Below are 967,778 nucleotides of genomic sequence, written 5' to 3'. Positions count from 1 at the left end.
GGCAGAATCCCTGTCCCCGTCGTCCACATCCATGGACCGATAGGGGGACGTCGGAGAGCGAACACGCTTCTTCAACTTTTTCTTATGTTGTTGCTTACTGGAATCCGAGGCCGAAGACTTGGAGCCCGAGGAGCGATGACTACGGCCCCGCGTACGGTCCCGGGAATGGACCCGGAGCGGCGGTGGGACGAATGCTGGGCTTCCAGCAGTTTTCGGCATGGCTCCCTCAAGGCCTTCGGGCCATGGCTCGAGAAACCCGGAAGGCCTGGGAGTCGTGATTAGTCTCCAGGCAGTAGATGCAAACAAGAAAATAGATGATGCCCTAAGGTCCTGGACAGGCGTTGGTTTCTTCACTAACGTTGAGATGAGTAGTCACTGATAGGCTACCCCCCTTTGTAGTCTTTAACCACCCAGGACAGTGGCTCAAACAGTCTCTTTCTGCGATGAAATGTCTTTCTTCCTGGATCGAAGCAGATATCTAGATGTACCAGGGATCATGTGGTCCGGCAATACTTCTTCAGGTCCTTCAGGTGACGCAGCTCGTCCTCCCTGGGTGACCAAAATGTCGCGATGATCTGTCAGCACAGCAGGGCTCACGAAGGAAGAGCTTCCCGCATCTGCTGATAAATAGAAGACAAGCTGTCAGTTAACTGGGACAAATAGTCACTCCTCAACACGTCTGGGGTACCTAATACTGGTGCAGAACAAATGGCTTGGCATAACTGTTGGAAGGAGCTCTGGCACTCATTAGTCCATGGGAGGGGCAAAAAAAGGCCAACAAAGGTTTAATAATGTGTGAAAAACTGCCTACAAAAAGAAGTGAGGCCAATCAGTGCACGAACATGCTTCTGAGTGCGGGGTACAGGAGTGTCTAGAATGGTCTGATTGTGGTTTGGTGTGAGTGCACGTCCCCCCTTAGACAGGAGGGGACCTAAATAGGTAACTGCTATCTACAATATTGCAATTTCTTTCGCGAGACTTTGTGATGTTGGGAGGCAAGAAATGATAACAATAACAGTGTTCTTTCTACACACTAGTTAAGGACGCCAAAGCGGCATCCTGATTGACAAGATAGGATCTCTCAACCGTTGGACAATTGTTATTTAAAATAACATGCACACCTTCCGGAGAACAAAGTGTTGTGGCACAAAAATATTTAAGCATATCAATACCCACAATGTTGTCCGGCATGTTAGGGGAAAACAAAAAAGGACATGCTGCAGTGAATTTGTCAAGTCCGAATTCAAGTGACTGTGAAAGTAGGCTAGGTGTAGGTGTCCCATCAAATCCTATCAATAGTATCATTGTGCCAGACAAGAGAGCCTTAGGAACCAATTTTTTAGACAGAGCACTACACGTAGCCCCAGTATCAACCAGACACCGATCAGTAGATCCCAAGACATTTGCGTCAACCTAAGGACCCATTTGATCTACTGCAACCTCAACTGGTTCCTTACCCCATCCTAGGCATCCCTAGGCCTTATCGGAGTCTGCAAGGGCATCAGCAGAATGATCAGTCATTTGATATTGATTTCGTTTATCAAAAGTATTAGGGTAATTTGGTCCTTGTTCAACTGTATCAAATCTGGGGCGAGCTCCTGTACCTCCCTTGTTTCCTAAATTCCCTTGTCATCTTCTCACACTACCCCTTCCCTGTTGGTACTGCTGACTTCGCAAAAGAGGGCACTCAGAACGCAAATGTCCAGTATGTTTACAATAAGCACACTGATCAGGGGACAAATTTTCTCAAGGGAGAGGGGGCACCCCAGGTTTATACATTGCACGTCCGCCTCTTCCACCTCCCCTAAATGGTGGACCATATACTTGAGCCAACATAACTTTTGTCTCTAATTCTTATCCTCTCTGCCTTTCGCTTCCTGTTCCTGTCGCTCATAATATTGGGCCATAGTCAAAAGGGAAACTGGGGAAGACGTGGTCCAAGAGCTCTCGCTGGCATTTAAGCAACTTGCTATTTCTGGTAACACATTAGCGACAAATTTGTCAACAAAAAGAGGTTTACCCATATCATCGGTCAATGACTGACCACTAAAATCATGGAATGTTTCCTCAAACCTTGAAAAGAAGTAAAAAACAAACTCATCCTTTATCTGTTTACAGGATGCTAACGTAGTCCAATCCATTTTCTTTACACAATAGCTTTAGGAAGATCTTATATCTCCTTCTGAGGTTTCTGTGCATGCTCCCTTTCCGCATTTATTTGTTCTAAATGTCCCCAAGTATCACCATATGCTACATTGTCATCTATTTTACGTATTGTTCTCCACATATCAGGAGGCAAAATAAGCCCAAAGAACATATCAATATCTGGAAAGGTCATATTACAGGAGCTAATGACCCCTCCACCTCCTCATAGAAGGCGGCAGGATTTTTCCGGGGGTCGGGCAAAGCAACTTTAAGAGCCATCACATCAGCTCTACTCCAAAGAGTGTAAACCCAATTATATATAAAATATCCCTTTGCATCATTCGAAGTTTTATCATCATTTGTTCCTGCACCCTTAGGAGGAACATAAAGAGGTGCAGCTTCACGCATAGGTTTTATAGCAACTGCACTATTAACGGGTGCAACCTCATCCACCGGAGCATCTACTTTCTGTGCTGGGGATTGAACTGTTTCTACACCTTTCTGTTTTCTAGCTAATTCTTGCTCCTTTCGTGAACATAATGTTGTGTCTCATATTTTAACCATTCGTCTAATCATATCAGATAAGGCCAAAAAAGGGAAAGTCCCATCTGTTTATCTGTATTTATATCCTTTGGCTCCAATTTCTGAGAAATTTTCTATAATCAAATTTTACCTCCCAAACAAATGTTTCTACAAAATAAATGTGCTCTGTATTTTTCCACTGTTGAATCATTGTTACAATGAGCGATGCAGCATGATGCCAGCGAGCCTCCGCGCTAGCAGCAGTATTTAATTGATCTTTTTCTGCTCTAGTCAAAGTAGAATGAGTCTGTCGCCCATCTTGCTTATCTTGTTCTTTGTCGTATGAAGACAAATACTCGTCGTCAGAAACCTCATCATGGGCACTTGGAGTGGGAAATGTATACGTGGTAGGGGGCGTTGTAATAGAATGCAATCAAACTGAGGTTTATGAAGTATGGGATAAATAGGGCTCCCAATAGGGTGCTGGCCATTCACCTCTATTCAACTATCCCTATCTTTTTTTCTATTTTTTCCTTCTTTTCTTTATTTTTTAATTCTAGCGCTTGTTTATATATCGTTTTACATTGTACTTTTTCTTCTATAGCTTCTGCTCTCTTCAGTCTCTCTCGTACTTCTTTCTCTAATATACGCACACAATCAAACATATCCTGTCTATTTTTCTTCTAAATAAACACAGCTCTACATATTGTAAGGCGCCTACTGTGGAATTTTATCTTTTTTAGGGGTACAGTGGTGCAGGGTCACCCTTTTGCCCACGGGTTCAAAGACCAACAAAATAGAGATCAGCACTGGAGTTGGAAATATATAACAATTTATTAATCACTCATGAGTGGGACTACGTCCACCCAACACTCTCTCAAGTGCTGCAAGGAGGCAGTACACTGAAGTCACAGAACAGAGGCTTTTTATACAGGTTTTCTGCAGTGTAAACATGTGAACAGAAATAGGGAGAACAAGTTTTAGAAATAGTTTTCAGCAAACAAGGGCAGTTGAATAACTATGTGGTCAGCAAAGTGGTAAGGGGAGCAGGAGTGCTTATGGCAGCAGGAAATGGTTGACAGTTAACATCTGAGACCAGGTGCTCTGGCAGCTACACACCCTCAGCACGTGCATTGCTTTTAGCTGAGTCAAGAAGTCAACAAAAATAGATAACTCAAGCAGGGTGAAAAGACGAGCAGCAGAGGACGGGAGAATTATGAAGGAAACTAAATGGACACCACAGCCAAAATGGCCGTCGCTTATGCCAAGTAAAATATTACACGTTTTCCACACAGCAAGCAGAAGTGTCATAAGAAACAACGAAACAATAAGAACCCCTCTATGCCCCTCCCTCCCTCAACACGGTTTGAAATCTATTATTTTATTCGTCACAATTCTTTACAAACTGATGATTGTGCCCCAGATCCACTGGTGTCAGATAGGTCAGAAAATCTCAGAACTTGCAGGTATTAAGGGCATGTCAATTCCCGAAACTCTTGAGACAAAAGAGAAAGATAGGGTTTCCAAAGATCCTGATAAGATGCTCCACTGTTGTTATAGGTGAGTGTGTCTTTCTCTATCCCAAGGACATACCACAGGCAATGGAACTACAACAGCTGAGTCGGAGTGTATGCTGTCCCCCAGTGCAAGAGTATATTTTGTAAGGCTGCCCCCAAGGCGATCCCAATTTGCCTACTTTGCGTGGATTTCAGGGTGTAGGTGAGAGGGTTAGGTAAACCCAATAAGATATAGGAAGGGCATCTGGGGAGTTGAGTGTCCAGGTGGTGGTCTATGTTGTCTAATGTTTGTGTCCAGCAAGTTTGAATCTGTAAACAATCCCAGACCAAATGTACCAGAGTCCCCAACTCCCAACAACCTCTCCAGCAACCGGAGCTTTTGGTTGGATCGATCTTGTGTAGCCACTCTGGGGTGAGATACCAGTATGTTGTAATTTTATTAAATGTTTCGGTGAGAGCTGTATGACGGGTAGTGTGACTAGTGGTGTGACGGGCCCTGTAGTATATATTCTCCCATTCTTTGCGTGTTAGCTGTCTCCCAATTTCTTTCTCCCATCTTATTTGGTTGCTCTTGTGAGTATGTCTCGTGGACTGAAGCAGCAAGGAATACAGTATTCAGATCAGATCTTGGTCAGAGGTTTTCGTGATCAACCACTTCATGTAGTCGGTAAGATGTCTCTGCGTATTGGCTTTATTGTCTGGGTTAAGAAGCCTATGTTGGAGTTGTAAATACTGTAAGTATTCTCTCGCAGGGAGCTCAAAGTCTACTCGCAATTGTGTAAATGGGATTATCCCTTCATCATCTATCATGTGTACCATAGAGTGACATTTAGTCTGACGTCACTTGGGGAATGCTCCAGGATGATTCCCAGGTGTAAAGTCGGGGTTGTCAAACAGGGGTGGCAGCGGCGAGGGGAAGGATGTGAGACCGATGCGAACGCTGCATCAGTCCCAGTCTTCCATGGTTGTCTTGATGATAGGTGAGAGGTATAGGCTCTGTGTTTTTTTTAGAAAAGGGATCTTCCATAGCGAACTTCCCGCTACTGCACGTTCTTGGAAAAGCCAGTATTGTTCTGATTCCTCCTTGTTACACTCAGCCAAGTATCGTAGCTGGGAAGCCTAGAAATAGAGTTGGAGGTTCAGGATGCCCAATCCCCCAGCAGTTGGGGGAGATAGATCTGCTCTCTCCAGCATTTGTGATTGCTTCCCTGCCCACACAAAGCGGGGTAATTTGATTTGTAGTTTATTGATTGTGCCTGCCGGGGGTGTTAAGAGAAGGGTTTAGAATAGGTAAAGGAATTTGGGTAGGATAGTCAATTTGATGGCTGTGATTCTCCAGAGCCACAAGTTTGGGGAACATCCCCATCGCCCCACTTCTGATTTAACATGTCTGTATAAAGATCGGTAGTTGATTATGGATGTCCTATGTAATGAGGGTACCAGGCATATCCCCAGGTATGGCACTGCTTTATTCACCCATTGTATGGGGAATTGTGTTGCGCGTTGGGTGACTATCTCTGGGGGTAGAAGAGGCTCAGTGCTTGTGATTTGGCTATATTTATTCGAAAGCCCAATACTAGTCCGAATGCATGGCAGAGATGTAACCGGTTTGTCTTGTGTCACCAGCTTGTCATCGGCATATAAGTTAATCTTATGTTGCTCTCCACCACAGAAGGTGCCAACAATCTCCGGGGTATCTCGCACTCTCTGGGTGAACAGCTCCATAATTAGGGTGACCAGTAGTGGGGACAGTGAGCAGACCTGACGTTATGCCTCTGGGAATGGGGAACGGGGTGGATATGTGTCCATTCACCCTCACCGATGCTGTGGGGAGGTGATAGGAGTTTAATATCCAGGTGCGGAATCTCTCAGGTACCCCAAAATGAATTAGCACTTGTTCTAGGAAGGGTCAAAAGGCCTTTTTGGCGTCAATATCTAAGAGCATGTACTCGTTCAATATACGAGTAGCCTTCTCTATGATGTGTAGTACCTGTTGTGTGGTGTCACTCATTTGACTCTGGAGAATGAAGCCGTTTGGTCCAGATCAATGATATATGGCATGTGAGGACCAAGTCTGGCGGCCAGTATACTAGTGAAGAGCTTGAAGTCCACATTTAATAGAGATAATTTAATAGAAATATTGGACGGTACGAGCTGCACAGCTGTTTGTCTTTCCCCGGTGTGGGAGTGACCGATATCGTGGCGGTAAGCATCGGGGGAGGGTGGATCATTCCGGGGGTCGGAAGGTATCTTATAGTCGTGTCAGGATGGGTGCCAGTTTCTTGCAAAACGTCTTATAGAAAAGGGGTGTAAAGCGGTCAGGCCTGGGGACTTGGCTTGTTTTTGCCGGGAGACTGCTGCGATGACTTCCTCTATTCTAATGTCGTGCTCCGATCCTTCTGACTGATCTTTCATTTGGGATGATGTGTGGGACCTTTTTAGATATGTGGAGCTAGCTTCCTGATCGAATTGTTGACTAGAGTATAGGTCTGCATAGAAGGCTCTAATTAATTCAGGGATTGCGTGTCCTATGTGATATTCGTGCCAGTGGGATCCTGGATCGAGTGTACCCCTGTATTTTGTTGTCTCGTCCTAAGCCTATTGGCTAATACGCGGCCTCCTTTATCCCCGCCTACATAAAAGGTTTGCCACAACTGAAGCACTACTTATTCGGCTCTGTCCAGGTCCATGCTTGCTAACAGAGCTTGTGCAGCTGTCAGCTGTCTCCAAATCCTTTTGTGTTGATGAATGCCCTCAAATCTTTTCACTCGTCTTGGCAAGAGGTCCCTCTTCTCCTTATGTGCCTTATTATCTGCCGCCGAAATGGCAATGAATCCCCCCCAGATGACTGCATTGAATGCCTCCCATAGTACAGTAGTTGAGACCTCAGGGGTGTCATTCAGTTCTAAATAATCAGTGATGGACTGCCCTATCTGTGTCACCACCTCTGGACACTGCAATAGTGTGTCGCATAGCCGGCAGGATTGTGTCGCCATTGTGTGCGAGGTGATTTGAGTGTCAATAAGACTGCAGAGTGTTCCGACAGAGCTTCCGGGAGTATTTCTGCGTCTGATGTGAGGTTCAGGATTTCTTTCACAGCTAAGAAAAGATCCAATCGGGTTGAATTGTCCTCCAAATGTCGTGGAGACCCGTATCTCGGAGCTACTGATGTGCTTCCAGTGATAGAGCACCCGCTTGCCCATATCTGGATGTGGACCTATCTAGGTCGTTGTTGAGTGCCAAGTTAAAGTCCCCACCTATAAGGACCCGTCTATCTTGGGCCGATAATGCTTATTCTAGTGACGTTTGTAAGAATGCCTCCTGTCTCTCGATCCGGGCGTAGATGAAGGCCACCACGAAGCACCAAGGACCAATAGACACGTGATATGCATACTTTGGTACCTATGGAGCCTTTAAAGGTATGTGAAACAAGGAGAGCCACCCCTGCTGACTTGGTGAAAGTGGACGAGAAATATTGGTGTGGAAATGTGCGTGCCCATTGCCTATGATAATCTTGTGGTAAGAGGTGTGTCTCCTGGAGAAGGCAGATGTCTGCTCCTGTGTTTTCCAAATATGACAATACAGCTCTACGTTTGATAGGCTTGTTAAGGCCCTTCACATTTAGGGTTATGACTTTTACCGGACTACCCATTTAGATCATTGTGAAGAGGCTGTGTCCCATCTGGTTTGCTAATAGCCATCCTTCTGTGAGGTGACCAGTCCCCCTCTGCGTTTGTGGTCCCCAAATATATGTGTAGTTGTGATTGCTGAAGATTAGAGTCAGTCACCATGAAACAAAACCCCACAACATTGAACAAACATGCGCGAAAATAAGAACTTGATTGCACAAGATAAAGAACTTACAGTCTGTAGTCTTGGAAGTCCGATATGGGTTGAATGCGCAGCCATGGCCCAGCTCCCCCGCCGCCCAGGTAGCATTGTGAGCTAGAGACCCATCTGTTTTAAAAGCAGTCCGGCTTCGATCATGCCCCGGGTAGCGCCTCCAAGGCCACCTGTTGGCCCTTAGCGATGGTGTCCGATTCCGGTATGGTGATCTTTTTACCCGGGCCTCGGCTCTACCAACGGGGTCGACCTGCCTGTGAGTGGTGTGGCGACATCCGATCCCTAGGGTTGTCCTTTGCCGGGTCTATGCCCAGCCCCATGCATGTCTCCTCAAAAGAGCACAGCTGGAGGAGCCGTTCCTCCCAGCAAAAGATTAGCTGAAAAGGGTGCCCCCAGGTGTGGGCCACCCCTTTGCTCCGAAGATGTAAAGTCGCAGGCCGGAAGGTGCGTCTCTTCCTCAAGGTGGGTGCAGCCAGGTCTTGGTATAGCTTCCATGATTGATCTTAGAAGGTGATTGGGTGTTTCTCCCTTTGCGAAGGATGTCCTCTTTTAACTGGAATTCGTGTAGGCATACTAAGATGTCCACCGGTGGAACATTTCACCCTAGTTGGGGACCAACTCTATGTAAGCGGTCCATTTTAATCTCGAGGGCTGGTGGAGCGTCTAAAACTAAACGAAAGAGGTCTGTAAGGAAGCCCCTGAGATCTGTGCCTTCTGATTTGGCTTGCGCTCCCCTGATACGGATGTTGTTATGCCGGGATCTATTTTCGAGGTCTTTGGCTTGGGCTTGTAAATCTAATTGCTGGTCACTAGGCTGTAGGATTTCTTGCTGCAGCACCACCACGTCTTCTGTGTAGCTGGTGCCCTGGTCTTCCAGGGTGGAGACTCGGTCCCCCAGCATGTCCATGTTTCTCTGGAGTTCTCTGATGTTGCTGGAAAGGTCTTTCTGTGCGTCCAGCAAATCCTCTCAGAGGGCCGTGAATAAAGACTCAAGAAATCCATGGGTCACCGGCTTTTCCGCTCCTTCCTCCTCCAGCCCCTGGTGTGTGGTTTGTGCCATGGGCTGATCCCCGCCCGGGCACACCAATGGTCTAGAGAGCATGTCCTTCAGCGTGCAGTCTTTTTTGATTCTGGCAGCAGCCATCTCATAGGGCTCTGTGGAGGACTCTCAAGTATCCAGAAATGGGAGATCCAATGCCACTTCCCCGGGCAGCCCTTTGATCTTGGAACTTCTGCAGCCCCCAGGGAGTGGGAGGCCGGTGCAGGTGTGCCCGCCGGGTCCGCAGTAAGAGCAATTTCCCCCTCTGTCTGCGGGCCCCCTTTGGTCTCTGTGGCCTGGTGTGGAGTTAGATCCGGTTTAGTTAGCGCTGATCAGCCCCGGGCGAGGGCCTGCAGGAGCCCAGAGGGGACACGTTGTCCAGTCTCTTCCTCCACGTGTTGCGAAACCCTCTCTGTGACTGAAGTGAGGGGGTGGTTCTGATCTTGCCGGTCCACCCGCTGGGAAGGGCTTTGCCCGAGCCACCAACTGATGTCACCTCCGGTGTCCTGGTCTGCCGTCCCCGCAGGACCACCCCCAGCATGCAATTGGGCGAGATAGCCCGCCTCTCCTCTTTCTTCCCCAAAACTCCTCTAATCCACCTCGACCCCCATTTTATGATGCGCTAAACTGACTCGCACCTCTACGGACTCACTGGGTGGGTCAGGCTCAAATTAGGCCTCAAGCGCAGCAGCGTCCCGGCCTCTCGTCTTCACAGCCACTATGTGGGCACCAAACGCTCGCCGGACCTCTTCCGGGAAAACATCGCCCCACCGGGCAATCCCTCTACTCCGTCCGGGTCCCTCTAGGTGGCGGTGGCCTCTTGTTTGGAGCCTTTTGTGCAGTTGAAGGCTACCCGTGAGAGCCTGCGTGGTCCGGCCCTCTCTTACTCTGCCTCCTGTCAGCTCACTTTTTGCTGACATAGGGATCCCTCCTGGCTGTCTGGTTATCCCGCTAGGGCCTCCGCTCACCTCGGTGGGGGCGCTTCAGCTCTGAAGAGCTCGGGCTGGTGCCCACCGTCTAAGCCAATCACGACCGCTTGGGCTTATGAGGCTCCTGCTTCGCTTCCAGCCACGCTAGGCTGCTCCAGGACAGGCCGGCTCCAGTTCCACCGTTAGACCCTCAGTTCCCAGCTGACAGATCCACACAAGGTGTTGGGAGAGACTTCCTGCGATCTCTGCCACCTGCGATGATGTGATGGGGGTGCTGCAAGCCCTGGACAGCAGCGATATCCGCCGGCAGGGCCAGCGAGACGACTCACTCGGTCGCCATCTTTCCCACACCCCCTTAAAAAGTTGTTTAAACAGTTGGCAAGAGAGAAAGGTTTTAAATGAAGGCCATATAGCCCTTCAGCTCAGGTTCTAGTTCTAGGAGAGACAAATTGTCTAGAATATATAAAATCTTTTTGCACGCTGGTTTGGACATGTATTGGAAATGACAGGTGGCCTAGATTTGTATATTTTGCGATAGATGACATAAAATATTTGACAGAGACTCTAGAATTACGGGGTGACCCATCATGAGATTCACACTATATAAGTGATTGCTTGCAGCAGTGACTTCCAAATGCTAAAAAAGAGAGCTCTCCTTTCAAAAAATAAAACGAGGAAAATACTTCCAAAAAGTCCAGAGACTGTTCTGCTGTAGCAGTGAATAGTGAGTGCGCGCAGAACCTAATAAAAAGGAGTTAAACTAGGGGAGGATTGGCCTACAACCTATAGCCAATGTTTATTGGAATTAAGTATCTATGTGCAAACAGTATAGCATTATTTGCCACTGTGTAAACACTGTGGCTCTACAACAGCTGAAGTAGACACGGTTGGAGCCATACCAAATGCCACTACTTCTGGAAGGGTGTGTATTTGGGCGCAACACCAAGTGTACATTGACATAAATAAATTGAAGAAACTCTTTATCACCTCTAAGCCTCACGACCTTTATGTAAAACTAGGGGAAGGAACAGACGGTGAGCAAGTATCTGGGAGCGCACTGATGGAGGATGATCTTTTGCTGTTAGCTGAGGAAGAAGGGAAAAGAGAGAAATTTGATGCGAGTAGTGAATTTTTAAAGGCATAGCTCTGGGGGGTTTGTAAACTTACGACTGTCACAACCTCCAGCACCCGGGTGTCACGAAACCCTACATTGTTTGATAGGGACTACTCGAGAACCCTGCGTCACCTAAAGGCAGCCTTGAAGCAGTTCCAGAGGGAAGGGCATTTAATCAGAAACTGCAGGTGGGCCTATAAGTTGGCTCAAAAGGTTGGTAAATATAAGTTACAGGAATCAGACTGGTAGAGCTTTGTCAAGCTTGTGAAACTGGGGGCAGTCCCTCTTCTTGAGTGTTGTAAATAGGCCTTGCTTTGCTGAGGGCTCTGGCCATCTCTTATACCACTACATATCAGAGCAACACTGGGTGGATGATTTTGAGGGCATTTATAATCAGGGGGTTGGCGGGGGCGATAAAACCCCCCTACACCTGTTAAAGTTGGTAACAGAGTGGTCTTCATATTAGATGAAGTTACACAAGGTATTCTTGCCCTGTCTAGCAAAATTGCCCCATGCCAGGACAGTATACTGTAGGAAGGTGGAATCTGACTGCATGGTTGCCCCCACTTCTTTCCTGGTGTTTGATGGATTTTGACTTAGTTTGGCTGGGATCCTGCTATTCAGGGCCCCAGCCTATCTGCTTTCCCTCTCTAAAACTTTAGGTACACTCCAGTTTGGTTACTGGGGTACCCTTATAAGTCCCTAGTATATGGTATCCTATATACCCAGGGCATAGGTATCCCAGAGGCCTACCAGGGGGTGAAGCATGTATTTAGCAACCACTGGGCAGCCTTCGAAAATGACACCACAGGTCTGCTACAGCAGCCTGGGTAAGATGTTGTATGCACCACTTACTTAGATATAGGTTCCCTATATCTACCTTCTATCACTAAGCATATAAATGTATATGGCAGGCCTTATCCATCCTGAAGGCAGGGTGCTGGTTTTTTTTGTGAGAGGGTGCCCATGCATGAGCAGGGCTCCTCAGCAGCCTTTGGAATCTATTCTCCAGGGTTGTTCTGTGATGCAGCCAGACCATATACTCTTAAGTGCATTATAACCTCGTGATAAATGCTAACTTTGGAATGGCTGCAAGGAAAACTGTTGTGTTTGGTGTAAAAAAAACTTTGGAATCATGCCCTCCGCCAGTCCTGGTGGCGGGGGTATGAGTCCACCCTTGTAGAGGAAGAGACATGTCCACAAAACTGGACAAAGGAAATGGGTGTAGCCACACCTCTTTCCAAACCCTCCCACAGGTGGGTCCCCAGAGTTTGTCCCACCCCTTCCTTGGGTAAAGGATAGGAACCCTTGGCGGGGAGGAGCCAAGCCGGCAACCAAGATGGCTGCCTAGAAACTCGGCTCCGCCGATCACCGCTCCCTGGGTCCCTATCCTGAAGTAATCCTGTGCCCATGCCACGCTCCCGGTTACCGGAATGTGAGCGGTGCTCCTGGGCGGTATCCCGGACCCTTTCAGTGCTTCAGATGCGGAGTTAGAACGCCCGGCAGATTGAGGCCTGGTCGGCTCTGAAGGCAGGGTGCTGGGTTTTTTTGTGAGAGGGTGCCCATGCATGAGCAGGGCTCCTCAGCAGCCTTTGGAATCTATTCTCCAGGGTTGTTCTGTGATGCAGCCAGACCATATACTCTTAAGTGCATTATAACCTCGTGATAAATGCTAACTTTGGAATGGCTGCAAGGAAAACTGTTGTGTTTGGTGTAAAAAAAACTTTGGAATCATGCCCTCCGCCAGTCCTGGTGGCGGGGGTATGAGTCCACCCTTGTAGAGGAAGAGACATGTCCACATTGGTACACCCGGTACCAGCTTAAAAGAACCCTGGCATCACAAAATGGATGTCACAGGTACAGACACGAGTCTGGCCTCCTGCTGCTGGACAAAACTCCCAGCAGGGGAGGCCTGTACAATAGCTTTCCTGTCACAGGGAGGTGTCACCGCCTCCCAGACAGGCTTTAGTGTATTGGGGCTAGGTGGGTGCACTCCAAGAGTGCTTTGAAGTCAGCACTGGGGGCACATTTGGTGTCTCTGTGCATAGCCCAGTTCAAACCGGTTGCAGGGGCTACCAGCCCCTGCTCTGGCACAAAACTGGACAAAGGAAATGGGTGTAGCCACACCTCTTTCCAAACCCTCCCACAGGTGGGTCCCCAGAGTTTGTCCCACCCCTTCCTTGGGTAAAGGATAGGAACCCTTGGCGGGGAGGAGCCAAGCCGGCAACCAAGATGGCTGCCTAGAAACTCGGCTCCGCCGATCACCGCTCCCTGGGTCCCTATCCTGAAGTAATCCTGTGCCCATGCCACGCTCCCGGTTACCGGAATGTGAGCGGTGCTCCTGGGCGGTATCCCGGACCCTTTCAGTGCTTCAGATGCGGAGTTAGAACGCCCGGCAGATTGAGGCCTGGTCGGCTCTGAAGCCGGGCCCTCGATTGTCTCTGGGAGCCGCCCGTGGGTTCCACAACACCGGCCATCGTCCGTCGGGACCCGCCGGTCTGACCCAAACAGTGTAATTGATGCCCCGGAGCCGTTGCCTTGACGTATAGTACTCGTTAGGAAGAGTGCGGGCCTCGTGTGGACGCGAGACGGTGGGAGAGCTGCTGGCCCCCTCATCCTTTGAAAACCGGGACATTTCACAAGAATAGAAAAAGGACTACAACTTTCCTTCGTGTGAGAAGAGCACTCCTCAGCAGAGAATTACATAACAGGCAGCAGGAACGTACATAAAATTTAATTTGTGGGACCAGTAGCTTGCCTGTTAATTACATTGCTTTCCTGAATCAATTGGCAATTATCCCTGCCTTGTAAAACATTTAAAAAAAATTAAAAAAACACCTCCCACCGTTTTCAGTCGACCTTCTCCAAAAACGGGGAAATGAAAAAAGTTTTTTTTTAATTTGCTGAGACAGCTGGTTAAAAACGGGGACCGTCCTGGCAAAACGGGAACACCTGGTCACCCTGGTCTGAACCCTTATTTTCCAGTCTGAAAAGCATTATCTGTTGATGTACCCCTTCCACTCCAGACTTGTTACCTGGATGTGGCGAAGTGGTCTGAGAGCGCTTCGTGCGGCAGGGTGGCCTGTGGCCGAGGGGAGGCTCGCTGAATGGTCATTGGAGTCTGTAGTGTGCCCGAGCGCAATTGCAAGCTCATCCTCGCTGACCTGCAATGAGAGGACAGGACGACATGGCAACCAAACTAGATTCGGATAAGCCTCCAAAGGTTCTAGACTCGTCCAATCAAATAAACTGGACCTGTACACCTTGCCGAAGGGATCCCCGGTGGAGCTGAAGAAGTCAGCGCGGGTCGGTGAAGAGATCGGAACCGCCCCTACTGAGCCCACGCTGGCAGATCTTATGGTCGCCATTAACGGAGTACAGGCGACGTTGGGCCAGAAGATGGAGGCTTTGGATTCCAAACTGGACTTGGTCACGATCGAGATGGGTCTGCTTCTAGCGGACCTAGCAAAGACCAACGAGAAGGTGAAATCAGTCAAGCTTAAGACTAATAGCTTAGTCGATGATGTAAGTCAATTGCAGCAAGAGGTGCGTGACCTCCAGACCTCAACGACTACGAAGGGAGGGTCAGACGCAATAATGTCCGAATCCTTGGAATACCCGAGAAGTCAGAGGGCCAAACTCCGGACCGGTTTGTCGAAACTCTTGTTCTTAATCACCTTAAGCCTAAAGGGCTCAGCTACTTCTTCACAGTTGAGCGTGCACATAGGGTTCCGGGAGGTAGACCACAGCCGGGGGCCCACCCCGTCCCATGATTGCAAGGGTCCTACATTTTCGAGACAGAGACGTGATCCTGCAAACTGCACGAAATGGTCCGCCCTTGAAGCACGAAAATGCAACCGTTTCCTTTTTTCCAGATTTTACCCAGATGGTTCAAAAACAGCGTCAGAATTTCCTAGCGCTTAAAAGGAGACTGAGGGACAAAGGGCTAAAGTATGTAATGATGTTCCCAGCCCGACTCCGCGTAGAGCTTAAGGGGAAGACATGGTTCTTTGACAATCCTGAGGTGGTGTCGGATTGGTTGGACAGTGTTGCCGCGGCTGACGAGGAGGATCAACACCGGGACGAAACGGAAGATCAATAACCAAGAGTAAAAGTGTTACTGGGTTAAATGGCGGGTTCTTGTTGTCGGGGATGGTATGGATACGTGACATCTCTCTTGATTAGCTACGTCTGAGCAAGTGTAGTCTTACATTGACTTAGAATGGGTAGCTGTGATGGAGCGGGGCCGGGGTGGGTGATGAGCTGAGTGGGTCCTCCCTCTATTTTCTACCTCTAGTTAGTTGTAGATTAGTGTTGGGGCAAAAAGGGGCAACAGGCACACTGCTAGTTGGGGATGAGCTTAGGCGTTAGGCAGGGGTGCAGGGTGGGGGGTGGGGGAAAGGGAATTGGGGGATGTTTTGCATTTTTGTGTGTCACATCCTTACTTAATCATTTTATGGTTTTTATGTTTTAAGTAACATTTATGTGTTGCCACGATCAGAGCATTGTCACTTCCGTTTGATGTATGATTATGGGGGGTAGGGAACTGAAGGTATTGAGCTGGAATGTGAATGGGTTGGGGGATAAAATTAAACGAAGTGTGGTTTTGCAGTATCTTAAACGTAGGGCGCCTGATGTGGTCTTGCTTCAGGAAACACACTTGGTGGGTAGCTCCTGTAGGGCAAAGCATAGAATGGGGTACAGGTTGGTGGCCCACGCTGGCTTCACTTCAGGCTCCAGGGTGGTTGGTATCCTGTTTAGAAGGGCACTTCCGTTGGTTGTTGACTCTATTATTGAGGATGACAGAGGCAGATATGTTGGGGTGACGGGTCGTTGGAAGGGGCAGGTCCTTGCCCTAGTGTTGGTATATGTTCCACCCGGGTATGCAGGCCGTTACTTTTGTTGATTTGGGAAAGGTTCTTGTTGATCTGCCGAGTGGATTATTGGTATTGGGGGGAGATTTTAATGCGGTGGTTTCTGGACTTCCTAGATGCTATGGGGTTGGTGGATTGCTGGCGACTACTGCACCTGGATCAGAGGCAATATAAATTTCATTCTGGGGCCCATGGTAGTCTTTCCCGCTTAGATTACTGTTTAGTGCCCGCGGCCCATGCATCTTATGTTGCTGAGACGGTTCATCTTGCTAGAGGCATCTCTGATCATTCCCCACTCTGGTTTCGGTTCTGTGTTGCGTCAGGTTCGGCGGGTAGGGTTTCCCCTATTAATCCATGGCATATGCGTAACCCCAGATTACGTAAGGATCTTGTTAAGGCTCTAGAACATTATTTCCTTGATAATGTGGGATCGGTGTCTTCTTCTGTTTCGCTCTGGGAAGCTTTCAAGACTGTTGTCAGGGGTCAAGCTCTGTCGTTGATAGCCGGGAAAAAAACAAGAGAGGGACAAAGATGTTGTTGAAGCAGAGGCTGAGATAGGTTGCCTGGAATTGGACCTGGAGCAAGAGGTAACACGCGCCAGCCTGCATGTTCTGACTCTTAAACAATTTGACTATAGATCTCTTGTCACTGATAATGCCAGGGCCCTTAGTAGGGAGCAGCAGGGCCATTTGTATGACCTCGGAGATAAGGCAGGGAAACTCATTGCCTGGCTGGACAAAAAGGATAGGGCGGATCGGGTAGTCCCAGAGCTAGTGACAGCTGAGGGTGTTCGGCTTACAGACCCCCAGGATATTGTAGATAGCTTCGCGGAATATTTCCAAACCGTGTATACCTTGGTCTCGGATCGACCAGAGGAGGACTCCCACTCGTTGCTTCGAGATATCCAGCTCCCTTGTTTGTCAGCGGAGATCGTGAATTTATGGATAGTGACCTCGCAGCCGATGAAATAGCTTTAGCAATACGATCCCTGAATTCTGGTAAGGCATTGGGTCCCAATGGGCTTCCAATTGAGTTGTATAAGCTAAGACCGGATAAGATAGCTCCTCATCTTAAAGCTATGTTTGTGGAGGCCGGTGAGAAAGGGATACTGCCTTATGATCAGAGAGTGGCCTCGGTGGTGGTCATCCATAAAGAGGGGAAACCAAAAACTAGCTGTGCCTCTTATAGGCCCATCTCGTTAATGAATGTGGAACCTAAAATACTTGCCAAACTTCTCTCTAATAGGCTGATTAAAGTGATTAGTGGACTGGTACACCCGGATCAGTTGGGCTTTATTCCTCACAGGAACACAGCTCTAAATTTGCGTAGGTTGCATGGAGTGATAGCTAGGACGCATACCCTACAGGAGCCGGCCATAATAGCCTCACTCGATGCAACAATGGCCTTTGACACTGTAGAATGGCCGTATCTGTGGGCAGTGCTGGCTAAATTTGGATTTGGTCCGGGTTTCATTCGGTGGGTGCGTTTGTTATATACGGAACCGCTTGCCCAGGTCGTGGTAAACAATCGGGTTTCGTCGTCTTTTCGTCTTGGCCGGGGCACTAGACAGGGTTGTCCCCTCTCTCCCCTTCTCTTTTCGCTGGCACTGGAACCCTTGGCAGCCTGGATTCGCTGGGAACCTTCCATCCGTGGTATTCGGTGGTCTGCGGAATGGGAGGACCGAATCTCGTTATACGCGGATGACATTTTGCTCTATTTGACCTCCCCATGGAAATCCCTTATAGTGGTGTGTGATGTTTTGGCCTCCTTTGGTAGAAATTCAGGACTGTCCATAAATTGGGAGAAATCTCTCTTGTTCGTTCTTAGTGGAGAAGTCCCGGTTCCTCCACGGAATTGTCCGATACAGATTAATACGGGAGGTTTTAAGTATTTGGAAATTTTCATTTCATTGGATCCAGCAGCTCGGTATGTGAGGAATCTTCTTCCTCCTCTGCAGAGACTAAGGAGTGATACTGCTGGTTGAAGGAGACTTCCCCTCTCGCTGTTGGGGGGCGCTGCTCTTTTTAAGATGATGTCCATGCCTCGGTTTCTTTATGCTTTCCAAAATACCCTGGATGTGGTGCCGGACAGTTATTTCCGTGAGGTGGAGGGGCTGTAGCGTAGCCTATTATGGGATGGTAGACCCCGTATTGCTTTATCTAAATTAACGCTCCCATGGTATGATGGGGGTGTGGCCCTCCCCGATATCAAACGGTATTACTGGGCTTCCCAGCTGGCTGCCATAAACCAGGGTATGTACGGGTCAGTGTCCGATCCTGGATACATGATGGATAGATGGCTCCTCCCGGGAGGCAGTTGTAATAGGGCATTGTACTCTAATCCGGCGAGGCTGAATTTGACAGGGCCGACTCAACACGCGGTGCAGGTCTGGCACGATGCCACGAGCTCAATGGGATGGAGAAACCGGTTGACGTTAGCTACCCCACTGTTTGATTCGAAAAGTCTGGGCAGATTGTGGAAGACGAGATTTCGATAAATGGGATTTGATAGGAATCTCTACCATCGGTCACGTTTGGAATAAAGGGAAGTTTAAGACGTTTGAGGAACTGCAGGGCGAATTTGAGCTGAGTAGACCCGAATATTTCCGCTATGCACAGATCCGGCATGCATTGAAGGCGGCTCTGCCTCCGGGGGAGGAATTACCGGAGGCATCACCCCTCGAGGAAAGGGTTTTAGATGGCCTTCTGCCTGAGAAAACTATTTCCCTGATATATAGAAAATTGATTAATCACAGAACGGATCTTCTCACAGATCTGAGGGATAAATGGACGCGAGATGGTTTGGAGCTGGACGATGAGGATTGGCAGTCGGCTGTCTCCTCACCACGGGAGGTCGCTATCCCGGCACGATTGAGGCTTGTGCAATTGAAGATATTGCACAGGGTCTATGTCACTGGACCCCGCCTTGTCAGGATGGGACTGTCTGAAGCAGGTTTGTGTAGACGGGGTTGCGGTCTCGTGGGCACATTCCTCCATATCCTTTGGGAATGTCAAAGTATCGCAGAGTATTGGAGTAGGATCCACGACACAATGCATGAGGTTTTGGGGTAGCATTGGTGCCGGAGGCAAGGAGGTGCCTCCTTAACGTCTGGGAGCCCACTGATCTTACCGTGGTGCAAACAAAGTGGACCACACTGGGCTATATGATAGCGAAGAGAAATGTAGCTCAGCTTTGGGGATCCGAGCGTACTCCTGCCCTCGAGGGATGGAAGGAAGACATGGATTGGTGTATGTTTCGTGAAAAGTTTATGTAGCGAGAGGCCGACCTCGAAAGTGGGCATCAGTGTGGGGATCTTGGAACCAGTACAGGAGGGAGATCTGTGAGCCACCCAGAGATTCTCTGTTTGATACTTCCCCATCCCCGTGAATCTTTTTAGTTATATGTATCTTGTTCCCTATTCCCCCCCCCCTCTTCCCTGACCAGATGTAAATGTGGTGGGAAAGTGTTTCCTCTGTATTGTGATTTATTTGTGATGCCTTGCGTTAATAAAAAGAAATATATAAAAAAAGATAGGAACCCCTGGCACCAGGGCTTTAGATTACACCTGGATGAAACTTTGATACTGAATCCTGGAACTTTGATGATCTACAAGGAGCTAGATGACTGAAGGATCTCCCTTGGAGTAAAGGAGTTACTCCCCTGCGTGGCAGGCACCAAAGATGCATCTGAACAGTTTGCATCTCCGAAGCTCCCCGCCGGACTCCGAAGTATTTGCAACACAGGAGGTGGTTTTCCAGACTTCCCAGAGGCCGACCTGAGTCCACAGCAAAGCTGAGAACCATAGTACTTCTGGGTACCGTGGAACTGGAACCCCTGGACACCATGCACATTTGCAAGTGCATTGGTTTCTCGGGAATCCTTGAGGCTGTGCATTGGGTTACTTGTAGTCCAGACCCCGAGCAGCATTTCCACTAAAGATTGCCGGCCTACACTCCACAAGTGTTTTGTGAGCCGGCCCTTTGTGTTTTCTCTCGAGTTACCTTCACAATCCCACGTCCGTTGACTGGTGGGTCCCTGAGAAGGCAACTTTAACTTTTCTTGGGCTTCTCTGGTTACTCCAGATGTGCCCTGACTCTCCATCGCATAGGGAGTCCCCTGGACCTTGCTGGACCACAGCGAAGCTTCTTTTCTCTTTCTGCGTGGGTTGTTGTTGCCAAGGCTTGTTGTGTTCAATCCGAGCACCGACGCAGCAGCATTCAACATCCTTCGTGGGACAGCTTGAATCCAGCTCCTGGTTATCTTTAATGCCTCCTGGTCCTCGTGGCTGCAGAGTCAAGCTTCACCTCTTCGCACCTGAATCACCCGACGTCGGTGGGCATTTGTCTATCGTACCCCTGGTCACTGGCAAGTGACTCAGACTCTGTCCCCTTTGCTTTCAGGTTCACCACATCTTCAATCCAGGCTTGGATCACACCGGACACTTTTCTTCTTCACGGCAGCAGCACTTTGCAGCAGATCACCATTGAAATCAACACCAATTGCGACACCATTTCACACCTATGCACCAGCTTCCCTGGGTGAGGTAACTCGAGTACTCCGGTGATCCTGTGGGTGTTGGCCCTAGAAGCCCATAAATCTAAAGGGATTTGCTTAAAGTCCTCTCCTAAGTGTCCTTTAACTTTAAAAATTCCAAACGTGAATTTCCCCATAGAAGCTAACGGCGCTCGCGGCCTGTGTTCACACACTGCACGGGTCCCCCGTGGGTCCACTGTGTCACTACCTTGGGTGGTTCCTTGGGGTCCCAGCGATTCTACCTGCTCTAGGCCTTGTGTCTAGTCAAGTCGTGGTTCTTATACCACTTTCTTAATATGGTTATGTCCCCACCTGGGGCCCAGTGTATATTGTGCTATTTACTGAAGTTCTATTGCATTTAAAGTGTGTACTTTGCTCTGTAATCTCATAAAGAGATCACTAGAGAGTGTTTAGTAATAAATACATATATTTTTTATATATACCTTGTGTAGTTCTCCTTTAATTTAGACATTCAAGGGTTATAATCTGGTAAACCAAGCTGCTTTACACTCTTTCAAGACTTAGCCTGAAGGCTGCTCTCCATAGCTACCACTAGGATAGCTTTCAATAAAGTTTGGCTTAAACCTATCAATAAGGGTTGTTTGGACTGGTGCAAGTTGCCCACTAGAACTAGTGGACAGCATATGCCAGGCCAACTTCTCACATTGGTGTGCAGCGGTTGGATTCAAGCTTGCTATTGCTCTACAAGATAATCTCTTTGAGTGACTAACTGAAAACCACTATAGGTACATATAAATCAAGATAGAATAAAGTAAGTTCTACTGAACTTAGAGTTGTGTGCCAAGGGTTTAGCACACCCTTTCTACAACTCAAGAGAGAGTTTGGTAGTCCCTCTAGAATAGGTAGGAGAAGACACAACGCCACACTAGTATGTCTTCAAGGGCTGAAGCCTGTGGCTCCAGATTAACTAAGTATGACCATGTCCCATTTCCAGAATTGAGGAACACATGCACATATAGGAAATTGAAGATAGGGAGACAACCAGATACTCAACGCCTCATATAGGTATTGCTTCTAGATGATCTCAGAAAGACCCCAGGGTCTGATGAGGCAGGCAGGTTGGGTCGGGCAGCAGAAGAGGACGGGCAAGGGGGTGAAAACATCCAAGACCTGGACCTTGATGCTGACCAGGAGGATCAGAATGATTCTAACCTGGATAACCAAGTTCTTCCTGTGGATAAAGAAGGGAACCACAGTGGTCCTCTATTAACCTTTCCAGGGGGAATTATCAGTGTACATAGGAGGTCTAGAACTCCTTCAGTGGATTCTGATCACTCTGGTTCATCTGTAGGGACCTCTGTCTCTCATAGGACCTGAGCCTCGTACAGGAGAAAGTCCTCCCGTGATAGAAACTGCAGACTGCTTGTATCTGAGGAAGAAAGACTCAGAATCAGGAAAGAGAAGTTGGCTTTAGACAGGGAAGCCCTGGAGCTCCAGAGAGCTTCTAAAAAGTTGGGACTAGAGTCCCATGTGGCAGTATCAGTGTCCCAAGAGGTAGAGAACATACTCATGGGAATAGAAACCTGAACAAGATTGTCCCTCCCTACCAGAGTGGGGATGACATCCACAAATGGATAACTGCACTTGGGAGTGATTGTAAATTACAGAGGGTCCCTCAGGAGCAGTGGGCAGCAATCTCGTGGCTCTCTTTTGCAGACAAAGGTAGAGACAAGCTCCTCACTGTAAGAGAAGAGGGTGCTGATAATTACAATGTCTTGAAGAGTGCTCTGATTGATGGGTTTGGCTTAACCACTGAGCAATACAGGATTAAGTTTAGAGACACCCAAAAGGCACAGACTCAAGACTGGGTTGTCTTTGTAGATTGTGCTACTAAGGCTCTGGAAGGGTGGATACATCGCAGTAAGGTGCATGACTTTTTAGGATTGTACAATTTGATTATGAGGGAGCAGATCCGTAATAATTGTCAATACCAGCTTTTGCACCAGTACCTTGTGGACTCTGATCTGACCTCTCCCCAAGAATTGGGAAAAAAGGCAGACAAATGGGTCAGAACCAGAGTAAAGCCAAAGAATCAGGGGGTTACCAGAAGAAAGATTCTTTCAAGACCCAAGAGAAAGGTGGGGATAAATCAAAAGATACATCCACTACAGGGCCCAAGAAATCCACATCAGGGGGTGGGACCCAAACTCCTTCCTCCCCTGAAAAGAAACTTTTTGCCGTGTTTGTAAAAAGCCTGGCAACTTGAAAAATGACCACTGTTGCCCTAGGGTTGGCAATAAAGAAAATGATCCTCCAAGCAATACTACCATTTCTCCTGGTGCTACTAGTAGTAATCCCCCAGGTGATAGTACTGCACACAAAAAGTTAGGTGCATTCTCTTGGGGAACAGAGGAGGATCCTGGTTTAGAGAGGTCCCCCTCACAGGCCTTCTCAGTCTGTGATGGTGGCATGGGATTTGCCACTTTTACTATAAGTCCCAATACTTTGGGAAAGTACAGACAGGAGCCCTTAATCAATGGTCAAAAAGCTGTGGCCTTCAGGGACACAGGGACTAGTGTCACCATGGTGACAGGGAAACTAGTCCCCCCTCACCAGCTTTTACCTGAGTTTAAATACCAGGTGACCAACACTGATGGTATCAGAACAGATCACCCCATGGCCATAGTCAATCTCAGCTGGGGAGGGGTCACTGGCCCAAAGAGAGTGGCAGTTGCCCCAAACTTGCCTGTAGATTGCCTGATGGGCAATGATCTGGAGATTTCAGCCTGGGCTGAAGTTGAATACCAGGCCCACCTGAGAGAGTTAGTGGGGCTGTGAGGGCCACAGCCCAACCCCAGGGAAATTGTAGAGGAATGGAGCCTGAAAGAATGGCCCACCCTACTCCCCCAGAGAGCCAAGGGGTTGAAGAAAAGTCTTCCTCTCCCCAGATTACAGGTAAGGGTCAGCTTCCTCAGGGAACTGATCCTACCCCTTGTGAAGGAACTGTCCCAGAGGTAGTCGGGCCTGGCCTGGCAGCACCCCTGATAGCAAGGGACCCTTCCAATGTGGTACCCAGTCTGGAACAGGTAACCTTCCCCTCTCTACCCTCCCTCATTCAGCCCAGAGCTGCAGAGGTCAGGGAAGTCGGTGGACCCCACAGCGTCCACTGCCCAGAGGAACCTCCCCATCAGCAGATTAGGGGTACCCAGTCTAGTAGCCCTAGCCAGGTAAAAACTCCTCAACACACTGAGGGATCCTCTTTACCCTTGTATAGGGACCTTCCCCAGATGGACTATGTTGGACAAAGGCAAACCTGGGACCAAAAGGACCCAAACCTACCATGTCCCTTCGATGTTCCAGCCAAAGGGACCCAACCCCCAGCTGTAGGTAGCCAGCAGTTGACCCTTAAAGCAAGATGCAACTCAGTCATGGAAAGTAAGGCCTCCATGGTGACCAGTGATCTGAGGAAGCTGAGACCAACTTTATTAGGGCCTCACTTACCTGCTCAGACACCTCACCAGCCTTGTACTTTACCAAAACACACCACAGGTAGTAATTCCCCATGGTGGAGACCCTCTCATACTCTTAGGGTGAGGGATTGCTTAGTGGACCATAAGACAGGGGTAACCATGCTAGTGCAGGTTCTTCCTTATATGGCCACTTAGTCAGTAAAGGCTCACCTTGACAAGGTTAGCCTCATCTCGTTTCGTTTGGAAGGGGGGGGGGGAGTATTTAGGAAGGTGGAATCTGACTGCATGGTTGCCCCGAACACCTTTCTTCTCCATGGCAGCAGCACTTTGCAGCAGATCGCCATTGAAATCAACGATGATTCCCAACACCATTTGACACCTATGCACCTGGCTTCCCTGGGTGAGGTAACTCGAGCACTCCGGTGCTCCTGTGGGTGTTGGCCCTAGAACCCCTTAAGTCTAAAGGGGTTTTCTCAAAGTCCTCTCCTAAGTTTCCTTTAACTTTAAAAATTCCAATTGCGACTTTCCCCATAGAAGCTAACGACGCTCGTAGCCTGTATTCACACACTGCACGCAACCCCCCTGGGGCCCCTGTGTCACTAAAATGGGGGTTCCTTGGGACCCAGCGATTCTACAGGCTCTAGGACTTGTGTCTAGTCAAGTTGGGGTTCTTATACCACTGTCTTAATATATGGTTTGGTCTCCCCTGGGGCCAGTGCATATTGTGCTATTTTCTTAAATTCTATTGCATTTAAAGTGTGTACTTTGCTCTGTAATCTCATAAAGAGATTACTATAGAGTGTTTAGTAATAAAAACATATATTTTTCATATATACCTTGTGGGGTTCCCCTTTCATTTAGACATTCAAGAGGTTATAATCTGGTAAACCAAGCTGTTTTACACTCCTTCAAGACTTAGCCTGAAGGCTGCTCTCCGTAGCTACCACTACGATAGCTTTCAATAAAGGTTGTCTTAAACCTATCATCAATAAGGGTTTTTTAGACTGGTGCAAGGTACCCACTAGAACTAGTGGACAGCATATACCGCCAGACCTATTTAAAGCAAATACAGAGGTTTGGGGCCCTATACTAACACAAGTCCTGAATGCGACTGCACAGGAGGCGCTGTTACCATCTTGGATTACCGCCGTGATTGTCCCCATATTTAGGAAGGAGGGCAAAGAGAATGTTATCGCCAATTCCCTTACAGGACTCTACAGTCAAGGTCTTGAGGAGGGCGATTTTAAATAGGTTGTGCGATTGGGCAGAAGAAAACAATATTATGAGTGATGCCCAGTATGGCTTTAAGGTGGGGAGGTTTGACCTCAGATCAATGACTGAACCTCCATGTAATCATTAATAAATACACGGTGGCGCGACCTGAATCTTTACATGTCGCTTTATGGACTTGATGTCCACTTTTCATAGGGTGAACCGAGGGAAACTCTGGGCCCTGCTAAGTGAGATGGGGATTGATCCCAGTATGGTGGCCTTATTAGCTGATCTCCACTCAATGACCTCAGCCTTGGTGCATTTTTCTCAAGGTGCAGGTGCACCCAATCATTTTCGATGAGCTGTGGGGTTCGTCAGGGGTGCATACTTGCCCTTTTTTTGTTCACTTTGTTTTAAGTACAGGAAATCCAAAGTAAGTGCAACAGAGGTTTTATTGAAGCAGTTAGGAGCAACCCCCAACATCTGGCTCTCGCAACATCAGCTGCCTTCTACTGGACTCCACAAGCTGGATTCCAGGAGTGGAAGCTTGCAGTTGCCAAGCAGCAGTTGCAAGGATAGGTTACATCATAGGAATACAACACATCCTTTTCCTTTAGAATGAAAAAAACACCAAAAAAACAAAGAACAATTGGATTTATACATATCATTTTTTTTCTTTAACAACCAGCAAAATGAAATAATAGTTGTCATGAAATAAATCTCAAATATAGTCTTTACATTTTTTTAGGTATATTCTTAACCCGAGTACTTGGTAGTCTGACTGTAGGCTTAGCACAAGAAGAGACTCTGGTACCCTCAATGGAAACACCATTAGCACCATTAGTCACAACAGAATTTTGTACAACCTTAGGTAACCACTCACATAATTCTGTTTCATTACATTTAGTCACACGATTGGCATTCCACAACTTTCCATCCGAAAGTTCCAAAAGACTACCCTTGATGGATATAATCTTCTTGGGGTCAGATAACTTAGAATCTCCCTTGCGTTGTAAGGCTCCCAACTTTATTCTCACAAAATTACCCACTCCAAATTGTTGGGGATCTTTGAATAACTGGTCATTATGTCTGTGTTCATAAGGCTTTTGATAATCTTCAACTTTAGATCTTATTACCTTATCAATAATTATCCTGCCACTTCTTCCCATCCATGCGGGAGCAGCAATAGAACAAGGAACCCTGCCCTTGAGCAAACAAAAAGGAGTTTTGCCAGTAACAGAGTGTGGCGTGGTTCTGTAGTTCCATAACATTTTCTTTACTAAACATTTCCAATCTACATGATTGTAAATAGCCATCTGGATACATTCACCCAAAACACGGTTAAATCGTTCAATAAGACAATTTACGCGAGGCTTTCCTTTTCATAGCTGACATACCACCATGGCCTTCATGTAACAATTGTAACAACCTCGATCTCATTGTAGAAGGAACAATCAATTTATCACTCCTTCTCAAAATACCTTCCACAAAAGATAATTCACTCCATACTTCTTTATAGGTAATTAAATCTTCATGAGACTTCCAACCCTCTTTTAATGGAAGACACTCAACCACTTTTTTAGTAACCATGTCATCCAAAATTGCCTTTTTCCAATCTGACTCTTCTATGGCTTGACAAACTTCACTCAATTTGGCCACTACCCACTCTTCCCCATCAGAATCAAAATTTGCATCATCAACCTTTTCAACTAGAAGACGTGATTAACAGTCGGCATTCACGTTCCTAACCCCTGGTACATATTTATTGTTAAAATTATACCCTTGTAAACATCCATTTGGCTATTCGTGGTGTAGCCTTGGCAGCGCCAGCAGTAGAAAACATGTCAATTAATGGTTTGTGGCCTGTGTGTAATTCAAACTTCATACCCCATATAAAAGTGCGAAAATGTTGCACACCCCACCAACATGCTAATGCCTCTTTTTCGATAGTGGAATATGTACTCTCCGCTCCTTTGAGTGTTCTGGAGGCAAATGCAATTACCCATAACCACTAGTGTCTGTGACAATAATGCATTTATCATTGGTATTAAAACGTTTTAAAGCAGCAGCATTTGCAACTGCCTTTTTTACTTCATCAACGGCATTTTGACACTTGTCAGACCACATAAATGTAAAAAAAAAATTCATTAATTCTCGTAATGGAAATTCACAATTGGAAACATTATAAATTAAATCTTGAAAAGTACTCGGCTAAACCCAAGAATGACCTTAAGTGGTCTTTATTCTGCAGAATAAGAGCTCTATTAGATCTTCTACTAGCTTAAACTTAGATTTAATCCCTTCAAGACTTAAAGTATGACCAAGATAATCAATCTCAGTTTGACCAAATTTGCATTTTTTGAGACTGATGGTCAAACCTGCTTGCTCTAATTTGCTAAACACCAACGTCAGTATATCATTGTGTTCTTCCTTGTCCTGTCCCCACACTAAAATATCATCTTGGAATACTAGAATATTGGGAATATCTTTAAGAATACCTTACATAATGCGTTGAAAAACTGCCGAAGCAGATGCCAACCCAAATGGTATAAGTATAAATTGAAATGCTCCTTCTGGAGTGATGAAAGATGTTAAATGTTTAGATTCTGGTTGCAATAATACTTGATGATATGCACTCGATAAGTCTAAAGTGGAGAAAATGTTTGCATTATCCACGGTGGTCAGCATATCATTTATGTGGGGAAGAGGATGGCGGTCAACCCAAATACTCTCATTAAGATCTCTTAAGTACACACACATGCGCATACTGCCATTAGGTTTGTGTGCGATAACAATTGGACTGAGCCATTCAGAAGCTTCTATTGGTTCTATTATGCCATATTTGCACAACCTGTCTAATTATTTTCTTAAAGGATCCCTCAATGCCAATGGCACATTCCGTACTTTGTGTATCTTTGGTGATACATCAGCTTTTAAAATGATGCGATGTCTAAATTTCCTTAAACATCCTAACTCTTCTTTAAAGAGATTAGGAAATTTTGACACCCAATCGCCATTATCATTATCTTCCGTCAAAAGTACTTGCATGGGGTGATTAGGGTTGAGAATGATATCTAATGCTCTTTGTTCTCTCCATCCTAAAAGGGATTTACCTATCTCTACTACATATAGTTTAGCCTTGGTCTCTCTATCCTGAAATCTGATCATGGACACAAAATAACTCATCACTGGTAATTTTTGACCACAATATCCAACAGGGATGACATAAGGATATTGAAGTGTTTTGGAATCTAATTCCTTCCAGACTTGTTTGTTGATTATGGTGAAGGGAGAACACAAATCGGGCCAAATTGCTAATTTCTACCCATCAACAAAAATATCACATTTGGGAGGATTACAATTGTCATTGTTAGTAATGTCATCAATTTCATCAATCATGTATACTTCAACATCACTATCTTGCCCTTCCTCATAAACATCTTCATTAATTACATTGATAACAGGTTTCTGTTGAAATGTATTCAAATATTTACAAACTCTAGAATAATGTCCTAATCTTTTACATTTATAACATCTGCTTTTGGCTGCAGGGCACTGGATGGCATCTGAAGAATGCCTGTTACATCCACATCTGTAACACAACTTCTTAAAACCTGTCGAAATATTATACCTTTTTACCACACCTTTAACCTCACCAGTAACATTAACCTTTTTGTTTTTGTCAATTATTTTACACACTTTCGTTGTACCATTTTCATTTTTAGGATCAGAGTCAGTTAATTCCTTTACATACCACGTTGTATTTTCTGTATGCTTATGGATTTTTCTAACGTAGGATCACCTAAATCTAGTAACTTTTCCTGAATGTTCTTGTTATTCGTGGCATTAATCATTTGGTAGAAAAAAGAGAAGTAGGGGGGTCTATAGGGGTTAGTTTACCTACCCGACATCTCAAAACCCCAACATATATACACTATAGGCGGGTCACGCTCTGTCCTTAGGGCTGTATACTTCAGATTTATTTGTATCTGACATTACACTGACATTGTTGGATTTGAACATAATTTTTATGTACCATTCTGTCTAAACAGGTCACTTTCCAATCGATTTGCTGTGCTCTGTGACACTCCGGCAGTAATATTAACAGCAATAACAGTTTTAACATCGGTAATACGATCCATTCCCCAGTACTGAGATCAAGGGAATGGCTGTGCCTCCGTTTGTTCACGAGACGGAGACGCCGCATTATATTTCATCTCATGGCACTACGCGGTCGCACTCTGCCGCTCCCATTCGTATGCGTTGGCTCACTACCCTGCCGCGCATGCGCAGATAGACAAGTAATCTGCGCATGCGCTACCTGATCAGCGGTCTTACTATCACTTGACTGCAGTGAGCGTCAGCGGCCGATACTTTGCCAAATCATTAGCGCGCTTGCTTAGGTGATTATTCAATTAAACATAGTATAAAAAGGCGCGCGAAATTGCATTCCGGTACCTCCACCCCTACTCGGACGCTGGTGAGAGGTACCGACGGACAGGTAGGCTCCTGCAGACTCCTGGTAAAGATATACTCGAGATGCAGTACTTGATATCGAGCAAGCTAGTACTCCTACGAACTTTGTATATCTTAGTTTAATAGGATCTGGTATAGAGCCTTGTTCAGTAAACTCCACATCCAGAATTGAGTATGGTTCATTACATTTTAGCAAATCTTCCTATTGGTTTCTGGTTCAATCGCTGTCCATAACACGCTGAGCTTTGGTCATACAGTTTGGGGAGGGAGTGTCTTTTTGTAAAAAAAACAACTGGGATACGTTAATATAGTATGGAAATGAGGGAGCAAATTAGCTATACACCGCAAATATCATTTTGACGGTGGTCTTTCATTCACTTTTCCATTTCCATTTAACAGAGCGGGCCTCATTTTTTTCCCGAGCGGGTGCCGGGTGAGGTGAAGTTACTTCCCACATTATGCTGGGTGAGTACGATACTCTAAAAAACACCATTGTGAATTATATCATAGAAGCCAGGAGGACTGTAGCCTTCTGTGAAGCATTGGGATTCTTCTTCGCTATTTATGTGTTGTCTGTACTATTTTCTTTGTCACTTAGGGATCACTATAGACAAATGTATTATATATTCTGTGCATTGTTTCTCTCTCTTTTAGGAAAGGACAAATAATTCAATTTCCACCAGCTTACATTGGGGACCCAAGTTCCTGGTAGGAGTAATTGAATAAGTATTGCACAGTATTAGTATTATTATTCACATATTTATTTCACTAGTATCTTTTTGCAGTCGCTATTAGTACTCTGTCCTGAAGAAAGCTGGACAGTTTGTTCCATACAGCTGAAACATGTTGACCCCACTGCACGGCGCCATTATATAGTCATATTTTCAGACTATCAGGCGTTATTTGAATTTTGACACTAGGACAATCCCTATTAAACATATTTTTTGTCCTAGTAGCCAATTTGATATTTTCTCACTCACTTTTACACAGCACTGCACACCATCAGCACCATTTGAAATACACTGTGGCTAGAGGTCTATCTCGGAAATCCATCTCTGCACCATCATTAGATGGGTTGGGCGAGATTTGGATCCACCATCCGTATCCCACGTGATGATATTCCGCCATAAGGGTGGGCTGATGGGAGTTTCTCAGCCCAGTGTTATTTCTTGTTGTTGTTACATGATCCCTTTGTGTCTTTATTTTCAGAACAGCACGCATTTGTTACTGTGACCAGACATCTCTTTTTGTTCTCATTAATCATTTGGTCTCTGATAATTTCATCCCTGAGATCTTTAAATCTGCAAGTGGTTGCTAGTCTCCTTACGGCAGCAACGTATTGTTCAATTCTCTCACCTTGAATCTGCTTGCGTGAAAAAAATGTGTGTCTTTCAACTACGATACTCAGTTTTTTACCATAGTTTTCTTCTAGCATCGTTAAGGCAATTTCGTAAGAATCCTCCTCCACATCACCAGATCCTTCACTATCATTTCTTGAGACCGAAGGTGGTTTAGGAAGTGTTTTTAATACATTTCTTCCTTCCACTCCTAGATGATGTTTTAAAATTGACAATTTCCTATTGGGAACGTAATCTTCACCACCAATTGCTTCTAGATAAGTTATAAAAGATTCTTTCTAGTCCTCCCAGGTCATAGGAGGAGTACCCGGATCTTGAAGAAAAGTGGGAGGTGGTGCAATGACTTGAGAAGCCATAATATTAACACAATTCCCAGTAACTTCTAGTTGAGGAGTGTTCTGATTTAAAGTAATAAATGTAAGGAGATTTTCAAGAAATATACAATTCTATGGTGAAAATTGTCTTGACTTGTTGATGTTGTTATCAAATGTGTATTTTAAGGTAAAAGTTAATAGGCGGTGTGCCTATCACCATAGATAATTTCCTGTAATATATCGAATGCAGATCGTTAACCTCTGTTGATTAAAAAAAACATTCAATAAGGTGGTTGGCAATAGGACATCCGCAGCTTTAATAACGTGGTTGGCGAACGGGAAACACGTTTCACTTCGTGTGTTCTAGAAAAAAAAAATTGGTGGCACGTTTACGTGACCTGGCGTCAAGGTCACGTAAGTAATGCGTGCTGATGTGGAAACAAAGAGGTCAAAGGAATGGCTGCAGGGCGAACGTGCTCACTCCACGGTTTGAACGCACGCAGCCTTCACGCGTGTGACTTTAAAAAATGCTGTCTTCGCGCATCTTACGGGAACTAAAGGTAACGTCCTCCAACAAAAGAACAACTGCAGTACGGACGCACCTTTACCCCAGCGCACAGCCAAAACTAGTGTAGCTTGCCAAATTCAGCACATGGACGCTCCACAGCATTCGCCAACGACGTGCGTACTAGCAGTTCGTATGCAGACCCAGACACGGAGTAAATGTAAGTAGAATTATTTTACTCACAAATCTTTTACTTATGATTGTCGTCGCGAGAAAGTTCTTACTGCTGAGGGTCTTCAATCTCGAAGCCAGGCTATAAATACTTTAAAAAAAAAATCTTCAGTCAGCTCCACATCAGTATGCCAACAAGTAACCTGTTAGATGGACTTCTATCCCATCCTCGTCGCCATTTTTAAGTACAGGAACTCCAAAGTAAGTGCAAAAGAGGTTTTGTTGAAGCAGGTAGGAGCAACCCTCACCAGCTGGCTCTCACAAGATCAGCTGTTTTCTACTGGACTCCACAAGCCGGATTCCAGAAGTGGAAGCTTGCAGTTGCCAAGCAGCAGTTGCTAGGATAGGTTACATCATAGAAATACAACACTTTGCATGTGAAAGGGCTAGAGTCCGTTTCAGCCGATTGCCTTAAGATTGAGGACAGATTTCTCCCTGTTTTACTATATGCGGATGACACGGTTCTGATGGTTCGGACCGCAAAGAGGTTGGACCTGTTGCCCGCTAAGTATGTCTTTTATGGAGCTCCTGGACCTGCCGGTTAACTTCATGAAGTCCTACATAATGGTACTGGGCCCCAAATCCACAAGTAGTAATACCTTCAAGGCATCTAATGTTACCCTGAGCAAAGTCAAGCCCTTCCCTTATTTGGTAGTTTCATTTGATGTTAACAACTGTTGGAAACCCCTGGTTGAGGCTAAAAGATCAGAGTCCGTAAAAACTATAGGGGCGGTTTTCAGTTTGCACATAAGTTCGGTCCAGGGCACCATGGGATCTTTTAAAAATCTATCAGGCCAAGTGCATTGCACAATTGCATTATAGTAGCGAGGTTTGGGGGTCAAGTTGGAGAGGATTCAAACAAAAGAGAACAATTTTTTGTGCAAGCTGCTCGAGGTCCCACAATCTACCCTCGTGTTTTCTGTCAATGCAAAACTTGGGCTTGATTATGTTGCAGGCCAGATATCTTTAAGCCCGGTTCTGTGCTGGATTAAGATCTGGAGCAGGGATAAGCTTACGCTAAGCCAGCTGATTCATGAATACTGTCTGGCTCTGGATCAGGTAACTAGTATACCTTGGATTGCTCATGTTAAGGCAGCTTTTTTTTCTCTAGGTAAGCCTGATATTTTCACAAACCCCATCTCTATCTTCACCCACGAGTTGGGGAGTGTTAAAAGTTTGTTTTTTATCAAGCTCCCATTTGGAGAGAGAAGGTTAAGAACGCCAGAAGCTTTCAGTGAGGGGCCACATGCTTTTAAAAACGGTACCTGGGCTTGGTTCACTCACAGCATGACAGGTGTTTACTGGTTAGGTTCAGTTTTAATCAATTGCATCATTTCTTGGCGACCCCACTTGGAAGGGCTCGGTCTGAGGCAAGGGCACCCTACGGCTGCAACAACATATGCTCCATTATAATGTTTTGCTCTTACTTCAGCTGGCCAAGGAAGCATTTTTTAATCCCCTTGCTGAAATTACTGAATTTTAAACAGGCCTGCCCTATTGTACCTTCAGATGCTTCCCACTGAGCATGTGATTTTTATTGTATTATCCTTTTGCAAGTTGCCTGTGTGTCAAGGAAAACCTGACCTGATTTATTGTGTTAATGCTTTCTGTTTTTAGGAGTAATCTTATTGTTTGTTTTTATTATTCATGAAATTGATATCATTGTGTTTTACCTGTAGTCTTTTATTGTGATTTTACGTTCTGAATAATGATTCATATTGATTTGTGAATTCCATTCCTGGATTACAGGTAGAGGCAGCAATGAGAGCGGTCACCAGACATTGAGACAAAGCATCCATTTTGCAAGGCCTATTATACCTGCACCACATTTCTCAGCCTCTCCTCAAACAACTTCAATTTACCAATTACTTTCAGGCCTCTACATACACTGTGAAAGAAATAACACACACAACCAGGCACAGGCCCTGAAACAAGGCTTATTATGTGTCCCTTATTTTCATATATCCCTGGAAGGGGATTTAACTAGGGTATCTGACATGACAGTTAGGCCCAGAGAAAGTGGTTTCAGAACACCGGTCCTAAATGGATACCTATCGTTAGGGGACATGTTGCATGCTCTTGAAACCCCGGCTCTAACTTCAACTTTTGACCTGAGGGAGTAGCTTGGGCTGAGTGCAGAATAGAAAAGCAAACAAGGAGGAACAGAAGCAGTTAGTTCACCTGATGAAGTGAACACTGAAATGGAGGAAATACAACGTTCCATTATTAAACTTCAGGGGAAGATAAATAACAGAGAACGGTTGATATTAACACAGTCACGCACATAGGCACTAAAATGAAAGGGTGAGAACTTATATACTGATAATATTCTATTGAACACTAAAATGACTGCACCAAAAATTGTTTTTTCATTGGGTGGGAAGCAGCCATGTTAAAAACATGGACCGCCTTGGAGGCAGCTCAGATGACAAACGATGTGCCCAACCCATTCACAGCCAGTGTGAAATATTATGAATGACTTCATAGAATATGCATTGCCTATGTAGGAATGTAGGATCCTTCTGCATGGTTACTCCTACTTTTTGCCTGGTGCTAAGCTGTCTTTGACTAGTCTGACCGGGATCCTGCTAATCAGGACCCCAGTCTCTCTGCTTTCTCCCTTAAATTGTTTTGTTTGGTACTTGGGTACATCCCAGGTTGGATACTGGGGTACCCTTATAAGTCCCTAGTATAGGGTACTAAGGTACCCAGGGCATAGGTACCACAGTGGTCCCCCATGGGAGATCATTCAAACTGGAACAACAGGCCTGCCATTGCAGCCTGTGTAAGCTGGTGCTAGCACCACTTACTAAAGCTACAGGTTTCCTATATCTAGGGTCACTGCACCTAAAAGCTATAAGTCACCCGTATTGCAGGCCTTTGCAATCCTGAAGACAGGGTGCATGGTTTTAAGTGTGAGGGTGCCCATGCATGAGCAGGACACCCCTACTGCCTACGGAGTCCATTCTCCCGGGTTGTAAGTGAAGCAGCCATATACTATATAGAGGGGCACCGCGTAATTACGCAATGGCCATCTCAACACTGGATGCAACGAATCCTATCATGTTTGGTATCACACATGTTGTAATCATACCCCACACCATAAACGGTGTTGGAGGTATGATTCCAAGCAATGGAAGAGCCCTCCGTTAGGCTCTCCATGTCCCTGGTACCAGTCTTCCAGACCAGGACAGCACAAAATGGTTGCTGCTGACCAGAGACACATTTCTGCCCTCCTGGAGCTGCGCCAAGCTCAAGCATCGGAAGGCAGAACAATAGGCATCCTGTCACATGGAGGTGTGACCACATCCCAGACAGGATTTACTGTTTTGGGGGAGGGTGGATGCGCCACTCAGTCTGCATGAGGGGCCCATTTAGTGTCGACATGCATAGTCCAGTTCAAACCAGTCCTGGGACCCGTAGGCTCCCGCTCTGGCAAGAAACTGGACAAAGGACATGGGAATAACCTCCCCACTGTCCAGACCCTCTCTTGGGAGGGTCCCCGGAGTCGTCCCAACCCTTTCCCTAAGGTACTTAAGGGCTTACCTGTGGGTGGGTGACTAGACGTGGGATAAGATTCAGATCAGGCACCTCTTCTTGTTCTATCGTCTGGGCACTCTGGACTTCGCTGGAGTTTGTTTGGGCCCGACTTCGTTTCCCTTCCAGTCTGCTGCATCGTCTGTGCCTGTGCACCATACAGGAACTTTCCAGGACCTGTGGTCATCCACAGGTGGTGGTGTTCCACAGCTCCAGAGGCCTGCCCTCTCACCAAGTTTGAGGCCAGTATCCATCGTGGGGGCTGCAATAACTAACCCCTGTGCACCGCGTCAACTTGAAGTTACAAAGGTTTGTTGACTTCCTTCCAAGAAAATCTTTGGGCTCCAAGTACTCCCAACCTCGAGCATCTCCTGTGACCAGAATCTTCAGCCACACTGTGAAAAGCAGCGAGTCTTCTAAGACCCTCAATGCTGCCCGGTGCAGGGTTTCACCTCTAATTCACTTTGGGTTCGCTATCAAAATAATGAGGCAAGCGCTGGGAACTGGAAGACAAGAAAAAGGTTTATTTCTCATGAGGAGACCACGTCAACTGCAGGCACCGGGATATCTGAGGGAGGTGTTCTGCTGATAACTCCTTTGGCTCTTCCTTTTATACAGGTTTGACACAAGCTTGGGGTCCCCGCCCCGGGCAGGTTGTCACACAAGCCCAACATTAATTCTCTTCCCACCCAGGTCAAACAGACAATTTTATCTCACAGCTGGACCTTGCTTCAGGGTCTAAAACACGTGAGACTGGCCAGATCTAAGAGTCCGTTCTGTTGATAAAAACAGGTCCCATTGTTGGTAAAAACAAGTCTTGCTGTTGGCAGTGCAATAAATCATGTTGCAAGGGTCTTTTTAGTGTCTGGAACCTGTTTGTATAACTAGGTGCGGTGAGGGGTAGAGTGTCCAAAGGTTTGCCTGCAAACAGAGATGAGAGGAAAAACGAGTTTGTGGCAGCAAGTGGCGCTGAGGTTTGTCGTGGCAATAGGGTTTATAGCCCCTAGCACACATACCAGGTCGGTCAGAGGGTCAGAGGGATGTTAGTAAGGGCAGGGTGAAACACAGATGACCAACAGAGTACAAAATGGCTGTAATAGATTAAAATTACTGCAGCTTATAAGCATATAGAAATTTCCACCAGACAAGATGGCGCAAGCAATGTTCATGATTGTCATTTTTCTTTTAACAGTGGCCCCTTTGAACATAACTAGCCAGCTTGTCAGTCTATTTCGATCTCCATAATGTCCTGTATCTCTTGATCATACATTACTCTCATTTTTGTTAGCTGAGTGTCCATAGTCTTAGGGTGCAAGGTAGTTATGCAAAGAGAACACAAAGGTGATATACAGTGAAAACCCAGACAACAACCACATATTGGCAATACTGGGATCAGGAGAATCATTGATATTTTCCAACCCCACTCCTTCAAGATGCCCCAAAGCCAACTTCCAATTGTCCAAGTCTCTGATCCATGATGAATTTCCGAAGACAGTCTATGGAGATGTTCGATTGCTTCATAGACAGAAGGTGATTTCTCAGGAATGTATACACAGCAGCTGGCACCGATGATGCGGCATGCTCCTCCATGGTCCACAAGTACCACGTCCAGGACCATGCGATTTTGCAAGATAACCAGACGGACCGCTTGGAGCTTAGCAGTGTTGTTGGTGAGGATTCCAGCAGTGCTACAAGTGCTGTGACCCACATTCTTAGTCCCACGGCCTTCAATGCATACAAGGCCAGAGACGTTCACCACAGATAGGGCCACAGTCAGTGTTGCAGCAGTTCTTTTCTTCAGGTAGGAAAATGTGGATCTGATAGGATTATTGAACACTTGTATTTCCACTCGTTATTTGGAGGGGACATTCATCGGGAATGTTGCATTGGAGGTGTGAGGGCAGAAGGGGGCGGCTGTTCTTCCTGTTTTGTGTAGCCAGAACTCGTTGTAGAACTGAGCGATTGTTCTTTCGGAAGTGGCATTGTCTTCGTAACTTTCTTGTAGGAGCATCATCCAGGCAAGGCAAGATCCGTGAATAGAAAAGGGTGAAGGGATGAAAGGGATGGAATGTTCAGTGGCATGGGGTAACAGCCCACAAACGCAACAGTTGGTAGCATTGGTGGCAAGATTGTGCTGGTGCAGCATCTGCACGAAAGATTTAGTCCAGAACTCTTTGTGTCGTTCTCGGAGATGTGGCGGTAGTGATACCAGGTAGTGTTCTTTCTTGGTGGTTGGTTGCATGGTGGGTGATAATGTTCTGTATGCAGGTGCATTCTATTCAATGATCCAGAATGCGACCATTAGCAGGAGACAGGTGAGAAATGCGGCTACAAGTGCAATTGTCTTTGTGCTGTGCAGGTTGGCAGTCTTGGTGTCTTTGCGGTGCCTTTGCAGGTGCTCAGTTTCTTCCATCATCTTTTTTTTTTTTTTCAGAACAAGATTCTTCCATCATCTTTGAGGGGCTCAACAACTGTTAGGACCACAGAATTTTGTCTGATGCTTTCCTGGTAGCGTTGGTTGACTGTGCTACCGATCTGAGACCTTGACTCAGTTAGTGGCCTGGTCATTGGAGCACCCTCCTTTCATTGATCTTAGGTTGTACCCTTTCTTGGATGGCACCGTGGGGTCGGGAAATTCTGATAGTTCAAGGGTGTCTTCTTGTGGGTAGCAACTCAGAGCTGGTCGGTCCTTCGTGAGCACTTCCTCTTACACCTCCACCGCTTCACAGGTTGCCAGTGTTGGAGGGACTCGCTTGCAATGATGAGCGTGCAGCCAGTTTTGCTTTCCTTCCACTCGGAGGGCAGTTCGGGTGGTGATCAGGACTTGCCAGGGGCCCGTCCACCTAGGCTCCAGATTGTTCGTTCTTTGGAAGTTGTGAATCAATACATGGTCGCCTGGCTTTATTTCATGTCCCGGGCCCCTGGATATGTCAGGCAAGGCTTGCGGCACCTGTTGGTGGATAATTGTTAGCTCGTTTGTCAATTTATGCAAATAATCCGACATTAATATGTTTGGGACATGGTTAATGGAGGTGGGTCTTGGTGCCGCCCAAATGCTCATAGGCCTGCCGAAGACCACCTCATACGGGGTGAGTCAGTGTTTTGTTGGGGTGGAGCACACCGATAGCAATGCCAATGGGAGGGCATCAGGCCATTTCAACCCGATCGTGGCAACTATTTAGGCTAGTTTTAGTTTCAACGTTGCATTGTGTCTCTTTACCAGGCCCGCTGATTGGGGGTGGAAGACGGCATGGAACTTTAGTTTTACCCCCAACCCTCTCAGTATGTTCTGTATCACCTCGGCTACGAAGTGAGGGCCGTTGTCGCAATATAAAATTCTGCAAAGGCAGTATCAGGGGAAGAATTCTTTCAGCAATACTTTTGCAGTGGCTAAGGCGGTATTGTCGTGGGTGGGATATGCCTCTACCCATTTTCTAAAAGCACACACAACCACCAGGACATATTTTAGACCATGGCATCTCTCTAGTTGGATGCAATCCATTTGAAGGATTTCAAAAGGGTGGTCAGGGACTCCAAACCCTCTTTGTGGTACTGCTGTCCCTTCCCTGGGTTGTGTTGTAGGCAGACTATACATTGTTGTACTAGGCGTTTTGCAGATTCTGTTATCTTGACATTATGCCATACTCTGGTGATTAGTTCAATCATGGGGATGGAGCCTACGTGTGCAGGTAAATGTGCCATGGTCAATATGGGGATGAGGATGGCATTGGGTAACAGCCATTTATTTCCGTCTGTAGTTCTCCAGGAATCTTCCTCGTCTTTTAGTCCCACCTTTTCCCACTCAGTCAATTCGTCTTGTGTGCCTGTAGTCTGTATGCCCCTTACAGTAGTCCTAGCGTCAGTCCATTGTTCAGCTTGTGACCTGGTCACATACATTCGTGTCGTAGTTCTATCTCCTGCCGTGGCTCGGGCAGTAACGTCTGCTAGTGCATTTCCCTGTCCAATGAGATCAGTCACTTTCCTATGTGCTTGACATTTTATCACTGCTAACTTCTTGGGGAGGAGGATGCTTGCGTCAAGGCGGAGTTTGATGCACGAACCATCCACCCATAGTTCTCCATCTTGTTCTAGGAAGGCGATGTCTCTGAGATCTATTCTACTCTTTGTTTGTTCATCAGTTAGTGTCACACAGTCGTGTAGTGGAGTCACGCTAGGATAATTTTTGGGTAGGGGTAACAGTGTGGCTGGATTGATCATTGGTGCATCGCTTTAGGGTAATGTGCGGTGCTAGCAAGGTTAATTCATATCCTGTCAGTAGGGAGCTAGTCAAGTGTTGGGTTTGGTCTGGTTTAGCAGTGTGTCGACTGCATGGGGTACTAAAACAGTGACTGGATTGGAGAGCACTATTCCTTTGCTCTGGCATATCGATACTGCTGCAGCTGCCACAGCACGCAGGCACGCTGGCAGTGCTCTGGCTACTGGATCGAGGGTGGCAGAGAAATATGCACAAGGGCGTTGTTTGTGACCAATTGATTGTGTTAAGACAGACAATGCACATCCTTCCCTCTCGTGCGTGTAGAGGAAGAATTGTTTGGAGTAATCTGGGGTTCCTAGGACAGTCGCTGAACAAAGGACATTGCGTAGTTCTTTAAAGGCTGACTGGCATTCGGGGGTCCAGGGGAGAGGTGAGGGGATGTCTTTAGCTAGGAAGGAGAGAAGGGGTTTGACAATGAGGCTAAAGTTCGGTAACCACTGTCGGCAAAACAAAGAGCAGACTTGCTTCTGATATTTGGGGACAGGGGTGTCTAGAATTGTCTGGATCCTGTCAGGCATGAGTTTCATCCCTTCTTTTGATGAAAGGTGACCCAAATAGGTCACTTGTGATTTTACAGAACTGCAATTTCTTTCGGGAGACCTTCAATCAATCAATCAATCAATCAAAGCATTTATAAAGCGCGCTACTCACCCAGAGGGTCTCAAGGTGCTGGTGACCTTGTGACCATTCTCAGCAAGAAAATGGAGTAGTTTGATGGTGGCTGTGACGGCTATTGGTATGGTGTCTGCTGCTAGAAGGATGTTGTCTACATATTAGTGCCACTTCATCTGGCTATTGTATGGCGTCCAACTGTCTTTTAAGCTCCTGGTTATAGATGCTTGGGCTCTCAGTGTACCCCTGAGGTGCTCTGCAAAATCTGTACAAACAAGAGTTTAGGGTGAATCCAAATAGATAGCGGCTGTCCTTGTGTATAGGTATGGAAAATATTGCGTTTTGAGGTCAATCACAGTGAAGGTGGTGGCAGTGGAGGGGATTAGAGTCAAAATTGTCGTGATATCGGAAACTACTGGGTATTGTGGCACTACGATTTTTTTTATCTCCCGCAGGTCAATGATGAAGGGGTATGCTTTTCCGTCTCCCTCTCCCTGTCTCTGTCTCTTTACAATCGGTAGTATGGGACTGTTACAAATGTTGCTAGCTACTTCCTCTACCACCCCTGCCTCTACCAAAGAGTGTATGATCTCTGTCAGTGCCTTATCCCCCTCTGGCGATATTTTGTACTGCGGTAGTTTCGGTAGGGTTGCGTCCTGTCGTATTGTTACATGTACTGGGTCAATCATCATTCGTCCTACGTCTGCGTGTCTAACAAAAATGGCGACTTTGTGCCCAGGACCTCAGCGGCAACATAAGGGCCTTGCTGATCAACATAGAGCTCGACTGGATCCCTCCCTTGCCCCAGGCTGTCCTATGCAAATCAGTACGTATTGTCATAATCTGTTTGTTGGTGCGTTCACTCTTCCTCGCCTTTCCTCGCTTGCTTCACTCACGTACCCGCTCCCACGTCTTCTTCCTCTCTGTCCACTTGCTATTTCCCTCGCCCCTCTGCCCCTACCAGCTCCTAACAAAGCCGGTCATTGGGATTCCCACTGTCCATATTCTTTGCAAAATGCACATTGATCCTGTCCTAGGTCTTGGCGTCCTACATATGATTTCGATGAATTGTTTCTAGGTGGCTATACTCTAGGGGTATTCTGCTAGTATCCTCCCTTATATTGCTCCCTTCCTGTATTCGCCTCCTGGAGTTGTGCTATCATTACCCTTTCCTTCAAGTCCTTCTTTTTCCTTTCTGTCATTTTCATTTTTCTGATGCTCATAGTACTGGGCCATTTGGAGGATGGCCGCCGGTTTAGATGCTGTCCAACTACTTTCACTGGCTTGTAATTTCTGGGATACCTCTGGCAGTAGTCCTTTGACGTAGTTCTGCACAAATAAGTGGTGTCCGGTTGCGGTGGACATGTCTTGTCCACTGTAATCGGAGGACACTGTTTCAAATCTGGAGAAATACTCTGAGACATCCTCTTGTGGTTTCTGGCGGCACACGGTTACTATGGACCAGTCTATCTTTTTCTCTGGGATCAGCGTTTTCACTTTCTGCACTATTTTGTCAGGGAGGTCCAATATTGCTTTAACCGGCTTTTGACCAGCGTTCCGCTGTTTATCTAGTGTTGAGTTGTTCCCAGGTATGACCAAGCAGTTCGGTATGATCTACTTTCCTAATCTGTTTCCACACATCTGCTGGCAAACATAACATGAAGACCAAGTCTATGTCGGCAAGTGTCATTATTTTTGATCTCTAAGCGGTACCTAGCTCGGTGTAAAAGGCGGTGGAGTTCTTTCGTAAATCCGGTAAAGGTTTACGGAATGTCAAGATGCCCTGTCTGTCCCATGGCTGACACACCCAATTGTAGACCACCCTTCCTCTAGCGTCTTGATGGTTGATATCGTCATGAGTCCCTTGTCCTCTCTCTAGGAGGTACCCAATAAGGGGCAGCTTCTTTTATCGGCATCATGCTATCTGGTTTTTCCACCGGGGGTCCTGCTATTTTAGATGTCCTGTCCTTATCTATCCGTCCTTGTTCTACCAGGTGACGGAATACTTCCAGTGTGGATGAAAAGAGTTCTCTCACATCGTTGTTGCCTTCATCTCCGGTGTCTACCTTCCTATAGAGAGCCACTAGTCGCTTGGGCCCTACATCCTGGTACTTCTCTTCATATGCAGTAATAGTGTGGTAACAGAGACGGCGGCACCGGCTGACTGACCTGTAACAAACAGTCTGGTCTAAAACAATTACAATCAAACAATCGAGAGAAAACAGGCAAGACATGTTTATCGGTCAAAATGAATATCTCAATCAATCAATTTAGACAAAAAGTCTGCACTACCTGTCCTTCGCTGTTTGCAAAGAGAGAGAATATTCCTATTCTTCGTTGTTTTCAAGCAGGGAATGTCTCAAATAACTCAATATCCAAAAGGAATACTAGTATTTCGATCAAACTATTCAATCAATCAATCAATCAATTTAAGTCGTTTTTTCACGACCTTACCCGGACCGTATGGACAGTTCTTCACCTTCCCCTTCCAGCACCTGGTTGTCCTCTCACTACAACAATCAATGCGGCGTTCCTCTAAGGTCCCAGTCAGGACCGCAGGTCACTCAAGAGAGGTCCGTTCGGAACCGGTGAAGTTCAGTCGATCGGCAGCTAGACAAGGGTCTTCTCAGGCAGGTATACCCCAATCGTTTAGTCGTTCACTCCGTCGTTAGTACTTCTCTACCGCCCTCACGTTTGGGCGCCAATTTGTGAAAAGCAGCGAGTCTTCTAAGACCTTAAATGCTGCCCGGTGCAGGGTTTCACCTCTAATTCACTTTGGGTTCGCTATCAAAATAATGAGGCAAGCGCTGGGAACTGGAAGACAAGAAAAAAGTTTATTTCTCATGACGAGACCAAGTCAACTGCAGACACCGGGATATCTGAGGGAGGTGTTCTGCTGATAACTCCTTTGGCTCTTCCTTTTATACAGGTTTGACACAATGCATTTGTTTCATCAACATGGTTACACAAGCTTGGGGTCCCCACCCCGGGCAGGTTGTCACACAAGCCCAACAGTAATTCTCTTCCCACCCAGGTCAAACAGACAATCTTATCTCGCAGCTGGACCTTGCTTCAGGGTCTAAAAGACGTGAGACTAAGAGTCAGTTCTGTTAATAAAAACAGGTCCTATTGTTGGTCAAAACAAGTCTGCAGTTTGCAGTGCAATAAATCCTGTTGCAAGGGTCTTAGGTGCGGTGAGGGGTAGAGTGTCCAAAGGTTTGCCTGCGGAGATGAGAGGAAAAACGAGTTTGTGGCAGCAAGTGGCGCTGAGGTTTGTCGTGGCAATAGGGTTTATAGCCCCAGCACACATACCTGGTCGGTCAGAGGGTCAGAGAGATGCTAGTAAGGGCAGGGTGAAACAAAGGTGACCAACAGAGTACAAAATGGCTGTGATAGATTAAAATTACTGCAGCTTATAAGCACATAGAAATTTCCACCAGACAAGATGGCGCAAGCAACGTTCATGATTGTCATTTTTCTTTTAACAGTGGCCCCTTTGAACATAACTAGCCAGCTTGTCAGTCTATTTCGATCTCCATAATGTCCTGTATCTCTTGATCATACATTACTCTCATTTTTGTTAGCTGAGTGTCCATAGTCTTAGGGTGCAAGGTAGTTATGCAAAGAGAACACAAAGGTGATATACAGTGAATACCCAGACAACAACCACAGAGTACAGAGTACAAAATGGCTGGGATTGATTAAAATGACTGCAGCTTATATGCACATAGAAATTTCCACCAGACAAGATGGCGCAGGCAATGTTCACGATTGTCATTTTGCTTTTAACAACACCCCATCGTGGCCTGCATCTTTTGGTGAGGAGCTTGAGGTCCTCTCGCGACTCCAGTGCCTCCGGCCTGTGGGTCCACTTGAGGGTCACGGGTCACCTTCTCTTGGACTCCCCTGATTGCTCGGGGCATGCCCTGACTCTCCTGCTTGTGGTGAGTCCCCTGGACCTTGCTGGTCTTGACACTGTAGCTTCTTCGACTTCCGCATGGGTTACATTTGTCAAGACTTGTTGGTGCTCCCGCCGGACATCTACCCCATAGCAATCGACATCCGACGTGGGACAGCTTGTGCACAGCTCCTGCTCTTCCTCAGCGTTGTCTGGTCCTCACAGCTGCAGAATCAATGTCCTTGTCAACGCTCCTGCAACTCCTCACATCGGTGGGCATTCGTCTTCCAGATCTCCTGAGTGACATAGACTCTGTCCCCTCTGCTTGCAGGCACCTCCCATCTAGGATCCACCTTCGGATTTCACCGGACACTTTCTCCTTTGTCAGCAGCGGCACTTTCCTGAAGTCCTCTATTGGATTCGGCTGCAGTTTCCGACACCATTTCACACCTATGCACCCGGCTTCCCTGGTGTAGGTAACGTGGGTACAAGGGTATCCACGGGTGGGGTGGCTCACCAACCTTCCACAGGGTTTCTTCAGGGTCCACTGGGAAGAGTCCTTAATCTTTACAAATCCAACTGCGACTTAAAAGTAGACTTGTATGAAGCACGTGGTTGTGTTCTCACACTGCACACACTCTCCGTGGGGTTCCTAGTCACTCACCCCGGGCCGTTCCTTGGGTCCCCAGCACTTCTACATCCTCTCGACATGGTCTTGACTCGAATCATGGTTCTTATACCACTTTCTTAGTATATGGCTTGGTCCCCCCATGGGGTCCACTGTGTATTCCATGGCATTATTATTATTGCAACTTGTTGAGCGCACGGCTACCTCCAACGGAGGTGTCCCGGCACTAACAGCGGGTGCAGAGTAGTAGTACCTGTTGGGGGTAGCTCTAAGGTAGGCCAAAAAGCCAGGTCTTCAGAGTCTTCCGAAATAAAGGTTCTGAGTTGGCCTTTCATAGGTGCTCTGGCATGGAGTTCCAAGGAAAGGCGGTTTTAAGAGCTAACGATCGGCCACTCGTCCTGGCTTTTGTAAAGCGGGGGATGGCTAAGAGTTCCTGGTGATTTGACCTCAGAGTCCTAATCTGATTGTATTTGGGAAGTCTGAACTTCAAGTATTGGTGGCCAGTTTCTCTGGTTGTGGTATTTACTGTCATTTCTATGCAAAGTATTGTGTGTATTGTGCATATCTCCGGGTAGGGGCTCTCCAAACGCATCAGTGAGTATTATATAATAAATACATATTTTTATAAAAAGTTTGTGTGGTTCTTTTTTACTTAATCAGTACATATACGGTTGTGTTCTGGTAAACTAAGCTGCTTTTCACTCCTTCTGGACTAAGCCCGAAGGCTGCTCTCCACAGCTACTACTTAGAGAGCTTTCTATGGTTGTCTAAGACCTCCTAAATCACCATAATGGTTGTCTGGACTGGTGCAGGGTGTCGACTTACATAAGTTTACATCATATACAAGGCCAGCTTCTCACAGCCTATGCCTCCCTTCCCAGAGATGTAGAAATGTTATTGAAAATGGATACGGAAGCTGATGGCCTTTGTTAAAAAGTGTGTTCCAAATTTCACAGGAAAGCGATTCGACAATTCTGATTAATAATATGGATGTCACAAAAAATTGATTGATCAATTGGTTAGAGTTTGTCAGAGACACAATTAATGGCTTAGCAGTGTAACATGGTGATATTTCTCACGTCACGGTCACGTCGCAGAAGTCAGGCGAGTCAGTGGCTGACTACATTTTAAGGTACAATGAAGCATGATAATAGTACAGGCTTACAGCGCACAACAGAGGCATATAAGTATTACCTACTCAGACGTTTATGAATGGATTGTTAGCTTCTGTGGTCAATAGCTGTAAACTGCATCACCCTAACTGGTCTACTAAACAATATCAAGAGTTATATGTGCTTCTGATAACTATGGAAACAGGTGATATTTTCCAGGTAAAGAAGGACACAGCTAAAAATGACAAAGGGATGATGTTGTTGCAAGTACAAAGAGAGGGAAGCCAGAGGGAATGTACTATCAGGGGGAGCAGCAAAGACAGGAGGAATGACAAGGTTATTAGAGGAGGGACCAAAGTAGGGATCAGTGTTATATTTGCCAGAGGTAGGGGCACTGGGGCTGAAACTGTAGAAGTTATAGAGGTAGAAGAGAAAGATGGAGAAATGATAGGAATAAAGAAATTACAGAAATAATAGGTTTAATAGGGATGAGGTCCAGTCATCAGCACCACCCATGCCCAGAGACATCAAGCAGACAATGGACTCGCCGAGGAACCCTTTCCAGGAACAACATGGATCAGCATTGGACCACGCGTAGAGAGGGCTGGTGACCCAAATTGCAGAAACCCGAGCACAGTGTTTTATGATGAAGGTATCAGACACACTTAAGAAGAATCCCATGTTTCCGATTAAGGTAGGAGGAAACAAAATCAATTTCCAAACCGACAGCGGCGCAACCCTATCAGCAGTAAGAAACAAGTTAGGTCCCAGTACTGGCAATAAAGTAACTACTGTAGCTGTAGTTTGCAGCAGACCGACTGACCGAGTGTGCCGAGCAGCTGCGTGAGACAAGCAGCAGAGGCGGACTAGCGGAGTGGCGGCGGAGCTTCGGAAGGGCAACCGCCGAGAAAACCACGAGCAACTGCCTGGCTCTGAGTCCTGCCGGCTGCCAGCCGCCCCCGCTGCCGTACACGGCTGTGTGAGGAGCGGTGCGAGGAGCCGGGGAGCTGAGAAGTGCTGAGAAGTGCTGAGAAGTGCGGGCTGCAAGAGGAGCGGAGCGGAGCTGGGGGCTCGGCGGCGGCTTGCGGGAGGTGGGGTCCACGGTTTGCAGCGGAATAGCAGCGTCAGCACCGCCGTGTCCAAGCCTGCTCCCCCAGGTTTTTCACGCCCGTGACCGCGACCGACTGGGTAGGTGTCACGCGCAAAGCTCTAATCTGCTCATAGCGACCCCCGAACCACAGAGTGAACTGCATTGGGACTTTGGTGGGGAGGGCTGCTGGCGCTAGCAGTGCAAGGCCGCTGGCGGGAAGAAGCTTGAGGTGGTGAGGGTAGAGGCAAAAGGCGAAGTGAGAGTTGAAGACCTAGCCAAGCCCTCATTCCACATATTGGCAAGTCAGCCCACATTGTTGCTATACATTGTCAAAAACCATCTGCCAGGAAAAAGGCATAACACCACACAGCGAAGCCGGAGGGGGAACTTGGAGGGGGAAAATAACCGCTGCACAGTGAGTGTCGCATTAACAGGGAAAAAATTCAAAGCGACAGCTGCAACAATTATCCTCTATTAACGACTAACCCTCAGCAAACCTCCATCCAGAGCTAGAACTCATCTAAACTACGGCCTCCAGCAGGTCACGGAGCCACGGAGTTTTTTTGTCTATAAGTTCGAAGACACAAGATCAGGTCCCAGAACAAGTTCAGGGCCGCGCAAATGAGATCGGGGACAGTTCGCCAAGTGGCGATAGGCAAACAAACAGGCAAAAAAAAAAAAAAAAAAAAAAAAAAAAAAAACTTAAAACATCCAAAGAGAGGGACTCTCTTCTCAACCAAACACCAAAGGTAATAGGCTCAAGGGAGAGGTTGGTCTCAGTTCCGACCCCGACAACGCCAAGCCCGAAATACAAATCAGGGATCCGTAAATTCTTCTTTTTAAAGGACCCAATGGCGGCAATATACGCTCCATCAGTTGAAGCCTCCCAGTTGCCAAGCCCAATTCTTCCTGATAAACCATGAGTTATCCCCCTACAGACACCCGCAAACCTTAACAATGCATTACAAAGGGAATCGCCTCCGCAAATAAATACGGCCTGCTCAGGTGCGGGAAAACTTGTGACCACAACAGCTCAGGTGTATCAGACAATGCTGACAACACCCGCCACAACACTCATAAAAAAACCTGAAGCGACTGCTAAAATTCTTAACTTAAATGCAACTGTGCCAGTCAATAATGTTGCATTGGTGGGGTGACCGAGACTCCCACGGAGGAAAAGAGAGAACGGGAAAACCCTAACAGCAGCTTTGTAGCTTTCAACGTAGCCTCAGAGGGACAAACAATCGCCACTGGTCCAAAGGATGGAAAACCTTTAGTAGGCCTCAAGGAAGAAGGTTGATCAAACACAAAATGGACAAAGGTCGAAAAATTAAACTTAATAAAATCTGCAGCAAATGCAGCCCCAAAGGAAGAAGTTCGCACCAAATCATTTTCTAATTTAAATGACTCAAACTTGGTGGAAATCCTCGAAATATTGGAATCCAACTGTCAGGAAAATGAATGCCAAGGAACGGCTCCACAATCAGTATCAAGTAAAAGAACATCACAGAGGAGATCCAAAATGGTTGCATCTACACCTTTAAGCCTAAAGAACAAGTTACTTACCTTCGGTAACGATATATCTGTAAGAAACAGTAGTTAGTATTAGATTCCTTACCTTAGAATATCCCCAGGCGTCAGTCTGGATCCGGAAACTTTTGCGTAGCACTACCCCTGCGCGTCGGTAGGCGTCGTCTGCAGGCGTCCCCTGCGGCTCCGCGTCGTCGGCGTCGTGCGCCGTGATGACGTCGCTGGAGTATATAGACGCCGCCTCCGCGCGCTGACGTCAGTTCTTTGCACACAGCTTTTCCGCGCCAGAACACGCAGAGCCATGTGAGAACTAACACTGGTGCCATTTGAAACTAGGGCCCTGAAAGGGATGTCCTTAACCCTAGGTATCAGTTCGCAGAACGGGGAGGATGGGTGGGGCGGTAAGGAATCTAATACTAACTACTGTTTCTTACAGATATATCGTTACCGAAGGTAAGTAACTTGTTCATCTGAAAGAAACAGGTTAGTATTAGATTCCTTACCTTAGAATAGATACCCCAGCAATACCAACCCCGGTGGTGGGTCTGCGAACCAATACAAACCTACACCAGAAAGTCCTGGAGGACCGAACGGCCAAAGAAGCCATCCCTCCGGACTTGACTGTCCAGGCAGTAGTGCCTCGCAAAGGTGTGCAGCGAGGCCCACATAGCCGCCTGGCAAATGTCCTGCAAAGGGACTCCCCGGCCCAGGGCAGTAGTATCCGCCGTGGCCCGAGTGGAATGGGCCCTCAGCCCAACAGGAGGCTCCTTCCGAGCCAAAGAGTAGCATGCTTTGATGCACAGGACGACCCACCGAGAGATGGTTCGTTTCTGTACCGCCCTTCCCTTCTTCTCACCCACGTAGCCAACAAACAGTTGGTCATCCACCCGGAACTGGCGTGTGCGATCCATATAAAATGAAAGCGCACGTTTTGGGTCCAGACGATGGAGCCGCTCCTCATCTTTTGAAGGATGCGGAGGCGGGAAGAAGGAGGGTAAGGTGATGGACTGCCCGATGTGAAAAGCAGAAACTACTTTGGGCAGGAAAGAAGGCCTAGTCCTAAGAACCACCTTGTCAGGATGGACGGACATGAAAGGAGGTTTGACAGAAAGAGCCTGGAGCTCACTCACTCTCCTGGCAGAGGTGATGGCAACCAGGAAGGCCGTCTTTAAAGTGAGAAGACGGAGAGGACAGGAATGAAGCGGCTCAAAGGGAGCACACATCAAGAGTGTCAGAACCAGGTTCAAGTCCCACTGAGGCATCACGAACGGAACAGGTGGATACATGTGCGTGATGCCTTTCAAGAATCTCAGTACAATAGGGGACTTGAATAAAGATGGCTGATCAGGTAGCCTTAAGAAGGCGGAAAGGGCAGAAAGGTAGCCCTTGATAGTGCCCAGAGCAGAGCCCTGCTGGGCAAGAGAAAGAAGGAAGAGGAGAACCTCGGAAAGAGGGGCAGAAAGGGGATCCACAGCCTTTGCTGTGCACCATGCCACAAATCTGTTCCACCGGCAGGCGTATACCGACTTTGTGGAGGGACGCCTGGCTGCCAGAATCACATCACAGACTTCAGGAGGCAAGTCGAATGGCCTCAACTGTCGCCGCTCAATCTCCACGCATGGAGGTGGAGGCTGGACAGGTTCGGGTGGAGGACCGTCCCCTGCTGCTGCGACAGAAGGTCCTCCTAAAGAGGCAGGCGGATCGAGGGACCGACTGACATGCTGAGTAGCTCGGGATACCAGTATCTTCGAGCCCAGTCCGGAGCCACAAGGATAACTTGGGCCCGGTCGCGCCTGATCTTCTTCAGCACTCTGGGCAGAAGTGGTATAGGCGGAAAGGCGTACAACAGACCGCAACTCCACTCGCACCGAAAGGCGTCGCCGAGCGAGTGCCGTCTTGGAAACTCCAACGCGCAAAACTGATGACATTGCGCGTTCTCTTCTGTCGCGAATAGATGTAACCAAGGCTCTCCCCATTGCTGAAAGAGGCCGTTCGCCACGTCCGAGTTCAGACGCCATTCGTGATCCACCGAGCACCGACGGCTGAGTTCGTCCGCCCTGGCGTTCAGAGAACCTGCCAGGTGTTGAACCGTCAGAGTCACGCCCTGACGTTCCAGCCATTGCCAGAGGCGCAGAGCCTCCTGGCAAAGGGTCCACGACCCCACACCGCCCTGTTTGTTGCAGTACCACATGGCGGTGGTGTTGTCCGTGAACACCTGCACTACACTCCCGTTGACAAAGGGGAGGAATGCCTTCAGTGCTAGGCGAATCGCCCGCAGCTCCAACATGTTGATATGGAGCCGGGACTCCGCCGGAGACCAGATGCCTCTGATCTCCGCCTCTCCCAAGTGGCCACCCCAGCCCTGGAGGGACGCGTCCGTCACAACTACGTGCTCCGGTTGGGGAAGGGAGAGGGATCTGCCTCTGACCCAATCGCGGTCCGTAAGCCACCACTGCAACTGTCTCGCAGCGCCCTCCGAGATCAGGACATGGTCGGATAGGTTGCCCTGATGCTGGGCCCACTGAAACTTCAGGTCCCACTGCAGAGCCCGCATCCGCCACCTGGCGTGATGCACCAGTAGGATGCAGGAGGCCATCAGCCCCAGAAGCCGCAGCGTCAACCTGACCGAAACCCGGGATAACGGCTGAAAGATGGGAATCAGAGCCTGAATATCCCGGACCCGCCGTTCCGGAGGATAAACCCGAAACTGCGCCGAGTCGAGAACCGCTCCGAAGAAAAGGAGCTTTTGAGAGGGACACAGGTGTGATTTCGGCACATTGATGGAAAACCCCAGCTCGTGCAGGAGGTCTGCCGTCATCTGAAGGTGGTGGACGACAGTCTGGGGCGAGCCCGCCTTCAACAACCAGTCGTCGAGGTAGGGGAAGACTGAAACCCCTAACCGACGCAGATGAGCCGCGACCACCGCCATCACTTTCGTGAACACCCGTGGGGCGCTGGTAAGGCCGAATGGGAGCACGATAAACTGAAAGTGCTCGTGGCCTACCGTGAACCGCAGGTAACGCCGGTGGGCCGGCAGGACGGGGATGTGAAAATACGCATCCTGCAAGTCCAACGCTACCATCCAGTCTTGTGGGTCTAGAGCAGCCAAGACCTGAGCCAAAGTCAACATCTTGAACTTCTCCTTCCGGAGGAAGCCGTTGACGTTCCGTAGGTCCAAGATAGGACGCAGGCCTCCTTTGTCCTTCTTGGGCACCAGAAAGTAGTGGGAGTAGCAACCACACCCTACTTCTGGCCCAGGAACGCGCTCGATGGCCCCCTTGGCCAAGAGGGCCGTAACTTCCTCCTGCAGAAGTGTCAAGTGGTCCCCCGACACACGGTGGTTCTGCGGTGGCATGGCTGGAGGAGTGGACTCGAAGGGGAGGGAGTAGCCCCTTCGGACGAGCTGCAGCACCCACCTGTCCGATGTAATCGCGCGCCAGCGGGAGTGGTGATGGCGAACCCTGCCACCCACTGGCGTCACATGGGCCCGAAAGCTCGGACTAGGAAGATTTGGAGGCTGCTGCGGGGGGAGGTGTGGACTGACCTCGCCGCTGCCCTCTACCGCCACCACGGCGGAATCCACGGCCGCCACCGCGCTGGGGAGCGTTCTGCGGCGCGTGGCTGGCAGCACGTGTGGGACCGCCCCTTCCTTGGCCACGAAAGGGGCGAAACGAACCCGTTTGCTGGCGCTGGGTCGAAAGACCCAAGGACTTGGCCGTGACCCTGGAGTCCTTGAAGCGCTCAAGCGCGTTGTCCGCCTTGTCACCGAACAGGCGACTGCCATCGAAAGGCATGTCCATGAGGGCATTCTGGACATCCGGCGAGAAGTTGGCGGATCTCAGCCAGGCATGGCGACGAATCGCCACCGTCGTGGACATAGCCCGTCCCAGCGAGTCGGTCGTGTCAAGACCACACCTTATCGAATACCTCGCCACGTCCCGGCCTTCAACCAAGGCCTGGTTGAGCTTGTCCCGCACCTCCTGCGGGCATTGCGGCAGACACTCCGCGACCGTATCCCACAGAGAGTGGGTGTAGCGGCCCAAGAGGCATGCGGTATTGCAAGACCGCAGTCCAGCACTCAAAGACGAAAAGACCTTCTTGCCAAATTGGTCATATCGTTTCGATTCCCGATCGGGCGGGGCCGACGGGAATGCGGACTGGGAAGTGGAGGCCTGGATCACCAGACTCTCCGGGGAGGGATGGGTGGAGAGGAAGGCAGGGTCGTCCGAACATGGACGGTGACGCCTGGCAACGTTTCGGTCAACCGGTGCACCAGAAGCGGGCCTGGACCAGGTGCCCAAAAGGACATCCGTCAGGGCCTCATTAAACGGCAGCAGAGGCTCCTGTGGGCATGACTGCGGTTTAAATACTTCGGTGAGGATGTTAGGTTTCACCTTAGCGACGGGGAGCTCAAGGCTCAAGGCCTTGGCAGCCCTCATCAGGACCACCGAATAGGCAGCCCCCGCCTCCGACGCCACAGGGGAAGGCGAGACAAACCCAGGGTTGGGCGACTCGTCCAGACCACTGGCATCACCTAAGTCACCTACCCAGTCCACGTCATACTGGCAGGCTCGTGACAAAGGGTCCTCAGACCCCTCCCAACCCTCTCCATAATCGTCCTCATCGCCATAGTTCGAGTCGACGATATAGACCGGCTCCTCGGAGCCAATGGGCCCCAACGGCGCCGGACTCGGCGTCGGACGATGCCGGTCCGACTCCGCGTCAGGAGTCAGAGAGGGAACGGGGGTGGCGCCGCACGGCGCCGGGGACCCGACGCCGGCCGGAACCGACGGCGGAGTCACGGCGCCGCGCGGAGGCGGCACCACGGGTTGCCCCAATGGAATCGGCGCCGGAGAGGCCGGTGGACCAGCCGGGCGACGACCCTGAAGGGCCCAGCGGCGCCGGGGCCGGAGCCGCCGGCGGCGCCGGGGCCGGAGCACCCGGCGGCGTCGGAGCAGGTGCACCCGAACCGCTCGGGCCCCCAGACGGGACCGACGGCCCCGCAGGCGCCGTAGGCCCCGCCGGAGGAGACATCGCCCTCATAGCCATGAGGAACTCCTCAATCTCCTCGCGCGACGCGCCTTCCCCAGGGACCGACAGGTATGGGGCAGACGGCGTCGGCGACCCACACGGGGCCGCGGGGGTGGGGCCACCCGAACCCCCGGCCGCATCACGCGGGCGTCGGGGGGAGTCGGGGGTATGATGACGACGCCCCGACTTCTTGTGTCGCTTACCTGATGAACCGGAGGAATGGTGGCGACTCCCGGAGCGCTCATGGCGGCTCCGCGATCGTTCCCTCGACCGCTCCCTCGACCTCCGACCGGACCGGGACCGCTCTCGACGCGGGGCCGACACTCGGAGCTCGAGCAGCTTGCGGGACCGCTCCCGTCTAGCTTTACTAGTCAAGGCCCGGCAGTCGACGCAGGACTCCACGTCGTGGTCCGCGCCCAGACACCGGAGGCAGAGTCGATGGTGGTCGGTGACCGACATCATGCGGTCACACCCGTCGCAACTCTTAAACCCGGGCATCCTACCGGCACCTGAAGAAAGAGTTAGAGTTAACAAAAACTTGGTCAAAAGACCGGAGTACTGCTCTTCGGATCTGCGCTAACTGGCGCGGAAAAAAGAAGAACTGACGTCAGCGCGCAGAGGCGGCGTCTATATACTCCAGCGACGTCATCACGGCGCAAGACGCCGACGACGCGGAGCCGCAGGGGACGCCTGCAGACGACGCCTACCGACGCGCAGGGGTACTGCTACCTAAAAGTTTCCGGATCCAGACTGACGCCTGGGGATATTCTAAGGTAAGGAATCTAATACTAACCTGTTTCTTTCAGATAGGCAAACAAGATCTCAAGATTCAGTACTAGAGGAGGACAGTCACAGCCCTATAAGAGTCAAGTAATTAAACCTTTCACCGCCAATAACCATTTCATCCATTAGCGGGACAGATCTTGGGTCAGTAGCCTCGCCGCAGAATAATGAAGATTATTCCAAAACTCAATGGGCTCAAACCCTGATTCACACTTTAAAACAAGCAATAAGGGCTTTGAACTTCCAGTCAGACAAAATGAATGTTCAAATAGACCTTGTAAATCTCATTGCCAGCCATATCTCAGGTATGAACACCAAAATAGATTTAATAACATCCCTATTAACACATTGGGGAAACGCGGATCAGCTAAGAGACAACAATAAACAATCATCCATCTGCTGCTGATGCCCTATTATAGAGAAACTGGTAACCCTTCCCGAAATCTTAAAGGATATCCTAGGGGCATTAAAACAATCTTGCAACAGCAAGCAGTTTAAAAACTTCCAAAAAACTGCCGAATTAGAGGAAAAAACTAAATGCGCCAAAACAATAATAGAACAAATCAGCGACGTCAACGACGAATCAGAGAAAGTGGAGCCCCAGATTCAACCTGAGACAACAGACCCCCAATTAGATGCCCCACAGAGCCCCTTGAAGCCAGCGGTGGTTGCCAAACCTACAAAACGGGAAAGAAAGCGTGCAAGGAAGGCGCGGCTCAAATATAATAAACAGCCAAGCCCAGCCTTGGAGCAAATCGTCCTGCTATTCACAATAAAACCATCTATAGGGAAAAAGAATAACACCCCCCCTGTGTGGGGCGGCACAACTTGCTGTAGATCAATCTCAAGTTACTCAGTCCCCTAAATCAAAGCAACAGAGTATGACCCTGACCCACATACTCCAAAAATCAGTCCAAGCTCTACACACGGACGTAGGATCCTCTCCAGAGGTCAAAGCAGCCCATAAATCCATCCAGGAAGCGCAGCAACAAGAAAGAAATGAAGCAACTAACAAAGGAGAGGGGCGAGAAAAAACATCTTACGCTAGGCAAAAAAGAACCTGGGTGCAATAGAGTTCCGAGTTTACAATCACGGCATTTCCAACACGAGGAGAGGAAAAAAGGGCCAGAATCGGAAAAGGGGAAAGCTTCTCCAGTTAAGAAGTTTCAGGAACCAACAACCCCCAAGGCTCAAAACCTTATCAATCCAATTGTGGTCACAAAAACTGGAAAAGCCCGACATTGCAAGTTCCATCATTCGGACCTAGTGCCAGTGCAAACGGGGAAAAGTGCAATTAAAAATCCGGGAACGCCGAAACGGATATCAGAGAAGGTAACCGCTGTCCCCACGAGTGTGAACCACGATGCAAAAAGGATACCCCAATAAGAATAACTTCTGAAGCTGGAAGAAAGGAAACCCCATCCTTCCGCCACAACGATCAAAACCAGTCAGAGGAGTTTGAATTGAAATTGTCATTTGTCCCTGAATAAGCGACCAAAGGAAGACAAGACACCTTAAACAGAGGAAACTTGTTGAGGCTTTTTAAAGAAATCCCAGAATTAAAAGGAATTTGTTCTCGAGACCTAATAGCCGTAGAATTCAATCAAACAACAAGGACGGGAGCCGAAGAGAGACTGACAACCTGGTCCTCAAAGGACCTGGTGGATAAAATATCCTCAATGAGTGCAAGGTTCGGAGCCTGGGGAATTGTGCTGAAGGTTCATAAACGCCCAAGGTACCCGCATCCCCTCCTTAAAAACCTAAAAGAGGGGGACACTCTGGGGAAAAGCCCATGCGTACGCGGTGCACGTTTCAACTATCCCGCAATACCCTCCAATGAGAACAGGCATAACATAAGGGAATGCCCCAGAAACATGGAGGGCAGATTACAGGAAATAAGGGACTGGTCTTGGGTGTCTAAAACACTAAATAATAAGTATACCTAATGAAGATAAGAAAAGTATAACAGAAGAAAGGAGGACGGCCCCCAACGTGGAAGAACTACGTCCAGCTAACATCACGTTCTGCTCATGGAATGTCCACGGATTTAAAGACATGGGGCAAGACCATGAAACTTTATTGTTCTTCATCCAACAAGACACAATCCTGCTCCAGGAAATCTGGAATTTGGTTCCAACTTCAATCCCAGGATTTATAGAACTTCACTCCCTGGCTGAAAGATTTTCTAGTTTCGGGCACCCGAGAGGGGGGCCTATCCACATATCTTACACAAAAGCTGGACTGGTCAACAGAAGAACTAGACACGGGGGCTAACTGGGTCCAAGTGACCAAATTAAGTGGTCAATTTTCGTCCGACGAATCAAAGTGGCAACTTTTAATAATCAACGTTTATATTCATCCTGAAAGAAAAAAGCAGAAAGGAAAATATATAATCCTAATGAAACTAATAAAATCAATGCAGAGAAGTCATCAGCACTGTCAAATAGTCATCTCAGGCGACTTCAATTGCAATCTCATAGCCAGTACTTTGTTCGAAAGTAAAAGACAAGATAATCAGGGAGCGAGAACATTAGTGAACGAACTAGAATCTTTCGATCTGACAATCCTGAACAGCAATACTCCGGGAGATATTCCAGCGGCTGCTACATATTTGAGCGGAAAAGTCTTCTCAACGATAGACTTTACCATCATTAGCATTAATTTGCTCCCACAAATCAACACATTTAAAATCATCCCAGGAGTTGAAAGCAACCATCTTCCTCTCATCCTAAGAATGAACATCAAAGTAAAGCCTGCACAAAAAACTAAGTCCATTATGCAACCCCCTGAAAAATTCAGCCTCAAGCAGAAAACGATTGTGTTAAAACCAGGGAACAGCTGGCCCAGTTATTAGTCCAAAAATTCCAAGCCACATTGGGACGCACTTCAAGAATGGGGACCAAAAGTGAACCCTGGTTCAACCAAGAGCTAAGAGAACAAAAAAGAGGGATTGCAAGAGAGGTGCTATTTCAATCTCAAGCAGCAAAAATGGGTCGTAAAATAGAAAAACGGAAGCTGCGCAAACTGAGGAGCAACTACAGGAGGAACCTGAGGAGCGCGAAAATAGCACACAAGGGGAGCATCTGGATACAATTATTGACCGTAAGCAAAAAGCCCAACAGCAGTGACTTTTGGGGCATAATAAACAAATTGTCAACTGGCCCAATATTACAGCAAGAAGCGGGAATTGGAGAAGATACGTGGATTTACCACGTGCAATCCCTGTACAGCAACACAGTAACGGGTCTCGCAGGAATGCCCTGTGGGCGGCATCTCGACCAGGAAGAAATACAATCATCACCCGCCCCGGAATACGCGGAAGGCAGATTAATAAGATCAGAGTCATTTAGCAACGAGCTGTACAACCTGACTAACGAAAGGAACTAAGAGTTTTTATATCAAAACTTAAGACTGAGGCAGCGGCAGGTCCAAATGGCCTTCCTAATGCTATCTTTAAGAACGACCCAGACTTATGGTCCTACCATCTGACTCCCCTTTTCAACGAGATCTACACTCAGACCAACGTCCCGGCTTCCTGGAAGGGGAATATTATCCACCCCATATTTAAAAAGGGAGACCACCGTAAGCCGGGAAACTACAGACTGATCTCATTGATTGACGTAGAGGCTAAGTTTTATGCTTCTTGCCCAGCTTCAAGACTGGATGGAGAAGAACATAATCCCCAAGTTCCAGACGGGTTTTAGGCAAGGGATGGGCACCACAACCAACCTCGCCATTCTAGCACTCTTAATCGAAAAAGCGCAAAAAAAGAATTCTCGGCTATTTGCATGTTTTGTGGAAACCAAATCCGCCTTTGACAGAGTAAGCAGGAGTCATCTCTGGAAGAAACTTGACGTTTGGGGTTTGCCAAGTGCAATGCTCAACGCTATAATTTCCCGGTACATGGATACCCGGGCAAGAGTAAAGCTGGGCGACGGGTTCAGCACAACCTCAAGCATCCATACGCAACAAGGCTTGAAACAAGGCTGCGTTTTAGCTCCCAGCCTATTTAACCTGTTCCTATCAGACATTGCATCATATATCGAAAAACCCGATTCCCACCCGCCAAACATGACCAATGAGTCAGTTGCCATCTTACAATATGCAGATGATATTGTTTTGTTGAGCCAAACTCCTATTGGCTTATAGAGATCAATAAACAATCTAGCAGCTTACTTGGATCAAGAACAATTGGAGCTAAACAAATAAAAGACAAAAATTGTTCGATTAGTGGATCCCAAAAAAACATGTTTAAATGGTCGGCTAAAGGGGCAATCGTGGAAGAGCAGCACTCATATAAATATCTTGGCGTAACAATTGGGCAGGGCGCATCTCAAAAGGAACACAAATTGGCAGTAAAAGCAGAAGCTCAATCATTAATTTACACATACACATTACTACGTAAAAAAGTGGACAGCCCGAATTACATTCATTTGTTAAAAGTTATGGCCGCACAAATCCAGCCCAGCCTGTCCTACGGTTTGGTCCCCTGGTCCGGCAAAGAAGCAGACTTACTGAACAAGCTCCAGGCAAGGATTTACAAGGCTGTTTTTGACCTGCCACAATCTGCTTCCCCTTCTCAGGTCCGACTGGAACTCGGCCTTCAGCACCAGAAATTCTGGGGAATGAGCGGCTTTGTTAGACTTTGTCACAAATTCCGCTTCTCTAACCCAGATTCCATGAACAGATTATGCTGGGACGAAATCAAGCACCAGATGAATTGCGAAACACCGAACTCCTGGGGAAACTTCCTGAGAATATGTCTGGCCAAGCTGGAACTACAAACAGTATGGGAAAACGGGGAAGACAAAGTAAGCTTTGGCAAAGCTACAAACACCGCAGCTAAAAAGAAATCCTTGCTGGCTGACAAAAAAGCAATCACCAAGCGCCGGCACGGGTGGACAGTCTTTAACTCCAACAGATCTCTAAAGCCACAAGCATATCTATTTGCCCACTCTAGCTCGCAGCTAAAAAAAGAGCTTTATATACTTTCGATTGGGTGTGCACGACCCAAAAGACCTGTATCCATCGTGGAAAAAGTCCTTTCAATCTCTGAATTGTCAATTATGTGGTTTTAAACAAGAACCCTTAAGCTACTTATTATTTGCCTGTCGAGCAGTCCTGGACCAGAGGAGACAGCATTTAAAATTGATCTTCAACGATCTGAACATTCGTTCAAGCAGGCAAGCGGTGATATGCTGGCTTGAGGTTACGTCCATCATCCTAGCTTGCCGGGGGGTCAAATATATGACAAAGGTTAGCAGACTTTTACGGCAAGCCGATGGAGAGCAAACAAAATAAGCTGGATTTACGCAATCATGCAACAGTTGATTTTTCATATTAATAAGCGGACAGAATGCTAACCCATAAAATGACCCTGCCCAGCTGTAGGTCTAAAAAAAAGACAGTCCAGAATATCACAGTAGAACATTGGGGCTTCATTAAAATTATTGTCTTCCTTATGGGGTCCATACCCTTTTAATTATGTTGTTCTAAGTTTTAAATTGTAGCCCCTACCGGTGTTGAATCACGCTGTCTAATTGGTAGCCCGTCTCGTGCGCTTCTATTCAGGAGACGGGGAGGGACTACACCAAATAAGTCAAAGAGCAACAAGGGTTTTAAGTTAGGAGAATCCTGCTGAAAGTAGGAACACCTATACATGAGTTTTAACGAAAAGTATTTTGTATTCTAGTACCTTAATTATGGTATTGTGTAAAAATCAGGTGCATTTTTAATTGAGACTGTAATGATATCTCTTCTAAATTCTTTTTTTATCTACTTCGGGGGGAATTGTAATGATTTTAATTATTCAAACAATAAAGAATGAACTGACTACTGTAGCTGTATATGGAATGCTGATGCATGAAGAGTTAACAGAACGCCTACAAATAGCTGTTGATGACCTTACAATGACCCACAGTTTCTCCTGTCACCAGATGCACCTATCAATTTGCTGAGGAAAGAGCTCCTCTGTAAATTTCATGCAACATTATATTTTTTGCAAAATGGGATTTACCAGATGACAGGTTAGAATTAGCTAATAGAGCACTTACTGCTTGCAAATTAAGTGAGGATTCAGTGTTATGTGCACCCCAGTCTGGTCTCTCTCTCCAACACATTACCGATGGACTCAATTACAGGGAGATTTCTATAATGAAATGTTTAAATACAGCCCTGACATTGAGAGGGATCTGGTCACTCATTTAGTGCAGTTGGCATTAGTACCTGGCCCATACACTATACTGCAGCATTTTTCACATAGCTAGGGCCTGAAGGGTATGCTTACATGGCAGACAAACATTGGTACTGGACAACGGACTTGCTCGAGGACACATTGTGTATAGGCAAAGAAGGGTGTGCAATGAGCATTGAGCCATGACCACAGGAAGGCAGGTTATTTCAAACGCCAGCTTCAAAAACGCACAGGTCTATAGCTGTAGCACTAGATTGCTACTCTGAAGATTTGGGCCCCATGGTCAAACACCTTCAGGTCTTACCAAGAACTAAAGATTTTATATTTCCTTTGAGAACTGTGTATGTGTTGGGAGATGGAGAAGGATGGTGTTGGGCATTGTGTATGATCTGAAATTACAGGTCTGCAGTTCTTGAAAAACCTGAAGGGAATATTGCTTTACAGCTGACTAAAAACAAAGTTCTAGAACAAGTGAACTCAAAGGTTTGGGCAAAACATAAAAGTGCGGCAGAATTGTTGAAAACATGTCCTCCCCATAAAGTGACTCTTAAGGAAAATGCAGAACTACCTAATGTGCGTCGAGTTCAGACTGGCATCTCAGGTAGAGGGAATAAAACCTGCGATTGAGTCTCTCTTACAACATGGTATCATTAAAAAGACCACTAGCCCCTGTAGCAGTCCTATCATTCCATTGCCCAAGGGAAATACAGGACAGTATAGGTCCATACACGATTTACGCAGGATGAACATTGTGGCTCCCTTAGCACCTGCAGTGCCTGACACCAACACTATATTACTTTATATACCTGTAGAGGCAGAGTACTTTTCGGTCATAGATCTCTCCTCTGCGTTTTTCAGTATTAGAGTCCATCTAGAGCGGCGGTATTCATAGTACGGCCCGCGGGCCACTTGCCAGACCTTTCCTTGCGGCCCCCATGGAAAACAGCAGTAGTCAGGGACTCTGCGCCATTACTGCTGTTGTAATTCCTCGGGGGCCGCATTTGCTGAGAAAAGATCAAAGGGGCATGCACATACAAGTAGTATCTCGCATGCTCACCTGCGGCCCTTATCTGCCGCTGTGACATCATAGGCTTGCGTTGCGGCAGGTGAGGCTTTTAAAAGAAGGCACGCAAGTTGCTGCCTTTCTTTATCTGCCCTTATCCTCAACTACCTACCTCGGACTGATCCCAGCGCCTGCAGAAACAGTGTGTGCCCAACTGAAACGGCGCGAGATTCACTGCCCTGTGGTACCAATTGCTGCGACTCCTCGCCTCTGAAAGCAGTAGGTGTATGCCAAAGCCATCATTGTTATTGCTGGTCCCCTATATTTTGTGCTTTTCTGTTGCTAGACCTCCTTGTTCATGCATCGACACAAAAGGTAAAGATACCCTTTGGTGTTTTCGAGGGGGCTTAAAATCTTGGGCAGAAGGGTCAAGTATGTATTTCTCTTTGATTTATTGCTAGTGATTAGGTTTTTGCATATTAATTTAAGTGAATGCGACAGAAGATGGCGCTGTTGCCACATTCTGTACCCAATTGTGAGTTAATCATCAGCTGAAATTTACTTTTTCTGCGAGTTTGTTCTCCCCGAGATAACAGGTAGGCCTTTTAGTGGGCCAGGTGCTTCAAAGCAGGTGCTGAGATGGGTAGCTATCAGGGGCTTCATTTTTGCTTTCACAGTGAAATATATATATACATCAACTCGGCAGCAGCACTACTGCTCAGAAAGCCTTTGTCAGTTCAAATCGACTGTTTTCATTCTTTCAGTCTCATCATTTCAGACCTGAAGCATTTTCAATATTATATACAACAAAGTGATAGTTTTTGCTTATTTATCTTATGCAACTAACAACCACTTGGATCTCCATTTTCACCCTTAGATAAATCTCAACTCAACAGCAGCACAAAGCCTTTAATGTAATTCCAAATAGGCTGGTTTTAGTTCTTTCACAGTTTCATCACTTCGGATCTGAAGCATTGTCAATGTTATATATTACATACAACAAAGCCATAGTTGTTGCTTCTTTATCTAATGCAACCAACTATCGGGGTCTCCATTTTCGCCCTCAGGGTGAACAAAAAAAATCTCATCTTAGTAGCAGCATCATTGCTCAAAGATTTTGATGTAATTTTAAATAGACTGGTTTTAGTTCTTTCACAGTCTCATCTTTTCAGAACTGAAGCATTTTCAACATTATAATTTATATACAACAAAGCCATAGTTGTTGCTTACTTATCTTATGCATAGCCAATAGTCCTGACTTGTTGCAGGTATAATGTTACTAGTTGTTTCTGATATATCTGGATCCAATGACAAACAGCAAAATAGGGAGGCACCCTATGGTAAGCACACATTTTTGTTTACATGTTTTTAAGCCATGCCCTTAATGTTATCGGTCATGGCCCTTTAAGAGAAACCCCAGGTTTTTCATCCCACTTAAAGCCCTGTAACCAGGCGATCCATGTCAATTATGTGTATATATTGCCGTAGTTCGTTCTAAAAATCTATTTTTAGGTTCTGTTGCGTGTCTGTATATAGTAGAGAAATACTGCTATTTAAAGAGAGAGACTGACTGACTGACTGAGAGAGTAACTGACAGAGAGTGACTGACATAGAGAGACAGGTGAAGCCTACATTAATTTAAATGTATTGTCAAATACGCCAACTGCCATATCGTTAGCCCAGATCATCACTGACATGATAGTTACATGCTGAAGTTGAAAGATATAATCACACATTAGTCGTGGAACCAAGCTGCTAAACCTCTCACCAGTGATGTTGAATACCAAAAGCACAAAAACATTAACAATGAACTGTCTATACCTTAGGAAGGAGTTATACTAGGAGGGTTGAGAATCCTAATTCCAGAGACTTTTAAACAGAAGATAATTGAGGTGGTTCACGAAGGACATTGTGGTATTGTTGCCATCAAGAGAGCTCTCTGAGATAAAGTCTGATTTCCGTGTTTAGATGTGAGGGTTGAAAAGGAATTCAATGCCTGTCACCTATGTAACTGCCTCTCTACAAATACTATTGAACATACTCTTACGATGTCAGAGCTCCCTAAGAATGCATGGGAGAGAATGGCCATTGATTTCTTTGGTCCACTCGACAATGGACATCATTTGATGATAATTGTGGAGGAGTACTCTTGATTTCCATTTATTGCAGATCTCTCATCCACAACTCATGAGTGAGTCATTGAGAGACTTGATGTCCTTTTTTGCAACATGAGGCCTTTTGAAGTCTGATAATGGCCGGCATTCAACAATAGAGAATTCAAGGATTTTCTGGAGCATCTGAACGGAAAGCATCAGAAGAGTATATCTTTATGGTCGCAGGCCAACGGTCCCGTTGAGCGTTTTATGAGTACACTAAAGAAAGAAGTACAGCGTGCCACTCTTGAGAGGTTCAGTTGAATTCAACACCTAACTTGACCATGGGCAAAAATCCTGCGACTTTGATGTTTGGGAGAGCAATGACATCCAAGTTACCTCATTGGACCAGAAAAGAAAAGGAGTTGATAATACTACTTGAATGAAGGACTTGGCTAATAAAGAAAAAAATGAAAGTCTATACTGACAAGAGGTGACTTGCAAAGAACATTGAATTTAAGACAAAAGATCTAGTGATCGCCTGCCAACTGCCACAGAGAGAATCTGATGCGCCAAATGATGCTGCACCTTTCTACATTGTGTCCACCAAGGGAACTATGGCGAATGCCCAGCGTCCTGAGAAGTCTGTTACCAGAGACTCTTCTCACTTTCTGCATTTGATTAATCGGTCTTCTGATCCAGATGGTGAACGAAAGACTGAACCTGGGAACCCAGCGACGGCTGTTGTTCTTCATAGTCTTCGAAGAGCTCGAACAGTGAAGATGACAGCTCCCAGCACCCAGATCAGGACGAGTAAGTAAAGTGCCAAGAAGGCTGATTGAAGAAAAGTGTAATATATATAAATAGCCCTGTTATTCCGACTTTTTACTACCTCCCGAAAGTACATAAAGATGTTTTTAATCCTCCTGGTCGGCCAATTGTGGCCTCCAATGGGAGCTTAACAGAAAACCTATCCATTTATGTGGATTCATTTCTTTCCCCTATGGTTATGTCCTTAGATTCTTATGTTAGAGATACCAAGCATTTTTTGAATTGCATCAATAAAATCACCTGGAAAGAAACGTACTGTATGTTGGTACTTGACATCACCAGTCTATACACATGTATAGCACATGGTGATGGTCTCACTGCCATGGCTAGTTTCCTGGAAAAACGTCCACTCAGATTCTATGAGCATAATAAGATGTTGCTTGAATTTATGACATTCAGTCTCAATAACAACATATTCCTATTTGGCAAGCAGCTATACAGACAGCTGTCTGGCGTTGCAATGGGTGCTTGCTCCGCCCCCAGCTTTGCGAATCTCTTCGTGGGATGGTGGGAGGAGCAAGTAGCCTGGGGTAGTGAGAATCAAGAATGGAATAACAAAATTGTAGGATGGCATCGTTATATAGACGATTTATTCATCATCCTAGAGAATCCCATAGAAACAGCGGGCAATTTTGTTGATGCTCTAAATAACAATCATGTGAATCTCAGATTTTCAGGACAAATTAGCCAGACATCCGTGAACTACCTTGATCTCACAATATATATTGATGATGATGGTAGATTGCAAACCAAACTCTACAGGAAGGAGACAGCTGGAAATTCCACCCTTTTCGCGACCAGTAGTCATCCACGTCCTCTTATCGCGAGCATTCCCTACGGAGAATTGCTCAGGTTGAGAAGGAATAACTCTAATGAGTGTGACTACGAGAAAGCAGCCAAATCCAGCTTACAGAGATTTAGGGTAAGGGGCTACAGTGAAGGTATCTTGACTAATGCATATGAGCGAGTCAAGAAGTTGAGGCGACAAGATCTTTTAATGCCAAAAAAATCTCCCAAAACCAGTAATGGCACGTTCCGCCTCATCACAACTTATTCTGATAATGCTGGACAAATCAAGAAGATATTTAGAAAGAACTGGAATATCCTATTGACAGATAACATCATCAAGGCAGATCTGCCCCCTAATCCCCTAGTCACCTATAAAAAGGCTAGATCTCTTAGAGACCATCTAGTCTCCAGTCATTTCCAGCCCCAAGTCTTAACTCCTAAGATGCCTGTTCTTAACGGTTTTTATCCTTGTGGGAAGTGCAAGGCATGCAAATATAGTAAGCGGACGCTTACATATAAAATACCTGGCCTGGCAATCCCGAAACGCATTACTAAGTTTCTCACTTGTTCAACACCTTATGCCATATATTGCCTTGTATGTCCATGTGGCCTAAAATACATAGGTAGTACGACCAATGCTGTGAAACTTAGAATTTTAGAGCACATGCGCGCGATTGCTAATAAGGATGCCTCCTACCCTGTAGCCAGGCACTTCGAGAAAAAGCATAACAGCAACAGGGATCTGTTGGTTTACATGTGTCTCGATAGTGTACCTGCAAATATCAGAGGGGGGGATCGCCTTCTTAAATTACGTCGTCTGGAATCCAGGTATATAATTGACCTGCAATGCAAAATTCCGCATGGATTGAACATGCACGAGGAGTTATCAGTACACCTGGGATGATCTATGATTTAATTTGATTGCATGGTATCGATATACAGATTGTTGAAATCATCCTTATTCCTGAAACTTTGAACTTTTCAAAATAATTTCTCAATTATTTTTATAACCATTCCTTTTATAATATGAATTTCTATTTATATTTATTATCGCCATTCTACTAAGCAGGACAATACTTGTGCTTAAAGTGAAGTCTCTGGTCCCGCCTATATAAGGCTTTATCGTTTGCAGTGTGCATTTTTATGTATTGACTCGCATCATGGTCGTTTAACAAGATTGGCATAAATTTGTAAATAATTGTAATGCTTATATAGCTATACGTATGATTATGTCTTTCACCTTTCTCACTATTGTAGTTGGATATTGGTGATACTTTACGGCTGTGGAATGTTCACATGCATGAGCCCATTCAGGGCTTAATTCGGGACTTATAGTTGCCTAAATGCGATGTTTATATTTAATCGCTATGCTGGATTTATGTATTTACATGTGTATAACTATGCATTACATGATTGTCTCTTCACTTTGAAACACATTATGACCGTTCAAGTATGGCGGCCACTGTAGTATGTTACAAGCTAGTCCTTCTTTGCTTATGATTTGAGAATGACGTTTTTTTAAGCTGACCGGCGCCTCGGCTCGCTGCACAATTTGACAAAGCCCGATGGCGAAACGCGTCTTGTTGCTGTGAGTGTTCCAACATTAAAGATTCTTGTTTGGAACCACCCCTGCGTGTGCAGCATTCTTTTGGATTAAATATCCTGTGAACCTGGAGCTGTTATATATATATATATATATATATATATATATATATATATATATATAGTATGAGAGTTAATGTTTACATATATACATTCATGTATGCTGATTAAGAGATCTTGCAATGAAAAGAGAAAAAAGATCTATTTGCACTGTTTAAACAAGAGGCGTAATTCATTAGTATGTCTTCTATGTTCATGCGAAAGTGTACCACGTGATTATGTGCACTAGGGGAGGGAAGCCTAAGTACATTTAAAAATTACACAATGCTGACAGAAACTTTGTGTGAGCAAGAGCACGGCTGTGATCGAAACACGTCGCAGGAGAGCGGGGAAGTAATAAATACCTTTCTGCCTCGTTCCTTCTTCATTTTCCAGGAGTGGATGTTTGGAGAAATTGTTGTTTTTGGAGTAAAATTACGGATGCAGGTTGTCTCCGGTGGTGGTACCCCCATCTCCCTAAAGTGGCTTCTAAATACAACCAACACGGAAGCGCCGTTCCGAAGAGGAACTTTCTACATGGAAGTCCCCTACTACAGCAGAAGATTTATAATCACGGAAGCCGGGAGGGACACGACGACGACAGAGTCGGAGGACTCGTCGCCATTGCCATACCAAGCGGTGAGTGATTGCCAGAAGCTGCGCATAGGCGGCGGAGGACAGGTTCGTGAGGCGGAAGGACGACGGGATATACGGCGGACACCGTCCCGAGACAAAGTGCAGTGTTAGTCCCCGCACTGTTTAAAGATAATGGCGGCAAGCTTGGAAAGAGAGTGGGAGGCGGCGGCCGAGGAATTGTTCGGCAATCTGCCAGGGATTAACGTTAATAAATAACTGGCAGTTTTGAATACAGGAGAAACAATCAAGACATCAGACAATTGTTAAAAACACTGGAGAAAAAACCAAAAAGCGAGATCACGAAGTGGTGGGAGCATAAATCCCTGACGAAGTATGTTGAGGCAGGACGGGTACCTCGAGGTCTCAGAATGTTATTAGCGCCGAGCTTTGAAGCACCAAACCCAGCAATGCTCCGTGAATGGGGCGAAAGTAATCTGGAGGCCTCAATGAATCTGGTCAAAATTTTTATTAAATACGCAGCAATTGATCGGCAGGTGTTACTTGATGAAATAAAGAAAATCAATGAAGAATTAGAAGTGGCAAGCCAGAATGGTCAATGTAAGGAGCTAATTGAGAAGACCAGAAAGGATATCAGTGCACGCTTAAAGAAACATGAGGACAGGATTAAAACCTGCAAGGTGCATAAATATGCAAGGGATCTAAAGGACTATGAATTGGGGCAAATTTATACAATCTCTAAAAAATTCGACCATGCTAAAAAGTTCAAAATTAGTGATAAAAAAGCAACTACAGGAGCGCTGCAAAGTGGAGCACCAACAGAGCAAACCACCAATAAAGAGGGGGATACTATATCCATATCCAGTGCCTCTGGTTCTGAAAGTAGCAGCGGCATAAATCCTGAAAGCAGTTTGGTCTTAAACTTAAGCGAAGAGATCGATTTTTTAGTCGAGGACAGGTTAAAAACACTGCGTCCGAGAACGAGGAATGGTCAAGAAAAAGGAAAAACGCAAAACGCAGAGAAAGAAGAAAAAGACAACAAAAAATCACAGCCAAAGAAAAAGTCGTGGTTCAAAAAGAAAAAAGAGATTTAACGATTACTAATCTATCGTCAACCATGCTATCGACTGCGGAAGAGCAACTTCTTACACTTGGCCTTAATTACTGCCCAGAAAGTTCATTCAACTATTCAAGCACTAGGGCAGACGTCTTCTGTTTCATAAGAAAATTAAAGTTAAAAAAGTTCTTCACCATAAAAACAGGAGGGAGTACTGATAATCCACTCAACAATGAACAACCAGTTGACCCAGGGCCTCAAGAAGTACAAGCATCTGACGTCAACACTTTTCTGACTTTGCACGATTTGATAGCACCAGGGTCAGATCAAGTTAATTCCCCAGATGAGGAAACAACAAACACACAAGAGCGTCTTAGATGTATAGAAGTAAAACAAAGGGGAGCAGGGGAAAGTTCATTTAAATCTAAAAGTGTCTTCACTCCCAATATGCTCAAAGACGCGATAGACATTTTCCACGAGTGCGTTGTTGAAGACCTAAAGAAGCTGAATCGTGCTGTGCAAAAACAACTTCATCAAAAAAAGAAAAATTACAATTTAGAACAATACACCAAGTGGATGAAAAAATTATCAGAGAATCAAGAAGTAATAATAAATAAATCTGATAAAGGAGGCAATATTGTCTTATGGCCAAGGACAGACTATATAAAAGAAGCCATGAGACAATTGGGCGATGCACAGTGTTATGTGAAATCAAGTGGAATGGAATACAAAAAGGCAAAAGACTCTTTAAAGAAACTGTTATATGAGTATAAAAGAAATGGTCTAATATCTCTGACGGAATTTAAGTTTTTGCATGTGGAACATCCAGTAATTCCTATTCTCTACTTAATACCAAAAGTGCATACCAAAAAAATGACCGTTCCTACACCTGGTAGGCCTATAATATCCGCAATTAATAGCATGGCGGAACATGTGTCCCAATACATAGATTTTTTCATCCAGGATCATGTAAAGAGTCTTCCGAGTTATGTGAGAGATACAGGGGACTTTTTAAACAAACTTGGCAGTATTAAATGGGACAGTGAATGGTGTATAATCACATTAGACATCGAGTCGCTGTACACAAGTATCGAACATGAAGCTGGCCTACGTGCGGTTAATTATTTTTTAGGCACAACATTTTGTGAATATTGTCACAACAAGATGATATGTGAGTTAACCGCATGGTGTCTGAACAACAATTTTTTCTTGTTTAACAAGGAATATTGGAAACAGGAAACAGGAGTAGCAATGGGATCCTGTTTCTCCATCTTCTATGTTCATGCTAAAGTGTACCACGTGATTATGTGCACTAGGGTCGGGCAGCCTAAGTACATTTAAATATTACACAATGCTGCCAGAAACTTTGTGTGAGGAAGAGCACGGCTGTGCTCAAAACGCGTCGCAGCAGAGCGGGGAAGTAATAAATACCTTTCTGCCTCGTTCCTCGTGGTCCGCCTTCTTCATTTTCCAGGAGTGGATGTTTGGAGAAATTGTTGTTTTTGGATATATATATATATATATGTATATATATATATATATATACAAGCGGCTGGAAGTGAGGGCTTTGGATGGCGTTTGTGGTCCAGCACAGTACAGGAGTCCTACTCCAATCGCATTGCCAATCAGCCGCTTACTAGAAGCAATTGAAAACAAGAGCTGACGGAGACACTCATCGCAAAAACGAACAAACTGCATGCTGGATGTTGCAGTCTTCTCAAAGGTGAACACTGAGCAGAGCGAGTGTCCTTGAGTGTGATGCGGCTGGGGAATGGCCTACACTACTTCAGGGGGTTGGGCCAACCTTCAAAAGAGAAACCTACGGACTTCCTGTATCTGAGGCATCTGAAGAGGCAAATCGCCGAAACGCGTCATGCCAAACTAAATAAATGCTGTTTACAAGTCCCGCCGTGTTCCCTCATCTCTTTTACGGAAGCAGATATTTTTGGATATATATATACATATATGCACAAGTTACTACTTGTGTAACGATATATCTGTAAGAGACATTAGTTAGTATTAGATTCCTTACCTTAGAATATCCCCAGGCGTCAGACTGGATCCGGAAACTTTTGCGTAGCAATACCCTTGCGCGTCGGTAGGCGTCGTCTGCGGCTCCGCGTCCGTCGTCGGCGTCGTGGGCGCCGTGATGACGTTGTCGGAGTACTTAGACGCCGCCTCCGCGTGCTGACGTCAGTTCTTAGACACAGCTTTTCCGCGCCAGAAACGCAGAGCCATGTCAAAAAAACAACACTGGTGCCATTGAAACTAGGGCCCTGAAAGGGGTAAACCCTAACCCTAGATATCGGTTCGCAGAACGGGGAGGATGGGTGGGTCGGTAAGGAATCTAATACTAACTAATGTCTCTTACAGATATATTGTTACACAAGTAGTAACTTGTGCATCTGAAAGAGACACGTTAGTATTAGATTCCTTACCTTAGAATAGATACCCCAGCAATACCAACCCCGGTGGTGGGTCTGCGAACCAATAATCACACCAGAAAGTCCTGGAGGACAGAACGGCCAAAGAAGCCATCCCTCCGGACTTGGCTGTCCAGGCAGTAGAGTCTTGCAAACGTGTGCAGCAATGCCCACGTAGCTGCCTGACAGATGTCTTGTAAGGGCACTCCCTGGCCCAGGGCAGTCGTAGTCGCCGTGGCTCGGGTAGAGTGAGCCCGCAATCCAACAGGAGGCTCCTTTTTAGCCAAGGAGTAGCATGCCTGGATACACAAGATGATCCACCGGGAGATGGTCCTCTTGTGCACCGCTTTCCCCTTCTTCGCGCCCACGTAACCAACAAAGAGTTGGTCATCCACCCGGAACTGGCGTGTGCGATCCAAGTAAAATGAGAGAGCATGTTTTGGGTCCAGACGGTGGAACCGCTCTTCCTCTTTAGAGGGATGTGGTGGCGGGAAGAAGGTTGGCAAGGTGATAGACTGCCCGATGTGGAAGGCCGTGACAACCTTGGGCAGGAAAGATGGCTTAGTGCGCAACACCACTTTGTCCTGATGGACAGAAAGGAAAGGTTGAGTACAAGAAAGAGCCTGGAGCTCACTCACTCTCCTGGCAGAGGTGATGGCAACCAGGAAAGCAGTCTTCAGAGTTAGAAGGCGTAGAGGACAGTTGTGAAGTGGCTCAAAGGGAGCGCACATCAGAAATGTAAGAACCAGGTTCAAGTCCCACTGAGGCATCACAAACGGAACAGGAGGAAACGTGTGTGTGATGCCCTTAAGAAATCGGTTTACAATAGGGGACTTGAACAAAGAAGGTTGATCAGGCAGCCTCAGAAAGGCTGAAAGGGCAGAAAGGTAGCCCTTGACAGTGCCCAGAGCAGAGCCCTGCTGGGCAAGAGAAAGAAGGAAGAGAAGAACCTCAGAAAGAGGGGCAGCAAGAGGATCCACAGCCTTTGCTGTGCACCATGCCACAAATCTGTTCCACCTGCAGGCGTATACCGACTTTGTGGAGGGACGCCTGGCTGCCAGAATGACGTTACAGACTTCAGGAGGCAAGTCAAATGGCCTCAACTGTCGCCGCTCAATCTCCAAGCATGGAGGTGGAGACTGGAAGGTTTGGGTGGAGGACTGTCCCCTGCTGCTGCGACAGAAGGTCCTCCTGAAGAGGCAGACGAACCGGGGGATCGACTGACATACTGAGTAGCTCTGGATACCAGTACCTTCGAGCCCAGTCCGGAGCCACAAGGATGACTTGGGCCCGGTCGCGCTTGATCTTCTTCAGCACTCTGGGCAGAAGGGGTATAGGCGGAAAGGCGTACAGTAGACCGCAGCTCCACTCGCGACGAAAAGCGAGTGCCGCCTTGGAAATTCCAACGCGCAGAACTGATGACATTGCGCGTTCTCTTCGGTGGCGAATAGATCTAACCAAGGCTCTCCCCATTGCTGAAAGAGGCCTTGCGCCACGTCCGAGTTCAGACGCCATTCGTGATCCATCATGCACCGACGGCTGAGCTTGTCCGCCCTGGCGTTCAGAGAACCTGGCAGGTGTTGAGCCACCAGGGTCACGCCCTGGCGTTCCAGCCATTGCCAGAGGCGCAGAGCCTCCTGGCAAAGGGTCCACGACCCCACCCCGCCCTGTTTGTTGCAGTACCACATGGCGGTGGTGTTGTCCGTGAACACCTGCACTACACTCCTCGGACAGAGGGGAGGAATGCTTTCAGTGCTAGACGAATTGCCCGTAACTCCAACAGGTTGATGTGGAGCCGGGCCTCCGCCGGAGACCAGAGGCCCCTGATCTCCGCCTCTCCCATGTGGCTTCCCCAGCCCTGGAGGGACGCATCCGTCACAACTACGTGCTCCGGTTTGGGAAGGGAGAGGGATCTGCCGCTGACCCAATCGCGGTCCGCCAGCCACCACTGCAGCTGTCTCGCAGTGCCCTCTGAGATCAGGACGTGGTCGGATAGGTTGCCCTGATGCTGGGCCCACTGAAACTTCAGGTCCCACTGCAGAGCCCGCATCCGCCACCTGGCGTGATGCACCAGCAGGATGCAGGAGGCCATCAGCCCCAGAAGCCGCAGCGTCAACCTGACCGAGACCCGGGATAACGGCTGAAAGATGGGAATCAGAGCCTGAATATCCCGGACCCGCTGCTCGGGTGGATAAACCCGAAACTGCGCCGAGTCGAGAACCGCTCCGATGAAAAGGAGCTTCTGAGAGGGGCACAGGTGTGACTTTGGCACATTGATTGAGAACCCCAGCCGATGCAGGAGATCTGCCGTAGTCTGGAGGTGGCTGACGACTGTCTGTGGCGAGCCCGCCTTCAACAACCAGTCGTCGAGGTAGGGGAAGACTGAAACCCCTAACCTGCGCAGATGAGCTGCGACCACCGCCATCACCTTTGTGAACACCCGTGGGGCGCTGGTAAGGCCGAAGGGGAGCACGGTAAACTGAAAGTGCTCGTGGCCAACCGTGAACCGCAGGTAGCGCCGGTGGGCTGGCAGGACGGGGATGTGGAAATAAGCGTCCTGCAAGTCCAACGCTACCATCCAGTCTCCTGGGTCCAGGGCAGCTAGGACCTGAGCCAGTGTCAGCATCTTGAACTTCTCCTTCCGGAGGAAGCCGTTGATGTTCCGTAGGTCCAAGATAGGGCGTAGGCCCCCTTTGCCCTTCTTGGGTACCAGAAAGTAGTGGGAGTAGCAACCACACCCTACTTCTGGCCCAGGAACTGGCTCGATGGCCCCCTTGGCCAAGAGGGCCGCAACTTCCTCCTGCAGAAGTCGCAAATGATCCCCCGATACACGGTGGTTCTGCGGTGGCATGGCTGGAGGAGTCGCCTCGAAGGGGAGGGAGTAGCCCCTTCGGACGATCTGCAGCACCCACCTGTCCGAAGTGACGGTGCGCCAGTGGAGGAGGTGATGGCGAACCCTGCCCCCCACTGGCGTCACATGGGCCTGAAAGCACGGACTAGGAGGGTTTTGAGGCGGATGCTGCGGGGGAAGGTGTGGACTGACCTCGCCGTTGTCCCCGACCGCCGGGACGGCGGTTCCCACGGCCGCCACCGCGTTGGGTATTACCCTGCGGAGCGTGGCTGGCAGCACGTGTGGGTACACCCCTTCCGTGGCCACGAAAGGAATGAAAGGCAGCCGATTGCTGGCGCGGGGCCGAGAGGCCCAAGGACTTGGCCGTAGCCCTGGAGTCCTTAAAGCGCTCGAGCGCATGGTCTGCCTTGTCGCCAAAGAGGCGACGGCCATCGAACGGCATGTCCATCAATGTGTTCTGGACATCGGCCGAAAAGTTGGTGGACCTCAACCAGGCGTGGCGTCTGACCGCCACAGTCGTTGCCATCGCTCTACCCAGTGAGTCGGTGGTATCCAGCCCACACCGTATGGAATATTTGGCTGCATCCCGGCCCTCCACAAGGGCTTGGCCGAGTTTGGCCCGTACCTCCAACGGACACTCTGGCAGCACTTCCGCGACCGTATCCCACAGAGAGTGGGTGTAGCGGCCCAAGAGGCATGCGGTGTTGGAAGACCGCAGTCCCAGACTCAGGGACGAGAAGATCTTTTTGCCGTACTGCTCGTACCTCTTGGATTCCCTGTCCGGCGGAGCCGACGGGAATGCGGTCTGGGAATTAGAGGCCTGGATAACCAGGCTCTCGGGGGTAGGGTGGGTGGACAGGAAACATGGGTCGCCCGGGGCGGGGCGGTGGCGTCTGGCCACGTTCCTATCTACGGGCGAACCCGTAGCGGGCTTGGACCAAGTGCCCAGAAGAACGTCGGTCAAGGCCTCATTAAAGGGCAGCAGAGGCTCGGCCGAGCTTGACTGCGGTTTAAGGACCTCAGTGAGGAGATTAGTCCTCACGGCCGCGACGGGGGGCTCAAGGCCTTGGCAGCCCTCATCAACACCACACTGTAGGTTGCCCCCTCCTCCGAAGCCAAGGTAGGAGGGGAGACAAAACCAGTGTCTGGAGAGGTGTCCAGGCCACTGGCCTCCCCAAGGTCTCCTGCCCAGTCCTCATGAGACTGACACTCTCTGGTCAGAGGGTCCTCAGACCCCTCCCAATCCTCTTCATCACCCATCTCCTGAAACTCAGGGTTCTCAACTAATGGGGCCTGTTCATAGAAGTGAAACTCCCCAAACGACGTCTGGAGCGGCACCCATCGGGGCCGTCCCGATGTCGGAACAGGAATGAAGGGGGCATCGGGGACGGCGCCGCCCGAGGACGGCGCCGGAGGCGACACCTGATGGTCCGACGCCGGGGAGGTCGTAAGGTCCACCGGCGACGAACCAGATCCCGAAGAAGGTCTAGCGGCGTCCCGCGGCGCCGGGACAGCTGGACCCTGCGGCGCCGGGCCCGAAGGCGGCGTCGGGGCCGAAGCACCCGATGGCGTCGGGGCCGAAACACCCGACCCGCTAGGGGTCCCAGACGGGTCCGCTGGGCCCGAAGGCGCCGCGGAGCCCGTCGGAGGAGTTTCCTCATGGCCATGAGGAAGCGCTCGATCTCCTCTGGCGTCGCGTTGAGCCCAGGGACCATAGGGTGTGGAGCTGAACGCGGCGCCCGCGACTTCGACAGAGCCGCGTGGGCGGTGTCACCCGAACCCCCGGCCGCATCGCGCGAGCGTCGGGGGGAGTCCGCAGAGCGATGACGCCTCTTGGACTTCTTGCTTCTTACCTGACGACGACTTCGACCCGGAGGAGTGCGGCCTACTCTCGGAGCTGTGGTGGCTTCGAGCCCGCGACCTGTCCCTCGACCTCCCGTGGGACCGAGACCTCTCGCGGCGCGGGACCGACTGCCGGAGTTCGAGTCGCCTGCGGGACCGCTCCCGCCTGGCTTTCGAGGAGAGGGCCCGGCAGTCGGAGCAGGCCTTGTCGTCGTGATCGACGCCTAAACAAGTTAAACACAGGTGGTGAGGATCCGTGACCGACATCAGGCGGTCGCAATCCTCGCAGTGCTTAAAGCCGGGCATCCCTACGGCACCAATCGGAGTCGAGAAGACTTCGAGAAATTATCAAAAATCGATCAAAAAGTTAGTCAAAAATTGACTAGGGTTACTGCTTTTTCCAGATCTGCGCTTGCTGGCGCGGAAAAAAGAAGAACTGACGTCAGCACGCGTAGGCGGAGTCTAAGTACTCTGACGACGTCATCACGGCGCCCATGACGCCGACGACGGACGCGGAGCCGCAGACGACACCTACCAACGCACAAGGGTACTGCTACGCAAAAGTTTCCGGATCCAGTCTGACGCCTGGGGATATTCTAAGGTAAGGAATCTAATACTAACGTGTCTCTTTCAGATATATATATATACACACACACATACATATATGTAAATATACATATATATGGAAAATGCTACTTACCAGTATGCATCTGTTCTTGGGATGTAGAGCTGCAGAGTTACACACTGTTGCATAGATCGCCATCTAGTGTTGGGCCCGGATGTTTGCACTTGTTTTTGTCCTGAAAAGTCTTTGGAAGTCACGAGATAGGTGACTCATTGCACATGGGCATCATCTCCATCCTTAGATTGTTTTTCGTCAGCAGGGAAATGATGGAGGTTTGTAAGAAACAGGAAGGATGCCCATGTAAGCTGTATCTAATTGAGATAATACTGGAACGGATAAAGGTAGCCGGGGAGGCGGGTGGGCGTGTGTAACTCTGCAGCTCTACATGCCAAGAACAGATGCATACTGGTAAGTAGCATTTTCCGTTCGAGGCATATGAGCTGCAGATTACACACTGTTGCATAGATTATATAGCATTACCCCCTCTTAGCGGCGACCACCAGTATCTGTTGCAGTAGTTTGAAATAGTGTTTTGAGTATTACCTAGCCCACAGTAGCTTGTTGTTTAGTTTGCACATCTACACAATAGTGTTTTGGGAATGTGTGCGATGTAGACAATGTAGCTGCTTTGCAGTTATCATCTAAGGGAATGTTCCCTAAAAATGCCATTGAAGCCCCTATCTTTCTTGTAGAGTGGGCTTTAGGAGGAACAGATAACGTACGTTTAGCTTTGTGGTAGCAAATTTGTATGCATTTGACAATTCACCTAGCTTTGTGTGGTGGTGAGAAAGTCACGAAAAGTTGTTTGGTCTTACAAAAGGGTTGTGTTCTCTCGATGTAGTAAAGCAATGCTCTTTTGACACCTAAGGTATAAAGAGCTCTTTCTGCGACTGGGGCTGCGAGAAAAATACGGGCAGTTTCACAGATTGATTCAGGTGGAAGGAAGAAATGACTTTAGGAAGGAATTTAGGATTAGTTCGGAGAACAACCTTATTATGATGCATCTGCAGAAAAGGTTCCTAAATGGTTAGTGCTTGTAGTTTACTAACTCTTCGTAGAGAAGTAATAGCTGCTAGGAAAGCAACTTTCCATGTTAAGAATTGTAGCTCACATTTATGTGAAGGTTCAAAGGGAGGTCCCATTAGCCGTGTGAGAACAATGTTTAAATTCCACACAGGTGAAGGTGGTGCTCAGGGAGGAATTATTCTTTTGAGGCCTTCCATAAAGGCGTTTCTGGCAGGTACTCTGAAAAGTGATAGATGCTGTCTATTTTGTAGATATGCTGCCATGGCAGCAAGATGCAGTCTAATAGACGTGTAGGCTAAGTTACATCTTTGGAGGTGTAGTAAGTAGCTTATGATGTGTTAGATAGACACATCTAGGGGATTGATGTTGTTATTATGACAATATATTACTAAATGTTTCAACTTGGCTGCATAACATGCCCTAGTGGTGGGACGTCTAGCTTCTTTAATGACATTCATATAGTCAGGGGGAAGGTTAAGGTAACCGAATTCTAGGACCTCAAGAGCCAAATCGCAAGGTTGAGCTGAGCTGGGTCCAGGTGTCTGATCTCTCCATGGTTCTGGGTTAAGAGGCGTGGAGATAGGCATAGCTTTGGTGTGGTACTACTGAAAGTTCTAGCAACGTGATGTACTACGGTTGTCTGGCCCAAGTTGGAGCAACTAGAATGAGAGTTAAGGAATGTTGCTGTTGTTTGCGCACCACTAGTGGAATGAGTGGGAGAGGCGGAAAAGCGTATGCAAATCTGCCCGACCTGTTCATCCATATCGCATTGCCTTTGGACAGTGGGTGTGGATATCTGGCGGCGAAGCTTGGGCATTTGGCGTTTTCGTGGGTGGCAAAGAGGACTATATGAGGTTGTCCCCACATCTGAAAGAACAGTTAAAGAACTTGTGGATGAAGTTCCCACTTGTGGATCTGTTGTATTTGACGGCTCAACCGATCGGCTATGGTGTTTTGTACCCCTGGAACATGTTGGGCTAAGAGGAAAATGTTCTGAGGTATAGCCCACCTCCATATGTTCTGTGCTAGCTGAGAGAGTTGCAGAGAGTGTGTCCCGCCTTGTTTTTGTATGTAGTACATGGCTGTCATGTTGTCCGTGCGGACTAAGACAGTCTTGCCTGATATTTGCTTTTGGAATGCTTTTAAGGCTAGGAATATGGCTAGTAACTCCAGGTGGTTGATGTGGAGTAGCTTTTGTTGTGGTGTCCACCTGCCCTGCATGGTATATTGCAGTAGGTGAGCTCACCAGCCAGAGAGCGAAGCGTCCTCTGTCATGACTATTTGAGGAACCGGCTCTAGGAACGGTCGCCCTTTGGAAAGGTTTTTGGTGTTCCACCACTGCAGAGAGCAGTGACTACAACCGTCCACCAACACTGGATCTGTTAACTGACCTTGAGCCAGGTTCCATTGGTGTGCTAAGCACTCTTGAAGAGGACGCATCTGGAGTCTTGCATAAGGCACTATGAATATTTAAGAGGACATCATGCCTATGAGTTGCATGAACACTCGAGCTGGAAGAGTGTGTTCTGGTTGAAATTTTGTTAGAAGAGCTTGCATGTTTGCTATTCTGACAGGAGAGCGATAAGCTAGTGCTTTTGAGGTGTTTATTGTGGCACCGAGGTATTGTTGTATGTGGGATGGTTGCAGATGGGACTTGGTGTGGTGTACTGTGAACCCCAAGCCGTGGAGTAATTGGATAGTGGTGTGAGTGTGTTGTACACATTGGCTGTATGAGCTGACTTGGTAAACACTTGTGGTACTGTTGTGACTCCGAATGGGAGTACTTTGAATTGATTGTGCTGACCATCCACTACAAATCTGAGATACTTCCTGTGAGCAGTGTGAATGGGAATGGGGAAATAGGCGTCCTTGAGATCTAGGTTAACAAGGAAGTCGTTTTGTGAAAGAAGAGGAAGGACCTGCTGGAGTGTGACCATGTGGAAGTGGACAGGTTGTATGTATAGGTTTAGGGGTCTGAGGTCTAGAACAGGCCTTAGAGAGCCGTCCTTCTTTGGGATACAAAAGTACAGGGACGAAACTCCCTTCCTTGTTTTGTTGGTGCAGGGGAACTGGTTCTATTGCACTTTTTTGTAAGAGGGATATTACCTCCTGCTTTAGCAGTAACATATGTTCTTGTGACATTTTACGCTGTTTTGGTGGTATGTTTGGGGAGTAGATGTTAGTTCGAGACAGTAACCCGATTGAATTATTTGTAGCACCCACCTGTCTGATGTGATGTTGGTCCAGACAGGAAGGAATTGTTGCAGTCTTCCACCGACTGGAGTGGAATAGTGTGGGGGAAGTGGAGGGAAGTCATTGGGTAGGGGTGTTGTTGTTATCCCTGTAACCACCTTTTGGTACCCTCTAGTGAAGGTGGTTTGGGTAGGGGTTTTGTAAGAAGTCGAGGGGCTATCTGAGGAGTAGCCTCTGGTGGTGCTTCTGTATGATGAGCGACGAAAGGAGCATTTGGGAGCTTGTGACTGCAAGGCTCCCATAGATTTAGCTGTGTCGGTATCCTTTTTCAATTTCTCAAGGGATACGTCAACATTAGGGAAAAATAGGTGTTGCTCATCGTATGGTTGATTGAGGATGGAACTCTGGACTTCAGGTTTGAAACCTGAAATACGTAGCCAGGCATGCCTACGCAAAAGGACACTGGTGTCAATTGCCCTTGAAGCAATATCTGCCGCATCTAGGGCACAAAGTATGGCGGTATTGGTGATATTTTTACCTTCTTGCATGATTTCATTGGCCCTTTTTTTATATTTGTCTGGGAGATGCTGCATTATGGATTCCAGCTCATCATAATGTGCCCTGTCATACCTCGCTAACAGTGTTTGAGTATTGGCGATGCGCCATATGTTTGCTGCCTGTGACGCCGTTCGTTTGCCAGAGGTGTCCAGAAGTTTAGACTCCATATCTGGTGGGTGGCTTCACCTGATGTTTGGGAATTAGCCCTTTTTCGCGCATTGGAGTCTAGTGGTGTGGGGCCTTTAATGTAGACTGGCTCTGTAGGGGCAGCCTTATACTTTTTCTCGATCCGGGGGTTGATGACTCGAGCCCTGACTGGATCTTTAAATACCTCTGGTGCATGCTTACTGATCCCCTTAAGCATTGGTAGAATTGAGGTGGACTTTTGTGTGGTGTCAAAAGTGTCCATGAGAGACAATACCGTCGAAAAGGGTGAAGGATTGCGTGCCGAAAGTAGAATAGATTCCAAACCGGAGTGCATGAAACACATCCGAGCCCGATGGCGGAAAAAAACAACCTAAGGATGGAGTCGATGCCCATGCGCAATGTGATCCAAAGGAGGAGTAACCTATCTCATGACTTCCAAAGACTTTTCAGGACAAAAACTAGTGCAAATATCCTGGCCCAACACTAGATGGCGATCTATGCAACAGTGTGTAATCTGCAGCTCATATGCCTCGAACATATATATCTAAAAAAATAATTTGGGGAGTGATTTGTATAACAAATAACATTTTTCCTTTAGCAGAGGGTGAGATGTAGTGTCTTGCGATATTTTAGAACGGAACCATTTTGGCTCCTACGAACTCCGTAGAGCTGTGATGTAGGTGTGAGAGCGTAATGCCATGAAAGCTTGTCTCAAAATGTTGTGTTCACAGTTACACGCAGCAGAATAAAGACATGTAATACTAAGCTCTGTGTATGGTGTGGTTATTGGCAGGTAACCAGGCTGGGAAGATGCTACAACCATGTACTGAATAGGACTTTGTAGGTCCATTTATTACATGCATTTATCTGTACCTCAAAAATGTAATGCGAGTAAATAGTTTAGTTTGATACCGTGGATCATTCCTTGATACACAAGCTTAAGAACATATTTTTACTATAACTCACTTTTCCTTCATTGCTCCAATTATTGCTGGCTTTTTTCCTAAAGGTGCCTTATCTGTAAGCATACGGTATTTACAGAGAAGGATCTATAGATAAATAGATAGAGAGGAAAGCTCATGGACACGATGGAAAAGAGAAGGCAGTAGAAAAGCTAGACTAGTCTATGAGAAAATAATATATTACGTTAACCTGGCTCTGAAAGTCACAAAAGAAAATTACTTTCTTTTGGTAGTGATTTTTCTGGTGGATACTCTAACTGCAGATTTCCAACCTTGTGAATATCCCCAGGCTCGAGACTGCATCCGAAGATTTTTCTTTGCAATTCGTTTGCGCATTGATAGTTGGCGTTGTACAGCTCTGCGTTGGGTCCATCCTACCCTGGAAGTAACACAGGGAATCCTACATAACCGTCAGTTTCTTTCTGAGATCAGTCTGTTCGGTTAGTTGCAGATCCTTAGTAATTACTTTGTGCCTGTGTGCAGATCTCTAAGTTGGAATCTTATTAACATGGCCAAAGGAGTTCATTGTACAGAATGGGGAGGAGGGTGGGTCAGTGAGGACTTTGCAGTTAGAGAACATATCCACAAGAAAGAATGTAACCAAAGGTAAGTAGCCTGTTCTTCTGATTGATACTACTAACTTAGATTCTTCACCTGGCCAACACATACCAAAGCAGAACCCACCGAGCTGGTGGGTCTATGGACCAGTACAGACTCGAAAATTCTGCAGGCCAAAACGGGCATGTGCCCCTCCCCACCAGACTTGGCTATCCAGGCAGTAGTGTTCCATGAACGTATGAACTGACGCCTACATCTCCGCCTGGCAAGTGTTCAATACTGGTACATTGTGCACCAGCACAGTGGTAGTAGCTTTTGCTCTTGTGTCATGAGCCCATGGGCTTTTCGGGTGTTGCTTCTTGGCCAATCCACAAAAGTCACCATTGGGATCTTCTAGGCAACAACAGCTGAGGTTGTTCACCCTGCATTTAATGATCCTGCCAGGTATTGTATGACCAGGGAGATGCTCTGCTGACTCAACCAGTTCCAGATGTGCCGGGCCTCCTGGCACAGGACCAGACTCCACCTTGTTTGTTACAGTATTTTTGTCCAGAAGAACCTGCACCCATTCCCCCTTGATGGTCGGTAGGAAGGCTTTTAGTGCCAAGCAAATCACCCGCAACTCCAACCGGTTGATGTAGAGACTAGTCTCTGTTGGAGACCAGAGTTCTGTAAACTTCACCTCTCCCAAATGACCTTCCCAACCCAGCAATGATGCATCCGTTTCAACCGTTAGAACTGGGGGATCTTTTGCAGTCTCTCCGACACCTGGATGGAATCCAAAAAGTTTCATTGGTGTTGAGCCCACTGGGACTATAGATCCCACTGCAGCGATCACATGTGCCACCTAGCATGGTCCACAAGCAGGATGTTGGAGACCAAGAGTTTCTGAGTCTCACTGAAACCGAGGTCAAGGACTGAAACAGCGAGATCATAGCGCAAATGTCCTGGAATCATTGAGGTGGAGACAAGGCTCAAAACAGTACAGTGTCCAGGATGGTTCCAATGAAAGGGAAACTCTGTGAATGAGTAAAGTGTGATTTCGATACATTGATGGAAAATCCAAGCTTTGTCTGGAGGTGGTTGACGACTAGTTGAGATCAGCCAACTTTCAGCAACCAGTCATCGAGGTATGGGAAGACTGGTATTCCCAAACCCTAAGATGGGCAGCAACCACCACCATCACTTTGGTACACACCGAGGTGCACTGGTAAGATCAAAGGGGAGCACAGAGTACTGAAAGTGCTTGTGGCCTACCTAAAACCACTCTCCTTGGTCTAGGGCAGACAGAACTTGGGTGAAGGCGAGCACATTGAATTTGTCCTTCCTGAGGAAAATGTTCAGAAGGCAGAGATCTAAAGCAGGGAGAAGTCCTCAATCTTTGAGCAGCACCAGAAAGTAACTGGAGTAATAATTGAACCAGACTCTGGCAGCCTCTCTTAGGCTCCTTGTCCAAGAGAGCTTAAACCTCCGTAACGCAGAATGTATAAGTGATCTTTCGGAAGTCATTAAGATGAAGGAGGCATATTAGGACAGGTTGCTGGAAGGGTAGGTTGTAACAATTTTGGACAATTTGAGGCACCCATCTGTCCTATATGATGGCCTGCCACCAGAAGAAGCAAGGGTTGATTCGACCTCCTACCAGTTGATCACACTTTACTTAAGGCAACAAAAATAAGGTGTGAGTTGGAATGCTTGAAGTAATCTCAGCCACTGGCAATTGCTCTTAGCCCCATAGCAATCCCTCTTTTTTAACCCACTATGGACTCAGCCATATGGAAATCAGTCGTGACCCTGTTGCACTGGAAAAAGTCCAGCCTGAATTGCCAGGCCAGGTCCTCCCTGAACTGGAACACATGCAACCCACTTAAGGAATCTTAAAGGGCTTTACAGCTGCGACGAAGGATGCAGTGAATTGGGTAGTTCATTGCCCCTTTGGGTCTGGATGATGCGGCCGAATCGCTGACCTCTGCCTCGAAGGACTGGGAGGTCTGTTGTTGCTGAGGCAAAGTTTGTTGTGACCTTTGCTGGAACCCTCTTCCTAAGCCTGAAAAGGGATTGTTGAAGGGAACCGATATGCTGGTGATGCTAGCCAAAGGGATTGCACTGTCCCCTAGCTCTCTTTGAAGCACTCTAGGACTGTGTCCTTCTGGTCTCCGAAGAAATGGGTGCTATTAAAGGGCATATCTATCAAGGACTGTTGGACGTCACTGGAAAATTCAGTTGAGTGAATCATGGTGCTGAAGCCCTATGCTGGCATGAAATGCACTACCTAACCAGACAGTTGTGTCTAGGCCCAATCCTACCATGTATTTTGCTGTGTACTGGCCATCCTTGATGATTTGTTGTATGGTGGCCAGATGGTCATCAGGGACTGCTGGTATGATATCAGCCACCACGTCCCATGACGCATGTGACTAATGCCCCAGGAGGCAACTAGAATAGACAGATCAGAGGACAAGACTGACAGACAAGAACATGTATTTTCCAAACGATTCCATGCGTTTCTCCATGTCTGGCGGGGTGGTAAGAAAAGCCTTGGGATTCTGGATGCTGGTGATAGCCTGGACTACCAAACTTTCAGGTGTTGGGTGCTGCAGGAGAAAAGACAGATCTCCTGGGCTGGGCCTATGCTTTCTGGCTATTTACCATAGAGCAAGATCCTGGCTTTGCCAAGGTGCCCAGTTGTGTATCCGTAACGGTTTCATTAAAGGGAAAAAGAGGTTCTTGGGAGGTCTGCCCTAGTTATAGGATCTCTGTTAGTATATTTGATAGATGGAAGTTGAAGGTCTAGTACCTCAGCTGCTCAAGTCTTTAACACCACAGTGAAGGAGTCAGATTCCTCATTGGAAGTACCAGGAGTAGGAGAACGTAGGCCGTGTCTGGAGACCACTGGCCTCATGTAGGTCCAGGAAAAGGTTATTAACATCATAAAAGTGAGAGCTGCCATCCACATCTTCCCCCTATGGCTATGGGTCAGACAATCTGCAGTGTGGGGGAAGTGTATGAAGTCTGAATGAGGTTGATGTGGGAGTCGAAAGGAATGCCACTTTGAACAAGGTTGCACTGGTTCGTCCTCTGGCATTGGTGGCTTTGCTGCCTGCCTCAATGCTCCATGGCCCTTACCGGACTTGATGCCGTAAGGGGCGTTGGAGTAGATGTCGGCCCAGGAGTCGGCTGACTTCTAAGTGGGGTCATGAGGCACAGTCAACATTGGGGATGGATTCACCGGTGGAAAAGCGACTGGAAGCCTCATCAAATCCATAGTGCCTGAAAGTGCTCCAGAGAGATCTGATCTGGATGACTATTCACAGCATTGCCTCCTTTAAGGACTGATATACTGTGGCCTCTCCATTCATCCCCAAAACTTTGGTTGGATTGCAACAAAAACCGAGACCAGACCCTAAACTGGAGAGAGAGACTGTGAATTCTAAGTACCCTGACATCTGTGTGACTCCTTATAGTGAGACTGTCAGGACGAAGAGAAACCATGCTTTGAATTTTTATGCTTCTTATTAGACTTGCCTGCTGACGTTGAATGTGACAAAAACCTCTCGGGACCGGCATTAAGAACGAGAACTCGTTTGCATCCTCAACTTTGACCTGAACAGGGCATTTCTAGCCTTTTGGCAATGCTCTGCAAAGCAGAACTTGACCTTGCAGTCACATATGACCTTCGGGTTCATGCGAACACAATGGCCGTAAGACTTTGTGTAGTGTGGGAAACCAAGAGTCTCACCTCCGGAGGGTCTGTCACCGAGATCTGTTTGTCACAATCCTTAAAGGCTTGAAACCTCTCATCATTGGAGGAGACACGCCTGTTGTATATTGGAAAATATAGAAAGGTTTTGTCTGTCAGGCATGACTGAAACCGAGATAGGGAGCTTTGAATCCACACAAAGAAAGGAACTGATGTCACCACATGGAGGTGTTGGCTATGTAGGGACCCCAACGTCACTTCCGGGGGGATGTATGATGATACATCGCAAACCGTAACAACGCAAGCAATTATCACGCTGTTGTGACATCGTATAAGCAATTACAACGCACGCATTTACTGCGCATGCTGTTGCCACGTGATTGGAGTGTCTCAGCTGTTTTGTGCCATTAAAACGCAGTTGATGAAATCGTCTCCCATTATGTTTTTTTTTTCTATCGTTGTAACGGGTGTTTGGCACCGCGTCCAATTACCATTGTTGTAATGGGTGTTTTCCGCAGGAATAGACAAGAAATTCAGCTCCACATCATCATCCATAAACCATGTGTCACTCCTACTATATAGTTTGATTTTTTTTTATTCACATAACCTGCTTTACCAGGTGTTGAAGTCCTCCAAAACAACATTGCCAACAGAGACTATCCCCGAAGAACTGTTCTTTCCAAAAGCCATCCTTTAAATATATTCTCTACCACTGTGTTCAAATAACGTGAACATAATTTTGAAATACGAAGGTAAAAATTTTTTTAAAACAACAACAAAAGGGCCCTGACGACCTGAACGGACTGTATATACCTGTGTTCTCACTGATGCCAAGTTTGTAGGGGGGAGGGGAGGGAAAGTTTTTCCTTTTTGTTCCAGTAAAAAGAAAAGAGTAAAGTGATGATGTATTTTCACCTGGCTGTAACTACGGCATGTTTATTGCTTTATCATGACTACGGAGTCCATGTTTCTGGTACCAAACTGCCGCCCAGCCCCCGGGATGTGGGCTGAATGGCTGTGTCTGTTGAGTAACCTCCAGCTCCTTGAATCATGAATGAGACATGTGCTGGTTTGCTCCAATGTATGTTCTTGCATCACACTCAAAATAAAATAAAGTATTTAAAAAAACAACAACAAAAACAAGAGACTCACATTAATGTTTCCTGTATAACGGTTGTTTTGTTTTTTGTGTGTTATTTTATATAGTGTCAAATCATTGTTACAGCAGCCATAGTGTGGGCCGAAATCCAGAGGGTTACTGCAAAAGAAGTACCTCATTGGCATATTAAATCAATCAGCAGGCTGAGCTGGAAAAGTCACATCAACTATCATTCTCGTAGGTGCTTAACCGATCTATCAGGCTATTGGTTACCGCATTCTGAGAAAAAGTGCACTGATGCTTAAGTTCAAAGACCGATCGAAAATGTATATTTCATCTTCAAAACATAAAAACAGACATCAAAAATATATAATAGAAGCCAGACCCAATTAATCAATATAAATAGATAAAACCCAGCAATGTCAGCATATATATAAATTGATAAAACCCAACAGTTCCAGAATATACATAGCTAAAACACTAAAGCATGTGGTCACAATACACATAAAAACATTTGAGATCAAGCTAACAAATTGTGCCTAATAAGCCAATGCGGGTGAAGGAACTTGGACACAGCCACTACAATCACAATCGAAGAATCGCTTTTGCGAATCTAAGGGAGTCTGTCTAATTTGTGAAGATCAAGAGCCGACATAGGGGATCAATTCACCTGGCTCTGGGTTTAGCTTATTTTGGACTGAAGAACAAAAAAATCACAAATGTTCCTCAGTTTCATCCTAGAGCATACGTGATTGGCACCAAGTAAACCCAGACTTTACAGAGACCCAAAATAACGTGTGGACAGCAATTGGGAGGGTACCATACTTGACCTGCAAAAACAATTAACAAGCATGCACAATTTGAATGGAAGTCAGAAATTCCTAAGCCCTAGACACAAGTCTGTTCAACAAAAGCGTCTTGTAAGGCTACCTGTGTGGCTGGGCAATTCATGCTAGGCAGCAACTCTCTCCCAAAATCTTGATTTAACCACTGCTAACACAGCGGCTGTGATAGGGGATGGGTCATCCCAAAAGTTGGCTAGGCCTACCTCATTCCATTTTTTTTTAACGTAGGCCAGCCACTAAATCCTCGTAGAACATTGTAATTTAATAATGTCCGTAAGGCTCTCTCTGAAGGGTTGTAATTTTTCAGTGACCCAAATACAGTATGTATGGACATTCTGATTAGTTATTCAAGTTATTCACATACTGCCCACTGCCCCATTTAAAACCACACCCTTTAACACTTGTGCTATCAGGGCCTACGATATAGTGGTCTCAGGTGACAGTGTCGGTCAATGTAGTCTCAGCTCATTAGCTGGAGCTTGTTTTTTTTTTGCAATGATGTGTTTTCCTGCTCAATATTGCTGTTTGAAAGAGACCGGGGCCCGGCATACCAATTCCTCAAAATTGTAGTTACACGGGAGTGACTGGTTTCTTAAATCAAGCGGCGTTCTTTGAGCCACGTGTTGCATGGCATATTGCATTTTGTGGAGCTCAGAGTGCGTTTGTGGAATTAGAAGGTTGTTCTGTTATTCACCTGATATCTTCTGAATTACACACCGCATACCATTTTGAATGACCATGTGTGTGCATTTTTGGTATGAGTTCTATTATTTTCAGCAATAAATATATGATTCTTGCCCTTCCGATCAATCATTGCCCATGCCATCTTCTGTGGCTCCGTAACGGAGCTGTCCATGCCATCTATCCATCTTCCGTGACTCGCGACAACCTAATGAATGACGCAAAGCACGCAGCTTTCAATCATTATTTATGTCAGATAATTATGTCAATATTGCAAATTAAATTTTTGTTTGTCGCGACGACCTAATGAATGACGTCTTCAATGTAATTGTTGCGTTGCGTTGTAATCGCATGCGATGGAAATGTCATTGCGCAGTTATAGCATGCGTTGTAAATGCATGCGATGCAAAGGATCCTGCGATGTAAAAGTTGATTTGCAATTGCACTGCGTCCAATTACCATAGTTGTAATGGGTGATTCCCCTTCCGGGGTGAGAAGGACCTAATGCAGAGCCCCCTGATGCTACCTATCGACACATGGGAATTGTTGCGAAAAATCTCCAGATCCTGTCTGGTGGCTGGGGGAATTTACCAGGTGAGCAATCTGAAGTTAGAAGTATCCATCAGAATCACATGTTTAACTCTGTGAATACATGTATGTAATATAGAAAATTTGGTGAATATATATATATGTAATATAGAAAAAGAAATCATAGTTATGACATACCTGTGGAATACCGACTTGATCTGTGAGAAATATGAAAATAATGAAGAATGACAACTACATATTATATTAGAAAATACAAATACTGATATCATATATTGTGATATTATATGGAGATTTAGTTCTTATGGTGATATTTAAAAACCATACCAATCTTCAGTCTTGCGGATAATCAATCAACTATAACTTTAGGCTGGAATAATAGGACCAAGCAAGATGAGTAATTCAGGGTAACTTGATGGCATTGTCAGAGCATTCTACTTGATTACTTTCTATTTTTATATTACATGTTCTTAAGCATTTTTAATCTGTAAATGTATGGATGTGTTGTTGTTTCCCTGAACTACACGTTTTCAAGTTATTGCTCAAAAGGAAACAAAACAGCTTCATCATTTCATAATATCCACACAGTCGTACGTACAACCTATATGTTTATAGATTTTTAAATTTTTTTTTTTGATCTAACCTATACTATTTTCAAAATAGCCACTAAACAGGTTTAAATGTTGTTTAAATAATTTGATGGAAACCTGTTACTGAGTAAGCGGTAAAACAGAATACTTTAACTGGAAAAGAAAAGTGCTTTGCTTCTCTCACTAGAAAGAGTTTCTTCTTGAATTCACATTTTCACACCTTTCACAAAAGGTGAGTTTGCGGCTTCCAGTTCCATGGAGTTATACAAAAATGAACATATCGCTTTAAAAGAAAGCAGAGATGGACCATGTTTCAAGTATAAAGCACAACGGGGCAACCTGCTCTGCTCAAGATTGTGTAGAGTATTTACATCGATACAGAGAGAATAAGGATGGCATTTATCCTGAGAAATAAAAGTGTCATTTAAACCCCTTCACTGTGTGAATAAAGCATGGACACAGCTGTAGTACCATTCATAATGGAATGTAGAAAGTGGGAAATAATTCATTTGAATACAAAAGATCAGATCATCAATTGTTGATTTGGGTTCAATTAGGAGACAGAAGAGTATTATTACCTAGTTTTTTCAGGGTTCAAAAATGGTGTAAAATAACCTGTAATTTTACAAATTAAAGGTGCACATGAACAACTACAAATAAGCTTACATAAAAAAATACATGTTTATATATACTGTAAGAAAATAGTTTATCTCTATTTTTCCACTGGTTATGAAATATGTGCCCATAGCTGTATCGTGCTCACTTTAAAGTGACATACTGTTTGAATTTTAACTCACTATGACGTCTGTTATTGTATCTTAGACTTGTTACAACTGAATCTGGACTTTCACTTTGCTTCCAAAGATTAAACCCAGTGTTCATCTCAAATCAAACTTTGTTTCACGTTGAACTTTCAGAGGATAAAAAAGGAAACTGGACGAATTGTAGATGCTGCAAAACAAGTCTACCATTAAATATTTTGCTGATGTACATGACGTGGTAACACTTACTAAAATAAATATATATATTTCTAAAGCAATCATTATATTTGCAGGCTGCAATTAAATATTAGGACATATGCGCCATTCAAAGGTTCTGAGCCTTAAGGCCTGATTAATTTGGGTTGAGTGATTTTTGAGACTGGATAGTGTGAGCAAGAAACAGATCAATACATTCTGTTGTTAAACCTGTAAGTATTAGTTTATATAGTAGGTGTTAAAATGTTTTACTTTTTGAAGACTTTACATTGAAATGAAAGAACATTCTACAGTAGATCAGAATACATTTTTGCCTCAGACAAAAAAAAAGATATGATCTATTTAACAAACATAACTATGACAAATTTAGGAACTGTACAATTTTTAAAACAGCAACCACTAGGAAATACACCAGAATTGTAAACCTTAAATGATCAAACCTGATTTAGTCAAGAAATTTAGCTGGCGGGGTCTGACACATTGAAACACGTTAGTAGAAAATTAAATTGCATACCAAACCGCAAAAAAGTCACATAGTGAAGAGTTTTATCAATAGCAAGATTCAAGCAAACCCATTCATGAGGAAACAACCCTATTGAATCATCTGGTTTAATACGTGGACACGCTTCACTAAACATATGTTTGACATAGTCTTATTGTGCTATGTCATTGGACATTTAGCTAGAATAAAATGACCACTATCATTTGACTTCCCTATATGAAATCCAGTGAAAGAATTGGGATACAGCACTGTGACAGGATAGATCTAACCACAGCATGTTTCAAGGAAAGCTTAGAGTTAACTACTTATTTTCTGTTTTTGTATTTGTTCAGTTACTTTTTCTGCTCGTTTTTTTTTCTGTGTTGCCTTGTATCATAAGGCTCCAATCCATTTCCTCATAGATTGGTGTCACGCGAACATTTGCAAAAAACAAAGGCATGCATTGCATTGTACTTGCTTCCATAACTTTCTTCTCATCAATGAACACAACTGCTAAAGGAAACCTACAGTATTACTCAATGTCTGTTATATTCCACTGAAAGATGTCATTAAGAATTAACCTAGTTGAGGGTTGACAACACATTTGTTTGGTTAACTTCGAGATAGGCCTAGCCACAATGGTCCTTTGAGCACATTTCTGTAAAATTCTACAAAACTAAATTTTAAAAAAATAGTATATTTATTTTTTTACTGAAATGTTGAATGTTTTTACCCAAATGAGGCAACAAGACTGGAACCCAGAATTTCATGGAATACTGCAGAAATGTCCGACCTGGTGGAACTGCCTAAAGGATGTAACGGTCACATTCTGTAAAAGATGTTATCCTTTGGCCCAGGTCCTATTTCCTGCGATTTTGAATAAAAATAAAATACAAATCCAAAATGCTGTTTATTTGGCATTAAGAGTGGAGGGTGACAACATCATCCAAGAACAGAAATTGGTAAAAAACGAAAACCCTTTTACTTTCTGAAATCAAACATTTGTATGCAACACTCCAAAGTCTGGCAATGAAAAAAGGAAACATACAATCAGTTATTTTCTTTGTACAACGGCTCAATCTTTGATACTCTTGACACATCAGTAAATAAATATGTGCTTTTATTCACAAAATTTCTCCTTCAGCCGCTTAGTTTATTTTCGGTATCACTTAAGGGGGCAAAAATGTCATTAATAACCGAGAGATTTGAAATCCCATTGGGAAGCAGTGTAGATATGAGATTGACAAAAGCACAGATTACGAACCAATCAAGTTAGAAATTACCACAGCAGATGACTTCCAATAATAGGTTTACAAATAGAATCTTCACTGGACCAAAACTGAAGCACTTCCTAGTGCAAACACCTGTATTCCCTGCCTTACAATTACATAGCACCAAAATAAGATTTCTCATTCATTTTTTTATGGAAAGGAAGAGATGGGGGATACATAAAGAAAGACAGAGAGATATACATAGATATACATAGAGATATAAAGAGGTAGAGGTAAAGGACTGAATGCAGAAGCTTTGGCACACAGATTTTTTTTTCTTGTAGGGAGGAGATAACCAGTATGCATTTAACCATCTTCCTGAAAAGAAAGCCTCAATCTGAGGGCACAGTACTTTTTATATCATCTTTCAGTTTGACTCAGGACGATTGCACTGTATGATCTTGAGGTATTCAGGAACGAAGGAGTGAACATGTGAAATCATTTACCACAACGAAATTATGTACATTTCCCCTCATTCTGGCTGGTTTCCTCCGCACACGTTCCTCCAACTGTACCTGGTAGAATTTGTGTGGGGGTAAAACACACAGGGAGTGAAATTACAGTTATAATCTAGCTTCTGGATCAAACACAGTCTGTGCAAGAATAAAGATTTACCACACACAGCAGAATGAAGCCTAAGTGCTAAATGGGAACAAATGTGGGTAAAAAGATCAGAAAGCATGCATGCCCAAGATGGAAGACATCATCTGTAAACATTGTCACCAGAGCAAGTGGCTTTCAGCGGTGCAAAGAGAAAAAAGAGACTGCTAAATTTAATCTATCCGTGTACAGAATGCATTTAGCTCTGACTCCATGCTTTCAGCAGGTAAAATTAAGACATCAGGTACCCACCCCCATAATGCAGAGGAAAGATAGTTACACCAGGCATATGTATTTGTATTTATTGCAAAGGGCCAGAGACACAAAAAGGTAGATATATATTCACGAACTAGTAATTTGTGGGACACAGGCAATCTTTAACTACTGTGAAGAATTTTTATTTGTGGGACATCCACAAACCAATTTGCTTTCCAGGCAAGTGCTTCATCATTTAGCCCTATCAGCCAGTACACTGCACTACAAAGAAGGGCATGAAGAGTGTATGGAAAAAGAAAGAAAAAAATGAGAGTGCATGAAAAACAGATTCATGGCACGCTCTAGTGGCTTACTAAATGTCACAGGAATTCGTGATTGCTAAATTCACATATAGCTCTCAATGTTCTGACTTGTGTTCTGAAAATGAAATTATGCTGGAAGACAAAAGGAACTGGTACATGCCCTGCTGTACACAGTTTCATCTTCAACCATAAACAATTCACATATTTCGAAATGGCACCAGTATGCCAGATACGCTGATTTACATGTTTATACCTAATGTTAGGGCTCAAGAATTTAGAGTTCACTTTTGTGAAAACTTCAATGTCTGCACACATGCAGACACTGCTCTGCAAGCACACATTCTCCTTGCCAGACTGAAAAAACAAAGGAATCCAAAATATGGCAACAATTGCATATATATAGTAGAGTTGCTCCAATTCGTGCTTCCAAGGTTGACCCCCAGAAGCCCAGGTTCTGTTGCTTTGGCAGGCCTCTGATAAGTTTGAACCCTGTGCTTTTCATCCATTATAACTGCGAAAGGGTTGTTACAAGACAAAAAAGACGTGTATATTACCTGGACATTCACAAGGGTCTTGTGCTGTTTACACAACCAACAAGAATATCTTGAATAGGTGTAAGTTCATGATACAGCTATGTTAAAACATACACAAAAGGACATTTGTTGTTGTGGTAGATGCAAAACATGAACCTTTGCGAACCCCATGTTTTCAGAGGGAAGACCTCATGATCTCCCTTCTCTCACTGACATTCTTTCTCAAACGTCAGCTTGGAAAAGTGTGTGTGCGTATCTATGTGTGTGTATATATGTACATATAAATATGTATATACAAGCACACATACATTAATATAAATATATATGTATACATTTATACACACAGTAGGTTTGTGACTTTACAAATGTTAAAGAATGAATCCAAGCACAGTAGGTGGGTACTCGTGTTGTTTGACACTTGAGCACTATCTCTTGCAGAGCAAGGATCATTGTATTCTTGCACTTCAGTTTAACAGTCTGTCCCCGCAGAACATGAAAGAAAAAAACACTCAAATCTTCTTTTCCTTCTTATTTTCTTGTAAGTGTCCAGTAAGATTTCTGTTACAGGGTGATCAGGTCCACAAGATTACCCTTAGGTGGGGTCATACTGTCTGGGAAGAAATTCACCAGTGTATCAAAGAGCAGTGTTCTCTGTGAGTACGTGTCGTCAACATCGGAGAAACCTATGCAGTGGAGAAAAAGTGCCAAAAATATTATAATCTATTAAATCATGTGCATGCATAAAATGAAACCGTTGCAATGTAATCATACCGATTTTGAGGCAAAATATGCAAATAAGTATATTAATTAAATGTAAGATGTTCGTCAGAAGTGAGTAATAGTTTCTAAGCCAGTCAGATCCTTTTGAGGCAAAATAAGGAAAACGTCACGGACCCTGTAAGCATATGCTCTTAGTTTGAAGTGCTGTAGATTCACATGCTCCTGTCATCTGGAGTTGGGTTCGGATGTTGCAAGTTGTTTTTGTTGGAAGAAGTCTTTGAATCATGAGGCAGTATGCACCCCTCCCTTAGTTGCCAGTGAACATAAGTAGCAACTCTATAGTTAGATTGTTTTTTTGCACAGCAAGTGAACGTAAGTATGGAGTGGGTATGAGTGAGAACATGGTGACACTGATTCTGAAGAGGAGGGAAGGTGCATGTGAATCTACAGAGATACACATTACGAACAGATGCTTACAGGTTAAGTAATATTTTCCAATCGTAGCATGTGTGGTGTAGATGCAGCATAGACTATAAGCAGTACTCCCTAAAGCGGTGGCTAGTCGGTGGATGAGGCAGATGTCTGAAACAAAGCTTGCAGTACAGTTGCGACCGTTGACCCTGCCTCCAGGCTAGGTCGCCCCCACGTGCTGCTGCCTACCTGCCAGCCTCCTGTGCCATGAGATCACCCGCTGCCTGCCTGCTGATTGCCACCGCCGCTGCCTGCTTTGGACGGGCCAGCCGCCGCTGAGCCGCCCACCTCCTGATTTTCGTCCTTCCCGCTGCTGCCTCCCTGCGGCCCCACCCCCTCCAGCCCATTCGCTGCCCCGCTCCCGCCACCCAGCTGCTCCTCCCTCCCGGTTCCACACTTATGGAGGCCGCGAAGGCGCGCCTAAGGCAAGCCCGTCTGCGCCCGTCCTCGCCTGGACCGCGCCCAGCGCCAGGACCCCTGGCCCCCGACGATGCCAGCCCACGCGACGGACTTACGACGCCGCCACCCTCAACGCACTCAATGCCGGCCGGAACCCCGCCTGCTACCGAGCCAACCCGAAACGCACCCACGGACCCTTCACCTGCCAAGACTGCAAATTCACCTGCCTCCTGACCTGCACTGCACCCGCAAGGCCAGGCACCAGCAACAATCACCTCAAGTGCATCCTGCTCAACACCCGCTCCGTCCACAGACACGCCGTCGAACTCTGGAACCTCCTCGACACAACATCACCAGACGTCACCTTCCTCACAGAAACCTGGATGAACTCCTCCCCATCCCCGACATCACCATAGCCATCCCGGAGGGCTACAAGGTCACCCGAAGGGACCGCGTCAACCAAACCGGAGGAGGCATCGCCATCGTCCACAAAAACACCCTCCGAATCACGACCAACACCGACGACACCCTCACCGCCGCCGAGCACCTCCACTTTCAGATACACACCGACCCCAAGACCACCCTCAGAGGCACTCTCGTCTACAGACCCCCGGGACCACAATTCAGCGAAGACATCGCAGACTTCATCAGCCAGCACGCCCTTACCTCCTTAGACTACATCCTCCTAGGAGACCTCAACTTCCACCTGGAGAACAACAATGACAGCAACACCGTCGCCCTCCTGGGCAACCTCGCCAACCTCGGACTCAAGCAACTAGTGAACACCCCCACCCACTACGCCGGTCACACGCTAGACCACATCTTCTCCTCCAGCAAGCACATCTCCTTCAGCCACTCCACCGGACTACACTGGACAGATCACAGCTGCGTCCACTTCAACTTCAGGAGAACCACGACCCACCACCACCCACAACAGGTTCCCCGCAGAAGCTGGAGCAAGATCTCCTTCGACCAACTCACCACCTCCCTCAGCCAGAACCCTCCCACCAACACGAGGGACCCCAACGAAGCAGCCCGCAAGCTCACACAGTGGCTCACCAACTGCGCTGATGACCTTGCGCCTCTGAAGAACCCTCCCAGCAGACCCGGCAGCAAGAAAGCCTCATGGTTCACCAACGACCTCAAATACTCCAAGAAAACCTGGCGCCACGACCAGACAACGGAGAACATGACAGCCCTCAAGAACGCCATCCGCAAACACCACCAGCTGATCCGCACCACCAAAAGGACTATATTCAATGAATGTCTGGACAACAACACCCACAACAGCAAGGAACTCTTCAACATCGTTAAAGAGCTCTCCAACCCCAGCGCCCGCAACAACGACATCACACCCTCGCAAGACCTCTGTGACTCACTCGCCTTGTTCTTTCACCGCAAGATCGCCGACATACACAACAGCTTCGGAGCACAGACCACGCATCCAACCACCGAACCAGCGCCCCCCACCACCACCCTCTGCAACTGGACCCCGGTCAGCACCGAAGACTCCACCCGCACGATGAACACCATCCACTCCGGCTCCCCCACCGACCCCTGTCCACACCACATCTTCAACAAAGCAGACTCCATCATCGCACCCCAACTCCGGGAAATCATTAACAGCTCCTTCGCATCCGCCGCCTTCCCGGAGAGCTGGAAACATGCCGAGCTCAGCGCCCTCTTGAAGAAACCCACAGCGGACCCCACGAACCTCAAGAACTTCCGCCCCATCTCGCTCCTCCCTTTTCCTGCCAAAGTCATCGAGAAGACCTTCAACAAACAACTCTCCGCCTTCCTCGAGACAAACGGATCCCTCGACCCGTCGCTGTCCGGGTTCCGAGCAAACCAAAGCACCGAGACCGCCCTCATCGCAGCTACTGACGACATCAGGTCCCTGCTCGACAGCGGGGAAACAGCGGCACTCATCCTTCTGGACCTCTCAGCAGCCTTCGACACCGTATGTCACCGCACCCTGATACAACGCCTCAGCAACACCGGAATCAAAGGAACGGCCTTGGAGTGGATCATCTCGTTCCTCGCCGGAAGAACCCAGAGAGTCCGCCTCCCCCGTTCCGATCCGCGGCCACCGAAGTCATCTGCGGCGTTCCGCAAGGATCCTCGCTCAGCCCCACCATCTTCAACGCCTACATGAGCCCCCTCGCAGCCATCGCACACCAACACAACCTAAACATCATCTCCTATGCCGACGACACCCAGCCGATCCTCTCCCTCACCAACGACCCCGCCACCGCCAGAGCCAACCTCCAGGAAGGAATGAAGGACGTCGCGGAATGGATGAAGCTCAGCCGTCTGAAACTGAACTCAGACAAGACGGACGTCCTCATCCTGAGACCTTCTCCCTCTGCCTGGGACGACTCCTGGTGGCCCCCTGCCCTGGGCACCGCCCCCAAGCCAACAGACCATGCTCGCAACCTGGGCTTCATCCTGGACTCCTCCCTCACGATGTCCAAGCAAGTTAACGCCGTCTCGTCGTCCTGCTTTAACACCCTGCGCATGCTCCGAAAGATCTTCCGGTGGATCCCCACCGAAACCAGGAAGACGGTCACCCAGGCCCTCGTAACCAGCCGACTGGACTACGGGAACGCCCTCTACGCCGGAACCACAGCCAAACTCCAGAAAAGACTCCAGCGCATACAGAACGCTTCTGCAGGACTCATCCTGGACATCCCTCGTCACAGCCACATCTCTGCCCATCTGAGAGACCTGCACTGGCTCCCCGTCAACAAGAGGATCACGTTCTAGACTCCTCACCCACGCACACAAGGCTCTCCACAACATGGGCCCCAAGTACAGCCGCCTCGCATTCTACACACCCACTCGACAGCTCCGTTCCGCCAGCCTCGCCCTCGTCCCACGTATTCGCAGATCCACCGCCGGAGGAAGATCTTTCTCCTACCTGGCAGCCAAGACATGGAACTCCCTCCCCACCCACCTACGGCTGACCCAGGATCATCTCTCCTTCAGGAAACAACTCAAGACCTGGCTGTTCGAGCAGTAGCGACTCCCCCTCCCCCCAGCGCCTTGAGACCCTAGCGGGTGAGTAGCGCACTCTACAAATTTCATTGATTGATTGATGACAGTTTGGCCAACCTTAACCTGTTGATGGGAGATAATATCCACACAGTAATGTTTTGTAAATGTGTGTGAGGTTGACCATGTAGTTGCTTTACATATGTGGACTATGGAAATATTCCCTGAAAGGGACATAGTTGCCCCTTTTTTCCTAGTAGAGCAGCATGAGGAAGTAAGAAAGCTTTTGACTTTAAGGTACACATTCAAATACATTTAATGAATCATCTAGCAATGCCAGCTTTTGATATTGCGTGTCATTTATGAGGTTCAGAAAAATCAACAAAAAAGCTGCTGAGTTTTACCAAAGGGTTTGGTTCTAGTACATTAATGCTCTTTGAACATTTAAAGGGTGAAGGGCCCTTTCCGCAACTAAGTCTCGGTAAGGAAAAAGACTGCTAGTTCAATTGTCTGGCTATAGTAGGAAGGAGGAACCACCTTAGGAAGGAATCTAGGGTCAGTTTTTTTTTCTTTAAACATTTTTTGGGCCTAATACACCTCCAAGAAGCAACGACTGAGATGCTGATACCCAACTGCTCAATATAAGTCTCAACTTCAGGCAAGACCGCTGGGTAGCGTCAACTGGTCTCAACCTTCCCAGCCACTACTGACTTGAGAAGGTGTAATCATTGGACATGATGTTATTCTTCCTATTTTCAGCTGGTCCCAAAACCCTTCACCCTCACCCAGATTTTACTCGTCTTATCCACCGCCTTAAAATACCACACCGATCTCTACAAGGCTTGCCATGTGAATGCCAGAGATTTACTCCAGAGTTTACAGATTTCCCTTCTTGAAAGTAGAATCAAATAAAAAATCAGATTTCAATACTTTATTGGGAAGGGGTACCACCAGCCTCATTCTGAACTAGGCCAAATATAATCAGAACAGGGCTTACCTCTATGTGGGGTTCCTCGGGTATCAAAAATGGTCTTACCCACGCCTGACCAGAGTTCCTCCAAATTAGGGCGGCGGTGAACATATGTACATCATCAGCATCACAACTGCCGCTTCCTCTTACTTTCGCAAATTTCCACAGGGGTCCAATAGGCTCTATTTAGAGTGAAGTGGTTTTTCCTTAGGGCAGCAGGTTTAATCAATTAATAAAGTGTAGGCAAAGATTCTTGCCATATTCTTCTAGCTCCGTGCCTGACAAATATCCTTCCCATGCGAGGTCAGGAGGTTTCATGTTTTCCTTAGCTACCTTCAGGAGTAGCTGATACTAAGGAGCCACTTTCTTCTTCATAGCCCGATGGTCCTGAAGATCCTTCTCCATTTGGCCGGGCTCAGGGTCTATCTGACTCTGGCTCTTGAGCCATGAGTTCACTTGGTAGATTATAAACCTGGAGAGTGCCCCTTTTGACCTGCTATTCCAGTTGTCCCAAGATAGCCTCTGTCTGTCATCCACCATCTGGCCTCATCTGTTTATATCACTCTGCTTTAGAGGTTTTGCAAGGCTGTCAAGCAGACTCTCTGGAGTCCCCATGTAATCCCATATTGGGGATAACTTTCTATGAGATACCCATGTCTGACCTAACCTCGTACCAAATTTTGGCAGCTGCCTGCAAACATTTTTATGGACCATTTTTCTGAATTTTGGTGCCCCGAAAATATATGATGAGCCTTCCTCTGATCAGCCAGATAATATGGCACTGAACTTTACCCCTAGCGATGTCTCATTCAGGCGAAGGAGGAGCATTTTATTATTTTTCAGCTACAAAGCCCAATAGTCGAGCTGGAAGTCTGGAAGTCCAAGACTTCCTGTCCCTACCTTTGTCCTCAGCATCTTACAGGAGAGACATATGCCACTACTAGCCCAGATGAAAGAAGTGATCTTCCTTATTCTTTTCAAAAAAACTTTTTTATCAAAATGTAATGGAATATTGTTAAACAGAAAAGTAAAGTTGAGTAGAACGGACATTTTAACAAAATGTATCCGTTCGTACAAAGTGAGGTAGAGCTTTTGTTATCTCTTTAGCAGCCTGTTTCACTAGCAATCCTCTCGAGGTTCACCGCTGGGATTCTTACTAGATCTTGAGTAATTGTTACCCCTCCCCCCCTAAATATCTCATATCTGCAACACTCGTTATCCCCCTGCAGCTCTGATTCCAAGACATTATCTCAATTTTTTCCTTATTGGCTTCATAACCGGGGAATCTGCCCAAATTTCTCACTGATGTCATAAGGTGCAATATAGCAGATGCAGCATCAAAGAAGTAGACCCTTAAATCGTCTGCATATACGGATATTCCCTGAAATATAATTCCGCTACAAACAGTTTTATCTTCCTGTTCAATCTTAAACTTTGGGCGAGAGGTTCGATATAGAGGTCAAAGAGGATAGGCGTCAAAGGGCAACTTTGCCTAGTCAGTCTTTTTATTTTCACTCGTACAGCTAGATTGTCATTTACCAGGACCCGGACGATTGGTTGGTTGTAAATCTTGGTTAGCGTATCTATCAGAGCTTTGCCCACCCCAAAGTGTTCCAGTACCTCCAATTGACACAGTCAAATGCCTTGGCGGGCATCCAAGGGCACAATTGTCAGTGGGGTCCTTAAGGTTGTGGCTAAGTCCATTGAGCCTATCAGGGTGGTGGTCATCTCTCTCATTTTCTGGGTAAGGAAAAAAGTTTGCTGTTCAATTTTCTGGTTATGGTAGAAAGAAAGGAGAGACCACCTTGGGAAGGAATTTAGGGTCAATTCCAAGGACACAGTATCTCAATGGACTCGTTTGAAATGTTCCTGTAAATTGAGGGTATACATCTCATTTATACAACCTTAGTGAGGTAATGGCTATAAGGAAAGCAATTTCCACGAGAGGAACTGGAGGCATCAAAAGTATAATGGCTCAGATTAGGGTCCCATTAGTTTCGCAAGCACCACATTGAGGCTCTAAATGAGATGTGGGAGGAACTCTATGTGTATAACCCGTTTAGGGCCTTCACTCAAGGATATAATGACTGGAATTCAAAACAGAGAAGAATGATTTCTGTTTCACAACTATGTTGCAATAGACACGAGGTGTGGCGTTTGGAAGTATATGCTAACCCTGTTGTCTGAATGAGATGCAAATAACAGGCAATGTCTTGGACCCCTGACTTTTGGGGTCCAGTGTCTTAGAATTAGAGTAGCAGACAAACCTTTTCCACTTAGCTGCATAGCAGGCTCGGGTACAGGTCTGTGGGTTTCTCTAAAAATGCCCATGCACTCCTGTGTGAAATTAGATAGCTGAACTTCTAGACCTCAGCTGCGAAATTGCCAGATTGTGTTGACTGGGGTCAGGGTGTCTGATCTTGCCCTGTTCATGTGTGGAAAGATTCGGCCTGTTGGGGAGCTTCTCGTGAGGAGAAACATACATCTTGAGAGAGTGGAGAAGCATGGTTGTCATGCCCATGTTGGACCCACCTGGATGATGGTGAGACACTTATCCCTGAGTTTCCTTACCGTAAGGAAGGAGCAGGAGAGGAGGACAAACGTAGGCAAATATCCCCGACCATTCAACCATAACGCATTGCTCTTGGGCTGTGGAAACCTCGAGGCGAGGTTCGCATTTTGAGATTTCATGGGTGGTAAATAGGCTTATCCAAGGAAACACCCAGTGTTTAGAGTAAGAGAGTAGGACTTGTGGGTGGAATTCCGATTAGGGGACTTGTTGATGTGTCCTGCTTAGCAGGTCGGCAAAGTTGTTGTCCACTATTGTCAGGTACTCAGCAAGGAGGTGAATGCAGTGGTGAATCGTCCAATGCCAAATCTTTTGTACCAGAGCTGAAAGCTGCAGCAAGTGAGTGTCACCCTGTATCTTGAAGTAATATATGGTGGTCATGTTGTATGTCTTTACCAGTACTACCTTGCCCTGAAAGTTCTTGAAGAAGGCTTTTAGGGCTAGGTGGATAGGAAGAAGTTACAAGTAGTTGATATGGAATCCCAGCTGCTGGCGTGACAAGAGGTACCGAACTGTCAAGCTGCGGAGATGCGCTTCCTAGCCAACTAAGGATGTGTCTGAGGTGATGTTCACTTTTGGAATGGGGTCATTGAAAGACCGGCACTGCAACAGGTTGTTGCTGTTGCACATCTGCAGAGACAGATGAGCACTGGCCCTTACCAACACTAGATAATGTAGATGACCTTTCACTTGTCAGCATTGTGTCAAGAGGCATTCCTGTAATGGACACATATGTTGTCTGGCATGGGGAACAACAGCAAAGCAAGAGGCCATCATCCCTAATAAGTGCATCACTGTTATACCTGAAAGAAAATGATTTGGCTGAAAAAGAGGCCAAAGCAGCTGGAAAGGAAGAACACTTTGTACCAAGTGTGTCTGCGTCGGCAAAGATGTTGGGTGTGACATCCATGGATTTCTGCTTAGTGATGTGCTCCCAGTGTTGATCCCTTAGCTGCCAAATTTGTAGTGAAAAGCTAAACAGAAAGTATACTCGGTATACTTGTGGTCTGGAGAAAGACACATTACACACTGTGTGCGGGTTGATCTTGGGATATTTTCAATCACACTGAGGGCACTTTTTAAAGGGTCTATGTTCTATTACCCTGAATGCAGGGCAGATCGTCCACCAGAGTCGTAGGAAAGAGGGAAAGCAGAACCGCAGAAGGGACGTGACTGCCCTGACGATAGGGGAAGCCGGTCTCGTCTAGTTGACTATGAGCCATCAATGAACAAGCATTTACAATGCAACGGTCTCGCCTTTGCAAAAGTTAGAGCTATTGGCATTGTAAATGACAAACTTTTTATTTATGTGTTGGTTTTGAAAACAGATAAATAAATAGCATTGTCATTTACAATGCCAATAGCTTAATCTCTCGTAAATGCGAGACCTATTGCATTTGCACACACACACACACACACACACACAGAGCCGCACACACACACACAGAGTGCCACACACACACACACACACACACACACACAGCCACATACACACACAGAGCCACATACACACACAGAGCGCCACACACACAGAGTGCCACACACACAGAGCCACACGCACAGTGCCACACGCACAGTGCCACACGCACAGTGCCACACACTGCCACACACAGAGCCACACACAGAGCCACACACAGAGCGACACAGCTCTTTGCAGGCACAGCAATGTCACACTACGAAAATTAAAAAATTGGCAGCTATTTGGGGTTGTTTTACACTTCTATACGTTCAAGACGATGTACAGCAGAGGTCGCCTGAATCAAAACCAAGAGAAATCGCAATGAATGAAGATCCTGAGGTGATCTCTTCAACTTCGCAGTGCAAGGGCGCACCCACCAGTTGAGTTTGCTTTGCGCGTTCCCATGAGAAAGCTGAGGATGAAGTCTGGCGCTGTACATTTGTTTGCTGTACAACGGCCTATGAAAAACCCATTCCTGTGTTGTTACTGTGGTGAATACTCCACGAGAGTGCATGTGTTTTCTTACTCTCCCTATGCTGCTTACCCCCCTCAAATGCCTAACCTGCATTACTTCCTCTCCACCTGACCTCCCACCCCCAATTCCTCTGTTGCTCACCTTAGCCCTCCCGGTTCTGGAAACATATTTTCATTTAATTACTGGGATGGCACCCAGGGAGCTGTGAGTACGTGCCTGGTGCCGAAGGAGGTGCACCATGATGCCGCCGACCCCCTCTCTACCCTCGTGTTGTTCTGGGTAGAGGTCATGTATAATAACACAACGCAGTGTGCATCACTTGTACACATGTAGAACAAATTAAAGAACCAACAAAGCAATGGCATTTTACCTCAATCTGGATCAGGAAATATTACATGAACGACGCCTAGATTTCATGAACACATTATACAATAAATAACATTTCAAGGTCCTACGGATCATTCACAAAAAAAACGGTTCACCGGAGCATGCATTTATTGGTCAAATGCTGTGCATGAAACACCCAGGCAGGAATATTTATTGACTGAGGCACACAATACTCCGTCTTGCCAGAGAAGGGCAGTGAACCACAGACCTGTAAATGGCACAGTGATGAAGCACTGCATTATCATCTTGTCGCTCTAGCTGCTTAACAATCACTGCCCTGCCGACGAGCTTGCCTTTCATCCAATGACGAACAAGAACGCTAGGGGCCACTAAAACGAGGGCTTTGGCGCCTTTGGAGAAGTGTAACTCAAGCCACTTCTCTGTAGTTCCGGCAGAATCAACCAAGCACAGACACAAAAGCAGTGCACGCATCTTAAAATTCCCAACATTTACAGAAGCGCACTAGCCCGGGGGAACCCTGAGATTTCAGGGAGGCAGTGCTCCTTAAGACTAGGCACATCTGGACAGAAAGGGACTTGTATGCAGACACGTGACTCGCTGTCCTGCCAGCCTTTCAGCGGCACAGGGCAAGTCCTGAACTGTCCTAAGGTCGCCACAGGCCAGTTCTCCTCGGAACATTAATGTATTACAATTACACAGTCTGGAGCAGTAACAACCAGCCCGACCCTGAAAAGTCCGGAGATCCCCAGAGGCCAATCAGCATGTGTGCTGGTTATATATGATGTGACCTCCGTGGATGTATATATCCTGGAGAGAAGTTGATGGATACGGACAGCCCTGGATAACCACGGGAGAGCTGGGCGGGGAGGAAGCGTTTGCTTTACTGAGCTTTGCTGACTGTCTTTACCGGGCAGCGGTAATGCAGCAATTAATGCTCGGAGTGTAAAGGGTGCTGGATGCTGGCTGCTGCACAGAGAGCTCAGAGCTGCAGCAAGCAGCGCGTGCCTTTGTGCTCCCTCTCGGCGCCCGGACTCTCAAATCCGTGTCATCGACCCCCTGTTAGGTGGGCGCACCTGAGGGAATGTTGGCGTTTGATATAGAGAAAAGTTGTTCACTTGCCATCATGAGAGTTGTTGATCAGAATTATGATGATAACTGTGTTAAGGGTTCCACGAGGTTTATCTTAGTTAACCGTAGCTCGATGGTCACTCTGCCTGTCTGGTGTGCAAACTACAACATAACAGTAATGTGCCAGGTATATTTCTGGAGTGTGCGTGCACTCTAAGGGGTTTCTTGGCGCTAACAGGCGTTTGCGGTGTTCAATCATAGTGATACAGTGATCCCTGGGAAGGATGACAAGTTGAGCGAACAGCCCAGAATCCAAACCGACATAGGGTCGATCAGATTCCTACAGCGGTTGCACATATTCCCTCAGGCACCACACACCGGAATAGCAGGTGTAATGTATAAAAACGAGCAACCATCTTTGACACTACGTTAGTCGGAGATGGCATTTGACATCAATCGCTACATTAGTTTGTGCCTGATACACACTCGAGTTCGCTGCTCCAGTGTTGGCACATTCACTTCTTGGTGATGCTCGGCTTCAGTGGAGGCACCAAGACTATCTCTGCGGCGAAGTCCACACCACATAACACTCTCCCCTCCCCCATCGTAGAAAGAATTCAGAATTGTGACTTCTTTCTGAAGGCTAGCACATAAATACTAGTTTAGCAACTGCGTGTTGGCCATAACACTTGAGGTAAACAACAGAGCTCAACAGAAAAAATCTACACCGATAAATAATGTGGTGTGTTTTAATTTAAAATACTACCCAAATATGTGGCTTATTTCGAGAAGAAATTGTCTGAACCGATCAAATGGCTCTTAAACCGTGATCACACCTCATTGCACTACTGAGTTGAGTTCACCACGAGATTTCACCACTGGAACAACCTTGAAAAGGCCAACTGGTTAGTGATGTCAGAATATACCTCAAAACCCCACTGACGTCATCAAACTAAGCAAGGTTCTATAGCGCCTATTATGGGAGATTGTTACAACATGGCTGGTTGGGTGGGTCCTTTAACCGGTGAGCGGAGGGGTGTGTCATTAACCTCGGTGTACTCCAAATTCACCTTCAGCGCAGATTCAACCAAACTTTGTAGCATCTCCCCGCTGCTCTTCATCCTAACTTGCTCCTCTTGGTCTGGTCCATTTAAGTTCGGCGACGCCAAAGCTGCCATCTTGAGTCGGGCTATGTGTTCACAGTCAATGGCCTCAGTTTAATATCGCAACGCCAAACCCACACATGATTCGACTTCGACTGTCTCCACTTTTGGAAGAGAAGGATTTTATCACAGATTCCCCGATTACGATTATGACTGCAACTAAGTTCTCCGTAATACGATACAAACATTCCTCAATATTGTACTATAAAAAACTCCGTTCAAATGCTTTGATTAATCGATTGGCCGAACGTCCTACCACTTAAAACAGATCCTACACCCCAAGCCACGCAAGAAGAGCTATCAGCACGTGCCGCTAGTAATGGCTGCATTCACCAACAACAATAAAACATAGGACCCTGTGCTTCACGTTCAGAGAACAACCCGCCATTCACGCCCAGACAACAGCATTATTGTGGCGTCACCCCCTCATTCCTTCCAGGCTCCTAAACCACATACAAGGGGGGGGGGGGGGGGGGGGGGGGGAGCACCCTCTGCTGAAATTCACCCTTCTTACGTGTCCTCCAACAATCGATACTGCGCCCAATGGCAGTCACAGGGGTTATCACGCAGCACACACTGTGGAAGAAGGTATCACACACACTCCGAAGGTGTTGTGGTACTTCAGGAAGCTCAACTCGGTGTGCAATAAATAGTGCACGGAGAACAAGGGCGTAGAAATTAACACAATAAAAAAGTTGCACACAACAGAGTGTGCTGGGAAGGGGAAAGAAGCAAACGCCTAGGCAGAGGGAGAGGGCACCCCTCCAAATGCCACGGAGCACATTCAACACATATGTTACCAGTTGAAATAATAACACAGTGTAATCAGGAGGCGCTATATTTAGTAAGCACTACTGTCTATATACTGGCAAAAGATGAAATGGCTATGGAGACCATCGAAGCACGCGCCTGGTTCGTTAATGAAGCAGGAATCACTTTGAAAATCATATTTGTCATTCATAAAATTGGCAAAGCTCCTGCTATGTGAGGGAAAAGCATTGACTATGGCACCACAAGCCACCACCATAGTGGTGTAAATAAATCAGCCTCGAGGTGGCTCGCGCCCAGCCTCTTGAGCCACGCCCACCCGTGCTTCTGTCAACAGGTCACACACTTTAGGGGGAAACATAAAACACTTGGCTGCTCGAACGGCGACACTGCGAATACACAGAGGTCCGCCTGAGCAATTAATGGCACTCGTCTGCTCGCCTCCATCATTAATGCTTGTTTGATCCTGATGTGAGGACGATCACAATTAAGCACACGCTACACATCACGCTCGGATACCTTCGGGTGGAGTTCGCGCTATATAACAAGCGCTGCCATTTGTCTCTAAGCCCCGTCCTTTTCAGATTGGGGGGCGTGTTTTTAGACTTTCTTTCTAGTATGTAAACAAGTCAAAAACACGCCCCCCAGTCTGAAAAGGACGGGGCTTACAGACAAATGGTTCTTCTTTCTATCTAAGCCCCCGTCCTTTTCAGACTGGGGGGCGTGTTTTTGAATGAGCATGTCACTAGAAAGAAAGAAACGAAAAAACACGCCCCCCAAACCGAAAAGGACGGGGCTTAGATGGAAAGAATGTTATCACTGAGACCTCTTCTCCAATGGCTGGCCGCCGTTTAGGAGGCCAGCCAATGGAGAAGAGGGGCGGGGCTTGACCTCCCTACTTTAAGACATTAAGTCTCCCCAGCGAGACTGCGCATGTGTGCAGTTCGCAGGCGGAGACCTAATAAGTCTCCCCAGCGAGACTTCGCATGTGCGCAGTTCGCAGGCGGAGACCTAACAAGCTAGAAGTCGTCCCCAGATGTCAAATGGAAATAATGAATGACAGGTGCCTACCTGTCAACTCCAACCCCAAGTAAGCTTCCTCATCATATCCTTACCCCCAGAAAATCTTCCCATGGCACCCAGAGGGCAGGTTCAAATTTGGAACAGAGAACTCTCATGTGTAGATAGATGTAGCTACTGAAACTCCCATGGATCCGCTCCATTGCGAGGAAGAAAAGTCAGCCCGAGCCCCTTACGCATGCACATTGTGAGGTGACATCTCTCTATGCAGCAGGGGAGGTCCTGGTCCATGAAAGATGGCAAAGGTCAACCACCTGTGCTGTGTCAGAGGTCAACCCTGTCTACTGGGTAGACGCCACTCTACGCCACAGTATTTTTTCTTACCGGAACAGGATGCGGTGCAGACATGTTGTGGGTTTATCCCCAAGCAGTAGTGAATCATCAGTGCAGTATCATCCATGGCTCAGTGCAGAAAGGGAGTAAAAGCTTACTCACACCGCTGCATCAGTGTTCAGCAGTTACTATCGCCAAATTGTTATGTCCACACTGGCACTGTGCATGTCCTAAAGCACGAAGAGCAAACCTGTTGGTGAACAGTGAAAGCTGACCCCGAGCGTACGACACAAGCCTAGAGTCACTAGGCCCAATTGTCACCTGAAAATCCGCTCCTCGGCCACCGCAGTGCAAAGTATGGGAAGCCCAAACAGAGCACAGACTGGGTGTGGACACTGCAACCCACGCCGAAACAACACAACTGCTAAGGTGCAGTTCAGCTGCCACAACCATGCTTCAACCCTCGCTCCAAGCGTTGCCCCTACACTTAATATACAAATAAATCTACAGCAGCCACGTCTACAATAGAAGAACAGGAGGAGAAGAGGGGTGTTAATGCCAAGGAAGGTAAATGACTGGTTTGCAGGCATAACACAGGCTTCTGAGTGGTAGTTTGCAATTCCCTGGTGAGGGGCGCATAGGCATAGCGGAACAGGCTATTTAGACAGTTACGAAAGCAGCATCTTGTATGACTATTGAACTACTTGTAGAGATTCAAACTCTGCACCCCTCCTCCTCCCCCCCAACACAGCCGGGTCACAAAAGTTAAAGCAATAAAGAAACTGCAGGATGTGCACTGCTGTCTCTGGGGGCGGACACACTGAGGGAGCACTGCACAAAGCTCTGCAAATGTGCGCACTTCATATCACCCGGTTAACTGCATTGCTAATAACGTTCTTGTTTGTGTCTCCGTATACAGCTGTGCAACCCTACTCACAACCCTGATAGTCACAGCCATGTTCCCTCTCCCTCAGTCGTAACTGCCAACTCCCTCCACTTCGCGCCCTATCTTTATTCGCCCCCAACATCCCCAACAGCCCAGCTGCTGCCGCTCGCCTTTAGCCGGACCCATGACCGGAGGCACTCAAAATCTCCAGGATAAAATGTGAAAGCGTGTGGAAGTTTTGTCAATTTTCGGCTAGGGTAAAATGAAAGAAATATGTGGAGAAAACCTAATAAGCCGGTAGAAACTACGATCGAAGTATACACTGCTGTCAAATGAGAAAATTATCACACTACATCTGTATGTATTTAATGTTAATACCCCTATATGGTTCGAGATTAAGCCGAATATGAAGGGTTTCTGTTTCATTTATGCAAATATTTTCACCCCCCCAATGCGTGTCCTGACGGCAGCATCTGTGTTTCTATCACCCACATTCTTCTCAGCCTCAAGTGTGTCGTATGACCAGACGGACTGCTTCTTCCCACATCTCGCATAACACTCCAATGCCTGCCCTCGTAACTAAGAGCGTCCAGCGGCTTCCCACGTTTAGTCACAAAGGACACAAAACTGTCAGCACTATGCAACTGCGTAATTCACCACTACTGCCCCGGAGCAGCCACCACTGACTGTGCATAGTTACAGAGCAGTTGCCAGCATCCCGCATTGTGTGTCTAGCAGAGCACAGTATCAGCCAGTGCTGTGTCTAGATAAAGAACATCACCCACCTGTGTCTAGCTACAGAGCAGTATCCAACATGCAGTACTGTGTCTACATACAGAACAACACTCAGTCCTATCAAGAAAAACAACATGTAGCACTGTGTCTGGAGACAGAGCAGCTCCTAGTAATGTCTCGATGTGAAAAACGCTCTGCAGCTGTCTTTGTTTGGATGGAAAGCAGTATTCAGTGCTGCACTGCAGCCAGCAGCCAGCACTTGATCTAAGGCGCAACAGGTTTCCGTGCTCAGTGCTGTATCTATTCAGTGTAGTATTGTACTCCTTAAAACAGCTGTGGCAGTGCTGCGCCTAGACACAGATCAGGCCCTGGCGCTGGCGCTGCATCTAGATACGCATCAGCAGGCACCATGTTCAAATAAACAGCAACATCTAACTCTGTGTAGAGAATATGGAGTAGTTTCTGTCCTGTAACTCCAGTTCTGTAGTAGGGGTATCTCTGTTATAGTCATAATCTAGTGAATAGTCCCGCCCATGTGCGTGGACCCCGGAGCAATCAAAAATAATCTCTTAAGGTGTCGAAAAATGCAGAACTGCACAGACACTTAAGAGAGAATTTAAAGACAGATAATGCAGCCTATATCCACAGGCTACACTTTCCAGTACTTCAACTAGAAATTCCACCAAAAATCCACAAACAGCAAAACCTGTCCAGATTTCCCTTGCTTTAACAGCAAAAACCCTCTGGAATGATAGAGAGGAAGAACTACTACAGAAGGAGCAGCATCAAGCAATGGACTGGGTACCGGGTACCACCCAGTACTGTGTCTGCAAATAGAGCACCAGCCTTCCTTCGGCACTGTGACTGCATAGACACCGAGCACTGGCCATCCCTCGGTGCTGTGACTGAATCAGAGAAAGTTCAAAAGGATTTTTGGATGAAGTGTGTGTTACTTTTTTTTTTATCTCTGTAGCTATGCAGGGCTCGCAAAGCGCCCTGTTTTTCTCCGGACATTACTACCTCACGCTGCAAGAACAGTGAAAGCAAGAGGGGTGAATTAGATAAGAGCAGTCACACATCCTTTCTTTGTGTCCATTGCCCAACATTCGGTGAAGATTTTCAATGGCTGCAGTGCCAAGCTATGCAGCGCTGAACCTGGTAAAAAGCATCGCAGACGAGTAAAGAGGGAGCGCTCTCGCGAGCAGGCATTACCCATGCCACACGTGAAACACTCAGGCTTAATTAACCAACAATGGCACCGGAGGGAATGGGGCACGTGAGCGCGGGTGGGCCTGGGGGGCGGAGAGAGAATATCCCACAGCTAAAACCTGACAGCGAGCAAGCTTTGATCAGCGCAGATGTGTTTCTGGAACCCGCTGATCCGATATCAATTGGGGGTGGTTTGATGTGGTTGGAAGGTGTTGTACCAGGCTGAGCCTCCCTCGCGCTCGTGTTTACACTCGATGCGCAACACTTTTATTCCGGAAGTTGGTCTCCCTCCGCGATATTGAATCTCACATTAAATTTACTTTCATTTATTGTCATTTGTACAGAAGCCCCCGTGACTGGGGTTAGAGTAACTGGGAGGAAAAGAAGGGCTCATCACGCGAGCAGTTAACAGATGCTACATTGGAGTTAGTTATATAGTTCCAACAGGCATCACGCGCCACTACAGGGCCTGTGATTACAGACGGCGTCCCCCACAGGTCAGAGAACAAGCGTTCGCCGTGCTCTGTAAGCCCCTTCCTTTTCAGACTGGGGCATGTTCTTCTTTCTCCCCTCATCTCCATTGGCTGGAGGAGAGGAGAGAAAGTAACGAAAAAACATGCCCCTCAATCCGAAAAGGACGTGGCTTACAGCGAAAAGAGAACGTCACAGAGGCTTCTTCTCCAATGGCTAGCCGCCGCTTAGGAGGCCAGCCAATAGAAAAGAGGGGCGGGGTTTACCCTCGCTACTCTGAGACATTAATTCTCGCAGGCGAGACTGCGCAAGCGCAGCCTGCGCCAGTCTCGACCTAAAAACGAATAGCGATGTTGATAAAGTGTTTCTCTCGACTGTGGGAATTGAGGTTTTACAGCACAGGTCCGAAACAGCAAATGCAAAATGTGTCAAATCCTGGTGAGCCGTCAGTACACATTTGAACCCGATGGCAGAGAATCAATCCAACAATGGAGTCGGAGGCCATGCGTCTTGCCAACTAAAGGAGGAGTCACATACTACCTCATGACTTGGAAAGACTTCTTCAAACAAAAATAACTTAAAACATTGTATGCAGAGCATGTGTATCTACAGCCACACATGCTATGAACAAGATATTCCTCTTGTGCAGGGCTTAAAAGGAGAACCAAGAAATATTCCAAAAACTCTAAATGTAAAACGAAATCCACCAGTATCCACTGTACTTAGAAAGATAACCATTAATTTGGAGATTCTGCTTATCATATTGTATGAATCATTTATCATACGTCAGTGGCTGACTGGGTTGCTTTTCTATTTTTCTTCTGGTAGCCAACAACTGAAGGCAAATTTTAGTCATTACCCTAAACCACCGCCTGGATGCTAAATGAGAGCTTTGGTTTATTTAAGATAACCAGAAATAAAACAAATCAGTTTTTCCCCGTACCTTTCCTTTACACCCAGACAGCACCATTGGTCAGTTAAAAAAGATGGGATCACTGCTTCTGAAGGGATGTTGTGTTAAACATGTAGTTGCCCTCGTTTTTCTGTGGAGTTGCTTACCTGTAAAGATTTCTCTTTTTATTCCCTGAGTCTGTCTGCCTGCTTCCCCTCTCACTGTTTGGCTACTCTTTTTGCAGAGGGAGCAAGTCTCCCTTCCTTCTCTTCCCCATCTTGGGTAGCATTTCCTTAGGTGCAGTGAAATGGTTAGGTAGATGCCAGCTACCGCCTGCCCAACTGGCTATCAAAAAAACAGCCTTGAACATGCAAAAAGGAGAACCAAGAAATATTCCAAAAACTCTAAATGTAAAACGAAATCCACCAGTATCCACTGTACTTGGAAAGATAACCATTAATTTGGAGATTCTGCTTATCATATTGTATGAATCATTTATCATACGTCAGTGGCTGACTGGGTTGCTTTTCTATTTTTCTTCTGGTAGCCAACAACTGAAGGCAAATTTTAGTCATTACCCTAAACCACCGCCTGGATGCTAAATGAGAGCTTTGGTTTATTTAAGATAACCAGAAATAAAACAAATCAGTTTTTCCCCCGTACCTTTCCTTTACACCCAGACAGCACCATTGGTCAGTTAAAAAAGATGGGATCACTGCTTCTGAAGGGATGTTGTGTTAAACATGTAGTTGCCCTCGTTTTTCTGTGGAGTTGCTTACCTGTAAGGATTTCTCTTTTTATTCCCTTAGTCTGTCTGCCTGCTTCCCCTCTCACTGTTTGGCTACTCTTTTTGCAGAGGGAGCAAGTCTCCCTTCCTTCTCTTCCCCATCTTGGGTAGCATTTCCTTGGGTGCAGTGAAATGGTTAGGTAGATGCCAGCTACCGCCTGCCCAACTGGCTATCAAAAAAACAGCCTTGAACATGCACCACTGGAGCACCAAAGGCATGCCAAAGGCAAGCACGCCTGATCCCGAATGGGTCCAGAGGACAGAAAAGCTGTCCATTTTAACACGCAACATTAGTCATATTGCAGAGAACAGTTTAGGTCTTGCCTCCCGAGTACAGAGGTATGTGGTTCTTGGGTTTGTACTGGATGTGGATTTCAGTTTGCCTTCCATCTTAAAGAGGCGAGGGGGTTAGTCAAACCCCTTACTGATTTGAGGTTTGGCTAATCGACTAATTTTTGCCCTACTAGTCAGAATTGTCGTTCATTTCCTAAACATAACTTGCAAATCTTGGAACTGATCACCGATCTTAATCTGGATGCACTCTTCTTAACTGAAATGGTTAACTCAGTAGCGGCCTGTCCGCTGCCAAAGTGGCAAGGCAGGCAGGGCTGGAGGAGAGAGAGGTGGGGAGGAGGAATGTGGCGAGGGGAGATTGGTCGGGGGTTAAAAATAAAAAAAATTACAAAAATAAAAACTTAACTTCACGCCGCCGTCTCCCGCCGTATCGCGCTCTTCCTGGTTCTGGGCACAGGCTCCCAGAAGGCACTGTGGCCAATCCCGATGCAGCAGGAAATCAGTATCAGGATTGGTCAGAGTGCCGGCAACTAGTGATCCCAGGCAGACCGGTAGCCAGTACCTGCTCTATCCAGCCCCAGCAGCACAGCTGGGGCTGTAGAGAGCTTCACTGCGCATGCGGAGTTTGGCCGGCCTGAGACGGCTGGCCAAACACCTCATGTGCAGTGAAGGGAGTGCCCACCACTCCCCCAACAGCAGTGTCATTCCCTGGACCCACCCCAAGACTCGGCAGAGTCCTGGGGCGGCTACAGGGGATTAAACTAAAACGCTAATAAAACGGGTTTAACACCAGTTTTATCATCGTTTTATTTGCTGGTGGTGGGTGGGGGGGAAGCACTCCTCCGCTCAAATAGAACGCCCGCCACTGTCCATACTCGATGCCCGACATAATGCTGGGATATCCCTGCTAACTTCCCTAGCAGATAAGCCAGTAGGCTTATGACTCTCGAAGTTCCGGGTTGTGAATGCATAGTATTTTTCTGTTTGTCTGTCAGGCTTTTTTCTGTGTCAAGGGTGCTGATCTATCACCCCCCATTCTGACTCTAGTTTGGGGGCGTTGCTGGCAGACTATATATATCCTCATATGCATGAAATATGCACATTTTATAATTGTGAGTGATTTTAAGATTAATTTTGACACCTTTAAGATCTTTCTGCAATGACACTGGTCCAGAATTTGGAGGATCTTCAATTTACCAAACTGATAAGGGCTCCTACACACAAGGCAGGACACATTTTGGACCTTGTCTTTACTAATTTACTTATTCTTGCTGTAGGAGTGCAGCTTCTTTTGGTATGGAAACAACATTGCTAAGTCCCTTTTGTATCTCTCTTAGGCAGAGGGTCCATCATTCTAGCTCTTTAAGACAGCAAAGGGGACTTTGGTCTCAGTTTGATCCTACTCTTTTCTGTGACACCCTCAAGCCTTTACTAATTGGCTTGGATAACTCAACAGAACGGCAGAATACAAAGATAACCTCTGCAATACCATGTGCTTTGGACATGACTTTGCCTCTCATAAATGTACAGAGACAAACTTCAATCACCCACCCACCCTCTGGGTTCACTCCACCCCTACTGCAGATGAAAATAAAAATCCCTGGAATCTATTTGGCATAGATCTTATGATAAGAGTGCTAATCGGAACTATAAAATGAATATGAAAGAGTACCATAAGTCTACTAGAACAGCTAGACTTATGTATTACGGCAATAACATTGATAACTTCCAAAAGTCTAATTATGACATTTTCTTTATTGCAAAATATTTGATGGATTCGACATGCCTTGCTGCTAGCCCCTCTCTTTCGGAGGAGAAATGTAACGGGGTTTAAGGGCTTCTTTTTTGACATCTATGTTGTTGTCACATATACTTGTGTTAATTGGAGCAGCTACAAGTGAGCAGACGTGGGAAGGGTCCCTCTGCTAAATTTTCCATTGCTCGATACTAGCATTTAGACGCTGTAGCATCCTCTGTGAAATCAGGTTCTCCACCCGACCCTGCTCTAGCACAGATTTTAAAGCAGGCTAGTCCTGCTTTGATGCCGGCTTTCCTTGAACTATTGATCTTATCGCTAGCAACGGCGTTGGTCCAGCAGGCGTCGAAGCATGCAATAGTTTTCCTTTACTGAAGAAAGTTACACTAGATTCTTCAAAACTCTAGATTTTGGATCTATTTCTCTCCTTCCTTACACAGCAAAAGAATATTATCCTCTAATTTTTGAATCATCTTGGGCAAAACCATTACGTTCATGCCTGTCAACTGGGTTTCTCCCCAGGTCAAGGTACAGAGTCGACACTTTGGAGGTGACAGAAAAACTTAAAGCTATGCTAGACTTGGCGGCCCTCACACTGCTGTATCTGAGCACAGTATTTGATATGGTGTCCCACCAGGTACTGCAAAAGAGGCTGGAGAAGTGTGAGGGTTCAGGCTTCGCTATTAACTAGGAGTGGGCAGAATTTGCGTAATCGCGTTACGCAAATCTCCGCGAAACTGTAAAAAATCTCCGCGAGCACGCAGAAATTCCGCAAACACGCGAATTGCTTGTTCGCGATGCTTTTTTCCTGTGCTCGGGGAAAATATCTCACAAACACGCATTTTCAGAATGCGAACAAGCAACTTCGCGAAGTCGCGGAACGCAGAACTTTGGGCAATTTTGCTTTCTCTGCGGAACGCAAAATTACCCAAATTCCATGAGCGGAACGGAATTTATCACCGAGGACTACTATTAACTGGTTCATTTCTTACTGGAATCGTTCTTTTCAGATATCATCCATACCTGTAAGGAAGATTTGGTATAGAGTGCCTCAGGTTTCCTCTCTGAGTCCTACCCTTTTCTATTTTTATATATGCCCCATATCAGACATGGTGGAAGCATTTGGCTTCATCATAAAGTGTTATGTGGATGATATCCACATTAGCATCAGACTGATGCCCAATGAGAACATGGGCTTAGCTAAATTTCAGATCTCCCTTCAATCAGTGGATAAATGGATAGACGTACAGTCTCTAAAATTGAATGGCAGGAAAACAGATTTTGTGGTGTGAGGAAATCAGCCGACCAACTGGGGGGGGGGAATTCTTGCCTACAAAACTAGGTAAAGTCCGGGCACTGTCATCTACAATGAAAAATCTGGGCATTCTGCTAGATAACCACATTAAAGTTTGACCTCTTGTTTTGGACTTCTCAGATGCTTAAGAAAGTTTCTCTGGTTGCCTGCCAAGACCCAGAAAACTGTCACCCAGGTTGTTATATCGCGCCTGGATTAAGAAAATGTGCTATACTTTGGAGTAACTAAAGCTCTCGTCCAGCAGCTACAGATTATGCAGAATGCAGCGGCTAGCCAATTACACTATCACCTCAGCTCATCTTGGGGATCTTCATTGGTTTCCAGTGGTTAAACTGATCCAGTTCAAGGCACTCTGCTTTGTTTATAGAGCATTGAAGGGCGGAGGCCCGGTTTATTTCTGCTGCATGAGCTCTCTTTCTTGTCCCATTAAAAGTCCTCGGTCCTCCCAGCATCGCCTTCTCCCAGGTACAAGAGTTAAGCGGGCTAGGGCTGGAGGATGCTCGATTAAGTACTTAGCCGCAAAACTGAGAATTTGCCATCCTAATCAGCTGTAGGCTTCCCCTACGGAGACTGTTTTTCATAAGTCTCTGAAAATATGGCTTTTCATCTGCTGCAAGGTTCCACAGTTTAATTCTTCTGCTGGTTCTCTCAGTGTTACAAACCTTGCTTTGGGTAGCCATGCCATTTACAAATTCTAAATTCATTCAGTCAATCAACTGCCTAGACCCTCATTAATGGACTTGGATGAATGACTTGCGATCAGACATGCTTATTTACGCAATTGACTTATATAAGACATTAAATGGTGTTGTTAGCTTTTTGACTGTGCATCCATTTGCAAATTATACAGTGCTCTAGAAAGTGAACATGTCTCCCTGAAATGTTAACTTTTTCTTCTAAGTCATTAGGACTCCACAGGTGCACTGCCTTAAAAATTAGACGTCACAACCTGCCTGGAGGGAAGGTCGGTGGATTAGTATTATCTGATCAAATGTACTATTACAATATTTAAGTTATAAAGCAGCATAGAGTAAAACAGTCATGGACACAAGAAAATAGTTGACAGTTATAGAGTTTCATGAAATCATTGACTTAAGAACCAATAACAACACCCCAGCTTAAAGGTTCCTGAAGAAAATGAAGTTGGTAAGTGGCCAACTTCACAAACATACTAACATATTTGGACAAGGTCAGACCAAGGTTCGGAGTGAAACTCAGGGAGTGTGTAGAAGTAGAAAGGGAAGCCACAATTTCTTTGATGGAGATCTCCTGCATACACACAGGGATTAACATTAGAAAACATGCTGAGAAGAGTATGTTTATTCAAATCCACTGTGTGCTTCAGCTGCCTGTTGTTCTACCTTCTATGATGCCCTATCACGAGATTGACCTCACATGATAAAACTCGCTTAGGAGTACTTTTTTTAATTTAATGTAGATGTTATACAACTGCAGTCATTAGTGGTTCCTAAGCCTCATTGCTTTCTTACATTCTACGCACTATGTGCTATTCACAGAGCACCGCACCAATATCTATGTTTTTTTAATTGTACTTTTTCATTCTTAGCTGTGTTGTTTCATTTTCATAAATAACTATTGCTTAGAATTCAATATTCTTATGAAGCCAATTGAATCAAAAACTTCACTCATACATTTGCAGCTCCCAAAAGGATACCTCCCTTTTCACCGGACTACAAATACACAGGTGCCTAGGGTTGCAGAGTATGCCCCAAATATTCATGTTCCCTAAATTGGAACTGTTGCCTCTTGATGGCAGTTTCGTCTAATGTCAAACCAAAGGTGAAAAAGCTCGATCCACATTGTGCCGAAGTGCAACAGATTTTTTTCATCCACAATAGCTGTCTTTCAGAAGCCATGTGAGGGATTTGAATGCGAGTACTTTCCTAACCAATGGCTTTCTGAGAAGAGGGTAAAAAGGCAGCATTTTGAAATGTTTTAAGAAACAATGACGATAAGATAGGACTGATGTTATCCATGTATCAATGTGACCTAATAGGTGTTAAATACATACTAGACTCTCACAGGCTTCTATTCTTTATATGACCAAACATTACCAAGATAAAATGAAAAAATTAAGTAAGGAACCTCTGATGGAAACATATTAAGCTGCAGGAGATGAGTAACACTTACCAAGAGGGGTGAATTCTGAGCTGGATCTAAAGAGAGCTGAGGCGAGGAGTTGGAACTGCAAAAAAAGATAGAATGCTCAGTCAAAACCACAATAAAGGATAACATTATTTTACTATAGCAGTAGCTTTGCATAAACATTTGGGTATTCCGTACAGTCACATGCACTTGTAACATCCCTTGTATACAGTCAATCAAGAACTCACCTTAAACATACCATTAAACATACAGAGAAGATAGAAATCAAAGATTAACATTGTCACTCCTGTTAGCTACTCCTTGACTAGTCATGTCTTTGGCTTGTGTAGCTGGATCTCATGCACGATCTATACTGTTTTAAATCTGTGCTATAACGTATCTTTATATTGTGTTGTTTCAGATGTTCAGAGGTTGTACAAATAGTCAAGATGAAGTGCCTGAGAGTTCTTCAATGCACTGAGTTTTCAAACTGACACAAGTGGGCAATCAACTGAGTTGCTTTCCATTTGACAATAAATATAATTTCGACAACTGAATTAAATGTCTCCTTAAGCTTCTGCATCAATAAGATCAAACAACGAACCAAAAAGAAAATGCATTACAGCATTTTTAAAGATCGAATCATCAGGACTGGGCCAGTCAGCCCAAGAGTGCACATTAGAACCTGTTAATATCAATACTAAGATTAGTGTATCATATAAGTTCATGCCTTTTGGTTGTTCCTGTCTCTCAAACCAAAACCTCCTCCTACACTTCTGCAATTCAAAGATGTTAAAATATTATTTTCCTGTAGTGGCCTGGCGTCAAGTACTTGAAGCAACTGATGGACACTGGAAATGAAGAGCACCTACAAGTTAACAGCACCCAATGCGTTTTAGAAAACAACTCTAAGTAAATGCATTTCAGATCATAATATTGTCTGGTTCAGCATGCAATCTGGAGGACAATACAGACACTTCTATTCAAAGTCTTCAGAAATTACGTGGTCAGGAACATCAACAATGGAATACAGTTTAGAGTCATGCTTGCATTTGAGCTAATGTCTTACACCGTGGCTATTTGATGCAAAATACTTGAAAGGGGCTGGGACTTCCAGAGGTACTTCGGGTATTGAGGTAGGAAGATTATGTACTATTTGATCATTCTGAATCACTCTGATAAGTAAACAAACAGAAGGGAGACTTGCAAAACAGATTCCACTAGTTCAATGACAGAACATTCTCTGGGTTCAAGGAGAGCAACATAAATGTGTTACTTTTATAGGTTCAAGTAGCTGATGCTGATCAAATAATAAAAAAGAAAAAAAGAAAAAGGGCGATCCTGGGCTTCTCTGGTTATGAAAAATATATTCTAGGATATGCTAATTCTGAATAATACTAGTTCTGGACATGTCTGCCAAAAGTGTCTGTCTGAAAATTGGCCTGCTACAAAAAGTCGGTGCCTGAAAGGAAACACATTCAGCAGGAATTTCCTACTGCAGAAATATTACTGTGTGGATACAGTAACCAGAAAAGAGACTGTGATCATATCGTAACTTGTTTCTAGTGTGTGAGATCACTAAGTTTCCAAGGACTCCCAAAAAGTAAACAAATGAGGGGAGTACTGAGTTGTCAGAGTTGTAAAAGAGCTTCAGTCCCTTTGAGCAGAACCTTGAAGCTCCAGACAAAAGTGTGCTCCAGTGCACTCAACTCTCTGCAATTAAATAAAATAACAATTGCTATTGATGCTGATTTTCTGGTCCTGAAGGTGTCCCATAGTCTGGTTATTGCTTATAGGCTTGGCATAGAACCATAGACTGCTTACCAATTATACATGCATGGACAGATATGAATGCAGTCCCTTTGAAAATCAGTTAGTACAATTGTGAGACCCTTAATCATGACCAAAAAGGCTGACCACGAATAAAACATAGGTTCTTAGTATTAGGCATCCCATTTGTGGTTTGTTATAAGTTAGACATGTTCAGTGGGTATTAATGCTAGTGGGGGTTCTTGCTTGGCCAAGGCATAGCATATCTTAAAACACAAAAACACAAAAAGGCCACCCTGGGTCAGGACAAAAGAAGAAAAAGTGAAAGGAGTGTAGGGGGGGGGGGGGGGGTGGGGAGGGGGTAAGGGCAGGGAGATTCCCTTTTATAGGACAAATTCCCTCCCACCCATGGGTGGCATGCTTCATCATAGGGAAACTCCTCGCACTGGTCGTAGTGCAGGCTATAACCCCCTCTCTGAGAGGAAGGAGCTCAGGAATGTTTTAGTTGTATGTGACAAGAGGTATACTAAAACCTTATGATGAGCCGGGTGTGGAGGGCAAGTGTGAGAAAGAAAGTGCTAGTGAAGTTAAAACTGACTACCTGGTATGTTGAAAAACAATTTTACTGGTACACCCAGGGGTCAGGGTTAAAAAACAGCTGTAATCCCAAGCCCGGAGAATTCAACCTAGCATGGATGTTAGTGATCATAGGGTCGACATGTTTCAGCCGTAGTGCTGTGGCTTTCTTCAGGACCTAATGAGAGATGTGTGTGAAAGTAACACCATACCAACGCAGGTTGGTCTTTGAAGAATGCGATGACTGGTGGATTGGACGTCAGTCATGATTAACTGGTGTTCCCGTCACTTGATGGGAGCTTGTGGCAACTCATCCTCGGCGCACTCGAGGAGGGTTCCACAGAACCTCTGCTCAGAGGACTGCTGTGTGCATCCGCGGAGAGCTGGAGGCTCTGAGGATGAGTTGCCACTAGCTCCCATCAAGCGACAGGAACACCGCTGAACACCAGTTAATCATGACTGATGTCCAATCCGCCAGTCGCATTCTTCAAATACCAACCTGAGTTGGTCTGGTGTTACTTTCACACACATCTCTCATTAGGTCCCTGGGGTTCCCTGGATCAGGGCAGTGGAGGCGGGCAATCGTCCTGTGCACAGGAGCCCCTGTGCAGGGCTTGGACCAGCCCCCGAGGAGGACGTTGGGAAAGGCTTTATTAAAGGGGAGCGAGGGTTTGGAGGGCGCAATCCCCGGCTGAAGCACCTCCTTCAACATGTTAGTCTTAACAGCCACTGAGGGCAGCTGACGGTCCAAGACCTCAGCCGCCCTATGCACCACCATAATAAAATAGGCCACCTGCTCTGTAGCCACAATAGAAGTGGTGACCAAGTCAGTGTCAGGTGAGGTGTCTAACCCACTGATATCAGTCAGATTCTCATACCAGGTGCCCTCGGTATCATTCAATGGGTGACGATATTCATCTGGGTTGCCATACCCCTTCCATTCATATGCTGTACCAGGCCTGTCAAAGACAACCGGCCCTGGCCCTGACATGGAAGACATCCGGTTGGCACCAGAACTGGCACTGTGCGACTCCGATCCTTCTCCATGTCGAGGGTGATGGGGATGGTATCGTCGATGGGCGTTGACGGCAGCAGGGGCGTCAGTAGGTGAGTTGGTTCCAGAGAAAGTCTCGGTCTGGCTGACGGTGCCGCTCTGGACCCAACACCGGATGCATGTGGCCCGACTGGTGCCGAGGGCGTACCCGTCTGCAGGAATCCAGTAGGGTCCCTCCCGAACCCATGGACATGACGTGTTCAAGAGGGGTTGGTCTGCCAAAAAATGAGGTGTCTGGCCTAATAGAACTCATGCAGTTGGGCGGGGGTCGCTCCGGGATAATTGGGGAAGCACTGAGCCAACCCTGGTTGGGGCTCTCCAGAGGCACAAGGCCTCTAGCGCTGATAATCCTTCCTCTCGTCCAAGGATTTGGATGGACGCTGAGAAGTCAAAGGCCTCTTCGACTTCTTTTCCCTAACCAAGTTTTGCAACCAGGACGATAACTGCCGGGTGCAGTTCCATGAGCGTTCCCCGGACCTACCACGCGATCGGGATCTTGATCATCGAGGAGTTGCCCAAAGTCGGACAGGGAGGAGATTCAGGGAGTGCTCCTCTCAGCGCCTTCAGGTGTATGCAGCAATCCTCACAGGCCTTTGAGTCATGGTCTTTCTAGAGGCACCATAAACCGTCCAAATATGGTCTGTCAGGGACATCTGTCTGTGACAGGCACCACCTGGTTTGAAACCAGACGGTTTCTTGGGAGACACCAGTGTCACACCAGGAGAAAGTATTTTTCTCAAAAAGTGTTCGACAAAACATTAAAAAAAAGCCAGTCAAAAAGTGACTGACATGGATCTCCGCTATCTGGCGTGGAAAGATGAGAACTGACGTCAGCACACCAAGGAGGCACTTATATAGGTACCTTGTATGTCACTACGGGCGCAGAGATGAACGATGCCACTTACCGGCGCGCAGGGGTACTGCTCGTAAATTTCCAGATCCAATCTGACGCCTGGGAATAATTCTAAGATAAGGATAAGGAATCTGGGGTTAGAAGTCTCTATCAGATAGCCTCAAATGACTGCCACATAGTTCGCTGCAGCAACACATTGATTGCAGTAAATTTCGAGAAAAGGAGCAATAGGTTGCCACCTACCTTGGGAATTAAGTTAAAAAGTGCCCCCCAGACTGCGTAAGTGTTAAGTGCCTTAAGGCTATATTAGTGCAAAGCGCCACTGCTGTTGAAGCAGACCCACAGATAAGGGAAGCTAGTGACAGCTGACATCTCGGAGTACATATGAATGAATTTCAAAATTTCAAAATACCATCCATGGCATCACATGCCATGATATGGGACTTGAAATACCTATTGCCCTAATCAAAGGACAGCATAAATGAACAGAAGGAACATATTAGATGCAATAGACTTCGGGGAGTGCTGGGCAGCAAGACCGCACTGTCAGCATGAAGTAATGCTGGCACCTGCTGCTTACCAATCAGTGGCTCGTCCTGCCTACACGCTAATAAGTGTACTTACTGATAAAATGCAGGTACAGGCACTGCTCAAATGCACCCAGAGCTTCGCTAAATCTGTACTGGCAAAAATTCAGGATATTGTTATTTTTGGCCCAGGCACTAATTGTAGATCATTCTACAAGAATTTCCGCAGAGGTGTTAAGGAGAGATTTTGGCTGTTAACAGTGTGAATCTGTATGATCGCCCTTCTTGAAATTTGGTACAATTAAATAGGAGGCCGATTGTTGGTGAGTGGGTTATTAGTAGTGGTAAATATATATTTACCACTGGCAATATGGCCACTAACATAATATAGGGCTCGGTATGGGTCTTAGAAAATTATTCCCATACCCAACCCATGGTAGATTGGATGCGAGCAGATAGGCTTAACTTCAAAGCAGGTATGTAAAGCATTTAAAAACACCAATTCAGTAAATAATTAAGACACCATACACAATAAAAGTCACACACAAATTTATAAAAATAGGAAATTATCCTTAAAATGACATCAAAATGAACAAGCATTGTTAAAGCTATTTGCAATGTAAATGACAATGGCAATTATTTATCTGTTTTCAAAACCAACACATAAATACAAATGTTGTCATTTACAATGCCAATAACTCAAACTTTTCCAAAGGCGAAACCGTTGCATTGTAAATGCTTGTTTGTTTAGGCTGAAACAAAATCTAGGAGGCCTGCTGTCACACGGGGACCAGACGTAGAACAAGGTTGGGAGGAACCACAAAGGAGCGGTGGGCTGTATGCTATGGGCTTTTCTAATGTGGGTCTGTGGAATCCTCTTGATGTCATAGGCACTGCCTGGGGGCCTTGGGCGGTGACATCACGGGGTTCCATGTCAGTTTGCGGAGCGGATTAGTAAAGTGCCTGGCAATACAGACACAGGTTGTTTGCTGCCATTACATTTTAGTGAAGACTTCTTTAAGCGTACTTTGAATTATTATTGCAACAACACAAGAAAACATGCTGCAAAAAGGAACAAAACTCATTGACTCAACATGGAATGTCAATAACAAAAGAAAAAGTAAGCCCTTGAATGTTAGCAGTGGGAGAATACAAGCCATCCAATCAAGAAGACGGTCCATCAAGGGGAGAGACAAACAGAAGAGGAGGAGTGTTGTATCTGTACCTTTTATTTCCAATTCTATGACGTGTACTGTATTCTATAATGACACATACCGCATTCCATGTTCTATGTTTGAGCTCTGCTGTCGGGTCATTCGATTCCGTGACTTGGACACGACAGCATTGCTCTTCCTTAGCCTGTTCTTGTGGGTTTATATAATTACAGATTTATTCTTAATAAATCTTCTACTCAACTCCTGCCTTGATATGTTGTTATTCCTGTAGAAATACAACATAAATATGGCGACGAGGATGAGATATTTCTATTGAAAATTAATTTTTTGGCAGTTCGAGTTTAATTTGAATTACCCACCGAGAAAAGACTCAATTTTTCAAGAAAAGAAGACTTTAATTACAGCGACTATTTTCATATGGTAAGATCAATTTACCAATTTGTTTACGTCGCTAGGCTAAATTCGTTTAAAAGTTACCTTAATTCCATTTGAAAATCGTTGGGAAACGAGCGCGTGTGAAGAGGGGCGAGCTGAGAGCAGAGCGTCATCAGGAACTGAGCGCGAGAGGGGAAGAGCGAGAAAACTCTGTGCGCGAGATTAAAACGGCTCAGTTACACTCTGTCATCACGCAAGGTCAAGCAACGTGACACCACGCAGCGGCCATTTTGATTCACTCGTAAACAAAGGAAAACATCACCGGTTAAAAAACGAGCAAGTTCTTTTCACATATTAAAAGAAGATCGTCAATGGTAATATTAATTATTTATAAATCGGATCATTTTTGTTTTCGATATCTGAACTTAACTCTTTAAAAAAAAAAAAAAAAAAAAAAAAATTTTTTTTTTGAAAAAAGATAATAGAACAGCTATAAGGTAAAATATTGACTATGGCTTACCAAATTCAACCTTATCAAATAAATCCTTTCCTACAGAATGCTGGTAAACCACCAGTTAAATGGGAACAGTGGCATAAATCTTTTGAAAGCTATCTTATTGCAATAGATGGTAAAGATTATACAAAGGAGAGGAAACAAGCTGTTTTATATGGACTCTTAGGTGATGCTGGAAGAGAAATCTTTGATAATATGCCTGAAAGTGAACCACCACCTGGACAGTTCATTCCTTGGGATGAGTACACTGAGGCTGTAAAAAGATTGGAAAAAAGATTTAAAGAACAACCAAATATAATGGTAGAAAGGCATGGATTTAATAAGAGAAAACAATTACAAGATGAAAGCATTGAAGACTATCTTTCTAGTTTGCGTATTTTAGCTTCTAAGTGTGAATTTGGTGACATGCTTGATACTTATTTAAGAGATCAATTAGTCTTTCACTGTTATTCAAACAAAGTTCAAGAACGTCTTCTAGCATGCAGGAATCCCACTTTAAATGAGGTCATCGACATCGCTATTGGTATTGAAAGGTCTTCAGTTTCTGCTAAAGTTATATCTGGAACAAGCAATGCGGAACCTGTATGCTCTATAACAAATAAGAGTAAGTTACAAGACTTTAAAAAAGAAAAAGGATCCATTTCTACAAAAAAGAATATAGTTTGTTATCGTTGTGGTTCCAAAACTCACATCGCTAATAATCCTATTTGTCCGGCACATGGAAAGAAATGTGCGAAATGTAGGAAAATTGGACATCTTGAAAGTGCATGCAAAACTATTTTTAAAAATAGAAATGTTTCACATACTAGTGTAAATGCCTTAGATGACATGGAAGAAGATATTGGTAACCTTGTTATTAATGTTAATTTAGAAGACTCTGAGATTACCTTCAAAGCACCTTTAGGCGAAGCCTTTATTCATGGTGTTAAATTAGAAGTAATGGCAGACTCAGGGTCACCAATAACCATTTTAGATGAAATGACTTATGCCAATTATCCTTTTCCTAGTAAACTTTCTGTTGCTGATGTTAATCCTAAAGCAATTGGTGGACAATTCCTCAGAATACTGGGATACTTCACTGGTTTAGTTGAACTGTTAGGTAGAGAAATTACAACAAAAGTTTATGTGGTTGAAAAAGGCAAAGATATTATTGGTTGGCGTGATTTAGGTAAGATGGGCATTATGTTGAAACCTGGCAGTGACACTCCTATTATTCTTGGTGACATTCCTATAGCTTCTATAGATATCTGCAGAGAGAAAGTATTTTATAATAACCTAGATTCTATTCTTAGTAAATACAAAGAAGTATTTGAAGATAGAATCGGTTGTGTGAAGGGTGTTGAGCATGACATTAAGTTAAAGGACAATGCTGTACCTATTATACACAAGGTCAGAAATGTACCATTGAGTGTGCGAGCAGAGTTAAAAGAGCATTTGGATGGTCTATGTAAAGATGGAGTAATTATACCTACAGATTCCTCTGAGTGGGTTTCTGCAGTTGTATTGGCCAAACGAAAAAATGGTAAGTTGCGCATGTGTGCAGATTTGCGCTCTCTGAACAAAAACATTTTGGTGGATTGTCACCCATTGCCATTGATTCAAGAGATGCTTATGGCAATAGGAGATTCTACTCATTTTTCATTAATAGACTTAAAATCAGCCTACCATCAGGTTGTTTTGTCAAAGAGATCACAAGATCTTACTACTTTTGTTACTCCCTTTGGTGCCTTCAAATATACGAGACTCCCTTTTGGATTAGCTTCTGCAGCAAGTGTATTCCAGAAGCTAATGGATTCGTTATTTGGAGACATCAAAGGGGTGCAAGCATTTCAGGATGACATACTCATTTTTGGAAATGGAGTCGAAGACCATAATAAAACTCTTGACAAGGTCTTAAACAAATTGAGTAAAAGGGGAATGACTGTGTCAAAAGAGAAATGTAGTTTCTTAGTTCAGGAATTAGAATATTTAGGGCACTCTATAACTAAAGAGGGCATTAAACCAAAAAAGAACCTGATTGATTCCATCATGCTTGCACCTGCTCCAATTGATAAAGACTCTCTTAGATCTTTTTTAGGATTAAGCGAATACTATGCACGTTTTGTGCATGGTTATGCATTTGTGGTGGAACCTCTCAGGTGTTTAACGAGGAAGAATGAAAAGTTTGAATGGTCTTTTGTCCATGATGAAGCATTTAACAAAGTCAAGGATATGATTAAGAATGCACCAGCTTTGAAACCATTTTCTTGTGGTGTTAAGTGTGTTGTTACCGTAGATGCTAGTTGCGTAGGTCTTGGTGGAGTTCTTACACAGTTTGTGGATGGAAAAGAAAATACCATTGCCTTTATTTCGAGAACCTTAACTACAGCTGAGACCAATTATAGTACCATAGAGCGTGAGGCTTTGGCTTGCTCATGGGCGGTCGAAAAGTTCAGGTGTTATTTATGGGGAACTCGTTTTGATCTTGTTACAGATCATAAACCCCTCATTTATTTGATGAATGGGAATGGTACAGGCCTTGTTGTATTTCTACAGGAATAACAACATATCAAGGAGGAAAGCAATCGAATTAAAATCAAACAAATGCGAGTGACCAAAAAAACAATAGTAAGCAATAACTGTAACCCCCCTTAAGGTTTGATAGGGTCCACGAGTCTTTTGACAAATCACAGCTAAAAGCTGTCTGTAGGAGAGACCCAAACACTAAAAAGACAAACTTGTCTTTAACTCAAATGATAATTAATTTTCCCATTGCTTATTTAATCGGCGGTTTCTACTGGCACATAGCCTCCCTTGATAAATGTGGCTGTTCTTTGTTATCAACAAAAACGTCCCGTTATGATGAAATGCGGAGCAGGTCTGAAGTACCCGAAAGAATTCTTGGAAGACAGTGAGTGGTCCTGTCAGCTGAATGCTGTCGATCTTGCAGCTTTGACTCCGTACAGCGGGTGAGGCACCCTCCTTACCGCCAGGGGAAGCGACTGCTGAAATTTACTTCTGTACGGGACACCCAAAGCAGTGTGTTTTCTACTCATAAGGTGTCTCCTCACTGCATTAACTCCGGGGTCACAGACCAGCGCCGCCAGGCCCTCGCCACCTCGGTGGCCTCCCTCTGGGGCAGCCGGGCGCTCTCTGAGGACAACCTTCTGCCGCCTGCTTCTAGAATCTTCTATCTCTGACGTATGAAGGGCTGCCTTATGACGTCACGTGACGTACTTCAAACACTTTTTTTCTGAGCGGTGTTATTACATATCCTCGGTGGTTAACAGCGGAGTGTTCTAGCGAACACTTTTTACCCCAGTATCACGAAAGTGGCTGTGGTAGTCTGTGACGCGCATGTCTACATACATGAGGCAGAATCAGTCCTGCTATGTTTCCTATGTCGCCGCATGGCTAGCTGCTCCAGTCCAGGTGTGCTTTTGTTTTAGATGTAGGTTTGTGTATTTCACTACGAGTTCTAGAATTCAAAGGAAAACAAGCACCTACGAGGACACAGGGGTCGGGAGACGACACGGAGGGCGGGAGATGACACGGAGGGCGGGAGGGGGGCGGGAGACAACACGGAGGGCGGGAGATGACACGGAGGGCGGGAGGGGGGCGGGAGACGACACGGAGGGCGGGAGATGACACGGAGGGCGGGAGGGGGGCGGGAGACGACACGGAGGGCGGGAGGGGGGCGGGAGACGACACGGAGGGCGGGAGGGGGGCGGGAGACGACACGGAGGGCGGGAGGGGGGCGGGAGACGACACGGAGGGCGGGAGGGGGGCGGGAGAGGACACGGACGGCGGGAGGGGACACGGACTGCAGGAAACGTGCACAGGACAGCGAGGGTGGGGCGGGGAGGCACACGGAGGGGGCGGGAATGGACAGCGCATCTCCGCCCAGGGAAAAAATCTCGGGAACGCCCCCGAATCTGGTCCGGCCTTGACGGACAGATCCGGCACTCAATGGCTAGCCTCCATTTATGGAGCTAGCCAATGAGAGCCGGGGGACGTTCCCGAAGTGCTTAGTGTAGACATAGGATTTCACCTGCGCTGAAAGTCTGCGCAGAGCGCAGCCTTTCGGCAGGCGAAACCCAAAAACCCCAATGTAGGAAACTGGAGATATGAATTCTTAAAGAATTAGCACCACATACAAACCTATAGCGGGGCAAAGTCAAAGTTTCAGGCTTACCGCAATGGAGCCCTGCACGTCTACCTCTTGCGGTAGGTTTCGGCCAATGTTTTTACCATCGGACTTAGAAAAGTTTCAGGAGCTTTTCTTCCCGGGGTCCCTCGAAGCTCTTATCCAGTCCTGATTTATTGCGGGTTCGCTGGCTTGCCTTGCGACAAGCTCCCGGTCAAACTTAAGGATGTCAGACCTTCGGAGCTTTCCAGCAGGGCGAACCAGGGATCCAGGCCTGCTCGCGGTTGAATGCGGGCGGCTTGACTCTCACGGTTGGTCCTGGTCACCTCTCCTACATTCAGAATTAGAACCTTTTCACCAGGCAGCCTCGATGGGGGTTCGCCGGCTTAGGTTTCAGCCAACTCCTGGTCAAACTCTGAAAGTCGGATATCTGGAACTTTTCGGCGGGACGAACCTGGATGGTAGGCCGGCTCGGGGTTGAGTGTTGCCGGCTTGGCTGGCCGGGTCAAGTTGGTCCACTATTGGAGCTTTTTTCCAAAGTTACTCTCCAAACTTCTCCAAACATCTGGAACCTTTCCTGAAGTTCCTTTCAGGGTCCCAAAGTGTCCAAAATCCCAAGATGGTCTTTAAAAGTTTGGGACTTCAATTCCCACAATCCACTTTGACAAAACCCTTACAAATCCACTGGTAGTACTCAAGACTAGAGATTTCTGGTGGTGATGGTCCAGGTGAGCTCTGTTAACCTGTAGCTGGCAGGGAGTCCACTCTTAAGTCGTTTTGAAGCAAGGTAGGTCCACAGGGCTGTAATTCCAGATTGTGCAGCAGGCTCAGTCAGTCAGAGTGCAGGGCCTGGTTGGTGCAAAACAAACTTCTCAGCATGAACCCTTCTTCCTTAAGTTTCAAGTAGCAGATCTGAGAGGCTTTGCCCCGCTCAGATACGTATTTCAAATTATCTGGGTCAAGCAGGAGGGCACTCCTGTCCAACGAGTTGCAGGGCAACACCCGAGGATTTGACCACATCCTCCAAAGTGTGGCACTATATTCTCCCAGAGAGCACCATTTCTCCAAAATTCATCATGGCTGATATTCCAGCAGAGAGAGAAGAGCTAACTAAACCAGCCAACAGGATGGCTCATCTACATATGCATTTTGAAATTCCAACCATAAGCCTGCCATCTGGCTGGGTTCAGAGGGTAGGGCTGTAACTCGACCTGAATTACACTGCCTGTCTCCTCCTCTCTTTGAAGAAGATGTTTTACGACCCCTTGTCCGCCTTTGCTTTTCTATTTAGCAGATTGCACTATGGCTCCCTGACCCCCTTGGCTACTTATCACCTTATCAAAGCAGACTGGCTAATCCACTTAACTCTTGCCAATAAGATCAGAGCACTACATGGCTGAATATTGGCTTACAGACAAGAAAGTCTTATAACTTCTTGTCTGTACATTTTAGGATAAATTCAACAACAGCATATTGTGGGATTTATCAATACCATTCTAGGCAGTCCTTGAATTATATTTTTATAACCTTCTGAACGTTAAGTTATTATTCAATACCTTCTTCCGTTTTAACCTATGTGGCTGGGAATTTGCAATGGGAAATATTACTTGGGCTATATTTCTAACGCCAGGGCTGCTACAACCTATTCTATAAGGAGCTTGCCTATATGTACAGGACCCCATACTCCTGCACAACGTAAGGGAGACGTTATGGGTTCTGACTATGTATAAATATTGCAGATCCTCACTACACAGTGCTCCCAGCACAAACATCGATTTTTTTAAGTCCTTTACCACAATGTGGGGACTGAGATGTTCAATTTCACTAAACCCAGGGCATAAAAACCTCATTTTATAAGGGTCCTTCTTATAAATACCTGACCCCCATCCCATGGCCACCTATGGGAGACCCTAGGCATACCTAATATGCCCAAACATTGTAGTTTAATAATTTTAAGTGCCACATACACCAAAGTAGAGCGTGGGCACAATTTGCTTTCTAAAAGCATTCCTGCAATTCAGGGGTGATTTTTAAACTGACCTCAGGCTCCAGCAGTACGCATATGCAAGTGCAGAAGAAGCTGCTTAGATTGCCATGCTCTATTATATGCTAGGGTCTTAAAGGTAGTTTCAATCCCCCCTGCCATATTATGTACTTGGGTCGTATTGGGGAGGCCATGCTAATCATAGGGGTACCCTAAGTGTACCCTAGTGTATGTAGGTGTTTTCACTGTATTCGAAGGGTCTTCTCAGCATAGCACTGACCATGGGCCTGGTTAGACAGAGCCCAGGAACAGTCAGAGTGAGTTACAACCAGTACCTGTCAGCAGAAAATGGGGGGCCAAGGGAACAAGGATGACTTTGCAACACCCATGAAAGAGGAAATATTGTAACATTCAACAAATTGTAAAAATTAGAGAGGACAGGAACGCAAAGGTAATAATTACACATGATTAGATCAATTGGGACTACGTCAGGGCCAGGGACTTTATCGACTGAGCTTTCCGTGACAGTGCAGGTAACTTCTACCAGGTTGAACGCAAGATTTGCACCTCCAATCTGGTCTGTGGTAAGCTCGTCTCTCCTGTCATGACAATGAACATTGGAAAAATGACAATCAAAGATCTGTGGGGATATGCAAACTAAGGGAGGACTTGCTAACGCTGCCATTCCCGATACAGTTAACTGTAGAACAAAATCTTTTGGCCCCTTTAGTCTTGTTGGCTTCCGCTAAAGCAGTGAGGTTGGTGGCCAGGATCTCCCACTTTCTTTGCTGCAAGTTTCGTTTGTAATGAGCCCTGAACCTCCGTACTTCACTAGGATTCCTTGGATTACGCCCCAAAACTTGTCTCAGGGTACCATTCATTAGTGAACAAGCTGCATTGAACCACTATTGGGCTTGCGGAAAGTTTTAGTATAATTAAAAGTTCTTGGCTGATGCCAGACCTAACCAGACAATCCAGGAAATACAGTATAGGTAATGTAAACAGTTGTATGATATATGAAATATGTTTATGAGATTGCCAATGGTGTATTGGCTATCTCATCATTCTTTAACATGCTTAGCAACAACATCTCAGTTGGATGCAGTTTAGTGCCCTTTTCACTATGATTAATCAAGGCTCGAAAAATCCACTCGCTCCCTCGCTATGGCAAGCCAGATTTAATCCGGACAAGCTGTTTTTTAGGGCCTACTCGCCCTTTCTGGTGAGTAGGAATCAAACTGACTTTTGACCTCTGTCTCCGACAGGAGAGCAAATGTCACAAGATTTAAAGGCATTTTTATAGCTCAGAAAGTGAATGAGCAAAAAAGCATTCCTCTCCCTACTCACCATCACGACCTCCAGGAAAACTGCCCATGGCATAACACTTTCCACCACACCATCCCAATTCTACCCAGCTAGAGCATCCATCACTATCTACAATAACGGTACCATCTTAATCCAATCCACAGACAGAAACCTTGACCTATTTGACAACCTGTTCCCCGCTTTCAAAGAATACATTTCCAACGCGCAGATCCCACACCTTCCGACCTCCAATACCAACATCCTCGAGCCCACAGCACCTCCTACCACTAACACGCACCTCCTCCATCCCCCCAGTACTGTACACTATCACCTCCCGGCTACATACATTTCACACTCCTCAATCCCAGACGCGGATCTACCCTCTGCCACCAACACCCCCACCCCCGCCCCCTCTACCCCACTCCCACAGAACGAGAACCCCACACTTCCGACTAGCTTCTCAAAACAACCCACCTCACCTGACCGCACCCCACACAACATGACTCTATCCCAACCCATCTCCCCCTCCACTCTTTGCACTCCCGCCACTCCTAGCCCTCAATACTCCCTCAACCTCCCCCTCCACTCTTTGCACTCCCGGCCCTCACTCCTCCCTCAACTTCTCCCCCCCACTCTCACTCCCCTCTACTACACTGTCACCCCTGCAACGCCCAGCCTCCACACGTCCCGCAATTGCCTCACCCCCCCTTCCATTGACTCCCTGTCCATTAACACCAACACCATCACTAATCCTTTCACTCCCCCCCAACCTCCCTTCCTACACGAACACAAACACACTCGCTATCACCCCCAACTCCAACGACTTCCCTAACACCCTCACCCCTCTCCCCCCCTACTCCAATAACCTAGACACTTGCTCCCCTTCAGTGCCCTCCCCAACTCCTTACCCATCCCCATGCTGGACACAATCATGACCACCTTCCTCCAAGTGAGAGAAGAACTCCACACCCTCAAAGAGTTACTCCTCACACACCCCAGACACCCCTCTCCCACAACCACTTCTCAACCTCACAACATATCCTCCTCACATCCTACTCACCCCCTACACTGGACCTCTATCCCCTCTCGCAATACCTCCAACCGCCCCCAACGCACTAACAAGACTCTCTCGGACCCCGACATACACACCCTACTCCGCACATATGTCCCGGCCCGCCAAAACCTCTTAGCCACCACACACCTGTCCATTCCTACGATTCTCTCCAACCCTCTCAGACACCCCACGCATAACAGCAGAGGCTCCGTCCCCAACAACCTCACAAAAGTCCCTCTCACTCTTGATCCCTTCTCCTCCCTCTGCACCCCCAGACTCAAATGCACACTTCTCAACTGTAGATCGGCCCAAAGACACTCATCGGAGGTCGCTGATCTCATCATTTCCTTGAACCTTGACCTAGCCATCCTAATTGAAACATGGCTATCTGAATCTTCTACTCCTATCATGGATATCCTAGTCCCCCCCCCAACTACTACATCACTAGACTTGACAGGTCCAACAAGACAGGCGGTGGAATCGGATGCATCTACAAGAGCAACCTCTCATTTAATAAAGTCACCACCCCTTCTCTTACCTCCTGTGAATACCTCTGCCTTGATGTCATCAGTGAAAACAAACCTGTATGTTCACTACACATCATCTACCACCCACCTGGGGACAACCTCACCTTCTCCCAACAACTCATGGACACAATCGCAATCAACTCAGGATGGCAAAACACACAAATTTACCTTGGCGATTACAATCTTCACTGGAACGATTGCAGTGACGCAGTGGTTAATAGCCTCAAAAATTTCCTTAACGCTTCTGACCTCTCCCAAATTTGCAACAGCCCGACCCATGACAAAGGCTCTATCCTCGACCTTATCGTCTCCAAAGAAGGCAATATTCAACTCAATTCAATCCAACCCTGTGACTGGTCTGATCACCATATTGTCACATTCTTCATCAAGGAAAAAGTTAAACGTACCCCGGTCCAATCCTCCAAGCCCAAAGTTTGGAAAAGAGACCTAAAGAAACTCAATCCAAACTCTTTACCCCCTAACAGCTGCAATCTCCTACTCCCCCCTACCGACGTTACCGACGTCCAGTATTTAACTGACCACTATCTCAACACTATGACCTCAATAATCAATGAGGCTGCACCAATGCAACTGAAAAGAGTCTCCACCAAGATATCCAACCCTTGGTACGACGGGAGTCTCAATGAAGACAGACGGGCTATGCGAATGGCAGAGCGCACCTGGAGATCTGTTCCCTCGGCACTACACCTAAAAATTCTGAAGAAAAAGAGAAACGCATACTTCAGGAAAATAAAACGCTCAAAATCAGAGTTCTTCAGACTCCAGCTCGACCAAGCAAAAAACCGTCCAAGAAAACTGTTCGAGCTAATCCGATCACAATCCAAGGAACAACCCCAAGCAGTCGACACTATGGGCAATACACCTTCCTGTGAAGACTTCGCTACTTTCTTTAACCAAAAAACTGACAACATAAGGAGCGATCTCCTCATTGACGCAAGCCTTTACTCCAAACCCCACCGCATAACACCCAATGAACCAAAAAACAATGCGACATGGTCATCCTTTGACACTTACTCCGAAGAAGAAATTGACAGACTACTCAGCACCCTGAAACCATCCAATCACCTCACTGACCCTCTTCCTGCTAACGCTATAAAAGACTTCACCCCTTTGCTCCTCCCACTCTGGACTAAAATTATCAATAGTTCACTTTAACAAGGAACCATCCCTGACTCCCTCAAAGTTGGACAAGTTACACCTTTACTAAAGAAACCAACAGCTGACCCCACTGATCTAAACAACTACCGTCCGATTACCAACATTCCCACTCTCGCCAAACTGTTGGAAAAATGCGTTCAACTACAATTGACAAAGCACATAGATCAGTTTGATCTCCTCAACCCTCATCAATCTGGCTTCCGAGCAGGGCACAGTACCGAAACTGCTATGACTCGCATAACTGACGACGCCCTCCAAATTTTAGATCAAAATGATACCTGCCTCCTCATCCTTCTTGATCTCTCTTCAGCATTCGACACTGTGAAACATGAGAACTTACTCGAACTCCTAAACACAAGAATGGGTCTCTCTGGAACTGTTCTTCAGTGGTTCACCTCCTTTCTACACAACCGATCTCAAAAATTCAAGAGCAACAACTTGATGTCCGCTCCAATACCTGTATCGTTAGGTGTCCCCCAAGGATCCTGCCTATCCCCTACCTTGTTCAACCTAGTTATGGAACCTCTCACCACCTTGCTACAAGCATCCAATGTACATTTTCACATGTACGCCGATGACACTCAACTATATCTCAAACTACAATCCCCCAAAGACATTATGCGTCTGAACTCAACGATCAGAAGCCCCCAATCCTGCCTGGCTGATTACCACCTCAAACTCAATGCTATGAAAACTGAGTTCCTTCTGATCTCACCTCCCGCGAAAATCTCTATCTTAAACCTGGCTTAAGCACCTAACTGCACGCAATGTCCAACCGACCATCGTGGATTCAGCAAAATCTTTAGGCATAACACTTGACGCCAATCTCAACATGCAGCAGCATATCAGCAAGGCAACTAAGGGAGCTAACTTCCAAATAAATACCTTGAGGAAACTTAAACCCTTCCTCCCAGCCGAGGACTTCCGAACTGCAGTACAAGCACTAGTCATCCCTCGCATAGACTATGGCAGCATCGCCCTCTGCGGTCTCCCCCTAACTACAACTGCACCCCTAAGAGCTTCGCTAAACGCAGCAGCGAGACTCATCACTGGATCTAAAAAACACTCACATATCTCCCCGGACTTTAAATCCCTGAACTGGCTGCCTTTTGAAGCCAAAATACATATGAAAATTGCCTGCATGACGCACAAGGCTATACATTTGAAATCACCCGGCTACCTCACTGAGAAGTTGACAATTTCCGGCGGGTCCAGAACCACCAGAAGTACAAACAATCTTCTGCTGAAGCCTCGAAGAGTCCGGAAGGAAAAAACTTACAAACGCTCCTTCTCAGGAATGGCACCTAGGATCTGGAACTCACTCCCTCCTGAAACCAGGCTCATCTCATCCACTCTTCTTTTTAAGAAAGAAGTTAAAGCTATCCTCATGGCTAAATACACTCGAACTACTACTCTTGATCTTTTAAGACTTTGCGTCGAGCTATATTATTTGTTTGATTCCTTTGCACATGTGTTTTACTTGTATTATTGACCTAACTGATTGTTCATGCTCCCTCTTATGTGTACTACTGCATTGACCTACCTTACCTTACCTTACCTTCCTAACTATGCTCCCTCGTGTACCCACCCTACCACTCATTTATGCCTGTGTAAAGCGCTCCGTTATCTGCAAAGATCTTGTTCGCGCTATATAAAACTTTTAAAATAAATAAATTAAATAAAAAATAAAGATGCCTTTAAATCGTGTTACCTTGTCACATTTGCTCGGCTTTCAAGTACATCTCAGTGAGGTCGAGTAGATTTTTCAAGTTACTCGACCTAAACCCTGGCTTGATTCAAAGATGATTAAAGGAATTTTTGGATGGCAAGGCTGCCCTTTGGCCCAACAATAGTGTGTGCTTCATACATAAGCTTATACTAAGTTTTGATTGATTGCAGAACAAGTGACAAATAATGTGGTGTGCTAAAATAATATATTTTGCTGCAGAAAAAGATATCAGCACCAGGACCTTCCTACTCAAGATCTGTTTCTGCAATGCCATTCTCTAACTCAATTAGACGGTACAAAAGGGGGTGGTGATGGATGGAGCATCTGAGCCAATCAAACAATCCAGCCCGAACTGCCAAGCCATGCCTTCTCTGGCCCGGAAACAAGCTTCCGAGGACCGGTTTCTGGCATTACAGCCGTCTTCAGCCCGGCTTGCTTGAATCCAGTGGCAAAGTGAGCAAGGGACTCACGTCTGAGCATACCCTGCCACACTTATGGCGGCCAAAGCGGTACAAAAGGGGGTGGTGATGGATGGAGCATCTGAGCCAATCAAACACTCACACCCAGTCAAAAGATCTGGGTTTGATCCATCATCGTTCTTTAGCCCACTCTGCCACCCCAGTTCAGACATGGCTATATGCAAATCAGTCTGACCCTGTGCCTCATGGGAACAGTCCAGCCTGAACTGCCAAGCCATGCCTTCCCTGGACCGGAAACAAGCTTCCGAGGACCGGTTTCTGGCATTACAGCCGTCTTCAGCCCGGCTTGCTTGAATCCAGTGGCAAAGTGAGCAAGGGACTCACGTCTGAGCATACCCTGCCACAGTTATTGCGGCCAAAGCGGTACAAAAGGGGGTGGTGATGGATGGAGCATCTGAGCCAATCAAACACTCACACCCAGTCAATAGATCTGGGTTTGATCCATCACCGTTCTTTAGCCCACTCTGCCACCCCAGTTCAGACATGGCTATATGCAAATCAGTCTGACCCTGTGCCTCATGGGAACAGTCCAGCCCGAACTGCCAAGCCATGCCTTCCCTGGACCGGAAACAAGCTTCCGAGGACCGGTTTCTGCCATTACATCCATCTTCAGTTCGGCTTGCTTGAATCCAGTGGCAAAGTGAGCAAGGGACTCACGTCTGAGCATACCCTGCCACACGTATGGCGGCCAAAGCGGTACAAAAGGGGGTGGTGATGGATGGAGCATCTGAGCCAATCAAACACTCACACCCAGTCAAAAGATCTGGGTTTCATCCATCACCGTTCTTTAGCCCACTCTGCCACCTCAGTTCAGACATGGCTATATGCAAATCAGTCTGACCCTGTGCCTCATGGGAACAGTCCAGCCCGAACTGCCAAGCCATGCCTTCCCTGGACCGGAAACAAGCTTCCGAGGACCGGTTTCTGGCATTACAGCCGTCTTCAGCCCGGCTTGCTTGAATCCAGTGGCAAAGTGAGCAAGGGACTCACGTCTGAGCATACCCTGCCACACGTATGGCGGCCAAAGCGGTACAAAAGGGGGTGGTGATGGATGGAGCATCTGAGCCAATCAAACACTCACACCCAGTCAAAAGATCTGGGTTTGATCCATCACCGTTCTTTAGCCCACTCTGCCACCCCAGTTCAGACATGGCTATATGCAAATCAGTCTGACCCTGTGCCTCATGGGAACAGTCCAGCCCGAACTGCCAAGCCATGCCTTCCCTGGACCGGAAACAAGCTTCCGAGGACCGGTTTCTGGCATTACAGCCGTCTTCAGCCCGGCTTGCTTGAATCCAGTGGCAAAGTGAGCAAGGGACTCACGTCTGAGCATACCCTGCCACACTTATGGCGGCCAAAGCGGTACAAAAGGGGGTGGTGATGGATGGAGCATCTGAGCCAATCAAACACTCACACCCAGTCAAAAGATCTGGGTTTGATCCATCACCGTTCTTTAGCCCACTCTGCCACCCCAGTTCAGACATGGCTATATGCAAATCAGTCTGACCCTGTGCCTCATGGGAACAGTCCAGCCCGAACTGCCAAGCCATGACTTCCCTGGACCGGAAACAAGCTTCCGAGGACCGGTTTCTGGCATTAGAGCCGTCTTCAGCCCGGCTTGCTTGAATCCAGTGGCAAAGTGAGCAAGGGACTCACGTCTGAGCATACCCTGCCACACTTATGGCGGCCAAAGCGGTACAAAAGGGGGTGGTGATGGATGGAGCATCTGAGCCAATCAAACACTCACACCCAGTCAAAAGATCTGGGTTTGATCCATCACCGTTCTTTAGCCCACTCTGCCACCCCAGTTCAGACATGGCTATATGCAAATCAGTCTGACCCTGTGCCTCATGGGAACAGTCGAGCCCGAACTGCCAAGCCATGCCTTCCCTGGACCGGAAACAAGCTTCCGAGGACCGGTTTCTGGCATTACAGCCGTCTTCAGCCCGGCTTGCTTGAATCCAGTGGCAAAGTGAGCAAGGGACTCACGTCTGAGCATACCCTGCCACACTTATGTGCCACTTTGCCACTGGATTCAAGCAAGCCAGGCTGAAGACGGCTGGAATGCCAGAAACCGGTCCTCGGAAGCTTGTTTCTGGTCCAGGGAAGGCATGGCTTGGCAGTTCGGGCTGGACTGTTCCCATGAGGCACAGGGTCAGACTGATTTGCATATAGCCATGTCTGAACTGGGGTGGCAGAGTGGGCTAAAGAACGCTGATGGATCAAACCCAGATCTTTTGACTGGGTGTGAGTGTTTGATTGGTTCAGATGCTCCGTCCATCACCACCCCCTTTTGTACCGCTTTGGCCGCCATAAGTGTGGCAGGGTATGCTCAGACGTGAGTCCCTTGCTCACTTTGCCACTGGATTCAAGCAAGCCAGGCTGAAGACGGCTGGAATGCCAGAAACCGGTCCTCGGAAGCTTGTTTCTGGTCCAGGGAAGGCATGGCTTGGCAGTTCGGGCTGGACTGTTCCCATGAGGTACAGGGTCAGACTGATTTGCATATAGCCATGTCTGAACTGGAGTGGCAGAGTGGGCTAAAGAACGGTGATGGATCAAACCCAGATCTTTTGACTGGGTGTGAGTGTTTGATTGGTTCAGATGCTCCGTCCATCACTACCCCCTTTTGTACCGCTTTGGCCGCCATAAGTGTGGCAGGGTATGCTCAGACGTGAGTCCCTTGCTCACTTTGCCACTGGATTCAAGCAAGCCAGGCTGAAGACGGCTGGAATGCCAGAAACCGGTCCTCGGAAGCTTGTTTCTGGTCCAGGGAAGGCATGGCTTGGCAGTTCGGGCTGGACTGTTCCCATGAGGCACAGGGTCAGACTCATTTGCATATAGCCATGTCTGAAATGGGGTGGCACAGTGGGCTAAAGAACGGTGATGGATCAAACCCAGATCTTTTGACTGGGTGTGAGTGTTTGATTGTTTCAGATGCTCCGTCCATCACCACCCCCTTTTGTACCGCTTTGGCCGCCATAAGTGTGGCAGGGTATGCTCAGACGTGAGTCCCTTGCTCACTTTGCCACTGGATTCAAGCAAGCCAGGCTGAAAACGGCTGGAATGCCAGAAACCGGTCCTCGGCAGCTTGTTTCTGGTCCAGGGAAGGCATGGCTTGGCAGTTCGGGCTGGACTGTTCCCATGAGGCACAGGGTCAGACTGATTTGCATATAGCCATGTCTGAACTGGGGTGGCAGAGTGGGCTAAAGAACGGTGATGGATCAAACCCAGATCTTTTGACTGGGTGTGAGTGTTTGATTGGTTCAGATGCTCCGTCCATCACCACCCCCTTTTGTACCGCTTTGGCTGCCATAAGTGTGGCAGGGTATGCTCAGACGTGAGTCCCTTGCTCACTTTGCCACTGGATTCAAGCAAGCCAGGCTGAAGACGGCTGGAATGCCAGAAACCGGTCCTCGGAAGCTTGTTTCTGGTCCAGGGAAGGCATGGCTTGGCAGTTCGGGCTGGACTGTTCCCATGAGGCACAGGGTCAGACTGATTTGCATATAGCCATGTCTGAACTGGGGTGGCAGAGTGGGCTAAAGAACGGTGATGGATCAAACCCAGATCTTTTGACTGGGTGTGAGTGTTTGATTGGTTCAGATGCTCCGTCCATCACCACCCCCTTTTGTACTAACTCAATTAGACATCCTTCCTTCACTCAAGCACAGAAGATACCTCTAACTGTTTAACAGGCATCACAGACTTCCCCAGAAGGATAGAAGTATAATTACTGCTCTTCCTACCTCATCATAAACAGGATGAATAGTTATAAAGACTGTGTTCAGCCCTACCACAGGTACATAGTTTACAGCTCCTGTTACTTTTAGCAGCTTGTACCATAGATCAACCTTTAGACTGAATGTAGATGTTGTTCAACATTGACTGATGTAATTAACCACAGCCTCAATTATCCTGACCCTAAAAAAACTAAGATACAACGAAAGGCCACATTAAGGAAGACCTTTCATGGCTCACTGGAAATTTACAATTAATTGTGATCATCTTGAGAAGAGACATGCATACCAGATCACCTGAACAGTCGGGTAATGACACATTTCAGGACAACGGGAAATTATAGCCCTATTTACGAGATCCGTGGTAGTTTTCATCTGGAGGCTCCCACTGCTAAAAGCACACTGAGGTTCAATTTAAATTTAGATTTGTAATAATTTCTTTTTACAATTCTTAACTAAAACATAATAAAACCTGGGGGTGGGGGCTGGCCTGCGGCTCATGAATTTGCACAGCCTTTCCAAAGTGCTCCATCGTACCGCCCCGGGTACCATGTATGATGAACCTCCATTGTGGTTTGCATGCCAGGACTGAAGGACAGTAGCAGTGGAAAGCTTGGGTGACCCGGTGGACATAGAGGCAGACAGAAATTTAGCAGAGAGTACTACATGGCACTTAGACAAAATGTCTGCTCAGGCAGCTTGATGATTCCAAGACTACTGCTCCGGTCATCCTGTATTGGTTGCGTCCACGTGGTGATGAGGTGCTAGTTCACGGCCTGCTTGGCTGACCTTGGTGAACTGATGCTAAAGGACAGGTTGAGAAGAGCCGCGTGACAGGGGGCCAGAGTACCCCTTGAAGTTAGAAGGGGATTACTGTGGTAGGTGACAACCTGCACAGTATGGACAGTCAGAGATAGTGTGAGAAGGGCTGTGCTGCAGATTCAGTTGACTCATGTCCTGTGCATGAAGTTGGGGCTGGGGGAGTGGAGAGGACTGGCATATAAGCCCCCCCCCCTTCCTGTCACAACAGGTCAGATTACAGTCCTGTAAACAGTGAATGGCCCTGCCTGCTGCGGATGCCTGAGGGTAACACAGGCATAGATACTACCTCTAATGGATCTCCTAAGAGGGATGCAAAACCCTTGAATTGAAGCAACACATGTCTCCCATTGGGGAGAGGGGTTGGCCTAACGGCTAAGGCGCTCGACCTCTGACCTGGGGATCTGGGTTCGAGTCTCGGTAACGACGCCAAAAACCTCCTGTGATTCTGGGCAAATCACTTAATCTCCCCGTGCCTAAAAAAATGAAAGTGTGTCCTCATGTAACGTAACTGGTGCTATGTAAAGCGCTCTGATACCTGATTCGGTTCGGGTCTAGTTCGCGCTATATAAAACTCTGAAAAAAAAAAAAACATGTACATTAGAACAACTCCCATTTCAAGCTCTTTAATCGGGAAAAACAAGAAAAAGAGGTCTTACCCATGGACTGAAGCAGCCCCCTGAGGCTCTTGATCCGAGATACCCATAGTAGAATCGCGAGCAAAGTTCCAGTTACAAGAGACACCGGACAGCTTGGATAAAATACTTGATACTATGGCTGCAACAAGCTTTTTTTGGGTCACAAGATTGACCGAGTGGTAAAAAATCTGTGCCTGTTTAGGGAGGACCAGAAAAAAACAGTGGAAAGAGTTATACAAACTGAATTCTCATGAAAGAACAGCAACCAGTAAATGATACTGGATCTTACTTTGCAATAAGCAATAGTAAAATCATGTTGTTCCCCCAACTGAACGATAGGTGTGCAGCACCGGCGTTCATCCTTCCTCGAGGTGAAACAAAAAGAGAGAGAATTAGGAGTCCAATCTACTATCAGATTCCAGGTGAAACAAAGTGATCGTTGAAATAAATAATCTTTCTAGTTCGCATGGTTCATGCTATTGGAGTTGGAGATCTGATGTGCTGAAAAGTGCAGAGTTTGAGAACATGATATTAAAGATGGAACAGAAGGAGGGAATGAAAAGCTTCTCACAGCCTGGACATGGGATGCAATACTAAATGGTATGCCAGCTGAAATAGAGCAGAAAATCCAGCCTTAATAACATGTATGTAGGCGGAGACTGCAGTTTTGGAATTTAAGGCCGTAGTCGACCCTTCAGGCTACGCACGAGGGGCACCACCAGCATCCATCGTCGCATTGGTCGATAGACAAGGAGAAGTCGAAGAGGGATGATGCTTCTTCGACTTCTTCTTGTGCTTCGACTTACCTGACCCGGAGTGTGAAGACTTGGAAGACGCAAGATGATGGTGGCTCTGCGACCGGTCCCTCGACCTCACACGTGACCGGGACCTTGAACAGCGCGGAACCGACTGCTGGGCCTCGAGAAGTTTTTGGGACTGCTCCCACAAAGACTTCAGATTCATGGTCCGACAGTCGGAGCACGGCTTGTGGTCGTGGTCTTGCTCCAGGCAGAAAAGACACACGCGGTGCGGATCCGTCACCGACATCATTCAGCTACAGGAACCGCAAACTAGCGGTACGCCGAGCTGAGCGTGCCTGGAGGAGGAATTATTGTCCCTCTCTCAGAGCTGAGTTTATTAATACTCTGACCCTATACAAAAAGGCCATCTTGGCTGCCAAAACGGCCTACTTTTCTTCTAAAATCCTCGTAGCAGAGAATCAATCAAGGGAAATTTTCTCTATTGTCCACAAGCTGGCATTCTCCGACAAGACATCTCTCAAGCCCACTCCCTCCCTGGACCTCTGTCACTCCCTAAATAATTTCTTCATAGAGAAGATTGACATTATTAAAGCCAATATTCCCCCACCGTCCCCATCTTTTGTTGATCCTCAGTGCCCTCCTCCTAAGGGACAACTTAACGCCCTCCCTTCTCTGACTAACGAATCACTGTCCACGATTATTCCTCTTGTTAAATCTGGCTCCCCATTAGACATTTGTCCTGCACACATCCTCCGTCATATTTTCACCTCGTGCCCGGATCCAGCTCTTCACTTCCTCAATGGCTCTCTTGCTCAGGGGGTTGTTCCCAGCTCCCTGAAGACTGCAGTCATTGTCCCTATTTTGAAGAAACCCGGAGCAGACCCCTCGGTTCCCTCCAACTATCATCCCATCTCCCTCCTACCATGCTCGAACGTCATGTCACCAGTTCCCTGAGCACTTTTGTGGAGAAGCATGGAGTCTTAGCCCCCCGCCAGGCCGGTCTTCGCCCCGCACACTCTACTGAGTCCGTTATTCTCTCGGTCCTCGACAACCTCAGGGAGGGTATGGATACCGGCCAGACCCAGGCTCTAGTCCTTCTCGATCTCTCAGCCGCCTTTGACACGGTTGACCACACCATCCTGCTTTCTCGTGTCAGGGCGGCTGGGATCGGAGGGACAGCCCTGGTATGGCTGTCCTCCTTCCTGAGTGACCGCACCCAGGCCGTCCGCCTGGGTGATTTCTCTGCGGACTTTCAGAGAGTGCAGTGCGGGGTCCCCCAAGGTTCCTCTCTTTCACCCCTTCTGTTTAATCTTTACATTTCCCCTTTAATTTTTGCACTGCAGCAAATGGAGGTCGACGTATACAACTACGCAGACGACCTCCAACTCGAGTTGGTGTTGACGGGTGGTTCATCCAGTCCCTGGTCCTCACTTTTTTGGCCCCCTTCCCTTGGCCCCCCCCCCCATCCCTTCCACCTCAGTTAAAACTTTAGGCATCAAACTCAACTCTGACCTCACCCTTCACTCCCAGGTTAGCGCGGTGGTGTCCTCCTCCTTCCTGTCACTCCGCACCATTCGCAAGGTCTCCCGCTTCTTTTCCTTTGACGCCCTGAAAACGATCATCCTGGCAATGGTTATCTCCCGCCTGGATTATGGCAACGCCCTATATGCAGGCTTACCTGCATATAGCTTAAGGCGTTTGCAACTGATACAGAACCAGGCGGCACGGCTAGTTTTTAATCTCCCAAAATTCCATCATGTAACACCCCTTCTTAAATCCCTTCACTGGCTTCCTGTTCGTGAACGTGCCCAGTTTAAGCTTGCTTCCATCATCTGTCAAGCACGACTGGGCATGGCCCCGGCCTTCATCATATCAGAGCTAGCCCCCTACGTTCCCACTAGGGCACTACGTTCAGCTTCGCAAGCCCTTCTGACAGTTTCCCGTCTCCGAAGGAAGAAATTGGGAGGATCTAAGTTCTCTATCCTCGCACCTACTCTATGGAATTCCTTGCCTTTAGAGCTGAGGTCCACCCCCCTTTACCTTCAATTTCGAAAAAAGCTTAAGACCCATCTATTCACCAAAGCTTTTAATTAGACCTATCGTCACTTCTTCCCCTGTTGTTACCCTCTCTCACTTCCCCCTTCCCTGAGGTTTGTTGCAGCGCCATGAAACCGCTGGTGAAAGCGCGCTTTACAAATAATTTTAAATTCAAATTCAAATTCAAATTCAAATTCAAAATTCAAATGCAAGCCTTTTAGACGGGTATCCCTGAGGTGCACCAGGAGTCGAAGACTCGAAAACGGTGTTGACAAAAGTCAGCGCGTGAGGGTGGCATCTAAGTAGCTACCGCAACGTCATCACGGCGATCACGATGCTAATGACGAACGCAGTGGTACTGCTGATGAAAAGCTTTCCGGATCCAGTCTGACGCCTGAGGGTACTTCTAAGGTAAGGAATCCATAACTAACTGTTTCTTTCAGATAATAAGATCTTAATCAGTGGAAGAAAAATTACATGTGATTTCTCAAGCTTTATATATATTTGCCATTTTTTAATCTGAAAATCAATAAAATATGTTTAAAAATGAAATTTAAAAACCTTAATACATACTACATATTCCAATAGAAAAAAACTCCCAACACACAATCCTTGCTGATGAGAAGCTATCCTCAATCCTTTCTACATGAATGCTTGGTGAAAAAATTGCAACTCATTGCTTTAGGGGATATACTTTTAAACAAATGCCATCACCTAACTTCCCAAATACTTTTTCAATTGTCCTTACTGGTCCAGGGGAGAAGAAATCACAATGACAAAACCCCTTACAATGCTGCTACGTTTCCTGCAGGAGGGTGCCTTTCAGTGGCTTGTCCAGTGCTCCCATTCCTCTCACAGATTTTGACAATGAAGATAATTATAATAGAGAAGCTTCCCATAATCACCGGCTGGACATGGCAGAGACAGGTTCTTAGATAGAGGAATCATTTTCGACGTTCCCACCATGTGATGCCGTCATAAATGGAAATTGTATCTCAGTGATTATTTTATTTCAGATATTGGAGTCCACTCAAAGTTAATGGAAGACAGAAAGATCCATCCAAAAATATGCTCACAACACACTGAAGAGGAAAAGGGAAAAAATGGAGCAGTGTGGTAATCGCTTACACTGCTCATAGGGAAACAAACAACTAAATTAACTGTACAAACTCTGGTGATCAAGACAGATGCCACCGCCTTTTGAGTAACACTCAATAGCCATTAAGGAAGCACATTCCCCCGAAACGTTATTTCTTGATTTTCAGTCCTGCTTGGGAGCAGTTATATCCCAAATATAATTTAAGGTAGCAGGAATGCAAATTGGGACTGGCAAAGACAAATGTACCAGCAGCGCCATTTGGGACTGAAAAAGAAGGGCTGAAGGTTTGTGCACACCTTTCTAGCCATCGGTATCCCAATAGAGGTGACATCTTCGATGAAAGATAATGTTATACACCAGACTGAAGATAGCAAATGTGAACATTCTTAGTAATAGAGACATGAGCCATATGTAGCAGGACATCCCAAAAGCAGCGGTGACATAAAATGGAATTATTCTTGAGGGCAAGAGAAGCACACTCTTTCCTGGATGCAATTCAATGTGATATTGGAATTTTACATAAACCAAGACCGGAATTAAAATACTAAAGAATCCATGCACTTGGACTGATAGCTTTCATAAAAACACAAACATAGCTCTCACAAAGACAAAAATGTGCCCTCCGGCTTTGTAGACAGCTGCTCTCTACACTACAAAATAGGCCTACTAATCAAATTTATGTTAAATTTAAAAGGATTACTGAAGACACTCTCTGTAGTACACTAGGATAGATATCGTTTTGCTAGCTGTTGGATGACACACATTTTAAATTCAGAATTATCCAGACAAAGCAAAAAGATGAAAATCCTTGCTCATTCATTATGTAGTTCAAATCTGCTCTTTACAAAATTACGATAGATATTGCTAAATTGGACAGGGATCCCTATACATATATACATTGAGGCTGCATTGAGGCTGCACTACAGACATTACATGGTGTGTCATTCTACAGCTCTGAGATGGAAGGATTATGTAACTGAGAAATTTCCTAAACAAAATAATTTTCAGCCATTGGGTGATTTAAAATATCTACAATTTGGTAGCTCTCTGATAGTCAAATATTTCGTAGGAATGCCAATTTACAGCTGTAAACAACTGTTAAAATAGGGATGCATTAATCAGCCTTCTGTGTGTTCAAGAGCAACACTATTCTTTCAAAGTGACTTAACCCAATGCAGCAGAGAAAAAAAGCAGAATCATGCATTAGTTCTCTCTGTAAAAATACAGACTGTAACATATTCAAAAACACATATTTACCTGTACAATCCCAGACATGTAAAATGGTATTTAATGATTTAGATGGTTATGAAGATTACCTCTTTCGTCTCTTCCGGGTCGGAATGATCCACTGTGGCATACAAGTCATTTTGTAAGTATTTTAGTGCACAGAGGGGTTCTGTCTGCGCCCGCTCCTCAAACCTGTAAAACCAAAAGATATAAGTATGGTCAAACTAAAAGATACATCTCTTAAACCTTAACCTTTAGAAAAAATATTATACAGTGAAACTGTTACACGTGCAACTCTGTTATGGGTAGAGAAGCTGAAAAAATGGTTTGGAAGTAAAGTATTTTCATGGAGAGTGAAGTTGACGAAATTCATTCGATATACCCTGGAAATCTATGTAAGATGCCAGCTAAAGAAAACAAACAAAATGGACTCAAAAGATAGTCTACTTTGGATACAACATTTATCTTCAGTATATTCTACATCAAATATAGTACATAGATCTTTACTCTTCTGGGATTCATAAATGCCATTTTTCTGAGTAGCTTTCTAAGGTTATGCCTGAGACTTTGCTGCACTGGGTGAAAACTGCACATACTTTCATGCTAGCGTAACTGGGAATAAAATGATGAATACAAACTGTTCATTAATCACCAATTTATCTCCTGCACTGCCTCCTGACTCACCTCTATTTTCTGTGAATACTTTGCCCCCTAACGTAAATGATAACCTTTTAACCTTTGAAGAGCACGATAATGCAGGGGGCTCGGAAAAATCACCTGAATGGACGCAGACAAGAGACCCATCAACCTTGCTATGTGGCGCAACGATATTTGACTGGCTGCTTCACTCTTCTCAGCTCCTTGCGTATCTCTTTCACTTTTTCCATATGAAACTTCAACACACCCTCCAAGGTTGGAACACACCATCTAAGGTAGAAACCTAAAAATGTCATCTCATGCCCCGGTATCAATCAAGACTTCTCCTTTTTCACCACAAGTCCTAAATCCTCCAACATCGTCACAGCTAACTCCGTCTGATCTACTGGTAACGCCCTTCTCTCTGCCATGATCAACACATCGTCTGAATATACTATCAACCATACCCCTCACAATCTAAACCAAGCCATCAAATGTTTCATGACTTTTGTAAAACACCACATAGTTTACGTGAGTCTAAATGGCAAACTCTTGAATCTGCCTCACTTCCCTTCCCACTTGACCTGTAGGTAATTTCTGTGCTACACACACACTGGGGAAAACCTCCTTGCTCAGATTTATAGCCATATCCATAGGGTCTGAACCGCCGCGTGAAACAGTCATGTGTGATCCCTTCTCCTTGGCCGGGGAATCAACCCCACATTCTCACGGCCCCACCAAAAACCTTACATATGTCCTTTTGCACTTTTTGTAATGAAATAAATGTGCGGACATTTCTTGACATGTTCCTGACAATATCCCATTACTCTCTTTGGCAAACATTTTATTACTAACTTACTTGCTAATTTTGGATCTATCTTCACTAGAATGCTTTTGCACCTCTCCATACAAAAGGCTGCATTGGTATTGCCCAGTAACCATATTGCTCTCTGTACTCACTGGCGAAGCTCAAAAATATTTACACCTGTGTTATTGGTCTGTGCCTCCTAGCTCAGATTAAACACTTTCGTAAGTAGTCCCAAAAAATTCAAGAGCCTATCTAGGCACCCCTTTGGGTCCTTATCTAACCCTTTCCTAGGGTCTCTGCCAGTTTTGTTTAAACTCAAAACGTTTGGGTCAAACTCTGGAGTATAGTCTACCCTAGACTGCAGGGTAGGACTCGTGCACTCGGACCATAGCTTTGTCCGCACTTTCTTTGGGATCTCCCTGCGTATCCAATATGATACATACTAAGTCACATGCTCTGCTGGCGACCACTGAAGAGACAAAGGGAGCTGTATTAGTAGAGGATCAAACATCTCCTCTCCCTGTGGGTCAACAAAATCACCCATTTCCAATTTTATTATTTTTTGTCCCATCTTCTTTCTTTTACTTTTAATCCGCTTTTCCTCGTCTAGACCCGACGAGCACGACAACTCTACATCACCACTTGAAGATATCTCATCGCATGTCACAACATTATGGCTCTTCACTGATGCCTTTATATCATATCATTGGGCCTTTATAGCCCCACCTGACTCTGGAGCCTTACTCCCAGACCCTCTATAATCTTTATACACCTCCGTTGGCTTTCTCTTTGAAATCCTTTTTGCACCATCCACCTTCGAACCACTAGCACCTGCAACAACTTCCCCAGCTGACCAAAAGAATTCCTTATCTACACTCCTTATTTTACCCTTTTCTTTCAAATGCCTCTCTACACTACTGTCTATTTTCCTGTCCATTCGTAAATCTCCAAACATGTTACCATATACTCTCTCATTTTTTCTGCCGAAATGTTCCCTTTATCCTGCTCTATAGTTATACTGCAGTTTTCCTGTAAAAGCTCATTCTTGCAACTACCTTTGCCTACGACTCTCTTTAGCTGGTATAATAATACAGCTGATTGAAATAAGCTCCGTCGAATGTTTTGCCAACTGTCAACATGCAGATGACTGGAAAAAAACCTCTTCCATGCGGCTTGGAAAATACCCAAAATATGGCTGCCAAGCCTTTCCTGCTAAGAAATCCTTCTAATCCCAACTATACAAAATGGCCACCACACGTCCTGCAAAAAACAATTTCTGACGTGCACCTTCATGAGACAGACTTGTGCTGGAAACACCTTTATTGCGGTCGCTTTCCGATTGGCCCACTCAAGATAAGTTCCTCCGCACGCCTCTCCTGCCTGCTACTGGTAAGTGTTTTTGAATTCCCCAACGGTCCGCTGCTGTTCATTTCCTGTTCATCCAAATATCGGTCTGCCTTCTAACGTACCTACGCGCTCTTACATAATAAACCAACTCTTTCCTATCCCTCTGCCTTTTCACAAACAATTTCCTACAACTTACGTAATATATATATTTTTTTAAATGAGCTTGCAGGAATTTCTCCAATTAGCTGTTTTCAAAACAATATCCATTCCTGCCAAGCTAACATGCCGAGCCCAGCCTAATAACTTTGTCACACATAATTAAACTCTCCTAGAAGCCACTCCGTTTTGTAGTAGATTGAATAGTACTTATCTGTGTATGAGCAGAAACAAAAGAAGGAAGATGGCTGCATGTTTTATGTTATTATGAATGTTCTAAAGAGCTCTAGAATTTAAAGGCTGTTTATTCTAATTCTAAATTCTTTGTTGCTGCTGTGTATGAGGGCAATAAAGGAGTATTACTGCATAACATTGACCTTTATGCCTTGCGATAAAATTGGATTTCTATTAAGAAAAAGTGAGAATTGACTCTCTATCTGTGCACAAGATCTTGTTGGTTGAAATGTGCCAGACATTTTCCTAATTATTTTTTGCAATACAATAAAATCTTAAAGACTGCTTCCAGAGTGCGAATCCGTTTTTTAAGAAATTCATTACAATAACCATTTACACTTATGGTAAAAATAAGTGAAGTTCTGGATGTAGTGAATATTCTTTTGGGTCCAAGTCTTTGAGGGAAATAAGATGTATTCCTGTAATGATTTATGCAGTCACTCGCAAAGTACAACCCATTCTGCAAAGGAAGTGCCAAGCAAATCCAGGAGACTGACAGGGAAATGTTGCAGACTACTTTTAAGGTCATAAATAATGATTTTCAAACTCAATCTAAACTATCTCTTATACCACTTCTTCTGCTTTAGAACCCAACAATCTGAAGTGATTTCTTTCCAACAAGGAAGAAACAATAGTAATCTCCCCCCGACAGGAGATGTGTTGGTGTGGGAGGAGGGAAGGAGGGGATTATGTGAGCGTGAAAAGTCAGTGTTTTGAGTTGGAGGCTCCCATAATGCGAGTACCTCTACCCTTGCCCTCGAGGAGGCTGCTAACCGATAATAGACACATCTCTGTAAAAAAAAAAGATCAGTAACAAGTCTCTGTATTCAGGGGAAACTCACACGGGGTAGCCCAAATCAAAGTGGAACATTTTCTGCAAAAGATTCAGCAATATATTTGCTAATTTACACATCTTAAAGAGATCTGAATAAAGAATAATTTGTATAACAGGCATCTGCCACTAAAGGAGAAAAACAAAGACTGTGAAGTGGCCAGCTTTTTTTTTGTGTACGCGCAAGTGAGGGAAGAGTTAAAGCAATAGCAGGGCAGGATGAAACACATGGACGAGGAAGGAGGAGCAGGGGCACTGAACGATATGAGCGAGAGATTGACATTTAGTGCGAGGGGAGTGGACATTTTCATGGGAGATAGCTGGAAATGACATGCACTCTCATGGGGTATGAACAAAAAATACAAAAATAGTTTCTGGAAAGCCAGCACTCATGGAAGTATAGAAGCTGCCAAAGAGAGACGTTGTAAACAGGCTCAGATGCAAGCCCAGTGCAGCAGATGGTCCTTACCCTGTCCCATAAAAGTCTTTGTGTGCCAAAGTTGGTGCTTTCATGCTATACGTAGAATGCATGCGATAAAACAAAAATATGCCTGTCTCTGTCTTTTTACAGGCAAGATGTGAAAGATGGGGAACAACACAGAGCAATCGTGGTGAGTATCTGATGGGGGAAGCAGCATATGAGGGAGAGAGCTAGAATACACATGTAACCTCATGGAGTGCTGAATGAAACAGAACAAGCATTGGCAATGCCAAATAGGTTTCCCCACTGCGAAATCTATTGGCTCTGTCAATGATTTTCCACAAGTTATACAGGTGGGTTTACGTTTTTCATGTTCTCAGTGAAAAGATCCATAACGTGGTTTTTGACTACTGTAAGGTTCATCTTTCTCATTGAAGAACATTAAGCTACATTATTACATTTAATAAGTGATATCGTTGGCTTGGATGCATATTGAGATTTCATGTTTAGATAATAAAATTGTAATTTAAAACACTTTATGATGGTAAAGTCGGATTTTGAGTAAACTCTGAAAATGGCACTTTAAGAAAGTCATTTTCTTGTCCTAACACTTTGCGCCTTCTGCAAGTGTCCTGGGTCACATCACTTGTGAAATGTCTCTGCTGCTGGGGTTTGTGCATTGCTCCTAGACACTGACGCAAAAGGGACTAGTTGTGGGTAGGATGGGCCATCGTGCCAGGATGGCTGTGGGGGAGCTAGGATTTTGCCCCGGATACACTTTAAAAGCCTTGCCTCCAGCACACACAAAGGAACCTGGCACTAGTCTTTTGTCACTACACACTTTTCGGAGCCTTGACATGGGAACACACCTCCAAACACACAACAAAGTCTGTCACAAGGTATAAATATTGGACCTCCAGAGGCACTCTTCAGTACACTCTTGGACTTGTGGACATTAAAGAGGGAGGACTGCATTGCCACCAGGGGACTGTCCTGCGGCCATCAGAGTACTGCCATGCTCTCTGGGAAGAAAGACTGGCCCTGCTTCCTTCATCCGAGGTGAACCTGAGTGACTCCAAGAGTCAGTTGGCTGATCTCCTGTCTGGGCTACAGGGGCATGAGATAAGCTACAGAGGCCTCCCTTCAACTGCCCAAATGACCTCTGCTTGTGTGAGTTCCGGATCCCCAGGAGGTGCCGCCACAGGTCCTGGACCCTTGGCTGGTATGAGCTGAGCTCCTCCTAAGACGAAAGGTTACATTTCTAAATTGTGGGGTCTTCCCGACCACAAAAAAGGCCTTTTGCACCAAGACTATGCCACCTGTGATGACAGGCAATGCAAAGTTCCAGTGAGCCAGACTCTTCATGCTATAGCGACTGCCAGCGACAACAGTCAATGTGAAATCTGCACTTTGCACTACAGCCAGTGATGAACGCCAACGACAGTCTGCGATGCCCGACTGGCTCTTGCATTACAGTGATGAAAGCCCGCGCTGCCCAGCCTTATCTTTGTGCTACAATGGCAACCATTCACAATGCTCTCCATTCTCCTTACAATCTACTCCACCGCGGACAGAACTCTTCACACCAGACTTTGAAGGCAACTTTTTCATGGGCGCTAATCTGGCTCCTGTATCCGGACCATGCTCCATCACGTTCGACTTCCCCCGACCTAGCGTAATCAGATGAACGCGAGCAGCACTTTGTGCTTTTAGGCACTACATCTACTTAAAACTTAAAAATTGAATACCTCCTGTTCCAATGATTCGATTATTAACTTTTTGATTTAATTTTGGTTATTAGAATGTACCCTATTTTTCAAAATTGGTTTGGGATTATTCTGGTGCTGGGTTTTCACTTTATTACAGCATATGCGCTGCTTAAATACTTTACACATTGCATCTAAGTTAGGTCTGACTACTTTGTGCCAAGCTACCAGAGGGTTAGGTACAGGTTAAGTTAGTGACTTTTGTGGTTCACACTGACAAAGATTGTGGTTGTTGCCTTACTGGGGCTTCCACCCCCTCAACCAACAAGCCAATGTCTTACATGCACCATTTAGAATCCTCCTAATATTGGTTAGATTTGTGACCTAATGTGGACATTAGTAGTGAATAAGGAAGGGAAAGAAGTGAGGATTTGATTCCATCTTAAATTGCATCAAGATTTTTTATTTATATCACTCCAGTTGCCAATTTTCATAATATTAACATGTATTGCCTTAATTGTATGCATCATAATGTTATATCCACAACTTTCGTCCAAGTGTTCCAGACTGAACACAGTAAAATTCAACCTCACTTTGGATTTGATATTTGAAACCCTAGTTTACTCAACAATTATTTTAACCATTTGAATGTGCAAGAATGACTAGCAAGCTTTAACAAAGCGTGTGTAGTTACCTGAACAGTTAAGAATGTAATTTTACAATGACTGACAAGCTGTACATAACAAACACAACCTGTAAGGCAACAGTGTCTATATAACAATTTATTACAGAGGGAGTGCCACAAAACGAATAGTTTCTTACCTGTTGGTGTAGTTTTGTAGCTTGAAGATCTTTCTGGATTCACTATGCTGTGCATTATTCCGCGGTCTTGTGGTTGGGTCCGGAATCGTAGTCTTTTTTTTGTATCCCAGGTGGGCGTCGGCATCTCACCTCTTGGTGTATTTCCGGAGACGTCGGCACGCTTCCTGCGGAAGCTCCCACTCTTTGGCGCCATCTTCGGATTCTTTTTTTCGTGTTTGTTCTGTTACCGAAGTTATGGCAATGTTCCACTAAGTTATTCACTGCTTTAACCTTTAAGGCGTCTTGTTTCAGTATTGTCTCTGTTTTTGACCACCTTTTTTCTCCAGCCTCATCTTTCTGGCGGAGGTGGGTGGGTTCGCTAGTGAATCCAGAAAGATCTTCAAGCTGCAAAACTACACCGACAGGTAAGAAACTATTCGTTTTGCAGTGTGAATCTTTCTGGATTCACTATGCTGTGCATAGACTTTGTAGCGGTTTCTCATGTTTGTGGCGGCTGGGTGGAAGATGAGCGTTGGTTATTGAATATGTGTGGAAGCACCTTTTGTCCGACTTGTGCTTCCTTGTTCATCTGTATATCCACACAGTAGTGCTTCGTGAACGTGTGCACTGAAGCCCATGTTGCCACCAGGCATATGTCCTGAATGGGTGTGTTAGCTAGGAAGGCTATTGTAGCTCCCTTCTTCCTGGTAGAGTGGGCGCGTGTCCCCTCTGCTAGTTCCTGTCCTGCTCGCTTGTGGCAGAACTGTATTGTTTGAGCGATCTATCGTGCAATGGTTCCTTTAGTTACAGGTTTCCCCATGAAACTGTTAGCGAAGGACACAAAGAACTGTTTTGTTTTCCTGTGCCCTTTTGTTCTCTCAATGTAGTGCATGACTGCCCTTCTGGCGTCCAGGGTGTGCAGAGCCCGTTCAGTGCTAGTGGCTGGTTTTTGGAAGAAACTTGGTATTTGTATAGTCTGGTTCATGTGGAACCATGACACCACCTTTGGCATTAAGTCAGGGTCCGTTCTCATCACTACCCTATCGTTGTGTATCTGGATGTAGGGTTCTTGTAGCGTTAGGGCCGGTAGCTCGCTTACTCTGCGTAGTGAGGTGATTGCTACCAGGAAAGCTGTTTTCATGGTCAGCATTTCTAGGGAGGCCTTGTGAAGTGGCTCGAAAGGCTCTTTCATGAGTTCCGTTAGGACTAGGCTAAGGTTCCATGCAGGTGGCAGCACCCTCTTTGGTGGTGCGATCCTTTTTGCTCCCTCCAGGAATCTCTTAATGACTTGTGATGTGAAGAAACTCTTGCACGTTTCTCCCCTTGTGTAAGCGACTATCGCTGCTAAGTGAACTCTTAATGAGGATGAGCTTAGGTTCTTGTCGACCAGGTGCGTGAGGAACTATAGCACTGTCGAGTCCTTCTGCATCTTATTGTGTAGCTTTTCTCTCCTGCACCACAATGTAAATCGCTTCCATTTTGATACATAGCACTTCCGTGTGCTGGGCCTTCGTGCCTCCCGAAGTACCCTCAGGGTGCTTTCTGGCAGTTTCAAATGCGCAAACTCTATGTCTTCAGGAGCCATGCTACTAGGCTCAGGCACACTGGCTCTGGGTGCAGCACCTCTCCGTTTTGCATGGAGAGTAGGTCCTTTCTTCTCCCGAATCTGTGGGGTGCACACTGTGTCATCTCCATGATCTGTGAGTACCATGTCTGCCTGGCCCACTGCGGTGCGACCAGTATCAGGGTCATGGTGCTCGTTCTGCACTTGCTGAGTACCTTGTGCATCAGCGGTATCGGGGGGAAAAGCGTAAGCAAATGTCCTGGACCAGTCTATCCATAGGGCATTCCCCAGGGACCCCTCCCCGGGCTGCCTGGATGCGAAGTTTAGGCATTTTGCATTTTGGCGTGTTGCAAATAGGTCCACCAACGGTGTCCCCCACCTGTCAAACAGCCTCCTTGTTTCTTGTGCATTGAGCTCCCACTCGTGGGATGCCGATGTCTATCTGCTGAGCCAATCTGCCTCCACATTGTCCTTCCCTGGTAGATGTATGGCTAACAGGTCTATGGTGAGTGGGATAGCCCATCTCCATATCTCCTGCGCTAGCCTTGAAAGCGGGGCGGATTGTGTCCCACCCTGCTTGTTGATGTAGAACATCCCTGTTGTGTTGTCCGTCGGGATCAACACCCTCTGCTTGTACAGTTTTGTCTGGAAGGCTTTCAACGCTAGGAAAACTGTCTTCAACTCCAGGTAATTGATGTGTTTGACCGCATCTGCTGGTGTCCACAGTCCTCTCACTCTGAGTTTCTCTATGTGAGCGCCCCATCCCTTCTGGGATGCGTCTGTGGTGATGGTCACAGTTGGCGTTGGTGGCGCCTGAGGCTTTCCCCTTGTTATGTTCCTCATGTTCCACCATGCCATTTCTTTCTGCACTGAGTGCATTACAACCACTAGATCCTCCCAACGACCTGTAGCTTGTGACCATTGCTCCTGTAGCCATTCCTGTAAAGGTCTCATGTGAAGCCGTACATTTGGCACTAGGTGTATGCATGATGCCATCATGCCCATGATCTTGCTCGCTGTTCTCACTGTCCGAGCTTGCCCCTTCAGGTAGAGCTGCGTCTCCTTCACCAGCGCTCACGAGCTCTTCTCGCTGGGGACCACCTTGCTCTGTAAGGTGTTGATCTGTGCTCCCAGTGAGGATTTCCTCCAGTGGATGGAGAAACCCAGGTTCATCAGCATGCTCGTCACTCTCTGTGCGTGCTGCTTGCAAGTTTCGTATGAGCTTGCTTTTATTAGCCAGTCGTCCAGGTAAGGGTATACGTGTATTCCTTCCCTTCGTAGGTGTGCTGCGACTGTTGCGAGGCACTTTGTGAAGACCCTTGGTGCCGATTTGAGGCCGAACGCCAGGGTTATGAACTGGTAGTGGTCTTCTCTGATGGTGAATCTGAGCAGATGCTTGTGCCCTCTGTTCATTGGGATGGGCAGGTAGGCATACTTGAGGTCTATGGTGACCATGAAGTCCCCGCCTTGCCATTTAGGAAGTACCTCTTGCAGGGAGGTCATTTTGAACTTTTGCGTTCTTATGAATTCGTTCAAGAATCTTAGGTCCAGGATGGGTCTCATCATTTCGTCTACCTTTGGTACCAGGAAGTACGTTGAGTACACCCCCCTGTTCCTTTCTCTGTAAGGCACTGGTTCTATGGCCTGCTTCTGCAGGAGCTCTCTTGCTTCTTCTTGAAGGCGCTCTAGCTCTTTCTTTGCTAGTGGTCTTCTTTTCGGTTTTCTGTTTGTTGGTTTCCCTTCCAACTTTATGCAGTACCCGAACTGTATGATGTTGAGAACCCATTTGTCTGAAGTAATTCTTTTCCACTCCTGGAAGAAATGCTTTAGTCTTCCTCCCACTGGTCTTACATGCTCGCAGGTGTTTAGTTCGTGTAACTCCTGTCTGTTTTGTTTGTGCTCCACCCTGGGAGTTTTTGCTTGGGTGGGCACATGGAGCTTGCTTAAGTTACTTAGAGGTGGGTTGTTGTCCCCCTCTCTTATTCTGTCCACGTCCATTTCCTCTCCCACGAAAGTACTGGCCTTTTGGCTGGTACTGCCAGGACTGCTTTTGTTGACCTGCTATGTCTGGGTGTCTGCCTGGTGGGTTTGTTGGAATCCCTGGTGTGATGTTCCTGGCTGGTTTCCTCCCCTCCCGTTAGGTCTTCGTGAGGGGTGCCTCTTTTAGTACCTCTGAACTGCAATGCCCCCATGGATCTTGCAGTCTCGTTATCCTTCTTCAGTTGGCTGAGCTTTCATCAACTGGGGCCCCGAACAACGTTTCTCCGTTGAACGGGGTGTTCAGGATGCTGTGTTGCACTTCCGGCTTGAAGCCTGAAATCTTGAGCCAGGCTTGTCACCTTTCCGTGATGCCCATCATCATGAGTCTGCTGGAGGGGTCTGCTCCATCCAGGGCAGTTTTGAGGCAAGATTTAGCCACATTCTTCCCCTCCTCGACCAGGTGTTCAGCTCTTTGCTTAAATTCCTGAGACATGTTCTTCACTAACTGGCCCAGCTCATCCATGATCTGGTACATGTGTCTATGGAGCAGCGCGTTGGAATTTGCCATGCGCCAGTGTGTTGCGGCATTCCGTTCAATTCTTCTCCCCACGAGGTCCATCCTCTTGCTTTCCTTGTCTGGAGGTGGCCCAGAAGTAGTAGGCACATTGGCCCTCTTCCTTGCCGTGGCTGCGATGATGGAGTCTGCCGAGACCGTGCCCTGAATGAAGGGTGGGTCTTTGGAGGAATGCTTATACTTTTTCTCCGTCCTGGGAGTGACTGCTTTGCAGGTTGCAGGCTCCTTGAGAGCCTCCTTCTCCTGAGCCATGACGCTCTCCAGCATGGGCAGGTACTGGCTCCTTGTTTGAATGGGAAGCAGTGTCTCTAGAAGGAAGTCTGCCTTCTGTTTCTCTTCGTCGAGTTTTACTTTGAAAACTGCAGCGGCATTCCTGATGACTGTGATGTAGACCCCAATGTCATCCGGCGCGAGGGCCTCGAGGGATATATGTCGACGTTCTCCTCCGGGCTCTCGGTGTCGACGTCTTGCCAATCTATCTCCTGAGTCTCCGAGGATGCAGACCCGAGGAGCGGCCTGCGGTCGTCGTCCCCTGCATAACCGTAGTAGGAGGCCTCCTCATCTTCTTGTACGTCGAATGCCTCAACGCTCCCCGACTGTCCTTCGACGTCGTAGTCCTCCTCCGTTATCTCGACTACCTGTGGCTTAGGTTTCGTCGGGATCATGAAGTCTTTCATCCTGGCATTGAATACTTTCTTTCGCTGCAGGATGTTTTCCATCTCGGCCTCGAGCCATCTCTTCTTTTTCTCCATTTCGGCCGCGTGTTCTGCGTCGAATGGTTCGACCGGTCTTTTCGGCGGATAGCTCTGCGCCGAGCCGATCTTCGGCGTTGAAGGTTTCGGTGCCGAGCTGGCTTTCGGGGTCCTTTGCCGGGGCCAAAGAGGTCTTCGGGTCTTTCTCCCTCGGCGTCGAACACTCCTTTTCGGGGACGTTTTTTGACATCTTTTGCTGTTCACCAGCTCTCGGCGCCGGGGAATCCTTCTCAGAGGGTCCGCTGGGCCTGTGAGTAGCTGTGGGCGCCGAAGTTTTCGGCGTCGGCGCTTTCGAGGCCTTGCCCTCGTTTTTTCTAGGCTCAGAGTCTCTCGGGTGTTTAGGGGCCGTAGAGTCTCCTACCTTGTAAGGAGTCTTCGTATTATCGGTCTCTACGACCGTGTAGCCGTCGTCTTCGGGGGCGGCGTTGTCCTCTTCTTCAGATAATATCCCCAGGTCCGAAGGGACGGTGGCTGGCCTTTGCACTGCATGCTGGCGTTGGCTACCCTCTGTCTCGCTCTAACTCGAAGAGTCTTCGGCGTGAAGACGGAGCAGGCGATGCAGTCCCTGCTCTCGTGGTCGACCGGTAGGCAAAGGTTACAAACCGGGTGCTGGTCCTTCTGCGCGTACTTGTGGTGGCAGTTACGGCAGAATTTGAAAGGAGTGTTGTCCATCTCATGCGTTCAGGGGGCCCCCTGAGCGTGCATTCTGCGATGGACGTCGAAGTTCTAGAAGATCTTCTCCTTCGTCGTCCTCTTCGATGATGTAGTCTCCTGTAGTCCTTTAATATCCTTTTCGGCCAAAAATGCGTATTTTTCTTATTCTTTCTCCAAAAATGTCTGGAGCCCTTTCGAGAACGATCCAGATCCAACCGCGGAAAAAAGAATCTGAAGATGGCGACCAAGAGTGGGAGCTTCCGCAGGAAGCGTGCCGACGTCACCGGAAATACACCAAGAGGTGAGACGCCGACGCCCACCTGGGCTACAAAAAACAAAACAAAAAACAAAGAAAAGACTACGATTTCGGACCCAACCACAAGACCGCGGAATAATGTACAGCATAGCGAATCCAGAAAGATTCACGCTGCAAAAATAGATGTTATATAAGAAAACAAATCTAAACTTTCCAGACTGCCCTCGAGTGTGTCATCACGTTGTACCATGCAATGAGGTAGCCCTTTTGAAGGTATAGAAAACAATATTTTTCTATACATTGATCACCGTTGGCGGCCACTTGTGACTTTGGTAATGCTGACACATGATAAAAGCATCTGGCATTAGCAAAACCAACTGCAGAAGCCACTATGGAGCAAGACAGAGGCAGAGCTTGAAGGAATTATAGTCATAGGGTGCCAAAAGGGAAGGCTCAGAGGAGCGATTGAAGAGTTGGAAGAAGGGAATAATAAATCAAAAACAGAGTGCAACGGGGAAGGACAGAAGAGTAACCAACATCAGACGATGGGCAGCAGCATTGAGAAAAGAGGGACAGGGGAGAAAAATGTTTAACAAAAAAAAAAGCTGAGCGGGATACTGGGCGAGAGAAGCAACACATGAGAGAGCAGGCTGGATGGGCCTGTGAACAGGGAAGCAGTACCCAGAAGAGGGAGGAGAGAGCAGGAAAACACATACACTTTCATTCAATTCTGAAGCAAATGAAAAAATTATTTCCTGAATGAAAGTAGTGGATGATAAAGAAGCTACACTTCAGGATGGGGACAAACACAAAAGGAGAAAGGAGAGCAATCGAATTAGAGGCAAACAAACGAAATTGATGGGAAATCCAACCATTGATATGCAATGGGATGACGGATTACCCACTGTAATTACTGGTATTACCCACAATAGATCTTTTGACAAAAGACAACTACAATCTGTCTGTAGACGAGACTTAAACATCAAAACATGCAGTCGATCAGACGGTGCTACTGAATATTTTTTCACAACTGCCATTTTGGTGAATATTTACAACAAATATTAGTGCTTTGTGTTTTGACATGGCTATAAAAAAAAAGCAACAACTAAAAAAAAAAAAGTACTGTAATACTGCACCTGTGTTTCCGAATAAGATATTTGCAGTGCCTCAGCAAGTATTCCTTGGAGGGTCGACAGAGCTTCAGAGACCAGAAGTCATCCAATCTCATTTTTGGAGAACAGGATTTTCCGGGATTGCCGCCAAACAGATAATGAACCTGCAGTGAGCAAATGCCTTCATTAATATTGAAAATGCACTGAAATATAATTGTCATGAGCAGAATTAAATGGGCTGCGCCAACAAAACCTCTAAATATGTAGAGCTTTCTTCCATTTCTACCAGAGCAAACTCATTAAAATACATCCTCATTTTGGATGCGTTACTTGAAAACCTAGTATACTTATCCGCCATTTTAACCATCTGAATATGCAAGAATGGTCAGCAAGCTTTAACAAAGCATGTGTAGTTTGCCAAACAGTTGATGATGTCATTTAACAATGACTGACTTTCTGTAGAAAACTAATGTAATCCATAAAGCAACAATGCCTATATAACAGTTTATTACATAGAGGGGCTTCCACAAAAATAGTTTCTCTAACAGTGAAGTTCTTAATTTGCCATAAAACAAGAAAAACAGCTATTCTTAAATGGAAACAAAGATTCAAAATAGATCTAAATGTATTCCCTTTCCTATGCCATGTAGTAGCCATCACTATTGATGTTTTTGTTTTGGGCTTTTCACGAGTTGTGAATATTTTTACAGTGTAACTTACCAAATTGTGATGCAAGGAGATGGATATTGTGGGAATAGGGACAGCAACTAAAAGATGCATAGCAAAAAAAACGCTGCCACATTGAAACATTTGAAAAATCGGAAGTTTCCAACTAATTTTACTGAAAAAATCTCTTCACAAAGGAAGATGTCTGCCTGCTGAACAGCACAACAAACAAGCCTGAAAACTCTGAGTGGACCCCCATTTCGTTCAATTCTCCAACACCTGAAGCAGCCCAAAGTTACTGAAATGAAAGCAGAAAAAAACATAGGTTCCCCAATTGCCATCATCTGAAGCCATAATGTAGCCACAGGCTTCTCGCAGAAATGCACTAACTACCTAGATTGACTCACATCCCGCATGGAAAACCCAGTTGCGTTTCCTGCTAAAGGGAGTGAGGAATTGATGCACTGTTTCACCAACCTAGAGAATTATCAGTGTTGAAACTTAACCTCCTGAAAGCACAGCATTCATCTCTACCTATATCAGTTAGATTAACATTTTAATTAGACTAATTTACCTGGTGTCCAAGTTTTCTTCTCTGTGGTTTCCCTATTTAGTTAGGCAATTAGGTCTCTATTTACCATAGTTAGAGAATGGGACAGCTGTACAAGATTTGGATCCCCTCTACGCTGATGAATTGCATACATTCGTGGGCTGGCCAGAGTGTTCTGGTCTACAGACTAAATCCATGGTACACTTATTTAGGACTTCTCAGGAATGTGGCCTGATTTGGCCAAGTCCAGTGTCTATCCAACATAGGGGAGCAGAGAGATGGTGGCATCTCCCAGTTAGAACTTAAAATTACACAGGTGGGATTTCTTTACAGGGGCGAGTTTATTGCAGTGTCTGAGTCTTAATGTCAGTCCAAAAACATGGCTAGGCCTTCACACAGGGGAGCTCTCTGTCTGAGTCTGGGGGAAAGCCATTTCAAAATTATCTCTCTCCCCAACTTTCTAACAGGCACTATTAATGGATTAAAGAGATTTTGCCTGCATAAAAAGGGTCCCGCAGGTGTCCAGGACCATGTGTTTCAAATCGAAATGTAATGATAGTCTTGGGTGTTTTCTTCTCCTACAAGCATCACGACTGGTGGTTAATGACTGTCTATTTTGGGTGGGGTCCAGCCCAGCATCATTCTAACTGTGGGACTGGACATCAGCCCAACCCCGCCTATGGGCACACTAATCGTGACCTACTAGCAGTACATAATTCTTTGGGTCGCAGCGATGGCTCTAGGACTCTACATCTCCCACCAGCCGCTGCGCCTCTGGTGGTGGTCCTAAAGAATGTACCGCTTCAACAAGAGGGGCAAACGGAATCCACTGAGCAGTCAGTGGCTAAAACTATGCACTGGCTTAGTGCTCAATTGAAGGTAGATGGGGTTCCGGGGTGGGATATCTGCAACCAAATGATTATGGCTAGACGTGTATCCTGGGTTGGACACTCCAACAAGGAAGGGTGGGGTGACTGTGTAGTTGCCAACTTCAATAATGCCCATGTCGTTAGATTCCTATTGGGTCACTTGTGGAGTAGAAATCAATGGCATCCATCCGGGAAAATTTTTCTTTTGCCTTTGGGTTTTTTCTATAGACCGAATCACCTTTTTCCGCAAGTGGGCAGAAGCAGCCTAGCACCACAAAGACCTATAGGTGGCCCCCTTGATCTTAACCTTGCTAATAGATTTGCTGCCTTGTCTGGTTTAGACGCTTGCGACTGACTGTCCCCTGTAGTCTTACCTGTGACAGAGGCTCAAACTAGCCGACCTGCACCTTTTGCTGTGATCGCCTTAAGCCCTCAGCTGGTTACATGCGAGGGGTCTGAGAATTCCGAGGCCCTGATACTGTTTGATCGGGGAGAAGGTATTGATACGAGTACAGTAAGCATGCTATCATGGAACATTGGTGGCTTATTACCGAAAACTACTACTTCTGATTTACAACTGATCCACCAAGCACTCCAATTATTAATTACAGTCCACAGTTTATATTCTCTTTGTTCTTCAAGTTTTCTTTTCTTTATTCTTTGATCTTCTTCTTCCAAAATAATATTTTCAAAAGAGCCAACACGTGTTTAGTCTTAGCCAGTCCTTGACATACAGACTTCTTCAGGGCTGTAAATAATTACAATAGTCTTAATTTTAACCTTAATTCGGTTAATAATATGTACAACAGACTCTTGCAATGGTCAAGTCTTTGCCTTTAAGAAAACCACAGAGCTACTGTGGAATATAGTATAGACATAATAGACAGACCCTAGTGCCAAGGAAGAAACTAAAGTCACCGTAGTGAAATGAAATATAGTTGCCAAGCGGGCAGGACCCAATTATAAATCCCAAGAATTGAGTAATAACCAGTAAATCCTGGCTTGTACGACCTACCCCTATGAGGTCCAATTTAAATTCTATACGATAGGTCCTCTGCACAAGATTCCAATTCAACGTATAGCTACAACGAAAAAACATCGGAAAAAACGACCCCAATCATAGACTATATCTCTTGAATCCAGTTATTACCATATCTCACAGATTATACTAAATATCTCCATTGGCTCACCTTATTCTCAATTAAGTATAGTCTTGTAGCACGATTTCTGTTTTCAGCAATAATAGTCAGATATCTGTCCATCAGGTACGTTATTCTAGAACAACGAAATATAATAGATATACCACTATTGACACTAAGCATCGAACTTAATCTTATTTTCGGTCATAAAACTAATCTCATTCATTACCTGTAAATGTTTTCATATCGGGAACCCGCAGTAAGTGTTAATCTTGGTCCATTGTTCTGTAAAATGTAAGTATAGCCAAACTCAGTATTCCATTAATGATTAATTCGGAATATTGCCCTATTCGAGTATCACTCACCGTGTATCCGGAGTGCACCTCGATAATATTTTAGCGTGCTACATTGACGCCATCTTGTAATGGCTTTTTGTAGTCTTCAACTTTAGGCGCCATCTTTGCCTAGTGTTTCGATAAGTGCGGGGGATTTTATTTGAACTTTTGAACCCCTTGGCCTAGAAGACGCTAGTCTTACTAGCGATGATGCGAGTTGGGGTTTTCCGTCTTTAACGCTCCCCCAAACTAATAAATGGACGGAGGCAGTATTACAATTAAAAAGATTGACAATGTAGGGTGGGCTCAAGCTGTCAATGGGAGAACAAAATCGGATGGTAAAGGTAATCCAACTTTTAATAATGGGAGAAGAAGCAGCAGGATTGACTACTTTCTTATTAACCTAGAATTGTGGTCAAGATTAAAGGATATGGAGGTTTTAAATAGACCAGAGAGTGATCATGACTCATTGTCATTGACCCTAGAGGTTAAGGGCCGCCCACTGGGGAGGGGCAGCACGGAGATTGCTACGGCAGATGTTGTATGTCTCTCGACTGCCGAAGACTAAAATGGGCACAGGAATCTGAGGATGAGGGCACTATGGCACAGATAAGGTCCACTCTTGAAGAGTCTCTTGCAGCCCTATCCCATCTTGACTCCAACGAGGCTAGCCTTACAATCCTTACAGAAGCCCATGAGTTCCTGTTTATGAAGCTGAAAAGCTATTTTACAAAAAATATAAAAAGATCTAATGTGCTCCCCATCCATAACGCCGCAAAATGGCATGATGGGGCATGCAGTTTTTAGCAACAACATATATCCAGGCATTAACAAAGTAGACAACTGGCAAGAGTAGATCAAAAAAACACAAGTAAAAAATATACTAACACATAATCATGATGTCATGAAATTTAATAATACTGATAAAAACGATGGGCATATTCAAGTACATACTCATAATAATAAAAGATATACACAATAATAAAAAGAGAATTTCACATTCAATTATTATGTTCTTTAAAAGTTAGTGAGGGGAGATAGACTGAAATAAGTTCCCCAGCTGATTGGAGAAATTGATGTCCGTCTGCCAACGCGTTTCGACACCAGAGTGTCTTCGTCAGGACAATATCAGCATATATCACTCGAGGATAGTTCTGTGTTCCTTCGTGTGTTCATTCACTACAACTCGTTCTGGGTGAAACCGGAACTGCATTTCATGTTCTGTTTCTTATATTACTTCACTATCGTGTAGTATGTTGTTGTATTGGTTTCCGTGATAGTGAAGCGACTTCTTGCTTTAAAACAATTTTTTGTTCAGGTATTCCTTAGTTAAAAACAGGGCCGCCTATAGTGATATTCAGTGGCGCTTGTACGGGTATTCCCACGTATTCTTTGTTTGAAGGCCAGAATTACTTTCTTAGTTAAAAACAGGGCCGCCTATAATTATATTCAGTGGCGTTTGTACGGTCATTCCCACGTATTCTTTGTTTGGAGGCCAAGATTACTTTCTCATAAGCGCCCACATTCTTTGAAAGGCGTCACAGATGTCGGAAAACTCCAGTTGTAGCGGCGCTCGAGAAGATTATTAACTTCACGGCAGTAGGTTCCCGTCGTCGAACCTGCTATAGGTGAAATATCACAGCGTCTATGATGGCGGCGAAGGGATGAAAAGGAACAGGACCTGTTCCTTTTCATCCCTTCGCCGCCATCATAGACGCTGTGATATTTCACCTATAGCAGGTTCGACGACGGGAACCTACTGCCGTGAAGTTAATAATCTTCTCGAGCGCCGCTACAACTGGAGTTTTCCGACATCTGTGACGCCTTTCAAAGAATGTGGGCGCTTATGAGAAAGTAATCTTGGCCTCCAAACAAAGAATACGTGGGAATGACCGTACAAACGCCACTGAATATAATTATAGGCGGCCCTGTTTTTAACTAAGAAAGTAATTCTGGCCTTCAAACAAAGAATACGTGGGAATACCCGTACAAGCGCCACTGAATATCACTATAGGCGGCCCTGTTTTTAACTAAGGAATACCTGAACAAAAAATTGTTTTAAAGCAAGAAGTCGCTTCACTATCACGGAAACCAATACAACAACATACTACACGATAGTGAAGTAATATAAGAAACAGAACATGAAATGCAGTTCCGGTTTCACCCAGAACGAGTTGTAGTGAATGAACACACGAAGGAACACAGAACTATCCTCGAGTGATATATGCTGATATTGTCCTGACGAAGACACTCTGGTGTCGAAACGCGTTGGCAGACGGACATCAATTTCTCCAATCAGCTGGGGAACTTATTTCAGTCTATCTCCCCTCACTAACTTTTAAAGAACATAATAATTGAATGTGAAATTCTCTTTTTATTATTGTGTATATCTTTTATTATTATGAGTATGTACTTGAATATGCCCATCGTTTTTATCAGTATTATTAAATTTCATGACATCATGATTATGTGTTAGTATATTTTTTACTTGTGTTTTTTTGATCTACTCTTGCCAGTTGTCTACTTTGTTAATGCCTGGATATATGTTGTTGCTAAAAATTGCTTTGCCCTGATCCAGGATTTTGATCTCACTCAGGGGGTCCTTGTTTTATGCCATAATGATGGGGCATGCAGGATAGCTTTCAGACAATTGTCCCAAGTAATAAGGGTGGTATCTACGCAGGAGATAAGGGAACTCAGGGCAGATTACAAGGCCACTCAATTTAAGGCAAAAAAGGCCTATGATGAAAATAGATGGAGGGACCTCCTAGACGCAATCAATGGGAAAAATTGGTGTTGGTTCCGGCACTTAATAAAATGGGGCAATGGTAGTGCTGGCCCGGCTCCTGCTAATAACGTTCCCCCAGAAGTATGGGTCGCACACTATCAGGCCCAATATTCATCACCCAAAGAAAGCACTGGGCACCAGCCCTGAGCAGAGACGGACTCAGTCCTATCCTTTCCACTAGGGGAAATTGAGAGAGTTCTTGATGGAGTTGCTGCAGGCAGAGCACCTGGACCGGATTGTATTCCGGTGGATATATATGAATCAGATCGGGAGAACTGGCTAAAATATATCCATGTGCTTGTAAATGGCTTGGCTAGAGACGCCCCCATTCAAGAATCCTGGTGTGGGGCTGAAATAATCCCCATTTATAACAAGCATTTACAATGCAATGGTTTCGCCTTTGGAAAAGTTTGAGCTATTGGCATTGTAAATGAAAAAATTTGTATATATGTATTCGTTTTGAAAACAGATAAATAAATGGCATTCTCATTTACATTGCCATTAGCAGTATGTGTTTGCAAATGCATTTTAGGTAAACATGTTGAAAGGAAAACATAGGGTGAACCCCTTTTTGAAAGCACAAGATACAAGCCCAACCTTTGATCCAAACTTCAGTGTCTTGCTTTCAGGTAGTGAATAACTGGCAGCCACATCCATTTGGAGCGGGGGTGTTGCGTAAGTGAGGAGCTGCAGTATGGCCCGCGTGACGGACTCCACTGGAAATCTTGATGAGCGCAGATGTAAATGTAAATGTACAGGAATTTATATAGCGCAAATCACCAAGCGGTTTCTAAGCGCTTGCTTAGGGAACCCGTCCTGGTATTCCCCTGTGAGATAACCCCGGCAGGGTATCCGCAAGGTGAAAGCCAGGCATCCCGCCGCGAGGGGCCGTTGTGGAGATTAAGCAAGCTATTGCCCAGAGTCGCAGAGTGTGAACCCGTGAATCGAGTAGGCACCGGAGCGAGAATTGTCGAGTCCATGGACATTTTAGGACTCAAGACCCCGCCGAGCCGGGAATTGAACCCTGGTCCTGGGCTGACCTCTGCTTCCAGGTCTGCCTCCTCTAACCTGTGAACCACACTTCTCCAATGATTCAGATGCCTATTTAAATCTTATGATCTGTTCCCATGGTAGCCCAGTCAGTTTCTCCTCTCCTGCTATTTAGAGGCACACTCCCCAAACCCACTTGCTGGCAACCGTGGAAAGGTTTTGCAATATGCCGCTTTTCAAGCACCAAATAACATTGTTTAATGCGCATAGACCCCTCCCTCCACACATGAGTACTGAAATATCTATGGTCAGAAGGGTGGGATGGGTAGGGCGCACTCCCAAAACTTCAACCGGTGAATGTGTACTGGTCAATTTTAGGAATCCACACATCACAGACTACATATGCAACTGGAACCTAGCTAACGTTGGCACAAAGATAGTAGTCAGACCCCTCTCCCATTTTTACCCCAGCAATCAACTGAGAAACCCAGACGAGGGCTGGTCCCTCGTCCCCCACCACCGAGTGGCGAGAGGTGGGAGGATCTGGGATGGCCAGCAACTATTTGCTCACAATCAGATCCCATGGTATAATAGGTTCAGCGGCTTGGACCAGGTCGACTGACTCATTAGGGTCGACAAGGTCACACAGGATGATGCCCAGTCGCTCTCAGTGGATGTTGAAGTTGGGCGAATTATGGTGGAGAGAGACAAGGCATACGAGCTGTCTGGAGCACATAATCCCCCCAATAGAGAACTCGAGGAATGGTATTATGTATGCTTTGGTGAAGAGTGCAGTGGGGTATAGAGGCATAGAGAGGAGTGAGTACAGTGGTGCAGAATAGAGCGCAGTTGCGTAGAGTGCATTGGCACAGAGCAAAGTGATGTAGAGTGGAGCGGTATTGAGTATAGTCAAGTACAGTACAGTGGCGGAGAATTCAGTAGGGTAGAGTAGGTTGTTTCAGAGTGGAGTGAAGTGGTGCGGAGTGGTGCAGAGTAGAGTGCAGAGCTGTACAGTGGCTTGGAGTGTAATATCGTAAAGTTGTGTAGAGTGCAGTGATGCAAAGTAGAATGCAATGGCATAGAGTACAGTGTCGCAGAGTAGAGTAGCGTAAAGCGGAGTTGAGTGGGGTAAAGTAGTGGCATAGAGTGCATTGGCAAAGAGCACCGAAGGGCAGAGTAAAGAGGCACAGAGGATTGCAGAGTGTGGTAAAGTGCAGTGGTGCAGAGTGCAGTGGTGTGGAGTGGCACAGAGTAAAGTAGAGTTGGGTGGAGCAGAGTAGAGTGCCGCAGAGTAGAGTAGGGTGGCACAGAGTAGAGTGGAGTGGGGTAAAGTGGAGTATGCATGGTGTGGTAGCACACTGCCACTACATAGAACACATTTTCAACTGAAATGACCATTACATTTGAACAGACATACAGTTTAACTAAAAAAACTATACAGCCTACAAACGATAATGTGTAGAAATGGCATCTCCTGGTGTATTGGTTTGTTTTGATCACATTAAAGTATTTGTTTCCAACATACTTCAGAATTAGTAAATAAAATTGCTTCATTTGTGCCCAATTCTGATGCACAAGTTACTACTTGTGTAACGATATATCTGTAAGAGACATTAGTTAGTATTAGATTCCTTACCTTAGAATATCCCCAGGCGTCAGACTGGATCCGGAATTTTTTGCGTAGCAGTACCCTTGCGCGTCGGTAGGCGTCGTCTGCGGCTCCGCGTCCGTCTTCGGCGTCGTGGGCACCGTGATGACGTCGTCGGAGTACTTAGACGCCGCCTCGGCGTGCTGACGTCAGTTCTTAGACACAGCTTTTCCGCGCCAGAAACGCAGAGCCATGTTAAAAACCAACACTGGTGCCATTGAAACTAGGGCCCTGAAAGGGGACAATCCTAACCCTAGATATTGGTTCGCAGAACGGGGAGGATGGGTGGGTCGGTAAGGAATCTAATACTAACTAATGTATCTTACAGATATATCGTTACACAAGTAGTAACTTGTGCATCTGAAAGAGACACGTTAGTATTAGATTCCTTACCTTAGAATAGATACCCCAGCAATACCAACCCCGGTGGTGGGTCTGCGAACCAATAATCACACCAGACAGTCCTGGAGGACGGAACGGCCAAAGAAGCCATCCCTCCGGACTTGGCTGTCCAGGCAGTAGTGTCTTGCAAACGTGTGCAGCGATGCCCACGTAGCTGCCTGACAGATGTCTTGTAAGGGCACACCTCTGCCCAGGGCAGTGGTAGTCGCCGTCGCTCGGGTAGAATGAGCCCGCAGTCCAACCGGGGGCTCCTTCCTAGCCAAGGAGTAGCATGCCTGGATACACAGGATGATCCACCGGGAGATGGTCCTCTTGTGCACCACTTTCCCCTTCTTAGCGCCCACGTAACCAACAAAGAGTTGGTCATCCACCCGGAACTGGCGTGTGCGATCCAAGTAGAATGAGAGCGCACGTTTTGGGTCCAGACGGTGGAGCCGCTCTTCCTCTTTAGAGGGATGCGGTGGCGGGAAGAAGGTTGGCAAGGTGATAGACTGCCCGATGTGAAAGGCCGTGACAACCTTGGGCAGGAAAGAAGGTTTGGTACGAAGCACCACTTTGTCCGGATGGACAGAAAGGAAAGGTGGAGTACAAGAAAGAGCCTGGAGCTCACTCACTCTCCTGGCAGAAGTGATGGCAACCAGGAAAGCACTTGCGACGAAAAGCGTCTCCGAGCGAGTGACGCCTTGGAAATTCCAACGCGCAGAACTGATGACATTGCGCGTTCTCTTCGGTGGCGAATAGATCTAACCAAGGCTCTCCCCATTGCTGAAAGAGGCCTTGCGCCACGTCCGAGTTCAGACGCCATTCGTGATCCATCATGCACCAACGGCTGAGCTCGTCCGCCCTGGCGTTCAGAGAACCCGCCAGTTGTTGAGCCACCAGGGTCACGCCCTGGCGTTCCAGCCATTGCCAAAGGCGAAGAGCCTCTTGACAAAGGATCCACGACCCCACCCCGCCTTGTTTGTTGCAGTACCACATGGCGGTGGTGTTGTCCGTGAACACCTGCACTACACTCCCCGAACAGAGGGGAGGAATGCCTTCAGTGCCAGACGAATCGCCCTGAGCTCCAACAGGTTGATGTGGAGCCGGGTCTCCGCCGGAGACCAGAGGCCTCTGATCTCCGCCTCTCCCAAGTGGCCTCCCCAGCCCTGGAGGGACGCGTCCGTCACAACTACGTGCTCCGGTTGGGGAAGGGAGAGGGATCTGCCGCTGACCCAATCGCGGTCCGTAAGCCACCACTGCAGCTGTCTCGCAGTGCCCTCCGAGATCAGGACGTGGTCGGTTAGGTTGCCCTGATGCTGGGCTCACTGAAACTTCAGGTCCCACTGCAGAGCCCGCATCCGCCACCTGGCGTGATGCACCAGTAGGATGCAGGAGGCCATCAGCCCCAGAAGCCGCAGCGTCAACCTGACCGAAACCCGGGATAATGGCTGAAAGATGGGAATCAGAGCCTGAATATCCCGGACCCGCTGTTCGGGCGGATAAACCCGAAACCGCGCCGAGTCCAGAACCGCTCCGATGAAGAGGAGCTTCTGAGAGGGACACAGGTGTGACTTCGGCACATTGATGGAGAACCCCAGCAGGTGCAGGAGGTCTGTCGTCGTCTGGAGGTAGCTGACGACTGTCTGGGGCGAGCCCATCTTCAACAACCAGTCGTCGAGGTAGGGGAAGACTGAAACCCCTAACCTGCGCAGATGAGCTGCGACCACCGCCATCACCTTCGTGAACACCCGTGGGGCGCTGGTAAGCCGAAGGGGAGCACAGTAAATTGAAAGTGCTCGTGGCCCACCATGAACCGCAGGTAGCGCCGGTGGGCAGGCAGGACGGGGATATGAAAGTAAGCGTCCTGCAAGTCCAATGCTACCATCCAGTCTCCTGGGTCCAGGGCAGCCAGGACCTGAGCCAGTGTCAGCATCTTGAACTTCTCCTTCCGGAGGAAGCCGTTGACGTTCCGTAGGTCCAAGATAGGGCGTAGGCCCCCTTTGCCCTTCTTGGGTACCAGAAAGTAGTGGGAGTAGCAACCACACCCTACTTCCGGCCCAGGAACACGCTCGATGGCCCCCTTGGCCAAGAGGGCCGTAACTTCCTCCTGCAGAAGTCGCAAGTGATCCCCCGATACACGGTGGTTCTGCGGTGGCATGGCTGGAGGAGTCGCCTCGAAGGGGAGGGAGTAGCCCCTTCGGACGATCTGCAGCACCCACCTGTCCGACTTGACAGTGCGCCAGTGGAGGTGGTGATGGCGAATCCTGCCTCCCACTGGCGTCACATGGGCCTGAAAGCACGGACTAGGAGGGTTTTGAGGCGGATGCTGCGGGGGAAGGTGTGGACTGACCTCGCCGCTGCCCCCGACCGCCTGGACGGCGGTTCCCACGGCCGCCACCGCGTTGGGTATTGCCCTGCGGTGCGTGGCTGGCACGTGTGTGGGCGCACCCCTTCCGTGGCCACGAAAGGAGTGATAGGCAGCCGATTGCTGGCGTTGGCCCGAGAGGCCTAAGGACTTGGCCGTAGCCCTGGAGTCCTTAAAACGCTCAAGCGCATGGTCTGCCTTGTCGCCAAAGAGGCGACGGCCATCGAACGGCATGTCCATGAGCGTGCTCTGAACATCTGCCGAGAAGTTGGCGGACCTCAGCCAGGCGTGGCGTCTGACCGCCACCGTCGTTGCCATCGCTCTACCCAGCGAGTCAGTGGTATCCAGCCCACACCGGATGGAATACTTGGCTGCATCCCGGCCCTCCACAAGGGCTTGGCCGAGTTTGGCCCGTACCTCCAACGGACACTCTGGCAGCACTTCCGCGACCTTATCCCACACAGAGTGGGTGTAACGTCCCAAGAGGCAGGAGGTGTTGGAAGACCGCAGGCCTAAACTAATGGATGAGAAGATCTTCTTCCCATACTGGTCATACCTCTTGGATTCCCGATCCGGCGGGGCCGACGGGAATGCAGTTTGGGAATTGGAGGCCTGGATGACCAGGCTCTCGGGGGTAGGGTGGGAGGACCGAAAACATGGGTCGCCCAGGGCTGGGCGGTGGCGTCTGGCCACGTTCCTATCTACGGGCGAACCCGTAGCGGGCTTGGACCAAGTGCCCAGAAGAACGTCAGTCAAGGCCTCAAAGGGCAGCAGAGGCTTGGCCGAGCTTGACTGCGGTTTAAGGACCTCAGTGAGGAGGTTAGTCCTCACGGCCGCGACGGGGAGCTCAAGGCCCAAGGCCTTGGCAGCCCTCATCAGCACCACACTATATGTTGCCCCCTCCTCCGAAGCCACGGTAGGAGGGGAGACAAACCCAGTGTCTGGAGAGGTGTCCAGGCCACTGGCCTCCCCAAGGTCTCCTGTCCAGTCCTCATGAGACTGACACTCCCTGGTCAGAGGGTCCTCAGACCCCTCCCAGTCCTCTCCTTCACCCATCTCCTGAAATTCAGGGTCATCAACCAATGGGGCCTGTTTATAAAAGTGAAATTCACCCAACGGCGTCTGTAGCGGCGCCCAACGGGGCCGTCCCGACGGCCGAACAGGAACGGAAGGAGGACCGGGGTCGGCGCCGCCCGAGGACGGCGCCGGAGGCGACACCTGAGGGTCCGACGCCGGGGAGGCCGTCAGATCCACCGGCGACGAACCAGATCCCGAAGGAGGGCCAGCGGTGTCCTGCGGCGCCGGGCCCGAAGGCGCCGGCGGCATCGGAACAACTGGACCCCTCGGCGCCGGGCCCGAAGGCGCCGGCGGCGTCGGGATAACGGGGACCTGAGGCGCCGGGCCCGAAGGCATCGGCGGCGGCGGGGCCGAAGCACTCGACGGCGTCGGGGCCGGAGCCGCCGACCCGCTAGGGCTCCCAGACGGCTCCGCTGGGCCCGGAGGCGCCGCGGAGCCCGTCGGAGGAGAGAGTTTCCTCATGGCCATGAGGAAGTGCTCGATCTCCTCCGGCGACGCGTTCAGCCCAGGGACCGGAGGGTGTGGAGCTGTACGCGGCGCCCGCGACTCCGACGGAGCCGCGTGGGTGGTGTCACCCGAACCCCCGGCCGCATCGCGCGAGCGTCGGGGAGAGTCCGAGGAGCGATGACGCCGCTTGGACTTCTTGTGCCGCTTACCTGACGACGACTTCGACCCGGAGGAGTGCGGCCTACTCTCGGAGCTGTGGTGGCTCCGGGCCCGCGACCTGTCCCTCGACCTCCCATGGGATCGGGACCTCTCACGGCGCGGGGCCGACTGCCGGAGTTCGAGGCGCCTACGGGACCGCTCCCGCCTGGCTTTCGAAGAGAGGGCCCGGCAGTCGGAGCAGGCCTTGTCGTCGTGGTCGACGCCCAAACACGACAAACACACACGGTGAGGATCCGTGACCAACATCAGCCGGTCGCAATCGTCACAATGCTTGAAGCCGGGCATCCCTATCGGCACCGTTTCGGAGTCGAGAGACTTCGAAATAGCAATCAAAAAGGATCAAAAAGTTAGTCAAAATTGACTAGGGTTACTGCTTTTTCCAGATCTGCGCTAGCTGGCGCGGAAAAAAGAAGAACTGACGTCAGCACGCGGAGGCGGCGTCTAAGTACTCCGACGACGTCATCACGGCGCCCACGACGCCGACGACGGACGCGGAGCCGCAGACGACGCCTACCGACGCGCAAGGGTATTGCTACGCAAAAATTTCCGGATCCAGTCTGACGCCTGGGGATATTCTAAGGTAAGGAATCTAATACTAACGTGTCTCTTTCAGATATATTCTGCAATACTTGCACAGTTCATTTAAACGTTGTATGCTAGGGGTTAAAATGTTTCTACCCTCAGTATCCAGCAAGATTGTCACATAAATCCTCTCAACTGTGAAGTTGGGGAAAGAAAAGCAAACTCCGAACTTTCTCAGACGACAGAGCCTGGCATTTGACCTCTGTCTTTGAATGCACAGCAAATTTGAAGATACGATTTACTGGCCAGTTTACAGAAAGGAGCACTCGTGGATGACTACAAAGAGAGGTAGTGTGAAAAGGCTTTGCTCCTTATCACTACCAATAATACACCACCACCAACGCTATCATCCTCAATACCACAACCATCAACAATAAAGGAACCAACTTCACCACCAATAACACCATCCTCAATACCACCAACATCAACATTAAAGGAACCAATACCACAACCAATAAAATCATATTACCAATGACACCCCACCACCAATACCACCATACTCAATGCAAATATCATCAATACTAAAGGAACCAATACCACAACCAATAATATCACCACACCATCAATACCATCACCATAAAGAAAACATCAATACCATTATCCTCAATGCCACCAATATCTTTACAACAACCTAACAATATCACCACTACCAATAACACACCACAAGCGCCAATACCATCATCCTCAATGTCACCAATATCAATACTAAAGGAACCAACACCACCTCCAATAATATTACACTGTCAATAACACACAACACCAATACCACCAACATCAACACAAAAGGAACCAATACCACTACCACCACCAATAATATCACACTGCCAATAACTCACCACCACCAATATCATCTTTGTCAATACCACCAACATTAATACTAAAGGAGCCAATACCAATGCCACAACCAATATTAACACTACCAATAACACACCACCATCAACACTAAAGGTACCAATACCACTAGCACAACCAATAATATCACACTGCCAATCACACGCCACTATCAATGCTCAGGGCCGGCTTTAGGGCAGTGCGACCGCAGTGTTGACCTCAGGTGTGGGCACTGTTTTGGCAATTATGTACAGTTTAAAAGAAGCTGATGCAGAGTTCCTTGTGTGTCCAAATCTGGCAGATTTGGCTCACCATATGGTAGCACAGAGGGTTAATATGCCTGCTGCTGTGTTTAAAGTAATTGGCAGAGTGGGTCAGTAAAGCCAGCCTTTACCAGCGCTTTAAATCAAATGAAATGTATGCAAGAGAGGGGCTATGGAGAGACGAGGGGCCCTTTTCGCCGGGTGTTAGTGATGGAATCTGAGGAGGAGGGCGCTAAAAAACAGAGTGTCGCATCGGGCGCCAGCTGCGCTAAAGCCGGCCCTGTCAATGCTGAAGCAAACAATGCCACAACTACCAAGCACTGGCAAAGCCAATATGCTGGGCTCTTACTTTTAACAGTAATATAACGCGAGCAGCACTGCTCTTTTATATTTCTCCTGCGTGTCTAGTGCCGTACGCCCCTCATTCCCCGTGCTTTGGTCTCGCTGTGGGAAGAGTGGGTCGGCCCATGGCTCACTCAGAGGGCTCTATGTCGTGAGGTGGGGCGGTCCGCGGAGGGCGGTGCGGGGTCTGATTGCTAATGTGAGTGTATGGGGTGGGGCCGAGGGTTGAAGTAAAAGAACAGGTGTGGAGCGGTGCAAAGGAATGCTGCCAGGTGGGCTATCGGTGGATATAGGGGCACTTTGATGGGTAGCTGCACTCTAGCTGGGTAAGGGCCCTGTCGATAGGCGGGGGCCCTCGGGGTGGGTAGCTGTGCCAGGTCGCTGGTGGTGGTTAGGGGCAGAGCAAGTGAGCACTCGGGTGTGGTCTTGCTTGGGTAGGCTAGGCGCGCGCTGAGATGTGGTGAGGCGCGCCCCCAGCGAGGGCTAGTGACCCTCTTGGCGACAATGCCCTCATGGTGGACCTCTCCAGGGCTCCGTACTCAACACCTCCAGGAGTTTCAAGGTGAAGTGTAGAGGCTTCAGGTGTTGCCACCCGACAAAGGTGAGTCCGTCATCTTTCGTCATGACGGTCTCCCCGTAGACAGGGGCATCTCCTTCCGCCATGGCCTCCCGGTAACACGAACAGATCAACCAGAAACAACCCCTAAACTGATCACAAGGCAGCGCCTCGACGCCACCTCCAGCCCCCAGCAGCGCTGTGCTTGAGGTCAACGAGCACGGAAGTGGGCGAGAGCGAAACTCCGAGGCGAAAGTGAAAGCAGCAGCTCCCTGAGGTGCCCTGCCCAGGAAGGAGGAGCTGTGGCCGCCTAAGCTGTAGGGCGAGGGTGGTGTAAACACCCCGCGACACAAGATGCAGCTCCCAGCCCAGTGCGACGCCTCCCTTTGACAAAACAAATAACAAAACTTGTCACTTCCACCCACAATGCGCATTCGTCTTGATTCCTGCAGAGGCTCGGCACTCTGTTGTTGCCCGGAAATAATTCAATTGTTTTATTATTATTTCATTTTCAGCGTGTTTTTTAAAATGGCACTTCCACCCCCTTTTAGCGTTGTATGACGCAAATCTCAAACATGCAAATGTAGTAGTTTTGGAAGGAGAAACCGTACCTGTAATACCAGCCTGAGAAGAAGCATTTACAAGTGGTACGGGCACACGGAGAGCGGGAGGGGGGGGGGGCAGGGGCGGGAACGGCCACACAGAGAGCGGGAGGGGGGTCGGGAACGGGATAAATATTAAAAAATGCTGCTTACCTGATCAGCGGCCTCAGTGCACAGCCCACCCCTGCAAACGACACGGTGGAAATGGAGAAAACATGACGAGCCAAAAAAAACAAGTCAGGTCCCGGGCCGGCCAGCCAATCACAGCGCGGCCCGGGGAATGACGTCAAGGGGGTGTCCCGGGCCGGCAGCCAATCACAGCGCGGCCCAGGACAAAGGGGCGGGACTTAAAAAAAGACCGAGAAACGCCCCATAATCGCGTTTTCACGGGGAAAGCGTGATTGACGCTGATGTTTTCCAATGGCTAGCCTCCATTTATGGAGCTAGCCAATGGGAGACAGAGGCGGAACCAAAGCCCCATATGTAGGATCATGAGATTTCGCCCTGGGCGGAGCAACTGCTACGCAGTTGCAACGGCCAGGGCGAAACCTAAAAAGGGGGAAAACGCCTGTCCATCTAATTACAGGCCCATAAGCCTTATAGACACTCTTCAAAAAATTGTGGCGAAATTAGTGCTAAGTAGGGTAAACAGGTGGATGGATGAGAACTAAATACTATTTACTTATCAAGCAGGATTTAGTTCCCATGTTAGCACTATCGACCAAGTTTTTAGATTCATGTTGATATACTGGAACACAGTGGTCTTAGCAGGGGGATACTCTATGCAGCATTCGTAGATCTTAAATCTGCTTTTGATTTAGTCCCCCGCCCTAAGATAAGGGATACCCTGAGGGAAACAGCGATGCCTGCTGAGATCTTATCTTTTATTGTAAAACTACATGAATCAACATACGCCCATGTACGATGGGGTCAGCAGGGTGAGTTAACAGATCGCTTTCCTGTGAGCAAGGGAGTAAGGCAGGGGTGTGTTCTGGCCCCTACCCTTTTCCCATTGTTCATAAATAATGTTATCTCATACTACACTGAATATCCCATGGACGCACCTACTCTTGCTGGATCTAGGCTTTTGCTTTTATTGTTTGAAGACAACACTTTAATTTTGTCCAAGACGCAATCTGGTCTGCAACGTGCCCTTGATCGATTCATCTTGTTCTGCAATTACCATGATTTAGTAGTTAACATCGATAAGACGAAGTTCATGGTCTTGCACAAACATAAAGTAGTGAAAGCTAGAGTGGGAATTAATAATGTGCCCCTGGAACAAACTGACTCCTTTGCCTATTTGGGCGTTACTTTAGGCAAACGTTTGAACTGGAAGCCACAGTTAGATTTATTAGTCTTAAGGCATCATCAATAACAGGGGCCCTCTGAAAAGAATTCCGGTTGTCTCAAAGCAAAACAGTGGGATCGGCTGTATCCATTTACCAAGGGAAGGTTAGAGCTGCAATAATTTATCGGGCGGAACTCTGGGGGTTCGAAAATTTTGTTCCATTAGTATTAGCCCAGAATACGTTTTTGAGGGCTCTGACCGGCCTTCCTCAATCTTCGCCTCTTAGGCCCCTACTTTTAGATTTATGATGTATTCTCTTTGAGGAGGCTGCGGGTTTTAGACCAGTTGCCTATTGGCGAAGACTTTGGACTACCCCGGAGCTTGCACCTTATGCAAGAGCCGTTAAGTTTATTAGGGAAGCAGATAAGTTAAATAAAATCTCTTGGTTATTAAAGATTACGGCATTGTTATTAGATATGGGCCTCATTCACCTGTGGGAGGACCCGGAAGGGGATGTATTCCCTTCCAAAGAAGATTTGAAAGCCTTATACAGGGACAAGGTTTATGTAAAGTCTCTGTCCTCGGTTGTTAGTGGTTCCCGAACATGCCTCTTTGTAGATTTTAAGTGTGAGTATAAGTTTGAGGCCTACTGGGACATCATCACCTGTCCTGGTAATAGAAAACTCTTCCACCAATTTAGAGTGGGAACACTTCCCCTAAAAGCTTTCACTAATAAGTGGGGGGATGACCGGAATACGAAATGAGATACTTGTTTAACAGAGGATGAGACTTTATTGCATGTCCTATTTGTGTGCCCTGCTTACAAGGGCCCTCAACAGAAATGGCTCAAGCTGGTTTGTAGAGTGCTTGGTACAAGATCTTGTCAAACGGCCCTGCGTATTCTAAAATCCGGAACTACTGAAGTCGTAGTCATTGCCATGGCTTAGTTTCTGAGCTGGACTTGGGTCCTTAGAAGAAAGAATTTGCGAGGCATAATATAACCTGTTTGCTTATATGTTGGTGTTTCCAATCTCCCCCAAAATATTTACTTCAAATATTGGAGACTATAATTAAGTCCTGTGTAATTCTGCCTTAACACCCTTTGATCTTGAAGTATCCCTTCTTAATATAATCATTGTTTTAAATAGATTTGGGATTTTAAAATTATATGCTCTTTTAAAAATATTTTTGTATGTGATTTTATGTCTTTTATATTAGATTGTACTGTTAATATGTATCTTTTATGATTGATTATGATCGAATAAAGACGAAATTGAAAAATTGAAACAGAGTATTACATTCAAGGTCCTTAATCTCAAAGTTAGCTCACAGCTGCTTCATTTAAGAGGCTGAATGTAGATGACATTATTACTATGACACATTCGGAAAGAGAATTCCTACCCTGAACCGTTTTTTGGGGGAGAGCAATGGTGCAGGAGGCTAATTTAGTAAAATTACACAACAAAACCACATTGTGCAGCAATAGCAAAAGACATGCATACAAAGATGCAGAGACCCAAATGATAGGAAACTTTTCTTTAATTGCTGCCTAGTGACCATGTATATAGGAGTATTTGTTCTATTTGAACTGACGAACAAGTTACTTACCTTGGTAACAAAATATATGTAAGAAACATAGGTTAGTTATAGATTCCTAACCTTATAATTACCCCCAGGCATCAGACTGGATCCGCAAAGTTTTTCGTCAGCAGTACCCCTGCCCGTCGGAATAGCGTTAGTCGACTCCGTTCGTCGTCGTGATCGCCGGGATGATGTTGTGGTAGCTACATAGATGCCGCCCTGGCGTGCTGACGTCAGTTCTGAACACGACTTTCTACGTTAGAAGCGCAGAGCCATGCAAGACACTGACCACTGGTGCACAAAACTAGGGCCCTTAAAGGAAATCCTTAACACTAGAAGTCAGTTCGTAGAATGGGGAGGATGGGTGGGGCGGTAAGGAATCGATAACTAACCTATGCTGCTAACAGATATATCGTTACCAAAGGTAAGTAACTTGTTCATCTGAAAGAATCCTTACCTTAGAATAGATACCCCAGCAATACCAACCCTAGAGGTGGGTCTGCGAACCAAGTTCACACCAGAAAGTTCTGGAGAACAGAAAAACCAAAGAAGCGGTCTCTCCGGACTTATGATGTTCAGGTAGTAATGTTTGGGGAATATGTGCAGCGATCCCCACGTAGCTGCCTGGCAGGTGTCATTTAGGGGGACTCCTCTTACCAAAGCAGTAGTAGCTGCCATCGCCCTGGTGGAATGGGTGCGCAGCCCCACTGGCGGCTCCTTCTTTGCCAAAGAATAGCATGCTTTGATGGTCTGTTTGTGCACGGCCCGACCTTTATTTAAAGCCCATGTAACCAACAAAGAGTTGGTCATCCACCCGGAATTATTTGGTGTGATCCAAGTAGAAGTAAAGCGCACACGTTGGAACCAGACGGTGGAGCCTCTCTTCATCTTTCAAAGGATGCAGAGGCGGAAAGAAGGTGGGCAAAGTGATGGTTTGGCCAATGTGGAAAGAAGTAACCACCTTGGGAAGAAAAGAAGGTCTAGTTCGGAGGACGACCTTGTCCGGATGAATAGAAAGAAAGGGAGGCTTGGAAGAAAGAGCTTGTCACTTACTAACCCTGCATGCAGATGTGATGGCCACCAGAAAGGCAGTTTTCAGAGTGAGAAGTCTGAGAGGACAGTTATGTAACGGCTCAAAGGGAGCGCACATAAGATAGGTAAGAACCAAGTTCAAGTCCCACTGAGGCATTACGAAAGGAACAGGAAGAAAAAGATGAGTAATGACCTTAAGGAATCTATTTACAACAGGGGACTTGAACAGAGAAGGCTGATCAGGAAGCCTAAGGAAGGCTGAAATGGCCGAGAGGTGGCACTTAAGAGTGCCCAGAGCAGCTGCTGGGCCAAAGAAAGGAGGAACAAGAGAACCTCAGCAAAAGGGGCGGAAAGGGGATCCATAGCCTTTGCTGTGTACCATGCCACAAATTTGTTCCATTGCAGGCGTATACCATCTTAGCGGAGGCACGCCTGGGTGCCAAGATAACATTGCAGACTTTGGGAGGCAGGCCAAATGACGTCAACTGCAGCCGCTCAATCTCCATGCAAGGAGGTGGAGGCTGGACAGGTCCGGGTAGAGCACCGTCCCAAGTTGCTGTGACAGAAGATCCTCCTGAAGAGGCAGTCTGATCGGAGGATTGATGGCCATGTGTAGCAGCTTGGGATACCAAACTCTTTGTGCCCAATCCAGAGCCACAAGAATGACTTGGGCTCGGTTGCGCTTGATCTTCTTCAGCACTCCGGGCAGAAGTGGTATAGGCAGAAAGGCATATACAAGACTGGAGTGCAGCAGAGAGCTAAGACGCCACAACGCCACAACTCTCGACCAGTGAGGAGCACCAAGCTTTAGCCTCCAACTACAGGCTAATTACAGGCGGCCGCGAAAGCACCAGCGTCAGCGGCTACGGCCTCGGAGGTAACGCCATTCTGAGAGCCGCGGAGTCGCAGCGTTGCAGAGCCTCACATCACACCACAGTGCCTGGAGCCGCGAGGTGAGGCCGTGGAGCCGGAAACGGTCAAGCGGGGTCACGGCGAAGGAGTTGGAGGAGCGAAGGAGCAGGGAGCCGGGAGCCGTCCTAAACGTGGTGAGAGAGCTGCGGTTGTGGTTGCGGCCGGACCGCCGAGTTTGGCGAGTACTGCAGGGGGGGGGGGTGGGGGGGGGAGTGATTCCGACTGTACTGTACTGTTTCACTTAAAAAAGTGTCGGAAAGCGCTCCACAGCGGTACCCCCATGAGCGCGGCGAGAGCCTCTGAACCCCAGAGTTTTGGCAGGCGACTGACGCTGCATGGTGTCTGAAGCAGCAGCAGCAGCCAAAACAAGGGAAAGTCTACTTTTCCAGAGCCGCGAGGTCACTGAGCTCCTGACCTGCAGTACAGCATTCTAGTACATGAAGGCACTTTGAACTTTGATCTCTTCTCAGCACCAACAAGACACCAGCTTAATCAGCTAAAGTGCCAGATGCTCAACTCAATGTGACACAACACAAGTAAAAATAAGTTAAGGAGACTGTTGAAAATTAGTACGTTTCGGTGAACATTATCTGCGCCATCTTGCCTCTCCCCCTGATGCCACACTTTTGTCGTGCGCGCCCGCCATTTTGTTAGATGCCCCGATCAGAACGAACCCTTTTGCATGCCGCTGGCCCCTGACATAGCCTTTCGCCTTCACTAAGCCTGCACGCTGACCACCCCCTGCTTGCACCTGCCTTGAGTCATAAACCCCTCTTCGGCGCTGCTCTGCCCCAGGCCCTCATCCTGTTCCCAGCGCGACACCTCACTGCTTCCCTTTCATGATCTCCGGCCCTTAGATGCAAACCCCCTTTTTTCCCCGTGTGCCCGTTTTGTCTTCCCCGTTCCCAGGCCGACACCCAGCTCTGCCGATACCATCCCTTGCCCCTCCCCGTACAATAGAAAGCTTCCCCCATCAAAGGATCCCCGGGTTGATCAAAGCCCCCACTCCATGAGATCCGATCAAACCCCCACATTCCGTGAATCGGCGGAATATCCAGCTGCGTGATACTCATCACCTGTTGTGACTAGGGTGGGGACTTCGACTGTAAATGTGTGTGGGAACGGGCTCAAAGGGAGTTCCGGGAATGTCTTTTTCATACATCAAAGCTTTAACATGAATGTGTAATGTACAATAAAGTCATAAACTTGTGTATAAGAGGCCAGGCCTCAGGGATGCAGTTAGAGCACCTCAGAACGATACCTTCTGTCCGTTTCGTTGTGTTCTCCTCCGGAGAGAATAAAAACCTTGTTTCCTGCTTTCCAGTCTCCAGCGCCTGCCTCTTCATTGATTAAATAACTAGAGGGTCACAGAGGCAATACCGCCGGGCAAATATCGATTGCCCCCGACCCGCCTCAGGTTTTTACAATTGGCGTCCCAAGCGTGGGGCCCATCAGCGACTCGTGGATCCAGTGGGAGAGGTCCCGACGACAGAGTGAACGACTGCAACGATCGGGAGAGCTCTTGCCCAATAGACCCTCGTCTGGCAGCCGATCATCCGAACTTCACTAGTTCCGAACAGACCTCTCTCGAGTGATCTACGGTCCTGACTGGGGACCATCAGGAGTGCCGTGAGAAATACGAGAAAAAGAGGACGATCGGGCGCTGGATTCGGAAGACAAGAAACTGTCCACATGGTCCGGGTAAGGTCGTGTAATCACGACAAGTTGCGAAATAATTGCTTGATTGCTTGATTGTTTAAAAATACTAGTATTGCTCTTTTTATTTATTTGGAGATTCACTGTCTACAAACGGAGAAACAACGGGCTCTCTCTTTGCAAGCAGTGGAGGATAGGTAGGGCAGCAGCCGTGCTTATTTTTTCTCCCCCACTCAATAATTACTTGAAACTGAACTGTTGTTCGCAAAACTATTGTTTCCTGGAGATTCCCTGTCTGCAAACAGGGAAGAGACCACCCTTTTTGCAGATAGTGAAAAGGGTAGGTAACGCAGATCTTTGCGGACCTACTCATTCTCCCCATTGTTATTTATTGGTCTTTTTATTATTTTTGATCCATGAGGTATTCACTGCCTGCAAACAACGTTGAATAGAAATATTCTGTCCGGTCTTTGCACCTAGTGATAAGATAGGCAGTGCTGACTTTTTAGTCCCTCGTTACGAGCCGTCATGTCTGTCTTCTCCCCACTGATTAATAGCCTGTTTAGCCCGGACCGAGTATTAGAGGTGGACCATATAGCTCCACTAGAAGGCACCCCTAATAAGGACATGTTCATAAACTATGGATTAGTCACCATAGCCTATAATAAATTGTGGCACAGGTATACCGAAGATAGTCAAGACAAACAGTGGCCACTGGCAGGATCCTTTGACCTTGATAAAATAGAAACGTTAGAAATAGCCCTTCGAAATAATAAAACAACGCCGATTATGCTCGACAGTCTCGGTATGTGGCGCAGAGAGGCTATGCAACGACAGAGAAAAGACGAGGACAAACCAAGTAGAGAAATATACCGACAGGACAACCCCAGGACACCGCTACCCACAACTTATCCCCCGACACTATGCAAAAGACGACCAGACTTAGGGCAAAACCAATGCGCTTTTTGTAGGTATGTCGGACACTGGAAAGCCCAATGCCCGACTCTACTGAGCGTGAGTAAAGGCAAAGGGCCGACAAGAACGACAGACCGGCAGTACGAGAAAAAGCGCGAGACAAAGAAGAACCCGACTTACATAGACAGACCAGACAGAACCACCACGTTTGATTATGCCCGATGGCACAGATTTCGCCAGGACAATTTCAGCGGCATGCTCAAGTTCTCCTAGGTCGGGCAACGTCAAGACGGGAACCCAGCCTCGTTTCAAATTCACAGACGGAAAGAGATAATTATGACCAATAACTGTTTTATATTCGTCTTGGGTCTTTGTATGTCGTACTTGTACTGTCCCCCGTCTGAGTTTATGTGTATGTAATGTACAAATCTGCGTCATCCCTCTACACGTGTTTCCGTGTTACTCAACCTCTGTTAGCAGAAACTTAGCATAAAAGCAACCTGAAAAGAAAGAAATGGTAAAACAAAATCCGTAGACCATTAATGAACTTGAACTTTTAATTTAGCACAACAAACAAGGAATAATAACGGTAAACTGTAGAAAATGAAAGTCAAACAGAACATTCGCCCCCCCCATTCTGGAACCTTCCAAAGTAGGGCAGGGTTACGGCTACGCCCAACCAACGGCAACCCATATAAGGCGGGCCCGGCCGCCAACTCTTGGTCAGGAAATCTTAACGTATGGGGGAGCCGGAGGAGAGGCAGGAGCCAGCAGCCTGGGCAGTTGTAGGTAGTTCCGCCACATGTCTCCTCGGCCAGCCGCAACGGGCCTGGATAGACTTAAGCAGTCCCGCCACATGTCCAGAGAAGAACGAGGCACCTCTTCCTTTTCTCTTCCGTCACAGCCGCAGCAGCCCTGGACGGCGGGATGTCCTGCACGTACCTCCACAACAATTTGTCCAAGTTGGGCTGGGAGGGAGAGGCGACGCGGACGAGCCTCTCCCACCTCCACCGATAGGAGGTTTCCCAGCCCCCGGCCCGACGCCGAACACCCCCAGTCAGGCGATGGTGCCAATACTTCCACAGCACCGAACACACCATGGTGGCACCCCAGTACTTGCGCAGCACCGAACGTGCAATGGTGGCCATACTCCCACAGCACCGAGCACAGGTCTTGGGGAACACCGGATGTGGAGAAACCTTCATGCGGGGCGATGAAAAGGAGCGGCCTGGAGTGCACCGGGAGAAGGAGACGATGCGAACCAGTCTCCCTCGCCCCCCAGGTGGGGGCATCACAGCTGCACCCCAGCCGAACGTCCCGCTTTCACAAAACAGAGACCTCTTCCTTCCACTCCGAAGGATCTCTCCCACTCTTGCAAACTCGACGAGAGTGGCCCCTGTAGGGCCTCAAAATGGCGTCTGGGTCCGCTGGAAGGCGGGCCCCGGCCACTAGAGTAACTTTGACCAGCAATATAACTCGAACATTTGCCCCTTGGAGCACGAGCCCCCATCTCCGACAGCATCTCCGCAGCCTTAAAGATCCTACAAAGGTCCCCGGCGGAACCTTCGGCCTTTGCAGGCTTCCGGTAAGGGACGGCTGCCTTGATCGCCAACGAAACAAACATGACATTGCCACTCCTTCTGTTAGCATGAATTCTAGAACTGCCGAAAAGGACTCTGGTCCAAACTGCCAGTAATGGGAAACATTTCCCCCCTGATGCTGCTTCCGGACTGAGCCGGCCCCGCCCAAAATGGCGCTGGTATCAATCGGAACTTACGAACACCTCGTGGTGTTCCTTCGCACTAATATAAACTTGATGTTCTAAGATTTTATATGATCCTTTGTACACTTGGCTAGAAAAGACAAGGAGAACTCACTCGACGAACAGTACGAAAGGATCCCCGTTACAAATGTTGATTACAAATGTACAATGTATTATATTTTTATAACTGATGTAAACCTCATTTACGACGCTCACGTACGGTATGCATATAGGAAATCTGATTACCACTATTATGATTATGCTTCTAAATTATGAAAATAAATGCCCCCGAACCCCCAGCCAATTAATAGACGTTTTAGTCTCTTACAAATGAATGAGTAAAACTTTCCGATGTTTTTATTGCTGCAAACGACACCCCCCCACTGTACGCACTTTAGCCATTGCCACGACCGGCCAAATACGACCGCACCCTCATAATCCTCATGCTGAAATGATTTTGCAAAATAAAGTTTTTGAAACTATGGACGGGTATTGCATGCTTTATTTTAAAAATATGGGGTCGGTGGGAAAGTTCTTTTCTGTGCACCCTACTCTGCTCTCTCTTTAAGGTTAAAAGAAGATGGTTGCCCAGCCCTGGAGGACGGATCGGATCGACAACACGACACTCCGCCTTCAAAGTACGCGACTGACCCATGAACTCTCGCGTAGGGGAAGACCTTGACTTCCAAGGATGGGTAAAACGAACGGTGTAAATGAAGGAATGTAAAGGGAGGGTGAAATGAAATAATGTAAATGTTATAAAGTACAACGTTCCAAAGTACCAGGGAACGGAGCTGACCCAAGAACCGAAGAACCTTAGAACGCCACAGCGTTGAAAGAGGTTTAAGGATCCCGATAGTGAGATACATCCTTTGACTAGATACCTCGCACCAGGCACCTCTGGTTTCCTTTTTTACGTTTCCCCGCCCACGACCTATATGGACACACTACCCCCCCCGACTCCAGAAACCATATCCCCGGGGACCCTGCCCCGAAGAGGAAAGACGAGTAAGAGGTAAGTAAAGGACTTATGAATCCATGTATTTGAATGTGCGCGAACGCTGTCTCCCCCACCCCCTTTTTTCCTCCCTCTGCAGGTTACATCAGAAATTACAGCCGAGGTGTGGCGAAGATCCGAAGCCTCGCCATGTCTAATACACGAAGCGGACTAGCGCCGCAAGGTGGTGTCTAAGCACGCCTGCAGACCACTCACGTATCGAACAAACCCGAAAAATTAGCACAACCTGATAAAAAGTGATCACCCTTAAACCAGACTGGACGAATGAACCCATGTCACGTATGATGCGAAACTATGAGGGAATGTGTGTGTGTGACTGAGGCGTCGACCCAACTGGTCGAAGGACCGAGAATGCGAGAAGTGCGACAACATGGTACCTCCTTTCTTCTTTCCTTTTTCTCAAAGCACGTCCCCTCTACCCTGTCTAATGCTCAAACTGCATGATTACAAGATCCTAACGCAGACCCGTGAATGCCCTTTACTGCGTAATGCACTAAATAGCCTTTCTTGAATACACTGCCACCCTCTCTGTTGCACGTGTACTATTTAGCCTGCCGTTACGCTCTCTCTCTCTCTCTCTCTCTCTCTCTCTCTCTCTCTCTCTCTCTCTCTCTCTCCCTCTATTTTTTTACTCCCACTCTTCCGAGTGATTAGCCCCGAAATTGGCAGACTGCCACCCCTAGCACACCACCTAATTGGCTTCAAATACCGTCAGTATTTGCACAAAAACTTGTCTTTAATACAATCACCCTGAGACCGCGTCATTACCTCTCCTTTTCCGCTAGAAGCCAATGAACCGAGGTTGGGCCGTAAGGGAAAGGACAGGTAAGACGACAGAGGTTCCCTAATCTGGCCCGAAATAAGGGAACTACATGTCGACGGCTCCTATGGTATAAAACAAGGACCTCAGAATACGCGACCCTCCCCTCCCCGAATTGTCGCAATACCCAAACCAGGAAAAAGATCACCCCTGTTACCCCCCTGTATCAGCCGCCCAAAAACTGGAATTATGAAACTACCCCTCATTTCCGGTTGTGAGAGATGGGTCGATTTATGCCCTTACCACAAGTTTCCTATGTCCCTGGTTGTTTCCCATAAAACCCCTGTCCTTCCTAATTAAGTAATCGGGCTGTAAAAGGTTACGTAGGATCCAGAATGATGTTTTACAAGGTTAACAGACTAGTCCAAGGTAAAGAAATCATCAAAATGAACCCCGTAGTAGTTGAAAAGCAGGATGCATCAATAGAAAGGAAATGTTTAGCCATGTTCGTCTCCCGGCAAAATACCTGCGTAGTAAATAATTGTAAAGGAAAGTCATAGTAAATCCAACAAGCCCGTCTCCGGTCATTCATATGCCAGTTGTGAACACCAATATAACGGGCATTTTCATTCTTTGCCTGGAGCTGGGAGAGAAATAGACTTTTTGATTATCTTCATCTGCAAATTCTCTAAAGACTGTCTTTTCGAACTTGTTTAAGGGTACTGCTGTTGGAGGAGAGAAGGACCGGATGTGGGAGCACGAGGCCTGACTGCAGACTGAGGAACACCTGCGACATTAGCCAAGGCGAGACCACGACAGAAAAGAGCTGCAGGACGAGGCACTGTTTTCGACAACATGAGAAGAAAGGGTCGACCTGATGCCCCTGCTCGATGTCCAGTGTCTGTCGACAAGTCCCCGCTCTCTGAATTCGGTCACACGCTCGCCTATTGGAAGTCTCTCGTTCCCCTAGTTTGTTCCTAATTTGGCCTTGCTCCATCCCCCTTTTCCTCTGACCTACCCTATGGACTGTTTTGAACGCTCTTCTTCCATCTGAACTTTCTGACAATCACCTCAAAGGACACAGGGCGAAAGGGACCTTTCCGACCAGGAACGCGAGGAAAGGGTCGTGCCCTGCAACGCAGAACTTAGAACCGAGCTGGACTCGTAGCTCCACCGCCGGTGCTCAACAGCGCCAACGAAAGGCAGCAAAGAACATTTGACGTCCCCAATCGCCGTTTCTGCTAGACCTCATTTCTCTCCCAGCCGCCCTTGTATTGATCATGCTCCAATCCGAACCTGATATATATGTAATCACCTGCCAGTATGAAAGATACTTGCTGCTCACGCTACAGAATCGTTTTTGTATTGCATTTCTATGACTTTCCTGCTAGACAAATTGATCAAAGTTTATCAAATAGGCTCACCTCCTAAAAACTAGAAATGTTAAAATGTATTGTTTACGACTCTTTTCATCTAGGGTTCCTACCGTTTTCTTTCTCATGCCCACCACAATAGAACCGAATAGAAAATGAACCAGCAAGATGTCTTGAATATGTTAAAGGGAGGACTGTTGAAAATTAGTACGTTTCGGTGAACATTATCTGCGCCATCTTGCCTCTCCCCCTGATGCCACACTTTTGTCGTGCGCGCCCGCCATTTTGTTAGATGCCCCGATCAGAACGAACCCTTTTGCATGCCGCTGGCCCCTGACATAGCCTTTCGCCTTCACTAAGCCTGCACGCTGACCACCCCCTGCTTGCACCTGCCTTGAGTCATAAACCCCTCTTCGGCGCTGCTCTGCCCCAGGCCCTCATCCTGTTCCCAGCGCGACACCTCACTGCTTCCCTTTCATGATCTCCGGCCCTTAGATGCAAACCCCCTTTTTTCCCCGTGTGCCCGTTTTGTCTTCCCCGTTCCCAGGCCGACACCCAGCTCTGCCGATACCATCCCTTGCCCCTCCCCGTACAATAGAAAGCTTCCCCCATCAAAGGATCCCCGGGTTGATCAAAGCCCCCACTCCATGAGATCCGATCAAACCCCCACATTCCGTGAATCGGCGGAATATCCAGCTGCGTGATACTCATCACCTGTTGTGACTAGGGTGGGGACTTCGACTGTAAATGTGTGTGGGAACGGGCTCAAAGGGAGTTCCGGGAATGTCTTTTTCATACATCAAAGCTTTAACATGAATGTGTAATGTACAATAAAGTCATAAACTTGTGTATAAGAGGCCAGGCCTCAGGGATGCAGTTAGAGCACCTCAGAACGATACCTTCTGTCCGTTTCGTTGTGTTCTCCTCCGGAGAGAATAAAAACCTTGTTTCCTGCTTTCCAGTCTCCAGCGCCTGCCTCTTCATTGATTAAATAACTAGAGGGTCACAGAGGCAATACCGCCGGGCAAATATCGATTGCCCCCGACCCGCCTCAGGTTTTTACAAGCCATTAACTTGCACGGACTCCCCTCACAAGGAGGCATCTCAGCATTTTAGCATTACAGCACTATTAAGGAGCCTGCGATTTGCCAAACTCTCCAAGGATTTTGTGAGCATTCCGTAACGCCCTCCATTAACTACTAGTGAGAAGCACACAGCGAAAGGCAGAAGGGGGACAGGGGGTGCTGCGGGGTGATAGCTGAGTGTCCTGAAAGGGCTGAAAGGACTGTGCGCGGGTCACTCATCTAGTCTAGTCCAATATAGCCTAATCTAACCCCCATACAGCAAGCCTAACCCAAACCCCTCACAGCAGGCCCAGCAGGCACCACGAGATCGGGCAAAGAAAGAAGGAGCGTTTCATCAGTAGTGACCAACCGGAAGAAGAAAAGCAAGATACTCAAGGTACCTTCTGATAGTCTGGAGAAATCAACAAGTCATTTGAAACCTGGCAAAACTCTCGAGGATGATATCCTAGTCACTTTGGCCAGGGACACGGGAGTAGAGGGTCCGGTGCCAGATCAGACCAACCCACAAACTCATATCATGCAAAAACCAAAAAATCCCTGCTTCCAACCGAAAATCTACACCAAATTTGCCTTTGTAAAAGACGCTGGGGCAGTGCTAAACCACATGAGCAGCTTGTATCGACATTGGCAACTCTCCTGGACAACGAAAGTCAAGCACAGTCCTACTGGGACTCTACCTTTAAACCAACTGCAGCAGCAAACATCGTTGAGTGTACTGAGAACGATGGAGTAAAACCCACGCGGCAAATCAACTCATCAGAGGCCGACATGGATGCGAGTGTAAAAAGAGGCCTTGGAGCTGGCGAGCACGACGCCCAAGGCAAAGAGATATCTCTCTATGAGCGCTATGATCTCTTAAAACAACCTTCACCACAACATCAATCTCACCACTCCATACCAGCAAAAAAATCGGAGTTGGTGCCCTTTGAGCAAGCCCTGGAGCAAATTACTTCACCTCGATCCAGCCACTGTGGCACAAGCCGGATTGAGCGGGCCCCACTAATTAGTGCAACCAGCGATGTGCTGAAACTAAATACCCTAACTCAAGCTAGGCTCTCAGATTCAATTACAATCCTGCACTTGGGCCCAGCAGCTACAAACAAGCCAACCTCAATACGCCATCACCTATCAAATAGACAAGAGAGCGCCAACACAACCAGTGAGCAAGAAAACGGCGGGGGCTCGATCCACAACCAATGCACAGAACAAACCCTAATTGCAAACACAAATGTAAACTGGCAACAAACCAAAACTGTTTCTCCAGAAAAGATTGCCTTCAACAAACAGCAGGTTCGGTCGCCGGGGGAACTTGGAATCAACTCATTTTCCCTGACAACTGAAGAATGGGAGATAATGGTGGATACATACTCTCAGGGAAAAGGGGCTATACCGCCTGAAAACATAGAAAGCAATCCAGATTTCCTACCAAAGGCTCAAAAGACAGAAGAGAGCGGTCTCTGGGCGTCACTTCTAAACACCATGAATCTCGTGACAAAAGCAATGGAATACCATTCGGATAAAATGGACATCCAACTAAATTTGCTCTCCCGCTTGACCACTCATGTCATTAATATCGACACTAAGTTACTTGATTTGAATGAGCTGATCAAAAGAGCTCAATCACAAACCACAATCAGCCCACCGAGCTGTACATGTTATTCTATTATCGTCAAACTATCTATCTTACCAGACGTAATGAGTGAACTTTTAACAGACTTCAAGTCCGTAAACAACTTACAAAGAGAAGCGTGGGTAACAGCAAGCGAGGAGAGGAAAATTCCAGACTCTGAAGCAAGGAAAAAAACGGAGGTCGTGTCCACTCTCAACTCTAGTATGGTCCTAAACAAATCAAATGGCCAACTCAAGGACTCGAATGAATTGAGACTTCAACAAGCAGGATGCCCACCCGCCCACCGGCAAGAAGAACTCCAGCAGGTCAAGATTAGAGAGCAACCCACAATCGCCGAAAGCAAGGATCAACCGGGTACCAGTCTAATGTCGGCTAAACAAAGAAGGAAAATGAAGAGAAAAGGGAGAAACAAGACAGGCTCCATTAAAAATTATTTTCTAGAAGTAAACAAATCATTGACAGAACTAGAGAAGGATCAAGGAAGTATGAAGGTCAATACAAGCCCCAGGGCTGGGGAGAATACCCAGCCCGCTCCCGCTCTCATAGGTCCAGAGGCAACCTCCCCAAAGAGCAAGAATATAGAAGCACAGACCATAAAGGGGTCAGACGAAGAAGATCGAAAATGAGATGACTCGGGGGCGACGAATAAAAGTACAAAACCCCCCATACTTCCCCAGATGGTGGGTCCACCTTCATCTCACAATTTGGTCGCCCAACCTATTGAAGGATCTAACCCCTGGAATCCGGCTACCAGCATTTTTTCGACAGTCAGTAAAAAAGAACCCAATGTAAAGTTTGACACGGAATCACTGATCCGGAGAGCACAAGTCTCCGGACCAGTCAAAAACATAGCTCTCATGACAAAACCTGGACCATCACTGGAGAATCACAAATATGATCCCTGCGACTCAACAGCTAATTTGGGCCCATCAAATGAGAGAGAGCAGGGTTTACAAGCTTATGATAGACATCAAAGTTGGGAAGGTGTAATAAACCATGAACAACGACAGGAGGCTACCACTGATGACGAGTATAAAACAATACTCTTCATTCCCGACTACAGATCTAAAGGCCGTGAGGATATTCTAAACCGGAGCAATATCCTTCGAGTGTTGAACTCGATTGCATCCTTAAGCACACGCACTACCCAAAACTTGGAAACTGTTGAATTTACCACAATCAAACATCTATCTGAGCAGGAAATAACAAAAACAATTTGGAACACAGGAGAACTGGGGAAGAAAATCCTAAAGGAAGAAAATCAACTAAAAGTATGGGGGATTCGAATTAAACCATACCTCACCCCGGGATATCCGGTTCCACTACTCCGCAATCTCCAAGAAAAAGTTAATTCAACCACGAGCAATCGCCAGCCAGACATACTCAGAAAATCTATATTGAGAGGAGCACGCGAAAGCTCAGTTGAACGAAAGACCGGAGCACCCCCTCCGGAAAAAAAAAGGATCCCATATCAAGAATGGGACTGGATTGCAAAAACAATCAACATCAGACTGTCTGTTCATTGACAATTTGACGAGAGAAACAGCTGCACCCCAAACACAAAGCCGTTACTAAAACTGTGTTCCTGGAACATAAACGGATTAGGATCAAAAACGTCAAATAAAGATCTACTGTCATACTTCCAGCAGTATGATCTAATTTTGTTACAGGAAACCTGGTTAGCAGAACCATTTCATCTACAAGGCTACAAAACATTTCACCTCCCAGCAAGGAGAATTTCAAAGTTTGGCCACGAGAAAGGTGGCTTAATGATATTCACCTCGATACAAACAATAAATAATGCAAAAGAACTTCTCAATAAAAACACTTCGGGGATAGAAAACGGGATCATTGCAGTCCAGCTGGAAATAAAAACATCAGGAACCATTAGGCAGGAACTAACCCTGGTTAACATCTACCTGCACCCAAAAGGCAAAAAAAGTGGGGCGAAACACCTGGTGACAGAATTGACTAAATTAATAACAGAAGTGGAAAACTCGAACCTTATTGTCTCAGGAGACTTTAATATGTTCCTTTCGAAGTCAACTGGTAAGAATCCGCCAATGGAAGAACATCTGCTGACCAGGGGGATTCCCACACTGGAAGTGTGTCCATGGGGCAGTTTGACAAATCTATCAAAAAGATTAATGGAATATTTATCAAACCTGGGCCTGATTTCGATAAATGGCCGATCGCCGGGGGACAGACCACAAGCGGCAACTTTTCACAACACGTCCGCCAGCTCGGGGATCGACTACACCTTCCTATCTTTTTCAATGTTTACATTAGTTCAAGCCTTCAAAATAGGCACACTCGACTGCAGTGACCATCTCCAGCAAGAATTGACACTAAGGGCTCAAGGGACAGCTCTAACATTTCCCACCAATGGCCCAAAGTTACTGACCACAACAAAATGTAAAAGAATTAAGTGCAATATCAATGACCCGGAGCGACTAGCAAAAGAAGCGAAGCTGTGCTGGGAAAGTGTTGCAGACTCGAATGTTGGTCATATTACTGCCTGGGAGACCTTCTTGAAAACCTTCGGCTGTTTGAATGTTAAGTCCAATCTCTCTCGAGAAAACGACATACGGACAGGCCAACAAACAATTACCCGTACCAGTAGTGACTCAAAAACACAATCTCATACTCTTCTATTCCTTAATTTAAGGGCAATAAAAACGGCCATAAATAGAACACTCCGTGAGCTGCGGAACGCTAGGAGTGATACCAGCCTATTGACCAACCTGAGATCATTAAAGTGTCAAAAGAACAAAATCCTGTGGCGAATCAAGCAGCAGTCCACTGAACAAACTTGGGCCAAACTGCTGTATGATTCAAAAAACAACAGCGCAAGATTCTGGAAAACTATCAATATAATAGAGAATCCGAACGCCCGTGGCGTGAACTCCTACATCACTGAGGACACATGGGCAGATTTTCTCTTTAAACACTTCAATGACGAAGGCCAATGCAAAAACCAACAAAGCCCAAAATTCTGTCAAGCAAACCTGATGGCTCCAAAGCCTCTAGTCGAAGAGTCTAACTTCCCAGGCTCAATCGCCCAGTTAAAGGGTCGAATCGCGAAAGGTCGGAAGGAGGGAGCTCCAGGTCCAAATGGAATTCCTCCCATCCTCTATAAGCAAGATCCAACTTACTGGGCTGAACAACTGCTCCCCCTTTTTGTGGAAACCTGGAGGACCGAACAACTCCCATCCTCCTGGAGGGGTTCAATAATTGCCCCAATCTACAAAAAGGGCAACAAGAACGAGGCAAAGAATTATAGGCTCATAGCCCTTATAGATATAGACGCTAAATACTTCTCGGGGCTTCTCTTGGAAGAACTAACAGCATGGGCGTCACGCAAAAAACTGATCCCCATCAATCAGACTGGCTTTCAAAAAAATCTGGGCACCACGACAAATATCTTAGCCCTTTCCTTGTTGACAGATGCTACTATCAAACAGAAAAAGCCACTATAAGTGTGTTACATCGACTTTTCAGCTGCATTTGACAGCGTTGACAGAGGAAAACTATGGGCAAAACTCTCAAGGTGGGGAGTGGACCACAAATTGCTGAAAATACAGATGTTGCTACACACAGATACATGGATCCAAGTAAAACTGGGGGCCGGCAACTGTCTGTCCAAAGAAATTCCAACTACTAAAGGGCTGAAACAGGGGTGCGTTCTCGCACCGACCCTGTTCAACCTTTTTATGTCCGACCTCTCCAAAGATCTGGATAACTGCAACCACCATGCCCCAAAGCTAGGGAGTTTTACGCTGTCCAACCTGCTATATGCAGACGACCTGATACTAATCAGTCAAACACCAGTAGGCTTGCAATCACAGTACAGGTGATGGTACTAAACCAAAAATCAAAAAAGCAAGTATTCCAATGGTCTCTTCAGGACAACAAAATGGAAATAGTTCAAGAATACAATTATTTGGGCATAATTTTTGATTCAAATGGCTCCTTCAAGCGACAAGAAACAGCAATAAGGAACAGAGGGATTTCACTGGCCATTGCATTAAAAAGCATCAAAAACAAAATAACGGGCCCAAACTTAACCCCCTTGCTAGACTTATTTCGTGCGAAATTGCTGCCGTCAATAACATATGGTAGTGAATGTATGAGAGGGAAGGACGAGATTATCTTAGACAACGTGGTCAGCAAAACATTGCGAATACCATTCACGCTCCCACCATACACCTCCCCAGCACAGCTAAGGCTCGAGTTTGGCCTACAGAAGCAGCAAATTGCACGTAAAGGCGCTTACGTAAAATGCTGGTACAAAGTAAAGAACGCTGAAATAGACTCCCTGAATGCTCATCTCTGGAAAGAGATGGAAACAAACAAGAACTCCCCCGCAATGGTGTACCTTCAAGCAGCCATTAACTCCCTTGTGCTAAAAGATCTCTGGGTCTCGAGTTGCACACACAATTGCTTCAAGCGCCTTGTCAACAAATCTGTTAAAATAATCTTGTTGGGAGAGGACAAAGCAGCACTAACCAAGAGGTCCCATGGGTGGTTTGTAATTCAAGGCTACATCAGCGCCTCACCACAGCCATATCTCAGCACCAGCTTTTCAAGGAAAGCGAAGGAAGACTTTTTACGGTTGAGGATGGGGGTAATACCATCCAAAGTACATCTCCCCCCTTGGAAGCGATTGGACTGTAACCCCAAGTGTAGGCTCTGTGATAACGCAAAGGAGGACGTCCTGCACCTGCTGTGTAGCTGTAAAGCTCTAGATAGTGCCCGAAAAAACCTACTTACACAGCTTTGGAATCAAAGACGTGTGCGCACTTGCAGACAAGCTCTGCTGATGAGCTTCAAGGGAGAAGATATTCAATTAGCCAGCAGGCTAGTGCGCTTTATGAAAATAGCCAACATGGCCCTAAATCCAGAGGCCACTAACTAAACTTGAACTATTGTGACTTGTTTTCGCATTCTAAGACCATTTTCTTCAGATAACTAAAGTCACTACTGATTGCAAAGGACCTTTTCTATTAATGGACAGCATTGTATTAGCTGCATGTTTTCTTTTATTTTTCTTTTCTCTTTTCTTATTTTTTTTTTAATTTTTCCAAAAGTGTTTTTAATTGCTTGCAAAATCATTATATTTATACTACTGCTTCCTTCTTGTTTTACTGAGAAATTGCAAAGATTTTAATTAATCATGCAATAAAGATTATTATTATTATTATTATATACAAGACTGCAACTCCACTTGCGACGAAAATCGTTGCTCAGCGAATGAGCCTTGGAAATTTCAATGTGCAGAATTGCTGACATTGCGGGTTACTCTTCGGTGGCGAATAGATCTAACCAAGGCTCTCCCCACTGTTAAAAGAGACCTTGCACCACCTCCGAGTGAAGACACCATTCGTGATCCATCATGCACCTGTGGCTAAGTTTGGCCACCCTGGAGTTCAGAGAACCTGCCAGGTGTTGAACCACCAGGGAATGCCCTGATGTTCCAGCCATGTGCAGAGACGGAGAGCCTCTTGACATAGGGTCCACAACCCCACCCTGCCCTGTTTGTTAAATACCACATGTCAGTGGTGTTGTCCATGAACACCTGCACTAATCTACCCCAGACAGAGGGAAGGAATGCCTTAAGTGCAGGACGAATCGCCCAAAGCTTCAGAAGGTTAATATGGAGCCTGAACTCCACCAGAGACGGAGGCCTCTGATCTCCGCCTCCCCCATGTGGCTGCTTCGTCCCAGAAGTGATGCATCGGTCACCACCGTGAACTCTTGTTGAGGAAGGGAGAGGGATTGCCGTCGACCCAATCCTGGTTCGTGATCCACCACTGCAGTTGGCGTGCAGTGCCCTCCGAGATCTGGACAAAATCGGACAAGTTCCCCTGATGCTGTGCCCACTGGGAATTCAGGTCCCACTGCGGTGCCTGCATATTCCACCTGGCATGATCCACCAGCAGGATGCAGGAGGCCTTAGGCTCAAACCTGGGATAGAGGCTGAAAGATCGGAATCATAGCCCGAATATCCCGGAGTCACTGTTCAGGAGGATAGACCCGAAACTGCGTTGTGTGCAGAACCACTCCGATGAAGAGAAGCTTCTGAGAGGGACTCCAGTGTGACTTCGGCACACTGATGGAGAACCCCAGCGAATGCAGGAGGTCGGCTGTAGTCTGGAGGTGGGAAACGATTGCCTGGGGTGAGCCCGCCTTTAACAACCAGTCATCTAGACAGGGGAAGACTGGAATCCCTGATCTACGCAGATGAGCTGCAACCACCGCCATCACTTTTGTGAACACTCAAGGGGCGCTGGTAAGGCCAAAGGGGAGCACGGTAAACTGAAAGTGCTCATGGCCTACCGGGAACCGCAGGTAACGCGGTGGGCCGGCAGGATGGGGATGTGAAAATAAACGTCCTGCAAGTTGAACGCTACCATCCAGTATCCTGGGTCGAGGGCAGACAGGATCTGAGCCAGGGACAACATTTTGAACTTCTCCTTCCGGAGGAAGTGGTTGACGTCAATCAATCAATCAATCAATCAATCAAGACATTTATAGAGCGCACTACTCTCCCGTAGGGTCTCAAGGCGCTAGGAGGGGGGGGGTGCCGTCACTGCTCGAACAGCCAGGTCTTGAGCTTCCTCCTGAAGGAGAGGTGGTCTTGGGTCAGGCGCAGGTCGGTTGGGAGGGAGTTCCAGGTCTTGGCGGCCAGGTAGGAGAAGGACCTTCCTCCTGTTGTCGCTCTTCGGATGCGGGGGACGCCCAGGGTGGGGGGCCACCAGGAGTCGTCCCAGGCGGAGGGCGAGGAGCCCAGGATGAGGACCTCCGTCTTGTCTGAGTTCAGTTTCAGGCGGTTGGTCGTCATCCACTCGGCTACATCTCTCATCCCTTCGTGCAGGTTGGCTCTGGCGGTGGCGGGGTCGTTGGTCAGGGAGAGGATCAGCTGGGTGTCGTCGGCGTAGGAGATTATGTTGAGGTTGTGTTGGCGTGCGATGGCCGCGAGGGGGCTCATGTAGACGTTGAAGAGGGTGGGACTCAACGAGGATCCTTGAGGGACGCCGCAGATGACTTCGGTGGCCTCTGATTTGTACGGTGGTAGGCGGACTCTCTGTGTTCTTCCGTCTAGGAAGGAGGTGATCCATTCCAGTGCCTTCTCCTGGATTCCGATGTTGCCGAGGCGCTGCACTAGGGTGCGGTGGCAGACAGTGTCGAATGCCGCGGAGAGGTCCAGGAGGATGAGGGCCGCTGTTTCTCCGTTGTCCATCAGGGTTCGGATGTCATCGGTGGCAGCGATGAGGGCGGTCTCGGTGCTGTGGTTGGCTCGGAAGCCAGACTGTGAGGGGTCGAGGGATCCATTCGTCTCGAGGAAGGCGGCCAGCTGTTTGTTGACGGTCTTTTCGATGACTTTGGCCGGGAACGGGAGGAGCGAGATGGGACGGTAATTCTTGAGTTCGGTGGGGTCCGCTGTAGGTTTCTTGAGTAGAGCGCTGAGTTCTGCGTGCTTCCAGCTCTCCGGGAAGGTGGCGGTGTCGAAGGAGGCGTTGATAATGTCCCGCAGGTGGGGTGCGATGACAGTGTCGGCCTTGTTGAAGATGTGGTGAGGGCAGGGGTCGGTCGGAGAACCGGAGTTCATTGTGCGGATGGTGTCTTCGGTGCTGATCGGAGTCCAGGCGCGGAGGGTGGTGGTGGGTGGCGTAGCTGCGGTTGTGGCGTGCGTTGGTTGGATGCTGAAGCTGTTGTGTATGTCCGCGATCTTGTTGTGGAAGTAGGACGCGAGGGAGTTGCAGAGGTCTTGCGACGGGGTGATGTTGTTGTTTCCGGCGTTGGGGTTGGAGAGCTCTTTCACGATGTTGAAGAGTTCCTTGCAGTTGTGTGCGTTGTTGTCCAGCCGGTCCTTGTAAGTATTTTTCTTGGTGGCGCGGATCAGTTGGTGGTGTTTCCGGGTGGCGAGCTTGAGGGTGGTCATGTTGTCCATAGTTGGTTCCCTTCTCCATACTTTCTCGAGGGCTCGGCAGTTCTTCTTGGAGCTCTTGAGTTAGTCGGTGAACCATGGGGTTTTTCTGCTGCCGGGTCTGCTGGGCGGGGTCCTCAGAGGGGCGAGTTCGTCCGCGCAGTTGCTGATCCACTTCGTGAGGTTGTCGGCGGCCTGGCTGGGGTTCGCTGAGCCGGCAGGAGGGTGCTGGCTCAGGGAGGCGGTGAGCTGGTCGGCTGTGATCTTGTTCCAGCTTCCAACGTCCCTAAGATCCAAGATAGGACACAGGCCTTGTGCTTCTTGGGCACCGGAAAGTAGTGGGAATAGCAACCACTACCTATTTCTGGGGCAGGAACTCGTTCGATGGCGCCCTTGGCCAAGTGAGCCGTAACTTCCTGTTGGAGAAGGGCCAGATGATCCCCCCAACATTCGATGGTACTAAGGTGGCATGGCTGGGAGGGGGAGGGGGTAGACTCGAAGGGGAGGGATTATCTGCAAAACTCACCTGTCCGACGTGATGGTACACCAGTGGGGGAGCTGATGGCGAATTCTGTCACCCACTGGCGTGTGGTGGGCCTGAAAGGTCAGACTAGGTGGGCTTGGAGGCTGAGGCAGGGGGGGCAGTGGTGGACTGGCCCGCCCGCTGGCCCCAGAACCACAGCAGGGGTTTCTATGTCCCGGTCACGTTGGGGCTGAACCAATTGCGCCGGCCTGTTGCCCTGCAAGGCACATGGTGGGGCGCCCCTGCCGTAGCCACGAAAAGGGCGTAAAGCAGACAATACCCAGCGAGTCAGCGGTGTCGAGTCCACAGCGGATGATAAACTTCGCTACGTCTCTCCCCTCGGCAACTGCATGGGGAGCACAGCCCGGGCCTCCTCCGGGTACTGGGGCAGCACTTGCGCCACCGTATTCCACACAGAGTGGGAATAATGGCCCAACAGACATGTGCTGTTTATCAACCGCAGTCCCAAGCTGGTGGAAGAAAACATCTTCTTCCCAAGTTGGTCCAGATTTTTGGATTCCCTATCAGATGGATCGTTAGCGAAGGCGCCTTTGGATGTAGAGGCTTGGAACACCAAGCTCTCAGGGGTGGGGTGTTGGAAGAGGAAAGTGGGCTCGTCTAATGCTGGGCGGTGGCGTCGGGCAATCATCCTATCCACAGAAGCCCCAGTGTTGGGCCTGGACAGGTGCCCAAAAGGATGTCTGTTAGGGCTTCATTGAACGGCAGCAGCAGCTCCGAAGAGCTCGCTGCCGGCTGAAGGACCTCTGTCTGGACATGAGTCCTGACCGCCAAAGTAGGTAGCTCGAGGTGGAGAGACTCGGCCGCCCTACATAACACTGTTAAAATCTGGATTGTGGCGTAAACATTATCGGCGCCATCTTGTCCTTTCCAGATCCATACGTGCGCGTAAGCAGCGACCATTTTGATTGCCATGGCCTCTCTGCCCACACTCCCGATAGCCAGCGTCTCTCTCTCTCTCCCTCACTCCCCAGCCTCGCAAACATCCCCGACAACCCCCGGTCTCTCCTGCTTGGGTCATAAACGCACCTCCAGCGCGACCCTGCCTCCGAGCCACATCCCGTGCTGAACCCCCTCACTCTTTCATCTCATTCATAGAACAGGCCCTTTTGATAACCTCTTCCTCCCTGCCCGATTGTCCGGCCTGACCCCAGGCCATCACTTAGCTCAGCAGATGCAGTTTATTGCCCCCTACAGTAGGACCTCACCCCACATCAAAGGAGCGGGGATTAATCAATGCCTTCACCCCCCCCCCCTAAATCCGACCGATCGCCCACATTCCTGTTCCCAACGGAATGTCCAGCTGCGCGATAGTCATCATGCTGTGATCTGGGTGGGGACCTCTACTGTAGATATGTGTGAGAACGGGCCTGAACCGGGGATTCCAAAGATGCCTTTGTGAACTTCAAAGCAATACCACGGATGTCATAAATGTAATAAAGCCATAAACCTGTGTATAAGAGGCCAGGCCTCAGAGATGCGGTTAGAGCACCTCGAGAAGATACCCTGTTGTCTGATTTGACGTGTTCTGCTCCGTCAGAATAAAACTTCTGTTTCCTGCCTTCCAGTCTCCAGCGCCTGCCTCTTTATTTGGTAACCGAGAGTTGGGTGAGAGGCGGCTAACGCCGGGCAAACCTTGAGAAGGGGTAATCGACCTGATCTGCCTGACCCTTTTTCATCAACACCACTTTGTATGATGTTCCCTCCTCCGTAGCCACGGTAGGAGGAGACAACATGCCTAGATCTGGGGAGGTATCCAGACCACTGGCATCCCCCAATTCCTCTCTCAAGTCTGAATCATAATCCAACTGGTCTGTTAAAGGTTCTCCAGACCCCTCCCAGTCTTTCTCATCCTCCTCTGACTGACCAATCTGGCTGAAAGGGGCCAGGGTGGAAAACGGGCACAAAAGTACCCATCGACGCCGGTCCAGTTCCGTGTCCACATCGGGGCAGAAGCCAGGGTCGAAGCCGGCAGGGGGTCCAGCGGGTGTCAGATGCGGACGTGGTGCTGGTGGATGCGGCGCTGGTGGAGGTGTTACAAGGTCGACCGGCGCTGATCTGGATCCAGGCCCGGCCTCTGCGGTGCCGGGGCCGAAGCAGAGTCGGGCTGCCCAAAGATGGCATGCATCACTTCGTATAATTGACGAAGCTGAGCAGGGGTCGCTCCAGGTCCCGGGAAGGCCAGAGTCGACCCTGTAGGCTCCGCATGTGGAGCCGCGGGAGAGGCAGTACCTGCGCCCTTTGTCGCATTGGCTGGCAGATAAGGGGAAGTCGAAGAGCGATGAGACTTCTTCTTATGCTTCAACTTACCTGACCCCGAGTGCAAAGACTTGGTAGAGGAGTGATGATGACTCTGCGATCCGTCGATCGTCCTCCCATGCGGCCGGGAAATTGAGCGACACGGAGCTGACTGCCAGAGCTCGAGGAGCTTTCGGGACCGTTCCCGCAAAGACTTCGGGGCCATGGTTCGGCAGTCGGAGCAAAACTTGGGGTCATTGTGCGCTCCAAGGCAGTAGAGGCACACGCGGTGCGGATTTGTCACCCACATCAGTCGGTTACAGGAACCGCATGCCATGAAGTCGGGCATTATATAATTATGTTAATGCTGAAATTGTGTGAGACACATAAGTGAGCGGCAGAACTTACCCATGCGATGTTCAAATCATTTTGAGGCTAGTGAAAGGCGGATGAAAAAGGATGTAATCTTCATGATATCTTACCAGATTGCCTAGGCTTTTACAGTTTCGTTTTTAACAACTTTCCCTGCACAAATGCATACATTTCCCATACGGAGAAGATGAAGTAGGTAGTCGGTCCATATGAGCAATGTATTCGCTTAAGACAATGTAGTTAATCAAGAACTTAAGCTCTGTTACCTTGTGTATCTCATCATAAACTAGCTGGTGTGCAAATCTGGGACAGGGCTCCTCCTCCTGAAGACTTTTGTTTGGGCTGTCTTTCATGGCTTGATCATTTTTGTAGACACAGGACCTGTAAAACAAAACGATGTGGACACCTTTTAAACAACAGCTTGTAACAAACAGGCGCTCAAGGTTGAGTATCTTAAAGAGGCTTTATTAGTCCACTGCTGCCAATTCATGGTTGCTGAGGAAAGAAAGCATAACTGGACATATACCGTGACCCACACCTGGCAATCTGCCAATAACCTTAATGTGCATGGATTTAAGTTTGTAGTTATTAAGTGCAAACTAAGCCCCGAATATCACTAGAGCACAGTACAGACAAGACAAGGAAGGGCTACTAAGAAGCAAGTTTGCCTCATGGACGCCTTTGAACAGAACCAGTACAGCTTTCCTAGGACTTTGGGAGGCTGAGGGAGGCAGCAAATGCCTCCCAATGCTGATGGTGACTGCGGAGGTAGTGTTTTATGAAGCAGGGTGAGGTTCATCTGTTTAAACGAACAGATTGTGCAAGGGCAATCATATAAATGATTGGATTGCTCAGGTTAAGACAGGTGTGATCCCAAAGCTTAAGAAAGCAGTAGTTTGTAGAAAATAGGAAATCAACAAACACTATTAGAAATAAAAGAAGGGCATTTATAGGGGTCTTCGAGCTCCCTCTACCAAGGGCTCAACGAATTATGTTTTTCATGAAAAGGAACATGGTATTTTAAAGTCAGCAGAGCACAGCATAGCTAATCTCTATGAGGAGGATGCCAATTGTCTAAGCAGGAGAGTTCAAAGTGAATGTGCAAAGAAATTGACACTTCTTCAACAGCTGAAGGTCTAAAGTAAAGTGAAAGCCTCCTGACCAGCTTGGGATCACACAATGTAATGCAAATGAAGGCCCGGGCCATCAACAATAATCTTACAGGGGTATTGCCATTGCTACAAGCACTTTCTGTACTTCAGAGAGACCTTGTTGTTAGTGCTGAGGTCTTTATTGTAGGCTGGAGTAAAACGGAAGGGGAGAAAACAAGAACAAGTTAAAACCGGAGAGGGCTAAGCATCACTGAAGCTTTTACCATAAGGGATATGATGATAGTAGTGCCCACATGGTAGAAGACTCTGAGCGAGCAGAGTATTTCAGTAGCCCAAATAACTTTAGTTCCACAAGGACTAGGAAGTGGGCAGACAGTAAAGGGCTATTACAATATAAAACAAATACATCATGTGAGATTGCGTTTTGGTCTCCCATTAGAATTTTCTCCAGAAGCTGGTACTTTCTCATGGATTTCAACTGGGGGTGTTCGGTTGTATGAAGGAAATCACTTGAATTTCAGCAAAACATTAACATTTTCTCTTATATCAAAAGTTTTATGAATACATAAGCAGAAGATGAACCCTCTAAGATGGAATCTGTCAAATGCTGATTCGGATAAAAAAATACTTTAAGAAAGATCGCAACTGTGGTACGATTGCACAGAAATCAACCAAAAACACTATTTGTCATCGAGAGAAAGGACAATTCTTGTTTTTTAATTATGTATAATGCGTCCCAAAATAATCTCAATCACACCTAGGTATAATTTGAACAGTGGCAAATACAGAGAAAACAAAACAAATACTAGAATACAAAGATTTCCATTTTGCTCTAAACTAAACCAGTGTGTCCAGGCATGTGATCTCAGTGTGAAGTACAATTCATAGTTTACATACTACTACGGACATTCTTCTAATCCCCTTCATTTACAATTGGAAGGGTATTTTTTCATGTCTCACCTACAGACACCTTTGGATAATCCTACTGCTAATCACTGATTGACTTTATCAGTCCCAATTGCTTTCTTCTTATTCAATGGCTGTTTTTCCTCTTATTAGTTTGTCCCTTCCCCAGAGAATAGCTTCTTTTCAAACCTTTTGATTGGATGACATGCCAAATTCAACAGTTTGTATCAGGGAACTCGTTTATAGGGTCAAACCTGAACAGCATGTGCTAGCGCATATGTCTCACTTGCGAGACACTATTGTATATTGTACTATTGTATTGTACTGGAGCCCCCCCATTGCTTACCATGTGTTGGCTTCACAACACTTTTTATATCCTCCTTAAATGGCAAGTGAAGGCAAAATGTCATTTCCGATCATTTCTGTGGAGCAGGGAACAAGCACAAATTGAATCAAGTTAATCCGTGCCCATCTTCTGCTCCCGTTGTGATTGAGGTACTATTTCTTCCCCCCTCCCACTCCACCTGCCTGCTATTCCCTCCATAGCGCTTGCACTTTTTTTTCTTGTTTTTGTTCTTTTTGCTGTGCACCAGGTGTTCAAAAATCTATGTCAGATTTTATATGCGTTACAAACCATTTGCAACTGATCAACATGATTCCCCCTCAAAATCCACACCATCGTTCAGGTTACACTCATCCATTGCTCAAGCGTGTGGAACTTCAAATGATAGTGAAGCAATACAGGTGCTATCACTCATGCGGTTTATAAATCTCTCCCTCAACTTAGGGCCTACCACACACTAAATTGTTTCTAGGACCACGAGTAATACATCTTCCACACAGAGAATGAGGCAACATTAGATTTGTTGCTGACAGCATCAGAAATTACGCCTACATACCTTTGGAGAGGCCTTAACTGGGAGGGCATTCGAAATGTATATTTGTTTTGTAGTTTTAGATAGCGCAAACTAGACCCAAAGTTACTGGAGCACTATCCATGAGCACCATTTACATTAAGCAAGGACATGTTCTTTTTTAGGCACAAGGATATCAAGTGATTTACCTAGAATCCCCAGATGTTAAGTAGACGCAGAGACTCGAACCTGGTTCCCCAATTCCAGAGTTGACAGTTCTGGCTGATATGCCACATCTTCTCCCCTGTCGTTTTTAATGTGCTTGATGCTTGAAAACGCATGATGTGAGATCAGAAAATCCAGTGTGCCATCTGTCTCTGATTACGAGCACAGTGAAGCCTGTTGGCCAAGCCGGCTTGACAACAATCTTTCCCTCTAGGAATATGATGTGTCTAGTCTGAAGGCAGCCTGGCTGTAGTGCTGCAGTGATGGCTCCTCCTAGGAGGAAGGGGTCTTTGGCACTGCCATCAAGGTGATGAGCCCTGAAGAAGTGTAGCCATGTACTCCTTGGTGGACCATATGGTGCACGGTGCTCAGAGCAGGATACTATGTCAATGTACACATGTGTAGTGGCTGCACCACTCAGTGAATTTCGCTGCTTTCCAAGGATTTTTTTTTAAACTCTTTATTTGCGACTTCAAAGCATATTAGTGTACATCAGTATGTATTTTCAGAAATGTACAGTCTTTTCTGTTTTCTCCCCAGGCAACTACGACAAGTTGAAAGGTTAACAATTACACGCCGCTCCTATAATATGTCATCAAAAGGACCGTAAACTAAATTAGTGCACATAAGTATCTGTGATATTGTGGCCCGACCATACATTAGCAGGTGTTGCCTTCAAATTCTGCAGTATTAGTCACGTACTAATTAACCATTAAACTTTCTCTGTCTCACCCAACTCCCCGCCCACCCCATACGTCTCCTGGTCTCTCCACCTACAGTGTCAGCTGTCTGCGTTACAAATAGAAGGTAAACCATTCTCACCTAGTGAAGCTTATCTACGTTCGTCTGGTCAACCTGCATATGCACTGGTCAATTCCTCTCGGACATCTCTACTATCTCCCTCCCGCTGCTCCTTAGGATGCTGTGTCTGCTTGTGATGGCACCAAATCTAGTTCCTCCACCTCTAGCAGCATTCGTTCCCAATCCTGTGCAATTGGATATTTCCGTAGTCCTCTCCCTTCCTCCCTACGCAAGACTGCACCCTCTGCTCCGCCCCACTTTAACAGGTCCGAGCGCCACATCTCCACCCCTGGAGGTCTGGCGGACTTCCACCTCATAGTTAGTACTCTGGTTGCCAACAACAGTGACAGGTCCAAAAACTTCAATTGGGCTCTGTGGGTCTTGGGACGTTTCCTATGACCTATCAGACAGTGTGTCGCTTCCTCTGGGACCCGCAGGGATGTGACCGTGTGCAATATATGACAGATTGTCCCCCAGTAGTTGCGCAGACTGGGACACGACCACAACATGTGGAGAAGGTCGGCCTAGTCTGTCTGACAACGGGGACAACACTGTGAAGAATCAGGGAACATCCTATGTAGCCTCTTAGGAGTGAGGTATGCCCTATGTAGTATCATTGCCTGTATAAATTTGAACTTGACGTTACTGGACACTCTTCTGGGATGTTCCAGGATAATTTTCCAGGCCCCATCCGTCAGGTCCTCTCCCGTGTCCTGGGTCCAAGTGTCCCTGAGCGCAGTGAGTGGTATAGCCGCGTGTCCCCTGATCCCAGCGTAGAGCCACCGTACTAAGTGTCCTCCCGTCCCCATGTAGTAGAGGAGATGTACAAGCTCATGTTGTGTAGGTTTAATGCGCTGTGAGGCCCACGTGTTCCGTACATAGTGTGACACTGCAGCGTGTAGGAGGTATAATCGTGGACGGGCCCCTGTGGACTGTGTAAAGGAACCATGATCTAACAATGTATCGTTGCCAAATAAATCGCCCACGATTTCAACCCCCGCCTCCGTCCAGGGTATCAATCTACGTTGTGTCAGTCGCCCCTGCGGTGTTGGTAGCCCTAGCAAAGGAATATTATCTGCGTAGGGTTTGACCCCCGGCGTGTACGCTGACGCCTTTCGCCAGCACATCAGGGCGGTGTATAGCAGGGGATGGCAGTCACGGGGGATCCTAGCCCCAGGCAGCAGGAGGGAATGTAATTCTCCACGCTTCAATTGGTCTGTCGAGAAGTCAATTTCGTGTAGGTCTCTGCCCGCCACCCAGCGGGACAACCACTGTAGTTGACTTGCATAATAATAACCCCGTAGGTCCGGCACTCCAAGGCCTCCGATCCTGGTGCTGAGCTGCAGCTTTCTAAGGCTTATTCTCCGTCGCCCAGAACCCCAGACTAGGATCAGGATCGTTTTCAGGGTAGCAAAGATATGCTGTGGGAGAAGCACCTGTAGGTTCACAAAATAGTATAACATACGGGGAAGCATGACCATTTTTGAGACCGCTATCCTACCCATAATGGACAGGGGTAAGGATGTCCAGAAGGTCACACTACTACGGAGATTGTTAATGGCCTTTCGGATATTACCTTCAATCTGATCTTCAGGCAATCTATAAACGTTGATGCCTAAATACTTGAATGTGGTCTGTGCTATCGGTATCTGATATCCGCCGAATTGCATGTGGGGGGGTCGGCGCAACTCTTGGAAATAAAAACCTACCGATTTCGCTGGGTTAATTGCTAGGCCCGACACGGCCTCAAAGCGGTCAAAGACAGTCACAATGGGTGTGTGGTCTGCGCCCAGGTCCTGGAAGTACAATAAGATATCGTCGGCATAGATCTTTATCAGGTTATGAGTCCCCCTTATGGTGATGCCCACTCTATCCGCTCTGGCCCGGAGGGCTATCGCTAGGGGCTCCAGTGTCAGGACAAACAACAGGGGGGACAGTGGGCATCCCTGCCGGGTGCCTCCGTGAATAAAATAGTCAGCCAAGATGTATCTGCCTGTGCGCGCCCTGGCCGACGGGTTTGTGTATAATAATCGTATCCATTTTAGAAAGGATTCGGGGAAACCGAAACGTCGCAAGACTTCAAACATGAAAGTCCATGAGAGGGAATCAAACGCCTGCCTAAGATCCAGCACTACACAGCCGGCCTGCGGAAGGTCTCGTGGCGTAGCGGACATGAGGGCATGCAGTCTCCGCGTATTTTGGGAAGTACTCTGCCCTGGGAGGAATCCGCACTGATCCGGATGTATTAGGCCAGGAAGATGGGCCTGCATCCGCAACGCAATAGCTTTGCTAAGGATCTTGTACTCTGTGGAGAGCATCGAAAGGGGTCTATAGTTAGTCAAATCAAGGGTATCTCTTCCAGGTTTGGGTATGGACGTCACTACGGCCTGCATCGTCAAGGCAGGTAAGTGATCGGACTCATATGATGTCGTATAGATTTTCTCCAAAATAGGTACCAGAGTGGTAGAATAGGCCTGGTAGAATTCCACAGGTAACCCGTCCATGCCGGGCGTTTTACCTCGGTTAAGTGCGGATGCTTTCCAAGGATGATATGCATTGAGACCGCCTATTACTGTCAATGTTTATTCTATTAGCATTGATAACGAAACCCTTACTATGATTTGCATTTCGGATCAGAGTTGCGGTACAAGCAGAGAGTGGATTCGCATTGCCTGTCGGTCTTGTATGCAAAGTGTGCACAGCAAATAATCACAGATTTTGCTTTTTGCTCCAGCTTCTGGTATAAATATTAAGCTTGTTGGTTCTCGTTGGTCTTTTAGAATAATATACAGGGCTAGATTTCTGAGCTTTCAGTATGAATCCAGGATCAGTTTGTTCATCCCAATGTGCCTCAGTACTTAGTTACTGTCATTGACGCCTTCTGTGCTTGAAAGTCAACACAATTTGGGATAGATTTGATTGGTTTCTATACATCTCTTTCTCTTGTGTTCTGCTTCCCTCCCCCAAACACCCACCACACCTGTGCACTCCCTAGTGCTCCCACATCTCTCCCCTTACTAGTCAATTGCTTCCCTACCACTTTTGTATTATTTTGTTTTTGAGTGGGTGGTATTGCTTCGCCTGGCCTTGAGCATCCCCTTTCCTCCCTTGCCTACACTTCCCTGTTGCTAAAAAATTTTAAATACATTTTTTTAAAGGGCCTTGGGCCTGACATTTGCTGCTTTGTCACTTCCCACACAAAAAAATACTTTTGAGCTACTAAAATTCGATTTTTTGAATTATCATGTTTTTGTTTACCGATCAAAACAGTGTCTGCCGTCTTGGATCAGAAAACAATGCGCTCAAGGCACAGCCACACTTTTTGCTTTTTACCGATGCGGACTAGCATCAGCTGAAAGTATAGGAAAGCCAATATGTCACAAAGGCAAGACCTATTGGCTTTGCCAATGCTCGCTTCTTTCTGTGATCCATGGGAGCCCATGTGTGTTCTTTCTCTCTGGCCCATCTCGAGGTTCCCCTCACCTCCATGTCCCATCCACAATCTCCATATTGCTCCCTTCTAAAGCCTATCCTTCACCTTCTCCCTGTTCTGCTCCCTTCCTTAATATATTTCACGACACCTCATCCAACTGTGAACCATGGTATAATCAGTGTGCCCCTTCATGATGCCTTGCTACGTTAAACACAGAAAAAAAAAGAAAATACTTTTTCAGCTATTGATACTAACTTGAGGAGTGATCCTTCTGGGAAAAGCAGGGGCTTCACCCACATCGAGATGTAGCATGCTTTATCATCGGGCTTCACACAACCTAGACCCAACTGAGTCCAAAGTAGGCTTCTATTACACTAAGTGTAAGAGCGATTTTTTTTTGTTTAAACTCATAACAGTGGAGTGTATACACCATACTAACCAGAGATCCAGAATGAAGATTAAAACTATCTAAGGTTATCCAAACCTATTGATTTATTAGAGGATAGCCTGATAGGATTAGAAGGAAACAATGGGACGAATAACAGGGAATTAATAGCCCTATCTCCCATCATGGTCGACATGTTTCGGCTGTCCTACTATGCCCCACAGGGGGAGCGGCCTTCTTCAGAACCTACAGTCTCTGGTTAGTTAGCTAAACAAAATTGTTCAATAGGAGCTAATGCCACTGTTATCCTACTATCCACTAACCGACCTAATGGGGCTGACTCAGTACCCAAAATTCCTATTATATAAAAAACAACCTTAAAAGTGTCAGAAAATTACTCCAGCACAAAACTCCAGAGAATAATCCTCTGTAGAGACAAAAGAAAAAAAAGGAAAATAACAGTAAAAAAAATGAGTATCAAAAACAAAACCTGACATACAATGAATACATAATGCATTGGTATACATGCCACTAATGTCAAGGTGCGGACGCAAATACATATGTATCACAAAGCAGGCTATTTTTTGCATGCTGACCATTATTAAAATGAATCAATCATAGGAGACTGTTATCTTGTAATGTGTAAGTAAAAATAAAAGCCAGGGTGGCCACTGGAGATTGCTGACGTATGCATGCGCATGATATCATGTTGTGGCAGCAATATACATTTTTTTTTGTTACCTTGTTAAATGTTTCTTTCTTTACTGACTTTTACCGCAGTAACATTAATAGCACATGTGGAACAAACTGGTGCACACGGACAACGAACAAGGCTGCACGTTCTGGGGCTGCACCAGAGGCCCCAGAGCACTGAAGCAACTTGCTTTCTCCGATTGTGAGAGGGATTTCTGGTTCTCTTACACATGGGGAGGGAATTTCAATGTGTCTAGCACCCAAGGTGTTCACAGAGATGAAAATATGAAAGTGAATCTGAACGCTGAAGAAGGGTATGCTTCCTGTATCAGTTCACACACACTATTAAATTCACCTAGTCTAACACCAATGCGTTAATATTTATTTTCCAAACTTTAGTCAAAGAAAAAAGCATACTGCTTAACATGGAGGTCTAGAGTTGCAAATGCTTTCAGTTCATAGTTGGTCATAGTGTCGTGAAAAGGGGTTTAAAATGAGAAAAGTCATGCTGATGAAGGCAGAGAGGAGCTGTTTAAATGCGTACTCAAATAAAATAGCATATGCCTTTTATTTTAATATAATACTTCCATTGCAGTGGTGGGTTCGCGGTTTAGTACTATCTTCATCCCACAGAAAATGTGCATGGAGCTATTTCAATCTAATTGCTTCCTTCTTGATGTCAGTGAAAAGGGAGACTGAATGTCTTTCACGTCTTTGGAATAGATCTGGAAGTGCGTCAGTGCAACTAACTAAACAAGCATTTACCATGCAATGGCCTCGGCATTATTAAAGGTAGAGCTATTGGCATTGCTAATGAAATTTATTTATTTATTTATTTATTTTTTTTATTCATAAATAAATGGCATTGTCATTTACATTGCCAATAGCGTAATCGTTAAATAAATGGCATTGTCATTTACAATGCCAATAGCTTAATCGCTCGCAAATGCATGACCTATTGCATTTACACCCACACCGAGCTTAGGTTAAAGAGAATTACCCATGCCTGAATTAGTTAGTGTTAAAAATTTTACCTTCGGAAGGTGCGATCATGGATACAATAACATTTGTTGGCCACAAGATCTGGTAAGGATGTTTACTCTATCACAGAAATTAAAAACCTGGAAGTCTCATTTGACTCAGATTTTTCCATCATCCCCCCCAAATCAGCACCATTCTACAAGTACAGCGTAATGATGATGAAAATGCAGAAGATCTAAATGCATTTTCTAGGAATGTATTCAGGCTCTAGAGTTTTAGACTTGCATCAAGTGTAATGTCACAAAATTACCCCAGACCAAATTTGGGATATACGTACAGGAGAAGCATGTTGAAGCAATACCAGTTCACCTCTCTCATCTAATATGTGGGGAAGAGGCAGCTGATTTGCACCAAGTGTAATGGTCTGTGTATGTTTTCAAACAGATACTTCCTCTGATCCTCGACGGATCTCCGGAGTGTTCCAGGACTTCCTACCCATGACGTTCAATCCAGACGAAAATATATATCGCTTAAAAGCATATTCCTAATTCACACATTGTTATTGGTTTGTTCTTTTGGGGTTTCTAGCAGTATATTGAGCCTTACACTATACCCTAAATTAACTCCCTGCCCTTGTAGGAGAGAGCCTGTTATATTGGCAATAAGGGAAATGTTCCTAGAAGGGCAGCTGCGTTCATGCCCTCGCCAGAGCCCGGGCCCACGGTCTGGGGGGTGCAGAGCTGATAAATGATGCCTACTTCTCGTAGTGCGCCAACAAACGTGCGAAGACCCCGTGTGTCGCCACAGAAGAGGTGAAGGGAATGTATAGCTCGTTTAGTGACGAGGAGCGGGAAGGGTCCCACAACAGAACAAGCAGTCGTAGGGGCAGACCGGGAGGATTGTAGGGGCAAAGCTCGAAGGCACCCTAAAGAACTCCAAAGAGGGAGAGATACTTTGAAATAAACTTGCATATGAGGCGACGGAAACTCAGGCTAATGAACACGCACCTGTGATATATATTGCATCGGCCGAGGGGGAACAACTTTCTTGGTTTTTTTCCGTTTTCGGCAAAATGTCGGACTGTAAAGATTTTAACAGCGACGGGAAATCGGGTGACGGGAGCAGTGGGGAGAAGTGAGAGGGGAGAAGTGAGAGGGGAGCAGTGAGAGGTGAGCAGTGAGAGGTGAGCAGTGAGAGGTGAGCAGTGAGAGGTGAGCAGTGAGAGGTGAGCAGTGAGGGGGGAGCAGTGAGAGGGGAGCGTGAGAGGGGAGCAGTGAGAAGGCAGTCCTGCCAAGCGTCACGCAACAGCCGTGACACTCACGCATTTCAGTGCGGTGATCCGCATCCCCGCACTGAATGAATTTGTCACGCATTTTGGCCACCGATGTCACCTGTGCCAGCGCACCGCCAGCAGCTGTGGGCCCGGGCTCTACAGTTCTGAGAGTTTATTATGCTGCTGCTTTGCCCGACTCTGTGCGCAGCCTAAACAGAAACCAGTGCAGCAGCTGAGCTCTCTGAGCTAGTGAGCGGCGCCGCCGCGCTACAATGTATCTCTCTTCCGTTGCCCTGGAATCTAGACAGCGATCTCATTTCAGTCAGGGGCCGGCCCGGCAAACAAAATGTAGGAGGTAACAACAAAGTATAATGTTACAAGAGAAAAGTGACACTGAGCAAGAGCTCTGAGCAGCTGGTAACTTCTTTGTAGCCGCTTGCCTCCCCCGTGACATGCGTTTATAAAAAAGGCAGAAAGAGGCTGCGAATGAGGCAACAGTAGTTTTCAAAGAAATTGGGTACCGGTAGGCCGGCCAGCCAGCCTGAAGGTGAGGCACTGTCACACAGCAGCACCATGAGAAGCAGGTGGAGATTACGGCTTTTTACTCGATATTTTTTATTTATGAAAAAAAAACCTATACTTTCGAAACCCGTTCCCAAATTCTCCTGTGGATTTTGATATTCGCATTACGTAGGTGTTCAGAAAGTCTCCGCTGCTCTGGCTCTTCATCCTGTCTGAGTGTGAGGTTTATCTGCAAAATGATATAATCTGCATGTATTTCGTCAGTTTAATCTGCAGGCCGAGCAGCAGGGCTGCTCTGTGAGTCTTCCTTCAGAGGTATTGGGCACCAGTATGAAAACGAAACTGAGAATGTTTATGTCTTCAGCAGCTAGAACCATTACCACGACGGGTGGTGGGTGTTTTGCCAGGCAGGGCGCACAGTTTGTCTCTGTCTGCTCTCATCATGTGTGTGTGTGGGGGGCGGGGGGCGTTAACGACTCACACAGGTATTTTTGGCCGGCAACAGGGTCTCTGAAAGAAATCGTGAAGGTGTTATGCAATTAATAGCCCGGGTCGGGCCGCATGATCCTCCGACACAGAGGCCCGCAGCGCAACAAGATGGCCAGGCAGGTTACATGAAGGGCATCGAAGCCTCTCTTTAGAGCACATAAAAAGTAAACCATTTTACGTGGGAAAGAGGATATACAATATAGGTATGCAGATGGGGCATGGAGATCCTGTGAGCAAGAATAAGCACACACCATGGTCGTCAGCATTCCTCTATCAGTGGCGCCTCGTGCCCCAGGCGGGATTACCCTTGAACTGTCAAGTTTTTTTTATGCATGCATTGCAGCATGTTTTTCGAAAGAATCGGCTTTCTGTGGTCCGGTAATCTTGGAATCATCTCTCAGAAACTGGGAAAGAGCTCAGTGTTTGAGCAATTTCCACCGACTCGGAGAAGAGTCTGAAACTCAAGCTGCCTACTGTCACTTTAAATGTAGAGCACAAAGCAAACATATAAAGGATTACTTGTCGCCCCTGAACCATTACTGCTCACCACTCCCTGGCAACCTCAATGTCCAGAAGTATTTTGTTTATCCTAGCATGCGTGTACTAGGTTAGAATGCACAGTGGAACCTATGGGGCACATAAAGACGAGGACCCTCAGGCAAGAGATGGAACTCGCGTTGAATGACTCACATTTGGGGGCCCACTGACACTACTTATCACTGTACTGTGCATGGCGCTCTCCAGCTTCCAAGGAACAGTATAGTAATTCGCAGCAGAGCACATCAGTTTTCCATTCCAAAATGGAGATCTTCTCTCTAATTCAACTGAGCTGGCCAGTGCACGAATGGCTATGTTTACTTGCTGCTATAGCCATGTCAAGTGCCTCACATTTGCATTTCCACTTCCATTTCTACTTTGGCCATCCCTCTCTCTCCGCCAATCTCACCTATACCCATTCTTATTTTTACTCTCTCCCTCTCTCCTCCTTTTGTCTACCTCCTCCCCTCTTACCCCTCTCCCTACTTCCATTGTCTCCCTCCTTGTCTCGCTCTCCTCTCCCTCCTTCAATTTGTCCTCTTCTTCCTTCTCATCCCTTTACCTCCACCTTTTAGAAATGTATACATACATAGTCTGCAGTGAATGTCATGTGATGTCTTTATGAACAGCCTATATTCTACAGCATGTTGAAAACCGGACATGTTCAAAACAGCATGTAACAGCATGGTATGCACTACCACTGTCCCCGTGACTTTAGTGCTAAAAGAATGATAATAGCTGTGACCAGGTGTGTGTTTCTGTGCCATCCATTTGTAGTTTATTTCTCGAAACTGCCGAAGGTAATTTAAAACAGATTTCTGACAGCCATAAACTATCATCTATGTTGAATGGGAGATTATTGCACCGGCATCAGCCTGTGAAGATAATGCAGAATGGTGCTAGGCAGTCTGTCTGTGCATGTCAGCTGAGACAGTGTGACACTTAGGCAACTGAGATGGCTCAGTGGGTAACTTGTTCATGTTGGTGCCTCACACATCCATCCTTCCGGTTGTGCCAGGTCCCATGTGGACAGAGACCATTTCTGGTGCTTTGCAGCACTTTTAAGCTGTTCTTGGAGTATCTTGTTGCTCAAATGGGTGTAATTTCTGATATTTACATGTTTCCCACATCTTCATTGCTTGATTTTGCTTGCGAGAAAGTGTCACTCCTAGTCGTTGAAATGTCACTCATAATTACACCGATATTTTGAAAATGTCACACATAGCAATCTGAAACCTTGGCAGCTATGAGAAGGGAGCAGTGAGAGGTGAGCAGTGAGGGGTGAGCAGTGAGGGGTGAGCAGTGAGGGGTGAGCAGTGAGGGGTGAGCAGTGAGGGGAGCAGTGAGGGGAGCAGTGAGAGGTGTTACACGTGGGGGATCAAAGTCCAGGAACAGGGCGGGGGTTTCGCCACAGAGACCCAGGGAGGGACACAAGTGGTGAGAGGACGTGGCCCAATGGCTTGGGCGTCGACCTCAAATCTGGGGAGCCGCGTTCGAGTCTCGGTAACGACGCCCAACATCCTGTGATTCTGGGCAAATCACTCAATCTCCCCACGCCTAACAAAAATGAATGTGTCCTCATGTAACGTAACTGGTGCTCGTGTAAAGCGCTCCGATACCTTTGAGTCACGCTATATACAACTGCGAGAAGTGCACTCCACCACCTGCCCCCCCTACCCCCACCCCCACCCCCACAATAGAGACAACAACGGTTGTCCTGGAGTCCCCTGCCCGGGGAACAGCAGGGTCAGAAGCAGAATGAATGAATGATTCAATGCAGCCACCGCTGTCAGAGCCGGTTACATGCTCCGCAGGGGTCCGCATTCACCGCATAATTTACACTTCTCCGGCGGCTTCTCGACCCACCTGCGGCGGGTCAAGGGGGTCTTGCATCCGCTGCGGGGATGCACCCTGCACATCTCAGGTCGGATCCTTAGATTCAAACAGCCGTTCATCCTTCCTGGGTCGATCACACGAGCGCCAGCCAGCATCTGGTATGAGGTACAAGGGGGCGCGGCTCCTCGGTCTGAGTTATCAGTTGAATGAATAGAAGGGCTCGCCCTGTGTGTGAGGCCTGAAGGCGCTGCAGTGCAACAGAGCGCTGGAGCAGAGCATCCCTTGCTCTGGGACCGTCTGGACTTCAATGCACTGAAGACTGGGCCAGGACATGCTGGGTTAAGATCTCAGAAATCCAGCGGGACGGTTCTGGAGGCAGTGCCGACGTGCTGGGCCAATGCACTGCACGGTCCTGGCAGTGCAGACGTGCTGGGCCAATGCACTGGACGGTCCTGGCAGTGCAGACGTGCTGGGCCAATGTACTGCACGGTCCTGGCATTGAAGACGTGCTGGGCCAATGCACTGCACGGTCCTGGCAGTGCTGCCGTGCTGGGCCTCGCCTTCAGCACAGACCCCATTCTGCAGCAAGCAGCAGTAGGCCTGTCTACAGCAGCACAGCGATTTACATCTAAAACAGGCCTCTTAAATATAAATACATTTAAATATAGGGCGATGCGCTGCGAGGGGCATATTCCTTCATGTGGCTCCTCAGACCAGGGACCCGTGGACGGTGAGGCCTGCGCTGCCGGCACAAGAATCACTAAATGTGCAAACCCCTCACGGGGGTCACGCCCTCTATGGACACAGCACATGCCTCTGAATGAAGGATGGGCGGCTCCTCGGGACGCCTTTCGGCCTCAGCATCCTGATGTAGCCTGAGGGCGTTATTTCTCTTGAGGGGTTTGCACTTCTAGTGATATAATAATGATATATCCCCTTGGCGTGAACATATTACTCCACATTTTAAAGGCTGCCGGCGCTTTGCATCAATCCGACGGGGGCGCTGCACACTTGAAGGATGGTTCCGCATCACGGGGACGATGCACTGCGAGGGGCATATTCCTTCATGTGGCTCCTCAGACCAGGGACCCGTGGACGGTGAGGCCTGCGCTGCCGGCACAAGTATCACTAGAAGTGCAAAGTAAAACCCCTCACGGGGGTCACGCCTTCTATGGACACAGCACACGCCTCTGAATGAAGGATGGGCGGCTCCTCGGGACGCCTTTCGGCCTCAGCATCCTGGTGTAGCCTTAGGGCGTTATTCCCCTTGAGGGGTTTGCACTTCTAGTGATATAATAATGATATATCCCCTTGGCGTGGCATATATTACTCCACATTTTAAAGGCTGCCCGGCGCTTTGCATCAATCCGACGGGGGCGCTGCACACTTGAAGGATGGTTCCGCATCACGGGGACAGACATCGGACACTTGGGGTATTAGAAATGTACCTTTAAAATTGTAAGCTTCAGAAAGCGGCAGCAACTTTATTCGATGCAGGGTCGTAATTAGCAACAACCGTGGGCAGCACTTAACAAGCCCATTTACTTCGCCACCCCCGCAGCCCCTTCCTTCCATGGGCCAGCCTGGAAGCCGTAGATTTATCTGTGGCAGCGACGCACAGCACACAAAAAAAAATGGCGCCCGCAAGCTTCCGAAATTTTCGGATTCGGGGGCGTGCATTTGTTGTTTTGAGTGAAAGAGACGGAGCTTGTTTCGAGTGACGCATCTCTCCTCCAATGGCTGGCCTCAGTTTAGGAAGCCAGCCAATGGAGGAGAGGCAGAGGAGAGAGGCGGGTTAAATTGCCCTACTGAAGATCATTAAATCTCCGACTTCCGGCTGGCAAGCCAGCCGTTGGTCCGAGACCTAAAAAACAGATGAACGCAGAAAAGTGAATGAGTACAAGTTAATTAATGGAAGGCTGCATCATTTAATAATAAGGAACCTATCTCCTTAAACCAGTTCCCTGGGTGAAGTATATTTAAAAGCGGTGTTTGTTATTTGGTTTTAAAGTGTGTGTAATGCAGTGGATTGGAACAATTTTCAGAGTATATAAAACTGAGTGAAAGATAAAGAAGACAAAAGGATAGAAAATTAGATGTTGTGAATATACTGATTTTATGGAATATCTAATGTAGGGCTAACAGCGTTGTTTATGATAGACTCATCATTTGTTTGCAAAAAGGGGCCCAAACTTGTTTAAACAATACTGTCCGATTGTGTAAATTATAACTGACTCTCTCATAAGAGGCAGTCTGGATCATAGCCGTCACTCAAGATTCTTGAGATGGAGGTACTGGAGACTTCCACTGCCTTAATATACACATTTTAGCTGTGGCCAAAGCATTATGCATAAGCGAACACTGTGGCTTTGAAAGATTTGGAAAGTTTCTTAGATCATGCAAAAGAATGGTAGTTGGTGTTAAAGATAAGTGTAAAGATATAGTATTCTGTAACACGTGACCGATATAAGACAAATAAGCTTGAACCATGGGGCATTTGCAGATAATAGGAACTATATCCCAGCCGGGAGCATCATATCTCCAGCAGTTATTATGTGGAAGTAATACTGCTTTATGCAATTTGACCAGTGACCAATGCCAGTCATGTAGAATTTTAAATAAGCTAAATTTTAGTCTAGCTTCTCTGGCTCCTTTATCTAAATTTTTCTAACAAGTCCACCCATTCCTTGTCTTCATAAGAGACTGATAGACGTGTTTGCCACTTGCCACGTAACTCATGTGTTAAGGGTTGAGAGAACAGATGCGATATAAATGTCTTGTATAATCCAGAGGTGACTCCCTTATAAGTCCCCCAAATATGTAAATATGACACATATAGTTTTTTAACAACCATGGATGTGGTCCCATGATTTTATTGAGACAGGTATTGAGTTGTGTGTAATTTGATGTTTGATGTGATGGAAGACTAAATTCATCTTCCAATTGTTTAAAGGATTTAAGACCGCCGTTATGTAGAAGCTGATCAAAAGTCGTAATGCCTGCTGCTTTCCAATGTGGCCAAAATAAAGATTTATCCTTAATACGTGTAGCTGTGCTATTCCATATAGGGGCTTTCTCATGTATACGTGAATTGAAACCCAATATACGATGTGCTCTCTGCCATGTTTTGCGCATTGCAGATAACAGTGGATTATGAGAGTCGATATGACTTGTGCCTGTTCCATAAATGGCTGAAAGATCTGCTTCTACAGACAACAGGTGTCTTTCAACATGTATCCATTGTGGTGTATTTGAATTTTCCATTAACATATATGCTATTTGAGATAACTGTAGTGCCAAAGTATAATGTTCTATTGATGGAAGACTCCGGCCCCAATGAGAATGATGTGCTTTCAATTTATTCACAGCTAAACAAGGTTTTGCAGATCCACAAATAAAAAATGTAATCTTGGAATCAATAAGGCGCAACGTGGATAAAGGAATCTGAAAAGGTAACATTCCAAGTGTGTATGTGAAACGTGGTAGTGTGACCATTTTTTACAGCTTGAACTCTACCCCACATAGATAATCCCAATACCTTCCATTTGTCAAAATTATGCTGCATCTGGGTAATTAAAGGAGATAGGTTATCTGTAACCATCCCCTCTGTTCCTTTATTTACTAGAATACCCAAATATTTTAAACGTGAATGTTGCCAGTGAAAGGGATAGCCTTGCATAGCTGTTTTGTGGCGCCATCTGATATGGGAAGTGCTTCACTCTTATCCCAATTGATTTTGTATCCAGAAAAAGAGGAGAATTCTTCTATGATTGTGAGCAGTGACAGTAGAGATCGAGACAAATCGGTAATAGTGAATAATATATTCTCAGCGTAAATTTACACTTTGGAATGTCCCACTGAAAGAGGAATGCCTACAACATTATTTGATACCCGCATTGCTGCTGATCGAGGTTCTAAAGCTAAAAGGAATAATAAAGAAGAAAGTGGGCAACCCTGGCGAGTTCCTCTGCAAATTGCAAATGGATCTGAGAGGAAACCTCCACAATTAACCTGAGCAGTAGGATGTGTATGCAGAGAATCATTCCATGAATGCACTACTGGAGCTCTATCGTCTTTCTTTTTGGAAACTGTGTAACAGAATTGAAGGGGTGCTGCAGAACCCCTACTTCCAGTTCCAGTGCTATCTTGCGACACGTGTGAAATTATGTTTGCTTTAAGACTACATGCATGTTTAACATATGGGTATATGAATACAATGCAATTTGCTTTATTGGCATAGCACCAGCATTTATTTACCGGTCACTACTCCTAAATAGCAACATACACTGGAGTAGGCTTCTCCAATGAGTAACTTGCGATCTACCTAAAAGTAGCTAACCCATCCGAAACCCAGCATACCAAATTAGAAGCTTTTGTATGTTTAAATTAATATATGTACAGAAAAATTGAAAATGTGTATTCGAGATTAAAATGTGTTTATTTTCAGAGATCATAATCTGATGTTTGGAGAAAAATGGTTAAATTTCCAAAACATATTTAAAAATGACATTTAGGTGATCAAACATAGGGCACTGGGGATACTCACGAATAATATTATTAACTTGTTGCCTGGGAAATTGCAAGAATGGCTGTTATGTGTTTCCCACGTAGAGGTATTCCACACCGAATTTTTTTTTTTACATTACTGCTGGCAACCATGTCTTATGTACTGGAGTGATCACTGGTAATAATCTTGCATATGTTGGTCACTATTGCAATTGTGTCTGATGTGATAGGTATTACAACCCTGATAATATAGGTAGCTCAGTGTGATATTCATTAAACATAAGTACCTCCTATTACAGAAAAGGTTGGAGGCTTGGATATCTTTTTTTTTTTTTTTTTTTTTAAATAATTGTTATAATAGAGTAAGTAATTCCATTACAGAATGCCCACCGTATACATGCACATTCTGGGAAAACACTTTGGAATGATTTGCCTTCACAAATGCGTGTGATCCAGTTCAATAGTAGTTAGTTAGTAGTGACAAAACCACGAGTGGCATCAGCAGCAAAAAAAAAACAATTACAACGCCAATAGGTCAGCGCCTAGTAGCAGGCTAAGAAAATGCTGGTTAATAAATGCTTTCTAGCTGAGCTTAGCGTAGCATTTACTTACAAGACTAGAGGCTCCAATTAAGTTTTCTTTCCTTGCTTTAAATAAATAGCAGTCAAGACAGAACCAACTACTTTATCCTTGTTTCATTGAGAAACAATAAAAAAATATAAACTCTTGAGTGGTCCATCATGCAGGTAGCCTATCAATAGTACTGACCAGTAGCAACACGCCCTCCTTTCTAATTTTTCGCTAACCTTGTCTTCCATTGCACAAGATCATACTACTTTAGTCAATGTGTACTTGGATGCTTGTCTATTACCTCTCAGCTGTGGCATCGGTGCTGAGTACTGGTGGTGTCCTTAATGCTCGTCTGCCTAGGCCCCTTCTTGACGATGCTGTTGAGGACTAAGCCATTCACATTCATTCATCGACCAATGGCTTCTGTGGCTGATGAGGAGTGGTCTTTGGCTCTTAAGCTTCTAGAAAGGCAGGCCACTCTGATGCTGCTTATCGTCTGCTAATATTACGTTCCCACTCTCTCACACACAGCTTTGCATAGGAGAGGTGGAGCTACTCAAGAAGCTTTGTTGATCTTGGCACAAAGCCTGTTTTAGATCAGTCTCCCTACTATGGCTTTACGAAGAAGGGTTTGATGCCCATCTGTGGCAGTTGCAAAATTAAGCTTAATTAGACTAGTAATCAACAGTAGGTGATTAATATTTCTCTGTGTGTAATATTATATTTGTATTACCTTGGCAACGTGTTCTAGCTGCCCAACCTTCTTTATATTGATATATTTTGTAAAAATGTCTTGAGAGCTATTCCTTTTTCTGCAATCAGGATGCCCAGGTTTTAGGGATAGCCTGATTGACTCTATTCATAAATTTGTTCAACAAGCCATGGAACCTCAACCTTATAACCTACAAAACACACACATTTATTATATGTGACCATCTGCCTAGCGGGTCCTTAGACATCTGGCAAAAGAGACAAAAGAAATTATCATCCTCTTGGGAGTGCAAAGCAGATCTCCGAAGCTCAGATGGGTGCAAAGCAACCCCCTTTATCAAAGGATGGTGATTCTTCAGGTCTTATCAGCTGAAAGGTTAACAATTCAGCAAACAAGAACCACACTTAGATTGATGGGTTTAACTCAACTTTACAGAGCAGGTGCCTGCTGCCCACTTATCTCATTATTTGTCTTGTCGGTTTAAGCAAGCTGTCAATAAACCTGCAGCAGGCTACATTTTGAATGTTCCTGTCTCTCACTGCCTGATAATATTAGTGGAACAACATCCATCAACCAGACTATATTACTATTCTTTTCTAAGGTTGGCAAAGATCCCAAAAAAGGAGTAGATTGTGTCTGTTCAATCACCAGAAAAAGTTGGTAGACATCACTGGGCCTCTAACTAAAATCTTGATATTGCTAAAGAGGCATGGATGGAAGGCTCAGAAAATTAGTCCACTATACTTTCAAATTGCTTTCAATGGGGCAATTTGCCTTCTCAAAAATGCGAGTGCCCTGGCTGCTCACAGGAGGAGGAAGAGGATTCCAGACTATGAAATATGGTGACTAAAAAATCTGGACCACAAACTAATAGGATGCTGTTCCATGACAACTTCATAAAGGAACTGAGCTAATATGTTTTAATATTTGCTTTTCTTTATATAGTCAATTTCTTTATCAAAACAATCATCAGATCTTGTGCTTTTGTCATGGCTGGAGAGAATGGAACAGATTTGCTTGCCACTACCTTGCAAGAAGAAACTATTTTTATTTTTTAGAGTTTTATATAGCGCAAACTAGACCCGAGACATCGGGTAACAGAGCACTTTACATAGCACCAGTTTCGTTACAGAAGGACACATTCATTTTTTTTTTGTTAGGCACTGGGAGATTAAGTGATTTGCCCAGAATCACAGGAAGTTTAGCGTCGTTGCTGAGACTCGAACCCGGTTCCCCAGCTTCGAGGTCAACCACTCTAGCCATCAGGCTACATTCTCTCCCCAATGGTTCATCTGGATGTTCAAGACTCTTATTTGAAAGGTCCCATTCACATGTCAAGCAGAAAGTTCCTAGAATTCCAACGGAAAAGCTTATTGTTCCACTCGCCTATTATCTGACCTGTGTTCTGCAATGTGGTGCTTTATAACGGTAAAACTGAATTATTAACCTTTCAGCTGACAATACTGTCTGATTGCGTAAATTATAACTGACTCTCTCATATGAGGCAGTCTGGATCATGGCCGTCACTCAAGATTCTTGGGATGGAGGTACTGGAGACTTCCACTGCCTTAATATACACATTTTAGCTGTGGCCAACACATTACGCATAAGACAACATTGTGGCTTTGAAAGATTTGGAAAGTTTCTTAGATCATACAAAAGAATGGTAGTTGGTGTTAAAGATAAGTGTAAAGATATAGTATTCTGTAACACGTGACCGATATAAGACCAATAAGCTTGAACCATGGGGCATTTGCAGATAATATGAACTATATCCCAGCCAGGAGCATCATATCTCCAGCAGTTATTATGTGGAAGTAATCCTGCTTTATGCAAATTGACCAGTGACCAATGCCAGTCATGTAGAATTTTAAATAAGCTAAATTTTAGTCTAGCTTCTCTGGCTCCTTTATCTAAATGTTTCTAACAAGTGAAGCTGATCAAAAGTCGTGATGCCTGCTGCTTTCCAATGTGGCCAGAATAAAGATTTAACCTTAATACGTGTAGCTGCGACCAGCCCCATCACTTTCGTGAACACCCGAAGGGGAATGGTAAGGCTGAAGTGGAGCACGGTAAACTGAAAGAGCTCATAGCCTACCGTGAACCGCAGGTAGCGCCGGTGGGCCGGCCGGGGATGTGAAAATATGCATCCTGCAAGTCCAACGCTACCATGCAGTCTACGGGGTCTAAGGCAGCAAGGACCTGAGCCAAAGTCAGCATCTTGAACTTCTCCTTCCGGAGGAAGCTATTGACGCTCCGGAGGTCCAAGATAGGGCGTAGGTCCCCTTTGCCTTTCTTGGCTACCAGCAAGTAGTGGGAGTAGCAACCACATCCTACTTCTGGCCCAGGAACGTGCTTGATGGCCCCCTTGGCTAAGAGGGCCATAACTTCCTCCTGCAGAAGTTGCAAGTGATCCCCCGACATGCGGTGGTACTGTGGTGGCATGGCTGGTTGGGTAGCCTAGAAGGGGAGGGAGTAGCCCCTTCGGATGATTTGCAGTACCTACCTGTCCGATGTGATGGAGCGCCAGTGGAGGAGGTGCTGGCGGACCCTGCCCCCCACTGGCGTCGAATGGGTCTGAAAGCTCGGACTAGGAAGGCTTTGAGGCAGATGCTGCGGGAATGGATGTGGACTGACCTTGCCGTTGTCCCCCAGCACTGCCACGGCAGTTACCACGTCCGCGTTGAGGCTGGTTCTGCGGCCTGTGGCTGTACGAACGCGTGGGGGCGCCCCTTCCTTGGCCACGAAAGGGGCGAAAAGCAGAAGTCTGCTAGCGCTGGCTGACAGGCCCAAGGACTTGGCCGTAGCCCTGGAGTCCTTGTAACGCTCAAGCGCACTGGCTGCTTTGTCGCCAAAAAGGCGACGGCCATCAAAGTGCATGTCCATGAGCGTGGCCTGGACATCCCCGGAAAAATTGGCAGACCTCAGCCAGGCGTGGCAACGGATCGCCACCGTCGTGGAAATCGCTCTGCCCAGCGAGTCCGTGGTATCAAGTCCACATCTGATGGAGTAGCGTACTGCATCCCGCCCCTCGGCAAGTGCCTGGGTGAGCCGTGCCTGGGCCTCCTCCGGACACTGGGGCAGCACGTCCGCAACCGTGTCCCACTAAGAGTGGGTGTAACGGCCCAAAAGGCAAGCGGTGTTGATAGACCGCAACCCCAAACTCAATGAGGAGAACAGTTTCTTCCCAAACTGATCAAACCTTTTGGATTGCCGATCTGGAGGAGCAGTTGGGAATGCGGTCTGGGATATAGAGGCCTGGATCACCAGGCTCTCAGGGGTGGGGTGAACAGACAAAAAGTGGGGGTCGCCCGGAGCCGGGCGGTGGCATCGGGCCACGTTCCTATCCACAGGGGGCACTGTGGAGGGCTTGGACCAAGTGCCCATCAGAACGTCCGTGAGGGCTTCATTAAACGGCAGGATAGGCTTCGAAGAGCTTACTGGCGGGCTGAAGCACCTCGGTGAGGAGATTAGTCCTCACGGCCGCAGCAGGGAGCTCAAGAGCCAAGGCCTTGGCTGCCCTGCGCAACACCACACCATAAGTGGCACCCTCCTCCGTAGCCTCAGAGGGAGGAGAGATGAATCCAGTGTCAGGTGATGTGTCCAGACCACTGGCCTCCCCCAACTCATCTGCCCAGTCCTGACTTAACTGGCACTGTTATGCCAGAGGGTCCTCGGACCCCTCCCAGTCCTCCCCTTCATCGGTGTCCTGATAAACAGGCAGAAACGACGGAGCCGGGTCATAGGTGAATTGCTCACCCACCGACGCCGGAGATGGCTGAGCGGCGCCGCTCCGACACCGGACCGGGGCTGAAACCGGGGGTGGCGTTGTCTGAAGACGGCGCAGAGAGTGACACCAATGGGGTCGGCGCCGGCGGAGGAGTCGTAAGGTCGACCGGCGCCGACCGGGATCCAGGCCTGGATCCCACTGGGCCTTGCGGCATCGGGGCCGAAGTCGGGTCTGCGGGGCCCGAAGGCGTGCCGGCAGGCTTCAACGGAGGGAAGTGAGTCCTCATGGCCACGAGGAAGTCCCGTATCTCATCCGGAGTCGCATGCAGTCCAGGGACCGGAGGGTATGGGACACCCGAAACCTCAGCCGCGTCCTGTGACCGGCGAGGGGAGTCAGAAGAGCAATGACGCCTCTTCGACTTCTTTTTCCTCGACTTACCTGAGGACTTCGAGCCTGACGAGTGGGGTGGCTCGACGAGCGTCGATGGCTGCGGCACTTAAGGAGCTTTTGGGACCGCTCCCGCCTAGCTTTCGAGGTCAAGGCCCGGCAGTCGGGGCACGACTTGTCGTCGTGGTCGGCCCCAAGGCAGTAGAGACACCGGCGGTGGGGGTCGGTCACCGACATCAGGTGGTGACAGGCGTCACACAGCTTGAACCCGGGCATCCCAACCGGCACCAGGAGTCGATATCGACTCGAAAAGAATAGCCAAAAATAGGCCAAAAAGGTAGTCAAAAAATGACTTGGGTAACTGCTCTTCCCGGATCTGTGCTTACTGGCGAGGAAAAAAGAACTGATGTCAGCGCACACGGGCGGCGTCTAAGTTCTCCGACGACGTCATCCCGGCGAACACGATGCCGATGACGGACGCAAAGCCGCAGATAACGCCTACGGACACGCAAGAGTACTGCTGATGAAAACTTTCCGGATCCAGTCTGATGCCTGGGGATATTCTAAGGTAAGGAATCTAACATTAACCTGTTTCTTTCAGATATCTCCAACATTACTCTGATTGGTGACTGCACCCTCCTTTATTTAAAAGGCTTTTCTCCAAGTAGGGTTCTATCTCAATCAATCTATCTGATTCTCATTTAAACCCTCATCATCCTTCTTTTGCAGCTGGAAACCAGATTCCAAATTGCTTGCTACAGATTTCATTTTACAAGATTAGTCGTAAGACCTCATTTAGGTCTTTTCTCCATTTATTATCATTTCCAGAGTTGTATGCCACATTTGTCATCAAAAAACAACTCTAGTCTTAGTGACTCTTTTCTTGGAAGCCCAGGTTTTGTTCCCAGTCCCAATGCTGTCCGAATGATTATTTGATTGTCCAATTCTCATTACACTTTTTCCCGGTCTGCTGCTTGTTTCCCAGGGTCAATTCCATGGTCTGGTCCTCAAACAGTCCCAGGTTCTAAGAGCCTTGAAATTTTCAAGGCCCAGTTGGAGAACCCAAGGGATTTCTTCAGAAACTGCGTTACTCATCCGCCACTTTTGGGATCCAGGCCCTACCCTACCTTACAACTGAGCATGGACAGTTTTGAAAAGCTGGTGTGTTGGCAGAGGTTCCGATCCCTTTTCAGTGGATGTACTGCTAGTCGTTAACATTTTGGCTTCCTTGACAAAACTCTACAGAACACCCAACAACTACAGATAAGCTATCTCAGCAGAACACATCTAAGTTGAAGGAAGGCCTATTGGAGAACATCCCCAAGTCTGTCGTCATTTAAAGGTGCTATTTACTAACCCTCCAGTTCCTAAGTACAAACATATGTAGGGTGTTAATTTGGTTCCAAATCTGTTTTCTTTCTGACAGCTCCTCTTAATCCCTGAAGTTCCTCTATGCTATACTTGTAATATTGTTATGTTTAATATCACTAATATCTTTCAAATGTTACATCCTTGAACTCTTTTCTGACTCATTAAACACCTTCAGATGTCGGTTCAACATTTACTGAAGAATTACGACTAATTTAATGACTTTTTATTATCTGTATTTTCCCCTTAAACCCATACTTTGTGTGGATATTTGCATAAATATCTATATTGAAATAACTGAAAATTACCTTTGTTGCTCTGCTCTTAATTTCCTTTAGAAGACCTCATGGTGCTGCCTTTCTCCCCACCTTGGCTCAATAGGTCATATGGGTTATGAATCTTGTCGATATTTATACCAAATCCGTTGGGGCACACATTACAAGAAGGGTATGGCTTCCCAGGCCTTTGTGGCCAATGCTAGTCTACAGGATCTTTTCAGATCAGTAGATTGATCCAACGTGCCCACTTTCCAAACCTTCTATTAAAAACCAGTTCCTCATGAGGCTATTTCAGTCGTTGATATGGATTAAACAAGTACAATAAGATGTAGATATTCCTTACTATTAATGAAGGAAAGTCTTGATTTTATTGAAGACACAGAGAAGAGCATTATCTCACCACTGTGTACTTGATAAATTTCCATTACTCCTTTTCTTTCAGTACCTTCTGGAGGTTTGCCTACCACTTCTTAAAACTGAGGTTCGCTCTAGGCATATTGGTGGCCTCTCTTCATCCCCCTCTGGACCTTCAATTCCTATTCTTTGCTCCACTGCACAGGACCAGGACTGTTCTGTTAAAACAACTTATCCAGTACCTCCTTTTAGTGTCCTTAAGCAGGAGTATTTAACTCTATTCCTGACTTTGAAGCATTATTTTAGTAATTGTTATTCCTAGTTATTCCGGCCACACAAGAAAGAGGTATCTTACACTCCCTTGTCAGGACTACTGATGGGTTATCTGCATGTCGACTGGCCTGCTACCCAATTGCTTTAGTTTTTTGTTTCTTCCACTGAGACACAGGAACTACACTTGTATTTTTCTCAGCATAATGCTTGCTCCTGTGTCTTTAATAAAATCAATACTTCAATTCACTAATAGGATAAACTATATTGAACACAGAATAGCTAAATAAATAATTCCAAGTAGTCTAAGCTAAGATCAATCTGGCATTTAAAACAAGCAGCGGCAAAGCTAATACATATGGGTTTAATGTCACAGCACACTAAATAAGCATTGGCATAGCCAATAGGTCTTGCTTTTGGGATCTTATGAGTATTTAGTTATGCAGCACAATATCCTTGGTGCAACAACATCAACTGTTGCATGGCTAACCACTTATAAGGTCCCAAAAGCGAGACCTATTGGCAATTCCAATGCTTGTTTTGAAGATGGTGGGCGCTTTCAGGGACATAGACTTGCGTAGCCTGGTTGTTTGATGGGAGGAGATGCCTTTACTGCCACGACATATCAAAAGCTATTGGCATTGTAAATCACAATGCCTTTTATTTATGTTTTTGTTTATAAAACATAAATAAAAGAAATTGTCATTTACAATGCCAATAGCTTAAATTTTCGCAAATGTGTGACCTATTGCATTGCAAATGCTTGTTGATTTATGATGTAGGCATCCAGAATGCATTGGTAACAGCGGGCCTCCTGCTTTTGGGAATATTATTGCCCCATTGAGGATTCACACAGACCTCTACATGAATCTTTTGGCTGGACAATAATGTTGAAACGTATAGCTTTTGGAAGAAACTATCAGCAATTTTTAGAATGGTGTTTGACAAATCACTTCACTCATTCATGCATGCATTTAGTATCAAACTGAATAAACCTTTGCCGACACTCTTTCTGGAGGCTCGAATTAATGGTAAGGTACGTGAGGGCGTGGGCAGTGACTGCGAAACCATTTCTTCTAAAGCAGGCCTGCGGCACGCTGTCGTGCGGTGATGTGGGCTGTGCGTATTCTAAAGCGCGGGCTGAGGCGCGTAATGATCCCTGCTGCCTATTGGGCGTCACTCGTGATATTGCATGTACAGCGCAGTTGCAATCAGAAGAATGATGCCCTCATAAGTGAAGAGCAGAATGCTGCGGGCTATGATGAAATAGGGACCTTGAATCATTCTGTGGGCGGATCGGCAGAATCCCTATCGCACACAGTGGTTCTATTGCATTTTGATGCATGTGACAGGGTGAGTCATGGAGAAAAGGTCAAGCTTCAGCAGAGAGCGAGTTACACACGAGTATGAGACGTCTACACATGAGATGTGTTTTAAGACCCAGAGACATTACATCTATCACATTAAACATATGTGAACTGAGGGTGACGGCCCAGTGACATCAGAGCACGTAAATAGGCTTACGCAGTCCATCATTTTCAAACGCAGAAACTTTCAGCAAGGTCCCAAGCCGGCCTGACGTTGGAACTATATACATAAAATGCTGACTGCATTAGTTCTTTCCACTTAAGTAACAAGCAATGGCAGCGCGGCCGTGAAAGTGATATGGCCGCGCTGCGCGAAAGTGAAAGCAATGAAGCTGACGAGGAGGGAGTAGGAGAAGGGGGGGGAGGGGATACACGCGCGGGGCGAAAGTGAAAGCAATGAAGCTGACGAGGAGGGGAGTGAATTCACACCCACGCTGTAAGGCTTAATGAGCCATTACAGAAAACCAGATGGCAGCTGTGCACGTCTCGCACGCTTGTGCGCATAACAGCAAGCTGGTGGCTGGAAAAAGCATCTGGGTAGCACTTTTGAAACCCAGTTACTAAATATCTCGCCAGAGCAACGCATGCGCTGGCTCAGGCGAGACCAAAAAAAGGCCTATTGGCTTTGCCAGTGCTGGTGGTGGTAGTAGTAGTAACAGTAAAATTGATGTGGTATCGCTAGTGGTTGCAATGTTCTTGTGGTGGTAGTATTCATGGTGGCCTTGGTGGTATAGAAAGGGAGGACGTGGCAGGTGGTCCTAATAGTGATACTAATTGTGGCAATGCTGAAGGTGGTAGTATTAGTGGAGGAGAGTAGGTACTGATATTGGTAATGTGAAATTGATGGTATTGGTGTTGTGGTATAGATGTAATAGGCAAAAAGGGTCAGGCTTGCACTCTAGTCATGATAAAAGCATTCAACAAGCATCTTCAATGCAATAGGTGTCGCATTTGCAAGAGTTTAAGCTGTTGGAGTTGTAGGTGACAGTGCCTTTTGTTTCTGTGTTTTTAAAAGCTGCACGTGTATGGAGGGCATTATCATTTTTAATGCCGGTGGCTCTGCCCCTCACACACGCGAGACGACTTTTCTTTGGACGCTGCTCGCCGTATTCAGGTTATGGTGAAGGGAGTGCTGCCAAAATTAAAGCGAAATCACAGTATGGGCGCTTTCACCTAAAAAGAAACAATAAATACATCAAGAAAGGTGGTAATAAGATCAGTCACCACTGTCAGCTGTGGGGAAGGAAGAGGTGTCTGCCGCTGATCCAGTAGCGATTTGTCAATCACAACTGCAGATCTAGTGCAGTCTCCACTGAGATGTGGACCATGTCGGAGAGATTACCCTGGTGCTGCATCCACTGAGCCATCAGGTCCCAGTGCAGAGCCCGCATGTGCCTCTGGCATGCTTCACCAGCAGGATTCAGGAGACCATCAGAAAGAGCAACTTCTGAGTCAGTCTCACGGAGATCCAAGACTGAGGCAGAAAGATCAGAATCGTAGTTCAAGTGCCCCAGACTCGCAACTCACGAGGATATATGTGGAATTGCACTGTGTGCAGAATGGTTCAGATGAAAGGGAGCGTCTGAGAAGGAGTCAGATGCGACTTTGGCATGTTGATAGTGAACCCGAGCAAATGCAGACGGTACACCATAGTCTGGCCGTGGGGGACAACTGGCCGGAGAGGGCCCAACTTCAACAGCCAGTCATCAAGTTAGGGGAAGGCTGGAATCCCTGACCTCCGAAGATTTTCTTCAACCTCCGTAATCACTTTTGTGAACACCCGAGGGGCACTGATGGCGCCTAAGGGGAGCACTGAGAACTAGAAAAGCTCCTGGACCACTTTGAACCACAGGATACATCTGTGGGCCTACAGAATAGGAATGTGGAAATATGCGTCTTGAAGGTCCAGTGCTACCATCCAGTCTCTGGGATCAAAAGCGCAGACAAGGCCGGAGCCAAAGTGAGCAACCTAAATTTCTCTTCCCGTAGTAAGGCGTTGAGAGGCCGAGGATCCAGGATTGGAAGGAGGACTCATTCCTGCTACTTTCGGTTGCCATAAATGGACTAACCACATCCACCCTCCTTCTGATTCTGGCACTCTCTCAATGGCTCCTTTTGACAACAGGACCTGCACTTCTTGACGAAGCAAAGAGAGATGCTTCTCCGTCAGCTGTTCTGAAGATTGTGGCAAGGGCGGCGGGGATCCAGACATGGAAGAGCATAACCCACCGGCACAATTTGGAGCACCCACTTGTCAGAGTTTACTGCATGCCGTTTGGGCAGGTGGTGCCTGCTCTGCTCCCCAGGGATGGGTGTGCTGCTGCAGCCAGAGGCTGCTGCAGCAAGAGGGGCAGGGGACTTGATAGTATGCTGGGTGTGGGCTCCATGTCCTCGGTGACGTTTGCATCACCAAATATGAAAAGACTGGGACATCTTTTGGCCTAGGAGTAAGGCTGGAATTGCTTGTGTGCTTGGAAGCCACGGCCATGGGAGGGGAAAAAGGAGGAGTGTTGTTGTAAGGAACGCAAGGAGAGGCCTTGGGATATGGCGGTGACCCAAGTCTCCTTAAAGCGCTTGAGTGCCGTGTCACCCTTATCACCAAATAGGTAAGAGCCTTCAAAAGGAAAGGGAAGATTGGACATTCACAAAAAAAAGTCGACCTCAGCAACGTAAGACAGCTGAGTGTCACTGTGGAGGCCATGGCTCTGCCTAGTGAGTCAGTGATGTTCAGTCCACACTGAATGGTGAACTTCGCAGTGTTGCAACCATCAATCAATGCCTGGTTCAAGATGGCCTGGCCCTCTTCCCTAAGCATGAACAACAGCTGTGCAACTGAGTCCCACAAGGCAGGAGTGCATCGCCCAAGCGGCAAGCAGTAGGAAATCACCAAGAGCAATGCCAAGCTGGTGGAAGAAAATATCCTCTTCTCAAATGTGTCCAGCCTCTTTGATCACCTATCCTGTGGGGTGGTTGGGAATGTGCTCCGATTCAGTTTGGCAGGGGAGGCATGTACCACCAGGCTCCCAGAAGAAGGATGTTGGCAGAGTAAGGTTGTGTCTTCAGAGGTGGAAAAGTGGCAGCAGACAATCATGCTATGCGCAGGAGTTCCCGTGCAGGGTTTAGTCCAGGGCCCCAGGAGAGAGTTGGTGAGGGCCTCATTAAAGGGGATTATTGGCTTTACAGAACTAACCACCAGTTGAAGCACCTGAGTCAAGTTGTTGGTCTTGACCTCGACAGAAGGCACCTGCAGGTCAAGGACCTTCTGCCTCCCTAAGCATCACCATAGCGAATGACCCTTCTTCCTCCATAGGAGGGTGGGCTTGTCAAAGATTGGCAAGTCTAAGTCAATTTCATATGGCATCAAGTGACGTCGGTGGTGACAAAATGGGGACAAAGGGGTTGGTGTCGATGCCAGCGTCGATCTGGGAGCGAATCCAGAGGGACCGACTAGCACTGAGAGACGACCCACGGGCAGTAACCCAGCAAGGGTACTGCTCGACCCCGTCTACCCAAAGATGGAGTGCATTGAGTCATAAAAATCCTTGAGTTAGGCCAGGGTCACTCCAACTGAGGGGAAGCGTGGAGCAGACCCGGCCACTGGCTCATGGGTGGAGTGCAAGAGCAGGGCCTAGAAGCATGGCGCTTACTAGGGGAAGCTGAAAAACAAAAAAATCATCTTCATGTGTTTCTTCGACTAGGACTACGATGACGTGATGTGGGATGAAGATCGTTCACTGAATCGGCTTCGGGTATGGGCCAGAGATTTGCCTTGGGATTGTGACAGAGAACGCCGTAGAAAATTTGCCTGCTGAGCCGCCAGGAGCTTCATCACCCATTTGCAAACTGCCTTGGGATGCATACACTTGCAGTCAGCACACACCCCGGCGTCATGATCCAAATCCTTGCACCAAAGGCAAATTAAGTGGGGATCAGATACAGACTACCATCTGGCATACCTCACAGGGTTTTAATCCTGTGGGCTTGTTGGGAAATATATCCATCGTACATTGGAAGCAAAGCTTAAAAAGAATCTAAAAAAGTGATAAAAATGGGAAGGTAGCTCTCCAGATATGCGCTGTTGGCGCTGAAAGAAAGGAACTGATGTCAATGCACTGGGGTTGCATCTATATGAATATCACAGATTACTTCCGATGCAGAGCCGTTCAATGCTGACTCTCAAAGTGCAGAGGTTCTTCTCAGGATTTTCCGGATGCAGTCTGACGCCAGAGGATTATTCTAAGGTGAGGAATCTGCAGTTAGAACTCTCTAGGAGAAGCTACATTTGGTATGGCATACAAAATGGGCTTTTGTAACTCAACTGGAAATTAATCAATTATCCCATCTTCATTGCATGTTACCTGGAAACATATATGAATGCTATGCTGAGTTGGCAGATCGTGAAGACGTTACTCTAGACTGTAACGTTATGCAAAGATTAGCAATCCAGATGACACCCAGTATTTCCATAGGAGAAAGATGTCACATTTTGTAAGAGTGGGGAATATTGGGTAACACGGGCTTAGGCTGGGCCAGTCCAACACTCCCTTCATTAATACCACCGATAAATAGCAGCCAGAGCAATGACTACAGCCAAGCATTTAGTTTTTTTTACTGTTGTTAGTGACCTAACAAGGATGCAAAACGTAACATGTGATGCACATGAAGTAATGAGACCTTTAAAAAAGTAAAGAAAACACTCTGAGGCTTAGGGAATTAGCAGACAGAGCAACATTCCTAAGCCAGTCTGCAGGGAATAAAATAAAATAATGGCAAAGAGTTACTTTGCAGGAGTACTCATATTTGAAGCTACAATTGTGGGGGGAAAAAACTGCCTTTTCTGTGAACAATTTTATTGGTTTTTATTTTAAAAAAATGGAAAAACCTAGACACCTATATTACTGTGTCCCATGGAACTGAAGTTAGTGCAAAACGTCTTTACAGTTACAAGAGATCCGTATTGCTATATCATAAATGGTTGACCTTAAACTGAGACACACATCACTAAGTTCTGCTTACATAGATGAGTGACCTTCACTGTTTACTTGTTGATACCATGATGCCTTATCCAATTTCCCTATAAATGAACAGAAGAGGGGAGGTAGCGTAACACAGAAGGATTCTTACTCCACAAACTTACTCGCATAAACAAAAGGAATCCTACTAAATGTTTCTGGGAAGTGTTCACCACAGTGGTATGGGAGCACTTAGTGTTTTGTAAAATACCCCTCACACACCAAAAGGCCCCTTGGTGTCATGCTTCATCATAGGGGTCTTCGCACCCCTCTAGCGGGATGCGGCGTGCTACGACCTACGACTACGCGGGAGCACTTATAGTTTTGACTATACGTGGTGCATGTGACTGGGGATATTTTATGTGAGTGGTGGGACTTGGTGAAAAAAATTAAAAAGCACCTGGCTCGTGGGTATGGAAACAATTTTTATTCATGACCCTGGGCTGGGACTATTAAAAGAAGTGAAGTGCAAGGTAAACCTGTCGTGATTATGAACAGTACCTCATGTGTGCGTCGACATGTTTCGGAGACAGAGCTCCTTCTTCAGGACGGGGGCACAACTTCCCCACCTTACTCACGTTTCACTAAATTGTCAAAAAAATGTATTATTGTTATTAACAAACGTGAAAAAAATAAAATATATATATGTGTGTGCAACTACAGGCTACTATGTGCCTTCAGCGGTTTGGCTCAAGTTAATGCAATTTGCATGATCTGAGAAAAAGAAAAAGAGAAACAATGGTCACCCTGGTAGTGGGTAGTTCTGACAGGTGCAGTCACCTGGAACAAACCATGCGCTTATTAGCCCTGTGGAAAAAAAAACACTTACATGACAGACAACATAGAAACATAAAACACACTCTAGTTAAGTAATAGAAGCTAGGTTCATACTTGTCAAGTGTTGCTTTCTTGCTTCATGAGCATTCCGAAATGTCTGGGGGGTGATTGCTGTTGTGCAATCTAAATAAGAGACAATGTAGGTTTTTAGTGTGGTCCTTGACTTACTTTGTTAGCCTGAATATGCATTTAGCAAGACTCACAAACTCGGGATTAGTTGTCCTCCGTCTTACCCCACACGCTGCTCCGCTGGACTGAAGTGAAAGCACAGGGTGTGTGGTATTTATACCCGAGTTGCGTGATAATTGCTTTGCATCGGTAACGCCCAGGCGGATGTAAATTCGTGCCCATACATGGGTAATCCGGCGTTGATCAGGTGTTTGGCGTGCAAATCGAGTAATTGCAAGCCCTTTTAAGGCGGATCCGGTAAGCTTTGGTGAATTTCAGGGCCTCGTATCCAAGCGTGCAGTATTAGCGCATGCGTAGGAAGCGCCGTCTGAACGACGCATGCGCAGGACGCGTTGTCTGTACCGTGCATGCGCGAAGGAGAAGGGTCAAACTCGCGCAGGCGCATTCGGAGGCTATTGTATTTCGAGGATTGCACCATCTCCGTGTATGGGAAAGTGGTAATAAAAGATCGTAAAGGATCAGAAACTTGTCCTTTTTTCTTTCAATGATGTATACAGCTGCAATATAACTGGCTGTGCAAAGCTCTATTGATATACATTTAAACACATTTTTCAAGGGTACACACTGAGGCTGGGGATCATCGCTAAACCATGGGGGGCCATCGGTCAGCGTGGCGGGTTAGGCGGACAGCTGTCCCCAAGGAACCTCATCATTAAGTCCAATGTTTTGGGTGCCCAATTTCCCTACACTTTCAAAAATGTATTTGGGCATCCCGTACTCTCACAGGCATCATTTTCTTTGACCAGCACTAATATATATTGGAGTTCCACACATTAGATATTTGCGCTTTTTTTCTCCCTCATAACCTATCAATACTTTGTTCTGCCACCACAGTGCCCAAGTCGGGTGCATGTTCCCTCCATTTGCCAATAAATTTTGCCTTCACCCTTCTTTCCAAGGAATACTGATTTTTCAGCTACATAGGACCTATCAACCCCTCCTCCCCAAAATCTCGGCATTCTAGGCAAGGACCAAATTATATGAAAGAATCACCTACTCAGTGGTGACATCTGTCAGTACCTATCCTTGTAAGCCTAAACCGCAGGATTTGTATATAAAAGACCATAAGTACCAGCATGTACTCAGATCTAACTGCATGTCTCAGTGGAAGGGGGAGTGGGGATTGGGGGGGCTAGGTAGTGGTAAAACTCCGTTCCCATTTGGGGATATCTAATTTCCCCCACACTTGATGCCAATTGCGAACTTAACTGGACTATAAGTTCCTATGTGTTACTTACAGACATTCTAGAGGTCAGAGAAGCTGCCCTTTAAGTGAAAGCTTCTTAGGGGTACTAGGGTCCACTGAGAAGCCCTCTTGAATTGAAATATCATGAGGAATATGAGTTGTCAAGCTGTGCCTAAACTATAAATATATACTGGCCTCCATAGAATCTAATTCATATTCAGATTTCAGTTGGACAAAGGATTTAAACCAATTGTTGTTGTCATTATTGAGTCCAGCTGATTTATACCTTCAACTGCTACAGGTCTTTCATTGAGTAGCAAGCTCATGAAGGAGTGAAGTGTGTTGGAATACCATTCAAGGTCAGCTTCTATCTGGCAGTGTGCCCCACTCTAACCATAGTGGTGTGTCCGGCAACTGCTTAGCCTCTTTCACGGTGGGCAGTGCTGAGGGTAATCATAGATGTCTTAAGCTTGTCTATGTACTTTAACAGAGGGTTCATCTTGAAAAGAGTGCAATACCCCACCCCCATTCCCCTCAAGACCCCTCTACAAAGCAAGTCTGACATAATTATTCTAGGGGAACTACCTCTCAATAAATAGAATATTGCGTCCAATTTTTGGGATCTAGTCATCTGGAAGGCGATTGAGTGTATTTGTTAGTAAGAATAGGAGCTTGGGAAGCACAGTCATTTTGTATAGAGTTGCCCAGAAACAAGAATCAACATTAAATTTGTTCAATGCTGCACATAAATTTCCTCTGAGGAATAGCTACTTATTTCTCTTAAAACATATACCCAAATACATAAATCTCTTATCATTAGAGGCCCTAAACAGGCAATGGAAGTTAGGATGTAGGTACCAGGTCATCAGTGACAACAACACTGATTTGTCCCAGTTAATATTACAATCAGTATATTTGAAAAACACTGAACATATGCACCACATATACACCACCTTCATGAACACCACTGTGATGGCAACATGAGTAAAACTGTCATCTTATAAGTAAATTCTCATATCAAAAGAGGTGACCTAACAAGGAACTCTGATTACAGCATTAGTCCAAAGGAACAACCAGTCGCTCAATGACTAAGGCAAAGAGTAGTGGGGGATGGATACACCCCTGGCTCATATCGCTGTTAGACAAAAGTAGCTAAAAAATAACCCTTTGCCTTTATCCTTGTTGAGGAGCTGTGCCTACAGTAATCTGGCAAAGACAAAGGATAGGAAATGAGGTCAAATAATATTTTATGTACAATGGTAAGTATGAGGGAGTGCGTCAAAGGACAGGACTGCTCCAGGAGACAATCACTGCAGACTCTGTGACCCTTCACATGCCCTCCGCCCATCCATTACAACACCGTGCAGGTGGTTTGCTAGCATCTTATCCAGGACTGTGATTACAAGTTCAATAATGATATAGACTTATATAAGATACACATTCAATTTTAGGTCTCCCATATATATGAATCAATATGAATGGAGCCAATTGCAAATCATACAGGAAGTATAGCTACTTCTTGGTCCATTCGAGTATTAGCAGAAAGGAAAGTCATTTACCAGACAAACGTTTAAAGAACTTGGAAAGCAAATCTTTGCGACTAAGGACCTCTACTCATACTACATCCGAGTAATGGCTTCAGTAACCTCCTCCACTACCACTGTCTTCTTTCAGAAAATCAAATCAAGGAATTTCTCTCTAAACCAAAAAAGATCCTTTGTAGCGATATCTGGCTGCTGCATTCAATTCGAGTAAGTCTAGTACAAAAACCAGAGCAATCTCCACATTCCCCACCTCCCCCTTTTCAGTCCACCTATCACTTTTTGTAGCTTCACAATTATCTCACAAAGATGTTTTTCTTGTTTTATCAAGTTAACAAGAAACGTTTTTTCCCCATTAAAATCAAGTCAGAAAAATGTAACTGCCTTTTAAGCTATTCACATTTGAATACGCCAGATTAGATGTCTAAAAGCTCAAAAAAATAAAAATAAAGCCCTCAGACACATATGACCAATGTTACATGTCTTCATGACTGGTACCAGGAGCGTAGGAAAACCACTGGATTATAGATGTATGCATTAAGAATAGGCCAAAGAAGAAAATGCAGATTATTTCTTCCATTTCAAAATATCTGATATCAGTAAAACATTTGCAAATCTGCTTCCACTTCCAGGTACCTACTTCCCAAAGGCTAGACTTCGTAAAGGCCTTACTGTCTTCATCATTTAAATGCTTGGCTTGTCAGTGGTAGGACTATGGGATTTATGGAACGCATGCGATCTGTGATTTGAGATCAATAGGAGTGGAATAATATCTTAAAAGTCTGGGCAATGTTTCTTATCCTGATTCAACTCCTGAACTAATTTCAAGCCACTTTGCCACAGTTTTTAAGACAAACAAGGTTCATAGTGTAATTGAACACTATATCACACGTGGTCAAAAAAGTGACCTCAATGAACATTTCCAGACAAAGTTTCCAGGGACAACAGAGCGCCCAGCCCCTAATTATAATTCTGGTACCTACCAGTTGTTGCGCACAATATCATAGATCCAGAAGGAATTCCGAACATTCTCCTCCCGCTTTTCTTTGTCCTTACTGAGACCAGACAAGACATGGATTTCATTCAGTTCCGGATCGATGGTGGCCCTCTGGGTGAAGCCTGTCATAGGAACTAGCGAGAAACAAAAGGAAAGAAAAAAGGAAATGAACATTTGTCATGCTTTGACAGAATAATAGTTGAACATTTTAGTTCAAAGATACTCAGTTATATTTCGGTGTACACTCTTTAATCATGTCGCACTGTTCTTTCTCGTAGTCACTAGCATGCTGGCTTAGAGAAGTGCCATTGCGGTCATCAAGAACAGCATATATTAAAGAAAATAGAGTTAGACACAATGGCTGAAGGTTGTCCATGCTGTGGTCATCAAACAAACAACATTATTTGAATACTGTATCCTGAGTTCTTTCCATGAGTTACTAAGAGTGGGCTAACTAAACACCTCCCTGCTTTTCTTGGTTTTGTATTTTTGTAAGCACAAAACATATGTGTAGCATAGCTTATCAGCAAGGGGAACAATGGTTAAATACATTCTGCCTACAAATGTGGATATGAGGAACATGAAATTGGTTTTTATGCAGTCTTACTGAAACAAGGTTCTTGGAGTTTTTCCACCGCATTAACAATTATTTACTTAATCTCCACTCAAACTGATGAAAAGGATTAACAATGGCCTGAGAACATGCAGTAATTAAACAAAAATGCACAATATTTCGAAAACTAAGAGAAAAAATTCTTAACACGCTCAGTGTAAAAGGAATAATGCTACTTTCCTCTAAGTCCAAAACCTAACTTACTGCTTATAACATAGCAATATAGGATGGTGGGTTGTTCTTTTCGTTTATGATGGCTGTTTTTCCCTAATTCATAATCCAACTAAGATTTTTAAAAACAGAACTTGAATAAGCAATATAAATGTGATGATGTATAGCACTCTATAAAGGCAGTAGGTCTGAAGGGATGTAAAGACACTGGCTGAGGTGTCCCGAGTCATTCGGGTTGAAACTGCGCAATCTAGGGAATCTTCCATCTCCAGGTAATTTCCCATTTCCAGGGCTCTCATTGTAAAACAGAATGTACTAAGCACTGCCTGCATGCTTTTTTGCGAGGATGTACCCCTGCCTTAAGTTACCCAATTGTGAGTTTCCATGGTAATCCTGACTTCTTATGCACCCAGTGCACACACTAATCACACAAGTGCACTGAGGCCAGGAATGAGTAAACGTATTGAGAGCCAGAGTAGAGCACTGTGGGGTCTGGAGGGGCTCACCAAGCATCACTAGTGCCTGACAGTTCCTTTTTTGCCTACTTCCGGTAATGAGCAAGCAACCTACGGGCATTGTACTGTAAAGTCCTGCGGAAACTCTACAACTTGGTTAATACTCTTACATCCTGTGCGAGTGTTATGTGAGGGTCAAGAGTAGAAAGTGACTTCAAACACAGAGCTATACGACAGAGAAGTGGATTGCATGAGGCCAGTAAGATCTATATTTTGGATTGCTCCTGGTATATTATAGAAAAGTTGGGCGCTGGGTCACAGCCTGCCAGACTAAAAGTGTATTGCCAGCATTCCTCAGGCATTTGAAATGCACTAAACATTAAGGTGTGGGAGGATTGGGACAGGCGTGCCTTTAGAAATGCAGCAGTCGTCTTTCAGGAGTGGTATTCCTGATTATTCCTTCCTTAGAACTCACACTTGAATACATGGAGGTTGTGGCAAGGTGAAGACATCTCTCTCCTTTCTAGTGCAAAGGGTACTATTCAGCCACAGACAGTTTTTTTGTCTCTCACACACGTGCTACTATCAAAGGGAGACTGTCTGCCAGGTACAAGGTCTTCAAGCTTGATGTGCTCTTGTTTGGCTACTCCATTTTGAGACACTCCTCAACACTCCCTGCAGTAGAACCATTACTTGGAACAAAGACAGACCATAAGACAAAAACAGATACCTTCCAAAAGCGTTACAGAAATTCTCACTGATTATTGAGGCGGCACTCCGTAGATTATTAGGGTATTCCTGCAATCCAAGATTGGTATTACTGGCAGCCAGACTCTCAAAGATGAGAGGACATCTCCTGCAAGTCTGTTTCTTCCACTGGAGAACTGTGGTTCTGTCTTGGAATGGAGCTTGTATGGCCTGTTAGAAGAGGTAGGCAAAAGGCACCCCTTCAGGAAAAACTATGCCTATAGGAAAGGTCCAGGTGTGTTGTCTGGTAGGAGGGAACAACCCAGGAGTGCTGCCTGATAAGGGGGACATCCCAGGAGCCAATCAAAGTGCAGGAGACAGTCTTACTCTATGCTCGTCATCACATCTAGAATGGTGCGCAGAAGAGAAGAAAGATCATTGCCTGGGGGCTCCCCAACAGCTGGGATATTACAGGAGCTGGCACAAGTGATATATCCCGTAATCGCATCTACTGGCCTGGTTGCAGTCTGGAACAACGAGTAAGGAATATTGTGATACTTTAATATTGTAGCCAAAATACTACTTGAAATTTCACCTTAAGCATGCACCTGTGAGTTTCTCTTAATTTCTTTCACCTGTATAATTTAATTAGAAGCCTGTGTTCCTGTTCATATCCTTTTTGTATAGTGGATAATAAAGTACTTTTTTTTCATAAAGAAGCACTGGATTGGACAGACGCTATTTTGTGCCATTGGGTGATTGTTTAGTTCCAAGTCTATGCCCCTCCTCCCAAAACTACCTTCCTAAGAAAACTTGGGACTACCTACCCTGCTACAATGAGAGTAAAGTGCTGAAAGGGTGTAACTGGTGCTAAAGTGTGAGTGCTCATGTAGGTTTAGCCACGGACAGCAGTAGTAATTGGCCTCAACGATCTTGGTTGTGAACCATTAACCTTGCTTGCCCAGGTCCTCCAAACAGGTTCCCACAGTTTCCTTAACATTGGCTATCCAGCGAAGTACTTAGTAAGTAACATAGACTGAAATCATATATATATATATATATATATATATATATATATATATATATATATATATATATATATATATATATATATAAAGAGTATTGACTGCATAACAACCTTTTCTTCAATAACAAAACAATATTTAACCCAGACTGAGTTTTCAAATAAACAATTTGCTTCGACTTCTTGTGGTGCCTCTTATCTGACTTCAACGAAGAGGACTTCTATTCACTGGAGCGGTGCTCGGACTTTCCTCTCGACCAAGAACTGGACTGGGATCAGTGAGGCGACCTCCGTGGTGCCGGACACCGGCCCGTAGTAAGCTTTAGGGACTACTCCCTCAAGCCTCGTGCCATGGTGCGACGATCGTGACACCAGAGACACACTAAGTGAGGGTACGTGACCGGCATGGCCTGGTGACAGGAGCCGCACGGCTTGAATCCCGAAGTATTTTAACTAGACATCCCTAACACACCAAAGGGAGTCGGCAAAAAAAGTCTGCCAAAAAATGACAGGGAGTAAGCTCTCTTCGATGGATCTGCGCTGGCTGGCGAGGAAAGAAAAGAATTGACATCAGGCGCCGGAGTGGCGTTTATATTGATGACGCGGATGTCACCGCAATAACGAACATGACGCAACGACACGCGGAGTCGACCGACATCCACCGACCGGCATGCAGGGGTATTGCTAAGAAAAATCTTCTGGATCCAGCCTGATGCCTGGAAGTTAAATGGTAAGGAATCTATGGCTAGATGTCTCTATCAGATCCTGTGACTACACTGTTGTGTTCTCCTTTAGTTGAGCTGTGCTCCCATGAGGGTTTCTCAACATACTTGCATTATTACACGCCCATGCTTTCATCTATATTTTTTATCCATAGGTTTTATAAACTGCACTAAGTATTACTGGTTCTGCCTGAGGCTTGTTTAACTCCTACATATTTGTTCACATATTATCAGTATTCTGGAAGGGTTCTATGTCTCCAACTTCTCCTGTTCACGTTGGAGTTCTGTCTTGGGTCCTTTACATATTTGCCTTAACTCTATTCCACTATATTCTATTATTTCCCCAGGTGGATTTGAATCACATTATGCAGATGACACTGAACATTTTGTTCTAGCTTCTTCTTTCTCTACCAAGTTTCAAGCTCATTATTCCTCATCTCTCTGTATTTGAGGCATTGATGTCTGATCATTTCCTTTAATGAAATCGCAAAAGAAACTCAAATGCTAATTTTTCCTTATTTAGCCCTTCTCTTGCTATTTATGTTTCCTCCATCTCAACTGCCCTTTTCCACATTAGCTGGTAATCTTGGATTTGAGTTTGGTTCTTTGCTCAACATTCTTCACTAAATTGGCTGGTTTTACAGCCTATAACTTTCATCGATATATATCATTTGTTAAATCCGATCACTTCTTCCTTTCTCGTCTATGAAACATTTAGTTAAAACAATGGTTCTATCTTATATTAAATAATTTTCCGTCCTCTACAATGGTCTCCCTAAATGGGTAACTGCTCCATTCCAGGTTATCCAAAACTCCTATATTTGCCTAGTATTCGTACCTCTGCTTTATACACAAATCCTTTTTCTGGAGGAGGCAGGTGTTAAATTTGGAGCCTTCTGGGATTCTCCCATCTACATTGTGCATCACCAAATTGATAGAGCCAGTGCAGGAATGCATGGAAACGGTAGAGATTTGTCTGATACTCAACTTGGATGAAATTCTGTTTATGCGAGGATGATAAAAACTGAGGGACCAGATTTCACTAACAACAGACCTCAGCGGGTTCGTCCAGCTGCTACAAGTCAGGCCTGATCACCAAGCGCTACGTGATTTGTCCGCTATGCTGAAACCTTCCCAGGCCCACATAACAAAGGTCAGGACAGAAATAAAAATGGTCCTTTTGAAGGACAGGATATCCTTGTGACAATTAGCTTGCTGATGGGCCTCCTAGCTTCATCAATCCATATTACTTTCTTGGGCTCCTACACAACAGAGCCCTGGAGAGATTGAAGATGGAGAACTAAAGGAAGATTTTGTAGAAGGCTGAAATAGCACAGAGATCTTTGGAGCAACACCAGATCCTCTGGGAATGTCCCCTTCCCTTAGTTCTGGAGGGTCCAGAGTATGAAAGCGGCAAAGATTAAAGGACATGGTGGAACATCTAGGCCTATTAGACCAAGCGTAATTTCTAAGCTCGCAAGCATGGCACGAACGGATCTTAAAGTGATAAAGATAAGCCAGTGGGTTGGGGGGTGCTCGCCGAGTTGGTGTCGGAGATACAGGTTTCTCTTCTATGTAGTCAGATCAAGTCCACCTCTTAAATTTCGTGCTGGAGTTCTCCAAGGAGTTAGTCTTGTGGGCGTTACATTCCTTCCGGTCTGCCATTTCAGCACAGCACATGCTGGTGGATGGTCTACTGGAAGAATACTTCAGTAAACTGATAAAAAGGTTCAGACTGAATAACTCTCAGGAATTCAGGTAAATCTATAAACCAAATGTGTGGAATGTGACTATGGTGTTACATATTTTTCTGCGTTGGCTCTTTATGAGGATCTCTCCAGAAAGGAGCGGACTGCTGAATTAGCCATTCTCTTACATCTGGACTTGCGAGTTGTTGACCCATTGTATTTGAAAGACAGTATCTTACAAATGAAGGAGTAAAAATCATAATTTTAATGAGCACAAAGAATACTTTTTTGATATCTTATCCTTGCTTCCCAGATAATGTCAATGTATGTGTGGTCAGCTGCTTAAAGGCATAAGAATACTTTAAAAGGGCTCCAAAATTCTTACGAAGTCTTAACTATTTGCTCCAATAAGGAAGCCCTTTGGGCAGATTCCATCCCCGAAAATGGCAGTTGGGTCTGCTGGGTGATGCACAAGTCTGGAATTTTACCCTCAATTTTTGAGGTTTACTCGATGAGAGTATTGCTAAGTAGTACAAAGCTTTCTTTCTCAGAAGTAGATTTGAAAATATGTTCAGGCTGGCACATTAGTCGATGCATTCCTTCTTCAAGACATTCTATTTTAAGACTGTAGTAGATGTGTATAGTAGTGAATGGACATAATCTTTGCACTCAGTTTAGTATCTTTTAAAGAAACAGAGGTGAGGATTATCCCTCCCAATACCAAAATTAGGGACAACGCCTACTGCTATGTTCCAGCCAGTGTTGTGAGGAATGTTGATTGGAGAACTATGGTTGAACCTTAGTTGCTGGCATTAAAATGCATTAAGTAATATTGCTGTATATAACTTGAAGACTGTTGAGGATGTTTAACAGAGTTGACGTAATCATTTTTGAGGATCTGAACAAAAACGAGCAAATGGCTGGAAGTGAGACCAGAGTTTATTTTGCAATCAGCTACTGAAACAGAAAAAAACCGGATGAAGGGAAACTACTGGTTCTTTAAGGATATTCATGCAATGTGACTGGTTGTTGAGCTATTCTCAACTTGCAGTATTCTAATTTCTCATACAAAAAACGGGAAATGTAGTTGCTAAAGGTTGTTGGTTTTAGATGTTCAAAATAAAGTGAAGAAAGGACAATAATCATTGTCTATGTCCTTAATAGAATTTAAACACTCAGTTTACAAAGCTAATAAATTATAAAATTTCACTTGCTGGTGTTTTTTTTGAGTCTACCGATTCAAAACAGACAATATTACAAGATCTCAATTCCTGATGCGTAGTTAATCATGTTTGCGCTAAACGTTATGCAGGTCATTTTAACCATATTCCGCACAGCCTCCTCCCAAGATGTGCAAAGGATGTACCCAAGACATTTTACAAAAATAACTAGTTTGTAATAAAAAGAATCAAATTGATAAAAAAAGTAAGCATTTGCGAAAAAAAATAATCTCAAATTTACACAGCGGGATACAGCAAAAAAACGTACATAACTACAGATCAGCAGATTTGCATTTGTTGGTGTTCCAGTCATTCAATTAGAGAATCGGAAAAATCATTGTATGCAATATCAAACAGAAACCAACCAGTACTTGAATGACACCCTTTACACAATGCACCCTTCAAAACAAAGGCAAATTGTGTAATAAAGCAATAATTTACCTTACGAGACAACCTGTAGCAACGGTTGCATAACTATATGTTGTGTAATGTGGCTGGTATGGGCACTTAATTCACTGGTGGCCAAGCCCAATCAGATGACCTTTTTATACCTACCATCATCAAAACTCTTTACAATGTTGAAGCCTATATCTAATAGGAGGGACTCATTGTAAGAGTAAAAGTCATCCATTTACTGAAGGAAGCATGAAACATATATATTTGCCTTTGCACTCGTTTTAACACTGTTACTAGCCATGTGGTGAAGAGTCCTGTGGGTTATTTTAATAGCAATGTATATTTATGTTTTCTGCTCTAACACATCGATAGTAGTGCTAGAGTGTTTTGATTAATTAGAAAAAGAATTACTAATTCAGTTAAGGTTATGTTAGCCAAAGCTAGCTTGCACTGACATCTGTTCTTGATGTTGAAAGAAAAAGCACTTTTATTTTATGTGAACAAGCCTTTTCCATGTTCCACCTTTTCTGAAAATCAGAGAAATAGAAGCCTAGTCCATGGTCTCTGTATCCTATTGAAACCTCAGACCTTTCGCAAAAACAGAACAAGGTCCAGAGCCTTCTCTGGTTCGGCACCGAAGATCTGGAACTCTCTCACAGCGGACGTCCGCAGAATCCCATCCACGGCTGCCTTAAAACATGAAGTAAAATTAATCCTAATGAAAAAGTTCTTACTTTAATTGTTAATGGCTCGTCTGCTTTCTTAATGACTCTCTGACCACATTCTTTTGGATCTATCAACGGTAAAACTCAGGGTTGTCTGTTATACCCTATTAAGTACTGTTTGCTTTTATCTTGGTACTCTATGGTATTATCTAAATAAGTTATTCCCTGTTACCCCCTTTGGCATTTCCCTTTATTATGTTCTTCCCGTTCTGAAACGTGAAGCTCTCTGATACCCTTCGGGGTCATATTCGCGCTATACAAAACTTTTTTAATTAAAATAAATTACATTGTATTAATTTGCGTTCTTCTCAAGGCAGCTATGTTCAGGATGTTCCTATCTTTGTAACTTTCAAGGTCCTTAGCACAAACCTTTTCTAGAGTTCATTCTTTAGTTAAACTGTCCATTGTATTTCTTTTTTATATAAATGTCATATAATTTCCCTCACATCGTATGCACACCTCAATCCTTAATATACAGTAGCAGTAGATGCTTCAAGATGTAACATATCCAATGTATCTTTCTTAGAATGTTTATTGGCTCACTAGAACTATAATTTGCTAGTTCAACTCTGTTATGCCAAATCTCACAACTGAATGGGAGTGGCTTTTCTGTCTAAAACCCTATAAAAGGTGATATGTGTGTATATGTGTCAAACTTTTTTCTTAATACTTTAGGATCCTGTGTCATCTGTTTATTTGGTTTATTTTTGGTTCTGGCTAATGGTGTTCTTCAGACAATGACTTTATGTTAGTTCTCTTGCAGATTATGATTTTGACTATTTTAATTGAGCTAATTCCTGAATAACTAATAACATTTTACCTTCTTTATTGATCTTAATTTTGAACAAACCTATAAGCTTGAACTTGGAATTCTGTCTCATGTAAGTTTATTTTATTGGCTCAGACTCAGTCTTATGAAGACTCGGATAGTGCTGATCCAACGCATCAACCATCTTAATTATTTGAATTAAAGCATCAACAGTAATGAATGTAGAACAGATCAAAATCTTTTCAGCGTGTGCTAGCATTCTCAGACATTTATTATTAGACCTGGCATCCTTGGTGTGGTTTTCCTAGACTTTTTTGCCTTCTGACCGGCTGTTTTGCAGACTTAATAACGGCTGGCTTTAGGATTATGGGTACTTTACCATTGCTAACCAGTGTTAAATTGCATTTTCTCTGTACTTAAAACATAGTAAAATTGGCTTATCCACAATTGGCATATTTCGTTTACTTATAAGTTCTTAGTAAAGTGCACTATATGTGCACCGAGTCTGTAAATTAAAAGTTACTAACAGGTCTGCAGAACTGATTGCGTCGCCCACTTCAGTAGCCATTTAAACATGTCTCAGGCCTGCCACTTCAGAGCCTGTGTGTGCAGTTTAAACAGCTATTTTGACCTGACAAGTTAACCTACCTGCCAAGCCTCAACCACCCTTTTTACTACCTACAAGTCATCCCTAAGTTCAGTCCTAGGCAGCCCTTTTGGCAGCAGTGTATTTAAAAGGTAGAACAAGTTATTTTGATTTTTTGATGTCCTTTTAGTCAAATACTGCTAAATTTGTTTTTCACTACTGCAAAGCCTATCTCTCCCATAGGCTAATATTGGGGTTGCCTTAACATATCTTTTAAGTGTAACTTCCAAAATGGGACACAATAGAGATTTGGAGCTTGGTGTCTCTGGACTCACAATTTAACCCCTTGCATGCATCGGACGGCCAGGGGCCGTCCGACGCCACGGTGGACGTGTGCGTTGGATGGCCGGGAGCCGTCTGATCTGCGCACGCCTGGAATTTTGCCGCCCACGGCAAAATTCCTTCCGCACCCAAGGGGTTAAAACCACACCAATGGTAAAGTGGATTTTGAAACTGTAAGTCTGAAAATGCCGCTTTTACAAAGTTGGCATTTTCTTTCATTAACCATTATGTGCCCCTACTGTCTCCGAATACATGTCTGGGATGGGTGATAGCTGGACTTTGTGTATTTACTCTAGACAGTCACGCAAAAGGAGCTGGTGTGTAGCATTTGCATCCTGATGATCCATCATCAGGCTGATGGGCCTTCCTGAGATAGATTAGAGGGAGAAGCTAATACTTGCAACTGAACAGGGCTATGCCTGTCCCCACACAAAGCGCTGCACATCCCCTGTAGCGATTCTGGAGCCAGGGCAGGAAGGGAAAGGGGCCTTGTGATCCTTGAAGGCCTCTTTGAAGTCTCCCCCAATTCAAAGGCACATTTGGGTATAAGCGCTGGAACCCCTGACACCACCAAATCAGAACTTTGCTGGAGTCAAGGACATTCTGCCTGGTGTTCTGTAGGAGGGACAGCCTCTTTGCTACCTGTATTGTTGTGTTGGCCTGCTGCCTGCTGTGCTGTAGGTGGGAGTGACACTTTACTACCTGCTCTGGAGCGTTGGCCTGCTGCTTTTTGTTTGGGAGTAAGAAGCACTGGACCTGGTCTCTACATCCTTGAATCCAAGTTTCTCCAAGAGCTTGATGGCTTGGCTCCTGTTCTCTGAAGTCTCAGGGTCACAGAAGACTTCTTGCAACTCTATTGACCTCTGCCATCTGTGAGTCCTACCCTTGCCCTAGGTGCCTCTTCCAACCCTGCACCTCAAAAGTCAGTTCTGCTGTAATTTTCTACCAAAATTGATGCAGTGACCCCTATGCGCTGATCTGAACCAACACAGTGCCCTCCAACAATAAGCCGATTCAACGACGACAAGGTTCCTGACTGCGAGGCTCGATGATGACGCTGCATCGATCAGAAGATGCCGCCGAGAGGCTCGACTTCGATGCATCACCAATCCTTCCACACAGATTGTAAGGCTCGATTCCGTCACACGGAACCGACTGCCTGAATCGTAACAGACGAATCGAGTCTTCGACATGGACGCTTGATCCATGCAAAGCGGTTGGCCTTTGTATTTGCCCTGGGGTCTAGCACGACCTCAAGTAACCTTTTAGTGTTTTTGGTTTCCAAGCACTGTTTTTGGATTTAATCTTTAAAACATCATACCTCAAGTTCTATTTATTGGACTTTTGTCATTTTGTTCTTGCTTTCCTAAATATTTTCTGGTTTTCTAAACTGGTGTGGTGGTTTTACTGTGTTGCTGTAAATTAAATGTTGCACAAATACTTTATACACTGCCTCTTAAGGTTAGCCTGACTGCTCTGTGCCAAGCTACCAGAGGGTGAGCACAGGTTGATTTAGGTTGTGCTTCTGACTTACCCTAACTAGGATTGTGGTCCCTCCTTGGACAAATCTCTGCTAACTAGAGATCCAATTTCTAACATTCAACAACATTTCTTTTATAATGCTTGGAAACCCAGAACCATCCACACACTTAGTACAGAAACCCCTATTTAACATCAGTGTTTGGGGCTGCAAGCAATACTAGATGATTATTGCCTACCTGTGCCAAACGGGTATATAAGCAATGAACAAAGCTGTATCACTCACCTCTCTACATTACTCTTAAACTGTCAAAATGCCCTTCCAAAATGGGCCCCACCTGCACCCTAAGAGGTTTTCTCTGCAAGTGGTTGGTTCCTCTCTCTTTTCTCTGGGCTCTGAGTTTATCAGTTGCCTCAAGTGTCCACAACTGCCCTGTTTCTATCTCCCAATGTAAACTTTAGTCACCCACAGCCTCCTTAAGGGCCCTACCCCCCAGCCTAGAGATTCAACTTTCCATTTGGCACCGCTAGCACACTCACTACCCTGTCAAGAATGAGCATGCAAGCTGGAAAGCATGTGGTAAGCTATGAATCACAGCCAGCATGACAAGGTTTGAGTTAGGGACAGAGTAAACACAGGTGGGGGCAGAGGAATAAAACCTGTGCAGCACCATCACAGTGATCAGCCACAGAAAAAGTTGCAAGTAGGCAAATGACAGCTGTTGATCAGATATTATGAAAAACAGTGGTCCATAGGATTGAGTTTTCACAAAGACAAAATAGAAATATAGACTCAAATCAGTACTATATTAGCAAGATTTTCAGTACCCAGCCGGGCCTGAATTTTTATTTTCAAATATAAGTAAATTTTAAAAGACCATCAAGAAGGTCTAATGTAGCAGTTAATAGGGTACAAGCCTGTACCTATCCAAAAGTACACTCAAGAAAAATTCAAGAGTAGGAAGAGAGCAAAAAAAGAGAAGGTAAAGAATATCAGGCAAAAAAAGTGCTAATCTGTTATTGTTGCAAGGGACAATTGGCTCCGCAGCTTTTTTTGCCTGATATTCTTTACCTTCTCTTTTTTTGCTCTCTTCCTACTCTTGAATTTTTCTTGAGTGTACTTTTGGATAGGTACAGGCTTGTACCCTATTAACTGCTACATTAGACCTTCTTGATGGTCTTTTAAAATTTACTTATATTTGAAAATAAAAATTCAGGCCCGGCTGGGTACTGAAAATCTTGCTAATATAGTACTGATTTGAGTCTATATTTCTATTTTGTCTTTGTGAAAACTCAATCCTATGGACCACTGTTTTTCATAATAATTGATTGCCCAAGGTCCCTAGGCACCCATTGGGTCTCCCTTGTTCTCTGAAAATATACGTGAGCGCAAACGCTGGTTTGCAAGGGCTCCGCATTGTCCAAACCCCTAGCGGCTTTGGGTCCCCTAGTATCCCACTCCTACTGAACCTTGCTATTTCCCCAATCCCTCTATTTCTTCTTACTCTATTGCACTATGTCAGGTCATGCACCCCTCTATACAGATGAGTACTTAAAGCAACTTTGCTCTGGCCCATCCCTCCTGTCAGATAACTCAGAAACCCCCAGCCAGGAGAACACCACAATCCCGGAACAATTAGAGAAACTTCGTAAAAAACAAGTCCGCCTGCAATTGATGATACTGATGCTGACGGACTATTTAAAGGCCGAGGTAATCCCTGTAGGATTACAAGTCCGTAACGTACCAGGAATTTTCACAGACAATCCGAAATACACAACTAGCTTTAGCTACATAGGAACCACGTGCTCACGCCATTGGCTTGCACTAGGGATCGACACTGCCGTAGAGACATTGAAATCACTCGAAACTGAGATCGCGGATATTTTAAAACAAATCCAGGACTCAGGTACCACTGAAGATAGCAAGAAACTCCTGGAACAGGTCGATAAAACCATTGCAGAATATCAAAGAATAGAACAAAATCAAAAATCCAACAAAATCAAAAAAGATATCAAAGCTTATAATATAGAAGTGACATACCCGTACCTACAAAAAGACTTCTATACAAATCGGGCATATTCTAACCCCCAACAATTCAGGCCCTGGGGTAGATATAACAGACGGCGGAACCTGGTAGGATTCTCAGAAACCTCAGCCGAATCTTCCGATAACTCGGACGCGGGTGAAGGCAGTAGTACATCTCGACGAGGCGACTCACATCAGACAGGTGGTACAAATTCTTTTTTACAGAGAGGCCAACAAGGCACACCCCAGAGAGGGAAAGTCAAGAAAACCCAGAGATGGGTCAATCCACCAGGGGAACGACGGACGAGGAACAATTACTACCAGTGGTAGACTCCGCTTCCCCTAGCACAGAAATAATCCCTATCTTTAACATCTCCAACTACTCCTTGAAGGAGGATGAAATTTCCCTTCTTAAAAAAGGACTCACTTTTGTGCCCACAATCCCGCCCAATTTTTTGGAATTACAAACCGAACTGATGAGATTTTTCAGACGAGTTCGGTTAAAGGCATTTTTTCAACTACATCCCAGTCAGGAGAGTAATGCCCTAACACCTTTCCGGCCTCCCTCTAACTTTTCTCCCACTTCCGGGATGATTCCACCAGAGATAATTACTTTCGAGAAGTTGGTCTTAAAAGATCTCTCCACCTTACAAAACACCCGCAGTTTCATCCCATACAATATCACGCTAAGAGAAAAACAGGCAATTACCACTCTCAAAATGAACAATTCTCTGATCATCAAGAGTGCAGACAAGGGTGGTGGAATCGTTCTTCAGGATCTCGAGTCCTACACCGCTGAAATACAAAGGCAGCTAGACAATAGGGAACACTATCAAAGGCTAGCATCCAATCCTACAAAGGAAATTCAGGAATTAATAAGGAACATTACCACGGACGCAATGAGAGAAGGTTTCTTATCTAAAAAAGAGTTTAATTATCTAAATATCAAAAGCCCGAGAACACCAGTGATATATACTCTTCCAAAAATCCATAAGAGCCTTACTGCACCCCCTGGACGGCCGATTGTATCTGCTTGTGGCTCTATTTTAGAGCCATTAGGAGCCTTTATTGACTTCTTTATAAAGGAGTTTGTCCCCTCCACACCCTGTTATGTCAGAGACTCCATGGCCATGATCTCACTAGTTGAAAACTTGCCTTTTAATCCAGTGACTGACACTCTCTGCACCATGAACGTGGAGTCGCTTTATACCAATATCCCTCAGATAGCGGCCCTGAAGGTGATTCAAAAAACTCTAGACACACGTCCCCGCCCTCACGCAATTCCAACATCTTTTATTCTACAGTTGCTTGAAATCTGCCTAACCAAAAACTTCTTCACATTCAATGGCCTCTTTTACCAGCAGATCAAGGGCACCAGTATGGGGGCTATTTTTGCCCCAAATTTGGCTATACTTTTCATGAATGAAATTGAAAAGGAGGTGATACTTTGCCCATCTAATCCATTCTATCCAGGAATTGTACTATGGCGTAGATACATTGACGACATATTCATGATCTGGAGATGCGAAGTCAATGATCTGCGCCATTTCCAACACTGGATGGATCACAACTGCTGTGGTCTTCACTTTACCTTAACCTCGAATAAGACCTCTATCGACTTCCTAGACCTTTCCATCTTCCATCAAGAGGGAGTTCTCCTGACACGCTTGTTCAGAAAAACTACAGAGCGGAATACACTTTTAGATTATTCCAGCAACCATCCCAGAGCACTACGGGATTCCCTCCCATTCTCTCAGTTCCTGCGAATCAGGAGAAATTGCTCGTGTAGGCAGGATTATTTCAAAGAAGGGGCCATCCTAACAGAAAAACTAAAAAACAGGGGCTACCCGAGGCGTATTGTTAAAAATGCCCTCAAAAGGGCTTGGTATAGACCTAGAGAAACCTTACTGACACCCACCGCTAAGACCCCACAGGAGAGAATAGCTTGTGTAACCACTTTTTCTCCCGTGTCAAACAAAATGAGAAAGATGATACTCCGTCACTGGCCTGTCATTAATGCGGGCATGCTAGAAATTGAGCGCCCCTTATTTGCTTTTAAAAAGAGCAAAAATCTGAAGGACCATCTAGTCCGAGCAGCACTGCCAAGCCCCGCTCAATCCTCTACACTTGAAAGCATATGGGGTCTGTCCCCCGTTGTAGGACATGTGAAATGTGGCAACTGTAGTGTATGTGACATAACCATTGAAGGGAAAACCAGGGTATTTAATAATATCACCTTTACCAGCTCTTCACTTTCTAATTGTAACACCTGTAATGTTATTTACTTGGTTCAATGTCCATGTATGAAAATGTATGTGGGTCAAACATCGCAGAAGGTGAAAACAAGGATCTGCCAGCACAAGAGCCGCATCCGTTGTCAAACCCAGAATGCACCGCTCGTGGAACATTTTGCCAGTGCCAAACACACAGAAAATGACTTAAAATGGACTGTGCTAAAGGCACTAAGGTTACCACACAGAGGTGGTTGTATGGCTCAACTCCTAAACAAAGAGGAACTGAAATGTATTTTGCTTCTGGACACAATCCGGAATGGTCTCAACCGGACTGAGGATTGGGCAGGACTGCTATGAATTGCCAAATTGCCAGACTTTGACTTATGACAGTGTCAAAAATTTCCGGATTTTTACCAACATATTGCTCAATAGCTTAATGTATGATGTGTTCTAACATAATGCTGTCTGCCCTTGAAATTCTAAATCATGCTTTCCAAAACTGAAAAAGTGTACATGCTGAGTCTAATGCGGGGTGATGAAAAAGCTGCAGAATTTCTCATCATGTAATTCGTTTTGCCTTGTTATTGAAATTGCTCTGTAATTCCAGCACATTACATGACAACGAGCGGGGTGCTGATAAGGCGGCAGAATCTCTCATCTTGTAATTCGTTTTGCCCTGTAAATTGAAATTGAAATTGCTCTGTAATCTCAGCACATTGCATGACAACGAGCACTTGCACCTAACGTGAGTAAACAAACACCATGTTAAGATGGCCGCCACGGGGACACTTCTCCTCCCTTTGCGCTTACTCCCTCTTCACTGTTTATTTAATCACACGCGGTGGTGCACGGGCTGACTTCCGTATCTTCGTGAAGCCGGCGCGTTACCAGTGTGCACACCGCCTGCTGCCAAACCGGACCACGAGCACCAGGACTATTGTCTCCTCGCCAAGGTAAGGGCTCTCGACCTTCCTCCCACCCTCTGCGCGTTAATACCATGGGCCATCAGTATTCTTTTGCCCTAACGCTCTAATCCCCATTTATTGCAGACCCTCGAGTCTCTGTGTATATGCCCATCACGGAATACACACGACCAAAGTTCCAAGAATAATTGGAATCTTCATCAACTTCATGATAGAAAATTATGGCAGCACCCCCAAAACCCACCTAATAGGACACCGAGGTAACGTTATGTTTCCCCCTGCTCTCACTATTAGCGTATTTTACCAGCACTGTTGGCTAATTTGTTTTGTTCACTGTAGGTACCAGCCCTTCGATTCAACTATCCTTATAACTACTAGAAGGCTGATGTAAAATGCCTACAAGGTGCGCCTTCAATTATTAATTTGGTATCATTATGGCCATGTTAAGAGGCATGCAAAGAAACCAGGCAATCGTGATGCATGATTTTACCACCCTAGCACCTTAGCCACCGCCGCCACGATCTGGAAAGGTTTTATTTTCACTTATTGCCAGACACAGAATCAGCGCCACACACGGCTTCACCACTATGGCATCCTTGAAAGCGACACATATAGTCACGTTCGCTCTAATAGGCGCAACGACGTTAGCGGTTAAATGCTCACGGTATTATTTCCCGATTCGGCTTTGCCTTAAACGGCTCTTGCACTTTCCTAGATTAAGCATGTGTTTTGAACACTAAAGGACGTTTTGATCACAATAGCATGACAAAAATGAACACCACGTGCATTTTCCTGTAAATAGTGCTGTATTTAAACAGAATTTTCTTCTCCCTTTTTCTTCTTTTTCCCATTTCTGTAAATTGTAATTCCTAACAGGTTGTAAAGAAAGCACATACAGGCAATACATTTTTACTGTCCTGATGATGATCCCAGTTCACTAGGAGCCGGGGATCGAAACGCCGTCGACACTCATTCCGATTATGTAACCTGTCCATTGTGTTTATAATGTTACATGAATTGGTTGTCTGAACTTGCAGTGCTAATCTGTTATTGTTGCAAGGGACAATTGGCTCCGCAGCTTTTTTTGCCTGATATTCTTTACCTTCTCTTTTTTTGCTCTCTTCCTACTCTTGAATTTTTCTTGAGTGTACTTTTGGATAGGTACAGGCTTGTACCCTATTAACTGCTACATTAGACCTTCTTGATGGTCTTTTAAAATTTACTTATATTTGAAAATAAAAATTCAGGCCCGGCTGGGTACTGAAAATCTTGCTAATATAGTACTGATTTGAGTCTATATTTCTATTTTGTCTTTGTGAAAACTCAATCCTATGGACCACTGTTTTTCATAATAATTGATTGCCCAAGGTCCCTAGGCACCCATTGGGTCTCCCTTGTTCTCTGAAAATATACGTGAGCGCAAACGCTGGTTTGCAAGGGCTCCGCATTGTCCAAACCCCTAGCGGCTTTGGGTCCCCTAGTATCCCACTCCTACTGAACCTTGCTATTTCCCCAATCCCTCTATTTCTTCTTACTCTATTGCACTATGTCAGGTCATGCACCCCTCTATACAGATGAGTACTTAAAGCAACTTTGCTCTGGCCCATCCCTCCTGTCAGATAACTCAGAAACCCCCAGCCAGGAGAACACCACAATCCCGGAACAATTAGAGAAACTTCGTAAAAAACAAGTCCGCCTGCAATTGATGATACTGATGCTGACGGACTATTTAAAGGCCGAGGTAATCCCTGTAGGATTACAAGTCCGTAACGTACCAGGAATTTTCACAGACAATCCGAAATACACAACTAGCTTTAGCTACATAGGAACCACGTGCTCACGCCATTGGCTTGCACTAGGGATCGACACTGCCGTAGAGACATTGAAATCACTCGAAACTGAGATCGCGGATATTTTAAAACAAATCCAGGACTCAGGTACCACTGAAGATAGCAAGAAACTCCTGGAACAGGTCGATAAAACCATTGCAGAATATCAAAGAATAGAACAAAATAAAAAATCCAACAAAATCAAAAAAGATATCAAAGCTTATAATATAGAAGTGACATACCCGTACCTACAAAAAGACTTCTATACAAATCGGGCATATTCTAACCCCCAACAATTCAGGCCCTGGGGTAGATATAACAGACGGCGGAACCTGGTAGGATTCTCAGAAACCTCAGCCGAATCTTCCGATAACTCGGACGCGGGTGAAGGCAGTAGTACATCTCGACGAGGCGGCTCACATCAGACAGGTGGTACAAATTCTTTTTTACAGAGAGGCCAACAAGGCACACCCCAGAGAGGGAAAGTCAAGAAAACCCAGAGATGGGTCAATCCACCAGGGGAACGACGGACGAGGAACAATTACTACCAGTGGTAGACTCCGCTTCCCCTAGCACAGAAATAATCCCTATCTTTAACATCTCCAACTACTCCTTGAAGGAGGATGAAATTTCCCTTCTTAAAAAAGGACTCACTTTTGTGCCCACAATCCCGCCCAATTTTTTGGAATTACAAACCGAACTGATGAGATTTTTCAGACGAGTTCGGTTAAAGGCATTTTTTCAACTACATCCCAGTCAGGAGAGTAATGCCCTAACACCTTTCCGGCCTCCCTCTAACTTTTCTCCCACTTCCGGGATGATTCCACCAGAGATAATTACTTTCGAGAAGTTGGTCTTAAAAGATCTCTCCACCTTACAAAACACCCGCAGTTTCATCCCATACAATATCACGCTAAGAGAAAAACAGGCAATTACCACTCTCAAAATGAACAATTCTCTGATCATCAAGAGTGCAGACAAGGGTGGTGGAATCGTTCTTCAGGATCTCGAGTCCTACACCGCTGAAATACAAAGGCAGCTAGACAATAGGGAACACTATCAAAGGCTAGCATCCAATCCTACAAAGGAAATTCAGGAATTAATAAGGAACATTACCACGGACGCAATGAGAGAAGGTTTCTTATCTAAAAAAGAGTTTAATTATCTAAATATCAAAAGCCCGAGAACACCAGTGATATATACTCTTCCAAAAATCCATAAGAGCCTTACTGCACCCCCTGGACGGCCGATTGTATCTGCTTGTGGCTCTATTTTAGAGCCATTAGGAGCCTTTATTGACTTCTTTATAAAGGAGTTTGTCCCCTCCACACCCTGTTATGTCAGAGACTCCATGGCCATGATCTCACTAGTTGAAAACTTGCCTTTTAATCCAGTGACTGACACGCTCTGCACCATGGACGTGGAGTCGCTTTATACCAATATCCCTCAGATAGCGGCCCTGAAGGTGATTCAAAAAACTCTAGACACACGTCCCCGCCCTCACGCAATTCCAACATCTTTTATTCTACAGTTGCTTGAAATCTGCCTAACCAAAAACTTCTTCACATTCAATGGCCTCTTTTACCAGCAGATCAAGGGCACCAGTATGGGGGCTATTTTTGCCCCAAATTTGGCTATACTTTTCATGAATGAAATTGAAAAGGAGGTGATACTTTGCCCATCTAATCCATTCTATCCAGGAATTGTACTATGGCGTAGATACATTGACGACATATTCATGATCTGGAGATGCGAAGTCAATGATCTGCGCCATTTCCAACACTGGATGGATCACAACTGCTGTGGTCTTCACTTTACCTTAACCTCGAATAAGACCTCTATCGACTTCCTAGACCTTTCCATCTTCCATCAAGAGGGAGTTCTCCTGACACGCTTGTTCAGAAAAACTACAGAGCGGAATACACTTTTAGATTATTCCAGCAACCATCCCAGAGCACTACGGGATTCCCTCCCATTCTCTCAGTTCCTGCGAATCAGGAGAAATTGCTCGTGTAGGCAGGATTATTTCAAAGAAGGGGCCATCCTAACAGAAAAACTAAAAAACAGGGGCTACCCGAGGCGTATTGTTAAAAATGCCCTCAAAAGGGCTTGGTATAGACCTAGAGAAACCTTACTGACACCCACCGCTAAGACCCCACAGGAGAGAATAGCTTGTGTAACCACTTTTTCTCCCGTGTCAAACAAAATGAGAAAGATGATACTCCGTCACTGGCCTGTCATTAATGCGGGCATGCTAGAAATTGAGCGCCCCTTATTTGCTTTTAAAAAGAGCAAAAATCTGAAGGACCATCTAGTCCGAGCAGCACTGCCAAGCCCCGCTCAATCCTCTACACTTGAAAGCATATGGGGTCTGTCCCCCGTTGTAGGACATGTGAAATGTGGCAACTGTAGTGTATGTGACATAACCATTGAAGGGAAAACCAGGGTATTTAATAATATCACCTTTACCAGCTCTTCACTTTCTAATTGTAACACCTGTAATGTTATTTACTTGGTTCAATGTCCATGTATGAAAATGTATGTGGGTCAAACATCGCAGAAGGTGAAAACAAGGATCTGCCAGCACAAGAGCCGCATCCGTTGTCAAACCCAGAATGCACCGCTCGTGGAACATTTTGCCAGTGCCAAACACACAGAAAATGACTTAAAATGGACTGTGCTAAAGGCACTAAGGTTACCACACAGAGGTGGTTGTATGGCTCAACTCCTAAACAAAGAGGAACTGAAATGTATTTTGCTTCTGGACACAATCCGGAATGGTCTCAACCGGACTGAGGATTGGGCAGGACTGCTATGAATTGCCAGACTTTGACTTATGACTGTGTCAAAAATTTCCGGATTTTTACCAACATATTGCTCAATAGCTTAATGTATGATGTGTTCTAACATAATGCTGTCTGCCCTTGAAATTCTAAATCATGCTTTCCAAAACTGAAAAAGTGTACATGCTGAGTCTAATGCGGGGTGATGAAAAAGCTGCAGAATTTCTCATCATGTAATTCGTTTTGCCTTGTTATTGAAATTGCTCTGTAATTCCAGCACATTACATGACAACGAGCGGGGTGCTGATAAGGCGGCAGAATCTCTCATCTTGTAATTCGTTTTGCCCTGTAAATTGAAATTGAAATTGCTCTGTAATCTCAGCACATTGCATGACAACGAGCACTTGCACCTAACGTGAGTAAACAAACACCATGTTAAGATGGCCGCCACGGGGACACTTCTCCTCCCTTTGCGCTTACTCCCTCTTCACTGTTTATTTAATCACACGCGGTGGTGCACGGGCTGACTTCCGTATCTTCGTGAAGCCGGCGCGTTACCAGTGTGCACACCGCCTGCTGCCAAACCGGACCGCGAGCACCAGGACTATTGTCTCCTCGCCAAGGTAAGGGCTCTCGACCTTCCTCCCACCCTCTGCGCGTTAATACCATGGGCCATCAGTATTCTTTTGCCCTAACGCTCTAATCCCCATTTATTGCAGACCCTCGAGTCTCTGTGTATATGCCCATCACGGAATACACACGACCAAAGTTCCAAGAATAATTGGAATCTTCATCAACTTCATGATAGAAAATTATGGCAGCACCCCCAAAACCCACCTAATAGGACACCGAGGTAACGTTATGTTTCCCCCTGCTCTCACTATTAGCGTATTTTACCAGCACTGTTGGCTAATTTGTTTTGTTCACTGTAGGTACCAGCCCTTCGATTCAACTATCCTTATAACTACTAGAAGGCTGATGTAAAATGCCTACAAGGTGCGCCTTCAATTATTAATTTGGTATCATTATGGCCATGTTAAGAGGCATGCAAAGAAACCAGGCAATCGTGATGCATGATTTTACCACCCTAGCACCTTAGCCACCGCCGCCACGATCTGGAAAGGTTTTATTTTCACTTATTGCCAGACACAGAATCAGCGCCACACACGGCTTCACCACTATGGCATCCTTGAAAGCGACACATATAGTCACGTTCGCTCTAATAGGCGCAACGACGTTAGCGGTTAAATGCTCACGGTATTATTTCCTGATTCGGCTTTGCCTTAAACGGCTCTTGCACTTTCCTAGATTAAGCATGTGTTTTGAACACTAAAGGACGTTTTGATCACAATAGCATGACAAAAATGAACACCACGTGCATTTTCCTGTAAATAGTGCTGTATTTAAACAGAATTTTCTTCTCCCTTTTTCTTCTTTTTCCCATTTCTGTAAATTGTAATTCCTAACAGGTTGTAAAGAAAGCACATACAGGCAATACATTTTTACTGTCCTGATGATGATCCCAGTTCACTAGGAGCCGGGGATAGAAACGCCGTCGACACTCATTCCGATTATGTAACCTGTCCATTGTGTTTATAATGTTACATGAATTGGTTGTCTGAACTTGCAGTGCTAATCTGTTATTGTTGCAAGGGACAATTGGCTCCGCAGCTTTTTTTGCCTGATATTCTTTACCTTCTCTTTTTTTGCTCTCTTCCTACTCTTGAATTTTTCTTGAGTGTACTTTTGGATAGGTACAGGCTTGTACCCTATTAACTGCTACATTAGACCTTCTTGATGGTCTTTTAAAATGTACTTATATTTGAAAATAAAAATTCAGGCCCGGCTGGGTACTGAAAATCTTGCTAATATAGTACTGATTTGAGTCTATATTTCTATTTTGTCTTTGTGAAAACTCAATCCTATGGACCACTGTTTTTCATAATAATTGATTGCCCAAGGTCCCTAGGCACCCATTGGGTCTCCCTTGTTCTCTGAAAATATAGCTGTTGATCAGAAGCAAACCACTTTCTTAATTGCTGGTTAATATAATTCAGTGAATGCAGAGTTTAAATACTAATTACAGTTTAACTATAACCCCAACCTTAGGCATGCATCACAGTATGAAAACAAGGTGTAGGAGTTCTATAGCCATCCATTTACTTATTAGTGTTTCTATTAATGATTTGCATTGAGTGATAAATGCACTAGGAAGTTGGTTTACTCCTTGTGAATTTGAGCCCATTCAGAGCACAATTGTGACTAAATGAATTTGTGTATTGAAATGCCATTATTCATTTGTGCATAGGATTAGCTACCAATTTAATATTTACATTGGCTGATTTAATCAAATGTTTTTTCTTTCCTTAAATATAAGCATAAGGATTAGCCAATTGATGTTCTTTCAATTTATTGTTTGTGGAAGAATTATTCTTTATTGTGATATGTTATATCAGCTTTTTCTTTCACTGCACAACCACGTGTATATGGCTATTTAGTCTTTCAAAGATGGCTCCCATATATACATATATTTCTTTTTTGCATTATTCTTAAGTTGTTGTTTTTAACGTTTATGTTAATTATGCTTTGCAAAAACATTATATCAACTGTATGGATTACGTTTAATGAATTGCTCATACAGAGATGAATAGACTGTGTCCACCAATTATCTTCATGCACGCTTATGATTTACTGTATTGACATATCTGTGAGGTTTTATACCTTCAAAGATAGTGCCCACCGGCTGTGTACGTAACAGTTCGTTAACTATTTCCATGTAAATTCTGCACCGGAAATGTTCGCAAGTAGCTATTATAAGTATGGTGTTAACCTGTCTTTGCTGACAGTAGAAAAAGGTGCTAAGCCTAATCGCATCCTGTTCACTTTCTCGGTATAATAAAGTAACCGAGTTCATCCCCTAAATGAGTGCGGTCTCCGCACTTCCCTTGGGTCATGAGGTTTGGAGCAGATATATATATATATATATATATATATATATATATATATATATATATATATATATATATATATCCAAAGCAATCCCGACGCTCGACAAAGAAACGGGTCTGACACTTGCTCAGGTTGCCTTCAGGTGAGATTTATTCACCACTCAGAAGAATTAATGCAACACCACAGGGAAAAACACCTGGCAGACGCGTTCGTCAAATGCCTTCTTCATTGCCAGCTTTGTTTTCACCAGTTCATTTAATGCAGGGCTTTAAATACCTGCTAGCTGTAATCCTATTGGAGCTCTCTCCTCCAATTATAGAGGGCTGACAGCTTCAACTCTTCACAAATAAAATTCAAAGTCCCGAGTCTTGTGAAGTTAAAAACTGAGATCACACCAACAGGGCATGAAGGAGGTCCCTCACGGCGAACTTCGGTTAAGTAACCAATTCGTGCATTAACCGCATGCGTGCGGCGGCTATTTTTGCGCTGCGCGGCTTTTTTCAAAAATCCGCGTTACATGACGAGCTCAGCTCGTCATGAGCGCAGAAGGGGTTAAGTAATGCCCTGACTCCGTCAGCTGCAAGGCGGTCCTCTTACTGCTACGGCGAGATCCATGGCGTTAAGTGTCTCCTGAAAGCGTCACGTCCAGCTACAAGCTGCTGCTCTCTCCCCGTGTGCCTCAACGCAGTCTCGGCCGGGGGGGGGGGGCGCCTTTGTGTGCCTCCAGCAGCACTCACACACATATATATTAACTACTGGCAGCCTGCAGTAGGTATTTATAGTTAGAGTTTTGTGACTTGCCTTTAGCTTTAGCGACATTTGACGAATCATCACGTAATTTTTAAAAAAAATGTGCCAGTCATTCTTGTTTGCATGGAAAGTTTCAGGGTGATCTGTCAAGCGAGGGGCCCAAGAAAAGAGGGGGTCCAAAAAAAGTGTGTTTGCCATGTTAATTCACTGAAATTACAGACACGACTACAGCCCAAACCGCTGAATAGAATTACATCAAATTTGTCAGAAAGCTAGATTAATGTCCAGAAAGCAGGCTTTTTGTGATTTGGTGTAAATCCGTTCAGTAGTTTCGGAGGTATTAAAGAAAATCCAAATTTGTATATCTAGGGTCACAACTAATTCATAAATACTCCCGATCTCATGCAGAGATCTGATTGGCTACCAACACTTGGTATTGGCCGCCATTTTGGTAATCAGTTTAAAAATGAAACAAGCATTTATAATGCAATGGTCTCTGCATTATTAAAGGTAGAGTTATTGGCATTGCTCATGACATTTTTTTTTTTTTAAACATAAATATATGGTATTGTCATTTACAATGGCAATAGGTGAGCATTAGAGAGTAGTAGAGAGTATTCGCGGACACAGAGCCACACACACAAACAGTCCCATGCACACACACACACGCACACACAGACAGAGCCAAGCACACACACACACACACAGACAAAGCCACGCACACACAGACAAAGCCACGCACACAGAGACAGAGCCACGCACACACACACACAGAGCCACACAGACAGAGCCACCCACACACAGAGACAGAGCCACCCACACACAGAGACAGAGCCACGCACACACACAGACAGAGCCACGCACACACACGTGCCGACTACTGCTTTCCTTCGCAGGAAGTCCTCTGGACTATGTCAGCGCAGGAAAGTAACGTCTAAATGCATTAAGGGGTGGGTTTAATGCTTAAACGTCTGCAATGAGAGACCTGATCATGGGGGGTGGGGTTCTAACTTTTTGCCTTGAACTTTCTAAATATACATAACCTTTAGTAAAGCGGTAAAAATTGGGATTTTGCTCCATCCGATTGTATGCAAAAGGAAAATCGCTTTTCTCCACTGTAACATGCAAACATGAAAGTGTGCAAAATTGATTTGCTCAATGTTTTCTGTCCTGAAGCGAAACTGTGTGCAATACGCCACGGCCTACATCTGTCATCAGAGTATGTAAACTTCTTTAGCAAACGAATCTCTTTGATGGGCTTGCAAAAGGTAGACGGTACAAGCTCCTTTTTTCAGACCGCAAACGTCATTACCACCCGTCAGATATGCGAAGTTGGTACATCTCGACTAAACCTGTTTTTTTAAAAAGTTTTGTCAAGGAATGAGTGTCAATTCTTATAGGTAACGAAAGCTACAAGTAGCAGTACAAAGAACAAGCAAACATACAAATGATAACAAATAAGTACACACCCTGGCAATGATAACGAGGGATTGTCTACCTGAACATTCTACTGAAGTTTACTTTTGTTTTCTCTGACACAGGGTAACTTTTCAATGCAGTATTGCCCCCACCACTACTATTAGCTATTATTATCATATTATCATGATTCTTCATATTAATAAAAGTAACAAAAATAGTTATTTGTGTAAATTATTTAAAAAAATAATGACGGTAACAACATTATAATATTAGGTATAATACTTAGTAACTATATGTGAATAATAATAGTAACACCACTGCAGTTTACCGTTTGAGTGCTCCTCCTCACTAGCAACACGGCCTTTTGTTGTAATCATTATCTGGCACCTTCCTGGGGCATCTTGTGTGGCACCCTAAAGCAGCAGCCTAGAGTAGCTTGGATGTAGTGCGCTGCTTAGGTGCCTTTAAATGGGGCGGCACCATGTGACTCTTAAAAGCATCCGAGGAGTTCCCATCACTGTTGGAAGGAGCGGCGAAATGACATTTTACCCAGGGCGGCAAAAATCATCGCAACTGCCCTGGGGAAAGATGTCTGGAAGGCGCATTTCTTCCAGTGCGGGCTGCTTGTCAGGCAGGAGAGGAGACTGTTTGCCCCGGGGGGCGGAAGGGGCTCTGTTGTGTAAGCAGGCCGTCATTTGTAGAATAGATCCGCACTGACAGCCGCCTCGCTGTCATAACATGACGGGAAGCAGCGGTCCGTCACATGACAATCATGGGGCGCACATGCCTCGGTAGTTATGGTCATGTAGTGTGTGCAGCGATTGCAGTGTAGGTTAAGATAGAAAAGGGTAGTTTACAGTGGAAGCAGTTACCTGTCTGGCAAGAGAAGATGCAAGGGTACTTTGATACCCAAGCAGTCACTTAGTATACTCTTAGAAGCACTCCGTGCTGGACGATATTAAATGAAAGGACAGTATCTTGGTTTTGATGGGACCATTTCACCCATCTTGCAGGTGAAAAGACCTGGTCATAGCGCCAACCTTCCAGATATTTACAAGCGGTATTTGGAAGATCTGATGTGACGGTCTTTGAAAGAGGTGTGGGCGGACATTATTCAGGTGGACTGTATGTACAGTTAGTTGAAAAGAAATGAGTCTGCACATTAGTGCTGTTGGTTACCAAATTTACAGCTCACTAGGCGTTTGAAAGTTCGTGAGACTATCGGTTAACGCCTAGTGCAAAATCCGGTATGCTTTAATGGGTGGTCGTGTTTAGTTTTTGCCTATGCATACCCGTCCACCCCAGCTGGTATAAAAATGCATTTTTTATTTCTACTCCAAATGAGTAACACTGACTTTTATATGATGCCTGCTTTCACGAACACGAGGGCACCAGCTACTGCAGTCGGACAGAAGTGTCAAGTGTCGTCGACTGCCAAAAACCGCTGATGAACCGGGCAGAGTGAACAGGGTTGTGGCTTAGATGTCAGATGAAGGCTCCTGTCACTCGGGAGTACATTTATGGACCTTGATGCGCACTGCTCACGGTCATCCACGTGTCAGAAGGAAGTCCTTGTTAGCAGAGCGACTGTAAAACTTACAGCTGACCCGACCTGGCCTGTGGTCGCCGGAAACCACGCTGCACACACTCGGCTCCCTTCGAGCGCACACGGGGGTGGGAGCGGCGAGGGACGCGCGTGGAGAGCCGCTTCCACACGGGCCTGCTGAGATAAGACCCCCGATATCAGACCCCCGCATACTGTAATCGCCATAGAGGTATTCGCACCAAGGCCGAGGTATTAGATCCTGAGCACAGATGCTTCAGGCGGGCACTTGAATCCGTCCTCGGCGGCGCACACTCTGGTTACCGCCCAGCAGCTCTTCGGCTGCGTCCTGGCCGGCGGCTCGGAATGCTGTCGTATTGCTGTTGCGGCATCTCAGCTGCGGCACATGTTGAACAACTTCATTAAAAAATCCACTTGGCAGCTTCCAAAGAAGCTACAGCGATTTGCGGCGGAACACAAGTTAGGAACGATGTTCGTGGCGGACTCATGAGCTTGGCAACAAGCCTCTGATGACGGGGGCGGGCACGGGACGGGGCTGAAGCACCACCATCTTTCTACGAGGCGAGGCAGAAATGCCTCGCAGAAACACACGGTCATTTTGCGATTCGGGGCGTGTTTTTTAGGTTTAAGTGACGGATGACGTTACAGATAGAAAGAACCTAAAAAACATGCCCCCGAATCCGAAAAAGACGGGGCTTAAAGGGAGTGACGCCCCTCTCCTCCAATGGCTGGCCAGCATTTACTAGGCCAGCCAATGGAGAAAGGGGGAGGGTTCCAAGCCCCCCTCTAAGAAACATTAAACCTTCGGGCTCCGCCCACACTGCTTACAGCAGTGCGACAGAGTCCTCGACCTAAAAAGAAAGAAAAGGGGGCAGGGTGGGAATACTCTGACGCCTAGGTCAGATGCCGGGACCCCGCAAAAGCAAAAAAGCATTTTGTTTAAAAAGCATTTGCTGCAAAATCGTGCATGCGCCCCCCCCCCCCCTACAAAAGGCTAGTTTGAGCCCTGGAGACCGCCACCTCCCTGTGGCTTTGCTTATTAGATAGGATGGGGGCTGCGCGACCCCCCTCCTCAGACCTTCAAAGGCTTGAGGACCACCACCCTATCAGTTATACGGGGGGGCGCATGTCCTGGGGACTGCCACCTGTCTGGGACATAAAAGCACTGAAATGAGGAGGAAGGCGTGCAGCCCCCCTCCTGGGCCATATAAGGCCCCCGGCACCAACCACCTAACCGGGCCGGCAAAAACATAAGGTGAGGGGGCCGCGTTATTCTCCACCCCTCCACCCGGGACATAGCAGTTTGCTGTTGCACTGGCGGGAGCTGTCACAGCTCCCGCCAAGCGAGAGCAAACACAAACTCCACTCCCAGCAAGCGGGAGCTGTGAAAGTGCTTCCACTGGCTGGGAGTGGAGTTCTCTCCTGTGTATGTGGATGCCTAGACATGGAATGGTTTCATAGCTCAGCACGGCTGATGTTGGGAGCTGTTCAGGTACGGGGCTATGAATTATGTAGTGTAGAACCCTGTGCTGTCCTGCTTAGACTGCAAGCACCCCTTCTGCTCTGTGCTAATGTCCTTTCCCTGGCAGTCCTGTGTACGTGGCTGCAGAGGCACGGGTTTATAGCTCAGCGAATCTCCTGTTCCTGTAGGGGTCTGTGAGCTATGTAGTGTAGAACCCTGTGCTCACGGGCACAAACCACAGGGCACCTCTCCCATGTGAGTAGATGAAGAGATGTACTTACATACCCTTTAGTGGGATGTATGACGTTACAACGCATACTTTTACAACGCATACCTTTACAACGAAATTTTTACAACGCAAAAACCATTACAACGCATGTATTTACAACGCATGTTTTTACAACGCAGGTACCTTTACAACGCATACCATTACAACGTAAGTATTGGTAAGTATATATTAATTTTTTAAATGTAAATTAATTGAAATTAATATAATTTAATTTAATTTAATTTCATTTAATTTAAATTTATTTTTACTTTATTTTTACCCTGTACCCCTGTACCCCAAAAACCCCAAACTGACCCTGAACCCTAAAAATACCCCTTTACCCAAAAACCCAAAACTGACCCTGAACCCTTAAAATACCCCTTTACCCAAAAACCCAAAACTGACCCTAAACCCTTAAAATACCCCTTTACCCAAAAACCCAAAACTGACCCTGAACCCTAAAAATACCCCTTTACCCAAAAACCCAAAACTGACCCTGAACCCTAAAAATACCCCTTTACCCAAAAACCCAAAACTGACCCTGAACCCTAAAAATACCCCTTTACCCAAAAACCCAAAACTGACCCTGAACTCTAAAAATACCCCTTTACCCAAAAACCCAAAACTGACCCTGAACCCTAAAAATACGCCTTTACCCAAAAACCCAAAACTGACCCTGAACCCTAAAAATACCCCTTTACCCAAAACCCCAAAACTGACCCTGAACCCTAAAAATACCCCTTTACTCAAAAACCCCAAACTGACCCTGAACCCTAAAAATACCCCTTTACCCAAAAACCCAAAACTGACCCTGAACCCTAAAAATACCCCTTTACCCAAAAACTGACCCTGAACCCTAAAAATACCCTTTTACCCAAAAACCCAAAACTGACCCTGAACCCTAAAAATACCCCTTTACCCAAAAACCCCAAACTGACCCTGAACCCTAAAAATACCCCTTTACCCAAAAACCCAAAACTGACCCTGAACCCTAAAAATACCCCTTTACCCAAAAAAAAAAAAACTGACCCTGAACCCTAAAAATACCCCTTAAAAAAACCCAAACATATAACATTTTAAATATATTTATATACTTACCAATACTTACGTTGTAATGGTATGCGTTGTAAAGGTACCTACGTTGTAAAAACATGCGTTGTAAATACATGCGTTGTAATGGTTTTTGCGTTGTAATGGTTTTTGCGTTGTAAAAGTTGCGTTGTAAAGGTTGTTTCCCCTTTAGTGCTGTGCTACACTGTCCCTTCCCCAGTTGTCCTTTGTACATACCTGCACAGACATGGATTTAAAGCTCAGCAAGGCTCCAGTTCATGTGCAGAGAGCTATATGAGCAAGGAAAAAGATAGTGTGGCCAATTTGGGGGCCCCTGTCTACAAAAGATGTTGTCTGTGAAGGAGGTGGGAGGTATGGTCTAAGGTCTATAATTGATCCTGAAATGGGAAACACAAGGTTAATTGTAAGGCCAGGCCCGTATTCAAAGGGAATGACGTGTACGTGTTTGGATTAGTAGGCCAACAGGCTGCAGTGAGATAATGAGGCACTATTTATGGGCTCTTATTACTGCAGTGAGATAATGAGGCACTATTTATGGGCTCTTATTACTAAGTCGGCACGTTATATAGAGCTATGTGCACATTTATACATTTAATAAAAGAGTGTCCAGCTGCTATAAAATAATGTACACGATCACTACCATTTTAAAAACAGCAAATCTCGCATCTGGGTTCCGTGTCTATAAATCTGCCCAGCGGGCTGTACTACCGATGTAATGTATGAAGGGAGTGCCTCTCCTGCAGGGATTAGACAGAGGCAGAGGACTTCTATTTAAGGGGTCGTATTTACAGAAGAATGCGCGTATGGTGTAAGTGGACTTTTTTTGTACAGCGCATTGGATGTCTCTGTAAGTGGAGGAGTCCGTTTTTCTACAGGTCTATTGTTGAGCCCTGCTTAAATTTGAAGGTTAAGTATTAAGGGCCAGATGTACAACGTGATTTTGCGCACACCGGTTTGCAAACCCGCTTGAGCATGCAAAATCACTGTTGGCCATGTACAATTCCTAAAAAGCGAGTCGCAATTTATTTGCGACTCGCTATTTAGGAATTGCGAGTCGCAATTAGGAAGGGGCGTTCCATTCCTAATTGCATCCGCAATGCTATGGGCGAATGTTTAGTGACCACAATTGCAAAACACTCGCAAATTACCACCCTCTTCAAGCGGTGGTAATGCAGTCACAATTTGGAAGGGGTACCCAGGGGACCCCTCCCACTTTGTGACTGTCTCTTAAAATATTTTTTAAGGGCAGGCAGTTGTCCCAGGGTCCAGTGCCTGCCCTTAAAAATGAAACGAAAAGGTTTACGCTTTTTTTTTAAATGCATACCGTTTTCCTTTAAGAAAAACGGGCTGCAAAAAAAAAAAAAAAAGAGTTGCTTTATTAAAAAGCAGTCCCAGACATGGTGACCTGCTGAGCCCAGCAGGCCACTATCCCTGGGAGGGCTGGCATTTCGAATTGGCTCGCAAATTGCGAGAGGCTCATTAATATTTAAGAGCCTCAAAATTTGCGACCCCATTGGGAATCGCAAAACAGTGCAATAACACTGTTGTACATTTCATTTAGCGCCTCGCACTTTGCGATTCACAAAGGGTTGATTTATAAATGGACACGTAGATGTGTCGACATATACTTATGCAGAGCACAGATCTTTGTATGATAAGGGAAAGCCCAGTATATAGGTAAAGTGATATACAGGTGATTAGCGCAATGGATGGGTGCAAGCATGCAATGCGATGTTGGACAACGATGGATAAAATGTCTGTGGGAGAGAGAAGTCCCTTGTGTATTAAACTGATTTATATAATATACATTTTTAGCTTGATAAATATAATGTATATGGTGGTGTCCCTTATGTGCTAGCGCCTAGTTGCGCTGTTGTTTTTTGCAATTTATAAATGCAGATTGGATTGAATGAACTCATTGGTATGGCCTTGAACTCTCCGTTGCTGTCTTGTAGCATAATGCGGCACCCTTGAAGGCAGCTTTGAGCACTTTCTTTGACTGGCCTGACAAAATATTCAGAGGCGCTTCATAATCAATTGAATGTCTGAACTCTCGACCGACCTGCACATTATAAAGCATGCGTGAGTCAGTGGCTCGTGAGCCATCCTGCTGGCTGAACGGGAATACCATCACCAGCGATACAAATATATATTCCTTATTTTACTGTGTGGCCCACTGTCATCCCACAAATGACATTGTGCTGAAATGGTGAACTATAAAGCAGCTCAGATCACACCTGTTCCCATCTTCCATACTCTACATTAGCTCAAGGAAAAGCAGATGTATCTACTCTTGGGGCATCTTTCGCTTGAGACAATAATACGCGTTATTATTAGTACTAAAGCATGCTGACAAGCAAACACTGGGTGGGGATTGTGGGATGCCATGAACGCTATAAGGGTATGTATCTCACAGAAAATATTCGTGGTAATTTAGAGTACATTTGATGTTCCATTACTTCACACTACTACCATGTTACAAAATCATTACTTACTGCCCTTTAATTAATCTTAGGCCTGCTGCTGCATGACACACTCAATCAATCAATCAATCAAGCATTTATATAGCACGCTACTCACCCCGAGGGTCTCAAGGCGCTTGGGGGGAGGGTGCTCTACTGCCTGAACAGCCAGGTCTTGAGTTGCTTCCTGAAGGCGAGGTGGTCTTGGGTCAGGCGGAGGTGGATGGGGAGGGAGTTCCACGTCTTGGCAGCCAGGTAGGAGAAGGATCTTCCTCCCGTTGTGGCTCGTCGGATGCGGGGAACATCGGCGAGGGCGAGGCTGGTCGATCGTAGTTGGCGGGTGGGAGTGTAGAAGGTCAGGCGGTCGTTGAGGTATCTGGGACCTTGGTTGTGGAGAGCTTTGTGTGCGTGGGTGAGGAGTCGGAACGTGATTCTCTTGCTGACGGGGAGCCAGTGCAGGTCTCTCAGGTGTCCAGAGATGTGGCTGTGTCGGGGGACGTCCATGATGAGTCGTGCTGAGGCGTTCTGAATGCGCTGGAGTTTTTTCTGGAGTTTGGCTGTTGTTCCGGCGTAAAGGGTGTTCCCGTAGTCCAGTCGGCTGGTGACGAGGGCCTGGGTGACCGTCTTCCTGGTTTCGGTGGGGATCCACCAGAAGATCTTCCGCAGCATGCGTAGGATGTTGAAGCATGACGAGGAGACGGCGTTGACTTGTCTGGTCATCGAGAGGGAGGAGTCCAGGATGAAGCCCAGGTTTCGTGCGTGGTCCGTTGGTTTGGGTGCGCTGCCGAGGGCAGGGGGCCACCAGGAGTCGTCCCAGGCGGAGGGTGATGATCCCAGGATGAGGACTTCCGTCTTATCTGAGTTCAGTTTCAGGCGGCTGTTCGTCATCCACTCGGCTACGTCTTTCATCCCTTCGTGTAGGTTGGTTCTGGCGGTGGCTGGGTCGTTGGTGAGGGAGAGGATCAGCTGGGTGTCGTCGGCATAGGAGATGATGTTGAGGTTGTGTTGGCGTGCGATGGCCGCGAGGGGGCTCATGAAGATGTTGAACAGCGTGGGGCTGAGTGATGATCCTTGTGGTACGCCGCAGATGACTTCGGTGGCCTCTGAGCTGAACGGGGGAGGCGGACTCTCTGGGTTCTTCCGGCGAGGAAGGAGGTGATCCACTCTAGTGCCTTCTCCTGGATTCCGATGTTGAGTAGGCGCTGTACTAGGGTGCGGTGGCAGACAGTGTCGAACGCGGCGGAGAGATCCAGGAGGATGAGGGCCGCTGTTTCCCCGTTGTCGAGCAGGGCTCGGATGTCGTCGGTGGCTGCGATGAGGGCGGTCTCGGTGCTGTGGTTGGCCCGGAAGCCGGACTGTGAGTGGTCGAGGGATCCATTCGTCTCGAGGAAGGCTGCCAGCTGTCTGTTGACTGTCTCCTCGATGACTTTGGCAGGATAGGGAAGGAGCGAGATGGGGCGGTAGTTCTTGAGGTCGGTGGGGTCCGCTGATGGTTTTTTCAGTAGGGCGCTGAGTTCGGCGTGTTTCCAGCTCTCTGGGAAGGTGGCGGTATCGAAGGAGGCGTTGATGATGTCCCGGAGATGGGGTGCGATGACGGCGTCGGCCTTGTTGAAGACGTGGTGAGGGCAGGGGTCGGTTGGTGATCCGGAGTGGATGGAGTTCATCGTGCGGATGATGTCGTCGTTGTTGACCGGTGTCCAGGCGCGGAGGGTGGCGGTGGGGGGCGTTGGTGCGTTCGTGGGGTGCGTCGGTTGTGTGCTGAAGCTGTTGTGGATGTCTGCGATCTTGCTGTGGAAGAACGAGGCGAGCGAGTTGCAGAGTTCTTGTGATGGGGTGATGTCGTTGTTTCCGGCGCTAGGGTTCGAGAGCTCCTTGACGATGGTGAAGAGTTCTTTGCTGTTGTGGGCGTTGTTTTCTAGTCGTTCCTTGAATGCGGTTTTCTTGGTGGTGTGGATCAGCTGGTGATGTTTTCGAGTGGCGAGCTTGAGGGTGGTCATGTTGTCTGTAGTTGGGTCTCTGCGCCAGGCTTTCTCGAGGGCCCGGCAGTTCTTCTTGGAGCTCTTGAGTTCGTCGGTAAACCAGGATGCTTTCTTGGTGCCGGGTCTGGCGGGGGGGGGGGGGGTCTTCAGTGGAGCGAGGTCGTCTGCGCAGTTGCTGATCCACCTCGTGAGGTTGTTGGCGGCTTGGTTGGGGTTCGCTGAGCTGGTGGGAGGGTTCTGGCTCAGAGATGTGGCGAGCTGGTCGGCTGTGATCTTGTTCCAGCTTCTGCGGGGGACCTGTTGCGGGTGGTGGTGGTGCGTAGTCCCTCTGAAGCTGAAGTGGACGCAGCTGTGGTCTGTCCAGTGGAGTCCGGTGGCGTGGCTGAAGGAGATGTCCTTGCTGGAGGAGAAGACGGGGTCAAGCGTGTGGCCGGCGTAGTGGGTGGGGGTGTTCACCAGTTGGTTGAGTCCGAGGTTGGCGAGGTTGTCCAGCAGGGTGGTGGTGTTGCGGTCGTTGTTGTTCTCCAGGTGGAAGTGGAGGTCCCCGAGGAGGATGTAGTCAGCGGAGGGGAGGGCGTGCGGGCTGCTGAAGTCGGCGATGTCTTCGCTGAATTGTGTGCATGGTCCCGGGGGTCTGTAGATGAGGGTGCCTCTGAGGGTGGTCTTGGGGTCGGTGTGTATCTGGAAATGCAGGTGTTCGGCGGTTGTGAGGGTGTTGTCGGTGTTGGTCGTGATGCAGATGGTGTTCTTGTGGACGATGGCGATGCCTCCTCCAGTCTGGTTGACGCGGTCTCTCCGGGTGATCTTGTATCCGTCCGGGATGGCGATGGCGATGTCGGGTGCTGAGGAGTCGTTCATCCAGGTTTCCGTGAGGAAGGCGACGTCTGGAGATGTGGTGTCGAGGAGGTTCCAGAGTTCCACGGCGTGTCTGTGGACGGAGCGGGTGTTGAGCAGGATGCACTGCAGGTGCTTGCTGCTGGTGTTCGTCTTGGCGGGTGCGGTTTAGGTCCGGATGCAGGAGAACTTGCAGGATTGGCAGGTGAAGGGTCCGTGGGTGCGTCCTGGGGTGGCTCGGTGACAGCCGGGGATTCGGCCGGTGTTGAGTGCGTTGAGGGTGGCGTAGTCGTAGGTCAGGCGGGTGGGCTGGTATCTTTGGGGGACAGGGGGTCTGGCGCTGGGCGCGGTCCAGGCGCGGATGGGCGCAGACGGGCTTATCTTTGGCGCGCCTTCGGCGCGCAATCGGCGCACCGGCTGCGCGTACGCATGCACTCTGCCATAAATGGAGAGTGGGGTGGGGGAGGGGCGAGGGAAGAGGGGTGGCGAGAGGGGGGGAGCGGTGAGGTGATGCTGGAGGGAGCGTGGGTGGGGCCGCGGGGGAGCAGCGGGAGGGAGCGGGGTGGGGCCGGGGGACAGCTGGCAGTAAGGCGGCAGAAGGGGCGACAACGGCACAATTAACAAGAAGCGTCACAAAAAACTTTAAGAAAATGTTCGCAGGCACAGAAGAACGGGCAGCAACAGGCGGAGGGGCAGGGGAGCACAGACGGCAGAGGGAGCGACAATCAGATCAGGAGAATAAAAACGAACAACGAACAAATACTTAGAACCTGGCAGGCACAGCAGAACGGGCAGGGGGTCAATCCACACAGGGACAGAACACAGCTAGGCACACTGCTAGCGTCTTCTGTCAACTGACTGCCTAGCGCTGCAGCTGCGCAATATGCTGGGGCCAGCTAAAAGTGGGGACAAAGAGATCTACATTGGTCTGACTCGTGACACCTGATAATGCAAAGCCAATAAGGGAAAGGCTAATAATCTATTTGAAAGAGGTCACTGGTAGCGCTACTATGATTGATGGACCTGCTACGCAGGGGCAGTTTCTGGCAGTATGTGCTTCGTGATAAGGCTGTTGACGTCGAATTTAAAAAGGTTGATGCACACAGGGCCAAATCCAGCCAAATCAGTGATCCACCAGCAGTGCCTTTCCGCACAAATGATAAAGATCTCACCCTTATGTGTGGAAAACCGCCCGATCTGGCAACACTGATTAACTAGGCATAAATTTACAGTGTGATATCGGCTCTTCACTGGGAGATCGTGTGAAGTAAGCCACATGGTGCCACTGTGCGAGTTGGCAGGTATGGCCCTGATAAGTGTTGGTGCTAAGCACCAGCAAAAATTAAGCACTGGGTCCCCGGGGACGAAATCAGCCCGGAGAGGGCGGCTGCGAGGCCTCTCCTAGTATTAACTTTTTAACAGGCCATGTGGAGGTGGTGATCCCTGGGACCCACGCCCCCCCCTGCTAATTTGTAAATGTAGCCCCGGGGAGGAGGTGGTCCCCAGGTCTCCAAATAATCTCTAAGAGAGGGGCCCGTTTGCCCCTCTCTTAGAGATTTATTTTGGAGCACAACCAATCACAGACCCATTTATACACTCATGCACCCACTCAGAGAATCACACACCCACTCACACACCCACTCAGCTATTAATGCACCATGTCAGACACTCATGTTCCAATTCAGAGACTCACTAAGAGACTCATACACCCATTCACAGACCCAGACACTCCCTCACCCACCCACAGACCCACTTAGACACTCATGCACCCTCTCACAGATCCACAAAAGGCTCTCACGCACACAGTCACACAGCCTTGTACGCACTCAGTCACCCACACACCCACTCATAGACCCATACAGCCACTCACACCCACAAAACCACTCACACCCCTTCTTACAGACCTATACAGCAACTCACACACACTCTCAAATATTACAGTTAGTAAATACAATTTAAAAAGCCTTAGAAATTCACAGAAAAAAACTAAAGATACAGAGATGTTATAGTTAGGAAATAGAATTATAAAAACCTTAGAAAATAACTGAAAAACAAAAGGTCACAGGGACGTTATAGTTAGACTCAGATTTCACTCGTACTAAACCAATGAAATTCAGCAGTTATAGTTAGCTGAGCTAACTGTAACTTAGGCCCTGGAGTGCCCTGCTTATGACCTCACATATTACTTCACTCATAACATGATCAGTGACATCACTCATGACATCTCAAATGTCTCAAATATGTATGTACCTGTGTATTTTCACAAAGCGGTCACAATGCCGGGTGCTTTGTCTGTCGGTGCACCGCTGAGGAGTACAACCGCAACTCCCTGAAGTATTTCAAACAAACAAAGAAGACGCTGCACTCCAAAGAGTTTGTTTCAGTAATTCTTTTATTCTGTTCAGTAATCGCATAGCACTCCACCGACGCGTTTCAACACAGAGGTATTTCTCACAGTAAGTCCTATTTCTCTGTTGAATTTTATACTGGTCTTTTACTATTAGATTGCTAGTGCATTGTGAGACATGTAATTCAACTGGATAATATTGTGAAGCATCACACCGTTTGACAACTGAGACATGTGTACTCATCAATGAAGTGTAAGTGCCTTTATATTGTACAAGTTATTTTTAAACAAACAAGGGGGACCCGAAATAATGGCTGAGGACCACAGCTTGCAATTGTATTTCAGAGAACAAAGGTCCTGAGCGAACAATAAAGGTACACACAATGATAGAATATAGACCGCGTTGGGTTACTATATAAATCCAATGTCCAGCCGGACATGGAGTTTTATTCATACAATGGAAAAAATAAAGTCAAAATTACTTTGAACAACAATATAGTGGGGCACAAGCCTGTACCCTGAAACGAACGGGAAGTGTGGGGGAATGGGGTAACAATACAAACAATAAAACCAGAACACAAATACAGGCAAAGACTTTGAGCTGTGGTAACTTGCATTCAGAGGTAAATAGCAGCAAGTTTAACCAAAATAGACACCACAATAGTTAGACACAGTGGACATTTGTGGCACTATTTAGAAATGTCGATTTTTCGATCCCATGCTCATTAGTTAAAACGGGATCATCATCAGGACTAATACATAACATTTGCCTGGTTTAGAACATTTAGTGCCTGTCAGAATAAAAACAGGGAGAAAAAGGAAGAAATTGGCCTATGAGAAACAATGAAAAACATTTTGAAAGTACAAAACAGGCAGCAAGTTGGTTGCATAATTACACCTAGTGACCATTCGGACATTTGTGGGTAAACAAGAACAAAGTCAGAGGAGTGACCACGTATCGGAAAATGAACATGCGGTACTAATTGTGGCTGGTGGGTTCGTAGAATCGGAAGTGCGGCGAGAGTGCTACGTGGAGCGGATGAGGTCTGTGAGCCGTAGAAACTGAGTTACGTCGGGAAGTGATTTGCGATCGCATCGGAATATACCTGAATAATTGCGAGAGGTGTTGAACATTTAAAACGAATACGTTCGGCAACAGGTGGTACCAGTCAAAAGCAAAAAACTATACTCATACGCATGAAGTCATAAGCTTTTCGGGCGGTACCAATACGCCTGATGTCATAAGTGTGACTGGTGGTGGCCCGATAGTGAATGCCTATGTGCCTAGTGCAAATGTATGGCTATCCCGAGGATGTGACTGCCTGGTCGGGTGTGGGATATAACCGCTAGGTTTGTGACTCGTGCTTTGGACGGAGTAACGACAAAAAGATGCGCTTACCAAACGGCAGTAGTATCCAGGGATCAGGTGGGTGGAAGGATAATGGGGCGTGGAACAGATAATTATCGCTGAAAAAGGAAGAAGGGGTATCAAGGTTATTAAGCTAGTGACAGTGAAGGTGAGGGGCATGGGGAGTCGGTGCATAGGGGTGCATACCTCTGGTTATCCACGATACAACAACGATGAAGGCAGCTGCCCGGGATGTAGCGAGGCAGGTCGGAGAAGGAGTCCGCCGTTCTCCTTAGGTGGCTCGTGGGGCCACAGTTAGAGGCTGATGGGGTGCCATACCGGGTTAGGTAATAGGCACGCTGCAGAAAAATAATTAAAGGAGCCAGTAAGCCTCTCATGTTAATTAACGGGAGGCGGTGTTGGACGGCGCGCAGACTAGGGAAGTGGCTTACTTCAAGTAGCGCGGTGGCGGGATCCTTAGACAGCAACGGTGTGCTGTTCGGTATGAAATGCGTTACTTACCTGTAACTGCAGTTATCCAGCATTAGTGTCTTTCATAGATTCACATGCCTGAATCATTCCCCGTCGTCGAGACGGGAGCCTCCGGTATATAAAAAAGTAATGTCCTAGAGACATACATAGAAAAGAATAGGCCCAAAGGTCTCACCTTAGTAGCCTATCCACGTCCTTTTGCAGGAAGGACCAAACAGATCAGGCCCCAAGGGTCCCACCTTGGTGGCCTTTCTGGGTCCTTTTGTAAAAAGGACCAAATAAAGAAAAACTGCCAATCAGCTACTACCTCCTTCTAGAACCTTCCTGCCAGGAGCCCAAGTCTCTCAGATTTTCGTACGTACCAAGCTAGTTAGGCGTAAACTCATTAGAGAGAAAGGTGAGCCCTGCCAGGGGAGGCGGGAGGGTGCATGTGAATCTATGAAAGACACTAATACTGGATAACTGCAGTTACAGGTAAGTAACGCATTTCTTATCCAGTATTTGGGTGTCTTTCATAGATTCACATGCCTGAATCAGAGTAGCGAGCAATACATTATGCACATTCTGTATGAACATCAGGTATGAGTATGTAGATAATACATATCACATGACTATAAAGCACAAAATGCAATGGCATATAAATACAGTAAGAGAATGTGCATACCAGTAAAGGATGGAGGGATGTAGAAGGGCTCACCTCACTGGAATAGATGGCGAAGCACTGCTCGGCCCACTGCTGCATCCTTCATCAGTATCCAGGCAGTAGTGCCTGGTGAAGGTGTTCGGGGACTTCCATGTCGCCGCTCTGCAGATGTCCAAGATCGGCACTCCAGCGAACAGCGCCGCAGACGTGGACATGGCTCTCGTCGAATGAGCTTTGACTCGTGAGTCTAAAGGCCGTCCGGCCTTGTCGTGACAAAAGGTGATCGCAGAAGAGATCCATCTTGAGATACTCTGCTTTGTCAGGGGCATGCCCAGCCGTGGTCTACTAAAGGCAATAAAGAGTTGGGATGCCTTCCGGAAGTGTTGTGTCTTATCTATGTAGAACTTAAGACATCTCTTCAGATTTAGAAAATGTAGAGTTCTTTCAGCTGCCATGGTAGGATTCGGAAAGAACGATCTAAGCACCACTGGTTCGTTAAGGTGGAAGTCCGAGGGGACTTTTGGAATGAAGCGAGGGCTAGTCCGCAGAATGACTCTGTCCTCCCTGAATTGTAGAAAAGGATCTTGGCTGGATAGAGCCTGCAATTCACTGACCCTTCTGGCGGAGGTTATCGCCAGGAGGAGGGCCGTTTTCCAAGAGAGAAACTTGATCTCTGCCTTATGGATGGGTTCGAAGGGATGCTTCATTAGTTGATGAAGAACCACATTAAGGTGCCACGATGGAGGGATTGGTCGTGGTCGTGGAAAGGACCTGAATAGGCCTTTTAGGAATTGTTTGATGAGTCTGTCCGCCCACAAAGATGGGCCCGTAGTCGTCCTTGTGAACCTTGATATTGCCGCTAGATGTACTTTGACGGATGCATGTGCAAGGCCTGATTGCGCAAGATGCAACAAGTATGGCAGCAGCTGCTGTGGAATGACATGGAAGGGGTGCAAGCCATGATCCACACACCAGGAACAGAATCGCTTCCATTTTAGTGAGTAGGTTTTGTTAGTGCTGACAGCTCTAGCTTTCGCAAGGACATCTCTACACTCCTGCGGGATGTTCAGGTGGCTGAATTCGCGGTAGTCAGGAGCCAGGCTGACAACTTCAGAGAGCTCAGGTTCGGGTGGGGAACCTGCCCTTGGGACATCGTGATCAGGGCCGGAAACTGCTGCAGGCGAAGAGGGGGCCGGGCAGAGAGGCGATGAAGCTCCGTGAACCAGTGCTGCCTCGGCCAGGACGGAGCAATCAGGAACAGAGTGCAGGGTTCCGATTTCATCTTTCTGAGAACCCTGGGTATCAGTGGGAATGGCGGAAAGGCGTACGCAAATACGTTGCGCCATGCGATGGAAAATGCATTCCCGAGGGTTCCTGAGTGGTGATGCCTGCTTGCGAAGCTTGGGCATTTGGCGTTCTCTCCGGTGGCAAAGAGGTCTATGTTCGGGGTGCCCCACTCCTCGAAGATACGATCCAGCACCTCCATGTCCAGTTCCCATTCGGGGGAAGGAGATCTCTCCCTGCTCAGTGCGTCCGCCAAGACGTTGTCCTTGCCCGGGACGTACTCCGCTTTCAACGATATTCCATGTTCCAGAAGCCAGTTCCAGATTCTTTGCGATTCTCGAGATAACGAGATCGAACGCGTCCCCCCCTGTTTGTTCAGGTAGTGCATCGTCGTGGTGTTGTCCGTCCTGACGAGCACTGGGGAGTGACGAATGCGTGGTAGAAACGCCTGTAGAGCCAGGAGGACCGCTCTTAACTCCAACAGATTGATATGGAGCTTGGTTTCCTGTGTCGTCCATTTGCCGTTTATCTGGAGCTCCTGGAGGACTGCTCCCCAACCTTCCAGGGATGCGTCCGTAGTTATTACGTGTGGTTCTGCTGGGAGCAGGAACGGCAGACCCTTTGACAGATGGTTGAGTGATGTCCACCATTGCAAGTGGTTGATAATAGGTCGAGTGACTCGTATGCGGTCCTCGAAAGAACCTGTGGCTTGTGTCCATTGCTTTGTCAGTGCCTCCTGAAGGGGACGCATTTTCAGGCGGCAGTGGGGAATGAGCAGTATGCATGAAGACATCATGCCGAGGAGGGACTTGAACGTGCGGACCGTAAGAGTCTTCCGCGAAGCCACTGCCTTGGCCAAGGAGATGAGTTTGACCTTTCTCTCCTGAGAGGGGAAAGCTTTGACACGCTCCGTGTCCAGAGTCGCTCCAAGGAACGTGATGACCTTGGTGGGTTCCAGAGTCGACTTTGCGGTGTTGAGGGTCAGTCCCAGGCGGTGGAAAATATCCAGACAGGCGCTGGAGGATGAGGCCGCGGCGGCCTTTGTTGGTGCCTTTACCAACCAGTCGTCCAGGTATGGAAACACCTGGTGGCCTTGCTGACGAAGGAATGCTGCCACGGGTGATAGGCATTTGGTGAATATCCTCGGGCCGATTTGAGGCCAAATGGAAGGACACGAAATTGGTAGTGTTGTCCTGCCACCGCAAACCTGAGGAACTTCCTGTGCCCTTTGAGAATAGGTATATGGTAGTAGGCGTCCTGAAGGTCTAAGGACGTCATGTAGTCCCCTTTCTCCAGAAGACCAAGAATTTCTTGCAGAGTCACCATACGGAACAATTGTTTCTTTAGGAACACGTTGAGTGCCCTGAGGTCCAGGATTGGCCGCCACTTCTTTCCTTTTTGGTGGATTAGGAAGAAGTGAGAGTAGAAACCTTGTCCCTTGCGGGCCCGTGGAACTCTCTCTATGGCTCCCTTCTGTAGCATGGAAGCTATTTCCTGAAGAAGTAATCGTAGGTGCCTGTGTGATCGTTGGCAAGGTGGTGTCGTTGGGGGAATAGAAGTGAATTCTAGGGAATGTCCAAATCGAATGAGTTGGAGTACCCACCGATCCGTTGTTATAGTTTGCCAATGTTTTAGGAAGTATGTCAGCTTTCCTCCAAGTCGTAAAGAATGTGGTGGTGGAGGGGCTAGCTGGGGAGACAAGTCATTGTCTGTTGCCAGCAGGTCGTTTTTGGCCCTTTCCTCGGTAATTGGATTTGCCGTAGGAAGACTGTCGTCCCTGTTGTAGTTGCCGCTGTTGAAATTGCGGCTTGGACTGTGAATATGAGTAGGAAGACCGATTTTGATAGGAACCTTTGTACGCAGGTTGGCCTCTTCCCCTGTTGCCACGAAAGGACTGGGTCCGGAATTGTAGAGTACCCAGAGCCTTGGCTGTGTCCGTGTCCTTTTTAATGGTGGTGAGGGCCGCGTCGATCTGTTCACCAAATAGGTGCTGGCCATCGTAAGGCATATCTAAAATCCTGGTTTGCACCTCCTGGCGGAAAGTGGTGGCCTTGAGCCAACCCTGTCGCCTCAGGACTGCAGCCCCTGCCAGTTGCCGGAAACCAGTCATGGCGGCATCAATGGCACAGTCGATGAGCGGCCTTCTAAGAGAAGTGAATGTGCTTCCTCTCTGAGATCCTCCGGCAGATTCGAAAGATAGGGCGCAATGTCCGCCCAGAGTTGGCGATTGTAACGGCCCAGTAGTGCAATTGAATTAGCTACTTTCACCGTCATGGCCGACGTGGTAGTGAAGCGTTTGCCAACAGCATCCAGTTTCCTGCCCTCCTTGTCAGGTGGCGTCGACAGAGGCGAGGCTGGATTTCGTGAGTTCTTCTGCGCCGCTTGAGTCACCACGGAATCTGCTTTGGGGTGACATGTCAGGCATACTGGTGCCGAAGAGGTGGCCTTGTATTTCTTATCAAGCCTGGGCACCACCACCTGTATAGAAGCAGGAGTTTGCATGATTTGTTTGCCCTGCTTCCATATAAAGTCAATGATTGGGATTGACCTTGTGGACTTCTTAGTGGGTTCCTTGAAGTCGTAAAGGAAGCATTCAGTTTCCTGAGTTTCCATGGACATATGGAACCTCTTGGCAGCCCGCTCAATGATGTTGTGGAATCCACCGATGTCTGCGGGTGGAGACTCCGAGGTCTGTGGATCCGGAGAGGCTGGAGAATGTGCCACACAGTCCTGGTCTGCATCCGGGTCCGACTGGTCGTCATCGACTTCCCCTTCCTCCTGTTCCCTCTCCTCTTCGTCAGATGAGGGAGCGTCCTGAATTGGCACCTGTGTCCTGTCAATGACCAGGGGAGTTGGCCTATGACGAGATGAAGGAGCTGGCGCCTGTGCAGCTGGAAGTGCGGGCGCAGATGGTTTCTCCGGGAACCTTTCCTTATAATCCTTTGGTCCGAGACGATGGATGCGGGGAGACACACCATAGGAGTAACCTGTGTCTGGGGTGGAGGTTGGACCGGTTGTTGTACAAAGTCTTCCTCCTCTTCCGGCTCCTCGTCTGTGGTTTGGCACTTCAGTACCAGGTCTGATGGACTAGTAGCCTGGGTAAAAGAGTCTTCGTCCGACTCCTGACCTTGCAGTAGACAGGCCGGAGGTAGTTGTTGTACCCTACCGGGCGATGGCTGAAGTGGCGTAATAGGCCGTTTAGTAATTTTGACCGTGACATGGCTCACTTGCGGTGGAAAGGCATCCATGGCGTGGGATAAGAGTGCAGACTCCGTCCATGGTCCCGTAGACGTCGACGCTGGAGTCTACGGTGTCGTGGTAGGTATTTTCGTCGACGGTAATTTACTCGTCGTCGACGGTGGTTGCGACGACAGTGTGTTCGTCGTCGACGGCTTTCCCACCGTCGACAGGTTGATCCTCGTCGACGAGGTAGACTTCGTCGACGGCGTTGTTTTCGTCGACGGTGTCGTCGTCGGTGTCCTCGACGATGGTCTCGTCGTCGTCGACGAAATCTTCGTCGTCGATGGAGTGACCGGGATGGTCGACGGCGTAGGTCGACTCGCCGACGATGAAGGCGTCGTCCTCGTCGTCGAGGAGGAAGCCGACGATGCCGTCGTCGTCGACACTGTCGTCGTCGACGTCGAGATAGTTTTCTGCGCTGAATGCACCATCGACGCTGTCGTCGTCGTTGGGACCAGCGGCTGCTTCCTGGGGACAGGAAGGTCCTTGACAGACACAGATGTTTTGCCCTCTGAGGACTTTTTAGAAGTCTTCATAGGAGGGGTGTCTGTGGGGCTAGGGGAAGAAACCCTTGGCCTCTTCAAGGAAAAATGCGACGCTCCAGACACACTCTCACCTTCAGACACCAAGTCATCAGTCTTGGTCTTGAGCCTGTTGAGCCAAAGTAGAAGTCGACCTTCTCGGTCCTTGAGGGTCTTGTTGGAGAAGGTCCGACATATTTTGCAGTCCTTTGCCTGATGGTGAGGGTAGAGGCAATATAAACATGTTTCATGTTTATCCTCTACATGAAGTCTTTTCTTGCTGCAGGAGGAACAAGCTCGGAAAAGACCCTTCTTCTGACTATCAGACATAACTGTAGAAGATAATTAAATTCGTTTTGAGAAGAAAAGAGAAATTCCTGAGGAGAACTCAGGTGGAGACTCCCTAGCACAACGTGCGGTAGAAAATCTGAGAGACTTGGGCTCCTGGCAGGAAGGTTCTAGAAGGAGGTAGTAGCTGATTGGCTGTTTTTCTTTATTTGGTCCTTTTTACAAAAGGACCCAGATAGGCCACCAAGGTGGGACCATTGGGGCCTGATCGGTTTGGTCCTTCCTGCAAAAGGACAAGGATAGGCTACTAAGGTGAGACCTTTGGGCCTATTCTTTTCTATGTATGTCTCTAGGACATTACTTTTTTATATACCGGAGGCTCCCGTCTCGACGACGGGGAATGATTCAGGCATGTGAATCTATGAAAGACACCCAAATACTGGATAACATGCGTGATAGCAGGTACTCGATAGTGTCAGAGCAACACTTGTATAAGTAGGACGAGTGTGGGCGCCATAGTGGGCGGGTCTCAAAGTTGAGTGAAAGAGAAGAAGGATAGCCGTACGCTCGGTGTGCGCCGGAGCTGCCATCTTGGGATGGTGTTTCCTAATTGAAGGTTCATGGTACGGGGGTGAAGGAGGTGATGTGCGTTGCGCGTCGCTTGAGTGATTTGGTCTCCCATGCAAGATAACTCGGGAAAGTGGAATAAAGCCAAGAGTGTGGCCATTACAATGAGTAAAACACTGGCATGGTGACAATAAAAGTGATAGACCTATTTACATATGAAAGTGAAATGTATAGCAGACAAGTTGTCATCTACGGTTTTTGTAGTAAGCAGCAAAACGATATTTCAAATAAAATTAAAAACTTTACGCAAAGGTAGTACATGGTGAAGTGACAGACAGCGTGCATTTTGGCATTGTCTGGTTCCATGGAGGAAAACCACTTGCTGGAGGGTTTTCATTGAAGTGGTTAAAAGTCAAGAGTCAAAGGTGGTATTTGTAGCAAGTTCATAGCAATGTGGCCCAATCTTCGTTTCTGTTCAGGCCATTTCTGATTGAGTCAAAGAGGATAATGGCTTTTAGTTCTTCCTGGTTTAGTGGTTGTGCCATGTTGCCTCCTCTTTGCGGCAATTTGAGTGCTTTCAGGACAGTCCAACGGATAACGTCTTCATCATGGTTGGCATCCATGAAGTGCCCCCACCAGGGGAACGCAGAACACGCAACAACTTCTACCAATGGTAGAGACCTCTACTGACAGCATGACATCAACTGATATCATCCCCATCTTTAACCTGTCTAGACACACACTAGCTGAACACGAACTTTCATTGCTCAAGAAAGGGCTCTCACTCGTGCCTACTATCCGCCCGAATTTTATGGAGCTACTGGTACAATGTTACCGGCTGAGATCTCAACTTTTGAGAAGTTAGTACTCAAAGATCTATCCATCTTGGAGAACAAGAGAAGGTTTAAACAAGCTATTAATATACTCAAAGGCAACGATTCCTTGGTCATAAAGAGTGCCGACAAAGGTGGGGCCATAGTTCTTCAGGAAATAGACACCTACAAACCAGTAGGTGAAAATGTAGAGGGGGGGCGGAAGGGGGTGTTGGCAGTGATATTGGGAGAGGGGTGGAGTTGAAAAAAAGCATTAAGACGGATACGTCTAAAAAATTCAGGAGTTCGGTTTGTAGCTCCATAAAATTTCTACAAATACCACCTTTGACTCTTGACTTTTAACCACTTCAATGAAAACCCTCCAGCAAGTGGTTTTCCTCCATGGAACCAGACAATGCCAAAATGCACCCATGTCACTTCACCGTGTACTACCTTTGCGTAAAGTTTTTAATTTTAATTGAAATATCGATTTGCTGCTTACTACAAAAACCGTAAATGACAACTTGTCTGCTATACATTTCACTTTCATATGTAAATAGGTCTATCACTTTTATTGTCACCGTGCCAGTGTTTTACTCATTGTAATGGCCACACTCTTGGCTTTATTCCACTTTCGAGTTATCTTGCATGGGAGACCAAATCACTCAAGCGACGCGCAACGCACATCATCTCCTTCACCCCCGTACCACGAACCTTCAAATAGGAAACACCATTCCAAGATGGCGGCTCCGGCGCACACCGAGCGCACAGCAATCCTTCTTTTCTTTCACTCAACTTTGAGACCCGCCCACTATGGCGCCCACACTCGTCCTACTTATACGAGTGTTGCTCTGACACTATCGAGTATCTGCTATCACGCATGATACCGAACAGCACACCGTTGCTGTCTAAGGATCCCTCCACCGCGCTACTTTAGGTAAGCCACTTCTCTAGTCTGTGCGCCGTCCAACACCGCCTCCCGTTAATTAACATGAGAGGCTTACTGGCTCCTTTAATTATTTTTCTGCAGCGTGCCTACTACCTAAATCGGTACGGCACCCCATCAGCCTCTAACTGTGGCCCCACGAGCCACCTAAGGAGAACGGCGGACACCTTCTCCGACCTGCCTTGCTACATCCCGGGCAGCTGCCTTCATCGTTCTTGTATTGTGGATAACCAGAGGTATGCACCCCTATGCACCGACTCCCCATGCCCCTCACCTTCACTGTCACTAGCTTAATAACCATGATACCCCTTCTTCCTTTTTCAGCGATAATTATCTGTTCCACGCCCCATTATCCTTCCACCCACCTGATCCCTGGATACTACTGCCGTTTGGTAAGCGCATCTTTTTGTCGTTACTCCGTCCAAAGCACGAGTCATAAACCTAGTGGTTCTATCCCACACCCGACCAGGCAGTCACATCCTCGGGATAGCCATACATTTGCACTAGGCACATAGGCATTCACTATCGGCCCACCACCAGTCACACTTATGACATCAGGCGTGTTGGTACGGCCCGAAAAGATTATGACTTTATGCGTATGAGTATAGTTTTTTGCTTTTGACTGGTACCACCTGTTGCCGAACGTATTCGTTTTAAATGTTCAACACCTCTCGCAATTATTCAGGTATATTCCGATGCGATCGCAAATCACTTCCCGACGTAACTCACAGTTTCTACGGCTCACAGACCTCATCTGCTCCACGTAGCACTCTCGCCGCACTTCCGATTCTACGAACCCACCAGCCACAATTAGTACCGCATGTTCATTTTCCGATAAGCGGTCACTCCTCTGACTTTATTCTTGTTTACCCACAAATGTCCGAATGGTCACTAGGTGTAATTATGCAACCAACTCGCTGCCTGTTGTGTACTTTCAAAATGTCTTTCATTGTGTCTCATAGGCCAATTTCTTCTTTTTTCTCCCTGTTTTTATTCTGACAGGCACTAAATGTTCCAAACCAGGCAAATGTTATGTTCTAGTCCTGATGATGATCCCGTTTTAACTAATAAGCATGGGATCGAAACGTCAACATTTCTAAATAGTGCCACAAATGTCCACTGTGTCTAACTATTGTGGTGTCTATTTTGGTTAAACTTGCTGCTATTTACCTCTGAATGCAAGTTACCACAGCTCAAAGTCTTTGCCTGTATTTGTGTTCTGGTTTTATTGTTTGTATTATTACCCCATTCCCCCACACTTCCCGATCGTTTAAGGGTACAGGCTTGTGCCCCACTATTATTGTTGTTCAAAGTAACTTTTACTTTATTTTTTGCATTGTATGAATAAAACTCCATGGACATTGGATTTATATAGTAACCCAACGCGGTCTATATTCTATCATTGTGTGTACCTCTATTGTTCGCTCAGGACCGTTGTTCTCTGAAATACATTTATATTGTACAAGAGCACCGCAAACAAATTAATAGAATATAATTTCATAAAGTAATTAAAAAAAAGTATTGATTAAAACATTATTAAAAGAATGTGTCTTGCTACGGTGTTGCAATTTCTGGTGCATTTTGGGGTGTGTGACACGAATATTCACACCCTTGATTATAGTCCACCCAATGGGCCAATGTATTGGGTATGGTCATAATTTATACAAACTGGTAGCGTCTAAGTGCCTATGTCCACCATTCCTATGTTTTAAGCACTAGAAGTATAAAATGCAGTTGATACATTTTAACAGCATAAATCCTCTGTGATCTACCATAGGTTGTTTGTCAGGCAGGTTTTTTTTTTTCAAGCACTTGCCTATCATGTAGAGTAGCATTTCCTTGATGTTTCTTTGTTTTAGAAAATACTATATTATATTAAGACCCACAGCATGATGAATCGAGGTATATAAGGATACCATATCCACAGTCACGGACCTTCCTGCCATGCTATGCTATATTCGCCAGAATTCTGATGAGCTCCCCTGTGTCTTAAGTAAGAGCTCAATGACATAACCGTAATGGATGAATAGAGGTCTAGATATGTTGACATCTACTCATAAAGTGAGCCACAGCTTCAGATGATTGGTCTAACTAGAGGGTTCATTAGTGTTTTATGTATTTTCAGCAAAAAATATATGGTGGGTATTAATGGAGTTACATCAGACAAGAATTGTAAGTAATCTAAATTGATTATGGATTTGTCAAACCACTTGCTTAAGAGTCTTACACATTTCAATGGGAAGTTTGGTAATGGGATTCTCACAGATGTTAAAATGGTTGCATTCCTCATTCATTTGGCGGTATGCTTCCTTCATGCAGTTGTGTTAGTCAAGGATCACTATACATCCGCTCTTATCCACTGGCTTTATCTCCATCGAGCTCTCTGTTGCTAAGCGTTCTATAGCCTTTCTTTCTCCTTTGCATAAATGTTCTTGTTTGCCATTGTGATGTTTGTTTTCCAGTCTTTCCAGATTTGTTGTTATTAGGTCATAGAAGGTATCAATTTTAATGCCTGGGGTCAGTGTTGGACAAAACTTGGACATTAGTTTGAAGTTGATATGTTAGTGTTGGTCGGTGCATATATCCAGTTCATCCAGAACTTTTGTTTGCATTCAACATCCTCCAATCCATGCAATAGGTCAAACAATGTTTTTACATCTGCTATTTGTTTTAGATTTTAGTACGTTTATTGTGGTGATTGGGCACGTTTATATTGGTTTCCTTGTTGTTGTTCAATTTTAGGAAAGAGTTTGACAAGTTTTAATTTCCTTACAAATTTGTATGTGTTGATCTTGGTTTGTGCATAGTCAAAGTGTTTTTCGGGACAGAAGGTTAATCCATTGTTCAAAGTCTTCCTCTTTGGTTAGTTTGCATTTTGACAGATTGACCACCAGGTCTACTCCTTGTGATATTATCATTTCTGCCTGTTGGGTAGCTGATATCTCCTTTCCCATGTGACTTCTTCTTGTTCAATGTCTGAACCTTGTTTGTTTGCCAGTTGGCCTCTTACACTGCCTCTCCCCTGTCCTCTGACCCATGGCATTTGCTGATCGATGTACAGCAGCTTCATCTCCTCTAAAAAATGTAACCTGACCGTTGCTTTGGATGTGCCCTCTCCATTACTTTGTTCCACATCTGATTTACTCATGGTGATGATCTTAGTTTCTTGCTTTCATCCTCTTTTCCCAGTTTAGTCATTTGTTCCTCTATTTCTTTGACCAATTTGTGTATGTCCTCAATATCCATTTTAGCATATTTTATGATACTTAACATCATTAATTTGGGAGCATTCCATGTTGTTTTCGCCCCATTCACGTAACATCTCCGATCTAGTATATGGGCGGTTTGGTAGGGTAAAGATACTTAGTCCAATTTCCACATCTTTCTCCAGTATAAGGATCCCCCAGCTTTATAGGATCTCTTTTCTCAATACTTTCTCCATTTGCAATAAAAGTTGTTTTAAGGACCGTTCATTTATTGTTGTATCGGAATTCATGCTCTCTGCATTGTTAGTTCTATTTTGTCCTGTGGTAACCATCTGTTTCACTTTTTGAGCTCTTCTAGCTGCTCCGGCCTCCATTGTGAGCAGTTTAATTAAATGCTGGTTAAAATGTTGTGACAACTCATTATCAGGATGTGCATGCGGTTACTTTGTTGCAAAAATACTTGTAAATGGCAGAGGAGGGTGGCAGTCCCTGGGGCCGGAATCGGGATGCTCTGCTTGGCTTGAGAGAATGTGAACAGAAAGTTGCGGCCACCATTTTATTGCACGGGAACGGTTCCCGGGGCTGAAAATTTCAGAAAAAGCTAGCATAAGGGGTCAGAGTACTTTCAAAATAAAATGTTCACAAAAAAAATGCAAAAACATTTAGCTAAACTGCTGTAACATTTTAGGTACCGTTTTTCTGCAGCAACATTTAGTAAAATGTGTTGATGTATGCTAGTATTTCCCAAAAATATTCATAATGGAAAATCAGTGTAACCAGTTTTAATAAGACATGGGAAACAAAAATAAACAAGCTTTGGTAAAGTCAATAGGTATGACAATGTTGGTCAGCCTTTTGGTTTTATCAATGCGTGACTTGCTTTGGCATGTTTTTTGTAAAGCCTTATTGGTGTGGGAGCTGCTGGGCCCTCATCATTATAACAAACATTGGCAAAAGCAAAAATTGTTTTGGTCTCAAAAAGCACATATTGCCACAGTAGTTCCTGGCACTGAACAAAATCACTGAGTCGATTATGCTCCTTGTGAAAGAACAGAATGCTGTCACTCACAGTGAAGCAATCCGATAGACAGATAGATACAGAATTTTAATGAACACAAAATGTCATGGTTAATGCCAGACCTAATTAGGGGCCCAATTATTAAAGAAAGTCTCAAAAGTGCACTCATGTTCTTGCATTGAGTGCAGATATACGACTTTTGTGAATTCACAAGACTTTACAGAAGTGGGCCAATAAATAGTACTCCTAGAAAATATTTGTGAACTGCATTTTAGCATGATCAAATATGCAGGTGTAGATTTGCTCATGCAAAAATCTGAGTGTTTGCAAGTTCACTTTCCCTCCGACCACTTTTTCCCCACCCGGGAAGAAGTTTTAAGTCTGCCGTTGTCAGGAGTAAATTTCCAACCTTTCTCAGTATGGGAAAAGATTAGAGAAGAGTTGGTGAAAACCCTTAAAACATGCAGGTTAGTATGTTTATATAGACTCTAAAGGACATTCCAACCCTGAAACTGTTGGTTACCTTCAGTGCCAGTATGTAGATCTGCGGAAACATGGCAAAATACCAGAATGCAAATCCAATTGTGCGACCATTACTGTGCCTGCTGTATTTGTAATATTTCTCTTTATAAATGTGTCATTAATTGTCCTATTGATCTTTGCTTGTGCGTTTTACGTTTCTGTGTTTGTGAACTGCGCTCAGACTCTTGTTATTACTTTGTTGTCTTTGATTATTACACCTTGATGACGTGCAGCCTTTAACGCCAGTTCTGTTGCGGGCTCCCTTCCCGCTAAAGCCCCACAGGACCCAACCCAAATACTTGGGATACGACACGGCAGGCCTCAGCAGGCACAGGCACTCTCTCTGTTTAATTTCGTCTCTTACCATTACCCTTGCTTGTACACTGACTCCTCCGGGTTTTTTGCCAGCTCCGATGACTGTTCCCTGTTGAGCCTGCTTATACGGGCCTGTCATTACTATGGCAGCTGAATCTCTCTCCCCAGGCCACATCTTCCCTTTCCCTCCGCATTCATTTTTCCCAAGGTGTCCAGTATATAAATGGACACCTTCTCTGCCCAAGCTCTTTTTTGATCTATTTCCCCTCTACCTTCTAGGTTAGCTGCTCTAGTGATGTAGGCGCCTTATGGCCTCCTTCAATGGGCCCTTTGCCAAAGCGCTCCCTCTCCCCTTGTTGGGGAGGGATCCAGCATTCTTGCCCCGGAGTCTCAGATTCCACTCTGAGAGAGTCCACAGTGCTTGGGACTCACATATTATTGGAAAAGGCCTTAATTGGCCTCCTTTAAAGGTACCCCTTGCCAAAGTACTCCTTCTCCCCTTGTTGGGGAGAGATCCTGCATTTCTGCCCTGGAGTCTCAGGTAACCTTCTGAGAGAGTCCGCAGTGTTTAGGGAATCTCACATTATTGGAGGTTTAGGAATGTTCCCATTATCGCTGGGAACCCATTCGCCTTGCTAGGTGATAGGCAGCCACCTTGTAACTTTTGATGATCCATCTACCTCGGCCGTCCCTTACCCAGCAGGACTTTGGGAAGATGTTACTTTGTCTCTCTATCGTATCTAACTCCTACCTCTTCACCCTACCCCCTTCCCCCTCTACTCTCCCTTCTTCCTGCCTTCTATCCCTTTAATGTTTTTCTGTTGAGACCTAGCAATTTGACCGATGCCCGGTGGAGCTACCAGATAGCTGTAGAGGAGATAGGCTGCGGATTACCCATCGGCCGTCACCTACCCAGCCGGATCTTGGGAAGACTTTCCCTTCGACTCTCCATTATATCTATACCCTACCCCTCTCTCCTCTACCCCCTTACCCTTCTCACTCTATTTTCCTTTTCTTCTGTGCTCCTTAAATGTTTTTACTGACATCATTGTTAACTTGTAACTGATGTAATTTTGCAACCATGTGGAACCTTATGTAAAGCGCTCAGATACCTTCGGGTCTAGCCAGCGCTATATAAAACTCTTTAAATAAATAAATAAATAAATAAATAAATAAAAGCTGGTAGAGATCCGTGTTCGTGTATCATATGTCCCCGCAACTCCTGTGACGTAGGGGGTCCCCATCCTTCCGAAAGTCCCTCATTCAGCCTATGAATGCCTATGAGCTAGGAGAGTCTCGGGGGGCTCTCGCCACTTTCTGCGGGGGAGGGGGAGTGTAAGGGGGCCTCAAAGGCCTACGCGATCCATTATTCGACCGGTAATAATTTACAGAGGGGAGTTCTGGCCACCCACACAATGAAAGGCCTTTGGGAAGAGCAGCGTTACATATTCTTTTACCCCCCCCTGCACTGTCACTCGGGCAGCTGATAGTACATTTTATATGCAGCCCCCACCCTAAGTCCATATGCCTTCCACCCTAAATCCATATGCTCTTCATCCTTGTGCAGAGCCAATACTTTTTTGTATGCATTAGTAGTACTGCTTATGTTACAATCTATTTGAGTACCACAGTCAGCGAATATGCAGTTGGAAAATAACCCACACATTCCACCCACTTGAGTTTAGAGAGGAGTGTTTATTTTGACACTCCCCCACAGTTGCGCCAATTGATTTATTACACAGACGCATCACGGCACCTGCGTCCCTGTTTGACCAGTGAACGCTTCTTTCAGGGCCGTACAAATCGAAGGCATGCTCCTATCTAAAACAAACATGTGCCCACGACATTCGCTGCTTTGAGTTGTGTCCGTTTGTGCAGACAGGCGCAGGAGTTCTATCTGAACGTACCTCGACCTTCTGCCTTCCTCTGCTGGGCTTAATTAACCGATAAAACAAGCGCGCGTGAGAGGAGACGCCATGCGCGCGCACATCGCCTGTCAGTGCGCGCACATGGTTTGTCTCCCTTCGCTCACCAAAGCCACAGCAATAGAGTCTCACCAAGCGAAGCAGCGCATGGCTGCATTCACTAGGCGAGACCTAAAAATGATGTATCTGAAGCAATCAAGAATGATCCTGGTGCGAACTGCACTCCCAGAACATGTGGAGGCATGGAGGGCTTTCGGGAATCCAGGTAGAATACTTATGATTTAGAGCCAGTATGACAACAAAGTAACTTTTACTTTGTTATCAAGAATTTCTCTAGACTTTCATAAAAGATAGAAATCAGAAGCATGTTACACCCAGCCTAAGAAAAGTGTCTAGGAACATAGAAGGGATTTATGGGCAAAGCTGTATTGTGTGGGGGCACTGGATGAGTCGGTGGGGCATCTTGACCCACACTACTATCTTCTCTGCAGTTGGAATCCCCAAAATAATGGTAAATTAAAGTATGGCCTGTTCTCAGGTTTACAAATGTCTGGATGGAGACATTTCATTTCAGAACAGCTGTAGGTTCCTTTCATCGCCCAGATTATTTTCTGTAACCAATTACAATTCAAGAGACCATCCTTGTAGCGATCGTCTATTTGAAAGAGGCTAGACATCTACACATAGTGACATAATTTATTTTATTTATTTATTTATGGGTTTATACCGCGCTTGAATCAACTCTCGAAGGAGTATCTCTGCGCCAAAAAACACCAAAAACAACAATTTAGGAGAGCAAGCATTTAAGAAGTGAGCTAGTTCTGAAACAGGAAGGTTTTCAGCTTTTTCCTGAAAATCAAGTGTTCTGGGCATTGCCTAAGCATCAAGGGGAGCTTGTTCCATAAAGTGGGGCCAACCACTGACAGAGCTTTGCCGCTCTGTTTGGCCTTTTTTACCCTAGGCACTCGAAGGAGAAGCTGGTTGCCAGACCTAAGGGAGCGGGCGGGATTATATGGTACAAATTTATTGGACAATAATGGACAAGAGCGACCCTTTAAGTCAGAGAAGTAGCAGGTTGGTAAAAGATTGGTAAAGAAAAAGTTTGGTTAATTGGAACATCAGAACTAATGTTGGGTAGGATGAGTAAGCGAGTGCTGAGAGAGACCCCATTGCTGTTTAAAGATCTTTGATGCACAGAGTTTGAACCTCGTGCACCATTCGGGTTGAAGTTAAGGCACAAGAAAAGCAAATTTCTAGGAAAGGTATTGCAAACAGATTTCATGCACTGGCTGAAAGGGAGTGGAGGGTCATCAATTTAGAAAGGACATATTCAATTTGCATGGATGAGTCGATTTCCTGACTAAAGAAAAATTATTTCTTAAGGCCTCTACAAACTCTTTAATCACGGGAATTGTGAAAAAGATGGCAGGAAGTTTAATTAGATAAGTGATAATAGCAGAAAAAAACTGTAATCCAGGCTGAAGCAAGTAAAGAACATAAAGTAATAGTTTCTTCCCATCATTTTCCCGTGTGACCTGCCTGCTAAGACACCAGATGCAATATTACTGCTATCTGAAGGCATATAAGGATCACTGGGAAGGACTTTAGTTTTTTTCTGAATGGCCATGCAGTTATCTGTAAAATTCAAATGTCCATATTTCAAGTACTCAAGAGGCAGATCTTCCAGTTCAGTGAGGTTAGGCTGGAATGCAAGAGCCATTCCCGAAGTTCTGAAAAGAATATTCAGCCTAAGTACGAGTCTCCTGTGCGCTTGGGTGAAAAAGGCCCGGATACCACCAGAGACAGGACGAGACTGGAGCTGTGAGAATAATCTTTGACTTGTGTTGTCTGAACTTGAATATCACCATAGGGAGACATGGAATCTGGCAAGAGCACAGAAATGTCCTCTTGACCATGTTATGAAAACAGGAACTTCTCAGTGACCATGGTTCTGGGAATGTGGAGGCATACACATTGCATCTTGTATGTTCTTATGTATATGTCATGCAAAGCTTAAAAAAACCAACAAAACAAAAAAAGAACTTATTTTAGAACACAAGTCCCCTCCTGCTTATTCAGGTAAAACGTAGAAGTTTTGGAGGTCCGCTTGTAGAATCTGCATGACAGAAGGACTTCAAGAAAAGAGCTACAGCACTCAACTTTGACATATTAATGTAATAATGCATTTCTTTCAGAGCCCATTCCCTGAAAGAGTAAGATCATCCAATGGCCTCTCCCGCCTCAAAGCACATTTTTACACACACATTAAGATATTCAAAAATGTAAAATGCCTTAGAAAATGAATTCTTTCCAATTAGTAATGAAAGTAATGCAAGAGTTTAACATAAGGAAACAAAGTTGGAAGTAAAAACAACTGTTGTGGAGACCTTTTAGTAATTGTCAGTCCTTTGTGTTTCTCCTTAACCTGCAAGCCTGCCTAAGGAAGCCTTATAAGAGTAGACCTGTCCCTTTCAAGTGACCCAGGAAAGAAAGACATAATAGAGGTGTGATGAATTAATAATGATCACGTGGCAAGACGTGCAATCAAGAACAAGGATGTCCAGGGAGAACGGAAACAGGAATAGTACAAAATAAACCTTTGGCTGCCAAAGAGCTAACCTAATTGTGCTTTACCACAAAACCACGAGAGTCGCCAGTAATTTTACACAAACGGGTCAGCCCACAATGCGTGTGGTACCATGACGATAATATTTATTTTGATGGAACTCTGAGAACTGGAAAGGTTTGTCAACCTTTGCTATCAGTAAACTTTTCATGGTGACAGAAATATAAGGGAACAGTTAACATTTTTGAAAATCAAGGTAATTGTTGTATGTTTTAAGTGATTATGCGCCGATAGGATAACAAATAAAGAAACAAAGAGACAGCTCACATTTTGGTCTCCATGTAAAAAATGGGTTAAACTGTCATGGCCTGCATTCAAAATGAAACAGTTCATAAATTCAGAATACTGACTAAGATATTTAACACCAACATTCAACATACAAAGCTTTCAAGACAAAAACAAATTCCTGATCAGCAGAAAGCCACTTTTCCAACCATAAAAAATTCTTGATTAGCTGAACGGACTTTCCTAAAATGAAGATCCGAGATGATGAGAGGGCAAATATCTGGTATAAAAAAAAAGTGTGGCACAGGCACAACTTCAGGCAGAGAACTTTAAATAATAGGGTCTTGAACCTGAAGCTGTTGATCTAGCACTCGACACACCTACACATCAGAGGTAATGATTCTGATTTTACTGGATTAGGGAACGAACAAAAGAAGCAGCAGCATGGCATGCTGAATGAAAATATTATTTTCGCCTCTAATTAGAGTTCTCCAGCATATGTAACTTTCATAGATTTACATACTTTTGAAACGTTTTCATTTGCCTAATGGATAATCTCGAGCAGATCCAAATAATGTGCATACATACACGGTAGTAACCAATGCACCATATTATTTGGTGTGCGGGTTCTCAGCCTCTGCCCAAGGAACTAGTTAGGTTCTGACGACACTGAGTATACAGTCAAGATTATCCAACAACTTCAGTGATAAAAGGGGGGTGCTAGTGGCTATATTTAAGGTGCCAAAACTGGAAAACTTAGTTGCAGGTAATTAACTGTTTTTTCACCAATAATCTTTTCTTTAATAAACTCACATGTTTGGAACACTAAGTTAAATTAAGCATTACTATATTAGAATGGGGACGGTTAGGCTTCATCTTCAAATGAAAAAAGTTCTCAGATTGACCTGTCTCACTCCATGTCTCTGCTGTAGCAAACAACAATGTTTCTGCAATGCCACATCTCCACTTTGCAAATCATTTGCAGTGATGTACTGGCACACAGCACAGTTGTTGCTATGATGGAGTCAGCCTTTAGTTTTTCGGATAGAGTTACTTACCTTCAGGTAACATTCTTTCTGATGGATGGTATGGCTGCCAAGGAAACCTCACGTGGAACGCTTTCCTATGTGAAGACTGGATCTGGAAATTATTGCATGCCAAAGCATCTCACTGGCATCTTGTGATGCTGCGGGGCATCGTTATCAAAGCTGCAAGTTCTTCCATAATAAGGTCACATTTCTTCATACAACAACCACCCTGTGCCAGTAATGTCTGTCCCAATCTTATTTCTACTTCATTACTGAGGCCAAGATGTAGTAGGTGTACGAATCACACAAACAAGATCATAAAATTAACAGCCAAAACAAGAGAGCAGAGGCAGAAGTGCTGTAAGAAATCTCCAAGAGCTGGGCCCTCCATCAGAAAGGCTGTAGGCTTCCATAGATGTCTTACGTGAACCATTCACTTAGTGTTCATCCAGGATGTACATTGAGGACAAGCACTAGGTCGCACTAAGAAACCCAAGGAACAACTGAACAGCTTCCCTTCCATAAAGCTACACATCTATCGCTTCAACCTTTCTATTATATAGATTTAGCTATTTAACTTAAACATTTGAACCCAGCATTTTTAACGAGCGAATTTATTTTAATTACTGAATTGCACGTATTGTACTTTGCACGTTCCCAAAGACCCCTGGTCCACTGCGGCTTTCTGTTTGTGTGGAGGGGACATGGGAGAAGGTGGCGGGGCGAGGAGGACTCTCTACACGCAAGCCTTCATTCAAAAGCCGCGCGGCAGCGCAGACGCGTAGCTGGTGCACAGCTGGCACGCCGCTGGCGAAGTCGTCTGCGCCCGACCAGGTCCAGGGTCCAAAGCACCTGCCCCTCTGCAGACCGGTAGATTGGTGTACAAAGTAGAGGGTTAAGGGACTTGGCTAAAAATAGCTGTCTCCATTCCCTGTCCCCAACTAATGGAGATTCTTAATGCACTAAATGCACATATACGCTCTACACAATAATGGAAACTCAGACCGAGGGACTTACTCATCTGATATATAAAATGTTCTCCCTTAATTGTAGATCTCTGCCTAAACATTCAGGGGAATTAAACTTATTCCTAGAGGACTCCAAACCTGACATATTATATTTAACAGAAACATGGATGCACAAGGACTCTGCACCTGATGTGGTCAGCATGCTCCCCCCCTGAGTATAACATCCAACACAAAGACCGTGCGTGAAAAAAAAAGGGAGGCATTGCTATTATTTTTAAAGATTCTTTTAAATGCCAAGTTGAACCTAACCCGGTCGCCGACTGCGAAAGCTTATTCTTCTCTATCTTACTTTCTGCTACACTCACTCTTTCTGGAATTCGTATCTAACGACCCCCAGGGGTGGGTGGACAATTCTTGAAGTCCCTTCCGGAAGTGGCGGAAGCCCTGGCGAGCTCATCCACTAATCTTACGCTTCTATGGGATTTTAACTTACATCTTGAGGACTCTGGTGAAAGGGATGCCTCTGATCTCATCCAAGACCTCGCAGCAGTTCAATCAATACAAAAAGTCATAGGGCCCACACATTTCAAATGCCACACCTTAGACGCTGTATTTACTAACAATATGGAGCTGGTAATTGAGGCACCAATTCCCCTGCCGTGGTGTGACCACTTACTGATCCCGTTTTCCTTAAAAGCTCCCATCCAACATGATTTTAAGGAACATAACTCCAGGAAAACATGACCTTGGTCCAAACTTTCTATAGATGCCTGGTCAACTGTGCTCAAAAACTCTGAACCTATATTCGAATCCAACATTCTCCTATCTTCCGAGACACTCACACACTCAATTGAGTCCTCCTTGGACACAATCATTCCGGCTAAAAATACCTACCGCAGGATGAGAGAGAAAATCTCTCCATGGTATTCTCCCAAACTCAGACTGCTTACACAGAACTGTAAACAGCTGGAAAGTAAATGGAGGAAGGACTATAATGAGATAAGAAAAATTATATATAGAGTCCATAACATGCTAGCAAGATGAAATTAAAAAAGTGCAGTCTATTTCGAAGAAAAAATTAACGCAGCAGCTAATTACCCCGAATAAATATCCGTACCGAAAAGACCCTCCTGGAGCTCCCTTCCCCTGATACTTCTATAGGTATAACCACTGATCGATGCAATGAATTTGCAGAATATTTCCAGGGAAAAATTCAGACTATATATATAGCACTTTCCCAGAATATCCAGGGACGAGCGACCTTCCTACCCCATTGACCCTTCTCACATAAACAGGCATGTGGATCACACTAAGCCCACTTGGGAGGAATTTTCTCCACTGACCTAGATACTCTATCTGGCAAAAAAAAATAAGGCTCTCCACTGGATCCCGCCCCTATCCACGTCCTGCGTAAGGTGAAAGAGATGGTACTGCCGGCCATACGGCATGTAATAAATCTCTTTATCTCCAATGGAGTAGTTCCTCTGGCCTGGAAACATGCGATGGTAACAGCTCTACTGAAAAAGCCAAGGTTAAATGCGGAAGTCTTGAGCAATTAACGTCCCATATCCCTACTACCCATACTAAGTAGGATCCTGGAAAAGCACATAAATTCCACTCTGTCTACTTTCCTAGAACCCACGAGCTCCTACATCTTTCACAGATGGGCTTCCGTCTCCAACATGGAACGGAATACGCACTTATTGCGGTGGTCGAAGAAGCAAAAGAGATGAGCAGGGAGGAGCAGCATCTTCCTTGATCTGAGTGCCGCTTTCGACACGGTAAATTTTAACATTCTCCTCTTAAGACTTTGGAGGGCCGAGGTGGTAGGGAGAGCCATTGCATGGATCCAATCCTTTCTCAATGGCAGAACATTTCAGGTTTGTGTGGGTGATTCTACCTCTAAGCCTTTACCTCTCAGCTATGGAGTTCCTCAGGGCTCCTCCCTGAGTCCTATGCTGTTAAATGTGTACATGAGGCCACTGGCTGATGTTGTCCAGCCGTGTGGGATTGAAATTGTCACTTATACAGGCCATAGCCCTGATTATAGGTCACAGACGTGCAGCGAATGCAGACATACAACATACAGACGATCGAAACCGATCTGGCTGTGTTGCAGTCGCGACATGAGGAAGACCCCACTGGGGAAACAGCGCAGCAACTTCGCCTTAAACAGGCTGAACTCACGGAGCATCAGAGAGAAAGGGTACGACAACGACTCCAACATACGCAGCACACCATTTATGAAGTAGGGGATAAGGCAGGACGGCTACTTGCCTGGCTAGATAGGAAGGAAAAGGCCCAGAGGACAATAGCGCAGCTTCACACCCAGGAGGGGGTGCTGGTCACCGCTCCGGCGGACATAGTAGAGGCCATGGCGGACTATTATGAGAAGGTGTACACTCCTACCTCTTGTATGTCCACGGAGGAAGCACTAACCTATATCAAGGATATAACTATGCCCTCCTTGTCGGAGGAAGAGGCCACGCTCCTGGAGTCTGAATTCACAAGGAACGAGGTTATGGCTGCGGTTCACTCTTTACAGTCGGGAAAAGCCATGGGTCCCAACGGGATTCCTATAGAACTTTACAAACGGGTATCTGATTGGACGGCTCCGCACCTTTTACAGGTGTTTAAGGACAGCCTGAGTAAGGGAATACTACCGCGAGACCAACGGAGGGCTACGATCATTGCCATCCCGAAACCAGGCAAGCCCCCGGACATGTGCACGTCCTACCGGCCAATTTCCCTATTGAACGCGGAAGCGAAGATATTGGCCAAAATGATTGCTACTCGGCTGACCCCACACTTGGAGAAGCTGATTCATCCGGATCAATCCGGATCCATGCTGAACAGAAATACCGCTCTTAATCTTTGGCGAGCCCATGCGGTGATGGCACAAATACCTATTCTAACGGAGCCTGCAGTGATCCTTTCCCTGGACGCCCGCATGGCCTTCGACATGGTCGAGTGGCCTTACATTTTTGCGGTTCTCCAACACCTAGGCTTTGGCCCCAACTTTTGTGCATGGGTAAAGTTACTCTACACCGAACCGCTAGCGCACGTAGTAGCGAATGGCCATATTTCAAAGGAATTCCGACTTGGGCGTGGCACACGCCAGGGATGCCCCCTGTCGCCTCTGCTATTTGCCCTGATCCTTGAGCCCCTAGCAGCATGGATACGGTGGGACCCCATGATTAACCCCTTCCATGCTCATGACGGAACGGTTCCGTCATGAGCGTCGGTTGGCATGTGCTCATGACGGAACCGTTCCGTCATGGTTCAATAAGCCCAATGGAACGTTCAGCACAGCGCAGGAATTTGCGCCGCGCTGAAGCGGTTAAGTGACTCAACTGGACCGAAACGTGGGAGGATCGTATATCGCTGTATGCTGATGACATCCTCCTTTATTTGACCTTGCCCAGACGATCAATTATAGTACTCCTCAATATCTGTGAAATCTTCGGGAGGGCCTCAGGGTATACGATTAATTGGTCCAAGTTTGTTCTGTATGTCCTTAAAGGACCTACACCGCAACTCCCTGCTGATTGTCCGTTGATGATCACTGATGGTCCCTTTAAATACTTGGGGGTCTGGATAACACCTAATCCAGAGGTCTTCTACCAGCATAATTTAATGCCCCCCCCTCGAACGTTTTCGCAGTGACGTCAAGCATTGGCACACCTTGCCGCTGACCCTTCTGGGGAAAGCGGCGCTCTTTAAAATGATGACCTTGCCCCGGCTGCTTTACCTCCTTGAGAATACTCCTTTTTTTGGTGCCTCCTATGTATTTTACGACCATAAAAGCACTCATATCCAGTCTCCTTTGGGGGGACAAACCGGCACGCGTTTCCCGTAGTAAATTAGTTAGGAGTTGGTTTGATGGAGGCATAGCCCTCCCTGACATTCAATTGTATTATTGGGCGGCCCAGTTAAAAATCATAAATCAATGGCTGCATGCTCCGCAGACGGAACCGGCGTACAAAGGGGACAGGTACGATCTTGGGAATGGCGGCAAAAATGGCTGCACTCTACGACTCAAAGTATGCAGCAGCCCTGGTCGGCCCGGCGGCTCCTACGGTGAAGGTGTGGTATTTAGCCTCTGCCCGCCTTAAATGCAAGGATACGCTTACACAAATGACGCCACTCTGGTCGTCACGTCGTCTGGCCAGACTTTGTAATAGTAAAGGCTTTGAGGCCTGGACCTGATCGGTATCTCTACGGTTGGAGACCTTTGGAGGCGTGGAACAGTCCTTTCTTTTGAACAACTCCGGGACCAGTATGACCTGGCACGCACGGAATACTTCCGATACTTGCAGATTAGTCACGCCCTGAAGTCCATAATCCGGCCCGGTGAGAAGCTGCCAGAGTCTACCCCATTAGAGGATAGGCTCCTAACGGAGCATATGTCCAAAAAGGCAACTTCTTTGGTTTATCGTAAGCTCGTTAATAATTTGCCTGACCCCACCCTCAAGTTGCGGACCGCATGGACTGCTGAGGTGGGCGAGTTGGATGAGTCGGACTGGCAAACGGCGCTCTCTTCGCCACGGGAAGTGGCCACACCAGCTAGGCTCAGACTAGTGCAGTTACAAATTTTGCATCGTGTTTATTACACTAGGGTCTCCTTTACAAGATGAGAAAAGCCACACATCAGTATTGTCTCCGGGGGTGTGGGGGGGGAGGGTACGTCTTACATACCATATGGGACTGCCCACGGATTGCTGATTACTGGATGAGGGTTATGCGGACTGTGTTTCAGATGGTTGGGGAGTCGCTGGTCCCGGACCCAAGATGTTGCTTACTGAATATTTGGGATCCAAACGATCTTAATCAATCCATGAAAGATTGGGCCACATTGAGTATCATGTACGCTAAAAGGAATATAGCCAAATGTTGAGGGGCCTCACAGATACCGGCGCTTAGGGAGTGGTGCTCTGATCTAGACTCTGCAATGGTGGCCGAATGAGCAGTGTATTTGAATCGAAAATATCCGAGAAAGTGGACTAAAATTTGGGGGGCGTGGAATGAATACAGGGGTTTTATATGTGAGCCACCGCAAGTAGGCAGTGCCAGCGATTCGGACTGAGGGGAGGGGGGAGCTACAAGGACGGGAGGAGGGCCATTGATCTGCTGTAAATGTATTATGTACCTGAAGTGCTAGTGAATTTGATTCCACAATGACCCACTACGTAAGTAAGCATGTAATGATTTGTCTCTGCCCACTGTTAAATGCTTTGAATCAATAAAAAAAGTTTTCAAAAAAAAAAAATGTGTCACTTATGCGGACGACACTCAACTGGTGGTCTCTTTAAATCACCCGCATAATGTTCCGCCTGACCTGGAATCCTGCCTAGAGAAGGTAGCCACCTGGATGCAACGTTCATGTCTCTAGGTAATGCATTTAACAAGGAGCTCAAAGTGTCATAGCTAACATGTCTGGAAACCCCTCCGGTCCCTAAGTCCAAAATGAAAAGCTTGGGCGTGTGTCTTGATAAGTCACTTAAATTCGACCAGCAGGCAGTGCAAGTAACAGGGGTCTGTCATGGCATCCTTAGAATGCTGCGGAAAATCCTTCCCCTACTTTCCATGGTGGCATGGAGAACCATGGTCCAGGCCTTAGTCTTCCCTAGCCTGGACTACAGCAATTCACTGTACCTAGGAGCACCTAAATCCAACTTAAGGAAGCTTCAGGTGGCACAGAACTGCGCCACCCGACTACTGTCGGGCTCGTCCAGAACGCAGTCAGCCATGCCCTGCCTAAAGCCCTGGCTTCCCATAGAGGAGAGGATCAAATTTAAAGCCCTATGTACTGCACACAAGACCCTCATGGGTATAGGCCCACATATTAACCAGCATCTCATTGCTGCATACTGCCCAAAGAAATGTGTTCACTCTGCGAAGCTAATGCTTGCTATCATCCCTAAAATCCAAAGGATGCGGAGTGGGGGACATTCCTTTTATACAATACAGCTAGGCTGTGGAACTCCCTTCCCCTGGTTTTGCGTTCAGAGACAGCTCACCTCACTTTTCAGAAATTTCTCAAAACCTGGCTATTCAAGAACATCATCTGGTAGCTTCTCCCTGTGTCTGCTCTTTCTGCCGCTAGCGCTGGGATGTCGTAGGGTAGCTATGCGCTTAAGAAGTGTTAATTAATAATAATAATAATAATCTATTCTCTCCACGTCCATGCAATGATGCCTCACAAAAGGTATGCACAGAGGACCAAGCAACCATCAAACAAACCATTTGCACAGGCATCCCCCTAAACACACATAAATAACACCTTGTTGTGAGAACCCTCTAACACTCAGGGGCAACCTTACCAGAAAGTTCCGAGCAGTGTCTAACCGCAAGGGAAATTCACCAAGAAATGTTGTGCTTGTATTTATGGATCTTCCTAACTTACATCCCTCATAAGCAACACATATTCTATGGGCCACTGTGAGGAATGTGTAATGGTTAACTGCCCCAAAAAGAAAAGCTGTCTCCCATCCAAAAACTTGAATAAACAAGAATGAAGGGTCTCGAAATGAGGACCCATTACACATGCTAGAACTACGTATATATCCTATTTCGGCAATATATAAAAGAAGTGTGAGGGACTCTATTCTGTAAACCTTTTATCAATCTAGCAACCACAGGTAGGTAGGTATACCTTAACAGAAGAATCTTCAACTAGCAAAAAACACAGGCAGAAATCGCTGTCAAATCACCTTTCACCCTACCAATCCTAAGGCCTTTCTTTGCCCAAGAGACTACAAATTGAAGAATATATACAATTAAGAAGAGACTCAACAGAATTGTATCACCACCAAGTTGGATCATGCCCTCATTCAACTAGAGTAAACACACCTAGTAGAGAGGTACCTTACCGCCAATACCACATCTCAAACCTCTCTAAGTAAACTCTAGTAAGAAGGTGCTGCCGTAATTTTTTCAAGTTGGGATGAAATAAGTAAGAAGTAATGAGTTCCTCCTTCATAGGAAAAAGAAATAGGACATTGCAAATGAGGAGGAACTGATCTGAATACCATGATCTGCCAGCGCAGTCTGGTGCAATTTGGAAAACACTTCCCTAGAGGTGTTGCAACAACTTCACCACTCTTGGAGTTAAAGGATACAGAGGAAAGGTGTAATGAGACATGAAAATACAAGGTAGCATTAGAGCATCTCGAAGATTCGCCGACTGGAAACTACAGGGAAGAAAACTCATTGCACTTTCTGTTTCTGTTTGTCTCATACAGATCCACAAATGACATGCCCCGATGATGATGCAACTGTGTTACTAATTACGGATGAAGCTCCCACTCATTATTCTTGCATGACATACTGCTCCTGGAATCCACTATCAGGTTCCCTTTCCCTGCCAAGTGAGCTGATTATAGACAATTTATTCTCCCTACAAGTCATAAACCTGAATCGCACCCTCATACAGCAGAGCCAAACTACACCCCTCCATGTTTGAAAACAACATTGTCGCAGTGTTGTCCATTTATACCTGAACCGGATTGTTGCACATCTGAGGAACAAACAAACTTGAGCCACCTTGGTCGCATTGTATTAAAGCACATTCATGTGCAACCTCGAGTCTAATTTGGTCCAATGACCATTCACAGTTCTCCCTGATGCACCCACTAACTCTGAATCTACTACCATCTTCAACTTGTGAGGAGGATATCTCAAGAGTTAATCCACTTAATCCAGTGACCATTTCAGAGCATGAAGAACTGGTAGATGAAACATGACCAAGTCTTTGAAACAGTCATTAAAACAGTTTAATTCAACCTTGAAGCCCAATTAAAGCAGTCACATCTTGAATCACAACAAAGAAAATCGACAAATACAAGATGCAATCAGTCTGATCAAATGCACATCACATGGTCACACAGCGCTAGGACTCAGTTAAATTGGTGTAGGGTTGCTATTGTTCCCATTCAGAGGGGAACCTGTTCATGCTGGACTGTTCCTATTAAAGCTGCACCAAGCTGATGTGTATATAGCTGGTCTCTGTCTAGACTGGCATAGAGGGAAACAGTGATGGATTGGACTGGAATGCGGACCAAGGAACTGTCAATGGCTGAGGGATTTTTCAAGCATTTTCCCCCACCCACTTCACTCTTCCATTTTCTTCATGTCTACCAATGGGGCAGAGATTTCTTCCATAAAATCTGTGGTGGGCATCAATGCTTATTTATAGACACCTCACTGGAACACTTCGACCATTCCAAAGCATTTAGTGTCCAGTCTAGTTTCCGTGGATTGTTTGGAGGCAGTCATCCAATCTTAAAAAAGGTCCATGAAAGGCTATTTTTACTTCTCTGGTAGTCTGAACGCAGCAACAGAAGTAATTTCCTACGAAGAGTGGGAATAGCTCTCTAATAAGTATGATCCGCTGGTAGACTTTAAGCAGAACTTCAAGAAGCAAATATCTTCTTCACTGAGGTATCAAAGCATTTAGATTCCCTTACTGAAGGAGCAGCTGGGAAAGCAGTCTTCCTACCCTTGGAAATGGATACCTGCACTGTTAGAACTGGGGGGGCTCTAGTTGGCTGAGGTAGGTACCTTAGTCCACATAGGGACCCTTGCTTCTAAGTCAGGGAAAGGAAGGACACCTTCTCATATAGCCCTTGCTCACCCCCTTGGTAGCCTGGCATGAGCATCCAGGCTTATCTTCAAGGCAAATGTGTAAAGTATCTGCAACCTCGCTCTCAGTAACCCAATGATGACACCACAAATGGACTCCACACGAGTTTCATAAAAACACTGATATATGTTTATAAAAAAAAGATATATGATGAGACCACACGATAACGATCCAACATATGCGTATTTGTAATATTTCACCTTGCCGGTTATTAGACCAGCAAGCCCTTTTAGGTTCTTGCAGTATTAATGAGCAATTCTCAATGATCCAATGCAGTCCCAATGCAATGCTCTGCAGTTCGTAATGCAAGAATCATGCACTTCATAATGTAAAAATAATGCAGTTCGTAATGCAACAATCAGGCAGTTTGTAATGCCAAAATAATGCAATTTGTAATGCAACAATCAGGTAGTTCGTAATGCAAAAATAATGCAATTTGTAATGCAACAGTCAGGCAGTTCGTAATGCAAAAATAATGCAATTCGTAATGCAACAATCAGGCAGTTCGTAATGCAAAAATAATGCAATTCGTAATGCAACAATCAGGCAGTTCGTAATGCAAAAATAATGCAATTCGTAATGCAACAATCAGGCAGTTCATAATGCAAAAATAATGTACTCCGGCACTGATCGCAGTGCTCTGGACAGTCTCAATGCCACTCTTACTGACACGCGGTCAGCTACTGCCAAAATATGCCACCTAAATGGGTATGGTGTAAAAGCAGCGCCACACTCCGGCCCCAGTACTGCCACTCCTCGGCAAGTACGGGCCGCAATACCGACTTGAGCAGAGGCTCGTGCTGCAAAGATGGGAAAGGCCAAGAGCGTTTCTCTCGTAGCCTGCACCCCGCCCCAGGCAGCGACACAAGCACGCTAGCTGTGCGTTATCTGGGGGGTATGATCTCACTCTCCTCGCGGCTGGGCCTTCGATGCAACTTAGTTGATCTTGGGCAGTGGAACACAGACCCCCAACAGTGATTGTTTGAGGTCTCTCATTGGCAAAGGCAGGCTTGGGCCAGCGGCGGTGAATTCCCACAGCTCTTCGGGGGATGCCGGTAGGGGCCGAAGGCAATAATGATCACAGCACTTCTGGTCACGTTGTCGATCGAAGAGAGAACACGAATGACACACCGTCACGGGGGAATTTCTCCCGAAGGTCTCAGGCTGCAACAGGGCACACGCACATAGCGTCGCTGAGACTCACTTGAGCTTCGGGTGCACATGATCACAGGACAATCCTCACGAAGGTCTCAGGCTGTACGAAGCACATGCACACAGCGTCGCGGAGACTCACTTGGACTCCGGTGCACACAATCTCAGGACAATCCTTACGAAGGTCTCAGGCTGCAAAAAGCATACGCACACAGCGTCGCTGAACTCATTTGGAAACTTTTATGTTCCTGAGTTTCCACAACAGCGAGCCAGCTCTCCTCGGGCCTTTGGGGACAAGTTACTTCAGGGCACAGCAAATTCCTTTCAAGCAGGGGGATACGGCACACAGCAAAGTCCCTTAGCCTCCCCTTAGTTAAATCAGCAAACTGCAGGCCAACCCTAGAACACATAGCAAGGGTCAGTCTTCAGTCTCTTCAGCTGTTCTTCCTTGGCAGAGGTTCCTCTTGACTGCGAGGTAGTTTTCAATCCTTTTCAGTCTTGATCAGTCCAACGTTCAGGGGTTTCAGCTCTCATAGTTATACCCCTAAATGTCTTTGAAGTCTTTGTGTTCAGGGGGGCACTGACCCCTGTCCAAACCAGTTCAGGGTGTCTCCCTGCCAGTGACACCTTCTTCCTTTGATAGTAGGGTCTGGATCCTCAATCCCTCGGCAGGAGATGGAGCCCATGTTTTATGGCAGCAGCCCAAGCCTTTTCACCTCCAGGGGCTACTCCTCCCCCCTACACTCCAGATGCAGGTCAGCTGTTGCTATCTCACCTCCTCCCCTGGGTCAAGACATTTCCCAGATCCTATCACATTCAAATCCAGAAATCAATCCACAACCAGGCAGAGACACACAGAATTGTTACAACAAAGAAACCAGCCACTTCTAAAAGCGTGGTTTCTAAACACACAATTCCAAAACCACCTTCAAAAAATGATGTGTTATTAAATTGTGAGTTCAGGTACACTAAACTTCACCTCTCCATCTTAAGCCTATGGGAAGATAGGCTGGAAGCATATTACACAGCCTTCCCCATTCAGTCCTATGGGCAAGATGGCCTTGCAACAGTGAAAAACGAATGTGGCAGTTTTTCCATGTCTGGACAAGGTACACACCTTACTACAAGTCCTACCTTTCACATACACTGCACCCTGCCAAGGGGGGTACCTTGGACCTACCATAGGGGTGTCTGATGTGCATAAAAAGGGAATGGTAAGGCCTGGCAAGTGGGTGCACTTGGCAGGACAACAAGGCAGTTTAACAAACTGTGCGCAGGCACAGTAGAGGCAAGCCTGAGTTCTCTCTTTTGGGCTACTTATGTGGGTGGCACAATTAGTGCTGCAGGCCCACTGGTAGCCTTTGCATTGCCAGCCCTGGCACATATAGTGCACTTTACTAGTAAGGCAAACAAACCAATCATGGACAACCAATTACCATTACATGTTACACAGGGGACACTTGCACTTTGACACTGATCAGCAGTGGCAAAGATGCCCAAAGCATCTAAATTGGCAACACCATGTCAGAAAAAATTTCTAGGGGGAAGGCAAAAAGTTTAGGGAACTTTAGCCAAAAAGGACCAAGTCCAACATGCACCATTAGGCTTTAAAAGTTGGATGTGTTGAAAGAAATGGTGGATCTGGTTTGCGCCTACAAATCATTAATTTTGTCACCACCTTGCCATATGGTACTTTAACCAGGCTTCATTTACTCTTAGGGGGTCGATTTTCCCACTTAGTGGGGCTATTAGGATAGGACAAGTGGGTGGTACTTAATCCAAACAGGTCCTCCATCCTCTTCAGATCCTCTTACCTGAACTTTGGAATAACTTGAAACTGTCTCCTTTAAGTAAGAGACCAGGTTCTCTTTAGCAGTCCTTAAAATGGACTCAGATAAATCTGACAGAGTCATAAGTGACTTCAGCTTTTGATCAGGGGGTGAGGAGAAAGACACCAATGCCGTAACCTGCACCAAAGGTAAAATGGGCTTTGAACATGGCTCTGCATAAACAGTTTTAAAATTGGCTTTGTTCCTTAGCCAACCAGCGGCGTAGGTCAATCATACTGGCCCGCGAAGGAATTCAGTGGGTGGCTAATTAAATATAGCGAACACAATACCTGCAGCTTTATTGTCTTTTTCTTATGCCTCCTAGAATAATTGCTCCTACAGTGCAACTGGGTACAATCCCAACCCAGCGTCTGGGTGGAGTAGTTGACCTTGATTTAAGCAAAGCCATAAGGAGCTCTACCTCTGTCTCTCTCAAACCTGTGGGATGGATCAAGGCACAGAAATCACTAAAGGCCACTAGATATGACCTCCCAAAATTGTGGATGGGTATACCACCTGACTACTGGGAAGTGATATGGTCTCAAAGTAGTTATTTTATTCAAACAAACAGGGCAAAATCCCAATCAAAAAAAATAGTTGCTTCTAACTTGTTAGTCCAGGCATGGAAAGAAACTGCTTCACTGGTGCAGCGAGTGCTTTATATGGTGGCATATGAAATCATAATTGCAAACTTTGCAGATTCGATGATTACATCACATTGCGCCACCTGGAGCAGGTGAGATGGGAGCTAAGATTTTAATTCTATGTCAGGACCGGAGGCGAGGATTATGCTATTCTTCTTCACTTTATTGAATAGCACCATTTAAAGTCATCAGTAAAAAACTACCATTTCCATGGAACACAGTTTAACAATAGTGTCCCAGTGTCTCAACCGATCATGGGGCTCCAGTCACTTCATAGTCCTCTGTCACTCTCCACTCCCTCTCTTTCTTCGCTGCTCACAGCCAGATAAGTGTGGTTTTATTAACTCTCCTCATGTTTCTGGAATTGTCTTTAGTGTATGCCTAACAGTTTTATATTTCAACTTGTGGCGCTTGTGCCTATTATTGCCTAGGACTGCCTAATATTACTGCTTCTGTGTCCTTTAATGTCCTTGGCTTTGCTCGGTCTGTATGGTTGCCGTTAGGCATCTTCCAAGTGCTTATGTCCCTATTTACTGCCAATAGGCAAATTTGGCGCTGGGTTTCACTGCCATTAGGCACATTAGTGCTCCCACGCCTGTGTTCACTGCCATTAGGCAGGCTTTGGGATATTTTCACCCCTGGGGTCCGTACTATAGACCATTTAGGCTCCAGTTGGAGTCAGTAGCGCAGGCCCTTAAAAGAAATGCAGGGACTCTCTTCAGACAGGCTGCCCTCCTTATATCTGCACCAGGGCTGTAGGGTCCCGGGTTTCAAGCCCACCCAATTGCGAGCCTTGCCCGCCCCAAGTGCAGGCTGACACCCAGCCCCTCCTACTGACATCTCCTGTCACCTATACTTACCAACTTACCTGGTTGGTTTCTCCTTACCATGTCGCTATGGATCCTTACCAGGATGACCAGGGGGAGGAGGACCTCCTCTCGGCACGACAATGGGACAACTTCTATGATGCAGTAGACGCATCGATCCACTGAGCGGTTGCTGAGGCTATGGACCCCTGGAGAGTTCCCTGGCCCGCCGAATTGCGCAGGCCTGCTAGAAGCTGGCCAAGGCCGTCCCTACCTTGCCGGCCGTCACCTCGCCTGGTGATTCTCCCGCTGATCATCAGCCTCCACCGGCCAAACGCGCCCGAGAAACAGGGGTGGACACTGATGCTTTCAATCGCCTCAAACAGGAGTTGCTAGCCAGTACCTTCCCGCCAGCATCCCCACAGACCAGGGGGACGGTGACACCAGGGATGACGAGAACAACGCTGGCCCCTCTCGCCCATGGCGCCCTTCCAGCCCCACACCCACTCAGAAGGACCAGGGACTTTGCGCTGACATGCTGGACACGGACAATATCCTCCATCCGCGGTCCTCAGACTGGGCCCCCTCGTACAAGGTTGCCCAATATGTGGTGAGCCGTATCCGGCAACCCCTAGAACCTAATGCCCGTAACTGCCTTTGAGCAGAATGCTCACGTCCATCCCTAGAGGGCAAGGTGGCCTCAACACCCGACATTGATCCCCGTATGGCCACGTTCCCTCAAAAATTTGTTAAGGACCCAAAGAAAGGGATTGATAGGTCTTGGCGGGCTCGCCAAGACAAGCTTTTGGACATACTGGGTCCGCTTACAAAGGTATCGGGATCACTCATCTCCCCTGAAAACGTATCCTCCTGGGCACAGCGAGCGTTGGTCTATCTACAGAGCAGCGCTGGTTCCTGCTGATTAAAGTAGACCCCAAACTGGGGGACCTCGCTGGCACTTTGGCGGGCCCGGTAGCACAGGGCGGCCATTTCGGGGGGAGCCCTTTATTAAGGAACTGGGGAGGTTCGTCAACACCTTCACGTCCCTAGACATGGCCCAGTCCTTGATTAAAAAGGTGTTTCACCCCTGGGTTTTCCAAGGGGTCGGATGAGGAAGGGGCGGCTCGTCCAGCCGCCCTAACCAACAGAGACCAGGCTCCAACCAAGGCAATTATTAGGGCCAAGCCAGATTTGGGAATTTCTACCCAACAAGAGAAAGGCGTGGCAAACACAGAAGAGCCAGAGGCAGTGGCGCCTCCAACACTTCTGGCGAGTGTTTGCCCTTCTTCCCTTCTAAAAGTAGGGGGTCGTCTGGTGCATTTTTTTCAAGGCTTCTACTTCCATAACGGGGGACGCCTCGGTTCTGCAAACGGTTCAAGGATTCCGCATAGAGTTCTACGGAGAACCCTTCCAGAAAGCTCCTCCACGACCTCTCTGCTTCTCATTGGCGGAGGCCGCCTTAGTCGACCTGGAGATCCAGTCCCTCCTGGACAAGGGAGCGGTTGTGGGAACTCTGCCCCATCCCAGAGGTTTTATCAGCAACTTATTCCTGGCGGACGGGGGTCAGCGGACAGTTATCAGCCTCCGCAAATTCAACGAGTGGCTGGTTTACCGCCACTTCAAGATGGAGAGGTTCCACCTCCTTCGGGATATCCTCAGGTCTCACAACTGGATGGCGCGCCTCGACCTCAAGGACGCCTATCTCACGATTCCTATTTTTCCTCGACACCGGAGATTTCTGCAATGTTTCTGGGGGACCAGGAACAGGACATACTCTCCCGTTCGGCCTCTCCTCGGCGACTTGGTGCTTCACCAAGGTCCTCCGGCCAGTAGTAGAACGCCTGTGGGCATCGGGAATGAGGCTCATCGTGTATCTGGACAATATCCTGCTGATGGCCCAATGCCCGAGAACACTCTCTCGCCAACTTCAGACTGCGGTCAACCTCCTTCAGGATCTAGGGTTAGTCATCAACAAGACCAAATCCATCCTAGTCCCCTCCCAGAAGGTTGTTTTTCTGGGTTTCTTGATCGACTCTGTAGAGTCTTCTCTTAGTCTCCAGTCCCGGAAAATGACAAAGTTCCGCCACGAGATTCGAAGAGCTCTCACTCAAACGCGGATCTCCCTCAGAGAACTAGCCGAATAGTTAAACACCTCACAACCTCGATCCAGGCCATTTTTCCCGGGGTCGCTGCATTACCGAGCCCTTCGGCGCCTCAAAGAAATGCACCTACGCAGAGGCCTCTCCTACTCACAGAAGGCGTCCCTCTCTGTGGAGGCCCGGGAACAACGCCAGTGGTGGCTCACCAATATGGAGGATTGGAACGGGAGACCAATTTTCGGCTCTGTGCCAGATATTGTCAGAGTTCGACGCCAGCAGGTCAGGCTGGGGCGCGCGATGTGGAGAGTTCTCCACAGGAGGTGTGTGGTCGCCACTAGAACAACGGTTACATATCAACTGTCTGGAACTCTTAGCGGGCTTGTTCGCAATCCAATGTTGGACCAAGGGTTCGATCAGGTCCTATGTCCTCTTCAAGATGGACAACATTTCGGAGGTCCGGTATGTCAATCACCTCGGGGGCACGAGGTCGAAAGCCCTCTCGGACCTAGCGGCAAACTTCTGGCAGTACTGCCTGGACCCCCAGATCTCCGTCACAGCGGAGTACCTTCCCGGGCAGGACAATCAAGTGGGGGATTTCCAATCACGCCATTTTCACGACGTGAGTCTCTGGAACCTGCATGCGAGAGTGTTTGCGGTTCTCCAACGCATATGGGGTCCCTTTTCAGTGGACGTCTTTGCTCCCTGCTTGGACCACCAGCTTTCCCGATTCTTCAGCTGGAGGACGGATCCCCTGGTGGAAAAAACTGATGCGTTCCTACAGGCCTGGCGGGAGGAATCAGGTTATGCCTTCACCCCATTCGCCATGGTAATGAGGGCTTCGGCCCAGGTTCGTCGCCAGGGCGCGAGTGTGGTGATGATAACCCCGATTTTGAGGTCGCAAGTTTGGTTTCCAGTTCTTCTGGAACTTTCTTGGGATTTTCCAATCCCTCACCCCCGCTTTCCAGCTCTCCTCCTTAATCCAGACAAGGGATCCTCACCCGCTCATCGTGCAAGGTTCCTTAGCCCTGATGGCGGGCGGATTACAGGGGACGATGGGCGATCCCCGGCCTTTCGGGAGCGGCTGAGAAGTTCATGTCCAAGGCCTAGCCTGACAGTACCGTCAAACGATATCGCTCCACCTGGAGAAGGTAGTATCGTTGGTGTTTGCGACGGGGTCTCAATCTTCTGGCAGCAGATGTGACATCTATCCTGAATTTTCTGGCTGCCTTAGCGGAGGAAGGCCTGGCTTATAGAACGCTTAATACCTCCCTTTCTGCTATTTCCGGGAGTCACGCCATAGTGGACAGGTACCCGGTGGAGGAACATCCGCTGGTCTGTCGCCTCCTCAGTGGCATACACCTCTCTTCCTTTGGAACTCAGGTACTCGGCCCTTTGGGGCGTTAACCAGGTCTTGAATCTTTTCCTGTCCTGGCAACTGAATAGGTTCATATAGAGGAAGCAACTCTCAGTGAAGCTGGCCATGCTCCGTTGCCTGATCTCTCGCAGACGGGATTTCGGCCTTCAGGGTCCTGGACATATCCGGTAGGATCTTTTCCCCTACAGGGGTTTCTTATACGATCCGTATGTGCACTAAGACTGGAACTACGACCGTTTCATACCCTGCCTTTCCAGATTCCTCAAAGCTGTGAGTGGTGTCTTGCCTCAAGGCCTAGGAGGAGATGTCAGTGGAGTTCCGCCCTCCAGGTGAGCGTCAACTACTCATTGCCATCAAGAAACCGCATAAGGCGGTCTGTTCCCTCACTATCGCCCATTGGGTAAAATGGGTGATGCAGGAAGCCGGCATTGATTTGCGGGACTTTGCCGCACATTCTACCAGAAGTGCAATGGCCTCTAAAGCCTTTACCCTGGGAGCTCGTCTGGAGTAAATTCTGAAAGCAGCAGACTGGTCCTCAGAATCTACATTCAAACGTTTTTACTTCAAACCGGTGATTCAAATGGCTCACTTGGTGGTGAGTAAGCTTTAAACAAGCATAATCCTTGCCTCCGGTCCTGACATAGAATGAAAAATTTCATAGCTATCGTAACGGAAAGTTTCAATTCTATTAAGGACTCAGAGGCGAGGATTATCCCAACCTGGGTACAACTTTTTTAGCTTCCCGCCGTCGTACTAGGGTAAATAAATTCTTTAGTCAACTTTGGTTCACACTTATTGTGCAAGTTTTCACTGGGAGCTCTTTTCTGTGTTTTTTTTCCTCTACAGGGCTAATCCTTAGCTATGGCTGTCGCCTAAACTATGTTGTTTGCTTTCAGCTGGAGATTCCAACAAGCAGGATTCGTGAAGCGCCATGCTGGCTGATCTCGAGCGAAGAAAGAGGAGGAATGGAGAGTGACAGAGGACTATGAAGTGACTGGAGCCCCATGATTGGTGGAGAAACTGGGACACTCTATACATAGACACTCTATCGTTAAACTGTGTGTTATTCCCAATGTTCCATGGGATGGTAATTTTTTTACTGATGGCTTTAAATGGCTGCTATTCAATAAAGTGAAGAAAGAATAGCATAATCCTCACCTCTGAGTCCCTAATAGAATTGAAACTTTCCATTACGATAGCTAGGAAATTTTTCAGTCCAGTCTGGCATTTAAAGGGTTCACAAAGTCCATCTATTGGAAACAGTTTAATTCACATCACTATCCATTTGGCTATTCCTAATTTGTACAAATATTCAGCAATGACTTACTAGAAAGAGGAATGGAACACCTTGTTTTCCTTCAGAATAATGAAGGTCTGTCTGCCCATCTAAGGTATCCAACATTCTTTCGGCCAATCAGGAAAATGCTACTTACCAGTATGCATCTGTTCTTGGCATGTAGAGCTGCAGATTTCTACACTTTGCATTAGATCGCCACCTGGTGTTGGGCTCGGATGATTGTATGTTGTTGTCGTCTTGGAAGAAGTCTTTGTAGTCACGAGATAGGTGACTCCTCCCTTGGACAATAGTGCACATTGGCATGGGCTCCATCCTTAGATAGTTTTTTGCCATGATGGGAAATGATTGAGTTAGTAGAAAGAAAGAAGGGATGTCCATGCGTGTATATTTAATTAAGATAAAACTGGAACAGATACAGGTCCCGGGGAGGTGGGAGGGCGTGTAGAAATCTGCAGCTCTACATGCCAAGAACAGATGCATACTGGTAAGTAGCATTTTCCGTTCGAGGCATATGAGCTGCAGATTCTACACTTTACATCGATTGTGCAGCAGTGTTTCCCCTAGCGGTGGTCACCTGTATCCGTTGCAGTAGTTTGAAAGAGTTTTGAGGACAGCTTGGCCTACTGCAGCTTGCTGCTTGGCTTGCACGTTAACACAATAGTGTTTAGTGAAGGTGTGTGTTGTAGACCATGTTGCTGCCTTGCAGATGTCTTCTAGGGGAATGTTCCCTAAGAAAGCCATGGAGGCTCCTAGTTTGCGTGTGGAGTGCGCTCTAAGAGGAACTGGTAATGTGCGTTTTGCCTAGTGATAGCATATTTGTATACATTTAACAATCCACCTTGCAATTCCTGATTTAGAAATGGGGTTGCCTTTATGTGGTGGAGAGAAAGCTGCAAATAGTTGCTTTGTTTTGCGAAAGGATTTGGTCTTATTGATGTAATAGAGAAGAGCTCTTTTGACATCTAGTGTGTGCAGAGCTCTCTCTGCTACAGAGTCTGGGTTTTGAAAAAAACACTCGTAACTCTACAGATTGGTTTACATGAAAAGGAGTAATTACTTTAGGAAGGAATTTAGGATTCATCCTTAGAACCACTTTGTTAAGGTGTAATTGTAAGAATGGTTCTTGTATAGTTAAAGCTTGAATCTCACTAACTCTTCTAAGAGAGGTAATAGCAATAAGTAAAGCTGTTTTCCATGTGAGAAATTGCAGCTCACATTTGGGTAAAGGTTCAAAAGGGGTTCCCATGAGCCTGGTAAGAACAATGATTAGGTTGCACACTGGAGAGGGTGGTAACATAGGAGGAATAATTCTTTTTATTCCTTCCATAAAAGCTTTTATTGCTGGTACTCTAAACAACGACATATGTTGTCTGTTTTGTAGATATGCTGCAATGGCTGCAAGATGTAAGCGTATAGATAAATATGCTAGATTACATCTCTGTAATTGGAGAAGGTAACAGATAATATTTTGGATGGAAGCATCTAAAGGATCAATTTGATTATTAGTGCAGTAAATGGCAAATCTTTTCCATTTAGCAGCATAGCAAGCTCTAGTAGTAGGTCTTCTGGCTTCTTTAATGATATTCATACAGTCTGGTGGCAGGTTAAGGTAACCAAACTCTAAGACTTCAGGAGCCAGATTGCCAGATTCAGTTGACTTGGATCTGGATGCCTGATGTCTCCATGGTTCTGCATTAGCATGGATGGTGTCAGAGACAGTTTTTGGTGTGGAACTAGAGAGAGTTCTAGCAGTGTGGTAAACCACGGTTGGCATGCCCATGTTATGTTATGTTATGTTATGTTATTTATGCTTTTGTATAGCGCAACGGATACTCAAAAAGAGTGTCCCGGCGCTTTGGGTAAGGGGAACTAATTCAGAATAACATAACACAGTTAAAAAGAAAACACAACACACACAGAGACAAAGAAGGACTGCTAGGGAGGCCTACTGGGTAAACAACCAAGTTTTAAGACCTCTCCTAAAATCCAGAAGAGTGGTAGCTCCCCGAAGTAGAAGTGGAAGCGAATTCCACATCTGTGGGGCCAGCAGACTGAAAGAGCGGCCGCCCAAGCGAGCTCTCTTGATACGAGGGACAGCCGCCAGAAGCAAAGATTCAGACCGCAGAGAGCGGCCTGGCTGGTAAAAGACCAATCTCTTTTGGAGATGCTTTGCTCCCACTGCGTGGAGTGCCTTATAGGCCAATATCATGGCCTTAAAAGCGATCCGTTTACGGATCGGTAACCAGTGCAAAGTCCGCATTAGCCCGGAGGCGCTGGTGCGTCTGTTCAGACCAAAAATGGCCCTGGCCGCCGCGTTCTGCGCAACTTGAAGCCGCTGCAGCAGGTACTCTGGTAGGCCCAGGTAGAGAATGTTGGCGTAGTCCAACCTGGAGCCTATCAGGGCCTGCACTGTCAGCCTCCTATGCTCCTCCGACAAAAGAGGCAGGAACCTCCGCAGCATTTTTAGAAGACCGAAGCAGGTGCCGGTCACCCCAAAGATCTGGGCTTTCATCGACAGTCCCCTGTCCATCTTAACCCCCAAGTTCTTAGCCATAGGGGAAGAGCCGGACGGAGGGAACATATCGATGGGCCACCAGGCCTGCCAGCTAGGCTCCGTATCGCACCCGAAGAAGAGTACCTCGGACTTATCGGAATTGCACTTGAGGCTGTTCAGTTGGAACCATGAGAACACCGCCCCAAGGCAATTCCGGATACTCTCCCCGTCAAAGTCAGCCCCTCTCTCGCAAGAGAAGAGGAGCTGGGTGTCGTCGGCATACGACACGATCCGGACACCGAAAGACTCCGCGACCGCCGCCAAGGGGGTCATAAAGATGTTAAAGAGGGTCGGGCTCAAAATCGAGCCCTGAGGGACCCCGACTCCCAATGGCGGCATCACAGGCGGAGTCCAGATCGTTTGCCGGCGGCCGGCAAGAAAAGATGAAAACCATTTGAGCACCGTCCCCCGCAGGCCAATCTCATAGAGTCTTGCGAGGAGGCCATCATGGGGGACGGTGTCAAAAGCCGCCGACAAGTCCAACAACACCAGCATGACTTTACCCCCGGTATCCAACACTCCTTTGATGGTTTCAGAAACCTCAAGGAGCGCTGTTTCGGTGCTACGATTTGTACGGAAGCCAGACTGGGAGTCGTGTAAGATCTCATGAGACTCCAGGAAATTGGAGAGCACCGACTGAACGTGCTTCTCCAAGATTTTAACGAGGGCCGGCAACAGCGAAATCGGGAGCTACTAAGATCAGTTTGAGAGACTGTTGTCTGAGCTTGCGTACCACTAGTGGTATTAGTGGGATTGGCGGAAAAGCGTACGCAAATCTGCCTGACCAGTTCATCCATATCGCATTGCCCTTGGACAACGGGTGTGGAAACCTGGCGGCGAAGGTTGGGCATTTCGCGTTTTTGTGTGTGGCAAACAGGTCAATGTCTGGATGACCCCACTTGTGAAAGAATGGTTGAAGAACTTGCAGATGGAGTTCCCATTCGTGAATCTGTTGTGTCTGTCGACTTAACAGATCGGCTATCTGTTTGTGAACTCCTGGAAGGTGTTCTGCGAGCAGATATATCTTTTGTTGAATGGCCCATCTCCAAATGTTTTGTGCGAGCTGGGACAGTTGCAGGGAATGTGTGCCTCCTTGTTTTTGTATGTAGTACATGGCTGTCATGTTGTCCGTCCGGATTCAGACAGCTTTGTTCTGTATGTGCACTTGGAAGGACTTCAGTGTTAGGAAAATTGCCATCAACTCTAGGTGATTGATGTGAAGCACCTTTTGTTGAGCGGTCCATCTCCCCTGAGTTGTGTGGTGGAGCAGATGGGCTCCCCATCCTGTCAGGGATGCGTCTGTTGTCAGTACTATCTGTGGAACTGGCTCGAGGGACGGCCACCCTTTGGACACGTTTTTGGTGTTCCACCACTGCAGAGAGCGATGTGTGCGGCTGTCCACCAACACCAGGTCTGTTAGTTTTCCTTGTGCCTGATTCCACTGATGTGCTAGACATTCCTGCAATGGGCGCATTTGCAGTCTTGCATATGGTACAATAAAAATGCAAGATGCCATCATGCCTATTAGTTGCATGAACACTCTGGCTGGGAGAGAGTGTTGGTTTTGAAACCTTGTAACTAAGGCTTGAATGCTCTGTATCCTGGCTGAACTGGGATAAGCTAGAGCTGTATTGGTGTTTATGGTAGCCCCTAGGTATTGATGTACATGAGAGGGCTGGAGATGTGACTTGGTGTAGTTGATTGTAAACCTCAAGTCGTGCAGTGTTTGAATCGTTTGAGATGTGTGTTGGACACACTGATTGAATGACTTGGTTTTTATGAGCCAATCGTCTAAGTATGGGAAGATGTGGATATGTTGCCTTCGGAGATGTGCTGCTACTACTGCTAGGCGCTTTGTAAACACTGGTGGTGCAGTTGTGACCCCGAATGGAAGGACTTTGAACTGATAGTGTTGTCCTTCTAGTACAAATCTGAGATACTTCCTGTGGAAGTAGGCGTCCTTGAGGTCTAGTGTGGTTAGGAAATCGGCTTGTTGCAACAATGGGAGCACTTGTTATAAAGTAATCATGTGAAAAGGATCTGAGTGTATATACAGATTGAGAGGCCTTAGGACTAGAATTGGTCTTAGTGTTCCGTCCTTTTTGGGTATTAGGAAATAGAGTGAGTACACCCCTGTTCCTTGATGTTTTAACGGAACTAGCTCTATTGCATCTTTCTGCAGCAATGAGAGAATCTCTTGTTGGAGCAGCGTTAGATGTTCTGTGGACATTGGACGCTGTCTGGGTGGTATATGTGGAGGGGTAGCTGTAAGCACTAGGCAGTAACCATACTGGATAATTTGTCTAACCCACTTGTCTGTTGTGATGGAATTCCAGGCAGGTAGGAACTGTGTTAGTCTGCCCCCTACAGGAGTGGAATGCTGTTGGGGGAGCAGAAGGAAGTCACTGTTCTGTGTTGGGAGAGGTTCGATTATTGTTATTTCCTCGACCTCTTCCCTTGCTGTTGTTGCCTCTGTAGCCCCCTCTAAAGTATCCTTTATTAGAGGATGTTTGTGTATTTGTTTTAAAAGAGGTTGCATTGTCTGCTCCAGCTTGTTTGGAGCCTCCTCTGTAGAAGGAGCGACGAAAGGAGCCTCTTGCTTGGGTGGACTGCAGAGCTCCCATAGACTTGGCTGTGTCAGTGTCTTTCTTCATTTTTTCAAATGCTGTGTCTACCTCTGGACCAAACAATTGTTGTTGGTTGAATGGTTGATTTAAGATAGTAGTTTGCACCTCTTGCTTAAATTCTGAAATGCGTAGCCACGAGTGACGTCTAAGGAGGACACAGGTGTTTATTGCTCTGGATGCAGTGTCTGCTACATTTGGTGCGCATTTAATGGAGGCATTTGATATAAGCTTACCCTCTTGTATGATGTCATCTGCTTGTGCCTTATATTGGTCAGGTAGATGTTGTAAGAGCTTCTCTAGCTGATCATTGTGAGCCCTGTCATGTCTTGCGAGGAGGGGCTGTGTGTTAGCTATGCGCCATGTATTGCTAGCTTGGGCAGCTATTCTTTTTCCAGAAGCATGTATGATCTTTGATTCTTTATCAGGAGGTGGTGCTTCACCTGATAAAAAACAGCAATGCCCTCGCACACAACAAACACTCTCAAAAATCTGTGCAAATACTGCCAATGATTAAAGGAGTCATTAAACATGCACCAGAAGTGTTTAAAGATCCTGTAAGAGCTAGAACCATAAACCCAAGGATAGAGTAAAAGTACAGAGCAGCTCCTGGAGATCCTGCCTATATTAAAGGACAGCTACCCTCAGACTCCCTAGTAGTTTCAAACGCTAGGAAAAGAGCAAATTCCAAAACATCAGGTGAAGCACAATACAGCAAGCGGGGTTTTTAGTCTTTCAGATAAGGAAGGGAGCACTACCTAGTGTGGACGTTTAGTGTGTATAAATAGCTATGTTATGGCGTGGTGCGGAAGGGCGAGCGGATAAGACCCCTTAACCGTTCCAAAGTAGGTCCGTCACCAAACCTACGAGACAATGTAAAACAGCAATGCCCTCGCACACAACAAACAAGGTATGTAAACAGTGGTTATGAAATAAACAGAAAGAAGGGATAGGTGGTGCACTGCTGGTGTGATCACTGGTACATGTGGGTAGGAAGTATGGGTGCACTCAAAGGTAGCGTTACCGTCAACGCTTGGTAACTAAGAACAAGTAGTGTCTGCATGGGACATGCAAAAACATCCCCTGGTGAGGCACTCCGATGGAGGATCAAACAAATGATTCCAGAGTTTCTTGGAAGATTTATAAAGTTTTAATGTTCAAAAAGTAGTGCAGTCGCAACTTTTCACTGATATTTAAGTCATATCGATGATATTAGTTGAATGCATACATATCAATTTGTTAGGAACGAACTCCAATGCATTTCGGGCATTAATGCCCTTTATCAAGGAGAGCTGAAAGAATGAAAACGAGCCCAAATTAGGGTAAGGAAAATGGATACATTACAGTGTAGATAACACATACGTGATGAGAAGTAATAAAACGCGAGTGTGTAACCAAGTGCAACAGTAATGTGAAAGTGCCTATCAAATGGAGCATAATAATAATAATAAAGGTGCCAAATTAATCACGAACGAACTACGGGTGAAAAAGTGCTTGAATTGGGGAAAGCAAAAGGTATGTGAAGGTGGGGGTACGCGGGGTGAAAGACGTTAATTACCGCGTGGTGACAGACGGGTATGAGAACGTGTTAAGGATAAATGATACCACAGTGCAAAATAGGTGAAACCGCTTTAACACAATTACCGGAACGGAAGGTGAAAGAGGCGTGAAGCATTTAACGGCCGCATCATCGCATGCAGATGCTGAAAATACGCGGTTAAAAAAACATGGTGCTCAGACGCTAAGAAAGCAGAACTTACTTCAGGAGAGACGCGGAGGCGCTCGCTGTTTGAATCAGTCGGTCTGGAGAATACACCCTTGTGATGAGACGCATGGTTACATAGACGGTGTGAGGAAAAACGGTAAACATAAACGAAGGTCACAAGTATTGAGTCCAAAAGTAATAACATAAAAAACGGACTGTTAGGTGAAAGAATACGGGGGACATCTTACAAGGGTGAAGTGCATACAAACGTGAAGACAGGACCTTGGGAGACGCTAAAAAAGTGCAAGAGACATCATCAACTGGTGAAAAAATTAAAAGAGTGAAGATAAAAGACCAGGAAAAGAGCAAAGAGTCAACAGTTATACATTATGCAGCATGTATAATAAGTGTGGTGTTAAAGATAACAGTTATATTCCACACGATCATTTAACCCATATGGCTTGAGGGTTTGTAAGCGATAAATCCATTCAAGTTCTCTTTTGTGGAGAAACTTGCGGTTGTCAGTGCCTTCTTTGCTGTGAATGAGTTCAAGTACTATAAATCGAAGTTGTGCCACAGTGTGATGATGCTCATGAAAATGCATGGCCACATTGGATTTTTCTTGTTTAGTGCGGATATTAGACTTGTGTTCATTCATGCGGATTTTGATTTTTCTTTCTGTTTTCCCGATGTATAATTTGCCGCAGGGGCTTTTCAGTGCATAAATCAAATTTTTTGAGTCACATGTTGCGTTGACTTGCAGTTTGATTAAATGACCTTTCATGGGATGATGAATGGTATTACTTCTAATGATGCTGTTGCAATTGTTGCAATTAAAACAAGGTTGTGTGCCTTTGAAGACTGTGATGCTAGGCGTGGGATTGGATAAGATTTCCTTTAGATTCTTACTCCGAGTGTAGGCAAATCTTGGGGGGATTTGAAAAATGTCCTGAAAATCAGGCTCCATTTGTAACACTGGCCAGTGTTTTAAGATAATTCTTTTGAATTTGTGGCTGGCTGTAGAGTACTTGGATACTAGAACCATGCATTCTTGGGCTTCTTTGGGTTTTTTGAGAAGGCTGTCATGTCTGGAGATGCCCATAATTTTGTTTTGAGCTTCCTTGAGGATGTTTTCAGGATATCCTCTATCCCGGAATCGATGATGCATTTCCTGAATTCTATGTTGAAAGATTTGTTCATCAGAAATGATGCGTCGGAGGCGAAGCATTTGAGAAAACGGCAAGTGTCTTTTGAGAGATCCCTGATGGAAGCTGTTGAAGTGTAACGTATTGTTACGATCAGTACTTTTACGATGTAAGTCGGTACTAAATCCATGCTCAGTGATTTTGATGTGAACATCAAGAAATGATATTTCAGTGTCACTTGTGAGCCATGTAAGTTTGATACGTGGGTCTTTGGTATTGAGATCTGTGAGGGCTGTCATGAGTGATTCTTTAGTATCTGTCCATATGAAGAATAAGTCGTCGATATATCTGACGTACATTCTGATTTTTTCAAAAATGTTGTGGTTGGCATATATATACTGGTTCTCAAAATTCTCCATGTAAATGTTGGCATAAGTGGGGGCAGCGCAGTTTCCCATAGCCATTCCGGACAGTTGAAGATACCACTGATCGTTAACATGGAAATAACTATGGTACAATGTGAACATCATGAGCTCCATGATGAAGCTTTGCATAGGAGTATCGATGTTGCTGTGGAGAAGGGCTTGTTCAATGGCTTCTATTCCTCCCTGATGGGGTACGGAGGTGTAGAGTGAGCTGACGTCAGCTGTGCAGAGTATTAGAGAGTCAATCTGATCAAATTGGATTTCTGCTAGTTTAAGCAAAAAATCAGTTGTATCTTTAATGTAGCTTTTGGCTTTCATAACTGATGGCTGAAGATATTTGTCTATCAGATTGCCGGTGGGTTCATGTATAGATCCTTTGGTCGACACGATCGGCCTGAACGGTGGGTCAAGCAAGTTCTTGTGTATTTTGGGGCTCATGTGGATTGTGGGGCTCTTGGGATTTTTCAGCAAAAGATACTTTTTAGTGCGATCCTCAATGATCCCATTTTGATGTGCATTGGATACAATAATTTGTAACATTTTTTGAAACTCACTTGTAGGATTTTTCTCAAGTAACATGTAAGTAGAGGAGTCCTCTAGGTGTTCGTTAAGTCGTTGGTTGTACAAGTTAGAGTTCAAGATTACTAGGGCGCCGCCCTTGTCTGCTTTAGTGCATTTGATATTTGGGTTGTTCGCCAAGCTGTTGAGGGTATCACGGTCTTTCCTTGTGATGTTCTTGTGTTTGGTGGTCGCTTTGAAATTGATTTTAGAGAGGTCATGGCGTACTAGGTTCTCAAAGAGGTCTATACACTTATGGCTAATGGGGGCTTGGTATGTACTAGGAGGTCGTAGTCCAATAAGTTGATCGCTCTTAACACTGGTGTTCAAAGGTAAAGTGTTGTCGAAAAAGTGACGTAGTTTAAGTTTTCTTATGAATTTGAACGTGCTAACTTCGAGTTCAAGCTGGTTCGTCTGCGTCACTGGAATGAAAGATGTCCCTTTCTCAAGGAGTTTCATTTGATATTGAGAAATTGAAGTGTCGGAGATGTTAATAACTAGGTGGGCTTTTTCGGCTTCAAGTCCTTCTTGGTTACTGTACTCCGGGTGGCGGGAGGGCTTTTTTCTTTCTCTTTTCTTTTTGCTCCGCCGGAGTCTTCGGATGTTTCTGGGTCTAATCCTAAAAAAGGAACCGCAGAGGGTTCTTCTCGTCTTATCTGGGATGTAGATGCTTGATCTTGGGCAGTTGTGTGACTGTCAGTAGTAGATCTGAAAGTGCTTTGTTGAGGACGATTGGAGGAATCACTACCAGATGATGATGTGTCGGTGTGGGCATTGAAAGGCTTGTTTCGTCGTCGCTGGGCATAAACATCAGCCCAGGAATATACCTCATCAAGCTTGTAGTCAAGCGTGTCTCGGAGAAACTTTCTGACTCTGTTTTACCACCGATATCTTTTCTCCACACCGCCACTTTGATCACGGTTGCCAGAATTTCTCCAATCATGGCTCGTGGGATCCTGGTTTCTTTGGTCTCTAATATAACACCCTGATCACTATAAATACTCACCTACCTCCATCAGTGCATGCAAAAGTTGAAAATTTATATATATGCACTGAATGCGACCAATGTTCTATATCTATCCTCTTATGTTTCTTTCCCAGCCCTGAGGAGTCGTAGTGAGTTGTTCCCACGCGACGAAACACGTGTCGGCTGGTTGTGGAACTAAAACTTATATCCATCTTCCAAGAAACAGAACGAAATTGCAATTGTCTCAACGATTGGCTCTATACATAGAATGTTGTTTATTTTATAACCACTGTTTACATACCTTGTTTGTTGTGTGCGAGGGCATTGCTGTTTTACATTATCTCGTAGGTTTGGTGACGGACCTACTTTGGAACGGTTAAGGGGTCTTATCCGCTCGCCCTTCCGCACCACGCCATAACATAGCTATTTATACACACTAAACGTCCACACTAGGTAGTGCTCCCTTCCTTATCTGAAAGTCTAAAAACCCCGCTTGCTGTATTGTGCTTCACCTGATGTTTGGGAATTTGCTCTTTTCCTAGCGTTTAAACTACTAGGGAGTCTGAGGGTAGCTGTCATTTAATATAGGCAGGATCCCCAGGATCTGCTCTGTACTTTTACTCTATCCTTGGGTTTATGGTTCTAGCTCTTACAGGATCTTTAAACACTTCTGGTGCATGTTTAATGACTCCTTTAATCATTGGCAGTATTTGCACAGATTTTTGAGAGTGTTCAAAAGTGTCCAGTAAAAAATCTTCCTCTGCCTCATCTGAATGCATGGTGACATTGTGATAGATGGCAGCCCTATTAATTAAGTGTCCTGAAGGAGAAGGTTTAGATGGATATATATGTGGGTCAGGAATATCTGGACATCCTGTGGGTTTTGATACTCCCAGTCTGGTGAACCTGCTGGATAGGGAAAAGGGTCATCTGGGTCTCTCCCTCTCACCAGGCTATACTCATCATCATCAACATTCTGAGGAAGCATATGTTGTGGAGAATGAGGAGGAGAATTTTTAGGTGAAATGTTTAAAGGAAGAGCAGGTGAAGGTGATGCAGTAGAACAAGGGTGCATAGCAGATGTGGCAAAGTCCTTCTTCTTGACAGGCACTGGAGGTGTAGGTGCTGTATCTGACTTCCTCTTCCTGTGTGGTGTGGTGGAAACATGTTCGGTTTCCGGATCAATTTAGATCTTTTTTTAAAGGATCTGGTTGGAAAAGCTCCTTTTGTTGAGGCACAGCCTTCGGCGCCGATGTTTTCGGTTCTGAACTGGTTTGTTGCTTGTCTTTAGCCTTAGGAGCCGATGTTGAGTCCTTTGGCGTAGATGTTGGCACCGAAGGTATTGTCTTTGGAGCCGAGGCCTGTTTCGTGGACTTGGAAGGATCGGAAGCAGGCTTTGTTTGTTTCGGCATCGAGGGTATCGGCTTTGGAGTGGAAGCTGATTTCGGGGCATCGGAACAGGCTTTGCTGTTTTCGGAGCCGCTTTGTCTCTCAGAGTCGACAGTTTCGTAGTGTCTTTCGGAACCGGGACTTCTTTTTGTTTCGGTGCCGAGGGAGCAGGTGGTATCGGCACATGCGGTTTGCTTGGTATGGAGCTACCGGAAGGCTTTATTATTTTCTTCGGAGCCGGGCTCGATGGCGGGGCTTTCGAAGTGTTTTTTCGGTCTTGACTGGGCCCCATAGGCAGAGTGTGGACCTTTGCCTTCGATTTTGGTGTTTGGGCTGGGGTAGGGGCAGTGGTACTCACACGTTGACCCGAAGGTATGGAGTCATCGGAGTCATCTGCCTCGGATACGATCTGGAGATCATCGGAATCTTCCTCCGGGGCGCATGGACCTTCGTCGCAGATATCCACTGGTTCCGGAGCTGATCTTTGCATGTCACGTCGACTGGCCCTCCGATCCCTTATGGTCTTTTTCGATCGAAAGGATGCACAGGCTGTGCAGCTGGATTCATCGCGGTCTGGCGATAAGCACAGGTTACAGACCTTGTGATGGTATCTGTGTGGAAATTTTGCTCCACACTCGGGGCATCTTTTGAATGGCGTCCTTTCCATGAGGTGTAGGCCTCACGGCATGGGTAGGCCAAACGGCCCGCGTAATAGTTTAAGCTTGGTTGTTGCGTTCTCAGCACCATTCTGGTTTGGAAAGAGCTCTTCCGAACAGAAAAATGTGAATCACTGTCAGTGGTGTAACATCCACTAACAAGGCTTCTTTCTTTCACAGAGGTTTAAAGTTGCATATGTGCATTGATTAAAAAAAGAATAACATGATTCTTAAAAGGGTGGTATTCACCTTCTCCTATGTCTGGTGGTCAGAAGACTAGCGAAAGAAGTCAGTCTGTCCAGGGACTGATTTGTTATAAAAGCAGTAAACAAAGTGAGTTCCAATAATCTCTTTCTGCATCGGATGATAAGAACAAGAAAGACCTGCTTCTCCCAGTTTTAAGCATTAGAGAAGTAGTTGGTTTAGATAAGCATGCAGCAGATGAAGCCCTTTGTGCATGCACAAACACCACCTCATACTTTATACAAATGTCCCACTTGCGGGAAGAACTTAAATCTGATGTAAAATCCTTATGTAACTATATGTGTGGATCAGCGGTTCTGGTGTACATACCACTAGCATCTCCCGATTCCTCGTACCAGTTGTCCTCTGGTTCATCAAAGGGATGGTGGTAACCATAAGGTTATTCAGAACCCTCCCAATTGTCATCCTCTCCAGGCCTGCCAATGTAAAATGGCACTGACTCTGGTTTGGAAGCCATGGTACTGGTCGGAGTCGGATGACTCTGTGTCCGAGTTGGGTATTACGATGGGGCTTGCACCACCATGGAGTGTCTGCAGCGCCAGGAGAGAGAGCATTGGAGTGGGCATCGAGGAAGATTGCAATCTCTGAGGCATTGGCGCTACGGATTGAAGGAGCTAGTAGGGGCCCTTCCAGCACCAATGGGGCCCAAAGGTGTGCCAGAGGTCTGCCTCAATATGAGGTGCATAGCCTGATATAACTCCTTGAGTTGGGTGGGATCACTCTAGCTAACTCTGGGAAGCGCGGAGTGGACCCTGGCATAGGCTCCACTGTGGAACGAGGCCTAGCGTTCCGAAGCTCCCGTGCGTCGTCCGACTTGGACCAGTGATCAGAAGTCGAAGACTGCTTCAATTTCTTTAACTTCCTCCACTTGTGGGACTTACCTGACAATTTGGCTTGTGACAATGATCGTCGGGAGTAGCTGTGCGGGTGGTTCCAGGGACTTTGGCAGGACCAGGATTGAGAACGTCACAGGGTTGAGCCGTGCAGAGGCCGTTAGGAGTAGGTCAGACTCTGTCCTTCCCGCCAAGCAACTAATATGTTGCTCTTACGGCAATGAACCTACGCCCTGCCCGCTGAAGCTCCATAGAGCTCACAATTGAGTCTCTTTTTTCACTTCTTCACTTGCTCACTTATTTTATTGAGCAGTAAACACCACTGGCCATTTTCCCAGGAGGTACACAGGGGATCAGGGTAGGGTGTGCTTTTTAGGGAGCACACACCTCCTGTCCACCTGTTTTTTGGTCCTGAAGAATACCGGGCAATCGCCCCATTGGTAGAAACATGTTGACCATTCAACATAAACACATATAGAGATCCCTTGGTCGTAACTCCCCTACCAGGATCTCGCTCACTTAATTTTAACATTGTTCAGTTGCTCTATAATAAAAATTACATTTTTGAGTACAACCAGGACAATTTTTAACATTTCATTTTTCACACCCACAGTCACAACCCGCTCCACTGTAGTACAGGTGTCGTAGCACACCCCGGTGGCGCTAGGCCGCCAGGGTGGACCCCGATGATGAAGCATGTCACCACTAGGTTGGTGAGTGAGGGGTTTTAAACAAAAGGATGAATATTCTCCTTCTTGCCAAAAAACCTGCCCTCCAGACACGTCTGTTCTTTATCTTCAAGGGGGATACTCCTCTCTTTGTTTTGATATAATTCCTCCCAGGGGAATAGGAGTGATCTCAGGTTCACATTTGAGTGAACAAACTCCCTTACTCTCTCTTTTGATCGTAGCAAGTGCGGAGTGGACCCTGGCATAGGCTCCACTGTGGAACGAGGCCTAGCGTTCCGAAGCTCCCGTGCGTCGTCCGACTTGGACCAGTGATCAGAAGTCGAAGACTGCTTCAATTTCTTTAACTTCCTCCACTTGTGGGACTTACCTGACAATTTGGCTTGTGACAATGATCGTCGGGAGTAGCTGTGCGGGTGGTTCCAGGGACTTTGGCAGGACCAGGATTGAGAACGTCACAGGGTTGGCTGGAGGTGAGGAGCTTCAGGGTCTGCTCACGCAACACCGTGGGATTTATGGTTCAGCAGTTGTGGCACCGCTCCAAGCATCAGAGGCAACCAAATGAGGGCCTGTTACAGGTCTTTGACAGGCACCACATAGTTTAAAGACTGTGTTCTTTTTAGGGGACATCCCAAACACAACATGAGATTAAAATCTTTTAAAAGCTGCAAGTAAAAGTTGAGGAAAAAGCCAGTCAACAAATGACGTGGGGTAGTTCTCTCCGGATCTGCACTGACTGGTGTGGAAAGAAAGAACTGATGTCAGTGCCCTGGGGTGGTGCCTACATAGGCATTGCACATGTCACTTGCAGCGCGGACGAAGACTCCGATGCGGAGGTGAACAATAACACCTGCTGGCGAGCAGTAGTTCTGTTCGAAATTTTCCAAACCCAGTCTGACCCCTGGGAAATATTCTAAGGTAAGGAATCAGCTGCTAGAAGTCTGTATTAGATACTTTTCTTATGATGAAACTTGAGAGAAGATGCAGCCCGTCCGTGGAAGACTTACATGGTACTCCATGTTTCAGTACGACTTTCCCCTTCCACACAGCGTTATACAACTGTGGCAGAATTAGATGTAATTAATCAACACAAAATTAAAGCTTAAAAACAAAAATAAAACTAGACAAGCAATCTGCTGGTAGAAAATTCTCTCAAAAGTAAAAATCTAACTTTTTGCTGCGACTGCCTGCGAATCGCATACACACAAGCATTAAATCTCACCCACCTGCTTTATTTCAAAAAAGTCGACACTAAAAATAGAACAAGAGCCTCATAATGGACAGCAGCGGATACTGAGAATGCAGCTAGTAACGCAGGCTTAATCCAATCAAATTTCCATTAGCAAGTCTCATCGCGCCCACCGGTGCTACAGCCATCACTGGTTCTCCACTTCCTGGACTCCTACATCTGTGGAACCAAGACGTTAGTGCATCAGACATTACCAGCCATCCGACAGGCGTGTGGGATCTGTTTTAGGGAATTGCTTTAGAGCATAATATTACCGCATTGCACTAATTTAATTATTTTATAACTCTGCACGACTACAAATGAAAGCAAAAGCTTCATCAAAAAAATGTCCTGCTCTTACATAAGCAACGACACAATCGCATGCTAAAAACACCAATAAAATCTGAGAGCGCCTAGGAAGAAGGAAAACCAGAAGTATACAGGCAGGGTGTGTGTGTGCTAGAAACACGTCTCTGTCCAATGTTGCCGTGCAGTCTTCTCTCTTTCAAAGCATGCAAAGCATACTGTGCCAAGACACGTTATGTCCCACGGAGAGGCACACCATAGTTCATGGTTTATTTTAAAATGTGTTGTTTGCTCGCTTGTTTTTCGCATTGGAGTTTATCGAAGAGTGCACGTGGGTATTAACACAGTTTCATATCTTCCTGACAGGCTTCCATTAGCTCTGGAAGATTCCCTGGTAGCCACACATAGCGTTTCATTATGATGGATGCATTTACAATAAGTAATACTGCAGTGGCTGGTGACATGAGTAGTAGCAATAAGCCGCTCTACTGTGTGCATCATACATGCACTGATGGGTCGGATCAGTAAAGATGACTGTGCCTTAGAGCCTATAGAATCGGTGCTTTTTAGACATGAGCACTACTTAACACAATCCTACTACCAGGTGCCTAATGACTTCTACTGTACAAACATTCTCTGCTAACTAAACATGTGGAGTCCACGGCAAAGTAAATGGAAACAATCCCCTCTCTGGACTGCTTTGGGCAAGGAGCAAAACTTAGCCTACTTTCTAAACAGAGATGGGTAAGTTATCTAGCCAGGTTTATTCTGAAAGTCAGGACTTTGAATTGTTGGTGGGTTCTAACTGCCGCCACACATTGCAAACATGATACAATTTCATAGACTAAACTATGCAGCCTTTAAACCTTCTGTCACCAAGGATTTTTTTTCTACAGTGATGTAATCCCACATTTCAGCGTTTGTTTGATTTTTGACTCTACATTTTCACAACACTGTTGAGAAAACTTAAGTCCAATATTGGTTTGATACTCAGATTTTTCTTGAGTATAAACAATTTCTGAACTTATTCCTTCGTTTATTTCTGTTTGTGAAACTTCATTTAACTATTTTAAATAACAGTTTCTCTATTCTATTCACATTGTAGAGTGCGGAGCTACCCGAGATGGGCTTCCTAGCACTATAGATCCTAAATGGAGTGGTGAATGTTTAAGCATAAAGGTAGGTTTTTGATTGTTTTCTGAAGCTCATTGAGTTGTTGTCTAACCTCAGGCTGATAGGTAATGAGTTCCAGAGTTTCGGCGCAAGATATGTGAATGAACGACCTCCGTTTCTAGCTCGCCTGACTGGGGACAACAAGAAGGCCTAGATTGTTTGACCTGAGATCTCTGTTGGTCGGATGGGCAGTGACAAGCTGAAGAAGAATGCGCGGGCCCACATGTTTAGAGTGGTGTGTGTACATAGTGCCTTGAATTGTATTCTACAGTTTGTCGGCATCCAGTGAAAGTGTTCTGAGGGCCGTGGGTGCTGATTGAGTTTAAGGGATAAGCATCAGTGTTTGAGCCACAGCGTTCTAGATAATCTGAAGGTTTTTTATGACAGACATTGGGCTGCCCAGTTAAAGTGTGTTGCCATAATCAAGGCGAGGAAGAATGAATCCTTGAATCACTGTCCTTCGAGCTTACTTTGTCCCGAGGAAGCCGAAGCATCTAACTGCAAACTTCTTTGCCTGGAAAGTCAAGGAGAGATGTTTATCCAGAGTAATCTCCAAACGTTTACTTCCAACTTGGGGGGTGGACGTTCTCCTTGGGATGGATACCTTTTGTATAACAGAGGTATGATTTTGTAATCTTGACGTTTCCGTATGATTGTTGTTGGTGTCTTGGTCAACGTAAACATTATATAATATTCACGTTTTAATATGTTCAACATCAACTTGTCGTTTGATATGGACTGTCATCTTTATAAGTAGTCCACCAGTGTTGCATGTCCCGGGAGGAAAACGAAAGTCATCTGTTGTCTGTGGAAGTGCCTCTTCTGCTCTTACATCACTTCCTATTGGTAAGTGCTGATTATCTCCAATTATATCTATTCTCAACCTATTTGGCGTAAATTATGAGTATGTATAATATTTCTGACTAATAAATCTTTTTGGTGAGCACATAGTGCATATCGACACTCCTCATTTGCAATTCCTATGGAAATTCAGACAAAATTTACGTGGTGTTTTCCATATTCCAATTTTCAAATGCAGTTGAAGGGGCTCAAAGCAAACATTACATCCATTGTAGTCGAAGACTTCAGAAAACAAAAAGTTTATCTTTCTCAGCAATGATCTATCTGACTTTTTTTGGCTTCCATTTTTTTTTATTTATTTTTTTATTTTATTTATTTATGCATTTTTATATAGCGCGGACTTTACCCGAAGGTGTCAGAGCGCTTCACAAAAGGAACAGAAAAGAAACATAATGAGAAACATTACAAAAGAGCAGATTACAAAAGCATACATTACGTTACATAAGGTAATAGTGACATTTGTGAGCAAACAAAATAGATGAGGTAGTAAAAATTGTGAGCAACCAAAAATACATGAGGTAGTAAAGGTAATAGTGACAATTGTGAGCAAACAAAATACATGAGGTAGTAAAAATTGTGAGCAGCCAAAAATACATGAGGTAGTAAAAAGTGCACAGGAGGAAAAAGTGACAAGTGTGCAGTTATAAGAGAAAACCAAATATCATTTGAGGTATAATACTGCAAAAGGTGCTAGACACTCAGGCACAAGAACAAGCGTTATGTAGGCAAAGGAGGCACTTGTGCCAGTATCAAAGGTAAAAACATGTGAGAGGTGTCTTAGGTGTCTTATCCGATATCTTTCAATGCCCCTGCCTCCTTGGCTTAGAAAAAAATAGATTTTACTCAACAGCATTCCGACTTTCTAGTGAAACTATTATCAAAAAAAAAAGAAACTAAAGATTTTACGTAGTGGGGGACAGTTGGCTCATGTTCGACATCACATACAGTGAAAGATGCAACTTTTCATTTCGAAGGAAATTTCACACCGAACCACTAGATGGCAGTATAACAGCCTGTAAGTGTTACACGCTGCAAAACAGCAGAGTTAGCATTGACAGCAGCACTCATTTTGCTAATGTTTGTCCGAATCTCTAGAACCTAAGTAAGTTGTGACGTGTTTGTGCTGGCAGGTGTGACAACTAGGTCTGCCAGGATGTGCGGTATCACCCCCTAGACTCCGTTCATATGTTATACCTGATGTTCACAAACTGAGTACTAGCTTTTCTGTTTTTTTTAACCGCCTTGTCAAGTGCATGTGCATGCAGTGATAGGGATGCCTGCCAGGGCACGATCTTTGCCCAAGCAGACGTTGTTCATGTCTTTTGTTTGATGTTCGCCAACACTGGATTAGGCTCAAATCTCTTAGCGGGAATGTATAGGTGTGGCAATGAGGCGCACACGAACGTTCACACACAATGAATTTATGGATCATTTTATGTGTACTTTCTGAATGACTGTGGCACAATCTAATGGAGGGAGCGCCGCTATTGATTTATTTTTTGCACGCAGAATATCAGGCTGGGTGAGTGTTTTATCGTGTACCTTTAAATGTAAATGGCAGACACCATTTACTATATAGCATGTATGATTTCCTGGATATGGTTATGTACGCATCAGGGATTTACGGTGCCTGACACGATGTAAACTTGAGTTATACTATTGAGCAGTTCGTGATACTCTAAGATGGCGCTCCCTTCATTAGATTATGAAGCCTTACTGTGATTTCACGTATGGTCCTTTGTTAGTGTTGTTAACTGGATTAATGAGGTTTAAAAACATGGATACCGGCTTCTTCGGTAAACATAGAAGAAGGCCGTTGCCGAAACGCGTCTGTTGAAGTGCCAGTGTTCTGTGTGAATAAAACTTGCGGAACCTGCCCCCACGAGTGCTGTCTTCCTTTGGGATTTCCCTGGAGTTGGAGGAGAATTTGGATTCTTGAAGCGCCGTCGCTGTGACTTGGGAGAATACGGACGCTGCGTGTTACATGTTTCACGTGTTACATGTTTCACGTGCCCGCGTGTGGTATCAAAGCGGGTGAAGTCCGGGTAAGGTGCCGGCTGGCACACTTTACTTATTCAGATCACCGCGGCAAGGCGAGGGGGAATGAGGCACATTGATAAGACTGCATTTAAGCGACAAATATTTGACGCATGATGTTTTGTGAATCGGAGCGCCGGGAGGCAGCTTCCAATATGTTTAAAAGAAAGGAGTAACGGAGAGAGCAAGGTGAGCCGAATAAGTCAAGCCTGATCAACCAAATGCATCATGCTCGAACGGCTGTATGAGCACGAGATAAGGAAATGGTGGGAGGGGACATCACTACAGAATTATATTGAAGTGAATACGGTTCCCAGAGGCCTTAGAATGTATACGGTACAGGCCTACAAATCCCCAGATCCTCTGTTACTGGATGAATGGGCTGAGCATACTGCACAGTCATGTAGCGGGAGACAAATCCTGGTGAAATTTGCCTGGAGTGACTGAGATAAGACCCTACATGACATTGAGGAAATGGAAGAAATGTTAAAGAAGGAAGAAGATCAAACGAAATGACAAGAATTTAAAGAATACATGAAAAAAAGACTGAAATCTTATGAGGAGAAAATATGTAAACAAAGCAAATTTGACCGGGAAGAAAATGACTATGCTCTGGGGAGGGTCCTGACCGTGATAATCCAAGAAAGGAACTTCAGGATAAAAAGAAGGCACATGTGCAAACAACAGTGGAGTCACCGAGAACATCGGAGTTAGAGGTAACAGAGAACGAGTCCTCTGGGGAGGACAATCCCAGCAGTTTGAGATCTGGTTTAGCCCGTACCCCTTATCGCAAGGAGTTCAAACTTATTTGTCAGTCCTGGCAAAGAGGTGGCAGAGGTATGCCACCAGAACGGGCAGCCAGAGGAAGACGAGGAAGGGGCGGGGAGGCCGCAAAAAGCAATCTGTCCCCACCAGCAACGCGGAGCAAGAAAGTATACAACAGGAAAAAACAATGATGGGAGACAATCTTACCATCATTAATCTCACGGACAGACAATTAACGAATGCTGAAGAATCAGTTCTCAAGTTGGGGCTTACTTTTTGTCCTCAAAGGAGCATTGAGTTTACACAGACACGGATTCATCTCTTAAAATTCACGCGAAAGTTGAAGCTTCATAAATATTTTAAGATAAAGCCTGCCTTCACTAGAACAAAAAAGAAGGACAGCATTCGGAGAGACACTGATACCCTGACAGGGAAAGATCTCAAGACCCTAATGGTATTAGAGGAACTTAGGGCGGGAACTCACGAATGCACACTGACGTCTACTAGCCTTTCACAGCAGATTGCAGTGACGGGTATCAAACAAATGGAGACCTCACTCCTTTTAGGCCCGTGTCTCAATTTTTACTGGAGATACCTCCGGATGCGATTGAGACATTTGCAGATTCTGTGATCAAAGATCTGATGCGGCTACGACGCAAACAGAAATATCGGATTAAGAGCAAGAGTAAAGGCAATTTTACTCTCAAGCAACAACTGGCGTTGAAGGATTAAGTGAGGATATGGCGATCGTGTGCAAGCCCTCAGATAAGGACGGGAACATTGTTCTCCAGACGAAAGAGAATTACAATAAGGAGGCAATTCAACATCTTTCTGATCAACGGAATTATGTTGCCATTTCTGAGAAGGAATACCACCAGAGTGTCACGGATTACCATCAATTGATACCAAAATGGCACAGTAAGGGTTTATTGGAAATGGATTAATTTTTGTTTCTGAGACAACTTAATCCCACTATTCCGACCTTCTACCACCTCCCTGAAGTGCACACGTACATGCAGGAGCCACCTGGTAGGCCTATGGTGGCTTCACAAGGGAGTTTGACTGAACACATGTCGATGTATGTAGACTTTTTTCTTTGACCTCATGTTAAGGTTCAGAAATCCTATATTAAGGACACAAAATACTTCTTGGTACCTATTGCATCTGTAAGCTGGGAAGAAGGTTTTAAGCTGATGGTGCTTGACATCACGAGCTTGTATACTTCTTTTGCCTATAAGGACGGCTTGGTGGCCAGGAAATATTTTCGGGACAAGCGTCCTTTGAAATTTACGGAACATAGTACTTTGGTGCTGGAATTTGCAAGGTTTTGTCTCCATAACAAAATTTTTCTCTTTCAAACAAAACTGTTCAGACAGGTCTGGGGAACAGCTATGGGCACCTGCTTCGCCCCCAGCTACGCAAACTTGTTCGTGGGCTGGTGGGAGGAGCAGGTGGTCTGGGCCGAGACAAACAAAGAATAGACAGATCGAGTGGTCTTATGGTACGGCTATATCGATGACCTGTTCATTGTTTGGAATGGATCATCGGAAACAGCTTTTGACTTCATTAAGGTCCTGAACAGGAAAGAGGTCAATCTAGAATTCACTGGAGAAGTGAGTTCTGAATCCGTGAACTACCTGGATTTGAACATCTATGTAGAAGAGGGGCGACTGAACACTAGGCTTTATCGCAAGGCCACCGCAGGCAATTCCACCTTGCATGCCTCGAGTAGCCATCCTGCCAACCTTGTTAGCAGTATCCGCTATGGGGAACTGTTAAGAATAAAGAGGAACAGCTCGAGTGAAAGGGAATGCCAGGTAGCCGCCAAAGATAGTATCAGACGCTTCAAGATACGAGGTTATAGTCAGAAAGTCGTGGATGAGGCGCTCTGGCTAAAGAGGAGCTTTTATTGAACAAGGATAATCTAGCTAGAGGAAGAACTGGCACATCCTACAAACAGATAACATGATAGGGAGGGATTTACCATCAAACCCCCTGGTTACTCTAAGGAAGGAGAGATCGTTGAAAAACGATCTTGTTCATAGTCATCTTACTACTGATTCTCCTAAATCTGCCTTTGGAGCATTAAATGGTTTTCCCATGTGGGAAATGTAAGGCTTGCAAATAACTGAAGAGGGTTCTCTCTTATGATATTCCATCAATAGGTACCCGGAAGACTATCAGAAAATTCCTGACTTGCTCTAACCCCTACACTGCGTACTGCCTTACCTGTCCTTGTGGCCTACGTTATGTAGGCAGCACGATTCATCCAACCAAAATCTGGATTTTGGAACATATGCGGGCGATAGCTAACGGGGATGAGGCCTAACCAGTTGCACATCATTTTGATAATAAGCATCAACGCAACAGGGATTTGCTTAGTTATTTCTGTCTTGACCATGTGCCAAATAACCTATGAGGTGGTGATAGGATCTTAAGGTTAGGGCGGTTGGAATCCCGTTTTATAATTGATCTCCAGACGAAGTCACCCCTCGTAGTAGCGAGGAACTGGCGGTACATCTAGGAGAAGGATAGACCGGTCCTTAACAGCAATGTATATAGCACTGTATGGATTATGATGGTTTGTTTGTTTGCTTTACCTCATTTTACTGTTTTCTAATCTTTGTTTCATCTTCATCACAATTGTGTATAGTATGGGGTTGTGGGGAGGGGAACAGAGCGAGGTGCATTGCAATATTTTGATCTTCTATTTTAGCCCCGGATGGGGTAGATCCCATATAGGCGATTCCATTTGGTGTTATTGTATGCATGAATGCTTTTCATTGATTTTATGTAAATAATGTATATATATTGCCGTCCCTGTATAAACAGGGATACCGGCGCCTTCGGTAAACATAGAAGAAGGCCGTTGCCGAAACGCGTTTGTTGAAGTGCCAGTGTTCTGTGTGAATATAACTTGCGGAACCTGCCCCACGAGTGCGGTCTTCCTTTGGGATTTCCCTCGAGTTGGAGCATATATATATATCTATATATCTATATCTATATATATATCAAAGAAACAAGGATGCCCAAGTGGAGACATCGCACGAAGTGAGGTTACAGCACTCGGCCTCCGGTAGTGGGTAATGTGTGGTGGCTTCTACCGGAGGCCGAGTGCTGTAACCCCTCTTCGTGCGATGTTCCACTTGGGCAACCTTGTTTCATTGATATATATCTATATATATATATATTACCTACTCACGGTCGCCAGTAGGTAGTTGTAGTTAGGACCTATTTTCCATAGGAAATCTGCAACATTCTATTTGGAATAACTTTGGCGCCGGTTGATGAATCTTCGCAAAATTTTCCAAACTGGTGGGGCGCTCCGGTCCGCTCCTGGAAGTCTTGGGGTGATTCGTGAAGCGGATGCTTAGAAAAAAGTGTTGTACCAAAACGTGTTTATATATATATATATATATATATATGCTGGATTTGCACAACTGATGTGCAAATGTCTTTTCCCTTCACTACTTAAATCAGTGTGGAGTAAGGAGGAAAGGTTGAGAATATCATTTAATAAGCCTGGGGCACTTGCCAGATTCCCCTAGTCGATATATGATGGGAACACAATATTGATATCTCTCTGTGGATAATAGGAGAAACGATGAAAATTATTTGAACACTATTTCTCGGGGGCTTACCTAACTGAGGGTTTTTTAAATTTTGAATTAGGCAAATTCTAGTATATGTATTTATTCCAATGCTTTGCACATTATTTACATTAAGGTAAATGTAAATAAATTGCACCTTGCACTATGCACTTTCAAGTGGCCATTGTAGTGAGGCTCTGGATGGTCAGAAGCTACGCACGAAACTAAAATCTTGAAAGACACAAAGTCCGTTCCTGCCACCTCAAATATCTACAGATCAAGTTGGAACATCAATTGTTAGGAATTTTGTAAAAGATCCGGTAAGGTTTGCCTGCGCAGTGGTTAGAAATGTGCAATACAACCAGGAGATAGACGATTGTTATCATTTGCACTAGACTCACTTTATGAGAGAAAATTTGCTCTCTGTCACTTTACATTTTTAGAATCCATTTGCATAAATGAAATAGAAAAAATGGTGACTACTGTTTTGAGAAACATATTAACCAGTCGAAACGTATTAACCAGTATACACAATAAATTCTACCTTGAAAGAGAGTCCAAGCATGCTGGAGCCTGTTTTTGAAGTGAAAAGTGGGCAAGTAGATATATATAGATGAATATGCAGTCTTGACACTGACTGCTTCAAAGCTCAGTGGGAGTGTCGCTCTAGATTCATCAAGAGAGGATACAGTCCAAAGGTAATTGATAAAGCCATGAATAGAGCGAATGCACAGGGTAGAACTCAGGCACTGATAACTAAAAGCGTGACTAACGATATCCCTAGTGAGGAACAACAGTTGAGGCTAATTCTAACATATAGTAACCAACATCCTGCTATAAGGAAAATCATCAATAAGAATTGGCCCCTCATTAAGAATAACCCCACATTGGGTGAAAAGCTCACACGTTCTCCCAACCTAACCTTTAGGAAGGCCAATGCCATGAGCAATACGTTGGTCTCCAGCAGCCCTGAGGCAAGGGTTAATCCTATATGGATTACTGGGAGTAAGGGCTTTATCAAATGTGCCACTTGTAAGGCGTGCAAACAAGGAGTTAACAAGACAGAATATCATAGTCCCTTCAGGAACAGACCTATCAAAATTAACAAGAAATTAACCTGTAAGACGGAGTTTGCAGTGTATGTGCTGGAGTGCCCTTGTGGCCTACGGTACGTGGGGAGTACCAAACTTCAATGCCACAAGAGGATACTCCAGCACATACGCGCGATCTAAAATGGGGATGAATCTTACCCTGTAGCCCGTCATTTTGATGTCATGCATGCCAAAAACTCTGATGAGCTCAAATATTACGTGGTGGACTGTGTACCCCCATTGAGACGTGGTGGTTACCGCAACACGAAACTGAGAATGTTAGAAGGAGTAGTTTCTGTCCTGTAACTCCAGTTCTGTAGTAGGGGTATCTCTGTTATAGTCATAATCTAGTGAATAGTCCCGCCCATATGCGTGGACCCCGGAGCAATCAAAAATAATCTCTTACAGTGTCAAAAAATGCAGAAATGCATAGACACTTAAGAGAGAATTTAAAGACAGATAATGCAGCCAAAAAGGCTACACTGTCCAGTACTTCAACTAGAAATTCCACCACAAAATCCACAAAACAGCAAAGCCTGTACAGATTTCCCTTGCTTAACAGCAAAATCCCTCAGGAATGATAGAGAGAAGAACCTGGACAGACAAGCCCCATAGGCTGCCATTATGTGGCTTAAATAGGATACTGTGCCTTTAAGGAACCTTCCAGAACCTTCTCCCAGTATCCCAGAATGCATAGCAGGTCCAACTTAGTTTCAGTTCTTTTTGAAGGCGTAAACAACGCCAGACCTGTAGCATTATGTACCTGAACAAATCTCCACCGGGGAGGCGGGAGGGCGCTTATGACTATAACAGAGATACCCCTACTACAGAACTGGAGTTACAGGACAGAAACTACTCCTTCTGTAGTAGGGGATCTCTGTGTATAGTCATAATCTAGTGAATAGAATGGCAAGCCCATCCCCACATCAAGCGGCGGTGGAGAATATGAAAATCACGCCACTATTGTGCGAACAAATACCGCAGCGAAGCCTGCCCAACCTGAGCGTCTGCCCTGGCATCAGTGTCCAGGCAGTAATGCTTAGCAAAGGTATGGACCGACTTCCAAGTGGCCGCCTTGCAGATCTCTGCAAAGGGAACATTACGAAGCATAGCTGTCGTAGCAGCCTTGCCTCTGGTGGAATGAGCCTTAGGCTTACCCCCTAAGGTCTTATTAGCTTTGCAGTAACACAATTGTATGCAGGACACAATCCACCTCGAGATGGACTGCTTAGAGGTAGCAAGACCTGTCCTGACTGAGCCATAATTAATGAACAATTGGTCTGACCTACGAATATCTTTAGTCTTATCAAGATAAAACTTCAGCACCCTCCTCACATCCAGGGAATGTAAAGACCTTTCCGCTGGAGATGACGGATTCTGAAAGAACGTAGGCAAAGTGATAGTCTGATTGATATGAAAATCAGAAACAACCTTGGGAAGAAACTTAGGGTGAGTACGCAAAACAACCTTAGCAGCATGAAACACAGTATAAGGTTCTTGGCAACACAACGCCTGAATCTCACTCACCCTGCGGGCCGATGTAATGGCCACGAGGAACGCCGCCTTCCAGGACAGGTGCTGCAACGAAGCCTTATGAATGGGTTCAAAAGGCTCCTTCATCAATCTGGACAGCACCACATTCAAGTCCCACGAAGGCGAAGGAAGCCTGACAGGAGGGAACACTTTCTTCAAGCCTTCCAAAAAATCTTTGATCACAGGGATCTGGAAGAAGGAAGTCTGTGAAGGGCCTTTCCTGTAGGCAGTCAAAGCAGCCAGATGAACCTTAATGGAATGGACATTAAGGCCCGACTGCGCCAGATGCAGCAGATACGGAAGGATGACATCTTCCTTGCATGTCGTAGGGTCATAGTTCTTAGACTTGCACCAGATGCAAAACCTCTTCCACTTGTAAGCATAAGAAGTCCAAGTGGAAGGTCGCTTAGCCTCCTTCAGTATGCCCATACAATCCTCTGGGAGATTCAGATGGCCATATTGCACTATTTCAGGAGCCATGCCGCCAAACTCAAAGACGAGAGGTTGGGGTGTACCATCCGTCCCCCGAACTTCGTGAGAAGGTCCGGCCTGCACGGCAGCTTCATGTGAGGAAGGAGAGAGCGGTGAAGCAGGTCCGTGAACCACCACTGTCTGGGCCATTCCGGGGCAACCAGGATCATCCGCGCCCTGGACTGGGACAGCTTGATGAGAACCGCCGGAATCAGGGGAATTGGTGGAAAAGCGTACAGAAAGCTGTTCGACCAGTTGATCCATAACGCGTTCCCCAGCGTCCCCTGCTGGTAGTACCTGGAGGCGAAGCCTCGGCATTTGCTGTTTTCGGCGGTGGCGAACCGATCCACGTCTGGAGTTCCCCACCTTGCGAAGACTTCTCCTAGTACTTCGTTGTTTAAGACCCATTCGTGGTTTTCTTGAATGAGTCTGCTCAGTTCGTCTGCCTGAACATTCTGCACACCTGGCAGATGGGTGGCCGTTATAGACAGTCCTCGAGCCAGAAGCCAGTGCCAGATCGCCTGCGCCTCCTGCGACAGAGTGCGCGATCTGGAGCCCCCCTGCTTGTTGAGGTAATACATCGTTGTCGTGTTGTCCGTCTGAACAAGCAGAGAGTTGGTCTGAAAGGACGGGTGAAAAGCCTTCAGTGCCAAGTGCAGAGCCCTGAGTTCCAGGAAATTGATGTGGTACGTGGCCTCCATCTGGGACCACGTCCCTTGAATTTGAAGGTCTCCGGAGTGCGCTCCCCAGCCCTGGAGAGAAGCATCCGTCACGATAGTCTGTGTGGGAATGTCCTTGTGGAAGGGAACCCCTCTGAGGAGATTCTCCTTCGAGCACCACCACTTCAGAGACTGAAGAGCATGCAGAGACAGTCGTATCTTGTCGTCCCAAGATCCTCTCCTCTGGTCCCATTGATCCTCCAAGCACTCCTGTAGCGGTCTCATGTGCAGCCGCGCATGTGGCGTCAGGAAGATACACGAGGCCATCGATCCCAGCAGAGAAGACACCGTCCTCACTGTCGTGGACGGAGTAGACATGAGAGCCTGAGCCTTCCGAAGGAGTGATAAACGTCGCTCTTCCGAAGGAGACACGCCTGCCGACAGTGTATTGATGGAGGCTCCCAAGTACTGGATGCACTGGACCGGAATCGGGACCGACTTGGACATGTTGATGTGCAACCCCAGCTTGTTCAAGAGAACGCACGTCTTCTGGAAGTGTGCTTGAGCTTCCGAGAAGGAGGAGGCCTTGATCAACCAATCGTCCAGGTACGGGTAGACAAACACCTTGTTCTTCCGCAGGTGTGCCGCTACCACTGCCATGCATTTCGAGAATGTCCTGGGTGCAGACTTCAGTCCGAAGGGCAGCACCGTGTACTGATAGTGATTGGTGCCGACTTGAAAACGCAGAAACTTCCTGTGTTTGCATGCAATGGGCACGTGGAAGTATGCGTCCTGTAGATCTATGGCACACATCCAATCTCCTCGTTGCAGCTGAGGGTAGATTTGATGCAACGACAGCATGCGAAACTTTTCTCTGCGAATCCACTTGTTTGCCTGTCGCAAATCCAGAATGGGCCTGAACTCGTTTTTGTCCTTCTTGCGGACAAGAAAGAACCGAGAGTAAAGACCTCTTCCTCTTTGAGACAGAGGTACGTCTTCTATCGCCCTTTTCCTTAGCAGAATGTCTGCCTCCGCCTGAAGCTCGCGCAGTTGATACTGCGAGCTGACGGGAGGAATCGATGGAGGAGGGCTGGTGAAACGCAGACTGTATCCATTGCAAACAATATTCAGCACCCACTTGTCCTGAGTAATTTTTCTCCACTCTGCCAGAAAAAATTGAACGCTTCCCCCCACCGGAGCGGGTAACGGACGAGGGGGAAGTAACAGCTCAGGGTCGAGGCCCGACCGGGCCCTTGGAAGCGGTAGAGGACTGCTGTCTACCTCTACCCCCCTGGCGTTTCTGGAAGGGCCGTCTGTACTGCTGCTGCTGTTGCTGCTGCTGATGTTGTCCAGCAGACTGCCCTCTTCCACGACCCTGCGACCCGAACCGCCGTTGGAACTGGCGGTAGGGTTTCTTCTCCTTGGGCTTCTCCAAGCCCACCGCCGTCAGGGTCTCCGCCTCAGCCTTCATCCTGGCCATCTCGTCATCCGTGTGTTTTCCGAAGAGGGTATCTCCGGAAAACGGGAGATTCGCCACACGTTGTTGTGCTTCTGGCTTAAGAGACGTCAACCGGAGCCAAGCATGGCGCCTCTGGTTAATCCCGTGGCAGTATCCGTGCGCAGACAGCAAGGAAATATCCGCCGCGGCGCTAATGGCCTGGTTAGAGACCAGCATCCCCTCCTGGACGATCTCCATGAAGTTTTCTTTGCGGTCTCGAGGAACGAGGTCCGCAAACTGTTCCATTGAGTCCCACAGTGCACGGTCGTATAGTCCCAACAAAGCCGAGTCACTGGCAGCCTTCATTGACGAGGAGGATGTACCACACGCTTTTCGCCCAGCAGAGTCGATCCAGCGGCTCTCTTTGTCCGGAGGCACCGTGGACGCAGGGGAGGTGGCATGAAGCTTCCGGGCCGCCGTCACAATGACCGAATCCGGCGCCGGGTCCTTTCTCAAGAAGGCTGGGTCCGAGTCCGGAGCTCTGTATTTCTTGAGGAGCCTGGAAGGCGCAGACTTCACAACCGCCGGCGTCAGGAAAAGCTGTTCAGCCGGCTCGAGGAGCCCCGGCACCAGAGGCAGTAGGGGGCGAGACAGGTGTTTCTTGTGTAACGTCTCAAAGATGACAGAAGTCGAAGGCGTAGGCGCTTCAACTTTGATCCCCAACTTCGCCGCTCCGCGCAGGAGAACCTCTTGGAATGTGCCGATATCGTCGATCGGGGACACCCTAGTCTCCGGCGAATCAGACAGCGTGGGCGAGTAAGAACGGGTCCCAGATGAGCGTGACCTGGACCGACGCCTCCTATGGCGATGCCTGGATCTCGATGAAGATCCGTGTCCACTCCTAGACTTTTCCCGTCTCCCCGAGCGAGACCTCGATCTCTTGGGCCTGGGACGGTCCGCCGGCCTCCCCGGTTCCGGAGTCCGAGGCTTCGGCTTCGACTTAGGAGTCTTCTTCGGCGGCGTCGGAAACTTGGGCATCGACACCGCCCGCGGTGGAACCGGGGGTGGGGGAGTCACTGGAAGCGGGGCCTGCGGAGCCGGTCGAGCAGGCAATGCAGGGGGGGTCGGAGCCTTCGGAGGCGGACCCCTTGGCAAAGGAGGCAGTGAAGGAGGCGCTGAAGGCTTCTTCGGGGTATATACCTCGGAATACGCCGTTCCCGGCGAGCCATCATCCTGTCCGGAATGTGGGGAGCCCCCCACAGTCCTGGGCCTGTCTTTTCGACCTCCTGACGCCGAAGATCGGTGCCCAGACGGCGAGCCTGGGTCCCTAGACGTCGAACGGCCCTTCGGCGTCGACCGCCTCTCACTCCTCGACGTCTCGACGTCGACCCCGACCAGATGGACGAGCCACGGAATCTCGACGACGGGCGATGGTGCCTCGACGGCGACCTCGACCTCTTCGGATGTCTCGACGTCGACCTGGATCGTCTCGACGCCGACCTCTTGGAACGTTTCGACGTCGATCTCTTTGAATGTCTCGACGTCGACGTCTTCCGCGCCGGAGACTTCTTCCGTCTCGACGGCGGCCTCGACGACGAGGATCCCCTCGACGACGATGTCCTCGACGGCGAACGGCGGTGTCGCCTCGACGGCGAGCGCCGACACCGGGTCCTCCGATGTCGACCACTCGACGACGAGGAGATCGACACCGGCTTCGACGGCGGCCGGAACACGTCCCTCGACGTCGACGGGCGACGTTTTCTCAACCCAGAGCCCTGGGGAGACCGGGAACTGGCTGTGGACCTTCCCCTCGACGTCGTGGTCAGCGCAACTGACCCAGACGGAGATCTTGGGCGCGGGCTGGACTTCCTGCCCCTGGGGAGCCCCCCAGAGGCCTCAGCATGGGCAGAAGGAGCCCCTCCTGACCCACCTCGTGCCTTCAATCTTCTTTCTTCAAGTCCCTGAAGTCTGATTTTACGCCTGTCCTTCAGGGTCCTTCCAGAGAAGCCTCTACAGATCCCACACTCCTCAGGGATGTGGGAAGAGGGAAGGCAGAGGATACAGACCTCATGGGGGTCTGACTTGGCCTTCTTCCTGGAGCACTCCGGGCATTTGTCAAATAATGCTTGCATTATGGACAATAAAAGAGTGCAGGAACCCAAGAAGAAAGTCACTAAAGTACTTTAAAAGCACCAAAAATCGAATTTAGTGTAAAAATACCAACAAAACCCTTGAAAAGGGAGAGCTCAATGCTCCAGGGTCCTGCTTGCAGGAGCCGGAAAAAAGAACTGAAACTAAGTTGGACCTGCTATGCATTCTGGGATACTGGGAGAAGGTTCTGGAAGGTTCCTTAAAGGCACAGTATCCTATTTAAGCCACATAATGGCAGCCTATGGGGCTTGTCTGTCCAGGTTCTTCTCTCTATCATTCCTGAGGGATTTTGCTGTTAAGCAAGGGAAATCTGTACAGGCTTTGCTGTTTTGTGGATTTTGTGGTGGAATTTCTAGTTGAAGTACTGGACAGTGTAGCCTTTTTGGCTGCATTATCTGTCTTTAAATTCTCTCTTAAGTGTCTATGCATTTCTGCATTTTTTGACACTGTAAGAGATTATTTTTGATTGCTCCGGGGTCCACGCATATGGGCGGGACTATTCACTAGATTATGACTATACACAGAGATCCCCTACTACAGAAACAAAATACATACTCGAACTAGATACAAAGACACCGAATGGATTGAATGCTAGTGAAGATTTTTATACTCATTTATAAACATGATTGAAGGTCTTCTTTTTATCCATTTATAAGTTACTGTATTGTGTATATATATCAATGAACTATCCTCGCTGACCGCCTATCAAGAATTACAGCATTTTAATTACTGTTTTGCACTTACTTGGTTTTAGGGAATGCACATATTTTAAGATACACATTGCACTTCAGTATGGACAAATAACTAGAAATGCCCACTTGGGCTGTATAATCAAGCATTTTGCCATGAGCACAATGGTAGTGGTGGTTATCCTCTGTATCTAAAATGGCTTTCCTCAAATGTAGTCACTTTGAGATGTGATCATAATATTGCCTTTTGAAACAAATGACATAGATTTTAATTAATCATGTTTGATGAAAATGATTTCTGTGGGCTAAATTGATCAAATTGCTTTTATCATGGATTTTTTTTATATATTTATATATTTAAATATTTAGTGATGATTTGCACAGAGGGTTTGCACTATTTTGCACAAAGTTGAAAATGTATTTTAGTTACTATTTTGCACAAAATTAAAAAATATTCTACATCTACTTTGGCACATGGCAAGCTCAATAGTTTTTTGTCCATGTTTATTCACAACTAGTTGCACTGTCACTTTAAATGTATGGCCTGCCCCATGTAATGTGATCAAGGTCCAAGGGGGACCGAAACGCGTCATGGCGGCAGTGCTGGGCAAGAAAATGAAATAAAAAATATTCAGCACGAAATTGGGTTCGCCTCGTCTCTTTGGAGAAAATTCCAGTGTTGTGAGTCGAGAACAAAGATATATATATATATATATATATATATATATATATATATATATATATATATACAGTGATTAATTCAAGAGAATATGACAGTACTTCACTCTCACCCATTTAATTCAATTAAAACTATATGGCTCAAGATAGAAAATTGTACAAAATACAAAACCTGATTTTATGAAGATCCCCAATGGTAAAACTGGCACTTGTAGCAAGGAAGAGGTCAAAGCTACTTTGGCTTTTCAGTGTGTGATTCTCATTTGATTTGATGTTTTGTCTTATATAGTGCTTGAATCACCCTCAGTAGGTTATCTCAGCGCTTGGGAGATGCAGCAGCGGCAGTGGGCTAAACTGGAAACAGAGCTGTTTTTAGGGCTTTCCTAAATTTCCGGTGGTCTGGACATTGCCTTAAGGCGAGAGGGAGTTGATTCCATATGAGTGGGGCTTGGTAAGAGAAAGACTTGCCTCCACTCCAGTCCGTGCCTTTTCTTATTCTGGGGATTTTGAGAAGGGATTTGGAGCTTGAGTGCAGGGCCGATGGGTGGTGTAGTGGTGTAGCCTCTCCGCCAGGTAGGATGGTCCATTTCCCCATATTGCTTTGTGGGTAGACAACAGATCTTAAACTTCACACGCTGTCGAATGGGCAACCAATGTAGTTGGTGAAGAAGAGGGAGAGAGGCTGATCTGTGGGGGGCATTTAAGACTGAGTGAGCAGCAGTATTTTGTATCATCTGAAGGCGGTTTAAAAGCAAAATAAATCCAAAAGAAAGATGGGCAACGTCCTGGCTTTCAAGGCCGAACACTGGATATCCACACTACAAAACTGAAGAGGAAGACTAAAGCTGTAAGACACAAAAACTGAAGATGAAAATAAATAAAATAACTAGCAATCAGTAATACTAAAGCAAATTCCATATGAGGTATCTGCCATACAATATTTTCCAAATATTTTTAATACATTTGTATATGCTCTGAGAGTTGAATGAAACCAATAATCTATTTTCTTGCCAAAAAACAAGAAACCCACTCAGATAAAGCCATTAGACAACAAAGCAAATTGCAAGTTGAAAACGAGAATACCAACACAAGTGAAACCCGTATACATACACAAGAGAACCAAGAGGTAAACTTCTACAGAACCATAAAAAACATCTCAGCACGTCCTTCCTTCTAGACTATTAGTTCCTATCCCAGTTAAAGCTCATGGGCACAAAGGCTGGCTTGCTTGGATTGCGTCTGATGGGTCTTTGCCCACTTGAACGTTAACTATTCATGGTATGCAATAAAGTTCACATAATCGCAGGATCTTGCACCAATGCCATGAGCAGGCTCCGGTTCAATGTTGCACTCGCGGTTGTGTGTGGTGCTGGCTAATTGAGATTATGATGCTATTGTCGACACAAGTGGACTTCCCTGCTTTATATAAGAAGTAGGACTATTGATACAATTCTGTATTCCAAAACCTATACTACAAAAGCCCTGTGTTTATCGGAGAAGACAATTTCATGGCCTTAATAAGTTCCCCAGTCTGCAACTTCTAAATGATAACCATTGTGGTGTCCATGTAGGTGACATGTCTACATGAAAACGATTTAACACTCAGCAGGCAATGTTTTGTTTGTCTAGGCCAGTTACTAAAGTTTTTTTAGAGTTTGATGGATGGGATATTCTTGTCATAAACGTGGCTACCAACATAACAAAATATCCATGATAAAATAGGCATATCACTCATCATTTCAGTGACACACAATACAGACTGAACTGAGCAATATAGACAAATGACAGAACAGAGTAATATTCACTTATCAGCCCAAGTATAAAAGAAGCAGTCAATTCTCCCAGGATTAAGACTTGTAGCTGAATTCTGCAGTAGGAAATACTGTGGTGCGCTAGAAACTGCTCCAGTGAAATCCAGTAAAACTTCTTCTCATGTTATAGATGACCAGCTGAGGAGAGAAATAAGTGCTATGTGCATAGTCGATGCTTTGCCCAGAATGGGTAGATGGGATAAAGGGTGAGGAATGGCAGAGGTTTTGCTTGTTTTGTTGCTGCTCTGTCAAAAGAGGGATGAAGTGCTCCTTTACTGTCCCTTTCCAGAGTCCAGGAGGGGTGTTGTTGTACAGTGCTTCTCTTGCTTATCTAACTAGCACTCTAGAATATCATGGCGTTCCTAGTTCTGGAGTCTCCATCCGCCCTGTTGGCAGTTGGAGCTCTGGTCAGAGAGGGGATGGTCCTGCTGACTCTGTGCTGCAATAAAGCTTATCTCAACAAGTACTCTGTCTCCAGATATCGTGTCAACATACTACATTTGGCGACTTGGACGGTAAATCACATCTGACCACAACTTCAACTCCATAATTTGCAGCGGAGAAAGTACAGAGCAGTAAGAGTTCCATCAGCCCTGAACCCTGTGCAATTGACGAGGCGGAGCGGAGCAGTCATTCGACACATCGTTGTTACACAAGAAGAGTAGCCGTCTTCCAGGATTTCGTCGAGTGTTGTCGTCGAAGTGTAACTTTGATCAGAGAGTCGAAGGCCTTGGAGAGATGAAACGGTAACCGCGACGGATTCAACATTCCAGAAGTACCGTAGCAACCATAGTTTGGCGTCAGCAGCCTGGCAACCACTGAAACACGCCACAGCTACGAGACGCGCAGTTACTGCCCTCACGAGTGTACGTCAGCTGTTGTTCTGACGAGTGTACGTCCAAGTACGTCAGCGTACGTCTGTACGCGCTGACAAAGGACGTGAACGGCCATTTAAAAAAAAAAAAAAAAAAAAAAAACGTAAACAAAGACAGTTGCGTAAGAGACGCGACTCAACGATACAATACCGACTGTTTATACACGCATGAGTCATTTCTTAACTGCCGGTACAGTGATGAGTGAAGCTACACATACAAGCTGAACAATAAGCGGTAAGCGTTGGAGAACTTGTTGGTTTTTATTCTTGCACAGTTATTTATCAACCTATGACTACAAGCTATCACACAGCAATACAACTATACTAGTTAATTTCTAACATTACCTGAATCCTTATAGTTGTAAATAAACTAGTATGTCACAACCAATCAATGTGGCCCTCCCTCCCCAATTCGGAGGGTGGAGTTTCTGGGAACTGTAATGGCTACTTGTTAGCTCCTGATGGTGGGCTAGCGGCCCATTCGGTCTCCATTGGAGGGGAGGAGATGGGTAGTGGTGATGCTCCGTCATCCACGTCAGTACATGGTGGTGTCATAAGTGACTCAGTTTCTGCTTCTTTTTCACAGTCACTCCCTAGAGAGAGCACGATAAGGAGTTCTCGCTCTCGACGCCCACCTACTTATCTTGGTGATTATATACGCTGATGTAATACTATGTTCTCACAGTGATTGTTTGTTTTGTTTCCTTTCATTTGTTAAGGGGGGTAGATATGTTGTACAGTGCTTCTCTTGCTTATCTAACTAGCACTCTAGAATATCATGGCGTTCCTAGTTCTGGAGTCTCCATCCGCCCTGTTGGCAGTTGGAGCTCTGGTCAGAGAGGGGATGGTCCTGCTGACTCTGTGCTGCAATAAAGCTTATCTCAACAAGTACTCTGTCTCCAGATATCGTGTCAACTTACTACAGGTGTCTTCTATGCTGTCTATGGGCAGCTGCCATTTGTTTGGGGGTACGTTTCAACCAGAGTTTGTGAAGTTGTGTATTTAACGTGTGTGAAAATGTTACTTCAATTAAGTGGTAGTGTTCAGCCAGTGGCTGGGACATTGATAGTTCAGTGTATCTGATGGGGTGTGCAGCCTTGAGGCTAGATATTTATAGTTATTTAGAAAGGGTTCTCAACATTTTTTCTCTACTTTGTTTGGTGTATACTATAGGAGTCATTTTCTAGTGTCTTGTTCCCAGCTGTATTCCATAGAAGAGAAATAAGTAGTGTTTGAACTTTTTATATTTCTTTTAGGGAGGAATCGGTTTGGTACTTCGCCAGAGTATGTCCCTCGTCTCTTGCAAGGCCCACAATGTGTGCAGTCAGTCGGTGCAGCGTGTAGGATGTCAGAGTGGAAGAGAGAATGGAAGCTCTTTAATCGACAAGTGACACTGATGATCTTGGGCATTCATTAGTTCTTCGTTACTTGTAACTGTGTAATCAAAAGAAGAATACATATTTCTTGGCATCTCGTGTGTAGATCATGTCATCTGCATAGGGAGTTTATAGGAGGCAACAGAATCGTTGTCATCTTTTGAAAAATGAAGCAAACAAAGGAGATCTACCCCGTTAATCGATGAAACGAGCTGTCACGTATTTTAATGGAATAATATATCGCAAACACATACAGGTACCAGCTTTCTCTGAAGTCTTGAAAGCAATTTGTTTTCAATAAGAGCTTACTGCTGCCCTTCTGCCGTTTCTAAGCACTGTAAATAAAAACATTACTTAAACCCACTCATGACCCTTAATTCACGACGCTCAAGAGGCTGGAAGTCTGGGTACGTCATTCCAAGATTCCAACTCCTGGCCTGCAACAGCAAACAGTCAGCGCCATAGGACATCATATCAAGTGAGGGTCTGCTTGGGAAGACTGCTTGTCAGCTTCAACAGCTATTGTATGATTTTAAAAAAAAACATACTTTATTGATTTAAAAAAATGCTGCGTCGTGCGCAGGCCTGAATATGGTCAATACATAGACGGTTTAGCAAGTAATATGTTATAATAAACATCTCTATTCATACAAGGTACGTTCAGAACAAGGGTGTCTGCCTGTGCGGGGCATTAGTATTTTGGCATCTATGAGCTACTATGAATCTATTGCAGGTTGGTTATCAATCTATATCAGTATGAAACACAAAAAACACAAAAACACCCCGATCAACCCTCCCCAACAGCGATTGTATGATTTGAAGAATAAACAATGTAAAGGGATACAATTGAATGACGGGTAAAGTGCAATCATCTATCTGGGAAATCTATATTTCAAAAAAAGAATGTAAGGCACAGTGTCCAAACGAGTAGGTGTGAAGAGTCAGCGACAGTCTCGTATGATTCATCATGCCTAAATCATCAGCCTTCCATCCTTGTGAAATTAACAACAAATAGCACCAGCAAGTTCAATAAAGAAAAAAACAGACAGGAGAGGAAGCCTCTCTGATGTATACAGCTGGTTAGAGTCAAATGTATGTTGAAATTAGCAGTGAACTCTCTAAATCACTATATACCTATGAAATATGCCCCGTTCTAATTCTAGTTTCTCAGCAACACGTTTGTACTTAAAGAGCAGGCTGAGTGCACTAAGAATACAGCAAATGCCAAGTTCGGGTCATTACTGAGCAAGTTACTGAGGCATTCACTTCTAGCACGTAGGCGTCCTCACTCGAGAGTGGAGGGCAGACTCCTGTCCCCGCTCGAGAGTGGAGGTCAGGCTCCTGTCCTCGCTCGAGAGTGGAGGTCAGACTCCTGTCCTCGCTCGAGAGTTGAGGGCAGACTCCTCGCCTCGCTCTAGAGTGGAGGGCAAACTCCTCGCTCGAGAGTGGAGGTCAGACTCCTGTCCTCGCTCGAGAGTGGAGGGCAGACTCCTCGCTCGAGAGTGGAGGGCAGACTCCTCGCCTCGCTCTAGAGTGGAGGGCAAACTCCTCGCTAGAGAGTGGAGGGCAGACTCCTGTCCCCGCTCGAGAGTGGAGGGCAGAGTCCTCGCCTCGCTCTAGAGTGGAGGGCAGACTCCTCGCTCGAGAGTGGAGGGCAGACTCCTCGCCTCGCTCGAGAGTGGAGGGCAGACTCCTCGCCTCGCTCTAGAGTGGAGGGCAAACTCCTCGCTCGAGAGTGGAGGGCAGACTCCTGTCCCCGCTCGAGAGTGGAGGTCAGACTCCTGTCCCCGCTCGAGAGTGGAGGTCAGACTCCTGTCCTCGCTCGAGAGTGGAGGTCAGACTCCTGTCCTCGCTCGAGAGTGGAGGGCAGACTCCTGTCCTCGCTCGAGAGTGGAGGGCAGACTCCTGTCCTCGCTCGAGAGTGGAGGGCAGACTCCTCGCTCGAGAATGGAGGGCAGACTCCTCGCTCGAGAATGGAGGGCAGACTCCTCGCCTCGCTCTAGAGTGGAGGGCAAACTCCTCGCTCGAGAGTGGAGGGCAGACTCCTCGCCTCGTTCTAGAGCGGAGAGCAGACTCCTCGCTCGAGAGTGGAGGGTAGACTCCTCCCCTCGTTCGAGAGTGGAGGGCATACTCTTCACTCTAGAGTGAAGGGCAGACTCCTCGCTCGATAGTGGAGGGTAGACTCCTCGCCCTAGAGTGGAGGGCAGACTCCTCGCTCGAGAGTGGAGGGTAGACTCCTCGCCTCGCTCGAGAGTGGAGGGCAGACTCCTCGCCCTAGAGTGGAGGGCAGACTCCTCGCTCGAGAGTGGAGGGTAGACTCCTCGCCTCGCTCGAGAGTGGAGGGCAGACTCTTCCCTCTAGAGTGGAGGGCAGACTCCTCGCATCGCTCGAGAGTGGAGGGCAGACTCCTCGCTCTAGAGTGGGGGGCGGAATGCATTTCCTAAACAGCTTTCTTATGGAACGATATGGAACCTTGAGATTAAAAAAGTTTGATAATGGCATTGGGTACACGTAAAAAAAAAAAAAAAGAAAAAGGTGGCGGAAAAGGCTCATCTGCATCCCTATGCCATTCTAAAATGTCATTGATCCGTTCATTGGTCAACTAAAGGAATAAGAGGACCGTACAACTCTGTAATGCCTCCAATAGCATTTCAGTCGATAACTATCTAGGGAGCTCCTCTGCGCCTGCTGTCTTCTTAACAGAAGCTATCCAGTGCAGCATGGGGAGGGAGAAAAGTACTAATCGTGCACTTAGTATTGCGTTTTCCCTTGTACAAGTGTTCAAGATTTTTCAGAGCGTTTGATTAGGTAGTTATATGCTGAAGCCCCTCTAACTTATTTCACATTGCCAGTAATCGAAATTCTTAATTTCATAATTCTTACCGCTTTAAAAGCCATCAAAAGGATTTCAACTGGCAGCAAATGTGCATTTGGCGTGACTTGAGTTTATTATCCTTTTCCTTACCTACCTCCCCACCCCCCAAAAAACAACCACGGCAAGTGGATTTCTAACCTTTAGAGATTACATTCTCCTACCTTCTGAAATCAATAAATTATTCCTCTATGTTAACAGCATAGGAACTTTTCGCCTAATATAAATGCCCTAAAGAGTTCGCAAACCACATTAGCAGTATTTGTGGCAAATAGACACGTCAAAGTTCAGTGAAATTAAACAAACATGCCTATGGCGAACACATCAAATAGAACGTGTGGGTGGGAAATTACCAAAAGAAGTTTATTTTTGGCTGTCAACCAGCTCAAACATCTTAAACAAAGGATACACGGACGCTCGTGTTGAGACAAGAAAGGAAAATGTGACTACTCATTAACAAGAACTGTTGCCTTGCAGCGCTACCCTGTGGGTTGACAAATCAACCGAAATGAAAGGTAATAAAGAAAACGTGGCTGCCTGATCTCGTGTTATTTGGAAAGAATAACACCGCTGAAGGCTACAGCCCTATAAAACAGCACTATAAGGGTGGCGGACCACAGGGATCCATGAAGGGTACTAAGTCGTTGCAACTAAGTTATATTATAGGAACACACAAAACAATGTCAAAATAAGAAGGAGCACTATAATCGATATCACAGCCATATGCTCAAGTACGACTAGAAGACCATGTTGCAATTTTTTACATCATAACATTATAGTCCCCTAAATACCACACTTGTGGGGCAGTACTAAACAAAACAAACCTGCAAACCAGCACAGCTCAGTGGTGCAAGTGGCTTGAGATCCTGAGTCCTGACCACCACCAATAAATTACTGTTGAGAAGTTTTTATGTCACTAGGGCAAACAAGCTCTTTTGAAAACAATATCACAAGGTGCACTTGAGCATGTACAGTGTCTGTGTACTGGGTTTTTCAAAATATTGCACTAGAATAAGTGGTGTGGAAAACCAGAAATGTACAAGTTGTAGATTTGAAGGAACACAGTAGATTTATTTAGAAAGGCAATTCCAATGTTAAATACCCCCACTTGATTCATGGTTCACTTATGAGTCAGATTGATGTGAAGAGACAGAGCCATGTGCTTGATCTATGAACATCAGGCACTAATTTCAGAAGAGTATACAAAAAAGTGATGGGCGGAACGCTTGAATTCATTGGGCTGCATCAAAGTCCTTCATTATTTTGCACACCATGTCACCTCAGTTTGCACCCAGCCATATAAAAATCCGTCTTGACCCAACTCCAGTGGGAACAGTACAGCCCGACCTGCAAGGCCTGGTCCTCCCCGACCCAAACACAAGCAACCTAGGATCAATCTCGCCCTAGTTTGGGGTCATCAGCCAAAAATAGCTTGGTTGCAGTGACACAGCATGTACGGGACACACGTCTGGGCACATCCGTCCAACTTAGGGTAACACTTTGCACAACATGCAACCTCAGTTTGATGCAGTCATATGCAAAGCAATCCAATAGGAACAGTCCAGCCCGACCAGACGGGCTAGGTCCTCCTTGAAATGGAACACAAGCAACCTAAAACCGTTTTCGCCCTATTTAGGGCTCATCAGCCAGGTATATCTTGGTTCTAGTAGGACGGGTACGCACAGGCATGGGTGTCATGTACACTGTCTCTGGAACAAAGCTATACCTGGCTGATGAGCCCTAACTAGGGCGAAACCGGTACTAGGATGCCTGTGTTCTAGTGCAGCCTGGCCTTGCATGAGCTTTCGGTCTGAAATCACATATGATTAATTTCATTAAGTCATGAGCACTGAATTATTCAGCCAAACTATGACTGTCCATTCCTAAAAAATGCCTTCAAGAGCACTTTGCAGTTTGTTGTGGTTTTAACAGAAGGAAGTTGCACTGCATAAGGCCGGTAAATCACCTTGCCAGAAGGTTGGGGTTATTCCCTTTGCACAAGTTAATAACTCGGAATGTGACTGATAGCACTGGAGACATATTTTGGAGCTTTTGTTACTAAAATGTTTTATGCAGCAGTTTTCCCTTTCATTTTTAGGTCGAGCCTAGCGCAACGCACATGCGCTGCTCTAGAAAATTACCTCTTTGAATCACTTCAGCTTTTCAGCAAACTTGTGTGTGTGGCAAAAAAAAAGCCACACGGACGAGTTTTCTGAAAAGCTCAAAAATTGAAAGCCCCCCCCCCCCTGAGTTATGCTGTTCCTGTACTTTTGAATTTCGTTTCCAGGAAGGCATGAGACATTGTAGCCCTTCACACTTCCCCTTCTTAAGCCTGGTGGGGCTTCAGGGCCTCGGGGAGCTGGGGCGGCTATGTGCATTTCTTATTTTATACATGAGCCCGATTTCATCATGCTCCCCCACCCGCCCCCGTCGCTGCCATGTGTCCTCACTGCTTGTAAAACTGTTAACAAGCCATGGCATGCACCTTCCAAAGCCCCACACTACTGTGGTGGTTTGCAAAAGCCTTTACACATTACTTTTCCCTGCCAACGCTGCTCTATCCAGCCTCTTTCCATTTTTCAGCAGCAGGCAGAGAAATTTGTCAAAACGATGCAGTCTATGGGCTGCTACTGGTTATTTAATCATCCAGGTGCGATTTCGCTGGTTGCATGATAAAGTGCAGGAGCCCTACGAGGGAAAATAAAACAACCATTTGCAATGCAATACGTCTCGCAATTGCTAGAGTTTGAGCTATTGGCATTGTAAATTACAATGCTTTTTATTTATGTGTGGGTTTTGAAAACAAATAAATAAAAGGCATTACAATGACAATAGCTTAAACTCTGGCAAATGCGAGACCTATTGCACTGCAAATGCTTGTTCTATTAGTTCTACCCAGACATTGGAAGTCTACAACTAATGTTGGAGTCAAATTCGAAGACAGGTCTACTGCAGTAATTTTGGTCTACCGTGCTGTACACTGCGCAGCTTCCAAATTATTATCAATCATTAAAATCCTGTTGTGAACAGGTGGCAGGGCTCTCAGCTTAAAATAAACTGTCAGTAGCTTTCAATGTGCGCAGAGGGAGAGCTCGTACACGATTCCTCTCTTTTCCCATTGTAACTGCCCCTGAAGACCCACTACTCCTTACATCATTATTGTAAATCCCTAAAGGTGAATACAGAACACATTTCAATTTCATGATTGAGCCTGCTCTTTCATCAAATGGGAAATGCATCTGCTTTGCATTTGGCATTCTTCGTTATGAGAGAAAAGAACTCTGCTTTTTGTGTTCAGAGGATTCAACGAGGTAGATTTTGTCTTTATTACTTTGTATCTGTCTATGCTGTTCATACATGACAGGTCATCACAATGGACAATCTGTTTAAAGTCAACCAATGGCTCAAAAGCTACATAACAGTCATCCTCTATCATCCCGTTTAGATCCCCTTTCAACTAGCTGGCTGAAGATTATAAGGGCAGACCTCTTGATATTTTATGAGAAAATAATACCCAAACAGTGCCAACATGTATGGGTTTAAAATTTAGTGGATTTTTTTTTGTGTGATCTGATTTTGAGGGTATGCGTAAACAGATTATACTAATCCCCTGGACCACTTGGTTGCAGACATCTCTCCAGAACAGCCATTATCACACACATGTATCTTATTGAAAGAATAGCCTCACAGAAATCACAGCTGCCCTATTTGTCAAAGGGTCTCAATAGTTGGAGGAAAAATCCATATTTTGCAATCTTTGTTTCTACTTGTTTTCTTAGGGTGTCCGTTCATCTTTCCAGGCCCTATTTACTGGAAATGCATTGTTTGCCTGTGTTTTTGTCTAGCTACCCAAAGCATGCAATCACTCTGCCTGAGAACTCTCTCTTGTGGGAACACAGTGTACTGTGTCTTTTTCTAATGCGCATACTGTGGGAAAGGGTCCTTAGTGCCAAAACATGTTAAGGAAAACGCTTAGGAACATAGAGTAGAAATAGACGCACTGGCAAGCTGGAAAATTTCAGAAGGTAAAGTTAACCCATTGGTATTCCCTCCACTTCAGAGAATTCTGCCCCTACTGAAGGCCTCGAGGAGGCATATTTAAAAATGGAGCAGTAATTCTTACAGTTCCTGACATTTTCTGTCAATACTGAGTTGGTAGATGTCAAAGATGCAGTGCATTAGCGCGTTGTGAGAGACTTTTCATCAATGTTGACAGAGAAGGAATGATCAGTGGTGTATAATTAGCACACAGAAGCATTTTGATGTCACACTTATGACTCAGGGCTCTTAGGGGTGCTGTGTAACAATTACTACCGTTGGCATAAGATCATGTCTTGGGGAAATCCAAATGCATCATCTGGGGCAGAGACTGGCCATTGGCTTCAAAAAGATTAGCATTCGGTCCTATTGAGTAACTAAGAACTTGCATTATCAGTTCACAAATGTTTGAAGAGCTTAGTCAAGAGTGAGAGCACTGACTAATAAACATAACAGAACGCGCTCCTTCTGCTTACCCATGCCAGAGTCTTTTTTTGTGCCATCTGATATGATTTCCACGTGGTCACTGTCCACATCGTAGCTGAAGAAGTCATTAAGATAGGTCTTCGATCTCTGTCCACCAAAAACGTATAGGCATCGTTTCCTCTGGAGAAGAAAGGAGAATTTAGCTTTAGCCGCAGAACATGAGGACTCAACCACACAACCAAACTGCCTCACAACACCTGTAGCAAAAAACAATAATCACCATTACACAAAGATCACCAATACGTGTTGGAAGTCAAGTAAATAGAAATACAACACAGTATGTTAAAAACAAGTGGAGGAGAACCATAACCACTTTAAAGGATGAATGATATTACAACGAAAAGGATGCATGAATATTAACTGAATACTACTGTGAGACACAGGCTACATCAAATATAGTGTCCAGTAATAGAAATCTTTACAAAATTATGAAACTTTTTGAATTTTAAGTTGTGACAGCTTACAAGTAACAATGTGGATATGTAACCATTATTGCGTAGTGAAGCTCAATTAGTTAACCAATTATATAGAAAAATAGAAGAAGCGGGGTTAGGATAAATTGCATTCTGTGTTAAACTTTACATTTCAGAAACGGGCTCTATATCAAGCTAAAAATAAAAACTTATAAGATATACATTAGGTAGACAAGGCAGAACACAACCAATCACAGTTGACAAGTACGCTCTTGTAGATAACATGCATGGCTTGAATACTGAACGCTAGCAGGGACTGGTGGAGCCAGGGTAGAATAGGGCGTGGGAGAAAAGCAGGAGGTCAGAACCGAGACTACGAGGGCGTGTGCATCTAGTCTATCAAAACACCAAAAATGTGAATGGTTTAAAATATAAACAAATATGGGCTGATTTTGTTCAACCTTTTAGTATGCGAGTCCTTACTAGAATAGGCGCCCTAATCCAGTTTGTTACTGTTACAGGGACCGAGGTTCATTTAAAACACAAGAGCAGGACGACGCACATTCACACAATTGCCAGGTGAAATGAAATGAACATTTGTAAAGCGCATGGCTACCAGAAGGCCTCCCAGCGCTAGGCAGACTCATGACCAGGTGAAACAACAAAATTCATGGGAACAGGAAGGTTTTGAGTTGTTTCCGGAAGGCAAGATGACCAGTCACTTTCCGGATGTGAAGGGGCAGAGCATTCCAAAGCCTGCCGGCATTCAGGGAGAAGAGTCTGCCGCCACTTCTGGCTCGTTCAATTCTGGGGATGTTGACTAGGAGGAGTTCATCCGAGTGAAGTTCTCTCGTTGCTTTACAGGGATGAATCACAGCAGAGAGAAGAGGAGGACCAGTCCCCTGCAAAGACCTGTGAACGATACAGAGTGTTTTAAAAATAACACGTTCTATCACTGGGAGCCAGTGTAGTAGACGAAGGGAAGGGCTGGCTTTGCGGACAGAAATTTGGATGTTCCCGTGAGCAGTCTGGCTGTGCAGTTCTGGGCAATCTGCAGTTTATTGATCACAGAGCTAGGGGCTCCCAGGTAAAGCCCATTGCCGTAGTCCAGCCTTGAGAGTGGGAGAGATTGAACCATGATTTTTTGGGCTTCGGGAGGGAGCAGGGGAAGTACCTTCCTGGCCATTCTGATCAGGCCGAAACAGGTTGCTATTGTCTTTCTGGCTTGTGTTTTGAAAGTCAAAATGCGGTCTAACCAGATGCCCAGGCTCTTTATTACCGATTTGGGTGTGGGTACCGGGCCCATGTATGCTGGAGAGAGGGTTCTAAGTGATGAGTTGTCAAAGTTGGCTAGGGTCATGATCTCAGTCTTTTCACCATTTAATTTCAGATAGGATGCTCCCATCCATTTTACTACTTCCGTGAGACATGCTTTCAGGGTTATGGAGTAGTGAGTGGGTTGATCCAATGCTGCGACCAGTTGGGTGTCGTCAGCATAGGTGACCATATGGACCCCAAAAGGAGCCACAATCGAGGCTAGGGGGGCCATATATGCGTTAAAGAGCATAGGGCTCAAAGATGAGCCCTGCGGTACACCACACAGGAGAGGCCGGTATTTGGAACACACGCCTTCTCCAAAAAACCCGAAATGATCGTCCTTTCAAGAAGGAACGCAGCCAACTTAGAGCAGTACCGGCTACTCCCAAGTTGATGAGACGGTGGATCAGGATTTGGTGATTCACTGTGTCAAATGCTGAGCTCAGGTCCAAAAGTATTATGGCCGCTGAGCCTCCAGCATCTAAAATGTTCCTGCTTTCCTCAACCACGGCTAGCAGTGCAGTTTCCGTGCTCTACCGAGGGCGGAAGCCAGTTTGGGATGAATGTAATAGGTTGAAAGTCTCCAACAAATGTGAAAGAATATGATTGGCATATTTTTCCGTGATTTTTATGCGATCCCTGGCAAAACGGAGATGGGGCGGTAGTTGCCAAGGTCTGCGGGGTCTAGCTCGGGCTTCTTGAGTAGGGTTTTGACCATCGCTTCTTTCCAGAGGGGAGGGACTGTTCCTGTGCTTAGTGAGGAGTTGATGACCTGGGTGATCGTAGGGCCAATAATGGGTGCTGCCTTCAGTAAGATGCTCATAGAAGCTGGGTCTCTGGGTGATCCGCTTTTGACTGTCGACATTAAAGTCAGGAGCGTTTCCATAGGGAATGGAGGAAAGAGCTCCAGATGATGTGTAGTGGAAGGGGGGGTCGAGAGAGGGGTTTGAGTCTAGCTGGTCAATATGGGGGAGTAATTTGATGATGTTCTGAATCTTTGTTTAAAAAAACTCAGCCTGCTTCTCGCAGAGGACACCGTGAGGGTCTGCAGGGGGCGGGGGAACTGGGAGTTGTATGCCTGTATTGTTCAAACAGGCATACAAGTGTGAATACTCTCTGCAACCTGAATTAGGCTTTCTTTTTAGAGCTAAGATTAGCCTAGTGAATTAAAGAATAAGGAGGGGATTGCTATAAAGTTATATAGTAAATGTGTTGGAAATGTTCTAGTTGTTTACGCTTTTAGTATACATTGCAGCTACCATTCTGTTTATCTTTGTTATAGTGACAATTCATATTGTGTCCTCTAAGATAGGTTTTTGATTTTAAGAATAAATCTTTAAAATACATGCCTTCCTATTGTTCTTCAGTGTGTTCTTCCGTGATGAAAGAGGGTTTGGAGTACCATGAACTATCACTGTGATTTCTCAAAGAAGGAATAGTTTCTTACCTGTAACTCCAATTCTCTTGTAGGGGTATTTCCGTGATTAGTCATACGCATTTGAATAGCCCAGCCCACTTTGTTAGATATATCTTCTTAAGTTGTCATCTTTCGCCTTTATTCGGGAAGGCCTGCATGGACACATAGGGGCACATGCATCAAAGGTTTTTGCGATCGCAAACTGTGCGCTTCGCAAAAATCGGCCGTTTGCAATCGCAAATTGGCCTTTGGAGATGTAGGAAAGTGTTTCCTATGCACAATTTAAGAATTCGCAATTATTTGCGAATTCTAAATTGCGATTGCCTTTATGGACTCGCAATTTGCGATTCCTTAAATGCAATGCTAGAAGCACTTTCAAATAGCGATTTCGCTATTTGGGACAGCAAATTACAGACAAATCAAACTTGTCTGTAATATGCAAAAACTTTGAAAAGTGCACTAAAATGCATTTTTAAAGTTTTAGGTTACACACACACATGCCCTTGGGGCATGTATGTGTGCAACATGGGTTGACAGTTCAATTTCAGGGGTGCAACAGGGTGTCCTTTTGATACCCTTGAAATTGCATGCGCAATTTGTGAGTACCTATTGGTACTCGCAAATTGCGCATGCAATCTCTCATTTATTCCTCGGCCCATAGGAATGAATAGGAAGGCATTCCTTAATTGTGACTCGCAATTTGCTAGTCGCAATTAAGGAATGTTTAGGAATCGCTATTTTTATAGTGATTCCTACATGCATAGGCTTTTGCGATTCCTTAATTGCAATTCCTTAATAATCGCAATTGAGGAATTGCAAAAGCCTATCTTGATGCATGTGCCAGTTAGGAGATAGAAAGACAAAAATGCAGCCTAACTAACAAGGCTACACTGGCTAGTACTTTATCTTCTTCACAGATCTTCTCCACCGGTCTCTCCTGCCACATCTACGGCTTCCGTGTCGGCCGGACCTTCTCACGAAGTTCGGCAGACAGATGGTGCACCCCAACCTCTCGTCATTGAATTTGGTGGCATGGCTCCTGGGTTAGTGCAGTATGGACATTTTAATTTACCTCAGGACTGCATGGAGATACTTAAAGAAGATATGAGACCATACACACACACTTCTTATGCATATAAGTGAAAGAGATTCTGCATCTGGTGCGCCTCGAAGAAGGAATATCCTACTTCCTGCCAGGAAAATGTTATTCTCCCATACTTGCTACATTTAGCACAATCAGGCCTTCAATGTCCTCTAACTGCTTATAGGAAATGCCCTTCACAAACTTCCTTTTTCAAAATCCCAGTCATTAGAGACTTTCTAGAGGGTTTGAGGAAAGTGTTTCCTCCCTTCTGGCGTCCTTCTCCTCCTTAGGAGCTTAATGTGGTTCTTTCTCGACTGATGCAGGAGCCTTTTGAACCAATTCATAGGGCTTCTCTCCAGCATCTGTCTTGGAAGACAGGTTTCCTTGTAGCTATTACTTTTGCCCGCAGGGTTAGCTAACTCCAGGCACTATGTTATCAAGAACGATACATAGTTTTCCATACCTCCAAGGTGGTTATGAGAACACATCCGAGATTCCTTCCTAAAGTGGTTTCGGATATCCACGTAAACCAAACAATTTAATTACCTACCTTTTTTCAGCACCCCTCTTATCCAGCCGAGAGGTCTCTTCATTCCCTAGATGTCAGGAGGTTTTTGTAGTTTTATTTAGACAAGACTAAGGATATTCGTAGAGCACATCAGTTATTCGTAAACTATGGCTCTATCCGTACAGGTCTAGCTACCTCCAAACAGTCCATCTCCTGATGGATTGTGTCCTGTATCCAGCTGTGCTATCAGAAAGCCAACAAAACTCTTTTTAGTAAGCCTTGGGCTCACTCTACTAGAGGCAAAACTACTACTGCGGCTTTACTCCGTAATATACCTATTTCAGAAATCTGTAAGGCTGCCACCTGGAAGTCAGTCCACATATTTACAAAACCTACTGCCTGGACACTGATGCCAAGGCAGATGCTCAGGTTGGACAGGCTTCCCTTTGGAATCTGTTTGCCTACATGGAAAGGTCACTTCACTTTTTCTTCCACTACTTGAGGGTTATGGCATTCATTCATTAGGAAAGGCACACCGGAGGCCTATAAATTGGTATCAGCGCGCAGGGAACTGTGGGAGCCTCATCAATGTGTGTTTTCAAAATGCCTCTGAGGAAAGAGCACAATGCTCTGAAAGGACTTTTAATGATCAGATTACAATGGCTGTTTTTTGGAATAAAGGGATTGTGAAATCACCGGCTGTTATGGAGTGCGTCCTTAATGCAGGGCAAAGTTTGGAGGATGTACTACACGGCAGGTCCAGCCGTGGAGGAACGCACCGCCCTTTAAAACTAAGAAGGGTCCGTCAGACCTGAACTGTTCAGAATCTGAAATCGGCGCAGTTGGGTCTTAAATTAGGAACAGCAAGACTATTCTGAGGCCCACTGGAGGGTACACGAGCTGTCCTTTTCATTGATTGAATTACACACAGCCCACTCGAGGGAGGCAATGGCATAAATCAAACCACAAGTTCTAGTGTGCATTGCAATGACATTCATTAGGAAAGGCACACCGGAGGCCTATAAATTGGTATCAGCGCGCAGGGAACTGTGGGAGCCTCATCAATGTGTGTTTTCAAAATGCCTCTGAGGAAAGAGCACGATGCTCTGAAACGCGTCAGGCAGAAGGACTTTTAATGATCAGATTACGATGGCTGTTTTTTGGAATAAAGGGATTATGAAATCACCGGCTGTTATGGAGTACGTCCTTAATGCAGGGCAAAGTTTGGAGGATATATATATATCTATATATATATATATATATATATATATATATATATATATATATATATATATATATATATATATATATAAAAACATAAAGGTTAAATTAAAGTTGTATTTAGGTGTGATGAGATCTGTTTGTCTTTCTAAATAAAAAAAACCTGAAATTCACTGAAAAAAACCAAAGGTTAAAGCAACGTTATAACTAGGTCAATATTTCAGTGATAACAATAAAGTTTTAAATTAAAACAAAACACACTAACGCAGGGCAGGGGAGAAGTGGTTTGCCCACTCCAAGTGCACATGAACCAGTCATGCACACTTTGTATGTTCTACACACAGGCTGCATTACAGCCCGCGTGGAGACATGCCCAGGCTCCTAGTCCCCGGCTGAGCACCGAACCACGGCGCTCAGACCGATCACAACGCTGCATTGGAGCGTTGCGATTGGTCAGGGGAGCCTGGGTGAGCTTCCTGGTTGCTGTTCCGGCCTGAGTCCGACGTAGGAGAGACGGAACAGAGGCGCAGGGATAAGGTAAGTGTTTGGGTTTTTTTTACATTCCCCTTCCTCCTACGCCCGATCCGTGCCAGCCAACAATGAGATATATATATATGTATAGAGATATAAAGAAAGGGACGATACTAGACAAATCACCAAAAAGAACTGGCACATGATCCTATGTGACCGCATAATAGGAGATAAAATGCCTTTGTCACCTATAGTCACTTTCAGAAAAGCGTGTAGCACCAGTGACTACTTAGTAAGTAGTAGCCCGGAGCTGTCTAAAAATGCCAGTTGGCTTAGTAAGCCCAAGGGTTTTGTCAGATGTACAATCTGTAAGGCCTGTAAATATGGAGAATAAAACAACCTATTACACAGGCTTTAAAGACAAATCTACTATAATCAGCAAGTTTCTAACATGCAAATTTGCGTATGCAGTATATGTAGTAGAGTGTTCCTGTGGATTAAAATATGTGGGAAGCACTCGTCTCCCAGTGCACAAAAGGATCTTACAGCATCTAAGGGCCATACCGAATAATGATAGTTCTTATCCGGTGGCTCGTCACTTCAACGAGATCCACAATAAAAATCTGACAGAGTTGAAGTACTACGTAATTGACAATGTTCCCCCTCTTCGAAAAGGTGGGAATTGAGATGCAATACTAAGGAGCTTAGAAACCAAACTGATATTAGAAATAGACAGCAAACATCGACATGGATTACTATGGAAGATCTATACACATGGCTGTAATTAAGGTAGTGAGCCGATGACATGAAAATAGTACATCATTTGATTTTAATATAGCTATGTCTACATATTTATACAGCTTTATTATACTTTTCCCTCCCATAACAGTTTCCCTGTCATTAGTGATCATGGGCTCAGTGTTTATATGCACGGTGACACTTTACATATCCTAAATATTATGCTGATCATCATAAAACACATTGCACTTTATTGCACTAATTTACACTTTATCATTGTACTGTATAGAACGTTGCAATAATGTTACAATGTTAATTAGAGCATCGAGTTGAGGCTGAACATCAAAGTTTGTGCTAGCACAGGCAAATACGAAACAACCACAACTCACAAACCAATATCTCTAATAAGGAAGCACGTTTAAACACATAAAAACATTGGTTGTATTATGTGGGCAATCAGGGCGTGTTTTTAATTGGTATTTATACAGTTATTTAAATTGCGTATTTGCACAAACAATGTTTAACAAAGGAGGCACAACAATATTGTAGGTTCCAAAAACAAAACACTATCAATATTGAAGGTGATTATTGGTGAGGTGTGATTTACTGTTGTTTTAACTGATCTTTACTACAATTGAAACATATTTTACGGATATGCAGCCAAGCCTAATTTATTATACCATATATTGAATTGTTTAAAGAAACGGACAATTTAAGGAATGATTACCTGATGCAATATCACAAAACGATAGATATGTACATTAGCAACTCGGTACTAAGGAACTATACAGCATTTATGTTGAAAGTATGTTTTCCATGTTAATTGCACTAACAAAGCACACTGTCACTTTAAAAATGGGAGAAGCCACGTGGCACGTCATGTGATCAAGGGCTCGTGAAGCCCAAAATGCGTCATGGCGGGCAATGCACGAAAAATAAAATAACGAAGCACAAAATAAGTGGTGTCCGTTCCATTCTTCTTTGATAAAGCGAAAAGGAATATTCAGCACACACACACACACACACATATACATATATATACACATATCAAAGCTCAGAACATTTCTTTCATTCAGGAAATGTGAAGCGCACTCCAGGGGTAAAGTGGCAAGGTTTTATTTTTCAGCCCACAAACAACTCGTGCTGAGCTTTGATATTTACCGCGAGTATCGGCGCGGAGCTTGCACCCGCTATTGAGTGCCTTGGGATTGCCGGTGCATCTTGGAGCTTCAATATATACACACATATATATATATATATATATATATACACACACACACACACGCACGCACACACACACACACACACACACATATACACACACACAATATTTATAACACTCCTTGGAGAGCCCGTTTCATCATCTTCTCCAGGTGCACATGTAAAAGCTGTGCGGGTTCCCTGTATAAATATCTAGTGGCTTTGAAATAAACTGATGGCCTTATTTTCTCTATTACCTCGATGCTGATGGCTAGCCCTAAGAGTAGCAAAATGATGAGGAATAGGAGCTTTATCTACATTTTCCCAACAACAGCTAGCGGATCAGTCTGGAGGATAGCAGATATTGCATGGTGTGTCATGGTCTCAAGAATAGGGAGAGGCAAGGGACTACCCTCTTCTAATTCTTTTTGAAGGGTTATGTGAAGCAATCCATTCCTCGTTAACGACAAGCAACAAAGAGGACCCTCTGTGGTCTATGAGGCAAACGGGTCCCAGGAGCAATCATTTCTCAGGAAACTTGTCTATGAGGCTAACAGGTCCCAGGAGCAATAATTTCTCAGGAAACTTGTCTATGAGGCAAACAGGTCCCAGGAGCAATCATTTCTCAGGAAACTTGTCTATGAGGCAAACAGGTCCCAGGAGCAATCATTTCTCAGGAAACTTAATGTGTTCTGATTCCAGGACCCTCGGTCCCTTCATCCCACAGTGTATGCACAGCCATTGATGTACTCGGCGGCAATCCCTCACTGGATAGCAGAAAGCAGATACAACAGGCAAAGCGGGTGCAGTGAGGGAATGTTCTGCTCCTAGTGTTAAAGGAATAAGCAGTCTGAGTGAAAAATAAAATTCTCACTGATTAAAAAACGGTTTTTGCCACCAAAAGGTAAAGAAAATAAGTTACCACTACATCTCGAGTTGCTGTACATACGTTATATGTATGGTCTTTCTTTTACTATGTATTATAACATGATGTCAGTAAAATCACACTTGCATTGCTCAGTAAAGTGTACATTGAGCCGACGGAAGCAACCACACTGTAGTGATGCTGCTCACCACCAATAAGGACTCTGGAGCCAGGTTACGTTAATTACTTTTATTAGTAATTTATTCCTAATAGCGCCGAGCCTGTGCTACATATCGGCTCTGCTTTCTCCTTTCGCGCCGTTCGCGCCACTCGCACTCTGCCTGTGCGCGCGCAGCTAGTGATCTCCCCGCACGTCACGTCGCCGACGTGACGTACGTAGACTAGACCGTCACTACATATCTCCCTTTTTTCGACACAAACATTTGTAACTTACAGTCCGTCGCTCAGATCATAGTCTCTGAACCTCGTGGGCTTCACCACCACCCTGCCGCTCCTGGTCAGTCTTACAGGGGTGGTGTGGTTCTCTTCCTCGCCACTCCTTCTGCTTCCTCGTGCCTCTCCTTGTCCATTCAAGTCACTACAGTTCTCGCCAGTTCCTTGCTCTTGTTCGATGCTTCTCGCTTTCACCTGTCGCTGTGCTTCTCCTCTCATTGCAGGTTCATCCTCCTGATGTTCTTGTCGACTGAGCTCAGTCTCTCCTTCCTCTCCGTCTACTCCTCCATAGTTCCACGTTAGGATCTTATTACATCTTGCCATGCGGTCTTGTGACCATATATTTCCGTCGCTCAATCTGGCCGCTCTACCCTTAATTTCCTTCACCTGCATGGGCTTGCTGTATTTGCTCTCTCCCTTTCTTTGTAGTGTGGGCAACTTTACTCTCACCCATTCCCCTTCTTTGAGTTCAGTGTCCTGCACATTCTTCCGCGCGTTGTAATGTTTCGTGTATACCGCTTGTGCTTTCTCTATGTTGGCCCGTACCACTGCAGGGGACCATTCGCTTGCTATTGTCTTTTCTTTCCACACCCGATTGTCTTGGGTGAAAGGTTCCCGGCCACGCAGTACCTGAAAGGGGCTATAGCCAGTGCCTGTGGGAGTGATCCTGTATGCCCACAACATGTGCCAAATGTCCTTCTCCCAATCTTTGTTGTCCGAGATGGCCGCTTGGATTGACCCCATCACTACCCTGTTGAAGCGTTCCACTTGGCCATTCCCCGCCGGGTGGTATATGGATGTGTGCTTCGCCAGGATGCCATTTCTTTGCATGAAGTCGTTCCATTTTTCCGATCTGAACTGGGGCCCATTGTCGCTGAGGATGGACTTCGGGATGCCCTCCCTCACAAAGGTGTCTGCCAAAAATTTTACTATAGTTTCTGTGTCCATAGTTTCCTCTATCTTCACTTCTGGCCACTTCGAAAATTTGTCAACTAGGACACACATACTTTTGGACTCCTTGTGTGTCTAAGATCGGCCCCGGGATGTCAACTGACAGCTCTTCCCACGGATTCTTTGGTGTTTCGAATGTGCCCAGTGCTGGGCGTAATGGTTTGAGTGTCTTGTCCGCACCTTGGCACCTCACACAATCTCTCACATGCCGTTCTGCTCTTATATCCATTCCTGGCCACCAATAGTCTTGCTTGGACCTCAGCTTGAGTTTTCCGATGCCCAGGTGTCCTTCGTGTAGCATGTCCAGCAGTCTGGGGATGATGCTTGTTGGAGGAACAACCTTCTCACCTCTGTACATGAATATTCCTTGGTTGTCCATGGACAGTTCTTCCCTGACTTCGAAGTAGGGGTTGAGTTCCCCGCGGGTATGTTTCTTATCAGGCCATCCTTGGGTGATGTATACATTCACCTCTTCCAACGTCTGGTCTTCCTCATACGCCTGTTTCCATTCTGGAAGGCTGATGACCTGTTCGTGATCCTCCATTAGTGCTACCCACTCTTCTGTCCCTGCCTTGTCTTCCTCACTCGGTTCCATAGCCGCCGCTCTGCTCAAATAGTCTGCCACTTTGTTTTTGCTGCCTGGTATGTGTTCCACATCATACCTGAATTCGAGTAGTTTCAGTGTCATTTTTGATATTCGGGGCGTAACGTCTGCGTGTCCACTCGACGTTAGCACTCTCAGTAACGGTTTGTGATCAGTCCGCAACTGGAACCGTGTGCCCCACAGGAATTGTCTGAATCTCGTGGTAGCCCACACCACTGCCAGCATCTCTTTCTCTATCACGCTGTACTTTTTTTCTGTTTCGCTCAGCGTGCGTGAGGCGAAGCTAATAGTTTCCAGCTTTCCCTGCCCTCGGTCTTGCATGAGAACAGCACCTAGTCCTTTGTCGCTGGCGTCAGTGGTCAGTACAGTTTTGCCTTGAGGGTCGTACCCCTGGAGTGGTATTGCTCCTGCCACTTCCTTTTTGATGACCTCGAATTCTCTTTGTGTATCCTCTGACCAGCAGAATTCTGTGTTTTCTTTTGTCAGCTGTCTCATGTGATGAGTCTTTGAGGCAAAGTGCTGCACAAATTTCCCATAGTACTCTGCCATTCCCAGGAATGACCTGACCTCTTCCTTGTTGGTGGGGGATGGTGCTTCACAGATCGCCCGGACGTTTTCTGCCTTAGGAGTTACTCCATGCACTCCTATCTCATGCCCTAGGTAAGTCACCGAGATCATCCCTATCCGGCACTTGGACCATTCTGCCGTGAGTCCTTTACTTTCTAGGATCTTCAAAACCTTTCCAAGCTTCACGTCATGGTCAGGCATGTCTCTACCCATCACCAGGATGTCGTCCTGGAAGTATTGAACGTCGGTGATATCCTTGAACAACTGGTGCATTAACTTCTGAAACACCGCCGCTGCTGAGGCCAGACCGAATGGCATCCGGCGGAACTGATAGCACCCAAACGGGGTGATGAAAGATGTTAGTTTCCTGCTTTCCGGGTGCAGAGCTATTTGTTGATATGCGGAGGTCAAGTCTATGGTGGAGTACCACTTAATTCCCCTGGTGCTAGCCAGCATCTCCTCTATTCTGGGCAAGGGGAACCGTTCCACCACAATGTTCTTATTCAGTTCCCGTAGGTCGACGCACAGCGGGACCTTTCCATTGGGTTTCTTAACTACTACCAGGGGCGCCAGCCACTCGGCGCACGTGATGGGCTCGATGATCCCCTTCCTTTCCAAGTCTTGGAGTTTCTCCCGTACTGCTTCCTTAACCGCTAACGGGACATTTCTAACTTTGTGGGCCACCGGTACCGCGTCTTCCTTCAGGATGATTTTATGGGCGAACTTTTCTAGCCTTCCTACTGTCCCTCTGAACACCTTCGGGTATTCACTCCTCCATTTGTCAAGACCGGGCAGCGCCTCCTGGTCGGTGAGTAATATCTGTTCCTTGCCTCCCGGATCCAGCTTGATGCCCAGGTCGCCTTGATCTAGCCATCCTAAGACCGACGGGCCTTTCTCCGATACGTAGAGCTTGCAGTATGCTGACCGGCCTCGAAATTCGAAGGTCAAAGGTCTGAACCCCGCCATCGGTATGCGGTCTCCGTTGTACGTGACAGGGCGGATGTCTAGTTTTTCTAGCTCTGGGCCTAGATGCGGTGCGAATTTTTCCTCCCACACTGCTCTCTGGATGATGGTGAAGGGCGATCCTGTGTCTGCCACCACGCTGGTCATGACTCTTCCTATTGTCATTTCTAAGACTGGTTTCATCGTTCGTCTTCCGTCTCTGCCCAGGACTTTGCCATCCGTGCTCAGCACCTGGTCTTCAATGTAGATCACCATGACCACGTCCTCCTCAGTATCGTCGTCTTGATCTTCGTTACTCTGGCCCACATATCTCACTGTGCCTTTGGAGGCCTTCTTCCGGCAGACCTTCTCGTAGTGGCCGATTATCCCGCAGTACATGCACTTGGCACGAAATGCAGGGCACTTCCTGTCGTGCGCCTCGTGCGACCAGCTTCCGCACCTGTAGCATGGTTTCTTGTTGCTCCCTGCTTGTTTCCCTGATGTACTTGCGTTGCTTTGCCATTTGTTGGACCCCTTCTCCATTGGCTTCCTGTGCTGATACTCTCTGCGAGGACCCTCCTCGTCTACCTTATTCACCATAGTGTTGGACACGGTTTCTTTCCTCGTCACTTCAGCACATCGTCGCGCTAATTCGGCCCTTTTGACGATGACCAACACCTCTTTCAGTGTGGTGTCTCCACTGGCCCATAATTTGTCCGGCACTGTCGTGCACGTGGTGTGCATCACCACCTGGTCTTTGATGAACTCTTCTTCCCAGTTGTCGTACTTGCACGTGGACGCCAACCGCTTCAGTGCCGCCACGTACTCCTCCACCGTTTCTCTTTGTCGCTGCTTCCTCTGTTGGAAATTGAACCTGTCCACCGACACACACACTGCCGGTCTGAAATGTTCGTTGAGGTCGTCGAGTGCGTGCGCATACACATCGTCGTCTGTGGATGTTCTCTGTTTCGGAACCAAGCTCTTGTAAATCCGGAGACCCTCCGGGCCGAGGTTCAGCAGCAAGATGCGCTTCTTTCTCTGGGGTTTGAACACTTCTTCGTTCTCGTCTTCCAGGACACCTATGAAATTGTCTATATATTCTCTCCAGTCCTCCCACTTCATGAGGGGTTCTCCGGGGCGCGGCGCCATCGCGTATCCTGTTTGCGCGCTCATTTTCTCTCTCTTGATCTCGGGTTACACGCTCCCTTGGCTTCTGGGACTTCCTGGCGCGTCGTCCTGCTCTTCTTCGCTTGCTCGGGCGTGGGGACTATCTGCGTCAGCCCCCTCGGCTCCCAGTGAGTTATCCAGCGCGTGTTCCCTCGACTTGTGGGCCGCGGTGTGGATTGGCGCCCTTTCTGCTTGTCCCTGGGGTCTGTCCCCCCTTTTCTCGCTTCTCTGTGCTACCTCTTTGGGTGTGCCTGGGCTCTGCCGCGCTCTTTAGGGTACCTGTAGTCGTGCACCAGGTTATTCTTCCTTTTCTATCCTTTGTGCGGTGGTCCTGGTGTTGCTGCTACTCTCCTTGTTGTCCTGTGGTTGGTTTGGTGGTTCTGCCTTGCTGGGGGGTCTTTATCCCACCCTCGTCGCCATTGTAGTGATGCTGCTCACCACCAATAAGGACTCTGGAGCCAGGTTACGTTAATTACTTTTATTAGTAATTTATTCCTAAGAGCGCCGAGCCTGTGCTACATATCGGCTCTGCTTTCTCCTTTAGCGCCGTTCGCGCCACTCGCACTCTGCCTGTGCGCGCGCAGCTAGTGATCTCCCCGCACGTCACGTCGCCGACGTGACGTACGTAGACTAGACCGTCACTACACACACTTACAATGAATGGCAGTGCAATGAATAATTTGGTAAATATATTTCTTTGACATTGATGTGTTACACACGAATAATATTTTACCCTGCTCGTGTAGGCAAAACGTTATACAATGTTGAATAAGAGCACACAGATAGATAACGGGACCCACACGAGATGTAAAACTGCTGTTTTAGTTAATACGTTTGATACAAGCGAATCTAGACCTGGAAAATAACAACCTGTGGTAATAATGACACTTGTTTTTCTTTTTCATTGTTATAGGACTTCTATAACAGGCTTATGACTGCAGTATGCACTGTGTTTCTTGGTACCGTCGTAATTGTAAAAGAATAGACAAATTAAAAAACGACCATTTGAAAACAAGTTCGAAATTCTTACTGAATGGAAGAGCATGCAGTGTCCTATCCTAGACTGGATATCTTCAGGCCCAGCATTACAAGAGTCTTCTCGAAGAATCTTCCACGTATGCGAGTGACAGTCGAAAGCAAACAAACCACTAAACTGGGGCTCTGTGGCTCGGCTGTCATCCACTGTCCCGTTGCAAGTCAAAATTCTACCGCCGAACGTGTAGATCATATGCTTCTCAGAGTCCATGCACATCTGTAAGGGGAGAAAACACAACGCTTGAACCGGAAATAGAAATATGAGCCAGGGTCTACATCAGGTGGACACATGGAAAACACTGTAATCGAATGCAGAAGGGATTGCAGGATACAATGAACCACTACAGCCTGGTGTTTAAACATATGTTGATAAACTTTAGGTAAAGGATAAACCACAGGATACAAAAACCAACAGAAACAAGCGGCTTACACCCGAGGGTAAAACATAATTAAATACCTTTTTACAAGCAGCGTACAGAAAGCTGAGGCTTCCCAATATCAGTATTTGAAAATATGAAAACACAAATGGAAGCTGTATGTCCCAGGGAGGGATTAGGTGTTTACAAAAAATAAATATTGTGAGGCAAGGGTCCAGCCAGCAATAGACTATGGCATTTTGAGCAATCAAGCATTGGCAATGCCAAATAGGTCTTGCCCATACGAGAGCAATTGGCTTTGGCAATGTGTTTTCGCCATGTTGTATACCAGTGTGGCTGCTGTAGAATGGCTTAACGTTGGTGGTGTGGGGTGGGGTAGACTGGGGTAGTGAAGAAAATGATATTTTGCCTGACCAAAATGTCCACTACATACACCCTATGTTACATACATGTGCATGTCACCCATGCATATTTCTCGTAGTGGCCTGAATCACTAGGCCTCTGCATACATGTCCTGCAAGTCATCAAGTCTCCCAAACATTAAGCTAACATGAAGGCCCATGTTTTTGCATTTTGCATTGTGCACTTTTAAATAAATATCGTACTGAACCTTTTTTTGTGGTTGAGCCTGAAACCACTTTCTGAAATATTGTTTTCATGACTCCTGGCACACTGAAAACTGCAGTCACGTCAGCAAGAAGCCTGCCAAGACAGTGTTATGAATAACAGTTATCTGTTTTCAGTACAGAGTGGCATCCCTGCCCGGTGAGGAAAAGTAAACAGAACCCGTCCGCGACAGATAGGGCCTAACTCTCTGTCTCAGCCCCCATGCAATGAACGGAGAAATATATGCTTTTTCTTTATTTCTAGTGATGAACAACCTTTGCTTCAGATAAAACATCCCCTGACTCTAGATATCAGCTGTACCAGACGTGCTCAAGTCGCCCTGACACAAGAGATTTCTCTGCTAGGCCGAAAGTCAGCTCTCCTCCCAATACACGCCAATTACACGTCATACTCAAGTTGCACAATTAGGGCAGAGTTCCAGCTGGTCATGCATACTCCTCCTCTAAGTACCCACCCACCTATGACACCTACCTATCACCTACCTATGACTCATCAAGTGTACACCCTCATACACGCCCACATGCTCTTATCTCTTTCTTTCTTGCTCTGCCTGGAGCGCTCCTCCCTATGTACAAGGAGTAAAATGTATATATTCTGTTCATTGTTATTAAATGTTAGATTACTCTTCCTGAACCTCAGTGGTGATGGAACATATTCTCCCTTTGACTCGAGTTATTGGAATAAAGCCCATTTTAACTTGGACACCACGGATCCTGTCTCTCATTTGATGCATGATACTTTGTTAATGCCTAGAAATTCTGCCAGGGTAATATTTTATTTACCACATTAATTGGCGCCCGAACAGGTACATGTCCCTTTCCCCACTCGCCGGAGTTGTTGGTCTAGTCTTTGCCCCCTTCCACAGCCGTGACGGACTTTAAAGTGTACACGCCATTGGGATTTCCCGCTACTCCCTCAGGCCCAGGAGGAGGACGGACTGCGACCAGGCATCCATGTGAGGCGGTGAGGAACGCGGATCGTCTCAAACCAGAGCCCAGCCCGTGAGAGAGCAAGGTCCGAGGTCTCCAGAGGTCCACCTGTTCCAAGGCGCATGCGTAGAAGTCCGAGGCCTTCAAGTTTCAAGATTCTGCTTCCCGGTGAGTACCACTATGGGGAATGCATCAAGTTTCAAGACGGGTCCACTGTAAAAGGTGGGAACGGTCAAGACGGGCCCATGGTAAACGTGGGAACGGTAAAGACGTGTCTCATTTTTGAGACCGGTATGGTTGTACTGTATTTCAGTGCATAAAGTTTTTCAAGTACATGTTTAGCTCTCTGTATCAGTTTAGGTTGTAACTGTTTTAGTGTTTAATTTTTGTTTGTGTGTGAATGATTGTTGATTGTTTCAGTCTATTTTTGTGAATATTGGTTTCAAACATGCCACTGTTTTCAAAGTTACGTCAGATAGGGACCAGAAAAGGTATACTAGAAGAATCAGTTAACATCCCGCCTAGAGACACACCTGGTCATTATATGTATAATAAGCATGGATTAGACGCCATTTTGTTTTTAGATTTATGGGTAAACTATACAAAGGACCTGGAGGAAAAGTATAGATGGCCAATCTCGGGAACATGGGATCCTGAATGTATTATGAGGGTGGAGGAAGCGCTATGGAAAAGGAAGTCAAGACCCTCTCAGAAAGATGCCATCGAATTGTGGCGCAAAGAGTCACATAGGAGAACAGAGAAAGAATTGAATAAAGCAGATAGAACTAGACAAGCTGGGGAAAAAGCCAGAGAAAAGGAACTGCGGGAGGAGGGGGAACGTGTCAAAACAGAACAGACTGATAGGGAAAGAAACGCCGTTGTTAATGGTATTTATCCCGTTCTGTCAGAAGAACTAGCTAAAGTGACCACCTCAGAAAGATCCAGTAGGCCGCGAACGCCACCACCTGTACCATATAGAGTACATAGAATAAAGCCGACAGCATCAGATGCGTTCATTTCCTCGTATCTAGACGATTCCCTTCCAGACTACGTTAATGCAGGTTTTCCTCCACCCCCACCAGCAGATCAGCTCCAGCAACTTCAGCAGCAGCCCGTAAAAGATGACGTAGGTCCCGGGGCAGTGGGAGGGGCGCCTACTGTAGATGCAGCCATTCCATTTTGTGTATATGATCCAGAACCAGGAAAGGGTTCAATGGTCGTGATTTCACGTAGACTAAGACAAGCTGTTGCATATCTAGAGACATTACCAGACATGAAAGATCACCTAGATAGCATGTATCGTTTTATTAGAACGGGGGAGGGACCAGATAGTATAGCACAAGCCATGGCACAAAGAAAGGTAGGGGTTAAGAATCATATCTTACGTTTTATTATTAACTGCCTGATCAGGGAACAAGACGAAGGAGACGGAGATGTAAAGCCAGGTTTGATAGAATGGAGTGATCACATAGATGCCGGTAGACATGAGAAACAGGGACAGATAGATGCCATGTACAAGAAAATACGAAAGGAAATAATAGAAAGGCACAGAAAAGAGTCTGACGAGAAGGGCGAGTCATCATCTGAAGAGGTAGAGGATCGTCAGGATCCGAAAGGCAAGATTAATTATGTAGGAAAAGCGCGACAGTTTGACAGACCCAAGTGCCTTGATTACCGTAAACAAGGGCCAGCTATAAAAGAAAGGTATTCCCTTGAAGCATTATTCCAGGCTACTGAAAAAGCACTGAAACAATGGATAGGGAGTGAGCGACCTCCCACACAACACGAAATAGAGTTGGCCCGGTCAGCCACCCAGTGGGTGTCCAATGCCAATATATATATATAGTAGTGATATAGTGGCTCAGACCTTCTTAAGCCTTCCACCGAACGAACAGCGTTTGGCTGGTATTTACATGGTTCAACACTTGATAACGTTGTATAAAAGTCAGCATTCTGATCCTGGTCACTTGCATAAAATACTTGACGACATTTTACTAGATAGATGGACAGGTTTAGGTACTGAATTAATTAATGTAATCCTGGATCAACGACATAAGTACATAGATTCTCTGACTACATGCATGCCTCCAGTCTCACACCACGGTAGACATAACGTACACATAGACAGACAGAACCCCCTACGAGAGGTTCATCCCGTCAAGAATGCGGCCAATGAGTTACAACGGGTGTATGTTTACACCCCCTTAACGAAATTAGAGATTCTTGAAATGAAAAAGATGTTGCCTTGTCATGATAAAGACCCAGGGGGATTTCACCGTGAATTAAAAGACATCCTCCGCATAGGAGATTATACATACGCTGACATTCTGAAGCTATTAAAAGTACTGTTACCTGCAGGGATTTATAAAAAGCTTAAGGAAAAAGACTGGGAAGTGGGTGAGAAAAAGTTAAGTTGGGATGCATTGGAAACAGAAGAGAAGGGCAGGCTCCCAGGAGTTGGTCTTGGAGATAGAGCTAGAGAACTACCTGAATTCCTGATACAAGTTTTGCCAAGATTATTGATTACTAAAAAGGAAGATTGGGATGCTATTTCAGCATGTAAACAAAAGCAAGACGAGGACACAAGTGATTTCTATTCTAGATTTGAGAAATGCTTTACTATTAATAGTGGCCTTAAGCCAGGTAGCGAGTCATTTCCACATCTTTTTGTGAGCAAATTAGTAGAGAATTCCTTACCCCAGATCAAGAATAGAGTACTGAAGGTTGAGAGTACTTGGCAAGCAAACAGCCCTTCACAAATGTTACAGATGCTACAGTATCATCAGAATAGGATCAGAGAAGAGCAGGATCATGAAAAGAGACGCATGAAAGAGACAAAAATGAAGGTGCTTGTTGCCCAGACGGTACCGGCGACTTCAAACAAACATAACACGACACCTGTCAAAGGGAACTGTAATTATTGCAAACAGCCAGGTCACTTTGTAAAGGACTGCACTGTTCTGAAACACAACATTGCTACAGGCAAGACAAAAGAGCGACAGTACACTCCTAGACAGAATAACACGCAACAGAACACACAACAGACAGTAGCAAATTTTCCTCCACCACCGCCTGTTCATGCCACACCACAAATGTATCAGTACACACAGTCTGACTATCCAGAATATCAACAGTTCTCATGAAACAGCCTCGAGAGGGAAGTAGGCTTGCCCCTTATTGAGGTTCCTGTAGATCAAGAGGGTCCGTATGTACATAGTCGTGTTCTAGGTCAGGATCGAAAGTTTCTGATTGACACAGGGGCGAGCAGGACTACCATCAGTCATGACGAGGTTCCAGGGGCACCTCTCTCGGGCTCACAGAATGTTTCCCTGGGATTTTCAGGAAAGCCTATTGTTAATGAAGTATCAAAACCAGTTTCCCTAGGGGTTGGTCCACTGTCACGTACCACTGACTTGCTACTTACTAAGTCATGTCCAGAAAACTTACTTGGTATGAAGACATTAAAAGACCTAGGGGCAGTTATCTGCTGCTCTCCAGAGGGAGTACGCCTGTTCTTACGTGATTTTAAGGGACATTATGTACTGACTGATTTTGACCACAGACTCAAGAATGTGCCACAGACACTATGGGCACAAATACCGACTGACGTAGGTTACATGGACATAACGCCGCACCATGTCACACTCAAAGCAGGAGTGGTACTTCCACGTATTAGACAATACAAGTTACCACCTGACGCCGAAACAGCCTTATTGAAATTAGTTGACGAACTTATTGCACGAGGAGTAGTGGTAGAGACAGACTCGAATGTATGTAACTCGCCTGTCATTCCTATCCTTAAACGATCTGACCCTAGTGTACTGCCAGTGTACCGACTAATTATTGACCTACGAGAATTGAACAAATGTGTGGTACCACAATATCCAGTGGTTCCAGACATTTCTTCATTACTGACTGCCATTGATTCTGAGGCCACGTTCTTCACTGTCATAGACTTAAAGAACGCTTTCTTTAGTGTTCCCATTCATCCCGACAGCCAGTACCTGTTCGGATTTTCATTAAAAGGTCGTAGCTTTGTCTTTACAAGAGCTCCTCAAGGTTTTACAGAAAGCCCTAGTATTTACAGTCAGGCATTAAAAAGACAGCTAGACAGTGTTCACATGCCTACTAACACTGCCCTACTCCAGTACGTAGATGACATCCTAATTACAGCACGTTCAGAAAAAGAATGCGAAAATGCTTCATTGACAGTTTTACATTTTCTGGCAGACAAGGGGCACAAGGTGTCGCCTTCGAAGTTGCAATTCTGTGAAAAGCAAGTGGTGTATCTTGGACACTTGCTTTCCAAAGAGGGGAGACAGCTAACACAAGCACGTATACAGCTCATTGCTAACCTTTCACAGCCCAAGACACAAAAGGAAGTACGTGCCTTTATTGGCCTCACTTCATACTGTAGGCAATGGATTTCCCAGTATGCCTTTCTAGCCAAACCACTCATACAGTTAACTACACAGGAGGCAGGGGGGACTGTCCTCCCTTGGACACAAGAACACACCTTGGCATTTGAGGAATTAAAAAGAGCTTTATGTCAAGCGCCAGTTTTAGCGACTCCATGTTACAGCAAACCTTTTATGCTTTTTGTAACTGAAAGAGAAGGAACAGCGTTATCTGTTCTCACACAAGATCAAGCAGGAAAACACAAGCCTTGCGCTTATTTTTCTAGTACCCTAGATCCAGTGGCACAGGCTCTGCCTGCATGCCTGAAATCAGTTGCAGCAACAGCCCTAGCCATAAGACAAAGTGACTCCATAGTGCTGGGTCACTCTTAAACAGGACACAGACACAACACTTGACTGTAGCAAGACTGACAGGATATGAACTGACATTATTCCAGCCACACATAGAGATCAGACGTTGTAACATTCTGAATCCTGCAACACTTTTGCCCTCAAGTACAGTAAATGCACCACCACATGACTGTGTGGAACTAATGAATATAGTGACGAAACCAAGACAAGACCTGACAGATATTGCTTCGCGGTTGCAGCGTGTGGAGCATTGTTTGGGGTTAGTTGTGTACCGGCAGGGCTGCGAGGGTAGAGCGGGTGGACTCTGTGTTCCAGGAGTCCCCGCGCGCCCCTGTCAGCTGGGCTCCTCTCCCTGCCGGCCGCGCCCTCAAACCCCAGCGGTATTTAATTACCAGCAACTCTCTCACCAGCGGGAGCATTTCATACCTTCTCTGAACGCCACGGACTGGGAGCCTCGGACCTCTGCTGTTTCCTGACTGCAACCGCTGCTGCTCGCCGGACCCGCTGCGCGGGTCCCGCTTCGCGGTTGCAGCGTGTGGAGCATTGTTTGGGGTTAGTTGTGTACCGGCAGGGCTGCGAGGGTAGAGCGGGTGGACTCTGTGTTCCAGGAGTCCCCGCGCGCCCCTGTCAGCTGGGCTCCTCTCCCTGCCGGCCGCGCCCTCAAACCCCAGCGGTATTTAATTACCAGCAACTCTCTCACCAGCGGGAGCATTTCATACCTTCTCTGAACGCCACGGACTGGGAGCCTCGGACCTCTGCTGTTTCCTGACTGCAACCGCTGCTGCTCGCCGGACCCGCTGCGCGGGTCCCGCTTCGCGGTTGCAGCGTGTGGAGCATTGTTTGGGGTTAGTTGTGTACCGGCAGGGCTGCGAGGGTAGAGCGGGTGGACTCTGTGTTCCAGGAGTCCCCGCGCGCCCCTGTCAGCTGGGCTCCTCTCCCTGCCGGCCGCGCCCTCAAACCCCAGCGGTATTTAATTACCAGCAACTCTCTCACCAGCGGGAGCATTTCATACCTTCTCTGAACGCCACGGACTGGGAGCCTCGGACCTCTGCTGTTTCCTGACTGCAACCGCTGCTGCTCGCCGGACCCGCTGCGCGGGTCCCGCTTCGCGGTTGCAGCGTGTGGAGCATTGTTTGGGGTTAGTTGTGTACCGGCAGGGCTGCGAGGGTAGAGCGGGTGGACTCTGTGTTCCAGGAGTCCCCGCGCGCCCCTGTCAGCTGGGCTCCTCTCCCTGCCGGCCACGCCCCCTAGTTCACCTTAAAGGAAGTACCCGTTCCCGCTGCGCGGGAGCGCGCGGGAGGGCGCCGGGAGAAGCCCGGGACAAGGGCGGGACCGTCTGTGGCCGTCCGGGGCCGGAAGAGGCCGGGCCGGGCCAGACCCCTTACATTTTGCCGTTTGGAGGATAGTGTCCCGATACTAGAGGGATATGGCAACAGAGGAGGCTACTCCGGGTAAAATCCCTAAATTACGCAATGGCTCACTGGAGCATTACTTTTCTAAGAAGATTGAGGGGGAAAAGGACGCTACCTTAGCGGAGCGCAGGGCAGAGCGGCGCCGCTCAGTTGAGAACATGAAATCCAGACCCCTCTCCGATAGTCTTCATGTACTGAACCGGGAGGGTGATTCGACTGATTTGATTGATCTGAGCGAGGTTAACACCAGCCAAGACGGAGTACCTTTGTTATTTCGAGACTTTGTAGCTACCCCCTCTTTGCCCTCAGAGGACATTGTAAGTGTCTCACCCTCCCCTAGCAGTAGCCGTGTTATCGAGATTTCTAAACATAAACAGCATAAAAAAAAGTCTTTATCTGTAGTCCAGATCCACCGCCCTCCCCCCAGTAAAAGAAGGAAGAAACATAGGGTGGCATTAGGCACAGCCAAAACATCGCACACCGATTTTGGTAAAGGGTCCAATACTCTGTTTACACGCGAGGCCCCAGCAGTTGTAGAGCAGGATCAAACACCACAGGGTGAGGCTATACCGCTTCTTTGCCCTGTTGTAGTGGAAACACATGACGTGGCTCCAATTGACAACAACGGTGCTATGCCATCTGCTATTTCACCCCAACTTCCCTCCCCAGCAACAGGGAATTTAGAATTTTTGTTGAGATCTCTTCTTCGCCCTATTAATGAGTCTATCAAGAGGGTTGAAATTAGATTAACCATCTTGGAAGCTGCTATAACCAGTTTGTCCACTGCCACTGCTAACAAAGGGAATGGGGTGGGGCAGTCTATACCCTCGATAGGGCCCCCTCCTATTAAACCCTCAACGAAACCTGGAATTTGTTCTGTCCCCGCCCCGATTAAGCAAACTAGCCAGCCCCAGGGTAGAGTTGACCCCCCTCCACAAAACTTATCGCCGTCTAAACATCCAAAGGCAACAGCAACTGCATCTGGTGCCGCCCCCTCTAAATCACTCTTAAAGGCTCCGATTAGCAACATCCAAAATACAGTCAAGGACGGTGGAAATAGTAGATCTGCTCATAAAAGGGTTCCACAAGTCGAGATCCCCCCAGAAGCTGTGCCCTACGTTGTGGTTTTATCGGGGGTGCCACCACTAATAGGTAATAAGAAGGAGGGTTATGTTGACCTTAAGAATAAAATCATCCACTGGCTGAGGATGCATAGGCCGATAGCTCCGAATATAGATGGGGACATAGTCCATGTCAGAAGGATTAATTGGCTGGGGAGTACAACGAAAAATATAGAGGGGGACTTAGTAGTGGTTAACTTTAGAGACCCGCGGGCAGTTGATTATATCTTAAACTGGCCACCCGGGAATGGAGAAACTGGCATCACCCCACGGGCTTTAACATTCTTTTACCCCAGGTTTGAAGTAACTAGTACTAAATTCGACAAGAGATCTCGGTCTTTTAGGCCGCCCCTTATAAACTCCTATATTAATAATTATCCCCAGTATGGGCACCAGTCCATCAGGGTGCCCGACCCTCATACCGCTTGGTCTACGGTTCCCAATAGGTATTCACTGAACATGGGCTCTAGGATGAACCACCTAATACCTTTTACCCCGTTGGATACTTACAATCGGTTTTCTCAGCTGTCAGGGCTGGAAGACTGTGATTGAAGTCTGGGGCTTGGGGGGGGTGAGTATGAACTTTCGGGAGCAGAGGATACTGGATTAAACGGAGGGTCCACAGAAGCAGGAGTAGACAGTTTACCTACCACCCATACGGCAATACCCAATGTTATTAATGAAGATTCTGGGCTAGCCGGGCCTCCACCTATGATGGTTGGTTGCCCTATATCCACTACCTCACTGGTTAGTGAGGAGGGGAATCATACGAGTAGGGCGGCTGATGAGAGTTCGACTGTGGTGGGTAGCATTTCTTCTTTTCCCAGAGGACAACGGGTAATAAACCTTCTATCATGGAACATTGCCGGGTTAAAGAGGAAGCTCGACATCCCGGAGTGGCATACATTCATTGAGCAGTTTGAAGTTTGCCTCTTTCAGGAAACATGGAGCTTAGTCCCGCTGCACAAATCGGGGTTTTCCACCCACTTTGTGCCTGCTGTAAGTAGAGGTAAGGGCAGACCAGCGGGTGGGCTCATTGTTTGGTTAAAAATAGACCTGAATTGGGGGGTCACACGCCACCATGTGGACTGTAACGACATACTCCACCTTTCGGCGAGAGGACGGGAGGATGCAGCCAGGCTTGACCTATTCAATGTTTACGTTAGAGGGACACCGGGTGACTCTACCTCTTTGACTCTATCAGCCCTTGAAATGGCCTTAGCCAACTGCTCTTGTTCGGCTAAAATCCTTGTGGGGGGTGATTTTAACTGTACTTTCGAACCCCTCCTTGGGGATGACCCTTTGGGAATTGAGGAGGAGGATTCGAAATGGTCCATCCCAACGCTCTCCCTCCCCACTATTAAGAAATGGTCACCTAAGGTTATTCAATTGAACGCACTGACTAGGGATTTTAAACTAAGAGCCCTTAATGGTAGGACTTTATCCGACCAGTCAGGGGCAGTGACCTTTAATAGACTATCAGGCCCGTCCCGGATAGATTACATCTTAATGAATGTTGGATTCTGGGCGGACCTCATTGATATGAAGGTCTCTCCTAGTCAGGATAGTGACCACAACCCCTTGTGCTGTAAGTTCAATTGGGGGGGTCTTAATGTTGGGGGGGTGAGTGACTCCTTAAAAATATCTAAAGAGGTGGTCCCATGTAGTAACAACCGCAGATTAAAATGGGACAAGGCCAACCTAGGGGAGGACGAGATGGATAGTATTAGGACCCTGATTGAGGGTTTGTCCTCTAAACTAGAGATCTGGGAGGGAGACAACCGACCTACTGACCCCCATCACCCCTTACTTGATTCTGTCTATAAATCAACAATAGACCAAGTGGGCCAATTCTTTACTTCCAAGGGGAAAGGTAATAGGGTTCCGGCTACGCCGTCTACTCTTTGCAAACCTTGGTACACTGAACAGTGTAAGAGTTCTAGGAAAAATTTGACAAGGGCTCTGCTTTCGGGTGACCCTCTGCTGGTTAGAGCGGCCAGAAGGGATTATCTGAAAGCACTAGTTCTGGCCAAACGGGAGTGGGAGGAACGGCATTGGCAGGAACTCTCCTTGGCTGTGAGCAGTAAGAACTCGAACCTCTTTTGGGATTTGATTAACAAAACAAGGCAGGGTAAATCGCAACCACTGGCTGTTCATATAACTAGCCAGCAATGGTTTACTCACTTTTCATCCCTATATGGCGGCATAGAGGAAATATCTAGTTTGGGGGTGAAGGGGTTGGGTGATGGGGTAAAACTGGACGATACAGATCTGTCATTTTCGCCCTCAGAAGTATTATTGGCAATCAGACGCCTCACCCCTAAGAAAGCCGCCGGGCAGGATGGGATCCCCGGAGATCTGCTGAAGGCTGAGCCAGAAGTTTGGGCCAAACTAATTGCCAGTATTATGAATCTGATCACGAGGGGTCATCAAGTACCAGACTCCTGGAAAGGAGCCGAGGTAGTTACTGTGCACAAGAAGGGGGCAAGAGATGACCCTGCGAACTACAGACCCATTAGTCTGATTGACATCATCCAGAAAGTGGTTGGCAGGGTCATCATCTCGAGAGTTGACGACTGGATAGAGGAGGCTAGTGTTCTCTCCCACTTGCAGGCGGGGTTTAGAAAGAGGGTTGGCACGATGGACCAGGTCTTTCGCTTTTTTGCAATCTATTGGAAGGCGGTTACCATCAAGAAAGGCAGTTTGTATATGGCCTTCATAGATCTCAAGACTGCTTTCGACCTGGTCCCTCGTGCAAAACTCTGGCAAATACTTGGCGAAATGGGGTTTCCCAGTAGCCTTCTGCATCTAATAACGAAGCTGCATGAGGGGAATTATGCGCGGGTTAGATGGGGTTCGCAGGGACAGTTAACAGATAAGATCCCTGTGCGGAGAGGAGTACGCCAGGGTTGTGTTATGGCTCCGACTCTCTTCTCCCTATTTGTAAACGGAGTTGTGGACCATCTGAAGGGGGAAGAGACGGATGCCCCATCCCTGGCGGGGGAGAAAATCCCCACACTTCTCTTCGCGGACGATACCCTATTAATCTCTAAATCCCCGGTGGGCTTACAAAAACTCCTGAACCTGTTTAGCTCCTTTTGTACTACTCGAGGCTTAACCATTAACACTTCAAAAACCAAATTGATGGCTTTTGCCCCCTCTAAAAGATTTAAAAATCACCTCGTGCTCAATAGTGCCCCCCTTGAGCTGGTCACATCTTTTGATTATCTTGGAGTCCGGATAAACAGCCGTATGACCTGGAAAGATCATCTTTCCAAAATGCTCCTTAGTCATCATAGAGTTTCCGGGGCGACGCTGAAGGAACTCCGGGAATCTTCCAGTAAACCGGTTTCTCCAGTTATGGCCATCTATGAGGGTCAGATTCTTCCTTCAGCATTATATGGCTCCGAACTTTGGGGGTTTGAAGGGGTTACAGATTTGATGGTGGCAGAAAATAATTTCTTTAGGAAAGTGGCTGCTCTCCCTGCTTCAACACCAATGATCCCCCTAAGACTAGATTTGGGCAGAAGATCTTTAAAAGACCTGGTGAGGCTTCGCCCGTTGCTCTTCTGGTCTCGACTAAGAAGAACTGAGGAGCTGGCTAAGTATGCAGAAGGGATGGATGATCTACTCTTGCTGGACACAGGTAATAAAATAGGATGGCTAAAAAAACTGAAAGATTTGGCCATCAATCTGGGTCTAAGAGAGGCATGGGAGTCTCAATCCCCGCCACCCAAAGCCGTTATTAAAAAACTTTATTGGGATTGGGTCCAGAGTGAGGCCACGAGGGCTACGAATGTGGGTTCACTTACGGACAAATTTTTATCAATTAAGAGTATAAGGAAATTGGAACCCTTTTTTGACCTAATAACTAAACCGTTGGATCGATCACTGTACCTGAAATTGCGCTATGGGACGCTTCCAGTACTTGATTTCACGGCAAGTTGGTCGGCCTCTGATGCCCTCTCACGTACATGCCCCGGCTGTGCGGCCCCCAAGGAATCGGTGGCCCACCTGTTGTTTGCATGCCCAGCCTATAAAGGGGCGAGGAAGTTTTGGCTGAAACCGGTCTGTAGGGAATTAGGGCTGAGGTGCCATAAACAGGCACTCCGTGTCCTCTCAACAGACTCTTCGTCTGCCATCATGATCTGTGGGGTGGCTAAATTTTTGGGAAACGCATGGCGGATACGCTCCCGTTTATTAAAATCTCGGGGGGCCCTACTGGTCGATACTAATCTGGTTGTGTTGTAAATGTATCAAAATGAGATCTCCCTGTTTTTATGTATTTTACAAATTTTTATGGTAAATGTGAATTGTATATGTATATGTGCTCTTTTATGGTGATAAAATTGCCGAATAAAGATATTTCGTTCGGATATTGCACTTTCAGAACCAGACTTAACGCTCTATGTAGATGGATCATGCATGAGAACGAGTGCAGGAGAGTTAGTAGCAGCCTATGCTGTGACCACTGCTACAGAAGTCATAGAGACACAGAAAATAGACACATTGTCAGCACAAGCAGCAGAGCTCATCGCTCTGACACAAGCCTGCATAAGAGCTAAGCACTTGAAAGTAAACATTTATACTGATTCACAATATGCCTTTGGCGTTGTTCATGATTTCGGGGTACTATGGAGGGAGAGAGGTTTCCTGACCTCTCATTGGACCAAGATTCAGCATGGCCAGCTTATTCAGGCCCTGTTAGAAGCCATACATTTGCCTACAGCCATTTCTATCCTGAAGTGCAAAGCTCACACCAAAGTTACAGACACCATTTCCCAGGGTAATGACCTGGCAGACCGGACAGCTAAACTTACAGCCCAGACAGCCCAGACACCAACAGACACGACAAGGACAGAGGTACCATTACTGACAACAAGTATGACAGTCAGGGATCCCACACAAGATGTACTTGACATACAGACACATGCCACCACAGATGAGATAAAGAAAATGGACTGAACAAGGAGGGGTCCAGACTGACCAATGTTGGATGACTAAGGGAAAAAGCTCATGGTTTCTCCCAGATTCTATGGTACAAGTAATCATAAATACAGCCCATAGTCCAGCACACTTAGGAGAAAAAGCAATGTTAGACAGCTTACAGAACATCTGGTTTAACAAGCACATGCGTGCAGCAGCGAAGCAGAAAGTACGAACATGTATGATGTGTTGTCAGTTCAATCCAGGTAAAGGCATCCCGGTGGAACAAGGCCGATTTCATCCTCCTGACCACCCTTTTGAGGTTCTCCAGATGGATTATATCCAAATGGACAGATGTAGAGGTTACAAGTACGTCTTGGTAGTTGTATGTGCACTGTCTAGATGGACAGAAGCATATCCAGTTCCAGATTATACTGCTGTGACAACAGCCAGACAATTAGTGCGCGAGTACTTCCCCAGGTATGGATTACCTCGGGTGATCTATTCAGATAACGGCCAGCCATTCTCCTCTGAATTAATGAAACAAGTGTCCCTTCTGTTAGGTTATACATGGAAGTTCCATTGTGTCAGACACCCAGAAGCAGCAGGCCTTGTAGAAAGACATAATCAGACCCTCAAGACAAAAATTGCCAAGATCTGTGCAGAAAAAGGCGTGGATTGGATGGTAGCCTTGCCGGTTGCTCTCTTTTACATGCGTATGGTAGCTCATTCCAGAACAGGCCTATCTCCGTATGAAGTGGTCTTCGGTAGACCGCCAAATATGTGGGGTACGCCTATGCCCAGAAAGATAACTGATGTTGACAGTAACATGCTGACAGATTACCTGGCTTCCTTGATGTCTGCACTACTCTCTTGTCGTTCACAGGTTGCTGCCGCTTTCCCTGACAACACACAGGTCAAGGAACACGCCATAGTCCCAGGGGACTTTGTGTGCATCCGGAATTTTGATCGTTCCAGCCCCCTCGAGCCGCGCTGGAAGACCCCGAAATTGGTGCTTCTTACCACGAGGACCGCGCTGAAAGTGGAGGGACGCAAGGGCTGGATCCATGCCCATCACGTTAAGCGGTATTTCGGACAATGTGGAACATTTGCAAAGAACATTGACTTTAATGACAATACAGACTTTGTGCCGCCTTTGCTTGAAAAGACCCCTCAGCAAGAGTATAGGTCCAAGCTAAGATCTAGTAAGTCAGACGTAGTTTGATTGTTTAAGCCCACCCGGTGGTGAATCGGTTAGACTAAGATTTCTGACATGTATAAGATCACATATGAGAATAGCAAGAAGAGAGATAAAAAGGAAAAATACTGCAAGACATTACGCAGTAGATGTATTGTTACCTTGATCATTCTTTTTATTCTGTGCATTGTTATAATCTGTGTCAGTTTATTGCTACATGTTTTCTTTCCCATTTCTTCACATATATACTCTTCCAGTAACAGTACCATAGAGCATACATTTAGTGTATTGCCACCTCATGAATTGTCATATCGACTTGCCTTGCGTAACAATACTTTTATTCAAATGTTACACCATTCTCACCAGACCAGCAATGCAACTGATTGCTGGGTATGTGGCCAACTACCCCCTTATCAGAAAACAAAGGGAGTTCAGCCGAAATAATTTCTCAAATTTTCGGAAAAAAGGCCCATTGGATAACATGGCAAATCGCACCTCCGCACAAAACATGCTTATTCCACCACTTCCACAGCTCAGATCCTTTTTAAATTTGGCATCACAGTAGTCCAAGCGATGCCCTACATCCTCACCAAAAAGCAACCAAATCCCTCCACTGGAACGGGTACGAATTTCCGTTCAAAAACACGCCCCCCCGCAAACACCAAACAACGCCATAATCCCTCAACACCTTGTTAAACAGCATGTTAAAACAAATACTGCCTTCTCAATACAAGATATTAACTCTTTGGCAGCTGAAGCACAATCTTTCCCCAATGACTGCAGTACATGGGAAAGTCATGAACTCATCTCTCCACGTTATCACATAACACGTACGCACATCTTCAAAACGTTTTCTCCAAACACTTGAAAGAGATCCAGCTCTCTCCTGCCTAACGTAATGTCAACATACTCTGCACAAACCATATCCACATGGCGCTATTCACAAGCCATATTTACAAGAAACTCAACAAGTTATAATAATGACATGCTCTTCATAAACCATATTTACGAGGAGCTATTTACAAGGAACTTCACTCTCAGACGGACTTTCCTCTTCAAAACATCACGCCATACCTATTTCATTTGCGGTCAGACAGCCTATGTACATCTGCCCTTAGACTGGGGTGGGACTTGTTATATAGCAGACTGAAACAGCGTGGGAGCAATATACAGATTTCAACAAAGGTTTCTTTTTCTTTGTTGGCCCCGTCCAAAACAGTAAACTAATACGCAAGTTAACAAGAACCCTTGAAGCAGTAGTGAATGCGACTGCATCTGCCCTGGCAAACTTGACCCAGGAGCAGTCTGCCATGATACTATCTCGGTCTGCAGTGTGGCCTGGCGATTTGCGGCCTGTGTGCAACTGCTTGCGTTCCCCATCCACACGTACAAAGGATAAAGATGAAGAAATGATTCTGTATGATCAACTATACGGTCTCATGAATATAGATGTATCCTAAAGGGTTATGTAGGAGACAAGGAGGGAATGAGGAAAATGATATTTTGCCTGACCAAAATGTCCACTACATACACCCTATGTTACATACATGTGCATGTCACCCATGCATATTTCTCGTAGTGGCCTGAATCACTAGGCCTCTGCATACATGTCCTGCAAGTCATCAAGTCATCAAGTCTCCCAAACATTAAGCTAACATGAAGGCCCATGTTTTTGCATTTTGCATTGTGCACTTTTAAATAAATATCGTACTGAACCTTTTTTTTGTGGTTGAGCCTGAAACCACTTTCTGAAAAATTGTTTTCATGACTCCTGGCACACTGAAAACTGCAGTCACGTCAGCAAGAAGCCTGCCAAGACAGTGTTATGAATAACAGTTATCTGTTTTCAGTACAGAGTGGCATCCCTGCCCGGTGAGGAAAAGTAAACAGAACCCGTCCGCGACAGATAGGGCCTAACTCTCTGTCTCAGCCCCCATGCAATGAACGGAGAAATATATGCCTTTTCTTTATTTCTAGTGATGAACAACCTTTGCTTCAGATAAAACATCCCCTGACTCTAGATATCAGCTGTACCAGACGTGCTCAAGTCGCCCTGACACAAGAGATTTCTCTGCTAGGCCGAAAGTCAGCTCTCCTCCCAATACACGTCAATTACACGTCATACTCAAGTTGCACAATTAGGGCAGAGTTCCAGCTGGTCATGCATACTCCTCCTCTAAGTACCCACCCACCTATGACACCTACCTATCACCTACCTATGACTCATCAAGTGTACACCCTCATACACGCCCACATGCTCTTATCTCTTTCTTCTTATCTCTTTCTTTCTTGCTCTGCCTGGAGCGCTCCTCCCTATGTACAAGGAGTAAAATGTATATATTCTGTTCATTGTTATTAAATGTTAGATTACTCTTCCTGAACCTCAGTGGTGATGGAACATATTCTCCCTTTGACTCGAGTTATTGGAATAAAGCCCATTTTAACTTGGACACCACGGATCCTGTCTCTCATTTGATGCATGATACTTTGTTAATGCCTAGAAATTCTGCCAGGGTAATATTTTATTTACGACAGTAGCATGGAGTGGGTAGGTTGATTTGGAGTGGGTAGGTTGATTTAGAGTGGAGTGGGGTCGATTGGTCTATAGTGGAGTGGGGTAGACTGTAATGAGTTGAAATGTAGTGGAGTGGATTGAGTGGGGTGGATTGAGTGGGGTGGATTGAGTGGGGCGGATTGAGTGGGGCGGATTGAGTGGGGCGGAATGAGTGGGGCAGATTGAGTGGGGCGGATTGAGTGGGGCAGATTGAGTGGGGCAGATTGAGTGGGGCAGATTGAGTGGGGCAGATTGAGTGGGGCAGATTGAGTGGGGCAGATTGAGTGGGGCAGATTGAGTGGGGCAGATTGAGTGGGGCAGATTGAGTGGGGCAGATTGTGTGGGGCAGATTGTGTGGGGCAGATTGTGTGGGGCAGATTGTGTGGGGCAGATTGTGTGGGGCAGATTGTGTGGGGCAGATTGTGTGGGGCAGATTGTGTGGGGCAGATTGTGTGGGGCAGATTGAGTGGGGCAGATTGAGTGGGGCAGATTGAGTGGGGTAGATTGGGGCAAACTGGGTGGAGTGGGGTAGGTTGTAGCGGAGTGGGGTAGATAGTAGTACGGTAGATAAGAGTAGGGTAGTTTAAGGGTAAAGTGGTGTGAGGAGAGTGAGGTGGATGGAGCAGATTTGAGTAGAGTGGGGTGGGGCAGAGAGGACAGTTTGGTGGGGAGTGGGGTACTTGGAGTGGGGTACATTTGGGAGGTGGAGTGGAGTATCTGGAGTAGGGTAGATTGGATGGATTAGAGTAGGATACATTTGAATGGAGCAGGGTAGATTGGAGTGGAGTGGGGTAGAGTGGGATTGGGTGTATTGGGGTAGATTGGGTGGATTAGAGTAGGGTAGATTGGAATGGAATAGGGTGGAGTAAGGTAGATTGGAGTGTAGTGGGGTATATAGGAATGGGGTGGGGTAGATTTAAGTGGGGTGGAGTGGGGTAGATTTGAGTGGAGTGAGGTAGAGTGGAGTGAAGTAGAGTGGGTGGAGTAGATTGGGCTAGAGTGGAGTGGGTTAGATTGGAGTGTAGCATGGTAGATTGGAGTGGGACAGATTGGAATGAAGTGGGGTTGACTGGGAGAGCGTGGCAGATTGCTGTAGAGTGGAATGGTCTAGATTGGAGTGAAGTAGGGTGGGGTAGCTTGGAGTAGGCCGGAGTGGGGTAGATAGGAGTGGAGAGGAGTTAGATAGAATGGAGTAGAGTAGATTGAGAGGATTGGAGTAGGGTAGATTAGAGGAGAGTAGGGTAGATTAGAGGGTAGTCGGTAAATTAGAGTGGAGTGGGGTAAATAGGGGTGGAGCGGGAGGATTGTGGTAGATTGGAGTGGGATACATTGGAGTGGAGTAAATTGGGTGGATTAGAGTAAAGTATATTGGAATGGAGTGGGGTAGATTGAGGTAGGCTGGAAAGTGATAGACTGGAATGGGCAGTTTGGAGTGGGGTAGATTGGAGTAGATAAGACTTGACTGGAGTGATGTAGATGGGGGTATATTGGAGTAGAGTGAAGTGCAGTCGAGTGGGTTTGTGTATATGGGAGGGGTGTAGAATGGAGTAGAGCTAGATTGGGTAACGTGGTGTGGGGTTGATTGGAGTGGAATGGGTTAGATGGGAGTAGACTAAGTGGAGTGGGTGAGATTGGAATGAAGTACATTGTATTGGATGGAGGTAGACTGTAGTGAAGTAGAGTGGGGTAGTATTGGAGAGGATAGGATTGAGGTAGATTGGAGTAAAGTGGGGTAGACTGGAGTGGAGTGGGTAAGTGGTATGGAAAGGAGGGGCATGGAATGGAGGGGCATGGAATGGAGGGGCGTACAGTGGAATGGCGAGAAATGGCGTTGAGTGTCTTACAGAGGAGTATCGTAGAGGAATGTGGAGTAGCATGGCAGAGTGGAAGGGCATACAGTGGAACAGAGTGTTGTAGAGTGAAGTTGTGTAGAGTGGAATAGTGTAAAGTGGAGTGGCGAGTGTGGAGTATGAAGGGAATGAAAGCACACTTCCATTACAGACAACACATTTTCAATTGAAATGATCATTGCATTCATACAGACACAAATTTACTGTGCTCAAATGATAGTGTGGAAATGTCATCACCTAGTGTATTGATGTGTTCTGATCATGTTCAATTTTTGAATCCACCACACTTCAGAATTACAAAACAAAAATGGAAATAGCTGTGATCAGAGATGGGTGAAGAGGAAACTGCGACACATTCAAGATCCATGATTTTACAAGCATGGCCGACTTGCTTTCTCTTAAATTCGGCTCAAGTTGTGTACAACCTTCTAATGAGGATCTAAGCTGTAAGGTTACTACACAACAGTTCAGGAAGCCCTGAGCAAATCAGCAAGGTTGTAAACCAAGCCCAGAGTTGCTCTAATGCAAGCCAATGTCAAACTGCAATTATCACCACTGTGACCTAAACCCTACGGAGGGATTTAGGAGCAATGAAAGCAAGATGCTAGCAATACTTGCGATTTCTGTTGTGAGTTAACCTACCTGGTGCTAAACAGAAAGTTGCAGCAAAGAGCGCAAATCCCCACAGGGAACTGCCATAATGGCATCCCTACTAGGAAGTGGCAGGAATGAATGTGGATCTCTTTAGGGCTAGATGCAATCAGAGCAGTATTGAATCTCTATTAGGAGGAGGAAGATATGAGCCACATCCATGCCATGATGCAACAGAAATAATGCATCCCTGAGAACGTGAAATATTCCATCAGTCTTTGAGGTTAGTATAGTGAAAACATTGTACATTGTTTGACGACAGCTACCTCCCAGGCCTCCAAATTTTCAATGATTCTACCTCTTGCAAAGCTACTAGAAGAGGATGCTGCAGCAAAACAACATTTTTGCAGAGAGATTGAACATTGTCAACCTCAACCCCTTTCAAGCCAGCTTTGTAATGTGTTTTGTGTAGTAGCAGGAGTCATGGAAAGTCCCTGTGAAAGGCTCCATGGTTTTCAACAAAATAATGCATAGCTTTCTTTTCAAACTAATGAGAGAGGTAGGAATATAAGTCCCCAACTTGATTAGTTCATTTATGTCTGCCCACTTCCAAACAGCAGACATATTCTCATTTGAATTTTCTTCTAAGGCAGTCCAATTAGGAGTTTCACAGCACTCTGCAGTATCACCTCTGCTATCTGTTGTTCTAGATTGCTAGCTGTCCTAGTTTATAGCTAGAAGGTAAACATTTTCATGTATGCAGAGGCTCCTTTTGAGCTTAAAGAATAGGGAATCTGACCCTCAGGTCTAACCATCTACTCTATCCTTAACAATATTAAATGTTTTACAGACTTTCTTAAACTATATACCACCAAGTCAGAGATACTCCTAGCTCCATCAGATTTTCTGTTCGGTTTCTGGTGCACCTCAATTGACAAAAGCACTATTCCTACAAATGTGGTTCATTATTTGGGGACTTTGGTTGACTCTTAACCTTTCATTGAAACGTCAGGACATGCTTTTATCTTATGCAGGTCACCTTTCTAATTGTTAACATTCTTGTTCTCTCACAACACATTTTCTCTTGATACGCCATCCTGTATCCACAATGCATTCAAAATTTAGCAATCTCAAACTAAAAACATACAACTGTATTTTCCACTACGCATCAAGCAATATATTTTGAGCAGGTAAACGGGTTATCCTCAAATCTTTTCTTGTGGTGCACAGAGATGTTTTAGATTCAAGGCCTTGGATAGTGAGAGCCTACTTCCAAATAGTATTATTAATAATATTTGTCACGGTGTGCACTACGGTATCAGCAATCAAGCAACCCTTTCTAGACAGTTCTATAATTTCCTTCGAAGACCGGAGTCTGATTAAAAGGTATAGGTCAACTTCTCAAAAACGTTTAATACTCTGTTGATGGCACCGCCTTACTCCAGCAAATGGATTGCAGACATATTCTTTCAAACGTGTGCGCACCGGGAACCGCTTACATGTTTTACAAAAACATTTCAAATCATTACCTCAATAGCAGCACACCCATGGGTGAATAATACAAAGACGGTGTTAAACATCTATTTCATGAGGCTATGTGTGCTCGAGATAAGGCACCATACAGTGCATCCAAAATATAGTCAATTAGGTAAAGAAAGACTCAGTAATTGAGTTCTACAGCAGAAATACATTTTAAAGATTTACTACAACAAACTGTAAAAGTGTGGCAATGAGATCATATATGCACATGCATAAATACACTGACATGAAGGCTCTTCAGTAAATAGGCCACTCTGAATGGACTGCAAAATCCGAATCATTTTAAGTCCCAAGTAAGCAGCGAAATCAATATGAAGACAGGACAGCATCCATAGTAGCACTGGAAAAAGCTCTGGCTCACCTTCAAAATCTGGGTTTATATACAGTTGTCTTGATAGGAAATCATTTATGTCTACAACATCATAATGGTGTGAGGAAAACAATCATACTCTCAGCAAATCAGAGCACAGTTCTATTAAACGTCATATTGATTTAGCATCTAAGCCCTATCCCATTACATGAATATTGATTCTGCTCACCCTATGCCAATTGCATCCGGAGATGGCAGGATAAACCAGTTACAAGACCAATAGTAAACTATTATGAAAGAATAGTAAGCTAGCAGAAGAGCCTTGTGGATTACAACATTATTGTGCCTGTGTTCAAAAGTTTTCTTTGAGAACAGCAAGAACAACGTCAGTGGAAATAAACAAATGTGACTGCTTAACTGTGTGCTACAGAAATGATGAACAGCGAATACATGTGCTGGAGGAGACCTCTATGTTTAACAAGATTGAGCCAGGAGCAAATTGGCACCTAGTTAACATAAGCCAGAAAAACATACTTCTATAAGACATAGAAAATCTCTTTCAAATGCAATAGCACCATATCGACATATACACATACATTTGAGAGTAAAGCCATGTTCTGCACATTGGTAAAACTGCTCAAAAATATAAACTGAACAAAATCTTTACCAAGCACTAGTTGCCCTTTCTAAAACATTCTAGTGATTGCTCTTCAGTCCACATCGGACTGCTTGAAATTTCAGAATGCTCTGAAATCCTGGCTACCTCCCATCTTGGCTGTTCAGTCAAGAGTTGACAGTTACAGTTTGTATGCAGCTACTCTTCCAGTTATCAATAGCGCTAATAAACCTCTATGGGGTGTTGGCACACACTATGAAAAAATACATAACATTACAGGTGATAGTAAGGATGGCATCCATACAAGAAACCAACAGAAAGAGGGTTGCCACCCTAAAGGGAGACAACAGCAATCACCTTGCATCTATACAAGGAGGTGTTGGCATTGAGAGAAGGGAACAGTTTAACTACTCCATTAAAACACTGGTCCAGTTGTGACAATTAATGTGCATGACCCTTGAGTGCTGGGGTCAATGAATGAACATTCCTACACTGCAATAAAGCAGCATCCCTACAGACTACTGGAGGCTCAGACATTTTTATTCTGTAGGGTAGGAATGAGCAAAGAATATACATCTATATAGGCAGGGAAAGGTATGAGAAGTGTGAAACCCAAGTTATTGTCTTAGTGAAACTAACTGCTGCAGCCTTGTTCTCTTGCTCATGCTAAGCATGCCTTGACGTGCCTATCTATGACGTTTAGAGTCACTATTATAAATCTTTTACATCTTAACTCTCGAGATGCAAAATAAACTTCAACGTCGGACTCACTGCACTGGCCAAAGGTGGGATTTAAGATCGTTGGTGGAAAACCCTCGGGAAGAGTGCAGCGAGATAGTCGCTCATGTGGTCTATGACTTACTATGATGAATTTGCCTTTAATATCCTGAGTTGAGGTACTGGAATATGCCCACTGGCAGCCTGTGAAGATATTCCACAAACACAGCCAACACCATCATAAACTTTCTAATGAATGAGAGAATTTATAGAGCGAGGTGTTCACTCCAAGGAGCATCTTGGTGCTATCGAAAGTGGGGAGGCTGTGATGGGGATATTAGTGGGTACAGTTGTGTAGAGCGATCACATGAGTGATAGCACTATGTGTTCTGGGGCCGCAAAGATCCAGGTTTTTAAGAGTTTCTTGAACACGAGTTCAGCCTGTGCCAGTCTCATTTGGGTGGGTAAGATGTTCTAGGCCTTAGTTCCTAGGACTGCCATTGACTCTCCTCCTCTAGATGTCAGGTGGAAAGTAGGGGGAGGGTGTTAGAATATTTTCTGTGGATGATCATAGGAGCCGATTTGTGATGTATGGTTTGATTCTGGACTTTAGGTATTTGGGTCCTGTTGCCCTGAGGGTTCTGAATATGATTACTAACATTTTAAAGAGAATCCTTTCATTTATGGACAGCCAATGGAGGGCATTGAGTGCTGCTGTGGCCGAGGACATCCGTGGTACTTTTAATACCAGCAGGACTGCCACGTTTTGGACTATCTGTAGTCTTTTCAGAACCACCTTTTTTTTGCTCCTGCATATATGCTGTTGCAGTAGTCCAAGTGTGACAGAATTAGGGCTACTGTCACTGTTTTTCTGGCTGTGACAGGGAGTAGATTAAAAAAAATGTGAGGGTTTTTATGATGTGGAAGCATATGCCTGCCACCGAGAAGGCTCGCTTGTGGAAGGAGAGAGCATACATTTCTGACTGTATCCACTGTGATAGGCGGTGGTGCCGTGTCAGTCGGCCACCACTGTTTGGGCATGAAGATATTGGATTTCCGAAGCAGTATGATCTGTTTTTCGACTGATACATTTAAGGTGGTTTGTTTTCATCCAACCCATAACTACGGATAGACCGCGCTGAAATGTTTCTTCAGCTGCTGTGGTATTCTTGTCCAGAGTGAGGATAAGCTGAGTGCCATCCACATACGAGATAGACTCGATGTCAAAGGATGCTATAAAGTTTAGCAACGGTAACATATAAATGTTCAAAAGTGTTAGACTCGGGGCTAAGCATTTCTGTTGATTTGAAGTTGCCTAAAGTTACTATTTGTCTCCTGTTTTCCAGGAAAGAAGTTAGCCAAGCCAAGGCTTTGTGAGAGATGAAGTTGGCCGCAAGCCTATCTGCCAGGATGTCATGGAAGACCGTATCAAAAGCGGAAGATAGGTCCAACAGAATCAGTACTGCATTCTTCCCTAGGGTTTCTGATGTGTGATGCAGCATTGACTCTGTTGAGTGACCAGGCCTAAAACCCGATTGTTTGGGGTGAAGAATGTTGGCTTCTTCCAGATAGTCATTTAATTGCGCGTTGACTAGTTTCTCTGCTATTGTGCTCAGACAAGGTAGCAACAAGATGGGTCTGAGATTAGAGAGAGTGGTTGGGTCTGGTAGTTTCTTTTTTTGGGATGGGTTTAACCGAAGCAATATTCCAGTTTCCCGGTACTTTTGCTAGTCTGAGGGAAGAAGGAAGAGTTGATTATTTGGTTGATGATAGGGTTTATGATGTTAATGAGAGCGTTTAGAATTTTTGGGGGGCAGGGATCAAGAGGCGAACCTGATTTACAAGAGAGAATAGCTTGCCGGGACTGTTCAAGGCTAATCTCCTTAAAACAGTTGAGCCCTGTTCTGTTTTTTCAGACAACAGCTTCTGGAGGTGAGGGGTTATTTACTGTAAAGTCTTTTTTTAAGACTTTGATTTTTTTGTCGAAATACTCAGCTATCTGGTCACATAAGCTTTGTGACATCGGAATATCGTGTTCTAGCACTTTAGAGTTGGTGAAAGGTTTTACGATGTTAAAGATTATTTTCTGATCGGACTCTGCCTGGTTAATGAGATTGAGATAGTGTTCCCTCTTTTCTATTCTGATTTGCTGATGATATTGCTTAAGAGTTGCTTTGAATGTAGTGAGTTCTTCTGGTTTGTAGTTTTTCCTCCAGATGCATTCTAGTTTTCTGCCCTTGCCCTGTAGCTCTTTTAGTGGAGAGGTGAACCAAGGGGAAGAGTTTTTATTGGGCAAGCTTTTCTGGGTGGGGCGGAAGGCGCCAAGTTGTTGGCTAGTGAGGCCATCCAGTCATTGAACATGTGGGTATCAGTCGAGGGGTCCCCGGTTAGGGTAGGTTTACTTAATTCTGCCTTTACATACAGGGTAGGGTTTGTTAGCATTTTGCTCCACTTTCGTCTCACTTTGAGGTCGGGTTGACTAGAGTTACTCACAGGTTGTTTGGTGGGGTAGTCAATCCTGAAAGGGAGGAACTTGTGGTCCAACCACGTAATAGTGACCGGAGGGTCAACTTTAAGACTAGTGGAATTGGTACGGAGTCCATCCAGGGTGAGTCCTGCAGAATGTGTGGGCCCTTCTATCCGTTGTTTCAGTCCCAGGGTGTTTATGATCTCTCTAAAGATTTTCGTACTAGGGGTGTCAGTTGATTCCAAGTGTGCTAAAATCTCCCAAAATGGTAAAATTGGAGTATCTGACCACCAGGGCGATCATGCTTTCACCCAGTGTATCTATGAACTTGAGGCCATACCCTGAAGGTCTGTGTTAGAACTGGGGGTCTCTAGTTGGCAGAGATAGGTACCACTGTCCAAATAGGGACCCTTGCTTCTAGTCAAGGTAAGGAGGAAACACTCTTTAGATAACCTCTGCTCATCCCCTTGGTCGCTAGGCACAAGCAGTCAGGCTTATCCAAAAGCAATGTATAAAGTATGTGTACCAACACTCACAGTAACACAGTGAAAACACCACAAACTGACTCCACAACAGTTTAGAAAAATAAAGGTATTTAATCTAAACTACACAAGACCGAAACGAAAAAAATCCAACATACACAGTTCAAAAATATGGTTGCAAAAGAGTTCTTAAGGTTGCGATAACAATAATCCACAGTTGCGTCACGTTTAGCCAACAGTACCTTTTAAATGCGACACAGTTCCAAAGCAGAAGCTGGTGCGGTGGAAAACAAGCGATGCGTTGCTCCTGAGACCCTGGGGAGGCGATGCGACAACCCCGCTGCAGCAGCGGGCATGTTGCGATGAATCCGGTCTGTATGGGGAGGAAGGCGATGACTTGTATGGATTCCGGTGTGTAGGTTCCGTAGGAAGTTTACTCTCGCAAAGGCACGATGCGATGGTCTGTAGGGGCTGCGACGATGCGCGGACCAGCGGTGATCTTCCTCTCGCAGCTCGATGCGATGGCTCTGCGACAACACTCGCAGCGACGTGATGCGGTCCGCAAGCAAGCGGTGCGACGATTTCACCCAGCGACGACAGCCTCTGCGACGACATTTGCAGCGATGGTAGTCTTCCTGCACCGGTCTGGTGCGTCCCGCAAACGAAGGGTGCGACGGCGATCTCGACCTTCGTAGCGGCGGGAATTTCTTCGCACTGTCAGTGATGGGCTCCGCAAGCAAGCAATGCGTCAAAACTTGCAGAAAGTCTTTAAAATCTTGGTTTCAAAGCAGCAAAGCAACAGCAGGTCGGTCCAGCAGAGCAACAGCAGGACAGTCTTCCTTTTTCAGTTTCAGCTTTCCCCTTGGCAGAGGTTCCTTCTTGATTCCAGGATGATCTAATTTTCTGTAGTCAGGGGTCCTGAACTTATACCCCTAAAAGTCTTTGATCCCTTTGTGCAGGAGGGCTCTGAGCCCAGTCTGAACCAGTTCTGGGTGTTCCTTGAGCACTTTGTTTTCCTGGCCTCTCCTTTCCTTTCAGAGAGAAGGGTAGGGTCGTCAGCCGCCCAGCAGGAGGTGGAGCAAGCCTTGTGGAAGGCAGGCACAGCCCTATTCAGGCCCAGGTGCTTCCCCCTTCCACTACTCTAGATGCAGATGGAGCTATTCATCCCAGGGATAGCCCACTCAGACTCTGGGAGCCACCCAGCCCCTGTCACTCACAAACCAGGCAATCAATTCACAAACAGGCCAAGGCACACAGAAAGGTCAGACAAGAGAACAGCAACTTTCTAAAAGTGCATTTCTCAAACATAGGATTTAAAAACAACCTTTCCTAAAAGATGTGTTATTAAATTCTGAGTTCAGGGATACCAGACTTTTATGTCCTATCTTGCTCCTATGGGAAGATATGCTGGTAGCCGCTGTAGCCGGCATCCCCCATGATAGCCTATGGGGCAAGATAGCCTTACAATAGTGAAAAACGAAAATGGCTGTAATTCACTACCAGAGCATGTCACCTGCACAAGTACATGCTCTACCTTTCACATACACTGCACCCTGCCCAAGGGGGTACCTTGGGCCTTCCATAGGGGTGACCAATGTACAGCCACGGATCGTGCAGGGCGTTACATCGAATGCAAATGTGATGCAGCGCGGGTAACGAAATTCGTTTTTTTTTTCCGGTACTTACCTGACATCGTCTATATCCAGCATTTTACAACCCCCCACCCTGGCCATCCTCTGCCTGACGTCACCGCCCGGTGTAACACCCGGCACGAACAGTGGCTGCCAATGTGTACAGAAAGGAAAGGGTTAGGCCTGGCCAGTGGGGACACTGACCTGGAGGACATGGCAGTTCACAGACTGCACACAGGCACCTCGGTGGCAAGCCTGAGACACCATCTTAGGGCTACTCATGTGGGTGGCACAAGCAGTGCTGCAGGCCCACTAGCATCGGTTATCAGCAGCCCTAGCACACTAAGTGCACTTTACTAGGGACTTCTTGGTGACACAAATATGTCAATCATGGATAACCAATCATAATAACGATTTACACAGGGAGCACTTGCACTTTGACACTGAACAGCAGTGGCAAAGTGCCCAAATCATCAAAACCAGCAAAAACTAAATCCAGCACAGCATCAAAAATACAGGAGGTAGAGGCAAAAAGATAGGGGGAAACCACGCCAAAGATGGCAGGTCTAACAGTCTGTAAATCAGGGCTCCGGCAAAGGACATCTAGCTATCAGGTTGGTGACAGAAACCAAGGCTTTCTGCCTCTATTAGATCTGCGATGTCGAATGTGGAGCATCTCAGTGTGTTCCTGTGTATAATTGCTAGCCCCCTCCCCCCTTCGCATAGTTCTATCTTGTCTGGCTATAGTATATCCGGGGAGGATGGCTTGCACAATGTCCGGGTTTGAACAGCATTTTAGCCTAAACAGTGAGTAATTTTGATATGTCCTTACCCTTGAAATACACAATTTAAAAGTGGCCGGTTAAATTGTAAGGTTGTTACGAGTGCCCGGTTTCAAGTAATAGGCACCAAAATGTGCAGTTTAAAGTGCCAGGTGCTTAGGAGGCTGAGAGCCTAAAAATAGTTTAAAACAATTAACACGCACAGCTTCACACAGCTTTACCAATAAATCAGAGACACCGCAATCACAGCGTGTAGCAGAACTGAGAACTGAAATTGGTCCTTAACTACATCAAAGCGAAATAACCTCTTGTGGGGCTGCAGAAAAGGTACATGAAAGCAAGGGCCCTAAATGTCCAAGTACACCATTCAATCTCGAGGGTCTAAGGCAGAGAGGACGTGGGCCAGTCATCATCTTAAATTTGTCCTTCCAAAGGAGGGTGTTAATAAAACTAAAGGTCCGAAATGGGTCCACCATCCTTTTTGAGCAACAAGACGTTACAGGAGTTGTACCGCTTCCCTCTTTCTCTGGGACACTCTCAAAAGCCCCTTTTCAGCAGTGACTGAAGTCTTCATCAAGCATGGAGGCATGATCTGCTGAGCCCTGAGTGAAAAAAGGAGGACCGTAGGAGGGATTGATAGAAAGGAGAGAGCGTAACAATAACTGACAATATGCAAAACCCAAATGTCCAAGATAACTGTTTCGCAGCTGGGCAGGCTGAAGCGTATTGTGCGTTACAATAGCCAAGGGTGACTCTCAAAGGGGGGATCTGAGTCAACTGGCAGCTGCCAGGAAGAGTAAGAGTAGGACTGCTGATTGTGGCCCTTTCTCTGCCGCCACTGCACATGCTGAGCTGGCTGCGTCTGACAGTAAGTTAGGTCCTGGGAGAAACCTTTGAACGTCTTTTATTGTTGCTTGAACTCATGAGCCAAAGAAAGCCACAAAAGAGTATATCAATGAGGGATGCATGCACGCCCCTGGAGAAGCCTATGGAATGCATCTAGGCATGACGACGAATCATCATACCAGTGTTAATAGCCTGATCAACACAATCAATGGTGTTCATACGAGCCTGCACAATGTATTATGCGGTGTTCTGACATTTGTAAACTGAGCAAAGGTGTTCTGAAGTATTTCAGAGATGGGCAGCAAGCTCTCGTTCACTATATCTCAAAGGGCACAGGTGTAATTTGCCCAAAAGGCAGAATACTTTAAGTATCATGGCTGGCAAGAGGTGCTTGCCACCAATTCTTTCCACACTTGGTCGTGGGCACTATTGCCTAATCACAGTCTCCAGAGGCGTCAGATTAATAATTATCTAGGGAGAGTTAGATTTATTTGTTTGGCTTGTGAAACTACTATTAGATTCTTGAACTGCCCCTTGCGTCTATGTAATGGAACCCTGCCTTGCAAGTTTTGCCCATGGTTGGGGCGAGGCCACGAGGCTGGAGTAAAACGGCGGCACACATTGTGCCCTGAGGGACCCTGGCCTATGGTTGCCTCCCTGTTATTACAGAGGCGGAGGAGTGCAGAAAGATTGATTAGTGCTTTTGAAGGGAGAGGCACTGGTTGCGACCAGAGGAGGCCCAAACACAATGACGAGTGATCGCAGGCCACTTTGTCTGTTCTCCTGGCGGGCCTGCAATCCTGGGAGATGCCAGAGCCCCTCTGAACCCAAACTGGGGCCTGCTGAGCAGCGTGTGTTGCAGATCTTTGGTGCACGAAGCCAGAGGTACTTTAAGAGCCTGGTGATTTGAGAGTTGCTCCCCCCCCCCTTTGCACTGTATTCAGTCCAACAATTGTTGAGTACGAACCGCATTGTGGAGGGTGGTGACCCAGAGGATGGGAAACTGAACCTACAAGTGTACGATGAGTTGCTGAGCTGCCCAAACTGGCTCCCTTGCCCCCCTTGCCTCTTCAATGACAGAGATACTGTTTGTGGGGGGCCACTGCACCGGTGGGGTTGTATATTGCCTGAGGCCTGTGGAGCCTGATCTACGGATGCAGGGTAAAGCTCCCGGTCTTCCTCCAAAGCCACCTAGACGAAGCAAGCTCACCCTTGTTCGACTCGTTCACACCCCCAGGGCCTACGTGAAGCCTCTGGCTCAGACAGAGGAGGAGTAGATCAGGATGTCTCCTTGACAGACAAGTTGCTTACCTTCAGTAATGCCTTATTTAGTAGAGACATGACCTATCCACAGATTCTTTACCTTTGAATTTCCCAGTCATCAGACTGGATCAGAAGGATTTTTCTTCTAGCAATACCCCTTCCTGCCAGTAGGTGACATCGGTCAGCTCCGTGTGATATCATCGGCATCGTTTGTGCCGCTGGGTCGTCCACGTCACCTATCTAGGCACCACCTCAGCACGCTGACGTCGGTTACTTTTCACAACTTTCCATGCCAGAAGCGTGGACAGACACAGGTGTGTTTCTGAACTAGGGCCCTGAACGGGATCCACATACCTGACCCTATAAACCTTTCTGCAGTGCGGGGAGGTAGGGTGGGCTGGTAAGGAATCAGCAGTTAGATTATGTCTCTACCAGATAAGGGGTTACTGAAGGTAAGTAACTTGTCCATCTGATAGAGACATCTAGCCGCAGAATCCTTACCTTTGAAAAGATACCCAAGCAATACCATCACTGGAGGAGGGACTTCAGACAAGTTTAGACCAGAAATTCCAGCAGGACAGAACTGCCAAAGAGGCTGTTCCAGCGGACTTGACCGTCAAGGCAGTAGTGCTTGGCAAACGTGTGCAGGTATGACCATGTTGCTGTCTGAAAAATGTCCAGTAATGGAACCCCACATTGCAATGCCGTGGTAGCAGCCTTAGCTATGGTGGAATGATCTCTTAGGCCTTCAGAAGTCTGCTTCTTAGCCAGAGTGTAGCAAATCTTGATGCAGAGGACGACCCATCGGCGGATGGTCCTCTTCTGCACCGCCTGACCTTTCTTCGCTCCTACGTACCCCACGAACAGTGGGTCGTCAATCCGGAACTCTTTAGTGCAGTCAAGGTAAAACGAAAACGCTCTTCTTGGGTCCGGACGATGGAGTTGTTCCTCTTCTTTAGAGGGATGTAGAGGAGCATACAACGTGGGTAAGCTGACAGATTGGCCCACATGAAAAGGTGTGACCACTTTCGGGCAGAAAGATGCCCTAGTGTAAAGCATCAACCTGTCAGGGAATAGTCAGGTAAGGCGGCTTGGATGACAAAACCTGCAATTCGCTCACCCTCCTGACAGATGTTATTACCACTAAAAAGCAACCAGAGGGGTAGTTGTGCAGCTGTTCACATGGAGCGCACATCAAAAAAGTGGGAACCAGATTAAGGTCCCACTGAAGCATAATGAAAGGGGAAGGTGGGAGACGAAGTACATAGCCTTTGAGGAATCCATTTACAATAGGGGATTTAAATGAGGGTTGGTCTGGCAGCCGTAAGGAGGTAGACAGGGCTGAAAGGTACCCTTTGAGAGTCACCAGAGGAGAGTCCGGCTTGGCAAGGGTCAAAATGATAAGAAAAATTTGAGAAAGGGAAGCAGGAAGCGGATAAATAGACATTATCTGTACAATATTTTACACATTTATTACACTGACAGGCATACACTGTTTTGGAGGGCCGCATGGCAGCCAAAATAACATTACAAACGTAAGGAGGAAGGTCGATTGCTATCAACTGCCACCGCTCAATCCTGAGCAAGAAGACAGAGTTCGGATAGAGGACCGCCCCTTGCTGCTGCTACACAAGACTCTTAGGCCTAGATGTAGGTAAATCTCATTTACCGATTCATAAATACCGAATTTTACCGATTCGGTATTCATAAATCGGTAAATGGGATGTAGGTAAATATTCGGTAATTTTTACCGATTCTGTAGGAATCGGTATTTACCGATTCTGTAATTACAAAATCGGTATTTGTCATTGATTCCTATGGGCCTTGAAGCCCATAGGATTCAATGGCAGATACCGATTCGGTAATTACAGAATCGGTAAAAATACCGATTTAACAAGGGGAACAGGGTGTCACTTTGACATCCTGTTGCACCCCTGTTTCGGGCTTGTGTGCCATGTGACACACAGACATGCCCTTAGGGCATGTCTGTGTGCCACATGGCACAGGTGTTTCATGCACAGATGTGCATGTACACTGAAATTCGTTATTTACCATGGTATAGTATTCCATGGTAAATAACGATTTGGTAACGGCCTCTGGCACTGATTACAGTGCCACCTACATATTGATTTACAGAATCGGTATATTTACCGATTCGGTATTTTACCGACTCTGTAAATTTACCGAATCGGTAAATATACCGATTCTGTAAATAAATTGTCCCCTACATTTCAAAACCCAAATACCGGTCAGTAACGGCCGAAATCGGCCGTTACCGACCGGTAAAGGCCTTCCTACATCTGGCCCTTAGTGCCCAGTCAGTGGCCACAAGAATGACTTGGGCCCGGCTGCTCCTGATCTTCATGAGCACTCGGAAAGGAATGGTATGGTATGGGCGGAAAGGTGCATAGGAGGCCTGAGCGCTACTCGAGATGAAAAGCATCTCCGAGCAAGAGCTGCTCTGGAAACACAAATGCATTAAACTGCTAACATTGCATGTTCTCAGCGGAGGCGAACAGAGCTAACCAAGGATCTCCCCATTGTTGGAAGATACCTTGCGCCACCTCTGGATGGAGATGCCATTCGTGATCCACTAGCCATCGACGGCTGAGTTAATCCACCCTGGTGTTCAGAGAATATGCCCTGCTGTTCCAGCCATGTCCAGAAGCGCAGGGCTTCTTGACAAAGGGTCAACGACCCCATCCCGCCCTTTTTGTTGCAGTACCACATGGCGGTGATGTTGTACATGAATACTTGAACCTGCATTCAATGCCAAACGAATCGCTCGGAGCTCCAGCAAGCTGATGTGGAGTACGGATTCTGACAGATACCAGAGTCCTCTGATCTCCACCTCTCCCAGATGGCTGCCCCATCCCAGGAGTGAAGCATGTCACTACTGTGTAATCTGGTTGGGGAAGAGAGAGAGGGGTCAGTCCCCACTGCAGGTCTTGAGCACTTTCCTCCTAGATCTGTGATGCTGTGCCCACAGGAACTTCAAGCCCCACTGCGAAGCCAGCATATGCCATCTGATGTGTCACTAGCAGGATGCCATGAGGTCCAGCAGCCTTCGGAGTCATTCTCATCAAAATCTGGGCTAAAGGCTGAAACATCGGTATCACAGCCTGAATATCTTGGACTACCAGCTTGGGAGGATAGGCCAGAAAATGCACTGTGCCCAGAATAGCTCTGATGAAAAGGAACGGCTGTGAGGGAGTCAGGTATGACTTTGGCATGTTGATAGAGAATGCAGGAGGTTTAACATAGCCTGGAGATGGGAGACAACAACCTGGGGCGATCCTGCCTTCAACAGCCAGTTGTCGAGATGGGGGAAGACTGGCACCCCTGATCTGCGCAGATGATTTGCGACCAGTGCCAGCACCTTAGTGAACATCCGCCAGGCACTCGTAAGGTCAAAGGGGAGCACGGTGAACTTAAAATGCTTGTGGGCTACAGTACACTACAGGTAGAGCCGATGAGCAGCAGGATGGGAAAGTGAAAATAAGTGTCTTGCAAGTCCAATGCTACCATCCAGTCTCCTGGGTCCAGGACAGAAAAGACCTAAGCTAGAGTGGGCTTCTAGAATCTTTCCTTTTTGAGGAAGTCGTTGAGGGCTCACACATCTAGGATAGGTCATAGACCCTTGTCCTTTTTCGGGAACAGAAACTAGCGGGAATAAGAACCACAGCCTACTTCTGGCACTGGAACCCTCTCTATGGCTCCCTTAGCCAGGAGAGTCATGACTTCCTCCTGAATCAAAGTCAGGTGATTCCCCGTCAGCCATCGTAAGATGGAGGCATGGAGGGAGGGGTGGTCTTGAAGGGGCGGGAGTCACCCCTTCGAACTATCTGGAGAATCCACCTGTACGAAGTGATGTTCTGCCAGTGATGGAGGCGACGGCTGATCCTGCCACCAACTGACTACCTATGATCTAGAAGGGCAAAACTAGGAGGGTTCGGTGGCTGAGGCTGCATGGGGGGTCTGACCCGACCTCTGGATAGGAACAGGATAGGAACAAACTGTGCCCAGGCCGCAAGGAAGTTGCTGAACTTGCTCTGCCTTGTGGCTGGGGTATGGCTGGTGCAGCTGAAAGCCCCTTCTGTAGACACCAAAGGGGCGATAGGCAGGCAGGGGACGTGTGGCAACTAAAAGGCCCATGGACTTGGCCATAGCCCGCGAGTCCTTAAAGCGCTTGCGTGCATGGCTGCCTTGTCTCAGAAGAGACGAGTGCCATCAAACGGCATGTCCATGAGAGAGGCCACGACATCCCCTGAAAATCCAGGTGTGGTGTCAAACCACCAACGTCGATGAACTCTATCTGCCCAGTGATTCGGTTGTGTCGAGACCACAACGAATGGTGAACTTTACTGCATCTCTCCTATCTGACACCACTTGGAAGAGGACGGCACAGGCCCGGCGGTCGGAGCTCGACTTCGAGATGTGTTCGTGCTCCAGGCACCACAGGCAGATGGGGTGCGGGACAGATACTGACATGGCGTGGTGACAGGCACCACACAGCTTGAAACCCAACGGTTTCTTTAACATGACAAAAAAACCTAACACACCAAAAGGGGTCGACAAAATATCGAAAAATCCTGTAAAAAAGTGACAGAGGAAAGATCTCTTCAATGATCAGCGCTTGACTGGTGCGGAAAGAAAAGCACAGACGTCAGCGTACCGAGGTGGTGTATATAGGTGATGTGGACGTCACAATGGCGCAGATGACGTCATGCGGTGCCGGGTTATTGCTTGAAGAAAAAACATCTGGATCCAGTCTGACACCTAGGAAATTCAAAGGTAATGAATCTACGGCTAGATGTCTCTATCAGACAGGCACACCAGACCTCTCCGCTCCACTTACCTTGGTGCCCCTCCCCCTTTAAGGGTTTTCGGCTCACCTTGAAGACCGATAAGTATAGGTTCTGTCTCTGCTTTGTTGCTTCTTTTGTTGTACAAAGATGGTTCCTGTTAGGGTTAATGGTGCTCCTACAGCATTCCACTGTGCACATGTACCTGTAACAGCTGTCAGGCATCAGGGTCCTATGCGGAAGAGGACCCCCCTGGGATTGTTGGTCTTGGGCATTTGTTAGTTCACAACATGTTTAGGATTAGGTCGACAGGTGCTCATCTGCTGGGCACACACTGCCCCTTTCTTGGCCGTTTTGGCTATGCTAGGGTATACCTCAAAGTGTTCTCCCGTGGATCTCGGGGAGTGGCCATCCTGCTGCATAAGGGCTTCCAGTTCGTGGTCTCTGCCTCCCATACTGACCCGAGGGGCACTATGTAGGCTGGATAGCCAGAACTATAATTGTAACCTATATTCCACAACTGCTCCAGCCCACACTATAAGCACTTAGGTCATTTCTATTGACTTTTCCCCAAGGTCCCATGCTGGTAGGAGTGACTTCAACGCTGTTCCTGATCTCGTGCAGGACACACCCTGCTCCCCACGGCGGGGTGTGAGCTGCAATCCAGACAACTCTCTAGCTTAGAAAAACAAACAAAGGGCACCGGGTTTCGTGCATGGATACGTAAAGTAATGTATACGTTGAACTGCGTGATGTCAGATCAGAACACACGACTCATCTTGGCCCCAACATAGGAACCAGTCCCTTTGAGGAATATCGTGCGCAGTGAATATGGAACATCGCTTCTTGGTCGCCAATTGAAACCCGACCTTAGAATCTATTCAGAATACAGCAGATATCAAGCTACGCGCAACTACCCTTTTAAATCCAGTGTTGGAACACACCTAATACATGCTATACCACGACTTGTGAAATCTTGACGTATCAAAAAAAGTCTATTAGTATTGCAGGATACCACCACGCTATAGCACCTTATACTAGAGAGAGAGTATACCAAACATATCAGGACGTTAAAAATAGGAATCTCCGCTACATAAGTGTTGTTATACATGTGAGAAGTTGGCCTGATATGCAGTGCTCACTATTCTAGTGATCACTATGTATCAGTCCAAACAACCCTTATTGATGATTGGTTGTAAGTCAACCTTATAGACCAGCTATCCTAGTAGCATGGATACGAGCAATCTAAGGCTAAGACTCTAGAGGGCGTGTTAAGCCAGCTGTTTTACCATCACATTACCCCTTGAACACCAAGTGAAAGGACACCACACAAGTTGTTATGAAAATAAACAGATATTTATTTATAACAAGACTACCCTGAACTCTTTATGAGTCAGGGAGCTAAGCACATAACAAAACTCTTAAGAAAATACTTTAAGTCGCACAATTTACACAAATGCCCGAGGGGCACGAAAAACCATATATTACAAAAGTGGAATGCGAATTACTAGCAGGTAAGTAACTATTCTCATAGACTTTAGAATCGCTAGGCCTACAATGCTAAACCTTTAGATTAGAAGCAGGAGGCCTGTGGACGTCGTGTGCAGAGTGGGAACTCTCACGCGTAAGGCGGGAAAAAGTCTATGGAGGCTAGTAAAGACAAAGTTACTGTTCTCGGGCGAACCCGACTAGGTGGGTCGAAAACAAGAGTGGATCCGAACACTTAGGGTGTTGGACTATGCTGGAGCACCGGAGTACTCAGGTTACCTAGCCCAGGGGCTGCGGCTGCATAGGGTTGAAGTTGCGTCGGAAACTCTCGTTGAAGATCCAGGAGCCTGAAGAAAGAGTTGCTGGCAGGCGGCCAGTGAAGAAAGTTCGGAGTGATCCAAGCCTGGATCAGGGAAGAAGAAACCTGTAAGCAGAGGGGACCAAGTTCTGAATCACTAGCCAGTGATTTGAGTGGGCACCAGGATGGCACCGGACGAAGTCACCTCAGCCAGGTGAGTGGGCGCTGCTGGGCTCTGCAGTCTCTCGGACCAGGAGGCGTTGTCGGCGACCAGGATGGAGGTGCGAGCTGTCCCACGAAGGTTCTTGCTGTCGACGTCGCTGGACCCAGGATTGGGCAACAAGTCTTGGCAAATGCAAGGCCCACGCGGTGGACCTAAAATGGCGTCTTGAGTGGACCAGGAGGGTCCAGGGTGCTCCTCTTTTGGAGGGGAGCAAGGGCTAGTCTGGAGCAACCAGACCAGCAGTGTTTGTCGTCGTGAGAGGGCCACTAGCCAACGGGCAAGCGACCTGGACAACGCGGTTGGCAGCAAAGAGCAGAAGGGCCCCACGCAGATCTCGTGGATGCAGGGGGGCTGAACTTCGGTGCTGGAGCTGCTCAGGGTCGGGGCTTCTCTTACCCCAAAGCACTCAGTCGAGGGTCACTCGGGAGTCGTGCTGGACAAGCGTCGTGCAGTTCTGAAGATGGCCGGTCCCTCGAGGTCTCGTCACACCCACGGATCACAGCTGGGCTGATGATGTAGGTTGAGGTCAGAGGTGCCAGGGAAGCCGGTTCTCGTCGTGCTGGAGCAGTCTTGATCCGAAGGAGAGACTGGCAACAAACCGCGATGCTTGGTTGGTGCCTGCTGCTGCAGGGTGACTACTCCTTAGTCACAAGGGAGAATCTTGGGAAGAGTCTTGAGTTCCTTTCGTGGAAAGTAGTTTCAGGATTCAAAGATGATCTAATTTGGAAGGGGGCCAGTTCCTACCTTTATCCAGCAAAAAGGGGCTGGCACGCGACTAAGTCCTGCCCTATGGGTGGGACTAGGAGGGGGTGGTTACACCCCTCTCCTTTGGCGGGCTTTCCCCAGGCCAGGGGCTGGAGTGCCCCTGGAACTGGTTTCAGCCGGCCTATGCACAGTGAGCACCGGGGTGCCACTTGCAGTCACCTTCCTCTAAAGCCCTGCCTACCTGGGATACAGAAAATCCTGTCTGGGACGGTGCTGACACCGCCCCTGGCAGGAAACCCTTTGTCCTTGCCTCCTGGGCTGGGAGGACTCCCAGCAGCAGGAGGGCAGACTTGTGTCTCGGTGGCAGCATCCATTTTGTGGAGCTAAGGCTCTGTCTGACTTTAACCGGGGTTACAGGTTACGTACATGTCGTGTCCCTCTAGAAGGGTGGAATGCTAACCCCGTCGCCAGAATTGGCGAGGGGTTAGTATTCCAATTCGTATGACACCTTACTCGACATGTTTTGATAAAGCGATACCAGAGTTGGCATATAACCGCGAGGATTATAATGCACTTAAGAGTATATGGTATGCGATATCATGGAAACGGCTAAGGGATGGGTCCCGAAAGCCGCAGACAGGCTCAGCTCATGCCAGAGCACCATCTCACACGATTCCAAGCACTCTGCCTTCAGGATTGTTAAGGCCTGCCATAGGAGTGACTGATAGGAGATCTGTGTGTCCATTTAGGTTTAGATATAGGAATACTATATCTACAGCAGAGGGTGGGTACACCACTCTGCCCCAGCTGTCAAGCAGCCAGTTGTGTCTGATTTAGTTAGTCAGCCCAGGGGTGGCATAATGCATGCTGCAGCCCCTGGGAGACTTCTGGGTGCACCTCAGCCCTGGGTACAGGGACTTGAGAGGGCCCAGTGCCAATTCAGTACCTGAGTACAATTTGGAGTAGAGAGAACAGCTAGGCTGTGGGTCTGATTAGCAGGCCCACAGCCAGGGAAAGTTGTAAACCAGTGAAGCAAAAAGCAAAAATCTGGGTGATCACAGGATTGCAGACCCTACTCTCCTACATGAACCCCCCCCCAAACTTTGGGACAATAAACTAACCTTGACCAGGTGAGTCTTCTTGCTCTAAGTGGAAATACCTGGAGAGCCCATCAGCATTGCCATGATCAGTACCAGGTCTGTGCTCCACTGTAAAATCCATCCCCTGTAGGGAAATGGACCACCTAAGTAGTTTGGGGTTTTCACCCTTCATCTGACTTAGCCATAAGAGGGGCTTATGGTCGGTCTGAACTGTGAAGTGAGTTCCAAACAAGTAGGACCTCAACTTCTTCAGGGCCCATACCACAGCAAAGGCCTCCCTCTCAATAGCGGACCAATTCTTCTCTCTGGGGGTCAGCCTTCTGCTAATGAAAGCAATTGGCTGGTCGTTGCCATCAAAATTCAGCTGAGATAGAACAGCTCCCACACCCAACTCAGAAGCATCTGTTTGGACAATGAATGGTTTGGAGAAGTCTGGACTCTTTAGGATAGGTGCTGTGCACATGGCCTGCTTTAGGTCATCAAATGCTTTCTGACAGCTTTCTGTCCACTGAACTTTCTTTGGCATCTTCTTGCTTGTCAGGTCATTAAGGGGGGTCACTATGGACCCATAATTTCTGACAAACTTCCTATAGTACCCAGTCAGGCCCAAGAAAGCTCGAACCTGAGTCTGGGTGATTGGAGGAGCCCAGTCCTTGATGGCCTGTATCTTACTCTCCAAGGGCTGAACCTGGCCTCCACCTACAAGGTGGCCCAGGTATACAACCTGTGTCTGCCCTATCTGGCACTTAGTGGCCTTGATAGTGAGGCCTGCCTTCTGCAGGGCCTCTAACACTTTCCTCAGGTGGACCAGGTGATCCTCCCAGGTGGAGCTAAAGACAGCAATATCGTCCAGATATGCTGCACAGAAGTCATCCATCCCAGTGAGAACTTGATTCACCAGCCTTTGGAAGTGGCAGGTGCATTCTTCAACCCAAAAGGCATTACCACAAACTGATAATGACCACCAGGGGTAGAAAATGCTGTCTTGGGCCTGGCTTCCTCAGCTAACCTGATTTGCCAATACCCAGCTGTCAGGTCAAATGTGCTTAAGTAGTTGGCAGAAGCCAATCTATCTATAAGTTCATCTGCCCTTGGTATTGGGTGGGCATCAGTCTTAGTGACTGCATTGAGGCCTCTGTAGTCTACGCAAAACCTCATCTCTCTCTTACCACCCTGGGTGTGAGGCTTTGGCACTAGAACTACTGGGCTAGCCCAAGGGCTATCTGAGGGCTCAATGACTCCCAACTCCAACATTTTCTGCACTTCTGTTTTGATGCAGTCTCTGACATGATCAGGCTGTCTGTAGATTTTACTCTTGACAGGCAGACTGTCCCCAGTGTCCACTTCATGGGTACACCAATCAGTTTGACTGGGTGTCAGAGAGAACATATGTCTGAAGGATTGCAGAACTTGCCTGCAATCCTGTTGCTGATGTTCAGAGAGGCTGCCACAAAAGACAACACCATCTACTGACCCATCATCAGGATTCTGAGTGAGCAGGTCTGGGAGAGGGTCACTCTCTTCCTCCTGTCCCCCATCTGTGGCCATGAGCAAGCTCATGTCATTCCTGTCGACATATGCCTTGAGCCTGTTCACATGGAGCACCCTGAGGGGGCTCCTGGGGGTTCCAAGGTCCACCAGGTAGGTGACCTCTCCCTTTTGCTCAATGATGGTGTGGGGCCCAGACCATTTGTCTTTGAGGGCTGCTGGGGCCACTGGCTCCAGTACCCACACCTTCTGTCCAGGCTGGTATACAGTCAGGACAGCCTTTTGGTCATGCCAAGCTTTTTGGAGTTCTTGGCTGGCCTCTAGGTTTTTGGATGCCTTCTCCATGTATTCAGCCATCCTGGAGCGGAGACCAAGTACATAGTCCACTATGTTGGTTGCAGGTTTTTTGAGAGGTCTCTCCCATTCTTCCTTCACCAAACACAGGGGTCCTCTTACAGGATGCCCATACAGAAGTTCAAAAGGGCTGTAGCCAACCCCCTTCTGTGGGACCTCTCTGTAAGCAAACAGGAGGCAGGGTATCAGGACATCCCATCTACGCCTGAGCTTTTCAGGTAGTCCATGAATCATCCCTTTGAGGGTCCTGTTGAATCTCTCAACAAGCCCATTGCACTGTGGATGATAGGGTGTGGTGAACTTGTAGTTAACACCACATTCCTTCCACATTGCAGTCAGATATCCTGACATGAAGTTTGCACCTCTGTCAGAAACAACCTCCTTAGGGAAGCCCACTCTGGAGAACACTCCAACTAGGGCCCTTGCCACTACAGGTGCTGTAGTGGTCCTAAGTGGAATAGCTTCAGGATACCTGGTGGCATGGTCCACCACCACCAGTATAAACTTGTGCCCTGATGCTGTCTGGGGTTCCATTGGACCAACAATGTCAATCCCCACTCTTTCAAAGGGAACCCCCACCACAGGTAGTGGTATGAGGGGGGCCTTTGTTGTGCCACCTGACTTACCACTGGCTTGGCAAGTGACACAGGAGCGACAAAACTCCTTGGTATTCTCATTCATGTGGGGCCAGTGAAAGTGTGAGACAAGTCTGTCCCAAGTCTTTGTCTGACCTAAGTGACCTGCAAGGGGAATTTCATGGGCCAAGGTGAGAAGGAAACCTCTCAGAGACAAGGGGATGACCAGCCTCCTGGTTGCACCAGGCTTGGGGTCTCTTGACTCAGAGTACAGGAGTCCATCTTCCCAGTATACCATGTGGGCACCTGTGGCATTCCCTGCAGCCTCAGCAGCAGCCTGCTGTCTGAGGGGTTCAAGGGAAGGGCAGTCTAACTGTGCCTTCCCCAGGTCTTCTCTGGAGGGTCCCCCTGAGCCCAGAAACTCAACTTGATCAAGTTCAAGCTCTTTAGGCTCAGTTTCCCTCAGCTCTCTCAGATCAGCCTCCTCAGAGACTTGATCCTCAACCTGGGGCAAGGGGGAAGGCAAAGCCTTACCCTTACTGCTCTTCTTCTTGGAAGGTGTCTGGTCCTTTCTTCCAGGATCCAGCACCTGTTCAGTGGGGCATCTTCTGGCCTGTGACCTAGTCACAGCAAGCACATGTGCTGGCAAGCCTAACATTTCCATGTGAGTCCTCTGCTCCACTTCTGACCATAGTGATGACTCCAAATCATTGCCCAACAAACAATCCACTGGGAGGTCTGAACTAACCACAACTTTCTTTTGGCCACTTACCCCTCCCCAGGAGAAAGCAACAATCGCCATACTATGACTGGTAGTGACGTTGCTGGCATTGGTCACCAGGAAATCTGTACCTGGCATGATCTGTCCAGGGTCCACAAAGTTAGGTGTCACCATGGTGACACTGGCACAAGTGTCCCTATAGGCCTGAGCCATTATGCCATTTATTAAAGGTGTCTGCCTGTATTTGCCCAAAGTATTGGGACTTACATCAGGGGACATATCCATATCCCCTGTACAGACAAGGACAGCCTGAGTGAGTGTGCCAACTAAGTTGTCAGACTCCTCAGTTCCCAAGGTTAACCCAACTAATCCCTTGGGAGGTGCACTACCACTACTGACTGTCCTAGGGGGTGCAGTTGCCTTAGGGGCTGTAGTGGTAGAGGTTTGCCCTCCTCTTTTGGTGCACTCACTAAACCAGTGAGACTTACTTTTACAGTACTGGCACCACCTTTTTGACTGGCCTTCTTGAGTCTTCTTTTTCTGCTGTGAAGCCTGACCCCCACCCTCTTTGGTTTGTTGGGGACCTGTTGAAGACTTCTGGTCATTTTGTTCACTCTTAGCATTACCCTTCTGGTCTGCTTTCTTCTGACCACCCTGGTTCTGGTTCTGGTTCTGCTTGATCCCTGTTCTGACCCATTTGTCTGCCTTCTTTCCCAATTCTTGGGGAGAGGTCAGATCTGAATCAACAAGGTGCTGGTGCAACAACTGGTTCTGACAATTATTTAAAATGTGTTCCCTCATCATCAGATTATACAATCCTGTGTAATCAGTAACCTTGCTACCCAGCAACCAGCCCTCCAAAGCCTTAGTGGCACTATCCACAAAGTCAGACCAGTCCTGAGACTGAGTTTTCTGGGTGTCTCTGAACAGCAACCTGTACTGCTCAGTGGTTAAACCAAACCCATCAACCAGTGTATTCTTCAGGACCTGGTAATTGTTAGCATCCTCCACTCTTGTAGTGAGGAGCTTGTCTCTACCTTTGCCATCAAAGGAGAGCCACAGTATAGCTGCCCACTGACTCTGGGGAATGCCCTGCACAGTGCAGGCCCTCTCCAAAGCAGCCATCCATTTCTGGATGTCATCCCCTTGTTTAAAGGGGGGCACTATTTTTGTCAGGTGTTTAGTATCTAAACCCTTCTCTCTATCTCTTGGGAGATTGCTGCCACCAGTGGGAGCTAACCCACTCATCTGCTGCTCTCTAGCAAATGCAAGCTTTTCTTTGGCCAGGGCAAGTTCTTCCCTTTCAATCCTCAGAGCAGCTTGTCTCATTCTGGCTTCATGCTCTATTCTCTGAGGGGAAGTCAATCTCCTCTGGGGAGAGTTCCTTCTCCTCTGAGAAGAGGCATTAGAGTGCAGAGATCTATTGGAGTCCCTAGAAAGAGATCTATCTCTCCTAACTCCAAGGTTAGGCCTACTCAGGGTCAGTACTGGGGGTCCCCCAGATCCTAGCCCAAGCAAGTCTATGTTGGCCCTAGTTAGCCTTCTGACTACCTCAAGACCCTTGTCTACCTCATCCCCAGAGAGTTCCTCAGGCTCCTCCTCCTCAACTGCATTTACAGTGTTGTGGAGGTCTGGATCCCCAGTCGTACCCTCTAAGGCTGGCATATTCCCATCTAGCTGAGAAATCTTTCTCGCATCATATGTCTCTAAGAGACCTATCAGAAAGGGAATGGTGGGGTTACACCCCTGTTTCAGTTTCCTGGAGGTACACACCTGTCTCATCTCCTGGAAACTGAGAGCTGCATATCTTGAAGTGACCTGTGGAGGGTCAACTGCCACAAGGGGAGTCTCAGTAGACTCTCCCTGGGTAGACATGCTTTTCTAGTGAGGTGTAAGTGGTGCACTTACCTACACTATATGTTTGCCTACTGATCCCTTGCTAGAGTTGTAGTTTAGGGTGTGCTAGGCCCTAGGAGCTACAACAGCTGGTTCAGTAGAACTCAGAGTATTCTAAGCTAAGTTATATGTACCTTAGTACTTATGTGATCTTTCACAAGATATTCTTAGGATATGTGTGGTAAAACAAACAGCAAGCTCAAATCCCAACCGCTGCTCACCAATGTGAGAAGTTGGCCTGATATGCAGTGCTCACTATTCTAGTGATCACTATGTATCAGTCCAAACAACCCTTATTGATGATTGGCTGTAAGTCAACCTTATAGACCAGCTATCCTAGTAGCATGGATACGAGCAGTCTAAGGCTAAGACTCTAGAGGGCGTGTTAAGCCAGCTGTTTTACCATCACATTACCCCTTGAACACCAAGTGAAAGGACACCACACAAGTTGTTATGAAAATAAACAGATATTCATTTATAACAAGACTACCCTGAACTCTTTATGAGTCAGGGAGCTAAGCACATAACAAAACTCTTAAGAAAATACTTTAACTCGCACAATTTACACAAATGCCCGAGGGGCACGAAAAACTACATATTACAAAAGTGGAATGCGAATTACTAGCAGGTAAGTAACTATTCTCATAGACTTTAGAATCGCTAGGCCTACAATGCTAAACCTTTAGATTAGAAGCAGGAGGCCTGTGGACGTCGTGTGCAGAGTGGGAACTCTCACGCGTAAGGCGGGAAAAAGTCTATGGAGGCTAGTAAAGACAAAGTTACTGTTCTCGGGCGAACCCGACTAGGTGGGTCGAAAACAAGAGTGGATCCGAACACTTAGGGTGTTGGACTATGCTGGAGCACCGGAGTACTCAGGTTACCTAGCCCAGGGGCTGCGGCTGCATAGGGTTGAAGTTGCGTCGGAAACTCTCGTTGAAGATCCAGGAGCCTGAAGAAAGAGTTGCTGGCAGGCGGCCAGTGAAGAAAGTTCGGAGTGATCCAAGCCTGGATCAGGGAAGAAGAAACCTGTAAGCAGAGGGGACCAAGTTCTGAATCACTAGCCAGTGATTTGAGTGGGCACCAGGATGGCACCGGACGAAGTCACCTCAGCCAGGTGAGTGGGCGCTGCTGGGCTCTGCAGTCTCTCGGACCAGGAGGCGTTGTCGGCGACCAGGATGGAGGTGCGAGCTGTCCCACGAAGGTTCTTGCTGTCGACGTCGCTGGACCCAGGATTGGGCAACAAGTCTTGGCAAATGCAAGGCCCACGCGGTGGACCTAAAATGGCGTCTTGAGTGGACCAGGAGGGTCCAGGGTGCTCCTCTTTTGGAGGGGAGCAAGGGCTAGTCTGGAGCAACCAGACCAGCAGTGTTTGTCGTCGTGGAGCGTCGTGAGAGGGCCACTAGCCAACGGGCAAGCGACCTGGACAACGCGGTTGGCAGCAAAGAGCAGAAGGGCCCCACGCAGATCTCGTGGATGCAGGGGGGCTGAACTTCGGTGCTGGAGCTGCTCAGGGTCGGGGCTTCTCTTACCCCAAAGCACTCAGTCGAGGGTCACTCGGGAGTCGTGCTGGACAAGCGTCGTGCAGTTCTGAAGATGGCCAGTCCCTCGAGGTCTCGTCACACCCACGGATCACAGCTGGGCTGATGATGTAGGTTGAGGTCAGAGGTGCCAGGGAAGCCGGTTCTCGTCGTGCTGGAGCAGTCTTGATCCGAAGGAGAGACTGGCAACAAACCGCGATGCTTGGTTGGTGCCTGCTGCTGCAGGGTGACTACTCCTTAGTCACAAGGGAGAATCTTGGGAAGAGTGTTGAATTCCTTTCGTGGAAAGTAGTTTCAGGATTCAAAGATGATCTAATTTGGAAGGGGGCCAGTTCCTACCTTTATCCTGCAAAAAGGGGCTGGCACGCGACTAAGTCCTGCCCTATGGGTGGGACTAGGAGGGGGGTGGTTACACCCCTCTCCTTTGGCGGGCTTTCCCCAGGCCAGGGGCTGGAGTGCCCCTGGAACTGGTTTCAGCCGGCCTATGCACAGTGAGCACCGGGGTGCCACTTGCAGTCACCTTCCTCTAAAGCCCTGCCTACCTGGGATACACAAAATCCTGTCTGGGACGGTGCTGGCACCGCCCCTGGCAGGAAACCCTTTGTCCTTGCCTCCTGGGCTGGGAGGACTCCCAGCAGCAGGAGGGCAGACTTGTGTCTCGGTGGCAGCATCCATTTTGTGGAGCTAAGGCTCTGTCTGACTTTAACCGGGGTTACAGGTTACGTACATGTCGTGTCCCTCTAGAAGGGTGGAATGCTAACCCTGTCGCCAGAATTGGCAAGGGGTTAGTTTTCCAATTCGTATGACACCTTACTCGACATGTTTTGATAAAGCGATACCAGAGTTGGCATATAACCGCGAGGATTATAATGCACTTAAGAGTATATGGTATGCGATATCATGGAAACGGCTAAGGGATGGGTCCCGAAAGCCGCAGACAGGCTCAGCTCATGCCAGAGCACCATCTCACACGATTCCAAGCACTCTGCCTTCAGGATTGTTAAGGCCTGCCATAGGAGTGACTGATAGGAGATCTGTGTGTCCATTTAGGTTTAGATATAGGAATACTATATCTACAGCAGAGGGTGGGTACACCACTCTGCCCCAGCTGTCAAGCAGCCAGTTGTGTCTGATTTAGTTAGTCAGCCCAGGGGTGGCATAATGCATGCTGCAGCCCCTGGGAGACTTCTGGGTGCACCTCAGCCCTGGGTACAGGGACTTGAGAGGGCCCAGTGCCAATTCAGTACCTGAGTACAATTTGGAGTAGAGAGAACAGCTAGGCTGTGGGTCTGATTAGCAGGCCCACATCCAGGGAAAGTCGTAAACCAGTGAAGCAAAAAGCAAAAATCTGGGTGATCATAGGATTGCAGACCCTACTCTCCTACAATACAATCATACATTTTTCCACCTCGTGAAATTTCACTCTTTGCACACTCAAGATCAACTCTCAAAGCTTTCACTGGTAACAGAATTCCTGAGGAAGGCATTCGCCGAAACGCGTTGATGATTGGTTCTGTATATCACTACCAGGGATATTTTGATTGTATATTGAGATAAATAGTGTCATCAATCGCCGTGATTAGCCAACACATTATAATTAATTATTATGTACAATTGCTTCCTGTAGAATCATGGGTCTATAATGAAATGTATTTAAATCAGGTATTAGATACATTGAGATTGGCAAGAGAGTGTCCGGTATGACTTATATGTATTATCATGTGTACTAAACATACATACCTTTTGATAAAAAAAATTATTAAAAAATGACAAAAAAGAGAATCTATTGAATAAAAAGAATATTTTTGTATATTTTGTTCTATTAATTTGTACCCTTAAGTGTTCAACGTATGCATTACTTTACGTATCCATGCACGAAACCTGGTGCCCTTTGTTCGTTTTTCTAAGCTAGTCATTCCCTGCTAGGGTTTATCCTTAATTGCAGCCCCGTTACGTTTACCAAGAAAATCCAGACAACTCTCAACATTGGCACATTCTCTGGGGCTTAGTGACACACGGCATACGTAGCATCCCCAGACTTGAACCCATACACACACATCAGCAGCACATAAGATCCTGTCGTGCACAGACCTGGTGAGGCTTTTGGTGCAGACCTTCTTCAACTTTCAGAGATTGAAACCCTACCCCAAAGTATCTCGGACCATGCCACACCTGCTTTAATTTCCCCCCCTCTCCCTCTCCCCAGGTTGACACTGTGCCCCACGTGGCGAGTTAACGCTTGGTATTTCAATGACCAAGACTGCTCAGACTTTATCGAAACAGAGGTCCACTCTTACTTTGAGGGCACGGTGACCTCACCCAGTATGCTCTGGGCAGCCAGGAATCCTGCCTTTGGGGTTGATTAAAGTGTATGTCAGGGGTAAAGGAGGCAAAAGCTGTCACAGATGAAGACACTAGAGGCCCAGATTCACTCAATGGAGCGAAGGGCGCAGAAATGGCCATCGACTGACCTAGATCGCCAATCTGAAGACAGCAGGCAATAACTAGAGAACATTGAGGCAATGGGTGTCTAAACAAGGTGACAAATCTAGGAAACTTATATGCTGACTGGCTACTAGAGATGTACCACTAAAGAAGTGTCCTCGATTTGAGATGCAGAGGGACGCATCTATGAGCAGGCGCCAATGGTGGCTCAAGTTTTTTAAGACTATGATTCCACATTATATGCAAGGGTTCCCCGACCCCTTTAGGATGCTACCCACCCGATGCTGCAAGATATCCCACTGCCCGATCCACCTGTCATAGTCTAAAGATCTGGATCAGTCAATCCCGGTGGAGGAGATTGGGAAGGCGCTCTCCACCATGACCCCTGGCAAAACTCCTGCTCCTGGTGGTTTCCCGGTTGAGTACCTCCATTGATTCAGGCCTGTCCTCCTGCCTCACCTGTTGGCGCTCTACTTCGAGGCAGTGGAGCAAGGGACGTTCCCACCCCAGGGTTGGGCACAGCAACAATTGTTGTGATCCCTAAACCGGGCCAACTGTTAGACAGCTGCCCCTCATAGAGGCCATTCTCCCTTATTAATGCTGATATCAAAGCATTTGCCAAAGTCTTGACTAACCACTTATCCCACACCTTACACTACTTGGTCTATCCTGATCAATGTGGCTTTATGCCAAATAGAGGCACTCAGCATTGTATCTGAAGGGTCCAACTGTCCTTCACCCAAGCCCCTAGCCTTCGCGGTCTCTAAGCACTGCAACTAGTGGATTGTGAGTAGGCTTTTGATACCATTGACAGGCCCTTCTTGGATGTGTGTTGCAGAGGGCCGAGCTTGGGTCTCACTTTTGTACACCTGTTGATCTCCTCTACGCCAACCCCATTGCCCAGGTCTGCGGAAAAGTAACACTTATCGCCATTCTCGATCTGCAGAGTCACCAACTGTGGTTGCTCCTTCTCTCCCCTTTTATTCACCTTGGTGATTGAGCCCCTAGCTCACCTCATCCGTTCCGATACTCGCATTTGAGGGTGGTGGTTGGACGGGGCCCGGCGCAGTGCATTGCCCTATATGCCGATGACATTTTGGTGTTCCTGGTCCACCCACGGGCCTCAGGTCCATGTTGCATGGCAATGTTGCAACTGAATAGGGAGGCATCTCGTCTCCAGGTCTCCCTTCTGGGGCCATTGCTAGAGACTTGGACAGTTGTTCCTTTAAATATTTAAGTGTTTATGTCTTCTGCTTTCCTGACTTGGCCTGGAGCCATAACTTGAACCCCCCGCTGCAATTAAATACCCTGGGGAGAACTGCCCTTTCTAAAATTATGTTTTTACCTCGAGAAAATATACAGATATTTTCTCAAACTTTCCCCATCCCAGTCCTTGACGGTGGTTCCAGGCCCTGGCTTCAAAGGAAAACATTTCTTTAGGCTGGAGGTCGCCTTCGGGTGGACTTCGTCAATGGCCGCCATTCCCTCTACGACAGAGGCATATGTATGGAAGACCATTATTATTAACTGGCCTCACAGTTGGCCGCTCTTAATGACTGGTTCAATGTGGGCGGGGGAATGGCTGACTTGCCAGGTGGAGCTGGCCTTGCTGGGCCTGGATGGACTGCTTTGCCTGCTTTATCGGGCCCCAATTCCTCCAACCGTCCCTCACTGTTCATGAGCGACACAACTATGTTGGAAGGCGGCACTCCACTTTACAGGCTAGGACCATAAATTTACTGAGTTGACCCCCCTTGGGGCAGGGGACATGGTTGCATCACACCGCTGGTCTGGAGGGCTATGAATGGTGGAATAGAATAGGTATCACTCACCTTGGGGATGTTTGGGCGGGCAGCGATGTGCACATGTTTCAGATGGTGCAGGAGCAATACTAGCACTCCCACACCCAGTTCCATAAGTATCTGCAGCACCCCCTATTGGCCAATGTTCCCCTGGACACACTGATCCCAGAGTTTAGCCCTCTTCACATTAAACTCTTGATGGGAGGCTGGGTATAGGAGCCATTTTCTGAATCTATCGTTCTCTAGTCATCAACACCCCAGACCGCTTCCCTGGGCTGCGTAGAAGATGGGTGACCAAAATGGCCCCCAGGAAACTGGCTATCCCTGCGCGCCTCCGGTTAGTCCAATGTAACTTCCTTCATATAGCATACATGACACCCCAGCAACTCCATTGAGTCGGCAGGGTCTCCAAGGCCCTTTTGGGGGGCTCGGGAAGGAATTATCTGCAATTCTGGGCCAACAGCTCAACCTCATCCCAAGCATCGCTCTGCTGGGATTGTTGGAAAATGTGTGTGGGCAGAGGAGGGGCCGCATTTTTTATCTCATAGTGACTCAAGTGGCCAAATGGGATATAGACCGCAGTTGAAAGTCCCTGTCCACTCGATTGGTGGTGGGGTAGAGGAGGGGAGTGAATTGGTGTACCCAACAAGAACTCTGCATCTATGAGGCCAGAGGCAGCCCCACAAATATGAATAGATTTGGGGTGATGGTGGGCTTACTACCGATTGGATGTGGAGGTTGATTATATAAATGTTTTTGATGCAATATCAATAAAAACTGTTTATTAAAAAAAACATGTACGTTTGTCAGTGTGACGAGCCTCACATCCATCCTCAACTACTACATGAACCCACCACCTCATGCCTACTTCAAGCCCCTGTGACTAAATCCACTCACACGAAAATCTTCATGCTATGTCAAACCTCTGAAGAGTGTAAAACAAACTTTTACATGCATATGTTAAACATACACACATGGACACTGACCTTGCTGTGTTCATCTAGTTGTAAAAGGTAAATGTGCAGTCACTCATATAGCGCTAAGCATATTCTCAAAGTGATGGCAATCTTGGGAACTGAAGGACAGTGAAACAAATTGATTTACACAAGAGTTCCACAATGTGGTCAAGTAGAAGAGGTCAGACTGTCAGCAGTTTCACTTATTTTCAGTTTGTAATCTTGGACACTAGACTGAAAGTACAATCTGGGCTTATTTAAAGTAACATTTTGTGAAATCTCACGAATGCTTAAAAGAAAATTTGACAGCGCAATTCTCAAGACATTTCCTCAGAAAGTGACCAAAGAAAGCAAGCAAAGGTACAATTAGAAAAATTATATATTATAAACACTGATATAATAAAATGTCTAGCATGAAGTAAGAGCAGGCATATTTAGAGCCATACCATGGTCATAACGCGCCCTAAACAGATCCCTTTATAGCAAAGCCAATGTTCTTGTCCAGTAAAATCAGAAAGGTGGTATAATCAGAGTCTTGTTAGACCTCAAACCCTGAAATAATATGCTCCTGGCATAAAATTGGAGAAGCTATTATCAGACCTCTGACATAATAAGAAAGCAGCCATAATTTGGCACCACATCGCATGGCACTAAATGGGACAAGTTGCATTTTTACTAGGGGTGGGCAATATATTCAGCTCCGTTTTGCGATACGCTTGTTTGTTACACAGAGCTCTGGTCAAATTCTGTCAACCGCCGCGTGCCGGTGGTTTATCTCATGTGTGGCTTGCTAAAAGTAAATTGGCGAGCGCAATCGAGATTTGGCATCCCCTTATGTGATTACTTACGCTTACTGACACCAACATGTGTCTCTTTTAAGCATGGTAGCACTTGAAATGCCTATGCACAACTACTTGGGACAAACAGAGTGACTCAACAGGGTCGTGGTAACTTCACAAAAGGCAGTTGTTGGCATTCAAGCACAGACTTTTAGGACACTGAAGACTGATGCAATACTTAAAGACTGCGAATGTACAATGTGGAGGGTCACTGAATGCACAAACCTAACAAACTATAATGGGAAATGGGTTAGTAGAAGGTAATTTGTTTTCAGTACCTCACACACGAGAGCCTGTAAAGTCTTCATAGCAGTGATGCTATGTTCAAGGGTAGTGCTACACTCCAGTAACTTCAGTACATCACATGGTTAGGGCAGACATTAAGGTCTCTCATGTATTCTCTAAAAAGAATGCTTTATATCTAATACACGGTTTGCAAAGATCACAAAGTGATCAAACACATCCTCAGTGAATGGCTTCCCTCATGAAAAGGCAGAGAAAATTTGGCACAGAAGTAATATGAAGTTTAAAGTCACTACAAGATATATATATGCAAGCATAAGAAAATATATACTGAACAAAACTAACCTGATGATCAAACACCAGCTTTGGCCCTCCATCTGCTGCAGTGTCTTCACTTAATAATGTCCATGTGTTTGTGTCAATGTCATAGCGATAGAAGTCGCTTTTTAAAGATTTGCTGTTCCTCACAGAGGAATCCAAGTACCGTCCCAGCGTGTAGATCTGCCTCCGCTGAGTATCAATGCACATTTTGTGACAAGACCGCGCACTCGGGCCACTCTATAAGGAATAAAAGGGATGAAATAGGTTAATAAACAGGCACAAAAATTACAGATCAGTTGGGTGTTCTCTATCTTATAAAGAGGCAACTTCTTCAGTGCATCACATTCCTTGTTTTTTGCATCTCATCTTTGGGAGGTCCTTTTAAGATATCTCAAGTACATCATCTTGTCAACTCTATACCAGGTGTCAGATTAGGTTACTATCGCTTCAAACCAAGCATAGTCTTGCACAATGTTTAAATTATATGTACAATACCTAGATAAAGTATCTTACTACTTTCTTTAAGCATTCATAGTGTAGGGAAAAATAGACGACTGATATGTTTAATGTTTAAATTCTTATAAAGGGCTACAGCTACCCACAAAGTGCTTCCGATTGCTATATTCTCGGGACAACACACCGTTGGGATTAAATAAAATGTTTTAATCTTACAACAATAAAGATCTTTTTATGACACCCACCGCAAACTCAAGTTAAGTTTTATAAATAACCCCAAAAAATAGAACTGGTTTACTGATGTCAGATGAAGGAAACAACAAGTTTTTTTTAAAGCGGAACCTCGACATATAGACCCATTGTTACACTGTCACTGTTACGAACCTATCCTTCCAGGTGGTGTCTAATTTGGAACATTTCACCAGCACAGCACCAAATTAAAACCCACATAAGAAACATAAAATTAAGTCTCCTTCATAAAACCAACCAATAGCTGGAAACAAAAATGTTGAAGAAATTCCCTTAAATTAGTATGTTTCTTTATTGCTCAATCCAGGAAGATGTTTTTTTTTTTTACTAGAACTTGCCCCCTTCAAAGCTACACAATGCAAACCCAATAAAAATTACTTAAGTCAAGAGACTTTGGGTGAAGTGGAGGGAACTGAGTCAAGGCGCTGTGTATGCGTATGTAAATGTGGGAATGTTGTGATTGAGAAATGCAAGCATAGTAGGCTGTAGAAATTAAAACCTCTTCACATCTGTTTATCTACTGTATTCAAGAAGTCTGCTTCAGAACGGGTAACAGATATGGAAAGCGATAAACACGTCCTCTATTCTGACTCTACATCTTAAATGCTCCCACCATGTGATGTTTTAAAGCTCATTTAACTACAGCCGATGAGTGCCAATAACCTTTATCAAGGCAGTGCTTTATTCCTCGAAATCAACATGGGTGGGAGTTGTGGGCGTCTACCCGATTCAATTTGCCGAGAGTGGCTCATTTCCTGGAAAAACAACAAGATTTGCTTTCTGCCACCTTGGAAAAAAAGCAAGCATCAAAAGCAACCACTTCCAAACGTTTCCTTGAATTAGGCCGAGGATTCCAGTCATACACAAACTACTTACATGGAAAAAGCCTTCTTTTTTAATATTTTTTTCCAAACCCAACAATCAGATGATGCACTGCAAGTGAATCTCCAAAAAGTTACAGCAACAAAGCAATATGTTTCTTCGGAGAAGAACAATACTTGACCCTTTAATATGTCGAAAACAAAATAGGCTGGAAAATAGAAAAAGATGATTGGTGGAATGCTTGCAAAGGTTTCATCCCCAACCCATCTTTTTTTTGGCCACTGCATCACTCCTGATTAAGAACAAGTATATGCAAATCTGTCTTTGTCCTGCTCAAACAGCAACAAACACTACAGTATGAACTACAAGGCCACGTCCTCTTGAACGGTAACACAAGCAACTCCAGGCTTGTTTAAACATTATTGGGCCTTCTTAGTGAAGAGCAAGCACAGGGAGCAAAGGACCAACGACTGGCTGGACATACCCATCACGCCTAGGGTGTCACCCCGAGACAACAATCTGTGGTGGGTGAATGCTTATAAAATGATAAGCCACTGTCAACTGCTTGAGGTCACATTCCAGGTTAGTGTTTCTTTCTTGCTTGCCTCCTCCAGTAAAGATGGGAAGCAACCATATGCAAATCAGACTTGGTCCTGCTCCATTAGGAACAATCCACCCCAAACTGCCAGGCCACGCCCCTCTGAGAGGGACGACAAGCAACATCAGGCTGGTTTCAGCCTTATTAAGTAACGTTAGTGATGAGCAACTTAGATCCTATACCACAGCGAACCCAAACCCACCCATGTCCAGGCTTCCACATCGCAATAAGGGGGGGTCAAATCAAAACAAAAAGTGTATTTCATCACTCCTCTACCCAAGTAACTGGTGTGACACACAATGTGAGTTACCATGAGTGATAGATATAACTAAACCTCCAAGCACTTGCATTAAAATATAAGCATACATTCCGTACGTCACAGAGTCCCTTGACCACTGTCTTTAGCACTGTTATCTCCCATGTCTGTGGGAAAATGCTTCAGTGTGGTGATAATGGCATATGTTATGTTATTTTAGCTTATAATGCAGGAGGGGTATCTCAGCACAGCACTGAACTCAGGTAAGGAAGGCAACACTAGTTCTGAAACAGCTCAGTCTTAAGAAGTTTTCTGAATTTGAGGTGATCTGCACATTTCTGTATGTTCGGTAGTTTGTTCCAGTACCAGGGGGCCAAGTAGGAAAAAGATCTACCACTGAACGGAATTTCCTGATTTGAGGAATAGTAAAAAAGGATTTGTGCGTGGATTTATGCCGCTCAGAGACTTATGAGTTATACAGCAGATCTTGAAGATTATTCTTTTACGCACTGGGAGCCAATAAAGCGAGCGCAAAAGGGGTGAAAAGGCAGCCCTGGAAGGAAGATTTTGGATGAGGCGAGATGCAGTATTTTGGACCACTGAAGTTTGGTAAGTAGTGTCTCATTGGTAGTGGCCAGTAGGGCATTACAATAGTACAGGCGGCAGATAACCAACGTTTGGACCAAAGTTTTGCACACAGAAAGTGGAAGTAAAGGAAATACTCCTTGTAACAGACACGCCATGGGAAAGCAGGTGCCAGTGGTAGCATCTACCTGCTCTTTCGTGTTCAGCGCCTGATCTAAGCGGAAACACAGTTTTTCCCGCCCCTCTTCTCCATTGGCTGGCTGCCTAAAAGGCGGCCAGCCATTGGAGAAGAGGGTTCTGTGACGTCATTTTTGGTAGCTAAGCCCCGTCCGTTTCGGATTGAAGGGTGTGTTTTTTTAGTTTCTTTCTCTCCTCGAAAAACACGCCCCCCAGTCTGCAAAGGACAGGGCTTAGCTACCAAAAATGACGTCGCCTCCTCTGCCCCCACCACTCTTCTCACCTTGTTGGCAGGACATCCCATTGAGCTGAATGTTTGTTTTCCAAAATTCTAGAGGCCGTGAGTTCGAATGGCGGCAAAGCAGACTCAGCCAATCGCCAATACCATCAATTGGGTAATAGTAACGTCTATTATTTACAATGACTAGAAATAGCAGAGTTACGGTATTTGCACTATATGAAAACAAACTTTTATCATTAAATATCTGGATCCTATTGACATTCTAGTCACAAGGACAGTCAGCTCCTGAAGCGGGATTACATCCTGGGTCAAAGTGCGCACCCTGGTGCTTGCGTCGCCTGGTGAAAATCGTGTCGAAAGTTAAAAAAAACGCACACTTCTGAAGGGGATAAAAACAGCCCAATTTTCACCATATCAGATGCATATTGTGCAATTGGAATTTGCCGAGTGTCAAATATATCCAAGATTGAGCCCTAATTGCAATTGGGGCCTTCCAATACGTCACTGGCAGACAGAAAGCCACCAGAGAGCGGAATCGCCCCAATGTGCTCACCAGAGGTCTTAGAGCACCCGCTGTCAGGCGCTCTAGTGTCGCCTAGTTCCGAGTTTTGTAACAACATTAATTGTCCCCCCCCTCCAGAGGCAATAATTTATCAGCCAGACTATCTGAAAAAAAGTAAGGTAACAGCGAGCGGGAATTCAAAGATGAGACCAGCATTGCAGCAGGCGCTTTATCCCATCGAGATGCCTTCGTAGCTACAGAAAATGAAGTGCTCTCTCGCTCGTCTGGCTTTCGTCTAGCTGTGTATACAGCGAGGGGCGGGTAGGCTAAATGTACAGTGTCTATTTTAGAACCGGAACAGACAGCGGACCAAGGACATGGCAACACCCTGTCATCAATCACAGCCCATCTCCTCCTCTCAAGTGGGTCAGACGACGTCTCCCCGGCCCCGCCCCCGCAGGTCAGCTCTCAGTGGGGTCGCATTGTCCGCCCCTGTAAATCCGCTGGAAATTGCTTGAGTCCTTTTAATGGCGCAATAGTGTAAGTTTAACAGCCCCCTCCGCCGCCACCACCAGAGAGCGGAATATCGCCCCTATGTGCTCACCAGAGGTCTTAGAGCACCCGCTGTCCTGCGCTCTAGTGTCACCTAGTCCCGAGTTTTGTAACAACATTATTTGTCCGTCCCCCCCCCCACCCCCCCCCCCCAGGCAATAATTTATCAGCCGGACTATCTGAAAAAAAGAAAGGGAACAGCGAGCGGGAATTCGTAGCTGAGACCAGCATTCCAGCAGGCGCTTTATCCCACCGAGATTCCTTCGTAGCTACATAAATAGAACTGCTCTCTCGCTCGTCTGGCTTTCGTCTAGCTGTGTATACAGCGAGGGGCGGGTTGGCTAAATGTACAGAGTGTCTATTTTAGAACCGGAACAGACAGCCGACCAAGGACATGGCAACACCCTGTCATCAATCACAGCCCATCTCCTTCTCTCAAGTGGGTCAAATCCGCTGGAAATTGCTTGTGTCCTTTTAATGGCACAATAGTGTAAGTTTAACAGCCCCCTCCGCCGCCGCCCCTCTCGGGGTTAGGGATGTCTCCATCACTGATGAGCAGACATCAAAACGCGCACACTGCCTCTTTTTTCTTGCCTCTGTTCCCTGCTGCTGTTCGTTCCCTGCTTGTCATCGTTTTTTTCTTGCCTCTGTTCCCTGGGGCGTTACTGGGCAGAGATGGGCGTGTGGCCAACCTAGACTGACAGATGTCTGTGTGTGTGTGGCTCTGTGTGTGTGTGTGTAGGGCTCTGTGTGTGGGGCTCTGTGTGTGTGGGGCTCTGTGTGTGTGGGGCTCTGTGTGTGTGGGGCTCTGTGTGTGTGTGTATGTGGGGGGCTCTGTGTGTGTGTGTGTGGGGGGCTCTGTGTGTGTGTGTGTGGGGGGGGGCCTCTGTGTGTGTGTGTGTGTGTCTGTGTGTGTAGCTCTGGGGCCTCTGTTCTATGCTTGTGCTCGATTTTCTTGCCTCTGTTCCATGCTTGTGCTCGAATTTCTTGCCTCTGTTCCCTGCTTCTGATCGTTTTTTTTCTTGCCTCTGTTCCCTGCTGCTGTTCGTTTTTTTTCTTGCCTCTGTTCCCTGCTTCTGATCGTTCCCTGCTTGTCATCGTTTTTTTATTGCCTCTGTTCCCTGGGGCGTTACTGGGCTGAGATGGGCGTGTGGCTGACCTAGACTGAGGGATGTCTGTGTGTGTGTGTGTGTGGGGGGGGGGGGGGGGCTGTGTGTGTGGGGGGGGGGGGCTCTGTGTGTGTGTGGGGGGGGCTCTGTGTGTCTGTGTGCGGGGCTCTGTGTGTCTGTGTCTGGGGCTCTGTGTGTCTGTGTGTGTTGGGCTCTGTGTGTCTGTGTGTGTTGGGCTCTGTGTCTGTGTGTGTGGCTCTGTGTGTCTGTGTGTGTTGGGCTCTGTGTGTGTGTGGGGCTCTGTGTGTGTGGGGCTCTGTGTGTGTGGGGTGGAATCTGTGTGTGTGTGGGGGGCTGTGTGTGTGTGTGTGTGTGGGGGGGGGACTCGCTGTGTGTGTGTGTGCGGGTCGCTGTGTGTGTGGCTCGCTGTGTGTGTGTGTGGCTCTGTGTGTGTGGCTCTGTGTGTGTGGCTCTGTGTGTGTGTGTGTGTGGCTCTGTGTGTGTGTGTGTGGGGGGGCTCTGTGTGTGTGTGGCTCTCTATGTGTGTGTGTGTGTGTGTGTGTGTGTGTGTGTGTGTGGGGCTCTCTGTGTGGCTTTCTGTGTGTGTGGCTCTGTGCCGCTAATACTCTCTAATGCTCACCTATTGCCATTGTAAATGACAATACCATTTATTTATGGGGTTTTTTAAAACAAAAAATGAAAAAAATGCCATTTGCAATGCCAATAGCTCTAACTTTAACAAAGCCGAGGCCATTGCATTGTAAATGCTTGTTTACTGTCACTTTAGGGGTTGGTGCTGTGCCTAGTACCGGAGGCCACCAGTCTGGGGAACGAAGAAGTTGGGCTCTGACAAAAAACATGATCTCTGTTTTGCTGGAGAAAATGATTGGTCATCCAGTTAGAGATGGCTTTCAACCCGGCTGCAAAACGTGCTTTCATATTATGGAGGTCTTTGTCAAAAGAGATATGAAGTTGAGTATCATCAGTATACGAAAGAGGTTCAAAACCAAAAGCTCTGATGGTTTCTGCAAGGAGGGGCTATATATTTATTAAACAATGTGGGCTAAGATATGAGCTGTGGGTCACCCCCTTATCGTGATCTATGGTGCATGAACTAAAAAGACCTTGGTTGATGGTCTGGGCTCTGTGCGATAGAAAGCTTGTTATCCATTGTCTGAAAGTAAGTAGCAGAGCACAGTAAAATGATTTGACACACCGTATGGTGAATGCAAACTTTTCTTGTGTCTGGTGTGTGTCCACTGGAACCTACCTTCCAATAGTCTTTAGTGTAATTTCTGGAACTTCTAAATTTTGAAAATGTATTCACCTGTGCATATCATAGAACTATAGATATATGTATGGATTGACCCTGTCTCATTTAGAAAACTTGCTGTGGCGCAGACATCTCCCCTGAGAATCTTCACTGTTCACCTATATGGTTTTTAGGTCGAACATTCGAGACCTATTGTATATACTTTAGTATATACTTATATGTGTCTGTACTTTGTGGGCTCTGGGGATCAGCCCTAGGACTTGTCTGCTTCCGCTTAGGGACTTTTTTTCTGTTCAACTGCCTCTATTTAACTGTCTTTTATAGAAAACGACCAGCAGAGGTCAGTAAAATACCAGAATTGCTTTCTGCTGAGGGACTTTCTTTTTAAATTTTCCTGGTAACTGCCTCTATTTAACTTTCTTGATAGAAAACGACCAGCAGAGGTCAGTAAAATACCAGAATCACTTTAGCATTCTCTATATTCCAGTCCATAGAAGTTGTCTTCCACGAGCACCAGAATACAATAATATTTTTTTTTAATCTTGTATTTTCAGTGATATGACCACCGAAGGCCCTGATTTTATATTAAAAACAGAGCTTTGGACTATACAATTTCCCGCTGAAAGGCAATATATCTCTCCATGTGTTCTCATACCTGCCGTGTCATGCAGTTTGCTGCTTATTTTCACTCCATGTTAAAGAACAGAAGTTGTTTCAGCACCCAGGCTAATGTGCTGCATAGCTAAATACATATAAGGTCTCAAAGGCGAGAATGATTGCATTGCAAATGCTTGTTTACATAGATCATTGTTAATATATACTGAATGCACGTCAAATGAAGGACAGAAAGTGTAATTTTCCATTCTGACTGCGCTTTGAAAATGATTCATTATGAATTTTACCAGACTGAATGTTTTTCCTATGCCTCAATGTGTCCCATATACGTTTTAAATCTGTCCTTCTGAGATGGCCAGCAGTCGGCCACAATTGCTGGAAATCCTAGCTCTTCTTCTCCACTATTGCTTGTATTGTACTGACTGCATTGATCGTTCGAGAAGTGTTCAGTGTATGCAGAGTAAGGACGGAAACATTTGCCACTGTGAGCATCATCGCAAAGGATACTTTTGAGAATGTTTGCTTGCAACCAATGACTTGCCATTTATTATTTTTCTGCAGGCATTGTGCTCCTTTACAGAAGCGGTGTTCAACTGCATAGGTTACTGGGTTGCATTAGTCAGACATGCTTGGTAAATTTCTGTGATTAGTGTCACTGATTGTTGATCATTTTCGTACCATTTAAAAAGCCACAGTCTTTTGTCCTAGCATAATTTGCATTAGGAATCATTTTAATGGATCACTCCGTAAAATGGACTGCAACATTCAAACATAGATAGACTACAATGGACTGTGGTAGCAAATCATTCTATGGTTAGCTAATGTAACTGTCCTCCAAGTAAAACTCAGTGTCACAGCAAGATGTGTTCTGGACCACCTACCCATACCATTATAATGATTGTGGCATAATACGTTTAAAAGCTATGGGTGGGTTTAATGTAATGTATCTAATCATATAATTAGCAAACTGAAAGAATCTAATTTGGAAAGGAATCTTCCGTCCATAGGCAAACCTTTTGAAAATGCAGGGAGTCATTACCATGTACTGTATGCATTGTTGCAGGGATTCTGCTCAAGAACAGAACTATGCTTGGGACCACAGAATGTTAGTAAATAGGGATTGAGTCACCATACCACTCAGTACCTATGAGCCCGAGTCCGGCTAGCTATAGTGTCTCACTTGCCCTCCCAACCATACTCAGAGAGACAAGTAAATTGACATCCCAGAACACAACCCTCCAGACCTTCCCAGGGATCGCGGTAACAGGACACTCGTCTACAATAAGATATAACAGAGACACGAAGGAAGTTTGTAATGTTTATTTAAACTATTGTGCTCTATAATGGAGTCTTCGTGCCACAATCAGAAAACAAATGCTTAACAAAAATACCATTAGCATGGTCAGTAAATTGTGTATTAGCCCTGCCATATTATAAAACGGATAAGCCTAGCCCCCCTCCCATTCTACAGAAGCGGAATGATTATACAACAAATATCTCTGCGATTAGTGGCAGGCCCCGTACCTTAGCATACACAGGTGGGCATTCTACATCTCACATACAGCTGTGATCTTCCCTCTGAAAGGCCTCTCTCGCTCTCTATGTATGTGACATTACGGTGCATACCTATATGACAAGGCACAAATGTTCACAAACAACAGCTGCACTCGCGTTGTGTCTAGATGCTAATGACTGAACAGAACAAAACAACAAGGGACACTGTTGTTTGACCTTGTCTGCTGTGTTCAGACTAAATCCCAGGAAAGACAAGAATGCGAAAACAGCTGCAACTTCTGTGTGAAAATACAATGTGGCACAGAGATAAACATGTTTATATAGTAACATGAGCAAAGCAAATGCGGCCTGTATCCGCGCAGTTAGGCTAACCTAGGGAAAACTACAATGGGCCATGTACCGAACGCGACAGCATCCTAGAACCTATGCCAGATTATTCTAAATTAGTTTATACATTTTAGCTGGCCTTTATAAGTCTGTCCCCTGCCACGTAGTAAGTAAGGAATGTACATTTTCAAAGACTGAAGGCATTAGGCAGGTTTCAGTCTTGAAGAGAGAAGCACATTATATGGATGATCCCTTAAAAAAACCTGGACTAGCAATGCCAAAGCAGGTCTAATTTGTCTTTGCGAAGCCTGCTGCAGACACGTATATACAGACACACATACAAAAGCATTTACTTAGGGGAAAGGAAGTGATGTCCTTAGTTCTTTAATGCTTGAATAGAGATTTGCCAAGTCCAAAATAATACAATTAGATTTAGCTACATTCTAAAATAGAACAATGTGCAGCCTTGTTTAAACTTTTCAAAGTTGAAAAGTTATAATCTATGACGTTAAGACATTCAACGAGAATCTTCTCACTTTGTAAGGCGGACATTGCAAGTTGTAATAAAATATTATTAACTAGTCCTTACCACACTTGATGCAAAGATAATCTACATGACTCATCCAACATAGATTTACTATTAAAATAAGTGTAATATATTCAACTCAATCTGACTGGGGTCACTGTAGATTATTCCGAGAACTTCAAGTATCAAGCAGATTTAATATCTGGATTACCAATCTTTTCAAACTCAGAGCAAAAAACAGACCAACATGCATTTAATTGTTGAAATTCTTTCAAAGAAAGCAAAATAGAGTAAAAGCATTGTATGTAGTGTTCAACATTCGTTATAAGTAGAAGTTATGACAACATTTGCTTAGTATGTATAAAGCCGAATAAAGACGATCATTTCTTCAACAGACTGATAGGCAGCTATATTTGATATCTCAACGATGCTATTTTATTATTCACCCTATTTTAGTTGTTAGTGGAATATGGCAGCAGCGAGTTATGCCAATCATCCTTTTGCAAGCAGACCCGATAGCTTGAGGTAAGTAAATGCCCATTACTAAGGCCCTCAATTCTGAGGGCCTTCAAGAGGTGTTTCTTGCCAAATCGGAGTTACGAGATGTAGCATTTGTCCCAGACATTTAAGCTCCTGAAGGCAACTAGAATATCAAGGTGAACTACCGGGCAAAATTTTTTTCGAATCGATCTTTAAAATCTCAACCATATGCAACCTGGTATAAGTAACTCTGTGGGGAGGGGTATTAGTGAGTTGCAGGGGGGCAACCAGCAAAAATCATCAACCCAATTTGGATGAAGACATAAATCTAATAAATACAGATCTGATGTCAGAGTGCAGTGGCAAATTGGTTAACACAGGCCAAAACAGAGACAAACACAATTATAAAACAATTTCCTAGACATTTTAGAATTGCTCGGTAAGCTTTCAGAATTATCTGCCATATATGTACAGCAAACGTGGGGCCTGCCACAAGCACACTGCGGTCAAGTCACTTTCGATAGTTTGCGACACCTCAACAATGGATAAGGCAACTGCCATTTCCTATAAAGGGAGTGTGCTAAAACATGCCGAGTTCTTGGTCAAGGAGTCCATCAGATTTTGATATAGCAAGTTCTCGAATTTTCTCAGCATCCATGCATGAGGGTTTCTGTGTAAGAGCTACATAGTTAACTCTTGCTATATTATCTGTTTTAACTAACTTCACAGTACTGAAGTGACTTCTGCATTATGGAGTAACTGAAAAATCCTGAGCCAGTGCCATCTTTACTGTGGTCCCATCCAACAGTATTAGCAGTTTATGTTGCTTCCTTAATTCAGGGCTTTAAGTGGGCTCGGTCCGCCGGAGCTAAGCACCGGCCGTTCTAAAAAGCAGGTGCTGAGACGGGTCTCCATTTGTGTCCTCACGCTCAGTGTGAAAAAAAATCTTAACTCTACAGCAGTGCCACCATTTTGTGTCCTCATACGCAGTGTGGAAACAAATCTTAACTCTACAGCAGTGCCACACTTCACTGCCTTTGAGGTAACTTCAAAGATACTCGTTTTAGTTCGTTCACCGTCTCATCATTTCAGAACTGAAGCATTTTCAGTGTAATAAATAATGAAGCCATAGTTGTTTCTTTTTATTGCTTATGCAACTAACAACCATTGATAAAGCCAATAGTCCTGGCTTGTAAGTGCTATATTACTTCTTTTTATTACATATCTGGTTGCAATGACAGAAGCAGCAAAATACCGATCGGGCGGTGCACTAAATACAGATTGTTATTTTATCCACTGCCTTAATTACATTGGCCACAACCCTTGAGAAACCACCCCAGTTTTTTCATCCCACTTAAAGCCCTGCCTTTACAAAAGTATTACCTACTGTTTGTTACCAGTCCCGCCGATTCAGCTGCCCTGTGCCAACTCCGCTGACCGGTTTTAACCCCAGGACTTCGAAAACAGACGGGTAATCAGCGCCAACAAGAATCGCAGCCACATGAGCACCGTACCACGTGGGCATTACTGGTTCACAAAAACAACCCACGCTCGCAATGCAATGCAGAATAAACAGCACGTTTACAGGCGCTCATGTGACTGAACAGGCGGAGAAGGTCTCGCTATGAAGTTTTTTTATAGCACAGCGACAATCAGACAGATGTTACCCGCATAAAGCACAATGCAAAAGATCTTTGTTCAAGACGTGTGACCTCAGTGCACTGAGTCAGGCTAGGGCTTCACTGTTTTCTACAAAAAGTAACCAGAGAGCAAGTAGTGATTGTGGATATTGGGAAGAGAATGCCAAAGCAGAACTCCGGAAAACGATCAACCAAAAAGGTACCTTCTTTGGACATAGACACCTCGTTAAAACTCGGGATCTCTTGGGCGGGATGAGTCAGCCTCAACCTGAAAGAAACTGTCACTAACGGGACAGAGTAGGGGTCCGGAACGGTTCTGGGAAAAGGGCCCCTCTTTGTTCCACGAAATCGTAGTAGTTTTTTTCTTTAACATGGGGCATAGAGGTTTCACAATACTCAGACAACTGCAATCACTGTAACTAATCACAGACTACTTGTTATGAGAATGTGTCTGTCCGCCCTAGAAAGCTATGAATGCAGCACTTCGGACACGTTATTTAATATACGCACATTGAGCACTGGATTCACAGGTCATGAATACAATATACAATTGGACTAGGTGCAGCAAAGTATTTTGGGTGGAAAAAGTAAAAAATACATTAAGTCACCTATCCCTCAAAACCCATGTGCACTTAAATAACCGGGTCCATAAAGACAAGCACTCCTAGATCCTTATAGTGACCCTCGGAAGCCAGCCGTGGGTCATGCTGGGATCATGGTATAGAGCCCCGCAGAGGCACAGCAACACATGGGCTTAGGCACAACGCTGAGATGTTAAGCCAACATGTGCTGCGACCAGCGCTTGTTCAAGTTAGGAGTAGGCCCATAGTGTGTAGAACCAAGGTATACACACTGTGGTGGTGTGGTGGTCTGGTGTTGTGTTGCACCCATAGTGGTGTGCCAGTCATCCAGGGGGCTGAGGATGAGATCGCCAGGCCCTGCCTCATTACTGTCAACCATGCAGATTATTTGTCCCGTCTCTTGGCCCAGTCCACTGTCCTGACCAGTATCCCCCCATGCATACATTCACAGTATTACTCATCTACAGGACACAAGCAGTGCCACTAGCCTACCTAAAGACACAGTTTAAAATCATGCCGGACTCCAGTAGCAGTAGAGTGCAGTGGCGTGATTTCGAGTGGAGTAGATCATTGTGGAATGGACCGTTGTAGAGTATAGTGTTGTTGACTAGAATGGAGTAGAGTGTCACAATGAAGCAGTGTAGAGTGTTGTAGAGTGAAGCAGAGTGGAGTGGCGTATAGTGGTGTAGAATGTCGTACAGTGGCATAGAGTGGAGTAAAGTGTAGTTTAGCAGAGAGTCTTATTTAGTAGAGTGAGTAGATTGTCGTGCAGTAGAGTTGAGCACAGTAGAATGGAGTGGAGCAGAGTGGGGTGGAATGTCATGGATTAGAGTGAAGTAGACAGCAGCGTCAGAGTAGAGTAGTGAAGAGTGGAGTGTCGTAGAGTATCGTACAGTAGAGTGTTGTAAAACGGTGGTGTACAGTGGAGTGGCATAGAGTGGTTTAAATTGGCGTGGAGTACAGTGGAGTGAGGTGGGACAGAATAAAGTGGTGTAAAGCAGAGTGAAGGGGAATGGAGCAAAGTGGAGTAGCGTAGAGCGGCATAAAGTTGCTTTACCGGGTGGAGTATCACAGTTATATGTCAGAGTGGAATATAGTGTCGTGGAGTGACGCAGATTAGAGTGGAGTGGCACTGTGTGGCACAGAATTGAATGGAGTGAAGTATCAGAGTGGAGTAGAGAGGAGCAGAGTGGCGTGGAGTAGAGAAGAGCAGAGTGGCGTGGAGAAGAGCAGAGTGGCGTGGAGTAGAGAGGAGCAGACAGACTAAGAGTAATGCATAGTGGAGGGGTATGGAGCTAGTCGATAGGCATAGAGTCGAATGGCATGGAGTGGTGTAGAGTGGAGTGGAGTGTTGTACAGCTGAGCACAGTTGTGGAATAGTGTGTGTAGAGTATTTTAGAGTGAATTTGCGTGGAGTGGCGCTGCAGAGAGTAGTGTTGTAGAGTGGAGTGGCATAGAGTGGCGCGGAATGGCATAGAGTGGAGCAGCGTTGAGTGATGTAGAGTGTTGTGGACTGGAGTCGTCGAGTGGAGTGGCATAGAGTGGAGTGGAGCTTCCCAGAGAGCTGTGGAATATTACTGAGTAGAGTTGTAGAATGGAGTGTCGTGGAGTATCGTACAGTGGAGGATTATAGAGTTGAGTATAGTGTTGTAGAGAGTCGTAGAGCAGAGGGGCATAGACTGAAGTAGTGTACAGTGGAGTGGCAAAGAGTGTAGCAGATTGGAGTGTTGTGGAGTGCCACAGAGTGGAGTAGAGTATTGTGGAGTAGAGTGTCATGGAGTAGAGTGCTGCATGTTGTGGAGGTAGAGTGGAGTGGCATCGAGTGAAGTGGAGAAGAGTGATGTGGAATGGAGAAGAGGCCAGTGGTGTAGAGTGGAGTAGTGTACAGGTGATGAAAGCAGCTTGGAGTGGCGTAGAGTAGAGGGAGTAGAGTGTTGTGATATAGATTAGAGTGGAGTAGAGTGTTCTAGAGCATAGTTGTGTAGAGTGGACTGGAGTGATGTGGAGTGATGTAGAGTGAGCAGGTGCAGAGGGGTGTAGAGTGTTGTGGAGTGCCATAAAGTGAGAGTGGAGTTGGTTGATTGGCATAGAGTGGAGTGGCATGGAGTGTCGTATAGTGAAGCAGTGTTATGGGATAGAACATGTGTAGTAGAGTGTCGTAGAGTGAAGTAGCATAGAGTAAAGAGGCGTATGGAATGGCGTTGCAGAGTGGAGTTGTATTGTGGAATAAGAGTGTTGTGGATTACAGTGGAGTGGCAAAGTGGAGCGGTTTTGAGTGGCGCCTAGTGGAGACGCAGTGTAGAGTGGCATACAGTGGCATGGAGGTGAGTGGAGTGGCACAGAGTTGTGGTGTATAGTACAGTGGAGGATCATAGTGTGGAGTAGAGAGTTGTGGAGGCGGTATAGACTAGAGTAGAGTACAGTGGAGTGGCAAAGAGTGAATTACACTGTAGTGTCATGGAGAGCCATAGTGGAGTAGAATGCTATGTGTTGTGGAGTAGCATAGGGTGGAGTGGCATAGAGTGATGTGGAGTAGAGATGTGTGTTGTGAAGTCGAGAAGAAAAAAACAAGTAGTGTGGATTGGAGTGGTTTACAGTGGATGAAAGTGGCATGGAGTGGCATAGAATGGATCTGCACAGAGTGTTGTGGAGTAGCATAGAGCGGACTAGAGTTTCAGAGTGGAGTATCATACAGTGGAAGATCATAGAGTTGAGTAGTGTCAGAGTGGAGGGTGTAGAGTGTTGTGGCCTAGAATAGAGTTTCTTAGAGTAAAGTGGCATAGAGTGAAGTTTCGTAGAGTGTAGTTTCTTAGAGTATTGTTCTAGGGAGAGGTGTGGCGCCGCGGCCAGGGCGACTGACGCTGGAATCTGGGGACCACGGTTCGATCCCCGGCTCCGGCGGCAGATTAGCTCAGCACCATGTGACTCTGGGCAATAGCTTGCTTAATCTTCCCGACGGCCCCCAGCGCCTAGAGACCCTTACGGGTGATTGTGCGCTTTACACATGTGGACTTCACTTCTAGAGAGGAGTGGCACTGAGAGGAGGAAAGTGTTGTAGACTGGCATAGAGTGGAGTTAAGAGGTGTGGAGTGTCATGAGTGCAATTTGGTGAAGTGGCATAGACTAAAGTGTTGTAGAATGTTAGAGGGGAGAAGAGTGGAGAGGGTTAGAATGGTTTAGAGTGGCATAAAGTGGAGTGGCACTGAGTGAAGTAAAGTGGTGTGGAGTAAAGTGACGTTGAGTGCTGTGGAGCTGAGTGGAGTGTCGCGGTGTAGAGTGATGTAGTGTGGCATAGAGTGAAGTAGAGTGGCATAGAGTGATTTAGAGTGGCATGGAGAGTCAGAGTGGAGTGTAGCATCGTAGAATAGATTGGAATAGTAAGAGTGGAGTGGCGTACATTGGAGTAAAGTGTTGTGGAGTAGAGGGGTATAGAGTGGAATGGCAGAGTAGAATGGCACAATGTGGAAGTGGCGAAGAGTGGAGAAGAGTGTCGAAGAGTAGATAGGCGGAGATTTATTTTTATTTTTTTAATATTTTTATTGTGAAACCATAGAAGGCACAGGTCCTCGTAGCCTTTCAGGCCAACCAAAGGCAGATTATCTACATTCAATATTCAGGATAATACACAGCCATATAGGCCCACATCCCGGAGGCTGGGCGGCGTAGAATTAGAACATGTGGCTAGTAAGCTTGGCCATGCATTAAAAATACATATATATCAGTGTATTCGCTGACTTTTACACAATTATCCCCTCCCCATGTCCTACATGGAATCCCACTTCTACCCCTCTGGATAGCCACTTTTTCTGTTTTTTGTAATAAAACACTATTGTAACATAGAACAATAAACAAATCCCCCGTCCGTGGCATCATTGATTAAGTACTTAAAGAATCAGGCTATCCATGCAAGGCCCAAGAAGGTGCAGTCATTATATCTAGGAGAAGACCTGTAGGGATCACAGCAAATCACAACTATACAGAACAAGGAACATTAGTGTGCGTCTAGTGGGGTACTACCCCGGACCAGGATCCTCCAACCCGACTCCCTCCCCGTCACTCTCGGACCCAGACCCATCAGGGGTGAACAATTCAGCGCTGGTGGCATCCGAATCAGCATCCGTCAGCCCCTCCATACACATCAACCTCCAGGCAAGCAGGTCTTCCTGTAGTTTCCCATCCCGGCGAGTGCACTGCATATGCGTCTCCTCAGCCAGGGACCATTCTCTAGCATCTCTCAGCCAGAGGGATATCTCAGGAGCCCTCTGACCCATCCAAGTTATAGCTACGCGCCGCCTTGCCAAGACTAGTAGTAATTGTAAGAACTTGTAGGACAGATTCCTCTTTTTAGGTTTGGGTCCCAGGGCCAAGAGACAGTGGATCGGATCCAGCGCTATCCTGAGTTTTGTAGTTCGACCAATATGGTCCACCACTTCCCTCCAAAAGGTACTGACCTGAGGACACTCCCATGCTAGATGGAAAAATCCCGCTTTCTGCGCTCCACACCTAGGGCAGTTTTGTCTCCTATCCGCAGAGATGCGATTCAGGGAGACCGGGGTCATATAGGTACGGTGGACAAAGTTAAAATGTATCAGCTTGAAACGGGCATTACACGAGACTTTTCGGGTTAGAAGCCCAATTCGTTTACGCTGTCCCGGCTCCAAGGCCACCCCCAAGTCCGCCTCCCAGGCCGCCCAGGACGGCGCAGTTGGTGGGGTCGAATCCCGTCGCATGGCTGAATACAGTAGGGAAATCAGCCTTCTACCTCTACCACATGATAAAATGATGTCGAGGGTGTGGGTCAGTGGAGGTGCCTCCGGGAACTGAGGCCATGTTATTCTAGCTATGTCCTGGAGCCCTCTGTAGTGGAGGAACTGCCCCCTACCCAATCCAAAAAACTCTGTAGCCCGTTCAAAGGCGCAGATTTGGTTAGAGTGGAATAGAATGGAGTGATGCAGAGTGGAGTATACATGGTTTGGTAGTGCACTGCCATTACAGAAAACACATTTTCTATTGAAATGACGATTAATGTTGCACAAACACATAGTTTTACTGTTAAAACTATGGAAATCATCATCACCTTGTGTACTGATTTGTTTTCATCTTATTAAATTATTTGTTTCCACCACACTTCAGAATTACAAACAAATGTCCTTCATGAATTTTAAACTAATTGTTCAGTTCCCATACTGGCATTTAAATTTTATGGAGTGCTAGAAAAAAAATGGAAGGAATACAGTAGCCTGGCCAAAAGCAGGACGCTCACCAAACGAGTTCGGGGAAAGAAAGGTTACAAATAAATGGTTGTCCAGAACAGGGGTTGGCTACCAGGCAGCCCCAAATATAACCCACAACACATGGGTTAAAATAATACAAAATAATTGTCCTGAGCACTCCGAGTTCAAGAAAAATTCAAAGTCCAAAAGGAATTCGATCCACCAGTTCTTTTCTTGACACTTTAGTTTCTGTACTTCAACATGATTACATCTGTAATGCACTTTACACAGCCAACACCTGTTTCGGCTTATGAATAATTAGCCTCCGATTTTATCAGGGCTGAAAATAATAAACAAAACAAATAGAAACTATAATACAGACTATGTTATCATACCATCACCCACCATTTGGTGCGTAGTCCAAAGCTTTGTTAAATAAATTCATAAACTAAGAAGTCCAACGTGACGCATTCTATCCAAAGGGGACGACGCATGCACACCACAGTTCCGTGAGTCACAGGTCACAAATGACGCATACAAACGACTAGAAGCATTATAGGACTGATGAAATCACATTAAAATAGCAATATTACAAAGCGAATACAACATCAAGACTGTAAAAGAGCATACATGCAGCTAACTCAAATGTTTGTGCTCACCCCTCGGTGCCAGTCCATAGACGACAAAAAATAATATATTGAGTATGTAAAAATAAAAACCTGAAAGGAGGCATAACATTATTCTGGATCCCTTATGAGGTGCTCATTAAATTAATTCAACACGCGGTATTCATACCGAGTAGAGGGTCCTACGTAGGTAAACACAAAGATGTACGAGATTAAAATATCTGAAAACGAGGATCGTAAAAGTGTAAAGCTGTGAACGCTAAGACTGAGCAGTCTTGAAATGGCCTAAAACACACAGTCATACCAATAAAGAGGTTAAAAACAATATTAAAAAATAAATAATGCAAATGTCACCAGTATCCCACAGGTCAAATCACCGTAAACGGTAAAAAATGTCATAGTGCAAGTAAGTGTTAAATCTACTCAAGGAATTAGAGCAGCATGCCAATACCATGGCACAGCGTTCATAAGTAGCCTAGTTTACTATAATGGGTGTTATGTCACACAAGACAAGCCAAGCAAAGTTAGATGTTGTCTCAAAAGTCAGACGCGAAGCCAGACGTCACTGCCACGCATTAGCTGATGAATTGTGCCGATAAAAAAAACCCGTGCAGGAACGCATCGGTATGTGTAAATTCAATTGGCCTTCAATGTAAATTTAAAGTAAAGCCCTCAAAGGCAGTTAGTGCACTTGTGAGTTCTCGGTTTTTACGAACGAACACGACTAGCAAACAAGCAGCAAAGCGTTCACCGACATTCTGAGCGATACCATAGCAGAAGCTAATGCGAGTAAACATGTTCCAGTCGATACGCCCTTGTTTAACAAGCATTGGCATAGCCAATAGGTCTCGCCTTTGGCACCTTATAAGTATTTAGTTATGCAGCACAATATCCTTACTGCAAAAACATTAACTGCTGCATGGCTAAACACTTATAAGGTCCCAAAGGCGAGACCTATTGGCTATGCAAATGCTTGTTACTAAAAAACTGGTCTTGTAAAACGGATATGTATCTTTAAAAACGTATACTAGAGGCATATGTACATGAATAACAATAGCCCTAGCCAGTCACCTAAACAATAGAAACCAAGCGTGGAAAGTGTAACGGAATTCAATGAAAAATATGACCCGAGCTGAGCACGAAAGGCAATCAGTGGGACTTGTATATTAACAAAAGTTCTACTACACACCAAGAAACGTATGGCTTTTTAACCCCATTAAACATTATTACAAAAGGCAACTTCTTGATCGTTAAAGTGCACTCTAATGAAAAAAACGATATTGTCAAACTGGTTGGCATATTCTAGCTCAAAGTATATAAAAAGAAAAGGTAAATATTTGCGGCAATGTCAAGCGAAACAGAATGTCAGGATCAATACCAAAATATGACACTATGACATCCACCCACTTCCTGTTTGGGTCACGAGGTAGCCAGCTTGTATATGTGACAGCACTTCTACGTACGACGGGTAGAATGGGTGATGCACCACGCATCGAGGTAAAAGTTGGAGTTCGTTGGGTCATACGAACATCTCATTACTGACCCGGAAGCCTCTTATGCGTTTCTTGTTTGGTGAGAGAGCGGGTAAAGTAGACCATCAAAATCGGATCTAAAAATATAACAGTGCAGAAGGCACCTGGGGGAAGGCAGTTAGTCACTGTGCCATACTAAGAAGCAAACATATTTTTTATGAGACGTAAAGCAACGTTTGGTGTCTCTTAGCAACCCTTCCTTTGGGCAAGCCAGAATGGAAAGTCGCACGCACGAAGCAGAACCAGCACTCAGGGTTAGAGATCATGGGGGCGTTTTTAGGGAAAATGCAACTTCTAATATACAACATAAACAGCCTACAAGAGCACACACAAAATTAATGCAGTGCGTATGTGTACGCCTGCGCGCGCAGTGTGCTCTTTTTCAAAGCACATACTCGTGCTTGTCGTGCACCGTTGCGCACTCCCGCAAGGCGTATGCCGCCACAAGCACAAGTATGTGCTTTGAAAAAGAGCTGAACGACAGCTAAAGGTCTCCTATGTAGCACATGCGCGCTCCGTAGGCAAGACCTACAAAATGGAACCACAAAAGCGCAAGTGAGGTGAAATTACTTAACAGTCAACTCACATCCAAACATGTGCCATTCTCGGAGACTGCTCCTTCTTCCTCTTGTATTTTCAGCAAGGATAATCAATGCCATCTTGAATGCACTATTTATATTCAGTTTACTAAATATCAAAGCCGGAGGCCATCTTAGGATGTCTATGTATATGTCAAACACGTATATATTTATGAAACTGTAATTCACATGTTATCAGAAAAGTTTAGTCAAAGTTAAGTCATGAGTCCAGCGATCGGTGCAATTAGACAAGGGAAAAAGTGTACAATCAAGTAGTGTCAAATGCTATCACAAATGACAGTTAGCAACTCTCTCAAGTTGTATGCGTAGAGTTCAAAGAGGAAAAATAGGCTCAAATTAAAGAGCAAAGGTGCTCAGGACCATTGTTTAGAAAACAATAACATCATACAGCCTTTCAATTCGGTACCCAGCAAGATTATCACATAAATTATCTGAAGGAAGAAAAGTAAACATTAAGCTCCCTCTTAAATACAGAGCCAAACATCTGACCTCTTACTTTGAATGGCAAATGTGACAAGATACAACAAATATTAAATGCCTGTTTATCGCGCATTCCCTTATGAATTCCAGCATTGTTATTTAGGGGATGATTCAGCACCCCCGAATCTCCTACTTCCAGCACCAATGGCATGGGCGTGAAACTGAGGAAGAGGATTGTTTAAGTTGAGCTATTAGTAAGGAGCACAGACCAAACTAAACAAGCTCGTGCCTCACAGACATCTGGCAGTGGAAGGGATAAGTAGAATCAGTGAAGCAGAAAGTTCACAACAAGTGTACTGCTGTGAACTAGCATACAAGAGACAACTGAAAACACCAGTAGTCTCCTGCAGTGCCTAACGAAAAAGAAAAAAAAAGAGTTCCCAGAAAGTGAGCACTTGCGGAAGAATACAGGGAGCCAGAAAGGTGGTGAACAGTCTAATTGCCAGTGAAAAAGAATGCTCACAGCATGTAATGTATGCTTTTCTCTCCCTATAAATGAAGAATTCTTCACTAACCATACTTTAAACAATACACGCGTAGCTGCATAACACTTTACAATGCTCACAATTAAAGCCGCTTACAAGTCAAATCAGCTTGCAGGCGAGCAAGTCACCCCTCATCCATTTCTTTTTTAGACTCAACTTCAGGCATTCAGGAATGACTTTTGGTCCTTTTCTGCAGATTTTAAACCATGGCACACAAGCTGCTGTGCCTAGAAATGCTGGATCAAAGAGGTCAATAAAACAAGAACTACAGCTTGTCATGTTAGGTCACCCCTCTGCCACACTGAACGACTTAAACAAGGGCATACCTCAGTCAGCAAGATTCGAGGGTGTGAATCTCAAATTTACCAACTAAAGTGGTGGGCCACCGGGTGGATGGGTGAAATGACAGTCAAGGATGGACTGTTCTCATGTGGAACAGGATTACTACTGATGTGCATTACGTGTGCTTCTGTTTCATCCCTTTACCTTTGGATGCTTGATTGCGGGTAGTATGCTTGAAACCTGAGACTGGTGCAGCCAATGTTTGTGAATTCCTAAAATTTGTAAATTTGCACCCATCCAAGGAGTACTTCTATAGGTGCAGTTCACTGCTTTTTGGGTAAACCTGTTATTATGTTATTCCTAATTAAAACAAGCATTAAAAATGCAATAGGTCTCGCCTTTGATTAAGTTAAAGCCATTTGCGTTGCTAATGTTATTCTATAGCAAAGCAAATGGCTTTAACTTAATCAACTGGCACTCTTGTAGGTAGATGTCAACACCACAGTCCATAGCTGGACATCAAAAGTCCATTCGTAATTCCCTTTTGATATGAGACATACCTACATGCTCTTTGTGGTCCAAAGCAATAAGATGTGGTCTCAACAAAATGGAAGCCACAAGCATGTTATTTCTTATAATGACATCTTCAATTGTCAGTTCATCCTTCCCTTTCCAGTACGGTCTAAGATTAATGTCTAATCCCTTCTACTTAGGCCAACTATTAAAGATAAATCTGACGACCTCTTCATATTCAGAATCATTGGCAAATGCAGTGATCCAGCCAAAAAAGATAAGATCTCGCAAGCGAGATATAATGAATTGCAATTACCTTCAATGAAATGATATAGCAAACAAACATACAGGGGTGCGACTGAAGCACCCAAGGAACGCATAGATATGGCAATCATGCTCCCAATGAATCCTGGCATGTGAAAATGTTCATAGAAAGAACCCAAAACGGACAGAACCAAAGAGTCAAAATAAAGATGAAAGCCTCAACCCTAGAACACTATGTAGCGACATGCTTTAGTGCAAATCCATACGAACAGTATATAAGCTTACTCATAGTACCCTGGTGTGACAAAAGCAATACCACTACTTGTCAAAGAAGAGAAACTGCCACTTACAGAATGGCTCAACACTGATATTTGACAGCCTTTGGCAACCACAGAACTTCCCCATATGTGTTGTAAAAATGGAAAATGTTGTCTCACTCTATCCAAACCTCATGAAAGCGCACTGTAAATGAATGCTGATAAGTACTAGCCAGTCTCACTTACCAGTCAACAACAATGTGGAGAGTGATGTTCAACCCCAGAAATCGCCGTTCAAAATGCTTCGTGCAGTGACTCTATAAAAGTGCCAAATCCATGTAGCTAACAAAGATCTTAAAGTTACCTCTTGTAACAGCGTCTCAGCATGGCTTAGACAATGGCACTGACTGTTGTCACCAAATGAAAATGGTCTCCGTACTAGTATTAACTGTAAAACGGCACATAAAAACCCTTTGTTAGCCCCAACGTGCGCATAGTAACTCTTAGATGCCCGAATCCAAGGTAATAACAACCTTCTTACCTCAAACCACAACAATGTCCCGCGCCTGACTCACACCGTGGAAGATCTTCAAACAAACAGAAACTCGTGCGCCGGGAGGTTTTAAAGTGTCATGGACATTGAAAGAGGACGGAGGATAGGTGCCCGCATTGTGCGCCATGTTTGAATGGCGCTTGTACGAGTAAACTCTAGCGTTATGGTATGAAGACTCAAAAGTAGGCACTACTGAGAACCGTACTACATAAATTACTGTTAACAAGAACCTGTGTTCAAAATGCGACATGAACAGGGGTGCAGCGGAGCCATGACGGCCTCCCGGGAAGTCGGTCTGCCGATGGTGGTGGGGGGGCAATGGGGCTGGCAGGAGAAGCTGCAGGCAGACGCTGGGCAGAATTAGCAAGGCAAAGGCTGCTGGCGCCACCGGGACAGCGCAGACAGCGGCTGACACATTAGTGGAGAGCGCCTCCCGTGAAGTCGGTCTGCCGATCAGAGTTGGGGGTGGGGGCAATGGGGCTGGCAGGAGATGCTGCAGGCAGACGCTGGGCAGAATAAGCAAGGCAAAGGCTGCTAGGACCACTGGGACAGAGCAGACAGAGGGAGAGCGCTACTTACTGCTGGGAGTCCTCTTCTGCCTGCACTTCGTGGGCTGCCGTCGCCGCGGGAGGGAGTCCAGGCATGCATAGTCCTCTTCCTGTTGGCGTAAAAGTTTATTATCTTCTTTATGGGGCCATCTGTTTGGACCCATAAAGAAGATAAGAAACCTTTTACGCCAGCAGTAAGTCGGGGAAGTCCGTCCGACTGGGACGGACTCCAAAGAGAAAAGTGTACATCAGAGGACGCTCTTTTCCAATGGCTGGCCACCATTTACCCTAAACGGTGACGCCAGCCAAAGGGAAAGAGGGGCAGGGCTTAAAGCCCGCTAGTTAAAGTCACCTAAAAATCATAAAATCTCACCAGCGAGACTGCGCAAGCGCAGCCTACGCAGGCCAAGACCTAAAAATGAATGTTAAATTCTGTTAGTGCAATGAGAACAATGAGCAAAACCAACACAAACATAACATACCCGGACTCAGTGCGGACTCAGGGTCCCCCAAACTCAACTACCAAGCTGAGAATGCATTTAGTTGTGGGGGGGACAGGGGGGTCACACTCCAAACACCCTGCCCTGAAGCTACAACTCTGCATTTAAGTGCACCAATAATACAAGCAGTGGCTGAAACTGAAATTGCAAACGTAACAATGATTACCAAAGCTATCTTTGTTAACACTGGTGGTCCCTAAATACCATAAGCCGCCAGAAATCATCCCACCTTTAAAGAAAGCTACTGCTTCTCTTACGGAGTCTGTAAGTTATCATCAAGGGTGATCATACTTTTCTATTTTGGAAGGTGAAAGATGAAGTTCTGTGTCATCAGAGTCAAATATTTGTAAAACCTCATAGGCTGCTTTGACAACAGTAAGTCAGGTTTTTGCTGAAATACCAGGACATACAAGATCACTTTTTTGGGACAGATCATTGCTACCAGAAGCCATAGATTTACTCAGAGTCTTTTGATATAGATGACCACCCACTTTTGCTTCATCAATTAGAGAAGGAAGCTACAGTAACACAGCTAGAGGACGGCTAACTTCTTTTTCGTGACCGGACTCTCAATGCCCACCATCCACAAGCATCTCTTCCTTGTCTTGTCAATATGTAAAATGGTCCATTGAGAAAGTCCAAACACATAAAGCACCGTTATATTGCTTACACTCTCCGACCAACACAATGTTTACACTTAGAATACCATTTTAGAAGCGTGGCTCAGTGGTTAGAGGCGGCAGACCCGGAAGCTGAGATCAGCCGTGGACCAGGGTTCGATTCCCCGCCTCGGCGGGTCTCGGGCTCAAAAATTCCACGGACTCGATAATTCTCGTTCCGGTGCCTACTCAACTCACGGGGTCACACTCTGCGACTCTGGGCAATAGCTTGCTTAATCTCCACTAAGGCCCCTCGCGGCGGGATGCCTGGCTTTCACCTTGTGGACACCCTGCTGGGGTATCTCACAGGGGAATACCAGGACGGGTTCCCTAAGCAAGCGCCGAGATGCCTACGGGTAGTCGTGCGCTATACAAGAGCGTAATCATTTCATCATTTCATTTCATTTCATCATTTTTGCAAATATCAGAAAACGTACAGATTGATCTTTGACTAGTTTTCTGATACCTGCTTGCTGTTTCTCTATGCTTGGTGTTACCTCATCGTCGCAAAGGCCTTACATTTAGCAGTGGTGTTGCTATACATATAAGATAAAGAAGACAAAGAACAAAAGAAATCACTGGACTATCGCTATTTTAGATCAATGGAACTGATGTATGGAGTTGCTGATGAGTCTGGTCATCAGACTAGAAGTCGTATACAGATCATATGCAAGTATGCAAAGTGTTGAAGAGTTTGTCCAGGAATGCAAAACAGACATTAGTTTTCAATTGAAGATCAATCAGGGGCAATTGCGATTTTAAAACAATAAATACAATAGCAAATTTAAAAGCATATTCCAATCAATGGAAAGAAAAGTGCAACCAATACATTACAAATGATATTTCACTAAACAGGGATTTAATATCGGTGGTATTGCTACTTTTCCCCAATAAGAAAAATAACTATTTAAAAGTTTTGGGCAGTACTGACACAAACTCAAAGCTCCCCGTCCCATCCCCAGCTATTCTATCATTAAAACTTAAAATCCCTTCTCCTTCTTACTATCTCCACGGAGAAGAGATATCTGCTTACACTGAAGACAATGGATTGGGTTGTTTCAGTTCTTAAAATTCTTACCGCCTCACTGAACCGTCTAAAACCCAAGAGGCGGCAAATAGGTTTTATCCACTTTTTCCTGAGATGTGTGTAAGCAGAGCAAAAGAATAATACATGCGCCTCGTCTTCTTTGGCGTCGATACTACACAGTTTGCATTTAACCAAATCGTCCTTTCTTACATTATCATCATCATTGCACACCCATTTGGCAGAATTTACTTTAACTTGTAGTATGCCATAACGAAATTTTAAATACAGTGTTTTGGCTAGAGTTGGTAAGATCTCATCCATAAAGGATTCGAATCTGCTCACTGACTTCATGCCAAGATATCTGATAGACAAGGTCCCTAATTCCGGATTTTGAAGTTTTGAGTTTAGGGCGAATTCCCAGTATCTTTTTTTAACAGCTTTTTGAAGCTCAAAGTGAGGCACTCAGGGTCTGCCCAGAAGTGAACTAGCCCCAACTTTACGAACCAATCCTCAATATAGTTCAACCATACCAGCCTTGTTCCATTTTTAATTTTAATAATTTCTTTTAGGGCTTCTCGATAGTTCAATAATTTGTCTGTTGACCACATGCGGATCCAATATAACAGAGGTCGCAATGCCGCGTGGATACGGTAATGGAAATTGATTCATGCAACCTCATTGTTTCTTAATTGCATGTACATCTTTTATGGTTCTTGTTTTAACCGAAATAAAGATATTTTGATTTGATTTGACATTTAGTTTTAGATGAGATGGAGAACGCTAACTCATTACGAGCCATGACTGAAATGTTGAGCAAGGACCATTATTCTCTGTTGAAGCCAATATTCCAGTGGTCAAGAACTTTGGGAGCAAGACCATTAACCTGGGTGCCAAAATTCCGGATGTTTGGTTCAACTCTGAGCTGTTTCTGGAAAAGCAAAACATCCACATGGTATTGGTAAGAAAAAAATCCACATTCTACTAGTATTATTTAAAAAAAAAATCAGCCTCAATGGGCAGGCATTGTGCTTTGGCTCCTCGATTACAACGCCCTCTAAATACAGGTCAGCATATTCCATTTTGAGAAAGTCCAGAACAGAGCACTAAGCATTAAAAAAGAAACGTTGGCCACCGCTTCTCGCCTAATTCCATTTGCTCCTGATAAAGGGACACACGGCGTTCAACATTGTGACAACTGGCTCAAAATTATGTGAAGGATCCACGTTATAGCCAAAAGACCATAGCCAGACAAAATAATCTAGACTACCCAAATTCGAAAAGATTAGGGCAAAGGAATATTTTCTGTCTGATCATGGAAGTGAGTGAAAACAAAAATGTTTTGGTGTATTGGAATACTACAGAGGTTTTTATAAAGAACTGTGATTTTAGCCATTGTTAATAACCTTCCAAAGACACTGGATCCACATGTCTATTGATCGCCTATTAACTTGTGGAGCCATCAGAACCTACAAATAAAAAACATTTTATCACAGCTTGTAAATTGTATTCATCTTCCTCACTCAATGAAACACTACCATGTCTTCCACAACTAAGAGACAGCAACAATGTACAGTATGTTCGCTTTTATAAAAGCTCAAAATGGTTTTACAAGTGCAACAACAAAAAATATATCCTGCAAATGTACATATATCGCCAGACAATTGCGTATGGGAATCAAAACAAACCAAAGTAGAACATGTGGTGAATAAATAAATAAATAAAAAAAGGTTAATAAGTGCTCATCTTGAGATCCAGAGTAGGGCTGACTTTTATAGACTGCTGTCTAAAAGTATTTGCTCAAAGCCAACCTAATTCATATAGTGAAAAAAAAGCTAACAGTTACACTGGTGTGGAAAGTCACCGAACACTACTAAGCAGTGGGTGTGCATGGTCTATGTCCAAAATGTTAGGACTTATGGAAACCGGTTTCAGAAAAACTGAAAACGCTCAAAACTGTTTGAAATCCATTGGTAAAAATCACTGAGATACTATGCTGCCTCAGTATAACCTTCTGCCCCACTACATAGCGTTGTGGCAAGAACAATATTGCTTTCTCTGAGAACCAAGCGATGAGGAATGCACTCCAGCCAGAATCATATCATCACCAGCTCCACTCTAAGCTGTTAAATCAAGTCAGTTAGAAGGGAATGAAGTACATTTATAAGGCCATGGCGATGACTCAACTTATACAAATGACTATAATCTTTCCCACCCTCCTCGGACAGACACACCTCACCAAAAGCCCCGAAAGAGGATCTAACAAGGTCTGGGACAAAATGCCATGTGGAAAGCTACTTAACTTCATGAAGGAAACAATGTATATCCATTTAGGTAGACTGGAGGAAGGGGGTATTTTCCACTTGCCTCTTTTTCTGTGTCTCTGGATATGCAGGTCCATTGGTTATCTGGAACACTGTAGGCCCAAAAATCTGCCAGGTCTTGCGTGCCATCCCAGCCACCAAATAGATAGACTGTTTCTGTGAAGCAACAAATGTATTAGTAATGAGTTTAGATTCTTTTGTAGAGTGTCTAAGAGACAAACATAATGCTGCAACAACTGTAATTTCTTTCACATGTATTTTTGCACAATATACTACTGTTCAACGTACTGTTTTAATTTTGATTAATGTTTTAAAACTTCATTGATGTGAATTAGTGGTGCAATTTGGCAAGCTTGTTAAGTGTGCCTTTAATTATGTCTCTAAAACTAGAGGGCATCATGTTACAGTGGCTATTAGTGCAAGAATTGGGTAGAGATCATATTTTCGGCAACACATAGCTTGGCCCATAGTAACAGGCTGCAGAGAGATAGGGTTAATGTGGAAAGGTCAGGGGTAAGAGGATGGTCATTTGAGAAGGCTGAATGATGTTCCTGGCTGGTTATGGATCTAGTTTAAAGAAGACAATGCCGAGTAGATCATCAAGAAAAAGTGCCCCGGGCATACAAAGAAAGCGCTCTAAACAATTAAAAAAATAAAACTGAAAAGACTGTCTGTTCAGCCTCAAAACTATTTTTAAAAATACACTAATGTGTGACTTGGTAGAAGCTACCCCTAAATAGGCTTCCGATGTAGCTACTTGAATGCCCTTCCACTTCAAACAACCCGCAAGTAAGACCCATGTCTTATATTAATTCAGCTTGTACTCTGAATGTGTCCCAAATTCAAGTGCTGTGGCTTTGACAGAAACTACCACTGACTGAAGATTAAGTAAGTGTACAGATGGCCAGCCACATCGTTCATGAAGGCCATTACGCCTTCTGTGACACACTTATTACTGGACACAGTATGCAAGATATGATCAGTGATTGGTTCCAGGATGAATGAATTCACCACAGGAGAAATAGGACAGACCTGTTGGGTCCTACTTAAAGATGGAAAAGGAATCAGATTGGTTCATTAATCATCACCATAGAAAGCTTTATTCGACTATTAAAAAACAATTATAAAAGCAGCACAGATACTGCACAATCTATCACAAAGATAAAAACATGGTTAAGAGCAATCAATCAGACGATAATATTTTCCATTTAAAAACTGCTCGTTTTAGAAAGCAACACTAAAACAGAGCTAGATATTAGGCAATGATCGTAAAAAAACAAGGTTGGCTTGCATTGTTGAAATTCATACATATTTTAAACTGGTTTTAAATTCTTTCCGGAAACAGTAGGTAACATTTGCAAAATAAAACATAGTGCTAAAGAGATTGCACCGCAGATTCATCACAGGGACAAACCAAGACGTAGCCAGTATCATACTGACCCAAGAGAAAACAGAGTAAAGATCTTATGGTCCCTAATCGAAATCTAGCTAAGAATGTTCTCTGCCAACGGCTCAAAACCCAGCACAAGCACTGCTCGAGATTTGGCATTGTTTGAATAATTGCATACTCTCGCAACCTGGGTTTCCTTAGTTGTTCCTGCTCCCTGGAGGGCTGTACAAATCTCTAAAAAAGTTGTTTGACTTTAGGGAGAGTAGCGTTAGTAAGGCACGAAGAAGATGAAAAACATACCCTCCCAACTAATAGCCCTGGACATGGAACTTAGGTAATTCAGCCAAGGAATTGTAAGCCCCTTATCGCTACTCAGGCAATCAAATATGATCATCCCATTCAGAGAGATAGACTTATTAGCCTAAACGGAGAGCCAGAGGACGAGCGGGACGCCAAGACCAAATCTGAGACATAGGTGATACCCAGCTCCTTGTGAAGAACAAAATGTGTGGTTGAGGGTGGAAGGGCGAGGAACAAACGGCAGATGTGGTTTTCTTCTGCCTGGATGGAAGCAACCTCTCTATAACCCCACACCATACATTAAATTCGGAAGACGTTTAAGCTGAAAAATGTCCAATAGGCCGGACTGGTTTGTTGTCCACTCTTATTAATCACTCCCATAACTTGTGGTGCATATAAAATACACCTACATCACCCTTAACCATACAAGAACATTGAAAGTGGTGTGAGAAATGGTCGAAGATCTTTCTCATATCAAAAGATTTATTGGTAGCAGTTGAAAGACTGTCTCAGCCCTAATAAATATTAATACGTGAGGAGATGCTATATCAAGGTACAAAACCATACTGCAAGGATAATGCAACCAACGACACATTCGGGCAGGTGCTGATCAAACTATTTGGCTAAAGTTTAGTACTGACATTTAAAGGCGATACTGGTCAGAATGTTACCAGTTCATGAAGGATGAGCTACCCTCTTAATAAAACTATGAAGACTGCCATAGTCTAGATTCCTTTCTTTCACTCCAACTATCTTCTCCTTCTAATCACACTTTTAAAAAAAAAAAAATGTATGACTTTTATATAGCTGCCACTCTTCTCCTTCTCTCCTGGCACTCTTCTCCTTGTCTGGCTCTTTCGCCTCTTTTGTTCCTCTCTCGTCTTGCTTTCTCCAAACCTCTCATGCTATCCCATCATAAGCTCCATTCTTCACTTTTCATTCCCATTACTCAATCTTGTCTCTCACATTTTCATCTCTTCTCTACTCCTTCCCTCAATCTCTCTCCCTTTGCTCACCATTCATCTCGCTCCTTCTTCATCTCCTTCATTCTGCAGCAATCCACTTAAATTGGCCATTTCTATCTACTACATTGCTTCCACTTTGATTTATCACACTCCTAATCACTCTCCAATTCCATTTCATTTTTGATCTCTCTTTGCCTAATTCAACCCACAAATATAAGCAACATATTTGTATTATGTAATGATAGGAAGAAAGAGAAAGGGTTGGGTTATGGCTCATTAGTATCAATACTGCCTGTTCAGTCATTATTTTCGATAGACACACTGGCCAACAGGATCAATATTACCTATACTGAAGATAGGATCTTATTCCTTTATGGCTGGGTGGGACAGAAGTGCCTAAACTGGCAGATAAGTCCATGAATACTATACTACTTAATCGGAATCAGTGGTCAAGTGTATGCGCTGATGCGGGTTCCTTGCTTACTCTGCTACAGGATCCAAGCTATAACTCACTGATGAGGCCTAATAGGGCTGAATCCAGCCTGGGGTTACTAGTGTTCCCTTTTGGAGGGGGCCTCGCCTGACAGTTCAGGATGGGCTGCTCCCGTTAGGCGAGGGTCAGTATTGATGTGCATGAGGTGGGCCTCTGTCTAAAGTGGCACACTAGATTTAAAACACTGAGTTGGGATGCTACTCAGAGCAATTGCAATCGGTTTAGGGTATGTGCAAGTGTTTCTCCCACGTCCTTTATTCTCTCTGTCCCTTGAGGCTGTGCCAGTAGAGACCAGTGCTGTAAAAATTGTCTCTTCAAACTATCTGCACAGTTGCGAGCTGTGTCATGTTTATATCAGAAGTGTATCACTCAGTAGTGGCCATTTGTTTTATCATCTGGTACTGCTAGTGAAGATTAAAGGACAATGTCACCCCTGTGAGGAGAGCCTGATCTGCCCAGGGGCCACTGCAATCCAAGATATCACGGTCAGAAGATTCATCCTGGAACAGGCAAGTACCCCCACTGAGTGCCTGTCTGCCGCCAACTTTAAGAGCCGTCACTGCTAAGCCAGGTGCTGCCATAAAGACCCACTTCCACGAGTCCAACTTCTGATGCTATCTGGAAAGGCTGGTACTGCTGATGTCTGCACTGAAGAATACAATGCTACAAAGGAGGGGCTGTGCGCTGAATCTGTGGCATACTTTCAGGTAAACCACAAGGCTTAGCCTGCAAGGTGACACAAGGTATCCACCACACTCACTAGAGACTGATTGTAGAAATAAAGAAACGATAAATTGTTGAACTGAACTGCATAGTGAAACCAGTGAGAACATTTGAGCTAACTGCACCAGAGATTAAAGGTGCCTAAACCTATCGAAGGGTGGGGACGCTACTAGAAGGAATCTTGGACACGGCAGGAAAAGAGGATAAATAACGGGGAAAGAAGGAGTTGCAGTGCCTCCCTACAGAATGCAATCTTCTGCAATCCTGAATGACGTATTCATTGAACTATACAGTACTGAGTTCTGCTGAGAGATTAAAAGTACTTTCTTTTCCATAAAAACCCGCACTAGGGGGCCCATTATGATGTCGGGCGGATTGCCCCCACCAGGCTGGCGGTAGCCACCGCCACCCTGGCGGGGGCAATCCGCCCGACATCCACACTCGTTTCCCCCCCTGCCATATTAGTATTGCGGGGGGGACCACGGAAAGGCATGCGGTCTTCACTCTGGGGGCCCCCTGCGGGCCACCAGAGTGAAGGAGAGGTGGGGGGTGCACACAGGGGGTACCTGTGGTACCTCCCTTCATTTACATTAACAAAGCGGCAGGCACCGTGCAGTGGCTGCCGCTTTGTTTATGCAAATGCATGAATGCACTTTTAGCATTGTGGCGGGCGGTGCAGAGAGCACCGCCCGCCACAATGCTAAAAATGCAGGATCCTAATACCCCCCACGGGACCCCCGCCCTTATGGCGGGCGGTCCCGAATTCCGACAGGATGTCCGCCCGTCATCCTAATGAGCCCCTTGGATTGGACAATATCTTACTTATAGTGTCTGCTGGTCGACTGTTAAGTTCTGAGGCCCTGCAGGGCCGTTTCTACCATTAGGCAAGACTAGGCAGCCGCCTAAGACTCAAAAAGGGGGAGGCGGCAAAAACATGAGTTCGGGAATATCTAATGTATTAATTCTTCTAGCGTGAATGACACGGGGAGAGAGTGATGGTAGTAAAAGGGAGGGGCGGCATCTTTCAATTGTCGCCTAGGGCGGCAAAACACCTAGAAAAGGCCCTGAGCCCGTGCCCCACCCCTTTCCACCATACTACTTTTCTGAGAAACCTGTGACTGCTCATCCTCACTACCTGCAGAGTCAAGTTCAGAAATGTTTCTCACTAGCATAGTATTCAGAGCCAAATGAGGAATATTTTTTTTTATGGGGTCGGTGGAGAGGCAATTTTTTCTCTTTTTCTGAATCGGAAAACAAGCAAAAATAGGGAAGATCCCAACATTTTTGTAAACGGGAAAAAGAACAAAGATGGGTAAGATCCCTGAATAAGTTAAAGGAACTCAAATTTATTCTAGAACACTTCAAAAAAGCGATCCTGTAATCAGGAAAAGTGGTTCAAAATATTACTGGCTGGCCTAACATGCAGACTGAATCAAGCTCCACAGGAATTTCCTGAGTGAACTGGTAAAATTTGCGGTAAAAAAGCAAAATTTGCACCTCCATAACTTCAAAATTTACAGTACACAAAATGTGCTTGTCACAAAAACACTGGGAATTTCCTGAGTGAACTGGTAAAATTTGTGGCAAAAAGCGAAATTTGCAGCCCCATAACTTCAAAATGTACGGTACACAAAATGTGCTTGTCACAAAAACACTGCATGGCCTACGGTCTGTCACCGCTGAATCTGCCAGGTACATAATGACTGTGACATGATCAGCAGTGGATTGCGGGTGCGCGATATATAGTTAGTGCAACTAACTATATATGCGACTTTCAATGGTTTTGTGTGAGCAAAATAAGGTTTTGTAAATGCTAATTCCTAACTATATATGGTCTATAACCTATGGTTTTTTCAGTGAATTTCAATGGTTTTTTAATAGCAAATATCAAAAGCTGTAAAATGTATTCTTCTTTTAAAGGAAAAATATATTTTATATGTATTTAATATAATTTTTTTATGTATATAAATTTTTTGAGGGAACGAATTTATCAACTATCATGCTGAAGAAGAGTGTGGGGAAAAAAAAACAAAGAGGAGGACTAAGAGGAAAGAACAATCAGTTCAAAAATACAATTGCTTTAAAGCATGAAGTGCTTTTCCACACATTTACATTTAAATAACCCATATTAGAACATACAAAATATCTACAGAGGAGACGGTGTACATTGAATTTTAGACTCTTCATTGGTACCTACATGTTGGTACTTACATCACCCACACAACACAACAACCGGGACGCTGTCACAGATATATATATTTTTTTGAACGTTAATTTCTCAAAATCCACTGGAGCACATATCTTGAGACCTAGCAAAGGCACATCGGGCAAACAGTCTCTACAATTTTGCCAAGTTTCATAGAAATCCATTCAGCCGTTCGAGCTAAAAGTGAGTCCAACCGCCCTATGGAAAACTCAATGTTAAAGTTATTCAACATAGAATTTTCAGAAATCCCTATTCAAAAAAATCCTAACTATATATACCTACTGGCGACCGCCAGTAGGTTATATATATATATATATATATATATATATATATATATATATATTTATATATATATAAAACATTTCTATGGCAAAATTAAACCCCTCATTTTGTTCCTTTTCAAATTAAATGTATGAAGTGTTACCACTTTATTCCAATCAAGATGACTTCAGGTGTGCCATACTTTTGTCATAAGTAAGACTGTTAGCGTTCTAGTTGTTCTTTAGAACACTCTGGGACATTCTGTCATTGGGCTATAGTTGGGCTACATCTGGCTGATATTTGGGCTACATTTGTTTTTTTTTGTCTCTGGTGGCCATCTTTGGGCTACATTGGGCTACATTTGGGCTCTAACATATATATAGCCCAATGTAGCCCAATATATATTTTTCAAAGTTAATTTTCGTAAAAACCACTGGAGCATATATCTTGAGACATAGCAAAGGCACATCGGGCTACCAGTCCCTACAATTTTGGCAAGTTTTGTAGAAATCCATTCAGCCGTTCGAGCTAAAAGTGAGTCCAACCGCCCTATGGAAAACTCAATGTTAAAAACACGTTTTGGGACCCCCCTTTTTTCTCGGCCCCCGCTTGACGAAACCCCCCCAAACTTTCAGGGGACGCTCAGAAACAAAATGTGCCATTTTCCTGAAACTTTCAGCCAATTCCGTCCATCAACGCCAAAGTTATTCAACATAGAATTTTCAGAAATCCCTATTCAAAAAAATCCTAACTATATATACCTACTGGCGACTGCCAGTAGGTAATATATATATATATATTTTTTTTTTTAATTTTGATTTTTTTATTTATATCTTTCCAGGAACTTTGACCCATTGTGATTGCCACACTTGTACCTTTGAGGACCTTTTATGAGCCACCGGATATCTGTAGTAATCACAATTGAGCCTTCCTAGTGGTCAGGCTAAGATATAAGTATTAAAGTAAGTTTACCTTGCTCAACAGGACCAACTATTAGTAGTCCCCCAGGTTCTGTGAGATACTGTGTCACCCCATTAATCTTTGATAGCCAACAATCAAAGCCACTAAAGTGATATATGCAGGAGAAGAACCCATCTGGTAAAGCAAAGTTTAATCAGCGCTTTGGTGATATGCAATGCCAAACTCTCAGATAATGTCACCAGATGGTTTGAGTTAAATTCTAAAAAGTGCAAAACCAACACAGATCCCTAGGAAATGCCTGGTGATAAAGGAGGCGGAAAGATGTTATCCAGTGGAATCATTTGAGAACAATTAGTTAAATGGGATTAACCCAGTTAGATACCTTTTCTTAAAAGCCCATTCAATTATTTAATAAGTGAGTAAGTATATCCTGATCGACAGTAGCAAAAGCTGCAAGACAACCAAAGAAATCAATAAGGATGAGTCTCCACTCTCTAGAATACATAGAACTTCAATAATTTAAAGGCTGCAGTTTTGTCACCACAGCCAATTCTAAAACCATACTGCAAATTCTCAAGAAGATTATTTGCAACGGATCAAATGGATGTTCACAGAAGTTTTCAAATTTTACAGGCAAAGGGTAGACGAGTGACTGGGCAAAATGTAATGATATTATTCGGGTACATTTTTTTTTTTTTTAGCGAGTAAAACCTGTCCATGTTTTAGGCATTCAGAAAACATTCAGAGAGAAAGGCTGGACCAATGAGGCACAAGACAAGAATGCAAATAATCAGCTACATGGATGAAGTGTTTGAGTACAGAAGTAATATAGAGGAATTCAGTTTGAGATATTGGTTTACAAAAGAGTCCAGTTTTGTGATGTTCTGGTGTTACCAGGACAGGAGAGCTAGGAAGACATTGACGGGCTTGATAGCCCTGACTTTGGTATCAAAGAAGTGACATAATTCTTCATATTTCTTTTATGATTCAGAGATTACTTATTTGTAAAATCTTCTAGTGGCACAAGTGTGCTTTAAAATGGCCTGGGAAGGAATCTACTATCAAGAGCATTTAATCATTCAGAGCAGTTGTTTTTGATCATTACATTCTTTAATGTACCTACCAATGGACAGCTTTGTGATATCAATTGTGTGGGTTCTGTGGCAACTGACTCAAGGTCAACCATGAGGTAAGGAAATGCAGGGAAAGAAGTAATTAAAAGCCATAAGACAAAAAGCAATATCATTTCTGTAAATCATTGCTATTCCACCCCCAATTAGATCTTTCCTGAAAAAAAGCAAAATGGAGTGATTTGGCAGAATAAGTAACTCTATAACAGGTTGGAACGGGAACCAGAACCCGTAATTGTGGGAAATAGTTCCTGTCAATGATCAGACTGGCACATCTCAATCTAGTTTTTAACTATTTTGTAGAATACGATGTAATGTGGGGAAGGAATTGGCTTCTTATGGAGTTGAATGTAAAGGGATCGCAGTGGCAGTTTATGTTCCATATGTCTCTAGGAGAACTGATATATTTTTGTTATCAGATTCAATCTGTGTCACAGGAATCTTAGTGGATATTGAGATACTTACATATATACACCCTTGCACAAATTAATTCTTCTTTAGCTTCCATTTAGATTGTAATATCGAGAGTTTATGAACTTTAACCAGAACACTTTTCTTAATTTCTTACAGCAGAATAAAACCAATGTATTGACAGTAAGGTTTAAAAATGTATTATTTGGGAAATCATATTGCGAAAGGCGACTACGTAATACAAAATAAGATCAGATAATACCAGCAAGCATCATCATAGTAATTTAAATGCATGGTATGTCTAATTTACTTCCCATTAAAACAGTGATCAATGTTTTATTTTCTTAAACACGTATGCAAGTATATGACCCAGTGTAGACAGACAGCAATAAAAAACCCAGAAACTATCTCTATTTTAACTAAATCAACCCAGAAAATTAACATCCAAGAGAGTCTTTCACATCACTTAAAGTACCACCTCCTATTTTCTATTTTAAGACCAACTGTCCAGAGGCTACATTTCAGTATCGAGTTGTATAATTTGACCTGTACCTGAATATTTCAAGAATTCTTTAGCCTTTTGTTCTTTTGCTACTAAAGCAAGCAATGCTTAGTTTGTGGTATATAATGGTTTCATGCATGCTGGACCTATTTAATAGTTATATCCAATAGTCCATTACTACGGGCTTGATAAAAATTCCAGGAAATAGGAGGAAGCCCAAATAAGTGTGTCTCTAGATGACAAAAGTGTATCCTACAAAAGAAGCAGCTCAATGAACCAACCTGTAGTTGGGACCAATATAGTTGGAAAAAACAATGCTAAAAGGGGTATCGTTTGTGTCTAGTGAAGCAAGTATGGCACCAAAGTTGCTGTCCAAAAACAGAATAAATCCAGGAAAAAAGGAAATATTATGTCCAAATTATCAAATCTTTATATGGAAATGCATACAAATTGTTTGAGTATGAACATAAAATATATTATGAAACATAATATGAAGCTGATGTGAGGCTTTCTTGATAAAACACAATTCTCTTACAAACATTTTAAAAACTCTCTCAAATAGTTGAAAAACAATCAAATATATACCCCTAAAAGCAAATGTAACTCAAAATGTTTAAATTATGGACAGAACACTAAGGGGCGAATACGAGCCTGTCAGTCCTGCGGACCAACAAACTTGCGGTGGGGTGGGCGGAATCGCCACATTATAAGTGCAGCGGTCCCATTGCCACAGGACCGCTGCACCTATAATGCGGTGGCACAGAGGTGTGGGGCAGCAATATGTTGGCGGTGCTGCTGTGAACCTCCAAGCATTTTACGACTTTCCAAACCTCCACACTTTTCATGGCGGTGAGCCGGCCATGAAAAGTGTGGCGCTGTCAGGAAAGTAAGGGTGCCCTACTTGTATGCACCCCAGTTCCTGCATGGCACGGATTGCACAGCGCATGCCATAAAGGAACAGTCTTTGGCGCTTCCTCTGTGCTGAAGTTCCAAGGCTCACACATGAGCCTTAGAACTGTACCGCAGCAGGATCACCAAAGCACTGCCGACCAGACCACAAGGAAACTCATAATCTGGCAGGTGGTGTGTGGATGCCTTTGGCAGTGTGGGAGCGGGGTGCTGGAGTGGCAGCCCACTCCTACACCACCAAAATCGTAATCGGGCCCTAAATTTGATGTCTCATCAATAGCAATTAGGAGATGGCTTGTACTTTCCAAAAAAGGGTTTTCCAGAAATGCCTTAACAAGAATATGTAGTTGCTTTAGATGATCTATATGCCCCTGTTTCCAATGGATGAAGGCAAATATCTCTTGGAGCTGTTAGGCATTATCAAATTGCTTCAGCAATTTAACATTTGATAGAGAAGTTAGGTCAAACATGGCTCAATGACTAGCCTGAACATGAACTACTGCCTCTAAGCATTAAGTAGGGGACAAGTGTGGAATATGGCAGCAAACTAGAAAAATGGCACTTCCTGCTCCCCAACACCATCTCTATTATTTTTAAATTTAGATGTAAAAACAAAAATAAAGTTGGTCCTCAGCATGTATTCAGTTAATTAGCTTCTGATGGATATTTTGGGGGTATAGTTCCCCAGTTCATATATTTTTGTCACTTTCTATAAAACTAAATTCTCTCAGGTTTGTAAAAAAAAGTAAAGCATCTAATGCTACAGTTACTGCCAAATCATAGATGTTTATTAATACATAAAGACTCAACATTGGCTTGGCTTCAAAACATTCATGACAATGCGAAAGCTAAATAACATGCATACATTCAGACAAAGTAAAAAACACTGAAAATCATTACATAGGGATTCATCAGCGGATTTCAACATAAATCACGCATCCGCTCACCGGCCAGGAAGAGGAATTAGAACAGAGGTTAGCCCTATTTTGCATTGATACCACTACCAGAGTTCATTAATTCTAATTAGCCTTCCTGCGGGACTCAGAGTTCCCAGTGTTCCTATCGCCTAACCTTGCTCTGTGCACATAAATTCTCACAGCTCACAAAACCCACAGTGCCACAATGGCAGCATTGACAGCAGCACAGTATAAAGGGCCCTGGCACACACTGCATATCCTCTTGGCACCCGGCCAAGATGTTAGTGCTTGGCTGCCTGCCTGCCATGGGCTGTGTGACTCTGCTTGAATCCTTGTAGCAAACTCAATCTTAGACTATGGTACAAAATGCTATGAATACTAACATGCATTAATATGGAAAGGTTATCAGAAACCAGCATTTTTTCCATGGCTGGCAGGGCGTGTATGACACAATGTGCTGCAGCAAGAGCGACATTTTGATCTTTTCAGCCCACACCAGCGGGATACGCATGCTGACACTTCATTGTCCGAGGTCAGCTAAAACTCACGCTTACAGAAATAGCTAAAATGCTTCACTTTCAGATGCAGTGATCAATGATACAGTCTCAGCTAGAGTCTGTTATTGGACCCTGGTGTTTCAGAAAAAACCTATACAACATCATGTATAGGTTACTTACGAATCCTCTGTTTAGGAGTACCTGAAAAGAGAAATATGCAATTGCCGGTGGTTTGTCACGAGAGACCTGGTTTTTTAAGAATTTTAATCAACACACAAAATGTGCCATTATGCGAAGAGTTGTATAGCACTTAAAAACAAAACGCTTATGTAGCGCGAGCGTCCCACTACCCCATGGAGCCCTACTTTTCTCTAATTTAATACCACTGGGGCACATTGTAGCCACGCATGGTCGCTTATTGGATAATCATCATGCATGCTTTCACGCAGCCACATGCATGATATCAATATCCACAAATCACAGAGCGCGAAAAGCACTAATGAATGACAGTCTGAACAAACCACCGGCAATTGCATATTTCTCTTTTAAGGTACTCCTAAACAGAGGATTCGTAAGTAACTTATCCACTACACTCACAGCACACTTTAGGGTGTGTGTTGATAACTTTCACCTTTGTGACCCCCCCTCCCTTTTTTGAGGGTCACGCACACCTTCCTGGTCCTGAAGAAGGCCTTATGAGCCAACCTAAAGGCTGCAACTAGTAGACCTTATTTTAACTGGGATACTGAGTTACATAGCATAGCCTCAAAAGAATCCCCTGTATGTTTTTAACTCTTGTCCTAGGGTCCTGCAATTAAAACTTTTAGAAGGGTTACACCTCAAGACAATTTTTAATACATAACTGCACTTCACTTAGCACTTAACTCTTGTCCTAGGGCCCTGCAATTAAAACTTTTATAAGGGTTACACCTAGGTTTAAGTTCATGAGTATTTTGAGATTAGAATGTCATTAAACTCTTTTAGTGACGATGTCATTTGAGAATTCCTATACTGAGTGGATATTATTGAATTTTAGGTGTTGTAGGTGGTGAGATAAATTCAGAACACTTGTGAGTATAGTCTCGGATTCCTCTATCATGTGTTTGAAAGCCTTATGAGGCATAGACATTAGGACTTGATTGATTGATTTCTTTATATGTATGTTTATGTTTTTGCATTAGACTTTGGGTATTTATACCCTTAGTGCATTAGTCACTTCCGGCTGGAAGTCATTTGAAATGTGAGTTTTTTAAATTGTTTGAATTGGTGTTACTGGAAGTCACCTATATTGGGAACACTGTTATGTGGTGGCATGTTTCATGCACACTGTCTTTTTCATGCTCACAGTCTTTTTTGACACTGTGGGTGTGTTCCACCATTTTTGTTCTTTTGGGGTGAGCAGACGATACTTTATACATGTAGGGATATTAAGGATATTTCCTTTTTTACACTAGATATATATTCTTTTTTCTATCTTAGACATATATGTGCAACATTTTCATCCTGATGATGATCCTGAGGATCTTATAGACCGACGGGGGACCGAAACGTAGACGCCCAACATCGTTTTGCTTATATATTGATTTTTGTGATTCTGAATTTGATGATTTGTAACGTGGAATTTATGTTGTGTATGGTATTTTACTCATCCATACTCTAAGAAAAAGGTGTTCTATATACTACTACCAATTGTTTTTAGAATCTTAGTAGTATGTTTGTTGCCATGTTGCAATTATAAAGAAGTAAAAAAGCACAAAACTACAATTAAATAATCTTTTGGTATTTGGGCAAATTTCCCTGCATTTGTGGATTTATGATCGCTGCTAGGACATTTTTAAATTGTAATTACTCTGAAACAATTCCTTGGGGGACAATTTATGCTTTTGTTATTGATGATACCCAGTCCCCATGGGATTATTGGATGGCTCTATTGTGTTTAACATTTTGTTATTGGGCAATTTAACTTCAGTAGTATTTTTGGCAATCTGACAGACTTTGCACGAGTGACATTTTAAGAAGCCCTTTGTTGTTAACCATTGGGTCCCTTTCTTTTTTCCTGGACATTGATGATGGCTATGTACCAGTTTGTCTTTCAAAATCTGTGCCCAACGGAAAGTAATATTTGGATGATTGCTCATTATTTTTCCAACTGTTGGATCCAACTGTAACAATTTCCAATTTTTCCTTAATATTTCAACAATTTGTTTTGACTCTCTGGTGTAATCCGTAATCAATCTAACTGGATCCCCAGTTTGTTGATTACTATTCAGATTTTCTGGTACATTTTGCTTTAATTTCACCTTTAGTGTGTCTTCTTGTTTTTTATCATTTGCTCTTTTCCAAAATTTTTTGATGATACAGTCCTTGTACCAACGATGTTTAAATCTTATTGCAGGTTTTTTTTTACTGTGTTCTTGCCATTCTCTTTGTTCTGAGTATATGCAGCGGAGTCTCAAAAATTCTCCATATGGGATGCTGCCTATCACTGATGTTTTGTGAAAACTTGCCGCATGTAGAGTGGCATTTGTGGATGTCTTCTTCCTGTGTAGTGTGGTTTCTAGTTTGTTATTTACAATATATATCTCCGTTGCCAGAAATACTGCTCTTTCACTGCTGATGGTGTATGTGAATCTGATTTTAGCATCTGTTGAATTCAGGATTTTGAAGTATTCCTCAAATTCCTTCGCTGTACCATCCCACACAATCAGAAGATCATCTGTATATCGCAACCCCTTTGCGATTTTGTTCACAAATTGATCATTGTTGGGGTGCCACACTATCTGTTGTTCCCACCACCCCATTGTGAGACATGCGTACCCTGGACTAAAAGAGAACCCCATCGCACATCCCTTTGTGTGTTGGTAGTTCTCTTCATCAAAAAGGAACACATTTTGTGTGAGGCACATCTCGATCATGTCTATTAACATCTGATTATGTTGTTAATATTGAATATCTCACTCTTAAGAAAAAACTACATGCCAGTAAACCAATGCTGTTTTTAATGTTCGTGTAGAGGGATATACATCCATAGTTAGGACCATATAGGATTCTTGCCATGGTAACTCCTGGAGATGTCTGAGTAGGTCATTGGTATCTTTTAGATAAGAACTAAGGTTCAACACAAAAGGCATTAAGAAAAAATCAATGTAGTTTGCCTTTTGGTTCCAATAGTGACTCTTTCGCAGATACTATTGGCCTCCCTGGTGGTTCTAGTGGGTTTCTGTGTACCTTATTTTTTACGTGTGCAAGGGAAAAGGTAAACAGAATTGTGGGGAAAGTGATTAGTAAACAACAACATCTTCTAACATATTCACTTTTCTATTGAATTTCTACCTATGTATGAATAACCTTCATCAATAAGGATGATCATCACAAAACCAATAACTTCATTCTTAATTCATATTACAGATGGACATACAGTTCCTCGCTCTGGTTAAGACCCCACGGTGCAAACGTTCTAAAGTTCAGTATCTGTTGGGATTCTCTCTGTCTCAATTTCTTTTCCCGATCTCCTCCTCTCTCATTGCTGGATACTCTTCGGTACTTTTTACAACCTGGGTGTTATTTGAATTAAAGGAATCTGGGAAACGCTGAATCCTGTGAGTGCGTTTTCATTCCCTGGAGAATTATCGGCGTGGCTCCGCCGAGGAAATCTGCACCAAGAGGAGAAGCGCCATGGGTCCTTGGTTGCTGAGCCTTGCTGTGGAGTGAAGTATAACGAAACCCAGTGCACGCCAGCCGAACTGAAGTGTGAGAGACAGTGCAAACGCGAGAACGGCAGGTAGCGGCCGTCCGACATCGGAGGGTGGAGGTAAGCACGGTTTCTAGCCATGGTCTACGCGTAAAAACTCATATCTTTGTAGTTACAACAATCTTTCTGCAACAGCTGGTTTCTTCCGTGAAAGGGTGAAGACTTATACCGGAGGATACCGCAAGACGTTTCTATTGTGAACAAGCGGCTAAATCAGTTTACAGTAACAACATTTTTCTTTACCTCACAGACAGGATTTATATCCCTTTGAAATAAATTAAACAACAAATGAAAGTAATTTCTAGCCCCAGGTTCTTAAGGAATAGATACGGATAAACGAAATGCCAAACAAAATGAACAAATGGACTCGTTTTTTTAATAGGATGTGGAATCACAAAACCAAACTCATCAAAAGAACATGCCAGCTAAAAAAATCAGACACATGGAGCAAAATTAAACAATGGGAACAATTAAGTAAAAAAGAGATCAATAAATGGTGGGAGTTGACCACTTTAAAGAAATACCTTGAAGTACGAAGAGTCCCCAGGGGATTACGGATCTCATTAATGCCAAGTCAGCAGGATGCGACAAATGAACTTTTACAAGAGTGGGGGGGGGGGGGAGGAGAGTATGTTCTAAACTCCTCTTTAGGTCTAATAGCTATCTTAGTCAAACACAGAGATAGCATTATTAAAAATCAAGGAAGAACTACAGGAATTGGAAAAGGATCTGGTTACAGTGGAAATGAATGCTGAGATGACAACGTTAAAAGAAGATCCCGAACAATATGTGGAGAAACAAGAAGTAGTCAAAACAAGGAAACAAACTAAGTTTTAAAGGGACAAGGAAGATTACGCGCAAGGACGCATATTTACATATGCAAAACAATTTGACATATTTAAACATCAGGATCACATGGCAAGTGCAGTACAAAGCTCTAGCAGTGTTACATCACTAATGTCAACTGGAACCAGCGAGAATTATGGGGTATCAAGTGGGGAACAATCCACACAGAATTTTTTAGGAGATATGAGCGTAGTCCTCCAGCAGAGACACTGGGAACAAGTCAAAACCACTACCAAACCCCAAGAGGAAGGGGAAGAGGGTGCAAATGGATGCCCGGGCATCATTATCAAAAAAACAACTAGGATGGGAAAAGGAGAAAGTGGCTCCGAGGAAATTGGGACAAAACCAGGAGTATGCGCCAGAAAATTCCCAAATGAATCTGATGGAAACAATAGAGGAAAATGCTTAAGTGGTGGTAATGAATTTATTAACACGTAACAACACAGAAAATGAAATATCTCTTTTAAAACATGGGATTCATTTTTGCCCCACAAAACCTATGGATATGGCTCAGAAGCGAATTGATATCTATAAATATGTAAGAAAGATCAGACTTGCCAAAATCTTCCAGAAGAATCAGAAAATGGTAAATTTTACCAAGATCAAAAAGAAGAAAACGGAGATCAACCCGAGTGAACCAAGTTTAATAACAACAGATATGACTGCACTCCTAACATTGGTCAATCTCGATGTGACAAATGAACAGGATATCATCACAGAAACAACAGCATGCCCGCAGAAAGGAGCAGGTCTGAGTGGCAAAAAACCTCCCTCACGTTTCTATCCACAATTACCTCATGGTAATAAGATTGATCTTTTCCAAGAAGCTGTGGTTCAGGATATTTACAAAATAAAAGGAATTGAATATCGGGACAATCTAAAAAAGGAAGAAAGAATGGTCCTCAAAAACCTAATGGAGGATAAATCCATAACCATAGAAATGGCGGACAAAAGTGGCAACATCGTCATTTTAAACACCTCCGATTATGAATTGGAAGCCCACTCACAGCTAAAAAATCGAGAATACTATAGAAGGCTGGATAGAAATCCAACACAAATATATAAAGAGAGTTTGGATAGGAAAATCTCTCAGTGGCTGTCACAAAATCTGATTGATGATGATGAAAGAAAATTCTTAACCACGGATTACCCAATTACAGCAACGGTGTATTTTTTACCAAAGGTACACATAAACCCACTAAAACCACCAGGGCGGCCAATAGTATCTGCGAAAGGGTCACTATTGGAACCTCTAGCAAACTACATTGATTTTTTCTTAATGCCTTTTGTGTTGAACCTTAGTTCTTATCTAAAAGATACCACTGACCTACTCAGACATCTCCAGGAGTTACCATGGCAGAAATCGTATATATGCTCATAATGATGGATGTAATATCCCTCTACACGAACATTGAAAAAAGCATTGGTTTACTGCCATGTAGTTTTTTCTTAAAAGAGCAAGACATTCAATACAAACAACATAATCAGATGTTAATGGACATGATCGAGATGTGCCTCACACAAAATGTGTTCCTTTTTGGTGAAGAGATCTACCAACAGACAAAGGGATGTGCGATGGGGTTCTCTTTTAGTCCAGGGTACGTGTGTCTCACAATGGGATGGCGGGAGCAACAGATAGCGTGGCACCCCAACAATGATAATTTTGTGAACAAAATCACAAAGTAGTTGCGATATATAGATGATTTTCTGATTGTGTGGATGGTACAGCGAAGGAATTCGAGGAATACTTCAAAATCCTGAATTCAACAGATGCTAAAATCAGATTCACAAACACCATCAGCAGTGAAAGAGCAGTATTTCTGGACACAGAGATATACATTGTAAATAAACTAGAAACCACACTACACAGGAAGAAGACATCCACAAATGCCATTCTACACGCAATGAGTTTTCACAAAATATCAGTGATAGACAACATCCCATATGGAGAATTTTTGAGACTCTGCCGCATATGCTCAGAACAAAGAGAATGGGAAGAACACGGTAAAAAAACTGCAATAAGATTTAAACATCGTGGGTACAAGGACTGTATCATCAAAAAATGTTTGAAAAGAGCAAATTATAAAAAACGACAAGACACACTAAAGGTGAAATTAAAACAAAATGTACCAGAAAATCTGAATAGTAATCAACAAACTTGGGATCCACTTAGATTGATTATGGATTACACCAGAGAGTCAAAACAAATCGTCGGAATATTAAAAAAAAATTAGAAATTGTTACAGTTGGATCCAACAGTTGGAAAAATAATGGGCAATCATCCAAATATTACTTTCCGTCGTGGAAAGATTTTGAAAGACAAACTGGTACATAGCCATCATCAATGTCCAGGAAAAAAGAAAGGGACTTGGTCAAAATCAAACATGGAAGACCAGGCAAGGGGTTATCCAAGTTCAAGGGCCCCATTCAGAGTGAAGCAAGTTTTCAATAATTATGTTTTGCTTGACAATGGCAACAAGAGGAACAATCGCAAGGTTGCGTTGTATCGCAAAGGAGGTGACTTAAGGGCCAAAGCAACTGGGTCCCTTGGCAGTAGGTCTGACAACAGTGTCAGTGACTTCTTACTTATGAGTGATGTTGATCTCAAGGCCAATGACTTGGTTGGGAGTGGCGAGGGTGGCTCTGGGATGGCTTTGGGGGTGTTCCCAAATCGCTTCCCTTTGGTTGTTCCCCTCCTTTGGGGATTGAGTCTTCATGCCCTTTCCGGTCTCACAGACCGCCTAGCTATTTGGCTCTGTATGTACTGACCTGAGTTTTGCATTTTCTCCTGTTTGGAGTATCCTCTTTATTGTATGCTTTTCCGTTTCCCCTTTATCTGTTTTGTGATTTGGTTTGGTCTTTTGGGTAAAAGGGGGGTTGGGGGTTGTAAATAGGTCTTAGTTCGTTCTCCGGGCTTGACTGTGTCCGGCCCAACATTACTTCTGTGTAGAACGTTGCAGTCGCATGGTTCCACCAGCGACAGCTGGAGTTTGGCTGGCAATGGTGGTTCACGCTTCGTTGCTGCCTCTGGAAGTTTCTGCCAATAAACATTTAGTCTCACAGTGAAGGTGTCCGGTGTAATTACTACAGATTACTCCAGCATACAAGGCTGTGGACATCGCCGTCTTTCTCGTACAATGTGCAGCCCCTTCCTGAATAGTGGTCTTACTGCCTTGTCGTGGCAAAAGCAAACGCTGATGACATACAACGAGCTAGTCTGTTTCTTGAGAATGTCAAGCCCTTTCTATGAGGCCTGAAAGAGATAAAAAGCTGATCCAATTTTCGGAAAGTCATAGTTCTGTGAATGTAAAATTTCATGCACCGTTTGATATCTGGAGAATGGAGAACCCTCTCCACAGCTGAAGAAAGGTTCTTAAAGTATGTGGACAGAATAATTGACTCATTCAGATAAAAAGAAGTTGGAACCTTTGGGATGAATTTTGGGTTGGTTCTCCACAACACCTTATCTTCGCTGAACTGTAGAAAAGGTTCTGTGATGTCCACTATTTTTAAAACACCAGCTACAGAATCTTTTCCATTTTGCCAAATAAAACTCGTTAGTTGAAACAGCATGGGACTGTACTAGGATAGTTCTGCATTCTGCTGGAATAGTTCGAGATCCAAACTCATGGCAATGAGGCGCCATGCACATAAATTGAGAGACGTATCTGAGGGTGCAATATTTAGCTGTTGTTCATGGAAATCAGGGTCTCCATCGGTTGCAACTGAATGGGTGGAAAAACTGACATCCGGAGCCTTTCCGTGTACTAATATTGTCTCAGCCATGCCGTGGCTATGAGAATTAGATGGCATGGTTCTCTTGTCATTGTGCGTATCACCCTGGGGATGGGCGGAAAGGGTGGAAAGGCATAAGCAAATATTCCTGTCCATTGTATCTGAAGAGCATTCCCCTCCCCCCCCACAGACCCTTTTTGAGGGAATCTGCTTGCATACATTTTGCATTTCTTATTGTGAATCGTTGCAAAAAGGTTGCGATTCGAGGTAAACCACTTTTTGAAGATCTGGGATAACTGTTTTTCTGGTTCATTTCCCATTCATGGCATTGACTGGGACATGCTCGACTTTTAGTGAAATGCTGTGCTTCAGAAATCATTTCCATATTTAGTGATCTTGAGATAAGAGACTTTTCTATCTTGTTCCTCTCTGCTTGACTAGGTAGAACATGGTGGTGGTATTGTCTGTTCTTACGAAGACAGAAGAATTGTGAATTCTGGGTAGGAACACTTGGAGTCCTAGGAATACAGCATTTAGCTCCAGATGATTTATGTACATCTATGATTCTTGGGCAGCCATTTTCCATGGAGTTCTAACTCCTGGAGCTGTGCTACCCAACCTTCCAGGGAGGCATCTGTTGTCATTACGAAGCACGGTTGTGCCGCTTCGGAAGACCTGGAGAGATGTTGACCTCTTTTCCCTACCATGACAGTGCTTGCTTCATTACAGGAGTGATGTCGATGATATCCTCGAATGAACAGTGATTGAACCCATTGCGCATCCAGAAGTTCCTGCAATGACCTCATGTGTGGGCGACAGTTCGGAATTAGTGGGATGCAAAAGGATAGTATCCCCAGTATGGATTGGAGCGTTCTTACTGAAGTACACTTTTTAATCAGAGAACTAGCTGTGTCAATTATCTTGTGGACCCCTTCTGTCCAGAATGGCCCTTAGAAACACCAGCGATCGTGTTGGTACAAGAGAAGACTTTTCCGCGATCAATTTCAGCCCCAGAAAGTTGAATAGCTGCCGACAAGCCAAGGTAAATTCTTCTACAGAGCGGAACAAGCATCCTTTGACTAACCAGTCATCCAGGTAGGGTAATACCTGATGCTTGTTACTTCTGAGCAAAGCAGCTACTGGTGCCATGAACTTTGAGAAACGTATGGCGTAGACCATCGGGCAAAATGAAGGACTTTGAACTAGTAGTGGCACCCTGCCACCTCAAACTTCAGCTACCGTCGATGTTTCACATGAATGGGAATGTGAAAATATGTGTCCAAGAGACATCAGGAAATCCCCATTGTTGAGTAGCAAAACAATTTCCTGAAGTGACAGCATTCTGAAAGGCTGCTTCTTTATTTGTTAAGCTGCCTGAGATCCATGACCAGTCTCAAGTTCCCAGCCTTTTTTTTTATAAGGAAGAAGCTTGAATAGAAACCTTTGCCGTGCTGGTGGAAAAGGAGCGTCTTCTATGGCCCCCTTCGAGCAAAGCAGAGATGCATCCTGTTTCAGGAGAGCGGGGTGCTGATGCTTCCTTTTCGGAGGTGGATGGCAGGGGGGCTTTTGAAGAAATTCCAGGGTGTGAACCTGATGTATAATATTTAACACCCATTGGTTTGTAGTGATGCTCTCCCATTGATAATGAACAAAGAGATTGTGGCATGAGGTATGATGAAGGCACGAGGTGACTGGTGCTTGGGGAACATCAATGTCTCCTTGCAAAGTCGTGGGCTTTTCGCCCAGCCAGCCAAGACTGAGACACTCCTCATCTCGAACAAGGATGATAACCCCCAAATCACCGAATGGTTAAAGGCTATCGATGCGCTCAACGGGAATCTCACTCTAGCAGATTCTGTCAAATCTCAAGGCATCACCCAAGACCCAAAACTGAACATGATGAGACACATTAAGAACTCGGCCAAAAGTGCGTTCCTTAACCTCAGACTACTGAACAAAATAAAACCCTACATTCCAACCAATGATCTCAAACAGGCCACCCAATCTCTAGTACTGTCAAGACTGGACTATGTGAACGCAGTCCTAACAGGAATCCCTAAATCGCACTTGGCCCCTATCAAAACAACGCTCGAGAATGATCACCGGCATCAAGAAATTTGATCATATCTCCCCTGCACTCAAGGAACTCAAATGGCTTCCAGTAGAAATGCGAAGTAGCTTCAGAACAGCCTGCCTAACACATAAAGCCCTTCACACCGGCAAACCTGAGTATCTGGTGAAAAAACTCACAAAAGCCTGCCAATCCAGGAATCTGAGAAGCTCAAACTCCCTCCTACTCATCCCACCTAAAACCAGGAGGAAAAGAACAGCGGACCGAGCTATCACTGGAAGCGCGCCCAAAATTTGGAATTCCATTCCCCCGCACATTAGAACCATTCCCTCCTTTGTAGAATTCAAAAGACAACTCAAAACCCTGTTTCTCAACCGCTCCCTAGGAAGTGGATAGCTTGGGACAGACAGCAATCACCGAGCTCTGTTACAAACCTAAGACTCCGAAGAATCTTGAAGCCAAAAATGTCCTGCACTACAATTTGTTGCTCTTTATCTTTGACACTTATCTGTTGTTATGTCGCTCCTCTATCTTGTATCTGATGATTATATGCTATGCACCTTCTGTAAAGCGCTCCGATACCCCTGGGTGTGGACAGATCTAGAGAAAACTTCTTAAATAGATATGGCTGGTATCAGTAAGATTATTATGAAGGTCTTTGAACATATTTCCCTCTGGCTCTTCCTCCACCAAAAGGCTGAAAAAGCTTCTGTTGCAGTAATCAATGGAGCGCAGCGTTTCCATGTCCGGCTTTGATGGTCTGAAGAGTGTCAGCCACATGTTTGCCAAATACATTTTCCTTATCAAAGGGCATGTCCGATATTTTGGCTATAACCTGAGGGCAGAACGAGGTGGCCTTCAACCAACCCTGACGGCGAAGAACTGCAGCTCCCGCCATCTGCAGGAAATGCAATGGATGAGATGTCCATGGCTATGTCAATATTATCAGAAGACGCTTTAGCACCCTCTTGCAAGATTTCTCTTGACTGCTTTTTCAAAAGAGGAGTGAGGTTGGACCACATTTGTTGGTCGTAACAACCCAGAATATCTAAAGCATCTGAGGCACTGATTGAAGTGGCTGCCATAACTGACAAACGCTTGCTAAAATTGTCAAGTTCTTTCCTTCCTTGTCTGAAGGCGCCGAACAAGGGGCAGGTGGATTCCTGGAGCGCCTCTGTGCACCCTGCATTATTGCTGAATCTGGACATGGATGTCTTATCAAGCAGGCTGGTGACATGTCTGGTGCTTTATACTTTTTCTCCATAAGTGGGACTACAGCAGCGAACAATGGTGGATTTTTCATGAACTTCAGGCCTTCTTCCTATATGTAGCTGACAATGGGTATCGATCTGCCTGACTTTCTTGCAGAGTCTTTAGAGTTTTTAAAGTCATACAGAAAACAATCTGTTTGCTTTATCTGGAGAGGCAGATTGAACACCTCTTTGATGCATGCTCCAGTAGCTCATGAAACCCTCCGATGTTCTCAGGAGGGGAACTTGCTGGAGAAGGCGCTGGTGGAGATGGAGTAGCATAATCATCCCATTCCTGACCCGCTGTTCCTTGAACTTGAAGAAGTTAACCCTCTTCAAGTTGGTCGTCTGGATCACTCTCAATTTAATTGTTTCTTATGGTAATGGGAGATAGTACTAACCTGGACTCCTGTGTGTGCATAGGAGCATGACTTTTAGGTTGAGGCGTCACCTCCTGCGCATCTTTTTGGGCCAGAGAAACCTCTTCCCAATCTCCTATGCGCACCATTGACTCATGGAAGCACTTACAATAGTCATTGGTCATGTGCCTTAGATCAGTGACCAAGGAAATGGGCATCATAGGAATAGTGCTCCTGGAAAGTATCATATCTGTTGGACATGAGTGGCTGGTGAGTAGTGAATGACAAATCCTCTTCTAGGTAAGTAGAAGTGTCCCTGTCACAATCTTCGTCATCTTCTGAGGATTAACATTATACCCTCAGCTGAGAAGAGCTATAAGCCGGGCCGAAAAGTCCTTCATCACCAGACTGTTCTGTGTCTAGTAGGTGAGCCGGAGGCAGAGGGGAGATCCTACTTGGAGAGGGGATGTCTGGTCTCAATTGTACTCATGCACCTTCTTTCAAGATTGTCATCTTTATCTGCCTCGTCGACAGGCTCATCGACAATGCAGTCAAAGGTGGAAAGATCCTCTTCTGGATAAAAACAGCTGTCACCACTAACATATTATATTATTATGGAGAAAGGGGGGTCCCAGACTGTCAAACAATCATTCATAAAATGATGAAACAACAGAGTTTGAGAAAGAAAATTTTTCATACAGCATATGAATTAAGGGTTACGTTGTATTTATTTCACAGGGTAACCAGGCAAACCGATTAATGGTTCAAGCAAATTGTAAAGGTTCATTTGCAGTTCATAAGCATATTAGTGCCCACATGGTGAGGGGTGGGAAGTGAAGTGAGGGATTATTATGTGAAAGAAAGTGACAAAATACATTAAATAATCAATTGCACATCATTGATTAAAGATTTTTATATATATATATACACTGGTCTCCTGAATTCGGAGCCAAATCCAAACGGAATAATTCACAATCAAAAGTCAAAAAGAACAATATCTCCTGTCTATGGCTGTGTAAATCCTGTGTAACCATAGGAGTATATATCAGGAAAAAACGTCTACGTTTCGACCCTATATGGTAGGGTGAATGGCCCTTACAAGGCGGGTCTTCGTCAGGACAATGGAGCAGTGGGCAGACCTCCTAGGGTAAGAAAAGAATGGAAAACTACTTAATAGGGTAGTGATTACCCGATTGCCTCTGCGAATGTAGTCCGCTGGGCAGTACATTAAAAACAACAACTTGAAAGGACTATCATGATCACACATGCTGTTACCTTTGGAGTGGAGGGGCGCTACAGTAGCCTTGGATGTAGGTCGTTACCGCAAACAGGTGTTCTAAATGTAAAAAACATAAAAAAACGGACCCCAAGATTTAATTCCAAGCACTACTAGAACAAATTAATCAGAGCACAGTGTGCCATCAGAGGGGAGAGGGATCGTAGAATTACCTTCAGTCCCATTCAATTCGTCACGAGGGGTATCAACAGATCTAATCTGCATCAAACGGGAAAAATTAGAAAACATAGCCTCGTCAGTATAGATTAGGTCCCCTGCAGGATGGTGGCATCCAAGTACGTTATCAAGTATCTAACTACAAAGGGTGGGGGTATTTTTTACCTTATCGAACACAGCGCTGGCGTGGTCTCGAGGCAGTCAATGCAAAGCGACTCGCGTAACCAGGAAGTGGCGGTAGAGGGGCGTGGTTACGTTTATAACATCGGGTGCAGACATAGTAGAGGGACTCTAACTTAAGCGGTTGCTATGCGATGATAAACGCTTAGGAATGGCTATGTCGCTCCGAAGGTCCAAGGACTTGGGAGTCTAAAAATTTTTAAGCAGTAGAAGGACTCTAAAATAAGCAATTACTTATACAATAAGAAACACTTTAAAAACATGTGCATATTATTCCAAAAATACCAGCGATGATAGACGCTTAGGAATGGCTATGTCGCTCCGAAGGTCCAAAGACTTGGGAGTCTAAAATTTTTAAGCAGTAGAAGGACTCTAAAATAAGCAATTACTTCTACAATAAGAAACACTTTAAAACCATGTACATATTGTTCCAAGAATATCAGCATAATGTTGGGTGCATGTACCTACCCGCAAGGTGGTAAAATGCACCTTGAACTAATGTAGCATAATTATGAACCAATTGCATTGGGCAGGCAAGTGTGGGTGGATGTACCTACCGTACAAGGTGGTAAAATGCACATGCGTTTAGGATTATTGCACTGATCACATTTTAGAGGTAAAGGGCATTGTTCAAGAGGTATCTACAAGATAATTATAGGATCGCAAGTTGAGCAAAGCTACTTTCGGATTCGTTCAAGCCATTCCTTACAGAGTCAAAAATTTGTATCCATTTTAGTTCTCTCGTATTAAGGATAGGGGCAATGTTGCCTCCCCTCGGGCCTAATTTCACATGTTCCAAAATAATCCATCTTAGACTCTCCGGTGGATGGTTATTCCTTCGACAATGTTCCACAAGGGGTGCACCCTCCACCAAGCATCTTATTCTACTGCAGTGTTGTAGGAAGCGCGATTTCATGCGCTGTTGTGTTTGACCCACGTAAATTAGATCACAAGGGCAAATAATGCAGTATATTACGTCCTCCGTGTTACAGTTTGTGTGAGATTTGAGCTTCACACTATGATGTTGGAAGGTGAACTCCTTTGTTTGGATGGTTGACGGACAGGCCTTACAATTGCCACACTTGAAATGCCCCAAAATCGGAGGGAGGTTCCAGAGGGACGTAATGGAGGGAGTTGGGGTGGTTCCCAGGAGTGAACGCACCACATGGTCACGTATGTTCTTGCCTTTCTTAAAGGAGTGTAAAGGTAAGTCTTGGCACCCCAAATCATTCGATATCATTGGCCAATGTCTATTGATCACTTTTTTAATCTCATTACTGTTCGTAGAGAAGGTGGTGACGCAAATGAGTTTGTGATCATTGCTGTTGACGCGTTCATTAGGTTGTAATAGCGTCTCCCGTGGGTTAAACCATGCTCTCTTGCGGGCCTTCTTCGTGAGTCTTGTTGGGTAGCCTCGTTCAGTTAGGCGGTCCATCAGTTTTTGTGACTCCTCCATGTAATCTTCCTTCTTACTGCAATTCCGTCGAATTCTAAGGAATTGTCCGAAGGGTAGGTTGTCCCTCAGGCTCCTTGTATGATGACTTGTGTATTGCAATAGAGAGTTTCGTTCTGTGGGTTTCCGGAAAAGGTTGGTGTGGAGTGCCCCATTTTCAGCGATGATTGCCAGGTCTAGAAAATTAATCTTATGTTTATCAAACTGGATCGTGAATTGTATGTCCCGTGATCTATTGTTGAGCCAGCAGAAGAAGTGGTTTATGTCGACATCTGTTCCTGATTTGGTCTGGCACAGATGTCGACATAAACCACTTCTTCTGCTGGCTCAACAATAGATCACGGGACATACAATTCACGATCCAGTTTGATAAACATAAGATTAATTTTCTAGACCTGGCAATCATCGCTGAAAATGGGGCACTCCACACCAACCTTTTCCGGAAACCCACAGAACGAAACTCTCTATTGCAATACACAAGTCATCATCCAAGGAGCCTGAGGGACAACCTACCCTTCGGACAATTCCTTAGAATTCGACGGAATTGCAGTAAGAAGGAAGATTACATGGAGGAGTCACAAAAACTGATGGACCGCCTAACTGAACGAGGCTACCCAACAAGACTCACGAAGAAGGCCCGCAAGAGAGCATGGTTTAACCCACGGGAGACGCTATTACAACCTAATGAACGCGTCAACAGCAATGATCACAAACTCATTTGCGTCACCACCTTCTCTACGAAGAGTAATGAGATTAAAAAAGTGATCAATAGACATTGGCCAATGATATTGAATGATTTGGGGTGCCAAGACTTACCTTTACACTCCTTTAAGAAAGGCAAGAACATACGTGACCATGTGGTGCGTTCACTCCTGGGAACCACCCCTACTCCCTCACGTCCCTCTGGAACCTCCCTCCGATTTTGGGGCATTTCAAGTGTGGCAATTGTAAGGCCTGTCCGTCAACCATCCAAACAAAGGAGTTCACCTTCCAACATCATAGTGTGAAGCTCAAATCTCACACAAACTGTAACACGGAGGACGTAATATACTGCATTATTTGCCCTTGTGATCTAATTTACGTGGGTCAAACACAACAGCGCATGAAATCGCGCTTCCTACAACACTGCAGTAGAATAAGATGCTTGGTGGAGGGTGCACCCCTTGTGGAACATTGTCGAAGGAATAACCATCCACCGGAGAGTCTAAGATGGATTATTTTGGAACATGTGAAATTAGGCCCGAGGGGAGGCAACATTGCCCCTATCCTTAATACGAGAGAACTAAAATGGATGCAAATTTTTGACTCTGTAAGGAATGGCTTGAACGAATCCGAAAGTAGCTTTGCTCAACTTGCGATCCTATAATTATCTTGTAGATACCTCTTGAACAATGCCTTTTACCTCTAAAATGTGATCAGTGCAATAATTCTAAACGCATGTGCATTTTACCACCTTGTACCGTAGGTACATGCACCCACACTTGCCTGCCCAATGCAATTGGTTCATAATTATGCTACATTAGTTCAAGGTGCATTTTACCACCTTGCGGGTAGGTACATGCACCCAACATTATGCTGATATTCTTGGAACAATATGTACATGGTTTTAAAGTGTTTCTTATTGTATAAGTAATTGCTTATTTTAGAGTCCTTCTACTGCTTAAAAATGTTAGACTCCCAAGTCTTTGGACCTTCGGAGCGACATAGCCATTCCTAAGCGTCTATCATCGCTGGTATTTTTGGAATAATATGCACATGTTTTTAAAGTGTTTCTTATTGTATAAGTATTTGCTTAGTTTAGAGTCCTTCTACTGCTTAAAAATTTTTAGACTCCCAAGTCCTTGGACCTTCGGAGCGACATAGCCATTCCTAAGCGTTTATCATCGCATAGCAACCGCTTAAGTTAGAGTCCCTCTACTATGTCTGCACCCGACGTTATAAACGTAACCACGCCCCTCTACCGCCACTTCCTGGTTACGCGAGTCGCTTTGCATTGACTGCCTCGAGACCACGCCAGCGCTGTGTTCGATAAGGTAAAAAATACCCCCACCCTTTGTAGTTAGATACTTGATAACGTACTTGGATGCCACCATCCTGCAGGGGACCTAATCTATACTGACGAGGCTATGTTTTCTCATTTTTCCCCTTTGATGCAGATTAGATCTGTTGATACCCCTCGTGACGAATTGAATGGGACTGAAGGTAATTCTACGATCCCTCTCCCCTCTCATGGCACACTGTGCTCTGATTAATTTGTTCTAGTAGTGCTTGGAATTAAATCTTGGGGTCCGTTTTTTACGTTTTTTACATTTAGAACACCTGTTTGCGGTAACGACCTACATCCAAGGCTACTGTAGCGCCCCTCCACTCCAAAGGTAACAGCATGTGTGATCATGATAGTCCTTTCAAGTTGTTGTTTTTAATGTACTGCCCAGCGGACTACATTCGCAGAGGCAATCGGGTAATCACTACCCTATTAAGTAGTTTTCCATTCTTTTCTTACCCTAGGAGGTCTGCCCACTGCTCCATTGTCCTGACGAAGACCCGCCTTGTAAGGGCCATTCACCCTACCATATAGGGTCGAAACGTAGACGTTTTTTCCTGATATATACTCCTATGGTTACACAGGATTTACACAGCCATAGACAGGAGATATTGTTCTTTTTGACTTTTGATTGTGAATTATTCCGTTTGGATTTGGCTCCGAATTCAATAGACCAGTGTATATATATATAGAAAAATCTTTAATCAATGATGTGCAATTGATTATTTAATGTATTTTGTCACTTTCTTTCACATAATAATCCCTCACTTCACTTCCCACCCCCTCACCATGTGGGCACTAATATGCTTATGAACTGCAAATGAACCTTTACAATTTGCTTGAACCATTAATCGGTTTGCCTGGTTACCCTGTGAAATAAATACAACGTAACCCTTAATTCATATGCTGTATGAAAAATTTTCTTTCTCAAACTCTGTTGTTTCATCATTTTATGAATGATTGTTTGACAGTCTGGGACCCCCCTTTCTCCATAATAACTTGGGATCACCCAGGTCCCAATGACTATCTGGGTCTGACCCTGTTACTTGTTAACATCACCACTAACATAGTCAACGGGGATTTAAAAACCCTCATCGATGCTGTCAACAGAGCTGTCGTCAAAGCTGTCGACGACAAAGCAGTTGCCGTTCTCAACGAGGTAGAGGTGAGCATTGTCACTAAAGGTACGTTCAAAGAAAGTATCATAGACAAGCGACCACTGTGCCCTCGGCCTGGTTGCCCCCTCGCTCCCCGCCTGCTGCCTGCCACTTACCTGCTGCCTGCTGCCGATCCATCCCGGCGCCCCAGCCGCCGCAGGGCCGCCCGCCTGATCGCCGATCCAGCCCGGCGCCCCAGCCGCCGCAGGGCCGGCCGCCTGGATTTCGCGCCGGTTTTGACGCGACCCCGCCCCCCCGCCTACCGATAGGCCCACGCGCTCCCCGCCTCCCGCCTGACCCGCCCTCCAGGATCCCTTCTTAAGGGGACCCCGACCCCACTCTTGCAGCGACCACTGTGCCCTCGGCCTGGTTGCCCCCTCGCTCCCCGCCTGCTGCCTGCCACTTACCTGCTGCCTGCTGCCGATCCATCCCGGCGCCCCAGCCGCCGCAGGGCCGCCCGCCTGATCGCCGATCCAGCCCGGCGCCCCAGCCGCCGCAGGGCCGGCCGCCTGGATTTCGCGCCGGTTTTGACGCGACCCCGCCCCCCCGCCTACCGATAGGCCCACGCGCTCCCCGCCTCCCGCCTGACCCGCCCTCCAGGATCCCTTCTTATGACGCCCCCTCAGCGACCGCGCAGCGGACGCGTGCAGCGGGAGCACCGATTGAGCGCCGAAGGTGCGCCAAAGGTAAGCCCGTCTGCGCCCGTCCGCGCCTGGCCCGCGCCCAGCGCCAGGACCCCTGGCCTCCGCAGACCCCAGCCCACCCGCCGGACGTACGACGCCGCCACCCTCATCGCACTCAACGACGGACGACCCCGGGATGCTACCGTGCCACCCCGAGACGCACACACGGACCCTTCATCTGCCAGTCCTGCAAGTTCACCTGCATCCGGACCTGCCTCGCACCAGCACCCGCCAAGACGAACACCAGCACCAACCACCTGAAGTGCATCCTGCTCAACACCCGCTCAGTCCACAGACACGCCATCGAACTCTGGAACCTCATCGACACCACAGCACCAGACGTTGCCTTCCTCACGGAGACCTGGATGAACGCCTCTTCAGCTCCCGACATCGCCATCGCCATCCCAGAGGGCTACAAGATCACCCGGAGGGACCGCACTGCCAACCAGATAGGAGGAGGCATCGCCATCATCCACAGGGACACCATCCGCATCACGACCAGCACAGACGACATCCTGACCACCGCCGAACACCTACACTTCCAGATCCACACCGACCCGAAGACCACCCTCAGAGGCACCCTGATCTACCGACCCCCTGGACCACGCACACGATTCAGCGAGGACATCGCCGACTTCGTCAGCCCGCATGCCCTCCCCTCCGCTGACTACATCCTCCTGGGGGACATCAACTTCCACCTGGAGAACAACAACGACCGCAACACCACCACCCTGCTGGACAACCTCGCCAACCTCGGACTCAAGCAGCTGGTGACCACCCCCACCCACCTCGCCGGACACACACTCGACGCCGTCTTCTCATCCAGCAAAGATATCACCTTCAGCCACGCCACTGGACTCCACTGGACGGACCACAGCTGCGTCCACTTCACCTTCAGAAGAACGACGACCCACCACCACCAGCAACAGGTTGCCCGAAGAAGCTGGAGCAAGATCACAGCCGACCAGCTCGCCGCTGCCCTGAGCCAGCACCCTCCCGCCAGCTCTGCGAACCCCAGCCAGGCCGCCGACAACCTCACGAAGTGGATCAGCAACTGCGCGGACGTACTCGCCCCACTGAAGACCCCGCCCAGCAGACCCGGCAGCAAGAAGGCCCCATGGTTCACCGACGAACTCAAGAGCTCCAAGAAGAACTGCCGAGCCCTCGAGAAAGCCTGGAGAAGGGAGCCAACACCGGACAACATGACCACCCTCAAGCTTGCCACCCGGAAGCACCACCAGCTGATCCGCGACACCAAGAAAACTGCATTCAAGGACCGACTGGACAACAACGCACACAACTGCAAGGAACTCTTCAACATCGTGAAAGAGCTCTCCAACCCCAACGCCGGAAACAACGACATCACCCCATCGCAAGAACTCTGCAACTCCCTCGCCTCCTACTTCCACAACAAGATCGCGGACATACACAACAGCTTCAACACCCAACCGACGAACGCCACGCCCGACTCAACCGAACCACCGCCCCCCACCACCACCCTCCGCGCCTGGACTCCTATCAGCACCGAAGACACCGTCCGCACGATGAACTCCATCCACTCCGGATCTCCGACCGACCCTTGCCCTCACCACGTCTTCAACAAGGCCGACGCTGTCATCGCACCCCACCTGCGGGACATCATCAACACCTCATTCGACACCGCCACCTTCCCTGAGAGCTGGAAGCACGCCGAACTCAGCGCTCTACTCAAGAAACCAACAGCGGACCCCACCGAACTGAAGAATTACCGCCCCATCTCGCTCCTCCCGTTTCCAGCCAAAGTCATCGAGAAGACCGTCAACAAGCAGCTGGCCGCCTTCCTTGAGACGAACGGATCCCTCGACCCCTCACAGTCTGGCTTCCGAGCCAACCACAGCACCGAGACCGCCCTCATCGCTGCCACCGATGACATCCGAACCTGATGGATAACGGAGAAACAGCGGCGCTCATCCTCCTAGACCTCTCCGCGGCCTTCGACACCGTCTGCCACCGCACCCTAGTGCAGCGCCTCTATGACGTCGGAATCCAGGAGAAGGCACTGGAATGGATCATCTCCTTCCTCGACGGAAGAACCCAGAGAGTCCGCCTACCTCCGTACAAATCAAAGGCCACCGAAGTCATCTGCGGCGTACCCCAAGGATCCTCGCTGAGCCCAACCCTCTTCAACGTCTACATGAGCCCCCTCGCGGCCATCGCACGCCAACACAACCTGAACATCATCTCCTACGCCGACGATACCCAGCTGATCCTCTCCCTTACCAACGACCCCGCCGCCGCCAGAGCCAACCTCCACGAAGGAATGAAAGAAGTAGCCGAGTGGATGTCGACCAGCCGCCTGAAGCTGAACTCGGACAAGACGGAAGTCCTCATCCTGGGATCCTCGCCCTCCGCCTGGGACGACTCCTGGTGGCCCCCCGCCCTGGGAACTGCACCCAAACCGACAGACCACGCACGCACGCAACCTGGGCTTCATCCTGGACTCCTCCCTCTCCATGACCAAGCAAGTCAACGCAGTCTCCTCGTCGTGCTTCAACATCCTGCGCATGCTACGGAAAATCTTCCGGTGGATCCCCACCGAGACCAGGAAGACTGTCACCCAGGCCCTCGTCACCAGCCGACTGGACTACGGCAACGCCCTCTACGCCGGAACCACCGCCAAGCTCCAGAAGAGACTCCAACGGATCCAGAACGCCTCAGCCAGACTCATCCTCGACATCCCACGACACAGCCACATCTCCGGACACCTAAGAGACCTGCACTGGCTCCCGGTCAACAAGAGAATCACCTTCCGTCTCCTCACCCACGCACACAAAGCCCTACACGATCAAGGCCCGAGCTACCTCAACAACCGCATCAACTTCTACGCTCCCAAACGACACCTCCGATCAGCCAGTCACGCCCTCGCCGCCGTCCCCCGCATCCGAAGAACGACAACAGGAGGAAGGTCCTTCTCCTACCTGGCTGCCAAGACCTGGAACTCCCTCCCGACCGACCTGCGCCTGACCCAAGACCACCTCGCCTTCAGGAAGAAGCTCAAGACCTGGCTGTTCGGGCAGTAGCAGCACCCCCCCCTAGCGCCTTGAGACCCTCCGGGTAAGTAGAGCGCTCTATAAATGTCTATGATTGATTGATGATTGAATGTTTTTGTTGACGCCAGTACCGCCGTCGATGGTCTGATTTTCATTGACCACTAATCCATCTGTGGTGTAACTGGAACAGAAGAAACAGAAGCCCTTTTTTGAGACTGACCAGAGGAGTCTTTGGAGGCTTATTCAGCAGATGATTTTTCAGCAGTGTCTTTGAATCCTTTGCATATGAGGTAGAGCCCTCATTTTCGCGCTTTCACTTAGGTGGGGAGGGTTTTGGACTTTCCTTCTCATCAGAGCCAGACAGTGATCTGGACTTTTTCCTCTGAAGCTATAGAAGATGCATGGGTTCTCCGTCCTTTAGTGTCATGGCGGGAAATGTTCTGCAGGACTTACAAGCCTTTGGTCTATGGTTGGGATGGAGAGAGTATAGAGGATCTTCAGAAAAAAATCTAGTTTTGCCACAGGACTTGCATGTCCTGAAAAGTCTTTTTTTAGAAAGTTCAGACATATTTGAGAAAATATTGAAAATACATTGCCTGAGAGTATATCTGATTAATATTTTCTTCCTTGAGAAGAGAAGGCAGGGCCATAAGCTTATAACTGTAATAAATTGAGCAGAGCTCAGGGAGACTCCCTTACACACGACATGCGGTTAGAAATTTGAGGTATGTTGGCTTTGCAGAGGAAGAATGGTCCTGGGTTTTACTATGATTGGCTGAAGTTTGGGTCAATTAAAACCATGTGAATGGGTTAACAATGTCAATTGCTTTCTCAAGGTCTTTTAATGTATTTAAATAAGACTGCTTTTTTTAAATACTATGGGGTTCCCACCATGATGACAGGGAAGATTCAAGCATGTGAATGTATGAAAGATTCAATACTGGAGAACTGCAGATTTAGGCTCGAAGAAAGAGTCCGTTGCTAAGGAGGAGAAATGTTGTTATAACCACCTAGGCAATGCAATAAACTCCAAAGTATTTTTTTCCTCTGGATCTACACTTAACAAAAAATGATGAGTATGCCTAAATCAGCAAAGTGAGCAACACCGGAGGACTACAGAATAAAACAAAATCAAATTGCTCCTCAGTGGGAAATGAATGCAAAGAAGAGACAAAAAGCAACATAGAACTACAATCAAACCCTTTGCTGAAGACAAAGAATAATGCAGACAAAATAGTTTTCTACCTCTTCAGTAAATTATCTTCAGATCCAAGTGCATATGCGAGATGCAAGTGAAAGTAGGTGAATTTGCAACCTAATGGAAGCCTGAAACTATCCTTAACTAATGCAGCCTACTATTCTCATGTAGGCTGGAATATGGGAACTGAAATAGCAAGACTCAATGCAGTACTCGAACACCAACATTTCAATTATGAAGACAAAGAACAAGCATTGGCAATACAATAAAGCTGGGTTTAATGAGCTAAAGCCTGCAACATTAGCACCCATGAATTAGTCACTTACAAGGGAGCCAAATGGAGCTAACAGAGATATAGCTGTAGTTCAATGGGAGTGGAGGTGGAAGGAAAGATCCAAACAGCATTTGTTAAGATACGAATACTACACTAGGCTGAGCTAGAAAGATGTCCCTGTCAAGATCTTGAGCTAATGGCTGAAAGAGGATGGAGGAAGAAGCCAATGGGTGAAAAGTTAAGACCCAATAACACATAATGTATATTGTTAGAAATATGCCTATTTGAGAGCTGTGCTGTTAAAACACAGACCTAAATGATGAAGCAGGTGTGACCATGGCAACTCAGCAGGCAATTAAGAACTACAATTGTGGTATCCATTCTGGTTGTTCCACATTACCGGTAGTACTTAAGGGACACCCTGTCACAAAAGGCCTGGGAGCCGCATAAAATGCCATTCTGCACGAGCACCGTTCCAGTGCATCTGAAGAAAGGAATATATGCTGAAAGTGATTGGTGGGGTTGACAATACCCATCCAAATGAACAGAAAAGCCATCTATTTAAAATAAATATCAGACAAAAGGAAGCAAAATATAGAGTGAACGACGCTAGTCCCTGTATTGGAATGAGCAAAGTTTACCCCATGTGCATACTATATCGGAGTTTTTTCAAAAAAGGAACATGAGCAGGAGGCGCCCAGATATTTGAATTAGATAAACTTAGTTTTCGACAGCAGATACCCTGAATGACCGCTCAAGGCACAGGGGTTACTTACACTCCGGCTGGAGTGTACTGACGTTACAGCTAGAAGTAACAAATTCCCCATGGTTTACCTCTAAGAGAAAAAAGAAATAACAAAAGAACTGATAGGTCCTGATGAAGATGGAGATAATGCTCTAAATGCATTGAAACGTACACCTTGGCCTGAGCGTAGGATGTCCCAGTTATCAGCATAGCATTTAAGGGTTATTGGTTTTACCCTAAACACAAATTTTTGTTCATCTGTGCTTGCGATGCTGGACTGGGAAGGATGAATGTGTGTAGTATGAGTCAGTGATACGAGTGTTGATTATGTGAAGGAGGAATAAATGTGAGGATAGTACTTATTGATATTTGTTTAAGAGAAAAAGATATAAAGAATTTGTGTCTTCATCATGAATGTTTTCTCTTTACATAGATGGAGATCATTGTATTTACTTAAAAAATTTACTATTGAAATTTGTTGATACATGGTCAGGAAACAACATTGTTGAAAGAAACTATGACAATGCGAGTCAGAATTGTTACTTGATTGTTTTTTTATAAGTGAATAATGAAATAAAAAATAAATAAAAGTATTTTTATAAAAATTAAATTGATGTGTGGAGAAATCATGAGTTAATGACCCGCTTCTATGCTATATAGTAGCAAGCATTAAAGCAATTTAGGTCACGTGGGAGGTCGCTAATTGATTTTGGTTTATTTCCCCCTCACTCCCAGACCGTATGAGTTTAGCTCTTTAGGGGGGCGCTTTTCTTAAACAAAAGGGCAGCAACATACAATCTTTACGTGATAACTGGAATAAGGTGGCAGAGGGAGGTAAAGACAGACAAAAGTTAAACAAGAAAAGTTAGTAAAAAGTAATGCACAAAAACAATGAAATCTCACATAATTTCGGTTGTATCAAGCCTTTTAAGACCTGCGGGTTATATTTCAGATGCTTAAAACGCATGCAGGGGAGGGGAGGGGATTGGATCTTAAGGATAGAGCCAATCAACCTGTAAACTCTGCTACAGTGAATCTGGCCCATTAAGGTTTGGTGATTTGGTGCTGCAGTCAAAGAGAATTTTGGTGTATTTGTAGCATACAACTTAATAAACATGTATACCATGTCACAGATGCCGTTAAAATAGAGGACATTTGAAATGCATTTCAGAAAAAGGAAAAAAAAGTGAAATACGGAGTGTTTTACTTCAATGTAGTGGGCCTGTTGCAATAGAGGAGGAGAAAGGCAATTCAATTTGTTTTTAGAGAAGCCCTTTGCTTACCAGACTCAACATCTATGACCATCTGATGTCCACCTCTCATCCCCGGTCTGCTATCTTCTCCGTCACCTAGTGCTCAAAAGTGAAAACAAAACAAAAAATGCACTGAAGTGGCTCAATCGGTAGAACACAGACACAAATTAAAATAATAGAAAGCCTGCAATGGCGCAGATAAAAACTGTGGCCTGAGATGAAACAGAGTCCGACATGCTTGACAGAGTATGCAAATGTTGCAGTAAAGTTTTAGAGCTAGTAACATGGTAAGAAACAAAAAGCAATATGGTAAGAAACAAATAGCAATAGTATTTCTGTGTAACAACTATTTCAGAGAGATAAAGCAAGGTTAGTGCTAGTCCAGTTCTTCTGTGAAGCCCGAAATTAATATCTATATTACGATCAGAGTACAGCTTTAATATTCTCTCGACAATGTAAAATAAAAGCCAATAGTCTTTTTTATCGTTTTCTTCTTTTATTCCGTTCCTGCATTGATTTATTTTTCAACATGTATAGTTAGTTTGCAATTTTTTTAAAATTTTATTATCAGTTTTAAAAACAGTTGACACTTGTGACGTTATATGATGGATACTTTACATACCCATATTGTTTTCAATGCATACATAACGCACACAATTCATTTTTTATTCAGAATATAAAAAGGATGTTTTGTACTCCTTGAATGTTTCTTGTGTTACCATTAAGTTCTAATGCATGTCGCACATTTTCTTAGGGTGGTCTGGTGTCCAAAAGGGACACCAAATTCTTACTCGTAACAGCTATAAGACTATTGGCCTATGTTAATGCCAACTGTAGAATCGTAAACTTGCTGGACAGTGTCTATTCCCACTGAGCATGCATCCTGTGTCCGTTGTCATGTCATCATGTCACAACAATGACTTCTTCTCTTCTTGATCTGGGATATCTTTCTCAGAGTCCACCTCCTACTTACTTTTTGCTGGTATTCTAGAGTGAGGAATGACTGCCCTTGATGCAGTTTATAGACTAGTCAACGCACTTCAGTCCCACACAACTATTAACTAAATATCCAAGGTATTTGATGAGAGTGGAATACATGCAACTGTCCCGCATATGTTCTGTGCAGCTTTTTGCAATCTATGCTATCGCTAACCTTGGTCTTGCTCCAATCTGCACCTACACTGCATCCTTAATAAGGCTATTAACAATTAATCTTTGAGTAGGTCTTCCATAAGATTACAAGCACATATTTTCCATATAAACAAATCCATGTCGTCCCAAGTATGATTATATTTTGGGAGCCTTCATAATTGCGCCTGTGGAGCAAAACGTATACTAGCTTTGAGTTTCCAAACCAACCTTTCCCAGACGCAGAGAGCCATTTAATTCAGGTGTGGATGTCTAATTCTTTAGGTTTGACTTCTAGAAGAGATTAGGCAAGAACTCAGGCTTCTCCATTTTTGTCTTTTGCTACGTCAGATTGGGTGTCTAATCCTTTGCAAACCACCCAGGGATATGTTGTAGTTGGGCTGTTCAGTAGTACCCTTCCAAAGCTGGCACTTGCGGCCATCCCACATCATATCTAAAATGAAAAGTCTCACGTTTAACTCCGTTTCTATTTATCCTCTAGACAAAAAAACGTAGGAAGCTGTATAAATGCAGGAAAGTTTGTTCCAAGATCAGGCACATTCTACATTGAAAGAGATATAGGCATCTCGGGGGGGAGTAACATTTCAGACACCACTAACCTTCCCACCAGCTGCAGAATTTGCCAAAACATTAGTGAGCTTTGTATACCCAATGAACAAGTTACTTAACTTCGGTAACGCATTATCTGGGAGAGACAATATCTAGTCGCAGATTGCTTACCTAATGCTGTAGTCACAGCTTTAGTTATGGTGGATGAGCCTTTTACCCCTCAGGGGGCTGCTTTTTTGGCCAGTGCGTAGCAGATTTTAATACAGAGAATGACCCAGCATGTTTGTTAGTTTCTGCACCGCCTGACTCTTCTTCACTTCAACATACCCCATGAAGAGTGGGTCAACCACCCAGAACTCTTAAGTACAGATAAGGAAGAACAACAACGCTCTTTTTCGGTCCAGTAGGTGGGGTCGCTCCTCTTCTTCTGAGGGTTGTGGAGAAGCGTAGAAAGTGGGCAAGGTAACGGATTGGCCCACAAGGAATAGTGTTACTGCTTTCAGAAAGAAAGACGCCCTAGTGCGAAACACAAGTTTGTCTCCAGAAAAATAGACCGGAATGGAGGCTTTGATGAAAAAGCCTGCAGCTCACCTGCAGGCGGTGGGGACAATTACACAAAGGCTAGAAAGGAGCACACATCAAGAACGTGAGAACAAAATTAAGATCCCACTGGAGCATAATGAAAGGAGAAGGGAGAAACATATTTACATGACCTTTGGGAATATTTACAATAGGGGACTTTAATAAAGAGGCAGCCGCAAAAAAGGCTGACAGAGCAAAAAGGTAACCATTTAGAGAACACAGAGCAGAGCCCTGCTGGGCAAGGTTAAGAATAAAAAGAAGGACATCAGAAAGGGAAGCAGAAAGAGGGCCAATATAGGGCAAATATTTTCCACCAGTAGGCGTATTCCGTTTTGGTGGAGGGACACCTGGCTGCCAGAATAACAATGGAGACCTTGGGAGGAAGGTCGAAAGCTGGCCACTGTCATCGCTTAATCTCCAAGCAAGAAGGCATAGAGTTGACAGATTTTGGTGGAGAACCCTACCCTGCTGCTTACAAAGAAGATCCTCCCGTAGGGGCAGCCTGATCAGAGGATCGACCACTGCTGGAAGAGACCATGTGCCATCTACGAATGGATGCACCATTTCTGATCCGCTAGACATTTGATGGCTGAGTTCATCCGCTATGATGTTCGGGAAACCAGACAGGTGTTGAAACACCAAGGAAATGCCCTGCTTTTCTAGCCATTTACAGAGCTGCAGGGCCTCTTATCAAAAGGGTCCCGACCCCACCCCAGCCTGCTTGTTACAGTACCGCATGGCATTGGTGTGGTCTGTGAACACCTGCACCAGCTTTCCCCTGATAGAGGGTAGAAAGGCTTTCAAAGCCAGTCGGGTTGCTTGGAGCTCCAGCATGTTTATGTGGAGCCCGGATTCCACCGGAGACCAAAGACTTCTAATCTCCGCCTCTCCCAAATGGCCGCCCAATCCCAGAAGGGACCGATCTGTCACTACTGTGCGTTTCGGTTGGAGAAGGGAGAGGGTTCTACCTCTGACCCAATTGCGGTTTGTTAGCCACCACTGCAGGTCTTTTGCAGTTCCCTCTGACATCTGGACCATGCCGGAGAGATTTTCCTGGTGCTGGGCCCACTGGAACTTCAGGTCCCACTGCAGAGTCCTAATATGCCATCTGGCAAGTGTCACCAGCAGGATGCAGGAGACCATTAGCCTGCAGCCTTAGAGTCATTCTCATGGAAATCCAAAATAGAGCCTGAAACATTGTTATCATAGCCTTAATATCCCGGAATCGCTGCTCAGGAGGATAAGCCTGAAACTGCACTGTGTCCAGAACAGCCCAGATGAAAAGGAGTGTCCGAGAGGGAGTCAGGTGTGACTTTGGCGAACCACAGCGTACGCAGGAGGTTTGCTGTAGTCTGGAGGTGAGAGATGACAAACTGGGACGAGCCCGCCTTCAAAAGTCAGACGTCGAGATTGGGGAAGACTGGCATCCCTGATCTCTGCAAATGAGCTGCGACCACCATCATCACCTTGGGGAATATACGAGGGGCACTGGTAAGGCCAAAAGGGAGCACAATGAATTGAAAGTGCTCGTGGCTCACCGTGAACCGCAGGTTACGCTGAAGGGTGGGACGGACGGGGATGTGAAAATAGGCATCCTGCAAGTCCGACACTACCATTCAGACTCCTATGTCCAGGGCAGAAAAAAACTGAGCTAACGTGAGCATCTTTAAGTTCTCTTTTTTGAGGAAAAGGTTGAGGGTTCTCAGATCTAAGATAAGGCGAAGCCCTTTGTTATTTTTGGGGATCAGAAAGTAGAGGGGATTTCACCCACCCCCTACTTCTGACAACAGAACCCTCTCTATGCCTCCCTTGGCCAAGAGAGCTGTGAAGTCTTTGCAGGGCAAGGTCAAATGATCCTTCATCAGCGGGTCATGAGATGGAGGCAGAGTGGGAAGGGAGAATTTGAAGGGAAGGGCGTAGACCTGCCAAATAATCTGTAAACACATCTGCCTGATGTTACTGGCTGCCAGTGGTGGAAATGATGGCTCATTCTGCTACCAACTGGACACTCATGATCTTGCTGAGCTGGTCTAAGTGTCACCGTCGACTAAACCGATCTGCCAAGTGAGTTGGCTGTGTCCAAACCACACCTAATGGTGAACTTGGCTGCATCCCTAACCGTTCTTGAACGCTTGGGAGAGAATGGCCTGTGGTAGCACTTGTGCAACCATGTCCCATAGAATGTGGGAGTAGCGGCCCAATATGACCGCAGTGCAAGGCTGGTGGAAGAAAACATTTTTCTCAAGCTATCCAATCTCTTAGATTCCCTGTCCGGGGGTGCGGCAGGGAAAGCCCTATGTGATGTAGAAGCTTGGGCCACCAACCTCTGAGGGGTGGTGTTGGGTGAGGAAGTCATGGTCTCCAGATGTGGGACAGTGGAAGCAGGCAATTGTCCTATGCACAGAAATCCCTGTGCTGGGCTTGGATCAGGTTCCCAGTAGGACTTTTGTTAGTGCTTCATTAAAAGGGAGCAGTGGTTTGGAAGCAGAAGCTTCTGGTTGTAGCACTTCCGTCAAGATGTTAGTCTCGACTGCCAAGGAGGATAACTCAAGATACAGAACCTCAGCTGCCCTCTTCACCACTATGGAATATGATGCCGCCTCCTCCGTAGCCTCAGGAGGGAGAGAAAGCATACCGGTATCTGGGGATGTGTCCAAACCACTGGCATCACAGAGTTCCTCACACCAGTCCAAACCTTCCTGGACTTCTAACTGGTATTCTAAAGGGTCCAGTGTCCCCTCACATTCTTCCCCGAGGTCTAGCCATTCAGAATAGGACTCAAGCACCGACCTAGGACACTTAGGTCCTGTCGGCTCCAGAATCGGATTCAGTCGACTCCGTTCCTGCTTTGTGTCGGATTTGTGGATGTAAAAGGGGCTGGCGCCGTAGGTAGATGCTAACTGCACAGGGAGAATCAGGTCTGGTGTTGATAAAGGTCACTATAGCACGATCGTCGCCGTTTCAGAACTATGAACAGATCCACGGGGGCCCAATGGAGGTGAGGCCTAAGTTGCCGACACCAAACCAGATGGGGGACTCTGCGGCTAGATGTCTCAATCAGATATTATCTTTTCTGTGTTGTTATGCCATCAATCAGGTGCACGGGTAACATGTGCCTAAATAGCTCTTTTCCAAAGGATGTGCTAGGTTCAGCAATGTATCTTGCATCTGAGGTCTCTGTAACTCAACAATGAATAACAACGATTTGTCTTTGCTGATTCTCAAGCCACCAATGCTCCCTCAGCTCTGGAGGAACAGTTAAGGGTGTTTTCACTGTCCAGGTGGAGGTGGCATTGTGAAAACCTAGAGATGATTCATTAAGCTAATAAAGCCTCTTTGCCCAAGTCACTGCTCTATGCTAATCAAAGAGTGTTGTGCAAATCACAATGTGTAGGGTGCTTTACATCAGAATCTTCCAAGCAGTTCTTTTGGGCACACTAGCATACAACTTTACTAAACATGCACATTATGTTACAGATGCAGCTTCATTAGAATTTGAAGAGTGGCAACATGTAAAAAAAATTACGTTTTAGCAGAGCATTTTCATTCCTCCACTTTCAGGAAAGAGAAAGATGCACCTTTGTGCCTACGAAGAAACACCTCCAAGATATACAGAATGTGTGTAAACAACGTTAGAAGAAGGTGGAACTACATGTAAGCAGTCAGAAGGGATACCAGTGTACTTCTATGGTATCAACTCTTTCATGCAGACCGGCGAAATGCTCTTCAGTAACCTGAACATCTATAAGAAAGCTTTAGACGTTGTCACCCAAGAATGTGACACCAAAGCAGACAGGGACTTAACTGGCCAAGATCCCGATTCTAAACACAACCCTTCTTAAGCAGAACTGCAGCTCTCCTCGCTCTGCACTACTATTGCTTCTTAAAACCATTAAACCAAACCGTAAATCACATTTTCAGAGGTTGCAGTAAAATATACTAATGCAAAGTGAATGCTTTGGATGCACTGAGCTTACCTTTCGTGCTTTTAGGGATGATCTGGCTCCATCGAGGCTTGTACTCCTGCTGACTGATATATTGGTTGAACAAGCCATCTAAAAAGATAAATACATTTGTTTAGAATGTAGATCAGCAGGGTAGGCTGTCTGAATCAAGTAAGGATCATAATCACATCTATGAACCATTATTATATCATCAAGGTCACTTAATGTTAGACTGTCAACCTAGTTCTGTATCAGGAAACCAGGTGCAGAACAGGTGTAGAGTGCAAAAAAACAAAGGCACATAAAAAAGAAAGGCACATTACTTGAATGCTCGCTTACAAGAACACCAGAGAACCAAACACACCCTTTTTGGGCCAAAGGATATGAATAAACAAATCAACAAAGTGATAGGCGCCTGCAATGGGCAAAGCAAGGCTCTAATGAAATAAATGCACGATAGTTCATCAATGGGAATATAACGTAGATAAAATTCACACTCCTCTTTCCTACTTTTACAGCCCACCTTTCCCGTTTGTTTTGTCCCAAAGATTTCAACAATGCTCAAAAATATAACTAAGAATCAAAAGACATAGGATCTGAGAGAAAAAAGAATGGCCAGAGTGATGAGAAATAGAACGTTGTTTCATATTCATATTTCAAAGCAAAAAAACTAGCATGCAATTGACGATGATGTTAAAATGCTGTGCTTCCGTGTCGCACAGTTTCTTGGGTAGCATAATAAATATACAAAATACAATCACACAAGACAGAACAAAGTCAGCAGATCTGGTGACATGTATCTCTATGGAACTCAGCAGTAAACCAATGCAAAGCAGTGGCATGCAGGATAATAACGTGGCTGCACCACTCTGACAGCAGAACAGCCCAGCACCAACCCTCCTACAGTTCAGAAAGAAAGGAACTCAGAACTGATATCTTCAAGGTATTCTACCGCAGATAGGCTGACTTCTCATCCCTGTCATTAGCTCCACCTCCTTTCTCTGTCCCCTCCCTCACGTATCCCACTGGAGCTTGCACCCCAAAGACCCCCACCCCACCCCAACCTTAGTGCAATACTGCTAGTTAGCTAGGGTCGTACTTTAGGAATTCCAAGATAAACATAGAAACATGTATACAAAACAAGACACTTAACCAAAGCTTTTTGATCATATTATGCTCTCAGACAAAGTATAATTTGAACGGGGGAACGCTGTGGAAGATAAAAAGTCCAGATCCTTTTTCAAACTCAAACTTCTTAAATCTATTGTATGGCACTGGGACATCAAACTGCCAACATTCTTGCCCTAAATCTCTGGAAACTGTGCGATCAAACAGTGTTAAGCTTCAGATCTTAAGACTCTAGATAACTGTTATTAAGGCCTGTCAACCTTAGGGTGGTCATCCCTCAATCTTTTTGCCTTCCTCCTAAATGTTGCTGTACCTATTTTTGTTGGCCATAGTACTCTGTGCACTTTACCACTACTAACCAGCGTTAAAATGCGTGTGGGCTCTCCTTAAAACGTGGTAGAATTCGCTTATACATAACCGGCATATTAAATGAACTTCTAAATCCCTAGTAAAGTGGTACAACTTATACCCAGCGCCTGTAAATTAAATGCTACTAATGGGCCTGCCATTAAGATCAATGGGGTCCCCCTGTATCCCTCGGAACCTGGGTTAATAGTTATAAAGCTACAAGTGGTTCCGTTGGGTAAGTACGACGGGGTACAGATTCAGAACCTGATTATTTCTTTCACAATCATAAGTGATTTGGTACTAGACTTTTATAAATGTACCACACCTCAGTAAGTTTTTATCAAAAATATATTTATTTATTAAATTATTTGTTTCTCTATTTTTCTCGCCAATTGTATAAAGAATTTTATACAAATACCAATGAGGGCTGTCTGCCAAAGAAAGCACAATAACAATTACACAGACAACTCAGTGGGTGACTGTGGTGACATATAGTGCAAATGGGTGACCTTTCAAATTCAAACAATAGACAACACAATAACATACATTCCCCGTCCTTTTCAGGACTTTCACTTTAGTGAGTCTTATTTTCTTAAATAATTGCTATAGTGAGCCAGGACATAAGATGGTTATACGTCGATATTTCACCCTACATAGATATGTGTTTGTAGATACATCAATCTTCAGGACAAAAGAAGGAAGTGCGACAGTCCTTGGTGGTTGGGAATTCACAAGATTAAATCTATTAACTCCTCCGAGCCCGGAAGGAGTTCTTAATCAAAGATAATCAATCAACCAGCTTTTCAAACTTTATCTGTGTACCCCTCTGGATGTGCTCGTCGGCATCCAGGGTGTAGTGGGTTCAAAAGTATTCAGTCCTTAGAGATCGTCATGTATTGATGCAAAAGTCCATCAGTGCTTCCTTCCCAAACCTCCTTAAATATATAGTATTCTCGAGTCTTTCTCACCAACTCGCGGTCAAGCACTGATGGACTTTGGCATCAATACATGACAATTCATTTATCACACAAGCATTAGAGTTGCCTTATTACATTTTCCAAATGGGAAGAGAGAACCAGGTTATCGTTGCTGTATTAGGAATTGGGATGAAAAGCCCCAATTAGTGGTAAAGTCAGGTTTATCACACATTTTTAAAATGCCATTATTGGAAAGTTGGCATTTTTCTGCCCTTAGCCCTTTTGTAGCTTTAGCCTGGTGTGGGTCACGTGACTGAGTGTAACGCACAGACTTTGTGAATTCATTCCAGACGGTCACATAATATAGGGATTAAGTGTAACTGAGTGGGTCCTCTTCTGGACGGTTTGCGGGGGTACGGTGTGGGGGGAGTACAGCCCCATATACAGCTGATTAGCCAGTGCTCCCCCATCTGACAAAGGGCCTAACAACCATGCATGGTCACTTCAGCAAGCTTGGAGGTAGGGGAGGCAGGAAATTCTATGCACCTCAAACCCACTGTCCTGAAATTCCTCCCAACTTCCAGAACCAGGGCACCAGTGTATAAAAGAAGGACCCGAGACACCACAGCTTCAGTACAGTTCTGAACCTGTGGATACTCTGACAGGAAGAAGGAATGCTGTGCTGCTACAAGTACTGCCACTCTGCTGGACTACTGGTCTAAAGGAACTGCTGTCCTGACTTGCTGACACCTCACCTGGGGAAGAAGAACTGGGCCTGCACCCTTATCATGAAACCAGGACCCCAGAGAGAATCAAAGTGCTAGTCTGCTGGCATCCTGATCTGAGCAGTTCCAGGACTCGTCTTCAGTGAGTTCCTGATTGTCCAAGTGGTGCCTCTAAGGACCTGGACCCTTGGTGTGGCTCTTGAGTTTCTGAAATCAAGCTTTTGGACACTTCACGAATGGCCTTGTAAATGTTTGTATTTTATATAAATGTAAATGTAAATGTTTGTATTTTACATAGCGCACTTCTACCCGGAGGCCTCGTAGCGCTGTATTCATACCGCTGCGGAACCCATCCTGGCTTTCCTGTGAAATGTCCACTCCTGGGCACCCCCAAGGTGAAGCCAGGCATCCACAGCGCTGCTGGGGCCGTTGTGGAGATTAAGCAAGCTATTGCCCAGAGTCACAGAGTGGGACCCATGATTAGACTAGGCACCGAGGCGAGAATTATCAGGTCCGGGGAAATTGAGCCCAAGACCCGCCGAGGCGGGAATCGAACCCTGGTCCCGGGCCAGACCTCTGCATCAGAGTCTGCCGCTTCTAACCATTGAGCCACACTTCTCCAAGAACCGTGCAGCTGATACCATAATTCAGCGCAAGCTGCCGCCAGCCCGTCTCTATGCACAGCAAGTATTGTTCACCCATGGGGGGCTGACAAAACAAAGCCCCAGCCCACATGTCCACAACACCAGGCCAGCTCTTCGCGCCTCGCCAACTGCCACCTGCGACATTCTCCTTGCTCCTCACAACCCTCTACATCCCAAACATAACTCTTGGCACAATACTTAAGAAGGTAAAACTTCCGCAGGATTATTCTGGGACTGTATCCATCCTGGTCTCCATCGCGGTCGACCTGAACTTTTGACTTTGACCTGGTCCAGAGAGACTAGATAGCTGCAATTGGCGCTTTATACTTTTAGCTGCCACACTGAAGTTTGTTCTTTAAATATTCATAACTCCGGTTCTACTGTTTGGATTTTTGTCATTTTGGTCTTGTTTTATTTATCAAACTTTGCTCTATTTTTCTAACCTGATGTGGGATAATTTTGTAGTGTTTTCACTGTTTTATTGTTTGAAGTGTTGCATAAATGCTTTACATATTGACTATAAATCAAGCCAGACTGCTCTGTGGCACGCTAACAGGGGGTTGAGCAAAGGTGCTTGCCTAGGGCTCACACCTCGGCCAACCAGTAACCCAATTTCTAACATCAACCCTCTACTTCTAGTTACAGAGCCATTGTTAAAACTGCTCTGCGAGTTCAAAAGGAGAAATCAACAGTAAACAGTACAGAAAGTGGTGGGAGACTATCTTTAGCTTTATTTTTTGGGGAAAGTGTTTGTTTACTTAATATGATTGCAGAAAAGAGATAATTATCTGACTTGTGTAAGGGCAGGATTACGGGACACCTAGACTCTGATAAAATCTCCACTCAGGTAATGGTTGTACTTTTGAGTATTCCATGACATGCCTATGCAAGATATGATCTCTGTGTAATCAACTGTCCAGACATGATGCGGTTTCTAATGTTGCTTTATATGTAAAGTGCAATAAAGACCTAGTTTTAGAGCTCAGTTATAGAAGAACATAATATCAAAATACACTTTTAGATCTATTTCAGACTCATTTATTTGCAAGAATGTTAAATGACTGCCTGGTTTCAGGTCCTGGCTGGCTAAAAAAAAAACTCTTCTAAATACGGGTCTATAAATGCTTGTGATGTGGTGGACGCATAAGCTCTTATTTTAATGACCTCTCTTCAGCCTCCGGTATCATTGGTCATGGAATACTGGTGGACTGCATAGCCAAATCAAAAAGAATATAAAGCTCAGCACTGCTGTGGTTTACCGCTTTTCAGACTAAACAGATCCAACAAGTTAAGTTGGGTTCCTTTCACTTCAAACCCTAAACCATCTCTAGGTGACACACCACTAGACTATATTCAACACCTACATGGCCCTAATGCAATAAATAATTGATAATAATAGTATCAGGATCCAAAGGTGTGCCCATGATGCGCAACTTCATCTCAACCTACGTGAGGGTTTAAAACACAGGTAACAAGTAGTAATTTGAGGGAAAATCATTAAAGTCTGGATGTCTCAGAACAGACTCTGCCTGAAAGGTGCTAAGAAAGAAATATTGCATCAGGGCTGTAGCAACGCGAAGTTTCTCTTCAATCATCCAACTTTTTAGGGCTCTCACCACCATCTGCCCAAAAAACACGAAATGTGAGAAAGCAGCTTGATGAATAACCCTCTTTAAAGGCTCCAGTTAATCAAACACTCAAAAATGCTTCCATGTTTTCCACTTCTTATGAGTCCAATTCGCTAGGCTACTAAGAAAACAAAAAGGTTCACTTACCTGTCAAAGTAATTTTGAAGCTTGAACAATTTTCTGGAATCCCATGGAGTGCAATATTCAAGCAACTAGAAGTTGGCTCAGAAATTCTCTTTTTAAATTTTGGGCGTCTTCAACCATTTGGTGGGTATGCCCATCCCATATGATGTCAGAAGTACACCACAAAGTTTCCCTGCGTGATTGCTACAATCTGTTTCTTTTCTCTTTTTCGCTGACCACTCATGTCTCTAAACTTAATTACTTTGCTATATCAATCTTCTGACTCCTTGATTATTCACACTTTCTGTGGAGAAGCAGGAAGGCACATGTAAATCCAGAAAACTCCTATACGTAACTGAACCTTTTTGTTCTGTAGTGCGAATCTTTTCTGGACTCTTAGGCTGTTCATTCATTATGAAGCAGTATTTTCCCACTTGGGAGGTTGGGTTAAAGTCAGTGTGAATTTCACAATTTGGGTCTTAGGACATTCCATCCAATTAGTGCTTCTTCAATAGCACCTATGTCATTGTGGTAGTGCTTTGTAAAGGTGTGCACCGATGCACTGCCATGAAATGTCAAGAACACTTTGGCTATGAACGCTAGCACTAGCTGAATGTGCCTTTGCACAATTTATTTTTTAATAACTGGACTATCCATCTTGCAATGGTGCTCTTAGCGGCTGGCAGTCCACTGTAGACAGGTATAAAGGGTACACAGAATTGTTTCCCTTTCAGGTATTATTTTGTGTCCTATTATGCACCTTGTCAGCTAAGTCTGGCAGCCTTCAAATTCTGTTTGCCTGGCAGGTGCATCACTAGCAGTATTATTTCCAGTTGAATAGCCCCTCTCCAGATGTTCTGTTCCAGTTTGCACAACACGAAACACTTATTTTTCAGCATTTGTTTAAGAAGAAGGGGGTTGTATGTCAGTTGTACGTATACTGTATTTGCCTAGATGAGTTTGTGGAAGGCTTTTAGTATTAAGAATACTTTTTTTATCTCTAGTATTTATGTGTTTCAGTGCTTCCTGTAGGGTCCACTGGCTTCACTTGCAATTTCCCCATCCTAGGGTACATGGATATCAACAAAATAGCGTTTCATGAAAGTGTGTACTGATGAACATGTTTGTGCTATACTAATGTCATTGGAGACACTAGCTACAAAGGTTAATGCCATTCCATTTTTCCGCACTGAATATTGTTTTCATTTTTTTATTTATTCAAGAGTTTTCTCTAAATAAGTACAGCATGTTTGAATAGTTTGCACTAATCATCTTGCAATCGCCCCCCTTGAAACTGGGAGACATTTGTTTGGCACCACATATGCCACAAAAAGTGTTCTCTTTTCCTTAGTGGGATTGATTCCTGCGTGTAAACATGACCACTCTCCGTACGTCGGATTTATATAGAGCTTTTTCTGGTTGCATTTTCAAATGTTGGAAAAAAGCCAAATAAACTGCTTCATATGGAAATGCGAGACAACCTCAGGAGAGAAATGTGGGTTAGTTTTATAACAACTCCATCCTTCTGTATCTGTAAGTAAGGCTTCCTGATAATCAAAGTCTGTAATTGACTCACTCTATGCAAAAATGTGATTGCAATTAAAAAGGTTATTTTGAGAGTGAAGTACTTGTGCTCTGCTTTATGCATCAGCACAGACAGGTGTATTATTAACTGAGCTAGTATTAGGTTAAAGCTCCAAATGGGAGGTGAGAATGGTGCACATTTTTCTTTTGGCCCTTCTAGGAAACTCTTAATTCCTGGTGTGGCAGAAAGATCCTTCCTTTCTGAAAGATCCTAGGGTATATGAGACTATGACCGATATGTGTACTATAGAGGTATAAGAGTACTGATAAATTAGAAGCATAAAGTACTTGTCAATTATTGTGTGCTCTTCCTGTTGCAGAATATATATGAATATCCATACAAATGTATGTGTATGCACTTTAAAAGATATCATGATTAGATATTTCACATTAACATGAGGCCTGGAGCTCAAAAAGGCTTCCTCTCGGGCCTCGATTGGACAAGCTTCAACAGGCTATTCTGCACCCCCTTAGAGGTCACTTTGCTTGTCCTGACTACATGATATTTCTTAATCTGGTTGTGCAAGCTGCTTACACAGTGCCAAGCCAGCCTTTCTGGTCTGCCCATACATGGCTGTTTATAATTTGCATGGTGCCGACAGTGCACATCCCTGTTAGCCATATTTGGCTTGGTGCCTTATTTTAGTTCCGCTGACATGGCATTTCAAACTGTATACAACACCTAGAAACGTGTCACTCTGGGAAGAAGCAGTCTGAGTGCCTCTAAGGCTGGATACTTGACTTCTTCATTGCTAATTAGCAATGATGCATGCATTTGGTACCAATAAATACATTTCACTCTGTTTCTGAGCAAATCTGCCGTGTCTGGTGAGTTTCATTCATTTGCTCCTGGGCGGGTGCCAGTATTTCCCCATCAAAATCCCGGTCAAGTAATTTAATTTGTATAGAATCTGTGTGTGGTAGGTTGTCTTTCCTGCTTTAACACCTCCACAACCCTTTATAGGAGGCAGGGTTGTCCAGACTCTAGGTCTTCGTCAACCAAGTGGCCAGGCTGAGCCTGAGTGATCCAGGATGACACAATCTTCCTCCTTGCAAGATTTGGATATTTCGAAAATCTGATAATTTTAATATTGACTCGGTTGCCATTTCCGTAACTACCATTTCTGGCTACCCACCAAGGGGCTATTGGGATCACTGTGATGTTTATCTCTGTGTGGGACGCACCAATAGTGTTGGTCACTGTGAGGAGTGGTTACTTGGGATGTCTGCATTATGTTATGTTTTCTAATATCCACCATTGCAACTCTGTGTAATGTCCTCATCACAACCACCAAATAGCCCAAATCCACTGCTATTAATGACCATTGGATCACTACCCACTCTTAAATGGTCCTTTTATGTAACTGAGCAAAATAGTTTTATGGAAATGTACGATGTCATCACCTTCAAAATCGTCATCACAGTTCTTACTGTCAGAGATTGTGACTTTGGTAAAGGTTAGCTAGTTCAAGCAGTGCTGCAACTCTCTTTTGAATTGACACAGTTTTAGTCTTGTTCGAGTTTAGCTCTGCCCCAGATGTTCTTTTTATTTCAACGCTTGGCGAGAATGTCTCCATATTCACTGACAATTCAATATGTACATTGTTAAAGCCCCGATCGATACCGTTCTGGATATCGGCCAAACATCTGGGTACAGGTACACATGTAACCCCTGCCACCACAAATGCTCTGCCATTATAGTTAGATATTTTGTGAACATTCTTGGTTTTAACTTCCCCCACAAAGGTTAACACCTTGAACTTGAAAATAATTACCTGCCACAAACCTGGGTTATTTTCAATATTTCTTGTTCATAGGAATATGGAGCGAGGCGTTTTTCAAATCTATATTTACCATATAGTCTATACTATGCAGTTGCGGGATGACTTCCTGTAGTGCTAGCATTTAAAATCTTTCTGGCTTGACAAACTTGTTGAGGGATCTTAAGTCTGTTATATGCCGGAAAGTCAGGTGCAGTTTTGAAATTAGGAAGTAAATTGAAGAAATCTATGGAACGTTTTCTTCCCTATGTACCTTTTCTATTCCCCGCTTTTTTATACAATCCTGCACTTCCTGTTGCAACAGTCTGGGGTGCTGTTTAGCGCCTCCTCTTTCTTGGTTTGTTTTGGGGAGTATTTCCTCTAATTATATTTTGTTTGATAATGCTTCGAATTAGTTTGGCGGAAGTGAATATTGCAATTTTGAACAAAACCTGCCTCCTATTGTTAGAGGTGCCAGATCCCCTCGTGGGCTGACTCCTACAAATTGCTCTGGCCTGAGAGGTTCTCCTTTCTTCAGCGAGCTGCTACTGTGGACTTATTTTGGATTTCCTGACTAGTATGTGTTTGTTGATGTTGAAAGGCCTGCTATCCTACAGGGCTAAAACGGCTTGGTGTGCCTCTCTTGCAAGAAACCTTAACTTGCAATGGTCCTATTGGTTTAGCTAGTGGCGGCTTCTGTGCTAAGGCGGAGGAGCATCGACCCACTGCCAGGAGCAGCAAAGAAAGGAACAAAAAATATGATAATAATAGAATGTTATTAACATTTTATTTTTTCCTATTGCTGCGGCAATGCGTGAGAGGGCAGGGCGGAGCTGCAGGTGAGAAGAGATAGACACTCCTGTGCGCTATGACTGTTTAGTCGGCCCTCTTGGGACGCACAAAACATTCATGCGCACGCCCCGGTTCTCCATGCAGTCTTTAAAACAGCCTGCTCAGAGAAAATGCCCACTCCTACATCCCCTGGCTGGGCACCATGTCACGGCGCTCAGACCAATCACAACGCTCCACTGGAGCGTTGTAATTGGCTTAGGGGTGGGAGCCTGGCTGGCAGCTTCTTGTTCTGACCTGGAGTTGGACACAGGCAAGCAGGAGAGCCGACGCGGGACCCGGCGGCGGCAAGGTACATTAAAAAAAATATATATTTTTAAAGCAGCCCGGGAGGCCCCTGCTGTTAGCAAACATCCATTAACTCAGAGAAATTTTCAGATAATATAGGCGCTCGAGACACCAAAAAGAGTGCATAGATCCCTTCTGCGTAGGCACAGCAAAGAAAACAGCATAGTGATACAGCCATGGTGCTCTGCAAACTACGCTGAGAACACCTTTTCCACACTTCACTACAAATCTAGGGACAGCAAGCAAAGGCTTTTCAAAACAACAGACATAATAAAGTACTATTTAGTCCAATAAAAATAGTAGGACTGAAAATCACAGCCGAGCGAAATACACCCAGTCTTTGGAATTCAGCTGCAGGATTCAACAATTACAGGTACGGGCCACAGACAAATAAGACAGTTCCCACACCAACTACAGTGGTTTAATAGAACTGCTCCAGTTCTGACACTGCAACATTCTTCTACAGTTCAGACAGGTTATCTTAAAACAAAGAAAAGCTCAGTGGAGAGAATCAACACAAGAGCAGGTTCACTGTTTGGCATATGTGAGCAAACACAGGGTGTGGCCTAACGGCCAGGGAGGTCGATCTCAAATCTGGGGAACTGGGTTCGAGTCTCGGCAATGACGCTCAACATCTTGTGATTCTAGGCAAATCACTTAATCTCCACATGCCTAACAAAATGAATGTGTCCTTGTGTAACTCAACCGGTGCTCATGTAAAGCGCTCCGATACCCGATACCTTGGGGTCGTTTGTGCTATATAAAACTCTGGGGGAAAAAGTACTAATTTCAGTTTACTTTGTCTTGCAAATACGATCACACTGCAATCATAACTTTTAACGTGCAAATCTACCTTTTTAAAGCAACATGCATTTTCTCAGTCTTTAAGCATGGCTTTGTATTATTACCTACCGCTGGTTGTGATTCGACATAGAGGTTGTTATGTGCACAGTCAGTGTCTCTTGTCAGCACGTGCACGGTTCTCACAGCAGCCCTGAATCGTGGATCTCGCTGCCAAACACAGTAGCATCGAAGGCTTTGGCAGCAGTTCACACATCTTTGGCAGTTGTGGCCTCCAGGTCGTTTCGGGTGTCTGAATTGTTTCGCCCATACAAATAATAGAAAATACCATCGTCCCACACAGAGGCACAAACAGGGTGAAGCAATAAAAACACCAGGAAAGGGATTTCACTCTTATAACATGAGACACATCAAAAGAATGTTCTTAGAATAAGGCATGGGGCTTTATTTGTGCAACATTCTCTAACAAAAATGCTTTCCCAGATGTCAAATGAACAACATTTGTATGTATGTATATATATATATATATATATATATATATATATATATATATATATATATATATATGTGTGTGTATATATATATATATATATATATATATATATATATATATATATATATATACACACACATACATATATATACCCACGGTTTCCTCTTGTGGTTCAAGCAAAAGGATGACAAGCCACACCCTCCAGGTACCGGAAAGTTTGTTTATTCGGGCATAAACAGACGCGTTTCGAGCTCACGGGCTCTTGGTCACATACATATATATATATATACACACACATACACACACATACATATATATATATATATATATATACACATATATATATATACACACTATAAACACACATGTATATACACATATATATATACACATACACACACATATATATGACTGGAACTCCTCCCATGACTGAAGCAGAGGCCACAACGGGGGTAGCGTTGGAGACACTTTTAATAGCAGAATCGGCATAATGCATTTCGGCCAGAAACGGCCGTCCTCAGATGCCTTAAAAATAATCCTGTAGACTGGTTCACAATTAAATACTGCCCCGCCACTGTCCCATTGGTCTAGGGTCGCCACACCCCCTCGCACACTGCTTGCAGACCATCGCAACTACAAGCCCCAGAATCCATTGTCCAGGTAAGCGCTGCTTTGGGGTGTCCAAATGCAATGGCGATATGTGGCAGATTTTAAAAGATATATATATATATATATATATATGCACTTTAGCATTCAAGCACTTTGAGACATGGGTATATACCACATCAAAAAAGAGAAAAAAAAAATTCTTTTCAGGGAGGATGATCTGTTTGTTTAACCATAATTTTTGCACTTGCATCTGATACATTTGTTCCACGATGTATTCTCATTTCATGAAATTATACGAGAATATTCATGGAGTATATTTTTTGTGGTTTTACTACATAAATCATAGGATGTTGATGTCATGACAAACCAGTTTATTATAATAGATTTTATTTGTATGGATTCGTTTGTAGCTTCATCATCTGGTCTTATCCCTATGTGATACTCTAGCACTATGCTTTAACTGTGTCTCTATGTTCATACATTTTTTGCACTGAAGCGCTCATTGTTGAACTATGGCTTGTTTGCTTTGTTGTAACCCTTGCGTCCTGTTTCTTTAGGCGCTTGGGCTTTTAACTTCCATTTATTGCACTGCCTACTCTTGACGCGTCATGTGATCAAGCTCCGTCAGGGAGGGCACTTGCTCTTGCACTTTTGCTCAAATAAACATGCACTGCTGGCACTTGGATTAGTGTGATGGCTTGTTTGATGTTTTAAACTCGAAAAACATCGATTATTCGAGAGGAGGTCTGCGCCTGCTGAAACCGCTACCAGTGGCGGTTGGGATTCTTCGTTTCACTTCATTACCGGGATTGGTTTGCTTCCGGTTTCGTGGACCCGCCCATTCTTCGAGGCACGGTGTTTGTTGCAACCCCAAACGCCTCGGCGTTTTACAGTTGGACTGAACAAGTACTGTATACCGTGCCCCCCGCTGCTCATGGATTGAGTTATTTCATCGGCTCGTGCTAAATAGTGACCCGACCCGGAGAGGTGCTTCGGAGCTGGAGAAGTCGGCTGACTTCTAACGGCGTTTTGAGGCGGAATCCGGTAAGGCACTGAACGTGTGAACCATCATTATATCATTGAGCTTAGCGGGTTTGGGCTGAACTCCAAAATAACATTTTGAACTGATTTTTAGCCACATCAGCAATCTAGCGGCGTATTTTAGCCGTGCACTTCATCTGCAAATATGTTTTCCAACGACGCACTCAGGAGTAGGGAAACGGCGGCGGAGGCTCTTTACGAAAACCTGCCTACTGTTACGTCTGTAACAACTCAGGAAAGTCGCACTACGAATGTCAATAATAGTACTAAGGAACTACTAAAGACTCTGGAGAAATTGCTCCGTAGTGAGCTATCTAAGTGGTGGGAGAAGAAATCACTAGATAAATATCTGGAAGCCAATCGTGTTCCACGCGGTTTAAGAGTAATGATTGTTCCCACATACGAAAACCCGGATCCCAAAATGCTTCAGAAATGGGCAGAGAACAGTTTACAGTCATCCAGAAACATGCTATTGATTTTGACTGAATTTGCCCACTCTGATAGAGAAGCACTGTTATTAGAAATTGCAAATGTTAATGCCCTCTTGGAAGCTACTGGTGACACTGAATTAATAGCGAACACCCGTAAAGAAATTGATCAAAGACTCGCAAAGTTGGAGTTAACTATTCAAGAGCGGAAAATTCACAAATTCGCAAGGGACAAAGATATTATGCGACAGGTCGTATTTTCACTTTCTCACGTAAATACGATTCATACAAACGCAAAGCCATGTCCGTCCAACAGAAAACGGCTGTGACTACTGATCAAGTGGCACCTTCGTGCCCTACAATGACAAACGAAGATAATTTATCAGTAGCATCATTCAGTGGCTCCGAGGACAGCCTGCCACGCGCTGATGCAGTTTCTATTGATCTTACGAAATTTTCAGTGGTTGATGAATTACATTTTGTCAGCGAGGACCGGAGGTACTCTCTGCGCTCACGGAACATTCCTCCACAAGCAGACAAAGCGGCAGCCAAAAACGCCGCTGCAGGAAACGGATTGCCAAAAAGAGGTGGAAGGCGCGGCAGAACACGCAAGAATTGGAACAATTAACAAGTGAACAAGATAATACAGTTATTAACTTGACAGATTTGACACTGTCTAGGGCGGAGGAACAACTCCTCTCTTTGGGACTTTCATACTGCCCACCTAATGACTTTTCCTATGTTCAAGCACGCATCAATGTATTCAAATTTATTAGAAAAATTAAACTTCAAAAATATTTTTTGTTACATCCGGAAATTCCAAATATGAGTGCTGATGCTGCAGTGGTAACATCAAATGAGGAATCTTTACAGGTCAAACATTTACAGGGATTGCAAACTTTGTTGTCTTTAGTTAATGAAGACAGTTCGCAAACCAATCTCACAGTTAGTCAAGTTATCACTGTTAATCAATCTCCAACTACTGCTTTCCGGGGCAAATCCACATTTCTGCCTTTGATGCCTAAAGATGCATTGGATGTATTTAGTGACAGGATTATTACAGAATTGAAGACACTTAACAAATCGGTGCTGAGAAAGAAAAAACAATGTGATTTAATAATGTGCAGTATACTAAACTTGTTAAAAAGATTCAGGGTAATAACCAGGTTGTAGTGAAAAGTGCAGACAAGGGGGGAAATACGGTATTATGGGCCAAAACCGATTATATATCAGAGGCAGCCCGACAACTGAGTGACCCCCTTTGTTATACCAAATCTACTAAGTTTGTGATGTTAAAAAGCCATGAGAAAACCAGAAAAGACATCAATCTCTGGCATAGAGGGGGCTTACTGACCAAGGATGAAATCAAGTTCCTGAATGTACCACATCCCATCACCCCACTTTTCTATCTTTTACCCAAGATCCACAAATGCACCACTCCTGTCCCAGGTCGTCCTATTATTTCTGCCCAAGGCAGCATGAATGAAAATATTTCTAAATATGTGGATTTCTTTCTTCAGCCCCATATGATTTCTCTCCCTTCTTTTCTGAAAGATACTACGGATTTTTTAGTTAAGATTAGTCATATCACTTGGTGTCTTGATTTTTGTTTCCTGGTGATGGATATTGAGGCACTTTACACCAGCATCAACCATCTACAGGGTCTTGAAGCAGTTGAATATTTCTTGGATACACGAGAGGCAGCTATGAGAGATCATAACCTCATGTTACTTGACATGATACGTATATGCCTTTTCAATAATTACTTCCAATTTGACAAGGATTTTTACCATCAGGAACGCGGGGTGGTCATGGGTTCATGCTTCTCCCCCAGCTATTCATGCCTCCATGTTGGCTGGTGGGAGAAGCATGTTCTAGGTGTCACCCACGCACATTGGCTTCCTCACCTTGCTCATTATTGGCGTTTTATTGACGATATTTTTATCGTCTGGAAGGGCTCTCAAGAGCAAGCTGCTTTATTCGTTAATGACATCAATACAAATAACAGAAACCTTAGATTCACTGCTAATATTACATCTGACTCTGCAGAATTTTTGGATGTCCAGGTTTACATCGATCATGACACCATACAGACAAGACTTCACAGGAAAAGCACTGCGGGCAATTCTATCCTGCATGCCCGAAGTGCCCATCCTCCACACACTATAAATAGCATACCTTTGGGAGAATTCATCTGTATCAAACGCATTTGCAGAAGTCCTGATATCTTGAATCAATGTTTAATGGAATCTAGGGCAAGATTCCTCAGACGTGGCTACAATAAAATCATTCTGGATCAGGCTCTTACAAAAGCACTTGCTCGTCCTCGTGAGGAACTCTTAACCTCTAAAAGCAAAATGATCCCAGATTCCACGAGCCAGGGCTCAACTCGTTTTATCACCACCTACTGCTCTCAAACTTCAAAGATCAGCAAGATCATCAGATCGGAGTGGCCTATTGTGCTAACGGATGTGATTCTTGCTCCATTTTTGCCTAGGTTACCGGCCATCACTTTTAGGAGGGCTCCTTCTATGAAAGATTCTTCAGATAGAACCCAACCTGAACTTCCACCTAAAATTAATTGGCTCAATAAACCAGGCTTCTACAGGTGCACTTCATGTCGCGCTTGCACCTTTGCAGTGAATGGCACACACTACACATCGGCCTTCAATGAGAGAGCCATTCCAATAAAAGAACACCTTACATGTCGCAGTGATTTTGTAGTTTACCAGCTTACCTGCACATGTTTACTCTCTTACATTGGAAGCACCAAGTTGCCAGCAAACCAACGCATATTGCAACACATCCGAGCCATAGTAAATTCTGATATGAATTATCCAGTGGCTCGCCACTTCAAAGCTGTTCACGATAAGAAATTGAAAGATTTTAAATATACCTTATTGTGTTCTGTAGCCAATCCAGGCAGGGGTGGTGATCGTGAGAAACTGTTGCGCCAAAAGGAAGCATATTTCATACTTTTGCTTGATACTAGATCTCCCAATGGGTTAAATGCTTTTGATGAATTACATCATTTTTTGTAGTATGTATTTTCTGTCCTAATCTTGGTTAGTTATGTATCTTCCGCTTTGCTGCTTATTTTGATATTCCTTTTTGATTTCTGATGTTGACTTATTCACATATGTGTGACGAGCACTTGATTTATGATCTGTGCCTTACTAATTTTGCTTTCAGGTTTTCGAATGAGCTTTCTATCGCCTAAAAATATTCCATGTATCTAACATCTGAATATGAGGTTGTTTTATAGCACTTGCACTTTAGCATTCAAGCACTTTGAGACATGGGTATATACCACATCAAAAAAGATAAAACATTTTTTTTCTTTTCAGGGAGGATGATCTGTTTGTTTAATCATAATTTTTGCACTTGCATCTGATACATTTGTTCCACGATGTATTCTCATTTCATGAAATTATACGAGAATATTCATGGAGTATATTTTTTGTGGTTTTACTACATAAATCATAGGATGTTGATGTCATGACAAACCAGTTTATTATAATAGATTTTATTTGTATAGATTCGTTTGTAGCTTCATCATCTGGTCTTATCCCTATGTGATACTCTAGCACTATGCTTTAACTGTGTCTCTATGTTCATACATTTTTTGCACTGAAGCTCTCATTGTTGAACTATGGCTTGTTTGCTTTGTTGTAACCCTTGCGTCCTGTTTCTTTAGGCGCTTGGGCTTTTAACTTCCATTTATTGCACTGCCTACTCCTGACGCGTCATGTGATCAAGCTCCGTTCGCGGAGCGAAACGCGTCAGGGAGGGCACTTGCTCTTGCACTTTTGCTCAAATAAACATGCACTGCTGGCACTTGGATTAGTGTGATGGCTTGTTTGATGTTTTAAACTCGAAAAACATCGATTATTGGAGAGGAGGTCTGCGCCTGCTGAAACCGCTACCAGTGGCGGTTGGGATATATATATATATATATATATATAGACTTTTTAACAAAAATATACGATGTCAAATGGAAGGAGAACTACCTATTCTTGACATTGGATGTTCAGGCTCTATATACGAGTATTAGGCATAAGGACGGCCTGAATGCCATAAAACACTTCTTGGGGAAAAGACCCATAACCCTATTTGAGCATACCAAAATGCTACTGGAAATGGTAGAGTGGTGCCTTACGAACAATACATTTATGTTTGACAGACTATTTTATCAACAAGTCCAAGGATCGGCCATGGGTACTTGCTTCGCCCCCAGCTATGCAAATTTGCATATGGGCTGGTGGGAGGAGCAGGTACTAATGGTACTGTATCATGAAACTATGACTCAAAATGTAATTGTTTATAAGAGATTTATAGATGATATTTTCATTTTGTGGGAGGGTAGTGTGGAAAGTGCGATGATTTTTACTGGAAAACTGAATGAGAATGCATTGAACCTTAAATTTACCTGCAACTCAAGTAGGGAAAAGTTACAGTTTCTGGATGTAGAATTGTTTGTCCAGAATGATAAAATACAAACATGCACGTATCGTAAACCCACCGCTGGCAACGCGATCCTGCACGCCCACAGTTTCCACCCCGCACCACTTAAACAATCGATCCCTTATGCAGAATGTCTAAGGATGACACGCAATTGCAGTACGAGTGAAGGACTCTCTAATGCTAAACAAAATCTATTTACGAGACTCAAAAGAAGAGGGTACACTGATAAAACATGTACTAATGCCGAAGTCAAATGTAGCACCAAAAACCGACATGACCTATTGTTCCCAAAGGCAACAGAAGTCGAGAATGTCATACAAGAAAGACATCCCCCCCAGGCTAATCACTGGTTTCAATCGCCACCATGCAAACCTTCGCAAAATCCTCAGAAGGCACTGGCCTTTGATCCGAAATGACACAACCATAGGGAACCTAATGGGCGAGAAACCACTAGTTTCATTTAGGAAAGCGAAATCAATGCGGGCGGAATTGGTTCGCAATGCTCCGGTTGCCACGAAACCAAAAAACTGGCTACAGTCCCAAAAAGGCTTCAGAAAGTGCAGTAAATGCAAGGCATGTAGTCATGGGAGCAACACTACCAGTGTGGTGGTACCATTTAGAGAACAACCCTACATCATCAGAGACCAATTCACATGCAAGACAGAATTTGCTATTTACGTACTCACATGTGAGTGCGGCAAACAATACGTGGGATCCACTATCCACCAAGTACATGTGAGAATCCTGCAGCACCTGCGAGCCATTGCTAACAGGGATCAAGCCTATCCAGTAGCACGCCACATCCATGAAGCTCATGGTGGGGATCCAAAGGGTCTGACGTATTTCGTCATAGACCGTATCCCCAAGAATGTGAGGGGCGGGAATCGCAAACTGGCACTACGCCGCTTAGAATCGAGATACATTATTCTCCTAAATTCTAAGATCCCGTCAGGGTTAAATGCAGACGAAGCCCTTAGTGTCCACATATAAATCAGCCTTCCAGTTGACAGCCTCTCTCTCTTTCCGGAGTACCCCTACAAAAACATCCGGCATTCACGCGCTTTTCACTGTAATTATGTAACAGAATGTCACATTGGGTTCATGCACGCACAATGGTCACATAGACAGTATATCCATGACACGCAATCCGATTCCAATCTCCAAACATCGACATCATAACTACCACGACACCCAGAGGTGCCGAAAGTCCCTTGCCGCCCGGACAGGATCACTTTGAACTGTATAGTAATGCACTTGCATCCTCTTAGACTAGCCGGCGTCTAGTGAGCTTATGCGCACGTACTTACCGGCACTATGCCGTAAATAGGGACATCAGTTCCGAGCGAGTATGGAGTCGTGCCCGGGCTCTTTGACAAGGCAAGCAAACCGTTTACCGGCGGTGTGGTTTCCATGGTTATCCTCATGCTACAGGGCACACCCAATCACAATCGTGGTTCCTTCACTCCCACAGCCAGACAGCGAATCATGTCAAATGAGAGTGCTTACATACACAAGGAAAAACGGGGATATGTAAACAAACATGATCGTAACAACGATTGACTAATGTATAGTGTTTTTGTGACCACCAGTGCGGATACAGATTATTTTACGCCCTTGTAAAATGCAATTTTAAGACATGGATGTAATGTTTTAAACTAATATGGGATGTGACGTGGAAGCAAGTGAAAACAGACTGCCATGGAGTTAATGTGCTGAGTCGTGTAACTGACCACGTCACTACAAGGGTGGAACCATGTTACCATAGCAACAAGTAATGCCAAATTAGTGTTGTTAATTGAAACCCATGACATGAAGGATGTGTATATATAGCGCACAGTAAAATGGTCAGATGTTAGTGAACAAGGCGGGAGTAAGCCGCCGAAACGCGTCTGAGCAGAAACTGATTGAAAAATAAATCGTTTGAATTGAGATACACGGAGTCAGCGCCTTCTTTGATGGCAAGTGTGGTATGGTGATTATATATATATATATATATACGCGCCTCGTGATCAGGAGACACTTTAAATAACAAACATTTGGCAGTGAGTGCTCAACTGCCTGTCAATACAAAGTAAACCCCATAGAATAAGACAGACTTGAAAATGGCATAAAGTTCGAAAATTGCAGGGTATTATATAAATGCATTAAACATTATGGCTTCACATACACATAATATAAATGAAGGAGTATGTAGGTCCAAATCCATTTCCAATTAAAGCAAAAATAGACCCGGACGTATAAATATAGTTTGTCAATATCAAAGCAGTCAAATATATATAACATTAAAGTGCAAGTGCATGAATAAATGAATAAATCCCTCCAAGATTACACAAAAAATAAATATATATAAATATATGCATCATAAATAGACAACCTGCAAGTGTATGTATATATATATATATATATATATATATGTATATATATATGTGTATATATATATATATATATATATATATATATATATATATATATATATATATACGTGTGTGTGTGCGTATGCGCGTGCACAAGCAATAATATCACACTTATAAGTAGGCAAATGTAACTGTTAAAGGCATGGGATAAAATACATGAAACAAAAATACAAGCAGATAATAATATGGACGTCCATTGCAAGAAATCAGAAAGATATAAACACTAAATATATCAGATGATTATAACCACTGCGGAAGCTGGCTGTCTCCGCTGGCGGAACCCCCTCCTCGCAAAGTGGCTCTCTGCTTAAACAACCAAACTTGGACGTGAATTCCTGAAGGATTACAGCGGCGGAGAGCTCCCTGACAAGTCATTGACGGAGTGCACAAAGATTTCGACGCCGAGGGCGGCTAGTTTGATTACCGGTCACCGCGGCGTTGGACTGGGCGTGAACCGCTTCATTCATTAACGTCAGGTGAGGAGGCAGCGCTTATCTGAGGGCGGCGTGTAAACGCGAAGGGAATGAACTATTTGCCCTATCACCACAAAATACTTTAAGTGCGCATAAACTTAAAAAAATTACACCACTCGACTGCACTGTCCGTTACTATGGCAGCTAGTTCAGAAACGGAGCGGGAGGCGGCGGCTGACGCGTTGTATGCAAAAGTGCCAAGAGGATTAGGCAGCAAACCAACACAAGCCAGCGCCGCCACTACAGACAATCAAGATGTCAAAAAAATGCTAAATCTACTAGAAAAGAAGTCTCGTGCAGAGATAACGAAATGGTGGGAACATAAGTCCCTTACAAAATATGAGGAGGCTGGGCGAATTCCGAGAGGGTTGCGCATCATGTTGGCTCCAAGTTTTGTGGACCCCAATCCCAACATGCTACGAGAATGGGGGGAATTGAACCTGGGAGCGTCCATGAATCTAGTCATGCTCTTGATAAGATATGCGATTTCGGATCGTGCTGTACTTCTGGATGAAATTGCACAGATCAATAAGGATTTGGATGCTCTTACAGACGGTGAAATACAAACAGTGATTGCCAAAGGGCGCAAAGATATTAGCGAGCGCTTAATAAAACACGAAGACAAAATCAAGTTGCGCAAAATAAATAAATTTGCAAGAGATCTCAATGATTATGAGACTGGACAAATATACACATTTGCACGCAAGTACGATCAAGCCAAGAAGCAGCGGCAAATACAAAAATCAGTATCAAAACCTCCAACATCAGAGGTTCAACAAGTCTCAGCTGGAACACTGGATAACCAAGAAATATCTTCAATAGAAACCATTTCGCTGGCTAGTACATCCAGTACATGCGGGTCACTGTCCAGTTTGTTGGAGGAGAATTCCCCACACGCCATCCTCGACCTTGGTGAAGAAATGGATTTTTTGGTCGAGGCTCAATTGCAAGCACTAGGCCCACGGACACGGTCGCGCAATGCAGGAAGAGGAAAAACGCAAGGCGGAGCGCAAGAAGAAAGCGTGCAAAAACAGTTGCAGCCGCCAAAAAAGAAATGGTTCAAGAAGAAAAACAACAAACAGTGATTGATGCCAGCACTATTGTCAACTTATCGGACGTGACACTGACTACAGCCGAACAACAACTTCTTAAATTGGGCTTGAATTTCTGTCCTGAAAGCTCCTTCAATTATACCAGCACCAGGGCTGATGTCTATTTATACATTAGGAAGTTGAAACTTAAGAAATTCCATGCAATTAGATCTAAACCTAATGCAATTTCAACTGATTCAACTGGGGGGGCTGATGAAGTTAATGGTCCTTCTTTAGTTCCAGCAAATGACGCAAAAACCCTCATAACGCTATGCAAACTCAACAGTGCAACAGCACCACCAAATATCGATATGGATGTTTCTGATACTCAGAGTGAGTTACGTGAGATCGATATTCCACAGAAGGGTGCTGGTGAAAGTCCTTTCAAACCTAAAAGCAAATTTGTCCCCGTCATGCCAAAGGATGCGGTGGACATTTATCATGATTGCATCATCGAGGATTTAAAAAAACTCAACAAACAAACCAACTATAAACAAGCATTTACAATGCAATGGTTTCGCCTTTGTTAAAGTTTGAGCTTTTGGTATTGCTTTTGACAAATGGTCTTTTCTAACTTCTTTGAATTATGTGTAAAACGTTGATGTGTTTTACTTTACACAGAAATATGGATTGCATTTATAATGCAATTAGTTGCAGATGCACAGTGAATTAGAATACACGTTATTTCATAAAGCATGTTAGCATGTTACTGAAGCCAGGAGTGTGAGAGAAGACAGGAGAGAGAGGGCAAGAAGGAGAGAGTGTAAGATAAAGAGAGAGGGCAAGAGGGAGAGAGATGGAGACTGAGTGCAAGAGAAGAAGTGATAGATATAGAAGTTAAGGAGAGCAGGAGTAAGAAGGAAGAAGGAAGAGAGGTCAAAAGGAAGAGAGGGCAGGAGAGAGAGGGAGGGCAGGAAGGAAAAGAGGCAGAAAGGAGAGGGAGGGCAAGAAGGAGAGGGAGGGCAAGAAGGAGTGGGAGGGCAGGAGGGAAGGTAGGAGTGTGTGAGAGAGGGCAGAAAGGAGAGGGTGGCAGGTAGGAGAGGGAGGGCAGGAAGGAGAAGGAGGGCTAGAGGAGGAGAGGACAGGAAGGAAAGAGAACAAGAGAGATGGAGGACAAGAAGGTGAAAGAGAGCAGAAGAGAGGTGGAAAGGGAGGGCAGGAGGGAGTAAGAAGGCAGAACAGAGAGGGATGGTAGAAGAGAGAGAGCAAGAAGGAGGGTAGAGGGAATAGAGTGAGAGAAGGCAGAAGGGATAGGGAGGACAGGATAGAAGAAGAGAGCAGGAAGGAGGGCAGAAGCGAGAGAGTGTGAAAAGAAAAGCTAAGGAGTGCAGGATAGAGAGTGAGGAGAAAATGGGGAGGTAGATGGAGAGTGAAAGGCAGGAGTGTGAGAGATGTAGAGGGAGGGCAAAAGGAAGAGATTGAAACAGAAAGGAGAGAGAACAAGAGAGAGATGGAGGACAAGAAGGTGAAAGAGAGCAGAAGAGAGAGCTGGAAAGGGAGGGCAGGAGAGAGTAAGAGGGCAGGAGAGAGTAAAAAGGCAGAAGAGAGGGATGGCAGAAGAGAGAGAAAGCAAGAAGGAGGGCAGAGGGAATAGAGTGAGAGAAGGCATAAGGGATAGGGAAGACTGGAAAGAAGAAGAGAGCAGGAAGGAGGGCAGGAGCGAGAGAGTGTGCAAAAAGGAAAGATAAAGGGAGAAGGATAGAGAGTGAGGAGAAAATGGGGAGGTAGATGGAGAGTGAAGCCAAGAGTGTGAGAGAAGACAGGAGAGAGAGGGCAAGGAGCACATGTGATAGACACATTTGGAAAGGAGCAGGTGAAAAACATCAATCGAAGTGAGTGTGGACATCACATGCTTAGGGGCGTAGCTATCATAAGCACTGCCGGTAGGGTCACAAAATTAAGAAGCCGTGACCAGAAACTAAAATATCTGCTTCTTTCACCGCAGTGTAACCACTAGCTCACGTCTCCTGCCATTCGTGGTATCCTCGGACCAGTTTTACTAGGAAGTGTCGGCCCATTGAGAAAAATATCCTTTGGGCTATTACACATAACCCGACGTATCTGCAAGTGCCGCAGACTCCAGGCAGCCTTCCCCTCAGAGGCTCCTGCTCGTCAGAGGGGGATCTGGCCCAGGAAGCTTAGCGGGCTCATAAAAGTGTTGTCGGGGCCGGAGGAACACATAGCATATTTAATCTGCGAACTGCGCGCGCCTGGAGTGATTTCAGCAAGATCTGAGGCATGCCCACGAGCTTCGCCGGGATCTGGGATTATGGGGGTCGAGGGGGGGCTGACGTCACCCCGAGTAGACCTTATCCCAGGTCCAGATGTCTAGTGTAACAAATCCCGTGCTACAAAGAGGACACCCCCTGCAAAGTGTCAGGTCACACATTGAGGTCCGCTGTACAGGTCGGAGACTCACGCGCAATGCAAAGTAATCTCACCGGTCCTCTCCAGATGTGCTTCGAGTAGGGTAAAGAGACAGGCGTGGTAAAAAAAAACTCTCTGCGGGAGCAGCCCAGCCCTGTCCCAACTGCGAGCAACGAAAAACAAACTCAGCGGGAACCGCGCAGCGCCCCGGGGCCAACTAGGCAGCTCAGGCCGGGCTCTGACACCCGGGACGGGAGTCCCACCACACACAGAAAAGCTCCGCGGAGCCCGGCACCGGGACTTACCTGCAGCCGTTCCCGGGTCTCCAGGACCATGCAGCGCACAGTGCCCCCGCCGCTTTTTTTGGGCTCTTCCCCTGCTCTGGGACGGGGCCCTCTGTGACTTCCCCTCTGAGCCGCCCCGGCTTGATCGGCTCCTTGTAACCCGATCCCCGCAGTCAAGCCCCTTGAAACCCCTCACATGTGTACAAGTATTTCACAGTTGGACCGGCGAGGGCTGCCCGACCACAACTCACACCAGGTCATCATATGTGACGACGTGCAGTCGTGCTGATGCGTGCAAAGCATGAAAAATTCGCCAGAAACGTGCACGAGTCGCCTCTGTTTGCCAATGGCTAGCGTCCATTTATGGAGCTAGCCAATGGGAAACAGAGGCGGGCCGAACATCCATACTGTTGACAAAAGTTTTCGCCCTGGGCGGAGCACTGCGTGCTCTCGCCAGGCCGAAACCTAAAAAACGTTGTCCTTAGCACGAGCAGAGGTAATGAACAAGGCACCCCAAGCTCATTTGGCATTTGCTAAGCAAGCCAATACCCAGACATCCACGGGTAACCATACCCCACTACCAGCACAATATGACTGGGAAGTAGGGAAGTTCGGATTCACAGACTCAGATTTAATAACATGGGGGGAGTCTAAGTTGCAGGACACGCTTAGATATGCGGTAGACAAATTGCAACAATGGAAACAGTTAATACACACTTGTGCAGTGATCAATGTAGCCCAGACCCTTTCCTACTGCATCACCGCAGCCAGCACAACAGAAGTTCCATCGCTTAGCATGCCCCTACGGGAAATACCGTCACCACCTGGCAGTGCGCCAAATGCTCTAGCATATGTTTATGTCCCATGCTCCTGGCGGGACATTAATTGGTTTACTAAAGACTTTCCCAAGTTTAGGGATGAGCCACAGAAGTGGTACGAAGAATTAAAGCATATGGCTGCATTGGGTGGATTATTATGGAGGGATTTGGACACATTGTTTAATATAATTGTCCTAAAGGACCTTTGGGAAGACTGTAAAAGGAAGGTTGGGTGGCCAGACGTGGAGCCACCGAGGGGCAAGGGCGGGATGCCAGGTCCAGCAATAGATGAATTATACATGAAAGTGGTAGAACATTTGAAGGAGAAGATAGGGTTGATTGGAGTAAGATCACAAGTACTAAACAGGAGAAGGACAAAAGTGTGAAAACATACTTTGACCGCTTCCTGCAAGTATATAAGCAGAACAGTGGATTGAAAAACCCTATGGGGGATGCGATGCCGGCCCTGGTAACCACATTTGTACAAGGTCCCACACAACCTATCAAAACACACTTACAAACTTATTTTGTCTGCTGGCAGCAAGAGCCAATAGAAAAGGAGTTGTCAGCAGCCAGGTACTGCTCAGATTTTCAGTCTAGTGCACAGATAATGGAGACAGAAAATTTAAAGAAAGAAAAAGTGAGGCTAATGGTAGCACAAAAACGATTTTACAGCAATAACAGAGGGAGGGAAAGGAGCAGAGGGGGGGGGCACAAGGCGCAGGAAGGCAACAGAACAGTAGGACACCTTCCTTACCCCGCAGATCAGCCTCCCTGCCACCACAAGGAACAACATGTTTCTATTGTAAGGACCCCAACCATTGGAAAGCATATTGCCCAATATTGAAGAAAAGGAATGAGGACAATAGGTACACACAGAACAGCGGGCAGGAGGGCGGACACCAGCACACCAATTACACTCGTCCCACAGGGTACCGGAACAATGCGCAACAGGGACACGAGCCTCAACACCGGCAACAATGGACAGGAGGGGAGGGGTGGACACCAGTAGGCAATGACTGGCCCGAACCACCGCCTCCAATCTCATTCTAGGGGTGCCTGAAAGTGGGAAACTGCGTAATAGCCCCAGCAATAGCAGTGGATCAATCCGGACCCTATGTAGAGGGAAAAATATTGGGTAGGGTTGTTCCATTCCTAATTGATACGGAGGCTCAAAGATCAATGCTGAAGGCACTAACAACGCCCGAGGCTCCACTTTCTAGGATTACGGTAACCGCAGTAGGCATGACCGGACAACCCATTACAGAATTCCTTACTGAGCCACTACAGTTTGTAGTAGGTACGATAACAGTTCACCATCAGTTTATCCTTAGCAGATTTTGCCACGTGAATTTGCTGGGTAGAGATTTGTTATGCAAATTGCAATGCACCATACACTGTTCACCAACAGGGGTCTTTCTAGAGAGCAAGACCAATGGCCTCATGTTACAAGCCTTCATGACATGCACTGACCCTACATTACTGCGAGAACTACGCCACGGTGTGCCGCCTGAAGTCTGGGCCAGCAGTGGCAATAACGTAGGGCGGGTATTAAACTACCCACCAGTACAGATAAAACTAAAGCCAGGAGCAATTCTCCCAAGAGTGCCACAATACAAGATTTCCAAAGAGGGAGAGGAAGGCATCGCACCAGTCATACAGGACCTCTTGAAGCAAGGAATTCTAAGGGAGATTCAATACAGTCAATGTAACACACCCATACTGCCAGTGAAAAAAGCTACAAAGGGCCCGGATGGGGCCCCTGTCTATAGATTCACACAGGATCTGAGAGAATTGACCAAAATAGTGTTGCCCTCTTTTCCGGTGGTCCCAAACCCAGCAACAATATTATCCAACATCCCAGTGACAGCCACCACTTTCACAGTGATGTATCTTAGCTCCGCCTTCTTTACCATTCCCTTGCACCCTGAAAGCCAACATTTCTTCTCCTTTAGTTTCAGACAGAAGGAATTTTGTTGGACGAGGCTCATACAGGGCTATACAGAGTCACCTCCTATTTTCACACATGCCTTAAAGACGGATTTAGACTCCCTGGTACTTAAGGAGGGATCCACACTTATCCAGTATATTGACGATTTGTTATTGGCCTCGCCTTCGAGGGAGGCTTGCGTAAAGGACACCATTGCGGTCCTCTGCCACTTAGCACTAAAGGGTTACAAAGTCTTCCTCAAGAAGCTACAGCGCCCTCACTCTACCACTCTACTGCTCTCACGTCCTCACTCTACCGCCCTCACTCTACCACTCTACCGCCCTCACTCTACCACTCTATCGCCCTCACTCTACCACTCTACCGCCCTCACTCTACCACTCTCACGCCCTCACTCTACCGCCCTCACTCTTCCACTCTACCGTCCTCACTCTAACACCCACACGCCCCCACTCTACCGCCCTCACTCTACCACTATACTGCCCTCATGCCCCCACTCTACTGCCCTCACACCCTCACTCTACCGCCCTCACTCTACCGGCCTCACTCTACCACTCAACCGCCCTCAATCTATATATCGCCCTCCCTCACTCTATCTATTGCCCTCCCTCTATCTATCTATCGCCCTCCCTCTGTCTATCTATCGCCCTCCCTCTATCTATCGCCCTCACTCTATCGCCCTCCCTCCCTCTATCTATCGCCCTCCCTCTCTTCCACACACCTCCTTCTCTAACTCCCTGTTCTCTTCTCTTCTCCTGTGCTGATCTGCTGCTCTCTTCCACCCCGCCTCCTTCTTTAACTCCCTGTTTTCTTCTCCTGTGCTAATCTGCCGTTCTCTTCCACCCACCTCTTTCTCTAACTCCCTGTTCTCTTCTCCTGTGCTGATCTGCTGCTCTCTTCCACCCGCCTCCTTCTTTAACTCCATGTTCTCTTCTGCTGTGCTGTTATGCTGCTCTCTTCCACCCACCTACTTCTCTAACTCCCTGTTCTCTTCTCCAGAGCTGATCTGCTGCTCTCTTCAACCCGCCTCCTTCTCTGCCTCCCTGTTCTCTTCTCCTGTGCTGTCTGCTGCTCTTCTCCACCCCACCTCCTTCTTTAACTCCCTGTTCTCTTCTCCTGTGCTAATCTGCTGCTCTCTTCCACCTCACCTCCATCTTTAACTCCCTGTTCTCTTCTGCTGTGCTGATCTGCTCCTCTCTTCCACCCACCTCCTTCTCTAACTCCCTGTTCTCTTCTCTTCTCTCGTGCTGATCTGCTGCTCTCTTCCACTCTGCCTCCTTCTCTAACTCCCTGTTCTCTTCTCTTCTCCTGTGCTGATATGCTGCTCTCTTCCACCCCGCCTCCTTCTTTAACTCCCTGTTCTCTTCTCATGTGCTGATCTGATGCGCTCATCCACCCACCTCCTTCTTTAACTACCTGTTCTCTTCTCTCGTGCTGATCTGCTGTTCTCTTCCACCCCACCTCCTTCTCTACCTCCATGTTCTCTTCTCCTGTGCTGTTCTGCTGCTCTCTTCCACCCCACCTCCTTCTTTAACTCCCTGTTCTCTTCTGCTGTGCTAATCTGCTGCTCTCTTCCACCTCACCTCCTTCTCTAACTTCCTGTTCTCTTCTCTTCTCCTGTGCTGATATGTTGCTCTCTTCCACCCCGCCTCCTTCTTTAACTCCCTGTTAACTTCTGCTGATCTGCTGCTCTCTTCCACCCCACCTCCTTCTTTTGCCCCCTTTTCTCTTCTGCTGTGCTGATCTGTCTCTCTCTTCCACCCACCTCCTTCTCTAACTCCCTGTTCTCTTCTCTCGTGCTGATCATTCATTCATTCCTGGAGGCTTCGTTTGGGGGTCCTGCCCCTCCCCTTAACGGTTACTTCAGGCTGTGCAGGAACGGGAGAGTGGGGTCCTGGGACCCTCTAAGAGAGCGCGGTGAGGCAAAGGACTTCTATCATGTGTACTCTGCGGCTCACCTGTTCCAATCTCGGCAGGTTAATGCGCCGGCTGCAGACCTCTGTGCGGGCCGACGAGGTCAAAGTTTCCAGTTCCAGTAAAAGTGTAGGGTGGGTTAACGCGCCGACTGTGGAACTCTGTGTATGCCCGGGAAGCTACAAATTCGAAGCCCATCAGGGTGGCGGTAGGCGTACAGCTAAATGTACCCTCACTTGCCTGATGGATCCTTTGCTACTGAAAGGCGACGCCTCTTACAGCCTGCAGCGCGGCTCGTATGCAAGTGATTCACACACTGCCCGGCCTCGGTGCGCTCCATTGATTACAAAATACTCGCACTTGGTAAGGTAGTTGTGTGTAATATGTTCCAAACAAGGCGAGGACGGTGGACAGAGCCGGGTGGTGTCTCCGAAGCACGAGACCGTCAATCCGCAGTAATGGCAACACTGGGGAGTTACCGGCAGCGCGCGACCGCAATGGCATCATAGGCGGGCTCGCGCTGGGAGTGTTGCAAGAGGAAGCTCGCACATTAACAAAGACATAGCCTAGGGGCGGGTGTAACAACCTTGGCTGGGCTCTGCAGGTATTATAGTAAATGGTCAGGTTACGAGTTGCAAACTTTGTTTTTTCTCACGGTAGTTTTTTTATGTATATACGCAGAGCTTTTATATACGTAGAGCCAGCATCTCCCAGTTTTACCCATGCGTAATGACAACTACTTTTCCAGGCGCTAAGGCTTTTTCCAATCCTTTTCTGGCTCGTACTTTAACCACTACAGCTGATATTCTCTGTTATTTCCTTACAGGTGCTGCTCCATGAAGCCAACTGCTCTAACTCAATGCACAAGATGAACAACCTGTTTCACGATGATCCATTACTTCATGGCTCATGCTGCTTGCCACCTGAGCCGCTGCCTGCCTCTCCAAGCCCGCTGCAGACTGTGAGTGCGCTGAGGAGTGTGACAGCCACGCCCCTCGTACCCGGATCTTTCCCTCGGGAGCCCAATCACTAGGGAATGCCCTTATTCCCTCCCTCATCCTCAGGACTGGGACCCCAATGGCTGTGTGAGAGGGCTCTTTCTGGGCACCAACACCCCTTGCCTATTCCAGCCTAGGTCCATTTGTTGAGTGCCTCCGTGGAGTTCAATGTGAAACCTGCAGTTCGCATATTCGGCGGGAGTGGACACGGACGGCGGGAGGGGGCGGGAGAGGACACGGACGGCGGGAGGGGGCGGGAGAGGACACGGACGGCGGGAGGGGGCGGGAGAGGACACGGACGGCGGGAGGGGGCGGGAGTGGACACGGACGGCGGGAGGGGGCGGGAGAGGACACGGACGGCGGGAGGGGGCGGGAGTGGACACGGACGGCGGGAAACGTGCACAGGACAGCGAGGGGGGGGCGGAAAGGCACACGGAGGGGGCGGGAATGGACAGACTTACAGTGAAAGGGGAGGGAACGGGAAAAAACGTAACTCCGCCCTGGGAAAAAATCTCGGGAACGCCCCCGAATCTGGTCCGGCCTTGACGGACAGATGTCTGTTCCAATGGCTAGCCTCCATTTATGGAGCTAGCCAATGGGACAGGGGGGCGTTTTCCATTTTCCTTACTAGAATCAAGAGATTTCTCTGGAGGCGGAGCTAAGAGCTCCGCCCTCCAGCGAAACCTAAAAAGACATGTCAAGTTTCCAAACTAAGCAGTACAATAATTTAATGGCTAAATTGTCCAAAAATCAAGAGATTATCGTGAGTCCTTCTGACAAAGGGGGTAATATTGTTTTGTGGCAAAAAGAACATTACATCACTGAAGCCAAACGACAATTGGAAAACGCTAACTGTTACATAAGGAGTAATGGCATTCAATACAAGCATGCAAAGGACAACATTAAAAAGCTATTGTTATCCTACAAAAGAGAACATTTAATTACAGCTACTGAATGTGCTTTTCTATGGATTGAACATCCAGTCATACCACATATGTACCTAATCCCAAAGGTGCACAAAATGCAAGATCCAACACCGGGGAGACCCATTATCTCTGCGATCAGGAGTATGGGTGAGAACATTTCACGATATATCGACTTTTGCTTACAGGAGCATGTCCAATCCCTGCCTAGCTATATCAAGGATACAGGTGATTTTTTATCTAAATTAGAGGCCATATCATGGCAAAAGAACTGGTGTATCATCACTCTGGACATTGAGTCCTTATACACCTGTATCGAACACACAAAAGGCATTGAAGGCACAAGACACTTTTTGGGACACAAATCTTGTATGTATTACAGCCATAACAAAATAATCTGCAGTCTGGTACAATGGTGTTTGGAAAACAATTATTTTTTGTTTGGAAAAGATATTTGGAGACAAATACGCGGTGTAGCCATGGGATCCTGCTTTTCCCCCAGCTACGCGTGCTTGCACGTCGGGCTGTGGGAGGAGCAGGATTTACCTGGCATTTCTGGTTTTGAACACATTAAGTACTGGATGCGTTTTATTGACGACATTTTCTGTGTTTGGGAGGGGGATGTTATGAGTGCTCAAATTTTTGTAAACACACTCAACACGAACCAGTTCAATCTATTTTTTACCTCTAATATCAGCATTACATCGGCTGAGTTTCTTGATGTTTCTATCAGTATTAAAGATACTAAGATTGTCACATCCCTACACAGGAAATCTACTGCTGGCAACAGTATATTACATGCCAGCAGCAGCCATCCTAAACACGTCATTACGAGTATTCCGTTTGGCGAATTGTTGCGCCTAAAGAGAATCTGCAATACTCAGGAAAAGTTTGAGGAGGGGGCAATTGCAATGCTGGACAGATTACAGGCAAGAGGGTACAGCAAAAGCTGTCTAGCCAATGCATTACAAAAAAGCAAAGAGAGATCTAGAGACTCTTTATTGGCGCCTAAGTCCCCCGACAATGCCATATTGGACACTACCAGGTTAATAACTACGTGCAGTAGACAGCACCGCAAGATCAAATCCATAATTAACAAACACTGGGCAGTCTTAAAAACTGATGGTGTGTTACGAGATATGACTCCCGATAGACCTGTGATCACATTCAGGCGTGCATTTAGTATGCGCAGCAAACTAGTAAAATCCAGTCCTGAATTACCTAGGGTCACTCAATGGTTTGGAGGCAAAGGCTTCCACAAATGTTCCTCATGTCGAGCATGTAAATTTGGACTGAATACCACACATTACCGCACTCCATTTTCTGTATATCCGATCCGCGGCAATTACAACTGCCGCACGGAGTTCGCGGTTTATGTCCTAACATGCACCTGCGGTCTACGCTATGTGGGCAGTACCGGCGCACAGGTGCATGTTCGAATACTGCAGCATCTTCGTGCAATTGTTAATCACGACGGGGCATACCCGGTGGCACGCCATTTCAACAGCAGGCACAACAGGGATCTGTCGTGTCTTACCTATTATGTCATTGATGCTGTTGCTCCTCTAAGGCGTGGAGGCGATCGTGAAAAGCTATTGCGCCGATTGGAAACGCAGTATATCATTAAGCTCGACAGCAAACAACCTAATGGTTTAAACGCGACAGAGGACATGCACAATTTTCTGTAGAGGTATTGATCAAGCCCACACACTCTGTATTCAACATTCAAGGGGTATAATCATGGTTCTGTTAGATTATTTAAGATAAAATGATGAATCACACATGTCTTATATATATATGAATTTTATATCGAAGCACCTGTTTCATTGAATCTGTAGTCTTTTTTCTGAATCTGAGCCAGCTGTTCGGGTTTCTGGGCAGTGCAGTTTTTTAAACAATTATGGGGAAGTAATTTCTTTAGGTGGTTTTGTTGCACAGTGAATTTATTCAAGCACTTTTGTTTGATATACATAACCTTTTTTGTAAATAGTCCTTAATATTTATGTTATATAAAATTTGAAATGTACAGATTTTAAATAAGTATATAGGACTGCAGCTCGAAAATGAGATTTTTACACTAAGGTGCTTGTTCTTTTTGGGTGATATAATTTTTGTCTTTTCATAAGGTCAGGCCAAGTTGCATAGCAGTTCATAATGATACAGCTATTATTTGCAATTTCACAACATTTTTGTTATGCTTATATTTACTGAACGGTCCAGTGTGTTTTTTTTGATTAATTAAGAGTTGTATTATGCATTCATGCATATCACTCTATCTAAGTGTTAATACACAGTAACATCATTGCATTCATGCAGTTATACGACTTTATATGTTTCATTTGTGTATTTATACAGTAATTACCATGGTTTGTCAGTAATTATGACAATTGTGTCATCAAACATTTTTAAAATTGATAGCTGATGCAAGATGGCCGCCCGGTAGGAGCCCCTGTCCGGAGCTCCCAGTGCTCGGGATCCCTATTTTGGATTTATCCCCAAAAAGCACCCATCTCTGCGCACATAATCAAACACGAGTAACTGGATTATTATACAGAGTAACTGGATTGGCCTTAAAAGTAACTGGAGTGCAAATCAACATCGTGCCAGACACCCGACCTGCGGCGCCGGCGGCTGGGACCCCTGTGACTGCTATCGGTGCATGGACAGAAGACGAAAAACTGCAGGGAGAACTGATCTGAACAGACCTTCTGCAAGTAACTGGATTTACTTACTGGACTGCACTTACCTATTCTCGGAGGTCCTGCAGAGTCCTGTGAGCACCCACTCTTCCACCGGGCTGCTTCTGGACGCTTGCGGAGACCGGGACGGCTGGTAGGAGTCCGCCGGAGACTGCAGAGGATCGCGCACACGTTTGGGACGCCTTCGCCTGTGTCCCCTCTCACCAATGGTCTGCTGCGGGACACTGTTGACACCCCCTGGTTAACACAGGGTCCAGAAATCGAATGCTGGCGCTGCCACAGGAACAGCTTGAGGGGAGCCCCGGGACGCGCGGGATCCAGACGAGCAGCGACGCATAGCATGAGCCTGTACTGCCCCTGCGACGGGAGCCGAAGGTGACCGGAGGTGAAGCGCCGCCGCCCAGAGAGCAGCAGGATTAGAGCCATCTCGGGTCAGTGGGTGACATCGGAAAACGGTCCGACCAGAGCCTACCTCTCTGCACGGGGAATTGAGGTGATTTGAAGTGACGTTATTGTTTCCACCACTGACGGAGGAGATGGCTGTCTCCTGAGACCTGGGGCAGTAGGGAAAACACACGCCGCGCACACAGATCAACCAGAAGGCGGTGCAACAGCGGTGTGCGTCCTTTCCCCATTTCTAGAACAGGAAAAAAAGGCTTCACTTTGCACGACTCCGCTGGCAACATCGTGGGTCTATATGGGCAGAACTATAAGAAGGTATTTATCGACCCTGCACACATTTCCCTTTTTTTCCTTTGTGCCTTTATTCAAAATGGCTGTGGCCATAAAACGGCAGCAATAAATCGCCTCCTGCATCGAAGAGGCCCACGAGGCTCCCAGGTCTGACTCTGACTCCCCCACACAGACCAAACTACAGATAAGACTCCCTCCCAGCAAGAGAGGACCTGGTCTTGCTCAAACAGAATCTAGATTCTGACTCTGCCCTCCCTGTGCCTAAAGCAACAGAAACTAACAGAGGACTGCCGTAGCTATCTCCTCTACTTTGGCGGCCATTTTGGAGTGGTCTGACCCTATCTCTCCTCTCTCCTAATCTCAAGTACCGAGTGTCTACCGTTTATTGCAGTACTATACCTCTACATGTACTTAATGCACTGACGGATACCTCATATATTTCTGGCTGCTCACTAGGGGCATCTCTGACTCCTGCTGCTTCTCTTTTGCACTTGTTTTATGTATATATACTTTGACCTGGTATATCATTAATATTATACTCCTTTATGTATATTACACCCCTCGCACTTTCAATATAGTATTGCACCGTTAACTACCTCATATTTCTAAAAACTACATATCTCCTCACTCTGTATACCTGTATCGTGTTCTAGTGTATCACTAATATTACACCTCTAGACTATCCACTGTTATAAGCTGTACCCTTCTTCCTCTATCTCAGTACTGCACCGACTGCTACCTCATACTCTTAATATTACTATTACTATGCTACCTCATACCTGTATATTACTATTAGTATTTTTATGCCTATTCTACGTCGATCTCCCTTCACATATTTCTGTCTCCATCCCTTGCGGTAAGGTGAACCCATTCCACTCCTCTCCTTGGACTGCACCAATTACCACTTCCTACATCCTGTTTTCGTTGCATTCTTGAGTCTGATTGTGATTATTGTATTTAGATTTTGATTCTGACCATGTTTACAACGACTGCTGAGTCTGATTGTGATTATTGTATTTAGATACAGTGATTTAGATTTAGATACATACTACCTCATATCTCTTTTGGACACTACCTCATATCTCTTTTAGATGCTCACTAGTGTCACTTATGACGCCCTAGCTCCTACACCCAACATTACAGCCTCTAAAATGGAGCGCAACGGCAAGCACACTTTTAGAATTAACTACCCTTCCACCCTCACCAAAAAAGCCACTAAACGTTTTAAACATAACTTCATGAGGTCGCACCCTGAAACTCCCTTTGCCGACACCTACTTCTCACCGGGCAATGGAGCCCTGAATACCGATATCATCTTCCACACCTCACGCAGAGCCCAATGGAGAAAAGCGTTCCTAACCCTACTCACCGTCTCCTCCACCAGGAAAACAACTCATGGCCTAACTCTCTCTATCACACCTTCCCACCTCTTCCCTGGCAGGACTACCATTACTATCTAGAACAACGGGATTGTCCTAATTCAATCCACGGACAAGAACCTGGAACTACTAGACAACCTGTTCCCCAAGTTCAAAGAGCACCTCTCCAAGCTGCGACCCCCACCCAGATCTCCACCAGCACTTTCACCCCTGACGTCGCAGCCCCCACCTACAACACCTCTACCCCCAGCACCCCAGTAAATGGCCCACCTGCTGTTAACACCCCACACTCCCCAAGGACAGACACCCCCAGCACCCCAGTAAATGGCCCACTTGCTGTCAACGCCCCACATTCCCCAAGGACAGACACATATGTCGCCACCTCTTATACTAACCGCCCCTCTAACATGATCCCTTTTACCCCCACTCACATCGCCCCATCCCTCTCCTCCCTGACATAACAACCCCCACCCGCAACACGCCACCTGAACACACCACCGCTCGGAGTTTATCCACCCCCCCCTCCCATCCCCCCCACGACAGACGCCTCTCCCTCCCCAGCTCCCTCCCCACTCTCACCCACGACACTCTCACACCTGACAGAACAACTCTCACCCACAACACGCCACCATCTGATAACATCACCACTCGGAGTCTATCCACCCCCCCCTCCCATACCCCCCACGGCGGACACCTTTCCCCCCCCAGCTCCCTCCCCACTCCCACCCACGACACTCACACCCTCCCAACAACACACACAGAACATACCACCTCCCCTACCTTAGCATCCCCCTCTCTCCCACCTCCTATTCTCAGCCCTCACTACCCTCCGGTCTCCCCCACTGCCTTCAGCCTTCACTCACTCTTCCACTCACCGGCACTGTCTCCCACTGACGGCACTACCTATGCCTCCCACCCACCGCCCTCACCGCCTACTTCACCCACACCCCCCGCCCACAAACACGCCCACTCTTTGAATGCCATCCCACCCATTTGCACCGCAGAACATTCCAACAACGCTAGTATATCCCCCCCTTCGATACCCTGCCCGCTGTCCAGCTCACTACACAACCATTCACCAATGGCTCTCACCACCTACGCCATCCCCAATGCACCCCCTGACCTGACTTTACCCACCCTCCAACAAGTCAAAGAGGATATTCTACAAATCAAAAAAGATGTCCACGCAATCAAAGACCTTCTCTCATCACAGCCCAGTCTACCTCCCATCATCCCTCTACCCTACAAAGGACGCACCCGCCCTACATACCCTCGCCTCCAACGACATCCGCGCTGGCCGACTATCCCCGTTCGCAACAACTCCCACCGCCCCCGCCGTGTCCTCAACCCATTGTCGGACCGCGACCTATGCTCTCTCCTACGCTCTTATGGCACAGGTCCGGTAAAACACATATCCAGCACACACATCCCCATACCCACAATTCTTACAAACCCTCTGAGGCTCCCACCACTCAACAACAGAGGTTCCGTCCCTAACAACCTCAGAAAAGTTCCCCTCACTCTAGAAAGCTCGACCACCCTTCTCTCTCCCAAACTCAAATGCATCTTACTCAACTGCAGATCGGCCCAGAGACACTCCTCCGACATCGCTGATCTCGTCTCAGCTAGGGATCTGGACCTAGCCATTCTAACAGAAACCTGGCTCACTGAAGCCTCTACCCCGATTATGGACATACTAGTCCCCCCCAACTATCACATCATTAGGCTAGACAGGTCTTCATGCATTTATAGAAGCAACCTCTCCGTTACTAAAGTCACCTCCCCCTCCCTCTCCTCCTGTGAACTCCTCTGCCTCGACATCACCAGCGAGGGCAAACAAGTTTGTGCTTTACATCTCATCTATCACCCGCCTGGTGACAATCTCATATTCACCCAACAACTCATGGACATGATCACTTCCAATGCCGGTCGGCAGACCACCCAAGTCTACCTGGGTGACTTCAATCTCCACTGGAACGATCAGAAAGACACAGTGGTGAATAGTCTCAAAACTTTTCTTAATGCGCTTGACCTCACCCAAATATGCAATAGACCAACACACGACAAAGGCTCGATACTTGATCTCATCATTGCCAAAGAGAATTCTACACAACTGGAGACGATTCTACCCTGCGACTGGTCAGATCACCACATTATCACCTTCTTTATCAATGAAAAAGTTAAACCTAACCCGGCTCAACCAATCAAATCCAAAACATGGAAAAGGGACATGAAGAATCTCAACCCCTCTACTCTGCCTCCCCACATCGGCAATCTCCTCCTTCCCCCCTCAGGTGCCTCGGATGTTCAATCACTGACTGACCACTACCTTGAATCTATGAATACATTAGTCAATGAAGTCGCCCCACTGCAACTGAAGAGAGTCGCCACCAAAACTTCTAACCCCTGGTATGACGACAGACTCAATGACGACAGGCGTGCGATGCGAATGGCAGAGCGCACCTGGAGAGCGGACCCTTCAGCACTGCACCTCAAAAGGCTTAAAAACAAGAGAAATGCCTACTTCAGGAAAATAAAGCGCACAAAGTTGGACTTCTTCAGCCGCCAGTTGGACCAAGCAAAAAACAGGCCAAGAAAACTGTTCGAACTAATCAAGACCCAAACAAAGGCACAACCCTTACAATCAAATAGCACAACAAGCGACACCCCACACTGTGAAGACTTCTCTGCTTTCTTTAAGCTAAAGACTGACAACATAAGAAATGACCTCATCATGGATGTAAGCCGATTCCCCAACCACACCAGAATGGCTAACACTCAACCTAAAAACATGGCATCTTGGCTGTACTTCGATACCTACTCGGAAGAAACAATACACAAACTGCTCTGCACCTTGAAGCCCTCTAATCACCTCACAGACCCTCTACCTGCTAATGCTGTAAAAGACTTCATCCCCTTGCTCCTCCCTCTCTGGACCAAAATCATCAACTGCTCCCTGCAACAAGGCCTCATTCCAGACTCCCTCAAGGTGGGGCAAGTCACGCCTATACTCAAGAAACCTACAGCTGATCCGTCTGACCTAAACAATTACCGGCCCATCACCAATATCCCCACCCTGGCCAAATTGCTGGAGAAATGTGTCCAACTCCAACTAACAAGACACATTTACCAATTTGACCTCCTCAACTCTCATCAATCAGGCTTCCGAGCGAAACATAGCACGGAAACAGCTATGACACACATAATTGATGACGCCCTCCAAATTCTTGATCGCAATGAGTCCTGCCTCCTCATCCTTCTTGACCTCTCATCAGCATTTGACACGGTCAAACATGAGAACTTGCTGGAGCTGCTAAGCACTAGAATGGGTCTATCGGGAACTGTTCTCAAATGGTTTTCGTCCTTCCTTCACAACCGGTCTCAGAAGTTCAAGATCGATAATGTGCTATCCTCACCTGTGCCTGCAGATCTAGGTGTTCCACAAGGATCCTCCCTCTCCTCCACATTGTTCAACCTCGTCATGGAACCGCTCGCTACCTTGCTCCAAGCTTCTAATGTCCAATTCCATATGTACGCCGACGACACACAACTGTACCTAAAGCTTCAATCCCCGGAAGATATCAAACATCTGAATTCCACGCTTATTAACACTCAATCTTGGCTAGCCAATAATCACCTCAAACTAAATGCTCTGAAAACTGAATTCCTTCTCATCTCACCCCCGGCGAAAATTTCCACCACCCAAACATGGCTCAACAACCTAACAGCACTCAATGTCCAACCCACCATAGTGGACTCAGCAAAATCCCTAGGCATCACACTGGACGCCAAGCTCAACATGCAGCAGCACGTCAGCAAAGCCACAAAAGCAGCTAATTTCCAAATCAACACACTGAGGAAAATTAAACCCTTCCTCCCTGCTGAAGACTTCCAAACTGCTGTACAAGCGTTAGTCATCCCTCGAATAGACTACGGAATTGTGGCCCTAAGCGGACTCCCGCTATCCACAACAGCACCCTTAAGAGCCTCCCTGAACGCTGCCGCAAGACTCATTACTGGCTCAAGAAAACATTCGCATATTTCCCCAGACTTAAAGTCCCTAAAATGGCTGCTTTTTGAAGCCAGAATACAACTAAAAATTGCAGTTATGACACACGCGGCCGTGCACCACAATGCACCCAACTACCTCGCTCAAAAGTTGGCTATATCAGGAGGTTCGAGATCCAATAGAAGCTCAAAAAATCTACTCCTGAAACCCCGTAGATTCCGGAAAGAGAAAACTTACAAGCGCTCCTTCTCAGGAATGGCACCCAGGATCTGGAATGCGCTCCCTCCTGAAACCAGGCGTATCTCCTCCACTGCACTCCTCAAGAAAGAGGTGAAAACCATCCTTCTGGCCAAGATCTCCTGAACCTTATAGGTGCTGGATCAGAGACTCTGCATTGCCTTGTGTCAATGCTCACCTTGTCCTTTGGCACTATACCTCTACTTGATGGAGACACTACTATGCTACTTTCTTACTACCGACCAATATAGGATACACGTTGGGTCACTGTTTCACCCTCCCGATGCCCCCATTCAGTGCTCTCTCTATACTAAAACACTGGTATAAGCCTTCAACACACCCAAGGTGTACCTGAACACCGCTGTAGTGGGATCATTGACTTGTGCCGTCTTATATTACTTGTTTACCTGACTGTATATTGATATGCTTCATGTATGTTATTATTATCCTTTCATGTTAGTGACTACTACATTGCTCCCATTACCTCTGTTCATTCCTATTGCCCCTACCCTGTCATTGTGAAGCGCTCTGATATCTGTAAGGATCTTGTTCGCGCTATATAAAACTTTGAATAAATAAATAAATAAACAAACAAATTGTTTGGTTCTTTGCTAATGTAACAACGTATCAAAGACACAGCTATTTTATGTACTGCAACTTTAAACTGCTTAAATCCAGCAGCAGGAAGAACCATGTGACCCACGTGTGGTAGGTGTGGCCCAATTGGTTGGGTCAGAACTGCAGAGATAAAAGAAGTTTCCGATTTCAAATATGGTGTGTGAACAAGAGTACGCTAGTACTCGAAACGTTGCATTTTTGAAAGGCACTTGGAATAAATAACATCTTGCCCGGATAACGTGGGGTCTGTCTCTTCTTTCGCCGCTGCATGTGGAGGTCGGAAGATCGTGCAAATATATATAGTTACGTTTGGCACCCACCTCGACGTCTGGAGAAAAACGGCGGTCGGGAGATATTGCTTCTCCTGTTTGGGCGACGGGGATTTCCTTGCCTGCCCCCGCTAAAGGACTCTACACGGAGCGGTTGTAGCGATGAAGGGGAGACCCGAGGGAAAACTGGACGTTGGTGTTGCCTCACCTCCCAGCAGGTTCGTGGTCTGTGCCTGTCATCCAGTGCCAAATCCAGCGTTGTTACCCCTAACGTGCATCACTGAGCCCGCTATGCACCACATTGAAGCATTGTGGGTTTTGCAGTCCTCCCACGCAGGACTACATGGGTGTGCCTATTTTCATCTGGGGGCGGAGCAAGGCGCATAAAACATTATGGAGATAGGACTACATTTGGCAGAGCACTTACGAGTGGAGAGGGGCGCCGAAGAAGGCCCACAAGCCGAAATGCATCCGCCTGAGTTTTCACCGAAATAAAGTGCTCCTTTCAAATCTCCCCTGGGGTCACTACTCTTTCATTCGGAGGAGATTCCTGATATATATATATATATATATATATATATATATATATATATATATATCTCAAAACCTGGTTTGGCAATCGCGCCAAAACACCCCCAGACAAGGACCTCAGCACGCTCAGTTTCCTCTTCAAAAAGACGGTCAGGAACACACAATAATGGTGAAGCAGTGAAGATTTATTGCGTGAAAATCGCCACTAAATTAACAGGCATAGTGCCCTCCATGACGCGTTTCGCTGGCATCAAGCGAGCTTGATCACATGACGCGCCTCGTGATCAGGAGACACTTTAAATAACAAACATTTGGCAGTGAGTGCTCAACTGCCTGTCAATACAAAGTAAACCCCATAGAATAAGACAGACTTGAAAATGGCATAAAGTTCGAAAATTGCAGGGTATTATATAAATGCATTAAACATGATGGCTTCACATACACATAATATAAATGAAGGAGTATATAGGTCCAAATCCATTTCCAATTAAAGCAAAAATAGACCCTGACGTATAAATATAGTTTGTCAATATCAAAGCAGTCAAATATATATAACATTAAAGTGCAAGTGCATGAATAAATGAATAAATCCCTCCAAGATTACACAAAAAATAAATATATATAAATATATGCATCATAAATAGACAACCTGCAAGTGTATGTATATATATATATATATATGTATATATATATGTGTATATATATATATATATATATATATATATATATATATATATATATATATTCACTGAAAAAACCATAGGTTATAGACCATATATAGTTAGGAATTAGCATTTACAAAACCTTGAAAATTCACTGAAAAAACCATAGGTTATAGACCATATATAGTTAGGAATTAGCATTTAAAAAACCTTATTTTACTCACACAAAACCATTGAAATTACATATATAGTTAGTTGCACTAACTATATATCGCGCACCTGCAATCCACTGCTGATGATGTCACATATTACATCATTCATGACATGGTCAGTGACATCACTGATGACATCACTGATGACATCTCAAATGACATCACTGATGACATCACTGATGACATCTCATTTGACATCAATGACCACATCACTGATGATATCATTCATATGATAATACAATGCATCTCCTCACATTTTAATATAACCTCTGTTTCACCCAGTGTTAAATACAGAATATAATTTTTGAAACCATTGACACACCAATACTAGTTACTACATACGCACTCACTGATTCCTACGTCTACACACACCTTCACTCATTCACCCATACTATCATTCATACATACAATCACTCATCTTTACAACACTATCATATGCACTCATACACCTATACAGACACTCACAGTCTGCCACTCATCCATGGAGTTACTCACACACCTAGTCAGTCCTGTAAAGAATCAATGACACTTCCATTTTCTTGTCTATACAGTTAAACATAGAGCACCTTACATTTTCAAACATATACTAACACATACTTACCTTGTTATACAATCATTGATACAAGTACACATTGATCTGCACAGAGTCACACACCTCCCAGCCAGCCACACACACACTCAGTCTCCCATACAAATACTTGGACAATCAATCAGTAACCCATATAGTTAATTATATAGCTACTGATCAAAACATGCAGCAGTTTACAGAACAACAGACATAATGATGCACAAATTAAGACACTTTAGTCACTAACCCATGCACTCAGTGAGACACATTTAATCACTCACTCATGCATTCAGTCATGCACCTACTAAATCCTTTGTCCAGACACTTATACTTCCACTCATTCTTCAATATGTAAGACACATTTTAACTTTACAGAAACATACAGTCACTGGATGTTGTCATCAGTGATGTCATCAGTGATGTCATTTGAGATGTCATCAGTGATGTCATCAGTGATGTCACTGACCATGTCATGAATGATGTAATATGTGACATCATCAGCAGTGGATTGCAGGTGCGCGATATATAGTTAGTGCAACTAACTATATATGTAATTTCAATGGTTTTGTGTGAGTAAAATAAGGTTTTTTAAATGCTAATTCCTAACTATATATGGTCTATAACCTATGGTTTTTTCAGTGAATTTTCAAGGTTTTGTAAATGCTAATTCCTAACTATATATGGTCTATAACCTATGGTTTTTTCAGTGAATTTCAATGGTTTTTTAATAGCAAATATCATAAGCTGTCGAATGTCAAGTACGTGGTAAGTGAAAACATTTTCGTGTTTATGCACACTGATCTGCTTTGAATGGTGCCCCCCCCCCCTCATTTCTATTAGGAGTACTCTCTCTTTGCAGATAGTGAAAGGTAGTTAACGCAGGCCTTTGCCCCCGTTGTAATCCGTCGTGCCTGCTTCTCTCTCCATTTGATTGATTGTTATCCAAGTATTTACTGTTTTAGAATTAGTTCTCTTTGGTTCATTCTCTATTTACAAACAAACACAGAGTCGCAATACTCTGTTTAGTCTTTGCAGATAACGAAAAATCGTGTAAAAAAAAAGAAAAGGAATCGAGCAAAATCAGTAGGCCACTAATGGGATCTCTTTTTGACCTCGCTAAAATAGAAACATTAGGAACAACCCCTCATGACAAATACAAAACTAGTGAGATGAACTGAACTCCACACAATGATGGCTGCAAAACAGCTCGGCTCCGCCACCCACCCCGCCCAAAATAACGATAAAGAGCGGCTGCCATGATTGGTTGCGGAATGGCCACGACGGAGCTACGAAATGATGCTGCTCTCATGCTAACCCCAGCTTCAGTCTGAAACATCCAGAAACACTGTAGACTACCAATTCGATCAGTTCCGGTAGCGCCCCAATGTAACCCGGTAGAGAAGAACTAGCCCTCCCCTCTTTCACTGATGGTTCTTGTTGCCTGTCCCTTCTGTTCTCATTTAACAGAACTATTTAGCCTGCTGAAAGGGGTTGTGTTCCGACCGCTGGTTGGTGGAGACATTTTGACTATATTCTGGACCTGCGTTGTCGCGTAATGCGTCATATGACGCGCCGCGTTAGCGCATCCGGAAGTCATCCGGGGCGCGCAGCGCGTAACGTAAGCATAACAAGTCATGTGACTTGTTAATAAAACTTTTCATTGGTTCATTTTACTTTTCTTATTGTAATGATGAAAGGCTTGCTCATATGACCTAAAAATTACGCTTTTCATTACTTCCGAACATTATTTTTTCTTAAATATATGTTATAATGTTCCAGGCTAATGTACTTTCCCGGAAATTTTACAACTGTCCTGCAAGTAAAATATATTCTTTTTTCGAGAAAAAGAGCGTTTCTTCGTCCCATGATGGAGCCGTTGAGCAAAAGAGGGTCGACCTGCTGTCTTAGTCGCCGATACGCCTGAATATGAGATTCTTATCGATCACTTTATGTTGCAGGAATAGAAAACACAACAGCCCTTGACCATTTATCTTTACTGCGTTCCTTCGTATTATACCTTTTACCCTTCATGTAATTGGTCTGCTTTATTTCACTTGCCTTTTAATGATTCTAAAACAGTGACTATTATTACAAACTTTACCAATGTATATACTACTACCATGTTTTCTTTTAAAAACCTTTATTGTGAAAATTTCATTATACAAATACGAGCCTATAACCACGTGGGCCGGCCACGGAGCAAACTGTAATCGTATGTGATGAGTAGACATTTACACTGTAGAGGAACGTAACGGGCGGGCCATTAGGTTGCAAGAACTAAGGTGTCTAACAGTTATGGAATCGGTGGACGTACATTTTATAATTAAAATACGACAGGGCCAGTTACAATAAAATTATCTAGATATACATTTGCGGGCAAGTACCATGGGTGACGTTAATTCGAACTTTCAACAGTACAGTAATCAATAACACATCAGAACTTAATATCAATAGGGATGTCGAAATATTCAATCAATTCTCGTCCCCGCCCGCCATGTGCTTCAAAACTGCATACGTATCTCGTGATTTCAAGGTTCTGCAACCAGTACACAACAAGGAGTTACGAGTCCCATTTATTCCGGCGCCATTTTGGGCGAGGACGGGCAGGTCCAGGATATAGTCAAAATGTCTCTACCAACCATCGACTATGATGATGTTCATATGCTGTATTTATTAGAGTAACACTCATCTGCCCACATGAAATTAATTTACCACAATCTAAACATGTCATTTTAATCTTTCCAAAGTTCTTCTAAATATTTGGGACCGTTTCCCTTGCCTCTGAAGCTCTCAGTGCCACTTCTTTGATGAATGTACTAGCAGGTCAGGGGTTCTCCTCCAAATCTCTCTTTTATGCAGCACTATAATTAATTGGTGCCACCTCTCCATATGACGATGCATGGTATAGTTACCACAACTATATATTTTTTCGTTTCCTCTGGAGAGTTCATCGTGGCAGATGAAGCGTGTAACATACCGGGCATTTACCTTTTTTTGCATGTACAGGAAAGGAAAAAAAAATCGAGCGTTCGAGTTCTTAGGTGTCCCAGGGCCATTTTAGTGGACCAGGCCCAAATCCAAAGAACAGCTATCTCACAGGCTAATGGGGCGACCCACGCCGAGTTTCAGCATTGTAGGATGACCACACAAGTACAGCAACTTGCTAGACATCCCCTCGGTGCCATCCGGATCTCGGCGCCCCACTGCAGATGAAGTGCCTCTCAACTATGAAACCACCAGAAAACGCTTGAGTCAGCTTTGTGTGAAGCCGCCATTTTGATTCAATCAATAGCGTCCCCCTGCACACATTCAGGGACCTGGTCGTGTCTTCAGGTCAAACGAATTTGGGACAAGATGCAGAAAGGAAAAGGAAAAAAGTTCCGCCGGACCCCGGGAGGTGGCCGCCTATGTCATGGGCGATCTTAGGCCACACCAGGGCAATAGTGAAGCTGCAGCAGGTGCAAATAAGCTTCAGACAGTGTTACAAGCGCTGCTCAGAACTCTCAACTATGACACCACCTCGGTGCCATCCGGATCTTGGCGCCTTGTGCTGGTTCCGGCCTATTCACACATCGGTCCGCTACTGACGCCACCTCACAGGCCAACGGGGCACCCCACGCCGACTTTCGGCGCAGCATTGTAGGATGGCCACACCAGTGCGGCAAATTGCTGGACACCACCTCGGTGCCATCCAGATCTCGGCGCGTTGTGCTGCCTTCGGCCTATTCGCCACAAGTGCGCACGCAACGCAGCTGCATAGCGAGTGAAACACCAAGGGGCGCCCCACTGCAGCCGAGGAACCTCCATCTTGGGGGCGACGCACAGCATCACATTGCTTTCCAATGCAGTCAGATCCTCAAACAGCCCCCACTGACTGACGCGAACTCACAGGCCAACGGGGCGCCCCACGCCGACTTTCGGCGCAGCATTGTAGGATGGCCACACCAGTGCGGCAAGTTGCTGGACACCACCTCGGTGCCATCCGGATCTTGGCGCGTTGTGCTGCCTTTGGCCCCATTCGCACATCAGTCCGCTACTGACGCCATCTCACAGGCTAATGGGGCGCCCCACGCCGACTTTCAGCATTGTAGGATGACCACACCAGTACAGCAACTTGCTAGACATCACCTCGGTGCCATCCGGATCTCGGCGCCCCACTGCAGATGAAGTGCCTCTCAACTATGAAACCACCACTGTGACATCCGGATCTTGGCGCGTTGTGCTGCCTTCGGCCTATTCGCACATCGGTCCGCTACTGACGCCATCTCACAGGCTAATGGGGCGACCCACGCCGAGTTTCAGCATTGTAGGATGACCACACCAACTTGCTAGACATCACCTCGGTGCCATCCGAATCTTGGCATCTCAACGCCTAGTGGTATCTTCCATACAGAAAATATTGTTACGCTACCTTTGGCCCCATTCGCACATCAGTCCGCAACTTAGACATCACCTCGGTGCCATCCGGATCTTGGCATCTCAGCGCCTTGTGGTGTCTTCTCGTCAGAAAATATTGTTGCGCTGCCTTTGGCCCCATTCGCACATCAGTCCGCTACTGACACCATCTCACAGGCCAACAGGGCGCCCCACGCCGACTTTCAGCATTGTAGGATGGCCACACCAGTGCGGCAACTTACTAGACACCACCTCGGTGCCATCCGGATCTTGGCGCGTTGTGCTGCCTTCGGCCTATTCGCACATCGGTCCGCTACTGACGCAAACTCACAGGCCAACGGGGCGCCCCACGCCGACTTTCAACATTGTAGGATGGCCACACCAGTGCTGCAACTTGCTGGACACCACCTCGGTGCCATCCGGATCTTGGCGCGTTGTGCTGCCTTCGGCCTATTCGCACATCGGTCCGCTACTGACGCCGCCTCACGTGCCAACGTATTTTCTCCGCATTTTATACCCTATGCCGCATAACAGGTCATGTGACTTGTTTATAAAACTTTTCATTGGTTCATTTTACTTTTGGTTTCCTAATGATGGAAGGCTTGATCATATGACCTAAAAACAACACTTTTCATTGGATGAAAACTTTTTTTTTTTCCAAACGATGAAAGCCCCACCTTGTTTCTGGATGTTTCAGACTGAAGCTGGCGTCAGCATGAGAGCACCACCATCTCGTAGCTCCGTCGTAGTCATTCCGCGAGCAATCATGGCAGCCGCTCCCCACCAGAAGCCTGCAGGAGTCGGGGCCCCCAAAACTTTTGATGAATTCTCAAGGCGGAGGGGACGCTTTCGAGAATGGGGTCCAAGACCTAGCAGACAAGCGTCCGATTTCCAAGGTGTCCCAGGGCCATTTCAGTGGACCAGGCCCAAAAAGGAAAGAGCCTGCCGCCATTTTGAGAGTCCTGTGACAGCCGCCTATCGCTGCACCGCAAGAGTGGGCGCAACTCAGCTGAATTGCGGCTTTTGACACAGTGGACCAAAAACGGACGGAATGGCAACTGAAACGGTAAAGGGGCGCCCCACTACAACAGATGACACTCCACCTGGAGAGGCCCGTTCACGCCGCCTCCCCCGGGGCGCCCCACGCCGTTATTCGGAGCAGCATTGTAGGATACCAAAACCAGTGCGGCAACTTACTGGACATCACCTTGGTGCCATCGTTCTGCTGCCTTGGAACTATTCGCACAACAGTTTGCTACTGAAGACCCACCCCCCGCGACGCCCCACGCCGTTATTTGCTGGGTGGCAACTTACTAGACATCACTTTCGTGTCATCTAGATTTCAGCGCGTTCTGCTGCCTTGGAACTATTCGCACAACAGTTTGCTACTGATGACCCGCCCCACGCCGGAAATCTGGACGTTGTGCTGCGTTGGGACTATTCGCACAGCCGACCGCTACTTCGTTGTTTTTCCCTAAAAATGTTTATATGTTATTACTATTTTTGTTTTCTTGTATATATTTATAAATTATTAAAGTTTTATAATCTTACTACTTTGTCGGAGTGCTATATATTTTTAATGTGACACATAATTGTAAAAACTTTGATGTACAAAGAGTCATCCCTGGAATCTTCCGCTTCACGCTCGGTCCCCTCCCCAATCACAATACAGGATGGTTTTCAGATAATAGCAACGCTTCTGCTGTGACGGATCTCATCGAGTGTGGGCCTTGATCTACTATAACTCCTTTGAAGAGGGGTGAATCTTTACAGCTGTGGCCATAAACTACATCTGCAGGGCTAGCTGATACCCTAGGACCAGCCTGGACAATCGGACACAGAGGAAAAGGAGTGTCAGAGGGTGCAGTAGTGAATAGGGCGAAAGGGAGGTGTCGGGCGGGCACAGGGTGTGATTCTCAGGAAAGAGCAGCGCAGATGGGGGGAGGTTTATTACCCATGCATAAGACAGAGAGCGGGGGTGACCACTGCCTGGGGGAGATGCTTGCGAGGGTGGGGAGCCATGCTAAGGATCGACAGCGTGCACAGAGTGGGTCTGGTCAAGGCATCTAAAATGGCTGCCGTGCACGACAAAAGTGTGGCATTTGAAAAAAGACAAGATGGCGCAGACAATGTTTTTCAACACTTCCTGATTTCCTTCGAATCGAACGTTAACAGACGTTGGGGCATATTACCAAAGTTAAGCGATATTTATCCCTAACGATGCATTGCAAAGATTTTTTTACCGTCAGAAATTATCGCAGATAAACCTTGCTATTATCAAAGTTTATCGCAAATACGATAAAAACCGACCGCAATGCATTAATATCGCTGAAAACTCAGCGATATTCATGCATTACCGAGCTAATCCTCTTAGCCATGTTATCCACCTCCCATAGGATAACATGGCTAAGAACTGCTCAGGGCAGCTGTTACTTTTTGGAGATATTCGCGCTTATCTCGAATATTTCCAAAAGTTGATAATAGGAGATAGCGATGTTAGCGACTGTTTCCAGTCGCTAACATCTTGGCATGCCCACTTTGCATGTCATTAGTGATAAATATCACTCACATGCAAAGTGGGGCCCAAGATGGTCGCTATCTCCTACTAGCCGTCGCTAACTGGTGTTAGCAACAGCTAGGTAATACAGATATAATTTTATCTCCGCGAAGCGGAGCGCTGTTACAGATATATATCTTGTTTTTGAACGTTAATTTCTCAAAATGCACTGAAGCACATATATTGAGACCTAGCAAAGGCACATCGGGCTACCAGTCCCTAATATTTTACCAAGTTTCGTGCAAATCCATTCAGCCGTTCGATTATTATTATTATTTATTTTTTTTGCCCCGCGGGGCCCTTTTAAAACCTCCACATCAAACCTAGGGGATCAGCGAGGATCTACTATGCCCCCTTATGGTCATTTGCCCCTTCGCTTTGGCCTCCTCTTGTCTCTCGATCCTACCGAGAGACAAGATGGCGGCCGCTACGGACTGTTTGGAATGTTTACAGACACCGGAGAGCCAATCAGCTTCGCTTCGCAAAGCTCCGTAACGCGAAAAGTACGCGAAGCGGTGCGCTGTTACAGATATATATCTTTTTTTGAACGTTAATTTCTCAAAATCCACTGAAGCACATATATTGAGACCTAGCAAAGGCACATCGGGCTACCAGTCCCTACAATTTTGCCAAGTTTCGTGCAAATCCATTCAGCCGTAAGATTATTATTATAATTTTTTTTTTTTGCCCCGCGGGGCCCTTTTAAAACCTCCACATCAAACCTAGGGGGTCAGCGAGGATCTACTATTCCCCCTTATGGTCATTTACCCCTTCGCTTTGGCCTCCTCTTGTCTCTCGATCCTACCGAGAGACAAGATGGCGGCCACTACGGACTGTTTGCGGCCACTACGGACTGTTTGGAATGTTGACAGACGCCGGAGAACCAATCAGCTTCGCTTCACAAAGCTCCGTTGCGCGAAAAGTACGCGTCCTAGGCCGCTGCCCGGTCCGCGCTTACAGATATATATCTTTTTTTAAACGTTAATTTCTCAAAATCCACTGGAGCACATATATTGAGACCTACAAAAGGCACATCGGGCTACCTGTCCCTACAATTTTGCCAAGTTTCGTGCAAATCCATTCAGCCGTTCGGTCTAAAAGTGAGGCCAACCGCCCTATGGAAATTAACATGGGAAAAACGCGTTTTGGGACCCCCCTTTTTTCTCGGCCCCCCCTTGACGAACCCCCCCCAAATTTTCAAAGGCTGCTCAGAAACAAAATGTGCCATTTTCCTGAAAATTTCAGCCAATTCCGTCCACAAACGGCAAAGTTATTAGACATAGAATTTTCAAAAATCCCATAGAGAAAAAATCCTAACTATATATACCTACTGGCGACCGCCAGTAGGTAATGTATATACGTGTGTGTGTGCGTATGCGCGTGCACAAGCAATAATATCACACTTATAAGTAGGCAAATGTAACTGTTAAAGGCATGGAATAAAATACATGAAACAAAAATACAAGCAGATAATAATATGGACGTCCATTGCAAGAAATCAGAAAGATATAAACACTAAATATATCAGATGATTATAACCACTGGAGACTAGAATGTGCACACAGACAGACCCACACATCACAATATCAATAACCTAAAATAACACCTTAGATGATTAAAACCACTGGAGACTTCAGCAAACCAGGTTCCGCTACACTGAAGCAGACGAGTCCGCCTCCATTCAGGTCCAAATCCCAGTTTCCAAGTGAATAAACCCCAGTTTTATAATCTCAAAGCACCATATGAGAGGATGTCCTCTGTGCCAAGGAAACTTACTGGAGTTGACCACTCTCCATGCAAGCATTTCAAAGGCAAAAGAGTTCTCACATATACTTCTGCGCTCCCACATGTTTTAGCCTCTTATCTAACAATCTCCAAAAGTACAGAAAACAACCATTGAACGTGAATAGCCTAAACTTGAATAATATGGGGGCCTGCCGGTGCACACAGCTCAAGATGAACAGAGTCAGAATTCAAGATTGCATGATGCTATGTCAAAGTCAATAGTAAGAATACTTCCCAATGTACAACACAATGCACATTTGTGCACCACTGCCTATAGCACTACACACTTCATCTCCCAATATACAACATAATGCACTTTGAGCACCACTGCACATAACACTGCACTCTGAGACCAAGAAGTACATTCCACACCTCTCTCATGCTTTCAAATGCACATCCCACACATTCTGTTCCTGGCAGGGCTGTAAGAAGCGAGCACTCCCCTCTGCAACTACAAGGAGACACACCAGAAATCTTCAAGGAAAAGTGCACATGCAGGAAAAATGTTTTAGTACTTTCAAGAAAACACCTAAAGTCAATTAAATAATGGTTGTCAAAGGTCATCGCGTGGTGCCAATATATGGGAGTGCCTCTTACACTACAGCATTCTTTATTTATGGCTGTCTTTAAGGTTACACACTAGGGACAGCACCATAACCTGTCCCTCGGATCACTGTGAGGATGCCGAATACCACACTTTAAGCTGAGGTTGTACAACTACTCATGAACCCAGTACTCCCGTACAACACTGCTCTTCTGTGTCCGGGGAGGAGGGGGAGGAGGGGGGGGGGCTAGAGGGCGCACAGTGATATGGCTGCGCTGTAGTGCAGCTCCACCGGTGAAAGTCACAATCCTTCAGAAGTCCTGCCGTTTCCGCATCCACGCACCAAAAGATACAGCCGGCATCATGAAGCAACGCTGCACCTTTCTATGTGCATCTCTGGGACTGGAGCTGCCGTCTTGGCAAAAAAAGTCGCGGAGCCAACATCAGCAAAATGGCGGCTCCGTGTTCCCGCTGAGGACCGGGGCAGTGAGACCTGGGGGATTGGGAGGCTTGTCTTTGGGAGTGCTCGTCTTGTCCCTGCCATCTCCTGGGCCGAGGGCTGCTTGCGGGGGGGTTTGGGGGGTGAGTGCTGGAGAAACAACTGCCGCCTCAAGCGGACACCGCAGTGCGGCTGCCTCGAGACCGGAATACCACTCCGCTGGATATACTGCAATCCTGCACATCCTGCTACCAGGTGAGGCCTTTCGATTGTATGGCCGGGAGCGATCGCACCCACCCACATCTTGCCGGTCTGCCTGGGAGTTGTCACACCGCAGTGCGCCTTTTCCGCTCTGAATAAGAGAGACACAGGGCTTGTTTTGTTTAACGTGGGACGCTTCCCCTACCTTCTTCATTTTCTAGACGGGTCTCAGATAGGACACTGGAGGCGGCTGGCTCCTGACACAGGAAACTAGTTTGAATTCACGTCACGAGGGGACCGGGCCTACGCATGTGTGCTACTGCTGCACGGCGCCCTGCGTGTGGACTGCGTGCTTGCCTCCGCATCCGGACTGAGGCACAGACACTACGCTACTGTCTAAGGGGGTGAAGTCCCTGTGTGCCTCCTGACTGATTACTCACTACATAGGGGGAGCTGTACACTGCTACACATATCAGCGGACTGCGTGCCACTGACGATCTGATCTATAACTCACTACCCGCTCTATACCTAGAGTGCCGTCTGCGCTGCTCTCGGGTTGTGCTGGACTCCGCTCCTGTCCACACTGTGCCAATCTGCATCGCATCGCTGGCGCTGCCATTGACTGAACTGCCTAACTCCTTGCCATTGAAACCTCTTGCAGAGAACCATTGTCCCTGAGGCTTCCACTAACAACTATCGCTACATCCTGCACAGGCATTGGCTATCAGTTAGGCGCCCTGACACCCCGCTGGTCGGGCCACATGCTGTCTCGCACGGTGAGCAGCCTGCACCTGCTGTGGTTCTCTGCCCCGACGTCCTTCTTCCCCTGGCAACTGAGAGCCCTGCTCTCCTAACACATCAACAGAGGCGCCAGCAGTCCCGTGAAAATATGGGTAGAACTGAGCGGGCCAGCCTCAACTCACCTTTGAGTCTCAGTAAAGCGGAAAACCGCAGCAACGGTCCACATCTGACTCCGAGATGGAGGCTCCTGCGGACAGTCTCTCTGCCATCAAAAAAACGCTCCTCGCTGTCCAGAATAGCCTTCAGAGCATTGATGGAAAGATCGATAACTTAAATCTACAGATGGACCACATGTCCACCAAGTTGGATAAACACGCTCTCCGCATTAGTGAAGCCGAAACGAGAATCTCTGACACAGAGGACAGTCTGCAAAATGTATCTGCAAAAACTCTTGACATGGAGAAAGTGCTGGCCGTCATCCAAGCCAAGAACAAGGACTTGGAGGCCCGCTCCAGGCGTAATAACCTCAGGATCACAGGCCTGCCAGAATCTACCAACACAGGATGCCTGGAACTATACGTAGAATCCCTGCTGCGCTCAATATTCGGAGCCGAACAACTTTCACCAGTACTGATTGTGGAGCGCGCGGACCGCGCTCTGGCTGCTCGACCTCCACTGAGCGTCCTCTAATCGCGCATCTGCTTAATTATTGTGACCGCGATACCACTCTATTCACCACTTCTACCCCTTGCTCACCATGCCGCTGCATCAGTTACACAAGAGCCCAGAGCTATGCATACTCTAACTCTGGCTGGGATAGATAAGATCCAAGATGCGATCCCCAATTGTACCTTCTTGACGCTAGCTGATCTAAACTACATACAAAACAAAACGCCATTGTTCTTCTTCACTTTTCACAGATTGCGCAGTGCACTTCGTGCACACTTTCCCACACAACCACCCACACTACAGTCCCTGCACGCGCTGCTACTCAGTACCACCAGACACAAGTTAATAACCAAACTATATGAGGCTGCCATGGAAGAAACCGTTCCGGCTTACGACCACAAGGGCCTTGAGAAGTGCAATAGTGTCCTCATCCCACCGCTATGGCAGGAAGACTGGGAACACTGTTGCAAACTCACGAGTGCACTCACCTCTAATGGAAATTTACCAATAATACATTTCAAGTTTCTACACCAGGTCTACTACACACCTCACAGATTAGCCAGATACGGTCACAGAAACAACAACACATGCAAACGCAGCAGACGTGGTGGGGTCGACTTCTGGCACCTAGCCTGGGACTGCGCTAGAGTAGCATATTTCTGGGTAGAGGTTATGCATCAGCTACACGAAATGACGCATGTCGAGGTCCCATGCACTCCCCACGTCCGTCTACTGGGCTTACTGCCATCCTTAAAGGGTCTGACGGGTAGGCTGATTCGGGTAGCACTTTTGCACGCCAAACGTAGAGTAGCAATGACCTGGGAAAGCAAAATGTGCCCCACTGCAAAGGCATGGCTCAAAGACCTAGCATATTGGCAGGAAAACTTAAGACTGTACGTAGAGGAGTTACCTGCCACCTCTTCCCCCAAAGACATAGGGGAGCCCCTGCTACAATTCCTCCACTCTGCACCACATGTTTCTACCCCGAACTCACAAGCAGAGTAACATGACACAATACACCGTCTAACCACGTGTTACACCAATGTACTGTTGTGATATGATGATCGACAACCTGTCTCACTGCTCATCTTACTGATGTATGTCTTGCAATGGGATTTTGTTGTTTGTTTCTGGAGTCCTTTATCTTGCCTCTATTGACCTCCACAATGTACACTCGGTACTGTTATCAATATATTCTTTGGCTCTACATTGTATGATATGGAATGTATAAGGACTATGTTCATGAATAAAATAATTTTAAAAAAATTAAAAGACTGCTCTTCTGTGTGCTCTATGTAGCAGGAACAGGGCATGACTTATTCTAATGGAGAGTCTCTTCTTGTACAGGGTCAGATGCTCTGCTTCACTCTCTCAGTTTGCACACAGGTGTCTAAGCGCTTGCTGGACTGACCACTTCCCCAGCAAGTTACGCATACATCAGGTGCTATCCTCTCACACCTGGAAGACTGGCAGTCATGCAGACACCAGTCCTGAATCACAACAGCTGTTCGCGTACTCTGGGCAGCAGATTTTTGCTTTGTCAGTAAGAACTTGGAACTGAAACAAAAAGGGATGGTTTAGGTCACACTTTTATACTCATTTTGCAGGCATGGGATGTTATTCCACTGTCTGAGGCTTTAGAACCAGATTCGGGTCAAGTACCTAGGTTGGGGTGGTTTCCTTTCAAATTTCATCTTCTAGCTGAGGTGTAGTTATATCCAAGGAGGACTAACCAAAAAATGGAAGCTATGAATTGTGAAGTCTCTGTACCTGACAAAATACAGCAGGGCCAGCTATAGCGCCGGTGGCACCTGGTGCAACAGTTTTTTTTGGTGCCCCACCATGACCTCCTTCTCCCCCTCCCCACCACCCTCCAACAGTAACCCTCATTCCACATAGTCTCTCTCTGACATAGATTTCATTTTTTTATAGCTCTGCTCATAGTTCCCTCACGCTCAGTTCTGTGATCTACATGGTACACATTCTTTGAAGCATGCACATTAGGCCTCTACACCACTAGACAAAACTTCAGCTCTCACCAGCAGGATCATTAATCACCAAAGATATTGTGCCATTTATTTTCGCCTATTTTTTTTAAACTAAAACTGCTGGATGCACAAGGAAAACTGTAGCGCATGCTTTTAAACCCATAAGTTATTTCAAAACACAGCACCTCCCACCAAAGTCAGCAGCAGGTGTGGCTGGACCGCGTACACTGCCCTGAAGCCGGCCCTAAAAAAAGACAAATGGGCAGCCCTGGTCTAAAAAACACTTTCCCCTTAACAGACATTTTTGACTTACCTGCAACCCCCTGCCACCAACCAAATTCCTGCTAAAAGGGTCTCACATTTTGGGAGGGTAGCCCTTTATCCATTCTAATAAACACGTCAGTAGCTAGTGCCCTTCCTTACAGCATCAGAAATGCAGGTAATACACTTACAATGAATGGGGAAGCTGTATACCATCCTCCATGCCATGTCAAACCAAAGGCAACCTGAAATGGATCCCTCTGGTTCCAGCCACCATATTCTCACCACAACATGAAGTCTCGCCACCATGAATACCTTATACACATGCACTTGACACAGGAACAGAATGTCAGCGCAAGACTCTGGGTGTCACAGCTAAACGGAATTTTACATGAGTGGGCTGGAAGGCACCACGATCCCTCGAACTAGGAAAAAGAGTCAGTTCAGTAATATTAATCCACAAAAATTGGTACGCTGCCACCACTGCTTTATATCAATACATCATTAACAGCAGTCCCGTGTAAAACAGGAGAGCACACTTGGTGCCCCCTTTTCAGGTTACAAATCAGATTCTGGACCAATGTATTACAATGGAAACTCCTAGGCTTCAGCAAACACACAAGATTAGCATGCCAGCTGGGGCAACAAAAACTCAGAATAACAGCTTCACATGCAGTTGAGTGTATCATGGCACTGACTCATGCGTGGTTGCCATGCAGGGGACATTCTCGTCCCAACAGTTGGCAATCCGCTTCCTCTTTTGGATGGCAGACTTGGCTCTCTTTTGAAAATGGTCTAGTAGATGTTGCATGCGATTCTCGAGCTTGTCCCAATGTGGGTAACCATATCTGATGGACAGAGTGCTTGACTTGGCTGTACGGCATAGGGTGGCTGCTGCTGTTTCCATCTGCCTACCTACTGCCTCCAACCTTTGTCTCTCCTTGTCTGGCGGTGGCCCCATGATGCAGGTGCTTTTGTTCTCTTTCTAATTGTGAAGACTATCAAGGAACCAGCTCGCACATTGCATTTTATATATAGATGCTTGTTTAAAGGCTTGTATTTTGTCTCCACTTCTGGGGTGATTACCCTAAAAAAAAGCCAGCTCTCTAAAGTCTTTCTTTCATCATTAATAATGTTAAGAGTGCAAGGGCAGCAACCGTAACCGCATTATATAAAAAGAGAGCACCGGGAGTGAGGGTCTTCATGGATGAACGTAAATCAGGCGAGTTTGTCACCACCTACTGCCATATGTTTTCCTCCAAACATCAGCCCTTCTAACAAAGGTTGCTCATATTCGTCAGAGAAATTCTGTTGCATTGTGCCTATTGTGTTGTCAGGAAAACGTTTAGATCTTTGTTTGTCTCTTCACTGAGCTTTTATTCTGATGCTATTTTCTTTCACTGCAATTCTGCCATTTTGTCCTCAAGATGTTTTTATAGGTCTCGCCTATTCCATCCCGTAGGGATGATAGGCGAGATTTGGAGTAAATGTTCCGAAAAGTCTACCTAGCTGCGGATCGCGTACAGTTCATGTGAGCCAGGCGCGTGCACAGGAATTCGCTCCCCCTACCCCTCCCACAAAGCAAGACAAGACAAGAACATCAAAGCGACCACTCGGATTCCATTTGCCACCAGCCACTTCACGCGCTCCGCAGGTCATAAACGGGACCATCTGCTTGTGAATCGGAATGCTGGCATGGTTGCCAAGCCCCCCTCCCAGCGCTCTGCCTTTTCTCCCCACTCCTCCACTCTGTTTTCCTAAAACCTTCCTGCTCAGCTTTCTTCTCTCTTTCTCCCCGACTCCGCTTCCCTCCTTTCTCCGCGCAGCTTCCCTTCGCACCCCCGTCCTTTACAACCATTCTCTGACTTTCCTTCGACAATTCGCACTTTCCGCTCTCGTTTTCCACCCATAGCCTCTCCCCCCCCTCTAGTTTCTGCCTCCTTATGTCTGGTAGTTTCACGTGTTCTCTCCTTACCCCCGGTTTTTCTGAGTCACTTAAAGAGAACAACACTGCGGTTTGAGGCGCTGCATGTAAAAAGTTAATATTCATATTGCTGCATTTTTCTCCCAACCCCAATCCCTTGTCCCTGTCTTATATTCTCTCCTTTGCACTGCCCCATCTCTCCCCCCCGCACACCCCTATTCCATCCATACATTATTTCGTATTCTCCTCTTTTCTCTATACCAAAACACTTCATTAATTCTCTCATTCTCCCTCCTACGCCTCACCACCCTTACTTCGTCCCCTATCTTTCTCCTCTTCTTTCCAATATGTCCCTCCCTCTCTCCTCGCCCTCTCTCTGCCCTTGCTCCTTTCTCCTATCATATTTCCCTGCTGTTCTCTTGCCTTTCACTGGGATTCATATGAGAACACACCCCACAAAAAGGTGTTTGTGTGTAGTCGATCACACTGAGGTAGGAGGGGCGACACCGCTCTCCAAAGGTTACAGTAAATATCGCCCTTTTGTGGTGAACGTATTATGGATTGGAAAAAGCTCGGCGCCCCTCCGAGGCGCGTGAAACCTGACTGGCACCCCTTCACCTGGCCTGATACTGTGCTTGTCACCGCTGCCCCGCTCTTGATTATTTATTTCTTTTATCGGCTCTGTCAGCCCCACCTTGCTGTATTGCCTCTTTCTTCCTCCGACGCACACAAACACCTCTCCTTATCTCGCTGAGCCTCCCTACCCCCCACCTGTCTCTGGCTGGTAATCCCAGGCTTAAACTATCCTTGATATAATCTGCCCTCAGAGAGGTGCTGTAATGCACCATGTTGCAGGGAGGGGGGGTGTGTGTGTGTGTGTGATCGAAGGCTAACAGAAAAAATGTGTCACTTGATGGTTTTAGTTTAGAACATTGCTGTTTCCTTGATTTATTTTCGATTTTCGCTGTTCATCATCTCCGTACCTTGAAGCTGCATTAGACCTGCAGCTCTCAAAATTGCTTTTGAACCCAAATGCAGATAAGGGATTCCAAAGATAAAAACCAAGGACTGAGTCACTGTGGGCTTAGCTTAGGTTTAATGTCAAATGTGGTTGTAATGACTCCTTCTCGCGTTGATGCCCAAAATCGGGGGAAAAACATATATATTGCAGTTTTTGGATCCAATCGGAGGAATAATGCACAGAATACAAATCCAGAAGACTCAAACAGCAAAAGAAAATATTTGAAAATTGTTTTTTCAACAACTGAATTATAGATACACTGAAAAGAGTCTTATATTGAATATGACTGCTTGTGAAGTGATGAAATTGTATGTATTTATTGGTGTTTGTGAGTCACTATTCTGTAATTTTTGTATTTAGCCCTCAACGCTTTGCTGATTAGGACTTTTAATTTCAATCTCTTATTTTGATATTCTTTTTTGTTCAACACTGTGAACTACACCCTATGTGATGGTCCTAAATTTAGTGCCACCTCCAAGTCCATACATAGTAGGAACATGAATTTCAATTAAAGAAAATTACCATGCAATGGTTGCAGGCCAGCAAGGGGGCATTAGAAAACTATATCAAGATGGCATGATGCATTGTGTGGATTGGTAGCCCTCTTAAATGTGTGCATTGCAATTTTGTGGTGCTTAACTTTGGTAGTCCATTTATTAGGAGCTCTGTTCGACTTTCCCAAAACAAAAAACATTTTACATTCACAGATCAAAGATACACACACCAATTGGCTTCCTGAGGTACAGGTGCTCGACCAGGCCAAATTGTGTCAACTACTACTTCATTATCTAGAACACCGTTGCCTAGCACATTTGCTCATGATGAGACCAATAGTCATGCAGAACTCAAGGTGCATTCTGTCATAGCTTCATTTACCACATTGGATTATTCACATGGCTAAATCAAAATAAACTTCAGAATCAGCTCTTGAAATATTACTGGCATTCGCTCATATATGTCCAATGATGACTGGATGAACAGATTAGATCCTATGATATTGTTCTTCTTCAGGAGATTTGGAAACTCGAGCCCAAAACGAGCTGTGATCTCATGGGATGTGAAGTGACTTAGTGGCTATATGTGTGACCATGTCACATGGTTCGAATACCGGCCTCATGTTATTAGCATCCTGTAAATGCCAGCATATCTCCTTGAGCGGGGAAAAAACATGCAATGTAGTCTGTCTCTGTTGTGAAGCAAGCTTATGTCTTTGGGAGAGGTTAACGCTAAAACTGCCCAAAAAAAGTGGATTCCACCTGTTACGCCAACAATTAAAGTGAGTGTTTTACTCTTTAATGTCAGAGAGCGCCACATAGTGGCCGAATGAACAATTTCTTACCTTCTGGTAGGGACTAATCTAACCGCAGATTCCTCAATGTGTGAATTTCCCCAAGCGCCACACTTAACCGGTGATTTTTTCATAACAATTCCCTCATATTTTAATAGGTGGTGTTGTGCAGCTCCCCGTTGGATCCGTCCCGCTTTAAATTTCACATGGAGCCATTATATCTGTATCATCTCTGACAGTCTTCACCATTGAATGCAGAGCTCCAAGAAATCGGAATAAGCCAGTGAGTAGATCTCTAGAGTGGAATCTTATTAATGAACTATAGAGGGACAGACCTGACTGCGGGCTGTGGGGGCATCGGATCCGCACCTCATCCAAAGGCCGTGAGGGGAACGGCTGGACCCAAGGCTAATCTTGCAGCGCCGTGAGGGCAACGGCCGTAGTTCCGAGTAGAGCTACACATCCCAGCAGCCCCGGGGGCATCACACATTCTTCACGCCACCAGCGCGCCCGGAGGCGCTTGAAGAAGCCGGAGCACCGCGTGCTCTGTGGGGGTCCAGAACAGACCTGACTGCGGGCTGTGGGGGCATCGGATCCGCACCTCACCCAAACGCCGTGAGGGGAACGGCTGGACCCAAGGCTAATCTCGCAGCGCCGTGAGGGCAACGGCCGTAGTTCCGAGTAGAACTACACATCCCAGCAGCCCCGGGGGCGGCGCACATTCTCCACGCCACCAGCGTGCCCGGAGGCGCTTGAAGAAGCCGGAGCACCGCGAGCTCCGTGGGGGTCCAGAACAGACCTGACTGCGGGCTGTGGGGGCATCGGATCCGCACCTCAACCAAACGCCGTGAAGGGAACGACTGGACCCAAGGCTAATCTCGCAGCGCCGTGAGGGCAACGGCCGTAGTTCCGAGTAGAACTACACATCCCAGCAGCCCCGGGAGCGGCGCACATTCTCCACGCCACCAGCGCGCCAGGAGGCGACTGAAGAAGCCGGAACACCTCTCGCACCGCGAGTTGCGCGCGGGAGCACCGCGGGAGAAGCCCGGGACAAGGGCGGGCCGTCTGTGGTCGTCCGAGGCAGGAGGAGGCAGGGCTGGGCCAACCCTCTGGCATCGGCTGAACCATGGGTAAGCGTAAGAAACCAACCAATATAGAGGAGGGGGGGAGAAGGCAAAGGTCCCCAGACATTCAGAGTCCATTATTTCTTACCTCTCATCAGCTGTGGGGGTCCTTACTAAGGAAATCGAAACTGCTGAGCAAGAGTTGGGATTGGTACCTTCTCCCCCTACAATCACTTCCAACTCCCAGGATTCCCAGGACATTGTCCCTGCGGCTCATATTCCTCTAGAGCCCGTGGTGACTATTGTAAAACCTACACCGGTGGCACAACCTAATACTGCTCCTCTTCTGGGATCCACTCAAGTGTTATATCCGCCAACGAAGGCCCAGTTGAATGGTCACGCCCCAAAAAAGAATAGGGAAAAATCGAAGGACATTGTAGCTGCAACCCCGAGGGATAATGATTTGCTGGGTGAACAGCTTGAGGCCCTATTCGTCGCAAGAATTGAGCCCTTGCTATTGGGAATAGCAAAAGACATTGTGGACACCATGAACACTTGCCTTGCGGGCCTATTAAAGAAATGCGCCCTTATTGACAGACTTGTTAATGAACACACTGTTTCCCTAGAACATCAAGGAGCATGTACAGTTATGTCAGGGAACAGTACTTTGCAAATGTTAGGCTGGGGGCCCTACACACAGCCCCTATTAGTTCGGAGACAAACCGTCCCAAATATGGTAGGACCGGTAGGCCGGCCGAATCACTCGGCTTAGTTTCTAGCAAAGGGGCAGTGGGTTGTCGAGTAAAAATAGATCTACCTCCAGAACCTGCCCCTTTAGTAGCAATTTTCACTGGCATTCCTAGACTCAAAGAGGGAGAGTATGAACCCACCTCAGACCTAATAGTAAAGGCTAGATCCTGGTGTGCTGATGCCAGCAGCGGCGGGGCAAATATTTCAAACAGGATTATTATGGCTAGGCGGGTGGGCTGGATTGGCAAGCAAGTGAAGACTGTACAGGGGGATTGTGTGATAATAAACGTTGACCGTCATGATTTGGCCCAGAGACTGTTCTGGGATGGCTCAGAAATATTGGAAACATCCCAAATGAGACCGGTCCCTTTGGGCTTTTTCTACCCAACTCCATTTAAGAACCAATGTGACCACCATTTACCTATGATAAGGCAAGGGACAAGCCCAGCTACAAGAGGGGAAAGATTAGGTAGGAACCCACGCTTGGAATCTCTAAGGAGGGAGCCAGTACCTCAGGTTGCACCCTACTCTCAACTAGTACACAGACTTGAGGAGGGTGGCGGGCTGGCCCTGTGTAACCGTTTTTCCCCTCTGTCAGACATTGAGGAAATTGATTGACTATCAGCTCCTATGCTATCCCCCTTAGCTAGGGCACCCATTACAAACGTGTAGCCGCTTGCAAAATCATTAGCTGGAATTAGAGCTAAAAGGTAAGATGGTGCATGGGTTAAATTTGTCAGCAGCCACGACATTATAGCATTCCAGGAATCTTGGGATATTTCTCCCAGCTACTGGATGGATGGCTATACTAGCTTTTGTATCCCGGCTGTCCCCAGTTCTGCCGGCAAAGCAAAGGGAGGCCTTATCTTTCTTTTCTCCCTTAAACTTAAGGGTGCCTTTAAATTGGTCAAAGTTGCTTCGCCTAATCTCCTAGTGGTGGAATGGGTGGTATCTCCTACCCGTAAAACGATTTTTATTAATTTCTATAATTCCTGGACAAGGGACAATGGTTATGATCATATTGCCACCTTGGAAAATTATTTATCTACTGTCAGTCAAAATAATTGCACTAATCCTGAGTTTATCCTATTGGGTGATTTTAATATTCATCCCTGCAGTGATTCGTGCCGCACTGAAGAGCATGAGGCCCCTTGTGGCGCGGAGGTTCCCCATTTCGAGCATACTAAGTCTGGGGGGGCCCTGGAATCGCTGTTGGCGAATTTTAATTTATTTGAACCAACTCAGTCTGAGGGGGGGGGTCACAACAGTTACCTATAAGGGCTCTGACCCAGGATCAATAATAGATTATATCTTCCTGTCCCCAGGCATTCTATATAGGGCTGTTTCTTATAGAGCAATTGTCTCCGTATACAGTGATCACAATCCCATGCTGCTTGAGGTGTCATGGGGCGACTTTGTGGTTCATAAACTCTGGCCCGCTAAATCAAGGTCAGCATTACGCCCTGTGGATCAAGGGATGAGGTTGAAATGGTCAAATGTAGTCCCAGAGAACTTTATGGAAGAATTACTTCCTAAAATTATGGAGCATATGATGGTTTGTCAGGACTCAAACGCCTCTACCCATGAAATCATGGGGGCTTTTGAATCCGTATGTACACAAATATCTAAAGACCTAATGACTACAACAGGTAAGGGAGGTAAAAAGAAGCATAGATGGTTTGACTCAAACTGCTCGAAAGCCATTAGAGCACTTAATCGAACCCTAAAACAGTCCCCAAGAGACAAGGTTGCCATTGCCTCCCTTAGGAAGGAGTACAAGCTAATTATTAAGGGTAGGAAAAATGACATAAAGAAGGCTGCCTGGGATAACTTACTGTCTACTGACGTTTTACGTGACAGTAGTCAATTCTGGGCCATAATTAATCAGCCTTTCTTCTCAGAGGTAGATAAAACGGTCATGGACTGTGTTATACCTGACGAAAAATGGTTGTGTCACTTTAGAGAGGTGTATGGAGATACGGACCTGGATCACCAAGACTCTCCTTTTGTAGCACAGGAGTCTGCCCCCCTACTATTTGATCAAACAGAAGTAGAGAGAGCCATTCTGGAGACCTCAAAGAACAAGGCTCCTGGGCCGGACGGCGTCCTTGCCGATCTCTATAGACATCTACCAAAGTTTTGGGCTAGGATACTAACAAACGTTTTCTCTGCTGCCAATGGTAAATATTTCCCCTCTTCCTGGGCTACTTCAATTATTGTGCCCATTTTAAAAAAAGGCCAGGGTGTTACAGACCCATTTCGCTCCTAGACTCGGGGGTCAAGATACTAGGTAGAGTTTTGCTGGCGAAACTAAGGGACTCTCAACAAAGCAAAATGCCAGTACTGCTCACTGTTTACCAAGTTTTACTGCATAATGATTGAAACAATTATAGCATTACCACACAGTTAGTTGTGACTGTATTAATCATTTTTTATTTTATCAATTTATTTTTAATTATTTCAAAAAAACTTTCATTTCAGTATTTTTTACAAGTATTTACGTGATGGAGAGGGATTCTATAAAATCACAAATTTTTTGAAGGTGAGTGAAAAAAGAGTGTGTTTTATTTGAAACACCTGAAAAGAACCAATGAAAATTTAGATTGAAGACGTGTTAAAGCTACAATCGCGCATCACATTCATCATCTGTCCACAAATCAAGGCAAGCATCCTATTCATTCATTCGCATTCAAAAAGAGTTATGTGATGTGAAAAAAATTTGAAAAAAGAATAGAAAAAAGAAGAAAAGTGAGTCACCTCACCAGGTTTTAAAAGGACCTCTTCTTATTCAATGTGGCGAGGTGCTGTTTATATCATTAAATACATAAATCTAACAATTATCTATCAGGCCATCAACATTTTTTTACAATCTTGATATTTTACAGTGTTATTATTCCAAGATTAGCCTGAAAAACAGAAAGAGAGATGGTCGACGCGTTTCGAAGCCCCTAAGTCACGGGGATTCTCATCAGGAACTTGGGGGATCAGTCCTTGTCTTCAACACAATCCTGTGTTATTCCTAATTTTGCTGCACTGTGACACATTTCACAAGTACCAGATGAAGTTCCATAATCAATCCATAACGCACTCACAATTGTCCGAGGTTGCCGTAGTCGTATAAAATTACCTTCCCAAAGGAGGCGGCCTTCTTGTGATGGAAATGGTGCTCACTCGACCAATATAAGGTTCTTAATTCCTTGTTCCACGGAATCTCTCTACTCTCCACCGGCACAGTGTGTGATTCTCCGCTGTTACGCTGTCAGGGACAGCATTGAGAGAAGCGGGGGGCTATCAAATATCCAGTACGGGTTTAGAGCAAGGAGAGGAACTTTGGAGCAATGCTCTAACTTACATTTGCTGATTGCGAAATATACTGTAGCCAAGGAGGGGTCGTTATTTTTGGCCTTTATGGACCTCTCCTCGGCCTTCGACCTGGTGAACAGGGCCAAATGATGGGCCATGTTATTGGAGATCGGGATTGACGTGGCATTGGTAAACTTCATGGCATCCCTTCACCAGGAGCTATTTGCTAAAGTTAGAGTTACCAAAGAGGGAAGGTGCACGTCCGCCTTAGATCTAAGCGAGGAGTGCGCCAGGGCTGCATTTTGGCCCCTCTCCTATTTACAATTTACATAAATGGCCTTGGAAGCCAGTGAATGGGGACATGCCGCGTGTAGGAGAAGCAAGGATACCGGCTCTCCTATACGCGGACGATGCAGTCCTAATAGCTCGCACTGGTGTGGCCCTCCAGCGATTGCTGGATGCATTTGGGATATTTATGGACAGGTTGGATTTGAAAATAAATGCAAAAAAATCTCACACGATGGTGTGGTTGGTTGGTCGCCATAAAAACAAGAATAAATCTAAAATCTTTTCGTGCAAGGGTGAGGTGGTCTCCAGGGTAGCTACCTTCCCTTACTTGGGGGTCCTGTTTGACGAGAATGGCTTGTGGGGCCTCCAAATTAAGGCAAAAAGCTTGTCTGTGGCTAGATCTTCTTCTGTCTTACTGGGGTTCGCAAAAAGGCTGGGGGCTAGGCCTATGGAGGCTCTCCTAAAAATGTATAACTCTAAGTGTATCTCAATTGCTTTGTATGGTTCTTCCTTGTGTGGTTACACACATCATGATTCGATCCAGAGGGCAGAAAATAGGTTTTTGCGTTCACTTTTGCCTGTCCCCCAATCCACTCCGACCTTTTCCATCCATGCAGAGGTGGGTTTGGACCATGTTACCGACAGACTTAGTCTGGCCCCTCTAATATTTTGGTTGAAGACATGGCTCAACAAGGAATTAACGTTGAATCATGCAATCCTGTCTGACGTCTTGTCATTAGACCATGCTAAAAAAGTCCCCTGGCTGGAATTTTTGAGAAAGACCTTTGGCCAGCTGGGACGGCCTGAGCTCTTTTCGTCACCATCCAGTATCAGGAGGGAGGATGTCAACTGGACCAAAACGCACTTTATGGATAGGGCCGGACTGGTACGGGAGGAACGGTAATTGCTGAAACCCACAGTCAAATCGCACTACATGTTATTGTATTGTATTCCCCTGCAATTGAGCCATACCTCAAGATTGTTTCCAGGCCATTCCACAGGTTTTTGCTGATCAAGTTCAGATTCAATCTGATCCACTTTTATTTGGGTAATTATCAATCATGGGCAAAACCAGAGGGGGGCCCACCTTGTAACTGTGATAATTACTCACCCCAAGATACCATGCACTTTATCATGTTTTGCGGCCACTTTGCAGAAATAACGAAAACATATCTGTTGCCTATTTTAAGGGAAGCTGGCTTCATCCACGTGAGGCCAGCATTAGTCTATCTTCAGTCCCTGAGCAGCCCCTACATTATATTTAGTGTGGCCAATTTTCTGGTGGCGGCATCCAGAATTAAACCACATAATGCGATTACGACTGTACCATAAAGCACTTTTTTTCTATGCGCATTATCGCACGGACTGTTTTCGATGAATTACATTTTTTATGTATTTTATGCATTTTATGATACTGGAAAATTGTAGTGAACTCAGATAATGAATTTTAAATCTTTTGTATGTAATTTTTTATCCCTTTTATGATTTTTAACAAATCGATTAAAGTGTATTTGACTGACTGACTAATGAACTATAGAAGTCCTTTTCATAGAACAAGAAGGGGGTGGGTCGGTGAAAGTGCTTTTGGCTTACCTAAAACGCTGGTAAGGAGTGAGGGACTGCAGGACGTTGATATGGAAATAGCCATCCTTCAAATAAAATGTCACAATCCTGTCTCCAGGGCCAGGTCAGACATAACTTTCGCAAATGTGGGCATTTTAAACTTGTCCTTTTGGAGGACAAAGTTCAAAGGCTGCAGATGTAGGATGGGACGGACATCCCCATCCTTTCGGCACCATAAAGTAACAGGAAAGATGGCCACTCCTGATCTCTGATGCCAGCATCCTTTCTAAGAGGCCAAGAGAAGAACTACTTCTCCTCAGAGTATGGACCTCCAAGAGGTGTTGTGGTTAGATAGGGTCTCTACCCGAAAAGGCATTACCCAAGGTAAGAAACTTGCTCTTCTGATAGAAATTTCTAACCGCCGATTCCTCACCTTGTAAATAGATACCAAAGCAGCATCTTTCCCGTTGGTAAGTATGAGAAATGGGTCAGACCAAAAAATACAGCAGGAAAGATCTGGTTAAATGCCCATCCCAATGGGAAAAGTGTTTTGTGTTAAGGGACACCCACTCAACAGCCTGGTAGAAGTCCGAGAATGGCGCACCTCATGCCAGCACAGTGAAAGCAGCCTTCACTCAGATGGATTGAGTGCACAAGCCTTCGGGGGACTGCTTTTTGGCTAGCCGGTTACAAATCTTAATATATAGCATAATCCATCAGAAGCTGGTTCTCTTTTTTGCAGTAGAGAAGCCCACACACAGTTGATTATCAAAACGATGGTCTCTGGTCCCTCAATGAAAAAAAAATAAAAGGGCCCGCTAGGGGTCAAGACAGTGGAAGCATTCCTTCCACTTAGATGGATGAGGTGGAGCTTAGAAACGTGGCAGGGTGATGGATTGGTCGATGTAGAAGAGCCTAGCAAACTTCGGCAGGAAATGGTGATTTTGTCTGGAGGACTAATTTGTCTAGCCAGAACGATGTGTATATCTGCTGAAAGGATAGAACCAGGGGTTTACTCACTCGCCTTGTCCAGGTTGAAGGTCAACCAACGTAGAGGACAGCTGTGCAGGACATGGCCTCGCCGGCATCCAAGATGCCCGCCTCGTGCGAAGCTTCAATGACCACACTGGACAAACTGGTAGGCAGGGTCCTGTTTCAGTATCCTGGAGCTGATGCTTGGGGCTGATGGCTGAGACTTGTCACTATAATGGAGCGGTAACTGTGCCACCGGAGGGAGTGCAGGTGCGGCTTGTAGGTCACAGATTGCTGTGGGACGCGCAGCCTCAGGCGGCTGGCCGGGACAGCTGCTGCCAGTGAGCCTGAGGCCTTCCCTCCTACCTTGCCTGTCGTGTCAGGCAGGGCCTCCCCCATCACCCTGATCCTCTCCCTAATGAGCAAATGGAGCCCTGGTTTGAGTGATTGCACGGGTGACCTGTGCAGGGCTTTCTTTCCTACTGCGGAGGCTGTGCTGCCGATGCTCACGCCTTGGAGAGGCAGAGGAACATGCTGGGCATATCCTGTGCCATTGTTGAGGGCAGACCCCTGAAGACTAACAGTTCACAAGTACTGTGTGATGTGCCAAAGTACTGTGGCTGGGGGCCCAGAACTGCTGCTGATGGGGCAGTTCCCTGCTGGTGAGAGCCATCTGTGCTTGTGCTGGGGGCCCCCCTACTTGATGTTTTATTGATAGGCCTGAGGCCGCCTAGCTCTCGTGTCCCCTACAGGTGGGAGGAGATGGGAGGTGCTGCAGCTGATGACTGCTCCCTGGGGTCTTTGTAGACAAGCTCTATTTGAGCCAAGTGAGGGACCAGTGAGCCCCTCACTTGCCCCGCTGGGCTTTAGATCTGGGATAGAGCTGGTGAAAATGATGGCCCATAGCACAGCTCTCTTTGAACGCTTCAACACAGAATCAACTTTTGCTCTGAAAAGCCTGGAACCACCAAACTGCATGTCCATAAGAGATGCTTGCCAGTCTCCAGAGAATCCTTGACACACAACCAAGCATTATGCCAGATCTTAACACTGGTGACCATGGTGCAGCCCATATCGTACCCAGGATAGCCATCAAAACATATTTTACTATGTTCTTTCTGTCTTGTAGTGACTCAGTAAACTAACTTACTTATGCCTCCTACCCCGTCTGGGGTATAGACCATCAACCAGGACTCTCCAGCCATCTCTGCCCTGGACTTTTCTTTCAGTCAGACTTCAGGTGTAATCCATCTCCGTTTAGCCAGCTTTGAGGCCTCAATGCCAGGTGTTTCTTGGCCTTCCTCTTTTCCTTTTCCCTTGAGGGTTCCAGGTGAGGGCTTGCCTGGTGCTGTTTGATGCGGGCTTGCGGGGGGTGTGGCCTATCCAGCCCCAGAGGCTTTTTATGATTTCTTCAAGAGCAGGGAGTTGGAATGTGTGTTGCTATAGGTTATTGTTGCTGATGGTGTTTGGTCTGGGGTGAATGTATGACATTGTTCTGCATTCTGTCCACCAATTGTTGTTTTTGCATTTGTCACCCCAAGTGGGATGGGTATGCTCAGAAGTGAGTCCCATGCTCTCCACACCACTGAAGTCAATCTATCCTGGCTGAAGACGGCTGATAGCCAGAAACCGGTCCTAGGATGCTTGATTCCGGTCCAGGAAAGACATGGCTTGGCAGTTCGGGCTGGACTGTTCCCATGAGGCACAGGGTCAAGGCTGATTTGCATATGGCCATGTCTGAACTGGGGTGGTGTGGAGTGCAAAAAAACGATGGATTTAGGCCCAGATCTCTGTACTGTGGTGAATGTATGACATTGTTCTGCATTCTGTCCATCAATTGATGTTTTTGCATGATGGTGTTTGGTCAGCAGATTTGGAGGATTTTCCACAGACAGGTGTTGATGAAGGTCTGGACTTTGGTGGTGGTGGTCACTGTTGTCCTCCAAGTTTCTGCTCCATACAGAAGAACCGATTGTAGGTTGTTGTTAAAAAGACTGACCTTGGCTTGCAGCATTAGGTCCTTGAACCTCCAGATCTTTTTTAGCTGAATGAAGGCAGCCATTTCTTTGCAGACTCTCGCCTTGATGTCGGATTCTGAGTCACCCTTCTTGTCTATGACACTGCCCAGGAAGGTGAAGGCGTCAACCTTTTTCAGTGCATCACCTGCAAGAAAGGCTGCAGTTGTGCTGGCCATGTTAGCCTTCAGGATCTTGTTTTTTCCCCCTGTGGATGTTGATCCAAAGTTGTGCTGATGGGGCTGCCACATTTTCAGTCTTCTCCAACATCTGCAGATGGGTGTGGGAGAGTAGGGCCAGATCGTCTGTAAAGTCCAGGTCATCGAGGTGCATCCAAGGTGTCCGCTGGAATCCATTTCTTCTCCATGCTGTGGCTATCTTCATGAGCCAGTCTATGGCCAGTAGGAAAAGCAAACAACCCTGGCGGACTCTAGTCCTTACTTTGCACGCTTCCATGAGTTGTCCCCCATGGATTACCATGCAGGGCTTCTCCTTGTAAGAGTTCCTGATGATTGTTACAAATTTATCTGGCACACCGTAGTGGTGGGGCAGTTTCCAAAGCATCTTGCTGTACATACTGTTGAATGTCTTCTCATAGTCAATGAAGTTGACCTAGAGAGGGGAGTTCCATTCCTCTCATTAACTCCCACATCCTGCAGGGACCTCCTGAACTTCTTGGCAATGCAGATGCGGTCGATCTGATTCTCTGTTGAATGGTCTGGTAACAACCATGTTGCCTTATGTATTATTTTGTGTGGAAATACACTACGGCCGATCACCAGACTGTTCAAGGCAGAGTGCTATGCGAGCCTTTTACCATTCTAGTTCATGTCACCAAGACACTGACTTCTTCATACCCAGTGCTGTTGCTTCCAATCATGACACTGAGGTCCCCCATCAGTGTGGTGATGCCTCTCTGAAGGAATTTCTCCAGGATGGACTGAAGTATGTTGTAAAACTGTTCTTTTTCTCTTTTGACAGGGGAAAACTATTTCTGAACTCACCAGGAATGGTCAGCACCAACAAAGCCCACTGTGTAAGCAGGAAGCCATGCAGAAGCCTAATAAGGACAGTCAGCGTCAGTTTTGAAATCCGTATGGCGGTCCCTGTGGCTTCAGGCTCAAAAAAGGTAGCTTTATAAAAGTTTATTTTCTTCATATTAATTAAAAATCCAACTGTGCCATTAAGTTGGCCTTTTAATAAATATTAAAGCGTGGCTTAATCATATTTTTTTTTCTGGTCCCAATCCAGAGATAGCAGTATTATGCTTCCCATTATTTTCTATGAACAAGCCAGAGCCTTTTTTCAGTGAAAATAGCTTTTGTGTGCTAGTCACAGTAAGGGCATGTTAACTTTAAATTTCCACATGTCCTGTTTTAAGAACCATGCACCCTGCCTTGTGGACTGCAAGGCCTACATAGGTATGACTTATTAATATTTAACCCCTTCCATGCTCATGACGAGCTCAGCTCGTCATGCAGTACAGTGCTCCTGTGCTCATGACGAGCCGAGCTCGTCATGACCACACCCGTTTTTATTGCTGTCCAGCACAGCAGGATAATCTCCCTAGCAGCGATGCGGTTAAAAAATAGATTTTCTTCTGTTAAAAGGAAAATGTTACTTACCTAGTGCACATCTTTTCGTGACATGCAGTGTTCTAGATTCACATGCTGTGCATTCTTCTGCTATCTAGTGTTGGGCTCAGATGTGTGCAAGTTCTTTTTCTTTGAAGAAGTCTCTCCAGTCCCAAGGATGTGTGACCCCTCCTTCTGCTAGTAATGCGCATGGGCAGAATTGTTTTCTGCCATAAGAGGGGTGAGGATGGAGTGATGTTATCTAGAGATTTATGTCCATGCAAAAATTAAGGAAAATAGAAAGAATACCGCAACAGCCACAGAGGTCCGGGGAGGAGGGTGGGTTCATGTGAATCTACAGCAGTACATGTCACAAACAGATGTCTACAGGGTAAGTAAAAATTTCCTTTCAAGGCATGAGTGTCTTTAGATACATATGCTGTGCAAAGACTGTAAAGCAGTCCTCCCTAAAGCAGTGGCTAACCTGCAGGTGTTGCAGTTCATTGAAAAGTTGTATAAAATACTGCTTGGCAGACTTTGGCCTGTTGTCTAGCTAACACATCTATACAGTAGTGTTTTGTGAAGGTGTGTGGTGTGGGCCAAGTAGCTGCTTTGCATTTTTCAGCTATTGGAATGTTACCTAGGAAGGCAATAGAAGCTCCCTCTTTGCGAGTGGAATGAGCTTTTGGACGGACCGATAAGATTCGCTTTGCTTTGGCATAGCAGATCTGTATAGACCTGGCAGTACCTGATTTGGAAATGGGTGTACCTTTGTGAGGTTTTGAAAAAGCAATAAATAATTACTGAGTATTTCTAAATGGTTTAGTTTTATCTGTATAGTACATGGGAGCTCATTTGACATCTAGAGTGTGGAGTGCTCATTCTGCAACAGAATCTGGTTGAGGGAAAAACACAGACAGTTCTATTGATTGGTTACGCTGGAATTGCAAGACCACCTTAAAAAGGAATTTTGGATTGATGATGAGGGCACCCCTCTTGTCATTATGCACCCGAAAGAAAATTTTCTACGGTTAATGCCAGGAGCTATCTAAAATGTCATAAGGAAGTAAAGCTACTTCCAAATAAAGTAATTGGAGTGGACATGAGTTAAGAAACTCAAATAGGGGGCCCATGAGCCTAGTAAGAACGATATTAAGGTTCCATGATGGTCGTGTTGGGTGGGGGTTGGAGGGGGGACTCTGGGAGGGATTATACTTTTGAGACCATCTATAAAGGCTTTAATAACTGGAATCTTAAAGAGTCATCTATTGTCTATTTTGTAGGTAAGTGGCCACAGCTGCAAGGTGGAGTCTGATAGAGGTAAATGCCTGTTCGCAGATGTAGCAGGTAACAGAAAATGTCCTGTACCGTTCATGTGTGTAGGTCAATTTGTTTTGATGGACAATAGTGGACAAAATGCTTCCCTTTGGCTGCATAGCATGCATGTGAAGTGGACTTTAAGAACCAGATCGCAGGGTGACGGAGTCTGGGTGGGGTATTTCTCCATGGTTCTGTATGAGAAGGTCCAGCCTGACTGGGAGCTTCTCGTGAGAAACTACTTATAGTTACAGAAGTATTGTGAACCATGGGTGGCTAGCCCAAATGGTTGCTACCAGAATGAGGCGCGGGGATCTTTGCCTTAACCTCAGGACTACAAATGGAAGTAGGGGAAGAGGAGGAAAAGCGCAATTAAAATATTCCGGACTAGTTAATCCACAACGCATTCCCTTTGGACTGAGGGTGTGGGTATCTGGAAGCAAAACTTTGGCCTTTTACATTTTCTGCATTTGCAAATAGGTACATTTGGGGAAATCCCCATCATTGAATGTATTGGCGGAGGAATTAGGGGTTGAATTCCCACTCGTGGGCTTGTTGCCATGTCCTGCTGAGGAGGTAGGCAAAGTCGTTGTCTGTTACTGGGAGGTGTTCCGCTAGTAAGTGTATTTTGTGATGGAGCCCACCTACTGAATTAGTTGAGCGAGCCGGGAGAGCAGTGGAGAGCGAATCCCCCCGTTTCTGTACATCAAAAATGGCTGTGGTGTTGTCCGTGCAAACAAACTAGGTGGGGAAGAGGATCTTTTAATGCTAGTTGAACTGGTAGGAGCTCTATGTAATTCATGTGAAAACCCTGGTATTGGGACTTCTAGTGGCCTTGGAATTTGAAAGTTAGTAAATGTACACTCCATCTGGTGAGGAATGTGTCTGTTCCGAATTTCTCCTGTGGAATCGTGTCAAGAAAAGATTGCTCTTGCAACAAGTTTTTGTTGTTCCACCACTGGAGAGAGGGATGTTTGGCAGCTTACCAACACTAGATCGTCCCAAGACCCTCAACTGGAGACCATTGTTGTGCTAGACATTCCTGCAACAGACGCATGTTTAGTCTTGCATGAGGCACTACTGCAATACAGGAGGACATAATGCCTAGAAAGCATACAACTGGTCTGGCTGTAACTTGGCAGTTTGATTGAAATTGCAGACGAGGTGTCTGAAAAGACTGTATTTTTGATGCACTGTGATAAGCCACCACTTTTACAGAATTGTGAATTGCTCCTAAGTATTGCTTAATTTGTTTTGGTTGAAGGGGGGGATTTGGGGATATTGCTTTTGAATCCCAATTTGTGTAGAAGATGTAAAGTGATCCGAGTGTGTTTGCTGCATTAGTGGCGGTGGAACTCTTGATTAGCCAGTCATCCAGATAAGGAAAGATGAGAATGTCTTGCCTTCTTAGGTGAGCGGCTACTACTGCAAGGCATTTTGTGAACACTAGAGGAGCTGTAGTGACTCCGAAGGGGAGTACTTTGAATACACATGGTTTGCCAGTGACTACAAACCAGAGGTAACGCAGATGCGCTGGGTGTACAGATATGTGAAAGTAAGCATCTTTTAGGTCGAGTGTGCTCATAAAGGTGTCCTGCTGTGAAAGAGGTATGACATCTTGGAGGATGACCATATGGAAATTTTTTGAGCGAATGTATTCATTTAGAGGCCTTAGGCCGAGAATAGGTCTGAGAGAGCCATCTTCTTCAGGGATTAGAAAATATAGGGAGTACATTCCTAACCACTGTTCTTGAGGTGGCTGCTCTGCTGAGAGTGTGTTTGCGAGGTAGTATTGTTGGAGGTGTGGTAGGTAACTCCAGGGAATAAAACTTTTCTGTATAATGTCCAACATCCACTGGTCGGAAGTGATGGTCCGCCAAATGGGTAGGAACTGTTCTAAGTTGCCCCCTTACAGGTGTTTAGCGATCAGGGGTATGAGTGGTAAGTCAGGGTTTGGAAGATGTGGTATGGGTCGCTTTTGGGATGTTCTTTACCTTTCCCTCTTAAATTATGTCCTCTGTAGGAGTCTCTGGAATAAACTCTACCCGAGGTTGCCCGGTTTTGCGTGCAATTGTATGTTGTGGAGGTTTCAAGGGAAACCTGTGCGGAGCCTCCACGGAAGAGCATGCGCCAAAGGGAACCGCAAAAAGTGGGTGTTTGAAGTCTGCCCATAGCCTTTGCCGTCCCAGGGTCTTCTTTATTTTCTCCAATGTTTGATCTACCTGAGGCCCGAAAAGATGTTCTCCATCAAATGGGAGAGCTAATAAGTTCAGCTGAACTTCAGGCTTAAAACCTGATGTGCACAACCGCAACCATGCATGACTTCTAAGAAGAAGGCTTAAACTGACACCCCAAGCAGCTGTGTCAGAGGTGTCAAGTGCACGTCCTATAGTAGTGTTTGAAATCAATTTCCCCTCAGACACTAACTCATGCCCTTTCTTATTGTGCTCTTCAGGGAGGTTCTGAAGAAGTTCCTCCTTTTCATCCCATGGAGATCTGTCATACCTCTTAAGAAGCCTATAGAATTGGCAATTCGCCAGTGGTTGGCCCCGATACATAATTCGATGCCAGCCATTTTGGTGCCAACAATTTGCTTGAAGTTGAACCGGTCGGAGCTGAGCCAACGGACTTGATAGGTTTTTTCAGTGCCCCGCTGGGCCTGGACGTTACATCCAAAGTTGATGTTTCGTGGATACTAAGGCCTGAAAGCAGTGGTGGCCCCTGGGGTGCTTTTGTACCTACTTGCGCATACTTTGGCTTGCTCAGTTTGGGAGCTGTATCGAGGAGGTGGAGGTTGTGTACTCGCAACCTACTGTGCAGCTATGTCCTCAATTTCCAGGACGGAGCTGTTGCTGTCCTCCGTTGAAAATAGCTCTTCGTCAGCTGCAGACGCCTTGGCATGATGTTCTGGATACTCTTCCGCTCCAAAGGGGTTGACTGGATTTTTACCACCCCTTTGGGACATCCTAACATTGAGCCTGAGAGTCACTGAGGTTTTATTTTATAAATATATATTTTTTTTAGATAGGAAGGAACGACAGGCGTTGCACTAGGGCTTGTTGTGGTCAGGGATGAGTCAAAGATTACAGACCAGATGAAGGTCAGCCCGTGGGTATTTGGAATGGCATAGGGGACAAAATCGAAAGAGCATTAATTTCATCATCCTAGCGACACTGCACGGAACAAATGGAAGGCCTGAAAAATGGAGGCTCTGAAGGGCGAGGCACACGTGTGGCAAAATCGATTTGGGAATCACCAGGCAGGCATGGATACCTTGACCCTATATGGAAAATGAGAAAAGGATATGCATTTGAACAACAATACGCAGGTCAGGAATACAGTGGCAATGGAAAAAGAACACCGACAACGGTCTTGAAACGGAGTACGAAAGGAGAAGCTCAAAACCGAAGGCAGAAACAAAACAATCTAACAGTGCAGTCAATGGCCATGCGCTTTACCAGCAAGAGGAGGAGACACATCCTTGTGACTCAAAAAACATCTTCAGATAAAACCAACTTGCACACATCCAGACCCAACATTAGATGAAGGACGTATGCACAGAATATGTATCTACAGCCACACATGCCAAGCAAACAAGTTTATTTACGTAATTTCCTTATTACAGGAGAGTAGTGACTTCAAAAGTTGCCTATAATAAGGTAATTAAAGACGACTATTATACAGGTATTGTGGAAGGAAGAAAGGAAGAAATGTGTGCGAGTTATGACAGGAAGACTAGAAAGATTTTCAATGTAGACCGCTCCTAAAGTTTTCCTTCTTACTAACTTTTCTCTGAACAAAGGCATTTTTATAATTATGCCAGATTTCTTTTTTACATAATTGTTTTGTGTGGGAGTAATCTGTGTTTGAACCTGCTAGCATTCCCTTCCTGCCAGTCCCAGCTTAGCGCAAATGGAATTTAGGAATGCAGTCTCGTTTCACCAAGTACATCGTCTTTATTATGAAAATGAGCTCTGGTTCCTGATTTTCCGTGTTCTTTTATCAGCTAGCATCTTTTGGTCCAAAGACAAAAGATGTCATGGAAGCAAGCGCTGCAGGCAAACCCATGCATGCACTGCTGAGGAGATGCAGATAAAAGCTCTAAAGAATCCTTGGTTTTAGTTTAACTTTTTTCTCTCTTTGTGTGATCCTTCTACAGAGCTGTGAGGGAACTTGTCCTTTCTTCGTTTCACAAAAAACTTTGAAAAAACCTAGAGAGATAACCATATCAGTCCAAATAGGATATATTATAACTGGGAAAAGTCTATGGAGACTGGGTAGGGAATGCCCTCTTTTATAAATACAGTGCAATTCCAAAAAATGGTTCCTTTTTTCATACGATCTGAGAATGGCCAGATAATCAAACTTATTTTGTGGGCAGGGTGGCAAGTGGAAAGTCTTATATACCCTTATGTTGTCTAGGATTATAGGATCTCACCCATTCCCATGTTGGCCTTATTACACATAATGTACATCCTAGATGGAAATCGCTACACAAAGCTTCGATGCACCAGGGATTGGAGCACAGAGGGATACTGCTCTATGATGGAGAGTTAGCAATCCTCTACCCCTGAGTGCGTGGCTATGGGAGCATGAACAGATGTCTTCTTTTGGAGAGATTAATTTATGTGATGAGTGCATGTCCCCAGACATACTGTAAAATATGAGAATTGTGGCAAGATAATATTCTTCTGCAATAGCTGTGAGTTGGAGAGTGGGGTGAACCAAGTGACATCGGTGGTAGATTCCAATTCCACATCCTTATACTGCTATCCCTCAGTATGCATTAATGGTTTGTTGCGTTTCGTCTGTTGAATAATTACGGCAACATTCTTTCAACAAGTAACATGTCCAATTCCATTTGTTCTGAGCCCATCACTGTTTATTAAATGTAAATGAATATTCATATAAAAAATACAACAGTTACTGCATCTCCCTATGTATAGCCAGCGGTTGTATGAATATGGAAGCAAAGTTGGAAGCTTTTGGCTCGCCGGCTCAAACAAAGTTAAGCCACCATTTCTATGACACAAGACACTGAGAGAAATTGCAAGCCTCAGGCACAAGAAAAAGTGCCTTCTGTGTTACACCAATTCTATACAGAGAACGATCCCATAAGTAACAATTTCAAACCTCATTTCAAGATTTGCCAATGCCCAAGGTCAGCATGAATCACACTATGTAGCTTACATTCCCTATTTCAAGAAGTAAGGTCGATCATGAAATAAAGAATCTGCCAAACACCAGGACCAGCCTATTTCAGTGGCAAAATCTGATATACCACATATGTGGACAGATTTTACTTAAATTGTGGCCAATATCTAACACTTTCAATGAGAAAAGCGTATTTTTTTCCTGAAGCCGCATAAAGATCCGGCTAAGTGCGCCTCTTACTGACCCATCACACTCTAAAATACGGATCAAAAGATATTGGAAAATCATCTAGCATTTGAGATTGGGAATGTGGTGTAACTGAAAGGAATGTGGTGAGGCCGAACCAAACAGGCTTTATACTTGGGAGGCGACTGGCATCCAAAATTCACTATTGTACAGAAGCAAATCTTACATTATAGATGAAGGCAAGAAGGGGTTCGTAAACTGTGAGTTTTGTGGTGTGGCTTGTATCTAATGAGGATCCCAGTTCAAGTCAACCCTTAGGATGCATTCAGGTGTATGTGTCTGAAAAATAATTGATATTAGAGGAGGCAACATTTACGTTAGTTGTGGCACCAGATTGGAATGTCCGTTATCCCTTTGCTCTTGGTTCTTTCTTGAGCCCTTTTCTTTAAAGAAGTGTCTCTAGTCTTAATGTATTTCTAGGAGAAAAAATATTAAACTCTATAGCAGTGATATTGTACTGAATTTTGCCCAGGAAGAGACCAGCCTACAGAGAGCTATAAGCCTTATACACCAATGTTCCATCATTGTAGGTATAACATTAATCATCCTCGTTACTTCAAATGGTGATCCCATTTCTAATTTGAATGATATTGGGGCATACAAGCAAGAATAGACCTGGAAAAATTGTTTCCATTAAATGATGCTCTCTCACTAGTAAGAAACAATTGAGATCATAGATGAGATGCTGTTTACCTTATTGGAAAAGTAAATCTCGTTAAGATCATCTTCTCACCTCAATGCTTATTTCTCTTGCAGCAAATTCCATGCATCCTGTCCACAACTCTGGTATGGATGAAATAGTTGGATAATATGGAATGTTTGGATATTTTGAGAAAGTGAGACAAATGGTACTTGTTAATATGTTGAGAATATTCTAGGCAATCATTAAAATGTTTAATATACCCAAAGTCAACAAGATAACCCAGCAATTCCTGATGTGCTACGTTTTGAGGCAAAGTATTTCAAGAGGCAGGGGAGTTGCACACATTAGAGACCTAAGGGGAGACAATAATGATCTACCATTTAGTGAAGCCTATGTAAAATATCTGCATTTCAGAAACTGGTTGTTTATCCAGTGTGAAATATGGAATAATACTGGAGCAATTTAGAACTGTGGAAACTTTAAACATGGGAAAGTTCTCCTAAGCGGCACTACTTTCATGGTGTGGATCCTCTAGCTGAAATACAAGATAAAGGGTGTAGTGCAGGACCTGACCCTACTGCTACAAAAGGTAATCATATTAGTAAAATAATTCATATACTTATATGGGCTCCATTGCCCAACAATTGCTTGTTTTTCCTTTTTGTACGCCGATCGGAATTCATTCAAAGAATACAGAGCACATCATCTGAGCATGTCATTCCCTTCAGGATTTCTGGGCACATGTGCAGACTCAGCGGTAAGGTGTTGCCCTAATAAAAAAAGTTAATACTGCCCTTCCTTGACAGTCTTTATTATTGGAAGCAAATTGGCCAAATGAAATTCTATACAGTTTCTTGGTACCCTACCTGTCGGTAGAGAAATAGTTAGAAAATTGAGCAAAAATCCAACTAAGACAAGAGAGTGAATGCTGAAATGAGGTCAACAGCCAAAGATGATTGGTTAGGATGTGTCTAACTGATCAAATAGATGATATCTGGAACTCACTCTTTCTCTAAATATCTGGGTGATTATTAGATAGTGTAGGCTACTTTGAATTCAAACATAGGCACTTTGGGCCAGATGTGCGACCCTTGTTTGCTGCCACAAATGGGAGATCCTCCAGTTTGCGACCGCAAAAAGGGTTAATGGCATGTACAAATGCTATTTTGCAAGTCAATGACTCGCAAAAAAAAGCATTTGCGACTCCCGCTATTTGGAAGGGGCGCCCCTTCCTAATAGCGAGTCACCATGCCATGTACAGTTGTTTTGCAGTCGCAAAACACTCACAGTTTACCACCTACTCTAAGTAGGTGGTAAACAACTCGCAAACGGGAAGGGGTCACCAAGGGATTCCTTTCCCTTTGCGAGTATGTGAGAAAATATTTTTAAGAGCAGGCAGTGGTCACTGGCTCTTAAATAAATTAAACTGAAAAGTTTCATTTTTCTTTTTTAAATGCATCCCGTTTTCCTTTAAGGAAAACGGGCTGCATTAAAAAAAAAAAGACTGTTTTATTTAAAAGAAGTCCCAGACATGGTGGTCTGCTGACCCCAGCAGACCACCATCCCTGGGAGTGCTAGCCATTCCTAAAGGGGTGGCAAATTGCGACAGCCTCATTAATATTTATGAGGTATGCAATTTGCGACCCCATTAGGAATTGTACACAGTGTCTGAGACACTGTTAGTCTTCCCAATTTGCGAGTCGCAAATACGACACAATTCGCAAGTCGCAAATTGGTGGGTCGTACATCTGGCCATTTATCACTTTATCCATTTATAAAGCAAATAATGGGTAATATCATTACATTCTTGATAATTAAGTGCTTCATACTTACTACTGAGATACTGAATGCAAATGTGAAGATTACAAGTTAGTGTATGGCACTTAAATCTAAACAAACACTTTATGCAGATATTAATCAAGTGTGCAATTTTTATTTTATTTTATTTATTAAGAAGTGTGCAATTTCTAATGAGAAAATGAGCAGAAACATACTTCAAGAAAGTATTATTGCTTTCTAATATTCAGCATTTCATCACATTCATTTTTCATTCTTGGCAGGTCCACAGTTACATAGGTCTAGGTACACGTCTTGCAAATAAGTATTATCATATATATCATTTGTGTCTATGCATCTACTCACGTTTGTTCTCAGCGACTAAAAAAAATCTAAACAGTACACTCCTTTCAACACACTATCCTACGTCTCAGATTCAAACAGAACAAGTTAGATATAGCACGTAACCGCTCCCACATGTACAAAACACTGTAGCAAAGCAATGTTGTTGGCCAACGATGTCACAAAAGAGAATGGTGGATCAGAAAGGGCAATGGAAAACATTTTACCCCAAGTGGAACAAAATAAGTGTCAAATCATTTAGCAATCAAAGTACAGTGCAAAGATCCCTGACTGGCTTAGACAATTATGTATTTTTAAGTAGCAATACAAACCATTACTAAACAATATAATGGACAAACCCATATCTACAAAGCTAACAGAATTACACCAGACAACATCGACTGCAACAGATGAAAATACCAGAACTGTATGGAAAAGGGTGCTACTATGCTGTACTTTCCCCAATTAAACCACCCCACTCACCATATCAACAAGCATGCTTGTAATAGCTGAGAGAGGATCTCATCTTTGGCTTAATCAAGAATATAAACACCAAAGTGCGTGAAAAGATCGCATATTTTCAAAGGGTTTTGTGAAACAAATAAGAGACTAGTTCCTTCACAGCTCTGTAGAAGGAGCACACAAGGAGAGTAAAGAGTTAAACTAAAGCCAAGGATTCTTTAGAGCTTTTATCTGCATATCCGCAGCATTGCATGCACGGGGTTGCCTGCAGCGCTGGATTCCATGGCATCTTTTGTTTGGAGCAATAGAGGTTAGCTGGTAAAAGAACACAGAAAATCAGGAGCTAGAAGCCCATTTTCATAATAAAGACGATGTACTTGGTGAAACGAGACTGCATTCCTAAATTCCTTTTGCGCTTAGCTGTGTCTGGCAGGAAGGGAAAGCTAGCAGGTTCAAACACAGATTACTCCCACACAAAACAATTATGTACAAAAGAAATCTGGCATTATTATAAAAATGCCTTGGATCAGAGAAAAGTTAGTAAGAAGGAAAACTTTAGAAGCTGTCTACATTGGAAACGGCATACAAAGCCAGGAGGAGCCTCAGGCTGTGTTCGTCAAGCCATTAAATGAGTGCAATGTAATTGTATTTGTTAAAAAGTAACTCGGAAAGCATGTATAACACAAGACTAAGGTGGGAGTTAAAAGGAACAGTACCAATATTTTTTTCCTGAGATGTCTCCCTTGGTCCTTTATAGTGATCAAACATCAACGTATTCCCAGAAACCAAATCAGCTAAAAACACCTCCTAAAGCATGTTTGATATATGTGATTATGTGTTAGCTCAGCTATGTAGTGTGAACGATCCGGCATGGTATTTCTGATACAACCGACCATTACAGACATATTTTCATAATCTAATGTCAGCAGCATCGTGTTTCAAGTCGTATAATCAAAATTATCACATAATGTTTAAAGTCTGTGTTCAGTAACCCTGGGCGGAACACTACGCGGAGTGTGCGGAGAGTGTGCGTGAATTGCATGTAGCACAGTGCACAAACGCGTAGCGTAGCAGGCATTATTTGCTCGTTCGCGGTCCTTAACGTCAGGTTGGCGACCGCAAGGGAGCAAAATCAAAACCCCGGCGAGACTTTTTACTCGTTCGCGATAGGCAACATCAATTTGCCGATCGCAAGCGTGGAAAATAAACCTCCCGGCGAGATTCTCAACGTGGGGAGGTCAGGTTTGTCATTGCGAGTAGTTGCGTATTCTCGCGACAGCTCGCGATGAGAAACTACCAGTCCGCGCTGAGAAAGCTGCCGCTCGAGTACAAATCTACTCGAGCGGCAGAAAACAACCGCTCGCACTGTGCATGATGCCGTTTGCAATTTTGCACAGTGCGGATAAGCATGCGGCACTGTGCAATCATTGCGAACAGCATTTTCCCTACCGCACTACGCAGTTAGCGTAGCTACGCATAGAGTGCGTAGTGCGAAGTGCACTTTGCGTAGCTACGCGTAGAGCTACTACGCGAACTACGCCCAGGGTTAGTGTTCAGTCAGGGCGAAATCCTATACCACAGAAAATCTGGGGTACTAAGTGCCACCCTTGTTTCTTTAATTTTTCTTTAAAACAATTTACTTTGGTTCCTTGCAGTGTGAAACTTAATACATCAGAAACATACATAAGAACTGGAAAGTCTAGGATCTTGTTCCACCCTTCAGTTCTTAAATAAAGTGGTATCCGAATAATGTGAAAGTGCAATGTGGTCTTCAACAATAAACATCCTTACGCTTTCTGCTTAGCAAATTAATTTCACAATACATTAAATAAACTTTTAAGAATTTTATCTTATGAATTAATTCCAGCAAAAAGGTCATAACAGGACATTCTAAAATGCATATAGTATAAGTTATCTAAACTAAAGTGCATTATTTTAAAGAAAGAAAAAAAAACAGAAAGGAAAATCTAGTACCCTCAATCCATTCCAAATCTAGCCATCAAGCTGATATTATAAGTAACTAAATCAAAATGGTACGTACCACTCTTTAAAAAAAATGAAATAAAATCCTTCCCATCTCTACATATTTAGAATACAAAAAACACATTAAAATGCAGAATATAAATTTGGCAATAGATTTTTTTTAGCAAACAGTGGTACGCACTATGCGTTCTAAAATCAATTTGAAAAACATTACTTACACTAACAAGAAGTGCAAAACTTTAAATGAATTCCAAGAAAAAATCCCAAAACAATACATTTGAAGGTGCATATAGTGTAATTTATTCAAGTTAAAGTGTGTTATATCAGAGAAGCGTGACAGAGGTTTCCTTCCCTAATTGGATCACAATATTTCCACAGTTTAAAAAAACGTATTTCCTTCCCTACTCGTTCTGCATACAGGAACTAATTAGAGTGCACAATATTAATTTTCTCATCTCATGTCTGCCACGTAGGTGGTTCTGCGCTTCCAAAGTGCAGTAATTGCTGATCGTGCCAATAATATTGCAATATACCACCAACAGCGTGCCGGAGCTGGTTTAATACCCAAATGCTTAGCGAAGCCCAATAAGATCGCATTTAAATCTACCAAGCACGCCTTCCCTAGGGAGGCCGACATACATCTCCACCCAAAATACTTTCATCCTACTGCATTCCCAACTAATATGTATCCAACTGTTTAGGACCAATACGATTTTGTGCAGCTTCAATTGTCAACCTCGGAGGGAAATTCTGTCCATGAAATCATGGCTATAGTTGCGAAATTACGATGGAATATTCTTGGGACCCCGCCTAGCGTAAACCCCGTTAGTGTGTCCTAAATTGTATGTATGGCATTTAGAGCTGGTCGTGTTTTAACTCTCCTGCTTCTTCTCCTTCCTCGGACAGTTGTTGCCAATAAATTCTATGATTTATAAGTTGTTTCTCCATCAGAAAAGTCTGCAACTTACGGTTTGATATCTCTCTTTCCTTAAAAGACGGAGTGTTAGTTCCTTGGGAACATTTCAGCACTACCAGAGAGAGAGAGCCTCTGACAACTTTAGTTCCATATTTCCAGCTTATTAAAATTGGATTGGGAAGCAAACATCTCCCCCCCCCCCCATAGTTTAGTTTAAATGCTTCCCAAATATTATCCATGGAAAAATAGTGTTTGTTTTCTTCAGAATACAATCTAGCCTGTGCCCGCATTTGTTTAATAAAGTATACTTCAGTTAATAGAGCTCTGTTTAAAGACCAGCGTTTTATCCAAGAGGAGTACGTTTATGCTTATTGCAGCATGATACGATAGAAAGTTTGAAATAGTAGAGGAAGTACTGATCAGGATATCCTTAGAGGTAAGAAAGTGATCTATGCTGGAGGCAGAGCAATGACGAGAGGAAAAGAAAGAATACCTCCTATGCCTGGGGTTGACTGCCCGCCATAGATCCAACAGACTAAGCTTCTCCATAATCCTCTGCATTGCCCTTTCCGTTTTAGGTTTCCGCTGAGGAGTACCCCTCCTGTCTATAACAATGTCTGAATTTTTAACAAAGTTAAAATCTCCACCAGTTATTATATTCTTGGGATGATTCGCTAACTGGAGCAAGAGATCATCTAGCAGCAGGGAGTCGTGTATGGTTGAACCATAAGAATAAACTATGGAGTATCTCTCCTGGTGGATATAAATTTCTGCCACAGCCCATCTTCTAAACCGATCGGATACTACCTGCTCTAATAGACCCTCAAATGTCCAGCTAGCAATAACATCAACAACTCTATGAGAGGCAGATGCAGATGAATGACATTTTAGTTGAAAAGGTGACCAATTAACTGATGATATTTTGGATGCTTCAATATGTGTCTCCTGGAGCAAGGCTCTACCAACCAATCAATGCCTGCCCTGCGCTTCAATGGGTTATTCACCCCATTTACTTTTATTGAACCAACCCGGCAGTTCAGATCAAGATCCCAACTAGCCATAATAGCAATTTAAAAGCAAACCCTTCCGCAATCTCCCACCATTTGTTCTAGCTACCGGATTCATTTGCCTTAGTTCACAACTGCGAGAAACCATTTACCCCCAACAAATACATTCTCCTGCCCCACATAGGGACAAACAGAGCCACCCATCGCCTGAACCCCAGGCCCCTACCTTAAGAACCTCTGCCCCTTCACCACCACCCTACCCCCGTGTCCAGAACCCCACACATGACCCAATCCAGTACCCATACACTGCAGACTCCTGTCATGGTGACATCGCCCTGCCATGGCCTCCTCACAACATAAATTGCGATGCTTGCACCCCACGTGGGATCCAGGTTGACCAGACCACTCAACCAACTCCTCTGACCTACAAAGACCAAGCCCAACCCAAAATTAAATTCTTAAATAAAAATAATACATATAGATTTTAGAACATAAGCCAGATAGTCTCCTACTTTCAACAGAAAATGCTCAATACCGTCATTTCTTAGAGAGAATTTCATGAAGGTAGCTTTGTGCATTCAAGACATCACTAAACACTTTCAATTCTACATTAAACAAAGTTTTCAATCTAGCAGGTTGTAAACTTCTTGCTTGCTCACCGGCTGCTTTGGAATAAGGGTAGCATTTGCCGAAATTTCCTGTCGCTTGGATGTCTCATATGACCTAGCAGGAAACTTTTTTGCTAGAAACCCGTCTCTGATTTTAATGTCTCTTTGCTTTTTTTGCACACTTCACACCTAATCACACATCCTGTAATTTCAAAAGTTCACCACCATCGTACGAGGACAGGATCTATCCAAGGACTCTAGAAACAGTGTTCAATGTGTGCGAATGGATATCAAGTCTTCAGTATTACCAGTCAAAAGAGGAGTACGGATCACATCCCCCATGTATTCAATAGTCATCTCAGCTTTCCCCTTCTCCCTTTCAGGTATACCAACAAATCATAAGTAAGACTACCTTGAGTGATTTTATTGGTTCTCCAATTGCGGTTTCACAGAGGCAAGCTCCTTTTGAAGGATGTAGTTCTTTTTTGATATCTCACTCTGACTATCCTCAAGATCCGATATCCTAGTTGTCATTACTTCAAACATTGCCCCAAAAGATTACATTTTCTTTTTAATTTCCACCATCCTGCTAACCAATGTATGAGTTAAAGCCCTGTTGACAAGCTTTCACCACCTGAATGTCGGCCAAAATAGTCAAAAGTAAGCAGTCGATCTTTGTATTTGTAGAGGACCAAGGCACTTTAATCTTACACAAGTTTTACCCAGCAGGATGTTAGTGGCTCAGAGGACATCACAGAGGTCCAAGGGGTAAAGAGTCTTCTTCAGCTACTGAATATTGCATAATTGCAGCATATGCTCCAAACTGGACTGTGTAAGAATACAACACAAAATAAAGCAACAATAAATAGAACTAAAGAAGTTTAACAGTGATTAGGCATGTTTTTCACTGGAAACCTTTGTGAATACCCTTATGATAGAGCAACAGTGTGAAACTAATTGGTTTCCTTCTGTTGCTACGTCATAGCAGTGACTCCCTGGATTAAAATCTGTATAATGAAAGGATTAGAGAGACAGTGACAAGGATGAGGTTCAACTGAGACTGTATCTAATCACATTTTGAAGACCGGGCATGGTCAGATTAGGGATTATGGGTCATCATTTTAATTACATACAAAAAGTTTAAAGGGAAACAAAACAGCTGAGATTGATTCAGAGCGTTTATTAATAGACATGCCACTTCTATGAATTAAATTACTGCATTGCTCATATCACAAAAGCAATAGTGTAGCTATTCAACCTATAAGGAGCTATCTAACCTGTTTATGGTGCCTCTGATAGAAATTCTAAAACCATCCAGCATTAATTATCATATGTACGCAGATGACACCCAACTATACCTGAAGATCGCTACCCCCGAAGACATGCAGTCCCTCAACTCAGTCCTGCTGGAAACACAAAGCTGGTTGACTAGTAATCACTGAAGCTAAATGCTCTTAAAACGGAATTCTTACTGATCTCACCCCACAACCAACCCCCTGTCATGGAGCAATGGCTGAATCAGCTGACTGCTCTTACCTGTAGAGTGCACCTTGTGGACTCGGCATCTGCTCTGGGTATCATTCTGGACAAAAGCCTGAACATGCAGAAGCACATCAGTACCCTCACCAAAGGAGCGAACTTCCAACTCAGCCTACTCAGGCAACTCAATCCCTTTCTCCCTGCCCATGACCTAAAGACTGCAGTACAAGCATTAGTGATCTCAAAGCTGGACTATGGTAGCGCAACACTTTGCGACCTGCCTAGAGTGAGGACGGCTCCTCTTAGGCCTTCCCTTAATTCTGCTGCTAGGCTCTTAAATGGCACAAAAAAATACCACCAGATCTCTACAGACTTGAGAGACCTGAATTGGCTACCATATGAAGGTCAGATACAGTTAAAAACTGCATACATGGTTCACAAGGCCATCCATTTCAAGACCCCGCTGTACCTTGCCCGGAAACTCGAACTCTCCTGCGGTACTAGAGCCTCCAGAAGTGGCAGCACCCTTTTGCTAAAACAACAAAAATTCAAGACAAAAAAGACCTATAACCGGGTCTTTTCAGGGATGGCGCCGAGGATCTGGAACTCCCTTCCCCCGAAGTCAGGGTGAACCCCTCCACTGACTTCTTCAAAAAAAAGAAGTCAAAGGATTCTTGATGAAGACATTTCTTCCTTAGCCTGGCTCCTTCATCTGGTTCTGTGTCCATACTCGCTGACTCTGCTCAGCCACCTGGTTCACAAGTATCTTGTGTTTGTTTTTCCCTCAGGATAATGTTTGACCATTTTAGACTTTGATTTTGTAGTCTTGCTTATCCTGTTTTGTTTGCTTATAACCATAGTGATGCATAATCTGTAAAGCGCTCTGATACCCTCGGTGGTCATGTTCACACTATATAAAACTTTCAAAATAAATAAATAAATTCAATTGTGCACTTGAAAGCAACTTGCGTGTTATGCTAATTGGGGCTGTATAAGAAAGAGTTAATGAAAGAGGCAGCAGCATTTTAATATCTACAGTAATTAATTGTTTTGTTCTTTAGTTGCCATGAAAAAGAAATCACTTACCAGTCACTGCCTTTTCAATCAGCTCTTCACAGGCATCAAAGTCACCTTTCAGAACTAGCTTGTCATGAAGATCTGTGAGCATAGGGTGTTCCAATGCAATCTTTGTTTTCTTCTGAAGGGACTCAAAAGCCTCTGTGTAGTTGTGTTGACGAAAATGCTTTAGACACAGGCGAATAGCTTCCTGTTCACGGTACTACTGGAACACAAGAAAAGGTATGAGATAGGTTTGCTTTGTGGACAATGACGGAAACCATGTGCAATGAATAGTTGAGTATGCTAGGAAGTTGGATACAAATGCTAGTACGGATTAGACAGAAAAGTGAAATTAATGTAAGGCTAGCACTATGTGCTCTTGATTCCTCTAGCAATCAAGATCAGAATTAAAAGAATAAAAAAACAATGGCCCGTGACATACAAATAACATGGATACTATATTGAAGGAAATTCAACTACAAAATGTGGGTAACAAACCAGTATTTTTGTTAAGACAGCTTTTGCAAGCTAAAATACTGTCTACATTTATTCTAAACAATTATCATTTGTGGCCTCCATTAAACATTAAAATAGTGGTACCACTTGCATCCACAGTACAAAAGAAAAAGAAAAAGTACATTTTAACCTGAGTGACCACAATAATCAATTAATTAACATACATTACTGCTATTCGAAGGTGCCTATGATTTGACGAAATACAGAGTGCTTACAGGGATGTGTACTCCACTGGAAACAAAATATGTTAATCAGAATCAAAGTAGATCTGCTCAATTTGAGTGCCACTGTGTACTTCTAGTTAGGTCAGAGTTTCCACTGGAAGAGAGTTTATTACTCTGGTAATACCTTTGGCACCATTTGGCAGATCTCCAAAAACGTTCCCCAAACATTTCATCCGCCTCAGCTTTTGGGTTGGTGAGCAAGAAAAGGGGGGCCCACAACATTGATTGCCCATTTTAATCTCCTTAGGAAACTTTCCTAGGTGATGCAGAAACACCAGCTGTACAGAACTACACCAGCTTTAGCAGAAAATTAGAACTTTACTCAGTAAGCGTGATTTTTGCTATTTAGTGTGAATCTGTTCATCAGTTCTTCAGAAATCTGTGTTTAAATAGATGCCAATGGGGGCTTAAAGGGGTCTAAAAAGTTAGGTATATATCTGGACCCAAAATTAAATATATACCGCCCTCTGATTAGCCGAGGGAGCCTGTTATCACGCCAGCTGTTTGAGTACCAAGTCAAGGAACCGGTTCTGGGCCAACGAGTACTGACCACTGTTGCCTCTAAGGTGCGTGCATGCGCGGGCACTCACCAATATCTCCTGGAGCGCGCATTGTAAATTACAAAGCGTTCACAGGCAACTGAGGACCGTCGTTCCGCTGCTTTTAAAATGCCTGCAGCGCGAAAACAGTCAGATTGTGCACCTTTGTTAAAGTAATCATGTTAATCGCAGCGCCCATCTTGCACTGCGATTAACATGATTACTTTAACAAGGCACACAACTGCCCTGCAGCTTTGCCCTATTAACAAATTAAAGGCAGCACATCTACAAGCATGACGTGTGCTTTCAGTTGATTCTGAAAGCACACATCGCATGTCGTGCTTGTAGACTTGCTGCATTTCATTTGTTAATAGAGAAGTGCTGGTAATTGCTAGGGATATCATTGGTGCCTTCCTTACCTGCCAGTGTCTTTCTGTGTAGATAGGTCATCAATAAAAGCAGGAATTTGTGTTTTAACTGTCAGCTGGACACCATTTCGAGTCTCCAAGCAGGGTGAGAGTGATTTTTAGTCCACTGAAATCAATTACGCAGAACTTTTTTTTGTTTGTGCTGTTCAGGTTATAAATTCACCCTTTTCAATGTTTGTCTGCAGTGATTAGTGAAAGCGCTGCGAGGCCTCAGGGCAGTTATGCGCTATACAAATGCAATTTTTCATTTCATTTCATTTCATTTCATTACCTGCAACAACATTACATGTTGCCTTTGGGGGCTGGGCGGTACTCGGGAACCTTGACTCTTTGTTACTTTACATTCACAATTCGATCAGAAATCCTATGTAAACAGAGCATCAATAATTTGTAATTAATGCATTATTTACTAATCTGTTGCTTATTTCCACAGTCTTCATGCAACTTGACTAATTCCCTTTAACCAACTTGGTAGTTGCTTGTTTTATTTGATGACATAAAGGATCTGTTTATTTACAAGGTCACTTTCTTAGGATGAGTTGTTGCAGTAAAACATTCTATATATTTATATTTATTATTTATATGGCGCACAAATTATCCCCAGAGGGATCTCTCGGCGCCCGAGAGGCAGGCAGCATTATTCAGACGTCCATACACTAGTATAGCCATGTTTTTAGTTTTTCCTTAAAGGCCATAAAGGTGGGACAGATCCGCAGATCTTCTGGTAGGGCATTCCAATGCTTAGGTGCAACATAAGAGAAAGCACGCCCACCCATCCTGTTTTTTTTTATTCTCGGTATTTGGAGAAGCTTATGGCCGCTAGATCTTAACTGACAGGAAGGGGTGTACCATATACATTTTTTTCTTAAATATTTTGGTCCTGGCCCGACCACAGGTTTAAAGACCAGACACAGGAGCTTAAAAACTGCTCTTTTCCTCACTGGTAACCAGTGCAGCTCATTCAATAATGGAGCAGATGGGGTGCGTGCTGGTTTATTGAGAGCTAGGCGGGCCACCGTGTTTTGCAAGACTTGAGGTTTGGAGAATAAATATTCCCTCATCCCTACCAGCAGGGCATTTCCATAATCTAGCCTGCTCACCAACATCGTCTGTAGTAGCACCTTTCGGTCAGCTAGAGGCATCAAAGGAAAGATCTTTTTTAGCATACGTATCAATCCAAAACATTTACCCGATAATGTCTTGACGTGCTCCTCCATGGATAGCTTAGAATCCATTAGAACTCCCAGATTTTTTTACCCAATTTTTGGGAAGGGGAGCTTCTCCGAGTTCTTCCGGCCACCAGTCCTTGGTCCATATCTGCTCGGCTTTGCCGAACAGTAGGATCTCAGTTTTATTTGAGTTCAATTGCATGAAATTCTTTTTCATCCATACTGCAATCTTGGACATGCAAGCCTTGAATCTGTCTCTGGTTCCCCCTATGTCCTTCTCTATCGGGACAATAATCTGCGTGTCGTCGGCGTACAAGATTGTATGAAACCCGCATGATCTAATAACGGAAGCCAAAGACGACACGTAGATATTGATCAATGTAGGACTTAGCACAGAGCCCTGGAGGACTCCCTTGTCCATCATTGTGACCCTGTGTTATATAGCTCCTATATATCCTTATATCGTGTTAAGTTAGCATAGGTACATTTGAGGTTTAAACGCCATTTTTCCTTTCTTGCAACTTCTGCACACGACCCTAAATTGTTGACTTAGCTTTCAACCTAGTGGTTTGCCGTGGTGTATGTGAGAATAATATGTTATTGCTCTGATATCAGCTTTGTTTAATAAACCATGTCTGCACGAAGAGTGCTGAAGTTTCAGGGGCAACACGAGATGGAATTGTTATGAGGTCTGATCTCCACGCCTTCATAGTCATAACACAAGTGCAGCCTTTGCCAACTTGGGCTTGAGGCGGGATTGATATTGCTTTGCACGAGAATTGTTAACACACTTGATGCGGTGCACATGCAGAGAGAGCTGGTGTATGCTGATGTGATTCCTTCATGCTAGGACACTAAGGTATGGGCCCGCCCTAAAACAACCCAAAGAGACCTTCTTAGCTAATAATATAATATATGTGTTAGGGAGGGTGAGATATAAGTGTTGTTAACTCTTATTCATTACAGCATGTTAACATGCTGTCACCATTCGCTTTTTATGTCTTAGTAACTATGCTGATAATTTTGATACTGATAATAAGTATACTTGTATTATCTAAGATACTGCGCCTGAGAAGACGGCATTAGTAAATAAACATTTCAAATGCACATGTGTCTTCTTTACTCCATGTTCTGGTTTGTAATGATAATATAACAAAAGAGTGTTCATGAGTTCCACGTACCCTGAGGTACTGTAAGTTCATGTTCTGGTTTGTCTAAACATTGGGAGTTCAGATATGTCCAATGAGACACTGTAGCTAGCTCGGTAAGGGGTGAGTTGGTTGCTAAGGTAAGTTTTGGGACACCCTAATTTGCCGAGGTTCCACTCCTCTGTGCACAGTTCTGTGTGAGAACAGAAACCCTGCAACATGGCGCCCAACGGTTTCGGTGGTCTTATATCATGACACTCGAGTAGTATATCGTTCGAACCTTAACCCCTTCACATCCGTTTCCGGAAAACGGGGTGTCGGTGAAACCTACCTATTTTTTGAGATAGGTCTTTTCAAGCTTGATTCTTTCTAAAAACGGTTTCTTTGAATTACTACCCAGTTGTGCTACAAGGTATTCTTTGTGTTTTCTTGTTTCCAGTGTAGTCATGGCGGCGGTGGCCATTGCGCAACATAGTCGCGTGGCGGTGCGCAACCATCTTCAGACGTACCAGGTACCGGTGGATGGGATGGCTGTGGTTTTAGTGGTGTGTGCAGATCCGGCGTTCCCTTACGAGTTGTTTTACTCTTGGGTTACGTTTCCGGCTGTGGATGCAACTTCTGGGTTGTTCCACTCCTACACCGCCTCAGCTGTCCCGGCTGAATATACACTGTACAGGGCACTGGAAATACCTATTGATCATTGGCAGCATCGCGTTTGGTTTGATGGCGCCCTCCCCCACTCTTTGTCCGCTGCGAGGTTAGGTCCACTCTCGATTCCAGGTACTAACTGGCCTGCGTTGGGTGGTTTTACCCCGCACCCGAATCACGGTGCTTGTACCCTTCAGGAAATTCGAAGGTTACATGTTGTGTCTATTTCCGTGATTCGTGCACTAGTGCAATACATTGGTCGTCATCTCCCGGGTGGTCCCCCGGGGGGTCCGGCCGCTCAAACGGAATGTGGTGGTTTACGGCTTAATCCAGTTATGGTAAATTCTGTTTTTGGTGGATAGTCTCGTGCGTAAGCGTTTCAAGACAACGCTTGACATATCCAATGGTTTTTATGCCCACAGATTGGACAGCTTTAGCTCCCAATGGACCAGTTTTACGAGCGCTGGAGTCCAAAAGCAATTCCGGCGTCTTCCAATGGGCTATAAGAATAGTCCTGGTATATTTACCGCTCGCATTGTCTCTATTCTGGAGGCACTCGACCCTGATGCTTTTTCGTATGTGGATGACATATATCTCACAGACGACGATATTTGGGAGCATCTGTGTCGTGTAAATTCTGTTATTTGCAACTTCGCTGACATGGGTTACAAATTTAACTTTGCGAAATCGCACATTGCTGAACACACAGTGTTGTTTTTGGGCTATGAGCTCAACAATGAAGGTAGAGGTTTGGCTCCTCACTTCTTAGAGAAGTGCGCACAATTGCGCGCTCCTACAACACTGAAAAAATTACAATCTTTACTGGGCTTTTTGAATTTCGGCAGAACTTACATTCCGGAATATGCCCAGCGTATCAAGCCTTTGTATGCTTTGATACAACCAACTTTCTCAAAATCATGCTGGCTGCCTGAGCATTCAGCCATTTTGCAATCCTTGCAGGCTGATCTGCTCGCTTCTAAATATTTACTGACTCGTGATAACCACACCAACCTGGTAATACGAATAATTCCTGGGACGGTGGGTTTCACATACCTCACTTTTAATGAAGGTGACACAGTACCTATTGCTTACAAGTCACACTTGTACACTTCGGCTGAGTTGCGGTTTCCCACAGTGGAAAAGGTTTTAACTGCTGTACAGATGGCAATTCTTAAGGAACGAGCACTGTCTCAGGGGAAACGCATGCTAGTGGTAACACCCTGTCCTCATTTGGAGGCAGTCACGAAAGCCAGTGTACCAAATTCAAAAGCTTTGCACCCTCGGTGGATTCAGTGGGCTGCGTCATTGTCATCCACGGATGTCATGTTTATTTTTGATGCCTCCTTACGGTCGCAAGAGTACTTGCAGTATGAATTCGTTCATCCTGCTCCTCTGGCTATGCGACCTTTGGAGGACTTCCATTGCATCATTTACACTGATGGGTCGGCGCAGGTTGCGCCTGGCTCTAAACATGCCTACGTTTCCGCATGCGCCATTGTGGTCGGTGCTATGTTGAATGATGAGTTCATTTCCAGGGAGGTGCACACGATGCCCCTGGGCGATTGCACCGCACAATTGGCAGAGCTTCGTGCTCTATTACTAGCGTTAGAGTACGCGGATCCAAGTGTTACTACTCTGATTGTAAGTGATTCTTACTACTGTGTCCAGTCTTACAATGAAAACTTGTTCTTTTGGATTCAAAATGATGGTGTTAGCAATGTGAAGCACGAAAGTTTCACGGGCTGAGCTCAAGGCCACCTCTTTCTGGGACAAAAGAGCTCTTATTCTAGCCATGCCGCTGAATTCTGCTCCCAAGGTCGGCATCTGTGGCCAAATGGAAGACTCCCTATGTTCACGTGTGGGAGGATAAAGAACATTTCTGCAGCAAGTAACTCGCTCACTTACTGTTACTATGAAAACTATACCTCTAATTAACCCACAACAGTTTTCATTATTGTGCATCAAATAACTACCATTTTCTAACAATTTAAACGTGGGGATGACAGCAGGAACTGGCGTGCCCTGTAAAACGCAAGCCATATTCGGTCGGTCCTTGTTACATGAACCGTGTAACTGTATGTGTCTGCACATTAAAGAATGATCTGGCGTCTCAGTACACTCCTCCCCTGTTAGATAAACCTCCTGTTCATCCTTGAAACATCTGTATGTGTATGGGAGTGACCAGACCTCATGAAGAAAACCGCTACCTAAGGGTTCAAAACGACCTATTGGCACATATTTCATACAATTTGAAAACTTATATAAAGCAAAAGGCAGTGTTATTAAACCGTGGATAAGCCAAGTAGCAGCAGTGGCTTCTGCCACAGAAAAAGGTAAAGATTCCAACCTTTCAATATGTAACATAGAAAAGGAAGCATCACGCATTGAAAGCAAGCCTTGTTTGTCAGTCAAATTAAATGGTGCAAATAAAGAGGAAACGTTCATGTATCCCCAGGGAACTTTACCCATTTTCAGAGTCTGAAGTGTCCATGCAAACTGCATGATTGACCGTAATTGATTTTGACCATGGTATAATACTGACACTTCATCATGCACAATATCAACAACAGACGACACAATATTATCCAATGTGTAAATTCTAGAGGAAAGCACGTTAATGCTATTGTCAACAACTGCAAGCACTTTCTCAAGATTTGCCTGATCAATAGCCCTAAGGCGTGTAGCAGCCTCAATCTGTGACAGTTTCCAAATTTTATTGTAAACCCCATATAACCACCTTTTCGACCTGCCACTAGCTGGGCCTCTAATGAAATCATTCAAATCCACGTCTGCATTCAGTTTGGAAAGGTGATACTTAACCGCAGGTAAAGTTGAATGTTTCAGCCAAGCTTGACACAACTTGCCCACAGAGTAAGAGGTGACAGTATGACTCAAATCAAACCGGGGATCAGATCTAACAGTCTTAAAACCGTCAGTTATATTTAAAAATCTTTTTTGGCAAGAATCAGCACTACGGTGCCAAAGCAGCCAACCCTTAGGATTCATACTGGAAATATTAAAGGAGGAATTAAGAAGCAGAGCCTGTATATCTTTAATGGACAATTGAGTAAAATTACTCCAATCCTCATATTCCTCCAACTCCGGGAAAGACGGGGTGTTTAACCTTTTAGATGTAGCCAATCCAAAGCATGTGGTCTGGGAAATGGTTTCATTTAAAAACAACATATGATTCGGGATGAGACATGCACGGTGCAAAGCCTCAGTGCCTCGTACCTGCCAGGCCCTTGAACCCCAAACCGATTTAAGGTCTATTGTTTCCTTCCATAACTCATAGCCCCCAGTAACTAATTGATCTAGGAAGGCCTTCGAATACAACAATTTTGTATTGGTAAGTCTAACCTTGGACAGTGGCTGTTTGTGAAATTTAAAATAAAAGGACTCGGGATTGGACTGATTAAAGTCAGTGAAATAAGTATACTTTTTAAGAAATGTTTCTGAACTCCCTTGTGTAGGTGCTGGGCAATGTTCCCACTGAGTAAAATTAACAGCTTCCCTTCGTGAAGATGTCTTGTGTAAGAAGTGATTGCCATAATGTTGGTAACAGAACAATTCACCATAATTAGCAGATTCTAAATATAAATCCTCAGCACCAAAAGCAGCATAGTATTTCAAATCAGAAAACAAACTTTCCACAGCATTAACATCCCAATCATCAGAACGAATGTTTTGTTTCACCACATCCCCCATATTCACTCTAAGTACATTAGGAACATTAACGACTTCCGTTGGGCCATGAATTTGAAACCGAACTGCATCCCACGCGATTCCATCCAGAACAGGCCATGCTGTGATGTTAACCAAAGTCAAGTCTCTTTTTAATCTGTGTGTAGAATGTGAAGAGGAAAGTGGGGCCAAAGTCCCATTTAAATGAGTAATGCAAGTTCTCTCCTCGACATAGTGTCCATTCATGATTCGAAAAAAATTAAAACACAAAACCAACTGACATAAAAATGTAAATCGAAACAAGGACTAGCCAAATATAAGTCCAAGGTGGTATTAAAAAATGTTTTTTAAACAGGCTTGCATAAACTGCAACTCGAGAGGGTTCCTTTGAGGTAAGAGAAACAGAGTCAAAAGAAAATCTGGATTCTGTGGCTAAACGTGTTTGCAGGTCAGGTATGGACAAATCAGCGGGATAGGCATAGTCTGTCTCATCAATGTTAGTTCCCGGTAAATTATTTAATAAAGGACTGGAAACAGCAGGTAATTCGATGGCCACTTCAGGTTCAATATTAGAAGCAGTGGGCATAATTGAATTTCTCACAATGGAAGGACAGGAAACAGCTGGTGTCATGCTAAGAAGAATCGGCCACTCTGTGTATCTTGACATTGTCAATAGAAATAAACCTGTTTTCTTTACGACCTGGAAGTGGTGGTAAAATGACTGTTCTTGTGCCCTTCACTCCAAGGACGGGAACCGGAGCTCGATAGGAAGGACCAAATTCTTTCCTGTTATCGATCTTCTCTCGAACCAGTTCACCAACTTGGGGTAACCAGCCAGCTACCGGGATCTGCAACGCATCATCCGACGTGGAGGGCAAATGTTCCTTTGCAAGACTGTCTCTGGTCTTTTGTAGATTCTGTAAAACATTGCAATGTTCATCTGCGTCAAACCAAGTGGCGCGAACCACCAAGTCTAGACCGTCAAGGTCAGGGACGTACATCTTGATGCCAAAGAGCATCTCGTATGGGGTCCGCCCACACAGAGACCTTCTAGGGAGATTATTAAGAGCACGCTGCACGCCATAGAGGTGAGCCAGCCAGTTTCTGCCAGTGCCTATAACTCGGGCTGTCAAAGATTGCTTTAAATCACGGTTCATTCGCTCAACTACACTATTACCCTCAGGTCTGTAGGGAGACGAAAACTTGACTTGGACCCCCAACGAAGTCATGGCATCCTTATACGCCTTAGAGGCGAAAGCCGGACCCTGATCCGAATGGAAGGTACCACAGGCAAAAATCCCTATAAAGATACGCAAATCTCTAATGACAGTCCGTGAATCAGCGCTGCGATGTGGCCATACCCACACAAAGCGTGTGCATGAGTCAACTGCTACTAAGATGTACTTATACGCAGTATCAGATGAAAAAGGACCGTAGTGATCTAAATAAACACAGCCTAGCGGTTTATTAGAAATGTACAACTGAGTCTGTGGCGGACGCGTAGCAGTTGAAGGTTTAATCCGCTGGCATATGTCACAAAGAAGGACATAATCACGCGTCTGTTTGTACAGTCCCCGCCACCAGAAACGTTGTTGTAATTGCGTTACAGTGGCCGAGACGCCCGCATGCGCAGACGCCACACCTTCATGAGCCGCTGTAATCAAGTCTGCTCTGCGATCAGAGTTGGGAATCAGCCGTTCCCCAACATCAGGAATAGTCACAAAAGGAACCTCTTCGGGACTTAAGTGGTATTTATACCGTACGGAGGTTCAGGCTCTTTTAAATACTGATTTGCCTTTGCATTTCGGAGCCATGGTTCGTTCTATCTTTAACGCATCCTCCACAACGGGCCTGGCACATTTTTTTAAAGTTGTTAGCAGTGGTCTCGTGACTTCCTTTGAGAAGATTTTTGGAGTCATCCCTGCCTTCTTCCATTCTATTTTTTCATCCTTATTTGGAGGGTTCCCATTTTTTCTTGCATTAGCGGCTGGCGCTTTGGTGGTTTTCTGCCTTTTTAAATATGGGATGCCCTTCCTGTGCAAGACCACGCGCAACTGCTACTGACGCGGTTTCGCAACTGCATGCTTGATTATTATGGCACACTGCCGTTGGCGACTCTAAGCACGGCGTTTGGATTATCTTTTCGGTTCTCCTATTTCACCTGTGTCCAGCCTGTATTTCGTTGCCTGACCTGTGATTTCCTTTGGGCCATTGATTTGTGTCTCTGCGGACCGCTTTCTTCTGACGTCGATTTTGATCAGCTGATGAGTCCTATCATTGCTCACGAGTTGGTTTGTTCTGACGAGAGGATTATGGCCTTGGCGGTGGCACATGGACTAATGGGTCCCTGGGATGTATTGTCGGCAGCGCAAAATTTCTTGGAACAAAGTTTTCTTGAAAACCCACCGAGCTGTCCTCTGATGGTTATAGAGGATCCGGTGCTGGGAGATCACGTATGTTCCTTTCATCTTTTAAATTGGATGGCTGAACTGTTTTCGGATGAGGACAGTGACTTCCTCCTGGAGGCTGTTGCAGCTTACTTTTCATATACAGTCTTATCATAAACACTGCCTCGAATTGACATGCTGATTAATAGCATTTCCTTGATTTTATTGACTTTTGGTCAGGACGTTTTATTTTTGCTTGTCTATTGGCTTGAGCCACATTATACTTTTTGGGCTATTTTTTAGCATTAATTTTTATAATTGAATTTTTATTCATGCTCGTTTATTGTTGGATTCTGCTCTCATGTGATGGCACTTCTGTTATCTTATTTAGTCCGTTCTCGGATCATGGGGGGTGTTATATAGCTCCTATATATCCTTATATCGTGTTAAGTTAGCATAGGTACATTTGAGGTTTAAACGCCATTTTTCCTTTCTTGCAACTTCTGCACACGACCCTAAATTGTTGACTTAGCTTTCAACCTAGTGGTTTGCCGTGGTGTATGTGAGAATAATATGTTATTGCTCTGATATCAGCTTTGTTTAATAAACCATGTCTGCACGAAGAGTGCTGAAGTTTCAGGGGCAACACGAGATGGAATTGTTATGAGGTCTGATCTCCACGCCTTCATAGTCATAACACAAGTGCAGCCTTTGCCAACTTGGGCTTGAGGCGGGATTGATATTGCTTTGCACGAGAATTGTTAACACACTTGATGCGGTGCACATGCAGAGAGAGCTGGTGTATGCTGATGTGATTCCTTCATGCTAGGACACTAAGGTATGGGCCCGCCCTAAAACAACCCAAAGAGACCTTCTTAGCTAATAATATAATATATGTGTTAGGGAGGGTGAGATATAAGTGTTGTTAACTCTTATTCATTACAGCATGTTAACATGCTGTCACCATTCGCTTTTTATGTCTTAGTAACTATGCTGATAATTTTGATACTGATAATAAGTATACTTGTATTATCTAAGATACTGCGCCTGAGAAGACGGCATTAGTAAATAAACATTTCAAATGCACATGTGTCTTCTTTACTCCATGTTCTGGTTTGTAATGATAATATAACAAAAGAGTGTTCATGAGTTCCACGTACCCTGAGGTACTGTAAGTTCATGTTCTGGTTTGTCTAAACATTGGGAGTTCAGATATGTCCAATGAGACACTGTAGCTAGCTCGGTAAGGGGTGAGTTGGTTGCTAAGGTAAGTTTTGGGACACCCTAATTTGCCGAGGTTCCACTCCTCTGTGCACAGTTCTGTGTGAGAACAGAAACCCTGCAACACCTGGACACAAAGGTGTCCAGTTGGACACATTGGGATCTTTCCGACAGGAAGCTCCGTACCAGTCCAGCGCCCTCCCCTTGACACCAATCGCCCACAGTTTCTCTAAAATGAGCCTGTGAGAGATGGTGTCGAAAGCTGCTGATAGATCCAACAGAACCAGCATAGTAGGTGTCCCTTCATCCAACAGCAGCCTGATCGTATCTAACACTTCAGTTAAAACGGACTCCATGCTAAAACCTGCACGAAAGCCCGACTTGATGGATCCAAGAGGTTATGCTGTTCAAGATAGTTTGACAGTTGATGGTTAACTGTCGACTCCATGATTTTTTAGCATAAGGGCAAGAGAGAAATGGGCCTATAGTTTTGAAGATCCCCCTGATCAGCCGAGGGTTCTTTAGGTAAAGGTTTAATAAAAGCCTTTTTCCATTTCAGAGGAAAAGAGGCAGATGATAGAGAAAGATTAAAAATTTCTGTAATGGAATTTGCCAATTGCATGCCCAAGGGGGACATGATGTTGCGCTTCCACGACAAGCAATGTCGCAGCGATGGGAAATGCTGCAAAGTCAGGTGCAGAGAAATAAAGACGTGAAGATCTTCCAGATGTGGCACGCTTCTCGGGGATGCGAGAAGTTCTCGGTTCGATGCGTGGACTGCAGCGGCGACACCCTTACGATGCGACGGCAACAGCTCCAGCGGCGACGCTCTTCTCCCTGTGTGCTCGATGCAACAACTACAGCGGCGACATCCAAGATGCGACGGCAGCAGCTCCGACAGCGGCGCGCTTCTCGGGGATGCGAGGTGCTTTTGGTCGATGCGGTGCAATGCGACAGTTCCAGCGGCGATACCCTCCTTTGGAGATGCGACGACAGGCACAGCTACGGCGACACGCTCCGACCTTGTTGCGAGATTCTTCTCCTGATGAGGTGCAGTGCGGCAACTACAGCGGCGACACCCTCCTTCGGAGTTGCGAGGCATGCAGCAACGACGGCGACATCCTTCCTCTTCGTTGCGGCACGCTTCTCTCCGATGCGGTGCAGTGCTACAGTTCCAGCTGCGACACCCTCCTTCGGAGTTGCGACGGCAGGCACAGCGAAGGCGACACACTTCTTCTCGTTGAGTCGCGCTTCCAGCTCCTTGCAACACGCAGTTCCTCAGAAGGCCCAAAACAGCAACAGGCACTTCCAAAAGAACTCTGGGGAGCAGGGGGGTGAAGTTTGTTGTCCCTGAGACTTCAGCAGGAGGCAAGCTCTTTTCCAAGCCCTTGCAGATCCATCGCAAGTTGTAAGCAAAGTACACAAAGTTCCTTTCTCCTTTCTTTGGCAGTAAGGCAACCACTGCAGGCCAATCCCCCAAGCAGCACTTCAGCTTGGGAACAGTCTCTCCTCAGTTCCTTCAGGTTCCTCTCCTCAGTAAAGGTGTCTTCTTGTAGTCCCAAGTGATGTAATTTCATGGGATCAGGGTCCCAATATTTATACCCCAAAATAATTTTTTTCCCTGGGGGGAGAGGCGCCTTTGCCCAGTCCAAACCAGTTCTGAAGCACTCTGTTTACCAGACTTCTCCTTTCCTTTCACAGTGCAGGGCAGGCACATAAGAAGTCCCACAGGAGGTGGAGCCAGCATTGTGGAAGGCAAGTACAGTCCTGGAGTACTTTGTTTACAGGACTCCTTCTTTCAGTGTGCAGGGCAGAGACATCAGCCGCTCCCCAGGGGGTGGAGCCAGTATTGTGGAAGTCAGACACAGCCCTATTCAAGGTTCAGGTGCAACTCCTCCCTCCCATCTAGATGCAGATCCCTCTATTCACCACTGGGTGACTCAGCCTGTCTCCTGGAATTCCCCTGCCCTGTCACTCACAAAACCAGATGTAGGAATACACAAACTAGCAGAGGCAGGTTTGAATGGTTAGACAAGCAAATACCTACTTTCTAAAAGTGGAATTTGCAAACACAGATTATTAAAATAAACTTCACTAAAAGATGCATTTTATTATTCTGAGTTCAGGCATACTAAACTCGAATTTCTGCCATGTTCTCTGAGACAGTTAGGATTATAAAGTGTAACAATTATAACAGCCCATTCTGGCCTATGGAGAACAGGTAGCCTTGCAATATTGAAAAAAAATGGCTGTAATTCACTATTAGGACATGCCACACACATCAGGGCGTGTCCTACCTTATACTTACAATGCACCCTGCCCTTGGGCCTACCATAGGGGTGACTGATATGAAGAAAAGGGAAGGTTTAGGGACTGGCAAGTGGGTGCACTTGCCCAGTCAGCATGACAGTACCAGACTGCACGCAGGCTCTGCTATGGCAGACCTTAGACATATTTTACAAGGCTGCTTCTGTGGGTGGCACAACCAGTGCTGCAGGCCCACGAGCAGCATTTGGATTACACGCGCCCTGGGCACACTCAGTGCACTAGACTAGGGTCTGACAAGTAAACCAAATAGCCAAACATGGAACTACTGATTAGTACATCAATTTACAGTAGGGAGCACTTTCACTGTGGCACTGAATAGCAGTGGTACAATGCCCAAAGCATGCAACACCAGCAAAAATACGAGGCAACAGCAAAAATGGAAGGGAGACCCACGCCAATTGTGCCAGGTCTAACATGTGTCCCCTCCAGCTGAAAAGTGGGGAGAACTACCCTATCTCCTGGGAGTTCTCTTCACTAAGGCGGAAAAATCTTGACAGACCATCAGCGTTGGCGTGTTCTGTACGAGGGCGGTGTTCCACCGTAAAGTCCGTGCCCTGTAGGGAAATAGACCACCTCAACAGCTTTGGATTCTCACCCCTCATCTGCATCAACCATCTGAGCGGCCTGTGGTGTGTCTGAACACAGAAGTGAGTCCTAAACAGGTATGGTCTCAGCTTCTTCAGTGCCCAGACCACAGCAAATGCCTCACGCTCAATAGCACTCCACCTCTGTTCCCGTGGAAATAACCTTCTACTGATAATGGCTATAGGTTGATCTAGGCCCTCCTCATTCATCTGTGACAGAACAGCACCCACACCATGCTCTGAAACGTCTGTTTGGACGATAAACTCTCTTGAGAAGTTGAGTGCCAGGAGCACGGGCGCCGTGTACATGGCAGCTTTCAGGGCCTCAAAACCTTTCTGACAGGTGTCAGTCCAGATCACCTTCGTGGGCTGCTTCTTGGAAGTCAGCTCTGTCAAGGGAGCAACCATGCTGCCATACCCCTTGACAAACCTCCAGTAATACCCTGTGAGACCTAAAAAGGCTCTCACCTCTGTCTGGGTTTTGGGTGGCTCCCAAGCCAGGATGGTTTCAATCTTGGGTTGTAGGGGTGCCACCTGGCTGCTCCCAACTTGGTGTCCCAAGTACACCACAGAACCCTGCCCGATCTGGCACTTACTCGCCTTGATCGTGAGGCCTGCTTTCCGCAGCGCCATCAACACTTCCCAGAGGTGGCGCAGATGTTCCTCCCAACTGGCACTGAACACTGCAATGTCATCCAGGTAGGCGGCACTGAACTCATCCAGTCCAACCAACACCTGGATGACCAACCTCTGAAAGGTGGCAGGGGCATTCTTCATCCCAAAGGGCATAACACGGAACTGGAAAAGCCCATCTGGTGTGGAGAATGCTGACCTCTCCTTTGCCCCATCAGTCAAGGCGATCTGCCAGTACCCAGATGTTAAATCAAATGTGCTGAGGTACTGTGCCGCCCCTAGCCGATCTATGAGCTCATCATCTCTGGGGTTGGGGTGCGCATCATTCTTCGTGACTGAATTGAGCCCTCTGTAGTCCACACAGAACCGGAGATCGGGTGTGGCACCCGGCGCTGCAGCCTTCAGGACCAAGACCACTGGGCTGGCCCAAGGACTGCTAGATGACTCAATCACCCCAAGTGCAAGCATCTTTGAGACCTCCTCCTTAATGCAAGCCCTTACCCTGTCAGTTACCCTGTAAGACTTGTGCTTCACAGGTAAGTTGTCTCCTGTGTCCACATCATGGACGCACCAATCTGTGACACTAGGAACCAGGGAGAACAGATCAGAAAACTGTCCCAGCAACTGGCGGCAGTCATTCTGTTGCTCAGGGGTCAGGGTGGAAGAGAGGTTAACACCATCCACTGACCCATCTTGCTCTGAGGCTGACAGGAGTTCAGGAAGAGGCTCAGTCTCCTCCTCCGTCCCAGCATCTGTTGTCAAGAGCATGCCCACTTCAGACTTCTCTAAGTGGGGCTTAAGGCGGTTGACATGTAGGACCTTCAAGGGTTTCCTAGGAGACCGCAAGTCCACCAAGCAGGTAACTGGACTCTTGTGCTCCACAACCTCAAATGGTCCGGTCCACTTATCTTGGAGCGCGCAGGGCTCCACTGGGGCCATGACCCACACTTTCTGGCCAGGTTGAAGCTCTACCAGAGTGGCATTCTGGTCATACCAGCGCTTCATCTCCTCCTGGCTGGCTTCCAGATTCGCCTCAGCGAGTTGCCTGAAACGCCTAGTCTGGTTTCTGAAGGCCAGCATGCAGCTGTATACATCCTGGGGAGGTTTCCTGGGAGATTGGTCCCAGCCTTCCTTAACCAAACTCAGAGATCTTCTGACTGGGTGTCCATAGAGAAGCTTAAAGAGACTGAACCCTTGAGATTTCTGTGGCACCTCACGTATGCAAAGAGTAGGCATGGTAAGAGGACGCCCCACTTATACCTCATGGGTTCCTCAAGACCCATTATCATGCCCTTCAGGGTCCGGTTGAACCTTTCAACCAGCCCATTTCCTTGGGGGTGGTAAGGAGTGGTGAACTTGCAGGTTACACCACACTCCTGCCACAGGGACTTCATATACTTGGAAATTAAGTTGGTCCCCCGGTCAGACACTACCTCGCGAGAGAATCCCACTCGGGAGAAAATTCCCATTAGTGCTTGTCCCACCACGGGGCCGTCACTGTCCTCAGAGGTATGGCTTCCGGGTACCGGGTGGCATGTAATGTAATGTAATGTAATGTAATGTAAATTGATACTTGTATAGCGCACTACTCACCCGCAAGGGTCTCAAGGCGCTTGTGCGAATACCGCTGTGGAACCCACCCTGGCTTTCCCTGTGAGGTGTCCACTCCTGGGCACCCCCAAGGTGGAGACCAGGCATCCTTAGCGTTGTGGGAGCCGTTGTGGAGATTAAGCAAGCTATTGCCCAGAGTTGCAGAGTGGGACTCTATGATTGGAATAGGCACTGAGGCGAGAATTATCAGGTCCGTGGAATTTTTGAGCCCAAGACCCGCCGAGGCGGGGAATTGAACCCTGGTCCCGGGCTAGACCTCTGCATCAGGGTCTGCCGCTTTAACCATTGAGCCACACTTCTCCACCAAGACCAGGCTGAACCTGTTACCCATGGCTGTCTTGGTGTCCAGTGACCCCATAATGTCAATCCCCACCCGCTCAAAGGGGGTACTGACCACAGGGAATGGCTGGAGAGAAGCCTTGTGCTTCCTCCCACTCTTTCCACTTGCCTGGCAAGTCTGACAAGTCCTGCAATGAGTATCAGAACTCTTGCGCATTTGGGGCCAATAAAAGTGGGTGACAAGCCTTTCAAAGGTCTTGTCCTGCCCCAAATGTCCTGCTAACAGCACATTATGAGCCAGCCCCAGTAGGAAGGCTCTGAACTTCTGGGGTACCACCAGCACACGGGCTGACCCAGGTTCATTAACCTTAGGCTCACTATACAGGAGAACATTCTCCCAGTAAATCAAGTGTGACCCTGCTGATCACCTGCTGCCTGGCTTGCAGCCTGTTGCCGCAAGCCCACAAGAGAAGGGCACTCTCTCTGTTCCTGGCAAAATTCTTCCCTGGAGGGGTCTCCTTATTGCTGCCAATGGGTCAGCTCAGGCAGGTCCCCCAGTTCAGCTACTTGCTCCCCGGTAGGCTCCAGGACATCTCCCTCAGGGTCTACCTCCTCCTGGGCCGTGGGAACTTCGGGGCCGGTTTCCAGTGCCTCTCGCCACTTCTCTCTTTGGTAGGACCCTGGGCCTCCCGCTCAGGCTCCAGGTTCTCTTGAAAACCCCTACTGGCTGACATTGACCGGGTGGTCACGCACGCCCAGTCAGGCAGTCCAACCATCTTCAAGTGAGTTGTTTTCTCCACCTTTTCCCAAGGGGAGCTCTTCAAATCCTTTCCCAACAAACAGTCAACAGGCATGGCGGGCCTCTCAGCTACCTGAAGAGTACCAGAGACCCCTCCCCCACTCAAAGGGAACCTGAACCATTGGACAATGACTCTCTGTGTTGTCGGCGTTAACAACTCGGCAAAATGCATAAGGGAAAATCTGCTCTTGAGACACCAGGTGACACCTGACAGCTGTCACACTGGCTCCTGTGTCTCTAAGAGCCTCCACTTTTTGGCCATTGACGGTCACTCGCTGCCCATATTTCTTAGTGTTCCTGGGTAGCTGAGCTTCTGAGACCATCTCACAGTCTCCTAAGGAGACAAGGGTCACCTGTGCAGGACCCCCCCACCTTGGACTTCAATCTCCTCCCACAAGGCTACACTAGCCATCTGCCGGGGCAGAGCACCAGGGGGTGCTTGTTTACCAAACAGGTGGCACCTGGGATCATTCGCCTTATGACCCAGGTCACCACACTTGTAACATTTCGGGGGCTCCTGGAGAACAGGACTACCTGTCAGGCCCCTTGTTTTCTCTCAGGGGGAGGCTAGGAACCTTTCACAGGGTTCCCTTGGGGACTACTTTGGGGCCCTTTGCGGAACTCCTTCTGTTTACCCTAGTCCCCCCACTCTTCTGCTGGGGACCCTGCCCACCTTTGGCTGAGTCTCCCATGTGAATCTTGTGGACCCTGGTACTGACCCATCGGTCCGCCTCCTCAGCAAGCTTCCTAGGGTTAGTCAGCTTGCTATCTATCAGATGCGGGCGCAGCTCTGGAAAACAATTATCAGACAAGTGCTCCCATGCAATCAAATCAAAGAGATCTTGAAAATCATTAACCTTGCTGCCCTTTACCCAACCATCCAATGCTCTTCAAAAGAAAGTGACATATTCAACCCAAGTACTGTTTTCTAACTTTTTGCATTTCCTGAACCTCTGCCTATAGAGCTCAGGTGTCAAACCATATCTAGACATCAATGCATCTTTCATGTGGCTGTATGAATTGTGGACTTCAGAAGGCAAGTCTAACAATGTATCCCGCCCCTCACTAAGGAACCTTCCCAACACCCCCGCTCCCCAATCTCTCTCAGGGACCCGGTAGGAAGACATGGCTATCTCACAGGCTCTGAACCACTGACCAATATCATCATTTTTGTAAAACTCTTTCACAACATCCTTGGGAATATACACTCTACTTTCTGTATGTACTGATGGCATGCTGCTTCCAGAGGGAGTAAGTGTTAACTTTTGTTTTTAAACTCCAACTCCCTCAAAACCTTTTCGTGCTCAAACTGCATTTTCTTTTCCTCAAGATCTAACTTTCTAATTTCTAATTCCAGCTGCCTATCCACCTTGAACCTGGTAAATTCCATTGCATGCCTTCTGACCTTTCTCTGTCCTCCAACTCCTCTGGAGACAGCCTTTTGATAGAGCCAATGCTACCTGCAGGGGAAGGTACCTTCCTTCCTCTTGAGCCCAGTGGCTCTTCCTGTTGTGCTTCTGCATCATCATCCTCCTCAATCATATGAGTTTTCCTGGCTTCTACTCAGGCAATCAGTGCCTTGTAGAAGTCTTCCTTCACTTTAAATCCAGAAGTGGAAACATTGAATTTCTTGCAAAAGTACTTAATCTGCCTTACTGTGTAGCATTCCAGCCTCTCTTCTTCCCATTCGCAATTAAGGGAGGCTACAGAGTCAGCTCTCTCTACTGAATTAGGCATCTTTCAAAAATAGAAAAAATCCAAAAAGGACACTACCAAAAAGTATGCGGTATTGTTATGGTCTGCACTCACTAAGTAGTGTTCACCAGTCACTGTACATGAGTCACAATTGCAAATCCAGCATCCTTGCCGCTGATGCTTCCAATGTTAGATTTGGGGGTCCCTAGTTGGCACAGATAAGTACTTGTGACAAGTAAGGACCCTCTCCTCTAGTCAGGACAAGGGGATTACACTCCTAAAATAACCCCGGCTCACCCTCTAGGCTGCGTGGCGCGAGCAGTCAAGGCTTACTTCAGAGGCGTTGTGAGTTAAGCAGTAGTGACCACATACAGTAACCCAGTAACAACACTAAAAATGGACACCACACAGGTTTTATATAAAAAATAAGTAGACTTTATATAGAGTTACCAAAAGACCATAAACGACAAAAATACACACTATGATTACTTTAAGATGGTAGATTTAAGCTTAGTTCAGTTCAGTTCTTAGATGCGACACTCTGCGTCAATGTACCTTAAGTTGCGTTGCGCTTCCACGACAAGCAATGTCGCAGCGATGGGAAATGCGGCAAAGTCAGGTGCAAAGAAATAAAGACGTGAAGATCTTCCAGATGCAGCACGCTTCTCGGGGATGCGAGAAGTTCTCGGTTCGATGCGTGGACTGCAGTGGCGACACACATACGATGCGACGGCAACAGCTCCAGCGGCGACGCTCTTCTCCCACGATGCGTGAAGCTTCTGCTCGATGCGACAACTACAGCGGCGACATCCAAGATGCGACGGCAGCAGCTCCGACGGCGGTGCGCTTCTCGGGGATGCGAGGTGGTCTTGGTCGATGCGGTGCAATGCGACAGTTCCAGCAGCAACACCCTCCTTCGGAGTTGCGACGGCAGGAACAGCAACAGCGACACGCTCCGACCTCGTTGCGAGATTCTTCTCCTGATGCAGTGCAGTGCGAAAACTACAGCGGCGACACCCTCCTTCGGAGTTGCGACAGCGGCAGCAGCGACGGCGATACGCTTCCTCTTCGTTGCGGCACGCTTCTCTCCGATGCGGTGAAGTGTGACAGTCCAAGCGGCAACACCATCCTTCGGAGTTGCGACGGCAGGCACAGCGACGGCGACACGCAGCTTCTCGTTGAGTCGCTCTTCCAGCTCCTTGCGACATGCAGTTCCTCAGAAGGCCCAAAACAGCACCAGGCACTTCCAAAAGAACTCTGGGGAGCTGGGGGGTGAAGTCTGTTGTCCGTGAGACTTCAGCAGGAGGCAAGCTCTTTTCCAAGCCATTGGAGATCCTTCATATGTTGAAAGCAAAGTTCATAAAGTTCCTTTATCCTTTCTTTGGCAGTAAGGCAACCACTGCAGGCCAATCCCCAAGCAGCACTTCAGCTTGGGAATAGTCTCACCTCAGTTTCTTCAGGTTCCTCTTCTCAGTAAAAGTTTCTTCTTGTAGTCCAAAGTGATCTAATTTCATGGGATCAGGGTCCCAATATTTATTCCCCAAATTCCTTTGTTCTCTGAGGGGAGAGGGGCCTTTGCCCAGTCCAAACCAGTTCTGAAGCACTCTGTTTACCAGACTTCTCCTTTCCTTTCACAGTGCAGGGCAGGCACATCAGACGCCCCACAGGAGGTGGAGCCAGCATTGTGGAAGGCAGGCACAGCCATATTCAAGGTTCAGGTGCAACTCCTCCCTCCCATCTAGATGCAGAACTCTCTATTCACCACTGGGTGACTCAGCCTGTCTTCTGGAATTCCCCAGCCCTGTCACTCACAAAACCAGACATATGAATACACAAACTAGCAGAGGCAGGTTTAAATGGTTACACAAGCAAATACCTACTTTCTAAAAGTGGAATTTGCAAACACAGAATATTAGGATAAACTTCTCTAAAAGATGTATTTTATTATTCTGAGTTCAGGCATACTAAACTCGAATTTCTACCATGTTCTCTGAGACAGTTTGGATTATAAAGTGTAACAATTCTAATAGCCCATTCTGGCCTATGGAGAACAGGTAGCCTTGCAATAGTGAAAAACGAAAATGGCTGTAATTCACTATTAGGACACGCCACACACATCAGGGCGTGTCCCACCTTATACTTACAATTCACCCTGCCATTGGGCCTACCATAGGGGTGACTGATATGAAGAAAAGGGAAGGTTTAGGGACTGGCAGGTGGGTGCACTTGCCCAGTCAGCATGACAGTACTAGTCTGCACGCAGGCTCTGCCATGGCAGACCATAGGCATATTTTACAAGGCTGCTTCTGTGGGTGGCACAACCAGTGCTGCAGGCCCACCAGCAGCATTTAGATGACACGCCCTGGACACACTCAGTGCGCTAGACTAGGGTCTGACAAGTAAACCAAATAGTCAAACATCGAACCACTGATTAGTACATCAATTTACAGTAGGGAGCCCTTGCACTGTGGCACTGAATAGCAGTGGCACAGTGCCCAGAGCATACAACACCAGCAAAAATACGAGGCAACAGCAAAAATGGAAGGGAGACCCACGCCAATGGTGCCAGGTCTAACAATAACTGTTATAGATGGGGGTGATTGTGATTATGTGGTTCAGAACCCACTAAGGGTGAAATGTGATATGAGAATGTTACCAAAGTTATTTTCATCTACCGGATGTATATATTTGTAAGTTAATAGTTGCGTATGGTTGTGAAATAAGTGTACTTTTCCCTTTTAAAAGAAGAAACACTAACTGGACAATTTTTTGGAGTATTGTTGTTGCGTGCCAGAAAATTGGTACTACTAGACCACACCATCTCTTCTAAATATGCCTTGGACTAATCAACTTTGCTACCCTAGCCGAGTGCTTCAATGGGGTACTTGGCTCCGAGTCAAAAGACAATTGCAGACTTATTACTTCCACAATACTCTCCTCCTTCCCAACTAATAACCCAGTTTCTCATAGTCTCTCTTTGTAGTTTTGACATGTTTCAGCCAATACTGATTTGCAGACCTTCTCTGGACAATCCAGCAAGGACCTACACCAAAATTCTTTACTATACACTTGAATATTTCTTGTCTGTGCACAAGCGAGTATATTTTATGCGCGTGTGTGTGTGTGTGTATACATATATATATATATATGTATATATATATATATATATATAAAAATTCACTGAAAAAACCATAGGTTATAGACCATATATAGTTAGGAATTAGCATTTAGAAAACCTTATTTTACTCACACAAAACCATTGAAATTCCATATATAGTTAGTTGCAATAACTATATATCGCGCACCCGCAATCCACTGCTGATGATGTCACATATTACATCATTCATGACATGGTCAGTGACATCACTGATGACATCACTGATGACATCTCAAATGACATCACTGATGACATCATCTAGTGTCTGTGTGTTTTTGTAAAGTTTAAATACGTTTTACATATTGAAGAATGACTGGATGTATGGAAGACTGAGTGTGTGTGTGGCTGGCTGGGAGGTGTGTGACTGTGCATATCAATGTGTACTTGTATCAGTGATTGTATAAGAGAGTAAGTATGTGTTAGTATATGTGTGAAAAGTATGGTGTTCTGTGTTTAACTATAGATGAGGAAATCGAAGTGTGATTGATTCTTCACAGGACTGACTAGGTGTATGAGTGCATATGATAGTGTTCTAATAATAACTGACTGTATGTATGAGTAATTGTATGGGTGAATGAGTGAATGTGTGTGTAGACGTACGAATCAGTGAGTGCGTATGTAGTAACTGGTATTGGTGTGTCATGATGTCATCAGTGATGTCATTTGAGATGTCATCAGTGATGTCATTTCAGATGTCATTAGTGATGTCATCAGTGATGTCACTGAAGTATGATGTTCTGTGTTTAACTGTATAGATGAAGAAATGGAAGTGTGATTGATTCTTTACAGGACTGGCTTGGTGTGTGAGTAACTCCATGGATGAGTGGCAGTGTGTGACTGTCTGCATAGGTGTATGAGTGCATATGATAGTGTTGTAATAATAAGTGACTGTATGTATGAGTTATTGTATGGGTGAATGAGTGAATGTGTGTGTAGACGTAGGAATCAGTGAGTGCGTATGTAGTAACTGGTATTGGTGTGTCATGATGTCATCAGTGATGTCATTTGAGATGTCATCAGTGATGTCATCAGTGATGTCATTTGAGATGTCATCAGTGATGTCATCAGTGATGTCACTGACCATGTCATGAATGATGTAATATGTGACATCATCAGCAGTGGATTGCGGGTGCGCGATATATAGTTATTGCAACTAACTATATATGGAATTTCAATGGTTTTGTGTGAGTAAAATAAGGTTTTCTAAATGCTAATTCCTAACTATATATGGTCTATAACCTATGGTTTTTTCAGTGAATTTTCAAGGTTTTGTAAATGCTAATTCCCGGAACGCTTAAGGTACGCGAACCGGGGCGCTCAACGGTTCGCGTACCGGGTCGCTCCCTGGGAAGCGCACCATCAAAAAAGGTGGGAAAGTAGTTCACAGAAAAGCCACTTGAGACAATTTCACCAAATATAGATTAGCTCATACTACATACCAATCCCTACCATTTTCACAAATTTGATTGGAATTCCATTTAGCCATTTAGCCTGTAGACCTCTCTAAATACCGTGAGGTAAATTACTTCACAAAACACATCTGAAATGTTGGAATTGACAACCAATTAAAATGTTACTTTCATTTTCTACTTTTTTTACCTGACATTTGATTGGTTGTGTACCCGAATATATATAAAGGAAGAGAAGGAAACACAGCCATTTTGACTACTACTTCCTGGTGTACATTTCAATAGGATTTTCATTAATAACTTCAACTTCTTTTTAAAGGTAAGTTGTTATTTTTAAAACTGAAGTATATTGTGCACTTTAAGTTAATATGGCAAACTTTTTCTGTTAGTTATATACTATCCCTCTGTAGTACTTATAAATTTAGATACAATTTTTTATATTCCTACTTCCACTCTGATACTATACACTGCCCAAAGATAAATTCTCTGTTAAAAACTGCCTATCTAAAATTAATCCCAACAGTGCCCTACCTCTACTAATATATATTTTTTTTTATGCAAATTTCAGGGAAAATGGAAAGTGAACAAAACATTTCATTTGAAATTGTCCTTCCAGAGTCCAACACAGAAATCATTGATCCAAATGAGATTGAATTTATGGATGAAACTTGGGACCAAGAACTACTGCAATGTGTACAAGCAGTAGATAACCTCCTTGCAAATGAGGACATTTTACAACCTCAGAGACTACAATCTATATTCCATGATATTTATGAAATTTCTGACAATGAAATGTTAGAAAGTTTAATAAATTATGAAACACAATAAAAAAAGCTTAAAAAATAAAAAAAAATAAAAAATAATCAACAAAACCAACAATCAATTAACATACAGCATTTGAAAAGTCTATCATTCATTTTTCATTGTGGTACGCTCCCCAGAACGCTTCCCGGTTCGCGTACCGGGCGCTAACCACGAAAAAAAACAAAAAAAAAATTTATTTTTTTTTTGCTTCGCGGGGCCCCTTTAAAACCTCCACATTAAACCTAGGGGGTCAGCGAGGATCTACTATGCCCCCTTATAGTTATTTCCCCCTTTGTTTTGGCCTCCTCTTGTCTCTCGATCCTACCGAGAGACAAGATGGCGGCCGCTCCGGACTGTTTAGAATGTTGACAGACACCGGAGAGCCAATCAGCTTCGCTACGCGAAGTTCCGTTACGCGTCAAGTACGCGAACCGGGGCGCTGCCTGGTCCGCGCTTACAGATATATATCTTTTTTTGAACGTTAATTTCTCAAAATCCACTGCAGCACATATATTGAGACCTACAAAAGGCACATCGGGCTACCAGTCCCTACAATTTTGCCAAGTTTCGTGCAAATCCATTCAGCCGTTCGGGCTAAAAGTGAGGCTAACCGCCCTATGGAAAACTCAATGTTAAAAACACGTTTTGGGACCCCCCTTTTTTCTCGGCCCCCACTGGACGAACCCCCCCCAAATTTTCAAGGGCTGCTCAGAAACAAAATGTGCCATTTTCCTGAAAATTTCAGCCAATTCCGTCCACAAACGCCAAAGTTATTAGACATAGAATTTTCAAAAATCCCATAGAGAAAAAATCCTAACTATATATACCTACTGGCGACCGCCAGTAGGTAATGTATATGTATATATATATATATATATATATATATATATATATATACACACACACAGAGAGAAAAAGAAGGTGGCTGGGCATGTAGGCACACACAACTCACTCAGTACAGGTAGTATATATGCATAAGGGTCAGTTTCATAAATGTCCATGTATCGATTGTTGCGCTGGAGGAGGGAGAGCCACCTAGTCTTCCTCTATTGGAAAGCAAATTCAAAAGGGTTCTCAGAGCATTCAAAGAATTGATTTGAGATCGTTGTGTCAACAGTTCATGCCCGGCAGGAACTAGGGGTGCCTGCACACAGAGGGGCATAACATGTGCCCCCCTGCATGTACCCCCAGTTATGCGATCTTGTATAGACTCCCAACAATTCCCCACTCTATGAACAGAGCTCTAGTTGAGAATATTTAGCGAAATCTTATCTTGGTACCACAGTTGGAGTCCTGTGCTTTACTCAAGCCGAAGTGTGCTTGCATGTGTAAGCAATTCATGTCATGGTGTGTGTATGTGAATTGCAAACCTGCCTTAAAACCCATCATGTGGTGCTTTATGTGTGGAAATGCACTGTATTTTCACTTTTTAAGCAAAGGTTTGGAGTGATTTTTGCACTGATATTTGTTGCTGCACTCACATGCACGGTCTGGTTCTTGGATCACATAGCATTGGATGCAGCGAACAGAGACCTTACACCGCCGCACACAGAGGAAACAGATTAGAGGGAACATTGGTTCTGACTGGCCAGTCACAAATTAGAAAAAATTGCTGTTGCAACCATTTCAGAACTTGGTCCCTGTCCCTCAATTTTTTTTTAAAATAGCATAAGGGGGCAGAGTAAAGATACCCTGAGACCCAGGCATTTGTGGGGGTCTGGGCGCAGCGGCAACTCCAAGAGAGCCTCCAATGAAACTGCAGTACTCCAGCGGGAGCCAACACAACAGGCTTCACCACCATGGTAGCGTAGTTCAATTCAAGCTTTACTGGGAGAGGTTTGCAAGCTACTGCAGTAGGGTATGAGGCTTGATCTCTGGTACAGCAGCAGTACTGCGGTATCCCAAAAACCATAATAAATGAAATGTGGCTTGGATGTTTGCAAGGGGACGGAAGTGTGCAGAGGGTTCGGTGCAGGGTTCAACCATAAGCCAGGCCCTGGAGCCAACCACTACTGTGCAGGGCTGTAGCCGCCTTCAGCAGGAAGGTGGCCGCACACCAATGGCCATGCCCGGCTTTGAACTCACCGCTGCACTGGGCCAAAGCCATGCTCAGCAGGGGTGTTGGCTGAATGTGATAAAAAAACACTTAAAAGATCAAAGACTGGATTTCATTGGTTATAGTTTATTAACCTAGCTATGACCTGCACCCATGATAACCGCTGCTCATTAGCTCACGTTAAATCACTCATGACGTGAAATTAAATCATTGAAGACATTACTAATGACATCTCAAATTACATTACTGATTACATTACGGATGACACCTCAAATTACATCACAGATGACATCCCCCAGTCCAGTCATTGCCATGGGGTTTTTGGACTTTAAGTAATTTAACAAGCTATAGCTGTGGTCAATTTTCTATTCAACTTAATGGGATTAACCTATTAAAGACTTCACAGGATTTTAGGTAAAGTGGTAGGCAGATATGCATTTGTCACTGAAAATACACAATTTGCCAGGCTCAATGTAGAACACTCCCTGGTTTAGTTATACATTACACATTCATGAGATGGGCACAGCGGTATACAACCTTACAGCCATGTTTACAATGCCAGTCTGAGATAAACCACCTTTAAGTGGGACACCGCAGTTCACATTGATCCTCTATCTGTAATATCTCAAAATCTTCAACGAAGTTAAGCAAATAAACAGCCACTCTTCAGAAACGTTCTTGCCACATAGAATTTTTCTATAGCACTGTATTACAAATATTTAAAATGAGCACGTGCCCTGATATCTACTGGTGGTTAATATATGGGTCACCAGATACCCTGGCCTTTCTCACACATTTTTAACAAGCTTGTGCTTTAAGCCACAACCTAACTTTGAATACAACTCTGCAACCCACATCAGCCTTTACCTTATTTAAAATGGAGTAATTCTTGCACCCTAAACTTTATTGGCTTGACAACTGTGCAACATATATCTTTCACCATCCACAACAATACTTACAGGACTTAAGCCTATTTCCATGCTATGCACCCACACATGTTCACACAGTAACTCTGTGCTCTATTTGAGTATGGTGTCATCAGTGAAGCCATCAATGACGTAAATTAACATATAATAAAGGATGTATTATGTGAGGTGATAAGCAATGTATGTTTTGTTAAATTATGTGTATTTGTACAGCGTGCTATCACCCGCGAGAGTATCCTGGAGCTCTGCAGGTATGTGTGCTTCACCCTGCCTATGGTAGGTAGGTTGATTAATTGAAAAACTAGGTCTCCCGCTTCTTGCAAAATTCAAGAAAAAAGGAGGCTCTAATGTGAAGTGGGAAGCCGTTCCACACTTGAGGAGCGATGTTAGAGAATGCTCGTCCTCCCGATCTGGTTCTTTGTATGCGTGGGATGTGTTCATGAAGAGGCAGAGGCGCAAGTTATATATTTGGCTCAGTAAAATTTAACTAGTGAATTTCAGTGGCTTTTTTTGTATTTTAAACATTCGTTTTTATGTTATTTCAACACCTGATTAGTACACTACTTTAAGTTTTGTTTTTCAGTGAATGTGCCAAATAAAAATATGGTTAAATGCAAGAAAAGACCTGGTAGGCTCCTTCAAGAATTGGTTGGGGCCCATATAAGCTTTCAAGCTCATAGGTTTGTCTCTGTGGCTACATACAGGAGAACAAAGGAGTGTTCAGCAAAACAGTTTTTTCTTATTTTGCAACACCATCCTTAATCTTTGTTGCAGCATGGCACAATTTATGAATCCTCACGTCATATTGTGTGAGCTTCTTATAAAAAGTGGGCCCACGTGTTTATATTGAAGATCCTTATTTTCATCTTCAAGCACCACTTCATTCATATTACTACAGGTTATGCTCAAGTCTTGTATTTATTAATGCTTAAAATTCAGGGGCTGTACTCCGCTACAGATCTATTATAAATTGATGGAAGTAAAACATGCATTTAGCATGCTATTTCTCGTGCACTTCGTTCAAAGATTTTAATGTCTGTAATAATGAACTATTTGCACAGATTGTTTATAAAAAATTAAAATAGATTGCAATAGACACAAACGCCAGCCCCTTTTGATGTATAACTAAATGCTCTGCACTATGGCTACAGATAAATGTTTCTGCAGTTTTTAGGGGCTTACAGAGCTCACATTTCTATGAGAAAAGTGTTTACGGAAAGAGTTTTTGAAAAGACCGGCCAATAGGGGGTTCTGGGACTGCTGTGGATCATCACTTTCCCTGCAGCTCCAGGTCGAATGAGGCTCGTTTTACTACTGGCAGGACCACCGAAAGTATCGCCTTTTATTGCAGTCCAAGGACACAGTGGAGTGGGCGGAACCAGAAATACCCCCTTCAAAACCACTGGATTGTGTCTGGGTGTTTAGAAATGTAGACATTCTTTTCATGAAAAGATTCCTAACCGAAGGCACCGAGTCACAAGACCTGCATCAGAGGTGGTGACATTCGGTTTTAATTGAGCAGTTTATGTTACACCAATAAACACGTTGCCCTTGTGACTCTGGCCTTTTATGTCTTTAAGTCTTTTAGTGAAGAGATTAGAGACACTTTGAAAAGCCTGTCCTTGATTGATTTATCTCCCCTTCTTAGGTTTTTTGAATACTTACACTTGAAAGTGAGAAAGCATGGCACTACCCCATGTGTCAACGTTACCTTCATTAACAGACATGGGGAATTCCACCCTCAGTCAATTGTTTACTTCATTGTCCTAAGATGTGCGAATTAGATTGTTCATATATTCAGACATTCAGGAGGTGAGGGACCAGTCTAAGAAAGACATGTGCAAAGGCTCTTTTGGGTCAAATAGGGTACTTTTCTCACCTGTAATAATGGCTCTGTGGAGGTGGGAGAAGGGAAAAGTACAGTATTCGACCCAGAAGATCTTTCCTGCTCTAATTTGACCTCCAGTCAGGATCACAGGACGAAATCTCATTCCACATCAAATCGGGCCTCACAAAACTTAAGAAGGTTTGCGCACAGTTACATCCAGCAATGCTTCTATGACTGTTCTGAAACTACCCAGGTTTACATCAAGATAATGAGGGGATTCATCTTCATCGTCCACCTGGGGGCAAGATAAGGACTACATCACTGAAGAAACATTCCACAAAAGCACATTATAAATTAAAATGCCTCAATGAAGAGTTCGAATCAGCGAGTACATGTGCTAAAAAGGAATTTCAGATCTTGAACAATCTAATTCATCCAATTAATTATTTGTAATCCTTAATTATAAAAGAATTTAATAGCATGTTAGATACAGCAAGCTTCGGAGTGGAGGAGGGTAACAATTGAAAAGAAATTAAAGGGAAACTGGAAAGCTATAAGATCATGAAAAATAAGAAATCAGAGAACTAGGGAACTACCTGTAATGGAAAAAGCAAATTGTATGACACTAAAAACTAAATATAAAAAAAGAGATCGCATCAGCGAGGAGACAAACGAACAATGTCTGAAATGGGCATGACAAAAGTATACAAAAAAGTGATGGATGGAATGCTTGAATTAATCTCAGTCACTGGTAATAACTCAGGGCTGCAACCCAATTAATCATTATTTTGCACAACATGTGACCTCAGTTTGCATCCAGTTATATGCAAATCAGTCTTGACCCTACTCCAACCAGAGCAGTCTAGCCCGTACTGCCAAGCCAGGTCTTCCCAAAGTGGAACACAAGCAACCCATGACCAGTTTCACCCTATTTATCGGATTATCAGCCAGGTACAGCTTGGTTCCAATGACAGTGTGTGCACGGGACCTGCAGCTGGGCATACCAATTCAAATTAGGGCGACATACTAAAGTATATAAAAAAGTGAAAGCTTGAATTAATCTCTGCCAATGTTAATAACTTGGGGCCGCATCCCAATCCAATGTTATTTTGCACACCATGTCATCTTTGGACCCAGCTATATGTAAATCAGTCTTGACTCTCCACCAATTAGAACCGCCCAGCCCAAACTGCCAAGCCAGATCCTCCCTGAACGGGAACACAAGCAACCCAGGTCCGGAAGAGGGCATGAGGCATTTTTGTGGTAAAATAGCAACAAATACATATATTTATGTACTAATAGCACCAACAAGCATATGAAATGTCAATGCCCTGTGCTTTATCAACACCATACTAAATAGTTCAACAAACCAGTAAGTAGAGAGATATTTACAAAGCTATAGCGGACACCGAGGTTGAATTTAAGATGTCTGATGTTAGCACAGCTTTCATAAATGGTAAATTGAAACTTCATTAAATGTAATCAATAACAAAATAAACCACAATTGAAGCCCCTTATCCACAGACAAGATAACAAGTGCTGCAAATGCCATGTCATCATGCATTACTTTGCGCCTAGCTCTTTAGCCAACAGTACTTTGCACTTTCCCACTTTAAATATGCTCCAAGAGCCCCAGCATGGAAAATGCTATCGGCTGAAATGGCTTGAATAAAAAGTCACCCATGGGATAGGGGTTACCTTGGTAGCTATACACTCCGCCTAGATGTAGCAACTTTCCAGCAAGGATTAAGCAACCCACACTCGTCCGGAAAACGAACCAGTGGCCCGTAGCACCAAAACAAACCCCCATATACATATATTGCAATTCAGCTATTTTTCCAGTGTAACACAAACATTTCTTCATTTGTTGGACAACAAACTCACCTTACTGTTTGTGTAACTAGACTGCACTTTCCACATAGCAGGTGGCAAGTAGTAACTTTAGACTGGAGGACTTCATCAACAAGACCGTGTACACAAAGTAAACCAGACATTTAACTTTCTTTAAGCACCATGAAAATTGTACTTTTTCACAAGAAAGATACTAACAAGAATAGGTATTCTGTTGTGTAATTACAACATTTTGCTGTACAATAAGATAACTTTTATTACACAGATTTAAATTGCAGGCCTACCTTGCTGTACCAGTTCAGGCACGGCTGTACAACATCCGGCTCATCGATGCCATTAATTTCAACATACCAGATGCTAAAGTTAAAGCTGGGTCCCCAGGATAACAAAGGAACTTTAAGATAAAAAAAAAGAGACAAAAAGAAGTTACATTTCAAATAGATATAAATAGCGTTGGCTGTTTGTTCAATCTCAACACAGAAAAGCAGGATTTATTTCTATTTTATAATTACAAAGAATCAAGTTCGATTTTCCATCCAAGTCTTAGATTCAAAACTTCATGTCAAATAGTTTCAAACTCCAGGAGGCAGGGGGAAAAACAAAAAAATGGTGGACACTATGTGTGGCACTGTGGGCTTACAGTCGATGTCAAGGTGAGTCATTAAAATTCCAGCCTGCAGTCAACATCCACAACAGAAAAACATTTTTATACACGTTTTATCCAGACCATATCACTGGATGGTGGAGAAATGCACAGCGCATGACTCCAAAATACGATGCACTCCAAACAAGCATTTACAATGCAACGGTTTCGCCTTTGGAAAAGTTAGAGCTATTGGCAATGTAAATGACAATGCCATTTATTTATCTGTTTTCAAAACCAACACATAAATACAAATTTTGTAATTTACAATGCCAATAGCTAAAACTTTTCCAAAGGCGAAACCGTTGCATTGTAAATGCTTGTTCCTGCTTGCATTTGAGCCAATGGTCCCCTTGCTACTCAACTGTCTGAGGTGCTGAATTTACACATGCTCAGAAATACCTAGTACAATTTAGTTTAAAAAAAGGATTCCAGCAGATCTGAAGAACAATAATTTGCAATGCAATAGGTCTCGCATTAACAATAGTTTTAGCTATTAGCATTGTAAATGACAATGCCTTTTATTTATGTGTTGTTTTTAAAACCGATAAAAGGCATTGTCATTTACAATGCTAGTAGCTTTAATTTGCAAATGTGAGACCTATTGCATTGCAAATGTGTACTATAACATTTTTAAAAAGCATTAGGAGACAGCGTGTCCTGCCTGCAAAAGCAGGCAGGACAAAGCTTTTTGAGAAAATAGTGCTCGGAGGCTGTAATTAGAGCCTACCAAGTAACAACACTTGTAACGGGAGTTGTCTCCATGGGAGGTTACAAAATGAGCAATGTCGGTACTAAGTAGGGCCTACTAAGCCTTTTGACTGATGAACACCCAGTGTCTACAGTGGATAATGACATAAGCAAATGAAAAATATGAGCGGGGAGTGGGTAGAGCTTCAAGTCCCTACCTCAATACAGCATGTCTCGCAGAGCAGCGCATACTCTGGCCATGCTCGATCTAAAATCTTGATTGCCTCCTTGCTTATTCAGCATACTGGGATTTCTGGTCTGCCTTTATTTTAGTGTTTCAAGAGTCCCTTCTTAGCCAAAGTTTCTTGTCACACATTCTTAGTCAAAAAGGAATTTCGGATTTATATATTTGCATTTTTAGCAATGCTTTTTTCCTTCCACTTTTACCAACAATATGTTGGATTTGGTGAGGTCATCTGATTGGTTTTATTCAAACTTTGCTTAATCTTGTTAAACAGTAAAGACGATTGTCAGACACTCTGTTTGAGACTTTTGAAAAAGGAATCTAGAATTTCTCTAGGGTCACTCTCTTTGGAACACATGGTACCACATTCAGCAGCCCTAGGAATACAGAGACCAGCCCAACCGCTGCTGGAGACTTCAGTAGTCTGAGAGTTTTCATGGGAAGGCCCTGCTTAGCTGCCATGACCCTGCTATAGACCACCAGTTTTGCCATTTTGCAAAGTTTTTGGGGGAGAAGAAAGGAGTGTAGTCTGCTTGAGAACTAGAGAGGCTGTGCGTCTGACCTCAGAATCTGTTGGAAACCTGAGTACCTCCATCACCTCTGAATATCAAGCACCTCAAGTTCAATTTAGGAATGACCAACAGCCTCTCAGAAAAGCAAAGTGCTACCGGAAGTCCTGTCACCCCCTTCATAATTCAGTCCGTGAGTACTTCCGTGTTAATGATGCACATTAGTAAACCCCCAACGGAGAATTTTTAAAAGGTGTGATTTTTCCACAGGTGTCAAAAAACACGGTGGCGCGAAAGCGCAAACAATGCTGCACACTTTCTTGCGCTGTTTATTTCAGAAATTCAGACGAGTCCAAACGGGACCTTTAGGCGCTTGTCTTCGACCAGCAACATCCCTGTGTGTAAAGCAGTGTGTCTCGAAGAGACACCGGGTTCTTTTGCATGCTCCCTCGGCTGCTCTAAGGGAGTAGCGTGTCTCCTCTGTTCGCCGGCGGCCGGGGCTCTCCCTCTTGAGAGTCTTGCTGGCCGATGCAGCCGGTTCCTTCCTTGTGTCCGCGGGCACTTCCGGGTCGCGCTGGGGGAAGCCCTCGAGGTTGGGCCAATCCCTGCGCGGCCTCAAGATGACGCGTCGGGAGTCCTTGCAGCCGGGGACCAATCACCAAGCGGCAATCACTTCTCCGGGGCCGCCAATGGCAGCGCGGCCCTGGGGGGATGGAGGCGGGACAGCGCCTCAGAGCAGATCCACGGGCCGGCGGCGGTGAACACTTGGGCATAACTGAGGGGTGGCACCCTCGAAGTGAAAAACTTCCGGGTCGCGCTTGGGGAAGCCCTCGAGGTTGGGCCAATCCCTGCGCGGCCTCAAGATGACGCGTCGGGAGTCCCTGCAGCCGGGGACCAATCACCAAGCGGCAATCACTTCTCCGGGCCGCCAATGGCAGCGCGGCCCTGGGGGGATGGAGGCGGGACAGCGCCTCAGAGCAGATCCACGGGCCGGCGGCGGTGAACACTTGGGCATAACTGAGGGGTGGCACCCTCGAAGTGAAAACTAAACGTAGAGGTGAGGTGGGCACTCGCTAGGGCAGCCATAAGCAGGGTGGCACCTGCAAAGCAAAATAAAGGAAAGAAAGGACTTTCAAGCGCTTGGGAGTGGGGGCGTGTTTACAGGGGCGGGAACGGCGCACAGACAACGGGAGGGGGCGGGAAAGGGTAATCAAAAGGCAGAGCACTCACCTGGGAACGCCCAGGGAAAAAATCTCGGGAACGCCCCCGAATCTGGTCCGGCCTTGACGGACAGATCTCTGTTCCAATGGCTAGCCTCCATTTATGGAGCTAGCCAATGGGACAGGGGGGCGTATTCCAGAGTCCTTACTGAAATCAAGAGATTTCTCTGGAGGCGGAGCTAAGAGCTCCGCCCTCCAGCGAAACCTAAAAACTGATTATTGCTTTGTCACAGAACAAACATGGCAGCAGAGGGTACGCAGGGAGTGGTATTAGACTCGTCCAATCCCCATAAGCACATTTCTGTAAACATTAATGGGAAACTGTGACAATACAAAATTTCGTGTACACAATGGAGGGGAAATACCAGATTACTCTCGATTTAGCTATCTATTTTGAGCATTAGCCTTGGCATTCCTCAGTGATGGCTCCCACACTAAACAAGCATTGGGAAAGCCAATGGGTGTGGTGCTACTGACAGCCTTTTGGCTTAGTCAGTGATTATTTTGTTTTGCCATCGTTTTTACAAACCTTTAATATTGAGGAAGCTGGTGACCCGCCTCAATCTAACAAACAAATGGCTAATAACAAAAATACTTTCTGGGTATCCGAAAGCAAACATTGCCATGGTAGCCCAGGCCACTGAAGAGAACTACTTTGTGTGCGGATAGGCTTCTTCTGAGAGGGCAGAATGCCGCAACTCTCAGCAAAGTTAGTCAAGGGGTGAAGCGCCCTGACCCTTTGCCACAAGTTGTGCTCTGTAGTGGGCAGAAGAAAAATGTGAGTGACACAATATCAAACCAATGGATGATGAGGAGAAGCTGAAAGCCCCTTGAGTAACTGCACTGTACATATAATTGTAGGAAAATCAAAAGAGCAAAGCTAACTCCAGACCTAAAAACGTATCTTGTGACTTTAAAACTATTCAGTCAAATTCAAACCAAGAATGAATCAAAGATAAGCTTGAACGAAAGATAAGCTTGAACGTCGATCCCTGATAACTAGTAAGTCCCTGCTTGCCATTCACTAGGCTCTGCCACGACCTGACCCACTGCCCACCACCCCACCAGCAGTCACGCCACCCACATTCAGACAGGAAGACCCATATGAGGCCCTCCCTTGGTGTCGCTACGCTGACATGCTGCTGCTCTGTTCATTTACAACTCACAGCCATCTGCAATGCTAAACACATCCTACTGCACTCTCAGACGTCACTCCCTTTTCCGGCCACCAAAGAACACACGACCTGCTAAATTCTCGAAAACACCAATGCCGGCCTCTGAAATTTGTGTTTGTCAACAGAAAGATGGACATTCTATAATCGGCCGAATACCGCTATGCGTGGCTGAATATTCAAATAGAAAAACTGCAGTATTATATGTTAATATGTAAATACAGAATGTTTCCTGTCGGATAAGAGACTGCATCTCAGTTTGCTGGACAAATGCGCCGTCACTCAAATCGGTCCTGATAATATTGATGTCTCTGCAACCAAAGGGGCACTTTGCAAGCGGTCAGGACGTGTACTAATGGCGTAATTAATTTGATTTTAGCACAGGGTCCATAGCTCTTGATTCTATGCTTCTTCCGTCACAGGAAGAGAGGATGTCACAACCACATTCAAATGAGCCTTAATTCGCCATATTTGATTCCCAAACTGCATGATGTGTTTGCGCATAGTATAGTATTTTATGATGTATAGAACTGCGTCACATGATGAATGTTAGGCGGTTTATGTTTTTTTAAGCGAGGCACAAATACACTGAGAGACACATATAGGTTTATGGCCGCTTGTCAGTACGTGGCATGTCGGTCCTATTACGTGAATGCAGAGCACGGACTTCTTATCCGTCTGCGCTAGTTATGTTACTTTATAGGGCCAAAGATGATTTGCGTCAGAAGTGAACTCAGCACAGAAGCAAAAACATTATTACTGCAAGTGCAGCGAGATTGGGAGTAGAAGGCACAGTGGCGCACAACTCTGACACCAACACTTTCCACGCGTTCCCTCCGAGTCGGCCCCTTCTGACCCACCCGTCGATCACCTCGCGTGCCCATAATGCAGCCCACGGCCTCTCATCAGCATACCTGTGCGCCACATGCAGACTCCCAGACAGCGACCGTCACGTGTTCCCAAATGGAAGGGAAAAAAAGCATAAGAGGAAAAGCGGGCAATAGGGTGTTGTGTCCCTTTGTATTTTCCTGCTCCAGCCAGTGTTAAAGAACATTTTGTTAGGCAAGTTCTAGTTTACGCGGGGCCAATAAAGGGTAGGGCGTAGCCTCACCTTTCGGATATTCATGAATGGGTCAAGACGCTCAGCACCCCTCTCGCCCCTAACTCTCGCCCGTCTTAACTCTCCAAGAAGGGTGGAGCAGTGGTTTTGGACGCAGGTGCCTTTAACACCAAATAAACCTTTTATGAAGGGCGATCGGGGTATTCCGAGCTGGTGAACCTACTGGGGTCTATAGTGGGCAATGCCCATGCCTGTAGGGACGAGTCAGACGAGGGTGGTGAGAGGGGTAGGTCTCAGGAAGCTTCAATGGGTGAGAGACGTCCAGCGCCTTAGTCCACAGGGGCAGTGCGGGAGCTGTCCACGCACAGGGCAGCTCCTGTCAGCACGCCCTCCATGCGTTTTATTCTCCGCGTGTGCTCGTGTGTCCTATGGGGCCCTGGACTTTGGATGGCCAGAGTGCCTTTCCCTGGACTTCTCGGTGTGTGTGAGCTCATGCGTGCAGGAGGAGATGCACCATCTGTTTCCTCCATCTTCAGGGGCGTGCGGCGCTGCTGTTGTTATTCCATGAAATAATAAACCATAGCTGGACATGATGGTTCACTGACTCACGGCCCCCCACCCCCTCCACACGCACACCCACAGCTGACCCGGACTAGCAGCCAAGGCAAGTATATGAACATTAACAAAGCAGCCCCCTGGGCCCCGGCAGAGGAGCGCCGAGCGCAGCAGCCACGCACCTACCGGCCACGGCTCCTCCCAGCTGTCGGCTGCCTCCGGTGCTCTCGTGTCCTCCCCCCACGGGTACACCCGGCATGTCTCGCACGGCCGGAGCTCCGTCCCCAGCCAGGGAGATCCAGGGGCGACAGTCGGGAAGAGATTGTCATGGCGTTGACTGCTGGCCTGGTGGCGCTGCCTGCAGGCGCCGCGGAAGCCCCTAGGAGCACTGGACGGCTGCGGCAGCCCCAGGAAGCGCTTCTATCAGCGGCAGACACCGCCGGCAGCACAACAACACCCGCGCCTGCAGCCTGAGCCAGCCCTGCCGCTCCCGCCCGCCCCTCCCTCCCCCTCCCTGCCTGCTGCACTCACAGCTCAGCCCTCCCGCCCGCCGCCCCCAGAGCCGGAGCTGCCAAGTTCTGGAGCTCCCAGCCTCCCAGAGCAGGCCTGGCCCCATCTCCCAGCCTCCCAGAGCAGGCCTGGCCGCATCTGCTGATGAAGAGGACGACTCTTCCCTCCACGGGCCGGCGGCGGTGAACACTTGGGCATAACTGAGGGGTGGCACCCTCGAAGTGAAAAACTTCCAGGTTGCGCTTGGGGAAGCCCTCGAGGTTGGGCCAATCCCTGCGCGGCCTCAAGATGACGCGTCGGGAGTCCCTGCAGCCGGGGACCAATCACCAAGCGGCAATCACTTCTCCGGGCCGCCAATGGCAGCGCGGCCCTGGGGGGATGGAGGCGGGACAGCGCCTCAGAGCAGATCCACGGGCCGGCGGCGGTGAACACTTGGGCATAACTGAGGGGTGGCACCCTCGAAGTGAAAACTAAACGTAGAGGTGAGGTGGGCACTCGCTAGGGCAGCCATAAGCAGGGTGGCACCTGCAAAGCAAAATAAAGGAAAGAAAGGACTTTCAAGCGCTTGGGAGTGGGGGCGTGTTTACAGGGGCGGGAACGGCGCACAGACAACGGGAGGGGGCGGGAAAGGGTAATCAAAAGGCAGAGCACTCACCTGGGAACGCCCAGGGAAAAAATCTCGGGAACGCCCCCGAATCTGGTCCGGCCTTGACGGACAGATCTCTGTTCCAATGGCTAGCCTCCATTTATTGAGCTAGCCAATGGGACAGGGGGGCGTATTCCAGAGTCCTTACTGAAATCAAGAGATTTCTCTGGAGGCGGAGCTAAGAGCTCCGCCCTCCAGCGAAACCTAAAAAGGGTAAAATAAGGGGAAGCGTTAATTGACATTAGGTAAGGCAGAACTTCCTTTTAGCTGTGTTTTTCACTTCTACTCAGTGGGGTCTCTCCAGTTTCAACCTGTGGGTACTGAAGCCACTTCATGGCAGAAAACTGAAACTCTCCCCTATTGCTCAATCATAAATAAGTAGAATTATATTACTGAATGATGGTTTGAGTGAGAAAGGAAAACTTTGTTCAGAATATCGCTATTTTCCTGCTAAGCAAAGGTTCAGCAGAGCAACTACTGGGCAAAAATTAATGTATTAATCAATTTGGAATAAATTATCAGATGTACATTTAACATACATTAATCAATTCTGATTTCCTGAAGTTTATGATCAGCAATATGAACAATAAATGAACAATGGTGCGGTCGCATACTCAGAATTCTCTATGGGAGCTTGTGCTGCGGCCGTAAACCGGCCGTAGCACAAGCTCCCATACAGAAATGGGAGTATCTGTTAATCCCTGCACCTATTAGCACACCTAGAGCAGGGATTAACAGGACGATTAACAGGGGGGCACCATAGGTGCCCCTTCGGCCCCTAACCGGAGGCCGCAGAGAGGGACCCTAAAGTCGCTTTCTGACAAGCTTTCCATGTTGGAAAGCCTGACATAGAAAGCCTGTTGGTAATCGACACCATAATCCCAAGGGGGAAACACCTTCCATAGGGATTATGTTGGGGCTTCTGACTGGCCATGGGGTCCTTGAGCCCGTTGGAATCCAGCAGGACCGCCTGCATTGTATGCGGTGGTCAGAAGTGAAACCTACAATGTTACTCAGAGAACCTCCGACCTATGATCGGAGTCTCTCCTGAGTGACATCGTAATGAGGCCCTTAATATTTGTTACCAAGTTGATAAAACAAACTCGACAAATTCAGAAAATTTTACTTGAGAAGTAGGCAAAATTAAATGTTTCATTTGATTTTCAAGAAGTAATGGTTGCTTGAGAAAGGGGAGCAATTGTAAGTACAATTGCAAGAAAATCAATATCACTGTTAACAGAAACATGAACACTATTGACAAATAATGGCATTGACCACACTTTGAAATATGCGAATGATCAAAAAGCGGGTACTATTCTCATCTGGATGGTGCCAGCAAATTCAAACTCTAACAATTTGCAACATGTGAAGTGTATTTTTAAACTATTCTATACGGTGTTTTTGTAGGTTGTAGAATGTGGACATGACAAAGCAGCAAGTTAGATTACAGTGGAATTAGCATCATTATGATATAATACTCAAGAACCACAGTTTCTTATTTTGGGACACTTTTAGAACCATGGCCATAATATTAACCAAATAAGATTGTAGATAGTGCTTCCTTAATCTCAGGGAGATCAGAGGCAGGACAGCATGGAATTATTTAAACAAAAAGACTGGAAAAACTAAGACCGAGTGAACTCAACGAAAAACAAAACTTCATGTGTTTGCTTTAACAAAACTTCATGTGTGTGCTATAAAAGCTACAGTAGGGTTGGAGTAGACTGGAGGGGACGTGGAACGGAAATCACATTGATAACACTGGATACATAAGCACTAGTAAAGAATCGCTACTGAGGGAAATCATGGTTTTGGCTCAGATTACTAGCAAGAAGGCATACCTGCGATAAAACTATCAGATCAGAAGGAAAAAAGTCAGTAGTCTAAAAGTCGTATAATTACAAGACACTGATGGGACTAATGTTCTGTATATTTTAATTACAAGAATTGTGTTTGATATTGTAAATACTGATCCCAGAGAAAGGAACAGGTTTAAGCTGAAATGCATTGGATGTTGGCAGTTGTATGGATGAAAGACCATCCGACTCCTGCAGCCAGGATTGTTCGCCATCTAAATATGGCGGGTGGGACTCCGACAGCTCGACAGAGTACTTGAAACTCCTCCAATGGCAGGGGTCCCACCAAGATCTAAATCCAGCCCATAGACTCGCCATCAAGGAATGAAGACTATGGCAAGATGAAGAAATGTTAATGTGGCAATCAGTGAAATGTAACACAAATGGGAGGCAAGTACTTCCATCAAAATACTATCCACAGAGATTCACACTCTTAAAATCTGAACAGTAAAACAAAACAAGCATTATCAATGCCAATAGGTCTGGCTTATAACTGAAAGTACCTTTTCAGTCACCGGTATGTTTAGGTACTCAATAGGTAATCATGCATACACTCAGTCACTCATACTTGCACTTATGCATCCATTCACTTACCCCTAGACCCATTCGTGAATTTAGCCATTTACCCATCCATAAAAAAACACACACACAAACTCAGCAAGCATATGCAAGAGAAATTCAAAGAATAAAAGTAGAAAAAAGAAAACAGGAAGCTTAAACATAAAAGACATGCGTTCCCAATAACAAAATAAAATTAAACAAGGCAGAGGGCAGATGTCTTGCATTGTAATTATTCACATTGTATTGTTGTTTTAAAGTTGCACATGGGCACCACATGTAGAAATAATGTGCTGGCAATCTTGGAGCAGTATAGAAATGGTACACTATGCACAATACCATTCCGATGCTCTATAATCCCAAGTATAGTTCTGTTCCTGTGCAGATTCCCTGCAACACTTCTTAAAGCCGCTTGTTTGCACCTCAAATGAGGTTTAGTGACAGCTGGACTGTCAGACCGGACCAGCAAATTGCAAAAAATGATTCTTCTGACAAAAAAGAAGCTAATCTGTCACATCTTAAAAAAATATAAAAAAAGCTCATTATACAAGGCAAATCTACCTTTTTCTCTGACAAAATTATAAATTTGACTAATAAATCCAAGGAAATATTTGAAACTGTAGCCGAGCAGTCCAACCCTAAAAGAATGACCGCAACACTTCCACCTAGTCAGAGGCTATGTGAGGCCGGCAACTTGTTCTTCATTGACAAGATTAAGACAATCAAAGGTAGCATTCCCTAAAGTTCTAACCGCCCCCCCTTCTGCAATGTCTATGGAAGACAGAAACCCAGTCACAATGTCTGAGCTGCCCCCATTAGCAAGGTGCACCTCATGAACCTGCAGACCAAAGTGAAATCGGGCTCCCCCAAGGACCCCTGCCCTCCAAAGATCCTAAAAAAAAAATGTTTTCTTCCCTCATATAGCCATATCTCCTCTTAGCCAGTCCCTGAGTCAAGGCATTGCACGTAGCTCCTTTTAGGAGGCAATACTAGGTCCACTGCTAAAGAAAGTTGGCGACGAATCATCTATCTTAAAAAATGATTGCCCTAGATCTCTGCTACCTTACCTGGCTGCAGAGCACTCGCTACCTGCTCATCATTTCGAGGAATTTGCATAGGTGGCAGAGATTACATGATTCTGTAGTGTACAGAAGCAGCTCTAGGGTTGCTAGGAAGATCCGGGAAGCAAAAATAGTCTACTGCAGGTATTAAAAAAATATACTTTCATGTGAAAGAATGTAGACATGAAAAAACTAATCATGGTGCAGTATCAGTCTACTGTATCAGTATACATGCGACCTAAGAAGCACACCCCTACATACATTCCTTGGGAAAGGCCCAGAAAATAAATCAAATGCAAAAAAGTGTTTGGTTGCCACTAAAGTAAGTTGTCTCAGCTGAATGGTCTGTCTACTGTACACCCCGACCTTATTTTTATTTTATTTTTTTTAATGAAAAAAACAACTGCTTCGGCATCCCTCCCACAGTTATATATATATATTTTTTTTAAACAGGTTGAAAATGCTATTATGTTAGGTTTCATAAGGGTATAGAGTTTCTAACTCCTGGCGTTAATGGGGACTTCCAGCCACACAAGCCAAAGGCAAAATGATACGTTGCTAAAGGAAAAGTTATAAAAAGGGAACAATGAAAAGGACAATAAACTTGGCTCAGTTAACAAAGGATCAACCTGATCAGATTCAAATCAAAGTGGAAAACATTACGTATTCTTGTGTCCCACACTATCCTGTAGGTTTCATTTGTGCTTAGAGGTGTGAGAATTGCACGAGAGGAACAAAGAACTAGACAAGAGAGGGGGAGATGACCGAGATTGATAAAGTCTGAGAGGTAAGAGAACAAGGCGTAAGAGAACAAGGCGGAAAAGAAAAGGTGGAAAACAGCTGTGAAGAGAAAGGAGGGGGGGGAGTGAGGGAACATTAATGCGCAAAAGAGGGGGTGGAAGTGGGAAAGAAAAGGTGGAGATGGAAAGGGAACAAAGGCAGCAGAAAAAGAGAAATTGTACAAGTGTGTGAGAGCTAGATAAAAGAGTGAAAATGTGTGCTTGTGGATATGAAAAAAGGATCGTATATTGCAAGAGTCTAGGAAGTAGTATCTGCAGCCCAGATATAGATACTCCATTTTGTAATATAATTTACTACTTGGGATTGACCATTTCTTGAACCACTAACCAGTAACAACCCTCACTAAATGGCTTTCCCATCTGAAGACGTTGAAAAAGCCAAATAAGTTATAAACCCCACTCTAAAAAAATAAGAGTATTATAGCTTCCAGAATCAAGATTAGTAGCTTTCAATTAGAGTGATGGCATATCACACACCATGGCCATCACAAAAGACCAAACAGGGAAGGTCAATTTGGCTGCCAATGCCTTTAATGTTTGCTGGTACTGTGCCACAAACTTCAATACGAGATTCACAAAATGTATGGCCCTTTTCTTCTAATTTGGTTTAGCAACCGAAATATTAGAAGTGCTAGGGACTTGGCTCAAGAGAGGCCCTAAGTGAACTAGCAGAGTGCTAGGAGCGGTTCAAATCAAGCTTATCTGGCCTGAATCTCAACTTCAGCTCTATTTGAAGAATGAATGGTGGCCATGCCTTGCTACAGAAGGTGTGAGCAATGTCTTCTTATGGGCCAGTACATCTACCCACTCACCAAGTCAGGGCTTGGATTTCAATGGCTAGACTAATATTAGCAAACACAAGGAGATGGTGGACGGAGAGCTGAAACTTTTCAGACACTTACCCAGGGTCACAGATCTGGGTTGAACCCATCATCGTTCTTTAGCTCACTTCCCCACCTCAGTTCAGACCCAGCTAAATGCAAATCAGTCTTGACTCTGTGCCTCATGGGAACAGTCCAGCCCAAACTGCCAAGCCAGGTCTTTCCTGAACCGGAAACAAGCATCCTGGGACAGGATTCGGGGTAACACGCCATATCAGCCAGGCTAGCTTGAATCCAGTGGCAAAGTGACCAAGGGACCCAGGTCTGGGCATACCTTGCCAACTTAGGGCGAACAAAGCAAACACAAGGAGGTGGTGGATGGAGCACTGAAACTTTTCAGACACTCACCCTCAGTCACAGTTCTGGGTTAAATCCACCATCGTTCTTTAGCTCACTTCGCCACCTCAGTTTAGACCCAGCTATATGCAAATCAGTCTGCATAATGGCATGCATCATAGCAGAGCAGCCTTTTTATTGTTATTTAAAGATGGCTATGCTGTGTGTTGGCCTGTGTTTATTTTGCTGAAAAGTAATGTGTCCGAGTTGGGAATAGCTTGACAACATCCTCGCTGCCTTCAAACTCTGTGGTGTGAAGATGGAGGCAATTCCATATAAATGCTTATACGCAATCCCATTATATCTGGATTATCCACAGTACTGCAGTGTTAAAAGGGCGATGAACGGCTATCTTTATCGTTTTTAAATAAATGTGTGCGTACTGTCTTTCATTTTGAAAGCCAGAAAGAGTGAAGTGAAGCATTATCGTGAAGTGCTTCAATGCGTATATTGTCATATCACCTTGTCTTGAAGTGACTGAGCAGTTGTGACTGGTTTGCAGCTATGGCTGTGGACCACCGGCGTATTTCTCGGGTAGCTGCTTGAGTAAAACAAGGTGCTGGACTGCCTTAGATGCTGCCGAAGATCGTTGCTCCTGCAGTCCTCAGACTTCAAAAGCAGGTGATGGCAGACCGCCAAAATACAGCAGGGAAGATCTCAGTATGGCCCATAGCCAGAGCACTCCTTGCTTCTGTTCTGCAGATGAACGATTAGAACAGTAGAAAAAAGGCATCATGGCATATTCTAATATTCTTTTCCGTGGCCTGCCAGATTCAAAAATGTATTTCAACCAGAATTTTTTTCTTCTGTTATTTCTTAATGTAACATTGTGAGCATGTAAGTGTTTGACTCACCGTCTAACTCTTTCATAACGTATAGGTCCGCGCTCTGCTTATAGCAATAGTTAATGAAAATTAAATACTTGAGTACTCATTAAAATACTACCATATAACGAAGGAGTGTTATTATTTTTGAATAGGGAGGACTGTTAATTATTTCTTCATCATTTATTGGCACTTGACACATTTCCAGTATTGCGAAGTACAAGTGTTCTTCCAATTAGTTCACTCCATCAGGAAGTTACTAATGGAAGGAAGAATGACTATCATTTAAATATCAGGTCTGTGAGCTGCAATTGCCTTCTCGCGTGTGTATGGAATCGTACTCAATGAATCCACTTACACCATCATCGTCTTCGGTCGGAGTGGGGATTGTTGCCATGTAAAATGCAAAGGCAAATGCAGTCTACTCATTTCTGCCCAGTGGCTTTTCAACCAATTGTCACACGTTTTCAGTTTTCGAAAATAAAGTTCAACTACTTCATGCGCTTTCTTTCCAGAGTTTTAGAGGCTTCATAGACCTATGATGGAAAGCTGTCCTTCTGGCAGTACTGAAAGAAAAGTTGGATATTCCTGCAAAAACAGTATGTACCAGTTACTGAGCTATTAGGACCCCACAGTCTGGTCTCCTCTCTGTCTCTGAAGACAAATAATGCTAAGTCCTGTGGCTCTCTTAGAGTTACTGCTCCAGCATGTGTCATACTCTGCAGTCAACACTTCACCTCATCGGAGAACATCTTTCAACAGAAAGGCTCGTAAAAGTAAACTGTTTCAGTGAGATTGACTATTGGCTTTAGTACTTTTGTTGCCAAATTGACAATCCAGAGCGCTAAACCCGAGATCTCAATTCGTAAGTGCTTGTATTACAGAACCCAAAAATGAGTTGTTTTGCTATCTGTTTTCTAGTTTGCAGGGCTAGTGCTGTGAAGGAACAAGTAGGATGCAAGTAGTGTGTTAATAGTAACCGGGAAATCAAGTCCCGAAACAGAGATACCAGACCTCCTTCATTCTAAGGTATGGAGCTGATTAGAACCTAGAGAAACCTTTGGTAGATTATTGGCAAAAAACTAAACCTATGCTAAAGACCATACTTACTTCTTCCCACGTACTAGACTTAGGTTAGGTACATTGGGGTAGGCGTATTTTAGAAGCACCAGTTGAGTATTTTAGACTGTGTTATCTATGTATGTATTTTTATATGGCTTAGAAACCATACAATGCTATTACAGTACTATTTTATAATAAGATTCTCGCTGTACGCATTATACTTTGCATTCTGCCTAACGATTGTAGCAGTTCACCTCTGTTGCATGAGAAAGAAGACTGTTCAATAAACCTTTTATTAATAACGCCTGTCTCACTATTTCTCTGCAAACTGTAGAAACGAAGCATGCACAATTGACTGAGTGAAATACTTATCTGTTGTTTCCACGACTCTGAAGACAGTTATTCCAGTCCTAGGGAAACAAAGTTGTCATGTTTATGCGGTTGTCAGAAACCAATCCCTCTTTGTGAATTTGAGAAAGTTTCTAGTGACCTCTGAGCTAGCTGGCACTCACAATTAAGTTTAGTATATTCGATAGAGACCTACTGACCTAAGTCCTACGTCATATCTATAGGATATCTTATTCCAATGCGCAGAGCCTATTGGGAATATAGGAACTAAACTACATGGCGCCCAACGTTTTGTAAGACACTAATTTAACGCTAGATACTAAAGTAACTCAGTTGTGCTTTTCTCAGAAACCCCTTTTTCCGTAATACTCCAATAGACGTCTGGAGTGGGTAACGGGATAATATCCGCCATAGCTGAGTAGGACGAAAAATCCTATGTATTAGCTTTTTGGTTTGTTCAACATTGAAGGATACAGTGTTCCAAAATATTGTGCATCTTATCTTTGTTTCCTTTAAACTTGCTTTGCAAACTTTCAGTCAACAAAATGACGGATAGCGACACCGAGAACGAAGGAGCTGCAGCTGATCCGGTAGCTTTTAACATAACAGGTTTCCAAGAAACCGACGAGGACGCTATAAGCATACCTCTAAATTTAAGGAAAGCCATCACTATAAAACTTATAAAAAATGGCCTATCAGCAAGAGGTGGTAGGGCAGTTTTTGTGATAGAGGCACATGAATATCATCAGACAGAGGTATTCTATTCATTGATAGTCTTCCCTGAAGCAGATTCAAGAACACCTGTGTTTCACTTCTACAAAGAAGATGAACCACCAGCGGAATACATTCCTTTAGAGGATATTGACATTCCACTAAATTACCAAGAGCATGCGCTCTGGTTTAAAGGCACCCTAAAACATATAAATCACATTACAAGGCTCGGTCCACTAGGTAGACCAGGAGTAACGTAGCTAGCCTTAGCCAGCTACAGACCTGACCCTGACATTACTTAGTAATATACAAAATTTAATAGAATCACATAATTAAAGGTCTTTATTAAAAACACCCCAACTCCTCCTAAAAAGAAGTGTGAAAACACTAAACAAACTTCTAAAGAGAAGCGATCTCATTCAGAGGTAGGTCTCCTCAAAAGGAGTCCTCTGAAAGGAGGTATAACTTCAGGAATAGGGATAATTTAAGAAAACCCGATAGATATCAAGATACTGATACACGTTCCTCTCATACCTTTCAGACTTCATCACAGAAATCCGAAAGAAGAGGACGGTCAGAACACAAAGAAGAACGCGTGAAGTCCAACGACGATCAACACGTTCAGAAAAACAAGACTACTCAATTCATCAAAAAGAAAGTAGCAGGTCTAAAAATCAGACATGCCGAGGATCTTGAGGACACAACTCAAGAACGGGGAATGGGCTCAGACAATGTTGGACAGCGCAGCAGAATTCACCATAGCTCGCAAGAACTTGAAGGATCATCTGGAGACAGTGGACTTGAATGAATTCATTCAAGTTGAACTGCAGATACCAGAGTTAGCTCTCCACATAAGTTATATAATATAACACTCCGGATGGGGGAGAGGGGGCATACCAAGAAGAGTGAGAGCACTCTTTTGGGAGCGACTTTCAAAGGGTTATGACATTCTTCTAGCTGAACAAGACTGGCCACCACAATTTGTCAGGGAGTGCCCACATGGCGAAGACATCATTATGCCAGCCTTCTCCAACCACATTCCAATTCATTTAAAATATACTTACGCGAGGAAATGGGCAGTTGTCCAGGCTCCTGCATTATATAAAAATCATGTAGGATGGGATGAGGATTCTCCTCACCATAAAATCTAGTTAACAAATTAACCAACTGCACAAAGGCAGTATCCAGTTAAGCAAAAAGCTAAAAAAACAGGTCAGGGAGATATTATATCAACTTGAATACCAAGGGGTGATAGAGACATGCACCTAGTCAATGAACAATCCTTTGTTTCCTGTCTCCAAACCAGACAATACATATCATCTAGTATTGGATTACAGACATTTAAACTCTTGGTACAAAATACACATAGTGCAGCATTAATGAACAACATTGTGCGTAAAAAATATTAAACCACATTAGATATTTCTAACGGTTTCTTCTGTCAAAACATTGCACCAGAAAGTAGGTATTTGACCGCTTTCTCAATTATGGGGACACAGCGTCATTTCTGTAGTCTCCCACAGGTATTCAAGAATAGTCCAGGGTTATTTTCAGCTAGAGTAACAGAGTTACTGAAGGGTATAAGTTAAGAAATGGAGAATTGCCCACCTCAATGTCCTTTTTCTAGGATATGAGTTGTCATGTGAAGGAAAAAGCCTGGCAGCCAACTTTTTTGAAAAGTGTGCGCTGCTCTAACCTCCAAAAACGCTGAAAAACTTAGTCGATTCTAGATTTCCTGAATTTGGGAAGAACTTGCATTCTAAACTACGAAGAAAGGGTTAAACCTCTCTACAAATTAATCAAACCTGATTTTAAAACGGTTAATTGGACACAAAAACACACAGAAATTTTGTGTTTACTCCAAACAGACATGTTAGCAACTAAACATTTACAAACACGCGTAAACGTATGCAACTTAGTGATCCGAATCATTCCAGGACAATGCAGATTCACGTACTTAACTTTTAACGAAGGTGGAAAAGTACCAATAGCTTACAAATCACACTTGTACACACAAGCAGAAACGAAATTCACTTCTACAGAGAAAATTCTGACAGCGGTTCAAACTGCAGTGGCAAAAGAGAGAGCCCTCGCACAGGGTAAGCGCTTATGGTCGTTACACCTGTACCTGCCTTAGAGGCAGTGACAAAAGCGGGCATTCAAAATGCTAAAGTTTTACATCCAAGATGGATACAATGGGTTAATTCTCTTGCTGCAACAGACGGTGAATATGTTTTTGATCCTTAATTGAAAATACAAGCATTTCTACAATACGAACAAGAATGTCCTCTGCCTACTGAAATTCTGCCTCTAGAGCAGTATGAATGTATAATTTATACTGACGGATCAGCTCAACCCGCTACGGAGGGTAAACAAGCCTACAGTGCGGCGTGCACAATCGTTAAAGGTCGTTGGAGCGATGGCAAATTCCGACCAATGGTCACTAAAACACAATCTCTAGGAGATTGTACAGCTCAGCGAGCTGAACTACAAGCATTTAAGATGGCGCTTGAGAATATGGACCGCAAATTCCCCACACTCAGTGTGCGATTCGTATTATTGTGTCCAATCTCACAATGAATACTTGCAAAACTGGATTCAAAATGGTTATAAAGATGCAAAAGGTGGCACAATCAAGCATAAACTGCTTTGGGAACAAGTAGTTAAGTTACGACAAAAACCAGAAAACACTCACGTGATACATACGCTGAGTCATCAAAGTGATGGCGTTCACGTTGAAGGGAATTCATTGCTGATGAAGCCGTGAAGGCAGCTGTGCAAACGGCTTCCGTAGCTGCAATCACTCGTACAAAACAAAAATAGACGGCGAAATAATGCAAGCTGTCAATGCTTCAAGCAAATAATAATCCACATTTGTAAAGCGCACACTCACCCGTTAGGGTCTCTAGGCGCTGGGGGCCGTCGGGAAGATTAAGCAAGCTATTGCCCAGAGTCACATGGTGCTGGGCTAACCTGCCGCCGGAGCCGGGGATCGAACCGTGATCCCCAGATTCCAGCGTCAGTCGCCCTGGCCGCAGCGCCACACCTCTCCATGGTAAAACATTACCAAAAGGGTGTCCACTCAAATACTCATACGTAACTGATGGGAACAATGTTCCGTTTGTTCTAAGCCCTGGAGTGGGGGAATGAGTTATTCCAAACATGGAACATAGATTAGGACTAATCTTTGCAGAAAATGAAGGGCTTTCCTCTGCACACGCAGGTGTTTCCGCCACAGTGTCATTATTAAAACAGAGATACTGGTGGCTGCGCATGAGGAAACAAACCAGAAACTATGTTTTGGAATGTGAAATCTGCCAAAAGATGAAAGTCCTGCGCAGACGCCCCTGTTAATTTCAGATAAACTATTAGCTTGCGTTTACCTGGACCACTGCAGTTCCTTACAGAGGGATGGTAACTATAAATATATCATGGTCATAGTGGATTTGTGTTCAAGGTTCATTTGGAGGTGTCCTCAGAGCTCGGCTGATGCTCGAACTGTTATAAAAGATTTGCGAGCTTTTAATCGGCACATACGCAGTCGGCACACTACATTCTGACCAGGATCCTGCGTTTAGCTCTCGAGCTTACAAGGAGGCCATGGCCAAATTAGGCGTTGCATGGCGGTACTCTAGTCCATACCATCCTGAGGGAAATTCGGTAGTGGAGAGAATAAAATGGGACATAAAGCAATCTATAACAGCTTGGGTGACGGGTGGGTCAAACATCTAATAAGTGTCCAACATAGTCTAAACAATCTGCCAAGAAATTCTCTAGGGGGACCACTCCATATGAAGTCCTTTTGGGGACCAGAATGTTAGTCTTGAACCTCGATTGTCAGACTTCTGTGGTAGATCAAAAATCCTTTGATATCAAAGACCGTTTGGCTGCTTTACAGGACTTAAATGAAATAAGAACGAAACAAAGTAACGTGTTCCTGAAGCCAACCACCGCAGAAGAGAGACCGACCGTCCCAGAAAGACCTGTCTGGATTCCTAAGCTTGGGGATCTAGTCAGAGAAAATATGGCAGACAAGAAGGAGTTTGGGCCTTCTTACAGACAACCAGTACCTGTCCTAGCAATCCACGGATCAAGAACAGTATTACTACCGCCCCTTGCTGGTAAAAAGGAGAACAGGTTTGTGTCCATCGACCTGGTCAAACAACATCATGTGGCCGATCATAAGCAGTAGGCCAAGTGGACTCCGCCAATGTAGCAGACGCCCTAATCTGGCTTGTATCCAAGAGGTTCAAACTGAGAGACTCAGCACCTTTGTAGATTCTGCAGTGCGAAAAGAAGGACTATGCAACAAAGCAATGGAACTTGTACCTCTTGAGACCCAAATAACAGTTTGTCAAGAAGCACCTGTCTACAATGAAGTAGCTCCGACTACAGAAATGTAACACGTGATCAAGTGGTTCCAGCGATTTCAACGAATCCTAATGCTATCCCTACAATTGACAGAACTGCCTCTGGCTATTTCATTAACTTTGAAATGTTTTCCGAGGATCCCAGCGAACCTGAAACGACGCCAGTAAAAAGAACTTTGAAAGTACAAGCAACAGACCTTTTTCATCACCTGGAAAAAATGTATCTGGTTTCCCCATGGATTGAACTTTGGATTGTGTTGGGTATACTTTTTCTTCTACTTTGGTTGACTCTGGTAATAACTTTGGGAATGCTTATAAATGGAAGATTTGTTAAAAAGGACACAGCAAGTAAAAACATCAACTTACTACTCAAGCCACACAAATCATCTCATCGTGAACAAAGAGACTTGTCATCAGTGAACATCACAGCCGTTCCTATACCAGGGGGTATAGCTTGGGACAGAACTGGTTATGACATTTTTGGCCCATCGGAGCTGTTGAAGATTTAACACCAGTTCAAGAATTCCTTGAATTACTTTGTTTCATCTAGTACCCTTTCTGATGATTGGGACTTCGAGACTGTTAATAATATGATGTCAGACTTAGAAATGTCTGCTGTATTTACAAATCATGAACTTAGAAAGTTCATCAGATTATGAACAAATGTATTGTTATAATCACTATGGTCATCATTTCTTGCACAAATCTGCAAATCCTAGAAATGTATTAATGTATAACCAATGGGAACATTGTCCTATGCCACCAAAGGGTAGCTCGAAAACATTTTTGGGAAAATGTCCATACTTTTCAAGTTTTAATACTTCCAATCCAGAATCATTTTACTTTAAAAGTTAATAAGACAGGAATGAATAGTATGTTGACAAATACCAAGCAAATTTATCCTGCAGCCTTTTATGCTCTGCTGTCTTCACTAGGTTTCGACTTTTGGGAACACAGCATTGAGACAAAAACTGTCTGGGGCACAAAAGATTGGCAAGTGCAGGGGATAGAAGCTTTATTTAGAGCCTGCATCATCCCAGAGTAAATTATGTTTTTGAATGACACTGTCCAACAGATATCTTGTCTTGGGTTAGCCAAGATAAAAGACCTAAACAATCCGTCCACACCTGCACCTACACCTGATAGCAATAATACTTCACAGGGGGAGGTCGACGTTCATACTATTTTGCATCAGAACAGACCCAGATTGGAAAAAATGGTTAATCTGGCCCACAGACACAAATAACTGTCGAGATAGATTCCTGAATAAAACACGGGGGTTCACATTCACTAGGCCAGATCCAAGATATGTTCAGAGACAGCATCCAGGAATAGTAACAATATACAGTGTAGGGAAGCTGTGCTTCGAATGGCTACATAGATCTACACTGAAGGATGTAAAGCAACACTCAACTTTACTTAAAGATGGCCCTGATCTTAGGGAATTCTTGCTAAGACCAGGAAAACCGCGTCATAAACGTTTTATATATGCCTGTATCTATGCTGCTTATAATGAAGCATGGAAGATTACGCAAGCAGAGACTGCAGAAAGAATACGAGAAATTGATAGTATTCATTTAGAGAAAACTCTCTCTGTAGTTGACAATGGGTTAACGACTGTCGTCCAGGATATATTCTTTGGACAGCATAGTATCCTCTGCTATAGACATCATGGAACAGGACTTGGTCATGTTGCAACATGGTCAGTCGCAAATACGTTATATCATGCTATTAGGCTGGACATTACAAAACCTTCGTTCAGGCTATGTGCCTTGGCTTTTAATCAATTCTATGTCACTGTTTTCAGAATTCAATCTCAATGATAAACAGATCAAACTGGCACAGAGAGGAGCAGACTATACGGTGCTGAACATTGAAAACTGGAAAGACTGCCATTAACTGTTGCTGAAAAGACAGCCACGGAACGGATTATACACGGAACAATCACTCTGCCTGTTACAATTTTCCATTTTCAATATTGCCTAAAACACATACCAGTGGGCACATATGGAAAGTTGGGTAAAGAATACATCAAGACATCCTGGGAATTACCATACACACACAGATGTTGGTGTGGGGGAAGAGAGGTGTTTCTTAGTGGTAAAAATTGTGAACACGCACTAAGTGATTCTCTCCTTTGTCAGGGTATTAATTTACACGGGGCCTGCGATGGTTCCTATAACAACTTATCCAGCCACCTGCAAGGTTCACCAGCTGCAGTGATTGATCCAATTTTTGGACAGCTTTATAATGGAAGTTACCTCATGTTGAACGATCACAGCTGCTGTGGCATTTTGCCAGGTTTGCCCTATCTAGTAACTGTGTCAGCCAGGGTCACTTGCTGTATGCAAGTATTGTTTCCAAAGACAGACCGAGAGTCGCCGTTATGGCCTTCACTGAACATCTCTTCTATACGAATTGATACTTTAAGCAGAATTAAAGCCATTCTTTCACAAAACAACTGTGCCACTGACCTCAGCCAAAGAAACCTATGATCTGCAAGTCGCAAGGACTTCTGCAGAGATACATGCCCTCGTAACTACAAATTACCCTATACATTTCTCGGAAATGTTAAGTCGTGTCTTAAACATGTCTGATACGAGTGGTATTGTATTGTATTGTATTCTATTCTATTCTTATTCTTAAGGCTTGTATAGCGCTCAGCTACCCCCAACTGGGGTGTCCCGGCACTTGCGGAAACTGCGAAAGATGAGGGCGAGATGAAATAGCCAATCCCAAATATGCTAAGGGAGGCTGAAGAGCCAAGTCTTCAGAGCCTTTCGGAAGATGAGTTCCGATTTTGCTTTCCTGATGTGATCAGGCATGGGATTCCACAACTGCGCTATATGCAAGAGTAAGTTCCTTGAATGTGGTTCTTCTCTTAATAGGCAGCCAGTGAAGACTACACAGATGAGGAGATATGTGATGTCTTAATGGGATGTTCCTAATAAGCCTGGCCGCTGCGTTCTGCACTATTTGCAGTTTTCTAAGCAGGTGTGCTGATAGCCCCAGGTACAGACTATTTGCATAGTCAAGTTGTGATGTGATTACCGCATGGACTATTGTTTGCCTGCAGTCCATTGGTAGGTAGTGAAGAAATCTTCTGAGGGCCTTCATTTTCCAGAAGCAAGAGGAAGAAACTTGACCAATTTTAGTCTTACATGGCAGGGAGGTGTCGATTTTAAAACCTAGATTCCTGGCAGACGAGACAGGAATAGGAGGGGGATTTAATTCTGAAGGCCACCAAAGATCTGCTGGAGGAGGTGAGGGCTGATTGAAAAATAGCACCTCCGTTTTATCTGTGTTTAGCTTTAGGTAGTTAGCTGTCATCCATATTGAGATATCCATAAGACACTGCCTACAATTGTACATGTATTTAAGACAGTATTTTCGGGACTGTTAGCACCTTTTGAAGCAGTCCTAGGAATCTTTCCAAACTTCGTGCACTCTGTGTTTGGCGGATTGCCTCTCATTTTGGTACTCGCTGCAGGGATACTATTTTTGCTCCTACTGCTGCGATATGGCAAGTCAATCCACAAGCGACACCCAGTTCACTATGGAGACAACTCTACTGGCGAAGGAGTGTTGTGAGCACATCGTCCAAATTTTGAGACTACCTCGTTTAAGAGAATTAAATACCACAAGGTTTCTGTCATTCAGACCAATTTGGCAAGATTGCATCTTACCTGTTCTGCGCTGCCTACTATGCGGAGAAGAATGCGTGCAAGACACTTGTCTGACACTTCCATCAGTCATGCCAACAGATGTTGATACTTTGCTTGAACCAGTAACGGCCCATGCATTGCGTTGTCCCCAGCGGCTACCAATTCTGATGACAGCATTCATTGAGATCTCACAGATGCAAAACGCTGATGGTGAGGTACGAGAGGAAACAGGCACACAGGTATAATCCACTACGAACATTGCTAATGCGACCAATGCTGACGACGATGCTTCACATCTATGTGCGGTTGATCTTCTTAATGAGGTAATCCAACTCTCACCTACAATGGTAGATTACTTTTTTACAGACTTAGAAGATTTGATGTTTTCTCCAAACAATAACACTGACTTTTGATTTGGCACACAGTGTACTGAGAGACTCTGAATTCGAACTTCATTTTTCAAAACAAAGTTCTAATTTTGGAACTCTTTTTTTCTATGATTATTACTTTTTCCAAATGTGTGTTTTTTCATTTTTTGGCACACAGTAATCTGCTTAAAGTAGAACTATTCATAGAGAACTAGAATTCTTTGAAAAACTTCCAGAGACAATATTTGACCTTGTCCTCATACCAACAGTTATATGTATTATGACATGAAATGGTTTCGGCACCTTTTCTTTTCTGTATTTACGAGCCATTTCATAAATGTATTTTCGTGATTCATTCAGATAGCATTTTTAAAAATGTCAACTATATGCTTAGAATGAAACATTGCTTAAATGCGTACAGCACAAATGCTCTCTTCATGTACAACCAGTACCATTGCATTTTTCGTACATAAGAAAGTGGATGGGTGTTGTATTGCGTTTTAGATTCCGAATGGATTTTCCCTATTCATACCCTTATATAGGTACAATTCACGTTGCCCTTATATAGGCATACAAATCAAGCCCTTATATATGCATAGCCCATGCTACCCAAATACAGGCATGGCTACTTCCATCCGTTCACCAAACGTCACAACGATTTCTTGGAAAACCAGCTTAAGCCGTTAGGGACTTCCCCGTGCTTGAATATTGATTTCTCCAAGAACTCATTAATTTTACGATGAACATCTATTCCTTAGCAGGGCTCGAAAAATCAAAAAAAATTGTGCTAGTCCTGCGGAACAAGTACCTTAAAAAATGTACTCTACCTAACTGCAACCTACATGACCTCCGTCTGTGAAAGCGGAGCAAATGTGACAAGATAACAAGATGTAAATGCATCTTTATTGCTCATTAACTTTGTGAGCAATAAAAATGCCTTTAAATCTTGTTATCTTGTCACATTTGCTCCGTTTTCACAGACAGAGGACAAAAGTTGGTTTGTTTTCGTACTCGGCAGAAAGGAGAGTTGGACCTAAAAACAGCTTGACCTGGTTAAATTTAGCTCGACTATGCGAGCGGAATTTTCGAGCCCTGCTTAGGGTTTGATTCATGACGTTCATATGCTCGACTTTACGTCAAACATGGCATTCCTAAACACCTTCAATGTATAAATATACCTTCACTTGCTATGGCAAAGCACGGTGGTTCGGAGCAGTTTGATGACCTTCTTGCCCGAAGCAGCTCGCTACAGCAAGTGCCGAAGGAAGCTGACTCTCCAGCTGACGCACTGCTCAGGAAGCTGCCCTCCTCTGCTGGGAAATCCAGCTCCAGTATTTCTGACTCCCCTTGCGGGGTGTTGGAAAATCAAGTCCCGAAACAGAGATACCAGACCTCCTTCATTCTAAGGTATGGAGCTGATTAGAACCTAGAGAAACCTTTGGTAGATTATTGGCAAAAAACTAAACCTATGCTAAAGACCATACTTACTTCTTCCCACGTACTAGACTTAGGTTAGGTACATTGGGGTAGGCGTATTTTAGAAGCACCAATTGAGTATTTTAGCCTTTGTTATTTATGTATGTATTTTTATATGGCTTAGAAACCATACAATGCTATTACAGTATTATTTTATAATATGATTCTCGCTGTACGCATTATACTTTGTATTCTGCCTAACGATTGTAGCAGTTCACCTCTCTTGAATGAGAAAGAAGACTGTTCAATAAACCTTTTATTGAAAACGCCTGTCTCACTATTTCTCTGCAAACTCTGTAGAAACGAAGCATGCACGATTGACTGAGTGAAATACTTATCTATTGTTTCCACGACTCTGAAGATAGTTATTCCAGTCCTAGGGAAACAAGGTTGTTATGTTTATGCAGTTGTCAGAAACGAATCCCTTCTTGTGAATTCGAGTGACCTCTGAGCTAGCTGGCACTCACAATTAAGTTTAGTATATTCGATTGAGACCTTCTGACCTAAGTCCTACGTCATATCTATGGGATGTATTATTCCAATGTGCAGAGTCTATTGGGAATATAGGAACTACACTACAGTACTCACTGTTGCAGCTCCTCATCTGCAGCCTTGGGGTGGAAGTTGGGGAGGGCATTGCGCTGTGCAGCAGCATTCGGTCTTGGGTGGCCCTCAAGGCAGAGTACAAACAGGTGTAATGATGTGGCAGTTTCAGCCTCTCAGCCGAATCCTTCATGATGGTGTCTTTCTGGCAATTTTGGCCTCTGGGCGGATCAAGGCTTTCACTTTCATTAGCGACATGGAGCTCACTTACTAAATCATCAGTGGCAGCAACAGTCTCTTAAGCATGCAGCACACCGCTGGACAAAACAGGGTACTTATTCTTGTACAGTCTTATGCACCTCGCAAGGAAACTGCTCAGCACAACCGGGAGCAGATGGACGATCACGCAAGACACTCCTGCCTTCGCCTCTTCTCTTAGACAATCTCTCCTCCTGCATGGCCAGGTACACTCCCTTCTCTCAGGAGGTAGGTACGCTTCTAGGAGCTTCAGACAGAACCTCAAAACCTTCACCAGATAGTGCTAATATCCAGGTGAAGGGTCCTCATCAATGGGACACTGGCTGTCAAGGCACAGCAGCTCATCAATTACTCTGCAGAACTCCTTGGAGGAGAAGACCCTGGAGCTGGAACAACGTTGGGTGGTTTGGATCCCACATTTTACACACATTTTGCAGATAGGAGATATGGATCCACGGTCTCAGATTTCAGAACCAATTTGTGTTCCTCTCTTTCAAATTTTATTTACAAGCTGCTCTACAGACACATCCTTTGTGCAATCTGATGGCTCTCAAAGCTGAAAGTGATATTGCTTGCTCCAGTCAGGAGTAGCAAAACATGGGCACAAAGCAGTGTGAGATCTCTGCACCTGGCTGTCATCAGTCTTCCTCAAGCAGTAATCAGGGACAGACAAATGGGCAGAGCCCACCTAAAAACGTCCTAATCTTGACAGAAACAGGAGTTCTACGTTTCACCCTTAACATCTACCAAATAGCAGTGCTAAGGAAGAACTAATCTGTAAACCCATAGCAAGCAATGTCCTTACTGAATTTCTAAATTGAGTCCTATCTACATCCTCCCTCGATTCAGTGTCCGGACCTCCACCTACAGGAATGCAAAAAAATCAGTTCCACTGTCTGGAGGAAAATGTCCTCATCCTCCATCTTGTGCTGTGCGAAAAAACAGGTGCATTCAAATGGATCCCGCCGACCGCAGTATTCAGATTTGCACAACATACAGAGTCTTACTACCATACATGCTCTACACACTCACTGCACTTCACTTGACGAGCACACAGGATGCTAGGTTATTGGTTTCACATAACAGCAGACATTTACACAAGAGGAGCCAATAGGCTTTCCTTGCCTTAACACAGAGAAAACTGTAGTTTCACGCAACCGATTCAAAGAACACGGTATGCTGCCAGGACCTCTTTATGCAAGGTACCCAGGAATGGACGGAAGGCTTGGCGCCCCCTAGCAGGTCAAAGAATAGGGCCTCGTTCTCTTGTTAGCAAGGATGGGTCAAGGCTTAGACACACATGCTAGATTAGCATTATGCAAGGGCCAAATAAAACTAAGGATTGGTCACACACCCAATGGGACACTACAACCGGAGTACATGCAAGGCACATTCCCATCCCCTCCCCATTTCCATTCCAACAATAATTACTCACTGCTCCAATGTCAAATGATTTTCACAGCTGTATTTGAAAACCAGTTTAAAACATGTGAATTGAGAATCTTTGTGGAGTATTCTTTAACAGCAGGCAGTGCCCTGGAAGCTTGAGAATCACAACTTTCACGTGACATGAGGTAGATGAAAGGGAAACAATGCCAGAAAAAAAGTTTGAACTCGCACAAAAAAGGCAGGCACGTGATCAACAGAAAAACAAAAATCACAAAAAAGTAACAGCCGAAAAGTACTAAGGAAGTATTAAGGTTCAATGACATACATCTAAACTCTCAAGCTTTACATGGTCACTAAAACCCTTTAATACCCTAAGACTCTGACGTAACCAAATGGGACAACACTGCCTTTAGTCTCCGAAACCTGATTTACGCTGTTGTGTCAGTCTAGAGTGAAATGTAACCAGTAAACATATCAGCGTACAATTCTGTAAACCTGTCCTTATAAATGCAAGAAGGTCAGGAAAGTCTGGGTGGTAGAAGGATGAAGCAAAGGGTTGTTTTAATTGTTGTGGGAGCCATTTTAAAGTACATTCTCTAGCAGGTAAAACTGAGATGATGTCACTCCATCATGAAACTCTCCCGCAGCACTGCGGTACACAGTTTTTTCCTGCCGCTTAGGAAGCCCACACGGTGTGTTTGCGTGTGTGTTCCAATAAAACCTAATGATTACATTCATTTAACATCAACCTGTTGTTTCTCTTTTTATGGCCGATTAATCGTCTTAAAAATCCGCATACTGTTACAAAATGATATACTTTAATTACACTGTGAATTATTGCAGCAATATGGCTGGGTTCCCTCTGCACATACTTTCTAACAGTGGCTTTTGCACACCATTTATATTTAATAAACCTTCTGCAACTGATTAATAAGCATAGGCATAGGCAAAGACAAAGACAAAGAATGCTCACAGAACAAAGGCCGCTCTCTTCCAGTGAGTGCACTCCTCTCAGGCATTTCCATAATAGATGTTCCAGGCACGTAACATTTACGTCCTACAGTCTTTATTTAGACTACCTCGCTGGATTTCCTAAATGATTGCCGGGCTAAAGCAGTGACTCACTCATGAATCTCTTCTACGGTAACAAGTCCTATAGATGTAACCCTTTGTTCAGAGAAGCTGAATCATTGCCTCTTCGCTGTTAAATAACAAGCATTTACAATGCAATGGTTTCGCCTTTGGAAAAGTTAGAGCAGCGCAGCTATGCAGTTTAAATTCCCTTTATTGGTATGTCCGTGTGCTACATACAGCACCTGGTTACACTAGTGTGCTAGGTCCTTTAACGGTAAAATACACTCAATCTAATCACCCTACAAATGGGGTGCCAAATAGCACAGCTGAACGCCTTGCGCCAATATACTGTGTGATTCTTGACAAAAAAAATCACATAATCTCCCTGGGCCTAAAAAACATGCCTCCTCCCCTCTATTATATAATCCAAGGGCTCCAACTGCCGTGGCCAAGTTTGTGCTTCTTAAAACTGCACAAAAGTGCCTTTAGGGTTCAGAGAGGGGCAGTGCGCAGGGGCAGTGGGCAGATTGTAGGCCTCATGCGTGGGCAGTGTGCGGGGAGTGGGGAGTTTTAAGGGTCACTCATAGGAAGTGTTTAGGGGCAGTAAGGCGTTTTTAGGGTCGGCTCAGGGTGGCAGCTAGCTACAGTAAGGTGTTATTAGGGCCCAGGGATGGATAGGGTATGGCTTACCAATGTGTATTTTAGTGTAATTAAACCACAATCATTAAATAACATTTTATGAAGCAGCCGGGCTCGTAGTAGTAAACACCACATAGAATCACACCGTCCGTAGTGCAAACCTACAACGAAGCGCCAAGAGGCGCTGGGACACGCGCTGGGCGCATTGAGGACTCCTGGTCGCTGAATACCATTCCTAGATTAGCGTAATCTAGCGCCTAGACGCCCAATCCGTCTGGATTGTGTCATTGTAAGGATCTCATTACATAATCCAGAGCACCTCACCGAGTAACCACCTCGATGATATTCAATGTATCGACATTGGAAGGATGAACAGCTAAGCCACGGCTCGGCTGGGTGCTTTATCTGACATAACCTCAAGGCACTGGAATTATGCATCGGAGGGGGGCACATTATGCAGCAGGGTTGACTGAAATATGAGGCAAGAAAAGGCAAATGGTGCAGCGTCATGCAACGCATTTGCTGATAGCATGACATCATTTTGTCATTTTTACCCTCGTTAAAACTGTCTGGGAACAATAGTCTGCAGCTCGTCTTAACACACAAACACAGCAACAAGCCTCAGAAAGGAGAGAAGACAACCTTACGAGGGGTTTCCACTGCCCGCCATCAGTTGTCACTGCGACTTTAGTAACGTTTGAAGTGTGTGAAATAGAAACGGATTTGTTTTTTGTTCGAATCATGCCATGGTGGAGCAGAGGACGAATTATGCAGCAAATGCAGCGCTTCCATAATGTGCGGAAAACGTCGCAGCCGCACAATGGCACAGCTCCAGTGCGCTGCAGGACGTGTGTTTGTGTGACTGTTTGCCTATTGGTGCAGATGTGTAGGCATCCTGCAATCTTCGCCCGTGTGCACCTGTGTGGGGTGTCGGTGTGTCTGTGTGTTTCTGTCCTCTGTGACTCTGTGTGCACCTGTCTGTCTCTGAGTAGTCGGACGCGTCTGCCCCCCTGTGTCTGTCTGTCTGCGTGTGTGACTCTGTCGTTTGAGGAGTTGTGCATGGCTATCTGTTGTCTGTGTGCCTCTTTGTATGTTTGTGTTTGAGTGTGTCGTACTTCAGTAGTTGAACGTGGGTATTGTATGTGTGAGTTTGTGTGTGTGCCTATTTGTGCATTTATGTTTGTGTGTCTGTCTTTGTGCACAGTTGTGTGTCTCTTTGTGTGTCTGCCTTTGCATAGATGAATGTGTGTGCTCGTGTTTGTGTCTCCTTGCCGTCTGTGTGTGTGTACTCTGTGTCTATGTGTGTGCTTGTGTGTGACTGTTTGTCTGTCCGTCCGCGGCTCTCGCAGTGAAGTGTGGCAGGGTCGGGGCAGTGCCTACAGGGCAGAGTCCTGGTATCCCCCTCCCCCCGGGGTCTCCCGATCTAAATACTCTATCTGTACTACCCTGAGTGACCGCCACACTTTTCTGAACCCGCTGCCCGTTTCACGGAGGCGGATGGCAACCGATTTCCTAATCCAGGCCCTCAGCTCCGTACTCTTACCCCGGCGGCCAACTTGGTGAAGCGTAGAAAGGGAGGAGGGAAGGAGCCCCGGCCACGAACAGAGCTATACAGCAAGCCGTAAAGCGAGAGGAAGTGCTGTAAGGCCGTGAAATACGCTTGACATAGAAATAAAACTACAATTTGGCGGCGGCTACTGGACAAAGACAAGCATTTACACACGGGCTCAGGGAGGGGGGACGGGCTCACGTGGGTGGTGAGATCTGCACGGTTCTAACGTCTTCCGCTGATCCTTACCTGATCGCTGCTGCCCTCCTCCTTGCTGCCGGTACGGATTTGCGGTGGGGGCGGGCACCACAATGTGCCCCGCGCCCCCTCCGCTCCACCCTCGTCAGGCTCCTCTCCGGTCTCCCTCCAGGCATGGGAGACCGGCAACACCGGCAAAGGCTTCCCCCAGGCAGGGGGAAGCGGCAAACAGCAAGGCTTCCCTTTCCCTCCCCCGGGCTGCGGGTGCGGGACTTCCGGCCGGCCGCGAAGGGATTGGCCGGCCGGCCAGGTACTTCCGGGTCGCCGCGGGCAGCGCGGCGGCCCTCGCTAGGCAGGCAGGCGGGCAGAAATCGCGAGGTGGGCACTCGCTGGGGGCGTGAGAGGACACGGACGGCGGGAGGGGGCGGGAGAGGACACGAACGGCGGGAGGGGGGCGGGAGAGGACACGGACGGCGGGAGGGGGCGGGAGAGGACACGGACGGCGGGAAACGTGCACAGGACAGCAAGGGGGGCGGAAAGGCACACGGAGGGGGCGGGAATGGACAGCGCATCTGAATTCACTTTCAGTGAAAGGGGAGGGAACGGGAAAAAACGTAACTCCGCCCTGGGAAAAAATCTCCGGAACGCCCCCGAATCTGGTCCAGCCTTGATGGACAGATCCGGCACTCAATGGCTAGCCTCCATTTATGGAGCTAACCAATGAGAGCCGGGGGACGTTCCAGGAGTCCTTATTGACGACATAGGATTTCACCTGCGCTGAAGAGCTGCGCAGAGCGCAGCCTTCGGCAGGCGAAACCCAAAAAACCTCTTGCTGCAAAAAGCATTAAATCAATATGTTATGTTATGTCAGTTTATAAAGCAGCTGCACCCCAAAGGTGTCCTGGCGCTGTGCACTGTCTCCCTGGAAGAGTCCGTCCCTGAATCGGACCTATGGCTAAACTGGAAACAACCATGTTTTCAGGCCTTTTCTAAATGATAAAAATTCCATGGCTGACCTTAGATAGCGCGGGAGCTCATTCCAGGCCGAGGTGGCTCTAAAGACAAAGCTCTTCCCGCCCCAATTCGCCTTTTTTGTCTTAGGGACAGTCGCTATCTTTGCATCCATTGAGCAGAGTGCTCTTCCAGGAACATACCATTGGATGCGTAATAAGCCTAGCACTTCAGGTAATGTAGATATTTATTAGTTTTTGATGACAACAGGTATGAAATAAAACCTAAATGGACATCTGCAATTAGCCATCTTGCAAAATCGAAAATTGTGCTGCATCTGCAGCATGACCACTTTGGTCTGGTTCAGGGCACAAGTCCTAAAATAAAGAAAAAAAATAATAAGTGGGGGAACTAACTAAATTGGGCAGTATGCAAGTGACTAGCATAGAGGGGTTAATGTGTCTCCTGCAAAGCACAACATATAACATGCAGATAATGATTTTTATTTTATGTAGATATGTATGTAGGTTGCTGCTTTTAACACAAAGATCTTTTGTTACTTGCAGTTTAAAAACTGTAATCCTTCTAATATAGCACAGTAAGCTATGGAGGGCCTGTGACTACTATAGCTTTATAGCCAGCCATTAAAGGCCCGCTCCAGTGGGTGAGGGCCTTTAACAAGGGAGCAGGACTTTAATGGACAGTACAGCCCAGCTATGGAGAGGTACAAGGCTATTAGGACATTCTGCTACTAGAGGACAGAATGTTGTAACAAATAAAACAAAGGCCTCACAGAGATCGAAGGGATTGAAATCATTTCAGGCTTAGTGAGACCTTTGTTCACAGCTGTTGCATAACAAACATTGGAATGTTAGCGCTCTGGGTTTCTGCCGGCCATTAGAAGCCCGGAGCACTCCATTGTTTTCAAAGGAGCTCCTAACATTCCAATGTTCTAAAGCACATTTTGACCCTCACTGTCTTATCCTGTATATTGATTCACAAATGTACATCATTTATTGTCAATGTATAATGTGTACGTGTGATGTAAAGTACTGTGACACACTGCAAGGGGCTGAGTAGTACTATAAAATAAATATAACAAAATAGTGGTATTTAAATTATTATTATTTATGTAAATACTGGGACAGACGACTAACACATCTGACATTCTTCTATTGCATGTATATCTCCTATATACAGGGACAGAACAAAATCAAAACCATGGCATTCTTAAGTTCTTGTGAAGTTATAACAAGCTGTGTGCCTTTGTTTCCTCTCCATTGCATTTGCATCTATGTGGTATGCTCAAATTAGCTCCCAGCAAAGAGACCTGATGGCCCCTTAAATTCGGCCTTTGTTTTGGGCCCGGCTGGAAAGTAAAATAATATAGCCTCCAAGCCACCTGCACGTTGCTGTGTGGAAGAAAAGCAGACAACGTGCAGATGTTGCTAAATATGTCCAGTGTCTGAAAATCACACTGGGATGAGTGCAGCATATTTCAGTGGAGCCCAACTTCTTAGCAGAGTGGACGGAGTCCACCCTGTGAAACGAGTCGGTGAACACAGTCTCCTGCTTGTATCATGACTTGTGCCCTGGTATGGGTAGACCTGATACCTGGGAGAGGCATGCACGCTTCTTAGTTTTGCTAGCCCAACTTCATAAAACTATGCAGATTAGAACTCAAATATTGACCTGTTTCTAAGTCTGGCTTGACAGTCCAACTATTGTCACACCTTATTTAATCAACAGAAAAATACCTTTTAGAAGCAGCACTAAGAGAGGTATGGGCTCCATCCAAATATTGATTTCCTTGACCAAAGCATCTGGCTGGGTAGAAGTTATGTGTTTCCATTGAAAGAGTGTTGGTGTTGCATTTTTTGCCTCATGTTCAATACTGCAAAACTGAGGTGATTATGGTGACAAGCTACTTCTCAAGGTTACAGTCCTGATCTATGTATTATGAAAAGTTACAACAAAGGCAGTTGTCCTGAAATATTTTTTTGTGAAAGGCATATGTGAAAGCAAATAGATATTTAAGAATTAATTGTCATTACATTGTGTTGGAACCTGTAAAGAAGTATTTTTGTACTTGAAATCTACAGACAGAAAGAAAGAGTGCCAGTGCTGGTGCCCAAAGCTCTGCTCAGAAGCCGGTGGCTGGTGCACTTAAACATTGATGCAGCGAATACCAAGGCTGGTAGTCTTTAATGCACTATCAGACACTCCCTGAGCCTTTTTATTGCTCTTGCAGGTTCCTGCTTTCTCTTTTTGGGACGATTTACCATCTTTCTCTTCCTCAGACTTACCCATCTGTGTGTTTTCCCTCTATTGCACTAAATATATGATTCAGGAAATATGTGCTGGTTACCAAAACAAAGTGCCGTGCCTCTCACTAGCCCCCACCAGGATCAAATTAATCACTTTTTACAAACCCTGGAGTAGATTTTCACTGTGAAAATACCTAAATACCTATTAACCCCTTTTAGGAGAGGTTACAAATTGTATGCATGATGGTTGTTTTCTGGAAAAGATTATGCGCAATTCAGTATGGCTGAATTTATTAAGGTGACAAGTCAATGACAGAAGCTATAGGCGTGAATGGTTGACTGAAAAAAATAGTCTAATACCACAGATCTGAACTGTTTTTATGAAAAGTTACAACAAAGGCAGTACGACTAACCTATTTATTGTGAACACCCTTTCTTAAAGCAAATAGGTGTTTAAGAGCAGATTGTTATTACACTTGGATAAAGGCTGTAGACAGGTATTTGATTATGTAGAATCTCACAGACTGCCACAGTAGTCAGGGCTATTGGTGTGGATTACAATCTCTGAAAAACCATGAGAGAGTTGTATATTGTACTCATTGTACTCATAAAAGAGTTGTATACTGTTTTCCAAGTGTAATTTGAATACATAGTTATAATCTTATGAATATATGGCTTATGGTTGGATCTTGAGAAAGCTTATGTGCAGTACAGTATGCCTGATTCAGTTATGGTGATGAACAATTATAAAGGCTAGAGATCTAACTGTTTAATTGAGATAAGTTGTTTCAGCTGCCATAGGTCATGCATATGCTTAAGCTGATAGGCCATTAATGGTCTATTGGTATTGCACTTTTAAAAAATTGTAGACAGCTATTTTCTTACGTAAACTCTCACAGATTAATGCAGTAATCAAATGTTTTGATATTTGCTACTACCTCTGAAAAACCGTAGGGATAGAAAATGTGCACTGTGATAATCTTTGTTATGTTCTCTTGGAATGGTTAAATTGTTTTGCCAACTGTAATTTTCAAGGTATTTTTAATTTTATGACTATATGCCTAATGTTTTGGTTTTTTGCTTGTTTTTTTAAAGAAAGTTCATGCTCAATATAGGAGGCATCGGATGGTTGTGATAAATCAATAGTCAATGCTATTGTGCTGGTTCGGTCATTGAAAGTTTTGTCCGATGGCATAGATCTAAACTGGTAATTATGAAAAGTTATGGCAAAGGCAATAAGCTTACTTAATCAATATAAAACAATACCCTAAACCCAGTTGACCTTTAACTGTGGCTAAAGCCTGTAAAGTAGCATTTTGTTACAAGGGATCTCACAGATTCTATGTCAGGACCGGAGGCTTCAGATTATGCTTTTCCTTCTTCACTGTTTATTATATACCAAAAACACAGCAGCCCAGAAAAGTTTCCACAAAAAATGCTTATATACATCCCAACACAGGAAAAAGCATTTAATCCAGAAACAAAACGAATTTTAACATAATCCAACTACAAATCCCATCATTCCATTATAATCCAAGTAACATCAGTCCTTCCATAGTGTCCATGACGACTAGATAGGGTGTCCATCTTGTCTCTTCTCCCTCTTTCTTCGCTGCTTCGCAGCCAGTTAAGTGTTTTTCTTTGCTCTTGGTGAATGTACGATATCTGCCATTCTTGCTTCATGATTGTGCATGAGTTTCGGCTTATGGGGGGGGGGGACTCTGATGTTTATTGCATTTCTGTGCTGTTTTTCTTTTTCAGAGCCCCTTTCCGATCGCGGGGACGTCCTCCGTCCCTTTCGCGATCTCCCAGTGACAGCCGCGGTGTTCATTACAGCCGCCTGGGGGAGCCCTTACGTCTCGCTGGTCTCGGCACGGCTTCCTCGCAGTTCGGAAGCCGCGCTGATGAGAGAGACGCTTCGGTGCCTTGCCCTGCCGCCTCACCTTTACGCCCTCACTGTGGGGGACTGTATTTGCCCCGATTAATCTCACGCCCGGAAGGGTCTGTATTGCGGTTTTACCGCGTTGCCGCCTGCGGGAGTTTGGAAGCACTTGCTTGCGGTTTTACCGCGTGTGGGCCCCGTATCAGTTGTGACAGGCTTGGTGGGGGTTCCTGAGGGAGCGCACGAAGGGGGCGGCTGAGACCAAGTCCTTAGTGAGGGTCTGTGCGCTATGGGGTTAGTGCTGCCCTATTTCTGGTTTACAACCAGGCCCTGACATCTGCGAGCCTCCGGCCTGCCCATAAGTCGGTGCTTGGGTTTCTAGCACTGTTTTTTCCCCTCTTTTTCTCTCAGGGTCTTTGGGTTTCCCATAGACATGGAAGAGGAGTATTATGAGGAGGAGGAATCTCTCCACTATCTCAATGATGAGGAATTCTATAACGCAGTGGATAGCTCTATCTACCGCTACGTTACAGACATTGTAGGGCCCATGGAAGAGCGCCACTCCACTCGGATAGTAGAGGAGTGCGCCAGGTTGGCGCAAGCGCACTTAGGCGCCCCAGGTTCAGACCCGGGCCCTTCTGGGGGTGAACCTGCTCCTAAGAGACCTTGCAAGGAGGGGATCTCGGGGGGACGCAGGGTGTGGATAGGGATGCCTTTGAGCGTCTGCGTGACGCTTTTCTGGCGAACGCAACCAACCCCACCCCTGCGCCGCCGCCGGCGCCTACTCCTTCGGTATCCTTGGGTACGGCTCCCTCATCCCCGGGGGGTAAGTCTCCGGTTGACTCGGACGACGACAAGGGTTCTGTGCAGTCTTGGCGCCCGTCCGGCTCCGCTGCTGAGTTGCCCCAGGACAGCTCGGGCATGTTGGACCCGGATGAAATTATTCACCCGCGGTCGGCTGCCTGGGCGCCTGGGGAAAAGGTGGCGAAATTCGTGGCAGGGCGCCTCCGGAAACCCTTCGGAGAAGGAGGCGAGGAGCTGTCTGCGGGGTGAGTGCCCGCGCCCCACATTAGAGGGGAAGGTCGCTATGACACCAGAACTGGATGCCAAGATGGCTACTTTTATGGCCAAGTTTGTCAAAGATCCGCACAAGGGAATAGACAGGTCCTGGCGTAGCTGCCAGGACAAGTTGCTGGACGCAATAGGTCCGATTACTAAAATTCTGGACATGGCGGAGGAGGCAAAGGTGTCAGGGGCGGCCATATCTCCCGAAGTTTTGTCAAATTGGGCGCAGAGAGTGGTTATTTTTTTGGGAAATGCCAACTGCGCACTGTCAACGGAACGTAGGCGTTCCCTCTTGATCAAGTTAGACCCGAAACTAGGGGATTTGGCCGCCTCGGAGGCAGGGGCAGTCGCCCAAGGGGGCCTGTTCGGGGACCCATTCATAAAAGAATTGGGCAAGTTTGTTTCGATTTTCACGTCCCTTGATAAGGCCCAATCCAGCATCAAGCGCGTGTTTCAACAGCGTTTTTACCGCAGGGCCGGTCGCGGTAGGGGCCACGCGACCGGCCGTGGCGGTCAAAATCCTGCCAACAGGGGGCAAGGCTCCGGAAGAGGTCAATATAATACCTCAGCAAATTACACAAACTTCTACCCTACGAGAGGCCAACGCTTCAGAGGGAAAGGCGGTTACAAGAACAACGCTGGCAGCAACAACTCCAACGGTAAGTCTGGTATCGCCGGACCAGGTTCAAATGGGCAGCCGGCTAGCGGGTTTCCCAGAGGCCTGGGCGGCAAATACTGCAGACGCATGGGTCCTTCAGACCGTGCACGGTTTTCATATAGAGTTTTACGACCAGCCCCATCAGAGGAACCCCCCTCGCCCAATAGTTTTTACTCTGGCCGATGCGCAGCTGATCGACGAGGAGGTCTCAGAGCTACTCCGCATGGGAACCATCTGTCGATCAACTCGCCATCCCTCGGGGTTCCTCAGCAATATTTTCCTTGTGGAAAAGACGGATGGGGCAAGAGGCCGGTCATCAACCTCAGGGAATTCAACGGCTGGTTGACTTATCATCACTTCAAGATGGAGGGGATCCATCTTCTTCGGGATGTACTACTTCAGAACGATTGGATGGTTTGTTTGGACCTGAAGGACGCCTTCCTCGTGGTCCCTATCCATCCACCGCATCATCGGTTTCTTCAGTTCGTCTGGAACGGTCAGGTGTTCGAATTCACCGCCCTTCCGTTCGGACTTTTCTCCGCCCCGTGGTGCTTAACCAAGCTCCTGCATCCGGTGGTGGAGGTCCTGTGGAGCCAAGGTATCCGGGTGATTGTTTATTTAGACGACATCCTCTTGATGGCTCAGTGCCCCGAGAAGCTCAGACTGCAGCTTCAGACGACGGTATCCTTGTTGCAGGGGCTAGGTTTCGTCATCAACGAAGGCAAATCGATGCTTTCCCCGTCCCAGAGCGTGGTATTCCTCGGTTTCGTCGTGGACTCGCTCAAAGCCTCTTTGAGTCTTCCGTCCAGGAAGGTAGCCAAGATCCGGCATGTGTTGCGACAAACAATGGCAAAATCACAGACTTCCCTGCGGCAGATCGCCAGAGTGGTGGGACTCCTGTCCTCTTCAATTCAAGCGATCTTACCGAGACCCCATCATTACGGGGCCCTTCAACACCTCAAGGCGCATCATCTCAGGCGCGGCATGTCGTACGATCAGTTGGTTCCCCTTACGGAGGACGTAAAAGGGGAAATGGCCTGGTGGCTTGCTCATATGGAGGCCTGGAACGGCCGGGCGATTTTCGGTTCAGCACCAGATCCGGTCATAGAGTCCGACGCCAGCAGGTCGGGCTGGGGCGCCCGCTGCGGGAAATTCTTCACAGGCGCGCTTGGTCGTCCGAAGAGCAGGAGTAACACATAAATTGCTTGGAGCTCCTGGCGGGGTCCTTTGCGGTTCGTTGCTGGACCAGGGATTCGGCGAGCTCATGTGTCTCCTGCGGATGGACAATGTCTCAGCCGTCCGATATGTCAATCACTTGGGCGGTCCTTGGTCGCGAGCGTTAGCGAATCTAGCAAAAGATTTTTGGGACTATTGGCTCGCCCATCATGTCTCCGTGACAGCGGAGTACTTACCGGGTCGGGCCAATCAGGTGGCCGATTGGCACTCCAGACATCTACGGGACTCCAGTGTTTGGAAATTAGATGTGCCGATATTCCAAAGACTGAACGAGCTTTGGGGACCGTTCTCGGTGGACCTGTTTGCGTCCCGTCTGGATTATCAGCTCCCGCGGTTCTTCAGCTGGAGGCCGGACCCTCTCGCGGAAGCCACAGACGCTTTTCTCCAAGATTGGAGTCAGGAGAGGGCTTATGCGTTTCCGCCCTTTGCAATGATCGTCCGTATGGCGGCCCTAATTCGCCGCCAGGAAGCGGAGATGGTGGCGGTGACGCCCGTTTGGAGATATCAAGTTTGGTTTCCAGTTCTTCTGGAACTTTCTTGGGATTCTCCAATCCTACTCCCCCGGTTTCCTCATCTTCTCCTCAGTCCAGAGGGAGAACCGCACCACCTTCTAACGCAGGGAGCTCTCTGCCTCATGGCATGGCGGCTTTTAGGCGACGTTGGTCGCTCCCAGGCCCTTCGAGATCGGCTGAGGATCTTTGGGCAAAGGCAAAGGCTCCCAGCACCGCGAAGAGATATCGATCCGCTTGGACCAAGTGGGTGCGTTGGTGTCTTCAACGGGATTTGGATCCCTTGGTCGCAGGCGTTGTACCAATTCTGAATTTTTTGGCAGAGCTGGCTTCCGATGGCCTGGCATATCGTACCATTAACGCAATGCGTTCTGCGATTTCAGCGGCTCATGAGCCGGTGAACGGGACCCCAGTTGGGGAACACCCTTTCATATGCAGACTCCTGCGTGGGATTCGGCTTTCATTACCGGCGATATTCCGTTCTTTGGGAAGTCAATGTCGTTCTAAATCTCTTCCTTTCATGACAACCTAACAAGTATCTTTCTCTGAAAGAATTGTCAGCGAAATTGGCGATGCTTTTGTGTTTGGTGTCCTGTCGGAGGGTTTCGGATGTGCGGGCCCTCGACATTTAGGCGAGAGTTTTTGCTCCAGATGGTGTGACCTTTACGGTGGGCCGTCGTACTAAGTCCGCTTCTCGGACGATCTCGTATCCAGCCTTTGTGGATTCACCCAAACTGTGCGTAGTGCAATGCTTCATGCGTATGAGGAGATGACAACAGAACTCTGCCCTCCGGGCGAACGACAATTGCTCATTGCTTTGCGAAAGCCGCACAAGGCTGTCTCCTCTCCCACTATTGCTAGGTGGGTGCGTTGGGTTTTACAAGAGGCAGGTGTTGACGTGAAGCAATTCGGAGCTCACTCAGCTAGAGGAGCGATGGCTTCAAAGGCTTTTTCTTTGGGTGCTCGCCTGGAGGACCTGATGCGTGCAGCGGATTGGTCCTTGGATTCCACATTTAAGAGGTTGTATTTCAAGTCAGTGATGGACATTGCGTATTTGGTCGTAAGTAAGCTTTGAACTAGCATAATCTGAAGCCTCCGGTCCTGACATAGAATCGAAATTTGGCTAGCTTAGTAACGGTAAGTTTCAATTCTATTAAGGACACGGAGGCGAGGATTATCCCTCCCAGGACTTCCTGGGGTAAGATTTCCCACCCGTACTTCAGTAAGTAACCAGGTTTTGGGTTTCTATTCTGTCTGCACTTGTTACAGTGATTGTTGATTTTGCAGTAGTTTTGAACTGGTCAGGTGGAATTGAATTCTGTTGTTTAAGCGTGAAGTTTTGATTACAACACTTACGCTATTGTGTCTCTCCCACTAGGAAATGAAGGTTCCAAACAAGACTAATATGAAGTCGGCATGACTCGGGCGAAGAAAGAGGGAGAAGAGACAAGCTGGACACCCTATCTAGTCGTCATGGACACCATGGAAGGACTGATTTTACTTGGATTATAATGGAATGATGGGATTTGTAGTTGGATTATGTTAAAATTCGTTTTGTTTCTGGATTAAATGCTTTTTCCTGTGTTGGGATGTATATAAGCATTTTTCGTGGAAGCTTTTCTGGGCTGCTGTGTTTTTGGTATATAATAAACAGCGAAGAAGGAAAAGCATAATCCTCGCCTCCGTGTCCTTAATAGAATTGAAACTTACCGTTACTAAACTAGGCAAATTTCGATTCCCTTAAGAAGGCAATGCTTTAGGTGTTAGTTTCCTCATTTAAGAAACTCTAGATGTAGATGATTTGCAAAGTGATAATCCTTGCTTGACAATTTTAGAAGGGCCTGACCGGTTTAGTTGCCTGCCAGAAACTTGTAGGAAAACAAAAATAGAACACACACACACACACACTCCTTTCCTCTCGCCACCCTCCCTCCACCCCTGCATAGATGGACTTTGAGTCAGCTCTCTTCTGTCATTGGTCATTCGACTATTTTCCACAGCATGCTTTTATCAATGACAGCACAGAGTATGGTGCAATGGGTCAGCCCACTTCAGTCATTGGTTCTCTGTGAGTGATGGCTAGTTGCCTGATCACAAATGCACTTCTGCTTGAAAACAGGTGTGCGTCATGACTTTGATTTGACATGTTCTCCTCTTATTGGTCTTCTTTCATTTTTTCTTTCTCCTTTTTATTGTGTTTTTTAGATTATACTACAGTCCCCCATAGAGTCCTACAGGTCTGCTCACTGGTTACTTATTTCATTTGCAGAGCGTTCCATCCTGCAAAGCGACCAATCCTAAACTGGCAATCTTAGAATGATATTATCCATAGGTACATCGTTGTTTACCAACTCAAAATGTCTGACACATTGCTTCTAAGCACGGCAGCCATGTTAGAATGTCAAAACAGTAATACACTATGTACAACACCATTGCAAGAAGGCAGTCTAATGCTATGTTTATTATTATTGTATGCATTCATCTGCCTACGATTAGGAGGGGGAATTTTTGTTTCCTATTTTACTTCTTTTAGTTTATCTTGCATATGTTTTTTGAGTTTGGTGAAGCGTGAATGCATGCATGAGTCAGTGAGCAGATGAACGTATGCATGAATGTAAGGGACGAGTGACAGAGGACATGTATGATGACTTATTGTGTGCCTAAACTCACCAGTGAGCGAAGAGGCACTTACAGTTATAAGCCAGAGTGTTTGGCATTGCTAATGGTTTTTATGACAGTGTGTTGTAATAGGTAAAGCACACCTTCTGGCACTTGTCACATTTTCTTGCTTATAAGACTTGAATATTCGGTGGGATGAGCCCAGAAGGCAACCAGGATGAATGTGAGTGAAGAAGCTCTGTGCCTCTAACCTGCCCGACAACATCATAGAGGTTTCCCATCATCAGCTGAGGCGTCCGCGACCAGCACGGGCCACCGAGAACATGGCTCACTTCATTCTTAATGCATGGCAGCACTCTAACTGATGCTCCGGAGCAGCCACAAATCACGGCCTGCACCGTGCTGCAGGCAGCGGCCTTCCAGTAAGGCTTGGGCGGTAGTTACTTCTCGGTCCCTCATCACTCCTGGCAGACTACAAGAAACTCACCGAAACTGGCCTACTCCCCTCTGGAGCCCACACAGCGAAGGAGGAGCAGTGCTGCAGGCCGGGCAGAGGTAGACAGGGGCGACAGTACTCTCACAGTACAGGTGCGCAACTGACAGTGCTTGGGAGAGGTGGCCACTCATCACTCTGGACCATTACTTGACCTTCACTGCCACTGTTCTCACCAGGCCGGGGGATGATCGTGGCGCACAACCCACCCCCCACACCGAATGTGCCACCGCGTCAGAGGCTTACACCCTTACAGACATTAACACAACACAGGAATTATAGATGAGCGATCTCCCTAGTCTAGATTGACCTCCTGGACTCCAGCACTATGAACTTGACAGCTCTGAATGAGACTTGGGCTGGCATCATGGACCTAGAAAATCACGAACAAACCATGCTCCACAGCACTGGGCAATGTCCCCAAAGCCTTCAGGAACCCCCATCTAAAAATACACTCACTTTAACTCCCTACTTCACGTACCTTACACCTGTGCGCATACACCACATGTTCCACAGGACCGCCCCCAAATGTCCATGCCCCCCATGCCCTATGGTGGATTTCTATAACATGATGTGGACCTGCCTTGTCATAGCGCAATTTTGGTCAACGTTGCTTTCTCTGTTAGTGTTATCCGAGATCACAGGACGGGTCCTACTTCTCAACCCCATTCAGTGCATATATTACCAACCTAGCTTTTGTACTCACTAAAAGTCGCACAGCAATGGCCTGGAAATCAGCAAATGCCCCAACTGTACACTCCTGATTGAGGGACTTACTCAAATGGGTGACTACGGGGGTCACGGCCTGGCGCTGGGTGCCTAGTCACACAGGAGAGACACCGCACAGTGATACCGGAGACCCATACCTAGAAAATCTGGCAGAGAAGACAGATGACAGACCACCGTGAAAATCTGCACCCTAACTACTAATGCCATTGTAACCTGAAAGAGCAAGCCCAGCACGGGAACGTGCACTTCCTCCTCCCTGTAAGTGCCCCCCATCTACCCTCCCACAACAACAGACACCCCATCCTCCCTCTGAAACACTGGGACACCCCGAACCAACAACGTAAATCATAAACAAGACTAGGCAGCGGGATACTCCTGCTGTGACAGAATGACTCCACGAACGCACTGTTCTTATGATTTGATCTCCCGTTGGGCATCTTATTGGGCTTCTAGTAACAAATTCCTTATGCCCGGCGTGTACAGACTCGGTCTTCCAACAGGGTACATTACATCTCCCTCGCTGATCGATAAGAGTGTGAGGGTTCATAGGTTTATCACAGGATGCAACCCTTATTCTTCTTTTCCTAGAGACTTTACAGATATACTGTGATCTGTTATGTGTGAAAATGCTGTTGTACCATGAGTGATCAAAATTCTAATAAAGAACTAGTTTAAAAAAAAATGCTTCAATATTCTTCTGCTGCTGACAAATCTAGTGCCACTAGCATATCACCCCACCTCATGATACCTCCTCTCAAAAATAACTGGAAAAAACAAATTACTTTTAAAAATTGCCATAAGAGCAAATGCTTTTTGGGGGAAATGAGTCCTGAAATCCCAAGTATAACTGTGTTTAAATCTATTGGTATCTTTATCCTAAGTATTTACAATACCATCACAGACTATCCTACTATCTTCACAAGTCATCAGTGGCTAAGTGTCCATCATGCACTATCTTGTCCATCCATGTACCAGGTTGCTCTGGTGTGCCAGAACCACTCCTGCCAAACATGCGGAGTGCTTAATCAGCACTGGTAATCAAAAGGCCAAAGTAAGCATGGGCAGTAAAAGAGAACCAAATGTTGTGCCTACAAGAGGGGGCTTATGAGCACCCTCTCATGCAGGTATGGGGAAGAATAGGCAAATGCACCATCTTTGCTAACACTACATTAAAAATTAGGCACTCTGCGAAGTTCAAGTCTCTATTTTATAATGTGTGTAGTTTCCACTGTGAGCCATGGGGGTCTGTGGCTAAAGACTTAAACTGCTGGATTGTGCATCTGACGAGCTCATCTGAGCTTCTGACACCATAGACACTCAAGTTGGACATCAAAGGTAGGAAACCTATGCTCATCCAAAATGATGTGCATGCGGCTTACAATATTTCACAATCTCAACAATTTGAAAGACCTGTGGCTAACCACATGCAAACACCAAAGGGGCCAGACCTAAGGAGTCTAAATCCCCTTCTGCCCACCCCCACCCCTAAAAACCGTGCATTGCTTTTTTGATGAAGGGAACCAGAAACCTCAAGACACTGTGAAGAGTATATGCAAGGCATTTCATATAATGGTGTAATATACGTAAATCAAGGTACTCCGTTGACACAAGCCAAAGGAATGCTGCACACTCCAATTCAATTAATACCGCAACCAGCCTGACAAGAGATGCCTTTATATATAAGGAGCAATCCACTCCAATTACAGGGTCCTTCACTTCAGGCTCAAAGAAGGCCTTCCTCAGAATAACATTGAGGGTTGAAAAACTGTGGTTTGTTCCAAGGAGCCGTAGTACTCCTGATCTATAGCACCATAAAGTACCTCTCCCTTCTTGCACCAAGGAAGTTTCTAAGGAATCAGCAAAGTGGTATGATGTTTTTATAAAACCCTTTAACAAATGCACAATTGATTGTTTCTAAAATTGGCACAAACATGGCTTTGAAAGAACTCGAAAGAATACTGGAAATTAATTTATATGAATGTCTGCCACATGGGAACACAGAGTCTGAAAGGTAAGTCACATAAAATGCAAACAAGTGCTAGAAAAACGACTCCCGTTAACAAAAATAAAAACCTGCATAGATTTAGACACATTTGGGAAAACTTTGGTGGAAGAAGGCAGTGGTCTCCTGCCTGTTCCTGCACCCTTGTCACCGCCTCGACTCCATCCGAGGTCACACAACATAACATTCGCAAAGGGTTTGGAAATCACTTACCACCTCCTTCAAGGTGCCACTAACTAATCAATGGTTTGTGATGACCCCTGCAGTCATAAACCATTGATTCATATCATACTTAATCTCAAATAGGGAACCCCTTTCACACCCCATCCTAACTGCAATTTGGCATCTGTTGTTAAACCCATTTTGCGAGTTAAAAAGACTTTCTTGACTTGTAAGAAGGGTTCAGTACACACCTAAAAGCCATTTTGAAGTCGCAAACCCTGTAATTTTTCAAAGAGTAAACAGGATTTGTACACCAAAGTTTGGTATTTTTTGTGAAATTATCAGGGCGTTTTAGGGTTCAATACCTAAACCATCAGCCCCTTCTGCAAATGAATAAGAGAGACTTTTCATGACCAACAGTTCTCATATTACTAATCTAATAGCAGAGGTCTTTCATATGCAAAAGTGGATGGCACAGCAACATTTACGGCACACCCAAGATCAACATAGCTGCGCAAAAAAAAGCAACATTAATCACAAAACGCAGATTTTGAATCTTGGAATGTATGGACATTCAAATTTGTTTACAGAAATTATGAACACGGAAAATTCACAAATTATTTGGGCATTCGACCGCCATGAGTTCAGGGTCAATGGTGGAAACAAGGGTACACTCAGGGTTCAGTGTTGTGGTCATCGGTAAGTAATGGAGGACCACACACACACCTTACCTATTTGCATCCACAGACTTTTCACACTCATTTTTTTCAAAACACAGTTTGTGGCACAAACGGATTGAGTCAGTGTGCTACAAAGGGTTTAAAAAACAGCCAAACCCTTGCATATCTGATAGCAGTATATGGGAATGGAGATCTCCCCTGAATTTTTTTAATTCTAGGTGAAGAAAATAAAACGAAAGAAAAGTGCATTGCCACCAGATGAACTCCTGTTGAGTGGTACAATAGCCACAGAAATTAGGAAGGGAATAAGAGAGCTGGAGGATTTGTATGCTCATAGCAATATACACTAGAGCTATCGAACAATGAGAGTCACCTGCCCCTTACCTTCCTTAAGTAACCTCAACCGTGAAAAGGGTACATACGGAAGGTAATGTCGATCACTTTAGTCACTGATAGCATAACTGTATAAGGCATCGTTTTAGGCTGCATACACATAACATACATGTTAGTTATGTTCTAAAACTGTTTCCATATTTAATATAAATAAATAGATGTCAAATAATTGTTCTGAAAACAAGTGATTTGTGAAAACCTTACAGATTATCCAAACGAACTAAGAAGCAGTGTACGGTCTATCACTGATGGTCTCAGTACCTCAGGTGAACTGGAGGGAAGAACAACAAACTAAAAGAAAAATACAATTGGCATGGATACAGTGTATCATAGCAACAGGGAAATCCAACGTAAGGTGCATTCAACCAGTGATTTATGCACCTACTTCGCCCAACGTCATGGAATTAGCAACGGTAAATGCATCGGCGCACACTGCTACTCACTTTCATGACCTCCACAAGGTGCCACCAGTTCATAATGCGACTAAACCTACCTGCTGACGACAAAGCGTGCCATTAACTCTGCACTCGGGTAGTCCTGAAAGGACTGTGGGTGTCTGCAAACCGGTAAACACCCACTCTGCTAAACTATGCAGTTTTCATGTTTTCAACACAGTTTCCTGCTTTCACCTTTCCCAAGTACACAGGTTTACTTTCCTTTGCTCGGGGGCGGAGGGGGGTGGGGGGATTTGGGGGGGGGGGGGGGGGGTAAAGCGAGTTTCGCGATACACTGAGAAAACATTTTCTGGGTGAATGGCATTATCTTACATACATATTAAAAAATTTGAAATACGTTCACTTTTCTATGCCCCTTCATTTGTTTACAGTGAATGGTATAAAATTTGTACAGGAGTTGATATGTGTTCTCAATCATGTTTTTTCCGAACTAAAATCCAAAGGCTAAGGAAACCTCAACCCCCGTCCAAATCCTGTCCTGTAAGTCCAATAATGCAACAACTCACTTCAGTTAAGCAAGTGCAAGGTCTAACCCAATAATCAGCCTTGAAGCTTAACAAACACCTCCAGCAGCACCCTCTCGCGATGTTTCACCCCAAGTTAGTATATAGAGTCAAACTCAAGCCACACCTACATGGCATGTTTCAAAAGCTCTGGTTTACAGTAGGGAGGAGGTGTAACTAATGTAATTCCTTGAGGTGTAATCATGGGGAATTACCCAAACATTCTGCAAGATAACGCAGAATTACACGAGAAGAGTAATTCTGCATTTAACTATATACTTAGTGCCAAAATGCCTCCTCATGTCCAAAATATATGCATGCCTGCATTTTGCACCAATAAATAGCCCTAAATAAAAACACACAAGAATAGTGAGCATGACCAGTCGCTCGCTAAATGCGCACTTAGGGAATAGGGACCTACTATGCTTTTTGAGTTTCATGACAATATGAAGGAGGATGCCTGTTCACTGGTAACTAGCTTAAAAACTATTTAAGATCCAGGCACGCTCTGCTGGACCATTTGGAAGCCCTTCTTCCCGACCAACAGCTTTTGTAAACTTCTGTTTTGGTAGTGACTACATTTCTGACTCTCTTGAACTGGATGTTTAGAATGAATAACATTTTCAGAGAACTGGCAGGTATGACCTAACATAGCCAACAGCCAACATGCTAACAGCTGGCTGTTGCTGCGGAATAACATACTGCACCCAAGATAACGAATAAAACAAGCATTAAAAATGCAATAGGTCTAATTAAGTTAAAGCTATTTGCTTTGCTATACAATACTATTAGCAAGGCAAATGGCTTTAACTTAATCAAAGGCAAGACTTAGTGCAGTTAAATATCAGACCCATTTGAGCAACAAGAAACTCTAAGGTCTTGAAACTGCTGCAAAGGAGCTCAAATGGAAGTGCACTAACGTAGTGCCCTGATAATCTCATTGTACTGCAAAACAATTGGGTAATTAGGATATTAAACAAACACGTCTTTCGGAGGCAGGACGTTATTAGCGTTTTGCGTTGATACAGACACACATACAATTACATTTTAAGAAATACTAACTGCAACAGATTGGCACTTACATTGTAAAATAAGCAGTGTACTATTAAAGGCCATAGGTCCATACAGTCAAGACTGAGTTCCACACCTTCCCAACTGGACACAACTATTAACGTCAAACAGCACAGTGACAGACATCACAGACTCACTCTTTCAGATCCAGCGTTAGCATAGGTGGTTCTCGCTGCAACATTTTTTTGGGCTCCCCCAGTACCTCCTTTTTAATGGATTCCCTCACTACCACCCTCATGAGTACCACTCATTTCTTCAAGGGACCTTTCTCACATGCATTTAAATTGTTTTATAGCACTGCTCATACCAATGCAGAAAGTTAGAGCACTTTACAAAACACCCACATTATACAGAGATAATGAATAGTTTGTGTATAATTAATTCTAGCAAATGTTATATAAAACAATAAGAATTACAAGGTGTAGGCATGAGCATCACATGTCATCTATACCAGTAGGCAGTATATTTAAAGAGTGTCTGGTCTGAAGAAAGACAAACTCAGGATTAAAAATGCACCACATTGGTTTGAGTTGGCTTTACTATTAAGATTGTATTTCTAGCCAAACTAACCCCTTTTAGCAAAATTAGGATAATGAAAGGCTGGGATAAAACATTCAGGTATAACCTGTAAAGCTGCTCAGTCTTGACCATTTCAAATTATTTCAGGAATGCTCCTGTGTGCTGATACAGCCACCAAAATAAAAGTGTGATGCCTGTCAAGCTTTACCAATCATTTACAATGCAACTGTCTCGCCTTTGCAAAAGTTAGAGCTATTGGCATTGTAAATGACAAACTTTGTATTTATGTGTTGGTTTTGAAAACAGATAAATAAAAGGCATTGTCATTTACAATGCCAATGTCTTAATCTTTTGCAAATGCGAGACCTATTTCATTTGCACACACACACACCCACACACACGGAGAGCCACACACACACACAGAGCTACACACACAAACAGAGCCACACACACACACACCAACACAGAGCCACACACACACAGAGCCAGACACACCCACACACACAGAGCCACACACACAGAGACATACACACACACAGCCACACACACCAACACAGAGCCACACACACACACACACACCAACACAGAGCCACACACACAGAGCCACACACACACAGAGCCACACACACACAAAGCCACACAGAGCATAATTCCAAGAGCCAATGTAGTTAAAAAATTACTTGTGAAGAAGCATCCGGGGCACCCTGGAGGCGCTGACAGCTCATTTGCTTACGTGCGCCCGGGGCTCCATCACTGGCCTCTCTGTGACCAATTAAGTAATCTAGAATAGATTTACTGTCATATGTCCTTGTTGCCAGTTTCTTTGTATCAGATTTTGTTTAAATATATGTACAAGTTGACTGTAATAATCTGATTTTCAAGTTCGGTACCGTGTGACCCCTCACTCCTTTCTCTGTCTCTTTACACCCCCCGCCCCCATGTAGGGTTCCCAGCGTACAATTTTCCAGATTCCAGTACTGGTAACGTATATTTTCTGCGCCACACACATTTTAGTGTTTGATTCATGGCACAGACGTGTTTTTCCAATATATTTCCTGTACAACAGTAGAACTTAGAAGAGCACGTTTTCCTGTGAAATGTTCTGAAGGACTGAGCAAGGTTAAAAGTACGCAGTGCATCGGAGGGGGAGAGAATAAAAAAAAAAGTCAATTCCTAAACTTTAACAGAATAAACCATATACAGCAGAACCGCAGTGTTTATAACCAGCAACAAGAGTCAGAGCTGTTATTCACAGAAAAGAAAACATAATGTGCATTAAGTGTACCCAATTCGGAAAGCACACTTTACCCCCTAATGTATCAACATGAGTATACATATCTGTATCTAGCAATGGGCCTCCGTGTGACGTGAACACCCACAGAAAGGCAGTGAGCATTCAGCAAAAGCGGTTTTCTTTATTATCCTAGCAAGTTAGAGACGCCGGCCCAGCTGTGCCCTGCTTTCTTGCCCTCTTTTAGGACCGGTTCTTGTTTATTCGTTCTTGCTGTGCACCGAGCACACAGCCTCCCATAAACCAGCAAAGGACTGCGTTTTGTGTTCCCTTCTCAGACACTGTACAGCCCGACCGAGGTAAAATGCACCGAATAATAGCCACTGTCTACTGTCCAAAATTATGTGATGTATGGGGTCAGTTGGGCTGCGGACAGGGGTATTAAAGGCCGAGGGGCTGTCTTTCTGTCATTCTCACTCAGCAGAACTTCGGCAGCAGACACAATGTCCCTTGGGTCTGGTGTCTCTTTAACAAAGCTTGTTCGCAGACAATGCATTCAAATAAAATTTGTTTGCGTAGGTTTGGAAATTGTCTTTTTTTCCAGTAAGGGGAACCCCAGGTTAAATACATTGGTGGAATATCTGAACCAGCATTCAACTGTATTTTGTATTTCAGGAAGATAAACACCTGCTCTCCCTAACGATATGTGACTATTTCATGTTTTGCGAAACGAAATTTGAATACGTGTTCTTAAATTTACTGTTTCTTGAAAGTCGCATAAACCGTAGATTTTCGAGATGCAGGCAGGGAGGGACGTTATACCGCTGTTCGTTAAATAACTCCACATTTGTGCCACCAATTCTTACTCCAAGCACAGCTACACAAAGCCCTTTCCACCAACGAGTTGCACTCATTCGCAAGGCCCAGGCATTAACCTACCGCAGTGCTTAATTAAGGGAGAGTTTTACTGTACACGGGGACATTCGGGGCCTAGGCAGAGCCTTTTCTGTTTTGTTTTAGATAGCCGCACGGGGACGGGGGACAGGCATGTTTTTTTAACCCGGAGCAGCTAAAAATAACAGTCATGATAAAAATGCATTAAGCCTTTAAAAATGCATTTTTGTAAAAGCCGAGACGTGCTGTGGCTTTGCGGCATTTCTGCATCATCTTTCAGCCGTCACAGACGTCACTCATTCATCTCTGTCGCAGACAACGCTATTCTTATTTACTCCATTGGTTTGTTGGAAAACTCAAACAGAATAATAAACATTAAATTATACGAGGTCCCAATTAACCATGGGTCGGATATACCCTGGTCTGGTTTTTAGAGTTAACAACATTTGTAAGTTCCAATCGGAAAAGAATTGCAAGGCCATAGAGGCGGGGCAGCTGTGGGCCTCGCTCTCAAGGAAAATCTATAAAATAATAGGCAAATCTGTGACACGGAATGTTAGGAGCAGATGAAAGGCGCTCAAATTTAAAGGAGTTTTTAATTATAACAAGGGAACCCAATGGATACCTTTGGACCATGGGCGGACAATCTATTATACAAAACAAGGGTCCTAAGGCTAATTTGGTTGTGGACACAATGAAGTTATAGACTTGAGTCAGTGCTATATCTATTGTCCCTGTACCCAGTCGGGTCAGGGAATGTTTATTCAATATGATCAAAAACAATTAAGTAACCACGTAGAGGGTCAATTCCAACATTTGATAGGGTACAAGCCTGTACCTATCCAAGAGTAAACTAACATACAGTTTAGAGAAAGTAGAAATAGAAAGAACACACAATATCAGGCAGGAAAACGTAGGAGCCACATGTCCCTTGCAAATGGTTAACTAATGCGCAAGTTTAGACAAACAGTCACTGCAATCACAATAAACTCAATGGATATGTTGCAGAACTGTTTAAAATGTCGACGACGTTTCAATCCCCTGGCTCCTAATGAACCGGGATCATCATCAGGACTTTGTAATTAATTGCCTGTTTTAATTTAGAGCGCCTGTGGGAATAAAGACAGGAGAAAAGACATAAAAATGAATCAGAGTTCTCAAATTACAGAAATTGTTAAAAAACGTCCTTCATATGTCAAGGCACATTCACAGGTGTACCACATGCTTGTCTCTTATTATGTGTATAACAACACTTCTACACTCGGCCATGCGCAAATTGGTGGATCAGAAGGGCACGAAACACGTCATTGTGCTGGCTGTTTGAAAATTAGGCTCCGGGGTGAACAAACAATTTCGAAGTGCGTTGTGCTAGGTGCCACACGGTGAGATATTACTGCTAGAACACGTCGCAGTGACTGTGCGTCATTTGTGACCATGTGCGCGAATGCATCTATGTGACCCACGGGGTCATTACGGTCAATACTATTCTCGGTCTGAGGTGCATTATTGATTCATTTTTATGTCTTTTCTCCTGTCTTTATTCCCACAGGCGCTCTAAATTAAAACAGGCAATTAATCACAAAGTCCTGATGATGATCCCAGTTCATTAGGAGCCAGGGGATCGAAACGTCGTCGACATTTTAAACAGTTCTGCAACATATCCATTGAGTTTATTGTGATTGCAGTGACTGTTTGTCTAAACTTCCGCATTAGTTAACCATTTGCAAGGGACATGTGGCTCCTACGTTTTCCTGCCTGATATTGTGTGTTCTTTCTATTTCTACTTTCTCTAAACTGTATGTTAGTTTACTCTTGGATAGGTACAGGCTTGTACCCTATCAAATGTTGGAACTGACCCTCTACGTCAGGGGTCTCCAAACCGGTCCTGGAAGGCCGGATCCATGCCAGATTTTTAAAATAACTACATGTATTTCAATGGGGATATTCAAAAAATCTGGCATGGATCCGGCCCTCCAGGACCGGTTTGGAGACCCCTGCTCTACGTGGTTACTTAATTGTTTTTGATCATATTGAATAAACATTCCCTGACCCGGCTGGGTACAGGGACAATAGATATAGCACTGACTCAAGTCTATAACTTCATTGTGTCCACAACCAAGTTTAAAGGAGGACATAAAAACCCCAGGTAAACGAAAGAACCGCAAGGGTGGATGTCTTCAGAAAGGGAGCCGCTCCGTGTTGAAAACCACCAATTCTTTCCCTTTTGAATTACCAAAACTTTATATCCTCCAGAGCGCACTTTTTTACTCTAGAAAAATCGCCCGCACCTAGGTTAATTAGCAAACCGAGTACCAAGAAGAAAAGCACACAGTTCCCCTAAGTAGAAGACTAGTAAGACAGTTGAAAACGTGAGTGAGTGAAGGCACACAGGAGAGGGATCCTCCTATTCGGAACTAGAGACCTCACACACCCAGCAAGCTAGGTGTCATGCTTCATCATATGGCCTTGCCCCTCGTCGGGTCGGCAGTGCAATACTCAACGGGTACCCATAAAGGGGCTCTTTGGCTGGGATCTTCTGTTCCTGCCGTATGGTGCTGTGGGTGTGAGGGCCCTAGGGAACAATGGTGAAGGGTGTAGATGTGTGTATGAGATTTAAAAGAGGTCGGGTAGTCCACAGGCAAATTTTAATAATGTGGTACAAAAATGACGCAAGGAGCTTGTAAATCTGCCCCCTGTGTCTGACTCGGGGAGGGACAGTCATCGGCGTGATGGAGAATGAGAAACCCCCCCCCATGCCCTAGGCCTAGACCCACCTTGAGGAAAGGCCTGGAGCGGCAGCGAATCCGATGACCTTTTCATCCTTCAGAATCCTTGTAAGGAACTGCAACCAATCCTGAGTCTATCTATAGGAAGTGGTTGAATATAAATTATTTTTTATTTGCTAACTACAATTACTGTTTTCAAATGCTTTGAATTGTGGAAGCTATAATATAACGTGTACTAGTAAAGTGCACATTCACCCGTGGACACCTGGGCACCAAATAACAGATGTTTATTTTTACGCATCCCAGTGACCTCATAAGGATAAACGTCTGCTTGTCCCCACTATGATTAATACGTGCGCCCTTGAGGCTAAACAGTGGGATCGCGAGTCAACTGGCTACCTGATCTTGGTGGTATAAAGCACTTTGCCCAAGATCAGACAGTGACAGCCTCCGGTAGCCATGACTTCACTACAGCTGTATGCGGGCGACGAGCCTGTCATGCGAGTCTCTCCAATCTCAACAGAATGGATGCGGCCTCCCACATGTCCCCCTAGTAATCGCTCACGATCACACTGTATAGTCAAGTGTGGGAGTCGGTTTAAGAAAACATATAATCTCCTGCCCCACAGCGGATAGAGGGTGGCCAGGTTATTCCTCGCGGGTCCCAGCCTCTAGCCTTTGGGCCCAGTGGCAGTCAGTCTCTCCCCACTGATCCCCGGGCTGAGCTGTCAGTAAGCGTCCCTCCACCCCGGGCACGGAGCAGAGCGCATTCTTCCTCCTTGGAGGGGTGAGGCCGGCGGGGTTCCTGCGGGTGCTCGACGCAGCTGGAATGAGTAAAAGGCGGAACCTGCCTGTGACCCTGTGTGCAGGCATTCCTTCCTGGGAGGACGCGGGCACCCGCTGGGCCTCGGAGCGAACGGGTTATACGAGCGAGTGTGCCATTTCCTTGGTTAGGGAGAGTGAAAAGTGAAGGAGAACCTCGGGAAATATTGATATTTTGAGTGGCCGTAAGTCTAGCAAAACCGGCCCTTGAGACTTGTACTTTGTGAACTACAGCTTCAGCCTCAGAGCGTAAGTGTAGGACTGCAAGTCATAGAATTCATTGGAGAGGCCCATTGCCGGGTGTTACTGGCCAGTATTCCCTATAGGACAACAAGTCCCACAATGCAATGAGCTGGATGAGTTGTGACACCCTGCAAGAGGCGCCATGAGGCCCGTCATTCTGTCCACCTGGCCTGTTTCTCATATCACTGCTGCTCTGAGTAACCTCGCTCGCCTCATCTACCTCGGATAAAGAAAGAATGACATCTAAAATTAGGTTTACATCCCCGTTTGTATTCAGATATTCTACATTTCCTTAATTTAGCGGCAAAAAAACGGATAAAAAAACCTCGAACAAGTGACGCCTTGGCGGTGGAAGGGCCTTGTAAATAAGCCCCCTCCCTTCCCCCGTGCCTTATGTGGCCTCAGGAATCAGTATCGGATCTTTTTGGCGCTGCACGCGTTCAAGTTAACCCGTGCAGGTGCGCTGTACTGGAGTCTACGGTTTATTTTGTTGATCTATTAAATCGCATTGGAGTGAGGATTCGTTTAAGAAAGAGAAAGTAAACCAGTAAAAAAAGAAATTGCCTTGGTATATATTCAGGAGCATCCGTCTTTAAAAGGATAGGTCTGCATATATAAGTGAGAACTCCGCAGCCTGCTCGCTGTGCCCCTCTAGTCTTAATGGTGCATTCCTCTGTGTGAGAATGACCTGACCCTTTAGTGAGCTCTGCATACCTCGCCACCACCGGAGGTCTGTTGTCAGACTAGATATACATAGGCACTTTTAAAGCATCCTGGCTGCTGCTCAGCACAAGCGAGCAGCGCTTGCATGTAGGGATTTGTATGTGACGTGTTTCTTTCTCTTTTTGAGCCGTCCCACTTGGATGGGCTTAGCTGGACTTCCTGCTGGCGTAAAAGGTTTATTATCTTCTTTATTGGGCCGTCTGTTTCGCCCCATAAAGAAGATAAGACACCTTTTACGCCAGCAGTAAGTCAGGCGAGCCAGTCCAAGTAGGACGGCTCAAAGAGAGAAAAGAATACGTCACTGGAAGCTCTTTTCCAATGGCTGGCCACCGTTTAGCCTAAACAGTGACGCCGGCCAATGGAAAAGAGGGGCGGGGCTTAAAGCCCGCTAGTGAAATTAACCCAAAAACATAAGATCTCGCAACGCTAGCCGAGACCTAAAAAACAAGAGTGTGGAGACTTATTCTCTTTCTTTACCTTGAAAATGGATTTCAATATGGCTTACTAGTCCCTATAAGACAATCCCCACTGAAATCCAGCCCTTTCATGTCCAGTACTGGGGACTATCTGAGGTGAAAATGATGAACGTTTTAAAACACACAATGAAAAGGGTTCAAAGAGATCATTCACAGCAGGGCAGCAGGTTCACATGCTCTGGGAGGCGGGCAGGAGGCAAAGCTGCAAGCGCACACCACGCAGCCACTTCGTCTTCACTCTGGTTACATAAGGGAGCAGGGAGTGGGTCACATTAGGGCAGAATAAGATGGTGGAAAGGGCAGGCAAGACCAGCAAAGCGGACACAAGCAGCGGGGAATAGTGTCTCAAGGAGAGGGCAGCACAAGGGTATGTTACGTGGATCGCAAAAAGGAAAGAGGGGACATTTTTTTTAACCAGAGGAGACTGAAACAGGCAAGAGACCTATAATGGGTGAGGGTAAGGAGTCGTGTGCCTCTGGGAAAGAGAGGGCACGCTTGTGATAGAGGGTGTGGGAGCATAGTGTCTGTTTCTATAAATGAGACGGTACGCCAGGACCACTAGGAAAAGGAGAGAAGTGCCAAACCTTCACAGGAGAGGAGGCAGCACATGGCATTGGGCGAGAGCAGACATTCAATTATTTGTACTCTGTGGAAGGTGAGAAGGACTAGATTGGGTCAGAAGCGAGAGAGGTGGGCCTTCTGCCAACATTTGGGAGAGCATGGAGGAGCAGTTCTGCCAGTTTCATCAACCGTGGGTAAGGGCAGTACAAGGGTCAGGAAAGGGCAAGAACAAAAGAGAGATCACAATGTCACGAAAAAAATAAACCAGGGCAAAGACAGTGGTTCCCTTCACCCTGCTCTAAGGTAGGCTGAAGAAAGCAGTAGTGTGAAAGGTTTATAGGGCTGGGTGCTCACAGCGGGAAATCTCGCTCTAGAGCCGGAGGATCTAGAACAGGACAGGGAGAGTGAACTCACTAGTAGCCATATGGGACAGGGCAAAAGGACTTGTGGCCTCACAGTATCATGGTAACCATTACTATGGTGACTGATGCTGTGATTCCTCTGTGTGTTCTAGAGTTAAGCTGGACAGTTAGAGAGAAGCCTTCCTACTGAACGGATGTACCTGCTTGCTCCTGAATAAAAACTATTAACCTTAATACCAGAGTGGAGTATCATTACAAGACTGAGCAATCGAGAGGTACCTTCTTTTCAGGCAATGAAAGATCTTTACCTGCAGTCGCTCTCTTTTGGTGCCTCCGGCTCGCTTACTGAAGTACTAGAAGCAACACGTCAAGACTCTTCACCACCAGGTCACCACAGATAACCAGGGACACCATGTTAGACCCATTGTAATAACGAGGCGGAGGCGAAGGCAAGGTTTCAAGAAGCTTTATTCCACAATAGCCCCCTACACGAAGGTGTGGTTCAGGGATCTCTCTCTGGTATTAAAACTCATTGGAACCTTTAGGAGCCAGGGTGTGGGGAGAATGGAATGTGGAACTTTGGGGACCAATGGAGCGGCAGGAAGGACAGTGGGTGCTCTCGCGCAGGAGAACAGTTAAACACATGTTGTCACGCGCCAGGCTTGGCGTGTGACCATAACTGTAAATAAACACATCTTCCTCTCTTGAGTGTTTAACAAGAAAGTGGTTATTCACACACAAAATCATCCAATCGTCTGGGTTTGTTGATAGTTCTACCAAACCTTCCCGAGATCAAGATTGTCGGACACAACCTCAGTATCAGAATGCGATCGCTAATGGTTCTACTAAACCTTTCCTTGAGACCGCGATTGTCGGACACCGCTTCAGTATCAGAATGTGAATCTCCTTCATCGCTCTGATAGAGCATGGGAGTGTGACGACTAACTTCATCATTCTGGTCCGGTGAGCAACAATTAGTGGATTCAGCCGTGGGTGGGGAACCACTATCTTGGACATCTACATTTCTAGAATACATTTTGATATTAAAGGGAATAGAACTGTGACCACTTTCAGGTTCATCATAATCAACCCACAAATCATTATTGGCACTACTGGACTGGCATTAACTAGACATATCTTTATTATCACTAAAGTGCTGGTGATGACCAGACTCTTTCCCTATTGAATGGCATTTGGCCAACCTGTTCATATGCCATACTTTGCCATCGCTGAGTCGGGCAGCATTGGTGTACAGTTTGCTGATGCAAAGAGGGGGCGGTGAATCTGCTTTCTCCTTTCTTGACTTTACTTTCAAGATGAACTTTAACCAGATCACCAATTCTGAAAGAATGTTCTTTTGACACTATGTCTGGTGTCGTACCAGTCTTTATAGCACATTTGTGCCTTCTCAATGTTTTCTCTGATGGTTTCTGGTGACCACTCAATCTGTTTGGATGCGGGCATCCAACCTAAGTCTCTGCTCAGGGGTTGTCTGCTTCTCATGAGGACAAAAGGTGATTCATTGGCACTGGCACATGGCGAGATCCTATAAGCCCAAATAAGTTTGATTATTTCCTCTTCCCAGTTGAGGTTGGCATTCCTGGACAATTGTATGTTACCTTTAATGACTCGATTGAAACGTTCAACAAGGTCATTACCTTCAGGATGGTAAAGAGAGGTGGTGAGGTGAGTGATACAGTTTCTCACCAAGAATGATTTGAATGCATCTGACAGAAATTGGGGGCCCTTATCGGCCAGTAAGTATTTGGGTAACCCTTCATTCAAGAACAGACTGTCTAAAAATGAAATGACAGTAGAACTGTCTGCACTGTGAACAATTTTTATTACAGGCCATTTGGAGAAATGATCCATCAATTACCACCAGTACGTACTTGATCACTCCATCGGGGCCTTCAATGGGTCCTGTTATATCTAAACCTAACCTCTCCCATAACATTCCTGGAGGGTTGAGGGGAGTAAGAGGAACTCTGGAGGTTTTAAGGCTTTTGAATGAGTCATTGCAATTCAAGCAGTCTCTAATCATAATTTCAACTTGCTTGTCGATTCCTGGCCACCAATAGCTGTTCCTGACTCTTTGCTTTGTTTTGGAAACACCTAAATGACCAATGTGGCATAGACCGATGATTCTGCTTCTTAGTGTGTTGGGTGGAATTGCCTTACCTATCCTGTACAGTACACCATTTTACAGAGTCAGTTCGTTCCTTATTTCCCAAAAAATGTTTACTTCATCATCAAGGCGTTTTTTCTCCGGCCAGGAGCTGTTGGTGTACTTGCATACCTTGTGCCGGGTTGAATCTTTGAGCCTGTGTTCTTTCCACTCAGTCACTGTGATCCCATCCAGGTCTGCATTGAACATTAATGCTACTTTCTCGGCTTCTTCCTGATCATTCAAGACTTCCTCATGGCGTAGGGGTAGTCTGCTTAAGAAATCAGCCACTTTGTTCCTGACTCCAGGCCAGTACTCGACTGTATAATAGTAGACCAGCAATTTGACTGACATTTTGCTGAGCCTGGGAGAAGCCTTCTGCAGGCCTAATGCTGAATGGATTTTGTTGAGTGGTTTGTGGTCAGTGCATAGATGTATGTTGTAACCCCAGACATACACCCTGAAGTAGTTTAGAGCCCACGAACAAGCAAGCATCTCGCATTCAATCACTGAGTATCTTTCCTCGGCAGGAGTCTGGGATCTTGACGCGAAAGCTACCACCCACTCATTGTTGTCGGAGTCTACCTGTGTAAGCACAGCACCGAGCCCTTTGTTGCTGGCATCAGTGGTGATGTAGCTCTGGGTTGAAAACCTTTAAGAAAAGGTGCATTGCCTATTTCTTTCTTGAGAATCATTTTTCTAGTCCCTCTCACTTGAATTCTGGCGAGTGCCTTCCTTGGATCTGATTTTGCTTGCATTGGAAGTGTTGATAGCCCTCACGGTGTTAGGCTCATCTAGAACTGCCTTGGCACACCTGCCTGTAAGTTCTTCTTTTTTAACCAATGCTACCACTTCTTTCAATGGTGTCTCACCATTTAACCACAGTTTGTCTTGGATGTTGGAGTTACTGGCATGCATTATGATTTGGTCACGTATGAACTCTTCTTGAAGTTGACCAAATCTGCATGTTAAAGCTAAAGTACTTAAAGCAGAAACATACTCATCGATGCTCTCATTTTTGCCCTGTTTTCTCCGTGAAAATTTGTAGCGGTCTACCGCAACACATACAATCGGTGAAAAATGAGCATCTAAATCATCCAAGGTATGTCACCCTACCTTACTTTCTTCTCAATTTGGTTGTGAGTTTTTAACCCGCCAAGGCAATACAAAAGAACTTTCTTTTTCTTTATAGGAGTGAAATCCCCATCTTCACATGTTTCTATGTAATTGCAGAAATATTCCTTCCACTCCTTCCATGGCATGCATGGTTCACCTTTAAGTGGAAGAAATGGTTGTAGTTGGGAGATGTTCAATGAACTTAGAGCACACATATTGTATGGAGTAAATATGAAAAACACAAATGTGGTAGCGAGGTGTTAAAATTATGCTGAATGCGCTTGCAGTGTGCACATCACTGTGAAATTGCCATCAGAACAAGGTGTAAATGTATGTGCACCAATGTAGGAGGGTGTGCACAACACCGTGAAAAGTGCTGGAAAATAACAACATAATGGAAGCGGTGGAAACAGCATACGTGTGCGTATCACTTGAAATTGGAACGCACTTATTGATAGCTGAGGCTTGGGTATAATTTACTTTACACCATGCAAGAAGGTAATGCTGAGAAGGCACGAAGAAAAGGTTGAGGCTGTGCCTCAGCGAAGGAAAGGCACTTTGCAGGGAAGGTTGCTGACGTCAAGTGTGAAATCTCCTTGGCAGGACAAAAATGCACTGCATGTTTATCACTTCAATAGGTGCGAAGAACTGATCAAACTGGCGCGGAGACACTTTATTTCTTCCTTGAAGAGAGTTCCCTCAGTTTTGCGCATGACAAGAGTTTCAACTATAAATACAGCTGATTAGGAGTACAGAATGCGCATAAGCAGGAATCCTCTGAGGAGGATCGAAGCGGTGGCGTAGAAAATGCTGCTGAGTTAAGGTGATTCACACAGTTAATTAGGGCGTACGGTGTGCGCATGAGCAGGAATCCGCTAAGGAGGATTGAAGTGGTGAGAAGGAAACGCTGGTGCGCAATGACGTGCTTTGTGAGGGGAATGAGAGAGGCGGGAACTTCTTAGGAGGGAGTTCAAGATGTGCTGCACAGGCATAGGCGGTGTGAGTGATATACGGTGGGGGCAGCGCGCTCTCAAGTTGTGCCAATCTCACCGTGCAACATCTGTATGGAGATTCAGCATCCAAACATGGTGTTCCTACGTCGCAGCTGAGGCAGTGCAGGATGAGAAGGAAGGATAACTCCGAAGTCACCGTCAGTGTTCATGCAGGTCAGAAGTTCAGGATGCCGGCAAAGACTGTTTAGTCATGAGGTTGACAGGTCCCGCAGAAGCACAATGATACTGCGTTGGGGGCCTGTTGGTGGAGTCCGTTCGTCGACACTTGTAATAACGAGGCGAAGGTAAGGGTTGAAGAAGCTTTATTCCACAACAGCCCCCTACACAAAGGTGTGGTTCAGGGCTCTCTCTCTGGTATGAAAACTCGTTGGAACCGTTAGGAGCCAGGGTGTGGGGAGAATGGAATGTGGAACGATGGAGATCAATGTGGTGGCAGGAAGGACAGTGGGTGCTCTCACGCAGGAGGACAGTTAAACACATGTTGGCACGCGCCAGGTGCGTGACCATAACTGTAAATACAACACCCATAAGGTTTAATTAGAAAAATAAAAAAAAATGTTAGGTCGAGTCCCAGGCATTGCTTTAGCAATGCTTGTTTGGCGAGATTATAGTAAGGCTTTCAAAAGTGTACCCAAACTGCGGATTAGGTACAGTTCATGTGAGCCAGCCGCACGCAAGTGACACGCCTACCAAGGCGGGAACCTGTACTCACCTGGTACTTATAGATCTGTGTTGCCGTTGCACAATATGAGCGTCCACAACCCCTGAGGAAATGCTTATGGCATGAAACGCGTCGGGTGGACAGAATTGTCGGCGGAGCAGCGAGCCGTTTGTGCTATCTTCATCCTGCATCTTTTATAAAGGCGTATCTTCAATCTTCGTGTGGCTCCCCTACAGCAGACAAACTTTTGGTTTGATAGTTGAGCGGCCCCGCCTAGCCGCAGGTGTGAGCCCGCTGCACGTTGTGCAGTCCTGTTGCAGCGGTGAAAACGAGGCAACATGTAGGGCGAGGAGGCCGATGCCGGAGTAAAATAAAGGGAGTAAGCTGCCTACGAGGCATCTCGCATCCCACTGTGGAAGAATCAACTTTGAATAATTGCGCAATGGCCCACGACCCACTTGGGATCATCATTAAGTACTTCAAGTTCCAGAAGGCCACGCAAGTGACACGCCTTCCAAGGCGGGAACCTGTACTCACCTGGTACTTATAGAACTGTGTTGCCGTTGCACAATATGAGCGTCCACAACCCCTGAGGAAATGCATATGGCATGAAACGCGTCGGGTGGACAGAATTGTCGGCGGAGCAGCAAGCAGTTTGAGCTTACTTCATCCTGCATCTTTAATAAAGGCGTATCTTCAATCTTCGTGTGGCTCCCCTACAGCAGGCAAACTTTTGGTTTGATATATATATATATATCCATCATTCCATTTACCCTTCTATGCTACCTTTTACATTTTCTTCCTCATTCTTTTCTTCTTTTCACCTTCCAGTTCTTTCATTTTTGCTCTTACCGATCTTTCTTTTGCCTCACCCTTACTTTTTTATCTCCCTGACTTACTTTTTTGTATTTGTAACCCCCCTCTGTGTTTTCCCTTTGTTCTCTTGTAATTTAAATAAAATGTAATGTATGTTTCCTTCCCTGTACATGCCAGCCCACCTCCCACGCCTCTCTGTCATGGCATCCCCTAACAGTGTTATTTATGAGTTACTTGTCTGCAAAGCTGCAGACAGAAAACGCCCATAAACAACTAGCTAATGCTTTAGTGGTACCCAAATCTCCTGCAACGGGGGCAAAGGGCCAGTCCTCGACACTTTAGCTGCTTAAGTGGGGGGTTCACTGCTCCTCAGGCACATACACATATTCGTTCTAATAAATCAAGTAAGTTCTGTGGTGCCTTTGCTGTAATTAGGAGTACTGTGCTGCTCTTTTAAGATAAACAAGCATTTGCAGTGAAATAGGTCTCGCATTTGCGAGAGTTTAACCTAATGGCATTGTAATTGACAATGCCTTTTATTTAAGTTTTAAAAACCAACATATAAATAAAAGGCAGTGCCATTTACAATGCCAATGGCTCAAACTCTAACAACTGCGAGACCTATTGCATTGCAAATGCTTGTTTTTATAACTTTATTTTTATTTTTCTGTAGCAATAAAAAACAAAACGTACAGATGGGAAAAGAAATCATCAACACAAAAGATACGATCAATAATGTGCATGGAGTTACAATAATGGAGATTGAACATTGCTGGAGATTACTAAAAAAAAACAAAAAAAAACCATACATTCGCATCGGCAGTGACAATCCAATAAGTATACAAGGCAAGACCTCCCAGATTTCCAATATCGGGGACTTGTAGTCTTATGTATCTTTACTAGAAAGATGAAACCCTATATAACATGATGTCAGGGACATTAAGTCACCCAGTAAGCCTACTCGAGGGCTGATGGTAATGGTAGTTACAATTCCCTCTTTGAGTATAGCCGAACAGCCATCAAACACGGAGAGGGGAGCAGAAAATCCTTCTCTATGCTGATACTTTCCCTGGAGATCAGGAAACAAATGCACAGTATACGTCCAAAAAGCGGCTGTGAGCAATATCTGCAGGACAACTAACTGGTAAACACGTTGTTTAGGAAGAACAGAGTGCAGGGCAGCTACGTTCTGCGTGCCATTTTTAGCTGTAAATGGAGAACTAATACGTCATCAACAAAAGATTTCAAACGGCATGTTATATGATAATACTCGACTTGTACAGCTTCAAAGCATGACTTAACCCCTTCTGCAGTTTCTTTTACAGTGAACGTCTTAAGAGAGAATGCATCTCTGAGTTATTTGGGGAGGGTGTGCCATCCATGATCAGACAAGAAGCGGAGTAGAATTACTTGTTAAGCAGAACTGGGTCTATTCTTTCTTTGAAGCGCTCATCCTTGGTTTGCCTCAGAAATCCAGTTGTTTTCTTTCAAAAATGTTTTTTACGAGGTGGTTGTGCTAGACTGGTAAGCCCAGGATGGTTCATCCACCCATGCTACTCCATGGTGCAGTTGATCCACCCATCCGCTCACTCCAGACTAGCTCTGAGGAGTTCATCCACCCATGCAAACCCGGAACAGTTCAACCACCCAGGATAACCCATCGAGCAGCTTATCTAGCCATCCGCTCCATGCCACCCCAAAGCAGTTAATCCACATTTGCTAGCCCATGGAACAGTTTATCCACCCATCCGTTCGCTCCAGGCTAGCCCCGAGTGATTCATCCACCCATGCTAGACCACAGAGCAGCACATCCGTCCATCCACTCCACACTAGCAGATCGGTTCCAGCTGTGCAGTTCAAAGAGGACAGCTTCTCTCCATCTGGCCTGACAGAATACCAGCACAAACACATTAACCTTGCAACAGAAATACAATATAATGTCAAGAGAAATAGGCCATGTTGGGGGTGAGGGGGCATGGGAGGAACGGAACAGGACAAGCCAGCAGACCAACAACATGGGAGCATGGGGGAAAGTGAGTGGGGAGAAACAGTACACGGGTAGGAGAAAGTAAACAAATGCACTCCCTGGGAGTGCTGGTGGGAAAACAAAGCTTAGGCAAAGCCAACAGGTCTTGCCTTTGGGACCTTGTGGTTTTGCCAATACTTATTGGCGATGGTAAAGAAAATCGGTAAAAGTATAATGATTTTTCCCATGCTATTTAGTATCAAGAAGAAAAAAAGGCACAATGAAATGGCTGCCACATTCTGAAGGCACTTCCATGAATCATCACTCATAGGCTATGACGCAGGCATCGTGTCCTTATATTTATTACTGACCGGTGTAAGATGGTGTATGCCATTTAGATAAGTGTAGGAGAGTAGGGTCTGCAATCCTATGATCACCCAGATTTTTGCTTTTTGCTGCACTGGTTTACGACTTTCCCTGGCTGTGGGCCTGCTAATCAGACCCACAGCCTAGCTGTTCTCTCTATCCAAATTGTACTCAGGTACTGAATTGGCACTGGGCCCTCTCCAAGTCCCTGTACCCAGGGCTGAGGTGTACCCAGAAGTCTCCCAGGGGCTGAAGCATGTATTATGCCACCCCTGGGCTGACTATCTAAACTGACACAACTGGCTGCACGACAGCTGGGGCAAGGTGGTGTACTCACCCTTTGCTTTAGATATAGTATACCTATATCTAACCCTAAAATGGACACACAGATCTCCTATCAGTCACTCCTATGGCAGGCCTTAACAATCCTGAAGGCAGAGTGCTTGGAATCGTGTGAGATGGTGCTCTGGCATGAGCTGAGCTTGTCTGCGGCTTTCGGGATCCATCCCTTAGCCGTTTCCATGATATCGCATACCATATACTCTTAAGTGCATTATAATCCTCGCGGTTATATGCCAACTCTGGTATCGCTTTATCAAAACATGTCGAGTAAGGTGTCATACGAATTGGAATACTAACCCCTCGCCAATTCTAGCGACGGGGTTAGCATTCCACCCTTCTAGAGGGACACGACATGTATGTAACCCCTAACCCCGGTTAAAGTCAGACAGAGCCTTAGCATCCACAAAATGGATGCTGCCACCGAGACACAAGTCTGCCCTCCTGCTGCTGGGAGTCCTCCCAGAGCAGGAGATAAGGACAAAGGGTTTCCTGCCAGGGGCGGTGCCAGCACCGTCCCAGACAGGATTTTGTGTATTGTAGGTAGGCAGGGCTTCAGAGGACGGTGACTGCACGTGGCACCCCGGTGCTCACTGTGCATAGGCTGGCTGGAACCAGTTCCAGGGTCACTCCAGACCCTGTGCTGGGGAAAAGCCCGCCAAGGAAGTGGGTGTAACCACCCCCCTCCTAGTCCCACCCCTAGGGCAGGACTTAGTCGCGTGCCAGCCCCTTTTTACAGGATAAAGGTAGGAACTGGCCCCCTTCCAAATCAGATCATCTTTGAATCCTGAAACTAGTTTCCACGAAAGGAACTCAAGACTTCTTCCTAAGATTTCTCCCTTGTGACTAAGGAGTAGTCACCCTGCATCCGCAGGCACCATCTTAAGAACACTGCGGTCTGCTGCAAGTCTCTCCTCCGGATCAAGACTGCCCAGCTCGACGAGAACCGGCTTCCCTGGCACCTCTGACCTCTACCTACATCATCAGTCACGCTGAGATTCGTGGGTGCGACGAGACCTCGAGGGACCGGCCATCGCCAAGACTGCACGACTTCTGCACAGCAAGCCCACCGAGTAATTTCCTGGTGAGTGCTTTGGGGTCCGAGAAGCCCCCACCCTGAGCAGCTCCAGCGCCGAAGAGCAGCCCCCCAGCATCTCCACGATCTGCGTGGGGCCCTTCTGCTTTTTGCTGCTCACCGCGTTGTTTGGCTACTAGCCTGCTGGCTTGTGGCCTTCTGAACGACGCCCGACGACATCACTGCTGCTAGTCTGGTTGCTCCAGACTGGCCCTTGCTTCCCTCCATCGGAGAAGTACCCTGGACCCTCCTGGTCCGGCTAAGACGCCATTTTAGGTCCACCGCGTGGGCCTTGCATTTGCCAAGACTTGTTGCCCAATCCTGGGTCCAGCGACGTCGACAGCAAGAACCTTCGTGGGACAGCTCGCAACTCCATCCTGGTCGCCGACAACGCCTCCTGGTCCGAGAGACTGCAGAGCCCAGCAGCGCCCACTCACCTGACTGAGGTGACTTCGCCCGGTGCCATCCTGGTGCCCACTTAATCACTGGCTAGTGATTCAAGAACTTGGTCCCCTCTGCTTTCAGGTTTCCTTCTTCCTTGATCCAGGCTTGGATCCATCGAACTTTCCTTCACTGGTCGCCTGCCAGCAACTTCCTTCTTCCAGGCTCCTGGTCCGGCAACGAGATTCCCGACGTCTTTTCAGACCTATGCAGCTGCAGCCCCTGGGCTAGGTAACTTCGGCACTTCGGTGTCCCAGCATAGCCTCACTATCCAAGGGTCAGGATCCACTGTCGTTTTCTTCCTACCAGGTCGGGTTCGCCCGTGAACACTAACTTTGCCTTTACTAGCTTCCATAGACTTTGTCCCGCATCCCGCGTGAGAGTGCACACTCTGCACCCGAGTCCCCTAGGTCTCCTAGAAGTAATCTAACGATTCTATAGTCAAGTCCTAGCGATTCCAAAGCCTATTAGTACTGTACTTACCTGCTAGTAATTTCGCATTCCAGTTTTAGAGTATATGGTTTTTCGTGCCCCTCGGGCATTTGTGTATAACGTGCTAACTTAAGTATTTTCATAAGAGTTTTGTTGTGTGCTTAGCACCCTGTCCTCATAAAGAGTACAGGGTTGTTGTGATTCTAATAAATACATTGTTTATTTTCATAACACTTGTGTGGTGTCCTTTCACTGGGTGTTCAAGGGGTAATGTGATGGTAAAACAGCTGGCTTAACACGCCCTCTAGAGTCTTAGCCTTAGACTGCTCGTATCCATGCTACTAGGATAGCTGGTCTATAAGGTTGACTTACAACCAATCATCAATAAGGGTTGTTTGGACTGATATATAGTGATCACTAGAATAGTGAACACTGCACATCAGGCCAACTTCTCACAATAAGTCAACACCAAAAAAGGGAACTTTTAAGTTTAAGAAAGCACATTTATGGAGGGACAATAGTAATTTAAAAAAGAATGGTGGGGTGTTAACAGGGTAGCTGATGGGGGAGGGAAGAAACAGGGATGGGGGACTTTTAAATGAAATTGAAGCTGGGGAGAAGTACAAACAGAGCAACAGCCGGAGGGTATGGGAGCAGTGGGGTTTGGTAGCAGGACAAAAGCACACGAGGAAGATGGCAACACTGGACGAAATTTAGCAAGGAGAAGAGGATATGAGGCAGAGATGTAAAAAAAACATATGCATTCAAATGGAGTGACCAATCAAAAGAAAAGAAAACACTCTGTCAATGGGGAAGAATACAAGTTAGGAAGCAAAATAATAGTAAGGAGGATATGTTCCAGGGGAAGGGCAAAAACAAGATGGTGTTTGAGACCTTCGCCAATCTGCTCCTAATACAAGGCATGCTTTGCGATCCTACTTCACTCACTCATGGATTATTATTGCTGGTGATGTTTATCTTTTCTTATATTCTTTTTGGGGGGTATCGGGAGCGAGGAAACAGTTGGGCACTGCAGTAGCTTCTTAGAATACCAATCCATTGACACTGCTGCATTTCAACATGATTATTGGATTAATGAAGTCACGAATGTATAGCAACTGTGTATACCACTAGCCTCCACATTAAATGTTTGAGGACTTCTTCCAACTGCACTATGCCTGTATGATACTGTGCCTTATAATAGTTCAATAAAGAAAGTTTGTCAAAAGTAGTTCCCAAAGTCAGCCGTGTAAGTAAACAAGTCATCCAACCAGAAAAGGGTGGAAAAGATGATTTGTTTCAGGGGAGGGATGAACCCAAAGAGAGGACAGAACCTTACGTAATAAGACTCAAGCAAATTAGTTTGAGAAGAAAGCAAACAAATAGGTTGACCCAAAGCCCACTTAATATTATTAATGTCTACAAAATGTCTTTGGACAACAGACACCTAAAAGCTGTCTGTAGCGGAGTTTTAGACTCCACTGAGAACCTCTACTGCATTTCCAACATTTGTTTCTTCTTAAAGATCACTGAAAAGGAACCCACTCTTCAACTGTAGTCCTTTGCTAAATCTCTTAACAACTTGGGAGACTGACAGTCTGGCTTTAATATTTTCATGGAACCTGACATTCAGACATTATTCAGACATAGGGGAACACTTTCACAATTGTGCCAACAACACTCAGATTATGTTCAGCTTTTATAGCTGCCTGGACTAGGACCTCCTCTGTATCAAACAGGCGTTTCTTGTGGTACAAACATGGATGAATAGTAAGTAATAAGGTGAATCTTGAGGAGGACAATTTCTTATAGTTGCTTTTCAAGATCCATACTCCTAAAACTACAGACCTTTGACACCCACCTTCACTTGGGCAATGTTCTAATCTCCTCTCCTACAAAGGTCAAGACTCGAGGGGTTATTTTTGATACTGATATGCCAAATACCTACATCCTGGTCCGCAAGGAATTGCACAGGAAAATGGTTTTGTGCTACTTCGAGGGTAGCAGAGGCAGGACAGATATGGACAACGGTCTGAATGGAGAGAATTTTTTTAGTTTTGTGCTTAACAGTGTTTTGAGGTTTCTGTTGTCATAAACTTTGCTTATCTACTGTACACTGTTGTGACATTTTTTGTTCAGTTGTTTCATTTACCCCTTGTTTTCTTATGTGAGTGGTTTCTGAATGCTGTTTTTCCGTCTGTGTATTTGTCTTGCTGTTGCTTAATTGCATTAGCAACTTGGCCTTTCAATACCTTTATCCGCTGTCTTTCAGTGAATTTGAGCAACTTTGTGGCTTCAGGTTAGGGTTGCCCTGATCTCTCTTTAATAATGGGCAAGGCAAGGGTTTGTCAAGAGTAAGACAATAGAAGAAAACTTTAATTACTCATCCTGAGGGGGGGCGTAGCTTGGTGCCGGTCAAGATGGTATATTAGAGGAGCTCTGTAGTCCTCTAGTCCCTGCCATCAAATAATCTGGTACTATCATCCGTGAACCACTTCAGATCTGTCATTAAGATCTGAGAGACACGGAAGGCTCGAAATCCGCGCATCCAAGATCGAAAGAGGCGGCCAGGACGGCGGAGACGCGAGGTGCAGCTTTGCAGGACTGAGAGAACTTGGCCTCGATTTGTGAGCCTGGCCACACAAAGCTTCAATCAACCTGCGACCACGGAACCCAACGTAGTGGATAACGAGACGGTGGCCAATCAACGATCTGGGGTGTGCGACCGGGAAGTCTCCTGAGCTACAGGGACGGTAAAGCTGCAACAAAAGTTAAATAACGGCAAGGCACAACCGCCGGGGAGAGAGGCAACTCCCCAGGCCGAACTGTCTGGAATCTGAGTCCCCCGTAGGTGCAGCAAAACCGTTGCTTGAGGTAAAACAGCGACGCACCGCAACTGTGGGAACAGTGTAACAACCAGGGATAGATGCGGGGGTGAACGGAGGTAAGCAGGGCTGAAGAAGACAAAGAATTGTGACACACGGAACTGGGAGGTGACGACCGGCAGCCAATTTGATTAGGCTAGCCGGGGATCATTCCAGAACGAAACCTTGTGGATTCAACATATTGAAACAGAGCAGACATATTCAACCGTGAAAGGCCCCCAGGGGACGCGGCGAACACACAGCCCGAACCACCCCAAGACGGGGGCAGAGCCTTGGCGCGGGGCTGGGGGAAGAAAAGTCTGGTAGCTAATTAAGGAGGTAACAGAAGAAGAGCAGCCATTTTGGTAGACAACCTGAGCAAGGGATCGGCGGCCTGGATTGTTGGCTCGGTGAGGGACTAGATCAAACCTCGAAGGGACATCGCAGGACAAAATCAGCTGGGAGTTCGGGCTGTCCGAGCCCTGAGAACTAAATACAAGAACAATTGAAGTAACTACGTAGCTTCAAAGAGATTCCAAGCCTTATAACTGTCGGGCCCCTGTGGAGAACCTCGACAGGCCTTAAGGGGAACGATTCCCCGGAGAAGGAGGTGAGCTGAATCCAGGTGGACCAGAGTGTATAACAAGACCTCCAGCCGCGATGTCCAGGGGACTAAAGGTCTCGCTCCAAACCAAGATGGATTAATACGCAACCCACAAACCGGCGGACACGAATACAGCAGGTAACAGAAGCACTGCAACGGGACTGGAACCAGAAAAAGACGATCCTAGTCTTAAATACATTATGAACGCCATTGTGGGGGTATGCACGTCACTGGAACATAGGATGGACTTTATAACGGTTGACGTGACTCTCACTAGAGCGGATGTACATAGCATGAGCGAGAAAGTTAAAAACATGGGACCCATCACCAGTGATCACACTCACGATACCAAGCAAATGCAACAAGAAATTAAGGAACTCCAGGCCGCGAGCAAATGGCGGAAAGCAAACTGGATGACTATAAAGGGAGGACTCATTCGAATAATGTTCGCATCATCGGGGTACCCAGAAGGTCGGAAGGACCTGCAACGTACTTCTTTGTTGAAGACCTAAAAATAAAGCATCTGAAGCCGAAAGGGCTGTACACTTTATTTAAGGTGGAAAGGGAAAACTGAAACCAGGGGATCCCCGAGACCGCTGCTGGTGAGTTTCCTTAATTTCAGAGATCGCGACAATGTATTACAACTTCACGGGTTGGATAGGACTCCTATATAGTGGCCCTCTCCGAAGAGGGACGAGGCAGGATTGTCCTCTGTCCCTGTTGCTTTTTGCATTAAGTTGGAGCCACTTGCATCCTGGATTCGAAGGGACCCCATAATAAGAGGCCTAAGATGGTCAGAACATTGGGAGGACTGCATCTACCTCTATGCTGACGATATATTTTTTTATCTGGCGGCACCCAAGATGTCAATAAATAGGGTCCTCAATATATTCAGGAATTTTGGCAAATACTCAGGGTATTCGAATAACTGGAGTAAATCGGTGATCTACATGTTAAATGGAAAGTTCCGCCCTTGCCCAAAGGATGCATAGTTAAGGAAGCCACAAATGGCTTTAAGTATCTCGGCATCTATATCACAAGGGATCCGAGGCTGTATTATACCAATAACCTCCTACCACCATTGCAACAACTTAAAAATTATGTTGTGCATTGGAAATCTCTCCCTTTGTCACTGTTGGGTAGAGCTGCACTATTTAACATGATGTCTCTCCCGTGCTTCTTATATGTCTTAGATACCTCACCCTCCCCAGTCCCAACCACATATTTCAAGGCCAGGGAGCAGGAACAGAGGGAGCTACTGTGGATGAGTAAACCGCCCGTATAGCTCTCCAAAAACTGGTGCGAGGTTGGTATGGCGGGGATATAGGACTCCCAGACATCAAGAAATATTACTGGGCAGCACAGTTAGCAGCTATCAAACCTAAGGCCAAATGTAAAAACATTGAACGAGGATGGAGAAAAAACTATGATCCAGAGGACAAATTAAAATATAAAAATGAATTAAAAACCTATCACAAACTTATTAGAGCAGCTAAAGGTGTGCATTTTAAAGAACGTATTGAAAATGCAAAAAATCCTACTAAGGAACTTTTTTCAATATACAAAGAGCTCACGGTTCCCACCAGACTTGAGGCTCGAGACACATACTCTAATGAGCTATGTGATGAGATTGCAGATTTTTTTGTGAAAAAAGTAGACTTAATACACGCTACTTTCACAGACAGCCCACATGACCATCACTCAATAGTGAGAAAGGTTCCCGACACCAAGCCCCAGTTGACAAGCTTCTCAGTCCCTAAGAGGTCTGACCTGCTTCCGATTATGAGAGGAATACATTCTGGATCCCCTCTGGATGTAATCTCCCCTAATCGATGCACGGGAGTCCTTGATGGCATGATCGAGCAGATTGAACAGCTTATCGCTCTCTCTTTCCAGGAGTGCCACGTGCTGGAGGCTTGGAAAACCGCACAGGTTATACCCCTGAAAAAGAAAGCGAACATTCATATCTCCCAACTGCAAAACCTCCGTCCGATATCCCTCCTCCCCTTTTGTGGGAAAGTTGTGGAGAAGGTTGTGAATAAGCAACTTATGCAATTCATCGAAGAGAACTCTTGCCTACACTCAACCCAGTCAGGTTTTAGAGCAGGATATTCAACTGAATCTGCGGTCCTCTTTTCCACAGAACGCCTGAGACAACTTGTTGATGGAGGGCAGACAGCAGCGTTGGTGTTATTAGACCTCAGTGCAGCATTTGACACCGTGCTGCACTCAACGCTGCTGTCACGCCTCTCAGACATGGGAATAGAGGGCCCAGCCCTGGAATGGATAAGATCCTTCTTGGAAAATAGGAGTTTTCAGGTACATTGCCCTCCCTATAAGTCATCCCCCCGCAAGTTGAGGCATGGGGTTCCACAAGGCTCAAGTCTGAGCCCCACGCTGTTTAATATTTATATGGAGCCTTTGGCACATATCCTATGGTGTGTTTATCGTCACATACGCTGACGATACCCAATTAATAATTCAACTTGCTAATAACCAGCCTGAGGAAGCCATTAATTTTTCCAATTGTATGCGGGCAGTGGCTGGGTGGATGAACAACAACTGCCTTCGCCTAAATGGCGAAAAAACCGAGTTGCTAGTGGTCGGTAAGTCTCTCTCTACCTGGTCGCAGGACTGGTGGCCGACGGAATTAGGGCCAATCCCCCGCTCAGCAGAGGTTGTAAGAAACTTGGGAATCATGATTGATGCGGAGCTTTCCTTCAAGCAACAAATTAGTAAAATCACTGGAAAATGCTTTGGAATATTAAAAACCCTCCGCAAAGTTCTCGACCTGCTCCCCTTTGGTGCCAGGAAGAAACTTATCCACGCCCTAGTCACGCCGCATCTGGACTATGGCAACGCCCTTTTCCTTGGCCTGAGCAAAAAAGGCATTCAACAACTTCAGTGTGTCCAAAATGCCGCTGCCCGCTTGGTACTGAACCTTCCACGTAGGGCATCCGGTACAACGGCATTGCGCAAACTTCATTGGCTCCCCATTGTGGAGCGTATCAAATTTAAGGCACTATGCATGGCTCATCGTATTGCCCAGGGAAAAGGCCCAAACTACCTGCAAAGACTCCTTATCACCCATCGCCCTACTCGAAATCTTAGATCCGCTGGAGTGATGTTATTCAAACTCCCCCGCGTTCACAAGTCCAGAATGGGAGGTAGCTCCTTCCGTTTCTTGGCTAGCAAACACTGGAATAGCCTCCCCTTGAATCTTCGGATGGAGCCCTCCGAAACAAGATTCAGACAAAATCTAAAAACTCATCTCTTTCCCAAGTAAATAGTATCCTGATACTTTCTAGGATTTTAGTGCAACTTGGTTTTAGCTTCATCTGGGAGCAGTAGTTTTTCAGCGCGGGGACACACCGTCTTAGGTGTAACCAGGCGCTTAAGAAATGGAAAAGGAAAAAAAAAAAAGAAATTGCACTCATCGGCCCAAGGACCACCCAGGGTACAGAATGGACAAATGGCTTCTTCTGGGAGGGAGTTATAATAGGGCACTGTACTCCAAACCTGCAAAACAAAAATTGACAGGGCCCACATGGCACTCTGTTCAGGTCTGGCATACGGCGCATGGGATGGACAAAAAAGATCACAAAGGCCACCCCACTGTTGGATTCGGATCAACTGGGTACACTGAGAAAGACAAAGGGCTTTGATAAGTGGGACCTAATAGGAATATCTCGGGAGGGGGTTCTGTCGAAAAGAGGAGCAATAACCCCCTTTTCGCAACTACAGCAAGAATTTCAATGATAAAACACAGAACGGTTCAGATATTTACAGGTATGACATGCTCTACAAGCACATATCCCAAAGGGAGAAACACCTCCGGAGTCTTCTCCGCTGGAAGACAGAATTGCTGATGAATATATGCCTAAAAAAAGCAATCTCCCTGACCTACCAGTAATTAATAAACCATACACCTGACCCCCTCATACAACTTCGTAGGAAGTGGGAAACTGAGATACTAGAACTAGAGAATGATGAATGGCAGGACGCGCTGACCTCCCCCAAGGAGGTGGCGATTACTTCCAGGTTTAAGCTCAAGATATTACACAGAATATACCTTTCTGGTCTGGCCTTGGTCAAGATGGGTTATAGAGAAGACCCGAATTGTGGGCAGCAGTGTGGTGCAGAGGCCACGTTCATACATATAATATGGGAGGGTAGCCACTTCAAAGAATACTGGATCGGGCCTCTCCAAAGTATCACAAAGGCATTGGTAATAAGTCTGGAACTAGAAGTCAAAATATGTTTACTGAATATTTGGGAACCTACAGACTTAAATGGTAAAGAAAAAACGTGGGCGACTCTGGGTCTTATAGTGGCCAAACAAAACATTGCGAGAATGTAGTGGGCAAAAGAGGCACCAGCAGTAAATGCATGGAAAAAGGACATGGATTGGTGCATTATAAGAGAACAAGCATTTGCAATGCAATAGGTCTCGCAGTTCCACGAGTTTAAGCTATTGGCAATGTAAATAATGCATTTTAGTTATTTTTTTTAACTAACACAAAAATAAAAGGCATTGTTATTTGCAATGTCAATAGCTCAAACTCACGTAAATGCGATACCTATTGCATTGCAAATGCTTGTTTTAACTATGCCGTACTGTGCCATACAAGCTTCCGCGCATTCTGAAATCTTACTACTTCTGAAACGAAGTTACACTGCAAGGTTTAAACTGATGGAAAAAATGACCATTGCCTGCTGTAGCAATCGAAACCTGGACACTTTTAAGCAAGGGAGGGGTGTGAGGTACTGACGAAAAGCTGGCCACACATTCGTATGCAAGAGGGGCCTGCTCAAACTGTCCTGATCAGGATTTTCAAAAGAAAGGCTACACTCACGAGAGCCTAAGGCTTTTGGGGGAGAGGGAGTGTCAAATGACTCCCGTCTCCTGCTGCTAGGAGGGAAGTTGAATAATAGGGTTCCCAGCACTACACTCTGGGTTTGCACAGAAAACACTCAAAGGCTGGGTCAAACAGACATGTAAGCCAGTGAACACGTAAGAAAAACAAGCACTCTCATGGAGCGCGACAACAATAACAATTTTAATTAGTTAATAAGAGTCTGCAGTGATGCAAGATGTCCATTTTTTCCATTGCAACATGTATTTTGTATGCGCACCAAACTCACATAAGATAGCGGGCACTACACAATTGTGCTGTTGGTTAAAGCAGAGTCGGGGGGAGGAGGGAGAAAATGGCGGCCGGGCTGAGGGTGGAGCGAAGTGACCAGGATTTTTTGCAGAAGGCTGAGGTTGTCACAGAGCCCTCTTCATGCAAATAATGTCGAGATCTTTCCTATTTCCTGAACCACAGCTGTGGAGGGTCAGAAGACCCTGCCGTTCACTGGCTTCTAATGGGAGGCTTGAAGTGTCCAGTCGGTCTGTATTGCTACACAGTACAAAAAAAATAATTGTGTGAGCTGCTCGCACACTGTGAGCAGCATTAAGCTTCATGGGAGCAGCTCTTGCCCTGCAGGGATGGCTTGGAGAAGAGCTGGCAACCAGAGCCTCGTTGTGCCTCTGCGACATTGTAGTCCTCGTGTCCTTGGTTACACAGGCAGCACTCTGTGTCACGAGTGCAGCGGGGCATTGTTTAAGCGGGCAAAAGTGAAAGCGCGGTGGGAGCACACAAGATGCCGTGAGCGTGCACATCTGCTGTCTGGGCGCAAGCTGAGATCGCCAGAGAAGACCCGCCATGAGTGTGCACATTGGCTGTCCGGGCAAGTGCACATCTCCTGTCCCCCTTCAGACGCAAAATCCACAACAATAGATCTCGCCAAGGCGAGCAACGCATGCGCTGTGTAGCTAGGCGAGACCTCCTAAAAAACTGTGAATACAGCCCGGGGATGCCCGAAGAAATGGACACAGATGTGGGGCAAGTGGAATGTGTATAGAGGTAACATTTGCACACCGCCCTCTCTTCCCCCTTCCCCCATGCATGAGGAATGAGACACTCCTCTGTTGGTTGTAAGGTGGACTACAAAGAACACTTTCATTTAAAGAACAATCAAACAATCAAAGGATGTACTGTATTGTCAAAAGTAATGGAATGAGCAAATGCCATGATGTTTATAATGCTGCTGTTTTGTCATCAATAAAAAGTTGTACGTCCTGAGCAGTTCTCCAGGTTTTCGCTGTGTGGTCCATCTGCCCAGGATATTGCTAGTGACGGTGTAAATGAGCACCAACACACCTGCATTACCAATCCTACATGCCAGCGTTCAACCATGACCTGGTCATGGTTAATGGTCCACGTGGACACAGCCCTGACAAAGCGCTTGAAGGGATATTGCATACTCAGTACAAGACTGACCTTCCAGACGAGAAAGCCCCTTGCCCACCGACTCAACTTGCTGCCTCCTTTTTCTAGATTTTCAGGCCATGACGTACATGAGAAGATGAAGTGTGCTGATGCATCCTTTCACCCGTTTAAAGGTGTGCCATTGAGCACCACTTTAAACAGAAGTGGCTGCCAGCTATACTGGCTTGGTTGGCTCTGCCCTTAGCTTTCTGATACCTGATAAACTAAGTTCCATTAAAAAAAACTAGCAACACCTGCTATTCACAACGCAACTAAATTGAAAACAATTTGCGCTCACATACACAAGTAGCCCACTAACACAATGCAAGAGATGAGGCAGTAAAGAAACAGCTTGCGTCTATATCGATACTACGGAGGCACCAGCGCTGTACTTTTGGCATCGATCATGTGCCGACCAAAAGAAATATTAGCAGTTTAAGAGTGGTTCCCACTGGGAGCCCATGCAAAGGGAAAAAATATATGTAAGTGGAGAAAAGGTAGAACGAAGTTGCTTTTGTAAACACCCTCTTGACTACGGTAAGTGGTCCATTTACATTACTCTGACAATACAAGCAAACAGAAAGTGTTACATTCTTTAAAGATGCATTGCGCTCCGGCAAGAAAATCCAATAAAAGTTAATTAAGTGGCACTTTTTGAATGACTTTATACAGAAGTATACCAGTGTTTAATCCAGCTCTCTGAGTGAACCTTGGTAAGCAAGATGACAGGGCAAAGGGACATAAGAGTGGGGAAAAAAAAGAGTACAAAAACACACAGTTAAAAACCGACTTATTGTTCCGGCTGAAAAGAACACAGGAATTCACTTGTTGTGGTCACCTCGCATAACCCCCTTGCACTATGTATGGCATCATTCATGACCTTATTAATGACATTACAAGTGACACCAGTGATGATATCGCTTATAAAATCACCACTTATATAACAGATGACATCACTGCTTGTCATAGCGTATATGCCTCCGATTTTTTTTTTTTACATAAAGTCTTGGTTAAAGTGTTTTGAGTCATGGCTCCGTTTCAAATTTCTTTTTCACTTTTTTTCTTTTACTTATTCATAAATAATTACCAATAGGTATAAACCAAGTAATTACTCCCAAAGTCTAACTTTTTTGTTCTTTTCATAGCTCTCGTTTTTTTCTGTACTATTTGCAAATTGGTGTTTTGAGCACTGCAGGTGACCGGCGTTATGGTGGGTTTTGAGAGTTTTATTTGTTTTTAGAGTTTTATATACCGCAAATTAGACCCGAAGATATCACATAGAGAACTTTACAAGAGCTCCAGTTTTGTTACAGATGGACACATTCAATGTGTTTAGGTCTCGCCTATGCAGCATGCATGCGTTGCATAGGAGGACCTTTAGCTGTCGCTCTGCTCTTTTTGGTAGCACATACTTGTGCTTGTGGCGGCATCCACCTTGCGGGAGCAAGCAGAGGCACTGCACAAGCACGAGTATGTGCTTCCATAAAAGAGGACTATGTGCGCGCACTCACCACTCCCGGACTTGTTTCTTCCAGTACGCGATGACTGTGAAGTTTACAGATTCTCCCCCCAGTTACCCCGTAGGCGGCTCCTCCATCCACAAAGTAAACTGCACTCAAATTTGCTCCCCTCACTTCCTCTCTCCCTCGTGTGCTTCCTTCCTATTAGATGACAGCACCAACCCCACCCGCTCCGTATTGCTCTCTTCTTTCCCGCCTCTGCTTCTCTGATTATTTTGAATACTCTCTACACCCCAAGGCCTAAAGGTGGCTTGAAGCTCCCAGTTCATTATTCCCTCACCTCTCGCAGTGCTTAAAATATATATTTTTTTTATTTTTACTTCTGGAGGACTGCAAAACTCCCCTCTTAAATTAAAAATAAATAAATGCACTTTTGAGAAACTTTTTATTTTATATTTACTTCTTAAAGTGCACCCCAAAAAATTAGCAATATGTCATTCAATATGAATCTGCATGAATCACTGAATGATGCGGCAACATGGCCCAACGTTGTGTCTTTTCTCATTTACCTCTTGTTTTTGGCACTGTTGTGGAACATGTGCAGGAAACATTATGCCTTTTGTCTATTCTGCACAGCCTGAGAAAAGAAATAGGCCCAAAGGCATGACCTATTGGCTTCACCTACACTTGTTTGTTTCTAATACTGGTGCAGCTTGGTAGTGTGATAAATTGTTTTGCAAGAATGGAGGATTTAGATACATGCGTTCATGGACGTCTCCAGCCGACTTTCACAAACATATTTTTACTGCTTAAGAAGTAGTCGGTTCTGGCTTGCCTTCTGAAGCTTAGCCTGCCTTTGAAGGCGTCACCCTTCCTCAAATTCTGCAGCTGGAGAGAGTGAGCCGGTCCGCTGCCAGCCAAGTGCTGTTGCATATCACGTGCCTCAAAGAGCCCTTTAGCTACTAGTAAGAAGTCTATTTTACCTGTTAATACAAGAGATCCAGATACTCTATGCAGTAAATGTGCAATATCTGCTGACTCTTAAAGTCATTAGATTTTTAAACACCAATGAATCTTTAGTAAACAAAACAAGCATTGGCATAGCCAATAGGTCTCACCTTTGGGACCTTATAAGTGTTTAGCCATGCAACACTTGATGTTGTTGCACCAAGGATATTGTGCTGGATAAATAAACACTTATAAGGTCCCAAAGGCAAGACCTATTGGCTATGCCAATGCTTGTTTTTTTTGGGGTTAGGCATGGGGAGATTAAGTGATTTGCCTAATCCCAGCATTCAGATCGACCGCTCTAGCCATAAGGCTACATCCTCTCCCCTTGTGCTGTGTGGGTTGGCAAATTCCAGTTGTTCTACGAGTTTGACCACGAACCATACTCAAATGGCACAAAATAAATAGGAAATCAACACATTTTTGACACCCAGTCATTTAAGCTTGAAGGATTTGCATAGAACTCAACGCACCAAGTGCAAGCTCAAAGTGCCGTTCGCCAAATTTCATGCTGATGCTTCAAACAGCAAAATACCAGCAAAAACTTGACTTTTTGACCTTCCTATGTAGCTTTGCCCACCTGATTCTCAATTGCATGAAATCTGATATTCTTGTACAAAACTTAGTTTGCTAACTGTGTGCCAAACGTCAGGAAAATTAATCAAATTCTGCCAATGTTAAGTAACTGTGATTGCCACTCATTTATCAGTTGCCCGCCTTTAGAACAGCCAGTAACAACCGGAACAGCCCGCAGAAAAGGCAGACACAATGACGGACATATTGGTAGAGGCATGCAGTTGATCAGGAGAATCAGCACCCAAAGAGGCATGGGTATGCCCAGACGTGGGTCTCATGCCCACTGTGTCACTGGAATCAAGCTGTATCCAGATGATGAGCCCATAACTAGGGCGAAACCGGTCCTAGATTGCCTATGTTTAGATTCAGAGAGGACATGGCCAGCCGTTTGGGCTGAACAGTTCCCATGAGGAGCATGGTCAAGACTGATATGACTTGGTCCAAACTGAAGTGGAATTGTGACCAAAATAACAATGGGTTGGGATGCTACTCTAGCGATTCCTAATGACAAATTGCAAGCATTCCTCCCATCACCTTTTGTGTGTTTCATATACCTGAACCATTATACACCTTCTCTGGATATAAAGTTAACTGAGACAAAAGAGAAATGCTCCCAATATCATCTCTCAGGTGAGCTCCTCTGACTACCATGGCTTGAAGTGCAGGCCTAAAGACTATGGTGCTTGACAAGATTCAATCCCTCAGCCTGAAAAACAACGAATATCATTTTGCATTGTGGTCATCACTACACCTATTTGTTATAGGGAAGAGTATAAATAATTAATATGGTAGTCACCCAACATTAGTAATGTATAGTTTAACTGTCGGTGAAGTTTTGTAGCTTAAAGAATTTTCTGGATTCACATGCTCAATTATTCCGTACTTTAGTGGTTAGGTCCGGAATTCTTCTAAAACCATTTTGTCATTTTGCTCTTTTTGTTGTTGTCCCCGAGTGATGTAGTCTAGCTTCCTTCAGAAGCTCCCACCTTTGCGCCCCATCTTCAGATTCTTTTTTTTTTTTCTCCCATCATCTTCTTTGGAGGAGGAGGGTGGGATCGCTTGTGAATCCAGAAAATTCTTCAAGTTGCAGAACTACACCGACCAGTGAATCTTTCCTGGATTCACATGCTGAGCATCGATTTTGTAGCAGTTTGTTACTGCAGTAGTGGTTGGTTTGCAGATGAGCGTTAATTTGAAAACAGATGTTGTAAGACAACTTGAGCTTCCTTGTTCATCTGAAAAACTACACGATAGTGGTTTGTGAATGTGTGCACTGATGACCATGTTGCTGACATACAAATGTCTTGTACTGGTGTATTGGCTAAAATGTCAATGTTTGCTCCCTTTTTTCTTGCTGAATGAACTTTTGGGGTCTTTTGTAATATCTCTCCTACATTCTTGTGGCACAACTGAACAGTTTGTGCTATCCATCTTGCAATTGTGTTCTTGGTAACTGGTCATTGTAGAAAACTATTAGCATATCATACAAATAGCTGTTTTGTTTTCCTGTCAGCCTTTGTACTTTCGATGTAATACATTACTGCAGTCTAATGTCCAGAGTATGTAATGTCCTTTCTGCATAAGTTCTTGGTTATTGAAAGAAACTTGGTTTCTGTATACTTTGGTTCATGTGGAACATGACATTACCTCTGGCATGAATTGCGGGTCGGTTCTCATGGTAATTCTGTCTTTATGGATTTGAAAGTAAGGTTCCTGCAAGGTGAGTGCCTGTAGTTCACTAACTCTGCAGAGTGATGTTACGGCTACTAAAAAGGCAGTCTTTAGTATGAGTATTTGCAATGTAGCCTTGTGTAGCAGTTCAAATGGAGTCTTCATCAATTGTGTGAGCACAACATTGAAATTCCATGAGAGGGCTGGTACCTTCTTTGGAGGTGCGATTCTTTTTGCTCCTTCTCAGAATCAATAATGGCTGGTGACGTGAACAAACGTCTTTCAAAGTGACCCCCTACTGTACGCCACTATTGCTGCTAAATGAATCTTCGCGGATGCTTGTCAATTTGCAGTCAAAAAGATAAGTTAAGTACCTCAGTACTGTTTTTTCTTTTGTGATCTTTTTCAATGATCCTTCTTTTAGACACCATAGAGAGTATCTTTTCCCTTTAGCTATATTACACTTTCTAGTAGTCTGTCTTCTTGCTTCTCTTAAGACTGACATTGTTTTTTCTGGTAACTTTAGGTGCTCAAATTCTAAGGCTTCAGGAGCCATGCTGCCAGGCTTGAAGAATCTGGTTCTGGATGAAGCACCCTTCCTTCTTGTATGGATAACAGACCTTGTCTGTTTGGTAATTTGTGAATTATTCCCTGAGATAGTTCTATTAGTTCTGAGAACCAGGTTTGTCTCGCCCACTGTGGTGCAATTAGTATCAGAGTGATGCTGCTTATTTTGCATTTATTTATCGGGGGAAAAGCGTACGCAAATATCTCCAACCAATCTATCAAAAGTACATTCTGCATGGACTCTTGGCAATACTGTCTAGATGCAAAGCGTTGGCATTTCGCATTCTGAGGTGTTGCAAACAGATGCATCTCTGGTGTTCCCCATTTCTGAAAGGCTTTTGTGAATACTGATTGGTTCAGTTCCTATTCGTGAGACCATGACGCTTGTCTGCTCAGTCTGCCTGCTTCGACATTGTCCTTCCCAGGAAAGTGGACCTCTAAGATCTCCATTTTCCTTTGAAGAGCCCAATTCCACATCTATTGTGCTAGTCTTGACAGTGGTAGAGACTGTGTTCCACCCTATTGGTTTATGTAAAACATAGTGGTTGTGCTGTCTGTTTGTGTCAGTATTGTCTATCCCCATAGCTCTTTCTGTCAGGCTCTTACGGCTAGGAATACTTTTTTTAATTACAGCATGCTGATGTGTTGTACTGCATCCCTATCTTTCCATACTCCTCTTACTTTGAGATTGTTCATGTGCGCTCCCCATCCCATCTGTGAGGTGTCTGCTGTTTTGGTTACAGTTGGAGTTGGTTGCGTAAATATTAATCCTTGTGTTATATTCCACCACACTATCTCCTTTTGTATCCTTTGCGTGACAACCACTCTTCCCAACTCCCTGTTGCCTGTGACCATTGAACTTGTAGCCATTCCTGAAATGGTCTCATGTGGAGTCTTATGTTTGGTATCAAATGCATGCAGGAAGCCATCATTCCCAGAAGCTTCCCCCACTAGCCTCACTGCCAGAGCTTGCCCCTTCCGGTACAGTTGTGTCTCCTTCAACAGTGCTACTGTTCTTTTCTTGCTGGGGAAATCTTTCCCCTGAGTTCGATTTATTCTGATCCCCAAGAACATTTTCTCTGGTTCTGGTCTGGGGAAGACGTCCCCATGTGTATTGAGAATCCTAGCTGGTATAGGGTTTTTATTATTTGCTGAATACTGTCTTATAAGTAATGAGTAATATCCATTGTTTATTGCTTTCTTTGGCACCAATTCTATTTTATCTTCTGCCAACTACACTTCAACTTCTTTGTGTACTTGTGTTGTTTCTTCTTGGAGTGTATATTTCTCCATGTCCCATTGCCTGGAGGTGTTTGGCTAATTCTATGCAACATTTGTATTGTATTGTTCAAAATCCATTTGTCCGAAGTGACCTTCCTCTACTTCTAAATGAAATATTTTATCCTGCCCCCTAATGGTGTTGGATGCAGGAATGCTTGGTGTTGTAAGCATCTGCTTATCTCTTTCTCCTCCCTTGCTACCATACTCCTTGATCTGATTGGTGTGCATAATGTGTTTATTGGTAAGTTTCTTGCTTGCAGAGGTTGCAGAGAGGATGCTGGTCCTTCTGGGCTAACTGGTGATGGCAATTCTTACGGAACTGGAATTGTGCTTTCTCCATCACCACGCACAGGGAGCCCCCGGTCCATGCATTCTCTGGATTCATCTAAGAGGGCCCTCACTTCTTCGTGAAACCTTCTCTGGTACCTCAACTGATGTTTTCTTCTCTCTGGTCGACTTCCAATAAAGGTTTTTTGAGAAATTTCTTTTCCAATTGTAGGAGCTCCTGTAGCACATGTCCAGATCAAACAGTGGAAAAAAAGAATCTGAAGATAGTGAAATAAGTTGGGAGCGTTCGGAGGAAGCACAACAACGTTACTAGGGGGCACCAAATGGAGGTACGTCGATGCCCACCAACAACAAAAAACAACAAGCATTAAAAATGCAATAGGTCTTTTATTAACTTAACTTTGCTTTACCATACAATACCATTAGCAAAGCAAATGGCTTTTACTTAATCAAAGGCGAGACCTATTGCATTTTCAATGCTTATTGTTTTAGGCTACTACATACTCAGAGGACACAAATCCTCTTCCTGATTAAAGTTGCAAATTCTTTAACATTGCCTGTCCATGTGTCTGCCTTCAAGGAGCTAAGCAACAAAAACATGTGTTTTTTATTTTCACCTGAATGGGACAAAGTGGAAGTCCTTGTGCTAGGTAAAACTATTGATTATAAAGTTAAGAGGCCAAAAAGTCTTGCCAGTCAGTAGAAAAGTGGGTGTACTAATCAATGACAATCCACTAATTAGAAGAAATTTACCAAACCAGTCACTATTATTTGAGGATTCTGACAACAGTTTTAACTTTGATGCCTACATTTTCAAACACACCTATCAATCGGGGACACAGGAAAGACAGTCATAATATGTACTGACATTACTACTTTTAGATAGGCACTACTGTCAATGAAGCTTACTGTTGTACAATAGAAGATGACTCCACAAGCAGGTTGGTGAAGTAGAAGCTTTATTGCAGCACAGGTATAGGTAGGTCAGCCCCCCGTCCAACCAGAGCTCCAACTGCCAACAGGGCGAAGGAGAACTCCAGAACCCAGAACCTAGGGAGAGATCTAGAGTGCTGGCCAAAGAAAGAAGCAAAGCACTGTACAACATATCTCCCCTCCTTGCAAGGAAAGAAAACACAGGAAAAGGAAAGAACACTAATGCACATAGTCATTTAAGTACGAGGGAGGGCGACGAGAGCGAGAGCTCCTTAAACCAACATTAACCAAGGAAGAGGAGGCAGGAACGGGAACAGAAGTGGGAACAAGCGAAGCAGGAGCAGAATTAACCACAGAACCACTATGATAAGTACATAAGGATGTAGAGGCATCGCCACCACCCCCCTCCCCCCGTTCGGTTGACAAGGGAATGGGTAGACGAGAACAACCAGAAGACAGTAAATAACCATTACAACCATCACTATGAGCAGGAAGCAGGTCATCAGAAGAAGAATCTTTACATTTCTGGTAGAGGGCCACCCTCCGGTAATTCCAATTTTCACCATTGGCCAAGACAATGAAGTGAGAAAAAAACCTTCTTGACTCTGTAGGGACCCCTAAACTTGCTAAGACCTTTAGCAAATCTTCCCGGCTTAACTTTAACCAGGTCACCCACAGAAATGGGCATGGGAGCACTGTCATGAATTAAAGGAACATCGCTACTCGAACCCTTCAACCAAGCAGGGGTCAATTTGCTTACAGGCGTGCGACCACGCATAAGTTCAAAGGGAGACTTTTCTCCACACTTATGGGGTGTGGAGCGGTAAGACCAGACCAGTTCCTGGACACGCTCTGTTGAAAAACAGCCAGTCTCAACGAACAACTGAATCACGCCCTTGACGAGGCGATTCACCCTTTCACAAAGGCCATTCCCTTGTGGATTGTAAAGACTAGTCTTCTGATGCCTGATACCACACTCATTTACAAATGAAGTCAATTTCAAAGACGTGAGTTGAGTCCCATTGTCTGAAATGAGAACAGAAGGGTACCCCTCGTTGATAAAAGTACTCTTCAAAAACTTAATGGTGGCTTCAGTGGTGATTTCTTTAACAAATTGTACACACAGCCATTTAGAAAAACAATCGATTAAAACAATTGCAAAACGGTGATCAATAGGTAGTTCATTCATAGGTCTTATGAAGTCAATACAGACACTATGCCAGGGAGTATTCTCATACACAATTTTTTGTGTAGACCGAGAGCCCAAGACTTTGAGGCGCTTCTCCTCTTCCCTACAGAAACTACACTTCGTAACACAATCAATTGCATCATTATCAATAGAGGGCCACCAAAAGTTCAGTCTGACACGGCGTTGAGCGAGACTTTGACCCAAGTGTCCCTCATGGGCCAAGTCTAAAATCCTTTTTCTTAATGAACAGGGAGGGACAAAACGGTCACCTCGCATCAAAACATCTTTACCCTCTAAAGAAAGTTCATCTAAGATTTTCAGAAAGGGCCTGACTGAAGGACTAACAGAACTTTCCCTCCTAGAACCATTGGAAACAAGACTGATGACAGCCTTCAAGGTCAAATCTTCAGCCATGCCCTTGGACCATTCAACATGGGAAAATGAACCACCGCCCACCGACACAACATCCTCCATTACAGCAACCGCAAGATCATCAGACGGGATCTCAGAACTAGAACAAGTGGAAGGAATAGGGAGCCTAGACAGGCAATCCGCTTGGATATTCTTCCACCCATGGACAAATTCGATCTCACACTGATAATCTTGCAAGCGAGAAGCCAGTCTCGCCAACCTTGGAGAACCTTTACTAGCCCCACCAGGAGCTAACACATTTAAAAGGGGTTTGTGGTCTGTACGTAAAACAAACTTGTAACCCCACAAGTAGGTTCGAAAGTAACTCGTTCCCCAGACCGCAGCAAGAGCCTCACGCTCTATTACTGAGTAGTTTGACTCAGAGGTGGACAGAGGCCTAGACGCGAATGCAATGGTTTTCTCCACACCACCTTGTCTTTGTAAGAGAATTGCACCAAGGCCAATGGCACTGGCGTCAACCATGAGGATGGAGGACCGAGTAGTGTCAAAAGGGTTGAGGACATTTGCAGCTTTAAGTTCTCTTTTGATTAATCTAAAACAGGATTCATGCTCAGAGGTCCAACTAAATTTGACACCTTTTTTGAGTAAGGATCTCAGAGGAGCAGTCTTGGATGAGAAATCTCTTACAAATTTCGAGTAGAACTCAACCAAGCCCATAAAGGACCGAAGTTGATCTTTATCGACCGGGGAGGGCGCCAACTCAATAGCTTCAAGTAAGTTTTTCTTAGGTTTGATGCCTTCTTCTGATAAACAAAATCCTAAATACTCTATTTCTCTCAACAGAAAAGCACACTTCTCCTTTCTTAGAGTCAAACCAGCCTCATCCACTCTAACTAACACATCTTGTAAGATTTTGTTGTGTTCTTGTAGAGAATTGCCATAAATCAAAATATCGTCTTGAAAGTACAGCACCTTATCAAGACCCTTAAAGACCTCAGAGACAAGTCTCTGGAACACGCTAGCCGCTGAGACTAGCCCAAAGGGTAGCCTGGTGAATTGAAATGTGCCCTCGCTGGTGATAAAGGCAGTTAAATGCTTTGAGCTTTCGTCTAAGCAAATTTGATGGTAGGCGTGTTTGAGGTCTAGCTTACTGAAGAACCTTGCTCCCTTAAGGGTTGATACTAATTCGCCAATGTTGGGTAGAGGGAATACATCTGCTACAACACATTTGTTAAGGGAACGAAGATCCACACAGAACCTGATCTTGTTGTCCGGTTTCTGCGATATCACAACAGGTGAAACCCAAGGAGACGCCTCGATGGGTTCAATAATACCCCCTTGGAGCATCTCCTCAAGGGTAGCCTTGACCTCATCTCGCAAAGCAAAGGGCACCCTCCTTACTTTGTGTTGTACAGGTGAACTGCCTTCCTTGAGGACTATACGATGTGAATAGCCAATGAGTTCGCCCAACTGATCTCTAAAAACATTTTTATATTTAGCTAATATAACTTCTAAGGATGGGTTTTCAACAATAGAAATAGGATTATCAGATCTAGGATCAACCACTATGTGCAGATCATATTGATGGTGACGGCCTAAGATTGCTGGACCATCAGCAGATATGTAGATTTTACCACGAGCCAATCTTCCCTTGAAACCAATTTCAGCTTCAAAGAAACCCAGTATGTCAATTTTCTCCCCCTGGTAGCCAGACGGGAAGATGTCACACATCTTCAACACTCTTTCACCCCACACACTTTTCATCAACGAATTGGGAATTATAGTCCACTTGGAACCAGTGTCAACCATGAGTGTAATGACTTTCCCATCAATGACAAAATCATCCTTAAAAGGGTTACCCCTCTGGTTATCACACGCACACACAGTGTCAGTCAGAACTAAGATTTTGTTGACATCACGTCTCAAATCATCACTCTCGTTAACAACTGTAATTCTCGAATTATTCTTATTCTTACACATTTTAGCGAAGTGTCCTGTCTTACCACACCTCAGACACTCTTTGTTGTTTGCAAAACAAAATTTACTATCTGAAGGATGGGAAAAGCTACCACATCTAAAACAAATCTTTTGATTATTCTTACTAAAGGAAGTTTGTTGTACATTCTTTTTTCTGAAGGACATAGCCTTTCTTCCTAACTATTGCAATGGCAGTAGCTTCATCCTCACTATTTTCGCTATAGGTATTCTTATGAGAGATTTCTGCCACTTTAGTCTCCAAACTACTTTTCTGTAGTTCTCTCATACACTTTTCGCTTTCTTCCACAACTTTGGCAAGATCTATAGCATCTTTCAAACTTGGGTTCTTTGCCGCCCACAATCGTTCTTGTACTTTTCTATTGTTGGCTTGAACAACTAGCTGGTCTCTAATTAGCTCGTCCGCCATCTGCCCAAAGTTACATTTGATTGATAGTTCGCGCAGTCTCGCTACAAACTCATCAATGCTCTCTTCCGGTAATTGTCTATTCTTATAAAACTTATATCTTTGAAGGATAAGGTTCTCCTCTTTGCCAAAACGGGTTTCTAATCTTGTTATCGCTTCTTTAAATTCATCAAAGTCAGCTTGTGACCCTACAGGTAGTACTTGAGGTAAATATCTGAATAAACGCTGTCCCTCTTTACCCAATGTGGTCATTAGTAATGCCTTTTTCCGTTTAGGTGAATACTCCTCACCGTATAATATCTACCATCGGTTCATGTACGGAGCCCCTGTCCAAATATGTGGACACCTTTTTGTGTCCACTCACACAGAAATATTCGTCATATATCCGGGATACGGGCGACATCATTAAAAAAATCGAAGGCTTACCATTTGATCCTGAGATTGACATCCTCGTGACGCTCGACATTGAGGCACTCTATACCAACATACCTCAGTGTCGAGCGTTACAGGCGGTGTCATCTCTTCTGGATAGATACCCTAACAACCGCCCAGACATGTTCATTTTACAGTGTCTTGAAATTGTTCTTTTGAACAACTTTTTTGAATACAATGGCTCACTTTTTAAACAGATTAAAGGCACCTCGATGGGAGCATCCTGTGCCCCTAGTGTGGCCAACGCATTTATGGGTGAGTGGGAATTATGCAATATTTTCAACGAGTTGGCACCCTTCTTCGAAAATGTCTCCGGATGGAGGCGTTTTATAGACGATATTTTTTTTATTTGGAGAGGGCCGGTGGAGATGTTAGAATCTTTTGTTCTTTGGCTTAATGCCAGCGACGCAAATTTGAAATTCACTGTGAACTACAATAATCGTAGGGTAGATTTCTTAGATATCAGCATTGAAGGGACAACTGGTGAATTGAAGGTCTGTCTGTTCAGGAAACCAACCGCAAAGAACACCATTCTCAAATTTGATAGTTTTCATCCAAACTGTCAAAGAGAATCTATCCCCTTTGGCGAATTTTTGCGGATTCGCCGTAATTGTACTGATTTGGAAACATATCATAAGCATGGAGACGAATTGAAGGACAGACTGTTGAAACGAGGCTACCCACATCGTCTTGTACGACATGCTTTTAAGAGGGCAAAATACTACGAGAGAATGGCCCTACTTCAGGGATCGAAACGACCAGAACATAACCGCATCACCTGTGTGGTAAATCATTCCACTTTAAACTTCAAGATTAGGAACATCATAAATAAAAACTGGAAAATCTTGAATGTGGACGATCAAGAACCAGCTTTGCCCTTGCCCCTTCTGGCATACAGGAGAAATCAGAATTTGCGGGATATGTTGGTACATACCCGTCAAATCAAAAGACCACCAACAGTAGGCCTTTGTCCTATTCCGGGGCTTCCCATCATATTGGGTAACCACAGGTGTGGCTCCTGCCACGCATGCGATGCTGCTATCGTCTCAGAAACTGTAGAATATAACAACAAGAGTGTTAAACTGCGTCATTTGACCAACTGCCGCAGTAAAAATATCGTATACATTTTATTCTGCAGCTGCGGGTTGGCCTATGTGGGTGAAACCGGCCGTGAGTTTCGGACACGTTTCAGTGAGCACAAATCGGCGATCAGAACAAAGAGAACGTCAGCCCCCTTGGTGGAGCATTTCCTCAAAATGAACCATGATGAACAAGAGATCAAATGGTGAATTTTGGAAAAAGTGCAACCTAAATTAGGCCAAGTGGTAGACATTACACGCAAGAAAAGGGAAACCTTTTGGATATACCAATTAGACTGCGTGAGACACGGCCTCTATGAGGACATTTCTTGGTATATCACTCGGTAATATATCTGTGTCCACATACATAGCTCGAGTTACAGTGAATCCAACCTCTATATTTTGTCAGCCTCTGTGATTTCCCAACACTACTGGAGTCCATAGTTTATTTATATGGGCTCATAATTAGCGACAGTGACCTGTCTGGAGTGTGGTGTCTTCTGCATTCTATGACAAGAAGGATAATCATAAACAACATGGTGGTACCATACTAGGTACAGTTCTTCTGGGCTTTGTAGCGAGGAAATCTTTATTATGAGAGCAGGGGACCTTGATTGCAAACTTACTGGCCTCCGTAACTTCGTCTTACTCCTTGGGCAGCATGACACCATCCCAATATGGCGCACGGTTTGTGCTATTGCGGACCCCCATTTACAGTCTATGTAGGTAGATGTGCCCGTATAATGGTTAAGAAATTGACCCAGCCTTTCGTTTTGATGAATTATCTACTTTTTACTATTTTGGACGTCGAGTTGTAGCTAAGGAATTTAGACCCTGACACTAGACGATTATTTGCAATCTTACCGATTTTTGCAACTTTATTGCATCCCCTGGGCAGTATGACAACCTTCCAATATGGCGCAGGTTTTTGTGCTATTGCGTAGTCCCAGGTATATCGCGTGTAGGAGTCCGCCTTCCTTATTTGACCATTGCGCATTGTCTACACCACGTGTCCACATAATGGCGAGGAACTGAATTTACTTCAATTTCTGTCTCCATGAATTATTTAAAAAGGGTTTTTTTCTGTTGTGGACGCTAAGTTTGTTTATACATAGGAGTTCGCCTTTGTGGTTCACTACTACACTGTGTTTACATCACGTGTCGACACATCGGAGAGTGAATAGATCGAGTCCAGCTTTTGTTTTCATGATCTGCCCACTCCCTGGGATATCGCGATAATTCACCTTTCCTCTACAAATGCGTCCGGGTTGCATCAGGGCTCTGTCCGATGTCGCCGTTGACCGTGGTGTTCCTGTTTGACGGTGCACTTTGTGCACATTTGCGGTAAGGATTCTTTGGGTTACGTATCTTAGGGTAGGAGTAGGAACAGGCTCAGAACTCACGTTTGTGCCCGAACCTCCCGTTTGCTGGAAAGTTAGCCTTGACCCTTAATACTTGCACGCTTCTAGTTAATATGTTTATGGACTGTACTGGGGCTATGCCTCGTAGTTTTACGGCACTCCGGCGTGTTTTAGCTATGTCGGGTGCCCGGACCCTGAGAAATGATATTACACCTTCCGCGTGTTTCACTTATGTCGGGTACTTACACCCTGAGAAACGATATCCTGTTCTTATGACAGTCTTGAGACTCCTACTCTGTCCATAGGCTTTTTACAACACATAACGGATATTGAGTTAGCTGGCAAAACGGAGTCTTGCAATAGAAACCTGATTACTCACGTTAGGGAGGAAATATTGCATTTAAAAGTAATATAGTTGATAGGTGTGCTTAGAAAGAGACTGCACACTTACTAAAGGTCTCCATCTTACTCTTTGTTTAGAGAACCCTCCACTGTGGGCATTCAGGTCGGAAACGGAAAGACACGCTCTTGTCTTATAAATTAAGGAATTTCCTGGCACAACATGTAAGCAATCATGCTTATTAACTATAGGTGGGTACCTTTTTGCCTAGATACATGTAATCTATGGCTTCTCTGTTGTTTGATACCATATAGAGACCACCTACGGTCCACTTTGTGCTTTTTCTTTTTCTTTATGGTTCAGTTCATCTTAATAAATCCACGGATCAAGCGACATAATTGTGCGACATCGGGTACTTATCAATTGGGCATTCTTGGAGAGACACCCATGTTTGGATAATGAGGTAAGGTATGGCTCTGGGCTGGAGCACACATGAGTCACATGTATAGTGACCATTGGACTATGACTCTTAATAATAATTCTCTTACTGTTATAGGGAATGAATAGAAAGAAAGCCCTTATACCTGTGATACAGCCACTCATTTGAATATACATCAAGATTTGAACACACACCAAGATCTTACGGTGTGAGTGTTTATTGTCTTTTCTTTGCTATCTTTGACCAGTGTGGAATTCTTGATAAAGTCCTGATATATGGGCATTAGGATATAACGAGACCCTTATGACTTACTGTATCATCTCATTGTAAGATCGACATTAAATGTATTCCTATGTGGAGGTTGACAGTGGTGCGTCACTAAGTTGGGATTGGTGTCAACAATCTGTTTTTATCTTGCTAATAGTTTGTGGGTTTTTGCAATTGTGTTTGGTGGCAGCGCCTACAACCACTGTTATTATATTTTTTAGGTCCCCTTGGGTCTCACTGGGTTGCTGTTCATCTGGGGAAAGGTCCTGAGGAAGGTGGCCTAGAGCCGCCGAAACGCGCGTCGACTACCAGAGTGCGGGTCTCAAAAATTTGGTTGAGACTGCCCTAGTGACAGGGGGCTCCCTGTCTACTAGTACCCAGCTACCTTTTCACAATTGGAGCTTTTGTGAATGTGTATGCATGAGTGTGTTAGTTGTTTGTGTGGGTGAGAACCTTTTGGGACACATGAATTGTTTTTTCTTCCTTTTTTAACGAAAATAATTCTTTCTGTCTTTTGTATAATGTTGTTGTAAATAGTGATTCCTTTTTCTTGTTGTATATATTGTGTTAATAATTTACTTTTGCTATATGGATTTTGTGATTTAGCTTCAACTGGTGTTTCCAAATAATGAATTTTGTATTGTATCTGTGAAAGCAATGCTAATACTTTAAAGTATAAAGATAATAAATGATATATATTTTTGAAAAAAATGAGAAAAAAATGTGGTTGGTGCAATTTTGTCACTTTTATATGAAGAATTTGATAAATACAGATCTGGAATAACTGAGGCCTAGGAGGGAACTTTTTCTCTTACTATTTGTTTTTTCCCCTCTGTTCCCTGGCCTATACTTAACCTTTTTGAGGGGGTCCCATCATTTTCGCTTTCTCGAATACTCCTCACCGTCCAGAGCCTCAATATAGTTAAAGAACATGACTACCCAGTCTTCCCAGGCTATTGGAGGAATGCCTGGTTCCGATAAGAATTGAGGAGGAAGAGTGACATTGATCGCTTGAGCCATGTTCAAGGACCACTAATAGGGTAAAGAAATAAGTACACCAAATAATAAGATAAAATGAGTTTAAAATAAATGTTCACACTTATCACAGAGGAGAACTGGGGCGAAGAACCGATGCTTAGCGCTCAAACACGAGCGTTTCCATGGAGATCCGGAGTAAATATGCAAATATCTGTTAAATGGCCGAAAACGTCGTGCGTATGACGTTAAACGTTGTAACCACAGCGAGAGTCCATGCGCAAGTGAAATGCGCTTCAAGAATGAGATGGGAACGCTGCTTCTGTGTAGTTGTGCGTTCCAGTGACGCTTGTGCTTGTGTTCCAATGACGCTGATTCCTGTTTGTAAAATGTCACTTCCGCCGCTTGCGTTAGACTGACGTAGACGCGGTCTTAGCTTGCGCTTCAGTGATGCCGTCGCTGCTGCAGTTAGCGTTCTAATGACGCACTCGCCTGGCTCAAAGTTGTGAACGCGCAGCGTGAGTTAGCGTTGCTAAGCGACTCACCGCGATACTGACTCGACGGTAGAGATGACGTCAATCACTGTATCAGAAGTCCTCCGACGATGAAAACATCGGGAAAGTGCACTTTTGGCAAGCGGTCATCGTTGAGATGGAAATTGATGTCAGCGTCCTCGTTCCTCGCTGTCCACACGGGGTTCTTGGGGTTTCTTGAACTCTACTGCACTGTAGTAGTTTCCTTGGCTGCAGCAACACGCGGAGAAGAAATGGTTGGACACTCCACTAGTCCAAGTCGCCAAATGTTGTACAATAGAAGATGACTCCACAAGCAGGTTGGTGAAGTAGAAGCTTTATTGCAGTACAGGTATAGGTAGGTCAGCCCCCCGTCCAACCAGAGCTCCAACTGCCAACAGGGCGAAGGAGAACTCCAGAACCCAGAACCTAGGGAGAGATCTAGAGTGCTGGCCAAAGAAAGAAGCAAAGCACTGTACAACACTTACATTTCAGAGTATCATTTAAAAATCAACAGAATGCTCACTTTGTCCTCAAGTGTCATATGAAATGATCAGTTGCCTAGATGCTAAGACAACAGTAAAAAGTAATTAGTTGAATAAAACATAATATTGTGTATATCTTGACTCGAATGCTTAATCACTGCTCCGATTGAGCCAATATGAAGGAATTTATATCTTTTGATACTACTGTACGAACCTCAACCTAACTATTTAAATTGTGGTTTCCTTTAAGAGAACTAGCAGGCCACAATGTAGCTGAAGACGGCAACTAAACATCAACACATAATTATCTAATTATGTCTTGAGTAAAAGACTGTACGCACACTGTAATGCGGCACAGACCTAATAGTCTTAGTACTGTTGCTGTAAACAGGGTAACAGTGTACATTATCTTAAGCACCCTTGGTCTCTATGGAACCCTTTTAGTGCAGTATAATTGCAAACCACTTCAGAAACACTATTTGTGCATCTTAGTTTAAACCCTATGGCCCCTATTGAAGCTGTATAATTGCCAAGACCGTTCACCAACTCTAGAAGAGGATGCTCGATCCCTAGTAATCTACATTTAGCAGGCACATGGTGGATCAACATGAAAATTGACATCTTGCACCCGGGAAAGGAAAGCTTATAAGAAACAGAAATGTAGACACAATACGGGCGGGACGTACAGAGCTGCATCGCACATAAGTAAGATTTACTGGCACGAGTATTAAAATAAGCTGGGCCCTTGTTCCTGCTAGGTTTGGGGCAAAACAACACGGTAGGAGTGCTCTGCACACTACAGATCGCTCCTAACGACACCACCCTGCAACGTCATGCCAGAGTGGGGTGCCCATCACTCCAGCACATACTGAGAGGTGCTCAGAGACAATACAGCCACCGTGGGATTCGACCACCATAAACATAGGACGTAACCATGGTGGAAACACCCTCTATATACAGGGTGGAGTTTTACACCAAACAGCAAGCACGGCCACCCACAAACACAACAACACAGACATAACTGCTACACAAGATAGACTGTTGTAATTCGGTTAAGCAGTCTGCATCGGTCCTTCTTGGAATCTCAAGTGCACGCAGTCGGTGACACACTCACATCCCCATGGAGACGGCCACTGGAAGCCATGACTCACGGGCCACCCCACCTGTGCCGGTCTCTGATAAACCACCCACCACCTCTCTTCCATACCTAGCACTGGAGGCAGCTAGGGGGCAGCGGCCAGTCCCTGCCACAAACAACACGCACACATCGCTGGCGGCGCGAGGCCGTCCTCGAGCCCAGTGTTCTAGGCTGCAGTCTGAGGGAGCGGCGCGAGCCTCCCACACGGGCCCGTGGACACAAGAGTATATAGTGAGGACTCACCCGGGCTGGCTCCAGAATACAGGTCTGCTGAACTGTGCGATGGGGGGCGCGCAGCCCTAGGGTAGGGAACAAGGTGGAGGTAAAAGTCTTCTGCTGTTCCCTCCCTGGTATGAGGAGCCCTCCCTGGGCTTCAAAGACAGGCCGCCAGGAGATTTTTAAAATATATATATATATATATATATATATATATAAAAATAAAAATGGCGTCTGCGCGTCCCTTAATAATAAAGACATTAAACTGATAGCTCGAGCTCCTGGAGACCAGGGTACTCAGCGACAGAGGGGGTTGAGGGAAAGACCGGAAAGTGACGTATGGGGAGATGCGACTGGAGGGTACGTGCACTGGGGGAAACGCAGAGCGGTTCATGGGTGATTAGGCACAAGACCGCAAATGTATATAGAGGGAGCCATGATGGGTGTTGTAAATGCAAAAAGATTAAAAGAGAACATAGCCCCACTATTTCCGAAATTCGGGCGCGAGAAAGGGCGCTGCTATTGCTTAAAACAGGAGGTTAACAGTTACTGGAAAGCTGCAACAAGTAAATTACCCCACGCAGATGGAAACAATAAAAATATGTAGATGTCCATCTTCGCTGATTGCATTTGAACCAAAAATTATGCACTCAGTGGTACTGCGTGGTGGTTTAGGAGCAGGGGAGAGAAGCCTTCCGTTTACAACGCGTGACGAGCGCATCTAAATAAAACAAGGTCGACCCAGGCAGCCCGCGCTCACATTGACAAAAAAAGAGTACCTCCTAGCTAATGAAGGACACTATATCAGTCCGCAAGTGATCGATCCAATCCATGTTGGTGGGGCCAAAAGGAGACAAGGCGGCAGCAAGGAGGGACTAAGAGGCCTACTTTACAATCAACCGCAGCGTTTTGCATCTAAACTGACGCTAGCCTATTACAAAGATGGGCGGGGCATCAACTCCGCCTCCGAGAGCTTCGGAATCTGTATTGATTCCAAAAAGCTCTCGGATGCCGAGAGCAGCGCATTCGCGCTGCTTTCGCCAGCCGAGATTTAAAAACAGTAAAAGGACAAACAGTTTTTTAAAGCATTCTGGACCCAACCACTAGATGGCAGAATAGCACAGCATGTGAATCCAGAAAAGATTCACACTGCAAAACGTGTTGGGAATGTTAGTCATTCAGATCTCAGCTGCTCTCTTGCAAACAATTGTTCATGGTATAAGAGATTTTGCTCAAACACACAAAATTACAACCCACCACTATACCAGGAAACTATGGATCCCTGATATGTCCTCCTTTCATTTAAGCATTAGCTATCCCAACTAACCTGCATTAAACCCAGCTGTGAGGAAACTCCAATATGGGCCAACAGAAAGCACCTACGCAACTTCGAGGGCCTTTACAGCACAAGCAGACATAGGCACTCTCCCCATCATTAAAGCAATGTTGAAAACCTGGACATGCGTCATAAGAAATTAAAGATACGTCCACATATCCCTAAGGGAGCTCACACATGGCTCAACACAGCATGTCAATTCGAGACTAGTCCCTTAATTGGAGATTATCGGCTGCACATTAAACTCTCACACTAGATGACCTAATACAAGGAGAGAACTTTAAGTCCTTTGAGGACTTGAGACAAAAATTCCACTTACCTCACACTCAGTTTTGGAAGTACAGCCTTCGTAATCAATGCTCTGAAGGACTGACAGGACCTGGCCTTTTTACCTTACAAGAATCTGCAATAGTTTCATACGTAGTAAAGTGGAGCAGATAAAGAGACATGACATCAGGTCTGTACAATATACTTCCATTCTCCCTACATTCTGCAGTAGTACTAAAAGTGCCCAGCACCCCTGGCAAACCTTGCTAGAAGTGAACTGCACCTAAGTAAAGTGTGAGGCACTCTTTAACACATGGCAAAATGTTGTGTGAAACAAGCCTAAAATAACTAGATTTCAAAATATGACACTTATAATAGTGTTCTGCCACTAAACTATTCAAAGCAAAACTGACCACAAATGACCTTTGCTAGAGGTTGAAAACCCATGTATCAACTTACGCCTCATCTTGAGGGCATTTCTTAGCTTAACTAGCAGGGCATATAGAGAAAGTTACAAAGATCTAGTGACTGTCATTGTAAACCTTCAACAAAGGTAGCAAATGTACACAACACATTGGACACCGCTGACAATGTAACATAGATGGATGGCCAGAGCACTACCCACCGCTAAGATATGTTTAGACACACACTCGTTATCAGCAAAGACATCCACTCAAGAAGACAGGACCTTAGAATTTGCATGATTAGCAGCACATGAACAAATCGTAGATAATCAGACCACACTACTCGAAAACATCTGGGTATCATATCTTGGCTACTATGGTACATCATATTGACGACTTCCACATGACCTAAGATTAGCCCATTTAAATGACTATGGGAGTGTATAAAAATATTACAAGCATATGGGATACAACATAAAGCTAGATTCAAGAGACCAGACATGATCACACAACTACATGGTAACAGATGTGGGATCAAAGGGTAATGCACACAATCAGCAACCCACACATATACAGTATATATACTTATTCATTCCTCCCACAAGATACAAATGCACTATGTCAGGCCCCCATAAAACAATCTTAACCTCAAGACTACCACCCCATTATTTGGGCCTTATTATTCTTACCACTTTACAAGAAATGCTGTCATTATCTTTGTCAAAAGCATATCTCTTTTCTCGTACAATTACTTAGGACTATTGTTACTTTCTGATTCGTGATTTGCAACAATGATGTTTGACATAAGTGGCTGTGAGAAAAATGCAATTCATCTTGTCGAATTGCTGAAGGACTGATAAATAGGTTTTCAATTCATATAGATGCTCTATCCAACTAAATGGAACTCAAATCTTAAAACATGTAAGAATTATATTAAGACTTTGATAATGGAACGTGTGCCATTAATATCTTGAAATGACTAATAAAGAGGAATTAAAAATGAATTTCCATTTAAAAATCCGGCTGAACCTTAACTGCACCGAGAGGACCATCACTGCAATATATACTATATCTACCAATACGCTGAGGTGCATGATAATCAATTAAGTGAATCAGGACAGAAAGGTTCAACTGCTTGTCAAGACACAGATTTGCTTTCACTGGGTGGGTTTGAGTTCAATTGACAATGTTAGCCCTATCACTAAGGGACAGAGGACATAGTCTCAAATTCCTTGTTCCATATCACCAATGCCTGACACTTTTTTCCAGCAGGACTCTTATCAGTTTCACTCTTCTTCACTTCAATGCTTCCTTCTCTTATCAAGCCCTCTTCTGTTCAGTACATACCCTACTCATTACAGGTAGTGACAAGAGATGTTTAATGAGGGGACATCTGTAAGTCGATGAGGTGTCCTGGACTGTCGGGTCGTCATTTGACCCAACCCCACCCCGAGCTTCCCACACCCCTGTAATGACACCCCTCCCCCACAGTTGTTAAATCCCAGTTCAAAAGCAGGGAACGCCATTAAATTACTCAAACTAAGAGTCTCTCTCTGAGATTAAAAGCACAGTATCAGCACTGACAGAATTATTCATCACGCCCCATGCTTCGTCAGTTGGTACTGTCCAAATGGCAGACTGCCACTTGTCTTGTCCTTACTGACTTGTATTCTTGGATACCTGGGAGTACAATGACACCTTTCGATACTGACACAGTCACACTCTCCACGTTCCTATAGAACAATATTGGTCACGGTATTCCAAACCACATAACTGCCTTTGGATACTTATTACTTAATACAAACATCCATGTGGTCTGTATTAGCCAACAAAGTTACGTTGTCATTTCATATCACTTTTAACTGCATTACTAAGACACCCAGCTCAGCCACTTCATTGCTTTATCAATACACACCACTATTAAAGCACAATCATTCTGCTCGTTTTCACCTCGGTGACACTTTCTCCAAGTATATAGCTCTCCTCAGCAACTTTCAGCTCATCATATAAACTCAAACTGGCATCTGATGTTGGTATCTCATTTTGACAGCAATAAAGACACTACTACATAATCCAGCAGATACACATGTACACTCCAGCGTTCTGTATTTCCCCCAAGGTATGACGAAATACCAAAATATCAAGATGAAACAATAACTAGCACACTGAAAAACTTTACATGAACAGAACCTAAGTAATTACAAGTAAAGTCAAGCAAAGAATGGAGGTTACCTATGCAATGTGAGCAGAGCAATCTCTAGAGTGCAAACCTGATCACCTTTAGCTGTTTTGCCATTTAAATGAAAGTAAAAACATATTGGGTCCAGAATACCTGCAACAGCATGAGTGTTCAGTAAAGAGTTTAAGATAAGAAGCTGCACACAAAGAGAAATGGGAGGGATGCTGCCCAGAAAAGCAGTACGCTGAACATGCTTGTATAGATAGTTCTACATAACAGAACAGCATCAGAAAAGTGATGGTGGAGGTGTAAGGTGACGAGAAAGATTAGTTTCAAGCACAGATGGAAGAAGGATATGGTGGGGTCAGGAGCAAACTGTGCTAGAACTTATCAATGATGCTGAAATATGGGAAAATCAGATGGGACAGTTCCAAAAGAAAGGAGTGGAAGGAGTAGTTTCTGTCCTGTAACTCCAGTTCTGTAGTAGAGGTATCTCTGTTATAGTCATAATCTAGAGAATAGTCCCGCCCATGTGCGTGGACCCTGGAGCAATCAAAATAATCTCTTAAATTGTAAAAGAAATGCAGACCTGCACAGACACTTAAGAGAGAATTTAAAGACGGATAATGCAGCCTATATCCACAAGCTACACTGTCCAGTACTTCAACTAGAAATTCCACCACAAATCCACAAACAGCACAGCCTGTCCAGATTTCTCCACATAGAAAAACTTGCTGTTACCTGCAAAACCCTCTGGAATGATAGAGAGTAAGGAGTGGACAGACAAGCCCCATAGGCTGCCATTATGTGGCTCAGAACAGGATACTGTGTCTTTAAGAGAACTTTCCAGAACTCTCTCAGTATCCCAGAATGCACAGCAGGTCCCTTTTACTTTCAGTTCTTTTTGGAGGCGTAACACGCCAGACCTGTAGCATTCCTTACATGAATATCTCTCTCCACCGGGGAGGAGGGCAGGCGCTTATGACTATAACAGAGATACCCCTACTACAGAACTGGAGTTACAGGAGAGAAACTACTCCTTCTGTAGTAGGGGATCTCTGTGTATAGTCATAATCTAGTGAATAGAATGGCAAGCCCATACCCACACCAAAGCGGCGGTGGAGAATAAAGAAATAACACCACTATTGTGCGAACAGATTTCGCAGCGAAGCCTGCCCAACCGGAGCGTCTGTCCTGGCATCAGTGTCCAGACAGTAATGCTTAGCAAAGGTATGGACCGACTTCCAAGTGGCCGCCTTGCAGATTTCTGCAATTGGAACATTACGTAGCAAAGCAGTCGTGGCAGCTTTGCCCCTGGTGGAATGAGCCTTAGGTTTACCCCCTAAGGTCTTATTAGCCTTCTGGTAACACAATTGTATACAGGACACAATCCACCTCGAGATGGACTGTTTTGAGGTAGCAAGACCGTTCCCGACTGATCCATAATTGATAAACAATTGGTCTGACCTACGAATATCTTTGGTTTTATCCAGATAAAATGTCAACACCCTCCTGACATCCAGGGAATGCAGAGACCTTTTCGCTGGAGATGAAGGATTCTGAAAAAACGTAGGTAAAGTTATGGTCTGGTTAACATGGAAATCAGATATAACCTTTGGAAGAAATTTAGGGTGAGTACGCATAACAACCTTAGCAGCATGAAATACAGTATGAGGTTCTTGGCAACACAACGCCTGAATTTCACTCACCCTGCGGGCGATGTAATGGCCACGAGGAACGCCGCCTTCCAGGACAGGTGCTGCAGCGAAGCCTTATGAAAAGGATCAAAAGGCTCCTTCATCAATCTGGACAGCACCACGTTGAATTCCCATGAAGGCGAAGGAAGCCGGACAGGAGGGAACACTTCCCTTCCAAAAAATCTTTGATCACAGGGATCGGGAAGAAGGAAGTCTGTGAAGGGCATTTCCTGTAGGCAGTCAGCACAGCGAGATGAACCTTAATAGAATAGACATTAAGACATTAAGGCCAGACTGCGCCAAATGAAGAAGATACGGAAGGATGACATCTTCCTTACACGTCGTCGGGTCATAGTTCTAGGACTTGCACCAGATGCAAAATCTCTTCCACTTGTAAGCATAGGAAGGAGACACGCTTGCTGACAGCGTATTGATGGAGGCTCCCAAGAACTGTATGCACTGGACCGGAGTCGGGACAGACTTGGACATGTTGATGTGCAACCCCAGCTTGTTTAAGAGAACGCACGTCTTCCGGAAGTGCGTTTGAGCTTCCGAGAAGGAGGAGGCCTTGATCAACCAATTGTCCAGGTACGGGTAGACAAACACCTTGTTCTTCCTCAGGTGTGCAGCTACCATTGCCATGCACTACGAGAAAAATCGAAGACTGTATCCATTGCAAACAATATTCAACACCCACTTGTCCGGAGTAATTTTTCTCCACTCTGCCAGAAAAAATTGAACGCTTCCCCCCACCGGAGTGGGTAACGGATGTAGGGGAAGTAACCACTCAGGGCCTAGACCCAGCCGGGCCCTTGTTCGCCGCTGCGGACTGCTGGCCTCTGCCCTTCTGGCGCTTCTGTAAGGGCCTCCGGAACTGCAGCTGCTGTTGTTGCTGTTGCTGTCCCGAAGCCTGCCCTCGCCCTCCGCCTTGCGCCCCGAACCGTCTCTGGAACGGGCGGTAGGTCTTCCTCTCCTTGGGCTTCTCCAACCAGACAGCCGTCAGGGTCTCGGCCTCCGCCTTCATGTGGGCCATTTCGTCATCCGCATGCTTGCCAAACAGGGTTTCCCCCGGGAAAGACAGGTTGGCCACCCGTTGTTGGGCCTCTGGCTTGAGGGATGTAAGGCGAAGCCAAGCGTGGCGCCGTTGGTTGACACCATGGCAATATCCATGCGCCGCCAGAAGGGACACATCAGCAGCCGCGCTTTGACACCAATAGTCCCTCATTGAGAATCTCTTGAAAGTCCTCTTTCTTCTCTCTCGAGGAAGGAGCTCAGCGAATTGCTGGAGGGATTCCCACAGGGCTCGATCATATCGCCCCAGCAAAGCCGCGGCACTTGCAGCGTTCATTGCCGTAGACGCCGTCCCACAGACCTTCCTGCCAGCCGAGTCTAACCAGCGGCTCTCCTTATCAGGAGGTACCGTGGACGACGTGGTGGTGTCATGCTGCTTCCTAGCAGCTGTCACTATGACCGAGTCCGGTGGCGGATCCATCCTGAGAAAGGCCGGGTCAGAATCCGGAGCCCAGTACTTCTTGAGGAGCCTGGATGGAGCCGCCTTCGTCACCGCTGGAGTGAGAAACAACTCCTGAGCGGGCTCTACCAATCCTGGTACTAGGGGTAGCAACGGCCGAGACAGGTGCTTTTTATGTAGCGTCTCGAAAATCACGGACGGTGTGGGCACCGTCAACGTGATGCCCAACTTAGCCGCACCCCTCAGCAGAACATCTTGGAATGAGACGATGTCGTCCACTGGCGACACCCTCGTCCCTGGGGATTCCGACAAAGTTGGCGAGTAGTCCCTGGTCCCAGAAGAGCCCGTGTGGGATCTCGATCAGCGCCTCCTGTGGCGTCGCCTTGATCTCGTCGACTACCGGCGACGACTCCGCGATCTCGCCCTCCGTCCGGAACGAGAGCGCGATTTCCTCGGCTTCGGACGCTCCGCAGGTCTTACAGGAGCAGGAGACTGTGGCCTGACCGGGACCCTCGGCTGAGGAGTCCCCTTAGGAGGCGTCGGGTACCGTGGCAGCGAAACCGACCTCGGCGGAACCGGAGGCAGTCCTTGAGGAGGTAGCAGAGGATGACCATGAGGTGGAACCAGAGGTGGAAGCGGAGGCGGAGTGGGATTCCGTGGCGGAGGTTCCTTGGGCAAGGGAAGAGGAGGGGTAGCCGATCTTGGCTTGGAAGGTGTATATACCTCGGAGTACACCTGTGACTCCCTCTTCTATTGGAGAACGTCGCCGAGGCGCCCCAGCGGACCCAGAGGGACTCCTGGCGCCAAAACTCCTTCTGCGCTTCTTTGGCGTCGAAGAACGTCATCTCAACGTCGAGGAACGCCGTTTCGACGTCGACCGGCGCCCTCGTCTCGACGTTGAGTCACTTCTGGACGACGAACGTCTCTTCCTCGACGGCAACCGTCGACTTCTCGACGTCAAACGCCTTCTTGACGGCGAACGCCATCGCCATCTCGACGTCGAACGTCTCCTCGACGCTGAACGCCTGCGAGTCTTCGACGTCCTCCTCGACGTCGAAGATCCCCTCGACGCCGACCTCCTCCTCGCCGACGGCGAGCGGCAGTGTCGCCTCGACGGCGAGCGCCGACGCCGGGCCGAACTCCTTCGACGTCGATGACTCGACGACGACGTCGATGACACCGTCAACGGCGATCTCGACGGCGGCATCGTCAGTCCCCTCGACGTCGAACGTCGACGCCGCTTCAACCCAGAGCCCTGGGGAGACGGGGAACAGACTGCTATCATCCCTCTCGACGCCGTCGTCGATGCTATCGACGTCGGCGGAGAAATAGGACGTTTGCTGGCCTTCCTGCCTCTGGGGAGCCCCCCAGAGGCCTCAGTATGGGCAGATGAAGCATGCCCAGACCCACCTTTTGTCTGCAGTCTTCTATCTTCCAGGCCTTGGAGCCTGATCTTCATCCTCTCTCTCAGGGTCCTGGTGGATAATGTCTGGCAGATGCCACACTCCTCTGGGACATGAGATGAGGGAAGGCAGACGATGCACACCTCATGTGGGTCCGACTTGGCCTTCTTCTTCGGACACTCTGGGCATTTGTCAAACAAAGCAGGCATTTTGACAAATAAAAGAGTGCACCAAGACACACACAAGGAAGAAAACACCAAAGTACTTCAATGAAAGCACTCAAATACTTGAAAAAGTGAAAAATCACCAAATAAACCCTTGAAAAGGGAGAGCTCAATGCTCCAGGGTCCTACTTGCAGGAGCCGGAAAAAAGAACTGAAAGTAAATGGGACCTGCTGTGCATTCTGGGATACTGAGAGAGTTCTGAAAAGTTCTCTTAAAGGCACAGTATCCTGTTCTGAGCCACATAATGGCAGCCTATGGGGCTTGTCTGTCCACTCCTTCCTCTCTATCATTCCAGAGGGTTTTGCTAGTAAAAAGAAGTTTTTCTATGTGGAGAAATCTGGAATGGCTGTGCTGTTTGTGGATTTTTGGTGTACTGAAGTACTGGACAGTGTAGCCTGTGGATATAGGCTGCATTATCTGTCTTTAAATTCTCTCTTAAGTGTCTGTGCAGGTCTGCATTTTTTGACAACTTAAGAGATTATTTTTGATTGCTCCGGGGTCCACGCACATGGGTGGGACTATTCTCTAGATTATGACTATACACAGAGATCCCCTACTACAGAAGAAGGTGTTAGCAACACTAACCTCTTCAGTGTGGAGGACGTAATGTTCACTTCCTCCACACTACCTCCCCAGTCCTTCCACTAAAGGCAGGAAATCTCGCTAATGGACACACCAGATGGACTCTATTTTAGAAGTCACCATCATTGATGCTAAGGAACAGTTTCCCCAACAACGTGATGCTTTTTGTTTGTGGATGAGCAGCGTGCATAGAGCAATAGCATCACCACTATTGATAGTAAAAACAGAAAGACCGGTTTGTCTTTTCCTAATTTCACTCTGTACAGTTCTCGGAGACACAGCTCAGGTCCCCGAGCACCAATATAAATTAGAGAGCTACAGTTAAAAAGATGATAATTTCCTCTTTCCAACAGTACCAATCTCTAATGGATCTGCACCCTAAAGGATTACCAAGAGGGCGATACCCAAGCAGAAATCAACATGGGTCATCCAGCACACAGGTAATCCTACGATCCTTGAAGATTTCTGAAACCTAGAGATCCAGGGAACTCAAGGGTAGTGTGGCTTTCATGTATCCCAGTACACTGTATTACCAGAATGCACTGCAGATGTCCAAAATAACCTAAAACACCCGATTTATTTTCTTTACATAGGGGATGCCTGCAACATGTTGGCTCAAGGTTGGCTAGCACCCAGGGAACCCTACCAACTATGGGAATTTCGAAAGCTTAGCGACACAGGGGAATCTACGGTGGTGTGGCTTGCGTTGATCCAAGGGCATTTCCTTAACCAGAAAGCCCAAAGAACGTACACATATGAGTCAAAACACAGTGTTTTTCCCATATTTGTGTGACTTCTAGCAAATGTTCAAATGGTCAAAGTCTTACTGCCTTGTGTTCCCACATCTCTCCTGATAGAAATGATAGCCTTCATGTGTGGGCGGACCCAATGTACATCATAGGAACGGACCAAAACTGAAACCATATCAAGACCATATTCACACTAAAATGCCTTCACACATTCCAGGTTTTCACTGGTCCTTGTCCCGAGCGATCAGTCCAGCCACAAACACAAGACAGTATCGGTAAGGGCCTTGTTAAATGGTAATAGCACAGATGAAGTTGGAACTAGTTGATGAATTTCAGGCAATAAATTGGCCAAGTTTCCAGAGTAGGCAATTGAAAGTATAGCACTTATGCTGCTCTTCGCACTACTAAAGCAAAAGAGGCACTTTTTTCCATTGGTGAAGCAGTTGTTGAGTCTGGTGCTGTAAATACATTCACTAGCATGTTTGCAAGTCTCAGTACAGCCCTTCATCAGGGTAATGAGGGCAGAATAGATAACCCACCTCCTTGTCATCATCAGTGTTGCGAGGGACATAGGTTATGCACTGGACTGCATCGGAATCGGAGCTGCAGAGGGCCTTCAATCACTCATAGTACTGATGTCGAGGGAGAGGTCTAGCCTGGAGGTCTGGCTGTACAACAAATGTGGATTCATACATAGGCCTGGTGTGGAACAACATTGGTTCAGGTCAAAGACTGGCTTTTTGATTGGATCCAGTACCAGTGCATCAGCACTGAAGGAACTGGCGTGGACCCTGGGACCTAAATTGAAGTCTGAACTGCTGCAGTTATGGGTATGGGAACAGAGGGAACTGTTGGCATTGGGCCCGCCAGTGGAAGACGTAATGGAAGCCCCTAAAGCTCAATGGGCCAGAAGACACACCAGAGGGAGCTGATGACAGCATGGCCTTCTTAAAGGGAGCTCTCTGCTTCGGGGTCGATGACAACCAGGGACCAGATGCTGGACTTGGGAGTCAGAAGACGCTGAACCCTTTGAGTGACTTCTCGCCAGAGCTCCAGTGTCAAGAAGGAGGTGGGTTCTGCACAGCTTTTGAGTGCTTGGGGTTGAGCCTTGCGTGGCTATTTTGTGTGCATTTGATGCATCCTCGACAGAAAGGAAGACTTTGGGAGGATACGGGACGTCAAGTCGGACCGACCTTGTGACCGTGATCTACTGAGGGAGCAGCCCTCTTAATATGCTTGGCGACATAATGTTTCATCTTCAGTTGCACTTAGTGTACAAATTCCAGTCATGGCTGGAGCCCAAGTACAATAGGCACACTTTCTGTGGGTCCGTGACCCACATCTGCTTCCTGCAGTCATGGTACGGCTTAAATCTTGCAGTTTTTGGGGCTCTGATTTGTCATTTCTAGAGCACTATGAAGTTACTACAGAGCCAGATGAAAGTGGAGAATTGCTGAGAGAAATCTCTGATGCAGTCTGGCGTCTCGGAATATTCCAAAGGTGAGGAATCTGCCATTAGATGTATCCATCAGAACAAATGGTATTTTGGAATCTGCTATCCAAGGAAGAAAAAAAAAAAAGGTTTCCAAACATATTGTACGCACTGATGAGAAGATACCACTTTTTGGGTTTTCAAGAAAAAAAAGTCAATCGAAGGCTTAAGAATGTGTAACATTAAGCAGAATGGCAAACACCAATTCAAAGACAAAGCATTTCCCAATAGCTGCTGGATGTTTATGTGTAGCTTCCACAGCAAAGTCTACAGTAGGTCTACAGTGCTAATGAAATGTTTTGAGTAGTGGCATATAACGCACAAATACGGTTTCGCATAAATGATTCCAAATATGCTGCAAGCAATTAAAAAAAATATGACAATAACATCGCTGATACATTTTTGACCTATACAGTTTTTAAAATTCTACTCTGGCTTTGTGGAATCAAACACAGTTGCGGATACTCAGACAGGCAGATACACACACAAAGAAACACACACACATTTTTAAAGATATTTGAGACTGAGGTATATCATACCAAAATTGATTTGACTACCTATTTGATGTTTGTTTCATCTGTATCAAGATGTCGATAAAAATAACTAGCATGAGGTTTTACGAATTATACTTTCCACTCTAAATTAAACAAAAGATGTAGCAGATTTACCTATCTTTACGAATCGGCAGGGGAACATCTGTTCATCAATTTTATGTTTCAAGGTGAATGTTTCTTTGTTGTAATCATTCTTCAAGCCGCTGAGGAAAAATAAACAAAGTTTGTCTTGTTCTTAATTGGTTAGCAGATATTCTAGGCACACATTATAACTGACCATTCTGTTTGAGAAGCTCGTCATGTTTCTACTCTACAACAAAAAAAGTATTAGTCCTTCAAAAGATAGTAATGGCAATCTCATCTTTGAAGCAGACACTGGAGAACTTAAAGAAGGTTGTAAGGTCATCCTTTTAACCACTCACTGCACACCCTTGTGCTCTCCAAAGTAAGCTGACAATCAATCATACGATAATAATGTCGAGCTCTTTTCAAGCAGCAGGTAACAAAAATAAGACAAGATGGTTGACACAGTTGTTGAGACTATCTAACCAAGGAAATTGACTATTAAGAAAAGAAAACATACTTGCATCTAACACTAGTTTTACAGCAATAGGTCTAACAAAATCTCAAATCTGTAGTGTTTGGATTAGAAATAAAATTCCCACACTGAGCAAATCATGTTTCGGTCCTCAGACCATAACAGAGAGAATGTAACCAAACATAGCGGAGTTCAATTGGATCCCCAGAACAAAGTGCATTTCAACACGATATTCAAAACAATTTGCCTTCCATTGATTTGAATCAACGAATCATCAGGAAAGAAGATCCTCACAAATCTTTGCAAAGACCCAAGTAAATAATTTTATTTCTTGTCGTTAATATGGTGCTTAGATCAGTTTATGGAACTGCCCTTCTTATATGTGAAATATGTTTACGCAAATACTACCACTAGCATGAAAAGACACAAGCTCATTATCTTCTGCCCTTTTCCACAACTATCAGACCGATTTCAAGCAGATGTTATGTCAGTTTGGTGAACAGAATCCTTCTAGCAAAGCTGCACTGGCATTGCCGGGCTTTTGATGTCCTCACACAATTGATCAGAGGGTGATGGAGAGTCACTGAGTAAACTGGCTCTAATTAGATCATAGGCTGAAACAATGACACATCCGTGGCATTTCCAAGATTGTGCCAAGAAACAAGGATGCCTCACTGAGCTAATCTCTTTTGCATCTACATGAGAAATTAATTTGGGACTAATCGCTGATGCACTGTGTACATGAAAAGGTATTTTAATGTGGACCTCCACCAGGTCATTTGCACAGTCCAGCCTCACAGCTTCCATCACCCAAGACGTGCACATCACATTTTCGTAGCTTACTTGGTACCTTTCTCTTTGGTACCAGCTTGGTCTGTTTCTCTGATCCTTGCATATGCATCTTTTACACCTTTGTTGCTTACTTTTTCCATTATTTTACTAATTTACAGTGTTCTGCATTGCTTATTTTAAGCCTTGACAGCTGTGTACCTTTAGTTTATATTAATTGTTAATTTCATGCTGGCTATGTTATAACTTCATCGAAATTCTAAAATGTTTTCACCGAGAGGACACTATCTACAACTTCTGTTTCAGCTTGCCTGCCACTTTCACACTAGATTAATATCACTTAGCTATTAGATTTACTCACACACACACTTGTAGATATTTCTAACAGGGGTCCAGAAGATTACAGAGGTAGTCTAGTTGCCTGGACAATTTTGAGACTATCTTGTTGTTAACATTTTTGTATCAGAGAAACCTGTGTACTGTTGGAGAATGTGGGATTGCTTATCCTTATGAAGGATCCCTTCGGGAGAATTTGGCACCTTCAGCTAAGTGCACAGCTACTGAATATTGCCAGTTATAGTCCAGCAGCTTATAACATGACAATTCCTCACCAGGTTATTATCCAACGCCCCTGCCGAAATGGCATCCTACCAATTTAAAATTCAGGCTCGAGTCACCCATTTCCCAGAGAAAAGGCTTACCAGACTCTGCACCACCTATGTTAGTAATTCTATGATCCCTGCAAGCTTCAATCTGCCACAAAACCTTACAGTGCTTCTTGGGAAATTGAGTTGGGACACCTCATATCGTTCTTGTTCTCCATGAATTGTAATGATGAGAAAATAATGTTCAGTGGCTGACACAAATGCAAGTTGATTTGTTTTATTTTGTTGCAAAGCGTAGTTTGTCCGATGGCCTGACTTCTTCTTTAAATGAAAAAGTGCACTACTGAATTCAGCATTTCCTCCTTTTCATAGCAAGGCCATTTGAAAAAGGTTTTGCTACCCAGGTTCAACTCTCCAGGTGATGCCTAGTAGAAACGTCAAAGCTTGCCTCCTGGGAATTGCTACAGGACAGCTTTGAACACGAGATGTCATTAGTGGCAAAGGCGTAGCGCTGAAAGAAAATGACATTCAACACCCCTAGCCGGAAAGACAAGGATCTGAAACAAGAGAAATGAGGAGAAACATACAAAAGCTATACGCTGCAGCCAGTTTAAGAAGGGGAGTGGAGGAAATGCCTGGTTCACAACTTAGGTCTATAAACGACTGACTGAACGCTCCTGTAATTTACATTCTGCTTTGCTCTCAACTGCAATATAATAAAGCACCTCAGAAATGATTCTTGTGCTATATTTTAGACTCATTTTTAAATGCCTTGATTGTCCTAAAAACTATTAACTAACATTGTGCTGTCCAACCCAGTAATGCATAGATAGGTACACATTGCTAAATAAATCTGCCTCTAGGTTTATCAGTCAGCAATCAAATCTTAAAAAGAGAACATTTTGCAGCAGCGCAATTTACAGCCGCAATTTGTCGGATCAGCTACACAACATACACTTCTTTTTTTTATTTTTTATTCTGTTTATTAGTTTTTAAACATAGAAAACATTAAAGGGAGAAAAAGAAACAGAGGCCTACATGGAATGGAGCTTCGAGTCAGGAAAATCACAATGGCAGACAAATACAGTGGTGTATACTTCAATTCGCAAGCGTAAGCAACAATAACATTTCGTCATCAGGGTAGGTACATTGCATGGTAATAAGGCACATTATCAAAAGGTAAACATGCACATTGCGGGTTGAGCTAGAGATTCCCATAGGGGGTGAAAGCGTACCGTGAGTAATTGCAGATGTAGTGTGGGCTGACAGCCACCCTCAGTAGGGTGTGTTACCTGATGGGACATATATTAAGGCATGGGGCCGATGCACAATTGTAGACGAACCCTAGTGGGGCATTCATTGGTAGGCGATACCAGGCATTCTCTAGCATCAGTGGGAGTACAGGCGTCTCCCCACCCTGGGCTGTCCTCCTCATCTGTCTGGGCTAGCAAATAGATGACTAAAGGACCCCATATGTCCTTAGGTTGACTTGCATTCGGTAATAGTTCAGTGAAAGTTACGTGTTGTTCCTGACTATCTGTCATGTCAGCTAGCCACTCCTTGAATTTAGGGGCTCTGCCATGCCCCCAGCGACACGCTATGCTCCGCTTTGCCAAGAGCAATGCAATATCTAAAAATTTCCTGCAGGATTTAGGGATATGCGGCGTGTAGCCGAGAAGCATAAGCAGTGGGTCAAGAGACATGGACTCCCCTGTCATAGCCACCAGGGCATCATGCACCTGTTGCCAATAGAGGCGAATAAGAGGGCACTCCCAAGCAAGATGCAGGAAGCCTGCGTGTTCTGCGCGGCAACGCTCGCATCTGTCATTATCGGTCAGTCGGAACTTATGTTTCTTAACCGGGGTGCAGTATAGCCGTTGTAGGAACTTATAATGTATTATTTTAAGTCTACTGCTGCCCGATATTTGAGCCGTGAGGGCACAGCAATATTGCCATTGTTCATCGCTGAGTTCAATCGCTAAGTCTGCGTCCCAGTGTAGTCGGGCCCTGGTTCCAGACTCTGGGATATTCGCCCTGAGATGTCGATACAACCCAGATACTAGGTGCGAGCCGTCTTGTGAGCAGAGCATGTAGTGCAATGGAGGTGTGTTTTCAGGTTCACTAGGGAATTCAGGTAGGATGTCCTTCATCCCTTGGCGTAAGCGCAGATAGTAGAATACATCAAGTGGAGTGCGGGCATGGGAGGAAAAGAATAGCTCAGCAGTCTTGAACATCCCGTTTGAAAAGAGGTCGCTCCAACAGGTGACCTTTACTCGGTCGCAAAGTAGCTGAAAGCCTCGTTCCTGTAGGAGTGCAAGGTTAGGATGATATGTCAGTGGCAACTTTGAGGAGTACAGTAGGCGGCTAGAGAGTCGCTTAGCTATGCGACGCCAGGCATCCAGAGTGCATGAGACGGAGGTAAGCGGTGTCATAATAGATGATTCCGGGCAATGGAGCAGTCCATTGAGTGGGAGGGGATGAACAATCCAGTCCTCCACTGCCAATTGTGGCATGAAGGGGGTGGGAACCATCCAATGATAAGCATAATGTGCTTGCGCGCTGAGGTAGTAGGCCTCAAAGTCAGGGACATCGAAGCCTCCTTTGTCGTATGGCTGTGTCAGTATGGACCATTTAAGCCTCGAAGTCTTTCCCCCCCAGAACAAGCGACACAGCTCCGACTTTAATGTTTTTAAAAAAAAGGCACCTGGATAGTAAGGTATGTTGAGAAAGAGGTAAACGAATCGAGGTAGGACAATCATTTTGATGAGGGACGCTCTGCCAGCCATGGAGAGCGGGAGAGCAATCCAGCGGTCCACCGACGAGGTAAGTTTCGTGATTGCCACGCCATAGTTGGAGCGTAGCGTTTCATCTTTGTCGCGCGAGATCTGTATCCCGAGATATCGTAATTCCGACCTGAACCACTCAAGGGGGTAATCGAGGGGAAAGTCGGTAACTGCATCCGTGGATACAATTGTGACTTGGCCCAGTTTATGTGCACTCCAGACATCCTGCCGAACAAGACAAACTCTCTAAGTTGAGGTTCAAGGCTGGATGTTTGACAAAGAGTGTCATATCATCGGCGTATAGGGACACATCAATCTGGCGTTGGAAACATCGGATCGCACCATCGCGATGCAGCTGTCGGAGCCTGCAGGCAAGGGGCTCCACATCGATCGCGAATAGGAGTGGGGCTAGTGGGTACCCCTGGCGGGTACCCCTTGTGATGGTAATGGAGTGTGAAAGGCGACCATTGATGAGGACCTTCTCCGTAGGCTGCGTATAGAGCAGCTGGACCCATGAAATAAACAACTTGGGAAATCCCATGCTCGCTAGGACAGTGAAAAGATAAGGCCATTCGACCGAGTCGAAGGCCTTGGTGGCATCGAGGAAAACCGCTGCCACTGGGAGGTCAGGGTGCACCGTGCGGAGTAAGGAAAACAAAGTACGTAGATTGTGAGAAGTGGAGCGACCCGAGACAAATCCAGATTGATCAGGTAGGACAATTCTGGTCATTAAAAGGGATAATCTGGTTGCCAGTATCTTCGCAAGTATTTTGACATCGCAGTTTAAGAGGGAAAGCGGGCGGTAGGAGTCGCAGGAGCTGGGGGTTTTGCCGGGTTTCAGGAGCGAGGTGATAACGACCTCTCGCATGGAACAGGGAAGGACACCATCAGCCAGCGATTCCTCAAAGACCTCGCGTAGAACAGGGGCCATGATATCAATGTACGTTTTATAAAATTCAGCCGGGATCCCGTCCAGTCCGGGCGCCTTCCCATTTTTGAGGGACATAATGGCCTCACGGACCTCATTCAATTCAAAAGGGGCAGCTAGGAAGGCCCTATCGCCGTCACTAAGCCAGCAAAGGGCTACGTCACCTAAGAAGTCACTATAAGGTACATCGGCAGTCGTGGCTGTGGTATAAAGCATACTGTAATGAGTGACGAAGGCAGAGAGTATATCGTCCGTATCTCTAACAGTGTGTCCCTGGTCATCTGCGAGCTCTAAAATCGTGTTGTGATCATGCGGGGTGCGTGTCATCACAGCTAGTGCCCTACCAGGTCTGTCCCCCTCGCAGTATTTCCTAGCCTGCCAGTGCTTCCCCCTGAATTTTGCTTCCCTATCGGCTTCTTCTTCTGTCAGCTTATCTCTGAACTCTGCGTGGATAGTGGCACTGTCATCCTCCACTATTCGGGTTTCTAAGGCCCTTAGCTCGCCATCGAGCGTGCTGATAGTGTGTTGAATGTCCCGAAGGACCCCAAAGCTTTTGGACAGGCAATATCCCCTGATCGTGACTTTAAATGCCTCCCATATACACTCGACCGAATCTACAGACCCCTTGTTTCTAGGGAAGAAAGCAGCTATTTCCTCTCCGAGTTCTGTGCGAAACACAGCGTCCAGTAGGGCAGAAGGTTGTAACCGCCAGCGCGGCCTAGGGGTGTCCCAACCTGGCACTCGTATGCGCATCAGGACAGGGCTGTGATCGGAATATGTCCTCGGTAAGTGTTGTATTTTTTCCACTCCTGTAGATAATTCCCTGGTCGTAAGGAAGTAATCGAGTCGTGCCCACGTGCCTGTCTGTGAGGTGAAATGTGTGCCCTCCCTCCGAGAGTGATGTAAAGACCTCCATATGTCCACCAACCCTCCCTCCAGAATCACATCTCCCAGTGTTTCCCTGGATCTGGGCTTGTAATGCATCACTCCATCTGCTCTATCTAGGTGCGGTTGCAGAACTAAGTTAAAGTCGCCCCCCCCAAGTAACGTGTCGGGACCCTACATCTACAATTTTACCCCAAAGTGCAGTGAAAAAGGAGGGCATATCAATGTTAGGTGCATAGCAGTTAGCTAAAGTGACAGTATCGCGGCCCAGCCGCCCCCACAGCAGGGCGAAGCGCCCCTCCTTATCTATTAATTCGCCATACATTTGGAATGGTACAGTGCGTCTAATGAGGATTGCAGCCCCCCTCGCATAGGTAGAGTAGGAGGAAAATACACGGGTGCTAGCCCATTTACTGGCAAAGGCAACTCGCGTTTGCGGAGATAAATGGGTTTCCTGTAACATGACAATATGAACTTGATGGCGGTTTAAATAAGCAAGCACATTCCGACATTTTTTAGCATTATTGAGCCCTCTGATACTCCACGACATGCAGTTCAATTGTGTAGTGTATTGGTTCTCAGATCAGCCATAGTCTGTGACATAGCATACCCTTGATGCCCACCCCCACGAATGAAGCAACACCTTCCCAAAGCAAATGATACAGTTTGTCATAACTCTCCGTCACTCTTCTGTCCGTTCCATGCATCAAACTTCCCTTCCCAACAGAACTCAACCCCCCTCCCACCACTGCATCCCAATCATGACAGCAGCCGCCCATCCTTCCCTCAGCCCCCTCCTCCCCCCACAACGTCCACAACTTAGTGACATGAATGGGGTATACCCGTGGGGGAAACATCGAGGGCACACAGCCACTTCTCCCTCCGGTGACCTCCAAAACTGTACCGCCCTCGGTGGAGGCCAGGACAGGAGTTGTGGTCCCTGGAATACGTTACCACTGAAGTTTTCATGTAGTCCCATTCTGTATCATTGTGTCCGAGCCCTCTGAGATTGCGTAGTATGGGCAGAGCCCATCAGTACAGGAGCATGGCAGACCGGATCACACAGGCATCCACTGATCAGTGCTCATCGGCTGCCGCGCCTGGATTATCTTCGGGGTCCGCTTCAGCATCCCGGCCATTCCTCCGTGCCTTGCGGATCGTCTTTAAGAAGTCCTCTGCCTTTTGCGGATTCGTAAAAAAACGATGTTTTCCCTGGTGTGTCACCCGTAGCTTCGCCTGGTAGAGTAGGGCATATTCGAGCTGGGCTTCCCGTAGTTTCTTTTTTACCGCGATGAATTTGCGTCTCTCCTCCTGTACCATTGGAGTGAAGTCAGGATAAATGGAAAATGCAATTCCGTTATAGTGAAGATTCGGTTGTGTCCGAGCTGCCCTTAAGGCTACATCGCGGTCGCGATAATTCAACAATCGAGCGATGATCGGCCTGGGCGGCAGGTCGGGTTTGGGGACGGGGGCCAGGGATCTGTGCGCCCGCTCGACGATGAATTGTGGAGAGAATGCATCTTCTCCCACCGACCCCTTGAGGAGCTTTTCCACATATAGTTCCATCTTGCCCGTGTCTGTGGACTCCGGAATTCCCGTGACGCGGATGTTGTTGCGTCGACTACGGGCTTCCAAGTCCTCGTTCTTGGCTGCTATGATTCGTAGGAGGTTATCCATACGGGCAAGTTGTGAGGTATGGGAAGCGGTGAGGTCGTCATTGTCAGAGATCCGTTGTTATGTTATGTTATGTTATGTTATTTATGTTTTTAATATAGCGCAACGGATACTCAAAAAGAGTGTCCCGGCGCTTTGGGTAAGGGGAACAAATTCAGAATAACATAACGCAATTAAAAAGAACACAAAAAGACAACACATACACAGAGAAACAAGAACGAGAAGCTAGTGAGGCCTACTGGGTGAACAGCCAGGTTTTAAGACCTCTCCTGAAGTCCAAAAGACTAGTCGCTCCCCGAAGTGAGAGTGGAAGCGCGTTCCACATCTGTGGGGCTAGCAGACTGAAAGAACGGCCGCCCCGGCGAGCTCTCTTAATGCGAGGGACGGCCGCCATAAGCAGCGATTCAGACCGCAGAGAGCGGCCCGGATGGTAAAAGACCACTCTCTTCTGGAGATGTTTAGCTCCTACTGCGTGGAGTGCCTTATAGGCCAATATCATGGCCTTAAAAGCGATCCGTTTACGGATCGGGAGCCAATGCAAAGTCCTAATTAACCCAGAAGCACTGGCGCGTCTGTTTAGACCGAAAATGGCCCTGGCCGCCGCATTCTGCGCGACCTGAAGCCGCTGCAGCAGGTACTCAGGTAGGCCCAGGTAGAGAATGTTGGCATAATCCAACCTGGAGCCTATCAGGGCCTGCACTGTCAGCCTCCTATGCTCCTCCGACAAAAGAGGCAGGAACCTCCGCAGCATTTTTAATAGGCCGAAGCAGGTGCCGGTCACCCCAAAAATCTGGGCTTTCATTGACAGTCCCCCATCCATCTTAACCCCCAAGTTCTTAGCCACAGGGGAAGAGCCGGACGGAGGGAACATGTCAATGGGCCACCAGGCCTGCCAGCTAGGCTCCGCATCGCACCCGAAAAAGAGTACCTCGGACTTATCGGAGTTGCACTTGAGGCTGTGCAGTTGGAACCATGAAAACACAGCCCCAAGGCAACTCCGGATACTCTCCCCGTCTAAGTCAGCCCCTCTCTCGCAAGAGAAGAGGAGCTGGGTGTCGTCGGCATATGACACGATCCGGACACCGAAAGACTCCACGACCGCCGCCAAGGGGGACAGAAAGATATTAAAGAGGGTCGGGCTCAAAATAGAGCCCTGAGGGACCCCGACTCCCAATGGCGGCATCACAGCGGTGTCAGGCGGCGTCCAGATCGTTTGCCGGCGGTCGGCAAGAAAGGATGAAAACCATTTGAGCACCGTCCCCCGCAGGCCAATCTCATAGAGTCTTGCGAGAAGGCCATCATGGGGGACGGTGTCAAAAGCCGCCGACAAATCCAGCAACACCAACATGACTTTGCCCCCGGTATCCAACACTCCCTTGATGGTTTCAGAAACCTCAAGGAGCGCGGTTTCGGTACTACGATTAGTGCGGAAGCCAGACTGGGAGTCGTGCAAGATCTCATGAGACTCCAGGAAATTGGAGAGCACCGACTGGACGTGCTTCTCCAGGATTTTAACGAGGGCCGGCAACAGCGAAATCGGTCTATGATTGGCTGGGACCTTCGGGTCGAGCCCCGGTTTTTTTAGCAGCGGGATGACCATCGCCTGCTTCCATCCTGGCGGAACCACTCCCTGACTCAACGAAAGATTGAGAAGAGGGTTCGCCAGTGGGTTAACCACCTCCGCCAACTTACCCAAAAGCTTAGCTGGGCATGGGTCAAGTGGCGACCCCGATTTTAAATTGCCCATAAGTGCTAAGGAGGCAGAGGCCGGCAGAGATGGAAACTCGGCCAAAACGGCGCCCTGCCAAGCGGGAGAGGGAAGGCCAGCCGCGGAAATAGACGATGTTTCCTCAGGCGCTCCCGATGGAAAAGAATCCTGAATAAGCTTTATCTTGGCCGTAAAAAAACAGGCAAGGTCCGCCGCCCAGGACTCTAGGGGCACCTCTTCCGACGTGACGGTCCGGGGAGAAGTAAATTCTCTCACAATAGTAAAGATTTCCTTACTAGAGTTCGATGCTGCGTCGATTCTGTCCGCAAGATAAATTTTCTTTGCAAGGCGGATATCCCGATGGTAGTCATTCACCACGCGTTTGTAGGCAGACCTGTCCACAATGTCATAGTGTGCCCGCCAGGCCCTTTCAGCAACCTTGCACTGCTGCCACGTAGCCCGCAGTGCTGCAGTAAACCAAGGGGCCGAGACCCGCTTAGATGTTAAGCGGGGAGGCAACACCGGGGCCAGATCATCAAGCCTATCCGCAAGCCACTCCTGCAGGGACTCCAGGTCTCTCTCGAGGTCTCCGACAAGCGGGCAGGGGTGATCCACAGCGGCCTGAGCCAACATCTCAGGGGTCACTCGATTGAACGCTCTGGCAGCACCAGCCCGTTGCTGAGGGGCAGGTACGGACGATCTAACACTGCCAGTGATAGATGTTCCGTTGTCGTGATCCGCTCCTCGTGTTGATCGACCTGGTGTACTAGAGCGTCCATCCTGGAGGACATCTTGTCTACTTTCTCCACCACCGTGGCAAAGTACTGCCTCATTTCTTGATGCAGGTCCAGCTCCCTGGAGGGAGTAGCAGTAGGTGGAGGAGAAGCGGAACTAGGACCCGGCTCGGTGGGAGTTGTCCTCGTCCCTCTTTTTGCACTGTCGAAGTTGATTTTGGTCTGGCGGTTCTCAGGGCGCACCATCTTGTCACCGCGCCTTTCACCCCACGTCACTACTAGGTCCGCCGTATCTAGTAAAGGCGCCTCCCAGCCAGGTAGGGCACCGCGTCGCAATTTGATCTACTGCACGCCGGACTCCTTTTATGTGTCACGCCGGGTGTCCCCTAACGGCGGGGGAGATCTTCACTATTTCAGGCAAATACACAATGTAATACGTCCACCCCAGCAGTAAATAGCAGACTAACGGCAGCAAGCAGAGGTCACCTGCGAAGTATTGTCAAAAGTATGCAGCTTTCGTTGGCACCTGGAGTGGGCGATTCTCATACAGCTTACCGCCAGCTGCAACACGCATAGGCAATACCTTAGATGAGACGTAGGACTGTAGAGGCAGGCAGCAACATGCAGGTTAATCTGTGGTGGGCTCAGTCTCCACTTGGGGACAGGGATGCGGCCTATAGGATCGCAAGCCGCAAGCTCCAAGCTCAGGCAGCCAGGTAGAGGCAGGGCACCAGGGAGGTACAGCACCCCGCGGTGTCCTCTCAGCTCTCCCGTCCGTCCTCAGCTATGCAGGCCAAGGATAGTGCATGCGCCCCAGTGGAGGCGCAGCGAACCGAAGGGCGACGGGCGCAGGCTCGGCCTCCCCACCCACCACTCGGCAGGGCACCAAGTCGCGGCCGTAGGAAAGGACGAGCGCCCTCCGCCACTCCCCCGCCGCCAGCCGCGATAACACCAGGGGCACCGGCGGATGTCTGTTCCCACGCAGAGGCGTCAGGGGTCCGAGCAGTCGAGTCGGCCTCCCTCCAGGCGGCCGCAGCTCAACGCGCCCCGCGCGGGGCTCAACAGCAGTCTCCTCGTCAGGCCGTAGAAACTGCCCTAGTCAGTCGGTAGCAGCAAATATGCAGCGGGCAGGAGAGTGGTATCGACGTCAGGGAGCCAGGTTCATTGGGCCGATAATTGGGCCAGGGGACAGGGTCACTTCGGGCGCTGTAGTCGTGCGGCGCAGGAGAGGCCCGCCGCCTCGTGGTAAGCACCGGTCTCGCGTGCCGGCCCGCAGCCGGCCTTCTCACCTCGCGAGCTCCAAGGACACCACCGGCCAAATCCTCAGGTCCGATCTCTCCGCACCAGGCGCCGTTAGAGTTCCGAGGATCGGGTCGATTGTAGAGGGTCCTCCCATGCTCCGATTAGGCTACGTTAGTGGGACACTACTCCTCAGTAGTACAGGATAATAGCAGGATTATTGTTCCAGGGAACGGGAGCCACGTAACTAGGCAGCCATTCCGTGTGTGCGCCCTCTAGCGCCCCCCTACACAACATACACTTATGTGAAGTATGAGTCACCCGTTGTAAATCGTAAAGTTTTAATGAGCAGCCGCAGGTTACAGCAGTCAACCTGTTTCTTAACGCAGCTCAATTTACTCATATTTCAAGCTAAAACATTACGCAGTGGAATATAGAAAAGGAACGAATTATAGCGGAAGAAGGTTTAAAGAGAATGTTAAAAAGTAGAATGCATATTGACACTACAGTCAACCCCTCTCCCTCATTTAACCAAACAAACTAAAATGAACCAGAACCTGCAACATAACAAATATACAAAAGGCATTAAAATGATAGACAAATCCTTAGAGAAGTGCACTACATGTGCTCAGCGCATGTAAATTAAACGCTACTAGTGGGTCTGCAGCACTGATTGTGCCACCGTAACCATGTCTGAACCCTGCCACTGCAGAGCTTGTGAGTGTGCAGGTTACTGCCAATTCGACTTGCCAAGTAACGTTGGGACTGATATTTGCTAAGCAAAATATTGCGTAGAGGTGGGGTTCAGGGGAGTCACCTAAATTGCAAGAGTGGTGTAAAGACATGGATGAAGCTATGGTGGCGGAGAGTGCAGTATATGCACATAGACGATGTCCTCAAAAATGGGGTGGAGCTTGGAACAAATTCAGAGGATATATATGTGAACCACTAAGCATGGAGACTGATTAGGTGTTCGATTAAAGGGAGCGGGGGGGGGGACCGGAATTGATGTAATGTTTGTGGGATCGTACCTATTGTCATGGGTAGGACTGATGTAAGTGATGTCGCAGTTAAATGTGCCAAGGGATGATGAAAAATCTGTAACCTGCGTGAGTTTATATTGCCCTAAGTTTCCAATAAAAAAAAACTTTAAAAAAAAAATACTTGCCAGCCTTACACTCCCCTTTTATTACATAAAAGCCACTTCTAAGGAAGGCCCTAGGTAACCCAAAGGGCAGAGGGCTATGCAAGTGAAAGGCAGGTCAGGTACTTCTGTGTTTTAAATGTCCTGGTAGTGACAAACCGCTTAAGTTGTTATTCACTGCTGTGAGGCCTACTCCTCTCATAAGCTAGAATTGGGACTTCCTTAAAATATCTTTCAGCTGTAATTCCTAATAAAAAAGGAGCATCTTCTTCATGTTTCTAATCTTCGGAATGGTAATGATAAATCTTCTTTACTGGTAAAGTTGGATTTACCATTACTATTTTAGAAATGCCACTTTTAGAAAGTGGACATTTCTCTGCTAATGCTGCTGTGTGTGCCCCCCTTGGTAATAAAGAGGGCCATGAAGAGGGCAAAAAACAATCACAGAGAAGCCCTGTTGGAACCCAAGACTAAATAGGATGAGGACCCTATCACATGCGTCAATACAGTTATACCCAAGTCTAATCAGATTAAGAAAAGAATATGCGAACATTGGTGTATTCTTCAATCAGGATACTTGGATATTCCTACGCTATGTTTTGCTTTCAAATGTACTAGTTAGCTTCATGACCTTCTGGTACATAGTAGACCACGTACCAAGACCAAACAGGAACAGAGAACGTTATGGAACCTGCTACCAGTCTCTGGTCATTTTCTGTGTGGCTTATGTGACGTCTGCAATCTGACTGAATCCTCAAAAGAAATACACCTGGATGATGGCCGCACTTGGGACTCCAAAAACCCATACAAACCGCAATACAAAAAATTGCATTTATTTGATCCATTGCCCATACATTCCCACTGCAATGAAACGCACGGATGCAAGGCTATCAAGAAATAAAGAAAAAAAAGAGAAGAACAAGAATCTCAGCATTGTTGTGCGATTTTAAGACAATTAAGATTTATAATTAGAATTGTGTAATGCGTGAGCCTTGAATTGTGTTAATTGTTGTTTTAATCCCTTGGATTGATTATTCGGAGGAGTGGGGTGTACCTACCCTTCAAGAGCACCACACGAATTGAGAATAAAAGATATAAAGTGGTGTAATCCATGCACAGCGCCAGAAGACTCGTATACCCACAACAGTAGTAATTGCCCATGCCAACTTGGACACATTGGCATGACCTGTGAAGATACGAATTACCGAACACCGCAGCAATATCCACTGCCAACGAGGCTCTACAAAAATGATTTCCCATTTTGTGGAAATACACCACACACTGGATGACCTTAACTGGACCATCCTGGAGGCCAACAATCAGTGGAACAGAACAAAACAACACTTCTCCAGAAAGAACAGAATGTGATTTGATTAAATGATGAGATCCAGAGGAATGAGGAAGACAACCAGTAATTAATTCACTTCGACCTAGGGAAACCACATTGAAGGACTGCCAATCTGTGGTTGGAGGAAATCAGATTTTAGCAATGCACTTATTCTGGAGGCTGCATACATCCTCACCACACTCCTTCAATAGCACTGTCCCTTGTCCTGAGGAGGGCCTTCTTCTGGCAGTGTGTGTCCACTAACACATACACTCATAACCCTTAGGATCAAGACATTGAGTTAACAGAAGGAAATGGAATGCTCCTATGATAGCAGAAGGGGTGGTTTTGGACTGTCTGACTCCACATACACCACTTTACATGCACACATCTAGGACTGCTCAGTCATTCTGAAGTTTGTTCACTATGTTTATCTTTTTTCTACAATACGCCCTACTATCACCAGGGGGCCAATTGGCTGCACTGATTAATTATAGCTGGTTACGCATTAGACACAGCAGACCAGCAATATACATCAGCCTTTCCTACAAAACTAACCAACCACCCACCGCATTCCAAACCTACAGGCTGGCAGTGGAGGGTAGGTCTTGGGCACAGCTCCCGCAAGGACCACGTGAGTGTACCTGTATATTGTGTTTGCAATATGCTACATTGAAATGCCATTTTCTCACTTTGTTTCAACAAATGTTTTGCACTGTGCTGACTCACTGGTACTTGTTGGCTTGTACCAGTTTTTTTCTGCAGCTAAGTCGCAGACCTCTGCCTCACCTAAGGGGCATTTCTCCCTTGAATTTTGGGTAAGTCAATCCCCTCTTCTCTTCCCTTGTCTTGCCATATTCCCTTAAGAAGTGTGAGTTCACCATTTAGTTTATCAGTTGATTAACACATTTTTATCTACCACAACATTGAAAAGAAAATTTATAATTATTAATGTTCGGAGCACATAGCTTGTCACCAAAGAGTGATTGTGGATGTACCTGGTGCATACTTGTCCATGCCTAAGAAATCTTTCTTATGTAATCGCAGTATACCACACAGAGAGCGCTACACTTGATTTGCTGTGAACTAGACTGTGTCAGTTGTACCTTGGTCTGACGATAGTTCCCTCATGGCACCATGTTTTCCTTTTCTTTTATTCCTAGGTGGAATCAGCCCCACTGCATCAATGCAAGTGCAGTATTTGCTACTTGAGTGGGTATCCAGTACTTTGAAATGCCATTTGACCCATCTGGCAGTTAAGACACAAAACATTAAGGTACATTACTACCTCGGATATCTCCTTTTGTTTTTACCATGTCAAGGGACTCTTACCTCATTCAAAATTTCCAATGTTCCCTTTAGACTGTTTTACACCACTTCCTTCCCCATCAAATTTCAACCCCCCTCACTTGCAATCATCATAAAGCATTTCTGATCAAAAGATCTCTGCTAAAGAGCCCACAGGTCTATCAAGCATTGCAGCGCCAGCTTGACGAGGATCGCCCAAAGATGAAGTATGACACCCTACCAGGTGTGTGATTTGATCTGACCACGCAGATCCCTCATGATCCTGAAGGCTGGATTATTGCTTCCACTAGAAGTAGTGTCAATCTCATTCCTTCCTTGAGCAACTGCCCCCTCTGTGTGTATAATACATTGATTGTGGAGTGTGGAGTGTTAAATATTCATACCCATCCCTCTCTTGATTATTTATCACGTGATTATATACCACGAATCAAATAGTGGTCCTAGCGTTCATTAAGGGCTTGTGATCATATCTCATTACAAACTCTATTCCACAGTCCACACACAAACATTTGGAATGCTATAACCACCCCACACAAGCCAATGTTTCTCTTTCAGTTACGGAGTAGTATTTGGATACATACATATATGGAGACAGGGAACAAGGAAACTCTATCATTGCTTGTTTCCAAACTGATTCAACTTATGTGAGTACAGCACAAAGTCCACTAGCATATGTTGTCATTATACTGTTGGCACTTTGGTCATACCTTCACAACAGGAGTTCTGATTCAACTTGTAGGAAAAAGCTGTCAGGTCATACCTTTGCAAGGGTGGGGCATTGCAAAGGTCATCTTTTATTTTAACAATATATTTTGGCCTTCTTCTGACTAATCAATCTTGACCTTGTTTCTTATAAACTGTCTCAATGGAAGGGTTTTTCTGCAAAGTTGTCAACATTCTTTGAAATAAACTCTGCCAATCCCAGCAAAGATCTTTAGTCATTTTTATTTCCAGGAGCTGGGGCATCTTTAATGTTTTCGATTCGATCTTTCCCTTGTTTGATTACTTTACAGATTGCTTTGTACCTTAAGTATGTCACAGTATTTCATTTATTTTTATTTTGAAAGTTTTATAGAGCGCGAACAAGATCCTCACGGAGCTTTACAAAGCGCTTTACACACATATGGGATATGAAGACAAAAGAATAATTAACAAAGCATTTTGTGCAAAGAAGAGCAAATGGTTATCCATAGAGTCAAGGAAAGGTAGCAAAGGTGCATAGGTGGTCTGGTCAGTCATTGTCATAAAAGGAAAATTAATGAGCCTCGAGATTTCCTTAGCCTATATAGCCCATTTGGTATTTATTTTAACTAAGTCTAAAGGGTGCTATTAGTCAAAGAAAAGGGTGTCCTTGAGCTATACCTACAACATATATAGAAGCATACAAAAAGTGATGTTAGGAATGCTTGAATTAATCTCCATCCATCCATTCATCACCTTATTGTTGTTGAAGTGCTGTGCTACTGAAATCAAGCTATACTTGACTGATGAGCCCTTATCAGGGCGAACCGGTCCTAGACTGCTTGCATTTCGTTTCATGGAGGGCCTGGCTTAGCAGGGTCAAGACTGATTTGCCTATGGCTGAGTCTAAACTTCGGTGGCATTGTTGGTGATAAATGATGGATTGAGATGTGGCGAGAGCAATTGCTAGTGGCTGAGATTCATTTAAGCATTCAATCCATCACTTTTTAGGTCTCGCCTACGCATCGCGCATGCGCTGCATAGGAGGGCCTTTAGCAGTCGATCTGTTCATTTTCAAGCACACACTCGTGCTTGTGGCGGCATCCACCTTGCGGGAGCGAGCAGGGGCGCGCCACAAACATAAGTGAAGTGCTTGAAAATGAGCAGACTGCTCTCCCAAGCGCGTGCACCCCTCCGCCTCTCTCTCCCTCTCTGACGTCCCTAGTGCTGCAACCTGCATGCTCTGCGTACTCGTTGACCTCTATCTTGTCAGCTTCAGATTTACGTGTTAGCAGGTCATCTATGGCACTGCTATACGATAGTCATTAAATTTTATTATCAACATGGGTATTTGAACAGACTGACCGAGCAAGCCACGCATGATTACTGCTTTGCCCCCCCACCGAAAATTTACAGTGAGATGCTTTTAAGTACATGTTAAACTGTTCATATTATTGTACGCAACATTGTCTTGCCCACTACTACGTGGATCGATTACAATAATATATTGGATGTACGTTTCAGTGCGCTTTTTTCTTGTACATGAAGTCAATCTTGTGCACTGTCACACAGTAGCAGACTTATTTTGCCTATGCTTGCTAGTAATATCACTGTTTTGTCTGATGGAGTGAGTTTTCGCGCATCTGCGATGATTACTAGGTCTTTCCTTGATGATCACCCTTTGCCAGGCTTACTTAGTGAGTATTTATTAATGTTTGCAAATTGAATGCAAAGCTGCTGTCAGCCTACATGGCTAGTGGGTGCACTTGTCTGTCGTTTATAACTTTTGCTATCTTGCCTCGTTAGTAAGATTGCCAGATTGCTTTCCGAAACAAATAATCGATTGCTATAATCAGACCCTCCAGGATTTCGCGATTTCACGGTTTGCCGCATAATCGGCACTTTTGTAAAAATGCAGCGATTTTTATAAGAGTGCCCGCGAAATTGGCACTTTTTTTAAAAATGCCGCAATTTTTACAAAAGTGCTTGTCAGTCAGGTCACCTGCTGAAGGCATCTAGCATTACTGGGAGGAGGGGTATTAAACTAACCACAAAACCTTGTGAATATACACACGTTAACCTGCTACAACTGGTGAAGTTTAATCTGTTAAGTAATGTGAAGTCCTGAAATTAACAGATCCACATTTTTGTGAAGTCTAAACCTTCGGGTGCCGATTTGCGGATTTATTTCTCCCACAGCTTCTTTACAAGCTATGAACCCAGTCCCAATCTGGCCCCAGTGTGGCTAGTAACTTTAGTAAGGACCATAAAACAGGTAGCCTTCCTTTCACAATACAGGTTAGCCCAGACGTATGCACTTAATAACAACTTTTGGAGCAGTGCCTTTATTTCTTATTATTTAAGGTAAATGTATATAAGCACAAAGTTAAAGGAACACAATAAACTCAGATCTAAAAAAAAACGACGTTTAACACAAATAAAATATATTCTTCAAACATAAGACTTCCATTAAACATTTAGTAAACTGAGATTGAAAAAGAGTTAAGAAATGGCTTTCAAGAATGTTTGGACAATAAAGCAAGGGCACACGTAACGTTCACCAAATGCTGGCAAAGCCAAAAGGTCTTGCCTCGGCAAACTGGTGGGGCACTCGTTGCGTTTTTATGATTTATTGCAGTCACAGGCTACAAAGTAAAAAAGGAAATATGCTATCACTCAAACACCATGCACTCACAGAAACGAACAGTTTCCTAGTGATATTTTTTTTAACACATTTTAGCTGGGTCATGTGTCTTTAGTATCAATTTTTGAAGGAGACACGACAATATTACCACCTAACCAACTGCATAAACAGGTACAATGTTATAATCTCACTTTATGACAAACTTTGAAAAAGACAGCAGGCCAAAGAAACAGCTGGTAATTAAAGTTAGTACAAACAAGCAATGGCAAAGGCAAGAGGTTTCGCCTTTGGGACACACTGGCTTTGCCAATGGTTTTTAGCGGTACTGTACAGCATTGCTAAAGACTAAACAAAAAAATATGTGTTGATAAATTTGCCCACGTCATTTTGTAGGGATGCACAACTGGCAGGGGCTGGTCTACAAAATGGAGCAGGCATTTTTTCCCTTTTATTGACCGATATCTTAAAATGCAGCATAGTATTATATTTTTCTTTTTTTGAGGCGCAGGTTGGGGGATGTAAGTAACACTCAGGGTGCTGGTAGAGGCATTTCCGCTGCTCCTTTCCTTTCCTATGTACAAAACTGGCTGCAAGCAAGAGTAGTATACTGGTATTAACTACATTGATAATTAGATCGATGCAGATGTTGGGTCATTTACGAACACTCTGCCCTGAGGATGGTCTCATGTACAATATGCTAATTCCACAACAACTATGCCTGGATGAACTAAATGGAATATCATTACAAACCTTCTGAGTATTTATTACAAAAGACTGTTTTTTGGCATTGGTTGAGTGGATTCTTCTCATGCTGATTATAGTCACAACCTTATTGTAGGCTAGTTTTAAGTGCAAGTCGAAGTGCGTCTTTTGAATAACCCACTGTTCCTTTTTGATGTACAAAATGTATCTAAATCAGGAAGCTAGCTTTAGGATGTGGGAAGAAGAAACTAGAATAATTTTGAGCTTTAAAATAAATAGGCAGCGGTAGGATTTCAAAAGGTTTGCATACAAACAAAGTCAGTTATTTTTCTCACAGTGGGCCTTCTCGGACCTGTTCATGGGCCATGGCCTGTCCACGAAAGTGGTGTCCAGCCGCCCTCAGACTCTCAGGCAAGAAAAGGGTTAAGGATGTGCCAAACACCGGTCGCGCAATGTGTCAAAAGGTGTGATAACTGCTACCAACCTATACTAAAGCAAATGGAGAATTACATTTCCAAGGAAGAACAGCCTTCACCTGTGAGCTGCTTCCTCTGTTCCATATTCCAGGTTGCCTATTGAAAGTGGAATACTCTGCTAAAACAGTTTCCATTTACTTAAGGCTGAAAATGAATGCTTATGAGTAAAATAAAGTGCCGCAAAAATGCCGCTAAATTTCCATATTTGTGCCGCTAAATTTGCGAATCCATGCCGCTATATCCTGGGGGTCTGTATAATGCGGTCACTAGAGTTGGTTATTCATTTCAAAAGTACTTTTCTTTTCTTCATAATGACTTTGTGTTAATATTTGGTTCAAGCAAGTGCAATGCGTTTTAATTCTGCTTAGTTGCTGGTCTACAAGTATCACTTATTTCCCACCTCACCCCCAAACTGTTTTTTGAAGCGAAATTAGTGTAAGCCACTTACCCAGAATATCTCTTTTGCAGGAATATGAAAATGTTGCTACGCTTTCCCAAAAGGAACACTGGAGAGCAAACCATTTGACTGAATCTTGTTATTTATGCACAATTAACACTGACATTAATTATTAGTTCACATAAACCGTCCCAAATATGCTACCTGGTTAACAAAGTATCTAAATATTGGATTCTAGTCCTTGTTATTTAATGCTCTTTGTTAGTGGGAAAACGTGGTGGAGGGGCGGAGGCACTGATCTGCTGCCTCCTGTCATTCTTTAAAACAAGCATTGGCATAGCCAATAGGTCTCGCCTTTGAGACCTTATAAGTATTCAGCACAATATCCTTGGTGCAACAACATCAACTGTTGCATGGCTAAACACTTATAAGCTCCCAAAGGCAAGACCTATTGCCTATGCCAATGCTTGTTTGTTGTTGAATTTATTGAGACTAGAAGACAGCAATTGGAGCGAGTAAATTCAAATAGGTGGCTTTTCAAATATTTCCAGAAGCTCAGACAACCGGGTTGGCACATGAAGGGAGACAGAATGGGTTCCAGCCTTTTGCCATGAGCACTAATAGAGATCTGCCTTTGAGTCGAACTTGAAGATAGCTAAGGATAACCATAAGGTTAGCCTCCATGGACCGCAGAGACCGTGAAGGTAAGTATGTAACGTCCCAAACAGCATGTGGCAGATGCATAGTGTCTTGAAAAAGGAAAATGCTACTTACAAGTATGCATCTGTTCTTGGCATCTAGAGCTGCAGATTCACACACTATGCATAGATCGCCATCTGGTGTTGGGCCCAGATCTTTGTAGTTTGTTATTGTCTTGTAACAAGTCTTTGGAAGTCACAAGATAGGTGACTCCTCCTTTGGACAATAGAGCGCATGGGCATCGACTCCGTCTTCAGATTGTTTTTTCGCCAAGAAGGGAAATGATGGAGTTTTGTGAGAACAGAAAGAGATGTCCATGTATGTTATATCTAATTAAGATCATACTGGAACAGATAAAGGTAGCCGGGGCGGTGGGTGGGTGTGTGTGAATCTGCAGCTCTACATGCCTAAAACAGATACGTACTGGTAAGTAGCATTTTCCGTTCGAGGCATATGAGCTGCAGATCACACATTATGCATAGATTGCATAGCAGTACTGTCCCTTTAGCGGAGACAACCAGTATCTGTTGCAGTAGTCTGAAATTGTGTTTTGAGTGTACAGCCTGGCCCACAGCAGCTTGTTGTTTTGCTTGCACATCTACACAATAGTGTTTTTTGAATGTGTGCGGTATAGACCATGTAGCTGCTTTACAGATATCATCTAAGGGAATGTTTAGCAAAAAGTCCATGGAAGCCCCTATTTTGCGAGTGGAATGAGCCTTAGGGGGAACAGAAAGTGTACGTTTTGCTTTGTGATAGCAAATTTGTATACATTTGACGATCCACCTTGCAATTCTAGACTATGATATGGGATTGCCTTTATGTGGTGGTGAGAAGGAAACAAAAAGTTGTTTTGTTTTACGAAAAGGTTTTGTTCTATCAATGTAGGAGAGAAGTCCTCTTTTTACGTCTAGTGTATGAAGAGCCTTTTCTGCAACTGTTTGTGGTTGTGAAAAGAACACTGGCAACTCTACTGATTGGTTGACATGGAAGGGACTAATAACTTTTGAAAGAAATTTGGGATTTGTCCGAAGAACCACTTTGTTATGATGGAGTTGTAAAAATGGTTCTTGAATAGTTAGTGCCTGTAGCTCACTGACACTTCTGAGAGATGTGATAGCGACAAGGAAAGCGACTTTCCATGTAAGAAATTGTAGCTTACATTTATGCAGAGGTTCAAACGGAGGACCCATTAGCCTAGTGAGGACGATGTTTAGATTCTACACTGGAGAGGGTGGTACTCTTGGAGGAATTATTCTTTTGAGGCCTTCCATAAATGCTTTAGTGGCAGGTACCCTGAATAATGATAGATGTTGTCTATTTTGTAGCTAGGCTGCTATGGCAGCGAGATGTAATCTAATTGATGTGTATGCTAGGTTACATCTTTGAAGATGTAGTAAGTAACATATGATGTTTTGAATAGACACATCTAGAGGATTGATTGTGTTATTGGTACAGTATATTACACATCTTTTCCATTTGGCTGCATAGCAGGCTCTAGTGGTGGGAAGCCTAGCTTCTTTGATGACATTCATACAATCAGGTGGAAGATTGAGATACTCAAATTCTAGGACTTCAGGAGTCAGAGCGCTACGTTGAGCTGTGCTGGATCTGGGTGTCTGATCTCTCCATGGTTCTGTGTTAACAGTTGTGGTGAGAGATGTAGTTTTTGGTGCGAGACTACTGATAGTTCCAGCAAGGTTGTGTATCAGGGTTGTCTGGCCCATGTTGGAGCAACTAGGATCAGTGTTAGTGATTGTTGTTGCAGCTTGCGTACCACTAGTGGAATGAGTGGGAGAGGCGGAAAAGCGTAGGCAAATCTGCCTGACCAATTCATCCATATAGCATTGCCTTTGGACAATGGGTGGGGATATCTGGCAGCGAAGCTTGGGCATTTTGTGCTTAAATGTGTGGTGAAGAGATCTATGTCTGGATGTCCCCACAAAAAAGTGCTTGTCCATTAGAGCTATGTGTATCTTGAGGAACACTTGACCTACCGCAGGCCGGAAAAGTTTTTATCATGCAGAATTGATATTTATATGTCACAAACCCCTTTTCCCTGTCCTCCACCAACACATTATCACTTAACACCATTCCCTTCCCCTTTTCCCCATTTGCACCAAGAGCACTGTAACATATTGCACTGTAATCATAATGAGCAACGGTGTTGCCATTATTTGCTAATGCTTTGAATATAATTGCATTAGTTGCTTCTGTCCAAAAAGTAAATAAATTGGATTCATGCCATAACAAACTATTGTTGTTTGCTACTACTATATACTGTTTGAAATAGACCTTCTTTGCTACAGTGTCCATAGTGACCATATCTTTTTGTACTGTATTACTGACCCAGGTCAGGTAGTATTTATGGGCTACCCACTTAATACTCATTAAGGTTTAATGGGCAGCAGCACTCTGTAGACGCTGTCATTTATTGATAAAATGGACTGGTAAACTAACAGAGAGAATTTTGCAGTAGTCCAATTGGGAAAGATCGATTGTACCAATGATTTTCTTGGCTGACTTGGAGAAAATGAACGATTTTTCTGACAATGTAAAACATAAAAAGTAGGTGGTGGAAAGCTGGTCTATTTGAGAAGTGAATATAAACGGCTCATCAAAAATAATCCCAAGATTATGGGCCACAGAAGGAGATGTTTGGGGGCGCGGGGGTGTCACCAACTCTGTAACCAAATTAATAATTCCCCAAAATCACAAATTCTGTATTATTGTTGTATAGTTTCAAATAAATTGGACTTAAACCAATTGGTACTGCGCTGTGTGTAATCTGCACAGCCATTGAAATTCATCTAAAAGAGAGATCAGACCAACTAGGAATCAACATAAATCTTGAATAGAGTGGGACTGGTAGCTGAGCCCTGAAGCACTCCACAGGAAACTACTTGTGTGTGATTTTCCAAGAAAGAGGGCAAGAATTTGAGTATTGTATACGTGTATCACACCTGGCAGTAAATCTTTCTTATTGAGGATTTAACACCTCTTTCGAACGTGCGTGTGATCCTTTTTTATTCTTCACCATGATTGGAATTAAAAAATATTCCATGGACATCTTCAAGCAACTCATACATGAGCCTCTAAAAAGTGGCTGCAGCTAGTGCTAAGCCAAACCGAATACCTATAAAATGAAAACAACCTACTGGTATTATAAAGGAAGGTAACTGTTTACTTTTTGTGGTATGCAGATGAAAGATAGACAACGAAAAACAAATAGTTTCTTACCTGCTGGTGTAGTTTTGCAGCTTGAAGAATTTTCTGGATTCACATGCTGTGCATTATTCTGCTATCTAGTGGGTGGGTCTGGAATTTTCCACCTTTCTTATTTGATTTTTAGTCCTTTCTCTATTTCTTTTGTTTTTGTTGTTTTTGGGCACCAAAAGATCTGCCCATTTGGTGCTTCCTGTGATCTGCCCATTTGGTGCTTCCTGTGAGCTGTGCCTCCTCCTCCAGAAGCTCTTGCCTTCTGTCACCATCTTTAGATTCTTTTTTTCTCATATCTCCCATCTTCTTCGTGGCAGCAGGTGAGTCGACTGTAAATCAGAAAAAACTTCAAGCTGCAAAACTACACATACAGGTAAGACACTACTCATTTTGCAGCTTGAATCTTTTCTGGATTCACATGCTGTGCAAAGATTATGTAGCGGTAAGAGGCCAAGAGATGTGGCTGGGTTGAAGATGGGTTTATATTTGAAAATAAATGTCTTAATATCTTCTGTCCCACCTGGACTTCGTTATTCATTCGTACACTTGTACGGTAATGCTTTATGAAAGTATGAGTTGATGACCATGTGGCTGCTAAACAAATATCTTGTAATGGTGTGTTTGCTAGAAAGGCAAACATTGCTCCTTTTTTACTTGTGAGCCTTTGAAGATAATTTTTCTCCAGCTTTATTACGACAAAATTGAATAGTCTCAGAGATCAATGTAGCCAGTGTGCCTTTTAGTCATTCCTTAGCCCATATCTTTAACTGTGAAGGAGACAAAGAGCTGTTTTGTTTTCCTGTATGTCTTTGTTTTTTCCATATAGTACATTACTGCTCATCGAGCATCTAATGAGTGAAGAGATCTTTCTGCATGATCCCTTGGGTTTTGAAAGAAACTCGGAATTTGAATAGAATGGTTTATGTGAAATTGTGACTCAACCTTGGGTAGAAATTGTGGATTGGTTCTCATGACCATTCTATCCTTGTGGATTTGCATTCAGGCTTTTCAATTAGAGAGGTTATTGCCACCAGGAATGCGGTCTTTAAAGTGTGCATCTTTTTTGAGGATTTTTTTAAAGACTCAAAGGGTTCTTTCTTAAGTTGAGTTAATACAAAGATTAAGGTTCAATGTAGGTGCTGGAACTTTCTGTGTGGAAGCGATCCTTTTGGCTCCTTCCATGAATCTTTTGATAACCGGGGCTATGAAGAAGCTTTTTCTTATGCGTCCTCTTGCATAAGCTATTCTGGCTGCTAAATGTACCTTTAACAAAGCATATGTTCGTTTACAGTCAATTAAATGTGATCAATATTTTACTATTGTTGACTCCTGTGTATTCTTTCTTAATAAACCTCTTTTAAGGCACCATAAAGATTATATTTTTCATTTAGAAAAGTAGCACTTCCTTGATTTTTGTTTCCTTGCTTCTCTTAGTACTCCCATAATTCTTTCTGAATGATTTGAGTGGCCAAATTCTAAGTCTTCAGGAGCCAGGCTGTTAAGAGCAGTGTCTCTGGATCAAGTACCCTACATTGGTTTAACGATAACAGATCTTGTTGAATCAGGAGTTTTTGAAAGTTTGCCTGTGCCAACTCCAACTGAATTGATTCCGAGGTAGTCTGGATACGAAGCTTTGGAATTTTGCATTCCAAGGGGTTGCACAAAGATATAGTGTAGGAGTCCCTCATATAGGGAAGATTCCTTTGAGGACTTTCTGGTTCAGTTCCTATTCGTGGGAGCAGGATGCCTGTATGCTGAGCATGTCTGCAGCCATATTTTTGTTTTCCTGGAAGATGAATTGCTAATAAATGTATTCTCTTTTGAACTGCCAAGTCCAAATCTCCTACGCTAACCTTGATAGCTGAAGGGACTGTGTTCCCCCATTTGTTGATATAAAAACATTGTTGTTGGTTTTTCTGTTTGAATGAATACTGTTTTCCCTTACACCTGTCCATGAAAATCTTTTAAGGCTAGGAAAACTGTCTTTAGTTCTAGTATGTGGATATGAAGAATTGCGTCTTTCACTTGCCATACTCCTCTGATTTTGGGCGAGTTCATATGTGCTCCTGACCCTATGTGTGAGGCGTCTGCTGTAACTGTTATTGATGGAGTGTGTTGTTGAAATGCCATACCTCGAGTTATCGTTGACCTGCTCCATCATTTAATTTCCTCTTTAATTTTCTGCATGACAACCACTAGATCCTCCCAACTCCCTGTTGCTTGTGACCACTGCACTTGTAACCATTCTCGGCTTTGAGGCAGATCCTGTTACTTACTCGGCAGCAGCGACGCCACCGGCTGCTCCATCGGGAAGAGTCAGAGCGTCAGTGTGACTTCAGGACTGCCTGCACGCGAATCCAACCAATCCTGGAGCGGCAGAGCAGCTCCAGGATTGGTGGGAGCAGGCTACCTCAGCGCTCATTTTGAGGCCTGTGCATGCAATCCCACAGCTGCTTTACAGCGCTGGGATTGTAGTGTATAAAGTGCGCATATCGGATAGGCCAGCTGTAGGCAGCCGGCCAATCCGACGTGCGCACTGAGCACTTGCAGGGGCAGCAGTCATCCTGCAATCGCCAGGAAGCTCCCCCCCCACACACTCACGACACACAGAATAATAGAATTGTAATGACTGTTTTTATTATTCTGTGTGTACTGCTGCTCGCAGCAGGTAGGGGCTCCTCTGCCCCTGAAGAGAAACCGCCCCTGGTCTTTAGGACTCTGACCCGAGTCCTAAGATGGCTGCCACCACATCCTGGTTGATGTGGTGGCAGCCAATCAAATTTCAGTATGAGAACTGTTTGGTTTACAGATCCTCTGCAGCGTGATACATGCAAAGTTTTTTAACCTTAATTGCTCAAAAATTACTGAATGGATTTACAACAAATCACAAAAACCACTTTTTCTGAACCAATAACTAGCTTTCTGACAAATTTGGTGTAAATGTGTTCCGGGTTTGCGATGTAGCTGGCTAAAGTTTCAATGGAAAAATGCATGGGGAAAGCATGTTTTCAGGCCCGACCCCTTTTTTCCACCCCAGCTTGACCGATCACCCCAATACGTTTCATGCGTAAACCAGTCAAACTGTACTTTTTCGGAAAGGTTTGTGAAGATTCGTCAATTGACACCACAGTCATTAGCCAACACAAAAAAGACAATTCCTAAAGAAACATTATCCGAACTATAACTACCAAATGGCGAACAGATGGACGGATGGATGGACCACCCCTAAAGCATTCTGTGTTTGGGTCTTTAACTCTGTCCTCGATCATAGCTCTTCTCTGATGTATTTTTATAGTCCTTCGCACAATTCTTTGCATTCCATACAATTAGTTCTTACTTTAGGCTTATATTAAGATCTACGCTACTTTTAACTTCTTTATCATTGTACTGGTGTTACTCATAGCTTCTTTAGCTCATCTTTTCAATAATTATTACTTCTGTACATTAGATACTATGTATGTTGAGGATAAATCCCAAAGAATCCCCAATCTATCTTGATTATTAATATGCATGATGATTTGATCCTGCCATACATCATGCATGTGGTTCTTTTTAGTATCATGTCCCATCACTGAGTTCTCGCCCAGATGCAGGCAGGGATCTGGGCAGGCTTTACACTGAAAGTTCAAGGGAGCTTTTGTTGTTGATTAGAGGGGTCTATATCTAAAATTGCCATGGGGTAGGACGTATTCAATGATTTATTTATTGGTAGGCTCCCCAGGCAAGATTTAAAACAAGAATCAATTCTGTTGGAGAAATGTAAATTTACACCTGAGGTCTCCATGTTTAAGTCTATATACACCATAACTGGTTGGTAAGCCTTCTCCGCGACCGTATATCAAGATCCATAGTTGTAATCCTATTTGAGATTTCTTTAAATCTGTGCACCCTATTCAGTGCCACATCACTATTAACCATGCACTAATTCGAGCATGCCATACTTTTAACAACCACCCGGAGGCACTTTCTCTGTTTCTATTCTTGGTTGGTAATTTTTGGCAAGGCCTTAGGGAGGGGTTGGCATTCCAGTCACACATTCGTCAAAGATCGTTCCGACTGCACCGCCTAGAAGCTATCCCTATTCACTACAAAATTCAAGAATACAAACAGAGCAAGTGCCCACAAATAAATAAAAACATTGAATACGTCCTTCGGACCCCGCAATATATTTTTATATATAGATCTCTCTGGGCACACTTATATACCTTCCTGTACCTGGGCGAGGACTTGATGATGAAGCATGCCACTAAAAAGAACCACGTGGTTGAGAATCCTTTTTAAAAAACCATGACGTTTGCCTGGCTGAGTACCAGTCAGTAGACATTGCCTATGAGAGTGCGCGCACTCCCCTTTGATCCGTTGTTGCAAAAAATTTGGAAACTGAATTAACACACTTAAAAAGCTTCTGACTCTCTCCTCTTGGTATGGTGGAACTAAAGTAAACATTGTGCTGCACATATGGTGCATGATTAAGTCAAAGTTCTATTAGAGTTGCAAAACAACAAGCTCCTGAGGTTTTCCCTTAATTATTGACAACATTTCAGAAAATGTGCCTAATGGATAATTCTTTCTATCAATGCTACTGTATATGACAGTACCACTTTCTTATAAATTACTGAAAAATGTGTACAAACAAAACTCAAGAAGATTGAATCTGCTCTCGATGTAATTAGCTCTGCTGACTCGTGTAATCAAAAATTATTGTGGTAAAATGAATCCTTAGTAGGATAAAACAAATTCTTCATAAGGTATATGTGAGAAGTTGGCCTGATGTGCAGTGTTCACTATTCTAGTGATCACTATATATCAGTCCAAACAACCCTTATTGATGATTGGTTGTAAGTCAACCTTATAGACCAGCTATCCTAGTAGCATGGATACGAGCAGTCTAAGGCTAAGACTCTAGAGGGCGTGTTAAGCCAGCTGTTTTACCATCACATTACCCCTTGAACACCCAGTGAAAGGACACCACACAAGTGTTATGTAAATAAACAATGTATTTATTAGAATCACAACAACCCTGTACTCTTTATGAGGACAGGGTGCTAAGCACACAACAAAACTCTTATGAAAATACTTAAGTTAGCACGTTTTACACAAATGCCCGAGGGCACGAAAAACCATATACTCTAAAAGTGGAATGCGAAATTACTAGCAGGTAAGTATAGTACTAATAGACTTTGGAATCGCTAGGACTTGACTAGGGAATCGTTAGATTACTTCTAGGAGACCTAGGGGACTCGGGTGCAGAGTGTGCACTCTCACGCGGGATGCGGGACAAAGTCTATGGAGGCTAGTAAAGGCAAAGTTAGTGTTCACGGGCGAACCCGACCTGGTAGGGAGAAAACGACAGTGGATCCTGACCCTTGGATAGTGAGGCTATGCTGGGACACCGAAGTGCCGAAGTTACCTAGCCCAGGGGCTGCAGCTGCATAGGTCTGAAAAGACGTCGGGAATCTCGTTGCCGGACCAGGAGCCTGGAAGAAGGAAGTTGCTGGCAGGCGACCAGTGAAGAAAAGTTCGATGGATCCAAGCCTGGATCAAGGAAGAAGGAGACCTGAAAGCAGAGGGGACCAAGTTCTTGAATCACTAGCCAGTGATTAAGTGGGCACCAGGATGGCACCGGGCGAAGTCACCGCAGTCAGGTGAGTGGGCGCTGCTGGGCTCTGCAGTCTCTCGGACCAGGAGGCGTTGTCGGCGACCAGGATGGAGGTGCGAGCTGTCCCACGAAGGTTCTTGCTGTCGACGTCGCTGGACCCAGGATTGGGCAACAAGTCTTGGCAAATGCAAGGCCCACGCGGTGGACCTAAAATGGCGTCTTAGCCGGACCAGGAGGGTCCAGGGTACTTCTCCGATGGAGGGAAGCAAGGGCCAGTCTGGAGCAACCAGACCAGCAGCAGTGTTGTCGTCGGGCGTCGTTCGGAAGGCCACAAGCCAGCGGGCTAGTAGCCAAACAACGCGGTGAGCAGCAAAAAGCAGAAGGGCCCCACGCCGATCGTGGAGATGCTGGGGGGCTGCTCTTCGGTGCTGGAGCTGCTCAGGGTGGGGGCTTCTCGGACCCCAAAGCACTCACCAGGAAATTACTCGGTGGGCTTGCTGTGCAGAAGTCGTGCAGTCTTGGCGATGGCCGGTCCCTCGAGGTCTCGTCGCACCCACGGTTCTCAGCTGTGCTGTAGAGGTGGGTAGAGGTCAGAGGTGCCAGGGAAGCCGGGTCTCGTCGAGCTGGGCAGTCGGATTCCGGAGGAAGGACGTGCAGCAGACCGCAGTGTTCTTAGATGGTGCCTGCGGATGCAGGGTGACTACTCCTTAGCCACAAGGGAGAATCTTGAGGAAGAAATCGTGAAGTCCTTTCGTGGAAAGTGGTATCTTGATTCCAAAGATGATCTGATTTGGAAGGGGGCCAGTCTCTACCTTTATCTTGGAAAAGGGGGCTGGCACGCGACTAAGTCCTGCCCTAGGGGTGGGACCAGGAGGGGGGTGGTTACACCCACTTCCTTGGCGGGCTTTTCCCCAGCACAGGGTCTGGAGTGTCCCTGGAACTGGTTTAAGCCAGCCTATGCACAGTGAGCACCGGGGTGCCACGTGCAGTCACCTTCCTCTGAAGCCCTGCCTACCTACAATACACAAAACCCTGTCTGGGACGGTGCTGGCACCGCCCCTGGCAGGAAACCCTTTGTCCTTATCTCCTGCTCTGGGAGGACTCCCAGCAGCAGGAGGGCAGACTTGTGTCTCGGTGGCAGCATCCATTTTGTGGATGCTAAGGCTCTGTCTGACTTTTAACCGGGTTATAGGTTACATGCATGTCGTGTCCCTCTAGAAGGGTGGAATGCTAACCCCGTCGCCAGAATTGGCGAGGGGTTAGTATTCCAATTCGTATGACACCTTACTCGACATGTTTTGATAAAGCGATACCAGAGTTGGCATATAACCGCGATGATTATAATGCACTTAAGAGTATATGGTATGCGATATCATGGAAACGGCTAAGGGATGGATCCCGAAAGCCGCAGACAGGCTCAGCTCATGCCAGAGCACCATCTCACACGATTCCAAGCACTCTGCCTTCAGGATTGTTAAGGCCTGCCATAGGAGTGACTGATAGGAGATCTGTGTGTCCATTTTAGGGTTAGATATAGGTATACTATATCTAAAGCAAAGGGTGAGTACACCACCTTGCCCCAGCTGTCGTGCAGCCAGTTGTGCCAGTTTAGTTAGTCAGCCCAGGGGTGGCATAATACATGCTTCAGCCCCTGGGAGACTTCTGGGTACACCTCAGCCCTGGGTACAGGGACTTGGAGAGGGCCCAGTGCCAATTCAGTACCTGAGTACAATTTGGATAGAGAGAACAGCTAGGCTGTGGGTCTGATTAGCAGGCCCACAGCCAGGGAAAGTCGTAAACCAGTGCAGCAAAAAGCAAAAATCTGGGTGATCATAGGATTGCAGACCCTACTCTCCTACATGACCCCCCCCCAAACTTTGGGACAATAAACTAACCTTGACCAGGTGAGTCTTCTTGCTCTAAGTGGAAATACCTGGAGAGCCCATCAGCATTGCTGTGATCAGTACCAGGTCTATGCTCCACTGTAAAATCCATCCCCTGTAGGGAAATGGACCACCTAAGCAGTTTGGGGTTTTCACCCTTCATCTGATTTAGCCACAAGAGGGGCTTATGGTCTGTCTGAATGGTGAAGTGAGTGCCAAACAAGTAGGCCCTCAGCTTCTTCAGGGCCCAGACCACAGCAAAGGCCTCCCTCTCAATAGCTGACCAATTTTTCTCTCTGGGTGTCAACCTTCTACTAATGAAAGCAATAGGCTGATCATTACCATCAAAATTCAGTTGAGACAGAACAGCCCCCACACCCAACTCAGAAGCATCTGTTTGGACAATGAATGGCTTGGAGTAATCTGGACTCTTTAGGATAGGTGCTGTGCACATGGCCTGCTTTAGGTCATTGAATGCTTTCTGACAGCTTGCTGTCCACTGAACTTTCTTTGGCATCTTCTTGCTTGTCAGGTCATTAAGAGGGGTCACTATGGACCCATAATTTCTGACAAACTTCCTATAGTACCCAGTCAGGCCCAAGAAAGCTCGAACTTGAGTCTGGGTGGTTGGAGGAGTCCAGTCCTTGATGGCCTGTATCTTACTCTCCAGTGGCTGAACCTGGCCTCCACCTACAAGGTGGCCCAGGTATACAACCTGTGTCTGCCCTATCTGGCACTTTGTGGCCTTGATAGTGAGGCCTGCCTTTTGCAGAGCCTCTAACACTTTCCTCAGGTGGACCAGGTGATCCTCCCAGGTGGAGCTAAAGACAGCAATATCATCAAGATAAGCTGCACAGAAGTCATCCAGCCCAGTGAGGACTTGATTCACCAACCTTTGGAAGGTGGCAGGTGCATTTTTCAAACCAAAGGGCATTACCACAAACTGATAATGCCCACCAGGGGTAGAAAATGCTGTCTTGGGTTTGGCCTCCTCAGCTAACCTGATTTGCCAATACCCAGCTGTCAAATCAAACGTACTTAAGAATTTGGCAGAAGCCAATTTATGTATAAGTTCATCTGCTCTTGGAATTGGGTGGGCATCAGTCTTAGTGACTGCATTGAGGCCTCTGTAGTCTACGCAAAACCTCATCTCTCTCTTACCACCCTGGGTGTGAGGCTTTGGCACTAGAACTACTGGGCTAGCCCAAGGGCTATCTGAGGGCTCAATGACTCCCAGCTCCAACATTTTCTGCACTTCAGTTTTGATGCAGTCTCTAACATGATCAGGCTGTCTGTAGATTTTACTCTTGACAGGCAGACTGTCTCCAGTGTCAACATCATGGGTACACCAATCAGTTTGGCTGGGTGTCAGAGAGAACATATGTCTGTAGGATTGCAGAACTTGCCTGCAATCCTGTTGCTGATGTTCAGTGAGGCTGCCACAAAAGACAACACCATCAACTGATCCATCATCAGGATTCTGAGTGAGCAGGTCTGGGAGAGGGTCACTCTCTTCCTCCTGTCCCTCATCTGTGGCCATGAGCAAGCTCATGTCCTTCCTGTCAACATATGCCTTGAGCCTGTTAACATGGAGCACTCTGAGAGGGTTCCTGGGAGTTCCAAGGTCCACCAAGTAGGTAACCTTTCCCTTTTGCTCAATGATGGTGTGGGGCCCAGACCATTTGTCTTTCAGAGTTGCTGGGGCCACTGGCTCCAGCACCCACACCTTCTGTCCTGGCTGGTACACAGTCAGAACAGCCTTTTGGTCATGCCAAGCTTTTTGAAGTTCTTGGCTGGCCTCAAGGTTTTTAGATGCCTTTTCCATGTACTCAGCCATCCTGGAGCGGAGACCAAGTACATAGTCCACTATGTTGGTTGCAGGCTTTTTGAGAGGTCTCTCCCATCCTTCCTTCACCAAACACAGGGGTCCTCTTACAGGATGTCCATACAGAAGCTCAAAAGGGCTGTAGCCAACCCCCTTCTGTGGGACCTCTCTGTAAGCAAACAAGAGGCAGGGGATCAGGACATCCCATCTTCTCCTAAGAGTTTCAGGTAGTCCATGAATCATCCCTTTCAGGGTCCTGTTGAATCTCTCAACAAGCCCATTGCATTGTGGGTGGTAGGGTGTGGTGAACTTGTAGTTTACACCACACTCCTTCCACATTGCAGTCAGATATCCTGACATGAAGTTTGTACCTCTGTCAGAAACGACCTCCTTGGGGAAACCCACTCTGGAGAACACTCCAACTAGGGCTCTTGCCACTACAGGTGCTGTAGTGGTCCTAAGGGGAATAGCTTCAGGATACCTGGTGGCATGATCCACCACCACCAGTATAAACTTGTGCCCTGATGCTGTCTGGGGTTCCATTGGACCAACAATGTCAATCCCCACTCTTTCAAAGGGAACCCCCACCACAGGTAGTGGTATGAGGGGGGCCTTTGTTGTGCCACCTGACTTACCACTGGCTTGGCAAGTGACACAGGAGCGACAAAACTCCTTGGTATTCTCATTCATATGGGGCCAGTGAAAGTGTGAGACAAGCCTGTCCCAAGTCTTTGTCTGACCTAAGTGACCTGCAAGGGGAATTTCATGGGCCAAGGTGAGAAGGAAACCTCTCAGAGACAAGGGGATGACCAGCCTCCTGGTTGCACCAGGCTTGGGGTCTCTTGACTCAGAGTATAGGAGTCCATCTTCCCAGTATACCCTGTGGGCACCTGTGGCATTCCCTGCAGCCTCAGCAGCAGCCTGCTGTCTGAGGGGTTCAAGGGAAGGGCAGCTTAACTGTTCCTTCCCCAGGTCTGCTCTGGAGGGTCCCCCTGAGCCCAGAAACTCAACTTGATCAAGTTCAAGCTCTTTAGGCTCAGTTTCCCTCAGCTCTTCCAGATCAGCCTCCTCAGAGACTTGATCCTCAACCTGGGGCAAGGGGGAAGGCAAAGCCTTACCCTTACTGCTCTTCTTCTTGGAAGGTGTCTGGTCCATCATTTCAGGATCCAGCACCTGTTCAGTGGGGCATCTTCTGGCCTGTGACCTAGTCACAGCAAGCACATGTGCTGGCAAGCCTAACATCTCCATGTGAGTCCTCTGCTCCACTTCTGACCATTGTGATGACTCCAAATCATTGCCCAACAAACAATCAACTGGGAGGTCTGAACTGACTACAACTTTCTTTTGTCCCTTCACTCCACCCCAGGAGAAAGCCACAATTGCCACACTATGACTAGTAGTGACATTGCTGGCATTGGTCACCAGGAAATCAGTACCTGGCATGATCTGTCCAGGGTCCACAAAGTTAGGTGTCACCATGGTGACACTGGCACAAGTGTCCCTATAGGCCTGAGCCATTTTGCCATTTATCAAAGGTGTCTGCCTGTATTTGCCCAAAGTATTGGGACTTATTTCAGGGGACATATCCATATCCCCTGTACAGACAAGGACAGCCTGAGTGAGTGTGCCAACTAAGTTGTCAGACCCCTCAGTACCCAAGGTTAACCCAACTAATGCCTTGGGAGGTACACTACCACTACTGACTGTACTAGGGGGTGCAGTTGCCTTAGGGGCTGTAGTGGCAGGAGTTTGTCCTCCTCTTTTGGTGCACTCACTAAACCAGTGAGATTTACTTTTACAGTACTGGCACCACCTTTTTGACTGGCCTTCTTGAGTCTTCTTCTTCTGGGAAGCCTGACCCCCACCCTCTTTGGTTTGTTGGGGACCTGGTGATGACTTCTGGTCATTTTGCTCATTCTTAGCATTACCTTTCTGGTCTGCTTTCTTCTGACCACCCTGGTTCTGGTTCTGGTTCTGCTTGATCCTTGTCCTGACCCATTTGTCTGCCTTCTTTCCCAATTCTTGGGGAGAGGTCAGATCTGAATCAACAAGGTGCTGGTGCAACAACTGGTTCTGACAATTGTTTAAAATTTGTTCTCTCATCATTAGATTATACAATCCTGTGTAATCTGTAACCTTGCTACCCAGCAACCAGCCCTCCAAAGCCTTAGTGGCACTATCCACAAAGTCAGACCAGTCCTGAGACTGAGTTTTCTGGGTGTCTCTGAACAGCAACCTGTACTGCTCAGTGGTTAAACCAAACCCATCAACCAGTGTATTCTTCAGGACCTGGTAATTGTTAGCATCCTCTACTCTTGTAGTGAGGAGCTTATCTCTACCTTTACCATCAAAGGAGAGCCACAGTATAGCTGCCCACTGACTCTGGGGAATGCACTGCACAGTGCAGGCCCTCTCCAGAGCAGCCATCCATTTCTGGATATCATCCCCTTGCTTAAAGGGGGGCACTATCTTAGTCAGGTGTTTAGTGTCTAAACCCTTCTCTCTATCTCTTGGGAGATTGCTGCCACCAGTGGGAGCTAACCCACTCATCTGCTGCTCTCTTGCCAGGGCAAGCTTCTCTTTGGCCAGGGCAATTTCTTCCCTTTCAATCCTCAGTTCAGCTTGTCTCATCCTAGCTTCATGCTCCCTTCTCTGAGGGGAAGTAAATCTCCTCTGTGGAGGATTCCTTCTCCCCTGAGAAGAGGCATTAGGGTGCAGAGATCTATTGGAGTCCCTAGAAAGAGATCTATCTCTCCTAACTCCAAGGTTAGGCCCACTTCGGGTTAGTACTGGGGGTCCCCCAGATCCTAGCCCAAGTAAGTCTAAGTTGGCCCTGGTTAGCCTTCTGACTACCTCAAGACCTTTGTCTACCTCATCCCCAGAGAGTTCCTCCTGATCCTCCTCCTCCTCAACTGCAGTAGCAGTGTTGGGGAGGTCTGGATCCCCAGAGGTTCCCTCTAAGGCTGGCATGTTCTCATGTAACTGAGAAAGCTTTCTGGCATCATATGTCTCTAAGAGACCTATCAGAAAGGGAATGGTGGGGTTAGACCCCTGCTTCAGTTTTCTGGAGACACAGATCTGTCTCATCTCCTGGAAACTGAGAGCTGCATATCTTGAAGTGACCTGTGGAGGGTCAACACTGACCAGGGGAGTCTCAGTAGAATCTCCCTGGGTAGACATGCTTTTCTAGTGAGGTGTAAGTGGTGCACTTACCCACACTATATGTTTGCCTACTGATCCCTTGCTAGAGTTGTAGTTTAGGGTGTGCTAGGCCCTAGGAGCTACAACAGCTGGTTCAGTAGAACTCAGAGTATTCTAAGCTAAGTTATATGTACCTTTAGTACTTATGTGATCTTTCACAAGATATTCTTAGGGCATGTGTGGTAAAACAACAGCAAGCTCAAATCCCAACCGCCGCTCACCAATGTGAGAAGTTGGCCTGATGTGCAGTGTTCACTATTCTAGTGATCACTATATATCAGTCCAAACAACCCTTATTGATGATTGGTTGTAAGTCAACCTTATAGACCAGCTATCCTAGTAGCATGGATACGAGCAGTCTAAGGCTAAGACTCTAGAGGGCGTGTTAAGCCAGCTGTTTTACCATCACATTACCCCTTGAACACCCAGTGAAAGGACACCACACAAGTGTTATGAAAACAAACAATGTATTTATTAGAATCACAACAACCCTGTACTCTTTATGAGGACAGGGTGCTAAGCACACAACAAAACTCTTATGAAAATACTTAAGTTAGCACGTTTTACACAAATGCCCGAGGGCACGAAAAACCATATACTCTAAAAGTGGAATGCGAAATTACTAGCAGGTAAGTATAGTACTAATAGGCTTTGGAATCGCTAGGACTTGACTAGGGAATCTTTAGATTACTTCTAGGAGACCTAGGGGACTCGGGTGCAGAGTGTGCACTCTCACGCGGGATGCGGAACAAAGTCTATGGAGGCTAGTAAAGGCAAAGTTAGTGTTCACGGGCGAACCCGACCTGGTAGGGAGAAAACGAGAGTGGATCCTGACTCTTGGATAGTGAGGCTATGCTGGGACACCGAAGTGCCGAAGTTACCTAGCCCAGAGGCTGCAGCTGCATAGGTCTGAAAAGACGTCGGGAATCTCGTTGCCGGACCAGGAGCCTGGAAGAAGGAAGTTGCTGGCAGGCGACCAGTGAAGAAAAGTTCGATGGATCCAAGCCTGGATTAAGGAAGAAGGAGACCTGAAAGCAGAGGGGACCAAGTTCTTGAATCACTAGCCAGTGATTAAGTGGGCACCAGGATGGCACCGGGCGAAGTCACCGCAGTCAGGTGAGTGGGCGCTGCTGGGCTCTGCAGTCTCTCGGACCAGGAGGCGTTGTCGGCGACCAGGATGGAGGTGCGAGCTGTCCCACGAAGGTTCTTGCTGTCGACGTCGCTGGACCCAGGATTGGGCAACAAGTCTTGGCAAATGCAAGGCCCACGCGGTGGACCTAAAATGGCGTCTTAGCCGGACCAGGAGGGTCCAGGGTACTTCTCCGATGGAGGGAAGCAAGGGCCAGTCTGGAGCAACCAGACCAGCAGCAGTGTTGTCGTCGGGCATCGTTCGGAAGGCCACAAGCCAGCGGGCTAGTAGCCAAACAACGCGGTGAGCAGCAAAAAGCAGAAGGGCCCCACGCCGATCGTGGAGATGCTGGGGGGCTGCTCTTCGGTGCTGGAGCTGCTCAGGGTGGGGGCTTCTCGGACCCCAAAGCACTCACCAGGAAATTACTCGGTGGGCTTGCTGTGCAGAAGTCGTGCAGTCTTGGCGATGGCCGGTCCCTCGAGGTCTCGTCGCACCCACAGTTCTCAGCTGTGCTGTAGAGGTGGGTAGAGGTCAGAGGTGCCAGGGAAGCCGGGTCTCGTCGAGCTGGGCAGTCGGATTCCGGAGGAAGGACGTGCAGCAGACCGCAGTGTTCTTAGATGGTACCTGCGGATGCAGGGTGACTACTCCTTAGCCACAAGGGAGAATCTTGAGGAAGAAATCGTGAAGTCCTTTCGTGGAAAGTGGTATCTTGATTCCAAAGATGATCTGATTTGGAAGGGGGCCAGTCTCTACCTTTATCTTGGAAAAGGGGGCTGGCACGCGACTAAGTCCTGCCCTAGGGGTGGGACCAGGAGGGGGGTGGTTACACCCACTTCCTTGGCGGGCTTTTCCCCAGCACAGGGTCTGGAGTGTCCCTGGAACTGGTTTAAGCCAGCCTATGCACAGTGAGCACCGGGGTGCCACGTGCAGTCACCTTCCTCTGAAGCCCTGCCTACCTACAATACACAAAACCCTGTCTGGGACGGTGCTGGCACCGCCCCTGGCAGGAAACCCTTTGTCCTTATCTCCTGCTCTGGGAGGACTCCCAGCAGCAGGAGGGCAGACTTGTGTCTCGGTGGCAGCATCCATTTTGTGGATGCTAAGGCTCTGTCTGACTTTTAACCGGGTTATAGGTTACATGCATGTCGTGTCCCTCTAGAAGGGTGGAATGCTAACCCCGTCGCCAGAATTGGCGAGGGGTTAGTATTCCAATTCGTATGACACCTTACTCGACATGTTTTGATAAAGCGATACCAGAGTTGGCATATAACCGCGAGGATTATAATGCACTTAAGAGTATATGGTATGCGATATCATGGAAACGGCTAAGGGATGGATCCCGAAAGCCGCAGACAGGCTCAGCTCATGCCAGAGCACCATCTCACACGATTCCAAGCACTCTGCCTTCAGGATGGTTAAGGCGTGCCATAGGAGTGACTGATAGGAGATCTGTGTGTCCATTTTAGGGTTAGATATAGGTATACTATATCTAAAGCAAAGGGTGAGTACACCACCTTGCCCCAGCTGTCGTGCAGCCAGTTGTGCCAGTTTAGTTAGTCAGCCCAGGGGTGGCATAATACATGCTTCAGCCCCTGGGAGACTTCTGGGTACACCTCAGCCCTGGGTACAGGGACTTGGAGAGGGCCCAGTGCCAATTCAGTACCTGAGTACAATTTGGATAGAGAGAACAGCTAGGCTGTGGGTCTGATTAGCAGGCCCACAGCCAGGGAAAGTCGTAAACCAGTGCAGCAAAAAGCAAAAATCTGGGTGATCATAGGATTGCAGACCCTACTCTCCTACAGTATAAATTAACAGATTCACTGTCCACTGGGACTGAACTCGTGCCAATGCACCGTTAAAGGATGATTGTATCTTAGAACATGGCTAACATGCAAGGTCATGCAAACCTCGTTTGACGCTTTTGCCAAATTGCTGTGAATAGTGTATAACCATTCATAGAGAGGATAAGTGGTTCTATCAGGCGTACCTCTCATGGATGTAGTGCTTCGTCTGCACTGTTCACATTTAGCCCCGGTGTGAGGAAGGCAAAGTCCGCTGTCCAGTAAGTTCCTATGTGAATGACAACTTACTGTTTAGGCATTCTCTTTATTGTTGATCCACACGTGACTCTGTAATCAGAGGCTTAGTAAGGTGTCAGAGAGCCTACAGGGTTCAGTGTAGAACACAAATATTCCTGTACATCCATTTGGGAGTCAGGAAGCTGCACTCTATATCCAAAGTTAGGGTACACACTGTGTTCACAGATCATTCAATTGTCGCCAAATTGTACAGTAAGAGTCAAGACTTGTAAAGTGATCAGTTCAGGTAACGTTTCTTTAAGTAGAAGAATGTCCTTACCAAAAAGTGCAGTCATCTTCTCATCCACTGTGTGCTGTCCAAAATGCCCTTTTCAAACCCCCCAACATTTTAAACCCACACATGCACACCAAAACTCACATTCTGTTGACGCATTACCATTCCAGAGACCTGCTCAAACATTCATACAATTACTCAGACACTCACTATACCACAAGGATTAACTTCTTCAGTCGCTTCAGGCAGCATTTGACAAAATTAAGAAAACAAATACCTGGATAAGAGCTCCGTAAGATTTTCTTCGTTCATTCCTCCAAAAACTTTAAATTTCTTCAAATTGCACACATGTGTTTTCTCGTATTTTCCGAAGGTGATTGTTTGGACGATGGCTGGCCTTTCTAATTTGAGAATCAGATACTGAAACAATAAGAAGATAAAACTAAAAATGTAATTTTTGTAACAGAAAAAGAAGATCTAGATAAACCCAACCCTGGCAAGCTCTTTCTAACAAACTTTCAGACATTTTTTGGGGTTGATAATACTAAATATCGTATTATTTGGAGAGACTTACTGGCCATGATGCAAAAGGGTCATGATGGATTAGCCTTTAATTTTTCCACAAATGCACACATGCAAACTTGTGGAAGGACAATGTAAATTTCCACTATCGTGGCTAGGAAATCATAGCAGTAAGAAAGACAAGTAGGGTAAAATTCTCCAACTCAGTCAGCAGCAACATTTGAATAAACCATGGACGTCAGAGATGATAAACATATTAGTTGTATGAAAAGTTATGCCAGGCATGCTCCGCCTTCTTTCTTGTCACTCTGATAAAAGATAAGTACTCTACTAGCTTCTTAGTGATGTTTTTGTTTTTCATTAATCCTCTTAACCTTTCATTTTTTTCTTCCACAGTGTAATTCATGTTTATTTTAAGTAATCCTTTACTGAATCAAGCTTATCAACGTGTGCATTTCCACACTTATTATATACAAGGCTGTGTGGGTGTTTTGTTTTTATTCCTTTGCCTCTTCCCTTTCATGGCATCTACAGGCTTACGCCCTGTGCACCCGCCCAGCCTCTCTCTTTCAGCCAGGCCAGGCTATCAGGCACAATGTGATCTCCTTCTCACCTGGCTGTTTGCCTTTGAAAGCCTTTCGCTTGTTAGTCACCTAGCAACCACACTGAGACACCGCTCTCACTTATAGTTGCTATGCGAGCCACATAACAAGATCCTTTCAGGCATCAGAGACACATCTATGCTTTTGCAAGACTTTATTTGCAAGACACTGCGACTCAGAAACCCTCAGAGCCTCCGCTAAATACCATGACATCTTTCCACCCACTCAGCAATGTCACTATCCATAGCCGGCCAGCAAAATTCCTTACTAACACGTATCTTGGTGACAGTTTGCCCCAAATGCCCCTCAAGGGCTAAATCGAACAAATTTTTAAGCATACTAGAAGGAGGAACCATCCTGTCTCCTCTCATCACCATGGCATCCACAACAGCAGAAAGTTCGTCAAGAAGCTTGCTGTAGAGTCATAAAGCCAAAGGAAGAGTACTTTCCCTCCTACCACCTTTCCTTATCATGCGCATCATGATCATCATCACTTTTTATTGCCTCAGTCAATTAGAGTTCACTCACCACACCACCACAACGGCCAACATCCTCCATAATTGCGACAGCTCCTTCTCTCTCTAGACATGACCATTTCTCTATCCACTATCTTCCAATCAATTAACAAACTTGAAAAACAATCTGCCAGGAATATGCTCAATGACGTAGTCATATTCTTGAAGGCACGAAGCTAGCCTCCCAGCCTAGCTGACCCTTTGCCTGTGCCAAATGGAAGTAAGCACAGAACGCAGGGTAATACAACTGCCCCCGACATAGGTATGGAAATATTCCACACCCCATGCCGCAGCCAGCGCCTCCCTTTCAATGAATGCATAATGGTGTCAGTTAAGAGATGGATGAAGAGGCGTGGCTTGGGCGCCAATGTAGACGGAAGCGGGACTCCGGAGCTCCTCCGCAACCGCCCCTTGCAACCATACATCCTGACCCCCGAAATTGGACCCCTGGCCGCAACCTAGTATCGGAAGGTCTGGGGAGCATAGGGGCAAAGACTGGGGGAGCTGGGTGCCCCCGAGACTGCCAGGAACAACTTTTTCCCCCCCCCCGGAGCGGTTGGCGCGCTTGGAGCGCAAAATGGCGGCTGGAGTCGCAGATCGGGCTGCCTGACGGAGGCGGACTGCCGACGGAAGAAGGCGCACAGAGGGGGCAGGCCCTGCAGAAACTGAAGCGGAGCGTCCCGCAAATTAACAGAGGTGGGGAGGGCGGACTGGCGTGGAGGCCTCGGAGCGACCTGGGAGCGGCGATTTCGGGGGCCGTCTGGCCAGAAACGCTAGGAGGCCTGCAGATTTCCCCCCCTGTGAGGAGTTTCCCAGCTACTGAAGCGGGGGCACCGGCGGCCCCTGTACCGGGGGGGAGCACGACGACAGGTGGCGGAGGGCTGCTGACGGCTGGGGGACCCGTCGCGAGAGGACAACAGGAGGACCATGGGCGCCTTCGCGGGAGGCCCACAAATCTCTGGCGCGGCCCGGTGAGCTAACCATAGGATCTCTGGTGACCCGAGGCCGGCGGTGCCTGTTTTGGCTGCTTCTCTGGGTGCCCCCACGGGGGAGTCGACCCGGGGGCCCCATCTTTCTCCTCATTCTTGGCGGGGCCCATGGTAGACCTGCAGTGAGAGGACCTAGGACTCCAGGAGTCTGCCCCTTGAGCCGGAGCGCACACCCTGCTGTCCACGAGCCGGCCTCTCCACTTTACTGCTGTCTGCTGCTGCGGGCGACCGCGTCGGGCAGGCCTTGGAGCCCACCCTGAGGACCCTGGTTGGGACGTCCTTCCTGCGCTGACTTTGCCCCTGCACCCACTATCAGTGGAGTGGGAAATGCTCTTTGCCACGGGAGACGGAGGGGCGCGGACCGGGTGCTGAGGGCTCCCCTGTGTAGGGGACTGAGGGCTGACGGGCCCGGTGCACTGATCCTGAGTGGGTGGCTTGGAGTGGACTCCGGAAAACTACCGCAGGATGGTCCGGGGGGCCAAAAAGAAGGGATTTGAGGTTCTGAGGCTGGATGACCCGGGTCACAAGATGACGGGTGGCGAGGAGGCATCTGGCTCTGGGAGCTCAGCCCCGCCACGGGACCCCTCCCTAAGTGACATTATGCAGGCCAAGTGGCATCGCGGGAGGCCCTGGAGAAGCGAATGGACACCATTGGATCCGACCTGTCCCTCCTGAAGGATGACCACAAGAAGCTGAAGGAGCGGGTGACGACCACGGAGGCGAACATGAAGGACATCCCAGGTGATGTGGCAACCCTGAAGGCCTCATTGGCAGAAGTGGCGCAGAAAGTTCGGGTGCTGGAACTTAGGGCCGAGGACAGCGAGGGACGCTCCAGACGTAACAACCTCCGCCTCGTGGGAGTCCCGGAGAGGGAGGAGGGCCAGGATGCGGTGACCTTCTTGGAAAACTAGCTGAGGACGGAGGTGGCGCCGGAGGGGCTCTCCCCATTTTTCGCTTGAGCGCGCCCACAGAGTCCCGACGCGCCCGCCTAGAGCCGGAGGGCCGCCTCGCCCGATGGTGGTGCGCCTTCTACACTACCGGGATCGTGATCACATTCTCCAAGCGGCTAGGGGCCTGCCGAACCTGCGCATTGGTAACAGCAAGGTCATGATTTTCCCGGACTTCACCAGGGACGTCCAGCGTCAACGATCGTCCTTCCTGGCGGTCAAGTGGAAGCTAAGAGCTTTGCAGATGCCCTATGCTATGTTGTTCCCGGCCTGCCTGAAGGTCATTGCTGGCGGGAGCACTCACTTCTTTCTTATACCGCAGGCGGCTTGGGACTGGTTAGAAGCCAGGGGGGCAGCTGGTGGAGACACCCCCACTGCGACCACGCCTAGACATGGCTCCACTGAATTGACACCGACGCGGCGACCTGGCTCCCCCACTGGATGGCAACAGGAGAGAAACAAGGCAGTGTTGGCGATGGCGGCCATCAGCCAGGTGGAGGTCAGCCCCTCCAGTAACGGCTCGGAACACTCGAAGAATGCTGAACTGAGTCCAGGCTCCAGCAGCGCTCATGTTCTCTCCGAGACGGAGCTCCCGGTGGTCACCCCACAAACGGCGGATGGCATCTTTGGCTGAAGCGGCTGTGAGGACATGGGACACTCTGTTATACGGTACTGGGACACGGGGGAGGGTCCTACCTGCAGTCGCGAGGGTGGCGGGGGTCAGCTGCCTTCTGTGGTTCATAACTGTACTGTGGAGGGGGGAAGAATGGACGATCTTTTGAATAATTGGGGGGAGGGGAGAGGGGGGAAGCTCCGGATCTAAATGGCATTGACGTTCCGTATAGCCTAGCCTACTCTTGTTGATTTACGCTTGTTTTACAGGGTTTGGATGGGGTTACCACGTTGGTTATCTGTCCTGGGGAGAGGGAGTTGGGTAGAACTGTTCAATAATGGGTATGTGGGGTGGGGGGTGGGTTCTGGACGTGTCAGAGGCTCCCAGGGGGGACTAAGTGAACTGCAATGTGGACTGCCATGGGACCCGACTTAGGATACAAATGTCTCACGTGGAATGTGAGGGGGATGCATACCATGCATAGACGTCACAAGATTCACTCATACTTAATTCGACGGGGCATACATATCGCCTTCCTCCAGGAAACACATCTCTTAGCACAGGAGGGGAAAGCATTGCAGCGGAGATGGAGGGGACAGGTATACCACACTGATTACTCGGCCAATGCCAGGGGGGTGGTCATCTGGATAAGGGCTGGGGTACCCTTTTAATGCACACAACAGCTTATTGACCCGGAGGGTAGGTATGTAGTGGTGAGGGGCAAACTGGATGGGAGGGACCTAGCGTTGGGGTGCATATGTGCACCGAATGTAGACCAACCTGCCTTCTTCTCCTTGCTGTCCCCCACATTGGCACAGTTTTTGATGGGTCCTCTTCTCCTTGGGGGGGGATTTTAATTGTGTGACTGACACTGCCTTGGACTGCTCACATCACCCTTTACCAAATGCACCGGCAAGCAGACTGGCACTTGTGCGTTCTGACTGGCAACGGTGTTGGAGGCTAACCGACGCTTGGAGGGCTCACCACCCATTAGACAGGGACTACTCCTTCTTTTCCTCCCTTCACGAACTTCACGTCCGCATAGACGCCTTTGTGTGCTCCCCAGATGTGCATGGCGAGGTGTGCCATAGCGAATACCTTACGCGCACGATTTCCGACCATAACCCGTTGCTGGTGCACCTACGTTGGTCGCAATGCCGCCCACGCATTCCCACCTGGAAACTACACCCGGAGGCGCTAGACGATCAGGTCTTCTGGACCGCGATAGCCTCGGATATAGAGTCGTATTTTCAGGTTAACGCGGGGGACTGCGGGGTCGGCAACAGTCGAGTGGGACGCCTTCAAATCAGTGGTGCGGGGACGATGCATTGCGACGGTGTCGGGAGTGCGGAAGACCTTGATCAGTGCAGTTGACCAGGAGGACGCGAAACTACGCTCGCTGGAGAAGGACCGACCTGAGCGGCCAGACATTCAGGAGGCTCTACTTGAGGCGAGGGAGTCAGTAGCGGCGATGGTGGAACGCCTCAGATGCTTCGATCACAAAACCTACCTCAGGCGTGCGCACTCGGAACGGGATAAAACGGGGGCGCTCTTGGCCTGGCTAGCCAATCCAGCCCGCCGATGTTCGGTCATTCTCGAACTCAGAGATCACGCGGGAATGGCGCGGTTCGACCAACAGGGGATAAATGAATTATTCCATGACTATTACACGGAGCTCTACCGTAGTCGGTTCCTTCCGTCGGAGACTGAATTCCAGAGATTCCTGGAGGGGCTGGATCTGCCGGAGCTGGAGGAAGAGACTGCAGAACCTCTAGGGGGTAAAATTGATGAAAGGGAGGTGAGAGTCGGCATCAAGAGTATGGCGCGGAATAAAACACCAGGTTCTGATGGTCTACCGACGGAGTTCTACCACACTTACGTCGACGTCCTGGCACCCCGTCTGGCGTGGCTCTACAATGAGGCTAAGCGTCTGGGCAGCTTACCGAAGACTACTGGCGAGGCGTTAATTGTCCCACTATTGAAACCTGGCAAACCGCCTTGGGACAGATCGGCGTACCGCCCGCTGTTCATGCTTAACCTGCACTACAAAATTTTGAGCAAAATCTTGGCGATGCGCCAGCTTCCCCACATGTCCACTCTGATCCACGTGGACCAATCTGGCTTTATCCCGACCCGCAACACCGCGCTCAATATACGACGGCTTCTCCACGTTCTGGAGGCTGACACCTAGGAGGTGGACGAGGCGGCGGTGTTTGCCGTTGACATGGAAAAGGCCTTTGACAGCCTGGAATGTCCGTATCTTTTCCATGTTATGCGCGCCATGGGATTGGGTAAGGGTTTTGTGGACTGGACGGCACTCTTATACAGGAACGCTACGGCGAGAGTCAGAACGGGAGGTGTAATATCGGAGGCTTACGTAGTAGGGAGGGGCACACGTCAGGGTTGCCCCCTCTCACCCCTGTTGTTTGCCATAGCGATCGAACCTTTAGCGGCGCGAGCCCGATTGGGACGGGCATATCAGGGGTTGGACGTCTATGGGCAGGTGCATCATATCGCATTATATGCTGATGACCTCCTGCTGTTTTTGGCGGAAACTGCTGCCTCCCTGCGGGGAGTTAAAGCTCTACTGGTGTCTGGCCTCAGGGTGAACTGGGCGAAGTCTTACCTGTTCCCGACTCGGGAGCGCGGACCATGCCCGCACTCTTCGGAAGGGGTGTCCTGGGAGGAGAGGAGCCTTCGATACTTGGGCACTTCGATCTACCATACTAACATAGACATTCTGGAGGGTAACATCGTCGGCGATCCGACTCACTAAAACGAACTTTGACTTCTGGGGTACGCTTCCCCTATCCCTGGCGGGAAGGGTGGCACTCCTTAAGATGGTGACCGTGCCGGGACTGCTCTTTTTTTCCGGACACTCCCGGTCTGGATCCCGACGAGCTACTTTCGTCGTCTGCGGTCCATGGTGACCGGGTTTCTGTGGGGCTCGGGTAGGCGCAGAGTGGCACTTACCATGCTTCTACGGCCTCAGGCTGAGGGGCGTCTAGCGGTGCTGTACTACCTGGCGGCCCAGCTACAGTGGTTGACGCAGTGGGCAGCGAGAGCCACGAGGGAAGAGAACGGATCGGGTGAACCAGCGGGGCCGTGCAGGTGATCTCCCGGATTATACTGTGCCTCCCGATGGGGGACCTCCATCTTACTCAGGAATTCGCGACGGTTCGGAAGTGTTGGAATCGATATCTGCGGAGAGGTCACATTGAGGTGCCATACGCACCAGAGATCCCGCTCAAGCTCTGCAGGGCGCTCCCGCACGGGGGCACATGGCACCGACTAGAGAACTGGGAGCACCAGGGACTGGCGACCATTGGAGATCTATATGACGACAGAGCTCTAATGCCCTTCGACCTCTTGCAGGATCACTTTGGACTGCCGAGGGGAGACTTCCTCCTTCATGCGGCGCTGACTGCGGCGATCCGCAAACACTGGAAGGCGGGAATGGTGGAGCCTCCGCTGTCTGTGGGCTGTCAATACGTGGTAGTGGCCGCGGGGACGGTTAAGGCTGTAACATGCCTCTATAAACGCATGACTGCGGAGGCTCAGACCCCGCTCGCAGCTCTGAAGGCGAAATGGGAGGCGGACCTAACAACGGAGTACCCTGAGACGGCGTGGTCTGGTATAGTCGAACGGGCCTGGAAAGGGACGCGCAATGCGAGGTTTCAGCTGGTGCATTTTTACATCCTACACAGAGCGTACCTGACCCCTGACAAGCTCCATAGGTATTTCCCGGCGCACTCGGCGGCCTGCCTGTGCTGTCCAGCGGAAGTGGCCGATTTCCAACACATGTTCTGGTCCTGCCCGGCTCTGGGCTCCTTTTGGCAAGGGGTGGTGGAGAATCTGCGGGAGGTCACTGAGAGGGATTTGCAACCCACAATGGCACACTGTGTCCTACACTGGTTCCCACACACATCAAAAAATAAAGTCACTAGTAAATTCCTGGACCTGGGTCTGCTGCTGGCGAAGCGAGCCATAACGTCCCAATGGAAGGCAAATAGGGGGCCCACGGTGGATAGATGGCGGGCGGAGCTCACTAAATGGGCCAGCTGTGAGGGGGAGGTACGCCTGCAGCTGGCACTTAGGGCAGGCACTGATACTGCTCTGGAGCGGGCCCGGGCCTGGGAGCGGTTGGTACTCGAACTCACGCTTCCGCCTTCTGACAGCGAGGGCTCCCCGCAGATAGTCCTGGTTTGGGTTGGTGCTAGGCCCATTTCTTTCCTGGGATCGCCCCGCGCCCCACGTGCTGACTGCACTTTCCTACTGGTTATTCCTGATTGTCGGTCTCTGGCTTGCACTGCCCGCGAGGGAATCTGGCTTGCTCTTGTGGACCTCTGACACGACTGGGGGGAGGGGTGGGAGTAGGGGGGTGGGATGGGATGGGGGAAAGGGGGGTAAGGGATGGAGGGGTTAAGGGGGGTTAAGGGGGGAGAGTTGTTTGATATTGTTTGGAGCTCATTGGTCAGGTGCGGGGGGAACCGGATGATTAGAAACGCAGCACTGTGTACTGCCTAAGAAACAGCTATGTGTGAGTACTTATGCAGCTCTTAGCGAATAATGCTCTCCTGTCTACTCCCGCTCGACCTCCGGGGTGTGAGCTAAATGGCCGTGTTAGTCTAGGGCTTCCATTTCAGAGCTTTTCTACCACGACTGCAAGATGCTGCCCTCGATGACGACTTGATTGTGCACTTATTATTGCTGCAATAAAAATTCTTTAAAAAAAAAAAAGAGATGGATGAATCGAATGACGTCAAAAAGCTCTCAATGCATTGGAGGTAACACAGCTATAGCCTCTAGAAACTGACATCATGGTTGCAGATGTAACAACACTTGTGCATGCGTAATACGGCAGCAGGGTCAAGCAACTACAGCGGTGGTGTAAGAAACTGGCTCTATATATACTACACCAAAATGAGGTACGGTGTGTGTAGAGTCCAAGTGTCCCCAGAGGTAGGCAGAGGTTAAAGTTAGATAGAACCTTACTTTCTAATAGTGGTAGCTTGGTCGAGCAAGAAGGCAGTATCAGAGGGCAATGTTAAGCATTTGGTGTATACAGTCAGCAAATGAATTCACACACAGGAACTAAACTCTAGGCCAGTTTTTGTACAAAAAAATATACTGTTGTTTATTTTTAGAACCAAGCAAGCCTGGCACAGGATAGCATTAATACTTTTCTGTAATAGGTTACTGGATATAGAACAGTTTGAAAATTCAATAGAAATTGGACTTTGTTCAATTGACAGGTGAGCCGTAGTATGCAACACTTAGCAAATACAGTACTTTGTAATGAATAGGCTTTTCGAGAAAATTACAGGTAAGCTATTTTTACGTTACTTTTTCTAACTCAGTGCTGGATGCCTAGATTCAGCACTGGGACATGCCCTGCAAACATGTGAGAAAACATGTTTTGGTTATCTGTACAATTTTTAAAGAATATCTTTAGTTTTCAAAACTCCACACTTAGTCGTTTTTTGGAGGGAAAATTGTCACTGTTCTCCTATGGAGGAACACCAGGTTATCTGTTTGCAGGTAAATAAATAACTATGGGAGTTAGGGTTCTGGGGTTCGACTCAGAGGTCTCCCAGGGTCAGTGATGCACTGAAATTGCACCCTCAGCGGTACTAGGGTGGCAGGGTGCAGAGTGGTGAGGCCCAATGTTACCCTATGGAGAATAGGGGGTCTCCGGTTGGTGGCTGCTGGCAAGCAGGCCACGAGGTTGTGAGAGAAAAGCTCCTCGGGTTTAGCTCAGGGCAAGTTGGGGACCAAAGTAGCCCCAAAGGTGCACCCTCAGCGGCACTAGGGCGGTCGGGTGCAGGGTGCTGTTTTGAGGTTGGGGGCCCTATTGTTTCTAAAGGAGAACCTCCGGGACAAAGATACACTGCAGGCTCAGCGACGAAGATCTTCTGGGTGCGATCACCACTTCAAGGGGTAAGTTGGGATGTCGTGGGTTGGTTAGGCATCGCTGGTTTGGGCACACAAGGCCGTGGGGCATCGGGTGCAAGGGTGCCTCGGGACATCGGGACATCGGATTTTCTTACCCGCTCTGGTCGCGGTAGGGGGAGTCCTCTGGATTGAGGCTTCAGGCATAGTCTGGAGGCTTGAGGCAGGTCAGGGGTCGCTGGATCTCTGGTCAGGTTCGCCGGGGGCCTTCATCATGGTGTTTTCCCATTCGAGCCCCGGCCGGGTTCGGCGGGTGCAGACTGGGCTGGATTCGCGGTCTCTGACTGGCACTAGAAGCTGCAGTTTGAACAAGTCCGGTGTTCACGGATGATTCAGTCTTTGAAATGAAGGCAGGTAGGTCCTCCGAGGGTTTTTGAAGTTGCTGGCTGCAGGACACACCGGGCTTTCGCAGTAGCAGGATCGAGGGGAGACAGGCCTGTAGGGCAGGGGCCAAGTCACTGGGGGTCGTCCTCTTGTTAGCTCTGCATGGCTCTTCGTCCTTCTTATCTTCTTTTCTTTTTGTTTCTGGATCTGAAGTAGGAAGGTTCAGGGTGCCCCCTAAATACTAAATTTAGGGGAGTTACAGGTAGGTAAAGGGCAGGGACCAATGGGTCCCTTCCCTGGGGAGGGTACACCCCACATTCTGTCATTCTCCAGTGGGAGGGGGGCAGGAGCCTGTCCCTGGTTGACTGGGTCCCCCCATCCTCAAGATGGCAGGGACTCGAGGTTGAGCTTAACCTCACCTCCCCGATCTTAGGGGTGGAGTTGGCAGAGGTGGGCACACCTCTCTTCCTCTCTTGTTTTTCCCGCTGGTTCTCCCGCCCAAAGTGGGGGATAGAACCAGTGGGGACCAGTTGCTGATAGCAGCAAATGGTCTGGAGAGGCTCACAAAGGCAGCATGCCTTTGAAGCTCCTCCTTCATGAACCCTGCCCATCCTGGGGAGGAGGCTTGGCATCTCGTCCCAGGATGGGCTTCGTGTCAGGCACCCGAGAGCAGCAGCTCTCGACCCAGGGGTTCAGAAACATGTCTGGTGGTGGCAGCCTAAGCAGCCACTCAGTCAGGTCACCAGAAATTGGTTGAGTTTCAGGGGGCATACCTAAGATGCCCTCTATGGTGCATTTTACATTTAATCCCACACTGGTAACAGTGTGGGTTTAATGTGCTGAGAAGTTTGATACCAAACTTCCCAGTCTTCAGTGTAGCCATTATGGTGCTGTGGAGTTCGTAATGACAAACTCCCAGCACCATATCCTCTTTAATGGCAGCACGGCACTTACAGCTAGTGGGGTGACTGATGTATGCCAGGGCAGTGGTTTGTAGGCATGGCACACAGGGATGTGTGCCATGTTGACTCTTCGCTTTGTTCTGCACTAAGAGACGCAGCCTGCAAAGGCTGTGTGCGAGTGTCAGGGTACAGGGCCTCTAAGGGTGGCACAATAAGCGCTGCAGCCCTTAGGGTCCTTCCCTGGTCACAGTGCCCTGGGTACCTGTGGTACCATTTATCAGGGGCTGACATGCCATTTGGTCTTAGGCTTCAATACAGTTTTAGGGAAGGAATATAGGCCCTGGGTACCTGATTAGCAGGAGCCCAGAGCACACTCAGTCAAAGAACATCAGCAATTCAGAAAAAAGTGGGGGCATACCATGCAAGAAAGAGGGCACTTTCTCACTGGTGGGAGAGCCTTCCTCAAAATGTCAGAAAAAAATGGCGCCCTGAAAACTGCACCGGGCCGCCTAAATTTCAGCGCTGCGCTTACACGCGCAATCTGACCTGAAGCAATACAAATTCTGATTCTGTGTTCAAGCACCGTTTGGCCTGAACGAGTCCCAGCTTCTTGACCACCAGGTCACGTATGAGTTGAGCTTCAAATGCTGCTTAAGACAGTCATCGCCAAAATTGTAGTAATCCACTCCACACGAAGGGTATATTTCAAGTAGAAGGTTTTATTAAATGAGAGAACAACTCTTGGCGTGATGCACCCTCTGCCAATCAGCAAGCAACAGCCGGCCGGCCACAAAAGCACATAGAACTCTCGGGACACCCATGAGGCGAAGGCCCCTCGTGGCCCTCAAATACATTACAACAATTGGCCATTCCCCACTCTAGTTCCCAAATGCCATGTAATTGTAAAAAACTGAGAATACTTTAACTGCAATGGAAAACAGGCTATTGTTTAGAGATCTTATCGTATAGTCATATAGGTGCACACAAGGTCAGTATCAGGCGTGATCTTCAAAGGCCCATTATAATACACCCTCATAAACCTAACTTCACTATAGTGCATTCCAATCCATCAGATTTCTTATAATGCGAATTTCAGACATGTTTTCATGTTTGTTAATCTTAAATAACAAAGGACCCCATCCTTACTGCGGCGTATCTACTCAAGTCTCACTTGATAACCAATTTGAGGTGATAGTTGAGGAAGCCTATGATATAGCACAGCGCACACACCAACCTAGGGTTAAGCAGATCTTCCTTCCTCCAAACATAGACATTTGGGCGAACAGTAACTCCTTAACATTGTAAGGTATTATCCAAAAGGCATCAGTAGATTGCTAGCCCAATCCAGGGCATCAAAGCCACTCTTCTAGATTTTTCTATGGTCCCCATGACTGACCTCCTTTTGGAAAAGTGCTTTCAGCCGAGACTCCAATGTTATGTGACAACTATACTGGGATTGGAGAAATGTAATTTTCTGTTAACCTTCGTTCTGTGGGAGTGTACTCTCTAGAGCCCCAAAAGTAACTTGTTAGAGGGAAGTGAAAAATACATTGTTCTCACCCACATACACTACTCTGCTGGAGGACCCTTCAACACTCCTTTTCTTATGCGTGGTTTTGTTTCCCCAACTTGATGTCCAGACCCTCCAGGATTTCGCGATTTGCAAAGAAATCACAAAATCGGCAGTTTTGTAAAAAGGCTGCGCTTTTTACAAAGCTGCCCGCGAAATTTGGAGCATGCGAGCTGAACGTTTTAAAGGACATGCTTTTCATGCCGCAGCTTCTTCCGAGAGAGGGAGGCCTCAGGATGGACTGAGACAAGGTGGGGCCTCAGGGAGTTCGGATAGAGGGATGCCTTAGGGACAGGCGGCAAGGAGCGGGTGTGCCTGTATTCTTTTTAAAACCAGGAGCAGAGCTACCAGAACTCAGGATAAAAAGACATTGCATGAGGCATCCATACATCTGCATCACTGCCCCCAGTCGTCTCTTTCTCCTTTATAATCTGCCCTCATTTCCTCCAGCTTTAATTTGTCATCTGCCAGCTCTTGCACCGCAACAAGCTGTGTGTCACATCTCTGCCCACTTCCAGGGTCTCACCCTCTTCAAGGAGGCACACCTTATATCTGGTGCACTTTTTGCCTGGCGCAGTTTATGTCTGGCGGGTGCACTTTAAGACTGCCATACTACAATGTGCACGGCACACATTATCTCTCTAAGTGTGGCACACTTTCTGCCTGGCACACGTTATGTCTGGCACACTATAGGATAGAACACTTTCTGCCTGGAATGCACCAATTCTGACACTCTTCAAACCAGGCTCACACTCTGCTTGGCACGTTATGTCTGCCACATTAAGCCTGCCACACTTTCTGAACAAATGATGGACGGAATACTGAACAATGTCAAACACTTACCCCCAGTACGAAGTTGTCAGGAAGGGGGCCGAGCTCAGACATCACTCAATATTCTGTACTCCACCGGAAGAGATGATAGGTTGTATGAAATTAAATTCAAAGTTTGCCTCTCAACCAAGCACTAAGCAGTATGTAGTGAGTTAACAGAGTCTACTGCTAAGTTGATATTACAGCTTGTTCGGTATACCATTGTGTTCTCCTCTGCACATAGTTCACTACATCTCAGTTCCGCTGTTAAAAGTTTCTCGAAGACTTGACCTACCAACTCTTGCAGACACCATACCTAAGAGTTGAGTTTGATGCAAATAAACGTAACCTCTTTGGAGTATTGTGAATTTATCCTACCTTCAGCAGTCTTTGTCAGAGCTAGAAAGGTTGGTGGATGAGACTAGTATTGCTCTTCATCAGCCGGGGACATAGTTGAAACCCGTGCCACTTTGCCACAGACTGCTCTATAGTCTGCATATTTCACCCAAGGCCACCACTTAAGGAGAAGTAGGTGGAATCTGCTTAGCATCCCCCTTCCGGTTTTATGATGGAAACTGAATGCTCTGTGTTTCATTCTTGAGCTTTGGAACACTGCCACTGAAACCCCACAGTGTCAGTAGTTGGGCGTGCCAGTAACACACAGATTGCTATGTGCTTCATGAGAAGTACAACTGGCAGCGAGTGTAGAATGACATAGTTTTCTCTCGGGCAGACAAGGGTGCAATGTATCAATCAATTAAAGACTCCACTGCTGGGTGTGCTTGTTGTGTGCAGTAATATGGGTTTTGCTGCATCATATTCTTTTAATTAGCTGCAGACATCACGGTAACATGACTATTGTGCTTGCTAATTATAGCTGAATCTTTATCACACGTACTGCCCTGAAACATAAAAAGGCTTTACTAGTATTCTGGGTATACAGATTCCAGAGTGGACAGCCAAGGCTAAAATGTTATGGGTGGAAAGTAGTGGAAAACAACAATTAAAAAAATTGCAGGCAGGTGACTGGGCATTGTTCAAATTTTGATATTACTAAAAAATTACAAACTACTAAATAGTCCAGTGGACCCGGAAAACTACCCAGTAGACTACCATGAGGGGCGACAAGACTCCCATTAAGCAGTCATTTCTCAGCTACTTTACTGAAAATATATATATATATTTGGATACGTGAGAGTTTCCTTTCATTATGCATTCCTTTGTGATGACTGGGGCAGAGTTGGAATTTCTGGTCAGGCCATCACTAAGTAATATTTGTATAACAATTACCCAATGCCTATGTGACTGTGGAAAACATACTCCACTACCACATATTTCTCCACCCACCGCGATTCTGCACCCTAGGGTGCTTGAGGAAGAGAGGTGTCATGCCACACGGATCCAGGAGGCCGCTGTGCCCTGGTAGGGGCACATACATGGGCGCTAGAACATCCCAGGTAGAAATACGGGCCCCTTCCAAGAGGATAGGATTGGAGCTGTGCTTCCATAAAGCTGCAGAAACTTTAAACATGCGTATTTCAAAGTGGAATACTCTGCTAAAACTAATCTATGCCGCAATATCCGGGGAGGGGGCTGTATAACTTTCCTTGACAAATTTGCTAGCGATCCCATAACAAGATTTGGATAAGCCTTAAAACCTGTCGAGATAGATTACAGGATTTTTGCTGGTCCAATTACCAAATTCCTGGAACCAGTGCAATAAGCTTGTTCTGAACTAGCTGCCTGGGACAGCTCTACATGGCTGGTTCCAGGGCCCCACCTGCCTCCAAGGAAATGCTGATACAGCTATCTCAAAAATAAGGAAGAACATTCTCATGAATGTAACCCTAAATTAGCAAACTTGGCTTACACAATGCAACATGTTTTCCCAGAACCGGGGCGCATAATTCCACTTTCCCAACCTTTAAAGTTCCCTCCTGTAAGACATGGGGTTACCCAAATCTCAAAAGGGGGGGGTAGCATGGAACCAAGCGGGCAGGCCAAACTTCGAGGACATGTGAAGCACTCACGCAGTATCCACAGACGACACACCAGGCACACTACAAAAGAGTCACAACACCACCTTTGGTTGGAAAAAGAATACGTTTAGTGATATCTCCAACCTGCAAGGTAAAAAGGAAAAATACACTGGTAATCACAACAAGGCGCCAACTGGCGCCAGAGCCAAGTACATCGGGGGGGATTATTTACATGGGACGAAAGGGTTGAGTCTATAAGTCCATAGCTGAAATAAAGAATGTGATTAAGTTAACAGTAGACCTGGGACCAATCTGGCGGGGCCAACTCAGGCTCTCTTCCTTAGGGGATGGCTGTAATTTCAAAATCCCACATTAGCGCACATACATCTCATGCGTTATAACGCCAATCCCCACCCCTGTAAGGGAAAAACAACAGAGCATCACAGCACATACTAGACAGGAGCACCTGTAAGAAATCAGTACTGCAGCTCACAAACATGGGGCGTAACCAGGGGCCTGGAATAACTCATCAGGCCAACCTATTGACCAACATTACGTAGAACCCCCAGTACTATCATCAGGTAGGGGCCCTACTTCTGAACCAGGAACACCTGTAAGAAAACAGCAAGGCTTCCTCCACCATAAACTAGGGGAATCAGCCATCAGGCGGAGCAGGCCTAAATCAAGGGAACCTCAGGCAACAGATAAAAATGTACATTACATTGGGCATATCACCTGGCTCTGCGTATCAAACCTTGGCATGAGCAGGTAACTTCCAGCAGGCACCCATTGGCACCCCTATACCTCTAGGCTCCCTTAATAACTGGGGACCTCAGGGCCGCCCATACAGTAGGAACTCATATTTGCAATGAGGGGGAATTAGGCTCTCTACCCCAAAATACTCAATAAAGGCAACCGGCTCGCTCCCTTGTTGCCTGGTAGGACAGTTAGGTGTAGGCGATGTAGGGCAGTTCAATACTTCTCGTGCCCAAGTTGCAGGTGCCCTCTGCCAGACGGGCTGCCTGATAAAGTAACACCGTCCCCAGGGCGGGCACCGGCAATGTACCCCGTTGCCCTCTGTATCCCCCACACAGTTAAACGTAGGCCCTACTCACCGGGCTCCCCTCGATGGCTCCTGAGGGGCTCGGTAGGTTCTGCAGGCTGTCCTCTGAGGTCTCTTCTGCCGAGGGGACCAGGCACCGACAATGTGCCTCGAGGCCCCCTCCTTCCCCTCCGGGCTCTGGCTGCAACACTCTGGGTTCTCCCTAACTGCGGCGTCACCCGGGCCCCTCCTCCTCGCACGGGGCCCGGGGGGGATCACTGCACCTCTGGGCGGTCCAAGTGGGGCTCCCTCGTCTTCACGGGAGCCCCGCCGGCACTCTGCTCTGGCCGCCTCAGGTCGGGAGGCGGGGCTGGCACCGACAGTGTGCCCCGGCCCCGCCTACCTCACTGGCCCCTCGTGTGGGGCCACAGACCGGCGGGGTAGCCTCCCGCTCCGGTCGCTCCTCTCGGGGCTCCCTCCTTGGCACGGGGGCCCCGCAACGGTGCTTCACCTGGGTCCCCCCCTCCCTCACGGGGTCCCAGGGCTTTGCGTCTCCTCGCGGCCTCCTCGATCCGGCCACAGACCGGCGGGGTGGACTCCCGCTCTGGTCGTTCTTCACGGGGCTCCCTCACGACCACGGGAGCCCCGCACCGAAGCTTCACCCGGGTCCCCCTCCTACCTCACGGGGACCCGGGGCTTCGACTCGGCTTCTTCCTGCCTTCCCGGCCGCCCGGGCCGGTAGCCAATCCCTGCGCGGCGTTGGCGGGGGCGGGCCGATGACGCGGCCGGGCGCCCCCGTCACATGACGAGAGTGCCGCGGCCTCAGGGCCTAGCGCGGCCCCTTCTTCACTTCGGCGGCCCTCTCCTGGTACCGGGGGCCGCCGCAACGATGCCGAACACGGCGGGGGTTTCCTTGGCGGCGCCGGGCCGCGGCGGTGATGATGGCAACAATAAGGGGTAGGCTCCCTTCTATTTAATTACTTATATCGGCAGAAACGCGCCTCCACAAACAGCGCTTTTCACAGGCTGCCACAGTCTTCTCAGAAAACGGCGCTATTCACAGCGCTCCGCACCTCCCTCGGCCCACACAACTTCCATGGCCATCAGCACTCCGGGGGCCACACCAGCCCCAGCGCTTCTCTCCCCACAGCGCTTGATAGGCAGTCTAGGGGCAGATTTAGAAACACAGTTCCTCGGGGGCACAATCCTCCCAGTCCAGCGCTTCCACAGGGGCCACAACTTCCCAAGGGGGGCGGACAGTCCCAGTACAGATCCTCAGGGGCCCCTTCCTCACCTCCTGGGTGCTCCTTTCGCGCTGTGCTGGCGTAATTCACGGTCCCTTAATAGTGACAGGGACCTGGGTGAGCCCTCATAATTCAGGGGCCCAGGGGACAGCAGAGTAGGGGGGGTTTTAGGGGTGCAGGGCCCAGCTCACAGGCCCATGTGGCGGTAGCTCCTCGCAGCAGGTCCCCTCTCTTTCTTGTCCCAGCGCTGACTGACTCTCTGGTGGCACATCCCTCTTATTTATACCCTCCTCCCAGGCAGTGCCAGAACCTTCTAGAATGTTGGCAAAACTAGCCTAAACTGGCTCAAGGGGAGGGGGTGAGCACCCTGGGTGCCAGGCTTTCCCTCCAAAAGCTAGGGGTACTGGGTAATAATAACTAGTCCGCTGACCTATGGCAGTACAGTGGCAAAACCCATGGCCATGGCATCCATTTTAAACACAGTACATTTTAGTCAGGTGCATTTTTAAAATGGGGAAATTTACAAGTGCTCACACCATTACATGACATTACATTTTTAACAAGGTGTCTCACACCACTCATGGCCTATACAGGTTTAATCCCATGGGGGAGACATTTCAAGTTGGGGGGGGGGCAAAAGCGAAAAATTTGGGGGGGAAAAGGCCAAGTCCAACACAGCTCCCCCCCAGTCAAAAGCCAGGGTAGACCGATCAATACCTTGATGGGCTTCCCTGCTTGGGGCGGAAAAAGGTGGACGTAGGCCGGCAACTACAGGAGCACCTGCAGTCTCTTTTCCACTCTGGAACCCAATGGTTCTCTCTCGCAACCCTCCCTTCACCAATAAAACCACACCACTGGTGTTCCCTAGTGGGATGTGGCCAGGTCTGGCCTCTAGGCCATCCAGAAGTCTCTGGCCCTTGTTCCTTCCTAGAGTGGGAGGCTCTAGCCTCAGGCTTGTGATACTCTTGGACCACTCTCCTCTTTCCAAATTGCCACTGGTCCACCCACCTGGGGTCTACACCCTCAAGCTGACCAGCTCTCAGGGGTGAGGCTTTCCTCCCCCTACCTCTCCTAGGGTTCCGCCATCTCCTTCTCCTGGGGACACCCTCACACAACCACTCTCTCCCCAACCTGGAGTCGAAACCCTCAGGTTGCACCGGTGACAGGGGCGAGTCCTCCCTCTCCCTGCACCCCCTCCCAGAGTTCCGCACCCTCCTAACTGGAGTAGTAACCCTGAGAGTCAACTTTGGGGGGACTCTGACCACAGATGTCCCACCCGCCAGGTCCGGAAAACCCTCAACCTGGCCACCCAACCCGGGATCTGCGCCTTTTGGCTGAGCCGGTGACAGAGGAGAGACCTTACTCCCTCTGCACCCCCTCCCAGAGTTCCGCACCCTCCCACCGGGAGAAGTACCCCTGGGAGTCAAACTGATAGGGACCTTGGTTACAGGTACCCCACCCTCCAGGTCAGGCAACCCCTGAACCTGGAACCCCAGTCCAGGATCTAAACCCTGTGACTGGTCAGACCCCTGAACCACTGGAGCTCTGTTTACTGATACTCCGGGTTCTCCTGATACTAGGGGATCCCCTTCATGAGAAGGCACATCGGGACAGCCTAGGCTCCCAACCTGGGGTTCCTTGAAAAGAACTCTCCAGGCCCTGTGACTGCAGTTGGGGCACCTCGGGACACCTCCCCGTCTCACTCCCTCCTATAGATGGGATGTGAGGCCCTACAACCCGCCCACTATCCTGGGACCTAGCTGGGCTTCTCACCTCTCCCGCCACGCTGGGTCGGAAGATCCCTGCACCACTCCCTTCAGGATCACTCCCCTCAGCCTTCCCAGACGCTCTGGCACTTACCCAGAGGTCTGCCTCCCGTGCAAGTTCCCTGGGGTCTGAGAACCCACACTGCAACAGATGGTGACACAGACTGGGGAAACAACTTCTCAGCATGTGCTCCCGGATAACGGCATGGCACAGCCCTTCCCAATCCTCCACTGCTCTCTCCACCAACCAATCCTCCAGTGCGGTCCAACACCCCTCCTCAAACTCTCCCCAGGACTGGTGGGACAGCTTTCCCCTGCCCCTAAACACTAACCCGTCCCCCTCTTCCTGGGAATCAGGCACCGTCTCCTGGGCTTCGGGAGTGGGACTCTTTGCACTGGACCTACACTCGCTGCCACCACTGGATCCCACCCTCCTCGGTGAATCCAGACTCCTAAAACCACTCTCAGGGGACAACCTACCCACCTGAGCTGATCTCTCTCTGGCGAAGGCCCTCTCCGCCTCTGTCATCCTCTCCTGGGCTAGGACCATGTCTGTCTCTAGCCTCTGCTGTTGAATCGTCAGATGCGCTAACTCCATGGCCTGCTCAAATCTGAGCTTCTCCAGCACTAGCTGATGCTCCCTTTCTTCCCTCCTATCTACCCACTCTTCTGGGGACAGGGAAAGGGATGGGGCAGTGCCCCCGGGAAAGGACGCAGTGCGAGACTCCCTATCTACGGTGTCCTCATCAGATACTGGCGTCTCTGCCCTGTTAAACTCTTCCTCCGCTTCATCCAGGTAATTACCCTCCAGGGTTGGCGATTGGGAGCCCTCCCACTGGGTTCTACCGAATCCACCCTTCAAATACTCGGGGGGGTAATCAGACAGGTCCCCACTGATCTTTAAGGGCTCCCCCCTTTTGAGGGCCTCATAAAGAAACAGCTTTCTCCTAATGTTCCCTACTGGGGGTATCCCTCTCTCTAGGAGGAAGTCTATCACCTCCTGTTCAGTGTACTCCCTCAGTTCCACCTCCTCATAAACCAACCCCATTGTGGTGAGGTTTTTCGGGACACAACCACAGTGGAACCAGGGGACACAATTCCACAAAAACACTTTCGGGAGGAAGTAATAATCTGACAATCAATATTCAGCCAACAATAATCCCCACAACAAGGCTCTGAATTCTCTCAAAGCTCCACTTGTGGTGTAACCTGTGGCCGCCGTGGTACTGCGCAAACACAAGTCCTATCCCACCGCTTGCCACCAATGTAAGACATGGGGTTACCCAAATCTCAAAAGGGGGGGTAGCATGGAACCAAACGGGCAGGCCAAACTTCGAGGACATGTGAAGCACTCACGCAGTATCCACAGACGACACACCAGGCACACTACAAAAGAGTCACAACACCACCTTTGGTTGGAAAAAGAATACGTTTAGTGATATCTCCAACCTGCAAGGTAAAAAGGAAAAATACACTGGTAATCACAACAAGGCGCCAACTGGCGCCAGAGCCAAGTACATCAGGGGGGGATTATTTACATGGGACGAAAGGGTTGAGTCTATAAGTCCATAGCTGAAATAAAGAATGTGATTAAGTTAACAGTAGACCTGGGACCAATCTGGCGGGGCCAACTCAGGCTCTCTTACTTAGGGGATGGCTGTAATTTCAAAATCCCACATTAGCGCACATACATCTCATGCGTTATAACGCCAATCCCCACCCCTGTAAGGGAAAAACAACAGAGCATCACAGCACATACTAGACAGGAGCACCTGTAAGAAATCAGTACTGCAGCTCACAAACATGGGGCGTAACCAGGGGCCTGGAATAACTCATCAGGCCAACCTATTGACCAACATTAGGTAGAACCCCCAGTACTATCATCAGGTAGGGGCCCTACTTCTGAACCAGGAACACCTGTAAGAAAACAGCAAGGCTTCCTCCACCATAAACTAGGGGAATCAGCCATCAGGCGGAGCAGGCCTAAATCAAGGGAACCTCAGGCAACAGATAAAAATGTACGTTACATTGGGCATATCAACTGGCTCTGCGTATCAAACCTTGGCATGAGCAGGTAACTTCCAGCAGGCACCCATTGGCACCCCTATACCTCTAGGCTCCCTTAATAACTGGGGACCTCAGGGCCGCCCATACAGTAGGAACTCATATTTGCAATGAGGGGAAATTAGGCTCTCTACCCCAAAATACTCAATAAAGGCAACCGGCTCGCTCCCTTGTTGCCTGGTAGGACAGTTAGGTGTAGGCGATGTAGGGCAGTTCAATACTTCTCGTGCTCAAGTTACAGGTGCCCTCTGCCAGACGGGCTGCCTGATAAAGTAACACCGTCCCCAGGGCGGGCACCGGCAATGTACCCCGTTGCCCTCTTTATCCCCCACACAGTTAAACGTAGGCCCTACTCACCGGGCTCCCCTCGATGGCTCCTGAGGGGCTCGGTAGGTTCTGCAGGCTGTCCTCTGGGGTCTCCTCTGCCGAGGGGACCAGGCACCGACAATGTGCCTCGAGGTCCCCTCCTTCCCCTCCGGGCTCTGACTGCAACACTCTGGGTTCTCCCTAACAGACCGGCGGGGTGGACTCCCGCTCCGGTCGTTCTTCACGGGGCTCCCTCACGACCACGGGAGCCCCGCACCGAAGCTTCACCCGGGTCCCCCTCCTACCTCACGGGGACCCGGGGCTTCGACTCGGCTTCTTCCTGCCTTCCCGGCCGCCCGGGCCGGTAGCCAATCCCTGCGCGGCGTTGGCGGGGGCGGGCCGATGACGCGGCCGGGCGCCCCCGTCACGTGACGAGAGTGCCGCGGCCTCAGGGCCTAGCGCGGCCCCTTCTTCACTTCGGCGGCCCTCTCCTGGTACCGGGGGCCGCCGCAACGATGCCGAACACGGCGGGGGTTTCCTTGGCGGCGCCGGGCCGCGGCGGTGATGATGGCAACAATAAGGGGTAGGCTCCCTTCTATTTAATTACTTATATCGGCAGAAACGCGCCTCCACAAACGGCGCTTTTCACAGGCTGCCACAGTCTTCTCAGAAAACGGCGCTATTCACAGCGCTCCGCACCTCCCTCGGCCCACACAACTTCCATGGCCATCAGCACTCCGGGGGCCACACCAGCCCCAGCGCTTCTCTCCCCACAGCGCTTGATAGGCAGTCCAGGGGCAGATTTAGAAACACAGTTCCTCGGGGGCACAATCCTCCCCGGGCAGCTCCTCCCAGTCCAGCGCTTCCACAGGGGCCACAACTTCCCAAGGGGGGCGGACAGTCCCAGTACAGATCCTCAGGGGCCCCTTCCTCACCTCCTGGGTGCTCCTTTCGCGCTGTGCTGGCGTAATTCACGGTCCCTTAATAGTGACAGGGACCTGGGTGAGCCCTCATAATTCAGGGGCCCAGGGGACAGCAGAGTAGGGGGGGTTTTAGGGGTGCAGGGCCCAGCTCACAGGCCCATGTGGCGGTAGCTCCTCGCAGCAGGTCCCCTCTCTTTCTTGTCCCAGCGCTGACTGACTCTCTGGTGGCACATCCCTCTTATTTATACCCTCCTCCCAGGCAGTGCCAGAACCTTCTAGAATGTTGGCAAAACTAGCCTAAACTGGCTCAAGGGGAGGGGGTGAGCACCCTGGGTGCCAGGCTTTCCCTCCAAAAGCTAGGGGTACTAGGTAATAATAACTAGTCCGCTGACCTATGGCAGTACAGTGGCAAAACCCATGGCCATGGCATCCATTTTAAACACAGTACATTTTAGTCAGGTGCATTTTTAAAATGGGGAAATTTATAAGTGCTCACACCATTACATGACATTACATTTTTAACAAGGTGTCTCACACCACTCATGGCCTATACAGGTTTAATCCCATGGGGGAGACATTTCAAGTTGGGGGGGGGGCAAAAGCGAAAAATTTGGGGGGGGGGAAAGGCCAAGTCCAACACTGCTCCCCCCCAGTCAAAAGCCAGGGTAGACCGATCAATACCTTGATGGGCTTCCCTGCTTGGGGCGGAAAAAGGTGGACGTAGGCCGACAACTACAGGAGCACCTGCAGTCTCTTTTCCACTCTGGAACCCAATGGTTCTCTCTCGCAACCCTCCCTTCACCAACAAAACCACCCCACTGGTGTTCCCTAGTGGGATGTGGCCAGGTCTGGCCTCTAGGCCATCCAGAAGTCTCTGGCCCTTGTTCCTTCCTAGAGTGGGAGGCTCTAGCCTCAGGCTTGTGATACTCTTGGACCACTCTCCTCTTTCCAAATTGCCACTGGTCCACCCACCTGGGGTCTACACCCTCAAGCTGACCAGCTCTCAGGGGTGAGGCTTTCCTCCCCCTACCTCTCCTAGGGTTCCGCCATCTCTTTCTCCTGGGGACACCCTCACACAACCACTCTCTCCCCAACCTGGAGTCGAAACCCTCAGGTTGCACCGGTGACAGGGGCGAGTCCTCCCTCTCCCTGCACCCCCTCCCAGAGTTCCGCACCCTCCTAACTGGAGTAGTACCCCTGAGAGTCAACTTTGGGGGGACTCTGACCACAGATGTCCCACCCGCCAGGTCCGGAAAACCCTCAACCTGGCCACCCAACCCGGGATCTGCGCCTTTTGGCTGAGCCGGTGACAGAGGAGAGACCTTACTCCCTCTGCACCCCCTCCCAGAGTTCCGCACCTTCCCACCGGGAGAAGTACCCCTGGGAGTCAAACTGATAGGGACCTTGGTTACAGGTACCCCACCCTCCAGGTCAGGCAACCCCTGAACCTGGAACCCCAGTCCAGGATCTAAACCCTGTGACTGGTCAGACCCCTGAACCACTGGAGCTCTGGTTACTGATACTCCGGGTTCTCCTGATACTAGGGGATCCCCTTCATGAGAAGGCACATCGGGACAGCCTAGGCTCCCAACCTGGGGTTCCTTGAAAAGAACTCTCCAGGCCCTGTGACTGCAGTTGGGGCACCTCGGGACACCTCCCCGTCTCACTCCCTCCTATAGATGGGATGTGAGGCCCTACAACCCCTACAACAATAATCCCCACAACAAGGCTCTGAATTCTCTCAAAGCTCCACTTGTGGTGTAACCTGTGGCCGCCGTGGTACTGCGCAAACACAAGTCCTATCCCACCGCTTGCCACCAATGTAAGACATGGGGTTACCCAAATCTCAAAAGGGGGGGTAGCATGGAACCAAACGGGCAGGCCAAACTTCGAGGACATGTGAAGCACTCACGCAGTATCCACAGACGACACACCAGGCACACTACAAAAGAGTCACAACACCACCTTTGGTTGGAAAAAGAATACGTTTAGTGATATCTCCAACCTGCAAGGTAAAAAGGAAAAATACACTGGTAATCACAACAAGGCGCCAACTGGCGCCAGAGCCAAGTACATCAGGGGGGGATTATTTACATGGGACGAAAGGGTTGAGTCTATAAGTCCATAGCTGAAATAAAGAATGTGATTAAGTTAACAGTAGACCTGGGACCAATCTGGCGGGGCCAACTCAGGCTCTCTTACTTAGGGGATGGCTGTAATTTCAAAATCCCACATTAGCGCACATACATCTCATGCGTTATAACGCCAATCCCCACCCCTGTAAGGGAAAAACAACAGAGCATCACAGCACATACTAGACAGGAGCACCTGTAAGAAATCAGTACTGCAGCTCACAAACATGGGGCGTAACCAGGGGCCTGGAATAACTCATCAGGCCAACCTATTGACCAACATTAGGTAGAACCCCCAGTACTATCATCAGGTAGGGGCCCTACTTCTGAACCAGGAACACCTGTAAGAAAACAGCAAGGCTTCCTCCACCATAAACTAGGGGAATCAGCCATCAGGCGGAGCAGGCCTAAATCAAGGGAACCTCAGGCAACAGATAAAAATGTACATTACATTGGGCATATCAACTGGCTCTGCGTATCAAACCTTGGCATGAGCAGGTAACTTCCAGCAGGCACCCATTGGCACCCCTATACCTCTAGGCTCCCTTAATAACTGGGGACCTCAGGGCCGCCCATACAGTAGGAACTCATATTTGCAATGAGGGGAAATTAGGCTCTCTACCCCAAAATACTCAATAAAGGCAACCGGCTCGCTCCCTTGTTGCCTGGTAGGACAGTTAGGTGTAGGCGATGTAGGGCAGTTCAATACTTCTCGTGCTCAAGTTACAGGTGCCCTCTGCCAGACGGGCTGCCTGATAAAGTAACACCGTCCCCAGGGCGGGCACCGGCAATGTACCCCGTTGCCCTCTTTATCCCCCACACAGTTAAACGTAGGCCCTACTCACCGGGCTCCCCTCGATGGCTCCTGAGGGGCTCGGTAGGTTCTGCAGGCTGTCCTCTGGGGTCTCCTCTGCCGAGGGGACCAGGCACCGACAATGTGCCTCGAGGACCCCTCCTTCCCCTCCGGGCTCTGGCTGCAACACTCTGGGTTCTCCCTAACTGCGGCGTCACCCGGGCCCCTCCTCCTCGCACGGGGCCCGGGGGGGATCACTGCACCTCTGGGCGGTCCAAGTGGGGCTCCCTCGTCTTCACGGGAGCCCCGCCGGCACTCTGCTCTGGCCGCCTCAGGTCGGGAGGCGGGGCTGGCACCGACAGTGTGCCCCGGCCCCGCCTACCTCACTGGCCCCTCGCGTGGGGCCACAGACCGGCGGGGTAGCCTCCCGCTCTGGTCGCTCCTGTCGGGGCTCCCTCCTTGGCACGGGGGCCCCGCAACGGTGCTTCACCTGGGTCCCCCCTCCCTCACGGGGTCCCAGGGCTTTGCGTCTCCTCGCGGCCTCCTCGATCCGGCCACAGACCGGCGGGGTGGACTCCCGCTCCGGTCGTTCTTCACGGGGCTCCCTCACGACCACGGGAGCCCCGCACCGAAGCTTCACCCGGGTCCCCCTCCTACCTCACGGGGACCCGGGGCTTCGACTCGGCTTCTTCCTGCCTTCCCGGCCGCCCGGGCCGGTAGCCAATCCCTGCGCGGCGTTGGCGGGGGCGGGCCGATGACGCGGCCGGGCGCCCCCGTCACGTGACGAGAGTGCCGCGGCCTCAGGGCCTAGCGCGGCCCCTTCTTCACTTCGGCGGCCCTCTCCTGGTACCGGGGGCCGCCGCAACGATGCCGAACACGGCGGGGGTTTCCTTGGCGGCGCCGGGCCGCGGCGGTGATGATGGCAACAATAAGGGGTAGGCTCCCTTCTATTTAATTACTTATATCGGCAGAAACGCGCCTCCACAAACGGCGCTTTTCACAGGCTGCCACAGTCTTCTCAGAAAACGGCGCTATTCACAGCGCTCCGCACCTCCCTCGGCCCACACAACTTCCATGGCCATCAGCACTCCGGGGGCCACACCAGCCCCAGCGCTTCTCTCCCCACAGCGCTTGATAGGCAGTCCAGGGGCAGATTTAGAAACACAGTTCCTCGGGGGCACAATCCTCCCCGGGCAGCTCCTCCCAGTCCAGCGCTTCCACAGGGGCCACAACTTCCCAAGGGGGGCGGACAGTCCCAGTACAGATCCTCAGGGGCCCCTTCCTCACCTCCTGGGTGCTCCTTTCGCGCTGTGCTGGCGTAATTCACGGTCCCTTAATAGTGACAGGGACCTGGGTGAGCCCTCATAATTCAGGGGCCCAGGGGACAGCAGAGTAGGGGGGGTTTTAGGGGTGCAGGGCCCAGCTCACAGGCCCATGTGGCGGTAGCTCCTCGCAGCAGGTCCCCTCTCTTTCTTGTCCCAGCGCTGACTGACTCTCTGGTGGCACATCCCTCTTATTTATACCCTCCTCCCAGGCAGTGCCAGAACCTTCTAGAATGTTGGCAAAACTAGCCTAAACTGGCTCAAGGGGAGGGGGTGAGCACCCTGGGTGCCAGGCTTTCCCTCCAAAAGCTAGGGGTACTAGGTAATAATAACTAGTCCGCTGACCTATGGCAGTACAGTGGCAAAACCCATGGCCATGGCATCCATTTTAAACACAGTACATTTTAGTCAGGTGCATTTTTAAAATGGGGAAATTTATAAGTGCTCACACCATTACATGACATTACATTTTTAACAAGGTGTCTCACACCACTCATGGCCTATACAGGTTTAATCCCATGGGGGAGACATTTCAAGTTGGGGGGGGGGCAAAAGCGAAAAATTTGGGGGGGGGGAAAGGCCAAGTCCAACACTGCTCCCCCCCAGTCAAAAGCCAGGGTAGACCGATCAATACCTTGATGGGCTTCCCTGCTTGGGGCGGAAAAAGGTGGACGTAGGCCGACAACTACAGGAGCACCTGCAGTCTCTTTTCCACTCTGGAACCCAATGGTTCTCTCTCGCAACCCTCCCTTCACCAACAAAACCACCCCACTGGTGTTCCCTAGTGGGATGTGGCCAGGTCTGGCCTCTAGGCCATCCAGAAGTCTCTGGCCCTTGTTCCTTCCTAGAGTGGGAGGCTCTAGCCTCAGGCTTGTGATACTCTTGGACCACTCTCCTCTTTCCAAATTGCCACTGGTCCACCCACCTGGGGTCTACACCCTCAAGCTGACCAGCTCTCAGGGGTGAGGCTTTCCTCCCCCTACCTCTCCTAGGGTTCCGCCATCTCTTTCTCCTGGGGACACCCTCACACAACCACTCTCTCCCCAACCTGGAGTCGAAACCCTCAGGTTGCACCGGTGACAGGGGCGAGTCCTCCCTCTCCCTGCACCCCCTCCCAGAGTTCCGCACCCTCCTAACTGGAGTAGTACCCCTGAGAGTCAACTTTGGGGGGACTCTGACCACAGATGTCCCACCCGCCAGGTCCGGAAAACCCTCAACCTGGCCACCCAACCCGGGATCTGCGCCTTTTGGCTGAGCCGGTGACAGAGGAGAGACCTTACTCCCTCTGCACCCCCTCCCAGAGTTCCGCACCTTCCCACCGGGAGAAGTACCCCTGGGAGTCAAACTGATAGGGACCTTGGTTACAGGTACCCCACCCTCCAGGTCAGGCAACCCCTGAACCTGGAACCCCAGTCCAGGATCTAAACCCTGTGACTGGTCAGACCCCTGAACCACTGGAGCTCTGGTTACTGATACTCCGGGTTCTCCTGATACTAGGGGATCCCCTTCATGAGAAGGCACATCGGGACAGCCTAGGCTCCCAACCTGGGGTTCCTTGAAAAGAACTCTCCAGGCCCTGTGACTGCAGTTGGGGCACCTCGGGACACCTCCCCGTCTCACTCCCTCCTATAGATGGGATGTGAGGCCCTACAACCCGCCCACTATCCTGGGACCTAGCTGGGCTTCTCACCTCTCCCGCCACGCTGGGTCGGAAGATCCCTGCACCACTCCCTTCAGGATCACTCCCCTCAGCCTTCCCAGACGCTCTGGCACTTACCCAGAGGTCTGCCTCCCGTGCAAGTTCCCTGGGGTCTGAGAACCCACACTGCAACAGATGGCGACGCAGACAAGCCTCGAACACAACTTCTCAGCATGTGCTCCCGGATAACGGCATGGCACAGCCCTTCCCAATCCTCCACTGCTCTCTCCACCAACCAATCCTCCAGTGCGGTCCAACACCCCTCCTCAAACTCTCCCCAGGACTGGTGGGACAGCTTTCCCCTGCCCCTAAACACTAACCCGTCCCCCTCTTCCTGGGAATCAGGCACCGTCTCCTGGGCTTCGGGAGTGGGACTCCTTGCACTGGACCTACACTCGCTGCCACCACTGGATCCCACCCTCCTCGGTGAATCCAGACTCCTAAAACCACTCTCAGGGGACAACCTACCCACCTGAGCTGATCTCTCTCTGGCGAAGGCCCTCTCCGCCTCTGTCATCCTCTCCTGGGCTAGGACCATGTCTGTCTCTAGCCTCTGCTGTTGAATCGTCAGCTGCGCTAACTCCATGGCCTGCTCAAATCTGAGCTTCTCCAGCACTAGCTGATGCTCCCTTTCTTCCCTCCTATCTACCCACTCTTCTGGGGACAGGGAAAGGGATGGGGCAGTGCCCCCGGGAAAGGACGCAGTGCGAGACTCCCTATCTACGGTGTCCTCATCAGCTACTGGCGTCTCTGCCCTGTTAAACTCTTCCTCCTCTTCATCCAGGTAATTACCCTCCAGGGTTGGCGATTGGGAGCCCTCCCACTGGGTTCTACCGAATCCACCCTTCAAATACTCGGGGGGGGGGGGGTAATCAGACAGGTCCCCACTGATCTTTAAGGGCTCCCCCCTTTTGAGGGCCTCATAAAGAAACAGCTTTCTCCTAATGTTCCCCACTGGGGGTATCCTCTCTCTAGGAGGAAGTCTATCACCTCCTTTTCAGTGTACTCCCTCAGTTCCACCTCCTCATAAACCAACCCCATTGTGGTGAGGTTTTTCGGGACACAACCACAGTGGAACCAGGGGACACAATTCCACAAAAACACTTTCGGGAGGAAGTAATAATCTGACAATCAATATTCAGCCAACAATAATCCCCACAATAAGGCTCTGAATTCTCTCAACGCTCCACTTGTGGTGTAACCTGTAGCCGCCGTGGTACTGCGCAAACACAAGTCCTATCCCACCGCTTGCCACCAATGTAAGACATGGGGTTACCCAAATCTCAAAAGGGGGGGTAGCATGGAACCAAGCGGGCAGGCCAAACTTCGAGGACATGTGAAGCACTCACGCAGTATCCACAGACGACACACCAGGCACACTACAAAAGAGTCACAACACCACCTTTGGTTGGAAAAAGAATAAGTTTAGTGATATCTCCAACCTGCAAGGTAAAAAGGAAAAATACACTGGTAATCACAACAAGCCAAGTACATCAGGGGGGGATTATTTACATGGGACGAAAGGGTTGAGTCTATAAGTCCATAGCTGAAATAAAGAATGTGATTAAGTTAACAGTAGACCTGGGACCAATCTGGCGGGGCCAACTCAGGCTCTCTTCCTTAGGGGATGGCTGTAATTTCAAAATCCCACATTAGCGCACATACATCTCATGCGTTATAACGCCAATCCCCACCCCTGTAAGGGAAAAACAACAGAGCATCACAGCACATACTAGACAGGAGCACCTGTAAGAAATCAGTACTGCAGCTCACAAACATGGGGCGTAACCAGGGGCCTGGAATAACTCATCAGGCCAACCTATTGACCAACATTAGGTAGAACCCCCAGTACTATCATCAGGTAGGGGCCCTACTTCTGAACCAGGAACACCTGTAAGAAAACAGCAAGGCTTCCTCCACCATAAACTAGGGGAATCAGCCATCAGGCGGAGCAGGCCTAAATCAAGGGAACCTCAGGCAACAGATAAAAATGTACATTACATTGGGCATATCACCTGGCTCTGCGTATCAAACCTTGGCATGAGCAGGTAACTTCCAGCAGGCACCCATTGGCACCCCTATACCTTTAGGCTCCCTTAATAACTGGGGACCTCAGGGCCGCCCATACAGTAGGAACTCATATTTGCAATGAGGGGGAATTAGGCTCTCTACCCCAAAATACTCAATAAAGGCAACCGGCTCGCTCCCTTGTTGCCTGGTAGGACAGTTAGGTGTAGGCGATGTAGGGCAGTTCAATACTTCTCGTGCCCAAGTTGCAGGTGCCCTCTGCCAGACGGGCTGCCTGATAAAGTAACACCGTCCCCAGGGCGGGCACCGGCAATGTACCCCGTTGCCCTCTTTATCCCCCACACAGTTAAACGTAGGCCCTACTCACCGGGCTCCCCTCGATGGCTCCTGAGGGGCTCGGTAGGTTCTGCAGGCTGTCCTCTGGGGTCTCCTCTGCCGAGGGGACCAGGCACCGACAATGTGCCTCGAGGCCCCCTCCTTCCCCTCTGGGCTCTGGCTGCAACACTCTGGGTTCTCCCTAACTGCGGCGTCACCCGGGCCCCTCCTCCTCGCACGGGGCCCGGGGGGGATCACTGCACCTCTGGGCGGTCCAAGTGGGGCTCCCTAGTCTTCACGGGAGCCCTGCCGGCACTCTGCTCTGGCCGCCTCAGGTCGGGAGGCGGGGCTGGCACCTACAGTGGGCCCCGGCCCCGCCTACCTCACTGGCCCCTCGCGTGGGGCCACAGACCGGCGGGGTAGCCTCCCGCTCCGGTCGCTCCTCTCGGGGCTCCCTCCTTGGCACGGGGGCCCCGCAACGGTGCTTCACCTGGGTCCCCCCTCCCTCACGGGGTCCCAGGGCTTTGCGTCTCCTCGCGGCCTCCTCGATCCGGCCACAGACCGGCGGGGTGGACTCCCGCTCCGGTCGTTCTTCACAGGGCTCCCTCACGACCACGGGAGCCCCGCACCGAAGCTTCACCCGGGTCCCCCTCCTACCTCACGGGGACCCGGGGCTTCGACTCGGCTTCTTCCTGCCTTCCCGGCCGCCTGGGCCGGTAGCCAATCCCTGCGCGGCGTTGGCGGGGGCGGGCCGATGACGCGGCCGGGCGCCCCCGTCACGCGACGAGAGTGCCGCGGCCTCAGGGCCTAGCGCGGCCCCTTCTTCACTTCGGCGGCCCTCTCCTGGTACCGGGGGCCGCCGCAACGATGCCGAACACGGCGGGGGTTTCCTTGGCGGCGCCGGGCCGCGGCGGTGATGATGGCAACAATAAGGGGTAGGCTCCCTTCTATTTAATTACTTATATCGGCAGAAACTCGCCTCCACAAACGGCGCTTTTCACAGGCTGCCACAGTCTTCTCAGAAAACGGCGCTATTCACAGCGCTCCGCACCTCCCTCGGCCCACACAACTTCCATGGCCATCAGCACTCCGGGGGCCACACCAGCCCCAGCGCTTCTCTCCCCACAGCGCTTGATAGGCAGTCCAGGGGCAGATTTAGAAACACAGTTCCTAAGGGGGCCCAATCCTCCCCGGGCAGCTCCTCCCAGTCCAGCGCTTCCACAGGGGCCACAACTTCCCAAGGGGGGCGGACAGTCCCAGTACAGATCCTCAGGGGCCCCTTCCTCACCTCCTGGGTGCTCCTTTCGCCCTGTGCTGGCGTAATTCACGGTCCCTTAATAGTGACAGGGACCTGGGTGAGCCCTCATAATTCAGGGGCCATGGGGACAGCAGAGTAGGGGGGGTTTTAGGGGTGCAGGGCCCAGCTCACAGGCCCATGTGGCGGTAGCTCCTCGCAGCAGGTCCCCTCTCTTTCTTGTCCCAGCGCTGACTGACTCTCTGGTGGCACATCCCTCTTATTTATACCCTCCTCCCAGGCAGTGCCAGAACCTTCTAGAATGTTGGCAAAACTAGCCTAAACTGGCTCAAGGGGAGGGAGTGAGCACCCTGGGTGCCAGGCTTTCCCTCCAAAAGCTAGGGGTACTGGGTAATAATAACTAGTCCGCTGACCTATGGCAGTACAGTGGCAAAACCCATGGCCATGGCATCCATTTTAAACACAGTACATTTTAGTCAGGTGCATTTTTAAAATGGGGAAATTTACAAGTGCACACACCATTACATGACATTACATTTTTAACAAGGTGTCTCACACCACTAATGGCCTATACAGGTTTAATCCCATGGGGGAGACATTTCAAGTTGGGGGGGGCAAAAGCGAAAAATTTGGGGGGAAAAGGCCAAGTCCAACACCTCCTATGTGCACTCTCTACAGGACATTAGAGACGTGGAAGATCTGAATAGGTGCCAGAGGAACGCAAGTCACCTTTCCTGATTGAACAGACCTTCTTCAGGTAGGTCTATACAGGCCTGAAATGCAATGTGGGCTCTTCCTTTTGGCATCAAAGTGGGCCCATACCACTTTAGACCACAGGGTTTTCCATTCGGTCAAATGTTAAATTGTTGAGTCTTCTAGATTGCCACTTCAATTCCTCCTTTTAATAATTCTGGAGCAGGAACACCTGGTGGATCAGTAGGTCTAGCACCTGCTTTCCAAAGTTGCAATAAATTAGACATCCTTAGTTCCCCAGTCTTCATTAGGATCGTCTCACTGATGAAAGAAAATGGAGGTTATCCAGGTCTTCCTCCAAAGTACTTTTTACTTAAGGAAAGCTGGTTTGCCAGGGTGGATCTCATGGATGCCTTTCTAATTATCCCTTTCTACAGCCTCCACAACCTCGGCCGGCAGCCTCTCTGGCATGGAGGAAAGTTTCTTTGCCATTCATTGAAGGATTTAGTTCCTTGGTAGTTATCACAACGACGTGCTACCCTGCGGTCTGGATTCCTGCTCACAGGCTGCATTAGCTTGTGTCCTCCGACATAATGACTCAATGCCACCAACAGTTTCTTTTTTACTCAGAAGGCATTTATGCTACTGATCAGGTTTGGTACCATGCCTTCAATAGTGTGAGGCAAAGAGGCTCAAATCCCTTTCAATGCCTCTGCTGAAAGTGAATTATTTCTTGACCAGCCTTTTGGCTGAGTATAAGTTTTACTATACCATCAACCTTTATAGGTCTGTAATCTACACCAGTCAAGTTTGGTTGGTGGCGGTCCAGTGGGAAAAGTATCTTTCATGTTGGTTGTAGATACGCATTCATAAGCAGTTATGACTATACCTTCTTTGTCCTTTTTGGGATATCAAGCTGTTCTTTCGCTGTTGGGCAGCTTTCCTAACAAAATATTGGAACTTAACAGACTGTCCTACACAGTTTTTCTCATACTCCATGGATTCTAGGGTATGTACATTAGAAGTTACGGCTATATGCTTTGCTCCAGGACATCTATTTTTGTCTTAGTCATTCGCACTAAAACACTCCTGCTATGGTGTACACTGTGCTGATGTGGCTTCTAGAGCCCATTTATTAGCCAGCTACTTTGAACTTATTAAGAGGTTCATAATGGTTCACTTTCAAAATATTCTATTTTAGACCTATGAGAGTGCTGCTGTGAATGTTGTCATAAGGCGTTGAACTTGATTAAATGTGCCTTTAAGTGAAATGTAGGCTTCCTCGGTCTTAAAATTATCATTTTTAAATAGACAGGGGGTAATATTATCCATCCTATTAATACCAATCCTTAACCATGTGTTCCCTTCTCAATAAATTGTGTTAACTTTCTTGGCTTGGACTTATGGTTGTCTGATTTCTTTCCTGGGCACCTGCATAGCCCGTTTGTCTTGCTTTCTACATCCTTCTCAGCAAGAAAGAAGGTGGAACACGGACCCGAAGAGCCTCCCATGCACAGGACATGCTTATGAAGTCATCACATTTATGGTATGCTTCTTTTACTGGAATGCTGCTTGTGTCTGCAGTTTCATAAATCTCTTAACTAGATCACACCCCAAAACTTAGAAAGCAGCCAAGTCACCAGAAACCAAATATGTAACCCGATAGGAAACAGTGGTTCAGTTATTTGGTTAGTAAATGGCATGGTATCTACAACCTTAGCTACGATTTTAGCCACGTAGGAAGGAAAATGTCTTGACATCAACTTGTACTTGTTAAAATCATTTTATCCCATTTCCGAGCTACTTTTTTAACCAGTCAGACACTTCATGGTAACATCACTGTCCAAAGTATGACATTTAGCATAAATAACACTAATCATACTGTTGCTGGTTGTTAAAAATTGGGTTTCTGGTTGACAGAGGTATGCACCCTGATCAAGTAGGAACCACAATTATAGTCAGGGTAAGTCACAAACACACCCTAAAGCACAAGTTACTACTTGTGTAACGATATATCTGTAAGAGACATTAGTTAGTGAAAAATCCCTACCTTAGACTATCCCCAGGCGTCAGACTGGATCCGGAAATTTTTGCGTAGCAGTACCCTTGCGCGTCGGTAGGCGTCGTCTGCGGCTCCGCGTCTGTCGTCGGCGTCGTGGGCGCCGTGATGATGTAGTCGGAGTACTTAGACGCCGCCTCCGTGTGCTGACGTCAGTTCTTAGACACAGCTTTTCCGCGCCAGAAGCGCTGACCCATGTTAAAAACCAACACTGGTACCATTGAAACTAGGGCCCTGAAAGGGGATAACCCTAACCCTAGATATCGGTTCGCAGAACGGGGAGGATGGGTGGGTCGGTAAGGAATCTATCACTAACTAATGCCTCTTACAGATATATCGTTACACAAGTAGTAACTTGTGCATCTGAAAGAGACACGTTAGTGATAGATTCCTTACCTTAGAATAGATACCCCAGCAATACCAACCCCGGTGGTGGGTCTGCGAACCAATAATCACACCAGAAAGTCCTGGAGGACGGAACGGCCAAAGAAGCCATCCCTCCGGACTGGACTGTCCAGGCAGTAGTGTCTTGCAAACGTGTGCAGCGAGGCCCACGTAGCTGCCTGGCAAATGTCCTGCAAGGGCACTCCCCGGCCCAGGGCAGTTGTAGCAGCCGTGGCCCGGGTGGAATGAGCCCGCAATCCAACAGGGGGCTCCTTTTTAGTCAAGGAGTAACATGCCTGGATACACAAGATGATCCACCGGGAGATGGTCCTCTTGTGCACTGCTTTCCCCTTCTTAGCGCCCACGTAACCAACAAAGAGTTGGTCATCCACCCGGAACTGGCGTGTGTGATCCAAATAGAATGAGAGCGTACGTTTTGGGTCCAGACGGTGGAGCCGCTCTTCTTCTTTAGAGGGATGCGGTGGCGGAAAGAAGGTGGGCAAGGTGATAGACTGCCCGATGTGGAAGGCCGTGACAACCTTGGGCAGGAAAGATGGCTTAGTACGCAACACAACCTTGTCCGGATGGACAGGAGGAGTACAAGAAAGAGCCTGGAGCTCACTCACTCTCCTGGCAGAGGTGATGGAAACCAGGAAGGCAGTCTTCAATGTAAGAAGACGGAGAGGAAAGTTGTGAAGTGACTCAAAGGGAGCGCACATCACAAACGGAACAGGAGGGAATGTGTGTGTGATGCCCTTCAGAAATCGATTTACAATAAGGGACTTAAAGGACTTGAACAAAGAAGGTTGATCAGGCAGCCTTAGAAAGGCTGAAAGGGCAGAAAGGTAGCCCTTGATAGTGCCCAGAGCAGAGCCCTGCTGGGCAAGAGAAAGAAGGAAGAGAAGAACCTCAGAAAGAGGGGCAGCAAGAGGATCCACAGCCTTTGCTGTGCACCATGCCACAAATCTGTTCCACCTGCAGGCGTATACCGACTTAGTGGAGGGACGCCTGGCTGCCAGAATGGCATTACAGACTTCAGGAGGCAAGTCAAATGGCCTCAACTGTCGCCGCTCAATCTCCAAGCATGGAGGTGGAGACTGGACAGGTTCGGGTGGAGGACCGTCCCCTGCTGCTGCGACAGAAGGTCCTCCTGAAGAGGCACACGAACCGGGGGATCGACTGACATACTGAGTAGCTCTGGATACCAGTACCTTCGTGCCCAGTCCGGAGCCACAAGGATGACTTGTGCCCGGTCGCGCTTGATCTTCTTCAGCACTCTGGGCAGAAGTGGTATAGGCGGAAAGGCGTATAACAGACCGCAACTACACACACGACAAAAAGTGTCGCCGAGCGAGTGCCGCCTTGGAAATTCCAACGCGCAGAACTGATGACATTGCGCGTTCTCTTCAGTGGCGAATAGATCTAACCAAGGCTCTCCCCATTGCTGAAAGAGGCCTTGCGCCACGTCCGAGTTCAGACGCCATTCGTGATCCATCATGCACCGACGGCTGAGTTCGTCCGCCCTGGCGTTCAGAGAACCTGCCAGGTGTTGAACCACCAGGGTCACGCCGTGCTGTTCCAGCCACTGCCAGAGGCGCAGAGCCTCCTGGCAAAGGGTCCACGACCCCACCCCGCCCTGTTTGTTGCAGTACCACATGGCGGTGGTGTTGTCCGTGAACACCTGCACTACACTCCCCCAGACAGAGGGGAGGAATGCTTTCAGTGCTAGACGAATCGCCCGCAGCTCCAAAAGGTTGATATGGAGCTGGGCCTCCGCCAGAGACCAGTGGCCTCTGATCTCCGCCTCTCCCATGTGGCCTCCCCAGCCCTGGAGGGACGCGTCCGTCACAACTACGTGCTCCGGCTGGGGAAGGGAGAGGGATCTGCCACTGACCCAATCGCGGTCCGTGAGCCACCACTGCAGCTGTCTCGCAGTGCCCTCGGAGATCAGCACGTGGTCGGACAGGTTGCCCTGATGCTGGGCCCACTGAAACTTCAGGTCCCACTGCAGAGCCCGCATCCGCCACCTGGCGTGATGCACCAGTAGGATGCAGGAGGCCATCAGCCCCAGAAGCCGCAGCGTCAACCTGACCGAGACCCGGGATAAAGGCTGAAATATCGGAATCAGAGCCTGAATATCCCGGACCCGCTGTTCGGGTGGATAAACCCGAAACCGCGCCGAGTCGAGAACCGCTCCGATGAAGAGGAGCCTCTGAGAGGGGCACAGGTGTGACTTTGGCACATTGATGGAGAACCCCAGCTGGTGCAGGAGATTCGCCGTAGTCTGGAGGTGGCTGACGACTGTCCGGGGCAAGCCCGCCTTCAACAGCCAGTCGTCGAGGGAGGGGAAGACTGAAACCCCTAACCTGCGCAGATGAGCTGCGACCACCGCCATCAACTTTGTGAACACCCGTGGGGCGCTTGTAAGGCCGAAGGGGAGCACGGTATACTGAAAGTGCTCGTGGCCAACCATGAACCGCAGGTAGCGCCGGTGGGCCGGCAGGACGGGGATGTGGAAATAAGCATCCTGCAAGTCCAACGCTACCATCCAGTCTCCTGGGCAGCTAAGACCTGAGCCAGAGTCAGCATTTTGAACTTCTCCTTCCGGAGGAAGCCGTTGACGTTCCGTAGGTCCAAGTTAGGGCGTAGGCCCCCTTTGCCCTTCTTGGGTACCAGAAAGTAGTGGGAGTAGCAACCACACCCTACTTCTGGCCCAGGAACGCGCTCGATGGCCCCCTTGGCCAAGAGGGCCGTAACTTCCTCCTGCAGAAGTCGCAAATGATCCCCCGATACACGGCGGTTCTGCGGCGGCATGGCTGGAGGAGTCGCCTCGAAGGGGAGGGATTAGCCCCTTCGGACGATTTGCAGCACCCACCTGTCCGACGTGACAGTGCACCAGTGGAGGTGGTGATGGCGAACCCTGCCCCCCACTGGCGTCACGTGGGCCTGAAAGCACGGACTAGGAGGGTTTTGAGGCGGATGCTGTGGGGGAAGGTGTGGACTGACCTTGCCGTTGACCCCGACCGCCGCCACGGCGGTTTCCACGGCCGCCACCGCGTTGGGTATTACCCTGCGGAGCGTGGCTGGCAGCACGTGTGGGTACACCCCTTCCGTGGCCACGAAAGGAGTGAAAGGCAGCCGATTGCTGGCGCGGGGCCGAGAGGCCCAAGGACTTGGCCGTAGCCCTGGAGTCCTTAAAGCGCTCAAGCGCATGGTCTGCCTTGCGCCAAAAAGGCGACTGCCATCAAACGGCATGTCCATCAGTGTGTTTTGGACATCGGCCGAAAAGTTGGCGGACCTCAACCAGGCGTGGCGTCTGACCGCCACTGTCGTTGCCATCGCTCTACCTAGTGAGTCGGTGGTATCCAGCCCACACCGGATAGAATATCTCGCTGCATCCCGGCCCTCCACAAGGGCTTGGCCGAGTTTGGCACGTACCTTAAACGGACACTCTGGCAGCACTTCCGCAACCGTATCCCACAGAGAGTGGGTGTAGCGGCCCAAGAGGCATGCGGTGTTGGAATACCGCAGTCCCAGACTAAGGGAGGAGAAGATCTTTTTACCGTACTGCTCGTACCTCTTGGATTCCCTGTCCGGCGGAGCCGACGGGAATGCGGTCTGGGAATTGGAGGCCTGGATGACCAGGCTCTCTGGGGTGGGGTGGGTGGACAGGAAACATGGGTCGCCCGGAGCCGGGCGGTGGCGTCTGGCCACGTTCCTATCTACGGGCGAACCCGTAGCGGGCTTGGACCAAGTGCCCAAAAGAACGTCGGTTAAGGCCTCGTTAAACGGCAGCAGAGGCTCGGCTGAGCATGACTGCGGCTTAAGGACCTCAGTGAGGAGGTTAGTCCTCACGGCCGCGACGGGGAGTTCAAGGCTCAAGGCCTTGGGCGCCTTCATCAACACCACACTATAGGTTGCCCCCTCCTCCGTAGCCACGGTAGGAGGTGAGACAAAGCCAGTGTCTGGCGAAGTGTCAATACCACTGGCCTCCCCAAGGTCACCTGCCCAGTTCTCATGAGACTGGCATTCACGTGCCAGAGGGTCCTCAGACCCCTCCCAATCCTCCTCATCACCCATCTCCTGGTACTCAGGGTTAGAATATGATGGGGCCGGTTCATGGAAAGTAAACTCTCCGAACGGCATCTGAAGCGGCGCCGCTCCGGCGCCGGAACCGGGTCGAGGGAGGCATCGGGGACGGCGCCGCCCGAGGACGGCACCGGAGGTGACACCTGCAGGGCCGGCGCCGGGGAGGTCGTTAAGTCCACCGGCGACGACCCGGATCCAGCGGGGCCCTGCGGCGCCGGGCCCGAAGGTGCCGGCGGCTTCGGAGCCGAAGCACCAGACGGCATCGGGACCGAAGCCCCCGACCCGCTAGGACCCTCAGACGGGTCCGCTGGGCCCGAAGGCGCCGCGGAGCCCGTCGGAGATGAGAGGGACCTCATGGCCATGAGGAACCGCTCGATCTCCTCCGGCACCGCGTTAGGCCCAGGGACCGGAGGGTATGAGGCCGGACGCGGCGCCTGCGACGGAGCCGCGTGGGCGGTGCTACCTGAACCCCCGGCCGCGTCGCGCGAGCGTCAGGGGGGGGGGGGGGGGGGAGTCGGAAGAGCGATGATGTCTCTTCGACTTCTTGTGCTTACCTGACGACTTCGACCCTGAGGAGTGATGTCGACTCCCGGAGCTATGATGACTCCGCTCCCGCGACCGGTCCCTCGACCTCCGTCCGACCGGGACCTCTCTTGGAGCGGGGCCGACTGCCGGAGTTCGAGCCGCTTACGGGACCGCTCCCGTCTAGCCTTCGAAGTCAGGGCCCGGCAGTCGGAACAGGTCTTGTCGTCGTGATCGACGCCGAGGCAGTGGAGACACCGACGGTGAGGGTCGGTGACCGACATCAGCCGGTCGCAATCCTCACAGGGCTTAAAACCTGGCATCCCTACCAGCACCGTTCGGAGTCGAAAACTTCGAAAAGGAATGATCAAAAGATCGAAAAAGATTTAGTCAAAAAGTGACTAAAGTACCACTTTTTCCAGATCTGCGCTGCTGGCGCGGAAAAAAGAAGAACTGACGTCAGCACGCGGAGGCGGCGTCTAAGTACTCCGACGATATCATCACGGCGCCAACAACGGACGCGGAGCCGCAGACGACGCCTACCGACGCGCAAGGGTACTGCTACGCAAAAGTTTCCGGATCCAGTCTGACGCCTGGGGATATTCTAAGGTAAGGAATCTATCACTAACGTGTCTCTTTCAGATTTATCCTGTGCTAACCGTGTGGTAGCTTAGCGTAGAGCAGTACGGCTTAACTTTGGAGGCAACGTGTAAAGTGTTTGAGCAACACTTGAAAGAGTAACAGTGAAAACACCACAGAAAGACTCCACATCATGTTAGAAGAATAGAGCTTAATGTTATAAATAAAACAACACCAAAATGGCAAAAATCCAATAAGTAGAAGTAGAAATATGAATTTTTAAAGGATAAGTTGTAAAATAGTTCTTAAAAGCAATAAGCACATCCCTCAGACTTCAGATGAGGAAGCAAGCCCTTGGAAGCACTCTGAGTTCAAGTGATGCAGGTCTCACCCAGGAAGGGGAACAGCAGGCAGCAGGGCTGCACATCAAAACAGAAGCTCTTCTTCGCAAACTACGCGAGCGTAGTGCTTTGCCCAGGGTTAGTTTTCAGTCCACAACCTTTATAGGCACAAAAGTGCCTTTAAGAATACATAGATTACTTAATAATAATTATATTCTAGTTTGTAACAAATTTGGGTGAAACTAAAGCCCTGTGAAGGGTACATTGTAGTATTTTACGTAACCCATCAAATATGAAACAAGCAGGATCGAAGCGTGCCTTAAACATATGTCGAATCTATTAAACCCATGCATTGACTGGTCCTGGATCTCGAGAACAATAAATATCAGACATGAGGCTCACTGACAGATGGATAAAAATACAATAGACTCATCGATGTTAACATTTTGCTCCTGGAATATAAACGGCTTAGGTGCAAAGACCTCTGATAATGGTCTATTACTGTATCTTCAGCAATTTGACGTAATCCTATTACAGGAAACATGGCTGGATGAGCCTTTTCACCTACAAGGCTTCAAATCATACCATCTCCCAGGGACTAGAAACTCAAAATGTGGTCATTTGAAAGGCGGGCTCACAACCTACGCTTCAATTAAATCGATAAATTCAGTGAAAGAGCCTCCAAGCACAAATACCGTAACAAATGGAATAAAAACAATACAGTTTCAAATTTTTAACCGCAGAAATAAAGAAGTTTTAACAATTGTTAATTCCTACATTCATCCTCATAATATAAGAACCGGTGTAAACACTTTAGTAACTGAACTGACATACCTTATCACTGTGGAACCTTCTTCAAATTTTATCGTCTCGGGCGACTTTAACATGTCCCTCACAGGAGGGATTGACCCGGACAGCCCTGCAGCAGAACGACAAGCAGCATGAGGCATCCCAACCCAGGACGCCTGCAGATGGGGCAAGTCATCCAAAATCTCGAGGGGACTCCTAACCGAGCAGACAAATTTGTCTTTGGTTGCATTAAACGGGCAGGAGACCGTCCACCGGCTGCCACTTTTCACACAGCCCAATGTAATACCGCAATCGACTACACTTTCACGTCCTTATCAACGTTCGGCTTAATAAAACAGTTTACGATCGTAAATCAAGAGCACAGTGACCACCAGCCCCAAGAGTTCACCCTTGATGCTTATGGAACACCGACCACTTACCCGATGGAGGTCACAAACTTAACGACAACAGCAAACCACCGGAGAATTAAATGTAACACCCGCGATCCAGAACAACTCCAGGCCCTCGCGACAAAAAGATGGGAGATGAGTAAGCAGTTAAGTACCAGCCACCTAAAAGCATGGGAGAACTTTATGGACAGCTTCAACCCAACCAAGTCTGAAAATAAGTCAAGAGAAGGACTTGTAAGTCCAAAAAATCCCGGGGTCGCATCACGCAATCAGGCACGAAGCAATTTACTCCACCTTTCCCAACATCAGGTTGCCGATTTAAGAGAGTTAAAAACCAACATCAACAGGGCAATGCGCAGTCTACGTACTCACTACCGAGCTGAGAACATCCAGTCCGAATTAACGAGCCTTATAGCACGTAAGAAGAAATTAATCTGGCTCGCTAAAAAAGAAAGGGACGAATCAACATGGGCTAAACTGACATACGACGCAATAAATAACAACAGTGCCAGGTTTTGGCAGACCATCAGAACCCTAGTGAATCCAGCCGCACCAGGAATTAGCTCATATATAACAGAGGATATATGGGCAAAGTTCCTACGGAATCATTTCAACCCAGAAGCTCCCGAACTCCCGGTAACCTTTCCGGAGCTCAAAAGTGACCAACAACAATCAAGGACTGAAGGACTGGCCCTTCCCGTTGAATTCACAATCAAGCAGCTCGCGGGTAGAATCAAGAAAGGACGCAAAGACGGAGCTCCTGGCCCCAATGGTCTTCCAACTATTTTATTTAGGCAGGATTCGACCTACTGGGGTAAAGTACTCCTCCCCCTTTATAATAACATCCTAGAAAGTGAGCGAATTCCTGACTCCTGGAAAGGATCAATTATCTCCCCTATCCACAAAAAGGGTGTCATGTCAGACCCAAAAAATTATAGGCTCATCGCCTTAATAGACATCGAAGCCAAATTCTATGCAGGGCTCTTACTAAATGAACTCATAGTTTGGGCTCTGGAAAAAAACTTAATTCCCATAAATCAAACTGGTTTTCAGGAAGGTCTGGGGACTTCAACAAACATTCTCGCCCTTTCCCTCCTGTCTGACGCCTCCCAAAAAATGAACAAACCGCTATTCGTCTGCTTTATTGATTACAAGGCAGCTTTCGATAACATCGACAGGGGGCTACTTTGGGCCAAACTGGCGAGGTGGGGAATCCCTACAAATCTTCTAAACCAGCTAATCCTGCTTCACTCTGAAACTTGGGTCCAGATTAAAATTGGAGCAGGAGATACCCTGTCTAGAAAAATTCCTACTACCAAAGGGCTGAAGCAGGGTTGTGTACTGGCCCCAACTTTGTTCAACCTCTTTGTCTCTGAACTTTCCACCGACTTGGACAACTGTAACAATCATGCACCGAACCTAGGGGGCTTAACACTATCGAACCTCTTGTACGCCGATGACCTCCTACTAATAAGCCGTACTCCAATCGGTCTCCAGCATCTGATAAACATCACAAGTACATTCGCAGATAAAAATGGGCTGACCATAAATCTGGAAAAATCCAAAGTAATGGTACTAAACCAAGGTCCAAATAAACCCTACCTACGATGGTCAATGAACAATCGGCTGCTGGTCCCGGTAGAGGAGTACAAGTATTTGGGAATCAAATTCGAAAGAAACAGCTCATTTTCTAAACAGAAAGCCTCCATTAAAGGCAGAGGAACTGTATTGGCTGTTGCTTTAAAAAACATCAAGCAAAAAATAACTGGCTTTAGCCTTCTCCCTTTGCTAGAAGTGCTTCGAGCGCGCCTCCTTCCCTCCATCACCTACGGAAGCGAAGCAATGAGAGGTAGAGATGAAGTCACCCTGGACATTGTGGTTGCTAAGGCCCTAAGAATAATATTCAATCTTCCGCAATTTACCTCACCAGCGCAAATAAGATTAGAATTTGGACTGCTAAAGCAGGAAATCTCGCGGAAAGGGGCCTACGCCAATTGCTGGTTCAAAATAAAGAGGGCCGCGCCGGGCACATTGAACTCACACCTGTGGTTGGAAATCTCAGACAAAAATAAAAGCCCAGCGAAGACCTACCTCCAATCAGCAATCAAGCTGTTAGCTTTGCAGGACCTGTGGGACTCATGCCCATCCCAGAAATGTTTTAAGGTCCTGATAAATAAATCAGTAAAGATCGCATCTCTCGCAGAAGACAAAGCTGCCCCTAGTAGGAGATCCCATGGCTGGTTCGTAATTCAGAGCTATGTGTCAACAAAGCCCCAACCATACCTAGGAACAGGTTTCGCAAGAACAACAAAAGAACGGTTCCTTCATCTGAGGTTGGGAATCCTACCAGCAAAGCCCCACCTTCCTCCATGGAAACGCACAACCTCCACCAACAGCTGCAGACTGTGTGGAAATGTAAGCGAAGACATAATACATCTACTATGCATCTGCAACGGTTTGGGAGCGGACAGGAGACAGTTTCTCAAACAGCTCCTGATTGCAAGTCAGGTTCGATCTTGTAGGGAAGCGGTAAAGGCCTGTTTTGAGGGCAGCAACATCCGTCTTTCCTGCAGCCTTGTTCGGTTTATGAGGGAAGCGAACGCTAAGCTAAGTCGGGAAGACCCCCAAGTCATCGGTCTTTATCCTATGCTATCGTACTTATGAGTCAAGGTCAACAACCGTCTCTACTAGCGCTTTGATTAAGTCCTATGAATACCTCCCTGGTTGCTAAGCTCCCAGCAGTCAGTATGGCCTTCTGTGAGCTCATTGACTCGTTCTCTCCACAAATATCATTTCTTGGTGTGGATCTGCCAATGAGAACAAGCCCTATGCTGACTTATCTTTTTTACTAAGAAGAACTATTTTACCTATAAATTTTTACTCCTTTGCAATTTTAATGACCTACAACATATTTGCAATCTTTTAACATCTTTTAAAGGAGAAGCTGTATCTTGTGAACTAATGTTTTATTTGTTTGCAAAGGTTGTAATAATCATGCAATAAAGTTATACCTACCTACCTACTATGCATTGACATTTTGATCCGGCACATCAGTGCACATGTTCATTCTATATCACACCAAGCGCTCCAAAAGTGAAAGAGGATTGAGCCTGAGCTTGTCTTTATGGGGCCATGTGTTTGAAACACTTGGCCCCATGAAGATAAGAAACCTTTTGCGACGCACGGAAATCAGGCGAGCCCGTCCAAGTCGGCTGTCTGAAAAAGCCAAAAGTACACGTCACAAAAAGCTCTTTTCCAATGACTGGCCACCGTTTAGCATAAACGGTGACGCCGGCTAATGGAAAAGAGGGGCGGGGCTTAAAGCTCTTTACCAAAACTCCTCAAAATCGTTAAATCTCGCCGAGCGAGCTGTGCATGTGCACAGCAACGCTACCCGAGACCTAAAAACGGGACATCACGACTAAGAAACCGTCCACTTCCACTCTAAGTACTCCGCTAGGCCTCTCTATACACTCCTTGACAGTACCTTTGCCTGCAAAGCACTTTGCTGCTTTTTAGCGAGGTTTGGGCTACACAAATAAAGCATACATGCTTGCATACATAGAATAAATAACATACCTGAGGGGGGTAATTGCTTTCTGAAGACCACCTTGAAGACTGGTCACTGGGTTTGTCCACTAGAATGTTCCTAAACACAAATAGGAGAAGAAGAACAATGATAAATTAGCATATCCCATACAATCAAGAGCAGAAAGGTTTGGCTGAAATTGTTTTAGCCATATTTTTTATCTTTATTATTGGAAATGTAGCACGATTCACATAACAATATAATAGCTAATAGGCAAATGGCTAAAGATATAGCTTACTCTATAATCAGGCATGTCCCCAATAATTATTTCTTGAGTGACCATCGAGTCTTGGAACGGGTTATTAGACATTTCACTTATGTTGTTGTTTTGAAAGGTTGGCAGTGTTTAGTAGATTGAAACAATCTATAATTAAAGGTAATACGATTATTCTTTTGTGACAAACACATATGGGTGTGCAACAGAAAGAGCCATAAACATAGAGCTGACTGCATGAAATGGTGCAACTGGCGACTGGTTACCTACTAAAGTTGAGGGGGAAAAACTTGATCAAGTTTAACTTCTTTTGCAGCCAGTCATCCATGTGACAGTGTCTTTGTTAAATGCTTCAAAACCCAATGAATGTCTAGATATTTACAATTCAAAGAACGCCAATATTTAAAAGTAATTTAATAAGAATATTACAACTTGCCTGTTGCCTAGGTTTCTCTCGCTCGTCTTTTAAACAAAGGAGCGAAACTAACCTAGACCACAGTCCTGTTAATCTTTTATTATAATAAGCATGAGCAAATCCAATAGGTCTTGTGTTGGCTGCCAGCCTTTTGGGTTTGTCAATGCTGGTTTTGTTTTCGCATGGCTTTTGTAAAATATTACTTTTGGGGGGAGCTGCTGGGCCCTCAACAATGTAACACAAGCATTTACAAACCAAACCGGTCTCGCTTATACAAGAGCTATTGGCTTTGTTAATGTCTTTTAGCCATGTTAAACAGCAGAATAGCTGCTGAGCAGTGGAGCATGGTTGAAAATTAGAAAAAAAGTGCTTTGGCGTGGCAAACGCTGGCCACCTCACATCGATTTTTTCATAGCGCTGTTGGCACTTGCTTTCTAACTTTTAGCATGCTGCTCTGCAGCCGCACTGCTGTATAATATGGCTGAAAGCCACTGACAAAGCAAATCGCTCTTGCACAGGCAATATCTATTGGCTTTGCCAATGCTTTTAGCACAGTGGCACGTCATTGCGCTTCTGTGGTTTTATCTTACAATCTTCACAAAGTCCGAAGAGGAATTAATAAATAGGTCTTAAATAACAGGCATACAAATCCTTTTCTCTACCTATATCGAACAGTAGTGATGGACGAGCTCTGCTGTGGACATTGACTTTTGTTGCACACTGCTGGGATCACCATTGACATGCACATCATCTCCATATTCTCTGTCTTGCTCTAGCACCAAGAGGAGGGAAAGGAGAAGGGTTCCCAGTACCACACACTTGAAAATTACAATGTGTCTCTTTAATTACAACCGAAGTGTCCTCAAGGTTAAATTACCACAGAAGAAGAAATATCAGAAATTGTATCTCCCGGCCCATTCCTTGAGCTGAATGATAACTTGTCTATCCATGTGTGTTGCGAAAGTAAAGCCATGGCATATCTGTCCTTTGAACTAATGAATCCAAACGCATCAGTTCAGTAACGTGTTTTTTTCCTGCTTGTGTCTTTACCACGACTACTATTTATGCAACATAACAGGGGAGGGGTATGGAGCAAGCAACACAATACGGAAGGTGGACGGGCAGGAAACAACGCAGGAGGGGACTGCAGGGAATGGAGCAAGCAACACAACGAAGGGGGATGGGGCACGCAACACAACGCAGGGGGATGGGGCAGGACCAACACGGACTGTAAGATGAGCTAATCAACATGAGAAACAGCAGGAAGAGAGCAAGAGGGAGCAAACAGAATAGATAGCGGGAGGGGGCAAGAAACACAACAAACAGCAGGAGGAGGGTGGTGGGAGGACAAGCAACATGCACTCTTATGGGTTGCTTCCATAATAAGAAAAACTTTGTTTCAAAAGTAGAAGCAATAGAAGGACACTCAGCAAGAAAGCAGTACTTGGGCCATGCGCCATGGGACGGCCAAACAGGAGAAGAGGAAGTCAAGTCTGCATGTGCTGTCCAAAGAGGAACAAGCAAATGAGGGTGATGATGAAGCCCCTCAATAGTAAAAAAAAAATTGTGGACTCTAAGCCCCCTGCATTCAAAATGTCTCAAAAACAACAGCACATGCACAGTCTCAGGCGAGACCTAAAAAGAAAACTTTGGCTAAATACTAAAATATTTTTTGGTCTCAAAAGTACTCATTCCTATAGTAATCTCTGGCAGCACCTAGATGGAACTATTTTGTGTGCAAATGTGTGCCTTGTGAAAGAGCAGAACTCAAAGTGAAGTTAGCCAATGTCTTATGTTAGATGACCTGCTTCCCAATGGTGTAGTGGGTGGAAGGAAAATGTGAATGACACAGCAACAGACCATTGGATGAAGAGCAATGGATAAAATTATTTTTTAATTAAAATCAGCAGGTCTTCACTAAATCGACTTAAGAATGTTTACGCTTTGTAGACTGACAACAAAACAGTCAATTTTTCTTTGCCAGACAACCAGCTGGCAATGGTGAAGTACGCAAAACAGGTGAGTGAATATCCATGCAAAATACAAGAAGCAGAATCGAGTTGGCGGAAACAGTACAACCACAATCTTTATGTCATAGCTTTTTTCTCGAGCAAACACTCTCATTGTTTTCACACTTCTAGAGTAGTCAATCTTAGTCTATGTGCTATTTCACCCCCTCACATCAGAATTCCTACAATTATAGCACCCTCACAAATAAATCCCACTCTACTCAAAGGTTAAACATAAACCCTTGACGACTCCCTGCAAGAGCTGAGCAGACAGAACAACACACACCAATGTGAACATGTCTACCATCACTCTTATCCTTTTTGTTTTTATCACACTGCACAGTTTTATGTCTTGGTCCCAACACTATCTATAGATTTGTGACATCACCTAGTTATTCATTGCTCTATTTCTCAAGAACTTCAAATGACAAAACAACCATCAGAACAAGGGATGTATGGTGTCCACATACGAATAATGACGAGTCCTTGATAAAGTCTGCTATACAGGCGTACAAAACCTTTGCAAACCAATGGCGTACACGTATTCCTGAAAAGGCATACACACAAACTGCCTATATTCTTCATGAAACACACCAGGATAGCGTTGTCGAACCATCATTTCTGGTATCAAAATTTAAAATGAAATATGTGTGCTGCACTGAACCCATTGGATTTCATCTAGACTTTGAAGATGTCCTCTCAAATCTCAAATAAATTAAACCAGAAAAATCTTAAATTCATGTTGTTTCGCAAAAATGATGAAACATGGCTTGATTTCCACAACTCAAAAAACACAGGCTCCACTATATACCTACTCATGCTCTTATACATTCAACAGGTGATACAGCGCAGTGCTCAAGTGAGTGGAGGAAGACTGTGAAAAAATAATTACATTATATACATCCAAACGCTCATTCTTGGTGCATTACATAAGAATGATAATAACTTTCCGCCAATACTTCACATTTTGATTTTTGCTTATTGTTATGACAGACATCCAAGCAAGCAGATTTATAAAAATTGAAACGTTTTGGTCTGATTAAAATGATTGGGTGTTGGACTACACCAAAATCGTGGATCCAACCTATCAACTACCTAATGATGTATCATCACATCATATGCTGTAAATTAAATATCTTCAAAAAATATGGGCAGCCTCCCACTGTATGGGAATAGAAAATATATATATTTTTTTAATGGACCACAGTGGTACCCAAAGCAAAGCTAGTCAATATAGGGATCAATTCTTCCCCAGCTTGAATCACTCGAGACCAGGTGTCTCCAACCAGTCGATCAAGAGCTACACCAGTAGCTTACAAATACCTTCAGAGTAGCTAATAGCCTTGAGTTAATTTTTAGGTCGAGCCTGGGCAGCGCACCTGCGAGGCATGCTGTATTGAGGTAGGGAATTGAAGCTCCGCCACTCTCTGGCCACATTTTTAATTGGCTTGTGTCATTGCCCACTGTAAACTGTGGCTGTTCATTGGCCAAAAGGCTTAGTAGTCCCTCCTTAGTACCGCCTCGTCTCATTTTGTAATCTCCCACGGCGACACCCCGTTATGTGTTGTTGTTGCTCAGTAGGCTTTAATTACAGCCTCCGAGCAATATTTCCTCAAATAGCTTTGTCCAGGACACCTCTCCCTATTGCTTTTTTTTTTTATTTTCATAGCACGCATTTGCAATGCAATAGGTCTCCCATTTGCGAGAGTTTCAGCTGCTGGCATTGAAAATGACAATGCCTTTTTATTTATCTGAACACATAAATAAAAGGTATTGTCATTTACAGTGCCAATAGCACAAACTCTCATAAATGTGAGACCTATTTCATTGCAAATGCTTGTTACATACGCTCAGGGTCAAATTTTGCTTTTAAAGTTCTGGGATGGCTGTTTGTATTTTAATTTATTATCTTCAGGCTCAGATAGCAGGGTCTAATAATAAGCAATGCTGGAGTCAGATTTATGACCCAGGACACAGAGATGAAGTACTGAAGCACTGAGGTAATAAAAGCGTACATATAAGTCAACTCAATATTGGAGCATGAAAACAAAATGATGCTTCTGAATGTTTTTAAATTCAAGAAAATTAAAATAAAGAGTTAACTTAATGATGAAGACAACTCTTCATTTTAATTTTATCTCATTTCAAAGTATTTACAGCAGGCCTCTTTCTGACAGTGTCTATTTATAACTAAAAGATACTTTTATGTTCTTCAAACAGGAGAAATTTAAAGTGGATAAACATATTTCTATAAAACACTGAGTCAATTTTTTCTCCACTTTCAATTAAGCCAATTATGTCTTAATATTTTATGTAATATATTTCTTCATTTTAAATTCCTCCAAAGTAAACAAATGGCTGTATTTTTCTGTTGTAAATATGGAACTGTGTCTACAGGCCACTGAGTGCAAAATGCCTGCTGTTTGTAAATTTGAAACTTTGAAATGGGAGAATATTTAAATTATGAATTTTATGGAATCCATATAAACATAAAGTTAACTCTTCACATTATTTTTCTCCCATTTCAAAGTGTAGCATCTACACACAGCAAGCTTCTTTCTTCAAGTGGCTGGTAGAAACTGTCATATTTATAATTGAAAATTACTGCCATTTTTTTAAGTGGAAGAAATTTAAGGTGCAGAAATTTTTTCCATATTATGAACTTTTTATGCATTACATTTTTCTGCACATTATATTTCTCCCATTAAAAATAATGGTTGTATGTTTGTCTTATATATTAACACTGCCACATATGTCCAAAGGTATGTCTGGTGCCACAAGTACACAAGACATAGACTCTCATTCACCAATACAAATATATCCCATTCATACGCACACATGCTCATACATCCCCAAAGATGACACTCTCAATGACACACATGACAGCCCTGTCAAAGTGCCGGTTGTCAAAGTATTTTGTTCAAACCATTATCTTGGGCTCTATGGACACGTGGCTTGTATTCAATGAAACGGGATGTGGGAGTGTCTGGTAACATTGCGTGAGAGGCTTGGCCTTCAGTATCTCACAATGATTTTCACTGATCAGAAGTAGCTCTCACTACAGAAAAAGTTGAAGACCACTGCTCCAGACTGTTCAATGAAGGTTTATTGTGGGGAAGAATTTACCTCTATACGGTCTAACCCTGCCTTGGATACCCCCATGAGGCCATAATTACATTTTTTTATTTTTTGTATTCCCATACATTGGGAGGCTGTGCATATTTTTGAAAGATAATTAATTCAAGATGGTGATACGTAATTACACCATTGACACGTTGCATCCACAAATGTATAAATAATTATTTTGAAGGTGGCCATGCAAGATGCCTCCCCACGACCTCCGCGATATCGTAAAACACCCTGCCACCCCTGCCACTGTTGTCCCTGGCACTCACTCGGCGCCTTAGGTGAGCTGGCAGCAACCGGATTGTAGCAGTGAGGGATCACGTACGCTGCGTGGGAGGTCAAGGCCTGTGTCAAAGTCTGGAGCCTCGAGTAGCCCAGGCCGGGGGGGGCGCCAAGTGACGCTGCCATTCAGACCAGACTACCGGTGGTGGGAGGCATCATCGAGGGTGGGGGTGCGTGAGCCCCCTGCCGTAGACCAGGACTGCATGCCAGAAGTGGCTGGGGCCACGCTGGGCCCTAGCTGTGGACCGCAAACTGGATCCGGCAAGCGACCATGTGGGTGAGCCAAGGCCCGAGGCAGCATCCCTCATTGAGGAACGCAGAGGGGGTGTACACCAGTGGGAGACGGCGGGTCCTGAAGCTGCTTCCCTGTCATCCTGCGGAAAGCACTAGCTAGTAGTCGAGTGGCCATTCACAGTGCTGAAGCGGCCAGCTTGTGGAGGCTGACTGGGCCCTGAACTGCTGGAATGTGGGGGCTCACGCTGTGCCGCGGTGAAGAGGGGATCCTGCTTTTGGAGCTGTGTTGGTCATAGTGACCCCAGGGGAGGCATAAAAACTGAAATCCCATGGGCATTCTGGCTTAGGGTCTGGTCTTAATGCTCGGCCCGGGTCCCCCACTGGTATCTACTTGCCAAAGGGGCCTTTTTCCTGAAGTGGACGCCAGTGCCACAGACCCAAGTGCTCAAATCTGGGTTCCCTGTTTATGTGACTGTCCTTGGAACTGAGACTGTAGGGGCTGCCATATGTGCTTGTGTTCATTGGTCCCCTCATATATTGTAGCTCCAACGGCTGCTGCGTCTCTTGGAGGGTGGTGACTCTGTCGCCCTTTATCCTGGAGTAGAAAAAAAGCGGGTCCCCCTCCTATGGGGAGAAATAAGCAGCCGGACCCTCCGCAGGACAAAACAATGGACCAGTATACCACGCCCCCCCCCCCCTCCACTTTGCAACGGATGACACAACAGGCTGGTCGTGGGGAGGAATCGCGGGCTCGTCTGCTGGGAAGCCCTCCAGTGTGGAGCTTCTTGCTGCAATTAATGGATTCAGGGTGGCCCTCGAGGGGAAGATTCAGACAATAGCGCTCAAGGTCAACCTCCTCCAGGCAGACCTCAGGAAGGTGTCAGATAAGGTACAGTTCGCAGAGGGCTCTATCTCTATACTCCAATCCGAGGTAGGCACTTTGCGGAAACAGATGGCAGAGGTCACTTCTAGTGTTGGGACACTTGAGGCAAGGGTGGAGTCCGCGGAGAGCAGATCTAGCCGCAATACTGTCCGCTTTCTTGGGTTCCAGGACAGAGCTGAAGGAAGTGTGTCAGAGGAGTTTGTGGAGGGCTGGGCTGGATGGGATAAGTGTTGAAGCCGGATGGATTGTCCCCTTTATTTGTGATTGAAAGGGCGCACTGAGCGCTGGTGGTCCCCCCTAGGCCTGGGGCGCCACCACGAGCCATCATTGCCTAGCTTCTGAACTATAAAGACAGGGACTGCATCCTTCATACTACCTGTGAGACGGACTCTGCCCACTAAGACATCACAGGATTTCTATTGATATGGATTACACGAACAGAGTTCAGGGTTCTCGGAAGAGGTTACTGAAGTCAAGGCCAAACTGTGCTTCATGGGCCTCTGTTATAAGTCATTGTACCCGGCTTGTTTGAGGGTCCTGTCTGGGGGCAAGTCCCACTTCTTTGATACTCCAGAAGATGTGCGGAGATGGCTGGAGGTATGGGACAAGGTACCCCAAGAGAGAATGGGATCCTGGCGGGCAGGCTCTGAGAGTGCCCATGGAGCCCACAGCCTGAAGTGGAGATCCCAGGAGGATGCTGTGCTCGGGAGTATCATCGCCACACAGAAATGCTAACCTGGCGAGATCCAGGAGGATGGCACTGTGGCGCTGGTGCCCCAGCACGCTGAGCCTGTGTCGATGAGAACTGTGCCTACCCTGGGTTGGGCTTGGACGACTCTGCCACTTGATTACATATCCTTCCAATGTGCTGAATTCTTGCACTTTTTTCATATGTTCTCCCTCTTCTTTCTCTCTACCTCCTGAGCTGTGGAGCGATGGCCCTGTGAGGCTACACGGTTTATCAAATTATTGTAGGGTAATAAATATGTTGTGCCATTGACTATATTTGGTAACAGGTATGGGCTTTTCATTGTTAACGGGGCCAGGAGTGCCTCTTTCCACGTTAAGTGGTAGGCCATGTTTGTGGGTCATTGGGTTAGGCTGTGGGTCCTGACAGCACGGTATTTGATGGATGTGCTATTTGAGTTGTTATTATTGTTATACTGTCTGTCTGGGATGGGGGGTGCTGCGAGAATTGAGTTTTTCCAATACTCCTCCTTGTTTTGGAGTGAGAATTGTTGTTTGCAGTACATGCTGGATTTTGAGCTACATCTTTCTAATGGATGAGAGGGTCTTTGTAGGCAGCTGATTGGGGAGGGGAAGCGGGGCGCTGTCTGGTCGAAAAAGCATTGTAACTTGATATGGCTGAATATATGAATATCTTCACATGGAATGTTCGGGTCTTGAAGGGTTACTCTAAAAAGGTATAGGGTTCATTTTTTCCTACGACGTCATAAGGAAGCCTATCTCCTGGGGGATGAGTCCCAGAAGCCCGGAAAGAAATGGAAGGGGCAATGGTTACAGCTACTTATTCCTCCTTTGCATGGGGGGGTTGCAATTTGAATTGCACCCTTCCGACATACTTATAGCGAGGTGGATATAGAGGTACACTATCTTCTGGTCAAGGGTACACTGGATGGTAAGCCTGTTACACTCCTCAGTACCTATGCGCCCAATGTTGATGATAAACCGTTTTTTGAGGCACTCCTGGAAGATAAAATTTGGACTCTTGTAATTTGGGTGGGGGATTGCAGCTGTTTCCTAGATGGGGATGTGGATCGTCACCCACCAAAGCGAGGTACTAAGCCACTGATGTTGTCCTCCCTTTCAGCAGTTATGCGCAACATGGTGTTCTAGGACAGCTGACAGGATTTGCATCCTGATGGCCGCGTGTATATCCGCCACTCCTTGACCCAAAACACCTGGATCGCATACTGGTGGGCAGTATAGACATGCAGAACTTGGGGGGGGTGATGCATCTGGGGACGTTTCTCTCCGACCAAGTGCCAGTGTTGCTCAAATTACAATGGGCCACAGACGTGCGGAGCTGGCACATACCCTCTGGCCTCCTGGCAGTAGCTGTGTGCCGTTAAGCACTGGCGACTTCCTTTACTAATTATATGGATGTTAACTGGGGTCTACTGCTTCTAGAGCTATGGAATGTGAGGCTCTCATGCGCAGGGCCTGCACAGGAACCACCTGTGGCGAGTGACGAAAACTGGAGACTGAGTTGCAGGTGCAGGAGCATAGCTTGTATGATCTTCAGGGCTCTGAGGTGTTTTCGCCAGGGGTGTGGGAGCCGGTGCTCTGGGCTAGGCGGGAGGGGCGGTCGACCTGGAGCTCCTTGGATAAGTGCATAATCAGGGCATACCGTCAGCATCTTCACAGGGAGGGGGGACAAATCGTTCGACTTTTCGCATGAGTATTACAGTAGGATCAGGAGGTGCCTCTTATGCTTCATGTTCGCGCTCCCACTGGAGAATTGGTGACTAGTCGCCGGGATATCTTGGGGTCTTCGTAGAACAACTCCAGGGGGTGTATTGTGTGGGAGATGTGGAGTTGCCGACCTTTGCTCCAGATCTTGTGCAGGAGCTGGAAAGCGAGATTTCCTTTGAGGAATTGGGTGCGGCTATTCTGGCCCTCAACAGATCCAGGGCTTCAGGTGGAGATGAATCACTGTGGAGTTTTATCAGCCTTACTCTGCTACACTTGAGGAAACATTGGTAGATATTCTCCAAGTGCTTCTCCATGTGGTCGGGCGAACGGGATACTTCTGCACACCATGAGGGAGGGTATTATCTGCCTTCTTCTGAAGCGTGGGGGTGACGCGGCTAACCCCTCATCACTTAGACCACTCAGGATCCTCAACACGGATGTCTAAATTCTATGTAAACTGTTGGCATCATACTTGGGTCAGTGGTTCGTGAATTGGTGCACAAAGACCAATGCCGCTTTATGCAGGCCCGTAGTACCACCTTAAATCTCAGGAGACTCATGCCCATCCTGCACAAAACAGTCAATGAAAATTGTGAATTAGCCTTGGTTTCCCTCGACCTGGAAAAAATATTTGATACAGTGGAATGGCCATTTCGGATGGTGGTACTGCAGGGTTTCGTCTCGTCTTTTTGGTACTGGGTGCGGCACCTATACACTAGCCCTACGGTCCGCGTCAAGATTAGAGGCGACCTCTCTGAGGGATGGGAGGTTGGGAGGGCCACCAGGCAAGGTTGTATCCTCTCGCCGCTCTAATTTGCTCTCACCATTGAGTCTTTAGCACTTCTCCTGCGTAAAGAATTGGAGCCAGGAGAATTCGAGTGGGGGGTTCCAAGCATGTTATCTGTCTTTACGAGGATGACACACTGGTGTATGTCCGCTTCCCCTGCCAGGTGGTACCAATCTTAATGGGGCTCCTCAGTGCCTTTGGTAAGGTCTCAGGCCTTCGGGTTAGTTTTGTTGACACTTGGCGGTCTGATTGAGATGCCGGTTGCCTGGGCTCGATCTCCGCTGGGAAACTGCCAGAATGATCTGCTGGTGTCAGGAAAGACGCAGTAGTGTGGAATCATGAAAGGAGGGAAACCTCCCTTTCAAAAGGGGAACCAGTGCCCTGTGATTATCCTTATAAATTAAGGATAATCACTTAGGAATTTACAACAGTCACAGTATACCGTTCCTGAATTATAATCGCCAGTCCTTAAAGCAAGCCACAGGGCGCTGGTTTCCCTTTGGTGTTTCCTTGTATTTTTTTTATTCACTTAATTCGGTATGGTTGCAGGTTCTCCCGGCAGTGTAATTTTTTAGCATGCTGTGTGGCATCCTTTTGAGATCTAGAAACAAGCGATCTATCTGTTTTAAAGTCTTGTTATACAAGCTTAACAAGACATTTAATATGCAGAAAGAATCATTCAAAAACAGACCTCAGAGAGGAAATACCAAACAAAATTACAATTTTAAATAAAAAATAAATAAAAATATCACACAGCCAACATTAATTAGATTACCAAAGAAGGCATTGATACCTTTAACACACAGTCTAACACTAAAATGATAAAATGACCAACCAGTCTCAATGTCAAACCACCAAATATTTCAATTATCTTCTTTAAGTGATTTGCGTATTTGCTTTTCATACACTTTTTGGCAAAATGGGGCAAGCAAATGTTATCATGTCGCAGATTATTTTTAAATCTTGTCCTCCAAGGGCTCACGAAAGGTACATACAAATATACATAAGATGCATCGTCATTGACTGAGTAAGTTAAGAAGAGTCTCCCTATGGCCCAACAAACACTGCTGTGAAACAGCGCAAAAACATAGTAACACATTTTCATTCATGTTTTTCATGCCTGTTACCTGCTGAGACGTCTTTTGCAAAGCATTTTCTACTTTTGTAACGGCAAGCACAATCTTCATATAGCCTGGGTGAGATTAGGCTGGCTCGGGGCCTTGTTATATAGCCAGCTATTTTAAGACTGAAGAGGTCACGCATGTATATTAATCGCCATTTGTTTGTGTCAGTAGCTGTCAAAAGCAACAGACAACTAACCTCTCTTCAGGCAGATTAGCAATAGGCACACCTAGAAAGCGGACATTTACATTTCCAGGCCTACGTATAAAATCTGTATAAACTTCAGTATACCAAGGAATTCACAGGACTAAGTCTGGGAACCTGCAACTGTCTATGCTATAGCGGGTAACTAATTACACTGCCCTTGAACTCCCACATCCCACCTCTGAGTTGATTTACTCACATGAACAATTCTGGAATAGTAGCAGAATTCCAAGTACAAGAAAATCTAAGTTTATGAGCGATTCACGTTTTGAGAGTCACTGATGTTAATTTGTACACGCAAGTGCTGATATTTGCACACCCACATGTCTATCTAGTGTGCAAGTAAATTCGTCAAACAGGGCCACTGTAAGGTCAAATAAAAATGCTAAGCAGACTATCCATTAAAAAAACACAAGCATTGCACAACCTTCAATTAAACTGCCTTACACATCCAACAGGCTCTCTCTTTACATGTCGAAATTCCATCAAACTAACACATCTGTTACAAATTGTAGTGGGCAGTTGTAACAACGACTACTACTGGTAAGCTTTTGAACACTTTATTCTAAATACAAACCATTTTATTCAAGTGCTAATTTAATGTACATACAGAACTGGCGGAATAGGAATCTCTGATTCCTTTTGATTTATATTTTTCATATTGCAAAATTATACAATATTTTATCTGCAAGTAAATACGTGGTGCATGGTGGTGACAGGTAATTGAGAAGGAAGTCTAGCAGACAGTGTGTAAAAGAGCACATCCCCAAGTACTCATAGAAAAGTTGAGGGCGACAAAAAAAAGACCATAAATCATCATTATAGGAGTCCTTGAATATGTATCTTTAAAATCATCATGGTAAAATAAAACTCAATCCCTGTTCCTTCACTTACCACACAAAACTCAGCAGTACATCAATTAACCAACCGTGTCAACACAGCTCCTTATCCTTCTTACCCATTCTATCCTATCATAATGTCTGCAAATTTCAGATACAGATGTTTACAGCATAATCGGCTCCTACTTTACTTACTGCATTTATGTGCTCAACATTTTGACGAATACGGGAACAGCAGCACACACAGATTGGCCTAGGATCACACAGTTTGGTCATATGGGTTTAATAGGCACTGAAGCCAGGTCTCCTGGTTCCAAAGTCTGCAGGCTAGACACCATCTATTACAAAACAAGCATTAGAAATGCAATCGGGCTCGGTTTTGTTTGAGCTAATGGCGTTGTAAATGCCAATGTATTGTTGCTATGTGTTATGGAGTGTGTTCATGTGGTGTGTACTGCCAGTGATCTCCTTGTGAGTGTGAGAATATTGCACCGTTACTGCCTGTGATGTCCTTCTTGTGAGTGTGAGAAGCTTGCACCTCTGCTGCCTGTGGTCTCCTTGTGAGTGTAAGAAGCTTGCACTGCTGCTGCCTGTGATGTCGTTCTTGTGAGTGGGAGAAGATTGCACCTCAGCTGCCTGTGGTCTCCTTGTGAGTGTATGCACTGTCATCGCTAGCCTGTAGATATGCACTGTCATCGTAGCCTGTAGATATGCATAGGCTTCACTAGCCTGTAGATATGCACCGTCATCGCTAGCCTGTAGATATGCACTGTCATCGCTAGCTTGTAGATATGCGCTGTCATTGCTATCCTGTAGATATGCGCTGTCGTCGCTAGCCTGTAGATAGGAATTATCATCGCTAGCCTGTAGATATGCACTGTCATCGCTAGCCTGTAGATATGCTCTGTCATCGCTAGCCTGTAGATATGCTCTGTCATCGCTAGCCTGTAGATATGCACTGTTATCGCTAGCCTGTAGATATGCACTGTCATCGGTAGCCTGTAGATATGAAGTGTCATCACTGGCCTGTAATTATGCACTGTCATTGCTAGCCTATATGCACTGTCATCGCCAGCCTGTAGATATGCATTGTCATCGCTGGCCCATAAATATGCATTGTCATCACTAGCCTGTAGATGTGTACTGTCATCGCTAGCCTGATGATATGCACTGTCATCGCTAGCCTGTAGATATGCACTGTCATCGCTAGCCTGTAGATATGCACTGTCATCGCTAGCCTGTAGATATGCACTGTCATCGCTAGCCTGTAGATATGCACCGTCATCGCTAGTCTGTAGATATGCACTGTCATCGCTAGCCTGTAGATATGCATTGGCTTCACTAGCCTGTAGTTATGCACTGTCATCGCTAGCCTGTAGATATGCTCTGTCATCGCTAGCCTGTAGATATGCACTGTCATCGCTAGCCTGTAGATATGCATTGGCTTCAAAAGCCTGATATGCACTGTCATCGCTAGCCTGTAGATATGCACTGTCATCGCTAGCCTGTAGATATGCACTGTCATCGCTAGCCTGTAGATATGCATTGGCTTCAAAAGCCTGTAGATATGCACTGTCATCGCTAGCCTGTAGATATGCACTGTCATCGCTAGCCTGTAGATATGCATTGGCTTCACTAGCCTGTAGATATACACTGTCATCGCTAGCCTGTAGATATACACTGTCATCGCTAGCCTGTAGATATGCTCTGTCATCGCTAGCCTGTAGATATGCACTGTCATCGCTAGCCTGTAGATATGCATTGGCTTCACTAGCCTGTAGATATGCACTGTCATCGCTGTCATCGCTAGCCTGTAGATATGCACTGTCATTGCTATCCTGTAGATATGCGCTGTCATCGCTAGCCTGTAGATATGCATTATCATCGCTAGCCTGTAGATATGCACTGTCATCGCTAGCCTGTAGATATGCTCTGTCATCGTTAGCCTGTAGATATGCATTGGCTTCACTAGCCTGTAGATATGCACTATCATCGCTAGCCTGTAGATATGCTCTGTCATCGCTAGCCTGTAGATATGCACTGTCATCGCTAGCCTGTAGATATGCATTGGCTTCACAAGCCTGTAGATATGCACTGTCATCGCTAGCCTGTAGATATGCTCTGTCATCGCTAGCCTGTAGATATGCTCTGTCATCGCTAGCCTGTAGATATGCACTGTCATCGCTAGCCTGTAGATATGCACTGTCATCGCTAGCCTGTAGATATGCTCTGTCATCGCTAGACTGTAGATATGCATTGCCATCGCTAGCCTGTAGATATGCACTGTCATCGCTAGCCTGTAGATATGCACTGTCATCGCTAGCCTGTAGATATGCTCTGTCATCGCTAGCCTGTAGATATGCACTGTCATCGCTAGCCTGTAGATATGCATTGGCTTCACTAGCCTGTAGATATGCACTGTCATCGCTAGCCTGTAGATATGCACTGTCATCGCTAGCCTGTAGATATGCTCTGTCATCGCTAGCCTGTAGATATGCACTGTCATCGCTAGCCTGTAGATATGCATTGGCTTCACTAGCCTGTAGATATGCACTGTCATCGCTAGCCTGTAGATATGCATTGGCTTCACTAGCCTGTAGATATGCACCGTCATCGCTAGCCTGTAGATATGCACTGTCATCGCTAGCCTGTAGATATGCACTGTCATTGCTATCCTGTAGATATGCGCTGTCATCGCTAGCCTGTAGATATGCATTATCATCGCTAGCCTGTAGATATGCACTGTCATCGCTAGCCTGTAGATATGCGCTGTCATCGCTAGCCTGTAGATATGCACTCATCGCTAGCCTGTAGATATGCATTGGCTTCACTAGCCTGTAGATATGCACTGTCATCGCTAGCCTGTAGATATGCACTGTCATCGCTAGCCTGTAGATATGCACTGTCATCGCTAGCCTGTAGATATGCTCTGTCATCGCTAGCCTGTAGATATGCACTGTCATCGCTAGCCTGTAGATATGCATTGGCTTCACTAGCCTGTAGATATGCACTGTCATCGCTGTCATCGCTAGCCTGTAGATATGCATTGGCTTCACTAGCCTGTAGATATGCACCGTCATCGCTAGCCTGTAGATATGCACTGTCATCGCTAGCCTGTAGATATGCACTGTCATTGCTATCCTGTAGATATGCGCTGTCATCGCTAGCCTGTAGATATGCATTATCATCGCTAGCCTGTGGATATGCACTGTCATCGCTAGCCTGTAGATATGCGCTGTCATCGCTAGCCTGTAGATATGCATTGGCTTCACTAGCCTGTAGATATGCACTGTCATCGCTAGCCTGTAGATATGCATTGGCTTCACTAGCCTGTAGATATGCGCTGTCATTGCTATCCTGTAGATATGCGCGGTCATCGCTAGCCTGTAGATATGCATTATCATCGCTAGCCTGTAGATATGCACCGTCATCGCTAGCCTGTAGATATGCACTGTCATTGCTATCCTGTAGATATGCGCTGTCATTGCTATTCTGTAGATATGATCTGTCATCGGTAGCCTGTAGATATGAAGTGTCATCACTGGCCTGTAATTATGCACTGTCATTGCTAGCCTATATGCACTGTCATCGCCAGCCTGTAGATATGCATTGTCATCGCTGGCCCATAAATATGCATTGTCATCACTAGCCTGTAGATGTGTACTGTCATCGCTAGCCTGATGATATGCACTGTCATCGCTAGCCTGTAGATATGCACTGTCATCGCTAGCCTGTAGATATGCACTGTCATCGCTAGCCTGTAGATATGCACTGTCATCGCTAGCCTGTAGATATGCACCGTCATCGCTAGTCTGTAGATATGCACTGTCATCGCTAGCCTGTAGATATGCATTGGCTTCACTAGCCTGTAGTTATGCACTGTCATCGCTAGCCTGTAGATATGCTCTGTCATCGCTAGCCTGTAGATATGCACTGTCATCGCTAGCCTGTAGATATGCATTGGCTTCAAAAGCCTGATATGCACTGTCATCGCTAGCCTGTAGATATGCACTGTCATCGCTAGCCTGTAGATATGCACTGTCATCGCTAGCCTGTAGATATGCATTGGCTTCAAAAGCCTGTAGATATGCACTGTCATCGCTAGCCTGTAGATATGCACTGTCATCGCTAGCCTGTAGATATGCATTGGCTTCACTAGCCTGTAGATATACACTGTCATCGCTAGCCTGTAGATATACACTGTCATCGCTAGCCTGTAGATATGCTCTGTCCTCGCTAGCCTGTAGATATGCACTGTCATCGCTAGCCTGTAGATATGCATTGGCTTCGCTAGCCTGTAGATATGCACTGTCATCGCTAGCCTGTAGATATGCACTGTCATCGCTAGCCTGTAGATATGCACTGTCATCGCTAGCCTGTAGATATGCATTGGCTTCACTAGCCTGTAGATATGCACTGTCATCGCTGTCATCGCTAGCCTGTAGATATGCACTGTCATTGCTATCCTGTAGATATGCGCTGTCATCGCTAGCCTGTAGATATGCATTATCATCGCTAGCCTGTAGATATGCACTGTCATCGCTAGCCTGTAGATATGCTCTGTCATCGCTAGCCTGTAGATATGCATTGGCTTCACTAGCCTGTAGATATGCACTATCATCGCTAGCCTGTAGATATGCTCTGTCATCGCTAGCCTGTAGATATGCACTGTCATCGCTAGCCTGTAGATATGCATTGGCTTCACAAGCCTGTAGATATGCACTGTCATCGCTAGCCTGTAGATATGCTCTGTCATCGCTAGCCTGTAGATATGCTCTGTCATCGCTAGCCTGTAGATATGCACTGTCATCGTTAGCCTGTAGATATGCACTGTCATCGCTAGCCTGTAGATATGCATTGGCTTCACAAGCCTGTAGATATGCACTGTCATCGCTAGCCTGTAGATATGCTCTGTCATCGCTAGACTGTAGATATGCATTGTCATCGCTAGCCTGTAGATATGCACTGTCATCGCTAGCCTGTAGATATGCACTGTCATCGCTAGCCTGTAGATATGCTCTGTCATCGCTAGCCTGTAGATATGCACTGTCATCGCTAGCCTGTAGATATGCATTGGCTTCACTAGCCTGTAGATATGCACTGTCATCGCTAGCCTGTAGATATGCACTGTCATCGCTAGCCTGTAGATATGCTCTGTCATCGCTAGCCTGTAGATATGCACTGTCATCGCTAGACTGTAGATATGCATTGGCTTCACTAGCCTGTAGATATGCACTGTCATCGCTAGCCTGTAGATATGCATTGGCTTCACTAGCCTGTAGATATGCACCGTCATCGCTAGCCTGTAGATATGCACTGTCATCGCTAGCCTGTAGATATGCACTGTCATTGCTATCCTGTAGATATGCGCTGTCATCGCTAGCCTGTAGATATGCATTATCATCGCTAGCCTGTAGATATGCACTGTCATCGCTAGCCTGTAGATATGCGCTGTCATCGCTAGCCTGTAGATATGCACTCATCGCTAGCCTGTAGATATGCATTGGCTTCACTAGCCTGTAGATATGCACTGTCATCGCTAGCCTGTAGATATGCACTGTCATCGCTAGCCTGTAGATATGCACTGTCATCGCTAGCCTGTAGATATGCTCTGTCATCGCTAGCCTGTAGATATGCACTGTCATCGCTAGCCTGTAGATATGCATTGGCTTCACTAGCCTGTAGATATGCACTGTCATCGCTGTCATCGCTAGCCTGTAGATATGCATTGGCTTCACTAGCCTGTAGATATGCACCGTCATCGCTAGCCTGTAGATATGCACTGTCATCGCTAGCCTGTAGATATGCGCTGTCATTGCTATCCTGTAGATATGCGCTGTCATCGCTAGCCTGTAGATATGCATTATCATCGCTAGCCTGTGGATATGCACTGTCATCGCTAGCCTGTAGATATGCGCTGTCATCGCTAGCCTGTAGATATGCATTGGCTTCACTAGCCTGTAGATATGCACTGTCATCGCTAGCCTGTAGATATGCATTGGCTTCACTAGCCTGTAGATATGCGCTGTCATTGCTATCCTGTAGATATGCGCTGTCATCGCTAGCCTGTAGATATGCATTATCATCGCTAGCCTGTAGATATGCACCGTCATCGCTAGCCTGTAGATATGCACTGTCATTGCTATCCTGTAGATATGCGCTGTCATTGCTATCCTGTAGATATGCTCTGTCATCGCTAGCCTGTAGATATGCACTGTCATCGCTAGCCTGTAGATATGCATTGGCTTCACAAGCCTGTAGATATGCACTGTCATCGCTAGCCTGTAGATATGCACTGTCATCGCTAGCCTGTAGATATGCACTGTCATCGCTAGCCTGTAGATATGCTCTGTCATCGCTAGCCTGTAGATATGCACTGTCATCGCTAGCCTGTAGATATGCATTGGCTTCACAAGCCTGTAGATATGCTCTGTCAACGCTAGCCTGTAGATATGCACTGTCATCGCTAGCCTGTAGATATGCATTGGCTTCACTAGCCTGTAGATATGCACTGTCATCGCTAGCCTGTAGATATGAGCTGTCATCGCTAGCCTGTAGATATGCACTGTCATCGCTAGCCTGTAGATATGCATTGGCTTCACAAGCCTGTAGATGGCTTCACTAGCCTGTAGATATGCACTGTCATCGCTAGCCTGTAGATATGCTCTGTCATCGCTAGCCTGTAGATATGCACTGTCATCGCTAGCCTGTAGATATGCATTGGCTTCACAAGCCTGTAGATATGCACTGTCATCGCTAGCCTGTAGATATGCATTGGCTTCACTAGCCTGTAGATATGCGCTGTCATTGCTATCCTGCAGATATGCGCTGTCTGTGTATTTATGTTTTTCTTGGATAGGTGTTATTCCGAGCTGCAGCGCAAGCGTTATGTTGTCAACCACCACCTACCCTGGCCTCAACCCTCAGAGGTAGCAGCATCTAAAAATGCTGCACTGTCAGGCTCCATTATCATCCCAGCTGACAAATGATTTACTAGGATGCATTGAACACGATTTGAAAGATCACTTCGGGGAGCTCAGAATTGCATTACGGATTCCTTTAACGCAATGTTGTAATAACAAGCAAGAAATATGTTTTAAAGTTTTCAATAACCGGCTGTTTCAGTGCTAAAAAAATGTTGGAAAGAAGGCAGCTTCATAGGCATACACTTTTCATATTGGAATAAATGTTTGCTGTCATGTAGTTTAGTCACGAGACGTGTAGCGCTTTATTGTTCTACTGATGTTATTTGGTGTGATTTTTACTGGGGGGACAGATTAAATAAAAGGAGGCATGCATAATCCTTGTCTCCGTGTCCTTCATAGAACGAAAAGTGAACGAGCTCGCACCATCTGGATTGCATTACACGGGCACTCTGACAGATCCTAATTAAGATTAATCACTCTGCCGTGCTCTAAATGACGGACGAACAGTAAATATACCCTATCACGTCAAGGCTACTAAATAGACAGCACAGCCAAGACGAATCACTAGGCAGATGCCAGAAAAAACGACACGCACTAAAGAATCTAAAGGATGTGCCAGCCGGACCCCTTTCAGACTTTTTTTCTTCTAAATGCATAAGAGCTTGAAAGCTCCACCCCCCACTTCGTGGAGGCCTAGGCCCGAGCCCTAAAAAGGTGCTCTTTAAGTGGCAGAATCTCTGACTTTGAATTTGATGGTTGTTGGTTATGTTCTCACATTCTTCAGAGAAGCTCAGACGCTGATCACAATTGCCTTCTCTGGTAGTGTATGTACCATGGTTCTCCCTCGGTATTACCCATACTAAATTCCAAACACTTACAAAGTAATCACCGGAAATTCGCTGAAAAAAGCTAAACGTTATTTTATTATTATGAAGATGTCAAATCTTCTGTGGTATATATCACGATCAGCAAGCAAGTGAGAGATACTGCACAAGATTTGAAGAGGGCCTTTACACTTTTATGTAAGCCAACTTCTAAGAACAAACATCTACTTTTGGTGATAAACACAACACATTTCTAAAGCCGAGCTTACAATTGAAGGGTTTTTCTTTTAACAGAAGGGCATTAAAAACTACATAAGCTCTTGAGCCAAGTCACTGACAAACGTACTTACAATATGCCACTCGAACATTCCCCTTCTCCGCATTTAAATGAATGATCTGGAATATCTATAATGTGTACTGTCTTTTTAAGTAGAGGGTCTCCGATAAATTATTTCTCTTTTTAACGTGTATCATAGGGAAAATGGGGGCAGGTTTTGAAAGAATTACTGCTGTCATATTAAAATGCGTTCAGATCACTTTCTTCATCATTCTTATGCACGTTTGCTAATTAGGGCGTTGGTACAATGTTCAATCAAGTCTGCTGGCGTTCCCTACCGCAAAGTTCAAACATGTCTTTAAATAATTCATACAGAATGGGAAAATTAAGAGAGGAGGAAAGTAAATGTAAGTGGAGAATGGGATCAAACAAGATACATGCTGAATAGGCTAGCAGCTTCCATATCATTTTTCAATCACAAAGATATCATTAATTCCCTATAGCATTATACCTCATATCCTCCTTAACAGTTATGTGGTTTGTATATATGAAAGAAGCTCTAAGATCTATTCAATACCAGAGATTGTTGAAATATTTGGAGAGTGGCCCACTGGATGAAATTTTTAACAATCTGACGGTAATAAGTGCTTAAATAATTATTTAGGTGATGCACATCACACATGGCTCATGAGCATCATTTGGTCAATACTACTACAAAGTACTGAATCAATGAGAAGTTTATGAAGTGTGCAGCTACCCTACAGTCTTATGGGACATTAAGCCAACCAGAGAGAGAACAGAGAAGTCAACATAGAGACAAAAACAATCAGATGTTGAGCGAGGACTGGAAACAATCTGGTTTATTACCTAAAGGAAAAGACTGAGGAAAAATGCTCCAGACCATGGCAAACACAAAAGAGAAAAACAAGCATTTACAATGCAATGGTTTCGCCTTTGTTAAAGTTAGAGCTATTGGCATTGCTCTTGACTTTTTATTTATGTTTTTTTAACATAAATAAATGGCATTGTAATGGCATTGTCATTTACAATGCCACTAGCTTTATCTCTCGAAAATGACACACACAGAGCCCCCCACACACACACCCACACAGAGCCCCCCACACACACAGCCACACAAAGCCCTCCACACACACAGCCACACAAAGCTCCCCACACACAGCCACACAAAGCTCCCCACACACACAGCCACACAAAGCTCCCCACACACAGCCACACAAAGCTCCCCACACACACAGCCACACAGGGCCCTCCACACACACCCACATGGCACAAGCAGGCAACAGGGGCACATGGAGGCACAAGCAGGCAACAGGGGCACACGGACGCACAAGCAGGCAACAGGGGCACACGGAGCCACAAGCAGGCAACAGGGGCACACGGAGGCACAAGCAGGCAACAGGGGCACACGGAGGCACAAGCAGGCAACAGGGGCACAAGCAGGCAACAGGGGTACACGGAGGCACAAGCAGGCAACAGGGGCACACGGAGGCACAAGCAGGCAACAGGGGCACACGGAGGCACAAGCAGGCAACAGGGGCACGAAAACTGAGGCACAAGCAGGCGACAGGGGCACACGGAGGCACAAGCAGGCAACAGGGGCACACGGAGGCACAAGCAGGCAACAGGGGCACATGGAGGCACAAGCAGGCAACAGGGGCACACGGAGGCACAAGCAGGCAACAGGGTCAGGAAAACAAGCACAAGCAGGCAAAAGGGTCACAAGCAGGAATTGTAATTTAGACGGGGCTGAAGTGGAGAACGGTCAGTAGGGAAGTAGTGCGGCTGGTGCAGTGGTACCAAGCCGAAAGGTGAGAGGGGCTGTCTGCACCCCAGTTTGGACAGTTTCCACTACCTAACAGGGATTGGTGGGAGGGGGGCGTACTTCTTGCTTGCTTTAGGGCTGTTACTTCGGGGACGCAGTGCACGCTCCTGCCTGCTGCCGCCGGGACACGACAACAGGCAGGGAGAGGACAGGCTGGAAATTCTGGTGGAAATGCAAGAAGCTGTCACGTCGAGTTGCTCTCACCTTGTCCAATATCAAACAAGTCTCTGCCACAGCAAAGCCAGGTGGAATAAACACGGAGAAGGCGGTCTCAAAGTCGTAGACCCCCACTTCCGGAACCAACCAGAGCTATCCTCGCGAGATCATCTTAACCACCTGGGGGGTGCAGTGAGCTCCTGCAGGGAGGGCTGTGAGGTGCAGTGAACTCCTGCAGGGAGGGCTGTGGGGTGCAGTGAGTTCCTGCAGGAAGGATTGTGAGGTGCAGTGAGCTCCTGCAGGAAGGATTGTGAGGTGCAGTGAGCTCCTGCAGGGAGGGCTGTGAGGTGGAAGGAGGGCTGTGAGGTGGAAGGAGGGCTGTGAGGTGGAAGGAGGGCTGTGAGGTGGAAGGAGGGCTGTGAGGTGGAAGGAGGGCTGTGAGGTGGAAGGAGGGCTGTGAGGTGGAAGGAGGGCTGTGAGTTGCAGGGAGGGCGGTGAGGTGCATTGAGCTCCTGCAGGGAGGGCGGTGAGGTGCATTGAGCTCCTGCAGGGAGGGCTGTGAGGAAGCCTGACGACAGTGGCGGATCCCGCGCTCCTGCCTGTGCGCATATCACCCCCTCAGAAAACGGCGGTATGGAGTGGGTCAGGCGAGCCGTGGGGTGAAGTAACGGGCCTCGAAGAGGTCCCGGTGCCTCGCAGCGCTGAGCTCCTTCAGCAAGACAAAGGATTCCAGCCTCCATCGGGGCCTACGTGTTCATTCCTCAGCAGAGCCGCTCTATGGGCCCCTAGAGGACGGACTACAGCCACCCCTGGCTATCTTTAGCCACAAATGGGTCTCATAATCCCGACGCTTATAGAGGGAAAGAGGAGCGTGACCCACTCACCGCTCTGAGAGTGCAGTCTGACTGCGCGGCCACAGCGCCACCTGCTACTCCCGCGGGGTCACCTGCGCACAGCTCCGTCCCGGCCAGCAACACCCCAGGCTCTTCTTGAGGCAGCGCGGGGCTCTCCACGACACCGGAGCCCCGCCTGCGCCTGAAGCTGCCCTCCTCCTCGCACCGCCAGGCTTCTCCTTGCTGCCGGTACGGATTTGCGGTGGGGGCGGGCACCGACAATGTGCCCCGCGCCCCCTCCGCTCCTCTCTCATCAGGCTCCTCTCCGGTCTCCCTCCAGGCATGGGAGACCGGCAACACCGGCAAAGGCTTCCCCCAGGCGGGGGGAAGCGGCAAACACCAAGGCTTCCCTTTCCCTCACCCGGGCTGCGGGGGCGGGACTTCCGGCCGGCCGCGAAGGGATTGGCCGGCCGGCCAGGTACTTCCGGGTCGCCGCGGGCAGCGCGGCGGCCCTCGCTAGGCAGGCAGGCGGGCAGAAATCGCGAGGTGGGCACTCGCTAATTAAATAAATAACTGGGCAAATCCAAGTCGGCAAAATAAGCGGAGTGGGCTCCCGCGCCGATCCGCCGCCGGCCTCCAGCAGCAACGCATTCCAAGCGCTATCTAGGCACATAAAGCGCTCCAGCACTAGAAGTGTACGTAAACTTACAAAGTGAAAACACATATATAAACAAAATGCTCACGGACAGCGGGAGGGGTGGGGGGAGGATCACAGCGCACGCACATTTATAAACAAATTGCTCCTTACCTGATCGCCTCGTGGGAACTCGAATCTTGCAGCCAACTCCAACAACAGACACTTTGAAAAGGAACAAAACAGGCCCACTCGGAAAAAAAAAAATAACACACACCCACCACCGTGATGACGAACAGAAGTGGGTGGAGAGGGAAAAAATCTCGGGAACGCCCCCGAATCTGGTCCAAAAATATTTACAACAAGGGGTGGTGAGGGACAGAGTCTCTGAATTAAGCAGAATACTCTCACCCAGTCAATAGATCAGGGCTAGATCCAACACCGTTTTTTAGCTCATTGCACCATCCCAGTTTCAGAACCTCTATGTATGCAAATTAGTCTGTTCCTGTCCCAGTGCATGATGGGAACAGGGCAAACCAAACTACAAAAGCCAATTCTTACACTGGGAAGGAAACAAGCTTCCGGGGATCGGTTTCTGGCATTACAGCCGTCTTCGGCCCGGCTTGCTTGAATCCTGATGGTGCAATGAGCAAGGGACTCATGTCTGAGTATACCCTTCCACGCTTAGGGTGGACAAAAATATTTACAACAAGGGGTGGTGAGGGACAGAGTCTCTGAATTAAGCAGAATACTCTCACCCAGTCAAAAGATCAGGGCTAGATCCAACACCGTTTTTTAGCTCATTGCACCATCCCAGTTTCAGAACCTGGCTGTATGCAAATTAGTCTGTTCCTGTCCCAGTGCATGATGGGAACAGGGCAAACCAAACTACAAAAGCCAATTCTTACACTGGGAAGGAAACAAGCTTCCGGGGACCGGTTTCTGGCATTACAGCCGTCTTCGGCCCGGCTTGCTTGAATCCTGATGGTGCAATGAGCAAGGGACTCATGTCTGAGTATACCCTTCCACGCTTAGGGTGGACAAAAATATTTACAACAAGGGGTGGTGAGGGACAGAGTCTCTGAATTAAGCAGAATACTCTCACCCAGTCAAAAGATCAGGGCTAGATCCAACACCGTTTTTTAGCTCATTGCACCATCCCAGTTTCAGAACCTGGCTGTATGCAAATTAGTCTGTTCCTGTCCCAGTGCATGATGGGAACAGGGCAAACCAAACTACAAAAGCCAATTCTTACACTGGGAAGGAAACAAGCTTCCGGGGACCGGTTTCTGGCATTACAGCCGTCTTCTGCCCGGCTTGCTTGAATCCTGATGGTGCAATGAGCAAGGGACTCATGTCTGGTCCAGCCTTGACGGACAGATCTCTGTTCCAATGGCTAGCCTCCATTTATGGAGCTAGCCAATGGAACAGAGGGCGGGACTAAGAGTACACTGTAGAGACATAAGATTTCTCTGGGTCGGAGCTAACGCTCCGTGCCCCAGGCGAAACCTAAAAAGGTTTTAAATCTGCTAACTTCATTGAATGTACGTTCAACTTATTACAAAGGAAAATACATTTAGAACAGCTATTCATGTATGTAAAACAGCAATGTCCAATATAGACAGATAAACTGTTAATTGGAACTGATGGGTGAAATATTGCAGTTAATTATTTATTTTCAATGTTTCTTATAGGCACAATGTTGTCTTTCAGACGTTTCTGAGGAGCTTTGATTCAGCAGAGGGTGGAAGGGGGATGGACCTGGAAGTGGAAAACTCAATAAGAACCCCAAACTTAAGGAACGTAAAAATTCACAATAAGCAAAATGCACTGAACGAAAAAAGTTTTTCACAATGCTACAGCATTCTTAAGCACTAGTAAAAGTTACTCTGTAACACATGTCGCACAGTGCCAAATTGTGCAACAGAGCCCAAGTAAACAATGGAAAACTAGGCTTTGCCAGAGTTCACTGTGAATGAAAGAAGAAAGAAGCCACAATCTTCAAATGGAGAAAAAGTTGCTCCATTTGGTTTGCAGAGTAGCTAAATGGCCGCCTCTAATATACAAGGTCCTCCGGTAGAACTTCATATTCTCGCGTGAATAATTTTCTAATACATTCAACAGGCACAAACTCACTGTAATACTACTTACACCTACAACTAGTGCTGGGCAAGATTCTTTTTTTAGATCTCTAGCCTAAGCAGCACTAGTGCTGTCTCTTCAAGACATTCTGTATTCAGGATATGGGCATTAAATGGCTGATTTTCATTGGTTAATATGGTTGTTAGTTCATCCTTTTTAGGTCTTGCCCTTTTTTCCTCTGATCAGGGATGTTAGTGAAATATGGAAGTGCAGGAACTCACTTTACAGAGCCCCTGCTTGCTCCTGAGAAATGCCACAGCTCGCAGCACTGCGGAGAAGTGCTTCTAGTAAAAGAATTTCAGGGAATCAGAAGCAAAGAGGACCTGCTTGGGATTGCTTGTAACATGCTACGTAGAAGTCCTCAATGCACGTACACACGTTCATATTTTGTATTGGCTAATGCAATGTAAGGGATAATGTGGTGCATGGCTAAACATGTACAAGGTCCCAAAGGCGAGACCTATTGGCTATGCCAATGCTTCTTTTCTTTTGTAACCTCCCGTAAAGACTGACCCTCTAACATGTGATGTTACTCCTCAAATTATTTATTACTGTCTGAGCACTCTTTTTTTGTTGAGGCTCAGGAATGCATGTCCCTGTGACACCCCCCCACCATATTAGTATGGCGAGGGGCAACACGGCGGACGGGAACACCATCTGCCGGTTGGGAGGAAAATGCAGATAATATGGTGGCCGTGCCCATATTGTGATGCATGCAGAAAAAGGCCTTTCAATGGTGGCGATGCCGCCATGGAAAGGCAGGTGGTCTTTGGCATTGGGGGCCCATTCGGGCCCCCAGGGTGTTGGGGGTGGGGGATGCACTTCATTGGCATACAAAGGGTGGCAGGCACCGCACAGTGTCTGTCACGTTGTGCATGCCAATGCAAAATATGCACATTTGACATTGCGACGGGTGCTGCTTACAGCATCGCCCGCCGCAATGTGAAATATGCAGGATGCGACTGCCAGGGTGGCGGTCGCATCATAATGAGCCTGGCAGGACCGCAGCGCCTCTGGCGGTCGGTCCCGAATACCGTTATGGTAGCGGGCGGACAAAGTCCACTCGCCATGGTAATGGGCCCTTAGTCTCTGTGCGCCGTCTCTCCCCAGCCCCAATACTGCTTGACCGCCCTTCCGAGATTGGGGTTTTATTGTTGTTTGTTTAATTTGCATTAGTAGATCCTGGGCAGGAGATTAAGTGATATGTTAACAATCCCAGAATGTTGAGCCGATGCAGAGGCTCGCAGAGTGGCCCCCAGCTCCTAAGTCGGCAGCTCTGACACTGAGACACATCCTCTTTCTCTGAAGATAGAATGTTACAGAATAACAGTGGTCTGCAAATGTGCACGCCTCGGGGCTAGGGGTGGTTCAAAGGGGACGTTCCTACTACTTTCGTGAGAACGGGATGCTCTGCATCCCTCTTCTTTGGCAGCACTTTACATTTCATGTACATACCTTCTTTGGAGACCTGCATTTGGCGACCATCATTACGTTTTATTTTTTAACTTCTCAGCGGTCGGATGTCATTTAGTGCTGTAAAGAGCTCAGATAAAAGTTTCCCCACAGTGCGTTAATCAGCGGTACAAGCGCAATGCTCAATAGTGGTTGATAATTGCACTTTATCCATGGCAATGAATTCCAAATATCAATCCTTTTGAAATACCCTGGAAGTGACGGGTGATCGAAGTGCACAGGCAGCATTCTGTTAGTTTCACTCCAAGCACAATTTTTTTTTTAATTTAAAAATAATAAACTATCTATTTTAACTTCTCTTGCAACTAGCGAGGTGTTTGCAATATGTAGAGTGTTTATGTGTTGCAGCTGCAACAATCACCCTACCCTCCATTACTTTTGTTCCAGAGGTGCCATCTGGGACTACAAAGGAGAAGCGCTGTGATTTCCCCCTTTTTGTATGGTTTCAATGTGCTGTCGTACAATAAAAAGACCTCAGGAGGAACTCAAGCCTCTCACTCTCTCAGCTCACCGAGTCTAAGACGACCTGAGCCCATCACATTGTTACTATAGTTACTGGAGATGAACTTTGTACCCATTAGCTGCTGTATTCTTCAGTCATTTACAAAATAAGCAGCTCCCATAATATCTTCATATGTGCCTCCTTTGTTTATACAGGCAGACTCAGTCATCAGCACTGCTGTTGCTCATTTTTGGAGTCGGCAAGCAATAAACGAACCTAATGTTAAGGGTATATAGATGTGGGGTGCCGCTCAATCAGCTTCAATAATTTGCAATCCACCCCACTATACTTTATGAGTAAAATATTCAAATATTCTATTTCTTTTATGGCAGAACTGAATTGGTGCATTCCATTTACAAACATTCTCTTAGTGGATTGTGTTTTCAGCACCTTGTGCCAATATCTACTCAGCTTGTTAGTGCTGGCACCAGTAGTTACTGCTACGAATAACGCGTCTGATTAGGAGCCGTGAGATTAGTAGGGATGCAGCACTGCTAATTTGTAGGCTTTCGAGATATTTAAAATAAAACCACTCTTGCTCTCAGGGACACATGTGAAATCTCTCACTGCATTGAAGTATACATTAGTTACCTGCTTAATAAACAAGAGGAGGAAATATTTTCAGATGAGTTTCACTAAAAGAAACTTATATCCATCCATAAGCATTAGCGAAGCCCCAAGGCCCTGACTATGGTTGGTCTAGAAAAGTGCAAGTTATTTATCGTTCCAGAGATACCAGAGGCTGGCAGAGTGGAGCTTTAAATATCTCAGAATTACAATTTTAAAAAACTAAGGAAAAACATAGAGCCTCTGATTAGGGAGGTGAAAGAAGAAATAAAGAACCAGAAGCAAATGAATTATATATTTCCAGAACAAACTAGACCTCAAAATCCCAAAGAAATACTACTTGACATTTTACAAAATAATTTCACAGTTCTTAAGGGATGGAAATAAAATGTTAATCTCATTATCTCATGAGCTAACCCCTTACATGATAAGGCAGCTTTGGTCTACCAAACATCACACACTATTAAGAAACTTTTCATTCTTAGCAGAATTGCCGGAAATCAAATATAATCCTCAGAAATGACAACTTGGGTGACAACAGAAAAACATCTGATCAAATTATTTCCTTTCAAATCCTTTTTCAGTGTAAATTACCTACCCTGAAAAATTGTGGCTTGCCAGATTTAATGATGATGAGGCACGTAATTACAATTATAAGTGTGGTGTCTCTAAAGAGACTAGAATCTACACCAGTTTTGAACAACCCAAAAATAAAATTAGGTCATAAATTTGCCTGCTTGAAATTAAAGACATAAATAAAAGTGTGCATTTTTTAAAATGAAATCAACCACTGGCCTCCCCTAAAATGTGCAGTAAGTTTAGCTTAAGAAATCCTCAGAGTCAGAATTACCAGAAATAACAATAAAGTTTTGAGAACTTCATGAAAATCAAACAAATATGTACAGCTTATTTCTCAAAAGAATATTCAAATATCTATATATTGTCTACTTCAACTTTATATAATGAAATAGGTCAAATGAGCATGAAGATGTTCTCAAAAATGCATAAATGACGGGTACGAAGAATTTAGGGTTAGATTACGGCTATGAAACGAGCATGAAGATGTTCTCAAAAGTGCATAAATGACTAGTACGAAGAACTTAGGGTTAGATTACGGCTATGGTGGTTAAACTGCCAGGCTGCAGCGGTGGCTCTAAAAAAAGCAGCTGAGCTGGAAAAATTTCTTCCACCCGTCATATTAGGAGTTTCTGGCAGGGTTGGCAGTTGCAAGGTGGCAGAATCAAGCAGGATTACACTGCTGACTACTGGACACAACCAAAACATCATCCCAGCCAGTCGGAGGTATGTGTGTATTTTATAAATGTTTATACATTTTGTGATAGCGCTAACCCGACCCAGAGGTATTGGAGAGCTTTGTATATGCACCAGTGACATATTTTAAGTGTACAACCACCCTGGGGTCATATTTTTAGCAATTTATATGGCTTTCCACTCACTGGTGCATGGTGGTGTCCCCACCAGTAAAAGGTCGGCGGAAAGGAAAGTTGTAATTTGGATGGCAGTCCAAATGCCTGCACCGCCTCCATTGACCGCAGCTGACTCTCCCACTACGGCAGTGGCAAATGTCGGTGGTGGCCACGGCAGTCTTCCATCTGTGTTCGTAATCCACAAGTCGGACCACCAGGGAAGCGGGCGGTCAGACCGCCGAAAAGTGACAGCGGTTCCTTAACCGTCAAAGTCGTAATCAGGCCCTTAATTCTTAATTTATAATTTCAGAATGGGACATATGAATATTATCTATACCAACTTCTCAGACAGACAAGCCTAGTAAACTGAGGTAACAAAAAAAATCTCATAGAAACTTTATTCGACATCCTAAAAAATTCGAAAAAAATATGTATAACCGACATATGTCAGAAGTGTGATAAAAGCAAAGACAATACTAAAAAGGTTACTAAAATGTGAACAACTGAACTCTTTTGGGGAAAAAAAAGGTGCTGACCTTCACTGATACTAATGAACCAATAACAACAGATGAAAAGTGTACTACTACCTCAAGGAAGAATTACAACTTTTGTCAGGTTGAACCCTCAAAGTCACTAAATTAACCTGGGCTCAACTCCCTGGTAGTTATGACACAAAGCAGACAGGCAGCTATGGGCAAGGTGTAAAGCACTTATGCAGTACAAAAACAGTAATAAAATGAAAACAATTAAAATCCCAAACTTAATTTTAGAAAACAGTCAAATGTATCCAAAATGACATGGAGCACGTGGTGTCACTGTACGCTGATGATGCGTTGATTTACTTGAATCAGCCGACGCAGTCATTGCCAACCCTGAAGGCAGCACTGTCGCAGTTTGCGGCTGCTTCCGGGCTTGCAATGAATAAAACAAAATCACAGCTTTACGCTAATGGAGAGCAGATTGACTGGGGGGGGGTCCAACGCCCAGAGATGGGACTCCCATGGGTAGACGACACGCTTCGCTATCTGGCGATATGGATTGGACAGAACGCAGAAATCTTCTTCCAGCACAACATGGGGAGGATAATCCGGGGTCTGCAGGGGAGTATCGCCTTCTGGAACACTCATTGATGGGGAAGATCGCCTTAATAAAAATGGTGGTCCTCCCGCACTGTCTGTACACAATGCAAGGGTCTTTTTATGAACTGCCGCTCCGGGTCTTTAGGGAATTGGATTCCCTGCTGGTCCGCATACTGTGGAATGGGAAGCGGTGTAGGGTGAGTCTAGAGGTTCTGAAGCGTAGGTGGGGCACAGGGGGTTTAGAAGTCCCGGATCTGGAACTTTATTATTTTGCGTCACAACTGCAACATGCTATCGCATGGCTAGATACTGACCCCTCTTGGAAGAGGTCCTTACTGGCAGGTAGATATGGGAGCGCTGCTATGGCAGGTAGGGGAGCGACGAGACCACGGCCCACCACTGGTGCGGCTGGTGGCCACGATATGGAATCGAGTGGTACGGCGCCTAATTCGAGACAGGCCGTTCGCCCCTGAAATGGATCTCTGGCTGATGCCACCCTTTGCCCAGAGAGAACAGGTCATGACAACATACAAGTGGAAGGAGGGGGGCAGCCTGATGCTGGACGACCTTTATCCGGACGATAAATGTATCTCTTTTCAGGAGGCGGTGACCTCCTTCGAGCTGAGTCCGGGGCAATTTCTCCAATACGCCAAAACAGCGGCGACAGCACGCCAACTATGGCCCTTGTTTCCGGAGGCTCCGGTGCACACCCGCACCCTGGTTACCATGATAGTGATGGCAGGGGGACGTAAGTTTGTGACTCACCTCTACAGGGCTTTGAGGGAAGATAAAAAGTTAGGTCCCCTGACGATAGAACATAAATGGCAGCAGGTGTGTCCGCAGGAGATTACCCCACGAGAGTGGGAAAAAAATACACAAGAGTGCGCGGAAGGTGTCAGTGAGTAACCGCTTCAAGCAAATTCAATATAATATTATACATATGACTTATCGCTCACCCAAGCGGCTCCAGGCCATTGAGAACACCAGAGACTCACACTGCCCGAGATGTCGCAGTGCACAGGCGGATTTTATACATATGGTGTGGGCGTGCCCTGTACTCCAGTCGTACTGGGTGTCGGTCCTGGAGGATCTGACAAGGGTGACGGGTGGATAATAGACCTGGACCCGCATGCTTGTCTCCTGGGCTTGATCCCTCGGGATCCCAAGCGGAAAGTAAGCAGGCGATTTCTGATGTTGGGCCTAGTTATAGCCCGGCGACGCATTGCAATCCATTGGTTGTCCCAACAGGGCCCGGCACTGATGAAATGGAGGGCGGATCTGCGGGAGTGGGCACTAGCGGAGGAGGGTCACAATCGGAACATCAGGAGAGATGGCAAACTACCTAAGGACCTACTGGCTTGGGGGGCAATGCTTCAGGAGATGGCGGGACAGGACTCCCAGTCAACATAGGACTGTTCCGAGTCAACGCCCTCTGGGCAGGGGGAGGCTCCAGAACAGGAAGGAGAGACACACGACCACCCAACATAGGGATTAGGTGACTTAGGCCTCATTTTTATGGACCCGGCAGCAGGGGAGGGGGTGGGGGAGGTGTGGGGGGGGATGGGTGGGTGAGGGGGGGTGAGTTTTCTTACAGTTGTGTTATGTTTAAGCGACAATGAAATTGCAAAGATGATAGACAAAGGAATCTCCACCATCATAATCATCGCTATACGGCTTATCTTGCATTGTTGCTGATTTACGGACAACCTCAGCAGGGGCTGTTAAGCTGTATGTTTGTACCTTGCTTGTTTTAATGTGCTGGAGATATAAACCATAAAGAAATATTTTTTTTTTAAATGTTTAAAGTAATAAAAAAAAATTAAAGAAGTCATTAAAAAAAGTTATTAAAAAAATGTATCTAAAACGACAAAAATCCAACAAGGAGAAGGGAAATTATGAATTTTTAAAGTTTTACGAAAGAATAGCGACAGGAAGCAGAAAGTGCAAATGATAGTCAATGGTAGACCTGGACTGAGGTGCAATTGAAGCTGACCCCGACTGAGCGCGTGTTGGCTACACCAACCAGGTTTGCCCTGGTCAAATATTTTACCTCTTCTGACTTAGTCCTTAAAGTCCAAAGCCTTAACAGGCGTATACTTCTAAAGCTGTCCCCCCACCTCCCAGGACCTCAGGGGAGGCACTTAGAGACTCACAGGATGTCGGAAAGAGGTCAACAGCAGGATCCAGTCCAGGTTCAGATGCCATTGGTTAACTGGGTAGTTCCATGAAAGATTTCTTGTAGCTTGCTGTGTCCCTGTAGGTTAAACTGGACGTCTACCGTATGACCCTTATAGACCAGGTCTTTGTTCTGGGTAAAAGAGGGAAGTAAGCCTAGTCCTTCGGGGTTCCTTTAAGGTCAAAGACAACAGGTCCAGTCCTCTTCTGTTCTTCCCCAGGTCCAAAAAGTGTTTTCAAGTGGGAGAATGGAGATACCACATTTATGCCTGGCATAAGGTATCGGTAGGAATGACTCCCGGCAATGCCCCAACCAGTAAAAGTTCATGTGGCCAACCTTACACATTTTGGGCATTTTCTAGTTGGTGAAAGTCTTTGGCCACACTAAACATGGGCAATGACGGTTGGGGGGTGGGGCAATGCACTCTATTAATCCTTGTGTGACATCTAACACTAAAATCCAGTTTGAAGCAGCCACTCAACCAACAATAAACCCAGAGACAGAAGTCAACATTTGTCTGGGCATCCTGTGGTTACTTTCAAGTGCACTCCCAGTGTTGTATGTAAACCCAGCAGATCTGTCATGCAGAATTTGACAATGTAATGTCAAAAAAGATGCTCACATCCCCCATCCTTCTGCTGGGGCTCAAACAAGCCTTACCTGCAATTCAGGTCAACCTGTCGATCACAGTGACTTTATAGTGCCAATGCCAATCTGGTTTCCGCCCGGGCCATAGTACAGAGTCTGTGTTAACTCACACTGTCGATGATGCGCTAAGAATGTTGGATCAAATGAATCTTGCCTACTGATCCTTTTCGACCTTTCGTCAGCTTTCGATACTGTCACACAAGATAACCTAATTGACCTCCTGGAACACAGGGTGAGGCTGTCTGGGCCTGTACTAAACTAGTTCTCCTCATTCCTTCATAACAGATCCCAGAGCTTCAAGGTGAGCCAATCCCCGTCTCATCCTGCATAGGTCAGGTCACTCTGGGTGTTCCTCAGGGTTCAGCGCTTTCACCCACGCTCTTCAACCTGTTCATGGAGCCTCTGACAGAAATTCTGAAATCATCCAACATTCACTATCACATGTATGTGGATGATACCCAACTATACATGAAGCGCCTCCACCGAGTACATCCACTACCTCAACTCAGTCTTACTAGAAACAAAGCTAGCGAACACATAACCACTTGAAGCTTAATGCTTTCAAAAAGGAATTCCTCTTAATCGCACCACACAAGCAATCTTCGGTCATGGAACAATGGTTGAATCACCTTACTGCTCTTAACTGTAGACCTCTCCTTGTTGATTTGGCAACCTCTCTGGGTATTATATTAGACCAAAGTTTGAATATGCAGAAGCACATCAGTTCCCTCAGCAAAGGAGCAAGCTTCCAACTCAACATCCTAAGGAAACTCAAACCGTATCTACCTGCTCATGACCTAAAGGCTGCAGTGCAAGCATTAGTTATCTCAAAGCTGGACTATGGCAGCTCAATCCTCTGTGGCCTACCCAGATTGAAGACGGCTCTTCTTAGGGTTGCCCTCAACTCTTCCTCTAGGCTCATAACCCTGCTCTAAAAAATACAACCACATCTCTCCGGACCTGCTGTCCCTGAACTGGCTTCCAGATGAAGCGCGGATACAGTTAAAAATTGCATGCATGGCACACAAAGCCATCCACTTCAATACCCCGCTGTACCTCGCTCAGAAACTGGAGCTCTCATGTGGTCTGAGAGCCTCCAAAATTGCAAGCATCCTATTGCTTCAAACCACAAAAATTCAAGAAAAGAAAAACCTACAATCGCGCCTTCTCTAGTTTGGCTCAGAGGATTTGGAGCTCCCTTTCCCCGAAGTCAGGGTGAACCCTTCCACTGTCCTCTTCAAAAACGAGGTGAAAGGGCTCCTGATGAAGAAATTTCTGCCTCAGACTGGTTATTCCTTTCGATAATGAGTTCACAGTCGCGGATTTGTGGCCCAGCTACCAGGGTCACAAGAATGCAGGGCTTTATAAGACTGAATTTTTCGCTTTGTTGGTTCTGTTTTTATTGCTTGTACCCTTCTCGATGTATAAACTGTAAAGCGCTCTGATACCCTCGGTGGTCATGTTCGCGCTATAGAAAACTTTATAAATAAATATAGTGTACTTGCAGGGAGGAATTTAACATCTTATGCACACCTATTCAAATGTTAGTCACTGGCATGAGAGACATAGGAGAGCAAATGCAAACAGTCTCCAGGAAATTCAGGCACAGATAACGTAACTTTTTAAAAGTTACTTTTCCCTAATATTTAAAACAAATACGACTTTACTTCTCAGTTGCAGTTTTAATAACTATTAAAAATAGTGGGGGGGGGTTTCTAGATAGTCCCAATACCAAAATACAGAGATATTATTTTCATTTGTACTCTGGTTTTCTACATAGAACAGGTAGGACTGCCACAGTTAAAAATAGCTTTTCGGAAATAGTCACTGTAAGGACAAGCTAACATTCAATTTCTACATATCCTACTTTTAAATATCAGGCACCCTGCTTTTGGGCTACAAGGCCTACATAGGAGTGACTTAACGATATTTAAATGGGAGGTGTTGAACCATTAAGAGGGTTTATTTAGACAGGATGATGTGCAGTGTTTATACTGCCACATCCAGGCTACAATGGTAGGCCTGAAGTCATATCTGCACTACCACTGCAGGAGATGGAGCGAGAGGTGTTGCAGCCCGGGAGTAGCATTTAACTTTCAGGCCCTGTGTACACGTTGCATGATATATCAGGGACTTATAGGCCAGTTAAATACACCAATTAGGCGTATGCCAATTCGACCACGTGTAAATGGGAAGCACAGGTACTTTGCTACTGGTTAGCAGGGGTAAATTACACAAAGTTCTAAAACGAGCATAAAAATAGGATCCAACAAAAGATGAGAAATTCGAGGTGGCTACACAAATAAGCATTGAAAATGCAATAGGTCTCGCCCTCGTTTAAGTTAAAGCAATTCTGTTTGTAATTAGGTGGCTTTTTAGCTTTGCTTTTATTAGTGTTTTTTAAACTTTCATGTACATAACATGCATATGTATGCATATATGTATAAATATATGTATGCATGCATTTATATTTGCCCTTATATAGATATGCAGATATATATATATATATATATATATATATATATACATATATATATATATATATATATATATATACATACATATTACCTACTGGCGGTCGCCAGTAGGTATATATAGTTAGGATTTTTTCTCTATGGGATTTTTGAAAATTCTATGTCTAATAACTTTGCCGTTTGTGGACGGAATTGGCTGAAATTTTCAGGAAAATGGCACATTTTGTTTCTGAGCAGCCTTTGAAAATTTGGGGGGGGTTCGTCAAGGGGGGGCCGAGAAAAAAGGGGGGTCCCAAAACGCGTTTTTCCCATGTTAATTTCCATAGGGCGGTTGGCCTCACTTTTAGCCCGAACGGCTGAATGGATTTGCACGAAACTTGGCAAAATTGTAGGGACTGGTAGCCCGATGTGCCTTTTGTAGGTCTCAATATATGTGCTCCAGTGGATTTTGAGAAATTAACGTTTAAAAAAAGATATATATCTGTAAGCGCGGACCGGGCAGCGGCCTAGGACGCGTACTTTTCGCGCAACGGAGCTTTGTGAAGCGAAGCTGATTGGTTCTCCGGCGTTTGTCAACATTCCAAACAGTCCGTAGTGGCCGCAAACAGTCCGTAGTGGCCGCCATCTTGTCTCTCGGTAGGATCGAGAGACAAGAGGAGGCCAAAGCGAAGGGGCAAATGACCATAAGGGGGAATAGTAGATCCTCGCTGACCCCCTAGGTTTGATGTGGAGGTTTTAAAAGGGCCCCGCGGGGCAAAAAAAAAAAATTATAATAATAATCTTACGGCTGAATGGATTTGCACGAAACTTGGCAAAATTGTAGGGACTGGTAGCCCGATGTGCCTTTGCTAGGTCTCAATATATGTGCTTCAGTGGATTTTGAGAAATTAACGTTCAAAAAAAGATATATATCTGTAACAGCGCACCGCTTCGCGTACTTTTCGCGTTACGGAGCTTTGCGAAGCGAAGCTGATTGGCTCTCCGGTGTCTGTAAACATTCCAAACAGTCCGTAGCGGCCGCCATCTTGTCTCTCGGTAGGATCGAGAGACAAGAGGAGGCCAAAGCGAAGGGGCAAATGACCATAAGGGGGCATAGTAGATCCTCGCTGATCCCCTAGGTTTGATGTGGAGGTTTTAAAAGGGCCCCGCGGGGCAAAAAAAATAAATAATAATAATAATCGAACGGCTGAATGGATTTGCACGAAACTTGGTAAAATATTAGGGACTGGTAGCCCGATGTGCCTTTGCTAGGTCTCAATATATGTGCTTCAGTGCATTTTGAGAAATTAACGTTCAAAAACAAGATATATATCTGTAACAGCGCTCCGCTTCGCGGAGATAAAATTATATCTGTATTACCTAGCTGTTGCTAACACCAGTTAGCGACGGCTAGTAGGAGATAGCGACCATCTTGGGCCCCACTTTGCATGTGAGTGATATTTATCACTAATGACATGCAAAGTGGGCATGCCAAGATGTTAGCGACTGGAAACAGTCGCTAACATCGCTATCTCCTATTATCAACTTTTGGAAATATTCGAGATAAGCGCGAATATCTCCAAAAAGTAACAGCTGCCCTGAGCAGTTCTTAGCCATGTTATCCTATGGGAGGTGGATAACATGGCTAAGAGGATTAGCTCGGTAATGCATGAATATCGCTGAGTTTTCAGCGATATTAATGCATTGCGGTCGGTTTTTATCGTATTTGCGATAAACTTTGATAATAGCAAGGTTTATCTGCGATAATTTCTGACGGTAAAAAAATCTTTGCAATGCATCGTTAGGGATAAATATCGCTTAACTTTGGTAATATGCCCCAACGTCTGTTAACGTTCGATTCGAAGGAAATCAGGAAGTGTTGAAAAACATTGTCTGCGCCATCTTGTCTTTTTTCAAATGCCACACTTTTGTCGTGCACGGCAGCCATTTTAGATGCCTTGACCAGACCCACTCTGTGCACGCTGTCGATCCTTAGCATGGCTCCCCACCCTCGCAAGCATCTCCCCCAGGCAGTGGTCACCCCCGCTCTCTGTCTTATGCATGGGTAATAAACCTCCCCCCATCTGCGCTGCTCTTTCCTGAGAATCACACCCTGTGCCCGCCCGACACCTCCCTTTCGCCCTATTCACTACTGCACCCTCTGACACTCCTTTTCCTCTGTGTCCGATTGTCCAGGCTGGTCCTAGGGTATCAGCTAGCCCTGCAGATGTAGTTTATGGCCACAGCTGTAAAGATTCACCCCTTTTCAAAGGAGTTATAGTAGATCAAGGCCCACACTCGATGAGATCCGTCACAGCAGAAGCGTTGCTATTATCTGAAAACCATCCTGTATTGTGATTGGGGAGGGGACCGAGCGTGAAGCGGAAGATTCCAGGGATGACTCTTTGTACATCAAAGTTTTTACAATTATGTGTCACATTAAAAATATATAGCACTCCGACAAAGTAGTAAGATTATAAAACTTTAATAATTTATAAATATATACAAGAAAACAAAAATAGTAATAACATATAAACATTTTTAGGGAAAAACAACGAAGTAGCGGTCGGCTGTGCGAATAGTCCCAACGCAGCACAACGTCCAGATTTCCGGCGTGGGGCGGGTCATCAGTAGCAAACTGTTGTGCGAATAGTTCCAAGGCAGCAGAACGCGCTGAAATCTAGATGACACGAAAGTGATGTCTAGTAAGTTGCCACCCAGCAAATAACGGCGTGGGGTGTCGCGGGGGGTGGGTCTTCAGTAGCAAACTGTTGTGCGAATAGTTCCAAGGCAGCAGAACGATGGCACCAAGGTGATGTCCAGTAAGTTGCCGCACTGGTTTTGGTATCCTACAATGCTGCTCCGAATAACGGCGTGGGGCGCCCCGGGGGAGGCGGCGTGAACGGGCCTCTCCAGGTGGAGTGTCATCTGTTGTAGTGGGGCGCCCCTTTACCGTTTCAGTTGCCATTCCGTCCGTTTTTGGTCCACTGTGTCAAAAGCCGCAATTCAGCTGAGTTGCGCCCACTCTTGCGGTGCAGCGATAGGCGGCTGTCACAGGACTCTCAAAATGGCGGCAGGCTCTTTCCTTTTTGGGCCTGGTCCACTGAAATGGCCCTGGGACACCTTGGAAATCGGACGCTTGTCTGCTAGGTCTTGGACCCCATTCTCGAAAGCGTCCCCTCCGCCTTGAGAATTCATCAAAAGTTTTGGGGGCCCCGACTCCAGCAGGCTTCTGGTGGGGAGCGGCTGCCATGATTGCTCGCGGAATGACTACGACGGAGCTACGAGATGGTGGTGCTCTCATGCTGACGCCAGCTTCAGTCTGAAACATCCAGAAACAAGGTGGGGCTTTCATCGTTTGGAAAAAAAAAAAGTTTTCATCCAATGAAAAGTGTTGTTTTTAGGTCATATGATCAAGCCTTCCATCATTAGGAAACCAAAAGTAAAATGAACCAATGAAAAGTTTTATAAACAAGTCACATGACCTGTTATGCGGCATAGGGTATAAAATGCGGAGAAAATACGTTGGCACGTGAGGCGGCGTCAGTAGCGGACCGATGTGCGAATAGGCCGAAGGCAACACAGCGCGCCAAGATCCGGATGGCACCGAGGTGATGTCCAGCAAGTTGCAGCACTGGTGTGGCCATCCTACAATGTTGAAAGTCGGCGTGGGGCGCCCCGTTGGCCTGTGAGTTTGCGTCAGTAGCGGACCGATGTGCGAATAGGCCGAAGGCAGCACAACGCGCCAAGATCCGGATGGCACCGAGGTGGTGTCTAGTAAGTTGCCGCACTGGTGTGGCCATCCTACAATGCTGAAAGTCGGCGTGGGGCGCCCTGTTGGCCTGTGAGATGGTGTCAGTAGCGGACTGATGTGCGAATGGGGCCAAAGGCAGCGCAACAATATTTTCTGACTGACACCACAAGGCGCTGAGATGCCAAGATCCGGATGGCACCGAGGTGATGTCTAAGTTGCGGACTGATGTGCGAATGGGGCCAAAGGTAGCGTAACAATATTTTCTGTATGGAAGATACCACTAGGCGTTGAGATGCCAAGATTCGGATGGCACCGAGGTGATGTCTAGCAAGTTGCTGCACTGGTGTGGTCATCCTACAATGCTGAAACTCGGCGTGGGTCGCCCCATTAGCCTGTGAGATGGCGTCAGTAGCGGACCGATGTGCGAATAGGCCGAAGGCAGCACAACGCGCCAAGATCCGGATGTCACAGTGGTGGTTTCATAGTTGAGAGGCACTTCATCTGCAGTGGGGCGCCGAGATCCGGATGGCACCGAGGTGATGTCTAGCAAGTTGCTGTACTGGTGTGGTCATCCTACAATGCTGAAAGTCGGCGTGGGGCGCCCCATTAGCCTGTGAGATGGCGTCAGTAGCGGACTGATGTGCGAATGGGGCCAAAGGCAGCACAACGCGCCAAGATCCGGATGGCACCGAGGTGGTGTCCAGCAACTTGCCGCACTGGTGTGGCCATCCTACAATGCTGCGCCGAAAGTCGGCGTGGGGCGCCCCGTTGGCCTGTGAGTTCGCGTCAGTCAGTGGGGGCTGTTTGAGGATCTGACTGCATTGGAAAGCAATGTGATGCTGTGCGTCGCCCCCAAGATGGAGGTTCCTCGGCTGCAGTGGGGCGCCCCTTGGTGTTTCACTCGCTATGCAGCTGAGTTGCGTGCGCACTTGTGGCGAATAGGCCGAAGGCAGCACAACGCGCCGAGATCTGGATGGCACCGAGGTGGTGTCCAGCAATTTGCCGCACTGGTGTGGCCATCCTACAATGCTGCGCCGAAAGTCGGCGTGGGGTGCCCCGTTGGCCTGTGAGGTGGCGTCAGTAGCGGACCGATGTGTGAATAGGCCGGAACCAGCACAAGGCGCCAAGATCCGGATGGCACCGAGGTGGTGTCATAGTTGAGAGTTCTGAGCAGTTCTGAGCAGTTCTGAGCAGCGCTTGTAACACTGTCTGAAGCTTATTTGCACCTGCTGCAGCTTCACTATTGCCCTGGTGTGGCCTAAGATCGCCCATGACATAGGCGGCCACCTCCCGGGGTCCGGCGGAACTTTTTTCCTTTTCCTTTGTGCATCTTGTCCCACAATCCGTTTGACCTGAAGACACGACCAGGTCCCTGAATGTGTGCAGGGGGACGCTATTGATTGAATCAAAATGGCGGCTTCACACAAAGCTGACTCAAGCGTTGCTGCTGAAGCTATACAGAGAAAAACTGGTTTTCAGTTTGTACATTCTTCAGGATTTTTCCATCCAAGGCTGGTTGAGAGTTTGTATAACAATGGCTTCAGATTTTCAACATACTACTCTTCAACATTCTTCCTAAATGTAACAATGTGAGACTCACTAGGAGAACGGTGTAGTGAGGGCCACAAACGGCTGTTTGTCTTTCCTTTCAAAATGCTGCCAACAATATTTTCGGAATGGAAGACAACACAAGGCGCTGAGATTCGGTTGGCACCGAGGTGGTGTCCAGCAAGTTGCCGCACTGGTGTGGCCATCCTACAATGCTGCGCCGAAAGTCGGCGTGGGGTGCCCGAAGGGGGGGGGGAGGCGGCGCAAACGAGCCTCTCCCGCTTCTCCATGTGGAGGCAGTTCATCTGCAGTGGGGCGCCGAGATCCGGATGGCACCGAGGTGGTGTCTAGCAAGTTGCCGCACTGGTGTGGCCATCCTACAATGCTGCGCCGAAAGACGGCGTGGGGTGCCCGAAGGAAGTGTCCTTATCCAGGGCATTATCGCTGTATCATGTCCTCCACTAAAATGGCCCTGGAACACCTTAGAACTCGGACGCTCGATTTTTTTTTCCTTTCCTGTACATGCAAAAAAAGGTAAATGCCCGGTACGTTACACGCTTCATCTGCCACGATGAACTCTCCAGAGGAACCGAAAAAAAATATAGTTGTGGTAACTATACCATGCATCGTCATATGGAGAGGTGGCACCAATTAATTATAGTGCTGCATAAAAGAGAGATTTGGAGGAGAACCCCTGACCTGCTAGTACATTCATCAAAGAAGTGGCACTGAGAGCTTCAGAGGCAAGGGAAACGGTCCCAAATATTTAGAAGAACTTTGGAAAGATTAAAATGACATGTTTAGATTGTGGCAAATTAATTTCATGTGGACAGATGAGTGTTACTCTAATAAATACAGCATATGAACATCATCATAGTCGATGGTTGGTAGAGACATTTTGACTATATCCTGGACCTGCCCGTCCTCGCCCAAAATGGCGCCGGAATAAATGGGACTCATAACTCCTTGTTGTGTACTGGTTGCAGAACCTTGAAATCACGAGATACGTATGCAGTTTTGAAGCACATGGCGGGCGGGGACGAGAATTGATTGAATATTTCGACATCCCTATTGATATTAAGTTCTGATGTGTTATTGATTACTGTACTGTTGAAAGTTCGAATTAACGTCACCCATGGTACTTGCCCGCAAATGTATATCTAGATAATTTTATTGTAACTGGCCCTGTCGTATTTTAATTATAAAATGTACGTCCACCGATTCCGTAACTGTTAGACACCTTAGTTCTTGCAACCTAATGGCCCGCCCGTTACGTTCCTCTACAGTGTAAATGTCTACTCATCACATACGATTACAGTTTGCTCCGTGGCCGGCCCACGTGGTTATAGGCTCGTATTTGTATAATGAAATTTTCACAATAAAGGTTTTTAAAAGAAAACATGGTAGTAGTATATACATTGGTAAAGTTTGTAATAATAGTCACTGTTTTAGAATCATTAAAAGGCAAGTGAAATAAAGCAGACCAATTACATGAAGGGTAAAAGGTATAATACGAAGGAACGCAGTAAAGATAAATGGTCAAGGGCTGTTGTGTTTTCTATTCCTGCAACATAAAGTGATCGATAAGAATCTCATATTCAGGCGTATCGGCGACTAAGACAGCAGGTCGACCCTCTTTTGCTCAACGGCTCCATCATGGGACGAAGAAACGCTCTTTTTCTCGAAAAAAGAATATATTTTACTTGCAGGACAGTTGTAAAATTTCCGGGAAAGTACATTAGCCTGGAACATTATAACATATATTTAAGAAAAAATAATGTTCGGAAGTAATGAAAAGCGTAATTTTTAGGTCATATGACCAAGCCTTTCATCATTACAAAAAGAAAAGTAAAATGAACCAATGAAAAGTTTTATTAACAAGTCACATGACTTGTTATGCTTACGTTACGCGCTGCGCGCCCCGGATGACTTCCGGATGCGCTAACGCGGCGCGTCATATGACGCATTACGCGACAACGCAGGTCCAGAATATAGTCAAAATGTCTCCACCAACCAGCGGTCGGAACACAACCCCTTTCAGCAGGCTAAATAGTTCTGTTAAATGAGAACAGAAGGGACAGGCAACAAGAACCATCAGTGAAAGAGGGGAGGGCTAGTTCTTCTCTACCGGGTTACATTGGGGCGCTACCGGAACTGATCGAATTGGTAGTCTACAGTGTTTCTGGATGTTTCAGACTGAAGCTGGGGTTAGCATGAGAGCAGCATCATTTCGTAGCTCCGTCGTGGCCATTCCGCAACCAATCATGGCAGCCGCTCTTTATCGTTATTTTGGGCGGGGTGGGTGGCGGAGCCGAGCTGTTTTGCAGCCATCATTGTGTGGAGTTCAGTTCATCTCACTAGTTTTGTATTTGTCATGAGGGGTTGTTCCTAATGTTTCTATTTTAGCGAGGTCAAAAAGAGATCCCATTAGTGGCCTACTGATTTTGCTCGATTCCTTTTCTTTTTTTTTTACACGATTTTTCGTTATCTGCAAAGACTAAACAGAGTATTGCGACTCTGTGTTTGTTTGTAAATAGAGAATGAACCAAAGAGAACTAATTCTAAAACAGTAAATACTTGGATAACAATCAATCAAATGGAGAGAGAAGCAGGCACGACGGATTACAACGGGGGCAAAGGCCTGCGTTAACTACCTTTCACTATCTGCAAAGAGAGAGTACTCCTAATAGAAATGAGGGGGGGGGGCACCATTCAAAGCAGATCAGTGTGCATAAACACGAAAATGTTTTCACTTACCACGTACTTGACATTCGACAGCTTATGATATTTGCTATTAAAAAACCATTGAAATTCACTGAAAAAACCATAGGTTATAGACCATATATAGTTAGGAATTAGCATTTAAAAAACCTTATTTTACTCACACAAAACCATTGAAATTCCATATATAGTTAGTTGCACTAACTATATATTGCGCACCCGCAATCCACTGCTGATCATGTCACATATTACATCATTCATGACATGGTCAGTGACATCACTGATGACATCACTGATGACATCTCAAATGACATCACTGATGACATCTCACTTGACATCAATGATCACATCACTGATGATATCATTCATGTGATAATACAATGCATCTCCTCACACTCTAATATAACCTCCGTTACACCCAGTGTTAAATACAGAGTATAATTTTTGAAACCATTGACACACCAATACTAGTTACTACATACGCACTCACTGATTCCTATGTCTACACACACATTCACTCATACAATCATTCATACATACAATCACTCATCTTGACAACACTATCATATGCACTCATACACCTATACAGACACTCACACTCTGCCACTCATCCATGGAGTTACTCACACACCTAGTCAGTCCTGAAAAGAATCAATCACACTTCCATTTTCTCATCTATACAGTTAAACACAGAACACCTTACATTTTTTAAACATATACTAACACATACTTACTCTCTTATAGAATCACTGATACAAGTACACATTGATCTGCACAGAGTCACACACCTCCCAGCCAGCCATACACACACTCAGTCTCCCATACAAATACTTGTGCAACCAATCAATAACCCATATAGCTACTTATATAGCTACTGATCAACACATGAAGCAGCTTGCACAACAACAGACATACTGATGCACACTTTCAGACAGTTTAGTCACTAACCCGTGCATTCAGTAAGACGCATTTAATCACTCACTCATACAGTCAATCACGCACCTACTAAAACCTTCATTCAGACACTTATACATCCACTCATTCTTCAATATGTAAAACATATTTAAACTTTACAGAAACACATAATCACTGGATGTTGTCATCAGTGATGTCATCAGTGATGTCACTGACCATGTCATGAATGATGTAATATGTGACATGATCAGCAGTGGATTGCGGGTGCGCAATATATAGTTAGTGCAACTAACTATATATGGAATTTCAATGGTTTTGTGTGAGTAAAATAAGGTTTTTTAAATGCTAATTCCTAACTATATATGGTCTATAACCTATGGTTTTTTCAGTGAATATATATATACACACATGTGTGTGTGTGTGTATATATACACATACATATATATAAATGCTTATGCATATATATATATATATGTGTGTGTGTGTGTGTGTGTGTGTGTGTGTGTGTGCGCGCCTAGAGAGAGGTAGAGAGGTAGAGTAGGGGAGAGAGGTAGAGAGGTAGAGTAGGGTGTAGAGTGTAGGGTGTATACTAGGGAGTAGAGTGTGGGGTGTAGAGTGTGTAGTAGGGAGTAGAGTGGAAAGTGGAGAGTGTGTAGGAGGGAGTAGAGTGTAGAGTGTGTAGGAGGGAGTAGAGTGTAGGGTGTAGCGTGTGAAGTAGGGAGTAGAGTGTTGAGTATGTAGTAGAGAGTAGAGTGTATAGTAGGGAGTAGAGTGTAGTAGGGAGTAGTAGAGTGTAGAGTGTCTAGTAGGGAGTAGAGTATGTAGTAGGGAGTAGAGTGTAGAGTGTGTAGTAGGGAGTAGAGTTTGTAGTAGGGAGTAGAGTGTGTAGTAGGGTGTAGAGTGTGTAGTAGGGAGTAGAGTGTGTAGTAGGGAGTAGAGTGTGTAGTAGGGAGAAGAGTGTGTAGTAGGGAGAAGAGTGTGTAGTAGGGAGTAGAGTGTGTAGTAGGGAGTAGAGTGTGTAGTAGGGAGTAGAGTGTAGTGTGTGTAGTAGGGAGTAGAATGTGTAGTAGGGAATAGAATGTAGTCGGGAGTAGAGTGTGTGGAATTTTATTTATTTTATTTAATGCGATTTTCTATAGCACAAACATTACCCAAAGGTGTCAGAGCGTTTTACAAAAGAACCAGTTGTGATACATAAAGACTTAGGATTACATGACTTACATAAAAGATACAAACAGGAAAAAAAATTGCAAATGTACACGTTGTAAAGTCACTCACGGAAGAGATACAAATGGATAAACTCTAAGAATCACATAGGAATGGTAGTGAGTACAAAGGTCTACTACATATACTAGTGGTTAGAGTTATCTCTCTATATATACATATATATACAAATAGTAGATTTTCTCAGGATTCCATTTTACGCGATTCGGCTTGGACAAGTATATATCACAGATTTACAGAGTGAAAGAGAAATAACAAATAAAATAAATAAATAAATAAATAAAAATAAAAAGGGGTAGAGAGCGGTATGTGGGGGAGAAGAGTTGGAGGCTGAGAATGGTGAGAGGAGAGAGGGGGAAAATAGGGGGAGATAGAGATAAGGTAGTCCAGCGTAAGTGAAATGTCCGAAGGTCAGCAGGATGGAATCCAAGGGACCAAAGGAAATGACAAGATTCAACAAAATGGCGGACCCGGGTCATGGGCATCGATGGAAACCATCTCAACATGGCAAGATGCACCCAAGGCAAGAGCAACAACAGGAGAGGGTCCCAAAATGGCGGGGCGCACACGAGTTCCAGTCCAAAAGTCACGAGGGCCAAGTCTAAAGAAAACCAGGGAGCCAACCCAACAGAGGAAGAACAAGAGGGGAAAAGGAGCCAGACAGTCAAAAGGGGTGGATATTGCCGATATCACGGCTGATCAGACCGTTGGAAGTATCGGCGGCCCCAGCGGCAGACGCTCCAGATCGTCCGATTTTGGCATTTGGCCCTTACAGATCATTTAGTAGGGCTTGGACGGCCGCGTTACGATGTTGTGCGTGGGGTTTCCGCGGAGCTGAAGCTCCGCACAGCCATGTTGGAATTGGAGTGTGTAGTAGGGGGTAGTGTGTGTAGTATGGGGTAGAGTGTGTAGTATGGGGTAGAGTGTGTAGTAGGGGGTAGAGTGTGTAGTAGGGGGTAGAGTGTGTAGTAGGGAGTAGAGTGTGTAGTAGGGAGTAGAGTGTAGTGTGTGTAGTAGGGAGTAGAATGTGTAGTAGGGAATAGAATGTAGTCGGGAGTAGAGTGTGTGGAATTTTATTTATTTATTTTATTTAATGCGATTTTCTATAGCACAAACATTACCCAAAGGTGTCAGAGCGCTTTACAAAAGAACCAGTTGTGATACATAAAGACTTAGGATTACATGACTTACATAAAAGATACAAACAGGAAAAAAAATTGCAAATGTACACGTTGTAAAGTCACTCACGGAAGAGATACAAATGGATAAACTCTAAGAATCACATAGGAATGGTAGTGAGTACAAAGGTCTACTACATATACTAGTGGTTAGAGTTATCTCTCTATATATACATATATATACAAATAGTAGATTTTCTCAGGATTCCATTTTACGCGATTCGGCTTGGACAAGTATATATCACAGATTTACAGAGTGAAAGAGAAATAACAAATAAAAAATAAATAAATAAAAAATAAAAAGGGGTAGAGAGCGGTATGTGGGGGAGAAGAGTTGGAGGCTGAGAATGGTGAGAGGAGAGAGGGGGAAAATAGGGGGAGATAGAGATAAGGTAGTCCAGCGTAAGTGAAATGTCCGAAGGTCAGCAGGATGGAATCCAAGGGACCAAAGGAAATGACAAGATTCAACAAAATGGCGGACCCGGGTCATGGGCATCGATGGAAACCATCTCAACATGGCAAGATGCACCCAAGGCAAGAGCAACAACAGGAGAGGGTCCCAAAATGGCGGGGCGCACACGAGTTCCAGTCCAAAAGTCACGAGGGCCAAGTCTAAAGAAAACCAGGGAGCCAACCCAACAGAGGAAGAACAAGAGGGGAAAAGGAGCCAGACAGTCAAAAGGGGTGGATATTGCCGATATCACGGCTGATCAGACCGTTGGAAGTATCGGCGGCCCCAGCGGCAGACGCTCCAGATCGTCCGATTTTGGCATTTGGCCCTTACAGATCATTTAGTAGGGCTTGGACGGCCGCGTTACGATGTTGTGCGTGGGGTTTCCGCGGAGCTGAAGCTCCGCACAGCCATGTTGGAATTGGAGTGTGTAGTAGGGGGTAGTGTGTGTAGTATGGGGTAGAGTGTGTAGTAGGGGGTAGAGTGTGTAGTAGGGGGTAGAGTGTGTAGTAGGGGGTAGAGTGTGTAGTAGGGAGTAGAGTGTGTAGTAGGGAGTAGAGTGTAGTGTGTGTAGTAGGGAGTAGAATGTGTAGTAGGGAATAGAATGTAGTCGGGAGTAGAGTGTGTGGAATTTTATTTATTTATTTTATTTAATGCGATTTTCTATAGCACAAACATTACCCAAAGGTGTCAGAGCGCTTTACAAAAGAACCAGTTGTGATACATAAAGACTTAGGATTACATGACTTACATAAAAGATACAAACAGGAAAAAAAATTGCAAATGTACACGTTGTAAAGTCACTCACGGAAGAGATACAAATGGATAAACTCTAAGAATCACATAGGAATGGTAGTGAGTACAAAGGTCTACTACATATACTAGTGGTTAGAGTTATCTCTCTATATATACATATATATACAAATAGTAGATTTTCTCAGGATTCCATTTTACGCGATTCGGCTTGGACAAGTATATATCACAGATTTACAGAGTGAAAGAGAAATAACAAATAAAAAATAAATAAATAAATAAAAAAAAGGGGTAGAGAGCGGTATGTGGGGGAGAAGAGTTGGAGGCTGAGAATGGTGAGAGGAGAGAGGGGGAAAAGAGGGGGAGAAAGAGATAAGGTAGTCCAGCGTAAGTGAAATGTCCAAAGGTCAGCAGGATGGAATCCAAGGGACCAAAGGAAATGACAAGATTCAACAAAATGGCGGACCCGGGTCATGGGCATCGATGGAAACCATCTCAACATGGCAAGATGCACCCAGGGCAAGAGCAACAACAGGAGAGGGTCCCAAAATGGCAGGGCGCACACGAGCTCCAGTCCAAAAGTTACGAGGGCCAAGTCTAAAGAAAACCAGGGAGCCAACCCAACAGAGGAAGAACAAGAGGGGAAAAGGAGCCAGACAGTCAAAAGGGGTGGATATTGCCGATATCACGGCTGAGCAGCCGCTGGAAGTATCGGCGGCCCCAGCGGCAGACGCTCCAGATCGTCCGATTTTGGCATTTGGCCCTTACAGATAATTTAGTAGGGCTTGGACGGCCGCGTTACGATGTTGTGCGTGGGGTTTCCGCGGAGCTGAAGCTCCGCACAGCCATGTTGGAATTGGAGTGTGTAGTAGGGGGTAGTGTGTGTAGTATGGGGTAGAGTGTGTAGTAGGGGGTAGAGTGTGTAGTAGGGGGTAGAGTGTGTAGTAGGGGGTAGAGTGTGTAGTGGGGGTAGGGGGTAGAGTGTGTAGTGGGGTAGAGTTTAGAGTGTGTAGTAGGGAGTAGAGTTCAGAGTGTGTAGTAGGGAGTAGAGTGTAGGGAGTAGAGTGTGTAGTAGGGAGCAGGGAGTAGAGTGTGGAGCAGGGAGTAGAGTAGGGAGTAGAGTGTAGAGTGTGTAGTAGGGACTAGAGTGTGTAGTAGGGAGTAGAGTGTGTAGTAGGGAGTAGAGTGTGTAGTAGGGAGTAGAGTGTGTAGTGTGGAGTGTAGAGTGCGTAGTAGAGTGTAGAGTGCGTAGTAGAGTGTTGAGTGTGTAGTAGGGAGTAGAGTGTGTAGTAGGGAGTGGGGTGTGGAGTAGGGTGTGTAGTAGGGAGTAGAGAGAGTAGAGTGTGTAGTAGGGAGTAGAATGTGTAGTAGGAATAGAGTGTAGTAGGGAGTAGAGTGTGTAGTAGAGTGTAGAGTGTGTAGTAGGGAATAGAGTGTAGAGTGTGTAGTAGGGAGTAGAGTGTGTAGTAGGGAGACGAGTGTAGAGTGTGTAGTAGGGAGTAGAGTGTAGAGTGTGTAGTAGGGAGTAGAGTGTAGAGTGTGTAGCAAGGAGTAGAGTGTGTAGTAGGGAGAAGAATTTGGAGTGTGTAGTAGGGAGTAGAATGTGTAGTAGGGAGTAGAGTGCAGAGTGTGTAGTAGAGTGTAGAGTGTGTAGTAGGGATAAAGATAGTGTAGTAGGGAGTAGAGAGTGTAGAATGTGTAGTAGGGTGTAGAGTGTGTAGTAGAGTGTGTAGTAGGGGGTAGAGTGTGTAGTGGGGGTAGGGGGTAGAGTGTGTAGTGGGGTAGAGTTTAGAGTGTGTAGTAGGGAGTAGAGTTCAGAGTGTGTAGTAGGGAGTAGAGTGTAGGGAGTAGAGTGTGTAGTAGGGAGCAGGGAGTAGAGTGTGGAGCAGGGAGTAGAGTGTGGAGCAGGGAGTAGAGCAGGGAGTAGAGTGTAGAGTGTGTAGTAGGGACTAGAGTGTGTAGTAGGGAGTAGAGTGTGTAGTAGGGAGTAGAGTGTGTAGTAGAGAGTAGAGTGTGTAGTAGGGAGTAGAGTGTGTAGTGTGGAGTGTAGAGTGTGTAGTAGAGTGTAGAGTGTGTAGTAGGGAGTAGAGTGTGTAGTAGGGAGTGGGGTGTGGAGTAGGGTGTGTAGTAGGGAGTAGAGAGAGTAGAGTGTGTAGTAGGGAGTAGAATGTGTAGTAGGAATAGTGTAGTAGGGAGTAGAGTGTGTAGTAGAGTGTAGAGTGTGTAGTAGGGAATAGAGTGTAGAGTAGGGAGTAGAGTGTGTAATAGGGAGACGAGTGTAGAGTGTGTAGTAGGGAGTAGAGTGTAGAGTGTGTAGCAGGGAGTAGAGTGTAGGGAGTAAAGTGTGTAGTAGGGAGTAGAGTGTGTAGTAGGGAGAAGAATTTGGAGTGTGTAGTAGGGAGCAGAATGTGTAGTAGGGAGTAGAGTGCAGAGTGTGTAGTAGAGTGTAGAGTGTGTAGTAGGGATAAAGATAGTGTAGTAGGGAGTAGAGAGTGTAGAATGTGTAGTAGGGTGTAGAGTGTGTAGTAGAGTGTGTAGTAGGGAGTAGTGTGTGTAGTAGGGAGTAGAGTGTAGTAGGAAGTAGTAGGGAGTAGAGTGTGCAGTAGGGAGTACAGTGTGTAGTAGGAAATAGAGTAGTAGAAAGTAGTAGGGAGTAGAGTGTCGTGTAGAGTGTGTAGTAGGGAGAAGAGTGTGTAGTAGGGAGAAGAGTGTGTAGTAGGGGTAGAGTGTAGAGTGTGTAGTAGGGGTAGAGTGTACAGTTTGTAGTAGGGAGTAGAATGTGTAGTAGGGTGTAGAGTGTGTAGTAGGGAGTAGGGTGTAGAGTGTGTAGTAGGGAGTAGAGTGTGTAGTAGGGAATAGAGTGTCGTAGAGTGTAGAGTGTGTAGTAGGGAGTAGAGGGTGTAGTAGGGAGTAGAGGGTGTAGTAGGGAGTAAAGTGTGTAGTAGGGAGTAAAGTGTGTAGTAGGGAGTAAAGCGTGTGTAGTGGGGAGTAGAGTGTGTAGTCGGCAATAGAGTGTAGTAGAGTGTAGAGTGTGTAGTAGGGAATAGAGTGTAGTGGGGAGTAGTAGGGAGTAGAGTGTAGTGTGTATTAGGGAGTAGAGTATAGTGTGTGTAGTAGGGAATTGAGTGTGGTAGGGAGTAGAGTGTAGTGTGTATTAGTGAGTATAGTGTGTGTAGTAGGGAATTGAGTGTAGTAGGGAGTAGTAGGGAGTAGAGTGTAGAGTGTGTAGTAGAGTGTGTTGTAGGGAGTTGTGTGTAGTAGGGAGTAGAGAGTGTAGAGTTTGCAGTAGGGAGTAGAGTGTGTAGTAGGGAGCAGAGTGTGTAGTAGGGAATAGAGTGTAGTAGGGAGAGGAGTGTGTAGTAGGGAGTACAGTGTAGAGTGTGTACAGGACCCATAATGTCTATGCAAGCTTCACACCTACTCACTGAGCAAGTGCAATGTGCACAGGAGCATTGCATGTCACCCATCTCACATTGCATTGGGAGGAGCCACTCACACCCATGCATATATCCCTGGCTGAGGAGGTGTCTGATGCCAGCTGAAAGGGAATCATATACAGGATCTCAACCGATGCGGAGCGAACACTAGTGGGAGAGGAGACAGTGGCCTGACCCCGTGGGGACAAGGCGTGTGTAACTCATGCCACAGTAGAAGAGAAGGCGGGCCTAATGGAAGACACATGCTCCTATCATTTCTGCCAACTATGGTGCCAACCCCCAGCTCTAGAGGACGGCTCATAGCTTTGCAAAAGTGGTGAGCCGAGCACCGAGCTAGCGGGTGGTCTGTACTTGGGGGCGTGTGGTTAACAGAGAGGCAGGAGCAGAGATGGAGTTATAAAGGAATGGAATACAGAGCTCTCCGCATCTATTATGAATGACGCTTGGAGCTCCTGACCTTGAGCGCACGAGAGCGAAAGAAAAGGCTGTGGATGAAAGGAGCGCACGCGCAGCCAGGGGGCAGCACCTGGAGGTGTAACGGAGGGCCGGACTCGTGTGGCCAATTAGGGGCTGAAACACCAGGGACGCCACTTATGCACAAAGCGCATGTTTGGATTAGTGGCTTTTGCTTGAAGTATCCTCGATGAAGAGCGTGGAAGGAACTTGGTGAAGGCACTGACTCCACCCTTCAGGGATCGCAGGGGAAGGGCAGGCAGGAAGGGACGGGGCAATTAATATGGTAATTTGTGCACAGGGCCTTCTTCGTGTGTATTAGGACTCCAAAGTTACTGATTCTGCACTGTGTTTGGGAATGTATGCATGTACAGTCTGTTTTTTGTGGCATTACAGATGGACACATTCATTAAAAAAAATAAAAAATAGGCTCGAGGAAATCAAGTGGTTTGTCCAGAATCACAAGATGCACAAGCCTCTTCCCAAGGTCTGCAGGCTGCGAGGGCACAGGAGGACCCCTCTATGGTTTCTGCGATTTTTGCCTTACCTTATGCAATAGTTTTCTTTTTGGCAGATGTTTTTGTAAATTAGAAGTGCGGATAGGGAAATGCCTCTGAGTCCGGGCAAATAACAGAAAACATGCCTGACACGAAGAGTGCTGTAAAGATAACCCCGGGAGCAGGGCCATCGGAATCCAAGATGAAACAAGCTTTCCCCATGACGCCGAGTTTTCTCTTTGTCTGCCATCCCTCTTGGACGGCCTGCTTTCCTTCTGGCGTAAAAAGTTGTTATTATCTTTATGGGGCCATGTGTTCAGTCCCATTAAGATAACAAATCCTTTACGCCAGGAGGAAGTCATGTCAGTCCGTCCAAGTGGGACGGCAGAAATAGAGAAAACTGTACGTCACCAAGTGCTCTTTCCCAATGGCTGGCCACCGTTTAGCATAAACGGTGACGCCAGCCAATGGGAAAGAGGGGCGGGGCTTAAAGCCCGCTAGTGAAACCTCCTAATAACACTAAATCTCGCCAGCGAGACTGCGCATGTGCACAGCTCTAGGCTTTGACCTAAAAAGATCGATTTCCTACAAAAAGCAACTTATTTTCAATTATATTTCTAAATTCAATGCACAGAGTTCTCCAATAATTTGTGAGTTCAAAATGCTGTCACAATTGGAAAGAAACTAATCCTGCGTAAATGAAAGGAGGCAACTATGAAAACACCAATAGTCATATAAAGGAATCAACTAAACTAGCCAGCAGGGAAAGGATAATCTGTACAGCAAAAAAAAAACTTTACATTATTGATTGAGTATGTGAAAAATGGTTATCCTCCTTTGACAAATATCCACAGAAGGTCATTAATAGAGAGAACAAAATGGAAACTGAAAATAAGCAATATAAACAAACTTTTTTTATCAGAAGTTTGGCGACAGCGTTTACACTATATTCCACAGTTTATCTTTAACTTGTTGTATATCCTGTTAATTTGGGTTACTAAAACACTTAATCAAATCATATCTATATCTACAGAGCTATATACATATATATTCATCCATATCGTCAGATGCACCAATGGTAAACTGGCAAGCAAATTCAATACGTCTGATGTTAAGATAAACTATAGAGACAAAGAACATGTTTCGGATTTACAATGGTGCAATACTTGAGAACTGCTCGCAACTACTCTCAGGTTATTAAGGAGGAAACAATGGAATAATAGCACGTTGAGAACTCAATTTTAAATGTAAGCAATGTGAGATATTTGGTAGAGTATTCTTGTACAAGGTAACCAAGAGAGTGGTGTTAAACAGTTGATTTAAGCAAGTGGAGCGGTTGATAAGGGAGAAGAATTGCAGCCCAATTTTTTGCACTTTGGCCTCACTCTAAGAGCATGCACTAATGGTCCCTGTGAGCCCTTAAAAAAGCAGAAAACGATCCACTTTAGATTAAGTTGGAGTAATTTGTAACACCTAATTTAACCAGCATTTTTGCAGGTTCCTGCACCCCCACATTTTGCATCATTGCCCTTCAAGCTTTGGTGGATGCGCTCCCAGGGTACCCTTATGCATTCCGGCTCCCACACCCATAGATCTAAACCTGCTGAGTCTCCAAGGTGTTGAAGGTCTCTGTATGGTGACAATCAAAGCAAATGAGCATTAACTATTGCTGGGAAAGTAATGAGGGTTTGGCTGCAAAATGGTTCCATTTTATCCAAATTAATCATGTGGAGTGTAAGAAGATTGAAGCTTGAGTTCTAGGACCATCCAAATGAAGGTGACTTGACAGGTATGATAGGAACATTACTTGCAACCAAGAATCTACACAGATATCCTCCAGACGTCTTCAGGCCAATGATCTTGAGGCTTCACTGCCACATTCTTGCAAGACTTGTCAAGAGATTCTTCTAGTGTGGCTAACCATCCTGTATTTTGCAGATCTGTTCTACAATCATGGCTTCTGACCTGCCTCCAGCAAAGAGCCACTGCGGAATACCCACTGACCCTGATTTTGGTACCACACCATTTTAACCCCATCACAGAACAAGCAACTCTCACTCTTTCAGCTCTTTACTGGCTATGAAATAAGTACCTAGTGTGGATAGCAGGGAGGCGCTACGGCACACAAGGAGTTGAGCACAAAGTAGCTTCAGGAACACGTTAAGCTACTGATGTGCAAATCCACACACTTGCCAGACCGTAAATGTGTTAATTTACACCCCATTGGTGACCTTTCCTGGAAGCATGCCCTTTGTGTTTATTTCTTCCATCAAGGCTATTTCAGAGTGCGGACATTTTGTCAGATCAGTGGTCAACTGCACAGAAAGAGTACGATTTGCCCATAACCAGTTGGGTACAGTAGCAGATCCAAGCCTACAGCATGCTACTATTTGATGCAAAGGCTACATATTTACCATCATTGTGCATTTTAGTGAATATGCCATGAGACCCAGCACTTTTTCCCTCCCCAGATACTATCTGCACAATTGTTTTGCAAACCACATATTCACTAGTAGCTTTTACATTTAAACGTTCATCTTTAACCCAGATACTCCCAATCTTGACAAAAAGAGCACAGAGGAATACGTTCCAAAAGTGATTAGCCAAGAGCACACAATTTGACCAATTAGGAAGTCAAACTCCAACTAGCCCAATAGACCCCCAACTAGGATGTCAATAATTCTGATGGTAAGGCCAGGAGACTGCCCTTCCTACTGAAATGTCACTGTATTGCGCATCAACAATAATTACGGTGTTTATTCAGTGCATTTTTAGGAGCTACAGTTCAACTAAGATTAGATGAGAAGTATCCTAATATCATGGCTTAAAACACACCCTCTGAACCAGGTCTTGCAACATAAGTGGTTAGTGGACAGTATGCATAGTTGATGCTGATATTAACCAATGCGGTTTCAAAGCTTAATACTATTTCATTTGGATGCTCAAATTGCTCATTTTCTAAACTTGTCTCACACAACTTTAAATAGTGAGCAGTCAAGGCTTACTCCAGGAGTTGATGAGGGGATAATAATTCAAATACACCATGACTATTACTCACAGTCCATACACTGAGTCTATGGTCGACTTGTATCTTTTTAGGACTGTCTGATTTAAAGGAAATCCCCCCAAAAAGATGCTGCATGACTTATACTTCCTCCTCTCCCCAACAGACGTCTTTTGATGTTTCTGCACGCACATAGTCCTGCAAAATGTGAATGGAAAGTTGGCCACCCTGGCTTCTACATAGTTCTCCAGCAAACACTCGCAAAAAAAGGATATGCACATTTCTCCCCCAGCATTATGCATTCACGCTATCTACACTGCTGTTTTGCAGTACACGGCGTTTCAACATGGTAACGCTCTTCATTCGTCTGTGGGAAACAACAAACACAGGATGTAAACAATGTCCATGCATGTTCGAACAAACCCATTGGAGGCTCCTGTGTCCGATCAAACATGGTTTTGCAAAGTTCCTTTCCAGGAAATTGGATGCGGGAGATCTCCACATCACCCCTCCAGACATTAGTATTTAAGAGATATGCCAATCTCCCTTTCATGTTCTCAAGCCCCTCCAACCCTGTGGTCTCCACAACTCCTCTGCATGGACCTCCGTACTCTGGATCTACAAAGTTCTGGTCCGGTCGTCCAGCACAACTCTGACCTACACAATTGAACCCCAGGCTGCAATGCTTCAACACCCCCAGCACTAACTAGTTCCTGCACAGTTTCCAACCAGGCCTCTGCATAATCCAATGTCTGCTCACAAATTCCCCATTCAACCCCAGATGTTTATACTTATGCATTCAACCTTTCATGACGCGCCAGAGCCTATACTTATGTCACTTACTCGGGAAGATACGTGGAGGAGAATGAGCTCCAGCGGTGTACGGTGTACCCCAGTACTCTGCTCTCTGACACCGCCGCCATCTTACCAGCAGCAGCACCCCTGCCAGACTATCGAGACCGAGAAAGGACTAAGGTCCAACGCGCAAACGCAGCGCTACGGGTGAAAAATGTTTCGTAGGCGGCCATCTTGAAAATAGGACTTTAATCAGCTAGTGACCAACATCTGTAATACAACAGCAACCGATTCAGAATCTATGTTTCTCTCGATTGAGTAATGTATTGAGTGTTTACTTATTAATAAAAAAGTATTGTTTTATCCATAATTTAACTATGGAGTAAATGTTTCCCCTTAGTAACAAGTTCACTTCTAGTGTGAATGAAGTGTATATAAAATGTATCGAACTTCAAAAAACTTCAAATGTTCTCTTATACAGTGGAAAACAAATCAATGCGTTTCGTGTGCTTTACTAAAAGATGGCTGTTTGCAATACAGTGAGCTCCAAAAAGTCTCAAGAACGACTTGTTGTTGTTGTCTGTCTTTCGTTTCTTTGGTCGGGTTGGATTGGAGAGTTTTTTTAAAGACATAGTCACATAATTTGTTTTACTAAACTGAAACACATTTGGCGCAGGTACTAAAGCAAGAAGCAAGGTGGTTTCCGTCAAGGCCGGCTTTAGCGCTGCTGGCGCCTGGTGCCACAATCTGCCCCCCCCCCCCCTCCTTCCCCTTCCCTATTCCCTCACCACAACCCGGCAACAGTGCCCCTCATCTCTCCATAGCCCCTCTCTTTCACATAAATTTCATTTGTTTTAAAAAGCTGGTATATGCTGGCTTTATTAATCCACATAAAATTATACTTCGATTCGTTGCAACTGGCATTTTAACCTTCTGTACTACTTTATGGCGAGTCAAAACTGCCGCTAAACAACACTTCCATCCCTGTCTCTCTAGCAGGAACATTCATCACAAGAGTTATCTTGACATTTGTATTGCTGCCTAAAAGCTGGACACAGAAGGAACTCTACAGCAGGTGCTTTTAAATTGTACATTGTTGCTCAACACAGCGCCACCTCTGAGGTCAGTCCCCCCCTCCCCTAAGTCAGCACCCAGTGCAGACACCTGTCGCACGCCCTAAAGCCGGTCTTAACTCTACACATATGTACCTACCTGGTAGATATACCTTTAAGGTATGTATATGTGGATTTAAGATTAGTAAATCTATGCTTCCCTATTTGCACTTATTTTTCAAAATTTTGGCCCTCAATATTCTTTTACGAAGAAATTCTAGTGGTCGAAATTCAGTAGGACAATCAGATAGATAGATTTCAGCACCCAGGAAACAGCCCACTGTGCAAATGCCATTCTTCTTTTCTTTTTTCTCAGTATGGAAAACCATTTTTAGGTCGAGCCTTTAGCCAGCGTGCATGTGCTGTTCTGCAAGACTTATTGTAGAGGAGTAGGGAATAGAAGCCCCGCCCACTCTACGCCCATATTTGCCATTGGCTTGTGTCATTATCCGTCCTAAATGCTGGATCTGATTTGTCAATATGCTTGTTAGTCCCTCCTTACTACCACCTACCTGCTCTTCATTTGTCACCTCCTATGGCAATTGGCCCCTTTACTTCGGTTGTTAAATGGTACCTGTTATTTAAACTGTGAGCACTATTTTCTTTAATGAGGTTCTCCTACTGCAGGCATGGCATTCTTTGGTGCCTTCTTCCCTCCTGTTGTCGTGCCTTCTTTTCCCCTCCCCGCCCTGCCTCCCATTGTCTGTGCCTTCTCCTCTCCCCCCGCCCGTCCACTCGTCTATGCCTTCTCGCTCCCACCCCCCCCAGCCGGCCTCCCGTTGTCCATGCCTTCTCCCCCCGGCCGCCCTCCTGTTGTCCATGAAGCCTACCTTTTGCAATGCAATAGTTCTTGCGTAAATGCGAGACCTATTGCATTGCAATTGCTTATTCTCCATGGAGAAAGCTCTTTCTCTACAACTCCACCACTTTTAGCATTGATGCATTTCCCTCACCATTCTTAAGGGGAGTTACTTTATTCCCCTGGATGAATTAGGTTCTAATTTTTCCCCAGAGTTTGCAAATGCCTGGAAATGCACATTTGTAGGCGTTCAAACATTTAGAATGCAAACCACACAATGTATAGCTTACTTCCAAACCTTTGTGTGGATTGTACTCCTACAAATTTTAATAGAACCTTTGTGGAGAAATCTGTAGAGTAAATCCATTTAAAGCTGTCAAGTATCCTTTAGTGAATTCTTGGTAGACATAAATGTGGTATTTTTGGCCTTTAATGTAAGTTTAAGGCCAGGATTGCCTTTGTGAATAAGACTATTTTTTTTTCTTTTGTTAAAATAGAAAGCACTATTGCAGTTCTGGAACATTGCCTTCTGACGTTAGGGCTATTGCTGGCTGAGGTCTGAGACCATTAAACCTTTTCCAATTCCTTATGTAAATTCTGTTGCAGAAGGAAACTGTTTTGATTTTCTTACTAAAGCGCACGTGATTCGGCATGCTCATGATATTAACTGAAACAGCATTCCAAAGCCTTGACGGAAAAGTGCAGAATGAGGCGTCCAGGCAGCAGGGTAAGTGTTTGCTGCTCCGGTGATGCATTGTGGGAGAGGAAAGAGTGTTTCCTCTCCCCTGATATCTCAATGCAGGGCATTCCGGCTCCACGATGGCGCACAGCGTCGCGATCGTGCAGTAGGAATGCGCCCACTAGACACCAGGGATGTTTTTTTATGTAAAGGAAGCAACCCCTTGGGCAATGGTCGCTTGCTTAGGGAGCCAATTAATTTTAAGACTTTTCTGCATCCCCCTGGGGACAGATCGCCTGTTTTTTTTTTTGGGGGGGGGCGTTTCTGGCCCCAGTGGGGACAGAAAAGCCCACTAGAGCCAGGGATATTTAAAATATAAAATGGAAGTGACCCCTTGGGCAAGGGTCGCTTCCAGGGGCTATATATATTTTTTTATGTGTGATAGAGCAAGGATTCGCACGTAAAGCGACTTGCTTGTATTCAAGAACCTCGAGTAACGTTATTAAATTAAATCAATCTGTTTGTCTCACTAATTTCCCACTTATTCAGACATTTGGGGTGTCCCAGAGAAGCTTGCATATGTGTTTATTAACCATAATACGCTTGCCACTAAAATGGCCGCTGCTTAGCGGGAATTTCGTCTGCGCATGCGTTGGTCACACTCACGTGACGTGACGTACTCGCAGTTCTGGTGGGAATCTTTGGGCTCGCGCACTAGCTTCAAAATGGCCGCTTTGTGTTCTCACATGCCGAAGCTTGCCCTGCAGCTTTTTGCACTGCTGTTTGTTTTGCACTAACATTAATGCTATAGTTAAAATAAAGTAAGGGGTGTCATATAAGGATTCCTGGTATACAGTGAATTCATTTATTTCTATGTTCTAAATTGTTTTCCTTTACTTTTCAATGTGGCGAGTCTTTTGGGCCGGGGAAGTACATGAAACTCCATCTATCTTAGAAGTCCCTACTGCGCATGTCACCCTGGCAGAGGGAAGAAAACCTTGTACCAGTGGAACTCAGCCAGCTGGCAGCCACAGTCAAGATGCTCATGAGAACCGACCTGTGACCCAGCAGGACGAAGCTGAACTGTACTGCATTTGTAACAATTGTATACTAAATTGTACTTGCCATTGTTAGGAGAAGAGCACATGTCCTGGGAACCCCAAATTCAATAGGCGGTCCCAAAAGATGCAAATTGGGGCTTGTAGAAGTCTAATCCTGGTTGGTGTGTTGACCTGTCCTACTTGTGGACCAATCGAAATTGGGGATTCTTACACTTGCAATATTTGGGGGGTGGTACACTGACCCGAAAACAGTATAACTAGCCTAGGTTTAGCTAGAGAAATTGTCCGACATTGTCCGAATAGCTGACCTGTCACTGACCCAACACACTCAATAACTGACAGAGGTGCTGCGGAGCACTCTGTCCGACTGTCTCACAGACCCATTGGGGGTTTTGAGAACCTTAAGTGCTGGCGGAGCACTTTGCTGGGGAATTCGATAACCCAATCGGGGTTTTGACTGATAGCTGCAGAGAGGGTGTAGCGCAGGCGTTGCTACCGAACTGCGGGTGCTGGTCTTTCCTTGATGGTCCTGTCCTGATCCTAATCTGGTTTTCCTGCCCTGTCCTGGGGTGTCCATTCTGCACCTGCTGGCCTACTGGCGACTGTCCTTCCTTGGGGTTTCTCCTGTCCTTAACTGACCCGTGGCCAGGGTTGGTCTTCACACCGTTCTAGGTAAGTATAGTGCTGGGGAACCTATTATGCATCCTTCATTCTTTTTCTCTGCTTTAAATAAAGACGTGATCCTGCATATTGATTTTCCATGCTTTCCTTTGCACTGACAAATGAAAAAGTCATACATTATAGTTATTATACTAGCATGTTCCATTTTTTACCCATCCTTTAAGTACCTTCCTGCATACGGTTCATGAAATATAGATGTTCCTTTTCTTTACCTTCCTTTAGCTAAATTAAATGATTGCTCTGGAATATTAGTGTATTCCACTTTTTACCTTCCCCATAGTTACATGTTACTTTTCGAGTTTCCATACACTGACTAAATTCTCGTACTTTGCCCACTTTTGAAGGGTATACCAACTGTGACATTCTAGCATGTTCCTTATTTTTTCTCCGTCCTTTAGTTATTCCACGTCTAGTCTAAATTCCTGAAATTCTTACTAGCATGTTCCCTGTTCTTACCTTCCTTTAGAGTCCTAAATGGTTGGTCTTATTTACTTCCTATATGGATATGTGCTGTTTATAATCTTAGTTATTGACAGTTTACTTGCTGTAAACCTCATGCTTTCTGATATTGATGAAAATTAGATAAAGGTTTTAAAACTTCCTGAGTTTGTGGTTATTATATGAGTGCAAACATAAAAAAGGTATTTTGGTGTCTGCCTTTCCTTTACAGCTAGCTCCCTGATCCTTTGTGGTCATTAGGTACCCGTGAGAGTGGAATGGTAAGTCGGGAAATAAATAGGAAGGTACAGGGTTACTGATAGTAGAGTGTAAGGTTACCCGATTGATAAATATGGTGAATTGAAATTTATGGGCCCAATGTGCATGTGGTAAAATTATAGTCGGGTGACCTGCGCGCTCTATCAGTAATTTTCTGGTAGCAGAGCTATGGTTAGGGACTAGTTAAAGTTAGGTAGGACTAGGTAGATAGGTTATTTGCTGCTAAACTGTGAAAATGTTGCTGCTAATTGATCGATCGAATGTACAATTGTTGTTTTATTGCTTTGGGAAATTATGAGATGTTTTAAATTGTTTTTCTTGTTGATATATTGATATATGTTTGAACAAAACTTGTTAGTAATTGTTATATGTTTGTCTGGATTTCCCGGGGGCAGAATAGCGGGTGGTGAGGAGAATCCACGTCGCAGTGAGGTCACTTGCTAGAGGAAAATTGGTGCAGGTTAGGCAGAACTGGAAGCACTAATTAGGGTTTTCTGTATAAATGTATGAATAAATGGTAGCAAAGAGTTCGCTGGCAAAACTTCTATTGTGATATAACCTAGTAAGGGTCACATGGAAGGACTAGCAGGTTCATCTGAGCTTGATTGGTAGCAAAGGGGTTCACTGGTGAAACTTTTGGCTTAGTATATATCCCAAAGTGGATGAGTCGAAGGAGTAACAGGTTCACTAATGCTTGTGTGAAGAGTAGGCAGAAGGGATCTACTCGCAGTATTTGAAAAGTAAATAGAAGAAGTTTACTTGCAGTAAAACAAATCTTTTCTTTCTAGACACTCGAGTACAGTGGCGAATGTGTTTCCGTTGTAAATTTAACTGAGCACTTGCACTTTAAAAGGTAGAATTCGAAGTGTTTCTTACCTTGTGAAGGAGGGAGTCAGTTGCGGAGCTGCGCTGACGTCACTCAGTGCCGCGCTGGTATTGGTCAAGACAGTGGGTGTGTAGCTGAGGCGGAATTGTAAAGGAGGGGTGAGCACAGGAGCGTGAGAACTCGTATGCAAGAAACGCCGCGCATCCAGTGGTTGAATTATTTTGAAATCGCGCATTTGATTGGTTGCAGAAAAATAAGAGTCGCATTTGGATTGGGAGTGAGTTTGTAAACAAAATCGCTTGCGGAAAAGTATATGTGGCATACATATAATCCAGAAACTAGACCTGATCCAAGATACCTAGGGTTTGGAAAAGATAAGTGGAAAGGTCGTAAAAGCGTTATGTACCGAGAAAAGAGGAAAATGACCTTAGTAAGCAAAGTGAAGAATTATTTCAAAAGAGACAAGTCTATCAAAACTAGAGAAGGAGTTGTCATTCCACCACCTAATACTCCCGCATCATTCATGATGTTCGACAGAGGCTACCATTCTTGTGTATGGTTGGAAAATTGGGTGGAATATACAAAGAATGACGGAATTTTGGCATCTCCATTAGATGGTACATTTAATAGTAGGATTCTGTTCAATTTGATGACCCGAATGAATGATTTACATCCCAGACCAACGCAATACGAGGCCTTAGAAGAATGGGAGATAGAGGCTTTTGAACGAGACAGGCCCAGAATGGACAAGGGATTGACAAAATGGTATCCTAAAGTAAATAAAGAAACCCGAGAAAGCAAAATGAAAAAATGGAGACAGAATATGATAGTAGAAGGACTGTACCCTGTAATTGCACTAGAAGCGCCAATGGGAGAGAAAAGGACCGAGAAAACAAAACATTTGATGACCAGTGGGGATTCAGATGATGATTATTTGGAGGAATTGTTAATGAAGAATCCACCTCCTTATAATGAAGGACCCAGATCCTCAAGTGTAGGAGATGCTTGCCTAGGACCACCTTACCTGGAGGGATCAAGATCCTTAGATGCAAGAGATACCTGCCTACGGCCTCCATATCAGGAGGAGCCAAGGCGTTTAGGTACAGGGAATCCATTCCTAAAACCTAATTATGGTGAGGGACCAAGTATGACGCATCCAACTGCCCCGAATTATATTCCTACCCTAACTCCGCAAATAGTGCATGAAACAAGCCTGGAAAAAGTACTGCAAGAGAGAGAGCGGGAGGCCATAGCTAAACAGAGAACAGAATTAATTCAGAAAATCTCCCAACTAAATACAAGTCCTGAAGCCTTGACAATCCCAGTAACTATTGGACCAGTTGTTCCTTTGTACGGTGATAAGCAGACTAACCCGAAGACTCATATGATTACCCCATCTGTAGTACAGCCGAGAAAAGAGCCCTTAATTGTAGATGACCAGGCAAGTGAATGTGAAGCTGTGATTTCCTTGATGGATTTACCGATAAGGGAACCAGAAAGGGTTTCACGGAGGAAGAACACTCCTTTCAATTCAGGAGAAGTGCAGATTGAGTCAGCTTCTGGTACTAGAAGTGCCACCGTAGTGACTCTGGAAGAAATTGAGAGATGGAGTCGAGAATTAGAGAAACAAAATCCTCAGTCGAAACCATTAGATATTTACAAACTAAGAATAGAATTGGAAGAACTGATGGGTGGAAATGTGAGATTAGACAGATTGAATACTTTGACTGAGGAAGAATTGCTGTTTATCTGCAAGAGTATCACCCGTAATACCAGAGTGTTCCATGAGAAATTAATGGACACCGCGGCTAGTATGGGGATAGATATTGGTAAATCAAAAGTGTTGCAAAAACCTTACAGAGCAGAGTTCTCAGACAAAGATTTGGAAAACATGAATGTGTCAGGGGAAAAGGTACAGATCAGAGAATTATTGAACCTGTTGCAAAAATGGGGAGAATTAGAAAAATGGAAAGCCAGGTGGGCAAAGAAAAAGGAGGAGATTAGATCAAAACAAATGACCTCCGAATATGTCTTAAATGAAGCAGACAAGGCAAAGAAATTATATCCTATGCGAGAAGTGCCAGGTGGAAAGTATGTGCATGTTCCATGGTCCCGACAGGATATTGTGTCCTTTACCAATGACTTCCCAAAATTACGAGAAAAACCTGTAGATTGGTATCGACAGGTCGAGAGATTTGTGAAAGTGCAGAAATGCCTCCTGAAAGATTTAGATGGGTTCTTCGACATTGTAGTACCTGTAGATTTGTGGACAGAATGTAAAATTGCTATTGATTGGCCTAGTGAGGAATACCCGAGAGACCCAAACACAGGAGCACCTTCAGCAGATGTAATGAAAAAATACAATCAGGTAATGTTGTATCTGAAAGGAAAAGTGCCTGCAAAAGAAACTGATTAGACCTGAATAGACAGGACTACCCAGAATAGAGATGAAACTGTGCATTCCTATTATGAATGACTGTTACAGGTGTTCAAAACGTACAGTGGTCTGGACAACATTGAGATGAAGGACATGACCCATTTAATTTATCGGTTTGTGCTAGGGTTAAGGCCAGAGATTTCACAGTGGATCAAAGACAATAAAATCTGCTGGCAGTCAAAACCAATTGATGAAATACTGAAATATGCCAAATACTGTGAGGATGAGATGGCAGATAAACGGAAAGCATTAAAAGAAAAGGTCATGTGGGCACAAGTAAAGTTAGCGGAACAACAAGAACAGCAGCTAAACAAATTGACTAGTAATCAGAACCAAGGTCCCGGGGTGGGGGAAAGCCCAAAGTAAAGATGAGCCGGGAGGAGGCCAAAAAGAAGTTCCCCTGTCACGGGGGCGGACAGATAGGTCACTGGAGAGACGAGTGTCCACATATACAGAATGGTAATGTTCAAATAACTGATTTAAATCCACAGCCGCAGAATGAGAAACCACGAAAGACCCAGCAACAGGTAAAACAGAATCAGTTGGCTCGTGCACCTAGACAAAATTATAGGAGCAAAGCACAGCAGGGTGAAGATACCGAAGTGTGGGAAGTAAGGGAGAATAAGAATGCAGCAACTTCACAATTTCTGTTAAATGACACATTTCTCTGTGATGACACCTACTGAAGGTGCCTGAGGGGGGAGGACGAGGAGTGCGTGTTTGGCGCCTCCTTGCCGGTGGACCAGACAGGGCCATACATTGAAGGAAAGGTTGAAGGAAATGACATCACCTTTCTGTTGGACACTGGTGCTACCCGTTCTACTGTGAGAACAGCAGACGTTCCAAACCTACCCCTCGGGAGAAGCGATCCAAGTAGTGGGCGTTTCTAATCAGCTAATTAGTACCCCAGTTACTGAACCTATGGAAATTAAAATTGGGAATTTTAAAGAAATGCATAGATTTGTGGTATGTGATTCCAGTCCTGTAAACCTGCTAGGACGAGATTTGTTGTGTAAAATGAACTGTACTATCTTTTGCACACCAAATGGCGTCAAAATTCAGACCCCAGACGAAGATGGAATTTACAAATTAATGTTAGCTAGACCAGACTCTGAAATTCAAAGACTGACAATGCATGACTTACCTGAAGAGCTTCAAGAAACAGTGAAACCAGAAGTATGGAATTTTACTGGAAAAGATGTAGGATTAATGGAAAATGTTGACCCAATTAAAATAGCCATAAAAGAAAATGCAGTATACCCAAATATTAAACAGTACAAAATGAGTGCAGAAGTAAAAGCAGGAGTTGTCATTGAAATAAAAAGATTGTTAGAAGTAAAAATTATACAAGAAGTGATGAGCAGTCCATGTAATTCGCCCATAATTGCAATCAAGAAACCTAGTGGTAAGTACAGGGTAGTACAGGACCTGCGCAAGGTTAACAAAATTGTGGTTCCTTGTTGTCCTGTCGTGCCAAACCCTGCAGTGATTCTATACCAAATTCCATGGAATGCAGGATGGTTTACCGTCATTGACTTATGTCATGCATTCTTTTCAATTCCATTGCATCCAGACAGCAAATTTCTTTTCTCATTTGAGTTCGACAGTCACGTGTACGTCTGGAATCGCGTCCCTCAGGGGTACACAGAAATCCCACAATCAACAAACAATTATTTAAGGGTTCAAGGGAAATATTTAAAGACCCGGGCACAGTTATAACCCCCCAAAACAAGTACTAAGAAACAACAAATAACTGTGGGTCTAATGATACGTTCAGAACATGCTATGTATAGCTGGCTATGTGTCTGCTGCTACTGTTTAAGTAGAGGACAGACTGGACAATCAACCACTGTGAAAAATGTCCATCAGTTACTCATTTTCGGGCTCCCAGTACATCATTTGGTCTACTCCACAGTAGTATGACCACCACTCTATCCCCATAGATATATATCGGAGAAATATAGTGGTGGATGAATGTCTGGTAGGTTTTTTTTCTAAATATTTGTGAGTAACGGAAAGCAGTGCATAAAAAATAAGTGCGAAGGGGAAAATATAAGTATAAGATTAGATAGTGCATACAAACATTACTTTATTCTAAGGTCATGCACCTCCAATGTTAAAAACAACAATAGTGCAAAAAAGTCAGATGATTCAAACAAATAACTTCTGACTGGGCTATCTGGTCGACATGTTTCTGCGGGTAAAGGTCATAAATTATACCAACCGCTTCCTCAGGACCCATAAACTTAATTGCTACTGCATAACGTGATAATGTGTGAAAACAACAGGACATTTGTGAACAGAAAAAAGTGTCACCTGTACACTTCCATTTTCCTCCTATGAAAGTCCGGTTGAAATAAAGCCAGCATGTCAACATGTAATGAAATATAAACAATAATAACACCTTCATTAGTAAGGGCTATACAAGCGATATTGCTATCATCATATCAATACTGTATCTGGGTCAAATGACCCTAGTATGAATCACATTGTATCTAAAATCAATGCCTCACCTTAATTTGTAAGGGGAATTGCCTCACCTCACCTGGCAAACAGCTCAGGAAAATGAAGCCCCGCTCTAAAAATGCAGAAAAATGTATACAAAGATCAATATTAAAAAACCTGTGTCGGGTCAAGGCAGAGACAAACCTGTGGGATGCTCAGTAGGCAAGCCACTGGGGGTCAATTGTCTTATCATTCCAAAGTCTAGTTCCAAACTGATGGGCCACATGGTTAATTACAATAGTGTCAGGCATCAGATGTTAAGAATAGCCAGTAATTAAATCTTGTTATTATTCCTTGATGTCTGCCCAATGCCTGTTGAGCCAGTTTGACAGATAGATAAAGCGCATCCAAGCATAGCTTGTGGGCATTAAGGTCTGCCGTCTGCGGCCAGAAGATAGAAAAATATGCTTTTCTGGACGCGCGCTGTGAATCACAGGACGCGTTCAGGCGCTGAATCTCAACGCGCTTGGTATAAAACCGCTCGTCACAGTCCGAGCCCAAGTGTAACATGCAGAAGCGCTTACGCTCGGATTCAATAAAGAGCGTCTAGTCCATACCACTAATGAGTTAAACATAGCCCCTCCTGCGCCCTCACCTCTCCGTCGGTACTTCAAACAGTCAGCCGAGCTGTTTGGGGAGGTGCCGACGGGGGGGAGCGAACATTACCTTATTGGTTCTGGGCCAGTGACGGGTGTCACGTGGACGGCACCAGAAACTACCCGGGTAGATGGGAGATGTAGTCATTACGCCTCACGCATGCGTGCTCTGGCGCGCAGCAGAAGAAACTACACACGCACATGGGGAATGTAGTTTATATACGACAACCACTCACGTTGTGATTATAGAACTACAAAAGGATGGTAAATGTAGTTCAGGACCACCGCGAATACGCGAGTCAGTGTATTTACTAACGTTTTAGCGCGTGTGGAATATATAAGTGCTCAAGGGGATACTGAAAATGCCCAAAACCATGCCAGAACTATAAAAGTTGCTGGAAAATGTAGTCTAAAAGCCTCTGGCGCGCAGCAGTTGACAACTACACAAACAGAGGAGGAAAGTAGTTTATTGCAAGACTACCAAGTGCAATGTGATTATAGAACTACAAACAGTCGGGAAATGTAGTTCGGGACCACCGCAAATACGCGGGTCAGTGTATATAATATAATTTCAATTGGTTTAGCAGCGCGTATCAGATATCTAAGCGCTCAAGATGATGCTAATCATAAACGGAAGGAATGTCATCAGTAATTCCTTAGCGGAAGGCTATAGTGTCCCAAGTCTCACAACGAGCACCCTCAGGAGTCAGGTAACTGAATGACACTGTCCCAGTGGGAAGGAGTCGGTGCGCAGATAATATAGATTCATGGCTTTTTAGTTAAACCTCAGGATTCCAGCAGGAGGCCAGTCAGTCAAATGCCTTCACAGTCAAACCAGTATTCATGTGGTAATAATAGGGGAGCATTGCTACAGTGTCATCCATGGGATGTCTTCATTAAGCCCGCCTTTGTCGCAGTTGAGCTTATACACCCATTTCTGCTCGATCTTAAACAAGTATCTTGATATATCTGTGATATGCATGGGAATATTAGGTTGTTCCAGAACGGTCCATTCGAAGTCCGTAGGCTTGTGTCCCACTTGGATGAAATGATTCGTCAGTCTGGTCGATTGTTTTTTACATCTTATCGTACTCTTATGTTCAGAGATCCTTGTTCTGATCTTCCGAGTTGTCATGCCGACATATCTCAGTGAGCATGGACAAGTGATAAGGTAGATGAGATTGCTGCTATTGCAGTTTGTGAACCGCTTTTGTTCCCACTCACGGTTCGTTCCTATGTCGATCGTGGAAGAGTGTCTTGTCTGTGGGCACGCAGCACAGTTGCCACACGGGTGATGTCCTGTCACAGGCGGCAGATCCCAAATTGTCCCAACTTGGTGGATTTCTTTAGGTGGAGGTCTGGTGTGTACCAGCTTGTCCCTTAAACTAGCTGCTCTTTTAAAAGCAAATAGTGGTTGAGGTAACGAGTCTTTACCAGTGTTCAAGATCCTCCAATGCTTTTGTACTATCCGTTGGATTGCATTAGATCTTGTACTGAAAGTATTTACAAAAGTCATCCTTTCGTTCTTGACCTTGGGAACCGGTGGTTCCAGTAGAGCTTCCCTGTTATTATTAGCCGCTCTCTTCATCGAGCGTTTGATCAGTCTCTTAGGGTAACTGCGTGCAGTCAGCTTCAGCGCCAGGTCAGCTGAATGTTTTATGGAATCCTCTTTGGTTGTACAGTTCCGCTGTACTCGCAGAAACTGTCCGTAAGGTAGATTATCGCGTAGCGATTTAGGATGGCAACTGGTATATTGCAGTAAGGAATTGCGAGCCATCGGCTTTCTATATAATTCCGATTTCAAACCCTGTGGTGTTGCAGTGATCAAAAGGTCTAAAAACGCCAATGATTGTTGGCTGCTTTCCAATGTGAAGCGTAGATATCTGTTCTGGTCATTCAACCACCTGTGGAACGCGTGGAGTGAGGACTCATCTCCTCGCCAAATCACCAAGATGTCGTCAATATATCTCTTCCACGAACATATTGATGTTGAAAAAGGGTTCTCATTGTTCAAGACACAGTCTTGTTCGAACTTGTGCATATAGAGATTCGCCAGGGACGGAGCAAAAACGCTGCCCATACTTGTCCCGGACGTCTGTAAGTAGCACTGGCCCTCAAATTCAAAAAAGTTCTCCTTCATGGCTATTGTAGCCAAATCCATAATCAGGGAGATGGGTGTCATTGAGTCCCACGTTTGTTCACCCAGTAGCATCTCTATCGCCTCTAGTGTTTCATTCTGAGGGATAGAGGTATAGAGTGACTCGACGTCAAAGGATACCAGGTGGTCTGTCAAATAGTTGAATTCGAGGTCTGGTAGCAGTCTGAGTAGGTCCTTAGTATCTTGAAGGTAGGTGGGCATCAACTTCACCATGGGCCTCAGAAATACGTCCACAAAGGTAGACAGGGGTTCTAATATGGACCCAATCCCTGAAATGGATTGGGTCCATATTAGAACCCCTGTCTACCTTTGTGGACGTATTTCTGAGGCCCATGGTGAAGTTGATGCCCACCTACCTTCAAGATACTAAGGACCTACTCAGACTGCTACCAGACCTCGAATTCAACTATTTGACAGACCACCTGGTATCCTTTGACGTCGAGTCACTCTATACCTCTATCCCTCAGAATGAAACACTAGAGGCGATAGAGATGCTACTGGGTGAACAAACGTGGGACTCAATGACACCCATCTCCCTGATTATGGATTTGGCTACAATAGCCATGAAGGAGAACTTTTTTGAATTTGAGGGCCAGTGCTACTTACAGACGTCCGGGACAAGTATGGGCAGCGTTTTTGCTCCGTCCCTGGCGAATCTCTATATGCACAAGTTCGAACAAGACTGTGTCTTGAACAATGAGAACCCTTTTTCAACATCAATATGTTCGTGGAAGAGATATATTGACGACATCTTGGTGATTTGGCGAGGAGATGAGTCCTCACTCCACGCGTTCCACAGGTGGTTGAATGACCAGAACAGATATCTACGCTTCACATTGGAAAGCAGCCAACAATCATTGGCGTTTTTAGACCTTTTGATCACTGCAACACCACAGGGTTTGAAATCGGAATTATATAGAAAGCCGATGGCTCGCAATTCCTTACTGCAATATACCAGTTGCCATCCGAAATCGCTACGCGATAATCTACCTTACGGACAGTTTCTGCGAGTACAGCGGAACTGTACAACCAAAGAGGATTCCATAAAACATTCAGCTGACCTGGCGCTGAAGCTGACTGCACGCAGTTACCCTAAGAGACTGATCAAACGCTCGATGAAGAGAGCGGCTAATAATAACAGGGAAGCTCTACTGGAACCACCGGTTCCCAAGGTCAAGAACGAAAGGATGACTTTTGTAAATACTTTCAGTACAAGATCTAATGCAATCCAACGGATAGTACAAAAGCATTGGAGGATCTTGAACACTGGTAAAGACTCGTTACCTCAACCACTATTTGCTTTTAAAAGAGCAGCTAGTTTAAGGGACAAGCTGGTACACACCAGACCTCCACCTAAAGAAATCCACCAAGTTGGGACAATTTGGGATCTGCCGCCTGTGACAGGACATCACCCGTGTGGCAACTGTGCTGCGTGCCCACAGACAAGACACTCTTCCACGATCGACATAGGAACGAACCGTTAGTGGGAACAAAAGCGGTTCACAAACTGCAATAGCAGCAATCTCATCTACCTTATCACTTGTCCATGCTCACTGAGATATGTCGGCATGACAACTCGGAAGATCAGAACAAGGATCTCTGAACATAAGAGTACGATAAGATGTAAAAAACAATCGACCAGACTGACGAATCATTTCATCCAAGTGGGACACAAGCCTACGGACTTCGAATGGACCGTTCTGGAACAACCTAATATTCCCATGCATATCACAGATATATCAAGATACTTGTTTAAGATCGAGCAGAAATGGGTGTATAAGCTCAACTGCGACAAAGGCGGGCTTAATGAAGACATCCCATGGATGACACTGTAGCAATGCTCCCCTATTATTACCACATGAATACTGGTTTGACTGTGAAGGCATTTGACTGACTGGCCTCCTGCTGGAATCCTGAGGTTTAACTAAAAAGCCATGAATCTATATTATCTGCGCACCGACTCCTTCCCACTGGGACAGTGTCATTCAGTTACCTGACTCCTGAGGGTGCTCGTTGTGAGACTTGGGACACTATAGCCTTCCGCTAAGGAATTACTGATGACATTCCTTCCGTTTATGATTAGCATCATCTTGAGCGCTTAGATATCTGATACGCGCTGCTAAACCAATTGAAATTATATTATATACACTGACCCGCGTATTTGCGGTGGTCCCGAACTACATTTCCCGACTGTTTGTAGTTCTATAATCACATTGCACTTGGTAGTCTTGCAATAAACTACTTTCCTCCTCTGTTTGTGTAGTTGTCAACTGCTGCGCGCCTGAGGCTTTTAGACTACATTTTCCAGCAACTTTTATAGTTCTGGCATGGTTTTGGGCATTTTCAGTATCCCCTTGAGCACTTATATATTCCACACGCGCTAAAACGTTAGTAAATACACTGACTCGCGTATTCGCGGTGGTCCTGAACTACATTTACCATCCTTTTGTAGTTCTATAATCACAACGTGAGTGGTTGTCGTATATAAACTACATTCCCCATGTGCGTGTGTAGTTTCTTCTGCTGCGCGCCAGAGCACGCATGCGTGAGGCGTAATGACTACATCTCCCATCTACCCGGGTAGTTTCTGGTGCCGTCCACGTGACACCCGTCACTGGCCCAGAACCAATAAGGTAATGTTCGCTCCCCCCCGTCGGCACCTCCCCAAACAGCTCGGCTGACTGTTTGAAGTACCGACGGAGAGGTGAGGGCGCAGGAGGGGCTATGTTTAACTCATTAGTGGTATGGACTAGACGCTCTTTATTGAATCCGAGCGTAAGCGCTTCTGCATGTTACACTTGGGCTCGGACTGTGACGAGCGGTTTTATACCAAGCGCGTTGAGATTCAGCGCCTGAACGCGTCCTGTGATTCACAGCGCGCGTCCAGAAAAGCATATTTTTCTATCTTCTGGCCGCAGACGGCAGACCTTAATGCCCACAAGCTATGCTTGGATGCGCTTTATCTATCTGTCAAACTGGCTCAACAGGCATTGGGCAGACATCAAGGAATAATAACAAGATTTAATTACTGGCTATTCTTAACATCTGATGCCTGACACTATTGTAATTAACCATGTGGCCCATCAGTTTGGAACTAGACTTTGGAATGATAAGACAATTGACCCCCAGTGGCTTGCCTACTGAGCATCCCACAGGTTTGTCTCTGCCTTGACCCGACACAGGTTTTTTAATATTGATCTTTGTATACATTTTTCTGCATTTTTAGAGCGGGGCTTCATTTTCCTGAGCTGTTTGCCAGGTGAGGTGAGGCAATTCCCCTTACAAATTAAGGTGAGGCATTGATTTTAGATACAATGTGATTCATACTAGGGTCATTTGACCCAGATACAGTATTGATATGATGATAGCAATATCGCTTGTATAGCCCTTACTAATGAAGGTGTTATTATTGTTTATATTTCATTACATGTTGACATGCTGGCTTTATTTCAACCGGACTTTCATAGGAGGAAAATGGAAGTGTACAGGTGACACTTTTTTCTGTTCACAAATGTCCTGTTGTTTTCACACATTATCACGTTATGCAGTAGCAATTAAGTTTATGGGTCCTGAGGAAGCGGTTGGTATAATTTATGACCTTTACCCGCAGAAACATGTCGACCAGATAGCCCAGTCAGAAGTTATTTGTTTGAATCATCTGACTTTTTTGCACTATTGTTGTTTTTAACATTGGAGGTGCATGACCTTAGAATAAAGTAATGTTTGTATGCACTATCTAATCTTATACTTATATTTTCCCCTTCGCACTTATTTTTTATGCACTGCTTTCCGTTACTCACAAATATTTAGAAAAAAAACCTACCAGACATTCATCCACCACTATATTTCTCCGATATATATCTATGGGGATAGAGTGGTGGTCATACTACTGTGGAGTAGACCAAATGATGTACTGGGAGCCCGAAAATGAGTAACTGATGGACATTTTTCACAGTGGTTGATTGTCCAGTCTGTCCTCTACTTAAACAGTAGCAGCAGACACATAGCCAGCTATACATAGCATGTTCTGAACGTATCATTAGACCCACAGTTATTTGTTACACAGAAATCCCCTCAATCTTTAATCAGATACTGAAAAAGTGCCTTGAGACCCTAATTTTGCCCGGAAAGTCAGTTTTGGTGCAGTACATAGACGACCTCTTGGTGGCGTCTAAAAGTCGAAGAGACTGTGTAACTGACACAATTGCCTTACTGAACCATTTAGGTGAAGGGGGGCATAAAGTATCACCAGAAAAACTGCAATTCTGTACCACATCAGTAAAATATCTGGGGCACCAGATAGAGAGAGGTATCAGGAAAGTCACCTCAGAAAGAATCAGGATAATTCGAAAAATGGAGTTACCAAATACCTAGAAGGAAATCAGAATGTTTCTTGGAGTTGTCGGTTACTGTAGGCAGTGGATTGTGGGATTTGCTGTCTTAGCAAAACCATTAATAAAAATGACAAAGAAAGGAGCAAGTGACCCAGTAGAGTGGGATGATGAGAGCATGACAGTGTTTATCAAATTACGAGACTGTCTCTGTACTGCTCCTGCACTAGGAATGCCCGATTACTCAAAAGATTTTGCACTGTTGTGTGACACACAAGATAATTGTGCACTTTCAGTTCTGACCCAAATTCATGGGTTGACTCGACGTCCAGTGGCATACTTTTCTTCCACATTGGACCCAGTAGCAGCTGGATTACCTGGATGTTTGAAAGCTGTAGCTGCAACATGCATGAGTCTTGAACAAAGTGAGTCCATTGTTTTGGGACATCCAGTGACTGTGTATGTTCCACATTCTGTTGTAATTTTACTGACAAGAACAAAAACCCAGTATCTCACACCTAGTCGGCTGACTAAGTATGAGAGGATCATTGTAGGTGCAGGGAATGTAACCATCGAACGATGTAACATTTTGAATCCAGCTACCTTACTACCCAGCTCATTTGCAGAGGAGGTGAGGGAGGAATTTGCACATGATTGCATTGACTTGACTGAGTTCAGCACCAAGCCACGCCCAGACATCAAAGAGAACCCTCTGTACAGTGAAGATTATGAGCTGTTTGTAGACGGCTCATGCATGAGACATGAGGACGGTGGCCTGAGCGCTGCCTACTCAGTGTGCACTCTAGAGCGTCCAGTGGAAGCATCCTACTTGTATGGAGTCAAGTCTGCACAAATAGCCGAATCATTTGCATTGACAAAAGCTTGTAAATTTGGGAGAAATTTGAGAATAACCATATATACTGATAGCCAGTATGGTTATGGGGTTGTGCATGACTTTGGCCTATTGTGGCTACAGAGGGAGTTCCTGACTTCTTCAGGCACCCCATCAGAAATGAAAAATACGTACAGGATTTACTGGAATCAATCCAGTTACCAAAAGAATTGGCTGTGGTCAAGTGTGCTGCTCACAAATCTGGCGATGACAATGTGACAGCAGGTAATCGATATGCTGACCAGTTAGCCCAACATTGTGCAAAATACCGAATTTCAATCAATATAAAAGTCGGGGGAAACGGAAACAGCTGCCAACTTTTGATGCTAGAGGGAGTGAATACATGGGAGGAAGTGAGAGACTTACAGGAAGCAGCAGAACCACAGGAGAAACAAAGATGGAGAAACTTTGGTTGTCGTAGGAGAAATGCAGATGGTGTCATTGTTTACCTTGATGATGTGCCTGTGTTGCCAGACTGTATGCTTGCTCCTATGGCTAGGCTGATACATGGAAATACACATGTAGGCAGAGATGCGATGATTCGCATGTTCAGCCAGACATGGTTCAATTCGAAATTCAGAAGCGTAGCAGATGCACTCTGCCAGAGGTGTTTGCCCTGCCAACAATTTAACCCTGGAAAGAAAACCATAGTGCTACCAGGGAAAATTGGAAAGGCAGAAGGCCCTTTTATTAGATTACAACTCGACTTCCTTCAGTTGCCCCCTTGTCGAGGAATGAAATACCTGCTTGTCATTGTCTGCTTGTTTTCAAAATGGGTGGACGCTTTCCCTGCCCGTAGAAATGACAGCATCACAGTAGCTAAATTATTACTTAGGGAACTCATACCTCGTTACGGTTTCCCAGTCTTAATTGAATCTGACAGAGGAAGTCATTTCCAGAATGAAATAATAAGTAAAATCTGTGAAGCATTCAAAATCACTCAAAAACTGCACTGTGCATATCGCCCAGAGGCTTCTGGAGTGGTAGAACAGATAAATGGCACAATCAAATCAAGATTGGGAAAAATGTGTGAATACACTCAACTGGAATGGCCAGATGCTCTGCCCCTTGTGTTAATGGGACTCAGAAGTATTCCAGATCGGAACACAGGCTTGAGTCCACATGAAATCCTGATGGGAAGAGCAATGCGGCAAGCATGGGTACCAGGATACAAAATATTAAGCATATCTGATGATTTGGTACTGGAATACTGTAAAGAGCTGGCTGACCAAGTACGTTCTATCTCACGCCAGGGTGGGGGAGAAGACGTCGCCAGGCCAACGACTCCAGCGCATGCCCTGAATCCAGGTGACTGGGTCGTAATAAAGAAGCACACTCGGAAAGGTTGCCTTGAACCCAGGTGGGGAAAGCCACGACAAGTGATCCTGGTTACCACCACAGCTTTAAAGTGTGCAGGAGTGCCTCGCTGGATCCATGCCAGCCACACGAAGGTGACGGAACCTGCCGAAACTGAGGCTGAAGGTTGCGCAGCTGAAGGATCCCAAAACCACGGTCCTGAAGTAGCTGAAGAAGTTCAACCAAGCTCCAGTCAAGAAGATTGGGTCCCAATAATCGATCTGACAATCGACCCTATACGAACTAGAAGTCAAGCCCAGTTAGATAGACAGTGGGATAGTGAGGACGAGACAGGTGAAGAAGAAGCTACTCAGATCATCGAAATCCACGTTAAATCTGATTCTGAGGAGGAACAGATAGGGAAAGAACAGGTAATTGACACTTCACCCAGAATACCTGCACCAGAAGAGGGACAGATAGACATTAGGGCGGAAGTTCAAGAGGAAGAAAATCAAGAGCTCGAAGAGCTTGAACAGGAACAGGTAGGATTAGACAATACTGTTCAGGAAGAGGAGTTCGAAATAGATCAAAGCCAAAATCAGCACACACCTGAACAAGGACAGTTTAGGGACCAGGCAGAAGAAACAGATGAAAGACCTGGACCTAGTCAGTTAGGGAGCAATACTGAAGACAAATTTGATCCAAATGTGCCACAACTGAACGAAAACAAAAGGGTGTTTGAAGAAGGCCAAGACACAGTGCCAGTTAAAAGACTAAAGAAAGGTGACTCAGTACCTAGATGTGTGAAAAGGCTGAGATTGCGTCTGAAGACGATAACCGAGGAGCCTGAACAAATAAATGAGGTCTCGAGTCAAACTGACCCAGTGGTGATAAAGCAAAAGAGAAGAAGTGCTCGCATCAAAAAGCTGAATAACAAGAATTCGAGCCCTGAATGGACTTACTTTGTATTGGAAGAATTTGAGAATTTGGAAATAAGTGACGAAAGCACTGAAAGTGACGAAGTATTGATTGCTGAACAGACCAGTGAAGAAGCAAACCCAACCTGAAAGGTTACTCGAGTAAGCAAGCTGTGCAGAGTTACTAAGAGGGGTTTAAGCTTCTTTTTGAGCTAAAATGTCTGATTCTTCTGAGAATGGGAGACCGAGACGAAGTTGTTGTAAAACATGCTGTCAAGTTTGTTTATGTAGTATAGCCATAATACTGATCCTTTGGATAGGACTAACCATAAGTATTCCTTCTATGATGAGTAAAAATCCCAGTCTGTACCCAAATAATAATCTACCTGACGACACTGTAGAATCACACACTAGAAGTACACCACGGAAAATAGAGACATTGGACAAACCACTTAGCCTGAAACTGAGACAAATAGATTTAGAAGCACCAGATGAGGAAGGATTACACTTTAACAAAATAAAGAACAAGACTCACCTAAATGTTTTCGAAAACCTGTTAGTACATTATGTAGAAACAATGGAAATAGACGACTGTTATGTCTGGATGAAGCTACCTACTTCTGTGGCTGAAGGCGTGACTTATCATCACCTGCCCTTAACTTATAGAATCTCCTGTAGTATACTAACTAGTTTGTTTTACAAAAGAGGACCTTTACAGTATTACTATTCAAACTCTGACGTGACGTTTTCTGAACTTCCTGTTCGAAGAAACCTTAATCCTGTACATACAACTAGAGCTAAATACATGAGTGATTATTTTCTAACTGTAGGAAAGATAAATATAGATGATGCACACAAGAATAACCTGACCTGTTCCTTACATGAAAAGGAAAAGAATTTCTGGACATGGTAGAAAAGAGAAGAGAGAGTTTCCAAAAGAAAGCGAAAGACAAGAACCATAAAGTTCCTAAATGGGCAGAGAGTATAGGAAGCACCCCAAATGGTGGAGTTAATGCTGCGATGCTTCTGGATTTCGAAAAGAAGGGGAAACTCTGTCTTAAAAGAGAAATGACTAGTTATTATAACAATATTTTCATTGGTTCCAGTGAATGCGAACATAATTACAAGGTAATTGGAGGTTGGGGTTTCAAAGATGGGACAGAGCCTGTACTTCCTGGAATTTATTTTATTTGTGGGAACAAGGCTTACTTCAAATTGCCCGACCATTGGTACGGGAGTTGTTACTTTGGTATTGTCTTTCCAAAGATATACCATATGGGGAAAATCACTGGAAGCACTGAAAAGACTAATGAATTAGTACGTAATAAACGAGAAAGTGCTGGTGAAATTGTAGGAGATATTTTTAGTGCACTGATACCTACAGTGGGAGTGGTTCTGAATACACACAGAATTTGCAAATTGTCAACAGTAGTAGATCGGTTATCCACTGACACTGCTGGAGGTTTCCTGATGGTCAATACCGAAATGGTTGCGGTCAGATCAATGGTTTTACAGAACAGGCTTGCTCTTGACACCCTATTGGCAAAAGAGGGCGGAGTCTGTAGAATGCTGAAAGCGCAACATTGTTGCACCTACATACCAGATAAAAGTGTAGAAATTAAAAGGGATGTGAGGAACATTACAAATTTGGGAAAGGAGCTTAAACCACTTGAGGTTGATAGTGCCTGGAAGAGACTTACTGATGGCCTCTCTGCCGTAGGCCATTGGTTTGCTAACTTAGGTAGAAGTTTTCTGATTAAAGTACTGATGCAAATTCAGGGAATAGGTTTAGTAGTATTCATCATATTCATCTGTTGTAAATGTCGAAAGCACCAGAAGAAGTACATTGTGAACCAGAGAGGAGTGAAAAGAAATGTGGATGAACTTGAATTAGAGGAAATTAATAATCAGATTTATAAAAGGGTGAAAAATTCTCACCCTAATAAAGAGACAAAAGAGAAGCTGAATCGAATGTTTGAAGAAATTGAATTGGGCAAATTGTGAAAAGTTGGCATCTGGTTCTAATTTTTGATGATATAAAATATCATCAAAGAGGGGATTGATAGAGCAAGGATTCGCACGTAAAGCGACTAGCTTGTATTCAAGAACCTCGAGTAACTTTAATAAATTAACTCAATCTGTTTGTCTCACTAATTTCCCACTTATTCAGACATTTGGGGTGTCCCAGAGAAGCTTGCATATGTGTTTATTAACCATAATACGCTTGCCACTAAAATGGCCGCTGCTTAGCGGGAATTTCGTCTGCGCATGCGTTGGTCACACTCACGTGACGTGACATACTCGCAGTTCTGGTGGGAATCTTTGCGCTTGCGCACTAGCTTCAAAATGGCTGCTTTGTGTTCTCACATGCCGAAGCTTGCCCTGCAGCTTTTTGCACTGCTGTTCGTTTTTCACTAACATTAATGCTATCGTTAAAATAAAGTAAGGGGAGTCATATAGGGATACATGGTATACAGTGTATTCATTTATTTCTATGTTCTTAATTGTTTCCTTTACTTTTCATGTGGCGAGTCTTTTGGGCCGGGGAAGTACATGAAACTCCATCTTAGAAGTCCCTACTGCGCATGTCACCCTGGCAGAGGGAAGAAAACCTTGTACCAGTGGAACTCAGCCAGCTGGCAGCCACAGTCAAGATGCCCCTGAGAACCGACCTGTGACCCAGCAGGACGAAGCTGAACTGTACTGCATTTGTAACAATTGTATACTAAATTATACTTGCCATTGTTAGGAGAAGAGCACATGTCCTGGGAACCCCAAATTCAATAGGCGGTCCCAAAAGATGCAAATTGGGGCTTGTAGAAGTCTAATCCTGGTTGGTGTGTTGACCTGTCCTACTTGTGGACCAATCAAAATTGGGGATTCTTACACTTGCAACATTTGGGGGGTGATACACTGACCCGAAAACAGTATAACTAGCCTAGGTTTAGCTAGAGAAATTGTCCGACATTGTCCGAATAGCTGACCTGTCACTGACCCAACGCACTCAATAGCTGATCCTATAACAGAGGTGCTGCGGAGCACTCTGTCCGACTGTCTCACAGACCCATTGGGGGTTTTGCGAACCTTAAGTGCTGGCGGAGCACTTTGCTGGGGAATTCGATAAGCCAATCGGGGTTTTGACTGATAGCTGCAGAGAGGGTGTAGCGCAGGTGTTGCTACCGAACTGCGGGTGCTGGTCTTTCCTTGATGGTCCTGTCCTGATCCTAATCTGGTTTTCCTGTCCTGTCCTCGGGTGTCCATTCTGCACCTGCTGGCCTACTGGTGCCTGTCCTTCCTTGGGGTTTCTCCGGTCCTTAACTGACCCGTGGCCAGGGTTGATCTTCACACCGTTCTAGGTAAATATAGTGCTGGGGAACCTATTCTGCATCCTTCATTCTTTTTCTTTGCTTTAAATATAGACGTGATCCTGCATGTTGATTTTCCATGCTTTCCTTTGCACTGACAAATGAAAAAGTCATACATTATAGTTATTATACTAGCATGTTCCATTTTTTACCCATCCTTTAAGTACGTTCCTGCATACGGTTCATGAAATATAGATGTTCCTTTTCTTTACCTTCCTTTAGCTAAATGAAATGATTGCTCTGGAATATTAGCGTGTTCCACTTTTTACCTTCCCCATAGTTACATGTTACTTTTCGAGTTTCCATAGACTGACTAAATTCTCGTACTTTGCCCACTTTTGAAGGGTATACCAACTGTGACATTCTAGCATGTTCCTTATTTTTTCCCCGTCCTTTAGTTATTCCACGTCTAGTCTAAATTCCTGAAATTCTTACTAGCATGTTCCGTGTTGTTACCTTCCTTTAGAGTCCTAAATGGTTGGTCTTATTTACTTCCTATATGGAAATGTGCTCTTTATAATCTTAGTTATTGACAGTTTACTTGCTGTAAACCTCATGCTTTCTGATATTGATGAAAATTAGATAAAGGTTTTAAAACTTCCTGAGTTTGTGGTTATTATATGAGTGCATACATAGAAAAGGTATTTTGGTGTCTGCCTTTCCTTTACAGCTAGCTCCCTGATCCATTGTGGTCATTAGGTACCCGTAACAGTGGAATGGTAAGTCGGGTACACTGGAAATAAATAGGAAGGTACAGGGTTACTGATAGTAGAGTGTAAGGTTACCCGATTAATAAATATGGTGAATTGAAATTTATGGGCCCAATGTGCATATGGTAAAATTATAGTCGGGTGAACTGTGCGCTCTATCATATGTGGCAGGTTTATTTAGCCTCTTTGCCTCCAGGGGGGCAGAATACCCCACTTGACACCAGGGAGTTCTTTATTTATTTAAAGGAGGCAACCCCTTGGGCAAGGGTCGCTTCCTTAGGGGGTACTTTATTTTTAAGACTTTTCTGCTTCCACTGGGGACAGATCGCCTTCATTTTTTTGGCGTTTCTGGCCCCGGCTTGGGGGGGGGGGGAGGTGTCAGAAAAGCCCACTAGAGCCAGGGATGTTAAAAATAAAATGGAAGCGACCCCTTGGGCAAGGGTCACTTTCGGCTCGTTTTCTGGCCTTTCTGCCCCCATGAGGGGCAAAAAAGCCCACTAGACACCTGGGAGTAATTTTAAATTAAAATGGAAGTGACCCCTTGGGTAAGGGTCGCTTCCAGGGGGCATATTTTTTTATATGTGTATTCTGCTTCCCCCCCACCCGGGGGGGGGGGGCAGACCGGCCCTTTTAAGAACGGCCCTTTTTTTGGCCTTTCTACCGCCGGGAGGGGGGAGCAAAAACCCCCCACTAGGCATCAGGGATTTTGTTTTGTGTGTAATAGAAGTGACATGGTTGCTTCCAAGGGGGTACAATTTGCGTAAGGTTTTTTCTGCCCCTCCTGGGGACAGATCTGCCCCTTTTTTTGGGTCTTTCTGCCCTAAGCGGGAGGCAGAAACCCTACTAGGCACCAGGGATTTATTTATTTTGCAAGGGGGGCACATTTCTGTCTGCTGTTTTCTGCCCCCCCGGGGAACAGATCGGCCTGGCAGACAACCTCACCCGATCCCTTGCACATCAAATGCTGTAATAATAGCAGTATGTTTTGCTTCGGTTTTCTGAGTGTCAAAAACTTTTTGCATTTGTGCTCGATGTGTATTTTGCTATCTTTTGAGTAATTGGTTTTGTTTTTTCTTTCTAGTGGGATATCGTTGGTTTTTGCTGTCACTCTGCAGAGTAGGTGCTGGTAAGTGTAGCTGTCTCTTCCAAGTGAATTGTAGAGTTTTTGAGTATATAGATCTTTGTGATAAAGGTACACATATTTGTTACTTACTTATTTTGCACAGTGTTGGTTGTTGTTGACTTGTTTGTGCAGTCTCCTTTCATAGTAAGGATAATGTCTAGCTGCAGGATTACTGCTCAGCAGGTTGTTGGTATGCTATTTAAGTCGAGCCTTTGGCAGCGCACATGCACTGCATAGGAAATCGACCTATTGGAATCACTTCAGCTTTAGGAGAAGCTTGTGCATGTGTTGCTCAGACGCCATTGACCTTTGCATCTGGCGTCAGCACGCTATTGGCAAAAGGCGAGTGGATGTCCCAGCTTTTAGGAAAATGTTCACTCCCAGAGCATTTTGCTCTTGAGAGCCAGCAGTGGCGCGCAGGCTGACATCTGTTTTGTGTCACGCAACGGCGCGCAGACTGACTTCTGTTTTGTGTCACCTTTCACTTTCGTGGCCGCGGCTTTCATTGTGGTCTCATTTATTACTTCCTGTTTTTGCTTTCTCCGGGCTGAGCTCTCGCACTTCCTCATTTCTGTGAGGCTTAGATGCCTCCTGCCCGCCTCGATTTTATTGATACCCAAGCAGTGGGATGCAGTTCTTTTTACTGCCACCACCCTACTTTGAGCCACATTAGGCCTGTCCTTATTCTCCCCAATCCCCTCCCGTGCAACTTTTCATCTCTTCCTGCGGCCTGGTTTTCGGTGCCCACGTGAGCACGCGTCTGCGCCACATTGCTCCCACTCTATGGTTTATACATGATCTCGCTTGCCTTTGCTGCTGGCGTATTTCAGAGCGCAGGTACAAAAGGGGGTGGTGATCGACGGAGCATCTGAACCAATCAAACACTCACACCCAGTCAAAAGATCTGGGTTTGATCCATCACTGTTCTTTAGCTCACTCTGCCACCCCAGTTCAGACATGGCTGTATTTCAGAGCGCAGCCATAGTCTGGGCGAGTGCCTGCTACCAATTTAGCAGACTGAGGGCCCCCAAGCTCAGACGTCTTCCTTCTAAAAGGGGGGTCGCGAGGGGGCACGGACGAGTTTCAGCGAGTGCTGTTTAAATGCCAAGCTAGGTTTCTGCGTGGAGTTTAAAGTATAATGAGCCATTACTTAATTCTGAGAAGCTCTGGCCCGGCTGCTGGATGCAAAGAATATCATAGGGTGCCCGGGAAAGGGGCAAGGAGCCGGGATTTCCTCGAACTGTCATCAGAATAATAGACCCACTCTCCTTTCATCCCCCCTACAACAATGATGCGTTTAATTTTCTGTGTATGCTCCTAAACTAGTCCGCCTTCCCAAGGTTTGCCGGAGCGACACAGCCACCCTTGGCCAACATTCACCCGACCTGCCACAACCTGACCTTGCACTTTCTTTGGGGGGGGGGGGCATCATTATTTTCTGCGCCGCAGAGATTTGCTTCATACCGGGCCCTTGGGGGGTGGCAGGTCACTGTGGGATTTGTGTAACACGATTAGGTTCATCCATTCCTTCCTGTCGGAGAGATTCTTCTCAGTTTTTGAAGAGGAAGTGTCATCAAGCCAACTTCAACTGTATCACGGCGTTCCCCAGGGATCCTCACTCAGCCCCACCATGTTTAACATCTACATGAGACCATTGGCTGAAGTGGTGCTTCCCTGGGGTATTCAGCTTGTCACCTATGCCGATGATACTCAGTTGGTCGTCTCTCTGACTAGGGATGAAGTCATATAACAAGGGACTAGCAATCTAACCCCCTGTCTTGCCAAGGTGATGGAGTGGATGCCCTCCTCGTTTCTAAAACTTAATAGGTCAAAAACAGACATCATGTTGTTGGGCCATAAAGCCCCCCTCAACCTGGATCCCTGGTGGCCCAACTGTCTTGGTCCTCCACCACCCCCTAAGACCCAAATAAAGAGTCTGGGTGTATGGCTTGATTCTGCCCTTTGCTTTCAAGTTCAGGCAAAGAAGGTGGCCGCGACCTGCTACGGACTGATTAGGATCCTTAGGAAGGTTCTGCCCCTCCTTCCCTTTGAGGCAAGACGCATACTGGTTCAGTCGTTGATCCTCTCACGGCTGGACTACGCAAACGTGGTTTACTTTGGGGCCCCTGCAAGCACGATTCAAACCCTGCAATCAGTGCAGAACTGTGCAGCTCGGTTGCTGATGAATGTACCGAGACGTAGCTCTGCTAAGGCTGCTCTGCGATTACTCCACTGGCTACAGATTCAAGATCATGTGTATGGCACACAAGTCCATCTGGAATGACGGTCCCACTATCCTGCACCCTCTGTTTCATCGTCATCACTCCTGCAGATTGTTAAGATCCAATCAGCGCAATCTACTTGTAGTCCCTAGGGTGAAGCGAGCCCGTATGGGAGGACGTCAGCTCTCCTTCCTGGCTGCCAAATGCTGGAACAAATTGCCAGATAACATCAGGCATGTAGGTGACCACCTCGCTTTCAGGAAGCAATTGAAGACACTTTTATTCAACTGAGTGTCTTGAACAGTCCTCTGGTCCTATAGCGCTGGGATGCCTAAGGGTAGCCATGCACTCTACAAAAGAGTATTCATTCATTCATTCATCCACTCTTTGCCCAAACAGTCACATGACTGACAGCCGCAGTCACGGTCATGGCAGGGAACATCCGGGGAAACAAAATGGAACGAGGTGAATTGATTTCATGATTAGTTCTAGCTATAGAGGATTCGTGTTTAACTTGTTTTTCTTATTCGAATTAGCTCAAATTATTTATTTAAAACATTAATGACTGAAAATAAGTTAGAAGCAAATGATTTCAATTTTGGCTTGTAAAGGGCAAACTCATAAGAGTTTTTTTTATATCTAAAACGGCGATTACTGAGCAACAGAGGTAATTATTAAAAAAAAATATTCGATCATTATTCATTTTTCCTTTTCTTATTCCTTTAGCTGAACATGTGAGACTGCCGTTTTGGAAAACATGTTTAAAGCAGAATGTTGATAAACCTCCATTGCCTCCCTATTACCTACACTTCATCACCAGACTGCATGGCAGCAATGAGAGACTTTGGTACCCTGGTCAAGAAACATAAGGCAGCCATAAGGGCACTTTCTCTCGGGTATTACTATCTAACACTCCACTGCAGCCAGGGTTGGATTGGGATTAAAAATATGCCCGGGCACGCTACAGAAAAGTGTCACACATTTGCATATTGCCTTTGCAAAACACTGCTTCGGCGATGTTTTATAAAAAAAGGGGGGGATGCACGGATTAGCTTACACTGGTGAAACACAAGTGAGGCCACTTTTGCTCCGGCCCCTTGCCCACGCTCAATATGCACATGTTAATGTGCTAGCCCCAGCGAGAGAAAGGGAGTGACACCTCTGCCTTTTGATAAAAGGGAGGTAATTGAGGCCCATCTGCCTCCAGAAAGGCCACTCAGGCACCCATTGGTGGCATCCGAACAACGCAGAAACCGCCAAATTGCCCCTCAGACTGCTAAAACAAGCTCTGGCATAACCAATAGGTCTCGCCTTTGGGACCTTATAAGTTTTTAGCAATGCAACAGTTGATGTTGTTGCACCAAGGATATTGTACTGCATAACTAAAAACTTAAAAGGTTCCAATTGCGAGGCCTATTGGCTATGGCAATGCTTGTTGAGTCTTCCTCTGACCAGGGTTCTGAGTCTGACTCTGCATCTGAGGCAGAGGAAGGAGGGGAAGATTCAGACAGTGAGTTTTCTCTCCACATGGAATCATCGGATGATGAAGCTACTCTCAGTGCGGATGAAGCTACTCTTAGTGTGGATGAAGTGCAGTTGGAAGGGATGACCTCTGGGTTGCCTCAGGTATGGTGCAGCTGGCATTGCCAGACTTTACTTGTGTTCCAGAGTGTAGAGTGAATACAGAATTGATTTTGCCTATAAACTTCTTTTAGTTGTTTATGGACGATGTATTTTTGACGAAGATTGTTGAGCAGACTAATTTGTATACCGATCAGTTTTTGAGGGACCACAGTGCCAGCCTTAGGCCCCACTCTAGAGCTACCCGGTAGCCTCCCACAAATCTGGAAGAGATGAAGAAGTTCTTGAGTTTAACTTTTTTGATGGGCTTGCTAAGGAAGCCATCACTGTCTTCGTATTGGTCTACTAGTCCCTTGATGGCAACAACTATATTTCCGGCAGTCATGAGTCATGATGGGTATTTGCTTCTGCTACGGATGCTGCATTTTGTCGATATGGTATAGCGTTGTCACGAGATCACCCTGAGTGTGACCCTCTTTTTAAGATTCGGACTGTCCGTGATCACTTTGTAGATCGATTTTCTGAGATCAATGCTCCGGGGACAGAAATAGCAGTGGATGAGTCTTTGGTGTTGTTCAAGGGCAGCTTGGATTTAAGGCAATACATTCCTAGTAAGAGTGCACGCTATGGAATTAAGCTGTATATGCTGTGTGACAGTGGGACTGGATATGCCTCTAATTTCAGGGTGTACACCAGTAAGGAATCCAGGATTAACCCACTTGGTTGTCTGTCTACTTTCGGAGTGACTGAGAAAATTGTGTGGAAACTTGGTAGAGGACCTTTTAACAAAGGTCACCATTCATATGTAGATAACTTCTACACTGGTGTGCGGTTGTTCAGGCAATTGGCCAAAGTGGACACTGTTGCTTGTGGCACAATCAGCTCTAACGTAAAGGTTTCCCAAAAGAACTAGTACGTCAAAAGCTTGTGCATGGACAGTGCAGTGCGTTGCGTTGCGATGAACTTCTAGCTGTGAAGTTTTCAGACAGGAGAGATGTCTACATGCTGACTACCATCCATGATGAAAGCACTTCACCTGTGACTGTTTGGGGGTCAGGTTGCTGAAGCGCGCAAACCTGTGTGCATTTTAGACTAGAATAGGCACATGGGTGGTGTTGATAGAGTAGATCAGAGGTTGGAACTGTGATGTATTCCTATAGGTTCTGTATCGATCCCCCTATTCCTGACCCTGTTCTGGTTAACAAGTTAACTAGCAGCCATCCCATGATGCAGAAACCGTTATCTGATTAAGCCACACCACGGCACAGGAACGTGTTATCTGATTAGGTCATTACGCTTGCCATCTAATTAGACAAGCAATATTCCTCCAGCCCCTGATAAGGCATACGGAGTTCTCAAAACAAATCAAACCTATGACAACCTGGGAAAAACCCTGCGGCCATTGTTTTGATTTCACCGAGAACTTCAGCAAAAGAATGTGCTAACGACCAGCTCGTATGACATCCTTATTGACGTATCTATGTCCATCCTTACGTCAATCTCGGCACCTTACAGGTATAAATATTACCGGTATTGCCTTAAGCAAACACACGCGGTGGTGACGAGATCGGAGCAGCCAGACTTGCCGAAGCCCAGAGCAGAGCAGACACCGCTCGCGCAGCCCCGCCTTCCTGACGCGCTGAGAACGAGACGCTGCTTTCTCCTGCCGAGAAATCCAGCTCCGGCGCTTCCGAGCAGCCCTCGCAGGCAGCTTGGAATATCGAGACCAGAGACGAGAGATAACATCCCTCATTCATCCTAAATTCCAGGTACAGAACTGAATAACCCCTTGCAGAGAATTCTTGAGTCAGTCACTTGGCAAAACAAACTTAACTTAAACTGCTACTTTCTATTCCCGCCCACGTATTAGGCTTAGGTCAGGTACACTGGGGTAGGCGTAGCTAGAAACACCAGTTGAGTACGATTAGTCAAATGTATATGTGTATGTATCTATTTTATCCATTTTAAACCACCTTATGGCTTAGAAACCATATAAATGTTTTTACAGTATTATTTTATACTTCTGCTTTTATTGTATGCACTTTACTTAACCATAAGTATTGCGATAATATCGATTCATTTCTCTTGTATGAGAAAAGAGACTGATCAATAAATACCATCTTTTTATTGAACACGCCCGTCTCTTCCTTTTCTCTACAATCTGGTGAGACTAAGAATGCACGTACTGACTGAGTAAAATAAGTTGTCTTTTGTTTTCACACGACTCTAGAGATACACTCTTGATTAGGGGAGAGCAAAGTTGTCATGTTCTATGGTTGTCAGAAACTAAATCCCTTCTTGTCTATCCAGGGAGGTTCAACTCCTCCTTGCCTATTCGAGAAAGTTTCTAGTGAACTGTGAGCTAGCTGGCAAACCCAAAACTTTAAGTCTAATATCGACAATAGAAGACCTAGTTAACGTCTGGTCTAGGCCTATACTATTGAAGGTATTATTCCAATGCGCAGAGCCTATTGGGATAATAGGAACTACACTACATGGCGCCCAAACGTTTGGAAAGGCGATAAAACTAACGCAAGACATTAGAGTAACTCAGTCGTGCTTTTTCACTCAGACCCCTTTTTTCCCATAATACTCCAAAGACGTCTGGAGTGGGTGAAAGGTCATATCCGCCAAACCTCGCAGGAGGAAACTCCTATGTATGGTTCTTGGTTTAGTCAACGTTGAAGGATACACTGTTCCAAAATATTGTGCATCTAATCTTTGTTTCCATAAGAAACCTGATCTGCAAACAAACGGAATAACCTTCCTGACGGAAAATGGTAGACAGTGATGAAGAAAGAGAAACAGTTAGAATAGCAGCTGAACTCGCAGCAGCTGAAACTACTATGCAAGAAGCAGACCCGGATATAATACTCATCCCGGTCAACATAAGAAAATCTATAACTTTAAAACTTATAGAAAATGGACTGACACCTAGAGGTGGCACAGTCATATTCGTAATAGAGGCACACGAATATCGGCAGACAGAGGTATTCTATTCATGGATACACTTTCCAGCAGCAAACGCTGTAACAAAGCACTTCCACTATTACAAAACAGAGGAACCTCCTGAAGAGTACACTCCTTTCGAGGAGGTGGAAGTACCACTTAAATTTCAAGAGCACCTGCTCTTGTTTAATGGCGCCCTAAAACATAATAATCACATCACCAGGCTTGGTCCACTAGGTAGACCAGGAGCAACGTGGCCGGTCCTAGCCGGATACACACCACATCCAGACATCGAAAGAATGTCTGCAGCAGATCTTTTAATACAAATAAAACAATTAATAAAAGTACATAGACAATTAGTCCAATATGTAATGCGGACTTCAACAATTCAACCAGCAATTAAAATTCCACAGCTGACCCCTCATCAGGGGAACACAAATAAAATTACACCACAGAACATACAGTCCTGCCCAGGTAAAGTACCAGCTAAACGGGAACAAATACCATTCTGGTTAGCACAAAAAATCACCCAAATAGAGGCGGTGTTTCCAGACACCACCCCGTTGGAAAAACACAGGATTCTGACTATCTGTCTTCCAATGGGAATCGCACCACACGTGGAGGACTGTGACACTTGGGGTACATTCTTTGCTTCCATTTACACAAAAACGCATGGTGTTCCATCCATCTCGGTAATACCAGATGTGCTAAAACAAATTCAAGATGAATACGGTCCAGAACCCGCTTTAACTCTTGGTCTGAAATTACTAAAAGACTTCAAGCAGGTCTCGGCAATACTATTAGCCAACATAAAGGGAGAAGCAGCAAACGTGGCGATCCGCCAAAGGTTAAAAGAAACAGATATAGCAGACCAACCAGCTGAAATTGCCAGAATTATAGAAAAATCCTATGAGGAACTAGGTAGAGATAGTTTAGGTGGAATACCGGTAAAACCCCGACTGATTGAAAGTCCTGAAAAAGTATTTTTTAATAATTTAACATCACAAAAAAAGAGCTGGGATGGAAACAAACAATCCAATCCTAAAGAAAAGAAATTCCAGTCCAGAGGAAGGTCTCCTCGGCGGAGAGAAAGATCTCCAAACCAAGGACACAGGTCTCCCCAAAGTGAGCCCTCTGGGAAAAGATACAATCTTAGAAATAGGGATAATATTAAGAAGCCTGATAGATATCAAGAAATTGATACACGCCCCTCTCAATCTTTTCAGACTTCCTCGCAGAAATCGGAAAGAAGAGGACGATCAGAACAAAGAGAAGAGCACGCCAAGTCCAAAGACAAGGAACCTGCTCATCTAAAAAAGAAATTACAATTTCCAAAAAAGAAGGTAGCCAGTATTAAAGTAGTTAACAATGCCGAGAGTACTGAGGACACAACTGAAAAACGGAGAATGGGCTCAGACAATGCTAGACAGCGCAGCAGAAGTGAGCATAGCTCGCAAAGTACTTATCAATCATCTGGAGACAGTGGACACGAATGAATATCTTCAAGTGGAAACTGCAGACACCAGAGTTAGCAAACCTCACAAAATATATGAAATAACTTTACATATAGTAGGGGATAAGACTAGAAAAATAAGGGGACTATTTTGGGATAATCTCTCCAAGGGCTATGACATCCTTCTAGCTGAAAAAGACTGGCCACCAGAGTTTGTCAGGGACTGCCCTCATGGCGAAGAAATAATTATGCCTGCCTTCTCAAATCATATCCCAATTCATAAAAAATACACACTTGCCAGAAAGTGGGCAGTAGCTCAAGCTCCTGCTTTATATATAATATATACCCAATTAAGCAAGAAGCTAAAAAACAGGTAAAAGAAATCCTAGATCAACTAGAATACCAGGGGGTGATTGAAACTTGCACCTCACAAATGAACAACCCTTTGTTTCCGGTTTCCAAACCAGACAATACATATCGTCTAGTTTTGGATTACAGACACCTTAACTCATGTTGCAAAACTTTTGCAGTGCAAAACTCGCATAGTGCTGCACTAATGAATAACATAGTGCGCAAAAAATACAAAACAACATTAGACATCTCTAATGGATTCTTTTGTCAAAACATAGCACCAGAGAGCAGATATTTGTCCGCGTTCTCAATAAATGGCGCTCAAAAACAATTCTGTCGGTTACCCCAGGGGTTTAAGAACAGCCCAGGATTATTCTCAGCGAGAGTAACAGAGTTACTACAAACATATGATGACGAAGCATTATCTTATGTCGACGACATATACCTGACAGATGATGACTTGGATACTCACTTGAAGAGAGTGAACACCATAATACTTGGGTTCGCAGCAGAGGGTTACAAATTCAACTTTGAAAAATCTAGAATTGCCCATCTAACAGTCCTGTTCTTAGGATATGAATTATCAAGTGAAGGCAAAAGCCTGGCTGACAATTTCCTCGAGAAATGTGCCGTACTCCAAGCACCTAGAACACTAAAAAACCTACAGTCAATTCTAGGCTTCCTAAATTTCGGAAGAACATACATTGCAAATTACGCAGATAGGGTCAAGCCCCTTTATGATCTAATAAAACCAGACTTTAAAAGAACCAATTGGACTCAAATACACACAGAAATTCTGAGATCCTTACAAACAGACATGTTAATAAAAACAAAATTAGAAACACGTGATAACACACGCAATCTTGTGATTCGAGTCATCCCAGGAAGATGCGGATTCACATACCTGACCTCTAATGAGGGAGAAAAGGTACCAATTGCATTCAACTCACACTTGTACACAGAAGCTGAAAACAAGTTCAGCATTAAAGAAAACATTGTTCATGCAGTTCAAACCGCAATAGCTAGAGAAAAAGATAGAACTGACGGTAGACGTATTACAGTCAGAACAGCAGAATCAGCCTTTGAGGCATTAACAACACCGTGTAATTTACCAACAACAGCATTGAATCCGGAATGGATACAATGGGTGAATTCAGTTACAACGGACAAAGTAAAATACTACTTTGATCCAGAATTAAAAGAATTGAAAAATCTAGAATATGAAAGAACATTCCCTCTGCCAATCGACATTCTGCCCTTACGACAATACGCCTGTGTAATCTATACAGACGGACATGCTCAACCCTCCGTTTGGGGAGAACAAGCATACAACCCCACATGTGAGATTACAAAAGAAGTGTGGCGCGGAGGTAAACTAAGACCTCTATTAACAAAAACACACTCAGTAGAAACTAATTCAGAACAACAGACTTAAATAATAGCATTGAAAATGGCGCTAGATAATGCAGATCGCGAATTCCCGACACTCATAGTGTCCGATTCATATTACTGCGTCAAATCATATAACAACGATTTGCAGACATGGATTCAAAATGGTTACAAAGATGACACAGGTGCAACAATAAAGCAAAAACTGCTCTGGGAACAAGTAGTTCTTTTACGAAAAGAACTACCAAAGACTCACGTGATACACTCACTGAGTCATCAACGTGATGGCGTTCACGTTGCAGGGAATTCATTGGCTGAGACAGCCACAGCGGTAGCAACTAAATCGGCTTCCGTAGCTAGAAAAAAGCGTACAGTGAAATACATTGACGGTGAAACAATACTGGCGGTGAAAACGTCATCAAAAGGCGACTGCTCAGCGCTACCGATCAACTATCCACTCAATTATACATACATAATCGATGCAAACTCCGTCCCTTTTGCTCGAATCCCTGGAGTGGGGGATAGGGTAATTCCAAACAAGGACAGGAGAACGTTGTTAATAGCAGACGCACATATGGGCGAGGGTCTCAGACACCTCAAACTAAAAGATTCTCTGGAAGAATTACAATCAGTGTACTGGTGGCCAGGCATGAGCCTGCAGTATCACATTTTTGTAAAAAATTGCCCGAACTGCAACAGAAATCGCAGTGGCTAGAGAAACGGTATACTACTGTGGCGTTACTCTCCAGAAAGGATCAACAGTAATAAGCCAAGCGTCCGATTAACATATACAGGCTAGTTTCCACTTATAATGTAGATCCCCAGCACTCGGCTGACGTCTGGACTGTTATAAGAAGATTTGCAAGTCTAAATGGCATATACGCTAGGAGCATGCTACGTTTGACCAATGTTTTCACTTTAGCCCTCAAGCCTGTGGGGAAACATGGCTAAATGAGCATAGCACAGCGGGATTCTTCTCACTTCCTTCCTGAGGGATACGGGATGGTGTAAAGAAAAAACCAAGGCATAAAGCTATCTATAACGGAAAGGATATTAGGTTCGGGAGCTGGGTGGGTCAAACATCTAATAAGTGTCCAACGTAGTCTAAACAACCTGCCAAGAAATTCTCTGAAGGGATTCAGTCCGTACGAATTATTGTTTGGAACTAGGATGTTAGTCTTAGATCTTGACAGTCAGACTTCAGTGGTGAAGGAAAAATGCTTTGATATCAAAGATCGTTTGGCTATTTTGCAGGACTTAAACAAAACAAGAAAAGACCTGAGCAACATAAAGTTGAAACAGCAGCCAACAACCACTGAAGAACCACCACCTGTCCCAGCAAGACCTGTCTGGATTCCAAAAGTCGGGGATCTAGTCAGAGAAAAGATCGCGGTAAAGAAGGAATTTGGGCCTTCTTACAGAAAAGCAGTTCCTGTCTTGTCTATCAACGGGACAAGATCAGTTGTACTACCGCCGCTTGCTGGTAAAAAGGAGAACCGAGTTGTATCCATCGACCTGGTAAAACCACAATCATGTGGCCGATAACAAACAGTAGGCCAAGTGGACTCCCGATAAGTAGTAGAACACCAAGGTTTGCTACCAATACAGAGGTCCTAACTAAGAGGCTAATCACATTCGAAACGCCTACAGAAGAACAACAAGGACTGTGCAACAATGCAATGGAACTTAAACCTCTGAAAACCCAAATAAAAACATTTAGTAAAGACACACCAACCTACAATGAAGTAACAAACGAATATGCAAGAAACAGTAATCCTGAAGCAATTGGAACAATTGACAGAACTGCATCCGGCTACTTCATAAACTTCGATGATTCCTCTGAAGACCTCAGTGAATCAAAAACACAGCCATCAACAAAAACCTTTAAAGATAAAGCTAAAGAACTTTTGAAACAACTGAAAGAAACCTATCTGATTTCTCCATGGATTGAATTTTGGGTGGGCTTTGGTGCATTTATCCTCATACTTTGGCTCATCATGGTACTAACTTTGGGACGCTTCATTGAGGGAAAATATGCTAAAATGGACACAGCAAGTCAGAAAATCAACTTGATCCTCAAACCACACACATCTTCACACGTCGAGAAAAGAGAACTTTCTTCAGTCAACTTCACAGCCAATCCTATACCGGGTGGGGTAGCATGGGACAATACTGACTCCGAAATTTATGGTCCGGTCGAAATCCTGAAATATCCACACCAAATCAAGATCTCATTGAGTGACTTTGTAAAACCAAGCTCATTTGCTGATGATTGGGACTTTGAAAGTATAAATAATATGATGTCTGACCTAGTGATGTCTGCTAAATTTACCAAACATGATTATTTGCAGGGTTCGACTAATTATGATAGTATGTACTGTTACAACCACTATGGTAACCATTTTTTACATAAATCGGCACAACCTAGAAATGTTTTAAATTATAATCAATGGGAACATTGTGCAACCCCTCCAAAAGGAAGCTCAAGAACCTTTTATGACAAATATTCATACTTTTCAGGGTTCAACACAAGTAATGCTGAAACATTTTATTTCAAATTGTCAAATAAGACAGGGACAAAGACCATGCTTACAAACACGAAATTGATATATTCAGACTCATTTTTTGAACAAATGAATACTTTTGGTTTTGATTATTGGGACAACAATGTTGAAGTAAAAAGTGTTTGGGGTACAAAAGAATGGCAAGTACAAGGTATAGAATCATTGTTTAGAGCCTGCATGATCCCAGAACAAATTATATTTTTAAATGACACTGTTCAACAAACCACCTGTCTTGGCTTAGCCAAAATCAAAGACTTAAATAAACCGTCTATTCCAAAGCCAACAATGAACAGCAATAGCTCTACAGATGAAGAGATAGACGTAAACTATGTATTAAACCAAAGCATAACAAATCCTGATTGGAAAAAATGGTTGATCTGGCCCACAGATACTAATAACTGTCAAGATAGATTCCTGAACAAAACACAGGGGTTCACATTGACCAGGTCAGACCCTAGATATTCCCAAAGACAACACCCAGGGATAATAACCACCTACAGTGTGGGCAAATTATGCCTTCAATGGCTACAAACTTCCACACTGACAGAAATTAAGCAACACCTAACTTTACTTACTGATGGTGCTGACTTGCGTGATTTCATTATGGGACCGCGCAAACAGCGTCAAAAACGCTTCATAGCAGCCTCTGTATATGTAAATGTAAATGTAAATGTGCTGGACTTGTAAAGCGCACAGCTGCCCGTGAGCGTCCCGGCGCTTGCTTAGGGAACCCGTCCTGGTATTCCCCTGTGAGAAACCCCGGCAGGGTGTCCACAAGGTGAAAGCCAGGCATCCCGCCGCGAGGGGCCGTAGTGGAGATTAAGCAAGCTATTGCCCAGAGTCGCAGAGTGTGACCCTGTGAGTTGAGTAGGCACCAGAGCGAGAATTGTCGAGTCCGTGGAATTTTGAGCCCGAGACCCGCCGAGGCGGGGAATCGAACCCTGGTCCACGGTCGATCTCAGCTTCCGGGTCTGCCGCCTCTAACCACTGAGCCACGCTTCTCGCTATGCAGCTTACAACGAGGCCTGGAAGGTAACTCAAATTGAGACAGCGGAAAGTATACGGGAAATTGACCGTATTAATTTGGAAAAATCACTTTCTGTAGTGGACAATGGGTTAATGACTCTGTCCTCCAGAATTTTTTCTTTGGACAGCATTGTGTCTTCAGCAATCGACATAATATCGCAAGACTTACTGTTGTTACAACACGGTCAGTCTCAATTGCGTTCTATTGTACAGCTTGGCTGGACGTTACAAAATCTGCGTTCAGGCTATGTGCCTTGGCGTTTAATCAACACAACGTCACTATTCAATATCTTTAACCTTACTGATAAACAAATCAGTATGGCACAGAAGGGTGCTGATTATACAATCCTGAGCATTGAGAAACTCGATAGATTACCAGTGACAATGTCAGAACGACCTGTCAGTGAATGGATAATACATGGGATAATTAATATTCCAATATCAACCTTCAGGTTTCAATACTGCCAAAAATATATACAGGCTGGCATGTACGAAAAATTGGGAAAAGGGTACATTAAGACAACATGGAATTTGCCCTATTCACATGCATGTGTCAGTAATAAAGGACAGAAAGTGTTTCTTAGTGGCAATAATTGTGCGATGTCACTAAGCGGTACACTTCTGTGTAATGGAATTAGTTTGCATGGATCCTGTGAAGGGAACTCAAATAACCTTTCATGTCACCAGCTAGGCACACCTGCAACAGAGATAGAACCATTTTTTCAAAGACTCTATAATGGGAGTTACATTCTAATTGTGGACCGCAGATGTTGTAGTCTTATGCCCGGGACTCCTTATCTCGTAACTACGACTGCGAAGGTCAAGTGCTGTGGACGCTTATTGTTCCCCAGCTCCTTTCCAGACAGGGAGGCAAGGGCATGGCCTAACTTGAAAATTACTTCTATTCGAATAGATACTTTAAGCAGAATGAAAACAGTGCTTCTTCAGACGCCGACCAGGCTCACGTCATCAAAAGAAACGTATGATCTCCTAGTCGCAAGGACGACTGCAGAGATTCACTCATTGTTATCAACTAATTCCCCCATACATTTCGCGGAAATCCTGAATGAAATCTTAAATATTTCTGATACCAGTGGAGTCTCAAAAGTATTTAAGACAGTATTTTCAATGGCATTAACACCATTCAAAGCCATACTGGGTATTTTTCCAGATTTCGCCATTCGATTTTTGGCGGACTTCCCCTCATTTTGGGACTAATTGCAGGAATCCTATTCTTAGTCCTTATATTTCGTTATGGCAAACCATGTCACAGACAAAACACCTGCGACAAGGGAAGAAACAATCCGAGCCATTGGATACCGGGACCGGATATCAAAAATCCTGGGACTTTCCCGGCTTAAAGACCTGAACATGACTTGGTTTCTTTCATTTCGACCAATATGGCATCAATGTGTTTTACCTGTATTAAGGTGCTTGCTGTGCGGAGAAGAATGCGTGTTGGACACCTGTCTGACGCTACAATCAGATGCGCCAATGGATGCAGAAACATTGTTGAGTCCAATAACGGCTCATGCTTTGTGCTGCCCTCAACGGCTACCAATCCTGATGACGGCATTCGTGGAAACTTCACCACTACGATTTAGGGGTAGTGAAGTTCAAGATGAAAGCAGCATCGATCAGGTACGACCTTCTGTCAGCAATACTAATCAAAACGTCAATGGAGACAATCATGCGCACGAATGCATGGTTACACCTTTTTCCGAGTTAGTGGTACTCTCCCAGGAAGCTGTTGACAGCTTTTTCGACAGTCTAAATGATATGATGTTCTCACCAGAGCAGAAATAGAGACTTTTGAGCAAGCTAGCACACGGCGTTCCAAACACCCTGAATTTGGCCTTCAACTTTAATGATAAAATTACATGAACAATTTTCCCTCCAGTTCACGGACAGCAAATTTTTCGGCAGCCCCAAAATATTTTTACGATTTTTTCGGGACACTAATCATCTGCTTACAGTAAGAACTATTCTTAGAGAACTAAAATTTCTATTTTTAGAAACTTTATAGACATTAGCTGCCCGCTGGTATGTTCATAATTATGTTTATTCTGTGATGAAATGGTCTCGAACTTTTTTTCTGTATTAAGAGCCATTTCATGTGTAAATTCTCATATACAACTTAGCAATAGTGTATACATATGCGTGATTACTTTAGCATTATTCTACAGCGTGAGTGCATATAATACATATGACTGCTTTTTCCGTATATTAGATAATTTCGAAATGCATTATGTGTATTTTGGGGTGATAAGGTATACACGATACTCTAAAGTATGTTTTCCTATGCCTAGATTCGTAAATATGGCCATAGTTAGCGTGGAGTGGGTGTGATGTATTCCTATAGGTTCTGTATCGATCCCCCTATTCCTGACCCTGTTCTGGTTAACAAGTTAACTAGCAGCCATCCCATGATGCAGAAACCGTTATCTGATTAAGCCACACCACGGCACAGGAACGTGTTATCTGATTAGGTCATAACGCTTGCCATCTAATTAGACAAGCAATATTCCTCCAGCCCCTGATAAGGCATACGGAGTTCTCAAAACAAATCAAACCTATGACAACCTGGGAAAAACCCTGCGGCCATTGTTTTGATTTCACCGAGAACTTCAGCAAAAGAATGTGCTAACGACCAGCTCGTATGACATCCTTATTGACGTATCTATGTCCATCCTTACGTCAATCTCGGCACCTTACAGGTATAAATATTACCGGTATTGCCTTAAGCAAACACACGCGGTGGTGACGAGATCGGAGCAGCCAGACTTGCCAAAGCCCAGAGCAGAGCAGACCCCGCTGGCGCAGCCCCGCCTTCCTGACGCGCTGAGAACGAGACTCTGCTTTCTCCTGCCGAGAAATCCAGCTCCGGCGCTTCCGAGCAGCCCTCGCAGGCAGCTTGGAATATCGAGACCAGAGACGAGAGATACCATCCCTCATTCATCCTAAATTCCAGGTACAGAACTGAATAACCCCTTGCAGAGAATTCTTGAGTCAGTCACTTGGCAAAACAAACTTAACTTAAACTGCTACTTTCTATTCCCGCCCACGTATTAGGCTTAGGTCAGGTACACTGGGGTAGGCGTAGTTAGAAACACCAGTTGAGTACGATTAGTCAAATGTATATGTGTATGTATCTATTTTATCCATTTTAAACCACCTTATGGCTTAGAAACCATATAAATGTTTTTACAGTATTATTTTATACTTCTGCTTTTATTGTATGCACTTTACTTAACCATAAGTATTGCGATAATATCGATTCATTTCTCTTGTATGAGAAAAGAGACTGATCAATAAATACCATCTTTTTATTGAACACGCCCGTCTCTTCCTTTTCTCTACAATCTGGTGAGACTAAGAATGCACGTACTGACTGAGTAAAATAAGTTGTCTTTTGTTTTCACACGACTCTAGAGATACACTCTTGATTAGGGGAGAGCAAAGTTGTCATGTTCTATGGTTGTCAGAAACTAAATCCCTTCTTGTCTATCCAGGGAGGTTCAACTCCTCCTTGCCTATTCGAGAAAGTTTCTAGTGAACTCTGAGCTAGCTGGCAAACCCAAAACTTTAAGTCTAATATCGACAATAGAAGACCTAGTTAACGTCTGGTCTAGGCCTATACTATTGAAGGTATTATTCCAATGCGCAGAGCCTATTGGGATAATAGGAACTACACTACAGAACCTTATGCTGCTCTTTGTAAGGCTTACATTTGGTATAAGAAGTTGGCTATCCATCTTTTCCACTTGATAACCTTTAATGGTTTTGTTGTATTCAAGGATTCATGTCCTGAGTCAAAGATGACTTTTGCTAAGTTTCAGGAGTCTGTAATAGGCAGCCTTGTTGTAGTGGAACAGGCAAGTGTTCCTAGAGTTGAAGTGGTGGAGGATGTGGCTAGATTGAAAGATCGCCACTTTCCTGATCACATTCTTCCCACACCCTCAAAAGACTTTCCCAGTAGGAGATGTAGAGTCTGTTGGCGAAGAGGTACGCGGAAGGAGACTTGTATGTCATGCCCCGAGTGTCCTAACCCTGGGCTGTGTGTGCCTGCTTGTTTTAGAATGTACTACACGCAAAATAATTTTTGGGAGTATCCATGAGTGGTAAAGTGAACTGCCTGGTCTCAGTTGTTTTATATTTTTTGTTCAGTTTCAAGGTTGGCATTTGTACAATGTATTTAGTTTCAGATTTTGTGTTAGTAGATTTGTATCTATTTGCAATGTGTTTGTATTTTCTTTTTTGTATAAAAAAAACCCTAAATGTGATGGCCGTGTGAGCAGGCTGGCACTTGGCTGTTGGTGTGTGTGGACTGGCGCTTGGCTGGCGGTGTGTTTGGACTGGCGCTTGGCTGGCGGTATGCGAGGACTGGCGCTTGGCTGGCAGTGTGCGTGGAAAGGCGCTTGGATGGTGGTGTGTGTGGACTGGCGCTTGGCTGGCGGTGTGTGTGGACTGGCGCTTGGCTGGCGGTGTGCCTGGACTAGTGCTTGGCTGGGGGTGTACATGGACTGGCGCTTGGCTGGCGGTGTGCCTGGACTGGCGCTTGGCTGGCGGTGTGCATTGACTGGCGCTTGGCTGGTTGTGTGCGTGGGCTGCCCTCGGCTGGCGATGTACGTGGACTAGCGCTTGGCTTTCAGTGTATGAGTAGCGACTTGCTGCTGGTCACTACACACTGCTAGCCAAACGCCACTCCACATAATCCGTGAGCTGGTGTGTTTGCTGTGTCAGGAATGTGAGCATGTGAAAGTGATGGGCCCTTGAGTGGCGCTGTCTGCTGGTGTGAGTGTTGTAATGTGCTGGGCCCGCGGCTGGCGGTGTGAATGGTTTTGTATGTGTCACACATATGAAAGGTGTATGAATGGCCTGTAAAGAGGTTGGTGCCTTGTCGTGGCTTTACAGCTCACGAGCTGTGAGTCAATGGTTCCGTTTCTCGTCTTTTCAATTATTAAGTACATTTCATTTTTGTGAAATCTCTTGTTAATAAAATTTTATAAACTGAACCATCAGTCGCCCTCGTTCCTAATTCAACCAGTATGTGTGTGTGCTTGAGGAATAGATGGCTGTGCAGTAATCATGGTCTTTTTTGTCTCTCTGCCAAGGTGTACATTCCATCTAAGAATAACCTAACAACTATAGATATTGTCGTAAACTGAACACCCATGGGAATACATGGTGATGTCTCTTTTGTGGAACCCAACAAGTTATCTTAACCACAATGTCCTGCAAACCTCAAAATGTACCTGTCACATTTTCCTTATATTATTGTGCCAACATTTTCACACTGCAGAAAGAAACAACAAATTTCCTACCCCCGCCTTTCTCCAAGTATCCCAATAGAAATGGTACCTCACTCGCGTGGGTGGGTCAAGGACCCGCGACAGGCAGGGGCCCAAAACCTACTGAGGCGACATCAAAATTACCCATCACAAACCAACCTGGTTTTCAAGGGGACTCCCATGAGTTTTTGGCCCCGGGCTCTGCGGCCTTCTAGGGAAACCTACCAAACCTAAACATTTCTGAAAATTAGATACCCAGGGGATTCCAGGGGGGTATGGCTTGCGTGGATCCCCCAAGGTTTTTTACCCAGAATCCCCTGCTAACCTTTAACTTAGCTGAAAAAATCACTTTTTCCATACACCAGGCTGACACAAATTTCCTGCCACCCTGCGTTCCCCCAGGTCTCCCGATAAAAATGGTGCCTCACTCGTGTGGGAGGCCCAAGTACCCGCTACAGGCAAGGGCCCAAAAAGTATTGAGGCGACATCAAAATTGCCTATCACAAAACAACCTGGTTTTGCCAGGGGGCTCATCCGGCTTTTTGGCCCGTGCTCGGCGGCCAGCTAGGGAAACTTACCAAACCCAAACATTTCTGAAAACTAGACACCTGGGGATTCCAGGGAAGTATGGCTTGCATGAATCCCCCAACGTTTTCTGACCCAAAATCCCCTGCAAACCTCAAATTTAGCTGAAAAAATCACTTTTTCCACAGATTTTTGTGTGGGAAAGTTGTGGCATCACCATGCTGACACAAATTTCCTGCCACCCTGCGTTCCCCCAGGTCTCCTGATAAAAATGGTACCTCACTCGTGTGGGAGGCCCAAGTACCCGCGACAGGCAAGGGCCCAAAACATATTGAGGCGACATCAAAATTGCCTATCACAAAACAACCTGGTTTTGCCAGGGGGGTTCACCTGGGTTTTTGGCCCCGTGCTCATCAGCCAGCTAGGGAAGCTTACCAAACCCACACATTTCTGAAAACTAGACACCCGGGTGATTCCGGGGAGTTATGGCTTGCGTGGATCCCCCAACGTTTTCTTACCCAGAATCCCCTGAAAACCTCAAATTTCGCTGAAAAAAATCACCTTTTCCACACATTTTTGTGTAGGAAAGTTATGCCATCACCGGGCAGACACAAATTTCCTACCAGCCAGTGTTCCCCCAGGTCTCCTGATAAAAATGGTGCCCCAATTTTGATGTCACATCAATACGTTTTGGGCCCTTGCCTGTCATGGGTACTTGGGCCTCCCCACACGAGTGAGGCACCATTTTTATCAGTTGACCCAGGGGAACACTAGCTGATAGGAAATTTGTGTCAGCCCGGTGACGCCACAACTTTCCCACACAAAAATGTGTGGGAAAAGTTATTTTTGCAGCTTAATTTGAGGTTTGCAGTGGATTCTGGGTAAGAAAAAGTTGGGCGATCCACGCAAGTTATACCTCCCTAGCATTCCCCGGGTGTCTATTTTTCAAAAATGTATAGGTTTGCTAGGTTTCCCTAGGTGCCGGCAGAGCTAGGGTTCCAAAACTACAGCTAGGCACTTTGCAAAAAAAAGGTCATTTTCACTGTGAAAATGTGGTGTGTCCACCTTGCGTTTTGGGCCGTTTCCTGTCGCGGGCAGTAGGTTTACCCACAAAAGTGAGGTACCATTTTTCTCGGAAGACGTTGGGGAACGCGGGTGGGTGGAATTTTGTAGATCCATGCAGATTCCAGAACTTTACACCACAGAAATGTGAGGAAAATGTATTTTTTGGACACGTTGTTTAGGTTTGCAAGGGAGTCTGGGTAACAGAACCTGGTGAGAGCCAGTCAAGTCATCCCATCAAGTCACTCCATACTGGATTCCCCTGGGTGTCTAGTTTTAAAAAATGTATATGTTTGCTAGGTTTCCCCAAGTGCAAGCAGAGCTAGGGTTCAAAAACTACAGCTAGGCACTTTGCAAAAAACTGTCATTTTTCATTGTGAAAATGTAGTGTGTCCTCGTTGCGTTTTGAGCCATTTCCTGTCGTTGGTACAAGGTCAACCCACACAAGTGAGGTATCATTTTTATCGGGAGACTTAGGGTAACATAGAATTGTAGACAAACCGTTATTACCTATTGACTTTCGATGCATTTCTGCCTTCCAAATGAAAGACAATGTGTAAAAAAGAAGTCATTTTGAAAAATGAACTATAATTTTCATGCTAGTATGGGTACTCTCAATTTCAGAAATTTGCAAATATCTACTGTTTCTAAACCCTACATTTTTTCCCATTGCAGAAATACATAGTTGTCTTTCATAACAATTTTTCCATGTATACATTTTCCCAAAATATTTGCTATATACCCTGTACATAATAAAAAAACATTGCAAGACGCCGCTCACTTATTGGCTCTGGGTTCGTCGGGTTCTTGGTGAACCTATAAGTCCTATATATCCCCACAACCAAAAAGGTCCAGTGAATGTAACAGTATATTGCTTTCAAACAGTCATAATTAGAAGTTACAGGTGAAAACATTGACACAAGTGGCTGTTTTTTTCAACAAATTTTCAATTTTTTCCTATATTTAACTGTTAGTTTCTATGAAGAAACCTTGAAGGTTCTACACAAATGACCCCTTGCTGAATTCAGAACTTTGTCTACGTTTCCAAAATGTACAGCTGTCCATGATCCATTATTGCGTTCATACCCATTTCGGCCATTAACTGAAAGGAGGATGAAAGCACAAAAAATAGCAGAAATAGGCTATGTCCCAGAAAAATGCCAAACCTGTGTGAAAAGGTTTGGTTTTCTGACAAATGTATGCTTCTCCCTGAAATCTGGGAAGATAGTGATTTCAGCACCACAACCCCTTTTTGATACAATTTGTAGGGAAAAAAACAGACACTTTCATCTGGAGCCATTTTTTCCCATATTCCAAAAAACAAAACAAAATGTAGCTGTATTTTGGCTAATTTCTGGGTCCCCTCTAAGGAATCCACAAACCGTGGGTAACTTTAGAATCCCCATGATGTTGGAAAAAAAGGACGCAAATTTGGCGTGGATACCTTAAGTGGTCAAAAAGTTACGGGGCCTAAGCACGAACTACCCCGAATAGCCAAAAAAAGGCTGGGGGGGGGGGGGGGGGGGAGCATAGCAGCGAAGGGATTACGTTAACTCGCCAGCACAGATGAGTAAATGCTAAAAATAGCTCTCCTTGAAAAAATCTCACTCGAAAGTGGATTTTTTGAGGCCTGGTATGGTGTGCTACGCACAGGGTTTGAATGTAATATGTTTCCTAATAGGTAGCCAAATGCAAAGCAATAAGATAAGTGGAAATATGAGATCATCTGCTCAAGCCTCCAGAATGTTAAATCACTTCAAGTCTCTGGATCAGGAAATAAGGTATGCCAAGTAGCAATGAGTTACAAAATCGAAACTAGACATTATGCCTTCCTAAACAATGATTTTCTTTTAAGTCAAATAAATTAAGGAAAAGGCCTTATAATAACCTCTGATAGAAAATAACAAGAACATACCAGTTTATTGGTACGTTCGTAGAAGCTTATGTTGGTGTCATAAATCACTCCCAGATTGTGTGTGTAAGAGTCTGGTATAAGGTACAAAGAAGTTTATTATGCATGGTTAATAAAAACCGTTTGCATTCTCATATTACTTTAAATATAAATTATTCATACCAGACATATAAGAGAACTGGTATGGAAGCGTTGCCCCAGTTAGAGAGTCACCAATAATCAGTCAAAGTTGAGGTTCCAAAAATATTTTGCCAATGTTTTTGTAAACTATATTTGGATATAAGATTTTTGTTAAATGATATTTAGGCCTCAATATTCTGGTAACATCCTCAGATAGAGTAATGACTGTCAAATATAGGAAAATCCGTGTTATTGATTTTCATATGTAGCGATTTGGAATCCAAACAAATGACAGTAGCACCCAAAGGGTTTCCAATCAAAACTGTTGCATTGACACACTTTCCCGATAGTCAGACAACCAACAGTTTCCAGCATGTGTAGAAACTCAGTCTCACTGGTGGACACACAACGATTGAATAGTGTGAGCTTGAAAGAAAACCTCTAGGAAAGGCCACAGGTAAGATCTTTGTTGTCCAATAAGAATGGAAAAAGATGTATTTTCTAAATGCAACCAGAAACAAGGCAACTGATACAGTCCAGGGCACTGTCTCTCACTCCCAGCCCCTGTGACATTGCAGGAGGATGAAGTGATAGACAACGTCAAATGCAGGCAACAGATCAAGAAGGGCAAGGGTGGCTCTTCCACCCTCATCCAAATGTGGATAAAATGACCCCTGTACCATGACCTGGTTGGAAGCCAGCTTTTCAGTATAATCTGAGAGTTGAGTATTGACAATACTGTCACTCAAATTTCAGCCATGAGTAAAAGTAAGATTAGCTTAAAACAGCTAATGTGCAGTCCCCGCTGAAGGCTTTTAAAGAGAGCAATACTTACAGCATGTGCTCAGCATGGTGGAACTTGAACACTAATGAAAGAGGGAATACACAACATAGTTAATTGTGGAATAGAAAATAGTGATACTGTAATAATGGCTCATAGCTTGGCCTCAGCATAGCCTTTAGAGGCCTCCAGAATCTTACGGTATAGAGACACGAGAACTCCAGTACCTGAACGTACTTCACAATAACCTTGATCTACCACCGATCTCTAAAGCCTGTGACTTACCATCTTAATCGTATTAAGATAAATGTTATTCCTTACGAGCCACTAAAGTCACTGTGTCTGTTACAATTGTTGATTCTATAAACCCGCTCGACTATGGAGCACATCGTAAGTCTTAATTTGCCCCCAGCTTAGTTCACCACATTATCAATATGACCCGATAGCCTCTTGTTATTACAGGGCTGTAGTTACCATTGGTGCAGCAGGTGCAGTGGCACCTGGGCCCAGAGCCTTGTAGATCCCTTTGAACTGTGATAAAACTGTATTAAGTAGTGTATTTGTAGTCAAAGGGGACATGTTCCTTGCTTCTTCCAGAACCCACGGCATCCATGCTACGTTACTGTTAATAATTTTAATAAATGTCAACAAAGCACAAATATCATATCTCATTGTTATTCTTTTGTAGTTTACTAAACTGCAACTAATTCGATGTGAGCTTTACTCAGTGATGTTCAGGGTTTGTAACACAGTTAGCTGGCTTTTTTTCCATTTATGTTGCAGTCAGTACACACGTAAAGCTGGACACTGATACACTGTCACAAGCACATGGCCTGTTATTTCTGAAGACTGATCATGCACATACTTTAAACTGCTGGTAAACAAGTGGGTCAGCTGGTGCATCTGTCACCATTTCCTTTTTTTTGTAATGGTCAGAATCAACACAGTTATTCTATTTGGCAGAGGTTTTCTTTTGACTCATGCTACGACAGCACAGCATGGTTTGCATCCCACAGAGCGATAGAGTAGGCATTAAGACTTATTTTAGAAGTGGGCTTGATAAGCATTGATAAATCTGCCATCAAATAAATAGCACACAGCTTGTGAGGGAACATTTAGTCCTGAAAAGAATTAACATTAGGTGAAATGCACGGCAAACACGCGTAAAGCTGTGAATGCGGGGTACGGAAGCCCAGAGGAGCAGTGAATGACGGCAGGGAAGCCAACAAGCAGCAGTGTTAGAGGTTATTTTAAGGGAGGTGGTGACCTTTTCTGATGACCTGACACACTACAAAAAAGCAGCAGGAAAAGCCAGTGGGCTACTGGAGTGCATGTGGTTGCTGACAGAGCAAGCATGGACAAAGTTAATAGGCCTTGCTTTAGTAGACAAATGGTGCTGAATGGTGACAAAGATAGAAATAACTATTTTGTGCATTTTTTTCATGAACTCACAAACACATTTGAAGTAGGGAATTCAAAAGTACAAATGGTGAAAGAGTCTTAATCCGTTTAGTCATTTTATTTTTTGTTTGAAACATTTTATTGAAAGTCACACATGAGTGTCTCAAGAACATAATTGAAGCCTAACTACTGATATGGTTTTCACTTTCTTGTTATCAAGATCTCAGAACATACACGTGGGATAATTTAGATCTACTTTACCTCTAAAAGATGGGGTGCCCAATGTCTCTATATTATCCCGACATGCACTCAATCTATACATGGAACCTTGAGCACTCCGGTCAAAGAAGAAGGTACTAACAGTCATAAGTATGCAAACAACTTTACTTGAAAATCTCCAGATGAAGAACCATCAAATCTCTAAACTCCTTTCTGGTGAGATTTGCAGACTCAGTGAACATTTTCTCGCTTAAATCAAACCCAACTAAAACCGAGTTCCTACTCATATTCAAAGTACAATCTTTTCTTGATGTGCTATCCCCTCTAGGCATTTTCCCCTCCATGGTCTCTTCAGTTAATTCACTCTTGGCTGGTCAAACCTGCCTCTGTCCAAATCTACCTACTCAGATAGCTCGAACCCACTATCCCAGCAAAGGTTTCCATAAAACTGGTAGAACATCTGGTTCTTTGTCACCTTGATGGTGGCAAAGCTATGCGAGCTGGTCTCCTCAAAACATCTGTGGGACGTTCATGAGCCATCTTTAATTCCGGTGGTGCGCCTGGAGCAAAGAAAGAGAGTAAAATAAATCAGCATTACACACATTTTCAGAAACAACCTCCTTTAGCTGTGTCTCAAGGCCAGAATTGACTTCAATGTAACTGCCTCACACATAAGCTGAGTCTGCCCTCATACCTAAGAAGCAAGTACCACTCCACAGGAGGATAGAGAAACACCAGAGGCAAATTGACACTAAGGGCCTAATTTGGATGTCAGTCAGAAGGCCTCCGGCCCTAAGTCTGAACCTTTCCGACCGACATCTAAGGATTCAATTCCGACCGCCATATTACAATGATGATGGTCAGATTTGAAACCGACCGGTCAATCCGACTGGCTTCTGACGGACTCAACGAGCCCGTCGGCCAGTGGGAACCGCCACATAATCCCAGACGGATGGCGTTTCCGCTGTTGCTATTATGATGTTGGTTTCCGACAGGGTTTACATGTCGGGCTTTCCGACATGGAAAGGGTGTTGGAAAGCAACTTTGGGAGCCCTTTGCAGGGCTCCCCTTCTGCGGGCTCCGGTTGGGAACCTAAGGTGCCCCCCTGAAAATCCCTGCACAGTGTGGCAGGCACCATCTTTACACAAATTTCCATTTCTCTATGGGAGTTTGTGCTATTGGCGGTTTCCACAGCAACTCCGACCGACATCATAATCGCGGGGGGATAATTGTTAAAATCCGGAGACAAAAAGTTAAGAAACGTTTAACCAGAACTTGGAACAGCTTTTGTGAAGAGCTCATATGCAAATCAAACTACCTGGTCTTCTGCACAGCACTAAACCCATGCTTATTCAAACTCTGCTTGAAATTGCATAATTACAGGTCCCATACTTTGATACTGTTACAGTTCTGACTTCCAATAGTTTTATATTTATATTTGTTTGCAGATTTACACTGATTCGCTCTGTGTTGCTAACTACTACCAACTTCTATGTAAATTGCTGTTTTATATGAAGTGCTCCGCTACCCTTGCTGTGAAGTCTGCACTTTATAGATACCACAATACTAATACGTATAAGATACCTTTTTTATTTCTTTTGTGTTTTGTCCTGGTATGGTAAAGTGCTGTGTCCTTTGTTGGTATGCATAGTCATTTAAATGTTTGGATTGTGAAGGCTGTATATGTCGCAACCACACAAGCAGAAACCTCTACCTATGTTACAAGCTTTCGATATCTTAGAAAAGTGGGCACGCTTCTTATTTATAGTAGGGACCAGATGGTCTTCCCGGGGATCTACTCTTACATGACCCCAAGCCTTGGGCCCACTTTATTTTGATGGTAATTAACCTTGTTGCAGGGCGTCTACCGGTGCCTGACTCCTGGAAAGGAGCCAAGGTTGTTCCAATTTTCAAGAAGGGGATAGAGAGGACCCTGCCAACTACCGTCCGATCAGTTTGATCGATGTCATGCAAAAGGTGGTTGGCAGGGTCCTTCTTACAAGAATTGGAGCATGGATTGAGGATGGCAATGTCCTGTCCCATTATCAAGCGGGGTTCAGGCAGAGGGTGGGAACTATGGACCAGGTATTCAGATTTCTTATGGTCTACTGGAAAGTAGTGGTCCTAGGGAAAGGTAGTCTGTACCTGGCCTTCATAGACTTAAAAACGGCATTTGATCTAGTACCCCGAGAAAAATTGTGGCTGACCCTCCACCAACAGGGCTTTTGCCCACTGATCCTTGACATGGTTAAACATCTTCATGACGGTAACTGTGCTAAAATCAGATGAGGGACACAAGGCCAAACGACAGAGAGAATCGCGGTGGACAGGGGGGTCCGCCAGGGTTGTGTGCTGGCCCCCACCCTGTTTTCGTTATTCATTAACGGGGTGGTGGATTTTCTTGGGCAGGAATCAGCAGATGCCCCAACCCTGGCGGGCGAGAAGACACCAACCCTCCTGTTCGCCGATGATACTCTTCTGTTGTCTAAGTCACCGGGCGGTCTTCAGAGGCTTTTGAATAGATTTGACCTTTTCTGTACAAGTCGTGGACTGACAATCAATACTGATAAAACCAAACTGATGTCAATAAACCCCTGCAAATGTTTTAGAAATGGCATCACTTTGAAAGGCTCCCCTCTGGACTGCGTGGACTCTTTTGACTATCTGGGAATATCCGCATCTCTAAGACCATGAGGTGGGGTCCCCATTTAGCCAAAATGCTCCTGAACCATAAGAGGGTTGCGGGGGCAATTGCCAGGGAACAACGCAAGTCTGTGAGTAGGTTAGTTGCCCCGGCCCTAAAGGTTTATGATGGGAAGGCGCTCCCTTCTGCCCTATATGGGGCCGAACTTTGGGGCTTTCAGAATGTAGGTGAGCTCGCCAAATCCGAAAACAAGTTTCTGCGAGATCTCACTTCCCTCTCTCCGTCTACCCCTCTGAAACCCCTATTCTATGATATGGGGAAACGTTCCATACATGACATTGGCCGACTCCGCCCCCTGCTATTCTGGGCTCGCTTAAGAAGGACTCCGGAGCTCTTTAATTATGTGGCTGCCCTTGACGAATTAATACTTGCGGATTCTGGGGGTCGAATCAAATGGCTGGTTGACCTCCGTCATCTTTTATCTGTCCTGGGGTTCAAGGAGGCTTAGGCCACCCAGGTCCCTCCAACAAAGCAAGATCTGAAGAGAGCCTACTGGGACTGGGTTCAGACACAGGAGCTCACAAACCCCAAGTTGGGGAAACTGACTGAAGGGTTCTTTGACCATAAAATCACCTGTGTCTTGGAACCATATCTTGATTTTATCCAGGTCCCGCGAGATAGGACCCTGTACATCAAACTGAGACTTGGGACCCTCCCTGTTAATAGTGTGATGGCACTCTGGAAGGGGCCAAACCTGCCATCGGCACCCTGTCCAGGTTGCAGTTACCATAACGAGTCTACTGCCCATCTCCTTTTTGCCTGCCCGGCATATAGAAGGGCCAGAGCCAAATGGCTTAAACCAGTGTGCAAAATGTTGGGTCCTATGACCCACCGCGCAGCCCTCCGCATTTTAAGAACCGACACCTCATCATTACTGATGATTTGCGGAGTGGCCAAGTTCCTGGGCATAGCTTGGTTGATACAGAGAAAGATGGTAGAAAAGATGTGCTAGCCCAGATAACCCAAAGGCTTTTCGAATGGGATCTCTCTGACATGTAAGACCCCCTGATCAAACATCTAGTGCACACTAACCTTATGGTTCTTAAGTGAAAATGCGAGTATGAACTATGGGCTACTTCCCCCTCGCTTTCCCTTCATCCTTCTTATCCAGCATACCCTTGAATGAAGTGTTTTTATCTTACAGATGTCTGGATATTTTCCCTTTTTTAAATACTTATTTTTAACGATGTCAGCTTAGCTGTTACATTTTTTTATGATCAATATGTGTTTATTTATGTGTAATTCTATGCTGTACATATTCTCTCTTTTATCATGGTACTGTTTTTTATTCTGTAAATGCTTTGATGATATCTTATTTATCGAATAAAGCTAATAATAACAATGCTGATGTATATGTTTTTTTGTTGTATTTTTCTGTTTTAATTTTATGATTGATGATTATTTAGTTCCATATATATATATATATATATATATATATATATATATATATATTACCTACTGGCGGTCGCCAGTAGGTATATATAGTTAGGATTTTTTCTCTATGGGATTTTTGAAAATTCTATGTCTAATAACTTTGGCGTTTGTGGACGGAATTGGCTGAAGTTTTCAGGAAAATGGCACATTTTGTTTCTGAGCAGCCCATGAAACTTTGGGGGGGTTTCGTCAAGGGGGGGCCGAGTAAAAAACGGGGGTCCCAAAACGCGTTTTTCCCATTCATTTTTCCATAGGGCGGTTGGACTCACTTTTAGCTCGAACGGCTGAATGGATTTACATGAAACTTGGCAAAATTGTAGATATTGTTTGCCCGATGTGCCTTTGCTAGGTCTCAATATATGTTCTTCAGTGGATTTTGATAAATGAACGTTAAAAAAAATATATATATCTGTAACAGCGCTCCGGTTAGCGCCCCGGTTTGCGTACCTGACGCGTATATTATTTGTTCTATAATTAGAATGGATTGTTGAATTTTGCCCCTTGCTAACGATGATTTATCCAATTCATGGATTAATTTTGTATGGTTTCGAGTCTAGGAAACCATTCTAAGATGGCGCTCATTGTAATGCTAGAAGGGCGAGTCCCTTGTTGTTGTTCATGAATTATCACATGACTTTATTTAAATGTGTGCGCAGGAGAATGGGTTGTGACACCGACGAAGGCTTTTTGCCGAAACGTTTGTTGTGCTTAATAAACTGCACGTTGTTTAAGTAACTCCCCGGAGTGCTGCTCTTCTTTTTTCTGGAAGCGGAGAAGTGTTTGAGCGTTATATATTGCGGGAGCTACGACCCGCTGAGCAGCACCCGCTCCAGAGTGCCTGGGGGTCTTCGTGGAAAACTCGAGCGTGGAAGTCAGGTATCCCTCGAGCACCGCCGAAACAATTGCGGACACCGGAGAGGCTTCGGCTTTGAAAACAGCGCCGTGAGAAAATTCCTCTGTCTGTCTCCGACTGTGGTGAAAAGACTGCGCGTCTGACCGGTGAGCCCTGCTTCCTTTCCATACTGCTAGGAAGTGTATTGCAATTAACGGCAGAGCGTCTAGGGGAGCGAAATACAGCGTGCCTCTAACCAAGATGGTTATGAGCAACAGCACTTAATTTAGTGAGTACAACCTGATTTTGTGCAATATGGAAATTTTCGGCGAGCAAGAACGACGCGCGATGGCGCAGGATATGTTTAAAAAGCGAGATAGACCGCTCGCAGCGACAGCAACAGCCTCGTCCTCTGGGGAGGGAGACGGGAGCAACAAGCTTAACAAACTATTTTTTAAACTTGAAAAACTCCATGAGCGAGAGGTCCGCAAATGGTGGGAGGCCACCAGCCTCAGTAGCTATATTGACGAAAAAATGGTGCCTAGGGGGTTGAGAGTGTATACTGTGCCTGCTTATGAGCACCCCGACCCTCAGCTATTAACGGACTGGCAGGAACACACCCAAGCATATTGTGATGGTATCCTGAAACTCCTGGTGAAGTACGCATGGAGCGATAGGGAAAAAGCTCTAGCTGAAATACAAGCGCTAGAAACCCTCATTGATGCGGAAGGTGATTTATCAAAGGTGAACGAACTTAAGGAAGCCCTGAAAAAACGTCTGGTCAGATACCAGCAGAAAATAATGACACGTAAACAGGAAAAGTTTGAACGTGATGAGAATGACTACCGACAGGGGCGCATCCTTACGTTCGCGAAAAAATACGATGCACCTAGGAATGCCATGAACCAAGGCACCATCTTAACACCGGGCTCAAGTGCACCAACCTCAGAGTCTGAGGTAACGGCAGATGAATCGGGAGATGACCAACGGGAACAGAAAAGTGAACGAAGAAGAATTCCTGCCCCTTTTCACACAGAGTTCCAATTGATTCGACAAAATTGGCTAAGAGGAGGCAAAAACAAGCCTCCGGAACGACAAGAAGAAGGAGAACTAGGAGAGCAGGGGGAGGCGGCAAAAGGAAGAGGAAGGGGGAAACCAAAACCCCAAACCCGGTCATACCGCAAAGCGAGGAAGTAAGAAATGTTGAACAAACAAATGGGAATAGTCTCACAGTGGTCAATCTTACAAATAAATCTTTGACCAATGAACAACAAGAACTCCTCAGTCTAGGACTCACCTTTTGCCCCAATGCGGACCTCGAATTCACACAGACTAAGATTGATCTTTTCAAGTTTACTAGAAAACTTAAGCTGCATAAACATTTTAAAATAAGACCTCACACCAAGGGTATGTCCAAACCTGGGCTTAGGTTAACAGCCACTGACACTTTGATCGGTCAAGACATGTCCTGTATTGAAGCAATGGAAGCTTTAAGGAGTGAAAGTGAAGATATGGACATTTCGGCAATGAATATGGCAGAGAGGGCAGTGGCTCAAGGCATTGAACAAGAAAGAGACGGAAGTCAATTCAAACCTCTCTCTACGTTCATCCCTCAATCTCCTTGGGATGCAATTGATGCTTTCTCGGAAGCCATGATGATGGAGTTGGTTAAAGAAAGAAAGGTTTCCCATTCTATTACAAGTAACATCACTCAATCCCAAAAAAGAGCCTTGCAGGAACTATTAAGCGACACACAAACAATCATAAAACCCTCGGACAAGGGAGGTAATGTCGTCTTAATGACAAGAGAATATTACCACCAAGAAGCAGTAAGGCAACTCTCTGATACAAAATATTATGCCATCACGACTAAAGATCTGTATGATACGAGTATCAGGGAATATGACAACTTGATTCTAAAGTGGTTTAACCTTTCTATGCTTGATAAAGATGAACACATCTTTTTAAGAAGTAGCAATCCGATGACACCTACTTTTTATCATTTGCCCAAATTACATAAGAACAATGTCACTCCTCCTGGCCGACCGATTGTGGCATCTATCGGCGGGCTAACAGAGAACATGTCTAAATTCGTGGACAATTACATCTTCCCTTTGGTTCTGAAACTAGACTCTTATGTCCAAGACACCAAGGATTTTTTGAGGAAAGTGGACAGTATGGATTGGCAAGCTGATTATCTATTCCTAGTGATGGATATTACCAGTCTATACACCATCATTGAGCATCCACATGGACTATCTGCTGTTGAACACTACCTTAACAAACGTCCAATTCGGTTTGCACAACACAACATAATGCTAATGGAATTTATGCAATTCTGTTTAACGAACAATATATTTTTGTTCGAGGATAGTTTGTATCGACAGACCTCTGGGACAGCTATGGGCACCTGCTTCGCCCCCAGCTATGCGAACTTGTTCGTTGGATGGTGGGAGGAGCGGGTGCCCAGAAGCTGTCAAGAAGGGGGTGAAAGCGGGAAGGTGGTACACTGGTACCGCTACATAGATGACTTGTTCATCGTGTGGCAGGGGACTGAGGATATGGCCAGGAAATATATTGATATCCTCAATGACAACATCTACAATGTGCACCTGTCTGGTACCATTAGCGGGGTGGCAGCCAACTATTTGGACCTACGGGTTTACATTGAGGATGGTCATGTCCAAACGTCTCTATATCGCAAAGAGACGGCAGGAAATTCTATTCTATTTGCCAAGAGTGCCCATCCACCTAAACTCATCAAGAGTATCCCGTATGGGGAACTGTTAAGAATAAAAAGAAACAGTACCCAAGACAAGGATTTCAAGGCGGCCGCCTCGGAATGCCTATCCCGCTTCCGACTCAGAGGTTATGATGAGCCACTTTTATCTAAAACTCTGAAAAAAGTGAGAATGATCCCGAGAAAGGACTTACTAGTTGAGAACACGAGGGGGCAAGATATGAATACTAGGAATGCTTTCAGAATGTTTACTCCCTACTCTGCTGGTGCCGAGAGATTTAGGAGCTTGATGCGTAAGAACTGGCACATCTTGCTCACAGATAACGTACTTAGAGAAGATTTGCCACCGCACCCATTAGTGACCTTTAGCAAAGCTAGGTCTCTGGGGGATGCGCTAGTACATAGTCATCTTGAACCCTTACCCACTCAGACTAATACTAACACTCTGAAAACAATGAGTGTTTTTTTCCCATGTGGGAAATGTAAGGCGTGTAGCAACAGCCGTACGGTTCTGCAATATGACATTCCTGATGCTGGTAGGACCAAGAAAATCCAAAAATTCATTACCTGTAGTACCACCTATGCTGTGTACTGTCTGATATGCCCATGCGGTCTCAGATATATTGGGAGTACCATCAACCAACTTAAACTGAGAGTGCTAGAACATCAGAGGGCTATCGACAAAGTGGACCCCGCGTACCCAGTAGCAAGGCATTTTGCCGAACATCATAAAAGGGATAGAACTAAATTACGCTACTTTGGGCTGGATTATGTCCCATTCAACCCACGGGGTGGAGACAGATTGAGAAGGCTTAGACGCCTGGAATCTAGATACATAATCGACCTGTCCACTAAGTTCCCCAAGGGTATGAATAGCGGAGAAGAAATGATGGTCCATTTGGGTAAATGAAGGGTATGAATGCGATAGTAATGTCATTGGCATCTGACATCCTATCTAATCTGGGCATTTATCTACTATACTATCTTTAGAACATCTGAAAGTAATGTCAACATATATGTGTATATAGTGTATATAATGTATAGAGTTAATGGTCATATCTTGCACCCATGGTGATTACTCAACTCTTTAAGCATAGTATAATCCTTTCAACATCATTATTGTACATATGCTTCATATCCCGTATCTGACATTCACATTTTTGTAACGTATCAGAACCTGTGTGTATATATTTTTGACTCTGATTATCCTCTATACTAATCAATTTTATGATTGGATGGATCTCATGGATATGACCATTCATCTTTTGTATAGCTGTGATCAGTTGTATATAGTATGTAGTGAATGTTTCCCGCTGGACGGATGTTTAGCTGTTTGCTGTACTGTAGGATTTATTTCCTTTTACTACTTAATTATGATTGATTAATAGTGTATGATACTGCCATCGCAATTGTCGATATATGAAGAACGCTGCACCCATATATGTACATATATATATACGTCTCCTAGCACAGTATTGTATGTTGTCATGACCTTTGCTTTTTTTCTTCATTCAAGGGACCCTTGCCGATCCACGGCTATATTATTTGTTCTATAATTAGAATGGATTGTTGAATTTTGCCCCTTGCTAACGATGATTTATCCAATTCATGGATTAATTTTGTATGGTTTCGAGTCTAGGAAACCATTCTAAGATGGCGCTCATTGTAATGCTAGAAGGGCGAGTCCCTTGTTGTTGTTCATGAATTATCACATGACTTTATTTAAATGTGTGCGCAGGAGAATGGGTTGTGACACCGACGAAGGCTTTTTGCCGAAACGTTTGTTGTGCTTAATAAACTGCACGTTGTTTAAGTAACTCCCCGGAGTGCTGCTCTTCTTTTTTCCGGAAGCGGAGAAGTGTTTGAGCGTTATATATATATATATATATATATATATATATATATATATATATTACCTACTGGCGGTCGCCAGTAGGTATATATAGTTAGGATTTTTTCTCTATGGGATTTTTGAAAATTCTATGTCTAATAACTTTGGCGTTTGTGGACGGAATGGGCTGAAATTTTCAGGAAAATGGCACATTTTGTTTCTGAGCAGCCCCTGAAACTTTGGGGGGGTTTCGTCAAGGGGGGTCGAGAAAAAAGGGGGTCCCAAAACGCGTTTTTCCCATACATTTTTCCATAGGGCGGTTGGACTCACTTTTAGCTCGAACGGCTGAATGGATTTACATGAAACTTGGCAAAATTGTAGATATTGTTTGCCCGATGTGCCTTTGCTAGGTCTCAATATATGTGCTCCAGTGGATTTTGATAAATTAACGTTAAAAAAAATATATATATCTGTAACAGCGCTCCGGTTAGCGCCCCGGTTTGCGTACCTGACGCGTAACGGAACTTCGCGAAGCGAAGCTGATTGGCTCTCCGGTGTCTGTCAACATTCTAAACAGTCCGGAGCGGCTGCCATCTTGTCTGTCGGTAGGATCGCGAGACAAGATGTGGTGAAAAACGAAGGGGGAAATGAAGGAAAGGGGGCAAGGTAGACCCCTCCTGACCCCCTAGGATTGATGAGGGGGATATTAAAGTGCCCCACGGGGCAAAAAATAAAAAAAAAGAGGCGCGTCCCGGTACGCGAACCGGGCAGCTTACCGGGCAGCTAACCGGGCAGCTAACTGGCAGCATAACGGGAGTCTGAGGAGAAGCTGATTGGCTGTCAACATTGTAAACAGTCCGGAGCGGCCGCCATCTTGTCTCTCGGTAGGTTCGAGAGACAAGATGTGGTGAAAAACGAAGGGGGAAATGAAGGAAAGGGGGCAAGGTAAACCCCTCCTGACCCCCTAGGATTGATGAGGGGGATATTAAAGTCCCCCGCGATTTTTCGCGGTAGAGGCGCTTCCCGGTACGCGAACCGGGCAGCTAACCGGCAGCGTAACGGGAGTCCGCCATCTTGTGTTTTTGGAGCGTCCGGTTCGCGTACCGGGTAGCGTCCCGGTAAGCGTAACAAGGGGAAAACCAAGAGAAACAGTAAAAAAAAAATTAAGGGAATAGATTTCCAGCAAACTTGGAAAAATTGTAGGGACTGTTTGTTTGATGTGCCTTTGCAAGGCCTCAAGATATGTGCACGTGTGGATTTTGTCTAATTAAGGTAAAAAAAATATATATATCTGTAAGCGTGCTCCGGCGCGCTTACGTTACGGGTTTTGTTTGCGCTGCAGAGCCGATACGTCACGGTTATGCGACGCGTCATGAGGCGTCTCAGGTGGCTACGTGATACGTCACGTAATAAAGAATATATTTTACAGCTATAGATATTAGCTTTTAAAAAACCAATGAAATTCACTGAAAAAACCATAGGTTATAGACCATATATAGGTAGGAATTTGCATTTACAAAACCTTGAAAATTCACTGAAAAAACCATAGGTTAGAGACCATATATAGTTAGCTGGACATTTTATTGACATAAAACCAATGAAATTCCATATATAGTTAGTTGCACTAACTATATATCGCGCACCCGCAATCCACTGCTGATGATGTCACATATTACATCATTCATGACATGGTCAGTGACATCACTGATGACATCACTGATGACATCTCAAATGACATCACTGATGACATCACTGATGACATCTCAAATGACATCACTGATGACATCATGACACACCAATACCAGTTACTACATACGCACTCACTGATTCCTACATCTACACACACATTCACTCATTCACCCATACAATCACTCATACATACAGTCACTCATTATTACAACACTATCATATGCACTCATACACCTATGCAGACACTCACACACTGCCACTCATCCATGGAGTTGCTCACACACCTAGTCAGTCCTGTAAAGAATCAATCACACTTCGATTTCCTCATCTATACAGTTAAACACAGAACACCATACTTTTTCACACATATACTAACACATACTTACTCTCTTATACAATCACTGATACAAGTACACATTGATATGCACAGAGTAAAACATATTTAAACTTTACAAAAACACACAGACACTAGATGATGTCATCAGTGATGTCATCAGTGATGTCATTTGAGATGTCATCAGTGATGTCATCAGTGATGTCACTGACCATGTCATGAATGATGTAATATGTGACATCATCAGCAGTGGATTGCGGGTGCGCGATATATAGTTAGTGCAACTAACTATATATGGAATTTCATTGGTTTTATGTCAATGAAATGTCCAGCTAACTATATATGGTCTCTAACCTATGGTTTTTTCAGTGAATATATATATATATATATATATATATATATATATATATATATATATATATATATATATATATATATATATAGAACATATATAAGAAATTCATTGAAAGAAACATAGGTTTTTGGGGTGTTATAGTTACCTAAACATTTCACTCGTACAAAACCATTGAAATGCCTCCGTTATAATTAGTTGTACTAACTATAACTCGCGCGCCCGCAATCCACTGCTGATGATGTCACATATTACATCATTCATGACATGGTCAGTGACATCACTGATGACATCATCCAGTGAATGTGGTTTGCTTCTATATTTAAAAAAGTATTATATATATAGGAATCTCTATTGAAGACTGAGTGGATGTATAAGTGTCTGGATGAGGGATTTAGCAGCACTGTGATTGACTGTCTAAGTGACTAATTTAAAGTGTCTCACTAAATATATGGGATAGTGATTAAACTGTGAATATCTGTATCACTTTATCTCTTGTTGTGTAAACTACTACATAAGTTGGTTACTAGCTATGTAAAAGTATATATTAGTTATTGATTAGTTAAGTGAGTATTTGTATGGGATAGTGAATGTGTGTGTGGTTGGGTGCGAGGTGTGTGACTGTCCAAAGATGTGTAAATAGTTGATTTAGTAGGTATATGAGGTTAAGACTGTATGTGGAAACAGTTGTTTGTGTGCGTGAATCTCTTTATGGGTGTGGTGAGGAGTAAATATATTTTTCAATGATACATGTCCAACAAAGTAGAAATAGAAAAAGCGATGTATGTGACAGTTGTTGTATATAAATAAGTATACATAAAACTCAGTGATTGTATGAGTGACTGCATCGAAAACTGTATACTGTAATAGTCATTTTATAACACACTAAGTATGAGTTACTATCTATATGAATAAATAAAGTAGTGTTTGTATAAGTGTGTAGCTTAGTAAATGTAAGTATGATTAATTGATTAATTGTTTGCATAACTGAGTAGGATGACTGCATAAGTGAATAGGATGTGTGCTGGTGTGTAATGTTGATGTAGGTGTATACGTTTATTTAATAGTATTCTATTGATCTTTGTTAGCATGTATGAGTGAATCTATAGGTAACTTTAGATGTGTGTGTAGATGTAGGAATCACTGAGTGGGTTTTTAGAAATTTGAAATGTGTTAATTTTGCTTTGGGTCAGATACTCTTTTTATTCAGCCATCTCTTTGTTCTGATCGTCAAGTTTTTTTTGCATGATGTCGGAGAGACGTTTTGCTGTTTTAATGATGAGCACTAACCAGTCCCTGGTGCAGTGCCAGCTATCTGGGCCAGTCTTTCCTAAAGGTGACGTCATCCAGGAATATTCTGGGGGCGTTGGTAACAAGGAGTCCCCTTGGTGCTGTATTAGTGCGTAGATATTGGGTCAATATGACGCAATGTAAGATGGTTCTTATTTGATTCCGCTTTTTCTCCGTTAGTGTGTCCCAGTCTGTTGTTTGAGCTATGGTATTAGAGATGTTAAAGTCTGCCAGAAAAGATGGGTCAGCAAGGATCTCACTGATGTCGTCCTGAAAGTGAGGCTGTGGTTTTCGGCCATTGTAGATGCTCGTTATCTCTCGCAGCTGTGCGCTGCCTATATTTATCACTATCAAAGGAGAGAGAGAGGACTAGGTAGCTAGTCCGTATCCCTGGGGTTTTATATGTGAGATCAAAAAGGACTAGCCTATTTGTAAATTTACATAGACTCAAGACTGTAAGACCGGGTACAAACCCTTTTGTTTGTTCATGAAGCCCTCACCCACCAACCTGGTTGGTGGCATGCTTCATCATCGGGCCCACCCAGTGACACCGAGTGTGTCCCGCGTGTGCTTCGACGCCTGAATACAGCGGAGCAGGTATGTTTCTGATTGTGCAGTGTAGTGACGTGAAGGTGAAAATTTAAAAGCTATACAGGGGTCCCAGTACCCGAGGGTAAATTATATTTTAATAACTGGGTCACTGTTAGCATTAAAAAAAGCTGTTGGATGTTATAGGAGTGTTTATTAAAGTATCCTACATCCAGGTGTGGTCTACATGTTTCAGCCAGGCCTTTATGATTAAAACTGGCTTTCCTCAGGACCGAAGTGTGTAGGTGCAAATTACTTAATTTTAAGTGATTGTGTAATTTTGAAAAATGTGTAGCACTCGCTAAGGTGCTTTACATGTGTGAGGAAGATTCCCTCTTAGAGCATTGCTGCACATACAACAAACTCACATACAGGGGAGAGTCTTAGTATGGTAACATATTCACAAAACAGTTTGATTGCCGATATCTATTGTGCTGTGTAGACGATAAATAAGCGGCAAATGGTGTAGCAATATTGGTGGTATGGCTAGGGTAAAAGTTATCATATATACATGAAGTTTTGTCGTGGGCTAAGCATCGTAAGCGCATCAACACAAAAAAACGGTGGTAGGTGCATGAAAGGAAGATTATCCTCACGCTGGCTTGTTGACAAATTTGCCCCATGGAGTAGTCCGGCAGAGGAGTGGACCCTGGGAAGATAAAGGGGCCTCAGGGGGTTAGGGACCTGTGGAAAGAGAGCTTAACCGGCTCGTAGCTGAAGCGCTCGGTTTACTCACAAAACCTTCGGTCAGTGTCTGCGTTGAACCTCTTGTTGTCTCTGCGGCCTCCGTAAGACTGTCCTGGGCCGTGTTTGTGCCTTAAATGCAGTCTGCATCATTCAGATCACCTGTGCGGGGAAGGACAGAGAAAACAGACTGTGTGAGGACACGCTGAGTCATGGCTATGCTGCGAATGTGTTGGAGAGTAGTGTATCTTGCTGTGAGCATGCCCATGTGCGGGAGAGTAGTGTATCCTGCTGTGAGCATGCCCATGTGCGGGAGAGTTGTGTATTCTGCTGAGCATGCGCGGTACCGATTGTCAGCGCCTGCGCATTGGGTGTGGCTGTGTAAGCTGTACCCAGTGTACACAGATTAGTGTACAGGTGTAGTAACATGAACGGTTGAGAAATAAAGAGCGCTAACTGGGAAAAAAGGACTTAAAAAGCGCTGTGGGGTTAAGTTGTGAGGACAGGTGTATTATAACTGGCTAATACAACAGAGGGACATTTAACACGGAGAGGAATCAAGAGTAGTGTTCCATGTGAGGAGAAAGAAATTCATGTTTTCAGTGAGCTCCAGGGTATGGAGTCATTCAAGCCCAAACCCAGTTGCTGGGTGGAGAGGCGATAGATCCATCTCTGTTCTTTTGTATGAAGGATCCGGTCATTGTCTGTTTGCTTAATGTCAAATTGTTCAAATACAGTCCAGGACATGTCATTGGGGGTGTGGTGTGCCGTGAGGTAGTGCCTTAATCAGCCCCGAGGACCCCATCCCCCGGGGCATGCCCCTTTTTTTTATATATTATATTTTAGGAAGGGGCTACCCTGCCCCCTTTTCGCATTTTGCAAGGTTTTTTGGGGGGCTTCTAACCGAGGCACAAGATGGCTGCCAACACTTCCTGATTTGGAGTGTTGACTGTCAATTAGAATATAGCTCGTGCACGGCAGGGTGCTTTTAGGCTGCGCTTAGGGGATGAGGACCCTCCGAGGCCATAGATATATAAAATTAACTGTCATTTTCTCAGGAACTACTGAACGGATTTACACCATTTAAGCAAAAGGCACGAGTCTGAAAAAAGGGGGGGTCCCAAAACGCGTTTCCCCCATGCAATTTCTCATAGAACCTTTAGCCACGGCTACAGCTCGAACTGCTCCTCCTGCTTCATGAGGAGGCCCAAGTACCAGTGGAGCAACACCGTCAACCTCTACTGCACAGCCTAATGTTCGTCCCCAATTTGGAACCCTTTAAGAAAAAAAGTAAGTGGGTTGGGAGCTCTGAATGCCATCCTAATACCTAATCATCATTAAGTTATACTGAGATCTACCCTGTATTAGACCTATCCGTACAAGTGTGAATTGGAGATTATCTGCCACCGAAAACCCCTCAAGTACTTATATCCGTTACTTTTTAACTTCGTTGAGTAGTCGTATTGTGAGTATTTACCTTACAGTTGTCTGTTAAAAATTTGTGAATCTCTCTGGCTTCATACAACTAGTTCATGCATATTTGAGATATCGGTGAAATGAACTTGAATATGAGGGTATACTTTCTTCAATGTTGGTAACTTGCTGCTGATGTCAGGATCACACTCCACAGGATCCGCACGCAGCAACAATGCTCCACCTCCGGACCCTCCGAACACCCTGAAGTAATAACACAGGGTGTTCAGATGATACGGTGAGGGAAAAAACCCCAAAATGGGAAAAACCCAAAAAGAATAAAGAGGAGAAGGAAAGGGCAGCAGGGACAAAGAAACTGGAAGACAAAAAACACAAAGGTTAATACATTCCTTAAGTACTACACTCATTAATGTCTCACTAAAGCGTAATCGTGAATTCACCTGAAAAGAAATGCGCCCATACACCTAACTGCTGATCCTCTCCTTCCTTTCACCCTAGAGAACACAAATAAACACATAAGGCATGAACATGAAGCGTGGCCCACCATCTGCCTACAATATATTCGCCCTATCTGGTAACATACCCTATGGCCTAGACAGCATCCTCTAAAGAAAACAGGTTCATGGCAGATGAATGTAGCACCAACAGAAGAAAAGAACAGCGATGACAAAAAGGTGAAGGGGCTCCCCTTTGTTAAGTAGATCCTATACTCCTATGCATCCACGAAGATGAATAAAGGTCCTTTAAACAAACAATATGCCTTGGAACATAAACCAAATACGGTATGATGTAGTTCCTTCACTACCATCATCCGCTTTGGTATTTGAAAAATCCAATGTAAACCAATGTTACTCCAAATGTCACTTTTCGTGACGGTAGTGTGGAGGTCCTTCAATCCCCCCCTACACTCCGCCACCGCCAAACAGATAGGGGATACAAATGGCAGAACGTCAGCTGATAGCGGTATCAGCGCGATACCAAACGAATCTCTAGCCCCAACACAGAAAGCAATCCTCGCAGCCGCGAGGCAAACACAAACACGGAGAACTCCGGATGTAATTCAATAAACGCGCTAGCCAGCGCTTAAAACACAAATACCAGCTCGAAAAGCCTTTCTCCTCCCAACTTGACTCTCAGCTGTGGGATCACTGGAAAAAGGACCGGAACGAACAGAGGAGCAGCAGCGCCTCCGCACACAGAATCACGAGCACTGGGTTCCTGGCTCACGCCCGTGATATCCTGCTCGCCGGGGATTCTGGGTACAGTAGTTCAGGGCCCAGTAAAGCTGGGAGATGTAGTCTATTGCAGGCGCGGTGACCTGCTACCTGACAGCTGACTTATGTAACATTGTGGTAACTGAAAAAAGAGTTAAACATTTATATGTTGTACATATGTCCAAGCTTAATTTTAATGTTCATAAAAACAATTGTTCTCAATAGGATTGGGGATGAAAAGTAATCATCAGAGGTTATATTTGGACAGCAAAATAGGAAATAGTATTGCATTATACAAATGTTAGGCCGAGATTGGTCACTCACTTCATTCACAAACTCCTGGTCTTGATCTGATAGAACCCTTTTTGAACTTCCATGATCTAGAAAATCAGAAATAAATAGCAAGGAAAATTAAACGACAAGTTTAAAAAAAAAAAAAAACCAGCATTTTTACTTTGTATCTGAAGTGCAGGCTGAAAACGAGTAACGACATTTAAATGAGAAATGGGTTTCAGAAAGAAACATCTATAAGTCTATCACAATGCAGATTTATATTTTATAAAAATATTTATAGAAGCTAGAAAAATTATAACTCATACATTGTTCGATTTTAAATCACATATTTGGGCAATAAAATCGGGAGGACATGCTTTTTTTTACGTTTGGTTGATTTCAGAATGCCTGCGAATTCTAGTAAAACATGACAATAACACAGTTATCCGTCTGCAAACACATGAAATACACAAATGCTTATCTCAGAATGGCTTTCGATCATGAAATGCTGAACACAAACCTGATAACTCCATTAGGTCCATTGCAATTTTCGGCTGATAACATATGGAGAGCAGTCAGTGGATCTGGTATGTTGAGTTGTTCACCACCACGTGGTATAGTGTATGGGCAGGACAGCTTGTGGCGACCAGTACGTCTCATGGTTGAGATATCTGTGTAATGAGAAAGAACAGGGGGCAAATGAAGTTTAAGGTTATTAAAAAACATGGAGAGCGTGCTTAAATACAACATTGACCAATCAATTACATGTGCGGTGCATGGGGAGGAAGCAGCACTTGACGCACTACTTAAAAATTATATGCGGCAGGATTAAGTGATTTGCCCAGAAACATCACCTACCAAGGCAAAATATTTAAGTTATAAGAGCTGGAAACCATGCTAAAATACACTTTTGCCGAAAACATTACTTTTGCAATGCATGGGGCACGTGACGCACTACTTACATGAGAAAAACTACATCGCATTCACTTGAACAGCACGTAGCACACTGCTGTAGGAGCGGCCACGTGGCGCTTGGCAAATTAAACAAACGCACCAGGATTAAGTGATTTGCACAGAAACAAAAGTTACAAAGTCAACTTTAACGATATAAAAAAGCAGGAAAGCGTGCTTTAAAACAGCATTGCCAAATCGAACATAAATTTGCATTTACGCAGTATTTAAAGATTGTTCAGATTAATTAATTTAATCACTCTTAAAAAAGTGCTCACCTACGAAGAAGTGGATACGAACACTCTCAATGGCTATGACTGCGGAATAGGAAAGTTCAAGAAGGTTGGCAGCTTATAAATGCTTTGCAAAACGATGATTGGTTGAGCATGATGTCACTGGGTGTGAGAGCTGTGATTGGGCATGTTGTAATTGAGCATGCACAAAAAAATGAAATACGTTAGGGGTACATAGCCAGATGGTGGGACGTATTGTGAGCATGCGTAACATTAACACGCATGTGCTACCACAAACATGCATGTGCAAAGTGAAGGCAACTCATACTGGGTACATACATAGATGGAGTTTGGATGTCCCCGTGGTCTTGAAGTGGCTTCAGGAGGGGGGCTTTGCAGGCCTCCTCAAAAAAATAATAATATATAATTAGCCATGCCCCGGGGGCTGGGGACCCCGGTGCCCGGAATTGGGTACAGGAGGGGGCAGACTTCCCATAAAAAAATTGAATACGTATACTCCCCTTATTGTCATCGTACTATAAGTGCACCATTCCAATCACGCGCTGAAGGCTAATTGGCTGTCAAGTGGTTCTCAACATTCGAAACTAGAAACTGTTGGCAGCCATTTTATGTCTTGGTACAAGGAAAGCTGAAGAAGCGTGTGAAATGTGTGTTTAAAACATGAAAAGGAGGAGGCGAGACACCCTGATCCTCTAGGTCTCCTCAGGGGGTCCCACAAGGTCTCCCAGGAACCCAAGTTTTTTTCTTTTTTAGGGAAAAATCGCGGGGTTCGCGTATGATCCGCGCACTCTAGAGATACACTATTTACCTACTAAGTGAATTTATACCCATAGGATAACAGTGATGTAGTTTTTAAGAAAGTTAAAGAAAATTATTAAAATAATAACCTCAGATAATCTCTTGTCTTAATATTTATATTAAATATATACAAATAAGTTTTTCAACATTGAAAAAAATTGCGGAAATCGCGCGTACACCGCGATTGATATGTATATGAAGTCACGTGCTACCGCACGTCCGTCACGTCGCGTTATATGTACATCACGCGTTTGTGCAAGGCGTCGCGCACAAGTCGCATAGCAACCGCGTGGGAAAAGTTGTACCCATCGCACACCCTTCACGGATCCTAGACTGCAACCCTAAAATGGCAGACACGTTTTGTGTAGTAAATGAGTAGGGTGTTCGTAGGGTGCGCAACTGCAAAAAAAAAGAATAAAAATAATTTACGTATATTATAAACAATATAAAATAATGGGAAAAAAATATTTTATTTAAAAAAATATATAAAAAATGTGTAATATAATTTAAAAAATAACATCTAAAAATAAAAAGATTTAAAAAATGTAGTTAGAAAATATAAAAAAAACAATAAAAATATTTACAAATTAGCATTTAAAAAATCTTTGAAATTCACTGAAAAAAACCATAGGTTTCAGATAATTTATAGTTAGGAATTAGCATATAAAAAACCTTTGAAATTCACTGAAAAAAACATAGGTTTCAGCCATGTTATAGGTAGGAATTAGCATTTAAAAAACCTTTGAAATTCACTGAAAAAAATCATAGGTTTCAGATAATTTATAGTTAGGAATTAGCATTTAAAAAACCTTAAAAATTCACTGAAAAAACCATAGGTTTTAAGGGTGTTATAGTTAGCTACACATTTCACTTGTATAAAACCATTGAAATTCCCCCGTTATAGTCAGTTGTACTAACTATAACTCGCGCGCCCGCAATCCACTGCTGATGATGTCACATATTACATCATTCATGACATGGTCATTGACATCACTGATGACCTCTCAAATGACATCACTGATGACATCATCCAGTGAAACTGGTTTGGTTCGTTATTTAAATATGTATTATATATATTTACAGAACAATCTGCCTTGAAGACTGAGTGGATGTATGGAATTTGGAATAACTTTGGCGCCGGCTGACGAATCTTTGCGAAATTTACAAAACTTTTGGCCACCTCCGGTCTGCTCCTATCCTGAAAGTCTCGGGGTGATTCGTGAAGCGGGGGCCGAGAAAATAGGGGGGTCCCAAAACATGTTTGCCCATTCAATTTTCCATAGGAACCGTTCATCGCGGCTACAGTCCGAACTGCTGAACGGCATTACATCAAATTTGGCAAAGAGATAGTCCTTAGTTCAGACTCATGGCTTTTGCTTAAATGGTGTAAATCTGTTCAGTAGTTCCTTAGAAATTGACATTTAAAAGTGCATATATATCTATGGCCGCGCAGAATCCACGCATTCTTAGCGCACCCTAAGCTCACCGTCCCGATCGCGCGCTGGATGCTAATTGGCTGTCAAGTGGTTGTCAACATTCGAAACCAGGAATTGTTGGCAGCCATTTTGTACCACGGTAGATGCGAGGCTGAAGAAGTTATTGGAATAAGTGTGCAAAATGTATAAAGGGGCAGGGTAAAAAAACCTGACCCTCTAGACCTGCTTAGGGGGTTCTACAAGGACTCCCAGGGTCCCCCCAAATTTTTTAATTTTTTTTAAAACGGCAAAGTACGCGCAGGGTGTGCAGATCCTGCTGTAAAAAAATAAATAAATATAATGGAGTTTCTATCATATTTAGCCCCCAGAGGGCCAAATTAATAAAATGTATGGGGGGCCCAGAGGGGCCCCCCAGCCCTGGGGACCGCTTAATTAATTAATTAATAATTAATTGATTAATTGTGGGTTTTATATAGCGCTAGGAATCGACTCCCGGAGGAGTATCTCCACGCTTCGACCGCTGGGGAACCCGTCCTGGCTCACCCTGAGAGATGGTCCCTGATGGGTATCTCTAAGGTGCGACCAAGCATCCCCGGCGGTCTGGGGGGGCCGTTGTGAAGATGAGGCAAGCTGATGCCCAGAGTTGCCGAGTGTGGTTTCTGACTAGAGTAGGCACCGAGGCGAGAATTATCGAGTCCGCTGACCCTGGTCCACGACCCTGCCGCGTCGGGAATCGAACCCTGGTCCCGGGCCGTTCTCTGCTTACGGGTCTGCCGCCTCTAACCAGTGAGCCACACTTCTCTCACCTCTACCCCCGGGGCCACAAAATAAATGGTTGGGGGGCTCCAAGGGTCCCACCAAGCAAAATTTGTGGTTGGGGGGGAGGCTCAAGGGCCCCCCAAACCCCGGGGACCACCACCCCGGGGCTTTGTGTATTGTTGGAGGGGGCTGTGCGGCCTCCTGGAGTGTCTCGGGGTGCCCACCCACGGGACACTGCTGTTTCCTATGGGAGGGCGGGAGCCGAGGGTTCCGCCCTCCCATTGTAAACTTGGTTTGGGTTTTGAAAGAGAGAGCAGGGAAACCTGCTCTCTCTTTCAAAATCCAAACCATATTGCTTTTCCACACGGGGAGCTGCATGTTAGCAGCTCCCCATGTGGAAAGCAATGCCGGCTCCCGAAGGACGCGGGGAGTCGGCTGGGACCGTGGGGCATTGGGGCTCCTCCCCACGGTCCCCAACGTTTTATATAAGCCCCGGGGGATGGGGTCCCCGGGGATAATAGAAATTAGTGATAGGGGCTATTTAGTTTTTACGGTAAAATTAGGAGCCTGGCACCCAGCGCGGTGCTCAGTGCGGCCCCCTGGTGTGTAAGCGTTGGATGCACGACTCCTAACGTGTAGGGTGCGCGACTTCTACGCGTTGGGTGCATGACTCTGACGCGTTGGGTGCGCAACTCCAAGCAAAAAAAAAATTAATATTTTTCAGTTATACATCAAGCTTTTGTATTTAGTTCTTGGGCCGCTCTAAAAAGAGCCCTTGTGTTTATTGAGAAATGTTGGTACCTACAAGTAAGTACCTATGCAGAGTCTAAAGTTCAAGAGGAAGACTCCGTTACCCTCATCTGTAAAATGTGCACCATCTCTCCTATAGATGCCATCCATATTGAAACGCAGATTGTTGTGGTAAATGGACCCTATCTTATAATCTCGGAGAAAAGCAGAAATAGATTTATTGACATGTTTCCTAGCTTTCTCAATCTGTGGACAAATTGAATAGACCAGTTCCATTTCTGCCTTTGGCATATGTTAGAATAGACAAAGGTAGTTTAGGGGAAAAGTGACATCAATTCTATAAAGGTGTCCTTTATAAGCATTTCCAGACCTACCCCCAGTCAAAGTGCCTAGGTCATTGCCACCACAGTGCACAATTATGAGGTCAGGGTGTTGGAGATGCAAAAGGGATTTAACTAATGGCATCAATTGGTGCGACTTTAACCCTCTCTGTCCAATCCATTTAATGTCTACATTTGGCAAAGCTAGGTCTTTGCCCATGCTTCTGTTTTCTGCATACCTTTGGCTCCAGAAAAAGCTGTGTTCCACAATCCACACTCTAAGCATCTTGAAGGGAGGTCTGGATGCACTCAGATGGTCTCTGTATGTGAAATGGCAATTTGAGAAGTGAGATTTTTCTAAAATGGTGGATAAGATGCAGTTTTGAAAAAAAAAAGAAATGATTGGCTGTTTGAGATTATTCTAGTCTGATAAGTAGGTTGCATGTTTTTGTTTTTTAAAAGCATGTTTCTTATTGGTTAAGAAAAAGTGTTTGAAAGGAACATTACATAGGATAAGCTGATACTTTGAAAAGTCAAGCACACTTGCTGTTTGGATTAGCAACATTGTGTACTGAACTTGTGACTTATGATTTTAGTTGAGTGTTCCATGAACTGTTTCTATGGTAACAGGCAGTGAACAAATTGGGGGGTAGGGCTCAAATGTATGTCATCTGGAAAGGGCTGAAATCTGTAACCAATAGAAATGGGTGTTAGCTTTTGAATTAATGTGGGAAGCAATGTGATTTGATATTTACATGTATATGTGTGTAGAATGAGAGGAAAAGCTTGCCATTTTTTAGTTTTGCTAAGAGCTGCACAGTACAGAGATTCTGTCTAAGAAAATCTGGTGTGTGACTGACATACTTCTTAATCTACAAATTAATTTGAAAGGTAACTAATTCTTTTGTGAGGGGTTGTATGTGGTGTGTTTGTTTTTAATAAGATTAATGTGGTTCTCTTGGTAAAGTGCAGGGAGTAGTCTTGCTTGTGTAGATTCACTTTGTGAGACGGTGTTCTAAAATATGCGGAATGTGTGCAGTCATGACACCTGTTCCAGACTAGTAAATGTTTTTTGCTGAAGTGAAAGGGATACTGTTATTTGTCTAGAATCACACTGTGAGTCAGTGTGCATTTGATAAAATTGTGAGAGAAGCATGGTTGCTTGATGTGTTTGCAGACACATAAGTGCTGAAAAACCTTTCGTGTTGTTAAGTTTTGGTAGAATTAGAAAATAGACATTGCTTATGTATTTGGAAAATGAGTTAGGCTTTAAAACTAAAATGCTGTAATTAAATATGTGGAATGTGTGTTGTCACCTTAGCTTTTGTACATCAATCAATGTGTTTTGATCAAGTCCAAGGGATAGTCTTGGTTGTCTAGAATCACACTGTGAGTCTGTTTACATTTGGGAACTGTTGTGAGAGAAGCCTGTGGGTATTCCATGGGCTTGCAGATATATTACTGGTTAAAAACATATGCTGTTGCAAAATGAGTAAGGCTTCCACATTATAGTGCATTTCTAAAATATGTGGAATGTGTGCAGTCATGTCATCTGTTCCAGACTAGTAAATGTGTTTTGCTAAAGTGCAAGGGATACTGTTATTTGTCTAGAATCAAACTGTGAGTCAATGTGCATTTGAGAAAATTGTGAGAGAAGCATTTGGTTGTTTGATGTGTTTTCAGTCACATAAGTGCTGAACAACCTTTCTTGTTGTTAAGTTTTGGTAGAATTAGAAAATAGACATTGCTCATGTATTTGGAAAATAAGTTAGGCTTTAACGCTAAAATGTAGTAATGAAATATGTGGAATGTGTGCTGTCACCTTTGTTTTTGTAGATCAGTCAATGTGTTTTGATAAAGTCCAAGGGATAGTCTTGCTTGTCTAGAATCACAATGTGAGTCTGTGTGCATTTGGGAACTGTTGTGAGAGAAACCTGTGGGTACTTCATGTGCTTGAAGATATATAACTGGTTAAAAACGTATCATTTTGCCAAGTTTTGGTAGAATTTGAAAGCAGTGATTGCTTATGTATTTACAAAATGAGTACGGCTTCCACAGTACAGTGCATTTCTAAAATATGTGGAATGTGTGCAGTCATCCTACCTCTTACAGACTCACAGATTCTTAGAGTACTGTAATCATTCAGTCAGTATGCATGTACTCATGCAGTGAGGCAGGATTTAGGGCACGGAGTGCTTCAAACTCCTATGCACTATGCATGTAGTAGTCTAACCACCTTCACACTTGTGTTACAGGCCTACAATTCCCCAGTTAGTATCCATACACTCCAGCAAACACCCTGTGGGTGCTCTTTCACTCCCATAGTGACTTTTCAGTACCATGTACTAACCCTTTCACTAAAGTAAAACTCATTCAATTATAAATTCACCCACTGTCTCTCATTATATTACTGTAATCATTCAGTCAGTATGCATGTACTCATGCAGTGAGCAAGGATTTAGGGCATGGAGTGCTTCAAACTCCTACGCACTATGCATGTAGTAGTTTAACCACCTTCACACTTGTGTTTCAGGCCTACAATTCCCCAGTTAGTATCCATGCACTTCAGCAAACACCCTGTGAGTGCTCTTGCAATTCCATAGTGACTCTTTCAGTACCATGTACTAATCCTTTCACTAAAGTAAAACTCAATCAATTATGAATTCACCCACTTTCTCTCCTTATAGTACTGTAATTATTCAGTCAATATGCAGGTAGTCATGCAGTGAGCCAGGATTTAGGGCACGGAGTGCTTCAAACTCTTATGCACTATGCATGTAATGGTGTACCACCTTCACACTTGTGTTTCAGGCCTACAATTCCCATAGTTAGTATCCATACACTCCAGCAGTGCTCTGCCAATCCCATAGTGATTCTTTCAGTATCATGTATTAATCCTTTCACTAAAGTGAAACTCAGTCAATTATGCATTCATCCACTATCTCGCCTTATAGTACTGTAATTATTCAGTCAGTATACATTTACTAATGCAGTGAGCCAGACTTTAGGACACAGAGTGATTCAAACTCGTATGCACTATGCATGTAGTGGTGTAACCACCATCACACTTGTGTTTCAGGCCTACAATTCCCCAGTCAGTATCTATGTATAATGTGTTTGTATAGTAATAGAAAAGTATAATTTATAGTTATTAATATACATTTTTTTTTTTTTTTTACAGATATTGTTTATCATTATTAAAATAAAGTTATCATGCCTGAGAAATTCAGAAAGAGAAAAAGAGAGGTGAAGAACACGTATTTGAAGAAAATTCAACCACAAGTATTGGCTGACCAAGATAATGTGACTAAAAAGAGAAAATATTCTGGTAAGACCACTAACAAATTTATTAAAAATCTTACTAGACTCAGAAAGGATAATCAGAATGTTGAAACCACTGAAAATGTTCCAACCACAAAAAATAGTTAAAAAAAAAGGAAAGGAAAAAAAAGGCAATGTACTCTCAAAGGATAGAACATATGGTAAAAGAAGAGAACATCAGTATAAAAATACCCCAAAAAATATTTTATAATAGAGTACTACATAATTTGCTGAAATATTTTAAGAAATATAAAAAGAGAGCACTGTTTTATAAAAAGAAGCATAATGAATCTATTTTTGAAAAGGCTTTTGAAGTAAAGAGGAAATTATTTACTTTAGTTTTCGATCACCAGATATACCAGTCCATTTAATGAAGGCCAAAAGTAAGAGGAAAAGAGTAATTAATAGAACTAATTTTTGTGATGTTTTTTAGGGGGAATGGAAACACAGTTCAAGTTCAGAGCCTTTCTTTAATGAAGAGAGTTATTTTCAGACCAATGATTTGTTGCATGCAGTTGACACCAGTGGTCGAGCTTATGAGGTTAGAAATGGTTGTCCAATTGAGAAAGAGGAAATGGTTCCCAGAAATGCAGAAGAAGTGATAGCTGATGAAGTTCTAGGCAGACGTCCTAAAGCCCCAGTGTACACTTGGGATTGCAGTAGTATTTGTAGTGTACAACAAGAAACTATTGATCTTTTACTCAATTTCATACGAGCATATACTAAAAAAAGTGTTAAACAAAAGATTAAGATGTTGCAAGGACTAGTCCCTTGCAGAGTAAGAAAAAATACTGGTTTGCAAGGTCATTCTCTGGCTTGTCTTTCTAGAAAAGTATGTCAAAGGGTTTTTCACCATTTCAGGATGTCAGTGCATCATACTCAAATGCGGAAGTTAGTCAGAAGATTGTATTATGCAAAAAGTCCAGCACTAAAGTTAAATGAGTTGAACAGTGCTCTTTTGCGTGGGTCAGCATCAGATAGGAAGAAGGTTTGTGATGAAATTGAGTTTTGTTACTTTGGTCCTGAAGAAGGGAGTGCAGAAACTGAGACATTAATAGAAGAAAATGTTGAAGACAATGTGGAACATACTATTACAAAAAATATTGATGATCAAATTACAAACTTTAAGGTGATTTCAGGTGAAAGGCCAAATGTTTCTTGTATTTGTTGTCGGCGAACTCACTATAAAAATCAGTCTAGGAGTGTTGATCTGTATTTAAAAAGTGAAATAGAAAATAATAATATGTGGAAGGAATTTGCAACTTACTTGTTGGTAGAAAAATGTTTTGATTTGGGTTCTGATCAGCGTACTTGTAAATATTGTTGTAATAAAGTAGATGAGAATAAAATGCCCGCTAGAGCTGTCCATAATAATTTAGAGTTGGTTGCTATTCCTCCAGAACTGATAGATTTAAATACCTATGAGTCTATACTTATTCAATGTGTGCACCTTTTTCAGGCTATTGTTCATATGAAGCCTAAAACAGGTAAAATGCCTCCTTCAGATTTACAAAGAGGATTAAAAGGTAGGGCTGTGTATTTACCGTTCGATTTAAAGAAAAATATTGAAACTATTGGTGTAGAGAGTGTAGAAAGTGAACCACTAGTTATTCTCGTTAATGGTGTGCCTACTAAGAGTAAGAAAATCAGGCAGGAGTTAGTGGATGTTAGGAAAGTACAGAAGGCAACTTTGTATTTTATAAAAAAACAATAAGTACTATAAAAATGTTTATATGGGAGAAGATGAAATACTTTTAGCAGAAGATACTGAAACATCAAGTGGACAAATGAAAAAAGTGGACATGTCATGATGTGAAGAAGTCTATGAACATTACAGTATACATCCACTTCATTCAAAAGACGTGATGGAGAACACTATTGAGTTGTTTCAAATGAAAAAAGCAAAGGGAAGTCCCATGAGTGTATGGGAAGAGAGCTTTGAAGCTCGTTGATTTCCGCAGTTGTTTCCAACAGGAAAAGGTGGACGATATGATGAACGTCCTGTGCAGATTCCCGCATCTGAATATCGGACAACAAGATTATATGCAGAAGATCCAAGATTTCAACAATGTATCCCTTATATATTTCATCTTTTGTTTGAAAGTGACTTGTCTAGACTTTCATATTCAGTTAATCACATTTTGAAAATAGGATTACATCTGCAAAATGCATCTGCAAAGGATTTTAAGGATAAAGTGCATCAGAGAGATGATCATTTAGAATCTCAGCTGATTAATCTGATGGCATGTCAGCGTGGGACTAATGAATATTGGTACCGTGGTCATGGAGAACTGAAATGTATGCTACGGAACTTAGGAACTCCTACATGGTTCCTTACCCTAAGCTGTGCTGAGTACGCTTGGGATGATTTGCTTGAATTCCTTCGAGAGGCAAATTCCAATATAAAAAATATTAAATACAACACACCTGGAGAATTGTGCTCTTTGGATCCTGTTAGTGTATGCCGGTATTTCAATCATAGATTTGAAGCTATGATGTCTTTTATCTGCAATAAAAAAAATCCTCCTCTTGGAGAAGTTGTGGATTTCTTTTGGAGAAAGGTGTATCAAGCAAGAGGTGCTCCTCATATACATATGCTGTTATGGATCAAGGACGCACCCAAATTTGGAATAGATTCGGATGATACTGTTTTGTCTTTTATTGAAGAATATGCCACATGTGCTGTACCCAAAAGCACAGAAGAAAACAACTTAAGACAACAAGTCTTACGATTCCAAAGCCATCAATGTGGAAAATACTGTTGACGAAAGTACAAGTCTAAGGACAAGTTCTATACCAAATGTCGTTTTGCATTTCCACGACCTGTAGTATCCAAAGGAAGAGTCAACAGTTTTATGTCAGTTATGCGACATACCATCACAAGAAAGTCTCCAAAAAATACCTACAATTTAAGAAGAAGCGAAGAGTCAAAATACATAAATGACTACAATCCACTTATTATATACATGTGGAATGCTAACATAGATATTCAATACGTTGCGGATAATTCCATTGCTGTTGCTCGATATGTAACGTCCTACATTACAAAACCAGAAAAGACGGAATTGAAAGTAATGTGGGAAGAGATTTCTCACGAGAAGACTCCAAGTAAGAAATTATACAGTTTCAGTTTGAAGATGTAGTCCTATCGAGAAATCGGAGCATATGAATGCTCAGATCGGTTATCATCTGCAAGTCTATACTCCAAATCTAGAAGAATAATTTGGGTGAGTAGGTCTTGCAGCAATGCGAAATCGGGTACTGAAATCTGTACAAAAATTGAATATTTAGCAGAAAAAGATCCAGAAAGTACAGATATTTTGAAAACGAATATGTTGGATACATATTACCCAAATAGAAGTCATCATCTTGAGAACTTGTGTCTCTATGAAGTGCTGCAAAACTACACTTTTAAACGGAATACTACAGAGAACATCAATGATGGAAAATATGGAGTGACTGGTTCCGAAGGATGTTTGGTGAAACAAATAAAAGGAAATTTGATTAATCACAGAAAGCTGAGTTGCAACACTGCTGATAAAAGGGAATTTTACTATTTAGCTCTTTTGCAACTGTTCAAACCGTGGCATTCAGAATTAGAATTACTTGGAGAATTCCAGAGCTATGAAGATTCATTCAATGCTTGTAAAGATACCATAGAATGCACTGCTTTTGCAAATTATGTGAAAATGTTGAACGATGAGAGTGATCAAGAAGCTACACTTGCAGCTGAGATTGCTAGAGACAGTTCTCAAGACAGTCAAAATTCTGCTGCGCTGAGTCAAGATCCACTAGGAGAACCAATTGTTGAAAATGAAGCAGCAATCGCCATGAATGAGGTGGAAACAACAATGCATCAAGCTCAAGAAGATGTAACGGACTTAGCAAACTTGGAAGAACAACTAAATGTTGAACAGAAACAAATATATCAGCAAGTGAGACAACAGATTGACCATGGATTTCTTCATGAAAAGAAAGAATGCACATGCACATCATTTCAACCTATCCGAATGTATGTGAGTGGACAAGCTGGAACAGGAACAAGTTTCTTAATTAAAGTAATCACCAGTTCTCTACAGAAAACAACTGAGTCACATTTGTCTTGTGTGGTAACTGCTCCAACTGGGTTGGCAGCACACAACATTAAAGGAATTACATTACATCGTTTACTGATGCTACCTGTGGAGCATGAAAACAAATTGGAATATCACAAGCTATCTGGAGAAACTTGTTGTGAAGTTTCAAGAGTGCTGAAGAAAATGAAACTTCTGATTATTGATGAGGTAAGCATGGTCTCAAACTTCATGCTTGCTTTTGTGCATTTAAGAATGCAGCACATTCTTAAAACAGAGTATGACGTGTTATTTGGAGGAAAACATGTCATCGTTTTCAGGGATCTATTGCAACTTACTCCCTTAAAAGGACAACCAGTATTTAAAACAATTGCGCATGAAGACACCAGAAAGTCTCTAGGTAGTGTTGGAAACGTTAACATTTGGTCATATTTTGAATACAAAGAACTCATTACAAATATACTACAGGTAAATGATGTTTATTATGGAAGTATTCTTCAAGATATAAGAATTGGAATACTGACAGAACATGGCAAACAAGTTTTGCAGAGTCGGTTACTTTCCAATTTGTTTCCAAATGAAAATATAGTTCCTGAGAAAATATACATGAAAATTGCAGAAAACAAATCTGTAATCTGCTTAATGCCAACACTGCGTGAGTGTTCTATATTCAAAGAACAACTTTTTATGCTGGAAAATGAAGAAATCATAAAAATGGAAGCCATCGATAAAATAGAGCATTAAGGAATCACTATTATTTTGACAGAAAAATTGAAGACTAAATTAGATTCTTTAGAAAAATCGATATCTAAAACTGCTGGTTTAGAAAAGAATCTATATGCATGTATAAACTGTCGGGTAATTTTACGACGTAATTTGAATGTGGAAAAAGGTTTAGTTAATGGAGCAATGGGCAAAGTTGTGGATTTTGTTAATTATTTGAATAAAGATGGTATTGAATTTTTAAAAATTAAATTTGATCAGATTGAAGAAGGGAAACAAATTGGTCGTTGTTCAGTTACTTTTTTGCTCATTAAAGATTTATATGTCCATAGAAAACAATTTCCAGTTTCTCTGGCATATGCAGTGACTATTCATAAATCTCAAGGTTTAAGTGTAGACAGTGCTTTGGTGAACATTGGAAGTACTGTGTTTAAAGAGGGTATGGCATATGTTGCTTTGTCGCGAGTAAGAACTATATCTGGTTTGTTTTTGATTGATTTTGATGACACAAAGGTTACTGCAGATGCAAACTGGGTAAAAGAGTATAATAGGTTAAGAAGAACGTATGCTCCCAATTTAGGTCAATATCCTGTATTTGAAAAGTGTGTAGTAGGTCAAAAAAGAAGGTATGAAAATATCTGTAGTGAAGGTATAGAGAAGGAAAAAAAACAAGATAATGTCATTCCAATCAAACAGAAAAAGGACATTGTTGAAGAGATTGTTGGTTATCAGTTTGAAAATAGTTCAGGTGTCAACTGCTATGCTAATGTTTTGGTCAATGTTGTTTTTTTTCTTGAAAGTTGGCAACAGCAAATTATGGAGAATCGGGAAAAAAGATTTAGTGCCTTGTTGCATTCCATTTATGAAAAATTGAGAACTGATGCAAGTAAAATACAAAGCGTTTGTGATGTTCGTAATCTTTTGGATGTATGTTCTGGTTCTACACAAATTATGCAGAATATCCAACAAGATGCTCAGGAATTTCTAATGTATATGCTTACCGTATTGGAAAATGAAGGCGTAGAAATCGAAATTATTTTTGGCCTTTGTTATAAATGGGAACATCGTTGTGAAAATTGTATGTATACATGTAGCACTAACATAGACACTGAAAGATTTCTATATTTGACATTACCGGACTGTAAATCAGTGTCTTTCAATAAATTAGTTAAAGCAGCAAATCAAAACATGAAGTGTAGCCAATGCAAATCAGAAATGTTATCAACATTATTTATACAAAGATATGGGCAATATATAATTTTAATAATGCAACGTTGTACAACTGATGGGAGAAAATTGGACACTTTAATAAAACATTTTGTAGCAACTCAACTATCAATATCAGGAAGGACTTTTGTAGCAGTAGCAATAATTTTCCATGATGGTCCTTCCACAACATCTGGACATTATACTGCCTATCTAAAATGTGAAAAAGGCTGGACACTTTGTAATGATGCTCAGTTAGTTTTCAAACAACGTTTGCCTAGCGAATTACCAAATTTCGACCTAATATTTTTAAATCCAAAGTTTTAGGAAGATAATTCAGCCTCTGAGGAATTTATTATTATGATTTAATAGGATTACAATTGGACAATTTAAATAAAAAGGATTGCAATAAAACCATTTGGCCTCAATGAAAGGTATATGTTTGAATTATGGACTTTTTCTTGCATATTGTCTCGCCGTATAGTTTTAAGCGACTACATTTACAGTGTTTATAAATTTAAGTTATACAATTTTCTTAGCAGTAAGCAATTTATATATGTGTGATTTGTATTATATGGATGGATTCTTGGTTTTGTTTAAACAATCTTATTGCCCGGGTTTTTTTTGCCCGCTGTTATGTGATGAGTACGAGTGAAATCACTGTTTCTAGTGAAATTCAATATATTCTGAGAACAGCAAAAAAGGCAAAGAAAATAGTTTATAAAATGTTAAAATTATACTGTGCTGTTAAAAATATATTATTATATGTTATAACTATTGTTTCTTTTCTTTCACAGATCCTAATTCTAAAATATGCAATTTACCACAATTTAGATTATAAAAAACAACTGAATAAAATGGGTAGCGTTTTTTAGGTGTATTACTGATGAGGTAAGTTTAAGTAAGTATTAAAATGCACAATGTCGTGTGTTTGCACACAGTTGAAAAAAGGGGAGATGGATGGAGTAGATTTGTGCCAGAGAATTCCATTGCAGACAAGTATCAAATAGGACACAGCTTCACAGCACCTGTCTGCAACACACATGGTATGGTATTCAATAGAGAGATATGGTAGACTAGTAGGGCCCAGGGAATTTCAAGATTAAAAGAGACAAAATTCCTTAACTTAAAACACATCACTGAGTGTCTTTGCACATATCACATCAGGCCACATCCCTTCCCTTCAGTAATCTATAAACATGTCCTATAAGTTTGCCAAAACGTAAGTACTTATAAATTTATCTTGTTCTCTGTTTGCAGTACTGACATTTTTCTACTTATTACTCTTATAATAAGATTTGGCCTAGCCATTAACCCTAATACAAATTATTTTCTTTATATACTATGCATGTACATCATACTTATAGCGCAAGGCACTGTTTCATATTTACAAAGAGGAAAAGGCAGTCTGTGTACCTTTTCTTCGCCATGTAAATACAACCTTATTATACAAACCACTTTGCGTTGAAAGGGCATTCTATGGGTGTTGCTGTGCATGTTTCCACAGAACACCTATAGAACAAGACACATCTTCAGATTTATCATAAATCATAAATCTGGAGATGTGTGTGAATGCTGTACCATCCTCCAGTTGGTGTAGCAAGGCAGAATTGTTTTTATTTATCCTCATTTTTTCTCTTTCAATATATGCTACATTGCACACCATACATTGAAGGAGAAAAATGCCTTCACTGATTGTTTTTGTACAGGAAGATGTGTCTTCCTGCACAAAAACAAACTCCACACAACACAGATATCCCTGCACCATGGTGCAAGGGTGCCTGTGTCGCCACATGGCTGCAATGTAAGCAGCAGTGCAGAGGGAAGCACAGACTTGCAACATATTTATGTACATATGTTACATCGCCTTTTCTTCAGAAGTACCACAGCATGCTGTAGCTAAAGACTTTACAGTGTCATGCTGCATCACTTCCTTATAGTTCTGCACTTATACATTCACCATACACCACAAATGCATTCTTTGAGTCAATTATCCACTTGACATACATTCATGGAAACTTTCACACACTAGCAGCCAAATGTAGCTCTTTTTTTAACCAGAGTGGTTAGTTCTGAAAATAACTTTTATTTTTTATTTTTGTAGTTTTATGTTTTTTTTAAATTTTAAACGATTTTTAGTTTTTAAAAACTTTTTTAACAGGAAGAAAAAGTCAACAGGATGAACAAAACCAAAAACTTTGAGGGGAAAAAAAAACTAGCATCGATGGTTATCAATGGCGCGACAAACAAGGTCCACTGACTGCTCCCCGTAACAAATTAAACGATTGCATTGCACGCAATGCTTTTTCACTTTCCCAAATTGGGGATGTTTCTCTGGTGCCGATGTTGATGGTGATGCCCCAGAGGTGCTCGTTATTGTCGGTGGTGCAGGAGCATTTCCACGCAGTCTTCTGCATTCCTCGTATGCATAGTTACAGGATGCAGCGCTTGCAGATGTTTCCTCATGCTAGCAGTGCCACATGAGTGTTTCTTGTTTGGGTCTCCTCTGGAGAGCACTGCTTTGCAAATCTTGCACGTCACCTTTGTGGCATTTACTTTTTTTGCCCCTCCAGGAAAGTAAAAAATGTCCAAACAATGGAGGTATATCTTTCAGGAAGGGGAGGTTCTGGAAGAAATTCTTCTGCCCCAGAATGATCAGACTTAGAAGATTCTACAACTGGTGTATCCATTTCTGTCTCCAAGAACCAAATTGAGGTCTCCAATGAAAAAAATGTAATGTTCTTCCCAAGACAGGTCTTCTCTCAAGGAAGGACTAAGAAGATTGATTGAAATGGGTGGGGTTCTTCAATAGTTAGAATAGGAAGTGTTATGAATCAATCAAATCTCTTTTTTTCTGGTCTCATGGGGTCCGGGTAAGGTGTGCGCACGCAGCTCGCAGCCAGCGCAACTTCGCAAAATTGCATTTAAAAGTAATGTAACTTTATTAAAATAATATTATTTTTATGATTAGCTTAGATAATGTCTTGCCTTAATATTTATATTAAATATATATATATATGTTTTGGGACCCAAATTTTTTGCAGGAGTCGCGCACACACCGCGTCCAACACGCATATGACATCACGCCCAACTGCGCAACCATCGCGTACCGTAATACTTACATGTCGAGTATGCGCCACAAGTCGCGTACCAGTTGAATAGGAATCGCGTAGGAAGATTCGTACCCGTTGCACACCCTACGCGGATCCTACACAACAATCCTAAAATGGCGGCTAGGTTCCACGCAGTGTTTGAGGAAGGTGCGCTTTGGGTGCGCGACTGCACAAACAAAAATTGAAAAACAAAAAAGAAAATAATATAAATATACTTAAAAGAATATAAAATAATTAAAAAATATATATTTTTATTTTAAAAAATATATATTTTTATTACATGTGTAACGTAATAAAAAAGATATCTAAAAAATAGATTAAAAAAATGTAGTAAAAGAATATAATAAAAGATATAACAATAAATACATTTAAAAATTATCATTGAAAAAACCTTAGAAATTCACTGAAAAAACCATAGGTTTGAGGCCTGTTATAGTTAGGAATTATCATTTAAAAAACCTTCGAAATTCACTGAAACAATCATAGGTTTCAGGCATGTTATAGTTAGGGATTAGCATTTAAAACACCTTAGAAATTCACTGAAAAAAACATAGATTTTAGGGGTGTTATAGTTAGCTGGACATTTCACTCGTACAAAACCATTGAAATTCCTCTGTTATAGTTAGTTGTACTAACTATAACTCGCCACTCACAATCCACTGTTGATGATGTCACATATTAGATCATTCATGACATGGTCATTGACATCACTGATGACATCACTGATGACATCTCAAATGATATCACTGATGACATCATCCATGTGACAATGAGATACACCTCATCATACACTAGTATAGCCTTTCATCACTCACTATAAAATATAAAGTACCATTTTTTAAACCATTGACACGCCAACACACGTTTCTAAAAACACACTCACTGATTTGTACATCTACACACACATGTAAACACTTACCTATACATTCACTCATACGCTGACAAAGATCAATAGAACAATATTAAATATACTTATACATCTATATCAACATTACACAGCAGTACATATCCTACTCACTTATGCAGTCATCCAACTCACTTATGCAAACAATTGATCATACATACATTTACTTAGCTATACACGTATACAAACATAACTTTTATTATTGCTATAGAAAGCAACTCATACTTTGTGTGCTGTAAAATCACTATTATAAGTATACAGTTGTCCATACAGTTATTCAGACAACCACTGATTCTTATATATACTTATTTATATACACCATCTGTCACATACAGTGCCTTTTATATTTCAACATTGTTGGATATGTATCATTGAGAAATATATTTACTCATCAACACACCCATAAAGAGATTCACTCACTCTAACAACTGTTTCCACATGCAGTCTTAACATCATATACCTACTAAAACAACTATTTACACATCTTTGGACAGTCACACACCTCCCTCAACCACACACACATTTACTCTCGCATACAAATACTCACCTAACTAATTAAAAACTAATATAGAGTTTCACATAGTTAGTAACCAACGTATACAGTAGTTTACACAACAAGAGACAGAGTGATACAGATGTTCTCACAATTTAATCACTATCCCATATATTTAGTGAGACACTTTAAATTAGGCACTTACACAGTCAATCACAGTACTACTAAATACTCCATCTACACACTTATATATCCACTCAGTCTTCAATACAGATTCCTATATATATAATACTTATTTAAATATCGAACCAACCCACATTCACTGGATGATGTCATCAGTGATGTCATTTGAGATGTCATCAGTGATGTCACTGACTATGTCATGAATGATGTAATATGTAACATCATCAGCAGTGGATTGCGGGTGCGCGAGTTATAGTTAGTGCAACTTACCATAACGGAGGAATTTCAATGTCCAGTTAACTATAACACCCCAAAAACCTATGGTTTTTTCCTATGGTTTATATAGATATTTCACAGTTGTGGTCTCGTCTTGACCACGAAAACGGTGCATGTCAGAAGTATATACTTGTTAAAAGCTTTAAATATTTATTGCCAAGACTCTTAAAAACACCCCGAACAGACACATTTCGGCACGTACCCCTTCCTCAATGTCAGTGTGGCTACATTACCGTTTGCTATTTAAACAAAAAGAGAGAAGGGGAAATTCATTCCTGTATACAACTGAAATAGACAAAGGGTAAAATCTATGAAATTCTTGTGTGTTCATAGTGGCCATTTTGTAGTGGTTATTTTCAATTAATACTTACATAATTACAACATTCTAGATATTGTTTATATTTCAAATCTCACCTAACTTGCATTGAAAATATATCCACTGTGTCCGGAGTGTTCTTAACGTGTTGGCAATAAATATTTAAAACTTAAAAAATATATACCTCTGGCGTGCACCTTTTTCGTGGTCGTGAGAATACCACAACTGTGGTATTGAAACGTGCTTTCACCAACATGCAAGGTTGCACCCGTGCCGAGTGGTTCAGCAACATTGGTGAAAACGTGCATGGCTATATATATATATATATATATGTTTTCTTAAATTTTTTATTCGTTTTTTTGTGAAGGATTTTTTAACATTTTCAATTAAGTGTTAACTGTTTATATTAAAAGATAATTATTTAGTTAAAATAACTTTGTTATATTGTATTAGATACTATTTTATTTTGTTAAAAGGTTGTAGGGTGTATAGGAAAAAGGGTGAGAAGTGTTTAAAAATAAATACATGCATTTAATCTATATATTTTTAACCGTTATTTAATTAGTATACTAATTAGAATAATTAACTACTTAAATAATGTATTATGTCAATGTGTTGTTGGTATTTTAGGGGAACAGGGTGGTAATTGTTTTAAGTAATATATTTAATTATAGATGTTATGTATTTTAAATAATGTATTAATTAAAATAGAAAATGTAATTAACTAATAATTTCAAATACAGTTAAATGGCTTGTTTGGTTTATTAAGGTATTTGAGGGGAATAGTTTTGAGATAATAATAACAAAATGTTTATTTTTGAGCAACTTACTTTTAATTCATATTAATTATATCAATAGCATAATGTATTTTTCTTCTAATTAAGTTGAAAATAAATGAGTTTAAGGGGGAAAGTATTTTGAAGTTATTCATGATAAAAATCTATTTTGTATTATTTCATTTTATTTAATTACATTCAAATGTATTTTATTTAATTAAGCAAATTATATTATGTAAAGAAAATATTGATTGATTATTCTTTGAAAAAGAATGATTAGGTTTTAAAAATGATATAGAACATTTTAAAAACATTTATTTTACATCTATATGTTGCATATTAAATATATTCCTCCAATCACAAGCATGGGCATACCATATGCAACATTTCCACCTCTTGTTCCCCACACCTAGGTCATGCTACATAAGTCTGATGTATCCGGGATATATGCCGAAGGTAAATTAAACGTAGAAATTTAAATATCGCATTTCTAGACACAATTCCAGTCTTTGCAAGAACCTTAGCTCATTGATGCTCTGATATTGTTGTGTCAATTCCTCCTCCCATTTTTGTCTTAGTCCCACAAGGGGCGTTACCATGTCACTTCTTAAACCTGATCACCACACAACATCACCCTCATGCAACACTTAATGGTGCACAGCATTTGACAAGCATGGTGCAATGGCGGCTCTTCAGAACCCAAACCCCTGTGGCGTTGCACCCTTGCAATCAAAACTCGATGTATTAAAAATTGTCCTCTTGGAATCTCATAAGCGCTGCTAATTCCTCAAATGGAAGAAGCACCCTATCTCTATATCGATCACCTACCTTATTTACTCCATAATTTGCCCAGTTTATCAAGCCCCTCAGTTTTCCCCCGGGCTGATCTGCTCCAAACTTTTCAATAGAATGTCAGGGGAGGACGGTTTCTGAATATGAGTTTGCTGAAGCGCTCGGTGCCAACAGTGTCAGACAATTTTCACCTCAGCGTGCATACACTGCACTGGACCTTTAACAGGGGGTCAAGAATATTCTATGCAACACATTTAAAATTGGTGTCCTCTCCATGTATAATTCCTCTGTTTGATCCATTGTAACTGCACTGCGAGGTAATAAGTTTCCGCACATAACGCCACTAATCTCCCCTTGTGAAGTGGGCCGTTGTAGCTTGGAAATAGCCACACTTCGCCTACCTGCTCCCCATATCAGAGATACCAACAGCAAGTTAATTTCTCCCAAAACTTTAGAAGGGATCACCAAAGGCAGTGTTGTAAAAAGATAATGCAAACTGGGAAACACCACACATTTTGCTTACAGATGTCTCTCCAATTTTATTGA

The 967,778-nt window shown here is 45.6% G+C and overlaps 1 protein-coding gene across 2 annotated transcripts; it reads right to left on the bottom strand.

Annotated features, from left to right (window-relative positions):
• Window positions 1–91,742: 91,742 nt before the first annotated feature.
• MKLN1 (muskelin 1) lies at window positions 91,743–877,492 on the bottom strand. Of its 2 annotated transcripts, none has more exons than XM_078677414.1 (18): window positions 877,387–877,492; window positions 820,088–820,157; window positions 774,306–774,448; window positions 733,713–733,801; window positions 624,910–625,019; window positions 592,729–592,921; window positions 503,464–503,541; window positions 497,237–497,308; window positions 460,144–460,256; window positions 431,762–431,974; window positions 378,929–379,150; window positions 363,971–364,100; window positions 242,437–242,584; window positions 205,366–205,480; window positions 162,375–162,514; window positions 148,607–148,709; window positions 119,021–119,075; window positions 91,743–94,450 (listed from the first exon to the last, which is right to left on the bottom strand). In XM_078677414.1, exons 1-18 carry the CDS (start codon window positions 877,464–877,466, stop codon window positions 94,329–94,331), a joined length of 2,196 nt encoding a protein of 731 aa, XP_078533540.1. In that variant the 5' UTR covers window positions 877,467–877,492; the 3' UTR covers window positions 91,743–94,328. The 2 variants fall into 2 exon arrangements, with proteins under 2 accessions (XP_078533540.1, XP_078533545.1); XM_078677419.1 differs by having other exon boundaries at window positions 497,237–497,302; window positions 877,387–877,489.
• Between the last annotated feature and the right edge of the window lie 90,286 nt (window positions 877,493–967,778).

The sequence above is a fragment of the Lissotriton helveticus genome, chromosome 1_1, assembly GCF_964261635.1.
Source record: "Lissotriton helveticus chromosome 1_1, aLisHel1.1, whole genome shotgun sequence".
NCBI lineage: Eukaryota > Metazoa > Chordata > Amphibia > Caudata > Salamandridae > Lissotriton > Lissotriton helveticus.
This window is presented reverse-complemented; position numbering and strand designations above follow the sequence as displayed.

Coding starts and splice junctions, on each gene's coding strand:
- MKLN1 (XM_078677414.1), bottom strand. CDS start 877,466: ATGGCGGCGGTGTCAGAGAGCAGAGTACTGGGGTACACCGTACACCGC. Junction 379,151..431,761: donor AGCTGGTGTTTGATCATCAG/GTTAGTTTTGTT, acceptor CTCCCCTTACAG/ATGTGCATGGACTCTGAGAA. Junction 94,451..119,020: donor CTCAGAATTCACCCCTCTTG/GTAAGTGTTACT, acceptor TCCACTGCATAG/GTTTCTCCGATGTTGACGAC.